Consider the following 1,153,433-nt stretch of genomic DNA (forward strand, 5'->3'; position numbering starts at 1 on the left):
TCTTTTGGTTTAGGGCTCCACAGATGAATCACTAAGTAACTGATATGGTGCATATGAAAGATAAAGTGACCTATTAGTAACCCCATGCTCTCAGGTAAAAACAAGTGACAAAATGGTTTGTGTTCACCTCTAAGTTACATCTACTCTGCACATTTCAAGCTTTTTTTTCAGTAACGTATGACAGGTCCTATAGTGGTTTCGAAACTCATCAGCAGATAAAGCTTTGGCCATTGTGTCCTTTGGAGAAAGACCAAGTAGAGAAAAGGATCATATTCTATTTTCTGTACTTGATACTGACTGCTTTGTGTGCCGTGACTAACAATAGAATCAAAAGCCTTTGGTTTTAATCTTTTTCCTCCTTTTCCACTGTTACTGAAACTTTGTGTGACATATGTTTGAACATTGCAGTATGTTCTTATTTAAAAGCCAGGCCTATCCTCCAAATTGTAACATTACCATTCTCAATAGGAGCGAACAAAAATCTTTTGTGCTTTGTGGGAATTATAATCAACCTGCTTGAGCTTTCATATTAAAATTCTCTGTGTAACTGTAATCAAAAACTCCACAAGTATTTCTTCCCTGGGGAACAGTTGGATTTTTTATGCATGTTGGTTGCATTTATTTGAAATATGTTTTCCATCTCAAGCAGAAAGCTTTGACATACGATCACTGACAATATGGTTTCGTTTTCTTGCTGTTATTCTCACCTATTTGCGACTGATAAGGGTTGATATGTTACATGTGTAATATCTGTTCCTCAGCCCAATATCTCGTAGTCATTTTAATGGCTGCTTAGGTGGTCCGGAATAGATGTGGTAATGCTTTTTGTGTCATAGAGCAAAATTCAAGTAGACCAATTGGAATACCCGAAGAAAGGGCTGGTCTTAGCCAAGAACCACACTTAAAAAAAAACTCTGCTATGCACTGTCTGTACATAAAAAGGCCACAACCTTTTAAGTTGATCACATCTTTGGAAAGATCCTGGGAGCTAAAGAACACTCACAAGATAGTACTACAAACTGAGATGAGATGTACTGCAATTTTAGGGATGTGTTTGTAGGTGGGGTGCAGCTTGTGCAGCGGAAAAAATTCACACAGACAGGTGCAAGGCATAACCTGTATTGAAGTAATTCAGCAACAGTTACAACAAACCCAGGGGCTGGCGATTCAATCGGGTGCACTTATGGATTCCTGTGACCGGAGCAGACTCCAGACGGGCTGACAGCATCTGTTGAGAAGGGCAAAAAGTGCCCAATCGGAAAGGTGCCCAGAAGAGTTGCAACCCTATGCTTTCCCTGCTCGTTAGCAGCCTTTCCTTAACACTAGTACTGTCCCTGACAGGAGGTGCACCTGACCCTACTCTATCAACTCGCAAAATGCAAACCAAACCTAGGAGCCAGGGCCCTAACCACTTCCCGCCCGGCCTATAGCAGATTGACGGCCAGGCGGTGGTTCAGTTATCCTGACTGGACGTCATATATCAGTCTGACACACCGCTCCACCAATCTTGGTAAAGAGCCTCCGGCGGAGGCTCTTTACCATGTGATCAGCCGTGTCCAATCACGGCTGATCTCAATGTCAATAGGAAAAGCCGTTAATCTGACAGACGCGAGTAGAGGAGAGCCGATCGGCGGCTCTCCTGACAGGGGGGATCTGCGCTGTATGTACCCCATGTATATACCCCATGGCCATCCACATGTGCAAATTATGCCAGATCTGTGCCAATCAGTGCCCACAAATGGGCACGGACTGGCACCATATTTCAGTAATGCCCAGCAATGCCACCCATTAGTGTCATCAGTGCCACCAGTGTCATCAGTGTCCATCAGTGCCACCTGTCAGTGCCCATCCATGCCCATCAGTACCACCTATTAGTGCCACCCATAAGTACCTATCAGTGCCACCCATAAGTACCCATCAATGCCACCTACGAGTGCCCATCAGTTCCGCATACCAGTGCCACCTATCAGTGCCCAGTACCACCCTTTTAGTGCCCATCATCAGTGCCCATCAATGCCACCTAATCATTGACCATCAGTGCAGCCATATCAGTGCCCATCATTGAAGTAGAAAATGTACTTATTTACAAAAATTTTTAACAGAAACAAAGAAAAACTTGTTTTTTTTTCAAAATTTTCGCTCTTTTTTTATTTGTTGCGCAAAAAATAAAAACCAGAGGTGATCAAACACCACCAAAAGAAAGCTGTATTTGTGGGAACAAAATAATAAAAAAATTTGTTTGGGTACAGTGTTGCATGACTGCGCAATTGTCATTCAGCGCTGAAAGGTGAAAATTGGCCTGAGCAGGAAGGTGTCTAAGTGCCTGGTATTGAAGTGGTTAAAAAGGCTCTGTCTGACCCAAGATGGCCACTAGAGTCACATGGGATGGCAGCGTCCAATAAGTGACCCAGGAAAAAATAGAGGAACTCTGTTCCTTTTGACTTCCTCTCCAACAACACTGCTGCTGTGGAAAAGCGCCACCTGCCATGGAGAAAGTAGACTGCACCTGCTTACACTTTACTTAAACCTTGCTTCATGTCTTCTATATTTTGATTTTTTTTTTTTTAAGTCCTAGATTACTGTGCTCTGGAGTTTCTCTGCAAATTTCTTTGTAACATTTTTTTGCTAGATTCTGTTGAGTAGGCTTCCAGGTGCTGTGTTAGAAGTGGACATGAGTAACCAATGCCTGTTTATTGGCTGGTCAGTTACTAAAGAGTTTGTCATCAGTAAACTGGACAAAGCTTTAACAAACAGCTGTGCTGGAATCCTAGAGAAGACCCAGGCTCTCTAGATACCTAAAACAAGTTGTTTTATCTGGGAAGACCTCACCCAGCCTCACCAGAGCTAGTGGACATTAGGGTTAACACAACCTCCACTGGTCCAGAAGTTGCAGTCAAAAACCTATTACAAAAGTAGACACAAATTGAGATGAGAATTGCAAAAGCACCATGCAATTTAACTCCAGCTGCGTTTTAAGATAGGTGCAGGAAACTCTTCTCCTGCTTGTATGACCCTGTTTTTCAAGAGGTTTATGCGAGATAACACTCTCAAGACAGATTACTACAAATATTCTTTTGCACCTGGGCAATTTAGAAGGCTGAGCATCCTCACAGATGGGAGATATAGGACCTTGCAAGTGGGGCCACAAACTCAGGATACCTTGTCTCTTTTTTACACATAGGTTAGATTCCTTGCAGAACAGCATGTCCAATCCTTAGTTATCTTTTTAAAAACTTTATTGTGAAACTCACAGTAAGAGGGAAAAATTTAACCAAAAATGCGCTGCCGTTTCATATGCGTGGAGATGCCATGAAGAATAAATGGCAACCCTGTGCATTTGCAAAAGAGGAGCACCACTTGGCTGTGGGTGGTTGCGGGAACAGGTGTGACTTACCCACTGTCCCCACATGTGCAACCACCTGCACAAATGTGAACCTAGCCTTATAGGCAATTTTAGCAGCGACATGTTTTTTCATCAATTAGTAATAGAACCACTTTGACCATCAGATATAAATAACTCACCCTATGCAGTTTGTCAGCTTTCCCATGCTTTTCCTACAACTGTTTCCAATTCAATGACAAAGTAGCTGCTCTCTGCCATTACACCCCCCCCCCATTATAATGAGGGGCCTGGCTTAACCAAAACCCCCTTATTGGTTATTCTAAGTCTGTATGCCATAATTCGAAGGCCATGCAGTGCATTAGGGTTTAAAAAAAAATTCTCCTGGGCAAATCTGCATATAAAGTCACAGTGACCAAGAATCTCAAACCCGCAGGTTAGATGGACGATTAACTTGAAAAATTAGGTAACATAAAAACGATATAAAATTTATGGATAGGCATTTTAAAGAAAACCCTAAACCTTCTTTTTCACGTAACAATATACAGTTAGGTCCACATGTATTTGGACAATTTTCATAGTTTTGGCTCTGTATGCCACCAAAATAAAATTAAAATGAAACAATCCAAATTAATTTAAAGTTCAGACTTTCAGCTTTAATTTAAGGGGTTAAATATAAATATCAAGTACAAATTTTGGGAACTGCAACCATTTTTATACACAGTCCTCCCATTTTCAGGGGCTCAAATGTAATTGGACAAATGAATATAATTATAAATAAAATGTTCATTTTTAATATTTTGTTGAGAATCCTTTAGTGGCAATGGCTGTCTGAACTCTGGAACCCATGGACATTACCAAAGACTGGGCTCTAACTGCAGCTGTCTTCAGTTGTTGTTTGTTTGTGGGTCTTTCTGCCTTTGGTTTTGCTTTCAGCAAGTGAAATGCATGCTCAAATGGGTTGAGATCAGGTGATTGACTGGGCCATTGCAGAATATTCCACTTCTTTTCCTTCAAAAGCTCCTGGGTTGCTTTTGCAGTGTGTTTCAGATCATTGTCTATCTGTACTGTGAAGTGCCTTCCAATCAAATTTGCTGCATTTGGCTGAATCTGGGCTGACAGTATATTTCTAAACACTGGAGAATTAATCCGGATGCTTCTGTCTTCTGTCACATTATCAATAAACACCAACGACCCAGTGCCACTGGAAGCCATGCATGCCCATGCCATCACACTGCCTCCACCATGTTTTACAGATGACGTTGTGTGCTTTGGATCATGAGCTGTTCCAAGCCTTCCCTGCACTTTTTTTCCAGTCATTCTGGTACAGATTAATCTTCGTTTTTCATCCGTCCAAAGAATGCTTTTACAGAACTGGTCTGGCTTTTTTAGATGTTTTTTGGCAAAGTCTAATCTGGCTTTTCTTTTCTTCAGGCTTATGAATGGTTTGCTCTGGTGAAGTCTAGGCCTTTTTATGTTGCTGAGCTCGCCAGTGTGTTCTTCTTTGCTCAGAATGTACCAAACTGTTGATTTGGCCACTCCTAATGTTGCTGCTACCTCTCTGATGGATTTGTTTCATTTTTGAAGCCTTACAATGGCTTGCTTCGCTTGCATGGACAGCTCGTTTGAACGCATTATGAAGGTTCACAGCAATAGATTCCACATGCAAATACTACACTTAGAATCAACTGCAGACCTTTTACCTGCTTAATTGATGAGGAAATAACAAAAGGGTAGCCCACACCTGGCCATGAAACAGCTTTTGATTCAATTGTCCAATTACTTTTGGCCCCTTGAAAAAGGGGGATGGCTATTCTTAAGAACTGTAATTCCTAAACCTTTCCTCCGATTTTGATGTACATACCCTCAAATTAAACCTGAGAGTGTGCGCTTTCAGCTCATATCCATTATATAACTATAGCTTGAATATGTTTTGGTAAATACCTGAAAACATTTAAAATTGTGCCTGTGTATAAATATATGTGGACCTAACTGTACATACAAGAAAAATAGTAATAGATTACTCTAAAGCCCCAGGGGCATGAATCACAGGTGTCCACTGGGGGACAGAGTGAGGTGATAGGAAGGGGGGATTAGGATGCAAGCATGCTACTGGTTTCTTGTTACGGAATGTCTTTAATTTTTAATTTTTGATCCTGGGAATAGATATATGGTGAGCTTCAGCAACTGCCCTATTTTTCCCACCCTCATCCCCTTTTTCCAGATACCAGGGGAAAAGGGGAAGGGGAAAGAAGGGAGGGAGAAAGAAAAGGAAAAATGATTAAGGGGGAAGAAAAGAAAAGGGAGGGGAAGGGGAAGGGAGAGTAAGAAGAAAGAACTTTCGGTTCGGGTTTTTGGCCTCTCATATAGCCATTGTCCAGCCTGGTGAGCAACTTGATTATTACCTTTTTATATACTACTTGAGGAATTACAATTGTCTATCATCTTTGAATGCATTTGACTTGTGCCTTACTCAAATATCTATTTTATAGAGTATTACTCCTGAAGAAGCTGTAATAACACAGTGAAACTAGTAGGGGAAAAGTCATATTCAAGATTTACTTCATCAACACAGATACTTTGTTTGGGGGAACCCTAAGTATTTCTTTCTTGAAATATAATTTTGTCCAAGAATTGCTGTTTTTATGTACCATGTATGTCTTTATATTTAATAAATATTTTTTATATTATCTACATTGTTTGTAATTAGTACCGAGACAGTCCATCACAAGTTTTGAGCCTGGGAATAGATTTTTTGGTCAGCTTCAGCAACTGCCCTATTTTTCCCACCCTCATCCCCTTTCTCTAGATACCAGAGTAAAAACAATGGGGTTATTTACTAAAGGAAAATCCACTTTGCACTGCAAGTGCACTTGGAAGTGCAGTCGCTGTAGATCCGAGGGGGACATGCAAGGAAAATAAAAAACAACATTTTAGCTTGCACATGATTGGATGGTAAAATCAGCAGAGCTTCCACTCATTTCAGATCTACCCCTTAGATTTAGAGCGACTGCACGTCCAAGTGCACTTGCAGTGCAAAGTGGATTTGCCTTTCATAAATAACCCTCAATGTGTAGTTCATTTCCATGACTAGAACTAGGTCTGAGCTTTGGGGAAACAGCAAGCCAAATTGATTCCAGTCATTGTCCGATGTGGATGTTTTAATCCCTGTTTCCATTTCTGCGTGTACGAGAGTTGAGTATTCTGTGTCCCATCAAGCAGCAATGCATAAATAAAAGAGATGGGACCGGGTGAGGTCGATTCTGTTCAGTTGTGGATAACTTCATGAATAAAATGTTTAATTTGAAACTATCTAAAAATCTGTGGGAATCCAAGAAAAAACACAAGATTTGGTTCTTGTATTGTTTACGAGGTGTTTAACCTTAAAAATGTTTTTATTGCATCCAGGCACTGAATGCTGATGGATTTGTTATACAAGGGAAAACATGGGATTACTCACAATTGTCAGAAGAGGGAGGTGAGGAGACACTAAATAGGATTCTGCCAGTTTTAAAGGCTCAATTTAATAAGGCATATTCTGGTTGGGAGCCAAGTTGATCTGATATGGCTTTCTGTTGGTATGGACTTGTAGCCAGGAGATAGATAGATTAGATAGATTAGATAGAATAGATAGACAGACAATCAGGTCCATAAATATTGGGACATCGACACAATTCTAATCTTTTTGGCTCTATACACCACCACAATGGATTTGAAATAAAACGAACAAGATGCGCTTTAACTGCAGACTTTCAGCTTTAATTTGAGGGTATTTACATCCAAATCAGGTGAATGATGTAGGAATTACAACAGTTTGTATATGTGCCTCCCACTTTTTAAGGGACCAAAAGTAATGGGACAATTGGCTGCTCAGCTGTTCCATGGCCAGGTGCGTGTTATTCCCTCATTATCCCATTTACAAGGAGCAGATAAAAGGTCCAGTGTTCATTTCAAGTATGCTATTTGCATTTGGAATCTGTTCCTGTCAACTCTCAAGATGAGATCCAAAGAGCTTTCACTATCAGTGAAGCAAGCCATCATTAGGCTGAAAAAACAAAACAAACCCATCAGAGAGATAGCAAAAACATTAAGTGTGGCCAAATCAACTGTTTGGAACATCCTTAAAAAGAAAGAATGCACTGGTGAACTCAGCAACACCAAAAGACCCGGAAGACCACGGAAAACAACTGTGGTGGATGACCGAAGAATTCTTTCCCTGGTGAAGAAAACACCCTTCACAACAGTTGGCCAGATCAAGAACACTCTCCAGGAGGTAGGTGTATGTGTGTCAAAGTCATCAATCAAGAGAAGACTTCACCAGAGTGAATACAGAGGGTTCACCACAAGATGTAAACCATTGGTGAGCCTCAAAAACAGGAAGGCCAGATTACAGTTTGCCAAACAACATCTAAAAAAGCCTTCACAGTTCTGGAACAACATCCTATGGACAGATGAGACCAAGATCAACTTGTACCAGAGTGATGGGAAGAGAAGAGTAGGGAGAAGGAAAGGAACTGCTCATGATCCAAAGCATACCACCTCATCAGTGAAGCATGGTGGTGGTAGTGTCATGGCGCAGGCATGTATGGCTGCCAATGGAACTGGTTCTCTTGTATTTATTGATGATGTGACTTCTAACAAAAGCAGCAGGATGAATTCTGAAGTGTTTTGGGCAATATTATCTGCTCATATTCAGCAAAATTCTTCAGAACTCATTAGACGGTGCTTCACAGTGCAGATGGACAATAACCCAAAGCATACTGCGAAAGCAACCAAAAAGTTTTTTAAGGCAAAGAAGTGGAATGTTATGCAATGGCCAAGTCAATCACCTGACCTGAATCCTATTGTGCATGCATTTCACTTGCTGAAGACAAAACTGAAGGGAAAATGCCCCAAGAACAAGCAGGAACTGAAGACAGTTGCAGTAGAGGCCTGGCAGAGCATCACCAGGGATGAAACCCAGCGTCTGGTGATGTCTAAGCGTTCCAGACTTCAGGCTGTAATTGACTGCAAAGGATTTGCAACCAAGTATTAAAAAGTGAAAGTTTGATGGATGATTGTTAATCTGTCCCATTACTTTTGGTCCCTTAAAAAGTGGGAGGCACATATACAAACTGTTGTAATTCCTACACCGTTCACCTGATTTGGATGTACATACCCTCAAATTAAAGCTGAAAGTCTGCAGTTAAAGCACATCTTGTTTGTTTCATTTCAAATCTATTGTGGTGGTGTATAGAGCCAAAAAGATTAGAATTGTGTCGATGTCCCAATATTTATGGACACGACTGTATATATTCCTGAAATCAGGAGACACTGTGTGGCTTTGCTGCGGGGGAGCCGTTCCACAATCTAGTGCTGAGTTGACATTTACCTGTTGCCTCATCGATACAGAGACAAGGCAGAGCAAAGCATCTTGGGACATGTAGTCTGAATGGATACGATTTGCCCTCTTGCTGAATCATTAGGAACTACAACTACCAGATGGCTGATGGGGAAGAACAGACCGCTGGGAGGGACTATAATAGGAATAGATTGAGGCCTGGGGCGCTCTCTTTGGACCCAGCCTGGATCTGAGTGCAGGGATTCTGTGACGGTGTGAGCTGCAGCTGAGTCACGGCCTGCACCAGCGGAACCATTCAGCGTATATTCAGAGGGACACCTGCGAGCAGCATCCCTTAGCTTTTCGGCAGCAGCCTGGCTGCTCCTATGCCATCTATCCAGCAGTAACATCAGATTTGGGTGAGCCGTGGCAGGGTATGGCTGAGGCCGGACGTCATCTCCTGAGCCACATTCTCAAGAGACAGCCACCATTATCATCACCATCTTCATCATCATCCTTTGTTCCAGTGTGGTGAGCGGGCAATAGCCCAGCCTTATACTGCCCAGTAATACAGGACTACTTTTCACCTTCTTCCCCACTTCAGGGATTTGTTTTGCTGAGCTCACAGAGCTTCAATTCACAGAGAACTCTCTGAAATAGCAGGTTGAATTTCCATACAGTTTCCTTATGTCAAAGGCTGTAACATTGTATTTACTTTTCTGCAGGGCTTTTTTTCCCTCATAAAATAGGTGCAGGAACTCCCTCTTTCTGAGTCACCCCTTGTCACCGCCCCTACCCACCTCCGAGCCCTATTCCTTGGTTCCACCCCCTACCACCTCCCAGTACCGCCCCTTTTAAAGAATACAGAACCACATATCATTTTGTGGTGCTCAGTAATTTGTATGGAATTTGGTAATGATAGCAAGAAAAGCAGTAAAATAGATCCCCTGCAGCCAGTAACAATAGGGCCCCACGCCAGCAACAATAGATCCCCCTAACAACAATGGATCATATGCAACAACATTTCCCCTCTACTAACAATAGACTATAAGCAGCAACAACAGATCTCCCCGCAGCCAGCATCAATAGACTCTCCATCAGCCAACAACACTAGATCCCTCCCTCAACAGTAGATCTCTCCCAGAAACAAGTGACCCCCCCCAGCAATATACTGTAAGACCCACCCTCAGCAACAATAGGTCCCCCACCAGCAACATTAGACCTCCTCTGCAACAATTGACCCCCCTGCAAAAATAGACCCCCTCCAACTAGAATATATCCCCCTATCAATAGTCCCGGCAGCACACCCCAGCTTTTCTTGCCATTACAGTCAGTGCTGGAGGTGCTGGAACTGCGTTCCCCCGCGTTCCTGCTGAAAAAAAGCCCTGCTTTTCTGTATCTATGTGTTGAGGAACAGAAGAGAGGGGTCTGACACCAATAAGAGCCATTCCTCTGCTTTCCTGTAACCTGTTTGTGACAAACGCGGGTGTCAGATCCCTGCCCTCCTTGCTAACTGGCAACGAAGGACCGGCCAACCTCACATCACGCTGTCACTTACGTAACAATGCCACTCTCAGCTGCGCCCAGCACAAAGATTTTCCAGCTTGCGGGACCACAATCTAGGTGCGAGCAGCATGAGAGTGATTGTCACTGGGCTAATTACACAATTAACCCTTTAACTGCCACCACCCCCGTTTAAAAGACCGAGCCGGGGGAGACTCGTAATTTTAGCAATACCAATTATAATTTTAGAATAAGCGTCTACCACACACGCTGCCACCACAGACAGGTCTGCTCAGAGTCTTACTCTACAACAGTAGCGCCCTTCAAGAGGCAGGTTTGTTTATAGCTTGCATTAAGAGCTTTAGAGACAAGGTTAACACTTTTCAACATGAGGGTTTATTATGAAATGGTCAAAGTTGATGCAAATAAAACATTTACAGAAAAAGATGTTTCAAAAGATAAAGACAATATACAGCCACAAAGCAATAAGGTAGAATTGGGAAGAAAGAATACTTGCAATTAATGTCCGAGGGTTGATCAGAGTTCGATCGATGAGCTAGGTAATCGGTTCTCGACTTGGCAGATGTTCTTTCTTGGATGGTAAAAGGAGAACTGACCATTGTCTTGGCATCTCCTCTTTTCTGTCAAATCAAAGGGGGTGTTGACAACGACCAGTGACCAATCGTCTGGTCATCTTGTTTAGGGGTTGGTTGCTGGGAGGTGTCTACACTCATGACCACGTCCCAGGTAGATTTTGTGATACATATTCATATATTTGCATCTATAGTGTTTACAGACTCCAAATATCCATATTATTATTCAGCGTGAGATTTCCTTCAAAACAAGTATAAACATGCTATGTCTATAATGTATAGTCTGCTTAGGAGGAATAAGTGGTACCAGTGGTTTCCCATATGACCTGACATAGGGGTGTCTGGACTTGAAATGTTACAAATTATCTGAGGAAACTAAATATGTCCATATTATGGCTGTGCTATTACTAAGTCAGAAGTTACGAAACATGCTGAAATTTCATACTTATCCCACTGAGGTGTATTCAGACATTTTACAACCGGGGCCTGTTGGGTCTCTGAATGGAGAGGGTGACAGTTTTACGACAGGCCTGAACACTCTGCCCTTTCAACAAGCTGTTTTTTACTGACCTAGCCTGGTTCTGTTTTCTCTGTTGAGATAACCTTTTCTGTTGAACTTAAAAGCTTTGAATTCCTAAGACAAGGGAGGAGGGAGTTCAGATTTCTCTGTAATGTTACATGGTTAGCCAACTGTCATGGCTTCTTCCACACAACATGGCAGCTAGCTACAGCTTTTCATGTCCAGTACGTGATATCGTTACACCTCCCCCTTAGGTGGTTGCATGGGAGGGAACTACAATTTCCCTCCTGATGCAACCGACTCCTGCGGGCTCAACTTGTCGTGACAGCCCATCAGCATTGCCATGGGCGCTGCCTTTCTTATGCTGGATGGTGAAATCGTATTGCTGCAGAATTAGGCTCCACCTAAGTAGTTTGCCATTCTCCCCAGCCACACGATTTAGCCAGCTCAAGGGATTGTGATCTGTGATCACAGTGAAGTGCCGTCCATAAAGGTAAGTTTGTAACTTCTGGAGAGCCCTCACAATCGCAAGACACTCCTTTTCGATTGTGGCATATGCCACTTCCCTGGGAAGCAGCTTCCTGCTCAGGTAGAGGATGGGATGCTCCTTTCCGGCCTCGTCCACCTGGCTCAGGACTGCACCCAATCCATAGGCAGAGGCATCCGTCTGCACTAGGAAACGGCGGGTGAAGTCTGGAGCCTGCAGCACAGGGGCGCTGGCCAGCGCCTCCTTCAAGCCTGAAATGCCTGCTCACATTCTGGTGTCCAAGACACCACCTTGGGCAGTTTCTTTTTGGTTAGGTCAGTCAGAGGTTTGGCCAGGCTACTATAGTTGCATACAAACTTCCCATAGTAACCGGCAGTCCCCACGAAAGACATAACCTGCTTTTTGGTTTGAGGGGTAGGCCAGGCCAGGATGGCCTCAACCTTCCCTGTCTCGGGTTTCAGGGTACCTCCTCCTACCTGGTGTCACAAGTACTGCACATCAGTCATGCCAATCTGACACTTACTGGGTTTTACAGTCAGATTGGCAGCTGTCAGTTGGTCCAGGACCTATGACAGGTGCACCAGGTGTTCTTCCCAGGTAGGGCTGAAGACGGCGATGTCATCCAGGTAGGCTACGCAAAGGTTTCCAGCTCCTCCAGTAAGTCATTCATGACTCTTTGGAAGGTAGCTGGGGCATTCTTCATCCCAAACGGCATGATGGTAAACTCGAACAATCCGAATGGGGTGATGAAGGCCGACTTTTCCCGAGCCTCAGGGGCCAGAGGAATTTGCCAGTACCCCCTGCTCGGATCCATGATTGTGATATAACGGGCAGCCGCCAGCCTATCTAACAACTCATCAATCCGGGGCATGGTGTAGGCATCTGCAGTAGTGATGGCATTCAGCTTCCGGTAGTCCACACAGAACCTGGTCGTCTGGTCCTTTTTGGGGACCAAGACTACTGGGGACGTCCAGGCACTGTAGGACTTCTGAATCACTCCCAGCTGCAGCATTTCCTCCACCTCCCTTTTCATGTCGATAGGCCGACTGTTTAATGGGAGGATGTGCCCCGGTGTCCACCTGGTGGACAGCGAGGTGTATCCTCCCAGGTTTTCCCGTAAACCTGCTACCATGTACTGCCAGTACTCGCTTCAGTCCAGGTACCTGGGTGGGGGTAAGATTGGAGTTTATCAGGAGTTCTGAGTCTACCTCCCTGGTGTCCGCTAGCAGGTCTAGAAGTGGATCAGCCTCCTCAGGCTCTGGCCTGCTGCAGACCGGCAAGACATAGGCCGTGCGCTCATGATGGGCTTCGATCATGTTAACATGAATGGCCTTCTGCCGTCTACGCCCTGCTCCCAAGTAGGTGACATCATTCAGACGCTGGGTGATGGTGTATGGGCCTTCCCATGCTGCTTGGAGTTTGTTCTGCCACAGGGGAAGCAGAACATACACCTTCTGACCAATGTCATAGGTCCGCTCCCTAGCATTACGGTCATACCACTCTTTCTGCCTAGTCTGGGCCTGGGTCATGTTCTCCCGCACAATTTCCACCAGCATCTCCATTTTATCTCTGAATTTTAGGACATAATCCACAACAGAGACCTTTGGGTCAGCAATCTTGCCCTCCCAGGTCTCACGGATTAGGTCCAGGGGTCCTCTTACCCTCCGTCCGTACAAAAGTTCAAATGGCGAAAAGCCTGTGGACTTCTGAGGCACCTCTCTGTAAGCAAACAGCAGATGAGGCAGATATCATTCCCAGTCCTTACCCTGGGAGTGCACAAAAGTGCACAACATTTGTTTCAAGGTTCCATTGAAACGCTCGCACAAACCGTTCGTTTGTGGGTGATAAGGACTGGCCATGATATGCGTCATCTGTATTTTCCGACAGAGAGCTTGCATCAAGTCGGACACAAACTGAGGGCCTTGATCGCTAATGAGCTCAGCCGGGAATCCCACTCTTGTGAAGAGCATCAGCGACCTTGTCTGTCCGGAGGCAGGAGAGAGCCACCGCCTCTGGATAACGTGTGGCATAGTCGACAACTGTAAGGATATAACATTTGCCTGAACTGCTAGTGATGGCCAAAGGCCCAACGATATCCACTGCCACCCTCTTAAAAGGTTTGTCAATCACAGGCAAAGGTTTTAGTGGAGCCCTGTGTACATCCCCTGCCTTGCCAACTCGCTGGCAGGTAACACAGGACCGACAGTAGTCAGCTATGTCAGCGAGCATCGTAGGCCAATAAAAGTTATGTATCAACTGCCCTCGGGTCTTGTGAAAAAAGGAAGACACACATAAAAGAGATAAGAAAGGCTGCGCACCCCGGAAATTGAATTAAAGAAAAATAATTTTCCCCATGGGGCTTTAAAACAGCAATGCACATAATGAAAGGAAGTTCTTAATAGATGTATAAAAAGTTTTATCCAATATCATGGTTTGAAGTACAGTATAGAAAATCATCTGGTACAGTAACATACATCTTATTCCCCAGTGCAGTAACAAACACATATTAATACACATAATTAGGTTACATGTTACATAAATAGCAAGCCCCGACGCGTTTCGACCTGTATATGGTCTCTTCAGGGGGACAGTTGGATCTAAAAAAGAATTACATAAATTAAATTCAAATAGATAAATATATATTATTGTGCATCACTTGGATTAAACCAAGATAATGAGTCTTTACCGCTAAATGGTGGAATGGGTGTTCTCTAGTCCAGGATATGTGCTGAGGGCCAATGGAAACACTGGAGGGCTCGGGGGGCCACCCTCACTCTCCCAGGAGAGCCAGCCTCAGGGGGCTTACAAGGAGCCACACTTAGCGCGCCCCCCGGGAGGGGGGGGGGAGGGGAAGGGGAGATGAGGGGGAGGAGCCCACACCTGCAACAGAAACCCAAGAATAGCCATGTATTAGTTAGAGGAAGTTTGATAATTAACTTGGTAATGTACTGAGTGTTTCCAATTTGTCTATGTGGAGACTGGCGTTGGATAGGATTTTTACTATGTAAATATATTGAAATGTTAATACCATTCCATAAATGTAATCGATAAGATTTAATGATCGTGTGATCCAACAATGCAGTGGTATGGTAGGTGTATTATACTATTGTAATGGATAGGTTAATAAGAAGGATAGAATGGGTGAAAAAGAGGGAAAAAGATGTGTGTGTCTTAGTGATCCCCAAATGCCCTGCGAGGGGAATCTCATGAGCCACTTTTAGCAGCTATCCCCTAAATTGACTGGGTACAACCAGCTGCCTGCTACCTAGGTCAGTCTCATTCCCCTCTGCAGGCATATTTTCTCTGTACAGTTTACCTTTGTCCCAATAGACCTTTTGTTTGTCATTCTCTGCAGGGGGGCGATCAGCTAGACTCCTGAGCTGTGCTAGTGTTTGGTCTGTCTGCAGTGCTGTTTCAAAGGCGGAACAACAGGTCCCAGCCAGCAGTCCTGTGGCAAACAAGGATGGCTGCTGAGGCTCAACAGAGGTTGAGTCCACTGGGTCAGAACAGGGAGAGGGCCCAGAGACCTCCTCCTGCTGTTCTGTGATCAGGGCCGGCACCTCGGCTGCCTTTGCAGCACTGCGAGTGACCACCAATACTGGCAATGCATTATCATCATTATTATCATCATTATCCTCATCATCATCATCACATTTAACCTTTATCAGTTCAGCATCATTGGAACATACATCAGTTACCTTCACTAGCAAGGGGTCCTCCTCTCCTGTCTCTGAAGAAGGAGGACCTTGCACTTCAACTCCACCCTCCCCCTCCCTCTGTCCATCTACAGGTTGCCCAGATATTACCCCAACATCTGTAAACAGTACCTTGGTAGGTCCAGAGAGATTCGTGGGAGCATCCTGGGTGCTCTTAGCAGGGGCATAGTACGAAACAAGGGTACCTAAATCAGAACCCAACAAAACAGCAGTGGGGATCTCCTCCGAGACACTCACCTCTCTCATCCCACTTCCGGCACCCCAATCGATGAAAACATAGGCACGGGGTACACGGGAATGGGTTCCCCCAACTCCGGTGAGGGTAAGGAACTTCTCTGGGATGATGTCTGTTTCTTCCATAACCTCTGGTCTGACCAAAGTGACTTCGGCTCCAGTGTCACGAAAGCCTGTTACAGTCCGGTGGCCTACGATGACTGGCTGCAAGTTGGCATTGGTTCCGGGAGGTCTCCCACTGACGAGCAGCACGGCAGAAGGGTTGCTAGCCGGATGGCCAGGGGTTGTCATCTTCTTCTGCTCAGGGCACTGTGTCCTGAGATGTCCGGCTCTCCCACAGTTGTAGCATTTGCAATTGTCAGTCAGGAAGGCCTTGGCTCCAGGAACTGCAGGTTCCGGCCGCTGAGGAACTTGGTTGGTAGGCAGAGGAGGGGTTGCCGTGTGTGATTTCCCTCCTTTCCAGCCATTCGGAGGAGCCTTGCGATGGTCAGATACCCGAGAGTGGATATAGGTATCTGCCAGTTCTGCTGCTGCTTTGGCAGAGGTTGGCTTTCGCTCCAGCACAAACTGTCTGACGTCTGTAGGACAGATGTGCAAAAGTTGATCTTCAATCATAAGATCTTCCAGGGATTCAAAAGAATCGGCTTTCAAGCCTTTAGTCCACTGCCGGAATGTGGTGCGTAAGCGACTTACCACATCCATGTATGAGTCCCCAGGCCCCTTTTGCAAGGACCTAAAACACTTCTGGTACACTTCCGGGGTTAGCTGAAACTTTTGGATGATTGCAGCCTTTAGGGCCTCATAATCGTCGCACTGCTCTTCTGACAGTTCAACATACGCATCCAGGGCCTTGCCTCGTAGCCCTGGCATCAGGTACCGGGCCCATTGTGCTTTGGGCAGATGGTACTGACGGCAAGTTTTCTCAAACGACAGTAGATACACGTCAATGTCACTGTCCTTTTCCATAACTGGAAATTTGGCTGCCGGGATCACTGGCAGAGAGGCATCCCTGTGCTCTAGGGATCCGAGGTTCTGAGCTTGTCGCTGCTGCTGGAGCCTAGCCATCTCCAATTCGTGCCGACGATCAGCCTCCCTCTCAGCCTGGCGTTCTGCCGCCTCTCGCTCAGCCCTGCGCTCTTCTCGCTCAGCCCTGCGCTCTTCTCGCTCAGCCTGGCGTTCCAGAAACTGCAGGTACACCACAGGATCCGTCTCCCTGAGGTTTTGAAGAGTTACTTGCATTTGAGGAGAGTCTATGATGGTTTCAGGCAATCTGATGCTGGCCTGCTCTTGTGGTGGCTTGGAGGTAACAATCCGTGGTAATCCAGTGTCAGTCTCTGCTTGCCCATCTGGTGAGGCCACCTCTGAAACACTGGGCTCTGGAGTAGCGGAAACCCTTTCTTGTGCAGTTTCCCCCAGGTTCTGGTCTGCACGGATATCAAACTCCTGTAAGGCATGTATCAAGCCTTCACGATTTTTGCCACCGACGTCAATTCCTCTTCCTGTGACTCAACAGTCAGCTCATTCTTGTTCATCTTTTTATATGCTGATAACTCAGACATGTTGCAAGCAGAAAAGATAGAACAGAAAGAAGAGATAGAAAGAAGGTGTAGGAAGGAGCTGTTGCTGTATGTCTCTCTTGAACAAAAATAATAAAAAAAAAATATGCACCAGTTTCCACAAAGGTTACAATCCTTCAGTGCAGAGCTAATTCCTAACAATGCACTGAATGCTCTTAATGCGAAACTATCCCGCTATGCTGACAGCCAATATGTGACGAACGCGGGTGTCAGATCCCTGCCCTCCTTGCTAACTGGCAACGAAGGACCGGCCAACCTCACACCACGCTGTCACTTACGTAACAATGCCACTCTCAGCTGCGCCCAGCACAAAGATTTTCCAGCTTGCGGGACCACAATCTAGGTGCGAGCAGCATGAGAGTGATTGTCACTGGGCTAATTACACAATTAACCCTTTAACTGCCACCACCCCCGTTTAAAAGACCGAGCCGGGGGAGACTCGTAATTTTAGCAATACCAATTATAATTTTAGAATAAGCGTCTACCACACATGCTGCCACCACAGACAGGTCTGCTCAGAGTCTTACTCTACAACAGTAGCGCCCTTCAAGAGGCAGGTTCGTTTATAGCTTGCATTAAGAGCTTTAGAGACAAGGTTAACACTTTTCAACATAAGGGTTTATTATGAAATGGTCAAAGTTGATGCAAATAAAACATTTACAGAAAAAGATGTTTCAAAAGATAAAGACAATATACAGCCACAAAGCAATAAGGTAGAATTGGGAAGAAAGAATACTTGCAATTAATGTCCGAGGGTTGATCAGAGTTCGATCGATAAGCTAGGTAATCGGTTCTCGACTTGGCAGATGTTCCTTCTTGGATGGTAAAAGGAGAACTGACCATTGTCTTGGCATCTCCTCTTTTCTGTCAAATCAAAGGGGGTGTTGACAGCGACCAGTGACCAATCGCCTGGTCATCTTGTTTAGGGGTTGGTTGCTGGGAGGTGTCTACACTGATGACCACGTCCCAGGTAGATTTTGTGATACATATTCATATATTTGCATCTATAGTGTTTACAGACTCCAAATATCCATATTATTATTCAGCGTGAGACTTCCTTCAAACAAGTATAAACATGCTATGTCTATAATGTATAGTCTGCTTAGGAGGAATAAGTGGTACCAGACCTGACATAGGGGTGTCTGGACTTGAATTGTTACAAATTATCTGAGGAAACTAAATATGTCCATATTATGGCTGTGCTATTACTAAGTCAGAAGTTATGAAACATGCTGAAATTTCATACTTATCCCACTGAGGTGTATTCAGACATTTTACAACCAGGGCCTGTTGGGTCTCTGAATGGAGAGGGTGACAGTTTTACGACAGGCCTGAACACTCTGCCCTTTCAACAAGCTGTTTTTTTACTGACCTAGCCTGGTTCTGTTTTCTCTGTTGAGATAACCTTTTCTGTTGAACTTAAAAGCTTTGAATTCCCAAGACAAGGGAGGAGGGAGGAGGGAGTTCAGATTTCTCTGTAATGTTACATGGTTAGCCAACTGTCATGGCTTCTTCCACACAACATGGCAGCTAGCTACAGCTTTTCATGTCCAGTACGTGATATCGTTACACTGTTCACATAGGTATTGTATGTGCTTTGCTGCATACAGAGATTATAGTCATCACTATTGAATGTTTGGATCTGATATGTGATTGCCTTTTAGCTACTGATAACATTCTTATAAGAAATACCATTTTGAATTGTAAACTTGAATTGACTTTCCAATCATTTTTATTTCACTAAGTAAACAAGTTAATTGGTTTAATCAATCCTGGTGTGTACCTACTACCTTATTATTGTTACTAAAGAGGGAAAATGTATGAACCCAGGGTGTCAGAGGTGGCCGAGGACTCGCAGGGTCAGGGCAACCGGGGGGGGTTACTGATTTAACCTGCGACCCTCACGAGGGCAGAGCTACAGACTATTTTGTGAACTAAGTTTGTGTCTTTGAACACTGTGGTAATGACTTTCTGAATTTGGTCAACCCATTTTGTAAACTTCCCTGGAAAGTTGTTAGTGCTTTTTCTGGTCTGCATCATTATGACCTAGAAAAAAAAGAAGGGTATAAGTACCACAGCGCTGACAGCCTGAATAAATACAATAAAGTGCAACTGTAGTGCATACAAAATGAAGTGCAAAATTAATCCAAAAAAATATATATATATTTCAAGCATGTAGCCAGTGAAAGCTTAAAAAACACGTGCAAATATGTATAAAACTTCTAGTTGGAAGGTTCCTTTCACAGGTGCCTTCCTCAGGTGCTGCTGTGCTAGAAATAGTGCAAATCAATAGTAAGCATGTAACCAGTGAAAGTCCAAAAAAGACGTGCACATAAACATAAAGCAGTTCTCAGTTGATAAGTTCCTTTCCCAAGTTCCCTTCAAAAGTGCTGCTGTGCTAAATAAAACATATGATGCTGTACACAGGTGCATACGGGATCCCCACCTCCCATGGTTGAACTCACCAGATCCAATGGACCCCCAAGCAGTACTGCGGGTCGGGTAGGCTTAGTATGGTGAGCGGGGTGATGAAAACTCCTGGGTGCGATTTTTCCTGGGGTGTTTGCAGGCACAAACATATGGAGAAAGAGCCCACATAGTAAAGTACGTCTTGTTTAATTCAATAAAATCAATCATTACAAAGTTCCAATCATAAAATTAATCTTTACAAGGTTCCAAGGTGGAGGGCAAACGGATGAACATCAATTACCAGTCCATTAATCAATAGGTTCTCTCACAACCTAACTGCAATTGAACGGGCATCGGTTGTGATGTCACTGCAGTGCCGCAAGCTGCGTCTGACACTGCGTTTCTCCCTTCCCACAGCGCGTTATCAAAGACAAGATACTCATGGCATCACTGTGATATTTATAGCCAGGTGCGGGCTCTGCCCAATCACAAGACCATGACACTATTTCCCCCCGGGTGTACCCAGCTTCGAATACACCCAACAGGAAACACTATGCTCACATGACCATACCTCACTTCCCTTGGGTGTACTCGACCTCAAGTACACCCATAAAGGGAACTTCCTCTCATCAAACAGAAGACAATTCTGAGCATTAGGGATGAGCTTGATGTTTGGGTCGAATCGGCCCGTTCACCGAATATCGAACATTATGGGGCATTCGCGGGAAATTTGAGCGCCCACAGAATGCCCCATAATGCACTGCGAGATCGCAGTGCATTGCTGTATGATTGCTGCATGCTTTGGTCAATCCCAGCGCCCTCTGCTAAGAGAGCCATAATTGGCCAAAGGCAGGGTGCCTTTGGCCAATCATGGCTCAGGGGGACTAAGTTCATGCCCCCACACTATATAAGGCTGCCTGCACGGCGGCCCTGTGTAGTGTTGTTGACGTGGACAGAGACATAGCTTGATTTAGATTTCAGCAGGCAGGTTATTCAGTTAGTGGCAGTGTATTATATATATATATATAGGCAGGTAGTGTCATGGTTGGGATTCGAACCAGTGACCCTTATATATATGTATATATATGTATATATGTATATATATGTATATATATATACATATATACACATATACACATATATACATATATATACATATATACATATAGATATATATATATAGATCTATATATATATATATATATACGGCACAGTGGTGTAGTGGGTAGCACTCTCGCCTAGCAGTAAGAAGGGTCACTGGTTCGAATCCCAACCACGACACTACTTGCCTGGAGTTTGCATGTTCTCCCTGTGCCTGCGTGGGTTTCCTCTGGGTACTCCGGTTTCCTCCCACACTCTAAAAAGACATGCTGGTAGGTTAATTGGATCCTGTGTAAAATTGTCCCTAGTATGTATGAATGTGAGTTAGGGACCTTAGATTGTAAGCTCCTTGAGGGTAGGGACTGATGTGAATGTACAATGTATATGTAAAGCACTGCGTAAATTGATGGCGCTATATAAGTATCTGAAATAAATAAAATAAAATATATATATATATATATATATATATACAGTCAGTCTAGTGTATATATATATATATATATATATATATATATATATATATATCCAGTCAGTGTAGCCTAGAGATCTACATTCTACAGTGCATTCCGTGATGTACTCTTTCTAATCTATAACAGGTCTCCCATTGCCCTTACCTTAAAGGGCTTAAGATAAAGCCTTAGTGTGGATGGAGGTGGTGTCCACTGGTTGTTGGTTCCTGGTGAGTGGATGCTTTGGCCGCTTCTTGTTAGGGGCGATTCAAGATCCTGGGCTCCAGGTCAACCAAGGGAGGAAAAAAGAACAAGGGGGCTCCCAATGGTGTAGTTCGTTTTTAAAATTTATTTAATCAGAAAGGAAAAAAATTTCCAAACAGTGAATAAAAAAGTGAATAAAAACATCCACACTGTGGATACAGTGTGGGGCGGTGACAAGCAAAGATGGCGGCGGAACGCCTTCACCTAGTGCAAAACTTCCGGTTCACACTAACAGCGCTTCTGGGTCAAAACAGCATGTAGTGTTGTGTGCGATGGCTAGCGGGATCCTACGCGTTGCGTCACGTGACCTCGTGACTTCATCAGGTGTTTTAATCTACTTCAAGCAGTGTATTTGATATATATATATATATATATATATATATATAGAGAGAGAGAGAGTCAGTCTGGTATATATATATATATATATATATATATATATATATATATATATATATACTCTGCCAGTCAGTGTAGCAGCCTATTAGCAGCCTATATCCACAGTGCATTCCGTGGTGTACTATTTCTAATCTACTTCAGCCAGTGTATTTGATAGATATATATATATATATATATACAGTCAGTCTAATATATATATATATATATATATATATATATATATATATATATATATATATATATACTCTGCATCCAGTCAGTGTAGCCTAGAGATCTACATTCTACAGTGCATTCCGTGGTGTACTATTTCTAATCTTCTAATCTACTTCAGGAAGTGTATTTGATATATACAGTCAGTCTAGTATGTGTATATATATATATATATATATATATATATATATATATATATATATATATATATATACACACACACACTGCAGCATCCAGTGTAGTGTATATCTACAGTGCAACCATAGTGCAGTTGCTACTAAATTTCTGGTGGTGTACACATTACACAATACAGTGCAACCGTAGTGCAGTTGCTACTACTTTTCTGGTGGTGTACACATTACACAATACAGTGCACCCATAGTGCAGTTACTGTTTTTCTGGTGGTGTACACATTACACAATACAGTGCAACCGTAGTGCAGTTGCTACTACTTTTCTGGTGGTGTACGCATTACACAATACAGTGCAGTGTGGTGCAGTTGCTACTACTTTTCTGGTGGTGTACACATTACACAATACAGTGCAACCATAGTGCAGTTACTGTTTTTCTGGTGGTGTACACATTACACAATACAGTGCAACCGTAGTGCAGTTGCTACTACTTTTCTGGTGGTGTACGCATTACACAATACAGTGCAACCGTAGTGCAGTTGCTACTACTTTTCTGGTGGTGTACACATTAAACAATACAGTGCAGCCGTAGTGCAGTTGCTACTACTTTTCTGGTGGTGCACACAGCAGACAATACAGTGCAACCGTAGAGCAGTTGCAACTACTTTTCTGGTGGTGTACACAGCACACAATACAGTGCAACCATAGTGCAGTTGCTACTACTTTTCTGATGGTGTACACATTACACAATACAGTGCAACCGTAGTGCAGTTGGTACTACTTTTCTGGTGGTGTACAAATTACACAATACAGTGCAGCTGTAGTGCAGTTGCTACTACTTTTCTAGTGGTGTACACAGCACACAATACAGTGCAACTGTAGTGCAGTTGGTACTACTTTTCTGGTGGTGTACACATTACACAATACAGTGCAACCGTAGTGCAGTTGGTACTGCTTTTCTTGTGGTGTACACAGCACACAATACAGTGCAACCATAGTGCAGTTCCTGTTTTTCTGGTGGTGTACACATTACACAATACAGTGCAGCTGTAGTGCAGTTGCTACTACTTTTCTGGTGGTGTACACATTACACAATACAGTGCAACCGTAGTGCAGTTGCTACTACTTTTCTAGTGGTGTACACATTACACAATACAGTGCAGCCTTAGTGCAGTTGCTACTACTTTTTTGGTGGTGTACACAGCACACAATACAGTGCACCCGTAGTGCAGTTGCTACTACTTTTCTGGTGGTGTACACATTACACAATACAGTGCAGCCATAGTGCAGTTGCTACTACTTTTCTGGTGGTGTACACATTACACAATACAGTGCAGTGTGGTGCAGTTGCTACTACTTTTCTGGTGGTGTACACAGCACACAATACAGTGCAACCATAGTGAAGTTGCTACTTACTTTCTGGTGGTATACACAGCACACAATACAGTGCAACCATAGTGAAGTTGCTACTACTTTTCTGGTGGTGTACACAGTACACAATACAGTGCAGTGTGGTGTTGCCAAACAAAATATACATGTCCGGAAGGCCACCAAGGAGAGGCAGACGCTCACAGACCACTAAAAGAGGGCAATCAGTGTGTTCAACAGTGCTGGTCGTGGACATGGTGCATCCTCTGCAGGTGGCCGTGGGGCACGCTTGTCCTTTTTTTCTGCTGCTGGGGCAGGGGCAGAAAAATTGGGCCTTTGGTGGTGGTGGTGCCACAACACTGTAACCCCTCACAGATGCTCTTGTTGGGCGCAGGAACAGGCCCTGCTGTGAAATATTAGATCAAAAAATGTAATTACATGCCCCTGTTAAACAGGGACAGAAAAATTGGGCCTTAAGCAGTGGTGGTGGTGGTGCCCTAAGCCAAAAATATTGTTGGAAGCTAGCATCATCAAGATTGTGGACGAATAGGATAGTAAGCATAGGCAGTCTTCAAGGTATCCCAGATCAAAAGCAAATTCAACCAGTTACATCAGCATCAGGTACTTGATAGCTGCTGATCCAAGACTAATTCATTTTTATGAATGTGAGCCTATCAAAAGAGTCTGTGGACAGGCACACTCTTTGATCTATTACAAACCCTTAAGGAGCACTGAATGTGCGTTCAGAAAGCACTCTGGATGCAGGACAGGCCAGTAGCTCAATTGCATATTGAGCAAGTTCTGGCCAGTGGTCCATCCTCAAGACCTAGTAACCCAGTGGATGCTCTGTTGGAAAGGTCTCCAAGTCTGCTCTTGCCCCTAGATGTTCATGCACCATGTAATGCAGATGCGATGGTTGCTTGAACCTGTCAGACCTTGGCGCTGAGGACTGAAAAATTGTCTAAAGGCATCGGTCAGCCGGCCACCTTCTCCAACGCTCTTCCTCTGACTGAACGAAGCCTCAGCAACATGTTGTCCAGCACCAGGAAATTGTAACCTCCCAGGGTCTGGAAATGCATTGCACAAACGTTTCTTCAAGGCCTCCTGAAGATGTTTCATCCTCTGCTCCCTCTGCGAAGGCAGGATGAGTTCTGCAACTTTACCCTTGTAACGTGGATCAAGAAGGGTTGCCAGCCAGTAATGATCCCTCTCTTTGATACCACAAATCCTAGGATCCTTAGGCTGTATGGCCACCCTGATTCTGCAAAGCCTGCAAAAGTTTGCAGAGGCATTCGATTCTGAGTCCTCTGGGTCACTAAGGATCACATGATACGTAACAACCTCCTCCCAGCCACGTACAACTCCTTTGGTTTCTGGGGACTGAAAAACCATCCCTTGAAGACTGCTGCTGAGTGTTATCCTCCATGTCCATGCTGACACAATCCTCCTCCTCCTCCTTTTCCTGTGTGTTTGGTGGGCCCGCAGGAATAATATCTGGATAAAGGGGGCCTTGAGAGGTAAGGAAGTCCTGCTTTTCCTCCCGCTGTTCTGCCTCAAGTGCCCTGTCCATTATTCCATGAAGCGTGTGCTCCAACAGGAAGACAAGAGGGACAGTATCACTGATGCATGCATTGTTGCTGCTCACCATCCTCGGGGCATCCTCAAATGTTGACAGGACAGTGCATGCATCCTTGATCAGTAGCCACTTGCGAAAAGAAGCCAAGCTCCCCTGACCCTGACCTGGTGCCATACTCACACAGGTACTCATTGATGGCCCTCTGCTGCGTGTGCAGCCGCTGCAGCATTGCCAATGTTGAGTTCCACCTGGTGGACGTGTCACAAATGAGGCAATTGGTGGGCAGGTTGCATTCCCTTTGAATGTCAGCCAGCTGTGCACTAGCATTGTATGACCGGCGGAAATGACCACAGCCTTTTCTGGCCTGCCTCAGAAGGTCTTGTAAGCCTGGGTACCTGCTCAAGAAACGCTGCACCACCAAATTCAGGACGTGTGCCAAACATGGAACATGGGTCAAGTGTCCCTGTCGGAGGGCCGAGAGAAGGTTGGTGCCATTGTTGCATACAATTCCTGGCTGAAGCTGGGGTGGCATCAACCACCTCTGAGCCTGCCCCTGCAGAGCTGACAGAATCTCTGCCCCAGTGTGGCTCCTGTCCCCTAAGCAGTAGTTTAACCTTAAACTACGTAGAGTGTTCTTTACTGTAAGAGTGGCAAGGATGTGGAATCCCCTTCCACAGGCGGCGGTCTCAGCGGGGGGGGGCATCGATAGTTTCAAGAAACTATTATATAAGCACCTGAACTACCGCAACATACAGGGATATACAATGTAATACTGACATATAATCACACACATAGGTTGGACTTGATGGAATTGTGTCTTTTTTCAACCTCACCTAGTATGTAACTATGTAACTATGTAACTCATGCACCACATGGCATCTTTTTGCCTGAGTGCTTGCGTAGCCCCTTGAACGCTTACGGAGCACCACTGGTTTAGAGGACAAATCTGCAGAAGAGGCCATAGAAGAAGAAGAGGAGGGGGTGGAGGAGAGAGCTGTGGCAGAATCACCACTAGCATTTTGGAGGCGTGGTGGCGGAACAAGCTCCAACAATACTGAACCCTGTCCTGTATCCTTCCCAGCTGCCAGCAGAGTTACCCAGTGCGCCGTGAGGGAAAGGTAACATCCCTGTCCATGCCTGCTAGACCATGAGTCAGCGGTAATATGCACCTTACTGCTGACCACCCTGTCCAATGAGGCCAAAACATTGCCTTTCCATGCCGGTAGAGAGCCGGAATGGCCTTCCATGAAAAGAAATGGTGTTTTGGAACCTGCCACTGAGTTACAGCACATTCCACAAATTCACGAAAGGGGGCAGAATCTACCAGCTGAAAAGGCAGCAGTTGCAGTGCTAGCAATTTGGCCAAGCTAGCGTTCAGACGCTGAGCATGTGGATGGCTGGGACTGAATTTCTTTTTACCGTTTAGCAACTGGGGTAGGGAAATTTGCCTGATAAAATCAGATGGTGGTGTACTGCTAGCAGATTGGCTGCAAGTACTTGGGACACCTATTGCTATACCTTCATTACAAACAATGGGATCCAAACCTCATTGTTTTACACATACTCACTTTAAAGGATCCCATGCTGGGATATGCAATGAAGGGAGGCCAACCCGTAATCAATGCTTAACTTCCCGGGAAACTTCAAGTTAATCTCCTGCTTAGAATAGTCACGAGGATTTGCATTAAAGGGGGCTGACTTTTGCAAAGTATAGGGATTGGAGATGTAGCCAGTCCTTAACCAGGAATAGGGAAGCTCACCAATCAGAGCCATGCTATGCCAACCAATGAGGCATCAGCCTGTAATGATGTACACAAACTAGATGGGAGGGAAACACACACTTTTATGGGAGAGCAGAATGGAACCTTGGTGCAAAGGGTAATTATGGGAAAGGTCTGCATTTTACTTGTAACTAAATATGTTTGTAGATTAATGTTTTAAGGAATATACTCTGTATCCCTTCATGTAATTCTCTTATTTTAACCTAATATTTTCTTCCTTGTTGTGTAGACTATAGATAGATGGTTGTGTATTAGATAGACTTTCAACTACTCACCAATAAATGTTGTTATTGTGTTAAAGCTTTTACTCATGGTCAAAGAACTCTCATTTAACCCAAATCATATCTGAGAGATATTAAATCTCAAATATAGTATACGGGAAAAAGACTGCATGGGAGGTCGTCATATGTCTGGTCAAGCATGTGGTGCCCAAGCGGCTGCTGTTCTGGCCACGCTTAATCCGCTTCAGACATAGGTTGCAAACAGCAATGGTGCAATCTGCTGCACACGTGTCAAAAAAGGCCCACACCAAGGAACTTTTCAAACTCAGCGGTGAGTCAGCAGCGCCCTGCGGTGTGATGCAGTAGGGTGGCTTCCCTTAAGCTGCCTCCTAGAGGACTTCCTGCCTCGTTGGAGTTGTGCCTCCTCTTCCTCTATTCTATCAGGCACCCAAGCAGAGTCAGTGACCTCATCATCCCCTCCCTCCTCGGCACTGGAGCAAACTTGGCACTATGCTGCAGCTGGGGGAACATGACTGCCTGTTTCTTGTCCTACTTGGGCACCCCCTCTCTCTAGGCTCACGTTACTCCCTTCCTCAACCTGGGAGCCAACATCGGAGCCTTCAAATCACTGTGCATCCTCCAGAAGCATGTACCCGACACTGTGGTCGAATAGTTCAGGGGACTCTTCCGTGCATGATGGTGGGGCTATGGAAGGAGTGACTGTGGACAAGGAGCCGATGGAATAGGCCGCTTTGGCAGCTGCAAAGGAAGGCAAACTACTCTGAGCCTGGGTGACAGAGGATGAGGAGGATGAGGACGGCTTTGTTATCCACTCCACCAACTCTTCTGCATGTTCTGGCTCAATAATACAGCCAGAAGCTGATAAATAGGACAAGCGTGCTCCACGGCCACCTGCAGAAGATGCACCATGTTCACAACCAGTACTGTTGACTGTAGACACAGAGCCTGCTTGCCCTCTTTTATTAGCTTGTGAGCGTCTGCCTCTCCTTGGTGGCCTTCCGGACTTGATGTATATTTTGTTTTGCAGCACCACACTGTATTGTGTACACCACCAGAAAAGTAATAGCAACTGCACTATGGCTGCACTGTATTGTGTACTGTGTACACCCCCAGAAAAGTAGTAGCAACTGCACTATGGCTGCACTGTATTGTAATTACAATTTTTGATCTAATATTTCACAGCAGGGCCCATTCCTGCGCCCAACAAGAGTATCTGTGAGGGGTTACAGTTTTGTGGCACCACCACCACCACTAAAGGCCCAATTTTTCTGCCCCTGTTTAACAGGGCCATGTAATTACAATTCTTGATCTAATATTTCACTGCAGGGCCCGTTCCTGCGCCTACCAAGAGTAACTGAGGGCTTACAGAAGGGGTGCCCAACCGCTGGCCCGCGGCGCCCTTCGATGTGGCCCGCCCTGTCTTGCTCTGAGATGGTGGGTCAGCAAGCCCAGATTGCGGGTTCCAGACCCACCATCTCTGAGCATCAGCGCGAAGAATGGAGCCACCGCTATAGGAAGCAGAGCCGACGCTTCCTGTATAGCGCCAGCTCCTTCACAGGCGGAGTGATACCAAATGCACTCCGCCTGTGACAGGAAGCATCGGCTCTGCTCTCTACTGCAGCTGCATGCTTCTGTCACACTAATGCACAGGAACCCGCGATCTCGGACAGCAGCCAGCAGTGCCAGAGCCAGTAGTACCAGTATCAGCCACCAGTACCAGTACCAGCCATCATTTCCAGTCACCAGTACCAGCCACCAGTACCAGTCACCAGTACCAGCCACCAGTACCAGTCACCAGTACCAGCCACCAGTACCCACCAGCAGTACCAGTACCAGCCAGCAGTACCCGCCAGCAGTATCAGTACCCACCAGCAGTACCAGTACCAGCCAGCAGTACCAGTACCAGCCAGCAGTACCAGTACCCGCCAGCAGTACCAGCCACCAGTACCCACCAGCAGTACCAGTACCCACCAGCAGTACCAGTACCCGCCAGCAGTACCATCCAGCAGTACCAGTACCCACCAGCAGTATCGGTACCCACCAGCAGTATCGGTACCCACCAGCAGTACCAGTACTGGCCAGCAGTACCAGCCAGCAGTACCAGTACTAACCAGCAGTAACCGCCAGCAATACCAGTACCCACCAGCAGTACCAGCTAGCAGTACAAGTACCAGCCAGCAGTACCAGTACCCGTCAGCAGTATCAACCAGCAGTACCAGCCAGCAGTACCAGTACCCACCAGCAATACCAGTACCAGCCAGCAGTACCAGTACCTGCCAGCAGTATCAGTACCCACCAACAGTACCAGTACCAGCCAGCAGTACCAATACCCGCCAAGAGTACCAATCAGCAGTACCAGTACCTGCCAGCAGTATCAGTACCCACCAGCAGTACCAGTACCAGCCAGCAGTACCAGTACCCGCCAACAGTACCAACCAGCAGTACCAGCCAGCGGTATCTACCAGCAGGCAGTACTCAACAGCAGTACCAGCCAGCAGTACCAGTACCTGTCCGCAGTACCCAACAGCAGTACCAGCCCTGGAGGACAGCCAGCAGCAGCCACCAGTTATAACCACCTGGGGGACAGCAGCAACCAGCTGCAGGAATCCTGAGGAAGAAGTGAAGATCAAGGTCAGTTGAGATGCAGGTAAACCGCTGTGCATCACTGTGAAAGCAGCCTTAGGCCCCTTTCACATGATCGGTCCGATCGGGTCTGCCTGTCTGTCTTTCAGGCGGACCCAAGCGGACCGTCCATTCACCTCTATAGAGCGGCAAATGTAAACAGACTTCTGTCTGCTTACACCCGCCTGTCTGCAATCCGATCTGCTTAAAAAAACAGAAGGGGATCTGTCCCCTTCTGTCTGGGCAGATCAGAGGGCCCTTAGGGTAGAGCGGGCTGCATCTGCAGAGTGGACACAGACATTGTGGCCCGCGACCTGTTACCAAGTCTCTAAAGTGGCCCTCGCTCCTCAAAAGGTTGGGCACCCCTGGCTTACAGTGTTATGGTACCACCACCACCACCAAAGGCCCAATTTTTCTGCCCCTGTTTAACAGGGGCATGTAATTACAATTCTTGATCTAATATTTCACTGCATGGCCCGTTCCTGCACCCACCAAGAGTAACTGTGAGGGCTTACAGTGTTGTGGCACCACCACCCAAGGCCAAATTTTTCTGCCCCTATTTAACACGGATATGTAATTACAATTTTTGAAATAATATTTAACAGCAGGGCCTGTTCCTGCGCCCAACAAGAGTAATTGTGAGGGGTTGCAGTGTTCTGGCACCACCAACACCTAAGGCCAAATTTTCTGAGTATATAGGGCAGGCCATATAGTATATATACTTTTGTTCAGAGTATATAGTGCCTGGGGGCCCCCTACGCCATTTTTTTTAAAATTTGGGTGCGGTGTTCCCCTTATTATCCATACCAGACCCAAAGAGCCTTGTAATGGGCTGGGGGGGGGGGGGGGGGCAGACCCATGCCGTTTTTCTCAATGATTTTCATCTATATTGCCGGGACTCGACAATACATTACAGCCGCAAGCAGTTTTTTTCCTTTAGAAATGTCATTTTGCTGTGATATTTTTCTAAACACGGGAAACTTTACAGGCATACTATAGACACCCCCCAGGCACGATATTTAAAGAAATATTTCATTTTTATTGTTTCACTTTAACCACTTCAGCCCCGGAAGGATTTACCCCCTTCCTGACCAGAGCACTTTTTACAATTTGGCACTGCGTCGCTTTAACTGCTAATTGCGCGGTCATGCAATGCTGTACCCAAACAAAATTTGCGTCCTTTTCTTCCCACAAATAGAGCTTTCTTTTGATGGTATTTGCTCACCTCTGCCGTTTTTATTTTTTGCGCTATACACGGAAAAAACACTGAAAATTTTGAAAAAAATTGATATATTCTACTTTTTGTTCTAAAAAAAATCCAATAAACTCAATTTTAGTCATACATTTAGGCCAAAATGTATTCGGCCACATGTCTTTGGTAAAAAAAATGTCAATAAGTGTATATTTATTGGTTTGCGCAAAAGTTATAGCGCCTACAAACTAGGGTACATTTTCTGGAATTTACACAGCCTTTAATTTATGACTGCCTATGTCGTTTCTTGAGGTGCTAAAATGGCAGGGCAGTACAAAACCCCCACAAATGACCCCATTTTGGAAAGTAGACACCCCAAGGAAATTGCTGAGAGGCATGTTGAGCCCATTGAATATTAATTTTTTTTGTCCCAAGTGATTGAATAATGACAAAAAAAAAAAAAATTACAAAAAGTTGTCACTAAATGATATATTGCTCACACAGGCCATGGGCATATGTGGAATTGCACCCCAAAATACATTTAGCTGCTTCTCCTGAGTATGGGGATACCACATGTGTGGGACTTTTTAGGAGCCTAGCCGCGTACGGGGCCCCGAAAACCAATCACCGCCTTCAGGATTTCTAAGGGCGTGAATTTTTGATTTCACTCTTCACTGCCTATCACAGTTTCGGAGGCCATGGAATGCCCAGGTGGCACAAACCCCCCCCAAATTACCCCATTTTGGAAAGTAGACACCCCAAGCTATTTGCTGAGAGGCATGGTGAGTATTTTGCAGCTCTCATTTGTTTTTGAAATTTAAATTTTTTTTTTCTTTTTTCAATTTTCAAAACTTTGTGACAAAAAGTGAGGTCTGCAAAATACTCACTATACATCTCTGCAAATAGCTTGGGATGTCTACTTTCCAAAATGGGGTCATTTGGGGGGGGGTTTTGCCACCTGGGCATTCCATGGCCTCCGAAACTGTGATAGGCAGTGAAGAGTGAAATCAAAAATTTACCCCCTTAGAAAGCCTGAAGGCGGTGCTTGGTTTTCGGGGTCCCGTGCGCGGCTAGGCTCCCAAAAAGTCCCACACATGTGGTATCCCCGTACTCAGGAGAAGCAACAGAATGTATTTTGGGGTGTAAATTTACCTATTCCCATGGCATGTTTGAGCAATATATCATTTAGTGACAACTTTGTGCAAAAAAAAAAAATTGTCTCTTTCCCGCAACTTGTGTCACAATATAAAATATTCCATGGATTCGACATGCCTCTCAGCAAATAGCTTGGGGTGTCTACTTTACAAAATGGGGTAATTTGGGGGGGTTTTGAACTGTCCTGGCATTTTATGCACAACATTTAGAAGCTTATGTCACACATCACCCACTCTTCTAACCACTTGAATACAAAGCCCTTTCTGACACTTTTTGATTACATGAAAAAATTATTTTTTTTTGCAAGAAAATTACTTTGAACCCCCACACATTATATATTTTTTTAAAGCAAATGCCCTACAGATTAAAATGGTGGGTGTTTCATTTTTTTTTTTCACACAGTATTTGCGCAGCGATTTTTCAAACGCATTTTTGGGGGAAAAAAACACACTTTTTTAAATTTTAATGCACTAAAACACACTATATTGCCCAAGTGTTTGATGAAATAAAAAAGATGATCTTAGGCCGAGTACATGGATACCAAACATGACATGCTTTAAAATTGCGCACAAACGTGCAGTGGCGACAAACTAAATACATTTTTAAAAGCCTTTACAGGTTACCACTTTAGATTTACAGAGGAGGTCTACTGCTAAAATTACTGCCCTCGATCTGACCTTCGCGGTGATACCTCACATGCATGGTGAAATTGCTGTTTACATTTGACGCCAGACCAACGCTTGCGTTCGCCTTAGCGCGAGAGCAGGGGGGACAGGGGTGCTTTTTTTTTTTTTTTTTTTTTTTCTTTATTATTTTTTTGCTTTTTTATCTTATTTTTAAAGTGTTCCTTTCATATTTTTTTTTTAAAATCATTTTTATTGTTATCTCAGGGAATGTAAATATCCCCTATCATAGCAATAGGTGGTGACAGGTACTCTTTTTTGAAAAAATTGGGGTCTATTAGACCCTAGATTTCTCCTCTGCCCTCAAAGCATCTGACCACACCAAGATCGGTGTGATAAAATGCTTTCCCAATTTCCCAATGGCGCTGTTTACATCCGGCAAAATCTAAGTCATAAAATGCTCGTAGCTTCCGGTTTCTTAGGCCATAGAGATGTTTGGAGCCACTCTGGTCTCTGATCAGCTCTATGGTCAGCTGGCTGAATCACCGGCTGCATTCTCAGGTTCCCTGTTGAGACAGGAGAGCCAGAGAAAAACACGGAAGACGGTGGGGGGGGGGGGCATTCCCTCCCACTGCTTGTAAAAGCAGTCTAGAGGCTAATTAGCCGCTAGGATTGCTTTTACATGAAAGCCGACCGCTGGCTGAAAAGAATGATACCAAGATGATACCTAAACCTGCAGGCATCATTCTGGTATAACCACTCAAAGTCGTGAATGGCGTACCTGAAGACAAAAAACAATAAAGCACAGTAAACGGTAAATATAAAAAATTGCAGACCTGAAAAACAAACATGATAAAACATAATAACAATAAAACATTGCAGAATAGAATACAGTAAAAAAGAGCAGAACAATAGAGAAAGAATAGAGAGAGAGAGAACAATAAAACGACAACTATTTTTTTTTATTTTATATTTTTGTATGTGTTTTTTTTTTACACTTTTTTTGTAACTAACTTTTATAACTGTAATGCCGCGTACACACGAGCGGACTTTCTATCCTACTTGGTCCGGCACACTTTCCGACGGACTTTGTCCGCCAGGTGCGCCGGACTTTAAAACGGACGGACTTGCCCACACACGCCGGGACTTTCCGGCGGGCTAAGTCCGCCCGTCTTTCCGACGGACTTTCGCCGGAGTTCCGGCGGACTTTCAGAATGAACGGACTTGCCCACACACGGACAAGTCCGTTCATTTTGAACGTGACTCAGGTGCGACGGGACTAGAAAAGGATGTCAATCTTGCCGCTTTTATCGGCGAGATTGACACCTTACTAGCCCCGTCGCGGGGCATACCAGGCCCTTAGGTCTGGTATGGATTATAAAGGGGAACCCCGCTACGCCGAAAAAACGGCGTGGGGTCCCCCTAAAATCCATACCAGACCCCGATCCGAGCACGCAGCCTGGCCGGTCAGGAAAGGGGGTGGGGACGAGCGAGCGCCCCCCCCCCTCCTGAACCGTACCAGGCCGCATGCCCTCAACATGGGGGTGGGTGCTTTGGGGGAGGGGGGCGCCCTGCGCCCCCCCCCCCAAAGCACCTTGTCCCCATGTTGATGAGGACAAGGGCCTCTTCCCGACAACCCTGGCCGTTGGTTGTCGGGGTCTGCGGGCGGGGGCTTATCGGAATCTGGGAGCCCCCTTTAATAAGGGGGCCCCCAGATCCCGGCCCCCCACCCTATGTAAATGAGTATGGGGTACATGGTACCCCTACCCATTTACCTAGGAAAAAAGTGTAAGTAATAAAACACACTACACAGGTTTTTAAAATATTTTATTAAACAGCTCCGGGGGGGGGGATCTTCCTCCGGCTTCGGGGGTCTTCTTCCGGCTTCGGGGGTCCCTCCGCTTCATCTTCTCCCGGCGTCCGGTTGGTTCTTCTCCGCTCTCTTCTCCCGGTGTTCCTGTTCTTCGGCCGGCTCCTCTGCTGTCTTCAATTAGCTCTCTTGCCAGCAGAGGTCCGGACTTCTGGGCTTCTGGGCTTCTGGGCTTCTCTTCCCCAGATGTTGACACGACGCTCTCTCCTGCTGGACTGCTCTCCGAGGGCTGCGTTGTGACTTATATAGGCGGAGACCCCGCCCCCTTTTGATGTCACAGTCCCTGGGCATGCTGGGACTGTGACGTTTTAGGGGGCGTGGTCACTGGGTGATGTTGACCACGCCCCCTAAAACGTCACAGTCCCAGCATGCCCAGGGACTGTGACATCAAAAGGGGGCGGGGTCTCCGCCTATATAAGTCACAACGCAGCCCTCGGAGAGCAGTCCAGCAGGAGAGAGCGTCGTGTCAACATCTGGGGAAGAGAAGCCCAGAAGCCCAGAAGCCCAGAAGTCCGGACCTCTGCTGGCAAGAGAGCTAATTGAAGACAGCAGAGGAGCCGGCCGAAGAACAGGAACACCGGGAGAAGAGAGCGGAGAAGAACCAACCGGACGCCGGGAGAAGATGAAGCGGAGGGACCCCCGAAGCCGGAAGAAGACCCCCGAAGCCGGAAGAAGACCCCCGAAGCCGGAGGAAGATCCCCCCCCCGGAGCTGTTTAATAAAATATTTTAAAAACCTGTGTAGTGTGTTTTATTACTTACACTTTTTTCCTAGGTAAATGGGTAGGGGTACCATGTACCCCATACTCATTTACATAGGGTGGGGGGCCGGGATCTGGGGGCCCCCTTATTAAAGGGGGCTCCCAGATTCCGATAAGCCCCCGCCCGCAGACCCCGACAACCAACGGCCAGGGTTGTCGGGAAGAGGCCCTTGTCCTCATCAACATGGGGACAAGGTGCTTTGGGGGGGGGCGCAGGGCGCCCCCCTCCCCCAAAGCACCCACCCCCATGTTGAGGGCATGCGGCCTGGTACGGTTCAGGAGGGGGGGGGGCACTCGCTCGTCCCCACCCCCTTTCCTGACCGGCCAGGCTGCGTGCTCGGATCGGGGTCTGGTATGGATTTTAGGGGGGGCCCCACGCCGTTTTTTTCGGCGTAGGGGCTTCCCTTTATAATCCATACCAGACCTAAGGGCCTGGTATGCCCCGCGCTCGCCGCAATAGGAAAATGTGTTTTTCCTATTGCAGAGAGCGCGAGATGCAATACCCTGCCCTCGCGTCGTATCTGGTCCGTCGGACCAGCCTACACACGAGTGGGCTTTCCGTCGGACCAGCACACACACGAGCGGACTTTCCGCCCGAAACTGAGTCCGGCGGAAAGATTTAGAACTTTCTTCAAATCTAGGTCCGGCGGGCTTTTGGGAAAAAGTCCGCCGGAAAAGTCCGCCGGTGCCTACACACGGGCGGATTGTCCGGCACACTCTGGTCCGCCGGACCAAGTATGCCGGAAAGTCCGACCGTGTGTACGCGGCATAACGGTTCCAGGTTCGGGTCTCTCAAAATGCGATGGCATCTTGGGAGACCCTGTGAAAGTGTGTCTAGTCTGTGCAGTGCTGTACCCTACGCTAATACTCAACTAGTGAATGGTAGCATTCAAAACATTCACCAATGCAAAGACCAGGATTGTCAGGACAGGAGGGACAATAATAGCGGGTGTCACGCCTATATCCACGCTTGCTGCAGACACAACATCTTTTTGGGGGGGGTTCGTTGGGTAGGGGTACTCGGGAGGACATAAAAATGCCTCTCATGCAGCCGACTGCATTTGGTTGGGGATGTGAATGGGGGAAGTACGGGCGCTGCAGAAGTGGTGGGTTCCCAATTAGGATTGGCGAATGCAGCAGGAAGGGCATTATGGGCACGACGGGCCTGTGTTTGTCTTTTTGGTGGCAGCGGGACACTACTTGTGCTTGCCACCTCACCAGCTTGAACTGCACTTATGGGACTCGCCACGTCACCAAGTGTTACTGCAGTGCTGGTTTGACTACGACCGGGCTGTACTAGGCCGCTGGTGCTTCCCAGTTCACCAAAACGCTACCAAAAAAACTCTTAGCGATCGCAGGGATCAGGCCTGACTCTGCGAACGCTGCAGTTATGCGTTTGGTGTTTTGTAAGTGACAGTGATCGATCGATACTACACTTGGGTGGGCTGGGCCGGGCTGGGGGGAGGGGCAAAACGCAGGTGCTAGCAGGTATCTGGGCTGATCCCACTAACACTGCGTTTTTGGGAACCCTAAACTGCTGGGGACGCTAGTATAGATCCGATCGGATCAGGTATTGATCTGATCAGATACTATACCACTAAGGGAGGTGTACGGTGCGTGCGTGGGTGTTAGCGCGACTGGCGCTAACCTGACGCTGCCTGGGGCTGGTGCTTGCCAGTTCACCAAAACGCTACCAAAAAAACTGTTAGCGATCGCAGGGATCAGGCCTGACTCTGCGAACGCTGCAGTTATGCGTTTAGTGTTTTGTAAGTGACAGTGATCGATCGATACTGCACTTGGGTGGGCTGGGCTGGGCCGGGCGGAGGGGCAAAACGCAGGTGCTAGCAGGTATCTGGGCTGATCCCGCTAACACTGCGTTTTTGGGAACCCTAAACTGCTGGGGACGCTAGTATAGATCTGATGGGATCAGATATTGATGCGTTCAGATACTATACCACTAAGGGAGGTGTACGGTGCGTGCGTGGGTGTTAGCGCGACTGGCGCTAACCTGACGCTGCCTGGGGCTGGTGCTTGCCAGTTCACCAAAACGCTACCAAAAAAACTGTTAGCGATCGCAGGGATCAGGCCTGACTCTGCGAACGCTGCAGTTATGCGTTTAGCGTTTTGTAAGTGACAGTGATCGATCGATACTGCACTTGGGTGGGCTGGGCCGGGTGGAAGGGCAAAAGGCAGGTGCTAGCAGGTATCTGGGCTGATCCCGCTAACACTGCGTTTTTGGGAACCCTAAACTGCTGGGGACGCTAGTATAGATCTGATCGGATCAGATATTGATCCGTACAGATACTATACCACTAAGGGAGGCGTATGCTGCGTGCGTGCGTGTTAGCGGTACTGGCGCTAATCTGACGCTGCCTGTGGCGACGCATATCACCGCCGGGCGATCAGGGGGCTAAAACGTTATTTGGTAATAAACGGCGGGTGCCCTGACACTATGAAAAATAAACCAACTAACCAGCGTCACCCGTAACGGTTATACGGTGATCAGTGGTGAAAGGGTTAACTAGGGGGCAATCAAGGGGTTAAAACATTTATTAGATAGTATATGGGGGTCCCTGTCGCTATAAAATGCTGACGGCGAACCTAAATATTTACGTCCCTAACTAGCGTCACCAGCGACACTAATACAGCGATCAGAAAAATGATCGCTTAGTGACACTGGTGACAGGGGTGATCAAGGGGTTAAAACTTTATTAGGGGGGGTTAGGGGGGTACCCTAGACCTAAAGGGGGCTAACACTCACTGTCCTACTACAGTAACTGTCACTAACTGACACCATGCAGTAATCAGAAAAAAAAAAAAAATACTGCTTGGTGTCAGTGTTACAGGGAGGGGGAGGGGTGATTGGGGGGGAATCGGGGGGCGATCGGGGGGGGATCGGGGGTGTTTTGTGTGCCTGGCATGTTCTACTGTGTGTGTGTGTTGGTGCACTTACATGTCTTCTCTCCTCGGCGCTAGAACGGAAACTGCCGAGCCGAGGAGAGATGACATCACATCCTCTGCCTGTGTGTACTATACACAGGCAGGGGATGTTCCTCATTGGCTGGGAGCGATCGCGAGGGGGGGGCCACGATCGGATGGTCTCCCCCTCGTCTCTCATCGCTCCTAGCCAAATGCGGACCGCCGCTGGCACCGGGGGGGGGGGTCCGATCGGACCCCCCGCCCGCGGGAAGGCAATCACGTATGGGTTAGTGATTTTGCCTGCCCGTGCCATTCTGCTCACGTACATAGACGTGAGGCGGTCGGCAAGTGGTTAAGCATTCTTAAAATCACTGCTCCCGAAAAAACGTCCGTTTTTAAAACTTTTTTGGATTGATACATGTGCCCTGGGGCAGGACCCGGGTCCCCAAACACTTTTTAGGGCAAAAACTGCATATAAGCCTTTAAAATTAGCATTTTAGATTTTTCATGTTCGTGTCCCATAGACTTTACCGGTGTTCGCGTGTTCGAACAAACTTTTTTGCATGTTCAGATGTTCTGGTGCAAACCGAACCAGTGGTGTTCGGCTCATCCCCTACTGAGCATGACTGTCTTGCATTACCTATATAAAAGCCCTGACAAGTCAGTGAAAAATACTTATTAAACCACATGGGTATTGAGAGCAACATTAACTCGATGACAAAAATAGGAAAAAATAAACGTAAATTAAAATAAAATAAAAAATAAATAATAAAAATAAAAATTGCCATAAATGAAAAAAATTTAAAAAATATATAATGAAAAAATACATAATGAAAAAAATACATAAAATAAAAATAAATAACAATAAAAATAAAGATAAAAATACAATAAATAAAAATAAAAATAAATAAAAATAACAAATAAACAGTGAAAAAAAATAGAAATGAAAATAAACCAATGAACAAATACTAGACCACATAATCAAATCACCAGTTGGATAAAAAACAATTGAGGTCCAACTCTATATTCAACCCCTTAGGATTCATTGTATTAAGCAAATAAATCCATTTTGTTTCGTTTTGTGAAATACCTTTAGTAAGATTACCCCCCCTCAAATGGGGGAGCACCCTGTCTATACCACAAAACTTCAAAGATGTGGGGTCTCGATTGGGAACCAGTCTATAATGCCTGGATAGGCTATGCTTAACAAACTTGTTTTTTATATTGTTGACATGTTCACGTAACCTTACCCCAAGCTTCCTAGCAGTTCTCCCCACATATTGGAGCTTGCATGGGTATTCCAATACGTAGGTCACATGCGTACTATCACACAAGATTAACTTCTCTATCTCGAACGATGTACCTTTGGACTTAGACTCAAAATGTGTAATTTTCTTCAGTTTGTGTTTAATGGTCCTACATGCCACATATCTCCGACAAGTGAAAAAACCCACCTGGTCCAGAAAAGTCCCCACCCATCGAGGAGGGTCGACAACATTCCTGGCAAGTTTATTCCTCAAAGTAGGAGGCTTGGTGTAAATGAATTGGGGTTTGCTCTGTAAAATTGTATTTAACATTTGATCCTTCAGGAGTAATGGCCAATGTTTAGATATTATTCTCTAAACCTGCTTATATTGTCTCGTAAACCCAGTAATAAAAGCTAACCCATAATTGTTACTTCTATGTTCCTTATCTTGTAACATTACATTTCTATCCAATTGTAGGACTTCCTGTTGTGTCTTAACCAATTCTTTGGGCGCGTACTCTTGGAATCTACTTATAATTACTTGTGTTTGGCTATAATAATCCACAATGTTGTCACAATTCCTCCGTATTCTCATCATCTGGCTTTTAAGTACCCCATTTAGCCATCTGGGGTGATGGCAACTTCCTTTCGGAATATACTCATTACGGTCCACCTCCTTAAAGAAAGTGCATGTGTTTAATTTGCCATTATTCTTGAAAATGACCAGATCTAGGTAGTTGACAGCCAATTTATCATACATTTCCGTAAATGAAATTCCATAGGAGTTATTATTAATATCATGTAGGCATTCCAAAAATGCCCAGGGCGAAGACACCAAACTGCGCCCCCCCTCCACACACACACACACACACAATGTATGAGTATCATGTGTTAGCAAACCCCCCCTCCAAAAAAAATAAAAAATTGAGAACTAATCGGCATACTTAGCCCCAAACACAAATAATACCCCCTATCATCCTTACTAGCATAAATTCTCCCCCCCCCAATCCCCATTTTTAACAGCCCCCAAAAAAATCTTATCCTGTTACCCCTCAAATTCCCCATCCCAGCAGAACCCCCCAGAGGCTGCTCCGTAGGGGGAGTGAACAGTGAAGCTAACAGGGAAGGGAGGTGAAGCCAGGGCTTGTTGTGCCGGATGCAGAAGCGCACTTGGCACACTTACAGACAATTTTTCAGGTACAGCGGCACTGGCTAGTGTGTATAATGACACAGGTATGAAGCACATTGCCGGCACTTCACCTGCGCCCCCCCTCCTATAGAAAATCATACCGCCCAGGGCATCCGCCCCTTCCGCCCCTGCCTTGTACCGGCCCTGGTCAGCATAAGCGGATAGTTTATGTTCCCTTGGCCCAACACCAAAGCCCTTGATATTTGGATTCGAGCGAATCCTATTGAGCAATGGTTCCAGAGTGAGGGCTAAAATGAGGGGGGACAGTGGGCAGCCCTGCCTAGTTCCATTCATAGTAGGGAAGATGTCCGAAAGGACTCCATTCACTTTAACCCAGGCTTCCGGGTGGCTATAGAGCGAGGTTATCCAGGAGAGCATTTTAGGGCCAAGCCCCAGCCTGGTCAGTACAGCTCGAAGGTATACCCAGTCCACACTGTCGAATGCCTTTTCAGCACCAGTGTAAAGCAAGAGACAGGGTGGATGGTCGGTATGTGTTTGTGCCCAATGGATCAATTGAATCGCCCGATTAGAATTGTCCCTAGCTTCCCTTCCAGTAATAAACCCCGTCTGGTCCGGATGTATGATAGATGGCATTATGGGTTTAAGACGGTTCGTTAAAATCTACGCTAATATTTTTGTGTAGGTGTTAAGGAGTGAAATCGGTCTGTAGCTGCTAGAGACAGTGTGGTCTTTCCCTTATTTGGGAAGCACCATAATATGGGCCAGTAATCCCTCTTTAGGTATAGCGGTACCCGAAGCTAAAGCATTAAAGTAGGCACACATTGGGCTAGACAATAAGGGGAGGAAGATACTGTAGTAGGCATTCGTATATCCATCAAGACCTGGGCTTTTCCCTTTCGGGAGTTTTTTACCACTGTTTCCAGCTCCGTCTGGGTAATAGGCATCTCAAGGTGTTTACTAGTTTGATTAGTAAGTTGTGGGGCCTGGGCCTCCACCAGATACTCCAGAATATGGCCCTGCTTCTGATCTGCCGTCGAGCCAGGCAGTGTAGCAGGGAGATAGTAGAGCTGGGCGTAGTAGGCAGCCGCAATCTAAGAGGAGTGAACTACTGGGGAGCCCGTCTAAGCCGACAAGCTAACTCACACAAGGGTATAATTAGTACATTACAAATAAAGCCTTTTTAAAAGCAGTACATGATATAGTGCGTCTGTGAAGTCTCTCATTTATCCAGTTCATGGTTTAGGGTAATTTGTCATTCAACTGGACTTTTTCGGTAATCTTGAAGATGTTTTAACAATGACTGGCCAAAATGTGTGGCCATCTCTGCATGACAGAATTAAATCCTTTGTAGAAGTAGAATGTTGGAAAACTTTTCTTGATCAGTGTGTGCAGCTGTCAGAACACAATATCCCAGCAGGAGGCATTGGGATTTTTCCATTTACCACGTTTGTCTGCTTGAAAAAAAAGATTTCACCTCTTCCTCTCTTCAGGTGGCACCCTGTGTATCAAAATATGGTATGGCGTCACTGGGAGAAAAAAGTTGAGGAAATCTCCACAGGCAGCATGCTCAGTGTGTTTGTGCATGCGACCAAAATCCTACAGTGGCACACTGGCTGCATCCAGGTAAGTTTGGAGGTTTCGTATGTAATCCTTCAAATGAATGGTAACATGTAAACAGCGGTGGCTGGTCATTGATTTGTACAATGCTGACAGCAGGCTACTGACAGCTGCTGTTGTTTGTATATAGTGTGCGCAGGCAGCGTTTAGAACCACAGCCAGGAATCTAGTGAATTTCGCTGGTGCCACCACTGGCCTCCCTTGTGCAGCCATGTGAATGTAGTCTATAGTACCAAACATTTTTCTTGCAACACCTGTTCCCTTTCAGATGCTAAAGGTTAATTGAATACAATTCTCCCATGATGGGTTCCCTCTGCCAGGTGAGCCTTTTACAGCCCAAAGGCTCAACTTTCAAAGTAATGCAGCTTCTGGATATACAGCTGCATCCCGCCTATGAATGAACGAGGCTTTACTAGTACATAATACAGGAAACCCCTTTGGACCGTACTTGCTTTATTTCACAGTGCAATCCTACCCCCAATGTTTGACCACTTTTTCGTGAAGAATTCCAGTGTACATTCTGATCTCAGATGCCAAACATGCTCTGTACATAGCAGATTTGTAACTGTGACTTCAGTACCTAAGAATCATGTAATTGTTTCAAAAATATTTACATTGCCTGAAGGGATAGTAAAATGAGGTAAGCCCTGTAGTTCTCACATTGCTTCACGTAATCTCTCAGAAAACATGACTTTACTTTGATTCCCATTATGGATCTGTTACAAGGGCCCTGTCCAGATGCATTGTACAGAGGAAAAACATTCATTCCTCTAAGACGTCAAATGAGTAATGACGTGTTATCATAATTCTGGGTGTTTGTTTCCTTCTCGGCTTTTCCCTTTTGGGCCTGTTTGTTGATACATGAAACACTTGATTCGAATACTTCTGTTTGCATGTAATAGTTTATGATCTTATTTGTATAAAATGTGTTTAGTTAAAGTGTCCCATGAACTGACAGTATGAAAAGGTTACTCTGGGCAGTCATGTTGAAGTAAGTACGATAGGCTCTATATTCGCAGCACATATCTGGCATAGAATTCATATCAGAAACATAATATGAGTTAGTTCCAGCATTAGTATGTGTTATTATTGTATGATAATGCAGCAAAACAGGACATAAAAAAAATAAATAAAAAAAAGAGTTTTTCTTTTTTTCTTCATATAAAAAGCTAGGCATATGAAAAGCGACCCACAGTAGCATGCGTGGTTTATAAGCCCAACATGACGTGCAATGAAACACATCACAGAAAATGTATACATAGGAAAAGCCAGGCATATAAAAAGCAATCCACAAAAACATGTATGGTTTATATAATTATAAAACAGGACATAGTTATTACATTGGTGGGGGCTACATAAAGATGATACTGCCTGGACACTAAATTGATAAAAAATCATTTAAGAAAAAGATCTACATCCCATCTGTGGTTCAGTCCCTGTGGGGTGCGGGTCTGAATCCTGTGTATCCAGTAAAACTTCAGGTTCTAAAAGTCTGTGATGTCTGTATCCCCCACTCCCCCTGGCTGCAGGAAAAATCCTCCCCTGTATATCTCTAAAATCTTTAGACACATTGAAGATATTTCTGGCATTGGGGTTCAAACTGTCACAGTTCGGAGATGCGTGTGCGGAAGGGCCGTATGGTGCAGCCCACATATTGCACTTTACATTTTATCAAATTGGATTAGATATACCACATTATCCGAACCACAATTATTGTACTGTGCAATTTTATGTGTTTTTCCTGTGGCAAAAGATGTAATATTCTAATTGGGTCTGAGAACCCTACACTATTTGCATGTACTGACCCCACAGTGAAATGATCCTGGATAGGAGAGCCAGGTTTTGTCGGTGACATGGGAGTTGACATGACTAGGTACCAAAATTGAACGCAAAGTGGGTGCCCTATGACTACTAAAACCAATACCTTTGGATAAGATGTTATGTAATGCCTTATCAGTATACAAAATGGGTATGTTCTTTTTCATTAAACTCACTATTTTATTATACTCTACAGAATAGGTTGTAACAAAATTGAAACTCCCATCTTTTCTATACTTGGCCCTGGACCTACAGTATCTCACAAAAGTGAGTGCACCCCTTACATTTTTGTAAATATTTTATTATATCTTTTCATGTAACAACACTGAAGAAATGACACTTTGCTACAATGTAAAGTAGTGAGTGTACAGCTTGTATAACAGTGTAAATTTGCTATCCCCTCAAAATAACTCAACACACAGCCATTAATGTCTAAACCGCTGGCAACAAAATTGAGTGCACCCCTAAGTGAAAATGTCCAAATTGTGCCCAAAGTGTCAATATTTTGTGTGGCCACCATTATTTTCCAGCACTGCCTTAACCCTCTTGTGCATGGAGTTCACCAGAGCTTCACAGGTTGCCACTGGAGTCCTCTTCCATTCCTCCATGATGACATCACGGAGCTGGTGGATGTTAGAGACCTTGCGCTCCTCCACCTTCCATTTGAGGATGCCCCATAGATGCTCAATAGGGTTTAGGTCTGGAGACATGCTTGGCCAGTCCATCACCTTTACCCTCAGCTTCTTTAGCAAACCAGTGGTCGTCTTGGAGGTGTCTTTGGAGTCGTTATCATGTTGCAATACTGCCCTGCAGCCCAGTCTCCAAAGGGAGGGGTCCATACTCTGCTTCAGTATGTCACAATACATGTTGGCATTCATGGTTCCCTCAATGAACTGTAGCTCCCCAGTGCCGACAGCACTCAAGCAGCCCCAGACCACAAAACTCTTACCACCATGCTTGACTGTAGGCAAGACACACTTGTCTTTGTACTCCTCACCTGGTTGCCACCACACACGCTTGACACCATCTGAACAAAATAAGTTTAGCTCGGTCTCATCAGACCACAGGACATGGTTCCAGTAATCCATGTCCTTAGTCTGCTTGTCTTCAGCAAACTGTTTGTGGGCTTTCTTGTGCATCATCTTTAGAAGATCCTTCTGGGACGACAGCCATGCAGACCAATTTGATGCAGTGTGCAGCGTATGGTTTGAGCACTGACAGGCTGACCCCCCACCCCTTCAACCTCTGCAGCAATGCAGTCTATGTCTACGTCTATTTTCCAAAGACAACCTTTGGATATGACTCTGAGCACATGCACTCAACTTCTGTGGTCGACCATGGCGAGGCCTGTTCTGAGTGGAACCTGTCGTGTTAAACCTCTGTATGGTCTTAGCCACCATGCTGCACCTCAGTTTTAGGGTCTTGGCAATCTTCTTATAACCTAGGCCATCTTTATGTAGAGCAAAAATTCTTTTTTTCAGATCCTCAGAGAGTTCTTTGCTCTGAGGTGCCATGTTGAAATTCCAGTGACCAGTATGAGAGGGTGAGAGCTATAACACCAAATTTAACACACCTGTTCCCCATTCACACCTGAGACCTTGTAACACTAACAAGTCACGTGACATTGGGGAGGGAAAATGGCTAATTGGACCCAATTTGGACATTTTCACTTAGGGGTGTACTCACTTTTGTTGCCAGCAGTTTAGACAATAATAGCTTTGTGTTGAGTTATTTTGAGGGGACAGCAAATTTACACTGTTATACAAGCTGTACACTCACTATTTTACATTGTAGCAAAGTGTCATTTCTTTAGTGTTGTCATATGAAAAGATATAATAAAATATTTACAAAAATGTGAGGGGTGTACTCACTTTTGTGAGATACTGTAGATTTAACAGAATGAGTACTGTAGAATAGATCCTCCCATTGTTTATGACAAGCGACATTAAGTCGCTTGTCTTGAGGGTAACCCCGATTGGAGAGTCTATCTCTGACGACCTCACACTCCCTGGAAAAAGAAAGGTCATTAGAGCAGTTTCTCTTTGCACGGATAAACTCCCCTACAGGGATGGCATTTATTGTATGTGTAGGGTGGCAACTGCTGGCTATAAGGGTGGCATTACCCGCACAGGACTTCCTAAAAGTAGCTGTAGGACTTTAGAAGTTTAGAAGTTTCAGAATCACCTTGTAATGTGAGGAACCTGTAAATTTAAGATTTAAAGAATTCCCGTTGACATAATCCAGCAAAATATTAAGATCAAAAGCGCTTCCCTGGGTGTCCCAAATGATCATCAGATCGTCAATGAAGCTAACATACCATAAAAAAATTGATAAAGGGGTTATTATGTAAGAGGATAATACACTCCTCCCACCACCCCATAAATACATTTGCTAATGATGGTGAAAATTTGGCTCCCATGGAGGCGCCGCATGACTGTAAATAAAAAGAATCATCATAAAGAAAAAAAATTAGTTGTCAACAGGAATTCAATACATATCAAAAGGTAGCTCTGTAGAATAATAACTACAGTACTTATTCAGGTGATGTTGTATCGCTGTGATGGCCAAATGATGCGGAATAGACGAATAAAGGGCCACTACATCTAAAGTCACCCAAACATATTGATTTGCCCATTGGATATTTTCCGTTTGAGATAAAACATGACCTGTGTCCTGAATATAACCCGGAAACCTCCGTACAAGTGGTTGCAAGTGTAAATCCACCCATTCGCTAAGGGGTTCTAAAAGGAAACCTACACCCGCTACAATGAGGCGTCCCTGTATAGAAACAGAGAGTTTGTGAATCTTAGCTACGTAGGTGATGGAACACCGGAGAAACTGGGTCCTTCACTACCAAAAATTCTGTAGTTTTATCAGTCAAAACACCTATTGACCTACCTTTAGCAAAAAGATCCATTAGGGCTGATTTAAACAAATGTGTAGGGTTTTGTTTTAGTGGATGATATACATCAGTGCTGGCCAATTGTCTCAATGCTTCCTGACGATACTGTGTGGTGTTAAGTATGACTACCGCACCCCCTTTATCGGCTTCTCGTATAACTACATTTTGATTCTTTTTTAGATTCATAATTGCAATCCGTTCCTGTTTAGTTAAATTCTCTTTGTTATATTTATCACAAGAATCCTTTAAAAGAATCAGTTCCTTTTCCATAATGTCTTGAAATACCTCCACAGCAGTGCATCTGATATGAATGGGGTAAAAATGTTTATCCCCTCTTTCATTAGAACACTGCTGGGAGTACCAAACACACTTTGTGAAGACTCTGATTGGAGCTGTTCCAAAACAAGCTTTGCATGCATATCCCTGAACAAACAATTATCATTCTAAAAAGGGACATCCAACCCCCCCACCACAACTAGCTTCCAAAACATCCAAACTACTGACATATGTATCTGCAAAATGCTTTCTTAATAATACATTTCTAATAAATCTGTTGCTGTCCAATAGTATGGAAAATTTAAATGAAAAGTGGGGGGAAAGAATAGACCCCCGGACAATAAGGACATGTCTGCATCTGTCAAAAGGAAGCTTGAAATATTAACCACATTTGAAACTTGGGAGTTACTATTTATTTGTTCTGCACTATTTGCCGTACAGGGTAATTCTTTTCTTTCCTCTCCTGCCTGCCCTTTTTTCTGTTTGGCTACCTTGAAATAGCCCCGGGGAGTTTAGTTTTTTGGGGGTTGTCCACTATCCTCCTGATGTGAGAAAACCGTATTGGCTGAACTTCTAGAGTCTGAAAGGGGTCTACATAATTCCTGGTCTGATAGCTCAGACTGTACATCAGATGCTTCTGGTGAACTGAATTCCTTTTATTGTCATCGCTCCTATGTTTATATTTTCTCCTCTTTTTCAAAATTGAACAAGGAGTGGAAGTAGCATTCTGATCCCATTTACCCCATTCATAGACACAATCACTCTGATAGTCCTTTACATCACGCAAATACTTGGATCGTTTGGTGTTAATAATATTCTTCTCCAAATTGTCCACCGTATTTTGTAATTTTTTATTCAGATCTTCATATATAGGTAGATGTATATATATTTATCAAAAGAGCCTCTACACCTCTGTGCTTCCAAAGTTGCTGTTTGCAATGCATTCAACTCATATGTGATGATTAATTTTGATTAATTCCAAAGAGCAGTCTGATAATATTTTGTTCCATTCCTTTACAAAGGAATCTGAATAAACAGAGGATGGTATCTTTTTCAACCTTAAGCCACGAGGGATTATTTTCTCATGAACATACTGTTTTTGACCTGTCAAGTCCCACCAAATCCTTGTTTCATCCTTGCTAGCATAAAGTAACTTCTTAAACTCCACAGTGCAAGCAGTATCAGAGGGGATCATACTCACATCCCTGTTGAAAACTTGTTACATTTTAGCCTGGCGATCCTCACTCATTGTCCTGCTCGGGGATGGATCAGCCAAATGCACTTGTCCTGAAGCAGAGTATATGCTTGTATCTATATTACTCAGATCCTGGGTGTCCGGAGCTGACATGATCAGTATACGCAAATGTGTGAAGGTAGAATCTTCACGGAAGGGAGCGCCCAGCCAGCAAAACTCTTAGGAAAACAAGTGTATAGGTGCTGCAACCTTTCTACATAAAAGCTCTTTCCAGAATAAGGAAAGGGATGGTCGCAACTCAGGATGATATCCAAATTAGTATTTATTTTATTAAATACATGAACAGAGCTGTAAAACAGCCCACGCGTTTCAGACGTTAGTAATTAGTCATAGCTGATAAAAAAACAAAATAAGTAACACTTAAATAGTATATACAAAAGACACAGGATTAACCAACACAGGTGAATTAAAAATGCAAAAGGGAAAACCCGGCATGACTCCGTGCAAAGGTGTACAACTGTGTACAACCTGTAACCTACCTACATTCCAGGAATATATCCATGAATACATGGGGCCTTAAACGTGAGTACCATTCAGTACAGCGTCTAGCCCTAGTGTATTTCAGCCTGCCATAGACTTTGACAGGCTGCAGGCAATGGGGCTAGATGGCAACCTACCTGTGCTCTGGGAATATGTCCTAAAAACATAAGTATCAGTACAGCATTGAGGCCCAATGTATTTCATCTTGAAATAGACTTTGACAGGCAACAGGGCTAAGCACCCAGTGTGCATGTGATCTTGAAAGAATCTTGAACAAAACCATGGAAACCCTAACCATGTGCAGTCAAATTCTGAATCAGTCTTCATCCCACTTACAAGCTTATTTAGAGGTTGTACACAGAAGCATTTGGTGCAGAGCACAAAAGTGAGTACTTTGTTAGGTTGTTTGATTAGTTGTAAGCATCTAAAAGTGCATGGCAAACATTATGCAACACGCACTGCTTAACCTATTTTAGTACCCACATGGGTGGGGTGCTTATAATGCCAAGAACCATGAGAAAACTGTAGTTACCGATACAAGTAAGCAACTGTATAGTGGATTTTAAGGAAGTGTGGGATAGCAAAAAAAACGTATACTCTTATGAGCATGCCTCCCAACTTTTTGAGATAGGAATGAGGGACACCTATCAGCAAAAATATGCAGGCATAGGACACGCCCCATGCCACGCCCCCTTAAAGGAGAATTGTACAAAGAACAAGATTGGTTAAACCCACAAATGCTTTTTTACCACTACTATTCCATTATATTGGCTTTTGTAATTTACAAACGCAGCAATTTAGAGATCAGGTGAAAGGTTTAGCGCTGGAAAACACTTTTTTCGATAGATAAAAAGTGCATTTTATATAGATCAGACCAAAATGAGGGACAAATGAGGAGGACAGAGGGACATTGCTCCAAATCAGGGACAGTCCCTCAAAATCAGGGACAGTTGGGAGCTATGTTATGAGAAAACGGTAGCTACAGATACCAGACAGCAACTGTATACTGGATTTTAAGGAAGTGTGGGATAGCAAAAAAATGTATTCTCACCTATATGGCGTCTCCCCACAAGCTTCAAAACCAGTAAATGACCGCTGATTGCTCAGTTCTTGGTCTTCACCGAGTAGAGAGCCAGCAACTGTAAGTCCCTGTCTCCCTGCTCTGACCCTCCAGTGCTCATTGGACCAGGAGCAGCTGGCTCAGGCTCTCTGCAGTGCGCTGAGAGACTGAGCCAGCTGCTGGTCAGGTATCTGGGTGGATCTTAACATTAAAGTCAGGATCCCTGCAAAGCCCCGGACCAGCTTTGTGACACCAGCCAAAAGCAGGCTTTAGCCAGGGTCACAGGAGTGCAGAAACAAGTGCAATCCTGTGTCCTAGTAAAGAAGAATTTATTTGCAAATTATGGTGGAAAATAAGTATTTGGTCACCTACAAAGAAGCAAGATTTCTGGCTCTCACAGACCTGTATCTTCTTCTTTAAGAGACTCCTCTGTCCTCCACTCATTACCTGTATTAATGACACCTGTTTGAACTTGTTATCAGTATAAAAGACACCTGTCCACAACCTCAAACAGTCACACTCCAAACTCCACTATGGTGAAGACCAAAGAGCTGTCGAAGGACACCAGAAACAAAATTGTAGACCTGCACCAGGCTGGGAAGACTAAATCTGCAATAGGCAAGCAGCTTGGTATGAAGAAATCAACTGTGGGAGCAATAATTAGAAAATGGAAGACATACAAGACCACTGATAATTTCCCTCGATCTGGGGCTCCACGCAAGATCTCAGCCCGTGGGGTCAAAATGATCACAAGAACAGTGAGCAAAAATCCCAGAACCACATGGGGGGACCTAGTGAATGACCTGCAGAGAGCTGGGACCAACGTAACAATGGCTACCATCAGTAACACACTACGCCGCCAGGGACTCAGATCCTGCAGTGCCAGACGTGTCCCCCTGCTTAAGCCAGTACATGTCCGGGCCCATCTGAGGTTTGCTAGAGAGCATTTGGATGATTCAGAAGAGGATTGGGAGAATGTCATATGGTCAGAGGAAACCAAAGTAGGACTGTTTGGTAGAAACACAACTCGTTGTGTTTGGAGGAGAGAGAATGCTGAGTTGCAACCAAAGAACACCATACCTACTGTGAAGCATGGGGGTGGCAACATCATGCTTTGGGGCTCTTTCTCTGCAAAGGGAACAGGACGACTGATCCGTGTACATGAAAGAATGAATGGGGCCATATATCATGAGATTTTGAGTGCAAACCTCCTCCTATCAGCAAGGGCATTGAAGATGAAATGTGGCTGGTCTTTCAGCATGACAATGATCCCAAACACACCGCCCGGGCAACGAAGGAGTGGCTTCGTAAGAAGCATTTCAAGGTCCTGGAGTGGCCTAGCCAGTCTCCAGATCTCAACCCCATAGAAAACCTTTGGAGGGAGTTGAAAGCCCGTGTTGCCCAGCGACAGCCCCAAAGCATCACTGCTCTAGAGGAGATCTGCATGGAGGAATGGGCCAACATACCAGCAACTGTGTGTGACAACCTTGTGAAGACTTACAGAAAACGTTTGACCTCTGTCATTGCCAACAAAGGATATATAACAAAGTATTGAGATGAACTTTTGATATTGACAAAATACTTATTTTCCACCATAATTTCCAAATAAATTCTTTCAAAAATCAGACAATGTGTTTGGATTTGTTTCCACATTTTGTCTCTCATAGTTGAGGTATACCTATGATGACAATTACAGGCCTCTCTCATCTTTTTAAGTGGGAGAACTTGCACAATTGGTGGCTGACTAAATACTTTTTTGCCTCACTGTAAATGGGTTATTTATATTCATATCATTTTTAACTATCATTTAGCTTTAAAGGGTTGAATATGGTCATGTTTTGGGTTAAGTTTAAGGGTTCAGAATAGCCACTTCAGCTCTGGAAGATTTACCCTCCTTCATAACCAGGCCATTTTTTGAGATACGGCACTGCGTTACTTTAACTGAAAATTGCGAGGTCGTGCAACACTGCACCCAAATAAAATTTTGGTCCTTTTTTCCAACAAATAGAGCTTTCTTTTGGTGGTATTTGATCACCTCTGTGTTTAATATGTTTTGTGCTATAAACTAAAAACGACCAACGATATAAAAATATATATATATATTTTGTACTTTCTGCTATAAAACATATCCAATAAATGTAAAAAAATCTAATTTCTTCATTATTTTAGGCCAATATGTATTCTGCTACATATTTCTAGTATAAAAATACCCAATAAGTGTACATTGGTTGGTTTGCGCAAAAGTTATAGAGTCTACAAACGGAGATATATATATGGAATTTTTATTAATTTATTTTTAATAGTAATGGCAGCGATCAGCGATTTGTAGCGGGACTGCGATATTGTGCGGACAAATCGGACACTGACACTTTTGACACTTTTTTGGGAACCAGTGACACTAATGCACTGTCACTGTACTAATGACACTGGCTGGGAAGGAGTTCACATCAGGGGTGAATCAAAGGGTTGTGTGCCTAGCTAGTGTTTTAGTGTAGTGTGGGAGGTGCTTTTACTAGTAGAAGGCATGGATTGGTGTCCCTGCTTTGCAGAGACACAGGATCCATGCCTTCTGTACTAACAGAATGACAATCTGCCTTGTTTACATAGGCAGACTGCTGTTCTACCTGTGTACTGAATGATTAGCGAGTGCCAGCGGACATCAAGTCCACGGGACCCACTGATCAGCTCCCGAGCGAAGCCGCCAGCAGCGGGCACTCGCACCTGATGCCCGGAAGTGCAGGATCACGTGTGTATATATACGTGATCGTGTGCAGCATGGCCACCCTTTAGCAGTAAAACTGCTATAGGGCAGTCAGGAACTGGTTAAAGGTTAAGCTCAAATTTTAGAGTAAGAGAAAGGTTAGGGTTAAAGTTATGGGTTAGGAGCTAAAGTGATCAAAAATCAATTCTCAATCAGCGCAACTCAAATTTACAGAATTAAATAAAATAAGTGAATAAAATATATAACAAATTGCTGCTTCCACCGCTAAAAGTGCTTTCACTACACTTACTAGAAAATAAAACCACAAAGTCAGTGCTGCGCTACTTAAATGTCTGCAATATATATCTGTGCATTAATAAACTATTTATCTATATACAGTGCAATACCATATACAATTATTCAATATGTTGTAAAGTGCCACAATTCTGTGACATTTAGTGATATGCTGCTATCTGTAATCCAACACAATTAATGAATTATAATAAAAATAATAACAAGTGTCCATATACTGTAGTCATAAAAATCTGTGAAAAAAGTTCATTCATCTATAATAAAGTATTTCTGAAGAGTGCTGTTCCACCACAGTGTCAAGAAATATAATCAAAGTTGGGAGGTAGGGCATCTGCACAATTTTGTGGGGAGTGACCGACCAGGATGGACGTCCGGTGAGTTTGCTCCTCCTGGCCTGGCTGATCAGCCGCAGTAACTCCCAATGATCTGATGGACTTCTCCTGATCTCCCTTGCATGAACTGCGGATCTCACTGAGACATTAGTTGTCTTTATCCCTGCATGAGGCGGGAAGGGAACGCTGCGGAAAGCGGAACCTCGCTGAGGGCCGAGACGGCTATCCGACAACCCTTCGGAACTCTCTGAGCCTGGTGCGAGGCCTGGGGTGTGCAGAGTGAGATACCAGCGAGCACACACGACTGGAATTGAACCTCACCGAGAATACGCGAATGGAGCCGAGAGCCGCCGAATCCCGCCGAGATCCACGTGTTGAGCCGAGCCTTGTCGAGTATCCCGAGTGCCACAGAGTATCCACGAACGGACCCAAGCGGACTCAAGCCCCGTCGGATATCGAGGGGACCAGACAGCACTCTTCTTTTGCTCAGTTGAGCCCTGCTGAGTTATCAGAGTGCCATCGAGTACCTGCGAGCGGACCCGAGCGGACCCGAGCCCCGCCGAGTGTCGAGGGGACTAGGCAGGCTCCTCCCTTGCTCATCCAGGCTCAGCATAGATCTGGAGCGAATACTGAGGGATGCCATTAAAAATTTTAAAGTGGAATTGGGCTCCGCCGGAAGACAAGGTAATTGATTGGCCGTGGCTTTTTCCTTTTTCCTCGTGAGCGTGGCAAGATCCCTGACATCTGTAAACTCTCGGTGGTTTAATGACTTAGAGACAATACACAGAGTAAGGTCCCTGGTGATTTGGAAAGCCCCTGACAAGGGTCATACAGGGCTACAGGGACGTGATCTACGACCCACGTGAAGTAATTGTGAGACTGGTAAAGTCATACGATTACACAAAAGACACTAACAGACGGTATACAAGTGCTTCATATAAAGTAAAGACTATAGGTGAGAGCTATATTTCTTTACTTATAAGCATTTTGAATACAATATGCCACTTAAAAGCACCCATACACAGAAAACAAAGAGGGGATCAACAGGAGGGACAGTTAAAACCCCCCTAAACCCCAATCTGCACAAAAAACAGACATTAAGGGGTTTTTTTTAGAAGCCGCAGTCAAGCTCAACAAGAAGGCTCTATAGTTGCTGCACTGAATTTTCCTTCCCCTATAAGAGATATAGAGCCTAGACCAAGTGGCAGCCCCTCGGGCAATATGCAACAGCTCACAATGGAGCTGGAAAGATCAGAAGGAGACCCCACTTGGGACATGCAGGCATACATAAAATCTCTACCAACAAGAGAGGATATGGACAAATATGTATATAGGCTGGAAACTTCATACAAGGCTCAATTACAGACACTGAAGTCATCTTTAGCTGATACACAAAATAGGATTGATAATATAGACTCTAAAATGGCAGCTATCGATCAAAAAATGCTATTATTGGAAGAAAAGAATCAGGAACATGATCAATATTTAAATTATATAATCAATGCCTACCGACGATCTTGAAAACAGAAGTAGGCGAAATAATATAAGAGTTAGAGGTTTGCCAGAAACAGTGGGAACGGAAGGCTTGAAGCTGATACTTCAAGGCATATACAACACTTTATTAAAACGGCCAAATACGGCAGAACTAGAGATTGATGGAGCACATAGATCACAAGGCCCTAAAGATCATGATCCAATGAAGCCGAGAGATGTGATATGTAGAATACATTTTTTTCACATCAAAGAAAACATCATGGCAGCAGCACAGCTACAAAGGGCTTTTGAGTACGATGGCACCCAGCTTATATTTTTGCAGGATTTGTCCAGATACACACTGATAAGGAAGAAAGCGGTAAAACCATTACTGGACGCATTAAGGGAGAAGGAGATTCTATATAGATGGGATTTCCCTTTCAGATAATAGTTCACCAAAATGGACAAAAAAATTACATTTCGGGATATAGCTGCCTTTAGCTGATTTACCGGCATGGCCACAATCATATCATGATATTTCAGGAAGGCACTATAGAAAGAAATAAACAAATATAGGAGATGGAGGGGGCACTGAAGGGGGAGTAGAGGGAGAGGGGGGTGGGTTGTTTTTTTTTCTCGAAACGTACACTTTATAAGTAAGCAGGATTTTGATATATTTAAGCAAAAGAAAAAAAAAAGAAAAAATAAGATACAATTTATTATTGGGGATTTGTTATTTATATCATATAGCACAATTAAAGGGGTTGTAAAGGTAAAAATTTTTTCACCTTAATGCATTCTATGCATTAAGGTGAAAAAACTTCTGACAGAACCGCCGCCCCCAGGCCCCCCGTTTTACTTACCTGACGCCTCGAAAGTCAGCTTCGCGTTCCCGACATCTGTTCCTCCGCTCACCCTGGCCGCTGATTGGCTGCAGTGGATGGATTGAAAGCAGCGCAGCCATTGGCTCGCGCTGCTGTCAATCACATCCGATGACGCGACGCGCCGGGGGGCGGGGCCGAGTGATACAGCGAGCGGCTATAGCCGCCGGCTGTATCACGGGAGCGCGCCCGCAAGCACTCACCACCGTGCGAGGGAGCTCGCATGAAGGTGGTGAATGCTTGCGGGGAGGAGCTGAAACAGCCGCCGAGGGACCCCAGAAGACCAGGTTCGGGGCCACTCTGTGCAGAACGAGCTGCACAGTGAAGGTAAGTATAACATGTTTGTTATTTAAAAAAAAAAAAAAAAACACCTTTACAACCGCTTTAAGGTTCAAGGAAGAATAAGATGTCACGTGGGTTTGTTTGAGGGGGGTGGGGGGGGCTTTCTTTTTGCTGAATTGTACACCTTATAAATAACCATGATATTGATATATTTAAATAAGAAAAATAAGATATAATGTGAATGCAGTGGTACAATATGAAAACGCACAAAGTAATATTGGTCATTTGTTTTGCACATAATATATAGTAAGAACAGATTGTCACATGGGCTCGGCTAGGGAGGGTGTTTTTTTTTTTTTAATGAAATGTACACTTTATAAATAAGCATGATTCTGATATATTTAAATAATAAAAAAAAGATACAATTTGTATGTAGTGCTGTAACGTAAAACGCATGAAGTAATATTGGATATTTGTCGTATATATAATATAGTACAACTAAGGTTAAAGTGAGAACAGGATGTCACATGTTGGGTTAGGGAGGATGGGGTTTTTTTTTTTTTCTTTTCCAGTTCCTTTTATGAAACTTTTTCTTTCTTTTTTTCCTTCCCTCTCTCTCCTCTTCTCTCTTTTTCCTCCTTCTCTCTTCATTACTTGGGAACTAGGTTTATATAGGCGAATAAGCCTGGGCTAGGCATGTCCTTTCCAAAGGAGGTCCCTTTATATCCCCTAATTTAGGGAACTTACATAGTAAGGGTAGACTCAAAGTAGTTGAGTAGGTAGTGACTGTTTAGGTAAGTGTGCTAGGTTTGAGTGGGGCTTGAGTTATTTGTGGTAGCTTGGTTGAGTGTGGGTTAACCTTTTTTTTTCTTCTCTCTTGTTATGCTATGGGCACTGTAAAAATATGCTCATATAATGTTAGAGGGCTAAATTCAGCAACAAAAAGATCACAGATTCTATACTCTCTCCACCAGTGGCATAACTAGAACCTTCAGGGCCCTGATGCAAGAAACCATGGAGGGCCCCCCTGACCCCCGGACAGGGCTCTTTTCTCCGAGCCCGATGGCGGAACAACAGAGCCTGGTCACAAGTGGGTGGATGCATATAAAGGAATCGATTTCTCCATTTCCCCCCCGCTTCTCCTCCTCTTCCTCCCACAGGCATTCAGCAGCTGCAAAAGGAAAATGGAGAGATGGGTTGCTCTATGTCGGTGTTTCTCAATCTTTTTGCGGTCAGGGCGCCCTTGAAGTATACCCCTAGGTGAATGGGGCTGCACTGCAACCACTCCGCAACAGTGTGCATTGCATGCAGTTGCGGGATAGTGATGATACATTTAAGGGGTTAAAACAGGCGGTCAGTGGGCAACATATTGCCTCTTCACCGGCTGTCAAATGCCTCTGAAAAGCGAACTGAGCATGGATCGCTTTTCGGAGGAACAGCATTTTTTGCTGGTACTATGAACAAGCAAAAAAAATTAAAAAATCGGTTCTGATTGTACACATACTGTATAGGGGGTCAGGATTAAAAGCGTATACCTAAAATGTGCATACATATATGTAAACACACACATGTATAAACTATAAACACACACACACATATATAAAAACACACACACACACACACACATATATATATATATATATATATATATATATATATATATATATATGCACATATGCACGCACATATAAACCAGTGGTGGCTGGTGCTCAAAATTTTTAGGGAGGCGCAAGCAAACTGAGAAATTTAGAAAAAAAAAACTTCAATTGCAGCCACTGTGCCCATCAATTGCAGCCACTGTGCCCAACAAATGCTGCCACTGTGCCTATCAAACTCTGCCGCTGTGCCATCAAATGCCGCCAGTGTGCTCATCAAACGCTGCCAATATGCCCATCGAAGTCTGCCACTGTGCCCATCGAAGTCTGCCACTGTGCCATCAGATGCCGCCACTGTGCCCATTAAATGCCGCCACTGTGCCAATTAAATGCTCCCAGTGTGCCCATCAAATGCTGCCTGTGTGCCATCAAATGCTGCAACTGTGCCACTGAATGCTGCCAGTGTGCCCATTAAATGCTGCCAGTGTGCCCATTAAATGCTACCAGTGTGCCATCAAATGCTACCACTGTGAATCCCTCCCCCGCCCGCTCGCTGTCTGCCCAGCACTTACCCTGTCTCGGTGGGGCAGCAGGTGAAGGCCACGAGCGGGGTCCTCAATGCGTCTCCTGCCGTCCTCATCTCCTGTCCTCTCCTCCCGATAGGCGTCCAATAGCCGCGCCTAGCGTTTCAGCCAATCAGGTGACGGGTAACAGACCCACACACCTGATTGGCGGAAAGGCTGTTCAGTGTTAAGAAAGTGAATATTAATTCGCTTTTCTAACACACCTGGGTGGACTGTGAGCGCCAAGTATGGCACTCGCAGTTCACCTATTTTGAAGCCTATTAGAGCCTATGGCTCTAATCAGGTGCTTCAAAAATACCCCCCTGCCGCTGTAAAGGCCGGCCGGACACCTAAATATTGGGGTGGCAGCGGTGGCCATGGATAGATTCATGCTATGCATGAATCTATCCATTGGTCATAGAGGGAGGGGGTGGCTGGAGAGAGGGGGGTAATGCCTGTGCGCCCTTATGGATGCACCGCCACTGATAAACACATGCACATACATGCACACTCACATACATACATGCACACACATACATACATACATGCACACATGCACACTCACATACATATGCACACACAAATGCATACACACACGCATACACACACAGACACACACATACATGCACACATATAAACACGCATACAGTAGATAGAAAGTCTTATAAAAAAAAACGGCAGACCTTCTTTACCTTAGCTCTTCCAGCTGGGTACTGCACTGTAGGGGGAGACAAAGAGCACAGCACACACTGTGCTTTCACTTTGACAAGCTCCCTGCACAGTCAGTGCCGATTACAGTTCGGCTGACGATCAGGGAGCTCATCTCAGCCGCCCCTGCCATTCCTCCTATCAAAGAGTACAGGAGGCCCTCAAGGGGCCCCTGCAGCAAGGGGCCCGGTCGCCATGGCGATCTCAGCGACCCCTATAATTCCACCACTGCTCTCCACAAACAAAATGTCGGCATCATTTTCTTTCAGGAGATGCATTTTCGCTCAGACCATATACCTAATATACAAAATAGATATTACTCTACCTGGTATCATGATTCCTTTGCCTACTCAAAATCTAGGGGCAATTCTATAGCAATTCATAAGTCGATACCTCATCAGGTATTGGAATTCTGGAGGAATAGAGATGGAAGAGCATTATTATTAAAACTTGCTATAAATGGTAAAAAAAATACATTTATCAATATATACTTACCCAATCAAGATCAGATTAAAATAGGTACGCAATTGCTAATAGATCATATGGAAAGAGCAGACTGGGTGACGCTAATAGGGGGAGATTTCAATTTTTTTTTTGACCGGGATATGGACAATATGGCATCCTCAATGTCCCAGATGAGTAGTGATAAAAAAAAAATGTAAAGAGGAAGTAAAGCCTGATGGGTTTACTTCCTCTTTGTTTCCCTGCAAAGGTAAAGCATAATGGGCTACTATGCATCGCATAGTAGCCCATTATGTGTCACTTACCTGACACAGGAGCATGCGATGTCACCGCTGTCCCCTCTGCTACGGAGCGTCCATCTTCTTTCTGGGTATCGTGGCTCTGGCGCTGTGATTGGCTGGAGCCGCGATGATGTCACTCCCGCGCATGCGCACGGGAGCCACCACTAACGGCATATCGCCATTAGCAGTGGCATGCTCCGTGCCACTGCGCACCGATGTCTATGGCGCATGCGCCGTAGACAGCGGATGCCTGTCTTTTTGCAAATATCTCCTAAACCGTGTAGGTTTAGGAGATATTTCTTGGGCCTACAGGTAAGCCTTAATCTAGGATTACCTGTAGTGCAAAGTGGTCTGTAAGGGTTTACACCCACTTTAAGCATATGCTGGACAGACATCAAACGGTTGACATATGGAGGGCCTTTCATCCTTTAGAGAGGGACTATACGTTCCACTCAAAAGTTCATGGTACATATCATAGACTAGATTATTTTTTGATAAATCAGTTGGGGATGGCCACAACTTCTTCCTCTGAGATAGGTAGTTTTGTATGGTCAGATCATGCTCCGATATTTCTGGTGATGGCTATGTTTAGCGGCAATATTACAAGAGGTACTTGGAAATTAAATGATAACCTTCTAAATGATGAGGCCTGCATAGCATAGATTGGGCTAGCAATAACAAATTTTATGAGCGGTCATGTAAGGGATACTACTTCCCTATCCATCCAATGGGAAACTGTGAAGTGTATAGTGCGGGGTCTGTTTATAAAACATGGAGCTAGGTTAAAAAAAGCGAAAGGGAATAGAATAGCTCAGCTTTGAAAGGAAATAGCTAAAATGGAAAAACAACACAAACAAAGTCCAATTCAGGAGAAATTAATAGAACTAACAGAAAAGAGATCAGAATTACGATCTCTATTAAATGAACAAACGTTACGGTTTAGAGATAAAAAACGCACTTTATATTATCAACAAGGATACAAACCCGGTAAACTTCTAGCTAGAGCATTACTCCAGCGAATAAATACAACATCTATTGTTAAGCTTAAAACAGAAACAGGTGACACGATACACGATCCAATGGGGATCTTGAAAAGATTCCATGCTTTCTATTCCAGATTATATAATATACCTAACCAACTAGCAGAAAGGGATCCCGAATCATTTAGGCAGAGTATACACCAATATATAAAGGATACCGCTATACCGACTTTAACAACAGTAGAAGCGGAGCAGATAGAAAAGGAATTTTCAGAGCTCGAAATACAAAAAGTAATTGATTCGCTAGTACCGGGAAAGTGTCCCGGCCCAGATGGTTTTACTCCACGGTTCTATAAGTCATTTAAAAATTAGCTAATTCCAATCATGAAGCGGACCTTTAATTCAGTATCCGCCTCTCAACCCTTCGTCCCGCAGGGTATGCAGGCATATATTTTATTTATATTTATACCTAAACCCGAGAAAGATCATACTATTTGTGGAAGCTATCGACCAATTTCTTTGACTAATATTGACCTTCGATTATATTTGAAGATTATTGCTAACAGACTTACACCTATACTGCCGAAATATATACACTTAGATCAAGTGGGATTCATAAAGGGATGAGAGGCGAGAGATAATACCTTGAAGACACTGACACTTGTGGAATATGAAGACAAACCATCCCATCCTGCCTGCTGGCAATTGATGCCAAGGAGGCTTTTGACAGGGTGGTAAGGTGTTTCTTTGAAGAGACATTAAGACAATGAGGATTGGGCCCACTGCTTCTGGAAAAGATAATGGTCCTATATCACAGTCCAACCATGCAAATGGAGATGTATCGGATACAGTTACTATAGCTAACCCGACAGGAATGTCTGTTGTCCCCATTGCTGTATGTATTAGCTGTGGAACATCTGAGGACAGCTATTTGGAATAATAGAGATATAAAAGGATTAAAAGTGGGGGATGAGGAATATAAAATGTCAGTATATGCAGATGATCTGCTAATATATATTACGAACCCATTGGTGACATTACCAAATTTAACATAGGAATTCAAACGCTTTGCTGAATTGAGTCATTTTAAAGTGAATTATAATACATCAGATGATTTGAATATTACATTACCAAGTAATACTGTAGAACTCCTCAAAAAGATTTTTTCTTTTAAATGGCAGACAAATGCAGTTAAATACCTTGGAACACTCACCCCTAGAGATCTGGAGAAGCTCCAGGAATATAACTATCTTCCAATAACGCAAAAAATAATAAAGACACTCCAACAATATGATAAGGGGATTTTTTCTTGGATGGGCATGATAAACATTATAAAAATGGATATACTGCCTAAGATATATATATTTCAGACTATTCCAATATTTCCCCCAACAAATATCTGAAATAAACTACGTAAGGTTATAGGGAGCTTCATCTGGGCGGGTAAGCCGCGCCAGAATTAGCAGAGAAGTATTAATTAGGTTAAAAAAGGATGGAGGCTTGGCTCTCCCAGATTTATTGACATATCTTAGATCAGTGTTTGTAGCTAGGATTGTGGAATGGTTTCACAATGCAGAATGCAAGCAATGGGTGAAACTCGAGGAGGAGGTCAAGGCCATAAAACTCAAATCATTGCCATGGATAATGAGGGAAAATCGGCCCTCTAATCAGGATATGCCTTTCTTGGTTTTATCAACATTGAAAGTATGACTTAGACTTCTTCCGCTGGATGCCTTGGGTATGGAATATAAAATCAAATGAATGCAATATTGCCAGCTCCAAAAGTACATCCTCTCTCTGACAAATGAGGATGTATTGGATAGATAATTGACAGAGCTGGAAAAACTATTTTTACAAGAACAGAAACCAACACATACCCTATCTAATGTATACAAATATTTAATTTAAAAAAATAAGAAGCAGGAGACAACCTATATAAAAAGATGGGAGGAAGAGCTGGGGATTAATATCCCCAGAGCAAAATGGGAAAAAGCAATTATATCAACACACAAATTATTGATCTCTAATAGACACCAAGAAAGGAATTATAAAATATTAGCCAGATGGTATAGATGACCGGTAGATATACATAAAATTAATCCAAATAATTATATCTTATGCTGGAGGTGTCGGGGAGCAGAAGGCACAATGTCACATATTTGGTACTAGGGATGAGCTTCGTGTTCGAGTCGAACCCATGTTCGACTCGAACATCGGCTGTTCGCCCGTTCGCCGAATTGCGAACGATATGGGCCGTTCGCGCTAAATTCGTGTGGCGCGTCACGGCCCATAATTCACTGCGGCATCGCAGTGCATTGCTGGCTGATGATTGGCCAAGCATGCACTATGACCCGCATGCTTGGCCAATCACAGCGCCGTCAGTAGAGAGAGCTGTAATTGGCCAAAGCCAGGGTGGCTTTGGCCAATTATGGCTCAGGGGATTTAGTACACACCCCACACTATATAAGGCCGCCTGCACGGCGGCCCTGTGTAGTGTGTGTTTCGGTGTGCTGAGAGATAGAGAGAGAGAGAGACAGTGTCATTTGATTTGAGTTAGATAGATTAGGCAGAACAGTCAGTCAGTTAGCTGCACTTACAGTGTATTGTGTATATATATGCATCCCAGGTGTTGCATATATATATATACACTGTATTCAGTTTAGCTAGATCCGTTCCTGTTATCTTCTATCTGGACTATTTACATTTAGTGCAGTGCGTCCTGCTCACAGTGTTCAGCTAGATCCGTTCCTGCTATTTACATTTAGTGCAGTGCGTCCTGCTCACAGTGTTCAGCTAGATCCGTTCCTGTTATCTTCTAGACTATTTACATTTAGTGCAGTGCGTCCTGCTCACAGTGTTCAGCTAGATCCGTTCCTGCAATTTACATTTAGTGCAGTGCGTCCTGCTCACAGTGTTCAGCTAGATCCGTTCCTGCTATTTACATTTAGTGCAGTGCGTCCTGCTCACAGTGTTCAGCTAGATCCGTTCCTGCTATTTACATTTAGTGCAGTGCGTCCTGCTCACAGTGTTCAGCTAGATCCGTTCCTGTTATTTACATTTAGTGCAGTGCGTCCTGCTCACAGTGTTCAGCTAGATCCGTTCCTGCTATTTACATTTAGTGCAGTGCGTCCTGCTCACAGTGTTCAGCTAGATCCGTTCCTGCTATTTACATTTAGTGCAGTGCGTCCTGCTCACAGTGTTCAGCTAGATCCGTTCCTGCTATTTACATTTAGTGCAGTGCGTCCTGCTCACAGTGTTCAGCTAGATCCGTTCCTGCTATTTACATTTAGTGCAGTGCGTCCTGCTCACAGTGTTCAGCTAGATCCGTTCCTGTTATCTTCTAGACTATTTACATTTAGTGCAGTGCGTCCTGCTCACAGTGTTCAGCTAGATCCGTTCCTGTTATTTACATTTAGTGCAGTGCGTCCTGCTCACAGTGTTCAGCTAGATCCGTTCCTGCTATTTACATTTAGTGCAGTGCGTCCTGCTCACAGTGTTCAGCTAGAGCCGTTCCTGCTATTTACATTTAGTGCAGTGCGTCCTGCTCACAGTGTTCAGCTAGATCCGTTCCTGTTATCTTCTAGACTATTTACATTTAGTGCAGTGCGTCCTGCTCACAGTGTTCAGCTATATCCGTTCCTGCTATTTACATTTAGTGCAGTGTGTCCTGCTCACAGTGTTCAGCTAGATCCGTTCCTGTTATCTTCTAGACTATTTACATTTAGTGCAGTGCGTCCTGCTCACAGTGTTCAGCTAGATCCGTTCCTGTTATCTTCTAGACTATTTACATTTAGTGCAGTGCGTCCTGCTCACAGTGTTCAGCTAGATCCGTTCCTGTTATCTTCTAGACTATTTACATTTAGTGCAGTGCGTCCTGCTCACAGTGTTCAGCTAGATCCGTTCCTGTTATCTTCTAGACTATTTACATTTAGTGCAGTGCGTCCTGCTCACAGTGTTCAGCTAGATCCGTTCCTGTTATCTTCTAGACTATTTACATTTAGTGCAGTGCGTCCTGCTCACAGTGTTCAGCTAGATCCGTTCCTGTTATCTTCCTACTGACAGGCAGGCTTGTCTGGTTACAGTATATAAAGCTACCTGAAGAAAATTACAGGTGTTCTATTTGATCCTATTAGTACCACGGTCAGGCAGCTAGACTATTTACATTTAGTACAGTGCGACCTGCTCACAGTGTTCAGCTAGATCCGTTCCTGTTATCTTCCTACTGACAGGCAGGCTTGTCTGGTTACAGTATATAAAGCTACCTGAAGAAAATTACAGGTGTTCTATTTGATCCTATTAGTACCACGGTCAGGCAGCTAGACTATTTACATTTAGTACAGTGCGTCCTGCTCACAGTGTTCAGCTAGATCCGTTCCTGTTATCTTCCTACTGACAGGCAGGCTTGTCTGGTTACAGTATATAAAGCTACCTGAAGAAAATTACAGGTGTTCTATTTGATCCTATTAGTACTACGGTCAGGCAGCTAGACTATTTACATTTAGTACAGTGCGACCTGCTCACAGTGTACAGCTAGATCCGTTCCTGTTATCTTCCTACTGACAGGCAGGCTTGTCTGGTTACAGTATATAAAGCTACCTGAAGAAAATTACAGGTGTTCTATTTGATCCTATTAGTACCACGGTCAGGCAGCTAGACTATTTAAATTTAGTACAGTGCGTCCTGCTCACAGTGTTCAGCTAGATCCGTTCCTGTTATCTTCCTACTGACAGGCAGGCTTGTCTGGTTACAGTATATAAAGCTACCTGAAGAAAATTACAGGTGTTCTATCCCAGCTTAGTGCAGCTACAGGCCATTAGTATGTCTGGAAGGCCAAGAAGGAGAGGCAGACAGTCACAAGCCAATAAGAGAGGGCAAGCAGGCTCTGTGTCTAGTGCTGGTCGTGGAGACGGTGCATCCTCATCAGCACGTGGCCATGGGACACGCTTGGCCTTTTTTTCGGCAGCTGGCCGTGTTGAGCCGCAACATGCGGAAGACTTGGTCGAGTGGATGACCAAGCCGTCCTCATCCTCCTCATCCTCTCTCACCCATGCCCAGGGTGCTTTGTCTGGCAAAGCAGCGGCCTCTTCCCTCAGCTCAATGTCATCAGTGACTCCTTCCCTAGCTCCACCATGTCCTCATGAGGATTCCCTCGAACTGTTTGACCACAGTGTTGGGTACATGCTCCAGGAGGATGCCCAGCGTTTGGAAGGCTCTGATGACGATACTGAGCTCGATGAAGGCAGTAACATGAGCACGGACAGAGGGGGTGCCCAAGAAGGACAGCAATCTGGCAGTCATGCTCCCCCTGCTGCAGCATACTGCCAGGTTTGCTCCAGTGATGAGGAGGGAGGGGATGATGAGGTCACTGACTCAACGTGGGTGCCTGATAGGAGAGAGGAGGAGGAGGAGGAGGAGGAGGAGGCGGCGGCACATCACCAACGAGGCAGGATGCCCTCCAGGGGCCAGCCTAAGGGCAGCACATTGACTGCATCACACCCCAAAGCTCCACATGTGCAGGGCGCTGCAGTCTCTGCGCGTTATTCAAAAAGTTCTTTGGTGTGGGCCTTTTTTGAGACGAGTGCATCAGATCGCACCGCTGCTATTTGCAACATATGTCTCAAGCGTATCTCGCGTGGCCAAAACATCTCCCGCTTGGGTACCACATGCTTGACCAGACATATGTTGACCTGCCATGCAGTTCGTTGGCAAGCGTATCTAAAAGACCCACACCAAAGAACAAAGAGGATCTCTCCTTGCTCCTCATCAGCTGAGATTTCCAACCCCACTAGACCTTCAGTCCTCTCTGAGACCTGCAGTGAGAGGAATGAAGGTGTAGAATTAGGTGTGTCACAGTCAAGTACTTGTGGGCAATCTGCTTTTGGTACACCGACGTCAGATTGTACCAGGCAAATTTCCCTGCCCCAGCTGCTGCACCGCCGAAAGAAGTTTGCTCCCAGCCATCCACATGCCCAGCGGTTGAATGCTAGCTTGGCAAAATTGCTAGCACTTCAACTGCTGCCTTTTCAGTTGGTAGACTCTGCTCCCTTCCGTGAGTTTGTGGAATGTGCGGTTCCTCAGTGGCAGGTACCCAAACGCCACTTTTTCTCACGGAAGGCGATTCCGGCTCTCTACCGGCATGTGGAAGGCAATGTCCATGCCTCGCTGGACAGGGCGGTCAGCGGTAAGGTGCATATTACCGCTGACTCATGGTCCAGCAGGCATGGACAGGGACGTTACCTAAGTTTCACGGCGCATTGGGTGACTCTGCTGGCAGCTGGGAAGGATGCAGGACAAGGTGCAGTAGTGTTGGAGGTTGTTCCGCCACCACGCCTCCAAAATGCTGATTGTGACACACCTCTCTCCTCCACCCCCTCCTCTTCTTCTTCCTCCATGGCCTCTTCCTCGGAACCAGCGGTGCTCCGTAGGCGTTCAAGGGGCTACGCAAGTACGCAGGTCAAAAGATGCCATGCGGTGCTTGAGCTGGTGTGCTTGGGGGACAGGAGCCACACTGGGGCAGAGGTTCTGTCAGCTCTGCAGGGGCAGGTTCAGAGGTGGTTGACGCCACGCCAACTTAAGGCAGGAATGGTGGTTTGCGACAATGGCACCAACCTCCTCTCTGCCCTCCGACAGGGACAAATGACCCATGTGCCCTGTTTGGCTCACGTCCTTAACTTGGTGGTGCAGCGGTTCTTGGGCAGGTACCCGGGCTTACAGGATGTCCTGAGGCAGGCCAGGGAAGTCTGTGTGCATTTCCGCCGGTCATATAATGCCAGTGCTCGGCTGACGGACCTCCAAAAGGAGTTTAACCTGCCCAAGAACCGCCTAATCTGTGACATGCCCACCAGGTGGAACTCAACGTTGGCCATGCTGCAGCGGCTGCACACGCAGCAGAGGGCCATCAATGAGTACCTGTGCGACTATGGCACCAGGACAGGGTCAGGGGAGCTTGGTTTTTTTTCCCCACGCCAGTGGGCCATGATCAGGGATGCATGCACTGTCCTGTCACCATTCGAGGAGGCCACGAGGATGGTGAGCACTGACAGTGCATGCATCAGTGACACTGTCCCCCTTGTCCACCTGTTGGAGCACACGCTGCGTGGAATAATGGACAGGGCACTTGAGGCAGAACAGAGGCAGGAAGAGGAGGACTTCCTTAGCTCTCAAGGCCCCCTTTATCCAGACAGTGTTCCTGCGTGCCCGCCGATCACACAGGAAGAGGACGAGGAGGAGGAGGAGGAGGAGGAAGATTGTGTCAGTATGGAGGTGGAGCCTGGCACTCAGCATCAGCAGCAGTCTTTAAAGGATCAGTCCCAAGGAACACATGGACTTGTACGTGGCTGGGAGGAGGGGGCTGCGGACGTTGTTGTCCTTAGTGACCCAGAGGACTCCGGACCGAATGCCTCAGCAAACCTACGCTGCATGGCCTCCCTGATCCTGCAAAGCCTGCGTAAGGATCCTCGTATTCGTGGTATCAAGGAGAAGGACCAATACTGGCTGGCAACCCTCCTTGATCCACGTTACAAGGGTAAGGTTGCGGACCTTATCTTGCCATCGCAGAGGGAGCAGAGGATGAAACATCTTCGGGAGGCCTTGCAGAAAGGTCTGTGCAACGCGTTCCCAGAGACTGGGAGGTTACAAACACCTGTTTCTGGACAACGTGTTGCTGAGGCTTCGGTCAGTCAAAGAAGGAGCGGTGGAGAAGGTGGCCGTCTGACCGATGCGTTCAGACAATTTTTTGGTCCGCAGCCCCAAGGTATGATCGGTTCCAGCAACCATCGCCAGCGTCTGTTTTACATGGTGCAGGAATACCTAGGGGCAAGATCAGACTTGGACACCTTTCCCACCGAAAATCCTCTGGGTTACTGGATCTTGAGGATGGATCACTGGCCAGAGCTTGCACAGTATGCAATTGAGCTACTGGCCTGTCCTGCATCCAGCGTTCTTTCGGAACGCACATTCAGTGCTGCTGGAGGCGTGGTAACCGATCACAGGGTGCGTCTGTCCACCGACTCGGTCGATCGGCTGACCTTCATAAAAATGAATGAGTCTTGGATCACCACCAGCTACCAAGCACCTGATGCTGATGTAACCGAATAATTTTTTTTGAAATCTCAGATCCCTTCAAAGACTGCCTATGCTGAGTGACTATCCCTGAGTAATTATCCTCTTCCTCCTCAATCATCACGCTGATAGCTTGTAAGAACATTTTTGGTTCTGGGCGCCACCACCAGTGCCTAAGGCACAATTTTTCAGCCCCTGTTTAACAGGGGCGTGTAATTACAATTTTTGATGTAATACTTTGCAGCAGGGCTCGTTCCTGCATTCCAACTAGAGTGTCTGTGAGGGGTTGCAGTGTTGTGGCACCAGCACCAGTGCCTAAGGCCCAATTTTTCTGCCCCTGTCTAACAGGGGCGTGTAATTACAATTTTTGATGCAATACTTTGCAGCAGGGCTCGTTCCTGCGTTCCAACTAGAGTGTCTGTGAGGGGTTGCAGTGTTGTGGCACCAGCACCAGTGCCTAAGGCCCAATTTTTCTGCCCCTGTCTAACAGGGGCGTGTAATTACAATTTTTGAAGCAATACTTTGCAGCAGGGCTCGTTCCTGCGTTCCAACTAGAGTGTCTGTGAGGGGTTGCAGTGTTGTGGCACCAGCACCAGTGCCTAAGGCCTAATTTTTCAGCTCCTGTTCAACAGGGGCATGTAATTACAATTCTTGATCTAATATTTCACAGCAGGGCCCTGTGAGGGCTTACAGTGTTGTGGCCACAGCAACACCTAAGGCCCAAATTTCTGCTGAGTATATAGGGCAGGACCCTACTTTCAAACATCTAACTTACAAACGACTCCTACTTGCAAACGGAAGGAGACAACAGGAAGTGAGATGAAATCTACCCCTAGGAAGGGAAATTCTCTCCTGTAAGAGTTAATATGGGAAAACAATTTCTCCTTTCCACTGATGCTTTCCAATCCTTGTTCCACAAAAAAACCCAAATTTTCAAAAAACATTTTTCATTGGGACAAAAAAGTGAGGTGAAATCTTCTGAAGAGGAGGAAAGACAGCAAAACAAATGTCACAGGGGTGATAACCCTTCCCTATGTTTTCCAAAAAGCTTAGAAAAGATTTTTTGGCTGGAGCTAAACACGTTAAAAATGTTCAAAATTACAAACAGATTCTACTTAACAACAAACCTACAGTCCCTGTCTTGTTTGCACCGCCTGTATACTGCTGTTCAGAGTATATAGGGCCTGGTGGCCCCACACCTTTCCTTATTTTAATTTGGGTGCGGGGTTCCCCTTAATATCCATACAAGACCCAAAGGGCCTGGTAATGGACTGGGGGGTACCCATGCCGTTTGTCTCACTGATTTTCATCCATATTGCCATGACCCGACATGACATTAAACCCGCAAGCAGTTTTAAATGAGATTTTTTCCTTTAAAAATGACATTTGGTGCAGGGACTGTTCTAAACATGGGAAACACGCGTCACTTTACAGGCATACTATAGACACCCCCCAGGTACGATATTTAAAGGAATATTTCACTTTTTTTTTTTTTACTTTAAGCATCATTAAAATCACTGCTCCCGAAAAAACGGCCGTTTTTAAAAGTTTTTTTTGCATTGATACATGTCCCCTGGGGTAGGACCCGGGTCCCCAAACCCTTTTTAGGACAATACCATGCAAATTAGCCTTTAAAATGAGCACTTTTGATTTCGAACGTTCGAGTCTCATAGACGTCAATGGGGTTCTAACGTTCGTGCGAACTTTCGGTCCGTTCGCGGGTTCTGGTGCGAACCGAACCGGGGGGTGTTCGGCTCATCCCTATTTGGTACTTCTGCCTGGGGGTCCAGACATTCTGGAAAAAAATATTTAAAATATATCTGGCTGTGACAGGAATAAATTTACAGCCGGATATATTAGTATCAGTACTGTCAATGATCCCAGGATGGGTGGAAAATATAAGAAAGGGTATTTTAAAACACTTCTTAACCGAAGCACAAACTATTATAGCTAGAAAATGGAAAAATAGGATAGCGCCGTCCATAGAGGAAGGGGTGTGTGAGATGGGCAAGGTGCGATCCCTGGAAGAGAGGATAGTGATCGAAAAATATTTAAAAAACAGATAATAACAACATGGCAAATCTGGGACGAGTTTAAAACCTCATCGTTTTTATTGAGGGAGATATAGGATGTGGGCCCAAATAGAGATAAAGGAGGGAGAGGAGAGGGGGGTGGGGTGTTCTATTGCTTTTTTTTTTTTTTTTTTTTTTTTTATGTGAGTGGTGAGTGAATTAGTGTGATTGTGGTAATTAGTGTGATGGGTACAGTAAATGTGAATGAGAAGTAATGGGTTCAAGTTAAAAGTAGTGGTATGGATTCAATATGAGAAAATACACGGTAAAAGAAAAAAGAGATTAGTAGGGGTATAGGAATTGACCATTGATCTGAATGTGAAAATAGATTGTAATCCAAATACACTAGTAGATAAAATATGAACTTGTAAATGTTGTATAATAATTGTAAAAATGTTTTGTTAAATAAAGATTATGAAAAAAAAAAATATATAATCAATGTCCTCGATACATCTATGTGTGGTGGCTCTTGAAGTACTGACACCAGCCATAGTACACTCCTTGTGAATCTCCCCCAAATTCTTCAATGGCCTTTGCTTAACAATCCTCTCAAGGCTCGGTTATCCCTGTTGCTTGTGCACCTTTTTCTACCACACTTTTTCCTTCCACTCAACCTTCCTTAAATATGCTTGGATACAGCTTCTTTAGCAATGACCTTTTGTGACTTGCCCTCCTTGTGGAGGGTGTCAATGACTGTCTTCTGGACAACTGTCAAGTCAGTAGTCTTCCCCAAGATTGTGTAACCTACTGAACCAGACTGAGAGACCATTTAAAGGCTGAGGAAACCGTTACAGGTGTTTTGTATTATTTAGCTGATTAGAGTGTGACACCATGGGTGTACAATATTGAACTTTTTCACAATATTCCCTTTTTTTGATATACTGAATTTTGGGTTTTCACTAGCTGTAAGCTAGTCAAAAATTAAAGAGAAAGAAAGTCAAAATTAAGAGAAAGAAATGCTTGAAATATATCACTCTGTGTGTAATGATTCTTTATAATATGAGTTTCACTTTTTGAATTGAATTACTGAAATTAACTTTTTGATGATATTCACATTTTTTGAGATGAACCTGTATATTGTTTATTCCCGAGTGCACCTGAGGTTCAGGAGGCAGTAGGACAGTCATCATTAATGGCGGACCGCAGTCCGCGTCTGGCCAGAGTCACTGTTCCATTGCACTGTTCCGAGTCACTGGCCGCAGTCCTGCTATTTAGGAGCCCGCTCAACCGCCATCACTGCTGTCATCCTCATCAAGCCGACATTGGCAACATTTGGCGGCAGCACAGCTCCGCATGAACAACGGGAGGCAAGAGGCTGATATTGGAGGCCGTACAGCTCCAGGTGGAGGGCAGGAGTTCATGTTAACTAGCAGGTGATTGGTTTCTAGCAACCAATCACAAGCTGGTTACCAGTAAAGTTGTGCAGATCCCACCCTCCTTCCGGTGCCGTCCTGCTTCCGATGTCAGCCCCCTGCTTCCTCCTGTAAATGCGGAGCTGTCCTGCTGCCAATGTCAGCCCTAGACTGATGTGCCTCCTGCCTTGTGTAGGTAGGACCTTAAAGAGAGCTGTTACTGCTGTGAAGGATGTGGAGGAAGCTGAGGATGATATGAAGGGGGGGCCGAGGACAGGAAGCTGGAGGAGGGGGTGATGTAAAGGGGTAGTGGGGGTGAGGACAGGAATGTAAAGGGGTAGTGGGGGTGAGGACAGGAATGTAAAAGGGTAGTGGGGGTGAGGACAGGAATGAAAAGTGGTAGTGGGGGTGAGGACAGGAAAGAAAAGGGGTAGTGGGTGTGAGGACAGGAATGTAAAGGGGTAGTGGGGGTGAGGACAGGAATGTAAAGGGGTAGTGGGGGTAAGGACAGGAATGTAAAGGGGGAGGGGGGAGTGAGGATAGGAATGTTAAAAGGGTGGGGGTGTGACGACAGGAATGTGATGGGTGGTTGAAAACAGGAATGTGGAGGAGGGAGGTGATATAAAGGGAGCTGAGGACAGGAATGTAAAGGGGTGGGGATGGGGATTGGAATGTAAAGGGGTGGGGGGAGGGGGGAGGATAGGAATGTAAAGGGATGGGGGGGAGGGGGGAGGACAGGAATGTAAAGGGGGTGAGTCTAGGAATGTAAAGGGGGAGGGATGAGGACAGGAATGTAAAAGATGGGGGGGGGTGAGGATTGGTATGTAAAGGGGTGGGGATGTGACAACAGGAATGTAATGGGTGGCTGCGGACAGGAATGTGAAGGAGGGAGATGATATAATGGGGGCGGAGGACAATAATGTTAAGAGGGGCTGAGGACAGGAATGTGAAGAGGGCTGATGACAGGAATGTGAAGGAGGAGGGGGTGATATAAAGGGGGCTGAGGACAGGAATGTGGATGAGGGGCATGATATAAAGGGGGGATAGGAATATAAAGGGGGGTAACGACAATGATGTGAGAGGAGGTGAGTGATATGAAGGGGGACTGAGCACAGTAATGTGAAGGAGGGCTGTGATGTAAAGGGAGGTTGTGATGTGCAGCTGGGACTGAGAACACTGTTATGACGGGATTGTGATGTGAAAGATCTGAGATTAGGTTCATAACATTGCTACCTGTGTTCTGATTGTAGGCAGCACATTCATTTCAATGGAGAAACACACAAAGAGTCGTTCTTGACCCATTTAAATTGCGCTGCACCAGGCTGGTTTGGCGATCACAAAAAGTGCAGTGTTTGCTAATGCTTCAAGGTGCCAATAAGAATTGAACATACGATTAGGACCCCTGCTGGAAGAAAACTTTAGTGACTGGACCTCCGTGAATTTTAATTCAATACCCCTACAGTAGGAGATACGGAGGAACAGCACATTATACAGATCCTATATTTTTCCCTGAGGAGAACTGTTAATCGATTATGACCCGCTGGTCAAACAGGGGTCGTAATTAGGGATGAGCTTCAAGTTCCAGTCGAACCCGTGTTCGACTCGAACATCGCATGTTCAACCGTTCGACGAATTGCGAACGATATGAGCCGTTCACTCCAAATTCAAGTGGCGCGTCACGGCCCATAATTCACTGAGGCATCGCAGTGATTTGCTGGCTGATGATTGGCCAAGCATGCACTATGACCCGCATGCTTGGCCAATTACATTGCCGTCTGTACAGAGAGCAGTAATTGGCCAAAGCCAGGGTGGCTTTGGCCAATTATGGCTCAGGGGATTTAGTACACCCCCACACTATATAAGGCGCCTGCACGTCGGCCCTGTGTAGTGTGTTCCGACTTTGAGAGAGAGATAGAGAGACAGTGTCATTTGATTTGTTAGATAGCGTAGGCAGGCGAGTCAGTTAGCTGCACTTACAGTGTTTTGTGTATATATATATATATATGCATTCTAGGTGTTGTGTGTGTGTATATATATATATATATATATATATATATATATACATATATATATATATATATATACACACTGTATTCAGTTTAGCTAGAGCCGTTCCTGTTATTCTCTTCCTACTGACAGGCAGGCAGGTGTTTTTACAGTATTTACAGCTACCTGAAGAAAATTGCTGGTGTTCTTCTGATCCTATTAGTTCTATTAGCTACAGTATTTATAGTTAGTGTAGTGAGTCCTCTGCACAGTGTGCACCTAAAGCTACCTGAAGAAAATTGGTGGTGTTCTTCTGATCCTATTAGTACCGCAGGCAGCTGCAGTATTTACAAGTTAGTGTAGTGTGTCCTCTGCACAGTGTGCACCTAAAGCTACCTGAAGAAAATTGGTGGTGTTCTTCTGATCCTATTAGTACCGCAGGCAGCTGCAGTATTTACAAGTTAGTGTAGTGCGTCCTCTGCACAGTGTGCACCTAAAGCTACCTGAAGACAATTGGTGGTGTTCTTCCGATCCTATTATTACCACAGGCAGGCACCTACAGTATTTACAGTTAGTGTACTGTGTCCTCTGCACAGTGTGCACCTAAATCTACCTGAAGAAATTGGTGGTGTTCTTCTGATCCTATTAATACCACAGGCAGGCACCTACAGTATTTACAGTTAGTGTACTGTGTCCTCTGCACAGTGTGCACCTAAAGCTACCTGAAGACAATTGGTGGTGTTCTTCTGATCCTATTATTACCACAGGCAGGCACCTACAGTATTTACAGTTAGTGTACTGTGTCCTCTGCACAATGTGCACCTAAAGCTACCTGAAGAAATTGGTGGTGTTCTTCTGATCCTATTAATACCACAGGCAGGCACCTACAGTATTTACAGTTAGTGTACTGTGTCATCTGCACAGTGTGCACCTAAAGCTACCTGAAGAAAATTGGTGGTGTTCTTCTGATCCTATTGATACCACAGGCAAGCAGCTACAGTATTTACAGTTTGTGTCCTGTGTCCTCTGCACAGTGTGCACCTAAAGCTACCTGAATAAAATTGTTGGTGTTCTTCTGATCCTATTAATACCACAGGCAGGCAGCTACAGTATTTACAGTTAGTGTACTGTGTCCTCTGCACAGTGTGCGCCTAAAGCTACCTGAAGACAATTGCTGTTGTTCTGCTCCTATTAATACCACAGGCAGGCAGCTACAGTATTTACAGTTAGTGTACTGTGTCCTCTGCACAGTGTGCACCTAAAGCTACCTGAATAAAATTGTTGGTGTTCTTCTGATCCTATTATTACCTCTGTGAGGGGTTGCAGTGTTGTGGCACCAGTGCCTAAGGCCCAATTTTTCCACCCCTGTTCAACAGGGACATGTAATTACAATTCTTGATCTAATATTTCACAGCAGCGCCCATTCCTGCACCCACTAAGAGTAACTGTGAGGGCTTACAGTGTTGTAGCAACACCACCACCACCACCAAAGGCCCAATTTTTCTGCCCCTGTTCAACAGGTTCATGTAATTACAATTCTTGATCTAATATTTCACAGCAGGGCCCATTCCTGCGCCCACAAAGAGTAACTATGAGGGCTTACAGTGTTGTGGCAACACCACCACCACCACCACCACCAAAGGCCCAATTTTTCTGCCCCTGTTCAACAGGGGCATGTAATTACAATTCTTGATATAATATTTCACAGCAGGGCCCGTTCCTGCGCCCACCAAGAGTAACTGTGAGGGCTTACAGTGTTGTGGCAACACCAACACCTAAGGCCCCAATTTCTGCAGAGTATATAGGGCAGGCCCCTACTTTCAAACATCCAACTTACAAACGACTCCTACTTGCAAACGGAAGGAGACAACAGGAAGTGAGATGAAATCTACCCCTAGGAAGGGAAATTCTCTCCTGTAAGAGTTAATATGGGAAAAACGTGTCTCCTCTCCACCAATGCTTTATCACCAATACTTGTTTCACTAAAACCCCCAAATTTTCAAAAAACATTTGTCATTGGGACAGAAAGTGAGGTGAAATCTTCTGAAGAGGTTCAAAGACAGCAAAACAAATGTTACAGGGGCGATAACCCTTTCCTATGTTTTCCAAAAAGCTTACCAGGTAGGATATTTAAAGGAATATTTCACTTTTTTTCAGTGCCTAAGGCCCAATTTTTCTGCCCCTGTTCAACAGGGACATGTAATTACAATTCTTGATCTAATATTTCACAGCAGGGCCCATTCCTGCGCCCACCAAGAGTAACTGTGAGGGCTTACAGTGTTGTGGCAACACCACCACCACCACCAAAGGCCCAATTTTTCTGCCCCTGTTCAACAGGTTCATGTAATTACAGTTCTTGATCTAATATTTCACAGCAGCACCCATTCCTGTGCCCACAAAGAGTAATTATGAGGGCTTACAGTGTTGTGGCAACACCACCACCACCACGAAAGGCCCAATTTTTCTGCCCCTGTTCAACAGGTGCATGTAATTACAATTCTTGATATAATATTTCACAACAGGGCCCGTTCCAGCACCCACCAAGAGTACCTGTGAGGACTTACAGTGTTGTGGCACCAGCACCCCCAGCAAAGGCCCATTTTTTCTGCCCCTGTTCAACAATGGCATGTAATTACAATTACATAGGGGCTACGCAAGCACGCAGGCAAAAAGGTGCCATGCGGTGCTTGAGCTGGTGTGCTTGGGGGACAGGAGCCACACTGGGGCAGAGATTCTGTCAGCTCTGCAGGGACAGGTTCAGAGGTGGTTGACACCACGCCAGCTTAAGGCAGGTATGGTGGCACCAACCTCCTCTCCACCCTCCGACAGGGACAACTGACCCATGTGCCCTGTTTGGCTCATGTCCTTAACTTGGTGGTGCAACGGTTCTTGGGCAGGTACCCGGGCTTACAGGATGTCCTGAGGCAGGCTAGGAAAGTCTGTGTGCATTTCCACAGGTCATATAATGCCAGTGCTCGGCTGGCTGACTTCCAAAAGAAATTTAACCTGCCCAAGAACCGCCTAATCTGTGACATGCCCACCAGGTGGAACTCAACGTTGGCCATGTTGCAGTGGCTACGCATACTGCAGAGGGCCATCAATGAGTACCTATGCGATTATGGCACCAGGACAGGGTCGGGGGACCTTTTTTTTTTTTACCCTGTGCCAGTGGGCTATGATCAGGGATGCATGCACTGTCCAGTTACCATTTTAGGAGGCCACCAGGATGGTGAGCAGTGACAGTGCATGCATCAGTGACACTGTACCTCTTGTCCACCTGTTGGAGCACACGCTGCATGGAATAATGGACAGGGCACTTGAGGCAGAACAGAGGGAGGAAGAGGAGGACTTCCTTACTTCTCAAGGCCCCCTTTATCCAGACAGTGTTCCTGCGTGCCCGCCAATCACACAGGATGAGGAAAAGGAGGAGGATTGTGTCAGCATGGAGGTGGAGCCTGGCACTCAGCATCAGCAGCAGTCTTCAAGGGATCATTTACAGTCCCAAGAAACCCATCGACTTGTACGTGGCTAGGAGGAGGTGTTTGCAGAACATGTCGTCCTTAGTGACCCAGAGGACTCCGGACTGAATGCCTCAGCAAACCTACACTGCATGGTCTCCCTGATCCTGCAAAGCCTGCATAAGGATCCTCATAATCGTGGTATCAAGGAGAGGGATCAATACTGGCTGGCAACCCTCCTTGATCCACGTTGCAAGGGTAAGGTTGCGGACTTACACTGTGAGGGCTTACAGTGTTGTGGCAACACCACCACCACCACCACCAAAGGCCCAATTTTTCTGCCCCTGTTCAACAGGTTCATGTAATTACAATTCTTGATCTAATATTTCACAGCAGGGCCCATTCCTGCGCCCACCAAGAGTAACTGTGAGGGCTTACAGTGTTGTGGCAACACCACCATCACCACCACCACCAAAGGCCCAAATTTTCTGCCCCTGTTCAACAGGTGCATGTAATTACAATTCTTGATATAATATTTCACAGCAGGGCCCATTCCAGCATCCACCAAGAGTAACTGTGAGGACTTACAGTGTTGTGACACCAGCAGCACCACCACCAAAGGCCCAATTTTTCTGCCCCTGTTCAACAATGGCATGTAATTACAATTCTTGATCTAATATTTCACAGCAGGGCCCGTTCCTGTGCCCACCAAGAGTAACTGTGAGGGCTTACAATGTTGTGGCAACACCAGCAACTAAGGCCCCAATTTCTGCAGAGTATATAGGGCAGGCCCCTACTTTCAAACATCCAACTTACAAACGACTCCTACTTGCAAACGGAAGGAGACAACAGGAAGTGAGATGAAATCTACCCCTAGGAAGGGAAATTCTCTTTGTAAGAGTTAATATGGGAAAAACGTGTCTCCTCTCCACTGATGCTTTATCACCAATCCTTGTTTCACTAAAAACCCAAAATTTTTCACTAAAAACCCCAAATTTTCAAAAAACATTTGTCATTGGGACAGAAAGTGAGGTGAAATCATCTGAAGAGGTGCACAGACAGCAAAACAAATGTTACAGGGGTGATAACCCTTCCCTATGTTTTCCAAAAAGCTTACCAGGTAGGATATTTAAAGGAATATTTCACTTTTTTTTCACTTTAAGCATCATTAAAATCACTGCTCCCGAAAAAAGTCAGTTTTTAAAACTTTTTTTGCATTGATACATGTCCCCTGGGGCAGGACCCGGGTCCCCAAACCCTTTTTAGGACAATACCATGCATATTAGCCTTTAAAATTAGCACATTTGATTTTGAACGTTCAAGTCCCATAGACTTTAATGGGGTTCTAAAGTTCGCGTGAACTTTCGGTCCATTCGCATGTTCTGTTGGGAACCGAACCGGGGTGTGTTCGGCTCATCCCTAGTCGTAATATGAGGTGAGCGGCCAGAGCACACTGGTGAAGGAGAGCATTAGTACACTGTGGATTATTTCTTGACACTGTGGTGGAACAGCACTCTTCGGAAATACTTTATTATAGATCAATTAACTTTTTTCACAGATTTTGTATGAATATATGGACACTTTGTTATTATTTTTTATTATCATTTATTAATTGTTTTGGATTACAGATATCAGCATATCACTAAATGTCACAGAATTGTGGCACTTAACAACATATTGAATAATTGTATATGGTATTGCACTATATATAGATGCAAAGTTCATTAGTGCACAGATATATATTGCAGGCATTTTAAGTAGTGCGGCACCGGTTTTGTGGTTTTACTTAGGAGCTAAAGTGAGTCTGTCATTAGTAAACAAATTGCCAGTAGTACGAACAGTGCCTCCTGGTATGATATGGTAAGCAGCTCCCCTTTTCCTTTTGAAAGTTGCAGTTCTAAGAGCAGCCAGTGACTGCTGGGTGCCTGCTCCCTGAGTCAAGATTTGATGTAGGGTGGTCCTGAAGTGGGAGATTGTTTTTTGTTATAATTGTAAGTAGACATACATGTAAACTAAGCAAGTCAAGAAATCTCCTGCTGAAGTGTGCAAGGAAACCAACACTTTCATCAGTGTTGATCTCCTAAGTGCCCCACAGTGCTCAATGGTTACTCCTGCTCATCTCCACTTAACTACTCCTGCAATAGGTGGTTGCAGTGATTGTCAATGTAATGTATAGCACGTAGTACATAATAAAGCAGTTTGTGGTAGGTGGTGTGCTGCTGCATCAAAAGAGTAATTGGAGAAAGGCACATGTGTCCTGATGGTCAGTAAGATGTGGGTGTGAAATGGTGGTCAGTGAGGTGTGGGAGTGTAATGGTGGTTAGTGGAATGATGCATGCGTGTTGTCAGTAGTTACTTACCATCCAGTCCAGTGGGTCTTTCCCGAAGTGATCAGGAATTCTCACGCTATTAATGTTTCAATGAATAGAGATGCCTGGATATGGAAAAACAAGCTTTGTTGGATTCTTGTACCAAATGTATATTATAGGTAAGATTCAATATTTCTAAGCAGGTCAGTGATAGTATGGATGTCCTGTTAGCTTGACTGCCATTTCCACGGTTCTTATCTTATACCAATGTGTTATCTTCATGCTGTAACTGTGAATGATGGGACACATTCCTAGCAAGGAAAGCTCTATCCCCACCAAACTGTGATTGCCTTATAACCCTTCACTAGTTTCCTGACCATGAACTTGTAAAATGGCTTGGTTTCAAATATGTCAGCAAACACACCATAGAAAGCTGAATGATTTATAGAATGACATGAATAGTTTAAAGGAAAGAATCATTCTCTTCTATCTCAAGAAGAGAATCTTGTTTATGACTGTACTAGTGGCAGCTTGTTTGCCTCAAGCAATTTAAAATGTTTATAGTATATCTTATTTTAACTTGCTAATATGTTCAAGATGGAATATCCTGGAAAATAAAAGCATGTCACAAAATAGCGTGCAGCTAAACAAAGTTTTTGGGGAAAATTTGGTAGATCTTGGACGAAACAAAGGAAAATGCATTCATGTGTCCCCCAGGAGCTCTAAAAGATTAAATGTATTTTATTAGTGCACATGAAAAACTGCAATGCTGTATGAATTATATTATTTGGCAATTCCCTTTTTTATTTTCAAATGATGCTGTAGGGCTTATTAAAACTTCCTGACAAAAAGACTAAAATTGGCCAAACATGACCCAACATTTGCAAGCAATGCAATATTTTTAATTATTTATTATATTTTGTATTTTATGCCATAAAGGGGCTAGACACAGGTCTCAATGTGACATGCAGAAATTTTTAAGGGTCGTGTTTGTGCTGATGATCATTGTCATTGAGACAAAGTGATGGGAACTCCAAATTTTAGGTGTGTCACTAGAATAAGAGGTGAGGGTAAATTTGTTGATGACAAATGTTCCAGTGACAAGTGTTTAAGGGGGGATTTCCCCCCATTTTGTGAGATTTCCTCCAACTTACTGTTGCATCTCTGGGACAGGATTTGAAAGAAAATCTCCCCAACTGTTTACAAACAGCAAAAGCTAACTTGGTTGGCCCCTTAACATTCTCTACTCTATGCATAGCTGAAAAAAAGGGGCTATACATACATTTTAAAGGATACATACCCCTAACATAAAATTAAAAATTCTAAGGCATGTTGCTGCCCAGAATTTGATATGCTTATTTCTCACTAGAGTGGGCTGGCTCAACACAATGGCACTAGCACCTGGTGCACAGTGATTCTTTAACTGATATACATTTAAAAATGTAGGACTTGACCAATACCCAGGGTCAAAATGGTATCCTTATGCAGTGATAAACCGTAACTATTCTTATCTTGCAATGATTGACTCCCCCCCCCCATAAAAAATTCCAGCCTCAAATACATTATCATGAAACGAACTTGTGCCTGTCACAGTCACTGGCTTAGAGCATCACAGCAATCACTGTGCTTCCTCTAAGAGAAAAAAGGATGTAGGTGTGGCGCTGTTCTGGTGACTGATTAGTGATGAACCACTATTAACTGGCAGTGTGTTATAATAGTATCTGGGTGGTGTTACAACCTCTTGTGGATATTTGAAGTGTGATAGCAATAGATAAAGGGACTGATTCTTTACTAGTATTCCGTGTGTGAATTGTCCCACGTGAATAACAACCAAACATTTGATTAATACTGATATCTACAAAATTATATGAAAAATTATGTAAAAAGTGCCCAATATAACATACAGTACATAAATGGACATGGTAATAAAGTGCATAAACAGGAAAGTGCTTAGTGGAAAAAAAAGGAAAGGGGGGGGGGGTGCTGTTTAGCAGATTAACAAAGTGACTTGTGCTCAAAACAGTAAGAGCCAGTGCTTGCTGGAAAAACAATATTGCTTTAAAAAGTCTTTTTGTGTGCACAAATGGTTTTGTGCTTAGAAAGAATGAATTCCTCTAGAAAAATAATATTGTTAAAAACGGATTCTTCTTGTTCCAGTGCTGGCTTGGTGATGGTGCTGCTTATTTGTGCTCCTAATGTGCATACACTCACCGAATAGCCTCACCCCTACAGGGGTATCACAGTATTTGCCACTGTGTAGCAACTCATGGCAGTTCCAGTTCGTGCTTTTAATGTTGTTCAGCATATGGAAAAGAAGGGATGCCCATAGCGTAAAACCGTTTAAAAGGCTTTATTTTAGGTATAAGCAAAGATAGTACTCACATGTTTAAAGTTTAGTGTAAGCATGAGGAATCAAAGATAAAAGCCATCAAAATATCCTGTGCTCGTTTTGTTGGAGGTGACGCAAGACGTTCGTAAGCCACGCCCTGCACGTTTCGTCACTGGACGTCTACAGGAGCGATCATCTTGCTACACCTCACCTTCTTAAATAATGTGCAGTGTTCTCATTGCGATTGCGCACTGTTGTTTAGCGGCGGCCATTTTGGCTGTGATTTTTACAGACCGAAGCCTGTGCCATTCAGATGTTGAGAATGACTGTCTGCTGCGGCCCTGTAAGTCCGCTCCCCATAGTGAGGTTTGGGCTAATGTCCGGGCCGGTGACACCACTAGTTTATTACTTAATCATCTGCTAGTTTTAATTGTGCATGTTCACACAAGACAAATATGAATGAATCACCGCGTACCAACATTCAGGATTTGTTATTTTGACGGTATGTACACAACAACATAATGAATTAAAATGAAATAAAAACAAAGATAAAAATACATGAAATACAGTTCAAAACATAAAAATATTGATGTATTCATAATATTAAAATTAAAATTAGAAATAAAAAAATCACGGAAAAAAATGTGTAAGTAAAGATATGTCTCCTACTAAGCGGAATAAATGATGTATGAATATTATTCCTGGAAACTATATTGCTTCTAGTGAAAGATCAATAATGGGGTTAATGTTAAATATACAGGTCAGGTGTGACATAGCCCAAAAATCATATTGGATTTGGGTCCTAAATTAGTATGCAGACAATAGAATAGTATCTGAATCCAAAAACTACTTCTCTTAATATATGGAAGATGTTACCTTGGAGGGAAAGGTACGTGTCTAGAATCAGATTATGATAAATTGTCATGTGCGGGTCGGATGTGATGTATTCATAAAGCCCTCAGAACCATCCTTTTGCGTAATGCATAATAAGGCATAATTTTGATGGTATATGATGTTGCCCACACCCCTGTTGACGTAATCAACAACATTTGTTATTGGTGGTGAACACTTTGGATTGTATGGCTCTTGGGGGGTATTGTCCTGAAAAAAGTGAAAAGCAAAAAGTGGATCACAGTGGGTTGTGATATATGGGTCAAAGTGGAAGGCAGAAAGTGGATTACAGTGGGATATAATATATGGGTCGAATGTAATGTATCCATAAAACCATCAAAAACATAATTTCCATGGCTTTTGGCATAAAGCATTGTTTTGATGGTATATGGTAATTGTCTACTACATAGTTGGTGCTAAAAATTGGTAAGAAAACAATTTAAGTCAACGTCAATGTTCATTCCTGTTGGCTGGAGGGTGTCTAACTGAAAGATCCATTTTGTTTCGTTTTGTGAGATCTTGATTCTTTTGTTGTCCCCTCTCCAGTTTATTTTATCAATAGCGTAGAAGACCATACAAGTTGGATCTTTATTATGGTAGTCTTTAAAATGTCTTGAGACGCTGTGTTTGTTGAATCCATTTTTTATGTTGGTGATATGTTCTCTGATTCTAACGTGCAATTGTCTGATTGTTCTTCCCACGTATTGTTTATGGCATGGGCACTCTAGTATGTAGGTGACATGGGTATTGTTACAGGTTATTAGTTCCTTGATGTCATATTCCTTTCCGTTAGATGTTGACCTAAATTTTGATATCTTTCTACTAGTTTTCATAACAAACTGCCAGCTAATAGTGGTTCATCACTAATCAGTCACCAGAACAGCGCCACACCTACATCCTTTTTTCTCTTAATTCAGTACATTCCACTTTGGTGGAATTGCACCTGTAGAGGCAGCAGTTCTATACTCCACCTGTACATATTTTAATTGCGCGGATTCATTTCTCAATACTGTGCTTCCTCTGGTTAACTGCACCACATAAGACAGTGGGAAATCCAGGGGCAGGCAGCTATTTGTGGAAGTGCCGCTTGTGATATCCAGACATTGTAATGTCATGTAAGCAGAGGATGGACTACGGCAGCTGCAGAAGACTACAGTAAGTGGCAATTTTTGTTACTAGAGGCATTCTTTGACCATTTCTTTTTTAGTAGTCAAACTGGTAGCCTTGGGCCTTGGGACAGAATCAGATGGTAGGTGTTTTGTAAAAAAAAAAAAAACAGTTTTTTTTTAAGTTTATACAATATACATACCACAGTTGCATTAAGTATAAAATGTATCAGATATATCAGTAATAGCCGATTATGTTATATTGCACTATACATTTAGATCTAGTATTACTACTGTTCTGTCTCAAGGACATATAGCTAAACCTTCTTGTCCTATAAACTTCAGATACCATATTTCTTTGATCTCAGTTTTATTAGAACAAGCCAGGTGAAACTACAAAATAACAGAACTAGACCTCAATAAGTACAATATTGCATACAATACAGCATACATTACAGAAACAATGATATACAAGACAAGATGTGATAGTAAAAACTTACTTTTTAAGTTCTCTAAGGGGTGATGGCGATAGATTGAGAAATACATGTGTTGCTTCCTGAGTATCTTCTCAAAGAATGGTGGCTGCTTCACTTCCTGAGAAGATTCTACCCAGAATTCCCTGCTTACTAACAACTTCCTTAACTACACATACAGTAAATCATATAAACAGAACTGCAGCAATACCAAAAAGGTTAGTTGGAGCCTGCACTCCACATATGATTGTCTTATGTAAATTACAAACATTACATGTAATTTTAACAACACAGGTACAAATAATCAGCATAAACATTTGGTGGACAAAACACTCCCCGCCTGACATCAAGTGATGTCACTAACAGAGTCCTCTGTAGAAAGTAACAGAATAAGTTCGGTCACTGGTCTTAAGAATACTTTAACCTCGTTCTGTTGAAAGATCTTGATCTCTACCTTATGGACACCATTATCCTTGCTTGGCAGTACTTTGGTGATCAGACCTAAAGGCCACATATTCCTTAGTGGTAAAATATATAAATACAGCGCTCACAAACAAAAACCCATAATAAGTGATAACAAAAACATAAAGTCCATACAAAACTATGAAGGTGCTTCACGAATAGTGTGTAAAACTAGGGAATGCTTCACATTTGGTGTGCGGAAAGTGCAGAGAAAATGTTGCAGAAAAATTTTCAGGTGTACCAAGACACCCTCACATGTGTCCCCACTCACCAAATCACAATGACACCCAGCTTTTCAGTCTGGGAGAGTAAAGGCTTGTAACGATATCCAAAGAACGTTGCAGGATGGCAGGTTCACTGATGAGATGATAAACGATCCTTCAACGTTAATACTCAGCCAAACAAAAAACATGTGCCCAAAAAGGAAGAAAAAGGGGGGACCAATAGTGAAGTATGCTAAGACTGAAAATGTATTGCACATAAAAGGTCATACTTACAAAAGTAAGTTAAAATCAGGCATTGAAACAATCAGAGGATGCAGCAAACACCATTAACTGCGTTCCCACGAGACCGTAAATGACATCAGAACCGGAAGTGTGTCACATCAATGCATTTCGCCCTCCCACAGGGCGTCATCGAAGAACCTTTGATGTGCACTGTCACCTATGAAGTGATTGCTATGGTGTCTGTACTAGAGTCTTTGGTCTCCCCGCCTTGCTCCTTGTCCTTATGAACAGGTGGAAAAGTTCTTGGAGTAGGCCTTGGGTGTAGAGCTGTGTTGTGCTCTGTGCTGCCACATTCTGTACATTTGACACTTACCTTACAGTCCTTGGCAAAATGTGCAGACGAAGAGCAGCACTTGTAACAGATGTTGTTCTCTTTGAGGAAAGCTTTGCGATCCTGGATGGTCTTTGTCCTGAAGGCTCTGCATTTCAAAAGAGGATGTGGCATCTTATGTAGAGGGCAGAACTTAGTAGGGTCACTGTCTTGATCCTCTGGCTGAGACTCTGCAAATCTGTGGGAAGAAATATTAGTTTTGTGCACTGCTACTTGAGCTCTGAGTTGTTTAGAGGCAGAAGAAGTGGGAAAGACATGGGAAAAATGAAGCTGGGGTCATCTTTCGTTCCTGCTTGTCTGTCTATAAAGTCCAGAAACTCACTAAAGGGTGGAAAAGGCACATTGTGTTTTCGTTTGTAGTTACAGCCATGAGTAATCCATCTTTTGTGTAACTCGAAGTTTTTGTGCTAAGGAGTAAATACCTCTAGCAGAGTCAAGATAAGAAAGGCCAGGTAAGTCCCCTTCTGCTTTAGCCACTTGTAACTCCATACACAGGTCACTGAATTCTCCGATTCTTTGATAATCTCTGCTAGGTATTTTTGGGAAGTCCTCTATCCTTTTAAACAGTGTACTCTCTATAGCCTCTGGTGAGCCATAATATCTATCCAGTCTGTTCCAGATGTTTGTAAGGCCTATCTCAGGGTGGTTTATATTAATGTCTCTGATCCTTTTGGCATGTTCAGCAGAATCATTGCCAAGCCACTTTACAAGGAGTTCTATCTGTTCCCTGCAGGATAGATCTAGACCTTGAATGACACTCTGGAAAGCGGATCGCCACGCTCTGTAGTGTTGAGAGCGATCACTAAATTTGACACTAAATTTGACAAGTCCTTGGGTAACTAACTCTCTGTTTGCCAGGAACTTGGCAAAGTCTACAGTAGCCTGATTGGCATTGGGGTAGGCTGCTGGTGTATTGTGGTGCGGTGTAAAGGCATACCTGGTTGAAGTCTCTTCTTTAGGCGCGCTGGGTTCAAACTTGCATAAGGTTGGCAGTTCGTACTGGCTCGTTGCATACACCTTTGGAGTGAAGACTGGTGTTTGATGTTTGTATGAAGGCTGGGTACCTTGTGGAGTAGAAGGTTTGGTTGGGACTGGAAAGTCTGGAACTCTGTCAGATTTTTCTTGCTTGTAGCACTGGGGTCCAAGGTCGTCTTGTTGTGGGATGCTGCTTGGGTCACAGTGCTGGTAGACATAATCTGACTAGGGATGAGCTTCGTGTTCGAGTCGAACCCATGTTCGACTCGAACATCGGCTGTTCGATCGTTCGTCGAATTGCGAACGATATGGGCCGTTCGCGCCAAATTCGTGTGGCGCGTCACGGCCCATAATTCACTGCGGCATTGCAGTGCATTGCTTGCTGATGATTGGCCAAGCATGCACTATGACCCGCATGCTTGGCCAATCACAGCGCCGCCTTAACAGAGAGCCGTAATTGGCCAAAGCCAAGGAGGCTTTGGCCAATTATGGCTCAGGGGATTTAGTACACGCCCCACACTATATAAGGCCGCCTGCACGGCGGCCCTGTGCAGTGTGTTCCGGTGTGTTGAGAAATAGAGAGAGAGAGAGACAGTGTCATTTCATTTGAGTTAGCTAGATTAGGCAGGACAGTCAGTCAGTTAGCTGCACTTAAAGTGTATTGTCTATATATATGCATCCCAGGTGTTGCATATATATATATATACACACTGTATTCAGTTTAGCTAGATCCGTTCCTGTTATCTTCTAGACTATTTACATTTAGTGCAGTGCGTCCTGCTCACAGTGTTCAGCTAGATCCGTTCCTGTTATCTTCTTACTGACAGGCAGGCTTGTCTTGTTACAGTATTTTGAAGAAAATTACTGGTGTTCTTTTGATCCTATTAGTACCACAGTCAGGCAGCTAGACTATTTACATTTAGTGCAGTGCGTCCTGCTCACAGTGTTCAGCTAGATGCGTTCCTGTTATCTTCTTGCTGACAGGCAGGCTTGTCTTGTTACAGTATTTTGAAGAAAATTACTGGTGTTCTTTTGATCCTATTAGTACCACAGTCAGGCAGCTAGACTATTTACATTTAGTGCAGTGCGTCCTGCTCACAGTGTTCAGCTAGATCCGTTCCTGTTCTCTTCTTACTGACAGGCAGGCTTGTCTTGTTACAGTATATAAAGCTACCTGAAGAAAATTACTGGTGTTCTTTTGATCCTATTAGTACCACAGTCAGGCAGCTAGACTATTTACATTTAGTGCAGAGCGTCCTGCTCACAGTGTTCTGCTAAACCTACAAGTTAGTGGGGTGCGTCCTGCTCACAGTGTTCAGCTAGATCCGTTTCTGTTATCTTCTTACTGACAGGCAGGCTTGTCTTGTTACAGTAAATACAGCTACCTGAAGAAAATTGCTTGTGTTCTTTTGATCCTATTAGTACCACAGTCAGGCAGCTAGACTATTTACAGTTAGTGCAGTGCGTCCTGCTCACAGTGTTCTGCTAAACCTACAAGTTAGTGGGGTGCGTCCTGCTCACAGTGTTCAGCTAAACCTACAAGTTAGTGGGGTGTGTCCACCTCACAGTGTTCAGCTAAACCTACAAGCTAGTGGGGTGCGTCCTGCTCACAGTGTTCAGCTAGATCCATTTCTGTTATCTTCTTACTGACAGGCAGGCTTGTCTTGTTACAGTAAATACAGCTACCTGAAGAAAATTGCTGGTGTTCTTTTGATCCTATTAGTACCACAGGCAGGCAGCTAGACTATTTACAGTTAGTGCAGTGCGTCCTGCTCACAGTGTTCTGCTAAACCTACAAGTTAGTGGGGTGCGTCCACCTCACAGTATCAGCTAAAGCTACCTGTAGAAGGTTGGTGGTGTTCTCATACTACAGGCAGGCAGTTGATTTTGCTAGCTGCAGTATCAGTACATATATATATATATATATATATATATATCCCAGCTTAGTGCAGCTACAGGCCATTAGTATGTCTGGAAGGCCAAGAAGGAGAGGCAGACAGTCACAAGCCAATAAGAGAGGGCAAGCAGGCTCTGTGTCTAGTGCTGGTCGTGGAGACGGTGCATCCTCATCAGCACGTGGCCATGGGACACGCTTGGCCTTTTTTTCGGCAGCTGGCCATGTTGAGCCGCAACATGCGGAAGACTTGGTCGAGTGGATGACCAAGCCGTCCTCATCCTCCTCATCCTCTCTCACCCATGCCCAGGGTACTTTGTCTGGCAAAGCAGCGGCCTCTTCCCTCGGCTCAATGTCATCAGTGACTCCTTCCCTAGCCCCACCATGTCCTCCTGAGGAGTCCCTCGAACTGTTTGACCACAGTGTTGGGTACATGCTCCAGGAGGATGCCCAGCGTTTGGAAGGCTCTGATGATGATACTGAGCTCGATGAAGGCAGTAACATGAGTGCGGACAGAGGGGGTGCCCAAGAAGGACAGCAATCTGGCAGTCATGCTCCCCCTGCTGCAGCATACTGCCAGGTTTGCTCCAGTGATGAGGAGGGAGGGGATGATGAGGTCACTGACTCAACGTGGGTGCCTGATAGGAGAGAGGAGGAGGAGGAGGAGGCGGCACATCACCAACGAGGCAGGATGCCCTCCAGGGACCAGCCTAAGGGCAGCACATTGACTGCATCACACCCCAAAGCTCCACATGTGCAGGGCGCTGCAGTCTCTGCGCGTTATTCAAAAAGTTCTTTGGTGTGGGCCTTTTTTGAGACGAGTGCATCAGATCGCACCGCTGCTATTTGCAACATATGTCTCAAGCGTATCTCGCATGGCCAAAACATCTCCCGCTTGGGTACCACATGCTTGACCAGACATATGTTGACCTGCCATGCAGTTCGTTGGCAAGCGTATCTAAAAGACCCACACCAAAGAACAAAGAGGACCTCTCCTTGCTCCTCATCAGCTGAGATTTCCAACCCCACTAGACCTTCAGTCCTCTCTGAGACCTGCACTGAGAGGAATGAAGGTGTAGAATTAGGTGTGTCACAGCCAAGTACTTGTGGGCAATCTGCTTTTGGTACACCGACGTCAGATTGTACCAGGCCAATTTCCCTGCCCCAGCTGCTGCACCGCCGAAAGAAGCTTGCTCCCAGCCATCCACATGCCCAGCGGTTGAATGCTAGCTTGGCAAAATTGCTAGCACTTCAACTGCTGCCTTTTCAGTTGGTAGACTCTGCCCCCTTCCGTGAGTTTGAGGAATGTGCGGTTCCTCAGTGGCAGGTACCCAAACGCCACTTTTTCTCACGGAAGGCGATTCCTGCTCTCTACCAGCATGTGGAAGGCAATGTCCATGCCTCGCTGGACAGGGCGGTCAGCGGTAAGGTGCATATTACCGCTGACTCATGGTCCAGCAGGCATGGACAGGGACGTTACCTAAGTTTCACGGCGCATTGGGTGACTCTGCTGGCAGCTGGGAAGGATGCAGGACAAGGTGCAGTAGTGTTGGAGGTTGTTCCGCCACCACGCCTCCAAAATGCTAATGATTGTGACACACCTCTCTCCTCCACCCCCTCCTCTTCTTCTTCCTCCATGGCCTCTTCCTCGGAACCAGCGGTGCTCCGTAGTCGTTCAAGGGGCTACGCAAGTACGAAGGCCAAAAGATGCCATGCGGTGCTTGAGCTGGTGTGCTTGGGGGACAGGAGCCACACTGGGGCAGAGGTTCTGTCAGCTCTGCAGGGGCAGGTTCAGAGGTGGTTGACGCCACGCCAACTTAAGGCAGGAATGGTGGTTTGCGACAATGGCACCAACCTCCTCTCTGCCCTCCGACAGGGACAAATGACCCATGTGCCCTGTTTGGCTCACGTCCTTAACTTGGTGGTGCAGCGGTTCTTGGGCAGGTACCCGGGCTTACAGGATGTCCTGAGGCAGGCCAGGAAAGTCTGTGTGCATTTCCGCCGGTCATATAATGCCAGTGCTCGGCTGACGGACCTCCAAAAGGAGTTTAACCTGCCCAAGAACCGCCTAATCTGTGACATGCCCACCAGGTGGAACTCAACGTTGGCCATGCTGCAGCAGCTGCACACACAGCAGAGGGCCATCAATGAGTACCTGTGCGACTATGGCACCAGGACAGGGTCAGGGGAGCTTGTTTTTTTTTCCCCACGCCAGTGGGCCATGATCAGGGATGCATGCACTGTCCTGTCACCATTTGAGGAGGCCACGAGGATGGTGAGCAGTGACAGTGCATGCATCAGTGACACTGTCCCCCTTGTCCACCTGTTGGAGCACACACTGCGTGGAATAATGGACAGGGCACTTGAGGAAGAACAGAGGCAGGAAGAGGAGGACTTCCTTAGCTCTCAAGGCCCCCTTTATCCAGACAGTGTTCCTGCGTGCCCGCCGATCACACAGGAAGAGGAGGAGGAGGAGGAGGAGGAAGATTGTGTCAGTATGGAGGTGGAGCCTGGCACTCAGCATCAGCAGCAGTCTTTAAGGGATCAGTCCCAAGAAACACATGGACTTGTACGTGGCTGGGAGGAGGTGGCTGCGGACCATGTCGTCCTTAGTGACCCAGAGGACTCCGGACCGAATGCCTCAGCAAACCTACGCTGCATGGCCTCCCTGATCCTGCAAAGCCTGCGTAAGGATCCTCGTATTCGTGGTATCAAGGAGAAGGACCAATACTGGCTGGCAACCCTCCTTGATCCACGTTACAAGGGTAAGGTTGCAGACCTTATCTTGCCATCGCAGAGGGAGCAGAGGATGAAACATCTTCGGGAGGCCTTGCAGAAAGGTCTGTGCAACGCGTTCCCAGAGACTGGGAGGTTACAAACTCCTGTTTCTGGACAACGTGTTGCTGAGGCTTCGGTCAGTCAAAGAAGGAGCGGTGGAGAAGGTGGCCGTCTGACCGATGCGTTCAGACAATTTTTTGGTCCGCAGCCCCAAGGTACGATCGGTTCCAGCAACCATCGCCAGCGTCTGTTTTACATGGTGCAGGAATACCTAGGGGCAAGATCAGACTTGGACACCTTTCCCACCGAAAATCCTCTGGGTTACTGGGTCTTGAGGATGGATCACTGGCCAGAGCTTGCACAGTATGCAATTGAGCTACTGGCCTGTCCTGCATCCAGCGTTCTTTCGGAACGCACATTCAGTGCTGCTGGAGGCGTGGTAACCGATCACAGGGTGCGTCTGTCCACTGACTCGGTCGATCGACTGACCTTCATAAAAATGAATCAGTCTTGGATCACCACCAGCTACCAAGCACCTGATGCTGATGTAACCGAATAATTTTTTTTGAAATCTCAGATCCCTTCAAAGACTGCCTATGCTGATGCTGAGTGACTATCCCTGAGTAATTATCCTCTTCCTCCTCAATCATCACGCTGATAGCTTGTAAGAACATTTTTGGTTCTGGGCGCCACCACCAGTGCCTAAGGCACAATTTTTCAGCCCCTGTTTAACAGGGGCGTGTAATTACAATTTTTGATGTAATACTTTGCAGCAGGGCTCGTTCCTGCATTCCAACTAGAGTGTCTGTGAGGGGCTGCAGTGTTGTGGCACCAGCACCAGTGCCTAAGGCCCATTTTTTCTGCCCCTGTTTAACAGGGGCGTGTAATTACAATTTTTGATGCAATACTTTGCAGCAGGGCTCGTTCCTGCATTCCAACTAGAGTGTCTGTGAGGGGTTGCAGTGTTGTGGCACCAGCACCAGTGCCTAAGGCCCATTTTTTCTGCCCCTGTTTAACAGGGGCGTGTAATTACAATTTTTGATGCAATACTTTGCAGCAGGGCTCGTTCCTGCGTTCCAACTAGAGTGTCTGTGAGGGGTTGCAGTCTTGTGGCACCAGCACCAGTGCCTAAGGCCCATTTTTTCTGCCCCTGTTTAACAGGGGCGTGTAATTACAATTTTTGATGCAATACTTTGCAGCAGGGCTCGTTCCTGTGTTCCAACTAGAGTGTCTGTGAGGGGTTGCAGTGTTGTGGCACCAGCACCAGTGCCTAAGGCCCAATTTTTCAACCCTTGTTTAACAGGGGCGTGTAATTACAATTTTTGATGCAATACTTTGCAGCAGGGCTCGTTCCTGCGTTCCAACTAGAGTGTCTGTGAGGGGTTGCAGTGTTGTGGCACCAGCACCAGTGCCTAAGGCCTAATTTTTCAGCTCCTGTTCAACAGGGGCATGTAATTACAATTCTTGATCTAATATTTCACAGCAGGGCCCTGTGAGGGCTTACAGTGTTGTGGCCACAGCAACACCTAAGGCCCAAATTTCTGCTGAGTATATAGGGCAGGACCCTACTTTCAAACAACTAACTTACAAACGACTCCTACTTGCAAACGGAAGGAGACAACAGGAAGTGAGATGAAATCTACCCCTAGGAAGGGAAATTCTCTCCTTTAAGAGTTAATATGGGAAAAACATTTCTCCTTTCCACTCATGCTTTCCAATCCATTGGGACAAAAAGTGAGGTGAAATCTTCTGAAGAGGAGGAAAGACAGCAAAACAAATGTCACAGGGGTGATAACCCTTCCCTATGTTTTCCAAAAAGCTTAAAAAAGATTTTTTGGCTGGAGCTAAACAAGTTAAAAATGTACCCGTTCAAAATTACAAAGAGATTCTACTTAACAACAAACCTACAGTCCCTGTCTTGTTTGCACCGCCTGTATACTGCTGTTCAGAGTATATAGGGCCTGGTGGCCCCACACCTTTCCTTATTTTAATTTGGGTGTGGGGTTCCCCTTAATATCCATACAAGACCCAAAGGGCCTGGTAATGGACTGGGGGGTACCCATGCCGTTTGTCTCACTGATTTTCATCCATATTGCCAGGACCCGACATTACATTAAACCCGCAAGCAGTTTTAAATGAGATTTTTTCCTTTAAAAATGACATTTGGTGCAGGGACTGTTCTAAACACGGGAAACACGCGTCACTTTACAGGCATACTATAGACACCCCTCAGGTACGATATTTAAAGGAATATTTCACTTTTTTTTTTTTTTACTTTAAGCATCATTAAAATCACTGCTCCCGAAAAAACAGCCGTTTTTAAAAGTTTTTTTTGCATTGATACATGTCCCCTGGGGTAGGACCCGGGTCCCCAAACCCTTTTTAGGACAATACCATGCAAATTCGTTTTTAAAATGAGCACTTTTGATTTCGAACGTTCAAGTCCCATAGACGTCAATGGGGTTCTAACGTTCGTGCGAACTTTCGGTCCGTTCGCAGGTTCTGGTGCGAACCGAACCGGGGGGTGTTTGGCTCATCCCTAAATCTGACATGCATTGCGAAGAGATCTTGTTGGTCCTCCTCTAGACCCGGTATGCTGCTGCCTACTCTTGGCTCATCGTAGATGGCTGCTTCTAAAGCTTCTGCTTCTGCAATGGCCGCGGCAGTGTCTCGGTCCACTGCCAGCTTCTCCATGTTAGCTTCTAAGATAGTTTGCTGCAATTTCAGAGATGCTTCCTGCTGGGCTAGCTCTTCCTCCAGGCGTATTCTTTCCTTCTCTCTCTCTTGTTCCATGCATACTCTTTCCTGCTCCAATCGTACTCTTTCTTGCTCCAAGCGTATTCTTTCCTTCTCTCTCTCTTGTTCCTGTCTCACCTTTTCTGCATCAAAGTGGGCCTTTTCTTTTTTCATCTGCAACTCTTTGTCTGTGAATGCGGCCCTGGCCTTCGCTGCTTCGGCTTTCGAAGGGGCGATTGCTGCTGCATTTGCGACAGATGACCTAGATGAGCTTATTCTTGATCGTGTTTTGTAAGAAGATGTCCCACTGTGAGACATGGCTGCGGGGAAGAAGCTGTCTTGCTGTATAGAAACCGTTCTAGTGTCGATGCTGCATGACAGAGCTCTTCTCTGTGTAGCGTGGTTGCTTGCTTCACCTGCCACAGGTCTGTTTCTTTAGGGCTTCTGACTGTATAGATACTGCGTAGCCCCGGGCTGTACAGACTTCCAAAGTCAGCTTATCTTCCTTCAGAGGTCAGCTTCAAAATTTCACTGTTCTGTCTCAAGGACATATAGCTAAACCGTCTTGTCCCATAAACTTCAGATACCATATTTCTTTGATCTCAGTTTTATTAGAACAAGCCAGGTGAAACTACAAAATAACAGAAATAGACCTCAATAATTACAATATTGCATACAATACAGCATACATTGCAGAAACAACAGCATACATTGCAGAAATAACAATATACAATACAAGATGTGATAGTAAAAACTTACTTTTTAAGTTCTCTAAGGGGTGATGGCGATAGATTGAGAAATACATGTGTTGCTTCCTGAGTATCTTCTCAAAGAATGGTGGCTGCTTCACTTCCTGAGAAGATTCTACCCAGAATTCCCTGCTTACTAACAACTTCCTTAACTACACATACAGTAAATCAAATAAACAGAACTGCAGCAATACCAAAAAGGAACGTTAGTTGGAACCTGCACTCCACATATGATTGTCTTATGTAAATTACAAACATTACATGTAATTTTAACAACACAGGTACAAATAATCAGCATAAACATTTGGTGGACAAAACACTCCCCGCCTGACATCAAGTGATGTCACTAACAGAGTCCTCTGTAGAAAGCAACAGAATAAGTTCGGTCACTGGTCCTAAGAATACTTTAACCTCGTTCTGTTGAAAGATCTTGATCTCTACCTTATGGTCACCATTATCCTTGCTTGGCAGTGCTTTGGTGATCAGACCTAAAGGCCACATATTCCTTAGTGGTAAAATATATAAATACAGCGCTCACAAACAAAAACCCATAATAAGTGATAACAAAAACATAAAGTCCATACAAAACTATGAAGGTGCTTCACAAATAGTGTCTAAAAATGTAGGGAATGCTTCACATCTGGTGTGCGGAAAGTGCAGAGAAAATGTTGCAGAAAAATTTTCAGGTGTACCAAGACACCCCCACATGTGTCCCCACTCACCAAATCGCAATGACACCCAGCTTTTCAGTCTGGGAGAGTAAAGGCTTGTAACGATATCCAAAGAATGTTGCAGGATGGCAGGTTCACTGATGAGATGATAAACGATCCTTCAACGTTAATACTCATCCAAACAAAAAACATGTGCCCAAAAAGGAAGAAAAAGGGGGGAACAATAGTGAAGCATGCTAAGACTGAAAATTTATTGCGCATAAAAGGTCATACTTACAAAAGTAAGTTAAAATCAGGCATTGAAACAATCAGAGGATGCAGCAAACACCATTAACTGCATTCCCACGGGACCAGAAATGACGTCAGAACAGGAAGTGTGTCACGTCAATGCACTTCGCCCTCCCACAGGGCGTCATCAAAGAACCTTTGATGTGCACTGTCACCTATGAAGTGATTGCTATGGTGTCTGTACTAGAGTCTTTGGTCTCCCCGCCTTGCTCCTTGTCCTTATGAACAGGTGGAAAAGTTCTTGGAATAGGCCTTGGGTGTAGAGCTGTGTTGTGCTCTGTGCTGTCACATTCTGTACATTTGACACTTACCTTACAGTCCTTGGCGAAATGTGCAGACGAAGAGCAGCACTTGTAACAGATGTTGTTCTCTTTGAGAAAAGCTTTGTGATCCTGGATGGTCTTTGTCCTGAAGGCTCTGCATTTCAGAAGAGGATGTGGCATCTTATGTAGAGGGCAGAACTTAGTAGGGTTGCTGTCTTGATCCTCTGGCTGAGACTCTGCAAATCTGTGGGAAGAAATGTTAGTTTTGTGCACTGCTACTGGAGCTCTGAGTTGTTTAGGGCCAGAAGAAGTGGGAAAGACATGGGAAAAATAAAGCTGGGGTCATCTTTCGTTCCTGCTTGTCTGTCTATAAAGTCCACAAATATACAAGACAAGATGTGATAGTAAAAACTTACTTACTAATTTCTCTAAGGGGTGATGATGATAGATTGAGAAATACATGTGTTGCTTCCTGAGTATCTTCTCAAAGAATGGTGGCTGCTTCACTTCCTGAGAAGATTCTACCCAGAATTCCCTGCTTACTAACTACTTCCTTAACTACACATACAGTAAATCAAATAAACAGAACTGCAGCAATACCAAAAAGGAACGCTAGATGGAGCCTGCACTCCACATATGATTGTCTTATGTAAATTACAAACATTACATGTAATTTTAACAACACAGGTACAAATAATCAGCATAAACATTTGGTGGACAGAACAGTTACAGCCCTGTGGTTTAGAATGGATGTATAAACACATTTCTTAGAAAAAAATAACTTGAACATTATGGAACCATAAAAGGAGTCTGATACTAGAACATGAATAGTCAGTCTGTTGATTTAGACACATTTTTGTCCACATTTAAACAGTTTAGTGTTATATTAACGTAGTAAGATCAACATTATTATTAGAGAAAAAAGCAACAAAACAGAAAAAGAAAAGGGTATAATAATGTTATTCCAGGATGAGAACTTCAAATTTAAGAGTCTGTATATTCTTAGGCTCAAGTTTGGTTAGTAGCTTTTTTGAATGATACCCAGGGTTCCCACTGCTTATAGAAGCGTGAGGTTTTGCCGTCTCTGTGGGCCATGAGTTGCTCATATCGAAAGGCTTCCTCTACTTGCCTGACTACTGCGTTGACATTTGGGGTGAAGTCTTTACTTCCAGTTGCGTGTGATTAATATCCTGGCAGCCATGAGTATTTGCATTACCATTGGTCTGAAGGTTGGAGGATAGCGGTCAATGTGGATGCTAGGGATTGCCTGTTTGATATTGTTTTTGGTTGGTACTCCTGTGATTGAAGATATTAAGCAAAATACAGCTCTCCAAAAACTTTTAAGATTTGGGCAAGCCCAAATCATATGGATTAAGGTTCCTACTTTGCCACACCCCCTCCAACATTCATTAGAACCGTGTGATTTAAATGTGGCTGTTATATATGGGGTAAGATACCACCTGAGATGTCATTTTTGTGCAATTTCCCAATATTTTGTGGATCTTGTGTAGCATTGGTTATAAAGTATGTTTTTTTTTTTCACTGACTCTCTGTAAAGGTGGAGGAAAGGTCTGATTCCCACTTCTGTAGGGGGAAATTTTTGGAAATCGTGTTTTTTGTTGTATAGTATTGTAAAAGTGGATATCCCTTTTGTTTTGGCAGAGTGGTTGATACAGAAGGCCCACGCTTTATGAGAGATTTTAGTAGGGACTATTGGATATGCTTTGAGAAATGATACTATTCTGGTGTAGATATATTTTTCCGTGGATGGTAGTGAATATTTTTGAGAGAGACTAGGAAATGGAATGTTTCCCTTATTTTCGAGGTTGTACACTGATTTAATACCTTTACGTTCCCAAGTAGATGTAGCTAGATTTGGTATGTGTACTTTTAAGGACCTTAGGGGTATAGGAATTTTAGTCACATTTGAAGTTTGGGTAGTAGTTTTGCAGAACTGTTTCCAAGTGTCGATTACTATTTGAATAGTAGGGTGGGAGTGTTTATTGTATGAAACAGATAATAGAAGGGTAAAAGTGTGGAATCTAATGAGTTAGGGGATAACCAGTCTTTTTCTAATGAGGCCCAGTGTTTTTTTGTGGGGATGTTTGGAATCAGAATTTGATTTGGTCCAGGATACTTTACATGAAGTATAGGAAGGCCCATACCCCAGGCTTTTTTGTGTTTTAGTAAGGTAGTTTGAGAGCATCTTGGTTTCTTGTCTGTCCAAATAAATTTTTTGAGTTGTATTTGCATAGTTTTAAAGAAAAATGTTGGTATATGAACTGGTAATGTTCTGAAATAATAAAGGATTTTCGGTAGTATGAGCATTTTGTAAGCTGTTAGTTTTCCTGACCAAGATAGGTAACATTTTTTAAGTCTGTCTAATTCCTTTTGAATTGAGGAGATTAAAGGAGAGTAATTTACTTTATATAGATTACAGCTTGGAGAGACTAATTTGATTCCTAAGTGTTGGATAGGTTTGGTAGTCCATGGATATGAAAATTTTGAGCTTAAATGTTGTATGTTTTTTTCATCTATTGCTATTGCCAATATGTTGGACTTGGAGGCATTGATTTTATAGTATGAGATCTTGTTGAAGTTTGTTAGTATGTCATGCACTGCTGGTAGGGACATACTCGGATTTGAGAGGAAAATGATCACATCGTCTGCAAAAAGGGAAATAGAATGAGAGTATTGTGCAGGGACAATATTTTTTTCTGCTAGAGGCTCCATTAATAATGCAAATATTAGTGATGATATTGGACATCCTTGCCTCGTTCCATTTGTAATGCCAAAACTATCTGAGAATATCCCCTCCGTGAATACAAAGGCAGTTTGGTTGGTATATAGAGCAAGTATAGCTGAACTAATTTCTCCTGAAAAGCCAAATTTATGTAACACTAGTTTCAAGTACCCCCAATGTATCCTGTCAAAGGTCTTCTCTGCATCCAGCGACAGGAGCAGAGAAGGGACCTTCGAGGTTTTAGCTAAGTGTGGCATCTGGTGCTTGACGACCAGGGATAAAGCCTACTTCGTCTTGTTTCCCCAGAGTAGGTAAAAGGCAGGAGAGTCTGTTAGCGATAATCTTGGCATACATTTTTAAGTCAACAGTTAATAGTGATATAGGCCTGAAGTTTTGAGGTGTGTCAGGTGACTTACCATGTTTTGGTAACGTTACGACTGTGGCGAATAGCATTTCTGAAGGAAATTAGGCTTTGGAGACAGCAGCTTTATAGACCTTTACAAGATGGGGGTTCAGAGTACTATGAAAAGCTTGATAGTATTCCAAAGAGAACCCATCTGGCCCTGAGGATTTGAACTGTGGGAGAGATAGTATAATTCCCTGTATCTCTTTTTCTGAGATTAGTGCATTGAGACTAGATCATTGATCTTTATCTAGTGTGGGTAATGAGATGGAATCTAGGAAATTTTGAATTGGGCTGTAATTTGGTTGTGGTGTGTCTACATCCGCCTTTAAGTCTTATATAAGTTTTCATAGTAGTCACGGAAAACATTACCAATTTTTTGGATTGATCAGTTTATCTCCTGATTTTGGATGGTATAAATGAGATTTTTTTGCTTAATAGTTTTTTCTTTTACCTGATTTTCCATCAGTTTGCCAGCTTTTTTGCCATGGAAAAAAATAGTGCTTTCCACCTACGTACAGTACTGTTATGTTGAGATATAAGGAGTAGACAAAGTTTGTGTCAAGTTTGGTCAAGCTGCGAGCTAAGAGTATGGTTGGGGAATGTCTTGTTTGTTTTTTCTAGATCCCCAATTTTAGCTATTAAGTCATTAAGTTGCTGGCTCCTCTGCCTCTTTAGAGTACCACTAAGTTTCAAGAGTATTCCTCTCATGTATGCTTTGTGAGCATTCAAAGTAATGAAGGGATCTTCCACAGAAGCAGCATTGGTAAAAAAGAAGTCTTGTAGTGTTTCTAGAATTTTCTTTTTTGTGATCTGTTTGTTTAAATACAGATGTGTCATTTTTCCATCTATTTTCCCTTGTTGCCGTGTAAGATCCCTCTACATTGATTGAAATTGGGGCGTGGTCAGACCACGTGATAGAGTGTATATTTGACATACTAATATTTTGTAGGAGAAGTTTATCCACTAAGAAGAGATCTATTCTAGAGTATGTTTGATGTACACTCGAGAAATAGGAAAAATCCCTTTCTGTCGAGTGTTGGCATCTCCACACATCATGAAGATCTACTGAAGACATAAAGTGTGAAAGGGTAGCTCTGTAGTGGCGATTGAGATTGGAGTTAGAAACAGAGATCCTGAAGCCCATAGTGAGGGGATTTAGGATCTGTTGCTGTAAAGAACATTGAGTGATATTTGGTACAGAGTCTAATATTGTGCTTCTTCTTGAGAACTTTAGTGTCCTGGAGTGTTTGAGCTCTTAAATTGAAATTAAATGAGGTGATCGAGAAACACCAGTAAAAAATAAGAAATTATTCCTGGTGAAAAATAGTAAAAAAGGACGATTCTAGTAGAATCTAAAGGGGACAAATTCCTCTTAGTGAGGAGGGGTCAAAAAAACAAAACTGTTTTTTTTTAATTGTAGCCTGGGCCTTTAATCATTCGTTGTATTTTGCCCAAGTAGGTGATTGTGGTGAGGAAGATGCAGTATGAGGATCTCCTGAAATGCCAGTGATGTAAGGCGTAGGAGGAGCCAGTAACCCCAGTGCTGTGTGAGCAGGAACAGCCAAGTGGGGAGATTGTCTCTGAATATATGCAACTGACCTTCTTAAATGCGATCTTATTGCGGGGCATGTGTGAGTGCAACTGTGTTTTATTACCCACATATCGTTTTTAGTTTATTTATTTGCGCAATTTATTTACGACATTAAAGGAAGAGATCCTGAAGCCCACAGTGAGGGGACTTAGGATCTGTTGCTGTAAAGAACCTCGAGTGATATTTGGTACAGAGTCTAATATTGTGGTTCTTCTTGAGAACTTTAGTGTCCTGGAGTGTTTGGGCTCTTAAATTGAAATTAAATGAGGTGATTGAGAAACACCAGTAAAAAATAAGAAATGATTCCTGGTGAAAAATAGTTAAAAAAAGACGATTCTAGTAGAATCTGAGGGGACAAATTCCCCTTAGTGAAGAGAGGGTAAAAAAAAAACAAAACTATGTTTCTTTTAAATTGTAGCCTGGGCCTTTAATCATTTGTTGTATTTTGCCCAAGTAGGTGATTGTGGTTGTGGTGAGGAAGATGCAGTATGAGAATCTCCTGAAGTGCCAGTGATGTAACGCGTAGGAGGAGCCAGTAACCCCAGTGCTGTGTGAGCAGGAATAGCCAAGTGAGGAGATTGTCTCTGAATATATGCAACTGACCTTCTTAAATGCGATCTTATTGCGGGGCATGTGTGAGTGCAACTGTGTTTTATTACCCACATGTCGTTTTTAGTTTATTTATTTGTGCAATGAGGTATGTCCTTTCTTTTGTTTGAGCAATATCGATCTATGAGGGATTGAAACAATGAAGATTTGAAAGCAATCCACCACATGTGAACAACATCAAAGACTACACACCTGATCATTTGGGTATCGTTGTCCTTTTGTGTTTTATCTTACAAATGAGTAGTATTTGACTTTTTTCCCAGTATCTCCAGAAATCTACAAGCATTTTGGAAGAACAGTAATTAATTTATATCTAGTGTGGTTTACTGGACACATATATATATATATATATATATATATATATATATATATATATATATATATATATGATTAGTTTATTTATTTTTTATAGGATCACATCCTTTATTGGATCACATTATTTATTGGATCACTGTGCTATATTAAGGTTGATGGTATCGCTTTATTAACTTTTTATATATTCACTTTTTTTGTGATATCAGCACATAACACAATAATAGCAGTCACTATCATTTGTTCATCTTAATATAGTTTTAAGCTGGGCCAGTTGTGCTGTTTGGGCCCGCTACACAGGAGTTTAAGTGCACCAACGAGAGTGGCTAGCTGAAGACACCAAATCTTATCTTTTCTTCAAAAGGACTGAAGCTACTAGTGCCATACAGATCCGCACACACATATTCAGGGCTCTGCATATGCATTGGGTGTGTGGGACAGTTTATCTAGAAAGTTAAGCCATTACTTGTTGACTTGAATACGTGTTTAAAGTTGGGCCTGTGGTGTCAGGGGACAGAAGAGAGAGCCCTGACATCGAGGGAGTCATTCCTCTGCTCTCCTCCTGCCTGGACTCATAGAGCTAATCGGAGTACTGGTAACCAATCCAATTTAAAGTGTCATACTGTGTTTTATTTACCAATAAAGTGTGCCTCTGCTCTTGAGGAAATTCTCAGGTTTGGAATTCCCTGAAAGCAGTTTGAATATAGGATTGAGAGCAATATTGCTCTTAAATTTTAGTTATTGCCCTTTATTTGATTACTTGAATATATATTGTTACTATCTGTTAATCTTACACAGAAATATTACAGTAAAGACAATTTCTGTGTTTTATCATAACGTGTTTGTTTGTTTCTCATTGGTCATTGCACTTACACTTTTGCCAGAGGGGGCTGAGGCTGTTATTAGGGTTGAGAGGCAGAGTAACAGACTGAACTAACTTAAGCGGATCCTGCAGGGGTATCGCTACATGTATTTTATTGATTCAAAGCAAAGCATGCTGTATTTTTGAGAATTTGAAAGTGTACAAAGGAGAAGATTTGACTGAAACATTTACAGCAAGCCATGGATGGTTTCAAAGATTTTGTCGCAGATTCAACTTCCATAATCTGAGTATCAGTGGGGTGGCTGCAAGTGCAGATGTGGAAGTGCAGATGTGTAAGCAGCTGAAAAATTTGTGGTGGAGTTTGATAAAATCATCGAAAAAAGTGGCAGAGCAGATATTTAACGTGGATGAAACAGGACTCTTTTTGGAAAAAATGCCCGAAAGGTCCTACATACACAAAGAAGATAAAACAATGCCCAGTTTTAAGGTTCTTAAAGACAGAGTCACGTTGTTGTTGGGAGGAAATGTTACGGGGTTCAGGTTAAAGCCTCTCCTTATCTATTCACAGAACCTATGTGCATTGAAGCAGGTTAGTAAGCACACACTACCTGTTTATTATTGTGCAAATAACAAAGCATGGATGACACAAGCTTTATTTGGTGACTGGTTCACCAACTGTTTCATACCCTCCGTCAAGCGTTATTGTCAGGAAAGGTGTTCCCTTTAAAATTATCCTCCTGCTTGATAATGCCCCAGGCCACCCCCAGCATCTTGATGACCTACATCCAGACGTAAAGGTAGTGTATCTGCCTAAAAACACAACTGCTATCCTGGATCAGAGTGCAATAGCAACATTCAAGGCCTGCTACAGTATTTGCACAACACCTTTTGCAAAACTGTAGCAGCAACTGAAAATGATGAAGTTACCCTTCTTGATTTTTGGAAAGCGTACAACGTTTTACACTGCATAAAAAACATTGCATCAGCTTGGGAGTGAGTAACAGAAAAGTGTATGCAGGGTATATGGAAAAAATATTTAAAGCGTTTTGTGAACAATAGCGAAGAGTTTGATGAAACAGATGCTAAATCAAAAAAGTGTGCAACTTGCTAACATGCTTGACTTAGATGTTGAAGTGACCGATATTAAAGAATTAGTGGAATTTTGTTGAGGGAGAGCTAAGTAATGAAGATTTAATAGAGTTGGAAACACAGCAGCACTTAGAACTGGAAGAGGAAGAAAAGGAAGAAACAATGGAAGAAGTACAAAAGAAGATCACAGTCAGGGGGTTAGCTGACGTGTTCTCAAAAGTGAATGCAGCTTTATTACAATTAGAGTATGGACCCAAATGTTGAAAGGTTCTCTAAAGTGGAACGGCAGATGAAGGAACTTATGCGATGCTATCATGAAATTTATGACAAAAAAGAATTACAAAGCAGAGCACCTTAACAGAATTCTTCTTGCAAGCTACCCCTACCAGTTCCATAATTTCCTGGTCATCTTCTCCCTCATCTACAACTCCTGAGGACCCTGCTGGTAACTCCAATGATGATACTGATGACCCTGCTGGTAATTTCAATTTCAGTGATGACACTGATGACCCTGAAGCACTATCACCCTTTGAAGGATTTGATGACTAAAATGTTACTCTAAATGTCTACTGTACAGTATACATTTACTTTTTGGGCACTGTACATCATTGTATCCTGTACAGTATAGTAGAGTATTTTTGTTTATATTTTTGTGTTCTGTACTTCTGAAAAATAAAACAACATTATTGCATTGGAGTTTTATGTTTAGACTTTTTTTTTCAGAGTACCGTACAGTAGTTGGGAACAGGGCCGGACTGGGAATAAAAACCAGCCCTAGAAATTATTTCATACCAGCCCCATAGCATCATTATACCAGCCCAACATCATAACCATCATAACGTCATTATTTTCTTGTTCATAAAAAGGGAAAACCATGCATTTTAAAGCACATTTGAAGAGCGTATTATATATAGATAAGACATATATGAAAGTACATGTGACAAGTAGGCAGGAGGAGGGTGAGGAGGAGGGAGGTGAGCACTGCAGCCACAGCATAGATCAAAGCGGCCCCAGGGCAGGCAGCCTACTGGGAAATGTCCCGGTATCCTGGTAGGCCAGTCCAGCCTGGGTTAGGAATGTTTAAAATATTGATTACTTGTGGTTCGTCATTTAACGACCAATTTGTTTAGCGACCTGGTAGCTGGAATGGAACCCGGTCGTTAAGTGAGGAGTACCTGTAGTACTTTTTGACCTCTGAGACTGGTAGATATGGCCAGATCTGGGGTACTGTAAGAACTATACCCCGTACAGCTACACTGGCACTTATACTCTTAAAAGCACCGTTGTCATCTGGATCAGCAAACATTCTCTTACTCATGAGGCCACCGAATATCTGCCCAGACTTGGCTTCCCATTGCCTTCTAGCAAAGTTTTAGCCAACTGGATCCTCCAGGGTGAAGACTCAAAAGGTACATCTGTAGTTGCACGTGTAGGTCCCTCAGCACTGCCACAGCTGGGGCCCTAGTGGAAATCAAGTCAGAGAAGCAGCAATGCCTTTAGGAACAGGTGCTTTTTAAGCCGTTGAAGCTCCTAGGCTAAGTGGATAAGGCTGTCCCCGCAGCACATGCTGGGCTCCAATCATCAGGCTGTAGGGCCAAACAACATAGACAGTACAGCAGAAAAGAGCAGGCATATGGCTTCCCCAAATATTTGTTTACAAATAAATATGTGAAAAGTGTAGTGTGCATTTGTATTCAGCCCCCTTTACTCTGATACTAACTTAAATCTAGTGGAACCAATTGCCTTCAGAACCTGTGTGTAATTTAATCTAAGTATAAATACAGCTGTACTATGAAGCCCTCAGAGGTTTGTTGGAGAACCTTAGTAAACAAACAACATCATGAAGGCCAAGGAACACACCAGATAGGTCAGGGATAAAGTTGTGGAGAAGTTTAAAGCGGGGTTAGGTTATAAAAATATATCCCGGGGGCGTGGCCTGGACATGGCTTAGTGAAGCTGCTTTTTAACAGAGCTCCCAGCCTCAACCTCTACAAACCGGCAAAAAACACCCCAAATTCGGTATGCAATCGGCCAAAACACACAGGACGAGAGCAGTGACACAAGGGATCAGATCCAGGAAGAGCACAGGTGAAATATACAACTATTTCAAGCACTTACAAGTGATCTCACCGGGAGCAAGAGTGGCGGCACCACAAGGCCCTACACGTGGAGCCCCGCAGAAGGCACAAGAACAAGATGCACGATCTTCAACTCTTAGCCCTTCTGCCTCACCCACCCGCTGCCCGGACACACCAAGGAGCCAGCAGGCAGCCATGGCATCCACCTCCCAGTTGCCAGAAAGCACCCCGATGGAACAAGACATCCGCACCCAACTCCAAGCCCTCCCCACCAGGACGACATTGAGGCCCTGAGCCTCCGTCTGGAAGAGACTCACTGTCGTGATATCCAAGAGGTGAGGGAAGATGTCTCCAACTTGACAGACAGAGTAACAGCAGGAGAGGCATCGGTCTCCTCACTAGAAGGCCAGATAACAGCATTGGAGCAGTCCAGAGATCAGCACCGCGACACCGCTATAGCGCTGCAGCTCCACCTGGCAGACATTGAGGACCAGAGCCGCAGGAACAATCTGCGGCTTTGGGGAATACCAGAAGGAGCGGATATAGAAAGTCTGGGAGACGTAGTCAAGGAGATCTTCCTGACGGTGCTCGGAGAACCGCACACTGTCATAGAACTTGACAGAGCGCACAGGACCTTGGGTCTTAGACCGACGGATCTGACCAGGCCCCGGATCCGGATCCGACCAGGCTACACACAAAAAGAAGCGATCCTCCGCAGGGCCTGGGAGCATGGAGATATGGACACAGAGGGTACACAAGTGAGGATCTTGCCAGACCTGTCAAGCTCAACACTCAAAGGAAGAGCCCTGCTGCGGCCTGTCCTAGACCTCGCTAGACAAAAGGGCTTCACGTACCGCTGGGCATATCCGCTGGCAGTGACATTCCGCAAAGAATCAACTGCCTTTACCCTACAGACACCAGCGGACCTTCCAGCGCTCTTTTGCTACATGGAAACTGCACCGATCCCTGTACCAGACTGGCTCCAAATCCTTCCTCGTCCCATCAGCAGATCGGGCATCTCAACATTCCCCGGCCCCCTACAACCACGCCAACAGAGAGGCAGAAGGAGGCCCCGGATTGCCTCAAGAGAGGAAGCACGTGAGTAGGCACTGAGCCAAACCATTCCTGACTAATAATCCCCAACATACCCACAATAAGAACTTCAATACTACTACCCCCAGGATCCTCCCGCCTCATATATGTCCGCTGGGCAGTAAAATACAGTACAATGTCTCACTCCAAGATTCAGGCTGATCCCCCCACCACCGTAACATGCACGTAGATAACATGACTTGAGACAATCCTGTGGTTCAAACTCAAAACGCCAAACTGCCCCCTCCTACATCTGGAAAGCAGCCTAGCGTAGTCCTGCCCAAAGATGAGAGTGTAGACATGCATGTTCCCTCCCAGAATTGCAGCACCTCGAATATGTCTAGGACCGCCGTAACCTCAAAACCTCATGCTGCCTGCAAGGGGTACCTTAATTTTACCCCGATCTAAAGCTGCCTAGGACACAGAAAATACCCCCTTAATGCACGGTTGCAGCCTGAACCCAATAAAATCCGTGCACCATTGTGAAACACACCACAGGAACTCACCAGGAGGCTGACAAAGAAGGACTACCTGATTACCACAGTGACATTACCCCAACCACTACCCCTGCTCACCCAAACTCTAAAGGGGAGTATTGATTCCCACCAGGTTCGACGAGGAGATAGTGGGGGGTAGGAAAAGGACAAGATTCCCCACCAGGTGACAACTTATAGATGTGAGGGGTAAACTCTGTTGCCAAGATAACAGAGCTGGGAGGGGGGTCATATTCCCGTCCGAAGTGGAAGTCCGAAACGGGGGACAGGGGGGGAGAGGTTGTATCAAAAAACGACATGCCCAGTTACATATGAGAACCTGTTGCGGGACAATTAAGATACCAGGCGACTTCTGGGACTGGGGACCCTTAATGGGAACCACTGACACATGAACCCTCTCCCACCAAAATAATGCCTTGTTGAAGGGGTAAGTTGGGGGATTGGAATATTTTGATATCCCCAAGTCAGGGACAAGAAAGAAGCTCAGAACAAACTTGTTTATATATGTTTTCTTTATTACCGTTTGTAACATTTTACTCATACTGCCTAACTTATGGTAATGTTTACGCCACTTATTGCCTTTAAAAGTGTTATATACCTCAAAACGGTTTTGTTTTATGTATACTGTTCTGTGATACAACATCAACAAATGCCGGGGTTGGGGGGGGGGGGGTCCGGGGGCTCGCTTCCCGTAACTGTCCATCCGCCCACCCACATAAGCCTGCGCTCAACAGCCAGAAATTTCCTCAACCTCCAGAGACGTACGCAAAAGAATAGCCTCTTACATACCACACATCATGTCCCCTACAAGGCAAAAAATCTCTCTACCTCTGCACATCTGACAGGAATTCAGATCCTACTATAACTCCCTCTATAACTTGAACTCAACGCAACCACTACCAGACATAATGGCAGAATACTTAGCTTCCTCCCAAATGCCAACCCTACCTGCTGACGTAATTGACTTACTAGAGGAACCAATCACACTGCCAGGACTTCAGATGGCCTTAGGTAACGCCAAACCAGGTAAAGCACCAGGCCCAGATGGTCTCACTATCCCATATTACAAGACCTTACTCCCCTATCTTGGCAACCACTTAATAAACCTGTTCAATGAACTTAGTGTAGAGGCAAAACTACATGATGCTACATTACAAGCGCAGATTTCAGTCGTACCCAAAGAAGGTAAAGACCCAGCCCAATGTGGAAGCTACCGCCCAATTTCCCTTTTAAACACCGACCTTAAACTCTTCACCAAGATTCATAGCCTCATAGTCTCAAGATTACAACAACATTTACCCTATCTCATACACTTAGATCATGTTGACTTTGTACCAACCATAGAAGCCAGAGATAATACTATCAAAGTATTAAATTTATTACATATAGCCAATAATAACAAAACACCATGCATATTCATCGGAACAGGCGCCGAAAAGGCGTTTGACCGGGTAAACTGGCAGTTTATGTTCCAGACACTAAGGTATATAGGAATAGGCGAAAGAATGATACACTGGATACCGGCAGCATATTCGGGCCCGACGGCGAGAGTGAGAGTGAACGGGGTGATCTCAGACACATTCTCGATAACCAACGGGACTAGACAGGGCTGCCCACTGTCACCCCTACTCTTTGCGCTTTCCCTTGAAGCCTTCTTGTGTCATATAAGATCAAACCCAGATATCACTGGTGTGGAGATGGACAGTTCACAATATAAAGTCTCTGCTTACGCAGATGACTTGATGTTTACACTAACAAACCCCACCATCTCCCTCCCCAACTTACTACGAGAATTTGACACATATGGGAAACTCTCAAATCTAAAAATCAACTTCAACAAATCAGAGGCTATGGGGCTGGATTTATCACAGCCACAACTCGCACTGCTCTGAGCCAGCTTTAAGTTAAAATGGACAGACACGGCCCTGAAATATCTAGGCACATACATCCCCCCAAAATTCTCACAATTATTCATACTTAACTTCCCGCCCCTTCTCAAAAAAGTCCAAACACTTCTAAACCAATGGAACAGTGGTCTGCACTCATGGTTCGGTCGCTGTAACATCCTCAAAATGACGATCTTACCCAAATTCCTCTACCTCCTACAAGCACTCCCTATACACATACCTGCAGAATATTTCAAACAGGTACGCTCCACATTTATAACTTTCTTTTGGGCAGGGAAAAAACCCCGATTGCACAAAAAAGATGATCACCTTTCCAAAACAGTATGGAGGTCTAACAATGCCACAGATTCGCACCTACTATCAGGCGGCACACCTAAGTAGGCTTGTAGACTGGTGCCGACACAAAGAAACTAAACTATGGGCACAGCTAGAGCAAGCACAGAGTAAAATCCCTCTACAAAGAGCCCCATGGTGCAGTACAGCCCTATCGACGTATATCAAACGACATCCATTGATAGGGAACACCACCAAAGTATGCTCACAACTAATATCCAAAACTGCCCTATCCTCCCAAAACTCACCTTTAAGACCTATACTAGGGAACCCCCACTTCGAGCCGGGCAAGACACAAAGTTCCGTCCCTTGAGCGACTCAGGTCTATATCAAGCCTCTCATTTCAGCACAGCGGGGAGATGGAAAACAGTTGAGGAACTGTCAGACCCCACAGGCCAATACCGACTGGACTTTCTTAAAGCTCTTCAGCTCAGCCACTTCCTTGGCACTCTACGACCTCCCAGCATTACTAGCCAAACACTCACAACCTTGGAAGAGCTGTGTACAGAAACAGGAATAATACTGCACACACTTTCCCTAACATATAACATGTTGATAACACCACAAGAAGATTACCAACTCCCAGGTCTCACCAAATGGGAAAGGGACCTAAACTGTCAGTTTAGCAATCCAAAAAAACAACACATCCTTAAATTCACACATAAATCATCTATATGCACCAAAATCCATGAGACCAACTACAAAATCCTCACACATTGGTAGAGTACCCCAGCCCTATTGCACAACCTCTTTCCCACGTCGTCGGTCCTTTGCTGGCGATGCTAACCGGAAAAAGGCACCCTGCTGCATATTTTCTGGTCGTGCCCCCTGATCCAGGACTTCTGGAGAGAAGTCCGCTGGATCACACAGAAATTCACAGACTGCACAGTCCCAGATGATCCAGCATACTTCCTTCTGCATGCAAACGACACCCCTGCACGCATATATAAAAAATCAGTAATACGCCATTTACTAGACGCAGCCAAACCTTGCATCCCACTTAACTGGAAATCACAACACCCACCGACAGTTGGCTTGTGGCTCCAAAAGGTAGATGACATTAGCAAAATGGAGGATCTCATCCTCACAAGCCAAAACAGACAAGAGACATACTCCAAAACATGGCAATCATGGAACATTTTTAAATACTCAGAGGAAGGACAAGCCCTCAGGGAACAATAAACTGGTAAATCAGATATCCAACGCCTGCTTTCAAAGTATGCAGCATACCTTATTATGCACCCACCGAGCGGAAGTAGAGATCCATGTTCGTGAATTCCCCTTATCCCTACCCCCTCCCTTCCCACCTTCCCCACATCCCCTACTTTTTCTCATCCTCTCCCCCCACCTCTACATTCTCACTACTTTCTAGGGCACTGCCCATTCTCAACTACCAATTCCCCACTCCAGCTATCTTAAAAAGTGGGGGAATTGGGCCCACAGAGCCATCGCACCCTGATTCAGTGGGAGCGGAAACACGAGATAAATATATGGAAATGAGGTGATATATCAGCAACCAACGAAAACAACTCTACAGGTAGACATAAGCGTGAGCATCATTCGTCATTTATGCTACCCAACACCAACCGACACCAGTATAAGATGTCAGTTTGATAATCACACACATAGGCTGTAACCTACACCAAAGTACCTATGTTTGTATTTGTACTGCTGTTACTCTGATTATGCTGTTGATGTGATCTCTGTGGACCTTTTTTCCTATTTATAAATAAAAAATTTAAAAAATATATCCCAATCTTTGAACATCTCACGGAGCACTGTTCAATCCATCATCCAAAAATGGAAAGAGTATTGCACAACTGCAAACCTACCAAGACATGGCCATCCACCTAAACTGACAGGTTGGGCAAGGAGAGCATTAACCAGGGAAGCAGCCAAGAGGCCCATGGTAACTCTGGAGGAGCTGCAGAGATCCACAGCTCAGGTGGGATAATCTGTCCACAGGTCAACTATTAGTCATGCACTCCACGAATCTGGCCTTTATGGAAGAGTGGCAAGAAGAGAGTCATTGTTGAAAGAAAGCCATAAAAAGTCCCGTTTGCAGTTTGTTAGAAGTCATGTGGGGACAAAGCAAACACGTGGAAGAAGGTGCTCTGGTCAGATGAGACCAAAATTTTGTGAAACATGGGGGTGTCAGCATCATGCTGTGGGGGTGTTTTTCTTCAGCAGGAACAGGGAAGTTCTTCAGAGTTGATGGGAAGATGGATGGAGCCAAATGGATAGAGGGCAATCTTGGAAGAAAACCTGTTCAACTCTGTAAATACCTTGAGACTGGGGCGGAGGTTCACCTTCCAACAACCCTAAACATACAGCCAGAGCTACAATGGAATGGTTCAGATCAAAGCATATTCGTGTGCAGTGGGGCCGGTGCTCAAAAATTTTTTTTTTTTTTGGGGGGGCGCAAACAAACTAAAAAATACTGAAAGAAAAACATCAAATGCAGCCACCTGTGTCCATCATATGCCGCCACTTGTGCCCATCATATGCCACCACTTGTGCCCATCATATGCTGCCACTTGTGCCCATCAAATGCCGCCACTTGTGCCCATCATATGCCACTACTGTGAGCCCCGCCAGCTTGCTGTCTGCCTGGCACTTACTCCATCTTAGTGGTGGGTCAGGCAGCGGGAGACGGCGGCATGCTGTGGGACTGCTCCTGTGTCCTCCATGCTTCCCCTTTCTCTGTTCCGTTTTGCTAGGCATCCAATCGGAGCGCCTCTGCCTTCAGCCAGTCAGGTAATGGGTATTATTAGACCTGCGCTACCTGATTGGCGGAGAGGCGGTTCAGTGTTAGAAAAGCACTCCAAGTCCACCTTTTTTGAAGCCTATTAGAGCCTATGGCTCTAATCAGGTGCCTCAAAAAAACACCCCCAGCGCTGGAATTCAGGTGCCCGGCGTCCGAAAAGGGGCCAGATGCCTGAATAGGGGGTGGCAGTGGTGGCCATGGATAGATTCATGCAATGCATGGATCTATCCATTGGTCATATAGGGAGTTGGTGTGAGAGAGGGGGCGGCACCGTGCGCCCTTTATGGACGGGCCACCCCTGTTCATGTGTTAGAATGGCCCAGTCAAAGTCCAGACCTAAATCCAATTGAGAATCTGTGGCAAGACTTTAAAATTTCTGTTCAGACACTCTCCATCCAATCTTTGCACAGAAGAATGGGCAAAAATGTCACTCTCTAGATGTGCAAAGCTGGAAGAGGCATCCCCAAAAAGACTTGCAGCTGTAATTGCAGCGAAAGGTGGTTCTACAAAGTATTGACTCAGGGGGACTGAATACAAATGCACAGCAAACTTTTTACATATTTATTATTTTCCTTCCACTTCACAGTTATGTGCCACTTTGTGCTGGTCTATCACATAAAATCCCAATAAAATACATTTAAATTTTTGGTTGTAATATGACAAAATGTGGAAAATTTTCAGGGGGTATGAATACTTTTTCAAGGCACTGTATCTGGTTCGATAGTTGCAGTAGCAATTCTCAATCAATTCTCAAGCTGCTCATCAGATATTTTGGGTCTAAATTTGCCCTTCGTGTGCTTAATCGTTGTGTTTAAAAACTGTGAGTGGGATTTTTTTTTTTGGGAAGATAAAACTTATAAAACTCCAGTAAAAAGACACTGTCACATTTTTCTTCGGCTTCACTAAGTGTAATCATATTTTTACAAAAAATTCTAAAAAAATCAACATTTTTAGGTAAATTGGCGATATGGTGTTGGGCTGCATTCATAGCAGTCTGTTGCTGCATGTTGGAAACCCCTGATTTATACCCGCCCCAGTGGCCTGAACCCCCTACTGGAATGGCTGGGAGAAATATAAATATTCATAACTCCAGGAATGTGGGGATGAGGCTCATATTCTCATCAACAAGATGCAGGCATGTGCCCTGGTATGGTTTGGGGGGTGCATACTCTCTGCCCCTCAGTTTCCATGCTGCATTCATCCGTACCAGACCTTTATTCTAGATAGGGGTCTGGCATTGGTGTTTAACCACCTGTTATGGTGCTATATTTCAGGTTTGTAAATTGTTCCAAACATTGCTCAGTTCACTCATCACTAACTGCAATATAGCATCTTCCATGTGTAGCCTGGTATTTACCCGGCAGGAGAGAGCTTTACTACCCTTCTGGACTCTGTTGTCTTATTGGGAACCAAAGGCTTTTCGGGGGGGGGGGGGGGGGTGTAGCCCGGTATATACCTGGCAGGAGAGAGCTTTACTTCCCTTCTGGACCCTGTTGTCTTATTGGGAACCTGGCAGGAGAGGAGCAGCTGCAGTCTCACTGTTGCTGCTTTGTGTGTGTGTATCCACAAAGGATGTGACATCAGAGGATGGGGATGTTACTTTTTTCCCTTGATTTTAATTGGTGATAGTTCATTTACTGTATATTCAGTTTTCACTGTATGCGCTCTATCATATGCCTGACAAAGGGGTCCTGCGAGGCTCAAACGTTGCATTTTCGCATCATTTTCGCATCACTGTTGTGATGTGATCTTTCTACAATAAAGCTTTGGACTGCAATTCGAGATCTATGGTGTGCTGGCTAACATGTGCATTTAGGCTCCATGCACACTGGAGCTCAAAAAAGCTTTTTCTGGACGCCAGACTGCTAGCAGAAAATGCTGGTTGAAAAACGCTCTTTTAACATCGTTTTGAACTAGCGTTTATGCGCGTTTATGAACGTTTTTTAGCGTTTATGGGAGTTTTTAATAAAAATACACAGAGGACACTTCAAAAATCCCACAATGCATTTCCAAACTCCCACAATGCATTGAAAAAATAGAACTCAAATGCTAATTAACGCACATTTATGAGCGTTTACCGGCATTTGCCGTTCTTTAACGTTTTTTGTGGCGTTCAGAGAACAGCCCATTAATTCCACTGCTGATAAAAGCTAAAAAACATCCATGTGTGCATGGACACATAGGATAACATAGAGTGGAGTTTATAGGCTGTTAAAAAAAACGCCCAAACTCCAAAAAACAGCTGTTTATGAGCTCCAGTGTGCATAGAGCCTTATCCTGCGCGGCACAGTGGTGTAGTGGATAGCACTTTCGCCTAGCAGTAAGTAGGGTCGCTGGTTTGAATCCCAACCATGACTCTACCTGCCTGGAGTTTGCATGTTCTCCCTGTGCCTGCGTGGGTTTCCTCCCACACTCCAAAGACATGCTGGTAGGTTAATTGGCTTCTGTTTAAATTGTCCCTAGTATGTATGAATGTGAGTTAGAGACCTTAGATTGTAAGCTTCTTGAGGGTAGGGACTGATGTCAATGTACAATGTATATGTAAAGCGCTGCGTAAATTGATGGTGTTATATAAGTACCTGTAATAAATAAATAATTATCCACAAAAGACTTCTACACAGATACAGCCAGTGTTAATTTTGCCTCCGTCCACGATGAAAAGCTGGGGATGTAGTTTCCGATTACTCCACTGTGATTACTCCACTGTGTAGAGTAATCGGAAGTGTGAGTAATCGGAAACTACATCCCCAGCTTTTCATCGTACATCTGTCGGAGACATAGTGGATGCCTGTCGCTGGGGATTTCTAGAAAAACATCCGTGGAGAGGTGGAATGCAACGGTACCTACTTGAGGGATAACCTGTCACACGGGGACACCGCCACTGGGATTCAGCTATTATGCCTGTTACACCTGCAGGGGTTAGGCACTCTGGTGAGTGCGGGAACAAGTGGAAGTTACGGAGGAAAGTGGGAAACACTGGAGAGCCACCATTATTTTGAATTTGTGCACTACTCACAGACTATTATTTTATAGTGTACAGCAGTATACACACATATATTTGTTTGGACTCTTTCACTTTGATATCATCCATTGTCACTCTTTATTTATTTATACATATTTTTGCTTTTCTACTTTTTGATTGTGTTGTCTTCTGGTAATCACTAATTTGAATCATGTTTTTTTGAGTTCACATGGGGGCACTTTTGTTCCTAATTTTCTCCTTGTCAAAAGAAGTTTATTGAGTATACAATATTATAAAGATACATAAAGTAAGTTTACAAGGATCTATAAAGTAAGCTCATTGTTTTACAGTAGGGATTATATAGGTAAATATCATGAAATTTCAAATATTAAACATTGGGTTCACGTAAACCTAAATTAAAGATATATATCATTTCCTTAGTTACTTTTGTAGGTATTTAAATGATTTATACCTACTATATATATTGTTTACAGGTAGAGTGTATATAGGTCAAATAAATTCTGATAATGAGCTTTAATCGTAAGGTGGAGAAAAGGAAAGAGAAAGAAGAAAAAGGGTAGAAAGGCAGAGGTATGGTCCACAAGGTTGTCCCGCTCGTCAGTTTATTATTCTTTTTAGTTCTCTTTGAAGCCTTAGAATGGGTGTCTCTGTAAGTCATTTAATCTGTTACCATGGCAACAGGACATCGTCATTGAAATTTGACAGGAACTGTTGTTTTATCCAAGGATGCCAAAGTTTTTCAAATTTTGGAATTTGATTTTGATCGATGGCTACCATCTTAGCATGGGACATTGTATTATTCATTCTGTGAATTGTTTCTGCTAGTACCAATGTAGGAGATTTCTATGCTTTGGCCACTGTTTGTTTTGCAGCCGTTATTAGTTGGATCATGAGTTTGAATTGAGAGAGTGTTAACCATTCCGGTTTTAGATTGAGTAAAGTTATATATGGATCTGGTTGTATTATTTTTTAAAATATTTTAGATGCAATCACGAAGACTTCCTTCCAGAAGGTTTGGATTACTGGGCACGTCCACCATATGTGTAAATGTGTGGCTATTTCTGGGCATCCTCGAAAACAAAGAGCTGAGGTATTAGGTGAATATTTTGCCACTCTAGCGGGTACAAGGTACCCGCGAGTTAGGACTTTATAATTTGTCTCCAGTGCTAAGATGTTGGGTGAGGATGACTTAGATGTGAGCCATATGTTAGACCAGTTCGTGTCTTCTAAAGTTCGTCCCAGGTCCTCCTCCCACCTCTGAACGTAAGAGGGTCTATTAAGATTTACTACTCCATATAATTGATTATAAAGTGATGAAATTGTACCTTTAGCAAATGGATCTTTTGTACAGATTGATTCAAAAATGGATAATTGGGATAATGGTGTATCCTCCTTTAGGAATGGTGTATAGAAATTTTTGATTTGGAGATATCTAAATATCTCAGAGTTTGGTAGATCATATTTTTCTCTAAGCGATGGGAATGAAAGGAATGATTTAGATGCTATGAAGTCATTTAGTGTCTGAATGCCTGATGTTGTCCAAGCTTTAAAAGAATTTGGGTAGATCCATGCCGGATAAAAGGCTGGATTTCTGATAAAAGAAAGGAGAGGATTGTGTGGAGATTGTAACTGATATTTGGGTTTTAGTTTATCCCAGAGAGATAAGAAGTGTTTAGTTATGGGATTATGAATTTTAAAGCGGTCTTTAGGATCAAGCCATAACAAGTTTGATATTAATAGAGGGTCATTTTCTGAAGCCTCTATAAATACCCATAATGGGATTTCCTGTTTTGCATGGTATTTGGACACACTGCCCAAATGTGCTGCTCTGTAGTAGTTAGTAAAATTAGGGTATCCCAGGCCTCCTTTATTTTTGGGAAGATGTAGTGTGTGTATAAGTATACGTGGTTTAGAAGAGCCCCATATAAATGAAGTTGCTCTTTTTTGTACTATTCTCAAAAAATAGGAAGGAATTGGAATAGGGAGGACTCTGAATAGATAAAGCAATTTGGGTAGGATAGTCATTTTGATTGCATTAATCTTCCCTATCCAGGATAAAGGAAGTTGCGACCATTGTTTTATTAGATTTGTGATCTGTCTTAATACAGGAGGATAATTGGTTGAGAATAAGTCAGAATGAGATGCTGTTAAATGAATTCCAAGATATGGGATTGATTTTTCTGCCCATGTGAATGGGAGTGCAACCCTAGCCGGGATCAATTCCATGTTTGTAAGCGAAATATTAAGCACTAGGCATTTCTTAGGATTAATCATAAGGCCGGATAGGGCTGCAAATCCATCAAGAGCTGGTATTAAGTTAGGACCAGAGACCTGTGGTGATGATAGAAAAAGTAATATATCGTCTGCAAATATACATAATTTGTGTGTAATACCTTCTACTTCAATGCCAGTTATAGTTTGGTTTGTTCTGATGTATTGGGCCATGGGTTCGAGTATAAGGGCAAATAATAAGGGAGATAATGGGCAACCCTGTCGGGTACCTCTTTCGATATTAAAGGCATCAGATTTGTATCCAGCGTATTTTATATAGGCTTTGGGTTTATTATATAATGCTTTGATCCATGTTAAAAAGTGGGGTCCAAAACCCCATTTTTGTAATGAATATTGCATATATTGCCAGGATACTGTGCCAAATGCCCTCTTAATATCGAGAGATAGAAAACATAAAGGGATTTTCCGTTTTTTAGCAATATGTGCCAATAACACTGCCCTGCGTATATTATCGCCTGCCTGTCTATTTGGCATGAAGCCTACTTGATCTCTATGTATTAATTTTCCTATAATGCTATTGAGGCGTTTTGCTATTATTTTTGCTAATAATTTAATATCAAGGTTTAACAGAGAGATAGGCCGATAATTCACACAGGAAGTATCATCAGAAAGGGGTTTTGGGATCATACAATTGCCATTAGTGTTTCTTGCCGAAAAGAATGTCCTTCTAGAAGTTTGTTAAAAGTTTCAGTGAGAATGGGAGAGAGTATTTCTGAGAATGTTTTATAGTATAAAGCCGAGTAGCCGTCTGGGCCTGGTCTTTTGTTAAGTTTTAGGTCTTTTATGGCGTTAGCAACTTCATCTATAGTTATAGGCTCATCCAAACTGCTTTTTTGATTCTGAGACAACTCAGGTAAGGTTATTTTTGAGAAGAAGGATTCAGCCTCTGTAGGATTAAATTCATTGTTTGTCTTGTATAAAGTTGCGAGATGTGAGTGAAATTTATGGACTATTTTAACTGGATTACAAGTATAAACATTTTTTGATAATTTCAAACGTATTGGTTTGAAAGATTTGTTAGTTGAATTTAATGCCCGAGCCAAATATGTACCTGGTTTGTTTGTATTCATGTAGAAATTGTGTTTGGAGCGTTTGAGGGATTTATCAACTGACTCAGTGAGAAATAGATCGTATTCCAATCTAGATTTTTCCAGATGAGATTTTGTACTCTGAGATGGATTATCTTGGAATGATATGTAGGCTGCATTAAAATTGAGTTCTAGTTTTTTTGCTAGATTTTTGTGTTCCCGTTTAAATAGTGCCATTTGTCTTTGTATTGTACCACGCAAGACAGGCTTATGAGCTTCCCACAGTGTTATTGGGGAAATGTCTGTTGTATTATTAATTGATATGTATTCCTTTAAAGCTTGTTCAATGGCCATCTGATGTAGTGGGTGCTTGAGCATTATGTCCGGTAAGTACCACGTTGGGTCATGCGCTTTTGGTATGGCTGAGGCTATAGTAGTGTATACTGCATTATGGTCAGACCACGGAATCGGAATTATATCTGATGCAATAATTTCTGGTATCATTCCTATTGTTAGAAAAATATGATCTATTCTGGTGAAGGTTTGATGAGGGTGCGAGAAATAAGTGAATTTCTTTTTCATTGGGTTACTTTCTCTCCACGAATCTACCAGATTGTATTTGGAAAGAAGTTGAGAAAAAGGTAATCTAGAGGTTATTTTGTATGGTGTAAAAGGTGATTTATCTAGAAATAGGAGGAGGACCTGGTTCGAATCCCCGCACATTATCACTGTTCCTATTTTGTGTGTATTAATCACTTGTAATATATGTGAGAGGAATGGTGTAGGTTGTTTGTTAGGAGCGTAGTAGGAAATCACCGTGATTGCTGTATCCATTATATAACCCATGAGTATCAGGTATCTACCTTCTGGGTCTTTAATTTCTGATGATAAGGTGAATGGTGTGGATCGGTGAAATGCAATTAGAGTACCCCTTTGTTTGGTACCGGCAGAAGCCGTGTAAATTTGTTGATAAAAAGGAGAAATATATTTTGGAGTAGAATCTTTGGTGAAGTGTGTTTCTTGGAGGCATACTATGTGAGCCTTCTTGTTATGGAAAGTACGGAAGGCTTTGGTCCTTTTTTGAGGGACATTTATTCCCTGAACATTCAGGGAAAGTATATTCAGTGGTGCCATGGCAACAGATCAAATAGTTTTGACTTACTTTTTGTTATGCAGAGCTGACTGCACAGATCAACCTGTGTGGACTGAAGAGATGAAAAGATAGAAAAGAAACCAGTGAATTCTGGAGTAAAGAGTAAACAAAAAAACATATGAGATTAGATGATACATTGTATAAATTATTTTTTGCAAGTAATCACAATTTACCCGTGAAAGAGAATAAATATCTCTCTCAGGGGAATAAGTGCCTTCGTCACACTCCCACATAATATGGTTGGGAGAATGAGGAGGGCTAATGGGGGTACACGGATCTTCCGCTTACAGGAGAGAAGTGCTATGTCAAAAGACATCAAAGTGATGATTCATTAATTGGAATGCAGAATATAGTTTTTGTTGAAATTATTTATTCCAGGGTGGTTGTATATGGTTAGTCTTGCCCTAGGCTTAATAATTCAGTTAGAAAGGTACTGTTAATAACTTTGGTATTGATGAAGATAGTTTGAATTATTTTGGGATTTTAACCCTTTTAGAGTAAACAATTACATATTTTATTCATATGTAACTGTTTAGATATGTTAACTCATAAAATTGAGGTTGTATTGCTTCAGATTAGAATAAACAAAAACATAGTTCTAGGAACTAGTTAGGTACTAATATATTTGTTTTAAGAAAAGAAAGAAAAAGCTTCCATTACTTCTGGATTATTGAACATATTTGTCCTAAAAAGTAATAAATCTATTGTTATTACCTGAAAATATATAACTGAACAAGAATTTCCTTATTTCACTTATATATTCTAAGGCTATATGAATCAGAAGTAATAAGAAATATAACTGGAATGTAACTTGATCCCATACAGTGTGTGACTATCAGAATGCAGTTACATTCAGTTATAAATACAGGTTTTTTTATAGAGAACCATCTCTTAGTATAATAAATGAAGAGATATCAGGAATTAGGATGTCAGTCCATTGAATCTTCTTGGTCCATGGATGATGTGGCATAACGGCCTCTTTTGTGAGAATGATGATTCCCATTTTGTTCTGAAATTTTCTGGGTGCTGCCTGAAGGTGAAGATGATGCCATTCTTCTGCGTGTGGGAGTGTTGCTGCTTGTGGGTTCTGTCAGATTTAATTTTAAAAGGGTTTGTTGTAGTTCATCTGCTGATCTGCTTCTGTAAATAGTACCTTGGTAGTTAAATCTGACTGAAAAGGGGAAGCCCCATTGATACATAATGTTGTGGCGTTGCAGTTCCATTAGTTGGGGTTTCATGGATCGTCTTTTAGTAGTAGTAAGTTGGGATAGGTCAGCAAAAATTTGATAATTGTGTCCTTGAAAATTAAGTTCCTTTTTTTCTCTTGCAGCAATTAGTATTTGTTCTTTCGTTCTGTAATAATGAAATTTTGTGATTATATCACGTGGGGTTCCATCTTTCTTTTTGGCTGTGAGGGCTCTGTGTACTCTGTCCAGTTCTAAACGTTCAATAGGGATATCTGGCTTTAGTTCTTGTAATAGAGCAGTAATAGTAGATTGCAGGTCTGTCACAGTTTCAGGTATTCCCCTTATGCGCAAGTTTGAACGTCTGGCTCTATTTTCATAATCTTCGAGCTTAGTTTGAAGTATTAAATTCTCTTCTTTTAATTGTTCCAATTCTGTTATATTTTCTTGGGTTGTAATTTCAATTTCATCAATTTTTATTTCTAAGGCTGCGGTGCGGTTTCCCAGCTCTCTTATTTCTTTGGTTAGGCTGTTTGTTATTTGGTCTGAGGTTTGTTTTAAAGCCTTATAAAGCATCTTTTCAAATTGTAATAATATTACTGGGGATGCTGAGGAGGCTTGTGGAGAAGTTTGTGAGAGGATTTGTTCTGTATCTGACTCAAATGGAGAGTCTTGCTGTGACATTTTCTGTCTGTGAGAGCGCCCTGATGCTGTATATTGTGAGGTGACCGGAGCTGCTTTAGTTGCAGTGAGTGTCTGTGAGCTCTTTGTGAGGTGATTTTTATTTCTGCCACGGCTTCCTCCCAGTACCATATTTCCTGCCCAAACTTTCACAGTTTGTTCCCTGGGGCAAAAAGGTTCAAATGGATACCTTTTGAGCCTGCAGGCTCCGCTTTGTCCTTCTCTTCTCTCCTCAGCGGTGTGGAGCTCTAACAATGCATGTCTGCTCCGCTAGGCTCCGCCTCCTGTCCCCCCGTTCCTAATTTTCTCATTCATTGAGTCACGCCCTCTTTTTTTTAGCATGTCACACTATATCATTACTTGATGTGGTGTATTATCACTGTTATATATATTTTCCATGTATTCACAACTTTTTCCTACACTTATATATATTTTCAATTTTTGACCATATATTTATTTATTTGAAGCACTTTGCACTTTTATGGAGAGTTGTTCAGATTAAATAGTGAAGTGGGTTCACATATAATTAATCACTTCTGAACAGCGCCATTTCACCTGAAATAGATTTTTTCAGTTTTTTAGAACCTCACTTAGGTGGTGTTCCTTATTAGATGGGCTGCAGTTCTCTTCTCCTAAGCGCGAATATCTGGTGTTCTTTAGAGGGACAGACTTGTTGGCTACAATGGCTAGGAACACTTTACTTTTGCATTATTATTATACAGGATTTATACACTCACCATCTATTGTATTAGGTACACCTGTTCAATTGCTTAGTAACACAAATTGCTAATCAGCCAATCACATGGCAGTAACTCAATGCATTTAGGCATCTAGTTGTGGTAAAGACAACTTGCTGAAGTTCAAACCGAGCATCAGAATGAGGAAGAAAGGGGATTTAAGTGACTTTATACGTGGCATAGTTGTTTTTGCCAGACGGGCTGGTCTGAGTATTTCAAAAACTGCTGATCTACTGGGATTTTCACACACAACCATCTCTAGGGTTTACAAAGAATGGTTTGAAAAAGAGAAAATATCCAGTGAGTGGCAGTTGTGTGAACGAAAATGCCATGTCTATGTCAGAGGTCAGACGAGAATGGGCAGACTGGTTCAAGATGATAGAAAGGCAACAGTAACTCCAAAAACCACTTGTTACAACCGATAGTATGAAGAATACCATCTCCGAATGCACAACACATTGAACCTTGAAGCTGATGGGCTACAGCAGAAAAAGACCACACGAGGTGCCACTCCTATCAGCTAAGAACAGGAAACTGAGGCTACAATTCGCACAGGCTCACCAAAATTCGGACAATAGAAGATTGGAAAAACGTTGCCTGGTCTAATAAGTCTTGATTTCAGCTGTGACATTTAGATGGTAGGGTCAGAATTTGGCATAAACAACATGAAGACATGAATCCATCCTGCCCTGTATCAATGGTTCAGGCTGGTGGTTTTGGTGTAATGGTGTGGGGGATATTTTCTTGGCACACTTAATACCAATTGAGCATCGTTTGTCACGGCCTGAGTATTGTTGCTGACCATGTCCATCCCTTTATGACTGCAGTGTACCCATCTTCTGACGGCTTGCAATCTAATAGGGTGAGGCTGATGGAACAAAAGTTAATAACTGTGAGGGATGAACTGATGGGAGAAATAGAAGATTTGGTTATTAGCTGAAGGCAGGATAGGCTTCTCTGAAGAGATCAATTTTCAGGCATTGTCTAAAAGTGGACAGAGTAGGAGATAGCTGTACAGATTGGGGCAGGGAGTTCCAAAGGATGAGAGAAGCTTTGGAGAAGTCCTGGAGATGAGCATGGAAGGAGGAGACAAGGGAGCTAGACAGCAGGAGGTCTTGGGAGGAGCGGACAGGAGGGTTTGGGTGATATTTGGAGACAAGATTGATATAGCTTGGGGCAAAGTTGTAAATGGCTTTGTATGGTATTGTTAATGTTTTAGATTTTATTCGTTGGGCAATCAGAAGCCAGGGGAGGGATTGGCAAAGAGGAATGGTGGACAGTGAACAGTTGATAAGGTGGATGAGTCTGGCAGCAGCATTATTGATAGACTGAAGAGGGAATAGTCTACGAAGAGGTAGGCCAATGAGGAGGGAATTACAATAATCAAGATGAGAGATAACAAGGGAGTGAATAAGTTGCTTAGTGGATTCAACTGTTAAAAAGGGGCGTATTTTTGAGACGTTACGGAGGTGAAGTCTACAAGATTTGTACAGTGATTGGATTTGGGGCTGAAAGGATAGGTTAGAGTCCAGGATTACACCTAGCACCTTGGCATGAGGGGAGGGACTGATGGTTGTATTATTGATCTTGATGAAGAAGTCAGGGGAGGGGGCACAGGCAGACGGTAATCCACCAGCTCTTAAAGGGACATTACCTATAGCAAATGATTTTTGGTCTCAACAAGCTGGCCAGCACATGGTTTAATACATGTGGAAAATTGACTGTTGACTTGCTGCTGTAACCACTTATAGGTCCTCTCTACCTCCCTTAGTTAGTCCTGTGTAGGTTAAGGAAAGAGGTGGATTATTAAGTGTTCATTGTTTTTAGCTTGCTAATTATCTCAGTTAATCACTACCACAATGTCTAATCGTTATAAAAGAAAGTGTGTTTATATCACCACAGAGTGACACTGTGGATACAAAATTGATAAGTGCCGTGTCCTAGCTATAATAGTATGCTAAAGAGGAATATTAAAGTTGGACATTGTAGGCACCACAATGATGAAATATAAACATTGAATTTCTTTATTACAGAATTTGAAAAAAGAATTAACAATACTAAAAACATTTTCCATTCATAAACATCACAAAGCTGGGTGGTCCGGAAGCGGGGGACTTTTGACACGGATGTTTTCACTAATGGTGACCCTATATACCAATGGTTCTCAATCCTTCTAGTGCCGTGACCCCTTGATAAAATTTTCCAAGTTGTGGGAACCCCTAACAGTAAAACTATTTTCGTAGCGTGGGTTGTCAGCACCCAAGGCAAGACAAGTAATTTGCGCCCCTAAGCCACCGACATTTAGTGCTCCCTGAGTCCCTTCCACTTGTACAGTATTAAACCCCTTATGGTACATTTTAGGATGTACCACTCTTTCTCTTTGTTGTCCTTTCTTTACCTTTTATCGCTCTATCCTAATTTCTTGTTTTTTTCCCCATCCCTCTCTTGAGCCGTCTTTCTTGTTCTTTCTCTTATTCGTTCTCTCCCTCTTTCTTTGTTCCACCCCCTCTATTTTTTGTTTTCCTTCCCCTCTTTTCCTCCCCTTTGATGTATTCTCTAGTTTTATTCCTTCTCTTACTCCTTGGTGGGGAGTTGGGATGCGTGGCAGTGCTGGCGGGGAAGTGCTCTTGATAAAGGTCATCTGCTGATCTGAGAACTGTAGTGGGGACTTTTAATGGCAACTCTAATCACAGGTAGTGTTACTCACTGTGTCTCCAGCTCTGTGGTGTCTGGCAGACACCTATGCCAAAATCAGGAGATGGGGTCTCCTCCAGCCCCTCCCACTTCACATTCCTCACCAGTCAGCTAACCTCTAGTCTCTGCCCCCCAGCCATGCCGTGAACTGAATGGGCGGCTGCAAAAAGGCTGAGTGGGCGGCCGCAAGCTCCAGGGACAGCCTTGCTGTGCGGCCATGAAAAGGCTGGGAGAGTGGTGGGAGCTTCAGGAACAGCCCAGGATTCGGTGAACCCCTGGCAAATTGTCATTCAACCGCCAGGTTAAGAACCACTGCTATATACCTATCTTGCCATTAAGGGATAAAAATGGAAGCCTCATTTCACCTTTCATAACCCCAGCTACCATGCAAGATTTAAGCTTTGCTACTTTGTCCTTATCCTGAGTTTGCCACCATTTGCAATACTCATGAATTACTAACTGGGGCACGGTGCATCTTTTCCTTGCCTTAATTGATTACCTTAATAAGTGGTGATACATCCTTGTAGTCTCCTCTGCATCCTAGACATTCGTCTTTTCTACATAATCTCTCGCGAACCCCTACTTTGGTTAAAACGCTAATATAAGCCTAATCTCCTGAAGAAGTGCCTCGGCGTGCAACATGTAGAGCTGAGCTACAGCACACCATAACCATTCTACACCAAGTCTGTTGCAACTTCATCAAACATGCCACATAAAATATTTTTTTGGTCTATATACAGATTAACAATATTGATGTAATTGGCGGTGTGTTATTCACCATCCAGGCATTCAAGAATGGAAAATGTTTTTAGTATTAATTCTTTTTTTTAAATTTTGTAATAAAGAAATTCGATTTTTATATTTTGTCACCGTGGTGCCTATAAAGTCCAGCTTCAATATTCCTCTTTAGCATCCCAAAGTTTGATCTGTGTTATTCTCTTTGATGGTGAACCCAGTATAACCTTTCCTTCCTGATATACGCCAATATAACCTCTTCTTGGTCACATCAATTACAATAAACTTGAGATATTAAACAGGTCTGTGTTATTTTCTGGTGTATACGTGTTGTGTTTGGGGGTATTTATCTGCACAGGTGAGTACTGAGCTGTTAGAGTCATGGGAACAAGAACAGTGGGTCCAATAGCAGCCCCTTTGGGAGGTAACTACTGCTCCACCCAGTAGGAGAAAAGGGGCCAAAAGCAGTGATGCTTAAACACATCTGTGTTTGATTCACCAGCAGTTCAGCCAAACAAGCAGAAATTCCGTGAATTTAGCTAACCCGAATCTGAATGTCATTTAATTTAATGGTTAATGGATTTCAGAATAGCTGTACACGTTGCACTTCTGTTGTAATATTACACTTTTCAGGCTGGGGTAATACTGCTGGGAATTCTGGGTAATATCATTGACCAAATCTGGGAGGGAAATTTAAATGACTTCAGCTAGGAATCTGTCATTTAGCACCAGGACTGCACCATGTACAGATCGGCAAGAGATAGGTCATCATGATTGACATGAATTATATCGCTGAATGCAGTCATAGATGAGGATTGGCTTGCTGAATGCTGTGATTAATGCTGGATTTACTTCTAGGGACATTTATAGACCTTATTTTAAAAGTCGATATGTGTGTTTGTATTTGACTAAAGGATTTTTAATTTGGTGTGTGTTTTTTTTCTTTTAACTCTTTGTGTCGGTGTTCTGGTTGTTCCCCTGTTGGGGTTACCTTTTGCTCCGCCTCTCAGCTCTAATGCTGGATGTTTGTTGCTGGCGCCGCCTGTGGAATCAGCGATTGATGGCCTGGCCCAGCCCATTGATGAGTATGAGGTCCCACAGTCTGACCCCGATGATTACTCACCTCCATGCCTATTTGATGCAACATACACTCATGCATTTGATTTACTACTTGTATTACAGATTTAGCAAAGCATTTACCCCTGAAGAGCGAGAGCGGTCTTGCAAAAAGTCATTGGGTACTACTGATGCTTGCACATTTCTTTGATGCTTGTATATTGGTATACACTGTTTTACCATGTATGTGGATTGTCCCATGTTCACATTGTATGCATATTTTATCGGCTTACACTTATTGCTGTTGTGTTTCAGATGCACAACAATTGTAATAAATCTATTTTCTTACTTCCATGATATGTTTTTTGACTGACCATATTCACCTCACTCAAAGTCCCAGGGCGAACCCCATGTATATATGTTTGTAAGAATGGATAATGTTCCATTGTACTCATCTCTCTGGGAAAGAGCGGGTATCTGGTTGCCCCTTATTATACTGGGGCTTCCAGTTTCCAACATAATTCTCTCTATTTACCCCCACCTCCATTTTGGGGCACACATAGCCGGGGAAGAAGCTCTTGTCCTTCAACACTGGGAAAAGGGTACTTTACTAGGGGAGGGGAGGATTTGCTACCACCCATCGCAAGGTATCCTCCCAGTGTTGAAAGGAATGTGGCCTGGTATGGTACAGGAGAGGGGGCTGCATGCTTGTTCCCCTTTATTTTTCTGGCTACCCAAGCTGTAAGCATAATTGCAGTTTATTAATTTTACAATATATATCGCAGTAATGTTTAATACCTGACTGGAAAATATTTGGAGCCTGCTTCAGTGGTGCATTTCTCAACATGATGTCCCACGAACAGCAGAAATGAGGCACCATGGTGGGGCTGGAAGAAAGTACAGGGAACGCTTTTCAAGGATGCACACAGGCATTAATGGGAGGAAACCTATGATTCTGATAGGGTCACATATTCTTCCCACATGAATTCAAAATAAGAACACATGGTAGCCAATCAGCTTCTAACTTCAACTTGTTCAATTAAGCTTTGACAAAAATAACCACTGATTGATTTCTTTGCAGAGTTGCACTAGATTTTGCACTCTCCAGTGTTAGTAAATCTTGTGTAAGAAGTATGTTTTATTCATTAGAGAACACAGATCAAATTTTCCTTATATGCCTTCTGTGACAATTTTCCTTATGATACTTATGTGGCATTTATGTCTGTTCAGATTAATTTCAGCAAGGGCTTCAGTGACACAGATCCTTTGAACATAGCATTTTGGTGAAATATTTAAACAGGCGCTTGACAAAGATAGCAAGGATAACTGGCCACTAATTTGTGGCAATGTTGAATTGTAAGTCTTGCTAACTTGCTGCACATTTTCACTGACAAGTTGTATACCAGGGTTGCCAACCTCCCGCTGCATTTTTTACTGACAAAACATGGAAAATTTACTGATGGAGCACGTTTTTTACTGATAACCTGAAAAATTACAGAACTCCTATTGAAAACTAACAATCGATATTTAAACAGTATAAACATGATATGGAAATGCCGACAATACAAGTAATTTGTCTGGTTTACACTTAAAAAGTCAACACAGCATGACAAATTATCAGCCCCTGATATTTACTGACAGTTGTAAAAAATTACTGATTTTTACTAACTGTCAGTAAATTTTATGACAGTTGGCAAACCTGTTGTATACTTGCAGAGCACTTGAAGCACAGGTTCTAGTTGACACTTTTCCAATTTGTAGCAAATTTGCGTGGCAAGTCTCTAGCAAGAGCAAAGTTGAAGTGGTGAGTCGACAGCAGGAGCTCTGCAAGTGACCCCTGTGGTAGGAATGAGTATCGCACAACATAACTGAACCAAAACTTGCAGCAGACTTTCAGAATGTTTGCAAAGAAAGTTGATCTGAAACCATGCAATGCAGACTTGCTGCAATTGTGCAACCAACTTGTGAAGCTTGGCAAGTCTAGCAATAGATTAGCAAGTAATTTTCAAACTTGCAGCTCAATGGCTTGCTATCTGGGAATGTCTCACTTTTGAGACAGAGAAAGGAGATTGAGAACACAGTCCTCAATTTCCTTGTCAAAAGAAGTTTATTGAGTATACAATGTTATAAAGATACATAAAGAAAGTTTACAAGGATCTATAAAGTAAGCTCATTGTTTTACAGTAGGGTTTATATAGGTAAATATCATGAAATTTCAAATATTAAACATTGGGTTCACGTAAACCTAAATTAAAGATATATATCATTTCCTTAGTTACTTTTGTAGGTATTTAAATGATTTATACCTACTATACATATTGTTTACAAGTAGAGTGTATATAGGTCAAATAAATTCTGATAATGAGCTTTAATCGTAAGGTGGAGAAAAGGAAAGAGAAAGAAGAAAAAGGGTTGAAAGGTAGAGGTATGGTCCACAAGGTTGTCCCGCTCGTCAGTTTATTATTCTTTTTAGTTCTCTTTGAAGCCTTAGAATGGGTGTCTCTGTAAGTCATTTAATCTGTTACCATGGCAACAGGACAGAGTCATTGAAGTTTGACAGGAACTGTTGTTTTATCCAAGGATGCCAAAGTTTTTCAAATTTTGGAATTTGATTTTGATCGATGGCTACCATCTTAGCATGGGACATTGTATTATTCATTCTGTGAATTGTTTCTGCTAGTACCAATGTAGGAGATTTCCATGCCTTGGCCACTGTTTGTTTTGCAGCCGTTATTAGTTGGATCATAAGTTTGAATTGAGAGAGTGTTAACCATTCCGGTTTTAGATTAAGTAAAGTTAAATATGGATCTGGTTGTATTATTTTTTAAATATTTTAGATGCAATCACGAAGACTTCCTTCCAGAAGGTTTGGATTACTGGGCACGTCCACCATATGTGTAAATATGTGCCTATTTCTGGGCATCCTCGAAAACAAAGAGTTGAGGTATTAGGTGAATATTTTGCCACTCTAGCGGGTACAAGGTACCAGCGAGTTAGGACTTTATAATTTGTCTCCAGTGCTAAGATGTTGGGTGAAGATGACTTAGATGTGAGCCATATGTTAGACCAGTCCGTGTCTTCTAAAGTTCGTCCCAGGTCCTCCTCCCACCTCTGAACGTAAGAGGGTCTATTAAGATTTGCTACTCCATATAATTGATTATAAAGTGATGAAATTGTACCTTTAGCAAATGGATCTTTTGTACAGATTGATTCAAAAATGGATAATTGGGATAATGGTGTATCCCCCTTTAGGAATGGTGTATAGAAATTTTTGATTTGGAGATATCTAAATATCTCAGAGTTTGGTAGATCATATTTTTCTCTAAGCGATGGGAATGAAAGGAATGATTTAGATGCTATGAAGTCATTTAGTGTCTGAATGCCTGATGTTGTCCAAGCTTTAAAAGAATTTGGGTAGATCCATGCCGGATAAAAGGCCGGATTTCTGATAAAAGAAAGGAGAGGATTGTGTGGAGATTGTAACTGATATTTGGTTTTTAGTTTATCCCAGAGAGATAAGAAGTGTTTAGTTATGGGATTATGAATTTTAAAGCGGTCTTTAGGATCAAGCCATAATAAATTTGATATTAATAGAGGGTCATTTTCTGAAGCCTCTATAAATACCCATAATGGGATTTCCTGTTTTGCATGGTATTTGGACAGACTGGCCAAATGTGCTGCTCTGTAGTAGTTAGTAAAATTAGGGTATCCCAGGCCTCCTTTATTTTTGGGAAGATGTAGTGTGTGTATAGGTATACGTGGTTTAGAAGAGCCCCATATAAACGAAGTTGCTCTTTTTTGTACTATTCTCAAAAAATAGGAAGGAATTGGAATAGGGAGGACTCTGAATAGATAAAGCAATTTGGGTAGAATAGTCATTTTGATTGCATTAATCTTCCCTATCCAGGATAAAGGAAGTTGCGACCATTGTTTTATTAGATTTGTGATCTGTCTTAATACAGGAGGATAATTGGTTGAGAATAAGTCAGAATGAGATGCTGTTAAATGAATTCCAAGATATGGGATTGATTTTTCTGCCCATGTGAATGGGAGTGCAGCCCTAGCCGGGATCAATTCCATGTTTGTGAGTGAAATATTAAGCACTAGGCATTTCTTAGGATTAATCATAAGGCCGGATAGGGCTGCAAATCCATCAAGAGCTGGTATTAAGTTAGGACCAGAGACCTGTGGTGATGATAGAAAAAGTAATATATCGTCTGCAAATATACATAATTTGTGTGTAATACCTCCTACTTCAATGCCAGTTATAGTTTGGTTTGTTCTGATGTATTGGGCCATGGGTTCGAGTATAAGGGCAAATAATAAGGGAGATAATGGGCAACCCTGTCGGGTACCTCTTTTGATATTAAAGGCTTCAGATTTGTATCCAGCATATTTTATATAGGCTTTGGGTTTATTATATAATGCTTTGATCCATGTTAAAAAGTGGGGTCCAAAACCCCATTTTTGTAATGAATATTGCATATATTGCCAGGATACTGTGTCAAATGCCCTCTTAATATCGAGAGATAGAAAACATAAAGGGATTTTCCGTTTTTTTGCAATATGTGCCAATAACACTGCCCTGCGTATATTATCGCCTGCCTGTCTATTTGGCATGAAGCCTACTTGATCTCTATGTATTAATTTTCCTATAATGCTATTGAGGCGTTTTGCTATTATTTTTGCTAATAATTTAATATCGAGGTTTAACAGAGAGATAGGCCGATAATTCACACAGGAAGTATCATCAGAAAGGGGTTTTGGGATCATACAAACAATTGCCATTAGTGTTTCTTGCCGAAAAGAATGTCCATCTAGAAGTTTGTTAAAAGTTTCAGTGAGAATGGGAGAGAGTATTTCTGAGAATGTTTATAGTATAAAGCCGAGTAGCCGTCTGGGCCTGGTCTTTTGTTAAGTTTTAGGTCTTTTATGGCGTTAGCAACTTCATCTATAGTTATAGGCTCATCCAAACTGCTTTTTTGATTCTGAGATAACTCAGGTAAGGTTATTTTTGAGAAGAAGGATTCAGCCTCTGTAGGATTAAATTCATTGTTTGTCTTGTATAAAGTTGCGAGATGTGAGTGAAATTTATGGACTATTTTAACTGGATTACAAGTGTAAACATTTTTTGATAATTTCAAACGTATTGGTTTGAAAGATTTGTTAGTTGAATTTAATGCCCGAGCCAAATATGTACCTGGTTTGTTTGTATTCATGTAGAAATTGTGTTTGGAGCGTTTGAGGGATTTATCAACTGACTCAGTGAGAAATAGATCGTATTCCAATCTAGATTTTTCCAGATGAGATTTTGTACTCTGAGATGGATTATCTTGAAATGATATGTAGGCTGCATTAAAATTGAGTTCTAGTTTTTTTGCTAGATTTTTGCGTTCCCGTTTAAATAGTGCCATTTGTCTTTGTATTGTACCACGCAAGACAGGCTTATGAGCTTCCCACAGTGTTATTGGGGAGATGTCTGTTGTATTATTAATTGATATGTATTCCTTTAAAGCTTGTTCAATGGCCATCTGATGTAGTGGGTGTTTGAGCATTATGTCCGGTAAGTACCACGTTGGGTCATGCGCTTTTGGTATGGCTGAGGCTATAGTAGTGTATACTGCATTATGGTCAGACCACGGAATCGGAATTATATCTGATGCAATAATTTCTGGTATCATTCCTATTGTTAGAAAAATATGATCTATTCTGGTGAAGGTTTGATGAGGGTGCGAGAAATAAGTGAATTTCTTTTTCATTGGGTTATTTTCTCTCCATGAATCTACCAGATTGTATTTGGAAAGAAGTTGAGAAAAAGGTAATCTAGAGGTTATTTTGGATGGTGTAAAAGGTGATTTATCTAGAAATGGGAGGAGGACCTGGTTCGAATCCCCACACATTATCACTGTTCCTATTTTGTGTGTATTAATCACTTGTAATATATGTGAGAGGAATGGTGTAGGTTGTTTGTTAGGAGCGTAGTAGGAAATCACCGTGATTGCTGTATCCATTATATAACCCATGAGTATCAGGTATCTACCTTCTGGGTCTTTAATTTCTGATGATAAGGTGAATGGTGTGGATCGGTGAAATGCAATTAGAGTTCCCCTTTGCTTGGTACAGGCAGAAGCCGTGTAAATTTGTTGATAAAAAGGAGAAATATATTTTGGAGTAGAATCTTTGGTGAAGTGTGTTTCTTGGAGGCATACTATGTGAGCCTTCTTGTTATGGAAAGTACGGAAGGCTTTGGTCCTTTTTTGAGGGACATTTATTCCCTGAACATTCAGGGAAAGTATATTCAGTGGTGCCATGGCAATAGATCAAATAGTTTTGACTTACTTTTTGTTATGCAGAGCTGACTGCGCAGATCAACCTGTGTGGACTGAAGAGATGAATAGATAGAAAAGAAACCAGTGAATTCTGGAGTAAAGAGTAAACAAAAAACATATGAGATTAGATGATACATTGTATAAATTATTTTTTGCAAGTAATCACAATTTACCCGTGAAAGAGAATAAATATCTCTCTCAGGGGAATAAGTGCCTTCGTCACACTCCCACATAATATGGTTGGGAGAATGAGGAGGGCTAATGGGGGTACACGGATCTTCCGCTTACAGGAGAGAAGTGCTATGTCAAAAGACATCAAAATGATGTTTCATTAATTGGAGTGCAGAATATAGTTTTTGTTGAAATTATTTATTCCAGGGTGGTTGTATATGGTTAGTCTTGCCCTAGGCTAAATAATTCAGTTAGAAAGGTACTGTTAATAACTTTGGTATTGATGAAGATAGTTTGAATTATTTTGGGATTTTAACCCTTTTAGAGTAAACAATTACATATTTTATTCATATGTAACTGTTTAGATATGTTAACTCATAAAATTGAGGTTGTATTGCTTCAGATTAGAATAAACAAAAACATAATTCTAGGAACTAGTTAGGTAATAATATATTTGTTTTAAGAAAAGAAAGAAAAAGCTTCCTTTACTTCTGGATTATTGAACATATTTGTCCTAAAAAGTAATAAATCTATTGTTATTACCTGATAATATATAACTGAACAAGAATTTCCTTATTTCACTTATATATTCTAAGGCTATATGAATCAGAAGTAATAAGAAATATAACTGGAATGTAATATGATCCCACACAGTGTGTGACTATCAGAATGCAGTTACATTCAGTTATAAATACAGGTTTTTTATAGAGAACCATCTCTTAGTATAATAAATGAAGAGATATCAGGAATTAGGATGTCAGTCCATTGAATCTTCTTGGTCCATGGATGATGTGGCATAACGGCCTCTTTTGTGAGAATGATGATTCCCATTTTGTTCTGAAATTTTCTGGGTGCTGCCTGAAGGTGAAGATGACGCCATTCTTCTGCGTGTAGGAGTGTTGCTGCTTGTGGGTTCTGTCAGATTTAATTTTAAAAGGGTTTGTTGTAGTTCATCTGCTGATCTGCTTCTGTAAATTGTACCTTGGTAGTTAAATCTGACTGAAAAGGGGAAGCCCCATTGATACATAATGTTGTGGCGTTGCAGTTCCATTAGTTGGGGTTTCATGGATCGTCTTTTAGTAATAGTAAGTTGGGATAGGTCAGCAAAAATTTGATAATTGTGTCCTTGAAAATTAAGTTCCTTTTTTTCTCTTGCAGCAATTAGTATTTGTTCTTTCGTTCTGTAATAATGAAATTTTGTGATTATATCACGTGGGGGTCCATCTTTCTTTTTGGCTGTGAGGGCTCTGTGTACTCTGTCCAGTTCTAAACGTTCAATAGGGATATCTGGCTTTAGTTCTTGTAATAGAGCAGTAATAGTAGATTGCAGGTCTGTCACAGTTTCAGGTATTCCCCTCATGCGCAAGTTTGAACGTCTGGCTCTATTTTCGTAATCTTCGAGCTTAGTTTGAAGTATTAAATTCTCTTTTTTTAATTGTTCCAATTCTGTTATATTTTCTTGGGTTGTAATTTCAATTTCATCCATTTTTATTTCTAAGGCTGCGGTGCGGTTTCCCAGCTCTCTTATTTCTTTGGTTAGGCTTTTTGTTATTTGGTCTGAGGTTTGTTTTAAAGCCTTATGAAGCATCTTTTCAAATTGTAATAATATTACTGGGGATACTGAGGAGGCTTGTGGAGAAGTTTGTGAGAGGATTTGTTCTGTATCTGACTCAAATGGAGAGTCTTGCTGTGACATTTTCTGTCTGTGAGAGCGCCCTGATGCTGTATATTGTGAGGTGACTGGAGCTGCTTCAGCTGCAGTGAGTGCCTGTGAGCTCTTTGTGAGGTGATTTTTATTTCTGCCACGGTTTCCTCCCAGTACCATATTTCCTGCCCAAACTTTCACAGTTTGTTCCCTGGGGCAAAAAGGTTCAAATGGATATCTTTTGAGCCTGCAGGCTCCGCTTTGTCCTTCTCTTCTCTCCTCAGCGGTGTGGAGCTCTAACAATGCATGTCTGCTCTGCTAGGCTCCGCCTCCTGCCCCCACAGTCCTCAATTTCAATCTCTGCAATCTCAACTGCACAGATGGAATGAACAGAAAATGCTCTATACAGAGCGGCTTTGTGTCCGTTCACAAACTGAAGCATAATAAACACAGTTTACTATGCTTTGGTTATGAATGAACACAATGAGTGATTGGTCTTGATCACTCACTGTGTTGATTCAAAAAAGGAAGTTGCTGGTAAATTACATATTTACCGCCCCCCGCTCTCCATCCTGAAACGATCCCCCACAGCATCCGGTGGCACTGTTGGGGGTGGGGAGATGAGACCACAGAAGCACACAGGAAGGCCGGGCAGTAAAAAGAATGGGAACCTGTACAGGAGGGACGGCGGGAGTGGAATGTACAGTAGCTGAATGCTGGCGGGAGGGAGAGGGGGAGAAGCCATCTTTCAGCTACTGCAGGGGGAAAATGCTATCCCTCCTGTTCAGGTTCCGGGGGTCGTCAAGAAAGGCACGTAATCTACCCATTACCTGCCTGCGATCAATGGATTGACGACCCCCACTCTACAGTAATGCCGCCTAAAAGTTATTTGTAGGTTTCTTCAGTCTCAGGGGCTGTTCACTCTTCTCACAGGTTAATATAACTCCTATCACACAGCATTCTGGTCATAGATGGATCACTCTATTGAAATCCTAGCCTGGTTTTTCAGATGTTCTCTTTAGGTTGATAGTAAAGGGGTTCCCGAAAAAAACCCCCAGAACTGCTCTTGAAACTGTCTTTGCGGTTAATACAGTGCCTTGCAAAAGTATTCACCCCCTTGGCATTTTTCGTGTTTGGGGTCATTGTCCTGCCGGAAGGTGAACATCCGTCCTAGCCTCAAATCACACACAGAATGGCACAGGTTTTGCTCAAGAATATCCCTGTATTTAGCACCATCCATCTTTCCCTCAACTCTGACCAATTTCCCAGTCCCGACTGCTGAAAAACATCCCCACAGCATGATGCTGCCACCACCATGTTTCACTGTGGAGATGGTGTTCTTTGGGTGATGTGATGTGTTGGGTTTGCGCCAGACATAGCGTTTTCTTTGATGGCCAAAAAGTTCAATTTTAGTCTCATCAGATCAGAGCACTTTCCTCTATACATTTTGGGAGTCTCCCACATGCCTTTTTGCAAACTCAAAACGTGCCATTTTGTTTTTTGCTAAGAGTAATGGCTTTCTTCTGGCCACTCTGCCATAAAGCCCAACTCTATGGAGCGTGTGTTTTAGGAATTGTCCCAACTGCTGGTAGCACTGTCAGACATCTGGCGTGCAGTACTGATGTCCACCGGCGGGTGCCTCCTGATAGTCTTGAACTGTCAGGGGAGCTCTCTCTTGCTGGTGGTATTATTTGATCTTTGGGCCGGAGTACTGGCGCCCACCAGCGAGTGGTTCCTGGCAGTGTGGAGCCGACATCATCTCCTGCGATCAGGCATCACCTGAGCCTGATTGCAGGGGATATGTATAAATACACGGCAAGCATACACACACTTTGCCTTGGTATCTTCCTTGTGTCCTGACCTGATTCTGTGAGCTCTGAAACCTGATCCTGATCCCGCCTCTGAACCTGATCCCTGTACCTGAACCCTGTGCCTTGTACCTGTACCCGTCCCTCCTGTGATCCTGTTACCCTTACCTTTACCTTACAGTCTGATACATCCATCCTCTCCTTGTCCTGTTTGTTCCCTTTCCCCAGCTGCTGACCTCCCGTTAACAACCCTGGCCTGGCTCTGTTTATGATTCCGGTATCCCCCCTTATATGTATATATCTGTCTGTTTATTATTATTATTTGTGGGTTTCTGTTTATGGTTGGTTGGTTACACATTGTATTATATTGGAGGTGGTTGTGTTTATTCACTTATTTTAATAAATCACTATATTTCACTTATACACGTTTGGGTTTCCTCTGTTGCAGTCCACACAGTTCTGGTCTTACCTGATGCGTGACAGTATGGCTTATTGTCGTCCTATGTACAGATACTCCAGTCTCTGCTGTGGAACTCTGCAGATCCTCCAGGGTTACCTTAGGTCAATGTGCTGCCTCTTTGATTAATGCCCTCCTTGCCCGGTCCATGAGTTTTGGTGTGCGGCCGTCTCTTGGCAGGTTTGCTGTTGTGCCATGTTCTTTCCATTTGGTTATGATAGATTTGATGGTGCTCCTGGGGGTCATCAAAGATTTGGATTTTTTTTTTTTTATAACCTAACCCTGACTTGCACTTCTCAACAACATTGTCCCTTACTTGTTTGGAGAGTTCCTTGGTCTTCATGGCAATGTTTGGTTAGTGGTGCTTCTTGCTTAGGTGTTGCAGCCTCTGGGGCCTTTCAAAAAGGTGTGTATATGTAATGACAGATCATGTGACACTTAGATTGCACACAGGTGGACATTATTTTACTAATTATGTGACTTCTGAAGGTAATTGGTTGCACCAGAGCTTTTTATGGGCTTCATAACAAAGGGGGTGAATACATACGCACATGCCAATTATACGTTTTTTATTTCTGAAAAATTGTTTTATGTATATATTTTTCTAATTTTACTTCACCAACTTAGACTATTGTGCTCTGATCCATCACATATAATTCAGATTAAAAAAACATTGAACTGAAGGCTGTAATGTAACAAAATATGTAAAAAGCCAAGGGGGTGAATACTTTTGCAAGGCACTGTACATTCAGATTTCCCCTCTCATTTTATAATATATTCAGGTAATTGCTTCTGAATTTTTTACTTTGCGCGTTTGTTTTAATAGCTTTATCCTGCAGACTTTGAAAGAAACCTTTTATTTATCAGCAACAACATCTGTTTGAGTTGTTTTCAAGAGCAATAGGCTTTGCGTGTGAGAGTGTTAGACAATAAACAAAGAAACTGGAATTTACAACCAACCACAATAAAAAGGTTTACTTTGCAAAAAAGAAACTTTTAGCTTGGCATATTTAAAACAAACTATTGTATATAAATTTCCACATTATTATCATTTTATAATATTTTCATTATTTCAAGATGATACTATGGCTAGTTTCCCTGTTCTCTGTAAATGTGTCTTATGTGCCTTAAAGGGAATGTATGGTCTTTGCCAAGCTTTTTGTGGAATAATACATTATATCAGCTTTATGTTAATTATTTTAACAATATTTGTTAATGTTTTAATAACTTTGTCCCTCTGTATAATTAGTAGTAATATACAGTATGTACATGGGTGCAGCTATAACTGTTTATTACATATACACGCACTGCTTCCTACTTTGCAGTGGTACACAATGGTTGTGTATACTGTTCCTTCTCACAAAGCAAGTCTATAAGTTGGTCGACTCACTGAAAACAATTTACCCTTTGTGTGGCTGATATCTTAATAGTTGTTAAAAGAGCTTCTAGTCTCTAATGGATCAAATATGAATCTCTATATTTAAATATAATAACATACTTATTAGAGTGGGCTTTCCCAATAAAGCCTCATGCACATGGATCAGACCGCAACAGACTGCATTGTGATCCGTGCACTAGACCCACACGGATGTACACCATGGGATGTGCGTGGAGGTCTGTGCAGCCGGCCACCTGTCATTGATTTGAACAGGCTGCTTGCACAGGTCTGCGTGGAATGCCTGTGCTTCCCGGCAACTGAAGATGGCTCTTCGCATGGGTATATGGATCGGTACACCTGTGTGCATGAAGTCTTACCAGCTCCTTTGAGAACCAGGTAAGTAAAACTGCTTTTCCAGGTCTCCTAGACATAAACAAGTATTTAACTCTTATGCCACATACACACAATTGCACATTCCGACAACAAAGTCCATGTTTTTTTTCCGACGGATGTTGGCTCAAACTTGTCTTGCTTATACACGGTCACACAAATCTTGTCGGAAATTCCGAACGTCAAGAACGCGGTGACGTACAACACGTGCAACGGCACTAGAAAAGGGAAGTTCAATACCAAGTGCGCCAACCTTTGGGCTCCTTCTGCTAATCTCATGTTTATCTCGTGTTAGTAGAAGTTTGGTGAGAGACAATTTGCGATTTTCAGCCTCGTGCTTTTCCGATCGTTACTGCTCTTCAGTTTGTGCTTGTGGGTTCGTATGTGGTTTTTAATGCTTGCCCCCCCAAAGCGCATGCGAGGTCCGTATAAAATATATGGAGTACTTTGCGGGTAGGGGGGCCATTGATATGCCAGAAAATGTTTAATAAACATTTTTCCAAAAAATTTTTTCGTTAAACTGAAATAATATTTCCTTTGATTTACTGCTTGTGTTTCTTTTAGCTGTCTCCTAGGTTCTCCAATGGGCATTTTTTTGGACATTTTCTTCAATAGTGCAAATGTAATTTATTTGATACATGAGGTGACAATCTCTTCTTCAGCGAACTATTATTATGTTGTGGGTCTGCTACACACACACCTTGTTTTTGTTGTTAATGTATGTAATGCATTACTGATAAAAATATTCATCATTTTCAGCACCATGAATGAATTTTGATGAGTCCCGAAAATGGCATGATTGTGGTAAATTATAAAGCACCGTGGGAGTTATTTACTAAAGGAAAATCTACTTTGTACTCCAAGTGCACTGCAAAAGTGCAGATGAAACTGCACTTGAAACTGCACTGAAAGTGCACTTGTAGTGCAAAGTGGAGTTGCCTTTAGTAAATAACCCCCATTTCAGTGTAAACACTAACTTAGTCCAAAAAATGATATTGAGCATTGAAAGAAGAAGCCACGCATTGGGGGTTATTTACTAAAGGAAAATCCACTTTGCACTTCAAGTGCACTTGAAAGTGCACTTAAAGTGCACTTGGAAGTAAAGTCGCTGTAGATCCGTAGGGGACATGCAAGGAAAATAACAAACAGCATTTTAGCTTGCACATGATTGGATGATAAAATCAGCAGAGCTTCCACTCATTTCATATCTACCCCTTTAGAGCGACTGCACTTCCATGTGCACTTGCAGTGCAAAATGGATTTGCCTTTCGTAAATAACCCCCATTGATGAGTAGAAAACTTTTTACTCTGTGCACATTCACATGTGCATTAGAAAAGGGTTTTTGAAAAAACCAACATATTTTAGTAATAACATTATTGTTTTTCACAGCACAAATAGCCTTTTTTTGTGTTAAAACAGGCATGTTTAAAATCATAAAACAATACACAACAATACACAACTCAGGAACTTACTCAGGAACTTACAAAGTTCAACTTTGACAAAGTGCAGGCAATATCAGACATTAGTATGTCCAAACTGTGTTGATATTGCCTTCTTTCACCGCTGTGAAAGACACATTTTGAAGATGCACACAAATTGGGAGTCAAAATGGGGATTTCCCCCCTGATCCCATGCCTAAAGTCAACATGTGCTAGCTTCCATCATAGGGGATCAATGAACATGTTTGAGGGGTGCAACCCCTTCCTGTCACCTACTTGAGTTGTGAGGAAAGAGTTGCACCCCCAAAACGCGTACATTGATATCTTGTGATGGCAGATAGGACATGTTGACACACTGGGGGTTATTTACGAAAGGCAAATCCACTTTGCACTACAAATGCAAACTACAAGTGCAAAGTGCACTTGAAATTGCACTGAAAGTGCACTTGGAAGTGCAGTCGCTGTAAATCTGAGGGGTAGATCTGAAATTAGGAGAAGCTCTGCTGATTTTCCAATCATGTGCAAGCTAAAATGCTGTTTTTTATGTTCCTTGCATGTCCCCCTCAGATCTACAGCGACTGCACTTAAAAGTGCACTTTCAGTGCAATTTCAAGTGCACTTTGCACTTGTAGTTTGCACTTGTAGTGCAAAGCGGATTTGCCTTTAGTAAATAATCCCCACTGTGTGCATCTTCAAAATTTGGCTTTCAATATACTCCAAAAAATTTTCAAAAATTTATAAAATATCAACAAATTGAAGAAGTTTGGTGTGTTTTAGATTCTGTCTAAAACATCAATGATGTTTTTGAGTCTTTTTCCACACCATTGATGTCTGCCTTGATCTTCTGTAAATCCCGATTGCACACCGATGAGGATGTGTGCACTTGTGAAATGAGATTATTCTTCCACAACATCCACATCACCTAAAATAAAAAACAAACCATGTATTATAAATATGCAGGCTTACATCTATTACCTGAATCTGTGGTCTCAGACACTCACCTGTTGTGGTCAGTATTTCGCCCACTTCATAAACCTCTCCTTCCTCCACTCTTCAGGTTGTGGTATGGGGATTTCCCCTTCTTTAGGAGGTGGGGGGTCCCTGGTGTCCTCAGATGGCCCGAGTCTTTTCTCCCCTATGTGAATCAAAAATAGGTATACTTAGCACACAGATATTTGAGGCAAGAAATAGTAATATGAAACATTGCTTGGAAGTGTCGTACAATTGTCTTTTTTGGCAGAGTTCCAAGCTGAAGACATTATTTTTCTTGTCAAAAGAAGTTTATTGAGTATACAATATTATAAAGATACATAAAGTAAGTTTACAAGGATCTATAAAGTAAGCTCATTGTTTTACAGTAGGGATTATATAGGTAAATATCATGAAATTTCAAATATTAAACATTGGGTTCACGTAAACCTAAATTAAAGATATATATCATTTCCTTAGTTACTTTTGTAGGTATTTAAATGATTTATACCTGCTATACATATTGTTTACAGGTAGAGTGTATATAGGTCAAATAAATTCTGATAATGAGCTTTAATCGTAAGGTGGAGAAAAGGAAAGAGAAAGAAGAAAAAGGGTAGAAAGGCAGAGGTATGGTCCACAAGGTTGTCCCGCTCGTCAGTTTATTATTCTTTTTAGTTCTCTTTGAAGCCTTAGAATGGGTGTCTCTGTAAGTCATTTAATCTGTTACCATGGCAACAGGACAGAGTCATTGAAGTTTGACAGGAACTGTTGTTTTATCCAAGGATGCCAAAGTTTTTCAAATTTTGGAATTTGATTTTGATCGATGGCTACCATCTTAGCATGGGACATTGTATTATTCATTCTGTGAATTGTTTCTGCTAGTACCAACGTAGGAGATTTCCATGCCTTGGCCACTGTTTGTTTTGCAGCCGTTATTAGTTGGATCATAAGTTTGAATTGAGAGAGTGTTAACCATTCCGGTTTTAGATTAAGTAAAGTTATATATGGATCTGGTTGTATTATTTTTTAAAATATTTTAGATGCAATCACGAAGACTTCCTTCCAGAAGGTTTGGATTACTGGGCACGTCCACCATATGTGTAAATGTGTGCCTATTTCTGGGCATCCTCGAAAACAAAGAGCTGCGGTATTAGGTGAATATTTTGCCACTGTAGCGGGTACAAGGTACCAGCGAGTTAGGACTTTATAATTTGTCTCCAGTGCTAAGATGTTGGGTGAAGATGACTTAGATGTGAGCCATATGTCTGAAGACATTATTTTTTTCCCTTTATAAAGCTGGAATACTTACCTTTTTTGTACAATTTTCACACATGGAGAAACCCCTAGTATCCACTGGAGCACCTGTGTGGGACACCCTAAAAGGTTTGTTCTGGTGTCCCACACTAGTGCTCCTGCGTCCAGATGTGTAAACAGCTGCTGAGTGTCCTCTCCTTACACTGAATAAAGTTTGCATTTCATTCTAGTACAAACCCATCTAGACAACGACATAAACTTCTTTTAATACAAATAGGCCCGAACAAATGTAGTTAACATGGATCTGCCAAAAACATTGTATTTGTGGGCGAACGAACGATGTTTACTACGAACGATTACTGTGCCCATGAACCTGAAGCTTGCCATTTTAAACTGTACAACAGTAAAGAAAAGCACATGGAGCAGCACGAATGTAAAAAGAATAATAGGAACACATGACAAATACTTTTTTGAAGAACTCTCTTGAACTTTCTGTACTGATCCTGCTCCCTCAATTTCAGGTCTGACCAGTGTTTCCTCAGTTGATCCTTGGATCGCCGTACCCCAAAATTCTTGTGCAGACTTTTCACAACTTTAGTCATGATCTTGGTCTTTCTCACATTTGGGTTTGGGTAAGGCTCATGCTTCCCATCAAAGTCCTCTTCAATATGTACACCACCACCACCATCTCTATAAAGGACATATTTGAGGCCTTAAATCTCCTCTGGGATCGAGATGTTCGTGGCTCCGGCCTTTCGCCGTTGCTGCTGCTGCTGTCTGCTTGCACTCGCTCTTTCTCCGCCATGTACTCTCCCACTGCGCAGAAAGACAAGGGGCGGGGAATAGACTAGAAATAACATCAGGGGCAGGAGGAGTTTCACGCATGCGCAGTGTATATAAAGCGTAACATGCGTGCATCGTATGTACGATCTGTGAGCGGAGGAAGGTGTAGAGAAAGCGCTGATCGTTCTAAGAAAGGTACAATTTTAACTTGGTGCATTAGTGGCCTATACTGCTTCTAGATTGAGGCCTATATTGGGACAAGATTAGGAGAGTTTAGCCTGACATTAGGGTTTGTCTTGTGTTGTGTCTTGCAGATAAAATGGATCTATTCAATGATGAGGACTTTATCCCCATATTCCTTGATATGTACAGGGAGCTGCTCTGTCTGTGGCAGATAAACCACCGCTTTTATAGCAATAAACCAAAGAGGAAAGCAGCGCTGGATCAATTGCTGGAATTTGTGAAGCCGGTGATCCCCGTGGCAGACATCCCCTATTTGAAGGCCCTAATTGGTGGCATGAGGAGCACTTATAATAGGGAGCGCAAGAAGGTCCAGGATTCCCAGAGTTCAGGAGCTGCAGCAGATGCCATTTATGTCCCCAGGCTGTGGTACTATGACAGACTGCATTTTCTGGCAGGCCAGACTGAACCTAGGCCAGCACTCTCCAATCTTCCTTCAAGGCTTCCTTCCACCTCAGCTGAGGCTTCCGATGTCCAACCTGGGCCTCCCAGCTAGGAAGAAGTGGAGGAGCCCAGCTTGAGCCAGGTATAGCATTGTTCAACATATTTCTAGTCAAATCATTAATGATGTTAACTAGATGTTATTATTGATCAGTAATTTCTGATTTTACAAAGTGTTTTACATATCAATAGACAGTAGTGGCCATAAATGATTGGGACAAGAATGAAAAATGCTGGGGTCTGAATGATAGTCTTTTCTATTTATTAACATTTAATTTGCAACAGTCATGAACTGAAAATTGTGTGTGATTGATGAACTAAAAACTAAAACTGTGTCCCTTTTTCATACACAGGAAACTCTCAGCCAGGAGGAGGCCGTGGAAAGTGGCAGCCAGGAGGTGGCCGGGCCCAGTAGCCTGCCCGAATCCCAGGTCCCTCCCCTCCACCTTCCAAAAAAACTCCCAGGAAGAGGAGTAACCTGGAGGAGGCAGCACTTGGGCTATTTCAGAAGGCTACTGCGGCCCTCAGAACCCCCCCAATATTCAAGAGGACTATGCCTACATGGCAGCCTGCAAAATGGAGAAGGAAATGGAGGAGGGCCAACGCATCTTATGTGAGGATGTTATGTTACAAGCCCTAAATAAGGTTTTGAAGGGCAAACTCACTAGCCAAAGCCACGTTTGTTAGTTCAACCATGGTCCTCCTCCTCCTCCACCTCCTGCCACAACTACAACACTGGAGACACAGCCTGGAAGCAAGCATGGAAGGAAGCATGGAAGAAAGACAAGAAAGTGATGGCCTGGGTCCAGTCTGGTCTGACAAAAGACGCAGGCTGTTGTATGATCACAGCCTGGGGACATATATGTCATCTGTTGCTGTTCCTGATCTCTTGTAGTCCTGGACCGGATTGTGCTCACTATTATAAGGACTTCTCAGGCCAACAATTTTGACTGTAAAATAATTGATGTCTGCCCTGGGGTACAAAGGCTTCGCAAATTTCACCAGTTTCTCCAGCGTTGCCTTCCTCTTTATTTTGTTATGACCCATAATAAATGGCTATTTCTTTTTCATAAATACTTGCCTATGTGTTTTACTTCAAAAAGGACAGTTTGTTTGTGAGAAGGCAGGTACATTTTACAAATACAATGTCAAATTAACAAGTGACACCAACACCAACCTCATTGAGGTTAAAAAATACAAGATAATAATGGTGTTGTGGTAACTTGACACAAAATGAAAGAAAAAAATTATGGAGATCGCTATAAAAAAAAAAAAGTATTCATGAGATCACGAGAAATAATAAAGAAATTAGGTTGTCAGAACTCTGTGTGAATATCAGCAGCAAAACAACTTCATTATTCTAGCATTATAAAGAAGAAGAGAATATGCTGCATTAAAAGATTTTAAAATTTGCAGCGTGACGAATGTGCTACCTCCATTACGAACGCTAGTTTTACCAGACCGAGCGGTTCCGTCTCGTAATTGATTCAGAGCATGGGTGGAACTTTGTGCATCGGAATTGTGTACACACGATCACAATTTACGAGAACAGATTTTGTTGTCGGAAAATTTGAGATCCAGATCTCAAATTTTGTGTGTGTCGGAAATTCCGATGAAAAATATCTGATGGAGCCTACACACGGTCGGAATTTCCGACAACAAGCTCCTATCGAACATTTTCCGTTGGAAAATCCGACCGTGTGTACGGGGCATTACAGTGCAGGGGCAGCTGACATTGGAGCATTTTAGGCTCCATGCAAACTGGCTTAAAAAAATGCTCCTAGCAGCAGCTTTTGAGCATTTTTTTCTTTTTGTTTCTAGAATCAAATAGATAGTGTTATCCTATGTGTCCATGCACACAATTTTGGTCTAGAAGCATTTTTGAAGCTTCAGCTTCTAGGAGCAGAAAAAAAGTATTTGTGTTTTGTGGGAGCGATTTGCCAGCAGAAAAAAAAAACTAACAGCTCCTACAAGTTCCTAAATGCTGCTAGCCACTGTTAAGCGCCAGTTTCCAGGTCTTTTTTTTCTTTCTTAGTGGGCAGCCGTCGGCTTCCTTAACAACCAGTGAATAGCTGTTTTTTAAGCAGCGGGCCGGCAAACCAGCTGCCGCATCCTTAACAACGGATGACTCATCAGCTGTCAGCAGGGTTCCTTGCTGACAGCTGAATGTAAACCAAGGAATTACTGGCAATTAAAATTTGAAAAAAACAAAAACAGCATGGGCCTCCTCCAATCCATACCAGGTCCTTCGGGTCTGGTATGAATTTAAGTAGAACCTCACGGTAATTAAAAAAAAAAAAAATTACGTGGAGGCCTCCCCCAAAATCCATATCCAAATCCATATCCAAATCCATATCCAAAATTGCAGCCCGGCAAGGCTCTCCCCCCCCCAAAGCACCTTGTCTCCATGTCTATGGGGACAAGGGCCTCTTCCTCACAACCCTGGTTGGTGGCTGTGGGAGTCAGCAGGCAGGGGGCTTATCAGAATATGGAGAGCCCGCCCCCCCATGTGCCCACCCCCCATGTAAATGAGTATGGGATACATAGGGGTACTCCTACTCATTCACCATAAAAAAAGAGAAGTGTAAGTAAAGACAGGAGACAGTTTTTGATAAGTTCTTTATTTAAAAAACAAAATTGTCCCCAGTGTAGATTCAACATTAATCACGATAATTGCTTTCCAGATTCCGATAAGCCCCCCGTCTGCAGACCCCACAACCACCAGTCAGGGTTATGGGGAAGATGCCCTTGTCCCCCACTGTGCCAAAACACCTCCCCCATGTTGAGAGCATGTGGCCTTTTTTTCATTTTTGGCACAATTTTTTTTTAGGATGATTTTTTAGTGCTGGCATTATTTTGTTTACATTCAGCTGTCAGGGGGGATACCCTCAGACAGCTGATAAGTCATCGATTGTTAAGGACTCGTCACCCGTCTGCTCCTTAACAACCTGCTAGTTGCTGTTAAATATCGGGACAAAAAGTGCTAAAAGCCGGAATAAAAGCGCTAAATATGAGCATTTTTGTTTCAGCGTTTTTTTACAGGTTCCAATGTTCATGGAGCCTTAATTTTTCTGGAGTTCGGCTTTATTGCTGTCAAATTTAAAATACACAATCATTTATATATTATTGAACTCCTGGGCATTTAAACCTCCAAATTTGTCAGAAATGTAGAGTTATACTTTAAATTTGATGGAACATTGCATTTGTTAGCATTTCAGTTTTTTTTACTGCTTACTTGTAGGTCTTGTAAGAATATATGTGAGCACAATAAGCTGAATATGAGGTTAAGAGCCATTAGGTTTTCACTGAGTGAAGAAAATAAACCAGACCAATGATGTGTTCACGGTGTGCCGTTCCACTCTCTTGGATTTCATGCACATAAGCCAAGAGGTTTTCTTATCAAGAAATCTATAGGCCACCCTGCTCTTAACAGTATGAAAACCTCAGCATGTTGCTAAATTTGTCATTACAATCCCTGGGACACCCGATATATCATAGTACACACTAGCTCAATTGAAAGCCAACCTCTGAAAGTTCATATATCTTATAATGTAAAAACTGTTTATACCTCTAATTTCCCTGCATTATTAGTCATTTCCAGGTCAGGAAATAGTTTACTCAAATACACAAAAAGTGTGCTTTTCCTGAGCGGAAATTGGTTCTACTTTGGCAAGTTACAGGCTTGTTGTCTTATCTCATTGCTCTTAGTTTATTTATCTTATATGTTGAGTATAGTGTTGGTGGATCTGGAACCAATCACACAATCCAAGTTGATGACATTAGAGAGAGGCTTCTGTGCTAGAAACTCAAAACTAATGGTGGATTTGTGCCAGTATGCTGAATGCACAATTGTCATTGGAAATAGTGCCTGTCCAATCCTCCTAAGGAAATGTATACTCTGTCAGAGTACTTAATAAAGCAAAATGTTCTGGACAAATTAGGTATCCCAATTTAAAGCCTAACTCCAGCTTAAACTTTTATTTTTCTAGTAGTGGATAAAGAAGAAAATGAAGAGAACTTCTGTTTATTCTTGCTTGTGTACTTGTTTCAGAGATTACTCCTCACTTACTAACAATAGGTAAATCTCCCAAGTGAGGACACAGATAGAATTTTCACAGAAGTTTCACACTCTCACTTTCTGCCTGGGTGTCAGACAGAAGCTGGAGTGGGAAGAAATCTCCTCAAAGGAGCCAAATAGTATGCTAACCCTTCCCTATGCTATCCCTAGGGAAAAAAACTTTTAGCAAAGTTAGGACAGGGGTAGGCAACCTCTTGAGCTCATTGTGGAAAAAACTTTGTAAAAAACTGAGTGACAGACAGGGCCACCATTATAAATCATAGGGCCCCATACAGACTATCAGACAGCCCCCCTCCCTTACACCTCTGAATATTTGATGTTGCTTAACGTTTTATTAAACTCAAACTATGAAAAATTCTCATTACATGCTATATAACAGAGTGTGCATACTCGCAAATCCATTAAAGCAATTGTTTTGTGTAGAGTGAAATATACCTGGTTGATCCTGCCTTCAGCTGTCCCTTCCATCTTCTCTGTGTCCCCACTGTAGCCTGAGTTAGTGTAAAAGCTAGTGTCCTCTACGGAGCATGCTCAATTTCAGTTCCCTTCTAAGCGTTCCATTTCCTCCTTTTTCTTATCTGTGTAGCCCACAGAGTATAGAGTCACACATGTGGACGGATACAGAGTGGTTAATGACACTCCCCTCCCTCCTCTTCCATGTACTCCTAATGCACAAGCACTATGGGGACGAGATATAATATGCTGATTGATTCCATTCACTAAGGAACGCACAAAAAAGCTTAGTTTTAATATAAATCATTATATAATATGGAAAAAAAAGAGGAGAAATACTGCGCTCTGAACAAAATAATAAAGCTAAAATAAAGCAGCAACTAACATATGAAATACACACATATAACATCAGATAGGAAAACAATAGCTGCGCTAAAACAGTGAAAATACTTGGTGATAAACCAGTTTAAAAAAAAATTGATGTGAGCACAAATATGGTTATATTGAGTGAGCAAAAATGAAATTTGCAAGTGACAACCCAATCAAAAATGTAAAAGTGAAAAAAATATATTGTGACAACAAAATTACAAAGAGTGAAGGTATGACTTAAATGAAAAATTCCACATAAGTCCAGGGCGATCAACTAAATATTGGGTATTATAACAAAATAGTGCAGTCTTCCATCACCATTTAGTGTAGATCACCGTGAGAAATGCACGCTTACGGGAAGGCAAGCAAAGAGAAGCTTGCGGCTAAACACCCAGCCAGGGCCTTGCTCTGGGTGATCCGAGGTATGCAACTCAGAGGACACCAAACCAGGACCGGCAGACCGCTCAGATGTGTACGAAATATTTCTGGGTGACGAGGTAGCGTGTCACCCAGAAATATAAAAAAGGGAGCTTCCCATGGTGTCGTTTTATTATAAAGAGTAAAAAGGGCACACTTATCTCTATGCTTGTAAGTTTGCCCTTTTTTACTCTTTATAATAAAACGATCTTCAAACGGTATTACACCATGGGAAGCTCCCTTTTTTATATTTCTGGGTGACACGCTACCTGAGGGTCTTGTACACATATGAGCGGTCTGCCGGTCCTCGTTTGGTGTCCTCTGAGTTGCATACCTCGGATCTCCCAGGACAAGGCCCTGGCTGGGTGTTTAGCTGCAAGCTTCTCTTTGCTTGCCTTCCAGTAAGCGTGCATTTCTCATGGTGATCTACACTCAATGGTTATGGCTATTTTGTTATAATATCCAATGTTTAGTTGATCGCCCCGGACTTTTATGTGGAATTTTTCATTTAAGTCATACCTTCACTTTTTGTCACTTTGTTGTCACAATATATTTTTTTCACGGTGAAGAAAAGAGGGCACTCAGAGATTTATGTATAGAAGGGCTGCGGCGCCCCATAAGATGCATAGGAAAAAAGAAAAACGAAACAACCCCCCTAAGCGGTGCTTTAATGCAGCCAATGATATATGATTCAAAAAAGTAATGGGATGATCACATTTCATTTTATTGGTACAAAAGTTATAAAAGATAATCACTTCTGAAATTAAAAGTCAAGACATGAGCTGTGGTACAAAAAATTATTAAAAAGCCGGCAACAGTATACAGTACAGTGTATCCAAAGCAACAAGATCAAAATTTGTTATTGATGATCTGACGCGTTTCGGCCCCAATGGGTCTTCTTCAGAGGACAGATGGTTAACAACTGCAAAAGTGTAAGCGTGTATCACAATCTTTTAAAAGAACACCAACAAGAAATATATATAAATACATTCAATTTATGAACATCTTCACGTATTGCATAGTTACCAGTCGAGTTATTTCCAATGATTGTAGATAGCCGTTGGGATCGAAACACGTCAGGACATCAATAACAAATTTTGATCTTGTTGCTTTGGATACACTGTACTGTATACTGTTACCGGCTTTTTAATAATTTTTTGTACCACAGCTCATGTCTTGACTTTTAATGTCAGAAGTGATTATCTTTTATAACTTTTGTACCAATAAAATTAAATGTGATCATCCCATTACTTTTTTGAATCATATATCATTGGCTGCATTAAAGCCCCGCTTAGGGGGGTTGTTTCGTTTTTCTTTTTTTCTTTTTTCCTATATATTTTTTTCACTTTTACATTTTTGATTGGGTTGTCACTTGCAAATTAGATTTTTGCTCACTCAATATAACCATATTTGTGCTCACATCAAATTTTTTTACACTGGTTTATCACCAAACATTTTCACTGTTTTAGCGCAGCTATTGTTTTTCTATAATTATATAATATATCTAATGTAATTGCTAATCCTGTAAGTAAAGAAAAGAGCCTTGGATGCAGATGCCATCTAAACAAAATGAAAGCTAGTGTCAGTCATCTCTGACTCTGCCTACACCATATTAATGCACAACAAATACATAATTGATGTTCAATAATGATTTAGAAAGGAGCTGTAAAACAGTATTTGATATTTATAATCTAATTTGAATTGCTCTTCTGAAACACTTTTTTTTTTTTAAGTCATTTGAATGACACAGCACCAATCTGGGCCAGACAGACTCACACTGTAGAGAGCATACATCAGCAGAGTAATAGAAGCCCCTCCCAAGGATCTTTCCCTGCAAATGCCAAAGAACAGGAAAATATCATGTGACCACACAACAGCACTGCAGGAATAAGGAAGTTAGAGGATTAAAAAGACAAAATACGGTGGCATGATATATATGGTTTTTGTGAATGAATTATGGCAATAACATTTCTCTGTTTAGTATCACTTTAATAGAATCTGAGCCTACTCAAGTATACACCACATGTGTATGCAGCACAAAGGAGCATCAGCCCAGCCAGAGCCCCTCAACTTTGACCAATTTCCCAATCCCGACTGCTGAAAAACATCCCCACAGCATGATGCTGCCACCACCATGTTTCACTGTGGTTATGGTGTTCTTTGGGTGATGTGATGTGTTGGGTTTGTGCCAGACATAGCGTTTTCTTTGATGGCCAAAAAGTTAAATTTTAGTCTCATCAGACCAGAGCACCTTCCTCTATACATTTTGGGAGTCTCCCACATGCCTTTTCGCAAACTCAAAACTTGCCATTTTGTTTTTTGCTGAAAGTAATGGCTTTCCTCTGGCCACTCTGCCATAAAGCCCAACTCAATGGAGCGTACAGCTTATTGTCGTCCTATGTACAGATACTCCAGTCTCTGCTGTGGAACTCTGCAGCTCCTCCAGGGTTACCTTAGGTCTCTGTGCTGCCTCTCTGATTAATGCCCTCCTTGCCCGGTCTGTGAGTTTTGGTGTGCGGCCGTCTCTTGGCGGGTTTGCTGTTGTGCCATTATCTTTCCATTTGGTCATGATAGATTTGATGGTGCTCCTAGGGATCATCAAAGATTTGGATATTATTTTTTTATAACCTAACCCTGACTTGTACTTCTCAACAACATTGTCCCTTACTTGTTTGGAGAGTTCCTTGGTCTTCATGGCAGTGTTTGATTAGTGGTGACTCTTGCTTAGGTGTTGCAGCCTCTGGAGTTTTTCAAAAGGGTGTATATATGTAATGAGAGATCACGTGACACTTAGATTGCACACAGGTGGACATCATTTCACTAATTATGTGACTTCTGAAGGTAATTGGTTGCACCAGAGCTTTTTATGGGCTTCATAACAAAGGGGGTGAATACATACGCACATGCCAATTATACCTTTTTTATTTCTGAAAAATAGTTTTATGTATATATTTTTCTAATTTTAATTCACCAACTTAGAATATTGCGTTCTGATCCATCACATATAATTCAGATTAAAACAAACATTGAACTAAAGGCTGTAATGTAACAAAATAGGTAAAAAGCCAAGGGGGGGGGTGAATACTTATGCAAGGCACTGTATATGCCACAAAGTACACGCCTACTGCTACAGAAATTTTGAGTGCTTACAATTACATCTCAAAACACATTCTGCTACTCCTGAGTATGGGAATACCACATGTGTGAGACTATTTCACAGCCTAGATGCATAGAGGGGCCCAAAATCCAAGGAGCACCTTTGGGCTTTTAATGAGCATAAACAATGCGGAGAAAAAATCCTGACTACTATCACATTTTTGGAGGCCCTGGAGCACCAGGATAGCAGAAACACCCACAAAATGACCACATTTTGGTACCTACCTGACATTCAGTAAGAGTTTACATATTCTTTAACATACTGTAACTATCAGTGCCCACAAGCCCTATACTAATCTCTGCCTATGTTCTTTATCAGTAGTTTTCCCTATCACAGCTAAATCACATTGTCAGTATGGCTGTTGTGACCTCACGCTGAGGGGGCAGGCTTATCCAAAAGTTCCCTTATTGACTCTTCTAAGCCAGCTTATATACGTTCAAATGCCAGGCAGTGCATTATTGTTACAAAAAAAATCAGGCTGGTTAATTTCCCCCTATAGTTTGCCATGTCCACATATCACAAGATTTGCTGCAAAACCATGGTAGTGGCCAAAACAAACCTCATCCCTACTTTTCAGATAACAATGATTTTACTAGACAGGAAGGGAGGGAAAACTTAAAAATATACAAAGCACCAGATCTAGTAGCCAAAACCCTTAAAGTGATTGTAATGTTTTTTTGTTTTTTTTTATATGCTCTTCTGGGGTCCCCCGGTGGCTCTTGCGGCTCCTCCCCGCATCAGATAACCCCCTTGGGGAAACTGTTTCCCGAGGAGGTTACCTTGCTGGCGCGCTCCCGAGTCCAGAATTCGGTGTCCTTAGCCGCTGAATGTTTGACTCGGCCCTGCCTCCGGCGCCCGCGTCATTGGATTTGATTAACAGCAGTGGGAGCCAATGGCTGCGCTGCTATCTCCCCCTGTTCAAGGAATGCAGTTCCCTAGCATTCCATTACATGGTAAAAACGGCAGGTGAAAAAAAAGAACAGTGCAAACAACAAACATTTCAAGTAACATAATCTAAGTACTTGGCAGGCATGAGTCCTCTAGTGGTTTGCCTAGCAGGCAAGGCTCAGTTTCCATAGGCTGTTCATTCTCACAAGGAGGATAGGGATCAACTTGACCTGATGCTTTTATTTACAGATAGGTTCAGTAAGGGTTCTTTGATAAGGACTCTACTGGGGGAAGACACCACTCCAACAATCACAGAGGTCAGTGGAGAAAGGTGCTGCATTACAGAAAATGGAGAGTTAAATGAGATTACTGTAATGCCCTGTGCACACGATAGGATTTTCCGACAACAAAATCCTGAATTTATTTCCGACGGATGTTGGTTCAAACTTGCCTTACATACACACGGTCACACAAATGTTGCGGAAATTGCGTACAACGAGCCGAGAAAAATGAAGTTCAATAGCCAGTGAGGCTCTTCTCCTTGATTCTGAGCATGCGTGGAATTTTGTGCGTTGGAATTGTGTACACACGATCGGAATTTCTGTCAACGAGTTTTGTTGTCGGAAAATTTGAGATCCAGATCTCAAATTTTGTTTCTCGGTAATTCCGACGGAAAATGTCCGATGGAGCCTACACGTGGTCGGAATTTCCGACAACAAGCTCCCATCAAACATTTGTTGTCGGAAAATCAGAATCACCCTCCTGTTAGTGAGAGAAGACCCTCCTTAACCACTTCAGCCCCGGACCATTATGCTGCCTAAGGACCAGAGGACTTTTTCCAATTTGGCACTGCGTCGCTTTAACTGCTAATTGCGCGGTCATGCAATGCTGTAGCCAAGCGAAATTTGCGTCCTTTTCTTCCCACAAATAGAGCTCTCTTTTGATGGTATTTGATCACCTCTGCCATTTTTATTTTTTGCGCTATAAACGGAAAAAGACAGAAAATTTTGAAAAAAAATGATATTTTCTATTGTTTGTTATAAAAAAATCCAATAAACTCAATTTTAGTCATACATTTAGGCCAAAATGTATTCGACCACATGTCTTTGGTAAAGAAAAAGTCAATAAGCGTATATTTATTGGTTTGCGCAAAAGTTATAGCGTCTACAAACTAGGGTACATTTTCTGGAATTTGCACAGCTTTTAGTTTATGACTGCCTATGTCATTTCTTGAGGTGCTAAAATGGCAGGGCAGTACAAACCCCCCCCAAATTACCCCATTTTGGAAAGTAGACACCCCAAGGAAATTGCTGAGAGGCATGTTGAACCCATTGAATATTTATTTTTTTTGTCCAAGTGATTGAATAATGACAAAAAAAAATTTACAAAAAGTTGTCACTAAATGATATATTGCTCACACAGGCCATGGGCCTATGTGGAATTGCACCCCAAAATACATTCAGCTGCTTCTCCTGAGTACGGAGATACCACATGTGTGGGACTTTTTGGGAGCCTAGCCGTGTACGGGGCCCCTGAAAACCTTCAGGATTTCTAAGGGCGTAAATTTTTGATTTCACTCCTCACTACCTATCACAGTTTTGAAGGCCATAAAATGCCCAGATGGCACAAAACCCCCCCAAATGACCCCATTTTGGAAAGTAGACACCCCAAGCTATTTGCTGAGAGGCATGTTGAGTCCATGGAATATTTTATATTTTGACACAAGTTGCAGGAAAGTGACAAATTTTTTATTTTTTTTTTTGCACAAAGTTGTCACTAAATGATATATTGCTCACACAGGCCATGGGCATATGTGGAATTGCACCCCAAAATACATTTAGCTGCTTCTCCTGAGTATGGGGATACCACATGTGTGGGACTTTTTGGGAGCCTAGCCGCGTACGGGGCCCCGAAATCCAATCACCGCCTTCAGGATTTCTAAGGGTGTAAATTTTTGATTTCACTCTTCACTGCCTATCACAGTTTCGGAGGCCATGGAATGCCCAGGTGGCACAAAACCCACCCAAATGACCCCATTTTGGAAAGTAGACACCCCAAGCTATTTGCTGAGAGGCATGGTGAGTATTTTGCAGCTCTCATTTGTTTTTGAAAATGAAGAAAGACAAGAAAAAACATTTTTTTTTTCTTTTTTCAATTTTCAAAACTTTGTGACAAAAAGTGAGGTCTGCAAAATACTCACTATACCTCTCAGCAAATAGCTTGGGGTGTCTACTTTCCAAAATGGGGTCATTTGGGGGGGTTTGTGCCACCTGGGCATTCCATGGCCTCCGAAACTGTGATAGGCAGTGAAGAGTGAAATCAAAAATTTACGCCCTTAGAAAGCCTGAAGGCGGTGCTTGGTTTTCGGGTTCCCGTACGCGGCTAGGCTCCCAAAAAGTCTCACACATGTGGTATCCCCGTACTCTGGAGAAGCAACAGAATGTATTTTGGGGTGTAATTTCACATATTCCCATGGCATGTTTGAGCAATATATCATTTAGTGACAACTTTGTGCAAAAAAAAAAAAAAAATTTGTCTCTTTCCCGCAACTTGTGTCACAATATAAAATATTCCATGGACTCGACATGACTCTTAGCAAATAGCTTGGGGTGTCTACCTTTCAAAATGGGGTCATTTGGGGGGGTTTTGAACTGTCCTGGCATTTTATGCACAACATTTAGAAGCTTATGTCACACATCACCCTCTCTTCTAACCACTTGAAGACAAAGCCCTTTCTGACACTTTTTGTTTACATGAAAAAATTATTTTTTTTTGCAAGAAAATTACTTTGAACCCCCAAACATTATATATTTTTTTAAAGCAAATGCCCTACAGATTAAAATGGTGGGTGTTTCATTTTTTTTTTTCACACAGTATTTGCGCAGCAATTTTTCAAACGCATTTTTTGGGGAAAAAACACACTTTTTTAAATTTTAATGCACTAAAACACACTATATTGCCCAAATGTTTGATGAAATAAAAAAGATGATCTTAGGCCGAGTACATGGATACCAAACATGACATGCTTTAAAATTGCGCACAAACGTGCAGTGGCGACAAACTAAATACCATTTTAAAAGCCTTTAAAAGCCTTTACAGGTTACCACTTTAGATTTACAGAGGAGGTCTACTGCTAAAATTACTGCCCTCGATCTGACATTCGTGGTGACACCTCACATGCATGGTGCAATTGCTGTTTACATTTGACGCCAGACCGACGCATGCGTTCGCCTTTGCGTGAGAGCAGGGGGGGACAGGGGTGCTTTTTTTTTTTTTTTTTTTCTTTATTATTTTTTTGCTCTTTTATCTTATTTTTAAAGTGTTCCTTTCATTTTTTTTTAATCATTTTTATTGTTATCTCAGGGAATATAAATATCCCCTATGATCGCAATAGGTAGTGACAGGTACTCTTTTTTGAAAAAATTGGGGTCTATTAGACCCTAGATCTCTCCTCTGCCCTCAAAGCATCTGACCACACCAAGATCGGTGTGATAAAATGCTTTCCCAATGGTGCTGTTTACATCCGGCGAAATCTAAGTCATGAAATGCTCGTAGCTTCCGGTTTCTTAGGCCATAGAGATGTTTGGAGCCACTCTGGTCTCTGATCAGCTCTATGGTCAGCTGGCTGAATCACCGGCTGCATTCTCAGGTTCCCTGTTGAGACAGGAGAGCCATAGAAAAACACGGAAGACGGTGGGGGGGTCATTCCCTCCCACTGTTTGTAAAAGCAGTCTAGAGGCTAATTAGCCGCTAGGATTGCTTTTACATGAAAGCCGACCGCTGGCTGAAAAGAATGATACCAAGATGATACCTAAACCTGCAGGCATCATTCTGGTATAACCAGAGAGAGAGAGAACACTAAAACGACAACTATTTTTTTTTATTTTACATATATATATATTTTTTTTTACACTTTTTTTTTTGTAACTAACTTTTATAACTGTAACCGGTTCCAGGTTCGGGTCTCTCAAAATGCAATGGCATCTTGGGAGACCCTGTGAAAGTGTGCCTAGTTTGTGCAATGCTGTACCCTATGCTAATACTCAACTAGTGAATGGTAGCGTTCAAAACATTCACCAATGCAAAGACCAGGATTGTCAGGACAGGAGGAACAATAATAGTGGGTGTCACGCCTATATCCGCGCTTGCTGCAGACACAACATCTTTTTTGGGGGGTTCGTTGGGTAGGGGTACTCGGGAGGACATAAAGAAAATGCCTCTCATGCAGCCGACTGCATTTGGTTGGGGATGTGAATGGGGGAAGTACGGGCGCTGCAGAAGTGGTGGGTTCCCAATTATTAGGATTGGCGAATGCAGCAGGAAGGGCATTATGGGCACGACGGGCCTGAGTTTGTCTTCTTCGGGACACTACTTGAGCTTGCCACCTCACCAGCTTGAACTGCACTTATGGGACTCGCCACGTCACCAAGTGTTACTGCAGTGCTGGTTTGACTATGACCGGGGTGTACTAGGCCACTGGTGCTTGCCAGTTCACCAAAACTGTTAGCGATCGCAGGGATCAGGCCTGACTCTGCGAACGCTGCAGTTATGCGTTTAGTGTTTTGTAAGTGACAGTGATCGATCGATACTGCACTTGGGTGGGCTGGGCTGGGCCGGGCGGAGGGGCAAAACGCAGGTGCTAGCAGGTATCTGGGCTGATCCCACTAACACTGCATTTTTGGCAACCCTAAACTGCTGGGGACGCTAGTATAGATCTGATCGGATCAGATATTGATCAGATCAGATACTATACCACTAAATGAGGTGTACAGTGCGTGCGTGGGTGTTAGCGGTACTGGCGCTAACCTGATGCTGCCTGGGGCTGGTGCTTGCCAGTTCACCAAAATGCTACAAAAAAAACTGTTAGCGATCGCAGGGATCAGGCCTGACTCTGCAAACGCTGCAGTTATGCATTTACTGTTTTGTAAGAGACAGTGATCGATCGATACTGCACTTGGGTGGGCTGGGCTGGGCTGGGTGGAGGGGCAAAACGCAGGTGCTAGCAGGTATTTGGGCTGATCCCGCTAACACTGCGTTTTTGGGAACCCTAAATTGCTGGGGACGCTAGTATGGATCTGATTGGATCAGATATTGATCCGTACAGATACTATACCACTAAGGGAGGTGTATGCTGCGTGCGTGGGTGTTAGTGGTACTGGCGCTAATCTGACGCTGCCTGGGGCGAAGCATATCACCGCCGGGCGATCAGGGGGCTAAACCTTTATTCGGTAATAAACGGCGGGTGCCCTGACACTATAAAAAATAAACGAACTAACCAGCGTCACCCGTAACAGTCATACAGTGATCAGTGGTGAAAGGGTTAACTAGGGGGCAATCAAGGGGTTAAAACCTTTATTAGGTAGTATATGGGGGTCCCTGTTGCTATAAAACGCTGACGGCGAACCTAAATGTTTACCTCCCTAACTATCGTCACCAGTGACACTAATACAGCGATCAGAAAAATGATCGCTTAGCGACACTGGCGACGGGGGGTGATCAAGGGGTTAAAACTTTATTAGGGGGGGTTAGGGGGGTATCTTAGACCTAAAGGGGGCTAACACTAACTGCCCTACCACACTAACTGTCACAAACTGACACCATGCAGTAATCAGAAAAAAAAAACTGCTTGGTGTCAGTGTGACAGGGGGGGGGATTAGGGGTGATGGGGGGGGATCGGGGGTAAAGGGGGGTGTTTTGTGTGCCTGGCATGTTCTACTGTGTGTGTGTAGTGTTACACTCACATTGCAATCTTCTCTGCTTGGCACCGGAACAGAAAATACCGAGCCGAGGAGAGATGACATAATTTCCTTTGCTGCTGTTTAGCATACAGCAGCAGAGGAATGATTTGATTGGCCGGCGGCGATCGTGAGGGGGGGGCCACGAACGGATGGTCTCCCCCTCATCTCCGATCGCCGCTGGTCAAAAACGGACTGCCTCGGGCACCGGGGGGTCCGATTGGACCCCCCGCCCGCGGGAGGCAGATCACGTATATGTACGTGATTCTGCCTGCCTGTGCCACCTTGCCGACGTACATCGGCGTGAGGCGGTCCTTAAGTGGTTAAGTATGGTGCCAGGTGACCCAGGCCCCAAAGTAACATGGTCCCTAATGTGATCAGATGGATTCCTAGAGCCCTAAACTGAACCACAGGACACACAGGCCTATGAAAGAAGGTGCTCCAGGTATTAGGGGGTTAAAGGACTAGTGGCAAAGTGAATGAGAGAGAGTGAGGCCTATGGCCTACATCTGTGCATGTGGTGTGAGCTTGGTGTAGGAACCAATGATTTGTCTATTGCTCTGCATATGATAGGAAAGCTGATTAGCTGCATGTGCTGGTCACGGGTATGGTGAGTAACCTGCCTACACACTTAATCCCCTAAGAGATATGAGACTCCAGTAAGGTATTCAATCAAATATTCATCTACACAAATTGAAATAAGGCTTGCTGTACTTTTTGTAAATTAACAGGGAAATAGGGGAACTCACATGGGTTAACAGAAGGGAGAACTGATATTGAGTAGGGCATGGGGACTATGGAAAATGTTTTTGTCCTTTTTTATGCTTAGAGGTGTACAAGGTCATATTGCGCTCCAGCTGCGTTCCACCCTGTCGACCGTCGCTGAGGACGTCTATGACGAAACGCGTACGATGGAGCCACGCACACTACGCTACTTCCGTGTTTACGAGAGGGTGGAACGCAGCTGGAGCGCAATAGCTGCTGTCATCCCCTATCTCGGTACACGCTTTTGTTTTTCACTTTACCGGCATTACATGCATGCTGGCTACGTGTGTTACCGACTCAGGAACACACGTTCTTCATTGGATACTTTTGCCTGGTGTTTGTTTTATGATTTTTAATGAATAAACGGACCGATTTTTTGATTTTACTACACCATGGGAGCTCTTTCTTTATCTTTTGACATATGAATGATTTTACCTATGGGCACATCAGAATCCACTAACTTACAAGGATACATCTGGGACATCTACTGCAAACATCAGGGAGCAGTGACCTCCATAAAAAGCACTACATGCCTATTACCCCTGTAGGGGTGTCTGGATTCGGTGAGTAGGAATTTTGAAGGGGGAGCACAGAAGTCACCTGGAAATATATTTTAGCACTAAAGTCACCTTGATGCTGTCTAGAACCAATGCAGACACTGCTATGCATATGGAACTTTCATATATCACCCTGTCCTGCATTTTATAGACTTTTTGCTTTTTCTATTAACAGCTGTAATACCGAGGGACCACTGTACCGATTATTGAACTTTTATTGCAGGACCCCATCTGGTCGATTTGTAATTCCCATATATGTGCGACTGTGTTATATGTGGATTAGAGGTGCTTTGTATATATTTTGGTTTATTTCCGATACATTTGCTTTTTTCTTCATACCAGTTTTTACTTTCACCATACACCCATCTATCACCTGAAGCCACGGGTTGGGTATTTAGGCCTATATGATACACCTCCTCCACTTTGGCTTATTGTGGCAGGAAGCATTTATATCACATAGCCTTATTCAGATACTATGGGTATAGCTGTGAAAATATCTATATAATACATATCGTCTTTTTTCCCTATGATACAACAACATCTAGGGTTTCTTCTAGGGAGTGCCAACCACCCCATTTTTCTTTGTCCACACAACACCATTGATGAGGCTTGTTTTACTCCCACACTACAAGCCATAAAATGTGAAGCATTACTCACTTTATTGTTCATGCCTCCTTATTGTGACTGGTATACTGCATTGTTTGAGTACATCCTCCCTACTTTATTGTTGCTGTTTGGTAAAACATGTCTTACAAATTTGCAGCCAGAGCTTATATCTTAAAATTTTGTGAATTTTAACCATTTGTACAATAAAAAGATCTTTAAATACAATCTATTACTATTGATAAATTATTTTGCTGCCAAAAAAACCCTGGGGGAACTATCCTGTCTTTATGCCTCCTTCTTTCTACTCCCTAACTATGCATGCATATTTGGGTGAAAACAATGGTTAGTAGAGCTGTTGCTGGATTGAGATAGATATAGTATAAATGTCCACTGGGAATTAAGTTATTAATGGAAAAAAATGGTGTGAATAGAATAAAAAGCAAGTGGGCAAAAAACCTTTGTATATACTGGCTAGCAGTCCGTGCTCCAGGGCAAGCCTTCAGGGAAGCATGAAGCAGGCTCCAAATACATGAAAGAGAACAAACAGAAAAAAGCGCCTCCGGATCAGGATCAGTTAGATTTATTGAATTATGTCCACTTACATATGGTGAAAGGCAAGTAGAGCACAAGTTATCTTCGAGTAGTGGCGTCTGCCCAGCGTTGTAAGCCTATGTAAAGAGATCCGTCCATAGGAGAGAATACAGTCCCGTCCAGCAGGATATCCTAATTCTGTCCTAGGGGTTGAAACCGAGGCTTGGCTCTGGTTAGCTGTATAATGCAGGCACCTGGCACGGTGGGTGCCTCTTCTTTGCAACCTGATTATTTTATTCTCATACTCTGAATGTTTTGCTCTTGCCCCAAGCAAACAATTATTTAAGGATATCTTTAAAATTAAGGCATGGTTTTGTCAGTGTAGCTACAAAGGGGTGTGTGATTTTGTGAGTATGGATAAAAGTGGGTGAGGTCAGTACGGTGTCCCTGTATTATGTTGTATAATTTGGCAACCTTAGCCTATGAGCTGAAGCAAGGAGTTTTTTCTCATTACTTTTTGTGTGGCTCTTTGGGCCCCTGCAGACACTAATCTGATTCCATATTGCCCTGTTATGCAGTTTTTTTTAGAAGTCTCATGTAATATGTCTTAAGTCTATGACTGTCTCCCCAGTCTCCAACAGCAACAACAGCAAATTCCCAATCTCTGACCCTATCGTGTATTATGTTCGCAGTCTAACCATCTTTTGAATCATGTCTGCGATTTCTGGACATCTTCTATACAATGTCCAGAATCTCTTACCATCTCCTGTATCATGTCTGCAGTCAATGATCATTGACTGTGTTATCATCAACAGTCTCTGACCATCTCTTGTATTATATCCACAATCTCTGGCCATCTCATGTATCATGTCTGCATTCTGTGACCATCTCCTGTATTATTCCCACAGTCTCTGACAATCTCTTGTATCATGCCCACAGTCTTTGACTATATCCTGTTGTGTGTCTGCTGTCTCTGTAATGGAATATTCACTGAATTGTATGTTGAGGCTCCCAATATCAAGACATTTGACCACCACTGCCCTAGAGTTAATGAGCATTTTACTATTTCGTGCAAATGGGCCCCACTGTAAGTTTATTTTTTTCTAATTTCTGAAGCTGGGCTTTAAGACTGCAGTGAAAAGCTTACAAGTAACAGAACATGGCAGCAGAAAACTGCCTTTGACCTGCTTAGACTTGAGGTTTAGAAATAGACTTATCTGCATAGAAAATACCTTCCATATGACTGCTGGAATGTCTAATCTGCAGCCTACTACATGTATGGTCCACCTCTATTATAACTCAGCTCTGAGCTTTGCAAAAGTTTTTTTTTCTGTTTAGTAAAAACTTCAAATGTGACACAAACTGACACATCTAAAGTTATGGTCTGTGGTTTTTAATTTACAAGGCCAGGCCGGGTGCATGCCATTCTAGATTATTAGTGCACCTGCATTCTGATCACACACCTCAAAAGTGTTAAATGTGATTATAAAATATAGTTTCATATAGTAAAATCTCAGGGGAGAGAGAATGAAGCTTTTGAAAGAGCTGCCAAGGCCTAGTTAATATTTTGTATACAACACAGGGAAAATCTGGATTAACTCTCCTGCCCCAGAGGCACCTGCTTGGTGTGATTTTCTTATGATCTACCTATGATCTGCCACAATAACACACACATGATCACAGTGAACTAACCACCAGCCATGCAGACCTGTCACTCACTCACCCATCAAAGTTAACCACAAGAATTCTAATTGTCAGCTGTTTAGGATACTATCGTATGCATTCATTTGCTTCTCTTTCTTGTTTTGCTTTCAGAGATATTGACTATATCACATAACACTTTTATTATGAGCAACCTACCATCTGCCAGCTCATTGTAAAGGCCGTCATTTAACAACTCTGTATGTGTGATAATCTTTTTATATACAGTATATGCTCTTAGTAGTTTTGTGTCAGGAACTGATTAAAGCTCCTGTGCAAAAAAAGTTGGGTCTTTTGTTAACTCCTTCATTGTAGCATTATGAAATATGTGCATGCCTCGTTGGTAGGTAGTTGTTTAGACAGTGAATCTTTGTAGGCAGTTCCAAATAAAAGCAGACCATTGAGGGTGGTCAGGTGTGGAGCATTAAATGAGACTGTCAAAAACAGTGGTCCCCAACCTTTTTGGCACCGGGGACCGACTGCGTAGAAGAAAATTGTGCCAAGGACCGGGCGGGGGGGGCATGATTTTTCGCGGGCAATGGCTGGTGTTATCGCTTCAATCATCTCGTCACCATGCTTGATATGGTATCAGAGTGATTGAAGCGCATTATTTCTATTATTACATTGTAGTAATAAATGAAATAGTTCAACTCGCCTTAATGTAGAATCAGTGGGAGCCCTAAGTGCGTCACCTGCCACCGTCGCCTGCTACCAGATGTGGATAGTCACTTGCCACGCTGCCTGCCACCAGATGTGGAATGTCACTTGCCACATCGCCTGCCACGCTTACTGCCACAAGATGTGGATTGTCACTTGCCACGTTGCCTGTCACCAGATGCGGAGTGAGTAGAGCACCCCTTGTGGTCTGTCAGGCAGACAGCTGAGGGGGTGAACTACAAGTCTCAGCATACCCCACCTGTACTCCCACACAAAGCTCACCTGTCACTGATGATGTCATATCTCTGTGGGATCGCCCCTCTGGATGTCGCAGCTGCTCCCTCCTCATGCTGCAGCCAGTCTCACCTGGCAGAGGGAGGGTCCGGGACTCCTCTGGCTGTCACTCTTTGGCTCCACCCTTCTGCCATTCCTGGTTAGCTGTTCGGGGGGGGGACAGGCAATTTGCACCGCTGAACAGAATCTGCTCCCGCCGCACCTCCGACACTGACACAGAGCACTGGCTTTGAGGGCAGAAGAGTGGTGATGCGGGGGGCAGAGAGAGATATTATCTCTGCTTGCCCGCCCACTCACTTCTTCCATCCACCCAGCACTGTCTCTCACTGGTGGCCCAGCTGCAGAAGCGCCACGGCCCGGTATTGGGCAGGGGACTGGGGGTTGTTGACTCCTGGTCAAAAATGTCTTTTTAATAGACAGATTGTGACAAAAACCTATTTTTAATTGACCTGGCTTGCATGTATATGTCAATATAGGTAGTGCTTTTTTTTCAGCTGGAACGTCTAGAGGAAAAGAGATTTAATCTCCAAATACGGAAAGGTTTCTTCACAGTAAGAGCTGTGAAAAATTGGAATAGACTCCCTCCAGAGGTGGTTCTGGCCAGCTCAGTAGGTTGCTTTAAGAAAGGCCTGGATTCTTTCCTAAATGTACATAATATAAGTGGGTACTAACATTTATAGGTAAAGTTGATCCAGGGAAAATCTGATTGCCTCTCTGGGATCAGGAAGGAATTTTTTCCCCTGCTGTAGCAAATTGGATCCTGCTTTTCTGTTTTTTTTTTTGTCTTCCTCTGGATTAACTGTGGGTATAGGATTGGGTATGTGGGATTGTATGATATTTTTTTATTATTTATTTATTTTTTTATGGTTGAACTAGATGGACTTGTGTCTTTTTTTCAACCTGACTAACTATGTAACTATGTAACGTGGTGGTACCTCTGGCACTGGCCCTGTGCTTACCAGCTTGTCACTAGTATATACAGAAGCTGGTAGAGGAAGTTTTCTTCACTACTTGCATTCTCTGCTGGCTTCTGTGATTATCTGTGACAGCGGAAAACTTTGAGTGGCTCAGAGACAGAACCCTTCCTGCTCATATGAGACAGAGGGGGTAAGCTGCACTAGCCTTGTGACAGCAGCGCCTTCTACATCGTTTCCCACAGCTGTCACTGAGATCTTCTCCCTCTCCCTCTCAGGTAAGTATTAGCTGCTCTTCCACAGCAACTTCTCTTGATTTCACTTTCTACTGGGAAATGGGGAAGGAATTTAGGGATAGAGGAAGATCACTGTACTAGGGAGAGGGGGTGGGGTAGGTGGGAGAGCTATGTACTTGAAGGGGGGTTGGGAGGCGAGGTCTGTATTGGGGGGAGGGCTGTGTGTTTGGGTGGTGGGCGGTTGGGGAGAAGGTAATTTTTGGTTGTACACTGGCCTGTGTTACCCACTTCTGAGCCCTGCATGCTGTTCAACATGCGCACCTTTGCCTTGCGCCCTTTGCAATATGCACTCCTGAGTCCTGTGTGATAAAAACCCTTAGCCCTGAGTAATACAAACTCCCAAGCCCTGGGTGATACACACTCCTGGGCCATGCACCCTGTGCAATATGCACTCCTGAGCATTGCACAATACACATTCCTGAGCCCTGCATAATACCCATTCTTTAGCCCTGCATTCTGTGTGATATGCACTCCTGAGCTCTGAGCAATACCCACTCCTCAGCCCTGTGGGATCTGCACTCCGGAGCCCTGTGCCTTCTGCAATATGCTTCCCTAAACACTGCACAATATGCACTCCTGAGCTCTGTGTTCTGTGTGTTATGCACCCCTGAACTCTGTGCCCTGTGCAATGCACACCACTGAACCCTGCATTCTGTGCAATGCGCACTCCTGAGCCTTGTGCTCTGTATAGTTTGCACTCCTCAGCCCTGTACAGCATTTCACAATTAGGGGCATATTTAAACTATGGATCCTGGAGTTGCTGAATGACTTTCTAAAAAACAAGAATGTGCATGTTAAGGGGGAACAAAAGCTGTTAGATGAAAATATTCATCACTGCTTATCCCTAATTCTCCTGAGACTGGTCAACAGGGCTGCCTGGTACAATTTGCTAGTACCAAGAGTATCACCCCCTCCAATCAAGATGAACTTTAGCCTTTATTTCACATTCAACCATGTACAGTGCCTTAAAAAAGTATTCATACCCCATTGACATTTTCCTACATTTTTCTACATTTTTTCCTACATTTTTTTTTCCCTACATTTTTTTCCTACATTTTTTCCTACATTTCATGACAAACAACTTTATCCCTGACCTGTCTGGTGTGTTCCTTGGCCTTCATGATGCTGTTTGTTCACTAAGGTTCTCTGACAAACCTCTGAGGGCTTCACAGAACAGCTATATTTATACTGAGATTATATTACACACGGATGGACTCTAATTCTATTCTCTAGTCTCTATTTACTAATTAGGTGACTTTTGAAGGCAGTTGGTTCCACTAGATTTTAGTTAGGGGTATCAGAGAAAAGGGAGCTTAATACAAATGTACGCCACGCTTTTCACATATTTATTTGTAAAAGAATGTGTAAACCATTTATCATTTTCCTTCCACTTCACAATTATGTGCCACTTTGTGTTGGTCTATCACATAAAATCCCAATAAAATACATTTACATTTTTGGTTGTAACATAACAAAATGTGGAAAATTTCAAAGGAAATTAATACTTTTTCAAGGCACTGTGTCAATCCAGGGTCATGTTGAGACATCACGCAGCCCAAAGGCTGACTTTTTCCATGCCTTAGAGGTTTATATCTAATCCAATATCCAGGGTTGATTCTTCTATTCCCTTCCAGTTTTCATTAGAGTGATTCTATTTTCAATATGTGAATTTCTTGCCCCTATGGGAATTTTATTGTTATTTTGTTAAGGTAATTACAAAAAATACAAATTTATTAACAAAATAACAATAAAATTCCCAAAAGGGCAAGAAAGTCACACATTGAAAATAGAATCACTCTGATGAAAACTGGAAGGGACTAGACGTATCAACCCTGGATATTGGATTGGATCAGGGGTCTCAAACTGGTGGCCCTCCATCTGTTGCGAAACTACAAGTCCTATCATGCCTCTGCCTTTGGGAGACATGTTTGCAACTGTCAGCCTTGCAAAGCCTCATGGGACTTGTAGTTTTGCAACAGCTGGAGGGCTGCCAGTTTGAGACCCCTGGATTAGATATTCGTCCTTGCTCAGTTCTCATTGAGAGTTGAGAACTGAGCAAGGACGAATATCTAATCCAATATCCAGGGTTAATGCTTCTATTCCCTTCCAGTTTTCATCAGAGTGATTCTATTTTCAATATGTGAATTTCTTGCCCTTATGGGAATTTTATTGTTATTTTGTTAATAAATTAGTATTTTTTGTATATTACCTTGACTACTGTGAATCCATACCGTACCACGAAAGTCCAAAGTTGCCTCAAAACTTTCTGCTTTTCTCTCACTTCATGAAACATACTTAATTACAGGTAAGTAATATAACTAAAAACTGTAGCTGTAATATAACTTCAGTTTTATAACCCCTGTTTGTTTGTTCTTTAGATATGTAACATATAACATCTAAAAAATTAGGTAACTGCAAATTGTATCATGGAGGTTTGGGACATTTTACTGGTACCAAATATAAAAAAAAAAAAAAAAAACACTCAAACCTATTATAGTTACATAAGGGGTTTAGTCCCCCCATGGTCTAAGAGTGCAGTGTATGTTCTGAGATATACTATTATAATTTGTAATACATTATTAGTATATATTTCTTGCTTTTGAATTATATTCTCTGCAGGGAAAGTCCCATATACCCATGATACAAATAGTTGAATAGACTAATTCTCAGATGTTGGCATCCTAGTAGTCTCTAATCACACCAGTTATTGATACAGTATAGACTTTGCTGTCCCTTTCTGTCAAAGTCTCCAATGTTATACTAATAGAACAGTACAATGTAGTAAAGCCTGATTGTCTCTTATTGCTGCCACGCCACTAAGAGTAGATCCTAAGGTGCAGAGGATCACAGGAAGCTAACATAAAGGGAGATTCAGGCACCAATACAGTGTGCTGTATATTAAAAAATAATTGTAATCATTTTGCAATGAATAAATATCTAGATAAAATGGTAATTTTTTATTATAAGCACGTGAGTTCAGCTTTAATAGCCCTTGGGCTATTTCTGGTAAAGTAAAACTAGCAAAGAATAAAGTGACTGCACAACTCCAGAAATCCAATCAGCAGAGCAGATCTCTGCATTCTCTGGGGTTATGCATACTGTTAGACAATGCTGCATGTAAAGTAGCCTATAATTGGCAATACCACTAACAGCCTCACATGAATATCTATCCCGAGATTCAAGTACCTACCACAGAATCACGGGCCATTTATGTCTAAAATACTTAATCCTTACTTACTCATCCTGTGTTGTCCTGCTGTGCACCACCATCTTTATCCTCAGTCATTGGGAGATGTCTGTCTTTTCCAACGTCAGGAAGCCAGCCTCCGATAATGCGACTTTTCCACCCAATAGCCACTGTGAATCCCTATGACTACAGTCTCCTGGGACATGTGATGTGGTATCCCAGGAGACTGAGGGAGTAGGGACATGTTATCCTTGCCTAGGAAAGAATGGAGGCAGAGGAGCCGGACCGGGCAAAAAGGAATTAAACATTAAAAAAATTAAACATAGTGAGTTATATTGTCGGCGGAGGGGTAAAGGTGTGCAGGGAGCTCTAGAGGGTCTAAGGAATAGGATAGGGGGAAGGTGCAGTTGAAGGTCCACTTAATCTCTTGTAGAGAACAGAAATCTTTTACAGTATTAGGTGTTTCACTTAAGCATATCGTAGCATCCAGCTATATTGTTAATATTAGTGATTCAGGATACCGCTCAGGCCACTGAAATGAAACTGTGGCCCATTGCCACTGTAATACCACTCACTGCCACTATATCAGGGCCGGCCCAAGACATTGTGCTGCCAGGGACCAAGAATAAAATGCTGCCACCCCCCAAAAAAAAGAAAATCATGCCCACCAAAAGGCCCCCACATTCATTATTTTATATCATGATAACTAAAGGGTACCGGTCATGGCGGTCGACATGTATAGGAGTATAAAGAGGACCTGTCATGGCACTATACACGTATATAGGAGAATAAAGGGGACCTGTCATGGCACTATACATGTATATAGGGGTAGAAAGAGAATCTGCCATGGCTCTATACATGTAAAGGAATATAAAGAGGACCTGTCATGGTTCTTCGCATGTTTATAGGAGTATAAAGAGGACCTGTCATGGCACTATACATGCATATAGGGGTATAAAGAGGACCTGTCATGGCTCTATACATGTATATAGAAGTATAAAGAGGACCTGTTATGGCTCTATACGTGTATGTAGGAGTATAAAGAGTACCTGTCATGGCTCTATACATGTATAAAGGAGTATAAAAGGACCTGTCAGGGCTCTATACATGTGTATAGGAGTGTAAAAGGACATGTCATGGCTCAATACATGTATATAGGAGTATAAAGAGGACATGTCATAGCTCTATACATGTATAAAGTGGACCTGTCATGGCTCTATACATGTACAAAGGAGTATAAAGGGGACCAGTCATGGCACTATACATGTATGTCGGAGTATAAAGAGGACATGTCATGGCTCTATACATGTATATAGGATTATAAAAGGACAGATCCCCATTCTGACAGGGGAGGAAAGACAGATCTGCAATCTCTCTCATCCTACAGTCAGTCCCATCCCCCCACAGTTAGAAACACCTCCCAGGGAACACATTTAACCCCTTCCCTGCCAGTGACATTAAATCAGTGCATTTTTATAGCACAGATTGCTGTATAAGTGTCAATGGTCCCAAAAATGTGTCAAAAGTGTCCGATCTGTCCACCGCAATGTCGCAGTCCCGCTAAAAATCACAGATCACCACCATTACTGATAAAAAATATAAATTAAAAAAATGCCATAAATCTATCCCCTATTTTGTAGACGTTATAACTTTTGCGCAAACTAATCAATGTATGCTAATTGCTAATTTTTACCAAAAATATGTAGAAGAATACATATTGGCCTAAACTGATGAAGACATTTTATTAAATTTTTTTTGGATATTTATTATAGCAAAAAGTAAAAAATATTGAGTTTTTTTTCAAAATTGTCGCTATTTTTATTGTTTATAGCACAAAAATAAAAAACGCAGACGTGATCAAATACCACCAAAAGAAAGCTCTATTTGTGGGAAAAAAGGACGTCAACGTCACACGACCGCACAATTGTCAGTTAAAGCGACACAGTAGCCTATTGCAAAAAAGAATGATTGAAGTGCATTATTTCTATTATTACATTGTTATAAAAAATGAAAAAATTCAACTCACCATAATGCAGAATCAGTGGGAGCCCTGAGCATGTCACTTGACACCGTCACCTGCCTTTAGATGCGGATTTTCACTTGCCACGTCACCTGCCACACGTTGCAGATTGGCCCGCCCACTCACTCAGCAGCCAACCCACCAGCTGACTGCTTCCCCCCTCTGGGCAACGAGTGTGCTGCGCGCACGCTCCTGTCACCTGGGCGCTGGGCTCCCTAACAGTGGGACAAGCAGCGGAGAGGGTGGAATGGGATGGCTGGCGGGCAGCAATTTGCCGCCCCCCTGGAAGTGCAGCTTAGGACCGATGGTCCCACTGGGTCCCATGGTAGGGCCGGCCCTGCACTATATTAATAGTCATTTGTAAACATGTATGAAATGTGTATGAAAAGCAGAATCTTAGGTTATATTGCATCATCTTGAAGTCTAATGTAAAGGCCTTGAATTTGTACGACCATCTATATTTGCTCAGGATGTAAGAGGCCCTGTAACTGGACAGTCTGTCTGCAATAACCTTAGCAGTGGAAGTGGACTGGATGCACAGAAGCAAAGATAAAACATAGATGCTGCCCATAACAACTAATAAACTATAGCATTTTAAAGAGCAACCAATAAGTTAATTGCTTTTTTAAACTTGCAAAAAGATAGCCAGGATTTGATTGGATTCAATGGACAATGTTATAACATTTATAATATTTTCACTGTGAGTAATAATTGGGAGATAATGACATACTGTATCCTGAACAAATACACCTGCAAGAAAACAAAGAGAAAAATGTTCACAATGTCTCTCTGTTAGTTTTATATATCTCAGGTTCATCATATAAAGTTAATTACAGAAGGAAAGCACACAGTATAACCAGATAACTGTGGAACCTTAATATTCTGCAAGACTAGATGACAAACTTTTCACCACACTGTAGATACAAATGAACGTCTTTTTCCAACTGAACCATGATATGAAACATCAAAGCTTAAAAATAATACAAAGATACCGATTCTGTTCCGAGGGATAATGCACTGCGTGCCAAGCTTTGTTTTTCTTTCAGTGTGGCTCAGCACCAAGAAAAAAAGCTTTGTAAAATTACCTCAATGTGTGGGCTTCTGGATTCTTGCAATGAACTGTGATGCTTCTTTCTATTCATTTCAAGAAACAGAGCTTGAAGGTGAAGTCCGGACACAGAAATTAATTTAGTGAACTCTGTGTAATAGATGGGCCTTAAAGCTGAACTCCACACAAATAATTAAATACGTTAAAGGTTCTGCCAGTTTTTTGATCCAGCTATCCCTGGATCACAAAACCTGCAGATTTATTTCAGACTAATTAAAAAAAGCTTCAATCCATTCACATGGGCAGAAAAATCAGTCCCATATCTTGGAATTCATTTAACAGCATCTCATTCTGACTTATTCTCAACCAATTATCCTCCTGTATTAAGACAGATCACAAATCTAATAAAACAATGGTCGCAACTTCCTTTATCCTGGATAGGGAAGATTAATGCAATCAAAATGACTATTCTACCCAAATTGCTTTATCTATTCAGAGTCCTCCCTATTCCAATTCCTTCCTATTTTTTGAGAATAGTACAAAAAAGAGCAACTTCGTTTATATGGGGCTCTTCTAAACCACGTATACCTATACACACACTACATCTTCCCAAAAATAAAGGAGGCCTGGGATACCCTAATTTTACTAACTACTACAGAGCAGCACATTTGGCCAGTGTGTCCAAATACCATGCAAAACAGGAAATCCCATTATGGGTATTTATAGAGGCTTCAGAAAATGACCCTCTATTAATATCAAACTTGTTATGGCTTGATCCTAAAGACCGCTTTAAAATTCATAATCCCATAACTAAACACTTCTTATCTCTCTGGGATAAACTAAAAACCAAATATCAGTTACAATCTCCACACAATCCTCTCCTTTCTTTTATCAGAAATCCGGCCTTTTATCCGGCATGGATCTACCCAAATTCTTTTAAAGCTTGGACAACATCAGGCATTCAGACACTAAATGACTTCATAGCATCTAAATCATTCCTTTCATTCCCATCGCTTAGAGAAAAATATGATCTACCAAACTCTGAGATATTTAGATATCTCCAAATCAAAAATTTCTATACACCATTCCTAAAGGGGGATACACCGTTATCCCAATTATCCATTTTTGAATCAATCTGTACAAAAGATCCATTTGCTAAAGGTACAATTTCATCACTTTATAATCAATTATATGGAGTAGCAAATCTTAATAGACCCTCTTACGTTCAGAGGTGGGAGGAGGACCTGGGACGAACTTTAGAAGACACGGACTGGTCTAACATATGGCTCACATCTAAGTCATCTTCACCCAACATCTTAGCACTGGAGACAAATTATAAAGTCCTAACTCGCTGGTACCTTGTACCCACTAGAGTGGCAAAATATTCACCTAATACCTCAGCTCTTTGTTTTCGAGGATGCCCAGTAATAGGCACATATTTACACATATGGTGGACGTGCCCAGTAATCCAAACCTTCTGGAAGGAAGTCTTCGTGATTGCATCTAAAATATTTTAAAAAATAATACAACCAGATCCATATTTAACTTTACTTAATCTAAAACCGGAATGGTTAACACTCTCTCAATTCAATCTTATGATCCAACTAATAACGGCTGCAAAACAAACAGTGGCCAAGGCATGGAAATCTCCTACATTGGTACTAGCAGAAACAATTCACAGAATGAATAATACAATGTCCCATGCTAAGATGGTAGCCATCGATCAAAATCAAATTCCAAAATTTGAAAAACTTTGGCATCCTTGGATAAAACAACAGTTCCTGTCAAACTTCAATGACTCTGTCCTGTTGCCATGGTAACAGATTAAATGACTTACAGAGACACCCATTCTAAGGCTTCAAAGAGAACTAAAAAGAATAATAAACTGACGAGCGGGACAACCTTGTGGACCATACCTCTACCTTTCAACCCTTTTTCTTCTTTCTCTTTCCTTTTCTCCACCTTACGATTAAAGCTCATTATCAGAATTTATTTGACCTATATACACTCTACTTGTAAACAATATGTATAGTAGGTATAAATCATTTAAATACCTACAAAAGTAACTAAGGAAATGATATATATCTTTAATTTAGGTTTACGTGAACCCAATGTTTAATATTTGAAATTTCATGATATTTACCTGTATAAACCCTACTGTAAAACAATGAGCTTACTTTATAGATCCTTGTAAACTTACTTTATGTATCTTTATAACATTGTATACTCAATAAACTTCTTTTGACAAGGAAAAAAAAAGCTTCAATATTTAAAAATGTTTTTATCTATAGTTTGCAGTTATGCCGCGTACACACGAGTGGAATGTCCGATAGAAAAAGTCAGACGGAGTCTTTTCATCATCTATTCCGATCGTGTGTATGCCTCATCGGACTTTTTTTTTTGAAAATTCTGACGGACCCAGAAATAGAACATGTTCTAAATATTTCTGACGGAACCAATTCCTATTGGGAAAACCGCTTGTCTGTATGCTGTTCCGACAGACCAAAAACGACGCATGCTCTGAAGCAAGTACGAGACGTAAGCTATTGGCTACTGGCTATGGAATGTCCTTTTTCTAGTCCCGTCGTACGTGTTGTACTACACCTCGTTCTGGACGGTCGGGCTTTGGTTTGACTGTGTGTAGGCAAGACCGCTTGAATGGAATTCCGTCGCAGTTCCGTCTGAGAAACCTTTGGAGTTAATTCCGACGGCAAAACCGGTTGTGTGTACACGGCTTTATACATGTACATGGGGGCAGTCATATTTGCATAACAATAAAGAAGCTAGAATTTGCAGAATGAGAAGTCATCCAGGGTTGTCACTACATCTGGATACAAGGTACATCTGGATACCTTGTGCACATGCCCTGCATGGCCTGCAAAAGACTGACAACAGAAAGAGACCAAGTGGTCCAGTCTGCCCTTTTTTTTTTCAAAAGTGTTTAAACACGCAGCAGACTTTGCCACTTCTTTAAAAACAATCCGCGGTTGATTGCTTTTCAGAGGCGCTTAACAGGCAGTGCGGAGGTGATATATCACCTCATCACTGCCTATTTTAAACCTGTAAATGCTGCACTACGGCACCATAACAATGGGCAATACACATGGTTGCGGCATGGCCCCAATCACTCGAAGCAAAGCATTGCAGTTGCCACATGTTTGCACCCCCATCTGGTTGCCTTTACAGTTTAAGGGGTGTCATAAAAATGTCAGATTGTGAAAGCAAAAGTAAACACAGAATGACATGTCTACATTGGGAGTGTGGTAATGTGACAAGTGATGTCACTGCACTGCCATTCACTAAGGAAGGTCATATAGATAGTAATAGATCTGCCTGACCTCTCCTTACAGCAGCAGATTGCTATAGTGATCTATTGCAGGCTAATTGTAGACAGCAATAGATGGCTAATAGCAGTGATCTACTGTTGCAAAGCTGCATGGGGGGTCTGGATCAGATCTCCACTTATCAGATACAGACCCCCCAAACATACACACACACAAATACACCAGGAAAGCACAGGTGCTGCCTACTGAAACTGACATTGCAGTTTTCAGCCACTAAAAGGCAGAATGCGCTCCCTTTTGGGCTCTGCCATGTTCCCACAATGTGCCTAATGCCGCGTACACACGACCAGACTTTATGGCATACTTTTCCCAGCGGACTTTTCAATGGACTTTACGACGGACTTTCCGAATGAACAGACTTGCCTACACACGATCAACCAAAGTCCGATGGATTCGTACGTGATGACATACGACCGGACTAAAACAAGGAAGTTCATAGCCAGTAGCCAATAACTGCCCTAGCGTCGGTTTTTGTCCGTCGTACTAGCATACAGACGAGCTGACTTTTCGACCGGACTCGAGTCCATCAGATAGATTTGAAACATGTTTCAAATCTAAGTCCGTCAAACTTTTGAGAAAAAAAAGTTCGCTGGAGCCCACACACGATCAAATTGTCTGACGGACTCCGGTACACCGGACCAAGTATGCCGGAAAGTCCGCTCGTGTGTGCGCGACATAAGGCATACTGACAGTATATGTTATCCTTTTGTTTAAAAGAGCTTGCTGGTTATGGTTTTTACCATGCTATTACTTCGTTTGTGAAATCACTGAATAGACACTTTTGTTGAACATTTTGTATTTAAGATGTTTTCCTATTTTAGCTGTCAAGTGCATTCTGAAAAAATGGGGTTCAAAGTTACATCTCTTGCCAAAAACCTTAAGGGGTCTACTTTCCTAAATAGAGACATTTTGAGGTGGTTTCAAAATTATTAATTTTTTTAAATTTCTTTTTTTAATGTTTCTCTTTAATTTCAAGTAAGCCCTATATAAAATTACCATCTAACACTTCAGACTGTTTTCTGTTAAAAATGGTGCAATTTTTGGCGCAATATATTTTCAAAGATAGGGCCGCGTTAGTGTGCGTTAAGGGTTGCACACCTGCCCGCCTGTCAAACTTTGACATGCGGCTGTCGCTTCAATAGGCTGCTTGTGGGCAGCTCGGGGCGAGTGCAGGCGCCTAATCAAATGCCTCATTCACATAGTACTGTACATGTGCCACCTGTGTAAATGAGGCCTGGGTCTGCTTATCTACTTGTGTTTCACACTCCTCTGCTCTTCTGAGTCTGTTCCCTTGCCATCATTCATGCAGAAGAGCCTGATTAGCTACTAGCACTGCCCCTCTTTCTCACACTTTGCATGCTGCTGTGCAAGTTATGACAGATGGCTGTTATCAAGTCAGTTTTTAAGTAATTATGCTAGTTGCATGTAAAGCTAGATTAATTTGTGTTTGTAAATCTGCCCAGACTTTAGCTTTAATAATGAGAGTACTGAAGCAGCACCATTACTTAAGTCTGGCTAGTTCTGTCCCTTGTCAATTTAGAATAAAAAAACAACTTTCCTTGCAATACTTACCTTCTCTCCGGAGCTCTGTCCCACGCAGTCTACCTGCTTCTGTGTCTTGCTGCTGGTTCTCTTCTCGTTTGAATGACAGCCAACATCATTCAATCCATTTTCTGTGTACCCAGCTTGTCCCTTGAGGGCATATCATCATGTATATGCTTTAGAGAATGGTGCTCATGTCACTGGGGATGAGTTTAGAATTCTGTTGTGGCAAGTGGGGATAAACTATGATCATCGTGTTTTAAGACTAGGTGTTGTGTCCTGTAGTCTGGGGAACAAAGTAGTTATAGAGTGCGTTATTAACAAGTTCAGGTATAAATAAAACATGGGCAGCCTTCTGAGTAGAGAGGAACAGGAACTAACTTGTACAGAGCATAGAAAGTATTACCCATTTAACAACTGAAAATAGTGACATCTACAGGCCAGAGGTATGAACACCATACTTGGAATACTACACACTTAAGTCTATAGAGGTACAGTTGTGCTCATAAGTTTACATACCCTGGCAGAATTTATGATTTCTTGGCCATTTTACAGAGAATATGAATGCAAACGCAAAAACTTTTCTTTCACTCATGGTTAGTGTTTTGCTGAAGCCATTTATGATCAATCAACTGTGTTTACTCTTTTTAAATCATAATCACAACAAAAACTTCCCAAATGACCCTGGTCAAAAGTTTACACACCGCAGTTCTTAATATCATGTATTGCCCCCTTTCACATCAATGACAGCTTGAAGTCTTTTGTGGTATTTGTGGTTGAGACTCTTTATCTTCTCAGATGGTAAAGCTGCCCATTCCTCTTGGCAAAAATCCTCCAGTTCCTGTAAATTCTTGGCCTGTCTTGCATGAACTGCACATTTGAGATCTCCCCAGAGTGGCTCAATGATATTGAGGTCAGGAGACTGAGATGGCCACTCCAGAACCTTCACTTTATTCTGCTGTAGCCAATGACAGGTCGACTTGGCATTGTGTTTTGGATCATTGTCATGTTGGAATGTCCAAGTACGTCCCATGCGCAGCTTCCTGGCTGATGAATGCAAATGTTCCTCCAGCATTTTTTTATAACATACTGCATTAATCTTGCCATCAATTTTGACCAAATTTCCTGTGCCTTTGTAGCTCACACATTCCCAAAACATCAGCGATCCACCTCTGTGTTTCACAGTAGGAATGGTGTACCTTTCATCATAAGCCTTGTTGACTCCTCTCCAAATGTAGTGTTTATGGTTGTGGCCAAAAAGCTAAATTTTGGTTGCATCACTCCAAATAACTTTGTGCCAGAAGGTTTGAGGCTTGTCTCTGTGCTGTTTGGCATATTTTAAGCAAAATACTTTGGGACATTTGCATAGTAATGGCTTTCTTCTGGCGACTCAACCATGCAGCCCATCTTTCTTCAAGAGCCTCCTTATTGTGCATCTTGAAACATGTTTTTAGAGAGTCCTGTATTTCATCTGAAGTTATTTGTGGGGTTTTCTTTGCATCCCGAACTATTTTCCTGGCAGTTGTGGCTGAAATTTTAGTTGGTCTACCTGGTTTCAACAGAACCTCTAATTTTCCACTTCTTGATTAGAGTTTAAACACTGCTGAATGGCATTCTCAATTCCTTGAATATCTTTTTATATCCCTTTCCTGTTTTATACAGTTCAACTACCTTTTCCCGCAGATCTTTTGACAATTCTTTTGCTTTTCCCATGACTCAGAATCCAGAAACGTCAGAGCAGCACTGAATGAAAGATGCAAGGGTCTGGCAGGAGTCCAGAAACCTTTTATACACACACACTAATTACAAGCAAACAGATCATTGGTGAGGAGGGTTATCTTTAACAGCCATTCAAACTCCTTTGTTTCAACTTGTGTGCATGTTATCAGGCCAAAATCACCATGGTATTTAAACTTTTGATCAGGGTCATTTGGGTAGTTTCTGTTGTCATTATGATTTAAAAAAAGTAAACACAGTTAATTGATAATAAATGTCTTCAGCCAAACACTAACCATGAGTGAAAGAAATGTTTTCATGTTATCATTTCTTTTCTCTCATAAAATGGGCAAGAAATCATAAATTCTGCCAGGGTATGAAAACTTATGAGCACAACTGTAGGTGGCATCTACAGTATCACGTGGTGACATTGAACCGATTTTTCTAGCTCTGTATTATTTTAGTTAAACTAACTCCTTCTGATCTTGTGCATTGGTTTTCTGGACTAGGTTTTACTCACCTGTTGTCTTTCAATAAAAAATTGTGCTTCAGCTTTTTAAGCTAATTCACTCTGCAGGTGCCATATATATATTACAAAAGCAAATAATGTTATTCTTATTGATCAGGAAACCATTCCTTCAAATGGTTTTTCACACAACAGTATGTGTTTCATGCACAGCCATAAACCTTTTAATAGAAAACATCACCTTTTCCAATGAAAGGTTTGCTGGTGTTTGTTTCATTACTACTTGACCATAAAGAGAAGTTGCTTGATGTTTAGGGCCAAAAACTGTATACTATGAGAAAGGATTGTAACCAATTTTTTTATTAGGCTAATATCATTTGTTCAATCTACCTTCTTCCTTCTAACTTTGGCAAGAGGAATTGTAAAAAAAAAAAATGAAGCTATTCAAAATGTAGCATAGCAGAACAAAGACGAAATTACTTCTTTTATGTAAGTAAGAATTTGCCTTACAAAGAAACTGGCTAAAAGGAGTGAGCTGCCCAACCTGTGAAGCCACAGCATGAAATATAATCCACAAGTGCACTAAGGCTGATACAAGGTACATTACCATTAAAGTAATTAAATAATTTACTAAAACTGGTGCATACAGAATCAGGTGCAGCTGTGTATAGTTACCAATCAGCTTCTAGGTTTCAGCCCCCATTCACACCGGAGTGACTTGTCACTTTGACTGTTCAAATTGGTGCGACGCCGACTTTGAAAAAGTAGTTCCTGCACTACTTTTGGCGATTTCAGGTGCGACTTGCATAGACATCTGTGCATGAAGCCACGCAGATGTCTTCCAAGTCGCACCTAAAGTCTCACTGATATGCGGCTTTGAAATTGCACGATTTCAGATGAAGTTGCATGATTTCAAAGGCGCATTAAGGCTCGGTTCACACTGGAACCCGCTGCAGATCGCACAGGAGCGCTGTGCGTCCCTGTTCCCCATTTCAGGGGCGTATCAGGGCCGATTCTATGCCTGAATTCAGCCCTGAAACAGAGCCAAAGATGCACAGCTTTTCTGTGCAGTGCGCTCCGCAGCCGCAATGGAGATATGTGAACCGGCTCCATAGGGAGCCGGTCACATTCTCCTGCTATGCGAATTAGATGCGGTGAAATCCGTATCTAATTCGCATAGGTGTGAACCCGGCCTCAATGTGAATGAGGGCTTGTTGTCAAAGCTTAATCGAACCAGCTGAAGTTAGAGTCTGAATGGTTAATATGCACAGCTGTACCAGATTCTGTGTGCACCAGTTTCAGTAAATCTCCCCCAAAGTGTATATTACCTTAACATTTCATATTCCTGATATGTGTTTTTTACCTTGTACTTGTATGAAAAAGTATCCTTTTCTCTTTCCGTTGCCTGGTGATCCTGCCAGTCTCCCTGCTTTTCTATTTCAAACTGACCACATCATCATCCATCCCACTGCGGTCAGTTTTCTTCTTTGTATTCTACTTGGGAACCCAGTCTTTACTGGGAAGAGCAGCATACTGCTGTTTCTTTATCGTACATCACGGGACACAGACTCACAGTAATTACAGTAATTTTGTATGGGTTATATAGGCACCTTTAGGTGATGGACACTGGCACGCCCTAGACAGGAAGTTTAGCTCCCTATATAACCCCTTCCCTTACTGGGAGTACCTCAGTTTTTTCGCCAGTGTCTTAGGTGTTGGTCACGAGTAAAGATGTGCTGGGCTGAGCTCCACTGGAATATTCCTTTGCTGGGGCAAGCTATGCAACCGGATCCATTCAAAGTGTCTTTTTCAGGCCGAATTGAATGGTACCCAGGCCTCGTGTCGGAAGAAACAAGGTTTTGCCTGTAACGCTTCTCTTTTTAGAGAGCTGGACCCCGGGATCCAGTGCTTGTTTTTTTTCAGCCATATTTCCTGGCAGCGTCCTTTACGGGTCCAAGGGTGTGGAACCCCCGATAAAAAGGGGCCCCGGTCCTTGAAGGTTTTTTTAAACGGAGCCCACCGTGAGTGGTGAAGATTGGGTCTGTCTGGTTTACCACAGAACCCTGCAGCTGGATAAGGTAAGTGGAGATTCCTGAGGAATTTTTCTAATTCTTATGGGGTTTCTCCTTTAAGTAAATGTTGTCATGCCTAAAGTCGCCACCGGGGGCTGTCAAGAGCATGTACCTGTTCCATGCTTGTCAGTCTCGCTCTGTGTCAGTAAAAGCTGCATGCTTCCTCCAGTCCCAAGCCTCAGGTAAGATGTTGGAAGGGGGGCTTTTCTGTTAGACATCCCCCACCTGGACTGAAGTATTTCTTTCACTGCAGGAGGTCGTGGGAGCGCGGACCAGTCGGCGGTATACCACGCTGCTCCCACCACAGGGGCTCAATGGGATCTCCCTCAGGCTCTGAGGACCCTCCCTCTGCAACGCCACTCCCCCTGAAAGGCCTAGGGAGGCTGGTCAGAGCGAGCCATCGGGGTTGTCAGGGGTTGCAACTGCTTCCGGCATTTCAGCCCCTGTATATATTACTGAGGAGGAATTCCAGTTAAAAAACATTTTTTCTTTGGCAAGTTCAGTACCTCAACCTGCAGTGGCGGCAATTGGGGTATGTCAATCCTTGAGAGACCACTTGAAACAGGTGCTCAAGGTTTTCCCTGAACAGCAGGCCCAGGATTTAGCCGAGCTGCCAGGGACTTTGTGTTTTGCATTTGACACAATCAGAGATTCTATTCTTCAGACCTCTTGCCTTACGCTTGGGTTGGTGCATATGCGTGGAATCTTATGGTTGAAAAATTGGTCAGCCGAAGCGCCATGCAAAAAGCTCCTGGCTGGGTTTGCTTTCCACGGTGAAAGGCTGTTTGGGGATGATTTGGACAGATACATCCAAAAGATATCAAGTGGGAAAAGTACCCTTTTGCCAGTTAAGAAAAGGAGTAAACATCCCTCATTTAAATGGGCTCTTTCTCCAGTGCCGGGGACATCAGCTTCCAGGCAGCCACAACGGCCTCCACCGTCAGGTTCAAGAGGTAAACCTCAGGGTCAACGCCAGGGACAAAAGAAGTCCTGGGGGAGGAAACCTACAAGACAGAAAGCTAAAGCCTCTTTATGAAGGGGCGCCCCCGCTCGCTCGAGTGGGGGGAAGACTACTACAGTTCTCAAGGGTCTGGCAGGAGGAATTTCAAGACAGATGGGATGGGTGGTCTCCACAATAACTCTGGGTTACAAACTAGGGTTCCGAGAATTCCCGTCTCCTCGTTTCCTCAGGTCAAATGTTCCCAAAGATTTTCCCAGAGAAAAAGAAGTCTCTCCTTCAAGCGTTAGACCGACTTTTGTCGCAAAAAGTGATCATGGTGGTCCCCATGGAAGAGCAGGGGTTGGGGTTTTATTCAAACCTTTTCACGGTGCCAAAACCAAATGGAGATGCCAGACCCATTCTAGATCTCAAAGATCTAAACCAGTTCCTGAAAATCTGCTCTTTTCACATGGAATCAATCTGATCAGTAGTCACCATCCTACAAGAAGGAGAACTTCTGGCGTCAATCGACTTCAAGGATGCATACCTGCATGTACCTATTTTCCCCGCTCATCAGAAATATCTGCGTTTCGAAGTAGAAAAACTTAATTTCCAGTTTGTGCTCTGCCTTTCGGTCTAGCTACTGCACACCGGGTGTTTACAAAACTTCTGGCCCTTCCTCTAGCTAGATTAAGGACTCAAGGTTTAACAATTATAGCATACCTAGACGACCTGCTCTTGATAGACCGGTCGGTAGCCTGCTTAGACCAAAGCAGGGTCACCACAGTCAATTACCTAGAATACCTAGGTTGGGTCCTCAACTTAGAGAAATCTTCTTTAACCACTTCCTGCCCGGCCTATAGCAAAATGATGGCCGAGCGGTGGTTGCATTAACCTGACTGGGCATCATATGACGTCCAGCAGGATAACAGCCACTGCGCGCCTGTGGGGGCGCCGCCTCTAGGTGATCGGTGGTGCGGTGTGTCACCGCTACACCGATCTCGGTAAAGAGCCTCCGACGGAGGCTCTTTACCATGTGATCAGCCATGTCCAATCACGGCTGATCATGATGTAAACAGGAAGAGCCGTTGGTCATTTTCCTCACTCGCGTCTGACAGACGCGAGTAGAGGAGAGCCGATCGGCTGCTCTCCTGACAGGGGGGGTCTGTGCTGATTGTTTATCAGCACAGCCCCCCCTCGGATCCCACCCAGGACCACCATCATGCCACCCAGGACCACCAAGATGGCCATCTACACTGGACCACCAGGTATGCCCCCTAGACCACCAGGGAAATGCAAATCTATGCCAAGGCAGCTGCCAATCAATGCCCAGGCAGCTGTCAATCAGTAGCCACTCACAATGCCTACCACTGCCAGTGCCACCAGGAATGCCTATCAGTGCCGCATATCAGTGCCGCGTATCAGTGCCCATCAGGGACATGTATCAATACCCATCAGTGCCCAGCAGTGCCACCTATCAGTGCCCATCAGTTCCCAGCAGTGCCAACTATCAGTGCCACCCATAAGTACCTGTCTTTTCAGCCTACCAGTGCCCAACAGTATCGTCTATCAGTGCCCATCAGTGCCCACCAGTGCCACCCATGAGTGCCCATCAGTGCTGTCCATCAATGCCCATCAGTGCTGCATATCAGTGCCACCCATCAGTGCCGCCTACCAGCGCCCATCAGTGCCACATATCAGTGCCCATCGTCGGTGCCCGTCAGTGCCTGTCAGTGCCCACTCATTGGTGCCACCTCATCAGTGCCGCCTTATCAGTGCCCGTCAGTGCCGCCTTATCAGTGCCCATCAGTGAAGGAGAAAACTTACATATTTACAAAATGTTATAACAGAAACAAAAGCAAAACTTTTATTTTTTTCAAAATTTTCGGTCTTTTTTAAAAATACCACCAAAAGAAAGCTCTATTTGTGGGAATAAAATGATAAAAATTCTATTTGGGTACAGTGTAGCATGACCGCGCAATTGTCATTCAAACAGCGACAGCGCGGAAAGCTGAAAATTGGCTTGGGCAGGAAGGGGGGTAAGTGCCTGGTATTGAAGTGCCTGCTATTGAAGTGGTTAAAGCCAGTAAGAAGACTAGAGTACTTGGGTCTGGTTATAGATACAGCCCAGAAGAGGGTGTTTTTACCCCAGGCAAAGATCAGCACCATAAAGGAGCTGGTTCAGGTGGTCAGGGCGAAGAAGGGTCCTTCTATTCGCCTTTGCATGAGGTTGTTCGGAAAGGTGGTGGCTTCATTCGAAGCGGTTCCCTATGCTCAGTTTCATTCGAGACTGCTGCAAAACAGTATCCTGTCTGCCTGGAACAAGAAGGTCCAGGCGCTAGATTTTCTGATGCGTTTGTCGCCAAAAGTGCGCCAGAGCCTCAGTTGGTGGAGGATATTCGAGAGTCTGCGGAAGGGGAATTCCTTCTCACCAGTTACCTGGAAGGTGGTAACAACAGATGCCAGCCTTTTGGGTTGGGGAGCAGTCCTGTAATAGGCGACTGTCCAAGGGAAATGGCCCAGAACCAAAAGGACCTAGCCCATCAACATTCTAGAGATTCGGGCAGCGTACCTAGCCCCAAAGGACATTCAGGTTACAGAATTGTCCTGTCAGGATTCAATCCAACAAAGCCATAGCAGTGGCTTATATCTATCACCAAGAGGGCACCAGAAGTCATGCAGCCCAGGGAGAGGTAAACCGTATCCTAACCTGGGCAGAAAAGCATGTGCCGTGCATTTCAGCAATCTTCATTCCAGGGGTAGAGAATTGACAGGCGGACTACTTTAGTTGCCAGCACTTGTTTCCGGGGGAATGGTCCCTTCACCCCGACATCTTCCTAGCTATATGCCAAAGGGATCCCGGACGTAGATCTGTTTGCTTCCAGGTTCAACAAAAAAGTCGACAACTTTGTATCAAGAACAAGGGATCCGCTCACATACGGAACAGATGCGTTGGTGACCCCGTGGGATCAGTTCTCACTAATTTATGCATTCTCTCCTATTCTGCTGCTACCCCGACTTCTTCGCAGGATCAAGCAGGAAAGGAAGTCAGTAGTGCTTGTGGCCCCAGCGTGGCCCAGAAGATCTTGGTATGCAGAGATCGTAAAAATGGCGGTAGGGGCCCCATGGACCCTACCACCACGTTCAGACCTGCTATCGCAGGGACGAGTGTTCCATCCTACCTTGCAAATGCTAACTTTAACGGTTTGGCTATTGAAACCCACATTCTATAGAATCGTGGGCTTTCAGGCTCAGTGATATCTACATTAATTAATGCAAGGAAGCCAGCTTCCAGGGTCATTTATTATAGAGTCTGGAAGGCATATGTTTCCTGGTGTGAATCCAGGGGTTGGCATGCTAGAAAATATGTTATAGGTAGAATCCTTGCCTTTCTGCAAATGGGGTTAGAGATGAAGCTGGCCTTGAGTACTATCAAAGGCCAGGTCTCGGCCTTGTTGGTATTGTTTCAACGACCACTTGCTTCGCATTCTTGGGTCTGTAGCTTTATACAAGGGGTATAAAGGGGCGTATTGGGACTTGAATTTAGTTCTTTCGGCATTACAGAAACAGCCTTTTGAGCCGATACGACATATTCCCTTGGTCCTTTTGACAAGGAAGCTAGTTTTTCTGGTGGCCATATCTTCTGCAAGAAGGATATCAGAATCGGCTGCTCTTACTTGTAAAGAGCCATATTTAATCATTCACAAGGATAGAGTAGTATTGTGTCCTCATCCTAGTTTTTTGCCAAAGGTGGTTTCAGGTTTTCATCTAAACCAAGATATTGTTCTACCTTCATTTTTTCCAGAACCTTGTTCTACGGAAGAAAAGTCACTACATCCTCTGAATGTAGTGAGAGCAGTCAAAATCTATTTGGAGGCAACTGCTCAGATTCAGAAAACAGATGTTTTGTTTGTGTTGCCTGAAGGTTCTAGGAAAGGACAGGCAGCGTCGAAATCTACTATTGCTAAGTGGATTCGGCAAGTAATTATTCAAGCTTATGGTTTGAAGAGGAAAGTTCCACCTTTTCAAATCAAAGCGCACTCCACCAGGGCTGTTAGTGCTTTGTGGGCAGTGCATCACCAAGCCTCCATGGCTCAAATTTGCAAGGTCGCAACTTGGTCTTCAGTCCATACATTCACCAGATTATATCAGGTGGATGTAGCAGTGTGCTGCAGGCAGCAGTATAGGTCCTCAGGTCTGATTGCACCCTACTTTTGTTTGTGTCTCCCTCCCCTCAGATAGCATTGCTCTGGGACATCCCATACAGTAATTACTGTGACTCTGTGTCCCGTGATGTACGATAAAGAAAATAGGATTTTTATAACAGCTTACCTGTAAAATCCTTTTCTTGGAGTACATCACAGGACACAGAGGTCCCTCCCCTCTTTCTGATTACACGTGTATTGCTTTGCTACAAAACTGAGGTACTCCCAGTAAGGGGAGGGGTTATATAGGGAGCGAAACTTCCGGTCTAGGGTGTTCCAGTGTCCATCACCTAAAGGTGCCTATATAACCCATACAGTAATTACTGTGACTCTGTGTCCCGTGATGTACTCCAAGAAAAGGATGTTATAAAAACCATTTTTTCTCTGTCTCCTGCTGCTAGGCTCCCCCACACAGCCTTGCACTGGGAATATTAGTGAACTACTGTTTTTCTGCAACTGGTAAAGAACAAGTGGGACTTTAAAGGTACCAAAATAATAAATTCAAATAGATATATAAAAATATGAATTTTATTAACCATAAGTTTCTTTAAAATTTCAATTAATGTTCAAAAAGCATAGAATTCATATAACAGGGGCAGCCACTTCTTACTCTACATGTTTCGCTCATAGGAGCTTCCTCAGGAGCTTTTGAAAGTGCTGAATGAAGTTAAATACTGCAAAAGAAACAAACAATTATAAATAATTATACTTGAAAGATTATTGTGACAATAGTGTGAAAAAATTAAATTAAAAAATTACATAACACGAGCGGGACAACCTTGTGGACCATACCTCTGCCTTTCTACCCTTTTTCTTCTTTCTCTTTCCTTTTCTCCACCTTACGATTAAAGCTCATTATCAGAATTTATTTGACCTATATACACTCTACCTGTAAACAATATGTATAGTAGGTATAAATCATTTAAATACCTACAAAAGTAACTAAGGAAATGATATATATCTTTCATTTAGGTTTACGTGAACCCAATGTTTAATATTTGAAATTTCATGATATTTACCTATATAAACCCTACTGTAAAACAATGAGCTTACTTTATAGATCCTTGTAAACTTACTTTATGTATTCTTATAATATTGTATACTCAATAAACTTCTTTTGACAAGGAAAAAAAAAAAAAAAAAAAAAAAATTACATAACAAATCATAAATCATGATTACATACATTTTTTCAAAAAATAATAATAACGAGCTTAGAATGCATGCCTACCAGATGCTTTTGTTCACAATAACACTTGAATTAATCGGACAATTCTGATTCCTAGAGTGAAGCTTGAGTTAGAGGGGCAAATGTGCAACCATAGGGAGAGGATAAGATTCTGAAATGTATAAAATCCACATTTTAAGCTTTATGACCCTAATTGATCAAACTAAGATCATAGAAATGGTTAATATTAGTTTTAAAATAAGCAAAATTACCTTGTTCAAAGTTGCAAAAATATAGAACCAATGCGATCTTTTTGTCCCCAAGACAAGGGGATGTGGTTTATTGCTGGGATGTCTAGTAGAGAAACAGCAGAGGATATTTGCTGGACCCTAACAAGACCCAGATACAGACCAACAGCACTCCTGCTGCAAGGTCTGTTTTCCTGGGAAATCAGACAGCATAATCCTAAAAGAAAAATAAATTGTTTCCTTTTAATGGAAATTTATATATATATCAGACTTCCTACATATGTTCATACAGATTGTTCCTGTCCTGGATGGGGCTGGAGCTCAAGGGTCAATTTGACGGGGGCATCGGCACTTCAGAGGAACAGGTGGAAACAAATCATCTGTGGCTGAAAAAGATGCCACCTCCTTTCCTGCAAACGCAGGCAAATGATGACCAGTGAATCCCGAGCCCCCCTCCCCAACAGGACAAAACCAATGGACATATTGTAACAAAGAGTACTTACATGTGCCAAAAATTCTAGAGAAGGCTTGCTATGAAGGGGGAAAGAGAGGAGAGACAAACACTCTCTCTCTCACAGAAATTCCCCATCAGTGCATGATGGCGGTCCGCCATGTTTTAAACTCTCCCTGTCCTGCCGGCATCTGACATCATCAGTGGGGCGCGGATGTGTTGACAACGCTATTGCGCATGTCCGGAACTCTAGGGGTGGATGTGACCTCAAATGCTAGTGTGCGTGGTCACAATTCCCCATGTTGGAAAGTCCATGATTGCCAGATGGCCAGAGGGGATGGGCGGACATGTATCCAGTCCTCCCCTCAGCGTCAAAGGCAAAGGACTCTCCACATAATGACACAGAGGTCAGAATGCTAACTGCCAGTCATAAAGCTGTTATAGAGGAATCAGACATGCTCCTTTTAACAGCGCTAATGGGCCCAAGCAAAACATGAGTGATTGGTTTGACACTAATGCAGCAAGTGCCTGGGGTGTCCGTACAATTACTCGTCCCCCAACCCAGTTATTCGAGTCATGAATGAAAACATGATTATAATAATTAATGGTCTCAAATTGTTTTATCTGCATCTGGAAATACGGTATACCTTCCCAGCTCATCATATACATAGATATATGAACAGACAGCTCCTAGATAAAAATAAATAATAAAACATAAAAATTAATGAATACATTTATTGTAAGGCCCGGCCGTTCATTCTCCTTCCTGAATGAAGCCCCTCACAACTCCAACCCCCAACTCGTGGGGGATGGAGTTGTAGAGGGCCTCCACATCAATAGCCACCAATAGGGCACCCTTAGGGCTGTTTTTCTGCCTCTTGTTGACACGCCTCCCTGCAGTCTCCACTCCAGCTCTCTAAGCTCCTTGTGCAGCTAAGAACAGATGCCACGTGGCCAATTATTTAAAAAAAAGAATTATCTGTGTGTGTGTGTGTGTGTATATATGTATATATATATATAGATATATATATATCTATATATAGATATATATATATCTATATATATATATCTATATATAGATATATAGATATATATATATATAGAGCAAAATTATAAACGCAACACTTTTGTGTTTGCCCCTATTTATCATGAGCTGAACTTAATCACTTAACGACCAAGCCTCTTTCTGAGATTTCGTGTTTACAGGTTAAAAACTGTTTTTTTTTGCTAGAACATTATTTAGAACTCCAAACATTATATATTTTTTTTCTAACACCCTCGTTGCAATACTTTTGTCACACCGTATTTGCGCAACGGTCTTACAAGCGCACTTTTTTGTATTGTGAAAGATGATGTTATGCCGAGTAAATTTATACCCAACATGTCACTCTTCAAAGTTGCTTCCGCTCATAGAATGGTGACAAACTTTTACCCTTAAAAATCTCCATAGGCAATGTTTAAAAAAATTCTACAGGTTGCATGTTTTGAGTTACAGAGGAGCTCTAGGGCTAGAATTATTGCTCTCGCTTTAACGATCGTGGCGATACCTAACATGCGTATGTGTTTGCTTCTGCACGCGAGCTTGGCGGGTCGGTTTTTCTTATTTATTTTACCTTTTATTTTAAATTTTTACACTGTTCGTTTAAGAAAAAAAATTGTGTCACTTTTATTCCTATTACAAGGAATGTAAACATCCCTTGTAATAGAAAAAAAGCATGACAGGACCTCTTAAATATGAGATCTGGTGACAAAAAGACCTCAGATCTCATATTTACACTGAAATGCAATAAAAAAAATGTATGTCATTTGAAAAAAAATAAAAATAAATTAAAAATGATCCTTTAAGAGCTATGGCCGGAAGTGACGTTTTGACGTTGCTTCCACCCTGCAATGATATGGAGATGGGTGGGGTCCATCTTCCCCTCATTCATCTCCATGCCAAGCTATCTTCCGCTGCTGCCGGCGGCTCCGGTAAGTGGCGGAGGGCACCGGAGAGCTGCGGGAGGGGGGGTGCCTCACCCGCCGCTGACAAAAGTGATCTTGCGGCAAATCCGAGAGACCAGCAAAACATGACTTAGTACTTGATGGAGAAACCCTTGTTGGCAAGCACAGAGGTAAGACGTTTCTTATAGTCAGTGACCAGGTTTGCACACATCTCAGGAGGGTTTTTGGTCCAGTCCTTTTACAGATCTTCTCTAAATCCTCAAGGTTTCTTGGCTGTCGCTTGGCAACGCAAAGTTTCAGTTCCCTCCATAAATTTTCTATAGGATTCAAGTCTGGAGACTGGCTAGGCCTTTCCATGACCTTAATGTGCTTCTTCTTCAGCCACTCCTTTGTTTCCTTGGTGGTATGTTTTGGGTCATTGTCATGCTGAAAGACCCATCCATGACCCATCCAGAACCCAGTGTTCTGGCTGAGGGAAGAAGGTTTTCATCCAAGATTTTTACAATACATGGCCCCATCCATTTATCCCTCTATGTGGCAAAGTCAGTCTCTACCTTTAGCAGAGAAAAAGCCCCAAAGCATAATGTTTCCACCTCGGTGCTTGACTGTAGGGATGGTGTGTTTAGGGTCATAGTCAGCATTCTTCTTCCTCTAAACACGGCGAGTCCCCCTACTCAAGAAGGCACATGTACAGTCATGCCAACGAACATCTAAATGATTCAGAGAAGGATTGGGAGGAAGTGCTATGGTCAGATGAGACCAAAATTGAGCTCTTTGGCATTAAATCGACTTGCCGTGTTTGTAGGAAGAAAAATGCTGACTATGACCCTAGGAACACCACCCCTACAGTCAAGCGCGGAGGTGGAAACATGATGCTTTGGGGCTGTTCTCTGCTAAAAGCACAGGCCGACTTTGCCACATTGTGGGGCCAATTGACAAAACCATGTTTTGTAAAATCTTGGTGCAGAAAGAACCTCCCTCTGCTTGTGTCTCCAGGACACACAAATACCAAGACCAGGAAGTGTGTGTCTCTCTCACTGCTAAATTGCAGTAAGATCTAAACCTTTCTAAGCACCCGCAGACCTATATGATAATCTCCAGGGTAAGCTAATTGATATATGGATGCATAGAGAAAGAGGGGACGTTTTTATCTTGTAAGTGCAACTTGTCTGTTTGGGGGCTTTGAATAAATTTGTATACGGAGAACACTATGGTCTCTATACTTATTATTTACATGTCCTGAACTCATGGAATCTTGAGCCAAGCTGGGAGATGATCCGCTTCTTTGGATATTAATAAACTGAATTACCATTAAGAAAAGAGCCATCTGGATTACCCACCATTGATTGGGAAGAGGAAGTGAGAGTAAAGAGCTCGTGAGGAGATCCGCACAGGAGTTTTGACTCATCTGGGAGGTGAGCGCGCATTTTTACTGGTGATGTTGTGCACTCCTTTTGAGGACGAACAATCACTGTGGTGGAATTGTGTGGATACACTGATCACAAGAAGAGTTTTTCATGTTTTATTTCTTAATTTTTTCATTTTATGGACTATTTATTAATATGTAAGATTATGTAGGATTTATTTATTTTAGAGATTTACACTTTACATTTATAATTTTATACACAGCGCTACATTTATTTATTTACTATCCGTTTTGAAATTAGTATGGTGTACCACTTGGAATGTTTAGCAGCTGTGCACGTTTATTATTAGGTTATCTTATTTAAACATCACAATATTTTTTACTTGTGGCGCTGAATGTTTCATCTTATAATTTGCATTATATTGTCACTACCCAATTAGCAGCCATTATGGATATTTTTAATTTACTTGAACACAGAGATGTTGATTTAGATGAAGTTTTTTCAGGGAACACTAATGTTAACCAAACAGGTGATTTAAAGAGCTCTTTTAAAAAACTTAATCTTTTTGAGAAAAAAAGCAGAGCTTGGTGGGATATGGTAACTTTTGATAAGTACATTGAAAAGGATATAGGACCACAACGCTTAAGATGGGATGTTCCACCCAATGATGGGTTGTCGGACGAGCAATCCATGCGTGAGTGGTTTTCCTTTTTTAACACCAAAGGAGTGGAACTCCTGCGATTTCTTTTCGAACGCAAACAAACTAAAATCAGAAACCTTGATACTCAAATAAAGATCTTGAGAGATAAAGTGGAACCACATAAAGAGGAACCTGATTTTATTAGATTCTCAGGAGAATTGAAATTGAGGATAGAAAAAATAGAAAAGGAAACTGAGGACAAGAAAAAGCAAAAAATTTTAAGAGATACGGAGGACTATAAGGAGAAAAAAGTTTTTAGATGGCAGACCACCATTGAGGGACAGGAATTAATTTCACCAATGTCCACCTAAAACAGAAGGGACTAATAAAAATATGCATAATACGAAGGCACCTATAGGCCCGGCTCCACAGGTGGCACATAGTCTAACCCCTAGTGGACCAGAATCAAGGGGTCCCAGATCCATATTTAAACAGATCCATATTTAATCCACCCGTTCCTGATAATAAATTTACGGAAGTTTTCAAGAATCTGGTAATACATGATCTCGAACAATTAAAAATCCGAAAAGGGTCAGATCCAGAACATATTAAACAAGGGATCCGCACTTTAGAAAAAAAAAAAGAGGCGGTGATCAGACCAGCGGACAAAGGGGGGGGGGGGGTGGTTGTAATGTCTCGTACATATTATAAGGAAGAAATGGAAAGATTATTGGGTGACACAGATACGTACGAATTACTGCTGTCTAATCCAGTAAAACAATATAGATACAAGTTGTCCATGTTGGTAACTAAAGGATTATACAAAAATATTTTATGTAAAAAAGAGGCTGAATATTTATACCCATCCTCATGTCGTACCCCCATCATATATTTTCTTCCGAAAATACATAAGAACAATTTGAGACCTCCAGGAAGACCTATAGTAAATGGGGTTGATTCTTTAACCTCCAGATTAGGTCAGTACCTGGATTTCTTTTTACAACCCCTAGTAACTTCTACACCTGCTTATTTAAAGGACACAAAGCACCTATTACAAAATGTAAGTACTATCATTATGGATAATTCTCCTTTTTTCTTAGTTACAGCGGACGTAAGTTCGCTATACACTATAATTAAACATAAAGATGCAAAGAAAGCGGTTAAATGGGCGCTAAATAACTCCTCTTTAGAAATTAAGCAGCGTAAATACCTTCTGCAGTATTTAGAATTTGGACTTTTACATAACTACTTCTGGTATGATGGAGATTATTATTTACAGAAGACCGGTGTAGCCACAGGCGCTCGTTTTGCCCCAAGTGTGGCTAACTTGTTTTTAGCACACTGTGAGTCAAAAGCAGTTTTTGAAGATAAACCAGAAGAACTGATAGGTTACTATAGATTTATAGATGACCTGTTCTTGATTTGGAGAGGGGATGAGTCTAGTGTCCACTCCTTCATGGATACATTGAACCTAAATGAGAAGAATATCAAATTAACTTGGAACTATGATAGAAACAGAATGGTATTCCTAGATGTGGACATATATGTACAAGAGGGGAAGATCTTCACAAAAAATTATAGTAAGCCCACGGATAGAAACGGCTATATAGCCATTGATAGTTGTCATCATTGACCCTGGTTGTTGAATATACCCAGGGGTCAGTTTGTTAGGCTCAAAAGGAATTGCTCCAAGGTGGAGGATTTTGAGGAATAAGCTGCTATCTTTAACCACCTCAATACTGGGCACTTTCACTCCCTTCCTTCCCAGACCAATTTTCAGCTTTCAGTGCTCTCTCACTTAATGACAATTACTCAGTCATGCTACACTATACCCAAATGAAATTTTTATCATTTTGTTCACACAAATAGAGCTTTCTTTTGGTGGTATTTATTCACCACTTCATTTTTTATTTTTTATGATATAAGCGAAAAAAGAGCAAATATTTTGAAAAAAAAACAAAATTTTCTACTTTCTCTTTTAAAAGAAACCAAAAAAATTAAATTTTGTTGAAAATTTAGGCAAAAATGTATTCTACCACATGTCTTTGGTAAAAAAAATCCTGATAATTGTATGATCATTGGTTTGTGTGAAAGTTATAGAGTCTACAAGCCATGCTACGCATTATTGAAAATGTATCAATCCTAATGCACTGATGGCCTAATGCACTGATCTCATTTCTTGAGGCCCTAAAATGTCAGGACAGTACAATAACCCCCCAAAAGACCCCTTTTTGGAAAGAAGACAGTCTGAGGTATTTAGTAAGAGGAATAGTGAATTTTTTGAAGTTGAAATTTTTTCCCTACAATGCTTTGGAAAATTAAGAAATATAGATTTTTTTTTTTCTTCACTAAATTGTCATATTTACAAGTTATTTCTCACACACGGTGCAGGCATAATTGCAATTACACCCCAAAATACATTCTGCTATTCGTTCTGAGTATGGCGATACCCCATGTGTGAGACTTTTCCACAGCCTGGCCACATACAGAGGCCCAACATCCATATAGCACCATCAGGCGTTCTAAAGGCATAAATTACACATTTCATTTTCTGAGTACCTATCACATTTTTGAAGGCCCTGGAGCACCAAGACAATGGAATTACCCACAAAATGACCCCATTTTGGAAAGAAAACAACCCAATGTATATTCTATGAGGCATACTGAGTCTTTTGAACATGTCATTTCTTCCCACAAGTTTTTGGAAAATGTTGAAAGAAAATGAAAACCTATTTTTTTCTCACAAAGTTGTCAATTTAGAAGATCTTTCTAACACATAGCATGTACATAGCCAAAATGACACCCCAAAATACATTCTGCTATTCGTCCTGAGGATGGCGATACCCCATGTGTGGGACTTTTCCACAGCCTGGCCACATACAGAGGCCCAACATCCATATAGCACGATCAGGCGTTCTAAAGGCATAAATTACACATTTCATTTTCTGAGTACCTATCACATTTTTGAAGGCCCTGGAGCACCAGGACAATGGAATTACCCACAAAATGACCCCATTTTGGAAAGAAAACAACCCAATGTATATTCTATGAGGCATACTGAGTCTTTTGAACATGTCATTTCTTCCCACAAGTTTTTGGAAAATGTGGAAAGAAAATGAAAACCTATTTTTTTCTCACAAAGTTGTCAATTTAGAAGATCTTTCTAACACATAGCATGTACATAGCCAAAATGACACCCCAAAATACATTCTGCTATTCGTCCTGAGGATGGCGATACCCCATGTGTGAGACTTTTCCACAGCCTGGCCACATACAGAGGCCCAACATCCATATAGCACCATCAGGCGTTCTAAAGGCATAAATTACACATTTCATTTTCTGAGTACCTATCACATTTTTGAAGGCCCTGGAGCACCAAGACAATGGAATTACCCACAAAATGACCCCATTTTGGAAAGAAAACAACCCAATGTATATTCTATGAGGCATACTGAGTCTTTTGAACATGTCATTTCTTCCCACAAGTTTTTGGAAAATGTTGAAAGAAAATGAAAACCTATTTTTTTCTCACAAAGTTGTCAATTTAGAAGATCTTTCTAACACATAGCATGTACATAGCCAAAATGACACCCCAAAATACATTCTGCTATTCGTCCTGAGGATGGCGATACCCCATGTGTGGGACTTTTCCACAGCCTGGCCACATACAGAGGCCCAACATCCATATAGCACGATCAGGCGTTCTAAAGGCATAAATTACACATTTCATTTTCTGAGTACCTATCACATTTTTGAAGGCCCTGGAGCACCAGGACAATGGAATTACCCACAAAATGACCCCATTTTGGAAAGAAAACAACCCAATGTATATTCTATGAGGCATACTGAGTCTTTTGAACATGTCATTTCTTCCCACAAGTTTTTGGAAAATGTGGAAAGAAAATGAAAACCTATTTTTTTCTCACAAAGTTGTCAATTTAGAAGATCTTTCTAACACATAGCATGTACATAGCCAAAATGACACCCCAAAATACATTCTGCTATTCGTCCTGAGGATGGCGATACCCCATGTGTGAGACTTTTCCACAGCCTGGCCACATACAGAGGCCCAACATCCATATAGCACCATCAGGCGTTCTGAAGGCATAAATTACACATTTCATTTCCTGAGTACCTATCACATTTTTGAAGGCCCTGGAGCACCAGGACAATGGAATTACCCACAAAATGACCCCATTTTGGAAAGAAAACAACCCAATGTATATTCTATGAGGCATACTGAGTCTTTTGAACATGTCATTTCTTTCCACAAGTTTTTGGAAAATGTGGAAAGAAAATGAAAACCTATTTTTTTCTCACAAAGTTGTCAATTTAGAAGATCTTTCTAACACATAGCATGTACATAGCCAAAATGACACCCCAAAATACATTCTGCTATTTGTCCTGAGTATGGCGATACCCCATGTGTGAGACTTTTCCACAGCCTGGCCACATACAGAGGCCCAACATCCATATAGCACCATCAGGCGTTCTTAAGGCATAAATTACACATTTCATTTCCTGAGTACCTATCACATTTTTGAAGGCCCTGGAGCACCAGGACAATGGAATTACCCACAAAATGACCCCATTTTGGAAAGAAAACAACCCAATGTATATTCTATGAGGCATACTGAGTCTTTTGAACATGTCATTTCTTTCCACAAGTTTTTGGAAAATGTGGAAAGAAAATGAAAACCTATTTTTTTTCTCACAAAGTTGTCAATTTAGAAGATCTTTCTTACACATAGCATGCACATAGCCAAAATGACACCCCAAAATACATTCTGCTACTCGTCCTGAGTATGGCGATACCCCATGTGTGAGACTTTTCCACAGCCTGGCCACATACAGAGGCCCAACATCCATATAGCACCATCAGGCGTTCTGAAGGCATAAATTACACATTTCATTTCCTGAGTACCTATCACATTTTTGAAGGCCCTGGAGCACCAGGACAATGGAATTACCCACAAAATGACCCCATTTTGGAAAGAAAACAACCCAATGTATATTCTATGAGGCATAATGAGTCTTTTGAACATGTCATTTCTTTCCACAAGTTTTTGGAAAATGTGGAGCAAAAGGTAAAAAAAAAAAGCTCACCTGTGGTTTTAGCAGGCAGGAATACCGTTCCAGAGCAGCCAAAGTATTTGTCCAGACAGCCAAAGGAAATGTCCAGGAATTGTCCAGGCAGCAGACAGATATGGAAAAGTATGAACATGGTTCAGTACAGTCCAAGGTTTAGCAGGCAGTTCAGGTAACAGGCATAGGCATGGCCAGTCCAGGTGGCAGGCAAAGGCATGGCAAGGTCATGTGGCAGGCAAATGCATGGCAAGGTCATGTGGCAGGCAAAGGCATGGCCAGTTCAGGTGGCAGCAGGCAGCACTTTGTACATTGGCCCTTGGTCAGGTAAGACCTGAGGACAGGGGTAGAGGCTTCTTCCCACCCAAATCTCTACGAAGCCTCCGAGTCTCCAGACCCTAATCCGAGAAAACTAAAAACACAGAGAAAAATGTTTTCTCCACTCGGAAAACCTTTTCTGGAGCCCCTCACATATGTGAGACCCCTGTGCTGTACAGTGGCAGGGCAAATGATCAGTTCAGGAGGCAGGCAAAAATCATGGTCATTTAACAGTCCGGGTCAATTCACGTTGAAGGCAGAAAGATGTTTGGCAGAGGCATAGTCGTTAACAGTCCGGGTCAATTTACGTTGAGGGCAGAAACATGTTTGGCAGAGGCATAGTCGTTAACAGTCCGGGTCATTCACAGACATGGCAAATAGTGGAAAAAAATCATCTTCACTGTACTAATAGTGTAGTGAAGTATGATAGCTCCGATAGCACGTTCCAATACAGAGCCCTGGCTCGGAGGGACATTGGGGACAGTAGTATCGGGTGTCACGGCGAATTCCTCTACTTGCACATACACGACATTTTTTTGGGGGTTTGCGACCTGTTTGGGTAAGAGGGAGGATTTCCGGAAAGTGCCTTTCATGGAGTCTGGCTAACGCATCGGAGCGAATTAGTTGAGGGGCTTGGCCTTGGGGATAGAGAAGGGCTGTGAAAACTTCTTCTTGGAATTTTAGATAGAGTAGGGAACTTTGGGTGCACTTAGAAAAAATGATATAGGAATTAAATAGGGCAAGTTGCATCACATAAATGGCGACTTTCTTGTACCAAAATAGTGATCTCCTGGTGGCCAAGTAGGGCTGCATCATCTGGTCGTTCATATCCACCCCCCCCCATGTATAGGTTGTACTCATGCACACATTTTGGCTTCTGTATGGGGCCTCCTCTTCTCTGAAGTTCCACCAAGGTGTCGTCATGTATTGTTGAAAGGATGTAGACATCTCTTTTTTTATCTCTCCACTTCACCGCTAGTACTTCTTCAGTTCGCATACTGGCCATTTCACCCTGCTTCAATTTCTTGGCGACCAATCTTTGTGGGAAGCCTTTGCGGTTGGTCCGTGCTGTCCCACAGGCCACAGTGTTCTTTAGGTACAAATGGCGGAAAAGTGGGAGACTAGTGTAGAAATTGTCTACGTACCTTTCCCAAGTACTGTAATGGTTGGATCAGCTGCCAGACAATTTTGCCACTTGTTCCCATGTAGGTAGGGCATCCAGGGGGGTTTAGCTGTCTGTCTTTTCCCTCGTAAATGATAAAATCATATGTGTAACCCGTGGCCCTGTCACACACCTTATAAAATTTTACCCCGCGTCTGGCTCTTTTACTGGGGAGGTATTGTTTTATTCCCAGTCTTCCGGTGAAGTGCACCAGGGATTCATCCACACATATGTTTCTATCAGGGGTAAACATCTCCTTGAAGCTGGCGCAAAAAAAATTGATTAGGGGCCGAATTTTGAATAACTTATCGAAACTGGGATGATTTCGAGGGAGGCATTGGGCATTGTTATTGAAGTGTAAAAATCTCATGATCATCTCATAACGGGTTCTGGGCATAAATGACGAATAGATCGGCATGTGGTGGATAGGTTGGGTAGACCGGTAGGAATGGAGTTCATTTTTTTTGTCAGCCCCATGTTGAGGGTTAGGCCAAGGAAAATGTTAAATTCTTCTACGGTGAGGGGGTTTCCAAACAAAAGGACGGGCATATGAGGAACTGGGATTGTTGGCTATATGTTGGTGGCATATAGATTACATTGCTCCACAATGTAGGTTAGGAGATCATTGGTAAAAAATAAATGAAAATAATAAAGTGGGGTTACATTTTCCGTCTGCATCTGAGGGCCTGGCTGGGCTGTGAAAAGGGGTATTACAGGTTCTACTGATGTATCGGGCAGCCATGTTGGATACAGTAGAACATCTGGGAGGCTAGTATGGGCACTGCCTCGTTGATGGGATCCGCTGCTAGCATCTGGCCTATCTTCTAGGAAGGTTGCAGAAGTGCTGGTGGATGCCTGCCTATCCCGGAGTGCTGCGCTGCTGGTGGATGCCTGCTGGTGGATGCCCTGGAGTGCTGCGCTACTGGTGGATGCCTGCATATCATCCTGGAGTGCTGGGCTGCTGGTGGATGCCTGCATATCATCCTGGAGTGCTGCGCTGCTGGTGGATGCCTGCTGGTGGATGCCCTGGAGTGCTGCGCTGCTGGTGAATGCCTCCTCCTGCTCATTTCTCATGATTCTCCTTGTTAGGATTGTATCTTCCTCTGTTTCCAACTCGGAGCCACTGCTTTCCACTGGCTCATAGTCACTATCCGAGTCTGATGGAGAGAATTCCCCGCTACTCTCGTCCGACATACTCTGGAGTATTTGGAGAGCCTCCTCTGTCCTGTAAGACCTTTTTGTCATGTTGGCGGGCAGATGTGTCAGATGGCAGGCGGCAGATGTGCCAGATGGTGGGCGGCTGTGCCAGATGGTGGGTGGCTAGATGTGCCTGATGTTGGCGGGCAGATGTGCCTGATCGTGGGCAGATGGTGGCTGGCAGATGTGCCTGATGGCGGGCGGGCAGATGTGCCTGATGATGGTGGGCGGCTGATGTGTCAGCTGTTGACGGGCTGATGTATCAGCTGATGACGGGCTGATGTGTCAGCTGATGACGGGCTGATGTGTCAGCTGATGACGGCTGATGTGTCAGCTGATGACGGTGTCAGATGGCGGGCGACAGATGTGCCTGATGGCGGGCGGCAGATGTGCCTGATGACTGGCGGACAGATGTGCCTGATGACTGGCGGGCAGATGTGCTTTATGACTGGTGGGCAGATGTGCCTGATGACTGGCGGGCAGATGTGCCTGATGGCAGGCGGGCAGATGTGCCTGATGGCAGGCGGGCAGATGTGCCTGATGACTGGCAGGCAGATGTGCCTGATGACTGGCGGGCAGATGTGCCTGATGGCAGGCGGGCAGATGTGCCTGATGATGGTGGGCAGCTGATGTGTCAACTGTTGACAGGCTGATGTGTCAGCTGATGACGGGCTGATGTGTCAGCTGATGACGGGCTGATGTGTTAGCTGTTGACGGTGTCAGATGGCAGGCGACAGATGTGCCTGATGGCGGGCGGCAGATGTGCCTGATGACTGGCGGGCAGATGTGCCTGATGACTGGCGGGCAGATGTGCCTGATGACTGGCGGGCAGATGTGCCTGATGACTGGCGGGCAGATGTGCCTGATGGCAGGCGGGCAGATGTGCCTGATGGCAGGTGGGCAGATGTGCCTGATGGCAGGCAGATGTGCCTGATGGCGGGCAGATGTGCCTGATGGCAGGCGGGCAGATGTGCCTGATGACTGGCGGGCAGATGTGCCTGATGGCAGGCGGGCAGATGTGCTTGATGATGGTGGGCAGCTGATCTGTCAGCTGTTGACAGGCTGATGTGTCAGCTGATGACGGGCTGATGTGTCAGCTGATGACGGGCTGATGTGTTAGCTGTTGACGGTGTCAGATGGCGGGCGACAGATGTGCCTGATGACTGGCGGGCAGATGTGCCTGATGACTGGCGGGCAGATGTGCCTGATGACTGGCGGGCAGATGTGCCTGATGGCAGGCGGGCAGATGTGCCTGATGGCGGGCAGATGTGCCTGATGGCAGGCGGGCAGATGTGCCCGCTGTTGGTGGACAGATGTGCCAGTTGTTGACGGGCAGATGTTCACTGACAGGTGTTTTCACTGTTTGGGGACACTGTGTTTTGGGGACACTGTGTTTTGGGGACACTAGCTGGGTGGTCAGTGGGTAAACAGCAGACAAACAGCTTTATTACTCACTAATCTCCTGGCTGCAGCACAGATCTCTCTTCCTCTCCTCACTGACAGGCTCTGTGTGAGGAGAGGAAGAGATGAGAGCAGTTACTACGCTCTCTATTTACATTACATGACGACTGTGATTGGACACAGTCGTCATGTGATCAGAAGGGCCAATCACAGGGCCCTCCTGTGTTGTGCTGTCTCTGGGGGACACAGGCAGATCGGGATTGCGCCGCTGCGCGGGCACGTGGCGGCGCGATCTCCTGTCATCTGCCACCCCCTCCCTTTGGGTGGAACTTTGGGTGCACTTAGAAAAAATGATATAGGAATTAAATAGGGCAAGTTGCATCACATAAATGGCGACTTTCTTGTACCAAAATAGTGATCTCCTGGTGGCCAAGTAGGGCTGCATCATCTGGTCGTTCATATCCACCCTCCCCCCCATGTATAGGTTGTACTCATGCACACATTTTGGCTTCTGTATAGGGCCTCCTCTTCTCTGAAGTTCCACCAAGGTGTCGTCATGTATTGTTGAAAGGATGTAGACATCTCTTTTTTTATCTCTCCACTTCACCGCTAGTACTTCTTCAGTTCGCATACTGGCCATTTCACCCTGCTTCAATTTCTTGGCGACCAATCTTTGTGGGAAGCCTTTGCGGTTGGTCCGTGCTGTCCCACAGGCCACAGTGTTCTTTAGGTACAAATGGCGGAAAAGTGGGAGACTAGTGTAGAAATTGTCTACGTAAAGGTGGTAACCTTTCCCAAGTACTGTAATGGTTGGATCAGCTGCCAGACAATTTTGCCACTTGTTCCCATGTAGGTAGGGCATCCAGGGGGGTTTAGCTGTCTGTCTTTTCCCTCATAAATGATAAAATCATATGTGTAACCCGTGGCCCTGTCACACACCTTATAAAATTTTACCCCACGTCTGGCTCTTTTACTGGGGAGGTATTGTTTTATTCCCAGTCTTCCGGTGAAGTGCACCAGGGATTCATCCACACATATGTTTCTATCAGGGGTAAACATCTCCTTGAAGCTGGCGCAAAAAAAATTGATTAGGGGCCGAATTTTGAATAACTTATCGAAACTGGGATGATTTCGAGGGAGGCATTGGGCATTGTTATTGAAGTGTAAAAATCTCATGATCATCTCATAACGGGTTCTGGGCATAAATGACAAATAGATCGGCATGTGGTGGATAGGTTGGGTAGACCGGTAGGTATGGAGTTCATTTTTTTTGTCAGCCCCATGTTGAGGGTTAGGCCAAGGAAAATTTTAAATTCTTCTACGGTGAGGGGTTTCCAAACAAAAGGACGGGCATATGAGGAACTGGGATTGTTGGCTATATGTTGGTGGCATATAGATTACATTGCTCCACAATGTAGGTTAGGAGATCATTGGTAAAAAATAAATGAAAATAATAAAGTGGGGTTACATTTTCCGTCTGCATCTGAGGGCCTGGCTGGGCTGTGAAAAGGGGTATTACAGGTTCTACTGATGTATCGGGCAGCCATGTTGGATACAGTAGAACATCTGGGAGGCTAGTATGGGCACTGCCTCGTTGATGGGATCCGCTGCTAGCATCTGGCCTATCTTCTAGGAAGGTTGCAGAAGTGCTGGTGGATGCCTGCCTATCCCGGAGTGCTGCGCTGCTGGTGGATGCCTGCTGGTGGATGCCCTGGAGTGCTGGGCTACTGGTGGATGCCTGCATATCATCCTGGAGTGCTGGGCTGCTGGTGGATGCCTGCATATCATCCTGGAGTGCTGCGCTGCTGGTGGATGCCTGCTGGTGGATGCCCTGGAGTGCTGCGCTGCTGGTGAATGCCTCCTCCTGCTCATTTCTCCTGATTCTCCTTGTTAGGATTGTATCTTCCTCTGTTTCCAACTCGGAGCCACTGCTTTCCACTGGCTCATAGTCACTATCCAAGTCTGATGGAGAGAATTCCCCGCTACTCTCGTCCGACATACTCTGGAGTATTTGGAGAGCCTCCTCTGTGCTGTAAGACCTTTTTGTCATGTTGGCGGGCAGATGTGTCAGATGGCAGGCGGCAGATGTGCCAGATGGTGGGCGGCTGTGCCAGATGGTGGGTGGCTAGATGTGCCTGATGTTGGCTGGCAGATGTGCCTGATCGTGGGCAGATGGTGGCTGGCAGATGTGCCTGATGATGGTGGGCGGCTGATGTGTCAGCTGTTGACGGGCTGATGTATCAGCTGATGACGGGCTGATGTGTCAGCTGATGACGGGCTGATGTGTCAGCTGATGACGGGCTGATGTGTCAGCTGATGACGGTGTCAGATGGCGGGCGACAGATGTGCCTGATGGCGGGCGGCAGATGTGCCTGATGACTGGCGGGCAGATGTGCCTGATGACTGGCGGGCAGATGTGCTTTATGACTGGTGGGCAGATGTGCCTGATGACTGGCGGGCAGATGTGCCTGATGGCAGGCGGGCAGATGTGCCTGATGGCAGGCGGGCAGATGTGCCTGATGACTGGCAGGCAGATGTGCCTGATGACTGGCGGGCAGATGTGCCTGATGGCAGGCGGGCAGATGTGCCTGATGATGGTGGGCAGCTGATGTGTCAACTGTTGACAGGCTGATGTGTCAGCTGATGACGGGCTGATGTGTCAGCTGATGACGGGCTGATGTGTTAGCTGTTGACGGTGTCAGATGGCAGGCGACAGATGTGCCTGATGGCGGGCGGCAGATGTGCCTGATGACTGGCGGGCAGATGTGCCTGATGACTGGCGGGCAGATGTGCCTGATGACTGGCGGGCAGATGTGCCTGATGGCAGGCGGGCAGATGTGCCTGATGGCAGGTGGGCAGATGTGCCTGATGGCAGGCAGATGTGCCTGATGGCGGGCAGATGTGCCTGATGGCAGGCGGGCAGATGTGCCTGATGACTGGCGGGCAGATGTGCCTGATGGCAGGCGGGCAGATGTGCTTGATGATGGTGGGCAGCTGATCTGTCAGCTGTTGACAGGCTGATGTGTCAGCTGATGACGGGCTGATGTGTCAGCTGATGACCGGCTGATGTGTTAGCTGTTGACGGTGTCAGATGGCGGGCGACAGATGTGCCTGATGGCGGGCGGCAGATGTGCCTGATGACTGGCGGGCAGATGTGCCTGATGACTGGCGGGCAGATGTGCCTGATGGCAGGCGGGCAGATGTGCCTGATGGCGGGCAGATGTGCCTGATGGCAGGCGGGCAGATGTGCCCGCTGTTGGCGGACAGATGTGCCAGTTGTTGACGGGCAGATGTTCACTGACAGGTGTTTTCACTGTTTGGGGACACTGTGTTTTGGGGACACTGTGTTTTGGGGACACTAGCTGGGTGGTCAGTGGGTAAACAGCAGACAAACAGCTTTATTACTCACTAATCTCCTGGCTGCAGCACAGATCTCTCTTCCTCTCCTCACTGACAGGCTCTGTGTGAGGAGAGGAAGAGATGAGAGCAGTTACTACGCTCTCTATTTACATTACATGACGACTGTGATTGGACACAGTCGTCATGTGATCAGGAGGGCCAATCACAGGGCCCTCCTGTGTTGTGCTGTCTCTGGGGGACACAGGCAGATCGGGATTGCGCCGCTGCGCGGGCACGTGGCGGCGCGATCTCCTGTCATCTGCCACCCTCTCCCCCTTGTTTACTATACGATGACTGTGATTACACACAGCCATCGTGCGGATCAGGAGGGCAAATCACATTGCCCTCCTGCCGCTCTGAGATGCGGCGTGTCCGAGTGACACGCGCGCATCGGGATCGCGCGGCTGCGCAGGAGCGCGCCCGCGTGATCCCGCTCCTTCTGAAGGACGTTCGGGAACGTCCAGTCAGAAGGAGGGAGCTCCCACCCGGCCGTATATGTGCAGTGGCCGGGTGGGAAGTGGTTAAGGAGAAATTTTTACAAAAAGGTTATGATAGTGAATTAGTGAAGAGACAACTAGAAGAGGTGAGAAATATGGACAGAAATTAGTTACTAATTACTAAAGAAAAGGCACCTAAGAAGGAGGGAGATGAATACATCATTGTGCTGAGTTATAATATTCAAAAGAATAAAATTGAGAATATTATTAGGAGACACTGGAGTGTATTATTACGAGATAAATTATTGGGTGGTGTTCTGCCTGAGCACCCCTCATTTGTATACAAAAAAGCACCCAACTTAAGACATATTTTAGCCCCGGGAGCCCTAGACCCCCCAACAAACATAATAATACTGTAGGGACCTTAACTCCCTTCCTCACCTGCTTGTATGACCTCACTGTGGGAAGTGTTTGGCCTGCAGAACAACTAAAGGAAGTAATCCAAAAAAGAAATGTCAATTTGTGGCCACGGCCACGGGTAAAGTACACACGATAAAAGATTTCATTACTTGTTCTTCTGAAGGGGTTGTATATATGTTGGAGTGTTCATGCAAACTCCAGTATGTAGGTAGAACATCTAGACCTCTGCTGGTTAGGGTGCGAAAGCACATCAACACGATCAAAAAAGAAAAAAAGAATATTGTGTCTCTAAACATTTTAGGGAAGTCCATGATAGAAATCCCAGTCAGTTAAAGTTTTGGGCCATAGAAAAGATAAAACATCACTGGAGGGGGGGTAATTTCATAAGACAAATAAGCCAACGTGAATCAGCTTGGATATATGAGACCCAGGTTTTAACGCCCAGGGGGCTCAATATTGATTTCGATCTGAACTCTTTCATCTATAATGGGTGATTTTAGGTAACCCTTCATGACATGTACATAACTTTGTAGGAAAAATAGATTTTGTCCTGGAGACACAGGCAGAGGGAGGTTCTTTCTGCACTGCAGACTGAGCTGTGGCGACGCCCGGAGGGTTGCTATAGCAACGATACACTACAAATTAGCCTAGTTTTTGTCTTTTTGTTTTTTTATATAGGATGTAGATTTTTTTTATATTTGTATATATCTTTGTGTATATATGTGTGTATGTGTGTATATATATGTATATATGTATGTATGTATATTTTTAATTTACATGTGTCTGTGTTTGTTATGGGAGTGGTGACCCTATATATACATAGACATATGAAGTACGCTGTTTATATTTAAAATTTGAATAGTAATTTTAAATCAATTTAGTCCCGTAACATATATATAAACATATATATCATTTTGTTGGTTTATAATAAATATAGTATTTTTAAACATAATTATGTAATTTTAGATTGTTAGTATAGGTAGTTGTTTTGTATGTAATTATGCTCAGCTTATGTTAGATTGTAACCGGAGATTGTCATGTAGGTCTGCGGGTGCTTAGAAAGGTTAAGATCTTACTGCAATTTAGCAGTGAGAGAGACACACTTCCTGGTCTTGGTATTTGTGTGTCCTGGAGACACAGGCAGAGGGAGGTTCTTTCTGCACCGCAGACTGAGCTGTGGCGATGCCCGGAGGGTTGCTATAGCAACGATACACTACAAATTAGCTTAGAGGGATCAGCCCACCCATCTACTGAGGAAGGCCTGTGAATGGCCGATACGCGTCTAGAAGGGAGGAGCTGATAGTCACGTTCAGCCAGGCACTGTGTATGTGGACACGACGGTGCTACTCTGGAGGTTTTTATGTGATTTTAAAAGTTTTTATCTTGTAAGTGCAACTTGTCTGTTTGGGGGCTTTGAATAAATTTGTATACGGAGAACACTATGGTCTCTATACTTATTATTTACATGTCCTGAACTCATGGAATCTTGAGCCAAGCTGGGAGATGATCCCCTTCTTTGGATATTAATGAGCTGAGTTACCATTAAGAAAAGAGCCATCTGGATTACCCACCATTGATTGGGAAGAGGAAGTGAGAGCAAAGAGCTCGTGAGGAGATCCGCATATGAGTTTTGACTCATCTGGGAGGTGAGCGCGCATTTTTACTGGTGGTGGTGTGCACTCCTTTTGAGGACGAACAATCACTGTGGTGGAATTGTGCGGATACACTGATCACAAGAAGAGTTTTTCATGTTTTATTTCTTAATTTTTCCATTTTTATGGACTATTTATTTATATGATATATATATATATATATATATATATATATATATATATATATATATATATATATATATAGAACATTTTGCCTTGCATTTCTATTATAAACTGAATGGGTTGTTTTACAAGGTCAGGGTTCACATATAGTTTAAGTTTGATAATACCAGTCAGTGCCCCCAGATACTACCCCACCACAAACCTTTCCCTATAGTCACTCTATTTTGAAATTGCATTTGTAAAAAAAATAGTGGTATTAGATAGTCCAAAATTATTGCCCTGTGTGATATCCTTGGACAGTTTCCATCCCTAGAAAACGGAAGGAGGGTTGGAGGCCATTCTGGTAAGGCCCAAATCAGCAGTTGGTAGATGAATATGTTTACAAAAGGGAAACAGCTGGATATAAGCTGACGGGGTAAGCTAATTGATATATGGATGCATAGAGAAAGAGGGGAGGTGGACATTTAGCTGTAGGGACAGCTACATATATGGCTGTAGAGATTTGGAAGCTGAATATATGCTGCAGATAGGGATGGATGAATCTGCCCGCGTTTGATTCGTAGAGGGTTTGTAGAGTCATGTTTAAAATTTGTGAAACCTGAAGTTAGCATAGGATCTCACTAAAGTCTGTGGGGCATAGGGAGCTGGGCTTTAACAAGCAAACATTAAAAAAAAATAAATTAAAAAAAAAAAAAAAAATACTGCAGAGTGAGGAGGGGATCCATTTAATGTGACTTTTAGGGCAGCGGAGAAAACACCAATTTTTTAAATTACAAGCTTGGCGTTATGCAACAGTACATTTTCACAGACAACATCTCCAACACCATATTGTGGCTCACATGTTAGCATGTGTATACTGTTATTATGCTGTTACTTCATTTTGATTGCCATGATGTTATTGTGATTTTGTTGTAATGTGTTTTTAAATATTCTGACTGATAGCTGTAGGAGTCGGATCTTGTGTGATTTCTTTCTCTGCAGATGTGTCATATCTTGTCTGTTGTTGGATAAATATACTGTATAGATATGTGCAGAGGACCGACTCCAGGGGGCTGACATGGAAGTTGCAACTGTTCTGTACAACTGCTAGGGATAGTGTTCCAATTCAGCAGCACAGACAAATCGCATAACCAATTGATATGCAAGTCAAGAACAGTTATAACCAGTGGCAGCCTGTCCATTAGGGGCGCACGGGCTATCCATGTGTCCGGCCCCCTAATCTAAATGCAGGGCGCTGGATGCATGGATTCCAATGGGTTTCTTTTTTTGAAGCACGTGATTAGAGGCTCTAATAGGCTTCAAAAAAAGGTGGACTCTGGGCGCAGAGCACTGTGCCCTTAGCCCCTCCAGTTGTGTGACAATAGCAAATTAATATTTGCTATTGTCATACTGATTCTCCTCCCGGCCAATCAGGAAGTGAGTCCTGTCACCCGATTAGCTGAAAGGACTGGGGAAACTTTTGGCTGCCTAAGAGGAGGAGGGAGGAGAAGCATGGCTGCCATGAGGAGACGCACAAGAAGCCGCCGTCCGTCGCCCGGAGAGAAGTGCTGCCCGCTTGATGGGGTAAGTGTGGGGCCGACAGACCGACCACCCCCCCAAAAAAAAAAAAAACTACCAGCCGCCTCTGGTTATAACCTTGGTGTATCAAAAGATCATTGACTTGGGAGCTAAAGCCATGCAACTTTCCAGGATAAGCAGCCTTGTGCTGTTGCAGAACATTTTGTACCAGGTTAACCTTTGTGGTTAAGTAAATTTAAGCGAACACATATTTAACCTTCTTGGTGGGGACACATTTTACAAGAAATAGCAACCCTGTCCGAGGAGTATGCTGGTGACTGTGATGGCTAAAGGCGGCTCTGTTGGTGGGATGACAAGTGCACTTCATGTCCCTCATCTCCCAGCTCCAAATCCATATTGGAGCCTGCTCTGGCACAGGGTTGGCCTAAGAACCTGGCTTAGGGAATCGTTTTACTGCACGTCACCGCAAGGACTCACAGCAGCCTGGAGCTGTGATAAAATGTAGACATGCTGCATTTTATCGCATCACACTGTACAAGATTGCATGTCACTGTACAGCAGCAGATCACACTGCTGTAAATGACATATATGCAGTATACACACTTCAAATAAAGTTTGTACAAATACAAAAATAGGGAGCTGTACAAGATGCACCAAATCATGCACCACACTGCCCCCCTACCGTAGTTGGACGGACAGCTGCCAGAGAGGTAAAGCGCTCCATCAGCTGTCCATTCCTATATGAATACAACCTTAACAAACTGACCAGTGGCACAACAGTTCAGAGACTCAACAGTCTTATTTAGGACTATATTTTATGTATCTGTCAGCAACAGCTGTAGTTGTTGTTTAGCTGCGACCCCACCCTTTGCAGTCTTTACGTTTGTTGTTTTATTCAGGTTTTTAATATCTTTATATCAAATTTATTTTATTTCAGTTACTTATATAGCACCGTCAATTTAAGCAGCGCTTTACATATACATTGTACATTCACCTTCAGTCCCTACCCTCAAGGAGCTTACAATCTAAGGTCCCTAACTCACATTCATACATACTAGGGACAATTTAGACAGGATTCAATTAACCTACCAGCATGTCTTTGGAGTGTGGGAGGAAACCGGAGTACCCGGAGGAAACCCACACAGACACAGGGAAAACATGCAAACTCCAGGCAGATAGTGTCATGGTTGGGATTCAAACCAGCGACCCTTCTTACTGCTGGGCGAAAATGCTATCCACTACACCACTCTGCCACCCGAAATGAAATGGGCTGGGCACTACACTGTGGAATATGTGCCAAAGCAAAAGAAAAATAATAATTAAAAAAAGAACTATAATGGTGGGGAGCAGTGGTTTCCTTAATGCTTAAAAGGCACATTAAACTGCAAAATTCCTTTAACCACCTTAGCCCCGGAAGGATTTACCCCCTTCCTGACCAGGCCATTTTTTGCCATATGGCACTGTGTCGCCTTAAATGACAATTGCGCAGTCGTGCGACATTGTACCCAAACCAAATTTATGTCCTTTTTTTCCCACAAGTAAAGCTTTGTTTTGGTGGTATTTGATCACCTCTGCTGTCTTTATTTTTTGCACTATAAACAAAAGAAGAGCGTCAATTTTGAAAAAAATACAATATTTTTTACTTTTTGCTATAATAAATATCCCCAATTTAAAAAAAAATAAAAAAATGTCTTCATCGGTTTAGGCCAATTTGTATTCGTCTACATATTTCTGGTAAAAAAATCGCAATAAGTGTATATTGATTGGTTTGCGCAAAAGTTATAGCGTCTACAAAATAGGTGATAGATTTACAGCATTTTTATTCAAATTTATTTTTTTAATAGTAATGGCAGCGATCAGCGATTTTTATCAGAACTTTGACATTGCGGCGGACAGATCGGACACTTTTTTGGGACCATTGACATATATGCAGTGATCAAAGCTAAAAATAGCCACTGATTACTGTATAAATGTCACTGGCAGGGAAGGGGTAAACATTAGGGGGCGATCAAGAGGTTAAATGTGTTCCCTCTGTGTGTGTTCTAACTGTGGGGGGATGGGACTGACTGGGGGAGGAGATTGATCATTGTTCCTATGCCTTAGGAACAACAGATCTGTCTCCTCCCCCCTGACAGAATGGGGATTTGTGTGTTTACACACACAAATCCCTGTTCTGGTTCTGTCAGAAGCGATCGCGGGTGCCCAACAGACATTGCAACCACCAGGCACGCACATCGGCTCCTAAGTGATGCCATACAGCTACGGCGATTCGCGCAGGGGAGCCATTCGGAGGGCGGTCGGCAAGCGGTTGATAATCAGTCCATTTTTTGCAATATGGCACTGCGTTACTTTAGCTGACAATTGCGCGGTCGTGCGACGCTGTACCCAAATAAAATTGATTTTTTTTCCCACAAATAGAGCTTTCTTGTGGTGGTATTTGACCACCTCTGCGGTTTTTATTTTTTGTGCTATAAACAAAAAAAGACCGCAAATTTAAAAATAAAAAATAAAAATGATTATTTTCTGCTATGAAACATACCCAATAAAAAAATGTAAAAAATGTAATTTCTTCATCAATTTAGGCCAATTTGTATTCTGCTACATATTTTTGGTAAAAAAAAAAAACCCAATAAAAAGTTATAACGTCTACAAAATAGGGGATAGATTTATGGCATTTTTATTTTTTATTTTTTTTACTAGTAATGGCGGTGATCTGCAATTTTTTTTTTTAGCAGGACTGCGACATTGCGGTGGACAGATCGGACACCTAACTGACATTTTTGACACTTTTTTGGAAACCAGTGACATTAGTACATGGGATTTGCTTTGGTAAAATTATTAGATATTTGGGTACCACATACATAAGGAAACAGCACAAAGCTTGGTGGGAGCAGCACTTTAAAAAGATAAGTTGCCAGCAAGAGGCCTACACTCTTTCTCCTCATTCCCCACATTCTGCATCTCCCCCTCCCTACAACATTCTCTTGATGCATCTGCCACAACATCTGTGAGCTCTAGTGACAAGAGAGGGAAGTCTCACAAGCATAATCCATGTCAAGCAGGGAATAGGGTCATCAGGTAACACTGAGAAGGATCAAGTGAAGGCTCAAACCTCTGCAGAATTCGCATACACCTACCATACCATCTCCAGCGGCATCTGTTCCAAAGTATGTATCTTTTTTGCAACTGCTGGAGCAACAAATAAGAAAAGCCCCCAAATCACCCCCCCATGCCTGGCATCCTAATACCAGCTTTGTAAATACTGCTGGCTTTTTAGCTTCTCCAATTCCAGTTCATGAAATCAACCCTTTTCATGAGTTTATGAGTTTATTGCTTGTGCTAAACCACAGTGACAGCTACCCAGCCCCCATTATTTTGTCCAGATGGCTGTCCCTGCCTTCCCGCAGCATGTCGATCATAATGCGTCTGTGCTACTCAACCAAGCTGTCAGTGACAGGATACACATGACCATGTACAGTACATGTGGTCACATAAAAATGGGTAGGGAATCTAAATATCTTTTATGGGGCAAGGGGTAATTTTTTGGTGGCTGGGAAGGATGCAGTACAGGGCACGCAGCTGGAGCTGGTGATAACACCACGTGTCTTGTTCAGTCATGACAGTGCCATCACCTGTCCTTTTTACTGGCCTTATCCTTTGACCCCTTGGAACCAGCAGTCCTTCCCAAGTGCTATCCTGAGTTACAGCTGGTTTGCCTGTGGGACAGGAGCCACATTGGACCAAAGCTTCTGGCAGCTCTCCAGGCCCAGTTGGAGAGATAGCTGGCTTCTATGATATCTTTAGCCAGGCAAGGTTGTGTATTGCACTATGGCACTAACCTGCTAGCCACGTTTGACCTGGGTAAAATCATACATGTAATTTGCCTGGCACATTTTCCCAACCTGGTGGTGCAGTGGTTATCATGAAGTACCCAGGCTTCCAGGAGGTACTTTTTAAGGTCATAGGGGTTTATGAACACTTTAGACAGTAATACCCAGCCATGGAAGTGCAGTCATCTGTGACACCCCCCATGAGATGGAACTTAGTATCGGCCATGCTGCAGTGGCTGTGGCAGCAACAGTATGCCATCAATGAGTACCTGTGTGATTATGTTTTGAGGACATCATCATTCAGGAAACATGCAGCACTTTGCCACTTTTGAAGTGAGATGGGGATTAGTGGTATACTTCCTCTTGTGTTCTTCCTGGAGCACACAGAACCTGATAGATTAGGCATTGAAGACACAACAATAAATGGCTTTGTTTCATGCTATTCATTGTATACTATTGTGATAAGCTCTGTGATTGGTCACAGTGATCACATGGTAAAGACAGGGCCAATCACAGCACATCTGTAAGGTGTGATTAGCTGTGGCCAATCACAGCTAATCGTAATAGTAAACACTGAATGAATAGTTTTCATTTAGGAAAAAATGGTAGCTTATAACTGTAAAATTCACAGTTATAAGCAATCATAGTGTGTAAAGAAAAAAAAAAAAATCTGGATCACCTCCCCAGAGTAGTACAGTGTTACTATGATAACACTGTATTGCTCTGGTTGCTGTATGTAAAAAAAAAAATGTTAAAAAAATTGTAAAAATTTAAAAAATAATATTTTTTTTTTTTTACATACTGTCACTATTTAGTGTCCCTAATCACTGCCACACCAGTTGTAGGATAACGCTGTACTGAACTGGTAAAACATTTTAACCATTTCCGGTTCCGTTATCCTGACTAGACGTGATATGACATCTTACAGGATAACAGCCAGCGCACCCGCGGGGGGCATGCAGCACGTGATCAGTGGTGCGGCGTGTCAGTCTGACACACCGCAACACTGATCTCGGTAAAGAATCTATGATGGAGACTCTTTACCATGTGATCAGCTGTGTCCAATCACAGCTGATCACGGTGTAAACAGGAAGAGCCGTGTATCAGCTTTTTCTCTGACAGACGCGAGTAGAGGAGAGCCGATGCCCACCCAGGACCACCAGGGATTCCACCAGGACCACCAGGGTTGCCCACCACTGATGACCACCAGGTATGCCACCCATGGCCACCAGGGATGCCAATCTGTGCCCAAAAATGATGCCAATCTGTACCCACCAGTAATGCCTGCTAGTGCTGCCTTTACAGTGCCGCCCATCCGTGTCCATCAGCGTCACCCATCAGTGTCCATCGGTGCCACCTATTAGTGCCCACCCATGCCCATCAGTGCCACCTATCAGTGCCCATCAGTGCCACCCATAAGTACCCATCAGTGCAGCCTTTCAGTGCCCATCAGTGTTGCCTATCAGTGCCACCTATGAGTGCCACCTATCAATGCCCATCAATGCTGCCTATCAGTGCCCATCAGTGCTGCCTATCAGTGCCCATCAGTGCTGCATATTGGTGCCCATCAGTGCCACCTCATCAGTACCACCTCATTGGTGCCACCTCATCAGTGCAACCTCATCAGTGCCCATCAGTGAAGGAGAAAACTTACTTATTTACAACATTTTATAACAGAAACGAAGAAAAACCTATTTTTTTTCAAACTTTTTCATTTTTTTATTTGTTTAGCAAAAAGTAAAAACCCCAGAGGTGATCAAATACCACCAAAAGAAAGCTCTATTTGTGGGAACAAAATGATAAAAACTTAGTTTGGGTACAGTGTTACATAACCGCGCAATTGTCATTTAAAAAGCGGCAGCGCTGAAAGCTGAAAATTGGCTTGGGCAGGAAGGGGGGAAAGTGGCTGGTATTAAAGTTATTAAAAAATTGTAAAGAAACATTTTTTTTAATTTTCCCAAAAATTGTGACAAAAATTACAACTTCAAAAAACTTGCCATGCTTCTTGCTAAATACCTTGGTCTACTTTCCAAAAAGGGGTCATTTGGGGGACATTTGTACTGTGCTGCCTTTTTTTGGCCCTTAAAAAAATGAGATAGGTCGTTAGTACATCAGGAATGATCGATTTTCAGAAATATATATACCATAGTTTGTAGACTCTATAACTTTCCTACAGACTAAATAATATACACTGTTGTGGGTTATTTTCACCAAAGAAATGTAGGAGTATTCTTTTTTATCCTAAATTTATAAAGAGAGATTATTTATTTGCAAAATTTTATAACAAACAAAGAAAAAGGCATTTTTTTTTTTCAAAATGTTCAGTCTTTTTAAATTTATTTAGCAAAAAAACAAAAAAACAAAACTGCAGTGAATAAATACCACGAAAGAAAGCTCTATTTATGTGAAAAAAATAATAAAAATGTCATTTGGGAACAGTGTTGCATGACCGCGTAATTGTGAAAGTGCAACAGTGCAGAAAGCTGAAAATTGGGCAGGAAGGGGGTAAAAGTGTCCAATATTGAAGTGGTTAAACTATTCTATGCACTTACATTCATTAGCCTGTTTTGTTGCTGAGGACTTTTAAGGTAGAAAAGGTAGATAAACTCAGTTAATTTTTTAAAAATGTATTGCATAAATACATATTAAAAATGACCATTTAAATTTTTCCTCAAAGGATTAAAGTGGTTGTAAACCCTGTACAACCACTTTTTACTACAGGTAAGCCTAAAATAAGGCTTACCTGTAGCTGCCCCGGATATCTCCTAAACCTGCACAGTTTAAGAGATATCCCCTGTATCTGCATGTGCGTGCCGTTGCTTCAGTTAGTGTGCCGTTACCGGCGGCTCCCGCGTGCATGTGTGGGAGTGACGTCCCGGCTCCAGCCAATCACAGCGCCGGAGCCCGCGATAACTCCGGGAGCGATTATGCATACTAACTCATTATGCCTTAGTCTTGCAGGGTTTTTTTTTGTGTTTTTTTTAGTTAGTGGGTTTACAACCACTTTAAAGTGGTTGTAAACCTTTACATATACCCAGTGAAGTGACTATCCTCAGGTGATACAGAGATAAAACAAATCCTCTTACATGAGTTGTACCTGCTTTTCTGCAGTCTTCTCTATATCCATTCAAAGTACATAATTTTTAAAGCTTGTCTGAGCGGTCAGTAAAAAAGGGAGCAGAGGCGTTGACAGCTGATTGGAGGGAAGGGACCCCCCACCTTCACGCAGCACACAGGAACAGAGCTGAGGCTGTCAATCAGCTGGAGGTCCCTCCCCTGTCACAATTTTTCTCTTGGTGTCAGGAACACTTGTCAAAAGTGATAGATAGTAATAGCAGAGGAACGAAACAGCCACCAGAAATGACAATTAGTGCTCCCAATTGAGACAAGTATACACTATAGAGGGATATTTCATGTCTGAGATGCAAAAGGTTGTGAAAAATGGCACCGCTGGAAGGGACTGTTAGCAACAACTGCCTGATGCACTCTAATTGCTAGAAGGTAAAAGTTATATTCCAAAAAAAAAAAAAAAAAGAGAGAGAGAAACAGTCCCCTTTCTCTGCTTTACTGATCTCTGACTAAAGGGGCAGAGAATAATTAAAGTCAGAGCATTGGTGACTTTCAAATACATGTGTCACACGAAATGTGACATTTGAGAAGTATGAGCCCATGGCATTAGTGTACGAGCACTTGGTATTTTTTTTTTTTTTATCTAGTCATAAAAAAGGGACAGAAGACCGAAAGACAAAGACTTTTTCACTACAGTTTACAACCTTGTTGCTCAGTATTAAACAGACTCTGTCATGAAAAAACAAGAAAGAGACTGCTGTAGACATAAAATGCAGGAATCCAGAGGTGCATTAACATGCTTGTAGCAGCCCCGAATTCCAGGCTATGCTGGGAGGCAAAGCTTTGACACTTGCTGAATGCTGATAGTGCCATAGCTTGTCCTTCCTAACCCATGAATATTTCTATTGGCCAGCGAGAAAGCCAATAACATTGGTCAATAAGGATGTTTGGAGGGCAGGGACTATCAGGGGGGGCAGGGCCAAGTGACAATCTCTGGCACTGAGCACAACTGTCAGATTTACTTGTCAGAATGGGCCAATGAACCATGAACAAATAAATGCAGATTGTTCCTAGATGCATAAACTTTATACTTGCATTTGCTCTTATTTTATGTTTTTTCTTAAAGTGGACCTAGAAGTGAAAACACATTTATAAAAATATGTGAAATTTACATTTTTCCATGACAAATCCTTGGTCCAAATCATTTGGTGGAGGGGGGATTATGATGTGGGGATGTTTCTCAGGGGTTGGGCTTGGCCTCTTAGTTCCAGTGAAGGGAACTCTTAAGGTGTCAACATGCCAAGACATTTTGGACAATTTCATGCTCCCAACTTTGTGGGAACAGTTTTGGGATTGTCTCTTCCTGTTCCATCAGGACTGCGCATCAGTGCAAAAGCAGGTCCATAAAGACATGAATGAGTGAGTTTGGGGTGGACGAACTTGACCGGTCTACACAGTCCTGACTTGAACCCGATAGAACACCTTTGGAATGAATTATAGCAGATACTGTGAGCCAGGCCTTCTCTTCCAACATCAGTGCCTGACCTCACAAATGCGCTTATGGAAGAATGGTCAAACATTCCCATAGACACCCTGCTTAATCTTGTGTACTGCCTTTTTAGAAAAGTTGAAGCTGTTATAGCTGCAAAGGGTGGGCCAACTCAATATTGAACCCTACAGATTAAGGCCCCATACACACTATTGGATTTTCTGCAGATTTTTGTCTTCAGATTTACCAAAACCTTGTAGTGCAAGGACCTGCCTGATTGCAAACAAATTGAAACTCTTAAGGTTTGACCTCATATTATATGGTTTTTGGTAAATCTGAAGACAAAAATCTGCAGAAAATTGTATAGTGTGTATGGGGCTTAAGACTGGGTTGCCATTAAAGTTCATGTGCGTGTAAAGGCAGGCATCCCAATACTTTTGGTAATATAGTGTACTCTAACACCACATAGTGCAGCATGGGCTTTTTGAACCATCAGGGCAAGAGTGATAGTGTAAGTGGACCTAGAAGACAAAAAATGATGTCTGTTGTAGACATCCAACTCTAAAGCCTCGTACACACGATGCGATTGTTGGCAGGGGATTGTCTGTTGACAGACTGTTGATCTGATCTGACCGTTAGTACGCTCCTTTTGACAAAAGTTGTCCAACAAATGTTGGATGACAGGCTAGTAAATTTTCGGTGGACAACGTTCTGTTGTCAGATTTTCGTATGGTCAGTACACAAATCCGTCACACAAAAGTCGAAAGTACAAACACGCATGCTCGGAATCAATGCTTACCAAACACAAAACTAGCAGAAGGGGCGCAAAGGGTGGCGCTCAAGAGCTGAAATTCCTTGTAATACGTCACTACGTTCGTGTTTGTTGCACGATAATTGTGTACCGTTAATATGCAAGACAAGATCCTGGCACACGCCCTTTTGACAAAAATCAGATGCTCGGTTGGCCAACAATTGTACCGTGTGTACGAGGCTTTAGGAATGGCTGATTGAATTTGAAAGTTTATATTTTATATAATTCTGAATGTTTTTTAGCATGGTGACAGGGTGTAATCTCTAAATTCTATTAACTTTTATCTAATTGAGCAAAACAATATAATTAGTAACAGCAGCAAATACATTTAACCACTTCCAGTCTGGGTCAATTCTGACATTTCCCTCAAACATGTAAATATCAGAATTTTTGTTTTGTGAGAAAATCTGAAACCCCCAAATGTTATATATTTTTTAAGCAGAGGCCCTGGACAATAAAATGGTTGTTAATGCAATTTTTTGTGTCGCACGATATTTGCGCAGTGGTTTATCAAACACAAATTTTCAGTAGAAAATACCCTTTAATGAGTTTTAGTGAACACGAACACAATATAATACCCACTTTTTTAGTGAAATAATAAAGCTGATGTTAATTTGAGAAAATAGATACCTACCTGTCATGCTTTAGAATTGTGTACCCCCGTGGAACGGCAACAAACAAAAGTACCTCAAAATCTCCATAGGCAGCACTTTATAAGCCTTTACAGGTTACACCAGTTTAAAATTACACAGGGGGTCTGGCACTAGAATTATTGTGCTCACTCTAATATTCATGGTGATACTTTTTTTTTTTTATCCTCTTTGTGACAGCCAGTTGTGGAAAGAATAAAATGGGTAGGAGCTGATTTCCTGGATTAAGGAGCCTTGTTACGGTAGGAGATGTATTTCCTATCTTTTTGGGATATGATCAAATTAATCCAGAATTCTGCCAGATATTCCCATTCTGCTCATAGGTCTCCATCCAGTAAGGCACAACCGTTTTGGATATGTAACCTGCAGGGAGAAATTTTACATTCTAAGTATTTCTTTTGAAAAAAACTGTCCCACCACTGTGCATTGGTTGTGATAACGACATCTTCAAGCTTACAAAAAATAGATGACAGTTTATGAACTTGTTCTTTGGTGGGATTGGATATGCTGTGGAAATTAAGAGGGGTATCATCAAAGTGGGAGAATATCTCATCAAGGAAACTTACACCTGATCTCATAACTCTGGATTACTTACTACTCACCCCTGCAATCTCTGTTACTTAGTTAGACCTCTGAACTATGTTTTACTTACTCCTAACCCCTGCACTCTGTGTTACTTGCTAGTGCCCCCTGCATTTTGCAATATTTACTACTGACACCTGCTCTCTGCATTACTTACTACCGGCCTCTAAAATTTGGCCAAAGCCAGCATTCAATGCTCCATGCACTGCTATTACCTCGGTCCCAGACCCACGTCATTAAAAGTAGGCATGGTCAGTAGGGTGTCCCACGACTTCATTTTTTAAATCTGGTCACCTTAGCTTACATATTGACATGTCTCACTGACTGCACTGTGAGTTTATAAGGTTCATTCTAGGTTACCATTTAAGTCTTAAATGTTATAGCTTAAAAGTAACACAATTGACATCTTAAATACTCTTATTTATTTGCAACATATTTATGGTCAACTGTGCAGGAGAAAAAACGAAGGATTAAACTCATCTGATTGAGCAGGTGCCAGGGAAAAAAATCTATTTCTATTATGCATCAGATTGATCAAAACCACCATGTTACTTGAATACTGAGCTAATGACTGTCCTCCTTAATAACCAACAGATGAAGATGTTTTATCCATTCAAGGAGGTCTGATCTGCTTCTCATTAAAAAGGCTAAAAATAGCAAGAAAGGAATCTATCTTTTCTCTCTCAAGAATATAACATGTAAGTCTTTACTGTTCTCAGTTGTGAAACCACTTTTTTTTAGCAGCCCATGAGGATACTAAATTGCCTAAAGAAAATTAACACTTATGCCCTGTACACACGGTCGGACATTGATCGGACATTCCGATAACAAAATCCATGGATTTTTTCCGACTGATGTTGGCTCGAACTTGTCTTGCATACACACGGTCACACAAAGTTGTCGGAAAATCCGATCGTTCTGAATGTGGTGACGTAAAACACGTACGTCTGGACTATAAACGGGGCAGTTGCCAATAGCTTTAGTTTCTTAATTTATTCTGAGCATGCGTGGCACTTTGTGTGTCGGATTTGTGTACACACGGTTGGAATTTCCGACAACAAGGTGCTATCACACATTTTCCATCGGAAAATCCTATTGTGTGTACAGGGCATTAGTCGTGGAGTCCTTTTGTCCCTCCCGATTAGTAATGCCTCATATGTGGTGCTGGTCAGGAAAGACAGGCTGTGCTATACTTTTGGTAGCAGTGAACAAGCTGTCCATCCCTGAACTATTCATCCCAGCTTCAAATGAGCAAGTTGATGACATGCAACACAATCACTACACATAAAGCTGCAATGTCTTTTCCTACTGAGCAGCAACACAGAGATCTACCGCCCCCATATTCCCTGCATCCTTTCTTAGGACTCAACAACGGTGATGGGTTACCTAGGGGGTTGTGAGTCACTTGTGCTCCTGCTTACACTGGAACTTTGCTAACACCAGTGACTTCCAATTTTTATCTTCGATTACACTATGCATAAACTGACAGACAGACACTAAAAGAAAGCAACAACATCAAGAAGTAAAAAGTCCCAAAAATAATTTTTATCTGAAAAACAATGTACAATTATTAATATTGCACCTTTTTTTGTACAAGAAACCCTAATAAATATAAACAAAAGCTATACATACATTGACATTTTTATATTATTATTAATAACAATAACATTATGCTGTATCATTGCAAAACACACTTTGCACACAGAACATCTTTTGACAAAGTGGCTGTATCATGTGCATTTTTCTTAGAAAATGGGTAAAAAAAAGGAGATCAATTCAGTGGTTTCAGGTGCAGCATTTATGATATTTGTGAATAAATGTTTTTCTTTTACTGTCCATAAGGTAGTGGAGTAACTGTGTAAGGATGCAGCTGCTCCTTGGGCCTAAAGCTTCGAGAGGTGACTTGGGAGGTCACAAGAAACGTGCAGAGGCTTTTGATGAATAATACTCTTCTAGGACTGACAATGAAGCAGTCCCAAATCCTATAAAATGTAGAAGGTTCCCAGTACGGTTACACGGTGCACTGATGACATCATTGTGCCACTGCAAGAAGTCTTACAAACCGCTATGTTAAAAAAACTGCTACTGTTACCTTTACTAACTGGTCAGTACTAAAATACTGACCTTGGGATTGATACTTTGCATCATGAATATGTAAAAGGATGCTCATGGCCCTGGAATAGCTTCTCTTTTTTTTTCCAGTTCTTCATTGCTGAAGCATGACCACAGCTTCAGCTGGCTCTGTAATCTGGTCCATAAACATGGATGACCAGCTATACTTAGGAGGACCTGGAAACCCTTAACCCTCATGTATTTATATTACAAAATGCTTGGTGAACATCTTCAACAGCTGTTTTGATCAATGCTCCTGAAGCTGCTAAATAGCATATATATGAGCACTCTGGACTGGTGGTGACCTTTAGCTCTTAGAGGGGGGCTGCTATGTTTTTCCACCACAAGGTCAAGAACAGAACAATAACACTCTGCTTTTGACAAACAGATCAATTAATACTGCAAAACTTCCAATTCCTAGGCTCTCATTTGTTACTACATCATATTGGAATTAGGACCTTTAGTTACACATAATTAAGTGGGGAAATAAAACACTCAGTTTCATAAATACAGCTATCCTGCTAAGGCACCTTTCAGACGGAGTGGAATCCATCGGATTCACCTGCTCGGCAGGGGATCTCTCCGCTGATCCCCGCTAGGCAGGCGAATGACAGGTTTGTGTCTGCTCTGCCCCTGTTCTCTATGGGGCGGCCAGATGGAAATCTCCTGCCTGTCTGTTTCCACCCCACTGTCATCTGTCACTCCAGACAGAGCAATGGGTGCTCCAATTGGGTCCGCCTAAAAAACAGGCAGAAAACAGACTCAAAAATAGACCCGACCATTCTGCTGGTGTGAAAGGGGCCTAAAACGTCTAAGAACTTATATTGTTGAATAAACAGGAAAATGGCAAAATCATGGGTGCTCAACCTGTGGCCCTCCAGCTGTTCCGGAACTACAAGCTCCATGAGGTATTGCAAGTCTGCCAGTTAAACAAGCATGACTCTCAAAAGGCAGGGGCATGATGGGACTTGAAATTTCACAACTGCTGGATGGCCACAGGTTAAGCACCCATGGGCTAAATGGTAATTTTAATTTGATCCTCCATATCATGTATAGGTGTAAGTTTCATTGGAATCTCATATTGGGTGGGGTCGTGCCATTTATTTCACTATGAGACTCAGAAGATAAATCTTTGACAATCTCAATGCCAAGGCTACTGACCTCCAAGCTTTAAATCCATATTTCTTCACCAACAACATGTTACAGCTTTAGTGAGACATGATTAACTAGGGATTCAAATCAAGCTCTATAAGCTAGGTTAGTTTTATGTCATTTACCCTGAGTACCGCATTTCAGTTGAACAACTAAAAATCAGGTGCTAATTGGTCATTGCCATGATGGAAACAGACAACATTGCTGAGAGAATGAATAGTTTTTGGCATTTTGAAAAGTATTCCTATGGCTGCTTATAAGCACAGAAAATTTGCACCTTGCAAGTAATACATTTTTTTTCTATTTTTAAACACCATAAAATATATTATTAGTTATACTTTTTAACTACATCTTAATGAGCTTCTGGAGGGGATGCCAGCATTTTTCCTGCCCAGTTCTTGCTGTTTCTAACTGTAGCCTTCAACAGTTGTATGTGTTCCAGATATTTATCACTGGAAAATCTTGGTCTAATTACAAGAGGATTTTAAGTGCTTAAAATAGTTGGCAAAGAAGAATGGAGGACTTTGCAGTGTGTTAATTGGCACTTGTTCGGCTGAATTAGCTGTATGAAATAAAAATGTTTGATTTTGGAAAATTTCTAAAAAAACATAGCCAATATGATTATCTTTTGTTTAATATCAATATGCTGGTAAGCATATGCAGGTCAATGTCAACGCATGAATATGTGACTCAGCAGCTGTCATTTCATGTTTATGGGTACTTTATGGTCTTTCTAATGATTATAAGGGGGGGGGGTCAAAAAGTGGGAGGCCATTTTGTGTTACTATACTGAAAGTTCAGGCGTTGGGAGATTTCTTATTAGGCTCGGTTCACACCTAAACCGGACGCGGTTCGCACAGCAACGCTGTCTGTCCCTGTTCTCCGTTTCAGGGAGGAATCAGAGCCGAATCTATGCCTGAATTCGGCCCTGAAACGGAGCCAAAGATGAACAGCCTTTCTGTGCAGTGCGCTCCGCAGCCGCAACAGAGATATGTGAACCGGCTCCATAGGGAGCCAGTCACATTCTCCTGCTATGTGAATTAGATGCGGGGAAACCCGAATCTAATTCGCATAGGTGTGAACCCGGCCTTAGAGTAGAAAATTACTTTCAAAGGTCCCACTATAAAAGCTGCAAAACATATACAGTATAGGTTTATTTAATACTGCAAACAGCAGTGCACTACATGCGGTAAGCCATATAAATCTATAAGAATTCACCTTTAACATTCTTAATCCAATAAAATAAAATCTGATCAGTCACTCTGTGTTTCTTTACTTTGCATAGCATGACCCATCACCAAAGCTCGTTGTAACATCTTAATAAATATTGCTTGTATGTGAGACTTGGTATGTGGTAACACGACATTGCAGTAACCAGCCTTTTTCTGGGACCTAATCAATTTATTTATGCAAGTGCTCACTTTCCAAAGAAATGGCATTCTGCTTTTACCACTGGTATGGAGGTCATTAACTCAACAGCTCACAGTGTAGAAATAGTGGACAAGCCCTCGCTAGCCCAGTGGCTTCAAATTGTACAAGTAACAAAGTGCTATCTATTGAGAACCCATTCCATATATTCCTAAAATTCGCTCGACCCACTGAAAAGGACTTTTATTGAATTTGCACATTTCTGTTTGCTATGTTACTTTCAAGCAACGCATTATCATAAAGTGCCTGTAAGGTGGCTACTGTTTGTCCGTTAAATGCATTGCGCCAGAAATCACCATTTCCTTACATCTACTAGGGAATTATAATTTCACAAGTTTTAGAACATCACATGTCATTGCAAGATACAACATGCCCGTAACCCTTGTCATCATGAAGATTAAGGCGCAGTATTCACATCTGTTGCGAGAAACAGGCTCACAAGTCAGCAATGCTGTTTTTCTAATTGTGATTATTCATATAACATAGTCTTATATTTGGCTTTGTAGAATCCAGGAGGAGATTGGTCCCAGCTTTTTTATTCTGTAGTGTGCGTCAGTGTGCTATGCTCTGTGTTCCATAGTGCGTATGGCAGAGACAGCACAGTAAAAAAAAAAAAAAAAAATAAGTAGATTGAAACATAACACAAATGAAAAATACATATACATCCAAAAACGTCCATCTTATTTCTAACCAGAAATTTGGTGTCCCAGCAAATCCCTTTGTTCCTATGTTGCTTTAATACCCTTTTCTAGGTTGCACAATCCTCACTGTCCATGGTACAACCATAAGGATTTGTGCTTTGTGTCCTTGGCTTACAAATAAACTTCTTTCCCAAGTGCGGTGCACGTGAAACATGCCAGTCAGCAATTCACGGTATTTTGTCTTCCAGCAGAAATGGAGGACATCTTTGTCAAGTCCTTCTTAAGGGCCAGACAGCACAAAAATAAATATGCTCACAGGATCATCACAAGCCTGTGAAACAGCTTTTTTCTTTTCCGCATCTCTGTGCTTAGCTAAAGCAAAGTTAGGCTTCCAAATGGGTCATCGGGTCTTCTGAATGAGTTGTCAGGCTTTCCTACAAGTCCCGCAGCAGCGAGATTTGAACTGTGCAAGCTGACAAAGTTTTAGCTGCTTCACTTTTTCACAGTACCGTGTCGAATCTCTGCAGTCAACTGCAAGCGTAAAAAGAAAAGAAAAAGAATATGTCACATCAGGTCATATGTATCCTTTCTGAAAAACATTTCACAGTTTTACAGTTATTTCAGAAAAATATGAGATATTAGGGCATCTGGTGCCAATATGTATTTTCTGAATTTTTGGCAGAAGTTAACAAAACGGAAACTTTTATAGCACCAGTAAAATGTTGTCTCTTTTAGAGAATCATCTTCAGTTATTACAACATATTATCATTCTGGGGGAGATTTCCACATTTTAGGAAGTGGACATTAACATAGTACAAGTGATACTGTCACAAGGGATGGGGGCTGTCATTGTTGGTCTCCTGAAGATAATGCTTGTTGTCTGGCCGTGGAACTAAACTCTGAAAATAAAAAATAAAAATTGCTAGCAGAGGTAAAAAAAAAAGATGCCTGGAAAGGTTTTTTGGCAGAAGAGACATGCAAAGTCTCTTTTGCCCCCCCCAAAACACCTTTTTCCCCTAGCTATCTTTTTTCTGTGTAACTCCCTGCAGCACATTGCACATGTGCAGCTCAGTACACACTTCTAGCCACTGTAAGATGAAAAGAATGGAGCTGGGGGTGCCTCTTGTCTGTATGTGCTACCATTGGTCATCCAATAGCTAAATAGGATGACTGGGAAACAGCAGAGGAGTTGACAATAGCAGCTGATGGAGAGGAACCTTACAGCCTGGATCATAGGTAAGTGTGCCATATTGTGTAGGTATGCTCTGCAAACTTGCACATTAAGTCAAGAGCCCACCCCTCACAGCAGATTTTGTTCCACTTTAAAGTGGTCATAAACCCTCTCATATACTCAGTGAAGTGAACAGCCTCAAATGATACACAGAGATGAAACAAATCCTCCTACATGGTTCTTACGCGAGTCCCATTAATGCATATCCAAACATATGCAATGAGAATTGGTTTAGATATTGAGCATTGTAATCAATGTTAGCCACTGATTAATGCAGAAGTTTTGGCGTTTCAGTGATACACTTTGTTGACTAACGTAAATTGGTTCTAAAGCTGAAATGTTTTTTTAGCTTCATGCATTCCCTGCATACCATTCTCTAATACTTATTATCATATTTATATCCCATGACAATGTCTGATGCTACAACTACAAGGATACAAATTTAAAGTGGATCTCTAGGCTAATGTGCACTGCAACCGGAAGTGACGTCACACACTATCCCGGAAGTCACGCTGAGTCACGAACTTGCGATGGATCGGGTGGGACACCAGAATACCGACACACTGAGGGAGACGCAGGGATGGTCAGGCATAGAGGATTATTGTATGGTCATAACACATGATATGCCTATGTTTTTAACATTTTTGTGAGTAGTATTTTGAACAATACATTTTAATTATTTTTGTATGGTAATGCAGTGGTTCTCAACCTCAGTCCTCAAGTACCCCCAACAGCGACGTTTGCAGGTTTTCCTTTATCTTGCACAGGTAGGTGCTTTAAATCAGAGTCAATGGCTTGGTATTTTGGACAGCTATTTTATCTAAGAGAAATTCCCAAAACATGGCCTGTTGGGGGTACTTGAGGACAGACTTGAGAACCACTGTGGTAATGCAGTTTGAGTTCTTATCTGACATTTGAGGGAACACTGACTGGAAGTGTTTGGAATAAGAAGAAAAACCAATGTGCTTGATGGAACATCTGAATGAGTGATTTAATACAAGCACATTTTTACTGTATTTAAAATTTTCCGGTGAGTGTAAACTCACATGGAGGAATAATGGGCAGTTTGGGTTATCAACTGAAGTTAGAGATTTGCACTTTGGGTCTTTTTTCACACCATCTTCATCATCACTATTTAATGGGACAGTTTGGCATTTATTAAATTATAAAGACACTTTAATATCCAGCACCTCTGAACTCTATAGACTTTATTGATTTCTAGTTTTATAGATAAAGAATACCTGCTGTCCATTGTAAATAAATATACACTTTTATACCTAGCAACATTACATTTGGTAAGGTGCGATTTTGGTGGGATGTGAAAATGCAACTGCATTTTACACACTCTCCCAAATCGCAGGCAAATGAAAGGAAAGTCCTAGTTTTATGAGAACAGTACATAATTGTACAGTTTTAAGCACATCTTCCCTTCCCAAAGGTTTTGCAACATACTGTACAAACAGTTATAGTGAAGTTTGACCAGCGATTTGGGGAATGGTAACGTTTAAACCCACCTACATCGTACCTTAGTAAATCCAGCCCTTACAGCCCATACCGTTCTCACAAGGTGCTATGTTACAGCGCTGCCAATTTGAGGGTCGGGGTCTCCAGGAACACATGTGATCTTGTACAGTTCTGCCAGTTCTGTGATGAACACACTCAACACGTCTAGACTGGAAACCATAATTGCCACAGGTGGCTGTGCAGAGGGTCCATGGTGAAACTCTCCAGTGTACGCTGCAGAGGTCTGCCCAGCAGTTCTGTGTGTTTCCCGGCCTGGTTAATAGAAAAATATACAACACTGTGATAGCAAATTCAGAATCTAAAAAAACATGAAATGCTCATAAAAATGTTACAACTTAAATAAATAAAATAAAAGTAAATTTGTGGCCAAGACAAGTCTTGACAAAAACAGTAAATTAGCTTATTTAAACAAGCCCTCACTGACCTCTGTAGCTGCAACCACTATGATCAAATACATCCTCAAGGTTCACAGCAGAATAACTGAAATAATTCTAACCATTCCAGTGGCGGCCGCTCATGCACCTCCCCTAATCCATGCGCCTGACCCGTAATCTACATGCAGGGCGCCGGACGCATGGATTTCAACTGGGGTTTTTTTTTGGAAGCACATGAATAAAGCCTGAGGCTCTAATTGGCTTCAAAAAGGGTGGGCTTGGGCAGATCGATCGAGCGACTGGGGGGGGGGGGGGTTGGTGGTGGTCAGATGGCTGGCTGGGGGTGGGGGATGGCTGGCTGGGTGGGGGGCCTCAGGAAATTTGAGCACCAGCCACCACTGAGCCATTCTCTTAGCAGCTCAGCTCACCCGGCTTGCCCTCCCAGAGCACCTAGATTAGAAAGCTGCTGATCCTTGCCTGGGAAGTGGATCAGGGTGAACTGAGCTGGATTAGACAACCATTCAAACATTTTTTCAGTTGACTTTACCACACATTCAGCAAAATGTAACAAAACTGTCATTATTATATAGATAATTGTTAGATATTTTAACTGTAAAAGGAACTGTTTGAAGTGGTGATAAAATAATGATTTGTGAGAAATTATGGCTTTCTGCAGTCACATGGCCATTTCATGGAAAAATAAGGAGAATATTTATAAACAATATTAATATTTTTTCAAAGAAACATTTATTATCAGAAAAAAAATAATTGTGTTAAAACAACTCAAAAATCTTGAAGAACTGAGGCTGTTGCATGTTTTAGCAGTGTTTAAAGGATCCTACTTGTGGCAATAGTTACCAATTTAATTACTCTGGTGTTTGAGACAAATCTGTTTTGCCATGCCTGTACCTTGATTTCTATTATAATGGCTTGGAAATGTGCTAGTAGTTAGCAACACTGTAAACACATGAAAAACACATATTATTATTATTATTATTATTATTATTATTATTAATAATGTATACATACTAATACATGGTATGTATACGTATTAATACCAACAGCAACACCGCCTAGAGTCATTGCTATAATGTCTTGAGGGCTGAAGGCTATAGAAAAAATAGAGACAAGTAAGATGCACCACAATAGATAAGGGATCTACAACATCATTTGTAGGGCCCAGTGATGTATGCTACATGGAACGGTGGCAGAAATGAGCTACATGTAATATTGTGACCAGTAGACAACTACTGGATGGGACATTAAAGGTAATCTTTCAGGAGTGAAATAAAAGCTGAAATTGAAGGTGCAGCTCAAGATATGTCATTTATATCCTCGCTTCACTGCTTAGTGAGGTAACAATATGCAATAAACATGTGCATATCTTATGTTCTAGGTCAGTGATCTGCCAAGATGTGAAGGAAGGATTAGGATGTCAGTACTTCAAGTACAGTTTAGCAATGGTTGCTCCCATATTTCTGTCCTTTACATGTTCCTCTGAGCTGTAGGATGCATTCTTTTTGATCATATCTAGGTTATAGAACACAAAAATATATCTGCACATTGAGAGAAAGAGGGAAAGGGGGAGGAACATAAAAATGTGGTAGATACATTTACAGATTTATGGAAAAAAGAAGCAATAGAATACTGGAGGTCCAGATATAAGCAAATTACCCTATAGGCCATGTGGCTTAAAGAGCTTACAGTCTGATTGCTAGGAATCTCATAGCATCTTTACATTTTCCTGAGGAAATCACTAGATGAAATTGAGCATGGTTATCCTATTCTGAGTTCATTTAAAGGCCAATTTAAAACAGATACACTAGAAATCATGAAAAATATACACACACAGCATTAATGTATTTTAGGGTGAACTTCAAGCATACCTCTGTACACACTTCTCAGATAATAGAGTACAAATTTCCAATCTTACAAAGTTGTTTACAGGTTTTTTTTAAAGACCAAGAATGTCAATATCTATAGAAGCTATTACCCTAGAATACAAGCCTTTTAGATTTGTATTGTAAGAGGAGGACTAAAGCACAATTCTGACCAAATTACCATCTCCATGTGCAGAAATGCCTCCCTAAATCTGGGAGGAGAGGGAAGCACTAATGCTTAGCATAGTGAGAGAGAGGGGGACTTTGGTGCTTGGTGAGATTACAGTGGAAACATTGATGCCAATGGGGTGATCATTGGGGCCATTGATGTTCAACAGTGTTTAATCGAATACTTACCTGTCCACACTCAGCATCCTATGCTGCTGTCTCCATCTGCTGAAACTATAGTGTTAATATCGAGCACAAAATCACAGAGCAGCAAAGGAGCTGAAGACAGATGCAAGAATAAGAACTTCAGCACTAAGATGGCAGCAGGACACAGTGCATGCTGTGACTATAGAACTCCTTTAATACATTCAAGTTCAATCATGGAAAAACTACTGTATATGAAATCTTATATTTACTAGGTAGTGGACACCTGCTCTGTTGGCAATACGCTCAACAAAACAGTTTCTGCAGCTGCTAAGGATCTAAGGACGTGCATAAGTATTTGGTCACATATAAAAATATGATGTATGAATGGTATTTGATTACCTTGGCAGAGTTTGACATTGTTCTGGAGATACGATCGTTCCTTCCCGGGTCTGACAGTACACTTGTCTATGCTGTACAGCTGTGCGTGGTCCTAGGCATGGTCCATGACACTGAACAAAGATATAAAAAGCCTTGTCAGGTAACAGCACATATTTAATAAGATCTTAAACTCCATTAGCCTTAGATAAAGCAATAAGCCCTTTTGTATATGGCTGCTAATGGAAATTTTATTGCAGAAGAGTTTTGATTTTCATATTTTGGGAAGCTTGCTCTTTCATGTATTTCTGATTGTATTAATTGCAGGGATTTTTATATGAGGCATTAGAGGGTGATTTGGTTCAAATACTCAGTGGCTAGGTGTCATTACTGTGTCTCTATCTAAAAGAAGAATTCCAAATTGATATTTTTACATAGTTACATCGTCCAGATTGGACCAATGTACCTATGCATTTACCATATGTGTAGGATCCCTCTAGAAGTGATCAACACTAGCTTCTGAGTCCTGTTCCGAGCACATGTCCTACTAAATTGTGAACAAAGGATCTCGTCTGCTCAGCAGGGGCCCCATTTTCTGAATGAATGAAAGTATTTTCTGATTGGATGAGATGAAGAGCGTGTTGTCACCCAATCCAGAGAATGCTTTACATTCATTGAGAGAATGCAAAGCGATCTCCTGCCAATCGGATGACCTCCTGTGTTCATTATACATCAGGGCAGTGGCTGGGCATGGGGAAAGAAAGCACGTGGAGATCGTTGGCATAGCAGAGTCTACTACAGTGATTAACAGCCACAAGAGGAATACTACATGTATGGTATATGTATAGTTTTAATGGTCCAAGCTGGACCAATGTAAGTATGTAAAAATATTCATACTTGGAATTCTTCAGTAAAAACTGCTAAGATATCACTGCTAAGATATCAGCTACATGGGGAGTGCATTGTTTCAATGAGTCAGCTGACTTATAGGCTTGTATTATGAGAAGAAGGGCTAAAGCACAACCATTGTGTAGCACTACAATGCAGGAAGCAGATCCTGTGTGAGTGTGAACTAAACAAATATAGCTGCACCCAAGTAGATATATAAATCACAAATAATAAGCAGATACCATTTTTTTTTAATAAAGTATATCTAAAGCTAAACCATTTTTCGACTTTGGATAGAGTAGGGGATGATAAAATCCCTGACAGGTTTTTTTATTTGAGTGCTACAACAGAAAGTGAAAGAAAATCTCTCACCACAACAAATGTCCCCACTGGAAATCTACCATTCTATTCCCGTTTTAGTGACAGTGACAATTTTGGATTTTTCCCCCACTTTCAGTCCCAGTGACAGGCAGCAATAAGTTTTAGCTTTAGATACCCTTTAACAATAAATGTTACAGTGTAAGTTCCCCTTTACAGAAAAATCTGTAAGGTGAACTTACACTGGACCCCCTCCTCATCCCCCCTATTCCCGCTGACCTGGAGCCCGGCGATCCCCCACTATGAGACCTCGTATAGCCCCCTCACCGGTCCGGGGCTTAGAAATCCCCTCGGCTTAGCATTCTAATTGGTTGGGGCCATCACACGGGTGGCGCCAACCAATCAGAACCCGCGTATCCTGTCCTGCCACCGCGTAGCCCATCCTGTGCTAGTTTAAGGTTTTTCATTGCTTTAAAACAAAAAATACTAAACTTTGCCACTTGATAGTGTAAAGCAGGGATATGCAATTAGCGGACCTCCAGCTGTTGCAAAACTACAAGTCCATCATGCCTCTGCCTGTGGGTGTCATGTTTGTGACTGTCAGAGTCTTGCTATGCCTCATGGGACTTGTAGTTTTGTAACAGCTGGAGGTCCGCTAATTGCATATCCCTGGTGTAAAGTATTATAGGAAATCCTCAAGAAACTTAGTGCCATCTAGTGGCCAAATGCTGTATTTTCCATGTTTAAATCAATGATAAACACATATCCAGCACAGGAAATACATGAGCTTAATACCATTTATTTTTTCCCTGTTTTCACAGATTGAATGTATATGCACTTTTACTAGGTGCATTGCTATGCATTTTTTTTTTTTTTTTTTTTATAAATACACTCCTAAATATTTTTTTCATTTCATAAGTTCCTTCCCATATAGCAAGAATATTAGTCCGACAAACACAAAGTAAATTTAAAATATACTGCCTGAATTCTCCTGCTGTAATAAAGGGTTCATTTTAATATAACCATTTTTTCTCTTTCCTTTATTGAGAGGCTCAGTCTTTGGATTAAAGATCAATCAAAACCAGTAGGATGCTAGTTGCACAAAAGCGAAACAGGCAGTTAGAAAGATAGTTTTTTAGGTGGCTTAAACCTTAGGCTCCATTCACACTAGCGCGTTTTTTGATGCATTTTGCATTTTGCAGAAATGCACGGGAATTTTTTAACATGGGTTCCTATGGAACATGTTCACATCAATGCCTTTTTGTTTCTCTGCATTTTTGGAAAGGGTCAGGGACTTTTTTTCATGCAAAAAGCAGCGTTTTGCATGTAATGGATTTCAATGGACAAGCATCAAAAACGCAAGTGCACCGTTTTTGCAGCGTTTTTGCAGCGTTTTTGATGCGTTTTTCATGCGTTTTTGCCGTTTTTTTTTTTTTATTTTTTTTTAATTTTTTTTTTAGACTGTAAAAAAAACTGTAAAAAAAAAAAAAAAAAAAAACGCAAAACGCAAATCGCGGCAAAAACGCAGCAAAAACGCTGCTCAAAAACGTGGCAAGCATGAAAAAAAAACCTCCAAAAACGCTCAAAAGCAACATGCATAGGTGTGAATCGAGCCTTAAACCTTTACCTTAGTTAGATCTGCACCTGTTTTTATCGGCCGGCATGGGGGTGACATCACTCCTGCAAAAGCACAGGAGTGCAGTCATCCTGGCACACTGGGCAGGTCAATGTACATTCCGTAGAGGATTGCAAACAGACAGGTAAGAGTACTTTATTGCAATAAAAAGGCTATCTATTCACATTTTTTTTTACATTTAATTATGCTTTAACTCTCAACTGTCAGAGGATGTCATGTTTTCACCTAGCATTAAGGAGTAAGGACCTGTTTTTTGCTACAGCTCCTGGATCTAGCTGACTAGCAGACAGCTGCTACAATTTTGATATTCCTAGTCTCTCCATTCAGTGTTTCTTGATTTTGCATTTATTTTCTTTAGATTATTTTCCCTTCCTGCATAATTATTTATTTTCAGAGTCAGCAGGTTTAACTATCTGTGTTGACTATGGCTCAAATCATTGAAGGGTAGCAAGAAGCAGAAACCATCCACTTTATTCTACCTTTTGTATTTAACAGCTATGACTGAGATGTCTATTTCATTTGTCCTGCACAAGCTGCAACTGACCTTTGCTTGACCTCTTCAGCAGCATCAGTGCAGCCTTATTAAGACCAACAATGTATATTGCAATAGAGAGGGCCTTTTCTTTACAGTACCACTTTCTTTCTCGGGAAGGCTGCCTTGGTAAGTTCTCCATGTTTGCCAAGAGGTCTGTTAATTGGTGGATCTGCTCCTCATTCAGAAGGTTCCTCTTTGTGCACAAATAGTTACACTAAAATGAATGCAAACCAAAGGGATTCTCTTTTTGTCACCTGCCTGGTGGTCTTGGGCACATCAGTCATTGCTTCCTTCTGTGCTACTGTCTCTGGGACTTCTTCTGGCCCTTCTCCCTCTTTTAACCTAGAATCCCATACTCCAGTTATGAACAATTGTGTTACAAAAAAAGTTTAGACTATTTCCTGCCCTGACTGCAGAATATCAAAGATTTCCCAGTCTCCTAAGATTTGAAGTTCAAGATGTGCCGAGTCTTGAGATACCTGGGCAAAGAAATATTCCATGAAATGTCTGTCAGGTAAACAAAAGATAGGTACTAAAGTATTTCCATACCATTCCTTTTTGACGACTATATTTAGAAGGAATGGCAACATCCTAATAAGGCCTTTGTATTACCTAAATTCTTTTCAGTCTGCTTTCGTTTTGCAGAAGACTTTACTAAGACTTTACAGGCTACCCCTCCTATCATGAACCCATGTCTAAATAACAAATAATAATTACAAAAAAAAAATGTAAAATAATAACAACAATAATACAAATAATAACAGTAATCCCAGGGGAGGGATCTCCTTATTTTAAAGATCCAACAGATCATAAGATGGAGTTGGTCTTCTGTCTTTTGTATACCGTCATTGGAACATTGATGCAGCTGGTCATAACATTTGCTCTGGTGTCTCTGATGATATGTTTGAGACAGGACCAAATCAAACGGTCCTGGCTCTAAAATTTCTGTGTGGCTAGCGTTTTAGCATCTGGCATGACAGTGCCATCAGTGGTTCTGCACAGGATCTTTTGGCTCAAATGTTGGTCTGCGTATCAAATATCTTGGAAAGTCTTAACTGACTAACCCTTAATTGGCATTTTGGTGCAACACTGGGTGATATAATTAAAAACCTTACTGGTGGTAAGAGCACCTTTTTTACCCAACTCCACTTATTCTTACCCACACTCCACTAAGTCTTTTTAGAACAAATGTAAACATGAAGCCTCTTTCACAGCTCACAGATGTTCCTTTTGTTCCCAGTGTAACTTGGACAAAGGTTCAAAGCATGATAAATCTTCTACTTACACTGGATCCAAACAACTTTTACAAAGTCCTTCAAGGTCCTGACAAACTGCTCTAAGCAAGGTGGGGGAACGTTGAGATTTTTAGCAGGCTACTGGAGCAGTCAAAATTTGCACGCAGGGTTTAAGAGGTTGTTTTTTTTCAGGTTACAAGATATAATTCCATGCTATTTCTCTTACCGACATCCCTGCATCAAATATTTGTTTGAGTCTCTAGAAGATGGCAAACTTACAGTACATCGGACTGTAAAAGGTCTGATTGCTCCTTAGTCCAAAGGCTGTGCCTCTCAATGTTTCTCAATAAACTAATTTTAAGGTGAGTACAGCAAACTCTATTTTTCTTGAAAAGCAAATAACTAAGATGCGCAGATGACATAAGGCTCCGTTTCCACTATTGCGGCCCCAAAGTTGCGCGATTTACAGTGAGACTTTGCAATGCGATTTTTGATGCGAAGTCATGCGACTGGTGAGAACCATGGGAGAACAAGTTGCACCGAAATTGGAACAAAGTAGTACAAAAACCTTTTTGGAGTCGCTGCGACTTGAGTCGCACCAATTAGAATGGGGACCATTGAAATACATGTATTTTGACTTGTTATGTCGCACAACAACTCGCAGTAGTGGAAACAAAGCCTTAATGTCAAGCAGCGCTCATAACATGCCACCACAGTCAGAACATGCGTATATGATAGTATTCAGTAAACATACTAGTGAATACTGTTTTCAAAGTATTTTAGGATCAAACATAATTGCAGTCAGTGATAAATGACCGAATAGTCATAGTCATCAAAACAAGGTAAGTTTTACAAAAGTCAGAGGAGCTTTTTTAGACATTAGCATCTTTGTTGTATTGTCACGTTAGCCAAAGCTGTACATACTTTAGACTGTGCTTCTTCTAGTCATGGTGTGTTCAGTAATGAGCAAAGCTTCAGCTACTACCTTGTGGTCTACATTTTACAGGTGAGTACAAATTCCCTTTTTACACAAAATCTCTAAGAAGACTCTGGGTGCATTATCAAGCAGCTGTGAGTGCAATCCTTTATTTAAAGCAATACTGGGCCCTTTTTCTGCTGTCCTTAGCATCCAACAGATTCTTCTCTTCATTCTTTAATTTAAAGGGCATTGACCTATATGGCAATACAGCAGTATACGTAGTTATTACTTTTCACAGAAAAAAAAAATAGCAGCCAAATTGGAACATAGCCACTGCTTTTAATAGCTTTGTGTGGTAAAGCTATTCACTGCTCCTTTTTTCTTTTGAGGTGAATAACTACTAGGGTCACATGTACACAAACATTTATTGGTTGTTTACACACAAAGATTTCATGGTGACAAATGGCCAGTCTGGAATTCTGTGTAAGGAAACACATGCAAAACACATGCAGAAGCATTACTGACCCATGGTTCACATAACACCTTGTGATAACACATAGGAAATACTTAACAAACAAAACATGTCTCAGACCTGGAGAACATATTTCACATTTTAGAAGAGATACCTGTTTTACACACATTTATTTATGCTTTCAATTAAAAAATACATTTTATGTTTGGTGAAACGTTTCCCTTTCCACAACCACTGACAATGGCACAGCTTTATGACATGATGCCTTGAGCTGGCTTTCCTAACTGCTTTGGCTTGGCTGAACAAGTCCTCTAGTGCTAAGCTATAGCATGGAAAATAACATTTGTGTGCTTTTTATGTAGCTAGTATATGTATCTGTCTAATATGCTTCAGTAAAATTCCAGTATAATTCTACAGCTGAAAACTGTGCATTAAACTTTTACAAGATGTACCCCCTTCTTCTAAGCTCCAAGCAGTATTGATACATTGGACCTTAGAAGAAGGGGGTACTCTCCAAAAGTTTGTCCTGAAAAAGTAACTATTAGTGCAAATGAAAAAAGTATCACAGATAGTACTCAACTTAAGAAAGGAGTTGTCAAAAACTGTCCTTGTGTTTTTATTTTCTACTAACTATTTTTTTGGTGATTCACATGGAGAAGATGGGGGTATCTGGGGGTCACTGTTTTAAAGGGGCTTCCGATAAGTTGAGGGCATGGTGACTGGTATGGTTTGAGGAGGGGGGAGTGCGCACTCCTCTCCCTCCTTTGCTCTCCTGCCAGACTGCATGATCAGGTAAAGGTCAGGTATTTTGGGGGGACTACATGCCATTTTTTTATGGTGTGGGCCCCCCACTTAAAATCCATACCAGATCTATAGGGCCTGGTATGAATTTTGGAGGGGACCTCATGCCATTTTTTCAAAATTCATAATAAACCTGAAGGATCTGATCTGAACTAAATCAACTTTGTCTATGCATAAACGTGACTGAACAAATGATGCCCGTGTGAAAGAGGCCTTATTCTCCTACTAGTAAAAATAACAAATGCCAGAATCAGTTTGGCACTTTTCCCCAAAGTCAGTTGTTGTGGTTTAGAGTTAGGTCAACATCAATGGTCTCCTGAAAAGTCCTCACCTGCCCCCATGAAGATGTGGTCCACTCTACACACAGCTGTCTACTGCAGCTTTGACTTTCAACAGGACGTTTTGCAGACAAGGTGCATATATCATTTGACACTGGTATAGAGATCCCAGTTCCTGTCAGTTTTTGGCAAGTCACCCTGCGAGTCTGTACTCCTCCTCCACAGCTCTGTGAGCATGTTGACCAGGAGGTTACCATCCACCTAAAGGAAAGAAGCAAAGACAAGGTTCAGAGGAACTCATACTATAATTAAGCTAAAACTATGTGACACTTTTCAGATCATACCGTAAGATATGGCTCATTGTTAATCCCAAGCTTTGTGTCAGAATGCCTACTTATAGATACTCTAGGGTAGTAATTCCCAATTTATTACCGGCAGTTGTATATAGTTTCAGCCCCAGTTGTGACTTCTGAAAGCTTTCCAGCAGGTGCGCAGCTGGAAGAATAGATATGTCAGTCCAAACACAAGATACTGCTGCCTGGTGTTTCCTGTGGCTGATAAGAAATCATGGTGATCACCTGACAACCCTGAGGAACCCCATTGTGGGATATAATATTAAAAGAAGGGTTTAGGCAGACAGCAAATGCAATATTTGATTTAGAATCCACCAGCTAAGTTTATTTAAATCCATGCAGCTGTGTACATATTCAAGCAAATTTTTGCTAATTTTGTGCAGTCCCGCATGCATTATATTGTGCAAAAAAAGAAAAAAAATTCTACAAGATTAAATATAGGGTTATGCAAAGAGCAGTATAAGGAGCAGTAGCATAGCAGCCAAGGCAAACTAACCATTCACTTATCTGACTTGACAACATTAAAATATTATTCCATGCAATGGGTTGCTGGAAATAATCCATGTTCTTTGCACTGCCAATAATGCTCATGGCATTATTTTGGCAATTGTAAGGCCTGGTGTAAAAACTGCACATTATGGGTTTTTGATCGTACAAAATTCACATAGGCACAGCCATTTTGATTAGTTACTGACAGTTTCCATGCACAAAACATTGTAAAGAGACTCAAAGTCAGTGCACCTTTTATGCATCTTTTTAGCAAAGAGCCAGAGATTTAAATAGAAAGGATGATGATTCGGAATAGCAAAACATATATAAAAGTAACTGCAGTGTCCCATAATGAAAGCATGACAGCTTTGCCTTAAAAGTATGCACTTAATATAAATATACTGCATATCTATCTTATATATATATATATATATATATATATACAACTTCCACTTTTTATTTTACATCCAGTTCTTTATAATTTTCTCTACATTACATGATGGCCAAACTGACTGGCAAAAACAGCAATAGAAGGGTCAGGACAAGCTATAACACTGCCAGAGGTGCTTAAAGTGGTGTTCCGGTCGAAATGATACTTTTTAAATAAAAATACCCCTATAATACACAAGCTTAATGTATTCTAGTAAAGTTAGTCTGTAAACTAAGGTCTGTTTTGTTAGTTTATAGCAGTAGTTTGTTATTTTATAAAATTACAGCAGGCCGTGGCCATCTTAAAAGTGGGCATCTGAAGCCAGACTGTATTTCTTCCTGGATCTCATCCTTGCAGATCTCCCACATGCTCAGTGCAGCACAAGCAGTGTAATAGGTTTCAGGTCAGGTTTCCATAGCAACGGCAGTTTCAGAGGAAGTTGCCACCCCTTCCCAGAAGGCATTGCAAACAGGAAATGATGCGATGGGCCGTGGCCAGGGAGGAGGAAGTGAAAAATGAATACAGCAGATATACAGTAGGTGCTGAGAAAAAAAAATAAAAAATATCCAATTTGTTTACAGTGCACAGTTTAGTGAGGGATGCTGAAGAGTTATAAAGTGGGTGGAACTCCACTTTAAGGTGGACCCTGCATGGTCTGTTTATAATGAACCGCACTATCTTTCCAGGGAGATTGTATTTCATTACAATAGCATCTTCTTGTGAGATTTTGCAATGTGATGTATTCCCCAGGATCCTGCCAGAAGTAGTTCAATGACACTCTTGCCTGGTGCCATGGACTCAAGGCAAGGGTAAGGTAAGTAAATAATCTAGCTTTTTTCTTTACAGGTACAGTTTCAGACATACTATTGCCAGAATTTTTTTTTTACAGGGGGAGGGGGCCTGGACATTACAAGTGAACTATGTATTGTATCGGAAGGTCAACTTTAAGAAGTTGCAATAACAGTCTTATTTTGTTTTTAATAATTCTTTATTGAGTTTTCCTAACAGGTTTTACAGTTATCCATTTCAAAATGGAGGTAATATAAAAATTTTGTAGCACAACCAAGCCAGCCATGTATGGAATAGGCCTAACAAGGCCCAAAGCTAACATAGCGCTGTATGAGAATAAGCTGTTTTAAAAAAAAAAGTTAAGAAAATTAGGCAGGAGAGCGAGAAGGAGGGATCAGAAAAATAGAGGGTAAGAAGAAAGCAGAAGAGTGGACAGAAGGGGACAAAGTGGAAAAGGGTAAAAGTGAAGGGGTATTGGAAGGGGAGCTCACTGGAGTTCAGTCAAGGCCACTAAGGTCAAGTTTTTTTATTAACATATAAACACATGCACCAAAGATAACTATTCAAAACACCCTTGTCATTGTTATAGATTGTTTTAGTCCCTGTCACTGTTATATAAAAAAAAATCGCCTGAAATACAAAAATGTTAAAAAATAAGTATTCCGATTTCTGACTGTATAAATATTTACAGTTTTCGGAATATAATATTTAGTGATACTGGTCCTTTAAGGAAAAAAGTACTGTCCTATAAACACTGAGCATCATTCCATAATTTTACAGGCAACACCCTATAGTCACACAGCTGCAGCAGCTTCAGTTGAAAAGTGCATAGAGGAGGAATGCACATTTTTACAGATCTACAAATCCAACTTGGAACTGGAGCGAAGCTGTAAAGTACAATACTCACTGAAGAGTTTTGCCCTGTCTAATCCCCAGAGGTTACTTTCGTTCTTTTATATAATTAGCCACAATGCTTCCACCATAGAGTTCATGTATTTCCAGCCAAGACCAATGTTCAGGTTGAAATGAAAACAGGATGTAAAATGATTTTTGAGACCATGTAATTTTCCCATACATTTTCCTTCAGCGCTGGCAAAGTAACTTTTCCTTGGAGGGGTATCATCGCACGTAGTGTTATGGTTGAACTAAAGTTTACTAATAACTAGGTGAGCTGAGCAGCACAAGATCAGTCCGCTAAGGGATTTTTGTCAACTCTATTTTTACTTCTTTAACTCTTTCTGAGAATTCACTTGTGGATACATACATATCTGTTTATAATGTTTGTTCTACACAGGCAGCTATTTAGCCTCGACATATGTATTTATTGGTTATTACTTTGTATTTTTCACAGTTGAGCGTTTACATTTTTTTTTCTCAGAATTGCTAAAATAAATGTTTAGTAGTTCATAGAATATAACAAAAGCTACAAAGCACAATAAGCTTAAAGTCAGTTTTGGAAAAGAACTGAAAAAACGCCACCAATTTTATTCGCTGGTCAAAACTGGTTATGCTATAATTTTTGTTATTGTAAAAATGACATGCAAACAATGATGGGTTAATTTGCCCATATTTGATTAGCAAAGGGTTCTACGAATCTTGTTGGAAACCCAACAAACCCGAATACCATTTTTTATAGGGGTGGCAATTTTCTTGTTAAAATTCTGGCAATTTTTAGGGCTAATAAGCAAACTATGGTCAAAAAAGTAAAGCTTTACTTAGCGTTATAGAACAGTGCAATTTTCATGAGCATTAACAGCATGCACTGAAAGCACATATTTGGCTGTGCATAATTTTAATAAGCAAGGCTAGGCCCTTATCCCTATTTTTGAATTCCACCCTTCCTTAAGCTGGCTAAACATGGATCAAAATTTGGCCAGTTCAGCATGGACCAGTCAAATTTTGATTCATGTATGGCCACTGTGGTTGTACAGAAATCGATCTACCGATCACCTTGTGTACAACCACCCAGTCAGATTTTCTTCGCATAGCACAGGGTATAGCCTGCAGTGCTGATCAGTGTATTCTGACAGCGGGGAAGTCTCTCCACTGTAATGCCCCGTAAACACGGTCGGATTTTCCGATGGAAAATGTCTGATCGGAGCGTGTTGTCGGACATTCCGACCGTGTGTGGGGTCCATCGGACATTTTCCATCGGATTTTCCGTCACACAAAGTTTGAGATCAGGCGATAAAATTTTCCGACAACAAAATCCGATTGCGTCAATTCTGACCGTGTGTGGCCAGTTCCGACGCACAAAGTGCCATGCATGCTCAGAAGAAATTCCGAGACGGAACAGCTCGGTCTGGTAAAATTAGCGTTCGCAATGGATACAGCACTTTCGTCACGGTGCTATGTAAAAAATGGTTTAATACAGCGCACTCTCTTCTTTATAATGTGAGAAGAATGAAGTAGTTTTGTTGCTTATATTCACACAGACTTCTCACAAACTTCTTTCTTTATTATTTATTGTGATTCCCTCAATATATTTTGATTTGTCACATCTGACCAATTTTTTTTTGGTTTGTTTTTAATTGTAAAAAAAATTTTTTTAAGGCTTTTTGGTAAAATTTTTTTATGCTTTTTAATAAAGAATTTTTTTGTGTGTGTTTTGTGTGTCAAGTTACCACAACACCATTGATAACTTATATTATTGAATCTCAATGAGATTGTTTGGTGTTGGTGTCCCTTAATTAATTAGTTAATTTCACATTGTATATTTGAAATGTACCTGCCTCCTCACCAACAAACTGTTTTTTTTTAAGGAAAACACACATAGGCGAGTATAATTGAACCAAAAATGCCTTTATTAAGGACTCACAACCAAAAAAAGAGGGAGGCAACGCTGGAGAAACAGCAGAAATTGGTGAAGCCTTTGGCCCCCAGGGCAGACATCAATTATTTTACTGCAAAATTGGTGGCCTGAGGAGTCCATATGTAAGGAAGTGCAGTCTGGTCCAGAAGTCCCAGAGATCCTGAAAGCAGCAGATGACATCTGTGTCCCCAGGCTGTGGTCACACAAGAGACTGCATCTTTTGTCAGACCAGACTGAACCCAGGGTCATCACTCTCTGGTCTTCCTTCCACGCTTCCTTCCACGCTGTGGCTCTGGTGGTGGAGTTGTGGCAGCAGGAGGAGGAGGAGGAGGATGGTCCAACTCAATCACGTCGGTATTGGGTGTGATTTCGCCACTCACCCCCTTAGTTAGGACTTTATAAATAAGTTGCTCACACATGAGGCGTTGACCCTCCTGCATGCACTTCAGTTTGGTGGCAGCCATGCAGGCAAAGGCCTCTTCAGGAGTGGGTAAGGCTCTGAGGGACGCAGAAGCCTCCTGAATGAGCCTGAGCGCTGAATCCTGCATGTGAGTCACCTTCCTCGCTCTTTTGTATGGAAGGCGGAGGGAAGGAACCTGCGATTCAGTCAGGCTGCGACTGGTCCCAGGCTTCTCCTGGCTGCCACTTAGGCCCGCCTCCTCCTGGCTGAGGTCTTCCTGTGTATGAAAAAGGGACATAGTTTTAGTTTTTTATTTATCAATCACACACAATTGTCACCTCATGATTGTTGCAAATTGAATGTTAACAAATATATCTGATAATCATTCTGAGCCCAGCATTTTTCATTCTTGTCCCAATTATTTTTGCCCACTACTGTCTATTGATATGTAGAACATTTTATTAAATCAGCAATTAGTGATCAATAATGACATCTAGTAAAGATCATTTATTTCTTGACCAGAAATTTGTAGAACAATGCTATACCTGGCTCCAGCTGGGCTCCTCCACTTCTTCATGGCTGGAAGTCCTAGGTTGGACATCGGAAGCCTCAGCTGGGGTGGAAGGAAGAGTGGAAGGAAGGGTTGAGAGGGATTCCCTGACTCCAGTCTCGTCTGACAGAAATCGCAGTCTCTCATAGTACCACAGCCTGGGGATATAAACATCATCTGCTGCAGCTCCGGATCTCTGGGAATCCGTGACCTTCTTGCTCTCTCTTAGATAAGTGCTCCTCAGGCCACCAATTTTGTTTTTTAAATAGGGGATGGTTGCCGTGGGGACCACCGGCTTCACCAACTCCAGCAGTTTCTCCAGCGCTGCCTGCCTCTTTTGTTTATTATTATAATGTGGATGTTTCACCTGCCATGGACAGGGCAGCTCCCTGTATTTGTCTATGAACAGGGGGAGGAAGTTGTCATTGAAGCCATCCATTTTATCTACAAGACACAACACAAGATAAACCCTAATGTCAGGCAAAACTCTCCTAATCTTGTTACAATATAGGCCTCAATCTAGAAGCAGTATAGGCCCAAGTTTAGATCTTACCTTCGTTATCACGATCGGTGCCTCGCGTGTTACGCTTTATACACACTGTGCATGCGTGTAACTCCGCCCGCCCCTGACGTTCTTTCTAGTCTATTCGCCGCCCCTTTTCGTTCAGCGCAGTGGGGGAAGAGCACATGGCGGAGACACAGCAGGTGTGTGCTAATTACAGCAACAAGGAGGAGGAGGAAAGCCCGGAGGCAGAAACGTCCCGATCCAGAAGGAGACGATTTAAGGCCTCAAATATGTCCTTTGGGGAGATGTTGGAGATGGTCGACATCCTGAAGAAGTCTGACTATGATGGAAAGTATGGACCTTACCCCAACCCCAATGTCCGAAAGGCCAAGATCATGGCGAAAGTGGTCAAGAGTCTGCTCTGGAATTTCGGGGTACGACAATAGAAAGATCAGCTCAGGAAGCGGTGGTCGGACCTAAAATTAAGAGAGCATGAGCAGTACCGAAAGATCCGGAGAGTGCTGCAAAAAAGTAAGTAGTTGTGCTGTGTCCCGATTATTTTTGTGTTTATGACGTTCGTGCTACTCCATGTGCTTTTCTTAAGTGTTGTACAGTTTAAAATGGCAACTTTCATGTTCATTGGCACATTATTTGTTCGTATCAAACATTTTTCTTTCGGCCTATAAAACACCATTGTTTTGGCCATATGCATTTGACCACATTTTTTAGGGCCTACTTGTCTGAAAATAATTTGGTTGTGTAGATGGGTTTGTTACTAGAATGAAATGCAAACTAGATTCTGTGTAAGGAGAGGACACTCAGCAGCTGTTTACACATCTGGACGCTGGAGCACTAGTGTGGGACACAAGAACACCCTTTTTATTAGGGGGCCCACACAGGTGCTCCAGTGTATACTATAGGGGTGTCTCCATCTGTGAAGCTTGTACAAAACAGGTAAAGTATTGAAGCTTGACAAAGGACACTGAAAATTCTACATCTTGGAACTCTGGAATCTCTTGGAATTTTTTTTTTACATAGGGGAGAAAAGACTTGGAGGACATCCCTCATCCGAGGAGACCAGAGACCCCCCACCTCTGGAACAAGGGGAAATACCCCAAACACAGGAAGAGCAGGAGGAGGAAGAAGACGTGGTGGAACTAGTCACCACAACAGGTGAGTGTCTGCGACCACAGGCTCAGGTAAGAGATGGATGCCGGCATATTTATAATACATGGTGTGTTTTTGTTTCTATCTTTTTAGGTGATTGTGATGTTGTGGATCCAGGGCATTTCATCTCGGAAAGTGCACAGATCCTGATCAGGGAGATCATAGGGTGTAATGTTGCATTGGAAAGCATCAAGAAAAACATCAATGATGTTATTCAAAAAAATAAGAACATCATTGATGTTTTGGGGAGAGTTTAAAACCCCTCCAAAGCCCTTTCTTTTATGGTGTGCTACAATTTTTAACTTTTTTGAAGAATTGTAGAAAAGCCAAATTTTGAAGATGCACACAGTGTGTCAACATGTGCTATCTGCCATCACGGGAGATCAATGGACGCGTTTGGGGGTGCAACCCCTTCCTCAATAATAAAGTAGTTGAGAGGAAGGAGTTGCTCCCCCAAAACACGTCCCTTGATCCCCCGTGATGGCAGCTAGCACATGTTGACATTCGTACATTTGTGTGCATCTTCAAAATTTGGATTTTCCTGGGGTGACTTCACCCCATCTGAACGCAATATTTATTATTTATTTATTTCAGGTACTTATATAGCGCTGTCAATTTACGCAGCGCTTTACATATACATTGTACATTCACATCAGTCCCTACCCTCAAGGAGCTTACAATCTAAGGTCCCTAACTTGCATTCATACATACTAGGGACAATTTAGACAGGATCCAATTAACCTACCAGCATGTCTTTGGAGTGTAGGAGGAAACCGGAGTACCCGGAGGAAACCCACGCAGGCACAGGGAGAACATGCAAACTCCAGGCAGGTAGTGTCGTGGTTGGGATTCGAACCAGCGACCCTTCTTCAAACACAGTTCCTAAATACTCATGTCTGATATTGCCTTCAAGTTCTACCTAATGTGAACTTTGTAAGTTCAAGATTTGTGTCTTTCTTGTTGGTTTGAAACATGCCTGTTTTATCTTAAATGGACATTTCTACTTTTTCTAATGCCACCCCAAAAAATTGTTATACAACAAACATGTTGGTTTGTTTTACAAACCTTTTCTAAATGCACATGTGATTGTGCTGGTATTAAAATGATTGTTAATCAAGAATGTGTGGATAATTGTCTCAACGCTACAATACTTTTGTGGTGCTCCAATTTCTGCTTTCTATGACAATGGGGGTTATTTCATAAGGGCAAATCCACTTTGCACTACAAGTGCAGTTTCAGTGCAGTTTCAAGTGCACTTGTAGTGCAAAGTGTCTTTGCCTTTAGTAAATAACACCAAACAGTGCTTTGTATAAGGTTACACAATCACGCCATTTTCAGGACTCACCACATTTCTGTCAGAGTCAGCTAAAACAAACACAAGCAGTAAATGTCACCAAAGATTTGCAGATTTTTTTTTATTTGATAAAGGTTTCACACATTGTCTGGCATATTGATAGCCCCCATACCCGCAAAGAATTCAAGGTATCTTAGCCGGACATCACGGCCACTCAGGGAGGGCAAGCCAGGACGGACACTTTCAAGCGTCGTCAGGGTTGTTTCATTTATAATTCTGGCCTCAGGCCCAACTGAGCCAGCATAGTTGGCAGAATGTTGCCGTAAAAAGTTATGTAGAACACAGCACGCCAGGATAATGTGATTCAGTTTGTACTCCGCCATATGCATGGGTGTAAGAAATAGGCGGAACCGGCTGGCCATGATTCCAAATGTGTTCTCCACCACTCTTCTGGCTCTGGCCAGCCGGTAATTAAAAACCCTCTGGTCTGGGGGGGTGAGGGTCCTCATCGGGAATGGCCGCATAAGATGGTCCCCCAGCGCAAAAGCTTCATCCGGAATGAAGACGAATGGGAGTCCTTCCACATTGTCTTCTGGAGGTGGCAAGTCCAAGCTGCCATTCTGGAGACGCCTGTAAAACTCTGTCTGGGCGATGACTCCACCATCAGACATCCGGCCATTCTTCCCCACGTCCACATACAGGAACTCATAATTAGCTGACACCACCGCCAACATCACAATACTATTGAACCCCTTATAATTATAATAGTACGACCCCAAGTTGGGTGGTAGGATGATGTGGACGTGTTTCCCATCAATTGCCCCTCCGCAGTTAGGAAAGTCCCACCGCTGGGCAAAGTGGGAGGCCACAGTCTGCCATTCCTGTGGCGTGGAAGGAAACTGTTGAGGAAAACAAAAAAAAATTAGTCTTTTTGCACATTAAAACATGGAAAGCAGATTAGACACAAACCTTCTTGGCCAACATCAAGATAACATTTATTAATGGGAATTTTTAAAGACCAAAGTATAAGGTACACCTATCATATTCCCCCTCCCCCCCTCTCCTGGGCCCTTTCTAACCCTCTCCACTTCATTGAGAGATGAATGCCTAAATAATGGGTATTACTTTGGCCAGCCCCTCCTTAGTTACACTATTGGCAGCCCACTGGACAGGTAAGAAGTGTCATAATACAAAGATATAAATACACACTGTACACATTTGAGCACATTTGGAAATTCTGCTATTACCTATCAAGATAATAATAGGATACAAAAACTTTAAACATTACCGTTTGAAAGTATACAGGCAGGCCCTTGCACTACATGCTTTGGGGAATTCATCCATAAATCTGACCAAAAAAGAGATGGTTATAGTGTTATGGGTTTGGCAAAGTCAGCAGATAGATGATTGAGGATAGATAGAGAATTGGTATCAGCTGACTTAGCAGTTGGGGGAAGGGAGGGTTCCAAATGATTTGGGGACCCCCCCAAAAAAGCCTCTGGCACTCTGCCTGAATTTAAAGCACAAATCACATTTAAAAACATTTTAGGGGTGTTTGGGGTAAAGCACTACTATGGAGCTGATAAAATACATTGTTAAGTGACTACATGAGGTGAATATAGGGTCAGGAGACCATGCTGGGGAGGTAAGTGAAGGCAAATATGTATGAAGGACCAAAAAAAAAAATTACACAAAAATCCAGCATGCATGAGGACAAAGGGGACATTCACAGCATATTACAATCATGGTAATTAGGGAATGAGGAAAGAAATACAATATATTATCAAACATTAAATACAATAAAATGTGATATTAATGGATAAAAATCTTACCTTAATATAGTCCTTCTGCAGGACCTGGATGATGGCAGAACAGGTCTCTGGGATAATGATCCCCAGAGCCTGGGGGGAAATGCCTGTCGAGAACTTCAAGTCCCGCAGGCTTCTCCCCATCGCCAAGTACCGCAGGGTGGCGACTAGCCTCTGCTCCGGAGTGATGGCTTGCCTCATGCAGGTATCCTGCCTGCTAATATAAGGGGTCAGCAAAGCCAACAAACGGTGAAATACGGGGTCCGTCATCTGGAGAAAGTTCCAGAAATCATCAGGATTATTCTCACGGATCTCACGGAGCAAAGGCATATGACAGAACTGGTCATGCTGAAGCAACCAATTCTTGGTCCATGAACTCCTCCCCACCCTGTTCATGGACTGGACTTGTGTCAAGGTCAGGACCCCAACACCAAGCCCCCGCACAGCACGAACTCTACGAGGAGTATGTATATGCAACATGGCTAGAAAACGGTCGGCTGCTCAGAACGAAGTAACAGAACGCACTGAAGAACAGCAAGGCCTGTGAAGAGCGACCTGAAAAACAGTAAGGAACGAACAAGAACACAATGACTAATCAAAGATCACACAGAAAACTCCGATACGAACTGACTGCACACACTGAAGAGCAGATACAAACCCACAAGCACAAACTGAACAGCAGAAAACGATCTGAAAACCACGAGTCTGAAAAAGTGCGAATCGTCTCTCACCAAACTTTTACTAACACGAGATTAGCAAAAGGAGCCCAAAGGGTGCCGCGCTTGGTTCTGAACTGGCCTTTTCTAGTCTCATCATACGTGGTTGACGTCACCGCTCTCTTGGCGATCGGAAATTCCGGCAACTTTGTGCGACCGTGTGTACGCAAAACAAGTTTGAGCCAACATCCGTCGGAAAAAATCCTAGGATGTTGTTGTCGGAATGTCCGATCAATGTCTGACCGTGTGTACGGGGCATTAGAATACAATAGCTCAGTGAGGAGGATCCACCTTAAATCTGTGGATGGGGAAATTGGGTCAGTTTTATCATTCAACTTGCTGGTTGAACAAAAGAAACTGACTCATCTATGAGTTGTTTTAGTCCTGCACGCTGATATGGAGCATATCCTGTGGTGCAGGTGATCACTCCTATCTGACTCTCTCCTTTCACATACCCCTGGGCAGCAAATCCCTCGACTGATGACCATCTACAAACTGAAATACTCATTCACCACATGGGCTGCTGAGTACCTGTGTCCTACTCAACCCATGTTAGACCATTTAGAACAATCAGGAAACCAATAGTTATTTACTATTCACCTGTGTCAAGTACAAGCACATTAATATACTACAAGGCATTCTTGGTTTACCACAAGAATTAGATAAACAGCCAAAAAGAAAAAGCAAAATACTACAATAACGTATATCTAAAGTATATGTAAAACCATACTTTTTTTTTTAGGTATAGTAGGGAAGGCTCAGAGAATGCAAAGGTTGTGATTTTTTTAATATTATAAACATGTTATACTTATCTGCTCTGTGTTTTACACAGAGCAGCCCCAATCCTCTACTTTTTTGGTGCCCCACTGGCAGTCCTGCCCCCCCCCCCCCTCTAAATGCCTCCAGAGGCAAGCCTCCTGCTATGGGGCACTCGAGCAGGCTCGCTTCCTAGCTTCACTCCTGTGGTGGACATTATCCATTCACACACAGAGCGGGGCTCGATCCCACCCATACCCCATGGCTCCTGCTGCTGTGTGAGCCAATGAGGAGAGAGAGACCCTATGCAAATTGTTGGATCAAGATAGGGCTCAGGTAAGTATGGGGGGGGCGGTCTGCACCTAAGTTTTTTTTACCTTGATGCATAGACTGCATTAAGTTAACCTCCCTGGCGGTATGATTATGTCAGATTTTTGATGCTGAAAGCAGTACAATTATTTTGCATTGAAATTTGGCGTTTTATATTGTAGGCCTGTAATTCTTAGAAATAACTCACTTAAATCTGTCCAAACAAGAGTCTAGTAGACATCCCGGGTATGATAAAGTTTGAAACACGAAATCATAAAATATAATATAATAAATAACTATAAATAATTATAACAAATAATAATATAAGAATAATAAAAATTATTCAATAATGTAATCATATCAAAAACACTGAAATTTGCTCAGTTGCAGAATTGTCGCTGTCATTACTTTCAGTGTTTGATGATGGATTTCCCCACAAATCACTATCACTCAATTCTGCAAGTGATTCTAATTTATTATCGCTGTTTTCTAGCTGGTCTAAAACCACTTTTCATGCAACGGGACACTTTTTGGTTGCTATGGACAATCTCCAGTTTCCAGGCAGAAAGAACAGTATTTGTAATATAAAACTGCATGCAAGGCAGTGGACAAACCACTAGGGACAAAAGGGATGTGAAATAAATTGATACAGTAATGTAATCTGTGAGATTACAGTGTACTGTAAATGTATTGTGTTTTTTACTTTTTGAATTTGGTGCCGTTCTCCGTCCCCGTGCGTCACAACGCTCGCAGGGAACGGAGACCGGCACTGTAATAGATCCGGCGGAGGACAGCTTGCACACAGAGCTAGGAGAACATCGCAGGATCCTGGGGACAAGGTAAGTAACCTCTTCCTGGATGCTGCGATGCGATCCCGAGTGTGGCTTGGGGTTACCGCTTTTGGTACTGAAAATCCACCCCAAGCCAGATTCGGGAATACCGTCAGGTAGGTTAAAAAAACCTTCTGCCTTTAGAACCACTTGACCCTGGATGTTTTTTCTGCCTGTGTGTGTTGGGCCTTCACTTTCTGTCATAGACACAAGAACAGGTTAACAAATGTACTGGTCAAAGATCTCAGAAGAATCTAAATATAATGTAAAAAGCAAGAATGCAGGAAGTCACACATCAATGATGTCATATTACATCCAACTTTATTAAAGCAGGACAAAGCATACTTCAGCCCCGCCTAGGACCATTCCAACTCTAATAGGGCGTACACACGGTCGGATTTTGTTCGGACATTCCGACAACAAAATCCTAGGATTTTTTCCGACGGATGTTGGCTCAAACTTGTTTTGCCTACACACGGTCGCACAAAGTTGTCGGAATTTCCGATCGACAACAACGCGGTGACGTACACCACGTACGACGAGACTAGAAAAGGCCGGTTCAGAACCAAGCGCGGCACCCTTTGGGCTCCTTTTGCTAATCTCGTGTTAGTAAAAGTTTGGTGAGAGACGATTCGCGCTTTTTCAGACTCGTGGCTTTCAGATCGTTTTCTGACGTTCAGTTTGTGCTTGTGGGTTTGTATCTGCTCTTCAGTGCGTGCAGTCAGTTCGTATCGGAGTTTTCTGTGTGATCTTGCCTGCTCGTTGCTGTTTTTCAGGTCGCTCTTCACAGGCCTTGCTGTTCTTCAGTGCGTTCTGTTACTTCATTCTGAGCAGCCGACCATTTTCTAGCCATGTTTCGTATGCGTACTCCTCGTAGAGTTCGTGCTGTGCGGGGGCTTGGTGTTGGGGTCCTGACCTTGACACAAGTCCAGTCCATGAACAGGGTGGGGAGGAGTTCATGGACCAAGAATTGGTTGCTTCAGCGTGACCAGTTCTGTCATATGCCTTTGCTCCGTGAGATCCGTGAGAATAATCCTGATGATTTCAGGAACTTTCTCAGGATGACGGACCCCGTGTTTCACCGTTTGTTGGCTTCGCTGACCCCCTATATCAGCAGGCAGGATACCTGCATGAGGCAAGCCATCACTCCGGAGCAGAGGTTGGTCGCTACCTTGCGGCATTTGGCCACAGGGCGAAGTCTGCAGGACTTGAAGTTCTCGACAGGCATCTCCCCCCAGGCTCTGGGGATCATTATCCCAGAGACCTGTTCTGCCATCATCCAGGTCCTGCAGAAGGAGTATATGAAGGTAAGATTTTTATCCTTTTATATCACATTTTATTGTATTGAATGTTTGATAATATATTGTATTTCTTTCCTCATTCCCTAATTACCATGATTGTAATATGCTGTGAATGTCCCCTTTGTCCTCATGCATGCTGGATTTTTATGTCATTATTATTTTAGGTCCTTCATACATATTTGCCCTTCAATAACCTCCCCAGCATGGTGTCTCCTGCCCTATATTCACCTCATGTAGTCACTTAACAATGTATTTTATCAGCTCCATAGTAGTGCTTTACCCCAAACACCCCCTAAAATGTTTGGAAATGTTATTTTTGATTTAAATTCAGGCAGAGGGCCAGAGGCTTTTTTTTGTGGTGTCCCCAAATTTTTTGTAACCCTCCCCCCCCCAACTGCTAAGTCAGCTGATCCCAATTCATTATCCTCAATCATCTATCTGCTGACTTTGCTGGTCAGATTTATGGATGAATTCCCCAAAGCATGTAGTGCAAGGGCCTGCCTGTCTACTTTCCAATGGTACTGTTTAAAGTTCTTGTATCCTATTATTATCTTGATAGGTAATAGCAGAATGTTCAAATGTCCTCAAATGTGTACAGTGTGTATTTATATCTTTGTATTATGACACTTCTTACCTGTCCAGTGGTCTGCCAATAGTGTAACTAAGGAGGGGCTGTTCCAAGTAATACCCTGTATTTAGGCATTCATCTCTCAATGAAGTGAAGAGGGTTACCTGTCCAAGAGTTCCCCCCCCCCCATAATGTTAGAAATGGACCATGAGAGGGGGGGAGGGGGAATATGATAGGTGTACCTTATACTTTGTTGTTGTAAAATTCCCCTTAGTAAATGCTATCTGGAGGTTGACCCATAATGTTTGTGTCTAATCTGCTTGCCATGTTTCTGTGAAAAAATAGTAATGTTTATTGTTTTTTCCTCAACAGTTTCCTTCCACGCCACAGGAATGGCAGACTGTGGCCTCCCACTTTGCCCAGCGGTGGGACTTTCCTAACTGCGGAGGGGCAATTGATGGGAAACACGTCCACATCGTCCCACCACCCAACTCGGGGTCGTACTATTATAATTACAAGGGGTTTAATAGTATAGTGATGTTGGCGGTGGCTAATTACGACTTCTTGTATGTGGACGTGGGGAAGAATGGCCGGATGTCCGATGGTGGAGTGATCGGCCAGACGGAGTTCTACAGGCGTCTCCAGAATGGCAGCTTGGACTTGCCACCTCCTGAGGACAATGTTGAAGGTCTCCCATTTGTGTTCGTTGCTGATGAAGCGTTTGCGCTGGGGGACCACCTGATGCGGCCATTCCCGATGAGGACCCTCACCCCGGAACAGAGGGTTTTTAATTATCGGCTGGCCAGAGCCCGAAGAGTGGTGGAGAACACATTTGGAATCCTGGCCAGCCGGTTCCGACTATTTCTGACACCCATCCATATGGCGGAGTATAAACTGAACCATATTATACTGGCGTGCTGTGTTCTCCATAATTTTTTAAGAAAACATTCAGCCAACTATGCTGGCTCAGTTGGGCCTGAGGCCGGAATACCAAATACATCAACAATGACGGCGCTTGAAAGCGGCCGTCCTGGCTTGCCCTCCCTGAGTGCCCGTGATGTCCGGTTACGATACCTGGAGTTCCTTGCGGGTAGGGGGGCTATCAATATGCCAGACAATCTGTGACACCTTTTTCAAATAAAAAACAACCAAAAGCAATTATTGGTGGACATTTACTGCTTGTGTTTGTTTGAGCTGACCCTGACAGAAATGTGTTGAGTGCAGAAAATGTCGTGATTGGGTAACCTTATAAAGAATAGTGTTGGCTGGTACTTCCTAAATGCAAAAACACATTTCACTACAAGTGCACTTGCAACTGCACTGAACTTGCACTTGTAGTGCAAAGTGTATTTGCCCTTAGGAAATAACCCCCATTTTTGCATAAAACAGCAATTACATCACCCCAAAAGTGTTGTAGTGTTGAGACAATAATCCACACATTCTTGAGTAAGGCACTTTTTTATACCTGCACAATCACATGTGCATTTACCAAAGGTTTTTAAAACAAAACAACATGTTTGTTGTATAACAATTTTTGGGGGGGCTTTATCAAAAATCGAAATATCCATTTCAGATAAAACAGGCCTGTGTAAAACCAACAAGAAAGCCAAAAAACTTGAACTTACAAAGTTCACATTAGGTAAAACCTGAAGGCTATATCAGACATCAGTATTTAGGAACTGGGTTTGATATAGCGTTGAGATGGGGGGAAATCACCCCTGGAAAAGCCAAATTTGGAAGATGCACACCAATTTACGAATTTCAACATGTGCTATCTGCCATCAGGGGGGATCAAGGGACGTGTTTTGGGGGAGCAAGCCCTTCCTCAATGCGACTTTATAATTGAGGAAGGGGTTGCACCCCCAAAACGCGTCCATTGATCTCCCGTGATGGCAGATAGCACATGTTGGCACACTGTGTGCATCCTCCAAATTTGGCTTTTCTAAACATTGTAAAAATTTTTGTAAGATAAAACAGGTGATTTTGTGGGGTTTAAATTTGCCCCAAAACATCAATGATGTTATTATTTTTTTTAATAACATCAGTGATTTGTTGCTGTATGTTTTGCAATTGGAGATTACACCCCATGATCTCCCCGATCAGTATCTGGGCACTTTCAGATGTAAAGCGTTCTGGATCACGATCACCTAAAAAGAGATAAAGAACAAAAAAAACAGGTCTCAAAAATCTGCCAACATCCATCTCTTTTACCTGAGCCTGTGATCGCAGACACTCACCTGTTGTGGTGCCAATCTCCACCACATCTTCTTCTTCCTCCTGCTCTTCTTCTTGTGTTGGTATTTCCCCTTCTTCCAGAGGGGGGGGGTCTCTGGTCTCCTGGGATGAGGAGTGTCCTCCGAGTCTTTTCTCCCCTATGTAAAACAAAAATGGTATACTTAGCACACAGATATTTGATGGCAGAACTAGAAATAGGAAACATTGCTTGGAAGTGGGGTACAATTGTCTATTTTAGCCGAGTTCCAAGATGTATATTTTTTATTGCCCTTTGTCAAGCTGCAATACTTTACATGTTTGGTACAAGCTTCACAGATGTAGCCCCCCTATAGTATACACTGGAGCACCTGTGTGGCCCCCCTAATAAAAATGGTGTTCTGGGGTCCCACACTAGTGCTCCAGTGTCCAGATGTGAAAACAGCTGCTCAGTGTCCTCTCCTTACACAGAATCTAGTTTGCATTTCATTCTAGTAACAAACCCATCTACACAAACAAATATTTGGCATCCAAGTAGGCCCAAAAAAAATGTGTGAAAATGCATATGGCCTAAACAATGGTGTTCTAGAGGCCGAAAGAAAAATGTTTGATACGAACGAATAATGGGCCCATGAACATTAAAGTTGACCTTTTTAAACGTTACAATTACTAAAAGCATATGGAGCAGAACGAACGGAATAAAGACAGAAAGAATAGGAACACAGCACAACTACTTACTTTTTTGCAGCACTCTCCGGATCTTTCGGTACTGCTCTGGCTCTCTCAACTTCAGGTCCGACTACCGCTTCCTGAGCTGATCTTTAGACCTTCGTACCCCGAAATTCCGCTCTAGACTCCTGACCACTTTCGCCATGATCTTGGCCTTTCGGATGTTCGGGTTGGGGTAAGGCCCATATTTTCCGTCATAGTCGGACTTCCTCATGATGTCGACCATCTCCAACATCTCCCCAAACGACATATTTGTGGCCTTAAAACGTCTCCTTCTGGATCGGGACGTGCCTGGATCCGCCCTTTCCTCCTCCTCCTCCTCGTTGCTACAATTAGCCCGCACCTGCTGTATGTCCGCCATCATGCTCTTCACCCACTGCGCAGAACGAAAAGGGGCGGGGAATACACTAGAAAGAACATCAGGGGCGGGCGGAGTTACACGCATGCGCAGTGTATATAAAGTGTAACACGCGTGCGTATTACGTTTGATCTGTGAGCGGAGGAAGGGGCATTGAACGCGGCGATCGTAAGAACGAAGGTAAGAGACAAACTGGGGCCTATACTGCTTCTATAGATTGAGGCCTATATTGTAACAAGATTAGGAGAGTTTTGTCTGACATTAGGCTTTGTCTTGTGTTGTGTCTTGCAGTGAACATGGATATGGTACTGAAAGATCAGGACTTCATTTCAGTCTTCATAGAGATGCTAAGGGAGCTGCCCTGTCTGTGGGAGATTAAACACCCCCATTACAAGAACCAAACAAAGAGGAAGGCAGCACTGGAGCAATTGTGTGAAATTGTGAAGCAGGTGATCCCCACGGCAGACATCACTTTTTTAAAGATTTTCATTGGTGGCCTGAGGAGCACATATCTGAGGGAGCGCAATAAAGTCCTGGATTCGCAGAGATCCGGAGCAGCAGGTGACATCTATGTCCCCAGGATGTTGTACTACGACAGGCTGCATTTTCTGGCAGGCCAGACTGAACCCAGGCCATCCCTCTCCAGTCTTCCTTCCACGCTTCCTTCCCCCCCGGCTGAGGCTTCTGACGCCCAACCTGGGCCTTCCAGGCCACATGTAGAGGAGCCCAGATTGAGCCAGGTATAGCATTCCTCTAAATATTTCTGCTTGTCCAATCAATGATGTGAACTAGATGTTAGTTGGGAGTACTAATTTATGATTGTGATTGATGATGCAAAAACTAAAACCATGTCCCTTTTTCATACACAGGGAAGTCTCAGCCAGGAGGTGGCCGGGCCGAGCCGGCTGGCTGATCTGCAGGTCCCTCCACCCCCCCTGGAAAGAGAAAGTGGCAGTAGGAGGAGTGCCCTAGAGGAGGTGGCTATCAGATTTTTTTGTAGGGCTACAGAGGTCCTGGGAGCACCACACACCAGGCAGGAGAACTTTGCTGCATTCATAGCATATAAAATGCAGAGGATGGAGGAGGGCCAAAAAGCCATGTGTGAGGCCCTCATATCTGAGGCTCTGGCGAAAGGTGTGAGGGGCCAAATTACACCTCACACACAGCTTTGGGATGGTCTCCTCCTCCTCCTGCAGGTCCTACTCCTCCTCCAGGTCCTACTCCTCCTCCTGCCACATCTCCAACTGCACAGCCACAGCCCGGAAGGAAGTGTGAAAGGAAGACCAGAGAGTGATTGCCCTGGATCCAGTCTGCTCGGCCAAAAGATGCAGCCTCTTGTGGTACCACAGCCTGGGGACACTGATGTCATCTGCTGCTATCCGAGTCTCTGTGAATCCCGGACCAGACTGCCCTCCCTTACATATGGACTCCTCAGGCCACCAATTTTGAGGTTTCAGAATTGATGTCTGCCGTGGGGGTCCCATGCTTCACTAATTTCTGCTGTTGATCCAGTGTTGCCTTCCTCTTTGTTTGGTTCTGAGCCCTTAATAAAGGAGTTTTGTTTTGAATTATACTCTCCTATGTGTTTTACTTCAAAAATATACAATGTGAAATGAACAAGGGACACCAACAACAAAAAATCTCCTGGAGATTAAATAATAAAAGATATCAATGGTGTTGGGGTAACTTGACACACAAAACACAGACAAAAATATTCTGGAGTAAAAATAAAAATAACATTGAACAAAGATCAGCCTTGGAAAAAATCCAAACATTAAAGAAAAAAAAAGGCTTAAAAACAAAAAAAAAAACATAAAAAATATAAAACTGTCAGATGTGACATCTAATAACAATATATTGAGGGAATCCCACTAAAAAAACACAAATAAAACTTTATGAGAAGTGTGTGTGAATATGAGCAGCAAAACGACTTAATTCTTGTCACATTATAAAGAAGAAGAGAGTGCGCTGTATTAAACCATATTTTACATTGCAGCGTGACGAAAGTGCTGTATCCATTGCGAACGCTAAGTTTACCAGAACGAGCTGTCCCGTGTCGGAATTTCTTCTGAGCATGCGTGGCACTTTGTGCGTCGGAACAGGCCACACACGGTCGGAATTGACGCGATCGGATTTTGTTGTCGGAAAATTTTATCTCCTGCTGTCCAACTTTGTGTGTCGGAAAATCCGATGGAAAATGTCCGATGGCGCCCACACACGGTCGGAATTTCCGACAACACGCTCCGATCGGACAATGTCCATCGGAAAATCCGACCGTGTGTACGGGGCATAACATTTCGACTCAATACTGGCTTGATCACATCTCTGTAATCAAACAGTATATTTTCATAACCCAAATATGTATGCAATAAAATTATAATACAGTTTCTTTTTAAAACTCTATAAATGTTGCCTGCCCTAATTGTGATGACCCTCATTGCCAATCGACCACTAGCAGTTATTCAGTTAAGGAAAAAAAAAAACATTCTGTTCTCTCAAAAGCTTTTTTGAGAATAAATTTCCTTTCGGAGCTTCTCATTTCCCATGCCTTGGCTTAATTCGGCTACCAAATACATTTAGACGGAGATATAAAAATAAATAAGTGTGCAGTGAATATCAATAATGTAGATGTTATGGGGTTTAGATGTCCATCTGATCACAGCAGGTGATGAAAATGTGAATAAGTAAGTTCCCGCACATCTTGGACTTGGCTACAGTTTCTATCATACAAGTTGTGAGTGTTATCCAGGTCCTCGAGAAGCATGGTTTATTTTTTTTTATTTTTCTTTGGGTCAAACCAGGACATGATTACACTGACTCTTTCACCCCTGGTTATCATAAATCCCTTTTCAATAAACTGATGTGAAACACTCAAATTTGATGTCAAGAGACATTCATTAATTAATGTCACCCTCTGTTTCGATGCATGGGACACCAGGTATCGCAGGAGAGCATTTATGATCAACAGGAGTAATTTATCATTATGTCATATGCATTTTTCTGACATCCCTCATCGCATACACTGCAGGGTCACTGGCAAGAGAACCGACCTCCTAGCTTTTAATATACATTTGTGGTTTACACCCATTATTTGGAGGCCCATAGTGAGCTGGAAACAACATCTGTAGCTTGTTGTATGAAAACATTCCAGCTCTCACAAAACAGAAAGTGTTCTTGTACCTCAGAAACAGGATAAAGACACATACATTATTTATGTTAGAATGTTCCTGTCAGCACATTAGATGCCTGATATGGATGACAATGGCCAGCATATTTCATATTTTTATGTTTTATGTTAAATATATACTGTATATAGGGATAGGCCTCTGATAGAAAAGTAATACAAGATGAACAGAAATAAAAACACAAATTCAGATAATATTTTCAGAGCACTTGATATGTTAAGAAATCAAATGAGTCATTAAAGTACCAAGACAAGCTTACATAACCTTTGGCAAAGCATGCTGGGAAATGAAGTTCAACAACAGTTCAATGGTCACTTAATCCCTAGCTATAACAACAGTCAACTGCCTTTTTGACAGAAGAACCAACATTTTATCTTAACAGATGTTCTGTGCAATCCTTGGGTTAAGAATGTATAAAACAAGTAGTGTGGTAATGATAGCTCACAAGATGTCTCAAAACACTTCCATTATTGTATGAAAGGTGGTTGAGTGTTGTTCTAATATATCATTCTGGCAGGAGGGCATTGCCTTAGACCTATCTGGACAAAAGACTCATAAATTTTAAGTGCAAGTGCAATAAGTAAAATGCAATTATAGTTTATGTAAACCCTTGCAATGTACTTTTCCTAATTGCTCTGTTTTGTTTTGTTAAGCTGGTTAAATACAAAATTAAAAGCATTTTGTGATACCTGTCGATAAGTGCAAAAAAAAAAAAAAAAAAAGAAAAAAAGTTGATCCTGCCAGAAATCTAGTGCCTTGGGTCCTGTGCACTCTACTGTCTAATCTCAGGCATTGTTATTAAGCCTGCCTAGTTCAGCTTGGGCTACAGAATGCCCCCCCCCCCCATGTTATGAAGAGAAGTAGGTAGTCCTAAGCACACTTCTGTCCTACGACAACGCTGCTTCTCCAGATATACAGTATGGTAAGTGTGCTTTGTTATCCTAGGACAGAAGCATGTTGCTGGCAAAATCACTAGGTAAAAATAAAGAAAAGCAAAACTCAGAAAAAAAATATCGCCACTGCATTGACAGTAGCTAGTAAGCTGTAATATCAAAAAAATGTTTTCTTGGGTTTATATATATATATATATATATATATATATGTAGGAAGGCCAGTATGGTGGCCTGAATTTATGGGAGGAGCCCGGGGGGTACTTAAGCAGCCCGCTCACCTGTGGTGCTTGTCGGTTTCCTGTGCGCGATATACGTCACTAGGCCGACTATTCGATATACCAGCGTCCGCAAGTTCTTGCCTCGCAAGTTCCGTACTCAAAACCTTCGAAGTCCGCGTTTTTCGTTCGTATTTTGTACCACGCGTCTGGCTTGGCTGTCGCAGGTAAGGTCCCGTCGGACTTTTCGTTTTCATATCATGTCACTAAACCGTGATTTCAAATTTTCGTTTCACTCGCATTTCACAAACTGCAATGTATATCGCTTGTACGTTCGATATGTTACCATTTCGACAGCACCGCGACACAGACGTCGCTTCATTTCTAGCATGTCGGTATTCAAAACGAAAAAAAAAAAAAAAATATATATATGCGTCGGTAGACAGCCATAGCGAGTCGCAATTTGCAATTTATCAAGTCAGTTCGATACCAACCATTTCTCATTTCTGAAACATTTCTAAACTCATTTCTGACATTTCAAATTTAATCGGATCAAGTCAGTTCAATACCAATCATTTCTCATTTCTGAAACATTTCTAAACTCATTTCTGACATTTCAAATCATTTCAAACATTTCTCATTTCGGTCACCTACCGCGCTCCGATTCGAATCCAGTCGCACCAAAAGATGCACCGATTCGTTCCGGTGTGCCCCAGTTATTACGGCCTCATTTCTATACATGCTCCAGAGTTACGTTATTGTCTGTCATTAGTACCTCTGTCATGCTTATCATTTCATTTCCACGTATCACGTCCCGACACGAATCCAGTCGCATGCAAAATGCACCGATTCGTCTCGGCGTGCCCCAGGATTGGCCTCATTTCTATACATGCTCCAGAGTTACGTTTTCAGTCATTCATACCTCTGTCATGGTTATCATGTCATTTCCACCTATCACGTTCCGACATGAATCCAGTCGCATGGCAATGCACCGATTCGTCTCGGCGTGCCCCAGGATTGGCCTCATTTCTATACATGCTCCAGAGTTACGTTTTCAGTCATTCATACCTCTGTCATGGTTATCATTTCATTTCCACCTATCACGTTCCGACATGAATCCAGTCGCATGGCAATGCACCGATTCATCTCGGCGTGCCCCAGGACTGGCCTCATTTCTATACATGCTCCAGAGTTACGTTTATCAGTAATTCGTACCTTCTGTCATGGTTATCATTTCATTTCCACCTATCACGTTCCGACATGAATCCAGTCGCATGGCAATGCACCGATTCGTCTCGGCGTGCCCCAGGACTGGCCTCATTTCTATACATGCTCCAGGGTTACGTTTATCAGTAATTCGTACCTTCTGTCATGGTTATCATTTCATTTCCACGTATCACGTTCACACATGAATCCAGTCGCATGGAAATGCACCGATTCATTATGGCGTACCCCAGGGCTCGGCCTCATTTCTGATACATGCTTCAAAGTCCGGATCATAGCTAATCGCAGACATCGGGGGATGGATCCATGTCTCTGCCATGCAGCTTACTACCATTTCACTCCCACAACGCATCACCGTTTCGGAACCAGTCGCATCTGACATGCACCGATTCTTTACGGAATGCCTCGCTGGTTCCAAACAGCATTTCATACCTATACCAGAGCTCGGTTGGTTGCCAGTCGCAAACACGGCACAACCAATTCAAGCCTCGGTCTAATAATCATTTCTCTCATTTCATTTCATACGGTGCTCCGATTCGAATCCAGATGCATCAAACAGGCACCAGATCGTCCCGCGTGCACCAATGTTTTCACTTGCCTCATTTCAATACATGCTCCAGAGCCCGGTTCTCGGTCGAATCAATGACGACGACCAGGCCGGACCTCTGTCATGGAGTCCATTCATAATCAAGGCAAACATTTCGAATCATTTCATTGTCATACAAATCGTTGCTTCAAAAAATCAGTTAGCAATCCCTTCACGAATTGTCACCTTTTCGTTTTTCTCAGGTCAGTCAAAGTTCAGTAGGTCCACCCTGCACCAGGTTGGACGATATCCCCCCAGGTAAAAAAAAAAAAAAAAAAAAAAGGGGGAATGGGAGAATAAGTCGGGTAAGTATGACTCAGCGGATCAAAGAAAAAAAAAAACTTGAAATTCATCTCACCCCTAATAGGTTACAGTCAACCAGGAAATAAAAGCTCAAGAGAATCCTCACCAGAGCAACTATGTCTCAGACCGGCAGCGAAGACCTCACGGCCCCTCTGTCACCTTCTCCAGTCTCAGAAAGCGGCAGCGTGCAATCCCTTAGGGGATGGACTATCCCCAAACTGACGGCAGAGCTCAGACGCAGAGGTGTCCCCTTCCCCGCCACAGCAAGGAAAGGCGAGCTTTTCAAACTCCTCTTTCCCCCACCAGCAGCAGGACCCAGTACCCAACAGGCATCCCTTCAGTCGATATCATCGGCCATTTCACAGTTACACACGATGGTGTCATCTCTATCCACCTCAGTGGCAGACGTCCAAACCAGGGTTGCACTTCTGGAGGCCCGACCGGCCACGGCTGTCCCCGACCCAACGGCAACTCAAAGCTTGACACCTCTTCCTGCAGGTACCTCAGGCTCGAGCCATATTGTCTACCCCTCCCACCTGGTCCCAACCAGTATCAGGAAGGACATCTTGGACGGCAAGGACGTCAACCTGGCCTCTCTCCTCATTTCCGTGCATGATTTGGCAGAAAATAAAGCCTATTCCTGGGGTGACATATCAGTGGTCCTTAAAGCCAAAGACCCCAGATTGAACCGCAAGCTAACAGTCTCAGAGTTTACCCTGGCCTTTGGCATGCTCAGAGATGTCCTGTGCTCAGCCACCCCTAGCAGGCGGGAAGAGCTGGACTTGTATCTCCATACTGTGGTAGACTTGGGCCACAAGTACGGAGGTTTTGCCTTTTACGACTACCATCGTTCCTTTTCAGCCAAGGCCGCGGCCAGACTCATACAGTTCCAGATCACGACAGATTGGAGTCTCATGGATACAGAGCTCTTCTGCCGCCACTTTGCCGGCTTACGCTCACCTCTGTGTGCGATTTGCCAGTCTTCCACCCACACTGCCACCTGGTGCGCCAATACGGCAACCAGACGGCCTTTCGAGTTTCCCTCTACCTCAGGTTCAGTACAGGGTCAGCCGATCCCTGAACCAACGCCTCAGGTGGACAAACTCGGACGCCCAGTCCGAACCGTGGGAGGGGCAGCCATCTGTAATAACTTTAATCAGGGGTCCTGCAACTTCAGTCAGTGCCGTCTACTTCACCTCTGCACCTTATGTCATAGAGCACACCCTAGGATTTTGTGCGAAGTCAAGCAACACAAGAAGGCGTGACTAAGCCGGATCAACCTCTTATGGTTAGGATGGTATCTCACTTCACATCCCACCCCTTCCCTGGCCACCTTCCTTATCCAAGGCTTCACAGCAGGCTTTCACACCGGCCTCATTTCACTACCCCACACTACCCACGAATGTGCCAATCTTCGTTCGGCAGCCATTGACGAACAAGCCATAGATCAGCTCTTACAGGCAGAGGTGGATCGAGGTTACGTGATAGGCCCTTTCAGTTGCCCCCCTTTCAACACATGGAGAGTCAGCCCTATTGGGCTTGTCAAGGGCAAGTTTTCAAATAAATTGCGTTTGGTGTACGACTTGTCTGCGCCTCATTCTTCCCACATACCCAGCCTCAATTCCCTGATCCCCTCCGAGGAGTTTTCCCTAAAATATTCTTCCGTGGACATGGCAATACAAGCGATCATCAAAGCTGGCACAGGCGCCTGGCTCTCCAAAGCCGACATCTCGGATGCCTTCAAGCTCCTGCCCATCCACCCATCCCTTTGGTGCTGGCATGGCATCAAGTGGAAGGAAGCATATTATTTTGCTACAAAGCTCACCTTCGGTTCGAAGAGTAGCCCGTGGCTCTTCGACACGTTCGCCCAGTCCCTCGGTTGGATACTATTACACAAGGGTCAATGCCATGAAGTCATCCATTATCTAGATGACTTCCTACTGATAGAACCACCCAGCAAGCCCCCAGGAGATCTCGACAAACTTAGGGTAATTTTTGGAAACCTCAATGTTCCTATTGCCGAGCACAAAGTCGATGGCCCAGCAAATAGCATCACTTTTCTCGGGGTCAGCTTGGATACCTGCGCAATGCAAGCCAGTCTCCCCCTCGACAAACTAACACGCATTAGGGCAGTCCTTCACGAGTTTACACACACCAAGGACTGTACCAAAAAACAGTTGCAGTCCCTCCTGGGTATGCTCAACTTCGCTATGCGAATTATTCCACAAGGCCGCACATTTGTATCACGCCTACTCAGATTTCTGTCGGAAACTCAAGACCCTGATCAGATTCTGAATTTAGACTCCGCAGCCATAGCGGACCTATCCATGTGGGAGGAATTCTTGTCCGCCTGGAATGGCATATCTCTATTCATACCTATAGTTTCGGTCCATTCACCCCAGGTGGTAACGGACGCCGCAGCCTCCACAGGTTTCGCGGCAATTTTTGGCCATCATTGGTTTTCAGGACCCTGGCCTCAACAGATACTATTGATACCCGGCTTTTCCCAAACATCTGCCCTCTTTGAGCTTTACCCCATAGTGGCAGCCGCACAACTCTGGGGCCACCACTGGACAGGACAAACTGTAGTCTTTAGCACCGACAACCAGGCCACGGCAGACATCATCAACAAAGGCAGGTCCAAGTCCATAGCAGTCATGTCCTTCCTGCGCAGGTTGGTACAACTGTCTTTACAACATCAGTTCAATATACACTGTGCATTTATTCCCGGCAGATACAACTCAGCAGCTGACGCATTGTCACGTTTCAATTATTCCTCCTTTTTCAAACAGGTTCCCGATGCCGATCCAATGTCGGCCCCTATCCCTGTCTGGTCACAACTGACCCTGGACTAGATCAACATTTACACGGAGCTACACAACTCATAAATCATTCCCTCTCCTACAACACACTTAAAGCCTACCAGACAGCTTGGAAGGCCTTTAACAAATTCCTCACGTCCTGCCGTAAAGGACCAACAGATATCAAGCAGGTACTGGCCTTCACTGCACACTGCCACACGCAGTTGGCCTTATCCTACAATACCATCCGGCTATACCTAGCCGGCATTCAACATTTTATGGCGCTTGAAGACCCCACGAAATCTTCACTATTCTCATCTCACGCTATACGAGCCGTTTTAAGGGGAATCCAGAAACAACAACCAGTCATCAGCACTAAGCGCTTGCCCATTACGGGACCCATCTTTAGGGACATGTCAACTATTCTGGCTACCTCGCCATTCGGTCTGCTCCGCAGCACGGTCTTACAAGCAGCGATATATCTAGCGTACTATGGGTTCATGCGCCCTGGCGAATTCACCTCCAACAAACCCACAGACCGAGTACTATGCAGACGACACTTACTTAGATACCAAGACCACTTCATCCTGCACCTCGAGGTCTCTAAAACCCAGCAAACGGGCTCAGGAGCGAACATTCACCTCTTCAAAACCGACAACAGCTGGTGTCCAGTCGCCGTACTCAACCGGCTCCTGTCACTCCTGCCTGAACAACCAGACAGCAGTCCCCTTCTACCGTTCCCAGTTAAACCCTTAAACGCCTCTCAGTTTGTGGAACACATAAGAATACTTCTCCGCAATCTTCATCTTAACCCTAGTCAGTATTCCGGACACTCGTTTCGCATCGGAGCAGCCTCCGCGGCATCCCGCCACGGGGTTCCGGACCACATCATCAAAAGACTGGGCAGGTGGAAGTCAGCCTGCTTCGCCCGGTATATCCCCAACCCACAAACAGAGATGGCACAGGCATTCTCCAAATTGGCTCAATAAATAATTGAAAATCAATAAAATCATAACCCTACCTGAATGTTTTTGCCCCCTTATTTTGGCATACCGGCCATTAGACCAAGGCACACTTTCAGGTCCATTTCATAAGCTAAGTCCACACTTTCAGGTCCATTTCCGATGCTAAGTCCTATCTTTACTATAAGTGGTATCCATGTACATACCGGACATAGGGCTCCAACCATAAGTAGGAAGGCCAGTATGGTGGCCTGAATTTATGGGAGGAGCCCGGGGGGTACTTAAGCAGCCCGCTCACCTGTGGTGCTTGTCGGTTTCCTGTGCGCGATACCCACCCTCCCATCCCCATTTCACAGCATTTCTCAAACTATTCATTTCATTCATTTCTCTTACAGAATAATCATTTCTTAAACCAGGGTATGCCCCCTTATTTTGGCATACCGGCCATTAGACCAAGGCACACTTTCAGGTCCATTTCATAAGCTAAGTCCACACTTTCAGGTCCATTTCCGATGCTAAGTCCTATCTTTACTATAAGTGGTATCCATGTACATACCGGACATAGGGCTCCAACCATAAATATATATATATATATATATATATATATATATATATATATTAAATTAATGCATTATTAATATCTAAATGGAATTCCAGGTATGAATATTTTTTACATAGTAACATTGGTTCAGCTTGGTCCAATGTAACTATGTATGTACCAAAGCTGGCTGATAACCTGGAAGTTGGAAATCACTGAAGTAGACACCGCTACTGCAGTGAACTCAACTTGCATCATGCTGAGCGGTTGGCCTCATTCACTATGGATACAGGAGGTCGGACGCTCAGCACAGGCACCATTCAGTGAATACTTTGCCTTTTCTGAACCAATGCAAAGCTTTCTCTGATTAGATGAGTTGGAGAGGCAGGGCAATAACATCACACTCTCCAGCCCATCCAATCAGAGAATCTCTGAATGGTGCCTGTGCTGAGCAGCCAATCTCTTGTATTCACAATGCAATAGGTCAGCCGCTCAGCATGGGATCCAGAAGCAAGTGGAGATCACTGAAGTAGTGGTGTCTACTTCAGTGATTTTCGGCTTCATGGGGCATCGGCCAGGTATGTCATGTACATACTTACAATGCTCCAAACTGGACCAATGTAACTATAGAAAATAATACCATGCTTGGAAATCATCTTTAGATGCCCAGCATACAAAAATATAGTATTCCACTAACTAGTTGTGGTTATTCAGTATATGAACTCATGTGCCTTTATGTACACACTGCTCCACAGTTACATGCAAGACCATGCTGTCCAGCAAAAGCAATGCCCCATACACACGGTCGGATTTTCCGACGGAAAATGTGTGATAGGATCTTGTTGTCGGAAATTCCGACTGTGTGTAGGCTCCATCACACATTTTCCATCGGAATTTCCCACACACAAAGTTTGAGAGCTTGCTATAAAATTTTCCGACAACAAAATCCGTTGTCGGAACTTCCTATTGTGTGTACACAAATCTGCAAACAATAAATTAAGAGACGAAAGCTATTGGCTACTGCCCCATTTATAGTCCCGACGTACGTGTCCGACCGTGTGTACAGGGCATAACAGATACAGGGAATGGAACAAGCCATACAACACTGTCAAGGGTGTTTATAATGGACAACTTTCATTTATATAGTTTAAAGTGATTGTAAAGGCAGAATTTTTTTTTTCTTAATGCATTCTATGCATTAAGATAAAAAGCCTTCTGTGTGCAGAAGCCCCCTGAGCCTCCCTAACACTTACCTTAGTCGCATCCCGATCCAGCGATGTTGTAGGAGTGTCTCAGCTGCCCGGGACTCCCCTCCCCATTGGCTGAGACAGCATTGGCTCGCACTGCTGCCAATCAAAGTAAGTCAGCCAATGAGGAGATAAAGGGGGTGGGGCCAGGCCGTGGCTCCATGTCTGAATGGACACAGGGAGCTGTGGCTCAGCTTGGGTGCCCCCATAGCAAGCTGCTTGCTGTGGGGGCACTCAACAGGAGGGAGGGGCCAGGAGCACCAAAGTAAATACATAAATAAAAACCCTTGCTGTAACTGCTTAAAGAGCATGTCTGTGCAAAAGAGAAACATATTCAGTACAAATCTACAATGATACCCATTTTTCTATGTTTTATCTTTTAAAAATGCTACAAATACAGAAAAACACCTGTTAATCCTGCCAGAAATCCAGTGAGTTTCAAATTTTATGTGCATTCTGTTGTGCTACAGTGTGTTCATTCCTGGTAAAGTCTCCGATTGGACTACAGAACACCCTCCATATTATGTGGATATGGGAAAGTGGAAGGTGTTCTCTAGTACAGTAAAAGAGAACTGCGTAGGTCTGACAACACTGCTTGGGAGTTTAGTGCAGTAAAGGCACTCTTTTGTCAGTTCACTATAGTAATTTAGGAGCTCACTAGACTTCCGCCAAATCAATAAGTAATTTTCTGTACCTGCAGAGACAAAACATGGGGTGATATGCATGTGTTACAGAGCAGCTTGCTATGGGGCATCCGAGCCGAGTCACAGCTCCCTGTGTCCATTCAGATATGGAGCTGCCGTTCGGCCCCACCCCCTCTCTCTCTTGGCTTACTGTCTTTAATTGACAACTGTGGGAGGAAAGTCCTGGATGGCCGATGGACTGGTGGACATCGCTGGACAGATATGGGGCTCAGGTAAGTATTATGGGGTGCTGGGGAGGCTGCTAAACACAGAAGGGAATGCATTAAGATAGAAAAAAACTTTTGCCTTTACAACTCCTTTGAAATGTTACTCTCCTCAATCAACAATACATATTTTGAATCCTTATGCCATTTGCCTTAGTAAATAGATAAAAAGGTATATTATATTTACCTGTTTTGCTTTCTGGTTCCTGGCCTAGGACAAAAGTATGTTATACTTCATGGGCATTTTTTTCTTTCATCTAGAGGAGGGGTTTTCCCAGCTAAGCACACCCTCCTGCCTGCATGCCTGAGCTAAGGGCAGATGGATTCCAGGAAGCAAATGCTACATGAATCATCTGCAGACAGGATTTGGATGTGGGCCAAGGGCAAGGACAGATGGGGGTTAGCTTCCAGCCTTTGTGCTTGCAGCAGACATCTGCAGTGTATAAGGAGACACCAGGCATGGGGGTTGCTTAAGGTTTATGGGGACAAATTAGGGTGTTTAAAGTTTTTCAGGGGACATGGAAGGGGGGAACGGGTAGGTTGCACTGGGACACCGACACCATGATTAACCAATAGTGGCCCCGATGTATATCTCTATATGGCTTTGTTTAACTATACCATAAATCTAAAAAAAGTCTTAACTTTATGAAAGATTTTTCTGTATAAATGATTGTGCCTATTTTGATACACCTGTGTGAAGAAAAATTTGTGATATTGGCCTCAGGTACTTGTGAAATGTTTGTTTTAATTTTCTAACTTATTCCAGAAACATTATGGAATTTGGCTGCGATTAGTAAAACAGTGTTTGTGTTATGTATTTATTATTTATAATAAAATCCTAAATAAGCTTTAACATGTGTAGCACCCTCTAGTTAGGTAGGTGCTAGAGTGAGGGTTTTTCTGGAGAGTGAGAAAATTTAGGCAGGCTTAGCTGGTGGCTAGGCCTGTGTGTTTTCATTCTGGGCTGGAAGCGGCCTAGGGCAAGGCTGGATGACTAGAAGGAAGATGCTAGAAGGAAAGGAGGAGAGGAACGGTGGGGCTGTCTGGGGTATTTTGAGGAGCCTTGACCAATCCCCAACTTGGATTGGCAGGGGCCAAGCCTTCTCAAATACCTGGGGTCAGCCCAGCTGGGGAGGATTTGTCAGGTGGAAGAGCTGGAGTGAGAGAGTGTGGAGGCTGTCAGGGCCCACAGGCAGCTCCCTAGTCTTGGGGGGGTGACCCTGGGCCGGGGTGCATTCAAGAGGAGTGAAGAGATCCTGGAATGAGAGGCACATGAGAGAGCAAGCGGAGGACAGCGGGAGAGAACACTGCTAAGAGTCTCCAGTGAAGACAACTGGTCGCAGTCAGGAGGGCTGGGGAGGCACGCCTGAGAGAATTGGGAGATTGCAGTTTGAGATAGGTGCAGAACCAGAAGAGAGGACTGTGGGAAGGGCAGTAGAGAGGTCTTTGCAGCCAGGCTGGTTGGCAGAGCCTGAAGAGAGCTATCTGAGAGTGGTAGCTCTGAACTATTTCTAAACCACAGGGGCCCGAGGTCCCTGCCCGCAAAAGGCAGTTCATTGAGGCCTGGCTAAAGTAGTGTTAGGCCTACCCATGTGGTGGTAGCTAGTCTGGAGGAGTAACAGTCTGCAGCAAGGGAAGTGCTGGTGGAATAACTGTCTGCATCAAGTGAAGTGCTGGAGGAGAAAACGGCGTGCAGCAAGTGTTTGTGCTGGAGAGAAGACTGGAGTGTATATACTGGAGTGTATATAGAAGTCCCAAGCAAGTTTGCACTGAATATTCCTGGGCATCCCATAAGTCCCATTTCCCACCCAAGTTTAATCCCCTCAATAAAAAAACAAAAACAAAGTTCATGGACTGTTTAATGTCTCTGAGTAACTGAGAGATAGATGTCTGGCTGGGCAGGGTGACAGGTAAACCATTTCAGCAACCCCTACGGGGACATGGCTACAGATTTTAATGTTATTTTAAAACATGTTTAAAGTGGTTGTAAAAGCAACCACTTTAAACATGTAGCAGCAGTCCCCCCCCCCCTAGGCCACCGTAATACTTACCTGAGCCCCCTCTCGGTCCAACCATAACCACGAAAGCCTTGCCTCTCCAGGGACTCGAACTCCTAATAGGCTTTTGGCAGCAGCAGGAGCCATTGGCTCCCACTGCTGTCAATCACAGCCAGTGAGCCAATCAGGAGAAGTAGGGGAAAAGGCTGAGCCATGGCTCTGTGTGCGAATGGACACACAGAGCCGTGGGTCAGGAGTGCGCCTGCTTGGGTGACCCCAGAGCAGGCTGCTTGCTGTGGGGGCACCCAGCAGGAGGGAGAAGCCCAGAGTGCCGGTATGGGACCCGAGAAGAGGAGGATCCGGGCTGCTCTGTGCAAAACCACTGCACAGAGCAGGTAATTGTAACATGTTTGTTATTTAAAAAAAAACAAAAAAAAAAACAAGGCTTTAATATCACTTTACGAACAGAGAACCCTCTATGATTGGGACTATATAGGCACTGTCAAAAATTGTCAATATTGATTAAAACTAGTAACATTTATTATACACATTATTATTATTTTAAAACACATACTTGAAAAAACACATAGTGTGGCAATCGAGGTACAAATGTGGTAGTATTAATACATAAAGGTTGTACAAGCATATTACATGACGCCTAAATATCACTTTAAATCTGTAACTTTACAGAACATATGATGATCCTGTCATTAAGGTCCTTTTTAAGGCACTTTCTGTCATGGGGTGACAACTGTCTTCCAATTGTGCTTCTGCATTATCACCCCATCATATGTGCCCATGGAGATGGCTACAAGTGGTGTACAAACACACACTGGGGTTGGTTTACTAAAGGAATAAATATTCACTTTTTTAAAGTGAACGTTCACTTACCTTGAAAATAAGGCAAAGCTATGTGAAAATTTACTTTGCAAAGAATACCCAAAAGAATTTTTACTCACACGTTTGGATGATTGAAATCAGCACAGCTTAAAGGGTAACTCCACTTTTGTGGGTAAAAAAGCAAATAATAAAAAAAATAATAATATAGCATATATAATTGCTACACAAGTCATATTGTAACTGAATGTTATTCAAAAAAATGACCTTTCCTTTTCAATCTGCAGCTGCTGTAATTTTCTGTAAAGTACAATGCAATATGGCTACCTGGAGATGTTCTGTATACAGAATGGTTGTGTGATTGGCTCACTGATTTTCCCAGAAGTCTGCACTAAGATACAAGTCAGATTTCAGGCATCCCCAGCAACAAAAATGTCATTTTTGGTAAGATACTCCCAATAGGAAATCACGACTAAAGGGATGCAGACCCTGCAATTTTCCTCATTAGAGCTCTGCAGGTGTAGCAGCTGGTTGATAATTTTGAAACAACTCCCATTAGACTCACTTTGCACATTCTTCAGAATAACAAAAGGTAGGAATCTGCAACAAAGTTTGTTAACATCCTTGCAATGTACATAGATCACCCAGAGGGGGATGTTTTTTTCTCAACAAAAGTGGAGTTACTCTGTATTTGATATCTGCCTGGAGTTCAACATTAATTGTTATATCAGTGTGCATTGTTTCTGTTACGTAATTGCAATTCCTGTTGCCTAGTCTAGTCACTCACTTTTCTTTGAATCTTATACATGAATGTATTGCTAAATGAACTTAAGAATTCAGGCTAACATGAAAATGAACACGAGTTTAGTAAATACCTTGGTGGGCAGTCTCGTCTGTTACATGCAACAGGTTTTAGGGATGGTCTGGGCTTATCCCGGCAGTAAGATGTATTAGCTTCTTGCTTGTCGAGGACACATTTCAGCTGTGGTTGTTGAATGCCTCTGTTGCCACATGATGCTGTACATGGCACCAGACCAGTCACTGACCATTGATAGTCTATTGATGTTGCTGCAATTAGAGAAGAGGCTATAGTACAAAAGACCTCCATTTGTGTTTGAAAAATGAATTAGAAGGTACTGCCTAAACTAATCATATCTTTATTTTAAAGCTATAACATTTTGTGATATATTTACTCCAATGAACCTTCCCCAAGGCACCAGCATTGCAGGATGAATAATAGCTGTGCTGTCCATTCAGAGTGCAGTGCGCATGTGCCATTAGCGTCATCAGCAGCTAGGAATGTGAATATCTTCTAAATGATGCACTGTACTTACAGGTAGGCCTTATTATAGGCTTACCTGTAGGTACAATTCAAAAAGCACTTTAACACAACACAAGTTAAAGGGGTTGTAAAGGTTCATTTTTTATTTTCTAATTAGGTTCCTTTAAGCTAGTGCATTGTTGGTTCACTTACATTTCCCTTCTAAATGTATTTTTTCTTTGTCTGAATTTCTCACTTCCTGTTCCTCCTCTGTCAGCTTGCCCCCATCATCTGAGCCATTCTGGCTAGGAGTTAGTCAGCATGCTCGCCCCCTCCCTTGGGACTACATCCCTGCGGGGAGACGCTGTGTATGTTCATAGGCACGGGATGCAGGGGAGCCGCAGGCGTGTCTAAGACGCTGTAGCTCCGCCATGTTATTGCAATCAGAATGACGATCTCAGCACAGCCTTTACTCCGCCCCCTTTATGTTTATTCAGTGTATGGGCGTGCTGGGGGGCGGGAATGGGCGTGGCTGCTGGGCGGTGAGAAACGAGAACAAGGCTTGTTCTCGTTCTTTGACACAGCGAAAAAGCGGTACTGCTCATGCGCGATGCCACCAAGCATCAAGGAAATTGTAGTTCGTTTGAAGACGCGACGTTGCTGCACGGAGCGCTCCCTAAAAAACGGAAGCTAAGGAGATCATAAAGGAAGAAGTTCAGAAAAAGCATATGCATATAACAGGTAAATCGAAAATTCCTGCAGAAATAACAGCTATATTCCTGATCTATGCTACATATAGATCAGATATTGATTAAAAAAATGTAGCTTTACAACCCCTTTAATGCATGGTGTAACATGCATAAACACTAATGCATTAATGCACTGCACATATGTAAATGGGCACTCAATCCATATTTTTTTGTCTTTCCTGAGAATATATGCAAGACTAAACTTGGTGTAATCAATTATTTTCAGTAGAGAAAATATGGGTAAAAGCAACCCAATTCAAAATAGTGTTATTGTTTTTTCTGGATTTTTGACCTTTTTTGCTGGTTGTACCTAAATTTACTACCATTAACCATTTATTTATTCTTCATATGAATATTGCAGTTTGACATTTTTAACACATGTGAGGAAATACAATGGAACTTAAGGCAAATTTGACTGATCATTGTAACTAAGCCCCTATATCTGGCTATGATGTGTTTCTTAACCTTACAGAAACTAATGATATCCCATTTTTTCCCCCATAGCAGCATAAAAACCATCACCACCAGTCCTTTAAGATACTAGTATAACGTCAAAAGATGTAAATTACTTGACTTTACTTAACATATTGCTAGCTTAAACAGAAGGGCTCACAGAAAGTGAGTGCTTTTATCATGTTTATATAAAAGCCACTTAAAAATATATACATAAGCTACAACCAGGAATTTTCTGTTTTTTCCTTGCAATGAAATGAAACTTAAGTTGATTTTTTCACTTTGATTTCAGGTTCAATTATGTGAGAATCCTGTTTCAGTTTTTATTAGTTCCTAAATTATATTCAGAGATCCAGTGCCATACCCCCATATTTTGGTTCCTAGACCCCCAAGGGGTATGGATATCAACAGGTAAGAACCCCTGGGCTAGAAAGGCATCTAACATCTTCCCAACTGAAATTCTTTAGAAATGTGCACATGCTTGCCTCATAGGTTGGGCAATATAAATTTAAAAAAGGGTCCGATGTTTTCCTGCAAGATGTGACTGGTGTGTCTGTTGTTTAGTGCCTTTTGCAATCCTTAGAATAAAAAAATACTCATTAGAAGCAGCTGTACCAATCAGCAATGCAAAAGTAATATCTCAGTTTTGCATATTCTGGCTGTTTGAATACCCATTGCCTTACATACAGTATACAGTGGGGTCGGAAAGTATTCAGACCCCCTTAAATTTTTCACTCTGTTATATTGCAGTCATTTGCTAAAATCATTTAAGTTAATTTTTTTCCTCATTAATGTACACACAGCACCCCATATTGACAGAAAAACACAGAATTGTTGACATTTTTGCAGATTTATTAAAAAAGAAAAACTGAAATACCACATGGTCCTAAGTATTCAGACCCTTTGCTGTGACACTCATATATTTTACTCAGGTGCTGTCCATTTCTTCTGATCATGCTTGAGATGGTTCTACACCTTTATTTGAGTCCAGCTGTGTTTGATTATACTGATTGGACTTGATTAGGAAAGCCACACACCTGTCTATATAAGACCTTACAGCTCACAGTGCATGTCAGAGCAAATGAGAATCATGAGGTCAAAGGAACTGCCTGAAGAGCTCAGAGACAGAATTGTAGCAAGGCACAGATCTGGACAAGGTTACAAAAAATTTCTGCTACACTTAAGGTTCCTAAGAGCACAGTGGCCTCCATAATCCTTAAATGGAAGACGTTTGAGATGATCAGAACCCTTCCTAGAGCTGGCCGTCCGGCCAAACTGAGCTATGGGGGAGAAGAGCCTTGGTGAGAGAGGTAAAGAAGAACCCAAAGATCACTGTGGCTGAGCTCCAGAGATGCAGTCGGGAGATGGTTGAATGTTGTAGAAAGTCAACCATCACTGCAGCCCTCCACCAGTCAGGGCTTCATGTCAGAGTGGCCCGATGGAAGCCTCTCCTCAGTGCAAGACACATGAAAGCCCCCATGGAGTTTGCTAAAAAAAACACTTGAAGGACTCAAAAGATGGTGAGAAATAAGATTCTCTGGTCTGAGGAGACCAAGATAGAACTTTTTGGCCTTAATTAAAAGCGGTATGTGTGGAGAAAACCAGGCACTGCTCATCACCTGTCCAATACAGTCCCAACAGTGAAGCATGGTGGTGGCAGCATCATGCTGTGGGGGTATTTTTCAGCTGCAGGGACAGGACGACTGGTTGCAATCGAGGGAAAGATGAATGCGGCCAAGTACAGGGATATCCTGGACGAAAACCTTCTCCAGAGTGCTCAGGACCTCAGACTGGGCCGAAGGTTTACCTTCCAACAAGACAATGACCCTAAGTACACAGCTAAAATAACGAAGGAGTGGCTTCACAACAACTCTGTGGCTGTCCACCGTTTACCATCCAACCTGACAGAACTGGAGAGGATCTGCAAGGAGGAATGGCAGAGGATCCACAAATCCAAGTGTGAAAAACTTGTTGCATCTTTCCCAAAAAGACTTGTGGCTGTATTAGATCAAAAGGGTGCTTCTACTAAATATTGAGCAAAGGGTCTGAATACTTAGGACCATGTGATATTTCAGTTTTTCTTTTTTAATAAATCTGCAAAAATGTCAACAATTCTGTGTTTTTCTGTCAGTATGGGGTGTTATGTGTACATTAATGAGGAAAAAAAATGAACTTAAATTATTTTAGCAAATGGCTGCAATATAACAAAGAGTGGAAAATTTAAGGGGGTCTGAATACTTTCTGTCCCCACTGTATATCTTTTAAGGACTCATTCATACAATCTTGCTACGTTGGATGCAACTCCGCTTTTCACTGTTTCAACTTTGCAGCTTCTTGTTGAACTTGCTTGGAAGGATATAGCCACACATGTGCTGTGTCCACTCTTCTTTTCTCCTTGAAGGTGCCTGGACAACCCTCTACAGGCCCCAATACTAGACAACATGTTAGATGATAAGTACTGTTCACTGCGTAACCTCCTACTCTGCTCTTCAGGGACTGTGGGAAGATGACAGTAAGACATTTAACTGGAGTAAAGGATGCTTTTCATATTTGCCTTGAATTTTGTTTCAACATGTTCACCATATTTATGCTAGTTCTGCTTTAAACCACACACATTTTTGTGGGATACCAGTCTTTGTAAAAATAATGTCTAACATTTCCCAGTATTGAAGACACAAGATGAGGGCCATGTCTCAAGCCCCTTCAAGGGGTTACCATTAGGCACACGATTTTCTCATGAAGGAACCACCCTTGTGTGAGAGATGCAGGAATGGAGGAGTCTTGCTTTAAGCATTTCTAACATTATCTAAAGGTTAGTAAAGTATCAGTCACTACAGGAACCTCCAGGTACCTGCTTAGCTGTATAGCTTTCTGGAGTGTTCCAGGAACCACAAATTCTGAAGACCACTGGCATGGTTGAGTACTTGGCTACTCTCTAATAGCCCATCATTATGATAGACAGCTTCAGTGGCCTATAGTGAGATGCTAGGGTAGCAGGTAATTGGCCCAGACACTCAAACACAGGAGTTGGTTGAAATTTGCATACAAGTGAACAGGAAAGTTAAACTAATGTGCAGGTATCCAGAGATGCCTGCAATGAAATGCCACTGCTTTGCTAGATTTTAGATGGTTTCAGTTTCTTTTTAACACATCAATAAAGATGGACTCTTCTATGACAAAACTTACATACTCCTCCCATCATTTTTTAGCTGATCCTAGAGAATAATAATATAAACAACTACACATAATATGACCCTCGGGAATATGACATCTTACACAATAAAATGATGTCCAGGTTGTAAATAAATATGATATCTAGTTACCTTGAATTGACAGAAAAGCTCGTTGTATAAGTGAATCAGAAGGATTGTTTACAACACAACTGTATTCTCCTAGATGATCTTTACTTATATTAGTTAGTCTTAGAATCTGTCCACCTTCCAGAATCTCATATGATGGCCGTGCTCCATTATTCAGTGTCTGATTTACATGAAACCAAGAAATGCTAGGCACAGATTCTCCTTTCACAGGGCATCCTGTTGAATAAACCAAAGACATACAGTTAGTTAAAGCAAATCTATGGTGAAAATGTAAATTCATACAGTATATTCATTGCTACATAGTATTAAATTATTTCGAGCCTACTCCTATTAATCTGAATGATCTTGAAGTTTGTAAACTTACTTTGTGAAGATCCCCACACATTTACTTCCTTGAATACTGTGACACATATTCATTATGATTCACTATGCCCTGTTAGTAGTGTGCCACACATTTTACAGAGCCTGCCTTCTGAACTACAGACGTGCTAAGAGGAGGAGTTTCAGGCGTCAGTACAGGAATCACTGCTTGCAGTCAGCAAGGTACCATGGGATATATAGTCCTTGGAAATTGAAAGTAAACAACAGAGGAGAAGCTGCAAAACATGCAGGGAATCCAGGAAGTTGTGGAAAGAGATAGACAGCAGACAGGCAGCACTCACACCATGAAAGAAGATTTTTCAAGTAAGCCTATATTAGATTGTCAATAAGAACTATTGTTTGTTTTGTTCTTACAACGTTGATGTTATAAAATTATGGTGTATGCTGTGACCACAGATTTCTTTTAAAGTGATACTAAAGTAAATATAGTTAAAATCTTAAAAACAAACAGGTTATAGTTACCTGCTCTGTGTAATGGTGTTGCACAGAGCAGCCCCAATCCTCCTCTTCTGGGGTCCCTCGCCGGCATCGTGGCTCCTCTCCCCTGCTGAGTGCCCTCATACCAAGCTGCTTTCTACGAGCACTCATGCATTCTAGCTCCCAAGCCCCGCTCTGTGTGTCTACTGACACACACAACGGGGCTCAGCCCCGTCCCTGCTCCTTCATTGCTTTCTTTGATTGACAGCAGCAGGAGCCAATGGCTTCCACTGCTGTGTCTGAGCAAATGAGGAGGGGAGGAGTCGGGAGAGCACCTGCTTCCTTGGACATCATTGGATTGTGATTGGGCTCAAGTAAGTATTGGGGGCGGGGCTTAGAGGGGGCTGCACACAGAAGGTTTTTTTTACCTTCATGCATAGAGGTAACCTTCACCCTTTACAACCACTTTAAAGATAACTTTCAGGGAAAACAATTACAGATACCCATAATAGAAGAATTAATAAACACAGATTAGCTTTAATGTGCACACATGTATAAACTTGCTTGTATTTTCCCTGTGCAAGGACTTTATTCGGACACACTAATCATATTACAACTGGCTAACAAAAACAATAATCAGAACTGTACTAAACACTTTTGTATCTAAAATGACATACTGCACCCCAATTGAATTTCAAAAAGTGTAGAACACATTCTATGAAAAAATATTAGACTGTTTATGGGATCACCTTGCATTGAACTGCCATCTACTTGGGCCTGTATTTGGATATTTGAGACCACTCTTCCTCCTCAGCACATAATATCTAAGTACATCTGAACTAGGAATAAACTCAGCGCTCATGATGAAAGAGAAGATTTTCCTGGTTTGATTCCTCATGATATATGCGGTTAGTATATTTTAAAGAAACATTTTGTATGATGCCCTTGTATCATGCCCTACTCCATAGTAGCCAAAGTTTCTTTGCATGGCACTGATGATGGCCAAAAAGTCTGGAACAGCTGTATACAGTTTGGAATAAATGGCTCTATATTATTAGGCTATATTTACCCTATACACCAGCATCTCTGTACGTACATCTGGCTGAAAAGGTATAAAGCAATAATTTCCTGAAACGAGAAATTATCCTTTTAGATTGGGTACACACGTATCAATAGTCAGCCAGTACATGTGTACCGCTGTCTGTTCAACAGAAGCCAGTCTCCCAATTGGCTTCTACAAACAGTCATGCTTGAAAACTAGCATTTAATCAGTGCTTGCAGCCAATGGCTGCAGCACGAATCTGTGTATTCTGACAAGAGGAGGAGTCCCCCCTGTCATAGTACAATAGAACAGCAGGGCAGATCCCTGCAATAACATTCCTTGTGTTGATGCAGGGATCTGTGAGTTTTTTCAACCCGCTGGTTGAACGAAAAGAAAAACTCAGATCGTGTACTCTGCTTTAGTTTTGGGATATGTGATGTTCTAAGAAGGCTTTACTTTGCCAGGCATTACTTTGTGTTTATTTAACACATTTTCTGATGAGTATGTTTTTCCTTTTAAAACAAAATCAGACATTACTTGGAGAAAAAAAGCATCAGCTACTGTGGCAGGTCTGAAATCTCTTATCAAAGTTCAAATTGGGATAATGTCCTTTGTGTGACCGTGTGTATGCAAGACAAGTTTGAGCCAACATCCGTCGGAAAAAATCCTAGGATTTTGTTGTCGGAATGTCCGATCAAAGTTCGACCGTGTGTACGGGGCATTAGCCCTCAAAAAATAGTCTTGTCAAGTGGGTGGACCTGGGAACCTGAATTCAGATAACTTGCAGCTGGAGGTACAGGGATACAATACAAAATCAAGGCTGACTAAACTGGTCAGCATCTGCTCAAAGCTTAAATATTTTCCATGCACTAGATGTTGGGTTAAACAGCACTTACAGATAAAGAGGGTATTTTCTGGAAACAATGCCTACATAATATGAAGCATGGAAGTTTACAGATACTTTTTAATATAAATAGCACAATCCCTGTTCCTAGGAGACATGGCCTTCAACCAATGGGTGTAACTTACACATGTATGCAATTTACATCCACTTTAGAGATTTGTTAAAATTGAAAAGATTCTCATTTAGTCTTGCTAGAGTATAGCACGTTCATAGCTTATATGGCTGTTTAGAAAGAAAAGAGGTTGCATCAGGCTAGTGCATTTGTTAAAGAGCTCTGTTTAAGAACAGAACAATGATTACAGTGTATGAGACAGGCTGATTGCACAATGTAAAATACTGGGGCTGCTGAAAAACATATTCTCTTCCACCAGGCACTAATATCAAAATCCTGGCTACTTGGTTTTATGCTGTGTGATGCAAACAGATAACTTAAACAAATAAAAATCTGTAGAAAGATCCCATTGGTCAATAGGTATGGTAAATGTTATATATTGACACAGAAACAAAGCTAATGCCGCGTACACACGACCGAGCTTTCCGTCAGAATAAACTCTGAAGGACTTTCCAACGGAGTTCCGACGGCATTCCGCTGAAACTGTCTTGCCTACACATGATCACACCAAAGTCCGACCGTCTAGAACGCGGTGACGTACAACACGTACGACGGGACTAGAAAAAGGAAGTTCAATAGCGAGTAGCCAATAGTTGCCGTCTCGTACTTGCTTCGTTTTTGGTCCGTCAAAACAGCATACAGACAAGCGGTTTTCCCAATAGGAACTGATTCCGTCGGAAAGATTTGAAAGGTTCTATTTCTAGGTCCATCAGAATTTTCGAAAGAAAATGTCAGATGAAGCCCACACATGATCGGAATGTCCGATTAAATTATACTGTCTGACCTTTTCTTCTGGAAAGTCCGGTAGTGTGTACGCGGCATAAGACTAGATATTCAAATGGCCAATTGCATGAATGAGAGTCTGATTAACATGAGTAACAGTTCTGACTAATTTCCTTAAAAAGAACCAGTCACTAATAAGCTTGTGTAATTATCTGAATCTCTACCTTTGAATTGTTATAATATTGTAGTCTTAACTTTCAGGGATTATTTAAATTGTAATTATTTACCAGTCTTTTCCCTAGAAGACCAGAAGGACTATTCTGTAAGGTTATCTTGTTTCCTGCCTGAACTTTATACACTAAAAAAACTAAATAACAAAGGTGCTGTAAGCCTGCACTAATATAATTACTGAGGGACAGACATTTTTAATAATTTTCCATTAAAGCTAAACTGATTACCAGTATATGGTTGGTGGAACATTAACATCTTCCTTTTATTTTTTTCCCACTCTTGCCTTCTTTTTTACCTAATGCTGTGTTGTCCTCAAATCATATACTCACCTGTCCACTGGGTCCTGCACTGCCATCTTCGATCGTGATGTCATCAAGAGGCGTCTGTCTTTTCTGGGTTCAGGCAGCCACCAGGTCCATCCTCCTCCTCTTTCCATGAGTGGAGGCTGATGCCTCCTGAGATATGTTTTGCATATCTCAGGAGGCACCAGGCGCAAAGCATGTCCTTTTTTCTTAGGCATTAATGGAGGACATGGGGCAGGCCAGAACATGCATACCAAAAAAAAAAAAAAGATAAATAGGAAAAAAGGAGTTGCTAGCTGTGCATGGGGAAGGGTTTAAGGGAAGGAAAGTATTTTTTCCCAGTTATAATATATGTATGTATAGGTGTAAGTCTGCTGATATTCTATTGTTTCTCCTTTTTTACTTCAAGTTCTTAAAGTTTAGCTAAGATAATAAAAAACCTAAACCAATGTTGTCCAGCGTTTTTGGTTAGGGTAAATCCTAATGGGCCCACAATGGTGTCAGAGCATTTATCTGTAATTTGACCATACATATCATCTAATTATCATATATCACACCACTTATAAAGTGCACAGTACAGCATACATTAACACACACTATGCATCTCCCATAATACAATCTGCAACATACGTTACACCCACACACGGATACATCACACACAAACTGTACCCATAAACACTTAAGCCTTCTGTTTCATTATTGTAGTAGTATGTCACAAGCTCCACCAGTCTCGTGTCACATTTAATTTAATTGGAGGAACAATGGCCATGCAAATGCTTGCAAGCACCAAATCCATGCTCAAATGAGCATCACATTATCTGAAAGACTAAGTTTTCAGATTTGGATTTAATATGGATGTAGGCATTGCTGACCTTCTGAAAGTGCATATTGCCTGGCTGTCTCTTGCATCAGTTCTTCCAGATTTACTGACCCAGAAGATGGATTAAGCAAGCCAGGTCAGAACCCAGGCCAGTGACTCAAAATGTACTGAAAACAAGGCATCAGATTGAGCTAGCAAGCTAGCATTTTCAGAAGTACTGTATACATTGGTAATGGAAGCATCTATATTTTGTAATTCAAGATTTTGTGAAATCAGGTTCTTTGCATGCCAGGACCTGTGTAGAAGACATTGACTGACCATTCTTTTAGAAAAGTGCATACATATGTTCTTAATATTTTTAAATTGATTTTGAATTGGTTTGACAGCCAGTGAGCTAGATTTTACACAAGCAAAGGTTGACAATGGCAGGCTACACATGCCCTATGTACAGATTTGCTTAAAATCAGGCCCCAATACATAACAACTAATATCAGGAGAGTTTTGGACTAACCAGGCTTCTAGCAAAGTGCCTTGATATGTACTTTATGATTTTATTTTGTGTTTTTCAAATATTTCCATGTGCAGACTGAGCTGCTTTCCTTTATATGACACCTGGCAAATCCAACTAAAGCATAGTTTGATTCCCCTATACATTACAATCAGTTTAGTTGGATGTATTACTTCCAGAGCAGGGGTGGGAGTTTGTGTTAGCAATTTAAGGTTGGTATATCACTAACATTATATTTTAAAGCAGAGAAAGAGTTAAAGCAGACTGCTATTAATTCACTATCATGGCCAAGAAAGTATTTGCGTACATGGAAGAAGTGTAACATGTGGTTCTTAGTAAAATGCTCTGTACACAAAGTGCACGATAATCCACTTGACCTGTGTGCTCACTTCTCCATGGGATAAACTTGTCAGGATACTGATGAATCTCATATGCATTACTCATCCACAAAAGACCATCCATTCGATGGATTGTGTGAATACACAAACCAGATACAACTAAATAGAAAGGCAGACAAAGGGAACCAATGGAACCTTCTATGTATACACCTGGGGGTTATTCAAGGAATAATTGATAGCACAGAGGGTAACCATGCTATAGAACCGTGATTATCATTAGCAGAAAATTGGGTACTTTGATGTCACCTACCAGAAATAGTAATGTATTTGTCATCTGCTTAGTGAATAACAAGTAACGCTAGCGCATGAGAATTGAGCATAAATCTGATCAAGCTAACCTTATTAATTTTTATCATAACTTCAACATTTTATCAGTGGCAATGCATTTAGTTCTTGTTATTTTATTGATTGCTCCTATTTTGTATTTAATAGCAATGTTGCATTACATGCTTGTTTAATTACCTAGTATAAAATTGTGTATTTATTTTCATGTTCAGTTGGATTTGTGGAGTACCCCTCTAGCTGCTATTTACATTTAATAGCCAAAAAATCTCATTGCTTTTGGTAGATAAACACTAACACAACAAGGCTCCCACTGGTCTTAAAGGCACAGGTTAGAAATGGTTCTAAGTGGTGGTCACGTTTTAGAAGTATTGAACCGTCTTCCATGATCTATATCCCTGCCTCACTCCCAGTTACCCAGACAATGAATAATTAATAACCAATCATTGATTAAATTAAAGTGCTTTTTTCACAACTACCTTTCCTATACAGTAGCAAAATAATAAATTAAATAATTTAGAGATTGGATAAAAGGTGCAGTAAGCTAGTTAAATTCCACTTTTTTTAGAGTTCTATATATCAGAGGGATCATTCAGAAGGAGGAGGGACAGAGGGATTTGGTTCCAAAAAAGGGATGTTCCCTCCAAATGAGGGAGATTTGGGAGCAGCTATGGATGTCTGGGTCTACCTGCTAGATATAATTTGCCTCTGTATGCTAGTGGTTGCATATATAGCATCTTTGGAAGATGACCTGTAAGATGAAGAGCAGCCCAGCATTGGTTAAAGAGCCTGAGTTGGAGTCCCAACTTTAGAGAAGTGGTATAGCATGCATTGTTTTTGTATTTAAGTGGTATAACATGAAAAATGTATATTTTGGTGGTCCATACAGTATTCTGACATAACAACCAAAGTCCTAAAGCATAGATATGTGCCTCTGTTACAAACTAAGTGCTCTATCTCAGTGCTAACTTAGCACAGTAGCCGAACTGGGTAGATATACTCTGGAGGGCAGTTTTAATGCATGTAATCTAACTAGGGGAAATTAAAAGTTTGATAGGCACTACTCAGCAGCTATCATGGGGCAGGAAATGTTCCTGTGGACGTAAACCCCTGCATAAAATGATGGTCTTTATTATTTCAACGAGGAAGTGCAAATACTATTAATAAGCAGTAAGCCATATGAGCCAAATCACCTTTTATCAGCCTCACTATTCTTGATTTAGGATACTTTCACACTGAGGCGCTTTGCAGGCACTATAGTGCTACAAATAGCGCCTGCAAAGCGCCCTGAAAAAGCCACTCAATTCACTCCAATGTGAAAGCCCGAGGGCTTTCACACTGGAGCGCTGCGCTTGCAGGACGGTCAAAAAAGTCCTGCAAGCCGCATCTTTGCCTCGCTATAGGAGCGGTGTATTCACCACTCCTAAAGCGCCCCTTCCCATTGAAAATGGGAAAAATGGTGCAGCGCCGCAAACCGGCCGGCAAAGCGCCGCTGCAGGTTTTAACCCTTTTTCAGTCGCTAGCAGGGGTTAAAACCGCCCCACTAGCGGCCGAATAGTGCCACTACAACAATGGTAAAACGGCGCTAAAAATAGCGCCGCTTTACTGCCGCCGCCCGCCCGCCCCAGTGTGAAAGTAGCCTTACTAAAACTGGTGAGTGCAAAATCTTGTGCAGCTCCACATGGAAACCATTTAGCTGCCAGTTTTTTTTTTCTCAAAGCTTAATTGAACAAGTTGAAGTTAGAAGCTGATTGGCTACCATGCACAGCTGTACCAGATTTTGCACTCCCCGGTTTTAGCAAATCAACCCCATTGCCTTAGACTAGATATAAAACCTAATATAAAAACTAATGACATCTAGTTTGCTAAAGCAGTGTGTATCATATACAGTATATGCATGCAATATTCATGCACTTCAGTGATGGTTGCATGCTATTTCTCAGGGCAGGTGTCTTGATGGTGATAAAAGTCAACCATGCCTGGGTACTTTGTGATGAAAAAGACACTTTTAGTCAGGCTGTAGGTTTTTGAGACCTATATGACAGGGTGAAAATACAGAAGGGTAATTGAGAGATAAGGACAGAGCATTGTAATCCTATAACAGAAAGTGGCAAAAAGATCCTTCATGGCAGGTGTTACTCTTAAGAAAGCTTGACATTTAAGTTGTTAAACATTCATTTTGAAACAACATCATCATGTTAAAGTTTATATGACATGTAAGTGATTAAGTATAGTGTTGCGTCAAACTACAACCACAGCCAAAACATTTTGGAAAGAGTTACAACTTTTTGGAAAGGGATTAGAACCTTTATCTGGTTTAATACCCCTGTTTTATCCCTGTCTGTGTCTCTTTTGGAGAGATTTTCCCTAACTTCATGTCGTAATGACCACATAGAAAGTGAGAAGAACCTCCCTAACATGGACACAAACAGCAATGAAACTTGAAAAGGATTCTAATTCTTCTACGTCATATAAAAGTGGTGCTTTATATGCATGATCCCTGCTGAAGAGTGTGCTCAATTCCTACTCTAGTGACCACACAGGAAGTGAAAACCTTCCCAGTGAGAACACAAATGAAAATACATTTCTAACAGATTATAACACTGTATTCTAAACTACAAAATATATTTTTGCTGGATCTAAGCTTAAAACAAATTACTGCACCCTGATTTTAATTTTCAGGCTAGTTTCAGGGCAGTGTAGTCAAGCAGCTTCACTGTGAGTGACATCATCATTCTGGAACTAGCATTGAGGAAACAGTGCTCCACGTATCCACTGCAGCAGAATCAAGCATGGAAAAAACGTGTCTAATTGAATTATTTTCCAATAATCTACAGTGAAGTCTTGACTACATTAGTTAGTATAGTAACATTAAACTTCACAGTGCATCGGTTTTAATTTGCATTTTAAACTAGTTTTTAATGAATGGGGATTTCTGGCACCACAAATATACAGAACATTTAATTAATATGGGTCAGAGGGGGAAATTCAATCTACTCTGCAGCAGCCAACTGAACTACGGTCATCCAGAAACACACATTGACTTGCACAGGAATGTTTGGCATTGTGTATGTTGGAAAGTTATGAATTACCTCTGCTAGAGTGTTGTGATTTTAAACAATAAACTTAAACTAATTCAATTTTAAACTGAGCTCTGCAAACAGCCCATCGACAACCTAAAATGATTCAATATCAGTGATTTTATTTTCCAAAAAACGTTCTTTCCAAACACGTTTTGAAGAAGAACTCAAATCATTTTAAAAAGTTAGGATCGGACTGTCATGTTTTTAATTATTTAGCCACAAGCCTTTTATTAAACAAGAATGCAAATTCCTTAGGGATGAAAGACTATAAAAAAAATCAATATGTATATGATGAACTACAGCAGAGTATTTCAATCTGTATTATATTAATATAAGAACAAATTGATACCTAGCATAAGTCCAATTTTTTTTTTTTTTTTTTTATCAGACTTTTATAGCTGTAATTTTTGCCTGGGGAAGGCACCACAATGTCCTGCCAGCTATCAGTCTATATCTGGTTTCCTAGCCAAAAGTCTTTTTTTTTGTTAAGTAAGATGTTTTACTGTACATAATGGCAACTAAGAAGAATTAAATAATTCTTATAGATAAAGGGATAAAGGTGCCCATAAAAATATAGAAAAATCTCTCACTGTCTGAATAAGTACAGTTGAAATGGGAAATGATCATATTTATCAGCTACCTCCAATCTGTCCATAGATTCCCAGAAGAAACCATTTTCAAAGAACAATGAGATCATCTAAGATATATTTACCTACATAACGGCTAATGTCTGGCAAGTAAGGACGGCGCTGTGCTTGTCTGGAGAAAACATAAAACATTTGCTTAGGTGATGCAAGCAATCATGTTGTAGCCAGATCTGCCAGGTGGTGTACCCAACATTATAATATATATAGTTACTCCCCCTAGGAGCTAGCAATATACATGCAATATATATACAATATTTCAGAAAAGTGAGTACACCCCTCACATGTTTGTAATTTTTTTATTATATCATTTCATGTGACAACTGTAAATTTGCTGTCCCCTCAAAATAACACACAGCCATTAATGTCTAAACTGATGGCAACAAAAGTGAGTATACCCCTAAGTGAAAATGTCCAAATTGGGCTCAGTTAGCCATTTTCTCTCCACGGTGTCATGTGACTCGTTGCTACAAGGTCTCAGGTGTGAATGGGGAGCAGGTGTGTTAAATTTGGTGTTATCGCTCTCACTCTCTCATACTGGTCACTGGAAGTTCAACATGGCACCTCATGGCAAAGAACTCTCTGAGGATCTGAAAAAGAACTGTTGCTCATAAACATGGCTTAGGCTATAAGAAGATTGCCAAAACCCTGAAACTGAGCTGCAGCACAGTGGCCAAGACCATACAGCGGTTTAACAGGACAGGTTCCACTCAGAAAAGGTCTCGCCATGGTCGACCAAAGAAGTTGAGTGCACGTTCTCAGCGTCATATCCAGAGGTTGTCTTTGGGAAATAGACGTATGAGTGCTGCCAGCATTGCTTCAGAAGTTGAAGGGGTGGGGGGGGGGGTCAGCCTGTAAGTGCTCAGACCATACGCCGCACACTGCATGAAATTGGTCTGCATGGCTGTTGTCCCAGAATGAAGCCTCTTCTAAAGATGATGCACAAGAAAGCCTGCAAACAGTTTGCTTATGACAAGCAGACTAAGGACATGGATTACTGGAACCATGTCCTGTGGTCTGATGAGACCAAGATAAACTTATTTGGTTCAGATGGTGTCAAGTGTGTGTGGCAGCAACCAGGTGAGGAGTACAAAGATAAACGTGTCTTGCCTACAGTCAAGCATGGTGGTGGGAGTGTCATGGTCTGGGGCTGCATGAGTGCTGCCAGCACTGAGGAGCTACAGTTCATTGAGGGAACCATGAATGTCAACACGTACTGTGACATACTGAAGCAGAGCATGATCCCCTCCCCTTGGAGACTGGGCTGCAGGGCAGTATTCCAACATGATATCATGGTAACTACCCCGTCCAAGATGACCACTGCCTTGCTTAATAAGCTGAGGGGTAAAGGTGACGGACTGGCCAAGCATGTCTCCAGATCTAAACCCTATTGAGCATCTGTGGGGCATCCTTAAATGGAAGGTGGAGGAGAGCAAGGTCTCTAACATCCACCAGCTCCATGATGTCATCATGGAGGAGTGAAAGAGGACTCCAGTGGCAATCTGTGATGCTATGGCGAACTCCATGCCCAAGTGGGTTAAGATAGTTCTGGAAAATAATGGTGGCCACACAAAATATTGACACTTTGGGCCCAATTTGGATGTTTTCACTTAGGGGTGTACTCACTTTTGTTGCCAGCGGTTTAGACATTAATGGCTGTGTGTTGAGTTTTTTTGAGGGGACAGCAAATTTACACTGTTATACAAGCTGTACACTCACTACTTTACATTGTAGCAAAGGTGCCAAATGTGGCGCTGGAGGGGGGGGGGATGAATACGTGGAAGTTCCACTTTTGGGTGGAACTCCGCTTTAACAAATCTACAGTACATATAACATGTTTAATTTTAGGGACAGTCATCTAGCATGGTCTTTGAAGATGCTTGTTGCATGTGTTGTGATTGTAGTTATTGGAAATCTAACATCTGCTAAGCAATTAAGAAGTCAAGGGACCCAATACCTTATAAAAATCTACTGATTTAAAGAGCTTGGTCATTCTTTTTGTATATTAAATGAATATGGTAACCACAAATGTAAAAGGGATTAATGTCCAGGTTATAAAATAATTATAGATTTATTTACACATGGGTTGGACTTGATGGACTTGTGTCTTTTTTCAACCTCACCTACTATGATACTATTATGAGACTTACAGTTTGGGACTATGTTTAGGACTTAGCCATGAAAAAAAAAGTAAGAAACATGTTGCCATCTTTCAGGGGACTAATTCAGCCTTTTATTTGAAGCAAATAATAATGTCTATGCTGATAGCCTGGCAGTAGATAAAGGCTCCGATAGGCACTTGGAAGCGGTATTATTAGATGCAATCTGAAAACATTGTTGTGACTCTTGCTCTGACCAGACCATGCCTCTTTAACATGGCTCTGACTTTTTTAAAGCTTGATACTAGTTTTGGTGACTTGGTTCCAATTACTGCTTTGGTAAGTTGACTGTAAGCCTGTAGGATGGATCTTATGACGGGTATGGCAACCTGGCTTGGAATATGGTTCTAGCATCATAGATCGAATCAGGACTTTGGGAACATAATTTAAGCAACTTCTCTTCTACATTATTTTTTATCATCTTAAAGCCAATCTTCAGTCAAAACTTAATTTTTCATTTGGGCTTTCAAGGTGTTAGTGCAGGCTGGATTTCTAACAAGGTTTTTATTGCTGTCTGTGTCCTAGTTGAGAGATTTTCTTGCACTTCCTTTCAGGACAGCAAATAATGGGAAAACCTCTTTCATGGAGAGACAGGCAAAATCACACTTGTATAGGGAAGGGTTAGAACTTCTGGCCATGTTTTCTGTCAGCGACTTCCTGTAGATTGACAAAAGCACCTTCATTACTTGTACAGACATCTCTGGCACAGTGAGTGAGAGAAAAAAAGCTTGAAAAAATAATGTCTGGAATTAGGCTTTAATTGTGACACACAATATCAGATCAACTGTTTTGTTGGTTGTTATGCATGCCAAACTTTAGGGCACAAAGTGTCAATCCTATTTTCTTAGCAGTAATCTTGAAACATAAAATGCAAGTTGGTCTTCATGCAGCAAACAGCAACTAAGTACATTTCAGTCATTTGCAGGGAGTATTTTGAAAAGAAATACATAATTGGATTTTACTATCATTTCTAACAGAGAGGAAACAAACTTTAAAGTGTTACTAAACCCGGGACACTGCATTCACTATATCTGGTCTCCCACAGTACACAGATCATGAAAATGCAATCGTTTTAGTAAAAATAAACTGCTAAATACCTTTTCTCATCAGCAGTTAGAGCAGTCTTGTGACTTCTATCAGTGTCTGGTTAAAGCTTGAAGGAGGAGTTTTCTTTCTCCCCTTATTGTCCTATGAGGCTGCAGGACCCCTGACCCTCTGTGTGGACAGTGCCGATCGGTCTTGTGCTGATCACATGTACTCTCCCAAGAAAAGAAAAAAAACTCTCTAACAATACAAACTAAACTGAGCATGTGCAACTTGCCCCCAATGCTCTGTTCTATCAGGAGATGGTTTGGGGACAATGGAAGAAGGGGAGCATCAGAAAAGACAGAATCAAACAGCCTTTTTACACAATAGGAAGAATTAACCTCTTATGTTCCACAGTGAGTATAACAAGTATGCTTTACTGCATATACACACTGATTTTACTGTTGTGGGTCTAGTAACACTTTAAGTATCCCATTTAATGTATTTAAAACCAGTCACAAGAAGAGTACAGCTCATACAGTAGGCCTAACAAAGAAGTTCTGCCTCATCATCCTATCCTGTATCCCTATAGGATTAATAATCACTTGAAAGGCTTCCAACTTGGAGTTTGGAGCTTGCAGGCTAGCTGGTAGGTGCGCTGGGAAATTTTTTGTTGTTTTTAATTATGACACACAATATCAAATCAACCTTTTTGTTGGTTATTATGCATGCTAGAATTTAGGGCACAGAGTGCAAACCTTAAAGAGGAAGTAAACCCTGATGGGTTTCACTTCCTCTTTTATTCCCTGCAAACCCTGCAAAGTAAAAGCATAATGGGCTAGTATGCGTCGCATACTAGCCCATTATGTGGCACTTACCTGCAAACAAAGCCTGTGCTGTCTCTGCTCGAGGCCACATCCATGTCTGCCCCTCTTCCTTCCGGGGCCATGGACTGCGGCTCTGTGATTGGCTCGAGCCGCATGATGTCACTCGTGTATGTGTGCGGAAGCCACCAGTCATGGCACTCGCCGGGAAGAAACGACATGGAGAGCCGTTTCTTCACAGCGCATGCGCCGATGACATACGAAAAAAACAAGGTAAATATCTCCTAAACGGCACGTTTAGGAGATATTTACAGTACCTACAGGTAAGCCTTATTCTAGGCTTACCTATAGGTACAAATGCTAAAAAGGGGTTTACAACCACTTCAACCTATTTTCTTAGCAATTATCTTGAAACCTAAAAAGCCAGTTGGTCTTTGTGCAGCAATCTCTCCAGAATCAAGTACATTTCAATCATTTGCAGGGAGTGTTTTGTATGGAAAGAAATGTTTGGATTTCTCTATGAGACCTGCTCATTTTTAACAGAGACGGAAAAAAAACTTCAAATATCCCATGTAATGTCTTTAAAACCAGTCACAAGAGTACAACTGATACAGTAAGTCTAACACAGAAGTTCTGCCACTTCATCCCAGTCTGTATCCCTATAGGACTAATAATCACTTGAAAGGCAGACGACCCTTCCATTGCAACATGCAGACATCCATAAACATGCACTACTTTATAGATGTGTGCAAGTAATCAGATATGAAAAGACCCCTTTTCTTAAGGAAAAAAATGTATGCTACATTTACCATATTGTCAGGAGGATTGTAATATAAATAATAAGGTTAAAATATTTTAAAACAGATTTCAAAGTACGAGATTCATGTCCAAGAATAATATTATACAGGACATTCAGTCAAATGCTAGCCTCATATATAATTGTTCCTTCAAATATGGTTTTCTCACTGTAGAAGGGGTTGAATACTGATCAAATGCCAAAGTGAAAGCTAACACTAAAGATGTGTTATCTTTATTAGCAGGTATCATCTTAATTTCTCTTCTGATTTTCTCACATTGGAATTCTATATTTGATCATTGCTCACAAATTTTCCATGTTGGTGGCTCAAACCTCTATAAATGTGTTAAGCTTTTTATAATGCCCCGTACTCACGATCGGACTTTCCGACAATAAAACCGTGGAATTTTGTCCGAAGGGTGTCGGCTCAAACTTGTCTTGCATACACACGGTCACACAAATGTTGGCCAACAATTATGAACATAGTGACATACTAGACGTACTAAGTGGTTTTTCAGCTCTTTAGCGCCAACCTTTGGGCTCCTTCTGCTAATTTCATGTTAGTAGAAGTTTGGTGAGCATTGATTCGTGCTTTTCATTTCGCGCTTTTCATTTAGCGTTTTTCAGTTCGTTTCTGGACAGCCGTTCGTCAACCAGAATCGGAGGAGATAACGTGTTATTTATTATTGACCTTGGAGTTATTGCTTTGACATTTTTTTTTGGGTTGAATAATGATTTGTTTTGGTATATTTTGTATATTTTTGGATGTATAGAATGCACTTTTTGGTTAAGTTCTATTGGCAGATAGCATGTCTATTTTTTTTTTGTGTAGAATAATACTTGGCTATGTGTTTTAATTCAAATGACAGTTTGGGAGTAGGCAGTTACGCTTTAAAAAATACAACGTAAAATTGACAAGGGACACCAAATGTATCTTTGATCTTATAAACTACGGGATAATGGTGTTGTGGTAACTTGCACAAATAAAAAAAACAAAAAAACATAATAATATTATTCTTTATATCATTAGAAAAAAAAAGCCTTTGGAAATTCATTTGCAATAACTCCATCAGTATCACCAGCAAAGCAGCTTCATTATTAACCCATTAAAGAAGAAGAGAATGTGCGCTGCATTTGGAGATTTCATAATTTGCCACGTCACAAATGTTAATTCTCCATTACGAACGCTAGTTTACAAGACCGACCGCTTACGGCTCGTCCTTGCTTCCGGGCATGCGTGTTTGTACTTTGGACTTTTGTCCGAAGGACTTGTGTACACACGATCGGTAAGTCCGACAACAAACATTTGTTGGCGAAAAATTTCAGAATATGCTAGCCAACAATTGCTGGCGGAAAGTCTGACAACAAATGTCCAATGGAGCATACACACAGTCGGACTTACCGCCAACAAGCTCACATCCAACATTTCCCTTCAGAAAATCCGATCGTGTGTACACGGCATAAGAGAGCAGGCAGATGAAAAATGCAAATTTGTTTGACAGGGTTGTGTAACTTGTCTAAACAAAGTACAATAATATACAGTCAAGAGACAAACCTTATTAGCTACAGCACACATTTTTTAAGGATGAATAGCACTAAACAAGATCTGTTACACTGCATTGACAACTGACAAAAGATGGTAGAAGAAAAGGGAAAAAAAACAACTATTACTTTAGTTTAACATAAAGTAATAATTATAAACATGTGAGAATAAGCATACCACTGTTAAGCAAATAATTCAAATCTTGAAAATATATTGTATCTCACTGCTGCTAGGAAATGCTGCTGAGACATAAAAGCAGAATCATACTAGATTAGAATCAGTTCTGGAAACAAGGCAGATGGGGTACTGCAGCTTACCCTTTATATTATTGCCAGTTCTCTAAACCAAAAGTTTTCCAATGAGTCCCTGACTTCAAAAATAAATTGGAATATAAGCTTTCATAAACTCTATTGTTCATTCTATCTCCAATACTGTTTCTGATGTAGCACAAGTCTACTTGTGTATTTCACAAGCATTTACAGTCAGGACTGAGATCGATTAATTTCTTCACTGTGTGCATAACATCTTTGTTCCAGTTACTTTATTAGTATTTATTGCACCAGGCAATGTGTCCCTATCTTTGTACTTTCTTTTAGATCTCTGCACATTTTGGCTGCCTCTCAACATTTACTTCAGTTCTTTATTTGAACCTGTTGATGTGTTGAGATTTATGGTTCTAACAGTGAACTAATCTACTGGATATTGTATTTTCCTAGAGGAGTACCTTGGAGCTACTTGGCACCTATGCATGGAAAGAGTTGGGCCTGATTCGTATTGGCATGTCGCTGCTTATGACATGATATCATGACATCATTTTGCCTCTGAACAGTTACACTAAACTGCTCAATTAGTTAAAGGTGAATGCCAGTCAGTATTAAACTTGCCAATAAATGTAAATATCGTTTTATATGTAAGCAGCTAATGTACCTAAAATTAAGATGAAAAAACAGTTCTAAGCATATTTCATTGGGAACAAATTAATGTATAAATAAAAATGAACAGTTAAATGCCAATTATATCTGTAGACCAGGTACAATAATGCTAACTACTACAAAATTAAAGTGAATGCAAAACTTTACTCCACAAGACATATGAAAATCAAACACCTACAACCAACAAGCTCTTATATTTCTAGGAAATCATAAAAAACTAGACAGAGGTAGAGAAGGATGGGAGGGGGGGGGGGGGTAGGAGGAAGGGACATAGAGACATAGAGTAGGAGACTACATTCACACCTGACCAGAGCCTGAGTACAGAATGTTTTCCAAAGGAGGAGAAAAGTTCTTCAGGTGTGAAAATGTGCATCTCGCTTACAGGCCCTCCCAATGAAATCCACAGGGCCAAAAACACCTGAATATGCTCAATAAATAGTTAATTTACTTATTTGAGTGTAGAGCGTACAAGCTACTGAGCGGTCAAGTGTGAACAGGCACAATTATAAACAAAGAGATGCATGCTGAGTGCAGTTAGGGCTAGTCCGACATAGGAAAACACTTTACAAAATGCTCAGGTGTGAGTAGGGGCTAAGGGGGAGAGGAAGGAAGAGAAGGAGGGAGAAACCGATTGGAGGGAAGGAGAATGGTGCTTATGGTATGCCACCATTTGGCTTGGGAATGACGGAATGCTGGGGTGTGTGCTGCATTGGATGTAGGGGAGCAAATGCAGTAAGCGTATGCAGTTGCAACTATGCAATGGGATACATGCATTTTCTTCAGTAAATCAGGCCATGTCAAACATTTACTAACTTTTGGAATCATGAAGCTTCAAACTTGTGAAGCTGCCTAGTGACACCTTGCTATTATTGCTCTCGTGCTGCTGGGCTATGGGACAATGCTTTTGTACAAAGCATGTCCCCAACAGTGTTCACCCATGACTGGATGGAAACCTATTTTAAGTAACAGGTGACAATTTCTTTTTTCATTGCTATCCTGTTAAAATCTCCCAATGGAGCTGTGTGTTGTTACACCAAGATTTTCCACCACCACGATTTCCTGAATGACCTATGGTTAAAAACAAAACTCCCACGTCATCAAGTCCTGAAAAAAAAAAAGCTATGACTGATCACAAATACAATATTTTTCTTATGACCGTGAAAAAGATATTTGTGCCTGTTTGGGAAAGAAATAGTTTCTGTCATTTTCAGACTAGTTAGCAAATAAACAGAAAGAGCCACTGCATCACATGCTGCTGGCCTTGGTTTCATGAAGCTTCTGGCATGGGTCAGATTTTATAGTCCATGTGTGTGGATTGAGGTTGTCATCCATTCATTCAGCCACCTGTCATTTTCTGCGGGTAATGATTTTCACTACATGGACTACGGACCTATGGGTTTTGGACTTGTGTTTTATTTTCATCTGTATGCACAATTAGGTTTTCACACAAAGGATATTTGAACTCATATACATTTTATGTGTGTATTTACTTTATGGTCTTTCTGCTTTGAATATCTCTAGTGAGTTGAATTCACTTTGGACTGATCTATAATTTTACTTGTGTCTCTAGGATTTAGTGTTCCAAGTTTTTTCTGTGTGAATTTCAGACACTGTTTTTCTCAAGAGAAATACTAATCATCTTTACACACTGCAACTGCATACCAGACCACACCTTTACATGTTACATATCCTGTAGCTACAAATGTACAGATTTTTACTGATAAATATGGTGCATATGGAACATTTAGTATAATATATATCCATGTACATTTGTGTAAATAATGATTTTGCCCATTTTTGGTCTGCAAAATACACCATTTAAAAGGTTTCATTATATCTGTTCAATAAATGCAAAAGCTACCGGTTGATCTTCCAAGAAATCTTGTGAAAATTCGATTTTTTTAATTGGACTTCAAAATCACAGTCGAACAGAACCTGCATCCAACCTGATGTAGGCACTGTTTGGGTATTCTGGCAGCCAGGATGGTGGAATTGTGGGCTGACAGAAATAAATCTTTACATTTATGGCCAGCTTAATGTACCGTGCTCTTTGTCGTTTCTATTCTTATCAGTTACATTGTTCTAGCTATCTGGATGGACTACATAACACCCTTAAACTATGTAATGGAGAATAAGAGAAGGGAAGGTGTTCTGTTGTCCTGGGTTAGAACGTTGCCCCTTCCATAGATACAGTACAGTGAATGATGGTTATCCTCCTAGAAAACAAAAAAAAAAAAGAAAGAAAACGAATGCAGCTACCACATCTAAGGACTGGTTAACTGCAATATATTACATTTTGGTTCTTAGGTTTAGATATACGTTAAACATTAGTTAGGGCTGTAAATCTGCATGAAGAGAACACCAATAACTGCTTGTAAAAAGCAATTAAACAGTTTAATTTTTTTTTTTGTGTATAAAAGACAATTAGTGCCACCTATCTAAAGTGTTATGTGTTATAAATAAACTATAAAGTTTACTAATTATTACTCCACAGCTGCTGTACACTTCCAGTGAATTCACCTCACCATATAACATATAAACATAAAATGAAAAATATAAGTGCAGCGCTATTAATCTATCATGTGAGGCTACTGATTGGAAAGTGGATACAGAGTAGCTGGTCGGAGGTGGAAGAGATGAGATCGTAGCTGAAAGAAAGGAATTGTTTTGAGTCTTTCTGACTCATGCATGAGGTGAGCAGGTATAACGGCTGGTGAAGGTGTGCACATAATTTGCTGAAGACACAATTTGCACAGTGGTATGATGATATATGAATGGAGAAGTCATAATAATTGAGAAGTCACAATAATTCAATGCTGAAAATTTTCAGCATATGAACTATAATTGAACACATTAGTATATAGATTTATTTGAATATAATTTGATATCACTGGATAGTTCACATATATAGATTAATATCACTGCACTTATAGTTTTCATTTTAGTTACATTTTTTTGCCTAAATAGACAATTTATTTTTCATTTTAACATGTAACATTCTATTTAGAGACCTTAGAACAGGGGTGCTAAATCCGTGGACCGTGGAGCCATCTGATGAGGCCCGCAACCTCAAACCAGGGAAGTGCATGCTCTTGCTCTGAGATGGTAAGGCAAACTAGTGCATCAGAGTGAAAGCAGCTTTATGGGGGACTCAGGACAGTAAAGGTACATTTACATTTGCAGTTTGGGGTCAGTAAAACGCAATAGTTCATTGTGGCCCATGACCAGTTACCAAATATGAGCTTGAACGCCCCTGCCTTAGAATCACAACAGTGACATAAATACATGAGCATGCCTAAGTATACATATTTCTTTGCAGCGTGTTTTTGTACCATTTTTGTCCTATAATTCCTACTGGTTGTATGACAGCTGTAAAAAGAGTGCTTATCTCCTCTTCAAAAAAAAATAAGGGGAATTTATCAAGGGAGTTACTAATAGAATGAGATGCCTTTTCAGCACAAAATCTGTTTTTCATTAAGCAAACAATTTTTGCTAAATCAGAACAAAAGAAGCAATAAAGTGTAGTAAAATATTTTAGTAGTCTATGAAAGGCAGTGTTTTCTTCTAAAGAAAACTGAGTCTTTACTTTCATGGTCTGCGGCCTTAATATCTTATCACATTTTTACACATGGTCTTTTTTTAAAGATATTTCTTGCAAGAAATTGCAAAGATGACACAGAAATAAAATGAAGACTGGAGAAAAGAAAAAAACACAAATAATTGAATACTGTGTCTGCAGTAGAATCACTTTGAAGTAGCTCTGAAGCTGCTGCCAAGTATAAAGTGCCCTACCCCTCTACCCTTGTACTGAACAAGCAAAGCTCTGTCACCTAGTAGTATTGAATCTTGCCTCCTGCCTCCCACACATTCCCATTGCTCCATTACTGCGATTGGCTCGTTCACAAGTGTGCAATGCTTACTGCTCCTTGAAAGCAATCTGCAGGGGATGACTTTTCAGAGACATTTGATAAGCAGGCAGGAGGTGATATGTTGCCTCCTAACCACCTGCTTTAGATGTCAAAATGCTGCCCCAGTCACTTGAATGGGTTGCTTTTGGTGGCAGTACCGTTGGCTGAATGCGACCTGGCATTTCATTTTTTACTTTACATGATTGCATATGCATACCACTGTGGCCCCTGATACATGGGCACATAGCAAAAAATTAGAACGTCGACAGAAAGTAAAGCCAGCTATAGATGGTTCAAATCTCAACCGGTTCAGCAGGGACCGGCCGAAATTCAAACCATGTATGGGCAGGCTGAATGTACTAAGTTCATTGGTTGATCAACTTGGGTACAACCAGCATGCCGGGTTTTACCTGTGATTATTGCAGTAATCACTGTCTTCTCCCACCCCCCACCTGGGAGAAGACAATGGCCTGGCAGGAGGGATTCCTGCTGATAGGGGAATCGAGCAAACTTCTTTCCTGCCACCACAATTTGCTCAGTGTATGGCTGGCCTTAGGTACAACCAGCTTGTCAGATTTTTCATGCGATTATTGCCAGTGGTTATAGCCACTAGCAATAATCACTGTGTGTTCTCTTGGCCAGGACAGATTTATCCACCAGGAGAACAAAATAGCTTTGCGGGAGGGATTCCCCCATCAACACTGACTGTGTTAATAGGTAAATTAATTGATTTTCTTTCCTGCAAAACATGTTTGCAGGAAAGAAAATCACACCATCTATGGCTGACTTTAGTAATAGAGAGAGAGAAAGAAGAAATATAAGACAAATAAACATAAGGGAAGGGGCAACTAGGGCTTGGGACACATCCATGAATGTGCTGTTACTCTGCAACTGTCTACTGCAGGGGTGTCAAACTCAATTTCATCAGGGGCTGCATCAGCATTATGGTTGCCCTCATAAGCCCAGTTGTATCTGTAAGACTAGATGTCCAAAACCCCCCACCGCCAACAGAAGTCAAGAGTCCCCCACCCTCCCTTATATTACAGTGCACACCCCCTTACCTTGTGCTGCTGCCAGGAAGAAGCTGGGAATCTGAAAAGCAGAAAGTGTAGGGTTTGGAGGAGGATCAGAGGAGGGCTAGACTTTGCTGAATGCTGAGACCAGGGGAAGCAGAGAGGAGAAGGTGCTGCGGCTGCTCAGAGAGACGCAGGATCTGTACGAGGAGTTCTGTCGTCCTCTCTGCTGCCACCTGCTGAGATACGTATGGGGCAGAGACAAAGGGGGTGCTGCAGCTGCAGGAGAGGTGTGAGGGTCACATGAAATGGCCTAGCAGGTCAGATTAGGCCTGTGGGCCTTGTGTTTGACACATGTGGTCTACTGGATTTCTCACCAAGGACTGATAAAGCAACAAAAGCAAATATTCATAACATTTTAAAGTGTTACGTCACTGTCAAATAACTAAAAAGCTGACTTCTGATTGGTTTATATGGGTTGCTACTGCAATTTAATAAATGTTTGCTTTTGGATTTGATACCACTTTAATATTACTCTGACTACAGTGATATATTACTAGTGTTGGTATGGAAGCATCCAACCAGTATGCACTACTAAAGCATCCAACCACTATACAAAATAAAGAATGCATATCACTGGGACTGCCTGAATATTGAGCTCAATACTACATAATTTTCATAAAGCAAATGGATGTGCTGGCACATCACAATTCTCGGCATTAGGTCTAAAAAAAGACAGCAACATGTTTTGTATAGTGTGTGCAAAGCACTTAATAATAATTACTGGTCGCGCTGGAACTATCTAGTCTCTGATTTGAACAATTCCAAAATAAACCGCTGGCATTTGGACATGCAATCTTTTCATGTTCCCTTACAAAATAAAGCGGCGCAAAAAGCAATGTTGATGTATAAAGTGCATCGTAACAAAGAGCCACAATTTACTGTAATGTCAATAGATCGGTAAAACATGATTTCTGACCCGTCTCACCAATAGATGAAGACATCCCACACCACATCCTTGTAAATGTATGTAAAGCAGCTGTCAAACGTGTCTGATGCCCCATGGCTAATGTACTAAATTAATGCAGCTTCCCAGTAATTCCGTATTTGGACTTTTCATGTCAGACATCTTCGTTTTTTTGAGGTATCAACTTTAAGAGTGGTGTAACCTCCATATGAATATAAACAAATGTGGAGTGAGGCTCTACAAACATTTCTTGCTACTTTAGTTAAGCACTTAACTTATTGTTGTCTCAGTAAATGAACCCACATGGGTCATGGAGACATTTATGGTCTACAGCACAATCTGAGAGCTATGGAAAAGCATCCTACTGGGGTTTCCTTCAAATACTTCTGTCAGAGAACTCACATAGCTAACGCCCATCTCCGTGCAGCAGTGGCTAATTCCCGTTCCGCTAATGCCAATGCGCATGCGCGGTGCCCCAGACAAAGACGAGCGAGTCCCAGAGTAAGCATGCGCACTGGCGCATCCACACGAGCCTGTCATTAGTGCGCACTAACGGCATGCTCGTGGTGAATAGATCAGTGTTTTGTGAAAGGTTCTGCCTTCACTAGTAGGCAATGTTTTCATTGTGGTAGATTTTTTAAATAATTTTTAAAATTTTACTTGCTATGACAATGTGATGTACAAGTGTAAAACCATGACTAATGTAGCGCTGCTGTCTTGAGGGTCGCAAGATAAATCGGTACCCCTCTGGTTGCCCTGACCCTGTGAGTCCTCTGCCACCTCTGACACCCTGGGTTCAAACATTTTTCCCACTAGATAACAGCGGTAATAAGAAAATAAATCAGATTTGATTAAATCAGAAATAGTTTACTCAGTAAGCGTGTTGAGTTTGTTAAAATATGATTTTTTTATACGGTATTAATCAGACATAACATTACATTATTATTACAATAGTAGTTGGTCAGAGAAATCAGATTACTGTCAGGTTTTGGCTTGAGTAGATATTTCTCAAACAAATGCTGTTGGATACAATGGAAATGTAGATCATTGTATTCAATTGACAGTTTAAACAGGCTTTTGTCTCTATAGCTACAGTAAACAGGTAAGAGAGTGCCTTTCAAACTGAAGCTACCGAGATGTAGGTTTGTTGGTTGTTAAGGTAATCATTGTGAACAAGCTGACATATAAAAGGACTTATGATGCCTTAAACACTGGCCACTCAACATGGATTAACACCAAAAGCCACTCATCATGCATTAGAATCAAGGACACTAGAATCTGTTCCAGCCAAGAAGAAGGTGCCTGATCTCCAGAAGCAACGGAGATCATGAACACACAGTAAACAGAGTTAAGTAACTTTTAAGCATACTTTTACCGTGCATAGACCATAGTTTCTGTTTATTTGCTAGGCATCTTGCTATAGATATCTATCAGTCTTGTATTGTATTCCTAATATTGCAATAGTTTTGTATGTACAGCATTTTTGTATAGTAAAAGTACATTTACACACTGCAGAGGTCTGAGTTTCCTTGCTTATACCGCAAAGTAACCTTGCTAGATGGATGCAAGCAAAACAGTGAGATAATAGGAAAATAAATCAAAGAGTCAACTTAAGTTTACACCTTAAAATGTTGTCTCCAAAGAATGTTTTTGATAGCGGAACTATAACCTCTAAGATTCAAACATTCAACAGTGAACATGCTCAAATAAGTGCATATAATTCCTATGTGAATAGGCTACAGGAGAGCAGAGTAATGGCTCTTATGAGTGTCAGACCCCTCTATACTGCTTCTTCACACATAAATGCAGAACAGTAGATAACCAAGAACAACTTTTAGCAAACAGGAACTGTATTACAATTCAACCTGCTCTTACAGAGAGTTCTTGGTGAATTGTAGCTCAACAAGCTTCAGCAAAACAAATCCCTGAAGTTGGGAGGGAGGTGAAAGTAGTCCCATGTTGCTGTGTGGCAATCCGCTTAATCTTCAACTAGCTCCTAGGTGTTTATTTGCATGCAGGAAATATTGAATGGTAAAGCAAAAAAGCTGATCCAATAGGTTGTGTATAACCAGCAGACAATATTCCTGTGTAAATCAAAACTGTAACAGGATTCAGAGTGATCACTGACTTAAAGATGTATATTCTGTGGAACTACAAGCAACAGCAGAACAATGGATGACAGATATATCTGTATATAGTGTCTATGATAGGTTGGTACAGATCCTTGAACTAAAGATGGTAATGAGTGCAGGAAACAATGGTGTCTATATGCAGTGTCTATAAGACCGGGCTATTGCCCGCTCACCACACTGGAACAGGAGATGATGATGATGATGATTTATGATGATGATAACCTCTCAGGAATATGGCTCAAGGAATAACATCCGGCCTATTCCACACTGCACCACGGCTCACATGATTTCGATATCTCTGCAGGATGGATGGAACAGGAGCAGCCTTAGGGCTGCCGCCTGACAGTGAAGGGGAACTATCCGCAGGTGTCCTTTCAGATATCCGCGGGGTAACTCTACCAGAGCAGGCTGCGACTCAGCTGCAGCTCACCCTGTAACAGATTCCCTGCATGCAGATCCACGTCGGTCCCAAGAGAGCGCTTCAGGCCTCAAGCCTTCCCTCTTATAGTCCTTCCCAGTGGTCTGCTCTTCTCCATCAGCCTGCTGGTAGTTGTAGTTTCACATAATACAGCCAGAGGGCAAATCCTTTCCATATGGACTATATGTCCCAAGATGCTTTGTTCTGTCTTGTCTCTGATTAAGAAAATAACAGGACGTCCCACACTGGAACACTAGAGGGAAACAGCTCCCCTGAAACAATGCCGCACAGCATCTTCTGATTGCAAGAATAGGTAGGTATCCAGCTCCTGGCTACACTAATGAATTCTAAAGCAAGGGTTTTCTTATGCTTAGGTCACCCACATACAAATGGCAAGATGCCTTTTGTATCCAAATATTAAATATTATTTAGCAACAGCGTTTGTTTTTTTAACACTCTGTAAAAAGTGTCTCGTTTACAGACCTCTATAGCTCAAGGTGAAATTTACGTATACAAGTGAATGACTCAATGTAGTAAAGACAACTCCTTCCCAAGGCAATTCTTTGTCATGTTTTAAATGTTTGCAATACATGAAAGATATAAAATGTATGTTTAAAAACATATACAGGTAAACCTATAACCATTACAGTTTCCTTTCATAATTCAAATTAAGGCAGTGGTTCCAGCTGAGGGTTTCGGCAGACATTAGGTTGGCTATAGATGAAGGTGACATCTTGGGGTTGCATCTTGGGCATCTATTGTATACCCAAGATGAAAGTATGCATCCCTGTCCTCCAATGTAATCTACTACCAGTAGCCACTCACAGTGAGGATGATAACTATCCTAAAACAGCAATATATCTTGAAATTCACAGGGGAACGGTTGGATAAATTAGAATCTCGCTATGATTAATGGAACCTTTTTTACAATAACAGACTTTAAGGAGTGTCCCACTGGCATGTTCTATGAAAAAGAGGTGCAAGCTGATATGAAATCCCGCTGATATGAAATTGCATGCTGCAAAAGCATGAGAAACTGACACAGATGTCAGCCCCTTGGAAAAATAATAATAGAGCAAAAACACAATAAGCTAAAGAAAAACATACAAAGATATTTTGTTTTAAAATGGCAGAAAAATAAATCTTCAAACTCTACAGGAGTCTTTATACTTTCCTTTGGTAGGCATATTTTTAACTATAAAATCTCACGCTAGATTTAGCCATGTATTTTTCGGCAGATAGAGCACAAGCTAGGCAAAACAGCCATTATCAGAATCAAGGTATAATAAATCTAAGATTCCAGGGCTTTTGCAATACAAATGCATACCTAATACTTGTCAATGATTATCTGAAGTTGTGGGCACTGTCCACTTTGTATGACATAGTAGTGGGTATGCAAAAAAAATAAAATAAGGTCTTTTTAAGTCATTGGTGTTTAACTTGTTTATATTATGATATCTGGAATTGCTAGAACTTTGTATACTAATGCATTGTAAACCCAATCACTAAAGACTCATAAGAATTAAAGTGACATTAATGATATTATTTTAGAAGGGCAGGTCCATACTTACATCCTATGATGCTTCTTTTTCTGTAAAATGTTTTGTTCTTTTGTTCTCCTGCAGCCGATCTCTAAACCTCTGGCATTCGTTGACTGTGGACAGGTGTCTTCTTAGTTAGCCGACTGCTAAGGAGACACCTATGTGTATGTGTGTGTGTGAGCTCCAGATCAGTGCTGTTTGCATCTATAGGTGCACATATGGCCCGGCAAGCCATACTCCCTCCTCCTCTAAGCAATTTGACTGACAGCAGCAGAAGCCTTCACCCTGCTGCCCTAAGTACCTACCTTTACACATGAACATGCTGATGCATGTGTATGTTCCATCTTTGTCACTATCAGGAAGCTTACATTGAGTAATGACATGGAATGAGTGCATGTAGACAGGAAGTGACAGAAACGAGGAAGAAGGAGATCAGCAGTACTGTGATGCAAGATGAAAAAAAAGATGGACATTCTTTTCTTTAAGAATATTACTAAAGAAATAACTAACTAGCGAATGATAAGTTTAGGTTAAATAAGGTTTCTGTCTGTTTCAATGGATGATCAACCTAATATTAACATTGACTGTCACTGGATTTTTAGCAAATGTTCATCCATGAATGCTTGTTTGGCAAATCATCTCTGCGATTCATTACTACTTTACAGGGGTTTTACACTTATGGGGGTTTCACTTTTATGTGGTTGTTTGAACATGCCACTTTTTTAATAACATATACATGTTTTGACAACATACCTATTAATGCTGTTCCACCCATGTTCACCATTAAGCTGTTACCAACAAGGGATGTGAGTACTGAAGGTAATCCGGGTCCAAGTTCAGCAAAAAGCATTAACAGTCGCTCCACTCCAAACAGGTCCAAAGCAGGTTCTGCAGGAATTGTTTGAAAAATCACACCATGAAACAGACTATTACAATACTCCGTCATACAGTCATTGAAAAACAATATTACAAAGTTTTGTCCTAAGCATTTTAACCACAGTTTTGGCAATTAGATATTTAGTTTTTTTATTGACTGCCAAGCTAAATATGTGGAGCTGCATTATTGCCCTTTATGTAATTTCCACAGCTTTGTTCTGAAAGTGGGAGTCCAAAAACTCTGCCATCTTGAATTGATAATAAGGCATTCTAGGAGGGTGTTGATTAATTCACCCTAAGCAAAGTGTATCCAAAAGCAGGCAAGAGTGGAGCAACACCAAAAGCTTTTGTACAGCCCCAATCTGAACTATTGGCATTAAATATGCTTTGGTAAAATTCCTTATTGTAAGATATGATATCTTAAAGTGGAGTTCCACCCACTTTTACAACTCTTCAGCATCCCTCACTAAACTGTGCATTGTAAACGAATTGGATATTTTTAAATTTTTTTCTCAGCACCTACTGTATATCTGCTGTATTCATTTTTCACTTCCTCCTCCCTGGCCGTGGTCCATCGCATCATTTCCTGTTTGCAATGTCTTCTGGGAAGGGGTGGCAACTTCCTCTGACACTGCTGTTGCTATGGAAACCTGACCTGAAACCTATTACACTGCTTGTGCTGCACTGAGCATGTGCGAGATCTGCAAGGATGAGATCCAGGAAGAAATACAGTCTGGCTTCAGATGCCCACACTTAAGATGGCCACGGCCTGCTGTAAGTTTATAAAATAACAAACTACTGCTATAAACAAAACAGACCTTAGCTTACAGACTAACTTTACTAGAATACATTAAGCTTGTGTATTATAGGGGTATTTTTATTTAAAAAGTATCATTTCGGCTGGAACACCACTTTAATTAGTGCTATTAAATTATAGCTAAGACCTGGTTCACACCTATGCATTTTTTAGTGCATTTTCAGTTTTGCAGAAACACACTACAGTCCATTTAACATGGTTTCCTATGGGTCACGTTCACACCTGTGCATTTTATGGAAAGGGTCAGGGACTTTTTTCTGGATTTTGGTTCCATAGACTTCAATGGATCAAAATTGTATATTGAAAAATGCAAAATGCACCTGGAATATGCAAACTGCAACCTGCATGTGAATCAGGCCTCAGTCTCCATTCACACTAATGCGTTTTTTGATGCATTTTGCAGAAATGCATGGGAATTTTTTAACATGGGTTCCTATGGAACATGTTCACATCAATGCATTTTTGTGCCTCTGCTTTTTGGAAAGGGTCAGGGACTTTTTTTCATGCAAAATGCAGCGTTTTGCATGTAATAGAATTCAATGGACCAGCATCTAAAACGCAACTACATCGTTTTTACATCGTTTTTACAGCGTTTTTGACGCATTTTGCGTTTTTTTTTTTACACTGTATACAGTATAAAAAAAACTGCAAAACGCGGCAAAAATGCTGTAAAAATGCTGTAAATACGCTGTTCAAAAACGCGGCAAGCACCACAAGAAACACTGCAGAAACGCTCAAAAGCAACATGCATAGATGTGAATCGAGCCTCAAGTCAATTTTTGGTCAACACATCAGGTTTACTTTTGCTGTCTATATACCATTGGTGACAGTTACCTTAATTTCCTGTCCTGTAGACACAATAGAGAAATCTATCCAAAGTGTGGTAAATCCTTGCTTAAGCCAGCCATACAGGTAACAGTTTTTTCCTTTCAGTCTGCAGACTGAATGGAAAAAAAATTAGATTCCCCCATTCAAGGTACACATCGTGAATGGATAAATCTCTCATTGCGAATATTGTATTTTGACAGCATGCCCTGCCAGGACTATAAACACCTGAATACTGCTGGAATCTGCTTGGATGCTGCCGCTGTTTGGCCAACAATTTTCCACCCAGCTCCTTTAATTTTTCAATTAAGAAATGTGACTGGTTGACTGGTTCATCAGGAACAGTGGTCACTGTAACAGGTGTCCCCATTGAAAGATTTTCCCTCTACAACCTAGTAAACATGGGCCGAGATCGACGGGTGCAATAAAAAAGAGCCGACATTCAGCCCGTGTGTATGGCAGCTGGTCCGACAGAAGCCGGCCATTCTGCCAGCTTCTATCGGACGAGAATGCTGGAAAGCCAGCAGCCGACCAGCTCCAGATCAGAGCTCTCAGCTAATGGCTGAGAGCACTGACCAGAGTGTGCTGGTGTGGGGGAGGCCTTCCCCCTGTAAGAACACAATAGCACAGCAGGGGAGATCACTGTACTAACATCGAATTGTTAGTACAGCGGCTCTGACCGGAGCTGTGAGCTTTTTTTTTCGTTAACTCGCTGGGCTGAACGAAAAAAAATTAGTGCTGTGTGCTAGGCTTATTTCTGCTCTGGTGACGAGGCAAAATTTTGCATTTTCTCTCACTTTTATTCTCTGTATCAATAGTCACATTAGATACAAATAGATACATTAATTTTGGGGGCGACATTGTTAATTAGCGTAAAGGTGTTTTCTAAGTATGTTATATAAAATGTAGTGTAAAGTGCACTATGTGCAAAGTGTGTAGGACTATAGGAACTATACAAAATTCATAACTGATCATAACCCTATTACTACTAAAGCCGTACTGCACTTTGAACATACCGACTGCACATTATACTGCTTGATTAAATAAACCTGCATACATAAAATACTGTCCATATGCTATTGATTTTAGAAAGTGTGATAGCTATGTTAAGTACTTAAAGCGGGGTTCCCATTTAAAAAAAAAAAAAAAAAAAATTAAAAGTCAGCAGCTACAAATACTGCAGCTGCTGACTTTTAATTGGACACTTACCTGTCCCAGGGTCCAGCAATGCGGGGGATCGAAGCCCTGCTCGTCCCCCTCTCCGCTCGGCAGCGACGACATTTTAACTGTGGGGGATTGAAGCCCCGCTCGTACCCCCCCTCCGCTCAGCGGCGCCGGCATTTTAACTGTGGGAGCCCGGCTGTGGCTGTCGCGCGCTGTCACTGGCCCCGCAATCATCTGGGACCGGTCACATGTTCCAGATGATTGACAAGAGGGAGGGGAGAGAGGCGATCTCCCTTCCTGTGCCGAGGGAAGTGACGTCAGGAGCCCAGGCACCGAAGAAAGCAGACTACGAGGGACCCCCTAGCAACAGGTATTTAGAGGGGAGTAAAAAAAAAAAAAGTTTTTCTCCAAATGTTTTTTTTTTATTTCTTTTTAAACACATTACTAATTTTATTTTTTCGGGTTGGAGCTCCACTTTAACAATTTGTTGGTCAAATAGCACAAAAAAAAAAAAATCAACTTTACGACTAAAAGTGTATATACCTATGACTTGAAGTTGGGTTGATTCTGATACCTCTCCATGTATGTTAGCTGCTTTGCATGCATACAGTCCCTGGTCGGTATATGTTATATTTGCCAGGAACAAAGATGCATCACTGTGGTGGGGCACATGGTGTAATCTGCTTTTATTTCTAAACCAAGTCACATCAGCCTCCGGAAGACCTGCAGAAACAAAATTTGCACTAATAAGCCATCACTTTACTGTAGAAAATATACATTGGATTTATCATTTGTTTTAGTAAAACCTCCCCGTGTTGCTCCACAGTTTCCAGATTCAAACTTTTGTTCTCAAACTGTCATTTTCCAGCGCAAGTTATGAAGTGTTTTGTGGCATATATTAAGAAAATCAAAGGGGAGAAGGCAGGGACTATATTGAGAGGTGTCTGGCACGTACGGGAACTGAAGTCATTCAAGTATGATATATTGGAGCCAAGTTTTGTGTAAGAAACTAATAAAAAAGCAGAGATAACTTTCCCTGTTACTCTGGATCTACTGATCATTTTGATATGCAGTTTTCACTGAATGTAATGTCTGCTTATGCATTTTGTCTTCATATGCTTTGTTTGAATTGCCCAGTTTATAAAAGTCCTTACTGAAACCAGGCATCACAATATGCCCGCTATTGTTAGCCACAAAAAACACCACTTTGTTTTTATAAGTTTGAGTTCTCTGACTTGAGGGCTAAGTCTCATCATCGGTCATAAAATTACCTTCACCCTCCTTGGATAGGGTAATGACATTTGGTGTGGTCAGTGCCTAAAGTCTGGAAACCCGGGATAACAAAGGCAATAGCAGACATGTTGTGATGCCCACATAGTCAAACACTCTCTCTAGCTAATTATTATGATTATCCTCGGGCTGCCTGTAGTCCATCTCCGGGCTAGCACAAGCATCAGCAGACTGTCAGCATCAATATTCCAAATCAATCTGAGAGCACGACTCTTTGTCACAGTGGAGGAAAAGAGAGCTGGGAGAAGGTGTGCACATGTATGGCTAGAAGGAATGGAAGATTGCTGGCCACTTGGAGATTAGGTAAAAGGGAAGGCAGACTGGGCTAAAACCGCCCTTGTATTTTATTGCCTTTTATTTGCATTGTCACAATTGCTTGCCTGTTGCTTGTGTATTGAAAGGGTTTTCCTTTTTTGACCATGTGTTGTCTTGATTGCTCATTTGTTTGTCCTGATGTTGTCATAAATGTCTGTTTGTTGCTCATGTATTGTCACAATTATAACCACAATTACCAGTTTAATGCCCATGTACTGGCACACATGCATGCTTGTTACCCACTTACTGCCACAAGTGCTCATTTGTTGCCAATGTATTCTCACAGCTGCTTGTTGTGCCAAAATATCTCCAATTGCCCATTAGTTGTTCATGTATTTCCACACTTGGATGATAAAACACGTATGTGTGTTGCCCATGTTCTTTGACCAAATATTATCATGACTGCCATGTACTATACGCTTTTTGGCATAAACACCTGTGTGTTACTTGTATGTGCGGCTCCAGGTATTTCTTCACATTTCATATAGGGCAGCACATTGATTTTATTGGGCTGCTATGTGTGAGAAACACTCAAAATATGTTCCCGACCCTTTTGAGAAATCATGCTGCACCATAACACATGGTGCTGCGGCACCATGCATTTTGTTGTGTGCAAAAAATGCGCATATTCGCAGATGTATAGGGGTGTCATTAAGAATTAATATACAAAAGACCAGTGCGTTTCTGTGCATTGTGGGAAAGCGTGCATTTTTTAGCAAGATTCCGCAACCAACAAATGTGAACATAGCTTCAGTACTATGTTGCTAACTGCATGGGGCCCAGTCACTCTTGTGACCTCCCACCTGCCAAGCAACCTGATTGGTTCTTAAATGTAAGCCTCAGTAACCTTTTTGGGTGGTTTAGATGCTGGGATGTATGGCTGAAATCGCATAGAATTGGCACCAAAATGGCACAGGACCCTTTTTTGGTCTGCACTGGAATCGGATTGCATGAGTGTTCATACCCATGCGATCCAATTCCTGTACCAATTGACAGTTTGCACTGTGATCTCTGAAATGATCTGGGGGTGTCATTAACTTTCTATTGACACCCCCAGCGTTTCTCGGAGGGCAGTGTGAACTGCCTGCGAGTGATATGCAATGTGATACGCTGGTTCCTGCATTGCATATGTATGAACCCAGCCTTACAGGAAAAGCCAATATTAGCTGATATCATCAGGTGACTATGTTTCTAGAACTTCTGACAAGCATTTTTCACTAAAAAATAAATGTCTGCTTTTGCATTTTGTCATCATACGGTCAGTATGAATGGCTAGACTTGTGACAGGTTTACGTTAAAGTAAACCTATTGTGAGTAAAACATGAGAGCTTTAATTGCTGACACCCTTCTGAAAATACTAACTCTCTGAATGATGTGACTCATAGGCTTCCATAACTTCTGAGTCATTGTTCTCCAACAAATATTCAGTTTAAAACATTCACAATAAAGCCTGACATCTTATTCTGCATACTTCTGGGACTGTTCTAGAACTCTTTCAGGAAAGGAACTAACAGTACTGAAGCAAGAGTGTGGCAGCCAGGAAACTAGCATTTTCTTAAGGAAAGTTAGGCAATTGCCAAACTTCTGTTGCTCTTATGCAGATTTCTTTTAAAGCGGATCTAAACCCAAAAATAAAATATAACATATATTTTATATATATTTTCCAGGCTTTTTTCCCCCTTTTTATTTTTACCTTGTAATCCTGTGAATAACACACTTCCTGTCTAGGATGAGTACATAGACTCCTCCATTGTATCTATCATTAGAATCATAGTTGCCATCCAGGCTGTACTACAAATTTGTCTGCTTTGTTCATCTCATTTACATAAGAGCTAATAGAATTAGTAGTTTACACAAGAAAGATAAAGTTGTTTGTGCTTTTTGTTAAGTTCCACAAGAAGCAACACAGACATGACATTTCTGGCAAGATCAACATATATTTTTTGCACTTGCTGAAGATGTCCTTAGCCTAAAAAATAAACCAATTGCAGGCATCACATCTGAACTGGTAAGCTGCAACATATTCAATTTTAATTAAGACTGTTACTATTTAGGTCAGCTTTAAAGGGCCAGAAAAGTATTCCCTCCCTACACATATCAGCTTGTAATTAAGATTTAATGGACCAATTAACCTTGTAGGTAGGATGAAGACTTTTATAACATTTATGGGATACCATGGCATGCTGATGACTGCTAATAGACTCATTTTGTACTTTTTTACACTTTGATATGTGACATAGCCCATTTATATGTGCTTCACATGTCCTGATGCAATTTAAATACAGATAGCTACACATTTTATCTTCCACATAATCACCACTAGGGGGCAAAAGAGTATTACTCTGTTTGTTTTCATAGTAGAGAAGGACGTAATCATTTTTTCCATTAGAATTCATCAATTTTAATTAACTAATAGTAGTAATAATTTAGTAGGTTTTATGGTGTTTACAGTCCATTCTGTAGCATATATGCTTTAATGCTTAATTTCAAGTATTGTTTTTCTTTTTTTTTCTTCTTTACTTTTGAATAGAGTAGGAATGACCTCCTGTCCTGATATGAGGTCAAGAAATGGGGGATGCTGTTGTCGCCTACATAGGAAGACACAGACAACAGGAACTGTCAGAACTTCCAACCTTTCCTCAGATAACTAAACGTGTTTTTATGTGTTTTCCATGAAGGGCTTCCCATCGCTAAGGCTGGGTTCACACTGGTGCAATGTGGGAAACCCTGCGAATCCTGTGTGGGTTCCCGCATCACACCTGAATCGCCAGCGGTTCACACTGACATCTGCAAGCCGCTGCGCATGTCAATGTAACGTTAATACCCCCCCCCAGATCGGTTTGCAGATTGCAGTAAAATGGTAGAGAAATCGGATTGCATAGGTCATGCGATCAGATTTCAGTGCGGACCCAAAAATGGATCCTGCACCATTTTGGTGCGAATGCGATGTGATTTCAGCCATACAGTTTGTATGGCTGAATTTGCATTGCCCAGACATTGCATGTGATCTGCACAGCAATGCAGTGCGAATCACATGCAATGTCTGTGATCAAACAAGTGTGAACCCAGGCTCATTGTCTTTAACCACTTCAGTCCCAGAAGGATTTGCCCCCTTAATGACCAGAGTATTTTTTGCGACATGGCACTGCATTGCTTTAACTGACAATTGCGCGTTCATGCGACGTTGTACCCAAACAAAATTGACGTCCTTTTTTTCCCACAAATAGAGCTTTCTTGTGGTGGTATTTGATCACCTCTGCGGTTTTTAACTTTTTGCGATTTAAACAAAAAAAGAACGACAATTTTGAAAAAAAAAGCAATATTTTTTACTTTATGCTATAATAAATACCATAAAAAATATATATAAAAAAAATGTCTTCCTCAGATTAGGCTGATATGTATTCTTCTACATATTTTTGGTAAAAAAAATCACAATAAGCGTATATTGATTGGTTTATAAAAAGTTATAGCGTCTACAAAATAGAGGATAGATTTATGGCATTTTTTTTTTTAATAGTAATGGCGGTGATCATCGATTATTATCAGGACTTGCGGCGGACAGATCTGACACTTTTGACACTATTTTGGGACCACCGACATTTATACAGCGATCAGAGCCAAAAATAGCCACTGATTACTGTATAAATGTAACTGGCAGGGAAGGGCTTAAACATTAGGGGGCAATCAAGGGGTTAAGTGTGTTCCCTCATCGTGTTCTAACTGTAGGGGCGGGTGGGCTCACTAGGACATGACAGAGATCACTGCTCCCCCTTTCATGTCACTAGGCAGAACAGGAAAATGCCTTGTTTACATAGGCATCTCCCCGTTCTGCCTCTCCTTGCCACGATTGCGGGCCACAAGCGGACATCGAGTCTGCAGGACCCGCGGGCACGCTCCCACGGTGCGCGGCATGTGCGCGCATGCCCGCTAGCCTGCTATAAAGGAGGAACGTACAGGTACGCCCATTTGCCCACCCGTGCCATTCTGCCGAAGTACATCTTCGTGCAGTGGTCGGCAAGTGGTTAAAGTGAGGGAAAATGTGATTAGATCTTCTATCAGCTATACACAAATTGAATGGCTCGTTTGGGGTTTTCCTCATATTACTTATTACAGTTTGGCCTTCAGTCATTTTTTTAACTTTCATCTATTAAATCTTCTGCCCTGTTGTTTTAACTTTGAATAGTAAAACATTTTTTTTCTACCAGTAAATACCTTATATAGCCCACTTCCTGTTTCTTGTCTGGTAAAAAGCCTAGGCTTATGACATCATGTACAGCTCTCTCTCTCACTCATGTGAGAGTTTGCCAGGAAGGGAGGGGGGTGAGTCATAGGAGGGCCAATGAGAGCTGCAGAGCTGGAGGTGTGTCTGTGTAAATCCACAAAGTAAACAGGCAGCAGCTTCAGCTGCCCACAGTTAAACTGGTTGCAGCCAGACTCAGTGGAGGGAGATTTCTGCAGCATAATTGGCAAGTACAGAATCACAGTATATATAAAATAATATGCAAAGTGATTGGAGGGAAGCTTCAGAATGGCAAAGATGTTTTTATTACAAATTATGTGAGCAGACTGCATTTTCTCTTTAACCGGTTCCCGACCAGCTCGCGTACATATACTGTGGCACAATGGCACCACTGCACGAAATCCTGTGCCCATACGGGGCAAGCCTGCGCGTCCCTGCCGTGTGCACAACCATTGGATTAGTTCCAGAACTGATCAATCTTCAGGTCCAGGACAATGATTCATGGCCTGGACCTGCTGATTGGTTCTGACGAATGAAATCCTTGTGATGTCATCTCCCCTCGTGGTTCTCTAACAGTTCCAGAGAGAGGACATCTCACAGTAAGTTGCACCAACACTACACTAACACCAGTACACGTAGGTACACTTGTTACCCCCCGATCGCCCCCCCAGTTAACCCCTTCACTCCCTGTCACAGTGTCACCCAGTGCAGTTGTCAGATTTTTCACTGATCACTGTACTGGTGTAATTTGTGACACTAATCAGCATTAGGGCAGTTAGTGGTAGGCCCAGGTAGCTTTAGGGTAACCCCCAACCCCCCCTAATAAAGGTTTAACCCCTTGATCACCCCCTGTCACCAGTGATCACCATATTAGTGTTACGGGTGACTCTGGTCAGTTAGTTATTTTTTTATAGCCTCAGGGTACCCGCTGTATATTACCTAAATAAAGGTTTAACCCCCTGATCACCCAGTGGGTGACATCAGTTAGGTTTTAGTTAGGGTCCATGTCCCCCTAGGCAGCGTCAGATTAGTGCCAGTACCGCTAACACCAACGCATGCACCATACACTTCCCTTAATAATATAGTGTCTGAACAGATCAATATCTTTGATCTGATCAGATCTTTACTAGTGTCCCCAGTAGTTTAGGGTTCCCAAAAATGCAGTGTTAGCGGGATCAGCCCAGATACCTGCTAGCACCTGCGTTTTTGCCCCTCCGCCCAGTCCAGCCCAGCCCACCCAAGTGCAGTATCAATTGATCACTGTCCCTTACAAAACACATAACTGCAGCGTTTGCAGAGTCAGGCCTGATCCCTGCGAACGCTAACAGTTTGGTAGCATTTGAAGCAGTCGCTGACAGTCAGGTGCTCTTTTTTCCTGTGAGCCTCACTAGTACCAGTAAATTTAGAGGCCAAAATATCCAATCGAAGGTACACTAGTGAAGAGGCCTACACGTTTCTGAGCATGACAAACGAGAGTGAAGAGGAAGTCACCCATCTGACAGATTCAGGCTCAGAATACGATCCTGGATCCTGTAGACAGCAGCAGCACCCTGACAGATAGCTCTGACGACGGAGTAGTGGTCCCTGCCAAGGTCAGGTGTACCCGGCCCCATTCTTCTGCTGTTGTAGAGGTGCAAGAGGGCTCCTGTATGGAGCAGAGAACTAGTACTAGTCCAGCTCATCCTTCTGGTGAACTGGCAAGCACCAGCGGCCTAGTACATCCTGGTCATACATCCAGCACTGCAGCCCATAGTGCCCTTCCTGCTGCATTTGCCAATTCGAATTGGGAACCCACCACTTCTGCAGCACCTGTACTTCCCCCATTCACTGGCCAACCAGGAATTCAGGTGGAAAAAAGTTGATTTTACATCACCTGATTTTTATGCGCTGTTTTTCACGGTTTTTCATCCATAGATCTATTGTGGACCAAGGCAATTTGTATGCTGGTCAATTCATCGCCGCTAATCCCCAGCTGACCCTTGCCAGAGATTGGAGACCTATTACGGTCTCCGAATTTAAGACCTTCCTGGGCATAATCTCTCCACATGGGCATAACTAAAAAAAGTGAGTTGCGGTCATATTAGTACACTGACCCAATTCACCATATGCCCTTGTTCTCTGCCTTCATGACCAGGACACGATACAAGCAGATCTTGCTGGTTCATGCATTTTAATGAATGAAACCACTTCAACCAACAGTTTGCAGACTTGTTTACTCACCATCAAGTTGTCTGTGTTAATGAGTCCCTGATTACGTTTTCTGGACGCTTGTCATTTAAACATTATCTTCCCAGCAAGCGTGCCAGATATGGGGTCAAGATGTATAAGGTCTGTGACAGGGCAACAGGCTATACATATAGTTTAATGGTTTACGAAGGAAGAGATACATAGAGCTGGAGAACTGCCCAGATTACATAGGGAGCGCTGGTAAGATTGTGTGGGACTTGGTGTCACCCTTATTCGGAAAGGGGTACCACTTGTACGTGGACAATTATTACACAAGCGTGCCACTTTTTTAGTCACTTGTTTGATCATGGAATTGGCGCATGTGGCACCATGGGATCTTTTCGCCGGGGCTTACCCCAGTGTCTTGTAGATTCCTGTCTTAGGCTGGGGGAGAGAGACTGCTTGCGATGTAATAATTTGCTCACTGTGAAGTGATAATAAGAATGTTTTCATTCTGTCCTCCCTTCACGCAAATACGACAGTCCAAATTACAACAGCGACTGGTGTTGTGGAGAAACCATCTGTGTCCATGAATACAACCTTAATATGGGAAGGGTGGACCTCAATGACCAGTTGATGGCGCCGTACTTAATTGCCCGTAAGGCCAGACGCTGGTACAAAAAAGTGTCTGTATACTTATTCCAATTGGCTCTGCTGAACGCTTATGTGCTATACAAGGCGTCAGGACGAACTGGATCCTTCCTTAAATTCCAGGAAGAGATCATCAGAGCCCTTCTATTTCCAGACGGTGCTGTGGCTCAAGCACTGTGCTGTTTACCTGCTAAAAGGAAACAGCTATCTGGTATTTGTAGTGCCTGGGTCAAGTTTTATTTAGCTTCCTAATGAACCCTGGCATTAGATTACTTAAATGGTGAAAATACATTGTACAATCTAATCTGCATACCTGGGGATCACCTTCAGTCTCTTGACTTATGTGGCCACCGATCTCCTATAAAGCGGAACTTCACCCTGAAAGGGAAAATGATCCCCCCCCCTCCCTCTTTCGCTTTTGGAACTTTTTTTGCAGGGGGGGAGGGGGTGGTACCTATATTTTCCAGGCACCCATTCCCACTTCCACTGAAATTGCCCAGGTGATCCCAGCGGAAGTCCTCCAACACATCACAGGTCCCAGAAGGCTGTGGGGCCATTCAAAGGACACACCATGCATGTGCAGTGGGACTGTGAAGCCTCGAGGAGTCGCAGCCGGCTTCCCACAGTCAGCCGACTTCCCACCTGACCTGTGTGAGAATAGCACTGGATCCCTGGTAAATGTCTCTTTTTTTTGCAAAAACAACTGAAGATCCTCTTTAAGGCAGATTACAGTTTCTACTGTATACATCACTATAGCATTAGCATAGTATACTACCAGGCCTAGGCTGGCAATCCTGACTCTGTCATTTGCCAGAAGTAATAATGATTCTCAGGATACATGTGGGCCTCTTTAAACAGTGCATTTGTTATTATTACCCTTATTTTTAGATTGGACTTGTCTTTATGCTCTCTATTGAGTTAGTAGTCTAAAGTATATACACAAACATTATTGTTCCTTTGGGGTTCCAGCACTAGGGTCTGTGTGGGCCAATGTGCTTAAAACACCAGATATGCTTTTTATTCTCATTCTGGCAGTGTATACTAAACATCATTCTATATCAAATAAATAATGTGCATATTGGATTGAAATCAACTAACATTAAACATCATTTATATACAACTTAAAATCTTGTAAATATGATTCTATGCCAGATAACAGGAAACTCTATTATAAAAAACACTTAAGGACATCCAAGCGCCTTCTGTCCTAGTATGGAATGCACATTAATGTTATCTCCATGGGCCATAATGCACTAAGTGTCATCATTTTTTCGCTAATGTAATCTTCTGCCATGGCTTATCAAAGCCTGTCAACAGACAGCCCATTCCAATGTCTCCTGGCATTGATGGTGGGAGCCAAATGTCATATTTACATTGTACAGCTCATCCCTCATTTTCATAGTTACAGTGTGCTGTCTAAACTGCTCATCCAGTAAACATTCACATCTCCTCCTATTCAGAGAGGGGCCTGAATGTTGTCACAGTCCTTTCATTGAGATCTGGCTGTTCCATGATAAGAGGGGTATCAATGCATTTTTCTTCTGTGTTTACCCACCACAGCTAGGTCATTTTCAGTCATGCACAACACAGTAATCATTTGGAAGATCCCTCTAACAGTAATGACAATAGGAAAGTCAAATATCATCTTATCATGACATGATTATTTAAAGTAAACTTTTACTCTAGAATGCGTATACACAAATTATTTGCTAGCAGCACATTATGAGACAGTATAACCATTCAGTTTATGGTTATACTGTCTTGTTGGATCCCTTCACCAAAGAGGCAACATTTTCCATGCACTGCATTAATGATGGCCTAAAACAGCTGTATGTAGTTTAGAATAAATGGCTCTACAATATTAGGCTATAGTTGCATTATACAACAGTGATACTGGCTGTGCATCTGGCTTATGGGGCATAAAGAAATGAAGTACATGGCTCCAGCCGCTGTCCTGAAATTAGGAATAAACCTTATATTTTTGGGATATGTAATGAATCGACTCATGTGAATACCTTTTGTTCTAAGGCTTTACTGTGTCAACCAGAAGATTGAATAACAAATGCCATAGAGATTTTTTAAAGTGGTTCAAGAGTCTGTTTTTTTCACACTACAAAATTATTCAAGAACTTTGAAATGCACAAAGCGTACATAATATTCCAAGGAATTCAAAGGAAATGAATGTACAGATGTATTACATTTGCATATAGAAAGAAATCAAAGCAACAACTTAAAGTCTTATGCCCTGTACACACGGTCGGACATTGATCGGACATCCATGGATGCGTGGATTTTTTCCAATGGATGTTGGCTCAAACTTGTCTTGCATACACACGGTCACACAAAGTTGTTGGAAAATCCGATAGTTCAGAACGTGGTGATGTAAAACACGTATGTCGGGACTATAAACGGGGCAGTAGCCAATGGTTTTCATCTCTTAATTTATTCTGAGCATGCGTGGCACTTTGTGCGTCGGATTTGTGTACACACGATCAGAATTTCCGGATTTTGTTGTCAGAAAATTTTATAGCAAGCTCTCAAACTTTGTGTGTCGGAAATTCCGAAAATGTGTGATGGAGCCTACACACGGTCGGAATTTCTGACAACAAGGTCCTATCACACATTTTCCATCGGAAAATCCGACCGTGTGTACAGGGCATAACTGTTTTTCACCTTAAAGTGGTTGTAAACTTCAGACATGAAATATGAACAAAGGATATCCCTCTATAGTGTGTACTTGTCTCATTTAGGAGCACTAAGTATAATTTCTGTCTGCTGCTTCATTCCTTTGCTATCAGCATGAATAATTTCTGAGTTTTCCTGACACCAAGAGAGAAAAGGAGACAGGGAAGGACCTCCAGCTGATTGACAGCCTCAGCTCTGTTCTTATGAGCTGTGTGAAGGAGGTGTGTCCCTTCCCTCCAATCACCACCCAGAGCTCTCCACACTGAGCTCTGCAGAGTGTAACTTTAGCTCTCTGCGACCTTTTTCTGAACTCTTTAATCTGCTTTATAAACTCTGCACTTTTAATGGCTGTAGAGAGAAGACTGCAGATAAGCAGGTACTTAATAATATTATTATTATTGTACAGGATTTATATAGCGCCAACATTTTGTGCAGCGCTTTACAATGTAGAGGGAACAGCACAATTAAAATACAGTTCAATACAGAAGGAATATGAGGGCCCTGCTCGTAGAGCTTACATTCTAAAGGGATGGGGTGGTGGTAAAAAAGGTAATAGCTGTGGGGGATGGTCTGATGAGGGTGGCTCGGGTACAGTTTTTAGGCGAGTGTGGGATAGGCTTTGTCAGAGAGGTTACCTGGTTGGGCGCCGGTGCGCGCCGGGGCGCGTTGGCGTTCGTGTTCCTGTGCGTGCTGGGGCGCGTGTCCCTGTGGGCATCGGCGCGCCTGGGCTGACCGGCCGTGGCGTGCGGGGTGGCGTCCGGGCGTTTGTGCGTACGCGCGTTCGCGTTAGCGCGCGTCCGCCTGTGGTCGCTTCCTTTGTCGTGCCCGGTGGTGTGGGCGTGCGTGCTGGTGTCGGGGGCGCGCTCGGGCGCGCGCGGGTGCGCGGCGCGCCTTGGCGAATCGGCGCGCGCACGTGCGCGGCGTTTTGGCGCCAATCAGCCTATTTGAAGCCTGCCTCTGCACTGAACTGGTGCTGCCTGATCAAACAGCTCTGTGTCTTGTCCCGTGATCATCCCGTGTTCCTGTATCTCCGTAGTGTTTTCCCGTTGTGACCCGGCTACCTTTGGACCTTCCTTGACTGCTGCCTGAACCCGACCCCGGCTTGTCTGACTTCGCTTCTGCCTTCTCCCTTGTACCGTTGCCGCCAGCACGTTGCCGACCTCTGCCTGTGTGTGACCAAGTCTGATTAACTCCTGCTCAGCATCTGTTCCATCAAGTCTCAAGCTCTACCGGTTGCTTGCCAGACCACTGTGCTCCAGGACTTTACTTCAGGCTCTCATACCACTCCGCATTCGCGGGCCTCCTGTCTGCTCTACCAGGGGCCCCGAATCGGACACGTAAGGGAGCCTACCCTCTGCCCACGTGGACTCATCTGTCTGGTAAGTGTGGAACCTGACAGTATCAGGCAGCCATGACTGAGTCCGGGCAGGGGGCCTCCCCCATGGATGAACTATGCAGGCATCTAGCGGGCCTTACTCAAGCCGTTAAAAGCCTACAGGAAGGCTACACCAGATTGGAAGGACAGGTTCAGGCCCTCTCAGCCTCTCCTCCTGGGGCAGTTCCTGCCAACCCTGCTTCAGCACCCGCTGTAGTGATGCTCCCTCCAGAGCCCAGGGTGCCTACACCCGAAAAATTCTCCGGAGAACGCAGTAAGTTCCGAGCGTTTCGCAACGCATGCGAGCTCTACTTCGCTTTGCAGCCCCGAACATTCTCCCTGGAAGTTACCAAAGTGGGGTTCGTCATATCCCTGTTGACCGGAGAACCTCAAACCTGGGCCCACCGCTTATTGGAGCAAAAGGCTCAATCTCTTGATTCCCTAGATGCCTTCTTCCTAACTATGGCTCAGTTGTATGAGGACCCCCAGCTAACAGCCACGGCAGAGGCCGCTTTACATGCCCTTCAACAAGGTCGCAGAGCTGCTGAAGACTACGCCGTGGAGTTTAGGCGTTGGAGCTTGGATACGGATTGGAATGACGCAGCCTTGCGTCACCAATATCGGCTGGGATTGTCAGATCCTCTAAAGGACGAATTGGCACGAGTGGGAATACCTCAGACACTGGAAGAGTTAATTAATCTGTCCATCCAGATCGACCGCCGGCTCAGGGAGAGACGCTCTGAGAGGTCTGTCAGTCACCCACGTCTTACCTGGATGTTGCCCAGGGCCCCTAGTGCCTCAAACCAAGCTCCACTGGTCTCTTCTACCCCTGGCCCGGAGGCCCCGGAGCCCATGCAGTTGGGATTGCTCCGTCCCTCTCTGACTCCTGAGGAGAAGACACGTAGGCGCACACTCAATCTATGCCTGTACTGTGGGGAGTCTGGTCATTTTGCAAGAGCATGCCCAAACAAAAGACGTAAGTGTCTGCCGTCTTCTTCATTGTGTGCACCTGTCCTACCTAGTGCTGGTAACCATTTAACTTTCTCCATTGTATTACAGTTACCTGGAAGGAGCATCCCAGTACCGGTCATCATTGACTCCGGAGCTTGTAGTGGTTTCATTGACCGGACCTTCGTCGAAACCCATCATATTCCCACTCAGACTAAAGCTCAAGGACTGGCAGTTTTTCTAGCGGATGGCTCCACCCTCCGCTCCGGACCCGTCACTCAAGAAACGGTTCCTCTGTTGGCCACCATTGGCCCGGAACACCAGGAACTTTTACGCCTAGACGTCATTTCCTCTCCTCTCTTCCCAGTCATCCTAGGAATACCTTGGCTACAGGCCCACAATCCCAGTATCAACTGGTCCACAGGCAAGATTCAGTTTTCATCGGAATATTGCAGACAACACTGCTTACGGGGGACCCCATTAACTTCCTCCCAATGCCTGCGCATAGACTCTGAAGCCAAGCCCTGCCAAGATCTTCCCGAACCTTACCGGGATTTCCTGGATGTGTTTAGCAAAAAAGGAGCAGAAACCCTTCCAGTACATAGACCCTATGATTGCCCAATAGAGCTCTTACCAGGCACCGAAGTCCCCTTTGGAAGGATCTTCCCTCTAACTGAGCAGGAGTTGGGCACCCTGAAAACTTATATAGACGAGAACCTAAAGAAAGGGTTCATCCGTCCTTCCATGTCTCCAGCTGGGGCAGGTATCTTCTTCGTGGAAAAAAAGGATCACTCCTTACGTCCTTGTATTGACTATCGGGAGCTCAATAAAATTACTATTAAAAACAGATACCCGCTACCCCTGGTTCCCGAGCTATTTCAGAGATTGGGATCGGCTACCGTCTTTACCAAGTTAGACCTCTGTGGAGCCTATAACTTGATCCGCATAAGAGAAGGAGACGAGTGGAAGACGGCCTTTCGTACTCGATTTGGACATTACGAATATCTTGTCATGCCTTTTGGTCTGTGCAATGCACCGGCAACGTTCCAGCGTTTCATCAACGATGTCTTCCATGACTTACTGGATTTATATGTCATCGTTTACTTAGACGATATCTTGGTTTTCTCGGCCTCCCTGATGGAACATCGTAAGCATGTACAAAATGTACTCTCCCGGCTCAGACAACACGGACTGTACGCTAAACTGGAAAAATGTGAATTCGAGCTCCAATCTATCCAGTTCCTGGGCTTGATTATTTCCCCCGATGGCATCAAAATGGATCCACAGAAAGTATCCGCTATTCTGGATTGGCCTGCACCGACTGACAAAAAAGGAGTACAACGCTTTATTGGCTTTGCCAATTTCTATAGAAAATTTATTAAAGGATTTTCTTCAATTATAACTCCCCTCACAGAGCTTACTAAACAAGGATGTCGTTTCCATTGGACCCCTGCGGCTCAAGAGGCCTTTGAAAAACTTAAGGCGCTGTTCACCTCAGCCACTATCCTTAAGCACCCCAACCCTGCCTTGCCTTTCGTCCTAGAGGTAGATGCGTCTGAGGTTGCAGTCGGAGCTGTACTTTCACAGAGACAGGGTGCCAAAGCACTTCTGTACCCTGTGGGATTCTTCTCACGCAAACTTTCTCCCTCCGAGAAAAACTACGACGTGGGAGATCGGGAGCTTTTAGCCATCAAATCGGCTCTGGAGGAATGGCGTTACCTTCTGGAAGGCGCAGCACACCCCATTTTGATCTACACAGACCATAAGAACTTGGAATATTTAAGGACAGCCAAGAGATTGAGACCCCGGCAGGCCAGATGGGCACTTTTTTTTTCCCGATTTATTTTTCATATTACGTTCAGACCCGGATCCAAGAATGTTAAACCTGATGCCCTCTCCCGGATGTTTCTCGATTCTGAAAGAACCGTGTCCCCAGATACCATCCTTCCCTCTGGAAATTTCTTAGTCCTTCAGGAGGATCTAATTTCCCGAATCAGACGCGCCTCTATGGGGATGTCTCCACCTGTTGAGTCCTGTACCAAGGATGGACTATTCTGGTTCAAGAATAAGATTGTGGTCCCTGAGGAGTTAAAGGTACAGGTGTTAAGTTTATGTCATGACCACAAACTGGCTGGCCACTTCGGCACTCGGAAAACAATCGATCTCATCCAACGCACCTTTTGGTGGCCGTGTCTTACTAAGGATTGCAAGGACTATGTGGAGTCCTGTAACACGTGTGCCAGAAACAAGACTAACCGAACAAGAGCATGGGGCCTTTTGAGACCATTGCCAGTCCCTGAGAGACCTTGGACCATGATATCAATGGACTTTATTGTTGAGCTTCCACCATCAGAAGGTTTTTCGTCCATTTTCGTTGTGGTTGACAGGCTGTCTAAAATGGCCCACTTCCTCCCCATGAAGGGCACCCCTTCTGCCAAGGAGACCGCTTCCATCTTCATTAAGGAGATCGTCAGGCTGCATGGAGTCCCGACCAACATAGTCTCGGACAGGGGCGTCCAGTTCACCTCCAGATTCTGGAAGGCCCTTTGTGGCGCGCTTGAGATCGAGTTGTCTTTCTCTTCAGCTTACCACCCCCAGTCAAATGGGCAAACCGAGAGGACGAACCAGACTTTGGAACAATACATCCGCTGTTTTTCTGCTTTTTCTCAGGATGACTGGGCCTCCCTGCTTCCCATCACAGAATTCTCCTATAATAATTCTCTACATTTAGCTACGAACCAGTCTCCGTTTTTTGCCAATTACGGTTTCCACCCATCCTTCTTGCCCGGATCATTCCCCGAATGTCCTGTTCCTGCAGTTTCCCAAACTTTGGACTTCTTCTCTAACAACAATAAGTTGCTGCAGGAGACCATGACCAAGGCTCAGGAAGATTACAAAAAAATCTTTGACAGGAAGAGACGGGGGGAACTTGTCCTCGAACCCGGCAATTCTGTCTGGCTGTCTACCACTAATCTCAAGTTGGCCTGCCCATCCAAGAAACTGGGCCCCAAATATCTGGGTCCCTTCCGGATCAAGAGGAAAATCAACAATGTGGCCTACGAACTGGACCTTCCTAATTCTCTAAGGATACATCCAGTGTTCCACGTGTCTCTTCTGAAGCCAGTCACTCCTAACTTCTTTTCTGGTCGCAGTATTGGTCCACCCAAACCTATTGTGGTTAATGGCGAAGAGGAATTCGAAGTGGAAGCAATTCTAGATTGTAGAAGAAGGCACAATCAGGTGCAATATCTGGTAAAATGGAAGGGCTATGGACCCGAAGATAATTCGTGGGAGCCGGAAAGCAATTTACACGCCAGAGAACTCTTGCAGTCCTTTAAAACCTCTCATGCCTCGAAGATGGCCCAACTGGGCATCCGGAGTCTGCCCTTAAAGAGGGGGCACTGTCAGAGAGGTTACCTGGTTGGGCGCCGGTGCGCGCCGGGGCGCGTTGGCGTTCGTGTTCCTGTGCGTGCTGGGGCGCGTGTCCCTGTGGGCATCGGCGCGCCTGGGCTGACCGGCCGTGGCGTGCGGGGTGGCGTCTGGGCGTTTGTGCGTACGCGCGTTCGCGCTAGCGCGCGTTCGCGTTAGCGCGCGTCCGCCTGTGGTCGCTTCCTTTGTCGTGCCCGGTGGTGTGGGCGTGCGTGCTGGTGTCGGGGGCGCGCTCGGGCGCGCGCGGGTGCGCGGCGCGCCTTGGCGAATCGGCGCGCGCACGTGCGCGGCGTTTTGGCGCCAATCAGCCTATTTGAAGCCTGCCTCTGCACTGAACTGGTGCTGCCTGATCAAACAGCTCTGTGTCTTGTCCCGTGATCATCCCGTGTTCCTGTATCTCCGTAGTGTTTTCCCGTTGTGACCCGGCTACCTTTGGACCTTCCTTGACTGCTGCCTGAACCCGACCCCGGCTTGTCTGACTTCGCTTCTGCCTTCTCCCTTGTACCGTTGCCGCCAGCACGTTGCCGACCTCTGCCTGTGTGTGACCAAGTCTGATTAACTCCTGCTCAGCATCTGTTCCATCAAGTCTCAAGCTCTACCGGTTGCTTGCCAGACCACTGTGCTCCAGGACTTTACTTCAGGCTCTCATACCACTCCGCATTCGCGGGCCTCCTGTCTGCTCTACCAGGGGCCCCGAATCGGACACGTAAGGGAGCCTACCCTCTGCCCACGTGGACTCATCTGTCTGGTAAGTGTGGAACCTGACAGGCTTCTCTGAATAAATGAGTTTTCAGGGATCTCCTAAAGGTGGACAGGGTAGGAGCTGACCGGACATACCGGGGCAGGGAGTTCCAGAGGATGGGAGAAGCTCTAGAGAAGTCCTGGAGGCGAGCATGGGAGGAGGTAACAAGGAAGCTAGAGAGCAGGAGGTCTTGGGAGGAGCGGAGAGGACGATTTGGGTGATATCTGCAGATGAGGTTGGTGATGTAGCTGGGGGCGATGTTGTGGATGGCCTTGTAAGTTGTGGTTAGTATTTTACATTTTATACGGTGGGGTAGAAGAAGCCAGTGAAGGGGAATGGCAGAGAGAAGCAGCAGTCAAGGACCTAGAGTCTACCAGCAGCATTCATAATAGACTGAAGCAGGGATAGCCTGTGTAAGCGTAGGTCGGTGAGGAGAAAGTTGCAGTAGTCGAGGTGGGAAATGACCAAGGAGTTAATAAGTTGCTTTGTGGTTCGTTAGTCAGGAAGGGGCGAATTCTGGAGATGTTGCGGGGCTTAAGGCAGCAAGATTTAGCCAGTGATTGAATGTGGGGGCTGAAGGAGAGGTCAGAGTCAAGGATTACACCCAGGACCCTGGCATGTGTGAAGGGACCAATGGTTGTGCCATTGATCTTAATGGTAAAGTCACAGGGAGGGGATGGGGAAGGAGGAAATATTACAAGCTCAGTTTTAGAAAGAATGAGTTTGAGAAAGTGGTGTGACATCCATACCGATATGTCATTCAGTAAGTTTGAGATCCATGAGGGGATCAAGGGGGTGGGATGAGGGGTGGAGAGATAGATCTGGGTGTCGTCGGCATAGAGGTGGTATTGGAAGGCATGGGAGGTTATCAACTTAGGTAGGAGGATTTGTTTCATCTCTCATGTCAGCACTTCACTGGGTATATGTGAAGGTTTACAACCACCTTAAGGCATTCCCTGCATTAAGGTAATAAAATGGCAATAACTGTACCCTCATCCCTAAACACTTACCTGACTCCTCGCACCACTCCAGTGCTGTCCCAGTTGCAGCCTCACTCTTCCCTCTTCCTGGTCTCACAAGAGACACTGAGGGCAACGAAAGCCATTGGCTCCTGCTGCTGTCAGTCCAACTCCTGTGAGCAGGGGCAGGGGCGGTACTTACAGGTGCTATTTGTGTCTATGCATTTATGCGTCTATGTGTCTATGCTAAGGAAGCACCTGGAGGAAGAACCACTCTGTGCAATGTCATTGTACTGAGCAGGTGAGCATAAGCTCTCTTTTATTTTAATTTTTAAAAAAGCACCTTTAATATCACTTTGAGGCATTTATGGGTGTTTATTTCTTTCATCTTATGCATAAACAGCTCAGTCAGACATTGCATGGAGTAGGAAAAGAAGCACCACCTACTGTGGAAGGTCTGAAATCGATGATAGACAGGATTTTCCCATATCTGCTAATCTATGAGTAGACTTAAGCAGGCCATACATGATTCATTTTCATTCGTTCAGCTAGCAGGTTGAACTAAAGAACATTACTTGATTCCCCCATCCAAACATTCAATGTGGATAGAGGAATCACTCCCATCAAGTTATTGTATTCTGGCAGCGGGGAGGCTTCCCTGCCATAAGAATACACCCATCAGCATGGCAGGATATAGACGGGAACAACAGGAAGTTCCAACATTGGCAGATAGACTTCTGTACAACCAGCCTGCCCATAGATAATTCCAGCAGAGACTGTCCAAATTTCGATCTATCTATGACCGGCTTTATACTATATCAGCATCAACAGGCATATCTACTGGCAGTAATGGTGAAAGAGGCAGGACAATTGCTATCTTGTTAATTAGCGTGTTAATTAAATAACAATTTGAATATTGGCAGAAAAACTTTTGCATGTCTGCTGACAATCACAAGATGGCATATCTGTTAACTGGCATACCCTTTGTTATTACAATTCATGACACATGTCCATTATCAAAAATCCAACTGGAACATGTCCTGGAACAGCTGCAACAACCCAGAAAGGGAGTTAGGGCTGTTTACGGGATTGGAACACTCAACAGACGCATGAAATGTTCCCTGATCTAGGAGACATTCCATGCCTGATTTGTAGTGTAAATCCCCTATGGCAGTCATTGGCTTTTATAGAGAAGTACTAGGCAAGCTTTAAGCACCAGGAATTGCGAAAAAACATGTCATGTGTTAATTGTGACACTCCCTCTTAAAGATAGCTTCATTGTATTGATAAAGCAAGTGATAGCTAAATTGTACCAATAAAGCAAGTGATAGCTAAATTGTACCAATAAAGCAAGTGATAGCTAAATTGTACCAATAAAGCAAATGATAGCTAAATTGTATCAGTAAAAAATATCCTTGTTTTAGGTCTGTCTTCCCACACAGGGCCTCAAGAGTTTACTTCTCTCAGTTCAGAAAACCATACTATGTTCAGTTTTGTGTTGGGTCCTCATTTGGACACACAATGGAGTCACGTGACTAGGAACGCAGGGTCCACTTCTTTCAAGATCACTCAAAATCTAGGCAATGACGCTAGCCAGGAATGGTGTGGGCACACAGCACAACTGCCCTAAAAATTTCACCACAGCAATACAAGTGCTTTTTCTGGCAATTTTAAATGGTTCTAAAGTCGAACAGTTTTTTTTTTACTTTAATATATGCCCCCCAAACACTTATGCGATGCCTGTCAGTGATCCAGCACTGTCCTGACTGCAGATCTTCTCTGTTCACATTCTGATCTCACAGAGAAAGTAAGTATAATCTCTCTCTCTCTCTCTCTCTCTCTCTCTCTCTCTCTCTCTCTCTCTCTCTCTCTCTCTCTCTCTCTCTCTCTCTCTCTCTCCTTTAATATGCCACACTTTCAATGTGGAGATAATGGTGCATGCAAACAACAGGGGTACAGAAACATGTTTGCAAACACTGAGACAGGACAGTAGTCATTTCCTTCTGAACATTTTTACTTAATACAGATATTTTGTCAATTTCCCTTTAAAGATAACGTATAATCCTTTTAACAATGACTGCATAGGTCTATGAGCATGATACATTTTCCTTGGACAGTACTGAGAGGCACAATTGCACAATGTATTAATCTGGTATATCCTCGGGTTATTTGTTTATAGCTCCAGAAGAAGAATGTGTGACAATGAGAAATACAAAGTAATGAGGTATTGTAGTATACTGAGTGAATTATGCCTGGAGATTCCCACAGACCTCTCCTCTGGGAACCATCACATCAGACCATAAAGACAGACTTGTTTACTTGCAGTGTCCTGCTCTAGCTATGTGGGGTTTGATTTGTTTTCAAAAGTCTATAAAGCAACTGCCTTCCAGACCTTAACACTCAAAAAGCTCAAAATAGAAAACATTCAGAGACTAGCAGCAGAAAAAGTAACATTTAAGAAAACTCGTATTTGAAAGAGTATCTTTAATTGCATGCAGTTGCATTATATAGTTGGATTATACCAAAAACTGTTTAGATATTTTTATTTGTACAAGTATGAGTATTTGTCTCCACAAAAGTAATTTAAAAGGGCACCAAGAGAACCTAAAAAATTAGTTTACAGAATGACCAAACTCTTTTGGGGCAAAGTCACGGTATATACAGTGGGGACGGAAAGTATTCACCCCCTTAAATTTTTCACTCTTTGTTATATTGCACCCATTTGCTAAAATCATTTAAGTTCATTTTTTTTCCTCATTAATGTACACACAGCACCCCATATTCACAGAAAAACACAGAATTGTTGACATTTTTGCAGATTTATTAAAAAAAGAAAAACTGAAATATCACATGGTCCTAAGTATTCAGACCCTTTGCTCAGTATTTAGTAGAAGCACCCTTTTGATCTAATACAGCCATGAGTCTTTTGGGGAAAGATGCAACAAGTTTTTCACACCTGGATTTGGGGATCCTCTGCCATTCCTCCTTGCAGGTCCTCTCCAGTTCTGTCAGGCTGGATGGTAAACATTGGTGGACAGTCATTTTTAGGTCTCTCCAGAGATGCTCAATTGGGTTTAAGTCAGGGCTCTGGCTGGGCCATTCAAGAACAGTCACGGAGTTGTTGTGAAGCCACTCCTTCGTTATTTTAGCTGTGTGCTTAGGGTCATTGTCTTGTTGGAAGGTAAACCTTCGGCCCAGTCTAAGGTCCTGAGCACTCTGGAGAAGGTTTTCATCCAGGATATCCCTGTACATGGCCGCATTCATCTTTCCCTCGATTGCAGCCAGTCGTCCTGTCCCTGCAGCTGAAAAAAACCCCCACAGCATGATGCTGCCACCACCATGCTTTACTGTTGGGACTGTATTGGACAGGTGATGAGCAATGCCTGGTTTTCTCCACACATACCGCTTAGAATTAAAGCCAAAAAGTTCTATCTTGGTCTCATCAGACCAGAGAATCTTATTTCTCACCATCTTGGAGTCCTTCAGGTGTTTTTTAGCAAACTCCATGCGGGCTTTCATGTGTCTTGCACTGAGCAGAGTCTTCCGTCGGGCCACTCTGCCATAAAGCCCTGACTGGTGGAGGGCTGCAGTGATGGTTGACTTTCTACAACTTTCTCCCATCTCCCGGCTGCATCTCTGGAGCTCAGCCACAGTGATCTTTGGGTTCTTCTTTACCTCTCTCACCAAGGCTCTTCTCCCCTGATAGCTCAGTTTGGCCGGACGGCCAACTCTAGGAAGGGTTCTGGTCGTCCCAAACGTCTTCCATTTAAGGATTATGGAGGCCACTATGCTCTTAGGAACCTTAAGTGCAGCAGAACTTTTTTGTAACCTTGGCCAGATCTGTGCCTTGCCACAATTCTGTCTCTGTCTCTGAGCTCTTCAGGCAGTTCCTTTAAACTCATGATTCTCATTTGCTCTGACATGCACTGTGAGCTGTAAGGTCTTATATAGACAGGTGTGTGGATTTCCTAATCAAGTCCAATCAGTATAATCAAACACAGCTGGACTCAAATGAAGGTGTAGAACCATCTCAAGGATGATCAGAAGAAATGGACAACACCTGAGTTAAATATATGAGTGCCACAGCAAAGGGTCTGAATACTTAGGACCATGTGATATTTCAGTTTTTCTTTTTTAATAAATCTGCAAAAATGTCAACAGTTCCGTGTTTTTTTGTCAATATCGGGTGCTGTGTGTACATTAATGAGGCAAAAAAATGAACTTAAATGATTTTAGCAAATGGTTGAAATATAACAAAGAGTGAAAAATTTAAGGGGGTCTGAATACTTTCCATCCCCACTGTATGGTGTTAATTTTTTTTTTTAAAGGGAAGCAATAAATGTTTTAGAGTGGAGGGATACAATACATACAGCATATAACACTTTTATTAAAGCACTGCTCTATATTATGCACCTTTTAGATCCAGACATCTGCCTATCGGAACCCTACTTCCCTTAGACTGACAGGTTTGACATATAACAGAGCTTAAAGAGGAAGTAAACTCCCTTTGCTGACTTTTACCCATAGGTAAGCCTATAATAAGGCTTACCTATAGGTAGTGTAAATATCTCCTAAACATGCACCTTTTAGGAAAGATTTACATTACATGCAGCCAGTGACATCACTGGCACATGCTCTCTGAAAAAAAGGCCACCTGTGCCGCTCTTTCAGAGCCCTGTGCCGTGAATGACGGCTCCTACACGTACGAGCCAGATCCTGCGAACCCGGAAGCAAGACGGATGAAGATGGGAGCCCCTGCAGCGCTGACATCGTGGCGCTGGAATAGGTTCATTTTAAGGTAAGTTTCACATAATGTGCTAGTATGCGATGCATACTAGCACATTATGACTTTACCTTGCAGGGAAAAAAAAAAAACGTCCAACAGTATACAACCGCATTAATGGTTAACTCTACCTTTTCAACATGTTACATGTTACACCCATATTTAGAGTGTAACATGCAGCATTATGCCTAGCGAAACCCCCACCCCCCGAAAGAACCAACCCCCACAGCCACTGTTATTTTTGAAAGTCTGTGTTGGGTTCCACTGAGGTCTGTCAATGAATGCACTACAAGTCCCATCCTCCACCGCAGCAGACGGACTTGAAGTTCTCAATTAAATACAAATGTATCCACTTTCAGACAATCCCTGAAAACTCATCTCTTCAGAGAAGCCTATCTGGCCCCCACCTAAAAATTGTACATTTATCTTCTCAATCAGCATATCGCCCACAGTTATTACCTCTTGTATCTCTTGACCTTCCCTCTTAGATTGTAAGCTCTAAGGAGCAGGGCCCTCTGATTCCTACTGTATTAAAGTGTATTGTATTTGTACTGTCTACCCTCAAGTTGTAAAGCGCTACGTAAACTGTTGGCGCTATATAAAACCTGTATAATAATAATAATAATAAAAATGTGGTAAGCATTACACTGATAGTTCATTGACCCTTCCTATAGCTTTCCAACTGAATGCCGCTACCTCGGTACAGACAGGAAGCAGGAAGAGGAATCTGCAGGAGCCTTGCACTGCCTCAGTGATCCATTGATCATGGATGCAATGCTTTGCAAACTTCTATGAAAAATAAATAGAACATTTTCTTTTTTTTTTAAATATATGCATTTTTTTTTAAAGGTGGGCTTAGCGTTTAAGGAATTGGAGTTGAAAATATATAAAAGTGTAAGGTTTCAAAAGAAAAATCATTAAAGAAGGTAGGAGGGATACTGCATACAAACCTTGCTTCTCCAGTCACACCCGAAGAGTGGACTTCCCCTTTTAAAGCAGATGTTTCTCCCCCACCAAACACAAAAACCAATGGTGCATGCAGCACTGCATGCACATCTCTAAACATCTTTCATTTATTTGAATAATCAAAGAGCTTTTTTTTAAATGACATTTTTTTCTCACACTTTCTGGCTTTCAGTAGAAACTGGTGATGTGCCAGGACCTCACAGCTTCCCCGCAAGGAAAGCTAGATCACTAAGGTCTTTCAGGGTTGTCTTGCATGATCTCACGCATGCATCATACGAGATCTGGCGCAGTTTCTTATTGTTCGGTAACAAACCTAACAGGATCTCGTACTGTACATGCACAAGGTCAGGCAAGATGACCTCAGTGGGCTGGCACAAAATAAGAACAGTGAAGCTGGTCGCCAAAAGAAATATGATGCTATGGGGTTTCAATCCACGGAGCGGGGGTTAATTTCGTTGATGAAAATAATTTTATCAAAGTTTTTGTCAGCTGCATGTTTTCAGTGACGAAAACTAAACAAAAATAAAATTGGGATTTAGTGAATTGATGAAAACTATGACGAAAATCAATTCTACTTTTAATTTAGTAGACTAAAATCTCCAGTACATTTTAGTCAACTAAAATCTAATGGGTTTAGTTAAATTGTAATGCACTATTTAAGCATTTCTCTAGAATTTACAAACTCATGAAATACTCCTGCAGTAAAAATCTAATAACATGTTATTATTTATGGTATTAAGATTTGAACATACACTACAGAACCAGATTTAGCCGTTAGTGTTTAGAAAGTCTTTAGAAATAAAACAAGGTTTCATAAACAAACAAAAATATTGCTTTTTTCAAAACAGAAGTGTACTTAAAAAAAAATAAATAAAAACTGTAAACTCTATTGGCTGTAAATCCAGGCTGCAAGTGGGGATGGGGAAGTGAATGGTAGTAAGGGCAGTGGCGGACCGTGCATTGTGGGCGACACCTCCGTCGCCCTCCCTATCCATGCGCCCGGCCCCTTTCAGGACGCCAGACACATGAATTACTATGGCGGGGGTGTGTAATTTGAAGCACGTGATTAGAGCCAGAGGCTCTAATAGGCTTCAAAATAGGGTGGGCTCGGGGCGCAGAGCACTGCGTTCCGATCCCACCCTGTTGTGTGACAATAGCAAATGGATTTTCCCTATAGTTACACTACAGTTCCTCCCCGCCAATCAGGAGGCAGATCTGTGAGACTTGTTTCCCGATTGGCCAATGTGCCAGATGATCCTACTGGATGGCTAGTGCTTTAGTGGAAGAGGAAACACACAGGGAAGGAAGACTGAGGAGTGGACACTGGAACCATCGCTGCCCACACTGGAGGAGAGGAGGAGGACAGCCCCACCACTGCAGGAAAGGAGGAGAGCCCCGCAACACAGCGGGTAAGTGCTGCTCGGTGGTACGGTGGGTGGTTGGTGCCACGGGTGGTCCGGCGGGTGGTCAGTGCTGCGGGTGGTCCGGCGGGTGCTGCTGTGGTCAGTGTCATGATTCTTCCAGCAGGTATGATTGGTGGTCAGTGCTGCTGGTGGTCCGGCGGGTGCCATGGGTGGTCAGTGCTGCGCTGCCCGGCAGCAGGGTGGTTGTTGTATGTTTGCTGCCCCCCCAAAAGGAGAACCCACCAGCCGCCACTGAGTAAGGGAGTGCACAGGACAGAGAACTGGAAGGTCTGGGGAGGCTGTTATTTTACACAGTGCTAAGCACTGCTACCTTGCTGTGAGGGGAAACTCACCACATTACATTCAGACAGACACGAATCCGATAGAGGAGTTCCTTTTCTGTGGTTTGCCGGGCATTGTTCCAGAACTCCCAGGCAGCAAGCAGACAGAGGGAGCCTGCGTTTCTCAGCCAATACAGCTCATTGATAGATTCAGGGGGCTGGGGTTTTAATAGACAGGCAGAGCTCTAGGGAAAGCGGAAGTTCAGGTGGGTACTGGAGATTTTAGTCAACTAAAATGTACTGGAGATTTTAGTCGACTAAAATACGACTAAAACTAAAACAATTCAGATGACTAAAATATGACTAAACTTCAAATGGAATTTTGGTAAAAATAATGTGACTAAAACTAATAAAAATTTGATGTCAAAATTAACAGTGCATTGCTGTTGTCAGTCTTACTAAGGAGGATGGGAAGGGGAAAGATATACTTATAAAATGAAGCTAGGCTGAGGCAAATGTGTTGTGAATGATGTAGAAAATACAATAGGCATTTTGTAGCTGCTTTTTTTCCCAGGCACACATTTGTCATTCATGCTACAGTGTCTCTGGGATACAACCAAATGAAACCACCACTGTAATCCAGTAATCAGAAGCAAGGAGGGTGCAGTATGTCTATCGGACACCTGATAGGCCCATGTAAAGCTAAAAAAACAAAATGTGCCTAGACACATTCACATATGTAGAAGTTTTCTGCTGCTTCTAATCAGGTTTTATATTACATAGTTGGTAAGGTCGAATAAAGACACCTGTCCATCCAGTTGAACAATTTATTCCATCCTCCATATCGATTATTATTATTATACAGGATTTATATAGCACCAACAGTTTGCGCTGTGCTTTACAATGTAGGGGGGAAAGTACAATTACAATACAGTTCAATACAGAAGGGACGGGAGGTAGTACAAAAGGTAATAGCTGTGGGGGATGGTCTGATGGAGGTTGCTCGGGTACGGTTCTTAGGTGGAGGTGGGATAGGATCCCCTGAATAAGTGAGTTTTCAGGGATTGTCTAAAGGGTAGGGGCTGACCGGACATACTGGGGCAGGGAGTTTCCAGAGGATAGGAGAGGTTCTGGAGAAGTGCTGGAGGCGAGCATGGGAGGAGGTAACAAGGGAGCTAGAGAGCAGAAGGTCTTGGGAGGAGCAGAGGGGATGATTTGGGCGCTATCTGCAGATGAGGTTGGTGATGTAGCTGGGGGCAATTTTGTGGATAGCATTGTATTTTGTGGTTAGTATTTTGAACGGTGGGGAAGGGGAAGCCAGTGAAGGGATTGGCAGAGAGGGGCAGCATTCATGAAACGGTTAGTAAGGTGTATTATTTGTCTAGTAACAAGTTGAACAAGTTAAACAGAATTGGTCCCAGGACTGAGCCTTGGGGCAACCTACTAACAATTTTAGACCTTTTAGAAAATATGCCATTAACCACTACCCTCTGGGCTAGCTCCTGGAACCAGTTTTCTATCTAGATACATACTATGTCATCAATGTCAAATTAATCGTTTATGTGGTACTGTATTAAATGCCTTAGCAAAATCGAGATACACTATGTCAACAGGCCTTCCTCTATCCAAATTAACTTCTCAGAGAATGTCAAAAGGTTGGTATGGCAAGAGCAACCTTTCATAAATCCATGTTGGTTACTACTACTAATGATATTGTTTTACTATTCCTTCCAATAGTTTACATACTATTGATGTTATATGGTAAACATAAATTTATTTGTTGATTTGCTAATGATAGAAATAGATAGAAAGCCAAACATTTCTTTTAAATATAGGTCCATTTAAACTATGTGCATGCTTCACATTACGGTATGTGTCCTCTCCCTTTTCTTATACACACACATTTAACATTCTAGCAACAGATTGCAAGTTCTAAGCTCACCTGCTACTTGGCAATGGATTGTTACATTTGTTCCCGGAATAGTTTTCACCACACTGCCAACATCGATGGTGATAGAAGGCGCATCCATATTGATAAGCACATTTCTGGAGGTCTTTATTAACGGTTTGCCTGGAGACAAGAAAATATGTATTATGGTCACCTCAATCCATTAGTTCAAAGACAAGCACCATGAGGTATCCAGTTGAGAGAAAACCTGCTGTTTTTCAGTAAGCTGTCCATATGAGGCATGCCATAAAGCATCTGTGCTAATCAAGAATGGATGCAGAAGACTGCGGGAGAGCAAACCTTTCTCTAAACACTTACTTAAAATGGTCACAGGGGATAAGAGGTTACGAAAGTAGGGTCAGATCCAAAATAAATTGTGACATGCACTATTAATGTCTAATACATACATGTAACATGAGCATTATTTCATATTCAAGAAATCACATTACAACTAAAATTTCAAGGTTACCTAAAGAGGATTTATTAAAAAAATATGAATGGAAGGTCATCGTAATGAGAGTGTTTTGCTGAGCTGAGCTGCTCTCAGAAATGTGAGACTATCCAGGATTAAATATTTGGTAAAATTCAATTCTTTAATCTTTACTCAAGTTGACACTCTCCTTGGTGACATTATTGGTCACATATGTGATAATATGTACTTGTTAAGGATTCTCAGTTCCTTACTGGTATCCCGCTCATTCGATAACCAACACATGGTTCTGATTCCTTTCTACAACATGTTGGACTGCTTAAGGTACATCTTTGGAGGTAACAAATTTGATTCAACTTGTGTAAAATTGCAGTAACTATCCTTGTTTTCAAAGGCGGACCTGTGTTTATTTTAAGAAGTGAATAATGGATTTTTGTTTGTTTTTAATGCATGAGAAGCCTATAATGTAGGGGTCTCTGTCAAATGGCATGTAAAACCCTTCTTGACCCTGCAGGTTTACCTTGCAGCAGGATCTGGGCTGTAGATACAGTAGAATAAGAGGGTCCAAACTCCCTCCCAGAGTATCTGTAGTGACGTGCTCTTGTGCTGGAATGCTGAACATTCCATCACTGTTCACAACACTTGTGTTCCTTCCTTTAGGTGGAGAAATATTCTACCTGACCCTTGAATTAAATTTCCAGGACAGTGGTTAAGGCAGCAGCGTGGTAGAGAAGGAGCATCCTGGTAGCAGATACTGAGGTAGTAAAACACACTGAACAAGTTTTTTTGTGCATTGACACCAATCCTTGGGATATTTCACTGCACTGTACACCAGTCTTGGGAGTACCTTGCTGCAGTGATACCTAGTTTGGAGTTTGTTTTTTTTTTACTGCACTGACACCTATCCTGGAGTTCTGTTTGCTGCATTGAACACGATAACTGGGGGCATTTTGCTGTACTGACACCAGTCCTGCGGGTATTTTTTATTGCACAGGCACAATCCTGGAGGTATTTTGTATTCACTGCGCACAAATGTTCAGGGTTTTTATTGCTGTCACTGACATCAATGTTTGAGGTTGTGCTTACTTACTTAATATTTATTTTTGTGATTGAGGATGTACAGTAGACACATTGAAATTGATTTACAAAAGGCAAATAGACTGTGCACCAATGGCGTCCCTAGGGGGGGCAGAGGGGGCCCTGACCCCCTCAACATTATGCTGTGCCCCACCATGTGCCCCCCCAATTAAAAAAAATATATATTTTTTTTTTTACAAAAAGGCAATGTCTAATGCCCCGTACACACGGTCGGACATTGATTGGACATTCCGACAACAAAAGCCTAGGATTTTTTCCGACGGATGTTGGCTCAAACTTGTCTTGCATAAGACTTGCAATTAATGGACACTTGGAGGACCCTCCATGCACACGACAGAGATTATACTTTTTTTTCAGCTAAACATAAGACATACTAGAACTGACTATGTTTTTCTATCGCAGAACGCACTGTCGTGTATATTGTAGGCTTCCATAGGCTCATTTACATTATCGGACCACGCACCAACCAATTGTGTTTTAGAATGGGGGGACATAAGCCCCCGGGAATGGAACTGGAAGATGAATGAGACACTCCTGAAGGAACCAGAGTATGAGAATCAGATAGCTCAGGAATTGGAATCCTTCTTTATAAACAATAAATCAGGGGAAACAACCCCATTTTGCAGATGGGAAGCGCATAAATGTTACGTTAGAGGAATCCTCATATCTTTAGGAGCTCATAGCAAACGCTCTCTCGGCGCTAAGCTGGACACCCTGCTTGGAGAAATCCGTATACTCTAACAGGCACACAAGAAATCTCATGCACAACAGACGGAGGAGAAACTTTTGGGCTTACGGGATGAATTAAATCTATTATTAATAGATAAAGCAAAAGCTAAGCTGGCCCGGTGTAGGCGTGTATACTATGAATGCGGAAATAAGCCTAGCAGGGTGCTAGCTAGCACTCAGAGAGACAAGAGCTCGGAATCATATTGAGCGTATTAAAACCCAGGGAGATACGTTAGTCAGCTCCTCACAGGCAATTGCGAAGGCATTTAGGGATTATTATGCCAACCTATATCAGATAGAGGGCCAACTGCCTACTTCAAGAACATCTAATAGATGGGAGTCGGCAAAAGAATACATATTGGCTTCGGGAATGCCTAAGATATCTGAAGAAGGAGCAGGAGACATAGATGGCCCAATTACAATAGAAGAATTTTCAGAAGCCCTGAAATTGCTGAAGCCAGGTAAGGCCCCAGGTCCCGATGGGTACACCTTGCTGTATTATAAGACCTTCTCGGAAAAACTGGCACCTAAATTTCTAGCCGCTTTTAACTCAATACGTGATGGGCAAACGATGCCCGTGGAAACATTAATGGCCCACATAACAGTAATTCCAAAGGAGGGAAAGGACCCAGCCCTATGTGCTAGCTATCGTCCAATCTCGTTGCTAAATGTAGAGTTTAAGAACTTTACAAAAATACTCGCTAATAGATTAGTGACATACATCCCCGCTCTAGTGGATCAGGATCAAGTAGGGTTTACCCCTAATAGAGAGAGGGTAAAGAAAACACGCAAAGGGTTCTAAATGCCATATATATATATCAATATTATCAAAAACCCCTAGTGCTTATATATACTGATGCAGAAAAAGCATTTGATAGGGTAGACTGGACATTCCTGAGAGCCACGTTACAGCATATAGGATTGAAAAGTGGGATGCAGAACTGGATTTCTAGTCTGTACTCATATCCTAAAGCAAGGGTGAAGATTAATGATACAATGTCTGAATCATTCGCTATAAATAATGGAACGTGGCAGGGATGTCCACTCTCGCCTATCATATTTATTCTCACACTTGAACCCTTTTTGAGAACAATACGGGCCAACCCAGATATTAGGGGCATTTCAATAAAAGGGGAAGAACATAAACTGGCCACATATGCAGATGACTTGCTATTCTTCATAACCTCTCCAGTTGTATCCTTACCATCTTTATTATCGGAGTTACGCATATATGGGGGGGGTATCCAATTTCAAGGTAAACTATAGTAAGTCTGAAGCGATGGGTGTGGAAGTGAATACTGCGTTACAACATCAGCTTTCGGATCACTTTGCTTTTAGATGGACGGATTCACATATATGCTATCTAGGGACTAAAATACCGAATAAGCTTAAAAGAGTGTTTGAACTCAACTTTGCCCCATTGGTACGACAGATTAAACTAGATTTTCAGCGGTGGGACAAAGAAGTCTTCAGGTGGTTTGGTAGAATTAACATCATCAAAATGAATGTAATGCCAAGATTGCTATACTTATTCCAGACCCTACCTATAAAGCTCCCCTCAGGGTTTCTGAGGGACCTGAGATCAAGATTTGTGAGGTTCATATGGGTGGGCAAAACAGCGAAAATACGTAGAGATATTCTGACATTACCAAAGGAGAGAGGACGGGTGGGATTTCCGGACCCGGTGGGTTATTATGAAGCATCACATCTAGCACGGGTAGCGATTGGTGTGTACTACATAAGGAAAAGCCTTGGATACATATGGAGCAAGCAACGATCGATATACCCCTGGAGGGATTAGCATGGCTTTGGGAGGTAGAGACACCACAGGCGGCGAGAAGACACCCCATTGTGGGTGCTACACTCCAATCCATCAAAAAGATATTTAAGAAAACTAAGATGTCGACTCATCCAAGTCCCATGATACCAATCCTGGGCACCTCGGCTTTTAAGCCAGGTCTTATAGACCAAGGTTTCAGGGATTTGAGGAGAAGAGGCATTAGCAGGATCATACATTTTTCATTTGACAATCATGTGATGACTAAGGCGGAGATTGAACGGGTGTTCTCGTCTGACCTAGATCCATTTAGGCAAATACAGCTTAATGCCTTCCTTCGATTAATTAAGCAACGAGTGCTGATGGTACGTACTCCATCTAGGTTTGAACAGATATGCCTAAAGGGTGAAACATTGAGACATTCACTCTCTTTTATGTATGCATTGTTGACGGAGTTAGAAGCCCCACAAGAGTTGGCCTTTATACAAGCATGGGAGAGGGACCTTGGGGTTACGTTCTCTGAGACACAGAAAAATAAGATCTTTATGTTTACGCACAAGGCATCAATGGCAACCAGATATCAAGAAGGGGGGTATAAAATCTTGACTAGGTGGTATAGAACCCCGGAAGTACTGAATCGGATATTCCCACAAATATCTAATTTATGTTGGCGCTGCCAGGGTGCGGAGGGCACCATGTTACACATATTCTGGGAATGTAGTGGACTGAAAGAATTTAGGAAAATGGTCTCTGAAACAGTTAAAGAAATTACAGGTGTGTCTCTTGGTGAAAACCCGGCAGCTTTTTTGCTGCATGATATTCCGTTATCTATTGATAAATACAAAAAATCTCTCTTAAGGCACCTGCTTACAGCAGCAAAAGCTTGTATCCCGGCACTCTGGAAAAGCACGGTAGCTCCGACTAAATTACAATGGATTAGCAGAATAACAGAGATCCAACAAATGGAAAATCTTACCATGATGCTGAGAGAGCAAGAAGACAGGTATCGGGAAGTCTGGACTCCCTATATTACATACAGGGAGCAGAATCCCTAAATAAAATTTCTAGCGGGGGGGAGGGCTGGACGGTATGATGGGGCATAATATTAATTTTTAATTTTTTTTTTTTTTAATTTTTTTTTTGTTGTTCTCTTTTTTCTTCTTTTTTTTTGGGTGTTTTGTTTTTTGGCTTTGGAGGATAACCAGGGCTATCCCTGGTTAAGGAAAATGTAATAAGAGTAGGAATTATTACGGGTATGTATTAGAATAATAAGAAGGCAAGATGAAATGATGAGTTTTTTGCCTAAAGACAACATAATTTCGTCATAAAGGTGACAGTAATTGGCGATATTCAAGAAGATAATATTTGTAAAATAGATGTAGGTGGTGATGTACTCATATGTAATATTGTACTATTATTATTGTGGAAAAAACGAAAATAAAGAATTTATAAAAAAACTTGTCTTGCATACACACGGTCACACAAAGTTGTCGGAAAATCCGATCATTCTGAACGCGGTGATGTAAAACACGTACGTTGGGACTATAAACGGGGCAGTAGCCAATAGCTTTCATCTCTTTATTTATTCTGAGCATGCATGGCACTTTGTGCGTCGGATTTGTGTACACACGATCGGAAATTCCGACAATGGATTTTATTGTCGGAAAATGTTATAGCCTGCTCTCAAACTTTGTGTGTCGGAAAATCCGATGGAAAATGTGTGATGGAGCCCACACATGGTCGGAATTTCCGACAATATGGTCCTATTACACATTTTCCGTTGGAAAATCCGACCGTGTGTACGGGGCATAAGAGGGAGAGCGTCCCCAGTCAGCTCCTGCGAGTGATTCCTCCCCCCTCCCTCTGCTCGCTGACAATGTATAATGCGAGCGCTTACACAACCATGGCCGCCCGATCTGCTCCTTCCCCTGCATCCTCATTGGCAGGGAAAAGAGCAAGTTGCAGGAAGGACTCCACCAGGACTCTCAGTTACTGAAAAAACAGACTGATTTCTCCAGTCCTTAGGACAGGAGAACCAGCTTGTAAATTCCAAGAGATGCCAGACCAGCGCTGTCAATAGCAGGGGCAGGACAGCAAGAGGAGGCTGGGGAACCCCACAGTGGCAAAACACCAGGACCCGGTGGCAAGACAACCTTTGCAACCCTGATAGTTCTCCCACTGCTTTGGACCCTTATATTTTCTTGGTATGCTGGTGACATATATCTCTTGTTTTCTGCCACCCTGGGGGGGGGGGCCCTAATACAGTAGGAAGGGAGCTCACTAAAGAACATGTGAAAGGGCTGTTGTGGAGAACATGTGAAAGGGCTGATGTGGGATCGTAGTAAAGGTCCCCAGGATATATATATATATATATATATATATATATATATATATATATATATATATATATTTGCATTTTATAGTTGCCCCCCTACTTTTGTCCCTGTCCCCCCATGTGCCCCCGCTAAATATGAAAGCTGGAGACGCCACTGCTGTGCACTTTGCAAGTGCAGTTGCACCCTGCAAGAAAGTCCAGGACAAGGGGTGGGCAGGAAGGAGGGCTGCCCTGGGCACAATGGTTTATTGCAGGGATGTAAGCACCATGACCCTACCCCCTAAGGGAAGGGAGGGGTGCAGATTGGCATCTTTGCCCTGGGCGCTTGATGGCCTTGTCCTGGCACTGCCTGCAAGTGCTGTTGCTCCAGAGCCTAGTAAATGAGGTAAAGCTTCACTTTTCAAAGAATACCCAATCAAATGCAAACAAAATAAAAAACAGCATTTTTTGCTTGCACATGATTGGATGATGGAAGTCAACAGAGCTTCTCTTCATTTACTAAGCTCTGGGGCAACTGCACTTGCAGAGTGCACAGTCTATTTTCCTGTAGTAAATCATCTGCAAAGTTTTATGTATCTGGCACTCTCAATCCCTTACAAAAAAAATTTGGGCACACTAGGCTGCAAAGGTTGCCTTCCCCTGCTGTAATGGTATGATTTGATCGCCTTAAACTTTGGATAATATGAATACTGTATATGATCATTTAATTAGAAACATTGTTGCAGTCTTAAAATACATGACACCACAAACCAGATAAATTGACATTTGGATTCGGAACTAGAATTTGCCTACAGAAACAGCTAGAAGACATCCTAACAAACTAACAGGTAGCTGAGATTAAAGATTAAAGATGAATTTCAGCAAACAGCTAAAAATGAAATACGTACATCAGAGCTGTTTACCTACCAAAGGATGTTTTTTTCTGTCCATCAACTCCTGACATTTACACAGCCCTGACAGACAGTGGTGCCGGGGTGGCATCCAAGAAATTCAGTAGAAAGTAATTTCCCTGCCCCTGGTCTGTGACTGGACAATGAAAGAGCAGCAGCACACTGATTATTTTATTTATCTGCTCTCTGCGTTCTCTTCCCCCGTCAGCATACTACATGTGCATGTAGCACACCTGATTCAATCATTTCCCTTTGGGATTAATACAATATTCTGAATCTGAATTTGTTCCTACAGCTGTCCCTCCTCCTACAGTTTTTGTTGTACAAGGGATTATGTGGCTGGCAACAAGTCAAATTTACTTACATAGTTGTATTTAAAATAAATTTACATTTTTTTATTAATACATCATAGATGTTTTTATCTGCATGGAATTATACTTTTAAGGTTATTCGATGACTTTGATGTACAGTTGCCCTAAAAGAAAAGCCAATTCTTATTTTCAGTTGGCTACATATAGAAAGAAAATGTAATACTCTGTTCTTGTACACACCACTTATACTATATATACTGTAAGATACCCATCTGTTTCATATAGCTGGTATATTTGATTAGATAGATTGGATTAGACAAATTATAGTAAACATTTATTTTAATGTTACTTAAGATGTATGCTTTCGGTAAAAAATATCTATTCAGATCAAACCAGCTAAAAGCCTTGCATTTCATCAGCTGAAGCAGCTGATTCCACAAATACAGTCATTGAAAAAAGTAAGTGCACCTCACGGAAATTGTTGACTTTTCAACAATTTGAACAGGTAAACATTAGATCTTCATTCATACAGTGCATACATATAAAGATTATAATGGTTCTAAAAGCAGAGCATTTTTTCTTTAACCCTTTCGCTGCCAGAGCCATTTTTGCGTTTTTTGCACACATGTTTAAAAAATCCTTTTAGGCCTGAAGATTACACAAAACCCACAAATATTATATATTTTCTGAAAGCATATACCCTAGAGAATAAAATACTGGTGGTTCCAATTTTTTATGTCACACGATATACACCGCAAATGTCTAGGAAACGCTAAATTTCAGTAAAAAACACACTTACATGAATTTTAGGGCAAACAAACGCTATAAATTACCCACATTTTTGGTAAAATATAAAAGACGAGGTTACACTAAGTAAATAGATACTGAACATGCCAAACCTTAAATTTTTGTGCGCCTGTGAAATGGCGTCAAACTTCAGTACCCTATATTTTCTATAGACAACACTTCAATAGCCCCCTATAGGTATCAGTTAAGTGTTACGGAGGAGGTCTTGTGTTAGAATTATTGCTCCCACTCTGGCGTGCATGGCAATATGTAACATGTGTATCGCAATCAACGTTTTCATATGTAGGCACCCCAACGCATGCATTTCCATTTGTGCATGTGTATATGTGGGGGTGAGGGGGGCCTCAAGTTTTTCTTGGGGGGGATTTTATGTGCTTGGGTGTAACTTTATTTTTTTACTTAACTTTTTTTTTCATCACATAGGGGACAAAAAGTCTGCTACGTCATGTTTTTTAGGTGACAGGTACTGTATATTTGAGATATGCAGGGTCATGTCTCCCCTGTATTTCACTAAATGTTTTCAAATGCAGATCGCATTGCAAAACTTTATTTCCCGGCTGATATGCTGGGGACACCGAGAGCATGACCCGGAAGTGACATCAAAGATATTGTTTTCCAGGTCACACAAAGAAATGAAGGAGAGCAGACGTATGTCTGCTCTTCTCCTTCCCCTCCATCCGCCAGCAGCCACCATGAAGCTCCCGGGCCCACCAATGGGCAAGCGGAGTTCGGTAAGCATGGTGGGGTGCGGTGGCGGGGGTGCGCCGGTACCGGGGGTGTGTGACAGAAAATTGGGCGGCAGCGGAGCTGCACGAATGCTCTTACTCGACAGGCAGGAGTCTGCCTGTCAGTTTCACACACAATCCCTGTTACTGCAGCCACCAGATTGTGTGTATAACCCCCCCCCCCCGCTGTTAGGACCTGGAGATGAAAGGGTTAATGCATTCCCTGCATTAAGCTAAAAAATATCCCAGTAGTAGTTCACCACCCCCTCATACTTACCTGAGTTATATTTCAATCCAGAGCTGTGCCCGTCTGCAGCAGCCCTATAGCAAGCGGCTTAAAATGCTGGCGCACACAGAAGAGGAGGAGCCTAGAGCGTTGGCAGGGGAGGTTTGGGGCCGCTCTGTGCAAAACTATTGCAAAGAGCAAGTAAGTATAACATGTTTGTTATTTAAAGAAAAACAAAAACAAATTTACAACTGCTTTATACTTTAATACGCAAACAAATACGCAAACGCAACATTTGCCTTTTTTTTTTTACAGTATTTATTTTATTAAGAGAAATTATTTTAATTTAACAAAAATACTAATTAATGCAACGGTGCACTGTGGTAAAATAGGTCTCATTTGGGTTAAATTGGTGCATTCTTTTTTGTAGATGCTTGCACTTTGACACCAATTGTTATAAGAGTTACCTGCTGATCCCACAATTACATTTTGTGGTTCTTGGAGAAATCTTTTAGCATCAAATTGTAAGATTTTTGGCCCAATGTGCAAAGTCAGTCAGTTTAGGACAATTAAGCCATTGTTTGAAATGTATGTCACAGGTTTTTTTTTCCTTATTTGGAATGATTCCAAATAATTCGGCGTTTATTTTAAAACCCTTGCCAGATTCAAAAGCATCAGCAATCTTCTTTCTGAGGGCTTCCGAGAACTTTTTGAACTTGGCATGATGATAACATGTAAATAGAACACCTGATCCCAGATATCTGTGGTTTAAATAAGACAGGTTTCATATGCATATTCCCAAAAGAGGTTCTAATCATTGGAACCTAATATGGAACACCTAACTAACTTTCATAGATTGAAATGGTTATAAATGTAGAGTTGCACTACACTACACAAGTCTGCAACTGTACGTGTCATTTGTTCAAGTATGTCACCGTCACATGCAACACAAAATGAAGATCTAAGGTTTGCCGATTCAAAAATGTTGCAAAAGTCAACAATTTATATGGGTGACATGTGACTGCAGTATTGATGTTTAAACTGAGGGATGGCAACAGCAGCAAATTTCCCTTATGTGTAATCAAAGGTGATTCCAATTGCGCAGGAAAAATTATGATAAATAGCATAAAAAAACTCTCAATGTCGCATCCTCTGTATATAACTCCAATGAGATTTTCATGTCAGTTTCAGGAAGAATGTTTAAAATAAGGTACATTTTGAAAACATACAAACAAATAAATAATATCCACCAAAATTTTCAATTGCATACCTGCTAGCGTAATGGCAATAGACACAGAAGCAGAGCCCAAAGAGTTAGTGGCATTACAAGTGTAAAACCCAACGTCAGCTTCAACTGGCTCTAGTATTTGCAGGGTATCATCTGATTTTAGGAGGATCCTGTTTAAACATATCAATGACCACAAGATTAAAATTATGTAAAACAAATGTGACATCAAAAAAAAAAAAATGATCTCCTTAAAGTAGACCTGGGGACAGTCTATGGTCATTCAAATGTTTATGTATTCTAAACAAGCAGTTGCTAATTTTTAAAATGAGGCCTCACTGACCTCTGTAGCTGGAGTGATTCATCCTTGAAATCTGCAGCTGAAACGTCTCATTTTTAGCTTCTATTATAGTTCAGCTCCCCCTCCCAGCAATGACATAGCAGCCCTTATAACCTCCATTCTCTCATGTAAACACTGAGTAAGTGAATAGGAATAGCATGAATTACTTCACAATGGCTGTAACTTCAAATGGCAATAAGGGCTTGTTTCATTTAGTGCAGGGATATGCAATTAGCAGACCTCCAGCTGTTGCAGAACTACAATTCCCATGAGGCATAGCAAGACTCTGACAGCCACAAGCTTAACACCCAGAGGCAGAGGCATGATGGGACTTGTAGTTTTGCAACAGCTGGAGGTCCGCTAATTGCATATCCCTGATTTAGTGTGTGTTAAGATTATATAAATATTTATACGTCCAAAGCGTTTGGGTTGTCTGGATCTTTAACACATATAATAAATGTAAAGTTAAATATATCTTAGAATGTGGTTTTAAGTTTTGGATAAAGTGGGAAAGGAATAGAACTTCTGTCAGGTTTTTATTACTGTCCACACCTTCCTGTCCTGGTCCAACTCCTCCCATGTGTCATTGTGGTGCTATAGAGACCTCAAGTGAAAGACTTATCCAAATACAGCAAGTGGTTTGCACTTCTGCCTAGAAGAACTAGGGTCATCGGTTTGAATCCCAACCACTGCACTGCCTCCCTAGAGTTTAGATGTTCTGTGCCTACATTGGTTTCCTCCCACACTCTAAAGACAAGCTAGTAGGTTATTCGGATCCTGCCTAAATTGGCCCTAGCATATGTACAGTATGCATGAATATGAGTTAGGAGCTCAGTAGCTTAGCTTAGTAAGCTCTTTGAGGGCAGGAACTGATGTGAATGTGCAATAGAAGCTATTGCCGCTTTATACATGCCTATAATAAATATGTGAATTAGACAGCAAAAAAAACGAACAGAAGTTTTTCCTCACTTTGTTATAAAGTAGGTGTTTTTGTTGCTGCGTTTGTCCCTATTAGAGAGATGTCCCAATACTTCCTGCCCTTTTCACCCCTGTTCTGATCCTTTTCAGAGCTATGTAAAATTACAAAAGAGCTTTGGGCTAGAGTTTGGTTTTAATTGTTTTCAGTATTTTTGCCTTATATACTGTATAACTTTTTAGCAATGCTGCTGATCAGCAGTATTCTTTTCAGTAATTTTAAAATGTTATGGACCTACTGCTGCTCTTGATGAACAATAATGTGATTTTAGAGCTTTGTACCATTGAATGAATGACAAAAAGAATAAACCTCAGAAGATTTACTTTTGCAAATATGGCCTGTTGCCACCTTGTACTGTGTAGCAGTGTTTTGAAAAAAAACTTGTATGCTAACGTTTGGATTTGTTCACCTAAATTTGCAATTGAAATCCACCCAAGCAATCCACAAGTTAAAACCACAATGTGTGGTGCATGTAAGGCAATGCACACTAATGCATGCATTCTGGAAGAAGTTAACAAAAAACAAAATTACATAGTATCTAAATTTGACAGTGAAACTTTGTTTTTCCATTTATACAAATCCAAGTGGAGCCTTGGGAAAGGCCTCTTGCACACTGTGCATATAGTCCTTGTGCGTGAGACTCTGGTGTTTAGATGTTGGTGAAAAGCACTGTCAAACCCTGTCCAGTGGCAGCAGCTGTTGGCCTCTCATAAAATTTTACAGACTGATGGCGGTGGGACAGGACTGTGCACCTGTGCTTTTAATCCAGGACCTCAGTTAAACCACAGATAATTAAAGCAGGTCATACATGGTGCAAATTTCTTTCCTGCAACCAAGAGTTGCAGGGAAGAAATTCACATGATTCCCCCATCAACACAGACAGTGCTGACAGGGGGACTTCCTCCTGCCGAGCAACTGTCTGCTCCCGGCAGGGGGCGGGGGAAGCTGTCTCCGCTGGGAGAAGACAGTGATTATCGCTAGTCGCTATAGCAGCAGCTAACGATATTCGCAAGAGAATCCGGCAGGTCGGTTGTACCCAAGTTGATTGATTGATCAACTTGGTACATTTAGCCTGCCCATTGAAGGTTCAAATCTCAGCCAGTTTCTGCTGAACTGGCCGAGATTTGAACCATGTATGGCCAGCCTAAGACTAGAGACAGATCTGGTATACAATGACCCATTGTTCTATACATGCCTCAGCTGTAGAATCCAACTGTAATTACTCATGCACATGTATATGGTCCCGCAACTACTGGTGAAGCGTACCTCTTCAGTGTTTACTAACATGCTTTAGGAGCTGTCAAACCCTGGCTACGTTACATAAGGTTTTGGAGTCAGATTGTCTACACCTTTCTATAAAGAGGTATTCTGAAAATTCCTAAGGAGGACCTATGAAATTTGAAACCTGGGCACTGTACAAACATCTAGACATCCAGTTTTGCCTCCTTATGTTCCTTTTTACTGCTGCAAAACAAGTCCTAGCCAAAGCTTGGAAGTCCTCCACCCCACAGATGGCACAGGTGAGAAGTAAAATGGAATGGAACCTCTAGAATGAAAAGATGTCTGCGATTCATATTGCCAAATGATGTAAGTTTGAAAGGGTCTGGACCCCCTGGATCATCCCATCACACTTTGATCATTTGCTTCTCACCATATGATCACTCTCATCTGACAGCTAAGCCATCCTGTTTGGTTATTGAGTGGCTCATAGCCACCCTTGATAGACTTTCCCCCTTTATACCCCCACCTACCTTGTCCTTCTAGTGTGCCCCACTATTCTTTTTTCATTTCTCTTACTCTCCACCTTTCTAGTTGGTTACTATGTCACAGTTACAGCATTTTAGCTGACTCTGCTGAGTCAGCCATGTACCAGAAAAGGTTTTCCCAGCCCCAGATTATCACTGTCTTATATACTGATTTCTGTGTATGTACCCTCTTTGATTGACATTGTGTTTGTTGTTCTGTATGTCTAAAAATCCTTTAATTAAAATCTATTGAAACCGAAGAAAAAAGAGGTTCCCTTAAAAAATGACCAGTCCCATGTGTTAAAGCCCAAATCAACTTTTAGTTTACATCAGCTAAATGATAAGTAGTTTGAAAATGTAAGAAATAACGTCCCATTGTTTCTTTTTTTTTTTTTTTTTGCAAGAACAGAGATAAGCATGTTCCTGTAGACCATAAATTAGGCGTGTTAAAGATACTAAAGCTGTCCAATCAGCACGGAGCATGAGCTTTGCTAATTGGAGAGCTATAGTTCTGATTCAACAGGGGGCATGTAAGACCTCTGCAGAGAAACCACTGCTTCCACATAGGAAGCAAAGGTCCTTCTCTGCAGCAAACCTGGCAGAAGGCAGGTTTTTCTATTCAGGATGTAGATGCTTTTTAACCACTTCCCGCCCGCCCTATGGCGGATTGACGTCCGGGAAGTGGTTGTGTTATCCTGACTGGATGTCATATGACGTCCAGCAGGATAACATGCCGCAGCGCGCCCCCGGGGGCGCGCATCGCGGCGATCGGTGGAGCGGTGTGTCAGTCTGACACACCGCTACACTGATCTTGGTAAAAAGCCTCCGGCGGAGGCTCTTTACCACGTGATCAGCCGTGTCCAATCACGGCTGATCACGCTGTCAATAGGAAGATCCGTTGATCGGCTCTTCCTCACTCGCGTCTGACAGACGCGATTAGAGGAGAGCCGATCGGCGGCTCTCCTGGCAGGGGGGGTCTGTGCTGATTGTTTATCAGCGCAGCCCCCCCTCAGATCACCACACTGGACCACCAGGGATCGCCACTAGGACCACCAGGGAAGGGGCAACATGTGGATGGCCAGGTATGTACCCCATGGCCATCCACATGTGCCCAGTGTGCCCAGTCAGTGCCAATCAGTGCCCACAAATGGGCACTGATTGGCACAAGTATGTTGCAGTGATGCCCAACAATGCCACCCTTAGGGGCATCACTGCAAACAACCAGTGCCGTCAGTGCCACCCATCAGTGTCCATTCATGCCACCTGTCAGTGCCCATCCGTGCCCATCAGTGCCCATCTATCAGTGCCCATCCATGCCCATCTGTGCCAACTATCAGTGCCACCTATGAGTGCCCATCAATGCCACTTATGAGTGCCCATCAATGCCGCCTATGAGTGCCCATCAGTGCCGCCTATAAGTGCCCATCTGTGCCACCTATGAGTGCCCATAAGTGCCGCTTACCAGTGCCACCTATCAGTGCCCATCAGTGCTGCCTATCAGTGCCCATCAGTGCCGCCTATCAGTGCCCATCATCAGTGCCCGTCAGTGCCACCTCATCAGTGCCACCTCATTGGTGCCACCTCATCGGTGCCCATCAGTGCCGCCGTATCAGTGCCAGTCAGTGCCCGTCAGTGCAGCCATATCAGTGCCCGTCATTGAAGAAGAAAACGTACTTATTTACAAAAAAATTTTAACAGAAACAAAGAAAAACTTGTTTTTTTTCAAAATTTTCGGTCTTTTTTTATTTGTTGCGCAAAAAATAAAAACCGCAGAGGTGATCAAATACCACCAAAAGAAAACTCTATTTGTGGGAACAAAATGATAAAAAATTTGTTTGGGTACAGTGTAGCATGACCGCGCAATTGTCATTCAAATTGCGACAGCGCTGAAAGCTGAAAATTGGTCTGGGCGGGAAGGTGTCTAAATGCCTGGTATTGAAGTGGTTAAACAAAACAAACTGTAAGCCCTTGCACACCTTTGTTTTCATTCATCTGAAATGTATTTAGCTGCTTTATATTGATATTTCATTTGGGCTTTAATCTATCATACACTGGGATAACATTTTTGAAGCTACAGTAGGCATGTTCATACACTGTACAGTGCAAGTTCAACAAGAAAAGGTTATGATCTATGGACCTATACTTCTTTCTTTTACTGCAAGTTACTATTACAATTTCCAACTTGCCATTTTTCTTTTTTAAATAGCATGTGTTTCTTTTTCTTCGCTAGAAATTCGTTTTAATGCTTAACAGACAATTCTGTTTAGGATAAAGATATATCTTGTGTTATTATACATCATTTAAGCATTCAGAAAACGAATGCTTATTTCAAGCTCTGATTATAAAGAGGAAAATATGTTTAACATTCCTTTGGTATATCGGTAAACAAACTGCAAACCTCATGGCTGGTGACTGCTAACATTTGGTAACAGCGGCACATCCAGGGTATGGCAGGTATGACATGTTCTCTAGGTGCCATTCAGCAGAAGGCATCGTCAGGGCTGCTAGTAGGGTGGTATAGGCAGCCCTCTTTTAGGAAGCCCTGTTAGATCAGCAGGGGCAGCCTCTAAAGAATTCTGTGACAGCTCTAAAACTGTCTGGGACAGGAGCAGGTAGAGGGCGGAGAAAGCTTAGTCATGTGACTGGAGCCGAGCTGAGACAGTACCATGTGACCTGCTGCTGTATTCCGAGGAGTATGAAGTGAACAGATGAACAGAGGGACTGAAAGAACAGACAGGTTCTCTGATGTAAAGCGGGGACACTGATGTATGGGGGAGGTTTTTGACCTATAGGGAGGCTCCTGATATGAAGAGGGAACTCTGAAATGAATGGTGCTTTTATATGAAAGAGGGACTGAAATATGGGTGTTAGATGTTTGTACAGGGATACAATTTCAATGCTTGCCATATGCACATTTTTGTAGATACATTTATGTAATAAATGTATGTAATATTGATATATTTGTATTTTTACTACCTGTTACTATATTTCACTTCTTCTCCATTCTTGGCCCAGCTTATAACTGGTTTAGGGTTTCCTCCAGCTTCGCAATGAAGTAGCACGCTGAGTGTTCCACTAGCCAGTGCCACAGTTTGTCCAATATGGGTTACAACCTCAGAAGCAGAGAAATGTTGGGCTGCAGATATCTTTCGGAGAATAACTGGCTTTCTGTGAGATTGGCCTGGGAGAATGTCATGTGGTTCAAATACTTCTGCTTCCATTGATGATGACCTCCATGAGCTAGAAAAACCAGACACAGGTTTATACAATGAATGCTCTGAGATTCCCAGACCAAGCTGTTTAGGCTCAGGCTTAAAAACTGGTGGTCCATGGTTTTCTAGACGGCTTTTAACTAGCTCATGAGCCAGTTGTGAAAAGAGATGTTTGCTGTTGTCATGGAGTTCACCAGGTTGCTGGGACAATAACCGTATTACATCTTCTACATGTTTAACATCAGTAACAAAAGTATTAGGTACAGTATGCTCCAACCCATGATCTTCCTCTGAGGAGATATTTCTTTCAAAAGATTCCTGAGGGTCAGATGGATCCATGTGATGGTCAGACCAAGGTTTTAGCGCCAGAAGACGTGAAACAATATTATCATAGCGGCTACCAGGGTCCGTTATCTGCATCTGCTTTTCAGTTTTGCTTCGGTTTAAAGGATTTGAATTTTGTTGCTTTTCTGGACGATTAAAAGAATCATTCTTTCTGTGTTTTTTAACAGTGTCTTCTTCTCTATGTCTGGAAGCCTGAGAAATAATTTTATTGTTCTCTCCAATAAGCTTGATGACAAAATGTTCTTGGCTAGGCCCAGCCATGCATGTGTAGTCTCCAGTGTCTGATGGCCTGAGATGATGAATTTTAACATATCCATGTGGTGCCACAGTAACATGCTCTGAACTGATCAAGTGTTTTCCATCTTTCTCCCATATAATTTGTGGTTTACGAAACCTACGCACAGGGCACCTAAGTATGAGAGAAGTCTTTGGCAGGAGGTAAGCATAGCCGCCAACAACAAATTGAAGCTTCTTCTGCTTTTTGGTTTGTATGTAGATTTTTCTCAGTCCAGATATTTGAGGGTTTGTCTTCTGGCCAAGCCAGGGTCCTTAAAATATAAAAAGTAACAGTGCACATAAATCTAATACAAGAATCTTCATCAATGACCTTGAAACTTTATCTTTATCCTTTACTTGATTAGATTACTGGTAGTGTTTTGTTATGCCTGTATCTAACTGCTCACATATCTTTTTTTCCTAAACAACCCAAAGCTGAATGCAGACCGTTTTTTAGTTTTGAGTAGTGTGGGGAAGGGTTAGAACTTCAGCCATATTTGTTAATATGGTCTGTGACTGCAGGAGGGAGAATTCGCTCCACTTTTTATTTATGTGACACCAAGACAGATATGGGATGCAGATGTTACCAGAACGGGAAAGCAGAGATAGCAATAAAAAAAAAAAAAAAAAAAAAAAAAAAAACAAGGTTCTAATTTTACCCCACAATACTAATGCCAGTCAGGAAGAAATCACCATGGCAATAAAAATCTGTCAATCTGTCAGAAACTCTAAAACGTACTCACTCTAGTTAAATCAAAAACGTTTTGGCTAGAGTTGGGCATTAAAGGAAAATATGTAGGCTTGTTTTTCTGACCTCTTTCTAAAAAAAATCTGGGTGTCTGGCTAGATCTTGCCTTCTGAATCACTGACTCAATAAACAGGGTTTACTGAACCCAGGGGGAAGACCGCAAATCCCATACTTAGTGCTGAACCCCACTGAAATCTATGGGAGGCAAAACTAGCTATAATTTTCTGTCCTTTTTTAAAGCTAATAGGCAAGCTATTGTTGAAAAAGGACAGTGGTAGCTGGGTAATGCCACTGGGGAAATATATCAATGCAAAAACATTTTTTACTAAATGTTTGGCGGGGAGAGGGTAATTTCCTGCAGCTAACATGGCGACATTAAAAATATACAAATCTTCTACCCTTTCCCTTCCCCAGGCATGCAGTTTTGGTAGACAGAAAAGGGAGGATGGCAGACCAGGCCAAAAAAAAAGCACATATACAGAAAAATATAATAAAAAAGGTAAATAATGTTCCTTGATGTAAATCCTCATCAATAACAACGATGGGATGCCAGTCCATGTTAACCTGCCACACTCCCGTCGCTAAATGGCAGACCTCTGATGCTGAAGTAATGTAAACACAGTGCTGTAGGTGCTGGGTGATATCATTGACTGAATCAGTATGGTCAATTACATCCTCCAGGATCCCCAGTGGCATGGCCTCCCTACTTTCGAGGCACCTTGTGCAAATTTTGAGACATGAGCCTCTTCCTCTTGCCTGGTCCCCCGAAAATATTGTGATAGGCTTATAAAAGAATTTGGAAGCCCATTCACTAAGGGGGTCCACTCACAGGGAAATTAGTATATTAGCACCAATTAAACCCATTCTCACAAATTTTTAAAGCAGATAAACCCACCTACAATATGACAAAAATGTTAATAATGTCCTCTGACATAACTCCATCATCAATCATGTTGCCCAGCGATAAAAACCCAGTGTCAATAACGGTGTCCATTGATGTAAATCCTTGTCAATTAGAACAACCCAGTTAAACCGGAACTAAACTCTCCTTTTTTTTCAGCCAAGGAAGCTGCCATCTTAGCCTCTTTTTGATCTGCATCTGTCATGGTGCTTCACATGTGATCAGCTATGACACCAGCCATTTGATGGTTTGATAGTTTGGTTGGGAGCACAAGCAAATGTGACAGTTAGCATTCCCCACATGCCATTAAAACCATTAAATCAATTGGTTTAGGTCAACTTTATGGTAGAAACAGTGGGGATCCAAGGAGACATTTTGACCAAATACGGTAAATGACCAAATTGGGTCAATGACATTACCTGTGATCCCTGGATGTTTACATTACAGAAGCCAGGGGTTCAGGCAGGCAAACTACATTTGGGCCTCATAGTTTGCTCAATACACAAACATTGAACAATCTGGGTTTACCTCAACCCAGGTCCCACCTGAACCCAAATTTCATTCCTAATAACCATGAAGTTATTGAAGTCAACTGAAAAGCAGATGCTAAGGTTTTTAGCAGTAGAGCTCAGCAATGGTAGTCTACAATTTTTCTCAGCATAGTTTTTATTTAAGATGGCTTATTTACACATATTCAGCTGGGAACCAGATGCTATTGTTAACTGCGCATTTAACACCCAGCCTGGTCACTTACGCCTCAATTGTCACTGAGTAAAAATTAATTGAAGTCACTGGATAAGAATAACAACCAGTAAAGTGCATTAACATATTTTGTTTAATGCACTCATGCATATGACATCAAGTAGGACTCCCTAGGATGTATTAAGCACTATATGTTAAAGTATGATCTATTAATCATTATGTTCATATATTCAAGAATTAACATGATACACATGGGTTGATGGAACATGTCAATTCAATGTACAGTACGACTGTCTTTTTTTAGCCTCTGCATATCCGGATAGTTTGACTAGAATTACAAAACCTTTAAAACATCTGGCTTCTCATCTTGTGGGTTGGTGGATTGATCTGGAAAAAAAGGCTAACATCTATTATCACAATGAAAAAGGGATGAACAAAACTATATTTCCCGCAAGTTCAATAAATATCCTGCTATCCGATGTTTATAAAACAACTGAGTAAAACTCAACTATGAAGTTCATATAACTATAATGAAGCACAGTTTATTACGGAAAACTCATCTAAATTAGCACAGAACAAATTAAACAAATAATAGAACCTGCCATTACTTGTGCATGGAGCTGATGAGCAAGACCGAGTCATCTGGTGAGGAATGGAATCCGGACACAAAGTGGAATTCACCACAATATATTCTCCAGTTTTCACCTTCTGTTTACAAACAGCTCCTTGGATTTGTGTCCCCTCTCCACATGAAACTGAACACTATACAGATACAGTAAAACAAAACAGTATAAATTAATATTACATAAAAATAGATTATCATTCATAAAAGGACGGGACTTTCCTGGTAGTATACCTGGAAAAGTCCCTGATTGTGTGAATATGACAAACACAGTCAGCTTTCAAAAAAAAATATTAATATATTATTGCTTCAACAAGGTTGCCAAGTAGAAAATATCTGTAAAGCATTAAAAAGGTCTGTTTAAATTTGAATATTACCTGAGACCAGTCATTTAGAGACCACTCTGGTGGACAGTCTTCATTGTGGCATAATTCCTGTGTTGCAGGTTTTGTAGATGAGCAAAATGTTTCAGGAAGTTCCAAGATGCTGCCATCAGAAAGCCTTTGTTTGCATAGGGCCTCCCGAGTCTGAATACCTCCACCACATGACTGAGAGCACTGCAGAATAATAAATGCATAGTTATATGAAAAGACTCCATTGCAACTGACTAAGGAGGTGCCTTTGATGCAACTGGTAAACAAAATGGAGTGGAAAGCACTTTCCTGCCACTGTACAGTATATGACAGAACACAATATAACAATATACTTCCAAACTTAGAAAGTTATGCAAACAACTAACTTAAAAATTGACAGCCAAATATCCTATAACATGTTTAACTAGAAATTCTGTAAATGCAGTACCAAAGGGCATTATAAAAACCCTTGTTGACCCAATATAAATCCCCAGTTTGCTTAGATATCCTCTGCTTTCATTTGCGCTATTCCATCCAGCTAGCACTGAACTAATGAAAATAGCGCAGGAGTTGGCTCAAACTGGACTTTGATTTAAGTAAATGAAAAGCCGAATTCCAAGCAGATATACAGTAAAAGACACACAATAATGTAGCTCTGTTCTTTTGAATACATTGTTATACAGTGCATCCGGAAAGTATTCACAGTGCTTCACTTTTTCCACATTTTGTTATGTTACAGCCTTATTCCAAAAATTGATTAAATTCATAATTTTCCTCAAAATCCTAAAAACAATACCCCATAATGACAACGTGAAAGAAATTTGTTTGAAATCTCTGCAAGTTTATTAAAAATAACATGTACATACCGTATTTATCGGCGTATAACACGCACTTTTTTCCCCTTAAAATCAGGGGAAAGTCGCAGGTGCATGTTATACGCCGATCCCGAACTGCACAACTCAAAAATCGCCGACCGCGATTTGAAAATGGCGCCGCCGGTGCCGAAATACACAGAGCCGGTCCTCGGCTCTTTCCGGCGGCTCTCGTTCATTTTCGGCTCCACTCGTAGTCCCGAGCGGAGCTATCCGAACCTACTCGGCTAGGTTCGGATAGCTCCGCTCGGGACTACGAGTGGAGCCGAAAGTGAAAGAGAGCCGCCGGAAAGAGCCGAGGACCGGCTCTGTGTATTTCGGCGCCAGCGGCGCCATTTTCAAATCGCGGTCGGCGATTTTGAAGACAGGGGATCGAAGGCTGCACTGGGCAAGGCTGCACTGGGGAAGGCTGCACTGACATGGCTGCACTGACGAGGCTGCATGGCTGCACTGACAAGGCTGCACTGACAAGGCTGCACTGACATGGCTGCACTGACATGGCTGCACTGACAAGGCTGCACTGAGAAGGCTGCAATGATGGGCATTTAAATGTAAGTTTTTTCCCTTCAACTTCCCTCCTAAAAGTTTTTTTTCCTTAAAATTCCCTCCTAAATTGGGGTGCGTGTTATACGCCGGTGCGTGTTATACGCCGATAAATACGGTAAGTATTCAAAGCCTTTGCCATGACACTCAAAATTGAGCTCAGGCGCATCCTGTTTCCACTGATCATCCTTAAGATATTTCTACAACTTGATTGGAGTCCACCCGTGGTGAATTCGGTTGATTGGACATGATTTGGAAAGGCACACACCGTCTATTTAAGGTCCCGACACTTAAACAGTGCATGTCAAAACACAAACCAAGCCATGAAGCCAAAGGAATTATCTGTAGACCTCCAAGACAGAATTGTATCGAGGCACAGATCTGAGGAAGGGTACAGAAAAATTTCCGCAGCATTAAAGGTCTCAATGAGCACAGTGGTCTCCATCATCCGTAAATGGAAGAAGATTGGAACCACCAGGGCTCTTCCTAGAGTGGGCCACCCGACTAAACTGAGCGATCGAGGGAGAAGGGCCTTAGTCAGGGAGGTGACCAAGAACCTGATGGTCACTCTGACAGAGCTCCAGCGTTTCTCTGTGGAGAGAGGAGAATCTGCCAGAAGAACAACCATCTCTGCAGCACTCCACAAATCAGGCCTACATGGTAGAGTGGCCAGACAGAAGCCACTCCTCATTAAACGGCACATGACAGCCCACCTGGAGTTTGCCAAAAGGCACCTTAAGGACTCTCAGACCATGAGAAACACAATTCTCTGGTCTATTGAAACAAAGATTAAACTCTTTGGCCTGAATGGCAAGTGTCACGTCTGGAGTAAACCAAGCACTGATCATCACCTGACCAATACTATCCCTACAGTGAAGCATGGTGGTGGCAGCATCATGCTGTTGGGATGTTTTTCAGCAGCAGGAACTGGGTGACTAGTCAGGATCGAGGGAAAGATGAATGCAGCAATGTACAGAGACATCCTTGATGAAAACCTGCTCCAGAGCGCTCTGGACCTCAGACTGTGGCGAAGGTTCATCTTTCAACAGGACAATGACCCTAAGGACACAGCCAAGATAACAAAGGAGTGGCTACGGGACAACACTGTGAATGTCCTTGCGTGGCCCAGCCAGAGTCCAGACTTGAACCCGATTGAACATCTCTGGGGAGATCTGAAAATGGCTGTGTACTGACGCTCCCCATCCAACCTGATGGAACTTGAGAGGTCCTGCAAAGCAGAATGGGATAAACTGCCCAAAAATAGGTTCACCAAGCTTGTAGCATCATACTTAAAAAGACTTGAGGCTGTAATTGGTGCCAACAAGACCTATAAGTGTTACTTAACTGTAGCAGATAAAAATCAGGTCTGCTGCCCTGCCAGACAGGGCTGTGCTGTGTGACAGATGTAAATCTCAGGGCTGCATGGACAGAAATACCAAGTCTTTGGAAGGTAAAATAGCTTTCATATACTGTATGTATTTAGCTGTTTCTTGGAGTCCAACATATGTCAGATATACACCATACCAGACTTGTGATGTATATTTATGGGAAGTTTGGTTTTCACTAGCATAAATCTTTATCCTAGAATATTTACTTTATACAGAATTACAACTCATGGCATTTTGGAATTAGCATGATATATCTATAATTGCTGTATTGTGGTTTAAACCCAGAAGGTGCTCTTAAAACAAAGTATTAAAGGAGAGCCCAGGATTTTGGTTGAATACCGTTACAAAGCTAGTTTTAGCCAGGGACAGATTTTTTTTTTATTTTAGCATTTAATATACTTTGTAAAAAAATGTGGATGCTTTGCAATGTGCAGTTAAAACAATTCCATTTTATACCAAGTACATAAGAATTGTTTCCACATAGAAAAAAGAACAACATGCATTTCACGTTTTGTATTTGGTTTTCTAATCACTGATTTACATACAGTATTGACTCATGAGAGGTGACAATATTAAAGTACAGTGCTGGTCACCTAAATTTTATAGCTAGCTTTATAAAAAAGGTGACTGGGAAAAACCTACTGGATATGCTCTACATTGAAAATGGTCCCAAAAAAAAAAAAAAAAAACGACAACAAACTGTCTGCCAAGGTAATTTGACTTTTTAGAATAATTGGTTAGGAATAGACATTTTTTCCACAATTGTGAATATGAAGCATAATGATTGTATTGTAAATGGAAAATCTAATACAGACATATATTTTCATTGCGCTGACATAGGATGACTCATGAGGTTTTCCATGCCCTAGAGTTAAATCAACAGAAAATTTGTTTTTCATTTTATTTTGTGCATTTTAGAAAGTTTTATGACATTAAGCAATGTGGCAAAGTCCCAAATGACTGCTTATCATAAAAAAAATTGTTCTCTGGATTGGAAAAATAAGAAAAAGTGAAAGAAAAAAATAAAAGAGAATTTGCATTCACTATAATAAAATGCTGCAAATAACACAACAATGGGCCTACAGGGGTCTTTCACTTTAAATTGGAACCCAAATAATAACTAGTAATATCATAGAAGTGAGACTCCTCATCTTATGCTCGCATACTGTGCAATATATGCATTTACATTGAATGTACTAAAACGATTAAAAACTCATTAAAAACTATTGTGAAAAAGAAGTAAGACTCATCTACAATCTTTTTTATAAATTACAGGGAAATGCTGATCCTGTCATTGGTGTGGAAGGTTTTATTCATCCTCTTTAAAGCAGCAGAGATTATAGAAACACCTACGGTATATATGCATTGCCCAAGTGATATCTATCTTCCCAGGCCATCTAGAGTGCATTTCCATCAGTGGCTTGACCACTGTTTTTTTTCTTTAATGTTGGGCCACAATGGAGCAAGTTTATGATATCTTCCTAGAGCATCATTCTTTGTGAATTTAAAACTACAGTGCAAAATGAGATAGAGAGCACAGTTTTCTAAAAATGGCACCACAGCCCAATTCAAAGATTGCAACAAATTGAAAAAGACATATGGACTTTACGGTGCCAAAGAAGTAAACAAATGCTTAAAAGCACAAAGTTGTATTACATCACATTGTTAAGTGACTTTGAATGTGGCATGGTTGTTGGTGCCAGACGGGCTGGTCTGAGTATTTCAAAAACTGCTGATCTACTGGGATTTTTACAAACAACCATCTCTAGGGTTTACAAAGAAAGATCTGAAAAAGAGAAAATATCCAGTGAACAGCAGTTGTGTGGACAAAAATTCCTTGTTGATGTCGGAGGTCAAATGAGAATGGACAGACTGGTTCGAGATGATAGAAAGGCAACAGTAACTTTAATAACCACTCGTTACAACCAAGGTATGCAGAATACACATCAAACCTTGAGGCTCGGTTCACACCTAAGATGGCCGCAGATCGCACAGGAATGCTGTGTGTCCCTGTTCTCCATTTCAGGGACGAATCAGGGCCGAATCTTTGGGGTTGATTTACTAAAGGCCAATAGACTGTGCACCTTGGAAAGTGCAATTGCACTCTGCAAGTGCAGTTGCTCCAGAGCTTAGTAAATGAGGTAAAGCTTCACTTTGTAAAGAATACCCAATCACATGCAAGGAAAATAAAAAAAAACAGAATTTTTGCTTGCACATGATTGGTTGATGAAAGTCAGCAAAGCTTCTGCTCATTTACTAAACTCTGGAGCAACTGCTCTTGCCGTGTGCAACTGCACTTTCCAAAGTGCACAGTCTTTTTGCCTTTAGTAAATCAACCCTTTTGTCTGCATTCAGCCCTGAAACGGAGCCAAAGACACACAGCGTTTCTGTGCAAGCCGCTCCACAGCCGCCCTGGAGATGTGAGAGCCGGTCACAGCAGCAGAGGACCACTCCCCGGGTGCCACCCCTGCTATCTAAGAACAGGGAACTGAGGCTACAATTTACACAGGCTAACCAAAATTGGACAATAGAAGATTGCAAAAACGTTGTTTGATGAGTTTCAATTTCACCTGCGCCATTCAGGTGGTAGGGTCAGAATTTGGCGTAAACAATATGAAAGCATGGATCCATCCTGTCTTGTATCAATGCTTCAGGCTGGTGGTGGTGATGTAATGGGGTGGAAGATGTTATTTTGGCACACTTTGGGCCCCTTAGTACCAACTGAGCATTGTTTAAACACCAGGGCCTACCTGAGTATTGTTGCTGACCATGTCCATCCTTTTATGACTACAGTGTACCCATCTTCTAATGGCTACTTCCAGCAGGATAATGCACCATGTCACAAAGCTCAGATCATCTCACCACTGGTTTCGTGAACATGACAATGAGTTCACTGTACTTCAATGGCCTCCACAGTCACCAGATCTCAATCCAATAGAGCATCTCTGGGATGTGGTGGAATGGGAGATTCACATCATGGACGTGCAACCAACAAATCTGCAGCAACTGTTTGATGCTATCATGTCACTATGGACCAAAATCTCTGAGGAATGTTTCCATCACCTTGTTGAATCTATGCCATGAAGAAGTAAGGCAGTTCTGAAAGCAAAAGAGGGGTCCAACCTGGTACTAGCAAGGTGTACCTAATAAAGCGTCCGGTGACTGTATGTATATACCCTATATTGCCAAAAGTATTGGGACGCCTGCCCTTGCACGCAAATGAACTTTATTGGCATCCCAGTCTTAGTCCGTAGAGTTCAATATTGAGTTGGCCCGACCTTTGCAGCTATAACAGCTTCAACTTTTCTGGGAAGGCTGTCCACAAGGTTTAAGAGGTCAGGTACTGATGTTGGATGAGAAGGCCTGGCTCGCAGTCTCCACTCTAATTCATCCCAAAGGTGTTCTATTGAGTTAAGGTCAGGACTCTGTGCTGGCCAGTCAAGTTCCTCCACCCCAAACTCACTCATCCATGTCTTTATGGATGGACCTTGCTTTGTGCACTAGTCCAAATCATTTGGTGGAGGGGGGATTATGGTGTGGGGTTGTTTTTCAGGGGTTTGGCTTGGCCTCTGTGTATATATATATATATAATAAAGCTATGAATATAATGATATAGATACAGTACCAGCATTTATATGCAGGGTTTATCAGTAGATGGTGCAGCTCACCAATCCTTAAATGTGGTGGCTGCATTTGATTTCCTTTTATAGGCTTTTTTATTTTCGACCAGTAATACACTTCCTGTCTTAGGGTGTCTCCACTCTGGATGGAGGAGTAATGGAGACACCTTTGGACAGCAACATTGTCAGTCCAACCGTGTGCGACCGTGTGTATGCTATCGGACTTTTGCTGGCCGAATTCCAGCCAGCAAAAGATTGAGAGCATGTTCTCTATTTTTCGGTCGGGAAAAGTTCCTATCTGAAAATGCGATTGTCTGTGGCAATTCCGACGTGCAAAATTCCTACGCATGCTCGGAAACAATTTAACGCATGCTCGGAAGCAGTGAACTTCATTTTCTCGGCTCATCGTAGTGTTGTACGTCACCGCATTCTTGACGGTCGTAATTTCAGTGAACTTTTGCGTGACCATTTGTATGCAAGGCAAACTTGAGCGGAATCCCATCGGAAAAGCCATCATATCTTTTTCCGATGAGAAATCTGATCGTGTGTACACCGCATAACTGCCCTTTTTGCTGGATAGCTTGGTCTGTTAAAGGAAGTTGAACAATAACAGACTTACTGGCAAGATCACCAGGTGAAAATAATGGAAAGTTCTTAATAGAAAAACATTCCTATATAGAGACAGTAAAAAGGAAATGTAGCAGAAGACAGAATGAATGTTTATATTGTTCTGCTCTTAAGTGTTTTGCACTGTGTTTCTTCCTATAAAATGCTGCTGAAATCAAGATAAACCGTTTCACTGGCATATCCCCAAAAATAACAATCTTTAAAAAAAAGTACAGGTTTAAATTTATAGAGCTTCTTCTTTATCATCTTGAAGGATATAAGCTTTGATTGCAATAAATTCATCTGCCAAAAATAAGAAAGCTTTTAAATGCATCCAGATTTCTCAACTCTCCTGATTTTTCCACCCTATATTATTATATTAGGGGAAACTCTTTGTAGTACACACAAGTAAATATGTAATGCCCTCGACCTGTTTGTGTTTATGCCTCAATTTAAGGATGTCTGAAATAATAGACACAAAGCAACATCCGGTAAACGATTAAGACCAGCTTCGCACTGGTGTGGTTTTTAGGCGCTTTGCTCTGCTATGCGCCTGAAAACCACCTCCCGTTCATTCCAGTGTGTCTTTTTATACACTGGGTTGGTGCACTTGCGGGACTTTCTGAAAAGTCCTGTAAGCAGCATCTTTGGGGCGGGTTGGGAGCGCTTTGAAAGCACTGCAAAACCAGACTTTTTACACTTTTCGTTGGTCAGCGATTTCAGTGTGAAAGCAGCCTTATAGAGCAGCCAGAAATATACGTGTTTAAAAGATCCAGCAAATTCATGCACATATACATACTGAATATTCTATAACTGTTAACCACTTGACGACCGCCTCACGCCGATTTACGTCGGCAAGGTGGCACGGACAGGCAAAATCACGTACATATACGTGATTTGCCTTCCGCGGGTGGGGGGTCCGATCGGACCCCCCCCCCGGTGCCCGAGGCGGTCGTCTTTTGTCCAGCGGCGATCAGAGGTGAGGGGAGGCCATCCGTTCGTGGCCCCCCCCTCGCGATCGCCGCCGGCCAATCACATCATTCCTTTGCTGCTGTATGCTAAACAGCAGCAAAGGAAATGATGTCATCTCTCCTCGGCTCGGTAATTTCCGTTCCGGCCCGAGGAGAGAAGACAGGTATGTGAGTGCACAACACTACACAACACAGTAGAACATGCCAGGCACACAAAACACCCCGGTCCCCCCCGCCCGATCCCCCCCCAATCACCCCCCCCCCTGTCACAAACTGACACCAGCAGTTTTTTTTTTTTTCTGATTACTGCATTGTTAGTATTACCCCCCTGTAGGTCTAGGATACCCCCCTAACCCCCCTAATAAAGTTTTAACCCCTTGATCACCCCCCGTCACCAGTGTCGCTAAGCGATCATTTTTCTGATCGCTGTATTAGTGTCGCTGGTGACGCTAGTTAGGGACCTAAATATTTAGGTTCGCCGTCAGCGTTTTATAGCGACAGGGACCCCCATATACTACCGAATAAATGTTTTAACCCCTTGATTGCCCCCTAGTTAACCCTTTCACCACTGATCACCGTATAACTGTTACGGGTGACGCTGGTTAGTTTGTTTATTTTTTATAGTGTCAGGGCACCCGCCGTTTATTACCGAATAAAGGTTTAGCCCCCTGATCGCCCGGTGGTGATATGCGTCGCCCCCAGGCAGCGTCAGATTAGCGCCAGTACCGCTAACACCCACGCACGCAGCATACGCCTCCCTTAGTGGTAAAGTATCTGATCAGATCAATATCTGATCCGATCAGATCTATACTAGCGTCCCCAGCAGTTTAGGGTTCCCAAAAACACAGTGTTAGCGGGATCAGCCCAGATACCTGCTAGCACCTGCGTTTTGCCCCTCCGCCCGGCCCAGCCCAAGTGCAGTATCGATCGATCACTGTCACTTACAAAACACTAAACGCATAGCTGCAGCGTTCGCAGAGTCAGGCCTGATCCCTGCGATCGCTAACAGTTTTTTTGGTAGCATTTTGGTGAACTGGCAAGCACCAGCCCCAGGCAGCGTCAGGTTAGCGCCAGTAGCGCTAACACCCACGCACGCACGCACCGTACAGCTCCCTTAGTGGTATAGTATCTGAACGGATCAATATCTGATCCGATCAGATCTATACTAGTGTCCCCAGCAGTTTAGGGTTCCCAAAAACGCAGTGTTAGCGGGATCAGCCCAGATACCTGCTAGCACCTGCGTTTTGCCCCTCCGCCCGGCCCGGCCCAGCCCACCCAAGTGCAGTATCGATCGATCACTGACACTTACAAAACACTAAACGCATAACTGCAGCGTTCGCAGAGTCAGGCCTGATCCCTGCGATCGCTAACAGTTTTTTTGGTAGTATTTTGGTGAACTGGCAAGCACCAGCCCCAAGCAGCGTCAGATTAGCGCCAGTACCACTAACACCCACGCACGCACCGTACACCTCCCTTAGTGGTATAGTATCTGAACGGATCAATATCTGATCCGATCAGATCTATACTGGCGTCCCCAGCAGTTTAGGGTTCCCAAAAACGCAGTGTTAGCGGGATCAGCACAGATACCTGCTAGCACCTGCATTTTGCCCCTCCGCCCGGCTCAGCCCACCCAAGTGCAGTATCGATCGATCACTGTCACTTACAAAACACTTAACGCATAACTGCAGCGTTCGCAGAGTCAGGCCTGATCCCTGCGATCGCTAACAGTTTTTTTGGTAGCTTTTTATTGAACTGGCAAGCGCCAGCGGCCTAGTACACCCCGGTCGTAGTCAAACCAGCACTGCAGTAACACTTGGTGACGTGGCGAGTCCCATAAGTGCAGTTCAAGCTGGTGAGGTGGCAAGCACAAGTAGTGTCCCGCTGCCACCAAGAAGACGAACACAGGCCCGTCGTGCCCATAGTGCCCTTCCTGCTGCATTCGCCAATCCTAATTGGGAACCCACCGCTTCTGCAGCGCCCGTACTTCCCCCATTCACATCCCCAACCAAATGCAGTCGGCTGCATGAGAGGCATTTTCTTTATGTCCTCCCGAGTACCCCTACCCAACGAACCCCCCCAAAAAAGATGTGTCTGCAGCAAGCGCGGATATAGGCGTGACACCCTCTATTATTGTCCCTCCTGTCCTGACAATCCTGGTCTTTGCATTGGTGAATGTTTTGAACGCTACCATTCATTAGTTGAGTATTAGCGTAGGGTACAGCATTGCACAGACTAGGCACACTTTCACAGGGTCTCCCAAGATGCCATCGCATTTTGAGAGACCCGAACCTGGAACCGGTTACCGTTATAAAAGTTAATTACAAAAAAAGTGTAAAAAAAAAAAAAATATATAAAATAAAAAAAAATAGTTGGCGTTTTATTGTTCTCTCTCTCTCTATTCTCTCTCTCTTGTTCTGCTCTTTTTTACTGTATTCTATTCTGCAATGTTTTATTGTTATTATGTTTTATCATGTTTGCTTTTCAGGTATGCAATTTTTTATACTTTACCGTTTACTGTGCTTTATTGTTAACCATTTTTTTGTCTTCAGGTACGCCATTCACGACTTTGAATGGTTATACCAGAATGATGCCTGCAGGTTTAGGTATCATCTTGGTCTCATTCTTTTCAGCCAGCGGTCGGCTTTCATGTAAAAGCAATCCTAGTGGCTAATTAGCCTCTAGACTGCTTTTACAAGCCATGGGAGGGAAAGCCCCCCCCCACCGTCTTCCGTGTTTTTCTCTGGCTCTCCTGTCTCAACAGGGAACCTGAGAATGCAGCCGGTGATTCAGCCAGCTGACCATAGAGCTGATCAGAGACCAGAGTGGCTCCAAACATCTCTATGGCCTAAGAAACCGGAAGCTACGAGCATTTTATGACTTAGATTTCGCCGGATGTAAATAGCGCCATTGGGAAATTGGGGAAGCATTTTATCACACCGATCTTGATGTCATCAGATGCTTTGAGGGCAGAGGAGAGATCTAGGGTCTAATAGACCCCAATTTTTTCAAAAAAGAGTACCTGTCACTACCTATTGCTATCATAGGGGATATTTACATTCCCCGAGATAACAATAAAAATGATAAAAAAAAAAAAAAAAAAAAAATGAAAGGAACAGTTTAAAAATAAGATAAAAAAGCAAAAAAAATAAGAAAGAAAAAAAAAAAAAAAAAAAAAAAAAAGCACCCCTGTCGCCCCCTGCTCTCGCGCTAAGGCGAACGCAAGCGGCGGTCTGTCGTCAAATGTAAACAGCAATTGCACCATGCATGTGAGGTATCGCCGCGAAGGTCAGATCGAGGGCAGTAATTTTTGCAGTAGACCTCCTCTGTAAATCTAAAGTGGTAACCTGTAAAGGCTTTTAAAGGCTTTTAAAAATGTATTTATTTTGTTGCCACTGCACGTTTGTGCGCAATTTTAAAGCATGTCATGTTTGGTATCCATGTACTCGGCCTAAGATCATCTTTTTTATTTCATCAAACATTTGGGCAATATAGTGTGTTTTAGTGCATTAAAATTTAAAAAAGTGTGTTTTTTCCCCAAAAAATGCGTTTGAAAAATCGCTGCGCAAATACTGTGTGAAAAAAAAAATGAAACACCCACCATTTTAATCTGTAGGGCATTTGCTTTAAAAAAATATGTAAATATGTAAACAAAAAGTGTCAGAAAGGGCTTTGTCTTCAAGTGGTTAGAAGAGTTGGTGATGTGTGACATAAGCTTCTAAATGTTGTGCATAAAATGCCAGGACAGTTCAAAACCCCCCCCAAATGACCCCATTTTGGAAAGTAGACACCCCAAGCTATTTGCTGAGAGGCATGTCGAGTCCATGGAATATTTTATATTGCGACACAAGTTGCGGAAAAGAGACAAATTTTTTTTTTTTTTTTTTTTTTTGCACAAAGTTGTCACTAAATGATATATTGCTCAAACATGCCATGGGAATATGTGAAATTACACCCCAAAATACATTCTGCTGCTTCTCCTGAGTACGGGGATACCACATGTGTGGGACTTTTTGGGAGCCTAGCCGCGTACGGGACCCCGAAAACCAAGCACCGCCTTCAGGCTTTCTAAGGGCGTGAATTTTTGATTTCACTCTTCACTGCCTATCACAGTTTCGGAGGCCATGGAAAGCCCAGGTGGCACAAAACCCCCCCAAATGACCCCATTTTGGAAAGTAGACACCCAAAGCTATTTGCTGAGAGGTATAGTGAGTATTTTGCAGACCTCACTTTTTGTCACAAAGTTTTGAAAATTGAAAAAAGAAAAAAAAAAAAAGTTTTTTCTTGTCTTTCTTCATTTTCAAAAACAAATGAGAGCTGCAAAATACTCACCATGCCTCTCAGCAAATAGCTTGGGGTGTCTACTTTCCAAAATGGGGTCATTTGGGGGGGTTTTGTGCCACCTGGGCATTCCATGGCCTCCGAAACTGTGATAGGCAGTGAAGAGTGAAATCAAAAATTTTCACCCTTAGAAATCCTGAAGGCGGTGCTTGGTTTTCGGGGCCCTGTACGCGGCTAAGCTCCCAAAAAGTCCCACACATGTGGTATCCCCATACTCAGGAGAAGCAGCTGAATGTATTTTAGGGTGCAATTCCACATAGGCCCATGGCCTGTGTGAGCAATATATCATTTAGTGACAACTTTTTGTAAATATTTTTTTTTTTTTGTCATTATTCAATCACTTGGGACAAAAAAAATAAATATTCAATGGGTTCAACATGCCTCTCAGCAATTTCCTTGGGGTGTCTACTTTCCAAAATTGTGTCATTTAGGGGGGGGGTTGTACTGCCCTGCCATTTTAGCACCTCAAGAAATGACATAGGCAGTCATAAACTAAAAGCTGTGTAAATTACAGAAAATGTACCCTAGTTTGTAGACGCTATAACTTTTGCGCAAACCAATAAATATATGCTTATTGACATTTTTTTTACCAAAGACATGTGGCCGAATACATTTTGGCCTAAATGTATGACTAAAATTTAGTTTATTGGATTTTTTTTATAACAAAAAGTAGAAAATATCATTTTTTTTCAAAATTTTCGGTCTTTTTCCGTTTATAGCGCAAAAAATAAAAACTGCAGAGGTGATCAAATACCATCAAAAGAAAGCTCTATTTGTGGGAAGAAAAGGACGCAAATTTCGTTTGGGTACAGCATTGCATGACCGCGCAATTAGCAGTTAAAGCGACGCAGTGCCAAATTGGAAAAAGACCTCTGGTCCTTAGGCAGCATAATGGTCCGGGGCTCAAGTGGTTAATGTTTAATTCTGTGCATCTATGTGCAAACCTTCCCTAAGCAGCTATGCTAATCATCTAAGACAGGGATATGCAATTAGTGGACCGCCAGCTGTTGCAGAACTACAAGTCCCATGAAGCATAGCAAGACTCTGACAGCCACAAGCATGACACCCAGAGGCAGAGGCATGATGGGACTTGTAGTTTTGCAACAGCTGGAGGTCCACTAATTGCATATCCCTGATCTAAAAGCTAATCAAAAAGATAATCTATACAAAGTGCACTATGCAGTGCTCTTTGTATATACTTATAGCCTCTCTTTTATAGGGGTTGATTTACTGAAATTAATATAGGCTGTTCACTTAGCGAAGCAAACTTTTACTTTGCAGGGGAATTTTCCCATAGCGTAGTGAATGCGGTAAAGCATTTCCGATTTCAGTCGTGCAAAAAAAAAATGTTTTCTTGCGTGTAATTGAGTATACTTTGCTAAATTGACATTTTTACCACATTTACTAAAGTGAAGTGAAAATTTCCATGCAAGGTGAAAATTCACTTTGCAAAGTAAATATGTGAAATTCATTCAGTAATTCATCAACTTATTGTCTGTTTCCCAGTTCAATGGGACAGGAAGTGAAGGGGGACAGAAAGTGGCAGGGGATCTAACAATTTCCCACTTTTTTCATTCTAGAAAAGTTCGAGAACATTTTCTGAAGCTCCGCTGTAAAAGAAAAATATGGAGCCTGCCATTTATGACCTTAATCTGAACGTGCTAATTGCCTGACACTCATGCTGATCACAATCTGTCACTGATCTAAAACAAGCAAGGTAAGTCAGACCTTACAGCTAGGTAAGTGCAGACCTGTGTCAGAGTCAGTGAATTCATAAAGCATTAAGGCCATTAGCCATGCAAAACAGCCAAGCAACCAGCATTTTCAAAAGAAAGGCAGCAGTAGTGGCCTCTATATTATTTTATGTACACATTTACTTTAATGGTTATCTTACATTTAGATAATATATTGCGTATATACATTTCCAAGAAGTAAAATATTTAAAACAGAAAATAGGGTAACCATATGCAGCACTGGGACAAGGTCATACAGTGCCCAGAGCAAAGATGGGAAACTGTACCCAACCCTCACACCCAGAGGGAAAATTAGAAGGGGATCAGGCCAATAGTGGCTCATGTAAGTAATTTTTGTGGTATGCAATGAACTAGTACCAATGTTTGTGTTACAGTGCAGCAAGCTGAAGAGTTTAAAAATGGTGCACAGACATGGGCCTAACAATGGAGATAGAAAAAATGTCCCTGAGCCAGTGACGTCACTGGATGGAAAAAAATTATTCTGCATCAGTAGTGTCATTGGAAGGAAAAATGTCCCTGCATTGGTGGTGTCACCGAAAAGAAAAAAATGTCCCTGTGTCAGATGTGTCACTGGAAGAAAAACACATCTCTGCATTAGCGGTGTTACTGAATGGAAAAAATGTCCCTGCATCAGTGATTTCACTGGAAGGAAAAAATGTCCTACATCAGTGGTGTCACTAGAAGGAAAAATGTCCCTGCATCTGTGGTGTGACTGAAAGGAAAAATGTCTCTATATCAGTGGTGTAAGTGAAAGGGAAAATGTCTCTGCATCATATGTGTCACGAAAAGGAAAAAATGTCTCTTTGTTGGTGGTCAGTCTGAGGAGGGCTCAAAAGTGCATATTACACAGGGTGCAGGGCTAGCAGTGCATACATTACAAGGCATAGGGCTCTGGAGTGTGCATCATGCAGGACTCAGGAGTGCCTATTGTGCAGGGTGTCGGGGTGGATATCACACAGGGTGCAGGGCTCAGCAGTGGGTGATGCACCAATACAGTACTCTACCCGCAACCCCTCAGTACAGAGCTTTTCCCTCAACACCCTCACTACAAATGTCTCCCCTTCATCCCCACTATACCAAGCACTTCCCTCAAACCCCAGAGCTGTCCCTCCAGACCCCACCTCCCAGTACACAGCTCTTCCACCAACCCCCACAGCTACACACCTAGTCCTAAGTTAAAGAGGAGCGGCTGCCAGGGGGCTGGGCTCTGCTGTCATGGTGCAGGGCAGATAGTACTCTATATGAGCCCTGAGAAAGGCACACTGTCACCTGTTGTGAACACAGAAGCTGGCAGAGGAAGCAGGCTTCTTTTTTTACAGCAAGTAACAGCAGTGAGCACAGAGCTATTGTCAGACATCTGGAAAAAAAGCCCTGTTGACAGGAGTGACATTGCAGTCACTTCTGTCAGTGAGGCACAGTGAGACACAGGGAGAAGGAAGAGACTGAAGCTCCCAGGGCCCCCCCGCCCTCTCTAGATAGAGATGCATGCCCCTTCTGCATCCCCCTTGTCCTGGCCTTGACTATATACCCAGTGGGTGAACTCAGAAATAATAAAACATGGAAAGAGAACTGAAGAAAAGCCTGTATAATATAGCATCCATCACTAGCACGTGCCCAAGAAAGCATGATCGCTACATGTAGTCCTTGTCATCAGCAGTTTTCCCATCTGTAACTCCAGAAGTTTCATTAATAATAATTCAAATCTTTAAGAGCAAACAAAAATTATTTTTCCAGAGAGTTGTACACTGTACAGCAAAAACTATAGAAATTTCATTTGGAAAGGAGCATCTGAAAATTATTTAACAAACTCTTTGAAATGTGCCTTGGTATATGTCATGATAATAACATTCACTGTGTAGAGTAGGGTTTACAATACACAAAGCTCCCTATTAAGTATTTTATTTAATAGGTAATACACCAGGGTTACTGCTCCCCATGCTGTAAATTTAGCATGAGTCACAAACAATCTCCAAGGCTACATAAAGGCATTTAAGACATATCTGTTAGCTGTATCTGTTATAACCTATCTGTTAGCGCAATATTTTTTATATATTTAAGACACACAAAGCTTCTAGTTTTCTTAAAATCTACAGCAATGAATAATTTATTTCTAAATGCAAGACTCTAGTTAGGGACACTCTTTAAGTATGTTATCACTACTTGATAAAAATGTTGACAGATATCGTCTTACCGGTTTCCACTCTGTAGTGTACCAGGAGGGTGGGCAGTCAAAGCGGTTGCAGGCCTGCACCAAAATAGGTTTAGGCTGTCTACAGACATCATCCACCAAAACAACAGTTTTATTTTTCTCCCGGGATAGAAGATGAGAGCAGAACACATCTCTGGTCTGTAATCCAACGCCACATGTCAAGCTGCATGAGCTCCAGTTCCCAATCTCCCACCTGGTGGAAAAAAGCCACACTATGAAATATTATGATAGTATGTATCCCTCTTAAGTGTCAATATGTATTTACAAGTTTACTTAATTTTCAAAATGCAGCCATGGTTAGCAGGAATCACTCACATCCTGATTTATGGCGACTTGAGCATTTGGTTGCTTTTGTTCTCATTTTAGTAATAAAAAAAACCTCATGTATACATTTCTTGCATTTACATATTTTGCTATTTACAATACTTTATAAACTTCTCTAAAGCCACGTGCACACGAGCAGAATGTCCGACAGAAAAAGTCAGACGGAATCTTTTCATCGTCTATTCCGATCGTGTGTATGCCTCATCGGACTTTTTTTTTTCAAAAATTCTGACGGACCTAGAAATGGAACATGTTCTAAATATTTCCGACAGGACCAATTCCTATTGCAATTCAAGTTGAGCCTGCCCCCTTAATATACACTACTCAAAAAAATTAAAGGAACACGTTAAAAACACATCATTTCTCAATGGGGAAAAATATCATGCTGGGTAATGTGTTAGGAATGAAAGGATGCCACATCGTTTGATGGAAATGAAAATTATCAACCTACAGAGGGCTGACTTCAAAGACACCCAGAAAATCAAAGTGAAAAAATGATGTAGCAGGCTAGTCCATTTTGCTGAGATTTCATTGCAGCAACTTAAAATGGTACTCGATAGTTTGTATGGCCCCCCCCCCACGTGCTTGTATGCATGCCTGAGAATGTCGGGGCATGCTCCTAATGAGACAACGGATGGTGTCCTGGGGTATTTCCTCCCAGATCTGGACCAGGGCATCACTGAGCTCCTGAACAGACTGAAGTGCAACATGGACTGAAACAAAATGTCCCAGAGGTGTTCTATTGGATTTAGGTCAGGCGAGCATGGGGGGCCATTCAATGGTATCAATTCCTTCATCCTACAGAAACTGGCTGCATACTCTCACCACATGAGGCCAGGCATTGTCGTGCACCTGGAGGAACCCAGGGCCCACTGCACCAGCGTAGGGTCTGACAATGGGTCCAAGGTTTCATCCCAATACCTAATTGCAGTTAGGGTGCCATAGTCTATCCTGTAGAGGTCTGTGCGTCCCTCCATGGATATGACTCCCCAGACCATCACTGACCCACCACCAAACCAGTCATGCTGAACAATGTCACAGGCGGCATAACAACGTTACACGGCTTCTCCAGACCCTTTCACGTCTGTCACATATGCTTAGGGTGAGCCTGATCTCATCTGTGAAAAGCACAGAATGCCAGTGGGGAACCTGCCAATTCTGGTGTTTAATGGCAAATGCCAATTGAGCTCAATGGTGCCAGGCAGTGAGCACAGGGATCACTTGAGGATGCAAGGATGTCCGTCCCTCGGGCCACCCTTATGAAGTCTGAATGTGTGGTCAGAGACATTCACACCAGTGGCCTGCTGGAGGTAATTTTGCAGGGTTCTGGTAGTGCTCATCCTGTTCCTCCTTGCACAAAGGAGCAGATACCTGCTGATAGGTTAAGGACCTTCTATGGCCTAGAGTAACTGCCTGTCTCCTGGAATCTCCTCCATGCTCTTGAGACTAAGCTGGGAGACACAGCAAACCTTCTAGCAATGGCACGTATTGATGTGCCTTCCAGAAGGAGTTGGATTGCCTGTGCAACCTCCATAGGTTTAAGGAGTCGCCTCATGCTACCAGTAGTGACACTGACCCTAGCCAAATGCAAAACTAGTGAAAAACAGTCAGAAAAAAATATTAGGGAAAAAAAGTCAGTGGCTTCCACCTGTAAAACCATTCATATTTTGGAGGTTGTCTCATTGATGCCTATCTAGTGCACCTGTTGTAAGTTTCATTAACACCAAAGCAGCTGAAACTGATTAACAACCCCCTCTGCTATTTAACTGACCAGATCAATATCTCAGGAGTTTCATGGACTTGGTGTTATACTCTAAATAAAAAGTGTTCCTTTAATTTTTTTGAGCAGTGTATATATATATATATATATATATATATATATATATATATTTATTTATATATGTATATTTATATATTTTTATATGTCTTTTTTTTTCTATATTCAAATGCTGTTAAAGGAATGAAAACACTGTCCTTAACCACTTGCCGCCCGCCATATAGCAGAAAGCGGCAAAGTGGTTTCAATACCCTGACTGGGCGTCATATGACGTCCTCAGGATATTGAGCCGCTACGCGTCTCCGGGGATGCGCATCGCGGTGATCATTGTTGCGGAGTGTCAGTCTTAACCCAGCAACACCGATCTAGGTAAAGAGTCTCTGACGGAGACTCTTTACCACGTGATCAGCCGTGTCCAATCACGGTGATCTGACAGACGCGAGTAGAGGAGAGCCGATCGGCTGCTCTCCTGACAGGGGGGGTCTGTGCTGATTGTTTATCAGCACAGCCCCCCCTCGGATCCCACCCAGGACCACCAGGGAAGCCGCCCAGGACCACCAGGGGAGCCGCCCAGGACCACCAGGATGGCCATCCACACTGGACCACCAGGTATGCCCCCTATACCCCCAGGGAAATACTAATCTGTGCCCAGTCAGCTGCCATTCAATGCCCAGGCAGCTGCCAATCTGTGCCCACTCACAATGCCTACCACTGCCAGTGCCACCAGGGATGCCTATCAGTGCCTCATATCAGTGCGGTGTATCAGTGCCCATCAGTGCCACGTATCAGTGCCCATCAGTGCCCAGCAGTGCCGCCTATCAGTGCCCATCAGTGCCACCTATCAGTGCCCATAAGTTCCACCCATAAGAACCCATCTTTGCAGCCTATCAGTGCCCATCAGTGCCACCCAGTGACACCCATCAGTGCCGCCTATCAATGCCCATCAGTGCTGCATATCAGTGCCACCCATCAGTGCCGCATACCAGTGCCCATCAGTGCCGCATATCAGTGCCCATCGTCAGTGCCCGTCAGTGCCCGCTCATTGGTGCCACCTCAGTGGTGCCGCATTATCAGTGCCTGTCAGTGCTGCCTTATCAGTGCTCATCCGTGAAAGAGAAAACGTACTTATTTACAAAATTGTTTAACAGAAACAAAAGCAAAACTTTTATTTTTTTGAAAATTTTCGGTCTTTTTTTATTTGTTTAGCAAAAAATAAAAACCGCAGAGGTGATCAAATACCACCAAAAGAAAGCTCTATTTGTGGGAACAAAATGATAAAAATTTAGTTTAGGTACAGTGCTGTATGACCGCGCAATTGTCATTCAAACTGCAACAGCACTGAAAGCTGAAAATTGGTCTGGGCAGGAAGGTTTATATGCCCTGTATTGAAGTGGTTAAGCACAGCATTTTAGCACACTTTAGTTTGGCCTGATTTCGGTGAATAAAATATCCCACCAAAAATGTTTTTGATGAATGATTTTCTCCATTGGGTAGGACAATAATACTGTATGCATGAGAATTATTGTTGCAGCCAGTGAAAAGAAAAAACATTTATTCTACAGTTTATTTCTACAGTTAAAGGTAAGGATATTCTTTGGAAAACCTTGGGTAGATATTGTTTAAACAAAAGCAGAGTGAAATTATATATACTATATTAACGCTTTTCCATTATTACTAATAGCCAAAAACATTATTTTGGCCAGCCTGCCCTAGTCCTTTAAAGACATAGACCTCAGGAATAAAAAAAAAAAAAATTATATATATATGTATATATATAGATATATATATATAGATATATATATATATCTATATATATATAGATAGCGTTAGAAGGGTCATGTTTTTATTGTTGTCGTTATCTGTACCATCTAGAGAGATGTTTGTTCCCTTTTTGCCCTGGCGACCACATAATGGGTACAGGGTAGGGATGAGCTTCGAGTTCGAGTCAAACTCATGTTTGACTTGAACATTGGCTGTTCGCAAGTTCGCCGAACAGCGAACAATTTGGGGTGTTCGCTGCAAATTCGAATGCCGCAGAACACCCTTTAAAAGTCTATTGGAGAAATCAAAAGTGCTAATTTTAAAGGCTTATATGCAAGTTATTGTCATAAAAAGTGTTTGGGGACCCGGGTCCTGCCCCAGGGGACATGGATCAATGCAAAAAAAAGTTTTAAAACTGGCCGTTTTTTCAGGAGCAGTGATTTTAATAATGCCTAAAGTCAAACAATAAAAGTGTAATATCCCTTTAAATTTCGTAGCTGGGAGGTGTCTATAGTATGCCTGTAAAGGGGCGCATGTTTCCCGTGTTTAGAACAGTCTGACAGCAAAATGACATTTCGAAGGAAAAAACCCATTTAAACCTACTCGCGGCTATTGCATTGCCGACAATACACATAGAAGTTCATTGATAAAAACGGCAAGGGAATTCCCCACAGGGGAACCCCGAACCAAAATTAAAAAAAAAAAAATGACGTGGGAGTCCCCCTAAATTCCATACCAGGCCCTTCAGGTCTGGTATGGATATTAAGGGGAACCCCGGCCAAAATTTTTTAAAAAATGACGTGGGGTTCCCCCTAAAAATGGATTTTAAGGGGAACCCCGCGCCAAAAAAAAAAAAACGGCGTGGGGTCCCCCCAAAAAATCCATACCAGACACTTATCCGAGCACGCAACCTGGCAGGCCGCAAGAAAAGAGGGGGGGACGAGAGTGCGGCCCCCCCTCCTGAACCGTACTAGGCCACATGCCCTCAACATTGGGAGGGTGCTTTGGGGTAGCCCCCCAAAACACCTTGTCCCCATGTTGATGAGGACAAGGGCCTCATCCCTACAACCCTGCCTGTGGTTGTGGGGGTCTGCGGGTGGGGGGCTTATCGGAATCTGGAAGCCCCCTTTAACAAGGGGACCCCCAGATCCCGCCCCCCCCTGTGTGAAATGGTAAGGGGGTACTTACCCCTACCATTTCACTAAAAAACTGTCAAAAATGTTAAAAATGACAAGAGACAGTTTTTGACAATTCCTTTATTTAAATGCTTCTTCTTTCTTCTATCTTCCTTCATCTTCTTCTTCTTCTGGTTCTTCCTCCGGCGTTCTCGTCCAGCATCTCCTCCGCGGCGTCTTCTATCTTCTTCTCCTCGAGCCGCTCCGCACCCATGGCATGGGGGGAGGCTCCCGCTCTTCTCTTCATCTTCTTCTTCTCTTCTTCCTTCTTCTCTTCTTCTCTTCTTCATTTTCTTCTCTGGGCCGCTCCGCATCCATGCTGGCATGGAGGGAGGCTCCCGCTGTGTGACGGCGTCTCCTCGTCTGACGGTTCTTAAATAACGGGGGGCTGGGCCACCCGGTGACCCCGCCCCCTCTGACGCACGGGACATGACGGGACTTCCCTGTGGCATTCCCCGTGACGAGAACCGTCAGATGAGGAGACGCCGTCACACAGCGGGAGCCTCCCTCCATGCCAGCATGGGTGCGGAGCGGCCCGGAGAAGAAAATGAAGAAGAGAAGAAGAGAAGAGGAGAATAAGAGAAGAAGAGAAGAAAAGAAGAAGATAAGAAGATGAAGAGTAGAGCGGGAGCCTCCCCCCATGCCATGGGTGCGGAGCGGCCCGAGGAGAAGAAGACAGAAGACACCGCGGAGGAGATGCTGGACGAGAACGCCGGAGGAAGAACCAGAAGAGCCAGAAGAACCAGAAGAAGAAGATGAAGGAAGATAGAAGAAAGAAGAAGCATTTAAATAAAGGAATTGTCAAAAACTGTCTCTTGTCATTTTTAACATTTTTGACAGTTTTTTAGTGAAATGGTAGGGGTAAGTACCCCCTTACCATTTCACACAGGGGGGGGCGGGATCTGGGGGTCCCCTTGTTAAAGGGGGCTTCCAGATTCCGATAAGCCCCCCGCCCGCAGACCCCCACAACCACCGGCCAGGGTTGTGGGGATGAGGCCCTTGTCCTCATCAACATGGGGACAAGGTGTTTTGGGGGGCTACCCCAAAGGACCCTCCCAATGTTGAGGGCATGTGGCCTGGTACGGTTCAGGAGGGGGGGGCCGCACTCTCGTCCCCCCCTCTTTTCCTGCGGCCTGCCAGGTTGCGTGCTCGGATAAGGGTCTGGTATGGATTTTTGGGGGGACCCCACGCCGTTTTTTTTTTTTTTTTGGCGCGGGGTTCCCCTTAAAATCCATACCAGACCTGAAGGGTCTGGTATGGAATTTAGGGGGAACCCCACGTCTTTTTTTTTTTTAATTTTGGCCGGGGTTCCCCTTAATATCCATACCAGACCTGAAGGGCCTAGTATGGAATTTAGGGGGACCCCCACGTCATTTATTTTTAAATTTTGGTTCGGGGTTCCCCTGTGGGGAATTCCCATGCCGTTTTTATCAATGAACTTCTATGTGTATTGTCGGCAATGCAATAGCCGCGAGTAGTTTTAAATGGGTTTTTTCCTTCGAAATGTCATTTTGCTGTCAGACTGTTCTAAACACGGGAAACAGGCCCCCCTTTACAGGCATACTATAGACACCCCCCAGCTACGAAATTTAAAGGGATATTACACTTTTATTGTTTGACTTTAAGCATTATTAAAATCACTGCTCCTGAAAAAACGGCCGTTTTTAAAACTTTTTTTTGCATTGATCCATGTCCCCTGGGGCAGGACCCAGGTCTCCAAACAATAACTTGCATATAAGCCTTTAAAATTAGCACTTTTGATTATTCATGTTCGTGTCCCATAGACTTTAACGGTGTTCGCGTGTTCGAACAAACTTTTTTCCTGTTCGCATGTTCTGGTGAGAACCGAACAGGGGGGTGTTTGGCTCATCCCTAGTACAGGGACAGCAATTAAAATATGTCCCTCGGTATCCAAAACAAAATAGAAAAACAGTTTAGGTGGGCTCTAGGCTAAATCACACAATAATGGAGGTGCTCAAGTACACACACATGCAGAATATTTGTACAGAACATTTGTTTTAGTTGTTCCCCAACCTTAGAGTTGCCCCCAACTTATGAAGATAAGAAACATCTAGATACTGAATGCAAAGACTGAAAGTTGGGATCTGTTTGCACATGCATGCATGTATTAAACGATTGCCTTGACTATCCCCTGAATAATGGCACCAACCTAAATAGTTTATAATTGTCAAATATGGCCATTACCAATAAAAGTGCAAAGATTAGCCTTTTTGTTGCTAAGCAGCCTAAAGGGAAATGATCTGCACATGTATAGGAGGCTTACTTTGACACCTTGGGATTCATTTGGCAAAGCCAGGTAGGCTGTTTCACTTTGCAAGGAAATTTTCCTTAGCTCAGTGAATGTGTTGAAAACACTTTACAAATGTTATCCAGTCATGCGCAAGGAAAATTTATAGAAAAAACATTGTTTTTATTTTTTTTGGTCATGCTTGGATAGTGGAAGTCAGCATACTTCTATCCTATTCAGTAAGCTAATGGAAAATTTTCTTGCAACGCGAAAATTCTCTTGCAGACTGAACAGTCTCTTTGCCTTTGCCTTGCGTTGATCAACCCCTCGTATCATCATTCTCCTTTAAAACAGGCCTTAATCTTCCTTGTTTAGAGAAAATGCTATCAACTATAAACTATTCAGCATAGTAACAACCCCCTGTTGCATAGTCAGTGAACAATAACTCTGGTCCAGTCTTTCTCCAGAAAGACAATTATTTCCCTGCTGGACATCACCATATTGCCTCCTTAACAGCAAAGACAATGAGAAGCTTGAATGTCAAGTGCATCAAATACACCTCTTTCTATGCTAGTTATGAGACACTGCTCTTTGCATATGTCAGAAGCCAGGTGGAGTGATTAGAGATGAAGGCTTAGTTTGCAAAATAATTCAAAATCTGTATATTGGTTACAGCTCCTCAATGTACCATAGGCAAACCATGCCTTGCTCCAGGCTATACTTGTCTCTCTTCTCTCCCTGCTGCAGGAGCTGGCTTTCCAGTTGTGAGCCACTGTACATGTACCCATTGAATAATCTAAAACAAAGGAAGGGAGAGTCACTCACCATAAAAGCCGAATTCTAATTTATTAAATCCAAACGATGCATTTCACTCCTCCCAATGAAACTTGCTGGGGCTGTCATTGCACCAGGTGAAATGCATTTGGTTTTAAAAGTTGGCTTTTATGGTAAATGTCTCTCTCTTCATTTGTTTTGTTAAAACCTTTTTTTAACCTGACCAAACTGCAGATTTAGATGATTTTGCAGAAATGAGCGTTTATAAGGACAGGAGAGATTTATTTTAGTCTCAATTTCAAAATGAACTCCTCCTTTATAACATAAGTTATTCCTTAGAAATATATTTATTACATATTTCGGATAATACATCTGAAATGGTGCAAATGTTATATAACAGTATAATTAGTTCAGTAAATCTAAGTTGTTATAATGAAATACAGATATGAAGATAAAATAACATCTAAGAGTTTTTTCAGCACTATGCAGAGGCTAACAAGAAATGCTTCATTACAGAAAAATAAACTTACAGATCATCTTTAATATAAACCAGACAACGTTACACTGCATTTCTCATGGTTATTATAAAGTATAGTCAATTATAAAGCAATTTGTTGATTGACTCTTCAAATAACTGAAAGATTGGGAAACAGATAAATGATGCACTATATGAAGTAGAGGTCACATCTTTTCAGATCCAATTTTGGACATTTGGCAGCAAGAAATTCCACATCAGTGAGAGATTTTGTTTTTAGAACGAAAAGTTAAGTGGAATAATCATGGCTTGCCTTATCAACCACAGTTTGCCTAAGTGTCATATAAGGGGGCTGATGTGCAGCAATGAATAAATGTGCTCAAGAATGGGCAATAACCACAAGCATTAATCTTTCACACATGTGTGTAAAAGTGAACTTAGCACCACTCTCCTGACATTGCTCATTTAGTTGACTAAGAACACGTGTAGACAATAACTTAACGTCAGGGCTGAAGTGGAGGAAATTGCAACCAATTGTACAAATGGATTACAGTAATTCAGAGTATAATGGCAGTGATCTGACACTGCCCAATGAAGCATATAATGAAATAAAGATAAAACCAGTAAAAGGCAATGCTGTAATCCCATAGCTGAAGTTAGATTAAGGAAAGGAACAATAATCGGCTAGTGCTTTGTAAAATAAGATAGTTGTAGATAAGAATCACCATTTTTATATCTCCAGAGCTGTTTCCGCAGGGACTCTGTAAAATTCATGGTACAATATCATTATTAGAACCAAAATACTTTGAACGTGTGAGAGGTTTTCCATGGCAGTGTTATATTATAGGAGCTGGAATGCATTTTTTTATGACTTATGTATCAAATAGGTTTTTAAAGAAGCATGTAAGACAAATGCTGGGCAAAAAATACATCTCGCTAATACATGTCCATTTACCAATGTTTTGTCTTTTTAAAAACACTCAAAGTGAAAATAAATACCTGCATTTTTTCTGTACCGGAAGTCCAGTGAGCTCATAACATCATGTACACGCTACTTGTGCTGCACTAAATTCCCATGTGGTTCTGCCTAGTTCTCTTCTGTGGACTGCAGATTCCCCCTCTTCTCTGTGGAGCAGGAAAACTAGGGTTCAATTCCTGTCATGGCCACAAAGCAAAGCATCTTGGCCGCAGCATGGGGGAGGTCCAGCAGAAAGGTCCAGCAGAAAAAAAAATGTTTTAAAAGTCAGCAGCTACAAACACTGTAGCTGCTGACTTTTAATAAGGACACCTGTCCAGGGTGCTTATGATGTTGGCAGCCCAAGGCCGATCCATTCATCAGATCGGGTCCTGGTGCCGCCATTTCAACTAAGGGAAATGGGCAGTGGAGCCTTGTGGCTTCACTGCCCGTTTCCTACTGCGCATGCGCGAGTCGCACGCTACTGTGTGAATGGACAGCTGTGTTCTGGGGCACACACAGTTCCCAGAACACAGCATGCCCCATTCCCCAGAAGACAACACGAGGAGGAGAAGAATGAAGATCACCGCGGGAAGTGGCAGATTAGGACGATCTGCCTAGCAAAAGCCATTCCTAGAGACTGCTATGGCAGTCTCTAGGAAGTGGCAGATTAGGACGATCTGCCTAGCAAAAGCCATTTCTGGTAAGTGAAAAAAAAATTTTTCCGATTTTTAGGAGCATTTTTATGTAATTTTTTTTTTTTTAGGGTGGACCTCCTCTTTAAGAACTGGTATGCTGCAATAAATCACATCTTTGTTCTGGGTTTAGATCCATTTTACTTTTTCAGAAGAAACACCAAAACTAAAGCTGGGCATAAATATATGCTGGTGTCAAGATGCACAGGCATAGTCTGTGTTTTTTTTTTAGCATTTGTTTTCACCTTCTCCTACCTAAAATGCAACTATAACTCAAAATATGTTCCCACCGAAAGTGCACTACACTCTGTATATAATCTAGAAGTGAAAATGGCTAGCAAGTATCGTATGGGTAGAAAATATTCTAATAATTGACAGCAATGTATATCATGTTATAGAAGTAGGATTAAATAATTTTTGTTGGAATTTTTGCATCAGTGCACCATTATTCACGGGTCCCCCCCAAAAAAGTGGTTTTCAGTTAAACTCTCTGGCATAAATACAATACTTTATGTAGAGATCCTAAAAACTGTTGGAGGCCATTTGGAGCCCTGTAGCTACATATACATTGGGTAAAGTAGGGAGACACATATATCTGTAGTGCTCACCCCCTAGGGGCCGCTGAGGATATGCCCAGGTCTTAGTACAGAGGCCATCAGTCACAAATACAGTCTCATGCACACCGACAATAATGGCTTCATCTAGGGGAATGTCTTTTTACTAATCATTGTTAAAGAACATGAACAAGAGAGGGGTTTAGGGTCACAAGATAATAGCAATCTATGGAAGGACAAATTAAGAAAATTCTTGCAGGAACAGGCACAGTCCTAAATCAGGTTTTACTCACAATGTCCCAGGAGCTGTCTACTACCCAGCATCCACATGTAGATCCTCAGTGAGGGAGATAAAAGATCCTTCTCCAGACCTAAAAGAACAGTGCCCTCCAGCAAATAATCTTTTAGCAATCTTCTCCAAGCCCTCAGCCCAACTCTTGCTGAGACCCAGACTGCAATTTTTGATTCAGTAGCTCTCTCCAGGGGAACAGCAGCCCCAGGAGAACTGGAACCCTCCCTTTTTCCTTCCTATTGGTTGAACTAGATGGACCTGTGTCTTTTTTCAGCCAGACTAACTATGTAACTGTGGAGAAGAACACTGCAAAGGCCTCCCAATCATTCATCACCTCCCCGGCCATGTTCTGAACACCTCCTTCCAGGGAATGGCTGAGGTATGATATACTGAACATTTGACTGTTCCTGCCTTATATTCTGGAAGTTCCTTTCACAAGCAGGTGATAGGAATCAAACGCCCAGCTAGGAACCCTGACTGCCAAAAATAATCAATTACTGCTCCACTGACTGAAGTGAAGCCAAAAACTAAACTTTGCATATCATATTCTCAAATGATAAATCAAAAGAACACTATCAACAATGCTTACCTTTTATAACATCTCATATAAAAATGCTTATCAGATATTGGTAGCATAGTTTATTTTTTAACAGATTGTGGGCAATGAGTCATGGTATTACAGGTGTTGGAAAAATATTTTAATGATCGTGTATAATATATGAGCTGAATCTAAATGTGTGGCATTTGATCAGTCCATAACAGACTCTTGTACTACCTTGATACTTTTTAAACAAATGCACCCTTTGATAGTGTTTTTTTACCATGCATTCTCTTAGTAAGTTGTAGTTGTAATATTGTTTTGCAGGTAAGGTCAAGCATTCCTGTACTGAAAAATAATAAAAGATTTTGTGAATATAATTTTTTTCTCTGACTGTACCTATTTTATCATGCCTAACTTCACAACTTTTGTGGTAACAAGTGTGTCTTTGCACTGCATGGCATCATACCATGCATGCATTAGTGCACTGCAGCACCATTCATTTTGTATGAGTTGCTAAAAAAGGGCCAGGTGAGTTTTCTGGTTCACTGGCTTGCATGGACAACAAATTGAAAATTAATGGGTTGCCTTAACGTAATGCATTTTAATGCAAAATAACACGTGTCGTTATTATTATACAGGATTTATAGCTCACCAACAGTTTGTGCAGTGCTTTACAAAATTAAGGATGAAAGCACAGTTCAAATACCATCCAAAACATGAGGGTGCAGAGGGCAATGCTCATGAGAGCTTTTAATTAATAATGCACCAAGTAGGTGTGAAGTAAACCTTAGACCATGCCAATTAAGCCATTCCTACTTTGCACTACAGTGTGTGAAGTGTGGCACTTATTACCTTATAACCTGCTCTCTTAAGTGACTTCCTCTGGGGCAAAGGAGAGAAAAACAGAATCTGGGAGGGTATCTCGAACTGTGAAAGTTATATATACTATTTCCTTTTTTTATCAGGCTGCATAGTGATGTGTGTTATATATGCAGTTCTCCTTTGACTGCAGTGCTGTCATGTGAGCAAGAGATACCATACAGTTAGTCTTTATTTCCAGTGGTAAACTTTGACTGTTAAAAATAGAAATGTGGATATAATTAACCATGTGCAAAAAATAAGGAAGTGCACCATCTTTGTTTTTAGCTGGCTCACACATTTTCATGGATGCTGCTCCAAACAGCTGACATTAGAGAAAACACGTGAACATTCCAGGTTCTAGGTCTGCAAAGCAGCTGTTTTGTGCACAGTGTTCCATTAGAGAGAGAATCACAAATCTGCTTAGTATGAGCTGACCTCCATGATCCAAGATTACAAAACTGCTCTGTAATGTGGTCTAATTTGTCAATGCAATGATTGTGCAAAACTGGTTTGCATGATTGCTCAAAGGGAACTGAAATGTACCTTTACCATCCAACCAGACATTTTTAACATTTTCAAAATAAAATGTATGAAAAAAAACCCCACATCTAAACACCCATTTGTAAAGCACTACAGGGTATGATGGTGTATGTAAAATAATTATAATAATATTACCAACATACAAACAGTGTATATAGAATAGTGAATTACCCAGGGTGACATAATCTAGTCAACAGGTTTAATGCACAAGCAAATGAAAAAGAAAAGAAAAATAGCTGCGCTGAAGGTTATACAGGTTATAGTGATAAACCAATGTGAACCAAATAAGTGAAATTCTAAAATTAAAATAATAATGGTATGATGACCCAAAACAAGAGTGAATATTATAAATAACAATAAAAATAATAAAAATATAATTGCAAAACACAATATTGTAAATGTTGTGACAATACAATATAATCTTCCACCACCATTGAATGCTGATCACCGTAAGGAATATGCACTTACCAGAGGCAAGCAAAAAAACAGCTTGCGGCTATAACCCAGCCAAGGCCTTTAGTGTGGGGATCATGGATGGATCCCTCAAAACATCAACCGGAACTCCGTGTAGCCGCCACCCGCTAGCATGTATGGAAGTGGGTGCCATGTATTGGCCGGGAAAACAAAAACGAAGCTCCCATAGTGTATTACCGTAGTAAAATTTATTAATAAAAGATAAAGATTGCACTTACAGACAAAAGTAGATAGAAAGCATGTATTTTTTTGCTTGCCTCTGGTAAGCGCATATTCCTTACGGTGATGGAAGATTATATTGTATTGTCACAACATTTACAATATTGTGTTTTGCAATTATATTTTCATTATTTTTATTGTATCACTATAACCTGTATAACCTTCAGCGCAGCTATTTTTCTTTTCATTTTCTATAGGTGTATGTATTCCAATTATTAGTTGCTTTTAGCATAACTAGAAAAGGTAATTGTTACAACAATGCTACTGTATTATGTAAAGATGAGTGAACATCTTAACATTAGTAAATAACAATCGTTTGGTGTAATAATTAAAACATGTTTCCTGTTAGTTTTCCACACAAGCATCATCCATTTATTCCTGAACAAAAATGTAGAATAGTGCCCAAATTACAATTTTACAGGGTTCTTTTTCACAGAAGCTAACTACTAATTATTCTTATTCTGGTACATGATCCCCAAACGCTAGCAAAGTTTGCCCCCAGGGCTTCTGACCTATGCTTCTGGGGCTGGATCTCAGCAGGCACACTCAAACATATAAGTTACTAACATTTGTATTCATTTTTTAAAGCACTGTGCAAACTGTTGGCGCTATATAAATCCTGAATGATAATAATAATAATAATAATAATATAATATTTATAGCTGAAAGGCAAACTTTACTGAAGACATAGTGGTTTAGCTTCCCTACAACTTTGGAAGTACTGTAAAAAAAACGGATTGGTATCCGGTCAATGAAAAACTAATGCTCCATCCCTCACAATTTAATAAAAATAATTTCTCTCTCTTGATTATCAAACATTTGCAAAATACGAACTATCAAACAGACAGTGGGCTGCATGGTGCCGTAATGGACATGCTCATAAACCCACTCCTCTCCTTCCCCCATTCTCCCCTTAATTTTCACTAGCTTCTTTCTCCATTGCTTCACTCAACTAAAGCCCCCTAGGGGCTCTAACACCTCCTGTATTATACTGATTTGGATAAGTTTTAGAAATTTTAATACAGAAAACGAAGCAGCTGGTAAATATAAATTCTCTAACAGCACTATTATATAATGAACTTCCATGCATTTGTTAAAAAAACAAGGAGTTCCGATGTTCTCAGGATTGTTATGACTCATTTCTTGTCTTTTGCCATTGAACTTTAATATGCTACCATTAAAATGATACATTATTATAACCTATTACAAACTCTCAATAAAAACTTATTGAAACCGAAAATTTCTAAAGAAGTGTATTTTGTCAATGACATTGCAGTCTTGGAGATTTTTTTTGTTTTTGTCAGTAAGGAGCATCAGCACCATTGGCATCTTGGACCAGCCAGGAAGATTGCTGAAGGGCCAGACAGAGAGGCTAGGAATGACAGAGATAGACTCTTACATTCGTTTTGAACTTTGGACAGTCACAAAAAATATGATGAAGCAGAAGAAAGGTAATAGCTGTAAAAAATCTTAGTCTATACATCTCTTGCTTTCTCTCTATGCATATAACTATACATAAAGGATGATGATAATAAGGGGAAATCAAACTTAGTAGTGCTGTAAGCTCTGATCTAGAGAGAATGGGGATGATAATGATTCATAAAAAATGAGTTAACAATTGTTGTGAAGCCTCACTGCAGCACTAATGATATAGAAAGATTAAAGATGATAACTCACCTATGTAGATTCAGCATTGATCCAATGCTGCTGCTGGCCCCTTCCGGCTCAACACCGAGAACAGACCACTTAGTTCTCGGGTCCACTCTGAGCACAGAGCACTGACTGTCAATCATCAGTTCTCTGCGCTGCCCCTTGAGCACTCACTGGAGCATTGGGCTGTGCTGGGAGCGGGAGCAGCTGGGTCAGGCTTTCAGTGGCCTGCTGAGAGACTGAGCCAGCTGTGGACCAGGCATGTCGGCGGATGCCAAAATTATTGTTGGGATCCCTGCAGAACCTGGACCGGCTCTGTGACATTAGCTGACACCTTTGGCAATACTTCTCCTTTAAGTAGCTTGGTATGTAGGCAGGTACTGTCACATGTGCTCAAGCCTTAGACCCAACCCCTTCTAAAAGAATGTGGCCTTGGGAAAAGACACAGGGATTGGGCTCGGAAATCAGCATAATGGAATTAGCCAGAACATGGACACAGACTGACAAAATGTCAGCAATTCCTGAAACACCCCTGCTCGATTCATTGTGAATCTGAACCTTGACATGTTTATTTACCATCTGGGGCCTGAGAAATCAGGTTCCTTACAGTAAAACAGACATTTAAAATGTGACTGGTTGCAATGGTTTATATTACTTTTGTTCCAGTTTTTGAATGGGAGCTTATTAAGCCACTACTTTATGTGTAGTTTTGATTAAAGTGGGAAGGACCTAAAAATACTGTCAGGTTTGTATTGCTGTCTGTTCCCACTGGAAATATTTACCCTCATCCTGTGACGGACAGAAGTGAGAAACACCTAACCACTGGATACACATCACAATTTAAAACTAGCAGAGGTTGTAGCCCTTCCCCACTCTATTTCAAAGGTTTATTTTATTTGGTGCTTTTACACCTAAAGAGATTCACCTAACTTCCTGTTGGGGCGACTACAGAGAGGTGAGAAGAAATAGCTATAAAATATTCACAGAGGTTCTAACTTTATCCAAAACTAATACAAGATACATTTTGATTGGAGTTGGGCTTTAAATCACTGTTGAACATTTAGTAAAACCATTATTTTTAAACCACAGGTATTTAATAATAAATTAAATGAATAAGGTATCGTGTACATTGTGAAAACACTGCTCTTGAAATTAAATGCAAAATTACCATATTTTAACTACATTATTATTGACATAATAATTGCATTGCAGTTGAACATTGACGTTGGAGACCATGGTGGCAACCAACAGTAATACCATTGTACAAAGAAGCTTTTGTATAATAAGACACAATTTTCCACTTGGGCAAGTGCAAAGAACAATTAAAGGAAAGAATCTGATTAAAAGAGGGTATGGTGCACTGTAAAGTATTAATGTTGTCATGGACAGGTTAATGCTGATTTGTGACCATCTAGTGCTGTGAAGCCTTTAAAGTGGCTTTTTAGTAGTAGTGGATTTACAAAATTAAAAAATGATTAATGCCACACAGAAACCTCTAACCAAAGCTGCAATAAGTTTGAATTAACTGTATTACATGCATCATAAAACTGGAATCACTGGATATTTGGTCAGGTGGTTGTGAAGCCTGTTATTTTGTAGAATAAAGATTTTTACTCATTAAATTTGATATACTCTCTACACTGACATTCACTGAAATTTTAAGCTGAATGTGGTATGTATGCATTGAGAATAAAAAAGACAACCAAATGTATTATTGAGGATTATGTTTGATCAAAAAGCCACTTTTTAGCCAAATGCGTCTTTCTGAAATTGATTTTTTTGTGTTGTCAGTAATGACAGTGATGAAACAATGTACTTTAGATATGTAGGATGGATAGTTTACACAGGACCCCCACCCTGGTTTTCTTGATCAGACACTCTTCCTTAATGCAGAAATACAAGATTTGTAGCAAGGGGGGTGATTTACTAAATCTGGAGCACACAAATACATGGTAGCTAATGAGCTTCTAACGTTAGCTTGTTCAACAGAGCTTGGACGAAAAAATGGAAGCTAATTGGTTTCTATGCAGAGCTGCACCAGATTTTGTAATCTCCAGTTTAAGTAAATCAACCCCAGTGAATCCACTGCAACAAAACACATTACATGGAGTTGCAGTATTGTTGCTGTGTACTACTGCAGTCAGTTAAAAGTATTCTTCATGTTATGTGTTGTTGTTATTTTCTATCACTGGGGTTGATTTACTAAAGGCAAATAGACCTTGTCACTTTGCAAGTACAGTTGCCATTTGCAAGGGAATTTGCTCCAGAATGTAGTAAATGAAAGGAAGCTCGCTGACTTGCACCAGCCAATCACGTGCAAGCATAAATGCTGTTTTGTTTTTTGTTTTTCTTTTATATTTTCCTGGCATGTAATTGGGTATTCTTTGCATAGTGAAGCCTCACCTCCTTTACTAAACTCTGGAGCAAATTCTCTTGCAGAGTGAAACTTCACTTGCAAAGTGCACAGTCTATTTTTGTTTAGTAAATCAACCCCAGTGACTTAAGTATAGAAGCTGTGAAGCTGATTTGCTGAAATCTTATACACCCAATCTTTTGACCAGCCTGGTTGCAGTGTTAGAAATATTAAGTAAGGAAAAACAAAATATGGTAGAAAAACACATCTCACTTTTAAACATTGTGGAAATAACAAATGATCCTCAATCCAAAAAGTGTCAGCTTAAAAAAAAGGGGCCCGTGTGCCTTCACTCTCTAAAAATAATAACATGTAGTACCTTAAGTGGAGCTATATTTATGGTATATACAGATGTCAACAATATACAAAGTGTAGATTGCTTGTTGAATGCAAATCTTGTCTCTGTTTACGTAAGTTGTCATCGCATCAACATAAAATCTCATTGCAAGTAACTAGCCCTTGTTTCTGAGCATATGCAAAGAAAAACATATCACACTGTTTTACAAATTGTATGTATATGTGACAAAGATTGTTAATGCTAGCATGCTAGATGTACTTTGATCTACATTGTTTCATTTACTGATTTGTATTTATGGCAGTTCCATTCACTTTTATCATTGTCTGAGTTAAAACACACGTCTAAACATGTTTTCTTCTAAGACTTGACCCTGCATGACAGACAAATGACATGCCTTTTTCAATTAAACAGATTTCTAAATGTGTACCAGCTCTTGGACAATTCTGGCAAATATCAGGCCATATAGACAATAACAATAAATAAATAGATCAATACATAAATAAAAAGGGCATCTATATGATATAAGCCATTGCCCCCTAAGAAAATAAGTATAGATTTAAATATGGGTCAAGTTGTGTTCACATTTCTGCAAGCAAACTAAAAACCTCTTGTTCTAGGTTTTGAGGTACTGCTGTAAAATACATCAAATATAAATTATATTTAAAGTATAACTAAAGTGAAAACCTCTTCTAGTTTTGAACACAATGAGAAAGGGGTTTATTTGGGACTTTAAATGAGGCGCAAGAAACCATGTGCTTCCATTCCTGTTAATAGTTTTGAATACAGTGGAGAAGCTTTAGAAACCCTCTCTGTGCTCATGCTGGGCAGATGTATTCTATTTGACCTGGTGACCATTGTCAAAGGGACCAAAAGTGATGGGAAATCTAATATTTTATAGTAGTCACTTCAATGGGAATATGGGGAAAATCTTTTAGTGGGTACACCTGTTTCAGTGTCAACAATAGGAGAGATTTCCCCTAAATTTGAAGAAATTTCTTCTAAAGTCTAGTACACGCTATCATTTTTTTTACGTTCAATCCAGCAGGTTGAAACAAAAACTGAAGAGCTCGGGAGGAGATCCTGTTGTTAGTACAGCAATCTCCCCGCTGAGCTATTGTGTTCTGACAGGGGGGTGCCCCCCAAAAAAACACACCAGTCAGCGCTCTCAGCCATTGGCTGAGAGCTTTGATTAGATCCCGACTGGCAGACCTTTTTTGGTCATGCCCCTTGTGTTGGACCGGCAGCCATATACACAGGCCGAATGACTGTCGGTTTCTATTGAACCAGTCAATACCGCCAGATATTTGGCCCATGTGTATGGGGCTTTACTGTTGTGTTTCCACAGCAGAAAGTGAAATTTACATAAATAGATAAGAAAAAATCTCTTAGGGGTTTGACCATCTCCTAGTCTATCCAAAAAGTGTTGGCTTTAAATGTACTTATAGCTATATAAAGTATCCCAAAGGAATAGAAAAATATACCTTAGGGAAGTAATACTGCTACAATGAGTAAATTAGTACAACAGAAAAAAGTACACAAGTATTTTTCCGTTTGCTGGAGTACCCCTTTACATAAAACTGAAGTAAAGCTGCAGAAATTGCCTGGTATTTCCTTTGAATCCAACCATCTGGCTTCTATTTCTCATATTATTTCCACATCCCAACACATCTCACAAATTCTTTTCACACAGTAACCCACGCTGAGTGATTGAGCTGCTGTGGTCGTCTATTTCTGTATACGGTAGATGACTATTTAAATACCACAGTCCAGATCTTGGTCCTATTAAACTTTTGTTTAAGGAAGGTCATATTTGCTGAATACTGTTATTTCTATTTCAATAAAGAACATGCAAAATGGGGTTCACAGTTACAGTATATCCTGTTGAGTTATTTTCTACAGTAATCAATATAATTTGGGCAGAAGGATTTAGCAGCTATTAGGATGTGACCTACCATTTTATAGATATAGTATTTTCAAAGCTTGTTCAGCAAACCTACATAGTATTTGTATTAATTGTGCCAAGGCATATTGAGTAGGGTAAGGAAAGCTGCTATTGTTTTGTATTAGACAGGCTGGTCTTGCAGGTTAGTGGTCAACTCATTCTTACAGCGGAACTGCAACTCTCAATCATAGCTCCCAACTGTCCCTGATTTCGAGGGACTGTCCCTGATTTGGAACTATGGGGGTTATTTACTAAAGGAAAATCCACTTTGCACTGCAAGTGCACTTGGAAGTAAAGTTGCTATAGATCCGAGGGGGACATGCAAGGAAAATAAAAAACAGCATTTTAGCTTGCACATGATTGGATGATAAAATCAGCAGAGCTTCCACTCATTTCAGATCTACCCCTCAGATTTAGAGCGACTGCACTTACAAGTGCACTTGTAGTGCAAAGTGGATTTGCCTCTGTAAATAACCCCCAAATGTCTAATTTTGGTTTAAACTATATAGTTGTATATAAAATGATTTTTTTTATCTTTCAAAAGGTGTTTCCCAGCGCTAAACCTTTTGTCCAATTTTGAAATTGCTGCATTTGTAAATTTTAAAAGCCAATATAAAGGAATAGTAGTGGTAAAAAAAGCTGGAAAGTGTGTCTCAATCAACATTGATTATCTTTAATCCTTTTGCTGCTAACATTAAATTTTTTACATTTTTTTTACATTTCATCATTTACTTCCTGGTTTCCAGGCCTAGGCAAATGATTTCATACATCCCAGTAGTCTTCAGGAGTTTAGGAGGGTTTTTCTCAGCTAAGCACATCCTCCTGCGTGTATGCCTGAGCTAAAGGCAGATGGATTCCAGAAAGTAAATGCTACATGAATCATCTGCCCTTGATGACCATGGCCAGAAATGTTAGGGATGGTTTTCAAGTTGATTTCACAGCAAAATGAATAAAACATGGAGACATGAATGGATGGATAGATGAGCTTGCCTTGGATATTAAAAATGAATTTAATAGCATTTTTGGTTTGCTCAGATGCAGTGTAGTTCTGCTTTACAATAGAACTGTGGTCTATAGTTAAACAAAAATATATTACTCATTATGATAAGTTCAGTAACAGTGTTCATTTTAGCAAATTTACTCAGTAATATTAAAAAATACCTTTGATGGGTGCATTGGCCAGTTCCTTTTCTCACTTCTTGCAGTCAAATGATGACCACACTGTTATCACCCTATGCATCAGCTGAGTTTATTAGAACTACAGCATGACGCAATGGCATAACTTTGAACCAGACTTTTACTGCAGCCAACATTGCCCCTTGCTTGTCAATCACACGTATCCCAGCACAGTCCTGGTCACTAAACCATGACAAGCCACGCCCATGCCCAACAATTACCAAAAGGAATGTTTAGACATTAGAAAGGAAATGACATCCTGGTGCTGCCTGAGCATCTACTTTAGAAATGGAGAACAAAAGCGCATAAGGCTAAAAACACAGATAACAGCTTTTTATTGAATGTATATGGAACCTCCTGTCAGTTACGTAAACAGACTTGTGCTGCCTTTAGTTATACTTTATACTGACTATGTAGAGAACTCTACGATTAAGCCCAGTGTGGGTGAAACATGTCAGAGGGACATGACCGATGGGCCGATGAGTGGGGATTTGAGCTGAAGCCTGTTTTTTTATTTACCTTACACTGGAGTAAAATACAGTGTGTGGTGTGCTTTTTCAAACCAAGATTTGTCAAGTCAAAATCTAAGTCTTTCTCATGCCCTTGGAGTAATTCTCAGCATCTATTCTAATTCTGTATGTGTGAATGCCCCACAGTACCCATTTTGTATAATTTATACAAGTGCTTTGCACTTTTTCTATTTGTCTTGGTGTCCTTTGTCACTGAGAAAAGTGGTAAGAAATACAAAAAATGTAGCTGTCACCAAAACAGGAATAGAGGGACCATATTTTATTGGGGACACTTGCTACCGTGACAGTTGTTTAAAGAATATTTTGCCTATTGTACAATTCTACAATGGTAAGTGCGAGCTTCTAAGTTCCACCCAAGAGTTCCCTATAGATTGGTTGATGTGCATATCAAAAAAGCAAAGCACTCTTAGATTGCGTGCTTCAAAACAGCAATAGTTGGCAGCAGTGCCATTGCCCCTGTCCACCACAACCTTCTCAAGGTTCTTGAATCTGAGAATGGTGCCTACAAAACACAAACCACAATTCTGTTTCCTCATTTACAATTTGAAGAAATGTGAAACTATAGGTCTAAACATTGCTGGTGTTTGAAGTGCATTTCTACTTCCCCCATACATTTTCCAATCAGGTTTTAGTTTCGGTTTTTAAAAACACTTGAGGATTGAAAAATAAATATGACAGTTTTCACAGGATATACATGCTCATGCTATTACTCACCCTAAAAACACACTTTTATTGCTCAATGGTAAGCAGCTTCAGCCCCATATCTGATGAATTACAAAGACATGCTGGTAGGTTAATTTGATCCTGTCTAAATTGTCCCTAGTATATGTATGAATGTGAGTTAGGGACCTTAGATTGTAAGCTCCTTGAGGGTAGAGACTGATGTGAATGTACAATGTATATGTAAAGTGCTGCGTAAATTGACGGCGCTATATAAGTACCTGAAATAAATAAATAAAATAAAAATTACGTCTGTTCAAAGTCTTGTTTTCTCTTACATCAAAAACAGTTAATTACTAGACTATGGGGGTTATTTACTAGAGGCAAATCCACTTTGCACTACAAGTGCAAACTACAAGTGCAAAGTGCACTTGAAATTGTACTGAAAGTGCACTTGGAAGTGCAGTTGCTGTAGATCTGAGGGGGGCATGCAAGGAAAATAAAAAACAGCATTTTAGCTTGCACACGATTGGATAATAAAATCAGCAGAGCTTCCCCTCATTTCAGATCTACCCCTCAGATTTACAGCAACTGCACTTCCAAGTGCACTTTCAGTGCAATTTCAAGTGCACTTTGCACTACAAGTGCAAAGTGGATTTGCCTTTCGTAAATAACCCCCTATGTGTTTAAATATTTCATTACTGCAGACAAGTAAGTCAGGTGTGATAAAGTTAAATAAACTGGTTTTCATATATGCAGATAATGGTAACAATGGTTTATTTCCTTATAGCTTTATTTAGATAACAACATATATATATATTATAATATTGAGGCTCTAGACCATTTGAAAACAAAATGCTAAACTAAAAAACTCTCAAACTTGAATTTGCTAATCGGTGGACATTTTATCAATATGAGCAATATTTCAGATTTAGATTCTGTCAACATTCTAGGGCACAAGCTCTACAGAGAAAATTAACAACTCCCCATTAACTAAACTTTTTTTGAAGAAAAATGATTTAAAAATGTTTTTACTTCAGTGCAACGAAAAGAGATACAAGTGATTTTAGTCTGCCTTGAACACAGTTTAACAACTCACAATTTCTGGTTGCATCTTTTACACAATTACATTTTCTGACTCATTTCCCTATAATAACACCAACCCTCAGAAAACATTGTTGCTTTCACTACCTCTGTTATCTGTTGCACCACATGTGTAGCTTGTACCGTAACACTGGGTCTTGAAAGTACTCTAAAAAAACAATGACCCATTATGAAGATTTTCTTTATTGAGTAGCTAGCTGTACATGCTTTGCCACAACAGTGCAGCTCATAATTTAAGATGCTCTGAGAACCAATAGTATTACTTTGTAATTGATGACATACGTATAGAAAACTGTTAAAATCACATTAAATTATGTAAAATATTTGTGAAGAAAACCTTTAGAACAATGTATGGGGCAAATGAGTTCCCAAATTCTGGGGGCCCTAATCCTGAAGTGTATTTAAAAAGAAGTAAAAGTGAAAATTTTATTTTCTGGTTTTGGATTGAGTTGAGAAGGATTCAAACTCATGTAAGAGTTACACTTTTTGTAAATTATCTCAAGGGCCAGACAGTGCCATTTTCACAGCCTGGAGAATTGAACCTAAAACACATTTAGAATAAAGTCTACTCTGCCATTTCTAGGTAATACAAGTTTATTTAGAGCAGATGAAAACTGTTAAGTCTACAAATGTTTGAGCACTTAAAACAACAGGAAACTCTGTTAGAGGATTAAGCACATATTTTCAGCATGTTTTATGATTTAAGCGTAAAAGTTGCCATTTGATTACTTTGCATTTTTATAGAACGTTTGTAAATTCCCCCACAAATTTCATATGTGGTCCCCTCTCACAGAGACAGAGGTTGTAAATCTACAACACCTAAATTTCCTTGAGAGGCTCTCCATTTTTTTTTTATTTAATAAAAAAATACATATATGTCAATCTTTATTAATCACAAATACTTTTCAAAATGTAAATGAGTGGTCAGTATGGATGGATAAATTGAGTCACCAAGGTTGAGATTCAACCTGGATCAATCTGATTTGAAGCCAGTGGATATTTATGAATAAAGACTAGTCTGTTTATTTTCATTTTTACATTTTTTGACAGTCTTCAGGTATACACACTTATGCCCCGTACACACGGTCAGATTTTCCGACGGAAAATGTTTGGGAGCTTGTTGTCGGAAATTCCGACTGTGTGTAGGCTCCATTGGACATTTTCCATTGGAATTTCCGTCACACAAAATTTGAGAGCTGGTTCTCAAATTTTCGGACAACAAAATCCGTTGTCGTATGTTCCGATCGTGTGTACACAATTTCTACGCACAAAGTTCCACGCATGTTCGGAATCAAGGAGAACAGCCGCACTGGCTATTGAACTTCATTTTTCTCGGCTCGTCGCACGTGTTGTACGTCACCGCGTTCTTGATGTTTGGAATTTCCGACAAGATTTGTGTGACCGTATGTATGCAAGACAAGTTTGAGCCAACATCCGTTGGAAATAAATCCAGGATTTTGTTGTCGGAATGTCCGATCGTGTGTACACGGCATAACATTCCCTTAGCTGGAGGGCAAGGCATATAAGGGGCCCAGCCATTTTCATACCAAACCATATATGCTTTAACAGTGGGTGGCCACGTCAATAGTGGGATGCATGAGTTGGTATTGGAGTGGAGCCTATTATTTTTTAGTGTATGATCTAAATATAAAAAAATATTTCCTAAGAGAGAATTTCATCCCTGAAGGTAATTCTTATAGGAATCTACAGGGCTCCTGCCACAAAAAACATTTGTTCTCTTAAATACGCTCCTAGTAATTGAAACCAACGTTCATGTATAATATAAAGTGACAAGAAAATAACATCTACACTGGCTGTTTTTAATGATATAAGTGTGCACATTTATGTGAATTGTATATTTGCAACTGCCAGGCTGGAATTACCAGCCTTCATCATGTAAAGGTGCTATTCTGAAGGTGTAGAATGTTAACTTAGCCAAGTTAAAACTAAATTCAAGGCAGATGTAAAAGAAACAAATGAATGCAGCTTTGTATTCATTAATGCATCAGTAAATGTATTTTAAAAATGCAACTAGTTAACAACCTGAATTTGACTTGGTATCAGCTTCTTGAAATCCCCTGTAAATCAGCACTTAGCAATGACAGCCAATCAGGTGCGCTGCATTCAAATGAACTGCCTAGAAACACGATTATAACAGGGAAGAGCAGAGTGAGCATAAATTTCAGGAATGATTTGGCAAAAAAATAAATCCCGTGTTAGGTAAAACGGCTTTTATGTATGTATTTCATCTGTGTATTTAGATGTTTGTCTGGAGTTCAGCTGTTCAGCTTTTATATTAATTTCAAATACCCAGTCATGTACTAGGGAATGCATTGCATGCAATGGATGACAGAAGTGAATACAGTTCACTGGACTAAGTGAACTATTTAGTAAATCAACCCCATAGGATTATTAGTAATCACTAAAAGCAATCACCTGTTAAAGCAGTAAAGCTACTTTGTCTAAAGAACCCATATCTTTCTTTCTAGAGTTTGGCCTACTGTGTCCTGGCACTTTTCAGCTGTCCAGAGTAAGAGTAAGTAAGTAAGTAAGTAAGTAAGAAAAAAATAAGGCATAAACTAACTCAGGGAATTAACCATATCAATACTGGGCACTTTTGCCCCCTTCCTTCCCAGACCAATTTTCAGCTTTCAGCACTCTCGCACTTTCAATGACAATTGCGCGGTCATGCTCTGCTGTACCCAAATTAAATTTTTATCATTTTGTTCACACAAATAGCGCTTTCTTTTGGTGGTATTTATTCACGACCCTGTTTTTTATTTTTTGCGATATAAGCGAAAAAAGAGTGGAAATTTGGGAAAAACAATATTTTCTTCTTTCTATTTTAACAGAAATTCAATAAAATCGAATTTTGTCATAAATTTAAGCCAAAATGTATTCTGCTACATGCTTTTGGTAAAAAAAAATTCCGTTAAGTGTATAATAATTGGTTCGTGTGATCACAGACAGATGCATGCAAATGATCACGCACAGATGTGCGCAGGTGATCACGGACATATGTGTGCAGATAATCATTGGGACATGTGATTTTAGTGGGACATATGTGGGGGACAGGTGTTTTTATTATTTGGGGACATGTGTTTTGGGGATATGTGTTTTGGGGACATGTGTTTTGGGGACATGTGTTTTGAGGACATTGTGTGGGGACACGTGTGTTTTACATTGTGTGGTGACACTAGGTTGAAGATCAGTGAGTAAAAAGCTGTAAAAAACAGCTCATACTCACTGATCACCAGCCGGCTGCAGCGATTCCCTCTCCTCTCCTCACCGACAACTTCTGTGTGAGGAGAGCCGATTGCCTAGCAACCGGCTCTGTGTTTACATCACATGATGGCTGTGATTGGACATGGCCGTCATGTGATCAGGAGGGCCAATCACAGAGCCCTCCTGCCGATCGGAGATGCGCCGTGTCCGGGTGACACAAGCGCATCGGGATCGTCCTGAACGTCCACTCAGAAGGAGAGAGCGCCCACCCAGCTGTTTATGTACATTAGCCGGGTGAGAAGTAGTTAAGGATTAAAAGGACATAACATCCCTAATAGCCAAAGCATCATTACTGTGGGGCTGAGCTGACAAAGTTTTTGTTACATTATGGTTGAAGTCCCTGTCAGATTTTTTTGCTGTATCTGTTCAGCTAGGAAGACTTCCATTCACTTTCTGTCCTTAAGAGACAACAGGAAATGAGAGGTGATCTCTCCAGAGTGAGACTTAGACCTCAGATGACACTTAAGACAGGGGTCCCCATGTAAAGCATAACTCCACTTTTGTTGAGAAAAAAACATTCCCCTCTGGGTGATCTATGTACATTGTAAGGATTATAAAAACCTTTGTTGCAGTTTCCTACCTTTTGTTATTCTGAAGAAATCCCTGTGTGTTTGTCTGTGCTGAGTAGGTCTAATGGGAGTGATTTCATAATTATCTATCAGGTGTACACCTGCACAGCACTAATGAGGAAAGCTGCTGAGTCTGCATCCCTTTAGATGTGTTTCTACTGGGAGTATCTCACCCAAAAATTAATTTTTTGTTGCAGGGGATGCCTGAAATCTGACTTGTATCTTAGTGCAGACTTCTGGGAAAATTGGTGAGCCAATCACACAAGCAGGAATTTATGTTTATGGGGAGTAGTCAGTGCACACTCTGTGTACAGAACACCTCCAGGTAGCCATATTGCAATGCATTTAGAGAAAATTACAGAGGCTGCAGATTGAAAAGGAAAGGTTGTTTTTAATAACATTCAATTACAATATGACTTGTGTCACAATTGTATACACTAAATTATTATTTCTTTATTTGCTATTTTTTTCCCCCACGAAAGTGAACTTACCCTTTTAACATTTTCATTCAATTTCATTCATTAAACTTTTTCATTCAGTTTTGGATTTCCTATGACTTCTGTTCAGCTGACCAAGAGAGTAAATCTTCTTAAAACCTAACTCCAGCTTTTATTGTTTAGACCAATTTTGATCTAATGAACTATTTCTTTCACTGACACATGCACACCTCCCCTCCCTGTCAGCCCTGTATAAACTTTATTTAGCATCAGCTACATACAGTATACAGCACACCAGCAGCAGTGCGGGGACTTCTTGGAACAAAATTAAGTTGGGCTGAGCTCACTCATTCACAGAAAACCATGTATTTTTATGAATATAAGCCCTCCTCCAATTGGCTGAGATGGAGAGGCAGGCAGATGATGTCCTAATCTGAGTGTGGTTATTGGCTCATCTATACCAATCAGGTCTGTATAAATGTTTTTCCTTGTTGTACACACACAAAAAAATCATTATTTGAATTCAAGAATGGCAAACTTTGAGACAAGAATACTAGATAATGAAAACTTTACACATTTTGTGAATAACCACAATATCAACTCATTTCATGTTTATCTTTAGCGGCAAAAACGGAAAATGTATTTACCGACAATTAACAAAGGAAGTAAATATTTAATTAAAGTATTTTCAACTTGGTAAGAATTGAAATTAATTTATAATTTATATTTCACCAAGTATTTCCCATTTCCATTGGATCAGGAAGGTTACAGACAGTGTAAAGGGACCTTTACAGCTCAATTTCTTTTAAATGCAGCCACAGCCTGAGTAGAAAGGACTGTGCCTGGACAGTATGCTGTAGAGAAGCACACTTGTTCTCTTGAAAGCACAAGTGCCTCTGAAAAGAACCCTGGCTTGAACTAGAGCTCTCTCAAATCAGTAAGCAAACATGAGCTATTGCAGTGTAAAAGTTCAATAGGGTTTTAACGTTATTTTTTAAAAGAAGGAAATGTAGAAATGCATGGGCCAATCCAAACCACTATACACGGCAAGTGACACATGGATTCTCAGTAACTAATCAATCTGTTATTGAAATAGTAATAGTTAGCAATACATATGTACTGTCATATACAGATGAACAATCTTAAAAATGTTACATAAGAACCTATTCATGATGAAGTTATTTTATAATAATAAATGATAATCAAGTATATTGTTTAACAAAAATGTTGAAAACAACAGTTGGATAGAGAACGAGATATACAGTGGACTTACCTTGGTGGACATGCTTCCATATTGCAAGTTTTTAATAGGGGGGGAGGCCGTCTGATGGCCACACACAGACTTTCACCCATGGCTACCCCTGTTTGCTTGTTCAAGCATACTACTATAGCTTCTTGAACACCTGCAGAAATGTAAGAAAAAAATCCCATGTATAACAACATCCGGGTACGGAGTTCAGTGAGTTAAGTACAGAGAATAATGGCTGCCTTAAAATGTATTTCATACAGTAAGCAGAATTAAAACCATGCAATGCAGCATTTGCCAAAAACACACTGATTGTTAATTAATGACAACTAGGTAAACTATAAAGCATAAATGTGGTGAAATAATAACACACAGAAACGCAACTAAAAACAATACAGATGCAGTTAAAATGGAATCACTTGTGCAAAATCAACCCAACCTGGCACTAGATAAACGATTCCCAGTGTGTGGGATAGTGTGTAGGAAGCGAAAAGAGAGAGTGTAAGTTTCTATATTTCACCTATTTTTGGCAGTCGAGGCACATTAACCAAAGCCAAGCTGAGCTGAAAGGAAACACTCTTGTGCCAATAAGCCTCTAAAAACGTCACCAGATTCCATAACGAACAAGTCTTGAGCATGGTAATTTAATGCAGAATGCAATGTGTGCTTGAAAGGAAAAAAGACATTTCGACATTTATATGTTTGGGTTTAATCAGCAAGATATTTACTTACTTGAAGGGGAAGTTGGGAGCAGTAAGGGTTTTAATGTTGGCTGTAGTGCTACTAGGTTCCTTTCAACAAGCAGCCGGAGATAAAAATCTGCTGCAGAACCATGTGTATGTTCAGGTGACAGAGCCTACAGTAGGTATTCATGATGATTTTGTGAGTATTGGCAATGTGAAACTTGACAAATCTCATTAGGTTTAGATATTTGCTATGCAGGCTTATTGTGAAAAGCAAGGGATGGAAGGCCAACATCTCCTGCTGTCATGGACCGTAACTCACATCAATTGTATGTAGCATCTCCATCTGGCACACTACTGCCAGCATTTCAGCCCAACAATAATCCAAGATCACATGTTGACAACACATGATAAATATACATACTGTGGTCATATTTTATTTTATCCTGGCAGTAACCATAAAAGAGAACATTTATCAGCAGCATTTGATGCATATCAAATTCCCAGGACGTCCTCGGCTCGGCTTCCCGCTCACACTGTGTAATTCTTTAAGAAACCTGGGAGGTTTTTTTTTCAACTGTTCTACAACCAAAGGGACAAGAGTAAGGTTGTCTGCATTGTGAATGGTGTCTTTGTCATCCACAGACAAATTAGTATGTGGCTAGAGAAACAGAATATAGGCTTGCACCTCTTTTGTTTAGCAAACCATTGCACACTATTTATGATGCTGATGATGTGACCACCCATAGGGCTCAGAAGTTTTAATCAGTGTTTTAGAGAACTCTATGCAATCAAGCAAGACAACATGCAAAGCTGTCATTGTGTTTACTGTTAAAATGGTTATCTATTACAAACGTCAGTGTTTAGCAGAAAAAAAGCATCTGAAACGTAGGTATAAGTAGTCTGTCCACCTGAATATTACAGCTCCTCTTAGAAAACTGGATTTCTTACCAGCACGCTCCGGAAAAAAGGATTTTTTTTTTAGATATTGGCAAAATTTGTGTTTTATTCTTATTTTGACACATATGGCTTGATTTACTAAAACTGGAGAGTGCAAAATCTGGTGCAGCTTTGCATAGAAACCAATCCGCTTCCAGGTTTTTTTTGTCAAAGTTTAAATTAACGAGTTGAAGTTAGAAGCTGATTGGCTACCATGCAGAGCTGCACCAGATTTTGCACGTTCCAGTTTTAGTAAATCAACCCCATAACGGGCAAAACAGCAGGGTATAAAGTGCAGCATTAACCAACCAACCAACCAGTAAGCATTAATTATTGCTGTCTCTGACTACACTAGGAAGAATTTCTTCTCACTTCCTGACCCTGTCATACCAGGAATTAGCAGAAATGGATGTCACAGGATATGAAAAAAACTGAACCACTGCATTATTGTATTCTGACAGCAGAGGGACTCCTCCGCTATCAAAATACACAGATCAGCGCTGCAACCATTAGAGCCGCTGTCATGCATCTTTTTTCCAAGAGGTCTGTCGATCGTTGTATCGTCTTCTGTTTAGTGGCAGTGGCCACACATGGATAAAAATTCATCTGGTCCCTGCTGAACCATCCAATACATACATCTATGGCCACCTTAACCCCCCATGCCCGTCAGAAAGAGATAAGCTGTCCAAAAAAAAATCTCCCTAATAGAGACATAGATAGCAGTGTAAATCTGACATACGTCTAAACAAAATGACTGGAGTTGAGTTGAAAGACTCTTACTGTTGCATTTTGTGCTGCCTTTTAACAAACTTCAATCACTAAGTGTGGGGGCCTTCACAGTCCTACAGCAGTAAAGCACCATAGTTTTCCATATTATTGCTGTAGAACTGTAGTAGCCGCACAATAAGGGATTTATATTTGAGATTTGTGATTTGTTTTGAAATTTTCTTCAAATTTCATTGAATGCTTTTTTTCAGGTGAGCGATGTGGGAGTATTGAAACCAGACACAATCAGCATAATATCATTTCCATAAGAATGACAGCAATCTTTCCAATGACAAATCCTAAAGAAAGCTAGATAAACGATTCCCGCATCTAACCTCCCCTGTAAACATAAGTGTTAACCCAAAAGAGTTATATAAAGGAACTGATACCCTTAACCCAACATTAAGCTAACCCACAGCCTTATCCCTAATAGTAAATGGGAATGCTAATACTGTACCAAAAATGCTATTGGACATGTACAATTCATTTTGCAATGAATCAAAATTTGGCCGAATTTTGCATCTTTCAGACATTCAGATGCAGCCGAATGTCCAAAGAAAAAAATAACGAATTTCAACTAGTACGAAATAAATAATAGCAAAAGTAACGAATGGATTCGACATGATTCGTTCATTCGTTAAAGATCTAATGAAAGAAAAGGTCAACTCAGAGTAAATCTTAGAGCTGGTTCACACAGGGGCGACCTGTCAGGCGACTTAGCCACCTGACAAGTCGCGCTCTATGCATTGCAATGAACCCATTCTAATAGGAGCGACTCAAGTCGCTCCGACTTAGAAAAAGTTTCCTGTACTACTTTGGGGCGACTTCAGAGCAGCTTGCATTGACTTCTATACAGAAGTCATTTTGCAAGCCGCGCTGAAGTCGTGCTGTACGGGGCGGCTTCAGAGTCAGACGAATTTGAAGCTGCCCCTACAGTCCAATCAGTTAATTAATTTTGTGCTGGAGGTTGGATCACCGGCAAAGTGCATTCCTGAGAACTGAGTGAGAAGGGTGTTATATTGTATTTGAGCAGAGGAGAAGAGATATTGTCATTGTGTGTGTTAATGGATTCAATAAACAAACGACTTTCCAAACTACGGATCATTATCACAAATATATATACATACATAAAATCGAATTAAATCGATATACATACAAAACGAATCAATTCGGTATAACGAATATCGACACTCTACGGAAATAACAAATTATCCGAAAATGAATTAACGTAACAACAAACTAAATTATGTATTTTTACGAGTGAACACTAAACTAAACTAAATAAAATTTTCTAAATGTTATGCTGAATTCTAATAGTCTTTCTAATTAATTTAGATATATATATATATGTTAGTGTGGTGTATTACTTAAGTTTTATGTGATCAATCCCAGTATCTACCAATGGTACTAATTCCATTTAACTTTTGTAATAATTTACCAGGTGAAAGGGGAGAGTATCTAATGAACAATAACCTTACATCAACTGTCAACTATTTTTGAAGACTGGGTGAAATTCTGAAATATGTGAGATTATTTTTTGTCCTTGGCATGCCATTTCTCTGCTCAATAAGCTTCAGAGAGGTATGAATCTGGCATTTCTTAATCACTGACTGAGCATGCAGCCCGGCAGGTCAGGAAAGGGGAGGAGATGAGCGAGCGCCCCCCCTCCTAAACCATACCAGGCCACATGCCCTCAACATGGGGGGGTGGGTGCTTTGGGGCGGGGGGGTGCTTTAAGAAGGGGGCCCCCAGATCCCGGCCCCTCCCCATGTGAATGAGTATCGGGTACATAGTACCCCTACCTATTTTTTTTTTATTTCATTTTTGGGTCCGGCAGGCGTAACTGATGAAGGATTTACATTGGGGACACAATTTTTTTATTTTTTATTTTTCAATAAAGTAATTGTCAAAAACTGTGTGTTTGTTGTTATTACTTTGTGAAACTTTTTTGGTGAATGGGTAGGGGTACTATGTACTAGATACTCATTCACCTGGGGGGGGGGGTGGGATCTGGGGGCTTCCAGATTCTGATTAGCTGTTAGTTGTTGGATATATTTGTCCTTTTTGTAGAGCATTACAATTAAGACAGCTATATAATACATACATATCTGATCTCTTTACACATAATACATAGAGAAAATATAAACACTAGGATAAAAGCTAAAATCTATAGTGTGTAAGTGTAGATTAGAAAATAAATGCATTTTATCTGGAGTCTGTTTTTATATTAGCTTCCCGCTATCCTCTGTACATTAGGAAAAATAAAGAAAGAGGGGCAAAGTGTTTAAGCAAGTTAGGGCTATTTTGCATTGCACACTGATAAACACTGTACTAACTTACTAAAAAATGTTCATTCTGTTAAGTTAAATGTTCCTGTTCATGTTGCTTCGAAAATTTTTGTACAAGCCTCCAAAATCAGATGTTGAGAGGAGTAAATTAAACTGTGAAAAAAATGAATTGTGTGGGATAGGTCCATTTACAAAAACTTTTGTGCAATTTTTAACTAGCGTGTACTAAGCTTTTCTGTTGGTATCTGTTGGCAATTTCCTTACAAGAGAAGAGAACACGTGCATGATATTACCATTGTGCTGTTGCTTATTTGTTGTCCAGTGAGAAGGATGGAAGTTGGCCAGTGACCCAGGTAGCTGTGCAGCTGCTGTAGTGAACACAGGTGTCACCTTCTGGCTATACAATTTCACAGGAGTGTGTGGATTGTAAGAGCAAGAGTAACTGAAAAACTCCCAATTTTTTGGAAGGTAACAGCTTATATATATGTGTGTTTCAGCTGTGTATTTAGCTGTTTGGCCAGAGTTCAGCTTTAAGTTCTTCCAGCTGTGTTGGACTGAATTTAGTTAAGGGACAATGATCAAGAAATTCCTTTAACTTGCTATTGTAGACTTCAGTGCTTAAAGGTTAGGGTAAATTATAATGATTTGGAAATTTAGATTCAAAAGCTATCTTGACTGGGTTAAATGTAGTATTACTGAGCTCATGGCTGTTAAGTGTTTCAAAAGAAAACTTGTACAGTTCATGCCATGGATTTTTCTGTCTTAAAGAGTTGAAGATATTTGAATTCACTTTAATCTGTTTAAGAGTTTAGTTATTCTTGGGACAGCTGTCAAATAGAAATACCTCCTACAGAAGGCGTGTGTGTTTTCTACAAATGCCTATAATAAACTGTGATTTTACTAAAGGTGATAATTTAAAGAATGCAGCATCTTCTTTCTGATTTTTAGGTATTCGTTCACTCTTAAAAATCATTAGTCATGCATAGCTTAGAATATACCCAATATACTGAAAAAAATTACATCAAAACTTGTTTAGTAAAGCTCTTCCATTGGAAAAAACTCTAGTCCTACAACATAAAACGCAATCACTTTTAATTATTCTTTATATTACTGACTTGTTGTTTCACACAAATTGTTAAGGGAGAAGATCCATTTTTGTAATGGATAGTCGTACTTCCAATCGTGTTTCAAGCAAATATAGGAATAAGGATCGCACTTAATCCACTCCTATGATAATAGCCTTCAAGCCCAACAGAAGTCACAGAAATAAAAGAAATTACAGTTTGATAAACATTATACTAACTACCACCAATTCCATAGCTTTTCCTCCACTTTACAGCAGTTGTACAATGTATCAATGTGACTGTGCAGTCAATGGGCATCCAGTGCTCTCGATAATGTAATAGATCTGGTCAAACATGCCCCCTCCCCTTCTATGCAAAACAAGTCTGTGTAGGAACGCTTGTGTTGAGGGGTTTGGCTGTTACTTGGCTATGCCAGCATAGACCAGAGGAGAAAGGAGCACGCAACAGCATTTTCACTGAGAGAAAAAGGTATTTTAATACATTGTTATGGTAAATTAGTCACAAATCATTACATAGGGGGCTACTGGTCTATAAAGTTGAAAAGGTATAAAACTTCACATGGGCTTAAAGCTATATTTTCTATCAAGTGCTATGTGTCCAAGAAGAGGAACTGATATATGTTGTAATCATTTTTTACTACAATGGGTTTGCCAGGTACATCGCTAGCGCCAGGCACCTGGGACATGTGCTGTACATCCCCTGAGTAGTGCCTGAGGTCCCAAGGCCACTTTTTTACAATATTCACCACTGTACTCTGGCACCAGTATGTCAATTCCACATATCCACCTTATTTGTTGATCTCTTTGCGGTACACAGCACATACAGTGTTACCTGGCTAGACCACCAAGAATGTCCTGTGGGGGTTACTAGACTGGGGATGTGGGCCACTCACTTCTTTCCCTAGCAATGCTTTTTTCCTAATCCTGTGGGGGAAGTGACCAGGATGACATCTGCGCTAAATCATTTGCTCTACCCCTGCCCCCCAGCATCGCTCGAGTATGCTTACCGGCAGCAGGAATGGGGCTGAATGCTATGATAATCTGCAGAGGCACTTGCTGCTCCACCACATGACTGCCACACTAATGCTTGCCTACACTCCACTACAACAATTCAGTTGGTGCACTGCCTGCTGAGATGAGAAAGGGACCAGCAGGAGTAACACTGACCACCAGTGTAAGGGTCACTGAGAACTGAACACCAATTGTGGGGGGGGGGGCATAACAACTGACCACCAATGTAAGCAGGGTACTACCAATGTGGGAAGGGACATTAAGAAGTGACCCTGGATTTAAGAGGGCACTGAGCACCAATTTAAGGTGAACACTGAGCACTGATCACCAAAATAAGTAGGGCACATTGCACTGACCACAAATGTAAGGAGGCACTAAGAACTGACTATCACTGTAAGGGGTAGCACTGAACACTGACCACTAATGTAAGGGGAGGGGCACTGGGAACTGATTACCAGTGTAAGGAGGGCACTAAGAACTGACAATCAGTGTAAGAGGGGCACTAAGGACTGACCACCAACCTAAGGGGGCACTGAAAACTGACCACCAGTGTAAAGGAGACACTGAGAACTGACTACCAATGTAAGGGGCACTGATGAATTATCACCAATCTAAGGGGGCACTGAAAACTGACCATCAACCGCAAACTTACTACCAATGTAAGGAGGAACTGAGCACCAATATAAAGAGATTCACTTGGCACCAGTGTAATGGGGCATGCTGATCACCAATATAAGGGGACACTTGCACTCTATTGCAAGGTGTGCAACTACATAGACCTGACCCCTGTACTATGACTGCTACATTTTATGTATTATGTTGTATGTTACAAAGTCCTGACTGCTTTACTGTTTACACTATGTAGTCCTAACCAGTGAACTCTATACACTGTTATATGTTACGTAGTACTGATTTTGGAAATCTTTGCGCTACAAAGTTGTGACCGCTGAACTATATACCCTATTTTGTACATTACATAGTCCTGCTCCTAAATTCTATACGCAATGTGGTATGTTACATTGCAAAGGGGACACACTTACCAAACAGTCCTGGCTGTTATATTTTATATACTTTGGTGCATATTACTTAGTCCTGACAGCTGCACCCTATATGACATTTTGGATATTACATAGTCCTGAGCACTGCACTCTTTATGTTGTATATTGCAGTCCTGATCAGGCTCTTAATATGCAATGTTGCATGTTACACAGTCCTGACTGCTATACTGTATATGCTAGATAGTCCACTGTACTCTACACACTGTGTTGTATGTTTTATAGACTGCTCCACGTTGTGTGCTATGTTGAACCTTACATATTGGCATATTTTGTCAGTAAAAAGATTGTGGAATGTGTGACCTATTCTTCTTCAGTCACTCCCACTGGTAGGGATGATCTGACCACATACACCAGCTGCTGCGACGTGCATAAAGAGCTGCACGGTTACTTTCCTGTTACCAATAAAAAGAATTTAAGGTTGCGATTTCAATCCCGCTAATGCCAGGCAGATACAAAAAGCACTAATAAATTCAGTTTTGAATTTATCAAAAAAACATTATTTATTGTTTTAATACATGCATTAAGTGTAAATGTCTGATGTTGCCTCAAAATGTGGCGTTTGACATGTGTTAACATGCCTAACACATGGAACCAATCAGGATCTACTACAGTACATGGTAAAATATGGTAAAATCGAAAGACACAGCAAACTGAGCAGAAGGGTGATCCCACCAGTGTGCCGCTAATCCCTTGCTATCCAATCAGCAGGCTGTGACTTTTTACTTAGCCAAGCTGTTCTGCTGCTGTGGTGGAGGTCAAAGATCTGTCTATGCTATTTGGCAGTAATCTGAATTAGGACTGGCAGCATAGAATAACAAATATTCTCGTAGTAACAATAGATACAGTAATATATTTAAATCCTTTGGCTGAAATCCTAAATCCAATATATGTATGCCAGCTATACATTCAGTTGTTTATCTAGAGCTCAGACTGAAAGGGAATAGTAAAGGCATTTAGTGTATTGTATTTCAAATTGTATTTATTTTATTCATTATAACTGGCATTTAATTATTTTCCTTGTTTGTTTTTGTGTTTATATAAAAGCTTTATTCTACAAATTAACATTTACTACAGTGTAAACCCATGACAAAGGATTCACAGAGCACTATGACTTTTCACATTTTTTTAGACTTTCTAATTGACATTGTACAGTGGAGCATAAAGTGGGAGAGAATAGGGTGAGTTTTTCTGAGCTATAGGACTATAGGGGTTACCAGCAGGCAAGAAGATTTGTCCCTAAAGATAAACCACTGTGGAGGCTGCAGCTGTCATGCTGAGGTATAGCAGCAGATAAGTGGGGAGCTTATAGGTCAGTTTAGTTTGAGAAGCCAGAGAAGGTGGACTTACAATTAAAAGCATGCAAAAATACTTATCAGAAATAAAATCAATAATTTGCTGCACTCAATTGTTTGAGTATTTTATATGTACATCAAAAACAGTGAACAATAAATGTTAACGCGTTTTATGCTATAAACACCCCTTACTCATAACCTAATGCAAAAATACATAATATTGACTGTGGACTTTAGCATACAATAAAGGGAAACTACATTTAAAAAATCAAAAACTGCAAACATGCAATGTCTCTTCTGCAATAAAATACACTTATCTGCCTGTTCGCAAACTTTTTAGAATGTACACTGAGCTGCACATGCTTAGCTCAGTTTACATTCTGGCACACTGCCCGTGTACCATGCTGACTGCACTCTGTGTATGCACAGCAGTGACATCATCCCGTACCGGCCATTCAAGGCAGCCGAAGACGCCCGTCCCCACCCAGAAGAAAGCCAAGAAGAAGATGCCGGCACCTTCACGGGCTTCAGACCGCTGGAACTAAGGTAAGTATTTTTACCAATAGTTCTGCTTTAAGGGCACTTTAGGACATATTAAATATACTGCTTCAGTCTGGAAAACCCTTTAAACAGGTTGCACAAATAATACCTTTTAAAAACAATGGAAAGTTTCAAAAATACACAATATCTTGGCAGAGTTTGGAGACTGAACAATGTTCTGTATGTTGAAATCATAACTGTTATTGTACTGACCACCTGCAGCAGGTTATAATGGTTTCACACTACAGGTAACTACCAAACAAAAAAACCTTGTCATCTCCTCATGTGCAGGTTGCAAGCTTAACACAATTCCTTTCAGCAAGTTTTGAATAATAGCTAGAAAAGAAATTCTTTTGAATGAGAATTTAATCAAATGTGCACCAAACTGACCCAGCATCTGAATCACTGAAACAGTTTTTTTTTTTTTGTCACTTCATACAAATAGGATACTGGAAAAAGCTAAGTGGGGATAAAAAAAAAGACAGATGGTGGAAAGGATCAGGAATCATGGACAGAAATGACGAATTCTATGTGGATCGCCAAGCTTCGAACAAAGCAGAGTCCAGTTCTGTTTATATCTAACAGAATGGCATAATTGTTACATGATATTTGATGACAGCACTGGGAAATCGTGAAAGTAACAGCAGGCTAAATTACTAACTAGTTCCTTCTGGTTGCTACCTCTGCAAGGTGAAAGGTTATACGTGAGACGATCGAATTTCATCTCTTGAGACAGTAACAACAATAAAATTACCTTGAATAGTCTTATTGCTTTCAGTATAATGAGAACAAAAAGATTATTCTTGTAAAATGCCATGAACTATATACACAGCATATATATATATATATATATATATATATATATATATATATATATATATATATATGGGCAAAAAAGTATTTAGTCAGCCACCAATTGTGCAAGTTCTCCCACTTAAAAAGATGAGAGAGGCCTGTAATTGTCATCATAGGTATACCTCAACTATGAGAGACAAAATGTGGAAACAAATCCAGACAATCACATTGCCTGATTTTTTTTTTTTTTTAATATCTTTATTTATCAAAACATTTTTTACAAAATTTTATATTTAGATTCTACAAATAAATTTCTAGCCTATTATCAATGATGTGGTGTTATCCTTCATTTATACATATTTAAGGGTTCCACTTCAACATTAACCCCTGTAGCTTGGCCTTTTAATAATCCCAAACAACCATCCTTCTATGGGCCACAACTTCATTTCTTTATCCTTCTAATTTAATGTGGAACACTTAACCACCAATTGATAAAAAGTCCTAAATCATTCATTCCACCCACACACACCCAAAAAACCCCAAAACAAACACCCCCCGACCCCCCTTCTCCGATTTCTCCCCCTTTACTCATTTTGTAGCGTGGCTCTATACTCTCTCCAAACCTGCCAGGAAGCTAAAACCTGATTTTTTAACTCAGTTTCCAAGATCATCCTCTCTTCTAGTGAGCGCATAGCATCCAGTTCACACTCCCATTCCCCTATAGAAGGTTCCAGATTACTTTTCCATTTCCTGGCTATAATTGTGCGCGCTGCTGTTACGAAATGTTTAAGGATACCCTTTTTTATGTTTTTTATCGACCCTGGGATCATTGAAAGTACTGTTATAAATATATCAGGCTGTAGATTACTTCCAGTTATTACTCTATATATTTCAAAAATTTTCTTCCAAAAAGTCAAAAAACTCCTCTCTTGATGTCTATAAGAGATTGATAACTTATGTGTTAATTTAATTGCCCTTTCCCATTTTTCTTTGGGGATGGTCATCCTCAGTTCTGCCTCCCATTTTTTGACATATGTTAACTCATGTATCTTATTATTTGAAATTAGATATATATCCTAGAGAGTATATGTGATGGCTTTTGCTTTTGTAGAAGCAGCTTTTCCAGATCTGTAAGTGGCCTATCTAATAACGCCTCTTTCGCCAACAAGGAGATATACCTCTGAAGCTGTCTATATTGCATCCAGTTTGTTTTATAATCTATACCCAAAGCCTCAATTGGAAGAAGCCTATTCCCTTCCATTGTCTCAACTATCCTGGTGTCTTCAATTCTTTGCCATTTAAAGTAATTGCTAGCGTCCCTTGTTGGTGGGAATTCCAGATTATCGAATAAAGGGGTCATTGGACCTCTATATGTCGACCCTATTCCCAGTTTCAGTATTCCATCCCACACTTTCAGTGTTGAAATGACCAGGAAGGGTAGCTCTCCCTCTGAAGTTCTTTTTTCTTTTTATTATCCATGGTAATGATTTCAATTTAATCGCCTGATTTGATTGTAGCCGTATTAGTGCAATTGTGACAGAGAAAATTGAGTACTGTCCGTGATACTTTTTTTATTTGCACTAACATACAATTTTTCAGGACAAGCTTTCGGGGTATGTCCCCTTCTTCAAGGTCCAAGCAGTACTGATTCACAAATTTTTAAGCAGAATGTTAAAGAAGAAAAAACAAAAAAACAAAAAAAAACAAAAAAAAAAACAAAAAAAAGAGAAAACCAAACACATACAAATCAATGGTAATAAAGATAGCAGCAGAGTTAGTGAGATAAGACAGAGGGAGAGCTAGGGGGGAATGCAGGGGGGGGGGATACTAGTCACAGAGCGGTCGTAAAACTTTAGCATAATGTGTAAGGAAACCAATATCGAAATTCAGGCCATTATTCTTCGTGTCAAAAAGAAGTATCATTCTTAGTTCAAACGTTTTCCTTTCCTGGATAGTTCTGAAATTCCCTTTAAGAACTAAGACATTGAGGTCTTCTATAGTGTGGTCCGATTGTGAGAAATGATGTCCCACAGGTGTGCATAAACTGTCTTCTTTATGTTCTTTGATGGTATGTCTGTGCAAATTCATCCTCGCTTGCAACTTCTGTCCTGTTTCACCAACATAAGATCCTTTGCTGCACCTTTTGCATTGGATGAGGTACACAACATTACTGGAGGTACAGCTGTAAGATCCCATGATATTGAAGGTCCCATTTGTGTGTGTAACACTTTTGGATAGATTTATCTGGTTGCATAGTTTGCAGCGTTTTTTATTGCAGGGTTTGCTACCATTATTTGTGACTTCATAATCAGAGTGAAGTTACCTGCTGATTAGTTTGTGTCTGAGGTTGGGTGGTTGTCTGAAAGCCAATAATGGGGGTTGTTGGAATATTCTTTTCAGAGTTTCATCCTCTGTTATAATGGGTTGTAAATCTTTGATTATCTTTTTGATCCCTTCAAGTGCTGGGTTGTATGTGGTGACTAGAGGTACTCGGTTATTTGTTTTTTTCTCTGTGTATTGGAGGAGATTTTCTCTTCGGGTTTTCAAGGCTGTGTTTATGCTGTTGTTGATGGTTTTGTCTTTGTAACCTTTCTTATGGAAGGAGTCTGCCAGTGTTCTGAGATGTTTATCTCTGTCTTCTGGGTCTGAACAAATTCGGTGGTATCTGATGGCCTGGCTGTGTATGATGGCCCATTTGGTGTGTTGGGGGTGAAAACTGGAACTATGAAGATAGCTGCATATACAGAAAACCGACTGACCGATGCAGCTATCTTCATAGTTCCAGTTTTCACCCCCAACACACCAAACGGGCCATCATACACAGCCAGGCCATCAGATACCACCGAATTTGTTCAGACCCAGAAGACAGAGATAAACATCTCAGAACACTGGCAGACTCCTTCCATAAGAAAGGTTACAAAGACAAAACCATCAACAACAGCATAAACACAGCCTTGAAAACCCGAAGAGAAAATCTCCTCCAATACACAGAGAAAAAAACAAATAACCGAGTACCTCTAGTCACCACATACAACCCAGCACTTGAAGGGATCAAAAAGATAATCAAAGATTTACAACCCATTATAACAGAGGATGAAACTCTGAAAGGAATATTCCAACAACCCCCATTATTGGCTTTCAGACAACCACCCAACCTCAGACACAAACTAATCAGCAGGAAACTTCACTCTGATTATGAAGTCACAAATAATGGTAGCAAACCCTGCAATAAAAAACGCTGCAAACTATGCAACCAGATAAATCTATCCAAAAGTGTTACACACACAAATGGGACCTTCAATATCATGGGATCTTACAGCTGTACCTCCAGTAATGTTGTGTACCTCATCCAATGCAAAAGGTGCAGCAAAGGATCTTATGTTGGTGAAACAGGACAGAAGTTGCAAGCGAGGATGAATTTGCACAGACATACCATCAAAGAACATAAAGAAGACAGTTTATGCACACCTGTGGGACATCATTTCTCACAATCAGACCACACTATAGAAGACCTCAATGTCTTAGTTCTTAAAGGGAATTTCAGAACTATCCAGGAAAGGAAAACGTTTGAACTAAGAATGATACTTCTTTTTGACACGAAGAATAATGGCCTGAATTTAGATATTGGTTTCCTTACACATTATGCTAAAGTTTTACGACCGCTCTGTGACTAGTATCCCCCCCCCCTGCATTCCCCCCTAGCTCTCCCTCTGTCTTATCTCACTAACTCTGCTGCTATCTTTATTACCATTGATTTGTATGTGTTTAGTTTTCTCTTTTTTTTGTTTTTTTTTTTTGTTTTTTTTTTTTCTTCTTTAACATTCTGCTTAAAAATTTGTGAATCAGTACTGCTTGGACCTTGAAGAAGGGGACATACCCCGAAAGCTTGTCCTGAAAAATTGTATGTTAGTGCAAATAAAAAAGTATCACGGACAGTACTCAATTTTCTCTGAATTTAATCGCCGCAATCTCTTCCTCCAACCTCACCCATTGCTTGCTATCAGCACCGTGAAACCAATCCACAATCCTGGTAGCAAACACCAACTTAAGATAGGTTGATAAATCTGGGAGGGCCAACCCACCATCTTGTTTTAATTTAATTAATGTTTCTCTACTAATTCTAGCGGTTTTGCCCGCCCAGATAAAGCTCCCAATGATTTTCCGTAGTTGGTTCAAAATTTTTGTTGGAGGGAATATTGGGATAGTCTGGAATATATAAATTATCTTAGGTAAAATATCCCTTTTTTAATACTTATCCTACCCATCCAAGAAAATATTCCTCTATTATACTGTTGTAGTAATTTTATAACTTTTTTCACTAAGGGGAGGTAATTATATTCTTGGATCTTACATTGCCTGATTTTTGAAAGAATTTATTTGCAAATTGTGGTGTAAAATAAGTATTTAGTCACCTGCAAACAAGCAAGATTTCTGGCTCTCACAGACCTGTATCTTCTTCTTTAAGAGGCTCCTCTGTCCTCCACTCATTACCTGTATTAATGGCACCTGTTTGAACTTGTCATCAGTATAAAAGACACCTGTCCACAACCTCAAACAGTCACACTCCAAACTCCACTATGGTGAAGACCAAAGAGCTGTCAAAGGACACCAGAAACGAAATTGTAGAGCTGCACCAGGCTGGAATCAACTGTGGGAGCAATAATCAGAAAATGGAAGACATACAAGACCACTGATAATCTCCCTCGATCTGGGGCTCCACGCAAGATCTCACCCCGTGGGGTCAAAATGATCACAAGAACGGTGAGCAAAAATCCCAGAACCACACGGGGGGACCTAGTGAAAGACCTGCAGAGAGCTGGGACCAACATAACAAAGGCTACCATCAGTAACACACTACGCCGCCAGGAACTCAGATCCTGCAGTTCCAGACGTGTCCCCCTGCTTAAGCCAGTACATGTCTGGGCCCGTCTGAGGTTTGCTAGATAGCATTTGGATGATCCAGAAGAGGATTGGGAGAATGTCATATGGTCAGTTAAAACCAAAGTAGAATTGTTTGGTAGAAACACAACGCGTAGTGTTTGGAGGAGAGAGAATGCTGAGTTGCAACCAAAGAACACCATACCTACTGTGAAGCATGGGGGTTGAAACATCATGCTTTGGGGCTGTTTCTCTGCAAAGGGAACAGAACGACTGATCCATGTACATGAAAGAATGAATGGGGCCATGTATCATGAGATTTTGAATGCAAACCTCCTCCCATCAGCAAGGACACTGAAGATGAAACATGGCTGGGTCTTTCAGCATGACAATGATCCCAAACACACCACCCGGGCAACGAAGGATTGGCTTCGTAAGAAGCATTTCAAGGTCCTGGAGTGGCCTAGCCAGTCTCCAGATCTCAACCCCATAGAAAACCTTTGGAGGGAGTTGAAAGTCCGTGTTGCCCAGCGACAGCCCCAAAACATCACTGCTCTAGAGGAGATGTGCATGGAGGAATGGGCCAACATACCAGCAACAGTGTGTGACAACCTTGTGAAGACTTACAGAAAACGTTTGACCTCTGTCATTGCCAACAAAGGATATATAACAAAGTATTAAGATGAACTTTTGATATTGACAAAATACTTATTTTCCCCCATAATTTGCAAATAAATTCTTTCAAAAATCAGACAATGTGATTGTCTGGATTTGTTTCCACATTTTGTCTCTCATAGTTGAGGTATACCTATGATGACAATTAGAGGCCTCTCCATCTTTTTAAGTGTGAGAACTTGCACAATTGGTGGCTGACTAAATACTTTTTTGCCCCTCTGTATATATACAGTATATATATATATATATATATATATATATATACAGTGGGAATGGAAAGTATTCAGACCCCCTTCACTCTTTGTTATATTGCAGCCATTTGCTAAAATCATTTAAGTTCATTTTTTTTTCCTCATTAATGTACACACAGCACCCCATATTGACAGGAAAACACAGAATTGACATTTTTGCAGATTTATTAAAAAAGAAAAACTGAAATATCACATGGTCCTAAGTATTCAGACCCTTTGTTGTGACACTCATATATTTAACTCAGGTGCTGTCCATTTCTTCTGATCATCCTTGATATGGTTCTACACCTTCATTTGAGTCCAACTGTGTTTGATTATACTGATTGGACTTGATTAGGAAAGTCACACGCCTGTCTATATAAGACCTTACAGCTCTCAGTGCATGTCAGAGCAAATGAGAATCGTGAGGTCAAAGGAACTGCCTGAAGAGCTCAGAGACAGAATTGTGGCAAGGCACAGATCTGGCCAAGGTTACAAAAAAATTTCTGCTGCACTTAAGGTTCCTAAGAGCACAGTGGCCTCCATAATCCTTAAATGGAAGACGTTTGGAAGACCAGAACCCTTCCGGCCAAACTGAGCTATCGGGGGAGAAGAACCTTGGTGAGAGAGGTAAAGAAGAACCCAAAGATCACTGTGGCTGAGCTCAAGAGATGCAGTCGGGAGATGGGAGAAAGTTGTAGAAAGTTAACCATCACTGCAGCCCTCCGCCAGTTGGGGCTTTATGGCAGAGTGGCCCAACAGAAGCCTCTCCTCAGTGCAAGACACATAAAAGCCCGCATGGAGTTTGCTAAAAAACACCTGAAGGACTCCAAGATGGTGAGAAATAAGATTCTCTGGTCTGATGAGACCAAGATAGAACTTTTTGGCCTTAATTCTAAGCGGTATGTGTGGAGAAAACCAGGCACTGCTCATCACCTGTCCAATAAAGTCCCAACAGTGAAGCATGGTGGTGGCAGCATCATTCTGTGGGGGTGTTTTTCAGCTGCAGGGACAGGACAACTTTTTGCAATCAAGGGAAAGATGAATGCGGCCAAGTACAGAGATATCCTGGACGAAAACCTTCTCCAGAGTGCTCAGGACCACAGACTGGGCCGAAGGTTTACCTTCCAACAAGACAATGACCCTAAGCACACAGCTAAAATAATGAAGGAGTGGCTTCACAACAACTCCGTGACTGTTCTTGAATGGCCCAGCCAGAGCCCTGACTTAAACCCAATTGAGCATCTCTGGAGAGACCTAAAAATGGCTGTCCACCAACGTTTACCATCCAACCTGACAGAACTGGAGACGATCTGCAAGGAGGAATGGCAGAGGATCCACAAATCCAGGTGTGAAAAACTTGTTGCATCTTTCCCCAAAAGACTCATGGCTGTATTAGATCACAAGGGTGCTTCTACTAAATACTGAGCAAAGAGTCTGAATATTTAGGACCATGTGATATTTCAGTTTTCCTTTTTTAGTAAATCTGCAAAAATGTCAACAATTCTGTGTTTTTCTGTCAACATGGGGTGCTGTGTGTACATTAATGAGGGAAAAAATGAACTTAAATGATTTTAGCAAATGGCTGCAATATAACAAAGAGTGAAAAATTTAAGGGGGTCTGAATACTTTCCGTCCCCACTGTATACATATATATATATATATATATATATATATATATATATATATATATATATATATGGATAGCGTTAGAAGGGTCATGTTTTTATTGTTGTCGTTATCTGTACCATCTAGAGAGATGTTTGTTCCCTTTTTGCCCTTTTTGTCCTGGCAACCACATAATGGGTACAGGGACAGCAATTAAAATATGTCCCCTCAGTATGAATATATATATGATAAAACCTGCTTGCTTTCAAGGTGACCGTCACCTGTTGAACAAGAGGCCCAGCTTAAAGAGAACTTGTGGTTTTCTCATTGAAGGCAAAGCAACAGTTTTTTTTTTAACTTATCTTACCTTTTTCTCCCCCCAACTCTGTTCAGAACTTAGAGTTGAAGGAAATTAAATACCAGTACTTCTTGACATGAAAGAGCATGGGACTTATCAGACAGTACAAGGTCAGTCAGAAATATTACAGAGAAGTCCAAAGCCTTGTGTAAGCTTTGCCAATGGCAACTGTTGGATTAGCTAGGCTTTCCTTGAGCATGGTAGTGCGGCAGTGAAAGGAAGGTAAGCATATATGTCTATGGAGGTCTGCATAAAGGTGAACCTTTTCCTTTGCCCTGCTTGGGCAAAACAGAGATTCATTTTAAAGGAGACCTAAAGTCTAAAGATAAATATGGCACAGTTCCTGGGAGCCCTTACAACCTCCCCAAAATAATGAAAAAAAAAACACACCGGGAAGATACATAATCAAAAATCTCTGCATTACTTGACTCCTTTTAGTTAGATTTGTCCTTGAGGCATGCACTATTGAAATGCATACACAGGCCAGCAATGTGAAGTTAAAATACTGCCCATGGCACCATGACTGTATTATAATGACACTTATCTGTGTCAAGTGACTCTTCAGTTCTGGTCCCTTTTTCAGGATGCAAAGGGACTTATGATAACAATTTTTCCTAATGGTGGCAATGGTGTATTTTTTTTAGCTGTGGCTTATACTGTGTGTGTGTGGGAGCCTTATATTTTGGCATGAAGAATATCCGTGGCTGAAAAATATTGCTTGCATACCTTTGAAGCCTGGGGTGTGTGATTGTATTTATTAAAAAAATACAATCATTTATATAGTTTTCAGTATCTATATCAACAGACCTGTGCCAGGACTAAAAAGGTGCTGTAATGGTTTCAAGAAAGCTGCTTGAAGCTTTTATAATGCTTTGCAAATGCCTGTAAGAAAAGACCTCACGTAAGTTGAGAGTTTTGTGCCTAGAATCGATTTATGCAATCTGCAATCTGATATTGCTTCAGTGGCAGCATTGGGATCGCTCAACATGGCGGCAAGTTTCCTTGAAGTGGCCAAATATGGCTGCAAAAGCCACTCGCAGAGCTACAAGCATGCTGGGTTCGGGTCAAACTCATGTTTATACTGAACCTCATCCCTAATTGACAATAAGTGACAGTAACATCCTTAAACCTACACAGCTGCTTTATTCATTCACATGGATCTGTGAATAAATAAACTAAATATAACAGTATACAATACAATGCACATCTGAGGTGTGAACAGAACAGGTCTGGGGGTGTACCAAATTATACAAGCAGTGAGTACCTCACAATGCAAGAAATAGACAGGCTGCAGCTAGGAGAGCAGTGCTCACTCTCCTATATATGTGCCCTTAGGCACATATATAGGAGGTAAATCTGTAAGTAAATCTGTAAATCTGTAAGTGGGTAGGTTTCTGGGGTACACAAAAACTGAACAGCAAAACACACTGAGATACCTCTTAGGAGTTACATAGTTAGTCTGGTTGAAAAAAGTCCAGCTAATAAAAAGTGGGTCCACCAATAAAAAGTTGGTAAAGCTCAAACCAGTTAATCGCATGTCTCTGAATGTCTCAACTAAGAGAATGATAGAGCAGGAAGAAAAAAGCAGGAAAGGCAAGGTAGAATAATTATTGCTGCATTTTATGCTAACATATAAGGGAGGGGGTACAGTATTATTGAATGTTTGTAGTCCAGCATTGCGCTGTTTGATAATTTAGATTTATTTCATGTGGGGGATTATATTTATTTATATGTGGGGTGTTTCACAGAAGTGAGAGCTGCTGGAAGGTGTAGTTGGGGTTAATTTTGTTTATTAAGTGCATTGTATTTAGCTGCACAGATATATTTTGTTTAATTCATTATTTAAGTCCCATCTGCCACCACGGCACGCATAGTTCATTCATGCTCCCTCTAGCTTTCTAACTGAAAGTCCTTGCAGAGGTATGGGCAGAAAGCTGGAGGGAAGGTGTGCAGGAACCTGACATTGCGCCCTTAATTCACTAGTCGCATCTGCAATACTTTGCAGACTCCTGTGTACAAAAATAACAAATGCAAATTTTTTGCCTGAAAAAAATGTGTGCCTTTATTATTTTTTACTTAAAAGTGAAATTTGCCTTTAATGAAGTTTCACTTTGCAAAGAATACCCAAGCCAACAGAGCTTCACAGCCTATGGGGTTGATTGACTAAAACTGAACTAGAGTGTACAACTGTGTATGATAGCCAATCATCTTATAACTTCAGCTTGTTCAATTAAGCTTTGAGAAAAAAACCTGGAAGCTGATTGGTTTCTGTGCTGAGAGGCACAAGATTTTGTACTCTCAAGTTATAGTAAATCCACCCCTTTATGTTTCTGTGGGGGAGATTTACTAAAACTGGGACGCACAGAATCTGGTGCAGTTGTGCATAGTAATCAATCAGCTTCTGGGTCTTTTTGTCAAAGCGCAAGGCCCCTTTCACACGGACGTTCTGATTGGGTCCACCTGTCAGTTTTTCAGGCGGACCTGATCGAACCCTCCATTGTTCTCTATGGAGTGGTGGATGTTAGCGGATGTTTACTAAAAACAGACGGATGGGTATCCGTTCCTCATCCGTCAGATGACATTTGGATGGAAACGGATCAGATGACATTCAGATGGAAATGGACAAACAGTCTGTTTTCATCTGATTGCCAATAGAGAGCAGTGAGATGTGTCTGCTCTGCATCAGTGGAGCAGACACGGACCTGTCATCCGCCTGCTCAGTGGGGATCAGCGAAGAGATCCCCTGCTGAGCGGGTGGATCTGCAGTTGTCCTCCACCCCATGTGAAAGGGGCCTTACTGAACAAGCTGAAGTTATAAGCTGATTGGTTACTATGCACAGCTGCACCAGATTCTGCATGCACCAGTTTTAGTAAATCTCCCCCTTTGTTTGAATAAGTTCTGGATTTTTCTCTTGGACTGACTTTGATTATACTAACTTTAGGTTTTATTGTACAGAAATGTTTGTAAAAAATTACCTTATACAGCAGCAGGACTAAAAGTGTATGCATAGCCAAAATGTCTAGGTTTTGGATAGAGTAGGGAAGGTTTAAAAATCCTGTTATTTTTTTATTGTCTGTGTCCTACTGTGGAGATTTCCCTTTATTTCATTGTCTTGGACACACAACAGGAGGTTAGAAGAACTATCTCCAAGGTGAAAGGCATTTCCATTTAAGCAGTCACCAGAATATTTGCCTCTATTGAAATATTCCAGTGCTCTCTTTTTCTCATGGCAACTCTAAAATGTAGGATTTCCTCTTACTTTTTGTCATGAAGGCAATTTTAGGAGTGTTTCCACCTAGGTCCAACCTTTCCTTACTTTATCCCAAACAAAAAGGTTTTGCTTATACAAACACTTTAAAGTAGATACATTTATTGTGTAAATAGTGCAGCGCTGACGACTCTCATGTGACTATTAAATAAAATGAATCTCAACACGGTGAAAATATAATTGTTAAATATAATCAAATAAAATAAAAGTTCATGTATATGTTTATCAGCTTCCGTGATTTCTTGATTGCTGTGAACTAATATTCCACCACTGTGCTTCTACCAAACTTCTTGGATATTAATAAACTGTGTACACCTCCACCAGCTGTAATGCCTGCTCACCTCAACAATGAGCCGAAAAAGCTCTGAATGAAACATCCCTCCTTTCTCTCCACTCAGATATCAATTCTCCTGCTCCAGCCTGTTGCTCAATACTGATATTTCTCTTAGATAACTCCCATACGTGATATTTCCTCTCGGGATATGGTTCATGATCATGCAAATACAAATGCAAGAAACATAGTGCTCTCTATTTTACTCATTTATTCCAAATTCCCCTTAAAACATTGCACTTACAAGAGTAAAAAGATAAAATCGCTTAGCACAGTATTAAAAGACGTCCGCTCACTCACCACTCTGTTGACGTGATGTCACGCCAACAGAGGCGTGAGTAAAATGGAGAGCACTATGTTTCTTGCATTTGTATTTGCATGATCACGAACCATATCCCGAGAGGAAATATCTCGTATGGGAGTTATCTAAGAGAGATATCAGTATTGAGCAACAGGCTGGAGCAGGAGAAGTGATATCGGAGTGGAGAGAAAGGAGGGAGATTTCATTCAGAGCTTTTCAGCTCATTGTTGAGGTGAGCAGGCATTACAGCTGGTGGAGGTGTACACAGTTTATTAACCACTTGCTTACTGGGCACCTAAACCCCCCTCCTGCCCAGACCAATTTTCAGCTTTTAGCGCTGTCACTCTTTGAGTATTTGATCACCTCTGAGTTTTTTATTTTTTGTTAAAAAAAATAAAAAATACAGAAATTTAAAAAAAAAATACAAAACCGTTTTATATTTTGTTAATACATTTTGCAAACAGGTAATTTTTCTCCTTCATTGATATACACTGATGAGGCTACACTGATGGGCACTGATAGGCTGCACTGATGAGCACTGATAGGCTGCACTGATGGGCACCGATAAGCTGCATTCATGGGAACTGATAAGGCAACACTGATGGGAACTGATAAGGTGGCACTGATGGGCACTAATAGGCGGCACTGGTGGGCACTGATGAGGTGGCACTGGTAGGCACTGATAGGTGGCATTGGTGGGCACTGAGAGGTGGCACTGATGTGTGGCACTGATGGGCAGCACTGAAGGGCATTGATAGGTGGCACCGAAGGGCACTAATAGGTGGCACTGATAGGTGGCACTGATGGGTGGCAGTGATGGGCACCAATGGGTGGCAGTGATGGGCACTGATCGGCACTGGTAGGTGGCACTGATAGGCAGCACTGCTAGATGGCACTGATGTGGCACTGATTGGCACCACTGGTGGGCATTGATAGGTGGCACTAGTTGGCATCGATAGGTTGCACTGATTGCTGGCACTTATGTACTGGTGGGCACTGATTCGTGGCACTGGCAGGTGGCACTGGCAGGCAGTACTGGTGGGCACATATGAGGCGGCTTTGCCTCTTCTTCTTCGGGACCGATGTCCCTTCAACAGAAGCTGGTGATCGGTTTTCTTTTCTCCTCACGCTGTCAGCGTGAGAAGAAAAAAAAAACGATTACCGATCTTCTGTTCACATCACGTGATCAGCTGTCATTGGCTGACAGCTGATCTCGTGGTAAGGGGCCGGGATCGACCCCTTACTCTGATCTGTGATCACCCGAGTCTCATTGACTCGGGTGATCACGGTGCGCGCCGCACGTGCCCTTCGGGGGGCGTGGCGAGCGCACAAAGGGGAGGATGTCTATTGACGGCCTCCCGGCAAAGCAGATCCGCGCAGTAGCCATCATTCGTCTATAGCGCGGATCTAAAGAGGTTACTATCCAAGAAGTTTGGTATAAGCACAGTGGTGGAATATTCCTTCACAGCAATCAAGAAATCACAGAAGCTGATAAACATATGAACTTTTATTTGATTTATTGATACCTAACAATTATATTTTCACCGTGTTGAGATTCATCTTCTTTATTAGTCACATGAGAGTCGGCAGCGCTGCACTATTTACACAATAAATATCTCTGATGGCGAGGTGATACACTGAGAGTGTTTAGCAGCTGCAGAAAATAAATGTTTTACATTTTTTAATTATAGCAATTTTGTACACCATTTGCACAATATCCTAATTTATTTTGCACGTAGCACTTATCTAGTGGCGCTGATCGATCTTTATTCAATAACACTTTAAATTAGATGTAAACCCTAAGGCTTGGTTCACATATATGAAAATTGGAATTCGTTTTGAACATCCGATTCGCATGACATGTGAAATTACAATGTATCCATTGAAGCTGTTCACATATATGCGGTGCATCATCAGTGTGAATTTAAAAAGAGTCCTGGGCATTTTCATAGCACTGCGGTGCAGTTCAGGCGCAAATTGCGGGCTCATTGAGTTCTATGGGACCACTTCTGAATCGCATGTGTTCAGATTTGTTCAAGATTCAGTTCACATTTCAGTTCAGGATTGCTCTCCTACTACAGAAGCTGACACCCTTTATCTACTATGTATTAGCCAGCACTTAAATTGAAGCTGTGACAAAAATCCGGTCCTGAGCCTTGGAAATTTGCATCAGAAAAGCATCAAAAAGCACCTGAACCGCTGAACAAATGCTTTTTTATTTGCAGTGAAAACAAACATACAATTTGCACTGGACATGTGTGAACCCAGCCTAACAGTTTCGTTTCTAAAGTTTTAACTATCATAAACAATTGCCATTTTTTAAAAATATTGTTTTTTATATCCTTTTTGACTTCCCAGCACTGCTGATCTTCTTTAGTCTCTTCTAGCTACTCCACTGTCTACTAGCAGTTGCTCCAGTGTTGGCTGCATATTATTGCTCAGGCTTGTCTTCCTGATAGTGAAAATGGTGGACCACATCTGTTCAAATTGTGATAGAACAGTTGACTGCAATCTCTAACAGGGTTACAATGGTCACCCTATAACAGGGAGTGCCTAACAAGGACCTTCATGGCAGGATCACCAAGTAATATATTTATGAAAGCTGCATATTTAATCAGACTAAAAGAAAACATTTCAAGTTGCATTAAAACATTAAAGAATTAGTCAAGAAAGATTGAATCTAGAAGTGAATTATGTAAAGTTGCAATAACATCTCTGCTGGATAAGGCCCTTGCATGAGAGTCTAAAGAATTTGTGTCTAAAGAATTTGTGCCTGGAGAAATGTGTGGTCAATGCAGGCATTGGACCAGTGCCCTAAATGTTGCTGCCATGCTCAATCTGACTCAACCTAGATGATATAAAAAGAAAGCAACCCATTCTTTATAAGAATTAAGAATTTATTGTTCCAGGTTCATGTCTCTATTATAATGTATCCAAGATGGTAAAAGCCCATGGTGACCTTATACAGTATATTTACTAGACATGTGCATTCATTTTCATCCGAATGCATTTTCGTCCAAATTTCACGTATTTTCATTATCGTTTTAACAAACGAAAACGAATGTGCAGAATCCGAAAACTGAAAGATCCGACATAAACAAATGCTTTATTTTCGTTGCGACAACAGTTCGATATAGAAAGGAGATTCGACATGACGCTGACAATAGCGATCTGTGTCTATCGAACCTGTGGTCGAATGTGCCTAACCTTAACTCTATTAGTCCAAGATTATTCCACATAGAGAGACAAGATTCGACATAGAGAGAAAAGATTCGACATTATAGAGACAATAGCAAAATAGGTCGAATGTGCCTAACCTAACTCTATTAGTCCAAGATTATTCGACATAGAGAGAAAAGATTCATCGAAGCAGTCGCCACGAGCGGACATTTATGGTCAAATGCTCTGCCCATAGGCTATAGAAGAATTCTAATGTTGGTTGACTAGTAATAATAATTAATAAATAATTATTACTAGTGTCACACAACATTAGAATTCTACTATAGCTTGTGGGCAGAACATTCGACCGGAAATGTACGATTGCGGCGTCGTACAGTTTAGCTGCTCCGTCGAATCTTCTTAGAACATTCGACAGACACCATGAGCCTTCAATGACAGATTCGACCTTAATTATATTGGATTTTGGGATGAATGCATTTTTTTAACGAAACTAAATAAATAAAAACGAATTTCGGGAGTAACTAAATAAATTGATTTTTCGGATGAAAACGAAATTCCGAAACGAAATATTTCAGTGTGCACATGTCTAATTTTACCCATGTTTGCTGACTTTTGCCACCTCATGTGAATTATAAAACATTACGTTTACTGCCAGAAGGAACAGGTTGGTCATGAAAAAGTGCACAGAGTCACATAACTGTCAACTTCCCCACAACTCTTGTACCTAGCGTGTATACCAAGATCATCATAAGTAACTGGCTTCACTATTTTGGATGTGGATTATTTGGCTTTAACTAAAAGTTATTTTAATTGCTGCCAGTTAAGACTCATTTTTAATGATTTGTCTATGTGTGCTTAAAGTGGTATTAAACCCAAAACTAAAAATGTAATAGTGTAAGAGTGTGTATCATCCATCCAGTCTGTAACCAGCTCCCTTGTGCTTTGAGAGAAGCTATTTGAGTTATCCACTATTACCAACCAACTGAAAGCTAGAAGGGTATCCTTTGTAAGGAACTGTGCCCACTGATTTTTACAGTTTATTTTATTTTATTTTCCTTTATTTGTTTAATAAATTATCAAAACGGTACTGGACTATTTTGGGGTCTCTTTTTTACATATGGACATTGTTGCTGGTATTTGACTATCAACCCTGGAGGACTTCGGGGGTGTAATCGGAGTGAGGATACTATCCAAGGCCTATTAACCTCTCGGTTCCGGTGAGTTTGAACCCCTTGCGGGGTGTGTGCAGCACAAGGTGTCCTAACAGATGGTGAAAGGTGCACTCATCAGATCTACTATTCGTTTAAGAGACTCCAGATTAGGTCCTAGCCTTTGTGTCTTTGCTGGAATTTTCCTGCCTGCATTTGTTTTGCCTGCATTTTACAAAGACTTTTTGATTTATCAGTCAGCATTTAGGACTGAGAACAGCGCCGCTTTGATGGGTTAATGGTTGATATCTAGTGATTATTTACTCATCCATATTTATATATATTTTTTTTTATTAAGTGGCTGCTGAGAGATATCTCATTTAGAATCAGGTGACATCAGGTCAAATCACTGCGGTTTTATTTTCCATCTTCTTATACCGAATATCGTTAAGCGCTGAGATAGGAGGATTGTAGTAGGGCATATTGTCTCCTTTTTGTCTGTTCAAAAATGTAATATATTATAGCTTACTAATCATTAGATCTGGTGGCTGCATTAGTTCTCTTTATTTTAGGCCTTTTCCCTCTGTTTTCACCTGGACCAGTAAAACCCCTCCTGTATCAGACTGCCCCCACTCTGGATGAAGGGGCACAGGAGACAGCAGCACTGTCAGCATGGGGGGGGGGGGGGGTAGGATAGTTATAAATGTACTAGCAGATATAGATATACAGTAGCAATTTAATGAAGCCAAACTTCTGGCTAATACTTTATTGTCAGTTGCAGCAAACTGTTTTTCTCCTTTTGGGATAAAGGTTTTACATACATATTCACCGCTCCTACAGCGCTGCAAAGAAGCGGCTTGCAGGACTTTTTCTGACGTCCTGCCAGAGCATGCCCCAGTGTGAAAGCACTCGGGCTTTCACACTGGGATTGCAGCTGAGGCTTTTTACAGGCGCTATTTTTAGCGCTAAAGCGCCTGAAAAATGCCTCTGGTGTGAAAGGGGTCTTAAAAAGGAAACTACATCACATCTAAGAATTGGTAAGCTACAATATAATAAATGTTTAATTTTGGCTTTAATACTGCTTTAACTAATTTATTTGCATTTAAACGAAAAAACATGTGATCCAGGTTTACTAATCCTTAAATGCTTACAGTTTTAAAAACATATTTGGGTGGAGTTTCCTTAACATAGCAAAACTTACCCTTGCAAACACTGTTTGCTTTTAATTCCTCTGGGACTATCAGCCTGAAAAATACCCACAGCCACATCAGCTCTAAAGTAACTTGTTCCAGTTCAGTAGCACTGTAGATTGAGTGAAGCATGTCAAATGGAATTACAGCTTCTTCTGTACATAGCGTACAGCTGTCCATAAGTCATGAGAGTTTTCCATGTCATATGGTTTATTGTTTTTATGTTTTCACAGTGCAGTGTCACCTGCTTTAGCACGCTTTTATAGGTACCAATGTTTACAGTTTCATGAGAGCAGGAGCAATCTAATGGGAAGACTTCTTTCTCCAGGAGGCTGCTAGCTACTGTAGCTGGGTAAAACACAAATCCTTTGTTCAGAGTGGGAAGATCCTCTGGGGATATAAAACTCACTCATCCAAAACCAAGCAAGAGGTGTATTTTTTCTGAATTGTTAACAGAAGTGTAAAAGTTTGGCCAATATATTCACACTTAAGCACATGTGAATACTGTCTACAAACCGGGAATGGTAATATCGTTCTTTCAGAGATTTTGGGTTCCTTGCAAAAGGAAGGACATAAAAAATGATTACACTTCCAAGAGCATGACTTCAAAGACATCTCATAAAGGAAAGGATTTTTCAGGGGGTTCAATAACAGCTCTTTTTACAGACACTGACATCCCTTCTGGGAAAATAACTTTCTGCTAAATTGTTAAATTATAGAAAATCCTTATGGAAGATCACTATAGGAAGATGGTCCTAGTCCAATAAAAAAACAAATTGACCTAAATTGACTTATTATGATTGAGAAGTAGGCAATGGTGACTTAGTTCAAAGACAAGTATGTTTATTTCTAATATAAAGCAAACAGTACAGAGCCAGAAAATTCTTGGGACAGATGCAAGAAAACTTGCAGTCAAAGACATAGGGGCAAGGTTAAGTCAAAACAAGGGTTGGGCAGGAAGCAGTCAGAAAAAAGACAAATGTTGGGGTACAATTAGACATCGAAGAGACAGAACAGATAAAAGTACAAAGTTGTGTCACCTTTGTTTGAAAAGGCACACCGTAAACTTAATGCATACTATATGTGTGGATCTCCATAATTTCCTGTTACAACTGAAATGTCCAAAAACTGACCACAACATTGATGGAGGTGAATATTGATTGTCTGCCTATCTCAAGATACCTGATTATAAGTACAACCATTGTTTGCGCAATGTAATGAAAAGTTGGTATCGCTTGAATGTTTTTGTTTTTATAAAAAAAAAAAAAATCAAAAAAATAGACACTCCTCTAAGGCAGGATATGGAAATGTGTTATCTTCACCAGAGCTTTTACTAGTGAGGATACAACTGTATTACTGTACAAGGCACTCCTAGGAAACACTCCACAGCAGAGGGTTGATTTAAAGTAGAACTATAGGCAAAACTTTTTCATTTTGGATAGAGCAAGGGAGGGCTATAACCTGTCAATTTTTTTTTTCGCCATCTGTGTCCTATTGCAGAGATTTTCCTTCACTTCATGTCCCATAGCCAAACAGGAAGTGAAAGGAAATCCCTGCAAATGAAGGAAATTCTTTGGGGACCCCCATCTCATCAGAACCAGTGTCCCCATTAGACGATATCCCCTCTACTACTTTTCTGGGAACAACCCAAAATTTGGGCTTTTTTTTTACTTTCTCTTTCAATGATAATGGTAAACAGAACAAAGAAAGAAGGGGACACAGGCAGCAATAAAAATTGACAGGTGTTTTAATCCATCACCACTCCATGCAAATTTGAAAAAAAAGTTTTGCCTTTAGTTATACTTTAAAGGTAAGTTACAGGGGCTGATTTAGAGACAGATCAGTGAATGTTTCAGTAAATGTTAATTTTGCAACGTGTGTTAACAAAAGTTGGTAAATAAGGTGAAAAAAATGTATTTTTACTTGCACACGATTGGATGAATGAAGTTAGCAGAGCTTCACCTCATTCACAAAGCTCTGGGGCAAATTCCCTTGCAATGTGCAACTTCCCTTAAAGCGGAGTTCCACCCACTTTTGAGAGGTGGTCTTAAACGAAAGACCACCTCTCCACCCCTCGTTTTTGGATACTGAATTTCTTTTTCTTCCAATAGTACTTTTTTGGAAGTACAAACGTACTTCCGATTCGGCCGGGCCGCGGCCCAGGACATCATCGCGGGCTCCCTGGACAAGTAAGTGTCCTTATTAAAAGTCAGCAGCTACAGTGTTTGTAGCTGCTGACTTTAAAGAAAACATTTTTTGGAGCTGGAACACCGCTTTAAAACGTGAACAGTTTATTTGCCTTAGCTAATTAGCTAATCAACCCCAAAATCCTGAACCCAAAACTTCAGATATGTATTTCTGAACCATGCACTATGAAGGCTACAATTAAGGGATGTTGTCTATATTTATACTTGTATCTGTATTGCATAAAACCTGTCCTTTCTCTACATCAACTTTTTTTTAAATGATGTACCTGCTACAGAAAGGCACTTTCCAAAGAATCCTTGCTTTTTTAAGTTCAGAGGTTTAAAGTGGTTGTAAAGACTAAATATTTTTCCTTCATGCATTCTATGCTTAAAGGTAAAAAAACCTTCCATGTGCTGCTCCCCCCACAGCCCCGCTAATACTCAACTGAGCCACCTTTCGATTCAGCAATGTGCATGGGAACCTCGGCAGTCCAGAGTCTCTTTCTCCTCATTGGCTGAGACAGCAGCGGGAACCATTGGCTCTCACTGCTGTCAATCTCAGCCAGTAAGCCAATGAGGAGAGTGCAGGGGGTGGGGTCAAGCCGTGGCTCTATGTGTCGTACGGATGCATAGAGCGCGGCTCGGCAGCGATGTGCACGGGAGCCTCGGCTGTCCAGAGTCTCTTTTTCTCACTGGCTGAGATAGCAGTGGAAGCCATTGCTTCTCACTGCTGTCAATCACAGCCAGTAAGCCAATGAGGAGAGAGCAGGGGGCGGTGTCTTATAGCTACATAGAGTGGGGTTTGGGAGTGAGCACACATCAGTGACCCCATAGCAAGCAGCTTGCTATGGGGGCACTGGTCAAGGGGGAGGAGCCAGGAGCACCAACGAGGGACCTGAGAAAAAGAGGATCAGGGCTGCTCTATGCAAAACCATTGCACAGAGCAAGTAAGTATGACATGTTTGTTATTTTTATAACAAAAAACTGAACTTTTAACCAGTTCCAAAAGACAGCTACAGCACGGGCTTACAATGCTGGGAGGGCATGAATGCACATCCTCCTGTACTCACTCTCCTCGAGTCCGAAGGACTCGGCTGATCACAGATCGGGGTAGAGGGCAAATCACAGAAGCCCTTTACCACATGATCAGCTGGCAGCCATTGACAGCTGATCACAGTATGTAAACAGAAGCCAGTTATTGGCTTTTTTTTCTCATGCTGACAGCATGAGGAGAAAAGATAACCGGCTTCTGTTAAAGGGACATCGGTCCCAAAATTGCCCACCAGTGCTGATAATCAGTGCCCACCAGTGCCACCTATTAGTGCCAATCAGTGCCCATCAGTGCCTCATCATCAGCGTCACCTATCAGTGCTGCCTATCAGTGCTGCCTACCAGTACCCATCAGTGCCACCTATCAGTGCCCATTTATGTCACCTATGAGTGCCCATCAGTGCTCATCAGTGCCACCCATCAGTGCCGCCTATCAATACCACCTCTTAGTGCCCTTCAGTGTCACCTATCAGTGCCACCTATCAGTGCAGCCTCGTCAGTGCCTATCAGTGCCCATCAGTGCAGCCTATCAGTGCCCATCAGTGCTTCCTCATCAGTGAAGGAGAAAAATTACCTGTTTGCAAAATTGTATAACAAACTATGAAAAAAATTAATTTTTTCAACATTTTCGGTCTTTTTTTGCTTGTTTAGCAAAAAATAAAAAATCCAGTGGTAATTAAATACTACCAATAGAAAGCTCTATTTGTGTGAAAAAAATGATAAAAGCAATTGTCATTCAAAGTGTGAGAGCGCTGAAAGCTGAAAATTGGCCTGGGAAGGAAGGGGGTAAAAGTGCCTCGTAGGCAAGTGGTTAATATAATTTTATTTACCAGCCTTCAATGCCACTCTAATTTCAGCTGGGAATACTATTGCAGACATAATTTAATTTTGTTTATAAGTAGCAATATGGCTCTACTCTCAAAAAAGGAAAAATAGTGGATAATGGTACTTAAATCCTAATAGTGCTTTTAAAATTGACCCTTGGTATAATTAATGACTTGTCTTTTTCAGGATTACACTTTCAAATCATGAGTTTAGTCAGTTTATTTTATAATGTAAGCAACTTACCTCCTCCACAGGACTCTGAGCACTCAGAGAAGCCCTCATACTCCCAGTCATAGAGTTCATCAATATCTTTTATTCCTCCATATTCCACCTCTTCCTCATCCGGACTGTACTCTACAGCTTCTCCATTGCAGGGTCCACTGTAACAGGTTCTTTGATTGGCAGGCTTTGGTCCTTCACACTCATCAAGTGGAAGATCAGCGACTGTTTGAGCAAATGACAAAAGCACCTGGCACTTTATTGTTCGTTGTTGAATACCAGCTCCACAGCTAACACTACATGAAGACCATGGTTCCGGGATAAAACTGTAAAGCGGAAACCAAAACGTTAAAGCATCTAAAGAACTGACTAAATAAATAACAGAGCTATAACTTTGAGAACAACATGTGACATATTTAAAAAAACAATTTACACAGCAGTCATATGCAGAAAGCCATAACAAACACAATTTATCTTTCATAAGTTTGGAGCTGTCATAACAACTGATCAAAATCATCATCTCCTGTTCTATTATTTTTTAAGTGGGGTCCACTTGTTTAAAAAAAAAAAAAAAAAAAAACACACTAAATACATAATAATGTGCCTGCACATGTGGGCCTAGCAAATGGAACAGAAGGATTATATAGCCTTTTCTTTCTAGGTCAGTAGACTACATTTACCATTTGGGAAAATAGAGAGATGCAATGGATTACATTTTGGACAGATATGTCTACGTTGCTTCCATGTGTTTTATTACAGTATATGACATTAATGGTGTATTTGGACATTTTGTGCAATGTTTCTAAAATATCTGGACTGATATGCCCGTCCGTGTGAGCAGAACATTTACCTAACTTAAGGGGTTAATTACCTATACTGATTAATTGATGTTATTATATTTGACACACAATTAAAATTCAAAATTTGCTCAACTATAACTACATAGAAATTAGTTTTTTTTATTACAGATGGAGTTCCTCTTTTATGTCTAAACACTATCCAATACTGACTGCCTAACGTCCTTTAAATTTAATGAGGTGTTTGCACCCGAGACTTGTAATAAATATACAGATCTATGTATATGGTGCAATAGTATATAAATGACTGGAATAAGACAGAGCTCAGGAGTGTATTATTTTACCATGTATAGTTTACTAGTCCCAATAGCTCCCGTTTAGTAAAGCACTAAATACCTGCTTTGATTTAGTCTGGCTATTCCAAAATACAAAAAGCTTTCTAGTTATTGCAAACAATTTAGTCCTATTTGAAGTAGAATAAATTGGTTTGCTATAAAGTTCTATATTTGCCAACAAAATGCTTTGATTACCTTGATTAATACATTGGTTTTTGAACAAAGTTAACGTCAGCAATGTAAAAACAAAAGGAAAACTATTTTATAGCTGGCAGTAGAGGCTTCCGCACATGGCTTTTGCTGGTACACCTAAGTAAATGTCCATAAATACAACCATAAATGGTTATAATTTTATGTATTTTATTGCTTCTCTACAAACATGTCTAATTATAATGAAACCATTCTTTTTCCAAGATTTTCTTATAATTGGCATTTGGTTTAATCCAGTGATTATTCAAACCTAAAGCAGAACCTTGTTTTGGATAGAATAGAGCTTGTACTTTTGATGGAAGCTATTACCAGGACAGAAAGTGAGCAGAAATCCCACTGCTAACAGTTGTCAAATTAATAAGAGGAGAGGGTAATCCCCAAATGGGGTCATGTATGCTGGTCATAACTATCAAGGTGGAAATTCTCCTTACTTTGGGGAGATTTGCTTTTATTTCATGTCTTGTCATCAGGACATGCATCTCCCCTGTTGGGATAGAAGCAGCAAAAAATCTGACAGAAGCTATGATAAAACATGGTTGTAGTTGTTCTTTAAAGTTTATGCACAGCCAAAAATTCTATTTCAGTTGGGGTTAGAGTAGTTAATGCTCTTGAAACCTTTCTAGGTTTTATACTGTCTGTATCCTCCTAACTTCCCATCCCAGAAACAATGCAGAATTGAAAGAAATCTCTCAATAGTTATCGGTTATCCTTTCTTAGACTGTTGACTTGAGAAAAAGTTTTTCATTGAAACATTTACCCTTACCTCTTGTTCATGTGAAAACTAAAAACTGGGATTTCCCTTCAATTTCTGTACCTTCTCCACTGTATCCAAAACTACTGGCTTGATATACATTTTAAGCTTTAGATAGGATATAGTGGGAAAATAGGAAACGTTCCTGAAAGCTTCAAGTTTTCTTTTGTTTGTAATGAATAGTACAGTAATAGATGAACAATCTTAGACAATATCTCACTGATTATGGCCATTCTGCCTCTGCTTGACTCCCCAGGACGTGCAGACGTTCTAACCACCAATAAATACACAATTAATTGTTTCTGTTATTTACAAGTAAGATGAGTAATTAATCACTTTATGTATCTGTTATGGCTTCAGAACACGTTATACTGGTGGGATGGAGGGAGCCAGGTAGAGCAGACTGACCAGGCTCTGTGCCAGATATGAGGATAGCAATAAAATGTGAAACTCTGTGTAATGGAGACAAGTACTAAAAATGTATGTAGGTTGAGCTCTATTGGTTTTCTAACTTTTATCTGACTTCACTGGCTACATGCTTGTTTTGAACACCTTGACTTAATGTACACAAAGCAATATGTTAGCCCTAATGCTTTTGCAATGCCTGGAAACAGAATGGCATAAGATTTACCTTTTAACCACAAGCCAAAGTTACACTTAGCTACCATAAAACCAACTACTAATAAAGCAGTATGTGATTTTGACATGTGATATTGTTATAATAAAACAATAGAGCGAATCCAGTGTCAAAACGTTTTTAGTTTTGGCTGGAGCATGAAATGATTGAAACCCCTATTAAATTTGTTGCCATTTGTGTTCTATTGGGGAGATTTCCCATTACTTCCTATTCAGTAGATACAACATACGTTAGGGAGAACCTCTCCAAAGTGAGGGAAATCTCCTTAGAGAGTTGTTAGCAGAACACGTGTCCCTGTTGGAATATGTCTCCACAATTAGTGGAGATAATGGTCACCAGGACAAATACAAATGGTAAATCTTCCCAGTGGTAACTCAGACAGGAGCTTTAACCCTTCACCATTCTATCCAAAACTAAAATAAAAAGTGCTGGTTTCAGATACATTTTAGGGTAAAGGTAAAAAAAAAAATAGATGAACTGCCATCTGTTACCTTTAGAACCCTATAAAAGTTGTGGTATCTGATACATCTGAGTCACAGCTACTGTACACAATTCTACCTACCTCTAATTCCATAATATAATGCACATTGGGTTTTATGTGTGTATTCATACACCTGACTGTAAATTGTTTCCAAGCTGGCCAAGCATAGTTACTCAAATTAAAACATAATAAAAGACACTAGTTTCATTGTTCGGTGTAGCTATAAAAAGGAGCATGTAAAGCCCAGCATCATATCCATTCTGCTTGCTAATGTGCATCATATAGGAAAACAGACCTGAGCATTGCAGTAGCTCGCCACATGTGCTTTGTTTGCAATATAATACAGTGTATATTAAATAGCCCTACACAGCAATTCTACTCTTTTGAAAGGAAAATTTATTTGACTACATCGAGATTTCAATTTCAACCCTGTAAGCTACTGCATAGACAGAGCAAGGAACTGTGCAGATCAAAGCTGTAAATTGCGCTCATTAATCATGCTCCAAAGGGAAACAGTCCTAAGCTACATTTTAATAATAGCATTTCTAGTTTCCTTCCAGAAACACTGTGGTTTCAGTGCTGAGTACTCTAGCATCATTTCCTTTTAGTGACTTTCCAAAACCTCTACCTGAATAATTACCTGCAAAAGAACCCACTTTATATTTCCTCACAAATCAAATTCACGCCTCTCTTTTCCATTAGTTTTTTTTTTCTAAATCTGTATATTACATGATGGAAGGGGGCTGCTAAATAAGAAACTTATAATAAGGTGTACTCTTACTAAAGTGTAATACAGTCATTGTACTTTTACCGCATGGGAAAAACGGCAAAAAGTATTTTACTAAACTGCAAAAATACAAAGGAAACCACAAGGTTCATTGCTTCTCCTGTACATTCACACACATCCCATAGATTAGCATACTTTTTTTTTATAACAGGAAGGATAGAAAAGTGCCTGCTTACTAAATTGCAGGTTCAACGTTGCCAGAATACTGTGGATTTGAAAACAGGAAAAACATAATTTATCTACAAATCCAAAGTAGCATTAAAAAGGACCTATATTTAAAATATTGAAACCATATATTTACAATCTATTTTGATTAAAAAAAGTGGCTGTCCAAAAGGGATTCATTAGCACAATAACTAGGTAAAAGCAATTTGTAAAAATTGTACCTTTTAAATATAAATCCTGTTTAAAAGCAGCAGAGGACTTCTGTATATGTCACAGTGTCTAGGCATACTAAGTTCTTCTATCCTCACAGGAGCCTATTAGATGCTTTATATTATCAGAGGCTTTTCCTGAAAAATGTTACTTCTGATTACTGGATTATATTGAGGGTACCTTCAAGGATGGGGTCTAGGAATAGGAAGAGCTGCCCATTATAGCTTGCATAGAGTGTCTGCCTTGTATTTATGCAGTACTGTGAAATGGATAGCAAAGTGGGCCTAGGCGATACAGCAGATACAGAATGCCTACAGTAGGTTGCAACTGGCTTTTCCAGCACTGTTTGAAAGTTACCCACGTCTAAGTCCACTATTAGTGGAAAATTGCAGGGTTTGGTACTGCTCTGAATTAAGCTCTAACGAGCAGGGCCCTCTGATTCCTCCTCTATTGAATTGCATTGTATTGTAACTGTACTGTCTGCCCTTATGTTGTAAAGCAATGCACAAACTGTTGGCGCTATATAAAGTCTGTATAGTAATAATAATAATTGAAAACGTTCTAAGGTGTTATATTAGGAGGAACAAAGCTCCCCCATGTCTGTGGGTCACTGTTGCTCAAAATGAATAATTCTAATGTAAATAAGTGTAATATCTGTGCAATGAGAAAGAGGCAGAATTTGTAAAACGCAAGTACATTTTACACAATAAACTAAATTTCCAACTTTATTTTGTCTTTGGGGAAAGGGGGAAGTTTAGAACCTTTGTTGGGTTTTTATTGCCAGGTGCCTGTTCGGGAAATTTCTTCTCATTTACTGTGCTATCCCTATGATAAAACTGTCACCAGAACAGGTAGTGAGGGTAGATGTCCATAAAGGGGCACAGGCAATCAAGGTTATATCTAGAGTTACACTTTATATATTGCATTCATTAGTTGCCTACTTTGCTTGGAAGATTATAGGAAAGTTACAAATACTTAAAAAATAATTTTTCATAGAAGCAGATTTAGCTATACCGGAGACTGGTAAATAACAGGTAACACTCCTTTAAAACAGATTTAAAAATAATTACAATTGCATGGTAACAGACAAATAGGATACTTACGAAGGCTCCTCAGATACAGCTGCTGTTTCTTCTAATTCCTGCGCTTGTTTATACCATGGTAACTTGGCCTCTACTGGTAGTTTTTCTGCACATGAGTTAAAAAAAAAGCACACGTGGTGAAAACATTGCTTCTTTTATTGGAATTTCATCAAAATCATCTATTATTAGGAAGAAATACCATTAACTGAAAATAAACGCTCATCCAAAACAGAAAACTCATAAAAAAAGAAAAGTCAGTTTTCTACATTTAGCCTCTTTTAGTTATAGTTAGATTTTGGCTCTCTTGTTGTTCTGAGCTGCCTTTTCCCATGATGCTCCTCAATTTGACAAGCAAAGGTTGTCATCCTAACCAGTGAACTGGAATGACTTAGACACTGAGATTATAGGTTCCAAGCTCTATTTCCTGAGAAACCCCAACTGTGAGTACATTGTTTTGCAGCCACAATTTTGACATGATGGTAGTTATAGAGGTAGTCGGAAATTGCAGAATACTTTATGCTGACTTGCAATAATCACCGATGATTGCTGCATAAAAGGCTCTATAAAGAAGCACACATATATACTAATCACAACCAGATTGGCTGACTATAACAAGATGTGATATCTTTATAAAAACACTTGTTATTAGCTTGAATGGTGGAAACTTAAACAGAAAAAAAGTGACTTTTAATATGCAGTACAGCAGTAACGCGTTAATGATGACGCACAGCTATCGCATTACAGCAAGCCGAAGTGTTTAAAAGGTAATATAATTTCCTCTGCTTTAAGCAATACATCCGGTTTAATACAAGGAATCTCCTGTCCTTACAAACATATGTTAAAAAGATAATAAGCTGTTCAGAAGCCAGAAACAACCATATTGAGATACAAAAGAAAAACCTATAAAAATAAGTAGGCCAACAATTTCTGAAGACACTTTACAGATGTAATATAAGACACAAAATGGTATCTGTGAAGGTAACCACAATGATGCTTTAAACATTAGAGAATGGAAGCAGAGCTGTTCCTTTCAAATAAAATGACGGCCTGCACATGTTTTGCAGAGAGGTGCTCCAATAAGATCCAAAACCCATCTTATCAGCTCATCGACTGCACTGCATGTGAAGAATGAGGAACATATTTTGTTTGGTTATCACTGATGAAAAACAGGACACAGAATGTCAAACACACAGTATTACTCTTCAATTCATTTTTTTTCTTCCAATTAACTGGCAATATTCTTCAGGTTTTTCCTCTCAAGGTAGTAATGTTCATGCAAGGAATTCATTAGCTAACAAGGGTGACTGATCTTGATCCAATGTTATGGCAAAATGTTGTTTCTACCATTTCCTCACATATGGATATGGCTTTTATTGTTCTCCTTGTCATGGCTTGAATAGTGATAGGGTAATAAGCTGCGCCTACGCTGGCCATGAACAGGGTCTGCTAAGTTGAAAGTTATTTGGGAATGTTGTCAGTTCACATTTTGTAGAGAAGGTGATTGCAAAAAACAGAGATGAGAGATGGTTATACTTGTGATCTGTTGAGGTCTGACCTCTAGTCTCACTGATCTCAGTGTCTAAGGTATTGTGGCTAAAACCTTCAGGTCAAGTAGCCCACAATACATTGCTGCTTTATTTTTCACTGACTGTTTTTGACAAGTAGTTGTGTAATACTTGTCATATATTAACTCATATTTATCATCATTATTAATAGACATTAACGTGTCACTAAACAGCATTTATTAAAACCATCAATACCCGCTGTATTACATGCTGTTCATACTCACTCAGTCACTATGAGATTAGTTTTCTGTATTCTGCAAAAAAACTGGTTGATCTAGTTGTTCTCTATCCCCCACTTCTGTCCAAGCCCCCAATTCAGCAAGAAAGTTTGCAGAGCAGTGTTCAGTTTTCAGTGAGTTTCAATGCTAAGAATTTCCTCCCTATCACATCTATGCAGCTCATGTTACTATACAGTCACACATGTGGGCATATACAGATAGATAAATGACAGCCCACTCCCTCCCTTCTCCTCCATGCCCACTAACCAGCTAAGCACAATGGGGGTGGGATATTACATGTAGATCGATGGAGGTTTCACCTCCCTCTTATTTTAAGGCACAGGCTGGAGGGGCGTGAAACAACTTGTGACTGGCAGCAATCTACTTACACCATATTATTGCCAAAAAATTATATATATATATATATATATATATATATATATATATATATATATATATATATATATATATATACTGTGTATATATATATATATATATATATATATATATATATATATATATATATATATATATATATATATATATATATATATATTTGTATGAGGATTTAAAACCGTTTATTGATATGAATTATTTATTTTTACTCTGTATTCCAAAGACTGTTTTGTTATTATTTTGAACATGTGACCAGCAGCAGAGGATTAGAAGCTCCTCCTGCCTATGTTTCCCTGCAGACAGGCTGGAAAAGAGCTGGGTCATGTGACAGATGTATATCGATTAGGAAAAAGGTACTTTTTTAAAATTAAAATAGTAAAATAAAATAGTAGAGTGTGGCTTAGGGTGAATTTTCAGTACCAAAAGTGGTATCCCCGAGCCACACTTGGGATCGCATCTCAGGATCCAGGCAAAGTTTCTTACCTTGTCCCCAGGATCCTGCGATGTCCCCCCCCCCTTGTGTGTGCGGGCTGTGTACTCCATTCGATCTATCACAGTGGCGGGCTCCGTTTCCTACCATCAATACCCGCTGTATTACATGCTGTTCATACTCACTCAGTCACTATGAGATTAGTTTTCTGTATTCTGCAAAAAAACTGGTTGATCTAGTTGTTCTCTATCCCCCACTTCTGTCCAAGCCCCCAATTCAGCAAGAAAGTTTGCAGAGCAGTGTTCAGTTTTCAGTGAGTTTCAATGCTAAGAATTTCCTACCTATCACATCTATGCAGCTCATGTTACTATACAGTCACACATGTGGGCATATACAGATAGATAAATGACAGCCCACTCCCTCCCTTCTCCTCCATGCCCACTAACCAGCTAAGCACAATGGGGGTGGGATATTACATGTAGATCGATGGAGGTTTCACCTCCCTCTTATTTTAAGGCACAGGCTGGAGGGGCGTGAAACAACTTGTGACTGGCAGCAATCTACTTACACCATATTATTGCCAAAAAATTATATATATATATATATATATATATATATATATATATATACTGTGTATATATATATATATATATATATATATATATATATATATATATATATATATATATATATATATATATATATATATTTGTATGAGGATTTAAAACCGTTTATTGATATGAATTATTTATTTTTACTCTGTATTCCAAAGACTGTTTTGTTATTATTTTGAACATGTGACCAGCAGCAGAGGATTAGAAGCTCCTCCTGCCTATGTTTCCCTGCAGACAGGCTGGAAAAGAGCTGGGTCATGTGACAGATGTATATCGATTAGGAAAAAGGTACTTTTTTAAAATTAAAATAGTAAAATAAAATAGTAGAGTGTGGCTTAGGGTGAATTTTCAGTACCAAAAGCGGTATCCCCGAGCCACACTTGGGATCGCATCTCAGGATCCAGGCAAAGTTTCTTACCTTGTCCCCAGGATCCTGCGATGTCCCCCCCCCCCCCTTGTGTGTGCGGGCTGTGTACTCCATTCGATCTATCACAGTGGCGGGCTCCGTTTCCTGTGAGTATCGCGACACACGGGGATGGAGCACGGAGCCAAATTCAAAAAGTGAAAAACACAATACAAATACAGTACACTGTAATCTTACAGATTACATTACTGTATCAAATTATTTCACATCCATTTTGTCCCTAATGCTTTGTCCAGTGACCTGCATGCAGTTTTATATGATATATACTGTTCTTTCTGCCTGGAAACTTGAGATTGTCCATAGCAACCAAAAAGTGTCCCTTTACGTCAAAAGTGGTTTTAGACCAGCTAGAAAACAGCGATAATAAATTAGAATCACTTGCAGAACTGAGTGATAGTGATTTGTGGGGAAATTCGTCATCAAACACTGAAAGTAATGACAGCGACAATTCTGCAACTGAGCAAATTTCTGTGTTTTTGATATGATTACATTATTGAATACATTTTATTATTATTATATTATTATTTGGTATAATTATTTATAGTTATTTATTATATTATAATTTATGATTTTGTGTTTCAAACTTTATCATACCCGGGATGTCTACTAGACTCTTGTTTGGACAGATTTAAGTGAGTTATTCCTAAGAATTACAGGCCTACAATATAAAACGCCAAATTTCTATGCAAAACAATATACCGCTTTCAGCATCAAAAATCTGACATAATCATTCCACCAGGGAGGTTAAACAGTGCATGTTTAGTATCACTTTAATTAATGTTAGTAATTGATAAGATACTGGTATCTTGCTACTCTATAATATGTTGTCATGGTAAAACAAAATAGAGTTTAGAAAATCTACAAAGGCAGAGATGGTTGGGAAAAACAAGGTTTCAGGTTAAATAACTACACTTTCAACAAAAACTTCACTGTAAACATCCCAGCTGAACAACTGTGGCAGCAAAATACTTTGCTATGATAAAATATTCAAAGGCCTAATAAAACAGCCAGGATTCATTAAAGCCCACTCAAACTTTCTGTTTAAATTAGCTAAATACATTCCAGCTGCTTCACAGCAAAAGGTGTGCAAAATCTTACAGTTTATTTTCTTTAGAAAGCAGCCAAAGTGTGAACTGCAAAGCCAGTCCCCTGCCAGCATGCTGCAGAGGACCCCTGCTCTTTGTGGAAAAGCAGTGGTCTATGTGCAGAGGAATGAAACAGAGTCAGACCTATGAGTTATAGGTCTGATTCAACAGACCTCTGCAGAGAGACCACTGTTTCCCCATAAAGGGCAATGGCCCTTCTCTACAGGAAACTGGCAGGGGGCTAGCTTTTCTACTCAAGCTGTAGCTGTTTTTTTAAAGTAAACAAAGAATGTGTGCATCTTTTGTTTTGATGCACCTGGAATGTATTTAGATAATTTAAACTAAAAGCTCAATCAGGCTTTAAAGATCTGCAAAATATTAAGTGTTAAGATGCTGTACTTGCCTGTAAATGTCGTCAACTAAAGCTTCATGCACGTAGATGTTCAGAACCCCGCAAAGCCTTCTAGCGTAACATTTACAGTGCTCAAGGTTCTGTAGACAGCCGCCATTACAAGTGAATGACTGTAGACAGCCGCATTTGTGTAAACACTAATGGCTTGTGGATCAGCATTTACCCATCCATTCATTCACAGAAGATTTCTCCAAACATGAAAGTGGCACATTTGGGTAAATACACTGTGTGCACATGTGCAGGTAAATGCTGATCCATAAGCCATCAGCATTTACACTACTATGACCAGTACAGCCATTCACTTTTATTGTCAACTTTACATGGCACCTGCAGCTTCCCAGGAGCCAGAAAGTGCCAGTGATTTTTTACATGATTATGTGCATGAGGCCTCTTGAATATGGGTTTTCCCATAATTCTTAATTCCCATGATTGAGATTAGCACATTTTCCTATTAATTAGCAAAAGTTGTCAGAACCAGGATCTGAGTACTTGGGCTTTTTTTCCTGTCAGAACTGCTTTTCTCCCCAAATAAGTCAATGAGAATGTAAAAGCAGCTTAAAACAGGTTAATGCAGTTTAGAATGGATGCTTTTCAACAGGGTTTTAGTTCTGGGTTTGCCTTCCAAAAAATGTAATTCGCCCAAATGTGCCCATAATACTATACATACAGTAATTTTTTATTTTAGGTTATCCCTCAAGCTGAGAAAATTACTGCACCAGGAAAATCAAATCCTGTGTATGACTGTAACTCATAGCAAACATCAACTGTCAAGACTTCCTCCACTATACTAGTGATTGATATGTACATTCAGGATTTAATTATCTATTATGTACTTTTAATTGTATATTAATCAAAGCAGCCAAAATCATTACACGTTTTGGTACAGCACTGACGATACACACAGAGTTCCGACCCTAGGTCTCCTTTAAAAATAAAATGGAAAATTCTAGAACCAAGAATATTATATTTTAAACTGATAACATAATACAGCTTTTATCCTAATCTATGTGTATAAACAGAGATAAACATGGTATTTATGGGGTTGCTCACATAATGCATTGCATTTGAAAACTTTTATAATTTAATTTGAAGCAGCAGAGCATGAGAGGCATACCTGTAAGCCCTTCCTAACCACATTCTTAATGAGCAAAATGCTGTTTATAGAACTCAGTGTTTATTTACTACAAGGAGTTCTCTATCCAATAGTATCAGTTATCTGTAATAAATGTATATTGTAGTCTTGGTTTTGATCCACTCCTTCTACATATTTAAACCATTATGCTCAGATTTAAAAAAAAAGTTCCATCTATGCTAAGGTGCAATATCTTTATCAGTATAAATAATGGAAAAATCACTGAAAGTAACAATCTTCTTGTTGTGTTACATCATATATCAGGGAAAAAATAAACTCCATTAGGGCTTAAAGCAATGGTTCAGATGGGTGTCTGGAGACTTGCAATGGTATAAATAGTGTCACAAAAGTACATTCTGTGAGATATCTAATTAGCAGAACTCAACCCCCGCCAAACCCAGAAACCTGTATTGGATACCACAAGCCCCCTGCAAATGCATAGCTTAAAAATGGCAAAATTAGATACCGGTATGTCTTAAAGTGTAACACTATATGTACGATGAGATCATAACATCTTACTGTTTCAATATTATTTTGGAAACTGATAAAAATGTACCTGCAACTAAAAGGTCAAGCACTCCACTCACATCCTTATGTGGCAAAATAGGAAGAGACTTGGGGAGTGGCATACAAAAGGAGGATCAGAAACAAATATGGCATATTACACTACATTGCCCTATCAATGCATTGGCTAAAGAATCCAACTATAGGCTGCTTATGGAATGGTACATGGTTCCACAGCCTTTATCAAAATTCATACCCACACCCTTTGACAAATGCTTTTGGTGATGCCAGTTGCCAGCCATCCTCTTACATATATGGTAGAAATGCCCCAAGATCAAGAGATTTTGAACTAATGCATATCAGTTAGAATATACAATATTGGGCAAGGGCATACAATATTACCTATGGAAGTACTTTTGAACCTAAAGCCATTTGAATGCAGAAACATGCAATTCCACCTCCTGAATTCTATTTACTGATAGGAAACAAACTAGTGCAAAAGGCATGGTGGTCCTTAACCCCAGCAATCATGTGAAACATATGATGACATGGTACTTGATCCACGAAAAAATGGATGCAATTCTTAAAGATACAATCCATAAATTTGAGAGGATTTGGTCCCCATGGATAAAACATTAACTCCCTAAAGATATTGAGAAGTCATTGCTGTCCTTATGAAGTGGACTAGCTATATGACTCACTTGTTCTATGGCTTGCTGACCAGGATTCATTCCCTGGTAATCTTCCCCATCCCTTTACTTACATCTTTCCACAATCTTTTTCCAGCTTATATCTAGTTCTTTGCTGTTCTCTAGCTAGACTACAGTTTTATATTGAAGCAAACTGCATTGCAACATGCTTTACCTTCAACATGGTCTACGCCTGATAATTACTCTCTGTGTAACAGGTCACACAAAGTATAGTACCCAACTACGTATGCTATCTTATTTTAATTTTGCAGCACGGTTGCTCTGTTTCTGGGCACCAACAAAGGTCTCAGCCTAATAAAGCTAACTAATAATAGGATAAGACAAGTGTTTATGTCACATAGTTTAGTTGAGCTGCTGTACATACTATAGTTGTATGTTTTCATTTTATGACAATGTGCCTTTCTACTCATTATAAACGCTATGGGGTTGATTTACTAAAACTGGAGAATGTAAAATCTGGAGCAGCTCTCCAAAGAAACCAATCAGCTTTTATTTTTTTTCGTCAAAGCTTATTTGAACAAGCTGAAGTTATAACTGATTGGCTACCATGCACAGCTGCACCAGCTTTTGCACATTCCAGTCTTAGTAAATCAACCCCCATGTTTTATACTGTAAGGACACTGTTAACGTTCAATAACTTTTTGAAACAGAAACATGTACAAGTAAAATACTTGCAGATTGGCAAATTTATGAGTACTCAACATGATGAAGGTCCCTACCAAGCCCTCTTTGTGTGCTGGAAGATATTGGCACATGATGCCATTATACCTCTTTTAAAAAACACCAAATCCTTTATCAATTCTGGATTATTGTCTTCCATCTCTTTCATTATTAAGAGTATAGCAAGCCAGTACTCAAGCAAAGTACAGGGTGAATGAACTGTAATTTGATCACAACAGTGAAGTTAGAGTTTAGAGAAAACTAGTACTAGAAGATGAAATGTTTGGCTGAAAATCCTGTAGGTGGGTGGCATGGGGTTCCCAAAGCAAGGTTCTAACTAAAGCAATGAAGCAATGAAGCTTTAGTTAGAACCTTGCTGTGGGAACCCCACACCACCCACCTACAGGATTTTTTAACCAAACTAAATAAGTAGTTATCTAAAAAAATAAATGTTAACTAATATTCTTAAAAAAAAAACAGTTAAGTTAAAATCAGAACTGGAAAAATACACTGTAATGCCCTGTACACACAGTTGGACATTGATCGAACATTCCGACAACAAAATCCATGGATTTTTTCCAACGGATGTTGGCTCAAACTTGTCTTGCATACACACGGTCACACAAAGTTGTCGGAATGTACATCGGGACTATAAACGGGGCAGAAGCCAATAGCTTTCGTTTCTTAATTCATTCTGAGCATGCGTGGCACTTTGTGTGTCAGATTTGTGTACACACGATCGGAATTTCCGACAACGGATTTTGTTGTCGGAAAATTTTATAGCAAGCTCTCAAACTTTGTGTGTCGGAAATTCCTATGGAAAATGTGTGATGGAGCCCACACACGGTCGGAATTTCCGACAACAAGGTCCTATCACACATTTTCCATCGGAAAATCCTATCGTGCGTACAGGGCATTAATGTGAATAAGAAAAGGCAAAACTGGCCTTTCTGATGTTGAATATATGATTTAAGAGGCACAATTTCAACTTAGCATTTATTTTTCTTATATGTGCTTTTTTTCTTCTTATGAAAATATAAGCTTTTTTGAAAAAATAACACAACATTTTACTTAGGTTTCACATTTATTTGCAAACCATGGTGCCAATTTTCATCTTACCTTTGATCTTGTAGCAAGGTATGTGTACTGTACATTCTTCCTTGATGTGAGGTTTTGTTTTAGGGCTGCATCCTCCTGTGTGTATTCCCCTGTGATCGATGCAGAGAACCACACGGTACCTCAGCCCATGCCCACATGTAACAGTACACTAGAAACACAGACAGGCTTGTTAGTGTCACTAATCAAGTTGTTTTACTGAAATATTTTAGCTTATATTTACACAGCATTTTTTTGTGTTATATTAGTTATTTATTTAAATACATGTCTGTATACCAGTTTGTCTGTCAAGAAAAATGAATGTGACTGAAACTAATATTTTGGCATTGATTTGAAAATAGTACTTTTTCCACTCCTAAAGAGTGTTATCATCTCACAATTTGTTATACAGAGGTTGATTTACTAAAACTGGAGATTGCAAAATCTGGTGCAGCTGTGCATGGTGGCCAATCAACTTCTAACTTCAGCTTGTTCAATTAAGCTTTGACAAAAAAAAATGGAAGCTGGTTGGTTTCTATGCAGAGCTGCACCAGATTTTACACTCTCCAGTTTTAGTAAATAAACCCCAGTGTGTGTACACAAAAGGCTTCATGCACACAGAATGTTTTTTTCCTCCCCTTGCTGCCTTTGCTCAAGAGGAGTAAAACGTAGCTTAAAAAACGTGCCTCACGCCACCTTTTGTATGCATATTTATGTGTTTGATGTTAATGCATTCTACTGGCCAGAATATTATTTTATTCTGGCCATTATAATGCATTACCATGCAAATGCACGTTTATGCACATTTGCTGTTTTTTTCGGCCAAACGCTCCTCTTCTGAATGCACAGGTGATGTGTTTATGTGTTTGTTTGTTTTTTGCCTCTAAACGCTTCTGCCTCTAATGCCGTGTACACACGGGTGGACTTTTCAAACGGACTGGTCCAACGGGACGAATCCATCAGAGAATCCGACCGTGTGTGGGCTTCATAGGACCTGCAGTGGACTTTTTCGGGCAAAAATCAGACGGACTGTAGATTTGAAACATGTTTCAATTCTTTCCGATGGACTCGAGTCCGGTCGAAAAATCCGCTTGTCTGTATGCTAGTCCAATGGATGAAAACCGATGCTAGGGCAGCTATTGGCTACTGGCTATCAACTTCCTTATTTTAGTCCGGTCGTACGTCATCACGTACGAATCTGTCGGACTTTGGTGTGATCGTGTGTAGGCAAGTCCGTTCGTTCGAAAGTCCGTCGTAAGTCCGTCAAAAGTCTGACGAAAGCCCGTCGCAAAGACCGTTGGACCATTGATGCCGAAAAGTCCGCCCGTGTGTACACGCCATAAATGCCTATGTGTATATGGACACATAAGCTAACATAGAGAGGCGTTTAGAGGCAGGAAAAAACAAAACAAAACATGAAACGAAAATAAAAGCAACATTTTTGATGTCCTGTGTGCATGAAGCCTAAGAATAAGAAGATGTTGCTAGGACCTGGCTTACATTTTAGTTGGATACCAAAGAAAGCAGTTTACCAAAGACCTTGGTGCTAGGGTATTCAGTCCAGCAACCAGATTAAATAAATCCTCACAGGAGAGAGTCAGAAGACTTCAGTTAGCCAATGACTCTGCTAGTCATTACTGAATTTCAAGTTCAGTTAGAAATCATGCCTCCTATGGAGAACAGTGGTCACCCAACCTGGCAGACAGCCTAGGAATTGACAATATGTTTAGCAGATTTTACTAATGCACAGTAAGCCTTGCTAAATACAACAGGTACACAAACTGGGAAAACCCACTGTGTACACTAAGTCTGTGACTACTTGACACTCTGTAAACTTGTACTGAATAGAGGCTTCAAGTGTTTAAGGTGGCACCTTGGGTAAACAGATAAATACAGAAATAAAATACACTTATACTGTATATGTTGCCTGACAAAGGTAAGTAATTGGCCGATCATTTTTGTGTTACACACACCTCTTCTAGACACTCTTGATCACTCTGCTACTTCATGGGATTGCATTACTGCTTTCTGGGTCAGTTCACTGCTCAGTGGGCAGAGGTTATGAAATAGATTGAGGAGGCTGGAGAGGAGATATAGGAAGATGAACTCCTAAATTAGGAAATTAAGGACTACATATTACCCATCTGGCTGTGCATTTTGGAAAATGTGTGAGACAGTCACAAGGTTGCCTGTACAGGATTATCAATCTTTTTTGGCTAAAACAGTAATGGTGATTACCCCAACCCACGTAATTTGGGCAATTACCATAAAGTCGATTCTGGAACGCTTAAAAATTGTTTCCATGCAGTATGTTTGCAACAATATAGAAATATGGCAGTGCATTAGAACATATATAGAGGGTGTAAGGATGATCTCCCTAGATTATAATTTTTGTTTGGACTTCCACTCTACATATTGTATTTAGTTCTATATAATCAAATGATGGGATGTATGGGAAACTCACCGGTGACCACTCCTGAGCCAGCCATTTGGGGCAATCAAAAATATTGCAGGGCTGGACAATAGGCATCTTTGGATTGTACATACATTTCCATTCCTCAACAGAGCTGATATGGCCCTGCATGTCCTCCTCCACACAAGAGACTGTCCGGCTTTGGATGCCTCCACCACAAGATGAAGAGCAAGCAGTCCAGGGAGTACTTTCCCATCTTAACAAAAACAAAGAAAATAGAAAACTGAGTACTTATTATAAATGTGTATTTCTTTATAAATGAAAACATTTAAGACTCTGAATTAAATTGAAAACATATGATTTTTAGCTACAAAGGTCATTCCGATGAATACAGTTAAAGCAGTATTCAACTCACAAATTAAAATGTGTATATTGTAGTTTACCGATCCATAAATGTGGTGGCTGCAATTATTTTCTTTTTGAGGCTTTTTTTTTCTTTATTTTCACCTGGTGATCCAGCCAGTAAGCCTGTTATTTTTCAACTTCCTTTAACAGACCAAGCTGTCCAGCAAAAGTGGTAGAGGGCTGAGAAAAAACATTTACCACTGACAGGGTGCTTACAATGATCAGCTTTTATTCACTTATATAAAACCTTTATCCCAAAAGGGGAAAAAAACTGCTGTTCTAAATGCTTAAAAAGTGTTAGCTGGGGTACAGCTTTCTTTGTTAGTCAAATCTATCTAAATCTGCTAGTGCATCTAACACTATCCTTTCCCCCGACTGGCAATGCTACTGTCTAGGGTTGTCCCGATACCACTTTTTTAGGACCGAGTACAAGTACCGATACTTTTTTTCAAGTACTCGCCGATGCCGATTACCGATACTTTTTTTTTAATGTCACGTGACAGTTTTTTTTTTGCTATTTTTTTGGGGGGGGGGTGAACGTTGTATGTGTGTGTGGTTTTTTTTTGTTTTCTTTTACAATTTTTATTTTTTACAATAATATTTTTTTATTATTTATTGTTTTTTTTTTTTTTTTTTTTAAATCAGCCCTGTTGGGGGGCTTTGGTGAGATATCAGGGGTCTTAACAGACCTCTGATATCTCCCCCTTGAAACAGAGAAAGAGACAGAGGATAGAGATTCCCCAGTCCCTTTCTCTGCAGCGTCAGCTGCACTGAGAATGAATGGAGAGAAGACAGCGGCTCCTCTCCATTCATAAACTGACACATCGTAATCACAGAAGATTACAATGTTTCAGTTATGTGAATGGACAGAGTCAGCTGACTCTATCCATACACAAAGGAAGGAGGGGGAGGACGGAGGAACGGAGGGGGAGAACGGAGGGAACAGATGAGAGAGGAATGCAGGGGACAGATAAGGATAGAGGAACGGAGGGGGAGAGATAAGGAGAGAGGAACAAAGGGGGAGTACGGAGGGGACAGATAAGGATAGAGGAATGCAGGGGACAGCGGAGAGGCACAGAGGAACAGAGGGAGCATGGAGGAGGATGCAGTGACAGTCAGCTGTGAGCGATCACCGCTGTATGTCACTAAAGCTGGTGAAAGCCGCTGGGGGAGAATCCTGTAACTCCCCCACGCACCGATCACAGCTGTCCTCCAGGTATCGGGGGAAGCATCGGGAGCATTTGCCCGAGTACAAGTACTTGGGCAAATGCTCGGTATCGGTGCCGATACCGATACTAGTATCGGTATCGGGACAACCCTACTACTGTCCAAGGGTGGCTCCACCGCTCCTTTATTCAGAGTAGAGACACCCTAAGGCTGGGTTCACACTGGTATGACATGACAGTTGTACCACTTTGGATCCGAGTTTGCCCTGCGACTTGAAGTCCGACATGCATCCGACTTCAATGAACGAGGATCTGACTTTGATCCCAGACAATACCAGGCACTGTGTCTGGTATGAATCTTTAGGGGGAACTCCACGCAAAATGTAAAAAAAACGGTAAGGGTTCCCCCTCCAAGAGCATACCAGGACCTTCGGTCTGGTATGGATTTTAAGGGGAACCCCCACACCGAAAAAAAGGCGTTGGGGTCCCCCCCCAAAATGAAAGGGGGTCAGGAAAGGGGGTGGGGACAAGCGAGCGGCACAAGTCGCATGCCAAAGTCGGGTCAGTTAAGACAGCGATCCGACTTTGATCCAACTTTAGTGATATTCAATCAGCTGAAGAAGGCTCAAAGTCGGACCAAAGTAGTGCAGGGAGCATTTTCAAAGTCGGACCGACTTGTGTCGGACCAGTTAAGACGGCTCCCATAGGAACCATTGATTTTCACACGTCATGCGACATGAGCTCCCAATGCCGGAGTGTTTATCGTACCAGTGTGAACCCGGACTAAGACAGGAAATGTTTTACTGGCCAGATCACCAGGTGAAAATAATGAAAAAAAAACCCCACAAATGTAGCCATCTTCATTGGATTGGATTGTAAGCTGCAATATATTACAGTTTTGTTTTTGTGTTTAATACCACTTTAAGGGATCCTAATCTCTAGAAAATGTTCTAATTTCTAAAAAGCTTCATTTTGAAAATAGTGGGGGAAGAGCCCAACCTCAATTTTTTATTATTGTCTTTCCCCTTTTTTTATTGCTGTCCCCTTGATTTCCCTTCACTTTGTGATTTAGAGTGGGTCAGAAAATCTCCCCAATGATGGTAGGGACTACAATAAATAAAATTACAGTGGTTCTAACCCTTCCTCAAAAAAGTGTTGCTATTCATGCTTAGATCTTTGCATATATTTTCCTTCTTAACCACTTCAATACAGGGCATTTTCACCCCCTTCCTGCCCAGACCAATTTTTAGTTTTCAGTGCAATTTGAATGACATTTGCGCGGTCGTGCAATGTTGTACCAAAACAAAATTTACGTCCTTTTTTCCCCACAAATAGAGCTTTCTTTTGGTGGTATTTGATCACCTCTGTGGTTTTTATTTGTTGCGCTATAAACAAAAGAAGAGCGACAATTTTGAAAAAAGCACAATATTTTTTACTTTTTGTTGGAGAAAAATGGGTACTGTCTGTGATACTTTTTTTATTTGCACTAACATACAATTTTTCAGGACAAGCTTTCGGGGTATGTCCCCTTCTTCAAGGTCCAAGCAGTACTCAATTTTCTCTGTCACAATTTCACTAATACGGCTACAATCAAATCAAGTTACTTTTTGCTATAATAAATATCCCAATTTTAAAAAAAAAAACTAATTTTTTCCTCAGTTTAGGCCGATATGTATTCTTCTACATGTTTTTGGTAAAAAAAAATCACAATAAGCGTATATTATATATATTTGTGCAAAAGATATAGCGTCTACAAAATAGGGGAAAGATTTATGGCATTTTATTTTATTTTTTTTTACTAGTAATGGCGGCGATCCACGATCTTTTTTTCGTGACTGCGACATTATGGCAGACACATCGGACACTTTTGACACTATTTTGGGACCATTCATATAAAATTGCACTGATTACTGTGTAAATGTGACAGGCAGGGAAGGGGTTAACACTAGGTGGTGATCGAGGGGTTAACTGTGTTTGCTAGAGAGTGTTTCTAACTGTAGGGGGCGGGGACTCACAAGGGGAGGAGACCGATCGGTGTTCCCCTGTACTGGGAACACACCATCGGTCTTCTCTCCCCTGACAGGACGTGGATCTGTGTGTTTTCCTGCTCGGTTACCGGGCAATCGTGGGTGCCTGGTGGACATCGCGGCCGCCGGGCACACGCACCGGGTCCCGAGCAATGCGGCGGGCCCGTGTGCGACCCCTAGATGGCCGGGAAGCCCAGGACGTCATATGACGCCCACCCAGGATGGGAGATCCCATCTGTGGCCGTCATATTACTATGGGCGGGTAGGGAAGTGGTTAATGAGATTTTATATTCACGACAAGACTTTCTATTGGCAGAGTAGGCCTTTGACTAGAGGCAGCACATACTAAATTACTTTTGCCCAGTACTGTTGTCTTGTTAAGTGTTTTCCTAATTTAGCAAAAAAAAGCACTGATTAAAGGATCATGCACATGGACACCTGAGCTTGAAACAGAGACACAGCTTCACGTTGTGTACTTTGCTCACATGTTGGTGTGTACTGAAGAATGAGGTATGGGTATCTTTATGATGAGATGAGGTTCTCATACACAGTTGCCTTGCACTTTGTCAGACTAAAACTTGTTGTGCTTATCCTACATTGCTGCAATATATTGTTCTCCCAGCATGAATGTAAAATGCAAAATTGAATTTGAACAAAAAGATCAAATAATAACACAACTTAAAAAAAAGATGGCATAGTGCTCTGCATAGCACTAACAATGCCCATACTGTACTAACAGCAATTATTCTGACAGTGGCTTCCATCATAAAAGAAATTCCAGACATCAATAATCACTATAGCATTGCAGGAGGTAGGCGAGTGAGCAAAGAACAGAATCAGAATATGTTGTATCCAAATTATCAGCAAAAATACGGATGCTAATATGTAATGCTTTTTGTTACAGTGCAAGACAAAGCCTATGAGAAAAAGTGACATGAGAACCGAAAAAGCTTTTGCTACTGTATGTTTTTAAATATATTGTGTAAGGAACAATAGTGAGCATCCGGTTTCCAAGCGAGCTGGATGGGGACTCTCTTTAGATCATTAAAGCAGCTCTGACTTTAGACCTGTAAGATGAGATTTAAAACTAATATTTTTACACTCAGGAGAAGCCAGGCTGGAAGCTTAGGTCATTAAAAAAATGATCTCAGAAGCAGGAGCAATGCAAGAATCAGGTTACTTCAAAAATGACTTCTGACTTCTACTGTGCAGTGGTTCTATTTAACTATTTCTAAACTTTGCTATATGAAGCACCGTGGTAACTTCCAGGGACACAACATGATGTTATAATTTTAGTAATAGTGAAAGAAAAAAAAAAAAGTGGTGTTCTCATTAGGCTAGGCACAATGATGTCTTCCAAGAAATCCCTGATGTCCCAAGTTGACTTGGCTCAATGCATACAGTTATAGAGTGAAGCGTCACCTGTACATCTGCATCCAAAATTTTTTTGGGAAATAGTTAGGAGCCCTGTCAGAATTTCTATTGCTATCTGTTCTCATTGGGGAAATTTCTAAGAGATAAGTAGGGAAAGAGAGGACATTTCTCCAAAGCAAGAAACAATGCCCTCTGAGGCAGCTGTCACTGGAGCAGCTATTCCCATTGGAAGATAACTCTTCACCTCCAGTTCTGGTGGCAGCTATTTAAAATTTAGATTTCTTATCACTTTCACCCTGGTATCAATGGTAAACAGGACACATTGAGAGGGTACATCTTGGGGCACAGCTGGGGAAAAAACTGGCTAAGGTTTTAATCATTTTGGTTCTATCCACAATTGAAAACCAGAGAAACTTGGGGGAAGTCAACAAAGCTGCTGCATGCCTTTTCTGCTGTTAATCCCTCTTGTTAACGTAATGCACCAAATTCATGAAGCATATGCAACACTTCTGGTTCTGACAGCGACTCACGCACCAACTTCAGGTAGTTCTAAAAAATTTTAGATTATGATGCAATGAATGTGCCAAATTCAAAATAAAATGCAGACAGTTTGAATCTTACAAAAGTGGAGCTAATTAAAACCAACTTTCTTTTAGCGTACAGAGAGAGAAACTGGCTCACAGAGATTTTTAAAAAGCGTCTAACATGCATTCTAAAAAGTGGCTCAGCATGCGAACAATTCAAGTACAAGTTCTAGGCAGGTACATGAATTTGTTGCATTCTGCACCACTTTTAGGACACATGAGAGATACGTTTGCAAAATCTGTCTGCACCAGTCTTTATGAATTCCAAGGTTTGTGTCTAGATATATTTTGTTTTAAAATGAAGATAGACTTCAGTGTCTATGCCACTGGCATTAGTCCCCCTAATTTCTCTTGCTCAGCCTGCTTCCTGGACAAATACTCGAAACTTCCCATTTATTAACACAGCATGACATCTATAGCTTTTAGATACTCTCATCTGACATCGTGGTTCTTTCCATCGTGAGAACAAGAAACTGAAAAAGTAAACTTAAGAATGGCTGTAACTATTAGAAATACATTGATTTGCTGATTAAAGTAAACAAGTTTTTTTTTTTTTTATGTTCTGTCTAATCAATCTATTGTAAAACATAGTCCTAGGAGTTTAAAGGGCAATGTTTCATGGGCCCATAATTTACCATTTAATCAAACATAATTAACTAGCCACGGAAGACATATAAAACAATGTGAGGATATTTGTATGAAAGCAAATGAGAAGGAACACTTTTTTATAGCCTTAACATAATTAAATACACTTTAAGACACGATTAGTAATTTTACACTCTATTATCCTAACACGATGAACAACATCCCTGCCTGCTGCAAATTAAGAGACCAAAGTTTGCCTGAAATGACTTTCAGCATGGATTTAAATAGTAAGAGATTCCTGCAGTGGTGAATGGGCATGGCTGTCACTCACTGTCTTCCTTCATTGTACTGGATCACACATGCCTCTGCGTAACCCCTGCATTGCCATTACTAAACATAATTTTCTTTACAGGCCTGAGCTAACCAAAGAATATGAGCACTCAAGGAACAAATACAAGAGTACGTGTGTCAGTAAACGATGCTTTTTATATAAATACTATAACCAAGCAAATTATAATGCAAACAACTAAGTCAAAGTCTTGTTAAAAAGACACATGTGCAAATACAGGACAGGAAAAAATTAACTAACCTACACATGCTCCTTATCTCATGCTTTTCCTGTATTCAGCATTACACAGACTGGCTTTTTTCTGGGCATTTAAAAATAATATTGAATACAGGCATACCCCACTTTTAAGTACACAATGGGGTTTATTTACTAAAGCTGGAAAGTGCAAAATCAGGCTCGCTTCTGCATAGAAACCAATGAGCTTCTAACCCCAGATTGTTCAATTAAGCTTTGGTAATAAAACCTAGAAGCTCATTGGTTTCTATGCAGAAGCGAGCCTGATTTTGCACTTTCCAGCTTTAGTAAATTAACCCCATTGTGTACTTAAAAGTGGGTTATGCCTGTAATAGTATCAAATATAAAAACTTCTATGTACTAACAGAACACAGATGTGCTGCTGAAAAAAATTCCCACTCCAATAAACTTTATAGCACCATTTATGTTACGCCTAATGTCCACAATGAGGGGGTTATGGTACCTTAGACACTAAATCGAGTTTTATATATATTAAGCTCAATTTACAAACACCAACCTAAAGTACTCAAAAATTCATTAAGAGTCTCATAAAGAATGCCGTAGACTCTATCGCACCTCCACAAGATAAATGTAGGTGCGGGTGACAAATAAATGTTTCTGTTGGTTTCAGACACTTTATCCTTAGTGTGTCTGAGCTTCCTCCCTACCACTGCACCTATCATATAGACTGTGCTGTGGCCAATGAGTTTTAAAGCTGGATGGGGGCAGTCTGATGGAGATTCACAGAAACTAGTTCTCCATCAGGTCTGCTCCCCTTGTGATTGACAACAGGCAGTGGGCAGATTCATAGCCGATAGACAGTCTGCTATTGCCAATAAAATATGCCCACTGCCTGCTGTCAATCACAAGAAGAGAACAGACTTGATGGAGAACTGGTTCCTTAGCTTACCCATCAGTTTCTGCCATCTGTCTACATCACTGGTAGCAAGTCTTTTGGCTGTGACAGCATCATTAACAACTAGTGACAGGGTAACAGCGGCAACTCCCTCTCTGCTACACAGTAGTACATCCAGTTTATCCATCTACAAAGATGGAGATAATTTTTCTGAAATATGGTGTAGCTATAGAACCACTTTGTAAAACAGGTATTTTTAGAATTACCTGAATCTTCTGCATGCGTGTCGGTACAGCTACCAAAACGGGCGGCAGGGCTTTTTTAATCTGGCACAGGCCATTTTAAAGAGCCATACTGCTAGTCTTGTAAGTACTTTTTTAAATTCCACCCTCTATTTCAGCCATGTGACTGTAATTTTTAAATTTCGTTGGACTCAGTTGAAAATAACTGTCCTTTTTTGACATAAACGATACTCATTCTGGGCCTAGCAGAGATGTACGGGGGCTCTACATACATATACCTTAGCTTTCATCTATACATTTATAACACCAAGACTGCTATTTACTGTAGCTGTATAAAGCATAAGCATTCATACAAGAATCCTTCTGATTGTAAACAAAAAAATGGACGTACCTGGGAAGGGGATGATAAAGATCATAGGGCATAATTTGCTTGTAACCATCACTGTAAGATAAAAAAAGTTCTCATTAATACAAAAAATACAAGAAATCTCCCTGTAATGAAAATTCCCTAACAAGATTTTTTTCTCTGCTCAGTTAAGCTTAACTTAAGGCCAGCTATACATGGATTGAATGTCAGCTGGTTCAGCAGGAAGCAACCAAGATTCGTACCATTAATGGGCAGGCTGAATGTACCAAGTTGATCGACCAATCAACTTGGGTACAACCAGCCTGCCGGATTCTCTTGCAATTATCACTAGCAGCTATAGCAGTATCTGTCTTTTCCCAGCGGGGGCGGCTTCCCCCGCCCCGCCAGGAAAAGGCAATGGCCTGGCAGGAGCGATTCCCGCATCAACACTGACTGTGCAGATGGGGGAAACAAGCACATTTCTTTCCTACAACCACAAGAAATTTGCTCCATGTATGGTCGGCCTAAGGCATACACAGCTGTGCCAACCCACAACTGCTCATAGTGGTTTCCTAATTAAACAAAAAGTAGACCTAGTCACTTTAAAGTGCTTGTATAGGGCAGTACCCAGTGCAAACAAGATCAACAAAGCACCAAGGCCCATTCAAAGCACTCAGGTCCATTGTTATACATTGTGCGTTAACGTGCATTGCGTTACGGCAGCCTATTCAATTGAAATGGGCTGCTTCACATTCTACAGGCTGAAAATTGCTCATGCAGCATTTTCTCTACCACAATGCATGGTAGCATGTTACTGTACATTGTAGTGTGTGCATTACTGTAGAGCAACGGTATGATTGGGAACTAAGAAATCCAGAAGCAGAGCTGAAGGAGGAACAGTAAGCAAATTCTGCTGAAGGGAGTCATAAAGGTCTCTGCAGCTCACGTTAAACACAGTAATCTCCTCTTTCTCTGTGTGATCATGATTAGAGAATTACATTTTCCAATGCTAAACTTTTATATAATGCAAGTGTACCACTGACTCTAAGGCACCATTCACGCCGATGCAGTTTGTTGTGAGCGTTTCTGCCATCCTTTTTAGGTGTTTTACAGCGGTTTTACCGCAATTTTTCCACAATATGCATTTTTTTAAAGGATTTTTTTGGGCAAATTTATTGTAGGGCAGATTAAAAAATTGCAAATCGCGGTAAAACACCGTAAAAACGCACGCTTGCTTTTTTGCATGCTTTTCTGTAGCTTCTCCATTGAAGTTTATTGAACCAAAAGATATCAAGTCCCCTAGAACCTGTAAAAGGACTCTGATAATCACGAAAGGTCTTCGATACTCATTCATTGTTCAGAGGTTAGAGTCATCTTTAAACATTGTCTGCATTGAAGAATGAAAGATTTAGTGATTCACTGATTGTTTAGCCTAGGCTCACACTAGTGTTGCTGCATTATCTGGTGTTTTTCCAGCACATTTTAATGAAACTTTTTACATGCTTTTTGATGGGCTTTACCTCCTCATGCATTTTTTGTGTAGGAAGAGGAGGCAGGTTGACAGATAAAAACCCTGACAAAAAAGGCATGTACATGCATTTTTCTCATACTTTTCATGTGTTCCCATTGAAGTCTATGGAGACAAAAACACACTTTGCTGCCCCAAAAGAAGCACCTGCACCTTTTCACAAATTGCACTGCACCATGTTACATTGGTGTGAATAAGCACCATAAAGTGATTTCCATTGTTGTGCATTGCAGCATGTCAGCAGATGCAGGAGAAAACGCACTAGTGTGAACAGGACCTTACACTACCATTATCCTTATCTCTTTCTACTTCTATAAATACTCAGAGCATTATTACTAAGATAAATTAATGGCCAATATCATTCAAATGCACTGATCCAATAATAGAGTGAGCTGTTGTTCTTTAGTAATATACTGTACAAAGACCACTGAATGAAGGTTTATCATTGAGGCATAACTGGCAATCAGGGAATGCTGGCATTTGTTAAAAATTAGTATTGCTAAGGATATCTATAGGCTGGTGAAAGCTACTCTGGTTGCTGAGCCCCATGAAGGTCTGCTTTAATAAAATAAAAGTAATTTTCCTCTGAGGAGCTTAATCACAGTTGGGTGCAGCTGCTTAGGGGGCAAGCCTTGGGGGAGCCAAGAGATGTAGAAGATGCAGCACATGTGTGCCTTGAGTGGGGTCAATACTACCTGAATGCCAGACACTTCCTTAGCAGCCTATAAGTCTAAAATGACATGTCTGTGATCCCAAAATGTAATATTATTGTTCAATTGGTTTTAGTTAGCCTCTATCCTAAACTAAGCTATGTAATTTGTGCTGCTTGCCATGCCCACTTTAGAAATGAATTAGTGCTAGGTATATTAAAATAAAATACGCTAAACTGGATAAGTATTCTTGAAGAAGCATCTGCATTATATTGCTATTAGCAGTTCCTCTGACTATCAATCAAGTACTGAGCAGTCATGTCAACCGAGATGGTTCAACATTTGTTTAACATTAACAGGCTTATTTAATACGGGGGAGCAAGAAGAAATAATGATGTGAATAGTGGAAAAGCCCATAGCAGGTCATTTGAGGGATGATTTGATGAACAGTACTAGTTCTAGTAGTACAGAGTCGCATTCAAGGCCTTGTTCCCTGGAGCCCATGTATCTAGCTGCAGGTGCAACTACTGTTGCTTCATCACATACACTATATGTTCTATGTTGTTTTGACAACTTTTCTGTTGCTTGTCTGAAATCATTGCAGTTAAATGCTTAAAGTATATAAAAAACCCAATCACTAAAATCTCATATACTCTTTAAACAGATAAATGTCATTTAAAGGATAAGTTCACCTTTTTTTACAAAAAAAATACATGCACATTTTTTTGCAGGTAAAAAAATGTGCATTTATTATTTTTTTGTTTTAGGTGCTTGTAAAGCATTGCACCAGTGATCAGCAGATCACTGATGCTATGCAGATCTCCTGCAGATCTGTCAGTGTTTCTACTTGCTCGTACCTCGTACTAACATCGCTGTGGTAGTTCATTGTGAACTACAAGCCGACAGCCGCTAAGGCTGTGGAGACTTGTGGTTTTCTATTCACAGAATGAGTGAATGAGTGGAGTGTGTTTTAAAAATGTTGACAGCTAGCAGGGGGAAAAGATTCCCTGCTAGCTGTCAGAGCGGGGATCGGGGAAGGGGGTGGGGGAACAGGGGCCGGTCCTTTTTATAACATGTTAATATGGGTGTAACATGTTATGAAAGGTAAATGTATTCTTTAAAAAATATATATTTCTTAAAAAAGTATTTTTACCTGCAATTTTCAGTAAAATATTACCTGGTGATTCTGCTAAAAAAAACCTTGCTCAGGCACTTTGTATTATAGCGTGACCAGGGGTAGTTGATCCAGGGAATATCCAATTGCCTCCTGGTGAATCAAGAAGGAATTTTTTTCCCCCACTGGAGCAAATTGGATCATGCTTTATTGTTTTTTTTTTGCCTTGCTCTGGATAAACTGTGGTTATAGGATTGGGTATATAAAGGTTTTCTGCATATGGGTGTGTGTGTGTGTTTTTTTTTGCTGTGTCGGTTGAACTAGATGGACTTGTGTCTTTTCAACCAGACTTAAAGCGGGTTGTAAAAACAGAAGGTTTTTTATCTTAATACATTCTATGCATTAAGATAAAAAGCCTTCTGTGTGCAGCAGCCACCCCAGCACGCCCTAATACTTACCTGAGCCCCATCTCTATCCAGCGATGTCCATGAGTGCCTTGGCCGGCCATGACTTTCCCTCCTGATTAGCTGAGACACAGCAGTGGCGCCACTGGCCCCTGCTGCTGTCAATCAAAGTCAGTTAGCCAATCAGGAGAGAGAGGAGGCAGGCCCGAACCGGGGCTCTGTGTCTGAATGGACCATGGAGCTGCAGCTCAGCTCATTTGCCCCCATAGCCAACTGCTTGCTGTGGGGGCACTCGACAGGAGGTAGGGGCCAGGAAAGTCAAAGAGGGACCCAAAAAGAGGAGAATCGGGGCTGCTCTGTGCAAAACCACTACACAGAGCAGGAAAGTATAGCACGTTTGTTATTTTTATAGAAAAAAAACAAGACTTTACAATCACTTTAAGCCTAGTACACACAGGCCGAATGTAGGGCAGCATGGGCCGGTTCAATAGAAACCAGCTGACATTCAGCCTGTGTGTGCTGCAGTTGGAAAATGGTCTGCCGATCGACTCCCGATCAGCGCTCACAGCCAATGGCTGAGAGTGCTGACCAGAGTGTTCTGGCAGGGGGGCCACTCCTGAACACAATAGAACAGAAGGAGATATTGCTGTACTAACATCGGATAGTTAGTACAGCGGCTCCTCCTGAGCTGTCAGTTTTTTTTTCAGCCCTGCTGGGTTGAACAAAAAAAGACTACTAGTGTGTACTAGGCTTAAAGCAGACCAAAGACGATTGGAATCATCTCAGATGGTTCAGCATGGACTGGACATGTATGAACCATGTATGGGCAGGCTGATTGTACCCAAGTTGATTGACTGATCGACTTGGGTACAACCAGCCTGTTGGATTTTTCTGCCGATTACTGCCAGCGACTATAGCTGCTAGCAATAATCCCTGTGTGTTCTTCCAGCCAGCCCCCCCCCCCCGCCGGGAGTACACAATAGCTCTGTGGGATTCCCCCTTCATTGATGGGGGAATTGAGAAATTTTCCTTCCTGTAGCTCAAGGTAGCAGGAAAGTAATTTGCTTCAGCTATGGCTGGCTTAACTTGTCCCAGGTGATTCGTGCTGATAGCAGAGAAAGGAAGAAGCAGACAGAAATTAAACTTAGTGCTCTTAACTGAGAAAAGTAAACACTAGAAAAGAAATTTGCTTTGTTCATATTTCATGTCTGGGGTTTACAACCACTTTAAGCTCTGGGTGTACATATGCTGTGGCTGTGATGCTTTGCTTTATGTCTGAGGCAAGAATTAAATCCATTGTTGCATCCCACTGGCTGTACTGCCACCCTAATGTGACCCATTAAAGTGAATGGGGCCGTGCCGCAACAGAGTGCAATGCACATGGTTGGGACGCAGTGGTGAAGGTTTTTAGAGGTTAAGCAGACAGTGAGGAGGAGACATAATGCCTCCTCACACCTCTTAAATACCTTCTGAAATAAGATCCTCCGCAGATCACTAAAAATGATTGCTAAGCTTTCTTTTGCAACTATAATGACTATCAGATATAAGTACATGGATCTTTAATCAAATCCAGCAAATCCAATGTTTCACTGAAGAAATGAGGTTTGCTTTGCCTGAATATGCACGTGCTGATATGCCCAGTTCCTGGGGATCAAGGGAATTAAAAAACTCTGTTGCTGATTTTTGATATCCTGCAAATAAAGTGAATCAAAGGATTGGAGAAACCGCTTGCGGAATGTTAAATTAGCGTATCTGCTGACAAATTAGTGGTATTAGTTGGTTGGCTAATCTTTAATATTATGACTACTACCGCTATTTCTATTAGCAAAAGGTTAAAATATCAACTTTCTATAAATAAAATTGTATTTGGGAATAAACAGAAGTAAATGAGTCACATCGCTGTTTGAGCCCCTTAATTAGTATATGAATGTAATCTCCTAGAAGGGGCCGCCTGCGATAGCAGAAAACTGTAGCACAGTACTCATTGTACTGTAGAGCTAATTAAATGAATTGCATGAGCAAGAGGTGGTGACAAGTTAAGAAGAAAAACGGCTGGTAACATCCTGTGAAATCTGCCAACTTTGGGATGAACTGAAACGACCTATGTGATTTACTGAGAAAATTCTGAAATGCTTGTCCTGATATTATAGATTTATTCATCACTTGAAGAACAGAGCCTGATAAAATCCACAGCACAGGCATCATTTTACTGCGTACAGGCTAGAAGAAAAACTTCAGAGCCTTGCACTTAGTTTGATCTGAATAAAACAGTGATACAACAACTGTTCTCTAGGGACTCCTTGCTGGCTTATCACCATAGATAGAGCAAGGCCCTTTCCAAACCAGGAAACCATCTGTGTGCTCTGGCATTTGGTAAAGTCATTTCTGACCTGAAGTGAGGTAAAAATGACTGACAACAGAAGAGATTGTACAGGGCGATAAGTCTGGATAATGTGCAGGTACTATAAACATAACCGTGGCTGAGGCACAGACTGCTGCAACATGTAGGGGACTGGTGAACAGTCATGCTGTATTATATATGGGTTATGAATGCACACAAAAATGGATCAAAGCATTTCTGTTCCTGAAGTGTTTGTATAGCCAAACCAATGTTCTTGTTTGGATAGAGTAGGGAAGGGTTAAAACCTGTTTCAGTTTATTTTTTTGCTGCCTTTGTCCGATTGAGGAGATTTTCCTTTACTTTCTATCCAAGAGGCACAAAAGGAAGTGAGAGATAATCTCTGCAATAATAGAGAAATACCCTTCTTAGGGCTTGCTTATAATTGCAAATGTTGGGTTAGGTGAAAAAAAAAGGGGGTTGTACTACTCCCCCCCTCCTCCCCTTTTGCGTTCAGCAGTGAATGGGGTCAGGGGGCAACCTCCCTGCAACTGCAGTGGTGTGGAATTTACAGGGTTCAAACAGGCAGGTGAGGAGGTAATATATCGCCACTGTGGATTGCTTTTCAGAGGGGTGGCAAAGGCTGCCTCTAGTAAAACTTAGCCTTGTCATGAGATTAGGAGACCCTAATGGGAAGTTTCCCCTCACCTCTTGTTATGGTGACAACTCAAAAGTTTAGGGTTTTTACCTCACTTTCTGTCTCATTGACACTTCTCGTCTCCACAAATAGATAGGGTGAATCTACTTAGAAGGTAGACACAGACAAACTTTACAGGGGTTATAACACTCAACAGCTCACTATCTTTTGATAAACAGCAGAGAACAATGGTTCTTATAATTATTGTGGCTCCAAAACCTTCCATGACCAAGAGTAAAAACAGTTTATTCTCAAACAATAAAAGTATGGGAATCGAAAATATGTATTGAAATGCAGAATGGCTCTGTAAGAGTGAGGCTTCTGGAGTAGGTTGAGGTCTCTCCAGGAGCAGTGTAGGTGCACTGTGGTAGACTGGAGATCACTGCAGGGACTGGGCACTGTTGGATACTGTTGGAGGTTGGAAACATTATTTAGGGCAGGAGACTCTGCAGCAGGCGGGGGGCACTGTGTTGTGGGGGTTGAGGGCTCTCAGGGAGCCTGGGGGTACTGTAAGGGGTTTAGGGACACTGCAGGCAATTATGGAAGGCTTGGGGCACTATGGGAGGCACTGTAATAGGATAGGGGATCTGCAACTGGTGAAGGCCCAAGAAAAGAGCTATGCCCTGGCAGTGGGCCACAGCCTAGTGGCTGAGAACAATCGGCATAGGAAATTCCCCTTTATCTTTTAACTACACAGTAAAAAGCTCTTAAATAAAAATCACAGTTCCCCTCTTCCGCTGACATTCTCTACTTTTTCCTCAGTTTTTTGTGACGCTTATATGAACAATATTATAAAAAGTCCATGTGTACCCACAAATCTTTGCTGGGTTTGTTTGGTTTTAATTTATGAACACACTATGTCTTGAATAAGATGTATGCATGTGGCTTCTGTTGATAAAACCATAAAATTGTTGGCTTTGTATGCCTATTTTACCTAATAGGTATGCTGTTCCTACATCAGGACCAGTGTATTTTCTACACTTAATACAACTTAGGGTAAGAACATTCAAGTATAAACATACATGGCCTCTAATTGCTCACTCACGAAAAAGATGTCATTCTACCCTGATCACTTTAGGGAGAAAAAGAAAAGCCACTGTACATATTTCAAGTAAACTTCATTATTGAATTTCAAGGAACAGACAAACATATGTTCATAATATATGTTCTACAAATTACTCAGCCAAAGCTGTTTTACTTGCATGAATAAACAAGGAACTTGTTACTGACCATCCCAATAAATCTCTCTAATCAAGGTTTTCGGTGGAGGGTGAAGACAGAGGTAACATAATGACAAAAAAAGAAATCTTCAAAGACTCTCATAAATATATTATTATTTCTATCATCAAGGAGTAAAAAATGTATACTGTACGCATAAAAATCCAAAATATATCACACAGCAAAAGCCAATCTCATCAAAGTACAAATGCATATATATGGGCCCCGACTGGACAGAAGAAAAACATGCTAATGAGATGCTTCTGCAGGCTACAAGCACTGATTGTTCTAATTCTGTTTGCTTCTGAAAATTTTTAAGGGTTAATAGCTTGTCCAAATACCAGTCTGTATGAATGCTTCTAGTACTCTATAGTGAAAAAACAAAAGGTTAGCCCCACTCAACCTGAGAGCATCATTCATTATCAAGACAGTCTGGTTTGTCTAGAGGTGAGGAAACTTGCAATGATGGGTGGACAGCCTATACAGCTTGTTTCAACATGAGCTACGAAGTAATTGTTTGCAAAAAGACAAAAAATAAAAATAAAAGAAGGCTTTCAAGTACTTTAGAAAAAAGAAAAGAACAAATCCCCTGAGTGGTAAAATAGCATCAATCTCTGCATGATTTATTCTTTGCGGTAGTATCTTCTAATAGCTTGTGGAAATATGATACAAACAGCAAACAATTGATTGAGGTGCACAAAATTACCATAAAGCAGTGGTTTTCTACTGTTTGAGTTAAAGTGTCAGTTCAACTTTACAAAAAAAGCACACTATGCTGTCCCATATTAGTGTGCTAAACCTACCTACCACTATGTTTAGAACTACAAAGACCACAACCGAATTTAGAAGATTCTTCATATCTTCTGCAGACAACAGTGGCTCTTTCCCAGGTTATTGCAGGGATGGGGCAGCCAGTAAGGACCAGTGCCTACTTCCTTAAGCTGTGGCTAATTAACTTCCCATCTGAAGGTGCCTTTATAGTTCCAGGGCCTGTAAGTCCCGATGACTGTAAGGGTGACATTACAACCACCACTGTAGGGGGGGGCATTCTTCCCACTGATCTCCAATTTTTCAAATGAACCCTGATAGACTACCCTTAGCAGGGATTAACCGAGACACGAATATTATTCTTGTGGGGTGAAAAGGTTGAGAATGTCTGCCTTTTAGGGTATGTTCTTTGCTTTCTAATATATTCGGTGAGTTTTTAAAAAAGCAATCATGATATGAGCAATGAACTATCCTGCAGTAAACGATACCAACTATCACAAATCATATTTTATCTGACTTAACTACAGTAAATGTAATACTCTTTGGCTACTATCTGTATTTTACACACCATCCCTGTTCTTTGCATCGATTTACTGCATTATCCAAACCAGGTAGTAGGGAGGAGAGGGGATTGGATTTGAAAGCAACAGTGAAGCCCAAACCCAAACACTATAAAAGAGATAGAGGACAAATTTCCTGATTCTTGGAAATATCCTGATGAAGATACAAGACCTATATAGACCAGAACTATACAATTATATTAGTAAAACAGCATAACTCAAATATGATTATAAACATTTTAATATGGTGTTGAAATTATGCACAGATGGGCCAGCAAGTAAAAGAAATGACCCCAGAATACAATTAAAACCAAATAGAAGTTAAAACCCTTCCCCACTATATTCTGATCTAGAGAAGTGTTTTGGTACAGGTGGAAGGGGCACATCAAAATCAATTTTTTTCATAGTTTAAAAACACTATAGAGACAGGAAAAGGAATATGGCATATTATTTAAGTCCAACTTCTTAAAGATTTTTCTTTTAGTTAAGAGCATAGCGGAGAGGGTTTAGAACCTCTATCAGGATTTTTGTCTGACTCTTCTGGGGAGATCCCTCCCTTTGTGTGTTACTCCTGTGGCATCAAGACAAGAAATGAGGAGATTAGGGTCAGTGGGACCAGGTAGCACACATAGGACCTCTTTGTGTCCCCATTGAAAATAATGAAAACCAACAGAAGTTGAAATTCCTTCTCTTTCAAACAAAAAAAAAAATTGGCCAGAAATGGACTTTAATTAAAAAGGGATTGCTATGAGCACACAAACCTGGCTAAGCATGGGTCCATGTTGCACTCCTGGAGCCTGGGTTTGGGTTTGACATTCTCCGGATAGTAATGGCAGTACTGATCTGCCACTACACGGCCACTCCTCAAATCATAACATTCTGCTGATGTTAACTGATAACCTGCAATAACAATATGTTATTTAGAAGGGTAGATGTTACAATTAAATACCCCCTAAAGCAATAATAATAATTTTACATTAGGTGTGGATGACAGCTCATGCATACAGAAGTGATATGGATAAGGCAACTAAAAATCACAAAAAATAAATAAAAATAAATGTTATTTTCCTTTATATGTTATTTACTGGTGTGGTAAATAGAAGATTTTTTTTGAATGTTTGGCCCTACTTCTCTTATGGATCACAGGAGTTCAGTTCATTCTGCACTCCTGTAAACCGTTTTCAGCTGACAGCGGGCTAAAGCCTGCTGTTGGCTGATGTCACTCAGCAGGTCCAGGCTCTGGACAGGCAGCTGGGTCAGTCTCTCAGTGATCCGCTGGGAGACTGAGCCATTCGCTTCCGCCCCCTCCACAGCCCAGTGCTCCAGTTATTGACAGTCACCAGCTCTCTGCTCACTGAAGTCTGAGAACCAAGCCATCAGCAGCCTTTGATCGCTCAGTTCTCAGTCTTAGAAGCAGCGGAGGACAAATGCAGCATCGGACCGATGCTGCATCCCACTAGGTGAGTGTAATTATTTATTTTTGGAACCCCATACTGCTCTTTTAAGGCTGAAATCTAGGCAAACAGTTAAATACAAACATGGTTACATTCAAGGGCATGGTTTTGCCTACCAAAGGGTTTGTACCTCTGGCCAGGCAGTTCTGAGATTTGAATTTGCAATGCAGACTTCTCAAGTCTCCCGCAACTCGCGGGAGTCTCCCGCATTTGACGGCGGGCTCATGGACACCCGCGAGTGCGGCACGATCTCCCGGATGTCAGCCACAGCAGCCCGAGCCGCCCCCTCCTCCCAGCCAGGAGAGGTAGTGGCATCGCTATGGGGATCGATTGTGCCAAAGTAGGTGCAGCACAGGACTTCCTATGTGTCCCAGACTGTTACTCCGCCCTCCTTTCGTAACCCTCCAGCTCCCCCAATCACTGAGCTCCCGGCCCTCCACCAGTCCAGGTCAGAGAGAGTTAGGAAGCCGGGACAGCCAATGGGAGGTGAGCAGCAGCTGTGTAGAGGGAGCTTGTGTCAGATTAAACAGAGGGAGGAGTGAGTCCAGGAGTGAGTGAGAGAGAGCTGGTGAGTGTGAGGATGGTGCTCATTACTGTTATACACTGCAATGTGTTCTCTGGCAGCACTGTGTTCCTGGCTGGCTCTACGTGCTTCCACACAAAGCCTGGTGACTGTGCAGGCAGCCCCTGAGTGGTGTACACACATGGTGGGAGCATGGGAGCTATAGAGGAGTGCTGGTACCTGGGAGGCAGGTGATATAATTTGGTGAGAAATCCTGACTGGTCAATTATTCTCCCCAGGTGACCTTGTCTGGGGGAAGGGGGACACTGATCAAAGGGAAAGTACAAATTTCAGGTGATTTCCCCATTTCTCTGTATGCATCCAGATCACACTGACCCTCCCCAATATCTGTTGGCAGGCTGGCTGAGCCCATTTGCTGTTTCCGCTGCCCTGATGTAAAGGAGAACTCTTCAGGCTCTGATGGTGGGGGTGAGGGGGGTTGCGTGAAACGCCACGTGGCGTCACCTCCATGAAATGGGTTTGCTACCTCCCTGAAATTAGTTTTTGCAGGTTGGGATGTCTGGCAATGCATCACAGCTAGGTGGATAGCACCACTTTCTCTGTTATAGACTGTAGAAGAAATTCAGTAATTTCTTTCCTTCACCCTCAGCTTGCTGACGGGATAGTGAATGAGCAGTAGCAAACAGATGAGGCAAACTCTGCTCTCTCCCCCTATCTGCAGGCTTCATGTCAGCACATTCTTTCCTGTCCCTTCCTCCCTACAAGAGGCTGGTTGTAGGTCAAATTCAGGTACTAACAATAGCTGCCTTTAATAAAATATATTTAATGGTCTATTAATGAATAGCTAGATGCATAATTTGTGTCTTTTATATCTTGTTGGAGTTCAGCTTTAAGTTCCTAAAATGTTTACTCTATTAAATCAAAGATGTACTGAGATATAAATATGCTGCTTTTGCTGATCTCCTTCTGAAATGCTTATTGTCTGGCTGTCCCTGGCTTCAATACTTACCTGGAACAAGCATGCAGCAGGTTAAAACTCCAAGCAAAATATTTTCTTCTGCTAAACCAAAACTCCACAAAAAGAAATTAAAAGGTTTTCTTAGTAGAGTAGGGGAAGGTTCGAATTCCTGTCAGATTTTCATTTATATCTGCATTCCTAGAATGTAAGCTCTAATGAGCAGGGCCCTCTGATTCCTCCTGTATTGAATTGTATTGTAACTTTACTGTCTGCTCTCATGTTGTAAAGCACTGCGCAAACTGTTGGCGCTACATAAATCCTGTATAATAATAATAATAAATGTTGCAGATTTTAATTTTACTTCCTGTTTGGTAAAGCATTGTAACCAGGACAGGGGGAAGTGAGGGGAAATCTCCCTAAGTTCAAAACCTTCCCCCACTCTATCCAAAATTAGAAAAACATTCCACATGTATTGAGAAAGTGTTCCAACCTCTTTTAGCTTACTAATGTTTCCCCACTGGAGCTATTCACTAACTTTGCTTTTGTTTTACTCCTTGCACTGGCACAGGAATTGAGAGGAAAGTTCTCCAATAGAGACGGCAGCAATAATAACACCTTTTTGTTAGTAGAGAGGAAAAGGGTTATACAGATCTGTGGGGGTTGTTTTGCTATCTGTGTCCACACTAGGGATATTTTAACTTCCTGCCTGTTGACACAGATGTTTCCCCATGTCCCCTGCACAGGAAGTGAGGAGGGAGATCTCCCCAACCTGGACGCAGACATTAATAAAATGCATGGTTGGTTGATTGCTTTATAGATGTAAGTTCTAGATGTAATCATTTTGTTGTTATATTGTGGACACGTCTCCCATATTTCCTGATGAAGCAGATTTGTGATCTGAGAAATGCAATGATTATTATCCCCATCTAGATGTAAGAATCATCTACAGCTGATAAGAACTAAATTGTTTAGGACGGTAGAAATACTTTAAGTGTGCTGATCAGTGGATGATTAAGAGTAAATATTTAATTTGCTTGACAAATGGGCAGCACAGTGACCTAATGGTTATAACTGCTGCCTCGCAGCACCGAGTTCCCTGGCTCTTGGAGTATGCACGTGCTTGACTGTGTTTCTTCCAACATTCCAGGTAGGTTAATTAGCTCCTGTCTAAAATTGGCTCTAGAATCATAATCTACTGAGCACGTCCAAGATGGCTGCTTTACCATCTACCTCAACAGCACATAAAGCTCTTTGGGTCCTTAGGGAGAAAGGAGCTATAATGAATAGTAATAAAAGCCTTTTTACCTATGTTATACGTTCGTCACTTGTTATTATGACACCTTAAAGTGGTTGTACACCCTGTACAACCACTTTTACCTATAGGTAAGCCTATATTAAGTCTTACCTGTAGGTGCTTGAAATATCTCCTAAACTTCCACGGTTTAGGAGAGATTTACGAAAGACCCGAGCGCCGATGTCACATCGTGCCCTTTCTAATAGGGGTCATGCCGTGACTGGCATGTACAGGAGTGACGTCACGCGACTCCGGCCAGTCACAGAGCCAGAGTTCGCGGCCCCGGAAGGAAGAGGGGCAAAGACGGACGCTCCCTGCTAGTGGGGACAACATTGCGGGCTTCGGTTTCAGGTAAGCGACACATAATGGGCTACTATGCAATGCATAGTAGCCCACTATGCTTTACCTTTGCAGGGAAATAAAGAAGTAGTAAAACCAACCAAGGTTTACTTCCTCTTTAAAGCCACATGGTAAAACATTGTTTTTGTGATAGACATAATAAAAAGCTGTGAAAATTTTTAATTCTCCCCAGCTCTAGTAAAACTTAGCAAAATTGCTGCATTTTAGTCACTCCCGATCTGCGTACTTGCTCAGGGTCAGTCAAACTACCAAGACCACTAGATGAGCATTTTTAAAAAGGGAGGTTAGCAATGCCAGTCTGTCTTAGTATATGTGTCCTTTAAAATGGTCACATTAGTATCCATTAAATGTTTTTACCCAATTACATAGGGCAAAGGGCAGCCACAAGTAAATGATAGCCATGGAGTTTCGAATTTCAATAATTCTTCTACAGGAACTTTTAAAAATAGATTAGTTACTATAGGTTGCTGCCTTTGGCATTATGCTAGTAAATAAAATCCAGACTGGCAGGTGGTCCCTGCCTACTCGTGTAAGTAGTCAATTTTGTCACATCATTAACAGCAGCTTAATTACATCTAATCTCCCAGTCAGTCAGCATTTAGTTTAAATAAGAGAGTCCACTCAGGTGTCCATAAAAGTGCTCTCACTTTCTACTATGTATCTAATTTCATAATTCTACAATTCTGCTCCATGATTTATCTGTTACAGTAATTTTTATGTTGCTGGCCTATTCTGCAGGGTAAATATTATTCATCTACTTCGGTCTGTGTCACTAAAGAGCTAACAATCAAATGTCCCCTCTACAGCTCTAAAGATATACAGAAACACAAAGTATGGTCAGTTTTGGGTGCAAGCCAGCCAACCTATGCATTCTTGGCCTGTGGGAGGAAATTTGAGCACTGGGAGGAAAACCACACATTCATGGGGAGAAGGATCTATGGTAAGCACTGAAACCCTAATTAAAGAGTAAAACCAGCTTACCAAACCTGACATTTTGTTTTAGAATTGTTTTATAAAGTGTCAAGAATTCACTTATTTAACAATTTATTCATACAGCATATGTGAATATGTAACAGATCTTTATATATAACATGCTCAACATGCAAGGTAATTAAATTATGCTAATGCACATAAGAACGTATACATTAATACATATTAGAAGTGCTGGAAGTGACTATAATGCAAAAATAGCACATTTGCAAATAATCATTAGTGGTATCATTATGAAACTCATATAAAAGCATTGGTGGTCTCCCAGGTTCCCAGTGCTGCAAGTGTTTACCTATGGCAGAATTCTAATAAACTTTGGTATCAAGAGTAAAGTTGCTAAAACACATGCACTCAATGGTTACTTTATTAGATATACCTGATCATTAAAGTATACAACAAATCATGTGGCTGCAACTCAATACATAAAATATGTAAAGAATGTCTAGTGGTTCAAATGTTGTTCATCCAAATATTATAATCTGGAATATGCATGGTCTAAGCTATTATAAATTAATTATTGTTGGTGGCAAATATGGTATTTGCAGCATTACAGAAACTGCACAGTTTAGGGGATTTGTATAGGCTATACTATAGAAAGTTACTATACTATAAAGCTATTATAGAAAAAACATCTTGTTAAAATGTAACTAAAGGCAAAACGTTTCCTTTTTTTTTAGTTTTAGACAGAGTGGAGAGGAAAAGGAACATCTGTTAGATTTTTTTTTACTGTCTGTGCCCCCTTTAGGGTGACTCACTCTCTCTATTTGTTCTGTTTACCTTCATCATCGAAAGCGAAAGTAAAAGAGAATCTAAAATTTTGGGTTGATATCAGAATACTAACAGAGGGCAAATCTTCCAATGGGGGCACTACCTCTGGTGACACATTGGGATTCCCTCACTATGGAGGGATTTCATTTTTACTTCCTGCTTTGGCTGTCGGACAGAAAGTGAAGGGAAATCTCCCCAATGGGACATAGATGGCAAAAAATAAAAAACACTGACAGGGGTTATACCCCTCCCTTACTCTATCCAAAATGTGCCTTTACTTACACTTTAATTACTGAGAAAGGTCTGAAGACAATGGTCAGACTATCAGCTACCAGAAAGTAAACTGTCCAAATAGGCGACCTATACAACAGTGGTGTACAGAAGACCATCTGTTAATATACAACATAACAAACCTTGAAGAGGTATGGCTAAAACAGCAAAATGCTATTCTCATATAAGCTAAGTGTAGGATATTTCGAAATAGGTTCCATTGTCTGATGAAGGTGTGACTTGCAAATATTAGGGCAAAGGTTTGGTACATAAAGCATAAATCCATGGGTCCAAGTTCTGGCAAATAGAGATTTGTAATGCTGTAGGGAATGTTTCCATGGTACACATTAGACTTCTTAAAGCAGAGTTCCACACAAAAGTGGAACTTCTGCTTTAAGCAATCCTGACCCCTGACATGCCATATTTGACATGTCAATTTTTTTTTTTGGGGGGGGGGGCGGGTACCTAGTTTTGACAGGTACCCATCTCCCACTTCCACCCAGGCGGCCCCTCCCTCCCTGCAATCTTCTGGGACACCTCAAAGGTCCCAGAAGATTGCACAGCCATTCAGGACGTGCAGCATGTCTTGAGCCGGCACCACGGAGGGAAAGGGAGAGAAGCGAGGCTTCGGTCTTCCGCATCACTGGACCATGGGACAGGTGAGTGTGTGTTTATTAAAAGTCAGCAGCTACACTTTTTGTAGCTGCTGACTTTTAATAAACACAGAAACGGGTGTAACTCCGCTTTCATACAAACTGATCAAAGTGTGCATACTATTGTGTATCTGAGTATTATTGGTAAGCATGTAAAACTCCTCATGGGTACTAAAAATACTAGTAATAATAATAGTGTCAAATAAAGGGACTACTGAGTATATGGTTTCAAGGTCTCTTTTACCTCCTCCACATGAAGCTGAACAAGGAAAAAAATCAGTTTCTCTCCAGCGATGTATTATGGGTTGATAGAAAATAAACTGTACAACACTATCTGCAGCACCAGTGTAACGCACCTGGAAAATAAAATAATTAATTGTTAATGATTGTACATTATCATCACCTTATTGCTTCCCATTATTAGAACTCTGTTCACAATCAAAGATTTTAACCTGTTTATGTTCAAGAAGTAAATTATTGCACACTGTAAAAACAGTTAAAGACCATTTTATTAAAAACTGATAATTACATTATGTGAATGATCCCCTCCCCCCCTTTCTGTCTGTTTTGCAGTGCAACTTGATGGGTCTCAATCAACATTCTGCATTTTCCATAATGAAAAATGAATAAAACATACAGCAATGAGAGGGAGTCTCCAGGAGATATAATCTGCTTAGTGATTTATTATATCCAAAACCTAGAAAATGGTAATTTAAAGTGATATTAAACACAAAAACAAACATTTATGATATTGCAGCTCATCAATTGTTAGATGGGATGGCTGCATTCATTTTCTTTTTTAGGCTGGCTTTCTTCAATTTTCACCTGGTGATCTGGCCAGTAAATCTGATGTTTTTCAAAACAACAAGCTTTTATGCAGATTTCCCAAGTTTCTGGGGATGAGAAAACTATTTACCACTGACAGGGGTGCTTAAAATGGTCAGCTTTTATTTATTTATATAAAACTTTTTTTTTCCCTATAAGGAAACAAACTGTTTGCTCTACCTGCTTAAAAAGTATTAATTGAAAAGTCTGTCGATAAAGTAACAAGTGAGAAGCCCACATCCTTAATTGGGTACACAAAACTAGAGACAACCTCTCAATGGGACTTTGTAGAGCATCAATCACTTCAATGATATATAAAAGAGTATTTTTATTTAAAAAAAAAAGTAAAAAATATATTCCATAGCACAATACAATAAAAGAAAAGATGCAGTTCACTTGACAGATAACCATTGATCAATCAACACATTGATTTGATGAAGACAGTTATAGCCCAACGCATTTCGAAATTTAATATATTTTAGCTTTTCCTTCTTCAAGGACAATTAAATGTCAAAAATATTTATCCGTTAAGGTGAGAGGAATTGCAAATGGAACCGCATCAATACTTAAACAGAAAGGTTTATCCTTTGCTGCTGTGAGTCATGGGTGGAACAACCGAACGGGGGGGGACCCGTGAGAGCATCTGCTCCCCCAGCCACTGAGGGATACGTGATCCCCACCACGTGGTGCCTAATGTTAGTATATAGCCAGCATGGTCAGCCCAATTTGAATTTTCCAATGCTACTCCACTGTTGACAAGCAGGTCTAGATTTTACAGGAATTTCAACTGGTGTTGTTTGAGATATTTGGACTGACCTTGCTTTATAATGTTACCCTTTTGGTTGAATGGTCTTAACTTCAACAAGCTTGTAAATGTAATACCTCTATTCCAGTGAATCCTGCCACAAAATCCCAGGGCCTGCTGTCCTTTAATTAGGACTTTTTCTTTGCCTATTTACACCATTAGAAAATTCAAATTGGGCTGACCTAGCTGGCTATATACTAACATTAGGCACCACATGGTGGGGATCACGTATCCCTCAGTGGCTGGGGGAGCGAATGCTCTCACGGGTCCTCCCCCCCGTTTGGTTGTTCCACCCATGACTCACAGCAGCAAAGGATAAACCTTTCCATTAAAGTATTGATGCGGTTCCATTTGCAATTCCTCTCACCTTAACGGATAACTATTTTTGACATTTAATTGCCCCTGAAGAAAAAGAAAAATATATATTAAATTTCAAAATGCGTTGGGCTATAACTGATAACTGATAACTGATTATGGGGTACCATGTCGCAGTAAGTGGGCTTAGCACCATATAGCAATATGGTGTGACCAAATCCCCATATTTTTTGATAATGTTTTTCTAGAAATGCTTAGGTGTTTTAAACTAGCCTGGCTTGAGGTAAATGTCTTTTTTGCATGTGTGCGCTGTAATATTTTCTTCTACTGTATGGTCTTATGGCTGCACCATCTTTAATGCATTTTTTAGAGTGTGCCCCCCAAATATCTTGTTGGGCTATAACTGTCTTCATCAAACCAATCTGTTGATTAATCAATGGTTATCTGTCATGTGAACTGCATCTTTTCTTTTATTGTATTGTGCTATGGAATATGGTATATTTTTAACTTTTTTTAAATAAAAATACTCTTATATATATCATTGAAGTGATTGATGCCCTACAAATTCCCACTAATAGGTTGTTTCTAGTTTTATGCTTATAAAGTATTAGCTGGAGTTTGGCTTCATTTTGTTGGTGTATTTAAATCTGCTATTACATCTAGTACTCCCCCCAGACTGACAATGCTTCTATCCAGATGTGCCCCCTGTTCTCATTCATCCAGAGTGGAGACACTCTAATGCAGGAGGTGTGTTACTGGCCATTTCACCAGGTAAAAACAGAGGGAAAAAGCCTAAAAAAAAGCACTGCAGCCATCACATCTAATGATTGGTAACCTGCAGTATACTACATTTTTAGTTTTGGGTTAAATACCGCTTTAAAGCTGACTTTTAGCCATCTAGACCAGTGATCTCCTTAGAAAGGAGCCAAAGGTCACATTCAAATCAACCCCTCACTATATCCCAGATATGCGGGCTCTACGACTCTTCACAGCAGGCAAGTCTGCCAAAAGTGTTCTCCCAAGCCCCCATTTAGAACCACAAATACGTACAAATACAATTTTTAAAAGCTTACATACAAATTAAAGAAAAAGCTAAGGGAAGGGCTCCAGAAGTTAATAAAAAAAAAATTAGGGTAAAGTAAAATTTTAACTACAAATTTCAGGGTTAACAAAAACTAATAAGAGTTAGCTATAAATTTTATTTTGCAATTTGTTTCTTTTTAAAGCCCTACAATTATGTTTCTGGCACAAAGCACTGTTTTCAATTTGGCACTACAAAAAGTGAACGCAAATTTAAATAGTTTACACAAAACGATAAAAAAAATCAGCAAAAAAATTGCTAAGGGAAGAAAGGGGTGAAGGAGATAATTAAAACAAAATTAAACTAAAGCTGAATAGAACTAACTAGGGGTTTTTAAGGGACCAAAACTGTGTTAAACAATAAACCACTTTTTCCCACACCTAATAGTAATTTATGAATTAAAGATAAAGTCATTAAGCAGGACTGCACTGTCAATCCAACAGCTCAGTCCTATAGATTACACTGTCTGCTTTATATCCTGAGTGGAAGGCTGTCACCAACAGGACATCTCCACTAATTACACCAGTCGCCTTCTTCATCTGCGGGTCTAAGCTGTCATTTTGACAGCCTGGTCATGTACAGTAAAGGGACATGGCTCCATAACCTTGCCTCACAGGGCACAAAATAAGTCACATAGACTACCTGTTGGACACTCCAGATGTGGAAAATACCATCCAATGCAACTAAACTAGTATTTTAATTTCTGAGAATGTTTTTCTTATGTTAATTCTTTACTTTTTACTGGCTTAAATTTCTGTACAAAAATTGATTCCTTCTAAGCTGTCTGGGGCAATGGTTTAAGAAAACATACTGGCCCTGCCATGCTTATTCACTAACTGCATGGACTATAAATGCAATATTCCAGTGACTGAGATAGCGATGTGGTAATAGGGTGGAAATACAGGCATTGGCTGAGGTGGGGGGGGGGGTGGATTTAGGCTCAGTCTTGCAGTTTTATCGACTTTCAGGTCATATCCTCCATCTCTGTTCCTATGGACACAAAGAAGAAGCTCACACGCTATCTCTAACTTACTGGAAAACTTGAGAAGGATAAGGCATGCCAGAGTTGTACCAAAAAATAGCAGTATAGTTAAAATGCAAAACATGAAACAGCATTCAATCTTATTTGCAATAAACAAAACCCCATTGAACTGAGATTAAATCATGTAAATAAAATCAGTACAAATGGGAATCTAGTGGGCTATACTTCAATAATTACAAGTTTTTCATTAAAAACTGATAATCCCTGCACTGGCTTGCCCAATGAATAAAATTGAAAACACTAACAATAACATACAAAGCTATTTACAACTCTGCCCCAAGCTACATCACCAAGCTTATCTCCAAATATCACCCAAACCGTTCTCTCTGCTCCTCCCAAGACCTCCTGTTCTAGCTCCCTTGTCTCCTCCTCCAATGGCTCTCTCCAGGACTTCTCTAAAGCCTCTCAAATCCTCTGGAACTCACTACCCCAATCTGTCTGGTTATCTCCTACTCTGTCCACTTTTAGGCGATCTCTGAAAACTCATCTCCTCAGGGAAGCCTATCCTGCCTTCAGCTAACAATCAAATATTCTACTTCCCTCATTAGTTCATCCCTCACAGTTACTACCTTTTGTTTCACTAGCCCCTCCATATTAGATTGTAAGCTCACAGGAGCAGGATCCTCCTAACCCTCTTGTCTTGAATTGTATTGTTGCTGTATTGTCTCCCTTTTTATTGGATAGCGCTGCACAGACTGTTGGCGCTATGTAAATGCTGTATAATAATAATAATAATAATATACTAATAATAATGACTATTGTAAAAGAGCTTCTGCTAAAACTTACAGTAACACGCCTTCATTAATCTGCTGCTTACTATAGTGATTTTACATAATACCAGGATTCATGCAGTTAAGTCAATGTATAGCTGCTATTCTTTTTCAACATTTCCATTTTAGTGCTATTTTTATCCACACAACGTTTTATTGTGTTTGTATTTCCACTTATAAATATAAGAGTAGGCTATGTAACCTTATTAACAAGTACGTCTTCCCTTTCCAAGAAAAAGAAGCAAGGTTTCCACTTTGCCTTTTCTAGCACAGTAAGCCATTTCCTGCTTCTAGATAGTATTGACCAAGAAATATTTGTCTCCAGGTCCCGTGGAATAGGAGAACTGTTACTTTCTGAAACTCTGTACTTACACAGGCTCAGTTTGACATCTAAAATAACTATAGTTAAAGTCCAGCCAAAAACATATGCATCGACTCGCTGTATCAATATAACAGCCCAGATATTCTGGATCTAGTGGTCCAAACATTTATGGATTATGCTCCCTAGGGCTCAAGTCTAGCTCATAAATGATTGGCAGGCTCTCAAAAAAGCAGGGGCAAGCACATATATATCCTTAAATTCACAAGCATCTATGGAATGTGTATGAATAACATCTGGAAAATATAACACTGACCTCTTATTACAAGAAAAATGAAGAAAAAAAAACCCATGGAAAGCAATAGTATCTTAATGACCAACCAAATTACACACTTATGATAGCTTATCGACTATTCATTAGGAGGTCATCTGTCACACTTATTATTAAATGGCAAAGCATGTAACACACTTTTGAGCTAATTTAAGACTTGCTTCTCACATTCACAGTGATAGAGCAAGGGGCCTGTGTATTAAGATATAAATGACTGAATAGCATCAAGATTAAACTTTAGGTCAATTAAATTCCCATCATGCAAAACCTTAATCTGTTTACTATGTTTCAGAGATCTTCTAACCTGCTAGATGGCAGCTGTCCCTGATGTCATTACAACATAAAAAAGGATTACAAAACTGATCTGTAACTGACCTTTAAAACCTCTAAAGGGTATATTTTACCATACTGGAATACAATACAGGCAATATTTTAGGGCTGGCCATAGATAAACAAAGATCAGATGTATAAGGCTTAGTTAACACTGGCATTAAGAGCAGGCAGTTGAGAGGCATTTGACAGGCTTTAAAAATGCCTCTCAAACGCCTATGTACAAGATATAATAGACAGCACATTGCTCTGTTCACACTAAGCGTTAGCGTTGCATCGCTTCAAAATTGATGTCAAGTCAGGAGGCATTTGAAACCTATCAACGCCTCCCATTCAAGTCTATGGTAATGCTCCGCAAATGCTCTGGCAGGCGTTTTTGGAGCGGTATTGGTGCGGTTACGGTGCGTTAAAATTAGTCACTTTCCATTGTGGAGCAGTTTTAACGCTCATCAAACAATATGAAACCGCGCATAGGGAGTTTAGGGAGCATTTAACGCTTGTAAAATGCCCCATTCTAAAGCTCATTGAAGCCTGTCTGATGCCCATACTAACGCCATACAAACGCTGAGTATCAGTAATTTAGTCAAGTGTGAAAAATCCCTAAGTCTATATTCATCATTATTGAACAGTGGCTTAATAGTTGGCACTTCTACCTTGCAGCCATGGAATCTCACTCAAGACACTATCTGCACAGAGTTTGCATATTCTCTCTATGCTTGTGTGGGATTCCTCCAGAGTCCAGTTTCCTTTCACACTCCATGGACATGCTGGTTGAATAATTGTCTCCTGTCTAATTTGGCCCTATTATGTTTGTGTGCATGTATGTATATACATTTGTATGCAAAAGTTTAGGAACCCCTGACAATTTCCATAATTGTCCTTTATAAATATTTGGGTGTTTGGATCAGCAATTTCATTTTGATCTATTAAAAACCTGGAGGACACAGTAATATTTCAGTAGTGAAATGAGGGTTATTGGATTAACAGAAAATGCGCAATATGTATCAAAACGAAATTAGACAGGTGCATAAATTTGGGCACCCTTGTCATTTTGTTGATTTGAATACCTGTAACTACTTAGCACTGATTAATTGGAACACACAATTGGTTTGGTGAGCTCATTAAGCCTTGAACTTCATAGACAGGTGCATCCAATCATGAGAAAAGGTACTTAAGGTGGCCAATTGCAAATTGTTGTTCTCTTTGACTCTCCTCTGAAGAGTGGCAACATGGGGGCCTCAAAACAACTCTCAAATGACCTGAAAACAAAGATTGTTCTATATTATGGTTTAGGGGAAGGCTACAAAAAGTTATCGCAGAGATATAAGCTGTCAGTTTTCACTGTGAGGAGCATAGTGAGGAAATGGAAGACCGCAGGCACAGTTCCTGTTAAGGCCAGAAGTGGCAGGCCACATAAAATATTGGAGAGGCAAAGGCGAAGGATGGTGAGGACGGTCAAAAATAGCCCACGGACCACCTCCAAAGACCTACAACATCAACTTGCTGCAAATGGTGTCACTGTGTATCCTTCAAAAACTCAGCGCACTTTGCACAGGGAGAAGCTGTATGGGAGAGTGGTGCGAAAGAAGCCTTTTCTGCACACATGCCACATACAGAGTTGCTTGAGGTATGCAAACGCACAGTTGGACAAGCCAGCTTCATTTTGGAGTAAGGTGCTGTTGACTGATGAAACAAAGATTGAGTTATTTGGTCATAACAAGTGGCATTATGCATGGTGGCAAAAGAACACAGCATTCCAAGAAAAATACTTGCTACCCACAGTAAAATTTGGTGGAGGTTCCATCATGCTATGGGGCTGTGTGGCCAGGCCAGTGCCGGTACTGGGAATCTGGTTAGAGTTGAGGGTTGCATGGATTCCACTCAATGTCAGCAGATTCTTGAGAATAATGTTGAGGAATCAGTCGCAAAGTTGACGTTACGCCGGGGCTGGATATTTCAACAAGACAACGACCTAAAACACTGCTCAAAATCTACTCGGACATTTATACAGAGGAACAAGTACAATGTTCTGGAATGGCCATCCCATTCCCCAGACCTGAATATCATTGAACATCTGTGGGGTGATTTGAAGCGGGCTGTCCATGCTCGGCAACCATCAACCCTAATTGAACTGGAGATGTTTTGTAAGGGGGAATGGTCCAAAATACATTCATCCAGAATCCAGACACTTATTACAGGCTATAGGAAGCGTCTAGAGGCTGTTATTTCTGCTAAAGGAGGCTCTACTAAATATTGATGTGATTTTTCTGTTGGGGTGCCCAAATTTATGCACTTGTCTAATTTCGTTTTGATGCATATTGCGCATTTTCTGTTAATCCAATAAACCTCATTTCACTACTTAAATATTGCTGTGTCCTTCAGTTATTTGATAGATCAAAATGAAATTGCTGATCCAAACACCCAAATATTTATAAATGACAATCATGGAAATTGTCAGAGGTTCCTAAACTTTTGCATACGACTGCATATATATATATATATATATATATATGTATATATATATATATATATATATATATACCTTAAATTGTAAGCTCTTTGAGGGGAAGGACTGATGTGAATACACAGTATGTAAAGTGCTGCCTACGTTTTCGGCACCATATGAATACCTGTAGGATTAATAATAATAACCTAGGGAAACTGTTCTGCATGGTGATGTTTACATTGGTAGAGTCTGTAGTAAAGGGTAATTCCTTTTCTACAGGGAAAATATAGGTTCCTGAATAAGCCTTATTCTTTGCATGTGTAGCAATATTTTCCTGGTCTTTAACAACCAATATAAATATTAAGTAAATAAATTTGAGTGAAGGTAACTATAAAACTCTAGCTTAGTTGTGCATGGCTAATTAACAGCATGAGACTTTCAGTGCCAGTTGTAAGGGGTTATTTTCCTCCCTCCCACAGGACAGGCTCTTTCCAGGTCATGCTACCCATAACAAGAACATTCAAAGGTATTTGCACACCAAAAAAATATTACAATGTTTTTAAATAGAATTTCACACTTAATCTCATATTACTTGTTAATCAAACCATAACTTTGAATAACTGCCATGTTCACAAAAGATGTGGAGTGTTAAAGAAGAGTGTGTGAGTTGTATAATAAAACATTTTTAATCTGATATAAAGATGTTTAATTTATATTTTATCTGTTTATTAGACCAGTGGTTATTCCATTGTATGAACACTTGTCTTGTTTACAAGCATTACAGTGTTCTAAAAAGTACATACCGTATATACTTGAGTATAAGTCGACCCGAGTATAAGTCGAGGCCCCTAATTTACCACAAAAAACTGGGAAAAACTTATTGACCCGAGTATAAGATGAGGGTGAGAAATGCAGCAGCTACTGTAAGTGGAAAAAGAGGGTCAACAATGCCCATCTGCAGCTGCATGCCTCCCTGTGTCTTCTGCATGTGTCCTGTGCAGCCTACATGTGTACTGTGTCCTGTACATGTGCATGTGTCCTGTGTCCCTGTGTCCCGTGTCCTGTGTCCTATACATGTGCATGTGTCCTGTGACCCTGTGTCCTGTGTCCTGTACATGTGCCTGTGTCCTGTGTCCCTGTGTCCTGTGTCCTGTGCATGTGTCCTGTGTCCCTGTGCAGCCTACCTGTGTCCTGTCAACATCCGTGTGGCAATCTCCATCCTCCCTGTGGCGATCTCCATCCTCCCTGTGGCAATCTCCATCCTCCAATCAATGTGTGATAATACCATCTGGCGGCCATTCCACTGTTCAAAAGCCGCGCCTCCTCCTCGTCTGTGATAGGCAGAACACTCAGCAGTCAGCGGTCAGCCTATCACGGACATTCTCTCATTCTCATACCACGGATGAGGATGATAAAATGTCCGTGATAGGCTGTACACTGACTGCTGGGAAATGGAGTGTTCAGCCTATCACAGACGAGGAGGAGGTGCAGCTTTTGAAAGCTGGAATAGCCTCTGAACTGTATTATCACACACTGGCTGCCGTCTGCCTGCATGATACGCCGATCATGTAGGCAGACAGCGGTGACTCGAGTATAAGTCGAGAGAGGCACTTTCAGCCTAAAAAAAAATTCTGAAAATCTCGACTTATACTCGAGTATATACGGTAGATTAATAGTACATTACATTAAAGAACTACTACAATGTAATATTCCAATAAATGCAATGTGTATTAAGAGCAAGGTAATTAAAATATAAAACACTTTAAATAAAAATATGCAATGGCAAAGGTCAGGGCCACATAGAAATAGCTAAAAACACTAATAGGGAGAATTGTAAAAAACATTACAGTGGTAAGTATATATTAATAAATGATCAAACTAAAATTCTGAATCAGTAAATGACATCCAGCAACAGCATCCAGTTAAAGTAGAACTAAAGACAAAGCTTTTTTTCATTCTGGGTGGATTAAGGGAGGGTCATAGCATGTCAGGTTTTTTGCCCTTTGTGTCCCATTGGGGATATTTCCCTTCACCTCCTGCCCCATAGCCAAAGTAGGAAGTGAGAGGACATCCCTCTAAAGTGAGGGAACACCGTGCAGTCACCAGGGTCACTGGAAATAGAGTCCCCATTGGAATTTCCCCTCTATTCCTGTACAGATGACAACTCAAAGTTTATGATTTTCCTTCACTTTTGCTGATATTGATAAACAGGACAAACAGAAAGGGTGAATCTCCCTAATGGGGGTGCAGACAGCACTAAAAACATGACAGTTGTTCTAATCCCTCTACTTTTTATCCAAAATTAAAAAAAAAAAAAGTTTTGCCCTTAGTTAAACTTTAAGTACTGGCACGTCCTGGTCTGAGGAGCTTTCCTACTAGTAATTCATCACATCAAAACACAAGCATTTGATCAATAAATAGTAGTCATTTGAGCAGTCAGACTATTTTTTCATGCTAAACCTTTCTCCAAAATCCAAGGTCCATTTGTCAAAAAGTGACCCGCCCCAATGTAAAAACACTACAGTCTATGGACAGCCAGTGCACTAAATGTGCAGGTATGCTCAGGACTTTTGTTGGAGAGTTGACTAGGGTTCCAGGCTCCTACCTTTGAGGCAAATGTGTCTGCTTTGGCCTCAAGGAGAGGTGCTCTGAAAAGGCCATCATCTGAGAGATATTTTACAGCAAGGAGGCTGTTTTTGCTTTTGAATGCTGCATGGAGGCTGAACCCCTTTGTGGGAATCCTGATGTAAGGAACTTTTACTTTTAACTAAAAGTGGGCAAAGAAAGCACTAAAACATACTGCCCTGGCTAAAGTTCATGAAATGTGCTACTGCTGAGCTGAATCCACACAATACTATGTCACCATCATCATTTACAATAATTAACTGCTGTGTCCAGACAGAGAGTACAGTCCAGGCAATAACAGTCTAAATAGAAGAAGTAAAGGTGTTTTCTATATTGTTTTAAAGCTTTTTAATACATTCAGAATTGCAACATCACAAGTAGGCTTGTCCTAATGTTACCTGATTACCATCTAAAGGTAATGGGCTAGACTGGTGCAGTACAGCAATGAGCAAGTAGGATATACTTTACGTGTGCATCTCAGTATTCCATTTTTAATTTTGACTCCATGAGAATGCAGTCAAATTTGTGGTTCTTGTTGATCATACCATATTTCACAGGAAGTGAACCTCTGAAAAACAGCAGCCTCGTCAAGTATTACTAACTAACCTGCAATCTTCTACTTTCTTCCTAAATCAAAATAAATATGTTTCTACTAACCACACTAATGAGGCAGCAGCTGTGTAGAGACTTAACAATTCAACAACATGCACCATTCTGGGGAAAATAGGTATCTGGCTTCAATTCAAAAATGTTTTACACAAAATAACGTTAATACAGCCAAAAAAGTAATTTCAGCAATGGTCTCTGGAAACTGACCATAATGACTGACTTGTGGAATTTGGATGAAAGTCATGCTATATAAGTCCCAAAAGACGGTTGCGGAAAGTAGAATTTTCACTAAAACTGTTGGATGAAAGCTAAAAGAAGTAACTTTTTATTAAATACCAACTTGATAATTCAAATAGTAATGGTGTTAGCACAATTATGCATTAGAATATCACCATTTAATTTCAATTACAAATAATTTTGCAATATGGCCACTGGTAATGCATTATACACCATGTGTCTGATGATCCCATGATACAAAAGAAAAATGTTGGACTATGTACAACGTTTACAGCTACGTGGTTGAAGGCTTTGTAAGGTCTTTATGGCTGTCTTAAAAAGCTTTCATTTTATTGTGATTCCCAAATGCTGCATTTTTTTGTTCTTGGAGTTCAAGTACAATGTATGTATTTGTCTCAGCAATATGTTTTCGATTATTTTATATAATCCAAGTAACATATCTAATAGGAAACAATACCACTCTATCTGCCAGTGCTGCACAGTCATAAATGAATGAGCATTGTGCTTACTGGTTGAGAAGCAAGATGTTGAGCTGAGTCACTGATCCTTTATCTCATAAGACATGTATTGTTGATAACTATTTTGTACTGTTTGGCATGAAATACTGTGAGCCTTACATTCAACAGGGGAATTTGGGGATATAATCCTCAAAATGGACTGATTTTATATATAAATGTTTCCAAAAACTGTCAGTGGTAGAGCGTATAAAAATGCTGTAATTATATGATTCCCAGGGTACAATAGGAAACCATCTATTTTCTTACCAGTGCAAAAACGGCTATTTTAGCTAAAGTTTGTGTCCCTCACATAGTCATTTCTAAAATCCTAAAAACGAATGACTGAAAAGCAATAGCTATGCTACACTTTTTAAAGAGAGAATGATGAACTGTTTCAGGTTTATATTGACAAAGAAGTATGGCAGCTGCTTGTGTTTTTTTCTATTAGGGCTCTTGCACACAGTTGTACATTAGGTGTACGGCTGTACACAGTAAGCTACTCTTGTGCTGTGGTACCTAGGAACCACAGTTGAACCATTGATATACATTACAGAAAAGGCTGTGCACGGCTATAAGTGTGTAACCGCCGACACTCGTGTTGGATGAATATTTCAAAACATAAACCTCCTAACGTACTGCTGTATGCAAGAACCCTTACTCTTTCAGAAAAGCTAGAAAACAAAGTCATAATAATTAAAATTTTTATTGTAGTTTGTACATTTAACTGCTTGCCTACCGCTGCATGTACATTTATGTCGGCAGAATGGCACGGCTGTGCAAATGGGCTTACCTGTATGTCCCTTTGAGTTTGCCGCTGTGCCGGTACATGCGTAGCCACCACGTGCTCCGTCAGCGTGCCCGCGGGTCTCGTGTACTCGATATTGGCCGGGTGCCCGCGATTGTCTCACGGAGAGAGGCAGAACGGGGACATGCCTATGTAAACAAGGCATTTCCCTGTTCTGCCTTGTGACAGGACAGAGATCTTCTGCTCCCTGTCATCAGGAGCAATGATCACTGTCGTGTCACTTGTAGCCCAACCCCCCCACAGTTAGAGTCACTCCCTAGGACACACTTAACCCCTTCATCACCCCTAGTGGCTAACCCCTTCCCTGCCAGTGTCATTTACACAGTAAGCAGTGCATTTTTATAGAACTAATCGCTGTATAAATGCCAGTGGTCCCAAAATAGTGTCAAAAGTGTCCGATCTGTCCGCCATAATGTCGCAGTCACGATAAAAATCACAGATCACTGCCATTACTAATAAAAAATAATTAATAATAAAAATGCCATAAAACTATCCCCTATTTTGTAGACACTCTAACTTTTGCGCAAACCAATCAATATATGCTTATTGCGATTTTTACCAAAAATATGTAGAGAAGAATAGAGAAGAATACATATTGGTCTAAACTGAGGAAAAAATTTGGTTTTTTATATATTTTTGGGGATATTTATTATAGCAAAAAGTATAAAATACTGCGTTTTTTTCAAAATCGTTCCTCTTTTTTTGTTTATAGCGCAAAAATTAAAAACCGCAGAGGTGATCAAATACCACTAAAAAAAAAGCTCTTTTGTGGGGAAAAAAAGGACGTCAATTTTGTTTGGGTACAACGTTGCACGACCACGCAATTGTCAGTTAAAGCGACTCAGTGCCGAATCGCAAAAAATGGCCCAGTCATTCAGCAGCCAAATCTTCCAGGGCTGAAGTGGTAAAAAAAAAACCTTTTAACCACTTGAGCCCCGGACCATTATGCTGCCTAAGGACCAGAGGTCTTTTTCCAATTTGGCACTGCGTCGCTTTAACTGCTAATTGCGCGGTCATGCAATGCTGTACCCAAACGAAATTTGCGTCCTTTTCTTCCCACAAATAGAGCTTTCTTTTGATGGTATTTGATCACCTCTGCGGTTTTTATTTTTTGCGCTATAAACGGAAAAAGACCGAAAATTTTGAAAAAAAATGATATTTTCTACTTTTTGTTATAAAAAAAATCCAATAAACTAAATTTTAGTCATACATTTAGGCCAAAATGTATTCGGCCACATGTCTTTGGTAAAAAAAATGTCAATAAGCGTATATTTATTGGTTTGCGCAAAAGTTATAGCGTCTACAAACTAGGGTACATTTTCTGGAATTTACACAGCTTTTAGTTTATGACTGCCTATGTCATTTCTTGAGGTGCTAAAATGGCAGGGCAGTACAAAACCCCCCCAAATGACCCCATTTTGGAAAGTAGACACCCCAAGGAAATTGCTGAGAGGCATGTTGAACCCATTGAATATTTATTTTTTTTGTCCCAAGTGATTGAAAAATGACAAAAAAAAAAAAAAAATATTTACAAAAAGTCGTCACTAAATGATATATTGCTCACACAGGCCATGGGCCTATGTGGAATTGCACCCCAAAATACATTTAGCTGCTTCTCCTGAGTATGGGGATACCACATGTGTGGGACTTTTTGGGAGCCTAGCCGCGTACGGGGCCCCGAAAACCAATCACCGCCTTCAGGATTTCTAAGGGTGTAAATTTTTGCTTTCACTCTTCACTGCCTATCACAGTTTCGGAGGCCATGGAATGCCCAGGTGGCACAAAACCCCCCAAAATGACCCCATTTTGGAAAGTAGACACCCCAAGCTATTTGCTGAGAGGCATATTGAGTCCATGGAATATTTTATATTTTGACACAAGTTGCGGGAAAGTGACACTTTTTTTTTTTTTTTTTTTTTTTTTTCATAAAGTTGTCACTAAATGATATATTTCTCACACAGGCCATGGGCATATGTGGAATTGCACCCCAAAATACATTTAGCTGCTTCTCCTGAGTATGGGGATACCACATGTGTGGGACTTTTTGGGAGCCTAGCCGCGTACGGGACCCCGAAAACCAATCACTGCCTTCAGGATTTCTAAGGGTGAAAATTTTTGATTTCACTCTTTACTGCCTATCACAGTTTCGGAGGCCATGGAATGCCCAGGTGGCACAAAACCCCCCCCAAATGACCCCATTTTGGAAAGTAGACACCCCAAGCTATTTGCTGAAAGGCATGGTGAGTATTTTGCAGCTCTCATTTGTTTTTGAAAATGAAGAAAGACAAGAAAAAACATTTTTTTTTTTTCTTTTTTCAATTTTCAAAACTTTGTGACAAAAAGTGAGGTCTGCAAAATACTCACTATACCTCTCAGCAAATAGCTTGGGGTGTCTACTTTCCAAAATGGGGTCATTTGGGGGGGTTTTGTGCCACCTGGGCATTCCATGGCCTCCGAAACTGTGATAGGCAGTGAAGAGTGAAATCAAAAATTCACGCCCTTAGAAAGCCTGAAGGCGGTGCTTGGTTTTCGGGGTCCTGTACGCGGCTAGGCTCCCAAAAAGTCTCACACATGTGGTATCCCCGTACTCAGGAGAAGCAGCAGAATGTATTTTGGGGTGTAATTTCACATATTTCCATGGCATGTTTGAGCAATATATCATTTAGTGACAACTTTGTGCAAAAAAAAAAAAAAAAAAAAAAAAATTTGTCTCTTTCCCGCAACTTGTGTCGCAATATAAAATATTCCATGGACTCGACATGCCTCTCAGCAAATAGCTTGGGGTGTCTACTTTCCAAAATGGGGTCATTTGGGGGGGTTTTGAACTGTCCTGGCATTTTATGCACAACATTTAGAAGCTTATGTCACACATCACCCACTCTTCTAACCACTTGAAGACAAAGCCCTTTCTGACACTTATTGTTTACATGAAAAAGTTTTTTTTTTTTGCAAAAAAATTACTTTGAACCCCCAAACATTATATATTTTTTTAAAGCAAATGCCCTACAGATTAAAATGGTGGGTGTTTCATTTTTTTTTTTCACACAGTAATTGCGCAGCGATTTTTCAAACGCATTTTTTGGGGAAAAAACACACTTTTTTTAATTTTAATGCACTAAAACACGCTATATTGCCCAAATGTTTGATGAAATAAAAAAGATGATCTTAGGCCGAGTACATGGATACCAAACATGACATGCTTTAAAATTGCGCACAAACGTGCAGTGGCAACAAAATAAATACATGTTTAAAAGCCTTCAAAAGCCTTTACAGGTTATCACTTTAGATTTACAGAGGAGGTCTACTGGAAAAATTACTGCCCTCGATCTGGCCTTCGCGGTGATACCTCACATGCATGGTGCAATTGCTGTTTATGTTTGACGACAGACCGCCGCTTGCGTTCGCCTTAGCGCGAGAGCAGGGGGCGACAGGGGTGTTTTTTTTTTTTTTTTTTTTTTCTTTATTATTTTTTTGCTTTTTTAATCTTACTTTTAAACTGTTCCTTTCATATTTTTTTTTTAATCATTTTTATTGTTATCTCGGGGAATGTAAATATCCCCTATGATAGCAATAGGTAGTGACAGGTACTCTTTTTTGAAAAAATTGTGGTCTATTAGACCCTAGATCTCTCCTCTGCCCTCAAAGCATCTGACCACACCAAGATCGGTGTGATAAAATGCTTCCCCAATTTCCCAATGGCGCTATTTACATCCGGCGAAATCTAAGTCATGAAATACTCGTAGCTTCCGGTTTCTTAGGCCATAGAGATGTTTGGAGCCACTCTGGTCTCTGATCAGCTCTATGGTCAGCTGGCTGAATCACCGGCTGCATTCTCAGGTTCCCTGTTGAGACAGGAGAGCCAGAGAAAAACACGGAAGACGGTGGGGGGGGGGGGCATTCCCTCCCACGGCTTGTAAAAGCAGTCTAGAGGCTAATTAGCCGCTAGGATTGCTTTTACATGAAAGCCGACCGCTGGCTGAAAAGAATGATACCAAGATGATACCTAAACCTGCAGGCATCATTCTGGTATAACCACTCAAAGTCGTGAATGGCGTACCTGAAGACAAAAAAATGGTTAACAATAAAGCACAGTAAAGTGTAAATAATTACACACCTGAAAAACAAACATGATAAAACATAATAACAATAACAATAACAATAAAACATTGCAGAATAGAATACAGTAAAAAAGAGCAGAACAATAGAGAGAGAGAATAGAGAGAGAGAGAACAATAAAACAACAACTATTTTTTTTTATTTCATATTTTTTTTTTTTTTTACACTTTTTTTGTAACTAACTTTTATAACTGTAACCGGTTCCAGGTTCGGGTCTCTCAAAATGCGATGGCATCTTGGGAGACCCTGTGAAAGTGTGCCTAGTCTGTGCAATGCTGTACCCTACGCTAATACTCAACTAGTGAATGGTAGCGTTCAAAACATTCACCAATGCAAAGACCAGGATTGTCAGGACAGGAGGGACAATAATAGCGGGTGTCACGCCTATATCCGCGCTTGCTGCAGACACGACATCTTTTTTGGGGGTTCGTTGGGTAGGGGTACTCGGGAGGACATAAAAATGCCTCTCATGCAGCCGACTGCATTTGGTTGGGGATGTGAATGGGGGAAGTACGGGCGCTGCAGAAGCGGTGGGTTCCCAATTAGGATTGGCGAATGCAGCAGGAAGGGCACTATGGGCACGATGGGCCTGTGTTTGTCTTTTTGGTGGCAGCGGGACACTACTTGTGCTTGCCACCTCACCAGCTTCAACTGCACTTATGGGACTCGCCACGTCACCAAGTGTTACTGCAGTGCTGGTTTGACTACGACCGGGGTGTACTAGGCCGCTGGCGCTTGCCAGTTCACCAAAACGCTACCAAAAAACGTTAGCGATCGCAGGGATCAGGCCTGACTCTGCGAACGCTGCAGTTATGCGTTTAGTGTTTTGTAAGTGACAGTGATCGATCGATACTGCACTTGGGTGGGCTGGGCCGGGCCGGGCGGAGGGGCAAAACGCAGGTGCTAGCAGGTATCTGGGCTGATCCCGCTAACACTGCGTTTTTGGGAACCCTAAACTGCTGGTGACGCTAGTATAGATCTGATCGGATCAGATATTGATGCGATCAGATACTATACCACTAAGGGAGGTGTACGGTGCGTGCGTGGGTGTTAGCGGTACTGGCGCTAATCTGACGCTGCCTGGGGCTGGTGCTTGCCAGTTCACCAAAACGCTACAAAAAAAACTGTTAGCGATCACAGGGATCAGGCCTGACTCTGCGAACGCTGCAGTTATGCGTTTAGTGTTTTGTAAGTGTCAGTGATCGATCGATACTGCACTTGGGTGGGCTGGGCTGGGCCGGGCGGAGGGGCAAAACGCAGGTGCTAGCAGGTATCTGGGCTGATTCCGCTAACACTGCGTTTTTGGGAACCCTAAACTGCTGGGGACGCTAGTATAGATCTGATCGGATCAGATATTGATCCGTTCAGATACTATACCACTAAGGGAGGCGTATGCTGCGTGCGTGGGTGTTAGCGGTACTGGCGCTAATCTGACGCCTGGGGCTGGTGCTTGCCAGTTCACCAAAATGCTACCAAAAAAACTGTTAGCGATCGCAGGGATCAGGCCTGACTCTGCGAACGCTGCAGTTATGCGTTTAGTGTTTTGTAAGTGACAGTGATCGATCGATACTGCACTTGGGTGGGCTGGGCGGAGGCACAAAACGCAGGTGCTAGCAGGTATCTGGGCTGATCCCGCTAACACTGCGTTTTTGGGAACCCTAAACTGCTGGGGACGCTAGTATAGATCTGATCGGATCAGATATTGATCCGATCAGATACTATACCACTAAGGGAGGCGTATGCTGCGTGCGTGGGTGTTAGCGGTACTGGCGCTAATCTGACGCTGCCTGGGGCGACGCATATCACCGCCGGGTGATCAGGGGGCTAAACCTTTATTTGGTAATAAACGGCGGGTGCCCTGACACTATAAAAAATAAACAAACTAACCAGCGTCAACCGTAACAGTTATACGGTGATCAGTGGTGAAAGGGTTAACTAGGGGGCAATCAAGGGGTTAAAACATTTATTCGGTAGTATATGGGGGTCCCTGACGCTATAAAACGCTGACGGCGAACCTAAATATTTATGTCCCTAACTAGCGTCACCAGCGACACTAATACAGCGATCAGAAAAATGATCGCTTAGTGACACTGGTGACGGGGGGTGATCAAGGGGTTAAAACTTTATTAGGGGGGGTTAGGGGGGTACCCTAGACCTAAAGGGGGGTAATACTCACTGTCCCAACACTGTAACTGTCACAAACTGACACCAATGCAGTAATCAGAAAAAAAAAAACAAAAAACTGCTGGTGTCAGTTTGTGACAGGGGGGGGGGGGTGATTGGGGGGGGATCGGGGGGCGATCGGGGGGGGGGATCGGGGTGTTTTGTATGCCTGGCATGTTCTACTGTGTGTGTGTGTGTTGGTGCACTCACATAGATGTCTTCTCTCCTCGGGCCGGAACGGAAAATACCGACCCGAGGGGAGATGACATCACTTCCTTTGCTGCTGTTTAGCATACAGCAGCAAAGGAGTGTTTTCATTGGCCGGCGGCGATCGCGAGGGGGGGGCCACGAACGGATGGTCTCCCCCTCATCACCGATCGCCGCTGGACAAAAGACGACCGCCTCGGGCACCGGGGGGGGGTCCGATCGGACCCCCCACCCGCGGAAGGCAAATCACGTACCCTGTACGTGATTTTGCCTGTCCGTGCCACTTTGCCGACGTACATCGGCGTGAGGCGGTCGTCAAGTGGTTAAGGTGTCACACCATTTAGACATACATATTACCATATGGTGGGACACCTTAAAAATCCTTCTCTATATATATCCAGCAAGATGGCTGTTATTGCTGAGATGCAATGTCAAGATATACTATATTGTTCTAATCTATAAGTTTATAGGATTTTAAGCTGATAGAAAGGAATCAAAACTATTATTTAAACTATTGATCTCTGTAAAGAAAATGTTCTTTAATTTTGATTTTCGACAGGAGTTAAGGAGAAAACACAAAAAATGTAAAATGGGTCTGGGAACTTCAACTACTGGTTGCATATGAACATATAAAATATTCATATGTAACATTTCATATTTACTTTACTTAAAATAGGGGGAGGGGTCTTTTTGCCCTACCCATTATAAAGAAAAGAAACAATATGCATTTCCTTTAATAATAATTCCACTGCTGACAGCCATGAAAAACATTTGAGGGTAAAACTATGGGGGCTGCCAACTGTGAAATGTAGTGCAGTATCTTGGCTTAACTACTTAGTGAGTCGCTAACCTGGAATATGCACATTATAAAGAAGAAACCACAGGAGCAAGTGCCATGTCTGTACAAACGTAAAACCAAGGGAAGAAAGGGGTAGCAACAAAAGCTAAAGGTATTTCTCTACTTGTAGTGAACTGCCCCTTCAAACATGCACATCCAGCTAGATACGCAACTTTCCATTTCTATCAATACAATGGTGACTTCTTCTGCATCTCACTTGCACCAGGTTCCAGAAAAACAAAACAGTTCTGTCTGTGTATCATAACATTCGTTATCGACATCTATGTGAAATCTGACATGCATATCAACAGGCAATCAGAACAGGAAAAAAGATTTTAACCTCTAACTCATACCCTTCACCCAAATTTTTGGTAGAACAGTCCTTACACTGAAGAATTATCGACATACATTTCAGAATAACATTCCAGCTAGCAAATGTTGCTGATTCATGTTATTTGGTTAAGGTATTAAATCACAACACCCACTTAAAATAGTTAGAGCTGTAACATTAGTCAAGTATAGGAAAGCCAAGAACTAAACTTTATTACATAATTTCTGCACAGGTGTTAAAGACTATGAGCTACACTGGAGCAAGTTTCTACCATAGGCATCGTAGGGGAAAACTGAATAGAAACCAAATGCTATTTGTTCTGTGGGATGAAACAAGCTCCATTGTACAAGTATTTGCAACTGGAACTATGCCCATAAGATTAACCAGGTTTGGCTTACCTTGACAGAAAAATCTGCAGAAAGAGGACCAGCAATCCTGAGGATTTCTTTATCAGGAAATCTTTGGAAGTCAACAGTAGTGTTGTCCACAAGAAAAGATCCAGTGTTGCTGAGACTGTTTTCACCCTTTAGCCCTTGCAATGTTTTTGTTTCCAGGTCTGTAAGAGTATAAATTGCAATGAACTTATAGGACCTCCGAAGTAAATACAGAAATATTTTTACGCCTGTACTATTGCTCAAAGTATGGAATGCATCAACCAAATTATGTACCGTGCCTTGAAAAAGTATTCATACCTGTTAACATTTTCCACATTTTGTCATGTTACATCCAAAAACATAAATATATTTTATTGGGATTTTATGTGATAGACTAACAAGAAGTCGCACAAAATTATGAAGTGGAAGGAAAATGATAAATGGCTTTCATATTTTTTTACAAATAAATATCTAAAAAATGTGATGTACATTTGTATTCCTCCCCCCTGAGCCAATACATTGTAGAACCACCTTTTGCTGCAAGTCTTATTGGGGATGTCTCTACCAGCTTTGCACATCTAGAGGGTGACATTTTTGCCCATTCTTCTTTGAAAAATAGCTCAGTCGCTGGAGAGCATCTGTGTACAGCATTTTTCAAGTCTTGCTACAGATTCTCAATTGGATTTAGGTCTGGACTTTGACTAGGCCATTCTAACACATGAATATGCTTTGATCTAAACCATTCCATTGTAGCTCTGGCTGTATGTTTAAGGTTGTTGTCCTGCTGGAAGGTGAACCTCTGCCCCAGTCTCAAGTCTTTTGCAGACTCTAATGCCCCGTACACACGGTCGGATTTTCCGATAGAAAATGTCCGATCGGAGCGTGTTGTCGGAAATTCCGACCGTGTGTGGGCTCCATCGGACATTTTCCGACACACAAAGTTGGAGAGCAGGAGATAAAATTTTCCGACAACAAAATCCGTTGTCGGAAATTCCGATCGTGTGTACACAAATCCGACAGCCAAAGTGCCACGCATGCTCAGAATAAATAAAGAGATGAAAGCTATTGGCCACTGCCCCGTTTATAGTCCCAACGTACGTGTTTTACGTCACCGCGTTCAGAACGATCAGATTTTCCGACAACTTTGTGTGACCGTGTGTATGCAAGACAAGTTTGAGCCAACATCCGTCGGAAAAAATCCTAGGATTTTGTTGTTGGAATGTCCGAACAAAGTCCGACCGTGTGTACGCCCTATAACAGGTTTTCTTCTAAGATTGCCCTGTATTTGGCTCCATCCATCTTCCCATCAATTCTGACCAGCTTCCCTATCCCTGCTTAAGAAAAGTATCCCCACAATATGATGCTGCCACCACCATGTTTCACGGTGGGGATGGTGTGTTCAGGGTGATGTTCAGTGTTAGTTTTCCGCCACACATAGCGTTTTGCTTTTAGGCCAAAAAGTTCAATTTTGGACTCATATGACCAGAGCACCTTCTTCCACGTGTTTGCTTTTATGTGGCTTCTCGCAAACTGCAAACGTTACTTCTTATGACTTTCTTTCAACAATGGCTTTTTTCCTGCCACTCTTCCATAAAGGCCAGATTTGTGGAGTGCACAACTGTGGACAGATTCTCCCACCTGAGCTGTGGATCTCTGCAGCTCCTCTAGAGTTACTTTGGGTCTTTTGTCTGCTTCTCTGATTAATGCTCTCCTTGCCCGGCCTGTCAGTATAGGTGGAAGGCCGTGTCTTGGTAGGTTTGCAGTTGTGCCATATTCTTTCCATTTTCGGATGATGGATTAAACAGTGCTTCATGAGATGTTCAAAGCTAAGGATATTTGTTTATAACCTAACCCTGCTTTAAACTTCTCAATAACTTTATCCCTGACTTGTCTGGTGTGTTCCTTGGCCTTCATGATACTGTTTGATCACTAAGGATCTCTTACAAACCTCTGAAGGCATCGCAGAACAGCTGTAATTTTACTAAGATTAAATTACACACAGGTGGACTCTATTTACTAATTTGGTGACTTCAGAAGGCAATTGGTTTCACTAGATTTTAGTTAGGGGTATCAGAGTAGAGGGGGCTGAATACAAATGCACGCCACACTTTTCACATATTTATTTGCAAAAAATTTTGAAAACCATTTATCATTTTCCTTCCACTTCACAATTATGTGCCACTTTGTGTTGGTCTATCACATAAAATCCCAATAAAATACATTTACATTTTTGGTTGTAACATGACAAAATTTTGAAATTTCAAGGGGTACGAATATTTTTTCAAGGCACTGTATGTCAATCATAAGCACATTGTAGGTTAAACAGTACAAAGAGCAACTATAGTATTATGTGTAATATTCTTGACAACCAATCAGATATTTTAACTGTGGTGTTTCTGGTAAACTGAAAGTTGATTTAATGACTGTTTACTGTTCTGTCCATTTTAAGAATAAACCCTCTCTCTTTAGTCGAAAAAAACTCCATCAACTTCTACAAGCTTAGAGTTTTTGGACATACTGGTGTTGATTTACTGAAGGCAAATAGACTGTTCACTTCACAAGGGAATTTTCCCCATTTTTTTGTGAATGAGGTAAAGCTCTGATGACTCTCATCATCATCCAATCAGGTTCAAGCAAAAATGTTTTTTTTAAATTTTCCTTACACATGATTGGACATTTGTTGTTTGTAAGCACGTCGGGATCCTGCTATACCGCAGATAGACACCGGCGGCAAAAAGCGCCCTGAGGTGATTCAGTTCGCATAGGTAGCGCTATACAAGTCACTCATTCATTCTTTGCAAAGTGAAATTGCAATACATTTACTAAGTCCTGGGGAAAATTCTCTTGTACAGAGTAAAGTCTATTGGATTTAGTAAATCAATCCATATAAGACAGCAAAAACTTCCAAAGACAGTGCTGTTCCTATGGGAGAATGTGTATGTCCTATTCCCTATTGTTTTCTGCTGGTTGATAAGATAAAGCTGAGATGTATTTCTCTTTGCATGAATTAAAGGGGAGATTGTTTAATATGCACTGTACAATAATTGTGCATGCTGGTTAAAAAGAAATAACAAAGAGACAGATTATTTGGAAATAATTCGAGTTTGAGGGGGTCTGGCTAGCTCAAAACAAACCTGTGTTTCACCTATGCAGGGTAAATCAACAGGTTGCTTTGATCTTTCCCCTAGCAGTACACACTTACCTTTCTTTTGCCCTTTGCCACTCTTTGCAAAAAGAAAAACTCTGTGCAGGAGTAATGATTGATAACTGTCAATATTCTGTAGTTTATTCAGAACAATTGAAGATACTTCCTAATTAATTATTTTAATTACTGCCTTTTTTCACATGATGTTATGCTGTCACAAAGTCTTTAGTTGCAAAAGGGTTTTCCATTTGTTTTATGAAGTGATGAAAACCCTTTTATTTTATGACTTACAGTTAATAAAAAGGTATTTTGACTTTGTTGTGTATTTATGATGTCAAGAGTTTTAGAGTCCTATTAAAAAAAGTAAAGTGCTTTTTGTTTTGAAGTAAATCCAAAGCATATCATTAGTTGTTTTGCCTCTTTTTATAAAGCTGTAAAACTGCATGCATACAAATCAAACCTGATTGTAATAAATGTTGTCATATAGTATGGGCAATAAACAGTTAGAAATTATTGTAATGCCCCGTACACACGGTCGGACTTTGTTCGGACATTCCGACAACGAAATCCTAGGATTTTTTCAGACGGATGTTGGCTCAAACTTGTCTTGCGTACACACGGTCACACAAAGTTGTTGGAAAATCCGATCGTTCTAAACGCGGTGACGTAAAATACGTACGTCGGGACTATAAACGGGGCAGTGGCCAATAGCTTTCATCTCTTTATTTATTCTGAGCATGCGTGGCACTTTGTCCGTCGGATTTGTGTACACACGATCGGAATTTCCGACAACGGATTTTGTTGTCGGAAAATTTTATATCCTGCTCTCAAACTTTGTGTGTCGGAAAATCCGATGGAAAATGTGTGATGGAGCCTACACACGGTCAGAATTTCCGACAACAAGGTCCTATCACACATTTTCCATTGGAAAATCCGACCGTGTGTACGGGGCATAAGAGTAATTCCCATTCTAATCCATTGTTTAATATATGTATATAAAGTAATGTATTGTTGCTGCTACTGTAATGTTGCAGGAGCAGTAGCACAATTATGGAACAGGCTTAATGTAAAGCGGATTAAAAGTGTACATTGGCAGCGCTTAAATATACCAAAAAAGTATATCATAATATCATAAGAAATTCCTCCTGAGGAGGTCTGTTTTTGACAAAACATGTCAGGGTGCAGTTAGTGCATCAACAAACAAAAATAGAAAATGCGCTAGTGGCAACCAATAGTAAGACAAACTAAATAAACACATATAGCATATATGTTGCCACACTAATATAGTGAAAATAAATGGCTACAAACAAAAGTCCATATCAAAATGAAATCTGGCAAAGGTGAATAGAGTATATGAAATAGTCCAAATTCAATATGTGTCTTGAGGAAAACACCAATAATATTGTGCGGAGGTCGTGTTACTCCATAATTGTAGTCACCACGTGGAGTCATCACCATTACAAGAAATGCACTCTTATGCCCCGTACACACGGTCGGATTTTCCGACGGAAAATGTGTGATAGGACCTTGTTGTGGGAAATTCCGACCGTATGTAGGCTCCATCACACATTTTCCATCAGATTTTCCGACACACAAAGTTTGAGAACAGGCTATAAAATTTTCTGACAACAAAATCCGTTATCGGAATTTACGATCGTGTGTACACAAATCCGACGCACAAAGTGCCATGCATGCTCAGAATAAATAAAAAGATGAAAGCTATTGGCTACTGCCCCGTTTATAGTCCCAAAGTACGTGTTTTACGTCACCGCGTTCAGAATAATCGGATTTTCCGACAACTTTGTGTGACCGTGTGTATGCAAGGCAAGTTTGAGCCAACATCCGTCGGAAAAAATTCTAGGATTTTGTTGTCGGAATGTCCGATCAATGTCCGACCGTGAGTACGGGGCATATCTGGACTCATTGTCTCAGGAGAGATGAAGTTCTCCTGCACATCGCTGGATCAAGATGGGGCTCAGGTAAGTATACAGGGGGCTGGGGGGATTGCTGCACACAGAAGGTTTTTTACATATATATATATATATATATATATATTTACCTATTATAGTATGCATGAAGTTAAAAAATCTTGAGCCTTTACAACCACTTTAAAAATAGTCAATGTTGATTAAAAGAGTGAAGTTCTGCTCTATGTAATGCTTGTTGATTGGGCAGTGCAAGGACACAGAAAACACTGATGAGCTCATCTCTGTTACTTCTCTTTTTTCTCCCATCAGCATGTCTTTGTCAGAAACCATGAATCAGACCGAGACAGAAGTACAGTTAAATTACACTTGTTTAATAATAAAACAAGTAGTCAAAACAGAGCCAAAGTTCGGTAACCAGAAACGGATAGTCAGACAAGCCAGAAAGTCAGGAAGCCAGAGATCAGTAGTAGTAGTAGTGGAACAGCAAGCAGGATCTGGAGCCAGAAGGAATGTCTGCCAAGCAAGTCTTTAACAGGAGCGCAGGACATAGTCTCTGTCATGTTGACCAAGGCGTAGGCAGAGATCATCTGGGCTGGACGGCTTAAGTAGGTAGGACTGACGAACAGGATATCATCAACAGGTGAGTCACCGTGGAGAGATAGGAGCTGGCAATTAGCCAACAGCTGAGCGGCCAGCTCAGAGGAAGGAAGGGCTGAGCTTAGCCCTGACAGTCTATTGGTGGCACATGAGCACTGCATTGCAAAATATTGGCTCCTTGTGCTGCTTATCCCTTTCCCAGTCTGACCACAGCTGTACAGGAAATTGTAAAAACTTGATACCAGGTTAAGCTCAGGTAGTTACTCTACTTGCATTGAAGAATACAAAGTATATTTAATGTTGCTTTAATGGATACAGAAATGTGTGTCTTTTAAATCTGACAGTAACCACGTTAAAAGATATTTGGGGGTCCTTATTCATGAACAGAGCTCCCCAGCTAGTCACAATGTGACGTTGTCCTTCTAACCCTAAAGGAACTCTCACAAACTCCAAAACCACAAGATGTGGTTTGAAGCTAGTGGTTACTAGGAAGGACTACCACAGTTTAGGTCATAAATGAATTTATCATATTAAATTACAATCAATTACAAAATCAGGCTACCTCATTTCTGCACCACGTTAAAAAATTACCAAAAAAAAAAAAAGTTATCAATAGGAAACACTCACAACCTGTCTGGTCTTTAATATTTGCTAGGAGATTAATGCACAATTCTTTATCGCAAATTATTATTATTATTATTATACAGGATTTATATAGCACCAACAGTTTGATATTTTCTTCTTACAAGCAAACAGATTTGGAGATATTTTTATTTCTAATGAATATATATGTACATCTGTTAGAATGTCTTTCCCTACTAACATCTGTGGAGCACTATATGTGAAACTCTAAGGCTGCATCTACTGTATTCTCCAAATATTTGGCTATTCTACTGTATTTTCTGAATCAGCAGATTATTCTTACTGAACTAAAGGAAAACAGATGTTTTTAACCAGCCTGATTTAAAGAACTTTACCAAAAGAAATATTGTGCTACTGGAACTAGCAAGCAATCAAATTCAATTCCATGTCCTAGCCTGGAAAAGAAAAGTGACAGCGGGATCTGATTGGTTTCCTTAGGCACGATCTATACTCTTCTCATTCTTCAGTTTTTATACATTATACTATAATGGGCTTTTAGCATATTGATTTTATTTGCATGATTTTTAAATGTGCATTGGCTCATGGGCAAACTTCACAAGCAGGCATTGGTGACAATGATTTATTTTCAACGTTTAAACATTGTTAGATTTACAGTGAAGGGTGTGAAATTCTGTATTGGTGTCTGTGTACCTGCTGGTGAGACATCTCCCCACTTCTTGTGTTCCTGATCACTTTGAAAAAAAGAATCTCAAACAGTGGGAAGAGTTAGAACCTCTTTTATGTTTTATTGGTGTCTGTTTCTAAAGTGGGGAGACTTTTTTTTGAGGCGTCAACTTTTGTGTTGAGTGTGACATTGTTTCTGGGACAGAAGTTGAACAGAAATGTTAGTTTCTGAACCCTTCAGTAAACTAAAAAAATAAAGGGAGCATTTATAGAAAAATCATGACCATATGGTCTTCCTATGGTTTATCATAATTTTGAGATTTTGCTAATAATCACACTACAGCTATAACTCGGTATACTTTGTTCTCTTCTATTTTACTGTATTTTCCTTCACAGTGCTTAGTTATCCATTCAGTCCTATTCCTATCCTAGTTCTCATAAACCCTGAGTTTTTCCTTGCAGCTATCTGACAGAATCATGTGATTACAAGGTGCTAATCTCCACAAAATGTTCTGTTTTAGAACGCCAAATGTAAATGAATGCATAAATCAAACAGCTGCCATTAGCAGATACACTAAACTTAAGTTTCATTCAGTGCCAAAAGGCAGTTTTCAGGGAGAAAAATCAAAAGTCACCACCTTCCTCCCTCCTGTCATTTAGCTCATTTTATGACTGAATTCAGTAGGACAGATCTGCCTAGCGAAAGTCCATTTAATCATGATTTTTTTTCCTCTGCAAGTAATGATGTTAAAAAAGTAAACACAGAATCGTTTTCAGCAAAATATTGTCACCAAGCAGAACTCTGATGAAGTGCCGTACCGGGCTAACTTCCATATGGTGTGCAGCCCCCTGAGGGTTAGAATTTCCTGTTTCTACAAGTCATTTCCTTCCTGCTTGAAATTTGGCAGAAAAGGTAACACTAGCGTCAAGTATTTGGAGAAAAAGTTTTTTTTGTCTTTTCAAGATTTGGTTTGTCCTCCTGTATTTTACTTTTATGGAATGGGTACTACAGAGTGCTGAATGAATAGTTTCTTGTTACTACAGTTATAATTACATAATCACTTCCACCAGCATTAATAAGGTAGGAGTCTCTCATGACTCGTGGCATAATGAGAGTTTCTCTTTTAAATTAAAAAAAAATTAAATTGCTGAAAATTAATATTTGTTACTGTTTTGTTACTGATATAGTTGTCACCTATCAACATGATTCCTTACGAACTAGTGTAAAAAAAAAAAAAAAAAAAATGTAAAGTGCAGTGAGCTTAGGTGGGAGACTCTTCTGCCTCTGCAAGACCAATCTGTCAATATACAGATACGCTCCTTTCTCTGTGTAATTTGTACTTTATCAGAAGCTCCTAACAAACACCAGTGAGAGGACAGCACAGCTCTGTTGACTACACTGGGGGGGGGGGAGCTTATCTTTCAGGTTAATCTACACTGCTAGTTGTCAATGAGAAACCTCCATCATGCTCTTCATTTATTATGAACAAAAACTACACAGCCTATCTTCATAGTTAGTGTTCTATGTGAACTGTAAACCTATTCAAAATAAATACAAGTTTAATTCCTTGTTACTCAAACTGCTTTTTATTAACTCTTTCATTGCCTTCTTCCTTTAGCATATTTTTTTTTTTTTTTACTAGTAATATGTAAAATTTTATTTGTTTTGTAGCACTGCATTAAAAATGCTTTGTGCCAGAAACATGATTCCAGGGACAAATCACAGAAGTTTTCCTTTGGATGAATTATAAGATACCTTAAGCCTCGAACACACTACTAGCTGTGAATGAAAAAAAAACCTGACCGCTCAGGTCAGAACTGCTGTACTAACTATGCGATGTTAGTACAGCAACCTCCCCTATTGAGCTATTGTGTTCCGACAGCCGTTGGCTGAGAGCGCTGATCGGGAGTCGATTGGCAGACCTTTTTTTCAGTTAGGAGTCTTTGAGAGAAGCTGCCGTACACACTGGCTGAATGTCACCTGGTTTCTATTGAACTAGGCAGATGCCAACCGACATTCGGCCCGTGTGTACTAGGCTTAAAGTGGAAGTAAACTTTCCTATCGTTTTCAACCAAGGGAGCTGCCATCTTGGCCTCTGTTTAATCTTCAACTGCCATGGTGCTGCACATGTGATCATTGATGACACCAGCCATTGGATAGTTTGACAGTTTGGTTGAGAGCACAGCCAATGGGAGTGTTACATTTCCGGCACTGTAACAGTTTTTTTAAACTGTTAAATGGATGGGTTTATTTCTGCTTTAAGTTCCTAGATGGAAGAAGGACTTTTGGATTTAGTTATCCTTTACTACTACTAAGATATGTATCATGCTCCACACTTGGTATTTTCCAAGAATGAAAAAAAAAAAAGTTTAAGTTTTGCCAAAACCAACAAATCAGACTTCCAGTCATTTTTCTTTTTCTGGATCAAAACTGAGGAAGGGTATGTGACTCCTTACTATACCAAATATCTTCATTTTCCCTTTCTTTACAAAATAACTATAATGGTTGCACCTGAGAAGCATTTTTAAAACAGAAAAAGTATCTTTCATCCTTGGCAGTAAAAAGATTTATCTGATATAATTAAAAGATTTTCTATTTATAAGCAAACTAATAAATAAACCCTTGCCTGTCACTGCACCTGTCATTTTTCTCTTTTGCAGTCAAGGCAATACAGTGTGTCCAAGACTGTTAGTTAACCCCTTCCCTTCCACACTTTAGCTGAATGACGGCTACAGCGCGGACCTACATTGCCGAGGGCCTGTCATATGACGTCCTCCCCTTTGCACGCTCCCCAATGTCAATGAGTCTTGGGTGATCACAAATCAGAGTAAGGGGCTGATCCTGGCTCCTTCCCATGTGATCAGCTGTCAGACAATGACAGCTGATTACGTGATGTAAACAGAAGATCAGTAATCGTTTATTTTTTCTCCTCACGCTGTCAGAAAAAAAAGCCCATCACTGGCTTCTGTAAAAGGGACATCGGTCCCGAAGAGGAAGAGGTGCAGCCACCTCACCTGTGCCCACCAGTGCCGGCTGCCAGTGCTGGATACCAGTGCCCACCAGTGCATATCAGTGCCACCTGCCAGTGCCCACCAGTGCATATCAGAGCCACCAATCAGTGCCACCTATCAGTGCCCACCAGTGCCACCTATCAATGCCCACTAGTGGTGCCAATCAGTGCCTCATCTGTGCCAAAAAGTAGTGATGCCTATCAGTATCACCTACCAGTGCCCATCACTGCCACCCATCATAGTCCATCAGTGCCAGCTATCAGTGCCACCTATCAGTGACCTTCAGTGCCACCTACCGGTGCCGCCTCATCAGTGCCCATCAGTGCCACCTATCAGTGCACATCAGTGCTACCTTACCAGTGCCCATCAGTGCAGCCTATCAGTGCCCATCAGTGCAGCCTATCAGTGCCCATCAGTGCAGCCTCATCAGCGTACATCAAGGATTTTCGTTTTTTTTTTTTTTCATTTTTTTAACAAAAACCCAGTGATGATCAAATACCACCAAAAGAAAGCTCTATTTGTGGGAAAAAGTGAGTGACAGCGCTAAAACCTGAAAATTGGTCTTGACAGGAAGGGGTTTAAGTGGCCAGTAAACAAGTGGTTAAGGAGCAGTAACTCAGTGATAGGGCCATCTTTATGCTCCCTCCTCCATGCACTCTGTTTGATCCGCAAAAATCAGGCGATGCAATAAAACTTGATTGGCTTACAATGCTCCTACTTTATTTCCTAATCTGAATGCCGTTGTACAGGGAATTATAGGTGGCTAAAACAAAGATACACTTTATTTTATGTACATTATGTCTACACTTTAAAGCTGAACTACTGCCACATAAAAAAATCAATAATACCTCTCTCACCATACGCCTGAGCAATCTCTACCATGTTTTTTAAATAAAGGTTTAAAGATCCATTTATACTTATCTTAATCTGTGGTCCTTTAACAGCTGGTATCACAGTCCTACAATTTTTAGTGATGGGATGTGACCAGATACTTTTACAGTGCCCCATGCTGATAAAATGGTTGCTGGTCCCGCACTGATTACAGGTCAGGCTTGATGAAATTAAGTAGACAGGTTATTGCAGATGGAAGATCACGGGAGTGTACATTGAGGTAAGTATTAGTCATCCACCTTACAAACTGCTCAGCATCTGTTACCACTCTCTGCCAATCTCATACTTGCCAACGGTCCAGATTTTCCCAGGACATTCACGGTATTCAGACCTAAATCCTGGTCTTACCGTGTCCCAGGAAAATTCATGGAAAATTGGCTTTGTCCCGGTGTTCCATGATGAATCGCCAGAGCCATCGCTAGAGATCTGGGGTCGCTGCCATTTTTGCGAAAAGCAGCTCTCCTTGAGGCTGAGGCAGGAAAGAAACAAGAGGCGGGGGGTTGGCGGCAGCTCTATTTCTATTGGCAGCCGCTTTCATTGCCACCCAGGCTCTGCCTCTTGTTTATTCCCCTCGGTGTACACTACACTCGGCCTCCACGAGAGCTGCTCTTTGCAAAAATGGCGGCAGAGACAATATCACCAGTGCCAACCCCGGACCTCTAGTGGCAGCTCTGGCGATACAGCAGCATGGATGGTTCAGAATATGGCGGCAAGCTGCATCTTACTGACAAGTGAGCGCTGCATCTCTGGTGGCAAGCAGCAAGTTACAGCTTGGTGACAAGTGAGCGCTGCATCTCTGGTGGCAATTAGCAAGCTGCATCTGGTGACAAGTGAGCGCTGCATCTCTGGTGACAAGTAGCATGCTCCATCTGGTGACAAGTGAGCGCTGCATCTCTGGTGGCAAGTAGGGATGAGCTTCAAGTCGAACTCATGTTCGACTCGAACATTGGCTGTTCGCAAGTTCGCCGAACAGCGAACAATTTGGGGTGTTCGCGGCAAATTCGAATGCCGTGGAACACCCTTTAAAAGTCTATGGGAGAAATCAAAAGTGCTAATTTTAAAGGCTTATATGCAAGTTATTGTCATAAAAAGTGTTTGGGGACCCGGGTCCTGCCCCAGGGGACATGGATCAATGCAAAAAAAAGTTTTAAAAATGGCCGTTTTTTCAGGAGCAGTGATTTTAATAATGCTTAAAGTCAAACAATAAAAGTGTAATATCCCTTTAAATTTCGTAGCTGGGGGGTGTCTATAGTATGCCTGTAAAGGGGCGCATGTTTCCCGTGTTTAGAACAGTCTGACAGCAAAATGACATTTCGAAGGAAAAAACCCATTTAAAACTACTCGCGGCTATTGCATTGCCGACAATACACATAGAAGTTCATTGATAAAAACGGCATGGGAATTCCCCACAGGGGAACCCCGAACCAAAATTTAAAAAAAAAAATGACGTGGGAGTCCCCCTAAATTCCATACCAGGACCTTCAGGTCTGGTATGGATATTAAGGGGAACCCCGGCCAAAATAAAAAAAAAAAATGACGTGGGGTTCCCCCTAAATTCCATACCAGACCCTTATCCGAGCACACAACCTGGCAGGCCGCAGGAAAAGAGGGGGGGACGAGAGTGCGCCCCCCCCCTCCTGAACCGTACCCGGCCACATGCCCTCAACATTGGGAGGGAGCTTTGGGGTAGCCCCCCAAAACACCTTGTCCCCATGTTGATGAGGACAAGGGCCTCATCCCCACAACCTTGGCTGGTGGTTGTGGGGGTCTGCGGGCGGGGGGCTTATCGGAATCTGGACCCCCAGATCCAGGCCCCCCCCTGTGTGAAATGGTAAGGGGGTACTTACCCCTACCATTTCACTAAAAAACTGTCAAAAATGTTAAAAATGACAAGAGACAGTTTTTGACAATTCCTTTATTTAAATGCTTCTTCTTTCTTCTATCTTCCTTCATCTTCTTCTTCTTCTGGTTCTTCTGGTTCTTCCTTCGGCGTTCTCGTCCAGCATCTCCTCCGCGGCGTCTTCTATCTTCTCCTCGGGCCGCTCGGCACCCATGGCATGGGGGGAGGCTCCCGCTCTTCTCTTCATCTTCTTCTTCATCTTCTTCTCTTCTTCCTTCTTCTCTTCTTCATTTTCTTCTCCGGGCCGCTCCGCATCCATGCTGGCATGGAGGGAGGCTCCCGCTGTGTGACGGCGTCTCCTTGTCTGACGGTTCTTAAATAACGGGGGGCGGGGCCACCCGGTGACCCCGCCCCCCCTCTGATGCACAGGACATGACGGCACTTCCCTGTGGCATTCCCCGTGACGTCACAGGGAAGTCCCGTCAAGTCACCGTGCATCAGAGGACGGCGGGGTCACCAGGTGGCCCCGCCCCCCGTTATTTAAGAACCGTCAGACGAGGAGACGCTGTCACACAGCGGGAGCCTCCCTCCATGCCAGCATGGATGCGGAGCGGCCCGGAGAAGAAAATGAAGAAGAGAAGAAGAGAAGAAGAGAAGAAAAGAAGAAAAGAAGAAGAGAAGAGCGGGAGCCTCCCCCCATGCCATGGGTGCGGAGCGGCCCGAGGAGAAGAAGATAGAAGACGCCGTGGAGGAGATGCTGGACGAGAACGTCGGAGGAAGAACCAGAAGAGCCAGAAGAACCAGAAGAAGAAGAAGATGAAGGAAGATAGAAGAAAGAAGAAGCATTTAAAGGAATTGTCAATAACTGTCTCTTGTCATTTTTAACATTTTTGACAGTTTTTTAGTGAAATGGTAGGGGTAAGTACCCCCTTACCATTTCACACAGGGGGGGGCCGCGATCTGGGGGTCCCCTTGTTAAAGGGGGCTTCCAGATTTCGATAAGCCCCCCGCCCGCAGACCCCCACAACCACCGGCCAGGGTTGTGGAGATGAGGCCCTTGTCCTCATCAACATGGGGACAAGGTGTTTTGGGGGGCTACCCCAAAGCACCCTCCCAATGTTGAGGGCATGTGGCCTGGTACGGTTCAGGAGGGGGGGGGCCGCACTCTCGTTCCCCCCTCTTTTCCTGCGGCCTGCCAGGTTGTGTGCTCGGATAAGGGTCTGGTATGGAATTTAGGGGGAACCCCACGTCATTTTTTTTTTAAATTTTGGCCGGGGTTCCCCTTAATATCCATACCAGACCTGAAGGGCCTGGTATGGAATTTAGGGGGACTCCCACGTCATTTTTTTTTTTTAATTTTGGTTCGGGGTTCCCCTGTGGGGAATTCCCATGCCGTTTTTATCAATGAACTTTTATGTGTATTGTCGGCAATGTAATAGCTGTGAGTAGTTTTAAATGGGTTTTTTCCTTCGAAATGTCATTTTGCTGTCAGACTGTTCTAAACACGGGAAACATGTGCCCCTTTACAGGCATACTATAGACACCCCCCAGCTACGAAATTTAAAGGGATATTACACTTTTATTGTTTGACTTTAAGCATTATTAAAATCACTGCTCCTGAAAAAACGGCCGTTTTTAAAACTTTTTTTTGCATTGATCCATGTCCCCTGGGGCAGGACCCAGGTCCCCAAACACTTTTTATGACAATAACTTGCATATAAGCCTTTAAAATTAGCACTTTTGAATATTCATGTTCGTGTCCCATAGACTTTAACGGTGTTCGCGTGTTCGAACAAACTTTTTTCCTGTTCGCATGTTTTGGTGCGAACCGAACAGGGGGGTGTTCGGCTCATCCCTAGTGGCAAGTAGCTAGCTGCATCTGGTGACAAATGAGCGCTGCATCTCTGGTGGCAAGTAGCAAGTTGCATCTCGTGACAAGTGAGCACTGCATCTCTGGTGGCAAGTAGCTAGCTGCATCTGGTGACAAGTGAGTGCTGCATCTCTGGTGGCAAGTAGCAAACTGCATCTGGTGACAATGGAGCACTGCATCTCTGGTGGCAAGTAGCAAGCTGCATCGGGTGACAAGTGAGTGCTGCATCTCTGGTGGCAAGTAGCAAGCTGCATCTGGTGACAAGTGAGCGCTGCATCTCTGGTGGCAAGTAGCAAGCTGCATCTGGTGACAAGTGAGCGCTGCATCTCTGGTGGCAAGTAGCTAGCTGCATCTGGTGACAAGTGAGTGCTGCATCTCTGGTGGCAAGTAGCAACCTGCATCTGGTGACAAGTGAGCGCTGCATCTCTGGTGAAAAGTAGCAAGCTGCATCTGGTGACAAGTAGTAAGCTGCATTTGTGAGGGCAAGTAGCAAGCTGCATCTGGTGACAAGTGAGCGCTGCATCTCTGGTGGCAAGTAGCAAGCTGCATCTGGTGACAATTGAGCGCTGCATCTCTGGTGGCAAGTGGCAAGCTGCATCTGGTGACAAGTGAGGCAAGCTGCATCTGGTGGCAAATAGCAAGCTGCATCTGGTTACAAATGAGCACTGCATCTCTGGTGACAAGTAGCAAGCTGCATTCTTTCTCTCCCTCTCTTTCTCCCTCCATCCCCCCTCTTCCTTCTCCCTCCATCCCTCTTTCATCTCAAATTCTAACCACACCCCTTTTAAGCCACGCACAATATTTCGTTTAAACCACGCACATTTTGCAGCAGTGGGCTTTGCGCTCTGCATTTATCCTCCCCCCTATGTCACGCCTAAAAATGTATGCCCCCCAATTATAATAAGACCCTGCCTACAGACAAAAAAGTGTCCCTATAAATTTTTTGACAATGTTGGCAACTATGCAATCCCTCCACTGGCTTCCCACCCTGTCACTGGCTTCTCATCCTTAAATTCAAGATACTAACTTTCAAAGCCATCCACAACTCGGCCCCCAGCTACATCACTAACCTAGTCTCAAAATACCAACCAAATCTTTCTTTTTATTCCTCCCAAGACCTCCTGCTCTCTAGCTCTCCTGTCACCTCATCCCACGCTCAACTCCAGAACTTCTCCAGAGCCTCTCCCATCCTCTGGAACTCTCTACCCCAATCTGTCCAACTATCTCCTACTCTGTTCACTTTCAGACAATCCCTAAAAACTAATCTCTTCAGAGAAGTCTATCTGGCCCTCACCTAACAACTGCACATTTTTTCCCCATCAGCCCATCCCCAAACTCTTGTATCTCTTGACCCTCCCTCTTAAATTGTAAGCTCTAATGAGCAGGGCTCTCTGATTCCTACTGTATTCAGTTATATTGTACTTGCACTGTATGTCCTTATGTTGTGAAGCGATGCGTAAACTGTCAGCGCTATAGAAATCCTGTATAATTATAATAATTAGAAGGTGGTGGAAACTTTGTTTTAAAATGTTGTAGCTTGAAAGGTGTATTGTAGTTTAAAAAGACAGCTTATTATAATTATACAGTATAATCACTTCAAAATCTGGTAAGTAAGGAAGTAAGTTATAGTTAAGAACTAGGGTAAATATTTTTTTCCACATATGCAAGGTCAATACTATTTTCTATATTGTTTGAACAAATCAATGCCATGGTTGATGGTTTTCTGTGTATATGCTTTAAAGACAGGAAGTTTTAATTAAAAAAAAAAAGCACTACACTACAGAGATTCACATGACTTGCTATACCATAAATAATATTCAATTAAGATGGAAAAAAAGGAAATATTATTGAGCTGCCCGTAGTAATCAATTACACTTTAACTGCCATATTTTGCCATTTCCACTTTGAAACTGAAATCAGCTGCTATCACCTATACTGTATTATGGTTTGCTAACATATTTATAGAATGCTTCTGTAGTTGTCATTTTTGAGAACGCAGATGGTTTGTTACTCACAACATTGAAATGAGTCTTCTTTAACTGGCAATGTTGGTAAGGGATGATTTTCAAAGTTATTAAAGGTAAATTTACTTACACAAGTGATCAGGTCCTTTAAGCACCAGTCGTATATGTCTACTGCCATATGGAATAACAACCACTGTATCATCCACTAGAATTAAAAAAAATCAGACGTTTTAGAATAATATTCTTTTTAAGAAGTACATAAAAATGTTATTATAATAACCAAAAATATAAAACCTCTGATCAATTAACCGAACAAAAATCACTCCTTCCTAATATATATTATATTTATATTATTATATATATATAATATGTGTCGTCTGCTGCCCACATTGTCAGGTGTTCCCATACCAAAACAGATAATAAACATACAAAGAATGCCGCACAATCACCTTACAACTGTATATCACCCATTATACACAATTATTGCACAAACCAAATTTTGGAAAGAAAATAAACCACATGCAGGAAAATATATGTGACACCACCTTCATTAAAACTGTGCTTTATTATAAAATAACCACTAAACACTCACTTAGATCAATGCACTTTAAAATCTGGTGCACTACAGTGTAAAAGCATATATATATGTGTATATGTGAATTCAGATTAGCAGCTGATTATAGTAACTGATGCCTCCAGCTCCAGGCATGTGTGATGACGAAATAGGCTCTGTTCCTACGTGTTTTGTCATAAGCCTTGTGACTTTGTCAAGGGAATTAAGTCATGTGATCTATGACAAAATAAATAGGCGCAGAGCCTATAATATCATAACGCATACCAGGAAATGGAGACATTTGTTACTATAATCAGCTGAAAATCTGAATTTTTCTGAATCACATACTGCAGCTTTCTTCTGAGAGGAGGTGGATGCTCTCAGTCAGTGGTCAAGATCCTGAGTCGGCACAGTGATAAGTCTTGACAGCTGGGTGAAATCATATACCGCTTAAAGGGGAAGGTGCATACTGACCTAATTTTCCATATAGGTCCAATCTTTAACAGTGAGCATACACGGTGCAAGGTGGTGGAGCACGCAGAGGCACAAACATTGGATTTTTTTTGCACTTGCTCTGCATTGACATTTGTTCTGATTAAAAAACATGTTGGACTGTTTAAAGTTTCCTTACATATTGGACCACGGTTATTTATAAGGAATGAATTATTTATATATATATATATATATATATATATATATATATATATATATATATATATATATATATATATATTGTGTATACTGTAGATTGTGATTATTTTTATTTTAAGTGGTGTCACATATACATTTTCTTAACTACCTTTGAGTGTATGAGCTCTAAGATTATTCCCACCTATAGCAAATGCTTTTCTTCAGCATCGTCCATTATTGAGATATTCAGGCTCCATAGAATCACTCATGTGTCCTTCTATATTGCAAAACTCAGGCAAACTAAAGGCACTCACATGTATGAGCTCTAAGACTGTATTAAACCCATATAACAATCTTTCCTTCGTTACCCTTTTGCATTGAGGCATTCAGGCTCATTAGGGGCACTCATATATATGAGCTTTAAAACTGTTTCCACCTATGTGAAATAAGAGAAAGCCCTATGATGTCACTGGGCTTTGACATGAGACAGGTGGAAAAAGAAAAGCACCATGTGGTGGAATCTGAGGTTGGAATACCACAGGTCACAGTCTAAAAAACAGAGCTACAGAACAACTAAGTACATTTTTATAAATAGCCTTTCTCTATGGTCCTTCACTTGCAAACATATTAGTTGTAGAGTTGAGATTTTCTGAGCTTGGGCCATCAAAAACTAAATTGGCAGCTACCTTAGCCTTGCTGAAATTAGCTGCTGATAAAAGGTGACAAAATTTAGCAGACCAATTCAAAATGTAGTTTTATGTGTCAAAAGCAACATAACTGCAGAAATTATTTATCTACAGTGCTGAATAATAACAGTCATAAAAAAAGGATGTTCAAATGCAAAGAATGACTAGAAGTGTATACAATAATAACAGTGTTTAACTTTCAGACTTACCTTCGCACTTACATGCCTCCCACCCAGGATTTTTTCATGCAATGATACTACATACTGACGTTTCCTAGTATTGGTCCTGTACTGACTAATGATATGCAGAATGTCAGTAGTTTGCTGGGTACCGGGACAGAGAGGACATAAGGGGCATCATGATGCCCAATGGCAGCTTGGTTACAGTCAGCAACTGACCACCATTTTTTTTGGGGGGGGGGTTCAGCCTGCTACTGGCGACCAATTCTGGTGGGCCAGGGGGCTAATGTTCCATCCAAACCACATATTCTGGGTGGGGGCAAGGATGGTGGTGGTTTGCTTTTGTTCCACTGCTGAAATTGCTGGTTGCTCTGTAGTCAAAGCATATTGTGTGGGTACAAGGTTCTGTGGGTTATGTGTGCTGACTCAGGTTTTATTAATTCAGGGCCTGTGGGTAGGCAAGTACCTACACTTAGTCTCTACCAAAAAAAGGAGTGTGAGTGAAAGCAGAAAAAGAAAGCTCGTTAATAAATTCAAAAGGCTGTTTTTGAAATGACTGAATCTATTTGAGGTCCCATGGAGTCGCAGGTCAACATGCAGGTGGAACTATGTGTCTGACACCCTGTACAAGGGTTTTTTTTACTAGGGAATGAGAGTCTTTAGAAATGAAGTGCTGAGATCTGGCCTTTGATGATACTGAAAGCCAAATCCAGATTCAGAACAGACAGGAAGAAGGCCAGGATGGGTACCACAGAGTACTTCCTGGGATGGGATTTCCTTGCCATGTAGCATGTGAAGTATGCCTTCCAGGGGAAGACCTTGGGAGTGATGCATATCCTAGATTTTTGGAGCAAAGAAATAACAGAATGAATTAGGGCCCTATTAATTAGGTCCGATCTTTAATAACCTTGCTGTAAATGGCAACGCCTATGAAGCAGGGTGGTAAAATAGGCCATGTTTCACACTAGATGCTGCACAAATCTGGAAAAAATACAAAGTTAACAAACATATCTCATGTATTATGACATTATTTGCCAATGGCTCCCACTGCTGTCAGCCAAGGTTTTGAGACAGGGAAGAGGGGCGAAGAGCTGCTGCAGATGTGCACAGCGCTAAATCCAGATTTTACTCAGGTGAGTATTTAGGGGGAGAGTTTTACTATTATTATGTTTTTTACCTTAAGTCAGTAGGAAGCAGGTGGTGTCCTTGCATTATGGCTTTAGGCAGTAGAGAGCAGGCAATAGCTTAGCTCTGTACATTCAGGCAGTAGGAAGCAGGTAGTGGCCTCTCACTATATGTTGAGGCAAATGAGTGCAGGTTATAATATAATGGGGCGTGCACACGGTCGGACTTTTTGGCTACAAAAATCCGACAGCATGTCCGACAAACTTTTGACGGACTTCTGGCAGACTTGCCGCTGACTTTCTAATGAACGGACTTGCCTACATACGATCACACAAAAGTCCGATGGATTTGTACGTGATGACATACACCGGACTAAAATAAGGAAGTTGATAGCCAGTAGCCAATAGCTGCCCTAGCGTGGGTTTTTGTCCGTCGGACTAGCATACAGACAAGCGGATTTCTGGGTCCGGCGGAGTTACGACGTAAAGATTTGAAGCAAGTTCCAAATCTAAAGTCCGTCATATTTGCGTCTGTAAAAGTCTGCTGAAAGTCCAGGGAAGTCCACACACGATCGGATTGTCCGCCGGATTTGGTCCGTCAGCGTCCGTCGGACTTTTGTAGCCAAAAAGTCAGACCGTTTGTACACCCCATAACTCTGTACATTTAGGCACTTATGAGCAGGTAACGACTTTGCTCTGTACATTAAGGCAGTGCACATGACTGCAACTAGATGTACTGCTTGTTCCAATCAAATGAAGTGAGGGGGGAAATGTAAGTTTTGAGAACTCTGAGATTACAGGGCCATTCAATTTTGGATGTGTATGGATTATTTTTAAAGAATATTGATTTTTTTTAGTGTCACTTTAATGGCCTTTTAACATCAGGGTCATGCCCTATGTATTCTGGACCCTCAGACATTTCTAGCACAATACCCTTCAGAACAGACTACTGAGAAAGTAGAGGGGTCCTAGGAATGTGTGGAGGGTGTGTGGGAATAACAGCAAAGAAGGGGAAGGATTGGGAATGCCGGCCCCCATGACTGATACACATGAGCTGCTGTAAGATGACTGGGGATTTTTACTCTGGCAACCAGTCAGACCTCCTTGTTCATTGGGAATGAAGATTATTGGCTAGTTGCCATGGGCAACTGGTTGCTCACTGTCTTCAGATGCGTTGAAGGAGTCACTGACAGAGAAGAATGGGTTTGATGTTGCCCATAGACAGATAGGAGCAGCTGGGAAATGTTTGTGAGTATTTTTGGCCTCACCTGACCTGTGCCGGGGACCCTGCCTTTGGTTTTGCCTCTGAATGATCCTGCTCTGTTCACAATCAACACAAAGAGACCAGCGGAGAATATACAACAGGAAGGTCACACAATATCAATGTGGAGTTTCAGGTCCACATAAAACCAGTAATGCTTAGACATGCACAGTGGCAGTGGTGAGTAGGATCCCACCTGCAGAAAATGATCGAGAGCACAAGTGAAAAGAGGGGTGTAGTTTGATATCTCTGTCCTGTGCACTGCTTGACCTTGTCCCAGCAATGATATGCACTATGTATGTCAACTACATAATATGTATACATATGTATCCTAAAAGGGCACCACAAGGTACACAGCTTCATTCAAAGGCTTTCTCATGTCATACAAAACCTACAACCTACAAAGTTCACATAAACAAGGATGTGGTTAAGACAAACATTTTTTTATTCTTTTTTTTTTCTTTGCTGAAATGTGGAGATATATTGTGATCACATAAAGAAATAACATAATTAAAACCATCTTTCAAAAAATGCTTTGACGCTGAAAGGTCAAAAGTCTTGAAATAACCACTGCTTTTTGCTTTCTGATTTAAATTTATATATGCTTTTATTTACAAGACTCCCTGAAGATTTAAATTGCCGTGCAGAGTCGTGCAGATTGCATTTTATTTTCCAAGTATGACATTCTTTTTACACTTTCCTCTGCGTTCCAGCTCTTGCATTTGTCTTAAATTAAAAAAACATAAAAATATTTGCTCACAAGGTTAACATTAGATGTGATGTGAAAATGAAGCAGGCCATTCAGTTCTTTCAGTGTTAGATGAAGTCAAGCTTGAACGATGAAAAAAATAAAAGCTTAAAAGGTTCCTCTGTCTATGAAGAGACCAAGGATGTTATATTTAGGGCATAAATAATGATCTTATCTGTGGGATCCAATCCAAAACATGTCAGCATTCCTAGAGAAAAGATTCTATTCATGAGCATATGGAGCTTGAGTGTCTTTTGATATGGTGTTCCATACACACAGTGCTCACACATTTGGCAGTGATGGTAGTGGTCAGCAACTCCCCTCCCCACATCCTTCATTATCTACCTATGTAATATTTGAAAAACACAATGATCTAGAGATAACCTCACATAGTTAAATAGAACATTGTGAACTTGTGAACTGCTATGAACTTTACATATGCCGCTCAGTGAATGCAATTTTATATATGACTATGACTGCTACTGAAACCACTGCTATTAACAGTAATAATAATAATTCAGTCACTCAGTCTCATTTATTAAACAAATGCAAAACATAAAGTGGTATTTTATTATATGTTAGCACTTTGTGGAATTTGGCATATTGGAGAAGTTGGCTTTCATGCCTTTCTCTATTACTGCTAACCTTACAAGCCTGCTTGTAGCTACAAAAACAGATTGATCTACTAGTATTTATTAAAAATTCCTGCTCATACTTGGTTACTAAGTTACTTTGGGGTTCAGCACAAAGTTGCATTAAATAGCATCCAATGTTGCCCTATATAGGCCCTGGCTAATGGTTCAATCTCATAATTTAAAAAAATTCAAAACATTCAAGCGGTCTTTGATGATGATACACAACTAGTGCTTTGTGAAATGAAGGTAATTGGTTTCCGTGACATTTGCACTGATAATAAGACCCACCAACACTATAGGAAACTACTGACACAATATGGATTTTGCTGTCACTCTATTTGAGTGTAAACGCTGGGCAATGGAGAAGCAAGAAAGATGGATGCCTCTAAATGTTGGTGTTGGTAAAGAATGTCCCAGAATATCATAGACAGAAAGGAAAGCAAACAAATGGATCCTTCAACAAATCAAGCCCAACTTGCACTAGAAGCCCAGATGACTAACCTGAAGCCATTTTATTTTTTACTTATTAGGAGAAGAATCATCTCTCAAGTTTGGAAAAATTGAAGGGAAAAGAAGACTGGGATGACCAGCAAAAACCATGAAGGTGTTGTTGCAAAGACTGAAGACCCAAATAGGAGATTAGTAAGTTATTCTGGAGAGAACATATCAGTGTGGTTGCCAGCACTTAATCAGTTAGTATTAATCAAAATATGTTTTCACACTTTGTTTATCTGTATTATAATAAATGTCCCAACCTTGCCTATCCAGGACCCTGACACATCAAACTCTAGTTTTGATAACTCTAGTAATTTTAGCAACACAAACAGTGACCACTATTATTTGTTCTAAGAGATTTGTTAAAAAATCATTCTGAGTGGTCACGTAACCTAATCTTTTCTCTCTGGTCTGTGTAGGACCAAGGGATATCTTCGCTGTAGGGAGTGTGGGTATGAGGATGGACATTAATTTATTCTTCTAATAGTTCACCTAGATACTGAATTCCCCTGTGGCATAGCAAATACATTATGTCTACCCTATGCACTTACAAAAGCAGATTCACTTTGCTTTTACATTTGTCTGTGACCTTGATGTTATGAAATGCTTTTCCAGTCTTCAAATAATGGGCATTTTTGTTATCTTCATGAATGTGATCTAGATCTTATAGAATGTGTTGTTACCAATCTTGAATGGTTAATAAATATTATACTATTGTGCCTCTTAAAAACAAAAACTACTAAAGCATTTAACAAATCCAACACTTTGAGCTATAATTAGTAATACATTTCTATATTTGCTGTGTTTATTTGAGTATAGTTCACTGAGAGGACCTACTAATATGTACTATTTATTTACATGGTTGGTTAATACTTGAGGTATTAAAATAGTTTAAAGTTCCTATCTCGCATTGAGCATCTGAATGTTGATTGCATAGGAATGTTTTAACAAACTGAATCCCATAAACGCCAAATTAGATTTAAAACAGTAAGATGTGCTTAATGTCCAACCACTTTGTTTAAATGAAATGATGAATGATAAGCTTGGTTTCATTTAAACAAACTTTGTGAGTAAAACTTTCTTCCTGGCAAAAATTTTCAATAATGTGTAAGTGCATAAAAACATCCTACTGTCACACTGTTTATATCATGGAAAGTTTGGACTCATTACCTCGCTGAGTCAGTCTGGCCTAGTCAAATAACAGCCAAATGATACCACACCAAGACAAAAATGTTTACTATACTGTTTTAAGTTATAGAAGGGTTGGAAACTTGGGTTCTCAGCAATAGAAGTTCCCAACTTCCTAACTTCCTAGCCAGGATGGACACAAATTTTACAATATATAATATTATTAAAAAAAAAAAAAAAAAATATATATATATATATATATATATATATATATATATATATATATATATATATATATATATATATATATATATATATATATATATATATATATATATATACTGTATCTCACAAAAGTGAGTACACCCCTCACATTTTTGTAAATATTTTATTATATCTTTTTTATGTGACAACACTGAAAAAATGACACCTTACTACAATGTAAAGTAGTGAGTGTACAGCTTGTATAACAGTGTGAATTTGCTGTCCCCTCAAAATAACTCAACACATTAATGTCTAAACCATAGGCAATATACCCCTACGTGAAAATGTCCAAATTGTGCCCAATTAGCCATTTTCCCTCCCTGGTGTCATGTGACTTGTTAGTGTTACAAGGTCTCAGGTGTGAATGGGAATCAGGTGTGTTAAATTTGGTGTTATCGCTCTCACTCTCACATACTGGTCACTGGAAGTTCAACATGGCACCTCATGGCAAATAACTCTTTGAGAATCTGAAAAAAAGAATTGTTGTTCTACATAAAGATGGCCTAGGCTATAAGAAGATTGCCAAGACCCTGAAACTGAGCTGCAGCATGTTGGCCAAGACCATACAGCAGTTTAACAGGACAGGTCCCACTCAGAACAGGCCTTGCCATGGTCTACCAAAGTACCAGAAGTTGAGTGCACGGGCTCAGCGTCATATCCAGAGGTTGTCTTTGGGAAATAAACGTATAAGTGCTGCCAGCATTGCTGCAGAGGTTGAAGGGGTGGGGGGTCAGCCTGTCAGTGCTCAGACCATACGCCACAAACTGCTATAAATTGGTTTGCATTGTTGTCATCCCAGAAGGAAGCATCTTCTAAAAATGATGCACAAGAAAGTCCGTAAACAGTTTGCCAAAGACAAGCAGACTAAGGACATGGATTACTGAAACCATGTCCTGTGGTCTGATATACCAAGATAAACGTATTTGGTTCCGATGTTGTCAAGCGTGTGTGGTGACAACCAGGTGAGGAGTACAAAGACAAGTGTGTCTTGCCTACAGTCAAGCATGGTTGTGGGAGTGTCATGGTCTGGGGCTGCATGAGTGCTGCTGACACTGGGGAGCTAAAGTTCATTGAGGGAACCATGAATGTCAAGATGTACTTTGACATACTAAAGCAAAGCATGATCCCCTTCCTTCGAGACTGGGCCGCAGGGCAGTATTTCATCATGATAACGACCCCAAACACACCTCCAAGATGACCACTGCCTTGCTAAAGAAGCTGAGGGTAAAGGTAATGGACTGGCCAATCATGTTTCCAAACCAGCATCTGTGGGGCATCCTCAAACAGGAGGTGGAGGAGCGCAAGGTCTCCAACATCCACCAGCTCCGTGATGTCATCATGGAGAAGTGGAAGAGGACTCCAGTGGCAACCTGTGAAGCTCTGGTGAACTCCATGCCCAAGAGGGTTAAGGCAGTGCTGGAAAATAATGGTGGCCACACAAAATAATGATACTTTGGGCCCAATTTGGACATTTTCACTTAGGGATGTACTCACTTTTGTTGCCAGTGGTTTGGATATTAATGTCTGTGTGTTGAGTTATTTTGAGGGGACAGCAAATTTACAATGTTATACAAGCTGTACACTCACTACTTTACATAGTGGCAAAGTGTTGTTTTTCGAGGTAAATATATTTCTAAAGGTGCTATTGACATGAAAGTTTCCCCACATGTTGGTAACACATGCAATCCATACATACATACATCCAAAACAAAGAAGTTCAGAGATTAAGTTATGTATAATAAAATGTAATGACACAGGGAAAAAGTATTGAACGCATGAAGAAAGGGAGGTGCAAAAAGGCATGGAAAGCCAAGACACCATTTGAAATCTATCAGTAATTAGAAAGCAACCCTGCCCCTTGTCAGTGCAAATTAATATCAGCTGGTTTAAAAACTGATGACCTATAAAAAGGTGTCTCATTTCCAAGGGGTCACACAAGAAGCATCTGATGATGGGTAAAAGCAAAGAGCTCTCTCAAGACCTTCACAACCTTATTGTTGCAAAACATACTGATGGCATTGGTTATAGAAGGATTTCTTAACTACTGAATGTTGATGAGCACTGTTGGGGCCATAATCCAGAAGTGGAAAGAACATAATTTTGCCATAAACCTGCCATGACCAGGTGCTCCTTGCAAGATTTCTGACAGAGGACTGAAAAGAATTATCAGAAGAGTTGTCCAAGATCCAATGACCATCAATAATCAATAAGTAATGCACTCAACCGCCATGGCCTGAATGCTTGTTCAGCACGCAAGACTCCATTGCTGAAGAAAAAGCATGTTAAAGCTCGTTTTAAGATTTCTGCACAACATTTAGACAAGCCTGTGAAATATTGGGAGAATATAGTCTAGTCAGATGAGACCAAAATTCAACCCAAGATGCCATAATACATACCATGTTTTGAGGTCAAACAGCACTGTACATCACCCCAAAAACACCATTCCAACATTGAAGTTTGGAGGTAGGAACATCATGGTGTGGGGTGGCTGTTTTTCAGCATATGGTACTGGCAAACTTCATATGATTAACAACTTGACCACTGAGCACTTAAACCCCCTTAATAACCAGACCAATTTTCAGCTTTCGGTGCTCTCACATTTTGAATGACAATTACTCAGTCATGCAACACTGTACCTATATGAAATTTTTGTCCTTTTTTTCACACAAATAGAGCTTTCTTTTGGTGGTATTTAATCACCGCTGGGTTCTTTATTATTTGCGCTATAAAAGAAAAAAGACCGAAAATTCTGTAAAGAAATGCATTTTTCTTCGTTTCTGTTATAAAGTTTTGCAAATTAGTAATTTTTCTTCATATATTTTGGCCAAAATTTATACCACTACATATCTTTGGTAAAAATAACCCAAATCGGTGTATATTATTTGGTCTTTGTGAAAGTTATGTCCAAAAGCTATGGTGCCAATATCTGAAAATTGATCACACCTGAAGTACTGACGGCCTATCTAATTTCTTGAGACCCTAATATGCCAAAAAAGTACAAATACCTCCCAAATGACCCCTTTTTGGAAAGAAGACATTCCAAGGTATTTAAAAAGATGGATGATGAGTTTTTTAAAATTTTTTCCCACAATTCTTTGCATAATCAAGATTTTTTTTTTCTTTTTTTTTTTCACAAAATTGTCATATTAGCAGGTTATTTCTCACACACAGCATATGCATACCACAAATTACACCCCAAAACACATTCTGCTATTACTCCCGAGTACGATACCACATGTGTGAGACTTTTACACAGCGTGGAAACATACAGAGGCCCAACATGCACTGGAGCATCCAGGCCAATTCTGACATTTCTCTCCTACATGTAAAAATCATCATTTATTTTTTTTAAAAGACCCTAGAGAATACAATGGCGGTCGGCAACTTTTTATCTCGCACAGTATTTGCGCAGCAATTTTTCCAATGCGTTTTTTTTGGAATAAAAAAAACTGTTTTGTGCTTAAAAAAAAAAAAAAAACAGATATGGGGTTAATAAGACCCCACATCTCACCTCTAGGCTGGGAAGCCTGAAATAAAAAAAATAAAATGATACTGGCTTTGATCGTAGCGGTGAGTCGGTAGAAGCACCTGAGGGTGGTGGGGGGGGGGACGTCCCCTCTCGCCTGCTGAACGATCAAGCAGTGGAACAGCCGCTATGATCATTCTTATGGTGTAGGGAATCGCCGGCTGAAAAAGCTGATATCTGAATGATGCCTGAAGCTGCAGGCATTATTCAGAAATCCCCGCACAAAGTCAAGGACGTCGTATGACGGCCGGCAGGTGGGAAGTGGTTAAAACGCATTTTTTTTTTAACACAAAGTTGTCCATTTATACAATGTTTCTAACACATAGCATGTACATACCAAAAATGACACCCCGAAATAGATTCTCCTACTCCTCCTGAGTACGGTGATACCACATGTGTGAGACTTCCACAGCCTGGCTGAGCATGGCAGAGTATGGCCGAGCATGGCCGAGTATGGCTGAGCATGGCTGGGTATGGCTGAGTATGGCTGGGTATGGCAGAGTATGGCTGGGTATCACTGAGTATTGCAGAGTATGGCTGGGTATTGCTGGGTATGGCTGGGTATGGCAGAGTATGGCTGGGTATCACCGAGTATTGCAGAGTATGGCTGGGTATTGCAGAGTATGGCTGAGTATGGCAGAGTATGGCTGGGTATTGCACAGTATGGCTGGGTATTGCAGAGTATGGCTGGGTATTGCAGAGTATGGCTGGGTATGGCAGAGTATTGCAGGGTATTGCAGATTATTGCGGGATATTGCAGGGTATTGCAGGGTATTGCAGAGTATTGCAGGGCATTGCAGGGTATTGCGGGGTATTGCAGGGGTATTGCAGAGTATTGCAGGGTATTGCAGGGTATCGCAGAGTATTGCAGGGTATTGCGAGGTATTGCAGAGTATTGCGGGGTATTGCGGGGTATTGCAGAGTATTGCAGGGTATTGCAGGGTATTGCAGGGTATTGCTGAGCATGGAGGGATGGCTGAGCATGGATGGATGGATGTGACTGCAATTGTCACAGAGCAGCGCTGTGGGCACTACACATCCAGCCCACAGTGCTGCTGCCATCTGATCCCATCCCTCCCTCTCTTCACTCACACTGTACCGATCGGTACACAGAGGGGAGAGAGGAACCGGCATCATGACATGATGCCGGTTTGTTTACATGTGATCGCTCTGTCACTTGATGGAGCGATCACATGGTAAACGGCTGCAATCTGGACCCGGCGGTCACGGATGTTCTCGGGTGCGCGCCCCAGGGGGCGCGTGAGAGCAGGATTCTGGGAGAACATCACTGTACACCCTCCCAGAGTTATCCAACCGCCCTGCAGCCATCATTTGGCTATGGGCTGGTTGGTAACTGGTAAAAGGAAGGATGAATGGAAAAATGTTCCAAGACATTCTTGATACAAATCTGCTGCCATCTACCAGGATGGTGAAGATGAATCGAGGGTGGACATTTCAGCAAGACAATGATCCCAAACACAAAGCCAAGGAAACTCTCAATTGGTTTCAAAGAAAGAAATTAAAGCTGCTAGAATGGCCCAGCCAATCACCTGATCTGAATCCAATAGAAAATCTATGGAAAGAACTAAAGATCAGAGTTCATAGAAGAAGCCCACGGAACCTTCAAGATTTGAAGACAGTTCGTGTGGAAGAATGGGCCAAAATCACACCTGAGCAATGCATGGGACTAGTTTCTTCATACAGGAGGCATCTTGAAGCTGTCATTACCAACAAAGGATTTTGTACGAAGTATTAAATAAATTTCAGTTAGCGTGTTCAATACTTTTTTCCTGTGTCATTCCGTTTTATTAAACATAAATTAATTTTTGAACGTATTTGTTTTGGTTTCTTTGTATGTATGGATTGCATGGGTTGTTATCGACATGTGGTGAAAATTTCTATTCCGTATACTTATATATATATATATATATATATATATATAATCGTTTTCAAAACTATTGGGGATACACTACTGTCCACCAGAAAAACAGAATATTGTTTTAAAATGAGTAGCTGTTGAAATCATAAAATATAATCAAATACAAGTTTTTTGTTTTTTTACTTTGCAGTATTTGACAGCTTAAAGACAAACAGTGTTTAGATTAGATTCTATTGAACTGAGGATGCATCAAGTTAACATATTCCAGCACTGCTTGTTACAAAAAAAAAATATATTGACCACAGAAATACAGAGGTGCTGCTACAATCACCAATATATCTGAATTACTGAATATCAGTCTATCAGGTGTATTAAGTTTCAGAGATTGCTGCAAATAATTCGGTGTTCTTTGTAAAGTGTTCTATAATTGAGACAAAAATAAATAAAAGAACAATGTATAACTGTATTGGAAGGCATGCAGCAATACTCTGTAAGTATCGGTGGTCTTAGGGCCTCTGAAAATATCCTTGAGATAATTTAGGTCATAATGCAAGTGAAGGATGGAGGGTTGTCATTCTACATCTTTCAGGAAATTGTTCTTATTAGGCAAGATATTTCAATTTCCATACGACTATGGATATGGACATTTTTGGAAAACGGTCAGGGCAGTCTGAGGTTTGGTGGGCTTATACTTATGTTTATTTTAGATTGTAAGATATAAAGAGCTTGGTTCACACTATCGCGACTTGGGATCCAACTTGTCAGACCTCAAGTCGCCCCAAGTCGCTTGACATCAGAAATTCCATTACAGTTAATGAGAGCCATCTTGATGTACACTACTGAAGTCGCTCCGACTTCAGAAAAGGTTCCTGTACTACTTCAAGGAGACTCCTAGGCGACTTGTACCCATAGATTTCAATGGAAGTCGCCTTCAAGTCTGATCTCCCATCTATATTGAAGCGACTTTACAGGAAAAGAAAATAGTTTACCCAGGCAAACCCCTCCCTCCCAGAGAGCTGATTATTCTGTGATTGGCCACAGCCAAAGTCGCCTGTCCTGGAGGTAACTTTAAGTCGCGTTGTAAGTTGCTCAAAATCACCCTGAAGTCACGCTGAAGTCGCCTCCATGTCACCTTTCAAAGTCGCACAGTAAGTCGGGTTGCCCCTGTGTGAACCGAGCCTTAGAAATTGATGTTCACCTCACTGATTCTAAGAATTGATACAAATTGAAATTACGTGGGAGACACCTAAATTGAGTAATTGTTACTGTATTATACACAACATGTTTCACAAACCAAGCTTGTGGACCTCATTTAGAAATATTCAGTGTCTTTGCCAGTACAACAACATTATGCATAACAACATTTCAGATACCTTTGTAACATGTATTGCAATAGTTTTCAATTTTAGTATCTGATAGCATAAGGGTGTGAATAAATAACACTCTGCAAAACAAATCCTAACATGCATATTGAAAAAAGCTGAGTGAAGGAAACTTTTAAAAGCTATCCAAGAATGTCTGAGCTGAGCAACTGTTAATGATTAATACTCTGACCCCAAGCAGTAAATTTACAAATCAGGATTGGATAGAAAAACACTAAAGATTTAGCAGAATTTAGCTGAAACTGGCCTGCATCCTAAATCAAATTACACATTGCGTATGTCTTTAATTATTTCTTGTACACTATCTAGCCAAATCTAGATGTTATCACACTTTGGATGCTGTATATAATATGTTAACATTTTACATTGTAACCCCTTTGGCTGTGTTTTGCATATTCTCTTTCATTAACAACATCCACTTATAGGGAGAGAGAAAAAGAGAAATAAACCTGTCACAAAACTGGGCAATTCAAGCGGAGCATATGGAGATAAAATGCATAAGCAGAGGCTATCTTCCACGAAAACTGCCTATAAAGTGGTCATTAGGTTCATAAATAGAGGCAGTTGAAGTTATATGCACATTGTCATATTTCAGTACAAGTCAAGCATGGCCCTGGTCCTTTAATATCATGAATGGCCTCAGTGACCAGTAAGTTTGAATGAAGGCAGGGGGCATGGCCAAGCTTGGATTTTACAGGAAAAGTTCTCTATTGACCATTTTGATATGCAGTTTTCACTGAATGCAATTTTACATTTTCCCTTGCTGGCTGAGGATTTCTGATTTACAATTCTATCCAAATAGAGTTTTTTTTAAACGTTAATGTAACTGGATTCAAGACATCTTGTTCTTACAAGACAAGTAAGCTGTGGATGATACAGTGCTTAAAATATGCATTCTGCAGCTCCTTTTGCTATGGACAATGTCATCCCATTGTACCCATTGTATTGCTTACATTAAATAATGCAAAATAATTTCTTAAACTATACCAATTAAAACTTTAGAATCTACATGTAGTTTACATATAGTTGGGCTGGGCTGAACAAAAAAAACCTGACAGCTCAGGAGGAGCCGCTGTACAAACTATCTGATGTTAGTACAGAAATCTCTCCTGCTGTTCTAATGTGTTCTGACAGGGGATGCCCCCCTCAGAACACTCTGGTCAGTGCTTTCAGCCATTGGCTGAGAGAGTTGATTGAGAGCCGATCGGCAGACCTTTTTGGTCATGCCCCTTTGACACACACAGGCCTCCAGTACACATGGGCCGAATGTCGACTGGTTTCTATTGAACCAGCTGATGCCGCCCGACATTCGGCCCATGTGTGCTGGGCTTTAGCCTTTCTGTTAAGCTTCTTTATGTCTCTTATGTCTGCACCATTTCACAAATACTTAGCTTTACTACATATGTTGCATTTTAGTTCATTTACTAAGCATTTACTTAACAGTATCATAAAGGTTGACAAGGGATAAATATACTAAATTTTGGCAGAGCATAAATTAAAGCGTAAGCCTACATGCTAGAATTTGATGAGTGTGTGGAGGAGCTTCCTATACTAACTGTGTTTCTATAATTCATACTGAACAGAACTTTGTACAAATCCAACCTGGACCTTAAACCTATTTGCCTTGGGAAAGACTTATGTATGGTGAAAACTCCTTTTAAAAAGAATGTTTTTAATTAATGAAATGTTGTAATGAACATTAAATTTAAAATAAGATTTTGGTTGTGCCTTAAAAATCCTGCCGTAGCTAGGGGTACATACCATCCACAGTGTTTTGACTCATTGTACTGGGATGTGGCACCAAAAAAGGCCTATATTTGGTGATCAGCTGATTTGTTTTTTTACAAATGGCGAGGCAGGGGGCTTGCAAAAAAAGCAAACCTTCCTTTTGGAATACAAGGTCCGCTTTCAGGGGTTTAACTACCTAACCTCACACACTCCAAACTTCTGGGAGTTTGTACAATTTGCAAATAACAGATTCCCTATTCTTTTTAATGAATAGATTGAAGAAGGAACATTGCCCTCACTTGGTCACTGTGGTCCAGTGGTCACTGGAACACAAAGTGAAGGTAAATCTCCTTAATGGATACTTCAAACAGCAAGAAAACCCTTTTAAACCCTTTCCTAGTTTGAAACAAAAAAAACAACATATTTTTGATGTGCATAACCCTTTAAGACTGGATTTTATGACAATGAGCTCCGAGGAACCCCAAACTGAGTGAGGAGAATGAGATGTATTGAATGCAACTCTACCCTCTTTGCTCCAGACTGCACAGGTCAGCAGCAATGCAATTGTTTTGTCTGTAGCAGCCAGGCAGAGAACTGACACATTTCATATACAGTTATGCCGCGTACACACGGTCAGACTTTTCGTCTACAAAAGTCCGACAGCATGTCCGACAGACTTTCGACGGACTTGCGGCAGACTTTCTAATGAACGGACTTGCCTACATACAATCACACAAAAGTCCGACGGATTCGTACGTGATGATGTATACCGGACTAAAATAAGGAAGTTGATAGCCAGTAGCCAATAGCTGCCCTAGCGTGGGTTTTTGTCCGTCGGACTAGCATACAGATGAGCGGATTTCTGGGTCCAGCGTAGTTACGACGTAAAGATTTGAAGCATGTTTCAAATCTAAAGTCCGTCAGATTTGCGGCTGGAAAAGTCCGCTGAAAGTCGGGGAAGCCCACATACGATCGGATTGTCAGCCGTATTTTGTCCGTCTGACTTTTGTAGACGAAAAGTCCGACCGTGTGTATGCGGCATAACTCTCATTATATCAACCAACTCAAAAAGATAAAAATGAAATAACAAAAAACTTTCAGCAGGACCATATATCCTGTTAAGTCAGAATCGAAACAATCTGTCAATGAGCTCTGGTGTAAATAGATCATTTGATGCTGTAAAATCCTTTAGCATGATGCTCTTTAATCTGGGCCTGATATTAGAGGTTGTAAAATGCCTGCCTGGTTTGTGATTCCACAATACATTGCTGTTAGACTGCAGTTAATGACCAATATGAACCAACAGATGAGCTGCCAGGAGTTAAAGAGACACTAAACAATATCCCTATTCTCTAAAAATAATCCATACACATTCACTACTTAATAGTCCAGTAATATAATTTTCATGAAATTGTTTCTTACTGTATTTTATCTGCTACCTTTTAACATCCTCTGTTAGTTTTTGAACCTCTCCATTTCCCGCTCACTTCCATTAGTGGAACGAGCAGTGCACATTAGTTGTCGACATGTGCACTGCTATTTGCATACTACAAATCACATACAGTAATTCATAGTCCATAGACCCTAATCCATCTTGAGACCAAGCAAAAGAGGGTGGCTACATTCCTACATACAGTGGCACCATGGAGAATGAACATAGCCACCCACTAACAGGACGCCAGATCACAGCAACAAAAAGAAAAAATCTGGGGATTTGCAGGGAACTAAATAATGAATTTTTTAAAATTTTGATATTTGAATAGAATTTTTTTTTAGTTTAGTGTCACTTTAAGTTTAATACTATTTACATAATTAAAGTGGTTGTAAACCTCAGACATGAAAAATGAACAAAGCACATTCCACTATAGTGTGTGCTCGCCTGAATCCAAAGTACAAAGTTTAGTTCCTCTCTGATTTTCCCCCTCTCTGCTATTTGTATGACTTGCTCCTAATAGATTAGACTGACAGCTCAGCCTCCTGGGAGACGGCCCACCTCCCTCCAGCACACAGCAGATGACTCATACCCTCACCTCAATGTTTCTCTGAGCCTGTGAAGAGGGATGTGTGGCACTTTCCCCCAATCAACTCTCAGATTACACTGATCTCTGTGCTCTAGCTCCGTAGTGTCTGCAACATCAGATCTGATGCTAAGAAAAATCTTTCTATCTGTGTGTTGTAGAAGGCTGTAAAAGACAAATAGCTACAGATAAACAGGTACAACCTATGTAGGAGGATTGGTTTAATTATGTATCTTCTGAGGCTAGTCCCTTCACTGGGTATATGTAAGGGTTAACAACCACTTTAAGGCTGTAATTGAGCTTAGTCAATGACAAAATGTTTACACAAATGTATAAGAGAATGCCAGTCAATTCCTGGTCAACTATGACTATGTTACAACATACAGAAGGCTAAATGGTCACATTAAATATCCAAAAAGATATCTACATTTGATGTATATGTTTAGTTTCTTTCAAATGGTTACGTCTTTATTTTTAATACATTGGTTGGTAAATTGTAAAACCGCACACCTAAAAAAAAATGTTATAATTATATATATATTGAGAAAAATGCCATTAACAGTGGGGCTGCTGAGATATAGTCAAACACTTCAACCCCCTACCTTCCACCTTTCAGATCCTTTAACACCCTCTGAAGGGTCAACTCAAACCTGCTGCATCTGCAGCTCAGAACTCTCAATTTTCCATTGAAAGGATGCATGAATGTTGAAGGTCATCTACGAGAGTCAGTGGTTCTGTCATTATCTCATTTATACTGCACTGAATTGGGCTTTGCTGAAACCAAAGAGCAGGCCAACCTTGTTTAGTACCTTTCACTTTTATTTCTATTTGTTTTATTGTTGTTTATTGTCTATTTTGTCATTTCATTTTTAAAAAAAGGACTTTTTTTGCACTGTTTTTCTTCCTTGTAATAAAAACATACTTAAAAAACGGTTAAACTTTACCTTGAAATGCTCTAAATAGGAACTTAAAGAAAGGTTTCCTCATGATAAATGTTACCAGAACTCTGTTATCCAGCTGTCTTTGTGGCAGTGTGTGTCACAGACATTTCCTAAGGCTGGCCATAGATTATGCAAATTTGTTTCCTTCAACCACGGGTTGAAAGAAAAAAAAAATGCTTAATTCCCCCATCAACAGTCAGTGTTAATAAGGAAATCCTTTACGTTGCGCTATTGTATTCTAACTGCGGGAGGTCTTCTTGTCATAAGAACACAATGTTATGCACAATGGCTATACCTGGCCTGCCAGCAGCGATTGCACACAAATAACCTGGGAGGCTGGTTGTACTGAAGTCAATCTATCGATTGACTTCAGTACAACCAGCCTGCCCATAGATGAACTAAATAAGGCTGGATCCTGCTGAACAGGCCGAATTTTGATCCATATATGGCCGGCTTTAAGGTCATAATTGTCATAGCAGATTCTTTGAATGGTGGCAGCTATTCTTTGGCTGTGTTAAAGTGGTTCTAAGGCCTAAGGTTTTTCACCTTAATGTATTCTATGCTTTAAGGTGAAAAACCTTCTGTGCTGCAGCTCCCCCTCCTTTTGCTTACTTGAGCCAGATCCAATCCAGCGATGTGCACAAGCGCAGCGGCTCCGGACGCTGTTTCTCTCCTTATTGAACAGCTTAATAGCAGCAGGAGCCATTGGCTCCAGATGCTGTCAATTAAATTGTGTGACATGGGAGCCGGGGGTGGGGCCAAGTCCTACTGTTTGTGTCAATGGACGCAGCAGCGGGACTCAGAAGCGAGCCCGCACAGGTGCCCACAGGGAATGCGACTTTCCGTGGGTGCACCCGATGAAGAGGAGGTGCTTAGAGTGCTGGCGGGGGACCCCAGAAGAAGAGGATGGGGCTGCTCTGTGCAAAACTAGAAAGTCGCTTTCCCTGGGGGCACCTTTGTGGATTCGCTCCTGAGTCCCGCTGCTGTGTCCATTGACACTGACAGCAGGACTTGGCCCCACCTCCTGCAAAACTATTGCACAGAGCAGTTAGTATGACATGTTTGTTATTTGTATTTAAAAAAAACCCGAAGGTTTACAACCACTTTCACTGCAGAGATATGATCATTCTTAAAGTGATTGTAAAGTCTTGGATTTTTTTCTAGAAAAATAGCAAACATGTTATACTTACCTCCTCTGTGCAGTGGTTTTGCACAGAGCAGCCCCTATTCTCCCCTTCTCAGGTCCCTGGCTGGAGCTCGTGGCTCCTCCCTTCTGTCAAGGGCCCCCACAGCAAGCAACTTGCTATGGGGGGAACCTGAGCCCAGCTGCAGCTCTGTCTATCCATTCATACACAGAGCTGTGGTTCGGCCCCGTCCCTCTCTCTCCTGATTGGCTAACTGAGCTTGATTGACAGCAGCAGGCGCTACTGGCGCCGCTTCTGTGTCTCAGCCGATCAGGAGGCAGAGTCCCAGGCTGCTGAGGGACTCGTGGACATCGCTGGATAGAGATGGGGCTCAGGTAAGTATTAGGGGGGCTAAGGGGGCTGCTGCACACAGAAGGCTTTGAATCCTAATGCATAGACTGCATTAAGATAAAAAACCTTCTGACTTTACAATCACTTTGACCTGCTAGTGCTTAGACTGCTGCCACATGAGCTGGAAAATCTCTGCCCATGGTGAGGCTGAGAGTGCCATTGTCTAGGCTCAGTGGTGACTGCATGGTAATTATTGAATGAGATCTGCGTAATTATGAAGACAGCAGATACTTACAGAATTGTGATCCTGTACATTCAACTTTTATATCCATGCAGTTAAACAGGTCATAATAGTAATAATAGCAATACCATGTAAGTGCTGAGTAAGCCAGCAGACTAGACAAGTGTTGAGAAGAAATGTAAAGCATTATGGATATAATCTATCACCCTTGTCCACTAAGTATCTGCATTAAAACAGACCAGAGATACCACCAGATAAGCAATTAAATGTACTAGCCGAAGCTTAAGCAATAATTTTTAAACTCATTTAAATTGATCACTGTAAATATATCAAATTTGATTAACATTCTATGAACAGAAATATATTTAGTTGCATGCTATATATCTAGAAACATTTTGTCAGGTCACCTGAGTCCAGGTGACAGATGCACCCGTTGGGGTCTGGAGTGCACTGCAAGGTAATGGACCCTACAGCTGACTGCTACAGATAGAGCTCTAGATGATACAGGAGAGCAGGTACTCTGTAGTACCAACACGGATGACACTGGGAGCTAGAGCATGAGATTTCCCAGGGCGCGGAATCTAAGAGCCAACGGGTGTTCACCAGAGGCCCCTAGTGGTGGAGATGGATTTAGCTGCAGTCTGGCTCCAGGTCGCGACCCCTAGGGCCTCCCAGCTCACGCTTACGGTAGACTACAGGGTGGTAGAGAGGAAGCAGCAGACTGCGACAACAAAGGATAGTCTGGAGCTAGCCAAAAGTCGGGGTAACAAGCAGGTAAGAATAGTCAAGAACAAGCCAAGATCAATAACTGGAATCAGTTACTGACCTTGCAGCAGTCGGCAAAGCCTTTGAATTTGTCAGCAGCTGTCCGGAGGGAATCATGAACGTTGGCCCAAAAGGAATTGAAAGACTCCTGAGCCATAGCCAACGCTGGAATATCTGGAGAACAGGAAGAGGGAGTTGAGGGTGTTTTCCATAAACTGTGAAAAAGGGTGTTTTCTGATAACTGGTATTTACATGATTGTTGTGAGAGAATTCTGCTGACAGGAGTACAGAGGACCAATCATCATGATGAGCAGTGCGAAGAAAGACCTCTAACTCCTGATTAACCCTTTCAGTCTGTCCATTGGATTCAGGGTGGTAAGAACAGGACAAATCCAAGACAATATTAAGGGATTTGCAAAAGGCTCTCCAAAAACGAGAGGTAAATTGAATGCCCCTGTTGGAAAAAATATGAGAAGGAACCCCATGGAGGCAGAATATATCTCGAACAAAAATGAGAACCAAGGCAGTAGCTGAAGAAAGACCAGGAAGAAGAACAAAATGAGCCATCTTGGAGAAGCGATCGATTACCACCCAAATGACTGTATTATTCACTGACAGTGGGAGATCGGTTATAAAATCCATGGCAATGTGAGACCAGGGCTTCTTAGAAATGGGTAAGGCCATGAGAAGACCAACAGGGGCTTGTGTGAGGATTTAGACTGAGCACAGACATGACAAGCCTTAACGTAGTCTTTGACACATGAGCGGAGATTAGGCCACCAGTAGTGACAACTGATAATCAGGAAGGATCGGAGGAACCCAGCATGACCTGCCACTTTGGAATCATGTCCCCAATGAAGGATCTTAGCTCTTAGCTCAGTGGGGATGAAGGTCTTGCCAGGAGGAATTTTTTACACCAGGGTGGTAGAATAGGCAACAATGCATGAGGTTGAAATGATCGGCTAAGGTTCAGGGGTGGACTCCTCATCCAAAGTGTCAAATGACCTAGAGAGTGCATCAGCCCGACCGTTGCAGGGACAAGGTTTGTACATAATCGTTAAAACGGGAAAAGAAAAGACTTCACCTGGCCTGTCTGGGTTTCAGACATTTAGCATTCTGTAGGTACTGTAGATTCTTGTGATCAGTAAAAATTGTTATGGAGTAAGGGGAATCCTCCAAGAGTTGACGCCACTCCTCTAATGCCAATTTAATTGCAAGAAGTTCCCAATCACCGATAGCATAATTTCTCTCTGCCTGAGAATTTTTTTTGGAGAAGAACGCACATGGTTGACATCTCTTCTCAAAGGATTGAAGAAGCTCAGCTCCCACCCCCATTGTAGAAGCGTCCACTTCAATAAAAAATGGATTCCCAGGAAACAAAGGCCTGTTTCAGGTCGTGAAATGCAGAGACAGCTTCAGGGGGCCAGTCCTTGGCATTTGCACCCTTGTTGGTCAAAGCGATAATAATGGTAATTAGCGGTAATGGCCAAGACCTTTCCAGGATCCATGTGAAGACTCAAACTGGAGACAAAGCATCCCAGAAACAGAACCTCAGAACATTCAAAAGAACATTTCCCCAGCTTGGCATACAGATAATTCTCTCTAAGGCGCTGAAGTACAGTGGGGACATGGTTTCTGTGGACAAGCAGATTTTCCGAAAAGATGAGCATGTCATCCAGATAGATGACAACAAACTGGTACAGCAGATCCCTGAAGATTTAATTGGCAAAGTTTTGGAACACAGCTGGGGCATTACACAAACCAAAAGGCATACCCAGATATTCATAATGTCCATCTCTAGAGTTAAACGCGGTTTTCCATTCGTCACCTTCCCGTATCTGAATTAGATTGTATGCACCTCTGAGATCCAACTTGGTGAAAATAGGGGCACCCTTCAACCTGCTGAATAGCTCAGATATTAAGGCTAAGGGGTATCGATTTTTGATAGTCACCGCAATTAAACCTCGATAGTCGATGCAGGTTCTCATGGTACCATCCTTTTTGGCAACGAAAAAGAACCCTGCTACTGCGGGCGATGAGGATTTCTGAATGAAACCTCTCTCTAGATTCTCGGTGACATACTCTGACATGGCCTGGGTCTCTGGGATGGACAGAGGGTAGGTACGACCCCTGGGCAGAGTTGCTCCAGGGACAAGGTCAATAGCACAGTCAAAGACCTGTGGGGAGAAAGCACCTCAGCTGATTTATTAAAGAACACAGCAGGAAGATCAGAAGATACAGATGTGGTAGCAACCAGAAGTCTCTCCTTGAGGGCCACCTTGAGAAGGCAGGAAGAGAAACATGAGGGACCCCAAGCCAGGATCTCAACAGAGACCCAGTCCACATGTGGAGAGTGGAATTGTAGTCAAGGAAGGCCCAATACAATGGGGATAGAGGCCTTGGGTAAAATGAGGAAGGATATCCACTCCTGTTGGGGTATCCCTACAGACATCTTAATAGGTAGAGTCTGGAAGCGGATAGGGCCCCCTGGGAGAACGGTGCCATCAATTGCCGAGACTACCAGTGGCATAGTGAGGGACAAAAGGGTAAGCTTCATGGAAGAGGCAGTTCTCCAGTCCATAAAATTGCCAGCATCCCCGGAATCCAGATATGCAAAGATCGATTGAGGAGAAGCACCTACATGAAGGAACAATGGAAGAAGAAGACGAGAAGGTAATGTTCCTGGGTCCAATACTCCACCTTCCAGATGTAATAGACCCGAGTGTTTCCCGGACAAAGCGAGCAGGAGTCACGAAAATGACCCTTGCCCCCACAATACAGACACAAGCCCAGAGTTCTTTGGGGTTAGCCTGGTCCGGCCCAGTCGCACAGGTTCCTCAGCAGGCAGAAGATGCTCCACGGGATGAAGGGAGGAGAGCTCAGACTGGTTAGGGCCCAGGGAGTGCTAGCGTCTTTTTTCTAGGGACCTTTCCTGAAAACGAATGTCGATCTGGTTACACAAGGAAATGACATCGTCCAGACCGGCGGGGATGGCTCTTCCTGCTAATTCATCTTTCACTCGGTCAGAGAAGCCATATAAAAAGGTTGCAACCAGGGCCTCATTGTTCCAGCTCAACTCAGCTGTGAGGATACGGAACTGAAAAGCGTATTGTCCCACTGAAGAAGATTCTTGGCGAAGACATAAAATGGCACTGGCTGCTAAAGAAACCTGAGCCGGCTCCTCAAAAGATGTTATAAAAGAGAAGAAGTCGAACAGGGTGGAAAGCACAGGATCATTCTTCTCTCATAGGGGGGGCAGCCCAGGCTAAAGCTTCACGGGAGAGGAGGGAAATGATATAGGCTACCTTTGCCCGATCAGACAGGAAGTTTTGAGGCTGGAGCTCAAAATGCATGGTGCATTGACTGAGGAATCCCCTGCAGGCTTTGGAGTCCCCAGAGAAACGGAACAGAGCTGGCAGCTGTAGTGAATGTGTGGCTGCGACTGTGACCGGAATAGGTGCAGCCGCCGATTGTACTTGAGGTTGCTGACTCTGGGTTGCCAAGGAGGCCTGAAGCTGCTCGAAGCGGGAAGCCAGATCCTGGAGAAATTGCATCACCTGAGTCTGATTCGATTCCTGGGTCTCAAGTCTGCAGACTATGCCCTGCAATGGATCATCTGTGGGTAGCGGCATGTCCGCCGGGTCCATGGCTGATCAAACTGAGTCCAGGTGACAGATGCACCCTGTTGGGGTCTAGATTGAACCGCAAGATAGTGGACCCTACGGCTGACTGCTGCGGATGGAGCTCTAGGTGATACAGTAGAGCAGGTACTGTGTAGTACCAACACGGATGACACTGGAAGCTAGAACATGAGATTTCCCAGGGCGCAGAATCTAAGAGCCAGTGGGTGTTCACCAGAGGCCCCTAGTGCTGGGAATGGAGTTAGCTGCAGTCTGGCTCCAGGTCGCGACCCCTAGGGCCTCCCAGCTCACACTTACGGTAGACTACAGGGTGGTAGAGAGGAAGCAGCAGACTGCGACAACAAAGGATAGTCAGGAGATAGCCAAAAGTCGGGGCAACCTGCAGGTAAGGATAGTCCGGAGATAGCCAAAGGTCGGGGTAAAAAGCAGGTAAGAATAGTCAAGAACAAGCCAAGATCGGAAACTGGAATCAGACGGAGCACACAGAGCAAGTAGCACATGGAAGCCAAAAACATAATATTGATCAGCAAGGCTGGCTTGCAGTGCACATGTTAATATAGAGTTCCCTGATAGGGGCTGAGGTGAAGCCATGCTTTGAGGAGAGATTACTTAAGCAGCCAGGATAAGAGTGGCTGGCCTCTAAAGCTGAACACATGAAGAGGTAAGCTGACAGACAAATATTACTGCATATACATGACACATTTAATATAAAATGTATACTAACAGCAGTCTGGTCTAAACGTTTGCTGTTGTATAATATACAAAATACTGTCTCAATTGCATAAACTGAAGACCTTGCAATCAATTTGGTATAATAATTGCTACAATGTGGGAAGTAGTTTTTTTTTTTTTGTTGTTTCTCTGTAGTTTGAGTTACAATGCCTTAAAACAGTGAGTGGAAACAAAAGCCACTGAAAGGAACCGGGAATTTTCTATCTTGCTCCAGCACTAAGCAGTTCTTGAAAACATTTTCTGAATGTCCTTTGGATAGAATGAAGTGGTCATTTAGAAGCAAGTGAAGCATGAAGCAGACATAAAGTGTAGAAACAATTGCAACCCACAAATATTTACACATCCAAAGAATTCTATACAAATGCTGAGAAAAAGAAAGCAGATCTTTCAATTTGCAAAAGCCCTAGGGAATCAGTGAACATACCAAGTTCCTATTTCTTGGCTTATACTTATAGGTCCATGTTGAAGATGAGGCTGCTTTGCTTTGTCCTGGAAAATGAAGAAACTACTGGAGACTTGGAGCGAATCATTAGCAAACAAATAAATTCACATTCTTAGGAAAATAAAGTGTTTTATCAGTGTTCAATCAGGTCAGAGAATTCTTCCCAGCTTACTGGGTTATTAAAGGAAAGAAAGAGTGTATAATGGCCAGTAAAGATGGCATAACATTTAAGCTTTTTTTTAACTACATTTGAATAGACATTAAATCAATTTCACCAGAAACAGCTAAAACAAGTTGGCTCAAACAGGTTGGCAGATATTTAGCAATTTCTATCTGTTTTTTTAAATATATTCTTCTCCTTATATCCAACATTACAGTTCTGGCTTGGTGGACTCAGCCATGAGCCTTTTGGAATTCATACCGATGGTGGAATCTCTTTATATCGGATGCCAGGTCTACTCACCTGCAGTGGCTACACCAGATTTATCTTTCCACTAAACCTTCCTAGATCTCAAAAATGGGCCTCAAAAATGGGCCATATTATTTAAGTGGAGAGTGATAAGAGAAAACTGAATATCTACATTATCTTGCCATTGTTTTTCCCATGGACATTTGCCCTCATTGTTGTTACCTGCCTTTACTGAGTTCTACTAGATGTTATCCCATTTAAGGCAAATGCAAAAGAGTAGAAACCACAAGGGAGGCTGTTCATTAGGAGAATATAAGGGTTGGTAGATGTATAATCAGATCTTGCATGCAAATCAAAGTAATACACTTGGATGGAAGGTTCTGTTATGAACTATGGGACACTTATCTGCATTCGGTTTAGATTCTTCACCTGATAATGGTTTACAAAAAAGTTGGAGGAGAACCATATATGGTTTTCAAGTGTTACATCCTTTACAATAACCACAACACTACTCAATTATTTAATTTACAATTCCAATCCTAGCTGGACATCTTCCACACGATTTATATAATTATACTCAAGCAGGGTTCCTAAAATCTTGAGCCAACTTACGGTATTTAAATCCACTCTACTGCTTACTCATCTCTGTGTTTCAGTTGAATATCTGCTGTGATTCTCAAATTTTCCCTCTTTGGTTAGTATCTTAGCTCCTCGAAAAAACAGATAAAATGCTCCTTACTGAGTTTCCATACATGATTTTTACCTATTATATATTACAGGGCAATTTTTTAAATTACTTATGACCAGGAAATGCAGTGGATGATATTGATAAGATAGGAGGAGTCCAAAGGCAGGTAACAAAAAGGTGAAAGGTGTGGGGGATAAAAAATATCAGGAGAGACTTCAGGAACTTAATATGTACAGTCTGGAGAAATGAATTGAAAGGGGAGATATGATTGAAGCATTTAAATACATCAAGGGGGTGAATAAGGCTCAAGAGAGTATTATTCTCAATATAAAACCGAGATCAAGGACACAGGGACATGACCTCAAACTAACTGAAGCAAAGTTCAAAACTAATCCTAAAAAGTATTATTTCACTGAAAGGGTAGTTGAAGCTTAGAACAGACTGCCAGCTGAGGTAGTGAGTCAGTCAACAGTAAGTTGTTTCAAACATGCTTGGGACAAGCATAGATCTATACTTAGACAAAAAAGTTAACAAAAAAACAACCCCATATCAGAAAAAACCCCAAAACCCTTAATTTTCAGGGATTTCTTCCAATTTCCTGTTTGGCAATGGGACAGGAAGTAAAGGTAAATCTCCCCAATGGGACTAAGATGGCAAAAATAAACCTTACAGGGGTTATAACCTTTCCTTCAAAATTCAAAATTAAAAAAAAAAAACGTTTTACCTATAGTTCTACTTTAATTGCACCAGCACCAGCCCACTGTGTATCAGCAATGCTTGAAGGGGAACGGCAGTCTGCTCACATAATTTGTAATAAAAACATCTTTACCATTCTGAAGCTTTCCTCCAACAACTTTGCATTTTGTTTTATTTATACTGTGATTCTGTATTTGCCAAATATGCTGCAGAAATCTCCCGCCATTAAGTTTGGCTGCAGCCATTTTAACCATGGGCAGCTGAAGCTACTGCCTATTCACTTCCTGGATTTACACTGACATACAGAGGCACACCTCCAGCTACACAGCTCTCATTGGCCCTCTTATGACTCATCCCCCTCCCTTCCTGGCAAACTCTCACAAGAGTGAGAGAGAGAGAGCTGTGCATGATTTCATAAGCCTAGGCTTTTTACCAGACAAGAAACAGGAAGTGGGCTGTATAAGGTATTTACTAGAAGAAAAAAATGTTTTACTATTCAAAGTTAAAATAACAAGGGCAGAAGATTTAATAGATGGAAAGATGAAAAAACGACTGAAGTTCCGCTTTAAATATAGGGGTTGTGTCTGATGACACAATTCTACCAGATAGACCTTGGAAAAGGGTTGGAGAATCACAGGGAACACACAAGGGAACATATGAAAGCCCACCAAAGGACAGAAGTCATAAAAACCCTTTGGGGTGTATTGACTGATATTCAAAATGTCCTGGTTCACTTATCTTCAACTGTATTGCTCCTTAAACATCCTGAATCACTCAGTGGGGCTAATTCACTAAAGTATTTAATAATGTTCACACAATAAAATGTAATAAAATGTGAACATTCACTGTAATTATCCAATCATATTTAAATAAAATTCCCATTTACTTACTTTATCTTCATCCACTTTAGCATGCAACCATTCTCAATCCTTTAGTAAATTAGCCTCACTGAGGTATCTTTCTCCAAACCCTCCGTATAGACTAGGTTAACCTGTGCATTTGTTCCTCACAGAGCTTCAGGGAGTGCAAACAGATGTGAGGTCTATAACTGAGCGTGATGCTTGGAAAGCTTTCTAGGAAAAATATCTGTGGCTAAACGCACCTTAGATGGTAACAGCTTTCCTCAGTCACACTTTAAAAAAACATAAGCTCCACTGGAGCACAATTACAGACAGATGAATACCAACACCAGCATTCAATTTAATGGAAAAAACACAAGCTGTAAAGTAAAAATTGAAGTCTCCCTGAGACACTTGATACCAACCGAACAATCACACTGTTCTAGTTAAGGCCACTTGTTGGAAATCCACAGATCACTAATAGAAAATAAAGCTGCCTGGTAGGGAACCAATGTACAGAAGAAACTGTCATCAAGCAGCACCCTATAATATATGGAAGCACTGCAATGGAAACATTATACATTCCATATTTCTGTTTTTCAGTGCAATTCATCTGCTTCTTAGTTCACATCCATTAAAATCCATTATGGGAGCCTAACAAAGTAATGTAAATATGTATTAGTTATAGAATTGTTTTGCATGTGGGCAATAAATGTATCAGTATAAAAGCACCACAAACCACATTACAGAGAACTGTTTCCTTTAAATTGTAAGGGAATACAGGATTTCAAAGATGTGTATAAGACAATCAAATTGTCTTATACGCACCTTTAAAATCTCATATTCCCTCACAATTTAAAGGAAAAAAATCTCTATGTATTTGTTTTGTTGTTGCTCCAAAAATGACCAGCATCAGTCTATCAGTGAAGAGCTTCAGTTATAAAATCAACTATAATGAAATCAATATTTTCTTTAGCTTATTCTGTATGATGCTATGGATGTGCTATTAAGATATACCGTAAGTACCAGCTGCATAAAATAACGTGTGTATCCTAGCACTGGTTAAAGTCCACAGCTTATTTTATAAAATATCTTCAGACGTAATTTTCTATTGATGATATCTTGTAATTCTGAAGTCACTTTATTGTTGAACATATGCTATTTTGATTTAGCCATGTTTTGCCAGGACCTAATAAACTCTAATGCTTTGCCACATTTTATTTAAAAACAAGATGACAGCTTAATCAATAATAATTTTCCAAGTTAACATAATGAGTGATAGTTTTCCATTTTTTAAGACAGACAGGAATTAACATTTACCAACCTAACTTGTAATATCTCAAACAACCAATAGTAATTCTACAATTATAATCCATTTAAAAAGTCACTGTATTTTGATATTACAAATAAGCAAATGCCTCCCTCTGCCCCTTTATTAAAATGCTCTATGTGTTCTGATCAGAAACAGAGCTGAGCCCCCTCTATATTCCAGTGTCTATAGACATGAATACAAGCACAGTATACCCGTTTCCATAGCTAGAGAGTCCTTCTAATTATTTTTATGAGCCAGAGGCAATAATTGTGGGAGATGTGCAGGGGAGATAGGTTAGATTTGCTCAATTTTAATATCAAAGTATAATAACTCTTTAAAATTGTCAGAACTCAATGGTCCTCCTTAGAATTGGCACTATGCACATGTTTTCACATTAGAATACACACCAGATGCTGCTCTGCATTATACATTTGGTATGGGTTAAAGAATTGCATTAGTGACACCAGCTATAATAATCATACAAAAAAATTCTAATATCAGTTCAATGGACCTAAGCAGGCCAGAGAAAATGTTGTTCAGGAATAGGCTAACAGTACTGATTGAAAAAATATGGTGCAAAGGAAGATCCACAGATTGTTTAACATACCACACATGTTAGATGTGAGCTTGTTGTCAGACATTCCGACCGTGTGTAGGCTCTTTTGGATATTTACTGTCGGAATTTCGGACAACAAAAATTTGAGAGCTGGATCTCAAATTTTCCGACAACAAAATCCGTTCTCGGAAATTCCGATCGTGTGTCACACAATTCCGACACACAAAATTTCACACATGCTCGGAATCAAGCAGAAGAGCCGCACTGGCTATTGAACTTCATTTTTCTCGGCTCGTCGTACGTGTTGTACGTCACCACGATCTTGACGTTCGGAATTTCCGACAACATTTGTGTGACCGTGTGTATGCAAGACAAGTTTGAGCCAACATCCGTTGGAAATAAATCCACGGTTTTGTTGTCGGAATATCCAATCGTGTGTACGCGGCATAAGAGCGACAAGGATGTGGTTTCAGCGAGGGGGGGCATCGACAGTTTAAAAAACCTATTAGATAAGCACCTGAATGGCTGCAACATACAGGGATATACAATGTAATACTGACATATAATCACACATATAGGTTGGACTGGATGGACTTGTGTCTTTTTTCAACCTCACCTACTATGTAAATATGTAACCTGAAGGTAACAAGCACTTACACTTATTTGCAGAGAGTTGTGACTTATACTGTCCCCGAACCAGTCGGCAGGTGGACCCTTCTCCATTGCAAACTCCACAGTTATCCTCCTTTGCAGTGCTTCCTAGCTGGTGGTCACAACCAACAATCTGCCAACAAAAAGAGAGAGGTATCAGGAGACTTGTAGACTATGACATGGACCAAGTAACACGTTTAACCCAGATCTTCATCTGAGCTGACACTGAATCTACAGCGGAATGTGAAACAAATGATTTTGCCAGAGCAAATAAAAATACACAGTCTGGTTTTATGGGAAATTACAGGTCTCACTTCACTGGCTTCTTGGGAAACATTACCGAATGCAGAGGCAATGTACAGTAAAACAGATATGAATGCAAATAAAAGGCTGGATACATAATGCAGCTGTACATTCACAGTGGACAATAAATGTAGCCCTGACTCCTGGTCTAACAGTACTTAAACTCGTGGCTACTGGGAACTTGTGCTGCCACTAAATTTCACGTTCTTCAAAGTAAAGCATCATTTACACTGTCATTTTAATAAAAATATATTGAGTTGGTCTCATCTTAGTTTAGTGTTTGATTCCAAGACCATTAGCTGTAAACACTGGCATACCTCTTAAGAACACAGTTATTGGTTTTATTGAACATTGCAAATTTGCTACATTTATATGCTTCTATTTCTGGAAATCGCCATAAACAACAGATTAAAGAGGAAAACACACTAGTAGAACAGATTGTTGACAGTAAATCTGTACTCAAGCTTAAACATGGGAAAAAACTATAATGATTTTATGGAATGCAGTTATTGGCTTATAATATTTACAGCTAAACTTTGCACTGTAGACTCTTCAATTTACAAGGTATACCATTTTATTTTGAAAAGAACCTTTTTGATAATTGTTGTTTTCTATTCATTGTTTTCTCCTTAAAAGATTATGCAAGGTTTTTTTCTTAAGACAATGGTGGGATGGACTCACTTGAGTGTCTTGGGCACTAATCATTATTGATATAGCGAGACAAACATAACTCTGAATCAAGGTAAAAAAAAAACCACCTAAATATCATTTAATTTTGAAAATACTTATATTTACTGAGGTTGTAATTTACTGGTGTTGTTTAACAACAGTAAGCATTTGTGGACCTGTATTTTTTTAAGGTACATTTGTTTCAAATAAATAGTTTGATTCATTTAGATAAGATCTATTAATGCAGAAATAATAAATAAAAAAGAAAAATGAAAAATAATCAATCCACCAAGCCAGAAGAACTTCCTTTGCATTGTTCCTGGCTCTGTTCCCACCCACCTTTTGATGTTCCCACCCTTCCTGCTCTCTTTTCTATTATGCAAAATAAAAATAAAAGTAAACTCCATTAGAAAGAGTGGTATCTCCTCATAATTCCAGAAGAGATGAATCCAAATCTGGTTTAATTCTTCAGCATCTACCAAATGCTGAAATATCTATTTTGGATGGACGGACCTTTAAAAAAGAAACCTGTCAGGAATCAACATTTGTAAGAACCTCCATCCTTAAAATGTTGTAATAGTGTAACCTTACCCTTCCTGATAGGTGTGTGTCCTGCTATTCACTTGTTTTCTCTCCCTGTCAGTGCAAACATCTCAGCTCCATGTCAGACATCAAGGTCTCCACAGCGACTGTCATATTTCCAGCCTCAACTAAGAACTTTTAACTGGCACTATTTCTGTGTTGCTGTGTTATTTGTCTGCTGAATTGAACTCTCATTTAGGTTTTCGTTTGTGTAATTGTGACAGCACCTTTGTTACATGAGTTTCTATTATCAAATGGAGATAATATAGTCACTGTGAAGATATTTAGCCTGACACATTTGAGAATACAATTAAATAATCAAGAAATTCGTGAAAGGTAAGGCTGCACTATCATACCTCTAAAGTGGAGATGCAGACTGGTTCTCTTTAAATCAAAATGGATTGTATTAATTTCTGACATCATGTAACATACTTTTAAAGCTTCTCAAAGGGAAAAAGAATGAAATGTGCATGAGCATAATGACTGTTACTATGAACGAAGAATCAATGTACACCATTCCCTTAACTGCTGGTCTGCACTATGTATGTGTTTCCTTTGTTTATAGATTTTTGTTATTTTTACCTCGTTTTACCTGAATTTGCTCATATATTTTAATCCATCTTTGCACAAAAATACACCGGCGATGCAAAAAATTATTTGGTTAAATGCAAGCTGTCACATTCAATGAAATCACAGTCATAAGGCACAAAACAGACTGCTGCGTGCTTCCAGTGATAGAGGCCTTGAAAGCCATGCTGGTTTCCCCGCACTTGATTAAACTTCTTTATTTGCGCTTGTGTCAAACATGTAATAGCATACTTGGCCCACAGTTGTTTTTGAGTGTTTGTTTAACAACTGCTCTTTTAGCTGCCTTGTTTTAAGGATTGACCCCTTTCTTCTCCCTGACAGAGGCCCTTATTCCTTTTGGCCTCAGGCAGTCCCACATCTTTAGCTACTGCTGTACCTTGGCTGACCCCATGCAACTGGAGATGATGAGGCAAGAAGAAGGATGAGGCAGTGGCACAGGGGGATACTATGCAATTAGCATCACCAAGCAAACACAGTCTCTTTCTGATTGTGTTCAGAAATGTTCTTTACCATGCTCTTAAACATAAGCACTCTGAAACCAAAGTTGTAGTATAAACACTGCATTTGTTCTATAATTTGTTTCTAGATTCTTTCTTGCTTCATCAGGTGGAAGTTGTTCATGACGGCCTGGACATAATTTATTTTAAAAGTTGTTTGCCATAACAGTGATGCTTTGTATATATATTCTTGTGAGTAATGTGTTATACTTTAATTGTTGGAGTTATGATGTAGACAGTAATTAGATAATTAGTTCTAATCCTTCTTGACTTCCCTGCTTCACTCACACACCTGCAAATGTAGGGCAGTAATTCTCATATCACCATTTGCTGCTATCAGAATAGTTCCTGGTGGCCACATGGCCTTTATACGTAGTTAGAAATGTTACTGCATCTATGACATTTACTATGTTGCCAAGCTTTGTTTATAGAATACTCCCAGTGTTTTCAGATGGCCTACCGCATCAGAATACTATGCAATGATGTCACTTTTTAATGCTTCTATTAGATGTAAGAGACATCGCCCTGAATACACTTGATGCTCCTACTATTGGCTGTGAAAAGTATGACTTAAACACTTAAGTTAAGTGGAGTGGTGTCATGGAGTTCAGTGGACCTACTGTGTCTCCAGGGGTGAGAGCCAACTAACAGGCAAGACAGATGCTAAAGCAGCATAAGTTCACAGACAGATGGTCAGAGCAAATAGCACACTGTAGTGACTGTAGTCAGCATGCTGATGGCCAAACCAGATGCAGACAAGCTCATTCTAAACAAAGTCCAGGTTCCAGACATAAAAAATGATCAGAAAAATCACAAATAAACAGTGTACAAGCAATTTGCAGAAATATACCAGGAAATTAACAGACAGGCCAGTCTGATGATCAGACACAGTCTGAATGTGTCAGAGTCTAATTAAACCTTCCTGATTAGAGCAGGTGTGCACTGCAGAGACCTGAGCTGCAGTGTTGAGAAACGACCAGTGGATGGTGAAGGCTTAGGAGTGATTGTTACAGATGGGATAAGATTTTGCTTTGATGTTAGTGTTTGAGTTTGTCCTCTTCTGCTTTAGTACTTTCATACTAAGCATATTCTTTGAGTAATTATGGTGAATTAGTAAATTAAAGCCTAACCCCAGACAAACTGTTTTATTTAATTTTGGAAGGAAGAAGAGGTAGAGCTTCTGTCAGGTTTTTAGTGCTGCCTTTGTCTTGGGTAACTTTTAACCTTCCTGTCAGGACAAAAAGGAATGGGATCTACACTATATTGTCAAAGGTATTGGGACGCCTGCCTTTACAAGCACATGAACTTGAATGGCATCTCAGTTTTAGGCCATAGGGTTCAATATTGAGTTGGCCCACCCTTTGCAGCTATAACAGCTTCAACTCTTCTGGGAAGGCTGTCCACAAGGTTTAGGAGTGTGTCTATGGGAATGTTTGATCATTCCTCCATAAGAGCATTTGTGAGGTTAGGTACTGATGTTGGATGAGAAGGCCTGGCTCGCAGTCTCTGCTCGAATTCATCCCATAGGTGTTCTATCCGTTTAAGGTCAGGACTCTGTGCTGGTCAGTCAAGTTCCTCCACCCCAAACTCGTTCATCCATGACTTTATGTACCTTGCTTTGTGCACTGATTCAAATCACTTGGTGGAGGGGAGATTATGGTGTGGGGCTGTTTTCTAGGGGTTGGGCTTGGCTCTTAAGGCATCAGCAGACAAAGACATTTTGGACAACTTCATGCTCCCTACTTTGTGGGAACAGTTTGGGTACGGCCCCTTCCTGTTCCAACATGACTGCACACCAGTGCACAAAGCAAGGTCCATAAAGACATGGATGAGCAAGTATGGGGTAGAGGAACTTGACTGGCCTGCACAGAGTCCTGATCTCAACCCGATAGAACACTTTATGGATCTTGCTTTGTGCACTGGTGCACAGTCATGTTGGAACATGAAGGGGCCATCCCCAAAGTCTTCCCACAAAGTTGGGAGCATAAAGTGTCCAAAATGTCAGGGTATGCTGACGCCTTGAAAGTTCCCTTCACTGGAACTAAGGGGCCAAGCCCAACCCCTGAAAAACAACCCCACACCATAATCCTCCACCAAATGATTTGGACCAGTGCACAAAGCAAGGTCAACAAAGACATGGATGAGCAAGTTTGGGGTGGAGGAACGTGACTGGCTTGCACCTCAACCTGATAGAACACCTTTGGGATGAATTAGAGAGGAGCCAGGCCTTCTTGTCCAACATCAGTGCCTGACCTTAGAGATGCGCTTCTGGAAGAATGGTCAAACATTTCCATAGACACACTCCTAAACTTTGTGGACAGCCTTCCCAGAAGAGTTGAAGCTGTTATAGCTGCAAAGGGTGGACCAACTCAATATTGAACCCTACGGACGAAGACTGGGATGCCACTAAAGTTTATGTACGTGTAACGACAGGCGTCCCAATACTTTTGACAATAGAGTGTATCTTCAAAGAGAAATAGGAGGACAAAAAGGAATGGGAAATATCTCCAAGGAAAAACAGGCAAAAACCCTCATACCCCCTGTTATTTATTAAATGTGTAATTGTACCACACTATGTGTATATAAATATTATTAATGGTGCTGTGATCAAGGCTTCTCTGCTGAAACGCATAAGCCCCTGTATACTTTACTCACTTTCATACATGAATAAAGCTCTTATAATGATTACTGGAGTTCCCAGCTCTACTTTTCAGAATAATAATAATATAAAACAGTAAAACACACACAAACCTTAAAAAAGAAATTAAAATAAATGACAAAAAATAATTATGTTTTTTTTTTTTTTGACCCCTGATTACTAACAAATTAACCCCTAACTAAACCTAAATAGCCTTTATTAAGTCATTTTTCTAACTCTCTTGTTAGCTAGTTTTTACCATTCTTTTTTAAAGGTCCATATGAAAATAAAAAAGCTTTTAATTGTTACTCCCTTTGTTTGCTTATTTGATTATTTACCTACATACTCAGCATATTTATTTTACTTATAAATAAGTTAACCAAGCTTAGTATATAAGAAGCAAAATTCTAACATCATGGAATAATTCTAGATACATAATTCCAGAGCTGAGATAAATAGATGACCTTAAGCCTAGTCTTAAACACCAGGCAGGAATACATTGTGAGTCTGAGCCCAAAAATCTTCTAATTTGGTACTTAGGGATATTTTGGTTACTGAGATATACTGATGGGTAGAATCACTCACCATCTTCTTATATTTCACAGCAAGCACACACCGCAGTAAGTACAACATGGTTTTATCGGCTCATTCTCTGTGCTTTTTAAAAACACAGAATGTACAGTAAGTGGAATAGTAAAACAATCCTTTTTGACTTTTCAATGGCAGTGAGGGCAGTTTAGTTGGAAGGAGGTGTACCTGGAAACCCAGAGGTTACCTGAGTTAATGATTGGACACAATTGAATCATACTTTATTTTCTTAAATAATTACTTTACAAAGGCCAAACAAAAAAAAATGGATACGAACTCTTCCTTTAACTTGACAAAACACTTAATCCCATACAAAAAAAAAGTAGGCGTGCTAGCAAAATAGTATGTAGCTTATGTTCAAATTAATAAAGACACAGTAGAAACAATTTTTTTACTGCAAAATTGTATTTGTTTTTCCAAGTATATGACAAAGCATAAGAATAAACTAAAACAAGCATGGCGCTTTGAATCAGGGCTTTAGTAGAGGTATTACAGTTGATAGCCACTGCCTGAGGAATGTCCTCACTATTTAATAGACCAATGTTGAAAGAAAAAGACAAAAGTGCAAATAACTCTAATGCCCCGTACACACGGTCGGACGTTGTTCGGACATTCCAACAACAAAATCCATGGATTTTTTCCTACGGATGTTGGCTCAAATTTGTCTTGCATACACACGGTCACACAAAGTTGTCGGAAAATCCGATTGTTCTAAACGCGGTGACGTAAAACACGTACGTCGGGACTATAAACGGGGCAGTGGCCAATAGCTTTCATCTCTTTATTTATTCTGAGCATGAGTGGCACTTTGTGCATTGGATTTGTGTACACACGATCGGAATTTTGGGACAGCAACAGGTAGCCCAAGACGTGGGAAAAACAAATCCGTGGAAGCCAGGAAGTTGACAGTGAGATCCTTTCCCCAAGGCGGTAGTGTCTCCTCAGTTTCTCCACTCCAGTGACTTTCTTCTTCTCGCCACAAGTTTATTAGTGTCAGGGGGCTGGTTCAGCTTGTCTCCCAGCCTCCACCAACCCACCCTCCTGCAGTTGATTTCTATATAAACTTCCTGGTTTCCCCAAATTTGCTTTTTCCATCTTTTGGGCTTCCTATTACTGCCTCTACCCAGGGGAGGCTCCAGAATAGCAGGTTCAAATTAGTTTTTTTTTTTTACACATCAAAGAATCCCGATAGAGCACTGAACATTAACAAGATAGAATAAATGTGACAGGCTACAGGCTGTGTAATGGGATCCTATAAAACCTTTTTCATTTTTCCATCACCATCCAAGGACTTTTTTATGGAATTGTTCGAGACATTTGCATTTTGGCTTTTTCATTCAACATTATCCAAATGTATGTATCAGTATGCGGAAACATCCCTAAAACTTACGTTTCATTCTCCTACAACCTTTCATTTTGGTTTATTCCAGTGAACTTTGTATTTAGGCGTACACACTTTCCCAAGGGTAGCTAACATTGCAAGGGAATCAAATAATTTTATTAAGCCGGCACAGTAACAAATGTTCCACTTGCCATGAATTCTATCCGGTCCTAATCTACACTGGTGTAATCAGTGTCATTATTGTTATTCCCTGACATTTCCCACCCACTATTTCTGGGTAATTTATTACACAACTTCTGGCCAAAGATATTTAGCTGAAATGCTGTTGAAAAAAATCCCTGCTAAATATCAACTGCAACATTTTACAAATAAAGGAGAAGAGATAATTGCGTGGGTGAAAAGCAGCAGGCACTTGTTTCAATATAAAGAAAAATATATGGCTATAATACTAATCTACAATACAAACAACAATGCTCCTCCCAATGTGACCAAATACAGTTGTGCTCATACGTTTACACACCCTGGCAGAATTTATGATTTCTTGCCCATTTTTCAGAAAATATGAATGATAACACAAAAACTTTTCTTTCACTTATGGTTAGTGTTTGGCTGAAGCCATTTATTATCAATCAACTGTGTTTACACTTTTTAAATCATAATGACAACAGAAACTACCCAAATCACCCTGATCAAAAGTTCACATACCCCAGTTCTTAATACCATGTATTGCCCCCTTTAATATCAATGACAGATTGAAGTCTTTTGTGGTATTTGTGGATGGGGCGCTTTATCTTCTCAGATGGTAAAGCTGCCCATTCCTCCTGCAAATTCTTGGGCTGTCTTGCATGAACTGCAAGTTTGAGATCTCCCCAGAGTGGCTCAATGATATTGAGGTCAGGAGACTGAGATTGTCACTCCAGAACCTTCACTTTTTTCTGCTGTAGCCAATGACAGGTCGACTTGGCCTTGTGTTTTGGATCATTGTCATGCTGGAATGTCCAAGTACGTCCCATGCGCAGCTTCCTGGCTGATGAATGCAAATGTTCCTCCAGTATTTTTTCATAACATACTGCATTCATCTTGCCATCAATTTTGACAAAATTTCCTGTGCCTTTGTAGCTCACACTTCCCTAAAACATCAGCGATCCACCTCCGTGTTTCACAGTAGGAATGGTGTACCTTTCATCATAGGCCTTGTTGACTCCTCTCCAAATGTAGCGTTTATGGTTGTGGCCAAAATGCTCAATTTTGGTCTCATCACTCCAAATGACTTTGTGCCAGTAGGTTTGAGGTGTTGTATGGCGTATTGTAAGCGGGATACTTTGTGGCATTTGCGTAGTAATGGCTTTCTTCTGGCGACTTGACCATGCAGCCCATCCTTCTTCAATTGCCTCCTTATTGTGCATCTTGAAACAGCCTCACCACGTTTTCAGAATGTCCTGTATTTCATCTTATGTTATTTGTGGGTTTTTCTTTGCATCACAAACAATTTTCCTGGCAGTTGTGGGTGCAAACTTAGTTGGTCTACCTGACCGTGGTTTGGTTTCAAAAGAACCCCTAATTTTCCACTTCTTGATTAGAGTTTGAACACTGCTGATTGACATTCTCAATTCCTTGGATATCTTTTTATATCCCTTTCCTGTTTTATACAGTTCAACTACCTTTTCCCGCAGATCCTTTGACAATTCTTTTGCTTTCCCCATGACTCAGAATCCAGAAACGTCAGTGTAGCACTGGATGACAGATGCAAGGATCTGTCAGGAGTCCAGAAATTCATTGACCTTTTATACACACACACTAATTAAAATCAAACAGATCACAGGTGAGGATGGTTACCTTTAATAGCCATTCAAACCCCTTTGTGTCAACTTGTGTGCATATTATCAGGCCAAAATCACCAGGGTATGTAAACTTTTGATCAGGGTCATTTTGGTAGTTTCTGTTGTCATTATGATTTAAAAAGAGTAAACACAGTTGATTGTGTCAGGGGAATTTTAGGCTTCTCCCTATAACTATATAATTTCTTTGCACTTAAAAGCACAAATACAGCTCTCTCATATAATGCTGGGAAATCGTACTTTGTATCTCTCCAAGTAACACCGACTGATGCTGGTTTCACGTTGAGCTCAGCAAAATCCTGCCTTGAATGCTTTTACCCCTTTTATTTATACCGTCAACATGAATAAACAAAGGAAGGTGGTGGCTTCAGAATCAGACAATCAGACATTTATATTCTTTCAAAAGAACCAATCACACACACATGTATATATTCAAATAGAAATACAGTAGTGACGTGTGGAGACGCTAGTGTTCAGGGCCATGCGGCAAGCATCCTGTTAGACACAAAGGACTCACAATTTGAACACTAACTACATGGCTCTAAACTCTATCGTGTTCACATTCCCACTGCTGCCAATGACGCCATAGTCTATCATGGCTCAGTGGGCCATGATTTTGCATGGTTATCCTATGGTTCCCATGTACGCAGATCTGCTTAATTAGAAGTTTAGATGCGGTCGAGATGGAGTGGCCAGTCCCTTGGTGAGGCATACACAAACATCCTTAGAGCAAACAGATCTGCCGTGTCCACGGGAAGGTTTCCACAGTCAATGGTCTTCCACCAACGTCTGTATGTGCGAATACCCTCACATGAGCATATTACAGCAAAACTGACACCGGGGGACATCGGACAACATATATTAATAAAAATTTCCACAACAATTGATAATAAATGGCTTCAGCCAAACACTAACCATTGGTGAAAGAAAAGTTTTTGTGTTATCATTCATATTCTCTGAAAAATGGCCAAGAAATCATAAATTCTGCCAGGGTATGTAAACTTATGAGCACAAATGTATCTAGGTATATCAGCTAAAGAAAGGGATCAGAGTTCAGGCAGAACCACTGATTGTCCAACTCTGAGCACCTCTATTTTGATTGTTTACCTGCAATATGTTGAATAGTATCCATGTCTTCAGCTGCTATGTATTAATCTAAACCTTTTTTTCTGTGTGGCCATTTATCTTTCGTATATAACACAACGCAACAGAAGCTATGCCTACTCCACTCTGTATAAGTCTGCTGTCATTCAGCATGATGATCTAGCAGAAAGGTAGGCATAATTACAAATTTTGAGGGGGTGTTAAGAAGATTTATAATAGTTACTTTCCTTCCACAAGGGCCTTAGACAAAATACTTGCAATGACCGTGCTTTTCATTCATAAGGAAAAGATCATAGTTATAGCACACAGTATGCAAGTTTTACTGCTGGTAATAGCAAATCTTCAGAAAATAAAGTAAAGGGTAACAGTTAATCTCTGTTGGCAGCGTTATGAGTACATTTTGGCAGTGTCAAATACATATAAGTGAACTTAATCATTGTAGACTTTGTTAGAGCAGAGCACCTGACATGCCACATTACACTTTAAGTCCTGTTTGTTGACATACAAGTTAAATATGACTGTCTCCCACATGTACAGTATGTGTCATTTCCATTCTTGCTTGTGGGGGACTTGACAAGGTAAAGTACAAGAATCCCTTTAATGTTCACAATCTAACAGAAAAACAGGGGGTAAAAGTCCTTCAGTAGGAGAGGATCACGATCCCTTTCCAATAACCCAATACACAAAATGAGGTTCCATAATTTCAGATAAATAAGGTACTAGAGGTCAACAAATTATCCATAAAATTATGTTTTTTTGGAGCCATGTTAGGATTTATACATACAGTAAAACATATATAAAAGGCTGATGTAGTCCCACAGAAAGCCCATAGCACCATCAATCATTTTGTTCCACCATCTGGTGATATAGACTTTTGTTGTTGCATGATGGTGGGGTTAAACAACAGTGCAGAATACAGTACCTATGGCTATACACTGCTAGTCCTTAGCCTTTTATGTTTGGGCTCAAGATTACCTCAAAAAATGTTAATGGTCTGAATATGAGTGAAAATTTCAGAGCCCATTCACACGAGCAGACGTGTGTTATGATGCACAAAACACACTTTTGGAGGTGTACATGGTGCATGCATGCAGCACTACAGGCATACCCCTCTTTTAAGTACACAATGGGGTTTATTTACTAAAGCTGGAAAGTGCAAAATCAGGCTCACTTCTGCATAGAAACCAATGAGCTTCCAGGTTTTATTACCAAAGCTTAATTGAACAAGCTGGGGTTAGAAGCTCATTGGTTTCAATGCAGAAGTGAGCCTGATTTTTCACTTTCCAGCTTTAGTAAATAAACCCCATTGTGTACTTAAGAGTGGGGTATGCCTGTACGTTGTTACATTGTTTACATCTTTCTTTTTTCCTAAATATTATTTGAAGCTAAGACAACTATTCGTGTAACTATGTACAACAGAGTCCTGCAACCCGCTACCGTGTATTATAATATGTTTTTGTGCAGAGATGATGAACTTTTATGTAACACACACCAAAGGGCATATTTGGTGTAAAAAGGACACACTTAGGAAACAATTGTTCTATCAGTGCCTTATGTGTAGTCTGCGTTGATTGATGAATATCAACGCAGCTGAAGGCACCTGGTGTGAAGATACTCTAAAGCTCAATTCCTGGCCAATAGCTAAATACACCGTTTGACTACTCATTTATGTAATGCTTTACCTTTCAACAAATTTGTAAATTTGCTCAGATACTCTTGTTATTTATACAAATTTGTTATACTGCATAGACAGGAAGATTGTGCTTCTATTTTCTGGTTCAGCATAATTGCTTCCTGGCCTGACTTACCTGCTGGCTTGCTGGTCAGTGATAATAATGTTAATTCATTATACTGTGAGCAGGATGCAAGTGGAGAGATGACAATGGAGGCTGTATAACTGAAAAGTAAAACTGCCTGGCTGTACAATGTGGCAAGGATGTGTAAATTACAAGAGTGGCTCAACAAGAAAATAGTTTACATATACACTTCTGAGAAGTGTTTCCGAACACAGAAGATATATTTGTGTTGGGGGAGGGAGCTCAGGACGGAGCTTGTTTATTCAGAACATAGTTCTTCTGCTGGAGCAGGAGAGTTCCTTTCCTCGAATCAGCTCTCACACATTGTAACTGCAGTCTCTCCGCCCCCTCCTCTGTGCTCCTGACAGATGAAAAAAGATTTTAACATGAACTGCCCTTTTGAAGGGGTATGGAGAGGAGAAGATTGCAGATAAACAACTAAAATCTGTGTAGGAGGATTTGTTTAACCTCTGTGTATCATCCGAGACTGTTCACTTCACTGAGTATATGTGAGGGTTTACAATCACTTTTATGTTCATGTGCTGGTATCCCTATATGGAGAGGGTTTTGACCATGCAATCCCTGTGCTATAGTATACCAAAGATTTGTAAAGTGGGCCACTGCACTGACAGTCTCAGACTAAATGGTCTGTCTATTGTAATCACATGTGCTGTCCCTCTGTCTGCAGTATAAGCACATTGGCTGTTTGAGTATTGTAATAGGAAAACATAACGAGCATCACTGTAGATTTATGTAAAATGTACCATGAAAGATGAAAGGCTGACCCTGTAAACCTAAGGACAAAGCATAGGATGCCTGAAATTTTACTTTAAGCTCTGTGCAGTCTTCCTGCAAATCACTGACTACTAGGGAAGTGTTGCAGGTAAGTCTAACATGAATATTTTATTTTGTTAGAGGCCCTATCACCATCTGCTATGCTGCCAGCTAAACACAGATAGAAAACCTGTCTTACAAGTACTTACAAACTGTGAATGACTCTGTTGAGCAAAGATATCGGCATGAAATTCTACTGAAAAATCAAAATTTCCAAGAGCGTGGAATGGAGAACCTTCCTTGCTATCCACAGCGCTCTTCACCCTGGCCCCTACATTATGATGCCCTGTACACACGGTTGGACATTGATCGGACATTCCGACAACAAAATCCTAGGATTTTTTAAAACGGATGTTGGCTCAAACTTGTTTTGCGTACACACGGTCGCACAAAGTTTTCGAAATTTCCGATCGTCAAGAACGCGGTGACGTCAACCATGTACAACGATACTAGAAAAGGCCATTTCAGAACCAAGCACGGCACCCTTTGGGCTCCTTTTGCTAATCTCGTGTTAGTAAAAGTTTGGTGAGAGACGATTTGCGCTTTTTCAGACTCGTGGCTTTCAGATCGTTTTCTGCGGTTCAGTTTGTGCTTGTGGGTTTGTATCTGCTCTTCAGTGCGTGCAAGCAAGCTACGCGTGACTTGTCATTGTGTTCTTGTTCGTTCGTTACTGTTTTTCAGGTCGCTCTTCACAGGCCTTGCTGTTCTTCAGTGCGTTCTGTTACTTCGTTCTGAGTAGCCGACCATTTTCTAGCCATGTTGCGTATACGTACTCCTCGTAGAGTTCGTGCTGTGCGGGGGCTTGGTGTTGGGGTTCTGACCTTGACACAAGTCCAGTCCATGAACAGGGTGGGGAGGAGTTCATGGACCAAGAATTGGTTGCTTCAGCGTGACCAGTTCTCTCATATGCCTTTGCTCCATGAGATCCGTGAGAATAATCCTGATAATTTCAGGAACTTTCTCAGGATGACGGACCCCGTATTTCACCATTTGTTGGCTTCGCTGACCCCCTATATCAGCAGGCAGGATACCTGCATGAGGCAAGCCATCACTCTGGAGCAGAGGCTCATCACCACCCTGCGGTACTTGGCGACGGGGAGAAGCCTGCAGGACTTGAAGTTCTTGACAGGCATCTCCCCCCAGGCTCTGGGGATCATTATCCCAGAGACCTGTTCTGCCATCATCCAGGTCCTGCAGAAGGAGTATATGAAGGTAAGATTTTTATCCTTTAATATCACATTTTATTGTATATAATGTTTGCTAATATATTGTATTTCTTTCCTCATTCCCTAATTACCATGATTGTAATATGCTGTGAATGTCCCCTTTGTCCTCATTCATGCTGGAATTTTATGTAATTTTGTTTTTGTTCTTCATACATAATTGCCTTCACTCAGGGCCAGATTCCTCACAAGGCCACCGAGGCCAGGCCTCGGGGCAGCAGTGGTGCGGGGGACGCGCCGTTCCTGCGGCGCCTTCTCGGCCGCCTCTTCCCCCCCCCCGCACTAACATAGCCCCTACAAACTTTCTTAGTCCTGGCAAGCAGGGGCGAGCAGGGGCGGGCAGGGGCGGGCTGGGCCGGGGGCGTGTGACTGTGTCATACTGCGCTGCACTCTGGGAGTTGTAGTCTGGCCTCACTGAAGTTCCTGGCGGTGGGAGGAATTCAGCAGCACAACAAACTACAACTCCCACCTCCCAGGAGCCTCAGAGGCAGCCGCCAGCACTTCACACGTGACCTAAGCAGTTGTGAGCAGGGACCCGGCGCTGGATTGAGAGGCAGAGACGAGAAGTGACTGAGATTTATCACCCCCTCCGAAGAGGCTGTGCAAGGAGAGTAAGTACCTAGCTGTAACACAGACCCTGACACACCCCCAGCTGACCCCCCACATTCCATGGGCACTGATCAGGCTGCACTGTTGATGGGCACTGGTGAGGCAGGCGGCACAGATTAGGCTGCACTTATGGGCACTGTCTGCCTGGGTGAGGCGGCACTGATGGGCACTGTCTGCACTGGGGAGGAGGCATGGATGGGCACTGATCAGGTTGCACTTATGAGCACTGTCTGCACTAGTGAGGCTGCATTGATGGGCACTGATGATGGTGAGCTAATTCGGTGGTTTAACCACTTCAGCCCCGGAAGGATTTACCCCCTTCCTGACCAGGCCATTTTGTGATACGGCACTGCATCGCTTTAACTGACGCGGTCGTGTGATTTTGTACCCAAACAAAATTGACTTCTTTTTTTCCCCACAAATGGAGCTCTCTTTTGGTGGTATTTGGTCACGATTTTTATTTTTTGCGCTACAAACAAAAAAAGAGCGGAATTTTGAAAAAAAACAACCAATTCTTTTAACTTTTTAATATAATAAATATCCCAAAATATATATATATATATTTCTTCATCAGTCTAGGCCAATATGTATTTTTTTTACATATTTTTGGTAAAAAAAAAAAAAAAAAAAAAAAAAGTTATAGCATCTGCATCTACAAAATAGGGAATAGATTTGACATTTTTATTTTTTTCTAGTAATGGCAGTGATCAGCGTTTTTTAGTGGGACTGCGACATTGTGGCAGACAGATCGGACACTTGACACTTTTTTGGGACCACTGACATTTATACAGCGATCAGAGCTAAAAATAGCCACTGATTACTGTATAAATGTCACTGGCAGGAAACGGGTTAACACTAGGGGGCGATCAAGGGGTTAAATGTTCCATAGGGAGGTGTTTCTAACTGTGGGGGGGCAGTGTAGTGACTGGGAGTAGTGAGAGATCGCTGTTCCTGATCACTAGGAACAGCAGATCTCTCTCTCTCTCTCTAACTCCCCTGTCAGAACAGGGATGTCTGTTTACATTGACAGATCCCCGTTCTGTCTCTCTCAGGAGCGATTGCAGGTCACCGGCAGATATTGCGGCCGCTGGCCACACACATCGGCTCCAGCGTCATGCAGCGGGCGCCAGGGAAGGTTTTAATGGGCCACTTGACTGGACTTGCCCCCAAGGCCTAAGGCTGCCAGCCCTCCCCTGCTGGCGATGGCATCAGATTGAGTGCTCTGTGCACATGTGCAAAGGTCTCCGAACAGACAATGCTGCTGAGATGAAGATAGTGTGTTCCTTGCTTCTGGGCTTAAGGAGGAGAAGAGGAACCCACCACCTGACAAGATGAGATCCAAGGCGAGGGCGAGGAAACTGGCCAAAAGTAGGTTCCTTTTCTTTCCTTGCAGCCCCCCTGGCAGGTAGCACAGCCTCACCCAGAGCTGATCCCTTCTGGCAGCAAGGCTGCACCTTCTTCCCCCCTCTGCCTAGGCAGGCAAGGCTTGCAAAAAGGGATACAGTATACGTGCTTCTATTTTCCTGACCTCCAGAGGAAGCTTCCCAGGCAAAGCAGTGAGCTTTGTGCCCTGTGCCAGGCCCTGTGGAGCACCAGGTAGCTCCCCTGCACCATCCCTGGCACCCACAAATAGCCCAATCTGCAAAAACGAAACTTACCTAAAAGTTGACGAGAGACATTTTTTTTCTCTCTATCCTTCCCTTTATTGAAACGTTCCAAGTCTTGTGAAACTACATTCCTGGCTTTTGATATAGAGTTTGCTAGAGGACTGCCCACGAGTCATCAAAACTGACTGAGCTGTGTGACACCAGCCCAGAGCTCACTCCTGCCTCCATTTTCATGCATTTTTCTGCCATCATTTGCTGCTAATCGCCAGATCTAGGCTGCAGAATTTGGGCAGGAGAAGGGAGAGTGGGGAGCTGGGGGGTGCAGGAGTTTTTTTTGTGTGTGTGTGTTGCAATTTATGTATTGCTTTGCACCCTTTGAAATTCCTTCATGTGTTGCTTTTGGGTTTTGTTTTGCATTCTATGCAACGTTGTGCAGTGTAGTTTGTAGGTGCATTGTGTTGGAGATTTTATTTTTTTACTTTTTGTTATTAGGTATTGTGATGTCATAGTGCTGTAGACTGTCAGCCCAGCTGTTTTGTGGAGTGTGACAATAGGGGCACAGATCAGGGCTGTCAGTGTGTTTGTGGCTTAGTGCAAAACAGCTGGACTGTCCTGCAATGCTGCCTGGGATCTGATCTCTATTATTATCATTATTATTTATCATAAAAAATGCAGTACTGGTTAGGATTTGCACTGTGCACTGTATTATTATTATTATTATTATAGACATTTTCTGCATTACAGAGTATTTTCAGTCCGTACAATTAAAGCCAGTAATTTTCAGTGTTCTCGTGTGTGGAGATATGTTTTTAATTGATATATTGTAGCAGTCATCGATAAAGGACGAAAATGGTTGTGTGTGTGTGTGGGGGGGAGGGGGCGGCATTGAAGGACCCGGCCTTGGGGCGGCAAAGGGAGTAAATCCGGGCCTGCCTTCACTTACCTCCCCAGCATGCTCTCCTGCCCCTATATTCACCTCATGTAGTCACTTAAGAATGTATTTTATCAGCTCCATAGTAGTGCTTTACCCCAAACAACCCCTAAAATGTTTAGAAATGTGATTTGTGCTTTAAATTCAGGCAGAGTGCCAGAGGCTTGTTTTTGTGGTGTCCCCAAATCATTTTAACCCTCCCTCCCCCCAACTGCTAAGTCAGCTGATCCCAATTCTCTATCTATCCTCAATCATCTATCTGCTGACTTTGCCAAACCCACACACACTATACCCATCTCTTTTGTGGTCAGATTTATTGATGAATTCCCCAAAGCATGTAGTGCAAGGGCCTGCCGGTATACTTTCAAATGGTACTGTTTCCAGTTTTTGTATCCTATTATTATCTTGATAGGTAATAGCAGAATGTCCAAATGTGCTCAAATGTGTACAATGTGTATTTATATCTTTGTATTCTGACACTTCTTACCTGTCCAGTGGGCTGCCAATAGTGTAACTAAGGAGGGGCTGTTCCAAGTAATACCCATTATTTAGGCATTCATCTCTCAATGAAGTGGAGAGGGTTACCTGTCCAAGATTCCCCCCCCCCCTATAATGTTAAAAATGGCCCATGAGAGGGGGGGAGGGGGAATATGATAGGTGTACCTTATACTTTGGTGTTGTAAAATTCCCCTTAATAAATGTTATCTGGATGTTGGCCAAGAATGTTTGTGTCTAATCTGCTTTCCATGTTTATGTGCAAAAATACTAATTTTTTTTTGTTTTCCTCAACAGTTTCCTTCCACGCCACAGGAATGGCAGACTGTGGCCTCCCACTTTGCCCAGCAGTGGGAATTTCCTAACTGCGGAGGGGCAATTGATGAGAAACACGTCCACATCGTCCCACCACCCAACTCGGGGTCGTACTATTATAATTACAAGGGGTTCAATAGTATTGTGATGTTGGCGGTGGTGTCGGCTAATTACGAGTTCCTGTATGTGGACGTGGGGAAGAATGGCCGGATGTCCGATGGTGGAGTCATCGCCCAGATGGAGTTTTACAGGCGTCTCCAGAATGGCAGCTTGGACTTGCCACCTCCAGAAGAGAATGTGGAAGGACTCCCATTCGTCTTCATTGTGGATGAAGCATTTGCGCTGGGGGACCATCTTTTGCGGCCATTCCCGATGAGGACCCTCACCCCGGAACAGAGGGTTTTTAATTACCGGCTGGCCAGAGCCAGAAGAGTGGTGGAGAACACATTTTGAATCATGGCCAGCCGGTTCCGCCTATTTCTTACACCCATCCATATGGCGGAGTATAAACTAAATCATATAATCCTGGAGTGCTGTGTTCTACATAACTTTTTACGGCAACATTTGGCCAACTATGCTGGCTCAGTTGGGCCTGAGGCCGGAATTATAAATGAAACAACCCTGATGGCGCTTGAAAGTGGCCGTCCTGGCTTGCCCTCCCTGAGTGCCCGCGATGTCCGGTTAAGATACCTTGAGTTCTTTGCGGGTAGGGGGGCCATCAATATGCCAGACAATTGGTGAAACCTTGATCCAATAAAAAAAAAAATTACGCAAATCTTTGGTGACTTTTACTGCTTGTGTTTGTTTTAGCTGACCCTGACAGAAATGTGGTGAGTCCAGAAAATGGCGTGATTGTGTAACCTTATACAAAGCACTGTTGGGTACTATTTACTAAAGGCAAAGACACTTTGCACTACAAGTGCACTTGAAACTGCACTTGTAGTGCAAAGAGGATTTGCCCTTAGGAAATAACCCCCATTGTCACAGAAAGCAGCAATTACATCACCACAAAAGTGTTGTAGCGTTGAGACAATAATCCACACATTCTTGATTAACAATCTTTTTAATACCTGCACAATCACATGTGCATTTAGAAAAGGTTTTTAAAACAAACCAACATGTTTGTCGTATAACAATTTTTGGGGTGGCATTATCAAAAATATAAATGTCCATTTAAGATAAAACAGGCATGTTTCAAACCAACAAGAAAGACACAAACCTTGAACTTACAAAGTTCACATTAGGTAGAACTTGAAGGCAATATCATACATGAGTATTTAGGAACTGTGTTTGATATTGCGTTCAAATGGGGTGAAGTCACCCCAGCAAAAGCCAAATTTGGAAGATGCACACAAATTTCCAAATGTCAACATGTGCTAGCTGCCATCACGGGGGATCAAGGGACGGGGGAGAAACCCCTTCCTCTCAGCTACTTTATTATTGAGGAAGGGGTTGCACCCCCAAAACGCGTCCATTGATCTCCAGTGATGGCAGATAGCACATGTTGGCACACTGTGTGCATCCTCCAAATTTTGCTTTTTTAAAAATCGCTAAAACATTTTGAACATTGTAGCACACAAAAAAAAGAAAGTGATTTGGAGGGGTTTTAAACTCTACCCAAAACATCAATGATGTTCTTATTTTTTTGAATAACATCATTGATGTTTTTCTGGAGGTTTTCCAATGCTAAATTACACCCCATGATCTCCCCGATCAGGATCTGGGCACTTTCTGATGTGAAAGGATCTGGATCCACAACGTCACGATCACCTAAAAAGAGAGAAACCAAACAAAATCAGGTATTAAAAATATGCCGGCATCCATCTCTTACCTGAGCCTGTGGTCGCAGACACTCACCTGTTGTGGTGACTAGTTCCACCACGTCTTCCTCCTCCTGCTCTGCTTGTGTTGGGGGGATTTCCCCTTCATCCAGAGGGGGGGGGGGGCTCTGGTCTCCTCGGATGAGGAGTGTCCTCCGAGTCTTTTCTCCCCTATGTAAAACAAAAATGGTATACTTAGCACACAGATATTTGATGGCAGAACTATAAATAGGAAACATTGCTTGGAAGTGTGGTACAATTGCCTATTTTGGCAGAGTTCCAAAATGTAGCATTTTCAGTATCCTTTGTCAAGCTGCAATACTTTACCTGTTTGGTACAAGCTTCACAGATGGAGACCCCCCTATAGTATACACTAGAGCACCTGTGTGGCCCCCCTAATAAAAATGGTGCTCCAGTAAAACTAGTGCTCCAGTGTCCAGATGTGAAAACAGCTGCTCAGTGTCCTCTCCTTACACAGAATCTAGTTTGCATTTCATTCTAGTAACAAAGCCATCTACACAACCAAATTAGTTTCATACAAGTAGGGCGTAAAAAATGTGGCCAAATGCATATGGCCAAAACAATGGTGTTTGATAGGCCGAAAGAAAAATGTTTGATACGAACGAATAATGTGCCCATGAACATGAAAGTTGCCATTTTAAAATGTACAACACTTTTAAGAAAGGCACATGGAGCAGCACGAACGTAATAAAGACAAAAAGAATAGGAACACAGCACAACTACTTACTTTTTTGCAGCACTCTCCGGATCTTTCTGTACTGCTCATGTTCTCATAATTTCAGGTCCGACCACCATTTCCTGAGCTGATCTTTCGATTGACGTACCCCGAAATTCCAGTGCAGACTTTTGACCACTTTTGCCATGATCTTGGCCTTTCTGACATTGGGGTTGGGGTAAGGTCCATACTTCCCGTCAAAGTCGGCCTTCTTCAGGATGTCCACCATCTCCAACATCTCCCCAAAGGACATATTTGATGCCTTAAATCTTCTCCTTCTGGATCGGGACGTCTCCGGATCCGGGCTTTCCTCCTTGTTGCTGTAATTAGCAGTCACCTGCTGTGTCTCTGCCATGTGCTCTTCCCCCACGGCGCAGAACGAAAAGGGGCGGGAAATAGACTACAAAGAACGTCAGGGGCGGGCGGAGTTACACGCATGCGCAGTGTGTATAAAGCGTAACACACATGCGTATTACGTATGATCTGTGAGCGGAGGAAGGCGCATCGGAGGCGCCGATCGTGATAACGAAGGTAAGATCAAAACTTGGGCCTATACTGCTTTGAAATTGAAGCCTATATTGTAACAAGATTAGGAGAGTTTGGCCTGACCTTAGGGTTTGTCTTGTGTTGTGTCTTGCAGAGAAAATGGATGGCTTCAATGACCACAATTTCCTCCCCCTGTTCATAGACAAGTACAGGGAGCTGCCCTGTCTGTGGCAGGTGAGACATGCCCATTACAACAATAAACAAAAGTGGCAGGCAGCGCTGGAGAAACTGCTGGAGTTGCTGAAGCCGGTGGTCCCCACAGCAACCATCCCTTATTTAAAAACCAAAATTGGTGGCCTGAGGAGCACCTATCTAAGGGAGCGCAAGAAGGTCACGGATTCCCAGAGATCCGGAGCTGGAGCAGATGACGTTTATGTCCCCAGGCTGTGGTACTATGAGAGACTGCGGTTTCTGTCAGACCACACTGAAGTCAGGGAATCCCTCTCCACTCTTCCTTCCACTCTTCCTTCCACTCTTCCTTCCACCCCAGCTGAGGCTTCCGATGTCCAACCTGGGCCTTCCAGCCAGGAAGATGTGGAGGAGCCCAGCTGGAGTCAGGTATAGCATTCTTCTACAGATTTCTGGTCAATAAATAAATTATGTTTACTAGATGTCATTATTGATCACTAATTGCTGATTGCAAAAAGTGTTTTACATATCAATAGACAGTAGTGGGCACCCAAAATTGGGACAAGAATGAAAAATGCTGGGCTCAGAATGATAGTCTGTTATATTTGTTAACATTCAATTTGCAACAGTCAGGAGGCGAAAATTGTGTGTGATTGATGAAAAAAATACTAAATCGATGTCCCTTTTTCATACACAGGAAGACCTCAGCCAGGAGGAGGCTCTGGAATGTGGCACACAGGAGGAGGGTGTGGAATGTGGCAGCCAGGAGGAGGCGGGGCTAAGTTGCAGCCAGGAGGAGGCGGGGCTAAGTGGCAGCCAGGAGAAGCCTGGGACAAGTCGAAGCCTGACCGAATCGCAGGTTCCTCCCCTCCGCCTTCCATACAACAGAGCGAGGAAGGCGACTCACATGCAGGATTCTGCACTCAGGCTCATTCAGGAGGCTTCTGTGTCCCTCAGAGCCTTACCCACTCCTGAACAGGCATTTGCCTGCATGGCTGCCACAAAACTGCAGGGCATGCAGGAGGGTCAATGCAAGCTATGTGAGGACCTTCTGTATAAAGTCCTAAGTAAGGGGGTGAGTGGGGAACTAACACCCAATACCCACCTGAGTGAGTTGGCCCCTCCTCCTCCTGCCCCAACTCCACCACCACCAGAGCCACAGCGTGGAAGGAAGCGTGGAAGGAAGACAAGAGAGTGATGACCCTGGGTTCAGTCTGGTCTGGCAAAAGATGCAGTCTCTTGTATGACCACAGCCTGGGGACACAGATGTCATCTGCTGCTTTCCGGATCTCTGGGACTTCTGGACCAGACTGCACTCCCTTAGAGAAGGACTCCTCAGGCCACCAATTTTGCTTGAAAATAGTTGATGTGTGCCCTGGGGGTCCAAGGCTTCACCCATTTCTGCTGTTTCTCCAGCGTTGCCTCCCTCTTTGTTTGGTTCTGAGCCCTTAATAAATGAAAATTTTTAATCAAATATACTCTCCTATGTGTGTTTTCATTCAAAAAGGACAGTTTGTTGGTGACGATTCAGGTACATTTCTAAAGTACAATGTTAAATTAACAAGAGACAACAACACCAAACAATCTCCTACAGATTAAATATAACAACATATCAATGATGTTGTGGTAACTTGACACACAAAACACACACAAAAATATTCTGGAGTAAAACTAAAAATACAATAAAACAAAGATCAGCCTTGAAAAAAATACAAACCAAAAAAAAATTATCTGCCTTAAAACAAAACAAAAAAAAAAAATACAACACAAAAATAATGTTGTCAGATGTGACAAATCAAAATATATTGAGGGAATCCCGATAAATAGTAAAGAAAGAAGTTTGTGAGAAGTCTGTGTGAATATGAGCAGCAAAACCATTTTTAACATTGCAGCATGACGAAAGTGCTGTATCCATTGCGAACGCTAAGTTTACCAGACCGAGCTGTTCCGTCTCGGAATTTCTTCTGAGCATGCGTGGCACTTTGTGCGTCAGAACAGGCCACACACGGTTGGAATTGACGCGATCGGATTTTGTTGTCGGAAAATTTTATAGCCTGCTCTCAAACTTTGTGTGTCGGAAAATCCGATGGAAAATGTCCGGACCGTGTGTACGGGGCATTAGTGTGTAAACACATCCTAAGATTGGCATTAAAGCAACAGCATTAAAATTTAAGATATACTTAGGTTGCAGCTCTACCCACTGAATCAAAAAGTATATAATAAAAGCTTTGCAATAACAAGTAAAATGTAAAAAAATGCTAACCCTACACCCTGACTTCTGGTTCGCTCACCTTGCATGGTCCTGAGAAAGCTGAGGAGAATGCACTATTGCACAGCACTGGATTACCTTCACTTCACTTAAGTGTGACATATCTTTTGCCCTTGCTTTGATATATAACTCAAACTGTACGCACATATGAGGCCTTGGGTTTCAGGGGTTATACCGGGATGATGCCTGCAGGCATCATCCCAGTACCGTTTTTTAGAGCAGGCGGTAGGCTCTTTAGGAATAACAACCGATGCGACTAAAAGCCGCTTGGCTGTTATACCCAAGGGACGGGAGGGGACGCTTCCGCCGCTCCACCCGGGCCTCCCGACCCACCAGGAGACCCGAGCCACGATCCAGCACTTCCACCGGCTAGAGAGAGACTGGAACAAAGCTGGATCAAGTCTCCTATGTGTAAACACGGAAGCAACGCCTCTCCGGTTTACTCGTCTGCAAATGGCGCAGTTTAAAAAAAAAATGACATTATTCAGAATCGCAGTTTTTGCCGATCTGATTACTTTTAAGTGCAAAGGAGGAATTTGGGTCTTTTAGACCCCCGATCCCTTCATAAAGAGTACTTGTCACCACCTATTACTGTCACAAGGTAAGTGTTACAATTTTTTTTTTTTTAAAGAGACAGTGTAAAAAAAAAAAGAAATAAAATAAATAAATAAAAAAAAATTTAAAGCACCCCGTCCTCGCGAGTTTGCGCAGCAAGGAAAGCACATGCGTGAGTCGCGCCTGCATATCGCGCCCGCATATGTAAACGGTGTTCAAATCACACATGTTAGGTATCGCTGTGATCATCAGAGCAAGAGCAATAATTCTAGCACTAGACGCCCTCTGTAACACTAACCTGGAACCGTTCATTTTTTTTTTAGCATCGTCTATGGAGTTATAGTTTGTCACCATTCCATGAATGTGCGCAACTTCAGAGCATGACATGTTAGGTATCTATTTAATCAGCATAACATCATCTTTCACATTACACCAACAAATTGGGCTAACTTTACTGTTTAGTTTTTTTAATTCATGAAAATGTATTTTTTCCCCAAAAATTGCATTTGAAAGACCGCTGCAAAAATACCGTGTGACATACAATATTGCAATGATCGCCATTTTATTCTCTAGGGTCTCTGCTAAAAATATATATATAATGTTTGGGGGTTCTAAGTAATTTTCTAGCAAAAAATCCGTATTTTATCTTGCAAGCAACAAATATCAGAAATAAGCTTAGGCATGAAAGGGATAATCTGCGTCCTTATCACTCTTTATCAGCTACTGACCTAGTTACTAGTTACTGACATAGTGTCTCTGACCTCATTATGGAATAAAAATAGGTTCAGTTTCCGTAAATGACACTAAAACTATTAAATACATCAGTTTCCTTGTAAACCTTCATGTCCTTGTTTTCCTTCATGTTTTGTTTTGTGATGGGCTCATTTGACATGTCAAACATGCAACTACTGTCAAGTTATGTGGCTGAACACAAAACAGATGTCACCACAAGGAATTCTGTCATATTATGTGAAACCAAATAACAGTCTGTATGAAACAACCACTTGACATGTTGTTTTATAGAGGCCAGATGCTCCAAGTCTTCTTTTATGGTGCCTTGTTGGTTAATCCAAAGACAATGTAAACCTTCATACCACTGACATGCAAAAGCTTTGTTAAATTCAGTAGCAGTACCAAATGGCCAATTCAAAAATGTATTTTAAAATCATTATTTCCAGGGAAGCAAAACCTGAGAGAAGGAAAAAAAAGGGAGATATCGACCCTGTATCCAAAAAATTAATTAGCATGACAAGCTGAAGAAAAAAACATCCTACTACTTCCAAGTATACAACAATATACCAAAATAATAAAAAAGACAATATAAAACTTAATTAGCCAATTATCCCATAAAAACCCCAAGCAACAATACAAAAGTGTTCCTTTATCATTCTTGGATACCTCCCTTTAAATCAGTACATTATAAAAGATGATTATTGTAGCTTCTAATAAATTACATGTTTAATGCAATGCAGTGTGTAGTTAGAATTTTTACAGTATTATTTACCTTATTTTTAATCCTAAGATCCTTGTGTGATATTGATTTAGGATTTTATATACATACTGTATAATATACAGTATCTCACAAACATGAGTACACCCCTCACATGTTTGTAAATATTTTACTATATCTTTTCATGTGGCAACACTGAAGAAATGACACTTTGCTACAATGTAAAGTAGTGAGTGTACAGCTTGTATAACTGTGTAAATTTGCTGTCCCCTCAAAATAACTCAACACACAGCCATTAACATCTAAACTGCTGGCAACAAAAGTGGGTACACCCCTAAGTGAAAATGTCCAAATTGGGCCCAATTAGTCATGTTCCCTCCTGATGTCATGTGACTCATTAGTGTTACAAGGTCTCAGGTGTGAATAGGGAGCAGGTGTGTTAGAGTTGGTGTTATTGCTCTCACTCTGGTCACTGGAAGTACAACATGGCACATCATGGCAAAGGACTCTCTGGGGATCTGAAAAAAAGAACATGACCTTGGAACTGAGCTGCAATATGGTGGCCAAGGCCATACAGCAGTTTAACAGGACAGGTTCCACTCAGAACAGGCCTTGCCTTGGTCAACCAAAGAAGTTGAGTGCAAGTGCTCAGTGTCATATCCAGAGGTTGTTTTTGAGAAATAGACATATGAGTGCTGCCAGTATTGCTGAAGAGGTTAAAGGGGTGGGGGGTAAGCCTGTCAGTGCTTAGACCATACACCACACACTGCATCAAATTGGTCTGCATGGCTGTTGTCCCAGAAGGAAGCCTCTTCTAAAGATGATGCACAAGAAAGCCCGTAAACAGTTTAAGACAAGCAGACTAAGGACATTGATTACTGGAACCACGTCCCATAGTCTGATGAGACCAAGATAAACTTATTTGGTTCAGATGGTGTCAAGCATGTGTAGTGGCAACCAGGTGAGGAGTACAAAGACAATTGTGTCTTGCCTACAGTCAAGCATGGTGGTGGGAGTGTCATGGTCTGGGGCTGCATGAGTGCTGCCGGCACTGGGGAGCTACAGTTCATTGAGGGAACCAAAAATGCCAACATGTACTGTGACATACTGAAGAAGAGCATGATCCCCCCCTTCGGAGACTGGGCCGCAGGGCAGTATTCCAACACGATAACGACCCCAAACACACCTCCAGATGACCCCTGCCTTGCTAAAGAAGCTGAGGGTAAAGTTAATGGACTGGCCAAGCATGTCTCCAGACCTAAACCCTATTGAGCATCTGTGGGGCATTCTCAAACGGAAGGTGGAGGAGTGCAAGGTCTCTAACATCCACCAGCTCAGTGATGTCGTCATGGAGGAGTGGAAGAGGACTCCGGTGGCAACCTGTGAAGCTCTGGTGAACTCCATACCCAAGAAGTCTAAGGCAGTGCCAGAAAATAATGGTGGCCACACAAAATATTGACACTTTGGGCCCAATTTGGACATTTTCACTTAGGGGTGTACCCACTTTTGTTGCCAGCGGTTTAAACATTAATGGCTGTGTGTTGAGGGGACAGAAAATTTATACTGTTATACAAGCTGTACACTCACTACTTTACATTGTAGTAAGGTGTCATTTTTTCAGTGTTGTTACATAAAAAGATATAATAAAATATTTACAAAAATGTGAGGGGTGTACTCATTTTTGTGAGATACAGTATATATATATATATATATATTATTGTAAAATTTGTGTCCATCCTGGCTAGGAAGTTGGGAACTTCTAGTGCTGAGAACCCAAGTTTCCAACCCTTTTATAACTTAAAACAGTATAGTAAACATTTTTGTCTTGGTGTGGTATCATTTGGCTGTTATTTGACTAGACCAGACTGACTCAGCGAGGTAATGAGTCCAAACTTTCCATGATATAAACAGTGTGACAGTAGGATGTTTTTATGCACTTACACATTATTGAAAATTTTTGCCAGGAAGAAAGTTTTACTCACACTTTGTAGCAAAGTGTAACTTCTTCAGTGTTGTCACATGAAAAGATATAATAAAATATTTGCAAAAAAGTTTTGTGAGATACTGCTTACATATATATATATATATATATATATATATATATATATATATATATTGTAATAGTGAGAGTCCCTGTCGCTATGAAAATGGGGTTAAAGTGGACATAGGGTATGCACATTTGCTTGAGGCAAGGCTTCAGAGCATAAATGTGGACTGGAGAAAACTGCTTTTGCAGCTTTCTCCAGATTTTGAGATCCACCAGCAGATTGACTGGTCAGGTGTGTGTTGGGCTATTTGTAGACACCTGACCATAGTTCTGGGCTCCACCCTCCCGAGGAGTCCAGGCAAGCAAGGGAGAAGTGTGCATGTCTGCACAGGTCTGTCAGAGTAGACAGAGGGTTCAAGCCTATGGGCTGGAAAAGGAAGCTGGAAAAGAGTGCTGAGGTACTGGGTGTACAGGAAATCTGTTATAGAGCCGAGAGGGCTGAAGCATAAGTTTGAGCAGCAGTGCTGCTAAAGAGAGCCAGGTGGCTTGGTATTTCTGATTGAACTTACATTGTTGCTGTGGAAAGCTGAAACCCCTGTGTGGGCAACACTTCTGTTATCGGACATTTTCTTTCTTTAATAAAAGTGGGCCGACAAGCCCTTAAAACTGCGTATCTGGCGTGGACTCGGCTCACTGGTAAGCTCTACCTTTAAGCTAAACCAACCCCCGATGTTACAATATATATATATATATATATATATATATATATATATATCAATCATGTAATATAGAATGGTTATATGTTGTTTTATTTAAAGTGTTTTAATATGTTTTGTAACAATGCTGTTTTTTTTTTGTTTTTTTTTGGGGGGGGGGGGGGGGGGTGGTATTTGGGTAATAAAGACTTATATTTATTATTTAATTCTAGGATTACTTTTGTATATTGATGAATACTTTTTTATAGTAATATCTTTAGCCCTTTTCTCTAATTGCCATGGTAATTCATTTTAAATGCAATTTGCAATAATAATGACCCTCTGAACATATTCACTAGAATGTGGCAAAAAACATCCTTCTGTGTCCGTCTGCGCAAAAAAACTAAACCGTATTCTACCGTCTTTAAAAAAAAAAGCAGCATCTAAATTTGTTGTTGAAAATACAGAGTAAATACATGAAGAAGTAAATCCAAGGGTTACAGTAACACAGGAGCAGATTGCAAGCCACAATTAGGGTGATAAATGTGACAAAAGTCTGCATCTCAAGTTGATAATTAATCACAACCTGAAAGATATGCAAATAAAGTCAACCCACTGCTAACAATATTTCTCCAGATAAGAAAGACTCAGTGACTCTGTGGTTTGGCTTTCCTCCTACTTTATTTCAATTCAAGCCAATACATGCAAAGCAGAGTTGCCAAAGAAACGTTATTTGGCATTGCCCCCAAACAGGCTAAGCTACCACTCCGAACCAAAGTAGCATCAGGCAGTGGAGACGGAGATCCCCAAGACCCAGCATGGAACATGTTTTGTTTTTAATATTCACTCTCTCTCTCTATGAGTCTTTGTTTAACCTGGCTCCTGCATTCACTCTCTCCTTGAATTGAAAAGGAAGAGGGGGAATAAAGAAAACATATTAACGATCCAAGGCAAGCTCATGGGGCCATTTAGGAAAATGGTAGTGGAAGAGGCATAAGCCCCACTGGAGTTAAACTACGCAGAGGACAAGGTTATAGTATATTGCTTACCCAAAGCGTATACACTGCCAAATTGGATTCGGCCAGAAGAATTTCTCTTCGTACACAAAAGGGCCGGCAGTGTTGGCTTAGCTCAGAGACCTGATGCCAAGGGAAATGAAGCGGGAAGAAAAACAAATAACAAGTTGGGGGCTCATTTCCATATTAAACAGTGGTGTAGAACTGCAGGGAGTCTCATTTCACAGGAGTCAATGCCCAGATAATCTTAGAGCTAGAAAGATGCTGACAGCTATACAAAATCTACAAATGCTGCCTGACAATACTCCTTACACAATTACATATTTGTTTAATTAATGCTTGTAATAATATACTATATACTTTATTGTGCACAAATCCATGTACTACAATAAACATGTGCCACCCACTGATACAAAACAAATGCCTACTGTATCAGTAACAGATACCAACTAAGGATGAGACAAACTAACAAGCTGCACCTAAGCTGATTCCAGTCATGCAGAAAACTGTTTCAGAAATCAGATTGTTTTTTAATATCCAATCTCCCCCTCCTATATTTATAGCAGCTTCTAACTGATACTGTGAAAGGGATACCTGTTGGTAAGCCTATATTGATAGCTGCATTGTTCTCTGATTATATATTTCTACTATTTTTTCTCTGTTTTTCTAACTACAGCATTAAGTATTTAACTAGTAGACAAATTTCCTTATTATGTCCTTGGTTGGGCCTATAATCTAGTGTGGTAAACTAAAAGTACATAAAGAAAACCAAAGCAGAACGTGAATAGTCATAAGATTCTTTTTAATATCACATCATAGATGTTTAGTTAGGAAAATACCTAAAAATTGAAACTTTGGGCAAAATAACAAATGACATAAATGATAGTCTGTTACAAGCATTAATACAGCAGTACAGAGTAGCCCACATCCCCATCAGTAATATTGTCTTATTACTTGTTGATCCCACCAGTAGTTATTTTTTTCAATACAATGCTATTGGTTCCGTGAAATCAGGGATCGGGATTGGCAAACTGTGGACAGGGTAGTTTTAGCTGAACATGTAGTTTTAAATGGTCTTCAAAGCTGGCTTCACACAGATCAAAATTTTGATTAGTGTGTGGCAGTCCCCACTTGACAGAAGACGATGACTTGATCGGTTCCTGTCAAAGGGGCATGCTGGAATGTTTTCCTTTATCAGTGGCCGCAGACAAGCAACTGCATCTGCTCATCAGTGTATTCCTACAGTTGCGGGTGTCACTGTCAGAATACGATATCCTGGTAGCGAGATTCTTTTATCCACCTTTTTTGTGTGGATGGAGAATTCTGTTTTTTGTTGTTGTTCCGCCTGCTGACTGAATGAAATAAAACCAGTGTATGGCCAGCTTGCTGACTGTTGGCTGTTGGACGGACGTGACGTCACCCGCAGCCATCGCAGATTGTTTGCACACATGCTGTATAACCAGGCACTTGGTTTAAATGCTATCTTTGTGAGTTTTATTTACTTTTATTACCATTAAATTTTATATACATGCAGAGAGCACTATGTATTGTATTTTATTTCCGTGATTTATGTGACTCTGGAGTGGATAGTGCTGATGGACACATCCAACCAAGAGGGGATTTTCTTGGATATATGTGCTGATTCACCATTTGACACCCCGAGTGGGAATGTGTGGTAGACCCTCTATAATTAAAGGGTCCATTCAGTGAGGTGAGCTGCCATCTTTATCATTGGTGGAGGTCCTGATTTTCCCACGAAGTCACCTGCATGCAATACTTGTAGTTCATCACTGAAAATTGCACGGATTGTTTCTTTTTATTTTCTTTTTATTTTATTTTATTATGGACTATTTCATTTAGCACTGCACTGTCTTTTTAATGAAGCTTGCTGACATGCTCCCTTGCACTCTCCAAGCCCTTTAGGCAGTAGAGAATTGAGATCATGTGATAATGAATATTTAAAAGAAAAAAACATACTTATAATATATACATTTGTGTATAATATATATATATATATATATATATATATATATATATATACACACACACACACACACACACACACACACACACACACACACACACACACAAATGTTTTGCCTTACATTGAAACTGAATGGGTTGTTTTACAAGGTAAGGGTTCACATAAGCTTTAAGTAAGAGACAAACACATTAAAGTACAGTGAACTACAGCTAACACTCTTTTAAGTAGTTAAAGCAAAACAGTTGACTGTTGTAAGGAACCCCTGTCATTTTTTTTATGGTTTGTCCCAGTCCTTGTAACTGTCACTTTTGCTGGACAGCTTGGCCTGTTACAGGAAATGGAAAAATTAACAGATCTACCAGCAGGATTAACAGGTAATAAAACTCTGTTACGAGGGAACTCAAAAAGAAAAAAAGAAAAAAATGGCTGCGTAAATAGTCCTGTATGACTTTTTTTTCTCCCCCATGGTTCTACCTTAATAAATGAAGGATTTCTTGTTCTGTCTATCTACTTTTGTGGTTCAGGCAGTGATTAGAGTTAAAGCATATTTAAACCCCTAAAACAAAAATGTAATATATTGCAATATACCAGTCTTTAGATGTGGTGGCTTCATTAGTTTTTTTTATTTTCAACCTTTTTTTCCTATATTCAGCTTATGATTCTGCCATTAAAACACTTCCTCTGTTGGGGTGACAATGGTCACTCATTGTACTGTATCTATCAAGGAGCAGGGCTGTGACTCTACAATGCTCTGCATAAATAACTGGAATGAAACTGTACTTGCAGAAAACATACTTGGCCTGAAAAAAGAAAACTAATGCCACCACATGTAAGGACTACAATATACTGTATAACATTTTGCTCTTGATATACTTTAACCAATGCAGTGATGTTACATATCAATGTGTGGCCTCGCTGTAAAGAGACGGAGTTCACACTTCTTCCTGTCTACATGTTTCATATAAGCAAATGTGTATGCAGCACAGCATGACTGGCTCCTAATGCTGCCACTCCCAATGCTACTGGGAGCCCTCATGGCATAGCCACCATATCAAGACATGAAGAGGTACATTTATTATGTTTGAAGGAATGCACAACTGCATTATGTGGTGTTTTATAAGTGCCTGGAGTTCAGCTTTATGGGTTCACATTCTGACCCACAAAATTACCTAATATATAGCCTTGGTAAAAATGGCAAAACACAAAAAAAAGGCTTAAAAATTAATCAAAAATACACTATATTGTTAAAAGTATTGCCTTTGTATGCACATGAACTTTAATGGCATTCCAGCCTTAGTCCATAGGGTTCAATATTGAGTTGGCCCACCCTTTGCAGCTATAACAGCTTCAACTCTTCTGGGAAGGCTGTCCACAAGGTTTAGGAGTGTGTCTATGGGAATGTTTGACCATTCTTCCAGAAGCGCATTTGTGAGGTCAGGCACTGATGTGGACGAGAAGGCCTGACTTGCAGTCTCTGCTCTAATTCATCCCAAAGGTGTTCTATCCGGTTGAGGTGCAGGCCAGTCAAGTTCCTCCACCCCAAACTTGCTCATCCATGTCTTTATTGACTTTGCTTTGTGCACTGGTCCAAATCATTTGATGGAGCATTATGGTGTGGGTTTGTCTTTCAGGGGTTGGGCTTGGCCCCTTAGTTCCAGTGAAGGGAACTTTTAAGACGTCAACATACCAAAACATTTTGGACAATTTTATGCTCCCAACTTTGTGGGAAGACTTTGGGGATGGCCCCTTCATGTTCTAACATGACTGTGGACCAGTGCACAAAGCAAGGTCCATAAAGACATGGATGAGCGAGTTTGGGTGGAGAAACTTGACTGGCTTTGCACAGAGTCCTGACCTCAACCTTTAGAACACCTTTAGAACACCTTTGGGATGAAATAGGCCTTCTCATCGAACATCAGTTCTTCACTTCCCAAATGCGCTTCTGGAAGAATGATTAAACATTCCCATAGACACGCTCCTAAACCTTGTGGACAGCCTTCCCAGAAGAGTTTAAGCTGTTTTGGGCCAACTTAAAATTGAACCCAGCTGACTAAGACTGGGATGCCATTAAAGTTCATGTGCGTGTAAAGCCAGGCGTCCCAATACTTTTAACAATATAGTGAATGCAGCAAAACTTTTGGACTGAACTGACTAAATTTAATGAGAGTGATTTACAAAGGGCACATGAAACCTTACACTCAGCTGTCTCTCAAGTTAAATATTTGGACAAATGTAAGCAATGAAGAATACTTGAGCACTGGGGACTCTCTGATTCAGTAACAAAGCTTACCGAACATGTGTGACAACAAAGTGTTTTCTATCTTTATTGTCTGATCAGTCCAAATCCAGTTGTGTATGGCAAAATGCACATAACCCTTCTCATAATGCTCTTGCCAGACCAACCATAAAGAGAAGATTTCCAAACCAAACACCAGATACTCCATGTCGTAAGAAACACTTCATCACACTATTTTGACGGCAACTGTTTTTGCTACTGATTTCGCAACACTTCTCCAATTACACAGGAAGAAATTGAAGGAGAAAGAATAAGATGTTGAATGCTCCCATTAATACTGGTTGTTCATCATAATGTCTCTACTTACCAGGTCATCACTCTACCAGATAGAAATCTTGGAGAAATTGGGTCTCAGATGTCCTGTCTTTTCCCTCTTAGGGCTCCTACTGGTTGCCGATCTGCTAATTGCAAGACAGTGGCAAGGCTAACAAGGTGATCAACTATACAGAGAGATTGCCCTTATCATAAGCCAATATTACTTGTAACTAAACATGTTTTATTTGGATGACTTGAAGGAGATGGAAGGGAATCGGAGAACACTAACCACTATTTTAGGAATCCAAAATTTAATCTTATAATTTCAAGACAACAAACTGATGTGTTTTGGGGGTTATAGCATGCTCTACTCCTCATGAGGGCTTAAACTGTAGCTTGGGTTATGAATGCAGACTCAGGTTTTAGTATCTTTTTAGAAGAATTAATACTTCTGTTCTAGTATTAAATACAATCCTGTAAGTCCAGCCTCCCATCCCAATCGATATGTGAGAATGTATTTTGTTATTATGAACTTTTAGGGTGAAATAAATATTTTTGGACTCTTAAATCATTTGTTGTGGTGCTGGTTTTTCTTCCACCTTCTGGATCTCATACATGGCACTCACTGAGGCTCTGTCATGTGTAGAAGATGGTTGTCTAACTGGAACTACTGCACTCTACAACATTTACTCTTCTTTGAAGTATAAAACTGCACTGATTTTGGAGCACCATACCTATACTCTGAATTTTAAAGTACTGATGCTGTCAATATAAATATTATTTACTGCATTATTACTGTATTATTTTTTTCACCTTATGGATGTGCTAGCTATAATCCTATATCACTTTGTCCTAAAGACCGTAGGGTTCATTATTGAGTTGGCCCACCCTTTGCAGCTATAACAGCTTCAACTCTTCTGGGAAGGCTGTCCACAAGGTTTAGCAGTGTGTCTATGAGAATGTTTGACCATTCTTCCAAGTGCATTTGTGAGGTCAGGCACTGATGTGGACAAGAAGGCCTGGCTTGCAGTCTCTGCTCTAATTCATCCGAAAGGTGTTCTATCCGGTTGAGGTGCAGGCCAGTCAAGTTCCTCCACCCCAAACTCGCTCATACATGTCTTTATTGACCTTGCTTTGTGCAATGGTCCAAATCATTTGGTGGCGCATTATGGTGTGGGGGTGTTTTTTTTGGCTCTCAAATCATTTGTTGTGGTGCTGGTTTTCCTTCCACCTTATGGATCTCATACATGGCACTCACTGAGGCTCTGTCATGTGTAGAAGATGGTTGTCTAACTGGAACTACTGCACTATACAACATTTACTCTTCTTTGAAGTATAAAACTGCATTGATTTTGGAGCACCATACCTATACTCTGAATTTTAAAGTACTGATGCTGTTAGTATAAATATTATTTACTGCATTATTACTGTATTATTTTTTTCACCTTATGGATGTGCTAGCTATAATCCTATATCACTTTGTCCTAAAGATGTCTCTTATATCTGATATATTATTAATACATACCAGCTGTTATAATAAAACACTTAAAAGCTTCTTAATGTACATGCCTTGTAGCTTTATGAACTATAGCTATATCCTGCAAGCTAGTTTTACATCATGTTGAAGAAGTGCAGACATGGTTTGCTTACACAGTTTACAGGAGCCAGGCTCATCAGGGTGACAGTGTTACACAGGCTAAAGCAGTCTGGATACAGCATTGTCGCCCTTAAACAGGAAGTTGAAGAAACTGGCAGGATCTGATAAGAGGTCTATTTAACCACTTCAATACCGGGCACTTTCACTCCCTTCCTGCCCAGGTTACATAGTTACATAGTAGGTGAGGTTGAAAAAAGACACAAGTCCATCAAGTCCAACCTATGTGTGATTATGTGTCAGTATTACATTGTATATCCCTATATCCCTGTAAACTAATAGTCTCTTGAAGCTATCGATGTTCCCCACTGAGACCACCGCCTGTGGAAGGGAATTCCACATCCTTGCCGCTCTTACAGTAAAGAACCCTCTACGTAGTTTAAAGTTAAACCTCTTTTCTTCTAATTTTAATGAGTGGCCACGAGTCTTGTTAAACTCTCTTCTGCGAAAAAGTTTTATTTCTATTGTAGGGTCTCCAGTACGGTATTTGTATATTGAAATCATATCCCCTCTCAAGCATCTCTTCTCCAGAGAGAATAAGTTCAGTGCTCGCAACCTATCCTCATAACTAAGATCCTCCAGACCCTTTATTAGCTTTGTTGCCCTTCTTTGTACTCGCTCCACTTCCAGTACATCCTTCCTGAGGACTGGTGCCCGGAACTGGACAGCATACTCTAGGTGCGGCCAGACCAGAGTCTTGTAGAGCGGGAGAATTATCGTTTTATCTCTGGAGTTGATCCCCTTTATAATGCATGCCAATATTCTGTTTGCTTTGTTAGCAGCAGCTTGGCATTGCATGCCATTGCTGAGCCTATCATCTACTAGGACCCCCAGGTCCTTTTTCATCCTAGATTCCCCCAGAGGTTCTCCCCCAGTGTATAGATTGCATTCATATTTTTGCCACCCAAATGCATTACGTCACATTTTTCTACATTGAACCTCATTTGCCATGTAGTTGCCCACTCCATTAATTTGTTGAGATCTTCTTGCAAGGTTTCCACATCCTGCGGAGGAGTTATTTCCCTGCTTAGCTTAGTATCATCTGCAAATACAGAGATTGAACTGTTTATCCCAGATAAATCTAAAATTTTCAGATTTCAGTGTTGTCACACTTTGAATGACAAATGCGCAGTCATGCAACACCGTACCCATATTCAATTTTTATCTTTTTTTTTCACACAAATAGAGCTTTTGGTGGTATTTAATCATCACCACTGGGGCTTTTTATTTTTTGCTAAGCAAATGAAAAAAGCCTAAACATTTAGTAAAAAAAGGTTTCTTAGTTTCTGTTATAAAATTTTGCAAATAAATAATTTTTCTCCTTCACTGATGGGCACTGATGAGGCTGCACTGATGGGCACTGATAGGCTGCACTGATGGGCACTGATGAGGAAGCACTGAAGAGGCTACACTGATATGAGACAGTGATGGGCACTGATGGTGGCACTGATAGGCAGCACTGACGAGGAGGTACTGATAGGCTGCACTGATAATTAGCAGACTGATGATCAGCGAACTGATTATCAGTGTAACACTTGCCAGTTACTGCCTCTCCTCTCCTCACGCTGTGAGTGTGAGGAAAGGAATGCCTATAACCGGCAAGTTTGTTTACGTATGATCAGCTGTGATTGGACACAGTGGTTCACATGATAAAGAGACGCTGTAATTGGTGCTTTACCCCAACCTGTGATCAGCTGGACAACACAGGACGGATCAAGCGCCTTGAGGCGATTCAGTTCGCATTTGTAGAGCTATACAAATCATTCATTCATTCAGCTGTATCCAAAGGACAGGGGGGGCGCGGTTCTGGGAGGACATCAATGGATGCTCTTCCAGAACTGGACAACCGCACTGTAGCCATCTTACGCCTATTGTGCTGTCAAGAAGTGGTTAAAAAGACAAAGTTCACAAGTATATTGGACAATATCTAAGCAAGCCATTTGTACAGAATTATTTTTTGAGGTTACAGATAGTTTAATATGACCAGGTGCAGAATTTTTGTATACATAGTTACTGTATCTTATATAGAATCCCCTTAAACTACAATTCTTTTTATGGTCAGTAATATAAAACCCACAGTAGCCATGGGAAAAAGAAAAACCTTTGATTTATAAACAACATAACATAAAACATTTTTTTGTGGTTCTAGTTAAAAGGTAAATCACTGTCTCCGAATCTAGATCCCAAGATATTACATTAAAATAGTCATTTTAACATAAATGCTATAGTCCTGGGCACTTACTTTGGCGCCAGACCACGTAAATGGCAACATTCCTAGAACCGACCTTGTCAATCAACGCTGGAATTCTAATCTAATATGCATATACTTTCTATGTTTATGTGTGTTTTTCAAGACCTCCAAGTGCCACAATGATTTTCTACATAGTTTAAGACGGAGCTTTTAATGCAGCTCCCTTCTATTTTCTGTCTGTTTTTGAAAAAAAAAAAAAAAAAAAAATATATATATATATATATATATATATATATATATATGGAAAATATATATGAAGTTATGTAATATACAAGAAATATATGTAATTTGTAATCTTATTTAAATATTTTTGGTGATGAAAATACGTTAATCTGTGCTAGTAAGTTTCTCATATTGAAATAATAATGGTGGCTTCCAGCCCCAGGGTGATAATGTTCACTCACCACATGGTATCTATAGAGGAGCAGCTTAGGCTTAATGTACACGGGACGTTTTTAAAACCTCTCCTGAACAATTTAACTTGACAGATAGTAACCCACGTTTAAAACGTCTGTTTTGCCACGTTTGCGTTTAGAAGCGTTTGGAAAATGTTTTTGTTTTATAAATAGCCAAAGATGAAAAATGCCTGTAAACGAAATGTGGCTAAATGCGAGTTACCGCATTTAGCCACGTTTAGAAGCGTTTGGTGCTTGAAATGCCTCTAAACACAATTTCTGAATGCATTTTTTTGGGGTTCCAAAAAAAGCCTCTAAACGCAACAGCCTAGAAACGACTATAAACGACTCTGTGTACATGTACTGATAATATAACAGAGGAGAGTTCAGGGGCAGCTGAAAAAAATGCCCAACTGCTCCTAAAAGTCAGTTTACCAGCAGCAGTGTACATGAGGCCTTAGTCAACTTTGGTAGCTGCCTTCATTTAAACTACAACAATTCTCCTTCTCTTCATCTCTATTACATAGAAGGTAGATGTTTTGTAGTTTACAGACGATGGTAAAGCTGATAAAATTGTTTAAGGTTTAGGTTATGAACACATGAAGTTACAAAGATGCTGGATTTCGAGCAGGATCAACAGGTATTTTTTATGCTTACTTAGCCTGAAAAATAAAAATGAATGCAGCCGCTACATCAAAGAATCGAAAAGCTGTGTTATATAACTTTTCCTTTCTTGAGCCTAAGGCCCCTTTCACACTGGGGCGGTTTGCAGGCGTTATTGCGCTAAAAATACTGCCTGCAAACCGCCCCGAGTGTGAAAGGGGCCTTAAGATTTACTTTAAAGATGTAAGTCACTTTGTCAGGTTTGGATGCTCTTGAGAAAATTATTCTTTTGCTTCAAATTTAAAGTTGGCCCCCAGACGTTAATCTGGGGCAACTTGTTTATTGATTTTATCAATTTATTTTATTGTATATCAATAACACACTGGGATTGATTTTCTAGAGGCACATAGACTGTTCACTTTGCAAGAGAATTTGCTCCAGAGCTTAGTGAATCCTCACTTTGCAAAGAATACCTAATCACTTGCAAGGAAAATTTTTAAAAACACTTTTTTGCATGCAGGTGATTGGATGATGGAAGATTTAGATTATAACTTTGAGCATAAGCTACCACCCACAGTACTTGCTTACACTGTTAGTTGCTGCAGCCCTGTTGATAGGTATGCAGGTTCACCTTAAGATCTATTTGCACTTTATTTGACATCCAGTTTATTTCCCTTAGATGGTTGACATTAGCATTCCCTCTTTATACAGTACTGGATTTATACCTCACCTTGGCCAACTGTCTTATACCGCCCGACCCTACTCTAATAGACTGGCTAACCTTAGTATCAAAATAACTAGATCAGACATCATAGTTACACACGGTACACTGCGGCTGGAGGCGGAGAGGTTGTAAAGAGGTAGTTTGCTCATTCTGCATCAGTATACTCGAATGAACAATAAACTATCACTCTACTCTGCTAGCAGTTCAGTTCTAGGTATACACAGCCAGAGAGTGAACTAGTGAGGACCTAGCCAGCTTGTACTGGCAGGGAGGGCGGCAGTCTGGAAACGTTTGTTATACATGAGAATGTGTTCCTGATCATCAGTAACATGATATATAGATGGCTATGCTGCTTCTGCCAGCCCTGCCGCCGATGTTGGCTATGGAGAATTCAAGATCTGTCTGTACAGCACTTTAAACTAATCCGCTAGCATTTTTAGTAATCTGCAACTTACTGAATCTGTCATTATTGTCATTCTTTATAAACTTGCCAAATAACAGCTTTTTATATTCTTGATTGAATTAGGTTACACCTATATATTAAATAAATAATGTACTCTTTTGTATAGTACATTTTTGATTTACAAACAATATTATTTTAACATTATTTTGGTATACTTCTTATTAATACAATATCTGTGTATTGTGTGTTAGATAGAGATCTTCAAACTATGCTTTTAGTCACAATTGCATCAGAATAATAGGCGACCACAACATAAAGATTACATTTTGTGTAAAAATTGCATAGAAAAGGAAGGGTAAGTTTTAAAGCAAGCCTCACATGAAAAATTACAACCATTTGGTAGTTTGATTTGCTACACTATACTAGACTTTTGTGTTTATGGCTTTATCCCCACTGATAGGTTCTGTACTGTTGGATTATTAAGCACACTTTGGAGTGACTTGTACTCACCCCCTTTTTTTGCCTCTTTGATTACTTTTAGTCTATAAGTGTCATGAAGCACTATTGTTGTACTATTTCTACCTTTTTGCAAATTCAATAAAAAGGATTGAAAAGAAAAAAAAAATTACAACCCATATGTTTATGACCAGTTGCATTGTGAATACTTTCATGAGACAAATATGGGGGCCACCATGACGTCCATTCTGGAAAACTTCAGATGTACAGATCAGGAGTTCTGAATTACTTTTGACTTTACTTTTTGCATGGTTGTTTCAGGTCTGTTACCTAGAAATGATTCAGCCAGAGACAGCTAGGAATCTAGCTGTTTGAGAGGGAGATCAGCACCGGTAGACCCTGCATTTTTTCATGACAGGTGTCCTTTAAAGCGGGGTTCCACTCAAATTTTTAACTTGATCTTACTCCCTTCAGTTAACTGCATAGATGTTCAAATGCTGCGCAAATTCTTTTTTTATCGCTGTAATTACCTTTATATTGTACTTTATTGTGGCACTACCTGTCTCTCCTCCCATGGGAGTAGGCGTGTTTATTGTCTTTCCCCGGCGCCGCACTGTCTCCTGGGAGCTTAGTGCCAGGCTTCCCAAGATTCAGTGCGGAAACAATGATCATGCTTGTGAACAAGCTGTGAATGAACAGCATTCCCCGCATCCAGGAAATCAATGCTTGTGGGCTTCACATGCCCACAAGCAAGATGGAAACAGCCAGCATCACATTTTTTAAGTTATTCTTCAGAACGAAAACAGACAGAGGCGGAAATATTACACCCAAACTGTGAGTATTATTTTGGGGTTAGCAAAGTGTCTCAATGACCTAAAAATAAAAAAAAAAAAGATTGGTCGCCAGACTCCCGCTTTAAGATGAAATAGAATGCAGACAGATTGAGTCTTTATATTCATAAAGCATAATAAGCGGGGTTCACTTTATGGAACAACCTAAGAATAGAGAAAAACCAAACAATTACTTTTTCTTACCTGACATAAACCACTGATGCACATATCCAAGGATTCTGTGTAACATCGAGTACCATCTAGGACCTTCGGAGCAAGTTCTACAACAAGAGATGTCCCCTTTGCTTGGCACTTTAGAGAACATGGGTTTTCAGGATCATTATAAACTGGAAGCCACTCCCTATATTGTCCTTGGTACTTGACATCATTGTGAGCTGAACACTGCTGGGCCCGAAAATCTCCTGAATCTGCCGGACAATCCTATTGAAAGAAAAAAATAAATGTCTATTGTTGATCTATTTAAATAGCTAAAAACCTGTGAACATAAGTAGATCAGTTGGTACATAGGAGCACAATGGCTTAATTTTTCTATGATTAGCCATTTACCAGCAAACCTGGCAACTTTGCCCATAAATCGGGCTGCTGGGTCTTTCCCTGCTTATAGTCAAAACTAAAAGATTGGGCAATTTTCTGCCTTACCCAATTAGCTAGACTCCACAAAGGACGATAAACAGAAGCAGCACTACACTGCTAATCACTTACACTAACAGGGCTGGTCATCAAAGGACTGGATTCAGCTAGGACTGCTTTGTTTTCCTCGTACATTTTCAGGACCCGCTATACTAGGAAACTTTAAACGACTGCCTTTATTTCATTTACATCCTGCACCAATCACCCATTGTGTATAGTCTAAATCTCAGCTAACAGTTACTGCACCATATATCAAGAAGCAGTGTCATATATTAAGACAAGGTTAGGATGGCAGAAATTTAAGTATGGCTCACCATAGTTGTCAAGGGCCAGCAGACACTGCAACTATCTTCCACTGTATCTACTGTACCCTTGGGACATGCCTTGGGACACATCTCAAAACCCTTTCACTGCTAGAGCCATTTTTCCCTTTATCACACATACACTATTTTGGCAAAAGTATTGGGACAGTTGCCTTTACACGCACATGAACATTATTGGTATCCCAGTCTTAGTCCGTAGGGTTCAATATTGAGCTGGCCCACCCTTTGCAGCAATAACAGCTTCAACTCTTCTGGGAAGGCTGTCCACAAAGTTTAGGAGTGTGTCTATGGAAATGTTTGACCATTCTTCCAGAAGTGCATTTGTGAGGTCAGGCACTGATGTTGGGCAAGAAGGACTGGCTCGTAGCCTCCGCTCTAATTCATCCCTAAGGTGTTCTATCAGGTTAAGGTCATGACTCTGTGCAGGCCAGTCAAATTCCTCCACTCCAAACTCGCTCATCCAGAAGTCGGTCAAGGGGGGCACTATATTTAACATATACAACAAAAGTGATCACTTCTATTTGCCAAGAAATGCAGACACAAGTTGGTTTTTATCCCAGTACTGCCACACTGTAAAACTTACAAAGATGCAATACAAGGGTTAAAAGGTATCTTTAGCCAAAACTTTTTTTGTGTGTAGGGAAAGAGTAGAACCTCTGTCAGCTAATTATAACTGTTTTATTCCTTTCTGGGAAGATTCACATTTTCCATTTGTACTGGTGACTATTGATAGAAAGTAATTGGAAATCCAAAATATTCCAATAAAGACACATCATCTGGGGACAACTCTCTCTCTAATATGCAATTTCCCCTCACTTTGTAGAAATTTTCTCTCACATCCTGTTGTGTCATTGGTACAAGAAGTGAAGTGAAGAAACCCCAAAAACAGCTTAACAGGCATCTGGAGCAATCATCCTAATTACCCTACAGGATTCCCCCAATGTTATCAGTTCAGTACATGCTTTGCTCAATATGTGCCAGGCCCTGATGTGGGGGGGAACCCACAAAACTTTTTCGCTTTTTCTTTGATAAGAGTCTGACAAAAATGAAATCTGGACTTTATACATTCTGCATTTGGTGCTTTCCTCCTTGCACCCAGAAAAAAAAAACAACCAGATGGCTTTAAATTATTTCCTACTCTATAAGAAAAAAAAGCTTTTTGTTGCAGGTATACTATAAAGTATTGCTACCAAGGAAGAGAAGCTTTATTGAATGGTCTCAACAGCATTTTATCTTCTGCCGAAATGTCCATTAACTGAAGAGGAGAAGTCAGCAATGACTGTGCAGACAGCTTCGTTTTTACTCCCTTTTAGCAGAACTCTTTGCAGTTATTGCCTAAAAATAATGAGACGATGAGGTTGATTTACTAAAGGCAAACAGGCTGTTCGCTTTGAAAGGGAAGTTGCATTTTACAAGGATATTTTCTCCAGAGCTTAGTAATTGTTTTTTTTTTAAAGTTTTGTTTATTGCTTTTATAACATAACAATTACAATTAAACACAAGACCCAATGAGCCACACACAAAAAAAAAAAAAAAAAAAAAAACTATTTACATTCTTCAGCATTGACTCTCTCCTCCTCCTTCCAGACCTTCACTCCATGACCGGATCAGAAAAATAAAAGTAATGATAGGAAGGCCCCCTTCCTCTAATAACAATTAACAATACATTTCAATATGTCAAATGGTTACATACATGTTAAAGCTCACATCAGGTGCATTTCATTATGTGCCACTTACTCTGCTACCGTAGTATCGCTATTCATCCAACTGCCCCACACTTTGTCAAATTTCTGTGGTATTCCCCTGCTTATATATGTAGCCTTGTAAAAAGGTGCAGCTCTATTTACCACACCCTTCCATGCTGAAACAGATGGAGGATTGGGCTTTTTCCATAACACTATTGTCTTCCTAGTGTAATAGATTAGTATTGTCAGTAAGGTACGCGTTACTCTCTTTGGGGCTAGACTGTCTACCAAACCCAAAAGACACACTTCTATCGTAGGCTGTATATTAATGGCGGTTACTTCAGCTATACATTCTGTGACCCCCTTCCAAAAGGCTTGAATGCTCGAGCAATTCCAGAAGATATGCATGAAATCAGCAGTAAGGGAACTGCACCTCCAGCAACTGAGCAGGGAACATCTTAGCCAATCTAGCTGGAGTAAGATAAATATGATGTAGGAATTTAAATTGGATGAGATGGTCCTTGGCGGAGGCCAATCTTGCAAAATGAATGTCCCATATATCGTCCCAGTCATCCCCGTCCATCTGGGAGAACACCTCCTCCCACGCCGCCCTACACTTTGCAAGGATATCTCCTCCCCCACTGAACATTTGTTTGTAGATTGTAGACAGGGCCTTGTCTAAAGTTTCCTCTCTCAGCAGAGATTCCAAATCACTCATTTTTAGGGTAACACCAATATCATCAAACTGGGCATTGTATGCATGCCGAAGCTGAAGATAACGAAACAAATGAGTGTTAGGAAGACTAAACTTAGTTTTCAGGACATCAAACTGCAAAAGTTTCCCACCGCCCACTATGTCCCTCAGCGTCTTAATACCAAATTTAGTCCAGATGATCGGATCAGGGTACTCACAGAAATGTATCAATTTAGGATTCTTCCAAAGTGGTGTGTGGGGAGAAATCTCAGAAGTGCTACCCATTTTGGTCACTGCCACCCATGCCCTACAGGTTGCGCGCATGGATAACGTGAGCCTATATGGAGCCCTGACACCTCGAAATGGGAGGTGTGTCAGTGCCTCATACGAACCAACAACAGCTGCCTCTAAAGTATTGGCAGTGTCATCCTCAGGTATCGTAAACCACCTGTGAGCGAATACTAGTTGACCCGCTAAGAAATATCTGTGAAAGTCTGGGACTGCCAGACCCCCTTGTTTCCACGGCAGTTGTAACACCCGGAGTTTCATTCGGGGTTGTCGCCCCTGCCACAGGAATAAGTTGATCTATTCTTTTGAATATATATCTCGGTATCCATATAGGAGAATTCCGAAATACATATAAAAATAGAGGTAGAAATTTAATTTTTACTAAATTCACCCTACCTATGAGTGTCAGAGGAAGATTCTGCCACGCCTGTAATCTGGATTTTAGTTTGGTCAAAAGTGGATCGACATTCAAAGCAATAAAATCTGACACGGAGTTGGAGATATGTAACCCCAGATATTTGATCACCTCTACCTTCTGCAAGGGACAATTTACGGGAATCTCACATCTGGGGGATGGCGTCCTGAGTAATAGAATCTGGGATTTTCCCCAGTTAACTTTCAGACCCGAAAAACGAGCAAACGAATTAAGAATGTCTAAAGCTGCTGACCGGGAATTCTTGGAGTCTCGCAAAAAAAGAACCATATCGTCCGCATATAGTGCCATTTTTTCGGTCAAGCTACCCACCGTAATCCCCTGTACCTCCTCAGAGGCTCGCAAGGCCACCGCCAAGGGTTCAATCATAATAGAGAAAAGACCTGGGGATAAAGGACATCCCTGGCGAGTGCCCCTACGCACTGGAAAAAATTCGGATAATATATTGTTTAGCTTAATGGCTGCTGTGGGGCAATGATATAAAATGTCGATCCACTTCCGGAACTGAGGACCAAACCCGAAAACCTCAAGTACCACCCTCATGTAAAGAGCTTAGTAATTTAAGTGGAATTTCAATTAGCAAAAAATAGCCAATTGCGTGAAAGGAAAAAAAAAATGTTATTATTATTATTAAATGCATATAATTGGATGATGGAAGTCAGCACAATGTCACCTTGTTCACTAAGATATGAGAAATTACCCCACTTGCAAAGTGAACAATCTTTCTGCCTTTAGTAAACCATCTTTGCAGATTCACACCACCTTCCCAACCCCTGATATTAACCTCTCCTGCCTCAGTAGCAACCAGCTCTATAATTCCTTGTGTCGTCAGGAGTCTGATGCTAAGAAAGATGATGACAACAATTCCCCTGGTCATGAGACGATGCTTATAACTAACTAGCCTCAAAATACCAACCAAATTGTTCTCTTCGTTCCTCCCAAGACCTCCTGCTCTCTAGTTCCAGGACTTCTCCCGAGCCTCTCCCATCCTTTGGAATTCCCTATGCCAATCTGTTTGACTATCTCCTAACCACTTTTAAGCAATCCCTGAAAACTCTTCAGAGAAGCCTATCCTGCCTTCACCTAACAAATGTACTTTTATTTTCTCCATCAGCTCATCCCCCACAGTTACTACCCTTTGTATCACTTGACCCTCCCTTTTAGATTGTAAATGTCAGAGAAGGGTCTTCTCCAGTCACATTCATCCTGTCCCTGGGCGCATGTTTGCGCGCGGCCCGACGGAGCGGCGCGCGCGCGTGCGTGATAGCACACGGGTGCATGCGGTAACTCATGCACGACCACCGTGACACTCTGGCGGGGCTATTTAAATCAGCTCCAGCACCCAGACTGGTTGCTGGTTTGTCTTCAGCTTCTGTTGCTTCCTGTTTCCTGTTTATGCTCACCTGATCTCCTGTTGTGACCTGGACTGCTCTTACCACGCTGCCTCTCTCCTGGATTGACCCCCGGCCTGATTAACGGACTTCCTCTGCTTGATACCAGTGTTTGACCCCCAGCCTCATTAACGGACTTCCTCTGCTTGATACCAGTGTTTGACCCCCGGCCTGATTAACGGACTTCCTCTGCTTGATACCAGTGTTTGACCCCCGGCCTGATTAATGGACTTCCTCTGCTTGATACCAGTGTTTGACCCCCGGCCTGATTAACGGACTTCCTCTGCTTGATACAAGTGTTTGACCCCCGGCCTCATTAACAGACTTCCTCTGCTTGATACCAATGTTTGACCCCCGGCCTGATTAACGGACTTCCTCTGCTTGATACCAGTGTTTGACCCCCGGCCTGATTAACAGACATCCTCTGCTTGATACCAGTGTTTGACCCCCGGCCTGATTAACAGACTTCCTCTGTCCGATACCAGTGTTTGACCCCCGGCCTGTTCTACGGACTTGTCTTACTTTTTGCCTGTGCTTGACCCTCTGCTTGCTTACAGTTTGTCTGCTCCACCCAGCAACGGGACTTCCACCGGTTCCTGGACTCCTGCATCCCCAAACCCGGCTCTGCAGTTTCCCACAAGGAACCCATACCTGCTGGTGGCCCGTGCTCCTTAGTGCCACCCATTCCCTGTTTCATCTCCAGGGGACGGGGTGCGCGTAGTGGCAAGGGCGAACCGCTCTCGGCATCTCGGCCTCGGTAAGTACTCACCTGACAGTAAGCTCTAATGAGCAGGGCCTCTGATTCCTCTTGTATTAAATTGTATTGTAACTGTACTGTTTGCCCTAACATTGTAAAGCACTGTGCAACCTACTGGCACTTTATAAATCCTGTATAATAATAACTAGCAATTGGCTGCTAGACCCTAGCACTGTTACATGGAAGGAAAACACATGCTCCCAATACAGCAATGGGTATTGTCACATAAGCACCAGTGGTTAAGGGGTCTGGGGCCACCCTGCCCTTATTGGACAATGTGACAGTGCATCTTCAAATATAATAAATATGCAGCTTTGACTAAACATTGTGGGATACTGCTTGTTCCAGGTTAGTTCCTCAAAATGTTTAAGTCAGAGATAGCCAGGTAACTAGCATTTCAGATTTAAGAAAGAGCTAATTAATGGTGGGCTACATATTTACCTCAGTATAGATTTCCTTTAAAGTTTTATATGCAGTAAAGCATGCTTGTTATACTCACTGTTGAACCTAAGGAGTTAATCCTCTGCATTGTGTAAAAAGGCTGTTTGATCCTGTCTTCTCTTTTTTTTTCTTGGGAGGTGCATGTGTTCAGCACAGGGCCAATCAGCACTGTCCAGACAGAGGGCCAGGGGTCCTGCAGCCTCATAGGACAATCAAGGGATCATGAAAACTCCTCCTACAAGCTTTAACCAGACACTGATAGGAGTCACAAGACTGCTCTAACTGTTGATGAGAAAAGGTATTTAGCAGTTTATATTTACTAAAACTATTGCATTTCTATGTTTTGTGTAAACTGTGAGAGACCAGATATAGTGAATGCAGGGTCCTTGGTTTAGTAACACTTTAAGGTAATTGTGGTCCTGGTCATTTCTATATATATGGTATATGGGATTACGCCTGTTAAAAATGAATCATAACACTTAAGCCTGACATTTTAACTTCAGCAGAATTCTATATTTGTGGAATAAATCAGATAATCATAAAAGCAGCAGACAGAACATTATGGAAGAGAACAATTGGGAAATAGATCACAGATAGCGATGCATCCTGACATATCAGTATTGTTCTCAGCTTCAGACAAACCTATCCAAGCTTTCTCTCTGTGGAATATACAGTACTTCATAGATGAGTTCACATACTGTATATGTATAAATCTGCTCTCTTCTACTAGGATGTGTCCCTAAAGAAGAGCAGATCAATTCCTTTCCATCTGGAGCAATGGCTTGACTATTTCATAGTTATCAGAAGCACTGCCCAAAAGTCTGATTTATTCGATGCATGTGGGTGGGAAACAACAACAAGCCAGAGACATCTGCAGTCTACACACTTTAAGTATTTTATCCTTCAGGTGCAGAGAAAATCACGACTGAATTGTGAATGTTTGTTTCTCATACTCAATGTCTGCCTTGGGAAAATGGCAAAGCAAAGTGCACATTTAACAAAGAAATACAACTACAGCACATGCTGTATGAAATGACTGATGGGCAACCCATTAGACTGTAGAGGCACTATGTATAGGTCCTCCCTTCTGGTTTTGTTCTCCCTTTGGAATACACAGTATCTCATAGATGAGGATTTGATAGGACAATTTACAATCCTGTCTTAAAAGAGAAGTATTTTTTTTGTTTTTTTAAGAATCATACTTATCTAGGTGGATGCAGCATCGATCTGATGCTGCATCTGTTGCCGGTGCCTCCAACACTGAGAACCGAGCAATAGAACATCGCTGATCACTCGGTTCTCACAGCTCCGTGAGCAGTGAGCTGCAGACTGTCAGTCACAGCTCTCTGCTCTCCCCACTCCTCGCTCATTGGAGTGCTGGACTGTGGAGGGGGTGGAAGCGGCTGGCTCAGGTTCTCAGGGGCTGCCTGAGAGGCTAAGCTGGGTGTCTGTCCAGGGATCTGGCAAATCCCACCTCTGTGTTGTGATGACACGGACCATGGACTGACTTCTGTGACGTGTCACAGAATGAACTGTACGGCTGTGATCCACAGAAGTACAGCCAAACAAGCTTTGGCTGTACTTCTCCTTTAATGATATACAAAGGGATACGATTTTGAAACTTTCTCATATAACTTCCTTCTCTTATATTATAGAGGTAGATAACTATAAATTGCTTGTTAGATGGCAGTGCGTGCCTGTTAAGTTACATGCAGTGTTCCCTACAAACTCCCCTCTGTGCTGGAGAGAGTGTGGAAGTCATGCTACCCATGGTCACATATGGTGGTCCTGTCCTGTTATCCAAAAGTTTTGGCAGACAGTCATTAATGTGACCTCCATAATACAAAAGGAGGCTGTTCAATTTGGTCCACGGGTTATCTTACTCCATTGTACTCCACATCCAATGTTCCAAAATCTGAAATTCAATTACCCCGCATTTGTTAAATGCTGCCAAATCTTTGATGCCTATATATAGGAGGCAACAGTCTGTACCGACCTTAACTCAGTGGCTCCATAAAGTGGATGACATATGTCTCAAAGCAGAACTTACGTATATTGCTAAGGGCTTAACTGACAAACATTCAGAGATATGGGCCTTTTGGTTTGAGTTTAAAACCACCTCATTGTACTACAATACTATCATAGATCCCTGACAAAATTATATAATACCATATAACACTATACAACATTATACTATTTTGTTACTATGTAATTAGAAGTATATTACTATTCTATATGTACCCCTGATCTGGAATTAACCCCAGTGCATCAGTATCTATCTCCCCCCCCCCTTTTTTTTTTTTATTTTGCTTCTATTTCTTTTTTGTTTTGTTTTTTCTTCTCTACTAAAGATAAAAATAAAAATTGCTCTCTTAGTAAAGGTTATTGATCATTTAGTAATGTATTGGATGTTGCAATTTATGTTTCAATACCTATGCAATATTTGAACTCTTAAGCACGGGAGCCAAATTGACTGTTTGTACTTTTGTATTTGTATTTTTGTTTGAAATGGAAATAAATAGTAATTAAGTAAACAAAAAGAAAAATCTCATAAATGAGAGAGGAAATCCCTTCAAAATAACAGAAACACTCTCTTAGACAGTTGTAACTTCACGTTTCTTCGGTGTAACATTTTCCCCCTAATCCTGTTCTGTTGACTACTCAAAATGTTGGGTTTTCTCTTACTTTTAGACTCAGTGATAGGGATGAGCTTCGTGTTCGAGTCGAACCCATGTTCGACTCGAACATCGGCTGTTCGATCGTTCGCCGAATTGCGAACGTTATGGGCCGTTCGCGCTAAATTCGTGTGGCGCGTCACGGCCCATAATTCACTGCGGCATCGCAGTGCATTGCTGGCTGATGATTGGCCAAGCATGCACTATGACCCGCATGCTTGGCCAATCACAGCGCCGTCAGTAGAGAGAGCTGTAATTGGCCAAAGCCAGGGTGGCTTTGGCCAATTATGGCTCAGGGGATTTAGTACACACCCCACACTATATAAGGCCGCCTGCACGGCGGCCCTGTGTAGTGTGTGTTCCGGTGTGCTGAGAGATAGAGAGAGAGAGAGACAGTGTCATTTGATTTGAGTTAGATAGATTAGGCAGAACAGTCAGTCAGTTAGCTGCACTTACAGTGTATTGTGTATATATATGCATCCCAGGTGTTGCATATATATATATACACTGTATTCAGTTTAGCTAGATCCGTTCCTGTTATCTTCTATCTAGACTATTTACATTTAATGCAGTGCGTCCTGCTCACAGTGTTCAGCTAGATCCGTTCCTGCTATTTACATTTAGTGCAGTGCGTCCTGCTCACAGTGTTCAGCTAGATCCGTTCCTGTTATCTTCTAGACTATTTACATTTAGTGCAGTGCGTCCTGCTCACAGTGTTCACCTAGATCCGTTCCTGCAATTTACATTTAGTGCAGTGCGTCCTGCTCACAGTGTTCAGCTAGATCCGTTCCTGCTATTTACATTTAGTGCAGTGCGTCCTGCTCACAGTGTTCAGCTAGATCCGTTCCTGCTATTTACATTTAGTGCAGTGCGTCCTGCTCACAGTGTTCAGCTAGATCCGTTCCTGCTATTTACATTTAGTGCAGTGCGTCCTGCTCACAGTGTTCAGCTAGATCCGTTCCTGCTATTTACATTTAGTGCAGTGCGTCCTGCTCACAGTGTTCAGCTAGATCCGTTCCTGCTATTTACATTTAGTGCAGTGCGTCCTGCTCACAGTGTTCAGCTAGATCCGTTCCTGCTATTTACATTTAGTGCAGTGCGTCCTGCTCACAGTGTTCAGCTAGAGCCGTTCCTGCTATTTACATTTAGTGCAGTGCGTCCTGCTCACAGTGTTCAGCTAGATCCGTTCCTGTTATCTTCTAGACTATTTACATTTAGTGCAGTGCGTCCTGCTCACAGTGTTCAGCTAGATCCGTTCCTGCTATTTACATTTAGTGCAGTGCGTCCTGCTCACAGTGTTCAGCTAGATCCGTTCCTGTTATCTTCTAGACTATTTACATTTAGTGCAGTGCGTCCTGGTCACAGTGTTCAGCTAGATCCGTTCCTGTTATCTTCTAGACTATTTACATTTAGTGCAGTGCGTCCTGCTCACAATGTTCAGCTAGATCCGTTCCTGCTATTTACATTTAGTGCAGTGCGTCCTGCTCACAGTGTTCAGCTAGATCCGTTCCTGTTATCTTCTAGACTATTTACATTTAGTGCAGTGCGTCCTGCTCACAGTGTTCAGCTAGATCCGTTCCTGTTATCTTCTAGACTATTTACATTTAGTGCAGTGCGTCCTGCTCACAGTGTTCAGCTAGATCCGTTCTTGTTATCTTCTAGACTATTTACATTTAGTGCAGTGCGTCCTGCTCACAGTGTTCAGCTAGATCCGTTCCTGTTATCTTCTAGACTATTTACATTTAGTGCAGTGCGTCCTGCTCACAGTGTTCAGCTAGATCCGTTCCTGTTAAATTCCTACTGACAGGCAGGCTTGTCTGGTTACAGTATATAAAGCTACCTGAAGAAAATTACAGGTGTTCTATTTGATCCTATTAGTACCACGGTCAGGCAGCTAGACTATTTACATTTAGTACAGTGCGTCCTGCTCACAGTGTACAGCTAGATCCGTTCCTGTTATCTTCCTACTGACAGGCAGGCTTGTCTGGTTACAGTATATAAAGCTACCTGAAGAAAATTACAGGTGTTCTATTTGATCCTATTAGTACCACGGTCAGGCAGCTAGACTATTTACATTTAGTACAGTGCGTCCTGCTCACAGTGTTCAGCTAGATCCGTTCCTGTTATCTTCCTACTGACAGGCAGGCTTGTCTGGTTACAGTATATAAAGCTACCTGAAGAAAATTACAGGTGTTCTATTTGATCCTATTAGTACCACGGTCAGGCAGCTAGACTATTTACATTTAGTACAGTGCGTCCTGCTCACAGTGTACAGCTAGATCCGTTCCTGTTATCTTCCTACTGACAGGCAGGCTTGTCTGGTTACAGTATATAAAGCTACCTGAAGAAAATTACAGGTGTTCTATTTGATCCTATTAGTACCACGGTCAGGCAGCTAGACTATTTACATTTAGTACAGTGCGTCCTGCTCACAGTGTTCAGCTAGATCCGTTCCTGTTATCTTCCTACTGACAGGCAGGCTTGTCTGGTTACAGTATATAAAGCTACTTGAAGAAAATTACAGGTGTTCTATTTGATCCTATTAGTACCACGGTCAGGCAGCTAGACTATTTACATTTAGTACAGTGCGTCCTGCTCACAGTGTACAGCTAGATCCGTTCCTGTTATCTTCCTACTGACAGGCAGGCTTGTCTGGTTACAGTATATAAAGCTACCTGAAGAAAATTACAGGTGTTCTATTTGATCCTATTAGTACCACGGTCAGGCAGCTAGACTATTTACATTTAGTACAGTGCGTCCTGCTCACAGTGTTCAGCTAGATCCGTTCCTGTTATCTTCCTACTGACAGGCAGGCTTGTCTGGTTACAGTATATAAAGCTACTTGAAGAAAATTACAGGTGTTCTATCCCAGCTTAGTGCAGCTACAGGCCATTAGTATGTCTGGAAGGCCAAGAAGGAGAGGCAGACAGTCACAAGCCAATAAGAGAGGGCAAGCAGGCTCTGTGTCTAGTGCTGGTCGTGGAGACGGTGCATCCTCATCAGCACGTGGCCATGGGACACGCTTGGCCTTTTTTTCGGCAGCTGGCCGTGTTGAGCCGCAACATGCGGAAGACTTGGTCGAGTGGATGACCAAGCCGTCCTCATCCTCCTCATCCTCTCTCACCCATGCCCAAGGTGCTTTGTCTGGCAAAGCAGCGGCCTCTTCCCTCAGCTCAATGTCATCAGTGACTCCTTCCCTAGCTCCACCATGTCCTCATGAGGATTCCCTCGAACTGTTTGACCACAGTGTTGGGTACATGCTCCAGGAGGATGCCCAGCGTTTGGAAGGCTCTGATGACGATACTGAGCTCGATGAAGGCAGTAACATGAGCACGGACAGAGGGGGTGCCCAAGAAGGACAGCAATCTGGCAGTCATGCTCCCCCTGCTGCAGCATACTGCCAGGTTTGCTCCAGTGATGAGGAGGGAGGGGATGATGAGGTCACTGACTCAACGTGGGTGCCTGATAGGAGAGAGGAGGAGGAGGAGGAGGAGGAGGAGGAGGCGGCAGCACATCACCAACGAGGCAGGATGCCCTCCAGGGGCCAGCCTAAGGGCAGCACATTGACTGCATCACACCCCAAAGCTCCACATGTGCAGGGCGCTGCAGTCTCTGCGCGTTATTCAAAAAGTTCTTTGGTGTGGGCCTTTTTTGAGACGAGTGCATCAGATCGCACCGCTGCTATTTGCAACATATGTCTCAAGCGTATCTCGCGTGGCCAAAACATCTCCCGCTTGGGTACCACATGCTTGACCAGACATATGTTGACCTGCCATGCAGTTCGTTGGCAAGCGTATCTAAAAGACCCACACCAAAGAACAAAGAGGATCTCTCCTTGCTCCTCATCAGCTGAGATTTCCAACCCCACTAGACCTTCAGTCCTCTCTGAGACCTGCAGTGAGAGGAATGAAGGTGTAGAATTAGGTGTGTCACAGCCAAGTACTTGTGGGCAATCTGCTTTTGGTACACCGACGTCAGATTGTACCAGGCAAATTTCCCTGCCCCAGCTGCTGCACCGCCGAAAGAAGTTTGCTCCCAGCCATCCACATGCCCAGCGGTTGAATGCTAGCTTGGCAAAATTGCTAGCACTTCAACTGCTGCCTTTTCAGTTGGTAGACTCTGCCCCCTTCCGTGAGTTTGTGGAATGTGCGGTTCCTCAGTGGCAGGTACCCAAACGCCACTTTTTCTCACGGAAGGCGATTCCGGCTCTCTACCGGCATGTGGAAGGCAATGTCCATGCCTCGCTGGACAGGGCGGTCAGCGGTAAGGTGCATATTACCGCTGACTCATGGTCCAGCAGGCATGGACAGGGACGTTACCTAAGTTTCACGGCGCATTGGGTGACTCTGCTGGCAGCTGGGAAGGATGCAGGACAAGGTGCAGTAGTGTTGGAGGTTGTTCCGCCACCACGCCTCCAAAATGCTGATTGTGACACACCTCTCTCCTCCACCCCCTCCTCTTCTTCTTCCTCCATGGCCTCTTCCTCGGAACCAGCGGTGCTCCGTAGGCGTTCAAGGGGCTACGCAAGTACGCAGGCCAAAAGATGCCATGCGGTGCTTGAGCTGGTGTGCTTGGGGGACAGGAGCCACACTGGGGCAGAGGTTCTGTCAGCTCTGCAGGGGCAGGTTCAGAGGTGGTTGACGCCACGCCAACTTAAGGCAGGAATGGTGGTTTGCGACAATGGCACCAACCTCCTCTCTGCCCTCCGACAGGGACAAATGACCCATGTGCCCTGTTTGGCTCACGTCCTTAACTTGGTGGTGCAGCGGTTCTTGGGCAGGTACCCGGGCTTACAGGATGTCCTGAGGCAGGCCAGGAAAGTCTGTGTGCATTTCCGCCGGTCATATAATGCCAGTGCTCGGCTGACGGACCTCCAAAAGGAGTTTAACCTGCCCAAGAACCGCCTAATCTGTGACATGCCCACCAGGTGGAACTCAACGTTGGCCATGCTGCAGCGGCTGCACACGCAGCAGAGGGCCATCAATGAGTACCTGTGCGACTATGGCACCAGGACAGGGTCAGGGGAGCTTGGTTTTTTTTCCCCACGCCAGTGGGCCATGATCAGGGATGCATGCACTGTCCTGTCACCATTCGAGGAGGCCACGAGGATGGTGAGCAGTGACAGTGCATGCATCAGTGACACTGTCCCCCTTGTCCACCTGTTGGAGCACACGCTGCGTGGAATAATGGACAGGGCACTTGAGGCAGAACAGAGGCAGGAAGAGGAGGACTTCCTTAGCTCTCAAGGCCCCCTTTATCCAGACAGTGTTCCTGCGTGCCCGCCGATCACACAGGAAGAGGACGAGGAGGAAGAGGAGGAGGAGGAAGATTGTGTCAGTATGGAGGTGGAGCCTGGCACTCAGCATCAGCAGCAGTCTTTAAGGGATCAGTCCCAAGAAACACATGCACTTGTACGTGGCTGGGAGGAGGTGGCTGCGGACCATGTCGTTCTTAGTGACCCAGAGGACTCCGGACCGAATGCCTCAGCAAACCTACGCTGCATGGCCTCCCTGATCCTGCAAAGCCTGCGTAAGGATCCTCGTATTCGTGGTATCAAGGAGAAGGACCAATACTGGCTGGCAACCCTCCTTGATCCACGTTACAAGGGTAAGGTTGCGGACCTTATCTTGCCATCGCAGAGGGAGCAGAGGATGAAACATCTTCGGGAGGCCTTGCAGAAAGGTCTGTGCAACGCGTTCCCAGAGACTGGGAAGTTACAAACTCCTGTTTCTGGACAACGTGTTGCTGAGGCTTCGGTCAGTCAAAGAAGGAGCGGTGGAGAAGGTGGCCGTCTGACCGATGCGTTCAGACAATTTTTTGGTCCGCAGCCCCAAGGTATGATCGGTTCCAGCAACCATCGCCAGCGTCTGTTTTACATGGTGCAGGAATACCTAGGGGCAAGATCAGACTTGGACACCTTTCCCACCGAAAATCCTCTGGGTTACTGGGTCTTGAGGATGGATCACTGGCCAGAGCTTGCACAGTATGCAATTGAGCTACTGGCCTGTCCTGCATCCAGCGTTCTTTCGGAACGCACATTCAGTGCTGCTGGAGGCGTGGTAACCGATCACAGGGTGCGTCTGTCCACCGACTCGGTCGATCGGCTGACCTTCATAAAAATGAATGAGTCTTGGATCACCACCAGCTACCAAGCACCTGATGCTGATGTAACCGAATAATTTTTTTTGAAATCTCAGATCCCTTCAAAGACTGCCTATGCTGATGCTGAGTGACTATCCCTGAGTAATTATCCTCTTCCTCCTCAATCATCACGCTGATAGCTTGTAAGAACATTTTTGGTTCTGGGCGCCACCACCAGTGCCTAAGGCACAATTTTTCAGCCCCTGTTTAACAGGGGCGTGTAATTACAATTTTTGATGTAATACTTTGCAGCAGGGCTCGTTCCTGCATTCCAACTAGAGTGTCTGTGAGGGGTTGCAGTGTTGTGGCACCAGCACCAGTGCCTAGGGCCCAATTTTTCTGCCCCTGTCTAACAGGGGCGTGTAATTACAATTTTTGATGCAATACTTTGCAGCAGGGCTCGTTCCTGCGTTCCAACTAGAGTGTCTGTGAGGGGTTGCAGTGTTGTGGCACCAGCACCAGTGCCTAAGGCCCAATTTTTCTGCCCCTGTCTAACAGGGGCGTGTAATTACAATTTTTGATGCAATACTTTGCAGCAGGGCTCGTTCCTGCGTTCCAACTAGAGTGTCTGTGAGGGGTTGCAGTGTTGTGGCACCAGCACCAGTGCCTAAGGCCCAATTTTTCTGCCCCTGTCTAACAGGGGCATGTAATTACAATTTTTGATGCAATACTTTGCAGCAGGGCTCGTTCCTGCGTTCCAACTAGAGTGTCTGTGAGGGGTTGCAGTGTTGTGGCACCAGCACCAGTGCCTAAGGCCCAATTTTTCTGCCCCTGTCTAACAGGGGCGTGTAATTACAATTTTTGAAGCAATACTTTGCAGCAGGGCTCGTTCCTGCATTCCAACTAGAGTGTCTGTGAGGGGTTGCAGTGTTGTGGCACCAGCACCAGTGCCTAAGGCCTAATTTTTCAGCTCCTGTTCAACAGGGGCATGTAATTACAATTCTTGATCTAATATTTCACAGCAGGGCCCTGTGAGGGCTTACAGTGTTGTGGCCACAGCAACACCTAAGGCCCAAATTTCTGCTGAGTATATAGGGCAGGACCCTACTTTCAAACATCTAACTTACAAACGACTCCTACTTGCAAACGGAAGGAGACAACAGGAAGTGAGATGAAATCTACCCCTAGGAAGGGAAATTCTCTCCTGTAAGAGTTAATATGGGAAAACAATTTCTCCTTTCCACTGATGCTTTCCAATCCTTGTTCCACAAAAAAACCCAAATTTTCAAAAAACATTTTTCATTGGGACAAAAAAGTGAGGTGAAATCTTCTGAAGAGGAGGAAAGACAGCAAAACAAATGTCACAGGGGTGATAACCCTTCCCTATGTTTTCCAAAAAGCTTAGAAAAGATTTTTTGGCTGGAGCTAAACACGTTAAAAATGTTCAAAATTACAAACAGATTCTACTTAACAACAAACCTACAGTCCCTGTCTTGTTTGCACCGCCTGTATACTGCTGTTCAGAGTATATAGGGCCTGGTGGCCCCACACCTTTCCTTATTTTAATTTGGGTGCGGGGTTCCCCTTAATATCCATACAAGACCCAAAGGGCCTGGTAATGGACTGGGGGGTACCCATGCCGTTTGTCTCACTGATTTTCATCCATATTGCCATGACCCGACATGACATTAAACCCGCAAGCAGTTTTAAATGAGATTTTTTCCTTTAAAAATGACATTTGGTGCAGGGACTGTTCTAAACATGGGAAACACGCGTCACTTTACAGGCATACTATAGACACCCCCCAGGTACGATATTTAAAGGAATATTTCACTTTTTTTTTTTACTTTAAGCATCATTAAAATCACTGCTCCCGAAAAAAAGGCCGTTTTTAAAAGTTTTTTTTGCATTGATACATGTCCCCTGGGGTAGGACCCGGGTCCCCAAACCCTTTTTAGGACAATACCATGCAAATTAGCCTTTAAAATGAGCACTTTTGATTTCGAACGTTCGAGTCCCATAGACGTCAATGGGGTTCTAACGTTCGTGCGAACTTTCGGTCCGTTCGCGGGTTCTGGTGCGAACCGAACCGGGGGGTGTTCGGCTCATCCCTACTCAGTGACAGTGGTCACCAGAATAAATACAGAAATCTTTTAGTGAGGATACAGACAGCAATAACAGCTGAAATATATTCTAACCCTTTACCACTCTATCCTGAAACACAACTAGGGATTACAAATGTGCAATTTTGTAATTCCAAATAGGAAACCCTTTACTCACACCAATTTACACTAATTCATTTCCACAATTCAAATCAGGCTCTTTGGGTCTGCTATAGATTTTGAAGGGGGGGGGAGTTCACACCAAGAATAAAAAAAGGTGTGAGGTCCTCCTAAAGTCCATACCAGGCCCTTATCCGAGCATGCAGCCCAGCAGGCAAAGGAAAGGAAGGAGGGGGACGAGCGTGTGCCACTCCCTCCTGGACCTCTGGATCTGGTATGAATTTTAAGGGGAACCCTATGCCAAAAAAAAATGGTGTGGCCCCCCCCTGAAATACATACCAGAACCTTATCTGAGCATGCAGTCTGGAAGGCCAGGAAATTATGTACCTCATACTCATTCACATGGGGGGCCGGGATCTTGTTAAAGGGGGCTTCCAGATTCCAAAAAGCCCCCTGTCCGCAGACCCCCACAACCACTGCCCAGCATTGTGGGGAAGAGGCCTTTGACCCCATCAACATGGTGCTTTGGGGTGGGGGCAGAGACCCCCCACTCCACAGCACCCCCCATTTTGTGGTCATGTGGCCTGTTATGATTCAGGAGTTGGGAGGGCACTTGCTCATCGGGTCTGGTATGGATGTTGGAGGACCCCGCGCCGTTTTAAAAAAAATTTTGGCTTGGCGTTCCCCTTAAAATCTATACCAGACCTGAAGGGCCTGGTATGGATTGGGGAGGACCCCACGCTGTTTTTTTCTCTGAATTTTCTATTGCTATCATTCTTTTGTTTACATTTCAGCTCTCAGTTGGGAAGTCCTCTGACAGCTGATGAGTCATCGGTTGTTAATGTGGAGGTCTGCCCACCCCTGCAAAAATTAAAAACCAGCAGCTACACATACTGCAGCAGCTGACTTTTAATAATAGGACACTTACCTGTCCTGGAGTCCTGCAATGTTGACACCGCAGCTGCTGTTTCCATCAGCTGTTAGGTGTTGCAGCCGCCATTGCCGGTAAGGAAACCCAGTAGTGAAGCCTTATGGCTTCACGCTGGGTCCTTACTGCACATGAGCGAGGCACCACTGCTCTCTCCTACTGGCCCTGTGGCAGGGGAAGGAGGAGGAGGGAGCAGAGCTGCTGACGTAATGCTTGTGACCAGGTCAAAGACAGGTATGCACTCCCTCCTCCCCCCAAATGGTGCCAAATGGCACCGGAGGGGGGGGAGGAGACAAATGAGCGGAAGTTCCACTTTTGGGTGGAACTCCACTTAAAGGACGCAGTGGCAGGCTTCCTGGCCTGCTCCTTAACAACCAGCCATTCTTTACACAGAATTCAAATCGGTCAATCATTTCTCAACCAATCCGAATGCAAATCGTTTCGAAAATTTGGAATTCGTTAGAAAATTAATAAATGAAACAAAATTAAACAAAACTAAACAAGTTCTGAAATGAATCAACAAAACAAAGATAGTCACATAACGAATCTATCCGAAACTAAACAATTTTTTCTGTTCTGCACATGTCTAGTGTCAGCAGATCCTGGCCAATGATTCATGCCCAGGACCTGTTGATTGGCTAACCACAGCCCAGAGACCCGTGTTGACAATCAGCACAGGGTTCTGTACAGAGGGAATGATCTCTCTGTTTGGAGATCGTTAGAAAAAAGCAGCACACATTACACAATTAACCCCCTGATTACCCAAGATGTTAACCCCTTCTCAGCCAGTGCCATTAGTACAGTAACAGTGTATAGTATCATCACTGATCACTATATTGGTGTCACTGGTGAAGTTAGTGGCAGTTAATTAGTTTCCAATCAATGTCAGTTAGTGTCAGATTGCTTGCCGCACTATTGCAGTCACATTATAAGTTGCTGACCATTAGTGATATAAAAAAATTAACATTCCAGTATATATACCATAAACTTGACGTAAACCAATCAATATACAGTTATTGTTTTTTTTTTTTTTACTAATGACATGTAGCAGAAAATATTTTAGCCAAAATTTATGAGGACATTTTTTTAAAAATGTTTTATAGCATAAAGCAAAAAATATATATATGTTTTTCAAAATTTTTGGTCTTTTTTCATTTATATGAAAAAAAAAAAACCCAGGGGTGATCAAACATCACCAAAGGAAAGCTCTATTTGTGTGAAATAAAATACATTTCGTTTGGGTACAGCATTGCATGGCTGCTCAATTACTAGTTAAAGTAGCGCAGTGCTAAATATCAAAAAATGGCCTGAGTATGAAATTGCACACCAATAAAGAGTCGTTTACACAGGGATTACTATAACATATTCCCATGCGAGTCTGTGTTTTCCAGCATGGGGATGCACAGATTTTCCATGCTTCCCTGTGCAGGCAGTCCCATTCATGTCAATTGCCATGCAGTAGCTACACGGGCACAGCCACTGCTCCCAATATGGCGGCCCTGCTAGAGCACGTGCGTGTCCCCGAACTCACCGTGTGTGAGTTCAGGAACATGAATACGCACGCACCCACATGTGCCTGCACCCAGGTGGATGTCAAATTGGGAGCAGTGGCTGTGTCCATGCAATCGCTGCATCGAATTTTACATTTTTGTAACTGCCTACACGGGTATGCACGAAACACTTGTGCATCCTCGTATGGGTAAACATGACCTCACATGAAAGTACGCTGTAGTACGCCTCATGTGAATATGGCCTAATACCTTCTACTTACTGGTGCTCTTAAGTGGTTATACATTTCTCCCTTTTTTACCCCCGTTACACCCTTATATTGATGATCAATGCACATCTCCCCTCACTTCCCTCTAAATAAAACACAAGTATTAAGGGGGCCACAGGAGAGAGCAATGCCCCTGAATAAAGTTCCCTTACATTGGTAGCCTGGTTGTTATCAGTACTGCTGTAAAGAAAGAAAAACAATGCTTTCCTGTTGGACTCAGGCTTCACTGACATTCACACTACATTTTTGCAGGTACATCGTACATAAAGTGAGATCAGTTTATATATTGCTTTTCTATGCTGTTAAAGCTCAAAAGCTGACTAAGCCAGTTTGATGGAGTGTGGGGCGAATGCTGCAGGTAAGGTTGTGTACCTCTATTGAGTTTTCTCATTTTGGTAATGCAGCTAAGTTACCTCCCTGCCCCAGCTATTGATTTGTTGGTGCAGGAACAGATGCATATTGTAGTTACTGTACGTAGATGTGTTGGATGGAGGCTAAAGTGTTTGTTTTAGGGGTTGAGTTAAGTTATGGAGTTTTGGCTAAGGGTCAGATTTAGTTGGGGTTAGGTTAAGGTTAGTGATTTGGCTAGGCTAATTTTTTCAATGCTGAACAGACTACCAGCAGTCTCCTATGATTTAGTTAATCTGAATAACTATTGTATTGTATGTGACCATAATAAGATGTGACTCATTATTAAATCACCAGAAAAAAATAATAATTAAACAGCTGCTTTTTTTGATCAAAGGCGTGTAAAGAAAATGCCTATTGTTCAAAGCCTATGACCGAACCCTGTTGCAAGGCAATATGAAGCCAGTTTTGAAAGGTCAGGACATTTTCCTGGCAAATTAAATGCCATTACAAAAATAAAGAAAATCCAAAGTTACAAACATTTCAGTAACACTATGCTAACAAATGCATTTTGTAAAACACAATGTACTCTAGACATTTCACTTTTTTTCCTGGGCAATATTATAGGATTTTATTCATCCCACATACCAGTTACGTTTGCAACTCAAACCAGGTAGTGGTTTCATGACCATAAAAGAAACATGACTTTTACATCTTAAGTTAGCACAAGCACGTCACTTTATAAACTGATAAAGGCTCATTTAGACCAGTTTGAAGCCAACTGGATGAATATGTGTGGATTTCTACCAAGCCCACCAAAGTCTATTTAGGCTGGAATCATTTCTGGCATGAAACTCTATGTACAGTGATGGTGATAAATGTGCATGCTGGTTGCATTACCAATAAAAATGGATTTTTGTACTCTTTAATTTACTCTTGTGAGCATCTATAGTAAACAGATCTGTGACATGAAACTTCAGGTTACTATTTCTATTATCCCACCACATAATCTGATGGGTACTGAATCTGTAAATCTCTCAGATGTGGTCACACACTTATTATAACCCACAAAAAAAACTTTGATTCTGAAACATCATGGTTTCCCACACAACAAAGCTTGGTCTAAATAGCTAATATAAACAGTATATTAAAAATGTAAGGTAAAATATAGTGCAAATTCATTTTTAATAACACTTCTGCTGCGTGATTACAGAACACTTCATGGCAACAGAACATAAAAAATTAGGAAAGTGAAAACACACCCTTCTTTACTCAAATCACAACTCAAGCTTTATGATATAAACCAAATCTCCCCATTCTTAAAATGTATCCAAAACACAAAACACAAAAATGTAATAATTGCATTTTAATAATCCGTAATTATGGTGTATGCATTTTATGCCTTTTTCCCTTTATTTTCACCTGGTGAGGTGTCCATTAACACACTTCATGTCTTAAAGTGGCTACATTAACTTCTATTCTGTATTTATGGAGGAGAAATGTAGCCACCCCTGGACAGCAGCATTGTCAGTCTGTGGCGAGGGTAGTGTTAGATGGACTAGTAAATTTAGATGGACTTTACATAGGTGACTAACAAATGAAAGCCTGACTCCAGATAAAACTTTTTCAAGAATTCCAGGTATGGTTATTTTTTACATAGTTACGACCAAGCTGGACTAATGTAACTATGTATAAACCATACGTGACTGATGCCCCTGCAAGCTGGAAATGACTGACATAGACACCGCTCCTCCAATGACCCCCACTTGCTTTCTGGTCCCCTGCTGAGCAGCTGGCCTGCTGCATTGTGAATGCAGGAGGTCAGCCACTCAGCACGGGCACCATTCAGGGAATGCTGTGCATTTTCCTGAATGGATGCAAAGCATTCTCTAAATGGATGAGTTGGAAAACTGGGTTGGTGAAGTCACACTAACCAATGCCTATCACCTCTTCCAATCAGGTTTTTCTTCTTTTGGGTTAATGGTTTTATAGAAATGAAAAATAAAAACGTTTAAGGGTGTTTGATGTTATTTTCTAACTTTAAACATCCCTCCATGTTATCCTATGTGGCCATCCACACAGAGGTGTCTACAGGCGTTTAGAGGCTGGAGCACTTTAGCAAAAAAAAATTAAAAATGCCGACATGCCTAAATGTGTGTAAATGCATGTTAAAGCTCTTAAATGCTAGGCCTATTTAGTACTTGAGTGTACACTGATTCCAATGGCCATAATAAATTATTATTTTGGCAAATACAGTGAATGAACACCCATATGGCTCATGTGCCCAAACGTGCCAAACACACTTTTAATACGTGGCTTTAGGCGCATTTTTAATGCTGCCTTTCTCTTTTAGGGAGAAAAGGCATTCAGAAGAGCTGGAAAAAAGCCCAGTGTGCATAAGGCTTAAAGTGGTTGTAAACCCTCTCCTATACCCAGTGAAGTCATTAACCTCAGATGATACACAGAGATGAAACAAATCCTTCTACATAAGTTCTACATGTATATCTGCTGTCTTCCCTTTTCCCTTTCTACACTCTTTGTAAAATGCAGATCGTGTTAAAAAATTGTCTTCCTTTTTCAGCAGTGGGTAGGGAGTCTGGGCTTACACTGTGTGAGAGCTTATTGGAGAAAAGGTACCACCCCCCCCCCCTCCACAGAGGAATGAAGGAACATGCAGAACTGTAGTCTGAATAGACAAGCTCTGTAATTATTTCCCTCTAAGCTCCCTCTCCGACACGAATTTTGAGCTGCTGTTAACTCATGTGTCAGATAACTTGTCAGAAGTGACTCTGCTGATAACAGAGGAACAGGGCACCAGAGAGAAATGGCACTTAGAGCTTTGGAGAAAGATAAGTAAACAATACAGATATACAGTATGTGCGTGGGTCAAATTTCATGAATGAGGTTTACAACCACTTTAAGTATACAGTGCTCAGCATAAATGAGTACACCCTAACAGATTTGTCAGAAAACCTTTACTTTTCCTTCACAATCAACATTTTCTATGGGGCACTACACTACAAAATACTCCCACAAATCCGGGCCATTGATTGCAACCAACATTTGTTAATTTGCACACACAAAAAAGTATTTTTCCTAGCAAATTCATTCAAGATCGTGTTGGAAGACACTTCAATGAAAGTCTTGGGAGCAAAGCCACATTTTAGACAACAAAATCTTAATTAACAAGAATTGAACTACAGGTTAGTCTATCTATTCATTAAACAGGTGTCCAGCAGACATTTGATTATAAAAGGGCGTTACTCAACAAAGAAAACCCCTTCCCATTTCATGCTGCCAGCAATGGCAACGCATGGAAGAGAAATATCACAAGGCCTGAGAAAGAAAATACATTCTTTAGGGCTCTTTCACACGGGGGATCCGTATGTCCGTTTTTCATCCTTCCGTTTTCGGATGAAAAACGGACATACATGTATCCCTATGGAGCGTCGGATGTCAGCGGTGACATGTCCGCTGACATCCGACGCCGCTCCGATCCGAAAAGTGTAACGGAGGAAAAACCTACTTTTCCATCCGTTTTCGGATCGGATCGGGTGACGACGGACACTACGGTCCGTCATCATCCGATCCCCCATAGGGGAGAGCGGCGCTCTGACAGGTCCGTAGCTGCACAGCGTGCAGCGATGGACCTGTCATCTTTCTGCTCAGCGGGGATCGGCGGAGCGATCCCCGCTGAGCCAGCGGGTGTTCACGGGGCGGATCATCACTGATCCGCCCCGTGTGAAAGAGCCCTTACACAAGAAAGGTGAAGGCTACAAGAAGATCAGCAAAGCTTTACTTATCAGTCAGAATACTGTAGCAAAAGTGGTACAAAAATGTAACAAAGATGGAACTGCAACCATCTCACAGAGACTACCAGGTCATCCATGGAAGATAACACCTCGGCAGGAGCAACTTCTGATTAGAAGGGTTAAAGAAAATATCCATGCAAGTTCACTGCAGTTAGCTAAAGAAGTAGAAAGCCAAACTGGGGTGATTGTTTGCCGTGACACAATATAGCTGCAGAGGAATGGAAAGCCCATGCACAAAAAAGCCCACCTAGAATTCGCCAGGGCCCATGCTGCAAAAGAAGACTACTGGGACTTTGTACTCTGGAGTAATGAGACCAAGATAAATGTTTTTGGAATGGATGGCTTTAAAACTGTATGGCATCACAAAGGTGAGGAGTACAAAGAAAAATGCATGGTGCCTACACTGAAACATGGTGGTGGTAGTGTCCTTCTCTGGGGCTGCATGAGTGTTGCTGGTGTCAGGGAGCTGCATTTCATTGATGGTATCATGAATTTACGGATGTACTGCTCTATATTGAAAGAGAAGATGCTACCATCACTCAGTGCCCTTGGTCGTTGCGCACTTTTCCAACATGACCATGATCCAAAACACACATCTAAGGCCACTGTTGCATTTTTAAAGAAAAACAGGGTGAAAGTGATTCAGTGGCCAAGTATGTCTCCTGATCTGAACCCAATCGAACACCTATGGGGAATTCTGAAGAGACAAGTTGAGCATCACTCTCCATCCAGTATCCAGGCTCTAAAAGAGGTAGTTCTTGAAGAATAGAAAAAGATAGATGTTGCAATACATTGCCAACTTGTTCATTCCATGCCTAGAAGACTTGGTGCTGTCCTTACAAATGATGGAGGTCATACAAAATACTAGATGCAGTAGTTTTTGTTGTGGGGTGTATTCATTTTTGCATCAACTATTTTGAGTAAAACTGAAAAGTTTGTAATCTTAGAGCTCTTTTACACTGGGGCATTGGGGGCGTTGGCAGTAAAGCGCCGCTATCTTTAGCAGCGCTTTTGGGCTGCTTTTAACCCCCGCTAGCGGCTGAAAAAGGGTTAAAAGCGCCCGCAAAGCGCCACTGCAGCCCATTGATTTTTTTTTAAAGTCCTGCCAGCGCATCACTCCAGTGTGAAAGCCCACTTTCAGGGGAGTAGACACAGATCGTGTGTTCATACTAAGTATGAACACCGATCTCTCTCTCCTCCTAGTCAGTCCCATCCCTCCTACAGTTAGAACACACCTAGGGAACACAGTTAACCCCTTTATCGCCCCCAAGTGTTAACCCTTTCCTTGCCAGTGACATTTACACAGAAATCAGTGTATTTTTATAGCACTGATCGCGGTATAATTGTCAATGCTCCCAAAATGTGTCAGATGTGTCCAATTTGTCCGCTGCAATATCGCAGTCCCGATAAAAATCGCAGATCAGTGAAACATGGTAGTGCACAGCTCCAAGGTGATCACATCTCCTAAGAACAGCTGTCTCCGCAATCAGGCAGGGTGCTGGCTCTGTTTGCAACAGAGATAATGAAAAAATAGAATGCTGGATAGCCGCACTCCAAAAAAAGTTCACCTTTATTAAAAAATTAATATCAAAGCATCACAGGGCAATACAGACTAACTGCACAGCTACGTCATATTTTAATATGCATATATGTTTCTGAAAGTATTGTGATCATCCGTTAGCAGATTGGATATGGTTTCCCAAAAATTGCAGATCGCCGCCATCACTTGTAAAAAAATAACAATAATAAAAATGCCATACATCTATCCCCTGTTTTGTAGACGCTATAACTTTTGCGCAAACCAATCAATATACGCTTATTGCGATTTTGATCACCAAAAATATGTAGAAGGATACATATCGGCCTGAGCTGAGGAAAAAAATTGCTTTTTTAAAAAAAAATTGGGGTTATTTTTAATATCAAAAAGTACAAAATATTGTGTTTTTTTCAAAATTGTCGCTCTTTTTTTGTTTATAGCGCAAAAATAAAAACCGCAGAGATTATCAAATACAACCAAAAGAGGGAAAAAAGGACGTCAAATTTGTTTGGGTACAACATCGCACGACCACGCAATTGACAGTTAAATGGACGCAGTGCCGTATCGCAAAAATTGGCCTGGTTATTGAGCAGCCTAATCTTCCAGTGCTGAAGTGGTTAAAAACAAAACAAATAATCTATGAACATAACAAAACAGAGCTAAAGCAGTTTGAGTAAACTAGTGTTCTGTGTATGGCAAAAGCAAAATGTAAAATAGATGTTGGAAACAAAGGTAAATTAATTAAAATTTTATAAACTCTGCAACTCTGCATAATCATTTTCCTAACTAAACAGCAAAACCATTCTAATCTGGAGCAGATACATGGTGGGCAAAGCTAGGTATACCTTTAAAGAGAATATCATAGCAAACAGGAGAATTAACTTACCACATTACTGCATGTTCTGTACCGGATGTTCCGACCTTCACAGCTTCTGTTGGAAACAATAAAACCAGTATATGTAAACAGTGATTAGGGAAACCCAACAAAAAGAATACGAAATCTGATAGCCCACTGGTATTTTCACAGCAATGAAAGAAGGTTTAAAAAGTTACAAGTTGGTACAAGTTATTTATTATTATTCCTTACAATAACAAATATATATTTTAGCATCAGCATTCGTGGACTGCAGACTGAGAGTAGAGGAGAGAAGTACACTTTCAGCAATTATTTATGAACCAATTCCTGGAGAAATGTATTTTTTTTAAGCTTTGTAGTCATTCTTCTGATATTAAAGGTTTGACTTTTTCAAAACATCCTATCCAGGTCTATCTGCATAGTTCATGTGGCACACGCTACTCCCACCATTTTCCTGTGTCATTATCAAGGCACAGGAACTTTAGTTCATTCCCCAGAATGTGCACAAGGCTCCCAAATGTCCAAGGACTGACTGGCCTCTGCGGGCTCCACTGGGGAGAAGGTTATGTCGACAGAGAAGGAAGTGGGAAGAGAGCCCAGAAACTCCAGGCCCAGCTTCTCTGCATCACCCTGCCAAGGTGACAAGGGGGGGCAGGTATGGTGTGGGTTAGTGGTGGGCATAGCTCCCAACTGTCCCTGATTTGGAGGGATTGTCCCTGATTTGGAACAAAGTCCCTCTGTCCCTCTTTCCTCCTCATGTGTCCCTCATTTTGGCCTGATCTATAAGGTTGTATGTAAAATGCACTTTTTGTCTTTCAAAAAGTGTTTCCCAGTGCTAAACCTTTCTTCCAATTTCTAAATTGCTGCATTTGTAAACTTCTAAAACCAGTATAAAGGATTAGTAGTGATAAAAAAGCATTTGTGGGTTTAACTAAAACATAATATATAATATTATTATTATTTGTTTTCTATTTTTTTTTTATTTTTTTTTTTTAGGAGCCCCATTGGTGGGGTTTGGTGAAGTATCAAGGGTCTAAACAGACCCCTGCTGTCTCACTTTTGAGACAGAGAAAACGACTGAGGACTGAGCTTCCCCGGTCACTTTCTCTGCAGCTTTAGCTGCACTGGACACTGAAGGATTTGGAAGTACTCTGCGCTGAGCAGCATACTACACAATACATTTACTATGCTTCAGCTAAGAATGAACACAGGAGCGATCAGTACAGATCATTCACTGTGTTCATTCAGAAAAGGAAGGGGCTGGTGAATGAAATATTTTATGGCCCCTTCACCCACTCTTAATCATGAAACTACCCCAGCAGCAGCCAGAGGAAGAAGAGGGAAGCTAGCAGCACTGCAGTGGGGAGACAGAGTCTGCCAGGAAGCAGGGGGAATCGGTACCGCACAGGGTGATTAGGGTATGCAGAGGCACATCCAGCACACCCTGTGTGCACACCTATGGGGGCTGTAATATTTTGATCTGCACTGCCGCAGGTGTGATGTGTGGACTATAAGGATTTAGTAGGGGGTTTAAGAAAAAATGTCAGTAGGTGGCGCTTTCCATATATTTTAAGAAACTTCCAGCTTATTAAATTCTCAACAGCTATATTATATGTGTGATATCCTAGCAAACAAAACATGTTTTAAAGCATTTGAGAATGTAATAATAATAGCAAACATGTTTTAAAGCATTTGAGAGTTTAATAATAATAAACTCATGCATTATATAGTTGCCTTGTGATTCATTTTAACTTTAAATTATAGAACTTTCAAACAGAATTTTCTGAACATTTCCTTGCTTATTTCTACCCTGTCCCACAATGCTGATATAACCCTCCCTCCTCCCCTTCGTTGTCCACTCACTGTTCTGGCACATTCACTAACATTCCGCTGTAATGTTTAACTGGGGCCAATGGGGCTTCTATTTCCCATTAGCAGCACATGTGCAGACGAACCCCATAGACGTCTATGAGGCTAGGACAGTGGTTCTCAACCTCGGTCCTCAAGTACCCCCAACAGGCCAGGTTTTGAGAATTTCTCTTAGATAAAATAGCTGTCCAAAATACCAAGCCATTGACTCTGATTTAAAGCACCTGTGCAAGATAAAGAAAAACCTGAAAACATGACCTTTTGGGGGTACTTGAGGACTGAGGTTAAGAGTGACTGGGCTAGAAGACAGATCTGTCTCCCAGCCCCATAGATATCGATGGGTGTCTACTGCACATGCTTATGAAGCAATGAAGCAAAACCCAGACACACTGGGGTTCATTTACTAAAACTGGAGATTGCAAAATCTGGTGCAGCTCTGCATAGAAACCAATCAGTTTTTTTTTTTTTGTCAAAGCTTAATTGAACAAGCTGAAGTTATACGCTGATTAGCTACCATGCACAGCTGCACCAGATTTTGAAATATCCATTTTTAGTAAATCAACCCCTTACTGACAGTGCTGCTGATCTTCTCTAGCCTTTAGCAAGCCCCACACATACCAGTTATCATCTCCCGACAGAGGAAGTCCCCTCTTGCTAATACCTTATTTTTAGCTCTCTTCAGTAGATTATGTGACATGTAGAAGTTATAAATAAGTTATTAGTGACAGGAGATTTTCTGAAGTTGATTGGTGGTATCTGAAAAGATCAATATAGATTAAAGGAGCTTAGTAGCACTGTCACTAATTGCCATGTCCACTCTGGAGGTAGTGAAGAGTGTTTGGGATAACCCAAAATGGCAGTACCGGCAGGAAGGTAATAATAACAATTGTGTTGTTACCACGCGTGCGCTAACAATGACAGTGATTGTAGATCATCCATTACAGCCATATCCAGCAGGTGCACATCTATGCACCCTTTTATGCATTCAGGCACACCACATTAGACAGCCAATTCATTTTGAATGAGCATCAACACAGGATAATTACCCCTGCACTATTTTTGTAGCACCACACAAAGCACACAAAGCATGCAGACACTGGAGGGGAAACATATTGTGCTGTAGTGTTGCTTATATTATACCACATATTAGTGGATTATGATAAGGACATTTTATCTTCGCTGCTAAACAGTGGATGTGATATGGTATGTGGTTACCATAACAAATACAGAAACCTTTGGACACTAGGGAAAAAGCAGGCACAAAAGCAGCTAGGTTCCAGGCAGAATATTAACAAAACAAAACCATCTGACATGTTATGGATACAAACAGAAAAAATACTAGTTGCCAGAGAGATTTAGTGGCACAAAAAATAAAAACACAATATACACCTGTACTTGGAAATCTTTATGAAGTTGCTACTGGAAATGACTACAAGGTTCATCTGTGTTGTTTTGCAGTAAAATCAATAAATTCTTTATAAGTTTGAGGTTACTTTGATATCATTCGATCTTTTCCTTCAGGTACTTATTCATGTTATCATTGCTTTGTCAGCTTTATGGAATATTACAATCACTTGCAATTTCGGACATTCTTTAGGAATTAGTTTAGCACCACTTATGCCCCGTACACACGGTCGGATTTTCCGATGGAAAATGTCCGATCGGAGCGTGTTGTCGGAAATTCCGACCGTGTGTGGGCTCCATCGGACATTTTCCATCGGATTTTCCGACACACAAAGTTGGAGAGCAGGAGATAAAATTTTCCGACAACAAAATCCGTTGTCGGAAATTCCGATCGTGTGTACACAAATCCGACGGACAAAGTGCCACGCATGCTCAGAATAAATAAAGAGATGAAAGCTATTGGCCACTGCCCCGTTTATAGTCCAGACGTACGTGTTTTACGTCACCGCGTTCAGAACGATCGGATTTTCCGACAACTTTGTGTGACCGTGTGTATGCAAGACAAGTTTGAGCCAACATCCGTCGGAAAAAATCCTAGGATTTTGTTGTCGGAATTTCCGAACAAAGTCCGACCGTGTGTACGCCCTATTACACTGTGATAACGGGCTCAGTTTCACAGCAGCAGTGAACAAATCAACAGCTATGGCTGGTATCTGCTCCAATATCAAACTTGAATTCTCAAACTGTATAACTTGCATACCAGGCATAATCTAGCTGCTAATCTTGTTAGCAATAATCTTCAATCTTCAATGCCCCCCCCCCCCCCAAGCAAATAAACAAACAACCAAGCAAACAAAAAGAAAAAGACTGTTTCCCTTAAGCTTTCGTTTCCATAATATAATTTTTTTTACAAGACACACTGACATTTGACTATTTTAAGGTGGCCATAGATGGATCCTATTTTCTTTGATCAGCCTTTGATCAGCTGATCAAAAATAACCAAACTGATTCCCCCCTACACACATTTGAGGTGCGCTATTGTACTATGGAAGTGGAAACCCTCCACTGCCAGAATACACTGATCGATTAGCTGCAAAGGCTGATCAAGCAAAAATATAATAGTCTAATTTGAGTGGAGTAAATCACTAGATCACTAATCACATACATGGATCGAAATTTGGCCAGTCCTTGCTGAACCGGCTGAATTTCGATCCATGTATGGCCAGCTTTAGATTTTGCATTTCTAAAAAGTGTTTACAGGGGGTTATTTACTAAAACTGAAAAATTTGGTGCTGCTCTTCATCAGCTTCCTGGTTTATAGCTAGGTTCACACTGCTCCGACATGGAAGTCGGATCACTTCCGATCCGACTTTGCCCTAGGACTTCATGTCCAATTTCCATGGGACTTTAATGAACAGGATCTGACTTTGATCGGACCATACCAGGCCCTTTGAGTCTGTTATGAATCTTCAGGGGGGAACGTGTGGGGTCCCCCCAAGGACAATACCAGACCCTTTGATCTGGTATTGATTTTGAGGGGAACCTTACGCCCAAAAAAAATGGTGTGGGGTCCCCCCCAAAATCCATACCAGACCCTTATCCGAGCAGGCAGCCTGGCAGGTCAGGAAAGGGGGGTTGGACACATGCCCTCAACATGGGGGGAGTGCTTTGGGGTGGGGGGCTCTAAACCCCCCCACCCCAAAGCACCTTGTCCCCATGTTGATGGGGACAGGGGCCTCTTCCCAACTACCGTGGACAGTGGTTGTGGGGGTTTGTGGGCAGGGGGCTTATTGGAATCTGGAAGCCCCCTTTAACAAGGAGGCCCCCCGGCCCCCCTCTATGGGAATGAGTAGGGGTACATTGTACCCCTACTCATTAACCCAAAAAAGTGTAAAAAATTAATAGAAACAGTACACAGGTTTTTTATTAAAAATGAAGAATGTCCCCATCGCATCGCCAACGTGTCTTCTCCCTCCGAGGCATGATGAGGTGGTCTCACAAGGGGGCGGGGTCTCCAGATGAACAGCAGGAGATATCGTCGGGAGAAGACATCAGTGGAGGGAGAAGAACAGGCAGAAGAACCAAAGGAAGAAGACAACGGAGGGAGAAGAACCAGAGGAAGAACCAGGGGAAGGAGACATCAGCGGAGGGAGAAGAACCAAAGGAAGAAGACATCATCAGAGGGAGAAGAACCAGAGAGAGAAGACATCACCAGAGAAGGCAAACACGTTGAAGCAACAACGGGGGGAATTCTTCATTTTTGATAAAGGACTTTGTCAAAAATCTGTGTACTGTTTTTATTTATTTTTGACACTTTTTTGGGTGAATGAGTAGGGGTACAATGTACCCCTACTCATTCACATAGGGAGGGGGCAGGATCTGGGGGCCAGATCTCGACAAGCCCCCTGCCCACAGACCCCCACAACCACTGGCTACGGTTATCGGGAAGAGGCCCTTTTGCCTATTAACATGGGGATAAGATGCTTTAGGGTGGGGGAGCAGAGCCCCCTACCCCAAATCACCCCCCATGTTGAGGGCGTGTGGCCTGGTATGACTCAGGAGGGGGGACGTGCTCGGATAAGGGTCTGGTATAGATTTTGGGGGGACTTTTTTTTATTTTAGGATGGGGTTCCCCTTCAAGATGCTTTAGAACACAAGTCACATGCCACAAGTTGGATCAGTTAAGACGATGATCTGACTTGGATGCTACTTACATTCAAATCAATGGGCTGAAATCATGTCCAAGTCGAACCAAAGTAGTTCAGGAACCTTTTTCAAAGTCAGACCAATTAAGAAGGCTCTCATAAGAACCACTGATTGATACACGTCATGCGTCATGTGCTCCCAAGTCGGAGCGGATGTCCCACCAGTGTGAACCGGGCTTTATTGTCAAAGCTTAATTGGACAAGCTGAACTTAGATGGTGATTGGCTACCATGCACAGCCGCACCTGAATTTGAGTACGCCAGTTTTAGTAAATCCCCCCAACAGTTACTGACTTTTTAATACAATACAACATACACACTCATTGCTAGTGGTCTCTTGACATATCCTGTATCAACTAGCAGTTTTTATTTAAAAACACAGTCATGATAAACACTGCTTTATCTTTAAGAATTGCATTTTATGAGGCTTGAAAGCGGTATTAAATCCCAAACCAAAAATGTAATATATTGCCGCTTACCAATCCCTAGATGTAGTACCTGCACTGGTTTTCTTATATTAGGCTGAGGGGAGGGGGTGTTAGAAGTACTAGTAGATTTAGATGCACTAACAAATTATAACCAAACTCCAGCTCACACTGCAGTTACACAAGCAGTTACAGAAACAGTTTGTCTTTATTTTGGGATAAAAGTTTTACATAAATAAATAACAGCTGATCTTTGTATGCACCCCTGTCAGTGGTAAAAGTTTTGTCTCAACACTTTAACTGCTACATATGCTGGACAAAACAAAACAGATTTACTGGTTGGGCCACGGGTGAAAAACAAAGGAAAGAAAGCCTAAATAAGAAAAAGAATCCAACCACCACATCTAGGAATTAGTAAGCTGCAATATAATAAAGGTTTGCTTTTGGGTTTAATACTGCTTTAAAGCTGGGCACAGCAATGTTAAATGCATAATCATGCTATAAAATGTGCATTTAATAACCTTTTGCATTGGCGTGTGCAAAACATTTCAAACATGATCAGTGCAACACAGGTGCAATGCAAGACACCTACAGACTATTCCCTCAGCCCCAGGTCTGTATCTCCAGACCTGGGGCTGGGGAAATTATCTGCAGGGGAAATAGTCTCATGATAGACTAAACGTGGAATGACACTTGTGCTCCCTTGGGATTTATGATCAGATGGGTCTGTCCATTCACAGATACTTAAATAGATCCCTGAATGAAAAACATGGATGCGCAGCTGACGTCACCCACAGCCACACTAATTTAAAAAGAAAAAACAGAGTGGGAGGGAGATTTGAGGGTAAGGGGCTGGGGAACGTGCCCATGTTTCACATTACAACCTAAAAACATGGTCAGAAATGAAGACAATTCTATTAGGTGCTATGTATAGAAGGTGACCTGGCTTACTTGGATTATGATGGGGATATTTAAGCCTTGAAAATTGTATTACGGTATATTTGAAGAAGGATTTTCCACTAAAAACACTCTGTTACAATGCCTGCAATACAGGAGAAGCTTTCATAAGAAAGGGTAGTGGCCAACAGATGTGGTCTGTCCAAGGGCACAAAAAGTTCATACTGTAGACTAAACTAAACTGTCGTAACGGTTTTGGACTTCTTCCTTTAAATGTTGACTTGTTTTTTATTATTACGTTTTGCAAAACTATTTAGTAAATCTTGGAGCATTTTTTAAAGTGAAATTTAAAATGATGAAGAACATCATGTGGTAGAACATTTTGGGTGAAGGGTTGTTTAGTCTGTATTACTACTCAAGAAAATGAATAACATCACACAAGTCACATAATATTCTGTAGTAAATAAGACTGACAGGCATATTTGAATTACACTTCTGAATTATCTGTCAAGAGCCTACTGTGAAATTACTACAGATTTAAGGCTCTTCATGCAGGTTACAGTCTAGACTCTTCAATAAGAAGCTGTTATCCAGTTCCTGTAGAGTTTCATTACCAAAAGGTCTTAAATGGAAAATACAGAGGTACACTAAGTGAGACCAAACTACTGGAAATGCTTCCAAAGCTTGTCTTTATTAAAAGGCTGCTCACTGTACTGATTACAGGAAAATTCAAATCAGTGTTTGTCTTCATTCAATGTGGACACATGAAAGCCACCAATCTGAGTAAAAAAGTACCTTCCGCTTGTTATGAATTAAAATCTGCTGTTGCTGTTATAGGCTACTAATGATAACTCGATTACTAGCCAATTGGGTTCAATCAGCAGTAAGACCAGAAAACCAAATAGGCTGCAGCCATGTACAAATAATTAGCAACTATACAGGAAAACAAGGTTTTTTATTATTTAACACATATTGATAAGGTTGTCTACATTAAACTGTTCTCTTTCACTGGTGCCACCTTAAAAAAATGCTAAAAGCACAGTTTCTCTTTAATTAACTAGTCAAATATATTTCCACTAATGAGTTAAAGCTTCACACAAAACCTTTATTTTGTTTAGAATAGAGCTGGAAAGGGCTTCTGGCAGGATTTATTGCCAACTATGTCAGGACATGTGATGGGATATCTCTCCAAAGGGAACAAAGACAAAACACATTTTTAGTAGTGAGAGGAAAGGTTAGAACTTTTGAAAATGTTTTAAGTGATGTCCTGTCCCAGTGACAACCATTCCCCCATTTTAGTGAGGTGTCACAGATACAAGGAGTGAGGGAAAATCTCCCCTGTCAGGGACCCAGACAGAAATAAAACCTTGACAGCAATGTAAATTCTTCTCCACTCTATCCAAAGCTAAAAAGAATTTGGCTAGAGCTAGGCTTTCGCTAGTATAGTGGTTATCAGTTTGTAGTGTGTATATAAAAATAGATATTCATAGTGGCCCAAATAATTATCTATCTATTTATCTTAAACAAATATATGCAGTATAATAGGCCTGACAACAGCTTCTACATTATGGCAGTGATAACTCAAGTGAGCATGATGTCTTGGTGTTAAAGTTGATTACACAGGCATCACTACACAAGGTCATTACCCTAGGCTGGTAAATTCTCCCTCCTGAGTGAGTTTATCATAATGGTATTATGTTACACTTCAAGTCTAACTCCATACTCTGGTGCCATTTTTTACAAACCATGTGGTAGCATGTGGGCAAGAGAGGCTTTATTCCAGGAGGGAGAATGAATTGTTAGGAAACTTTTTTAGACTCTGATGGTGGCTGATGTTGCTGGAGTTGGCATACAGCAGGATACCATTGGGCATTGAGATATTAAAAATATATATTGTCTGTTGGGTGTGCACCTCTTATGTTTGGAGGTTTATGGTGATATCTTCCTGATACCCTACTTTGATGCTTTTCCTATTATCAAATTGTTTTTGAGCCATAGCACTTGTTTTTAACACGGCGTGGATCCCGAAGAAGTGAGAATATCACAAAACGCGTTGATCCAATACGCCAGCTTGGAACCACAAACGTGTCTATTATATTAAATTCTTTTTTTGCAGGTAACAAAATTTGAATTTATTATTTTTTTTACTAGAAACCTGCAAAGCATTGCACCCACCATCAGCAGATCGCAGAAGCAATGCAGGACTCCTGCAGACTGTCAGTGTGAGCTGTCTGCTCATACTTCGAACAGACGGGTACACAAGGACAGGAAGAAACCTTAAACTACCTAGAGCACTCAACAGCGCCCTGGTAGTTCACTGAGCACACTGAGCCACAAAGGTTGTCGGTACTTGTAGTTTTCCCATTTACAGAACTCTGTGAATGAATGATGCCACCGGGTGGGCTAAGCCCTGCATGGCCGCTTTTTTTTTTAACTGTGACAGCGAGATCGGGGGGAAGATCCCTGGCTCACTAGAGGTGGCGGGTCAGGAGAGACTGCAGTAGTGGGAACATATTACACGTATCACCTTAAAAATGGGTGGAACATGTAATATGTTCCCAAAGGTGAAGGCACATTTAAAGTCCCAATTCGCTATCTATTCTACCATCTGATGTGTTGTTAAAGAGAGGTTACTATAGAGTTTTGTAAGTAAGGAATGGTGTCATAAGAGGGTGATATTGGATGATTTTACCTATGCTTAGAATTTGACTTTTTTGTATTTTTTGCACATGATTGGATTTTCTTTGCAAAGTGAAATTTCACTACATTGACTATATTCTGAGAAAAGATTCCTTGGCTGCACAACTTTCTTCAGAAAATGAGCAGCCTCTTTGCCTTTAGTAAATCAGCCCCATAGTGTATGCTTTATTCATCTGGAGGCTACCTCATTATTATATTTCAGATTGACAGCCATGAAGTGGTTCTGTTATCCTTACTGGGCGTCATATGACGTCCAGCAGGATAACATGCCGGCGCGGCGAGCGCGGCGTGTCAGTCTGACACGCCACATCTCTGATCGTGATAAGAAGCCTCTGACAGAGGCTTCTTACCACGTGATCAGCTGTGACCAATCAGCTGTGACCAATCACAGCTAATCATCGCGAGAACCAGGAAGAGCCGGTAAAGGGCATTCCTCGGTTCACGCTGACAGGGAGAGCCAATCGGTGGCTCTCCCTGTTAGAGGGGGGGGTCTGTGCTGATAATCAGCACACTGATTATCAGCACAGCCCCCATCAAATGTACCCATCAGCTGCCAATCAGTGCCCATTCAGTGCCCCATCATAACCCTCTGCCAGTGCCCAATAAAGTACCAATCAGTGCCCACCACAGTGGAAATCAGTGCCCACCATAGTGCCAATCAGTGGCCAGCATTAACACCTGTCAGTACCTGCCCAATCAGTGCTGCCCATCAGTGCCATCTATTAGTGTCCATCAAAGCCACCTGTCAGTGCCCATCCGTGCCGCCTGTCAGTGCCCGTCAGTGCCGCCTGTCAGTGCCCATCAGAGCTGCATATCAGTGCCACCTATTGGTGCCCATCAATGCTGCATATCAGTGCCGCCTCTCAGTGCGCATCAATTCTACATATCGGTGCCTCCTCATCAGTGCCCATCAGTGCCACCTTATCAGTGCCAACTCATCAGTGCCCATCGGTGCTGCCTCATCAATTCTGACTCATCAGTGCCCGTCAGTGAAGAAAACAAAATTCTATAACAGAAACACAGAAAAACTTTTTTTTTTTCAAAAATGTCGGTCTTTTTTAGTTTGTTTAGCAAAAAATAAAAACCACAGAGGTGATCAAATACCACCAAAAGAAAGCTCTATTTTGGGAAGAAAATTCTAAAAATTTAGTTTGGGTACAGTGTTGTATGACCGCGCAATTGTCATTCAAAGTGCGACAGCGCTGAAAGCTCAAAATTGTCCTGGGCAGGAAGGGGCAAAAGTGCCTGGTATTGAAGCGGTTAAAATATAGAGTATTTTGGCTTTACAGAAAGAACAAGTAAAACTGAGAAGGAAAGGAAAGAAAAAAAAAACAAGCAACCATGTGTCTAAGTTGGAACTGCCTATTATTTTGTACCAGTTTGTAGTTTAACAGGAGAGTACTGTAAACTGAACTGGGAGACAACAGTAATGTCCTATATATGTCCTAGATAGTCTTCCGGGAAAAGGTGTCATCCTTCCTTTCATTTCTATAAAAAGTTCTGACCTAGATGACTTCAAGCCACCTGTTGTTCAGGACTGCTGCTAGTAAAATAACAGAATTCCCGTATATCCCTGTTAATGAGGAATGGACTTGTAACTCTCTACAGGAATCGATGCTAGTGCAGATTTGAAATTTGGCACTTACACAATTGAAACATAGCTTGTATAAATCACCTATGTTCAGTGACATGTGTTTTCCTTCCAAAACTCACAGAAAACAAAAGTGTATTTATCTCAAAATATTCAGAAATAATTTAGACGTGTCTTTAGGTTATAAAAACTTGCCAACAACACAAAGTAACCTTTACAAATGATACAGTATCTTAACTCCTATCCTAATACTGTCACGTGAAAATTCTATTTAAACACGTTGCTGGCTTAACTAAGGAATTCCATATAATACTATTTCATCCATATTGAATATGATATATGTACAGTAACCAAACATTTATTAAATATTTTGTGTAGAGTTTAAGTACTAGCTTCCATGGTATGTCCCCTTTTTTAAGGTCCCAGAAATACTAATTCACAAATGTTTTAGCAGAATGTTAAAAAAAAGATAATCTCATTGTCATTTAACATTCTGCTAAAACTTTTGTGAATTAGTACTTCTGGGACCTTGAAGAAGGGGACATACATCGAAAGCTTGTCCTGAAAAATTGTATGTTAGTGCAAATAGAAAAAGTAACAAATAGAGCTTTCCTTTGGTGGTATTTGGTCACCTCTGCAGTTTTTATTTTTTGCACTATAAACAAAAAAAGAGGGACAATTTAAAAAAAATATATATATTTTTTACTTTTTTTTTTATAATAAATATCCCCAAAAATGTTTTTAAAAGCAAATTTCTTCATCAGTTTCGGCCAATTTATATTCTCCTACATATTTTTGGTAAAAAAAATCGCAATAAGTGTATATTGATTGGTTTGCGCAAAAACTACAGTGTCTACAAACTATGGGAAAGTTTTATGGCATTTTTATGGCATTTTTATAATATATATATATTTTTTTACTAGTAATGGTGGTGATCTGCAATTTTTAGCGGTACTGCGACATTGCGATGGACAGATCGGAGACGTATGACACTTTTTTGGGACCACTGGCATTTATACAGGGGTTAACACTAGGGGGTGATCAAGGGGTTAATTGTGTGTTCCCTCAATGTGTTCTAACTGTGGGGGGATAGGATTGACTAGGAGAGGAGACATATTGTTTTTCCTACTCAGTGGGAACAAACGATATGGCTCCTCTACCCTGACAGCACATGGATTTGTGTGTTTACACACACAAATCCCCATGCTGGCACTCGTGCACGCGGTCGTGTGTGGCCGGCGGCGATCATGCCGGCCAGCCACATGCATCAGGTCCCCCGCTGTGCAGCGTGCCCTCTTGTGGCCGCTACAGGAATGGACGTACCCTTATGAGATTTCGCCCAGGGGAGCCATTCTGCAGTATATCTGAGTGAGCCGGTCGGGAACCGGTTAAGAAAGATAGACAAATTATTAGTACGATCACATACATAGATAAAAAAAGCACCAACAATGTTATATACAAGGTATTACCTCTGTACTGATATTTTGGTAAATTGTATTTTTTCCTCCATATTTTAATTACAGAAAAGGCCCAGCAGCATTGCCTGATATCTCCTCCTTTTATTATAAGAATTTAAGTATTTTCCAACCTGCTAGTTTATGCTAGACGAGTCTTGCCTTGTATCTTGTTTCTGGTAAACCTTGAACTCTTTGCTCCTCCCATGAACTTCCTGATTTAAGCTTTGTCTCTGGACTTCCTGTTTGACAGATTATTGTGCTCTCTCCAGCCAATGTCTTGATCCTTGCATGCCTGCTGCTGTCCCTAATTTTGCTGCCATTCTTTGTCAACCCTTGGCAGTTGCTTCCATCTGATCCCACCCAGCTACTACTTGTTACTGACCTTTTTGCTTGTTCATCGACTACTCTTCTGCTTTTTACTTATCTGCTTCATCCACTACCTGACCCCCGCTTGCACTTTACTCACTGGGCAATCCAGAGGGCCGTGACCTGGCATTAGCATGCAGTGAAACCCATCCCCACCATAAGGAGCTCTGGCGAAGACTGGCTAGTGCTTAGACCCTTCAATTAGACAATCTTGTGTCTTCTGCTAGGGGGATCTGTTTGTATATTTCCAGCTAGGAACTCATGAAACTCTCTACAGCCAATGGCCTCTGAGCCTGAACCCAGACCTTGACACACTGGGGTTGGTTTACCAAATCTGGTGCAGCTGTGCATGGTAGCCAATCAGCTTCTATCTTCAGCTTGTTCAGTTAAGCTTTGACAAAAAACCTGGAAGCTGATTGGTTTCTATGCAGAGCTGCACCAGATTTTGCACTCTGCAGTTTTAGTAAATCAACATGGGCCTCCTTTCCTGATTGGCTGGAACTACTTTTTAATTAGTCCCTTTGTATGAATAATAAATACTAAATCAATGTAGAGATAATTGGTGATTGATGAAGGACTGTGGCAACACTAATGTAAAATATTTTGGGGAAAAGCCTATTTATTTATAAGAAAATTAAAAGTCTTATAATGAATAAATGATAGACCATCCACTTTTACATTTTTGGAATGGTTTAGTGGCTCTTTTTGAGAATATTATATTTAATAACATAGACTATCCTGATACACGTTAAAACATTTCTGGGAATATCGAAAAATAAACCCACAGATATTACAATTGCTTTATCCAGATAGCCACTTTTAAAAGGTCATAAAGTTTAGAAACCTGTCCTGATAAGCCATCACAGCAGGTCCCCTATTCTAAGGTCCCTATATCAACATTGTACAATGATATAAACTTATATTGTTAGCATCAATTGCCTTACAAGTTTATGGAGTGCTCTGCAAACATGTTGCCCTTAGGACAATTGGTTCCGGCATGCACAAAAGACCCGCCTCATAAGTCTATCACTCCAATTACATTAAACTCATTAGCTGATATCAGTAAATATTGGCTGCCTGATAGTATTCTGTTAACTTAAAGCCACACGAACACAATAAGTACATTTAATATAATTATGGCAATCCATTTATAGTATATGCTAAAATGCAAAGTGACAATGGATAGCCAATAACTTGCATTCTGCTAAAGTTAGTCCTACGATTTGTCATGCACTGACCCAAGGCATGCATCAATGATCACCACCTCTCGCTTCATGCTATTGGTCTTTGGGAGACTGTATTCCCCAGGAGCTTCTCAGGTTAAGGAGGAACCCAACCCCACAGGCACACCTCCCAACCATCACAATAATAACATCATAATAGCAATTGCCAGATTCCCAAAGGGAAATACAAAGGCATAAAGTGGATAGGTGATGCTTTGGGAATATGTAAAAGGTGGTTGGAACCTGAGAAAAATAGGACGGACCAGTATCTTTCTTTTCTAATAGGTTGGGAAATCATTATTAGGATTCCCTCAGATAAACTTCACAATATACAGTGCCTTGCAAAAGTATTCACCCCCCTTGGCATTTTTCGTGTTTTGTTGCCTCACAACCTGGAATTAACATGGATTATTGAGGATTTGCATCATTTAATTTACAGAACATGCCCATAAGTTTGAAGATTTTTTTTTTTTTATTGTAAAGCAAACAACAAATAGGACAAAAGAACAGAAAAAGTCAACGTGCATAACTATTCACCCCCCTAAAGTCAATACTTTGTAGAGCCACCTTTTGCAGCTATCACAGCTCCAATTCGCTTTGCATAAGTCTCTATGAGCTAGCCACATCTTACCACTGGGATTTTTGCCCATTCCTCCTTGCAAAACTGCTCCAGCTCCTTCAAGTTGGATGGTTTGCGCTTGTGAAATGCAGTCTTTAAGTCTGACCACAGATTTTCTATTGGATTGAGTCTGGGCTTTGACTAGGCCATTCCAACACATTTACATGTTTCCCCTTAAACCACTCAAGTGTTGCTTTAACAGTGTGTTTTGGGTCATTGTCCTGCTGGAAGGTGAACCTCCATCCTAGCCTCAAATCACACACAGAGTGGTACAGGTTTTGCTCAAAAATATCCCTGTATTTAGCACCATCCATCTTTCCCTCAACTCTGACCAGTTTCCCAGTCCCGATTGCTGATTCCCATCCCCACAGCATGATGCTGCCACCACCATGTTTCACTGTGGGGATGGTGTTCTTTAGGTGATGTGATGTGTTTGGTTTGTGCCAGACATAGCGTTTTCTTTGGTGTCCACTAAATTCAATTTTAGTCTCATCAGACCAGAGCAACTTCCTCCCGGTATTGCCAACCGTCAGCATTTTTACTGGCAGCCAGTAAAAAACAGGCAATTATCTCCTGCCACTAAATGCCAGTAAAAGGAAAAAGTTGCCAGTAAAAAATATGGTTGTGATGTTCGGCTCGGTCCAGAGCCGGCCGAGACCATCCGAGTCTCTGCTACAGTGTGTTCAGCAGCTTTGGTGGAGGCGATGTCCGAGCGTGTCGTGTGATGTCATGGTGCAAGGGAGCCAAGCAGAGCTGCCAGAGCCTCGTGTATGGGTCTGCAGGACAGGAGCAGGGCAGATCGGGAGTGGGACTGTCAGTGCTGTTTAGACTGGAGTGGACTGAAGGGACCAATGTCATGTGTGTGTGCCTTCCTATTCTAATTTCTTGCCCTCCTGAGTCCTGTCCCTGAGCTACTTACATACTATATCGAAAATAAAATAAGAAATATGTTTTTTGCCCTAATATCTACCTTAAATCACATTGATAATTGTATATTGTACTTGTTTGTAGCCTAAATACAAAAATTTGCACTTAAAACTGTAATTTTGTAACTTTTGGCAATACCAGTAAAAACTTGGCTGTGCCAGGAAATTTTGGGTGTCGTGTCAGTAAATTTTAATCTGGTAGATTGGCAACACTGCTTCCTCCATACATTTTGGGAGTCTCCCACATGGTTTTTGCAAACTCAAAACTAGTCATTTTGTTTTTTTTGCTGAAAGTAATAGTTTTCTTCTGGCCACTCTGCCATAAAGCCCAACTCTATGAAGCGTATGGCTTATTGTCATCCTATGTACAGATACTCCAGTCTCTGCTGTGGAACTCTGCAGCTCCTCCAGGGTTACCATAGGTCTCTGTGCTGCCTCTCTGATTAATGTCCTCCTTGCCCGGTCTGTGAGTTTTGGTGTGTGGCCGTCTCTTGGCAGGGTTTCTGTTGTGCCATGTTCTTTCCATTTGATAATGATAGACTTGATGGTGCTCCTATGGATCATCAAAGATTTGGATATTTTTTTTATAACCTAACCCTGGTCTTCATGGCAGTGTTTGGTTAGTGGTGCCTCTTACTTAGGTGTTGCAGCCTCTGGGGCCTTTCAAAAAGGTGTGTATAGGTAATGACAGATCATGTGACACTTAGATTGCACACAGGTGGACATCATTTTACTAATTATGCAACTTCTGAAGGTAATTGGTTGCACCAGAGCTTTTTATGGGCTTCATAACAAAGGGGGTGAATACATACGCACATGCCAATTATCACTTTTTTATTTCTGAAAAATAGTTTTATGTATATATTTTTCTAATTTTACTTCACCAACTTAGACTATTGTGTTCTGATTCATCACATATAATTCAGTTTAAAAAACACTGAACCAAAGGCTGTAATGTAACAAAATAGGTAAAAAGCCAAGGGGGTGAATACTTTTGCAAGGCACTATATTATAAGCAGTGAAAAAGAAAGTTGGAAAAAAAATAATATTAAAATATTTATTTTGGATCTGAAATGCTGCACATCGGACTAACTGACATAAGAAAAATAATGAGAAGAGAACAAAATAGCAAGACATTTTCAAAGCTGGCCATCTGTCATGTGAATAAGCAGATCGTATAGATAGGCTGACCCTTTTGCAGTGAACTGGTTACTATTGTAACAAGCCTGCAGTTTCTGTTCCTAATAATGCACAAACAGCTGCAGATGAATTGTCCCTTAGATAACTGCTAATATTTGTTTCAGACCTTTTGCTGTTACCTTAGCCAGAACAAATTCTCCCCCGCACTCAAAAATCTTTTTAAGTATTTTAAGATATGCTTTGGCAAGGGAACCTTGGTTTTTTACTCTTTTCAACCACACACGCCCTGAGCTTCACCCTGTCCTAAAGCTAATGTAGGATTTCCTATAGGAAACAAAGATGTTCATGGATGCTGACCTTTTCTGCTCACACACTAAAACATCTGTATACAGGGATTTCCCATTTGGTTAAATCCGAGTCTTTATTAGCAGTCTTGTGCCATTTTTGCCTTTAATGGAACAGCAATTTTTTTTTTTTTCACTTGTGAGCTCCAAACATTGAGTAACCTCTCAGCATTGTAGCTTTTCCCCCATCCCACCCCTGCTGTAAAAGTTACAGTTCCTGCTTCCATCCATAAAAATGTAGAAATCCAAGCAGTGCAGGTTTCCTTTCTAAGCTTTGTGTGCTTGCTAAATCATTTTGTGCAAACAGTGCATTGCTGTAGATCGATCCAAAACTATAGCCATTGCAGACTATTTGATTCCCAAGCCATAAAATGCATTGGATTTAAAGAGGCTAAAAAAGAGACACTATAATGACATCAGCTACCATACAAGTCATGTCTCGAATGCTGGATTGTTAGAAATGATCAAATAAAAAAATTAGACTAGTTTCATATGTCTGCCTGCTTTATGGCTTTCACCTTTTATGTGTCCTAATCATTAAATTAAACTTTTTTTTCTGCAGTGTTAAATTTTAACTGGTGGTTTATGATATTCTTGTTCACCAAAAACCTAGTTTTAAGCCAAAAACAGTTAACACAATCATAAGATCCTGCCAAGAATGCTGTATTTACCTCAAATGACAAATAAAGCAGAAATGTTACATTCATTTTCACTTTATAATCAGCCAATGCAACATATGAATCCTAGATATAAGTGAAAGTTCAACTTTATCTGTTTTATAGAATGTAATGCACACTAATAATGTTGTAAAAATTGTAAAAATTGTGAGGAAAGGACACAGCGGGTTCTGTTGATTGGTTATCTTGATTATAATAAGCAGATCTCTTATTTTTTGCTGAACCGGTTAAAGTTAAACTTGCGAATGGCCTGCGATGAGGTATCCAGTGACATATACGATGAATTTGTTTCTGGCCATATCAAGTGGCAATCTCATGATAAGAAGTACCTGTAGAGACCTCTAGCCTTAAAGTGTGTGCCAAAATAAAGAAAAGCTCCAGTCTCTCCCCAAAAAATTAAAAGCCAGCAGCTATAAATACTGTAGCAGCTGACTTTTAATATAAGGGCACTTACCTGTCCAGGGATCTAGCGATGTCGGCACCCGAGCCGATTCCTCGGCTTTGGGGGGAAGGCGCTGGGCATCTTAGGTAAGGGAAACCATTAGTTGCCTACTGTGCATGCGCGAGTTGCGCTGTGCTTTCTGAAAGGTCCCTGTGAGTGTCCCGGAAGTCTGCAGGGGGGGGAGGAGGAAGGGCCAAACATTGTCCTAGACCACCACAACGATCTGAGCAGTAAGTGGGAGCAGGTACCTGTCAAAACCAGGTACCCGCTCCCTCCAAAAAGTGCCAAATATGACAGTGGAGAGGGGGAGGGTGCACACAAGCGGAGCTTGTGGAGCTCCCCTTTAAATCAAGTATTTTGTTGCACATAGTGCTGTAAAGTGATAAAGTTTCATTCTTTTTTCTCTATCTCTTACTTTCAATTAAATCACACCAGCAACTGAGAAGCCATATCAATAAACAATGTACTGGCAAATTCCACAATAGTTATAGCAGTAAAACTGCTGCAGTATTCACACATCCACAGGAAAATCATGCAAAGTGGCTACAGGATCTGGACAGTGATAAGAGAGGAACATGAATAAAGAAAGGGGAAAACAGTATTAAAAAAAAAAAAGCCAATGCAATCTTACTTTACATACTTGACAAAAATAAGTATATGTTTGTAATGCCGCATACACACGAGCAGAATTTTCGACTGGACTGGTCCGATGGACTATCCAACGGACTTTCGACGGACTTCCAACGGACTTTCCGAATGAACGGACTTGCCTACACACGATCACAACAAAGTCCGACGGATTTGTACGTGATGATGTATGACAGGACTAAAATAAGGAAGTTGATAGCCAGTAGCCAATAGCTGCCCTAGCATCAGTTTTCGTCCGTCGGACTAGCATAAAGACGAGCGGACTTTTCGATAGGAACTGGGTCCAGCGGAGTTCCGACGTAAAGATTTGAAACATGTTCCAAATCTAAAGTCAGATTTTCGACCGAAAAAGTCCGCTGCAGGTCCGATGAAGCCCACACACGATCGAATTGTCCGCCGGACTCGGTCCGTTGGATCAGTCCGGTCGAAAAGTCCGCTCGTGTGTACGCGGCATTAGGGTTCAGTTCTTTAGAGTGTATGTAAAGCCAAAACCCCTTGTGTTTCTGATAGTGTAGCCCCAGAGACATAATAGGAAGTTCAAAGTGAGGGGTATTCCCCTCTTACCTGTCATGGTGATATGTGTCCTCATTTACCCTCATCTCTTGTTTGAGTGCACTGCTAAAATTAAAGATTTCCCTTTACTTTCTGTATTAGTGACAATGTTGGTAGAGGGGTAAATCTCCCAAGGGGAGACACAGACAGCAAAAAAAACTTGACAGAACAGTGTAATTGTAAGGTCTGAAAAGCCGTTATCTGAGTGGAGAACAGGAGAGTCGTAATGAACAAGGTGCCACCTTAATTTTTTCCTAAATGCACAAGTTGGTGACATAAATGTTCACTCTTAAGTATCTCTGTCTGTGCTAGGCAGCCATGTAAACTGACAAATTGGACAAACACATTCTAGTTCAAATGATAAGTCTACCTTTAGAACATGATACATGTTCCACCTGTATTTAGGGTGGAATGTACAACATTTTCCAGCTCCTGCCCCCTTACCCTGGTTTTGCTCCCTGCACCTGCTGTCACTTTAAAAAAAAAAACGCGTGCCAAGCTAGAAGCAAAACAGAACTATCATAAAATCTATATCTGCAGAGTTTCCTAATAAAGTTGTGCTATAAAAATCATAAATAGTTCGGAGAAAACTTTAAGGGAAGTTTAGAAAAAATTGTCAAAATGGGGTAGTGACATAAAATGACCCACAACTGAACTACACATATGTAAAGTAGAACTATAGGCATTTTTTTCTTTTTGGTTGGAGAAAAGGAAGGCTATAACCCCTGTAATTTTTTATTTTGCAATCTTATTCCCATTGAGAAGATTTCCCTTCACTTCCTGCCCTATAGTCAAAACAGGAAGTGAGGGGAAATCACTGCAAATTAAGGGAATCTCTTGGGGGCCCCCAGGTCACCAGAACTAGTGTCCTCATTGTAAGAATTCACCTCTAATACTTTTCTGGGGACAGTCTAAAATTGGGGATTTTCTTTTACTTTCACATTCAATGATAATGGTAAACAACTGACAGGTGTTCTATTTCAAAAAGTTTTTATTTTGAGAAGAAAGCTAAAATACATAACAGAATAATACTTTGTCAAGTTTATGCATAACAGTGTAGCACAGTGTCTATAAAGGAAGTACTGAAACATTTGGCTTTAGTGCACAGCATCTCTGCTCATGCATGACTTGTCTCGGAGCACATTCTGGTTCCAAAAGGGCTATTAGAGAGAGTTGTATTCTGCCACCCATGGGCTGAACCCCACCCCAGCACCCCTCATGGGATCACACTGTGGCGGGGTGAGGGACCCCCACTTGATCTCAGGGATCTGAGCTTTCTCTAGCAATGCTCGTACCCCCTTAGGAATGCATTTCTGAGTACTGAGGAATAAATTAGAGCCATAGGGGGAGAGGGAGTTGAAAGATTCCCTTCTCCTCTACTGTTGTTGACACTGACCAAAAAACATACTTTGAGCAAACAAGGCAACTAAGTAGCTAAAGCAAAACCAAGGTCTGAAGGAGACCTGAGGAAAATAGGAAAGTAAGAAAAAGAGGGAAAGAAGAGGATGGAGGGGGGGGGAGGGGTGGAAACATCACTCGTGCGTTAAGTGTAAACTTTATATGGACCCGTAAGGAGGACCTAAAGTTACTCCCATCAGGCGGGCCCATGGATTCCAGATGCCCTCAAATTTCTTCGTAGTGTCCTGAATTATACTAGTGAGTTTTTCCTGAGACATTATCCAGGATATTTTCCTTTTGGCAGCTGGGAGCGAGACTCCCATTTTTTTCCATGCTCTGGTGATTGTGAGCTTAGCTCCTAGTAAAACAAAGTGAACCAATCTGCGAGAGGATTTCGAGATCCCCGGGATAGGGGCATTCAAAAGGGCAACTAGAGGAGTTCTGGGGATCCGAGACTCGACCAGTTTTTCTAAGATATTAAATATTCTTTTCCAGAAGGAATGAATTCTGGGGCATTCCCACCATACGTGAGACATGGTACCCTTGAGCTGACAACCTCTGAAGCAGAGAGGGTCAGCCGTTGGATATATTGTGGCCAGTCTAGATGGTGTATAATATCATCTGGAGATCACTTTCAGGCTGGCCTCCACTAAATTGGTATTGAGGACACCCTGAAAGGATCTGAAACAAGATCTATGCCAATCTTCCAACTTCCAATTAAAGCAGAGCTCGGACTCCCAGGCCTCCATGTAAGTCGTTTTTGAGTCTAGCGATGTAAGCGACGAGTAGATCACCGAGATCCCACCTCTCTGGTCTCTGGCCTGGCCATACCACATTTCGTAGTCAGAAAATTTTGGGGGGAGATCTTTGTCTTTGCAAATTGATTTTAAGAAATGAGAAATTTGGCTGAAACTGAATTATTCTGTTACTGGCATGTCTAGCGTTTTGATGCAGTGTTTTAGAGTGAAGGGGCCTGCGGCCGTGAAAAATTGTCCTATCCTGTAAAGGCCTTTATCCACCCACCACTTGAAGGCCATAACATTAATTCCTGGAGGGAAGTCTGGGTTGTTATAAATATGAGTAAGGGCTTTATATACCGATACTAATGCTGTTGTGGTGCGTAAGGAGTCCAATAAAGCAAAAGAGTGGGAAAGAGTCGGGACCATTGTAGAGGGTCTGTTTCTTGGGGGTATCCAGAGGAGAAAGTCTACCGTGAAATTGGGGACTGCTTGTTTTTCTATTGAGACCCAATCAGGTTTTTCAGAGTTAAAATATACTGTTGACATTTGGGCCAATCTGGCAGCTTGGTAGTACTTATAAAGGTGTGGGAGACCCAGACCACCCTTTTTCCTATGTAGGTAAAGGGTTCTTTGGGGAACTCTGTATCCCGCCTTGCCCCAGATGAACTTTATCAGTTTGCTTTGGAAAGATCTAATGTGATCCCTCCGGAGAGGGATGGGCAAGGCACGAAACAGGTATAGCAATCTAGGGAGTAACGTCATTTTGACTGAGTTTACCCTCCCCACCCAAGAAATATTATTATGGGACCAGGTGTTTAGATTTGTTTCAAGTTTGCGGTACATAGGAGGGTAATTATGGCTATATAGAAGTTCGGTTTTAGCAGTCAAGTTAATACCTAAGTATTTAATGGAGGAATCACTCCATTTGAAAGGGAAGTTTTGTTGGAGAAAATTAACAGTGTCGGGTGATATGTTGAGGGCTCGTGACTTGTTGTAGTTAACATCTAACCCGGACAGTTTGGCGAAGGCCTCTAAAGTTTTGCATAGATTAGGAAGGGAGGTAACTGGGAAGGTGAGGAAGAGCAACACGTCATCCGCGTATAGTCCGCATTAGTGAGTTTGGGATCCGCATGACACTCCCTGGATGTTTGGATTATTTCGGATTGCAATGGCAAGCGTTTCAATGGCCATAGCAAAAATAATCGGCGAGAGAGGGCATCCTTGTCTAGTCCCTTTTTGAATTACGATTTTTTTTTTTTTACGGTTTTGAATAGTAACCTTGTAAGCGAATACTGGCACTGGGGTTGGAGTATAGCGCCCGTATCAGTCCAAGAAATCTTTGTCCGAAGCCCCATCTCTCCAACACGTCAAAGATGTATGGCCAGGTGACAGAGTCAAAGGCCTTTTGTAGGTCTAACGATAGGAGCATGCCCGATTGTTTGGGACCTCCTGCCCAGTTAGTTTGGAGGATGGAGACCAAGTCTATGGCCACCTAATTTGATCTGGTCCTTGTCTGCCCGGGATGAAACCCACCTGATCCTTGTCTATGTACATTCTGATGAAGGAAGCCATGCAGTTAGCAAGGATCTTGGTCAGAATTTTGACATCACAGTTAATGAGTGATATAGGGCGATAATTCCCAACATCTTCCGGGTTCTTGTCCGGTTTAGGGATCACTGCGATTTATGCAGTATTAAGCTGAGGATCAAGTGGGTTCCCCCGTGTTATAGAGTTGAAAAAGTGTGTTAGATGTAAGGCTAAGGTGTTGGAGAAGGTCTTGTAATAGGAGTTGGGCAGGCCGTCCGGACCCGGAGCTGAACCATTTTTCAGTAATTTTATTACTCCAAGTACTTCTTCCTCCGTGAATGGGGCTTCAAGGCTATCTCTGTGTTCCGATGAAAGTACAGGAAGAGAGAGATCGCCCAGGAAGGAGTCCAGTATAGTGTCCTGAGAGGGATATGTTGAAGAGTAAAGGCCACTATAGAAACCCCGGAAGGCCTCCAATATTTTGGAGGGATCAGCCATGGGGCCCTGACCTGGGATCTTTATTTTAGGCATGGTGTATGATTTAATTCGGGGAGTTAATTTAGCAGCCAGCATGGAGCCCACCCTATCCCCTTGGGTGTAGAATTTGTGCTTGTTCCAGCGAATTTGTTTTTCAGCCTTAGCAGTCAGGGCCAGACTGAGCTCCAAACTAGCCTTGTCTAGCTGAGATATCAAAGAGGGGGAGGGGTTGGCTTTGTGAAGAGACCGAATTTTGGAGAATTCAGCCTCCAAGTTCGCTATATCCGCCTCTCTTTCCCTCTTCAGCTGGGAAGCTAATTTAATCAGCTCCCCTCTAATAACAGTTTTGTGGGCAGCCCACACTATTTCTGGTGATAAGCCCCCTGTTTTATTAAGGAGGAAATATTCTTTTAGGGATTTATTTATCATTGTGACGTGGGTTGGGTCTGAGAGAATGGACTTGTTAAGTCTCCACTGTCCCCTACCCGATCTGCGGTGGTGTGCGTGTAACTCCATGACCACCAGGGAATGATCAGATAAAACAGTGTCTTTGATATGGGATTTTATGATCAAGGGGATGGATTGTGTGTTGACGAGGAGGTGATCAATCCTGGCGTAGGAGTTGTGTGGGTGGGAGAAGTGGGTATAGTCCCTTTTAGTTGGGTTCGATTCCCTCCAGGCGTCCGCTAGCCTATGGCCATGGATGAGTCTAGCTATGTTGAGGCTTTGTTTTGAAGGGCGGGTAAGCTGATTCGTGGGGGGGCTTGGATTTATCCAGTCCTTGATCGAAAGCGATGTTCGAGTCCCGACCAAAAATAACCGTACCTTCTAGTGACGGTGCAAGAGCACCTAGGAGGTTCTGCAAAAAAGCCGCTTGGCCCTTATTGGGGGCGTAATAGGAGACTAGGGAGTAGATCTGTTCATCTATTTTGCCCTTAATTAGGAGAAACCTTCCATTCGGGTCTTTAATTTCTGCAAGCCAGCTGAAGTTGCAAGTTTTAGCAAATGCTATGGCCACCCCTTTGGATTTATTTTCAGCGCTGGCCCAATAAAATTTTGGGTATTGGTTGTGAAGGAACTTGGGACAGAATTTGGCCGGGAAGTGAGTTTCCTGTAAAAGAACAATATCTAGTTTGGAAGCTTTAAATAGGTTAAAAATTTTGCGTCTTTTAACTGGTGAATTTAGGCCCTGGACATTATGGGTAGCTATCCTTAAAGTGGCGGGTATGGGATCAGCCATGAGACCAGAGAGAGAGAGTGCTACAGAGCCCCTCGTCACCCACCGTCGCTGAGATCTTCAAGAAATGTTCCGACAGGGAGTGCAGTGCTTTGTTCACTTTATGAGCCTCCAGTCGTGGGGATAAGCCTCTGAGCTGAGCTGAAAAGAGAAATACCTGTAAGTGATGTTCCTTTAGTAGGGCAAGGAAGGGGGCAGAAAAGAAGGAACAGAAAAGAAAAGAAAAGAAAAGAGAAGGAAAAAAGAAGAGACAAAAAGAAAAAAGAAAAAAAGGGGAGTGCTCTCCCTCCAGGGCAAACACGAGCCCCAGGAGGATAGAGGGTCCCTCCCTTAATCTCACTAAGAATTGTGAGAGACAACATTATCAAATGTCCAACCGAAGTTGGACTTCCTATCCCTCGGAGACCCACGGGAGACCAAGGGATAGGGGGAGGCACATGCAATCCGCCCCAAATCAGGGCGCCCTATAACCTGTGCTGAATGTTAACTAAGACTCTGAGATCAAGTAAATAAAAAAAGGTCATAAACAATTAAAGAAAAACTATGAGGTTTCCTATCCCTAGACATACCCCAGCCTGAGTGCATTGCTCTCCAGTTCTCTATTGAGCAGAGAGTGGAGGCATAGCGATGGGGTCTAAATTTACAATCGTCCTCTAATATTAGAGAGGAAGCGGTGAGGAAAATTGCTCCCAGGGAGAGAGACTGTTTCTTTTGTCAGGAAGACAGTCAGTATCAAGAGGGACCAACATCCAGAGACACAACGGATGTAGTGGACAAGTGTTCATGGGGGACCATGTTGGGAAGATCTCCTGGATTTGCTCTTGGACCAAAGAGGGTTTGGGGAGCCTGCCGGAGGGGGACGCTTGTTGGAGCAAGCGGAGGGATGGGGTGCTCCCGTATCCATTTCCTGCGAGATTATTTTTAGGTTAAGAAGTAGCTTCTCTCCCGATATAAAATTGGAGAAGGAATGGTTCTGTCCTTTTTGAGAGAACTTGACTTCAAACGGAAAGGCCCATCTGTACTTAATATCCTTCTGAGCCATAGCGGATAGTAGGGGTTTCAGAGTTCTCCTGTGCTGTATGGTGGAGGGGGAGATATCCGCAAAGATTTGCACTGTGTAGCCTTGGCAAAAGATTTGGGAAAGGGACTGGGCCTGTTTCATAACAGCTTCTTTTACTTCGTAGTAATGTGGTTTGGCAATAATGTCCCTGGGGGAACCATCTTTCCTGGGGGGGTCCCAGGGCCCTGTGGACCCTGTCCAATTCCAGACGTGCTGTAGGTATGTTTGGGATCAGTTCTTTCAGGAGGTCCTGCGTGGCAGCCTCGACATCCAAAACAATTCTGGGAGACCTCTGATCCTGAAGTTCAGCCTTCGAGATCTGTTCTCCAAGTCATCTATGCGGGAGTTAGCTGTTTCTAGCTGATCCTGGAGGGATTAAATTAGATCCGAGTTCTGATGGGAAACTGCAGCAGTCTGTTCAAGCTTTCCTTCACTGGCGTCCATTCTGGAGCCTATATTCTGCAGGTCCGCCTTAATATCTCTGGTAATTTTGGCTGCCGTGACCTCTAGTCCCCTATCAAGGAGAGCGGAGAATTTGGCAAAGAGGTCCTCCATCATAGGGTGGGGGTTCTGGGGCGATGTGCTGAGGGGGGTAGGCGCAGCATAGACAGGTGCCATCAGGCCTGTCGGGGAGAAGGCCTGTTCTCCAAAAGCGTGGCTGAGGAGAGACTCAGTGGAGGCCGGAGAGGGAGTTGAAGACTGCAGTCCTGTGTTGTGAGGGCCAGGGGTGATGTGGAGAAGGGCAGGGGACAACACTTGCCTGTGGTCCGGGGTTGCTTCATTATGGGAAGCACGGTGCTGTGTTGCAGCAGCGGCCGCGGCGGCCATCTTGGTGCACCCTGCGCGGGTGGAGGCGGTGAATTCGGGGACCAAGCTTCTCCTGACACCGGATCTGTGTATATGGGGATGTGCTCCGGTGTTTAGGGGGGTTCCTGGGGTGTGTTTGTAGCAGCCGAGTGGGGTCGGAATCGTGTGCTGGGCGCGCCTGAGATGGTGAGGTGTGGAGCTTCCGGCTCAAGCGGCCATCTCGGAGCTCTCGCGCATGCGCACTCCCTGACAGGTGTTCTTATCCATCTCCCTCTATCCAAATTATATAAAACAAAATTTGCCTTTAGTTATACTTTAACCACTTCAATACAGGGCACTTATACACCTTCCTGCCCAGACCAATTTTCAGCTTTCAGCGCTGTCGCAGTTTGAATGACAATTGCGCGGTCATCCAACACTGTACCCAAACTAAATTTTTATCATTTTGTTCCCACAAATAGAGCTTTCTTTTGGTAGTATTTGATCACCTCTGTGGTTTTTATTTTTTGCTAAACAAATAAAAAAATTACCGAAAATTTAGAAAAAAATAAAAGTTTTCCTTTTGTTTCTGTTGAAAAATTTTGTAAATAAGTAAGTTTTCTCTTTCACTGATGGGCACTGATAAGGCGGCACTGACAGGCACTGATAAGGCGGCACGGATGAGGTGGCCCCAATGAGCAGGCACTGACGATGGGCACTGATATGCGGCACTGATGGACACTGGTAGGCAGCACTGATGGGTGGCAGTGATAGGCAGCACTGATGGGCATTGATAGGTGGCATTGATGGGCACTCATGGGTGGCACTGTGTGGCACCGGTGGGCACTGATAGGCACTGATAGGCGACACTGATGGGCACTGAAAGGCTGCAAAGATGGGTTATTATGGGTGGCACTGATGGGCACTGATAGGCGGCACTGCTGGGCACTGATAGGCGGCACTGTTGGACACTGATAGGTGGCACTGATCGGCACTGATACGCGGCACTGATATGCGGCACTGATAGGCATTCCGGGTGGCACTGGCAGTGGTAGGCATTGTGTGTGAGCACTGATTGGCAGCTTCCTAGGCATTGATTGGCAGCTGCCTGGGCACAGATTAGTATTTCCCTGGGGGTCTAGGGGGCATACCTGGTGGTCCAGTGGGGATAGCTTCCCTGGTGGTCCTGGGCGGCTTCCCTGGGGGTCCTGGGTGGCATCTGAGGGGAGCTGTGCTGATAAACAATCAGCACAGACCCCCCCATAAGGAGAGCAGCCGATCGGCTCTCCTCTACTCGCGTCTGATGCGAGTGAGGAAAAGCCGATCAGCGGCTCTCTTCCTATTTACATCGTGATCAGCCGTGATTGGACACGGCTGACCATGTGGTAAAGAGTCTCTATCAGAGACTCTTTACCTAGATCGGTGTTGCGGGGTGTCAGACCCTGCAACAACGATCGCCGCGATGAGCACCCCCGGGGGCGTGCAGTGGCTCAATATCCTGCGGATGTCATATGACGCCCAGTCAGGATATTTAAACCACATTGCCGCCATCATTCTGCTATATGGCGGCCGACAAGTGGTTAAAGTGTAAACCTTTACATACCACTTTTACCTACAGGTAAGCCTATAATAAGGCTTATCTGTAGGTACTGGAAATATCTCCTAAACCTGCATGGTCTAGGGGATATTTACCATATACGATTGAGCCAACGTTATCAGTGCCTGCACACTGAAGAAAGAGTGCGATCGTGATGTTTCTACAGGGTCTATGCCATGACTGTCGGCTCCTGCACGCATGCGAGCGAGTGGCCTCAAGCGTCTCCGGACAGTCACAGAGCCAGAGTCCACGGCCTTGGAAGGAAGAAGGGTGAAGATGGACACGGCCATCAGCGGGGACATCGCGGGCTTCGTTTGCAGGTCAGTGGCACATAATGGGCTAGTATGCGATGCATACTAGCCCATTATGCCTTTACTTTGCAGGGAACAAAAGAGAAAGTAAAACCCATCAGGGTTTACCTTCTCTTTAAGTTTCAGACATGATCCTCCATTCTTACTATGATGAAGTTACCTTTATAAAAAGTGATTGCACACAAGTTATTACTGTGTATGTAAAGGGTTATGCCTGGTACACACTCATTTTTTTTGTTCAGCCCAGCAGGTTGAACAAAAAAAAACTGTCAGCTCCATTCAGAGCTGCTGTACTAACTATGTGAAATTAGTATAGTGATCTGCCCCACTGAGGTGTTGTGTTCTGACAGGAGGATGGCCCCCCCAGCATCAGAACACTCCGATCAGCACTCTCCACCATTGGCTTAGAGTGTTGATTGGGAGTCGGTCAGCCAGCTTCTGTCGGACAGGGTGGCATAGACACAGGCCGAATGTCAGACTTTTTTTAACCGCTCAATGTCTCCTGATATTCGCCCCGTGTGTATGGGGCTTTAACTGCATGGTTAAGCTGCCCCAGTAACAATCACTCTCAGTCTGCTGATTTTTGGATTGTTGTCCCAGAGCAAGGACATCTCTGCACAGGGTGGGATTACTGGGTGGGAATACTGCCTCAAAAAACTATCCAAAACTAAAAGAAAAATGTTTCCTATTGGGAAAAATTGCAATTGAACACCCTGTCTGACCACTATTTTTTTTTAAATGAAAAACAAATTTAGGAATGTGCTAGCTAACACAGTTGTCTGCTTATTTAACCATGCTTAAGTGTCTATGGGCACCTTCTGATTTAAGTTGGCAATTATGAAAGCAGCTGAAAACTGGCAGGACTAACTGCTATAAAGTGCATGGATAAAATAGCTGTCCAATGTAACATTTAGATTACTGCAGTGCTAGTGCAAAAGACATTATTTACAGAAAGAAAATACTTTTACCTAGACATAAATTAAAATTCCATTTGCAAACTAGTGACTATTTCATTTTTTTATTAGTCCAATTGGAAAAAACAATTGAGTACCGTCAGTGATCCTTTTTTTATTTGCACTTACATACAATTTTTCAGGACAAACTTTTGGGGTATTTCCCCTTCTTCAAAGTTCTAGCAGTACAAATTCATAAAAGTTTTAGCAGAATCTAAAGTTTATCCAACTTTTATGTCTTTTGGTTAAGCTGGCAGGTAACAGGTCAAGAAGCATTTTCCTATATACTTTTTCCAGCTTGCTAATGAAGAGGTTGATTAACTAATCTGAGTGGAAAGAACTTTGAAGTTCTTTAATCTGATAGACAGGCAGTTTATGGTATCTAAGCATCTTAAGTTCCAAATCCATATTTTTCTGGATCACTGGAGATCGCTATATAGTTAATACATAACTTAAAGTTGTAAAAACTGGAATTTAACCATGAATGTAACCAGCAGATGCAAAGAAAACTTAAAAACTGTTGCAATAAAGATTGATGGTGATGAATTAATACTGGTGGTATTATTCACACTGTGAAATTCCCATTCTAGTATGCATTTCAAGTTTTTTGTACATTTTACTAACATAGACAAATGTAGAATCCATATTTAGACAGAAGTAAATAAAAATATATGGTTTCAGGATTCTTTGTTAAAGCAAACTTGCCAGTAGCCTAGTGGTACTGAGCAGGCTACATCAGTACAATACAAGCATCTGACAGTGTCTGGGTGCTTTGAATATTAAGGGGTTGACATGCAAATCTCAACCCTTTCTGAAAGTTTTGCATATTGGCCCATCAATATGTTATGCAACCTTTCTGCTCAACAGGAATGAATGAGAAAGACCAAACACAAAACGGCTAAGTTGCAAGCATCCTCATGAAGTTTTGACATATTCAGGCTATCATACCCCAGAAAATGGAAGACCGGGGACACTGGAGAAAGCACCTATGTATTTGCAGGCATGAAAAATGATTAGTGCTGTATCCTATTTATTACCATTAGGAAACTTATAGGTTTACTTTAGGAAACTAATGTTCAAATTCAAAATTTTATTTTGCAGGTCAAGGTTATTGTAGAGTATATACAGAGGATTTATTTAGTACGACATTCCCAGCTAAACAAGCAGATGCACAGCATTCATTTCCGCGTAGGTGACCTTACTCTTTATACTTTCTTATAAATGGCAGAATATGCATTGGTAGTGTGAGTTGTGAGGACAGAGGCATTTTCACTCCAAGCAAAACTATAGGTTTGTTCATACAGTCTTATCGATGCATACAATGCACATAACTAAAAGTGGTCCTTTAGTTAATTTTGAAAACGTGTTCCCCTGCTGTAAGCTGTAGGTCCTTCTTACAAGACAAAAAAAAAACAAAACAAATAACCATAGTGTGTAGTGGACAGGCAGGTATGCAACACATTAGGATGGGTTTGGATACTTGCAGTGGCTTGCAATCAGCAACATGTCAGAGTTTTAACACATGGGCAGCCTGAAAAACAAGTATTTATCTTCATCTTTTACAGACCAGGCTCAGCTTACATTTCTCAACTTACTGCAGAGGTCACTTTAACTCTATGCAGTAAGAGAGCCATATTTAGATCATTGGTACAAACATCTAGGCAGCAATGGTGCACAGTGAAGCTCTGTATCATGTGACCAGCCATTGACCAATGCAGCCATGTAGGCAGTGATCAATGCATTAAGTTTCGAGTTTAGCTAACTTCAGTTATTAAAAATGCAAGCTTTTGAAAAAGAATACATTAGCTTTCTTCATCAAGCATTGTAAACTTTTTGCATATATGCTTCCTAAAATACATTTTCATAGTTGTTGGGAATTGCTACCCAGTGTGCTATGATATTATAAAAATGAACAGACATTCCTATTCTACAGCGGTCAATGTGACCCTTATTTATAAAAGAGGTTATGTAGAATATTATGGTTTCTTTAAAGTAACATATTACAAAGAAGCAATCTTGTAAGAATTATATTTTAGTGTAATTTAATACAAAATATAGTTTTAAGAGGCATGTCAGGCTGCCCAGTCAAATAGTCATAAGGCCACATAATGCTCCCAGCACATCAGTCCTGCAGAGGTTTAAACCTCACCCTGTTTTCCTAGCCACGAAAGCTTAGCACTTTTGAATGCAAACATATCCATATTTCCAAAGAAAACAACATCTGAAAGCTCTGGAAATTTGATACTAATTAGAGTGTTGGAAAGGAATAGATGCAAAATGTATTATATGCAGTCAATTCACATCATCAATAGTGGTCCTTAGTTCATATTCATTTCTCCAGTTTAGTTTTGTCCTATAAAAGAGTATCATTTGATTTAATTAAACATAGACACGTAGTAAGATTGGAACAAATATACTTTGGGTGTACCATTGGTAGGTGGGGGCTTTGGATTTAAAATCACACCACGATTTAGAGATAACATGAACAGAAAGAAATAGTCTGCATTTATCATAAGTCACACATTCATGGGAGAGCAATTTAAAAGTCCCTGCTACTTGACCATGAGGTTTATTTTGTTCCATCTTGGATTTTCTTGGTGTTGAAAGACATGCCTATAGGTTAGGAGGAAATTTACACAAAAACAGCATTTTCCCAAAATCTAGCTGGTTGTATAAAACAACCTCAAGTTCAAGTATCATGGCAAAGAACATATTTGTTGTGGTTCTTTTATGAAACAACTGTGAAATAATTAAAATGTATGAAATATAGTGTTTTCAGAACTTAGTATTTCATTAAAGAAGAAATATATTGTTTTATAGTTATAAAAAAAAATAACTTCAGAGTTAAAAGCTACCCTAAATTGGATACAAGGAATGTGACTCTTGTAAATCATGAACTGTCATGCTTCAAAGTGAATGGGAACTAATTAACATAACCTTGTGAATGGATGTACTTGAACCATTTAATTCACAGAAAGATCTTGTGCCAGAGTATAAGCATCCTGTGTAATGACCATGTTAGGATTATGTTGGCCTTTGAGATGTCACATGTGACCATGATCTGATGAACCCACCCACAGATTAACAGATAACCCTAAAACCTTTCTTTACTTAAGCATACAATAGCTTTTAAACTGGGCCGAAACCTGTTAATTTATCACATTTGTGTAAAAGACATCTCCTGTGAATTAGTGTCAGGATGAATAGGCTTCTCTTAATAAAACAGTTTTAAACTTGTTTTTTTTTTATTAAGCTTTGTAGCTGATTTTACGTGCATGAAGGAAGTTTTATTGAAATACATTAAAGATTGTCATTTAAGAATAACTATCATTATTTTTTTTATTATTATTAATGGAGATCTAGACCCTAAGTGGATGACATGAATTCCTAAAATTATTTTTACATTTTTATCTTTGTATTGCAATTTAATACTGCTAATCTTCTTCTGCCTTTTTCAGCCACTTCCGCTGTACATACACTCACTCCATACTCAAAAGAAATTGCAGCAAATTCCGGATTTCTTTTGATTGTGTATCTGCAGACAAACTGTGCTAACACCTTCACCTAAAACCTGGCTATGCTGTGGATGGATGGCTAATGTGCTCACCTGGAGTGGCCTTCTCTCTAGTGATGAATTTTCCATACACTCACTCGAGCATTGGCTGCACATCATTGCTCTGGTTTGGCTTCTAAAGGCCTCTTACACACGAGTAGCCAGGGGCAGTAAACCTGGTGGCTGACCTACCTCCTGGCTGCCTGCCTAAAGGCTAATTAACCCGAGAAACAGTGGTGGATGGTGCTCCATTGTTTTGGGGGTGTGGCAAACAAACAACCCTGCCGCCCGCTCACTCGCCCGCCCCGCACTTACCCCATCCAGATCACGGGCGGCTTCCTCGGCTGCTCCTCTCAATCCGGTCTTATGACCCTTTCAATAATTAATTGGCGCTAGACTCATGAATCATTAATAAATAAATATGGTGAAAACATTGAAAAATGAATTAAAAAAAGAATATCACAAATAAAGTCCATCCAAGGTAAGATGAAAAATGATGTGAAACTGACAAACGATACACTCAAAAAATGTGATAGGAGAAAAATGACTTCCACCACTAAACACACTGCCGCTTACCGACTTCCAATGATCTTCTATCTGGGGAGATCACAAGTGCTTTCGGCTTAATACTCAGCCCGGGCCTTGGTAAACACAGAAATGGTCACAGCGTCTTCCAATTCCCATGCGGGTTGCAGTATGTGGGCAGGACCAAGCGTGCCTTGCAGGTATGTCTTGGCGAACATGTTAATAATATTAAAAGGGGATTTAGGTACCATTCAGTTTCCAAACACTATGCCATACATCATAATAGGAACCCGGCCAATACCCTCTTTATGGGCATAGATATATTTAGTGCCCATTGGAGGGGCAGCTCCTTGGTGAAGGAGTTGTCGAGACTAGAAATGTCGTGGATACATAGGGTACATTGTTATACCCCTTTTGGTCTTAACGTAGATGTCGATGTTAACGTGTTCATAGATAATTCTTGAATATTGAAAGATGCATACAACATTGTTAACCTGATCTGAGCTTTGGGATGGCAGTATCAGTTGCTTTTTACCTAGAGTCTTTGGTATGGGGGAGGGAGGTTCATGCTGAACTTAGTGGAATTTCCCCTATATCCGCACTAGTCACTTCTCTAAATCTTTATGATTGGGAGAGTGACTTTCATGTTATTCTATCAATGGTTTTTGCAGTATGGCTAGCTGTTTGATATTGGGGGAGCCATGATAGCTGGTCACCCCGGATAGGAACTATGACCATTTTTAATGTCCATACACTGTTAGTTTTGCATGGAAGTAATCACCAAAACTTTTGATGTCCGCTTTTTTGTTATATATTGTTTTTGTCATATTTTCTTCAGAGACACTACCACCAGAGGAAGTTAGACCTTGGTAAGTGGTTTTCTCCATTGAGGCCTTAGTCTTCCATTCCGGATGTTTTTCCGGCTGGTTGGATTGGCCTTTAATAAATAATCAATCCCAGTCTCTAAATTCATTGAGTATAATATAAAAATAAATCTCTTTTATAATTCAAATATACTATCACTTTGAGAGTTGTAGGTATAGCCCAACTGTATACCCACTAAGGGTGGATCTGGTCCTGATACATCTTTTGTCCATTGTAAACCAATGTCCAAAACATAGAGCTCCAGAGATTTGCATATTTTCACCTTTGGGTAATCACCACTAGAGGTCTCTAGACGTAGTTGATTACTGCAACGCTCGCTTGGAGAAATACAACCAGAGGTCGCCAAGCCCTTCTGGGGGGGGTGTCCCCATTGGGGCTTTCATCTCTCTGTTTTCCGAGACTGGATTCTTTTCCGGTCGGCCGAACTGCTGGGAAAAAAACTTTTTTTGTTTTTTGTACATTTTCTAACTTTTTATGTTTTCTTTAAAACCTTTTGGAGAGTTACACGATATTTAATTGTGCCTTCAACTAGTGGATAGACCTTTTCCCGATCCAAATTGGTGTGGCAAGAGTATAAGGTCATTCTATGAAGTCCCATTGAGGGTTGCACAGTGAGCGATGAACCTATTGCATTGGTATCTTAAAAATTGCACAATAGTATTTAACTTAATACAGTCAGGACAGTTTTAATATGCCCTTTGACTCTTGATGAGAAGGATCTTTCTGACTGTCAATAGGTTGTGAGCTGTCCATTCCCCAATAGTGAGGGCATTTGCCCTTTCCTAAAATGGAGGAGTTTTTGAGGCCACCACTCAAAGCTCAGAGCGAGGTGTGGTTGTTTTTTTTTTCCTATGAAGACGACTATAAGGCATTAAGTCAGTACGCTGCCCGTGCCCCTGAATGACATCAGTTGTGACGTAACGCGTAGGGAGGAGCGACGTGCTGATGTCACCGCATTCGCGCAGGTCCCAGAGTGATGGGCTGCATTGGAGAGCCAGCCGGCTTGATTTTTATGCTTTATATATATTCTACCTAATTGTAAGTGCAATACTTTTTTACCTATTACATTACCACAAAGATTGTACATAATGGAAGCCTTTATTTCTTTATGGGGATCGTGTGACAATACGTCCCTTTGAGTGGTGCAATCCAGAAAGACGTTGTGACCATTGCTGTGTTTACCAAAGGCCCAGGCTGGGTATTAAGTTGAAAGCACTTGTGATCTCCCGTGATAGGAGATCATTGGAAGTCGTTAAGCGGCAGTGTGTTTAGTGGTGGAAGTTATCTTTCTCCTATCACATTCTTTGGGTGTATCATTTGTCAGTTTCACATCATTTTTCATCTTACCTTAGATGGACTTTATGATATTCATTTTTTAATTTGTTTCTCAATTTTTTCACCATATTTATTAATGATTCAGGAGTCTAGTGCAACTTAATTATTGAAAGGTGTATGTTTTGTGTGTATCTCATAAGAAGTTGCAGCTTGGTTTCACATTTTCATCTTGATTTTAAATAGTGCAGTAATTTTTATTTGTTTGTAGGTCTTAAGATCCACTTCTTGTCCTGATTGGCTGGGAGTGGAAGCAGGGAGACAATAGCGAATGTTGATTCGCTAATGTCACAAGTTTGTAGGCTCAGAGCGCATTGCTCTGCGCTCCAAGCCCAACCTTTTTTAAGCCAATTAGAGCCACGGGCTCTAATCATGTGCTTCAAAAGAAAAAAAAAAGCTCATAGAAATCCATGCGTCCAGCGCCCCGCAAAGAGATTAGGGGCCGGCACATAGAGATTAGGGGGGCGGTGCCCCTGTGCCCCTTATGCACAGGAGACTGTTCCTGTGCTATGGCTGCAATGCTTTGTGTTATCAGCTATGGCAAATTTAACATGACATGCCATTTTGACAGGCGTCTCTCAGACTTGGCCATTCAAGTCAATAGGGATGCGACTAAGTGTTTGGTTTACGGTTACGGTTGCTATGCATTAGCCCCATTAAAAACTGCCGTTCAGCAGAAAGACTAAGAAATGCCTCTTAAACACCTGACAGCAGGTTCTTAGCCACATGTGTGGTTTGAACACCGTTTTTATATGCGGGCGTTACTCAAGTATGCATTCGCTTCTGCACGCGCGCTCGGCACTACGGGGCGTGTTTAAAAAAATGTTTTGTTCTTAATTATTTTACCTTTTATTTTTACACTTTTTAAAAAAAAAAATTGTGTCACTTTTATTCCTATTATAAACATTGTAAACATTTCTTATAATAGAAAAAAAGCATGACAGGACCTCTTTAATATGAGATCTGGGGTCAAAAAACCTCAGATCTCATATTTACACTTAAATGCAATAAAAAAAAAAAATAATAATGAAAAAATAAAATAAATAAATAAAATAATTTTAAAAAATGGCCCTTTAAGAGCTGTGGGCGGAAGCGACGTTTTGATGTTGCTTCCTCCCTGCATTGTTATGGAGACGGGTGGGGGCCATCTTCCCCTTACTGGTCTCCATGCCCAGCCAGGGTGAAGGTCCGATTGCCTCCACCGCTGCCGACAGATCCGGTAAGCGGTGGAGAGCACCGGAGAGACCACTCTTAAGAGAAACCGGACTGCCGGACAAACACGAGGATACCGGGGTTGTGGCAACTAGCTCCTGCCATAACAATGATATCCCCCGTCAAAGTTAGGACATATATATCAGCGTGCGGCGGTCCGGAAGTGGTTAACAAGAACCCCATGGCTAGACTGGGATGAAAATCAGTCAAGACAGCCTACCTGTGCAATTGTATTTAGTGAGCTAAGTAGCAGTAACCCAACCTGTTTTATTTACAGGGTTAATGGTGTTTCTATGCTGTACATTTTTCTTTTGTTGTTTGAGTACATCTATGATGGGACCTATAGGTGGTGAAAAATCACCTATTAGGGGTGCATCTGGTCTCCAGTAGATACTTTGGAGGTTTTCTGTTCCTCTTTCTAATACATAAACTTGATCATGCCAATACAAAAGTGAAACATTATGTATACAACCTGAGAAAGGTAAATGATCATCTACTTTAGTTATGTTTCTATTTCTGTTTCTGTTTCTATTTCTGTTGCCAGACACACCTGTTGTGGGCCTACCTCCTTAAAGGCATTGTATCCCTGGAGATACAAAGTCCAGGTACACATATTAGCATCTGGTCTAGACAGTAAACAAGATTCAAATACTAGGGACCTATGTGTACAAATGAGACCCTTGTCTGTTCTCTGACAGTCATCCAAACTGTAGGTGCTGTTTGAGCCCAAAGCTATGTAGGATCCATCATACTTTGGTACCCACCATGTAACAGTATTGGTGATAGCATCTGGCATGGGAATAGGGAGAGTGAAGAATTTACTCATAATGACTCCACTATCTCTAGGGACAAACACTTTATAATGCCCTATACAATAAAAACTAGATACATTGCTAGATATCTTGGTATAACACACTGTGTCTTGAGGGAAAGACATCACCCAATAATCTACAGGAATCTTGAAGAGGGACCTCAGCTGCCTGGTACCCGGGGATGTGAGTCTACTTACCAATACAGACCAGCCTGTTTTAACATAATTTTTAAAACAAAACCAGTCGGCTAACTCTCAGCCATGTTTGCCTTCCTGACTAAAGAAAGAACTTGCAAGACCATTAAAACAAAACCATAACAGATGAATTCAGTCATATCTCACAAACTAGGATAAGTAAAATGGGTTTGCTTGTGGCCAAAATTAGTAATAATTACGATTGTCCTTATACATCCAGGCATGACTTTGAGGACAGAGCTTAAATAGCTAACCCAAAAAATTAGATAACTAAACGCACGCTGATATTTTCCACTTTTCCAGTCATTTTGGGATATCACCTTCTGTATTTTTGTTATACGTGACCTTCTATGAATTTTCTGTTATGAAAATTCCAGCACTGTAAAGCCCTACTCGTTCTCTTTGTTTATGAGGGGGCTGGGAAGATGTGATTGCCATAATAAAGGCAGGCCATAGATTATGCAACTTTCTTTCCTGCAACCATGGGGCAAGGGGGCGTAGGGAGCTGTCCCTGCCGGGAGAACACAGTGATTATTGCTAGCAGCTACAGCCACTGGCGATAATCACATGCCAAAAATCTGACATGCTTGCTGTACCCGAGTCGAATGATGAATCGACTTTGGTACAATTAGCCTGCCCCTGGTGATCCAGTCGAGATTCAAACCATCTATGGCTGGCTTAACCATTTCTGTACTGTGCAGGCAGATCTTAATTATCACTTGTAAACTAGATTTGAACATTATTCATTGTAACAAAGGGTTAAAGATCTAAAAGTTGGACTTCTTCATTTGTATGTTAATGAGAGCTCAGACTTACTCCGACATTGTTCAGAAATCCTTGAAGCTAGCTATGAGGCCTCCTCCTGAGAAATATCAAAAGGTAAGAAAAAAAATATATATAGTTATGCTGTGTGAATGGGAACACATAAACATATAGTAGGCTTTTCCCAAATTTGAGTGCAAAAGTGGAAATACTCTTTATACCCTACTTTATATTATAGAATTTGAATAATCACAGAAACAAGGTAGTTTACAGACATAACACCACATAAGTTTTGGGTTACATATTTCTTCAAGCACACAGGTAATGTCTGTCAACAAGGCACTTTTACAATAGCAATATAATATGAGCTAACAGAGTACTGAATGCCTGCGGAGCATCTGGAGGTATCCAGATTATTGGGTCACCCTGAGATCCCCAAAGTCCTTGCAGTTTATCCAGCTGATGGTGGGAGATTCAGGAAGATTGCTGAAGAGATACCCTGTAAGGGGGAAACTAGTCTTCCATCCTCAGCAAGTACATCTCCCTAACACTGCTCCTAATCTCTCCTTAACAAGTGGGTCTCTGATCTATTCCCACATTGTGGGCACACCAAATGACCCAAAAACTGCTTTGTTAAGTGTTTTTGCATCAACATGACCTCCCAAATCTTGCTTGATTTCCACATCCAATAGGCTGCCTGGAGCCCATAAGAGGGGACAAATTGTTCCCCAGTGGTTTCCTGCTAGCCTGAAGAAGTGGAACCTCACCTTCAACTTAAGAAAAGCCTCTTGTCATTTGATGTGCTGCTCTGTTCTGTCTTAGTACTGAACAATAATTCATGTAAGATGCAACAGGCTCACACTATCCACCAAGCACCTGTATGCCAGCACTAAAAATGTGTTAGCCTTCTACTAAAGCATATGTCTGGATGGCAAGCAAATATAAAATATTAACACTGATAACCTCCATGGGTTTCTGTATCTGTATTCTATGTTTTGCTCCAAGGGCACATTTTGTAATACGGTGGCAATACAGTAAGATGGTTTGCAATTTACCATAGTGTTGGCACCCATTCCTTCTTAGCTGGAGAAGAGGAGGAGTCCTCAAAATGCGTCCCGCAACCCCACTCTTACAGGAGACCACCATCCACTGGGTGCTGTCCTTGGGATTGAGCAAGCCGAGCGGGAGCAGAGATTTCTGGTATCCAGCCCAGCCCTTTACCTGTCAGCTGGCCACACAGTGATCAGGACCCTGTGGCTGCTCATCTATCCTTTCCTTGTCGCTATGTTGTGTATTGAGTGGGCTCTTTCTCGTGGACTGTATGTGCTCTCTCACAAAGCTCTTTGATCGTTTTACTACACTTGTCATGGATCTGCCACTTAAAAGGTTAACAATAGTGCAGACTGATTTTAGTGATTGGAACTTATTTAAACACCTCAGCAGCATTGTGTCCTTGCTGTCTGATCTGCAGCTCATACCTGTTCCTGTGACTTCCTGTTCCTGAGATCTGATTTGTTACCTGTGTTTGACCCGGCTTGTTTGAATACAATTGTTCTCTGTTATCCTGACCCCGGCTTGCCTTGTAACCATACTTATCTATACACTACTTGATATCCTGTTGCCGAACTTTGCCTGTATCCTGACCATTCTCTGCCTGTCGTCTATACCCACATCTGATCGTCTGTTACCAAACCCGACTTGTCTGACTATGTATTCAGTGTCTCCTCAGCCCTGCACCTACCAGTCTGCTTCCTGTTTCCTGCTGCACCAGCTGAACTGACAAAACCAAAGACAATATCCCCCAGAGGAAGGCATGTGATCCCTGTGCCGAATACACGTCGGGGAGGGGTAGGACGGAGCTGTCAGCAGGGAAGGAGAGGAATATACACCACACCGCACGCCATACGAGCCGCTGCTAAACGAAATACACCTGTATAGTTTGGTGCACTGTAGCACCTGCATACTGTGAGTACCCTCCTGGAGGAACTTCTTTTACTTTAAATAAATCCCTTACTATATTACACCATGGAGCTTTCTTTTTCTCTTTTATGAATTATGTTTTACCTGTGAGGATTGGACATACATCATTGCATCCTGAGTGAGCCCAGGAGTGGCCCCAATGCGTGTTTTGACACTGTTTAACTACTGTGTCACACGAATAGAGGTGAGCGCAAGCACAAGTGGGGGATCACAGGAGAGCACATCCAGCTTGTTGTGATTTGGACACTTTTCAGGAGAAGCTTGATGAACACTTCATTCATGGACACTGTTTTCTTGCACTTCTTTGTTTAAGTTTGAATCTACTGATCGTATTTTGTTTGGACACTTGATTGTCACAGGATTTGCACTTATTAATTAGGTCTATATTCATGCATGATGCACTTTCAGCATTTTATATAAGGATTGCACTTTTATGTGGATGCACTTTATATATATATATATATATATATATATATATATATATATATATATATATATATATATATATATATATATATATATATATATATATATATATATTTTTACATGTATGTTTTTATTAGCATACTAATTATGGTTTAACATTTTTGCACAATTAGTTTATATTTTATACTCAGTTTATATATATTCATTTTTTTTCAATTCACATTTTTAGCGCGAGCACAATTGATTTTATTTATATTCAAATACACGGAATGAAACGTGGTGAAGTGTTTGCTGCTTTAAATATAGTTGTTTTACTCCTTAGAGGCATTGGTCCACTTGTGGCTCGCAAGAACCCCACCTGTTTGTTTAAAACCAAAGACAAAACAGGCACCCATACCCCGCCAAGCTCTTGCGGCCACTGTTGCAACACTGGTGACCCTTGAGCCAGGGTTGTACGTGAAAGCCTTCTCAATGCACGTTAGGCTCATCTGGCAGGTACCTAACAACACCAGAGGTCTGCTCGGTTTTATCTCTTTTCTTTGATATTCTCCTTGTCCATACCTATCAAACTACAAAGTTGTGTAGACAAACAGCATCTTTCCCCACATTCTCAGTGGCTAGCACCACCCATGCATACCACTGCCTGCAAGTGGTAGTAGGATTGGCCCTAAGCCTCTCCTTATCAGGGTAATCTGATTTAAAGTGTTACTAAACCCACAACAGTAAAAACAATCTGTACATGCAGTAAAGCATGATTGTTATACTCACTGTGGAACCTAAGGGGTTAATTCTGCACATTGTGTAAAAAGGCTGTTTAATCCTGTCTTGTCTGATCCTCCCCTTCTTTTACTGTCCCCAATCCATCTCCTGATAAGACAGAGCCTTTGGAGTCACTCTGCACATGCTCATTTTGGTGTGTATTGCTAGAGACGTTTTTCTTTCCTTGGGAGGGTGCATGTGATCAGCCCAGGGCCAATGAGTACTGTCCAGACAGAGGTTCAGGGGTCATGCAGCCTCAAAGGACAATCAGAGTAGAATGAGAACTCTTCCTACAAGCTTTAACCAGACACTGATAGAAGTCACAAGACTGCTATATAATGCAATTAGAAAAGGTATTAGGTATGTTTATATTTACTAAAATAATTTCATTTCCATGTTCTGTGTACTGTGGAAGAACAGATATAGTGAATGCAGGGTCCTGGGTTTATTAACACTTTAAAGTCCTGTTCCCTTATGAAATGACATTTGGGTGCTGCTACTTCCCACCCACTCAGCTGCAACCATGGTTCCAAGTAAGAGAGAAGAAGATAAAATGTGGCCACCAAGAAAATGACAGCAAACATCATCTATAATGCATACAGATTAGTATTTGATAATCTTAACATCTGCTTCAGACAGCAATTTCAAGCAACAAATGAAAGCATTCAGCGAGCTACTAATACTATCCAGTAAATACAGCAACTGTGCCAAAAGTCAGAAAATTGATCCAGTGTTTTGTGTAACCCTGTGCAGAATAAGCACACAGAACGCTAAACGGAAAAGTATCCTTAAAGATTGCTGTGTAATTTTCATGCTTCCTCTACTTTTTGCATTACATGTAGACAGATTTGAAATTGATCAGTGCTGACCGATATGATAAAATCTGGACTTATTAATTAAACAATTAAGATTTCAGTTTTCTGTAGTCATATCCTCTAGAGATGATTTCCAATGGCTCATTCACAAAAGCATATGCAGGTTCTTGATGGCAGAGCTAGCAGAAGATCCAGCGTAAAATACGCACCTAGAGTACTGGTGGCTAGACACAATTAGACGCATACAATTCTTCTGATGACTTTAAGTGTGGATGTGTATATGCTGAAACACAAGTTAACAAGCATTTACACACAGTAACATGCATATACGTGTACAACCTGCAGGTATGTACAACCCCAGATACAGCCCCGCCCTGCTTTTTTGTACATTGCCAAAGCATATTCTAAAAATAGTGTCCTCAATCGGAATCAGAATCACTTCTGACAGTTTTTGGAGATGCCCCCTTCCCCCCCACAGCACAGAGCAAGTGATTGACAGCCTTAGATGTGCATGCTTCCTTTTGAGACTGTGGAAATGGGGGGTCCATTCCATCCACTCAGGTATCAGATCACACTCAGCTCCCTGCCCCCTGCCTGCTGGAGGCTGAAAAATACCATATGAACTGTGCACTTGGGAGGCTGTGGAGATGAGATTGCTTCATATATGCAGGTACTTATGCAAGGCTGGGTTCACACATGTCCGGTACGAATTTCCCCTCAATTTTCACAGCAAATTTCCAAAAATAGCTGTTCAGCAGTTCAGCTGCCATTTAGATGCAGTTCAAATGCAAATTTTTGGAGCCGGCAACCACCGGCATCTTTGACACTAGCTGGTTGTTATGGAGCAGGTCGGGAAGCCGGCCGCCGGGTCCTTAACAATGGATGACTCATTAGCTGTCAGCAGGGTTCCCTGCTAACAGCGGAATGTAAAAAAAACATTGCCGGCAATAATAAATTGTGAAAAAAACAGCGTGAGGGTCCCCCCCAATCCATACCAGGCCCTTTCGGGTCCAGTACAGATTTTAAGGGGAACCCCACTCCAAAATGTAAAACTCTTAAGCCCCACACAGGAAAGGGGGGGTGAGCGAGTGCCCCCCCTCCTGATCCATAAAAGGTTACATGCCCTTAACATGAGGGTGGGGAGCTTTGGAGTGGGGGAGTGTTGATGGGGACAAGGACCTCTTCCCCGCAACCCTGTCACCTAGTGGCACCGCCCCCTTGTGACATCACTGACCCAGCATGCACCTGTTGATAATGTCACAAAGGGGGTGGTGCCACCAGGTAAAATCACAGGTGGCCCCGCCTCTAAGCTTTTTAAGAGGAGCAGGCAGATGGCGGGAGCCTTCAGCACGAGCTGAGCTTTTTTTTTCTTCTTTTTTCGGGACGGTGGTGGCGGCGGGCATCGTGATTGACGATGGATCTATACCGGGGGACATTCTTTTGTTTTTTTTAATAAAGAAATTGTCAAAATCTCTGTGTTTTTATTTCTTTTTGACACTTTTTTGGTGAATGAGTAGGAGTACAATGTACCCCATACTCATTCACATGAGCAGGGTGTAGGATCTGGGAATCCCCTTGTTAAAGGGGGCTTCCAGATTCTGATAAGCCTCCTGCCCGCAGTCCCCATTGGAGTCAAAGTGCTTTGGGGGTAGGGGGGTGGAGTTTAGAGCCTTAGAATTTATTATCAATTTAACTACTGACAGGTTGTGTGGCTGATTAAATGCAGGTAAGGCACTAAGTGATCTTTATTAAATACAGATTTTTACAAAGTAGATGTCTGTACGTAAAGGGGAAAGCTGTCAAACCTGCAGGTAACCCACAGCAAAAATGTTCAGAATTGTGCAGACAGTTTCAACATATGGTATCTAAAACAGTGCAGGAGAAAATAAACTGTTGTAACCAAGTTCAAGAAAGGACAAATGAGTTAAGACCGATATATATGCATTTTTTTCTGTGAAACCATGAGTTTTACATCTCAGAATCAGTGATGTGTAGAATTAATATCATTTTCATGCTTTTATATACAAATGCCAGCATTGTGAAGGAGGTACATGGTATCTGTGTTTCAACAGAGAAATAACATTGCCAAATAATCTTTCATGGCAATTGCAAAACCTTTTCAGTCCATGGAAAAGAATATCCAAAACATAAGTATAGAAAGAGAAAAAAAAAACAAATGTCTCTATGTGTAAAAACTGCAGAAAACTGGGAACATTAAAAAATGTTTCACACATTTTATTATACTGATCTGATGCAGACGCAGATTTGTGGAAGGGAGACACGGGCCTCAAGCTAAGTGACAAGATTTTACTGGGTTGGGCACACAGTCCATTGATGTCTAATTTAAGCTTTTCTTACATACAGCTTCATTAAATAATGTCTAAGCAAGAATACAGCTGCTAGAGTGAGATACAAGCACAGAAATGTAATAGAAAAAATATAGCAGCGCTAAACTAAACAAACATAAATGAATTAATTATTGATAAATCAGTAGTAAAGTGACAAAAAGTATTGTTTAAACCAAACACAATCCTAATGTAAAAATGACCAGAACTGAAAAAGTCCTTTAGTAGGAAACAAATCGTGCTCAAAGTCCATAAACCAAGTGTAGGTAATAATATATTGAGTGAAGAAAATGAATGAGTCATCCACCGCAACCAAAGTGAAGCAGCCTATTACCTGGCTAGGGCCTTTATGCCAAGATAGGAGAAACCTTTGCCACAGCAGGATCGTAGGGATGTAGTCAGCACTACTTTAACTGGCAATTACGCGGCAACACTGTACCCAAATGAAATTCATATAATTTTTTCACACAAATAGAGATTTCTTTTGGTGGTATTTTTTGCCCATCCAGGTTGTGGGCGGGCGGGTATCCGGGCTCCTATGGGTGGTGGGCAGCAGTCGAGTTGCAGGCTCCTACAGGCGGCGGACAGCGGGCGGGCTGCGGGCGGGCTGCGGGCTCCTACAGGCGGCGGGCTCTTATGGGCGGCAGGCAGCACGCTCCTATAGGCTGTGGGCCCTAGCCGGGTAATAGGCTGCAGGCTCTTATAGCATGCCTTAGGGTAAGCGTGCATTTTGTGTGGTGCTTCACTTTGGTTGTGGTGGATGACTCATTCATTTTCTTCACTCAATATATTATTACCTACACTTGGTTTATGGACTTTGAGCACGATTTGTTTCCTACTAACGGATATTTTCAATTCTGAACGTTTTTACATTAGGATTGTGTTTGGTTTAAACAATACTTTTTGTCACTTTACTACTGATTTATCAATAATTAATTCATTTCTTGGATTTTTACTGTTATCCAGGGCTATTGAGGTGGAGCGTGATGTCACTACTCCCTTTCTCCACCTTGTCCAATCAGAGAGCGCTTTGCATTCATTCATGGCATGCAAAGCATTCTCTGATTGCCCCCCCTGACAAGCAGCCAACTTCCTGTGTTCAGAATGCAGCAGGCCAGCCACTCAGCACAGGACCTAGAAGTCAGTGGAGATCACTGGAGCAGCATTGCCTATTATAGTTATTTCCAGCTTCCAGGGGCCTTAGCCAAGAATGGCATATACATAGTTACAATGGTCCAAGCTGGAACAATGTAATTATGTAGAAAATATGCATACCTGGAAATCTTCTTTAACATTGCCAGCGGTCAATTTACTACATGCTGCCATGGTTGTGGTGTAGCACAGAAAAATTTATATAACAGGTTGCGTTTGGCAGGCAGTACTGCCACCAAGTGTGAGCCATTTATGTGTATGGGGCCATTACACAACTGTGCTGCAACTGTAATATTCGCTGTCGTGGTGCAGTGCTGCAGGCTTTTAATGGTTAACACAGGTGGTGAGGAGGCTCTGATCCACTTGTCAAAGGCCTCCAAAAAGGGATCCACTACACATCACTTTTCTGAGGGGGCAGAAAACACAATCGCACAAGTAAACCAGGCCTTAGTAATGTACAATACAGCTGACTTACCTTTATTCTTCTGTACTGGAGTAAACAGTAAGGGCTCATTCATACTGCCGATTATGGCAGGTCTACAAACTGCAAATCAGCAGATTCTTTCAGCTGAAATCACCTGTGTTTATATTCAGCTTAAGTCGCTCTGCCCGTGTAAAAGAATAACAAGTTCACTGCAGGCGAGGCTGTCCATGGGTAAATGCACATGCAAAGGGTACCTGCAGCTAGGGAGGGATCATCAACGCTGGATGCAGAAAGATATCCACCCCTAACCAACAGTAACTGCTGTATGTGTGGACACATGTGAACTCCTCTCAGGCTGTCATGAATTTATACAGGCTGAGCAGCCACCACTCAGTGGCATTTGCATACACCTGTGATGCCAACCGCAAGCATCTCTTTATTCTTGTTGCTGGAATTCAGTGTATGTGCCTAATTGCCTGTATGAGGTCTAACTTAAAGCTAAGTTCCAACTTTCTTTTCACTAGTACAGAAATCCCAGCATAGACCAGCATAGATTATACCTCTGCACCATGCTGCTCTGCTGTCTGCAGATCCCTTGATATTCTGGGTTTAGTTGTGGCTTTGTATCATGTAACACTGTATATCCTGCTGATAGACTCTGTCCCTTCCACAGCCACTTCCTGCAGAAGTTAAAGTCTGTAACACTCTCGTTTGTAGGCTTTCAGACTCTGCAAATGATGTAACTTCCTTCACAGCTCTGATGGTGGGTGGGATTGAATACATCCTAATTAGCATTCAATCTCGCCCAGTCGCACCTACAGAAATAGTCCAAACCTTCCAAGTTTCGTCTCACAGATCACAGCATTATTCAAGAAGGAAACACCTTCCTACACAGCCTGTTCTGAAAACTAGTTGTGCTGCTGCTGGGCAGGATTGAATGGATCACAATTAGAATTCAATCCTGCCCAGTTATACATGCCGACCAGTGTGAACAGGGAAAGTCCCACCTTCATAATAACCTCCCATAGCCTTTCCTCTGTAGTCTTGGAGTAAGCCATTATTCTTTGGCATGCTGCAAGACAGGAATGACACAGGAGGAGCTACAGAGGCTCAAAGGGTCATGGAACATGTAGTATCAGGACTGGAAAAGGAAGGAAACAGGAAGTCAGATCACTTAGAAATTCAGCCAGGAGAAGGAGTGACATCACAGACACAGATACCTGCTGTATACACCAAAAGGTGGTAGGTTACACACATACTGACAGTGGAGTTGTGACTCATTTACATGCACAATCCTGTTTTGGGGAGGAAAAGTTTGAGTTCTTCTTTAAATTCAAACTAAAGACAAAACTTTTTTTTTCCTTTGTATAGAGTAAGGGATGGTTTTACCCGTTAGTTTAACCACTTGCTAATTAGGCTCATACAGGGACAATCACGTACCTGTAAGTCGGCACTCTCTTCCCGGGTCAGTGTGCTTGAGCCCCCCCCGGCTGACTCACGCTGTGCTTGGACACAGCGGGATTTTGACAACAGGTTTAAGCCAATGATTCATTGCCGAGACTTACTGATCGCCTGTGTCCAATCACAGCCCAGAGTCCACAGGGCTCTGTACAGGGGGGAACGATACTTGGTAAAAAGCAGCCCATATTACACACACATTAATGCTTGTTAGGCACACACTTAACCCCTTGATTATCCTGAGATGTTAACCTCTTCCCAGCCAATGTCATTAGTACAGTGGCAGTGTATAGTATTAGCTCTAATCACTGTATTAGTGTCACTGGTCATGTCAGTTAGTCAGTTGGTGTACCTCCCAGCCACTAACAGTTAGTGCCAGATTGTCCGCCACACTATCATGCCCCGTACACACGGTCGGACTTTGTTCGGACATTCCGACAACGAAATCCTAGGATTTTTTCCGACGGATGTTGGCCCAAACTTGTCTTGCATACACGGTCACACAAAGTTGTTGGAAAATTCGATCGTTCTAAACGCGGTGACGTAAAACACGTACATAGGGACTATAAACGGGGCAGTGGCCAATAGCTTTTATCTCTTTATTTATTCTGAGCATGCGTGGCACTTTGTCCGTCGGATTTGTGTACACACGATCGGAATTTCCGACAACGGATTTTGTTGTCGAAAAATTTTATATCCTGCTCTCAAACTTTGTGTGTCGGAAAATCCGATGGAAAATGTGTGATGGAGCCTACACACGGTCAGAATTTCCGACAACAAGATCCTATCACACATTTTCCATCGGAAAATCAGACCGTGTGTACAGGGCATATCAGTCCCACTATAAGTCGCTGATCACCGCCATTACTAGTATAAAATAAATAAATAAATAAAAAGTCCAGTATACATACCATAGTTTGTAGGCACTAAACCAAACCAATCAATACAAACTTATTGGGATTTTTTTATCAAATACATGCAGCAGAATACATTTTGGCCTAAATGTATGAAGAAATTACATTTTTTAAAACTTTTTTTTATTGGATATGTAAAAGAAAGTAGAAAAATATTGTTTTTTTTGTTTTTTTAAATGTTAGGTCTTTTTTTGTGTATATAATAAAAAAATAAAAACCCAGTGGTGTTCAAATACCACCAAAAGAAAGCTATATTTTTGTGAAAATAATAATATAAATGTCATTTGGGTACAGAGTTGCATGACTGCACAATTACCAGTCAAAGTAGCACAGTGTTAAATAGAAAAAAAAGACCTGGTTATGAAGGGGATAAAACCTTCCAGTGGTCAAGTTGTTAATTTTTGCCATCTGTGTCCCTTTGGGGAGAGCTCTCTTCACTTCCTAACCCACTGCCAAAAGAGGAAGTGAGAGGAAATTCCTGGTTGTCACCAGGGTCTACAAAACTAGTGTCCCCATTGGAAGATTTCCCCTCTGTTACCTTTCTGAGGACAACCCAAAATTTGAATTTTTCTTTTAGCTTTCACTTTCAGTGATAATAGTAGATAGGACAAATAGAGAGGGTGAATCTCCCCAACAGAGACACAGACGACAATAAAAACCTGACAAAATTTGTTTGGGGAAGAAGCCCTCTGGGAATATGTTTTGCTTTATATATTTAAAAGGAACAAAATCGTTTTTTTTTTTTGTTTTATTTTACCTTTATTTTTACAGACAGAAGCAGGTTTTGATATGAATTTGCAGCCGCATGCTTAAACCAATCAAATGTATGCACTGAACACTCTTCATACTTTGCATGCCCAGTACTAATATTTCCAGGAAGGTGTGCACAGTGCTACTGTTTGCAAAGAGGACTTGGGTTTAACAAAATGTTAGATATGGAGGTGTAAATGTACATCGAAAAAAAAGTGACCCTCTTTTCCAAATAAACAACAGTTAGGCTGGATGAGAGCCCAACCTGTAATTCGGGATGAGTTGAGTGATTTGAGCTATAATAATTTTGCTGCATAGTTACATATTTTACCGTTGGCAAAATTTAGCTTGTGACAGAAACTCTTTTGCACTGAACTGCTAAAATTTGCATAGGGTAATTTTGTTTTTTTTAATTTCTGGGTTTATTTATACTGTAAATGTTACCATGTATAATTCACAAAACTTTCACCAAGGATTTACACATTTTTCTACTTGGTTTCAATTGGCAAACAGCTACATACACCGATGCAATACATATGAGCGAGCTGTTTTACCTGCTAAAGAATTTGTAATTTTTGTCTATTCAGTCCTGAGATTCACACATTCACAAAGCTATGGCACATAGGTCAGCCCTGTCCGTCAAGGCAAGAGCTCAGACTTTATTCTGCCGCAGTTCAGCAAAACTTATGCCGCGTACACATGATCGGAATTTCGGCCCGCAAAAGACCGAAGAGAGCTTTTCGGCGGAAAATGCAACCGTATGTATGCTCCATCGGACTTTTGCTGGCTGAATTCCAGCCAGCAAAAGACTGAGGAAAAAGCTTCTATCCGAAAATGCGATCGTCTGTGGCAATTTCGACGAGCAAAATTCCTACGCATGCTCGGAAACAATTCGACGCATACTCGGAAGCATTGAACTTCACCGCGCTCTTGACGCTCGTAAGTTCAGCGAACTTTTGCGTGACCGTGTGTATGCAAGGCAAACTTGAGTGGAATCCCATTGGAAAAGCCGCCATATCTTTTTCCGATGGGAAATCTGCTCGTGTGCACGCGGCATAACAAGTCTCCTCCCAACCCCCAACTTGTGACTGTACTGTCAAAGGAACTGCAGCAGACTAATGAACTTATCTCACATCACTCTGTTCTCCCCTCCTACCAGCATGTTTCTTGTACTGCAGCACAGTTGACTTGGCTTGTGTATTGCTTCTCCCTCCTACACTCTGAGTTCTGCTTTACAGGGACTGTCAGAGGCTGATACCAAATCAAATTCAAGTACTAACTGCTCACATTTAAAAAAAAATACATCTAAAGATGTATTAATGCACCCAGAGCTGCATTATTTTATGTCTTTTATATTTGCCTGGATTTCAGCTTTGATTGTAAAACCAATTTAGGAATAACTAGTATTTAACAAAGTTCACAACTTACTTGCTACTAAGGCATCGTCTTAAAGAATATGAAGCTCCACCACCACATGTCCTTGAACATTCACTCCATGATCCCCAAGCGTCCCATAATGTGTCACGATCTTCTTCGGAACGAGCTGTTCGAGAGCTCTATAAGAAAGAAAGGTTAAAATAAGACCCTCTGTATATTATTTACTGCATTTTAATGCCATGAAAACTTGGTACATTTACGCCACATTCCCACTTGTGAATGGGCCTGACACCAATTATGTGCAAGAACCCAAGGGGGTTCTTGGTAGTTAGCTGCGGGAGGCAGACCCATTGAAAGCAATGGGAGGCTGCTGGCTCCTGCAGCTAATCATAGTAGCTCGGTCCAGAGAAGATCACTGCATCACTGCATGAGCGATCACATGCGAGCAGCTGTGATTAGCTGCAGGAGCCTCCCATTGCTTTCAATGGGTCTCCCTCCAGCAGCTACTAACCAAGACCTCCCGTTAGTGGTTTTTGCATGCAATTGGTGTTGGGCCCATTCGCAAGCATGAATGTTGCCCGAACTGATTACATGCAAAAACCCCAGCAGTGGTTCCTAGCGATTAGCTGAGGCAAGGTACACCCATTGAAACAATGAGAGGCTGCCGGTTCCCACAGCTAGTCATGGCTGTTCAGTCCAGAGATGATCATTACACCACTGCATGAACCATTACATGCAAACAGCTGCAATTAGCTGTGGGAGACAGCAGCCTCTCATTGCTTTCAATGGGTCTGCCACCTGCAGCTACTCGCAAGGAACTCCTGTTGGGATTCTTGCATGTAATTTGTTGTCGGGCCCATTCATAAGTACTGTATGAATGTGGCCTAATAAAGCAATGAGTCTTCCTGGTACGTGTGTTTTTTATCACAGCCATTGATTCACCTGCAATGAATGTTTGATAAATGTTACATTCACCACTCTACAGTATAAATATGCCACTAAGACTTACAGTACCTTGAAAAAGTATTCATATCCCATGAAATTTTCCACATTTTGTCATGTTACAACCAAAAACTTAAATGTATTTTATTGGGATTTTATGTGATAGACCAACACAAAGTGGCACATAATTGTGAAGTGGAAGGAAAATGATAAATGGTTTTCAACATTTTTTACAAATAAATATCTGAAAAGTGTGGCGTGCATTTGTATTCAATCCCCATGTGTCAATACTTTGTAGAACCACCTTTCACTGAAATTACAGCTGTAAGTCTTTTTGGGGATGTCTCTACCAGCTTTGCACATCTAGAGAGTGACATTTTTGCCCATTACTCAAGCTCTGTCAGATTGGATGGAGAGTGTCTGTGAACAGCAACTTTGACTGGGCCATTCTAACACATGAATATGCTTTGATCTAAACCATTCCATTGTAGCTCTGGATGTATGTTTAGAGTCTTTGTCCTGCTGGTAGGTGAACCTCTGCCCTAGTCTCAAGTCTTTTGCAAACTCTAACAGGTTTTATTTTAAGATTGCCCATATTTGGCTCCATCCATCTTCCCATCAACTCTGACCAGTTTCCCTGTCCCTGCTGAAGAAAAGCATCCCCACAACATGATGCTGCCCCCACCATGTTTTACGGTGGGGATGGTGTGTTCAGAGTGATGCGCAGTGTTTGTTTTCCGCCACACATAGCGTTTTGCTTTTTGGCCAAAAAGTTACATTTTGGTCTCATCTGACCAGAGCACCTTCTTCACATGTTTGCTGTGTACCCCACCTGGCTTCTCGCAAACTGCAAACGGGACTTCTTATGGCTTTCTTTCAACAATGGCTTTCTTCTTGCCACTCTTCCATAAAGGCCAGATTTGTGGAGTGCACGACTAATAGTTGTCCTGTGGACATATTCTCCTACCTGTGCTGTGAATCTCTGCATGGGCCTCCAGAGTTACCATGGGTTGGTAGGTTTGCAGTTGTGCCATACTCTTTCTATTTTCAGATGATGGATTGAACAATGCTCCGTGAGATGTTCAAAGCTTGGGATCATTTTTTATCATCTAACCTTGCTTTAAACTTCTCCACAACTTTATCCCTGATCTGTCTGGTGTATTTCTTGGCCTTCATGATGCTGTTTGTTCACCAAGGTTCTCTAACAAACCTCTGAGGGCTTCACAGAACAGCTGTATTTATACTGAGATTAAATTACACACAGGTGAACTCTATTGATTAATTAGGTGACTTCTAAAGGTTTCACTAGATTTTAGTTAGGAGTATCACAGTAAAGGGGGTTGAATACAAATGCACGCCACACTTTTCACATATTTATTTGTAAAAAAAAATTGAAAACCATTTATCATTTTCATTCCACTTCACAATTATGTGCCACTTTGTATTGGTCTATCACATAAAATCCCAATAAAATACATTTACGTTTTTGGTTATAACATGACAAAATGTGGAACATTTCAAGGGCTATGAATACTTTTTCAAGGCACTGTAAATGCAAAAAATATAACCCCTTCTATCTACCAGTTTCAGCAGCTGGATCTTCTAGTTTTTATTGGAGTATAAGTTATACCGTTTAGTAAAAGCATTGACAATAACCTAATTCAAGTGTGTTTTCATTTACATTATAAGCAGAACTAAAAAAAAAAAAAAAAAAAAATACAATTAGAACTGTCAAATAACCTCACTCTCCAGGGCAAGAAAACGACCCATGAAATTCAACAGTCTTTGTACAATTTATAGTCTTTATTTTTACATACATCCAAGGGGATCATTTGGGAAATATATACACACACATAATTAGCCTTTAATTTTGCTATTGCAAATAAACTCTTTCTAATTGCAGCAGGAAACCTGGTACCCCATCAGTTTTATGCAGCAATAATGACTGGATCTATTTTAGTCTTCTAAAAAAAAAAAAAAAAGAAGCAACAGGATGGGTGGATGAGCACAAAGGTGTTTATCCAGTGCGGTAATGAAATCACCTCCTGTGTTGCTAATCCAAGAGTAAATGTGCATATATCACATGATGCTATTTCCAGATCCAAATGCAGTATGTTGGCTTTTAAAGCTTCATCGTTTTAACAGCAGTAAAAAACATGGCATACTGTATGTGCCACAAGCTATCTTATGTTTCTTAGATGCAACAAAATAAGGCTTAGGAAAGCACAATTCTTAAGAAAAAGTGCTTTTTCATAGTCGACACACTTTTTTTATACTAGTATAGCAAAAGTAATGCATGTAAAATTACCTAATAAAAAAAAAATCACTTAGCTTTATCTTATGAATGCGTGCAGATGGTTAAGTCTGCCTGCTAGGCGGCAATCATAGTTAGCTAACTTAGCAGGTAATAAATAAGTATTAAAGGTTGGAAGAATAGGGCTTATTGCCAAGAAAGCATTAATAGTTACTATAATCAAAAGCCAGATAGCTTACACAGTGTAATGTTGTCTTGCCTGTTCTGAACTACAAAGCAGATAGAGTGAGATGACTATAAATCAGCTTGAGCTAACCAAAAAGAGAATAAAACTTTATAACTTTCCCAGTACAATAATGGGAAACTGTGACAGCCAGTTCACCAGATCTTACCTGCACCCTTACATGAAAAATAGATTGTAGAACTTATACATTTGGTATCAGGGTGTGAAATGGCAAATGTGAAGGACCCATATCTTTTTTAATCTACTAAATTGATTTGCTTATTGCATTTTTTTGTTTTTGTTTTGTCACAACTGCTATAATAGAAAATTAAGACTTTGAATAAAACAGGTTGTTGATGCAATGTCTACAACAACTACAGATCTGTTTCCGTGACACCAATTAGGTTTTAGGTACATATTGATTTATAAAGCGAAAGTAAAGACATAATCTAACTAACTCTAAAGCTACTCTCAGCCACATTTTAAGCCTAAATTTTCTAGCCCTGTAAAGAAAAAAATCATTATAATTTATTCAGAGGCCACTCTGCTCCGGTCTCCAGCGGCGTCCGTGTGCAGGAGGAAGCCGACAACGGCTGGGAAATACCTGGGAAGTGATATCACCCATAGACTTACTATGGGGCTTCTGTTGCCGGCTGCCTCTTCTACACACTGAAGCTACCCCTAATAGCTCAGCCTAGGACTGGACTGGGTAAGTATAGTGATTTTTTTCTTTACAGGGCTAGATAGGTTAGGCATAGAATGTGGCTGAAATTAGGTCTAGAGTTAGTTAGCTTTTACCTTTACTTCCACTTTAAAGCGGAGTTCCACCCTAAAGTGGAACTTCCGCTCATTGGATTCCTCCCCCCCTCCAGTGTCACAATTGGCACCTTTCAGGGGGGGGGGGTGCAGACACCTGTATAATACAGGTATCTGCACCCACTTCCGGGAATAGCTAGCTGCAGCTAGCCGCAAAATGCCCACCCACCCCCGTTGTGTTGTGGGAAATACACAGTTCCCACAACACAACGGGGACCAGTGTAGACGCGCAGCGCGACTCGCGCATGCGCAGTAGGGAACCGGCAGTGAAGCCGCAACGCTTCACTTCCTGATTCCCTCATTGAGAATGGCTGCGGCAGCACCCGAGGATCGAGGGACAGTTCGGTCTCGTGTGCCGACATCGCTGGACCCCAGGACAGGTGAGTGTCCTTATTTTAAAAGTCAGCAGCTGCAGTATTTGCAGCTGCTGACATCTAAAAAAAATTTTTTCGTGAAACTCCGCTTTAAGGAACAGAGGACCTTTTGGAAATATTTGGCTATAGGCTTATATTGTGCATGTAATTAATTATTTAAATCCATTTTTCCCATTAAACCTGGAGGTTCGATTACCTATCATTCCATTATGTTAATGGAATAACTTTTATGGTGAATGTAACTGATGTACCAATGTAATCCAATGAGCGGAAGTTCCACTTTAGGGTGGAACTCCGCTTTAAAGTGGAAGTAAAGGTAAAAGCTAACTAACTCTAGATCTAATTTCAGCCACATTCTATGCCTAACCTATCTAGCCCTGTAAAGAAAAAAATCACTATACTTACCCAGTCCAGTCCCAGGCTGAGCTTTTATATATTCATGTACCTCATTATTCTACTAGTGATGAATCATCCATAAAGCAATGTCAGTCAGAAAAACTGATTAATCACTGTTATGTTTGTTACTGTCCTGACAGATAATGCTGTAAAATATGCTGGAAATAAATCGTAGGGAGGTTAGCAACAAACTACTTAAAGCGTTAAACCCAAAAGCAAAAAATGTATTTTATTGCTGCTTACCAATTCTAAGATGGCTGCATTTTTCTTTTTAGTGTTTTTTTTTTTTTTTATTTTCACCTGGTGAGTTGCTTTAACAGACCAAGTTGTCCAGCAAAAGTGGCAGTAATGCCGTGTACACATGGGCAGACTTTTCAGCATCAAAGGTCCGACGGTCTTTCCGACGGACTTTCGACAGAGTTACGACGGACTTTTGAATGACCAGACTTGCCCACACACAAACGGACTAAAGTCCGTTCAAAAGTCCGCTTGTTTAAATGTGACGACGTACGAAGGGACTAGAATAAGGAAGTTCATAGGCAGTAGCCAATAGCTGCCCTTGCGTCCTTTTTTGTCTGCGGACTAGCATACAGACTAACTGATTTTTCGACCGGACTCGAGTCAGTCGGAAAGATTTGAAATATGTTCCAAATCTAAAGTCCATTTGATTTTCGACAGGAAAGGTCTGCTGAAGGTCCGATGAAGCCCACACACGGTGGAATTGTCCAGAAGATTTGTTCCGTCGGACCAGTCTGGTCGAAAAGTCCGGTCGTGTGTACACGGCATTAGAGGTTTGAGATAAACCATTTAAAACTGTTGCCATAACTGCCAAAAAGTGTTAGCTGGAGTTCGAGTTTAATTTGTTAGTCACATCCATATAAATTTGCTAGTGTATCTCTCCTGTGATTGACAATGCTACTGTCCAAGGGTATCTCCATTGCTCCTCTATCCAGAGAGGAGACATCCTGGGGCAGAAAGAGTGTTACTGGCCAGATCACCAGGTGAAAATAAAGGGAAACATAGCCTAAAAAAAGAAACTAATGCAGTCACCAAATTTAAGAACCGGTAAACTACAATATAATTCATTTTAGTTTTGGGGCTTATTACCGCTTTAATTTTTAGGTATTTCTCTTAGCTGCCTGTGTGGTTCTCAAACCATTTTGCTTAGTGGTTTCTGTCCAATCGATGACAAACACCAGTTTGAAATATTGATAGCCACGCAACTGGTAAAATACATCTAAAAAAAAAAGTATTTTCGTTAGTATTGGATGGAGTAAGGCAGGGGTTGGCAACCTATGGCCCGCTGGGTGCACTCTGGCTGGCCACCGCTAAATGTCCGGCTGATCAGTGCACGTGATGAATACAGCTAAGAAGCCACTCGGCTGTTATTGGAAGCAGCGGGAGGAGATGTCCCCCCCAACCACCACCTTCCGCGGCTCGCCCGGGCTCTCCCGTCCCACTGGGAGGCCCGAGCGTCCAGCCGGTACATCTGCCAGTTGGCCGGAGACCCGAATAAAGCCCGAATCGGCTTTGATCGGGTCTCGGATTTAGTAACCAGTTTACAGAAAACTTATAGGCACCAAATTTTTAAAAATGACAGCATTCCAAGCAGCCAAACTTGGCGTTTTGAATGCTTTTAAGTGCAAAGGAGGGATTCGGGGTCCCAGTTATAGACCCCAGATCTCTCCATAAAGAGTACCTGTCACTGCCTATTACTGTCACAAGGGATGTTTACATTCCTTCTGCCAACAATAAAAGTGATCAGAAAATTATTTTTCAAAGGGACAGTGTAAAAATAGAATCAAATATATGAGATTTTTTTTTTACGTGCCCCATCCCTCCAGGATTACACAGCTGGGGAGGCTGTGTAATATTCAGGGGGGCTGTGTAATATGCAAGGGGGGCTGTGTAATATGCAAGGTGGGCTGTGTGATGTGCAGAAGGGGCTGTGTGATATGCAGGGTGGGATGTGTGATGTGCAGGGAACACTGTGTAATATGCAGGGGGGCTGTGTAATGTAAAGGGGTCCAGAGGTGCGGGTCTGTGTAATGTAAAAGGGTCCAGAGATGCCGGGCTGTGTAATGTAAAGGGGGCCAGAGGCCAGAGGTGCAGGGGCTGTGTAATATAAAGAGGTCCAGAGGTGCAGGGGTCTGTGTAATGTAAAGGGGCCAGAGATGCAGGGCTATGTAATGTTAAGGGGGCCAGAGGTGCAGGGGCTGTGTAATGTTATCTTCGTTTATTAGCAGGTGAATGCAGCCCTCCATGCATTCACATGCATTGAATCCAGCCCGTAAGTGGAAAAAGGTTGCTGACCACTGGAGTAAGGAATGGTTTAAACCCCTTTCACCTTTTTCTCTTAATCATTAGATGAAGGAGTGGAGGACTGGATTCCTGTTTTTGGGTTTGATGTGCCAGTTGAATATTAAATGTCTGGTGGTAGGCAGCTTTTAAGTATACAAGAGTCATAGTGTTTTGTTAAATGATTATGGGAAGGAGAGTGCAACTTTGTTTTATAGTCTAGAAAAGGTTTATTTGGCATATATGACTAATACACTGTTTCTGGAATAAAAAAATAGTGTGGTGTTCATCATAATCCTTTTTTCTTTCTGTGTCCCATTTAATTCCAGTAAGATACAATCCTTCCAAAATGAGTGAAGACAGTTGTCAGGTGAACCTGTGTCCCCTCGCTTTCTCTTCTGGTGAAAATGTCACATTTTGGAACTCCCCTTACTTTCTGTTTCACCAACAATGGTAACCAGGACTATTAATGAAGATCAATCTCCCAAGTGAGGGCAAAGACAGCTATAAAGTTTTGTAAGTTTTTTTTATCCCCTCCCTACTCTATCCAAAGCTAAAACAAGTTTTGATTCTAGATATGTTTATTCAAAACTGAAAAAGACAATATGCAAAGACTACCTGTAACAAGCAATATGGCTTCTATAAACAGTAATTAAATACAGTGGTGGCCTATCCATAAGGGGCGCGCGGCACCGCGCCCCCTATCCATGCACCCGGCGCCAGATGCATGGATTCCAATGTGTTTTTTTAGACGTACATGATTAGAGCCAGAGGCTCTAATAGGCTTCAAAATAGGATGGGCTTGGGAGGCAAAGCACTGTGCTCCGAGTCCACCCAGTTGTGTGACAGTAGCGAATGAATATTCACTATTATAACACTGATTCTCCTCCCGGCCAATTCGTTTCCCGAATGGTTAAAATGAGAAGCTACGTTGGCCGCCTGGGGGAGGAGAATGGGACGTGAGGAGTGGAGACGCAGGGGAAGCTAGCCAGCCGCCTGTCCATCGCCTGACGGGATATCTGGGGTAAGTGTTTTGGCCGAGTGATCGACTGACCAGGGGGGTAGGTGCGGGTGACTCGAATGGGGGAGTGGCTGGCTGTGCACTGTTTGCCGCCCCCCCCCCCCAATACCACCGGCCGCCACTGATTAAATATGTGAAATGTTATTTCTAAATAGTTGAGCTATTAGATCGATGTTATAGCACTTTGCTTTGACGCTTTAACAAAATGATGGAATGTTTTTATATAAAAATATATGAATCACATATTCTCCTTCAGGTAGGCCTGCAGGTTAAATGTGAAAAACAGGCATCTGGTTTTCTGAAAACTATTGAGTAGTGAGTCATATTTTGTGAAAATCCTATTTAAGTCCCTTTTTTCTTCTGTAAAAGTGTATTAAACATATGCTGTACAATTTATGATTAGGGAACCATAAGAGGTCCTTCTCTTGAGAAGTATTGCTATATAGGAAGTAAAAATCTGAGTGTCGGATAGAATGATCAATCAACCATATAGTTGTGGAATACCATATTAAAGTGACAAAGCTCTTTCAATGATTTGAATGAGTTAAACACATACAGGTTTTTGAATGTATTTCCCCCCCTTTTAAGTTCTGCATATGTAAGATTATATTTTAGCAACTGTGCATCTGGAATATTAGTTAGCTAGTCAGAGCAACACTCAAAGTCCTGAAAATATATAAAATAACTATCATGTCCTCAGAGCTCAGCCTTTATAGAGATCTGCTTTAAAGAGAACTTATCACCACATTTTGCACTGTCCACTATACAACTGTTTGTAATCTGGGCAAGATGTACTTACATTAGATCTCTCTACTACAGCCATGTGAGCTGTCTAAGCAGATATAATATCACTGTTAATCTAGAAGAAAATTGACACTTGCTGGAGTGTCGGATCCAAAGCTGGCCATACATTATACAAATTTTTTGTTCAATTTCCTTTAGATTTACCTTCAACCATGTAGTGCCTGATTGCATACACATTAAAAGTGTTTAGGTTTGACCTCATTTTATATGGTTTTGCTAAATCCAAAGGAAAATTGTACAAGAAATTGTAAAACCAGCCTTACACTTACAAAATGCCTGCAACCTTTCCCCTATAAATAGAGAGGGTATATCTCCCCAGGGAGATCACAAACAGCAATAAAACCTGACAAGGGTTTTGATCCTTACAAATTCAACACAGTGAAGATCATTTGCAACAGACAAGACATCAAATGTCAATTTAACTTCTTATTTATCTTTAGGAAAAATCTGCAGACCTTCAATTACTTTCTAAAAATGTCCCAAAAGCAGTTATCTCTTCAAAAAGATGACACATTAATGGATAATGGGTATTTTTTTAAAGCAATTCAATATAATATAGTCATTATTCTGTGCACTAAATATAAATCATGTTCTAACGCTTATATATGTGATGTATTCATGGAAGAAGTTTGAATCCTTTATGTATTTTTTTGGGCAAGACAACCACTTCTATTAACACAGATCTGGGATTTCACACACATATATAATATAATATAATAGTTACATAGTTACATTGTCAGGTACAGTTAGTCAGGTTGAAAAAAGACACAAGTCCATCTAGTTCAACCACAAAAAACAAAACAACCAACCAAAAATCCAGAGGAAGGCGAAAAAACTCCAGCAAAGCAAGAACCAATTTGCTACTGCAGGGGAAAAAATTCCTTCCTGAATCCCCGAGAGGCAATCGGATTTTCTCTGAATCAACTTTACCTATAAAGGTTAGTACCCAGTTATATTATGTACATTTAGGAAATCGACTGAGCTTGCCAGAACCACCTCTGGAGGGAATCTATTCCACATTTTCACAGCTCTTAATGTGAAGAAACCTTTCCGTATTTGGAGATGAAATCTTTTTTCCTCTAGACGTAAAGAGTGCCCCCTTGTCCTCTGTGATGACCTTAAAGTAAATAATTCAACACCAAGTTCACTATATGGACCACTTATGTATTTGTACATGTTGATCATATCCCCCTTAATTTCCTCTTCTCAAGAGGGAATAGGTTCAGTTCCTTTAATCTTTCCCCATAGCTGAGCTCTTCCATGCCTCGTATCAGTTTGGTTGCCCTTCTCTGCACTTTCTCCAGTTCCCCGATATCCTTTTTGAGAACTGGTGCCCAAAACTGAACTGCATATTCCAGATGAGGTCTTACTAATGATTTGTACAGGGGCAAAATGATATCTCTCTCTCTCTGGAGTTATGTATTTGTACATGTTGATCATATCCCCCTTAATTTCCTCTTCTCAAGAGGGAATAGGTTCAGTTCCTTTAATCTTTCCCCATAGCTGAGCTCCTCCATGCCTCGTATCAGTTTGGTTGCCCTTCTCTGCACTTTCTCCAGTTCCCCGATATCCTTTTTGAGAACTGGTGCCCAAAACTGAACTGCATATTCCAGATGAGGTCTTACTAATGATTTGTACAGGGGCAAAATGATATCTCTCTCTCTCTGGAGTCCAGACTTGCCGAATGTTGGGAGACATTTGCCGGTTCAAAAAAAAAAAGGGCCAACATTCGGACTGTGTGTATGTCGGTCTGTCCGACAGAAGCCAGCGTTTTGGCCGGCCTTTGTCGGACGTGCATGCTGGAAAACCAGCAGCCGACTGACTCCCGATCACCACTCTCAGCCAATGGTGGAGATCTGACAAGGTGGCCGTCCCCTTGTCAGAACACAACAGCTCATAGGGGAGATCGATGTACTTAATTTGCATACTGAGTACATTGGCTCCAACCAGAGCTGATGAGTTTTTTTTTTCATTCAACCTGCTGGGTTGAATGGAAAAGAAACTAATAGTGTGTACCAGGCTTCACACAACATAGGAAAGGTAAAGTGTGGCTGCCAATCACATTCATTGAGGCCATATCATTCCTGTGGCAGTCAGGTGTCACTGCTTTCTGCATATATCGGTTGCCAGGTAAGGTATTAACTACATACTTTTGGTAAAAAGTCAAAACCTGCATATCAGTGACAGCACTGTTCAGTGGGCTTAGATTGCATATTTGGGGGAAAGAATGTGTGCGTTTGTAACAGGTGATGGAGTAGATAACACTATGCTTACATGCATTTAGAATGAAAGGGGTTACTGAAAGTGCTACAATTCATTGACTATGAATTGCTACACCAAAAAAAAAAAAGACAGAATATTTATATGGAGTCAGGTACATTTCGGAATCTATAGTCTTATTTCCTATATGACAACATATCTATGCTTTGGGACTCAAGCCAAGAACCATCAGATTGGAAGATATGCCTTCTCCTTTGTTTCCCATGGGACTAATGAGCAACATATTGCTGCTTCTCCTCCCACTCCTCTCTAGCTTCTCTTTTACCCATTTTAATGTTTTTTTTCTTACTCCCTACCCCCAACACTTTGACTCCCCCATCCCAGTATCAAAAAATGCACAGCCCTCTTGGAACTCTAAAGAACTACATAAGTCCCATAACAAATAATATGCAAATAAACTACAAGAAATACATATTTGTAGCATGTAATAGCACCAAGTTCTTCATTCCTTAAATTTTCATGGTAATTTACTACATACACGTATAATGGACACAATCTGTCTATCCCCAAAGACTTCTGTTCAGTCATGTCATTCACTGTCTTTATACAAATGTAAACTTTCTCAAAACAAATTTATTCTTAAAAAAGACAAATTCACTGTATGTTTGCCCCAACCAATTTTAACAGAATCTTCTGTTGCACTTAAAAAAAAAGACCTCTGACCCAGAGCACCACTTCCTTATGCCACCTGTAGACCACCTACCTTTACCTTTTATACCCCATATACTTGTCTACTTCCTAATTCTTCTGTCCCTGACTCTTCCTTTTTCGGACATGTTAATACTTCTTACACGTTCCTAAACCACGTGTTCCTCCAACATAAATTAGTAGTAAATTAGAAGTCTACAGCGAAATTCTATGGAGTGTAAAATGTCTAAGTTGTTTATATTGAAAACAAATTGTGTACAGATACAATGTAGCTATGATTCTGTTACCGTGTATGGCTCCCAAAAATTGTTCAGGAAGAGTGCTAACATGTCTCTTTCTGATAATAAAGAGACCTCTAATTTTGACCCAGTGGTATAACTACTGTGTTTGAACACAACAGGCTAGATGACATCTGGGATGACTGCCCTACACGTTATGTAATGTATGATTGTGCATAGGGGTACACCCAATAACACAGTTTGTGAACAAGTGCTATCAAAAATCTCCACACACATAATTACATGTTTGAAGGCTAACAATGAGCACTGTAATGATGGCAGCTCATCACAATACACCCACAATTACATAACCTTGCATATGGGCCTGGAATATCAAAGGCACACTTTTGTTAAGACCTCCCCAGTGATTTACTGGTGTTATTAACATAAGCATGGAGGAAAACATCTGAAATGCCCTTGTAATATGACTTGTAAGAGCTTGGGTAGAATGTAATGGATAGGAGCTACAACATTCAACCACAATCAACCTAAATATAACTGTCAAAAGAGGAAAATACATATAAGCTAAAAAGGGCCCCTTCAACTTGATATACATAAAAATATCATACAACCAAATCTATAAAAAAAACAAATAAAACCCTATAAAGGCTGGTTTTGATATTCTAGGCATATGTATTTTTCCAATGGTCTCAAAATATTATCTGGCCAGATAGAAAAATAACTAACTTGTAACAGCTTAGAGAGGAGCTCCTGTCTCCCCTCCCAAAAAAAAATAAAAATAAATAAAAGTTAGCAGCTACAAATACTGTAGCTGCTGACTATTAATATAAGGACACTCACTTGTCCAGGGATCCAGCGATGTCCTCACCCGAGCTGATTCTTCAATCAGCTTCTGGTCCAGGCACCAGCATCTTAAGTAAGAGAAACCGGCAGTTAAGCCTGGGAGGAAGGAGGGGGGACCGAACTTCTGCTCAAATCGTTGTTGACTTTGCACTAATCTTATTTGTAAGGGTACTTTCACACTGGGGCGGTGGGTTCATTAGCGGTAAAGTGCCGCTAGTTTCAGCGGCGCTTTACTTTTGTTTTAGCGCCACTTTTCGGTCGCGGGGACGTTTTAACCGCACCTGTATTGAGGCGCTTCCAAAGCGCTGCCCATTCATTCCAATGTGCAGGAGTGGTGGAGGAGTGTATACAATGATCCCACACCCCCCCTTTTCCTGTCTCGCAAGCGCACTGCCCCAGTGTGAAAGCACTTGGGATTTCAGACTGGGGAGGCATGAGAGCAGTTTTCAGGTGCTTTAGAGGTGCTGCTTTTATCGCTAAAATGCCTGAAAACTGCCTCCAGTGTGAAAGTAGCCTAACTGCTTAAACTGCATTATTTTATTTTTTTAAGGAATACTAAATCGGGGCCTATCAAATTTGATCCTTGATATTTTCCTTCAGCAAAACTATATAAACAAATTTGAATGGGTGCTATCAGGCACCATGCTTGATGAATACACTGCACTACCTTCTTGGAGTTTGCATATTCTCCTTGTGTCTGTGTGGGTTTCCTCTGGGTACTCTGGTCAGCTCCAACACTCCAAAGACATGCTGGTAGCTTCATTGGCTCCTGTATAAACTGACCCTAATATGTGTGTATTTATGAATGTGTGTTAGGGACCTTAGATTGTAAGCTCCTTGAGGGCAGGGACTGATGTGAATGTACAATATATATGTAAAAGGATGTGTAAATTGACGGTGCTATAAAAGTAGCAATAATAAATAAATACAAGTACAGTACATTATAGATGGCGCAGTGGCCAAGTGGTAAGGCATTGGTCTTGTCAACCAAAGATCGTGGGTTCAATCCCCATCTGTGTCTCATTCTTTAAAAAAACCCAACCTAATGTACTGAGTGCTATAGTACATTACAAAATATATAACATTTACTAAATACAGTTCTCACCGGAGGATTCAATTGGAACTCTGGAGTGTGTTTGCATACATTACAAAAAGGGACACTACAGAAATGATGAGCTCTCCTAAAATCCCACCATATACAGTATTTCCTTTTAAATTCTTTGGCTCCTTTCTCAGCTTTAAAACATTTCCTTGTACATAAAATGACGCATATGCCACATATATGTCCTCCACCGTTTTTTTGAGCTTTAAGAAATTTCCATGCGCATAAAATAATGGATTTGTGAGCTAAACCAAATGAAATGTACCAGCTTTCTGGTTCACCGAAACACTAGTTTGCTTTACATTCCCGTTTAACAGGATCCTGTGGTAGTTGACTGCAATAAAAAAAGGTGACCCGTGTCAAAAGGTCTTTATGTTTCCTTTTACAACAGTTCCTGAAAACACGACATTGCCAGCTGTAACCAAGGGATATCTAGTCCTGAAACATCACACTAGTAAATATTATAAATAGATTCCTGGGTTAAGGGAAATGAAATAAATTAGCACCCGGCTAAGGTAAGGGTCAAAAAAGGACCATTTCTAAAATAATTTAGTCCTTATAATCCTATTAAATATCACATGTTCACCAACGTTAGCAAAGAAGATGACATTTTAAATTTGGCTTACAGTTACTGGCTGCTAAACATACAGAGGAGTTAAACGGTAGCAGTGATTGACATAAGCTTCTTCCAAAGTTTCTTTACATGCATGTCAGGCATTTTCAAGTGTCAGGCATTGGAAGTGCGTAGGAGAGGTATTTGGTAACACACTGAGTTTTGGGGTTCTAGCCTTCTTTTACTCTAGTAAAGAAAATCATTTTATTTCTTTCCATGTTACTTTTGTAGAGCTACCCTCACTTCCTGTCGGGAAAAGGTGGTCAGCAGGACAGGAAGTGAAGATAAATCTCTCTAGCAGAGCCCCCGGTTTTCATTAAAAACCTGACATCGGCACTAACCCTAATGCTGCATACACATGATCCGATTTTCTGACAACAAATGTTCGATAGGAGCTTGCTGTCAGAAATTCCCACCGTGTGTAGGCTCCATCGGACATTTTTTGTCGGAATTTCCGACAACAAAAATTTGAGAACTGGTTCTCAAATTTTCCGACAACAAAATCCGTTGTCGGAAATTCCGATTGTGTGTACACAATTCCTACGCACAAAATTCCACGCATGCTCGGAATCAAACAGAAGAGCCCCACTGGCTATTGAACTTCATTTTGCTTGGCTCGTCGTACGTGTTGTATGTCACCGCGTTCTTTGACGTTCGGAATTTCCGACAACATTTGTGTGACCGTGTGTATGCAAGATAAGTTTGAGCCAACATCCGTCGGAAATAAATCCAGGATTTCTTTGTCAGAATGTCCGATCGTGTGTACGTGGCCTAACTCTATCCAAAATTATACAATACAGTTCTGCAATACAATACTGCTCCTCCTTAAGCTGCAAAGACAGCGGATTAAAGAGTAACTCCACTTCTATATACTTCTATGTACATTGCAAGGATTTTAACAAACTTTGTTACCTTTTGTTATTCTGAAGAAATCCCTGTGTGTTTGTCTGTGTCCATGTGCCCAGTGAATATGTATGGGAGTGGTTTTATCATTATCAATCAGCTGCTACACCTGTAGGGCTCTGATGAGGAAATTGGCAGGGTTTGCATCCCTTTAGATGTGATTTCCCTTTGGGAGTATCTCACCAAAAATGTAATTTTTGTTGCAGGGGATGGCAAAAATCTGACTTGTATCTTTGTGCAGACTTCTGGGAAAATCAGTACCAGAAATCAGAAAATGTTTTATGGGAGCCCTTTTTCGGAAATTCCGACCGTGTGTAGGCTCCATCGGACAGTTTCCATCGGAATTTCCGTCACACAAAATTTGAGATCTGGATCTCAAATTTTCCGACAACAAAATCCGTTTACATAAATTCCGATCGTATGTACACAGTTCCAATGCACAAAGTTCCATGCATGCTCGGAATCAAGCAGAAGAGCCGCACTGGCTATTGAAGTTCATTTTTCTCGGCTCGTCGTACGTGTTGTACGTCACCGCATTCTTGATGTTCGGAATTTCCTACCAACTTTGTGTGACCGTGTGTATGCAAGACAAGTTTGAGCCAACATCCATCTGAAAAAATCCGATGAATTTTGTTGTCGGAATGTGCATATTATTTAGCACTGTTCACTGTATTAGTGTCACTGGTCCCCAAAAAAGTGTCAAAAGTGTTACTTAGTGTCCAATTTGTGCGCCGCAATGTAGCCGCCGTTATTAGTAAAATAAATAAATAAATAAATAAAAATATCCCATAATTTGTAGACACTATAACTTTTGCCCAAATCAATCAATATACGCTTATTAAGGTTTTTTTTTACCAAAAATATGTAGCAGAATACATATTGGCCTAAATTAATGAAGAAATGTGATTTTTTTTATTGGATGTTTTTTATAGCAGAAAGTAAAAAAAAATATATATATATTTTCTTTTCAATATTGTTGGTCTTTTTTTATTCATAGTGCAAAAAAAAAACAAAAACGCAGAGGTGATCAAATACCACCAAAAGAAAGCTCTATTTGTGTGAAAAAAAAGATATCAATTTTATTTGGGTACAGTGTCGCACACTTGCGCAATTGTCAGTTAAAGTAACGCAGTGCCGCATTGCAAAAAAATGGTCTGGTCATGAAGGGGGTAAACCTTCTGAAGCTGAAGAGGTTAAACCTGCTTTTGCACTCGGTATACAGTACCACCCACGGAACACGACCCTTTTGAGTGAATAGGGTGGTGCAGGCTTTTAGTGGTTAAAACAGGTGGTCAGGCGGTGTCATAATGTCTTGCCATGTCTCTCAAACACCCTCTAAAAGCCGTCCACCGCAGATCGCTCTTCAGAGGGCTAATGCTAGTGTGAACTAGCCCTATTTTTTTTTTTTTTTGTTAGATCACCCTGCAGAAGTAAAAAAGCACAAATCATACATCACAAGACACACAGCACGTATTTCAAATCTGGTTATACAAAATGTCCATTTCAATTAAAGTAATCCAGGTCCTAAAAGGTCCTGCAAATACTTGGGTTGAGAACAGATGCCCTATCTGACCAAAACTTAAACCACAAAACACTCTGGGTATTTTCAATACCTCGGAGTCAAAAGACCGATGGTTACCTTGGAGGAATGGTTATTATTTCAATTTGGCATTTTCCAGAGACATGACTTACACTGAATAAGATCCTGCCAATGAGAAAGAACAACACTCTTCTAGCAATATATAAGCAATCCTGTGTGCGAGGGCATGCTTTGATGGAAAAGCATTTAAACCCAGCAGGATACTCCTCTTTCACATGCCGCTCGCCTTTTATTCTTATTATGGTAACAAGTGCTCCGAATCACAAGCTTACTCCACAAGCAGAAACTGTATAAACATTTCTCCTTTTATCTGCAGCCTGAAAGATCGTGCCTAAATTGAGCTATTGAAACAATCTGCTTTTTTTTTTTTTTTTTTTGCTATATAAAATGACCTCCCTATATGGAATTAAATCACGCTTCTCATTAAATTAATAGCCGAAAATAAATTTAACCCTGCCAGTAGTCACTTAACACAACTTTTAACTTTCTTCCCAGGGAAGTAATATACACTTAACCTTAGGCTGACCCATATAACTACAGTACCACCCAGCATGAGTTCAGTGCCACAAGCATTTTAAATCAGCGGAGGAATTTAACAGTCCTAGTTGGGACATATTCTGCAAGACTAGGCACCTGTACATATATCATGCATATTTGCATTCCCTAAGAAAAAAAATGTGAATATCATTTTAACCTATTGATGCTAACGCAGTTAAAATATTTCTGTAGGTTTTCTTTATTCTTGCTAATGTAAAGTATAGGTGGCATAAAACTAAACCCATTATACCAGCTGTACAGATGTTGTTTGGGACACATAATGCAGCAGCCATGTTTTCCATATGCCTTGGAACGGTTTTTCTTTTCTGTTTTTCATGTTTTATGTTTTGGGCAATGAAAGCATTTTAGAGACTGAGTCAGTGGCAGCCCTTTTAAATACACTTAAAGTGTTACTAAACACACAACAGTAAAATCAGTGTGTATATGCAGTAAAGCATGCTTGTTATACTTACTGTGGAAGGGAGTAATTCTCTGCATTGTGTCTTCTCTGATCCTCCCCTTTTTCCTCATTCCCCACACCGTCTCCTGATAGAACAGAGCCTTGGAGGCAAGTTGCACATGCTTAGTTTGGTGTATACTGCTAGAGATTTTTTTTTTTCTTGGGCAGGTGCATGTGATCAGCACAGGGCCAATCAGCACTGTTCAGACAGAGGGTCAGGTGTCATGCAGCCTCATAGGACAATCAATGGAGAATGAAAACTCCTCCTACAAGCATTAACCAGCCACTAAGAGAAGTCATAAGACTGCTATATAGTGATGATGAGAAAAGGTATTTAGCAGTTTATATTTAATAAACTATTAAATTTCCATGTTCTGTGCACTGTGGGAGACCAGATATAGTAAATTCAGGCTCCTGGGTTTAGTAACACTAAGTGTTACATGGCTCATTTCAGTGATATTGGCTAAACCTCTCGAATACTAGCGGTCAGTCCACAGTGATCCCGGATTAGTTACATTGCATGTTTGATTTTCAATGCATACCTTAAGCCCCTTTCACACTGGGGCGGGAGGTGCGTCGGCAGTAAAGCGCCGCTATTATTACCGTTTTACCCCCTGCTAGCGGCCGAGAAAGGGTTAAAAACCACTGCAAAGCGCCTCTGTAGAGGCGCTTTGCCGGCGGTATAGCTGCGCTGCCCCACTGATTTCAATGGGCAAGAGCGGTGAAGGAGCGGTGTATACACTGCTCCTCCACCGCTTCGAAGATGCTGCTAGCAGGACTTTTTTTCCTGTCCTGCTAGCGCACCCCTCCAGTGTGAAAGCCCCCGGGCTTTCACACTGGAGACACAGCAGAGGCTGTTTCGGGTCGGTTTGCAGGCGCTATTTTTAGTGCAATAGCGCCTGCAAACCGCCCCAGTGTGAAAGGGGACTTAAAGCGGGCACTGGCCTATGGCACTAATTTCAGATGAATTATGTAACACTATTGGAAGCTGCAGAGTCATGGTGCCTTAGGATTGATACTTATAGCCTGCCTGGACAGGTGGACACTGTGGGTTAAATTTATTAAAGGCAAATAGGCTGTTCAATTTGCAGAGGAATTTTCAAATTGCAAGACAATTTCCAGTTGGCTTAGTGAATGCGGTGGAAATACCCAATCACAAGCAAGGAAAATACCAATAAAAAAAAGAACTTTTGCTTGAACGTTACTGGATGATGGAACACAGAGGAACTTTAACTCATGTACTATGCAAGGGGAAAATGCAAGGGGAAATTTTCTTGTAAAGTGCAAATTCCCTTGTAAAGCAACAGCTGATTTACCTTTAGTAAATCCCCCCTCTGATTTCTATATAAGTAAAGCAGGCTGTTCATCAGAGCTATACTGAGGGAGACATATTTTAACAGGTACCTGAAGACACAATGGTTTTCTGGCTGCCATCTCTATAGACCTATTCTCTAAAGAATTACATTCTGCTTCTCTTGGAAGAATTTCTGACAGATCTTGGATGTTAACCTATATGTGTTTATGACAATCTTCTGTTTTCACATATGGTGTGTTGGCACCAACCATTAAGTATATTAGGCCATCTCCAGCATGCCCTCTATTGTCCATTATCATTAACCTTTGTAGTTGCAGGCACCAAGGAGAAATTTGTCCATCCAAATCTGCTGAGAGAGCAACTAGATTGCATAGAGACAATGGAAGCATTTGTCGCTTATAGTGATAGCTGCAGACAGTTTAAGTGTATGTAAATCCTAAAGAGTATTGAATGCATGGAGTATTATTATTATTATACAGGATTTATATAGCACAGACAGTTTACGCAGCGCTTTACAACATTAGTACAATACAATTCAATACAGGAGGAATCAGAGGGCCCTTCTCGTTAGAGCTTACAATCTAGGAGGGAGGGTCAAGTTATACAAAAGGGTAATAGCTGTGGGGGGTGAACTAATGGAGAAAATAGTGCAGTTGTTAGATGGAGGCAGGATAAGCTTCTCTGAAGAGGAAAGTTTTCAGGGATCGCCTAAAAGTGGATACATTTGGAGACAGTTTGACAGATTGGGAGGAGGTGATGAGGGAGCTAGAGAGCAGGAGGTCTTGGGAGGAACGGAGATGGCGATTAGGTTGGTATTTTGAGACTAGGCTAGTGATGTAGCTGGGGGCAGAGTTGTGGATGGCTTTGTAACTTATTGTTAGTATTTTGAATTTAATTCGTTGGGCGAGTGGCAGCCAATGGAGGGATTGGCAGAGAGAGGTAGTAGACACTGAGCGGTTTGTAAGGTGGATGAGTCTAGTGATTTCCCCTTAACTTCCTGCCCCCAAGACACAATAGAAAGTGAAAATCCTGCTCTAAGAAAACTTTCACTGAAACAGGTCCCCCAAATGAAAACCTCTATTTCTGTTTCAGTAGAAACTGAAATTTTTCAATGTCCTTTGAATTTCCGTTCTGGTGACAATTGTCATCAGCACAAACAGATGATGGTGGGACATTTACCCCTTGATAGGGGTTCTAATCTTATCCTACTCAATTCAAAACCATAAAAAATGTTCTGGTGCTGAGAAATTAATTTATTAAGTCTTGAGTTTTGCTTTCGGTAGATAGCACATATTAATTTGCTTGTATAATACTATTATATATCCATGAAATGTTGATGCTGCAGAGAGGAGGTTGAGATTTATAATTTTATGGTATTGAAAGCACATAAAAAATGTAGGACTTTAGTAAACTTTAAGTTACTTATTGTTTGTTTAGATAATTACATGGTATAAAGAAAATATTTTTGATGATTAGATTTGCTGATTTGAAAAGGAAGTAAAAAAAAGTTCTGTAAATAGGACACGTTTTTTTTTTAAAAAGCATAACTTAACTACATGATCAGTGGTAATGTTTTGTGATTCCAAGCATTCAACAGAGGTCCAATTGCTTAGTTGATTAGTTTAGTAAACCAATACCATAGGGTCTCTAAATCAGGTTGTGTGCATAAAGAATGAATTACCAATAGTCTTAAAGCACACCTTTGTTTTCTATGAAGGGCATAGCAACAAGATTACCTAACTGCCCCATTCCCCAGTAGCACATGCACATGGTCGCTGGGAGTGAAGAAAACAGCTGTTTTTTCTGACTAAGGAGGAACATGAGATTCACTCCTCTTACTTTGGGCACTGGTGCCTAGTGATTTACCTTGGATTGTCACATGGGGTCGGAAGACAGTCCTCAGCCCTGTTTACCTCTAACTCTGAGCTTACACAGCCCTCAAATTTTCCACTTGCCTACTCACATTGTGCAAGTGGAAAATGAGTGCTGGCTTCCCGGGAGCGGGGGGGGGGGGGGTATGGCGTTTGGCGAGCACCGCCGGCAGGCAGGGTTGTATGGGAGCCATTCTTCCAGCGATCATGGAGGGGAATAGAGAGGAGAGCAGGCGGTCAAATGATAAGAGAGAGCCAAGGAACATCACAGCTTCCATTTCAATTGCCATGTGTTCCCTGCACTTCCTGTCACATACAGCCCCTCGTCCTTGTCCTGGGACTTTGATAGACAGATCATCCGTCCAATCCCGGGGCGTGTGACATATATCAAAGTTCCCCGGCCAGGAGGCAGGGCTGTATGTGACAGCGAGTGATGGGAACACACAGCAATCAAAATTAAAGCTGTGATGTTCCTCGGCGCTCTGATCATCCGGCCGGCAATTCCTCTCCTCTCTCCCCCTGCACAGGTAGGCTGCATTGTTAGGCATAGGCTGCATTGGTGGACACAGGCTACATTGTTAGGCACAGGCTGCATTGGTGGACACAAGCTACATTGTTAGGCACAGGCTGCATTGGTGGACACAGGCTACATTGTTAGGCACAGGCTGCATTGGTGGACACAGGCTACATTGTTAGGCACAGGCTGCATTGGTGGACACAGGTTGCATTTTTTGACACAGGCTGCATTGTTAGGCACAGGCTGCATTTTTGGAGACAGGCTGAATTGTTAGGCACAGGCTGCATTGGTGGACACAGGATGAATTGTTAGGCACAGGCTGCATTGTTGGACACAGGCTGCATTGTTAGGCACAGGCTGCATTGGTGGACACAGGCTGCATTGTTAGGCACAGGCTGCATTGGTGGACACGGGCTGGCACAGGCTGCATTGTTGGACAAAGGCTGCATTGGTGGACACAGGCTGCATTGTTAGGCACAGGCTGCATTGTTAGGCACAGGCTGCATTGTTGGACACATGCTGCGTTGTTAGGCACAGGCTGCATTGGTGGACACAGGCTGCATTGGTAGGCACAGGCTGTATTGTTAGGCACAGGTTGCATTGGTGGACACAGGCTGCATTGTTAAGCACAGGCTGCATTGTTAAGCACAGGCTGCATTGGTGGACACAGGCTGCATTGCAAGGCACAGGCTGCATTGTTGGACACATGCTGCGTTGTTAGGCACAGGCTGTATTGGTGGACACAGGCTGCATTGGTAGGCACAGGCTGCATTGGAGGACACAGGGTGTATTGCTAGGCACAGGCTGCATTGGTGGATACAGGCTGCATTGGTGGACACAGGCTGCATTGGTGGACACAGGGTGTACTGCTAGGCACAGGCTGCATTGGTGGACACAGGCTGCATTGGTGGACACAGGCTGCATTTCTAGGCACAGGCTGCATTGGTGGACACAGGCTGCATTGGTGGACACAGGGTGTATTGCTAGGCACAGGCTGCATTGGTGGACACAGGCTGCATTGGTGGACACAGGCTGCATTGGTAGGCACAGGCTGTATTGTTAGGCACAGGTTGCATTGGTGGACACAGGCTGCATTGTTAGGCACAGGCTGCATTGTTAAGCACAGGCTGCATTGGTAGACACAGGCTGCATTGCTAGGCACAGGTTGCATTGTTGGACACATGCTGCGTTGTTAGGCACAGGCTGCATTGGTGGACACAGGCTGCATTGGTAGGCACAGGCAGCATTGGTGGACACAGGGTGTATTGCTAGGCACAGGCTGCATTGGTGGACACAGGCTGCATTGGTGGACACAGGGTGTATTGCTAGGCACAGGCTGCATTGGTGGACACAGGCTGCATTGGTGGACACAGGCTGCATTTCTAGGCACAGGCTGCATTGGTGGACACAGGCTGCATTGGTGGACACAGGCTGCATTGGTGGACACAGGCTGCATTGGTGGACACAGGCTGCATTTCTAGGCACAGGCTGCATTGGTGGACACAGGCTGCATTGGTGGACACAGGCTGCATTTCTAGGCACAGGCCTGCATTGGTGGACACAGGCTGCATTGGTGGACACAGGCTGCATTGGTGGACACAAGCTGCATTTCTAGGCACAGGCTGCATTGTTGGACACAGGCTGCATTGGTGGACACAGGCTGCATTGTTAGGCACAGGCTGCATTGGTGGACACCGGCTGCATTGCTAGGCACAGGCTGCATTGTTGGACACATGCTGTGTTGTTAGGCACAGGCTGCATTGGTGGACACAGGCTGCATTGGTAGGCACAGGCAGCATTGGTGGGCACAGGGTGTATTGCTAGGCACAGGCTGCATTGGTGGACACAGGCTGCATTGGTGGACACAGGGTGTATTGCTAGGCACAGGCTGCATTGGTGGACACAGGCTGCATTGGTGGACACAGGCTGCATTTCTAGGCACAGGCTGCATTGGTGGACACAGGCTGCATTTCTAGGCACAGGCTGCATTGGTGGACACAGGCTGCATTGGTGGACACAAGCTGCATTTCTAGGCACAGGCTGCATTGGTGGACACAGGCTGCATTTCTAGGCACAGGCTGCACTGGTGGACACAGGCTGCATTTCTAGGCACAGGCTGCATTGGTGGACACAGGCTGCATTTCTAGGCACAGGCTGCACTGGTGGACACAGGCTGCATTGTTAGGCACAGGCTGCATTGGTGGACACCGGCTGCATTGCTAGGCACAGGCTGCATTGTTGGACACATGCTGCGTTGTTAGGCACAGGCTGCATTGGTGGACACAGGCTGCATTGGTAGGCACAGGCAGCATTGGTGGACACAGGGTGTATTGCTAGGCACAGGCTGCATTGGTGGACACAGGCTGCATTGGTGGACATAGGCTGCATTGGTGGACACAGGGTGTATTGCTAGGCACAGGCTGCATTGGTGGACACAGGCTGCATTGGTGGACACAGGCTGCATTTCTAGGCACAGGCTGCATTGATGGACACAGGCTGCATTGGTGGACACAGGCTGCATTTCTAGGCACAGGCTGCATTGGTGGACACAGGCTGCATTGGTGGACACAAGCTGCATTTCTAGGCACAGGCTGCATTGGTGGACACAGGCTGCATTGGTGGACACAGGCTGCATTTCTAGGCACAGGCTGCACTGGTGGATACTGGCTGCATTGTTAGGCACAGGCTGCATTGGTGGACACTGGCTGCATTGGTGGACACCGGCTGCATTGGTGGACACAGGCTGCATTGATGGACACAGGCTGCATTGTTAGGCACAGGCTGCATTTGTGGACACAGGCTGCATTGTTAGGCACAGGCTGCATTGGTGGACACAGGCTGCATTTCTAGGCACAGGCTGCATTGGTGGACACAGGCTGCATTGGTGGACACAAGCTGCATTTCTAGGCACAGGCTGCATTGTTGGACACAGGCTGCATTGGTGGACACAGGCTGCATTGTTAGGCACAGGCTGCATTGGTGGACACCGGCTGCATTGCTAGGCACAGGCTGCATTGTTGGACACATGCTGCATTGTTAGGTACAGGCTGCATTGGTGGACACAGGCTGCATTGGTAGGCACAGGCAGCATTGGTGGACACAGGGTGTATTGCTAGGCACAGGCTGCATTGGTGGACACAGGCTGCATTGGTGGACACAGGCTGCATTGGTGGACACAGGGTGTATTGCTAGGCACAAGCTGCATTGGTGGACACAGGCTGCATTGGTGGACACAGGCTGCATTTCTAGGCACAGGCTGCATTGGTGGACACAGGCTGCATTTCTAGGCACAGGCTGCATTGGTGGACACAGGCTGCATTGGTGGACACAAGCTGCATTTCTAGGCACAGGCTGCATTGGTGGACACAGGCTGCATTTCTAGGCACAGGCTGCATTGGTGGACACAGGCTGCATTTCTAGGCACAGGCTGCATTGGTGGACACAGGCTGCATTGGTGGACACAAGCTGCATTTCTAGGCACAGGCTGCATTGGTGGACACAGGCTGCATTTCTAGGCACAGGCTGCACTGGTGGACACAGGCTGCATTGTTAGGCACAGGCTGCATTGGTGGACAACGGCTGCATTGCTAGGCACAGGCTGCATTGTTGGACACATGCTGCGTTGTTAGGCACAGGCTGCATTGGTGGACACAGGCTGCATTGGTAGGCACAGGCAGCATTGGTGGACACAGGGTGTATTGCTAGGCACAGGCTGCATTGGTGGACACAGGCTGCATTGGTGGACATAGGCTGCATTGGTGGACACAGGGTGTATTGCTAGGCACAGGCTGCATTGGTGGACACAGGCTGCATTGGTGGACACAGGCTGCATTTCTAGGCACAGGCTGCATTGATGGACACCAGCTGCATTGGTGGACACAGGCTGCATTTCTAGGCACAGGCTGCATTGGTGGACACAGGCTGCATTGGTGGACACAAGCTGCATTTCTAGGCACAGGCTGCATTGGTGGACACAGGCTGCATTGGTGGACACAGGCTGCATTTCTAGGCACAGGCTGCACTGGTGGACACTGGCTGCATTGTTAGGCACAGGCTGCATTGGTGGACACCGGCTGCATTGGTGGACACCGGCTGCATTGGTGGACACAGGCTGCATTGATGGACACAGGCTGCATTGTTAGGCACAGGCTGCATTTGTGGACACAGGCTGCATTGTTAGGCACAGGCTGCATTGGTGGACACAGGCTGCTTTAGAGGCCTTGCTAGTAGCTCAGAACTTGAAATCTTGAGCTCTGGCTTACACATGCCTTCTTTTTCTCACTCCCCAAGGATAAATGGTGCAGCAGGGGTGCGAAGTAAAGGTGAATAAGTGTTGCTGGGTAAGGGGCTCATTAAAGCAAACCTGTTGGTTTTATCTGCATAGGCAATGTACTAGTTTACATTAAGGTAATCATATCTGAGTAAAGGACATAACAAGTGGTAGAACTGAAATCTAGCCCCAACCTGTTGGACTCCCCACCCATCAACTATTGTAACTGCACTGCCAATGTTACCACAACTAACAGCTTCTTGGCTTCATCACTGTAATGCTGCCTAGTCTCAGAACATGCCAAAAAAAGCCAAGCAGATCTTCAAGTGGGGGGAAGCCTCAAAGCAGCTTAGAAGCACTATTTAAACAATATATTGGCAGGGATTCAAAAGAGGGGCATGTGAATAGGTTTTTCACTTTCTCTCAGAAAACAGAAAATATAATTAAGTGCTATATGTTTACACTAAACGTATTATTTTACTAGAACTTTAGAAACCACAAGAAGTGTGTCCAACAAACATAGAGGAAAATCATGATAAGCAATAAAACAATATTTCATGTTTTTTAGGATTCCATCTTTCTAAACTTGCTAATTTTTAAAATGTGTATATACCTACTAGAGAAGAGTTGCCTTGTAACTGTTCACAAAGTGAAATTAGCAATAAATGCTGTAGAAGTTGCTGCTGCAGAATGAGCAGCATCCCCAGTTTACATCTAGAATCTACCAAACAGTCCCCATTTAAGTTCGAGGGCTCATTCACACCATAATGCGTGCATGTTAATGTATGGGTTCCTGTGTATTCACATGCATTGTGTTAAGGCAGCCTATACAATTCTTTTGTAAATAAGCCCTCAGTGCATCTCAGTAAAGTCAAGATTACTATGTCTGGGTCAATATTTCCCTGATTTTAAAACAAACCTTATCAAACATTAAATTGAACTCCAAATTGAACTTTGAATTTAACTTAAACTCTATGGATAAAATGTAAAATTATATATTGATTTTCACATTCCATGTCCCAATGTTATTTCTAGCATACTCCTATTAATTTGAATGATCTGGAGATTTGTAAACTTACTTTGTGAAGATCCACACATGTTTACTTGAATTCGGTGATACGTAATCACTATATCCTGTGAGTAGGCACTGCTGTGTCACACATTTCTCAGCGCCTGCCTTCTGATCTACAGAGGTGCTGAGAGGAGGAGTTTCAGGGGGCGGAGTCAGTACAGGAGTCACCCTGTGTAGACAGCAAGGTACCATGGGATATGTAGAACTTAGAAATGTAAAGTATACAGCAGAGGGGAAGCTACAAAGAATGCAGGGAATCCAGGAAGTTGTGGGAAGAGATGACCAGCAGACAGGCAGCACTCACAATATGAAACGAGGTTTTTCAAGCAAGCTTATATTGGGTTGTTCAAAATATTTATTGTTTGTATTGCTATTAAAATGCTGATTTACTAATAACAGGTCCCTTTTTAGCACCAGCAATTTACACAGTGCTTTACATACTGTACATTCACATTAGCCCCTGCCCTCAAGGAGCTTACAATCTAAGGACCAATTTACCAACCAGCATGTCTTTAGAGTGTGGGAGGAAACCCATGCAGGCACAGGGAGAACTTACAAATTCTGTGCACATGCCATGGTTGGGATTCAAACTAATGACCCTAGTACTGCCATGTGGAAGTGCTAACCACTTATCCACTGTGCTGCTGGTGTCATAATAATGAAAGTGCATGCTGTGACCATAAATAAATAAGCACCATGAGCGCCACAAACCAAAAAACTATTTAATTCATTTTTAATATTCATATCAAAGTCCCCATCCATTCATGTCTCCATGCTTTATTTTGTTGAGAAATCACTTAGAAAAACACCCCCTAGCATTTGTGGCTGTGGACATCTTTAGTAAGGGCAGATAATTCATGTAGCCTTTACTTCCTGGAATCCCTCTGCTCTTAGCTCAGTTATGGAGTCAGGAGGGTGTGCTTAACTAAGAAAACCCCTCCTCCCCTCCTGAAGACTTCTGGGATGTATGGCATTATTTGCCTAGGCCAGAAACCAGGAAGTAACTGAAGAAATGTAACAAAAAAGTTTAAAACAAAACATCGTGATATACTTTCCAATTTTTTTACTAGCAGCATAAGGATTAAAAATAGTCAATGTTAATTAAGAGAGTGAAGTTCTGCTTTAAGCAATAGTTTAATACTTTATACTTTAAGTTTAGCTTCCTATTGTTTTTATTAATAATACTATATATATATATTTATATATATATATATATATATATATATATATATATATATATATATATATATATATATATATATATATATATATATATATATAAACAGTATATGCTGTATAAATTAATATATTCAGTACATCTTCAATACATCAATATTTCTCTATGGTTTGTCTTTTCAAAAATGTTGCAAGTACCTGTTGATCTATCAGGAAAGCCTGTACTGGGCTGACAATGCTGCCTCTGCTGAAATTCCAAACAGTGTTGTCAGACCTGCCGGATCTCCACGTACATCCTCCCCCAGTACCAGCCAATATGGTCGCTTCTCCTCTGAGCCAACCGCTTCTTGATTGGCTGGAAGGATTACAATAGCGAATATTAAATTGTCACACAACTGGGTGGGCTCAGGGCGCAGTGCTCTGAGCCCCGAGCCCACCCTTTTTTGAAGCCATTTGGAGCCTTAGGCTCTAATCATGTGCTTCAAAATAAAAAAAACCCATAGAAATCCATACGTCCGCCTCCCTGCATGTAGATTAAAGGCCGAACGCATGGATTAAGGGGGGCGTCGCACCTGCGCCCCTAATGGAGCGACCGCCACTGGATCTGGGCAGAGCTGACAACACGGGTTGGAATTTCAGTGCAGCAGAAAAACAAAAGTGACAAGCAGAACACCAATGACATCATTCTTTCCAACAAGCTTTAATTAGTCAAGCAACACATACTGCATACAGGCAGACCCTTTTAGAAGCACTCTGGCACCACACGTTGCCAGGTTAAACAAGAAGCTAGGAGCTTACTGAATTTTTGGAAGATCAACAGGTATGTTCCTGTTCTTTTTTTTTTTTTTTTTTTTTTTTTAAATATGGAAAAATTTGACTATATACATTTCTTTTGCCCAGATATACATATAAAAGTATAATACAAGCCTATTTTTCCCTAATACTATTTAGCTTCATGGGGAATGGTTCATCCCAGCCTGCTTTGTGAGCATGAAATCCATGTAGATAAAAACCAGAGACAACCAAGCCAGAGGCCTTCAGGTGACGTGTGACTGATGAAACAAATTAACACCTTTATCCATCAGCATATATGTCAGTAAAGTTAAGGATCAGACGCATGAAGGAAGTGAGTAAGGATGGATCACCTTTCACACAATAACTCATATGACTATGTTTTAGGGTATATATAAACACTATTTATTTCCCCCCTTTTTTTATGAAAAACAGCCCATACATCCAATCTCACAAAATAATTTCCACCAAGTAAATCCTTTTCCTTTCCCCTTACAAGCTATTATGGACACGTTATGTCTCTGTGGTTTCTGATAAAGTCAGTGCTGACATGACAGACGGCCTTATTACAGAACTGTTACATAAGCTTTGTACAGTGTTATGATCCCACAAACACTTATGAATGCACTCAGTGAAGAAAAAAAGGCAGATTTGGTTTCATTAATAGGGGAGAATTGTTATAAACAAGCGCCACAGATCTATGAACCATAACCAGGTAATAAAAAATGTTTTATAACGGAGCCAAGCAATAAACCTTGGCTAGCAGACCACGCTTCATATAATTGCTACACTTAGCATATTTTCTTGCATATCTTTCCCAAGGGGGACAAATCACTGAAGAATTGCATTTTCTATCTGTTGCCAGGACACTATAGTGGTAATTTATAGAGCAGTCCGTCAAATCTGGCATTTCATTTTACCTGATCAAACTGTAATCAACAATACAAACAGCGGGGAATTCTGCCTTTGAAACAGTTTAAAGCTATATATAAAGAAGCAGTGGTTTTCAACAGCTTGCCTGCCCTCCTGGTAGTCCACAACATCACTGTCTGGTCCACTGCTGTCTTCCACTATATGATTTTCCTTCCCTTATTATGCCTTGGTTATGTAGCTATATGATAAAATAGAACCAGGAAATTCTCCACTTTTGTTGAGAAAAAAACACCCCATATCTGGGTGATCAACGTGCATGGCAGGTATTTTAACAAACTTTGCTGCAGAGTTCTATCTATTTGTGATCTGAAGAAAAAGCTGTTTGTTGCCTGGGAATGGATCTAAACGGGAGTGACTGTTTCATTATTATCTAGCTGATGCACTCGCATTAAAAATGACATTTTTGTTGCAGAGGATGCCTAAAACCTAACTTGTATCTTAATGCAGACTTCTGGGAAAGTCAGTGAGCCAATCACACAAAAACGCAAAACGCGTAGAGGCTGCTGGGAGAATTTTATGCATCACGTGACCGGACGAAAACGGAAACGAGGCTTGGAGCGCAAGCTGAGCGTGGAGGCCGCACATTAACACCAGGCGAACCATGCTAATAGCTACTCGTCCGTAACTGCTGGATAAGCTTCGTGCCGGCTTCGTGGGCACTTTTAAATGTGAGTGATTTTAACCTTTGGAATTTTTTAAAAAATAAATGGTTCAAACATATTGCGCTATGATCGCCTTTTGTCCCTATGCTTTCCTATGAGGAGCATTAGAACACAAGTTTTTAACCGGTGAGAAGTGGTACCTGGGTGGAGTGGTTATCCCTGAATGAACCAAAGGCGTACCCCTAGTGAAGTATCTGGTGAGTGGCCAATCTGAATGGTGGAGGGTCCCACTCAGTCACATATGAACACTGAAGCAATATAGGAGCACGTCAGTCACTTTAATGGTTACAAGATTTTGCAACATATCTGAAGGACTTTTTGTTATATGTATATGTATGATTTATTGATCTAAAATTTTAAACTTATACACATGAAATATTTGTGATGGGTAGCTGATAAGCATTACAGGTGATGGTAGCTTTCACTTGTGTATTTGAGATATTAAGGGAGTAGCGCATTCACATACACCAACTAGCCAATCACACAAGCAGGAAATGATAATGGCTCCTGCTGTTGTCAATCAAATCCAGTAAGGAGGAAGTAGGACACACACGTAACCCGGCTCAGGAGTGAGCCCACATGTGTGCCGCCATTGGAAGTGGCTTTCAATTGGGGCATACAAAGAAGAAGAGAAGCATGGACCCCAGAAGTGAAGGGTCGGGGCTGCCCTAAGTATAAACCTGCAAAGAACTTAACAGAAAATTGCAGTGCTTCAGATTGAAACGGAAAGGTAAACTTTTAACAAAATTAAATTAGAATTTGGCTTGTGTAGCCATTGTATATACTATTATATTTCTTTTTGTATTTGCTATATGTTTCATGAAAATGGAGTTACACTTTTAGGGGTTTAGCTATGACACTCTGCATCCATAGCACTCCCTCAGTCTTTTGGTTTGAATGCCCCTTGGAGTCAATCAACCCAGAAGACTGACGACATCCTCTAGGAAAAAAGAAACACTGCCAGGGACAATGTATTACTTAAAGTGGAAGAAAAATCTTATTTTTTACTTGTACCTACAGGTAAGCCTATAATAAGGCTTACCTGTAGGTTCTATGAATATCTTCCAAACTAGCATGGTTTAGAAGATATTCAGAGTGCATGCAGCTGATAATGTCATCGGCGCATGCGCTCTGAAGGTCCGTGCCGAACCTTCAGAGCCTGTGCCGTAAACAGCAGCTCCTGAGTGGGAGTGACTTCATCGCGGCTCCAGCCACTCACAGCGCCGAAGCCCGCGAACCCGGAAGAAACACAGAGGAAGATGTCTTAGCGGTGTGTGGGCGCCATTGGAGGGCTTTGTTCTTAGGTAAGTATTTCATAATGAGTTGGTATACGATGCATACTAGCTCATTATGCCTTTGTCTTACAGATTTTTTTTTCCCCCAAGGGTTTACAACTGTCTTAAGGTGAGTATTGCAGCCTGAGCTGTGTTTTTTTTTTTTCTTTTTTCTTTTTTTTCTCTGCCTCGGGGTCCATTTTCATTTGGAAAATTGCCTGGAGATGGACTTTAAAGCCACATACACAGGAGCCGAATGTCCGACAGAAAAAGTCAGACAGAGGCTTTTCATCCTCTATTCCGATCATGTGTGTGCCTCATCGGACTTTTTCTTTCGAAAATTCTGTTGGACCTAGAAATGGAACATGTTCTAAATATTTCCAACAGAACCACTTCCTATCGGGAAACCCGCTCGTCTGTATGATGTTCCGACGGACCAAAAACGACGCATGCTCTGAAGCAAGTACGAAACGGAAGCTATTGGCTACTGGCTATTGCACTTCTTTTCTAGTCCCGTCGTACGTGTTGTACGTCACCTCGTTCTGGACGGTTGGACTTTGGTGTGACCGTGTGTAGGCAAGACCGCTTGAGCGGAATTCCGTCGGAGTTCCATCGGAGAAACCTTCGGAGTTTATTCCGACAGCAAAACCGGTCGTGTGTACAGGGCATAACAAATGCGTATGAAAACCTGATTAGATAAGATTGACTCATAGGGGTATCCTGCATGTTTTACTTTGGAGTGGCATATTATTACAAACATTACAAAAATGGCATTTCCTTTTAAGATATAGGGTTTACTGTTGAATGTTTCTGTGTTTCACCAGAATCTCCATGCAAAAGTAATTTTTTTCACATCGCAAGGAGAATATCATTAATGCCTTCCCAATATTTAAAGCATTGCAAAAACGACTTGCTTATATCAACATAGAATAAAATCTCATTAAATATTGTAAAAAAAAAAACATTTTTCTCTTTCCTTTTAAAAACAAAGGAGAAAGGTAAATGCACACATACTGGCAAGAGCAAACAGCTTTTAATATTTAGAACGCATAAATAATTCTTAGGTATAAGTGCTCTTTACTCCTATTTCTATGGAAAAGAAAAAATCAAAATCATGGAATGAGTGACCTATGTCAAGCACAATCACTGTTCTTTTGTACAAAGGTAACAACATAAAGTACTATTTGGTGACACATTTATAAGACTCCATTAATGTGTGTCCTGGCACTCCTTCTGTCGAGTATATCTCTTTGCTCACATATTTCTGCAATTAATAAGCGCCTCAATGTCGCTGACTAGTTAACTACACAGTTTGTACATCAGCATCCAAGAAAATATGTACTCAATGAATTTGGTGACAGCATGTCAACCATTTTCCAGATGCCATTTAAACCTGATAATTTATATCACATGTTTTTGTTATTAGATCGAGGCAAGTTAGGGCTTTGCAACTGTAGATATTACAGTTCAGCCAAGCTATTAGCATTTTAGCTCTTTATTAGCTGTTCACTGGAGCTTTGAGACAGAGCAAAGATGAATTCTGAACCTGAACTTATTTGTAATCTAGAGCAGTGTTTTTGTGAGTCAAGGCACCCCTTAAAAACTCTGCACAATATCGATGCATCCCATTCGAATATGTAAAAGGCTAAACTCATAACGTGGCAACTTCCACACATATCGGACACTCAACATTAGATGTTATTTATTCTTCCAAAGCAAATACACCTTTGCACACTGGTACTGATTGGTATTCCAATATTTCTCTTCTCCCTCGGTTTCTCTCACTCAGCTAATGTAACCTGCAGAGACGGGCAGGGGAGGGGCAAACAAGAAGGCTGGGCAGGCACCTGGCGTCCTCCTTATCAACTGATGATGTCATTGTAAAGGTGCATAATGAAAATCTGTGGCTTTGTGTAACGTAAAGGCAGACTTGATTCACATGCTAGCTTGTATACAATTTTTGGGCAATTTTTAGGTATTTTGCCAAGGCAACCCTGAAGAAACCTGAAAGCACCCTGGTTGAAAATTCCTGATTTCGAATTTGTGTGACTTAATGTGACATTAAACGGTATCCTTATGCACTACAGATAATCCTTACACATCCACTACTTAATGGCCCTGTAATCTATTTTTCATGCAATCATTTCCTACTGTGATTTTCTGCCTCCTTATAAAGTTATCCATGGGCTACCTAAGCTCTCCTCCCTCCCCACCCCTCACTTCCGTTTGTGAGCAGTGTACATTAGTTGAAGTCATGTACCCTGCTCTATACACCCCACAAATCCCATACCACAAATCTCATAGCCCATAGTCCCCAGTCAATCTCAGGAGCAAGCAAGAGAGGGTGGCTATGTTTTTACATAGAATGGGACCATGGAGAGTGAACGTAATCACAATCGAACAGGAAGTCAAAAGGAATTTAGAGATTCAGAGGAAGTTGAGTCCAATAGAAGATACTTTTTTGAGGTAAAAATACATACTTGAAAAGAATATTTTTAAACCAGAGTTTATTGTCATTTTAAGAGGCATGCTGTCTGGCTTTCAAAGCCAGCTAGTCCCTTGGAGAGTTAATTTATAGTCCATGGGCTTGTAACATCTAATGCTTATCAGACATTACAGAACAATATATTTAGCGGTATGGTAAGGGAAGTAAACATTTAAATATTGTCGGTTGGTTGCAAACCATATACATACACATATTTGGTTCAATATAATAATATTACACAAGCAGAGTCAGGCAGGAAGTTAAGGGGTGCCAGAAGACTTTAATAAGCACGACTCTTTAGCTTCTATGTGAACTTTGCAAGTGAACATTACTATTTACATTACTTTAGCAAAAAAAGCCTGTAGCGGATACATAAAGGGAACCTATAAGTTACTTTTATATTTTTTCAAAAACTGTGTACATTTAGTAATAAAAAACAGTCTTTGAGCTCCAGGCTAGCTACTGTATTTAGGTGGAAATAATATCAGCAGTCTTCCACAGACAGAAGAAAGCTATTCCATAGTCTCCTCTTCACCAGTGATTAGACTACAACATTGTAACAAGTTACAGGGTGAGAGGCTGCAGAATGGGGCTGATCTATGTCAGACATGTATGCATATAGTCCAAACCAAAGGGCTATTGCAAAGGCATTGAAATTTACAAGTCTGAGTCTAGGAGAAGTATTTGTAGAAAGAAGATCCTGACCCTGGATGATGCTTGAACAAGAATGCTGATGGACTTTTAGAGAGAAAGAGTAGATGATTCAGCAGATGTCCAAAGACATGCTGGTAGGTTAATTGGCTTCTGTCCAAAATTGGCCCTAGTATATGAATGTGAGTTGGGGACCTTAGATTGTGGGCTCCTTGAGGGTAGGGAGCGATGTATGTGTGGAGTGCTGCGTAAATTGTCGGCGCTATATTTGTATCTTAAATAAAAATAATAATTTAATAGATGAGCATCTTAATGAGACACAATGTACAGGGATAGGGACAATTGTAGACACACACTCACTCAGGTTGGACTGGAAGGACTGGTGTCTTTATTCAACCTTACTAACTATGTACTATGAAGGCATTATTAGGAGGAGTACTATGATCTGTCTGAGAAGTAATCGCTTCAAGTATAAAGCTAGGTACACACTGACCGAAAATCATTGGGAAATGGTTGGCTTGGCAGGAAACAGCCAACTCTCAGCTCTTGTATACAGCTATCTGTTCTACAGAAGCTGATCTCAAGATCGGCTTTTGACAAACGGGCATGCTGGAAAGCCAGCATCCAACCAGCATCCAATCAGCACTGTCAGCCGTTTGGCAATAACAACATTTTTAAAAAAGGCATCAGGAGGCAGCAGTATCACCTCCTGAACCCCTGCTAACTTCCTTTCATCACCATCCACCAGGGGGCAGTAAATGATACCGCTAGTGTAAAAGAAACCTTCCATTTACACATTTTTCAGAAAGCACACATAAAGGGATATTAAAGGTTCAGTGTTTAAAAAAAAATATATCATACTTATCTGCTCTATGCAATGGTTTTGCACAGAGCAGCCCTAATCCTCTTCTTCTTGGGTCCCCCGCTGGCGTTCCTGGCTCCACCCCCTTGACCAGTTCTCCCAATAGCAAGCTGTTTGCTATGGGGTACTGGTGCATGCTCACTCCCGATTCCCGCTCTATGCATCCATAAGACACATAGAGCCGTGGCTCAGCCCCGCCCACTCTCTCCTTATTGACTCACTGGCTGTGATTGACAGCAGTGGGAGCCAATGAGGAAAGAGAGACCCGGGACAGGCTCCCATGCACATCACTGGATGGAGAGGGAGCTCAGGTGAGTATTAGGGAGGAGTCTGGGGGGAGAAGTACACGGAAGGTTTTTTACCTTTATGCATAGAATACATGAAAGTAAAAATCCTTCAGCCTTTACAACCACTTTAACATTAGAAAAATATATTTGATGTTGGGTCTACGTTATGACTTAAAGGGTGGGAGGCACAATTAGCATTATGAATGTTTAAAGCAGAACTAAACCCTTTTATCTTTTAGAGCCAAGGAAGCTGCCATCTTAGCCTTTGTTGATCTGCAGTTGCCATGGTGCTGCACAAGTGTTCATTTATGACAACAGGCATTTTGATGGCTTGAAGGCTCAGTTGAGAGCACAAGCAACTGTGACAGTTATTGATGGCATGCCTTGAATGTAACTGTTTTGGTAAACCTTTAGATCGATGGGTTTAGTTTTACTTTAACACCAATTTTAAAACCTTTACTTTTATAAAATAGTGCATTACATAGACAATGACAAACTGGAAATGTTCCTTTTAAATTAGGTTCTTTCCACTTCTAGAAGCAAACCTTATTTAACAGTATGTCAGGTTTTCAGTTACAGTAACAGGATTCATATCTCCCTATCCAAGATTATGGCTGGATGCATGCCATGCAAGACAAAGTTTCCTTGGACTGCATCAGGCATTTATTCTGGAAAGCAAGCGGGGGTATACTTCTACAGCCAGCAGAATAATTTTATGTCATGTATTAAAAGTAAAAGTTCAAGGAGTGACTGCTTTCTGACAGGCTGTTGACCAGTTGAAAAATTATGATTGAAATTTGATAGATGACATTTTCTAACCCCAAAACAACATTTCAAGAGCACATTGTAATATGTTTCATAGAGAGATAACAAGCCTCCTATGTAACATAATCGTCCAGAAGGTTTGTAGTAAGGTCCAAACACACTTATTCATAGTCACATTTTGACTTCTTGGCTATATATTACAAAATATCTATACACTATGGACAGAAAACAAAACTGCACACTTCGATTCTTTTGGAACAAAATGTATTAGGTGTCATTTCCATCTAAGTTTGTACTGCTGATTTATTAAAAATAACAAGGTGTTAAGTATTGGACTAGACTGTGTTTTACAATGTGTAGAATTAGAGATTATTTTTATATACTATGTGAAGATAGTACTTCTCAGAGCTCATGGCAGAGGTGTGTGGCTGTGCAAATGTGGTCAAGACCTACTAATCAGTTAATTCAGAGCATAGGCGTGCACACACAGGGTGTGCCGATGTGCCTGGGCCCACCCTAATCACCTAGTGCGCATTAGCCATATTGCTCTGTGTAGTAGCAGGGAGATGGGAAAGATCTCCCTCTTACTGGCTCTGCCATAAGTAAGATCATTGTGCCAGCAGTAAGATCAATGTGCCAGGGCCATATATATAGACACACACACTCACATGTGTGTTTGAGCTTTGGGGTGCACACCCTAATGCAATAGGCTGTGCACACCTATGATTCAGAGTAAACAGACTCAGAGGTTCACAGACTGGAGAGCACACTGGAGTTCGGACACAATATATGTAAAGTTCATCCCATGCCCAAAAAAATAATACAGGGGTTGATTTACTAAAACTAATGAGTGCAAAATCAGGTGCAGCAGTGTATAGAAACCAATCAGCTTCCAGGTTTTTTTTTGTCCAAGCTTAATTGAACAAGCTGAAGTTAAAAGCTGATTGGCTACCATGCATAGCTGCACCAGCCTTTGCACTCTCTAGTTTTAGTAAATCAATCCCACAGTGTTGATGTACTAGAATTATAATATGAGCCTACCTTTCTCTATGACATGACAACCTCGGAATTCCCAATCATGTGGTGTCAGCCCTGCCTGCTCCATTTCTGATGGATTACAAAGAACACAGACCTCTCCTTATGTCCTCACCATATTCATCTACATAACCTTCTTGTGCATAGCCAGAGAGCTCAGGAAGTTATCAACTCACGAAAGTTCTGGCAAAATCAATAGGTATTTTTCGTACACCCAACAGATATAACACAACTCGTTCATATGTTTAGCAAACCAAAAGAGAGAAAACAATCCATTGTTAGGGTTTATTTACACTTTAAACGAAAAGTTGCTGTGCTTGAAGTGACATTAATATGTCATAGTGCTTATGCTGTAATCATTTAGAACAGTGGTCTCCAAACTGCTTGCTGCGGGCTGGATGAAGTCCATTGCATGCCTTTATTCGACCCTGGTTGGGCACTATTCCTCCAACTGACACCAACAATGGGGCACTATTCCTTCCACTGATACTAGACACTATTCTGCCCATTGACACCAACAATGGGGCACTATACCTCTCACTGACACCAACAATGGAGCACTTTTCCTCCCACTGATAATAATCACTATTCTTCCCACTGACACAAACAACGAGGCACTATTCCTCCCACTAACACCAACAATGGGACACTATTCCTCCTACTGATACTAGACACTATTCTTCCCAATGACACCACCAACAGGGCACTATTCCTCCCACTGACACCAACAACGGGGCACTATTCCTCCCACTGACACCAACAATGGGGCACAATTCCTCCTCCTGCTGACCACAGGGACCATGGGATGGATTTACTAAAATTGGAGAGTGTAAAATCTGGTGCAGCTCTGCGTAGAAACCAATCTGCTTCAAGGGTGTTTTGTCAAAGCTTAGTTGAACAAGCTGAAGTTAGAAGTTGATTGGGTACTATGCACAGCTGCACTAGTTTTTGCACTCTTCAGTTTTAGTAAATCAACCCCTATGTTATTTTTTACTCCCACTGACCACCAAACCTTAAACATTTTCTACCGCCACTGCCCCTAAACAATGAAAAACAATAAACCCCTGACCCCAGACAATAAACTGATGGCCTTTAAAAGATTCTATACATAGGGAATAATAACTTCCAGCTAAGACTTAACAAAGAGAAACTTTGAGGTCAGCATGCCTCCTGTATTAATATTAAGATGTAGATCCAGACAAAACATCCTTATACTGTTAGTCTACAGTTTAGGGGTATTTTATATTGCAGCTTACTAGTCCTTAGTTGTCATAGCTACATTAGTTTTCTTTTTATGGCTTTTTTCCCCTTTATTTTTATCTAGTGATTCTGACAGAGAAACACTTACTGTCCTGGGTGGCTACGTTAACTCAATTCACTGTATCTATAGAAAGAACCGTGTATGTTTCCCAGGCTGGATTTCAAACACCTCCTCTCAATTACATGGAGATGGAGGATTAGTAGTATACAGTTTTGGTTCAGCTCACAAAAAGTGACAAAGACACCACCTTTCTAGAAAAATCAGCAGGTATTTCTGTAATTTGCAAAAATGTTTTTAACCTGTAAAAAGAAAACTGATGCTGACACCAGATATAACAACTGGTAAGATTCAATACACGAGGTGGTATCAAAAAGTTTTGACACTAAATTTGTAACATGCCAACAGATGGCAGCACAAGGCTACACGCTCACTCACAGGGAGCACCGACCTTCATAAGTCAGTGTGCCAAAAGACCTCATTCTGTGTACATCGGGTCTGTGCAATTGGTGCTATTCTGACAATGTGCATTACCACGTCTGCGATTTCATCATGGACAGCAAGTTAGAACAAAAAGCAAACATGAAATTCTAAGTGAAGCTGGGTAAATCTGCCACAGAGACGTTTGACATGATTCAGCAGGTTTATGGCGATGCTGCAATGAGTTGTTTGAGGTGTTTTGAGTGGTACACGCACTTCAAAAGTGGAAGAACATCACTAGAAGACGACGAGAGATCAGGAAGACCTTCAAAGAGCTCAACCCCCGAAAATGTTGAAACCATTCGGCAACTTGTGCATGATGATCGTCGAAGAACAATCCACAATATTGTTGCCATTGTTGGTTTGTCATACGGAGCAATCCAGGCAATCCATACGTGTGATTTGAACATGTGCTGAGTTGCTGCCAAGTTCGTTCCCAGGCTGCTGACCCAGGAGTAGAAGGAACACTGTGTCTGACAAGAACTACGTCAGCGTGCCTTGGATGACCAGTCCTTCATGTCGAGGATTATTATTGGTGACAAAACTTGGGTATACGGGTAGGACCCTGAGACAAAACAAGTCTTCACAGTGTTAGAGCCCATCATCTCCACGACCAAAAAAGACGAGGCAGGTCCGCAGCTCAACCAAGTCCAGCTCAAAGGTCATCGTTTGGAAACCATTGTGGAGATCCAGCACGAAGGTGCTTGACACGCTTAGAAAAGAAGACTTTCAGCACACACTCCAGAAATGGCAGGAACGCTGGGAGTGCTGTATTGCTGTGTTTGAAGGTGATAGTGTGTAAACGTAGATAAATAACGTACTTTCTTGTAAACAGAGCTAGTCTCAAAACTCCTTGATACCACTTCACCCACAATTTATGTTTTTGGCTTTGGATATCATACAAGTCTTTCTCTTACTTGCTGTCCTAGTGACCACAAAGGAAGTGAAGAAAAGACAGGCTATAACTCTTCATGATCATATCCATAAAAAAAAAATCTAGTACTTGGTTTCAAAGTTAAAGGCATTTTTTTCTTAATTTTGAATAGTACGGGCAAGAGAACATTTTTGTTAGATTTTTGTTTCTGTCTGTAATGCCATTGGGAAGATTTCTCCCCACATCCTGTTCCAGCAACATCTTTCCCCCTCCTTAGCAGTTCAGCAGTAGAGAACTTAGGCAAGGCTGACAGCACTGCTCGGCATTTCAATGCAGCAGAAGCAGTTAATTGAAAGCATAAACAGGAAGTTAGGACTTCACTGGATTTCTGGCAGCATTTTTAAAGAGACAAAACGTGGGGAAATATGCATGCTATCTACTGGAAGGTAATATCGAATTTTGTCTTTTATTTTGCTCGCTCATCTGTAGGTATCTGAAGGTCTTTTATTGGGTACAATCCTATATTATTACAAACCTATGATAAATAGGAAACACATCCCTTTTTTCTAAGAGACCATGTGTTTAAAAACAATCTGTCATCACATTGGCTGCCTTACACTATATTTAAATTCCGTAGGAGGTCAATGAAAGCTTTTAATTCTGAGACCTTATCTCACCCTGCAGAAATCCTCACATTTTGTTTAGACACCATATACATCTAGAAAGCAGTAAAAACTTTCCTGCAATTGTTTCTTTTAGAGGCAGATTCCTAGATTTTATGAAAATACCACAAATCTGGTAAGGAATTTTCCTCAACAAACTGTGTCTCCTTGCTTTCTACATGTATCAATGACAGCTACTCTTAAAATAACATTATCTTTGCCTTTTAGTTCATTGTCATGTTTGTTTTTGTATTATATTGCTATGCAAGCATTACTACTTCGTTTTTTTAAGGTACAAAAATTTGAAACACCATGTTGAACTTTCATCTGGCGCATTTCATAAAAAATAGTTTAGCAATACTAAAAAAGATACTATTTTATTAATTGCAAATTACAAGTAATAATTGTTAAAGTTTGTTTCTGGGTCCGCAAGCACCATTAGCCCCCCTGTCAGGATTATTTAATCACTTTGGCCTGGTTGGGTAGATGTCCCCACACTCCTTGTTTTAGTAATGATTTTGTAAAGGTAATGGAGATTCTCTAGTGTGGACACATATCAAAAAAATAGAAAGAAGAAGAAGAAAAAAAAAAAAGATTTGAGTGGTGCTATTGGATAAGTGACAGGGTGAATTATTATTTTTATCATTTTTTTTTTGGTTTGGCCCAATCAATAGGATTTAGTATTTAGCATATATATATTGCTAGTATACAGTATCTGTAATTTTTCTACTTAACATATATATATTTTTGTCCAAGTTGGAGTTGGGATTTAACATCCTTTTTGATTACCTGTTGATTCTGCTACTATATCTGCTAACAGGGTGACAAATGCGATTCATTCTCAAGCTCTTAAAGTGGAACTAAACCCATCAATTTAATGGTTTGCCAAAAGAGTTACATTTAACGCATTCACTGAAGGATAACTGTCACAGTTGCTTGTGCTTTCAACTGAACCTTCAAGCCATCAAATGGCAGTGTCAGGTCACCTGAGTCCAGGAGACAGATGCACTCTGTTGGGGTCTGGAGTGCAGCGCAAGGTAGTGAACTCTACGGATGACTGCTGCATATGGAGCTCTAGGTGATACAGGAGAGCAGGTACTCTGTCGTACCTACAGGGATGACACTGGGAGCTAGAGCATGAGATTTCACAGGATGTGGAATCTAAGAGCCAGTGGGTGTTCACCAGAGGCCCCTAGTGGTGGGGATGGATTTAGCTGTAGTCTGGCTTCAGGTCGTGACCCCTAGTGCCTCCCAGCTCATGCTCACGTTAGATTACAGGGAGGTATAGTGGAAGCAGCAGACTGCGACAACAAACGAGAGCCAGGAGTAAGGATGAGCTCCGGCGTGTTCGTACAGCCAACATGCAGAGCCCGCCAGGAAGGCGGCACTGCACTGCGCTAATCACAGGTGGTGAGACATTTCCCCGATCTCTGCAGCCACGCATCGGGAAATGTCTCACTGCCTATGATTAGCGCAGCGCAGTGCCGACTTCCTGGCGGACTCTGCACGTGGGCTGTGCGAACACGCTGGAGCTCATCCTTAGTCAGGAGATAGCCAAATGTCGGGGCAACAAGCAGGTAAGGATAGTCAGGAGATAGCCAAAGGTCGGGGTAATAAACAGGTAAGGATAGTCAAGAACAAGCCAAGATCGGTAACTGAAATTAGACATAGAAGACACAGCAAGTCACACACAAAAGCCAAACACACAATATTGATCAACAGAGCTGGCTTGCAGTGCACAGGTTAATATAGAGTTCCATGATATGGGCTGAGGTGAAGCCATGCTTTGAAGAGAGATTACTTAAGCAGCCAGAGAGTGAGAGTGGCTGGCCTCTTAAGCAGAACACATGGAGAGGTAAGCTGACAGACAAACATTACTGCATGACCATGACAGGCTGGTCTCATAACTGATCACATGTGCAGCATCATAGTAGCTGCAGATCAAACAGAGGCTAAGATGGCACCTTCCTTGAGTGTAAAGAATAAGGATTTTTTTCCACTTTAAAGCCCAACTGAATCTTTAGTTTAGATCAGCTAAATACATTCCAGGTCTGTCAAATGAAAAGGTGTTCAATGCCTTACAGTTTGTTTTCTTTCTTAAGTGATGACAGTCTAAATAGGAAAGCCTGTCCCCTGTAAGCAGTTGCAGAGTGGGGAGTTTGCTCTTTGTGAGGGAGCAGTGGTTCCACTGCAGAGGTCCAACACAAATTCAAACTTATAGCTCTGCAGACAGCAAGGCTCATGATCCCCACTGGTTGGATAGCTCTGGCTTTCAGTAGGAAGAGTGTCAGCCTGCTGTTAAAGGATCAGTATTTCCCCACACATAGCAAGAGTCTGGTTTTGCAGCATGTGGCCAGGGGACAGCTATTATTACTCAGGCTGTGGTTGTTTTTTTTCCTTGTTCAAATATTTTACTGGCAATTAACAAGAAAAAAGAACATGTACAGATTACAAAAAAGATATTACATTGTATACAGCAGGGGACTGTCACAGTGGAGTCCAGAACATAGCCAGAAGTCAGTTGGTACAATACATACAATAAAGGGCAGAGCATCAACTACTCAACAGGTATTAAAGATTGGGGCGGCTGGTGTAAAAACCAATACAGCCTGATAATATAGAGGTTCAGGGATTATTCCAAATGATGATGTCAAAACCCCCCTAGAAAACCATGGGGCACTGTGACCTAGTGGCGCATAGTGGGCCCCGAGACCAGTAAGGAGTTATCTAGTCGAAGTTGCAGTAAAATACTGCTGAGAGGATAGGAAAGAGAAAAGTGAGTAAGGGAGATAGAGACAGGAAAAAGAAGAGAGTTGAGGATAAGGAAAGGGAGAGAGGGAAGCGGAAAAAGGGGGGGTGAAGGGAAGGGATAGTTGAGAATGGGAGGGATGGCACCTTGGGTTAGACAGTGACACTGTAGTTATTACTAGGTGTGTGCGGGTTCTATGTCAAGGAAATAGCACTTGTTAACGTTGAGTGGTAGATAATGGGGTTCCCAAGGGCTCCAGAGTATCTCATATTTGCTCACTCTGTCCATGAGAACCAGCTCCATCTTCACATGAACAATAGCCTATGTGATCCTATGTTTAGTTTTAAGGATACAGAGGTTAGGAGATTTCCAGGCTTTCACAATGCAGGAGCAACTTGAATTGACGATGGATCAAACAAGGGTTTTTTTTTGTTAAGCAGAGCTACAGTGGGGTCTAGGGCCTTAGTAACGTCAAAGAGTTTGGAGAGAACTCTACAAATGTCTAACCAAAAGGCCTGAGCAACTGGGCGTCCCCATCAAATATGTAGGTTAATACCTTCAGTAGTGCAGCCAAAGGCTGTTTTTTTTTTCAAGAAAATAAAACATGCACAGCTTTGTTTTGATGCGCCTGGAGGGTATTTAGGTCATTTAAACGTAAAGTTAAATAGGGCCTCATATTAAAAGTCACATGAATATTGGTGGCATTTCTAATCATTAACCATCTCTGAAGTGAGAAGGCTGTGGTGCTCGACAAATACAGTCCTTTTTGTTTCAGACATGTTTTTTTCATATCGGTAAACTCTCCATAAACACTTACATGGCTAAAATGTTGACACTCCGCTGCAAGTGTGGAGTGTGTTCTTACAGTTACAAAGGAAAGGTGTAAAAATACGACCCTGCTAATCTATTTTACACTTCTGGAAAATCAAAAAAGTGGTGTCTTGTATGTCAGGAGATATGGCACACAAGGCTGAGGTCTGGTGGCAGAAAATTTAGTTGGCCTCTCGAGTGAAAAGTTGATAGGAAATTTGAAAAAAAAAAAAAAGATGGATCAGCCAAGTTGGGTTTTGGCAGCCGAAAAGTTCAATACCTCAGCGTGTTGAACTGCTCACTAGAACATTTATTAGGCCTCATAATGTTGAAACATTTATAATAACACTTCATAAAATGTAGCAACCCATCACTGTACGTATCCACGAATGATACACATCAAATGAGAAGAAGGAATGGAAACAAAACCTTTCCGAGGAAGACAAATTGGAAAGGTTGGCATAAAAAAAGGTGCTGTCAGTTTATTAAAGAAATAATAAAACTTTTTTTTTCTTGTATAAGGATACGAATCCAGGGTTATTGAAGGCAGTGCAGATTATCTGCATAGTAGAGAAGTTTATTACGAGTTTAACTGCTTACTGACCGTCCTGTAGCATTTTTACTGCTACAGGACGGCAGCTGTGCGCCGGATCATGTATATATACAGAGCTGAGTCTGTCAATCACAGGCTGTGTGCTGGAGCTCCCTCCTGTCAAATTTTTACCTCTTGGTTTTAGGAAAACTTGTCAGAAGTGATAGCAGAGGAATGAAGCAGCAGACAGAAATTACACTTAGTGCCTTGGCTTCAGACAAGTACACACTATAGAAGGATATGCTTTGTTCATATTTCATGTCTGAGGTTTACAACCACTTTAACTGTCATCATGGACAACACACATTTTCTTCTTCTAAAGAACTGCTAATTCATTCTAGCAAACATTGCAGCCATATTTTAATCAGGAATTTACTCTATTTACAAAAATGAGGTTCTTGTAAGCTACTAAGGCCAGATAATACAGAGCACCTCACATGGTCTCTGGGAGTGTACTTCGTAAAGCTTGTGCTGGGTTACATACCTTTTTTCCTAAGTAAGCAGTCACATTCAAACTTGAAAAGGGGGTTTCAAATGAACTATTATTGACTGAGAAAATCATCTGTTGATTTTGTTTAAATATTAGGCTTGGTGGTGGCTGTGTATGCTAAACCTCAGATCACCAGGTTATTGACAAAAGAGGGCCCGGAGGACTAAAACACTACAGCTACATGGCTACATAAAAAAAAAAAAAAAATCAGCAGACAGGGTTCTATGCATCTTAAAGTGTGCTTAAACCCAAAAGCAAAAATGTAATATATTACAGCTTTCCAATTCTTAAATGTGGTAGCTGCATTCGTTTTCTTTTTTTTTTTTTTTTAGACTTTTTTTTTTAATTTTTTTCTGGTGAATCAGCCAGCAAGTCTATTTTATTTTTTTAAATGTATTTTTAACAGACCAAACTGTCCAGCAAAAATGGCCGTTAGAGGGGTGAGACAAACCATTTACTACTAAATCTGCTAGTCCAGTGATGGTGAACCTTGGTGCCCCAGATGTTGTGGAACTACATTTCCCATGATGCTCATGCACTCTGCAGTGTAGTTGAGCATCATGGGAAAAGTAGTTCCAAAACATCTGGGGTGCCAAGGTTCGCCATCACTGTTCTAGTCTAAAAATACCCTCCCCACAAGTTGACAATGGTGCTGTCCCAAGGCGTCATTGTTGTTTCACCACAGACAGGAGTCACCCTAATACTAGCCATAGACGGTTCGAATCTCAGCCAGTTCAGAAGATTCAAGCCATGTTTCGGCAGGCTGAATGTACCAAGTTGATCGCTCAGTCAACTTGGGTACAACCAGCCTGCCAGATTTTATGTGCGATTATCGCTAGTTGCTGGTATAGTCGCTAGCAATATCTGTCACTATAACTAATATCACTGTTGTTTCCCGGTAGAGACGACTTCCCCCACCCACCCACCAGGAAAAGACAATTGCTCGGCAGGAGGGATTCCCTTGTCGGCACTGTCTGTGTTGATGGGGGGATCAAGCAAATTTCACTGTGAATGGCCGACCTAAGACAAGAAGTATGTTACTGGTCAAATCGACAAGGTGAAAATAAATGGAAAAAAATGGCGCTCACAACATCTGAGGACTGGCAAGCTGCAATGAATTAAATTCTTGTTTTGAAGTTTAGGTGCACTTTTAAGTTTTCATATTCAATTTTGAATGTAATATAGTATACCTTTATGACTGTGGTAGTGATAAAAGCTGGATAACAGAAATAGTGCTAAGAAGTATGGTTGCCCATAGCAGCCAGGCAATTTTTATTTTTAAATAATTTGCACTAAATAAAAATCTGGAACCTAATAGCCACTATGGGCAATACCTCAGATGCCCCCTAGTTTTAGTATGGATCCAATTGCATAATGTTTTATCTTTACACTTTGTCGGTATGTTTCTCTTATGCATTTTCAAGTTTTCACCAAACAAAAAACAACAAAAAACAACAAAAAAATATTTTTTAAAGCTAGTACCTACATATTTACTTTACATCATATCTGTAATAGAATCAAATTGAATTGAATTGAATTTATTTTTTGTTCTTTCAGCAAGCACTGAAGCACTGTGAGTATAAACTAAAACATGCCTTTGAAAATCAAGCCAAACACAAGAACACTAAACTAAAACATAAACATACATTGCAAAAGTTATACTTGCTTTGTTTTTTTTAAAGAAATATTCAGTGGGACATAATGGCATAAAATATTTAGACAGAAATGCTTAGTATAAATAATAATAATAATAAAATAATAATAATAATTTTATCTGAAATTCAGATTATAAGTAAATGTAGTATTTTTATGTTTACAAATAGACAATAATAATGATGTAGAAAAAAAATAAAAAGAAGCCGTCAAATGTGCTATAAAACCAGTGATTCTGCCACCTGCAGGTACCAGGACAGGTGGCAAGTGCATTCACCTCTCTTTTCTTACTTCATCAAAGAGACTGCATGTGGGAAAGACATTAGCAATCCTCAGCTCCTCAATGCTCCAATAAAACGAAGCTCCGGCGTTGCTTGGCTTACTCTAAGTTACCTCTCTTAAATCCTTTGCACCTTCTGAATTTACCACATTGACAATAACAGCCTTTTTTTTTCTTTCTTTTTACTTTATGCATACAGAGAACATTTCTGTGCTGGGTATCTAAGTTCCAAAGTGCAACTCAGAAAATAAGGGAAAAAAAACACTTAAATCATGTGTTGATTTTCTATATCTAGTCTTCCATAATTGTAAGTAGTTACTTTCAATTTTCTATGATTATATTGGGCAAGTTTAATTTAGGAAAATGCAAACTGTATGGATTTATTTTCCTGGATTTAGATTTCTTGTGGTTAAGCAGTACCTTTTGCTTTGCATTTGTCATTTTGCTCGCCTTCTCCAGAGTCTCTCTCATCCTCTGGAACTCCCCGCCCTGGTATATCCGATCAGCCCCTAACCTGTCTACCTTTAGGAGATCCCTGAAAACTCACTTATTCAGGGAAGCCTATCCCATAATAATAATGGGAAGTAGCAGTGCACTTGAGGCACGTGACTTCCTTTGGGTTGATTTACTAAAACTGGTAAGTGCAAAATCGGGTGCAGCTCTGCATAGAAACCAATCAGCTTCCTGTTTTTTTATGGCAAAGCTTAATTGAACAAGCAGAAGTTATGGGCCGATTGGCTGCCATGCAGAGCTGCACCAGATTTTGCACTCTCCAGTTTTAGTAAATCAGCCTATAAATAGAACAGGGGGAAAGGAGAACCCCCTGAGAAAGGAAGTCACGGGCGGACCAAGCTGCTTGTCAAGGGGATTTTATTATTGCACAAATAATGAAAACAAGAATACAAAAACTAGGTACCCACCACCAACACCTAGACTAATATTAAAATAAGACAATGTTGTCTATATAAAAGCAGCTGCGTCACGTATACGTCAAGCACACACACCATATACACCCAAGTAAATAGGCAGTTAGATGGTAACCACTAGCACCATGACTAGCACCATCACTAAACGTGCATATCCCGTCACTATTGACCATCAAGCCCCCAGCTGGGGGATAAAGGGGTATTATATTGGGCCAAGCCGTATATGCAAGGGTAACCCAGTGTAAAGTTTATGTAACTAGGACAGTGGGTAAAGCTCATCTGCAGGTCAGGACAGAAGTATTGTGCAAAGATATAGACAATCACAAGACCAATAGTCCGCTCACCCGACCATGGACAAAAGTCTCTAATAGCTGGCAGGTGTCCCAGATATTTCCATAGGATGCCGTCTATAACAGGATCTCACATTGCACAGATCCTGAGATGCAGGGTGCTCAATTGCCACACAGAAGTCCAGGGAGTTCCACAGGTACTTCTGCTGATAACGCTGTAGCGATGTAGTGTTGTGAAGCCATCTAGGCACGCCATTCTGATATCTCAGCTGGAGATAGCTCCCACTATCCTCATAGTGTGTGGCGCTGACGTGACGCGGTGTGTCATTCGTGACTTATATCACGCCTTTGCCGTGGTGTCTTTGCCTAAGTAGTAGTAAATCAACCTCCCTTTGTTTGCAATGTGAGACAACCCAGGGTATATCCTATACATCTCTGCTTCTTATGATGTAATTCTCATGAGATCTGGAGTGTCTTATTTAGTGACTGTTGATGTCACTCCTATGTTGCTCATTGTTCTCCTGAGGACCTGCCAGAGAGGAAGCTGAACCTGAGGTCCTGCACAGCAAGGATCTCTTGGCTCCTACATCATTTATTCGGGATCCATGCTTCCTTCACCTTTTTTTTGCTGATGCCCTCCCCATCCTTTCCTGTATCCCGTTAATCTGTGACTCTTTCGCTACTCATGTTGTCTATTAATCATTCCCCACAGCAGTCTACAGTGTTCCATTCATCAGTTCATTAGAGAACCAATCAACAGGTGTGGCAAGTCTTAAATGACATAATAAAGCTCTGCTTATCTACCAAGTTGGCCATGGCTACATAGGGGTTGATTTCTAAAACTGGAGAGCGCAAAATCAGGTGCAGCTGTGCATGAGAGCCAATCAGCTTCTAACGTCAGCTTGTTCAATTAAGCTTTGACAAAAGGTTCCTGCTGCTGTCTCAGCCAATGAGGAGGAAGAGACCGGGAGAGCCGCTGCTCTTGTGCACACCGCTGGATCGAGATGGGGCTCAAGTAAGTGTTAGGGGGCGTGTTATACGCCGATAAATACGGTATTTATATATTTAAAAATTTGCAGCCCTTGTAAAAAATAAATAAATACTGGTCGATCCTGCCAATAAGGTTCTTGTTCATGCACTTCCTGTTATAGGGTGAAAACACTCTCTTAGAACTCTGTTAGTTTGAAAAAGAATTTAAATAAATGCAGAAAATTGCAAAAATAATTGTAAAAAAAGACAAATGTAATAAAAAAGACAAAGGTAGTTATAAAATTTCTCCATAGAGCCCAGGATCAGTGAGCTCTTAGTGAAGCGCTGGCTTTATGTAAAAATAACATTGCATGCAGTATTAATTTTTTTATGTTGACATAATTCTTGAAGTGATTTTTTTTTTACTAGTAATGGAGGCGATCAGTTATTTTTAGCGGGACTACAACTTTGCGGCGGACAGAGCAGACACCTAACTGCCATTTTTGACACTTTTTTGGGAACCAGTGACATTATTACAGTAATCAGTGCTAAATATATGCACTGTTATTGTACTAATGACACTGGCAGGGAAGGGGTTAACATCAGGAGCGATCAAAGGGTTAAATGTGTTCCCTGCAGGTGTTTTCTAACTGTATGGGGGACTGTGTGACTGGAGAAACACACAGATCCGTCCTCCTTCTTAGCAGAAAGACAGGATCTGTGTGATCTCCCCTGTCAGAATGGAGATTTGCCTTGTTTACACAGGCAGATCCCCGTTCTTTCACTGCGGGGAAGGACTGTGGGTGGCCAGCGGACATCGAGTTCACCAGACCCGCTGATTGGCTCCCCCACTGTCCAATGGCAGCGCGTGCCAACAATAGTGAGTTCCCGAGCCGACATACAGTTACGGCGATTTGCGGGATCGTGCCACCTTGCTGCAGTATATGGCGGCTGGTCGGCAAGTAGTTAAAGTTGGAATTTAGGCAGATAAAAACACAAATGAATGCAACTTGGTTTTCAATTAAGAACAATTTTTTTGTTGCAACTTTCTTGATGCAACTTGTTTAAGAATCTGAACTTTTCATCCTCTTTCCATCTCCTATACAGCAGCACTTAATTGGAGAGGCATCGTGGACCAAACAGGTGTGCTGCAAAAAAATGTGCTGACAAAGAATATTCTAATAGGTATAAAAAGCAGAGAGATGGCCACATCAGTCTCCTGCTGCTTTACTGTCCAATCTGTCCAGTCTGGATATCGAGAAAGGCCATCATCCTTTTTACAGTATATAACTGCAGCAGAAAAAGTGGTGACTTCTCCTAGCTGTGCTATGTAACAGGGCTGTATAAATTGGCAGGAAAAACAGCTTCCTTATATATTTTACCTGTGCATTTACTTGTTTGCCTGGAGTTCAGCTTAAAAGATATCTGAACAAACTGCTTGTTGAATACTCATAACCATTTTCTGTTCTGTCCAAAATAAATGAAAAGGTTTATGATACACTACAAATAGAAATTACCGATTTTTATGTTATGGCTAATGCAAACAAAATCTATTCATATGCAAACTGTATAAACTGTATTTGACGTATTATTGCATAAAAAAACTGTACATGTTCTGTAAAAGCAATTCTCCAGTTGCAATTTTGCATATTAGAAGGACACATATGGAGCGTACTGTAAAAACTTGCTCAACTATAAGTGCATGTGGAAATGTAAAGCCTTTGCTTGCTTATAAAAGGGCTCAACTGAGCCCCCTGCTGTCTACAAGGTAAACCAGCTTCATTTTATAAATGAGAACCAGACGTGAGCTTGGTCTACATATATGAAGATGGATTAACTAGGGTAGCCATTGGACTGCATAACACAATAATCAAGACATTCCTCATATTTATCCACAGGTGAATATATTTTTATGACAGTAAACTTGACAAAAAGCAGAGGAAAACTTCTATTCTTTTCTGGTGCAACCTGGCAATATTCTGTAATTTTTGATGGAGCAGAGAAAGATATACAGATGACAGAAAAATCTGATAGAAGGAAGCACATTAATATTAGTTTTGCCTTTCTGATTAAAAATGCATACAAGCTCTTATTTGAAAAAGGTGTTTCATCACTGAAGTCACACTTACATTACAGTGAGGTGAGCAATGCTTCCCCCAATGCTTAATAACCTCCCTGGCGGTTTTCCAGAGTGTGGCTCGGGGTTAAAATTCAGTACCATTAGCGGTAACCCCGAGCCACACTCGGGATCGCATTGCAGGATCCTGGGGCGGCGTTACTTACCTTGTCCCCGGGATCCTGCGATGTCCCCCGCAGTGTCCGAGGGCTCCGTCCTCCTCCGAAGCCTCTCCGTGCCAGGCTCCGTTCCCTGCAAGCGGCGCGACGCACGGGGGCGGAGCCTGGCGGCAAATTCAAAAAAATGTCAAAATCATAACACATACAGTACTGTAATCTTACAGATTACAGTACTGTGTGAAATGATTTCAGATCCCTTTTGTCCCCAGTGCTCTGGCCCATGCCCTGCATGCAGTTTTACCTGATATACACTGTTCTTTCTGCCTGGAAACTGGAGATTGTCCATAGCAACCAAAAAGTGTTCCTTTACGTCAAAAGTGGCTTTAGACCAGCTAGAAAACAGCGATAGTAAATTAGAACACTTGCAGAATTGAGCGATAGTGAATTGTGGGGAAATTTATTTTATTACTATTTTTCTTTATTTTTTTTAATTATTTATTTTTATTTATTATATTATAATTTATGTTTTTGTGTTTCAAACTTTATCATACCCGGGATATCTACTAGACTCTGGTTTGGACAGATTTAAGTGTGTTATTGTTAAGACCTACAATATAAAACGCCAAATTTCCATGCAAAATAATGGTACCGTTTTCAGCACCTAAAATCCGAAATAATCATACCGCCAGGGAGGGTACTATACCAAACGCTTTTGGCAAATTCCTACTAGTGAAGGCGCTATATTGCCATCTCCATGCAAAAGTGATATTTTGGTTAAGTGTGGTTTCTGACAAGTTGAATCACATGCGAGTTTCTATTATCTCTCAGGAACTTGAGTTAGTTATCCCTACTAAACTGCCAAGTACCAATGGATGACGATGTCCCATTTCCTATTGTAGAAGGTGTACTGTTAAGGAGACTCCTTTACAACTGAAAAATAAAATAAATGAACACCCTGGAAGACTATTTATACTCACCTATCCCATCTCTTGTTCCTGAAATCTTTACTTTAACAGCTACGCCCCACAGAGTGTGTCAAATGCCTGGTACCCACGCTGCACTACATGGTTGCATCCGCCAGCCCATTTGTCACTATTGTGTCCTGTAGTGACATACAATAGCCCCTGACAGATGGTGGGATACACAGGCATCTGAAAATCCCAGAAATGTCTGATGCAGAAGATTCTGCTGAAGCTCATAGTTTTTTAAGAGTGAAGACTCCCCAAACAGGAGGCGGAATAGGTGAGTATAACCATCATTCTTTTGCAGGGTGTTTATTATACAAAGAACGTGATGCAACCCCAAGAGCCCAACCTCACCACTGAGTTTTCAAAGAGCTATGACATGATACACATCATTGTAAGACAAGGAAAAGAACTTGTTTAGTTCTGCCATTACAGGTGTTTAAAGAATCTATTGTGTCCAGTGACAGGTCCTCAGATAATACGGTTACCGTAACTGTTCATGATTTTTGACACCAGGCTATGCAGTTTTATAAAAGAACTGTAGTTTACATTACCAAAAGTGCCTACTGTGCCTAGTCTTCCTTCATCAGTGAAATAACCACCTTTAGATTGTAAGGTCTCATTGAACCCTGACCATTTTGTAGTTCAAAACTCCAAAATGCTCAACATTTAAAATGCCATGGTTTTTAGTGGCGTCTGATCACATATGAGCACTCAGGCACCTGTAGCTCAACGCCTGATACATGAGCTACTTTTGAGGCAGAACTGGCCAATTTTGTCCCCATAGGATTGAGTAGGAGTGGCTGATTTGTGCAAATTGCGCATTTTTGCACATTTTTCTGGAGTTTTACTAGGCATTTTTTAGTTTATCCTCCCTATTTTTTTTCTTTTTCAGGAAATACAGCAATAGTATTAAGGAGGGGATTCATATACTTTAATGTGTGGTGTACCACAAGGGGGTACTCTTAGAAGCACTCCTCCCTGTTTATGCTCTTCTTTCAGAGTAACAAGTAGCATTCGTAATATTTTGCACTGGGCATACATCAATAGCCTGTTCTTGACAGTAGGAGATAACCGACCTTGTTTATAAATCAGATATTTTTCTTTGGCCGGTCCCTACATTTAATGGTTTTTGCAGAAAAGTTTTGTCTGAATAGGATTGTTTAAAAAGGGAATATTTTACACAACAGGGTATGAATGTTTTATACAATGGCTTAGAATGTCAAATTTTAATTTTATATCTACAATTTCCTGTCTACTTTCTTAACACAAGACAGATATTTTGATTTAGGATTAAACCAATTACATTTAATTGTCCTTCCAGATTTCAGAGGATGTTGACAAAAATTATGTAGAAAGACCTCAAAAGACACAGTAAATTAATTTACTGCATTGAAACAGATGACTCAAGTGATCTAACCACTCAAAGGGAACGCCTTGTTTGAGAGCCCTGCTGCCATGGCTGAAGTCCAAGGAGCTATCCATTCTTTGTGTACAATGGCTCCACTTACACCAGTGGTTGCAGGCAATAAAGAGCCTTCACAAATAAGAGACTTGAGTGCCACATGGTGCCCAGAAAACAGCTTTCTGTCTCTGTCTGTACAATAAATGGCAACGGACATCCAATTGTAAATTCCACCTGCACTTCCTTCACTCGTTCGGCAGCATCACAAGAACAAAGAAGGGCAGGAAGCTCCAAACAAACACAAATATGAGTCAACATGCTTGAGTAGAGGTGGGCTGAATTTGGCTCTCGAAAAAGCATACAGATGTCACTGGCAGGTCATGATGTCATCTGGATTCCATTTACAGTAAATGAGAGTCAGATTGTTTTTATTGGCTTTTTATTAAAAATGTAACAGAAGGAAAATCTGTTAAAGTGTCCATCCGGCAACGTGCAAGAAAACGAGTCCATAAACTGCTCAGAGATCTATCGATGATAAAGCCTTAGTGGGGTATCTTAAGGAAATGCAGAGATCTCTGCTTTTCACCTTGACTCAAGTGTTTTACTCATTTTGACATCACAAAAGGGAGGGACAGGAAGATGTTTCCAGGTTATGAAGTCATAACCTCTAGCACAAAGAAAGTCAGAAAAAAGTTGGTTAAAGAAGCCTATTTCCATTTCCTATCTCACTTTTATTGAACTTTATTAGTACCTAGTATATGATGTTATAGTTAATCAAATCTAGTGTGAGAAAATCTATCATATGTCATGCTTAAGGTTCTTATTTATCAAAATGTCTATAGAAAGAACAATTCTTGTGCTCCATAATGATCAGTTTTTTCCTTTTCTTGAAAGACAGTATACCATGGGAGAATGACTGTTGCAGGAAACAAAAATCCTTTTGATTCACAAGCATACCTGAATCAAGGTGAAAAGTAGAGATCTCTTCATTTTCTTTAGATACCCCACTAAGGCTTTATCATCGACACATCTCTAGGCAGTTTATGGACTCAACAAATGAAAAACTGGTGAAACTGCGCTATATAATAATATATTATTATATTAGACTGCGCTATATATTATTATATTAAACTGGAATATATTATAAAATCAGTGGAAAGCAGATAGCATGCTATGAGATAAAACAGAGCAGAAATAATTTTAAACCTACTGTGCTGCACTACATTAGATATAAACTTACGACACATCACCAGATGCAATAAATTCCACCAATAATAAAAACATTATATAAAAGTCCAAGGAAAATCCACACTTGTGCATTAACATGTCAAATAACACTCAAAACACCAATTGAAAGGGTTGTTTCTGTGAATCTCATACCAGGAAGTGTCTCCACCATCAAACAAGCACAACAGAAGGCTTACCAGAGGAATATGACTTAAAGTGCTCTGAAATAAAGTGCTCCAAACAATAGTGACCAATATTCTCCCAGGCTTCCCACTCCCATCCACCAAGATTGACATCAAGGGGATTCTCGCTTTAAGTCTCCATCTCCACTGGCTACTCCAAGCAGACATACATGTCAAAGAAAGAAAGGAGACCAAGTGCTCCTCATTGTGTAAAACCGCGTAGACTCTTTATTAAAATAGGTAAGGACACCTGGCAGAATATTGGTCACTATTGTTTAGAGCACTATATAACTATATGAGAGTCATAAGCCTTCTGTTGTGCTTGTGTGGTGGTGGAGACCCATCCTGGTGTGAAATTCACAGCAACACCTCTATAAACTGGTGTTTTGATAGTTTATGGACTCATCTTCTTACATGTTGCCGGATGGGCACTTGAACATATTTTCCTATTGTTACATTTTTAATAAAAACAATCAGATTCTCAATTACAGTCATTATTCTGTCTGTACAGCAGAGTTGGGGGAGGATGAGGGAGAAACAACATAGTCCATGTAGCTAGGAGGAAAGATTAACAGAGAGATCAGCTAATCAGTGTACTGCTTCTCCTTTCATTGTCCAGTCACAGGGCGTGGGAGGGGAGGTAGACAATTTTAGCTGTTTTCATGAATTTCAGCTTTAAATTTATAAATTCTGATATAAATTGGCAATTTTTATGTGCAGAAACTTTAGGATTAATTTACTAAAGGCACATAGGCTGTTTACTTTGCAAGAGAAGTTACACATTGCAAGGGAATTTGCCCCAGAGCTTAGTGAATGAGGTAAAGCTCTATTATTTCCATCATCTCATCATATACAAGCAAAGCTACTGTTTTTCCTATTTAACTTGCACACGATTGGGTATGCTTTGCAAAGTGAAATTTCACTATGTTCACTAAACTCTAGGGAAAAAGTGCAATTTCCCTTGCAAAGTGAACCTACCTATTTGCCATTAGTAAATCAACCCCAATATCTCTAATGGTCTAACCAGAGACAGGCATTAGAAGAAAATGAACTAACAGGACAGAAACCAGATCTGTATCAGGCTAGTATTATTCTCTCATACAGTAGTTGTGTTACTTCTTTATTGTGCAGTTTTAGAACATTTATTTTTTTTTCAAAATAGTATGGGGTGCAGGCAGAGGATAAGCTATCATCCCACATATATTTATAAGTAGGCACTATATCTGTTTGGGATATAATGGTTATTTAAAAGGCTGTTGAAATTTAAAAGTAGTTATGTCCTGTTGTTAAGTTTCTGGGAAGAGATGTTGGAACCTGACCCAATATTAACTGCCTCTGATCAATCACTGATTTATGAAACCCCTCCCAGGCTTAGGATGAACACTTTTATGAAGTCCTAAGTGTATGCATACTTTTCATGCCTCGTTGAGTGGCATCTGCTGCTTTGAGCAATCAGGTACATAAAGCAGATTTGCTTCAATAAGGTAAAAGTATATAACACAATCTTGTTATAAAATGAGCTTGGTGTCATTGCAAGTAAATAACCTGCAAATGGGCACATTTTCTCCCTTTAAAAACAGACTCATGTCTTTCATATACAACTAAATTTAGGCATTGTTAATAAGGCTAGGCAGGTTTTAGCTACTGTATACTGCATATGATGGGTCATATCTGAAAATAAAAAACAGTGGTTCTCTGTTAAAATGCAGCTATCCATACAAGTTTGTTCTTTATCATTTTTTTAAGTCTGATCACTGAGATGCCCCACAGTAAATTGCCATGCATAATAAATAAAACTATGGCTTGAATAAGATTACTGAGAGGATATAACAACTGTGTTTATCAACCCAGGACAATCCGCTACAGACAAAAAATTTCTAATTGCTGCAGGTTACTATGTGTTTTATATTGCTCTGTGCCTTATTACTTCAGGGTCGTACAGCCTTTAAAGAGAATCTGATATCTTGCCAATTCAGGGGAAAGTGACAGGTTCTCATGCAAATACAACCCTCTACCTGCTGATACCCACCTTCGTACTGATTCCCTGCTGCTCTGCTACTCAGAGTTTTTGGGAAATACCCAGTGCTTCTTTCTTCCTAGGATGCAGTGCTCGGGCCTTAGCTACCATTCACCAGGCCTGAACAATGTCAGGTGAAGGAGAGGAGAAAGTCAGTATCCCTGAGTAAGCTCTGACACAATGCTTAAGATTGGGGTTTGCTCCAGTGCAGGAACAAAGTGAGGGTCAGGCCCCTTTCACACAGGTTTTCCGATCAGGTCCACCTATCAGTTATTTAGACGGACCTAAACGAACACTCCATTCATTTCTATGGAGCGGCGGATGTCAGCGGTGACAGGTCCGCTGAAACTCGCTGCTATCCGATCCTGTCCGTGAAATCCAGATGGATGGTGACCCTATTTTCCATCCATCTGGTGGATGGGATCGGATGAAAACGGACAGGCAGTCTGTTTTCATCTGATGTTCCCATAGAGCAGAGTGGGGCTCTGAGAGGTCTGTCTCTGCACAGTGAGCGGAGACGGACCTGTCATCCGCCTGCTCAGCGGAGATCAGCGGTTTGATCCACCGCTGAGCAAAGCGGAGTCCACCGGGTGGATTGCCTGTGTGAAAGGACACTCACTTAGCCCTGGTTCACACTGCTGTGACTTATCATGTGACTTGCTACTCATGAAGTCAAAACACATAAATTTCAATGGGTGCTGTCTTAATCAATGTGACTCAAGTTGTAATGACAAAAAAAAAGGTCTTGCACTACTTTTCTGTGACTTTGGTGTAACTTGAGCGCCGTAGACTGCAATGTTAAATCACAAAAGTTGCAAGCAAGTTGCACAACTTTGGGGTCGCAGCAGTGTGAACCGAGCCTTAAAGTCTGGGTTCCTATGACTTCTAGCTATTGCAACAGAGAGAACAGGTAACCTAATATTTTAATTTTAATATAAATTGTTACTTGAAACCAAAGAACATCAAGCCCACATTTGGGTATTACCCATTTAAAGCCTACAACATACAGTATAGAAAAACATTTAGAAACTAGTGAACAAAGATCCCGCTAGGCCCCTATGCCTTACTGTTACCATTTGTGCATACTATCTTTTAAGTAGCCTAGCTCTCCAGAATGCTCCTGTATTCCTGCCATATAATGCCCCTAACTACCCCATGAGGCAATTGTCCACGGTCTTTCCAAACAAGTTTAATAACAATCAGCTACTAAAAGACCTGCATTTCTGCCAACAGGACAGTTAGGTTTACGAATCAAAGTATATTATCTCTACAGTGTCCACCTTCCTCTGATCCCAGAACCCACTACTCACAGTTTTGACTTTTATTTTAATTTGATGGCACTATACAGAATCATGCCTTCATCTATGCTAAAGAATACACAGCATAACTAAAAAATATTCTCAGGAATTATAAATCTGTCATATTTGATTGTTACAAATGTGTAAATAACAAACTGCAGCCAATAGACATCAACATGAAGACATGAAAAATATCAAGTTTTCTGGCAAAAGCTTTATTATACCATTACAGAATGATAGGAGTGGAGCCAATAGATGATCATATGAAGCTAGCAGGATATACACAACTGATGCTTTAAATTATAAATTGCTTTATTTTTTATTAAACCCAGAACCACACATTGATCTCTTCATGTTAGATGTGCAATAAAGCCACACTGCCCTCATGGATGTTTCTTTTAAATCGGTATTTATACATTCTAATAAATGAAGGCATCGTAATGGAGGCCTGTCAATTCCAACCTCACATATAAGCCTGGCTTATGTAATTGAATTGGCACATAAAGCAGACCGCCTGGTTGCCATAACCCAGTCATGCTGGCCAGTGTATTTAGAATCCAAAAAAAAAAAAATCACGACTGCTAGTCAATGTGAATCAATCCAAGCTTGCTATATAGTTTACTTTACTCAAGATACTAGAGAGAATTATTTGTTTAACTGTATATTTACACACACATACATATATATAGATATATATCTATATCTATGGTAATGTGGCTTTGAGTCATGTAACAGCAAGCATAAACAAACACTTCCATATATGAATTCTTTTTATAGAATTCTTACTAGAGCTATATACTGTATGTACACTGTGTGAATCTATATATATATATATATATATATATATATATATATATATATACTGTATTTATTGAAGTATAACACTCACTTTTTCACCATGAAAATCGGGTGCAAATAGCGTGTGCGTGTTATACGCCAATACTTCAATTTCAGCTGCCTCGGAGGCAAGGGGGGGGGGGGCGTCAGATTACATACAGTGAGAATCTCCTGTTTACTTGGCGGCCTCTCTAATAGGAAGTCAATAGATGGCAATGGCGAGGCTGCTGCATTTATGGCAATGGCGAGGCTGCTGCATTGATGGCAATGGTGAGGCTGCTGCATTGATGGCAATGGTGAGGCTGTATTGATGTGGACTAATAAGGCTGCATTGATGGCACTTGTGAGGCTGCAGGTGGGCATTAATCAGGCTGCATTGATGGCAATGGTGAGGCTGCAATTGGGCACTGACCCTTATTTTGCTTCAAAGTTCCTTATTTAAAATTTAAGTTATTTCCTGAAACTTCCCTCTTAAAATGAATGTGCGTGTTATACGCCTGTGCGTGTTATATGCCAATAAATACGGTATATATATATATATATATATATATATATATATATATATATTTATATACAGTATATAGCTCTAGTAAGAATTCTATAAAAAGAATTCATATGTGGAAGTGTTTGTTTATGCTTGCTGTCACATGACTCAAAGCCACATTACCATACTTAAGAACCATTTAAAAAGGGTTAGTCACATCTCTAATGGAGTCAGCAGGCAGCTATTGTTTCTAGATGTATTTTTTTGGAATAACTACTGTCACATTGAAAGTCACATGTCTATTACTGCCACCATCTCTTTAATCTCAAAGGAGGCATTCTGGGAAAAATACAGTATATCGACAGGATCTAAAAAAAAAAAAAAAAAAGCTTAAATATGCAAGTCAATAACTTGTTAAACAGGGTTGTCTAAGACTGGAATATATAATCTGCCCATTCTTCTTCAAACATCTACATGTGTGACCTTATGATACTACCATCTAACAGGAAGCAACATTTTCTGAGCAAACATTTTAGTACAGCGAAGCTGTAAGTTAAGCATATGAGTTAATACGAGGACAAAGGAATCTGGGGTAATTTGTTCTTTTGGGTTTTTTTTTTTATATCCTTTAAAAAATCCTAATGGTCTGCTTCCTTTTTGTGTCACCAAGATCTTTAAGGGATGGTTCGGAAGCAGTGAACTGTATCCTGTTGTTGCAGCTCATTGCCCCTAGTTCCCTTGCACAAAAACTGACTTTTTTGCATGAATGAGTAGCACCATGGATGGATGGAGTCGTCATTCAAGCAAAGTGAAAAAACCATGGGCTTGGACATTGGCTTTCAAAAAATGACCACAAATGTATTTTCTTGACTACTAATGTCATGCTGCACTTACCCATGATGTATCTGACTGACAGCCCCATTCAACCATAAAGATGTTAAAGAGATGGCTCACAGAAGAAGGAGTAAGGCAAAGATTGACAGGGAGGATAGTCCCGAATCAGCATACCATAAAAATTATGCCTGATTGCCAAGTTTCTGGATAAAGGTTTGGGGGTAGCAGTGCTCCAGAAGGCTAGGTCTTAACCAGGAAAATTACTGTCTAAATAAGAACAGGATTAAAGTACAGCAAAGTTGTCAACTTGGTTATAAAAATATAAAATGTATTTTACCAAATATAAAGTTTCTTCTAAGCAACATTAAAGTGAACCAGTGGCCAGGCTATGGACGTTCAAGTTTTTCTAGATCCTTAAAATGGTAGTAAAGTCTTTTTTTTTTTACTTGTACCTACAGGTAAGCCTATAATAAGACTTACCTGTAAGTACACTGAATATCTCCTAAACTTGCAGTGTTTAGGAGATATTCCCAATGGATACAGCCAGTGACAAAACTGGTGCATGCGCTCTGAAGGTCTGCTCTAAGTGCAGAGATACCATAAAGTTTATTTTACAAAACTAGGAAAGGTGGTACTCACAAAGGTACATGATTAAAAGCATGTTTGCAGTATGGCCGGAGTGTCCTGAAGTCTCTATGGTCCCGGTCTGGGCGGCGTTAGTATCCGATGGACAGGCTCGGCGGTGGAAGCCACTGCCGAGCCTGTCCATCGGATACCAACGCCACCCAGACCGGGACCCTAGAGACTCCAGGACACTCCGGCCATACTGCAAACATGCTTTTAATCATGTACCTTTGTGAGTACCACCTTTCCTAGTTTTGTAAAATAAACTTTATGGTATCTCTGCACTTAGAGTGGCGCCTTGTGTTTTTCATTTACAGCACCCAGAGGATCGCTTCTTTTCCTAAAACAAGGCAGCCTTCTAATGTGGTCAGTACTCTACCTAATATATGGACTAATATTCAGCCTATATGGACATTATAGTATAATATCATTTTCCTTCTGATAAATTAATGTTCATCCATTTTATAACTTTTCTATTAGTATTATTATTGATATTGTTTTTATTCTTATTTTTTTAATTGTTTTTTAAAATTTACAACTGTGTTGGGCCCAGCGCTCGATTTTACCCATTGTTGCTCTGAAGGTCCGGCAGTTCTGTGCCAGAACTTCAGAGCAACGTGTCACAGCCGACGGTTCCTGCTATTTTCAGGTTCAGGGACCACCCTTTTCTTTTCCATCCTCACAGCTTCCCTTTCCTTTGTACACCCCTTTTTCTCTTCCATTGAGTCCATCCTTCTTTCTCCTTTTTTTGGGGTGTAAGTAATAAGCTACGATCCCATTACACATCTGGTCTTGCATATATGGTTCTGGTTGCTTATGGGGACCTATGTGCATTTGTGGACATATATACTCTGTCCCTTGCACTTTGGACCCATTGACACAGGTTTGACAACTATATGCCCCCCTATTGTTGCACATGTTGACATCTGTATAGATGTCTTCTCTGCTTCCTATGGTTACCCATGAGTATTTATGTAAGTGTATATATATGTACATGTTGTTTAGATTTTTTATGCATTTTTATGTATGTTTTATACTAAATATTTTTCATGAATATATTTCATGTGTATATATATGTATTGTTTTTTCTAAATTGGCATTTTAAACTTTATAATTATATATATATATATATATATATATATATATATATATATAAAATATATTTTTTATATAAAAGTAGAGATCATTTGGATTTATTTATATTTTTTAAATTCAATGATTTAGATACATGTAAAAGAGATTAATTTCATGTAAATATTCTTACTAATATATGATAAACTGTTGAAAATATTGTTGCTATGTACACTTTGTATTTATGAGTAACCATATCTGCTTATTACATATGCAGGCTTTACTTTCTACTTTTCAGTTCTACAAAGTGGTTGTTTTTCACTACTTTTTAGAGATTTTTTTAAAGAGACTGCTGTCTCATTGAAAGCAATGCAGTACTCGTGTTGATGTTTTCTTGTGACCATATTCAGACATCATCTGAAAATAGTAAGGATTTGTGTAGATGTATGTTGTTTATGACATTTACAGTAAAAGAGGACAGCACTGCTCAAAAACCACATTCAAATGTATCAAGGACTGCATTTTACTTGCTTTGTCTGTGATGTGAACAGATCTCAATAGGATTTGCCATGTCCAAATAAACGCAATGCAAAGCAGGTCAAGTGCAGTCTCAGAGCAGTCATCCACATTGCACCATTAAAGTAAATGGAAACTGGAATACTTACATTTGACATGTGCTTGAAATGCAGGAAAACAACACTCATCTACATGATCCCTAACTGTAGTAGCTAATGCACCATGCCACCAGTGGCTTATCTACAACTCTCTGCACTTTATAAAATAACAAAAGAGGGGGGGGGGGCAGTAAAATGTAATGTGTGCCCATTCTTCTTCACCCTTCATATTTAAGCACCTTTGCCCATTTGGATAAATATGGGGGAACATCTAAGTACCACTGGTTATATTTCGTTTTAAGGAGTGGCAGTCACCACCAGAGACCCCACAAACCCTTGAAGATCTTTGGCTGGTTCATATGTATGCTTTTTACCCATAATTGTCTTGGTTATCCTGTTATACGGTCTGAATCAAATTTTTTAAGTCCCAATTTCCCGATCATACCATGTCTTAGACACCTGGCTTGAGTACCTGTCGCTATTTCCCAACCTTACCTTGTCTAAAAATTTTTCTATGACTCTCAATCAATGGCTTCCATTTAAATATGTGCCCCTGGATCTCCTCTTATGCTTCTGCCATCATATTCTTTGCTGCAGCCCTAGAAGTCTTCAAAAATCCTGAATGTAACAGCAAAACCTGTTGGTCAAAAAATCAATTGCACTAACAGGAGAGACTTTTCTTTAGAGATGGACCCCGTTCTCTGGGAGGTGTGCCAAAACAGACCAACCCAAGTTCTAAATGGAGCTCCCCCGAAGGGAGACCCCATGAGAGAGGGCAAACCAAGCCAGAAGGCCATGTCCATCCCCTTCCAAGACTTTCAGGGCAGGCCTGAGGACCTACACCCTACTAATCAAACAGGAAATGTGTACACAACCAACCAAAAAAAAAAAGACAAAAGTGACAAATACGACAAACAAACATAAAGGTGGGGAAAAGGGAAGTGGAGAAAGTGCAAGGTGCCATTGTATGGTGTAATGGCTGGCCCTTATGCCAGGAATAAATAATTCTTCTGGTCCTAGCCAAAAGGCTCAGTCCAAGAGGCAGGGGTGAAAAAAGTGTGTATGGTGCAGTGACCTTGGTGCCAGTAAAACTCAAAGTGGGTCACTAACACAGTGAGACTTACAGCACCCCTGGCCTGCCACTCCAGGAGCCTTCAGCCAGACCAGCGCAGCTCCATCCCTGCTAGGGGGTAACCCTTCTGGCTTTCTCAAGGAGAACCTACTCCCGGCCCTCCGTTCGTCGAGCAGTCCGGTTTCGGTTCCTTAGTGATAGTAACCTACCGCCATAGGTCAGGACAGTAGCACAGTGCCTCCACTGGTAACTGATAAGAACAGATACTTCACTTTATCTTAGCCAAAAGGCAGAGAAGCAAAGTGATGTAGATGCAGGGATACCCTCTGCTGTTCTATTGTATTATGACAGCAAAGACACCCCCCCCCCCCCCCCATATAGGCATAGCATTGTCACCTTAGGGCAAGATATGTCATTCTTAGGTCTGCAGAACACCTCCTCCAACCCTTATCTCCATAACATAAGGAGTAGTGTTCTGTATAACAGTTAGCAAAGGCAGATAGCACAGGAAGTTATCAGCGCATTAGTTTTCTGGTAAAATCAGCAGGAATTTTTTTAATTGAATAGATATAACAATAGACTTTTAATGGGATACATAACAGACAAAAAAATAGCAAACAGCAGTAGTTCATTTTTAGGATTTACAAATATATTAAACCGAGCAGTACCCTACTGCATGATGTAGTCATAGGAAAACTGTAATTTAAAAAAAAAAAAGACTGATTGCTCATCTAATAATTAATTGCGTCAACAGTTATAAAGGAAAGTATTGTCACACTTTTATCCAGGTAATTCATCCGACTGCCTTAGTGGGATCAGGGGGGGGTTTCTCTCTCAGCAATGCAAAATAGGCTACAGATACTTGTGGGGTTTAGTTTTCCATCCCTTGGACCTAAACTTTTGGAGCTGTAAAAGCCGAACTAGATGTAATATAGTTACGTTTGGCACCAGCTTACATTGTCTAACCTGCATTAGAAAACAACAACTGGAACTTCACTGCTGATGTGGACAAGACCTCAATTTGTATGTTTTTTTTTAAAAAACCTATTGGTTCTTAAATATCTAGTTCAAAAATGAAATTTACCTTTCAGACTGTAGTCTAGCTTACACAGCTAACCACAAATGCATCCTATCATGTACAGAAATAAACATTAGTTATCTGTATATTTCTGAATGGACTCCTTTTACTCAAAAATGTCTTCTCTCCCCAGTGAAGGATACAATAGGATAAACATAGTCTTTGTAACTCTGTCCAGTTCATTATACTGCATGTGTCTACAATTGTGCCACAAATGACACCTGCCAAAAATCAGCACTTATAATTGTAGCTTTTTTCCATATCATGTTTTGCAAACTTGACATCTGGCATTAAGCCCAAGAACATAGTGGAAAGTGTCCTAACAAATCATAGATCATCATTATTTGGTCTAATGCACTACATTTTTGAGGGCTGCTCTCTGTTTCCCTGAATAATCCATTCATAATTTACTTTTGATACCCTAGCCCAGGGGTGCCCAATCGTTGGCCCACGGAGCCCTCTGTTGTGGCCCACGAACTTCTGCTCTGGGATGGCGGGTCAGCAAACCCAGATCACGGGCTGGCGACCTGCCATCCCAGAACATCAGTTTTGTGATTGGAGCCAGTGGTAGAGGAAGCATGTGGCTGCAGTGTAGAGCCGCATAAGCTGATGCTTCCTGTATAGCGCTGGCTCCTGTCACAAAGGGAGTGATATCAAATGCACTCTGCCTGGGACAGCAACAGCCGGCGATACCTGAATGGAAGACTGTTATTAAATATCAGTTTATTACTAAAATCACACTGTATATATGGGCATAGCTGTTCTGCAGTGGTTACTGGGATGCTTTCAAACTGATCTGTAGGTGCAGCGCAGTGCACCTGCGGGTTACCAACACTGAGCCATAGACTTCTGTTATAAACTGCGGGTTTTGTGCACTTTCAGAAAGTGCATCACACCTGCAGGACATAATAAAAGACTATGGCAAAGTGCAGATAACACGTAAGAAAACCACAGGTGCATTGCGCTGCACCCATGGTGTGGGTAAACTGCAGTGCATCAGTGTGAAAGCAGCCTTAGGCCCCTTTCACACGGTCGGTCCGATTAGGTTAGCCTGTGCATTTTTCCCAATCGAATCCCCTCATTCACCCCTATGGAGCAGTAGATGTAAATGGGCTTGTGTCCATTTACACCCGTTTACCTCCAATCCGACCTGCTAAAAAAGACAGAAGGGGATCAGAGGGCCCATAGAGTAGAGTGGGCTGTGTCCGTGTCTGCTCTGCATATGCAGAGTGGACAAGGACCTGTCATCTGTCTGCTCCGCTCATTGTGGCTTTAAAAAAAGGCTCACAAGGAGTCAATGCACAGCTATACATATGAGAACTGTAGGTCTTTCCATCCAGATTTTCGGTGCAACAGTCAGCTTCAGGCAGAGACATGTGATCAAGTAATCACTTTTTCACATCAGCATCACTTTGCAGATCCACTGGCTGTTTTAATGTACCTAAACTTTGAAGCACAAAAAAAGAAATGTTGGGTAAAAGAGTCCTGTTGATTCTAAGCCCCAATCCCTTTTCAGAAATGTTCTAAACATTTATGTTATTGGATAAGTTTCTTTTATGAATCAAACATTCCCTGTTTCAAGTAATTTACAAAATCTTTGGGACAAAGGAGTTGATTTACTTAAAGCAAATAGGCTGTTCACTTTGCAAATAAATTTTCTCTTTGCTTAATGAATGTGGCGAAAATTCACAAAGAATAAAAAAAATGGGCATGGAAATTTTTAAAAAACAGCATTTTTTCTTGCACTTAATCACTTAAATAGATGATGGAAGTCAGTAGCGTTTCCCTTCATTCACTTAACGAACAGAAAATATCCTAGCAAACAGAAAATTTCCATGGAAAAAGGAATGGTATGTTTGTCTTTAGTAAATCAACCTCCAAGGCTTTAACTATAAAAGTTCAATTACATTTCTGTAGGTATTCACTGTGCTCCTGCAGCTGCCCATCTTGGTGGTGAAGGAGGAGGGGGTTTTCTTCAACTGCAGTGGAGATCAGTGAGGTTACCGACCAGACTTTGCTGTTTGGCAGGGGTGCCTGGATCACAAGGCTAGCTGAACAGATTTCCAAATTGTTTGGCAGAGGATACAAGCCCCTAGGAGATCTGGACCTATTGCTGTCTTTGGAAGAACTGGAGGACAACAGCAGGAGAGTTGTAAGGAGGCCAACCACTGGCAATACCGAGGAGGGAGAAATCCACAAGTGTGTTTGACTAATTTGCTGTAAAGTACTGGTTCAATACTCTTTGGTGAGTGTGAGAGAAGCAAGGGGTGCACAAGTGTCTTGCATGAACCACAAAGAAGTATTGCACTGGTGAACTATTTATTGAATAAGAGCACTTCATACTGGCTGATGGAACTTTTTAAAAGTGCTGACGTTTTATACATGCACTCAAGGAGGGTGTTATAAGGCTTTCATTGTATACACTCACCGGCCACTTTAATTCTTTGTGTCTTATATTCAACAAGGTGTTGGAAACATTCCTCAGAGATTGACATGATAGCATCACGCAGTTGCTGCAGATTTGTCGGCTGCACATCCATAATGTGAATCTCCCGTTCCACCACTTACCAAAGGTGTTCTATTGGATTGAGATCTGGTGACTGTGGAGGCCAATGGAGTATAGTGATCTCATTGTCATGTTCAAGAAACCAGATTGAGATGATTTGAGCTTTGTGACTTGGTGCATTATCCTGCTGGAAGTAGCCATAAGAAGATGGGTACACTGTAGTCATAAAGGGATGGACATGGTCAGCAACAATACTTAGGTAGGCTGTGGTGTTTAAACGATGCTCAGTTGGTACTAAGGGGCCCAAAGTGTGCCAAGAAAAAATCCCCCCACACCATTACACCACCACCACCAGCCTGAACCTTTGATACAAGGCAGGATGGATCCATGCTTTCATGTTGTTTACGCCAACTTTTGACCCTACCATCTGAATGTTGCAGCAGAAATCGAGACTCATCAGACCAGTCAACAATTTTTCCAATCTTCTATTGTCCAATTTGGTTGAGCGGGTGTGAATTATAGCCTCAGTTTCCTGTTTTTAGCTGACAGAAGTGGCACCCGGAGTGGTCTTCTGCTGCTGTAGTCCTGCTTTAAGGTTTGATGTGTTGTGCATTCAGAGATGGTATTCTGCATACCTTGGTTGTAATGAGTGGTTATTTGAGTTACTGCTGCTTTTCTATCATCTCGAACCAGTCTGCCCATTCTCCTCTGACATCAACAAGGCATTTTCGTCCACACAACTGCCTGTCACTGGATATTTTCTCTTTTTTGGACCATTCTTTGTGAACCCTAGAGATGGTTTTGGGTGAAAATCCCAGTAGATCAGCAGTTTTTGAAATACTCAGTACAGCTCCTCTGGCTTCAATAACCATGCCACGTACAAAATCACTTAAATCCCCTTTCTTCTGATGTTCGTTTTGAACTTCAGCAACTCATCTTCACCATGTCTAGATGCTTGTGATTGGCTGATTAACAATTTGTGTTACCAAGCAATTGAACAGGTGTACTTAATAAAGTGGTCGGTGAGTGTATATATTTGTTTTGTAATTGTATTTATTTTACACATATGGATGTTTTATGAAACATAGGACAGCGCTGCATAGAGTTAACTTACCTATGTTGTTCGGGTAACCTGTAGGGGTTACTGGAGAGCAGCGGCAGTCATATATACACTATATTACCAAAAGCATTGGAACGCCTGCCTGTCCTTAAGGTTCAATATTGAGTTGGCCGACCCTTTGCAGCTATAGCAGCTTCAACTCTTCTGGCAAGGCTGTCCACAAGGTTTAAGAGTGTATCTATGGGAATGTTTGACCATTCTTCCAGAAGCGCATTTGGAAGGTCAGGCGAGAAGGCCTGGCTCACAGTCTCTGCTCTAATTCATCCCAAAGGTGTTCTATCGGGTTGAGGTCAGGACTCTGTACAGGCAACTCCACCCAAAACTTGCTCATCCATCTTTATGGACCTTGCTTTGTGCACTGGTGTTCAGTCATGTTGGAACAGGAAGGGGCCATCCCTAAACTGTTCCCACAAAGTTGGGAGCATAAAATTGTCCAAAATGTCTTAGTTTGCTGACGCCTTAAGAGTTCCCTTCACTGGAACTAAGGGGCCAAGCCCAACCCATGAAAAACATCCCCACACCATAATTCCCCCTCCACCAAATGATTTGGACCAGTGCACAAAGCAAGATCCATAAAGACATGATTGAGCGAGTTTGGGTTGGAGGAACTTGACTGGCCTTCACAGAGTCCTGACCTCAACCTGATAGAACACCTTTGGGATGAATTGGACTGAAAGCCAGGCCTTCTTGTCCAACATCAGTGCTTGACCTCACAAATGCTCTTCTGGAAGAATGGTCAAACATTCCCATAGACACACTCCTAAACCTTGTGGACAGCTTTCCCAGAAGAGTCGAAGCTGTTATAGCTGCAAAGGGTGGGCCAACTCAATATTGAACCCTACGGACGAAGACTGGGGTGCTATTAAAGTTATAATAAGGGAGTGGGATACGTGCATAGAACAAAAAGCAGCCCACTAACACTTAGGTCCCTTTCACACTTGTGTGAAAGTCGCATGACAAGTCGTACCCCATAATTTCCAATGAGTACCGTTCATAGCTGTGCGACTTCAAGTCACAGCGACTTCAAAGTAGTCTCTGCACTACTTTGGTCTGACTTTGATGTGACTTGAGGTCCCTAGACCTCAAGATTACACAGGCATTGCTTCAAGTCGCGCTGAAGTGGCGTCGACAATGCGTTAAAGTTGCACTGCAAAGTCACTGCAAAGTCGCGACTTCAGGTCGTACAAGTGTGAAAGGGGCCTTAAAGTTAGTGGGACATGTGGACTGAGTATAGAATATAATAATAATAATACAATCATTCATAGCGCGAGTGTACACAATAAAGTGTACCAATAATGCAGTAGTGTGATGGCAATGGTGTTTGTTAAATCAAGAAAAAGAAAGTGCACAGTTTTCACCATAGCTATCAAACCATAGTTGATTACTAATTTAGAAGTTTTATATGCCAGCTCAACAACGAACCATAGGAATCAACAAAGGAGGAAAATTAGGCCTTAAACCATTTCAAAGTGCTTTTTTGGTCTTTTAAACAGAAAATCGAGGTCTGGGATTTCATTAGTTGCTACGAGCATCAAAAGATGCTTTCATGCCTTAGGCTTTCTAACATGAAGTCATACGTTTGGTAAAGTAACACAGAGGTTACGGAAGGTACAAACAAGCACTTCATAAACTGCACTATGCAAATGCTAATAAAAATATTATTAACAATTTTTCCAGGACCACAGCTACTGTTAATTGTAGCTCATTATTTAAAAAGTAAAACATGGCTTAACGAACCGTGGTAATTACCGCTAAGGCACCATTGTCCAATGTTTTGAAAATTAGAAATTTTAAATTAAAAATGAAATCTATTGCATGTCTCAATTAATATATAGTACTAAATGAGCATCATTTTTAAATGTCAGTCACCTCATCTGAGAAAAAAAAAGTATATCGTGCAGAGGTCTGACCATGGATGCCTCTTCATGCAAACTGTTACAGGACACTAGATACACTGTTATGTCTACACAAGGAAAGAACAATCAGTAATGACAATATTATGAGTGTACATACAGCATGCTGTCTGCTGCAATAAAATTCACACATACAATGACATGAAACTAGGAGTCTGTCTGTATCTCACACAACTCACCCATTACAGGCTTTGACAGTCTTTTTTTTTTAAATTGGACCAATTTCTGCAAGATCACTTATAATTCAGCAAACACTATCTAGGGCTCTTGTATGCACTACAATACTTAACGGCTCCATCTACAAACTTAGTTTACACTGCATACTAACCTCTAGTTAACACCACTTAACAGTTACTAGATAGCATAATTGCTTGCTGGTATTCTTACTTGGCACCAAGTCAAGCCTTACGTACCTTTAATTTAAAAGGTGCTGTAGGAAACCAGCTATGAAACAGATACATACCAACATTCCCCAGGAAATTAATATTTCCTATATAAGTGCATACAGCATGTTGAAATCACATTGGTTTTGTAAACATTATTGCATTATTCCATGTTTGGAGTATGGCTTTTGTAAGTAAGACATATAGGGCTCAGCCTAAATTAAATCTTTCTAGAAGTCATCCATCTTTCGTTCGCTATCTCAAAGCCAGTATCATTGATCCGTCTTCCATTCTGGAAAACATTGTTGCATCTGTGCAGTTTCATGTGGGTCTAATAAAGCTAGTTTGGTAACTGTACTCTTATAAAAGTCCAAAGTTTCTGCAGTAATGCAAAGCAACAAGACACATTGGAGTCCATTAACTAAAGGCAGATAGGATGTTCACTTTGCAAGAGAAGTTGCGCTTTGCAAGGGAGATTTCCCAAGAGCTTAGTGAGTGAGGTGGAGCTCTGCTGACTTCCATCATCCAATCATGTGCAAGCAAGAATGCCATTTTTTTCTATTTTCCTTACACATGATTGAGTATTCTTGACAAAGTGAAACTTCACCACATTCACTAAGCTTCGGGGGAAATTCCCTTGTAGAGTGCAACTTCCCTTGCAAAGTGAAGAGCCGATTTGCCTTTTATAAATCAACTCCATTGCATAACTTTGGAACATGATTTTCCATGTCCTTAAAGCGGATCTTTTCCCTGAAAACAAACTTCCTTCCTCTCCACCCCTTCTCCACTTTGATATACACACATTGCTCTCTTTTTTTGCTTACCTTTATTTTAAAGAAAAGATTTCGGTCCCATCCCCAATGTTTATCACACACCTAGACGAATGATCAGAACCCTCTTTAATATTGATTGGACACTGGGCTCCCCACCCAAAGACTTACAGTAAACTGGCTATAGACGGCACATCATTACCGCTCACATATTGGTTGCTAGAGATTACTGCACATCATTACAGCTCACTGATTGGTTGCTAGAGGTTACTGCACATGTTTACCGCTCACTAGTTGGTTTCTAGAGGTTAATGCACATTTTTTCCACTCACAAACTGTTTGCTAGCGTTTACTGCACATCATTAACCCATTGGTTGCTGCACATTATTACTGCTCACTGATTGCCCGCGGGGGGGTGATCACAGAGAGCCACTCTGCCTCACCCCCTGTCACAGCAGTTCCGGCCCTTAAAGAGGAGGAAGCACGATTTGCGGGCTCTAGTACATACAGCTACACAGCTGTGCCTCTCCCCTGTCACAGTGTGGCTACTTGAATTAACTGGCAGGGAGAGCAAGCGGGGGGGGGGGATCAGCTGCACCTGCTACACCCGGAAAAATAATTGTGGGCAGCACAGTCTCAAGAGGCAGCTGCTTTGGACCCCACAACAATGACTGGGCCCAGAGCAGCTGCCCCTTTTGCACTGTGATAAAGACAGCCCTGCAAATGATGTGTACTGTGCTCCTTGTGGCTTCTGGGATATTCCCGTCACATATTCCAATAGGAATAGTATTTAATTCACAAAAGGAGGAGGGGGCATGCCTAGCAGCTAGTCATTGGGAGGCTCCCTGGCTGGAGCCAGAAGAGCTGGTAGCTTTCCGATGACGTCACATAAGAGCATGGCAACGCATGACCTGAACGGTGGCAGCAGAGAAGAGGCTCTCCACAGGACCACACTGGATCTGCTGGCTGGGTGGGTATCTGAATTGTGCATAATCTACAACCTGATAATCGGGGTTAAAAAAAATGGGGGTGGAGAGTGAAGATTCGCTTTAACATTTACTGTTGTACATTAAACCTATGGGTGCTTAAAAATAAGATCAGAAGATGGATTTCCCTTTGTAGTCAGTCACAAGTCAAATTCCTCTGATGTGTATTAGTATATACTACCTATAATAGTAACATAGTTAGGTTGAAAAAAGACACACATTCATCATGTTCAACAAATAATAATTACCGGTATTCATATTAATTACAGCATATGGAGCATTTTTGGTATTTATCTAATTTAAATGCATTATGTCAAATCAGATCATTAGAAATACAGTTCATTATTGCAATCCCTCACCCTTTAGATGATAACTGTCAATTTCCCATCCCCAACAGATCTAAAGCTAAATCTGCCTCTTGCACCAAGCAGTAGAAAGGCGTGCTGGGGAAGTGAAAGAAAGGTAAGTGTATGACTCTGGGGAGCGGCGGATCATAGATCAAGGACTTGTTCACACTGCTCACATGCTAAACACTCTGTTTGAGTGCGCAGGCAACTGTCAGTTTTTGGCTGTAGTGAGCTGTGGTGAGGGGGAGGAGTGATGCAGGTTTTAGCACATTGCACTGTTTAGTTTTTCTTTTTTTATAACTTTATTTGAAGTGCATAAACTGACACTTTATTCCTGTCTGCGTACAACAGCATGGTACGTTGTGCTGCTGTGTGGTGGTGTCTTCCTGTGCTCTGCAGTAAAATGCTACATGTCTGCATTTTAACACAGCTGTACACCTTTGGGCACACACACAAATGATTTCTAATACCCTAGAGGCGACTGGAATTTATCCAATTCTGAAAACTGTGTTGATGAGCCCTGAATGCAGCACCCAGTCCTCAGCAGCACATGCTAACCTTTTCTGTGCTCCCCTGTTGCTTCTTTGAGCTTCTGGAAGAGATGAACAGAGGGACTGTGTAAGCTCCAAGCAACCCTAGTGGAAGATCACATGATCACATGGGGCTGAGGACTCTCCTCCCACCCACATGTGACTGAGCTGGGCCAATCACCAAGCACCACTCAAATGACAAAAAAAGAGTGAGTCACATGCTCCTCCATACTCAGAAGTACCAGCTATTTTGTTCTTCTTTCAGCAGCTGACTGGAACTGCAGTGGAGTTAATGAAAAGTGGCTTTGTGCTGATGGAGGAGGGAATTTGGGTGAACTTGTTGCTTTTCCTTAGACCTGTCATTGTAATCTGGTGGTACATGGGAAGCCAGCTTTAAAGACTGTAGTCAGATGGAAGATTTTAGTGCTAAACTATTTTTTTTACCAGCGTAAGCTCCATGACTGGGCAACATCAAAGCTGGTGCTTTCTAACAGGATCACAAAGCCATTTTCTGCCTGTACGTCACTGGTATATTTGTGTAATGACACTGTAATAATTACACCATTTAAAGTCAACTGCACTGTTTCCTGGAAATCCTTCATTTGACCCCAGCCTAGCAACAATCTTGTCATTTACCACCTGGCTTGCCACTGTAAAAGTGAGCGCCTCCCCAGTATTAGAGCTTTCTTATCCCAGAGGACAGGGATATTAAATGAGATCACTGCAATGAGCACAGTGTTCTTCCCCAGTCAGCCAGAGAAAGGAACACTTCTCCCACAGTGACGCTGCAATTTGCAGAGCAGACAGCTCAATCTGCCTTTGGGGAATCCCTTCTGATGGAAAATTGTCATCCTATAATCACCGCTAATCAACGGAGCCTTGTCATTAACCCTGCTGACAAAAGGCACTCTATGATGTGCTCAGCTCATCTGGCAACTTACAAAAAGTATCTTCTTTAACCTTCTCTCTCTCGTCCTCTCTTTTCTTCTTCTCATTCTTTTTCTTCTCTCTCTTTCTCACTCTTTCCTTCTCTCTACTCTTCTTTTCTCTCCCTCTTCCTCTCTTTGCCTCTCTCTGACTTTCTCTCTGTCTCTCTCTCTCTTCCTCTCTTTTCTTCTCACTCTCTTTCCTTCTTCCTCTTCCCCTCTCTGCCTTTCTCTCTGTCTCTCTCTCTCTTCCTCTCTTTTCTTCTCACTCTCTTTCCTTCTTCCTCTTCCCCTCTCTGCCTTTCTCTCTGTCTCTCTCTCCCTTCCTCACTTTTCTTCTTACTCTCTTTTCTTCTCTCTCTTTCTCACTCTCTTCCCTTCCCTCTCTCTCTTCTTTTCTCTCTGTTTTTTTCTCTCTCTCTGCTTCTATCTCTCTCTCATCTTCCTTTTCTCTATCTCTTCTCTTTCTATCTTCTCTCAGCCTCCCTCTCTCCAATCTCCCCCGCCTCTCTCTCTCTCCTTCTTCTCTCCCTCTCTCTCCCTGTCTCTCTCTTCCTCGTGCTCTCTTCTTCTCTATCTCTCTCTCACTCTCTCTCTCTCTGTCTCCCTCTATCTCTTCTCTCTCTCTTTTCTTCTTGTTCTTCTCTCTCTCTGTCCCTCCCTCTCTATGTCTCTGTTTGTCTTTCTCTCTCCTCCTCTCTCTCTGTTCTTCTCTCTATCTTTCTCTCTCGCTCCCTCTATCTCTCTCTGTCCATCCCTCTCTCTCTGTCTCTCTCTCCCTCCCTCTCCTCTCACCCTCTTCTTCTCTATCTCTCTCTCTCCCCCTCTCTTCTTCTCTCACTGTCTCCCTCTCTCTCCTCTTCTCTCTCTCTCTTTTCTTCTCCTCCTTCTCTCTCTCTGTCCCTCCCTCTCTCTTTTCTCTCACTCTGTGTCTCTTTACCTTCCCCTCTCTTTCTCTCTCCTCTTCTCCTCTTTTCGCACTCTTCTTCCCTTTATCCCCCCCCCCCTCTCTACTTTTCTCTCTGTCTCCCTCTTTCTCTTTTCCTCTCTCTCTCTTTCTTTCCCCCATCTCTTCTTCTATCTCTCTCTTTTTCTTCGTCTTTTTCCTCTCTGTCCCCCTCTCTCTTTTCTCTCTCTCTGTCTATCTCTTTTTCTCTCTCTCTCCTCTCCCTCACTTTTTCTCAAATTCAAATAAGCCTTATTGGCAGGACCAAATACATTTTAGCATTGCCAAAGCAGTTGAATTTGTATGGGAAGGGGGCCTCATTCTTTCTTTAATTCTTTCTTTCTCTATCTCTCTCTCTTCTTCTCTCTCTTCCTCTCTCTCTTTCTTCTTCTCCTCTCTCTCTGTCCCTCCCTCTCTCTCTCTCTCTTTTCTTCTTCTCTCTCTTCCTCGCTCTCTTTTTTCTTCTTCTCCTCTCTCTGTCCCTCCCTCTCTCTCTCTTTTATTCTTTCTCTCTCTATTCCTCTGTCTCTCTCTCTCTCTCTCTCTCTCTCTCTCTCTCTCTCTCTCTCTCTCTCTCTCTCTCCTTCTTCTCTCTCTTCCTCTCTCTCTCTTCCTCACTCTCTTTTTTCTTCTCCTCCTCTCTCTGTCCCTCCCTCTCTCTCTCTTTTATTCTTTCTTTCTCTCTCTCTCTCTCTCTCTCTCTCTCTCTCTCTCTCTCTCTCTTTTCTTCTCTCTCTTCTTCTCTCTCTCTTCCTCACTCTCTTTTTTCTTCTTCTCCTCTCTCTGTCCCTCCCTCTCTCTTTTATTCTTTCTCCCCCCCTCTCTCTCTCTCTCTCTTTCTCTTTTCTTCTTCTCTCTCTTCCTCTCTCTCTCTTCTTCTTCTCTCTCTTCCTCAATCTCTTTTTTCTTCTTCTCCTCTCTCTGTCCCTCCCTCTCTCTTTTATTCTTTCTCTCTCTCGCTCTTCCTCTCTCTCTCAGAGCCCTTGCACACTGGGGCGGGGCGTTTTAGCGGCGTTTTACCGTCGGTATGCGGCCGCTAGCAGGGCGGTTTTACCCCCCGCTAGCGGCCGAGAAAGGGTTAAATACCACCGCAAAGCGCCTCTGCAGAGGCGCTTTGCCGGCGGTATAGCCGCGCCGTCCCATTGATTTCAATGGGCAGGAGCGGTATACACACCGCTCCTTCACCGCTCCGAAGATGCTGCTGGCAGGACTTTTTTTACCGTCCTGCCAGCGCATCGCTCCAGTGTGCAAGCCCTCGGGGCTTGCACACTGGAATGAAAGCAGCGGCACTTTCGGGGCGGTTTGCAGGCGCTATTATTAGCGCAATAGCGCCTGCAAACCGCCCCAGTGTGCAAGGGCTCTCACTCTTTTCTTCTTCTCTCTCTTCCCCTCTCTCTTTTCTTCTTCTTCTCTCTCTTCCCGCCTCTCTCTCTCCTTTCTTGTTCTCTCTATCTCTCTCTTTTCTTCTTTCTCTCTCTCTCTTCCCCTCTCTCTTTTTCTTCTTCTCTCTCTTCCTCTATCTCTGCTTTCTTCTTCTTCTCTCTCTTCCTCTCTCTCTCTTTTCTTCTTCTTCTCTCTCTTCATCACTTTCTCTTTTCTTCTTCTCCTCTCTCTCTGTCCCTCCCTCTCTCTCTCACTTTTCTCTCCCTCACTTTTCTCTCCCTCACTTCTTCACAAATTCAAATGAGCTTTATTGGCAGGACCGAATATATTTTAGCATTGCCAAAGCAGTTGAGTTTGTATGGAAAGGGGGGTGGAGGTTCTCTCTCACTCTCGCTCTCTCTCTGCTAATTCAGTCCACAATCTCTCAAGCACTAAAAAAATTGCCAGTTGGCTTTATTTCATAATTGAACTCCAAAGAGCAAGTAGACAAAATGTAGCAACTCATAGCAACCATGATTTACCAGTGATTTAGAAATCCTGGTTGCCTTATGTTATGTGCATCGCTTTAAACTGACTATACACTATGCAACCTAACTGTACAATCACCTTTAGATCTACAAACAACTAACTCAGTACAAATAGAAAGTGTAAGAATTTCTACTATAGAATGTCATACATGTGTGTTTTAATCAAAATGATCATATCTGCATACAAACGAGTTGTGATCATTTCCATTCCAATTGATTTAGACTTGATTTAGATCACATTCAGTCAAACTGAGTTGATCACCCAGGGTGGAATTTCTTGATCATTTTGCATTGATTGTTAGCACTGATACTTTGTTCCTGAATGTGATCATATTTCAATCAATCCGATTATGAGATTACCTAGTGGAAACAGAGAAACTATCTATCATTTTTTGAAGTAATAAATCCGCTTCCCCATGTGTGGTATATAGATCAAATGGGTTGTTGACTATAGATTGATTATTCCTATCAGAATGGGTCATTTTGAAAAAAAAAGATAATTTATCAATGTGTGTATGGCCACCATAAGGGTGGCCATACACACTTATATTCTGACTGTACAATCTCTGCACTTAGATTTACCAAAACTATGTAATATGAGGACCTAGCTAAACTATCCAATCAATCTGTGTCCAATCAGATGGGACCTTGCACTACAATGTTGTTTGTAGAGCTAAAGGAGATTGTACAATCAGATTTTAACTTGTACAGTAACCTTAAAAACGATTGTACAATCACATTGTAATATGTGTGTGGCCAGCTCTAGATCTACTAACAACTATGTAGTGCAAGGACTCACCTGATTTGATATAAATTAAAAGATGAATTTGCTCTCATTTTACATAGTTTTGGTGAATATCAAGGGTTCAGGGATCTTTTTCAACTTGGTGCAAGTCGGAGTCGCACCTTTTTGAACAGTTCCATAGGCACAAATAGGGTGCGACTTGTCATGCAATTTTGAACTGTCAAATCCCATGACAAGTCACACCAGTGTGAACGGGGGCTTCGTATATCAACTGGCAATCTTTGGATACACTTGTTTATTTAAAAATTTCAGGTCAAAGTATCTAAATGAACATTACGCACATTTCAAAACAAATTGATGACAATATATACTCCCTCTCAACAGCATCCTTTATGACAGAGAATGACAATCTAAGGTTTTCCAAGATAACACCAGTGATGAGTGATAGGTCATACTTGGACTTATAGGACCATCTCATCCGGTACATGAACTGAATCAGCAGTTCTACAATACTATAGAACTCCTACAGGCACATTGCACCACCTGCTCATCAGAGGGGGATTTACAAAAACTGGAGTAGCTGTGCATGGTAACCAATTAGATTATATCTTCGGTTTGTTCAGTTAAGCTTGGAAAATAAAAGTTAGAAGCTGATTGGTTGTCACCATACACAGCTGCTCCAGATGCTGTCTGCTCCAACCCCCCCCCCCCCCCCCCCCAGGGCTCAATTCACACAGCTAACCACAAGAGGATAAGGATTATTATTTTCCCAAAATGACAGTTATTTTCAACTGCCAGCTCAAAGATTTGAAAATGACAGTCCTGTGATTGAAAATAAATATCACTACCCTTGTATTAAAGCTGTGCGGATTGAGGCCCCACAGGTATCCATTGCTTCCAACCATTTCAAGTCAAATGCCAAGACTCAGCTACATAGAGGTGACCCAAATGGCAGGCAAAGCAGGGAGTATGTCTGTGTCATCACAGTAATAGGCAGTGTTTGATGCTGGCTGAAAATCTAGGAATGCATTCAGGAAAGTGGAGACCCCAAACTGTCACTCACTAAATAACCCTTCACATGCAGCTCAGGATCTGTGATGGTTAGCCTGCTACCTCTGAGTTTGGATGATCACTGCAGATGATGCTAACAAAGGATCCCTACAGAGGATCATTACAGAGAATCATTGAAGAGGATTGCTACAGAGGACATTACTGATGATTATTACAGAGGGATAAAGCAAATGATCAGGACAGAGGGTCACTAGAGGACATTACAGAGAATCACTACCAAGGATCAATACAGAAATCATTGCAGAGGATCACAGCAGAGGATCACTAGAGGACATTACAGAGGATCACTACCAAGGATCATTACAGAAATCATTGCAGAGGATCACAGCAGAGGATCACTAGATGACATTACAGAGGATCACAGAAGAGGATCAATTCAGAGGATCACTACAGGGGATCATTATACGGGTCTTAGCAGGGTATCACAGAAGAGGATCATTACAGAAATCATAGTGGAGGATCACTACAGAGGATCATTACAGAGATCATTGCAGAGCATCATTACAGAGGATCATTACAGAGATCATTGCAGAGGATTACTACAGAGGATTATTGAAGAGGATTGCTACAGAGGACATTACTGATGATTATTACAGAGGGATAAAGCAAGTGATCATGACAGAGGATCACTATAGGACATTACAGAGGATCACTACCAAGGATCATTACACAAATCATTGCAGATGATCACAGCAGAGGACCATTAGAAGACATTACAGAGGATCACAGAAGAGGATCAATTCAGAGGATCACAACAGGGGATCATTATAGGGGTCGTAGCATAGAGATCATAGCAGAGGACCACAGCAGAGGATCATTATAGAGATCATAGCAGAGGATCATTATAGGGATCACAGCAAAGGGTAATTATAGGGATCATAGCAAAGGGTCATTATAGGGATCATAGCAGAGGATCGTTATAGAGATCACAGCAAAGGGTCATTATAGGGATCATAGCAAAGGGTCATTATAGGGATCGTAGCAGAGGATCATTATAGAGATCACAGCAGAGGATCAATATGGAGATCTCAGCAAAGGATCATTATAGAGATCATAGCAGAGGATCATTATAGAGATCATAGCAGAGGATCACAGAAGGGGATCACTACAGAGATAATAGTGGAGGATCATTACAGAGATCATAGTAGAGGATCATTGCAGAGATCATAGTAGAGGATCATTGCAGAGATCATAGTAGAGGATCATTACAAAGATCATTACAGAGTTCATAGTAGAGGATCATTACAGAGATCATAGTAGAGGATCATTACAGAGATCATTACAGAGTTCATAGTAGAGGATCATTACAGAGTTCATAGTAGAGGATCATTACAGAGATCATAGTAGAGGATCATTACAGAGATCATTACAGAGATCATAGTAGAGGATCATTACAGAGATCATAGTAGAGGATTATTACAGAGATCATAGTGGAGGATCATTACAGAGATTATAGTAGAGGATCATTACAGAGATCATATTAGAGGATCATTACAGAGATCATAGTAGAGGATCATTACAGAGATCATAGTGGAGGATCATTACAGAGATCATAGCAGAGGATGAATACAGAGATCATTACAGAGATTATAGTAGAGGATCATTATATAGATCATAGTAGAGGATCATTACATAGATCATAGTACAGGATCATTACAGAGATTATAGTAGAGGATCATTACAGAGAATATAGTAGAGGATCATTACAGAGATCATAGCAGAGGATCATTACAGAGATCATTACAGAGATCATAGTAGAGGATCATTACAGAGATTATAGTAGAGGATCATTACAGAGATTATAGTAGAGGATCATTACAGAGATTATAGTATAGGATCATTACAGAGATCATAGTAGAGGATCATTACAGAGATCATTACAGAGATGATAGCAGAGGATGATTACAGAGATCATTACAGAGATGATAGCAGAGGATGATTACAGAGATCATCACAGAGATCATTACAGAGATCATTACAGAGATGATAGCAGAGGATGATTACAGAGATCATTACAGAGATGATAGCAGAGGATGATTACAGAGATCATTACAGAGCTCATTGAAGTTGAGCACTACAGCGGATCATGAGATCATAGCAGAAGATCACTACAGGGGATCACTAGAGATGATCATTACAGAGGATCCCACCTGTAGCTGTGACAAGTAATAAGAACACAACATTCTCACTGCAGCCTGTGCATCCCATAGAGTAACCTATGAACAGAACAGGTACCCAAGCTGATGTGTCCCAAAAGCCGGTGTCAGCGAGCATCCCAGCACTAAGTGTAAAGCGAAGTTGAAATGTGTGAATAAAGCAGTGAATATATAAAAGGAGGGTATTTACCAGGAGGAGACAAGCCACAGACAGCAGCAGAGTGGCAGTGAGTGGCCCAGGGCAGCATTCCATAGTTGGATCCTTGCCGGTGGGGATGATAGGACACTGATCTGCTAGGACAGACACTGATCTGCTAGGACAGAGCTGCTGTCACATCCAGCACTGGGGCTCACACTGCCTATCAGCTTCCACACACACACCGGCCCTGCTCACATTTCCTGAGCCAAGGGGCGTGTGATGGGGGGCTCAATGGAATCTCTCTGTGTGCAGGCAGCCGGCCAATCAGGCTCCCGCTAATCAGACATGCAGAATAACAAAGACAGGGGTCCAGTGAAAGTAAGAGCAGTACAGGGAGAGGTGGGGGAGTGAGTGAGTGCTGGGAGAGGCAGATGACTAATAGGGGCTTGCCATGCTTCCAGCAAACTTTTACTCTTTCATTCGGAACACTAGTGTCAAATCTTTTTTTTTTTTTTTTTGTTGCACAGTCTGAGCTGTAAATACAAGTGTGTGGTTAGGATCTCCTTTCCTTCTTGTGTAAGGTAAACTCATACTATGACAGCTCAGTTAGCAGTCAGTCTCCTGTGCTGGAGAGGTGGAAGCTAGGGGGACTGGTGGGATCACAGGGAAATAGGTTATAATGAAATCTACAAAAGCTTTCTGTGCTTTGGAAAATAGAAGTAGCATTTTCTTCTGTCTTTTCTCTGTTTGCTGAAGATACACACTATATATATACATATATTAGGGGTGCAACGGATCAAAAAACTCACTGTGTCGGATCGTTCCTCAGATCAGAAGTCACGGTTCAGATCATTTTCGGATCAGCAAAAAAAAAAAATCTCCCCTACTGTAATAATATATTAACAGGGTATGGCAGAGTATTGCAGGGTATTGGCAGAGTATTGGCAGGGTATGGCAGAGTATTGGCAGGTTATGGCAGAATAATGGCAGGGTATGGCAGAGTATTGGCAGGGTATGGCAGAATAATGGCAGGGTATGGCAGAGTATTGGCAGAGCATTGGCAGGGTATTGGCAGGGTATTGGCAGGGTATGGCAGAGTATTGGCAGGGTATGGCAGAATAATGGCAGAGTATTGGCAGGGTATGGCAGAGTATTGGCAGAGTATTGGCAGGGCATGGCAGAGTATTGGCAGGGTATGGCAGAGTATTGGCAGGGCATTGCAGAGTATTGGCAGGGTATGGCAGAGTATTGGCAGGGTATGGCAGAGTATTGCAGAGTATTCTCAGGGCATTGCAGAGTATTCTCAGGGCATTGCAGAGTATTGGCAGGGCATTGCAGAGTATTGGCAGGGCATTGCAGAGTATTGGCAGGACATTGCAGAGTATTGGCAGGGTATGGCAGGGTATGGTAGAGTATTGGCAGGGTATGGCAGAGTATTGGCAGGGTATGGCAGAGTAATGGCAGAGTATTGGCAGGGTATGGTAGAGTATTGGCAGGGCATTGCAGAGTATTGGCAGGGCATTGCAGAGTATTGGCACTGCTGCCATCCGAACTCTCCCCTCCACTGTACAGATCAGTACACAGAGGGGAGAGAGGAACCGGCGTCATGACATGACGCCAGTTTGTTACAAGTGATTGCTCCGTCATTTGACAGAGCGATCACGTGGTAGACGGCCGCCGGGTGTACCAAGATCTCCGACGCTAGGCCGAAGCCGCGGCCTTTCCTATGGCCGAGGCCACAGAGCGCTTCGCGGATCGCGGGTGTCCCGATCCGCGGAGGTTGATCCGTACGGATCATGGATCAATGACGATCCGTTGCACCCCTAATATATATATATATATATATATATATATATATATATATATATATATATATATATACACCCACCGGCTACTTTATTAGGTACACCTGTTCAATTGCTTGGTAACACAAATTGCTAATCAGCCAAACACATGGCAGCAACTCAATGCATTTAGGCATCTAGACGTGGTGAAGACAACTTGCTGAAGTTCAAACTGAGCATCAGAATAGGGAAGAAAGTGGATTTAAGTGACTTTGAACATGGCATGGCTGTTGGTGCCAGACAGGCTGGACTGAGTATTTAAAAAAATACTGATCTACTGGGATTTTCACACACAACCATCTCTAGGGTTTACAGAGAATGGCCCGAGAAAGATAATATAAATATCCAATGAGTGGAAGGTGTGTGGACGAATATGCCTTGTTGATGTCAGAGGTCAGAGGAGAATGGGCAGACTGGTTCGAGATGATAGAAAGGCAACAGTAACACAATTAATCACTTACAACCAAGATATGCAGAATACCATCTCTGAATGCACAACACATCAAACCTTTAAACAGATGGGCTACAAAAGTAGAAGACCGCATTGGGTGCCAATCCTGTCTGCTAAGAACAGGAAACTGAGGCTACAATTCACACCAAAATTGAATAGAAGATTGAAAAAACGTTGCCTGGTCTGATGAGTGTCTATTTCTGCTGCGACATTCAGATGTTAGGGTCAGAATTTGATGTAAACAACATGAAAGCATGGATCCATCCTGCCTTGTATCACTGGTTTAGGGTGGTGGTGGTGATGTAATGGGGTGGGGGATATTTTCTTAGAACACTTTGGGCCCCTTAGTACCAATTGAGCATTGTTTAAACGCCACGGCCTCTGTATTGTTGCTGACCATGTCCATCCCTTTATGACTACAGTGTATCCAATTGATCGCTACTTCCACCATGTCACAAAGCTCAAATCATCTCAAACTGGTTTCTTGAACATGACAATGAGATCACTGTACTCCAATGTCCTCCACAGTCACCAGATCTCCATCCAATAGAGCACCTTTGGGATGTGGTGGAAATGGAGATTCTCATCATGGATGTGCAGCCAACAAATCTGCAGCAACTGCATGATGCTATCATGTCAATATGGACCAAAATCACCCTGTTGAATCTATGCCACGAAGAATTAAGGCAGTTCTGAAGGCAAAAGGGGGTCCAGCCCACTACTAAAAAAGGTGTACCTAATAAAGTAGCCGGTGAGTGTATATATATATATATATATATATATATATATATATATCATATATATATACTTTTAGCAGGTAATTACATTGGCAGTTCTGGGGTGGCTGTCTAAGGGGCTACAGGGGGAATGCTAATAAAGCTGCTGCAAAAAAGCTGTAATTTAAAGCTGAACTCCGGGTACAAAAACTTAAAAATAAATTCCCCATTAGTCAGAAAGGATAAAAATTCACTTTACCCTAAACGTCTTGGTTAACCCAGCCATTACCTTGTAAATGTAGGAATGATGCCATCACTGTGCTGTGCAGAGCTTATGCAGAGAGCAGAGCAGTAGGAGGGGCCCAGCAGCTTCGCCCACTACAGGCGACCTGCAGAAAACTGAAGGAGGGGGCGGAGACAAGACTAGTCACCCTGCACAGGGAGAGAGGTGAGCAGTGACCGGTCTTTATTAAAGGAAGCTTCTGCACAGAGGCAAATATTCATTAACCTCCCTGGCGGTATTCCCGAGTGTGGCTCTGGGTAAATTTTCATTACCAAAAGCAGTAATCCCAAGCCACACTCGGGATCGCATTGGAGGATCCAGGCAAAGTTACTTACCTTGTCCCCAGGATCCTGCGATGTTGTGTCCCCCCCCCCCCCCCGCTGTCCTCCGCTCGATTCATCACAGTGCCGGGCCTGGTTCCCTGAGAGCGCCGCGACGCACAGGGACGGATCCCGGCGCCAAATTAAAAAAGTGAAAAACTAATTACACATACTGTACACTGTAATCTTACAGATTGCATTACTGTATCAAATTATTTCACATCCCTTTTGTCCCTAGTGCTTTGTCCAGTGCCCTGCATGCAGTTTTATATGATATATACTGTTCTTTCTGTCTGGAACTGGAGATTGTCCATAGCAATCAAAACTGTCCCTTTACATCAAAAGTGGTTTTAGACCAGCTAGAAAACAGCGATAGTAAATTAGAATCACTTGCAGAACTGAGTGATAGTGATTTATGGGGAAATTCGTCATCAAACACTGAAAGTAATGACAGCGACAATTCTGCAACTGAGCAAATTTCAGTGTTTTTGATTTGATTACATTATTGAATACATTTTATTATTATTGTATTAATATTTTTTATAATTATTTATAGTTATTTATTATATTATAATTTATGATTTCGTGTTTCAAACTTTATTACACCCAGGATGGCTACTAGACTCTTGTTTGGACAGATTTAAGTAATTCCTAAGAATTACAGGCCTACAATATAAAACACCAAATTTCCATGCAAAACAATATACCGCTTTCAGCATCAAAAATCAGATATAATCATACCACCAGGGAGGTTAAGTCTAGGGGGTTGCAGAAGAGGCTGTATCTGTATCTAAATCACCGCTCCAGCAGGCTTCCTCGATCCATGCGACAGGTTCATTGCAACCTCCTCTGCAAGCAGCTTCCAGATCAAAGCCTCAGGGAGAGGAGAAGAATTTTGGAGCCACCTGAAGTGGGGAGTCTGATAATTACTGCAGCCTCATCCACAACCCTCCTAAACTTAAAGCAGGGCTCCACACAAAAGGGGAATCTCTGCTTGTCTGCCTCCTCCCCTCTCCACTGTCCCGTTTGGCACCTTTTGGGGGGAGGGGGGGAGGGTACCTGGTTTTGACTGACCCAGAAGTTCGCCCCCTTCTTCTTCCCCTACAGCTGGCCCATTCACAAAGCACAGCTGGTTTCCCTTAGTCTAGATGGTGGCGCCAGCACCTGATAGCTGGTTGAAAAATTGGTTTGGGTGAGGACACCACTGGATCCCAGGACAGGTAAATGCCCTAATATTATCTATTTGCTATTACCGAAACCTGGCTCCAGGAATTCGACACTACCTCTCCAGCTGCCCACCTCTAGACTCACTCCACCAGACCCAGTGGACGAAAAGGAGTTGGCGTCAAACTTCTTCTCTCCCCACAATGCACCCTCCAGGTTCTTCCCACACCTCCCTCTCTTTCCCCCTGCTCTTTTGAAGTGCACTGCATTCGTCTTTTCACTGCAGCTTGTCTGAAGGTTGCAGTCATTTATCGGCCTCCTGGACCAGTGTCGCGCTTTGTGGATGACTTCTCTGCACGGCTACCCTACTTTCTCTCCTCTGAGGTACCTGCCATACTGCAACCACTTCTCAACTACTCAACCTAACCTCATCTTTTAACCTAAGACAATGGACACAAACCACCACTCACTCCAATGGCAATACTCCCAACCCCTTTATTCTCCCATCGCTGCACTCCCTGCAACCTCTCTAACACCCCCTTTCCTTTCTCTGATCACAACCTTATCTGTTTAACACTCTCCTTGTTTCTTACATCCCATGCTGCCAACCCACAAACCACAACCCACAGAAACCTTCGCAACCTCAACCCTTCCCTTCTTTATTCTGCTACTGATGGCCTTTACGACAAAATCGCACACTTGTCCTGCCCAGACCTAACCACTTCCATCTACAACAACACACTGTCATCCTCTCTAGACGTACTTGCTCCTTTTTCTACATGCAGAACCAGGCCACATCTGCCACAACCCTGGCAAACAGACGAGACTAAAAGTCTTAAGAGATGCAGCCTTGCTCATGAGCGAGCATGGTGTAAATCTAAATCCCTGCAAGACTTTACCCTCTACAAATCTGCCTTCTCAAATACAACTCCTGCCTCCTCACTGCTAAACAAACCTACTACAACACTTTTATCAAAACCCTCGCATCCAAACCTTGTCCACTCTTTTCTACCCTTAATTCCTTACTTAACCCCCCCCACTGCCCCCACCCACCAACTTGCTTACTGCTCAACAGATTGCCAACCATTTCAAAAGCAAAATCTACACAATTCGCAAGGAGATATCCAGCATTCCTCCCCTACCCAACACATCAGGTTTAACCTCCCTGGCGGTATGATTATTTCGGATTTTAGGTGCTGAAAGCGGTACAATTATTTTGCATGGAAATTTGGCGTTTTATATTGTAGGTCTGTAAATCTTAACAATAACACACTTAAATCTGTCCAAACCAGAGTCTAGTAGATATCCCGGGTATGATAAAGTTTTAAACACAAAAACATAAATGATAATATAATAAATAAAAATAAATAATTAAAAAAAAATTTAAAAAAATAGTAATAAAATACATTTCCCCACAATTCACTATCGCTCAATTCTGCAAGTGTTCTAATTTACTATCGCTGTTTTCTAGCTGGTCTAAAGCCACTTTTGACATAAAGGGACACTTTTTGGTTGCTATGAACAATCTCCAGTTTCCAGGCAGAAAGAACAGTGTATATCATGTAAAACTGCATGCAGGGCATGGGCCAAAGCACTGGGGACAAAAGGGATGTGAAATCATTTCATACAGTACTGTAATCTGTAAGATTACAGTACTGTATGTGTTATGACTTTTACTTTTTTTTTAATTTGCCGCCAGGCTCCGCCCCCATGCGTCGCGCTGCTTGCAGGGAACGGAGCCTGGCACGGAGAGGCTTCGGAGGAGGAGGGAGCCCTCAGACACTGCGGGTGACATCGCAGTATCCCGGGGACAAGGTAAGTAACGCCGCCCCAGGATCCTGCAATGCGATCCCGAGTGTGGCTCGGGGTTACCGCTAATGGTACTGAATTTTAACCCCGAGCCACACTCGGGAAAACCACCAGGGAGGTTAACACCACACTCAATGCTCTCCTCTTTCTGCCCAGTTACCACCAATGACTTTAATAAACTCCTCTCCATGGCCCACCTCACCACCTGTTCCCTGGACCCTGCCTCCTCACAATTACTGCGACCACCTTCCCACTCTATCCTAAACTCCCTAAACCACATCTTCCACCTCTCCCTCTGCTCCCGCACCTTTCCTTCCCCGCTCAAACATGCACTGGTTGCCCCCATACTTAAAAACGCTCACTAGACCCCACCTGTTTGAATAACTTAAGATCCATCTCCCTGCTCCCATTTGCCTCCAAGCTCATCGAACGCCTTGTCCATGACCAAATGAGTCTCTACCTCACAACAAGCTTCTCAACCACCTACAGTCCGGCTTCCGTCCAAAACATTCCACTGAAACTGCCCTACTAAAACTCACCAATGACATACTAACTGCTAAAACCAATGGCCATTACTCCCTTACTCCATACTCATACTCTTAGATCTCTCTGCTGCCTTCGACACAGTTGACCACTTGCTTCTCCTCAGCAAACTACACTCCCTTGGCCTCTGTGATTCTGCTTTATCCTGGTTCTCCTACTACCATCTCAGCGCACTTTCAGTGTCACTTACATCTCCATCTCCTTTGCTCCTCTTCCTCTTTCTGTTGGGGTACCCCAAGGCTCTGTCCTTGGGCCCCTCCTATTCTCGATCTATACCTCTATACCTCCAGAATTCGTCCCTTCCTGACTAATGACACCACAAGGCAACTTATTCACTCCTTGATTATTTCCCACTTTGACTACTGCAACTCTCTCCTTAATGGTCTACCCTTACGCAAGCTATCCCCCTTCAATCTATTATGAATGCTGCTGCTAGACTAATACACCTCACTAACTGATCCGTAACTGCTGCCCCTCTCTGCCAATCCCTTCACTGACTTCCCCTACCCCACCGTATTAAATTCTAAATGCTAACCACAACATACAAGGCCATCCACAACATCGCCCCCAGCTACATCACCAACCTCATCTGCAGATATAGCCCAAATCGTCCCCTCCACTCCTTCCAGGACCTTCTGCTCTCTAGCTCCCTTGTTACCTCCTCCCATGCTCGCCTTCAGGACTTCTCCAGAGCCTCTCCCATCCTCTGGAACTCCCTGCCCTGGTATATCTAATCAGCTCCTAACCTGTCCACTTTTAGAACATCCCTGAAAACACACTTATTCAGGGAAACCTATCCCACACCCACCTAACAACTGTCCCCGAGCCACCCCCATCAAATCATTCTCTGCAGCTATTACCTTTTGTACCACCACCCCCTCCCTTTTAGAATACAAGCTCTACGAGCAGGGTCCTCCTGTCTCTTCTGTATTGAACTGTACTGTAATTGTGCTGTGCCACCTCTACATTATAAAGCACTGCGTAAACTGTTGGCACTATATAATAATAATAATAATAATAATAATAATAATAATAGAAGTCAGCAGCTACAGTATTTGTAGCTGCTGACTTTTAATTTTTTTCTGAAGGAGCCTGGAGCTCCACTTTAAGGAGCATTTAACCTTTGCAGTGCAGGGGCCCTACTGCAATGTTTGTTTTTTTTTATTGTGTCTGGAGGAGTGGAAGAGGACTCCAGTGGCAGCCTGTGAAGCTCTGGTGAACTCCATGCCCAAGAGGGTTAAGGCAGTGCTGGAAAATAATGGTGGTCACACAAAATATTGACACTTTGATCCCAATTTGGACATTTTCACTTAGGGGTGTACTCACTTTTGTTGCCAGCGGTTTAAACATTAATGTCTGTATGTTGAGTTATTTTGAGAGGACAGCAAATTTACACTGTTATACAAGCTGTACACTCACTACTTTACATTGTAGCAAAGTGTCATTTCTTCAATGTGGTCACATGAAAAGATATAATAAAATATTTACAAAAATGTGAGGGGTGTATACTCACTTTTGTAAAATACTGTGTGTGTATATATATATATATATATATATATATATATATATATATATATATTGTCCCACCTCCTGTGATAGACAGCATACTGATCCAATGCTGGGACATTGAATCAGTGTGACGTGGTCACAGGAGGCGGGACATTGTTACTGCAGCCGGGAAATCCAACTCCGTGACACAGAAGGAAATTGAAGAAGGAAATTGACGCTCTGTATGGGGCACTGGTAAGGCTGCATACCACATGCACTGGCAAGGCTGCATCTGACAGGCACTGGTAGGCTGCATCTGACAAGCACTGGCAAGGCTGCATCTGACAGGCACTGGCTAATCTGCATCTGACAGGCACTGGCAAGGCTGCATCTGACAGGCTCTGGCAGGCTGCATCTGACAGGCACTGGCAGGCTGCATCTTACAGTCCCTGGCAGGCTGCATCTGACAGGCACTGGCAGGCTGCATCTGAGATGCCCTGGCAGGCTGTATCTGACAGGCACTGGCAAGGCTGCCTCTGACAGGCACTGGCAAGGCTGCATCTGACAGGCACTGGCAAGGCTGCATCTGACATGCACTGGTAGGCTGCATCTGACAGACACAGGCAGGCTGCATCTGACAGGCACCAGTGAGGCTGCATTTGATGGACACTGGTGAGGCTGCATTGATCTCTTGTATCATGTCTGCAGTCTCTGACCATCTCCTGTATCATGTCTGCTAAAGGTGCACCAAATGGAAATGTTGCTAATACTATTAGCAGTGTGTTTAAGTTTAAGTAAGAGATTGCAGACATGATACAAGAGATGGTTAGAGACTGAGGACATGATACAAGAGATGTTTAGAGACTGAGGATATGATGCAAGAGATGGTTAGAGACTCTGGACACGATACATGAGATGGTTAGAGACTGAGGACATGATACAAGAGATGGTTAGACACTGAGGACATGATCCAAGAGATTGCTGGAGACTGAGGACATGATACAAAAGATGGTTAGAGACTGAGGACATGACACAAGATATGGCTAGAGACTGTGGACATGATACAAGAGATGGTTAAAAACTGTGGACATGATACACGAGATGGTTAGAGACTGTGGACATAATACTAGAGATGGTTAGAGACTGTGGACATGATACAAGAGATGGTTAGAGACTGAGGACATGATACAAGAGATGTACAAGAGATGGTTAGAGGCTGAGGACATGATACAAGAGATGGTTAGAGGCTGAGGACATGATACTAGAGATGGTTGGAGACTGTGGACATGATACAAGAGATGGTCAGAGACTGCAGAGTGCATTTTTCTTGAGCTTTTCTTGCACTAAAGGTGCCAATAATGGCCAACAATAAATTCATATTTATTTAAATTGATATTAATTAAAAAGTCAAATATATTACAATTATATATAAAAATCTAAATATTTTTTTAAAAACTGTATTTTTTAGGTACTGTTTCGGCACCAAAATTTCCATTCGGTGCACCCCTAATATATATATATATATATATATATATATATATATATATACCCGGTATAAATATGTATGTTTTTTTTATTATTTTTTTTATTTTTACTTCATATTCATAATCCATCCTATCTTCAATCACTGGCATTTTTACCTAGTTTCACTTTGTTTTTGTTTTTTTGTTTTTTGTATAATCTATATTTAATTTCATAAGTTTTTATAAGCACCAAATATTATTTCAAACCATAATATCAACATTGTACAAGAGATGAAATTGTGTTATTATTGAGGGGACAATAAATCCTATGAAACAACTTGTATCAATAAAGGATTTCTTAAATGTTTGTATGAGTGTGTTATTTTGTTATTATAAGAGGCGCCGACAGAAGACTGTGTATCTTTTAAATATAGCTGTTACTTGTTGCCAGTAGCCTAGAAGAGCTCCTTCAAGTATCTAATTGATTCTTTATACAGTGCACTGACCAGCTATGCTGTGTTCTTTTAGAAGCAACAACTCCATCTTGTGGATGGTTGATTCTGGAATTTAGAAGCACTATAGATTGTCTTTCTGTAGCACTTGTTATATGCAAAAATAGTATTCTGTTCCTTATCTTTATATGATACTATAATGAACTTCTACATTGTAGTATTATATAAGTTAAGTCCCCATGTTTCAGCTGCTTGCAGCAATAATCTTTCACAGGAGAAAACCTCAGGAAAAATGAGTATCATACTTGCTGCTTTTTCCATTTATGAAGGAGACTATACAAAGAGGTAAATGAACCTTTCCACTGAAAAAGGCATTAGAGAACTAAAACAGCCACATTTTTAGAGTAGAATTATAGGTATTTTTTTTTTTCATTTTGGATTGAGCATGGGAGGGTTATTACCCCTGTCAGATTTATTTTTTGCAATCTGTGTCCCATTTCAGAACTTCTTGTTCCATAGCCAAGGAAGTGAGAGGAAATCCCTGAAAATTGAGGGGATTCCTTAAGGGACCCCCAGATCACCAGAACTAGTGTCCCCATTGGAACATTTTCCCTCTATTACTTTTCTGGGGGCAACCCAAAATGTAGAGATTTTCTTTTACTTTCCCTTTCAATGATAATCGTACACATGACAAATAGAGAGGGTGAATCTCTTTAACCACTTCAGCCCTGGAAGGTTTTACCCCCTTCCTGACCAGAGCACTTTTTACAATTTGGCACTACATCGCTTTAACTGGTAATTGGGCGGTCATGCAATGCTGTACCCAAACAAAATTTGCATCCTTTTTTTCCCACAAATAGAGCTTTCTTTTGGTGCTATTTGATCACCTCTGCTTTTGTTTGTTTTTTGACGCTATACACAAAAAAAAAAAGAGCGACAATTGTGAAAAAAAAAACAATATTTTTTACTTTTTGCTATAATAAATATCCCCAAAAATGTTTTTAAAAAACACATTTCTTTACCAGTTTAGGCCAATATTTATTCTTCTACATATTTTTGGTAAAAAAAAAAAAAATCGCAAAAAGCGTATATTGATTGGTTTGCGCAAAAGTTATAAGGGTCTACAAACTGTGGGAAAGATTTATGGCATTTTTATGGCATTTTTATTATATTATTTTTTTTACTAGTAATGGCAGTGATCTGTGATTTTTAGCGGTAGTTAGCGGTATTGCGATGGACAGATCGGACACCTTTGGGACCATTGACATTTATAAAGCGATCAGTGCTATAAAATGCACTGATTACTGTGTAAATGACACTGGTAGGAAGGAGTTAACACTAGGGGGGGCAATCAAGGGGTTAAATGTGTGTTCCTGCAGTATGTTCTAACTGTATGGGGATAGGACTGAGTAGGAGAGAAGACATATCGCTGTTCCTACATAGGAACAAACGACATGTGTCCTCTCCTCTGACAGCATAGGGAATTGTGTGTTTACACACACAAATCCCTGTGCTGGCGCTCGTGAATGCGATCGCCCATGGCCAGTGGTGATAGCGACCGCCGGCCATGTGCATCGGGTCTCCTGCCATGCAGCGGGCAGGCGTGTGCCCCTCTGGCAGCGTGAGCGCGCCCTCTGGTGGCTCTTAAAAGAACCTTGTACCTGTACAGGGTTTCACGCAGGGGAGCGATTCTGCCCCAGTATATAGATGTGAACCAGTCAGGAACCGGTTAATGGGGACACAGACAGCCATAAAACCTGACAGGTGTTCTAATCTATCTCTACTCTATCCAAAAGGAAAAAAAAGTTTTTCTTTAAGTGTTCATGTCTTATTTTTTTCTGAACTGAATGCAGTCCATTGTTTTCAAAGGGCTGGTACACACATGCGCGTCAATATCAGTAAACTAGCACCACATCTAGATCAGTAAAAAAAAAAATCTGCATTATTGGTCAGTATTTTGCACAAGTGCACGCATAAATCACAACTCCCCTGTTAAATAGTACGTTGGAAGGGTCCTTGCACATGGTATTGGTGTATGAGCTCTGGATGTTCCTGGCAGAAAGTCAATGTGCAAGAAACATGAGTATGGTCTGTGTAGTATGCTCATATACGTGCGTAAAAATATAATTTATTCTATATGAACATAGAGTACTGACCAGTAATACAGATTTTTGTATATATATATATATATATATATATATATATATATATATATATATATATATATATATATATATATATATATATATATATATTTTTTTTTTTTTACTGATGTAAATGCAGCTCTAGTTTACTGATATTTAGGGCTCGTGCACACAGGATGTTTTTACAGCTGCTGTTAGGGGCATCTGACATTTTATTTAATTGCCGCTAAACGCCCCTCCATGTTAGCCTATGTGTCCATGCACACATAAGCTGTCAGAGGCGTTTGGAGGCATAAGCATTTAGGGGCAGTAGAAAAAAACGACAGCCTGTGCTTTCAGGAGCAGTAAAAACGAGCTGTAAAAATGAAAAATGCCCAAAAACACGTTTTTACATTGAAGGGAGTGTTTTTACTGAAATAAAGTTAGAAAACGCTAACGCGAAAAAACGCTATTCAAAAACACGGCTAACAGCGCGTATTTAACGCTGCTTTTTCCTGGCAGCAGCGCTGGCATATTTTAAACGTCCTGTGTGCATGAGCTCTTACATGTCAGTGTGTACAGGCCCATTGAAAGCAATAATATGCATTGAGTTCAGTAAAAAAAAAAAGCCTAAACCTTTAAAAACGTGGCATTTTGGTACCAATGTGCTTGAGCCCTAAGAATTTTTTTTGTGCATATAGACACATATACAAGTGTAAATGTGAACACTAAACAGACCATGCTTGCATTGTTTGCGCAGAAAATTTCTGCCAGAAAGGTCCGGCATTCATAAATTAGTACTGTGCACAAGGATCCAAAAGGTTCATGGATTAATAGGTTTATCTTACACAGTGTTGCAAGGGATAAAGTATGAATGGGTCTTTATGTTATTATTTGCTAGAAAATTGCTTTACAGCAACTAAGGCTGATGTCAGACAGACGATGCTGCTGCAAGAGGCAAATTGCCAGGGGCAGGATTGCCAAAGAGACTTCCTTTCTGTCCTTATAGAATCACTCCCTTGCTAGCAGAGGCTGCAGGATATCACTCTTTCACTGGTCCAAATGTTACTGAATCTCAATGGGCTAGTAATGAGACCAACATCTCGGTGTCTCAGCTATAGAGAGACCGATTTCATAGGGATTGACAGACGGCCTCTTAGTGATGTATTTTGACAAATCGCCAGTGGCAGGATCGCTTGCAGGTCGCATGTTTGACATCAGCCTAAATCAGAGACTGGCATAAGGGTTTTGGCTGGTCATCAGTCTAAAGCCCTGTACATGCGTAGTGAAATTTGCCCGGTTCAGCAGGAACCATTGGTTGCAAGCGCTGATCTGTGTATTCTGATGGGGGGGTGTGGTCTCTCCCTACTGTCCGAGTACAATAGCGCAGCAGGGGATATGAAAGTTCAACAAGGTGCATTCTAAATAAACAAATTGTTGTATACTGGGTTTGCAATCATCTTATGCACCCTGTATGATTTTAGGTTGACTGCTGTTGTTTCTTAATGTTTGCCCTTTGAACAGAAGTATATTTTACATTGTAAATGCCTTGAACAGTAATTGCTTCAAAGAACAATTTTCTAAACTGGAAAATCAGTTTAATTTATATCTTCTATTTCAGTTGTCGGCAATTCTTTTAGTATTTAAATTGATGAGTCTAGAATTCAGTTCATCAAATTTTTGCTGAACCTAATAAAGTGTATCTGCAGTCAAAATGTAAAATCATATATTCACTTCCATATTTTATTTGAATTATTTCCAGCCTACTGCTTTTACTCTGAATAATCTTGAGGTTTGTAAACGTTGTGAAGTTCCCCACACATTTACTTTACTTGAATTTTGTGACATATAATCCTGTGGGTATGCACTGCTGTGTTACACATTTCACAGAGCCTACGTTCTGATCTACAGGAGTGCTGAGAGGAGGATTTTCAGGAGGCGGAGTCAGTACAGGAATCACAGCTTGCAGGCAGCAAGGTACCATGGGATATGTAGTTCTTAGAAATTGAAAGTAAACAGCAGAGGGGAAGCTGCAAAGCATGCAGGGAATCCAGGAAGTTGTGGAAAGAGATGGGCAGCAGGCAGGCAGAACTCAAAACCTCATAGCTCAGAACTGTCCCTGATTTGGAGCAATGTCCCTCTGTCCCTCTTCCCTCCTCATTTGTCCCTGCTCTATATAGATGTATATAAAATGCACATTTTAATCTTTCAAAATGTGTTTCCCAGTGCTAAATCTTCCATCCAATTTCTAAATTGCTTGCATTTCTAAATCCCAAAAGCCAGTATAAAGGAATAGTAGTGGTAGAAAAAGCACTTGTGGGCTTAACTAATATTTTTTTTGTATAATTCTCCTTTAAGGGGGTGTGGCAGGGGGTGTGACCTATGTCTACATACTTTTGCTGATAGGTGTCCCTCGCTCCCATCTCAAACTGTTGGGAGGTATGCAACATGAAAGTAAGATTTTATTGGATTGACAAGAAAGAACTATTGTTTGCATTGTTATTACATTGCTGGTGTTATGAAATGAAAGTGTATGCTGTGACCATTGAACTAATTTATGGTCAGATTATGGTGCTCATGAACAGACATATTTCTAGATTTGATCTAATAAAGCAACTGACTTCCGTAGCAGGAAATATGTACCCAAGTCACATAAGTAAGTCCACACTCTACATTTCTTTGTAATTTTGGCTGATCAAATCTAAAACAACATCTTACTCTGTATGGAGAGCTTCTGTTTTCAAAGTGTGGATTTTGGATCAGTGCTGTAGGAAGAACAATCTGAACAAAACCTAAGTCACAGAGATGTCCTCTACACTTGTTGTTAGACTTTTCTCACTTTTTTTTTATGCTGACTTGTGATAGTACATAAAGGTTGCAATCTAACAACATTCACATTTCCAATACGTTCACATGAAAACTGTGTATGTTGTTTGCTTGGCACAGTACTCATTAAATAGTCTTGTGTGCTAAGAATGTTTGGAGGCTGCCATTGTTAACCTTGATTGCACCTTCTCTCCAGCTTTCCTGCCAGCTATCAGTAAAGGCCAGAAAGAATGGATGTAGTGATGCAACACCAGACAGCACCATATAAGTGCCACAGACACTGTGGTGTTTACTCTATAAACACCTGGAAGGTTTTTGAGCAGCTTCTGCTCTACTGTATCCACCAGCCTTAAGCTAGTGGTGCTGCCCTATCCCATTGCCAGCCCATCACTACAGCTGAGGCAATTTACCTTGGGAGGATTGATGGTGATGGCTGAGTGAATGGTGGGTATGTGGTTCTATGCTATATGGTGGGTCCTTTGCAAAATATATATATATATATATATATATATATATATATATATATATATATATATATTTCAGTGAGGGGGGAATTATGAAGTGTAAGGAGGTTTGGGGGACACTATTCAAAGTGAGAAGGCCACTATGGCTCTCTGAACTATGCAGGAGAATGCTGTGTGGCTTTGTTCAATATGTGAGAGTTTTCTGTGCAATATGTGGGATTCTGGGGGGGAACATTGGTGAGGGGAGGACATAAGTGCACTATGGAGGGTAGTTTCTGTGCAGTAAAGAGAGTAGTGCTAGGGTAGGGGCTGGTTGTAGCTGGTGTCCTGCTAATATAAGAGATGGTGTAGCTGAACACATTAAGTTGGTGGAGGGCTGGAGGCTGAACATGGAGGTGTTAATAGGAGACATCAAATAGTGAGAGATTAACATATATGCTTTCAGATTAGAAGAGGGGTCAATAAAGATTTCTGCAACAGTATACATGCATCTATTACCTTTTGTACCACCACCCCCTCCCTTTAGAATGTAAGCTCTACGAGCAGGGCCCTCCTGTACCTTTTGTATTGAACTGTACTGTAATTGTGTTGTCCCCCCTATACATTGTAAAGCGCTGCGTAAACTGTTGGCACTATATAAATCGTGTATAATAATAATAATAATATATATATTAGCTTTGCACAGATACTGGTATTGGTGCTGATATTAAGCATTTGCATGAGTACTTGTACTCGTGCAAATGCTCCGATACTAAAACCGATACCTTAAAGTTGCAGCGACTCAAGTCACAGCGACTTTGTAAAAGGTTCCTGTACTACTTTATGGCGATTGCATTGCGACTTGCATTGACTTCTGTTAAATGAATTTGCAACCTGCAATGAAATCAAAGGTAAAAATCTCACTGATCTGTGAGATCCATAAAGACATGGATAAGCAAGTTTGGGGTGAAGGAACTTGACTGGCCTGCACAGGGTCTTGACCTCAACCCAATAGAACACCTTTGGGATAAATTATAAGAAAGAGCGGAGACTGTGAGCCAGGCCTTCTCGTCCAACATCAGTGCCTGACCTCACAAATGCACTGGGAGTTGGGTCCTGCTTTAATTACCCAGCTTGGCATAGTTTGAAATGACTGATCGACAAAAATGGCACATACTCAAATTGATGGGCCAGCCTGTGCCAACAGATCAACTGATTTATCTCCAGTCTGTAGCACCACTGCAAGTATCTCTCTGGTTATAGACTACCAACTGCAGGAACTGATGATCCATTGGTTATTTCACAAAACGTTGTACCACAAAGAAAATGAACAAAGGATAGGTGCATTGAAAGGGTTATAAAGACAACGGCTATAAACCTCTTTATTAGTAAATCAGGTAAGACGCTGGTACATTTGGGAAGAAATGACTATTAAGTATTAGACTGAGTGCTTGTCATTTCTTTCTGGCCAGAACCTCCACCCTCCTCCCCTTGTTCTCGCCGAACAGTAGCTTTCTTTGTAAGTGAATGCTGTTGTAGTCTAGAGGGAAATATCTACCCAGGAATGTGCCTATACGTAACATGCCACAAGAGGCAAGCATTGGAAATCTTTAAAAGATTCAGCTCCTCCCTGATGAAAACATAGAATAAAGACATAGAATATGTTTTGCTCATTCCTATACATTTCATGATAGCAATTGAAAGGAGATAGTGAGGTTGTTTCTACTTGAGCATTGCTTTTAGTAGTACATTAAAGTGTAAGTAAATCCAAAACTGTTTTTTTTTTTGTTTTGTTTTGGAGTGCTGTAAGCCTTAAATCAGTTTTTTAGCATATTTGCTATGGCTCACTGTATACAGTTTTCTTAAAGTGGTTGTAAACCTACTTTTTGGACTTTTACCTATGGGTAAGCCTAGAATAAAGCTTACCTATAGGTAGTCCGCCGGAAATTCCAACGGCGCATGCGTGGGGAAGAAACAAAACTAAGTGCCGTTTCTTCCCTAGCCTATGCCGTTAGTCGCAGCTCCCATGCGCATATGCGGGAGTGACGTCACACGGCTCCGGCGAATCACAGAGCCGGAGTCCGCGGCCCGGAAAGAAGAGGGCCAGAAGTTGGACGCTGCCCACACAGGGGACATCACTGGATTCTTTTGCAGGTAAGTGGCACAATGCATACTAGCCAGTTATGCTTTTTATTTGCAAGCTGCAGCAACGAGAAAAAGAGGAAGTAAAACCCATCAGGGTTTACTTCCTCTTTAAAAAAGAAGTATTGTCGGCAGAAACATCTGGCAGCACCAATCCAGTGCCTTAAAATTAGAAGCAGTGTTGTCTGCCTGCTGTGCAAGCTTCTTCAGTTGGCCGTTGGCCTGCCTTTCTTATCTTTTTTTTTTTTTTTTTTTTTTATTCAAAAACAATTTATTGAAATTAAAGGGGTTGTAAACCCTGGTGGTTTTTCACCTTAAAGCATAGAATGCATTTAGTAGTAGTTCTGTAGTGCTGCACCCCCCAGTGCCCTGTTTTACTTACCTGAACCCAGTTTTCTTCTCCCTGGGCATGAGCACACCAGCTGGTGTCTTGTGCACTGATTGGATAGATTGATAGCAGCGCAGCCATTGGCTTCCACTGCTGTCAATCTAATCCAATGACGCGGGCGCCGGGGCGGGGCCGAGTCCTGCTTTCTGTGTCAACAGACGCAGAAGCAGGACTTGGGAGGTGTCCCACAGGAGAGCGCTTCTCAGATGGGTCACTCAATGCGAGGAGGAGCTACTAGCGCCGTTGAGGGACCCCAGAAGAGGAGGATCGGGGCCACTCTGTGCAAAATGAACTGCACGGTGGAGGTAAGTATGACATGTTTGTTATTTAAAAAAAAAAAAAACACAAGGGTTTAGTAACCCTTTAAAGTTGTTTCCATACAGAAATTAGCCATGTATTAATTACAGAGTAAAAAGTCGTGTCTGTAAGTACAATGGAGATATACGGTATTCAGTAAACAATTTACAGCAAGGGTCTAAGGCTTATGGTTTTAGGTAATTATCATTACAAACATATTAGAACAAATAACAGTAATGCCGTGTACACGCGGGCGGACTTTTCATCATCAAACGTCTGACGGTCTTTCCGACGGACTTTCGACTGAGTTACGACGGACTTTCGGACGACCGGATATGCCCACTCACTAACGGACTAAAGTCCATTCGAAAGTCCGTTGGTATGAACGTGATGACGTACGAAGGGACTAGAAGTTGGTAGCCAGTAGCTAATAGCTGCCCTTGTGTCCTTTTTTGTCCGTCAGACTAGCATACAGATGAACGGATTTTTCAACCGGACTCGAGTCTGTCGGAAAGATTTGAAACATGTTCCAAATCTAAAGTCCGTCTGATTTTCGACAGAAAAAGTCCGCTAAAGGTCCGATGAAGCCCACACATGGTCAGATTGTCTGATGGATTTGTTCCGTCGGACCAGTCCGGTTGAAAAGTCCGCCCGTGTGTACAGGGCATTAGTGAGTAATCCAGCATCTAATGTATGGGGCATTGTAAGGTAACATAACATTAGAGGGCAATTAGGGGAATGGTGGTAAGGAGTGAGAAGGAGGAATGCCTTTCTTATTGACCTAAAAGGCAACCCAATGGGCAATTGTAGAAATTACACAGGACAAGCTGACAACGCTGCTGCTAATTGCAAGGCAATGGCTTACAGTCAACAGTCAGCAGGAAGTTCTGTTATTGACAGGACCTCCAGAATTAAGGATCTCAAGACATTTGGCAACAAATTCTTAAACATATTTGCATACAGTGAGCCATAATTCCAAACATACTCAAAAATAGAGTTTATTTTTTTTTTTAATCATTTTTTTGATTATCTGTTAAAATCCTGGTCAGGTTAAAAATCCCTGTCCTCATTTAAAAGGTTTTTCTTCTGAATGGTGATTAATTCCATAGTCATAGAAATTAATGAAGAATTCTACTTCGAGTTGTTACGAGAACAAGAGTGATTAAGAATAGAATTAAAACAACGAAAAAAATAAATAAATATAATTTGATAGCACTTCTATTCTAATATTGCACTATTGTAAATTTATCAATATAATACAGGGTTTCACTAGAAATAAATCAAGATACTAGCACTAAATAATGTTTTTGCTGCACTTGCACCCAATCAGGGTCTTGTGATCAAGTTTTAAGTGTGGCTTCAAAATTGCAATGCATTAATTACTAGGTTATCCATCAAGGCTTTCAAAACACTGTCTTATGTGTTCACATATGTTAAAAAGTGTGTCAGCTGTCCCATATATTATAGCTATTGATTTTTTGTTTTTCACTTCAAATGCCAGAAGGAGTACTCAATCCCTTAACCACTTAAGCCCCGGACCATTTCGCTGGCCAAAGACCAGAGTACTTTTTGCGATTCAGCAATGCGTCGCTTTAACTGACAATTGCGCGGTTGTGTGACATGGCTTCCAAACAAAATTGACGTCCTTCTTTTCCCACAAATAGAGCTTTCTTTTGGTGGTATTTGATCACCTCTGCGCTTTTTATTTTTTGCGCTATAAACAAAAATGGAGCGACAATTTTGAAAAAAAAAATGCATTATTTTTTAATTTTTGCTATAATAAATATCCCCAAAAAATATATAAAAAAACTTTTTTTCCTCAGTTTAGGCCGATACCTATTCTTCTACATATTTTTGGTAAAAAAAAACGCAATAAGTGTTTATTGATTGGTTTGCGGAAAAGTTATAGCGTCTACAAAATAGGGGTTAGTTTTATGGCATTTTTAGTAATAATTTTTTTTTATTAGTAATGGCGGCGATCTGTGATTTTTATTGTGACTGCGACATTATGGCAGGCACATCAGACAATTTTGACACATTTTTGGGACCATTGTTATTTTTACAGCGATCAGTGCGAATAAATTGCACTGATTGCTGTAAAAATAACACTGGCAGTGAAGGGGTTAACCACTAGGGGGCTAGGGAAGGGTTAAGTGTGTCCTAGGGAGTGTTTCCAACTGTGAGGGGGAGGGGCTGTGTATGACACCTCACTGATCTCTGCTCCTGATCACAGGGAGCAGAGATCAGTGACAGTGTCACTAGGCAGAACGGGGAGATGCTTGTTTACATTAGCATCTCCCCGTTCTTCCTCTCCATGAGACGATCGCGGGTATGCCCGTGGACATCGAGTCTGCGGGACCCCGGTCGGACTCACGGAGCTTGCGACAGGTGCGTGCACGCAGCGCCGGTGGCACGCACGCGATGGCACGCAAGCGATGGCACGGCGGCAAATTCAAAGGGATGTACAGGTACGCCCATGCCTGTCCATGCCATTCTGCCAACATACATCGGCGTGCGCCGGTCGCTATGTGGTTAAAGTGGACCTTCAGTCATTTTTTCAACTTTCCATCTATTAAATCTTCTGCCCTTGTTGTTTTAACTTTGGATAGTAAAACATTTTTTTTTTCTACCAGTAAATATCTTATACAGCCCAATACCTTATACGGCTCACTGTATGCAAATATGTTTAAGAATTTGTTGCCAAATGTCTTGAGATCCTTTTTTCTGGAGGTCCTGTCAATAACAGAACTTCCTGCTGACTGTTGACTGTAAGCCATTGCCTTGCAATTAGCAGCAGCGTTGTCAGCTTGTCCTGTGTAATTTCTACAATTGCCCATTGGGTTGCCTATAAGGTCAATAAGAAAGGCATTCCACCTTCTCATTCCTTATCACCATTCCCCTAATTGCCTACCTCCCTCTAATGTTATGTTACCTTACAATGCTGCATACGTTAGATGCTGGATTACTCACTTACTGTTATTTGTTAGAAAGCCTAAAAAAGAAAACTAATACAGCCATCACATCTAAGAATTGGTAAGCTGCAATTTAATAAATGTTTGCTTTTGGGTTTAATACTGTTTTATGTTTAGGATATGTATACACTTTGCTCATTGCTTTTGCTACATTAAATAGATGGAAAATGTAATATTTTTTTTTCTTGGTTTTCAGCACATGAGGAATTGAAATTAAGGTATTGTGATTTAGTGATTTGTTCAGTTCTCACACATCAACTGGCCATTCCTGCAAGAAGTCTGACTGATTTACTGTAGAAATGAAAAAAGTGTTAGCATTTAGAAGGGAAGTCATTGACCTTTTTCCAGGAAGTCAATCCTGGGATATAATACCGGTGGTGCATTGCTAGTGGTTTGTAAGCTTCCCAGCAGACATACACTATATTGTCAAAAGTATTGGGACACCTGCCTTTACACGCACATGAACTTTAATGGCATCCCAGTCGTAGTCCGTAGGGTAGCGATATTGGAGCAGAGGAACTTGATTGGCCTGCACAGAGTCCTGACCTGAACTCGATAGTAACACCTTTGGGATGAATTAGAGCAGAGACTGCAAGCCAGGCTTTCTCGTCCAACATCAGTACCTGACCTAACAAATGTGCTTCTGGAAGAATGATCAAACATTCCCATAGACATGCTCCTAAACCTTGTGGACAGCCTGCTCAGAAGAGTTGAAGCTGTTATAGCGGCAAAGGGAGGGCCAACTCAATATCGAACCCTACGGACTAAGACTAGGATGCCATTAAAGTTCATGTGTGTGTAAAGGAATGTGTCCCAATACGTTTGGTAATATAGTGTATATTAACCACTTCAATACAGGGCACTCATACACCTTCCTGCCCAGACCAATTTTCAGCTTTCCGTGCTGTCGCACTTTGAATGACAATTACGCAGTCATGCTACACTGTACCCAAACACATTTTTTATCATTTTGTTCCCACAAATAGAGCTTTCTTTTGGTGGTATTTGATCACCTCTGGCATTTTTATTTTCTGCTAAACAAATAAAAAAAGACTGAAAATTTTGAAAAATAAATGTTTTATTTTCGTTTCTGTTGCAAAACTTTGTAAATAAGTAAGTTTTCTCCTTCACTGATGGGCACTGATAAGACGGCACTGATGGGCACCAATGAGGTGGCACTCATGGGCACTGATGATGGGCACTAATATGCAGCACTGATAGGCGGCACTGATATGCAGCACTGATGGGTATACATAGGTGGCACTGAAAGGAGGCATTGATGGGCACTGATAAGCGGCACGCATGGGCACTGATAGGCAGCATGGATGGGCATGGATGGGCGCTGATAGGTGGCACTGATGTGTACTAATGGATAGTACTGATGGATGCCAATCAGTGCTAAACAATAATGCCTGTCAATCAGTGATGCCCATTGTGGGCAATGATTGGCATCCCTGGTGGCCATGGGTGGCATACCTGGTGGTGACTAGTGGTGGGCATCCCTGGTCGTCCTGGTGGCATCCCTCGTGGTCCAGTGTGGGCACCCTCGGGGGGGGGCTGCGCTGATAATCAATCAGCACAGCCCCCCTGTCAGAAGAGCAGCCGTTTGGCTCGCCTCTACTCGTGCCTGACAGATGCGAGTGAGGAAAAGCTGATCAACGGCTCTTCCTGTTTACATCATGATCGGCGGTGATTGGACATGACTGATCACATGGTAAAGAGTCTCCGACAGAGACTCTTTACCTATATCGGAGTTGCGGTGTGTCAGACTGGGCGTGCATCGGCTTGTTATCCTGAAAGATGTCATAAGACGTCCAGTCAGGATAACACAACCACTTTGCCAATGTCATTTTGGCGGGCGGCAAGTGGTTAAATAATGCCCATAACTGAAGGCTAAAAATTTACTGTAGGCTGAAAGTTACATTTTAGGCATTATGTACAGTTTCCAAATATCTAGAAGCAAGCTTTAAAAGAGATCCTACCTCTTCATGAAATGTTTTAAACCAAGCACATACCTGGAACCCTTACCTTTCCAGCCTGCGCTGGTCAACGTTGGTCACCTGCAACTCTCATTTGTAGCTCTCCCTAAACTTATTTCATTGCAGGATACTGTAAAGGACCCAAGAGATCGACACTCCAGGAAGTGTCAGTTTCACAATAGACTTCAAGGTACCAGTTGTCTGCAAAGTGCACCATTATTGCGGGCAGCAGGAAAGGTAAGTCTGTACACTCTTATTTGCAAGTATGTGCTTAGATTAAAACATTTTAGAAATGGCAGGGTCTCTTTAAAGCATTAATAAATTTGATAACATTATATGTAATAAGCTGTTTACATTCAACTATAAAATAAATAATAAAGGCTTTATATTGTGACACCTATACATTTTAATTCAATTTGTTTCCGTAGGGATTGTATAAAGGGTGCAGGTACCATAGATCATATTTGCTTTAAGCTACAATGACGTTTTGGCTTTCAGTTAGAAACTGTGAGTAATATGCTAAATAAATGTGACCTTCTGTTTGATGCCAGCTGAGTGTCACCATCTGCTTTTTACATCATGTGCTTTACTCCAATTTTTCTTTAAGTGGTTTACAGTACTTTCCACTGGATATCAACACAGCCACTTGCAAGATGGTGCGAAAGAGCTACACACGACTTAAAAACTGCTTAATATGATTGTATCATATTATTATGTCATTCAAATAATCAACCTCAAGTTCAGAAATGTAAAAACAAATATTTTAAGCCTTTTTCACTGCCTTGTGACTTTTTACTTAAAATATGGTGACGTCTCTGTATTTACCTAAGCGATAATGACATTTTGATTCTTAGAAACGGCAGCCAAAGCACTTATGTGAGTTAACTCTAATGTTCTCCTTTGCCTGATACTCAGAACCCATTCAGACTTGTTCCTAAAAGGAAACCTGTCACAAATGTGGACAATATATACCAGCCTCTCATTATATGTTGGAAAAAATGCATAAGGGGAGATTACCAATTAGCGAAAACCAAATGTTAAAAGGATCAAAGAAAAAAATATCGGCATTGCAATTCTATGCAAATATTGACTTCTTACTATGAAGCTCAAGCTTGGACCTCAGTCCTCCTGCCTTCCAAGCACCCCTGTAGGTCTTGGTTTGCTGGACTTACGAGCCAAGATTGAGATAGGAGGAGGAGGGGACAGATCAAGCTAGCTTTCTGCGGTAAAGTTTGATATTTGCATTTAACTTCAGCCCCCTTTATCTCTGGAGCTGTTGATTGTTTTGACCCATGGTTTTCACTAAAGTAAAAGTCTGAAAGTCTATATCTTCATCAACATATGCTCATGCCGTGTACACACGAGCGGACTTCTCGTTGGACTGAACTCCGAAGGACTTTTCAACAGAGTTCCAACGGAGTTCCAACGGAGTTCCAACGGAACGGACTTGCCTACACACGATCACACCAAAGTCCGATTGTTTCGAACGTGATGACGTACGACTGGACTAGAATAAGGAGGTTCATAGCCAGTAGCCAATAGCTGCCCTAGCGTCGTTTTTGGTCTGTCGGACTAGCATAAAGACAAACGGATTTTTCGATAGGAATCGAGTCCGTCGGAAAGATGTGAAACATGTTCTATTTCTAGGTCCGTCAGAATTTTTGACAGAAAAGGTCGATGAAGGTCCTATGAAGCCCACACACGATCGAATTGTCCGATGGATTGTTCAGTCGGACCCTTGATGCCGAAAAGTCCAGTCGTGTGTATGCGGCATTAGTATAACTTGTCCAGGGCATAACATTTGAAGCACTATACATGTAAAAGAGAGACAGGAAGGAAAGGGAAGATTCCTTTACAAAACAGGAATCATCCCCCCAAAAACAAAACATTTTAGTGTTACCACCATCCATAGACTGCCTTTAGTTTTATTTACTAAGATCTTCATGGTTTCAATGTATACACAAGGGTTTATTCACTAGATTGCTTACTTTGCAAGGGAATTATGTCCGGAGTTTAGTGAATGAGGCGAAGCTCTGCAGACTTATTGTACATCATCCAGTTGTACACAAGCAAAAATACTGTATTTTAAATTTTCCTTGCATGTGACTGGGTATTCTTTGCAAAGTGAAATTTCAACACATTCAATAAGCTCTGGAGAAAAATCGCTTGCAAAATGCAAACTTCCTCTAAATGTGAACAGCCTACGTGTCTTTAGTAAATTAACCTCACAATGTTGCAAAGTTACTTAGCCTCCCTGGTGGTATGATTATTTCAGATTTTTGATGCTGAAAGCGATACATTGTTTTGCATGGAAATTTGGCGTTTTATATTGTAGGCCTGTAAACTGAGGAATAAATTCGTTTTTTTTAAATTTTTTTTAAATGTATTATAGCAGAAAGCAAAAAATGTTTTTTTTTTCAAAATTGTCACTCTTTTTTTGTTTATAGCGCATGAAATCAAAACCGCAGAGGTGAACAAATACCACCAAAAGAAAGCTCTATTTGTGGGAAAAAATGACACAAATTTTGTTTGGGTACAGCATTGCATGACTGTGCAATTGTCAGTTAAAGCGACGCAGTGCCATATTGTAAAAAGTGCTCTGGTCATGAAGTGGGTAAAACCTTCTGGGACTGAAGTGTTTAAATCTGCTTAATTGTTCTCCCACCAGCGGCTGGCCAGTATCATTGTTTTAGAGTGTATATCAAGGTAAATTTGAAAGTGAAACTTTACCCATAACAACTTGATAAAAAATAATGTTGTTTATCAAGGAATGTACATTCCACATTAATAATTATACTACCAAAGTTAGTGTGTGCTGTAAATTGCCTCCAGCATTGTTCCTGTTTGTTCATTCTGGAGGCTGCCATTTTGCTGAAGCCCAGAGCCCCTGAGCAGCAGTAAATCTTTAGGCTGTCAGCAGATGGGCCTCTACATTTTTGGCACAGTGCCAAAAAATAGAGCGCAACTGAGCATGTGCAGAGCAGTTTGAGAAAGTGTATTACTGGATTGTAAACAGTATATGCACTTATTTTTTATTGTTTACATAGCTATACCTGCAAAATGGGCCAGTCTGAAGTGATCTACCAGGACTAAATTTTGTGATTAAAGTTCCAGTTTAAACATGTGTAGTTACTTGTTCATACACTGTATGTCAACATTGTGCCTCCTATAATTGCACAGAAATTTCCTCAGTTTTGTCTTCCCCGAGCATCTCCTAATGGCCAAAGTACAAGGGAGCAATGTAAGAACCTTCTTTAATTTCCCTATGTCCCTGGGGAGGACAAGGATAGCTACTCTCACGCTATGTGCATCACAACCACCATTGCCTAACCTCCCTATCGTTTGAGTTGCGGTAATCCACACAATGCTCTGCCTACATGGCAGAAGGTAGAAAAGAAGAAGAGGGATGTAGTTCTTTCCACTAGCAGGTGATCATATTCTCCAGAATGAATGTCAATGCATAAAGCAGCATTTGAACACTGACCACAATTCAACTACACAAGGCAGTGGACTCACAAGACCAGAGATTCAACAACATGAAAAAAAAAAAAAAAATATATATATATATATATATATATATATATATATATATTAAATTAATATATATATTATTAACCACTTCAATACAGGACATTTTCATCTCCTTCCTGCCTAGGCCTATTTTCAGTTTTTAGCGCTGTCGCACTTTGAATGACAATTGCACGATCATGCAACACTGCACCCAAATGAAATTTTTAGCATCTTTTTCCCACAGATAGAGCTTTCTTTTGGTGGTATTTGCTCACCTCTGCGATTTTTATTTTTTGCGCTATAAACAAAAGAAGAGCAACAAGTTTGAAAAAAAACACAATATTTTTTACTTTTTGCTAAAAAAAAATCCCAATTTTCTTTTAAAAAACAAATTTTTTCTTCAGTTTAGGCCAATATGTATTCTTATACATATTTTTGGTAAAATAAAATCGCATGATGATTGGTTTGCGCAAAAGTTATAGCGCCTACAATATTCTCTTTATGCCATTTTTATTATTATTTTTTTTACTAGTAATGGCAGCGATCTGCGATTTTTATCATAACTGTCATATTGCGGCGGACATATCGGACACTTTTAACACCATTTTGGGACCATTCACATTTATACAGCGATCAGTGCTATAAAAATGCACTGATTACTGTATAAATGTCACTGGCAGGGAAGGGGTTAACACTAGCGGGCAATCAAGGGGTTAAATGTGTTACCTAGGGAGTGATTCTAAGACCCCTTTCACACTGGGGCAGTTTGCGGGCACTATTGTGCTAAAAATAGCGCCTGCAAACCGACCTGAAACAGCCGCTGCTGTGTCTCCAGTGTGAAAGCCCCGAGGGTTTTCACACTGGAGCGGGGCACTAGCAGGACAGGAAAAAAAGTCCTGCTAGCAGCATCTTCGGAGCAGTGAATACACCGCTCCTTCACCGCTCCAGACCATTGAAATCAATGGGACAGTGCGGCTATACCGCTGGCAGAGGCGCTTTGCGGTGGTTTTTAACCCTTTCTCAGCCGCTAGCCGGGGGTAAAGCTTTACCGCCGACGCACCTCCCCCCCAGTGTGAAAGGGGCCTAACTGTAGGGGGAGGGGACTCACAAGAGGAGAAGACCGATCTGTGTTCCTCTGTACTGGGAACACACGATCGGTCTCCTCTCACCTGACAGGACGTGGATCTGTGTGTTTACACACACACAGATCCATGGTCCTGCTCTGTTATCTTGCAATTGCAGGTGGCCAGCGGACATTGCGACTGCCGGGCACACGCATCGGCTCCCGAGTGAAGCGCGTGTGCACCCCCCAGAAGGCCAGGAAGCCAAGGACGTCATATGATGCCCGCCCAGGATGGGAGATCCCTCCTGCGGACGCCATATGAATATGGGCGGGATGTGAAGTGGTTAAACATTTTTCTGGATATAACTGTTATTATAGTGTTCTTGGCATACATGTAAAGAAAATGATGGTACTGAAATTTACATTAAAGTGGAACTTTAGTCAGAAAATTAAGTCCTGCTAGTTCACATCATACTGGCCCCTTTTGCAGGTATAGCTATGTAAAACATACAAAATATGTTCCTATACTGTTTAAAGTTTCTGCCCAGACCTAGGGTGGTTATAGTGCCCAGTACCATAGTGTGTGGGAATGCACTGTAGATGTGTACCGCAGTGTGTTGCCATTCCAAATGATTTACTCCCCAACACATATCTATTGTATGCTCTAGTGCAGCTACAGTATAGTGCACTGTAACACAAAGATGTGCATGCTTAGTGCATTATATCCTGTTGAAAAAAAAATAAACAAATCACAAATAAATAGGCTGCCTAACACTGCATGCCTCAATACATGAACAGCCCTTATAACATCCAGCCTTTTGTATAAATGATGGCAAAAGAGTTAAAAATAGACACTCATATATGCATGAGTTTTAACAACCTTTACAAACTAAAATCAATAGAATGTGCACCTGGTATTCAAATCATTAAAAAAGAAACTCTATCCAAAATGTTTTTTTTGAGAGGGGAAAGGTTAGATCCTCTGTGTCATCCACACTGGATTGAAAACAAAAAGAAACGTTTTATCTGGCATTCTACTTAATGTAAAATATGATGTGTGTAGGATATTTTTTTTTTACACTTTTCATTTGATATTATATATTTGTTTTGTACATATTTTTTAACAACGCACCTTACAACTTTGCACAGAAATACTATATCACTAAATAACATGTTTTATCTTAGATTAACAGCCCCATTCTCCAGACCCCATATGCATATTAGATTTTCTGCAGATTTTTGTCTTCAGATTTACCAAAACCAAATAATAAGAGGTCAAACCTTAGTGCCGGTTCACACTACATGACTTTGCCAGGCAACTTCGACGCAACTTCAAGGCAACTTCGAGGGAACTTCAAGGCAACATCGAAGGAACTTCAAGGCAACTTCAAGGCAACGTTGAAGGAACTTCAGGGAATTCCTGGGTAATCTTCCTGTAATTTCGGATCCAAATCACATCAATTAAGATAAGGATCCAACTTGGAGGCAACTTCCATTGAAATCTATGGGTACAAGTCGGCTAGAAGTCGCCTTGAAGTAGTACAGGAACCTTTTCTGAAGTTGGAGCAACTTCAGTAGTGTACATTAAGATGGCTCTCATTCACTTCAATGGAATTTCTTATGTCCAGCGACTTGGGACGACTTGAGGTCTGACAAGTCGAATCCCAAGTTGCTGTAGTGTGAACCAGCACTAAGAGTTTGAATTTGTATGCAATCAGGCAGGCCCTTGCACTACATGGTTTTGATAAATCTGAAGACAAAAATCTACAGAAAATCTAATAGTGGGTATGGGGCTTAAGTCTTCCCATAGACCTCTACTGATTCAAAAATGAATAGTCACATTCACTCATGTGAACATGCATAGGCATATACACAAATACCAGTAAGTAAGAATGTTTTTGCAACAAAGGACAGTGAACAATAAACTTATTTTTCAAATAAATTAGTATGTTTTTGGGAAAACACTGCTTTTTACAAGATTATTTTTGACCAACATATTTGCAATTTATGTCAACTTTTGCTTTTTATATCTGCCATTTACCTAGCTCTAAAGCCCACCTACAAACAGCATACCTTGTTTACTGGCCAAGAAATAATTACCAATTAAAACTGAATATGTGGAAGACAGAAGAGTGTTACATAAGCACTCTTTCCAGAAACATTGTCTAAATTGTTAGAACATGACTAATCTTGTACATTTTAATTGAGCTTCATAAATGATTATAGGCTTCTAGTTTAATAGGCTTTTTCACCCTAATTCACCCACAGGTGACACATGTATATTGGCTGTTTATTGGATATTTCATTTTTTTTTCTGTAGCGCAGTCATGATAGATTTCATAGTAGTACTTTTGTATTTTATTTTATGTATATTGGACTGTAACAAAAATGATATTAAAAAACTAAACATATTTACAGCAAATACATAACTATGTGTACGCAGGCATTGATGCTGATTTACTAAAAAAGAGTTGAGTTCAAAGTGTAACTTGTGCTAGTATTCACTTCAATTATAAAGTCCCAACCCCCCCCCCCCCCCCTCCTTTTTGTTTCAATTATCCAGTCATGTGCAGATTAAATAAATCGACAGGAATTTGCTTTACACATGTTTGAATAATTCAAGTGAATAATCACATCATCTATTGTGTGAAGATTATCAACTCCTTTAGTAAAACTGCCCTGTTGGGTCTGAATTACTAATCTTTGAAGTGCAGTTAAGTGACCCACATTCACTTCCTTTATCTGATTCGGAGCAAGAGAGCAGTTTACTTCTAACTCCTCCGCACATGATTAGATGCTTGTATGCACTACACCGCTTTTCACTGGGAAAAATTGAGTAATTTTGGCGAAATTACAGATTTTTGTGTTGGCAAAATTTCAGCAAAACAGAAACTCTCAGTTTCACTCATGGAGCGGCTTGGGTGAAATCTGCCTTAAAAACTTCTGCCTATTTTTTTCAGAGGGTGTGTTTTTTTTGGTGAGTATGTTTAGGCTACAGGGGGGTCCCCGGGTTACAAACAAGATCGGTTCTGTAGGTTTGTTCTTAAGTTGAATTTGGATGTAAGTTGGAACATGTACAGTTTTTAAGTGTAACAGCCAAAAAATGTTTTTAAAGTTTCTTGGATAGCATAGAGAAGGGTTATCACCCCTGTAACATTTTTTTTTGCTGTCTGTACCCCTGTTTAGAAGATTTCACCTCACTTTCTGTCCCTGTGACAATTGGATTTTGAAAATTGTGGGTTGTTGTGGAAACAAAGATTGGTGATAAAGCTTCCGTAGAGTGACCCTTTTCTCCATGATAACTCTTATGCCCTGTACACATGGTCGGATTTTCCGACGGAAAATGTGTGATAGGACCTTGTTGTCGGAAATTCCGACCATGTGTAGGCTCCATCACACATTTTCCATCGGAATTTCCGACACACAAAGTTTGAGAGCTTGCTATAAAATTTTCCGACAACAAAATCCGTATCGGAAATTCCGATCGTGTGTACACAAATCCGAAGCAAAAAGTGCCACGCATGCTCAGAATAAATTAAGAGATGAAAGCTATTGGCTACTGCCCCGTTTATAGTCACGACATACGTGTTTTACGTCACCGCGTTGAGAACAATCAGATTTTCCGACAACTTTGTGTGACCGTGTGTATGTAAGACAAGTTTGAGCCAACATCCGTAGGAAAAAATCCATGGATTTTGTTGTCGGAATGTCCGATCAATGTCCGACCGTGTGTACAGGGCATAACAGGAGTGGATTTCCCTTCCTAGGAGTAGATTTCCTCTCACTTCCTGTTGTCTCCTTTCGTTTGTAAGTATGAGTTGCATGTAGACATAAAGAGAACAGTGCAGCGCTGGACAAATATCATGAGTGAAAAATATTGTGAAAATAGTGTTGAAAAAAATCAAATAAAGAATTAAGCAACAGTAGTGAATACACCTAATAATAATGACTAATAAAAACATTCAATCAAAAGTCCATAAGTGATGAAAAAGCAAGTACAGTGAATGTAAATAAAAGTTCTGAATTATGATGTGAGTGCAGTCCAAAAATTATTCCATGTGGAGTTCTGGATCAGTAATCCACCGCCAGTGCTGCCCACCACCTGGTGATAAAGTAATGAAGGCTTACCAGAGAGCCAATGACCGCCTTTACTCAGGGGGGTCAAAACAGACTTAGTAGAGGGAGATGTAGGATGAACTTCGAGGGATGTCCCTTGAGAGGCTCTGTAGGGAATCTTGCCAACCTTCTTCCTGGGCGACTACTCAGCAACAGCAGGGCGCCAATTCGGAAGATGTGGTCCCAAAGATGCTTCCATGACTTTTGATAGAATGTTTTTTATTAGTCATTATTATTAGGTGTATTCACTACTGTTGCTTAATTCTTTATTTTATTTTTTCAACACTATTTTCACAATATTTTTCACTCATGATATTTGTCCAGCGCTGCACTGTTCTCTTTATGCTTATTTCTTGTGCCCTCGTATTGGGGTTATAGCAGTGTCCAGCAGCAAGACCCCTTTCATGGTTACTTCATTATCAATTATTTTTCATATATACACTTCTTTGAGCACCTAGCGCAATTCTTTTTTCTTTATACTATGAGTTGCATGTAAGTCGGATGTATGTAATTCGGGGACTGCCTGTAGTTAGGTTTATTAATTTCTTGCTCTTTGTATTTGTTTTTGTTTTACTTTTTAGACATTTCTCACACATAGTTTAGGCATACCTAGAATTTTACCCTAAAAACATGTGTTGTGAGAATTTCTTAACGTTCGGACTGATTCCAACGTAATCTTGTGTGTCACAAATATAAGCCAACCTCTCAAAAACAGTCAATCAACATGGATAAAAGTTCTCTACCTCCTCCACCAGTTTATCGTGTTCATCCACAGGGGATACTGGTGCTCATTCAGGTTCCTGTCAGCCTTTCAATCATTAAAACACAAGGAAAAAAACAACATCAGGTTTCTCTCCTTCTATATGTCTTTATTTCTTCTCCAGCTTACATGCAAGGCATAGCAGAGGTGCTAGCATGTTTTGACCGATGTGGCCTTACTCAGAGGTATGGTTAAGGCCACATTGGCTGATTGTAAGCCAGAGAATAAATATAGACATATAGAAGAACAGAGAATGGGTGCCATTGTTTCCTTGTGTTTTTATCAAAAACAGTGTACAGTAATGCTAACAAAGCCTAGCCTACTGGTAACATGGGTGTCCAAAGGAAAGCCATGCTCCCTGGCCAGGAAGTACAGGAGACTGAACAAAGGGTGAACAAAAGAGTTCATGTGGTTCCAGGAGTGCAATTGTTTGCAGGGGATGGCTGTGACTGGTGTCTCATAGGAACACGTCAATAGGATGTGCAGATAGGTCAACTCAGGCAGCAAGCTCTGACGTGGTCATCAAACAGGTAAAGGATTGGTCCAGGTGGCAGGCAGAAATGTGGTCAATAAACAGGAGCATATTGCACTGTTGCCTGCACTGGCTCTGGTGACATTATTCTGATGCGGCAGTGATCAGGGACACTGTTGATGATTGCACTGGCTGTGGTGACACTGGCACTTATATGGCTAATGATCAGAATCTTCTCTGAAGAAGGAGCTACTTTGACTCTGAAACATGTTGGACATTTTCTCTGCATGTACAATCTATATGAAGTGCATAGACCAATGTATTGTATGACTTTATGCTTACTCCAATATTTTTGCTATTTATGTATGTACAGTTCTGTCTTTTGTAATGATACTATAATAAAGCTACATTTTATGATATAATTTTTTTGAGCCTTTAAAGACCCAATATATGGGGGGATTGCAATTTTGGCACTTATATGGCTAATGATCAGGAACATTGTTGCTGGCTGCACTGGTCTGGTGACACTATCACTGGTATGGCAGTTATCAGGAACACTGTTGATGGCTTACACTAGTCTGGTGACACTGGACTGGTGTGGCGGTGATCAGGATAATTGTTGATGGCTATGCTGGTCTGGTGGCACTGTGACTGGTGTGTTAGTGATCAAGAACATTGTGGCTGGCTGCAGTGCCAGGACAAGGTCATCTGGAGCCCAGGGCGAACATACCAAATTGTGCCCCCCCCCCCCCAAGATCTATGAGCATTATGTGTCAGCAAAATCCCCTCCCCCCAAAAAAAATTGAGCACTAATCAGCACGCTTACCCCTTAGGCATAAATTCTCCCCTCCTTCCAATACAAATCCATCCTCCCCCCACTGAAATTCCCTTCCCTTCACTACTCCTAGCACACCTCTCTAAATTTCCCCTCCTAGACCATTTCTTATCCCCTGCCCGCCACATTCCTCCTCCCCAACCTCCCTGTGGTGTCCCCCCACTTCACATGACACCACAGTGCCCAGGGCAGCCCCTCCTGCCCACCCCTTGTCCCGGCCCTGGCTGACTGTACTGGTATGGTAATTCTGGCCTGCTGTGATTAGTGATCAGAAACACTGGCTGGCTGCACTAGCATAAAGTGTCACCAGAGCAGCTGGCCAGTGTCCCTGATCACTAGCCATCCTAGTAGTATACTAGGGTGGCTAGTGATCAGGGACACTGGCTGGCTGCTCTGTTGACACTACACTGTGTTAAATAGGAATAGCTCCTATGATCACTGAGGAAACACTTTGTTTCCTCTCAGACAGTTGGTGTGAGTGGAAAATAAGTGCAAACATCATCATGCAGCCTTTGTCCACGTATGTGATCACTGTGATTGGTCACAGCGATCACATAGTACAGGGTTATTTTAATTGGCTCTGTACCCTGCTCTGTGATCTGCTGTCAGTGAAATGCACAGTGAACCTTGGCACCCCAGATGTTTTGAAACTACATTTCCCATGATGTTCAACTACACTGCAGAGTGCATGAGCATCATGGGAAATGTAGTTCCAAAACATCTGGGGTGCCAAGGTTCGCCATTACTGTTCTAGAGGGTGCACTGGAGCTGTGAGCGTGGGTGGACATAATACTCCCTCAAGAGTGAACTGTCTGGCCGAATAAGTTCTATGTCCAGACGCAAAGTTACATAGTTACATAGTTACATACATAGTTACATAGTAGGTGAGGTTCAAAAAAGACACAAGTCCATCAAGTCCAACCTATGTGTGTGATTATATGACAAGTGGTCGGGGCCTAATGCACTCCTAAAAATCAACAAAAATCTCTTTAATATTACCTTCCCAATTGACTCAATTAGTTTTTTCTAAAATGGCAAAATGTGTCAAAATCTCAAGATTTTTGTGGACATTTTGGCAAAATATAAATTCAGTTTTTCACGTTGTTACTCTTCGCCTCACCACACTAACTTGCAAAGGTCCACTGTTTACATTTTTTCCTTGCCAAAAAGCTGAATAAAAGGTTTAAAAAGAGGGGTAATAAATGAGTATATTCACCTTCCCCTGATTTCTGCCTAGGACACCTAGGCTAGCGTTAAGGCAAGATCTGGTGAATGTAGAGTTCTCCAAATCGTATTTATGCTGCAGTGTCTTCTAGTGAGATTTGGAGAGCTCACATCCTCTGAGATCTTGTTAGTAGGAGCATGATATCACCTTTGCACTACAGTATATGGAAGCTGAAGGAAAGGTGAGTACAATATATTTTTCCCACCAGGTGTATTTTTTTCTCAGCATTTCAGTAAGGGGGAGTGGGGCACAAACTACATTGGTTTATGGGTTACACTGAATATTAAACCTACTAGGATAAGATTGCTGCAAAGTAAAAAATTAAATGTTAAACACTAAATAAATATACTAATAACACGAAAGCTAGATCTCACAAACCAATCTCAATTTGCTTTTAAACTGATGATATGTGTCATATGCCATATGAAATCGAATTAACTACAATTGTTAAACATTACTGCTGTGGGCACCATTTTATTAGTTCCAGATTCATAGTGCATTAGGGGCACCAGATGTTTAGAAAAATTCATCTTTAATACCAACCTAGTAATTGTGGTTAGTATGTAACACGCTGATGGGTTGCTATAGGTTGCTAGAATTTGTACCTCAACGTCACAAAGTACTCCTTTACATAAATCACAATACAATAAATTCTATTTCTTCTCCAGTGAGGCAGTTCATAGAAGAAATAAAGGAAGCAAACCTTTTTCCCAAACCTGTAATTTTGGGAGTGATTAAATACCTACCACTTTTTTATTTGTTCTGGAATATATTAGTGGAATCCTGCCATCAAAGACTCCTACTACAGGGAGATTTCCGATTTTGCAATATACAAAAAATGTTTCTTGTTTAGGAAACCTGCACTGAGAAAATATGCCACTATCAAGTTTTTGGTTTTTGATCCTAAGCCTTTGCTCAGTACTTTCTGAATTACTGTGCCAGGACCTCATTAGTGTTTGTGCCAGGTCAGTGTCTCAGAAAGCATTGGGGGCAAAGATGATCAGGCAGTTAGCAACAAGTAAAATAATTTTTTCAGCAAAATGAAAAATTAGACTAGATAGTTCCTGGCACAATACTTATTAAAGTGGAGCTCCACCCAAAAATGGAACTTCCACTTTTTGGATTCACATTTGGCACATTTGGCACCTTTCAGGGGGGAGGAGGGAGCAGATACCTGTCTAATACAGGTATTTGCTCCCACTTCCTGGCATAGATCACCGCTGCATTTCCGGTGACCTATGCCACTTCCGGCACCTACCCCGTCCTCCCCCGCTGTATTCTGTGAGACACAGAACACAGCAGGGACCTGAGAGGACGCGCAGCGCGACTCGCGCATGCGCAGTAGGGAAACAGGAACTGAAGCAGCACGGCTTCACTTCCTTATTCCCTTACAGAGGATGACGGCAGCAGCAGCCGAGAGCTGAAGGACGGATTGGCTTCAGCTGCCGACATTGCGGGCTCCCTGGACAGGTAAGTGTCCATATATTAAAAGTTAGCAGCTGCAGTATTTGTAGCTGCTGGCTTTTAATATTTTTTTTTCAGCAGACCTCCACTTTAACTATGATCATCAGCTCCATCTAGTGGCCATAATGTATTAGGTATTTTCCTGATTCATACTAAACTTAAAGCGGAGCGGCACCGAAAAAAAATTTTTTTAAAAGTCAGCAGCTACAAATACTGCAGCTGCTGACTTTTAAAACATGGACACTTACCTGTCCAGGGCGCCCGCGATGTCGGCACCCGAGGCCGAAGCGTCTCTCCGTCCTCGGGTGCTGCCGCCTCCATCTTCGGTAAGGGAATCAGGAGTCGCGCAGCGCAATACGAATGGTCCCTGCTGCCTCTGGGACCCGTGTGTTTCCCAGCAGGCAGCGGGGGGGGGGACAGGATGTGGCGTAAATACCCGCAGATTCTGCGGCTATCTACGCCGGAAGTGGGTACAGATACCTGTAATATACAGGTATCTGTACCCCCCTCCCCCCTGAAAGGTGCCAACTGTGTCACCGGAGGGGGGGAGGAATCTAATGAGTGGAAGTTCCACTTTTGGGTGGAACTCCACTTTAAAGTGGATGTAAATCCTCACATATACTCAGGGAAGTGAACAGCCTCAGATGATACACAGAGATGAAACAAATCTCCCTACAAGTTTTACATGTATATCTGCTGTCTTCAGCTTTCTACATTCTTTAGAAAGTGCACATCATGTTAAAACATTTTTCTTCCTGTCTTAGCAGTGGGTGTGGAGTCTGGGCATACACTGTGTGTGAGCTGATTGGAGGAAAGAAACACCCCCCCCTCCACATTCTGCAGAGAAACAAAGAAACTTGCGGAGCTGCAGTGTGAATAGACAAGCTCTCTGCTTATCCAAATAAAAGTCCCTCCCCGACACAAATTTCCAGCTGCTTATATCTCCTGTGTTTGAGAACTTGTGAGAAGTGACTCTTCTGATGTGTGCATAGATCAGATTTCATGAATGGGGTTTACATCGACTTTAAAAATGAAATACATCCAACCCGAAGAGAAAATAGTTTAGTAACATTTGATTTTGCCCACATTCACACAGAAAAAATGTACATGCAGTTTCGCAGGATGAATAGCCAGGTTCCCCATTTCTGCCACGGCATGTGACTGGGGTGGTGATTAAAGCCTAACTCTATGTTTTAGTGAACTTTGTAGCACCCTCTAGAATGTACTAGAAGTAGTGTTATGCCCCGTACACACAGTCGGACATTGATCTGACATTCCGACAACAGAATCCATGGATTTTTTCCGACGGATGTTGGCTCAAACTTGTCTTGCATACACACGGTCACACAAAGTTGTCGGAAAATCCGATCGTGCTGAACGCGGTGACGTAAAACATCGGGACTATAAACAGGGCAGTAGCCAATAGCTTTTGTCATTTAATTTATTCTGAGCATGCGTGGCACTTTGTGTGTCACACGATCGGAATTTCCGACAATGGATTTTGTTGTCGGAAAATTTTATAGCAAGCTCTGAAACTTTGTGTGTCGGAAATTCCGATGGAAAATATGTGATGGAGCCCACACACGGTCGGAATTTCCGACAACAAGATCCTATCACACATTTTCCCTCGGAAAATCCGACCGTGTGTACAGGGCATTAGAGTTTAGAGTAGGTAAATTCTAGTTTAACTCAAGGCTAAGCCTGAGCCATGAATCTGGGTCAGGGTTCAGTGAGTCAGGGCTGAATGACTCATCCTGACAGCTCCTCTGGTGCCTCCCCCTGTTTCTGGGACATTGGAGAATGTTCTAGAGCTAGTGAGTGGAGGTTAGGAGGAGCTGTCTGAAATATTTATGAGGCCTCGGTCAATCCCCAGTAGTGGGCTGGCAGGCAGCTGAGCTTACCTCATAAATAGGCACGAGCCATGCCAGCAGGGCAGATGGGTGGAGGCACAGGAGCAAAAGAGGACAGCGTGAGTAGATCAACACCACTAGGGACTAACAAGGGGGAAGACTGTCACATGTAGCCAGGCTCCCTGAAGACAGCGGTGAGCTTAAGTCTTCATCCTTCCCTGGGAGATCAGCTGAGAGTCAGTCGGGTGGGCTGGTGAGAGTAAGCCAAGTGGGCCAGTGAGAATCAGCTGGGTGGGCTGGTGAAGAGTCAGTCTGTTGGACTGGCAGTGAAGAATTTAGCCTGGAGGGCTAGTGAAAGGAGCAGCTGCAGCCAGGTGGGTTGGCAGTGCTGAAGTGGTGGAGCTGGGATCAGTAGTCACAGAAGAGAAGTGCAGTTCACTGTAATATTTACTACACCACAAGTGTCTACGAGTTCCTGCCTGTAAAGGGCCATTGCTAAATCTGACTGAGAGCCTGTCAGATCAATTAACAGTGATTCAGCTGGAGCCAGCAAGCAAGTGTGTGCAGGAGGACAGTATAGCAGACTGTATATAGACTGTTCCTGAAGTTGTTGCCAACTTTTTGCCGAAATCAATTAGGCATCCCATAACCTCCCATCCCTATCCAAGTTATTAACCATCAATAAATAACAAAAAAAACAAAGTCACAGACTGTTCTCTGACTCTGGAGTGCCTGTGAAAATTCGGTGTGCATGGATGTGCAGGAGTGGAGGATCCAAGTTCATCTGCGGCTCTTAAGGGGGTGCGCTACACTTTAATATTTATGCAAATTTCTCTCCTTCAAACAGGGGTTGAAGGAAAGAAAGTCATTTGGTTCTGTGTTGATGGGGCTGTGCTATTGTGCTATAGCCAGCACTGCGCTATAGCCGGCGGCAATAATCGTATGGAAAAAAAACAACAGGCTGGTTGGACTAAAGTCGATCAATAGATTATCTTCAGTACAACCAGCCTGCTGAACTGGCTGAATTTCGATCTGTCCCTGGCCAGCTTACCATTCATGTTTTCCTTTAAATGCTGAATGTTTGGTTATTAGCCATTTCACGTCTATGTCTTCATGTTATTGTCATTTCATGCCAAGTATGCCCTACTCAGTCATTATCTTTAACTTTGTTATATTGCATTTAATCCCTTGTCTTCTCTGTCTTTGCCCAACTGCCACTTTCAATAATTATCTCTCTGCCTAGCATTCTGAACATGTATTTTGGTTTCCCCCGTCATGTCTTCAGCCTCTTATCTTTTCTTATTGTCATCACCTTTGTTCTATTACTCTGCAGATCCTAACACCATAATGATTGTAGCACATGGAAAACATTTTACTTATTTTCACAATGTTTATTCTTGGAGAAAGAAAAATCGACAAATCTAAAGGCAGCAATAGACAGATTGAAATTCATCCGGTTCACCGGGAACCTGCAGACTTTCAATCCATCTATGGGCAGGTCACTTGTTCTGAAGTTAATCCACTGATCGACTTCAGTACAACAAGCCTGTTGGGTTTTTGTTGCCTGATCTATAGCCGCCAGCAGTGATTATTGTATTCTGCCGGTGGGGAAGGGTCCCCACGCTCCCAGGTGGTAGAACACTATAGCACTGCAGGAGGGATTATTACAAAAGTCATTGGGGGAATTGAGCAATTTTCTTTCCTTCAACCACGAGTTGAAAAACACATGATGTATGGCATGCTTAGGTTCTAAAATGGAACAAATGGAAAAACTAGTCAGGTGTGTGTTTTAATCCGTGGATATCTCATTCTGACAGATTACTAAATAGCAAAACTATTTTTGTTTAACCACTTGCCTACTGGGCACTTTCACCCCCTTCCTGCCCAAGCCTATTTTCAGCTTTCAGCGCTGTCACATTTTGATTGACAATTGCGCCGTCATGCTACGCTGTAACCAAACACATTTTTTATCATTTTTTTCACACAAATAGAGCTTTCTTTTGATGGTATTTAATCACCACTGGATTTTTTATTTTTTTGCGCAACAAACAAAAAAAGACCACACATTTTGAAAAAAACCCCCATTGTTTTCTTAGTTTCTGTTATAAAATTTTGCAAACAGATTATTTTTCTCCTTCACTGATGTGCGCTGATGAGGCTGCACTGATGGGCACTAATAGGCAGCACTGATGGGCACTGATGAGGCAGCATTGGTGGGCACTGATGAGGAGGCCCTGATGAGGCTGCACTGATGGGCACTAATAGGCAGCACTGATGGGCACTGATGAGGCAGCATTGGTGGGCACTGATGAGGAGGCCCTGATGAGGCTGCACTGATGGGCATCACTGAAGGGCACTGCTAGGTGGCACTGATGGGCACTGATACACGACACTGATGGGCACTGATCGGCGGCACTGATGAGGAGGCACTGATTGGCAGCACTGATGAGCACTGATTGGCACCACTGATGGGCACTGATAGACAGCACCGATGGGCACTGTTGGGGCTGAACTGACAATCAGGACACTGATGATCAGTGCCCTGATTACCAGTGTAGATGTCCCCTTTCACACTCACTGGCTACTGGTTCTCTCCTCTCTTCACGCTGTCACAGGAAAGGAATGCTGATAACCGGCAAGTGTGTTTACATCGTGATCAGCTTTGATTAGACATAGCTGCTCACGTGGTAAAGAGTTACTGTTATTGCTATCCGCAGCGGGTGCGCGGGGGACGTGTCCTGGGAGGACATCAATAGACACCCTCCCAGAACTGGACTACGGCGCTGTAGCCATCATTTGGCTATAGCGCAGTTGGGAAGTGGGTAAAATATAACTACATGCAAATCTTTTTTAGCTTTGGACAGAGTGCAGAGGGATTAGAAAATCTGCCTGTTGTTATTGCTGTCTGTGCCCCCATTAGGCAGATTCATGCTCTCTCGTTCTCCTGTGTACTATTGTCATTAAAAATGAAAGTAAAAGAAAATCCCAAATTTTGGGATGACATCAAAACAGTAATAGGGGAAAAATCTTGGGGACACTAGTTCTGGTGACAACCTGGGATTTCTTTTGGAGGGATTTTCGCCCGCTTCCTATTTGTCTAAAGGGCAGGAAGTAAAGAGAAATCTCCCCTATGAGACACAGAAAAAAAACGAACAGGGGTTATATAGTCCCCCCTTAGTTTGCCTTTACTTACACTTTAAAAAAATCTTTTTAATGTCAACTATAAAAGTGATAAAAATATATATAGATAAGCATAAACATGTGACTGTACAATGTATGTACAATGTTCTTAAGATTTACCAAAACTGTGTAATGTGAGCATCTACCTAAACAACCTATTTATTTTGCATTCAACCAAACAGTCCCTTGTACAATCAGATTGTACTGTGTATGGATGTCTTTAGGGAAATGATTCCAGGTTTTATTGTAATATCATTTAGAACTCATTGTTACTGCAGTCTTCACAAGTCATTAAAACTTTGTCCACTTTTCCACTTTTCTCCTATTCAAGGAGAAAAAGAATGACTTACTAACAGCAAAAACCAACGAACACTATTCTGTACTCCTACCTCTGGACCTTTCGGCTGCTCTTCACTGGTTCTCATCCTACCTATCCCACCACTCCTTCAGTGTCACCTACAACTCTACTTCCTCCTCTCCTGTTCCTTTCTCCCTTGGGGTCCCCCAAGGTTCTGTTCTTGAACCTCTCCTATTTTTAATTTACACCTCCTCCCTGGGTCAGCTGATAGACTCCCATGGCTTCCAATATAATTTCCAAGCTGATGACACACAAATCTATCTCTCCACCCCTCAGCTTACTCCACCAGTCTCCTCACGCATCACTAACTTACAAACAGATATATCTGTATAGATATCACACCACTTCCTCAAACTCAACTTGTCCAAAACTGAGCTCATAATATTTCCTCCCCACGTGCTTCTTCCCCTGTCATTGCTCTTGACTTCTCTTTCAAGAGCAATGGCACAACCATCCACCCATCCCCACATGCCAGGGTGCTAGGTGTTATCCTGGATTTTGAACTCTCCTTTGGGGCCCACATCCAATACCTTTGCAAAGCAAAGGACTTCTCCCGAGCTTCTCCCACCCTCTGGAATTCCCTACCCCAATCTGTCAGACTATCTCTAAATGTATCCACATTTAGGCGATCCTTAAAAACTTTTCTCTTCAGCGAAGCCTATCCTGCCTCCATGTAACAACTGTACTTTAATTTTCTCCATTAGTTCACCCCCCACAGTTTTTACCCTTTTGTATCACTTGACCCTCCCTCCTAGATTGTAAGCTCTAACGAGCAGGGCCCTCTGATTCCTATTGTATTGAATTGTATTGTAACTGTACTGTCTGCCCTAACATTGGAAAGCGCTGCGCAAACTGCTGGCGCTATATAAATCCTGTATTATAATAATAATAATAATAATAATAATAATAATAATAATAATAATAATGTACCTTTTCCTCCCATCATTTGGAGAAAAAAACACCGGGGAGGGCTGTACAGTGACTGATCACTGTAATAGCCAATCACAGTAATTGGGTGATTGGGAACCAGTCCTCCTGGTCATTACTATGAGGCCTGGAGCTGTCCGTAACAGCTCAGTCTCCATGCTGGGAGCACGTTGTACAGTGCGCTCTCAGTGCAAATACAGTAGCACATATTTGCAGCCTCATGGTTAAAGACCCACTTCAATGAAGCTGCATAGATGTGTGTACTCCGCAGGAAGTGGTTAAAATACTTTCACGTAGGTGAGGATGGCTTAACACAGCCTCTGGAAGCAGAAATACTCTGTGCTATGGCTGCATACAAACTGCCTGAGTGTCAATGGACTGTTTGTGTGTGGCCAAAGCTACACAAAAACACTTGGGTTGATTTACTAAAGGCAAAGAGACTGTGCACTTTGCAAAGTGCAGTTGCACTCTGCAAGTGGAGTTGCTCCAGAGCTTAGTAAATAAGGCAAAGCTTTGCTTTTCAAAGAATACCCAATCACATGCAAGGAAAATGTAAAAAAAAAAACAGTATTTTTTCTTGCACATGATTGGATGATGGAGGTCAGTGGATCTTCTGCTCATTTACTAAGCTCTGGAGCAACTGCTCTTGTAGAATGCAAAGTGCACAGGCTGTTTGCCTTTAGTAAATCAACCCCACTGACCCTGGCTGCACACTGTCTGCATCCAGGGTCGGTGGATGCAGACAGGACCCATTGAGGATCTATTCACATGTAACTGCTCAAATGAGCAGATACATGCGAACTTTGGCAATGCTGGCCATTTATCTATACAGAGTACAAATCTGAGAGCTGCTGCCACCCCTGGCCGCCCCCAAGTGCCTGTGTGAATGTAGCCTTATTTTTACTAAATTGTGTATAGAAAAATCCAGCTTATGTTTGTCTTTCTCTGCTCTGACAATATCTGACCCATGAGTTTCCAGGTCAAACAGAAAAGCAGGTCTCAAAGGAGAAGCAAACTACTTGCCTTCCTTTTTGCACGTTATTTAGGCAAACTGAACATTACACAGTTGTTTTTTTTTCGTACAACGGGTGTGATATAAATCATCATTTGATCCAGCCTTAGCTAACCTTGTGCCCGAGATGATATCTGTTCATTGCTGTGTAGCTCTATAGGTCTGGGATATACATCTTTATCCTGCTCGTTAAATGAAAAGTCCAATTCAGCTGTAAAGCCTCCTGTATTTCTGCTAAGGGTTAGCAAGGGGAAAGAAAAAATCCAAAAGTAAGTCTTCCAAACAGATGAAAACGTTAACAGGTTCGCCATCTGACAAAGACCTACCCGAAAAGCTGGACATGTGGGTTTATACAGGATGCTGCAACCCCCACATGTACTCCCAGTACATTAAAGCGTAATCTCTTTGTCCCCATTACAACTCAAACATAACACAGTCCATCCTTTGTGTTTTCTTTGCGTTAAATCCTAAAGGTATAAATTGTTCTGATCCTCTCAAATACAAAATACATTATAACAGCGGTGGCAAACATACAATTTAGCATGTTTTGTCTTACTCATCCTAGCTGTGTGTATTTTAAAATGGTTTTGACTTTAAGGGTCCATTTAGATTTATGTGTGTGTGCATTTTTTGTAACATTAGGCAGATGTACTGTCATGTATCAGCATGTGCTAAGATTTTTATAGAAATATAATATATCAAATAACTGTCAAATATGTATGATGCTGTTAGAAAGTATTAACCCCTTCTTAAACATACAGACAAAACCTGACTCAATTACTAAAGGTTTAAGGTTTTAGTTTAATTCTGGTGGAGGATGGTCTGAAGTATGGGTATGAAGGGGTTAACTTGTTAAGATTAGGTTAGGTATATGGCTATAATCAGGGATTAGGTATAACTAGCATTCTCTACTTACATGTCCTCTCAGAACCCCGCCCCCTGCGCACCTTCTGGGGGGCGCATCGGGCATGCTCTGTGACCACTGTGTCCTCTGGACATAGCTGATCAGAGATCGGGGTTCATACACAGCTGATCACATGTAAACAGACTCGCTAGTTATCGGCAGTCCTTTCATCACGCGCTGTATCTGTATGAGGAAAGGAAAGACAATAACCGCCAAGGCTGTCAGTGCATTGTTTACACTGATAATCAGGGCACAAATCATAAGTGCCTGATTATCAGCGCAGCCCCATCAGGGTCAATCAGTGCAGATCAGTGCCCATCAGTGCAGCCTAATCAGTGCCTCCTCATCAGTACCCATCAGTGCAGCTTATCAGTACAAATCATTTCCCATTAGTTTTGCATCTTCAGTGCAGCTTCATCAGTGCCCATCAGTGCAGCCTATCAATTCCCATCAGTGCAGCCTATCAGTGCCCATCAGTGTAGCCTCGTCAGTGCACATCAGTGAAGAAGAAGTACTTATTCGCAAAATTGTATAACAGAAATTAAGAAAAACTTTTTTTTTTTTTCACAATTTTTGGTATTTTTTTTCCGTTACTTTAGCAAAAAATAAAAACCTAGTGGTAATTAAATACCACCAAAAGAAAGCACTCTGTTTAAAAAGATGATAAAAATTTCATATGGGTACAGTGTTGCATGGCTACGCAATTGTCATTCAAAGTGCAATAGCACAGAAAGCCGAAAATTGGCCTGGGCAGGAAGGGGGTGAAAGTTCCCTGTATTGAAGTGGTTAAATAAACATTCATTTAGGTAGACATTGTACTAAAAGGCTTAGTTTGAATAGTTTCACCTCTACTTTCCTGTTACAGCAGTTGTGTAGCCTGTCTAAATATGGCTGCGTAGTCCAATAGGCACCAGTTTGACATAGGCCCCATTCACACCTGAGCATTTTGTAGCTTGAACCCTGAAGCTACAAAATGCTGGGGGGGAAAAAATCAATTATTCTCTATGGAGATGGTTCACATCTCCACTCCAAAACGCCTGAAGCCAGAAGCTCCAAAATGCCTAAAGCTCAAACAAGTTCTGGAACTTTTTTTTAGGCAGATTTGGGCGTTTTTTTGCTTTTTACATTGGTGGCCTTTTGACCTGTACAAAACTGTGGCAAAACGCAGCAAATTGCGAAACAAACGCGGTAAAGATGCGGCAAAATCACGGTAAAATCGCGCTCAGGTGTGAAAGAGTGGAGTGCATAGTCAAGTCGGATGGGTGATTCTGCTGCTAGAAAAAAGCCAGAGGCAGGAGCAGTTAGAGGCTGTCTGCTGGTCTCTATGGAATTGCTTACCCTATAGTTGAGGCGTTAGATGTTGCTCCCATCCCTAGCAATGAAGATTCAGCAACATCTTGTCATCTCAGGTACAGTTATGCATAGGGATAGACAGGCAGACTCTTTGTTAATCCTACGAATACACTCCCACTCTCTGCAAAGACAGTGGTTAGGAGGGGTGTACTCATTATTCATCTTTTCCTCTATTCTATTCATCTATTCAATGGACTGGTCGCGCTAATGAAGGGAGCATGCCAGAGGAAGCAATATTCCTCTACCCGTAGAATAAATAATCATCTAACCTCTGCAGTGCAAACGATTTTTCTTTGTAATTCCTCTAATTTACCTTTAAAGCGGTTGTATACCCATTCTTATCACTTTTCTCTAAATTAATAATAGCAGGCTATGTTATTTATTGCGATTTGTTATTCTGCTCTTACCGGCTTCCTTTCCGATCAATCTTTGTTTTTCTTTTAAATGATGTCACCCGCGCATGTGCCGTTAGCCCTAATTTTCTGGCAAGCTTATGCTGCCTGAAAAATGCTGGGTCTATGCCAGGGCTGCGTCATTTCCTACTGTTGTCGTCGGCCCCGAGATCCTGCAAGACTTCTTCCTACTCCTTCCTCATTGAGGCTTGAATAAGGCGAATAGTGCGCATGCACGGGATCACGGCCAGGGAAACATACTGAGGGCGGAAATAAGGTACTGCACAAACACGGCAGACCTCAGTTGTGACCTCAGTCGGTGGCTAGGAACAAGCAGGAGCATTTCACAATCTCTTCATTTGGAAAACTACGAACGATTTTAAAGTATGTTATTAGCGGGTTTTTAACCTCCCTGGCGGTATGATTTTTCAGATTTTTGCGTCTCAAAGTGGTACAATTATTTTGCATAGAAATTTGGCGTTTTATATTGTAGGTCTGTAATTCTTAGCAATAACACACTAATGCCCTGTACACATGGTCGGATTGTCCGACGGAAAATGTGTGATAGGACCTTGTTGTCGGAAATTCCGACCCTGTGTGGGCTCCATCACACATTTTCCATCGGAATTTCCAACACACAAAGTTTGACAGCTTGCTATAAGCTGAGTGGCCAGTTCCTTGTCCATGTATCAGAAGGAGTCAGGCAGTGGGTGAAGGTGTGTTAGTGGTGGTAGGGGAAGCATGTCACTGTGTAGTCGCAGAGCAGGTACTATGAGGGGATGTGCTGTCTACTGGAGCCTGGGAGGAGGGTATGTTATTAAGGTAGCAGACTAAAAAAGACCAGCAAGTGCAGGAGTTAGATAAAGAAAGGAGTCAACACCATAGCTGTGGGGTGCCTTGGCTGAAAGCTAATGAGGGGTCTGTGAGGTGAGAGTCAGTTCAATGGGCTTTAAGGAGCAGGAGGGGCCAAAAGGTAAGGGGGGATTATAAGGGGGCTCCAAGTTTTGGAGGGTTACAAAAGGGGCAAGATATTGGCCTCTGGGTCACTGGAAGTCAAATCTAGGGATCGGGAGGTCGCTGGGAGTGATAGTGCAGTCGCTGGAAGTTAGAGCAGCTCCAGTGTGAGTAAGCACAGGGGATTGGGGTTCCTTCAAAGTCATAGAGGAGTCACAGAGGTCACTAATAATCAGAAAAGTGGATCTATAGAGTCTCAAAGTCAAAGCAGGGGATCTTTAGCATCACTGAGAGTCAGAGCAGAAGTTTTGAGAGCGTGTGTGGGAGGAGGAGATGGGGTATGCATATGTAGCAGTGCTTTGCTATACATAAGGGAGAGGTGGTGAAATTAATAATAGGGGTGATATATACTTCTGACATCTGCACTTGTATGTTACATACACCTGACTCATCAACTCTGTATGTTACATACACCTGACTCCTACACTCTGCGTGGTACATATACCTGACCTGATTCATGCATTCTGTGTGTTACCGATGTAGCAGAGAGCTGGCTATCTTAACTGCAGTATCAGAAGACACTCTGCAACATTGTTGCAGTAAGACTGTTTCCCTCTAGTGCCAGCTAAGACTATGTGTCATCACATCCTGTCAGCAGAGTGGTTACCACCAGGGAGCAAAGCATACAGGAAATTGTAGTACCAGGACTCAAGTTTCACATTCAGATTAACCTGTATGGAAATAAAAGAGCCAGCCTGCTCTAGGAAGCAGGAAACAAAAGACTCCATCTTGCTTATCCGAGGGGATTCAGACTACACGAGGGAGAGGAAGAGATTAGACCTAGGGGAGAGGATCTGCCTCCCAGGTCAGTCCACCGCATGATTTTAGGCATCCACAGCCAGTCAGGACATCCAGCCTGTGAGAGGGGGATCCCAGGTGCATATCCAGATGCACCTACACCGACAGTGTGAAGCGTTCCAGTGTGAGGTGACCAGTCGGGTCACTAGAAGAGCCTGCCTGTTCCAGGCCATTCGTTTGGGCATTGCCTGCAGGATTGGGTGAGAGGACTGTTGCCCATTTGCAGAAAACAAGGACACTGCACACAGATAGAGTTGCATGGACACTGTATACAGACATCATTGCTTATAGTCACCTTGCCGACACCTGTAGGGCCGCAGGACACAAGGCCATTCAGATACAGAGACACTGTATACAGACGCCATTTTCCGTTCACCTTGCTGAGGAAGATCCTGCATTCTTTACTTGATAATCTGGGCCAGTTGTAATGTTTGGCCCTGCTATTCAGGAGTTTAAGTGCACCAACGAGAGTGGCTAGCTGATACAAAGCCTCATCTTTCGTCAAAGGGACTTAGGCTACTAGTGCCACATGGGCCCAGTTTATCTGGGAAGCTAAGCCATTAAATATTGATTTGAATAAAGTGTTTAAAGTTGGGCCTGTGGTGTCAGGAGACAGGAGAGAGAGGTCTGACATAAAGAGGGTCAGTCTTCTGCTCTCCTCCTGCCTGGACTCATATAGCCAAATTTGAGTAGAGGTAATCAATTTGATATAAAGTGTCATAGTGTGATTTATTTGCCATTTAAGTGTGCCTCTGCTCTTGGGGGCATTCTCAGGTTTGGAATCCCCTGAAAGCAGATTCAATATAGTATTGAGCTATATTACTCCTAATTTCAGTTATTGCTCTCCAGTTGATTACTTAAATATATATATACTGTTACTGATTGTCACTTTCCCACAGAAAAATTGCAGTAAAGACATTTTCTGTGTTTTATCATAACGTGTGTGTTTCTCATTGCTCCTTGCACTTACACTATTGACAGGTGTGCCAAAAGGGACTGAGACTGTTATTGGGGTAGAGAGGCAGAGTAACGGACTGAACAAACTTAAGCGGCTTCTCTGGGGGTAGCACTACACTTGGTACATAATATAACTGGGTACTAAGATTCATAGGTAAGTTGCTGAAGCAAACCAGATCATGCTTTGCTGGGGTTTTTCACCTTCCTCTAGATCAACTGTGGGTATAGGATTGTGTATATGGGATTGTATGATTTATTTTTTTAAAGTTGAACTAGATGGACTGTTTTCAACCTAAATATGCAACTATGTAACCTGAACCGTGCAATACACCCAACGCCTACACTATGTATAGTACATACATCTGAACCCTGCACCCGGTGGTTACCCACTCCTGACCCCTGCACTATGTATAGTGCACACATCTGATCCCCGCACCCTGTGGTTACCCACTCCTGACCCCTGCACTATATATAGTGCACACATCTGACCCCTGCACCCTGTGGTTACCCACTTCTGACCCCTGCACTATGTATAGTGAACACATCTGATCCCCGCACCCGGTGGTTACCCACTCCTGACCCCTGCACTATGTATAGTGCACACATCTGACCCCTGCACCCTGTGGTTACCCACTTCTGACCCCTGCACTATGTATAGTGCACACATCTGACCCCTGCACCCTGTGGTTACCCACTTCTGACCCCTGCACTATGTATAGTGCACACATCTGATCCCCGCACCCGGTGGTTACCCACTCCTGACCCCTGCACTATGTATAGTGCACACATCTGATCCCCGCACCCTGTGGTTACCCACTCCTGACCCCTGCACTATGTATAGTGCACACATCTGACCCCTGCACCCTGTGGTTACCCACTTCTGACCCCTACACTATGTATAGTGCACACATCTGATCCCCGCACCCGGTGGTTACCCACTCCTGACCCCTGCACTATGTATAGTGCACACATCTGATCCCCGCACCCTGTGGTTACCCACTCCTGACCCCTGCACTATGTATAGTGCACACATCTGACCCCTGCACCCTGTGGTTATCCTCTCCTGACCCCTGCACTTTGTATAGTGCACACATCTGACCCCTGTACCCTGTGGTTACCCACTTCTGACCCCTGCACTATGTATAGTGCACACATCTGACCCCTGCACCCTGTGGTTATCCTCTCCTGACCCCTGCACTATGTATAGTGCACACATCTGTCCCCTGCACCCTGTGGTTATCCTCTCCTGACCCCTGCACTATGTATAGTGCACACATCTGACCCCTGCACCCTGTGGTTATCCTCTCCTGACCCCTGCACTATGTATAGTACACACATCTGACCCCTGCACCCTGTGGTTACCCACTTCTGACCCCTGCACTATGTATAGTACACACATCTGACCCCTGCACCCTGTGGTTATCCTCTCCTGACCCCTGCACTATGTATAGTACACACATCTGACCCCTGCACCCTGTGGTTACCCACTTCTGACCCCTGCACTATGTATAGTGAACACATCTGACCCCTGCACCCTGTGGTTATCCACTTCTGACCCCTGCACTATGTATAGTACACACATATGACCCCTGCACCCTGTGGTTATCCTCTCCTGACCCCTGCACTATGTATAGTACACACATCTGACCCCTGCACCCTGTGGTTACCCACTTCTGACCCCTGCACTATGTATAGTGAACACATCTGACCCCTGCACCCTGTGGTTATCCACTTCTGACCCTTGCACTATGTATAGTACACACATCTGACCCCTGCACCCTGTGCTTACCCACTCCTGACCCCTGCACTAACACAAGGAATTCAGAAAACACCCTTGCTTTAAAGGTCATTGTTAAAGATTATGTATATGTGTAGTTTCACGTAAAGTACACTCTTCCTGTCTGCCTAGCCACCTGATCAAAAGGGTGCTACCCTGCCATGCCTCAGATACATACTTAGCAGAATCCACAAAATACTGTAAATGTCTTCGAGGTTGCCTGCAACTATGCAGGGAAGTGGGCTGGGTTAGGTATCTGGTGAATAAGGGGTATCAAGGCAGATTTGTACATCAAGCAGTGAGACTGCATCAGGGGACTAGAAAACCAGGTGACTCTCTTAATTCCAGCTGCTAAACTTGCAGCCCAGCAAATATATTCTATATTTTTGTATTTCTTGTGAACAGCTTATGGTGAATAAGGAGATTCCCCGTTGCATGCTTTTACAATGATTTTAGAAGGATGCATTCTAAATAAAGTATTGGCAGTTTACAAAAAAATCACATATAATCTTAGGTAGTATAATGGGGCCTTTGAATATATAATTGATATACTACTTTAAATGTACTGGTATATTTCAATTTAAGTTCATTCTAGCTTATTTAATGCCAGTAGTACTTTTCATTTTCTGTATTTTGTTTTTAAGTACCGTGCAGACCACAAGCATGCAAAAACTAAAATCTGTTAAAATGCTTTAGCAGTTTCTATACTTGTATTTGTTGTACTACTCTTGTTTTGTCAAGTCTAACTATGTTGTCAGTTTAAATAAAGCTGCAGTGGATCACACAAATCAACAACATGTAATGCCATTATGTTATTCTGGTTTTATATGTGCCTGATTAATGTGAAAATGCCACATCCAAGCAGCGTCATGGTGGACTCTGTTTTTAGACAATATTGAATGACAAAGACGGACATTAATGGTAATCCAATATGCTCCAGCCGGTTGGAATCCTATGAGCTATTGCTTTAAGTGTAACATTTTCAAAATTCTTCTTTTTTTCTTAAAGATGACATAAGAATGTAACAATCTAGAAATAGTTTTTTACTGTCTACAAAATGTTTCTACTTTTCCAATTTCTTCTAAAGTACATTGAACCAGAACAAATATTTCCTTTTCCCCCAAAAATGAAACCAGCAGACATATTAGTGGAAACTCGATTTATGAAAATAAAGGTTGTTTTTAAATCTTAATGAGAAGTACTGCTGTTCAAGTTGTCAAGGTCTTGCCAAGATGTCCTGGCTAATACATGCATTGTAGTATGTCCTATAGCAAACTTTCTTGCTGTTATTAAGTGCTTTTTGAAGGTTGCCACACACAAAGCAATACTGAGATAATTTACCGCATAGTGCATGTGCAACTCTAAAGGCCACACGCCAGAAACAGATATAACTGAAATCTATTAACTGTTTTGGACTGTTAAGAATGGGATGCAATCAGTTATTGTCCCTAAATAACCTATACATTCAAACTGTTGCCTCTGTAGAGACACTTGATCTGAAGCCGAAACTGATGAGCTAAGACTGTGTTTCCGTTGGACTTTCCTGTAACCATTGAAAGTCAACACAACTGGACTGACTCCACTTAACGCAGAAGTGGTGGTAGTGGTAAATATACACTTTTGATACAAAAAGTATATGTCCAGATATTAGCCACATTTACCCCCACCGTTCTACAGTATAGAATGTGTTCAAGCATTATTTTTTTTTTCTTTTGCCCCGGTTTCATTACTTCCTATGAAAACAGCAGGTTTGTAAAACCATTGAAAGGTCAGCTGCTGAGAGCTCAGTCCTTAATAACACAGGCACACCCCAATAACTACATTTCCCTAGAGCCCTTTGCTTTAATCCTTTTGCTGCCACAGCCATTTTTTGTGCTATTTGCACACATGTTTCAAAAAATTATTTTAGGCCTGCAGATTGGATAAACCCCAAAACATTATATATTTTCTGAAAGCAGACGCCCTAGAGAACAAAATTGTGGTGGTTCCAATATTTTATGTCTAACGATATTACTGCCAGGGTCTAGGAGATGCAAGATTTCAGGAGAAAATGAACTAATGTTAAGTTTTCCAGGCGGTATGAAAGCAATCCAGCGCCGCTGGTGGCGCTAGACTGCTTTCATTTGACAGCCAGAAACCAGCTTGTTGGATTTACACACACAGTATGTGTAAACCCCAACCCCCCCCCCCCCCCGCTGTCAGGTCCGTACGACGCAGGGAACTGACAGTAAAAGGGCTAAACAAATTTATGGGTAGCCCCTCTGGGTCTGGGCAGCAGCATTTCTTTGCTGATAAAGAAAACAATGCATGTATGTAAAGAGGGAAACAGGGGTGAGGATTGGTGGAGTTCTGTACTCCACAGACATGGTTGGAATAGTAATGTAGGAAAGGCACTATGTTGTCAGCCCAAACAAAAGTCAGAACTCTGGCCACTAAATTTCTGGCAGATTAACAGGTGTTATTAAAGGGATAATACATAGAATATGTATATTGTAAAGAGTAGCTCCAGTCTCCCCCCAAAAAAATGAAAAATCAGCAGCTACAAATACTGTAGCTGCTGACTTTTAATATAAGGACACCACAGGTCCAGCAAAGTCCTCTTCAATCAGCTATGGATTCTTCAATCGGCTTCGGGTGCAGACACCGAAATCTAAGGTAAGGGAAACCGGCAGTGAAGCTGCAGTTTCCTTCTGTGCATGTGCAGGCCGTGCTGCACTTTGTGAATGGTCTTGCAGTCTTCTGTGACCTGGGTGTGTCCCAGAAGGCTGTGGGGGGAAGGGGGAGAGGGCCGAACTTCACCACGATGATCTGACCTGGAAGTGGGAGGGGTACCTGTCAAAACCAGGTACCCGCTTCACCCCAAAAGTGTCAAATGTGGCAATGGAGGTGGGGAGGATGTAAACACGTGGAACTTCCCCCTTTTGGGTGAAGTTCGGCTTTAATGACAACCACTGAAATAGGAATGATAATTTCTGATTAGGGATGAGCTTGGGTTTGGTCTGAACTCACAAAGAAGCTGTCAATACCGGGCCAATCAGCTGGGAACAAGGGATTTCCCACCCTGGAACTCCATGTACACATAGGGGTGGGGATGCTCATGACATCATTGATCTAATATGGCCACATGGCCATATTAGGGCATTAATGTCATGAGCTTCCCCACCCCTTTGTGTATGAGGAGCTTCCTTACAGTTTTGGCTGAGCATAGATTTTTAGCGAATCCAAGCTTGCACCAAAGCTTTTCCCTTTTCCTAGTTTATTTTAAACACAGTAAACAGTTGTGTTGCATAATATCTCAATCAATTGCATTTACAGTAAAGTTATATATTGAATTTTCAAAATCAATAATAGATATAAAATTTACAAATTATATGATTATGTAATACACATGGCATACTTTGTATGATATGTAAGCAAACAATGTGTCACATGAGCTTTATGTATGTAAACAGTGTGTCACATGAGCTTGACCCCCAGCAAAGTGTAATGAACATGGAATTGGTCAGACAGGTCCTGTTATGCCCTGTGGATTTGCAAAATACCATATTATCACACATATTAAAGGAAGATCCTAATGAATGCTACAATGGTTCTAGAGCAGGGTTTCTCAACCAGGGTTCAATGGAACCCTTGGGTTCCTCTAGAGGTTGCTAGGGGTTCCCTGAGCAAGGGTCAATTTCTGCCTCTAAGGTAAGTTCTCAAGGACACCATTGATCTTTTTAGTTATCTGTAAGGGGGTAATTCTTCCCAATAACCACAAGTGTAAGAAGCATTCTTCTCATTAACCATCACACTAATGTATGATGAGTTGTAGATTTTTCATTTTGAGCAGGGGTTTCCCAAGACCGGAGAATTGTTTCCAGGGTTCCTCTGTGTTGAAAAGGTTGAGAAAAGCTGTTCTAGAGATTTTGAAGACCAGTGAACATCATATCTGTATTTCTGTGTATTTTTGCTGCATTGTGGTGCTTCAACAGTGATTGGAAAAACTATATCTAAAAAAGCATACTTCTGTTAAGTAGTTAAAAGACTTAAAGATTATGATCTTCTAAATAATTAGATACGATATGCTGAATTCATTATGACAATGCTTCGGCCAACCTTATCCAGAAGCATGTGCACTACATTGTGACTCAACATATTCAAAACTGCACAGAGCAAATAGAATTAAGTTGCAACCTTATACAGTATGTGTACAAAATACGTTAGTTGCTTTCCAGGCAGCTAACTGAACTACTGTATAGTAAAAAAAAAATTTTTACTGAAACAGCAGGATTATTTAAATAAAAAAGTAACATAGTTTTCATTCTAGTGGTTAATGCTTTTTTTGGGGTGAATACCACAGATATTTTTATAACTGTGTCATACTGATGTAACAATAAATCTAGGTCCTTCTGTATTTAACGTGGCAAACTTTGTTTGGCTAGTAATTCCAGCACTCAGAAACTAGGCCGAATTTTCTTCCATGAAGAAGACTGAAGGGGATAGCCTGATTGGACTGATTGCTGTAACACTAATCCCATCACCTTGGTGCCAAAACGTCTGTTGCACTTTGTGCCACTAGACATTTAAGCACTGTCAGGGTTATTTCCATGTAAAACGGTTGACACAGATCACGAACTTGAAGAATTGAACTTCTTTTTCCAATGGTAATGTGAACACTATAATAATTGAAATAGTGAACAGTCAATATAAAAAAATAAAAGGATATCTATTAATTAATAAAGACACAGGCATAAAATATAGTCTTAATTGCTATTTTATGGTTTGTAACTGAACAATGTCATTATGTATCATTGGCCAAATATTGAATACTGTATATGTTTCAAAGTAATCCTGCAACAGGTTAACTTTAATGCCCCCCTCTTCAGCAAATTCTACCCCCGCCTCCCCTTCAATTCTTTGTACATCTGCTGGAAGCACAGTAAATAATCACTTTAGTTGGAGCTTATGCTTAAGTAGGAACTATCTGTGTCCAATGTAACAGTACTGGGCCAATCTCCAAGCATAACTGCGGGTGAGAGATAGGGGAGTGAGTCTCATGCACCTCTATATCCATAAATGTGGTGGTTGAACAGAACAGTGCGGGAGTGAAGGCAAGGTGAGTATGTACTTCTACCTCAATTCACAAAGGTAACAAACCAGGATAGGATGTTCATTTAGCAAAAATAAATTATTTTTAGTGGTGCTTAATAATATTTGAAAACTATAGTCATGTGGCTAAAATAATAATAATTAGTGTTATTATAATATAGGATTTATATAGCGCCGACAGTTTGCGCAGCGCTTTACAACATTAGGGCAGACAGTACAGTTACAATACAATTCAATACAGGAGGAGTCAGAGGATCCAGCTTACATTTTAAAAAGGAGGGTCAAGTGATACAATTAGTAAGCGAAAAAAGAGAGGGAGTATAGTGGTGCTTGGAAAGAAATGGATGGTGGGGAGCGAGGTTATATGTTAAGGTGGTTATATAGGGCTCCTGATGATAATGTCCAGTGGTTGGGGGAGGCTTAGACCCTGGAGAAGTTCAGTTTGAGCATAAATGGGTTAAGAACAAGTTCAGATGAGTTAAAAAAAGTTATAGCGCTCTAGAGCTACAGCCAGCTGTTGAAGAGGAAGCATCTCTGTAGATATAGAATAGGGAGACACTACGGCACTCATCTGAGTGCAGTATGTTAGAACAAGTAAATGATAAACTTATTTAAGTTAAAAATTAAACTCACAGAGGAAGGGGTTAAAAGCAAGCTAGTCACAAGGGAGGCCTTGCCGTTTGTCCTGATCCAGATAGCCAGCAGTGTGGGGCGCTGCTGTTGTCTCGCTAGCTTCAGAGGTTTCCAAGGCTCTGAGTCAAGCTGGCAGTCATCGATGAATGGGGGGCACTCGAGCGCGCTTGCACCCGAGCTCCTCTGCTGCGTCCATTGACACAGACAGCAAGACTTGGCCCACCCCTGCTCCCTCATCACTGTCTTTGATTGACAGCACTGGGAGCCAATGGTCCCGGGTGCCCCAGGAAAGCCAGTGAAACCTGGAAGTGAGGGGAGAGAAGAGTTGCACTGGATTGAATGAAGGCTCAGGTAAGTAAAAGGTGGGTGCTGGGAGGGGGGAATGCTGACACCTAAACATTTTTTACCTTAATGCAAGGAATGCATTAAGGTAAAAAATGTTTAGACTTTACAACCACTTTATTCTGTGTCTTTTTTATGCGCCTGAAATTTAGCTTTAAGCCTTAGTCGGGGGGATTTACTAAAACTGGAGCATGCAGAATCTGGTGCAGCTGTGCATGGTAACCAATCAGCTTCTAACTTCAGCTTGCTCAGTTAAGCTTTGACAATAAAACCTGGAAGCCGATAGGTTTCTATGCAGAGCTGCACCAGATTTTGCACTCTCCAGTTTTAGTAAATCTCTCCCACTGTGTCATAACACCTAGGTCACAGCAGTCACACAGGAGATTAATACCTACATTATTCCCCAAGGGTTTTCTTTTGATCTCCTACTTCTCTCCCACCACCAACACCCATGCAGGCTACATGATTGAGTTACTCAGCAGCTCTGAGAATTTCCTGAGTAGCATGATGCATACATGGGAATTTAACACAGAATCCAGCTTGTGTTGAACTGACGAGCCAAAGCCCAGCATGAAGTTGTTGGCCAGCTACAACACCTACACATAACTAATATCCACTCTTCCTTTCCATGAGTGCTTTTTTAGATCCAGGTATGTTATTCATGTTTTATACACACTCTGTATATTGATTTACCTTGTACTTTTCCAGATTCTGCTAACTTGCACATTATACAACTATCAAATGTGTGTTAAAATTTCACAGGTCTGCATGCTAAATTGATGTTAAACTGGTTTGCCATTACATTGTTGTTGTATCTTAGGCACACTCCAAACCACCACCTCGAATCAGGCATTACTATGCTGAACAGCACTGTCAGATTAGCATTTAGCAACAGTCACATAGAGTTTCATAAATGCCGGGAAATCTCAATTGGTGAATTAGCAACATGAGGCAGTTTTGGTGCAGTTGCATTAGCTTCAGTAAATCACCCTCACTGACTACATGAAAGGAATTAGCTAAACTGCTGTGGGTTCGATTCATGCAGGGTACTGCAAACTTCAAAAAATGTGAATGTCAAACCCCACCGAAAACAACAGGAGTCAAATCAGTCAAACTTAAAATGCCCATTTTCTGGGTTAATGGGTAAGAGGGTATCAAAAAATAGCATGGGTGGGCACTGCCCTGGGGAACATGTACTTCTATTCAGTCAGAAACAGTGATTTTTTTTTAAATGTTTACAGTAAAACTTTACAAATACCTCCCTTATCTCCACAAGAAAAAGACAAAGACAACAAAATAGAATACATTACATACAGTATAAATCAGTATATTTTTCTATGTCTATGGTGCGTCTTCTTGTTTCATTTTTCAGGCTGCCTCTGTGCAGCCAATATCTGTTCTCATGTGCTGCCATTTTGAAAGCTGTGTCGTCCTGCGAATGTGTGAGATGACATGACATTATGCACCCCGTCTCACACATGCATCGTATAATGCTACTGTGCTTAACCACTTCAATACAGGGCACTTATACACCTTCCTGCCCAGACCAATTTTCAGCTTTCAGTGCTGTCACAGTTTGAATGACAATTGCACGGTCATCCATCACTGTACCCAAACTAAATTTTTATCATTTTGTTCCCACAAATAGAGCTTTCTTTTGGTGGTATTTGATCACCTCTGGGATTTTTATTTTTTGCTAAACAAATAAAAAAAAGACCAAACATTTAAAAAAAAAATGTTTATTTTTTGTTTCTGTTACAAAACTTTGTAAATAAGTAAGTTTTCTCCTTCACTGATGAGCACTGATGGGGCTGCACTGACAGGCACTGATAAGGCGGCACTGATGGGCACCGATGAGGTGGCACCAATGAGGTAGGACTGATGATGGGCACTAATATGCGACACTGATGGGGCACTGATAGGCGGCACTAATGGGCACCGATAGGTGGCACTGATATGCAGCACTGATGGGTACACATAGGTGGCACTGATGGGCACTGAAAGGTGGCACGAATGGGCACTGATAGGTGGCACGGATGGGCATGGATGGGCACTGATAGGTGGCACTGATGTACACTAATAGATGGTAATGATGGATGCCAATCAGTGCTAAACAATAATGCCTGCCAATCAGTGATGCCCATTGTGGGCACTGATTGGCATCCATTGTGGGCACTGATTGGCATTCCTGGTGGTCTAGGGTGGCATACATGGTAGTGACATCCCTGGTGGTCCTGGTGGTGTCCCTTGTGGTCCAGTGTGGGCATCCTCGGGGGGGGGGGGGCTGCGCTGATAATCAATCAGGACAGACCCCCACTGTCAGAGGAGCAGCCGATCGACTCTTCTCTACTCGCATCTGACAGACACGAGTGAAGAAAAGCCGATCAACGGCTCTTCCTGTTTACACTGTGATCAGCGTGTTTGGACACGGCTGATCATGTGGTAAAGAGTCTCCGACAGAGACTCTTTACCTAGATCGGTGTTACAGGGTGTGTCAGACTGACACACCGAAAACAACGATCGCCGTGATGCGCGCCCCCGGGGGGGGCGCAGTGGCTTGATATGCTGGCGACATCATATGATGTCCGGTCAAGATATCAAAATCACTTTGCTGCCGTCATTTTGTTATATGGCGGAGGGCAAGTGGTTAAAAAAAGCCTTCTCCTTAGATCTAACAAAATCTCGGAGAGGAAGTTTTCCTTTTGACACCAAATGAGTTAAATGCTTTACGGTACATGTGTGACACAAAGCGCATGTTGGCATGCGATTCATTTCATGCATGCGCAGTGTCAGAATACTGCAAGATCTCACAGTTTAGCTACAGGATCCCCCTGAAGGCACTAGTGATGTTTCCTTCTCAGGTGGCATCTCAACAGCTGAGGATACATCACTAATGCCTTCAGGGGAACCAGGAAGCAGACAGAAAAAAGGTAAGGAAATCAAACACAGTTTTTTTGCTGGAAAGAGGGGGGAGCATGCATGCCCCTTTTGAAACATACCAGGCCACATGTCCTCAACATGGGTGTGTACCTTGCCAGGGGGTCTCCGTGGTTGTGGGGGGTCTGTGGGCAGGGGCTTATTGGAATCTGGAAGCCCCCTTAATAATAAGGGGACTCCCAGTTGCCAACCCTAATGTGAATGAATAGGGTGGTGGCATCATTGCCCAAATAAGCCCGGTGGGCTGAATTTGTTGGGCTGGCCAGTCCTGGAGAAATTAACAGTCGTTTCAAATTTACACCACTTGTAAACATTCCTTATAGTTGAATGAGTGCTTTCAAATATTTTGGTGATCTTTTTAAATCCATTAACAGACTCATGTTCTGTTTGGGGAGTACAGTGTGATCGTCTGTTACTAGTGATCAGGAACAGCGATCTCTCTGTACTCTCTGTCAGTCCACTCCCCCACAGTTAAAAGCACCTCCCAGGGAACACATTAAACCCCTTAACCGCCCCCTAGTGTTAACCCCTTCCCTGCCAGTCACGCTTCCTGACGACGTCATTACGACAAAACGTACGCCGAGGCGCATCCCGGTCATGTTTTTACTTCCGGCTACTTCCGGTTTCCGGTTTCTACATCTCCAGGCGGTGGAACGCACGCCAGCCAAACACAGCGCGAGCGGGACGGCTGCTTTACAATCCACTTGGTATTACATGCGGTTTTCCTTCAGTGCTGAGACAAGGCACTTTTTAAAGTAAGAGGCCACTTGGCCTGCTGTTTTTACTTGTATTTTTTAATAAAACGGAATTATGCTATGGTCCTGCTCTTTTTCTATTTTTTCTGAGCAATCTTGAAATGGAGTGATTCCCCAGGCTTATCCCATTGGTGTCCACCGGTACAGGTGACAGTACCTAAATCTGTCAAAGCTCCACCTGACCTGTCTTTTTAATTAAAGGGGTCATGATGGTTTGGTAAGTAGGCTACTTACCCTTATCCACCGGGTGTCATTTGTTTTCCATGAACGTTTCCAGTGGTGACAGTGTAAAGACCCAAATAGCTTCAAATCTTCTATGGACACGCTTGTTATTTAACCCATTCGGACATTTGTTATCACTTTGCACTTTATGTGTTTTCCGGGTTATTATGAAAAAAAATACCAGTGATGTATATGTATTACTAATCATTTTTGCACTTTATTTGTCACGTTATTTAAATATCGTGTACACATTCATTATTGTGTTTAAAGTGCCCTCTTATATTATACTACCCACATTTCACAAAGGTAGCACCTTGCACTTTAAGGGGAGCAGCTCATATATTGTTTAATTTAGCCATAGCGCGGGGTTCTCCTCATTTCTCATTTATACAGTAATCAGTGCATTTTTATAGCACTGACCTCTGTATAAATGTCACTGGTCCCAAAAAAGTGCCAAAAGTGTCCAATCTGTCTGCCGCAATGTCGCATCCCACTAAAAATCACTGATCACCGCCATTACTAGTAAAAAAAAATGAATAATAAAAATGCCATAAATCTATCCCCTATATTGTAGAAGCTATAACTTTTGCGCAAACCAATCAATATACGCTTATTGCGGGTTTTTTTAACCAAAAATATGTAGAAAAATACATTTATTATAGCAAAAAGTAAAAAATATTGTTTTTTTTTTTTTCAAAATTGTCGGTCTTTTTTTGTTTATAGCGCAAAAAATAAAAACCACAGAGGTGATCTAATACCACCAAAAGAAATCTCTATTTGTGGGAAAAAAGGATGTCAATTTTGTTTGGGTACAGCGTCTCACAACCGCGCAATTTTCAGTTAAAGCGACGCAGTGCTGTATCGCAAAAAATGGCCCGGTCATTAAGCAGCTAAATCTTCCGGGGTTGAAGTGGCTAAACAAGAAATGTTTCATTGGCACCTAATCTGGGACACAGATTCTAATGTAGGGGTGTACCAACTTTTTCCATGCAACAAATCTGCATTTTTGGTAATTCAGATCATGGGAATTAATAAATCATGTAAATTTTATGTCTCATTTGTTCAGTTTGATCACCGTTATCCTTTGACATTGTTTGAATGAAGAGCTAATGTCTGTCCAGTCATTAATATTAAAAAAAAATAACAATTTGGGTGTACTTATTTTTTCACATGCCTTTATGAACTGCTGGGAAAAATCTTTATACATTTGAACATTTGGTAAATGATCAGGGCTGGTGCAAGGATTTTTGACGCCCTAGGTGAAAGCTAATTTAGCCCCCCCCTGCCGTGCCCATGTATACAGTGAGGGTGGAGTTTTTTGTGTCGCCTCTCCACCTATTTCTTCAGCAACCTGCGCCTCTGGAACAGGCCTGAAGACAAATAGTGGCAATACAGCACCCCTTTACAATACAGTGCCTGCTTTACATCACAGACCTCTTTGCATCCAAGTCCCCCAATTTACATCACAGCCCTCTTTACATCAATGCCCTCTTTCCCCCTTCACATCACAGCCCCCCTCTTACATCACAGACCTCCCCCCTTTACATTTGTGTCCTCAGCCCCCCTCCCTGTATACCAGTCTCCTCCACAGCCCCCCTCCCTGTATATCAGTCTCCTCCACGGCCCCCCTCCCTGTATACCAGTCTCCTCCGCAGCCCCCCTCCCTGTATATCAGTCTCCTCCACGGCCCCCCTCCCTGTATACCAGTCTCCTCCGCAGCCCCCCTCCCTGTATACCAGTCTCCTCCACAGCCCCCCTCCCTGTATACCAGTCTCCTCCACAGCCCCCCTCCCTGTATACCAGTCTCCTCCATAGCCCCCCTCCCTGTTTACCAGTCTCCTCCACAGCCCCCCTCCCTGTATACTAGTCTCCTCCACGGCCCCCCTCCCTGTATACCACTCTCCTCCACAGCCCTCCTCCCTGTATACCACTCTCCTCTACAGCTCCGTCCCTGTATACCAGTCTCCTCCTCAGCCCCCTCCCTGTATACCAGTCTCCTCCACAGCCCCCTCCCTGTATACCAGTCTCCTCCACAGCCCCCCTCCCTGTATACTAGTCTCCTCCACGGCCCCCCTCCCTGTATACCACTCTCCTCCACAGCCCCCCTCTCTGTATACCAGTCTCCTCCAGAGCCCCCCTCTCTGTATACCAGTCTCCTCCACAGCCCCCCTCCCTGTATACCACTCTCCTTCACAGCCCCCCTCTCTGTATACCAGTCTCCTTCACAGCCCCATTCTCTGTATACCACTCTCCTCCAAAGCCCCCTCTCTGTATATCACTCTCCTCCACAGCCCCCATTCCTGTATACCAGTCTCCTCCACAGTCCCCCTCCCTGTATACCAGTCTCCTCCACAGCCCCCCTTTCTGTATACCACTCTCCTCCACAGTCCCCCTCCCTGTATACCAGTCTCCTCCACAGCCCCCCTTCCTGTATACCACTCTCCTCCACAGCCCCCCTCTCTGTATACCAGTCTCCTTCACAGCCCCCCTTCCTGTATACCAGTCTCCTCCACAGCCCCCCTCCCTGTATACAAGTCTCCTCCACAGCCCCCCTTTCTGTATACTACTCTCCTCCACAGCCCCCCTCCCTGTATACCAGTCTCCTCCACAGCCCCCCTTCCTGTATACCACTCTCCTCCACAACCCCCCTCCCTGTATACCAGTCTCCTCCACAGCCCCCCTCTCTGTATATCACTCTCCTCCACAGCCCCTCCTCTCTGTATACCAGTCTCCTGGACCAAGCAGTGCAGGGAGCTCGGTTTGCACTGTATTGTCGCTGCCTCGTATACATGAGCAGAAGAAGGCGGGCGCAGTCATCTTGGAAGTGGCAGCACAAATGAAACACCTCACTGCTCACTCCTCACTGCGGCATGTAGCCAGCATGGCGCCCCCTACTGATGTGCGCTCTAGGCCAGCGCCTGCCTTACCTATTGGTAAGTCCGGCCCTGTACATGATCAATAAAACTTAAGCAGCCCTAGTCAGTGATGGATTCCTGTGGATTAGTTCTCCCACTTTTAGTTTACAGCCAAATTACTTATCAATATAATTATAAAAGATGATTTATAGAATATGTTATGTGTATACAAGTGTACTCCACCAAAGATGAAAGGCCCTTATTGTGCAATAAATTGTTTTGCTTTTAAAGTAGTTATGAAGGCTAACGTTTTATTTTTCTAAATTAAAACAATATATGCTATTCTTACGTGCTCTGTGCAATAGTAATACACAGAGTGGCCCCTTACCTTCTCTTCTGGGGTCCCCCGCCAGCACTTTCTGCTCCTTCTGTTCCCTGGGTGTGCCCATAGCAAGCTAGGTGCTGTGGGACCACTACCTCAGTCCCTGTGAGAAGAGAGAGAGAGGAGAAAATACTTGCAGTCGGGCACAGTGCTGGATTGATACAGGAGTTTGTTTTTTTGGGGGCCAGGCCTGTTTGTTTTGATCGAGGCTGGGCTGGGAGTGGCTCAGGGTAGTAGCTGGTGACTCACAGGCAGCATCACCGAGGAGGAGAGGAGAGCTTGAGCTGCCTGGGGTGTTTTAGGGAGCCCTGACCAATCCCCAACCTGGATTGGCAGGGGGCAGGCCTCCTTAAATACCCAGGGTCAGCCCAGCTGGGGACGAGTTGGAGTTGTTCAGAGCTTTGGAGATGGAATTCAGGGCCTTTGAGGGAGCCCCCCTAGGCGGGGGGGTGATATTGGGCCTGGGCTCGGGTGCGGACGGGGCCCTTCACGGAATTGTGGAGGTGTCCTGGACAGGAGGCACAAGAGGAGCAAGAGAGGACAGCAGGAGAGAGCATTGCCGGGCAAGTCTTCAGGGAGAGGAACAACTGGTCACAGACTGGAGGGCTGGTGAGTGTCATGCACAGTCAGAAGGACTGGGGAGACACGCCTGAGAGGACTATGAGCATGCAGTCTGGGATGGGTGCAGAGCCAGTGGAGTGGACTGTGGTGTCATGGTCAGTAGAGATGAGCAGCTGTAGCCAGGAGGGCTGGCAGGGCCTGAAGATGGGTTACTGGGCTCAGTAGCCGAAGTTAGGACAGCTAGCACCGGAAACTTTCTACTGCTATACGATAGGGGCCCATGGTCCCTGCCTGCAAAATGCACTTTCTAAGGCCTGGTTGAGCCTAATCACGTGGTGCTAGCTGTGCCTGGAAGCTCAAGCAAGTAAAGTGCTGGAGGAGCTGAGGAGTGATTGTCTGCAGCAAGAGTTGTGCTGGAGGGAGATTGGCGTGTATATACAGGAGTGTATATAGTTTGTCCCAAGCAAGTTTCTGCTACTTTCCACTGGGCATCCCATATTTCCTTTACCCCATCCAAGTTCAATTCCCTCAATAAAATACAAAAACAAAGCTTATGGACGGTTAATTGTCTTGGAGTGTCTAAGAAGTAAATGCCGGGCTGGGCAGCGTGACAGGTGGGCCACATCACTTAGCAGCCCCTACTGGGGTACTGCTGCATGCTTTAACTATTTCTGGCATAGATTACCCATAGAATTTCAAAGTTTATTAGGCTATAATTCCTCAGCTCCTACCAGCTGATGCTTGCTGCTGAGGTCTTCTTTATAACTTCATAAGTTGCTGCTCACCCTTATGCATGTTAAATGTCAATTTGTCCTAAACCTCATTGTAAATAGCATTCATTGCAGTGATGTAATGCCAAATAATCACATGATCCTGAAGGAATTAGGCTTGGTTTCTTTTACAAGCAATGAACTAATATAATATCAGTATGACACCATGTCCCTAATGTGGACTGAATTATCTCAAAATTGTAATTTTTCATTTAAATTAAACTTAACTTTGATTAAAAATTATTCAGCCTTGACCTCCATAGTTCTTATGAGATATTTGGTTGCAATATGTCATCAGAGACTAGATATATTTGTAATGAAGAAAATGTTAAACCTAAGCTTAGTTTTACAAATTCAAAAAGGTAGGAACATTTAAAATGGACATGTCCCCAACAATGAGCACAACATGATTGCCCTTTCAAAAGATAAATCACGTATTCACTTATCGGCAAAGGATGTTTAATTATTCTCAGTTTGGAAACCTCAGGCAAACATAGCTGAACTCTGCCAAATGACTTTTCTTTTCAAAATGTAGTTCCACTTTTGCAGTCAAATTTGAGAAAACTCCACTATACTGTATGTTTGTTATGTGTTCACATTCACACAACATGCCTAAAAATATATCTCCAAGCTACTCTATTTGAAAATGAGAGAAAACTCAAGTCCGTCCCCCCTGAAAGTAGGGACGGGTTGAGTTTCCTCTCATTAACATACGATGGAGAACTGAAGGCCTAAAATCTTTAAAGTGATACTGAGTCTCGTTTTTTTTTTAGTTAAAAATAACAAACATGTTATACTTACCTGCTCTGTTGCAGTGGATATGCACAGGGCAGCCTGGATCCTCCTCTTCTGGAATCCCTCTTCGGTGCTTCTGGCCCCTCCCTCCTGTTGAGTGTCCCCATTGCAAGCAGCTTGCTATGGGGGCACCCGAGCCGAACCACAGCTCCCTGTGTCCATTCAGATACGGAGCCTTGGCCCGGCCCCGCCCCCTCTCTTTCTCCTCATTGGCTCACTGACTTTGATTGAAGCAGTGGGAGCCAATGTTGCCACGCTGTTGTCTCAGCTAATGAGACAGGAGCCGAGACACTCCTGCAACATAGCTGGATCCAGCTGGACCTCAGGTAAGTATTAGGGGGGCTGCTGAACACAGAAGGCTTTTTATCTTAATGCATAGAATGCACTAAGATAAAAAACCTGCTGCCTTTACAACCACTTTAACCCTTTGGTAGGAGTGACAGAATTGAAATCTAGTTTTTCTAACTTATAAGGTGATCTGCCACCACAGTACAGACCAGGTTAATTATGGTAAACATTACCACTTATGGACCGCCGCATGCAATGTACTTCCTAACTTTGAAGAGGTATATCGTTGTTATGGCAGTAGCTAGCTGCCATAACCCCGGTATCCTCTTTTTCGGTGGGTGGTCCGCTTTACGATAAGAGTGGTCTCTGTGGCGGATTCGCCGCGAGCCCAGAAACTGACTGCACTGGTGTGAACTAGAGCTATTGGAATACATGGAAAACACTGCATGCATTTTCAGTGCAGAAAAAAGTGCATGGAACCGCATCTGGTGTGAACTAGAACTTAGTGCAGAAAAAAAGCGCACGGAACTGCATCTGATGTGAACTAGCACTAAGACTTAAAGTGGGTTGTAAACTCTCACATGTACCCAGTGAAGTGAATAGCATTAGGTAATACACAGAGATTAAACAGATTTTCCTCTATAGGTTGTAGCTGTGTATCTGCAGCCATTTCTTCTGTAGATTGTTCTGAAATAACACAGAAGAAAAGATTTCTCTTTAGTTCTAGGAGCTTCAGACAGCCAACAGCTCTGAATGCTGATTGGAAGGAAAGGACACACCCCACTTCACACAGTAGGAAGAACAAGCACATCTGTGTATAACAGTCACAGGCTGTGTGCTGCAGCTCCCTCCTGGTCAACATTTTAACTCTTGGTGTTGGGAAAAGCTGCCAGAACTTACCTCATGCTGATAAGAGAAGAAGCAGGCAGCAGAGAGAAATGACACTCAGAGTTTTGGAGAGAGAGACAAGTACACAGTATAGAAGGATGTGCTTTTTTTTCTATTTCATGTCTTAGGTTTGCAACCACTTTAACAGTGCGGATGTTCTGATATGGTCAAAAGGAACTCATAAGCTCTCACATGTTGACTTGATTCGGTAATGATCAAGTCAGTGGTAACTTAAGCTATAAAAACATAACTTCTATAACTTTCTGCATACCATTACTATTGCAGAAATAGTATGCAGGGTTAATTTACTTTAGTACATACACATACTGTACATGCTGTAGCCACAGTTACCCCTGTTGTGACAAAGAACACTTCATCATTTTCCTTTGATGCATACACAGGCAAAAGATTAGGCCTCTTGCTCACAGTACTGATGTTTGAGCATCTGCTTTTTTGGACGTAATTTCAAGCATTTGTTTTGCGCGTATATGTGCTTTCGCGCATTTGTGAGCACAATACATTCCTGAGGGAAAATGAATTAACATTTATGCTTATATGCACATATTTGCACATACTTGCTCACATTTGGGAGTACTGGCACAAAATACTGACCAGTAACACAGATTTTTCTATTTATTTATTTTTTGACTCAAGGATATGCAGTGCTTGTTTACATGCCTGTGTGTACAGGCACATTGAAAAGAATGGTGAAACAGAAAAAGTTGCGCTAAAAGTCCATAAATAACATAAAAGTCCAAACTGTACTGAAACAGTCCAAATTACAAAAATAAAAATATAAAAAGTGATGTGAAGTTGTAAATCAAGTGCTTGTATGTGAACAATCCAAACTAATCCTCCAACATGTGACATCACCAACAATGAAGTTAGGATGTGCCCTTACCGCAACAGGTGGACCCTCTATTATGGAAGGTCAAAAAACGCAATGGGATGTATTAGCTGTAACGTGTCCCGGGAGCCTGTAATGCAGGTGATGTCTGTCTTTCCAGCTGTCCGTCCTGCACTCAGTAAAAGTCGTCCGGGCACCCAACCATATACAAAAATAAACAGAGGGATTCAAATAGTGTAACAACCCTTAGGGTATTTATTGGGAGAGCAATGCACTCAAACAAAGGATAATGATTGGTGCTTAAAAATGGATTAAAAGCTGCAGCACAATAATAAAAAACTTGACTACTCAGTGTATCCTTGCCCGACCGGTTTCGTCGCAATTGGACTTCTTCCGGGGCATGATGCATTATAGGCTCCCGGGACACGTTACAGCTGATATATCCCATTGCATTTTTTGACCTTCCATAATAGAGGGTCCACCTGTTGCGGTAAGGCCACATCCCAACTTCAGCGTTGGTGCCGTTAAATGGTGGAGCATCCATTTGGATTGTTCACATACAAGCACTTGATTTACAACTTCACATCGCTTTGCTTTTTATATTTTTTATTTTTGTCATTTGGACTGTTTCAGTACAGTTTGGACTTTTATGTTATTTAGGGACTTAGCGCAACTTTTTCTGTTTCACTGTTGTCTATTGTGTTATATCTCAAATTTTATTGTTTCTGCTTTTGCTAATTTATTGACACAAGCACAGTATTGTTTTGCTGTTTTTCCTGATCACATTGTAAACAATGGGCTGCATTTTGGATCAGTACAACAAACCTGCTATACTGAGCTTTTTCAAGCTGCAGTGTGCAAGAGGCCTAAAAAGATTTTTAAAAAATCCAGCTTATCTGTGTATTCAGTTAAAACCTTCATAGTCTCCAACTAGGACTTTGATATTCATATTTTATAGACTGTAACAAGTACATTCTAATGACTTGCAATGTGTATGGTTTGGTCCTAATGAGATCTATTATTGAATCGGTGGTGGTTGATTTTGCTTGCCCTGATAAGGTCACCATCTTACTCATCTTTATGGTAAATTGAAATGAACTGTGTGCAAAGTAATGACTTTATTTTGGCAATTTGAGGTTGTGGGGCTTGCGACTCCTTCGCAAGCATCAACAAATATATATTGTGGTACTGAGGTGTTTTGTCACTTTTTGTTATAGCACTTAGACCTTTGGCTGTGTCTACATGTTGACATGGGCGTCTGCGATAGTCATCAGTGATTTTACTGTGTGACTCATTAAGTTGCTATGACAGTAAATCACTGTGTTTTGAATAACCTGAGACCATGTTATTAGCTTTATTGCAGCTTGGATTGTTTCACTGTATTATTCTGATTGTGCCATTATGTAACCCAGAGTAATTAGAAGATCTAATTCTATTTGGCAAACACACGTTAACTTGCTTTTGGCATTAAATAATGACAAACTATCATGCCATCAAAATATACAGCATTTTTTTTTTAGAAAGACAGGCAGAAAAGTGTGTCTTCATATTTGCTTTCATATTTTGAATTTATTTCATTATCATATATTGCTGGTGCGATTCAGACATAGATTTAACTGGTCTTAAAGTTGTTGTAAAGGGTGAAGTTTTTTATCTTTATGCATTCTATTGCATGAAGGTAAAAATCTTTCAGTGTGCAGCCCCCCAATACTTACCCAGGTAATACTTACCCGAGCCCCATCCCAATGCAGGAGACCAGCGGCTCTCCCGGGTTTTTCTCTCTCCTCATTGGCTGAGACACAACAGCACCATTGGCTCCTGCTACTGTCAATCACAGCCAAAGTAGAAGGAGTGGGGGACGGGGACTGAGCCAAGCTCTGTGTGTCCCATAGACACACAGAGGTGGCTTGGGTGCGAGCACGCACTATTGCCCCCAGAACAAGCAGCTTGCTCTGGGGGCACTTGGCAAGGGGGAGAGGAGCCAGAAGCGCCAGTGGGGGACCTGAGAAAAGTAGGATCAGGGCTGCCCAGCGCAAAACCATTGCACAGAGCAGGCAACTATGACAAGGTTATTATTTTAAAGAAAAAAAAATTGAACCCTTAGAACCACGCTGCCAGAGCTGTTTTTGAGGTTTTTGCACACTTTTAAAAAATCATTTTAGCCCTGATGATTACACAAACAACATTATATATTTTCTGAAAGCAGACACCCTAGAAAAAATGCAACATTTCTGTAAAAAAAACACATAAAAGTTAATTTTAGGGCAAACAAATGCAATAAATGAACCAATTTTTTGGGTAAAATATAGAAGGTGAGGTTTCACCAAGTAAATAGATACCCAACATGCCAAACCTTAAATTTGTGTGAGCCCGTGAAATGGCAACAAACTTCGGTAGGCACCCCCGATGCATGCATTTACGTTTGTACGTGCGTATATGTGGGGATGGGGGGCCTTAACATTTTTTTTTGGGGGGGGGGTTATGTGCTTGGGTGTAACTTTATTTTTTTGCAAATTATTGTTTTTTTACTTAAATTTTTAGGTGACAGGTTCTCTTTAATGAGACATGCAGGCTCTTAGACCCTGCACTTCTCCTCTGGGCTCCACTGAATGTATTGCGATGCAGATCATGTTTCAAAACATTGCTGCCCGGCTAAGTAAGACAGGGACAATGAGAGGCTGACCCAGAAGTGACGTCAAAGACATTGTTTTCCAGGTCACAGGAAGAAGGGGACGAGAGCGTGTGTCTGCTCTTCTCCTTCCCCTCCACTCACCGCCACCCGCCATGTCAATCCTGGGCCCACAGATGGGCAAGCAGAGCCTGGAAAACATGGTGAGGCGCCGGTACCGGGTGTGTGTGTGAGCAATCGGGTGGCAGCGCAGCCGCCTGAATGCTTTCACCTGACAGGCACAGGATTGTGTGTGAAACATCTCCCCCCGCTGTCATGTCTGTGTAGTGTATGGACCTGGCAGCGAAGGGGCTAAGGTGGGGGGTGTGTAATTCATTTTTTTAATATTCATTGCAATCAGAAAAATGTATATTTATTTTTTACTACGTCCAGTCAGCATGCTCCAGACTTCTCCGCACACTTTTGCTAGCAGGTATGACCCATGCTTGTTTGCAGTCAAGCAAGGTATACACAGACTGAAAATCATCCAGGTCAGCAGGAACTTGTTGGCTTTCTGTTCCTGTGTACCTCTGACTGTTCAACAGAAGTTGGTCTAACGACCGGCTTTTGTCAAACAGTCATGCTGGAAAAAACAGTTTTCGATCAAGGATTTCAGTCAATGGCTGCAGCATTAATCTGTGTATTCTGATGGAGGGAGCCCCCTCTGTCAGAATACAAAGATCCCTGCATCACACATCATTTGAGTGGATGCATGATCTATCAGTTTTTTTCTTTCAGCCCGCTAGATGATTAAAAAAAAAAAAAAAGGAACGTGTATACCCTGCTTTAGACAAAAGTAGCCAAGACTTGGCAGGTAGTGCTGGACCTTCTTAACAGGAAAGCCCAAAATGCTCTGAAAACAAACTGTCATGAAAGCATCCTGTATTAAATTTACAAAATAAAAATGTTATAGAATTAATGAAAACAATTTTAGAAAATATAACCTTGTACACATTCCAATAGCATTCACAATATTCATTATAGTATGCTGTTATCTCTTTGACTGTCAAGGACATACAGTAATTCAATTGCATTATTATAACCTCTCTTAAGCCAACCTTAGATGGTTCGAATCTCAGCCTGTTCAGCAGGAAGATTCGAACCATGTATGCACAGGCTGAATGCGCCTCGATACCTGATTGATCTATCAACTTGGGTGCAACCAGCCTGCCAGATTTTACATGTGATTATTGCTAGTGGCTGTTCGCAAGCAATAATCACTGTGTTTTCCCCCGAGGGGATGGCTTTCCCCACCCCTCTGCCAGGAGAACACCTGTCAACACTGTCTGTGGTTGCTGTAAAGAAATTTGCTCCGTCTATGGCCGGCCTTAGCTAGCTATTCACTATAGAATACAACATGGGGTAAGACAAACTCAGTGCTGTAACAGCCACGGTAAGCTTGTTTTAATTTTTATTAGTGGCCTGTCCACTAAATGTAGAGGTGATTTAGGTGGCTACAAAGCAATCCAATCAAGCAGACAGCTTTCACTGACGCCACTGTGGTCAGAATGGTTAGCAGGGAGATCAGTGAACATAAGGCTCGGCATAAATTATATAATAATAATATCATTTTTTTATTCAATTTCCTTTAGAGTTACCTTCAATTATGCAGTGCAAGGGCCTGCCTGATTGCATACAAATTGAAAGTGTTTAGGTTTTACCTCGTATTATATGGTTTTTGTAAATCCAAAGGGAAATTGTACAAGAAAATTGTATAATGTATGGCCAGCCTAAATGTCATGTTCACTGATCTTCTATTTGTAAATGAACCCAGAATTCCTCATGGCAGAACTTTAAGTCCCTGACTTTCTTCTCTTTCACATTTGGTAATGGCCACTTAAAGAAAAACTTGTATGTCTGAGCTTTCCCTGATTTTTCTAGACATCCCCAAGTTTTATGGATCTCAGGGGAACACAATTTACCAGGCAGCTGATATTATTTTGAGATACAGGTGTCAGCACAGTGAAGATACATGTATGGCGTGTGCATTTATGATTATACTATGATCATTATACAGAACAATGAGTGACTAATGCCACGTACACACGGTCGGACTTTTCGACCGGACTGGTCCAACGGACGCCGACAGACCAAAGCTGGCGGACAATCCGATCGTGTGTGGGCTTCACCGGACCTTCAGCTGACTTTTCCAGTCGCAAATCTGATGGACTTTAGATTTGGAACATGCTTCAAATCTTTACAACGTAACTCCGCCGGACCCAGAAATCCGCTCGTCTGTATGCTAGTCCGACGGACAAAAACCCACGCTAGGGCAGCTATTCGCTACTGGCTATCAACTTCCTCATTTTAGTCCGGTGTACGTCATCACGTACGAATCCGTCGGAGTTTTGTGTGATCGTATGTAGTTAAGTCCGTTCATTAGAAAGTCCGCCAAAAGTCCATCGAAAGTCTGTCGGACGGGTTGTCGGACTTTTGTAGCCGAAAAGTCCGACCGTGTGTACGCGGCATTAGAATGTATTAAAGCCAGTGAGTCAGCATAACAGCCAGAAAACTTGCATTTTCCAAAGGAGGTCTAAAACGGCAGCCCCACATTTTCTCAGGAATGGCTTGCTTTATATAAAAAGCTATACTAATGTAGAAGCAGTTTTGCTGTACCACAAAATGGTGTTAGAGCTTATACTGGCAAAACTGTATTGGTTCACAAATATCTTAAAAGTCTATCTAATTATTTCAATGGGTCTTTCATGGAAACACATTTTCCCAAATACAACTCTGGTGTGTAGTTCTTTAGTGTCTCGCACAGTAATAACATACAGTTTGGGTGACAAACATAATTAATTGCATTGCAAAATCCATACCTTTTAGCACACATTTTCCTAGTGTTGTTTATTTAACATATGCCTGCCTACCCAAATCCCTTTCTTGTTGAATTAGAAATGTGTTTACGGGAGCACAGTATACTACTGAAGTAGTTAGTAGTAAAAGCTACAGCTGGGTAGCTAAATGAATGACTGTCTATATCAAATCTATATCAGATTTCCCATTTGCAAAATGTGTTTAGAGAAACAATTTCGCTGTTATCTTGGAAGCATTACATTGTTTGCAATATGGTGAGTATATGTCAACATGTATATTAAATTTAAATCAATCATGATGGAAAGTATAATTTTGCTTTCACTTGAATCTTAACTATGCAGCAGTAAAGTTATCTTTTTACCATCTAATGCTGCAGAATTGTACCCTGGGATTAGTAATTTGCAACATTCTGTAAATGCTTGCCATCTAGCCTGGTGGCCAAGGAATGATATGTCAGATTGTTCCATTACACTAGACCCTGTGATTTCTTCAGTCTGCTGAAATCTGCATTACCAATATTTGGTTTAAAGGTCCACTAAAAATGGTGTTTAATTAGCTTTTGAAGGATCTGTAAAACTTTTCTTTACACTAAAACACAGCCAAGGCTCTCTGCGAGACCGATGTAGGACTGAAGAGCCATTAGCAAAGCATGCTATGTCTCATACTGTTAAGAAGGAAATGCGTCTGCCAAATGGTACTATAGTTTAGTCTATGATATGCTCTTCTTTAATTCATGTATAAAATAAAATTAAGAAGATGGAAAAATAAATGGTGATTTCCAGACAGGGTCTTCAAACGTACACTAAAACTTAAGCACGGTTTTATAACTCTAAAGGGTCATTTGGAGGTCAAATTGAGCAAATTTTCTAAATTGTGACAGAATATGCAGGTTCACAGAAAAGTTCAAATGCAGTAAAAATAGCTTAAGAGATTTTCCAGCCTATATTAAAACACAGCTTCTATTTCTGATCCATTTATGAAGCCTCCTGTCCAGCACCCACAGCATAATCAACAGACATCCCATCCTGCTTTTGTCTACAGAGGATTTAGATGACAGTGGGGTTCTATTAGGATGACAGGGACAGGGGTAAATCATACAATATTCTCTGTAAAGCTTTGGCAAATGCCTGTTGTAACTGATAATACCCACCTGATAAGGAAAAGATAAGCTGGCACTAAGCAGCCACTACTTTTGGAGTTACAATGGAAGTTGGCCAAAATGATCCAACTTGGCTGACTGTTATTTTTACCTAAGTACTAAAAACAGAGGGCACCTGCTCTTGTTGTGTAATGTGGCTGTTTAATCCGATCATTCTGAACGCGGTGACGTAAAACATGTACGTCGGGGCTATAAACGGGGCAGTAGCCAATAGCTTTCATCTCTTTATTTATTCTGAGCATGCGTGGCACTTTGTGCGTCGGATTTGTGTACACATGATCGGAAATTCCGACAACGGATTTTGTTGTCGGAAAATTTTATAGCAAGCTCTCAAACTTTGTGTGTCGGAAAATCCGATGGAAAATGTGTGATGGAGCCTACACACGGTCGGAATTTCCAACAACAAGGTCCTATCACACATTTTCCATCGGAAAATCTGATCGTGTGTACGGGGCATTAGTCCGCAGCCAACATTTTATTTATTACTGTAGGGATTTATTTATTACTGTAGGGATCTGATATTCAATAAATACTGACCTTCAGCTGTATGAGAGCTAAATTATGAATGCTCTAAGCACTCTTACATAACACTAAGATTCCAAGCACATTCAATCTCAGGGGTGGTTCTTTCCCCAGGATGTACAAAAGATGGGTGACAGTCATTTCAGTAAGTTTAAAATATTAACTGGTTTATTGTACATTGCAATATGAGATAGAGGGTTAGATGTAGATCAGGATACCCCCAAGCATGGTTGGTCTCAAATATCAGACTAGGCCTTAATCTCTTCTAGATTTCTCTCAAAGTCTCTCAATGGTTGGAAAGCCCCTTGTGTGTACTTCCCACTTAACCAATCACTCACATCTCCATATATAGGGGGCAGTCACAGTTTATTTCTTCTAGGTCTTACACTCTTGTCTCCAGCAGCCAACATCCTTAGGGATACCTCCTAGGATGGAAGGTCCTTGTATCCTTTCATTCCTAGGAACGCGGCAGAAAGGGGAGAAATATGTTTTTTTTTTTTTTTTGGTGGCATCCTCAAAGGGCAAAAGTCTGTGAGGGAAGAGGCAACACAGAAGTATCCTAGATATTTAAAAGCACTCCCACCATGCATCAGCAGTCTCCCTAAACCTGCTGATTGACTAGGCCATCAAACGTCAATAACAGAATACTACCTCTCTAGCACAACCAGCTGGAGCAAGCTCAAACAGCATGTGGCAGAGAAAATACACTCTATGCTTAGAGATTACACTGGTTAAGGTACAGTTAGACTGACTATAACCCACTGCTTGCTACAGAAATAATAATAAAAAAGAAAAAATAATTTACTAGGTCCCTAACATTGGGCACTAACTCTCAGTCATGATTTAGGTATCAATTCTGATTGGCGGCACAGCTTCAGATGGTAGCAACTTTATTGTCACTACAGTTCCTTATTGCTATAAATCCACTAGGGAGATTGTTCTGTTCTAAAGACACATAAGGAAGTGAGAAAAAATGTGCCCAAAGTGAGGAAAAAACCCTATCTTTATTACTGTAGCTATCACCAGAAAATGTGCATGCTGTTCATAATGTACAATATTGAGCAAAACAAGAATTAAGGGTGACTCTCCCACGGGTACACAACAATTAAAAAGTGGTTCCTCTTTTCATAGGACACACAGGCAGCAGTGGGAGCCATTTTCTCCTGCTGCTGTCAGTCAAAGCCTGTGAGGAGAGAGTGATGAGTATGGCCGAGCCGCTCTGTGTGTGTCGATGGGCGCACACAGCCTGGTTTGGGAGTACACCCGCACGAGTGCCCCCTCAAAACACAGCTTGCTGCGGGGGCACACATACAAGAGGAGGAGTGGAAAGCGCCAGTGGGGGACCTCGAATGAGGATGTAACAGGCGGCTCACTGCAATATCTTTGCATAGAGCAGATGAGTATAACATCTTTTTTATTTTAGGGAAAAAATTTACATTTAGAACTATGGGTGATCACCCTGCAGAAACGAAGTCCAAATATATCTTTGTTAGGTTTCTGGTGTGCATACAGACACAGTAGTTAATTGAATTATATTTTAAAGAGCCACATACATATTTCTCTATATAGTCTACTTATTCCCCCATCTCTCTGCAGCCAGTGACAGTATGGACACAGAAGGGAAATGAAGCATACCGAACATCCTGTTTGTTGAGCTGTTTAGGTAGCACTGGCACATAAGTTGAAAGTTTGGGCTTTTTCACATGGGTAGCAGTGCTTGCTACCTGCTTAAAAGTGATCTGCGGTTGATCGCTTTTAGGGGGTCAGGATAGCAGTGACTGGCTTTTAGGAGATGATCCTGCCTCATGAATCTTTTTTTTCATCCCAAGGTTGATTTTGTATTAAAATACGTGCTTCTGTTGACCTCAATGGGCTCTTTTACATGGACAGCCGAGGGACAGAAAGAACAGGCAGCTTGCTTTTACCGCTCTCTGGCTGCGTACCTAAGTTTTAACATTACAGTTAGGCAGGGCTGTAGACACGGCATGGCTGCAATGCTTTGTATAGCTGCGGCACTAATTTTAACGCGGTCTGCAGAATTTGAAATGTGGCACCGTACATCCCTGTGCAGGCAGTCCCATTCATTTCAGTTGGGACATAGTACCTGCATGGACAAAGCTGCTGCTCCCAATTTGACAGTTGCGTGTGTGTGGTTGCATGGCCCTGAATCCACATTGTCCCCGGTGCAGAGCCATGCAGTTGCACAGCTGTTAAATTGAGAGCACCTGCTGCGTACCAATTAAGATGAATAAGACTGCCTGCATGGGGGTGGACAGAACACATATGCATTCCCGTGTGGGCAAACACCGCCATCACATGGGCATACACTATAGTATCCCATTGTGAATGAGGCCTAACCCTTCAGGCCGAGTTAAAATGTGCTCCTCTCCTGCCCTCGCCTATAAGGCCGGACTTATCTGGGACTATTTGCATGTTATTGGGTGGTAATTTGGGCTGTTCAGTCTCAGTTTTACCTAACACCAAAGTTTATTATAACCTGTAAACATTCAGCACTAGACTCTACAATGTTTTTCACAAAATAATCCAATATTGTTACTTCACCAGAGGGGCATTTCACTCTCAATTTAGCCCTCACTAGGTATGTCTCATAACAAGATGGGATTGTGGGTGTTGTGGTTTCTTAGAACACCTGAAAAGCTAAACAGATATTAGCAATAACCAAAGCTGGTTCATATGTACAAGAAATCAGAGAATTTTTTTAAGTCCCGCTGGGACAAGGAAGGGAAGAGATAAAATATGGTGAAAAGTACCTTTCACTGTTTTATAACCCCTATATATTGATCAATGCATATGATTCTTATCACATAAACTTTAATCACTGGAGAGGTTGCAATATGTTTTACAAAAATGAATACATCTGTAAATAAATAAAGCCAGATGGCCACGTAGAAAACAATTGCAAATGTTTTCCCATATTTTCATTAGGTTACGGTATACTGTAAAACTGATTTTTACCATATGTGTTTAGATAATGCAATAAATTGCATATATATATATATATATATATATATATATATATATATAATGTTTTAATTACAGTACCGTATAGAGATAAAGCTACAGACCTCGCATGGCTTGATGTAAGAACCTTGCAGAATGCTGTTGTGTCTCTGAATAAATTGAATGTGTTTTGCTGCTAGGCTGTGACCAGCCTGAGCACCTATTTTTCACAAATTTCTAGGCTCTGCTTTTTTCCCTAAGCTCAGTGTGTTGATTGCTTCTGCCTGTTACTATGAATGAAGTGGCGGTGATTATTATGGGGAAGACAATCGCTAGGGTTCATTTAACACTGGCAAAGAGCCTGTTCACTTAGACTTAAGACAGTCGATTACTCTTAGCTTATTGAGTGAGATGAAACCCTGCTGACTTTTGCTACCATCATTCACTTATGTTGCAAGTAAAAACACTTTTTTTTTGTTTTTCTTGTATGTGATACAGTATTCTTTGCAAGGTGAATTTTTACCACATTTACAAGCTGGGTGAAAATTACCTTGCAAAGTGAAAAATAATTTTGCTAAATTAAAATGCTCTACTCCTTTAGCAAATTAACTTTACTAAGTTATGAATATTTCTCTAACCCAAACAATCTCTGAGGTCTTTGTTCAGAGGTATGCTTTAGTAAGATAATAAATATTTCAGACACTATTAAGAGTGTTTTTTTCTCTCCCGGGAGGTTGTCTGCCTAGATTGATCTATTCATGGACCTTACCCCAGCCTGGGGCATGTCCTAGAGGCCCATAACTTCAGCTGCCAGCTGCAGTGTATATCTGCCTCTGATACAGTTGGCCACCCCTGTAGGACATTAGGACACTGTGTAGGTCCCCATCTTCAACCCCATCTTCCTCAAAACACTACATTTCCTTGACCTCTGTGACTCTGCTCTTTGCTGATTTTCCTCTTACCTATCTCACCGCACCTTCAGTGTCACTGACAAACTCTACCTTCTCCTCTCCCCTTCTTTTCGTCGGAATCCCCCAACGTTCTGTTCTCAGATCTTTTCGATTCTCTATCTACACCTCCTCCATGGGTCAGCTGAGGTCAGTCTCCTACTGCTTCCAAAACCATTTCTATATTGACGACACCCAAATCGATCTTTCTACTCCTCAGCTCACCCCATCAGTCTCATTGTGCATTACAAATTTAGTAACTGACATATCAGTATGGAGGTCACACCATTTCCTCAAACTCGATCTTTGCAAAACTGAGCTCATAATTTTCCCTTTCCCCCTGCCATGGCCCTTCCTTTGACATCTATATCAAGGTCAATGGCACAACTAGCGGTCCCTCCCCACATGCTAGGGTGTAATCATGGACTCTGAGCTCGCCTTTCGGTCCCACAGCCAATCACTGTCCAATTCTTGCCGCCTCAATCTCTGTAACATCTCTAAAATACACCCTTTCTTAACCAATGACACTACAAAGCTATTAAAGAGCAGAATTCGACCTGGGTGCTGCAGAGGACCACAGGAGCTGGAGGGTGTCAGTAGAGTAGGTGTGGAATATTTTTACTGGTCTTGGTGTAGTAAAATTCACAGGACAGATTAAATGACAAAAGACTCCATGTACAAGTAATCAACAACAGTTTTTTTTTTCAGCCTACCTGCAATAAAATGACCCTAATATCCATCGCTGACAAATATTTATATTAACAGTACACATGGAAGTAAGTGTTTTCAATGTTGCACTCCTCTTATTGAGATGATGCAGAATGACCCCCTCATGTAGTGTGGTAGGCTATTGTTTCCATCTCAGGATCTAGTTTTTAGTGAATGATAGGAAGAAAAATAGGTTGAGTGCCTATCACTTTAGTCTTTTTACCATTTATTGCTGAAATCAATTCTAGGAGAGAGGTTTTGTGGGTGCAGGATATCCAAAAATAGCACAAAATAGAGGACAGATATACTGGTAGAAGTAGAACTTTTAAGAGCAGCCTCTTGGTAATTACTTGCCCTGTGACAGAGCAGAACAATATAAAAACCTGTAGGAACATACACAGTCTTTTTTAAGTGTCCCTTGACACTTTGATAGCAGTTAACAATATCTAGATTTGTGGGCAATAAATCCTTCTTACAATGTCCATAAGCAACTGCTACCCAACTCCTGTGCAACACTTTTCAAGAAGATTCTTTACAGATGATCCTTCCTTGAAGACATCCTTTATTAATATTATTATTATTATTATTAATATACAGGATTTATATAGCGCCAACAGTCTGTGCAGAGCTGTAGGAGGAAGACAGTATAGTAACAATACAATTCAATGAAAGCGGGTCACAGGGTCCTGCTCGCTAGAGCTTACAATCTAAAAGGAGAGTCAAATGATACAATAGATAATAACTTTTAGGGTTGAGCTGATGGAGGAAGTAAAAGTACAATGTATTAAGTAGAGGCAGGATTGGCTTCTCTGAAGAGTTGGGTTTTCAGAGAAGGCATGTTGAGTAAGGAATAGTTGGACAAATTGTTTAACCAATACAGGGCACTTATACACCTTCCTGCCCAGACCAATTTTCAGTTTTCAGCGCTCTCACATTTTGAATGACAATTGCGTGGTCATGTGACCCTGTACCCAAACAACATTTTTATCATTTTTTCCCCACAAATAGAGCTTTCTTTTGGTGGTATTTGATCACCTCTGGGGTTTTTTTTGCGCTATAAATAAAAAAAAATAACGAAAATTTGGAAAAAATAAAAAGTTTTTCTTAATTTCTGTTACAAAACTTTGTAAATACGTACAATTTCTCCTTCGCTGGTGGGCATTGATGAGGCTGCACTGACGGGCACTGATGAGGCAGTATTGATTAGCACTGGTGAGATGGCACTGAAGAGGTGGCACTGATTGGCGGCACTGATAAGCATCACTGATGGGCACTGATAGGTAGCACTGATATACAGCAGAGAAGGCCACTGATAGGTGGCACTGATGGGCACTCATAGGTGGCACTGATGAGCACTCATAGGCGGCACTGATGGGCACTGATAGGTGACACTAATGGGCACTCATAGGTGGCACTGATAGGTGGCACTGGAGTGCACGTATATGCGGCACTGATGGTCACTGATAAGCAGTACTGATCAGAGGCTCTGGCAGCCATCACTGACAGGCACAAAGTGCCATCCCTAATGGGCAATGATTTCCATCCCTGGTGGGCTCTAATGAGCTTACCTGGTGGTCATGGGTGGGCATCTTTAGTGGCCATGGGTGGGCATCATTGCTGGCCATGGATGGGCATCCCTGGTGGCCATGGGTGGGAATCCCTGGTGGTCCTGGGTGGCCATCCTCGGGGACCCTGCACTGATAATCAATCAGTGTAGTCACCCCTGTCAGGAGAGCAGTCGATTGGCTCTCCTCTACTCACGTGTGTCAGCGCGAGTACAGGAAAAGGCGATACACGGCTTTTCCTGTTTACACTGTGATCAGCTGTGATTAGATACAGCTGATCACAAGGTAAAGAGCCTCCGTCAGAGGCTCTTTACCTCCTGTGGTCCTCTGCAGCACCCAGGTCGAATTCTGCTCTTTAATAGCTTTGTAGTGTCATTGGTAAAGAAAGGGTGTATTTTAGAGATGTTACAGAGATTGAGGCAGCAAGAATTGGACAGTGATTGGCTGTGGGACCGAAAGGAGAGCTCAGAGTCCATGATTACACCCTAGCATGTGGGGAGGGACCGCTAGTTGTGCCATTGGCCTTGATATAGATGTCAAAGGAAGGGCCATGGCAGGGGGAAAGGGAAAATTATGAGCTCAGTTTTGCAAAGATCGAGTTTGAGGAAATGGTGCGACCTCCATACTGATATGTCAGTTACTAAATTTGTAATGCACAATGAGACTGATGGGGTGAGCTGAGGGGTAGAAAGATCGATTTGGGTGTCATTTTATTGCAGGTAGGCTGAAAAAAAAACTGTTGTTGATTACTTGTACATGGAGTCTTTTGTCATTTAATCTGTCCTGTGAATTTTACTACACCAAGACCAGTAAAAATATTCCACTCCTACTCTACTGACACCCTCCAGCTCCTGTGGTCCTCTGCAGCACCCAGGTCGAATTCTAGTTCCAGGTCAGTGAAACTGAACTGCTTCAATAGGAACTTGAATGCCATCAGGTGCAAGAAAAATGGCAGGTGTTGGAAAAGAGGACCAGACACTAATGGGACTAATAAAATATTAGTCCTAACCTCTAGCGCTGAATTTATATAATACTGCAGCCTTTTCTCTCAAATATTTTATTTGATTACTTACTTATATTCTCTATTCGCTGCTGTCAGAGAAAAGTGACATGCTGAGTGGAAGGTGATAATGTTGTCTTATGCCATGCTTAAAGTGGTTCTAAAGTCAGAAGGTTTTTTATCTTAAAGCGTTTGTTAACCCCCCCCCCCCAAAAAAAGAAAATGGAGCCTGCTCCTTTAAAGCATGTTATATGACACAGTGCTTGTCCTGTGTCATTTGGCCTCCTGTAACACCTAAAAAACCTGACTGATCCTGCCAGTTCCTCCCCACCCCTCTAAAAACTCATTTAAGAGCCAAGATTGAGATTAAATGACAAGCCAGCTCTCTCCTCCAATCGTCCTCCCCTCCTCTTCCCCTCCAGACTGACATTAGCAGGGGAATCTCAGCCCCACCCACTGCATCTCTCAGAGGAAGAAAGAAGAAAGCTGGCTGGTCATGTGATCGCAATCTCAGCAGTGAAATTCGGTATTTGCAGCATTTATTTTTATAAATCATACACAGAGGGGGATACTACAATAGGAGGCAGTGCTGATGGTATATACAGGTTAGAGTGGCTTAACAACCACTTTAATGCATTCTATACATTAAGATAAAAAAAAACTTCTGTGTGCAGCAGCCCCTCTCAGTTCCCCTAATAGTTACCTGAGCACATCTTGATCCAGCAATGTTGCACGAGAGTCTCGGCTGCCCAGGAAGCTCCCTCCTCATTGGCTCCCGCTGTTGGCGGGCAGGCTTTTCTACTAAGTCTGTGGCTGCTTTCTAAAGAAAACAAATTGTTATGCCCTGTACACACGATCAGACTTTCCAATGGAAAATGTGCGATCGGAACTTGTTGTCGGAAATTCTGACCGTGTGTGGGCTCCATCTGACTTTTTCCATCTGAATTTCTGACACACAAAGTTAGAGCTGGCTCTAAAATTTTCAGACAACAAAATCCGTTTGCGTAAATTCCGATCGTGTGTACACAATTCCGACACACAAAGTGCCACGCATGCTCAGAATCAAGCAGAAGAGCAGCACTGGCCTTTGAACTTTATTTTTCTTGGCTCGTCGTACGTGTTGTACGTCACCGCGTTCTTGACGTATGGAATTTCCAACCAACTTTGTGTGAACATGTGTATGCAAGACAAGTTTGAGCCAACATCCGTCGGAAAAAATCCGGTGGATTTCGTTGTCGGAATGTCTGATCGTGTGTACAGGGCATAAGACTTTGAGCACCTCTTTTGATACACCTGGAATAAATTTAGATTATTTAAACTGAAAATTATGCTCTAAGGTTTATATTGCAGTGTCTAACTTTGCATTAAATTCCACTCTTCCCCCACCTCCCTAACATCCTAGAGAGCAAAAAAAAAGAGAAAATGGTAGCCTCAAAAGGTTAATATCCTCCTCAATAGCATATAAAATGCTAACATATTTTTAAAGAGTTCATAAGGTCCATCACTGGGGCAAGCAGATCCAGGAGCAGAAGCAGGCTCTATGGCACAATGGAAATAAGAACAAAGGAGAGACACCTCTTATGCCCTGTACAGACGGTCGGACATTGATCGGACATTCCGACAACAAAATCCATGGATGTTGGCTCGAACTTGTCTTGCATACACACGGTCACACAAAGTTGTCGGAACATCCGATCGTTCTGAACGTGGTGACGTAAAACACGTACATCGGGACTATAAATGGGGAAGTAGCCAATAGCTTTCGTTTCTTAATTTATTCTGAGCATGTGTGGCACTTTGTGTGTTGGATTTGTGTACACACGATCGGAATTTCCGACAACGGATTTTGTTGTCAGAAAATTTTATAGCAAGCTCTCAAACTTTGTGTGTCGGAAATTCCTATGGAAAATGTGTGATGGAGCCTACACACGGTCGGAATTTCCGACAACAAGGTCCTATCACACATTTTCCATCAGAAAATCCTATCGTGTGTGCAGGGCATTAGTGTAGTAAGACCAATAATTTGTTACACCCAATGTAGGGCCACTTCATAGCCAAAAACAGGCTCATTGGTATGCCAGGATGGAAGTTTGTCAAGTAATGGAAACTAAGTCTCACGGTAGTCATTCACCAAAGGTGGAGAGAAGGTCAACCAGTATTTTACTGGATGTCTTTGAAGTGCAGCGTGGAACACGGTGTTGGCGGGATGATGTCACCGAAGACCAGAATGCAACGCCATTTCAGCAACCTATTCTTTGCTGAGATCCCACCCAGGTGCCTCCTTACCTCTTTCTAATGCTAATGGCCTTCCGCTGCGCTTTGCCTGCTGTTGCCAGTGCCTGCACAGTCACTTCCAATAGACATCAATAGGCTGTATCCATATCATTGGAGTAAAGCCCCATTATTGTCTATTGGAAGTTACTGCACAGGCATGGGAGGCATCAGACAAGTCAAGTCTAACAGGAAGTGTCAAATCCAATATTCCACAGGTGATGTCCATCCTTGTTCCTTGACCACAAGCAATGTCCTTCTTTGACCACGTTATTAGGAATGTTGCAGTTTTAATAGAAATGCATGTTCTGCCCTATATTTTTTTAAACTCTACAATGGAAATTCCTACATTTATTTATTATTTATTATTATTGAATAAACAGTTTGTGTGAATTTGGATTATGCTATCTTCTGCTCAAACTGCCAAATTCTATTACATATTTATTTTTGTTACTCTAAATTAGTATTTAGCAAAGAGAAGGAATTATCGGAGAACTCCGTCCATGCTTCAAGGTGTTTAAAGCACCAATATTTATCTTACAATTGTACACACACAGGTCCCAAAGGTGAAATTAGCAGCAGGGGGAAAACAAATATGTCTCACATTCTTAGTGTGCTGCAAATAGCTTTCAGCTCAGCTGGTCAGAGGACGGTTTATAAATTAGAAGGGATAGCAGATGGCCCTGGGTCAGCAGGAACAGGCTCAGCCAACTTGGTGTAAGAGTTACCTCCCAAATGGACTGAGGGATTTACACCTATAAATCAAATCAGCTGGAAAGCAAGCACAAGCTAAACCAGCCATGCATGCGGCAAGAGATGTCTGCTCAACTTAATTACAGGCAACACCTACTAATTGAAGAATTTTCTACAAGGTTGAGAGAAATAAAACTGGTCACACGTAAGTGTTGTACTTGTCAAGTGACAGTTTACTGCCAATAAATTACAGATGTTTGAGCTCTTAAAATATATGTGTACACTGTTTAAATAACCACTGGAAACTCAGCTATGCTCTTGTCATATCTTCACCAAAAAATGCTCTATTCCAGGCACTGAGAAAACTATAAACTCTAGCCTATGCCAGACATATTTTTCTTTTGGTTTATGATAGCTTAGAGAACAATAAAACATGCTCAATTCACAAAATGTTAATGCCAGGATATATATATAGTATCCTACAAAAGTGAGTACAACCCTCACATTTTTGTAAATATTATATTATATATTTTCATGTGACAACACTGAAGAAATTACACTTTGCTACAATGTGAAGTAGTGAGTATGCAGCTTGTATAACAGTGTAAATTTGCTGTCCCCTTAAAATAACTCAACACACAGCCATTGATGTCTAAACCGCTGGCAACAAAAGTGGGTACACCCCTAAGTGAAAATGTCCAAAGTGGGCCCAAAGTGTCAATATTTTGTGTGGCCACCATTATTTTACAGCGCTGCCTTAACCCTCTTGGGCATGAAGTTCACCAGAGCTTCACAGGTTGCCACTGGAGTCCTCTACTACTCCTCCATGATGACATCAAGGAGTTGGTGGATGTTAGAGACCTTGCGCTCCTTCACCTTCCGTTTGAGGATGCCCCACAGATGCTTGATAGGGTTTAGGTCTGGAGACATGCTTGGCCAGTCCATCACCTATCACCTTTACCCTCAGCTTCTTTAGAAAGGCAATGGTCATCTTGGAGGTGTGTTTGGGGTTGTTATGATGTTGGAATACTGCCCTGCGGCCCAGTCTCCGAAAGGGAGGGGATCATGCTCTGCTTCAGTATGTCACAGAACATGTTGGCATTCATGGTTCCCTCAATGAACTGTAGCTTCCCAGTGCTGGCAGCACTCATGCAGCCCCAGACCATGACACTCCCACCACCATGCTTGACTGTAGGCAAGACACACTTGTCTTTGTACTCCTCACCTGGTTGCCACTACACACGCTTGACACTATCTGAACCAAATAAGTGTATCTTAGTCTCATCGGACCACAGGACATGGCTCCCCAGTAATCCATGTCCTTAAAGGATGAATGTACTGTATGCAGCGCTAAAAACATAAAATTATAAAGTAAGAGTCCATAGTATTAAAACAGAGTCCTTGTTCAGGGAAACAGCTGGAACCACCCACGGTGTAGACAGAGACACAATAAGGTGAGCATGAAATTATCCTCCACCGAACATCAACACACCGGGCCTCTTACCAAAGAAAATGGACCACTGAGTTACACCTGTAACAGGTGGTTACAGGTGGTCAACCAAGCGTGATATATCCACAGCGCTGTGGCGCTGTGGATATATCACGCTTGTTTGACCACCTGTAACTCAGTGGTCCATTTTCTTTGGTAAGAGGCCCGGTGTGTTGATGTTGCAAAAAAATACAAAATAAAAATAAATACAAAAAAAACTTCAGGTGATAGTGGATGAAGGTTTTAATAAACCTTTTAAACAAAAAGGAGAAATTTCATTTGATCCCGGTTGCACCTCGCATTCCGGTGATCTACTATCTCCCAAAGTTCATAAAAACCCTCTAAACCCACCTGGCTGCCCTATAATTAGCGGAATTTATTCTGTTACTTCTAGGATTGGGAGGTACATAGATCATTTTCTGTAGCCTCTTGTCTCCAAAACTCCTTCCCAGCTCAAAGATAGCACACAGGTCATCAATATTTTGAGGCAAATTACTTTCAAAGAAGGGCATATCATGGCTACTGCTGACGTGACTCTCTATACACCATTATTTCCCATTGCCAAGGTAGAGAAGCTGTGAAGTGCTTTTTGGAGAGAGATTCAGGCATCCGGAGGTTGCAACAACGGTTTCTTCTCCAGCTCCTCGACTTTGCTATGAGCCAAAACTACTTTTGGTTCAATGGCTCTTACTATCTGCAAGTTTGGGGAGTGGTGATGGGTGCCAAGTTTGCGCCTAGTATGGCTAACCTTTTTTATGGTGAAGTGGGAGAAGGACGTCACCTATGGTCAACAGAGGACTGAGTTGGTCTTCTGGGGACTATACATTGATAACATCCTCCTTCTGTGGGAGGGAGCTCGTGCCTCTTTGGACCTTTTCATTGGTGAGCTTAACACCAACGATCGAGGCATTATTCTCTAACATGAGGCCAGCACTTCTGCTATACATTTTTTAGACCTGGAAATTAGAGTACAAAACAATAGGCTCATTACGTCTACATATTCTGAAGACAGGGATAGGAATGGCTACATAGGGACAGACAGTTGCCATCATGAGTCTTGGCTCAGGTTTGTCCCTATGAGTCAATTCCTCAGATTGAAGAGGAATTGTTTTTTGCAGAACTATCTGAGGGAGGCGGTGTTTTCAGAAACTCTGCCTCCTCCAGAAGGGATATGAAGTTAATGATATTGATCAGATCATAACTGATGTTGCCTCAAGAGATAGAGATGATTTACTAAAGCCTAAAATAAGAGATGAAGTTGAAGAATTTTCTTCTCACTTTTCGTTTTATACTACCTATTCGAATCAACATTTTTCGATTAAAAAAATTTTTAGAAAACACTAGGGTGTTCTTAAAAATGATAGAATACTAGAGCCTTTGCTCCCGGAACAACCCAGGGTCACCTATAGAGGTGCACCCCCTCTGAGACTCCAGATAGCCTCAAATGTAATTAGACCTCCAGTAAGACCAAGTTTCTTTGGAGACTTTAAGGGCTACTATCGGTGTAGAAAGTGCAAAGTTTGCCAGAATATTTGCCTTAGGGAGAGAAAGTATCTCTCCTTCAGTTGTAATGTTACTGGTCGAATGTATGATGTGGGATCTTTCATTACCTGTTCGACCAAGAATGTGGTTTATTTGATTACGTGCCCTTGCGGCCTACATTATGTGTGTCGCACTATTCACAAGCTAGAAACCAGGCTCAATGAGCATTTGGCGAATATTCATAAAGGTTTTTTGAACCATAGTCTATCAAAACATTACACTTTGTGCCATAATAAGAGTTTAAAGGGTACATCCTTTATGGCTATAGATAGGTTTGATCCTGATTGGAGAGGCAGCCACATCAGGAGAGAAATCTCAAAGATGGAGACTTGGAGGATTTTTTGTTTAAAACCTTATAGACCATTTGGTGCAAGTATAGAACTGGATGTTAATGCATTTATCAACAATAGCTAAATCCCTAGATTAACCTTCCTCCTTTTCTATATATTTTTAGCTATTTTTTTCATGTTGTTCTTATGTATTTGTATTTTTTATATTTCTACCTGTTTCCAACCACTAGATTGCAGCATTGCTTCTATTCCACAGTCGGTCTTTGATTAAGCCGTTTGTGGAATTTTATTCATTTTTTCCATCCCTGAGGTCCCGGTCCATCTGGAGTTTCAAACATCGGCCATCCGTGGCATCATGTCTGTATGATTCCTTGACGCTGACATAGGAGTCTACCAGTTCTGGTAAGGGCACATGCATTTATTTTCATGTTTGAGGATGCAATATCCCTGATGGTCTCCATATCGAACAGTGTTCATCATTTGTATTTCCTTGTCCCTTTACCATTCCGTGGTGTATGATTGGACTTACGTCGGACTATACTTCATATTGTTGTACTGTTTTTTCACATTTTCAGTATTTGTATGTTTATTTCCAATGACACATTGGTTTTTTCACAGATTGCACATTCTGTGTTCGTCATCATATTTTTTATTTGTCTTCTTTATCACTTATATTACCATATTTGCATTCACTATTTAGCGCTACATTATTTACCTAAATCTAATTCCCAAAGACAACCTCTGGATATGACGCTGACCACATGCACTCAACTTCTTTTTTTTTTTCTTTTCAAAATTATTTTTTTCAGAAAATTTTGAACAAGTATGAAATCAGCATTTGCCATTGTAACAAACAGTAATAGCTCATTATAGAACCGGATAAGATTTGTTTACGTTGCAGAAGATTATATGCTGATATTGAACTTAGTATATCATCATCCACATATTAGTCTTATGTGAGAAAATCAAAACTCAAAAATTAAACCATAAAGAGACACTATATATCTTATAGATAATATAAAAAGAATCAGGCGATGATATTACCCAATATTCCCTTCCCTCCCCTCTCATCCCAGTAGAGATATACAAAACTTGGGAGGGAAATGCATACATAATATAGTCTTAATTCCGGGGTTACCCTTCTCGCTCTCTGCACTTCACAGATGTATGTCAATGCAAAACAGGGAAAACATTGAGAGGTGAACCTCCTTCCTCTTCTACTACATCTGCTTGATGCGACATACAAACTTAACTTCTGTGTAGTCCCGGAGGCCACAATTAACACAAAGGTCCATCGAAAGGCAAATTCAGATTGAAGGAAAAGAGAAAGGGATAGGAGATGACAGAAAGAGGAAATAGAGAGCAGAGAAAAAGGGGGTGTACTCTAGCCCCAAAGAATTGCACTTCAGAGCCAAGCCCATCTCATAATGCATCAGAAAGGTATCTAATCCAAGAATCCCATGTTTTGTCGAACAAAGCAATTTTATCGTTCAAAATTGCCGACAGGCGTTCATTTACCATTATCCAAATATATGATAGTTTAGATTTCAGCGGTTGGAAAGGGGCCATGGAGACTTCCAAGATGCTGCTACAAATATGAAGGCTATAAGTCTCCTCACGTTTTGATGTCCTTTCCACTGGACACGCCAACAGTGCCTGCAGAGGTGATTTAATGAGGTTCACTTGAGTTAGTGAGTATATAAAGTTATATGTGCGTATCCAGAACCTCCACACTTTTGGGCATGTCTACCATATATGGAACATGGTGCCATCCATACTGTACCCTCTGAACCACTGCAGGGAGGCCCCCGGGACATAGGTTGCCACCCTCACTGGCACCATGTTCCACCGCAACAAGACCTTATAATTTGCCTCTATCAACGAGGTATTAACATAAGATCTGAATGCACACTGTACCAGTTTACTCCATTCTTCAACTTCCAAACTGGTTTCTAAATCTTGCTTCCATTTTTACAGCTTGGATAACTCTGTAGAAGTAGAGGAGAAAAAATACTGTAAATGCTTGATATGTGGCCAGTTTGTTGAAAGTTCTGTAGAGATATTCCATTGAGTTGGATGTGGTCAATTCAGAGGTGCAATTCAAAGTCCCCAAGAAGTGCGTTATCTGAGTGTGGCGATATAGTTCAGAATTGGGTAGATGACACTTCTCCTGAAGGACTTGTTTCGACAAAACACCTGTATGGTCACAGAAACCTGCTATTCGTATCAAACCCTTGTTAGTTCACCATGCAAAATTATGGGAATGAAGACCCGGGGTAAATGGGGGATTGCCAAACAGCGGAGCCAATGGGGTATGTAGGTATTTAAATCCATGCGAGGCCAGCAGCCTGTCCCATAGATGTAAGGAAAATGTTAAAGTTGGGCATAGCATTACCAGTCTATCTTTCCCCTTCATCCACATTAAGTGGCTAATTTCTTTATTGGGGTATAGGGAACACTCTAACGACATCCAGAGTGGCCTGGGCTGCTGTGTATGGAATCGGGTCATTTGGGCCAACTGCACAGCATGATAGTATTTAATCAAGTCAGGTACTCCCAGACTTTCCCTTATTTTTGATGTGTACAATGTTCGCCTATTCCCCTGGATCTTTTATCTCCCCATACAAATTTCAACAATTTTGCTTGAAACTTCCACAAATCAGACATACCTGTAACTATTGATATTGGAAGGGTTCTAAAAAAGTATAAAACTTTAGGCAAAATGGTCATTTTGACAGAGTATAATCAACAGAACCATGAAGGAGGATTATTTGACCATCTTTTGAGATCCTCCAATCATTTTTTAAACATGGGAAGGTAATTTCGTCTATAAAGTGTGGGAAGGGAGGGGGTCAAAAAGATACCGAAATACGGAAGGGCCTCAGGTTGCCAGTTAAAGGGAAATTAGCTTTGTAAAGCTCGGACTATGTGTGTTTGTAAAGATACGTTCAGGGCTTGGGACTTGGAATGATTCACTCTCAAGCCTGTGGTAGAAGTAAATTGTAATAGTACCAGATGCAAATTGGGTAATGAGGTGACCGGGGAAGAAAGAAGTAGCAGTATGTCATCTGCGAACAACGCACACTTGTGCTCGCGATCCCCGCAGTAAAACTCCCTGTATATCTGGATGACCGCGAAATTTGGAACCAATGGTTCCCACGCTATAAAAAACAATATGGGGACAGGGGGCAACCCTGTCGGGTCCCTCTATGCATGTCTATATTCTGTGACTTATAGCCCTTGACTATGAAGCGTGCCGTGGGTGCGCTATAGATCATTTTAAGCGTTGTTAAAAATTTTGAACCAAACCTGTAGCGTTCTAAAGTGAAGAAGAGATAATCCCAAGACATGGAATCAAAGCCTTTGTGGAGATCGAGTGATAACAATAGCTCTCCCCTCTTCCCCCTACCATCCAAGCCTGAGTTGAGAGCAGATATGATATCAATAATCTGATCTGGGGCTTGCCTATTGGGAACGAATCCTACCTGGTCTGGATGGATATATTTAGATAAAAACGAGTTCATGCAAGTAGCCAAAATCTTTGTTATTTGTTATTTTGGGGTTGGCATTAATTAATGATATTGGGCGGTAATTTGCACAGTCCTCTAGATCTGATTTTTGAAATTACTGCCCCTCACTAAAAATAAAATTTGTTTATTGTGGATTCTGATCTGAATCTTTCAATTTTGTGCTGTACCCAGAAAAGCCATTAAACTCTGATTCAGATATATGTTAGCTGAGCACATTTGTGCCAATAAATTCCTTATGTTATAGCTTTCTTACTACTAGATAAGATAAGGTAAAAAAATATGAGCAGGTAAATAAAAAACAACTCGGAAAGTATAAAACCTACATTCCCAATTTATGAAACTAAAACCTTTCCTTAGTCATCTAAACCACCAGGACCCTTTCAATAGTCCCCAAAATAAATCCAGTTTAATGTTTTCTGTATTTGTCCCTCAACATAAACATATGTTGAATAAAGAAAGTGAATAATCCATTAAACTCAGAATAGCACATTTTAAGCTTTCAGAACAAAGAAAACAGGGAATCCTATTGCCAATGTTCTCAAAAACTGTTTCTGCGTTGACAATTCTCTGTTGGAAGCCAACTGTCATATCAGGAGCAACCTTGACAAAAGACCTAAAACAGAGGTTACTGGTCCAACAATTCACTTTTCCTGTGTAGTGGTACATCAGAATGATTTTATCTGTGTAATCGAGAACCCAAAAGTGAATAATAAATCTGGATCCTGTTAAGCAACACACTATGAGGAATTACATGTTTGCCTCTACTCTTGGTGCGTTAAGCACGCAATTCCTATTATTAAAGCAAATGCTGCAGAGCTCAATAAAATTGACTCCTTTTATTTTCTTTGATATAGTGCTTATTCTGGAAGGTATGGCTTTTAACATGTTTTATTGCATTAAGGGTGAAGTGCATAATTCTGTCTACAAGTATACTTTTAAATCCTGCTATATAATCAAGGTCAAGACCTTTCTTTTTCTCTGCACAGCTAACATGATCATAAGAAAAGTATAATGTGGAATAGGGAAAAAACTATCTATACTGTACTTGTTTAAATCTGTATAATATTTGTGTTTCAGAAATAGTAAAAAGTGCTTACAGATCTGCGGAAATGATGTCATATGCACATGATCAACATCAGATTTTGGTCTTGGAAACTCTTAACAGCTATTTTTTTCTTAACCCTATTTATTGCTCACAGCAAATAAAAGTACTAAAGGTTATCAAACTGCGCTAATAAATGATTACTATGTAAACATTTCGACTATAAGCTGTAGCCTTATTGTAAATGCTGAATTTTATTCTGTTAAAATAACAAGCATGTTATACGTATCTGCTCTGTGTAATATTTTTCCACAGAGCAGCTCAGATCCTCCTTTTCTTGGGTCCCCCACTGGTGCTCCTGGGTCCCCCCCCTTTGAGTGCCCCCGTAGCGGTGCAGGGGGTGGCATTCATGCATGCTCGCTCCCTAGCCCTGCTCTGTGTGTCCATTGACAAACAATGTGTACAGAACACTTCCAGGTAGCCATATTGCATTTTACAAAAAAATGACAGCTCTGAAGATTGAAAAGAAAAGGTAATTCAATTATAACATGACGTGTCGCAATTGTATACGCTATAATATTTTGTTTATTTGATCATTTTTTTCCCACAAAAGTACAGATACTCACTTTTGTGAGATTTTGTGCAGATGTCACTTGCCAACCACCAATCTGGGAAAATACATCATTACTTTGACATTAAATACCACGGCTATGGCACAGCTAAATGCTATAACCCTAATATGTTATTTTTCCTTAGGTGTCGCACTTTCAGATAAAAGTGATCCCTGCGGCACCCTCCCTCCACTTCCCAGTGATTTCCGGGCCTGAGCCTGGGTGCCTGCATTGTCTTGCCATAGAGATAAGTGATGGCAAGATGACCATCGCTCATCTCTATGCCCTTGGAGAAATGGAGTGAAGTCATGACGTCACTTCTGGTTCTTGGGCCATGTAAACATGTTTTTTTTTTCTTAAAGCAAAAGATCTATATATTTATCTTTTGCTTTTAAGGGTAGAGGAGAGATTTGAAGTCTTTTAAAATAATCTGGGCATGCACTAGCACTGGATCGGGAGTTCCTAAATATTTGATTCCAAATACAGTTATTACAGTAATGGTATATAATAAAAGAATGAATACCCAAATACCAGCAAAGCCAAATAACAATAGGAGGCATGACACACTGCAGGTGCTCATCACTTTTTATGTAAGCTTTTGTAAAGCTGAGAGGATTAATTTTCTTGATAGATTTTCTTTTTGACAATTTCACTAGCGCACAGATCTTTTTACCTCACAATCACAACCTTTCCTGTGCAATTCTCTCTGCCCCCAATGTGCACAAGTCATAGTATCGTATACATATCTGTGCTATCAGTCCTATTAGCTTAATTGTTTAATAGGTTTTGAGAGAGGTGGTGGTGTCATGGGCAGACATATTTATTATGTTTTCATCCTATAGAAACAAACACTCTCTGTGATGCATTGGTGATGATTTACTAAAGGCAAATAGTCTCCTTACTTTGTAAGGGAATTTGCCCCAGTGCTTAGTGAAGGTGGTGAAGTTTCATTTTGCAAAGAATCCCCAACCACATGCAAGGAAAGTAAAGTAGTAAAGTTAGCAGTTTCAACTCATTCACCAAGTTCTGGTGTAAATTCCTTTGAAAAAGTGCAACTTCCTTTGTTAAGTGAACAGGTAGTGTACAATCTTAAACATAGATAAAGTCTGCTATATCACTTTCCATGCAGATATGGATTGTCATCTGCATAGGGTCCGACCACAAAACAAAAGCTCCAGGCACCTTGAGGTTTATTAGCGGTAAATCCTGGGCTCACCCCCCCCCCCTTACCAGGTGGTTTTTGATACTCACCTCCCAGAGGATCCAGCATTGTCCCACTGAAATCCTCTTGTTCTCAGTCACCTCTTAGTCCCACGCTTCCATATTGATGATTACATCATCAAGAGGCTCTTCCCGGTTCAGCCAGTGCACCCCCTGACAATGTGGTGCTAGGCAGGCCCCCCTTTTTTCTGAATGAGGCGTTTTGCCTTCTGAAATATGTGATATGCATATCCCAGAAAGCAAAGGGAGGACAGTGCATGTCATTCACCTAAGCAAATGGCATGGAAGGGGGACAGGCTTCACTTTTTTGTTAAAAAAACATACACAAAAAAAGAGAGCCCTATTCTGGCAGCAGAGGGGAGGAGGGGTGGAGAGGAGGTAAGTCTCTCCTGAGGGTGAAGGTCCGCATTGACCCCCCTCCCCATGCATTTCATCTAATGACTTAATCCCAATGACTATACCATCTAGTGTTGTCAGGAAATGGCTAGGTGGACAATTGGTGTAACCATTGGTAGTGTGAGTGTGCAAGTTCATGTGAACTTAAGTACCAGAAGAAAGAGCACTATGAAAATGATACAAAAGAAAGATAGAAAGGAAGGGGGAAAAGGTGCGAAAAAAAGGTATGGGAAGGGGCAAGGAGAAGGATGTCCAAGAGAAGGGAGGTAGCTCCTTATCTCGGCTTGTGGGGCATGAAATAGTGCCATTAGAGGAGATACTTAAATTGGGCATAGCTCATGAAAGGGATCCAGTTCCTCCAAGTGATTTATTGTTTAAATCTATCATATTACTGAGGTGTCAATTCATACATACATTGTAAATGGGTACTTTCAGGGATGAATTTTTGCCAGTTTGGTCCTGCAGGAGACAAGGCTGATATCAATGCTGCCTACATCATTAGCCAGTCTATATACACCTATCATGAACAGGCTGGCCAGAAAGGGAAAACAGAGGACTGACAAGAGGATTCTGAGCTTTAGATAAGTGGTCTTCTTTCCTCATGTATATGCTTGCAAAGCTTTACCATTTGCAAAGAAAAATATTATGTAATTGTTTTAATGACAAGTAACTAAAGTAGTACAATATATTGGAGTTATACTACTCACAAAAGCAACATGATTATGTGTCTAGTGAATTTTCTTTTACTTGCCTAAGATGTCAACATTTTTCAGAATTCAAGCTATTGTTTAATTGTTCAGTGTTGACTGTAAGCTTATAATTAAATGAACTAAGTCAGTTTCACAAAAGGAGCCTTTTCTGCTGCCAACTAAAATTCTTACAGCATATCTAGCTTTTTAAAGCATTACCTGAGAAAGGAAAGTGAAAGGCAGAGGTAGAAAGGGGCCTCATTTAGCATATTATTTGCAGGAACAATGCCTATGTTAAGCAAAACTTTTTTTGCTGTAAAGTGGTCATTGGAAGAATCTGTACAGCATCTTGATGTAGTTTTGCAATCTTTTAGCAACGTTTTACATTAAGGCAGATTAAAGCAAAATAACTAAATTCAGGTTTGAAGCAATGTAGATTTAATAAAGGGGATATATTCCTTTGTCAAGGGATCATCGCTCTCTGCATACCTGTGGTTTTCCCTTATTCTAAAGAATAATTGGGACATTTAAACTACTTTTATGTATTATTGCTCGACTTCCAGTATCATGAAAGCCAGATTACTCCACAACACCAAAAGCAGTCCTATGCCTCGTACACACGATCGGACTTTCCGCCAACAAAACTGTGGAATTTTGTCCGAAGAGTGTTGCCTCAAACTTGTCTTGCATACACATGGTCACACAAATGTTGGCCAACAATTACGAACGTAGTGACGTACTAGATGTACTACGTGGTTTTTCCGCTCTTTAGCACCACCCTTTGGGCTCCTTCTGCTAATTTTTATGTTAGTAGAAGTTTGGTGAGTGTTGATTTGCGCTTTTCTTTTTGGTTTTTCATTTCACGTTTTACATTTTGCGCTTTTCATTTCGTGCTTTTCACTTCATTTCTAAACGGCCCTTCGTCAACCAGACCTGTTGCGGAATCAGAAGAAATAACGTGATAAATAACAAGAAAGCAAAATAAACAGCAGAGCCCTCTCTATCCAGGGTGTGTCACTGGCCTGGTCTACCACTGCCATTCAGACACCTCTACATTTCTATCCCCGTATTGTCACTCAGCTGACTGACAGCACATTTTCCCCTGCCCTCCAGCAGGTGATCAGCACCCTCCCATGGTAGCCCTGCTGCTGTCAATCTGCTACTGCAAGAGGGGGATTTAAACGTCCGCACCTCATACTGATCCCTGCTACTGGAACTTCTTTCTAAAAGTTCTGTAACACTACCTGATCCCTCGCTCCATGGGAGTCTTGAGTTGCTATGACAGAGGTGTCTTCATAGTAACCAAGGAACCCTGTGTAGGAAGCTGTCATATTCATGAAAGTATCCCAGCACAAAATTCCCCTCTCTGAGCGCTGGCGTACTTCTACCCCCAACTCAGAGTTGGTTTTAGTTACTGCCAGTGTTCTTATCTCCGAACTGGCAATAATATTCTAAACATGGCAGTAGTAAGAACTATCTAAGTCTGGCACATGTGTTAGCACTGGTACTGAAATCTGTGCAAAGCTTTCATGATTTAAGCACAGGAAATGTTTAAGGTGGCTTTACTACCAGAAAAGTGTCATTATTGCTTTATTGAATTCTCTCCAATATATGAAAGTTGATTGAACACCCACATCAACCAAGTGTGGATCACAGCTTGGGCGCCGCCATCCATGGCCCAATGCTTCTCACTGTATTTCTAAGAAACCTCATGTGATAACAGTAGTTTCCTTACATGTAATTCAGATATCTTACTGAGTGCTACCATGGCTGTCCACACATTATGCAATTCTTAGTTTGACTGATCTCAGGTGTTGATCATGATAATCGAAAAATGTAGAGAAGAGAATTTATTTTGAACTAAAGATAATGTCAAGTGTGCTTTGTGCACCTGGTTTGCGCTGTGGCAAAATTGTTCATGTGGCAGGAATTTAACTTATTAGGGCCTCTGCAAACAAATTGTGAATTGGGAGGTGAACATTGCATATCATCTGGCAATACATGTGGTTATGTAGGACTTGCTTAATTAAACATTGCAATTCTGATTTTAATGAGCTTTTATGTACATGAGCTCCAGATGCTACTATAAGGTAGTAGCTCATGTTAAATGATCCATCCTTGCTGGACACCCGGATGCTTACGCTTCAATCATTGCAGAGTAAGACTCAATTTAGTGCAGCACAAAGGTAAGTGAAAGCTTTTCCCACACTGTATTTTTATTGCCTCATTTGGCTACACATGTCATGCATTAGATACTGAGCACCCTATTTTATCACTTGTCTGTAAGAGCTCATTCAATTAAGTAACATATAGCCACTGGCTAGAGTTCACATTTAGGGGTCCATTCATACCTATGCATTTTGATATGCTACAACATATGTTAACATATGTTTAGAGGTTTTCTATTGTTTTTATGGTGCTATTTCACAAATATACAATGTGTTGGCATGCAATGGGTAAAAAAAAAGAATGACTTTTTTTTTTATCCATCAGCATGCATTATAAGGGCATTCGATTGAAATGTCAAAAATATAAGTGCTAATCCAGCCTTAGCAATGTGACTTTACGAAGGTCAAACCCAATGGCTACTATGGGTATTTTCCATGCCATCATTTCTTTTTAAATTACATTAAAGTTGGTATTCATATTATGATTTTCAAAGCTATTTAAATATTTACTAGCGCAGCTTTTTGAAATGTTACAGACTATATAATTAGTGTTCCATTTCAAGTGTGAAGTATTTCGATTCCTATGCATAAATGGTGTGTTTTTGTACTTTGACTTTCCGCTAATATGTAATTTAATAAAAGTCATGTTTAAAAACAATTGGATAATGTTTTTGAATATGCCAAAAATCCACTCAAATCTGTGGCCGAAATGATTTAGTAATAATTATAGCAGCCAGTTAAGGTCATCATATAATAGAAACAGGAAAACAGGAAAAATAATAAATCTTGAATATGGAATGTATTTGAAGAAAGGTAAGCTAACGTGTACAATATGTAAAAATATAGCTTTCGCCTTGCTAGCGAACAATCTTTGGCAAAGAGAAAATCCTTTTACATCTAAAAATGAGCTAAGTAATAGAAATGTCTAAACAATAACATCCTGCAGATTAAATTAGTGGCATTCCAACACATGGGGAAATCCTTGTAGACTCCTGTGAGTTCTGCTTAGAGAATACAATAAAAGTACCTGCAAAACATCAGTTCACAACTACAATTTACAAATCATGGCAAAGCATACGTAAGGAAGTCGGTCAAGCATAGCAGCAAGCATAGTGGATTCCTGGCACGTTCAGAGCCAATTTATTTTCTTTTTTATTGGACATTTTTATGCCTAGCTGCAGGGGAACATGCTTTTTGGGTGTAAGTAAAGACCAAAATGGAACACTACAGGACTGTTAAAAATTGACAGTTCCGTGGAGATAATATAAATAATGAGCCAAAGTGGCATATTTCTATTTTACAGATTTAGTCCATGACTAATAGGTAAAAGAGATGTTTGCTATATTGATTGCAGTCAGGAAATTAAAGGATAACACTTGATGAGCATGACTTGTAGAAGAGGACATTACAAATCACATATGACAAGAAAGCTTGTAAATACAATGAATTCCATCAAAATCAAAACAAATGAATATTTATCAAGCTACGTAATGAAAAATAGCTGTAACCCTGACAAGACCACCCTGTAATTTAGTTTCATGCTCCGTGGTTGGGATTCATGTCAAAAACTGTGCATCCTATATTCCACATACATTCTGAATACAAAGTGACTGCTGAAATTGTCACTTTGTCTATAATACACAGATGTCTAGAATTTAACATGGTTGGTTGTCGTACAAATACTAGACCTACTATGGATTAAAGAAAAATTTAAGGTCTCGGGCAAATGTTTCAAGTTTGTATGTTTTTAAACTTATATTGTATATAGGTTTTTTACAGTATATATACAGTATATACAACTAAACCTTTGATTAACCTAAAAATAAAATTTTGGTTTTGCTTAACAGAGCACAGCACATGTTTCTCCCAGAAATCTTGCAGCCATATGGGGTATGGAGAGGGGTGGATAAGTAACTGTTTTGACTGCTATTCTCTTAGTAGCAAGGCAATAAAATTACCTGTGCAGTCCTAGTTGATTTCTTTTTTTTATATATATATATATATATATATATATATATATATATATATATATATATAGATTTCCTATTCATTGTACAGCCTAGGAATTTGTCATGGCATTTCTAGCTGAACCATACCATATGACAATATGGTTAATAGCTTGGCCTAATTTTTAAAGATATATCTTGTAATATGTTTCCTAATGATGAATTCTGACCTCAAGTATGACTACATCCTTGTTATAATTTAACAATAAAAAGAGATGTTTTTATTTTTTTTTATTTTGATCATTTTAATGACATTTAAAATGGCAGCTTATTCCACAGAACCTTAATCTATTTGCATTGTCTTTACAGTTGATAAAATGTAGCATCTAATGATCTTACCACCTATACTTTTGAAAGGTGCCATTCAATATGTTTTTGGATCTGGATAAACAACATATGGAAAGGCTGTTGGCTGCATTTGTATAAAAGCTGCAGTCATTTCTAGTATCTGTACAAAAATAAATGTGAGCTTGACCATGGCATCTTGTTATATACAGTACCAGCTTTAAATTTGCTGGACTAGAAAAATAAAGATAGAATTAATTTGGTTGCTGTTAACAATATTTCCACTTTTTTGGTCTGTCCTGAGATACACGTACGTGCCATACTCTGTTTGTGATGGGTCATAGAGCACTACAATCTCTCCTAGATGAATCTTGTCTAAGTTGTTATTTGTGAACTGTAGCCGAAAAGTCAAAGAGAAAAAAGTTATAATACAAATAATTTTCCTGCAACATCTGCCATACAGCATTGCTGCTCATAGTGGTGACTAGGGAGCTGCTAAGAAGAGAAGAAATGCTTGCGGGTAGGTGCAGCATGGTGTGGCAGCAGAAAAGACTCTAGTCCCAGTGCAGAAAAACAGAATTATATTTTAACTGAAGTTAAGCAATATAGAACAGGCCTGGCAGAAAGGCAATCCAACCAGGAAAACTCAAAGCATATAACATTAGTGTGTCAGTAGAAATAGACCTCAGGTGTACTTAGTGTCCTAAATAGACTCTGCCTGACCCAAGATGGCTGCCAAAGTCACATGGGGTGCCGGCATCCACTTGGAAGCTGCCTCTTTGTACTCAAGGAAACATAGAGGAACTAGGTTCCTCTCAACTACCTCCTCCACCATTGTTACTGCGGATGAGCGCCACCTGCAGTGGAGAAAATAGACTGAGTCTACCAACATGTTGGTGAAGAAAACCTGTGGAGGGTCATTGTTTAAGGCTCAATAACACTTTGTATAAAAGTAAAATGTTAGGGTATATTGGCGCTACCTATAAACATTAAATACTGGGATGGCCTATAAGTATATCCCCCTTTTTTTTTTTTTTTTTTCCTTTGTAGTGATAGGTCTATAGGGTATGTGAATTATCTAAATTCCCCTTATAGTATGACTAATACCCCAGCAAACACAAAATATGTCTACTAATCATATAACACACGTCAAATGTCGCACAACATAGATAGTTCTACAGCATCTAGAGAAAAAGCCAGAGGCTATATTCCATTATGTGCATTTGCTAAAAGCCATATACCAATGCAGTGATGTGCGTATAGGTTATATGTATTAAATTAATACCCTATGCGTTTTGGGCATAACTTAAAATCGCATACAAACAAAACAGCTAGTAAGAACTCAAAACATCCAGCAACTAGATTTCCAACATATATTATGACAGTCCATATACTGATGTTACTATGGCAATTTTCAAATTCCCAATGGTGACTTTGGTGATGAATCAATTTGTCAGGTGACTCTCGTGCTCCCCCTGTTGGTTGCCTACTCACCAGCTTCCAGATACCCACCAGGGGTATAACGCATGTGGTGTAATATGTTGGGTCACTTCACTTGCTGCTTCATCTGGTGAATATTGCTGTGAAGCAGCAAGTGAAGTGACCCAACATATTACACCACATGCGTTATACCCCTGGTGGGGTTCTGGAAGCTGGTGAGTAGGCAACCAACAGGGGGAGCACGAGAGTCACCTGACAAATTGATTCATCACCAAAGTCACCATTGGGAATTTGAAAATTGCCATAGTAACATCAGTATATGGACTGTCATAATATATGTTGGAAATCTAGTTGCTGGATGTTTTGAGTTCTTACTAGCTGTTTTGTTTGTATGCGATTTTAAGTTATGCCCAAAACGCATAGGGTATTAATTTAATACATATAACCTATACGCACATCACTGCATTGGTATATGGCTTTTAGCAAATGCACATAATGGAATATAGCCTCTGGCTTTTTCTCTAGATGCTGTAGAACTATCTATGTTGTGCGACATTTGACGTGTGTTATATGATTAGTAGACATATTTTGTGTTTGCTGGGGTATTAGTCATACTATAAGGGGAATTTAGATAATTCACATACCCTATAGACCTATCACTACAAAGGAAAAAAAAAAAAAAAGGGGGATATACTTATAGGCCATCCCAGTATTTAATGTTTATAGGTAGCACCAATATACCCTAACATTTTACTTTTATACACTGTGCAAAGAACCTTATTAGGGACTTTGTGGAAAGGGAGGCAGCAACCTGTGCTTTCTGACCCTATAGCCAGGCCCTAAAGCGCAGTTTTTTTCCATTTATATTGCTTCAATAACACTTTGCCTTGCTTTGCAGTGGTTCCAAGTATAAGGGCTTACTTGATATGGCTATTCCAGGAGCAAAGTGCAGTAACTAGCACAGAGATCTTAAAGTTTCTGCTTAAAGTGTAAGTATAAAGCTGGCGATACATGAATCAAAATTTGACCAGTTCAGCAGGGACGAATTTAGATTCCATGTGTGGCTACTATGACCTACCTCCATCAGGCCACAGGAAATAGGCTGCAGCGCTGATCTGCTATGACGCGTACACACGATCAGAAATTCCACCAGCAAAACTCAGATGAAAGCTTTTTGCCGGAAAATGCGACCGTGTGTATACTCCATCGGTCTTTTACTGGCAGAATTCCAGCCAGCAAAAGATTGGGAGCATGTCCTCTATTTTTCGGTTGGGAAAAGTTCCTATTCTAAAATGCGATCGTCTGTATAAATTCCGACGTGCAAAATTCCTACGCATGCTCGGAAACAATTCAACGCATGCTCGGAAGCATTAAACTTCATTTTCTGGGCTCGTCGTAGTGTTGTACGTCACCGCGTTCTTGACGGTCGAAAGTTCCGGGGAACTTTTGTGTGACCGTGTGTATGCAAGGCAAGCTTGAGCGGAATTCCGTCTTAAAAACCATCCAAGTTTTTTCCGACGGAAAATCCGCTTGTGTGTACAGGGCATAAAACTACAACTATATAGATAACAAGTCTCACCAAAACAAATTCATTTAGCTCTATTCCCTGACTATTTTTGTCATGCAGAAGGTGGTGGTCTTACAGCTGGGCTCCTATAAATCAGAGTTTATTTAACCACAGAGTTTATTTAATAAAAACCAAGTGGTCCAGTTTACAGCATAAATCAAATGCGTTTCAGCCTACGAAACCTTACTCATAGCTAGTCTGTTGTCAATAGAGATCTGTAATCTGCTCAGTCACTTCATACAGCAATTAACCATAACTTTATGACCTCAGGTTATGTGACCTGTATTAATTATCTAATTTTAGGGGCATCTGAAAATGGATGTATTAGGCAGCTAGTTAACATGTTGTCCCTGAAGTTGTTGTGTTGAAAGCAGAAAAATTGAGCATTGCAGTTTGTTGTACAATGCCACAGACTGGTCAGGTCTTGCTGACCCTTGTCCACAGCCTACAATGGGCTTGTGAACATCAGAACTTTACCATAGGGCAATGAAAGAAGGTAGCCTGGTCTGGTAAATCACATTTTCTTTTACATCATGTGGATCAACGGGTGTATGTGCATTGCTTACCTGGTTAAGAGATGGCACCAGGATGCAATATGGGAAGAAGGCAAGCTAGCAGAGACAGTGTGATGCTTTGGGCAATGTTCTGCTAGAAAATCTTGGGCCCTGCCATTTACTTCATACATACCATCTACCTAAACATTGTTGCTGACCCAGTACTCCCCTTCATGGAATCAGTATTACCTGATGGCAGCGCCTTTTTTCAGCTGGTTAATGTACCATGGTACACAGCAAAAATGGTTCAAGAATAATTTAAGGAACACAACAACGAGTTTGAGGTGTTGATTTGGCCTCCAAATTCTCCATATCCCAATACAATTGAGCATCTGTGGGATGTCATGGAAAAACAAGTCTGATCCATGGAAGCCCCACCTCACAACTTACAGGAGTTAAAGGGTATGCTACTAAAGGTTTGGTGGCAGAAATCACAGATTACCCGCAGGGTTCTAGTGGCATCCATTCCTCGATGGGTCAGGGCTGTTTTGGTGGCAAAAACTGGACCTACTCAATATTAGATGGGTTGTCAAACTGTTATTGCTGATAGGTTTATATCCATAGGAAGAGTGATGGTCTTTGCATGTTAGTGGATTATCTATCCCTGTTTGAATATAACAGCTGTAGCAATAGTTATTCAATTTTTCTAGCTATTATGTATCTTTTTAAGATGTGCGAAAATGTTTATTTTTTTGTATTTGATCTCTTTTTGGTAATATAAGCTGCTGAGTTGCACAGGATGAAAGCTAATTACACACAGCTGAGGTTGTTTTGGTATTCAACGCCCATTCCTGAAGTGACCAAGCAACTTATAAATGAGATCTCTATTGACAACATACTAGCAGTGATAGAGGCTTTTTAAGCTAAACATTTTTAGCTTTCTCCTGTAAACTGGACCACTTGATTTTTTAATAAATAAACTCTGTGTATGGAATCCAGCATTTACTTTTTCATAAAACTAAAAAGATATTTGCATATAAATTTTAAATAAAAAAAATTTGAATTTTGTTCAGTAAACAGTGTAAAAACCAAATGGAAGATGGAAGATGGAGCGATCAATTTAAAAGGAATCTTAATGTGACTGCTAACCAGGTAAGTGGTTAGCAGGCACTGAAAGTGAAGGCACTGAAAGTGAGAGCACCACTTTGAGGAGTTGAAATTTTTGAAGCCTGTCATGAAAACGACAGCCAAGTGTTTTTCCATTTAGTTTTAGCATATGTTGTGTTTTATCCCTGTCTCAATTACTACTGGGGAGATTTTATTTCACTTCCTGTAAGGACAGGAAATGATATAAAAAAACAGACACATTGGGGTTGGTTTACTAAAGGCAAATAGACTGTGCACTTTTGCAAGTGCAGTTGCTCCAGGTCTTGGTATGTGATGGAGAGCTCTGCTGATAACCATCATACAATCATGTGCAGGCAAAAATGCTGTTTTTTTTTTGTTCCATTTTCCTTGCATGTGATTGGGTATTTTTGTATAGTGAAGCTTTACCTCATTTACTAAGCCTTGGAGCACCTGTGCTTGCAGAGTGCAACTGCACTTTCAAAAGTGCACAATATATTTGCCTTTAGTAAATCAACCCCATAGCATTAACCAAAAAAATGCATTTTATAATCTTTACAACATTGGCAAACCTTTCTGAAAGTGAAGATAGTATGCATGTCTCCAATAAAGAAGATGAATTGAATGTGGAGGAGGAAGATGCAGAGAATTTTCAACCTCAAACATCAGTGAGCAACCCAGGGTGAAAGAGGCTGCGAAACATCCAGTGTACAAAAAACCCCTCTAAAAAAACTGATACATAGCAAGCATTGTCAGACATATAGACTGTTAAAGATTGTTGGGAGTGATGAGAGAGCAACTCTATGGGGTTTATTTACTAAAGGCAAATCCACTTTGCACTACAAGTGCACTTGGAAGTGCAGTCGCTATAGATCTGAGGGGGACATGCAAGAAAAATAAAAAACAGCATTTTTGCTTGTACATGATTGGATGATAAAATCAGCAGAGCTTCCCCTCATTTCAGATCTTCCCCTCAGATCTAAAGCGACTGCACTTCTCCTATCTCCTATCCAACTGTACATCCCTACTGAACTGGCTTTGCTGAGTCTGCTATTAATATTTTTGGTAATTGTCTCCTGCTGCCATATCTTTAAACTTCCATATTTACTGCTAGCTCTATAACAAACACACTGCAATAGCAATATTACTGGTGATTGATTCTCAACTCCATGTGGCTTGAGTGATCAAGAGAGGTAATTAGCTTTACGACCCTAGCCTGTGTCTGGCCTGGCCCTGGCCATCTCCTCCCCATATTCAGGTGTCTCACATCAGACCCAATAATGACCAACTGAGAAATGCATCCCAGCTTAGGCTGTCTATAAATTTATGGCAGCTTATGGGGTGGCGCAGACAGGGGCATGGCGCAGACATCATGGCTCTTTCCTGAGTGGCTCTGTCACGAGTGATGCGCAGTTTCACCGACGCAGTTTAACTAAAGCTGCATGAACAACAGGAACTCTGCTCCACTCTGCAAGACGACAAGCAAACCAACTTTGAAATTTATTTTATATTAGGTTAGTTTCCCACTCTCTAGCCACTAACCTGCTCCTTATTCTCTTCCTTCTCACATTGGTGTCTTCTATCCTCAAATTATCTTTACTCTACCCCTCCTCTCTTCCCTGCAGCATGCACATATCACCCTCACTCCTACCCTCTCCCTACTATGACACCCATCATCTCCTGCATTTGCTGCACCCACATGCTGACCTAAACTCCAGGGCCACTAGACACGTGCGCTCATGCACATCCCACTCCCACCTTGCCTTCCTCACCCTCCTCCTTCTCCTAGTCTCAGGTGATATTTCTCCTAATCCTGGTCCGCCATTTTCCAAATGCAAGCCACATATCCAATACCCCTCCCCCTCTGGCAACCACCGCAATCCACTCAGTTTCATTTCTATCCCCCTACTTCCTCAAAGCACCCCACCAATCTCATGTGCCCTGTGGAACGCCCGCTCCATCTGTAACAAGCTAACATCTGTACATGACCTCTTCATCTCTCATGGCTTGAACATACTGGCCATAACAGAAACCTGGCTGCAAAATTTTGACTCAGCTTCTCCTGCTGCCCTCTCCCATGGTGGTCTCCATTGGACTCACTCCTCCAGACCCAACAGACAGAAAGGAGGTGGAGTTGGCTTCCTTCTGTCCCCACAAAGCACCTTCCAAGTCCTTACTGTCCCTCCCTCTCTATCCCTCTCTTCTTTCGAGATGCACTGTATTGGTCTGTTTTCTCCCATTTCTCTGAGGATTGCAGCAATTTATAGGCCTCCAGGACCGGTATCGCGCTTCATTGATGACTTTGCTGCCTGGCTACCCTACTTTCTCTCCTCTGAAATACCCACCATTATTCTTGGTGACTTTAACATTCCTGTCAATGTCAACAGCCCAACTACAGCTAAACTTCTCAACTTAACCTCATCTTTTGACCTAACCCAATGGACACATACTTCCACTCACTCCAATGGTAATACCCTTGACCTTGTATTCTCCCATCTCACTGTATCCTTGCCTCCAACCACCCATCCCTCCAAGCAGCAAACAATTACTTGTAGAAACCTTCGCCACTTTAACCCTTCTCTTCTCTATTCTGCTACTGACAACCTATATGACATAATCTCTCCCCTGTCCTGTCCTGACCTGGCCACTTCTGTCTACAACAGTTCACTCTCATCATCACTAGATGCACTTGCTCCCCTAACCACACGCAGAATTAGGCCCCGACCGTTACAACCCTGGCAAACTGACAACACTAGAAATCTCAAGAGACATTGCCGTGCTCTTGAACGACTGTGTCGTAAAACCAAATGCCTGCAAGATTTCACCCTATATAAATCTGCCCTTCTAAAATACAATTCATGCCTCCATGCTGCCAAACAAGCCTACTTTGTCTCTCTTATTAATTCCTTGTCATCCAGTCCCCGTCGGCTCTTCTCAACCTTTAACTCTCTGCTTCGTCCACCACCCCCTCTACCCACTAATTCACTCACTGCCCAAGAGATTGCCAATCACTTCAAAGACAAGATCAATGCAATTCGTGAGGACATCTCCACTGTGCGTACATCTTCCCCACCCATCATACCTTGCCCAGCAGCACATTCAACCCTCTCCTCTTTTGAATTGGCTACTACGGAAGAGGTTACAAAAATTTTCTCGAATGCCCACCTAACCAATTGTCCCTTGGATCCTGTTCCCTCACAACTACTACGGTCACCCTCTTCTTCTATCCTATGCTCCCTCACCCACATCTTCAATCTCTCCCTTTCTAGTGGCATTTTCCCCTCCCCTCTAAAACATGCACAGATCACTCCCATTCTTAAAAAGCCCTCACTGGACCCTACCGACCTAAACAACTTAAGACCCATCTCATTACTCCCATTCACCTCTAAACTTCTAGAACGCTTAGTCTACAACCGTCTTAGCTCCTACCTCAATGAAAATAACCTTCTTGACCCCTTACAGTCTGGCTTTCGCTCGCAGCACTCCACGGAAACTACCTTACTAAAACTCACTAACGATTTACTAACTGCTAAAACCAACAGCCAGTACTCCATACTCCTACTACTTGACCTCTCTGCGGCCTTTGATACTGTTGACCACCCGCTCCTTCTCAATAAACTACATTCCCTTGGCCTCCGAGATTCTGCTCTATCCTGGTTCTCTGGCTATTTATCACAGCGCTCCTTCAGTGTCACCTACAACTCTGTCTCCTCCTCTCCATTGCCCCTTTCTGTGGGGGTCCCCCAAGGCTCGGTTCTTGGACCCCTTCTCTTCTCTATCTACACCACCTCCCTTGGTCACCTAATAACTGCCCACGGCTTCCAATACCACTTATACGCTGATGACACCCAAATCTATCTGTCTACTCCTCACCTCACTCCTTCAGTCTCCTCTCGCATTACTAACTTACTAACTGACATATCAGCATGGATGTCGCACCACTTCCTTAAACTAAATCTCTCTAAAACTGAGCTATTAATATTCCCCCCCGCCCGTGCCCCCCTCCATGACTTTTCCATCAAAATCAACAATGCAACCATCAGTCCCTCCCCTCACGCCAGGGTACTAGGTGTAATCCTAGACTCCGACTTGTCATTTCAGCCTCAAATCCAATCATTGTCAAAAGTTTGTAGAATTCACCTCCGTAACATCTCTAAAATTCGCCCTTTTTTAACAAATGAAACCACCAAGCTCCTCATTCACTCCCTTGTTATCTCTCGCCTTGACTATTGCAACTTCCTTCTCATTGGCCTACCGCTCCATAGGCTATCCCCTCTTCAGTCTATCATGAATGCTGCTGCCAGACTTATCCACCTTACCAACCGCTCAGTGTCTGCCAACCCTCTACTTCAATCCCTACACTGGCTCCCAATCACCCAGCGAATTAAATTCAAAATTCTAACCACAACATACAAAGCCATTCACAACTCTGCCCCAAGCTACATCACTAATCTTGTCTCCAAATATCACCCAAATCGTCCTCTCCGCTCTTCTCAAGACCTCCTGCTTTCAAGCTCTCTCATCTCCTCCTCCCATGCTCGTCTCCAGGATTTCTCCAGAGCCTCTCCCATCCTCTGGAACTCGCTACCTCCATCTATCCGGCTATCCCCTACTCTTGCTACCTTCAGGCAATCCCTGAAAACTCATCTCTTCAGGAAAGCCTATCACGTCTCCAACTAATCTCCTACCACTTCCACCAGCTCATTCCCCACAGTTACAACCTTTTGTACCACCTGCCCCACCCTATTAGATTGTAAGCTCTTCTGAGCAGGGCCCTCTTAATCCTATTGTATTGTATTGTATTATATTATAACTGTATTGTCTCCCTTTTATATTGTAAAGCGCTGCGTAAACTGTTGGCGCTATATAAATCCTGAATAATAATAATAATAATAATAATATGGCCAAAAAGGAAGCAATTCGAAAAATTTGACCACAATTGCATATTCTTGAAATAAAACTTTTTTTGTCGCAATTTTGCTCTGGTATGTTATTTTATTCTGCAGCCATTCTTTATGTCAGTTTTGATAAATACATATAATTGGTGTATGTGTTTAGTTTGAAGTTGCAATCCTACAGTGCCTTGCAAAAGTATTCACCCCTTTGGCATTTTTCGCATTTTGTTGCCTCACAACCTGGAATTAACATGGATTGTTTGGGGATTTGCATCATTTAATTTACAGAACATGCCCATGTCTTTCTTCTTTTTCTTTGTATGACACATTTATAAAATGGAGTGGCCCTATGGGGGACACAAGTATAGAATGGATTATTTTTTAAGGGTAGAGACGGTTAATAGGTAATGTTAAATTAAATTATTTTTTATTTTGTTTGTTCTTTTTTTCTTTTTGTTTCTTTTTTAGGAAATTTTGGAATTTCTTTTTGGTTTTCTTTTTTTCCCCTTTCAGATGCAGTCTAGAACTTTGAATATAGGTTCCTGGAATATTCGGGGGATGGGAGATCCCATTAAAAAAGCTACAGTTTTTTCCGTATTGGATACATATGGTTTGGGACTGATATGCCTGCAGGAGACACTATGTCACAGTTCCGGAGTAAGAAATTTCAAAATTAATACCATTCAGTTTACTCCTCTTATTCTAGGGGGGTGAGCATAATGGTAAAGAGAGGGGTGTTATTCTCCTGCAGGGAGGTCAGTATAGACGCACTGGGCTGTTACTTTTTTTGTACTGCTCAATAGAGAACAAATCATATGTGTTGGCAAATGTGTATATTCTCCCTCTGTTTAAACTGGAGATTCTGTATAGATTATTGAAATTTTTGGAGAATAAGACTGACATCCCGGTTATAGTGTTGGGTGACTTCAACAAGGTCCTCGACAGAAGCTTGGATAGATTCCCACCAGGGGTACGGACAGACAGGGCATCAGAGGGCCAGCTAGGTCAATTTTTGGAGGAGATCAGATGGTGTGATATTTGGAGATCCCGGAACCCAAAATGTCGGCAATACTCTTGCTTTTCGGGATCATACTCTACACTTTCTCGTATAGACATGGCCTTAGGAAGTGGGGAAGCATTGTGGCGTGTAAAGAATATAGTTTACAGGCCAAGAGGGGTGTCGGATCACTCACCACTGGTTCTGACGGTAAATCTAGGGGGGAAAGTACCCCAAGAATGTGGAAAATAAATCCTCTATGGATGGAATTAATGGACAAACCCAATGAAATATATTTAAGATAAAAAGAGTTTGTGGAATTGAATACAAGAACAGCACCGGTGGGGGTGTTGTGGGACATCCTAAAAGCATTTCTTAGGGGGCTACTGATGCAACAAGTGGTAAAAATTAAGAAGAAATCAAGGGAGTGGGAGGAGAATATCAGGAAAGAAGTTATAGAGACCGAAAGACAGTATGTGGCAGATGCAACCTCAGAGAAGCAAGGATTATGGCTTAACAAACAACAAGTATATAAAGTGGCTAATACAAGGAGAACAGAGAATAGCGTCTTTTTCAGAGCAGTACTCTTTTGGAGAAGGGGAAAAAGTGGGCCACATGCTGGCCCTTTTGGCCAAAACCAATTCCCCCCTGCTATTTCCGTGATCAGGACAACAGGGGGAGAAATGTTGTTCAAACCGTCCGAGATTATGGAAACATTTAGCACGTTCTATAAGAATTTGTACAGTTCAAGGGACAAAGGGGGTGGAATGAACAGGTTTTTGGGGAGATTGGAAGTTCCAGTCCTTTCGGAGAGCAATAGGGACAGGGTGGAGTCCCCCATAACTTTAGAGGAGTTGCAACAGGCAGCTGCTGGTATGGCCAATCAAAAATTTCCTGGGCCAGACGGCTTACCGCTGGAGACCTATAAGTTGTATGGGGAGGTGCTGCTCCCGGGGCTCCTAAAGACACTGAGGTGGGCAGTAGTAGAGGGAAGGCTGCCCTCCTCGATGTCTGAGGCTACCATAATAGTTTTGCAGAAGGAAGGGAAAGATCAGCTTGACGCATCTTCCTACAGACCAATATCACTGTTGTGCTCTGATGTTAAAATTGTGGCAAAGGTGCTGGCAACTAGACTGAATAAATGTATTTAGAAACTTATATACCCAGATCTGTTGGGGTTATACACCCAGGAAGGCGGAGTAGGACAGGATAGCACGATATGCTGACAATGTTTTATTTTTTCTGGGGGACACGGAGTCTTCTTTGACTACAGTAATGAGTATAGTGGAGGAGTTCAGTAGGTTTTTGGGCCTAGTTATTAACTGGGAGAAGTCAGCACTTTTGCCCGTTGACCCACTTAATAATCCTATCCCGTCGGGAATACCCCAGCTAAAAGTAGTGGAGACAATTAAATATTTAGGAATAATGTTATCAAAAGACCCCCATCTGTACATTGGTGATAACCTAACTCCACTTCTGTTAAAACTTAATAATCCTATCCCGTCGGGAATACCCCAGCTAAAAGTAGTGGAGACAATTAAATATTTAGGAATAATGTTATCAAAAGACCCCCATCTGTACATTGGTGATAACCTAACTCCACTTCTGTTAAAACTTAAGTGGAAAAGTGATATCTGGAGACGGCTCCCCTTGTCTGTGGCGGGACGCAGCAACTTGGTCAAAATGATTTGGATGCTGCAGTTGCTATATTTGAAACACAGAAAAAGATATCCCCCTTAAACTGGGACTTTGATAGACCACCAACTCTTGAAATTAAATTTGTAAATTTTATTAATATACCTAAAAACAGACGTAAAGACGTCTATGACATACAGAAAAGAACGTACATTCCATACAGAATAAATATTAGATCAAGACAGGAATTATACAAATGTAATATTAGATGTACTCTCCTGGGGTTGATGTACCCCTATACCCGATGCGTTTCCGGTATTCTGATACCTTCATCAGGGGCTTGGGAGCTGCAACCATTTACAAATGTATGGATTTTGGTGGAATGACCTTGTGTTTAGGCAGCACCTATGACCCCCAAAGTTCAATAATGTATTTTTCCTGGATGTCAGACCCAGAGCCTTATTGGGAGGATTGGGGAATGGGAAAAGCAGGGTATAAAACGGCTGAATCAACTGTATGATGGTAATACCCTAAAATCATTTGCAGAATTGAGAAAAGAATACAGGATACCAAATCAATCATTTTATAGCTATTTACAGATCAGGACTTATTTCAGAGGTCTATGCGCAAATAACTGGTAGAACTATTACTGAAGTAGTGCTCTCTAAGACTAAAGAAAGATGGGAAGAGGATGTAGGGGTAATAACTCCGGAGCAATGGAATAGGATTTTAGAACTGGGACCATTGGTGTCAGTTTCTCCCTCACAATAAGTATCACACCTGTCCCTACTGCATAGAGTTTACTACACCCCCAAGAAAATGTGCATGTTTGGTCAGAGACCCGACGCTAAGTGCCCCAGGTGTCAGGAGATGGGGGACCTTATACACATGATGTGGAGATGCCCAAAACTGTATCGGTATTGGGCTGAGATACTCAATATTATAAATGTAATGTTTGGGACCACATTAGAATCAGAACCTAGAGTGTCTGTGCTGGGACATATAGATGTAGGTAGAGGGTCAGTAAGCACTCTAACAGAGAAAAGTGATTGCACAAAATTGGCAGTCATTGAGACCTCTGTCTCCTGAAGAGTGGGTTAAAGCTATAAATACGACTGTGTGGAAAGAAAAAGTAACATTTACTAGGCGTGGTAATTTTAATATGTTCGTAAAAACATGGAAACCCTGGTTGTGAAAGATGGACTATCCCCCGTGAGAGACCGGGTAGGGAACCTAGGTTGGTATCAGTTCGTGCTGGGTAGCACTGCGGAATAGGCATAAATGTAATAATAGGCAGATATTATGCTTGGATTATAAAAGATGTTGGAAATTGGCAATCTCCACAAGGAGGGATAGGGTGCGGGGAGGGACATGAGGTTGGGTTGTATAGGAAGTAAAATTATATGCAATATTAAGGTGATGGGGATAAATGTAAAATGAAAGATTTAATTGTATGTTTTAATCTTGAAAATAATAAAAATGTATTTGAATTAAAAAAAAAAGTTACCATAGGAATCAAAGTTGTATAGAAACAAATTATAACTGCTATCTGCAATGGCTATCACCACAAAGGTGAAACATTCCTAGTAATTATAAAATTCAGAGGCACTATTTAAAGGCTCTTGAATGGGAATGTGCTTGCTGTCAAATTTTCCAGTACAGTGGGGAAGGTTGCTGTTCTTTTCAAATTCATTGCTGATTTCCATCCACCATTTATCTGTTGACTTTGGCATTTAAATACCTTTCTGCAAGCTCTTAATAGCATCACAGGTATCATGCATGATGTAGTGCATAATGACTTTGTTAAATAGGAATTGGAACAATTTCCCCCCTCATCATTCTATTCTAGTTTGGTATCCTAGTTGTACGCAGGCATAAAAATGCTCTAAAGAGAGTGGTTCGAACAGTGCAGGAAATTGTAGGGTGTGAACTTGTTTCTCTAGAAGAAATATATGAGACTCGTTGCCTTTGTAGAGCAGGAAAAATAGTGAGCGATCAGACTCATCCTGGTTGTCATTTCTTTGAATTATTGCCATCTGGGAGACATTTTAGGGTGATTAAAACTAGGACAAATAGATTTAAAGAGAGCTTCTCTCCCAGGGCTATTAAGGCTAACAATACAGGAATGAAATGAAAGAGGTCACATAGTCTTATTTTGTTATCTTGTCTAGTTTTTAATATGAGGACACTTTTTTATACTTTTATAATATGGGGACACTTTTATATACATATTTTTTTGGTATAATTAACCACTTACCGCCTGCCCTATTACAGAATGACGGCGGCAAAGTGGTTTGATATTCCTGATCGGACGTCATATGACGTGATCAGGAATATCGAGCCGCTGCGCGCCCCCGGGGGCGCGCATCGCGGCGATCGTTGTTGCGGAGTGTCAGTCTGACACCCTGCAACACCGATCTAGGCAAAGAGTCTCCGACGGAGACTCTTTACCACGTGATCAGCCGTGTCCAATCACGGCTGATCACGATGTAAATAGGAAGAGCCGGTGATCGTCTTTCCTCACTCGCGTCTGACAGACGCGAGTAGAGGAGAGCCGATCGGCTGCTCTCCTGACAGGGGGGGTCTGTGCTGATTGTTTATCAGCACAGCCCCCCCCTCGGATCCTACCCAGGACCACCAGGGAAGCCGCCCAGGACCACACTGGACCACCAGGTATGCCCCTAGACCACCAGGGAAATGTCACTGTATGCCCAGGCAGCTGCCAATCTGTGCCCAGGCAGCTGCCAGTCAGTGCTCACTGCAATGCCTACCACTGCCAGTGCCACCAGGGATGCCCATCAGTGCCTCATTTTAGTGCCGCGTATCAGTGCCCATCAGTGCCATGTATCAGTGCCCATTAGTGCCCAGCAGTGCCGCCTATCAGTGCCCATCAGTGCCCAGCAGTGCCGCCTATCAGTGCCCATCAGTGCCCAGCAGTGCCGCCTATCAGTGCCGCCTATTAGTGCCACCCTATCAGTGCCTAGCAGTGCCCAGCAGTGCCGCCTTTTATTGCCCATCAGTGTCGCCCATCAGTGCCCATCAGTGCCACCCAGTGCCACCCATCAGTGCCCATCAGTGCCGCCTAACAATGCCCATCAGTGCTGCATATGAGTGCCACCCATCAGTGCAGCCTACCAGTGCCCATCAGTGCCGCATTTCAGTGCCCATCGTCAGTGCCCGCTCATTGGTGCCACCTCATCGGTTTCGTCGTATCAGTGCCTGTCAGTGCCTGTCAGTGCCGCCTTATCAGTGCCCATCAGTGAAAGAGAAAACTTACTTATTTACCATTTTTTTTAACAGAAACAAAAGCAAAACTTTTATTTTTTTCAAAATTTTTGGTATTTTTTTTATTTCTTTAGCAAAAAATAAAAACCGCAGAGGTGATCAAATACCACCAAAAGAAAGCTCTATTTGTGGGAACAAAATGATAAAAATTTAGTTTGGGCACAGTGTAGTATGACCGCGCAATTGTCATTCAAACTGCGACAGCACTGAAAGCTGAAAATTGGTCTGGGCAGGAAGGTGTATAAGTGCCCTGTATTGAAGTGGTTAAATCCTGTGTGGTAAATGCATGGTTGATAATTGTGATGTATGAATAATGTGTGGAGTAGAAATGTAATTTCATTGTGAATTTGTTTTCTACAATGACAATAAATCTTATCTTATCTTATCATCTCAATTTTACTATTTGAATGTTGCTTAAAAAGGAAGAACTAAGTTCATTATAATTATCTAATTTTGTACTTATTTGCAATGTCACTGGGGCAGGAAGGCACAGACAGTAACATAAACATATCTTTCAAACCTTTTCTGCTCTACTAAAAAGGTGTTGTTGCTGGAGAGATTTTGACCACTTTCTGTGCTGACAGGAAATAAAAGACAAACAACCCAATAGCAAATCAAACAGCAATAAAACAGATGCTTCTATACCTTTCTTTATCTAAAATGTGAGTATGTGGCCCAGGTCTAACTAGAAAACTAGGCAATAAATTACAATTTAGGGTGTGGCCAGGAAATATTCTTCTGGAGAAATCAGAAGTCTCATCCTGGTTCTTTATTGCATCGACCGGAGTCTCAGTATCTCTAGCAAACCATCAAAAATTTGGTTCTCTCATGCAGGAATAATCATAAAACCTCTGGGGATAATTGTGCAACTTATGGTATAAGGCAGTGTTTTTCAAACTTTTTTGTTTAAAAAAGTTTTCACGGCACACCTGAAAAGATTTAACAATTTTTTTATGGTGAAGAACGTATTTATTTTTACATATATTTTTAATTTTAAATTTAATGTGAAGGATGTGCCTGCTTTCGAGAGCAAATCAGGCTGAAGCAATTGTAATCTTCTTTGTACTTTTGCTTGCTTCCTTGCTTTTCATTTAACAGCTTCTCTTTCAAAGTTCCAGACTTGATTAAGTATTTCTCCATCGCTAAACAATGAACAAACTTTATTTATAAGCATCAAAGTTGGAATGGAACAGTCTCTATTATTATAGTGTAATATAATTAGAGAAATCGAGTTCTCCCGAGATCTCGCACAAGTCTCACGGAACCAATGAATGACAGACTGACAGAGAGACAATCAGATGCACCCAATACAGCTACATACCCTCTACTTCCTCCACTGGGTTGTTTGAGCCAAAATGATCTTCAACTGGGCCAAGCGAAGCATCAGAGATATGATAGCGTATGACTCCATGATACTTTCTTTAAAAAAGGGGAGGAAAACAACAAAATAGAACAAAAATACAGCAAAAAGCACCACAGGAATCACTAAACACCCCCAGACCACATACCACAGATTAACCACACCTCAAAGCAGGTCACTTGCTGTACATCACTTTCTCTTTAAAAATATTTACTTTCAAAAATGACATTTAGAGAGTTTCAGGTAACACCTTTTCATGCAACTGAAAAGCATCTGCTATGCCTTTGAAAGACTTCTTAACACCATAGGAGTTTATGTAGCGATAAACACTCATTTCTCTAATGAAGCCTGCGGGAACTAGACCTTAGACATTTGCCATTGGAACAGTGATCCCCATTGGAAGATTTACCCATTATGTTTTTTACATCACCTTCTTCATTTTGATAATGGTCCTTAGGATAAATAGAGAAGGTCTTCCTAGCATGGACACAGACAACAAAAAAAATTTTTAACACGGTTCTGATCTTTCTCTGCTCCAGCCGAAACAAAAAAAAAGTTTGGCTATACTTAATTTTAGTATAGTAAACTTGAAGAAACCTAGTTTGTGATTGAAAACTATGGCTTACTGCACACTTTTCATTACTCTTTACTGAATAAATCAGTTCTTATCTACACTTTGTATGGGGCTCAAGAGAGAGATCCTTTAATATAAAGTACAGAAAAAGTGAAGCAAAAATTTAAAGTAAAAATGATCATACTGCATATATCAAAAATTAAACTTCCTTAAAGAGAATTAAAATCACACACACACGCACACCACATAACACTGTAGGGGTTGAGTGGGAGTCAAACCTGATATCTGCTATTGCCTTTCTAGGTTTATCATATATCATAGTTCAGCTGGTCACAGAGATGACATGTCATGTACTTGCTCTTAAGCTGGTATTTATAAAATGCTTTCTCTATCACGGTAGTGGCTTATGTGGATACAAAGCTAAAGGAAATGTTCAATGAGTAGCAATTAATATCCCTGATAAGATTATTGTACTTATACATGACCTTTCCTTTACTCAAAATACTTTCTATCTTAAAGAGCAAGCCTATGTAGTTAACGTTCCTTTGTAGCACAGACTACCAGCAAATGCTGAATAGAAACAAGCTAAAATAATATTCCAAATGGCAGTTTTCCCATTTCTCTCTTTAAAAACTGCAGTCTGCTCCCAGTCTGTTCATTACATCCTTGCTGAAATTCTTTAAATCATGCAGAAGACTACTTTAAACACACTAGCACCAAAATAATAAAGCTTAACACCTTTCTTCCTAATGGCACTGTGATGCTTTTAACAAATGTGTCTACTTCAAAGATGCACATTCTTTAAAGATATTGCTCACTAGAAGTATGTGTCAAATGTTCAGTCAGGGACTAATTAACTTCTAAGTCAATCCTCCGTTATCCCATTTCACAGCAGAAGCACTGATAATTAAATGATTAGATCATAAACTGCATGCATAAAGTCTAAACGGATGTATGTTTTAAGGATGCAGAAATGTAATAACCATTCCGAGGGTAGTGCCAGAGTTACAACTTAGTTCTTCCTCCTTGAGTTGTAATACTGAATTAACTCAAGCTTGTGTTGAGCTAAGAAAGTGCGTCTGCTTGTCTACTGGCCTCAGAAGAACTTTAGTCTGGCATACTCCATTGCTTTCCATCAAAACCGTGCATTTCAGTCCCCAAGGGCAGATAATAATACTGGAAGCATAAGTCATTCAGAAGTTCATTTTGGCAAAAATTGCATGGCTGGAAACTTTCTCAAGTTGTGGGTTAAAAGCACCATCCAGCAAGGGTACAGTATAAGAGATGGCTCATAATTACTAAATGCTTAATCTAGTATATTTTCCTTTACAGAAAACACACACACATATCTCACTGGACTGTACACCCTATTAAAAAAAAACAAAAAACAAAAAAAACAACTATAAGGACATGGGAGCTGCCATTGTTGTCTTTATCTTAAAAGATGCTTTCTCTAGGGCTATTGTCCACTTCCTAGTTTCATTAACTAGTGGCTTTTACCAGTCTTTCTCATTTTTTGGGTACCTAAATCTAAATACCATGCAGTGCTTAGGAGCTTGCATGTGCAAAGTGTGAAAGACAGGTGACCTTGGACTAGGACCTTGGACAAAGCAACAGGTTTCCTTTAATCACTAACACCTCCTCCCCCAGAACAATACTCATCTTTTATATCTCTGTCACTGTTGCCAGTCCAATCATAAAGCACCAACATTGTTACAAAGGGAGTGTTAATAACTGTAAGTTACAGCCTAAAGTAGAATTTATGGGTAAATGGCTAGTAAAGCCTGGAGTAGTAATGTCATCTATGGCACTTATGGCCCATCCATTGTCGGCACTACTTCCTCTACCCTGCAGCTGCCATTGACTGACACAGGAGAGCCGGAGCATGTGACTGGCCCACCACTGGCTGACAATAGGTAAACATAGACATAGTTTTAAAAACAAGGATTTTGGGACTTTAAATGAGGTTGAGCGGGGCCGTTCAAGTCCCCACCTCCATCCCGGTAATTTGTATATAAAAAAGAGGAAAGAAGGATGGCGGGACTTTGACGAGGCACATGGGAGCAACAAAGATGGTTAAATATAGATATTTTTAAAATGGTTCAAATTATCATAAATTTATTCATATCAAGAACATTTAATGCATTGCTTTATATAAATATCCGTATATTTTATTACAATTCATCAGAACCAAGCATTTATACATAAATAAACATTCCAACAGAAAGTTGGTACAGATTATATAATATAAAGAATGAGACATGTTTTTATGGACAAAAATAGCTGTATAAATTGTAACAATGAGAGTACCCCCTACATAGGGCTGGTATGGAGAACAAATTAAAAATAAACTAGAAATAAGTATAAAGAGAACGGCCATACAATGTGTTACAAAAAATGTATACATATCGGTTGATATTAGCTCTACGCGTTTCAAGGCCTTATAGCCTATCATCAGGAGCGAAACCTTGGTAGTTGTCTATGGATAGGAAAAAACAGAGTGGATTTAAAAATATAAATATAAAATATTCTAACCTAAATCAAAAAATGGAAGGGTAAACCCAGGACGTAGGAGAACCCTCAAGCCCTGAGTGTGAAAAGATAACAAAAAATGTGTAGAGGAAAGAAGGCAAAGTGTGGAGCAATAGTGATGTGTGAATGAAGGTACCTGATTATCAGTGTCTGTAGAAAAATGAGGAGATGCCTGTGTGTCTCTTGTAGCCCAAATTGAATAAGTGTATGCTGTCCTGTATGTGAAACCCATGTGAGGAAGGAGCCCATATAGGCAGCGCCGCAGCAGGGAACGCCCCCAACGTCATGCGCTGGTCCGATGGGGGGGAGAGAGAGGAAGACGCCGCCAACCAAGGAGCCAGACCGCCACCGCCCCACAGTCTGAGCGCCAAACAAACCCCTCCCCCAGCGGGTCAGCAGATGGAAAACACCCGGCCGGCCGCGCCGCGTGCTTGACGTCAGCGCGCACCGGCGGGGGATGTATGACATCGACGCACAGTGGGGAAACCCCCGCCCACCCAACGTCACAACCGGGCGGCGGGGGAGTCCGCAGTGCGCGTCGCAGCTCCCGATCGGGACACAGAAGGCACGGCCCAGCAGATAAACACAGCCCACACCATCACTGCACACATGCAAGGGGGGAGAGAAAAAGCATTCTTAATCAATAGACCAGAAAATAAGGAAAATAAAAAAAAAAAAAAAAAAAAAAAAAAAAAAAAAAAAACGCATTGGTGAATTAGAGTCTAATACTAGTAGTTAATGGGAATTGAGTTCAAACAGCTAACAAGTAGCCATTTGAGATGATTATAAAATGAAGTGAAAATAATAATATTGACAGTGCCACCATGTGCCTCCATCCCTAATTGGATTAGAAAAAAGTTTTAAAAACAAGGATTTTGGGACTTTAAATGAGGTTGAGCGGGGCCGTTCAAGTCCCCACCTCCATCCCGGTAATTTGTATATAAAAAAGAGGAAAGAAGGATGGCGGGACTTTGACGAGGCACATGGGAGCAACAAAGATGGTTAAATATAGATATTTTTAAAATGGTTCAAATTATCATAAATTTATTCATATCAAGAACATTTAATGCATTGCTTTATATAAATATCCGTATATTTTATTACAATTCATCAGAACCAAGCATTTATACATAAATAAACATTCCAACAGAAAGTTGGTACAGATTATATAATATAAAGAATGAGACATGTTTTTATGGACAAAAATAGCTGTATAAATTGTAACAATGAGAGTACCCCCTACATAGGGCTGGTATGGAGAACAAATTAAAAATAAACTAGAAATAAGTATAAAGAGAACGGCCATACAATGTGTTACAAAAAATGTATACACATCGGTTGATATTAGCTCTACGCGTTTCAAGGCCTTATAGCCTATCATCAGGAGCGAAACCTTGGTAGTTGTCTATGGATAGGAAAAAACAGAGTGGATTTAAAAATATAAATATAAAATATTCTAACCTAAATCAAAAAATGGAAGGGTAAACCCAGGACGTAGGAGAACCCTCAAGCCCTGAGTTATCCCACACACTTACATGTGTATCCTTGCAGGGGTGGTGCGGGCCCGGAACCCCCAAGACCGGCCATACAGGGCCCCACACGGGAGCTGAGGGGACACCCTGCCGCCAGCACAGCCAAACACGAACAGCGCCCCACATGGGTAGAGGTGTGAATGATGATGGTATTGTAGGGGGTGACCACCAAGGTGGAAAACCTCTGTGATATGTGTGACAGAAAAAAATATGTTACAAAACATTAAGGTGTGAAAAGATAACAAAAAATGTGTAGAGGAAAGAAGGCAAAGTGTGGAGCAATAGTGATGTGTGAATGAAGGTACCTGATTATCAGTGTCTGTAGAAAAATGAGGAGATGCCTGTGTGTCTCTTGTAGCCCAAATTGAATAAGTGTATGCTGTCCTGTATGTGAAACCCATGTGAGGAAGGAGCCCATATAGGCAGCGCCGCAGCAGGGAACGCCCCCAACGTCATGCGCTGGTCCGATGGGGGGGAGAGAGAGGAAGACGCCGCCAACCAAGGAGCCAGACCGCCACCGCCCCACAGTCTGAGCGCCAAACAAACCCCTCCCCCAGCGGGTCAGCAGATGGAAAACACCCGGCCGGCCGCGCCGCGTGCTTGACGTCAGCGCGCACCGGCGGGGGATGTATGACATCGACGCACAGTGGGGAAACCCCCGCCCACCCAACGTCACAACCGGGCGGCGGGGGAGTCCGCAGTGCGCGTCGCAGCTCCCGATCGGACCAGCGCATGACGTTGGGGGCGTTCCCTGCTGCGGCGCTGCCTATATGGGCTCCTTCCTCACATGGGTTTCACATACAGGACAGCATACACTTATTCAATTTGGGCTACAAGAGACACACAGGCATCTCCTCATTTTTCTACAGACACTGATAATCAGGTACCTTCATTCACACATCACTATTGCTCCACACTTTGCCTTCTTTCCTCTACACATTTTTTGTTATCTTTTCACACCTTAATGTTTTGTAACATATTTTTTTCTGTCACACATATCACAGAGGTTTTCCACCTTGGTGGTCACCCCCTACAATACCATCATCATTCACACCTCTACCCATGTGGGGCGCTGTTCGTGTTTGGCTGTGCTGGCGGCAGGGTGTCCCCTCAGCTCCCGTGTGGGGCCCTGTATGGCCGGTCTTGGGGGTTCCGGGCCCGCACCACCCCTGCAAGGATACACATGTAAGTGTGTGGGATAACTCAGGGCTTGAGGGTTCTCCTACGTCCTGGGTTTACCCTTCCATTTTTTGATTTAGGTTAGAATATTTTATATTTATATTTTTAAATCCACTCTGTTTTTTCCTATCCATAGACAACTACCAAGGTTTCGCTCCTGATGATAGGCTATAAGGCCTTGAAACGCGTAGAGCTAATATCAACCGATATGTATACATTTTTTGTAACACATTGTATGGCCGTTCTCTTTATACTTATTTCTAGTTTATTTTTAATTTGTTCTCCATACCAGCCCTATGTAGGGGGTACTCTCATTGTTACAATTTATACAGCTATTTTTGTCCATAAAAACATGTCTCATTCTTTATATTATATAATCTGTACCAACTTTCTGTTGGAATGTTTATTTATGTATAAATGCTTGGTTCTGATGAATTGTAATAAAATATACGGATATTTATATAAAGCAATGCATTAAATGTTCTTGATATGAATAAATTTATGATAATTTGAACCATTTTAAAAATATCTATATTTAACCATCTTTGTTGCTCCCATGTGCCTCGTCAAAGTCCCGCCATCCTTCTTTCCTCTTTTTTATATAAACATAGACATCTTTCTTACACAGAATAGTCAGCAAAGGTGATATTTTTTTTCGGAGGGGGGGGGGGTTAGGTTTAAAACTAGTTAGGTTTATCCTGAAATTCTTTAAGTGTACCTTACAAGGGATAGCTTTTCTTCCTCTTGGCAGCCAAACAAAGCAATGGGGAAAAGATGCTGGGGATGGGGGAATGCAGACTTCCCATCTGCATGCACTCCTGCGTTGGCTGCTTGGCATCCCCTAGGGTGGTTTTCGGAAGGTAATGATAATGGGCTACACCATTTTATATTTAGTTTTTATGTTTTATACAATTATTTATATGCATTTCCCTTTAAGGAGTTCATGTTTCTTGGCAAGTGCAATTCTTGGTGTTTATTATTCTAGAAAGGAAGAAATGATTATAAAGATTTAGATCTGGCCTTTGATTTAACCATTATGCATTGTGTTATTTTTATTTGTATTTATATTTGAATGTAATATTATCCCTCATTTTTAACTGATGAGCTATATGTTCTATAGTCTGTAATTTCACAGCGGCCATTTTACTGTAGTCATGTGGTGTACTGGGCTGATGAGTTGCATATATGTATAGTCTGTAATTGCGCAGCAGCTATTTTCCTGTAGTCCTGTACTGTACTGTGCTGATAAGTTTCATATGTGCATAGTCTGTAGTAGCACAGTGGTTATTTTCCTGTAGTCCTGTTTTAATCTGCTGCTGCCCTTTACCTATATAAACAGACATATTTTCTGTATGACCAGGCTTGAGAAATGGGGGCCCTGCCCCAAAATGCCATGACCATTTACATCATGTGTTGTGTCATTACAGCCTCCAGGTCACCTATAACACTTCCTTGCTGTCCACAGTGGTTATCTTCTATGGGATATACAAAAACAGTCTGCTGCTCCTGCTGTTTCTTCCTGGTGTTCCCTTGGTTGACTTCCTGTAAGCACCTTACCTCACATCCACCCAGAAGGGCTTGCTCACCATTGACTACCCAGAATTCGGAGTGCAATATTTATTGTTTTTTTATTTTTTATTTTATTTTGTTAACTCTTTTAATAAATTCAGGGCTTTTCTCTTTTTTTTTTTCTTTTTGCTTATACCTAATTTAATTTAGAGTGAACCTGTTAATTTGCACCACAAGGACAAATTAAAGATGAAATAAAGATTTCCTAGTGAAAACCATTGTGAGTAAGGTGTTAAAATTACAAAATAGCGGACCTGTTGCATGCCATAGTCCAAGAATTCTCCAGGGTTAAAGGTTATGAGTTTTTGGACAAATCCAAGACAGTCTTGAAGAAGGTGGCAATAGACTGCTGGGCAACTGAATAAAAGGCACAGTGGAATAGCAATTGCAATGGATATGGTTTCATCACACAGAGGAAAACCAAAAAGAACATATCAATATGTGCAAGAAGACCAGCAGATATCTTAGGACAAAAGTAGCGATCAAGCCATCTCATATTGAAGGACTAAGTGTTCCAAAGTCAGTGTTTTATGACAGGGCATTGCTTTGTAAATCTGTGCAGTTATACCCCTTTCTGCAGACTAAAATACCAAGTAAATGGACTTTTAATTGTACACACAACCAATAGTAGTGATAGTCTATGCAATCAAGGAAGAAATCTAACAAAAGCAATAGTGAGCATGTTATGCTTTTATGAAGTTCTAAAAATGTACAGTTACTAATCAAATTATATGTCCCTACTCATCCTAAACTTGGATGAGAAGATAAAATGTGCTCTAATTTCTTAACTGGAGTTTACCTATTTTTTTTATGATATCTGTTCCTTTTCACCTCCTTACACATGATTCCCTAAAGCCTGGTACACATCACATTTTTTCCCCTGCAATCCCATGGGATGCAGGAAAAAAAACTGTCAGCTCTGGTCAGGAGCCGCTATACTAACCATGCAAGGTTAGTTCAGCAACCTCCCCCTCTGAGCTGTTGTGTTCTGACAGGGAGACCCCCCCCCCCCCACCAGAACACTCCAATCAGCGATCTCTGCCATTGGCTGGGAGCGCTGACCTGGATTCGATGGGCTGCTGGTTTTCCTGCATGCATGTCCGACAGAAGCTGGCCAAATCGCCGGCTTCTGTTGGACAGACCAGCACACACAGGCAGAATGTCGGCTGGTGTTTTTTGTACTGGCAAATGTCTCTCAACATTCTGCCCGTGTGCATGGGGCTTTAAACAACTCATAAGAAAAGTCATTGAGGCATACAGGTGATACATTTGTATTACAAAAAATGAATAGTGAACTCTTCTAAAAGATGAAGGATATAGATCTAAAAAATGTAAATTAGTACCATATAATGGAGGTGCACAATTTCCACTGGCAGTGCAATTAGAAATCACACCCTTCTGAACTAACAGGTCCTCAATCTGCAACAACAGCAAGTAGAATAGTGGGAGGTGTGAACATGCACTTGTGACAGAGACCACTCAACGTTATGTCAGAATACACAGCTAAAACCACCTATAGGTCACTTTTAGATTAAGGAAATATGCTTTTATGGGTTGATTTCTATTCCTTAGTAGACATGAATAAAAATGTTCAGTTTTTAATAATGCAAATGTTTTTTTTTTTTTTCACCAAACTACAGGAAAATAAAAAATATTTTAGATGACAAATTAAATACATGGTCTGTAAGGTAAGAAGATCGACATAGAGAAAATCATGGCTTCATTAAATTTGTTTTTACACCTGGTATATTTGAGAAATGTAACATTTCTTAGTCACTGAGAAGGATAATAGTTTAGGTTAGAGAATATTGGTTATTCTGGAATGGGTAATAAACACATTTATTGACTTAGAGGCAGATAATGCCTTTATCTGTATAACAGCTAACTTCAGAACACTAGAGACACTACACAAAGAAAATTCCTGCAGTGAAGTATAAGCTAACTTAAAAGCACTTTGCATATAAAAAGTGCTAATATATAAGCATTTACAGTATAAACGAAAGTAAATAGTAGCGCTAAACAGTATGAATAAATAAACCCAGTGACAGGTGATAGTGATGAACACTAATGCATAAATAAACAATTAATAATAAAGTTTGTGCAAAAATAGTCCATAGATGTGACTGATCTTCAAAACTTTCACCACACCGCGTGCACTTAGTGTCCCCTTTAGTTAAACACTCACCGAATGGCGATGCCTTGCACTCTCATGCTCGGCAAAACAGCATCAACCCTTACAGGGTTAAATATCCACCGATATCCAGACGTGACACACAATATCATGGACTCTTCATATATAATGAAACAAAGTGCTCCAATAGTGCAGTATCATTGTAAAAATGTCATTCTATTAAAACAGCTTCAAACATTGCACTCACATAATTTCAAATCAATAAAGCCTAGAGGCATCCACTTCAGCAGCAAATACTGGTGTAATGTGGTCTTAGTGGACACAGCATAGGTAAACTGAATCTCACTAGCGAACAATCATGATCCTCTGAGCGTCACTTCCGGTTTAGCGTCAATCGTATAAAACTGGTTGCCGTACAGCCACGTCCCGACGTTTCGTCATAACGACTTACTCATGGGATTCTTTATTCATAAAAAACGCTACCAAAGGCAGGCTTATATAAAACAAACTAATTAAATATAGAAAAATAATCCAAACCATATGCTGACCTATGGGAAAAGACTGTTTTGACCACATTTGAAAAAGATCAACCTAGAAGGAGCTTAAAACCTCTGTTAATTGATATTGATTGTGTGGAGAAGGAGAAGCGTTCTGTATTCCCTAGCAGCAAATCCCAGAAAGGCAGTTTGAAGTTGAGGACCTGAGGAGAGCAACCACCCCCCCGGCAGTTAACCTACATTTTCTTTAATTATTTGTCCCCTGCCTGAAGTCCTGTGAGTTTAACATATTTTCCTTTGGCCACCTTAACATAAATGGTGCTTGCAGGGGTGTAGCAGGGTAGAATAGGAGAAGTAAGGAAGAGAGGCTGCTCTAGGCTTTAACTAGGACTCCTACATGTACAGCTAGACCACATCTATGGCAATATCAATGACTATGTCTTAGCTTAGAGAGCCACCCCAAAGAAGCTCTGTACCTTGAATAAGGAATGAATTTAGGAGAGTGGACCATATCCTGGCTATCCATGAGTAACAGTGTTAACCTTGGGTGCACTTGTCTAAGTTATGCATATCTACAGTATATGTGAACCTGTGTTACACAACAACACCTAATAACGTTAAAATAGAATCTAAAAATTATTGAATAAATAAAATTGAACCTTACATAGTTACATAGTAAATCAGGTTGAAAAAAGACACAAGTCCATCCAGTCCAACCATAAAAATAAATAAATAAATAAAAAATAATATCATACAATCCCATATAAACAATCCTGTACCCACAGTTGATCCAGAGGAAGGTGAAAAACCCCAGCAAAGCATGATCCAATTTGCTACAGCAGGGGAAAAAATTCCTTCCTGATCCCAGAGAGGCAATCGGATTTTCCCTGGATCAACTTTACCTATTAATGTTAGTACCCATTTATATTATGTACATTTAGGAAAGAATCCAGGCCTTTCTTAAAGCTACTGAGCTGACCAGAACCACCTCTGGAGGGAGCATATTCCACATTTTCACAGCTCTTACTGTGAATAAACCTTTATGTATTTGGAGATGAAATCTCTTTTGCTCTAGGCGTAAAGAGTGCCCCCTTGTCCTCTGCGTTGACCGTAAAGTGAATAACTCAACACCAATTTCACTATATGGACCCTATATAAATATTATATATAAATATTTGTACATGTTGATCATATCCCCCCTAATCTCCTCTTCTCAAGAGAGAATAAATTCAGTTCCTCTAATCTTTTCTCATAGCTGAGCTCCTCCATGCCTCTTATCAGTTTGGTTGCCCATCTCTGCACTTTCTCCAGTTCCCCTATATCCTTATTGAAAACTGGTGCCCAAAACGGAACTGCATACCATTGAATACTCTATGATACTTATTTCATTGTTAGAGCTATAATAAGATTATAGTGTGTTTCACACTGGTTAGTTGATGATCATCAGATTGACAGCAAAGTAAATATTTTCTTCTTATTCTTGTCACTGTGATTTTACTTGATCATGGACAAACCAACTTCATGTACATTCCTTTTTAAATTGAGCAGAAACTAATTTCTCTGCATGAAGCAATAAACTACCATGCAGATTTTGGCCAGGGGCCAGGTGTGTTCCTGAACATGAGGTCCCTTTAGGCCTTTAGGTCACCAGTGAAACGCCCTGGAAAATTTAATTAAAGTGGGTTCCTGGAAGACATATGAGGCAGATAAAGGCTAGCAGTAACCAAATCACATAGTTCCTAAAAGATATGCCAAAGTCTGCTCTGGCATGCAGCTACACAATAATAAGAAAAGTCACTAAGGTACAGAGATAGATAATAATATGATTTAATCACTGGATACAGAAATTGCGGTATTTAATGTTTTGCATTTCAAAAGATTATAAAAAGTATTGAGTGTAAACAAAATCAATGAGACAAGGATTTTGTAATATCATTCTGCATGCTTCGAGTCTTAATAAAAATAATGCCTACTAGAGTATCATATGGTATATATTTCCCAAACTAGCATATACCACTAGTAGAACTCACCCCCACTGTAGGTGACATATGCAGAACTCTATGCAGAAGAGCCTTGCAGAAAAACCTACTTACTCTACTGCCAGCCACCAATGGCACTTTAATATTGCAAATAGGGTGAAGGTGGTGTGCAGTTTCTGGGAAACACTCATATAGCACATAATAGAAAGAAAAAGAATAGGGAAGGTTGATAGCAATTTTGTGGGAGTAGCAATATGACAGTTACAATAGTCCCATGTGGGGTCAGTCACCCCTTTCAACCCCTCTATTTACACCCCTTGACTTAGTATACTTAACAATTATGTAGAATGTAGTTAATGGTAATTGAGTCATTGGCATACACTGTTACAGTTTGGAACAGCATTTGTAAAAACAGGAAGGGCAGCCAAAGTGACTGGCAAGTAATTTATGTTTGCAGCATCCACTCCAAATAAAGCAAACTGTCTATGTATACCATCTGGGAAATTAACTTTATTATTTTTCCTCCTATTCTGATTTTGTTTGGTATTTTTCCTCTTCGTTTTAATTGTGTTGTGATATTTTATACTGAAGGATAAAGTGTAGTGTGCACATTTAACTACACTTCATAAATCAGTACATCTGAAAATGTAAGGGATACAAAAGTACAGGAATGTACCATATAAAAGAGGCCATGTTTTAATTATTCCTAAGTAAGTTGTATATTCCTTTTGTGAAATGGACGTTTAAAAAAAAAAGTCTCTGTATTTTTAAAATAGTTTTTAGGGCATGTGTTCCTAAAATATATTAGTAGCTTAACTTATTTTAAAAGATGCCAGGCCAAAAACCAGTTGACAGCTAATAGCACAAATTTTAAAGTAATATTGAAGGATCATTTTTTTAGTCTTAAAAAAAAAAAAAAAAAGATGTTATACTAACCTGCTCTTTTCAATGATTTTGCACAGAGCAGTCCCTCGGCATTCCTCCACCAGCGCTATCCACTTCTTCCTGGTTCAAGTGCCCTGTTAGCAAGCCAGGTGCTATGGAGGCACCAGTTTCTTCTGTGAGGCCAGAAAGAGAGGTGAGCAGTGCTGCAGCTGGAACAGTGCTGGAGCAGTGAGAGGAGTCAGGAAAACACTTAGGGACCTGGGAGGGGAGTAGAACAGGTATTGGGACATTTTTTTACCTAATGTAGGGAATGTATTAACCATTTGCCGACCGGGCCATAGCTGAAAGACGGCTACAGTGCGGTCTGCTTATTCTGGGTGGGCGTCCATGGACGTCCTCTCAGAATGTTGCTCTCGCGCGCTCCATGGGGTGCGCTCCCACAAACATACATGATCACTGGGTCTGGAAGACCCGGCGCATCATGGATCACAGTAAATGGCCGCTTGTAGCGGCTGTTTACCACGCGATCACTCCGTCAAATGACGGAGCAATCACTTGTAAACAAACCGGCGTCACGTCATGACGCCGGTTCCTCCTTCCCCTTTCTGTACTGATCTGTACAGTGTGAGAGGAGAGGGGGAGAGGGGGAGGGATCGTTTATTAGCAGCGCTTTGGGCTGGATCTGTTGTGCCCACAGCGCTGCTCTGTGCCCATACTGTGCAATACTCTGCTATAATGTGCAATACTCTCAGTACTCTGCAATAATGTGCAATACTCTGCCAATACTCTGCAATAATGTGCAATACTCTGCCAATACTCTACAATACTGTGCAATACTCTGCCAATACTGTGCAATACTCTGCAATACCCTGCAATACTCTGCCAATACTCGATAATACTCTGCCAATACTCGATAATACTCTGCCAATACTCGCCAATACTCTGCCAATATTCTGCAATAAATTTTAACAGAAACAAAGATTTTTATTTTTTTTTTTAACAAATTTTCAGTCTTTTTAGATTTATAGCGCAAAAAATAAAAAACCCAGCGGGGATTAAATACCACCAAAAAAAGCTCTATTTGTGTGAAAAAAAGGGCAAAAATTTCATATAGATACAGTGTTGCATGACTGAGTAATTGTCATTCAAAATGTGAGAGCACCGAAAGCTGAAAATTGGTCTGGTTAGGAAGGGGGTTTAAGTGCCCGGTGGTCAAGTGGTTAAGGCAAATAACATTTTAAGTTTAGAACCTCCTCATTGATAGCATAGCCTTTATTAAATCTAAAGAACTCTCAAACCATAGGAATTAGGTTTAGGTCTACCATGGGTTACAGTTTGCAGACCAACCATGATAGTGCAAGTATTTACCTTCCCAAATCCATCGTATTTGTAATGCATTGCAGCTGACATGGAAGGGCCAGCAATGGGGGCTTTGTTATGTGACAACCTCCTCACTATGAAATAGTGGACACAGAGCAGCCATTGTGTTAGTGTATTGGAAGCTGTTGTAGGGAGAGGTTAGGGAATGCTGACAAACTACATAGAAAACAATTAGGGTTAGTTAGAAAACTATATTTTAATTCTGACTCCTATCTCTTTTGGCAATCAACTCAGTCAACCTCTTTGGTGACTTTTTTCATGTGAGCTTATTTGGCTTTAATTTTTTTGGCCTTGCTTCTCCTGCAGGTCACAGCAGTGCACTTAGCTCTGCACTCCTGTGACCCAGATTCAGCTGCCAGCAGGCCAAAGTCTGCTGTCGGCTGATGTCACAGAGCTGATCCAGACTCTTCAGGGATCCCAAGAATAATGTAGGGATCCATCCAGAGGCCTTACCAGCATCTGGCTCAGCCTCTCAGTGCATCGCTGAGAGCCTGAGCTAGCCGTTCCCGCTCCCTCTACAGTGAGTGCTGGAGGGGCAGAGCACAGTCTCTGTGCTCAGAGCGGACCTTAGAACTGAGTGATCAGTAGTTTTTTATTGCTCAATTCACACTTTAGAGCCAGCAGGGGACAGCTGCAGCATTAAATTAATGCTGCATCCACCTAGGTAAGTATGCATGTTTAATATTAAGAAATCCCACACTTCTCTTTTAAAGTAAGTGGTCACTTTTAGCTGCTGTCCTGTCTCCCATAAAAAATTGAATTAATTTCCCTTAAAGTAAATCCACATCAATCCTGTTGTCCAATGATGTATTCAACAACAATAACATCATCCAGTGAAGTAATCATTGTCACACAGGATTCAGCAATATAATCCTCACTAATCACAATCACCCTTTGTCTGTCAACGTCCCTCCAAGCACTCTTATCGCTATATGACAGATTTCCTGGCTGCAGTATAGTAAATTGACAGCTAGGAAACCCTTGGTGACCTTGTTGGTCAAATTTGAACAATGGCATCATCCAGAATTCACAGCTGTCAGGCCCCTTTCACACGATCGGTCCGCCTGTCCGTTTTTAAGGCAGATCCGATCGGGCCACCTATTGACATCTATGGGTAGGCGGATGTCAGCCATCCGATCCGACAAGATCCACTCAAAACAGACGGATGGCGTTGTTGACAGGCGGTCTGTTTTCATCCGATCTCCCCATAGAGGACAGCGGGGCTCTGACAGGTCCATCTCTACACTGTGAGGAGAGACAGACCGGTCATCCGCCTGCTCAGCAGGGATCAACAGTGTGACCTGACATAGCCACTGTGGCAAGCCCCCATCCCTAATTAGCGTATTTATTGATGTATAACACACACTTTTTCCCCCAGAAAATAAGGGGCAAATCAGGAGGGGGACGAGTGCCGCCGGAATTCACCAAGCCTTCATCTCCTGTTTACTCTGCTCTCACTTGGCTCTCGCTTCACACACACAGTCTTGCCTCCACCACCGGCATTGGTCCAGTGTTCTGTCTATCACAGGAGCTGGTCCAATGCTGATGGTGGAGGCGGGACTGTGTGTGTGTGTGAGACTGCCGAGTGAGAGCTGAGTAAACAGGAAATGAAAGGCTCGGTGATTTCCTGCACTGTTCAGGCTGCATTGATAAAAGATGGTGAGGCTGAAGATGAGCATTGAGGCTAAAAATGGGCATTAATCAGGCTGCATTGATGAGATGGGCTGCAGATGGGCATTGATCAGGCTGCATTGATGAGATGGGCTGCAGATGGGCATTGATCAGGCTGCTTTGATGAGATGGGCTGCAGATGGGCATTGATCAGGCTGCATTGATGAGATGGGCTGCAGATGGGCATTGATCAGGCTGCATTGATGAGATGGGCTGCAGATGGGCATTGATCAGGCTGCATTAATGAGATGGGCTTCAGATGGGCATTGATCAGGCTGCATTGATGAGATGGGCTGTAGATGGGCATTGATCAGGCTGCATTGATGAGATGGGCTGCAGATGGGCATTGATCAGGCTGCATTGATGAGATGGGCTGCAGATGGGCATTGATCAGGCTGCATTGATGAGATGGGCTGCAGGTGGGCATTGATCAGGCTGCATTGATGAGATGGGCTTCAGATGGGCATTGATCAGGCTGCATTAATGGGATGGGCTGTAGATGGGCATTGATCAGGCTGCATTGATGAGATGGGCTGCAGATGGGCATTGGTAAGGCTGAATTGATGAGATGGGCTGTAGATGGACATTGATCAGGCTGCATTGATGAGATGGGCTGCTGATGGGCATTGATCAGGCTGCATTGACGAAAACAATCCCAAAAAGGCCATTTTAAGCTGACACATGATAAATAACAAATAAAGCTTAATTCATAGAGATAAATACATAATGATGTTTGCAACCATAGGTACATGATGAGTGTTCCTTATGGAAATCGAAAGATTGAGAGCATGATGTGAACTCTACGCGTTTCATTTGTCCACTCGTCAGAAGTACAATGCCACACATAGATATAGATCTAAATGAAAAACAGTGTATTGGTAAAAAGTTACCTAGGTTTAGAAAAAAAAAAAGGTGCAAGGAATGCCATACTCACATGCCAGCTCAGAAAGCCATGTGAAAGGGGCCTTAAGGTAAGTATGACATGTTTGTTATTTAAAAAAAAAAATACATTTACAATCACTTTAAGCTTAAGCTGATGGCTACAATAGCAGCCATCAGCTTGTGCTCATCTTTCGCCTCCCAGATGTAAAGTGAAAGTGATCTGGTGGTTGTATGGCTGTATACTGTTCATGCAGTATGATTCGAAAATGGAAAGAGTATGGGACAACTGCAAACCTACCAAGACATGGCCGTCCACCTAAACTGACAGGCCAGGCAAGGAGAGCATTAATCAGCGAAGAAGCCAAGAGGCCCCTGGTAATGTTGGAGGAGCTGCAGAGATCCACACCTCAGGTGGGAGAATCTGTCTACAGGACAACTATTAGTTGTGCACTCCACAAATCTGGCCTTTATGGAAGAGTGGTAAGAAGAAAGCCATAAGAAGTCCTGTTTGCAGTTTGCAAAAAGCCATGTGGGGGACACAGCAAACATGTGGAAGAAGGTGCTCTGGTCAGATGAGACCAAATTTGAACTTTTTGGCCTAAAAGCAAAATGCTATGTGTAGGGGAAAACGAACACTGCACATCACCCTGAACCCACCATCCCCACCGTGAAACGTGGTGAGGGTAGCATCATGTTATGGGGATGTTTTACTTCAGCAGGGACGGGGAAGCTGGTCAGAGTTGATGGGAAGATGGATGGAGCCAAATACAGGGCAATCTTAGAAGAAAACCTGCCAGAGTCTGCAAGAGACTTGAGACTGGGGCCGAGGTTCACCTTCCAGCAGGGCAACAACCCTAAACATACAGCCAGAGCTACAATGGAATGGTTTAGATCAAAGCATATTCATGTGTTAGAATGGCCCAGTTAAAGTCCAGACCTAAATCAAATTGAGAATCTGTGGCAAGACTTGAAAATTGCTGTTCACAGACACTCTCCATCCAATCTGACAGAGCTTGAACTATTTTGCTAAGAAGAATGGGCAAAAATATCACTCTCTAGATGTGCAAAGCTGGTAGAGACATCCCCAAAAAGACTTGCAGCTGTAATTTTAGTGAAAGAAGGTTCTACAAAGTATTGACTCGGGGGGCTGAATATAAATGCACGCCGCACTTTTCAGATATTTATTTGTAAAAAATTTGGAAAACCATTTATCATTTTCCTTCTACTTCACAATTATGTGCCACTTTGTGTTGGTCCATCACATAACATCCCAATAAAATACATTTACATTTTTGGTTGTAACATGACAAAATGTGGAAAATTTCAAGGGGTATGAATACTTTTTCAAGGCACTGTAATGTAATGGCTGTTGCCCTCACACACCCAAAAATGCAAATGCCACACAGAGTGCACACATGTATGTAGACCACGATCGCACCACACATGTGAGGTATCCCTGCGAATGTCAAAGTGGTAGCAATAATTCTAGTGCCAGATCCCACAGTTAACTCTAAACTGGGACTTGCCAGTTTACACACCCATGCGATCCGATTCCAGTGCGGACCAAATAAAGGGTTCTGTACCATTTTGGTGCAAATGCAATATGATTTAGGGCCGGTTCCCACTGCTGTGGTGCCCGAAATCGGATGTGATTCGCACCGCACTGCAGTGCAAATCACATCTGATTTCTGTGCGATGCGATTTCAGCCATACAGATAGTATGGCTAAATTTGCATTGCATTCAGACCAAACTCGTACAGGACCCTTTTTTTTGGTCCGCAGCAGAATCAGATTGCATGGGTGTTCACACCCATGCGATCCGATTCCTGTCCGAGTTTGCAGATCGCATTGCGATCTGTGAACTGATTTGGGGGTGTTGTTACTTTTAGGCCCGGTTCACACTTGTGCGATGCCAGACATCGCACAGGCATCGCATGTAATTCGCAGCGCACTACCGTTCACATTACATGTGATGTCTGTGCGGTGTGATATTAGTCGTACAGATAGTATGGCTGATATCGCACCGCATTCGGTGCAAACACACACAGGACCCTTTTTTCTGTTCGGACCAAAATCGGATCGCATGTGTGTTCACACATATGCGATCCGATTCATGTCTGAACTGTCAGTTCGCAGTGCGATATGCAAGCTGAACTGGGGGTGTCGTTAACAATGTATTGACACTCCCCAGCGATTCGCATATGGCAGTGTGAACTGACATGCGAGTCGGTGCGATGCGCGAACCAGTGGATTCGCAGTGTTCTCGCATCGCACCAGTTTATCAATTTTTATGTTTATCAATGATGAAATATATTTTATTTTAATTTATTAATAAATATTTATACTTGTATACTTTATTAAATTTTTTTTTAATGATTATAAATGTATTTTGTATTTATATGAATGGTGTATAGCTGCATTACATATGTGCATTACATTCATTTACTATACACCATTCACATTTAAATAGGCACATGTATGATCTTTAAATATTGACAAAAGCAATGTTTTTTTTAATAATTAGGTTAATGTATATTGTGTAGGGGGAATTTAACTTTATTATTTTATTAATATGTTGGTTAATAATGTGTGCTGATTCGTGTTACACTTTTGTATTTTACGCTTCCTCATACTGTAATCCCGCTATATCACGCAAAATTACAGTGAGAGGAGCCGTTCTGAGGAGTTCCCGGCGTTTGTAGATCGCTTCTCAACTCAACATGAGAAGCGATCTACACACTTTCATAAACAGGCACTCAGAGGAGAGCGATCTTCTCTGAGAATGCCTAAGAACTGAATTGCGGTATTTTACCGCAGTTTCATAAAAGGACACCTTTGTCCTTTTTTTGCAAAAAGCTTTCCTATTAGCCTTGAAACTGAGCATAATTTATTATTAGGATTCAAACTGCATAGACTTCAAAGGGGCTTAGCCCTATGTTCTGGGTTTGCAGACTTCACACTGTATTTGACAATCCTCCTTCAAAACTCATCTCTAGAACAATGCAATCCACCCTCTACTATTATAAAACACGTATGCTTAGCTCTAAGCTATTGTGAGAAGGCAGAAAAGAGACACACATTCCTTGTATCATTGACACTGAAGTCTCACTTGCATATAGCCTCACCAACCTTTTAACCAAGCCTTTATTTTCACAGGCAGCACAAAGGCCATGTGCTTTAAAGCAATAAGCTCTGACCTGAAACTTTTAAAAACCACAAGAGAAACACTGAACAGTTGTCTTGTAAAAACATCCTCATGGGTAGATGCTTTTATTATAACAATAAAAGCATACCATGACTGTCCTCTGTAAATAACAGAAAATGAAGGTATGAAAGAGTTTGCTTTATTTCTATCTTTGCTATGCTAGAACCCTTGAATAATTCAATCCATAGAGTCTTAAAGCCAACATAGAAACAACCCAAAATTTTTTCACCAAGCTGCATAATTTTTGGTGGGAAATCATTACATTTTAGATAAAAGGAACCTTGATAGAAAAACTAAAATTCTACTTCTTACCAATTGCTTAGAAATATGATGACTTAAATAAATATGTGAATCTCATTTTTAAACTATATCTATGACTAGGTTCAAACTGCTATGGTACGATTTTGATCCAACGTTCAATGTGATTATGTAGTGCTACTTGGATGCTACTTTGAAGTGGTTTGCATATTCTATGGGGCCAAAATTATGCTGGAATCGCACCAAAGTAGTACAAGGACCTGCTGCATTAATGTGAGCCGGCACCATTAAGCACAATGGGGAAGCTTTACTAAAACTGGTGCTCTCCGATTCTGGTGAAGCTGTGCATATTAACCTCCCTGGTGGTTTTCCCGAGTGTGGCTCGGGGTTAAATTTCAGTACCATAAGCGGTAACCCCGAGCCACACTCGGGATTACATTGCAGGATCCGGTATACTTACCTTGTCCCCAGGATCCTGCGATGTCTGTGGGCTCTGTCCTCCGCCCAAAGCCTCTCTGTGCCAGGCTCCGTTCCCCGCGAGCGTTGCGACGCATGGGGGCGGAGCCCGACAGCCAATGCAAAAAATGTAAAAATCATAACACATACAGTACACTGTAATCTTACAGATTACACTACTGTATGAAATTATTTCACATCCCTTTTGTCCCCAATGCTTTGTCCAATGCTCTGCATGCAGTTTTATGGAAACTTGAGATTGTCAATATCAACCAAAAAGTGTCCCTTTACGTCAAAAGTGGTTTTAGACCAGCTAGAAAACAGCGATAGTAAATTAGAACACTTGCAGAATTGAGCGATAGTGAATCGTGGGGAAATTTATTTTATTATTATTATATTATTATTTTTTATGATTATTTATATTTATTTATTATATTATAATTTATGATTTTGTGTTTCAAACTTTATCATACCCGGGATATCTACTAGACTCTTGTTTGGGCAGATTTAAGTGTGTTATTGCTAAGAATTACAGACCTACAATATAAAACGCCAAATTTCCATGCAAAATAATTGTACCGTTTTGAGACGCAAAAATCTGACATAATCATACTGCCAGGGAGGTTAACCAATCAGCTTCTAGGTTTTCTTGTCAAAACAAGCTGAAATTAGTAGGTGATTCGTAACTATGCACAGCTGTACTAGATTTTGTGCACACCCGTTTTACTAAATCTCCCCCAATGTGATTTCCATTATCGTGCGATTCTGTGCAACTCACGTCGCATCCAAAATTACATTAGTGAACCTTAACCTAAGAAAAAAAATGATATATTGCAGTTTAACAGGTGTGGTGGTAGCATTGTTTCTCTTTCTAAATACCTATTTTTAGAAAAAACTAGTTGATTCTGCCAGAAAGAGTTCTTGCAAATTTCAGAAGAACTAAAGGCAAAACTCTTTTTTTCATTTTGGATAGAGTATGGGAGGGTTAAAACCCCTGACAGTTTTTTTTTTTTTGTTGCCATCTGTGTGCCTGTAGGCAGGTAGAAATAATAAGATAGTTGCTGTACTGGCTGGGAAGGTAAGAGATAATACCTTTCCTGGTTCTTTGAGACTCTGGGTCTCACTTGCCCTGTGACATATAAATTGGGTCAGTGGTCTGGCACGCATAGAGAGAAGGAGTTAGAGTTGGAACAGAGTTCAATAAGTAGAGTGCGCAAGGTAGAGCTGTGAGACCCATAAGGGATGGAGATGAGTGAGAGACCCATAGTAGAAGAAGAATGTCGCTTGTTATGGCCTGCTTTATAGAGAGTTTTAGCTTGGGTTTACCCTGAAGACACCAGTGCTTGGGAAGTGCCTCTGAAGGACTGCGATTATTGGAGTACACCTTTGCAGGGACAGCACACAAGCCTGTAGCCGTAGTTTGAGAACTAGGAAAGTATCATGTATTGCCTGTTGGGCTGTGAGATGTTTATTTTTGCACTTTTTCTAAGTATTCTAAGTATTAAGGCATTATCCATGCCTGGTCTAAAGTTATTAAAGAGATGTATCATAAGAAACATCTAGTATAACAAGTGGGTCTTAACACACTGAAGTAGGAAGACATCAGCAGGGAATGGAGCGATGTAAAGACATAAGTATTTGCCAAGAGTAATAGAAGTGTAAGGTAGCACAGCCTCTAGTAGGGAGGGAGATGTTGTCGGCACTTCCTCCGCCTGCAGTCTGTCTCCTATGGAAACGAGAGCGGATTGTGCCACAGAGGTCCCCATCCTGTACAGAGGTACAGAAGTTCAAAGATTAAGTTGAGTGCACGTGTGGAGCCCTAGCAGAGTGCACAGCGGGGCTCACTCCAAAATGCAAGTTATGGTGAAAGTACATTGTCACGTGAATTGAGAGTTAACTGGAGAAGAGTTGCAGTGCAAGTGTTCATGGTGTAAGTTCATCTCTAAAGTGTAGAGGCCTGCCTTAAGTTTGAGTATTCCCCCACGGCAGCCTCAGCCTTGTCCCAGGGCATTGATGAGGATGGCACAGAGTAAAGGTACCCCATGTGTGTGTGTGTGTGTAACGTGGCCCTGTAACAGTGCCTAACATAACCAAGAACTCATGCAGGGTAGGCCTTCCATGTGACCCAATACTTGGCACCCAATGAGTTAAGGGAAAACATGAAGGACATAACAAACAACCACACCACCGCTCCACCTGCCCACATGCCATCTGGGAGATTCCTTTTCAGTTCCTATCCCATAGCCAAAACAGGAAGTGAGAGAAAATCCCTCCAAAGTGAGAGAATCCGTGGTTGTCACCAATGTCATCAGAACTGCAAGATTCTCTCTCTGTTACTGTTCTACGAACAACCCAAAATTTGGGATTTACTTTCACTTTCACTCTCTGTGATAATGATAAACATGAAAAAGGTGCTCTAATCCTTCTATGTCCAAATCCTAAAAAGTTTTGTCTTTAGTTATACTTTTTGTGAACTGAACTGAAATCTCAAACAATGTTATTAATGTTCCTAGCTATTGTATGTGAATTACAGAAAACCTCCCCATGTAATGGAGATAAGAAGAATGGGGTGTATTTGTAGTCCAAATCAGGAGTACTGCATAGAATGACAATGCTGCTCCTCCATAAATACAGCACACTACATGAGTGTTGTCACCCTAGGACAGTAAGTCTGCTACTGACAGGATCACCAGGTGAAAAAAAGAAAGAAATACCCATTAAAAGAAAATAAATGTAGCCATCACATTCAAGAACAGGTAGGGTGCAATATATAACATTTTTTGTTATTGGGTTTTAGATATGATTTAATTTCCAGCTATCACCTTGTTTTGTCATTATAAAGAAAGGCCCAGAGAAGGTGTGGAGTAAATGTAAAATCCAGTGGCGGTGCGTCCATTAAGGACGGACGCACAAATTGCATGAATCTATCCATGGTCGCTGTAGCCAACCCCTATTCATGCGTCCGGCCCCTTTTCAGATGCCAGGCACCTGAATTCCAGCGGCGAGGGGGTGTTTTTGAAGCACCTGATTAGAGCCACCCAGGTGTGTTAGAAAAGCGAATGAATATTCGCTTTCCTAACACTGAACCGCCTCACAGCCCATCAGGTGCGCGTGCCTGTTACTCGCCACCTGATTGGCTGAAAGGACAGGTGCTACGATTGGACGCCTATCGGGAGGAGGGGAGGAGACGCACAGAGGACACAGGAGCCACTGTCTCACCCGCTACAAGATCCCACCGCTCGCCGCCATCACCCGCTGCCTGACCCACCACCGAGACAGCACAGACGGCGAGCAGGGGAGGGGGGGGTCACAGAGGCACTATTTGATGGGGACAGTGGCAGCATTTGATGGGCACAGTGGCAGCATTTGATGGGGCACAGTGGCAGCAATTGATGGGGCACAGTGGCAGCATTTGATGGACACTGTGGCTGCAATTGATGAGCACAGTGGCTGCATTTGATGGGCACAGTGGCTGCATTTGATGGGCACAGTGGCTGTGTTTGATGGGCACAGTGGCTGCATTGATGGGCACAGTGAGGCTGCAATTGATGTTTTTTTTTTTGTTTGCGCCCCAAAAAATTTTGAGCACCAGCCGCCACTGGTAAAATCACTTTCTTCATATACTTTTTTGTACATTTAGCTTACAGTATATAATGATGTCCTGACATTTTTGTAAGTTTGTATCGCTCATACAAGATTTTTATTTATTTATTTATTTTTTTATGGCTAACGTATCTTAGCTCAGTGTTTTTCTGTAATGCAAGAAATGAATGTCATAAAATGAATGTTTTTAACTAAATAATAATAAAAAAAAGCATTTCTTAAGAAACTAGATGACTAGAGGGAAAAGTGTAACATTTAACAATGCATAGCAATGCATGTGAGTAAAAGGCTCTATGCACACTCGTGTTTTTTTTAAGCTCCTAGAAGCTGTTATGAACATTTTTTTTTCTGCTCCTAGAAGCTAAATAGTGTTATCCTGTGTGTCCATGAACACTACTTTAGGCTATTAGCGTTTTTTGTGCTTCAGTGCCTAGGAGCATAAAAAAAATTGCTTTTGTAGAGTTTCTTGGAGCATTTTCTCCAGCAGAAACTCTACTAAATGCTGCTAAACGCTCCTAAACGCTACTAATGGCATTTTTTGCAAAAACGCTAATATAATGCTAATGCTCCTAAAAGCTCTTAAATGCTCCTAAACGCTCCTAAAATGATGCCACAAAAAGCTATTACCAGTGTTTTTTTATCCAGCATTTTTTTCAACACTTTTTTAGCTTAAAAAAATGCTTGTGTGCATGGAGCCTAACGTGGTTGTAAAAAGACAAAGACTTAGAGAATTCTATAAGTCTATAGGCAATAATGAACAAGAACATTAACCCCCTGATACTAAAGTGCATGTACAGCCAAAACTTTTTTCATTTTAAAACCCATGGCAGGTTATAAATGTATTTATGTTTGTATTAATTTTGCTGTCCGTGCACCATTGGAGAGATTTTTTTCAGTTCCTGTCCCTAGAGATGCAATAGAAAGTTAGAGGAAATCTCCAAAAGCAAGGGGAATTCCTCTCTTAGGGCTTGTTCACACCAGAATATGGTTCAGGAAACCTGCATTCTGTGCACATTTGCTGAACTGCATTTAAACGCACTGGATGTGTGATCTGCTGCAGGTGTCAGTGTATTCCTATCGGCACCCCAAATACAGATTGCATGCCTGCACTGGATCACATGGTACCACACTGAACGTAGCTCCAGCCATCCCCAGCCACATAAACAAATGGCTAGTTCATGGTGTAAAGGCATACCTCATGTTTAAGTACACAATGGGGTTTATTTACTAAACCTGGAAAGTGCAAAATCAGGCTCACTTCTGCATAGAAACCAACGAGCTTCAAGGTTTTATTACCAAAGCTTAATTGATTAAGCCGAGGTTAGAAGCTCATTGGTTTCTATGCAGAAGTGAGCCTCATTTTGCACTTTCCAGCTTTAGTAAATAACCCCCATTGTGTACTTAAAAGTGGGGTATGCCTGTACAGACCTTAGTTCCAGTGTAAATGAAGCCTAATTAGGCCCTAAATGCACAGAGTTCTATTTTCTCTAAATGTAGCCCACACCTAAAAGCAAGTAAACACTTATTGTGAATGGCACTATTGAAAAATCATTACATGCATTTATATGCATTTTGAAATGTCGTCTTTAAACATATAAATGCAGGTTTGACAGTGCCAGTGTGAATAAGGCCTTAGCTTAGTAGTTATTGGGTAAGTACAAAGCAAGAAAAAAAAATGTAACGCTACTAAATATATACTTTATGTAAGCATTACAGTAACAGGAGATTTCTTCAAAGTACAGAAATACCAAGGCTTGACACCTTTTATATACCACATGGGCATTAAAAATAATGACGTTTTTAGCCTAACGTTATTTTTTTATTTTTCTTTTAAATAAAGGACATGAATAAGATTTGGCCTGATATATTATATGATTTCATTAGTTCTAAAACAACTTATAAATTGTGATACCGCATTTACCCACTATACTGACTCTTTATGCTAGGTTTCCAGCAAGGCAAGTTTCCATCAGAGAATGTATACATATATACTGCATATATGTTAGGTTTTATGTTTGTCAAATCTGTATTTAAATTGCATTGTGCACAATGCAAACATTTAGTGTGTATCCCCTACGTTCCATGCCACAAATGTCTTTTTTTAGGTAAACACAACTTCATTTATCATATACTGTAAGTAGAACTGATGTAGTACAATTTTATCTGAGGAGGAAAATGTCAATTTCTCCAGAAATAAACCTAAACCTTGAAACTCTGTTTCAACCAGGCTATTTGTACAATCAGCCAACACCTACTAATCCCCATGACCAGTGGGTGCAAACATCAGAGCATAAACTGGACTCTGAAAATAGTGGGTATTCACCATTTTTAAAAAATGTCTCTACATGAGAATCATCGCAGATGGTGCCCAGCAGCACAGTCAACCAGTGGCAGAAACTTACCTAGGTAAACAAGACAGGACAGTGGGGAATTCCTCTCTGATCCCCACACCTAGGCCCACACGGGAGTCCCCTCCATCAGCATTTTCATACAGCAGACATGGATAGAGGAAACAGAGATCAGAGACCTCCTTCACTCAATCCCTGCCTACCAGGTAAATCAGGAGTTAACCAACCTGGAGTGGTGGCCCTCTAGATGATGGGTGATTAGACAAGCTCCTGTCTATCTGCCCTATAACCTTACCAGGATCTCTCATGTCACTGGCTCTTGACCCTTTATTGTAGCATGGAGGATGCTGAAAATTGGACCAACTTGCGAATTAAAGGACTCCCTGAGGCTACAGCTGACGTGAACATGTGTACATTGGTATGGGTCATCAGAAATATGTTAATTAACAAGTCTCCCACAGTTGAGCTTGATCAAGACAGGATCCATCATGCCCCCCTGTCAAGAACTTGCCTCTCCTTTACCTCACAAGTCATGCTCTGCATCTACCTTTTCACTACCGCAGAGGAAATACTATGCACGGCCTGGCAGAAAGGGAACCTTGATTTCAATGAGGCACAGATACATGTCCTGCCAGACCTGTCATACCCTGGAGATGAGAGGCCTAATGTGCCCACTATTGGGTAACATCTGGACATCAAGGAACATGTACAAATAGGGTTATCCATTCCTTCTTCAAGTGCTCCTCTTTAGACCTCTTTCTCCCTTTAAGATACTATGTTGAGATGCAACCTATACACCTCATCTATTATCCCTTCTTTAAAGGATTCTCAATCTGCCGCCAGAGATTTTTTTCCCTCTCTATATCTACAAATGGGAATCAAAACTTTATGTGACCCTTGTGATGGCACAGATCACTAGTGTTATTACTTTAGCACATAAGTCCTCTATTGCTAATCACTTTCAGGAACAAGGCTACAAATTGTTATGACACTTCATAAGATGTACCCACAGATCCCTAGTATTTGCTGGAGATGCCAGGCCAAACCAAGTACTTTGCTACACATTTTTTGGCACTGTCCCCTACTGCATTCTTTTCCGTCTAAGGTACATAAATTAACCCTTCAGTTAACATCTGTGAATCTACTGTAGGAACCGATCTAATTAACTACTGTAAATACTGCACATTACCAAAATTCCAATGAAACCTTATTAGTCCTCAATAGCCATTCATCTGTTAAATTAAATGCAGCCCGTGCCTGCATTCCTGCTTTGTTGAAACATACTTCACCCTTCTCTATAAGTACGTTGCTTACTATAATTAACAAAATCAACACAATCAAATATTGGAAGACCTGAGAGGACCACGTCATAATTAGGTAGAACAGTATTGCAAAACTTGGTTTCCATGGATAGACTTACCCACTCCATGTCATATAAAACTACACTGACCATTACTGTGACATACATAGATTTATTTTATTTGTCACCCTGGTTAGTGCCCCTGGACACTAAGGCATATTTCAACCCAGAAGACAGGTCATCATGAGCCTATCTCCTGAGTGGGTGAAACAAAAGTGCCCTTTATTTACAGTATAAGGATTATAGAGTAATACTAATGTCATCGTGTCAGCACTGCTCTTTGCATCATCTAACACTGCCCACCGCTGGGAGAAGATAGGAAGAAATAGACCTTGCATTTCACATAAATGAAAACAAGCATCCAAGAGGCGCTGGGTCTCTAAAGTGGTTGTAAACCTCAGGTATGAAATAGGAACAAAGCATATTCATTTATTGTGTGTACTTGTCTCAATTAACCACTTAAGCCCCGAAAACCATTTGGCTGGCCAAAGACCAGAGCACTTTTTTGCAATTCGGCACTGTGTTGCTTTAACTGACAACTGACAAAACTGCGACGCGGCTCCCAAATAAAATTGACGTCCTTTTTTCCCACAAATAAAGCTTTCTTTTGGTGGTATTTGATAACCTCTGTGGTTTTTATTTTTTGCACTATAAACAAAAAAATTTTTGTTTTGTTTTGTTTGAAAAAAAACGCATTATTTTTTACTTTTTGCTATAATAAATATCCCCAAAAATATATAAAAAAAACATTTTTTTTCCTCAGTTTAGGCTGATATGTATTCTTCTACATATTTTTGGTAAAAAAAAAATCGCAAGCGTTCATCGATTGGTTTGCGCAAAAGTTATAGCGTTTGCAAAATAGGGGATAGTTTTATGGCATTTTTGTTAATTTTTTTTTTATTAGTAATGGCGGCGATCAGCGATTTTTTATCATGACTGCGACATTATGGCGGACAGATCGGACACTTTTGGTGCGATTTTGGGACCATTCACATTTATACAGCGATCAGTGCAATTAAAAATGCATTGATTACTGTGTAAATGTGACTGACAGTGAAGGGATTAACCACTAGGTGACACTGTAGGGGTTAAGTGTGTCCTAGGGAGTGATTCTAAATGTGAGGGGGAGGGGCTGTGTGTGACACAACACTGATCACCGCTCCCAATTACAGGGAGCTGTGATTAGTGACAGTGTCACTAGGCAGAACGGGGAAATGCTTGTTTACATTAGCATTTCCCTGTTCTTCCTCTCCGTGAGACAATCGCAGGTATCCCTGTGGACATGAGTCGGCGGGACCCGCAAACACGCTCACGAAGCTCCCGGCGTGCGCGCGCCTGCAAGCCGCCTTAAAAGGGTAACGTACAGGTACGTGATTCTGCCTGTACGTGCCCTTCTGCCACAGTATATCTGTGTGAGTCGGTCAGGAAGCGGTTAAGAGCACTAAGTTTCATTTTTGTCAGCTGCCTCATTCCTGTGCTATAAACATGAATCACTTCTGACAAGTTTTCCTGACACCAAAAGAAAAAAGGTGAAACGGGAGGGAGCTCCAGCTGATTGACAGCCTCAACTCTGTTCCTGTGCGAAGGGGGGAGGATTGTCTGTTCCCTCCAATCAGCTGTCAGAGCTCTCCTCACTGAACTCTGCAGAGTGTTACTTTAGCTCTCCGCCTCCTGTTTTCTGAATGCTCAGGCAAGCTCTGTAAATTCTGGACTTTCAATAGATGTAGTGAAGATGTATTGAAGAGAGGATATCAGATTTACAAGTACAACTTATACACAGAGATTAAACAAATCCTCCTACAATTTATGTGGGAGGATTTGTTTAATCTCTGTGTATCACCTGACGCCAGTCACTTCACTGGGCATATGTAAGGGTTTACAACCACTTTAATGTGAGTTCATACAAAGCAGTATGAAAACATTCTGAGAGGTCACTGCCTCAGGTTAGGTTGCTCACAACAGATGGGGCCACCCTCCTGTGGGTACCCAACAGGTTACAAGAAAAAAACAAGCACCAACAGATGGAGCGCCAGACCAAATGATAAAAGAGTTCAAATTCATTTATTGGTTTACTCAAAAAAGAGCAAATGTGTTTCAGTAGCCAAACAAACTACCTCTTCATGAGGGCTTCAGTTAAAATAAGAACCTTGAATGGACTCAAAATAGTGCTTTCCTGTGTGAATTTATGTAGGGAGGCTGATTGGTGGACTAGGAGAGTTACTAGCCAACAGCATCTGCATAAGCAATCAAGAAATTACCATTGCCCCCAAGAAAAAAGTTGTAGGAAATGCAAAAAAGAAACTGTGTTGATAACTGTCTAAAAAAGTTGTCCGCTTATACTGAAGAGATTTCCTCTCACTTCCTGTTGTGAAGGAAAATCTCATCAATAGGGAATGATGGCCAACTACCTGTAGATGAAAACTTTCTCAAAGTATATAGAAATGGGTTGAATTTTTTTCCAGTTCTGTTGCCTATCTATGCTATTTCACCAAGTCTTGTCACTACTGGGCTCTACCTTAATGTGCTGTCCTTGCACTTATTCTTTGCATCCTTTCTTTTCTCCTTTTTTGACTTTACTGCTCTACTGTCCCTCTTCATTTCTTTCAAAGACTTTGCTCTGCTTCTCTCCCAGTTGTGAGAAGTCTTTATATTGTACCTTGGAACCAATTTTTTCCCTGGATTCTCTTGCTTTTCATCACCTATCTTGCCTTTAATTCTTCTTCTGTTACTGGGTTTTACAGAGAGCTGCCTTGTTACCAGTGGAAGTTGCCTGAAGGTGCAGGTGGTGACATTTCCATTAACCTCCCTGGCGGTATGATTATTTCAGATTTTTGATGCTGAAAGCGGTACAATTATTTTGCATGGAAATTTGGCATTTTATATTGTAGGCCTATAATTCTTAGGAATAACTCACTTAAAGCGGGATTCCGGCCGGAAAAAAAAAAATTAAAAGTCAGCAGCTACAAACACTGTAGCTGCTGACTTTAAATAAGTACTTACCTGTCCTGGGTGCCCGCGATGTCGGCCGCCCAAGGCCGACCCGTCCCTCGGCTCTCGGGTGCCGGCACCGCCATCCTAACTAAGGGAAACAGGCAGTGGAGCCTTACGGCTTCACTGCCTGTTTCCAACTGCGCATGCGCGAGGCGTGCAGCGCTTAGTAAATGGGACGCAATGTGTTGTGGGACACACACAGCTCCCATAACACACCGCGCCCCATTCCCCAGAAGACAACGTGAGGAGGAGAAGAGACAACATAACCGCGGCGTAGGAAGAGGCAGATTAGGGAGACTGCCTAGCAACAGCCATTTCACGTAAGTAAAACATTTTTTTCTTTTCCTCCATTTTTTTAGGTATTTTTTTGTGCAATTTTTTTTTTCAGGGTGGACCTCCACTTTAAATCTGTCCAAACAAGAGTCTAGTAGACATCCTGGGTATGATAAATTTTGAAACACAAAATCATAAATTATAATATAATAAATAACTATAAATAATTATAACAAATAATAATATAATAATAAAAAAAATTACCGTATTTATCGGCGTATAACACGCACAGGCGTATAACACGCACATTCATTTTAAGAGGGAAGTTTCAGGAAAAAAACTTAAATTTTAAATAAGGAACTTTGAAGCAAAATAAGGGTCAGTGCCCATCTTCAGCCTCACCATTGCCATCAATGCAGCCTGATCAATGCCCATCTGCAGTCTCACAAGTGCCATCAATGCAGCCTCATCAGTCCACATCAATGAAGCCTCACCATTGCCTTCAATGCAGCAGCCTCACCATTGCCATCAGTGCAGCCTGAATAATGCCCATCTGCAGCCTAGAGGGGATAGGGAGGGGGGTGGGATGAGCGCCGACAGATTTCTTACAGTGAGAATCCCCTATGATAGACAGAACAGTGGTCCAAGGGTGGCCCAGGAGACGGGACTTCCTATTACAGAGGTCGGCAAGTAAACAGGAGATTCTCACTGTATGTAATCTGACTGCGCTCGCCCCGCCCCCCCTCCCTGGCAGCTAAAATTAAAGTATTGGCGTATAACACGCACGTCCTATTTGTACCGGATTTTTGTGGCGAAAAAGTGAGTGTTATACGCCAATTAATACAGTATTTAATAATGTAATCAAATCAAAAACACTGAAATTTGTTCAGTTGCAGAATTGTCGCTGTCATTACTTTTCAGTGTTTGATGACGGATCTCCCTACAAATCACTATCGCTCAATTCTGCGAGTGATTCTAATTTATTAGCACTGTTTTCTAGCTGGTCTAAAACCACTTTTGATGTAAAGGGACAGTTTTGGTTGCTATAGACAAGGTAAGTAAGCTCTTTCTGGATCCTGAGATGCGAGTCTGGCACGGGGTTACCGCTTTTGGTTCTGAAATTCCACCCCTAACCAGACTCAGGAATACCGCCAGGGAGGTTAACAGGGTATTCTGCAGCTTTTTAGCTCAAACCACATTCAGAAACTCTCTTGTTTGCAAAGGTAGATTTTAGGTAAAGCATAGGTTTTTCTTCACTGAACAAATAGCCAGCTACCTAGCTAAATGTTAAGTATTTATAACAGGGGTCTCCAAAGTTTATAAACAAATGGCCAGTTTATTGTCCTTCAGACTTTGAGGGGCCGGAATATAGACAATGCCAGAAGAAAATGCCCTGCCATCAATGAGAGTAAATAGTGCCCAAATATTGGTAGTAGTGGAAAGAATAGTGCCCTATTGTTGATATAAGGGAAAGAAATGGTGCTCCGTCATTGGTGTCAGTGGGAGGAATAGTGCCCTGTTGTCGGCTTCAGTGGGAGGAATAGTGCCTCATCACTGGTGTCAGTGTGAGGAATAGTGTCCCATTGTTTTTATCAATGGGAGGAATAGTACCCCAAGGGCCAAATAAAGGTAAGCAAAAGGCCACATTCGGCCCCTGGGCTGCAGTTTGGAGATCACTGGTTTACAATACAAAATCTAAAAAATACCATGATGTGGCCTGTGATCAATGGCTCTCTTCTTCTTTGGCTTTTAAATATGTCTGGTAACCCTTGGTGAAATTAGCTCTTAAAATAGCTATTGTTTTAGAATTAAAATGGATAGGACAGTGGTATGTAATTAGATAATGTCTCCATGCTGGTGCTTTTCTTTAGACATACATGCTGTGGGGGATTGTAAGCGATCACAATATTTCACATCATTGTGGTTTTTCTTAATAGCTATTTTGTGCCCACTACAGAGGGTTGGTAATTAAATATCTGAACAGAAAAAAAACAGCGCTGACGACAAAAGTGTACAATGTTATGAATTTGTAAAAAAGCTAAATCAAATAAGATGTGATATTCAGGCAGCTCTCAAAAATCTAGTTTGAGTAGGTCTAGTGATTTTATCCTGAATATAGATGTGATTTTAAACAGCTGTGCCTTATTACCAGCCACACGCACAGGGAAACTTGTATAAATGATGACAAGACTAGACAGTTAGAATCCCTGACTTTTGTTTGTCAGTACAATCAGTTTAGGTCAATGCCATTATTTTCATCTATGATTCTATTAGCCTTACAAGTTATTAGGCAGACAGCCCAGAGAAAACCATGGGGTGGCCATAGGCCTAAAATGATTTTGCCCAATTTTGGCCTAAATAAGTGACAATCCGATGGCTGTTGTCACCAGTAAAGCGAAATCAAATGCCTCCTGCCAACCAATACCTGGAAAATCAGCAAGTTATGTTTTTGTCAGGTTTCAACTGTTTGCTACTGCATATTTCCTAGAGAAAGAAGCTAAGAAAGTTGCTTGGCCTTGTTCTCATATATACAGTGTATACTGTATATATCAAGGCATGCTTGGCCTGAAAGTCTACACCGACCTCTGCTTTTACATCAAGGCCATGGGTGACTCCCTTATCTGGCTCACACGAATTTCTTAGTTTCTAGACCCAGATATGTTACCAATTGAGACAAAATTACACCCACCTTAACTGGTTTATGCATGATCAACTTAAATATACTTGTTGTACTTCTCTGTTCTCTATATCTCATTGTACGATTACTGCTTATGCTTATTGTACACTTCACTTTTATCCAAATAAAAATTTGTTGTGAAAAAAAAGGCATGCTTGGGTAAGCTGAGTGTGCAGGTTTATGTTCCAATCTGTAAAAAGAAACTTAAGGTGCTTAAATTGTGCTGTGCTTTGATGGTAGAATAATTTTAATGATATAATAACATATTTATTATTCATGATGTACATATTACATACACTACGCTACTCATGCTAATGATTTTTCTCTATAATTTATATTAAAAAAACACCAACATAATTAGGATAGTAAATCACACTTATTTAAATACTGGCACCGCACAACAAAGTTGATTTACTAAAGGCAAATAGACTTTTCATTTTGCAAGTGTAGTTGCACTCATTTTCCTCAGAGCTTAGTGAATGTGGTGAAGTTCTGCTTATTTCTATCATCCAAGCCTGTGCAATCAATAATGCTGGTTTTAAAAAAAAATATTTTCCTTGCACCTGATTGGGTATTCTTTACAAAGTGAAGCTTCACCACATTCACCAAAGCAATAGGCATGTGCACAGGGTGTGCCAGATGTGCCTGGGCACACCCTAATCACCACGTGTGGTGCCAATTTCCCCTGCTTTCTGGCACCCCCTGTCTCCCCCTGCAGTGCTTCCAGCTTCCCTTCTCCTCTCCTGACAGCTGCTGCGGGGGATGTTTAAGGATGGAGAGCAGGGGAAGGGGCCAGTAAATATTTCATTTACATGTCCCTTCCTTTTCTGAATGAACACTGTGAGTGATCTGTACTAATCACTCCTGTGTTCATTCTTACATGAACGGATGCTTCATAGACCTCTATGGAGCGTCGGATGTCAGCGGTAACATGTCCGGTGACATCCGACCCGCTCCGATCCGAAAAAGTGTAACGGAGGAAAAACCTACTTTTCCATGCATTTTCCGATCGGATCGGGTGACGATGGACTCTACTGTGCAGCGATGGACCTGTCATCTGCCTGCTCAGCGGGGATCCACGGAGCTATCCCCCGCTGAGCAAGCGGATGTTCACGGGGCGGATCATCACGGATCCGTCCCGTGTGAAAGGACCCTTAGTGTTCTTTGATCAGATAAAGGGTAAGTACCCCAGCTAATTATGCAGAGGACATAATGTGATGATATTTTATATAATTGAGAAGGTATACATTGGGAGTGTTGGTGACATTGGAGAGCTCTCTGCCGATTCCCTCTAATCATTCACAAAGGGGTAGTGAAATAGTATTGCCGCACGCATGGACACCTATGAATTTTATCCTATGGCAGTTTAACTATACTTACTAGGGTCAACAATACACTCTTGGCTTCATTTCGGAGATTTAAGCATTAATGTGCTATGTTTTATAGTTACCATATAAGCAAATGCTGTAATACAATCTTCAACACTTCCACTTTACAATAGATTGGTGGTTAAATTTAACCATGTATAATAAATATTCATTTTTTGTAAGTTTTAAGCTATTTCTTTACATCCCTCAAGCTTTTAATAATGTTGTTGCTAGTTTTTTCAGAACTTATGGTTTCTTCTTTAGGAATATTTTTAGGAAACTGATACTGAAAAAAAGTATGAAGGCGGTTAATGCTGACCTGCACTTCTAAAAAATGTTAGTTCCCTGGCTGACATTTTGGTCCAGTGACTTCAGTCTGACATTCTTTATCTACAGTAAATGCTTTTTCTGAGTCAGTGGAGTTGATTTACTAAAACTGGAGAGTGCAAAATCTGGTACAACTCTGCATAGAAACCAATCAGCTTTCAGGTTTTTTGTCAAAGCTTAATTGAAGAAGCTGCAGTTAGAAGCTGATTGGCTGCCATGCACAGCTGCACCAGATTTTACACTCTCCAGTTTTAGTAAATCAAACCCAATGCCTCAGAATGCATTGAAGTAGGAGATAGCTAAGCTACTAGTATTTTCAGCAATGACTTTTCTCAGAGTACAAGTTTCCTTTAAGAAGTTCAAAGTAGAAACTGTATTTGATATTTTGGCATCCAACTCAGGCATTCTTCCTGTTGGCTTGGTTGGCTTGGTTTTCAGTTTCAGCTGTTACTAATAAATTTAATGAATAATTATTTGCAAGGTTTGGTTAATTATACTTAGCAAAGTTTAAAAATAAATTTAGCTGTTTCTCAAATCTATGTATATATTTACATATATTTTAGATGAGAACGTTTTCTACATTCTTCTGGAGCGTTTGTTTAAGGCCCTTCTAAACAGGAAAAAAGCTGATTACATGTATCTAAATAGTTACTGTTAATAATGTCACTAAACAAAAATGATGGACTAGAACATGTTACTTTGCGCTGAAAAAAAGCAACATTTGGCATTGATCCTGTACTTTATCATATGTTCAAGGCAAGCCATAGATCTCTTGATGGCCATGGATAAGTTGTATGTAAGGGAATGATTTCATTAAAATATGGCATTAGTGAAAAGACATGGTTAGGACTATGGTTTAGGTTCTAAAGCTGGCCCAGTTTGAAATTTTCAAATGGTTTGAACTGAGCATTCTATAGAAAAGCCAGGCCAGTGTACACTGTGTACAAAAAAAAAAGTTCATGCATATGGAGGAATTAACATTCTATGTAAATGGTAAATCAGAAACATTCTGGGAAATGTGGCATTGCTGGGTAGAGCCTACCACTTCAAATGAATATCTGAGCCTCTTATGTACCAATTAGTGGCTTACATTCCTTTATTATTTGGCATACCTGGCCTAGTGCCACTATTAATGTTAAGCAAAACTATATCATTTTACCACTTCACCTGTAATTCATTTTCCTCTTTTCTCCTGCACCCCTCATTTTGCTTTCTTCATCTGCTCCTTTTCTCTTTTCTCTCTTTTTCTTTCTTATCTTAAATCAACCTTCTTTAACAGTATATTTAGCAATTATCTGACTAGGATTCCCCAAAACAACACAAAAAATAGCTAAAACCATAAGAGCAACTACTAGAAATAATTGTGACTTGCATAATAAGCTTTATTTTACCAAAATGTTACACAGTATTCCTTTGTTGTATCATAATTGTATATTATAAGGAAGATAAGGTAATAATTTATAGCTTTTATGCTTTTATTTTGTGAATTGTTGACTTTTGCTTTTCTTGTGTGTGGTGATGACTTTAAAATAATGTATTAAAATAATTTGTACACATTAGCCCCTGCTGCTAAATGCTGCTGCGGTAAGTAATGTGAATATGTTTTACAGTCCTTACTCGTTGATCATACAAAAAAAATGTAGAAAAGATCTTGGGAGGCTAGTGGTCATCCCAGTGACAATGGATATTGGTATCCAGCTTCCCATAAAAAACGGGGTCTTTTTAATGGATACATGTATTTTCATACTCTTGTACACTACTGGCATATCCCTATAGGGTGGTAGAAGCAGAAAAGGGGCATATTCCTGTATAGTTATACGTTACGCATCTTTCCCATCAGTGGAAATTAAGCTCATTTACAACTGTCACAATGTTCTAAGCCAGGTTAGTAAATCATGACCATATACTATATGAAAGAGGTGGTCCCAGCACAGAGGAGTTGCTGTGTGTGTACCTTAAGCTAAATTTCTACAGACTCCACTAAATCTTTCCAGGAATGGATGCCTAGTGATGAGTGCTTGCAATGGGAGCAAATTAAACTGATACAGGTTTGTGATTGTGGTCTGAAAGAGGTATTGAATCCGAAACCAAGAATGTAATATGTTGCAGCTTACCAGTCCTTGGATGTGGTGGCTGCATTTATTTCCTTTTTTTAGGCTTTTATTCCTTTATTTCATCTGGTGATCCAGCCAGTAACACACTTTCTGTCTTAGGGTATCTGCATTCTGGATGAAGTAGTAAAGCAGGCACAGCAGCATTGTTACACAGTTCAGGTGGGAAAATCTTTCCACAGGCAACTATAAGTCATGCACTCCACAAATCTGGCCTTTATGGAAGAGTGGCAAGAAGAGAGCCATTGTTGAAAGAAAGCCATAAGAAGTTCTGTTTGCAGTTTGCGAGAAGCCATGTGGGGGATACAGCAAACATGTGGAAGAAGGTGCTCTGGTCAGATGAGACAAAAATGATCAAAATTGCCATCCCCACCGTGAAACATAGTTGTGGCAGCATCATTTTGTGGTGATGCTTTTCTTCAGCAGGGACAGGGAAGTTGGTCAGGGTTGATGGGAAGATGGATGGAGCCAAATACAGGGCAATCTTAGAAGAAAACCTGTTATGCCCCGTACACACGAGCAGAATTTCCGCCGGAAAAATCTTGGATGGTTTTTCCGGCGGAATTCCGCTCAAGCTTGGCTTGCTTGCATACACACGGTCACACAAAAGTTCTCTGAACTTTCGACTGTCAAGAACGCGGTGACGTACAACACTATGACGAGTCGAGGAAATTAAGTTCAATGCTCCCGAGCATACGTCGAATAATTTCCGAGCATGCGTGTTTTTTTGCGCGTCGGAATTGCATACAGATGAACGGAATTTCCGTCAAGAACTTTTTCCATCTGAAAAATAGAGGACCAGCTCTCAATCTTTTGCTGGCAGAAATTCAGACAGAAAAAGTTGGATAGTGCATACACACAGTCGGAATATCCAACCAAAAGCTCCCATCACACTTTTTTTGACGGAAATTCCGCTCGTGTGTACAGGGCATAAAAGTCTGCAAAAGACTTGAGACTGGGGTGGAGGTTCACCTTCCAGCAGGACGACGACCCTAAACATACAGCCAGAGCTAGAATGAAATGATTTAGATCAAAGCATTATCATGTGTTAGAATGGCCCAGTCAAAGTCCAGACCTAAATCCATTTGAGAATCTGTGGCAAGACTTGAAAATTGCTGTTCACAGACACTTTCCATCCAATCTGACAGAGCTTGAGCTATTTTGCAAATAAGAATGGGCAACATTTTCACTCTCTAGATGTGCAAAGCTGGTGGAGACATCCCCAAAAAAAACCTGCAGCTGTAATTGCAGCGAAAGGTGGTTCTACAAAGGGGGGCTGAATACAAATGCACGCCACACTTTTCACATATTTATTTGGAAAAAATGTTAAAAACCATTTATTATTTTCCTTCCACCTCACAATTAGGTGCCACTTAGTCTTGGTGTATCATATAAATTCCCAATAAAATACATTTATGTTTTTGGTTGTAACATAACAAGGCACTGTACAGACAGATTTCACTGTTACATAGTTACATAGTTACATAGTAGGTGAGGTTGAAAAAAGACATCAAGTCCAACCTATGTGTGATTATGTGTCAGTATTACATTGTATATCCCTGTATGTTGTGGTCATTCAAGTGCTTATCTAATAGTTTTTTGAAACTATCTTTGCCCCCTCCCACTGAGACCACCGCCTGTGGAAGGGAATTACACATCCTTGCCCCACTTATAGTAAAGAACCCTCTACGTAGTTTAAGGTTAAACCTCTTTTCTTCTAATTTTAGTGAGTGACCACATGTTTTATTAAACTCCCTTCCGCAAAAAAGTTGTATCCCTATTGTGGGGTCACCAGTATGGTGTTTGTATATTGAAATCATATCCCCTCTCAAGCGCCTCTTCTCCAGAGAGAATAAGTTCAGTGCTCGCAACCTTTCCTCATAACTAATATCCTCCAGACCCTTTATTAGCTTTGTTGCCCTTCTTTGTACTCGCTCCATTTCCAGTACATCCTTCCTGAGGACTGGTGCTCAGAACTGGACAGCATACTCTAGGTGAGGCCGGACCAAAGTCTTGTAGTATTGGAGAATTATCGCTTTATCCCTGGAGTTGATCCCCTTTTTAATGCATTCCAATATTCTGTTTGTTTTGTTAGCAGAAGCATGGCATTGCATGCCATTGCTAAGCCTATCATCTACTAGGACCCCCAGGTCCTTTTCCATCCTAGATTCCTCCAGAGTTTCACCCTAGTGAGTAGATTGCATTCATATTTTTGCCACCCAAATGCATTATTTTACATTTTTCTTCATTAAACCTCATTTGCCATGTAGTTGCCTACCCCATTAATTTGTTCAAATCTTCTTGCAAGGTTTCCACATCCTGCATAGAAGTTATTGCCCTGCTTAGCTTAGTATCGTCTGCAAATACAGAGATTGAGCTGTTTACTCCATCCTCCAGGTCATTTATGAACAAATTAAACAGGATTGGTCCAGGCACAGAACCCTGGGGGACCCCACTTCCCACCCTGCTCATTCCGAGTATTCCCCATTTATCACTACCCTCTGAACTCGCCCTTGTAGCCAGTTTCCAATCCATGTACTCACCCTATGGTCCATGCCAACGGACCTTACTTTGTACAATAAACATTTATGGGGAACTGTGTCAAATGCTTTTGCAAAATCCAGATACACCACGTCTACGGGCCTTCCTTTATCTAGATGGCAGCTCACCTCCTCATAGAAGGTTAATAGATTGGTTTGGCAAGAACGATTCTTCATGAATCCATGCTGATTACTGCTAATGATACTGTTTTCATTACTAAAATCTTGTATATAGTCCCTTATCATCCCCTCCAAGAGCTTGCATACTATTGATGTTAGGCTAACTGGTCTGTAATTCCCAGGGATGTATTTTGGCCCTTTTTTAAATATTGGTGCTACATTGGCTTTTCTCCAATTAGCTGGTACCATTCCAGTCAGTAGACTGTCAGTATAAATTAGGAACAATGGTCTGGCAATTACTTGACTGAGTTCCCTAGGTACCCTCGGGTGCAAGCCATCTAGTCCCAGTGATTTATTAATGTTAAGTTTCCCAAGTCTATTTTGTAATTCTGTCCTCTGTTAGTTCTCTATTGTGGGTTTAGTAACACTTTAAGATCAGATATGGCCAAAACACATTTACAAGTATGATGGCTTTTATTCTGATGATGCTCAAATAAAGATCTTATAGTGGATTTGGATGAGACTGCTGGAGACTTTTAATTTAGGCCATTGTTGTTCTTTTGGAAGAAGTGCTCCAAGACCTGTGGCTGACTTTTTGAACTAGAATCACATCTGCAGTGAGCTGATCATTTAATTTGTTTGCCATAAAATGAAAATATAAAATAAACATAAGTATGCGCAGACCATAGCATTAGGGATTGATGTCAGTAGTTTATTATTTAATTTTTTTATCATAACTTTTTTTACAATTTTTCTATTTTTTACAATCTTATTTAATAATATTTTATTATTTATTTTTTTATACATTTTTTTAGGAGCTCCATTGGGGGGCTTTGATGAGATATCAGAGGTCTAAACAGACCCCTCTTGTCTCACTTTTAAGACAGAGATTCCCCGGTCCCTAATTCTGCAGCCAAGCAGCAGGGGGAATCTGTGCAGCACAGCATGATTAGGGTGTCCCCAGGCACACCTGGCACACCCTGTGTGCACGCCTATGGAAATATATAGACTTCAATTGCAACAGTTACGCAGGTTAAAAACATGATTCCTGCTTAAGCATTACAAAAACAGCACAATTGTGCGCTTTTGTTACAGATGCTTATAAATGTTGATGTGGGAAAGACAACAAATTCCCACGCTTTTTTTTTAAGTCATACAATTCTATATTTTATGTGTTTCCTGTACAATATAGCTTTTGCCACAATCATCTCCTGCAAATTTTTCACACGTGTCATCTTCATGTTGACCAAATGTTATAGGCCTCTTTAAACTTTTTTTTTTTTTTTTTTATGATTGTGTCAAAATGCCAGAAATTTAATTAGAACACTTGAAATCCCCATTGTGACTTGCTAAGAGTTATGTAAAAACCCTCTATGATATCAAGTTTGTGCAATGCCCCCTAGAAATTTCTCAGATCCTCTCAAGAGAACAATATAAGTGCATGAAATAGCACACAGCATCCGAAGGTCAGTATTCCATGTAATAAATATCTGGGCCAGGTCTACACATGCTATCACTATACAATTCCAAATATGGCTATACTGCTTTTGAAACTGATTTAAAATGACAAGACTATAAAAACAGAAAGGAAGCAGATTACAAGAAGAACAGCACATATATAAACGTACACAAGGAATAACTGCCCTTGTATAACATAGGGTGACCTTCCCATGATCACTTGTGCTGCGCTGAGATCTCTTTACCTAACAAACCATGTTTAAACAAGAGAAAATGATCACAATTACAATGTGTGCTCAGTGCAGGCATAACACATGTATAGACAACAAAGAGGAAATGTCAAAATTTCTGTGACAAAAATAATCAGACCACACAAATATTATAAATAAATACCAAATTAATAATAGCTGTGAAGCTTTTAAAGGGGGAACGGATTTATTTATTTATTATAGGTATTTATATAGCGCTGACAGTTTGTGCAATGCTTTATATCCTGTCTGATGATATTGAAGAAGGTTCAGTATGACTTTGCAGATAACCACTTGTTGTGTGTTAACAAAAAACAACATAGCAACAAACAAAAGAGTGAATTTAAATATACAAGTACTGTATTTACATATACAGTATTTTATATTACAGTTGATTTAGGATTTAATAAAATTGTACTGACCAATCGCCATTAAAATGCTTTAAAAAAGTTTAATCTTATGTGGCAGAATTGGCTAAATAACCCTAGTCTTGCTCCTCCACAGTTAGTGATGGATTACCCTGTTAAAACTTTGAACCCACCAAGAGTTATAATGGTTTTGGCCTGAGCTTAGGAATTTCTTTATGTTTTATATCCAAGAGTAGAAAATATGTCATTCTGAGCAAGCTCTTGTTGTTTTGTTTTTTCTTTTCTTTTTTTTTTTTGTTTCTTCACAAAATCTTTATATGAGCTACCGTAAATATAATGTGACTGCCTTTGTTTTTCTATACACCTTATGCACAATCTTTGTGCTGTTGGTTAATCTGCTTATCTTTTTATTACAATGTGTAGTCACTTATAATCTCAATTAAAAAGTTTGGATTAAAAAAAAAATGTACTTACCAAAACCTCATTAACCTCCCTTGGCGGTATGATTATTTCGGATTTTAGGTGCTGAAAGCGGTACCATTATTTTGCATGGAAATTTGGCGTTTTATATTGTAGGTCTGTAAATCTTAACAATAACACACTTAAATCTGTCCAAACCAGAGTCTAGTAGATATCCCGGGTATGATAAAGTTTGAAACACAAAAACATAAATTATAATATAATAAATAAAAATAAATAATAAAAAAAAAAAAAAAAAATAGTAATAAAATAAATTTCCCCACAATTCACTATCGCTCAATTCTGCAAGTGTTCTAATTTACTATCGCTGTTTTCTAGCTGGTCTAAAGCCACTTTTGACGTAAAGGGACACTTTTTGGTTGCTATGGACAATCTCCAGTTTCCAGGCAGAAAGAACAGTGTATATCATGTAAAATTGCATGCAGGGCATGGGCCAAAGCACTGGGGACAAAAGGGATGTGAAATCATTTCATACAGTACTGTAATCTGTAAGATTACAGTACTGTATGTGTTATGCTTTTGACATTTTTTTTAATTTGCCGCCAGGCTCCGCCCCCGTGCGTCGCGCCGCTCGCAGGGAATGGAGCCTGGCACGGAGAGGCTTCGGAGGAGGACGGAGCCCTCGGACACTGCGGGTGACATCACAGGATCCCGGGGACAAGGTAAGTAACGCCGCCCCAGGATCCTGCAATGCGATCCCGAGTGTAGCTCGGGGTTACCGCTAATGGTACTGAATTTTAACCCCGAGCCACACTCGGGAAAACCGCCAGGGAGGCTACACATTCCCAGAGGGTGTAACACTCCCAGTCCATTATTTTTTGTTTTATTATATTTTTGCTGCATGATTGTTGTTTTTTATGGTTTCAATTCATCACTTTGACACCCACCACAGGGTGTAACACACCTATCCATTTTGTGGTTTTTGGCATAAATTTTTATCAGTTTATCACATAACTTTATATTACTAGGAACATTAAATTGTACCATTTGCACACATTTCACTTGCTTTGTGACAGGCAGGGGGTGTAACACATTTTACACCAAATCTTCTGATTTCAAAGATGGTCTGAAATCCAAAGTTCATCACATTCTCCAGGAAGAGTAACACCACTACATAAATCTTTTTTAGCCTAGTTGCCTGACCCAATAAGGCAGAGGGTATAACACCGCTTTTCACAGTTTCAATTTTTCTTTTCATTGTTAAATTCTGTTTTATTCTTATTTTTTATGTTTTGACATCTTAATATTTCTGTACAGGACTAGTGTTAAGCTCAAGGTACAGTTAAATTGTTAGGCACTTCTTTTTCATTATACTTTATTAAGAGTAGAATAGCGCCATTTCTACACTTTATCATTCATCCGGAATTGTAGGTTTAGAGCACAGACCGGGTTGGTCTGGAGGTTTGATCCCAGGTTCTGATCCCTTAGTGGTGCAAGCAGCCAGGCACGGGTATTTTCAGTCAGATGCATAAAGTCTCACTCAGTCCTCAGACAGTAATTAGGCAGATAGTGCCTTTTTATAGTTTTTATTGATTTGTAGAACTGGGATAGGGATTGGGAAAAGCTTTGGGATGCCCAGAACTATCTTGAAACAATTGTTATTAATATTTTACAAGATTTTTTATAGCGCAGACAGTTTATGCAGCGCTTTACAAAATGAAGGCAGACATTGCAGTTACAATACAATTTGATACAAGAGGAATCGCAGGGCCCTGCTCATTAGAGATTACAATTTAAGAGCAAAATAAAGCAGAGTTCTCTTCCACAAAAAGGTAGCACACAGGGGGCCTTCTCTTCTCTGAGGCACAACCCTGACAGCAAGTCTGGAAAGATTCCTTTATTAACAAGGGGGTGTACAGGCAACAGTTGCTCTCTTGAGAACTCTCTAAGGCCTACTCAATGTGACCCAGGCAATCTGAAGGCCTCCTCTCAGCTTCAGCTTGACTCTGACGTAACTTCTCCCAGGAAGATCCCCTCAGGGTGTAGCCTTGAATGTACCTGTGACTGTAGGGGTGATCCTATGGCTCCTTACTGATTGAGAATCATTCAGGACTTCTTAAGGCTTCTCCTAAGCCTTGGAAGGTTTGACAACATTTCCAGGCTGGGTCACTCTCCTGCTGGCAAAGGACCCTGCTATTCTCTGCTCTCAGCCTTGTATACATCTCTCAGCCCCCTGCTGGTCATTCTTCTTCACCAGGGATTGGCTGAAGCTGTATCCAGGGCCAACTCAGACTCTGCCCTCATCTGCTCACTATGTTTCCAGAAAGTTCTGGAAATACAGGGGGAGACAGGCAAGCCTGTAGCTGTAGAACAGTAGAGTAGGCAAATCGCAATTAAGTCTCCCCTTCTAACAGCAGAGTCAAAAACGAAATTTCACATTTAGCACCTAACATAGGAAGGTGCTACATAGATTTGATACCGAGGGGCCAGATATGGGTGCATGAGGCCTTAGCATGTGAATCAGTCATTTTACCCATCTAGCATTATGACTACACATAGCGCTGCAACTGCTTCATCTATTCAAATCCAAATTTTTATAGTGTGATGAGCTTTGACACACCATGGGATTTTTGTTTTTACCAAAAGGAAATAGCTTGTTCATTTTGCAATACAATTTTCCCTTACATTAGTGAGTAAGGTTAAAGTGACTGTAAAGTCTCATTTTTTTTTCTATTAAAATAACACGTTATACTTACTTGCTCTGTGCAGTGATTTTGCACAGGACAGCCCAGATCCTCCTCTTCTCAGGTCCCTGGCTGGATCTCCTGGCCCCTCCCTCCTGTTATGTGCCCTTACAGCAAGCAGCTTGCTATGGGAGCACCCGAGCTGCAGCTCCGTGTATCCATTCAGACATGGAGCTGTGGTTCGATCCAGCCCCTTTTTATCCTGATTGGCTAACTGAGTTTGATTGACAGCTGCGGGAGCCAATGGTACCGTTGCTGTGTCTCAGCCAATCAGGAGGGAGAGTCCTAGACAGCTGAGGGACTCGTGGACATTGCTGGGTAGAAAGGAGGCTCATATAAATATTAGGGGGGCTGAGGGGGGCTGTTGCACACAGAAGGCTTTTTATCTTAATGCATAGAAAAACCTTCTGCCTTTACAACTACTTTAACCACTTGACATCTGCGCTATGGCTGAATGATGGCCACAGCGCAGGCCTGAATTCCCGCTGAGACTCAGGTGATCACTGATCCGAGTAAGGGGCCGGTCCCGGCCCCTTACCATGTGATCAGCTGTCAGCCAATGACAGCTGATCACAAGATGTAAACAAAAGATCGATAATCATTTTTTTTCTACTCACGCTGATAGCGTGAGTAGAAAAAAAAGCCGATCACCGCCTCAGATGCGAGGGACATCGGTCCCGAAGTGGAAGAGGAACACCTGCCTCATCTGTGCCACCTAACAGTGCCACCTAACAGTGTCCACAGTGCCACCTATCAGTGCACACAGTGCCACCTATCAATGCCCACAAGTGCCAGCTATCAATGCCCACCAGTAGTGCCAATCAGTGCCACCTAGCAGTGCTGCCTATCTGTGTAACTAATCAGTGCCCATTATTGCCACCCATCAGTGCCCATCACTGCCACCCATCAGTGCCCATTACTGCCGCCTATCAGTGCCCATCAGTGCCGCCTCATCAGCGTACATCAATGAAGAAGAAAAATTACCTGTTTTAAATTTTTTATAACAAAATATAAAAAAATAACATTTTTTTTTTCAAAATTCAGTCTTTTTACATTTTTTTAACAAGAAATAAAAACCACAGAGGTGATCAAATACCACCAAAAGAAATCTCTATTTGTGGGGAAAAAATGATAAAAATTTAATTTGGGTACAGTGTAGCATGACCACGCAATTGTCATTCAAAATGCGTCAGCGCTGAAAGCTGAAAATTGGTCTGAATAGGAGGGGGGTTTAAGTGCCCAGTAAGCAAGTGGTTAAGCTCTGCTGACTTCCATCGTCTAATGTGCAAGAAAAAGTACGTTTTTTTAATTTCTTTGCATTTGTGAAATCCTATTTGCCTTTGTTTTATCAACCCATATGTCTCTATCTGCAGTTTTAGTACACTCATGCCTATTATTTTAATATACAATTTCACCTTAGCCTCTATGGATTCCTTTTCATTCTGTAATTTCAATTCCAATTAGAATCCTGCCTTCCCGCACTCAATGGTTACAACTGAATATTGAAATAAGTCCTTTAGGTAGATAATATGATTTGTCTATAGAATGCCTTGTGTTTAACAAGTGAACTATGGTTGCTTGTAGCTGTTGATTATCCCTTTCTGCATGGCAAATAAACTACAATATCATTGGATGAACACATCATGTAGGTTGGGTAGCATGTTAATTGTAGTAACAAGTGTGAAGCTTATAAAATGTGAAACAGATGGAAAAAGCTATTTTTTTCAAATACTGTATCTATTCAGTAGCAAAATCAAGTAGTTTATAACTGGAAAAATCCTTCTGTGACACAGAAAAATGTTTCAGAAAGATGGAATTGCCGTACGTCTGTCAGCATCATTCAAAGATACAAGTGCCCCAGAATCCGTACATTTTTCTGCCAGCATATGTACAGATTCATAACAGAAGCACCACATGATACTTATCCTCACCACCCTGTCAACCTCAGAGTTTATTACAGCCAGCATCGCTCATAAGAAACTTGGAAATGAAACCACATTTAGACTGCCTCCTCCAGCAATTTCCAAACACAGTTACGTTTTTCTTTCTTAGCAAAGTAGAAACCACAATCGATTTGGTTTTAAGTTTTATAAGAAAAAATACATAATAAATAAATGAGATTGCTGACAAGCCAATGAGGCATCAGAGCTTCATTCTGTAAGACAATGGGGGTTATTTACGAAAGGCAAATCCACTTTGCACTACAAGTGCAAACTACAATTGCAAAGTGCACTTGAAATTGCACTGAAAGTGCACTTGGAAGTGCAGTCGCTGTAGATCCGAGGGGGACATGCAAGGAAAATAAAAAAACAGCATTTTAGCTTGCAAATGATTGGATAATAAAATCAGCAGAGTTTCCCCTCATTTCAGATCTACCCCTCAGATTTACAGCGACTGTACTTCCAAGTGCACTTTCAGTGCAATTTCAAGTGCACTTTGCACTTGTAGTTTGGACTTGTAGTGCAAAGTGGATTTGCCTTTCGTAAATAAGCCCTATGTGTGAACAAGAGGAAATCTGGTTTGCAAAGAAACAACACAAAATTATTGGGATAATATACTGGGCGCGCAAAAAACCCAGTTTATTAAAGTTCAATGTAAAGGTAAAATGATCTTAATAAGCGAGGAGCCTGGAAATCCCACTCCCATATTAAATTTGCTGTGCTGCTAAAACAAGTCTATGAGAGCAGTTGATATTAAACCTGCCAGTGTTGGCAGTCATTGGAGTTTGCTTAGGAATGCTTTACTGCTTACACTACTAGAAAAAAAAAAAAGTTTAGATCCCTACGTTCAACACGTGGTCTCCAAGCGCTTCTCACAATTTCAATGCTTTCTGTGAAAGTGAGCTACTTAGGTAAAAGTCTTACATGAAACCTTTTAAGGTAGCCTGCTGGATGACTGTCTGTCAGAAATCAGTGTAGGTAGTAGTGGAACTAAGGCCAGAACAATTCACGAGATTCACAGCATTCTGTCCCAAAGCAATAAAAAGGAAAAATACTCCAACGCTAGCAGATATGTTCCAACCCTCAAGAACTAAATCCAAATAAAGAATAAATAGAAAAACACTCACGTGAACATTCACACACAGACAATGCAGTCTCTAATTATGAACAATAATGTTGATACAGAATATATAATTAGATTCACGCATTGATTTAATAACATAGCTACAGTATGCAGTGTTGCCAACTGTCCTTATTTTTACGGGCAGTCCGTAAAAACAGGGCACTTTCCCCCCACCCCTAAATGTCCGTAGCACGAGAAAAGTGCCAGTAAAATGACTACTTCGAACTGCGCATGCACAATTCCCGGAAATGCCCGAGAGCCAGGTGCCGAGACGATCTGATCTGCACCTCTGATAATTGCTCCGCCCACCACCACCTCTCAGCCAATCAACATTACTGTAACCTGCCCTCCTCCTGCAGCCCACCACATTTGACTAGAAGATGCGGGCAGACGAAAGTTTGGTGTGTTCGGCACAGGCGGGTCTGATAGAGGTGGTCGGAGCAGGTGCCTGAGCAAGCGTGATGTCCTCATTATGGTGCATTTTCTGCAACCAGCGCTATCCAACCACTGAAAAATCCCCCAGGACTCAGAAGCCAAGCGGAGTGTGGCCTCATGTGTGCGGAACGGACAGGAGAACCAGATGTGACTCGGGAGCTCAGCAAGGCAAGCCAAGACAGACGAGTGAGTCAGTCAGACCGTCAGTGACTCAGTGGCAAACTGGCAGTGCTTTTCTGGACTGGACTCTGGAGGGAGCAGTGGCCGCCTGTCCTGGCTGACATGGGAGACTGGACTATATATACTCAGAGATAATACAAGCAAGGTATGGCATTAAAACTTCTAGAGATGGCAGAAAGTTATTGTGGAATATGCTTTCACATTTAGATATATCAGTAAAAATCTCTCCTGCGCTCAGGTGTCCATGAAATAGACATGTGGTGCAACCACCTAAAAAGGTAATGCCTAACGTCTTGCAGCCCTCGTTTAAACAATGGGTATTCAAGCTAGAAAAAAAAAGAAAAGAAGAAGGGCGCACCAACCTAGTGCATTACCACTGATAAACTTTAATGCAGCATAAAAACAGCAAAAATTATACTCACAAACGAGCTTATAAAACCAGCTTTGAAAAAAAAAACAAATTTGATTTGCCCGCTCAGGCTCTGAAGAAAGGGGTGCTCCCCCGAAACGCGTTAGCCATTGGCCATTTGCACCGGTTGACCCTCTCGGCAACAGGTCCTGGTGTGTCGATCCACAGAACAGCGCTTTTGCGCCCTTTTCAAAGCTGGTTTTATAAGCTCGTTTGTGAGTATAATTTTTGCTGTTTTTATGCTGCATTAAAGTTTATCAGTGGTAATGCACTAGGTTGGTGTGCCCTCCTTCTTTTCTGTTTTTTTCACATTTAGATATCTTTCATTCTTAGAGTCATTATACCTTTGTGCAAATAGTAAGTGCTGAAATGTACATAATTGGCAATAGACCCATGTTGTGGAGATTTGTTCCTGGAAATCTTGTCCCATAACCCTGATGAATACCACACTAAAAGGAATGATATATTCTCCACTACTCGCTCTGCTCTAGATAATGACCTGTCTGTTCTGTACCCCACATAACTTGGCTACTGTACAGTGTTCCATGCATTCAATAGTCAGAATGGCTCCACTCTGCACTGTGCTGTATGGTCTGTTCTCTGACACCTTCACTACAATTATACAATGCACTTTGGATATGCCACACCACTCCTTTCTACTGTACTTTTTATACAGAACACCACCACTGCACTCCATTTCTGGTGCTGTATATTTTATACTGCACAGCCACTCCACTCAGTATACATATTTTGCACTTCACTTTGCTCTATTCTGCATATTGTGCATTATATACTCCTCATCCTGTACATTGTGCTGTACCTCATTTACTGATAACCACTACACTTTGTACACTGAACTTTACTGTATATATTTTAAAGCTCCCATGTGGATGTGCACCATTGTGGTAGGATGTTGCCCTTTTTATAGGCTAGGACTGTGGTTGGCCTACTATGTATTTATCCTATGGATTTATGTGCATCAATGACTTTCCATCAAGCATTATGGTACATTTATATATTTTTGATTTGATTACACACCATTTGTCTTATTGCTGTTTAGTGTGTACGTTTTGTGCATAGGTTTGCACCATTGTGTGCGCGCACACACATGCGCATGCATATACCTCTGTGGGTGTGTGTGGGTGTACATGCATGCGCGCACTTGTATCTATGTGTGTATACATATAATGGTAATATTTCCAACAATGTTTTTTATATCTATATATTTTTTTATCTATATTTATTATTATACTTTAACTCTGTTGCATGCTATACTGTATACTCCAAATTTCTCCACTCTGTGCCATCCATCTAGACTAGTGGAGAGAAACTGTCACTGGAGGAGGGGATGTGTGTGCCGCTCTTGTTGGCCTGATGAGGTCACAGTGAGTCGCACTCAGGTGTCAATAACCTTACTATATCAAAAAACATGAGAATTTTTTTTTTTACCTTAATATCTACCTTAAATCACATTGCTAATTATATATTGTACTTGTTTGTAGCTTAAATACTGGAATTTTTATTTAAAATTGTAATTTTGTAGCTTTTGGAGATGCCAGTAAAAATGTGGATGTGCCAGTAAATTTTGGGTGTCGTGCCAGTAAATTTCAGTCTGGTAGGTTGGCAACACTGACAGTATGTAGGGTAGCAAATATCACGACATCCTTTATTGTATATAGTATTCTGTCCAAAATTTGTCCTGCTGCAAGCCTATTCAGTTCATTTGGCTGAACATTACCTGTAGTATTGAATATACTGATAGAGCCTCCTAGATTTTAAGCTCTAACGAGCAGGGCCCTCTGATTCCTCCTATATTAAATGATATTGTAACTGTACTGTCTGCCCACATGTTGAAAAGCACTGCGCAAAGTGTTGGCGCTATATAAAGCCTGTATTATAATAATAATAGTAATAGAACTGTCAGTTACTAAACTAAGGACACTGCATTCACTATATCTGGTCTCCCACAGAACTGGAAATGCAATTATTTTAGTAAATATAAACTGCTAAATACCTTTTCTCATCAGCAGTTAGAGTCTTGTGACTTCTATCAGTGTCCAGCCAAGCACTGGTTAAAGCTTGTAGGAGGAGATTTCTGACTATCCTATGAGATTGTAAGACCCCTGACTCTCTGTCTGGACAGTGCTGATTGGCCTGAGCTGATCGCATGCACTCTCCCAAGAAAAAAAAAAAAAACCTCTCTAGCAATACACACCAAACTGAGCATGAGCAACCTGACTCCATAGACTCTGTGTTATCAGGAAATGATCAGGGGACAGTGGAAGGATGGGAGGATCAGAAAAGACAGGATCAAACAACCTTTTTACACAATGCAGAGGATTAACCCCTTAGGTTCCACAGTGAGTATAACAAGCATACTTTACTGCATATACAGACTTTACGGTTGTGGGTTTAGTAATACTTTAACTATGAACAGTTTTAGTTATGCTAGCAACAACCCTTGCTGCCCCTCTGAAAAGCAATCCACATTGCTTTTTATAGAGAGGTTGACAAGCAGCTGGAAGGCAATATGCTACCTCCTTAGCACCAGTTTTAACTCTGAAAAGTCCACATTACAATGTACGGCAGAGGTACTGCCAGATGAACACAACAGGTGTATAATTTTTTCCAGGGACACAAAGCAAAGCATCACAATTGTGGCATGTATATGACCCCCTCCGACCACTGTGCCAGGTTAAGGGGGGCAGTTTGGGTAGCAGTCAAACCATGGCTCTATGGCCTTTTTTACCATACCACATGCGAGAAAGAACCCTTAAAGTGTATGTCCAGCCAAAAAGTTTTTCCGCATTTTTAAAAAGAGGAGAGTTCAGATTCGAGAAATTCACCCAATATTTTCTCATTTTACGAAACAAAAGCTGAAGTTTTTATGGTTTTAGATCTTTATGCTCCTTGTAATATCAGAAGAAGATGATTACAGTGTTTGAAAAGTAACATAAGTAAAAATGAAATAAAATACAAATAATGCAGATACAGGGCACAGTGAAACTGATCTGTAACAAAAAACACTAAAAAAGTGGCTCTAAAATATGATAGAAACTCAGACAAAAATTGAAATACCGCAAGTAATTTGTAATTGAATGTTACATTTCACTTTTATGTAGTTTGTACTATGTATGTTATTGGCAAACTAAAGAAAATTGAGCATGTGTGTGTATAGGTACATGTGTGTTTACTGTCAAACATGTGGATCACTTCACAGGATATGACAGCAAGAACAGTCATTTATTAACTATTCCCCCGATGTGGTGAGGAGACCCCAATGAGTTAAGTTTATGAATTACTTTTTTTTTTCCTAAGTAAATGGAAAACAAATTATTTACAATGGTGTAGTAGAACAGGTGTGTACACTGCAAGGATAACACTATGTCATAACACAATCTTCACACATCTGTTTTTGCTTAGTTAAAAAAAAAAAAAAAAAAAGTGTTTGTATTTCCGAGTTGTCCTTAAATTACCATCCGTTGAAAGAATTCTTAGCCTCTCCCCCAGCTTTTATACGTATCCTCTCATCACATACTGTTCTAGATACATTTAGCTCGATAAAAAAATGATGCAAATGTACATACAGTACATTGTTTCGCTGTCATGTGAACACTGATTATGCCAGTTCAGTGGAACCTAATAAAAGGATTCTAAAAGTATAATTAAAGGCAAAACATGGTTCACTGCCAGGTTTTTATTGTTGTTTGTATCTCTTAAGAGAGATTTAGTCTTTCTTTTTGTCTTGATCACCAATGTCACTGAAAATTAAAGTGAGGGTGAATCCAACATTTTTAGTTGCCACCAGAATAGGAATCTTCCATTTGGAGACATTTGTTCTGGTGACAACTGCATAAGAAAGGCTTTCACACACATAGGAAAGATACTATAGTCTATAGGAGAGGAGGTAAAGAGGAATCTCCATAATGAGACACAGATGACAAATACATACATGAATAAACTCTATCCTGAATAAAAAAAAAAAAATTTGCTTTTAAATATAATTTAAAGAGGACCTCCCATCCTACTAATGCAAAATGCATTTTCCACCCTTACCTTTGCTGCTCTTCTTGTGCTATAATAACATACTTAGAAGCCTAGAGGATCCAGTGCAGTCATCTTCTCTTGCACCACTGTTGCTACACATCCTGCCCCATACTGCCATCTTCTGAGCTCACGTGGGGAGTCAGCTGTCTTTTCATGGTTCCTGCAGCTGCCCCCCCTCCCCTTCTCCCACAAGTGCAAGGTCTGGTGCTGCCTCTGATTTAATGAATGGAAAATAATGCATCCTGGGAAATAAGACATCAATTTCCCAGGAGGCCGCAGGAGGAATAGTATTTGTCAATCTTGCCTACATGAGAAGGACAGAAGGGGGTGGAGCCAACACCAAATAAAAAAAAAGTTAACTAAAAAATTGTAAATAACGGTAAAAAAAAAAAAAACTGGAAAAGGGAAGAATAAACTGGTCAAAAGTTTCATTTGCGCTTTTGATTGAAACAAACATTAAAAAATTCAGAAGCAGCCAAACAAATGCAGGGAATGCAGTCGGGGCTGCTAATAAGGCAATACAACTGGTCCTGTTGAACTGGGCCCAGGCCTCATCAGCTAAACAGGGGGGCCCAGGGCAACTTTACTGTTCATTTTTGCCTAAATGAATAAATGGATTTTACTAGACCACACCCCCACTCCTACTTGCTTACCAGGGCTTAAATTACATTTCCCTAGTAAGCAAGTAGGTGGGACTTTTTTTTTTTTTTGGGCGTAGGGGGATACAGTCAATGCCACTGTTTTGCTACACTCCAGCGGGGTGGGTGTGGCGTAGGGAGGTTCAGGAGAGCCCCATCAGGAAGGCTGCATGGGGCCCCATAATTTCTTAAAATTTAAATTAGCAGCCCTGCATGCAGTGCTAAATAAAGGTCCAGTGCTCAAGCCACTGTATTTAAATGAATGAAGCACAGCTGCAAAAATGTAATGATAGTATCAATTTCCAGCAGGCATGCCATACTCATAAAGGAAACCTGTTATATGATGTTATAAAGTAACCTTCACATGTATAGTAATACACTCTTGTGCCACAGCTTACCTTCAGAGTTCCTGCTTGACTCCACACCAAGCTGCAGGTCTTAAATTAGCCACACATTAAATGCTGACACTGACTACAGTGAGGCCCCCTCACGGCTAATACTGCAGAATACTATAAGCCATGATGCCAATCTGGCCAAAATATGATCCAACCACGCTTTCAGAGGATACCCTCTCACTTTACACCTCCACTTTCTCGCTTCACCACCCTGTGGTGACGGGCGGACCCAGGTGAATCTACCTCGCTAGGACTTCACCAACCCCCACACAGTGGCATAGCACAGTGTTTGCCGCCCTCTGACCGGCACTCACTGGCTATCCATTGTACCTTAGCGATATTTCACTCCTGGAGAAGAGTGGGCAGGTTCCCACTTTCCTCGGTTTCCTACTAGGGAGAGTCCCTCTCCTACTTGCCCCCCCAGCCCTATCCCCCCTCCCTGTCTTTGAGAACCCTCCAGTATTCTGCTACCCTCGACGCGATCATGACACAGCATGGTAACACACGCCCCTACCCCCAGGTCACGCTATACTCACTAAATGTACGAGGACTGAACATCCCCGAAAAGAGGTCTCAACTATTTCTAACCCTACAAAAAACAAAAGCAGACATGGTGTTTCTGCAAGAGACACACTTCCGCTCCGATAACATCCCCAAATTTTATAATCACTTATATCCCACAGCCTACCACGCATCTAACGATGAATCTAAATCCAAGGGTGTATCCAATCTAATCTCCAAAAACTACCCTATTCAGATTGTGGACACCATGAAAGATGCCCATGGCCCATGCCCATGGCCCATTTATAATTCTGAAGGGGACCGTATACAACAAACCCATGATGCTATCTGCCATCTATACACCCCTAATAAGCAACAAGTGCCATTCTTCCGTAACATCCTACAATGCCTCACCTCATTCCAAACAGGTATGCTTATTGCAGGGGGAGATTTAAACCTGGCCCTCACCCCCTCCCAAGATACCTCATCGGGCTCCTCAACACTAACATACAGAACTCTTTCGAGCAATCAAAACACAACTGAGGATCCTGACCTTACACGACGCCTGGCGCACACTACATCCCAACGCCAAAGATTTTACATTTTTCTCCCCACCACATACTAAGTACACTAGAATCAACAATTTCTTCATCACGCAAGGCGATTTAACATCCCTCCTAATCGCGAATATAGAACCTATGCTTCTCTCAGATCATAATCTCATCACAATGACCATAGCCTTCCCGACAGGACCCAACGTTCAACGATCTGGAGACTTGACAATTCCCTCCTGAGCAACCCTGAAACTGTACAGCTGCTTAATTCATGATTATCCCAATATTTTTGAGATAATTAATCCAAGGAGATAACCCCAATGATGTTCTGGGCTGCACACAAATGTGTCATCACAGGGGAACTTCTCTCCCTAGCCGCTAAACAGAATAAACTCAGACAATCACGCATAGCAGAATTATCAAAACACATTAAGGCTCTGTTTCCACTAGTGCGACTTTTCATGCGACTTGGGACTGAAAAGTCGCATGACAAATTGTTTCCCATGATTTCCAATGAGTACCGTTCATATCTGTGCGACTTCAAGTCGCAGCGACTTCAAAGTAGTCCCTGCACTACTTTGGTCCCACTTTGATGCGACTTGAGGTCTATAGATACAGGCATTGCTTCAAATCGCGGTAAAAAGTCGCGGTAAAATCGCGGTAAAAAATCGCGGCAAAATCGCGCGACTTTGGGGACGCACTAGTGGAAACCTAGCCTCACTCTCTCGAAAAACAACATAAACAGTCGTTGGTGGCACAGGTATTATCCGAACTATTACAAGCCAGGCAAACCCTACTTGAGGAATAAGGCTCTGTTTCCACTAGTGCGACTTTTCATGCGACTTGGGACTGAAAAGTCGCATGACAAATTGTTTCCCATGATTTCTAATGAGTACCGTTCATATCTGTGCGACTTCAAGTCGCAGCGACTTCAAAGTAGTCCCTGCACTACTTTGGTCCCACTTTGATGCGACTTGAGGTCCATAGATACAGGCATTGCTTCAAATCGCGGTAAAAAATCGCGGCAAAATCGCGCGACTTTGGGGACGCACTAGTGGAAACATAGCCTTAAGGAAAAAAATAATAAGAATAAAAATAAGGAATTCGCTCTGATGCAGCGATTATTTTATGATTGTTGCAACAAATCTGGGAAATTGCTCGCAAAAGCCCTCCAAAATAAAAAAGCGGCACCAACAATACATTCTATCACAGGTTCCTCGGGTAACACAATTGTCATGTCAGAGGGTATTGCAGACCAATTTAAACAATTCTACACAAAATTATACAACCTACCTACCCCCAACTCACCTGAAGGGGTCACAGACAGAAAAGAGAGGATCACTAACTTCCTCAATTAATACAGCCACAATCCTATCATGCCTTCGGAAGCAGAAGCGCTAGACAGAACACTCACTATGGAAGAAACCTCTGAGGCCCTAAAACAGCTTAACACAGAGCCCTGGTCTAGACGGCTTGACTGTTGGCTTCTACAAATCCTTCTCGGACGCAATACTCCCATACTTCCTAAAAGCATTTAAATCGATAGCCTCCATTTCCCACACTAACAATCACCTCCTTGAAACACACATATCCATGATACCAAAACCAGGAAAAGAAAATAATATCGTATCAAATTACAGGCCCATATCACTTCTAAATGTTGACGTGAAACTTTACGCTAAAATGCTTGCAAATAGAATATTCCCTCTACTCCCCTTACTGGTTTTATAGGACCAAGTAGAATTCATCCCCGGACGTGAGGCAAGGGACAACACCCTAAAAGCCATAAGCATACACCACTGGTTGTCATTCTCTTCCAAACCAGGCTTCTTCCTGTCCCTTGATGCGGAGAAGGCGTTTGACAGAGTGGCTTGGGGCTACATGACAGAAGCATGTAGCGTTGGGGTTCAGAGACCGCATGCTCCAGTATGCCCTTGCCCTTTACTCGTCCCCAACTGCAAGAATTAAAGTCAATGGTCACCTGTCGGCTGCCTTCTCAATATCTAACACCATGCGCCAGGGATGACCTTTAGAGCCCTTTCACACTGGGGCGGTTTGCAGGCGCTATTGCGCTAATAATACCCGAAAGTGCCGCTACTTTCATTCCAGTGTGAAAGCCCCGAGGGCTTTCACACTGGAGCGATGCGCTGGCAGGACGGTAAAAAAAGTCCTGCCAGCAGCATCTTCGGAGCGGTGAAGGAGTGGTGTGTATACCGCTCCTTTACCGCTCCTGCCCATTGAAATCAATGGGACGGCGCGGCTATACCGCCGGCAAAGCGCCTCTATCAGGACTCAGTAAAACATTTCAAATGTGATAAGGAAGTCCATAAAAATCCAAAGTGAAGCTAAAAACCAGAAGGTGGACTAACAGTCCCAGCAAGCAAAGTGTCCCCATGAGAAAATTCAATGTAAAGGTGACTTTCCCTCCACCTCCAGCACACTTGCTTCACTCACCTCTGGGTGTGAACCACTGAGCTAACAGTTGGTCAACAGCACATGTCCCACATGGGTATAACCTCCAAAAAAAGGTCCAGATCCACCAATCGGCATCCCAGGGATATAGTAGTAAGAGAGAAGCAAAATCTAAGCGCACACTGATGATTTCTTAAAAAGACTTTATTAATAAACAAATGGCTACTCACAAGGGCTTCATTACAATAGCGCATATAGGAGCAAAATACCATAAATATAAAGATCCAGGATGACAGCAGGTGACGTCAAGACATGGCTCCTCCCCCTGGGGGAAGAGTCACATCTTGACGTCACCCGCTGTCATCCTTGATCTTCATATTCATGGTGTTTTGCTCCTATATGCGCCATTGTAATGAAGCCCTTGTGAGTAGCCATTTGTTTATTAATAAAATTCTTTTAAGAAATCATCAGTGTGCACTTAGATTTTGCTTCTCTCTTATCATCTATAGACTGCCTTAAAATGCCAAAAACTCCAAGTAAGTTTTAAGCTCGCCATTTTTTGTTAAAAAAAAATTAACAAATTCTTCCTATTCACACAAACAATGTGGATGAAGGAATGCTCACCATTGGGACAATTGGGACAATTCCTCCATTCACATAAACAAGGTGGATGAATGACTGCTCACCGTTGGGTCATTGTATTTTGATAGCAGGACTCTCAGCTACAGCCTGCTTTTCGAGAGAGATTTTCCAACAAGCATGCTCAACAAAAGTCAATCTAATGCCGCGTACACACGGTCGGACTTTCCGGCATACTTGGTCCGGCGGACCAGAGTGTGCCGGACAATCCGCCCGTGTGTGGGCGGCGGCGGACTTTTCCGGCGGACTTCTTCCCAAAAGCCCGCCGGACCTAGATTTCAAACATGTTTGAAATCTTTCCGTCGGACTCAGTTTCGGGCGGAAAGTCCGCTCGTGTGTGTGCTGGTCCGACGGAAAGCCCGCTCGTGTGTAGGCTGGTCCGACAGACCAAATACGACACGAGGGGATGGTATTGCATCTCGCGCTCGCTGCAATAGGAAAAACAAAACTTCCTATTGCGGCGAGCGCGGGGCATACCAGGCCCTTAGGTCTGGTATGGATTATAAAGGAGAACCCCGCTACGCCGAAAAAACGGCGTGGGGTCCCCCTAAAATCCATACCAGACCCCGATCCGAGCACGCAGCCTGGCCGGTCAGGAAAGGGGGTGGGGACGAGCGAGCGCCCCCCCCCCTCCTGAACCGTACCAGGCCGCATGCCCTCAACATGGGGGGTGGGTGCTTTGGGGGAGGGGGGCGCCCTGCGCCCCCCCCCCAAGCACCTTGTCCCCATGTTGATGAGGACAAGGGCCTCTTCCCGACAACCCTGGCCGTTGGTTGTCGGGGTCTGCGGGCGGGGGCTTATCGGAATCTGGGAGCCCCCTTTAATAAGGGGGCCCCCAGATCCCGGCCCCCCACCCTATGTAAATGAGTATGGGGTACATGGTACCCCTACCCATTTACCTAGGAAAAAAGTGTAAGTAATAAAACACACTACACAGGTTTTTAAAATATTTTATTAAACAGCTCCGGGGGGGGGATCTTCCTCCGGCTTCGGGGGTCTTCTTCCGGCTTCGGGGGTCCCTCCGCTTCATCTTCTCCCGGCGTCCGGTTGGTTCTTCTCCGCTCTCCGGCCTCTTCTCCCAGTGTCGCAGGTCTTCGGCCGGCCCCTCCGCTCTCTTCATGTAGCTCTATTGCGAGCGGAGGTCCGGACTTCTGGGCTTCTTGGCTTCTTGGCTTCTTGGCTTCTTGGCTTGGCTTGGCTTCTCTTCTCTTCCCCCAGATGTTGACACGACGCTCTCTCCGGCTGGACTGGTTTCTGAGGGCTGCGTTGTGACTTATATAGGCGGAGACCCCGCCCCCATATGATGTCACAGTCCCTGGGCATGCTGGGACTGTGACGTTTTAGGGGGGCGTGGTCGACCACGCCCCCCGACCACGCCCCCTAAAACGTCACAGTCCCAGCATGCCCAGGGACTGTGACATCATATGGGGGCGGGGTCTCCACCTATATAAGTCACAACGCAGCCCTCAGAAACCAGTCCAGCCGGAGAGAGCGTCGTGTCAACATCTGGGGGAAGAGAAGAGAAGCCAAGCCAAGCCAAGAAGCCAAGAAGCCAAGAAGCCAAGAAGCCCAGAAGTCCGGACCTCCGCTCGCAATAGAGCTACATGAAGAGAGCGGAGGGGCCGGCCGAAGACCTGCGACACCGGGAGAAGAGGCCGGAGAGCGGAGAAGAACCAACCGGACGCCGGGAGAAGATGAAGCGGAGGGACCCCCGAAGCCGGAAGAAGACCCCCGAAGCCGGAGGAAGATCCCCCCCCCGGAGCTGTTTAATAAAATATTTTAAAAACCTGTGTAGTGTGTTTTATTACTTACACTTTTTTCCTAGGTAAATGGGTAGGGGTACCATGTACCCCATACTCATTACATAGGGTGGGGGGCCGGGATCTGGGGGCCCCCTTATTAAAGGGGGCTCCCAGATTCCGATAAGCCCCCGCCCGCAGACCCCGACAACCAACGGCCAGGGTTGTCGGGAAGAGGCCCTTGTCCTCATCAACATGGGGACAAGGTGCTTTGGGGGGGGGGGGGCGCAGGGCGCCCCCCTCCCCCAAAGCACCCACCCCCCATGTTGAGGGCATGCGGCCTGGTACGGTTCAGGAGGGGGGGGGGCGCTCGCTCGTCCCCACCCCCTTTCCTGACCGGCCAGGCTGCGTGCAGGGATCGGGGTCTGGTATGGATTTTAGGGGGACCCCACGCCGTTTTTTCGGCGTAGCGGGGTTCCCCTTTATAATCCATACCAGACCTAAGGGCCTGGTATGCCCCGCGACGGGGCTCGCAAGGTGTCAATCTAGCCGATAAAAGCGGCAAGATTGACATCCTTTTCTAGTCCCGTCGCACCTGAGTCACGTTCAAAATGAACGGACTTGTCCGTGTGTGGGCAAGTCCGTTCATTCTGAAAGTCCGCCGGAACTCCGGCGAAAGTCCGTCGGAAAGACGGGCGGACTTAGCCCGCCGGAAAATCCCGGCGTGTGTGGGCAAGTCCGTTCGTTTTAAAGTCCGGCGCACCTGGCGGACAAAGTCCGTCGGAAAGTGTGCCGGACCAAGTAGGATAGAAAGTCCGCTCGTGTGTACGCGGCATAACAATTAACTTCAGTCAAAGAGACATGGCCACATATAGATTGAAATTCAATCCCTGTGGAACGGACCAAATTATCGATCCATCTATGGCCAGCTCAAGTCTACATGACTCCTTTCCCAATTTTCTCAACATAAGGTGCTCAGTGTCCAAGCAACCTATCACTGGTATTCAGCACTGTCACATGTTTAGCCCTATGAAAAAACTGACTTTGAAAACTTAGCATATTGCACAGTTTGTTTTTTTCCTGGGGGTGTTGGGCTGCAGCAGTAACCTGGGAAACTTATTTTACTTTTTATCAGCAAGTGACAGAGAAAAGGCCTGGGGGGGACAGAGCTTTACAAGCTCTGTGCAGGCCATATTCACATATAAATAAGCAAAACTTCAGCAGAATCAAAAAGTAGGCTAAATGTGAAATAGGAAAAAGAGAAATAAATATGACTACACAGATAAAATATGGATGTAATGTAATACATCACAAGAAATAGAAAATAATTAGTAGTTAGAAATCCCAATAATTTCATTTAGAGAATTAATACATATCATCATATGCTATTTTTCTGACTTAATGACATTAATGACTTAATGCCTTAATTTCTAAACCACACCTTCTAGTGACTGATGCCAGGAATACAAGGAGAATAAGCTATAAAACCATAAAAATGTCGGCTTTCATCAAATAGAGTTAGAAAGTATAAATAATAATGGGCAGCACAGTGGCTAAGTGGTTAGCACTTCCGCCTAGCAGCACTGGGGAATCTATACCATGGTACTAGCTGCCTAGAGTCTGCATGTTCTCCTTGTACCTTGTTTCCTCCAGATACCCTGGTTATCTCCCACACTCCAAAGATACACTGGTAGGTTAATTGGCTCCTGTCTATATTGACCCTAGTATGTGTATGTATGAATGTGAGTTAGGGACCTTAGACTGTAAGCTCCTTAAAGATAGGAGCTGATGTGAATGTACAATATATATGTGAAGTGCTGCATAAATTGATCATGCTATATATGTATCTGTAATAAATAAATCAGGACATGTTGAGCTAAAAGGGGCCAAAAAGCCTTCCATTAACAGTGCAAGGCACAGTAGAGCCTCCCTAAAACAGAAGGCATCAACATGTCTCTATCTATCAAATATTTGTAGCCCTCTTTTGGAAGGGAGTTCTGAAAAATGGCCCTCCCCAAGCAGGATATTGCACTAAACCTGTAAGTAAAGTAAGTGTCTAGTAAGAGAACCATAATCTTTGCTAAGTGGAGTTGATTTGATAATAAAATTAGCATCCAGGACAGGGTCTCTGTGAACTGAGAGGATTTCCTTAGTGGGAAATTAATCAGTAATCTAAACAAAGTAATTGGCAGCAAAAGAACTACTGCAACCAGCATATAATAATAACCATAAGCATATAGATGCACACCCTTATAGAAATAACACAAGTTTTATACAAGAAGAGATTAATACCAGTACATACATCCAATGTACAAACAGGTATTATCAGTAAAGGTCACGATAGGAATCCTGGTGGAATTGTGCACATATACCTGGGTATCGACAGGCAATAATAGAGACACCTCCAGATGAATGTAACAGCAAAGTCGAGTAAGTCCACTTGCAGGAGTTCCTGAGGATGATGCGGCACCTGTCTTTGTGTTAGAGACCTGAAGACAAAATCAGCGGTCAGGGAGGGGAGGGTCTTCTTCCAACCAGTCTGGAATGGAGCTTCTCACAGCAGGAACTGTGGTGTGGTGTGGCGCTGGAACTCAGATTCAGCCTATCTACTGTGCGCTTTAGTCCCTTCCTAATATTTGCTGATGTGCAATCTGACGTGCAATCGGACTTCTAAGCCTATGATCCCAATGTGGCAACCGTAAGCCTAACCTAGCTCTATGCCGGTTATTGAGCCCTAAACTAAAACTAGCTATAGAATCCCAGACCAGAAGGGACAGGGTTAAGAAGAATAATAGGAGTTGCATTTAAACTATATTACAATAAACAGGTTCACCTACCAATATACTCAAAGGTCACTACTACACATACAGTAGCATTGGCCTAGCTGTTTGGCACTGTGCATGTGACATAACATCAAAGACAGGGCAGAAATACTCTGTCATACGAATTTAGCATACATTCAGCAGCTGCTATTAGATCATAGGAGTACTTGCATAATAGTCTCTTCTGGTCTGGGATTTAGCAGTATGAACAGGACATGTGGCTGAGACTTTCTCTCTCCACTTCCTCCTTCTGGAGTTTCAAAGCCAACAACTAAGGGTAGGAAGTGCATACATAATCTATGTACATGCATTTACAAATTCCGACAGCAGAGGGCAGCCGATTCCCGTTATATTCTAAAGAGAAGGGTTTTATTCCTCAATTTGGTTGTGTGGAGCACTGCAAATATATTCTTGGGCCTTGAGCCTTGGGCCAACTGTACATCAAAAAATGCAATTAAAACTGCTGGTGCTGTGCTGTAAATCAGTGGTTCTGGGTACACATTTACTATTTGCAATGGCACACATGGTGCACAATCATTGAACCACAAAGTGCCAGGCTGTATGTTCAGATAAGGATCTGTTATGAATTTTGAGAGGGACCCACACTTTTTGTTCTTGCTTATGTGTGAGGTTCCCGCTTTTTGCAAGTCTTTTTGCAAGTCTGCAAAAGACTTGAGACAGGGGCGGAGGTTCACCTTCCAGCAGGATAACGACACTAAACATACAGCCAGAGCTACAATGGAATGGTTTAGATCAAAGCATATTCATGTGTTAGAATGGCCCAGTCAAAGTCCAGACCTAAATCCAAACGAGAATCTGTGGCAAGACTTCAAAATTGCTATTCACAGACGCTCTCCATCCAATCTGACAGAGCTTGAGCTATTTTTCAAAGAAGAATGGGCTAAAATTTCACTCTCTAGCTGTACAAAGCTGGTGGAGACATACCCAAAAAGACTTGCAGCTGTAATTGCAGTGAAAAGTGGTTCTACAAAGTATTGACTCAGGGGGGCTGAATACAAATGTATGCCACAATTTTCAAATATTTATTTGTAAAACATTTTGAAAACACTTTGTGTTGGTCTATTGCACAAAAAAATCCCAATAAAATACATTTACATTTTTTGTTGTAACATAACAAAATGTGGAAAATTTCAAGGGGTGTGATTACTTTTTCAAGGCACTGTATCGATGGGAGGAATAGTGCCCCATCATTGGTATCAGTGGGAGGAATAGTGCCCCATCATTAGTATCAGTGGGAGGAATAGTGCCCCATCGCTGGTGTCAGTGGGAGGACTAATGTCCTATTCTTGGAGTCAGGGGATTGAATGGTGCCCCAAGGCCTGGATAAAGGCAAGCAAAAGGCTGCATCTGACCCCTGGGCCACAGTTTACAGACTACTGATCTGGGATAAGTGTTTGGTATAGATGAACGAAAAGCCCAGCCATTTGTTTGCAAACCGCAACTGTGAACTGTCTTTTTTTCCTTTTTAATGTCGATTTAGTTGCAGTAGGTTGTATGCATAATACAGATGCGCCACTTCACAGACAAGATAAGGGCACCCCCAGGCATTTTATTTAAAGGAATTTTGCATTTCAAATGTTTCAATTTACACATCATGACGTTTGTTTGACAACCCTGGGCATTTGGCTCATCACTATCTTTGACTAATAAAAGCTGTACAGCTGCACATACTAAAGTGGACTTTTATTAAATGTTAACATATGTGTAGTTACTGTATGTTAATAGGTTTGTTGGAAAAAATTCTGGTCTAGACTTGTATCACTGAATTTGGTCTCAGGATCTCTGCTAAAGGCTAACAAAAATCTAACCCTGCAATGTCTAAAGATAGATATACTGTAGATTCAATTATAAAAACATTATTAGATGAATCCACGCATAGAAAAAGCATTCCTGGCTGTTACATTTACTACTGTACATATGTATTTCTAGGGACCACTTGAACTGTAAGGTTTCTGAAGCACTTTTATTACCCTGCTGGAGACTCTGCAGTAAGTAGACATGTGCGGTTCGTTTCCTTCAGAAAAAATATTCGTTATTTTTTATGAAATTTTTAATTTTTAATTATTCTGAGATTCGGATATGTCCGAATACCTCAATTACAGTATAAACGAAGCTTACCGAAGGCTCCGAACAAAACAAAATTTGTCCAAATTTCTGAAATTCCGATTGAAATTCAAATCGAATTTTACATTAAATTCCGTTTGAAATCGAACTGTAAACATATTTCTGAAATCAAAGATTGTGTGTGTTATTAGAGTACCATTTAAAAATAATGCTGTTTTTGTTAAGCCAAAGATGATTTAAAGAGTCATTGTAATTATTTATCATCTTTAATCATGAAGATTTTTCTTTAGTTTTTTCACTTTGCCGCATTCAAATCGGAAAAAAATCCAAAATTTTCGATTCAACCGATTTGAAATTTATAAATTTAAATGTTTCGAATCCAAAAAAATCGGTAAATTTGAAGGAAATTCGAAAAAGTCATAAAACAAATTCCGAATATGAATTCTGAATACAAATCCAGAATACGAATTGAACAAATGAACCTTATTTAACGAAACAAAAAAACTAGATTAATGAATCGAAATGAAACGAAACAAATGTTTTCATCATGCACATGTCTAGCAGTAAGATTCCATTATATAATCCATAATGATGCTACTCATCAATGTATGAATATGTAATTGCTCTATAACAGATGTGGCACCGTGTTTACTGGGCCTGTTTAAAATACGTGATGCAGTATTTATAACTGATATTCATTAATCTACTTACAAAAAGTGATATTTGTTAGTAGGATTTTTCAGAAAATGTTTACCTTAAAGTGGTTCTAAAGCCTAAACATTATTTACCTTAAAGCGTTTGTTAACCCCAAAAAAATAAATAAAGATCCTGTTCCGTTAAAGCAGGGGTAGGCAACCTGGGGCACTCCAGCTGTTGTGGAACTACATTTCCCATGAGGCATTGCAAGGCTGGCAGTTACAATTACTCCCAGAGGCATGATGGGACTTGTAGTTCTGCAACAGTTGGAGGGCCCCAGGTTGCCTACACCTGCTTTAAAGCATGTTATACAGCACAGTGCTTGTGCTGTGTATTTTGGCTCCCTGTATCACCTGAAATACCTGGCTGATCCTTCTAGTTTCTACCCTCCCCTCTGTACGCTGACCACAATATATCAGGGCTGCTAAAGCCCTGACACTGTGATCAGAGTACGCGCCATCATCACAAGCTGCTATCTGCAGCTCTCCCTGTGTCTCCTCTGTCCTCCTCCCCCCACCCCTACCTGCCTGTCATCTCTCACTATTGCTGATTTGCTCCTCTCCCCACTGTTTCAAAACTAACTGATGATTATATCATCCCCTTTGTCACATAAAACGCTGTGTCCTAGTGCCTGTGCTTTATTAAAAAAAAGCCAATTTCTACCTGTTTTAACAGTGTCTTCCAGTGATCACGTGACTCCAGGCTCTCAGCTCCTCCCCCCACCTCCCAGGCTGACGTCAGCAGGGGAATCTCGGTCTCGGCCACTGGAGATATCACAACGGGAGAGCTGAGAGCCTGGAGTCATGTGATCAATGGGAGATGCTGTTAAAACAGGTAGACATCATTTGTATTTTTTTATAAAGCACAGGCACTAGGATGCAGCTTTTTATCTGACAGAGGGGGTGATATAAAGATGAGATAGTGGCTTAACAACCACTTTAATGCATTTCTTGCATTAAGGTAAACGTTTAGGCGTCACCATCCCTCTCACCAGGGGCGGATCCAGGGGGGGGCAACGGGGCAATTGCACCCCCCGAGAACATACGAGCAGGTGAGCCGGCGGGCAGGGGCGGGCTGGGCCGGGGGGCAGGGTGGAAATTTCCCCCCAGGCCGCCTAACTTATATTTAAAAACAGCCGCTTTCATGGCTGCTGACATTTTTTTTTTTATGCAGGAGGTCGACCACGGCGGCCGCCGATTGGCTGTGTTCCTCCCGCGCTGCATTCCGGGAGTTGTAGTCTGGACCGCGCTCAAGTTCCAGGTGGCGATGGGTGAAGAGAACTAAGCAGCGGTGCTCAGCACCCGGAAACTACAACTCCCGGAGACGGAGTCTTCAGAGGCAGGCAGAGGCGGGGCGTGAGTCACTGGCTCGGGCTGGGCAGGGCACTGGATGGCTGCAAGCAGGGTCGGTACAAGGAATGGGAGGAGCGCCAGGTTGTGAGCAGGAAATTCTGTCAACAAAATCTAATTGTAACACTTGTATACCCTGGTTTCCTGCCAAAAACAAAGATTATGTACCCCTGCTCATTGCTCTGTGGCAGCAGATACACCCCTTTCCAGGCTCCCTTCTTGAGTCCCCCCCTCCCAGATCGGAGCTGGTACAGTCCCTGCGGCAGTACATCATGTGGGCGGGGCAGTAAGAACCTCACACTTCAGCATCGATTATTGGGTCCCGCCCAGCAGCACACAGCAGAGACCTCCTCCAGGGCAGAGTGAAGATGTGTACAGCACGGATAGGAGGCTGGATCCTCTGCTACTGTAAGTCTCCACTGCCCTGCATACTGTAATGTGAGCTTGCTCTGTACTTTTCAGTGCAGGTTTATTGAAAGTGAAAGTAAAATTCTTGAATAGGTTAGGAATTAGTGTGACACTTCAGGTGCTACATAGATGTAATCCACATACACATTATATCTTCTAAAAATAATTATTTTTAATAAGATATAATGTGTATGTGGATTACATTTATGTAGCACCTGAAGTGTCACACTAATTCCTAACCTATTCAAGAATATAAGAATACACAGCAATGGATGTGATGATATCCCAGCTCAACTCCAAAAAAGTACAGAAGTCCACTCTTGCAGTGTGGGGGAGGGGGAGAAGGGGTATAGTCTTTTTTTTCTTACCTGATTCTATGCTCCAGCCAGCTCCAGTGTTCTCCTCCCTAGACATCATCACATATAAAGGAAGATTAACCCCGTATGGTATGAAGTGGAGGTTGGAGTGTGACCAATGTCATTCCCAACATACACAGGAGCTGCAGGGGACAGAACTGCAGAGAGCCCGCTCAAGCAAGGGATAAGGTAAAGTTGGGTAAACACAGATCAGAATTCACCGGTTTCAGCAGAGGCTGAATTTTGATCTGTGTGTAGCCCTCTCTGTTAGGCAGGAACCCATTGTTATATCATCTTCTGCTGGAAATCATTGCTCAATTAGATGCTTGCAGCCAAACAGCACCAGTGTATTCTGACAGGGGACAGTCCCTACTGTCAGAATACAATGTCCCAGTGAGGGGAGATTCCCACATCCACCCACTTGTGTGAAGGGAGGAATCTGTCATCCACTTGCTTGAGCCTCATCTTGATCTAGCAATGTGCACAAGAGCAGTTGCTCTCTCTTGTGGACTGTTTGTTTTAAGTGTATTGCTTTGACTGTACATTTGATTTGCAGCACTGGAAGTTTGGTAGTAATTCGGTAACTTCAATGGGCTGTGGGTCCTGCTGGGAGCTGGCCTGTGGGTCGGTGGTTCTGTGGGCCACTTGACTGGACTTGCCCCCCAGGCCTAAGGCTGCCAGCCCTCCCCTGCCGGCGGGTGAGCAAGTAATCATGCCGCCGGCCCGGGGCGGGCCGGGCGGCTGGTGTGTGACTGAGGCTGAGCGAGGCAGCGAGCAGGCAGGTGTTGAAGCCGCTCCCCTTCTGAATATGTGACTGAAGGGACGTTGCGTTGCGGCCATCTTGGTACTCCCGCACTCGTCCACAGTAAGCCTAGTGTTTGTAAGTCGGCAAGCGGACATCTTTATACACCCACCAGAGTCTTGCTTATCACAGTTATTTTTAACAGTAAACTCAACTTATATTTCACTAAATAAGCTGAGTTTACTGTTAAAAATAACTGTGAAAAGCAAGACTCCGGTGGGTGTATAAAGATTTCTGCTTGCCGACTTCTAACTCTAGTCTTACTGCTGACAAGTGAGGGTGTACCAAGATGGCCGCAATGCAACATGCTTTTGCATGCATACTCTGATGAGTTACATGAGGAAATGAGTTACATTATCTCTCACTGCCCGCCCTCACTCTGGGACAGATCCACTGGCAAGTGACAATCCGCATGTTGTGGCAGGCGACATTGGCAAGTGACAATCCGCATGTTGTGGCAGGCGACATTGGCAAGTGACAATCTGCATGTTGTGGCAGGCGACATTGGCAAGTGACAATCCGCATCTTGTGGCAGGCGACATTGGCAAGTGACACACTGCATCTGGTGGCAGGCGACGGTAGCAAGAGACACGCTCAGGGCTCCCAATGATTCTGCATTATGGTGAGTTGAAAGATTTCATTTTTTAATATAAATAATGCGCTTCAATCATCCTGACACCACATCAACCATGGTGCTGTAATGATTGAAGTGCCAACACCAGCCATTGCCCTGACAAATTGCCCACAAAATTTTATGGCAGTGCCCCTCCCGAGACTAGGCTCTGCATCTGCCCCTGCCTCTTACTTTCCCCGTTTTACTTACCTGAGCCCTCATTCGATCCAGCTTTGTGCACATCTGCAGCTCTTCTCTCCCCCCACTTCCAGGGTCTGACTGGCTTTTCTGGGACACTGGGAGCCATTGGCTTTCATTGCTGTCAATCAAAGCCAGTGACGAGGGAGCGGGGTGCAGGGGCCAAGTTCCGCTGTCTGTATCAATGGATGCAGCATTGAGGGTCGGGAGCAAGCACGCACAAGTGCCCCCCATGGGAAGCAGATTCCCGTGGGGGCACTGGACGGACAGAAGGAGCCTGGAGTGCTGGCGAGGGACCCGAAAAGAGCAGATAAGTATAGACATATTTGTTATTTTTTTTAAATTTACCTTTACAATTGCTTTAAGATTCATTCATTTTTTTAGGTTTTAAGGCATAGGTTATTGCTTAGGAAAGCAAGCAGGAAGGGGGTATCTGAACTCAGTGTTGGTGCTGCTGTATGTTTATTAGTGCACATCCAAACTCCTGCAACCAGCTATTTACAAAGGGTACAATGATAGAACATCCTCCTATTATACATACAGTGTTTATTAACTACTCAGTAGTCATTGAATCTAAGTCATACAAGACCCATGATATATAATCTCAAGGAGGTACATGTTGGCAGGCAGATGTAAAAACGATGTGCGTCTGTTAGAATCTAATTACTTCCGAGTCCGCCTAAGTCTAAACCAGTCTAAAAAGAGAAGGTTTGCATTCTTTTATGTTTTTTTCAGACTGAAACGTGGTGGATCAGGTGTAAATTTGTTTAACAGAATGCATATCAATTTCCATCCACCTGCCAATAGACTTAACGTGCCCATTAATCTCAGCATCACAAGAAGAAGGAAAAAACTGAATAGACACCAATGCCACAAAAGTTCTATTCTGCTCTTATTGAACAGAAGATTTGTTCATGATTCTCTGCTAATCAGAATGGATATCATCCATGTGATAAGACCCCTATTTGTAACAATTTCCATGTTTTTTCAATATGCTGTACTCCTTAGCAACACCCCAGGTTGCCAGATCATGATTTAAGGGGCTGGAAAAACATAACCGAGAGGGTCATCATAACCAGATTACGCTACTTCTCCTTTTGAAAAAAAGATTATCTAACTGCATTTGTCATACCAGAACTCCCATCTCTTTATATTATGGGTTACTATGAGTACAGAAAACTGAGTAGGAAAGTCAGACTTTCTTTTGCCTAGCCTCGGCCTCTATCTCAACTGTAAGGTGTTCCCAGGCCAACTGGCGGATGAATCCCTCCATCTGATTAGCCCTGGGATTTCTCCCAGATAGACATGATGGGAGAGTCCAAGTGAGGTCCTTCCAGAAGATATCCATATAAGCATAAGCATTTGTCTAAGCATTACACAAAAAAAGTAGATATCATAGACATTTGTTTATATATATATATATATATATATATATATATAGCGAAAGAAACAGGATGAATCTTAACTTTTCAATATAAAAAATAATCTGACCTGTATGATATCACTGACGTTTGACTAAATATTATCTGCAAAAATATGTTAGCTCTCTTGAAAGGAATGTATGCCTTCACTTAGCATTGGCTGTTATATATAAATTATTTTAAGTGTGTAGTGATACTATTTGTACTGATAGATATAAAATACTGAGCACTTAAATCATACTAAATTAAGTTTTCATATAATTACTATGGTCCACCGCTGTTACAGTATTCCAATGTTGCACTGTCACAAAATTCAGATGTGATTTTTCAGTTTTTGATGAGATAGAAATGTAAGATTACAGAGAGAGGATTAACTGTTAGGAATAGGAATTTGGCTCTTTCCCCACTTCTTTCATCTGGATCTTAACCAAACAGGAAGATGAATTGAATTTAAACCATTTGGATTTGCAGGGTAGAAATGCACAGGTGATGATTCCTAGTGATGAAAATAATGTTAAAATGGATTGACCCCTGTGGTGCTACTATAGCCTTCCTTTTGCTCAATAGTAAAGTGCAGACTCCTCAAATCATGGGTTAAACACATGGGTTAAATGACAGTACATCTCTGTACAGAAGCCAAATATGTGGCTTGGTCATGGAACAGTAGCAATGAATAAAAACGTGATGCAAATGTGGATTGGCACACATGGGCTGCTTTTTGTAAAGATTTCTATCAGGGAATATCTCTCTACAGTTCATTGTGGTATTAGGCAGAAGAATAAAGCCTTGATTCTAACAGGAAGTCCTCCACATGTACATACTTTGGATTCTGATGAGCACAATGAAAGCCTATTAAGTGGTGTCTTCTAAGTATAACAAGCAACGAGGGTAGCTCTAAACTTGGCCTATGTATGATAAAGATTAATTTCACACACTGCAGGATTTTAAAGGGCTAAAAAAAACCTAAAATAAAGTAAACCATAGTAAAACTTTTACTGATATATTCATATGTATATACTTAGATAATTCTGAAGAATATCTAAAGTGAAGATGCATTATTCTTTAAACAATATATGTCTATTGAGTAAAGATACTTTATTACAGAGAGACACAACTTTCTGAAGCCAGTACGTTACTTGTTCAGTAATCCCATTAAAAGACATTTTATTCAAATTATACTCTGATCTCTTCTTTTCATTTTTTTCCCTAACACTTCTCAGCCTAAACGTACTAAGAACCTGCCTGCATGAGTCTTATCAAAAAAATAACACATCAAAGTGTACAGTATACAGCAAAAAAAATTAAAAATTGCTGTGTGCGGCGCTGCTAAAGTGTTCGGGTTCTGCCTGGGTGACAACCATGATATTGATACAGTGAAGTAGGGAGTTTAGTCTCCTGAGGACAAGAAGTGTGTTATTCACAGTATTTCAGGTGAAAAAAGGGGAAAAGGTATGAACAAATGAAACCAATGCAGCCACTATATCTAAGGACTGGTAAGCTGAGATATATTATTATTTTGGTTTGGGGTTTAGATATGTTTTAAGCTTTGCACGGCGACTCATACTTTATATGTCAAAGCTTGAAGTGATAATAAGCACAGCCAATTACCTAAGTTAAGTGGTTTTCAGGATTAGTTAATTAGCATATTGGCAGTAGAGTTGGGCGAACAGTTTGGGCCGAGCAAGAGTTCGGCCCGAACATCACATATTGACCCTTTCAGGGAATACCCAAATTTGTAGGGCGTTCGGCAGGTGTTCTCTCCACCGAATGCCCTGTAATGCACTGAGCACTGCATAGTGCATTCTAATCCCTGATTGCAAAGCTTTGCGCAATCAGGGCGCAGTAATTAGCTGGTTGTGAAGGAGCAGGGCCGTGAAGCTGGTTGGCCGCGTCCTTAACAACCAATGAGTCATCAGCTGTCAATGGGCTTCCCTGTTTACAGCTGAATAAAAAAAAAAACACATTGCCAACAATAAAAAAGTAAAAAAAAAAAGAAGTGGGGCTCTCCCCCAACTCTCCACCCTTCAGGTCTGGTATGGATTTTAAGGGGAACCCCACACACAAAAAAAGGCAAGCACCCCCCCCCTTCTGAACCACACCAGGCCGCATGCCCTCAACATGGAGGGATGGGTGCTTTGGGGTGGGGGGCTCTGCCCCCCAACTCCAAAGCTCCTTGCCCCTATGTTAATAGGGACAAGGCCTCATCCCCACAACCACCGGTCAGTCTGTGGGCAGGGGGCTTATCGGAATCTGGAAGAACTGTCAAACGGCAAGCCAGGCATTCAGCAGTTTGCCTTAGTTGATGGCGGAGCGTTCTTTTTCTTTTTCGGGTCTGGCGGTGCGGGGGGAGGCGTCATGATTGATGATGGATTTACATCGGGGGAGATTGTATTTTATTTTTTAATAAAGTAATTGTCAAAAACTACCTCCCGTTTTTATTTATTTTTCAACTTTTTTGGTGAATGGGTAGATGTACTATGTACCCCATACTCATTCACATGGGTAATTAATATATTGTAGTTAAGGATGAAAATAGGTCTGCCACAGCAGAACCTTTACAATGGAGTTCCATAACAATTTCAGAAATATTAGAAATGTATGAGGAATTACAGAGAAAAATGCTGACAAAAATTCAAAAATCTTACTTAATTTCTGCACCTTTTGTTTTTGGTTTATTCCTGGCTAACACATAGTTTCCAGGTTTACATTATAGCTAACGTGCAGAAACGCTCTTAGTGCTGCCCCCTAACCTTCATAACAAACTCCACATTCCAGGCCCCATTTCCTCAAATCCGACCCAGTTATTATAGTATAGTCAGCAGCCAACACTGGAAGGATGGTTTATGAAGCAGAGTAAGAAATTGTTTGTCACTTAGACCCCTTTCACACTGTGGCGCTTTACAGGCGTTTTAGCGCTATAAATAGTGCCTCTAAAGTGCCTCTCATGCCACCCCAGTGTGAAAGCCTGAGTGCTTTCACACTGGAGAGGTGCGCTTGCAAGACGGTCTGCAAAGTCCTACAGGCAGCATCTTTGGGGCGGTTCCTATTGAAATCAATTGGCAGCGCTTGCTGGAGCGCCTACAAAGCGCTTCAGCAGCGGCGCTTTTAACTCCTTGTTAACCCCTTCTTTGGGGTCAAAAGCACCCTGCTCCCGCCCGCACAGCGCCGCTAAAACTAGTTTTTCTCCACTGTAACAGAGACTGCTATAAAAAGAATCCTAACGCCCTGTACACACGGTCGGGTTTTCAGACGGAAAATGTTCGAAGGGACATTTTCCATTGGAATTTCCTTCACACAAAATTTGAGAGCTGGTTCTCAAATTTTCCGACAAAAAAATCCTTTGTCGTAAATTCCGATCGTGTGCACACAATTCCGACGCATAAAGTTCCACGCATGCTCAGAATCAAGCAGAAGAGCTGCATTGGCTATTGAACTTCATTTTTCTCGGCCTGTCGTACGTGTTGTACATCACCGCGTTCTTGACGTTTGGAATTTACAACAAGATCTGTCCAAGGATTTTGTTGTCAGAATGTCCGATCGTGTGTACGCGGCATTATGGTTCAACACCTTCAGGAGCAGGGTGTGTGTTAAAGAGGTCAGCTACTGACATTCTTCCTTCTAACAGTTTTTATGTTCTAAGGATCAAATACCAGGAAGTAATTGAGGAGTTTTCTATAGGAGACTTTGGAGGTAACACCTGCCCTAGAATATAAAGAAAGCTTTTTCTTTTCTGTAACAGAGGTACATTAATGGTGTATTGGTACATAGGGAAGCAGGAATTGCAGTGGTTTCTTTACAATACAGCAGGGACTTGCAGATTTGCTTTGGGGGGGCATATAATTTGTCCTTATATTAAGGTCATGTCATATTCCCTCTTCTACAGTTTAACAACTTCAGTCCCGGGAGATTTTCCCCCTTAATGACCAGGCCATTTTTTGCAATATGGCACTGCGTTGCTTTAACTGACAACTTCGCGGTCATGCGACGCTGTACCCAAATATAATCAACGACCATTTTTTCCCCACAAATAGAGCTTTCCTTTGGTGGTATTTGATCACCTCTGCATTTTTTTTCCTATAAACAAAAAAAGGCCGACAATTTTGAAAAAAAAAAAACCAATATATTTTACTTTTTGCAATAATAAATATCCCCAATTTAAAAAAAAAAATAATTTCTTCATCAGTTTAGGCCAATATGTATTCTTCTACATATTTTTGGTAAAAAAAAAATCACAATAAGTGTATATTGATTGGTTTGCGCAAAACTTATAGTGTCTACAAACTAGGGGATAGATTTATGGCATTTTTATTATTTTTATTTTGTTTACTAGTAATGGCAGTGATCAGCAATTTTTATCGGGGCTGCGACATTGCGGCGGACAGATCGGACACTTTTGACACTTTTTTGGGACCACTGACATTTATACAGCGATCAGAGATAAAAAAAAGCCACTGATTACTGTATAAATGTCACTGGCAGGGAAAGGGTTCACACTAGGGGCGATCAAGGGGTTAAATGTATTCCCTCATGAGTGTTTCTAACTGTGGGGGGACGGGACTGACTGGAGGAGGAGACATATCGCTGTTCCTGATTACTAGGAACAGCAGATCTGTCTCTCCTCCACTGTCAGAACGGGGATTTGTGTGTTTACTTACACAGATCCCCATTCTGGCTCAATCGCGGGTGGCCGGTGGACATCAAGTCCCCCGCTGCGCAGCAGAGGCGCGCGTTTCTGCTATGGCTCCTAAAGGAGCCGGCGTATAGGTACAGCGATTCGCGGGAACGAGCCAACCTGCAGCAGTAAATGTGCGTGAGCTTGTCGGCATGTGGGTAAACAATCTAAAAGTCCCTTTAACCTATGGAGGTGCAACTTTCTCAAGGACAGGGGTTCATATGAAAGCTACATTTCTATTTGAACCTGATAGCTGAATAATCAATAATCCCTAGATACACTTGAAACAAGGGGTGGTGCTTTTGTTTCTAAGGCTTCTTAAGCTAGCTGGCCAGTCATCTCAAAAAGTCTAACTAGGAGATGTTTGATCCATCAAATTTCAAAGCTAGCTGCACTTTTCGCACCCTCATTAATCTTTCTATTTACTGAATAATCTGATCCACTGACATAATTTGGTAGAAGCCACATATTTGGCCTTTCCCTGAATTGGTCACAATATTGATTTCTGAATGGCTGTCATCAGTAGAAATGTTACTGTAACAGAGTCACCACATTCTACTAAATCCAAATGGCTTAAAGTGTTACTAAACCCAGAACAGTAAAATCAGTCTGTATATGCAGTAAAGCATGCTTGTTTTACTCACTGTGGAACCTAAGAGGTTAATCTATCACATTGTGTAAAAAGGCTGTTTAATCCTGTCTTCTCTAATCCTCCCCTTCTTCCACTGTCCCCTAACCATTTCCTGATAAGACAGAGCCTTTGGAGTCACTCTACACATGCTCAATTTGGTGTATATTGCTAGAGAGAACAGGGCCAATCAACACTGTCCGGACAGAGGGTCACGAGTCATGCAGTCTCACAGGACAGTCAGAGGAGAATGAAAACGCATCCTACAAGTTTTAACCAGACACTGATAGAAGTTAAATGACTGCTATATACTGCTGATGAGAAAAGTTATTTAGCAGTTTATATTTACTAAAATAATTGCATTTCCATGTTCTGTGTACTGTGGAAGACCAGATATAATGAATGCAGGGTCCTCCTGGGTTCAGTAACACTTTAATGACATCAGATGTATCTGTCATAAATTACTTAGCAAGCTGCATGCATTTTAGTCTTAAACAAAGTCCTCAACAATGTGACACATTATTAAATTCTTCCTGGTACAGAATATTTGGACTTCTCTTGAACTGGTCCTCTTCTCTCTGATCACCTCTTCAAACCTCTGAATTTGGATTTTTTTTCCCACACTATACCCTTGCTGTGGAATGCTCTCTCACATTACACAAGAAACTTTAATAACCTATATGCCTTTTAGAAATGTCAAAATTCAGGTCTATGATCTGAACTCACACCTGCTTCACCACAGCTTTCAGTCAAGAGACTTCAAATTCCTTTAAAAATCATCCATTGGTGTCATCTGCATGATACCATTGTTTCTCTCTTCTCCTTTTTACATTTAAAGGCAATGTATGAGCTAATAAAAAAACATACACACATACTCACCTCAATGCTGCAGCATCAATGTGATGCTGCAGCTGTCTACCATTGGCTCTAACACCGAGAATTGAGTGATCACATGACCGCTGATTGCTCAGTTCTCTGGCTTCTTGGAGCGCCCTTCCAGTGCTCACTAAGGAGAGGAGGAGACACGCAGTTGACTTCAGCTCCAGCTATGCACTGAGAGCCGGAGCCAGCTTTCCATTAGGCAGCTAGATGGCACGTGACAATATTGTTGGGATATTTCCAGAGCCTGGAGTGGCTGATTGTGGGTCACAGTGGAGCAAAAGTAACTTTCCAGAAGAACCCAGTATTCCTGCTGCTACTACTACTACTTATGACGATGATAATTTGACATTTAACTTTCTTCATACAGTTCATTGAGCATTGTGCTGTAGAATCATACACTGTAAAATATATTAATAAGAAATGTATTTGTTAAACAAGGTCTCTTTCAGTAATTCAGAGAAACAAGAAAATGCTATAATAGAATACCCACAGTTCCATAGGTTGAACCCTTTGCACTAGAATTACAAAGGGTCAGTTATTTATGGCAGGCTTGAGCACAGCTAAAATGTGAAATGTTGTCTGCGCAACAAAGGATAAATATATTTTTTCATTTTATCAATAAATGACTTCAAGGACCTTGTAGTGCTACAATCCATTTTTAAATGTGTTAGGGTCCTTGCATTTTACATGTATGAGTGTACAAAAGCTTATTACATTCAACAGGTCAAGCAAAAAAGGCTAACAGTGTTATGCCCCGTACACACGGTCGGACATTGATCGGACATTCCGACAACAAAATCCTAGGATTTTTTTCCGACGGATATTGGCTCAAACTTGTCTTGCATACACACGGTCACACAAAGTTGTCGGAAAATCCGATCATTCTGAACGCGGTGACGTAAAACACATATGTCGGGACTATAAACGGGGCAGTAGCCAATAGCTTTCATCTCTTTATTTATTCTGAGCATGCGTGGCACTTTGTGCGTCGGATTTGTGTACACACGATCGGAAATTCCGACAACGGATTTTGTTGTCGGAAAATTTTATAGCCAGCTCTCAAACTTTGTGTGTTGGAAATTCCGATGGAAAATGTGTGATGGAGCCTACACACGGTCGGAGTTTCCAACAACAGGGTCCTATCACACATTTTCCGTCGGAAAATCTGACCGTGTGTACGGGGCATCACAGGTAAGGATGCAAGTGGGTCAGTGAATGTATTGCTTAAAAAGCAGTCTAATGCCTCATACAAACGATCGGATTTTCCGGCGGGAAATGTTCGATGTGAGTTTGTTGTCGGAAAGTCCGACCATGTGTATGCTCCATAGAACATTTGTTGTCGGAATTTCCACCAACAAATGTTTGAGAGCAGGTTCTCAAATTTTCCGACAACAAAACTTGTTGTCGGAAATTCCGATCGTGTGTACACAATACTATACTCATACCCCGCCAAAAAAAGAAAGGAAAAAGCCGACAAGGCGAAACGTATTTGTTTGTGTGTTTCTTGGGTTGTGCATTCCCTCATTTGATGATATTCTTGTATTGTATGATGCTGGTACAATATATTTTTATGTCGTGTTTGTCCTATGAGACATATTTTAAAGGATTGTAATAAAATAATGTTTTATATCTATATGGTGTAGGTTAGCTATTCTAAGAGGAGGTTTCATCACTTGCAAAGTCCCAATTTTTTCCTCTCTTTGTGCATTGTATTGTATACAGCGCACTCCTTATAGACTGTTCATGTAGGGATGGTATCACCCTGCAATCAATGTAAAATATGGATTTTCACCAGCACACCTTTGTATAGTGATAATCTTCTCCTTTATTCACATAAAGTAAAAGGCATAATTGGCCTGTGATGCTTTGTTACTTTATTTGCATTAAGGACAACACTGTACCAAGGTGTGCTAGTGGAGATCCTTTTTATGATTAAAGTGGCGTTCAACCCAAAAAAATAAATAAATGCATGAATGTACCTACTTACTCACCTCTAAATGGCTGTTGCTAGGGAGTCCCTCATAGTCTGCCTCCTTCAGTGCCTGGGCTGGTGACATCACTTCCCCTCGGCGCAGGAAGGGCTCAGCTCTGCCCCCTCCCTCTTGTCAAACATCTGGGACACATTACAGGGCCCAGATGACTGAGCGGCCAATCACGGCACGCGGCGCCACTCGCGCATGCGCAGTGGGTGCCCGGCTGTGAAGCCACAGCCGGGCGCCCACAGTTGCAATGCCAGCGCCGCCGAACGGAGGGTCTTCTATCCCCCACATCGCTGAACCGTGGGATAGGTAAGTGTCCGATTATTAAAAGTCAGCAGTTGCAGTATTTGTAAATACTGAATATGGGAACTTCTCTTTAAGGTAATCTAAGGTGACTACACTTATGGAGGACTTCTGAAACATTAAAATATTGACCGGTTCTCTTTAAACAAATATATACATGGTGATCATGAAGTTCTTTATCTTTTTCTTTTTAACTTTGAACTTGGTTAGTTTTTTTAGATCTTGTCAAAAGAAAACCAACATGTTTTTGGACGAAGATAATATCTTTAATGACTAACAGATGCTAGAAGGTGCAAGGTTTCAGCATCCCAGAGGACTTTTACTAAGGAATCTGGAGAAATAAGTGTTTCTGACAGCTAGCATCTACAAACACAGATTAGCCAATAAAGGTATTGCCTCTTCCTAGTAAATCTGGAGAAAATTAAAAATCTGAATTTATTACTAATGCATATTAGCATCAAGATTTTTTAAATAAAAGCAATTATGAGAACAATGGTGAACTTCATGGCTTTGTGTTAGCACTGTCAAATGGAGTTGAACACTTACCATAATTAAAATCAGAAATCCAGATATGTCAAGAGATGACATTAAAACACAAGGTATCCAAGCACACATACAATTAAATGTCACAAACAGTGGTCTTTATCTACTAATTAAAGGGCTGTCCAGCTGATGCAGGAGTGTACTGGAGGCTGTGGAGGCACAGGTGTCACAGAAGCACAAAAGAGCACATTGGAGGCACAGGAATTCTCTTGGGGACACAGGATTGAACAAGGCATACTCAAGTCATTAGATGACATGGAGGTCACTTAGGTGAACTTGGAAACATGGGGCATACAGGTTGCATTTGGAGTCATTAGAAACACTTTGGAGACACTAGATAACACAGATTTCATTAGGGCACATTGGAGACATGAGGGTTTACAGGTGCACACCGCTAGAAGGCACAGGATGCCCTTGGGGACAAGTGGACACACAGAGGAAACTTGAAGTTACTAGATGACACGTGATGCACTGGGGAGCACTTGGCATACTAAATGACACAGGAACTGGGGGGTGTACCTGGAGTCAATGGACATACTGGGATACACAAAATACCAGGTGGTTGGCAAGTACAGGATGCACAGGGTTACAGATATGTATTGCAGCAAGAGGCTTGGCTGAAGCATACAGACTTGTTGCTCAAATGCCAACCACATGTCAGTATGCAATTTAAGGCTACACCAATCAGGAGATCTCAAAAACCTGGAAATGCTAGCACCACGTTTTGGCAAGGTGAAACAGTGCTGGATCCCAAGAGAGGTTGGTGCACCATAAACACAATGTAAATATGGATAACAAAGCAGGACATAAAGGGCCAATTTACATCTGTGTGTGTGTTAATGCACATGGTACTGAAGGAAGGAGAATAATAACTTACCAAACAGATACAAAGAGGACATGACATATGCAGAGAGCAAAATAAAATACAACTAATATGTTTTAGCTTATAGTCCAATGTGAAATTGATATTATTATCAGTTGGTATTATTCTTGTAAAATAATTTGCAGTACTAATACACATATACAGTGCCTTGAAAAAGTATTCACACCCCCTTGAAATTTTCCACATTTTGTCATGTTACAACCAAAAACGTAAATGTATTTTATTGGGATTTTATGTGATAGACCAACACAAAGTGGCACATAATTGTGAAGTGGAAGGAAAATGATAAATGGTTTTCAATTTTTTTTACAAATAAATATGCGAAAAGTGTGGCGTGCATTTGTATTCAGCCCCCTTTATTCTGATAACCCTAACTGAAATCTGGTGGAACTAATTGCCTTCAGAAGTTACCTAATTAGTAAATAGAGTCCACCTGTGTGTAATTTAATCTCAGTATAAATACAGCTGTTCTGTGAAGCCCTCAGAGGTTTGTTAGAGAACCTTAGTGAACAAACAGCATCATGAAGGCCAAGGAACACACAAGACAGGTCAGGGATAAAATTGTGGAGAAGTTTAAAGCAGGGTTAGGTTATAAAAAATATCCCAAGCTTTGAGCATCTCAGTTCAATCCATCATCTGAAAATGGAAAGAGTATGGCACAACTGCAAACCTACCAAGACATGGCTGTCCACCTAAACTAGCAGGCCGTGCAAGGAGAGCATTAATCAGAGAAGCAGCTAAGACACTCATGGTAACTCTGGAGTTGCTGCAGAGATCCAAAGCTCAGGAGATAGAATCTGTCCACAGGACAACTATCATTCGTGTACTCCACACGAGAAATCCTGTTTGCAGTTTACCAGAAGCCATGTGGTGGACACAGCAAAGATGTGGAAGAAGGTGCGCTGGTCAGATGAGACCAAAATTGAACTTTTTGACCTAAAAGCAAAATGCTACATGTGCCGGAAAACTAATACTGCACATCACCCTGAACACACCATCCCCACCGTGAAACATGATGGTGGCAGCACCATGTTGTGGGGATGCTTTCTTTTCTTTAGCAGGGACAGGGAAGCTGGTCAGAGTTGATGGGAAGATGGATGGAACCAAATACAGGGCAATCTTAGAAGATATCTTGTTAGAGTCTGAAAAAGACTTGAGATTGGGGCTGAGGTTCACCTTCCAGCAACAACAACCCTAAACATACAGCCAGAGCTACAATGGAATGGTTTAAAATAGATCAAAGCATATTAATGTATTAGAATCTGTGGCAAGAGTTGAAAATTGCTGTTCACAGACGCTGTCCATCCAATCTGACAGAGCTTGAGCTATTTTGCAAAGAAGAATGGGCAAAAATGTCACTCTCTAGATGTGTAAAGCTGGTAGAGACATCCCCAAAAAGACTTGCAGCTGTAATTGCAGCGAAAGGAGGTTCTACAAAGTATTGACTCCAAAGTATGGACTGAATACAAATGCACGCCACACTTTTCACATATTTATTTGTAAAAAAATTGGAAAACCATTTATCATTTTCCTTCCACTTCACAATTATGTGCCACTTTGTGTTGGTCTGTCTCATAAAATCCCAATAAAATACATTTACATTTTTGGTTGTAACATGACAAAATGTGGAAAATGTCAAAGGGTATGAATACTTTTTCAATGCACTGTATCACACACCTTAACACAGTCGCACATGTTGGTTTTGCACTGGAAGAATACCCTTCTCTAGTCCTCTCTACTTGTCTGTTTACATCTGATCGCTCCATCAATGGACGGGGCAATCACGTGGTAAAGGGCCGCTGTCATTGGCCCATTACCCTGATCTGTGACCAGCCAGGTCTGGAGGACCCGACGGTCACAGCCATTCCCGGGTGCGCGCCCCAGGGAGCGCGTGGGAGCGCAATTCTGGGGGGACGTTATAGTGCGCCCTCCCAAAGTTATCCGACTGCCCTGTAGCTGTTTTTCAGGTATGCCTCGGTCAGCAAGCGGTTAAAAGAGGATGAAATGATGAAAGAAATTGTGACAACCCCCAATTCTGGCTTTCAGGCAACCTCAGACTTAAACTAATCATGAGGAAAACCTAATTCTGATTATGAAGTCACAAATAAAGGAAACAAACCTTGCGACAAAAAATGCTGCAAACTGTGAAGCCAAATCAATCCATCAAAAAGTGTCACAGAAAAGTGACATCCAGTATTACTGGATTATACAGCTGCATCTCCAGTAATGTCGTTTACCTATCCAGTGCAAAAAAGGTCAGACATTACAAAAAAGAATGAATTTACACATACACACTATGAAGGAACAGGGAAGATGATTTCTGCACACCTGTGGAACATCATTTCTCACAACCAGACCACGGTTTAAGGGAACTTCAAAACTACTCAGGAAAGGAAAACTTAAGAACTAAGAATGATAATTCTATTGACAGAAAAGATAATGGACTAAATGTGGACCTCAGTTTCTAAATCATTATCCAACCGTTTATGTCCTCGCTCACCATGTGGCTCCTCCCCTCTCCCTGCGTTATCTCACTAGCTATCCAAGTTTAATTACCATTGCTGTGTATGTGTGTTGGTGTGTTTTTTTCCCCAGTCTAGATAGTCTTATTAACATTCTGCTAAAGCTTTGTTTGTTAGTATTGCTTGGACCTTGAAGAAGGGGGTACACCCTGGAAGCGTGTCCGGAAAGCTTGGCTGTTAGTGCAAATAAAAAAAAGTAACAGAACTCAAATATTTTTGTTGCACTCAATAGACAGAAGCATCACCCTCTGTGGCTAAAGTAATAAAAGGCAAACATTTGCCTCAAAAATCTCCTTGAAACAAAATACTCACCTTGCTGCATGGTAGGCAGGACACTAGACACTATTCAAAGCTCATGTGACTTTCTTGTAAATGTAGTTTCTTCTTTGGGTTGCTGGAAAAATCATTTAATGAGTCATTGAGAGGGCGTTATTTTAACATTCATTCTGATTTATTTTACTGCTGTAAAAAATATTTTTTGTTCAATCTGTTTTATCTTACGAGTGAACTGGGCTGTGTAAACCAATGTGGGGTCTTGCAAAATGACTGCGGCATCCATGTTTAAGTATCTGGCATCTAAAACAGTAAATATCTAAACTTGAAGTGAGGCCTGTAATTTCAACCCTCTGCAAACGAGAATATAAAAAACGAGCTTGTTGATCAAAGTATAAATCATACTTTCAATTAGATTTTCTCACTTTCAGGAAACATGCCAAGAAAAACAACAAATTCAGAAATAAAGAATTGAATACCCTAATCTTAACCCTATAGCGGGATAGAAAATGAAAAACTTGTGCTGCAATAATGTCGTGATGCCTGGGAATGAGAAAAAGCAAGCATAAGAAAGAAGGATACTACTGAATGATCAAAGGAGAAATAAAAGCAAACAGTTTGACATGATTATTGGCTGGCTTGACTCGAGTATGAAGCTGATGGCATTTTGAAAAATATACTATAGTGTAAAAGGAAAGCAGATTGTTATGTGCTTTAAAACATGTAATAAATGCATGTCATTCCACAGGGTACATTAAAGCTGAACTCTAGCTTTAAGTCCTCTCCTGTGTTGAAACTGATTACTGATCCCTGCAAACTTGCACTTCAACAAAATAGTTATTTCAAACTGCAGCAGCTATCTCACACCTGTCTTCATTTCTTGTCTGAATGACCATGATCATTCATGAATCATTTTGTAGAGACAATGGCCAACTCTCAAAGCTATAAGCTTGCTCTACCACCAATCATTTTGTTCCTGTGCATTATATAAAAAAACAAATCTCTGACACCCTTTATATATGTATGCTCCCTTGGTTTTGTAGGCTTTGCAATCTGATGGTTGGGTGCATAATTAAAAATCAAGCAACTGATCATCAGATTGCACAATTAAAGTCTACAGAATCCAGGGGACAGGCGGGAGATGCATGCACATCTAAACAGATGCCAGGGAGACGTGTTCTTTCATATAATACTAGAGCTTTTAACAGATTAGCAAAAGTGTGCCTGTTCCAGAACAGAAATGTTTTTGCTTGATAACTGTTCTTACAAATCTAATTGGGGATAAAGGCAGTGTGAGAAGAAGGGAGAAGAACATAATGTGGGTGGAGAGTGATGTACCTGGAGACATGCAATGGGGCTGACAAGGGGGAGAACCTAATGTAACAGGAAGTGAGGTGGCTGGGAGGGAATGCAATCATTTATTTGTTGTGTGTGTACACATATATAGTTTCTTATTTAGAATTATTTATTAGGTCGTATGACTATCTTAATGTGGACCAAAGTTTTCAGGGTGTTTAATTTTGGTCACTTTATTTATTACACATGCTTTTGGGATCTATATGCATTTTTATGTACACCATTTTTAATACGAACCTGGTCTTTATCTCTTTGAGGGGGCTAAATTCCTTATTCCATGAAACCTGAGTTGTGACAATATTTTTATTGAAAATGAACCCATGGCTAGGCTAAGTATTTATATATGATTCAAAAACTCGAAATACGCTTTAAAACAAGTCTCCGTTGACCTCTGTCGCAACAGACACTGTAAAGCAGTTCATCCTCAAATTTTATAGCAAAATCACTGATCAGTGGGGGATCAGTGGATGCTGAGCAAAGCGGAGTCTGCCCTATGTGAAAGGTAGGCCATATATAATGCAATTTGGTTGCAGGAAAAAAACGCTTGATTTCCCTATTAGCACTGCTGAACCATACGAGATTTTAACTATCTATGGCCAGCTTAAGGATGCATTTCACTGTCCTTCCTTCAATGATCATCATCATTATCATCATGATAATCACACAGTACAGGTGCTGTGGCTTAAAGCATCTGTACTGTGTAACTATCATCATGATGATTATGATGATCACATTTGGCTGCTGTATAATTGAACATACGCAATGGTCAGTGCATGGATAAAGGTGTGTGTGTGCTGTCATGACTGTACCTTTCCTGTGACGTCTCTGCTGCTGTCAGTGATCCCTCTGTGTGCACTGCTCAGCTGGCTGCTGGATGGACATCACCAGTGGCGGCTGGTGAAGTTTTAAGTCGGTGAGGTGCCAGACCCCGCCCTTCCTTTTTGACCCCTCCCACATCTCAGAAGTTCCACCCCTTATAGACTCCACCCACAATGTACAGTATAACTCAATTGTCAGTCCTAATTCTCAATAAAATTCTGCTGGCTCATTCATCCATTAAATCCCAAAAGTAAAGAAATGCCGGCAGCTTCAAATAACACAGCAACAACTACACTTCTGATCTGAGTCTGACTGTCCCTGGCTGAGCTCCTCCTTCCCTCAGCCCGATCTGAACTCAACTCACACATGAAACATCCCAGCCGGAGCTGTGCTGCTCTCTCCTCTCCTCCATCCGTCATACTGATCGCTCATGTCATCCTCCTTTTTGTACAAGATGGTGGGCTGGGTGTGGTCCCTGGTGGAGAGTGGAGACTGGAGAGGACACACTGCTGGAGAGGGAGAGACCATGTGTCAGAGTCTAACTACCGGAGGGGGGATGGCTGGCAGCAGGCCAGCCACCAAGCTTAGTAGTGCAACTGCAGGAAAAGATCTTCTCCACCTCTGGTGCAGGGAGAGACCAAATTAGGGAGCTCAATAGGCGGGCCAGGTCAGTATTTCAGCCCGTACTAATGAGTTCCCTTTAACACATTAGGAAACTGGCATGCAGCCAGTAGGGGGTTGTGAACTGTTTACTCAGTGTTCTAAATACAATTTCTAAATTATTTTTTGGACGGACATCCTGTTGCTAGGCAGATTAAAAAAAACAAGTTTAATCATGATTGTTATTTTTTTCTACTCTACCTAGCAACAGCAGCAGAGAGAGAGAGAGAGAGAGAGAGAGAGAGAGAGAGAGAGAGAGAGAGAGAGAGAGAGAAACTCAACAGAAAAAATAATTACATAGTTTATTTTTATTTTTATTTGTTTATTTTTTTCTGCAACAAAACTGGTGGGGTGCTGCCCCAGGAGCCCCTATGGATGAGCCTCTATTGGACATCACACCAAATCTGCTGCCTCTGACTGCACTGGTATCTTCCAGTCCCAGCCTGCCAATGCTCTTATTCTACCTGATTCCTCCTGGCACTTACTTGCTGAAGGGTCAGGCAGTGTGCAGGGCAAACCGAATCACTCTGCCAGGCGGGCAGCGGGGACTGAGAGACCTGGGACCTCCATCTCATCAAAAGAGGCCGGCACAAGATAGTATAAGTCTGCAGGTGCCTGAAAAAGAAAAAAAATCCCCCTCAAACTACAGTACCCTGGCCCTCTGGTCAAACTGATGGGGCACCCCTCAGCCAAGGAAGTATGTTCCCACGAGGGAGCCATGTACATACGTGAACAGTATGTATGCACCAACCATACACATGATCCTACAGGAAGCCTGAAGCTGCCAGCCAGGCCCCCCTGTTAAGTGACAGAGCCCAGGCCCCTTACAGGAGGGCTGGTGGTACCCCCTTATCAGCGGCCCTGCTTGCAGCTGCAGTGGGCTTATTTTAAAGGTTGTATACTACTTGCCAAAAATATGTGAATATGTTAATGTCCAGTATGCTTGGCCACTTAAAAGGACAAAGTCCACTGATTTGTGAACATGTTTCTGTTTGTACCACTGCAGGAATTGCCACTGTGTGAAGCTACTGCAAAGTAACAATTGGACTATCAGTTAGGAGATTTATACATAATCTGATATATTTTAGTATTTGCATGATAAGTCTTGTTTTTTTTGTCAACTATTGGCAGGTCCACGACAGCCTGGATTTAGAGGAAATGGGTGTGACACAGCTCTGAAATGAAGGTGAGTATTGCAGTAAAAGCTGCTTTATTTGTTGGTGTTGTATGACTTGAAAAGGGTTTATAAATTGTTATTAATGGACTTTGTATTTTACATCAAAATACATAGTAAGGTGATGCTATGTTTGTACCAAATTCCTATTTTCTTGTCCTATGATTATAGGTTTTGGTTATAGAACAAATATTTATTTATTTCTTATGCCATGCATCTGAACTGCCCAGTATTAATCCACTATAAAGCACAAGGATGAATAACCTTTTATGAACACGGAGTAGCTATGCTCAGATCACAGTGAGTATATAGGGTTTTGAGATGACATTTTAATTTCTAATTTAAAATATTGCCAACAAGAAATCTAAGATATATAAGAAGGATAGAGATATGAAAAACCAGCATGTGGTTTAACTTGCCAGCAACCTTACAAAGAATAATTGTTAATTTTGATTGGAATTGTCTGTTAGCTGCAATTTTTATATACTATAACCTTGCATATTGGATATTTTTGTACCTTTTATTATTTGTAAAGTGTGTTTTATTTGAAATACTCTTGTTGAGTTTAAATTTTTCCTTTTTACCTTCTAAATGCCATGTTTGCATTTCCATGCTTTTAATTCGGTTGGTGTCTGGTAGGCATTTGGTTTTGAAACAGCCTCATACATATGGAAAACCAATAACGTAAAAGCATTACTGAGTTTCAACAAACATGTATTTAAAGAGAAATAAAAGCTCCAGTGAAAACATAATATTAACAGCTCAAAGCATATCATATTGCTTTTTGAAATCTTAGTGGTTCTTATTTACTGCTTGGCCAGCAAAATACTCTGCAATTTGATCCTAGTTTCATAATCGTCCAGTCATTGATTAAAAAAAAAACAAAAAAAAACAATAGTTATAAATAGACAAACAGTATGGCTATATTAGAGAGAGATTTCATGAAAATGCGATTCAAATGTGATTTAGAATAGGAACGTTATAAGAAATATTTATTTCTCATGCAGTAACTTGATGAAGAAAATGCAAATAAAATTAGTACATTCCTACAATGCAGCTGGACTTGAAAGGGACTATAGAAGGGTCAAATGAGACATATTTTACAGCCAAACTTTGTTAGAAGCTAAAACAAGAGCTACTGTATGTAGTCTACAGCATAGCATTCACTGTGAGACATGCCCTTAGTTGTTAAGAGCTTATCTACCAATCACGTTATTGTATCCTAAGATTTTCACTTAGTCAGCTGTCTAGGTCACTGATGGGTCAATGGTCAAGGATTTCACAATTACAAAGTGCTTGGAATTTTTTTTTTTATACAGAGCATGCCCATTTAAAAAATTACCGAGCTGGAGGATAGGGTGTTCATTACCATATTATTTAGTTTACCTATCATGTTATACACTCCAGGAGATGGGCCAGAACAATTTATTTCCAACAACTTCCTGGTTACTAAGTTTCTGTGTCATGAATGCCAGCAGAGCTGTGTGGGTATTTATAGGGCCTGACCTTCTACTGTGTGAGCTACAAACTTACAGCAGCTGGGAAGCAAGCAGACTGGAGCTTACACATACCTCAATTTATAGTCGTGGATACCTGGACCTAGAAGAGGTTAAAGGAAAGCTATATTGTTGATGGTCAGCATGGAGATATTGTAGGGATGCCAATGAGTTATTCATTTTTTTTCCAGCATAGTAAATATACTTCTAAACAATCCACATTTTTGTTTAAGTTGGTGAGGAGTGGTGAGGGGTAACAAAACTTTTCAGGTTTGTATTACTGTCTGTGTAATATTTACCTTCTTTGTTTGTGCTGGTGACCCTTGTCACCATGTAAGGGTGACTATCATTGGGCAGGTGTTGACACCAAAGTCCCCTCCACGCTTCCTCTCTGATAGGACAGCTACCGACCTGTAGTTGAACTACCTTCTGCCATATTGTGTCTTACTACTGGCTATAGGCCCTCTCATGACACCTTTGGCCTGAGGCCTTAATATTTGAGACTAAATGAATGTCCACACATAAAATTCACTTGCCACCCTTTGCTGTAACTTCACAAAAATTTCTTGACATCTGTAATCTTATTTGACACACTATCAGAATTCTTTGGTGCAGAATGCCACACATAGGAGTAGATACTCTGTAGCTATAATTTCTGCACAGAATGCAAGTACATATCTTTTAAGCCATCTTCTATCGACAGCTCCATTCCTCTCCTGGGGGAGCACCACAGAGTTGGGGGCCACTTCCCCATGTATACTAAATCCACAGCAGCTTCCATTACCTCATCACAGGCCTCACAGCTGAGGGCCAGGGGGACCATAGTGCCCTCTTTAGTATACTAGCCTCTCTCTCCTTATCCCTTTCTATAGCTCTGCCTAGCTGGACAAGCTTCCAGATGGCACACTTATCCCCAGGCTTCCACTACAAATGCTGTTCAACTGGGACTTCAGCCCTGCAAAGGACCCTTTGGATAGCTCTGCAGGAAACTACATCCTAGCAGCTCTGGGGTATCCCACTCCCATGCTCTGTCTACTATGGGCTCCACCCACCACTGGCATTTATGTGGGCACTAACCCACTCATTACATCATAAGAGGAGGGATTTCTCTAAATGGGGAGCTAACCCCTAATTGCAATTTTCCCTTCACCACATTATCTGAGAACAGAGCCATCTAATGGATGACAAGCTAACTGCGCCTGCCAACAGCTGGAACTAAAAGGGAGGGAAAATTCACTAGAAAAGGATCACAGAGAAACTCTTCTAGCATGGACACTTATGCCCTGTACACACGACCGTTTTGCTGTCAGAATAAACTCTGAAGGTTTTTCCGATGGAGTTCCAACGGAATTTCGCTCAAGCTGTCTTGCATACACACGGTCAAACCAAATTCCGACCGTCCAGAACGCGGTGACGTACAACATGTATGACGGGACTAGAAAACGGAAGTTCAATAGCCAGTAGCCAATAGCTTCCGTCTCGTACTTGCTTCAGAGCATGCGTCATTTTTGGTACGTTGGAACAGCATACCGACGATCGGTTTTCCCGATAGGAATTGGTTCAGTCGGAAAAATTTAGAACATGTTTTCTTTCTAGGTCCATCAGAATTTTCAACGTAAAAAGTCTGATGGGGCATACACACGATCGGAATATACGATGAAAAGCTCCCGTCTGACTTTTTCTGTCGGACATTCCGCTCGTGTGTACACGGCATTACTCTGATGACAGCTATCTAAGATATTATTTTACTTTCTGGGATTTTTCCTGCTGGGTCTACAGGAGAGTAAGTAGAACGTCATTTCTCAAGTAGGTCACTGAAGAAAAAAACTTATAGGGGTTTTAACCAATTGATACTCTGTGCAAAATGAAAAGAAAAGTTAGATTTAGTCATACTTTAACCATTTGCCTTTATTATAAACTTGTGTTGGCCCTAAATGCACATATTATGCTTTGCTCAACTGATGAAAGATGGCTTGGGTTTAACTGACAGATGTCACTGTCGTAAAAAAAGAAAATGTTTGGGGTCATTGCTAGGAATTTCCTAATTGCTAATCAGCCTACACAAATTATGTTATTATAACAAGGCTACCATTTGTCATAGAAAAAGTAGTCTTATTTATGGCTTAGGAAAGCTAGTAAAACTTTTAGGAATCATTATGCGCTATCTTGAAACAATTTGACATGAATACTTTATTGCCTAAAACTACTATTTCATAGTATTATTGCAATATGTAAATAAACTAAACCTCAGCAATTGTACTGTGTAACACAGTAACACAAAATTTCAGAAAGTAACCAACTTTAAGTAACTTTTTTATTCATTTTAAAAAATGTATCTCTAGTTTAATGATAGGTAAGCTCAAATATTATACTTACTGCACAGAAACAGCCACATTTAAGGGCAAATAAAAATGGGGAGGCACAGAATTAAGGTACACCTAAGCCATAAAAAAAAAATTGGGATATAGTGGGGAATGTTTGTTTTTGCCATCTGTGTCCCAATTCCCTATACTTCCTGTTCTGTAAACACATAAGGAAGTGGGAGGAAACCCCTCTTAAAGTAGAAGTACAGCCAAAGTTTGTTTGGCTGTACTTCTGTGAATCACAGGAGTACAGTTTGTTCTGCACTCCTGTGACCCATTTCCAGCAGACAGCAGATGACCCGCTGTCAGTTTAGATCACAGAGCTGGCCTCTCAGCGAGCTGCAAAGAGCCTGAGCTAGTCGCTCCCACCCCCTCCACAGCCCGGTGCTCCAGTGAGCGCAGGGGGGGACAGAGCAGAGAGCCGGTGACTGACAGTCACCAGCTCTCTGCTCACAGAGCACTGAGAACCGAGTGGTCAGTGGTGTTTGATCACTCGGTTCTCAGTCTTAGAGCCAGTGGGGAACAGATGCAGCATTGGACCGATGCTGCATCCACCTAGGTAAGTATGATTCTTAAATGAAAACTTAAATGAAAAAAAAACTTCTCTTTTAAATGAGAGAAATTGTTTTATGCAATAGTCACTGGGAAAAGTATCCCCACTGGAAGATTTTCCCTAAACAACTGATCAGGTAAAACATAAAAATTTTTAATTTTCCCTCGCTTTTAGTCCGATGACAGTGGTCACCAGGAAAAACCAAGAGAGAGAATCTACCTGTTGGACAAAATTATCACAATAAGCATTAACAATTTTTTCTGGTGCAAGCATTAGTAAATACATAGGAAAGTATATCATATGTACCTCTTTTAGCCTCTTTTTGTTGCATGCATTTTGGTATAATGTAATCCAGATAGTAAGGGCAGGACACTGAGGCCAGAAATAGTATATAAATAGCAGCTTCCTTGTCTGATGCTACATCCTCTTGAGAAAATCTATGTGACAAGATGTATCAAGGAAGTGACATCAGACACCAGGCCAGAACCGGACGTTGCAGGTTCACCATCTTTGTTTCTACCGGATTAAAATAAAGAGCTTTTTTTAATAATTATTACTCCGTGAAGTTTGCCTTCTCTGTAACATTTCTAGGAGATATCTAAGATGCTTATGAAGGTCTGAGAGATTTTGTGCATTATATACATGCTATCTATGACCCTATGAGATTTAAGGGTCGCTGTGACTATAGTGAGAGTTCATTTGCATTTAAGTGTGACAATGTATCTTTTTCACCATTCAAAAGGAGAAAGAATACAGGGGCAGGTTTTACAGGTATTTATCCATGTATACAATCTAATATATAATGTGATATGATCACAAAATTAAATAGTAACAGTGAAAAGTGATGTGAAATTCACACCCAAACTAAAGTCCATGTTCCATCATATAGAGGTTTTTAAACCATGAATACAACAGTCCATAGATAAACAGTGAAAAAAAACTATATAGCCAGAAAGGGGATTCCGCGTGCCATCAGTGTTGAAGTGAAGACACAGAAAACAAAACCACCACTGGTTAGTGAGGAAGCTTACAGGAGTAAGGAGACTCAAATGGGCATATGCTTCCCGGTACCACCGTTCTCCTCAGACTTCTGAGGAAGTGGCAGGGCCTGTATTGGATTAGAAAGCATTTGAAGAAAGAATCTTCCATTCACCATGGATGACATGTCAGTAGACATTCAGCTTCGAGTCAATCAGGTTACAGATGAGATCATGCTATTTTGAACATTGGAGAGGATTTGGTCTGACAAGTTGGCTGCTTGTGAGGACTGCTTCTTTGTGATATCTTCTGACCAATTGGACCATCTTCCATCCTGATCTGGAGCCCAGATGTGGAGGTCCGATACATTGGTGTTTACACCACGTGCCTTGTTGACTCATTGAGTATATGCCCATTTGAGTCTGCTTACTCCAGTAAGCCTCCTCACTAACCAGTGTTGGTTTCATTGTCTGTGTCTTCACTTCAACACTGACGGCACGCGGAATTCCATTTCTGGCTATATAGTTTTTTTTCACTGTTTATCTATGGACTGTTGTTTTCACGGTTCAAAAACCTCAATATGATGGAACACGGACTTTAGTTTGGGTGTAAATTTCACATCACTTTTCACTGGTTTTATTTAATTTTGTGATCACTTCACATTATATATTAGATTGTATATATGAATTTGTATCATTATGAATTTTTGAGCGCTGCACAAAGTTTTATTTTTCACAAATTTCTTGGTTTACACTTGTCTTAGTGTTGTGCTGACTACTATTTGATATATGTTTGCATGTCAGCGCGATATACACCAATTTTTCTATATACAAGTATTTATCACTGTGATAGCCAAGCAAAGGATATCATAGTGATCATGTGATCGGGAGCTGGACCAAGTATATAAATCAGAGACAGTTAGACAACTAGTGTTTTTGAAAGAAGGCCAATGATGGCAGTTCCCATATTTCTCTCAGTGCTGGAAAACACAACAACTTGAATAGCAACTGCATCTAGTCAAACAAAAACAACAATATCTATCTTCTTGTAGTATACAGAACTATTCCCACTGACCAGAAAAAAACAGTTTTGGCATTTTTTTTTATTGGATGAGTGCAAAAAGTTAGTGGGTGAGAAACAAACAGTAAAAATAAAATTACTGGAACAGTTATGGAGTATTTAAGGAAAAAATACAATAATGCATGCCAAACAATTGCTCTACTAAACAGAGAACTTTACAGAGTTCACAACAGCGATTTAGCAGATTAGTAGAACATACACATTGCCAGATACTGTATATTTTTATTAGGATATATGGACAATATATTTTCCCTTTTGAGGTGCAGCTGTGAGCTGGCAAAGAGGGAAATGTTTTACCAGAACTCATATCATTTTGGAGCATCCATGCTGAGCTCTATAAGCATGAGGCAGAACAAGCAATATTCCTTCTATTTATAACCATAGAAACTGGTTCAGCCCACTTGGCTACTAGTGGGAGGCCAGACTTTTTCAGCTGTGATCAGTTTGCAGTGAGACTCTGCTGGTCATTTTTGAAACAACTCAGCAAAGCAGGGTAACGTAAGGACTGTTATTTCTCTGCCATAACACAGTGCAGTCAAATGCACTGCCATAATAAATACGTCCATGCTGCCTTATTACCAATGCACTTTTTTCAGTTTTCACAGTTTGCAGATTTTTTTCCCCTAGATCCTGGGTGCATAAATACACTATATTAACAAAAGTATTGGGACACCTGCCTTTACATGCACATGAATTTTAATGGCATCCCACTGGTCCTACTAATTTGGTGGAGGGGGGATTATGGTGGGGGGTTGTTTTTTAGGGGTTGGGCTTGGCCCCTTAGTTCCAGTGAAGGGAACTCTTAAGGCATCAGCATACCAAGACATTTTGAACAATTTCATGCTTCCAACTTTGTAGGAACAGTTTGGGGATGGCCCATTCTTGTTTCAACATGACTGCACACCAGTGTACAAAGCAAGGTCCATAAAGACATGGATGAGTGAGTTTGGCATGGAGGAACTTGAGTGGCCTGCAGAGTCCTGACCTCAACCCGATAGAACATGTTTGGGGTGAATCAGAAACTGTGAGCCAAGCCTTCTCATCCAACATCAGTGCCTAACCTCACAAATGCGCTGGAAGAATGATAAAACATTTCAATAGACACACTCCTAAACCTTGTGGATAGCCTTCCCAGAAGAGTTGAAGTTGTTCTAGGTGCAAAGTGTGGGCCAACTCAATATTAAACCCTATTGACTAAGACTGGGGTGCCATTAAAGTTCAAGTGCAAGTAAAGGCAGGTGTCCCAATACTTTTGGTAACATAGTGTATGTGTGATAGTTAGATAATTAGAGTGTTCTGAGTTATGAAAACAGCGTTGAAGAGATAGACCTCACAAACAAACAATAGATTTCCCAGCACAATTACCGTACTGACCAGCCTGCAAAAAAAACGAACTGGCCCTGTCTAATGGTTTAGGTTAAAATCATAGGGTTTTGTTTGCACACATTTGCAAATATATGTGAAAGCCACAGTGCCTACGCCAATGAACCTCTGTATATTCTGGTCTCCATAGTAGGAGCACATATAAGAATGGATATATTAAGGGCAGGTATGCCTGGAGGGAGCCCACGTTTCTTAAAGGCAAAGGAACGCACATGACGCCGAGCAAGAGCACACAGGCAGCGAAGGCATCCAATGCATCCCTGCACCCAATTCGTCCAACTGTACAAAAAAATGGCAACCACCCCAACCTTTAACTGGCCTTTGCAGCACGGTGCACATAGAAGGGCAATACAAATCACAAACAAAAGATTTCCCAGCACACCAGAGGTGAGAGGAAAATCTTCCACTGAAAACTGTTCCTATGATGACTCTCTAAAATTAGAAGAGAGAGATTCCTTCTAATTTTCTGTTATGTTTCCAAGGACAGGAAGTGAATAAAAATCTCCTCAACAGAAAATAAACTGATAGTGACTTTAATCTAAAACAAAAAACAAGTATACGTTTTGGCTTTACATGCACCTTTGAGGAAACTTGTGCTGAAAGAAAAAAAAGTAGGTGCCAAGGGGATGATATTAACAGTAGATTGCATAAGGTTGAATAAGTTCCTTAATATGACACACCTGAGAGGTCACACCTGAGAGACTGCAGAATAATGGGAAACCTAGTCAATATTTTCAAAACAAAGTTTTGCATTTGTGTTTGCGGAGCTCCAGTTTTGGTTTTGAAACTTTGAAACAAATCAAGGGTCTAGAAAAAAAAAACTATAGTTGAGCTATAGTTGAAATTTCGATCCATGGCCCTTTTTTCAGTGTTTTACCAGTAGTCTGCACATTTTTAGGTAGGTTCCTATCTGCTATATAGTTCTGGGGAAAACACAACTGTATTTTTTAATAAAGGACTTGTCCCAAGCCCTCTCTTGTTTTTTTTTACCATTTTTGACACTTTTTTGTGAAATGGTAGGGGTACAGTGTACCCCATTACCAATTCACACAGGAGGGGAAACAAGGATCTGGGGGGCCCCTTGTTAAAGGTGGCTTACAGATTCTGATAAGCCCCACCCACATACCCCCACAACCACCGGGCAAGGGTTGTGGAGATGAGGCCCTTGTCCCCATCAACATGGGGACAAGGTGCTTTGGGGTCAGACCCCAAAGCACCCTCCCCATGTTGAGAGCATGTGGCCTGGTACAGTTCAGGAGGGGGGGCGCTCTCTCATCCCCCCTCTTTTCCTGTGGCCTGCCAGGCTGTGTGCTCGGATAAGGGTCTGGTATGGATTTTTTTTTTAATTTTGGTGCAGGGTTCCCCTTAAAATCCATATCAGACCTGAAGGGCCTGGTATGGATTTTGGGGGGGGGACCCCTACGCCATTTCTTTTTTAAATTTGGCGCAGGGTTCCCCTTAATTTCCATTCCAGACTTGAAGGGCCTGGATTTTAAGGATTTTAGGGGGATCCCCATGCAATTTTTTTTTTTAAATTTTGGTTGGGATTCCCCTTAATATTCATACCAGACCCAAAGGGCCTGGTAATGGACTGGGGGGGGGGGACCCATGCTCTTTTTTTCAAAGAGTTTTATCTATATTGCTGAGACCCGACAATTCATTACAGCCGCGATCAGTTTTAAATGACAATTTTTCCTTTAAAAATGTCATTTTTGCTGTGGTACTGTTCTAAACACGGGAAAAATGTGCCACTTTACAGGCATACTATAGACACCCCCCAGGCACAATATTTAAAGAAATATTTCATTTTTATTGTTTCACATTAAGCATTAAATAAATCATTGCTCCCGAAAAAACATCCCTTTTAAAAAACAAATTTGCATTGATACATGTCCCCTGGGGCAGGACCCAGGTCCCCAAACTCTTTTTATGACAATAACTTGCATATAAGCATTTAAAATTATCACTTTTGATTTTTCATGTTAGTGTCCCATAGACTTTAACAGTGTTCTGGTGGCTTTCGAATTTGCCGCGAACACCGCATATTGTTCGGTGTTCGGGGAACAGGCGAACACCCGATGTACGAGTCGAACTTATGTTCGATTCGAAAATCGGGCTCATCCCTAGTGCAGGCCATCCTGAGAGCATCCTGTGTTACCTCCTGTACACAGAAAGGGTGAAGAAGATCCTGAAGGTGGGGGAGAGAGTACAGCCCTGTAGTGACAATATAAACAAAATAAGAACTTTGCGCCAATATGCAAAAATAAAAAGTGAAAAAATAAAATAATTGCCAGCAGCAGTGTAAATGTGAACCACCTTGCGTCACAGTGAAGTAAAAAAGAAGAAGTGAACACGGAGCTCAGCTGTATACTTTAAGTGAAAAAAACAATGTAATTCACAATAATGTATTAACAGTCCCAGTCCTACTTCATTGTGAAGTAAAGTGCTTGTGCGTTGATCAAATAAAAGGTGCTCCAATTTAATGTGCAGACACAGGTGCCTCACATGGATGTGCACTCACCGTTAAGAGTTGACCATCTATCGCTAGAGTGGTCACTTGTACTTTGTGGGGATAATGGGACCCCTAGAAGGTGTAATCCAGGTCAGCTGTGAACATTCCTCTCTGTGGCTCTGGTAGGAACCCAAAAAATGCACCAGAAATATTCTTGAATTCCTACCAGAGCCACAGAGAAGAATGTTCACAGCTGACCTGGATTACACCTTCTAGGGGTCCCATTATCCCCACAAAGTGCAAGTGACCACTCTAGCAATAGATGGTCAACTCTTAAGGGTGAGTGCACATCCATGTGGGGCACCTGTGTCTGCACACTGATTCAGTTCGCATTGCAGCGCTATACAAGTCATTCATTCATTCATTCAGGAGAGGGGAGTTGGGAGCGGGGGGAAATTTGCTTTAGGAGGGGGGATTTGTGCTTGGATGCTAGAATGGGGGCTTTGGAGGAGAGATTTACAACCTACAGATGACTTAACTCCGCCTTACAAACTACATTTTAGGGCTTGTTCAGACCAGGTGCAGTGTGGTAATGCGTGTGAAATTGCATTTTCCTGCACCACGCAAATGGGTGTCATTAATTCTTAAGGACACCCCCATGCAACTAGCAAATGCATGTACGTTTACACCCACTAAAACACATAGTACAGCAGCATTTTGTTGAGGTGCAATTTAAAAAGTCATGCCAGCACCTTTTGTGCATGTTTCACAATCATAGTGCATACCTATTAAAAAACGCAATGCACAAATGTGCAAAAATAGACAGTAGTTTGACAATAGTTACAAAAATCCTTTCCTTTTTTTTTCTTTCTTACTCATATTATCATTTAAAAACTGATGTTGGTTATCATTTGTGTTCAATGCCCATGCAATTATCTCATTGTAATGTTTCATTAGATGAATAAACAGCCAAGCTATGTTCTGAAAATATACTTTTCAAATTTGATCTATAGGTTTGTTAACATACATGTAAAAAATGTTAAGCGACACCATTTCCAGAGTATGCAACATCGAGCCAAGTAAATTTAATGACTTTGAAAGGATTTCTACATCAATAACGCATACATACTGAGCAAATATGGGAAATCAGAGACAGGTCCTGCAGTGAAGTCAATGAGAACCTTGATGAACCATAATTGAAACCCACAAGTTAGCCCCCTCCTGTTTTCTCAATAAGTCCAAAATACAGCCCAGTTCATTTTCTTACTCTCACCTATGATTATAGGATCAGTCCAAAGCTGGCAATTTTCTTCTAGGCATATACATTTTCCTCAAACTTATGAGCTACTGAAAAAAAGGTTTAGCATTTAATACTCTGCTGAGCCATAATATGGAGCACCAGCCATAATACATTAGAAACTTAATTTCAGCTGCAGGTCACAAGTACATACAGTAATGGAAATAAACATTATCAAATGTCTTCATGTTACAATTACTTTTTCTTTATTACAGTTTGAGGTCAAATAAGCATTACACTTTTGTAAGCATGTTAAATTGAAATGATGTCTTTTATCAACATTTTTCCTTTTTGTGCATCGTAATGCAGAGCAAAGCTGAAAGTTTATTTTAATGTCTATCCCAACAGTGCAAAGTTACCTTCCCTTGTTGCTCTGTTTAACTTGATAGGCAAAGCACAAATTCACTTTAAATTGAACATACCCGAAATCAATAAATTACCCATACATGGACACAAAACATTATGACAGGGACAAATTGCAAATAGTAGTAAAGGATCTTCAAGAAGCAGGATATTGGAAAACTCCTTATATTTTATCACATCTTTGCCAATAAAGCAAACCTAAGCCAGTGCTCCTCCCTCTGTCTGCTGAAGCAAAGATGTGACCACTGGTACTTAGTTCTTCCAGGTTTTGACTCAATTTGTTTTTACACTGTGTTATTAGGCATGCACCCAAATGATGTGCTTATTAAGACTGGTGCTACATATATTACTTGCAAATAAATGTGACAGGCATCTGTTCTGGGTAAGCTTTGATGAGTTGGGTGCACAGTGTGGCATCATAATGTCAAGCTTGGCTTGAATGAAACAGGTCAAGAACCCCACACCCACACTACCCGGTTTGCTTCTCTGAACATTGTGTACTCATTGACCCTATTCCTTGCTGCTCAAGCCCTAGAGCAGGTGGAGGTCGGAAGATCACAGATCAGTAGGTACAAGGATAGGTTATATGCATGGCAGTCTTTGCAGCATGGCAGTGCTTAATTTTACAGCTGTAGTAAAAGGAAGGTGTGCGTGTAAATGACATGACATACATCTGAAATTGATCTAACCATTTGCAAAGTCAGTACCAGACCCACAGCATGCTCATTTAATGATTATTTGCTGCCAATTTATAAATTGGCCTGATAGACGTTGAAAGGTATGTACCACCCCCCCCCCCCGACAAAGCCTACTGAAGTGATGTGGACTAACACAAAGGGAGAAGTGTAGAGACACTGGCATGTTGCTTGCAAACTGTTTATGTAGTGTAAGGTTTGCTTTGCTGTGGTGACCTGGTATTTTTTTATATACAATGGAAGTAAATATTACAATTCACTGTATAATACTTTTAAAACCCAGTATGAAACATGATGCCTAAGAACAACCTGAGCGATGCAGTTGCACATATACAGAAAAAAAAAACACAGTAGAGAAAAAAGCCCATGACACTTACCTTGACCTAAAATACAGCAGTAAGGCAAATCAACATTCTCTAAAGAAAAAAGGGAAAACTTTTTTTTTATTATTTATTTTAAAGACAAAGACATTTTCCTGTAAAATGTCAGGATTGATCACTTAAACCACGCTGGGGCTGATTCCTTAAAATTGCAAAAATAAATGTTAGTCGAGTAATTGTAATTTTAAACTCCTTGTGCCTCCTTAGCTTGATGACCTGAGGAAGGAGGCCATGTGTGTCATCCTCACTCTCTTCCCCCCTGTATCCTGTTCGTGTGGGTTTGTGTGTCCTCAAAGAGCAGCACCAGCTGGACCGGGCGCATACGCATTAGGATCTGCACGTCGAGTGTGCCGGATAGGCTCGCATGTGCTGCCAGGATCCGGGCAGCTAGGTTGAACGTCCACGGCTCCCCCTTCCCCTGTCGGATCTTGAGGTGGTTATAGGAGTGCGACCACAGTGGAGTAATTATGCTGTATCTATCTTCACACAATGTGAGTTTGACCATTGTAGCGTTTTTAACTTTACCATATTAAAGCCGCGTTACATTAGGGCGGCTTCGCGCTTTCTTCTTTTGTGTTTTCTCCTTAGCTTGGTACCTGACTTTTCTGTCTCTTTGTTTAACTACAGCTCCTGTGGCAAAGGGAGTTATCCGACCACTTGGGCAGAGCAGTTTCTTCAGGCTCCAGGATATAGGTGCTTCAGGATTTTGAAATAGCACCTGCACAGTCTCTGGACAGAGGCACCCAACACAGGATGAGGTGAGTGTGCAGCACAATAGACATTTGAAGTTACATGTTCAGGGATATTAGGGGTTAGTTTAAGTATTGGGTTTAGAACTGGGGGTCGGGTACTCAGGTTAGGTGTTGAGGAACAATGGATAAGGTTAAATCTAACTGTTCTGATCTTATTCACTTGTTTTTGGTGCCAGTATCCCAATACCAAGCACTACCAAACACGATCAAAAGAAACCAAACCATTTCTCCCACCCACATATTCGAGGTGGATGAGGGAATCCTACCTGCTGAGCTATTGTATTCTGATGATGGGGACTCCTCCACTATCAGAATACACTGATCAGCGCTGCAGCCACTTGATCGGAGCAAAATTCTCCAACAAGCCCGTTCTGGATCAGTTGGTCCTTAGATCAAGTGCTCACAAACAGGAATGGCCATAGATGGATCGAATTCGGCCATTCCCTGCTGAACCGGCTGAATTTCCATCTACAGTATCTATTGGCAGCCTAACTGTGGATGTTATTTTTGTATCTCATGTTACACTATTTATAAGTTAAATGTGTTCACACAAACATAAGCTAGCATTTCCAAACACTCCATTTAAAGTGGCTAGGTTCTATAAAAGAACAACTTCCAAGTTTATTCTTGTGAAAAAGTTCATTTATATTCTGCAAACTGTAGCATAGTGAATTATTCATGTAGGCTTTTAGGCCCAGTCTACAGCCAGTTCTCTGTCACCACATTATACACTAGAAGCGAGCTTTTGCAGAAAGGGTGAACCCAGGGTTACCAGATGGTTTCAGGTCACTAGAGACATTTTGACTTGGTGTAATTTTCTATGATTGATTTTCATACAAAATTCTGGGCAAACAAATCCAAATATGTATAAAAGAAAAAAAATTAATTATAGTTCCAAACTGTTGGAGATGGCTTGAATATAATTCTTTGATAATGTATTTGTGATCTCACTGCTTCAGAAAGTTGCCAAGTTAATATCTTTAATAAGGGACATATAGGAAATATGCAAGCTTAAACCAAGAGTGATATGTAGTTTTAAAATGACATTCCCATCTCACCTGGCTTCATCCGCCCATGCTGCTTTTGTAATTCACAAAACAGGTGAGATGCAGATATAATACAGTCAGAATTGTGACGGTCCCAAATGACCTCAGAAAATGTTTAATTCACATGTATACCTAATTAAATGGATTTGTTGACAGCTATAATACTAGAACTGTTGGCTTATTTAAAGACACCCTGTCACCAGGTCCTGTTGTGTAATGTTTTGCTTTACTGCATTGCTCTCTACACGTGACATTCAGTAACAAATTGATTTTACTTTCTGTGTCAGGTTACATAGAATGCATTTGTTGGGAGAAATGCAAAACCACCTGATACAAAGCCACAGTAATCGTTTTAATAGGGGCAATTAGGGAGGTAAGCCCATCATTCCAAGGGGGTCCAGATTTTTTACATTTAGTGGTTCAGTTAAAATCTTCCAAAGAACAAATGTGATGTTAGAGTTAGGGACTTGGTGTATATTAGTGTAGGGACCTTCTGGCAAAAATGTTGCTAATCAATCTTACAGCTTATATTCCCAAATAGGTCACATGTAAGCCTGTGGGTGACTTGGAAGCACAAGAGAACTTCTTGGTAAATAAATGGTCTTTCCCACACTTTGATTCGTTTTCTTTGATAGTTTCAACAGGCTCTCAGAGTTAAAATGACATCCACCAAAGGGGCATACTTTAACAGCAAGCATACATCATTAAGCAGGGATTAATGATGATTTCTCCTCAAACAATTCTTAAGTCTGAGACACATTATTATTCAAATTGTAAACACATAGACAGTAATACAAATTTTCCCACCCATGTGAGGAGTTTGTAGATGGGCTCATTACTTGTATTATGGCCCCTAACCCACCTATTAGTACCTTTCTGCAGCCTTGAAAATTGAGACTATTTATGTATCTCATATGCTGATTTTAGCACATTGTGCCAGTACTTGACCAGAAACTGTTCCAGGTTTTTGGCATCTGAGGATGCAAGCAGGCACCCAGAGGTACTTTTGAAGAAAAGCTGAACCCATAGGTTGATTTAATTGCAGTCCCAGTCTAAGCTAGATCACACTGGTTAACATCTGCATGTCTATATGCAAGTGGTTTCAGATTCAAGGCTGCTGGAAGGTTTCAATAGTTTTAAAAAATATGGAGACTGTCGAGTGTGAGCACCTATTTCCTATGTTCTGCTAGTAACACATGTCAACTTAATTATGTATTACCCTCATTTGCATTCATGGAAATTCATTTATGTCAGTTCAACCAATTAAAATTATATTTGCAGAAGTTCAAGCATATATTTTTGTGACATTAGAGTAGGATGTATAGCCTAGAAAGTGACAAATTATTATAATAAAGCATCGACAAATGAGTAACATGTTTCCACTGAGTATGTTAGTGATTACTGCAATATGATACAAATTCCAACCTAATACATTTCCATATTGAATAATTATCTCTAGTGTCCAGGCTCAAAGCAATCTTAGCAGCTAACTTTGTGCAGCTTCTGTGTAACTTTCTGTGAAACTATTGGACATTTAAAAGGTCTCATGCTTATAGGTAGAATAGCATTGGGCTTAGTCACTTACTTGCTTCTTATAACTTTTTTTAGGAGCTCCAGGAGCGATACCTGCTATAGTGTTCACCCACGAATGCTCTCAAAGCAAGGTGCAGAACCCAGAAGCACCTGAGTTTCTACAAACCTACTGAAACTTCAAGAATGCAGTCTCCGGTTCAAACACCTATGAAGGTTATCATCAACATGGAAGACTAAGCTGGGCTTACAATCCAGACTTGACATAGACAAGCAGAATCAGAGAAAAAAGCCAAGTCAATAATGGAGAGACAAGCACAGAAAGACTGTGGATCACAACTGGGGTCAGCAATATTTAGGATTTAGGGTCACAAGCTAGGGTCAGCAATATCTAAGTAAGAAAGAGAGCACTCACATAGCCACAACTGTAATATAGAGGGGAACAGAGTCCCCGGTCAGCAATATCATATTAGCAGGCAGAATCCAGACTGTCAGAGAAGATGAGTTCAAAGACTTGTTAGGGGTCAGCAACATGTAGGCAAGGTACTGAAACCAAGTTTAAAGTACAGATAAGACCAGTGGTGACCACCCACAAATGATAAACCAGAACAGAGCCAAAGGAACAAGAGAAGACTATAGCCCAAGTCAAGCCAGGACAACAGCAAACAAATTTCAAACACAAGTAAAAAAAATAACAGAACTTGTAATGATGATCAGACAGCAAGAACCATAGGACAAGAGGCTATAAGTACTAAAGCATTTGGTGTCCTGTGTGCATGTACATTCACATTTTCCGAGCACGCAGGACTTGGTAACTGACAGTTTCATTACTGATAATTCCTGCCTCATCTTGAAATTTTCTCTGTTCTTAGCAGTTCATATACCAGTTCATATACCAGCGAAAGGCCCTATCATGAGTGCAGGACCTTTTTGTAATGCCTATTACAAAGAGAAAACTCTAGAAACTCATGCACTAGAGCTAGAGTTCACCACAGGATTCTCAAACAGATGCAGGAAACCAGTGTGTAGTTTAAAATAGACCTTTCATTAAAAATTCTGACTTTACGTGAATGAGTAGGGCACATTCCAGCATTAGCAAATCTCAATGTTATTTTTATTAAACATTGGTTAATGTTTGCCATATTTATAAACTACTGCTCTAACCCTAGGCAGCCTAGGCTACTAACCATTAAAATTGTAGAGTCAGCATTGATCACCTGAGCTATGACTTTCTGTCAACTACTATGCAGCAAATAGGCATCTTCTCCCCTTTTCTAGCTAAAATGATAACATTATATGACAACTTTATGACTCGTATTCAGGTAAACGTATTGCTTTCAGACCCTGTGGTTATGAGCAACAGGACACATCAGAGCTGCCCTTGTCCCAAATTCTCTACATATTAGCCATGGAACACCTTTCCAAGGCAATCCAAGAAAATCCTTAAATTCATGGTCTTTCCATTGGGGGATAGCATCACATCATAAATGTGGTCATTATGCAGATGATGTGCTTATTTTTATATCGAATTGTGGCCTTCCCTTCCTTATTGCAAACATCCTGGCTGTTTGGTCAACTGAACAATTTTAAGGTAAACCCTCACAAGAAAATAAAATTAAACATGACACCTCCAAATAAGGAACAACTCCCATTCTCTTCCTTCACATTTCAATGGGCTGATAAATCAATAACAATTACAGGCTGCACTACTGGTCCATTTTCTTAGACTGGATATTTCACACAAAGTATAAACTTTGTGTATGGCATGGGGGTTGCTTTGTCTGCTCTCCCCATATCCTCACTCCTCCTCCTTCTCCCCCACCGTTTTGATATGCATACCTCCTCTTTTGTGGAGTTTGTTACTTAAAATGACTGCCCTTTCTTCTCTGATAGGAACCATGACCAAATCTTTATGTGGCGTCATATATTGGTCAAGCAATGCACTGACACCTTTGCTGCCATGGTGCTATGTGGTGGGTGTTCAGTGTGCCCCTGTACCTTTAAGGAGGGGTGGGCTCAAGTGTATGTGCGTCCATTGTAGAGATTCTCAGAAAGTAGAGTTAGGACTACAGTAAAAGGAGTGCCTTGACGGGGCCTGTAGCGTATGCATGTATTTGCAAATGTGTGCAGACTAAGCCCCTGTTCTTAATGCATGTTGTTAGGTAATTCAATTCGGGTGGTTGCTGGCTGGTTGGTATCTTTGAGCTTGGAAAACACTTTGTATTTGTTTGAAAGCTTTGTTGAGGTCTGTCATCCAATCATGTGCAATACAGTTTTTGTTTTCCTATTGCATGTGTTTGGGTATTCTTTACAAAGTGAAATTTCACCACATTTACTGAGCCATGGGGTACATTCCCTTTCATAGTGCAATTTGCCTATGCAAAGTGAGCAGCCTATTTCTTTAGTACATCAAACGACTCGTCTTCAGTCCCCAGAACCTACACAGCCTAATCTATCTGTGTTTTTACTATTCTCCTGAATCAGGACTACCTGCTATTTCTGCTTGGGACATAGATCTAAATCACCATTTTTCTGAAGACAGGCTCCATTTTCATTTTGACGCATAAAGTTAGCATTGCAACTGCAGCTCAAGAGAAAAGTGTCAACATTCTAACACACTGGTAAAAATGCCCACTCTTCATACAAAAAATCTTCTAATCTGCTTTAGATTGATGCTGGTATTATGCAAAAAAAAAAGAGGTATCATGTTACGTGTTTGGTGGTCCTGTCCTCAAATCTTGCCCTTTTGGGCACAAATATGTTTACCACATACCTTCCTGTTTGATCCACTTCCTCCCTCCTATCTCTGATTCATGCTTTTCTTTGTTTCTCTTTTCTACCCACCCATTTTCATTTGCCTATACATACAGTAGGATTGGATAGTTCAAACTGTGTCCGGTAGTAGTCCGTAGGAACGCCATGCGGCAACACACGTTTGCAAAGCTGTTTTCATATGTTATTCTGTGAGTGCACTACCTTCCTATTTTATTTTAAGTTTATAGTCATAATACTACACTAAGAAAGTGCTATTTTTTTATCTTACTCCGTTTCTGGAGATACGTAGGATTGGCACAGACTGTGGAGTTGGAATGGCCCAAGGGAGACCTTAATCTCCTATGGGTTGTTTGCCCATCTGTAGTACAGTGGTCAATATCTTCTGGTAAGAAGCTGCAATATACTTTTTGGATGGGGATCGCTGCACATTATTATTTCAGCCAGTCATCATGGATTTTTCACTTAGATGTTTTATACCACTGTGTGTAACAGAGACTCTCCTTTTTCGTTTATGGTGGACTTTATTAGTAGACTTTTTAAATGCAACACTCTTATTTGGTTATATTTGATTATAGTTTCTTTATAATTCACATTTATCATGTTTTTTAGTTTCATAAGTTCATAGTTTTCTTGTTATTCATTGTGTTTTTAGGGCTGCACTCTTTTCTGTTTATTTATATTTGAGTTGTATCTTGACTCATAGTGCTGGCAGCTTCATATGATCATTTATTTTGAGCGCAGAGTTTATTTTTCTCTATACATACAGTAGACCAACTGCATGCCTTATAAGGTACATCTTTACTGGACCCCTCTGGATCCAAACCTAGAACCAGGGTGTGTCAGATTACGTATTCTGTTGCAGAATGTGCTATCATGCTATCAAAAAAGTGGCATATGTTTTTAGCTGAGACCAATGAGATTTGAAAAGTACAGTCACATGGATAAATTAGAGAGCCAATTTGTCATAATAAAGTTTATACGCAGAGTATAGCATGTCACAACTGAAACATGGCATCAAACATTTTGAGTAGTCTTATTTGTGCCAGTTCCATTGTATAATCATCAAAACTTATTTGCTTTATGTTGCCATTAAGGCGCCATATGTTGATCACTATTTCATTTTTTTTTGTATTATTTTCAAATCATAAATTTATTCACGGCCCATATACCTGTATATTTAAAATATAAAATCTACCCTATATAACATTGAAATAGCTGTATCCCAAGAATCTAATAGGTCTGCGTTACATTTGTAACTCTATATCCTAAAATAATAAAAAAAGAATAAGGGAAGGGAACTGGAATAAGAAAGCATGCAAGGCTAGATTTCTAAAAATACATTAAGAACGAGGTTTAAAGTACCTAATTGTTTGCAATGTCAGAGTTCTAGAATTAGTCTGTTAAAATATATCCTTAAATGATCTGGGTCAAAAATAGGTTTGAAGAAAACATCTGTTAAACCCATAGAGATTCATAATGTTTTAGTTGTCATTTTTTTAAATCTGAAAATGTAATGGTGGGGCATTATTTAAGGAGTAACTCCACTTTTGTTGAGGAAAAAAATCTATCCTCCCTGGGTGATCAATATACACTACATTGTTAAAAGTATTGGGGTGTCTGCCTTTACGGCAAACATGAACATTAATAGCATCCCAGTCTTAGTCCATAGGGTTCAATATTGAGTTGGCCCACCCTTTGCAGCTATAACAGCTTCAACTCTTCTGGGAAGGCTGTCTACAAGGTTTAGGAGTGTGTCTATGGGAATGTATGATCATTCTTCCAGAAGCGCATTTGTGAGGTTAGGCACTGATGGTAGACGAGAAGGCCTGGCTCGCAGTCTCCGCTCTAATTCATCCCAAAGGTGTTCTATCGGTTTCAGATCAGGGCTCTGTGCAGGCCAGTAAAGTTCCTCCACCCCAAACTCGTTCATCCATGTCTTTATGGACCTTGTTTGTGCACTGGTGCACAGTCATTTTGGAACAGAAAGGGGCCATCCCCAAACTGTTCCCACAAAGTTGGGAGCATGAAATTGTCCAAAATGACTTGGTATGCTGACACCTTAAGAGTTCCCTTCACTTGAACTAAGGGGCCAAGCCGAACACCTGAAAAACAACCCAACACCATAATCTCCCCTCCACCAAATGATTTGGACCACTGCACAAATTAAGGTCCATAAAGACATGGATGAGCGAGTTTGGGGTGGAGGAACTTGACTGGCCTGCACATAGTCCTGACCTCAGAATGGTCAAACAATCCCAAAGACACACTCCTAAACCTTTTGGACAGCCTTTCCAGAAGAGTTGAAGCTGTTATAGCTGCAAAGGGCCAACTCAATATTGAACCCTTTGGACTAAGACTGGGATGCCATTAAACTTCGTGTTAAGGCAGGTGTCCCAATACTTTTGACAATAGAGCGTATGTTGCAGGGATTTTCATTGTTTATGTATTTCAACTGTATGTAGCTGTTTGCCTAGAGTTTAACCTTAAACAATATTGCAACTATAGAAATAGGCAAAGGCTTTTTAACCTCCTACCAACTGCATAACGCATATATGAGGTAGAAAGAAAGGAGGGCTTTAATGCCCAGCCACTCCACAAATGCTTTCAAGACAGCAGAAAGTTGTGTGCTGAAAGTACACTCACTGCACTCTCCCAGCACAGCAACAGCTCTTGGTCATGGATTCTGATCCGGAGCCAGGGGGATGGGCTCCCAATCATGTGACCATTGTGAAAGCCAATCACAGCAGCCAAATGATACAGAAGCCACGCCATAAGCCCACTTAAAGGTTTGCTGGGAGGCAGCTTTAAGGGGTTAAATAATAATAATGTAAACATGAGTATATCCCCCCATTTCAAGTCTAAAGTCTAGTACATTTTAGGGGGAATAACAAGGTTAATTTAAAATACTTTCATCAAGTATCTTTTCAGTGGTAGTGTTGCCCTTTACAAAGAATGGTAACATTTTGGGGTCATGTTATAACGTATAAAAAAACAATCTGATATATTTGTCAGTTGTAAGATGCTTTTCAGCTAAGAGTAAAGCTTTCCTAGACAAGGTATGTATGGTGAGGTAATGTACTTGTGTCAGTCAAAAGGCTTTGCTAATTATATGATAGTTCTATAGTGATCTTTGAGGCTTGGAAGACAGAATAGAAATGTTTATCAAATTATATTTGATTTCTTAACAATACTATTCCTCTTTTTTCCCACTAAAAATATAAGCCCAATTCAACCTTTTATACTTACTGTTTCTATTTATTTATATTTCAAGAGTAGATGTCCTCCACCATTGGTTCTAAATATTTTTAGCCCAGAATTTGTTAAAGTTGCACTAGTAAATGTTCTAGAAAGCCATGTTTTTGTACACCTGCATCAGACCTATACCCAGGTCCTACAATCCATTAACTTCTTTTGAACCAAGTTGGATCTATCAGCAATTCATTTTGTAGAGGTTGCTGCGTCCTTCTTCCTAATTTTTCTTCTTCCTTGCTATGAGAGAGTTGTTTTGTTCCCAGGTGTAGTACACTAGATTGTCATGATACAGACAGTTTCATGTCATGCTAGAGATTGCTACATTAAGCGTGAGGTGTGGATCTCTTTATACGTTTTTTTTTCTGGTCATGATGCATGGGTTTCCATTAAGGAAGCTCTCCAGTTGAGTAAAGGTTGGCACATAGCTTATGTGGGCTGGAGTTCATAGAGGAAAGAATCAGGCATATTTGTAAAATCCAGGAGTTTATTTTATTAAAGGTTCATGAAAAAGCCTACACATTTTGGTAGTTCAAAATGTTCCCCTTCGTTAGGGCTTGGAAAGAGAAAACAGGGAACCAGTTCCTGGTCTACATGTTATTTGAGTTGTACTAGTGTCAATGGATAAATCATGGGTAGGGGTAGGTGTGCCTGAGGGCAGCCCACTCCTCCTTAAAAGTGCGGGGACACACCAGAAGCCTAGCAAAGCACAATAGCAGCTGAAGGCATCCAATGTGCCCCTTTGCCAATTCCAGCAACCTAGACAAAAATGGCAACCACTCCTCTTAATTTATCCATTGCTATAAATGCTCCAACATGGAGGCTCTCAAGGATTAGGGTTAAGACTGTTAAGGGGACTCATTTCTATACTCTAATGCAGTAGCACTGAGCTTAGCATTTGAAAGCTGTGTAATCCCTGTGCAATTTGCTGGTCTGGGCTGTCAGTTTGACAGTGAGGTCCTACCCAGGGAGAAATGTGGGACCAGGACATGTTCCTGCCTCAGCTGTGCTCTTCTGTCTTGTCACGTCACTGAAGATGTCCCTTATTTTTGGAATTTATTGCCTCAAGTCAGTGCATTTTTTAGAGGACCATTTTATTATATTTTAAAGCACTATTAAAGCCTTGCTTTCTTTTAAATAACAAACATGTTATGCTTACCTGTTCTGTGCAGTGTTTTTGCACAAAGCAGCCCAGATCCTCATCCCTGCAATCAATTTGGAAAGCAGGAACCTGGAGATGAAGCTCAAATTAAAGACTTTGCTGCATCCTATAATGTAAAATAGCACCCTGCTGGTGCTCCTGGCCCCTCTCTTCTGCCTAGTGCCCCCAGAGCACAAGCAGCTTGCTCTGGGGGCACCCATGTAGACACGCTATGACCTGTGGCTCTGTGTGTCCATTCACACACGGAGCCGCAGCTCGGCCCTGCCCCCTCCATCTCCTGATTGGCTCACTGGTTGTGATTTACAGCATCGGGAGCCAATGGCTCCCACTGCTGGCAAAAGCCAATCAGGAGTGCAAGTCCCCGGAGAGGCTCCCATGGACATTGCTGGATCAAGAGGGTGCTCATGTAAGTATTAAGGGGGCTGCTGCACACAGAAGGTTTTTTACTTTTACAACCACTTTAATCTCCTGTAGGACAAACCACAGCAATGTTAGCTCCATATTTGGCTGCAGAGTCTTATGTATGCCCCTTTTAGACCATTGTTCCCATTTCAGTGTGGAGCATGACACTATTATCCTCTCCTCTTCCCTGCCCACCATCCCATTCCTATGTGAGGCTCACAGTCTCTGGTACATTCTCAGATATTCTCATTATTCCTTGTAATATATTTCTCACAAAATGGCATTTCATTGCTTGAACTATTCAACATCCAGCAGCCTGAGGTTCCAAAACACTGTTACAAGATGTGCTTGCCAAAATAAAGATATTTCTAGAATAGAAGAGTGCCACTAACAGAAAAGAAAATACTACTGAGGAAATTAACCAAAAGCTCCAAATGGTGCCACTGTCACAAAATGGGTAAATTTATATATACACGGAGTGAATGAGAACCATCTGGATTGAGTGCTACATTTTGCTTGATGGATGAATTTTGATATGATAGAATGCAAAAATAATAAAATATCCAGGACTTTGAAGCAGCACTTTTTGCATGTACCTTTTTACATCTTATGAGGAATCACTGTGTTTTCATGGATATCTAATGCACAAAGACCACCACTGGTGCCTTTATGACATTAACTACAAGATATTTGAAAGAACATTTTGCTATATCCTGTTCATAGATTATTTTGCGTTCTGAAACCAGGAGCAAGTTGAGTTCAGCTCTATGGTTATTAAGTGCCTTCATCAGGACCGCAGGGCAGTTAATTGATATCATATACAGCACATCAAAATTACAAAAAAAACTTTTTAGATCTGTGAAGCACAGCAGGTTTTCATGAGCTAATACTTTCAGGCTTGTAATATTCCATCAGCTAGTGGTTAATGCTGTATGTGACCTATCATATCAAACCTAATGAACAATGTTATTTATTTTATCAAATTATAAGTAGCATTTTGCATGTGCAATTCATGTCTTCTTTATTTCTTGATTCCACTAGGTATCCTAACTGAGACTAGATTATCATACCTACCTTCCGCCATTTGTATACAGCTAAGCAATAGCATTAAATTAGGCAACAGCCAATTATGACACATACTTCCCTCTCTCTTTATTTGTTTGTCCTGTAAAAGACATGGCTGCTTGTGGTGTGGAACATTCTAAAACTAAGTGTGAGCATTCATAGCCAGCGTAGCACAATGGTGCGAGAAGTCACAGACAGTTTGAGTGTGTGCTAAAACATGTTCTTTCACACACTTGTTCATCAAGGTTGCCAGTCATTTGAAAGCTTAAAATAGTTGTAAGCTCTAATTGGATGACATTTAGCATACTAAAACACTGTGTATTATAAACAATGGCCATAAAATAAATTAAATAAAAGACTTTTAACATTTTTTCATCATTTGATGCATCTCAGTGCTGCTGATCCCCCAAAGTCTGCTTGCAACCACTTACTGTCTACATGCACTGCAATAAAAGCTGCATGGTATTTCTCAAGGCAGGTTTGATGGTGACAACAATGGATCATGTTCACATGATGGTTTTAAACAGTCTCTTTTGGAAGTCCATGTGACAGGGTGACAATGCAGGCAAGCAACTGGGAGACAGGGACTAGGGATGAGCTTTGTGTTCGAGTCGAACCGATGTTTGACTCGAACATCGTCTGTTCGCCCGTTCGCTGAATTGCGAATGATATGGGCCGTTCGCGCCAAATTCGCGTGGCGCGTCACGGCCCATAATTCACTGCGGCATCACAGTGCATTGCTGGCTGATGATTAGCCAAGCATGCACTATGACCTGATGCTTGGCCAATCACAGCGCCGTCTGAACAGAGAGCCGTAATTGGCCGAAGCCAAGGAGGCTTTGGCCAATTATGGCTCAGGGGATTTAGTACACGCCCCACACTATATAAGGCCGCCTACACAGCGGCCCTGTGTACTGTGTGTTCCGGCGTTGAGAGAGAGATAGATAGACAGAGAGACAGTGTCATTTTATTTAAGTTAGATAGATTAGGCAGGACAGTCAGTGAGTTAGCTGCACTTACAGTGTATTGTGTATATATATGCATCCCAGGTGTTGTATATATATATATATATATATATATATATATATATATATATATATATATATATATACATTGTATTCAGTTTAGCTAGATCCGTTCCTGTTATCTTGCTACTGACAGGCAGGCTTGGGTTGTTACAGTATTTACAGCTACCTGAAGAAAATTGCTGATGTTCTTTTGATCCTATTAGTACCACAGTCAGGCAGCTAGACTATTTACAGTTAGTGTAGTGCGTCCTCCTCACAGTGTTCAGTTAAAGCTACAAGTTAGTTTAGTGAGACCACTGCACAGTGTTCAGCTAAAGCTACAAGTTAGTGTAGTGAGTCCTCTGAACAGTGTTCAGCTAAAGCTACAAGTTAGTGTAGTGCACAGTGTTCAGCTAAAGCTACAAGTTAGGGTAGTGCGTCCTCCTCACAGTGTTCAGCTAAAGCTACAAGTTAGTGTAGTGAGTCCTCCTCACAGTGTTCAGCTAAAACTACAAGTTAGTGTGGTGCGACCTCTGCACAGTGTTCAGCTAAAGCTACAAGTTAGTGTACTGCGTCCTCCTCACAGTGTTCAGCTAAAACTACAAGTTAGTGTAGTGCGACCTCTGCACAGTGTTCAGCTAAAGCTACAAGTTAGTGTAGTGCGTCCTCCTCACAGTGTCCAGCTAAAACTACAAGTTAGTGTAGTGTGACCTCTGCACAGTGTTCAGCTAAAGCTACAAGTTAGTGTAGTGCGTCCTCCTCACAGTGTTTAGCTAAAACTACAAGTTAGTGTAGTGTGACCTCTGCACAGTGTTCAGCTAAAGCTACAAGTTAGTGTAGTGCGTCCTCCTCACAGTGTTTAGCTAAAACTACAAGTTAGTGTGGTGCGACCTCTGCACAGTGTTCAGCTAAAGCTACAAGTTAGTGTACTGCGTCCTCCTCACAGTGTTCAGCTAAAGCTACAAGTTAGTGTAGTGCGTCCTCTGAACAGTGTTCAGCTAAAGCTACAAGTTAGTGTAGTGCGTTCTCCTCACAGTGTTCAGCTAAAACTACCTGTAGAAGGTTGGTGGTGTTTTCCTGATCCTATCACTACCGCAGGCAGCTAAATAAGCTACAAGTTAGTTTTTTGCGAGCTCTGCACAGTGTTCAGCTAAAGCTACCTGTAGAAGGTTGGTGGTGTTTTCCTGATCCTATCACTACCACAGGCAGCTAAATAAGCTACAAGTTCGTTTTTTGTGAGCTCTGCACAGTGTTCATCTAAAGCTACCTGTAGAAGGTTGGTGGTGTTTTCCTGATCCTATCACTACCGCAGGCAGCTAAATAAGCTACAAGTTAGTGTAGTGCGTCCTCCTCACAGTGTTCAGCTAAAACTACAAGTTAGTGTAGTGCGACCTCTGCACAGTGTTCAGCTAAATCTACCTGTAGAAGGTTGGTGGTGTTTTCCTGATCCTATCACTACCACAGGCAGCTAAATAAGCTACAAGTTAGTTTTTTGCAAGCTCTGCACAGTGTTCAGCTAAAGCTACCTGTAATGCCGCGTACACACGGTCGGACTTTTCGTCTACAAAAGTCCGACAGCCTGTCCGACAGACTTCCGGCGGACTTTCGGCAGACTTGCAGCAGACTTTCTAACGAACGGACTTGCCTACACACGACCACACAAAAGTCCGACGGATTCGTACGTGATGACGTACACCGGACTAAAATAAGGAAGTTCATAGCCAGTAGCCAATAGCTGCCCTAGCATGGGTTTTTGTCCGTCGGACTAGCACACAGACGAGCGGATTTCGGGTCCGTCGTAGTTACGACGTAAAGATTTGAAGCATGTTTCAAATCTAAAGTCCGTCGGATTTGAGGCTGAAAAAGTCTGCTGAAAGTCCGGAGAAGCCCACACACGAACGGATTACCAGCCAGCTTTAGTCCGTCGGCGTCCGTTGGACTTTTGTAGACGAAAAGTCCGACCGTGTGTACGCGGCATAAAAGGTTGGTGGTGTTTTCCTGATCCTATCACTACCGCAGGCAGCTAAAACTGCAAGTTAGTGTAGTGCGACCTCTGCACAGTGTTCAGCTAAAGCTACCTGTAGAAGGTTAGTGGTGTTTTCCTGATCCTATCAATACTGCAGGCAGCTAAATAAGCTACAAGTTAGTTTTTTGCGACCTCTGCACAGTGTTCAGCTAAAGCTACCTATAGAAGGTTGGTGGTGTTTTCCTGATCCTATCACTACCGCAGGCAGCTAAATAAGCTTCAAGTTAGTTTTTTGCAAGCTCTTCACAGTGTTCAGCTAAAGCTACCTGTAGAAGGTTGGTGGTGTTTTCCTGATCCTATCACTACCGCAGGCAGCTAAATTATTTACACGTTAGTGTAGTGGGACCTCTGCACAGTGTTCAGCTAAAGCTACCTATAGAAGGTTGGTGGTGTTCTCATACTACAGGCAGGCAGTTGATTTTGCTAGCTGCAGTATCAGTATATATATATATATCCCAGCTTAGTGCAGCTACAGGCCATTAGTATGTCTGGAAGGCCAACAAGGAGAGGCAGACAGTCACAAGCCAATAAAAAAGGGCAAGCAGGCTCTGTGTCTAGAGGCAACAGTGCTGGTCGTGGAGACGGTGCATCCTCATCAGCACGTGGCTGTGGGACACACTTGGCCTTTTTTTCGGCAGCTGGCCGTGTTGAGCCGCAACATGCGGAAGACTTGGTCGAGTGGATGACCAAACCGTCCTCATCCTCCTCATCCTCTCTCACTAATGCTCAGGGTACTTTGTCTGGCAAAGCAGCTGCCAACGCGGCCTCTTCCCTCGGCTCAATGGCATCAGTGACTCCTTCCCTAGCCCCACCATGTCCTCCTGAGGAGTCCCTCGAACTATTTGACCACAGTGTTGGGTACATGCTCCAGGAGGATGCCCAGCGTTTGGAAGGCTCTGATGATGATACTGAGCTAGATGAAGGCAGTAACGTGAGCATGGACAGAGGGGGTGCCCAAGAAGGACAGCAATCTGGCAGTCATGCTCCTACTGCTGCAACATACTGCCAGGTTTGCTCCAGTGATGAGGAGGGAGGGGATGATGAGGTCACTGACTCGTGGGTGCCTGATAGGAGAGAGGAGGAGGAGGCACATCGCCAATGAGGCAGGATGCCCTCCAGGGGCCAGCCTAAGGGCAGCACACTGAGTGTATCACACCGTAAAGCTCCGCATGTGCAGGGCGCTGCTGTCTCTGCGCGTTATTCTAAAAGTTCTTTGGTGTGGGCCTTTTTTGAGGCGAGTGCATCAGATCGCACCGCTGCTATTTGTAACATATGTCTCAAGCGTATCTCGCGTGGCCAAAACATCTCCCGCTTGGGCACCACATGCTTGACCAGACATATGTTGACCTGCCATGCAGTTCGTTGGCAAGCGTATCTAAAAGACCCACACTAAAGAACAAAGAGGACCTCTCCTTGCTCCTCATCAGCTGAGATTTCCAACCCTACTATACCTTCAGTCCTCTCTGAGACCTGCACTGAAAGGAATGAAGGTGTAGAATTAGGTGTGTCACAGCCAAGTACTTGTGGGCAATCTGCTTTCGGTACACCGACGTCAGATTGTACCAGGCAAATTTCCCTGCCCCAGCTGCTGCACCGCCGAAAGAAGTTCGCTCCCAGCCATCCACATGTCCATGGCAAAATTTCTAGCACTTCAACTGCTACCTTTTCAGTTGGTAGACTCTGCCCCCTTCCGTGAGTTTGTGGAATGTGCGGTTCCTCAGTGGCAGGTACCCAAACGCCACTTTTTCTCACGGAAGGCGATTCCGGCTCTCTACCGGCATGTGGAAGGCAATGTCTTGCCCTCGCTGGACGGGGCGGTCAGAGGTAAGGTGCATATTACCGCTGACTCATGGTCCAGCAGGCATGGACAGGGACGTTACCTAAGTTTCACGGCGCATTGGATGACTCTGCTGGCAGCTGGGAAGGATGCAGGACAAGGTGCAGTAGTGTTGGAGGTTGTTCCGCCACCACGCCTCCAAAATGCCACTACTAATGATTGTGACACACCTCTCTCCTCCACCCCCTCCTCTTCTTCTTCCTCCATGGCCTCTTCCTGTGCTTTGTCCTCGAAACCAGCGGTGCTCCGCAGGCATTCAAGGGGCTACGCAAGTACGCAGGCCAAAAGATGCCATGCAGTGCTTGAGCTGGTGTGCTTGGGGGACAGGAGCCACACTGGGGCAGAGGTTCTGTCAGCTCTGCAGGGGCAGGTTCAGAGGTGGTTGACACCACGCCAACCTAAGGCAGGAATGGTGGGTTGCGACAATGGCACCAACCTCCTCTCTGCCCTCCGACAGGGACAACTGATCCATGTGCCCTGTTTGGCTCACGTCCTTAACTTGGTGGTGCAGCAGTTCTTGGGCAGGTACCCAGGCTTACAGGATGTCCTGAGGCAGGCCAGGAAAGTCTGTGTGCATTTCCGCCGGTCATATAATGCCAGTGCTCAGCTGGCAGACCTCCAAAAGGAGTTTAACCTGCCCAAGAACCACCTAATCTGTGACATGCCCACCAGGTGGAACTCAACGTTGGCCATGCTGCAGCGGCTGCACACACAGCAGAGGGCCATCAATGAGTACCTGTGCGACTATGGCACCAGGACAGGGTCAGGGGAGCTTGTTTTTTATTCCCCATGCCAGTGGGCCATGATCGGGGATGCATGCACTGTCCTGTCACCATTTGAGGAGGCCACGAGGATGGTGAGCAGTGACAGTGCATGCATCAGTGACACTGTCTCCCTTGTCCACCTGTTGGAGCACACGTAATAATGGACAGGGCACTTGAGGCAGAACAGAAGCAGGAAGAGGAGGACTTCCTTAGCTCTCAAGGCCCCCTTTATCCAGACAGTGTTTCTGTGTGCCCGCCGATCACACAGGAAGAGGACAAGGAGGAGGAGGATTGTGTCAGTATGGAGGTGGAGCCTGGCACTCATCATCAGCAGCAGTCTTTAAGGGATCTGTCCCAAGAAACACATGGACTTGTACGTGGCTGGGAGGAGGTGGCTGCGGACCATGTCGTCCTTAGTGACCCAGACCGAATGCCTCAACAAACCTACGCTGCATGGCCTCCCTGATCCTGCAAAGCCTGCGTAAAGATCCTCGTATTCGTGGTATCAAGGAGAAGGACCAACACTGGCTGGCAACCCTCCTTCATCCACGTTACAAGGGTAAGGTTGCGGACCTTATCTTGCTGTTGTAGAGGGAGTAGAGGATGAAACATCTTCGGGAGGCCTTGCAGAAAGGTCTGTGCAACACGTTCCCAGAGACTGGGAGGCTACAGACTCCTGTTTCTAGACAACGTGTTGCTGAGGCTTCGATCAGTCAAAGAAGGAGCGGTGGAGAAGCTGGCCGTCTGACCGATGCATTCAGACAATTTTTTAGTCCGCAGCCCCAAGGTATGATTGGTTGCAGCAACCATCGCCAGCGTCTGTTTTACATGGTGCAGGAATACCTAGGGGCAAGATCTGACTTGGACACCTTCCCACCGAAAATCCTCTGGGTTACTGGGTCTTGAGGATGGATCACTGGCCAGAGCTTGCACAGTATGCAATTGAGCTACTGGCTTGTCCTGCATCCAGCATTCTTTCGGAACGCACATTCAGTGCTGCTGGAGGCTTTGTAACCGATCACAGGGTGTGTCTGTCCACCGACTCGGTCAGTCGACTGACCTTCATAAAAATGAATCAGTCTTGGATCACCACCAGCTACCAAGCACCTGATGCTGATGTAACTGAATAATTTTTTTTGAAATGCCAGATCCCTTCAAAGACTGCCTATGCTGATGCTGAGTGACTATCCTGTTATGCTGTGTAATTATCCTCTTCCTCCTCAATGATCATGCTAATAGCTTGTAAGAACATTTTTGGTTCTGGGCGCCGCCACCAGTGCCTAAGGCCCAATTTTTAAGCCCCTGTTTAACAGGGGCATGTAATTACAATTTTTGATGCAATTCTTTGCAGCAGGGCTAGTTCCTGCGCTCCAACTAGAGTATCTGTGAGGGGTTTCAATGTTGTGGCACCAGCACCAGTGACTAAGGCCCAATTTTTCAGCCCCTGTTTACCAGGGGCGTGTAATTACAATTTGTGATGCAATACTTTGTAGCAGGGCTCGTTCCTGCATTCCAACTAGAGTATCTGTGAGGGGTTGCAGTGTTGTGGCACCAGCATCAGTGCCTAAGGCCCAATTTTTAAGCCCCTGTTTAACAGGGGCATGTAATTACAATTTTTGATGCAATTCTTTGCAGCAGGGCTAGTTCCTGCACTCCAGCTAGAGTATCTGTGAGGACTTACAGTGTTGTGGCACCAGCACCACCACCACCATCACCAAAGGCCCAATTTTTCTGGCCCTGTTCAACAGGGGTATGTAATTACAATTCTTGATCTAATATTTCACAGCAGGGCCCTGTGAGGGCTTACAGTGTTGAGGCCACAACAACACCTAAGGCCCAAATTTCTGCATATAGGGCAGGCCCCTACTTTCAAACATCTAACTTATAAACTACTCCTACTTGCAAATTGAAGGAGACAACAGGAAGTGAGATGAAATCTTCCCCATAGGAAGGGAAATTCTCTCCTGTAATGCCCCGTACACACGGTCAGATTTTCCGACGGAAAATGTGTGATAGGACCTTGTTGTCGGAAATTCTGACCGTGTGTGGGCTCCATCACACATTTTCCATCGGATTTTCCGACACACAAAGTTTGAGAGCAGGATATAAAATTTTCCGACAACAAAATCCATTGTCGGAAATTCCGATCGTGTGTACACAAATCCGACGGACAAAGTGTCACGCATGCTCAGAATAAATAAAGAGATGAAAGCTATTGGCCACTGCCCCGTTTATAGTCCCGACATACGTGTTTTACGTCACCGCGTTTAGAACGATCGGATTTTCCGACAACTTTGTGTGACCGTGTGTATGCAAGACAAGTTTGAGCCAACATCCGTCGGAAAAAATCCTAGGATTTTGTTGTCGGAATGTCTGAACAAAGTCCGACCGTGTGTACGGGGCATAAGAGTTAATATGGGAAAAACTTTTCTCCTTTCCACTGATGCTTTATCACCATGTCATTGGGACAAAAAGCGAGGTGATATCTTCTGAAGAGGAGCACAGACAGCAAAACAAATGTCACAGGAGTGGTAACCCTTCCCTATGTTTTCCAAAAAGCTAAAAACAGATTTTTTGGCTGGAGCTACACTTTAAAAATGTACCAGTTCAAAATTACAAACAGATTCTACTTAACAACAAACCTACAGTCCCTGTCTTGTTTGCACCGCCTGTTTACTGCTGTTCAGAGTATATAGGGCCTGGGGGCCCCACGCCATATTGCCAGTACCCAACATTACATTAAAGCCGCAAGCAGTTTTAAATGACTTTTTTTCCTTTAAAAATGTCATTTTGTGCAGGGACAGTTCTAAGCACGGGAAACACGCGCCACTTTACAGGCATACTATAGACACCCCCCCCCCCCCCAGGTATAATATTTAAAAGAATATTTCACTTTTTTTTTTTTTACTTTAAACATCATTAAAATCCCTGCTCCCGAAAAAAACGGACGTTTTTAAAAGTTTTTTTTGCATTGATACATGTCCCATGGGCCAGGACCCGGGTCCCCAAACCCTTTTTAGGACAATACCGTGAAAATTAGCCTTTAAAATGAGCACTTTTGATTTAGACCGTTCGAGTCCCATAGACGTCAATGGGGTTCTAACGTTTGTGCAAATTTTCGGTCCGTTCGCAGGTTCTGGTGCGAACTGAACCGGGGGGTGTTCGGCTCATCCCTAACAGGGACAGATTACTTGTCATTACTTTATAACAGGATAATACTTGTAGTACCCCCCCAAATGAGCATGCAGAGGGAAGAAAGAAAAGCTGTATATACACAACAAAAGAAAATCTTTTCCCTCAAAAAGATTCTGCATAACTAAAGATAGAACTATATAAGAAATTTTACCCAGGTTACTAAAATAAAACTTGCAGGGGTGTGGCCAGCAAGCAGAGAAGATGGCTGTTTAAGCTCCCTGCTCTGTCAGCTGTCTGCTCGCTGGAACTTCCTACCAACACACAGAGCCTCTGGGAACGGTGGTTTCACCACCTATAGAGTCGGGCACTAACAGGCTATATGTCCCGCAAAAGAAAAGACTGAGCCGGGGAGAATGACAGATTTCTTCTCCCAGCCACTCCGCTCTCGTGGCATAGATGGCGCCTGTGGATCACAGCGCGCCTCACACAGCCGCTCCAGCACAGGAGAAGGACATTTGCAGCATTTCTCTCTCAACTTCGGCCGTACACAGCACCAAAAGGGATATGCTTCCCAGGCCTCATCCAGCTCTTACAGCCCTGTCAAAGCCAGGCACAATCCTCATCCATGTGCAGACCCAGCTCCTGAGGAGAGTGATGACTCTATCTGTTTGGAAGACACCAGGGACCTGCAGGACTACATTACGGATTTCTCTACCAATAATCAACAAGTACTCAATATCACACTCAAGGATATGCTGGTCTCTCTGAGAAGTACTATCCACTCTGATATATTATCTTTGGCACAGCACTCAAGGCAGATATAACAGAGGTGAGGGATAGAGTAACACACGTAGAGGATAAGATGGGGGAGTTCACCACCGCCTTTAACAAACTCAACAAATGCCCACAACAATCAAGAAAATGACATATCCTAGATGAAATAAAAAATTGCTGACCTGGAGGATCGCTCCAGTCGCAATGTTAAAATAAGGGGCATACCTGAATAAGTCAAATCTCCTGACCTGAAAGCTTATTTTACTGATATGATGAAAACCGCCTTACCAGATGTTCCCCTAGAGACCGTATTCACAGATTGCCAAAGCCTAATCACATCCCAGGGACACTATTGCTCGCATCCACTTTTTCCACACCAAGGAAAAATTACTTGCGGCCTTTAGGAAAGTGGATCAACTTCCAGAACACCTCCAGGAATTTTCTATTTTTGTGGATTTATCCACCCATACCATGCAACAACAGAGACAACTGGCCACAATCACGAAGCCTCTCCGCAATCATTGTATTACCTACCAATGGCCATACACGGCAAAGCTCCTCGTTAACAAAGATGCTTATACCTGCACGGTCACTTCTCTAGCTGAGGGAATTTGCCTATTGCGTGAGTGGAGCATACTGGATCACACAGCTCCGCATCAGCTCGATCCCCTTAATGATTAACCCTCTGTACCTATATCCTACAATACTCCAACATGGCTCCAGTGAGCACTTACAGCGTTTACATCATATCAGTAGCAGTTGCTCCCTAAGATTTGCGGCTTAGACCCACGCAGATTCCAGGTGGGAATCGTTTAATTTTTTTCCTGTTATTTTTCCTACTGGAAATACTCCCCCCTGGTTACTTGTTTCCTTTGGACATGCCAAAGTTGTTTTTACTCTCTACACTCATAGCCAGACTTCATTCACACCAAATCTCTCACGGCTTGGCTCTAGACCCCAGCGCCAACTAGTGCCGCAGTCTCACAAACTACTGTAGACTCCTGCACCTAAGTTGATTGCTTTTTTTATACATTTTTTATTTTGTCTTACCTTATCAAACAGGGCACCTATAGTACTACACAACTAGTCTTCCCTTTGTATTCCTTTATCTTCTTCACTGGCGGTTGACGTACCCAATGAAACAATAACATTCAAAATTTCCTCTTTAAATGTATAAGGCCTGAACAGCCCAGCCAAAAGATACATTTTATTTATTTATTTATTTATTTCAGGTACTTATATAGCGCCGTCAATTTACGCAGCGCTTTACATATACATTGTACATTCACATCAGTCCCTACACCCTCAAGGAGCTTACAATCTAAGGTCCCTAACTCACATTCATACATACTAGGGACAATTTAAACAGGATCCAATTAACCTACCAGCATGTCTTTGGAGTGTGGGAGGAAACCGGAGTACCCAGAGGAAACCCACGCAGACACAGGGAGAACATGCAAACTCCAGGCAGGAAGTGCCGTGGTTGGGATTCGAACCAGCGACCCTTCTTACTGCTAGGCGAGAGTGCTATGGTACAGAAAGAGGCTATCAGGTTGGACTGTAATGTGTTTTGCCTACAAGAAACCTATTTCACTACCAATAAAATGCCCACATTTCAACAGACAGTTCCACATGTATTTACCTGCAACTCCCCATCCAAAAAGAGAGGAGTGCTGATTGCTGTCAGCGATACAATCGCATTCAAACTTGTGGCTTCTGAAACAGACACACAGGGTCGGTACACAGTGCTCATATGCCAGATCAACAACATTTTGTATTCCATCATCAATGTCTACCTCCCTAATGTCAAACCGATTTCTTCACTATGAAAGATTTGGAAGAAGATCCAACCTATGTGCCAAGGTTACATTATTCTATGTGGAGACTACAATGCTGTACCTAACCGACAAATGGACAGCACCAGCCCGTCACCTCACCGCCCCCATAGAGCTATGCTGTCACAATTTTTGGAAACCTCTTCCTTATTTGAAGTGTGGCATTGTCAACACGCAACAGAAAAGGACTACACATTTTTCTCCCATGCACATAATACTTACTCTCATACAGACTTATTTCTGATCGATAAGTTCTTGCTCCAAAACGTGCTCAAATCAGACATTTGCAATATCACATGGTCAGACCATGCCCCAGTGTCTATCACTGTGGGGAGGGGAGGGCAGGGGACGAGAGCAAACCGCTGCGCAATGACATCTTGATGATGTCTCAACCAGAACATAAAAACCACATACAAAATTCACTAAAATAATTTTTTTAAATCAATGCTCTATCCGCCGCCAACCCTTTCACCTTATGGAACTCACATAAGGCATTTACCTGAGAGGTTATGATGAAATTGGGATGGGTGGAGAGATGGCTAAAGATACAGCAGCTAAATGATATCTTGTCCAATATCAAACAGTTAGAACAAGCACACAAGCAGAAGCCCACATCGCACATATTAGAAAAACTAAATCAGGCGAGACATGAGCTGAGATCGCTTCTAACGATTCAACAGCTTAACCACCTTAAATTCATAAAAGCTAATCAATATCACCACGGCAACAAAGCTGGGAAATTATTGGCCCAACAAGTGAAAGATAAAACTACAAAACAGAAATTATCCCATCTTGTCCAACCCAAAACAGGCGAGAAACTACTAAACCCTCTAGATATAGCTCATTATATAAATTAAACCAAAACCCAGATACCTTGCAACAGACTCCCAAATTGATTGATGGTTTTCTGAACTCCATCACTCTACCTATGTTATCCTCTGATGACTTGTCAGCTCTTAATCAACCCTTTACATGTCAAGAAATCATGAAAGTAAGTCAGGCCCTCCCATTTAATAAATCACCAGGACCAGACGGTTTTACTTCCGAATACTACCAATTTTTTCAAACAGTTCTATCTCCATGCTGCTGTGTCTGGGGCCTCCTTTCCCCCTGAAATGTTAACTGCCAACATTGTCACCTTACCTAAATCGGGGAATGACCCATCACACGTACAGAACTTTAGGCCTATATCGTTACTAAATGTAGACTTAAAGTTGTATGCTAAACTCATTACCAATAGACTACTCTGTCTGCTACCTATGTTAACCAAACTAGAACAGGTGGGTTTGTACCGGGGCGTCAAGCTCCAGACACCACAAGGAGTATGATTAATCTTATGCATCATGTGAAAAATAACAGAAGACCTTCTCTACTGCTTACCCTAGATGCAGAGAAGACCTTTGATAGAGTCCATTGGGGCTCCTGTCTGCAGTTTTGAAAAAATTTGGTATCCAAGGTGAAATTTTTGACGCAATCTCAGCACTCTACACCATACCCTCGGCTTACGTATACACTGATGGCATATTCTCAAAAATGTTTACGATATCAAACAGGACGAGGCAAGGTTGTCCCCTCTCACCGCTCATTTTCGCTCTCGCAATGGAGCCGTTAGCAGAAAAAAAGAAGGTCCCATGCTCAAATAAAGGGTATAAATATAAAGGGAAAACCCCATGTAATCACCCTTTTTGAGGATGATATCATTATATCCCTGTGTGACCCGCTGCAATCCCTCCCAATTGTCCACCAAATTCTCAATGCATTTAACCGAATTACTTACTATAAAGTAAATGAGAAAAGGTCCAACATCCTAGGCATACATATAGATGACATGGATAGAAGTACCCTACAGCCTACAGCCTACAGCAGCAATTCTCTTACCCATGGGTTACTGAATCCTTACCATACCTGGGAATATCTCCAACATCTCCAATCTCCAACCTTTACAAATGTAACTATGTACCTTTAATTGACAACACGCAAAAAGACCTTAATAAGTTGAACAAATATTACTTATCCTGGGCTGGAAGGTTAGCTTCCTTTAAAATGTCAATTCTCCCCAAAATGTTATATATTTTTAGAGTACTTCCCATTCCGGTACCTCTGTCCTTTTTCAAATCTATGCAGAAGATACTGTCTACCTTTCTTTGGGCCAATGGTAAAGTCAGATGTGCCCACAACACCCTCAGGAAGCACAGGAAAGCAGGAGGTTTAGGTGTACCTGACATACATGACTATTATATAGCAACTTTATTAAATCAAGCCAGACTTTGGTTCCACCAGTCTACTTTTAAACTGTGGTGTTCTCTAGAACAGGAATCAGTTTCACTGGGAAAACTAAGAAATCTGTTGTTAGCAAATGCCTCCTCTCAAAATCTTAAATTAGGTCAGGACCATCCCACTATATCTGCAACTGTTGCAGTATGGAAATACTTCCTAAAATTTGGCAATACTTCCGAACAACCGGTTAACCTATCCATCCCATTGGAGGTCTTCCAATTCCTTCTCCCGGGTAGTACTCTTAAGACATGGGAAGAGAAAAGGATCCACATTGTCTCAGACATATTCTGTAAGAACAAACCCGTTCCCTTTTCTACATTATTATCTCAGTACACCCTTCCAACTGAGAAATTCCTGACAAATGCACGAATGATATCCTCTCTACAGCAGTCTCCTATTTCAGAACTAGGTTTGGCTCCCAAGATTTGGAAATTCTGGTTCTCATTGAACCCCCCCACAAAAGGGTATCTCCCTGTTCTATAACTGACTGCATGATATATTGTCATTCTCATTGTCTAAGCCACTACTAAAATGATCTGAAGATCTAAAACAGACCATTTCTGTTCAACAATGGAGCAAGGCCATTAAGGCCAATCTTACCACTTCTAAGTGCTCAACGTATTGGGAAATGGGACAGAAACTCCACCTCTGCTGGTACTACACGCCCTACATTTTGGCTAAGAGTAAGCTCTATGATTCTAACCTATGCTGGAGGGGATGCGGCCAGGTAGAAACCCTAGGCCATAAGCTTTGGTTCTACCCACATCTTCACAGCTTTTGGAACTCTATTTTCCATTTAATTGCAAAACTGACAGGATTGATAATCAAACCAAATATTGAACAGGCCATACTAAGTGTTTCTGTTGAACAACTCCCACCAGATCTTCACTCTATGATCATGCATGTTCTCTTTGCGGCATGCTTGATAATAATGTGAAAATGGAAATCAGATGCTACACTAAACGTTAGTGAAGTGAAGTAATCAACCACCTATCTGAAACTTACACTTTGGAACAGATAATGGCTTATAAACATGGTTGCCTTTCAAAATTCCATAAACAATGGTCTCCTTGGTTTACCTTTATGAGAAAACCCACAAGATCTCTACGAACCTGAAAACACTATATCCTGATACTCAATCACTGACTAATCCTCTCTCCTTCATGTATATCTCTTTCCCACCTCCCTTCCCCTGGTACTATGAGACTCAGTAGAGTGATGTTATTTTTCATAAAAGTCTGATGCTTTACCACTACTAAGTTGTTACCGGTCTATGCGATATAAGATGAGATATTCTTGTTAATATCTCCCTTATGTACATGTTTACTGTTGTTTCATTTTTTCCCCCAGAACCAATAAAGAAATATTTAAAAATAAATTAAAAATTGCATATATATCGAGGAGCATGTACAGGTACAAATAACACAAAAATGCTTAATTAAAAACAGTTAAATATGTCCCAGACTATACTCATTGCGCCAGTCTACAATAAGCTCATGAATCATTCATGCGTCCAAGGCTGAAGTAACCCCGGTCATTGTATAGTCTACAGAATGCTGTATACATAAATGAGAGAAATAAAATGGTGTATAATGTATTCTACCAGGAGCCCTGAGCCTGAAAACCTGTGTCAGTGGGCAGATGGTACCTACATAGGTAACATGCCATCAGACGATTTAGGAATTTCTAGAAGACTTGTGCAACTGTGTGAAGACAACCATTGATTCTCTGCTTCTACACATTTAAAGTGATTGTAGTAGATGGTAGTATACTAATACTTAAAATGGAGTTTCAGCTGTATTCGTGTTTATTAAAAGTCAGCAGCTACAAAAAGTGTAGCTGATGACTTTTAATAAACACACACTGACCTGCCCCACAATCCAGCGATGTGGCCACCTGAAGCCTCAGTTCTCTCCCTCCTCTTTCCCCGGTGCCGGCATCACTAGTGTGGGCACCCAGCTGTGACAGCTTGTGGCTTCACAGCTGAGTGCGAGTCGCGCTGCGTGTCCTGAATGGCCGTCAATCTTCTAGGACCTGTAACGTGTTCCAGAAGATTGTAGGGAGGGAGGGGGAGAGAAGAACTTCCGCTTGAGCCGCCTAGGTGGCCCAAGCAGAAGTGGGAGCTGGGTAGTTCTAAAACTAGGTACTCACTCCCCCTCCAAAAATCACATGCCAAATGTGGCATGTTAGGGAGTCCACTTTTGGGTGGAACTCCGCTTTAAAGAGTTTACAAATACATTTTTTATTAAAATAATAAACAGGTTTATACTTACCTTCTCTGGGCAGTGTTTTGCCACCCCTTACTTCCTCTTCTGGGGTCACCCACCAAGGTTCTCAGTTCCTCCTCTTCTGTGTTTGCCCCATAACAAGCCACTTGCTATGGTGGCAGGCATGCGAGCCACTCCTAAGTTGGGCTGTGTGTCCATAGACACACATACTGTGGTTCAGCTCCACCCCCTGCTCTCTTCTACCTGGATTTGACTGACAGCCATTAGCTCCTTCTGTTCTCAGCAAAGCTGTGAGACAAGGAAGAGAGGGAGAGAAGAGCTGCTGCTGGACACAGTAATGAATTGATATTAGACTCAGGTAAGTGTGATGGAGGTAAAGGGGGGAGGGGGGGACAGGTGGTTAGTGGAATGCATTGTGGTAAAAAAAAAAAAAAAAACCTTTTTCCTTTAAAACGACTTTAATAATCCAGGTTAAAGCAAATATAAAAATGCCATTTTAAAAATGCTTTTCACACAGTTCTATACAAGCAATTGCCACTGGTCTTTCTTCAGCTCTTTACCGCAGTGGGAATATACCACAGCTATACTGTATGATTGCACTGCACCCAGTTTTTCCTAATGCTTGACTGAGTAATTAGAAGCAACTTCAGAATCCATTTTGCAACATATACTCAGTCCAGGAAGGTAACTTTTAAGTGTCCATTGTACATTTTGCACCCATTCTACTTTGTCAGTTTAGCTATGTGAGCTAAGTGTGAGAAATATAGAAGCTTCTGTGTTTCAAAGGGGCCCAGGTTATATTTTGTGGTTTAAAGGGTGGAGATCACAAGTGTTACAGGAACCTGTAGGTGTTCCATTGAGAGACTGAAAATAATACAGCAAGGTTAACTGCTGTGAGGTTGAATGGCAGCTGAGGAGGGTTTAAATTTGACACCACTATGACATCTTTGTGACTTTCATCTTGATAGCTTTGGAGAATCCATCACTCACAAAAGCTTTCAAGCTGTAAACAAAATATAAACAATGTGTCTGCAAATCTAGCAACTGACTACAAAATGGGGAAACAGAAAAGAACATTGCCATAGTAAAGATAGAATGTAATAAAAGGTAAAATGCTTTTCTTATGAGAGAAGAAATATGAGTGAAAAAAAAAACCTCCATAACACTAATAATTTTCTTCTGGTCCATGAAAATCCTAAATACGAAAGGGTCAATAATACCAATGAGTAACAAGGTCACTGGTCAAAATAGGTCATATGTAGGTGGCCAAGACTTGTCAATCAGAGAGATAAATAGGATGTTACCGGACATGTTTCTGTATGCAGACATGAGAACACCATACCAACCAACTACTGGAAATATTTAGCTAAAGTATAGTTATTTTCTATTTCAATGACTGCTTATCCAGTCGTTCACATATATGTTTGTTTAGTGCTGTTTTAACACATTGTTAAAATGTAGATTTTGGCTTAAACATTATGTAAAACCCCAAACACTTTATATTATTTTTCAGAAAACTGAGAATCTGTACAATAAACGTAGACTTGCCCTAATCCATAGCATCTAGTGTGGATCCTGGCTGCTCTCTTCTTCCTCTGCAATCTGCATCAGTCACGTCTGATAGTTCTCTCTAACACCAGGCAATCCATGGTGACATCCTGCCCCCCTCCCTCAGCAGAGGCGGCTCTAGACTTTGTGAGGCCTTAGGCAAAACTTAGACATGAGGCCCCACTCACTCCCATAATGGGAAAAATAATTCAAGGGATGAAAATGAACTGTATTAGGAGTGTACAGTATAGGGGAGTGGACAGTACAGGGGGTAGGTAAGTGGGCATAATAAAGATATATTTTCCTCAAGCAGAGCTGCACAGGGAAGCTGCTCTTACAGATCCTACCTATTCTGGTAGGCTGTCACAAAGAGAGAAATAAAGGGGGATGGGTGGAGAAGGAAGGAAGGAAGGAAGGAAGGAAGGAAGGAAGGAAGGAAGGAAGGAAGGAAGGAAGGAAGGAAGGAAGGAAGGAAGGAAGGAAGGAAGGAAGGAAAGAGAAAAAGAGAGAAAGAAAGATGGAAGGAAAGATGGAAGGAAAGAAAGAAAGAGAAAAAAAGATGGAAGGAAAGAAAGAAAGAGAAAGAAATATGAATGGAAAGAAAGAAAGAAAGAAAGAGAAGGATGGAAGGAAAGAAAGAAAGAGAAAGAAAGATGGATGGAAGGAAAGAAAGAAAGAGAAAGAGAGATGGAAGGAAAGAAAGAAAGAAAGAAAGAAAGAAAGAAAGAAAGAAAGAAAGAAAGAAAGAAAGAAAGAAAGAAAGAAAGAAAGAAAGAGAAATAAAGATGGATGGAAGGAAAGAAAGAAAGAGAAAGAAAGATGGATGGAAGAAAAGAAAGAAAGATGGATGGAAGGAAAGAAAGAAAGATGGAAGGAAAGAAAGAAAGAGAAAGAAAGATGGATGGAAGGAAAGAAAGAAAGATGGATGGAAGGAAAAAAAGAAAGATGGAAGGAAAGAAAGAAAGAGAAAGAAAGAAGGAAAGAAAGAGAAAACAAGATGGAAAGAAAGAAAGAAATAGAAAGAAAGATGGATGGAAGGAAAGAAAGAACGAGAAAGAAAGATGGAAAGAAAGAAAGAAAGAAAGAAAGAAAGAAAGAAAGAAAGAAAGAAAGAAAGAAAGAAAGAAAGAAAGAAAGAAAGAAAGAAAGAAAGAAGGAAAGAAAGAAAGATGGAAGGAAAGAAAGAAAGAAAGAAAGAAAGAAAGAAAGAAAGAAAGAAAGAAAGAAAGAAAGAAAGAGAAAGAAAGAGAAGGATGGAAGGAAAGAAAGAAAGAGAAAGAAAGATGGATGGCAGGAAAGAAAGAAAGAGAAAGAAAGATGGAAGGAAAGAAAGAAAGAAAGAAAGAAAGAAAGAAAGAAAGAAAGAAAGAAAGAAAGAAAGAAAGAAAGAAAGAAAGAAAGAAAGAAAGAAAGAAAGAAAGAAAGAAAGAAAGATGGAAGGAAAGAAAGAAAGAGAAATAAAGATGGATGGAAGGAAAGAAAGAAAGAGAAAGAAAGATGGATGGAAGAAAAGAAAGAAAGATGGATGGAAGGAAAGAAAGAAAGATGGAAGGAAAGAAAGAAAGAGAAAGAAAGATGGATGGAAGGAAAGAAAGAAAGATGGATGGAAGGAAAAAAAGAAAGATGGAAGGAAAGAAAGAAAGAGAAAGAAAGAAGGAAAGAAAGAGAAAACAAGATGGAAAGAAAGAAAGAAATAGAAAGAAAGATGGATGGAAGGAAAGAAAGAACAAGAAAGAAAGATGGAAAGAAAGAAAGAAAGAAAGAAAGAAAGAAAGAAAGAAAGAAAGAAAGAAAGAAAGAAAGAAAGAAAGAAAGATGGAAGGAAAGAAAGAAAGAAAGAAAGAAAGAAAGAAAGAAAGAAAGAAAGAAAGAAAGAAAGAAAGAAAGAAAGAAAGAAAGATGGATGGAAGGAACGAAAGAAAGAAAGAGAGAAAGAAAGAGAGAAAGAAAGAGAGAAAGAAAGAAAGAAAGAAAGAAAGAAAGAAAGAAAGAAAGAAAGAAAGAAAGAAAGAAAGAAAGAAAGAAAGAAAGAAAGAAAGAAAGAAAGAAAGAAAGAAAGAAAGAAAGAAAGAAAGAAAGAAAGAAAGAAAAGATGGATGGAAGGAAAGAAAGAAGGAGAAAGAAAGATGGATGGAAGGAAAGAAAGAAAGAGAAAGAAAGATGGATGGAAGGAAAGAAAGAAAGATGGAAGGAAAGAAAGAAAGAGAAAGAAAGATGGATGGAAGGAAAGAAAGAAAGAGAAATAAAGACGGATGGAAGGGATGGAAGGAAAGAAAGAAAGAAAGAAAGAAAGATGGAAGGAAAGAAAGAGAACAAAAGAAGGAAAGAAAGAGAAAAAAAGATAGAAAGAAAGAAAGAGAAAGAAAGAAAGATGGAAAGAAAGAGAAAGAAAGATATTAGGAAAGAAACAGAAAGAAAGATGGAAGAAAAGAAAGAAAGAAAGATGGAAGGAAAGAAAGAAAGAGAAAGAAAGAAAGAGAAAGAAAGATGGAAGGAAAGAAAGAGAAAGATGGATGGATGGATGGAAAGAATGATAGATGGAAGGAAAGAAAGAAAGAAAGAAAGAAAGAAAGAAAGAAAGAAAGAAAGAAAGAAAGAAAGAAAGAAAGAAAGAAAGAAAGAAAGAAAGAAAGAAAGAAAGAGAAAGATGGATGGATGGAAGGAAAGAAAGAAAAATGGAAGGAAAGAAAGAGAAGGGGGTGGAGGAAGAAGGGAAGGAAGAGCATCCCCTACATCAGTGTACTCACTGGGACGCAGGAGGGACTGGATGGATGGAGGGATGGATGGATCAGACTCCCCTTTTCCTTTTCTGTTTTCTTCTTCAGCATGAATCTTCCCGCCCACACATCCCCTTCTCTGAGGCAGAACAGAGAACACTGCCACAGACACAGACACAGGAGGAGAGGGCGGGAGAGGGCGGGAGGAGGAGGAGCAGAAGCTCTCTCTCCTCTTCTGTCTGGCTGTGTGGGCAGCAGGGGGAGGGGGGAGATCTGTCAGAGCAGGCTATGCTGAGCGGCTCTCCCTGTCTGTGATCCGGAGATGTACGTGAGCTCCGATCACACATCTCACTCGCAGCCTTGTTATCTCTCCCTGTAACAAAACGAGGGGACTCAGGACTGTGTGATGGCGGAGATCTCTGCTGCTGGAAGAGGCGGCTCTCTGATTAGGTAAACAATCCAGCTGTGCGAGGCCCCTATGACTGCAAGGCCTGAGGCCTCCGCCTATTTCGCCTAATTAGAGAGCCGCCTCTGTCCCTCAGCACACAGCAAGTCCATTCTCTCCCCTCAGGCCTCAGATTATACTCAGCTATCTGCTCTGTACTGTTAAAGGTGTGACATTAAATCCCTGCCCCCTGCCTCCTGCCTCCTGCCTCCTGGAAGCTAAGAAATACCATCTGATCTGTATACTTTGTGGGGTTCTGAAGGAGAGGGCTGCAGACAAAGAGATAAAACATACACTATATTACCAAAAGTATTGGGACGCCTGCCTTTACACACACATGAACTTTAACGCCATCCCAGTCTTAGTCCATAGGGTTCAATATTGAGTTGGCCCACCCTTTGCAGCTATAACAGCTTCAACTCTTCTGGGAAGACTGTCCACAAGGTTTAGGAGTGTGTCTATGGGAATGTTTGACCATTATTCCAGAAGAGCATTTGTGAGGTTAGGCACTGATGTTGGAGAGAAGCCCTGGCTCGCAGTCTGAGCTTGAATTAATTCCAAAGGTGTTCTGTTGGGCTGAGGTGAGGACTCTGTGTAAGCCAGTCAATTTCCAAAACCCCAAACTCCCTCATCCATGTCTTTATGGACCTTGCTTTGTGCACTGGTGCATAGTCATGTTGGAACAGGAAGGGCCAACCCCAAACTGTTTCCACAAATTTTGGAGCATGAAATTGTCCAAAACTTCTTGGTATGCTGACGCCCTAAGAGTTCCCTTCACTGAAACGAAGGGACCAAGCCCAACCCCTGAAAAACAGCCCCACACTATAATCCCCCCTCCACTAAATGATTTGGTCCAGTGCACAAAGCAATGTCCATAAAGACATGGATGAGCGAGTTTGGGGTGGAGGAACTTGACTAGCTTGCACAGAGTCCTGACCTCAACCCGATAGAACACCTATGGGATGAATTAGAGTGAAGAGTGTGAGTCAAGCCTTCTCTCCAAATCAGTGTCAAACCTCACAAATGCGCTTCTCGAAGAATGGTCATACAGTCCCATAGACACACTCCTAAACTTTGTGGACAGCCTTCCCAGAAGAGTTAAAACTGTTATAGCTGCAAAGGGTGGGCCAACTCAATATTGAGCCATACAGACTAGGACTGGGATGCCATTAAAGTTCATGTACGTGTAAAGTCACTACTTTTACTTTTGGTAATATAGTGTATGTGGGAGGAGTTGCTTTATTATTGTTTATAATCCAAGGCTAGTCAATTCACAAGAGCTTATGTGAAGATTTATTTCGACCTTCATTTTGATGCACACAAATACTATATATTTTCTGGAAAATTTAAAATTTGGAGTAAATAGACACAAAAAATGTTAAGCCATAATACTTTTAATAGGCATTGATTTAAATGTCTTTACAGCTCATGAAATTAGAGTATGCTTAGAGTAAATAATGGTTCTAAAGTTACTCGTCTCACTCTGGTGTGCACTGTGATTCCCAGCATGTATTATGTGAGCGTCATTTAAACATGTATGCACATTATGGGGTTGATTTACTAAAGGTAAATAGACCATGCACTTTGAAAAGTGCAGTTGCACTTTGCAAGTGCAGTTGCTCCAGAGCTTAGTAAATGAGCAGAAGCTCTGCTGACTTCCATCATCCAAACATGTGCAAGCAAAAATGCTGTTTTTTTTTTTATTTTCCTTGCACGTGATTGGGTACTCCTTGCAATGTGAAGCCTTACCTCATTTACTAAGCTCTGGACCAACTGCACTTGCAGAGGGCAACTGCACTTTTCAAAGTGCACAGTCTATTTTTCTTTAGTAAATCAACCCCTATGTGTTCACTTTTGCATTCATATGTGCATGTACATGGGGACGGGGGGCATTTTAATTTTTTTTTTAATTTATTTTATTGTATGTTTATACCTTTTGTCACTTTAGTGCAGTCACAAGCAGGTTGACAATGACTATATGATAACATATACAGTGTCATATACATATACAGTACATCTAGTGCAGGTACTCTTAATGAAGGATTCAGGGGTCCCTGATGCCTCCTCTGCACTCCAGTCAAGAAGATCAAGAATAGGGATGAGCTTTGAGTTCGAGTCGAACTCATGTTCGACTCGAACATGGGCTGTTCGCCGAACAGAGAACTTGCGAAAAGTTTTAAAAACGGACGTTTTTTCGGGAGCAGTGATTTTAATAATGCTTAAAGTGAAACAATAAAAGTGAAATATCCCTTTAAATTTCGTACCTGGGGGGTGTCTATAGTATGCCTGTAAAGGGGCGCATGTTTCCCATGTTTAGAACAGTCTGACAGCAAAATGACATTTCAAAGGAAAAAAAGTAATTAAAAACTACTATTAATACATTGCCGGTCCGACAATACACATAGAAGTTCATTGATAAAAAAACGGCATGGGAATTCCCCACAGGGGAACCCCGAACCAAATTTTAAAAAAAAATGACGTGGGGGTCCCCCTAAATTCCATACCAGGCCCTTCAGGTCTGGTATGGATATTAAGGGGAACCCCGGCCAAAATTTAAAAAAAAAATGACGTGGGGGGTCCCCCTAAATTCCATACCAGGCCCTTCAGGTCTGGTATGGATACCACTTTAAGACCAGCCTCGTTTTGGATTTTAGGTGTTTACAAGTTTAAAACAGGTTTTTTTTGCTAGAAAATTACTTAGAACCCCCAAACATTATATATTGTTTTTTTTCTAACACCCTAGAGAATAAAATAGCGGTCATTGCAATACTTTTTTTTGCACCGTATTTGCGCAGCGGTCTTCTAAGCGCACTTTTTTTGGAAAAAATTCACTTTTTTGAAAAAAAAAATAAGACAACAGTAAAGTTAGCCCAATTTTTTTTATATTGTGAAATATAATGTTACGCCAAGTAAATTGATACCCATCATGTCACGCTTCAAAATTGCGCCCGCTCGTGGAATGGCATCAAACTTTTACCCTTAAAAATCTCCATAGGCGATGTTTAAAAAATTCTACAGATTGCATGTTTTGCGTTACAGAGGAGGTCTAGGGCTAGAATTATTGCTCTCACTCTACCGGTCGCGGCGGTACCTCACATGTGTGGTTTGATCACCATTTTCATATGCGGGCGCTACTCACGTATGCGTTTGCTTCTGCGCGTGAGCTCGTCGGGACAGGGCGCTTTAAAAAATTTTTTTTTTTTTTTATTATTTATTTTACTTTATTTTATTTATTTTTTCACTGTTTAAAAAAAAAAAAAAAATGGATCACTTTTATTCCCATTACAAGGAATGTAATCATCCCTTGTAATAGAGAAAAGCATGACAGGTCCTCTTAAATATGAGATCTGGGGTCAAAAAGTCCTCAGATCTCATATTTAGACTAAAATGCAAAAAAAAAAAAAAAAAAAAAGTAGTTTAAAAAAATGACACAAAAAAATTGTGCCTTTAAGAGAAGTGGGCGGAGCTGACGTAATGACGTCGCTCCGGCCGTCACATGGTATGGAGACGGGTGGGGGCCATCTTAGCCTCACTCGTTTCCATACCTAAGCAGGGAAAGGACCCGATCGCCTCCGCCGCTACCGACGGCTCCGGTAAGCGGCGGAGGGTGCGGGAGAGCGGCGGGAGGGGGGTGTCACCTCTCCCGCCGCCGATAACGGTGATCTCGCGGTGAACCCGCCACAGAGACCACCATTATCATGTACGGAACCGCCCGCTGAAAAGATGGATACCTCGGTTGTGGCAGCAGCTGCTGCCGTTACCGAGATATCCATCTTCAAATAAATGACGTATATATACAGTGGGCGGTCCGGAAGTGGTTAAGGGGAACCCCACGCCAAAATTTAAAAAATGACGTGGGTTCCCCCCAAAATCTATACCAGACCCTTATCTGAGCACACAACCTGGCAGGCCGCAGGAAGAGAGGGGTGGACGAGAGAGCGCCCCCCCTCCTGAACCGTACCAGGCCACATGCCTTCAACATTGGGAGGGTGCTTTGGGGTAGCCCCCCCAAAACACCTTGTCCCCATGTTGATGAGGACAAGGGCCTCATCCCCACAACCCTGGCCGGTGGTTGTGGGGGTCTGCAGGCGGGGGGCTTATCGGAATCTGGAAGCCCCCTTTAACAAGGGGACCCCCAGATCCCGGCCCTCCCCCCTGTGTGAAATGGTAAGGGGTACCCCTACCATTTCACTAAAAAACTGTCAAAAATGTTAAAAATGACAAGACAGTTTTTGACAATTCCTTTATTTAAATGCTTCTTCTTTCTTCTTTCTTCTATCTTCTATCTTCCTTCATCTTCTTCTTGTTCACTTTAAGCATTATTAAAATCACTGCTCCCGAAAAAACGGCCGTTTTTAAAACTTTTTTTTGCATTGATCCATGTCCCCTGGGGCAGAACCCAGGTCCCCAAACACTTTTTATGACAATAACTGGCATATAAGCCTTTAAAATTAGCGCTTTTGATTATTCATGTTCGTGTCCCATAGACTTTAACGGTGTTCGAACATATTTTTTGCCTGTTCGCATGTTCTGGTGCGAACCGAACAGGGGGGTGTTCGGCTCATTCCTAATCAAGAACAGACAGTGCTCCATCTTTTTGTTTTCCTTGCCAGAGGTGTAGGATTCTGACAGCAACCGCTCTGATTCTGATTGAACTGCTCAGAGCTTAGCAACCCGGGTTCATTGATTACAGCCTGCTTTTACCTGAAAACCACGCAGACCAGGCAAGGTGTGTGGTAGCCGATTTATTCCTACTTCTACAGCGTGCTTTGGGTATGGACAAACCTTTCTCTCTTTCTGCACCCTCACAAGTCAGCGGTATCCAATTCATCAGACTTTGTTAGCCTAAGTGGGGGCCACTAAGCATTTATCGTAGGTTTTTATTTTTATTATTATTAACCAGGATTTATATAGAGCCAACAGTTTGAGCAGCGCTTTACAAAATGTTTCTGTTTGGGTCCCCATAGGTGAAATTTATTTTTATTTGTCCTAGTGTTAAAATCTTACTGTTTATATTTGTCACCAAAACAGGCAGAGATTTCCTGACACTTTTATCTCGCTAGGGGAAGGAAGAGAGGGGAACCCTCATGATGGGGACACACACAGCAGTAATAATACTTGACAGAATTTCTAACCTTTCCCCACTTCACCCTCTACTAGAAAAATGTTTGACAGAAGTTCCATTTTATAGGACTGAAGGCTTATTAAAATTTATCCCAGAAAGATGCAGCTACTATAATCTTATCTGCTAGTAATGGTAATTACACTGCTCAAAAAATGAAAAGGAACACTTTGAAAACATATCAGATCTCAATTGGGAAAAATATCATTCTGGATATCTATACTAATGCGGACTGGATAATGTGTTAGGAACAAAAGGATGCCACATCATTTGATGGAAATGAAAATTATCAACCTACAGAGGGCTGAATTCAAAGACACCCTGAAAATCAAAGTGAAAAAATTATGCAGCAGGCTAGTCCATTTTGCTGAAAGTTCATTGCAGCAACTCAAAATAGTACTCAGTAGTTTGTATGGCCCCCACATGCTTGTATGCCTGCCTGACTAATGAGATGTTGTCTTGGGGTATTTCCTCCCAGATCTGAACCAGTTCATCACTGAGCTCCTGAACAGACTGAGATGCAACTTGGCGGCGTCGGATGGACCAAAGGTGTTCTTTTGGATTTAGGTCAGGCGAGCGTGGGGGTCATTCATTGGTATCAATTCCGTCATCCTCCAGGAATTGGCTAAACACTTTCCCCACATGAGGCCGGGCATTGTCGCACACCAGGAGGAGCCCAGGACCCACTGCCCCAGTGTAGGGTCTGCCAATGGGTCCAAGGATTTCATCCCAATACCTAATGGTAGTTAGGGTGCCATTGTCTAGCCTGTAGGGGTCTGTGCGTCCCTCCATGGATAAGCCTCCCCAGACCATCACTGAACCACCACCAAACTGGTCATGCTGAACGATATTACAGGCAGCATAACATTATCCATGGCTTCTCCAGACCCTTTCATGTCTGCAACATTCTGGTTAGGGATGAGCCAAACACCTCCCGGTTCGGTTCGCACCAGAACTTGGGAACAGGCAAAAAATTTGTGCGAACACCGTTAAATTCTATGGGACATGAACATAAAAAATCCAAAGTGCTAATTTTAAAGGCTTATATGCAAGTTATTGTATATATTATATATATATATATATATATATATATATATATATATATATATATATATATATATATATATATATATATTAATTATATATATAATATAATATATTATATAGATAAAAATCATTGAAAAAAACGGCATGGGTCCCTTTGGGTCTGGTATGGATATTAAGGGGAATCCCGTGCCAAAATTGAAATAAATTGCGTAGGGGTCCCCCCAAAATCCATACCAGACCCTTCAGGTCGTGCCAGCACTGGAGAAGTTGGAGTGCCTGTGCAACCTCTATAGGGTCCAGGTATCGCCTCATGCTACCAGTAGTGACACTGACCCTAGCCAAATGCAAACATTTTGAAAAACAGCCAGAAAAGATGAGCGGGGGAAAAAAATGTCAGTGGCCTCCACCTATAAAACCATTCTTGTTTCGGAGGTTGTCTCATTGTTGCCCATCTACAGTAGTGCATCTGTTGTTAATTTCATTCCTTTCTGCTACTTAACTGACCAAATCAATATCCCAGGAGTTTAATTGACTTGATGCTATACTCAGATTAAAAAGTGTTCCTTTAATTTTTTTTGAGCAGTGTATATAGGTGTGACTGTAGACCTTATTAAAAAAAGTAAAAATGCCTTTATTCCACAGTTGGGTGAGTTAACTACAATAAAGGTGCATCGGCTATCTAATCTTTATATTGTTGCGTTTGACATGCAGAATGAAAAAAGATATCCGATTTATTGCTAAATGCATTAACTTCACTCAACACCTCTTTTTAGAGCAGGCCCATAAATATATAATGCAGACAAAGAAAACGGTTTATAATTACCACTCTTTACTCATCAGCACTCAGAGGAGTTGCCTTGTATGAATCTTTGTTGTTTTAAAGCGGTAGTAACGTTGTTTTTTAAAAAAATGTCCCCCTGCAATTTAATAACATAATGTTCTAGTATACATCGCATACTAGCACATTATTAAAGACTTACCTGTGAAACTGAGTCCTTCACAGCACGCTGTCATGGCTGACAGGGCTTCCATCTTCACCCGGTCTTCCTTCCGGGTTTGTGGGCTCCAACTGTTGGAATGGCCAAGCTGTGATGTCGTCACCTCTGCGCATTCTCACGGGAGTCATGGGCGTGGCACAGTGCTCTGAAGCAATGACACATTTAAGAGTGCTGTACATTGCTGTGCATGCAACAGTGATGTCACCAGCTGCTACAGATGTGAATATTTCCTAAACAGTGCACGTTTAGGAGATATTCATTGTACCTACAGGTAAGCCTTGTTATATGCTTACCTGTAGATACAACTGAGAAAGTGGACTTTACTACCGCTTTAAGAATCTTACTAACAGTTATTGAAAGCAATATTACAGTAAGTCGTTTGCAGCTGAATTTAAAATGCCCTATTATGCTCAAAAAAATCTCAACAATATCAACAAAATCACACAAAGTTATGCCATTAAAAGATACAATTATATGAAGATTTATAAAAGGCAATACAATCTCTACAGGTAAATTCAGTGTGTGCTTGTACACATGCTGAGCATGTGTTTTTATTACTCAGTTACAAAATATCTGAAACATACTGTAAAATCAGAAACTAGAAACAGGTACCATGCCAAGAAAAATAAAATAAATATAACCCTTTTATATGGCATTGTCCTGCTCAGTGTGGGAATATGTGACTAAAAATGGCATTCTTTTTTATGTCCTAAAGGGACAAATGGAATGCAAGTGGTTCAGTCAGTGATTATAATGACAAATTATGAAAATGTGCAGTTAAATTTGTAATACGGCATATTTTTATATGGGGGACATTTACGCAATATGCATTGATTGCTTCCATATATCATGGTCAGCACCATTAAAAACTCCAACACCACAGGGCACGCGCTCACAAGAAGATAGAGTAACAATCATGAAGCTAGTGAGGAAGAAAAAACAGGAGCAATCTGTAATCGGTAAGCAACATCCACGAGTGTTAAAAATATAATAATATTCTTTACCATTGTGAGGCTCTTGGCTTGGATCCAAACAAGTAAACAATGCAGTGAAGGATACTCAAAGCCACCAAAAGTATGGACACCAGACCTAGTGGTCCTTGGTTTTCACCAGAACCCCTGATTTTAGGGTGGTGGAGAAAACTCTAAGACTTTAGTCCTTGGGATGGACTTGCTCATTTGCAGCCAAGATCCGGACAGGCTAATGGACATACCCAGCAAAGTCTGTGACATAGAAAAAGCCAATAAAGCACAGGGGCTGTTACAAAAGGATGTTGTTGTGGTTAACCAGTGCCATGCATCAAAACTGAACTGAACCAATGTACATTGACACCTTGGCATGCTTAGCCAGCCATACCTCGGGAGGTAGAAAGGACATGAATTTATAAAAGAGAAAGCAATATGCTGGGTAGTTGAAGTGAATATTCACTCAAATTATTTTGTGAACATTCTCAACTCCTTTAGTAAATCATTGCCTCAAATACCTCAAAAAGACAAAAAAAACATAAAACATCATTAAAAGGATAAATGTTCCCTGTATAAAAATTTGGACAGCCTTCACTAATAGAAAAGTAAAAACTTTCCTCCAAAGGTAACAATACCGAGTCTCTTTAGTGTAAAGTTTATTGTATTCCCTTATTTATTTTGAACCAAGGGAAAGCAATCCTGTGTCCACCACTGTGAGTGCAGGCCAGGGAAGGAGCTTATTTCGGCTCCAAACAACTGTTGAGCAAAGGATGGATCCCATGAAGCCGCACATCAATGCAGACCCATTGGTATTGGAATGAATGGCAGTCTAAGCCTAGGCTCCTGCCAGGCCAGCATACCTCCCACACCCCGTTGAAGGAGAATTATACAATAAAAACCGATTAGTTAAACCCACAACTGATTTTTTTTTACCACTACTATTCCTTTATATTGGCTTTTTAAATTTACAAAGCAATTTAGAAATTGGATGAAAGGTTTGGCACTGGGAAACACTTTTTGAAAGATAAATAGTGCATTTTATATACAACTATATAGACCAGACCAAAATGAGGGATAAATGAGGAGGTATGAGGAGCAGAGGGACTTTGTTCCAAATCAGGGACAGTCCCTCGAAATCAGGGACAGTTGGGAGGTATAGGCCAGTGGGGCATGGCCTGGTGGGAGCCCATGCTGAGACTGCCATTAATTCCAATACCAGTGGGTATGCATTGATGTGTGGCTTCATGGGATCCATCCTTTGCTCAACCCTTATTTATTTTATCAGTTCCTTACTTTTTAATTTTCCTGAATATTTGCATGTAGATCTTTTTGATTGTCACACAATTACGTAATCTGGGAATACAAAATATCATGATCCATTAACAGTATTATTTCTTGCAGATTGAACAAATCTGCATTGATATGATGAAGAATCTATGAATTCACAGGTTTGCTGCTTTACCCGGCTCTCAAACTAATTACGGTAATTTATTACTACTAAAAATAAATGAAGGCATAAATTAAAGTGTTAAAATTAATATTGTCCATAACAGCAAATCAGTTGCTAGCTTTTTCTTTAACACACACTAGAAAAATTTAAAATATAATATCACTGGCTAACTTTTACTATGGTTAACGTTCTCCCTTGCGATAAACACAGGGAATAAGGTTGTTTTTTTTTTTTTTATTTTCTCTTTTTTAGGGCATCATTCATTTTAAATGTGGGAGTTTCTTTGAATCTGTTTGCAAAATGTGTGTAGAATATTTAATTACAGAAGAAAATGATTTGAAGGAGGAATACACGACTTAATGCTAGCATGCTCAATGCTGCTTTTAGGCTGAAATTGATTTTTTTCACACTGTGCTCCATGACATCACCATAGAATGAAAATGACCAGTGATTGTAAAGAAGAGAAGGCAGACTGAAGTCTGGACTGTGTGGAAAAAAGGAAGCCTTTATATTTCTTCATGTGAATGTGTTTTTCATTACCACAGTAAAACTTAAATGATAATTATGACATGAACATCAAATAACAAAGAGTTGAGTGAGAAAAAGGTAGAATGTCAACAATGTGTTTTGCTTCAGGGTGCTAGAACCACCCTGCAACTTCCTGACAGGGGTTCATTTTTACACTGAAGTATTTATTGCATATTCTGTTATATAAAAAAGAGGTGGTGAATCTACCACTGCATTCACCCATACATTTTGCAATACAGGCATACCCCACTTTTAAGTACACAATGGGGTTTATTTACTAAAGCTGGAAAGTGCAAAATCTGGCTCCCTTCTGCATAGAAACCAATAGGCTTCTAACCTCGTCTTGTTCAATTAAGCTTTGGTAATAAAACCTGGAAGCTCATTGGTTTCTATGCAGAAGTGAGCCTGATTTTGCACTTTCCAGCTTTAGTAAATAAACCCCATTGTGTACTTAAAAGTGGGGTATGCATGTACAACTTTTTTCTGGTAGCATTACACAGCCAGGCCATGTTAGTTCAGAATGAAAGTAAACATAATCACAAAAATCTTCCATGATCTTTAATATGCTAATTTAATTTCAGAAGTTTATTTCAGTTTTTTAAATCTTTAGCTTCCAGGAGTATTGTAAGAGCACGAGGAAATGGCCAAATGACCAGACAGAGGTTAGCTTTAACTTGACCTTTACTAAACAGGTGCAGCATAGGATTAACAATGCAAACAGCATCAAAATGGCAAAAGCGTGCACATACCGTATAGAACGACGTTAAACTGATTATGAAGCTGTAAAGACAAAAGCTCAAAGTTGCTAAGTCTTTGGGACCCAATAAGGATACTTGGTGGTGGTACAGCACAGTCTCTATAAGGCCCTGTAGCCACAGATACCAGAGAAAGACCACTACCGCAGTGAATATAAACAACTACTTGTGCTTAGTTTCTGCCTCAGGATCTCTCTCAGTGAAGTCTAGGGTAGGTTTGGATGGGTCAGTCTAACAGTTCACATTAGGAACAGGGATATAGATTACAGACAAGTTTGGGGTTATAAAAAAAAAACCCCATACATGTTCACCTCCATGCTACAGCATTGGTGTGATGCTGCAGCTGTCCCATGTCGGCTCTAAGACCAAGAACTGAGCAATCACATGACCGCTGATCATTCAGTTCCGGTCTTTTCAGAGTGGAGAGCGGTGGCTGTTAGCCACCGCTCTCCACTCTGTCCCTCGAGTACTCACTGGAGCACAGGGCTAAGGTGGGGTGCAGCTAGCTCCAGCTTTCAGACTCTTTGAGAGCCAGAGCCAGTTTTCAATCAAGCAGCTGGGTGGATCCCGACAAAGTAATCAAGATCCTTCTAGAGCCTAAAGCAGCTTTAGCCGCTGTCTGATTCTGGATCACAGAAGTGCAAAAGTAATTGAACTCCTGTGACCTGAAGAGAAGTATAGCCAAAAAATCTTTGGCTATACTTCTTTTTTAATAGCTGCCCCCCCCAGATTTTTCCTTTTTTGAAGCAATATTATTAATATTTATACTGTAGATACATATGCCATACAAAACGTTTTTTATATTTGAAGCAGTTCTAGTCTTATATGAATAAATATTCTCCATAATATGTTTCTTATATTTAAACCATTAAAGGAAATCTATGATCTTAGTGTACACTTTAATTTTATGACATTAGCATTTTAATAGTAATACAAATAGTTATTTTTGATAGTCCAATATAAGTTTACATGATACATCTTCTTTCACATTGTGAATTTTGCCTGTTTGCTGGCCATTTCTTTACACAAATTCCTGGATTCCCTGCATGCCTTGTAGCTTCTCCTCTGCTGTTTACTTTCAATTTCTAAGGACTACATATCCCACGGTACCTTGGTGCCTGCCAGCAGTGATTCCTGTACTTGCTCCGCCTCTGGAAATTTCTCTCATCACCTCTGTAGTTCCAAAGGCAGACTTTGTGAATTCTGTGTGACAGCAATGTCTACTCTCAGGGCATAGTGAATGTGTGTCACCAAATACAAGGAAGTAAGTGTGCGAGGAGCTTCACAAAATTGGTTTTTAAAATTCAAGAACATTCAGAATAATAGGAGTAGGCTAAAAATAATTGAAATACAATGTGAAAATGAATTTATGATTTTACATTTTGACCATAGATAAGCTTTGAGCTAATTGAGACATCCAGAATCATAAGTTTCAATAAAATTAATTTGAGAAGATGAATCATGTAACAATTGGGATGACTACATCATATAGGTAGAATTGGTCTGCATTATTCTTTATGCTATTTTTTTTTTTCTGACAGCTACACAGTAATGAATTACTATTACAGCCAGTATTGCCAAGGGAGCACATATGGCATATGTAATGCCACGTGGAAAGGTTAATTAAGCTGGAACAAAATGCCTGCATGTGTATATACATAACACTATGGGGCCTTTTTATCAAGAATTTGTTGTGCAAGTTGCAGAGCGAATGTTTTCTGAACATAGGTCTGTTTTTTATGCCATTCATTTTCAGAGGATTCTTATGTTTAATGTGGGAGATGGGTAAAATTTGTTGAATTTGAATGAGAAAGACAAATATTTTTATTTAGACTATACTATTATTAATATTATACAGGATTTATATAGCACCAACAGTTTGCGCAGCGCTTTACAATGTAGGGGGGGGGGAACAATACAATTACAATACAGTTCAATTTAGAAGGAATGGGAAGGCCCTGATCATGGAGCTTACAATCCAAATGAATATATTATGTTATATGCGGCTGCTGTTGTGTGAATCTTGTTTACTACTATATATTATTTGATTGGTGAATTTCTTGAAAATTCTGGGTGAATCATCTTTGAAAATTCTAGGTGAATCAGATGAGCCCTCTTTAAAAATGGTGAACAAATTTAACCCATCTGTCGCATGACACAAAATTAATGCCATAAAATACAGACAGGGTAATGTCCATCAAGCATTTTCTGTGTGACTCACACATCAAATCGTTTATAGATTCTTAATTTTAATCAACTCATAAATATATGCTTCTTTTTCAGTTTGTGCTCCAGTTTTTTTATAAATGACTTTTATTGCCAGTGCCTTTTAGGATTCCTGCACAATTGGATATGACACATACCACACACTTTCTGCAACAATGTTTGCTACACATGTGAGAAAACATTCAGTTCTTTGATCTGATGTATTGGTGCTGTGTCACATAAAGAAAGGCAATTAGTCAATCTTGTTACCTAAGCTGTGCCATCTGTGAAAATATGGCAAGAAAAAGAAAGGATTACTTAGAAAGGTGAAAATGGAAAAAAGTGCTGGAAATTTTTTTTTAAATGAATTCATTTTTTAATTAACTGTGTTTTTCTTATACTACATTTCACGTGTCCAGAAAAAAATATTTTTTGGTAAAACAGATCATTTGCTTACATATATTTATTTTGCATTCCTTAGTTGCATCATGATTTAGACAACTTTCCTTTAGATTTACCTAAACCTTATAATATGAGGTCACACCTAAACACTTTAAATTTTGCATGCAATCAGGCAGACCTTTGAATTACATAGCTGAAGATAACTCTAAGGCTGCTTTTACACTGGCTGGGGCATTGGGGGCGTCGGCGGAAAAGCGCCACTATTCTTTACGGTGCTTTACCGTCATTTTAGCGGTGCTATTCGACTGCTAGCTGGGAGCTTTTAACCGCTGCTAGCGGCCGAAAAAGGGTTAAAACCGCCCGCAAAGCGCCGTAAGGAGGGGCTCCACTGGGGACACAGATGTAAGGAGGGGCTCCGCTAATGGAGACACAGATGTAAGGAGGGACTCCGCTGATGGGGGCACAGATTTAAGGAGGGGTTACGCTGGGGACACTGATGTAAGGAGGGACTCTGCTGGGGACACATATGTAAGGAGGGGCTTCGCTGATGGGGACACAGATGTAAGGAGGGACTCTGCTGGGGACACTGATTTAAAGAGGGACTCTGCTGGGGACACTGATGTAAGGAGGGACTCTGCTGGGGACACAGATGTAAGGAGGGGCTCCCCTGATGGGGACACAGTTGTAAGGAGGGACTCCACTGATGGGGACACAGATGTAAGGAGGGGCTCCACTGGGGACACTGATGTAAGGAGGGACTCTGCTGATGGGGACACAGATGTAAGGAGGGGCTCTGTTTGGGGCACCTGATGTAAGGAAGGACTCTGCTGGGGGCATCTGATGAAAGGAGGGACTCTGCTGGGGGCACTTGATGTAAGGAGGGTCTCCGCTGATGGGGACACAGATGTAGGGAGAGGTTCCGCTGGGGGGACTGATGTAAGGGGGACTCTGCTGGGGACACAGATGTAAGGAGGGACTCTGCTGGGGACACAGATGTAAGAAGGGACTCCGCTGGGGACACTAATGTAAGGAGGGACTCCACTGGGGTCACTGATGTAAGGAGGGACTCCGCTGGGGACACTGATGTAAGGAGGGACTCTGCTGGGGACACAGACATAAGGAGGGGCTCCGCTGATGGGGACACAGTTGTAAGGAGGGACTCAGCTGATGGGGACACAGATATAAGGAGGGGCTCCGCTGTAGACACTGATGTAAGGAGGGACTCTGCTGATGGGGACATAAATGTAAGGAATGGCTCCGCTGGGGACACAGATGTAAGAAGGGACTCCGCTGATGGGGGCACAGATGTAAGGAGGGGCTCCACTGGGGACACTGATGTAAGGAGGGACTCTGCTGATGGGGACACAGATGTAAGGAGGGGCTCTGTTTAGGGCACCTGATGTAAGGAAGGACTCTGCTGGGGGCATCTGATGAAAGGAGGGACTCTGCTGGGGGCACTTGATGTAAGGAGGGTCTCCGCTGATGGGGACACTGATGTAGGGAGTGGTTCTGCTGGGGGGACTGATGTAAGGGGGACTCTGCTGGGGACACAGATATAAGGAGGGACTCTGCTGGGGACACAGATGTAAGGAGGGACTCCGCTGGGGACACTAATGTAAGGATGGCCTCCGCTGGGGACACTGATGTAAGGAGGGACTCTGCTGGGAACACAGACATAAGGAGGGGCTCCGCTGATGGGGACACAGTTGTAAGGAGGGACTCCGCTGATGGGGACACAGATGTAAGGAGGGGCTCCGCTGTAGACACTGATGTAAGGAGGGACTCTGCTGATGGGGACATAAATGTAAGGAATGGCTCCCCTGGGGACACAGATGTAAGGAGGGACTCCGCTGATGGGGGTACAGATGTAAGGAGGGGCTCCACTGGGGACACTGATGAAAGGTGGGACTCCGCTGATGAGGACACAGATGTAAGGAAGGATTCTACTGGGGACACTGAGGTAAGGAGGGACTCTGCTGGGGCACCTGATGTAAGAAGGTACTCCGCTGGGGGCACCTGATGTAAGGAGGGACTCTGTTTGGGGGACCTGATGTAAGGAGAGACTCTGCTGGAGGCACCTGATGTAAGGAGGGACTCCGCTGATGGGGACACTGATGTAAGGAGGGACTCCACTGATGGGGGCACTGATGTAAGGAGGGACTCCACTAATGGGACACCGATGTAAGGAGGGGTTCTGGGGACACTGATGTAAGGAGGGACTCTGCTGGGGACACAGATGTAAGGAGGGGCTCCGCTGATGGGGACACAGATGTAAGGAGGGACTCCGCTGGGGACACTGATGTAAGGAGAGACTCCACTTGGGACACTGATGTAAGGAGGGACTCTGCTGGGGACACAGACATAAGGAGGGGCTCCTTTGATGGGGACACAGTTTGTAAGGAGGGACTCCACTGATGGGGACACAGATATAAGGAGGGGCTCCACTGGGGACACTGATGTAAGGAGGGACTCTGCTGATGGGGACACAGATGTAAGGGGGGCTCTGCTGGGGACACAGATGTAAGGAGGGACTCCGCTGATGGGGGCACAGATGTAAGGAGGGGCTCCGCTGGGGACACTGATGTAAGAAGGGACTCTGCTGGGGACACAGATGTAAGGAGGGACACTGTTGGGGGCCCCCTGATGTAAGGAGGGGCTCTGCTGGGGCACCTGAAGTAAGGAGGGACTCTGCTGGGGCACCTGATGTAAGGAGGGGCTCTGCTGGGGGCACCTGATGTAAGGAGGGACTCTGCTGGGGGCACCTGATGTAAGGAGGGACTCTGCTGGGGACACAGATGTAAGGAGGGGCTCCACTGATGGGGACACAGATGTAAGGAGGGACTCTGCTGGGGATACTGATGTAAGGAGGGACTCCGCTGGGGACACTGAAGTAAGGAGGGACTCTGCTGGGGACACAGATGTAAGGAGGGGCTCCACTGATAGGGGACACAGTTGTAAGGAGGGACTCCGTTGATGGGGACACTGATGTAAGGAGGGACTCCTCTGATGGGGACACAGATGTAAGGAGGGGCTCCGCTGGGGACACAGATGTAAGTAGGGACTCCGCTGATGGGGGCACAGATGTAAGGAGGGGCTCCACTGGGGATACTGATGTAAGGAGGGACTCTGCTGGGGACACAGATGTATGGAGGGACTCTGCTGATGGTGCACTGATGTAAGGAGGGACTCTGCTGGGGACACTGATGTAAGGAGGGACTCTTCTGGGGGCACCTGATGTAAGGAGGGACTCTGCTGGGGGCACCTGATGTAAGGAGGGACTCTGCTGGGGACACCTGATGTAAGGAGGGACTCTGCTGGTGGCACCTGATGTAAGGAGGGACTCTGCTGGGGCACCTGATGTAAGAATGGTCTCTGCTGGGGGCACCTTATGTAAGGAGGTACTCCGCTGGGGACACCTGATGGCATCTGGTGGCAGGCGACGTGGCAGGTGACACGCTTGGGGCTCCCACTGATTCTGCATTATGGTAAGTTGAATGATTTAATTTTATATTACAATGTAATAATAGAAATAATGCACTTCAATCATCCTGATACCATAACAACCATGGTGCCGGGATGATTGAAGTGCTAACACCAGGTGTTTGGAGTATCTTTATCTGTTGATTGTTAAACTTTCTAGAATACACATATTTCTATTGTTGTGTAGGATCTGGGCCTGCTGTCCCTCCCTCTCCTTCCATCCCTTATTCATCTCAGACGTTAACGAAACCCCCTTAGAGCCACACCATTTAAGTCACGCCCACTATTTCGCTGAAATCACGCCCATTTTCGCCAAGTGGGAAGTGTAAAAAAGGAAGGGTGGGGTCTGGCGCCCCATCCTAAAACTTCACTAGTTGCCACTGGCAATGAGCATTAAGGAGTCTTGCTAATGTAGCTGCTCCTCCCCTCCCTCTTGGCTGATGCAACTGCACAGAACACTGGGAAATGTAGTCCATGGGGAGAGCTGCACTATGAAAGTGAATGGGGCTGTGAAGTTAAAAGGGACAAGGACACATACTGTAGTAATAGGAGGAGCGTTGCACAAGTTTTCCCGCTCCCAGGCTTTTGAGAGGATCTTGATCCTGCAGTACGTGGGCTGGAGAAGTACCTGTGTGCTTATGCCTGTATTAGGGAGAGAGAGACACTGAGGACCAGATGGCTGGGAGCTGAGCCTGGATTACAAAGACTGAGCCAACAAGAATTGGGTCCCTGAGGACTGCAACCTGACAAGCAGTTCAGGGCAAGATTCACAGATTCAGCTGTGCTTACTTCACTACTGTTAGCAATCCAGTACAACCTGAGACTGCATTTTTTTGCCTAGCAGCCCCAAAGCAAATTAATGCATGCAGTCTTAAGCCTTGTACACACAATCGGATGTTTCAGACGGGAAATGTGTGCTCCATCGGACAATTGTTGTCGGATTTTCCATGGAGAAATGTTGGATAGCAGGTTTTAAAATTTTCCGTGGACAAATGTGTGTTGTCGGATTTTCCAAGCGTGTGTACACAAGTCCGTCGGACAAAAGTCCAAAGTACAAACACGCATGCTCGCAAGCAAGGACAAGCCAGGAGCGGTCGGTCTTGTAAACTAGCATTCGTAATGGAGAATTAACATTCGTTAAGTGGGAAATTATGAAATCTCGAACTGCAGCACACAATTCTCTTCTTCTTTAATGGGATAATAATGAAGCTGCTTTGCTGGTGATACTGATGGAGTTAATACAAAAGGCTTTTTTTTCTAGTGATATCAAGAATAATATTATTATGCTTTTTTTTTTAATTTGTTTGGGCAAGTTACCACAACACCATTATCCTGTAGTTTTTAAGATCAAAGATATAAGATATACCGTATTTATCGGCGTATAACACGCACCGGCGTATAACACGCACCCCAATTTAGGAGGGAATTTTAAGGAAAAAAAAACTTTTAGGAGGGAAGTTGAAGGGAAAAAAAACTTACATTTAAACGCCCATCATTGCAGCCTTCTCAGTGCAGCCATGTCAGTGCAGCCTTGTCAGTGCAGCCTTGTCAGTGCAGCCTTGTCAGTGCAGCCATGTCAGTGCAGACTTCCCCAGTGCAGCCTTGTCAGTGCAGCTTTCCCCAGTGCAGCTTTCCCCGTGCAGCTTTCCCCAGTGCAGCCTTCCCCAGTGCAGCCTTGCCCCAGTGATCCCAGCCACTCTGGGCTTCAAAATCGCCGATCGCGATTTGAAAATGGCGCCGCCGGCGCCGAAATACACAGAGCCGGTCCTCTGCTCTTTCCGGCGGCTGTCGTTCACTTTCGGCTCCACTCGTAGTCCCGAGCGGAGCTATCCGAACCTAGCCGAGTAGGTTCGGATAGCTCCGCTCGGGACTACGAGTGGAGCCGAAAATGAACGAGAGCCGCCGGGAAGAGCCGAGGACCGGCTCTGTGTATTTCGGCGCCGGCGGCGCCATTTTCAAATCGCGGTCGGCGATTTTGAAAATGTGACAGGTCGAGATCGCAGGGGATCGGCGTATAACACGCACCTGCGATTTTCCCCTGGTTTTAAGGGGAAAAAAGTGCGTGTTATACGCCGATAAATACGGTATGTTGGTGTCCCTTGTCAATTTTACATTGTATTTTTTAAAATGTAACTGCCTACTCCCAAAATGTCGTTTGAAGTAAAATTGTGCATTACAAAAAGAAAACACATAAAATTAGACATGCTATCTGCCAATATAACTTAACCAAAAAGTGCATTCTATGCATCCAAAAATATAGAAAATATACCAAATCAAATCATTATTCAACCAAAAAAAAAAAATAACGTCAAAGCAATAACTCCAAGGTCAATAATAAATAACACTTTATCTCCTCCGATTCCGCAACATGTCTGGTTGACAAACGGCCATTCAGAAACTAACAGAAAAGCACGAAATGAAAAGCGCAAACTGAAAATCGCTAAATGAAAAGAGCAAAAAGAAAAGCGCTAATCAACACTCACCAAACTTCTACTAACACAAAATTAGCAGAAGGAGCCCAAAGGGTGGTGCTACAGAGCTGAAAAACCATGTATTACGTCACTACATTCGTGATTGTTGGCCAACAATTGTGTTCCGTGTGTATGCAAGACAAGTTTGGGCCAAAGCTCTTCGGACAAAAGTCCACGGTTTTGTTGGCCAACAATCAGATCGCGTGTATAAGGCTTTAGAGAGACGGTAATAAATGCACCACCATAAAGATTCGGTCCCACAAGGACAAAAAGTGGGCTATATAAGGAATTTGCTGGCAGAAAAAAATTGTTTTACTATCCAAAGTTAAAACAACAAAAGCAGAAGATTTAATAGATGGAAAGATGAAAAAATGACCGAAGTTCCACTTTAAATAATATTATAATCTCATGTTGTGCAGAATCTGATAATGAAAAGTGTTAACTTTAATCCCCTATCTTACAGAAGGAACCTACAGTTCCAAAACTCTTTGTGCATCACAAAACAAAGTAGAAGTTTAACTGTTTTAGTCTCGTTGGTGTTCTGGCAGCACTATAAAGAGATTTCAGCTCTTCTAGAATTCCCAGAAGTAACCTGTATTATGTCACAGCTCCAGTCACTTGCGCTTCATCTTCCAAAAAGAAAAAAAAAAAAAAAGAAAAGTCAAATATTGTTAGGAAACCTCTTTTTCTGTACAGCAACTCCATCAAAAAACTATTTCTCCATTTTAGGTGGTTTGGGAAAGGGTTTGGCCCCCTGCAGGCTCACTGATGCTGTACAATGACCTTAGAGTATTGTCTACTGACTCCATAGTTGTGTTAGGTCAACATTACACCGTTTAAACCAAGTTGTCACTGGCCACAACAGGTTGCCTTTTTCTTTTTGGGTGTAGTTAGTTGTTACCAGCCCCTGGATTTTCCAGATATCCCTGAGATCCCTTTCACACTACAGTGCCGCTAAAACAGCACTAAAGCGCCTGTCATTTTTGCCATGCTTTAGCGCAGTTTTAGTGACACTTTTGCAGCACTTTTCGGCCGCTAGCGGGGTGGATTTTACCTAAAAGAAAAGTTAAAAAGTCCAGTTTTGCGGCGCTTTTAAAGCGCTTTTACTGCGCTTTGGAAGCGCTGCCCATTCATTGCAATGGGCAGGGATGTTTTGGGAGCGCTATTTACAGCGTTCCCAACCTGCCCCAAAGATGCTGCTTTTAGGACTTTTTATAACGTTCCGCAAGCGCACCGCCCCAGTGTGAAAGAACATGCTGTAAAAAATGGGAGGCAGTTTTCAGGCGCTTTTTAGAGGCTATTTCTAGCGCTAAAACGCCTGAAAACTGCCTCAGTGTGAGAGGGATCTAAGGAAATTCAAGTATAGGCCAAACTATGATTTTAAGATTTGATATGATAAATGTGTTTGATAGGAAATAGGATTTTAATAAGAAAGCATTTAATTGTAACACGTTGTTCCCAATCTCAACTAAGTAAAGAGGAAGTTTACCACATTCTACCTAAGCCCCGTTTACACTGCCGCGACTTTTCATGCAACTTGAGAGTTCAAAGATGCATGACAAGTCTCGGCCTATTAAAGGCAATTAAAACCTTTCTAATCATTGCGACTCAAGAAAAAGGTTCTTTCACTACTTTTGTGTGACTTCAACACGACTTGTATTGACTTCTGTTAAAAAAGTTGCGCAGGGAGTGTCAGATTCAAAGTCGTGCGACTTTAAAGCTGCGGCAGTCTTGAACAAGTGCTAAAGGATAAATTCATTTTGGGTAATGTTTCTCTTTAGCAAGTCTTTAAAAATGTTTCTAACATTGTAATTATTCAAATGTATAGAGCAAAACATTCACTGCAGAGGTATCAAAACTGAGCTTAAGCAGCTAAATGCACATTATAAAATATATAAATGTGACCTGGTTTACCTGCCATAGGATTTGTATTTCTGCCCAACTTTTCATGAGATTTACACAGCCATGCCAGACAGTAGCACCAGCCTGGGGACCTGACTTTTCTACTGCAGTTTTGCAATACTTCTAGGTCACAACTCTGCCCCAGCCTGTTGACTAAACAGTCAAGGAAAAGCAGAAGACTGATGAACTCATCCCTCTGCTCTCCCTGCTCTCTCCTTCTATCTGCCGGTTCTATGTTAACCCATGTGCAAAAAGCCACATGAATGGCTCCCTAAAGATAGACCTTTCTCTCACTGCCTGAGGTCTGCTGTGCAGGAGATTACAAGAGGTTGGTACCAAATCATGAACAGCTGCTTACACAGGTGACACATCCATTTTGATTATAGAAGTTGATTTGAATCTTGCCTTGCGTAAAGATTCGTGGAAGGGAGTTTAACAAGACTCATGGCCACTCATTAAAATTAGAAGAAAAGAGGTTTAACCTTAAACTACGTAGAGGGTTCTTTACTGTAAGAGCGGCAAGGATGTGGAATTCCCTTCCACAGGCGGTGGTTTCAGCGGGGGTCATTGATAGTTTCAAGAAACTATTAGATAAGCACCTGAACGACCGCAACATACAGGGATATACAATGTAATACTGACATATAATCACACACATAGGTTGGACTTGATGGACTTGTTTCTTTTTTCGACCTCACCTAATATGTAACTATGTAAACAAAATTTTTTCACCTGTACAGCTAATATAAAGATGTAACTAGCTAGACTCCCTTGCAAATATATAGAAAGTTTTATATTTAAATAGCAGATCTTTGCAACAGAGTGCCAAACAAAAATGAAACATCAAAGTAATACAAGGAAGCTGGTAGGACATATTTTTCAAATACTATCAAAGTAGTGAGAGCAGTATGAACTGTATTTGAATGTCCTTGTTTTAATTAATGGAGGAAGCCATAACATGACTTCATGCAGTGAAAATGGTTTATCACACTGTACAGTCTTAATTTTGTTTGATGTCTAATACATTAAACAGATATTGAATTATAGAAATGAAATGAAAAATCTTATTGCGTATACAAATGTTATAAGTATTAGCCATCTGTAGCACGTGTCTTATTTGAATTCAGAATAAACCACAAACCTGGGGGATATATGAGGAAAATAATGTGTACATATGTTTTTCTGTGTTCTGGTACACTGCTGTATGTAATAAAAAAAATTGTAATCAGCACAATGGAGTGGTTGTACTCTTTGCCAAACAGAAGATGTCATAAGAATACTATTTGGTAGCCTTTTAAGCCACAGATGATCTCCACTATCTCATATAGGCCTTTGGAGTTTTTGATCAAGAACTGATATCTGTAGCTAATTTTGGTCTTGAAAGCATTTTTTGGATATATATCCTTTCTATGCAGAAGTCAACTAGAGGTGAATAGAACTGAACTGTAAAATGACCTTCAGCGAACTTCACATGATAAAAGCATTTTTCCTTTTTTATGATTTGAATTTGCACACATGGGAATTGAAACTTAAAATTATAAAATCTAATGATCCATGAGCGGCAAAAGTGCCATTTTCAAAAGTTCAGAAATTTAGATTGGCTTGGTCTTTGACTATTAGTTAATGCTATGCAGGCTTTTACTCTTTTGTCTTTCTAGCTATAATGTGATCTCCAACACAAAACTATTAGTCAGCCCAGCTTGCTACCTAGTCTAACTGAGCTATAGGAACTGTACTTTACTAACCTTGCTCACAATATTGTGAGAAAATGTAAAAATGCAAATAACTGTAGTCAGGGCCACTGTTAGAAATCATGGGGCCCCGTACAGCCTACCTGACGGGGCCCCCTTCAACCACGTCTTTGACCCCACCCCTGGCCCTGCCCCTGACCCCGCCCCTGACCCCAGCTTGAAACAAAATGCAGGTTTGTTGCTGCTTACAAATGGTTGCGGAGCCAACAAGTGCGATGGCAATTAATAAGTAGGAGCGGGGGCAATTTACATTTCTTATAAATTGTATTTTATTTATTTTATTACGAATAAAAAAAATCTTACATTGTATATTTACATTTTTTTTTCTTTTTTGCTTTCACAAGGGATGTTGGGCCACGACAGATCCTCTTTATGGGGAGATCTGGGGTCTTTTAGACCCCCTATCTGTCCTTTGGCCTCCAAAACATCTGATCAAACCAAGATCAGTTTGATCAGATGCTTGTTCTTTTCAATACTTTTGTTTCAAGATGTATCCATGAATCCAAAGCTAGGTAACAGTTATACATACATCAGGTAAAATTACAATCTAATATGTCCTTGAATATAGAGTGCAAGAACACATCTCTGTGTGTAGGAGGGGAAAGACGCCCCCCACTGCCAGACACCCCCATTGGGATCAATCTGTGTCACGGTGTGGGAGGTTGCAGATGCTTGTTCAAGCCGGTAACGGCTTCTTTACATGAGACCGAAACCAGAAGTGATAAAAATCCTTGTCACTTCCGGTTTCTGACGTTACACAGTGGGAGGAACAACATCCATCCCTCTCACTGTGTCACAGGAGCTGGATACTACTGGTCACATCTTAAAGGCAGTAAAGCCGGTGGTGTGACCCCCTTTCACTGCCTGTAAAAGTTATCCCATGGCTTCATAGCCACTAGGATTACTTTTACTTTGTGCAGAATCACTGGGGCTAAAAAAATAGTGATATCTTGATCATTGCTGTAGTGATGACTGAGATATCACCCTTCCAATCCAGCGACGTACTGGTACGTCGCTGGATGGGAAGCAGTTAAAGGGGATTGGTTTGGGGGCAGTAAAAATGTAGCTCCGCTGCACATTTACTGCTCCCCCTGCTTTACAATGAAGTGTAAAGTAGCATCTCACTGTTTCTTATGATCATCAGCATTACGAGAATCACACAGGTAGCGCAGTAAGCAGGTACTCTATTATGGCTCTATGTCACATTGTTTTTGGGTGCTGACTTATGGCTGTACTGTATATAACAGACTAAAATGAGAAAGGAAATGCAATATTGGGACATTAAATGAGGATAGTGGGGCCGTTCAAAACCCCTCTTCCATCCCGGTTCAATATTAAAGTAAAAAAGAGAACAGATTTTCTACCATATTCACAAGACTGACGAAATTAGATACCAAGCACTGGTATGTAAAAGGCCAAATAACAATATGTACTCTCCACTACAAGTCCTATTTAGGAAAGGGAGCAGGAAACAGACAAGAGAAGGACAACACTCACTGCTGCTTCAGCATCGCCACATATGGGAGAAAGCGATTAAAATGACTGGCGCTGATTTTTTTCACTCACACACACCCCTCTGGCACAATCCCCTTTTGGGGGAACTGATGTCCTTACCCGGGGCTACTAGGTGGGCAGCTAAGGGGATAGTGTTCCTTTTTCAGATCATCACTTTATTTGGTGTAAGACATTTCCAAACACTTTGTGAAGAATTTGACCTCCCCCCCACATGCAATTCAGCTACTTGCAACTGAAACACGCGCTCCAGACTCAATTCACAAATGGTTTTCCTAATCCCCAAATGATCTTATTAGTAGATGTAATTACAGGGTCCACTCCAGAAAAACTTATATCTACTCTGCCAGAATAATAGACACAGCAAGAATCAGATGGGAAGCAGACTTAGGCCAAATAGACGATACTGATTGGGAAGGTATACTGGGAAATGTACGGAAAACCTCACCTAAAGTATCGGAACGTCTGACTCAACTATACATAATTCATAAGTCTTATCTTATGCCTGCCAGAATAGCCAAATTTTCCCCAAACCACAATTTAAACTGCCCAAGATGCTTAAGCACCCCATGCTCCTTTTTCCACCTAATCTGGTCATGCCCAGTGATACAAGACTACTGGACACAGATTGTAAAGTTCCTCCATGATCATATGGGATCACCAATACAACTAGACCCCAGACCATGCCTACTGGGCCTACTTCCAGACACCATGGCTAGGCCCATGGCTACACTCCTTAGTGAAACATTATTTAGTGCTAGAAAGCTAATCGCCAAACATTGGATGAGAACCACTCTTCCCACTGTCCAGGATTGGTTGAGGGATGTAAATGTGTCCTTGCCATATAAAAAAGTATTATATAGACATAGAGGATGCCCAAAAAAATACCATAAGATATGGGGCAAATGGCTAGATAACACCAATACTTGTTCTACATGATAAACAGCGGATAGTTGTAAGATTGGGGAGGATGATGTATCCAGAGTCATAAGAACTCAACCTGGGGAAATGTCTAGCTTGGCATAATAACACAACGCAATTGGTTAATCTAGATACAGTATTTAAGCTGTATACATGTTTACATTTTTCTAGATATATAAATATAGCGTCAAATGTATGTTTGAATATAAATAATGTTCGTCGCTTCTATGAACACTGTATGGCATGTATTTTATCTGTATGGTGTTTTTGACAACAATAAACATGTTCTTTGGTTAAAAAAAAAAAAAAAAAAAAGAACAGATGCGGGACTTTGAATGAGGCACACGGGAGCAAAAGGATAACTTGAGTAAAATAGCGGTTTTTAATAAAATAATACATAAATTCATATATTTACATATTTAGGCACATAGCTCTATAATGATAATTGGTATTCCATCATAAAATACATTCCAACAAGGACTTCTTTGCAAACATATGAGGATATAGGTAAATGAAACTATCAATTAATACACTACTAATTTAACTTATTTAACTTATTTTTCATTTATTATCCATTTATTTTATTTTTTACTTTAAATCTCCCAATCATATACTCTGATTGTCCCCATATAAAATCAATCATTAGGATGTTATTTCATGTGTTTTGTCGTTTGACAATTTGATTTTTCATATTATGTGTGCACACATATTGGCCGCTGTTTGTCCTATGCCTTGCCCTTTCTGTCATGTCCCGGAGCTGCGACGCGCACTGGGGATTCCCCTCCGCCTTGTTCTGACGTGGAGCGGACGGGGTCTCCTCCACTGCGCGTGGACATCATGCCTCTCGCACCGGCTGTTCAGAGTCCTCGTGGCGCCTATATAGCGGCTGCATGTTTCTCTATCTCCAGCGCTTAGTGGGCTCGGTATGACGCTCATGGCTGGCCAATTTGGTTGGTTAACTGGCAGGGTCGTGGCGCTTTCCGCCTCCCTTTAGGTTGCTGGTGCTTGACGTTGGGGGTGGTTCTGTGGCAGCGCTCCCCGCATTGGCTTCTCCTAGTGCAGGGTCTCACACTCCGGTCTTCCCCCATCTACCATTCCACGCAACTACACGCTTTTTGACATTCATGCCCTTATTCACATCTTAGCAGGTAGGTTTCCTTTCACCCTTTCCTCACTCACCCCTTTCTTCCTTGTTCTGCCATCCTTTCCCTCTGGTTATTCCTTTGACTGCCCTGATTTTTCTCCCAGGTTCCATTCGTTTATTCTAACTCTTTCTCTTCACTTTCTCTCCTTCCTCCTTTCTTCCTCTTAATTTTTTCTATCCCATTTCATCCTCAATTGTTTTTCACTCTTTCTTATCCTCTGTACACTATACTATTTACTCACTCAGTACATTTGTTTTTCAGGTTTTTTCCCCTTCTTTGAGGTCATCTTTACCACCCCTATACATTTATTTCCCACGCTCTGACCCAATCTGGGGGTTTCTCTGTGCTGGGTTCGCCGCCCGGACACGCTCCCTCAGCTTCGGTTCTTGGCATTACTGGCTGGCTTGACATTCAGGGCTGTACCGTCATTGCGCAGATATATTTGTAAGTCTATGGTCTTAGTGTAATAATGTGGGATTTCATGTTTTACATTTGCCCACATGTTTTTCAAACTATTTAAATACTGCTGTTTCCCCTATTCATAGGTGGTCACTATGGTTTTGCTCCTGATGAGTGGCTATAAGGTCCCGAAACACGTCGAGCTTACAACTACCGTTATGTGTACACAATTATCAACTATGTATGGACGTTCCAATTTTATTGTATTTTTTTGGTTTCTGCTACTTTTTTCCAGTGACACTTTTTTGTGTCACTTATCTATTGATTTATTATTATTTTTTCATTTACCTATATCCTCATATGTTTGCAAAGAAGTCCTTGTTGGAATGCATTTTATGATGGAATACCAATTATCATTATAGAGCTATGTGCCTAAATATGTAAATATATGAATTTATGTATTATTTTATTAAAAACTGCTATTGCCTCCCGTGTGCCTCATTCAAAGTCACGCATCTGTTTTCTTTTTTACTTGTATATAACAGACTGTAACACAGCACAGCCATAACAAAGTCAACACCCAAAAGCAATGTGACATAGAGCCATGACAAAGCCATAATAGAGCACCTGCTTACTGTGCTGCCTGTGTAATAATTGTAATGCTGATAACCTGCTGTACTGTGAGATACATAATAGGACACAGTGAGGATTCTATGCTCTATTCCCCACTCACTGTGTGAATTGCAGCCACACTGTCCCCCTACTCTTCCCTATCAGCCGCTCAACTTCTTCATATCTCGTGAGGACTGCACCCAGGGGCCAGATGGAGAATCACAGTATCACTCCGCCAGCCATGACTAATAAAATAGTGGGGCGGCATGATGTACATGCACCCCAAAAATAAAGAAATAGTCCCTCCACTGGGCTCCCCCGATGTTGACCGGATGGGGCCCAGGTAAATGATATAACCCCCCTCTATAATCAAGTAGGAGAAGTTTAGAAAGCTATTTGTTTTAAAATGCAGTAACAAACTGTAATGCTGCCTGGGCCCCGCTGTGTAGCTGATGGGGGTGGGCCCGGTACAACAGGGCCGGTTGTGCTGTCCTATCAGCGGCCCTGACTGTAGTTCTACTGATGACAGGAAAAGAGCAGTAGCCATTAACAATGCAGGTCAAAGCTTCAAAGCTGGCTTTCTCATCTTATCACTTTAAGTGGTTGTAAAGTCCATGTTCACAATTACTGCCAGCCCCTCTCTTATAACAAGCTATACTACACAGTGTATGTGTTTTTCTGCTGCTAACTACCTTTTTTCACATCATCGATATATAGTCACGTGACCGCCCGCCACTCTCCTTCCCCAAAGGACTACAGAGGGAGGGACTGAGATTCCCCATTTGACGTCAGTGGGGCGGGGACATGACCACACATCAGTGATGTGAAATAAGGTATTTAGCTGCAGAATTAAAAAAAAAAAAACACATACACTGTGAAGTATATCTAACAGAGGGGCTGGCAGTAATTGTGAGTACTACCTGTACTGCCACATGGAATAGCTGCAAGAAGGGAGGGGTGGGTTTGGAGATCGGCTCACACACAGGAGCTGATAGGCAAGAAAACATCAGGGTGCACCGACCTAGTGCAATTCCATTAAAAACATTTATTAAAGAAAAAAGTGACACACAGGATACTCACAAACGTAGGTAGTATATATGCATGTCAGAGCACAATATGAACAAAACGCCTCTAGGACTGCTGGAATGCTCCAAAGGTGCAAGGAGACCAGATGGTGTCCATGATGGCTAGGCTGACGCATTTCCAGGGAGAACCCTCTTCCTTAGAAGCTAAAGCTGATAAGCAAGAAGGGAGGAGGAGAGGAAGAGACTGCGGGTTAATGGAGGCACGTAAACTGACCACGGTAACATGGATCAGCAGCCATGATTACCATGGTTAGCACACCTAGACGGACAAAGGAACAGGCAGAATCAACCAGGTCTTTTACAGCATAGAAAGGGACAAATAACACTGCATAAGCACTATGCAGTTTAACATGCTTTAAAGGAATAGGATCTTTTTTTTTTTAGGGTTACAACCTCTTTAGGGTCCCATTCACATCTGAAATGGATAGGAATTACAACGATGGACTTTGAAGGGACATATAAAAGCAATATAGTTTATTGATCTACATTAAAACTTCAAAAAATACATTTGTATAATGTTTTGAATTTTTAATGTTGATCAATAAAATATATTACTTTTTTATGTCCCTTCAAAGTCCATCATTCTAATTCCTATCCATTTCACACTATTTGGGATGTGGCACACTATTACTATGGGTGCCTTATTGCCACCTAAGGGCACCATAATTCAATTAAGTATCCCATTCATATCTGAGCATATCAGAGTTGCAGTCAGAATCACAGAATTCGCTTGAATGGGCTTACCCTAAGCTCAAAAAATGCACCAATGTAGCTCCTGTACCCTTTTGTGGGTACGTATTACACTATTGCTCAGCATTAGTAAAGCAGTAAAATTTAGAACTATGCAAATCTTGACCAATGAATATGGTCTGGCAGAAGATTTTCCCCAGAAAACAATAGGCCTTTGGCATATTTTTTGAATAGCATATTTTTGCCTACTTTTAGGGTGTGTTGGTGGTTTTGGGGTGCTATTAGGCCCTATTAGTATCTGAGAGTTCTGGAATTGTGGACAGGATCACGTCAAAAATCACAAAATCACTCCAAAATGCGCAATGCACGCTTGGATGCCATTCATTTTTATTGGTACCACTCTAAAGAAATGGGACAAAATGTTTGCAAAATGAGCAAAAATGTACTATCCAAAAAAAAGGGTACAAAAGGTAATTTGGCGAGTTTTTGATGCATAGGGTAGCCCATTCAAGTCAATGGGCTACCCTACATATCGTGCCAAAAACACACAAAAAAATGCGTGAAAAAACACGATGCTTCTACATTGCTCAGGTGTGAATGCAGCCTAAAAGCACAGGCCTATTGTTTTCTGGGGAAAATCTTCTGCCAGACCATATTCATTGGTCAAGATTTGCACAGTTCTAAATTTTACTGCTTTACTAATGCTGAGCAATAGTGTAATATGTACATTAGAACAAGGTATAGAGCAAATATCTCAACTGATCCATATCTAGAACTATTTAAAAAGCAGTGAGGTGCTCAGGGACCTGAAGTGGTATTACCCATACAATATTTATTCTAACCAAAAAGCCAAGTGATTGTAAAGGCAATTTTCTTTTTAATTAGAATAAAAAGATGTTATACTTACCTGCTGTGTGTAAAGATTTTGCACAGAGTATACCTTACCTCTTCTTTTTCAGTCCCCCACCATATCCTCCTTTATGTAAGGGCAATTGTGCGGCCGTGCTCCCAATTCGGGCTGTGTGTGTGTCCATAGACATACACACAGCAGTAAGCCACATCCCAGCTCCCTCCTCACAGTTGCTTAACTGACAGCAGCAGGAGCCAATGGCTCCCTCTGCTCTTAGTGTCTTCTGTGAGACCAGGAATTGAGAGATGTGGTGCTGCAGGTGGGACAGCTCTGTATTGGTGACTTGGTCAGGTATATGTTTAGGGACGGGAGGTGGTGAATTAGGTAGGGGGGAGTTTTTCACTTTAATGCAGACAATGCATTAAGGTAAAATCACTTTTAAGTTTAAGTTTAAAACCACTATAACATTTTGCGTGTGGGTTGTCGCACGCAATGGGGTAGATTTACTAAAGGGGTAGAGTCCTTCTTTCTTATAGTTACACAGTTATGATCGAAAATGCACATGTAGTACATCTAGTTTCATCCCCCTACAAACAGAAGTTCCTAAATGCCCAGTTGGATTCAGAAAAAGCCAAAATAAAGCCCCTTATAAAGTGTGGTCCAATTTCCACAAACAGGGAAAAAAATCTTACAAAATGATTCATAGTGAATCTAAACTCACTGGGACATCTTGATTAAATACTTAAATTACTGTTCCCTTGCCAACCCAACCTATTAAATCTATGAACTATTATATCTGTAACAAGATTAAAACCATTAGTATCTGGTTGGTCGATGGGAAGCTTCTCTATGCATTTCTTAGACCCTTTGATCCACTGGTAGCGGTATGTATCTGAAATGTTGATCCAAATTAGAATGCATCTACAGTTTCCATAGACTGAAAAATTCCATACATAATACAAGTTTTACACATGCCCAACATTTAGTCAGAATAGCATGAACCAACAATCAATAGATTAAAATCTCAACTAGCATTCAGGTTGACTACATGGTCAGATTCTTGAGAATGCAACCCGAAAAGGATATTCAGAGAGGTATACCTCCTTGATTCCAGCAGTCTGTAATGCCCTGTACACACGATCGGACATTGATCAGACATTCCGTCAACAAAATCCTAGGATTTTTTCCGACGGATGTTGGCTCAAACTTGTCTTGCATACACACGGTCACACAAAGTTGTTGGAAAATCCGATCATTCTGAATGCGGTGACGTAAAACATGTACGTCGGGACTATAAACGGGGCAGTAGCCAATAGCTTTCATCTCTTTATTTACTCTGAGCATGCGTGGCACTTTGTGCGTCGGATTTGTGTACACACGATCGGAAATTCTGACAACGGATTTTGTTGTCAGAAAATTTTATAGCCTGCTCTCAAACTTTGTGTGTCGGAAAATCCCATGGAAAATGTGTGATGGAGCCCACACACGGTCAGAATTTCCGACAACAAGGTCCTATCACACATTTTCCGTCGGAAAATACGAGTGTGTACGGGGCATTAGACATAGAGAAAGGAGAAGAAAAGAAAAGAAAAGGAACGAAAGGTAGAAATGAAAAGAAGAAGAAAAAAGGAAGTGGGGGGGTGGGGTACAAGTGGGTGGGGAGGAAAGAGGAGGGAAGGAAGGAAGGGGGTGAGGTGATCATAACCGGCTTATATTTTGCCTTTCCTCTAGATCTAAGGTAATGTCCAGATCTCGCTCCCACTGTGTCAAATAAGGGAGTTTGCAGTTTGGATCTACAAAAAATGTATAGAATATAGAGATGTAACCCTTTTAAAATTGGTGAATTTGCAAGAAATTTCAAACAGTGTTAGTGATAGTGGCTTGGTGGCATAAAGGGTTGTTCAGCATATTTCAATATATGTATATTTTAATATATGAATAAAAAGTATAATCCCTTGTCGTCGGGTAAAGTTCAATCCATGCATATTTTTAAGTCATTTCGGAAAAGTAGGTCTGCTAGACTGTGATTTTGTTTAGGAAGAATGCAGTAGGTCACAGTGTGAGATTTTTTATGAGTCTAAAAAGCAATAATAAATTTGCGCTTACTCAATGGTGTAAGCAGCCAACACAACAAATAGAATATTTGCTAAAAACGACAAGTGTAACAAAGTGTAGCGCTACAAAAAATGAAAATATGAGTGATGAATACAAAAAACAATAAAAAAATGTATACTCTAGTATCTAATTAAAAGTCCATCAAATGTGATAATAGTTTACAGTCCATACATGAATGAGGTCATCATAATCACCATATGTCAAAAAATGAAAATTGTGAAGATACCGTCACCGAAGTAAATGGAGGCCTGCCAGTAAATTCAGACCCAAGATAACATGAGATCAAATAGATCAAACTGGCTCTTATAGTGCACCAATCATATAAGGAAAGTCTTGAAGTCTTGAAGGCCAGCAAAGGAAGAGGTCTGGAAAACCTTCACAGAAGTGTCCTATATAAAAGCATGTGAAGCATGTGAAGATCCCATAATCAAAGTGACCGGAGGCTTAGCGGAGGGTTTGAACCCAGGACGGCATACGCCGTATGGGTCAAACCAGCTTGTATTGCCCACCGGCAATAAAGAGAAGACCTTGGCTACCGGGAGGAAATGGGGTCCCAGGGAGCTTCATGGAAGTATCTGTATTACCTCCCCTCCAGGATTGTTATTTTTATGCAGATCAGATTAATCCTCTCTGCTTGACCCGAAACTCTTGTTGCTTCTGAAACTGCATGCAAATGACCCCATACAAATTACCCCTCAGATATGAGTCTACAGCTAGAATCAGCTTCCCCTCTATCTCTGCAAGCAGGGTAGGCAAACGTTCTTGAAAGAACTGGAATTTATTGGAATTTGGAGCATAGTAGACCAAGGAGGGCACTAGAGTATTTCATTGATAACTAGCAGAATGCTAGTGGTCCTTAACCACTTTCAAATGGGCGCCATAGGTGCATCATATGACAGATGATTCCCCCTGCTGGCCTATATAAGGCTGCCTCTGTCTGACCCAAGTTGCTGGATTGTCTTTAGCTGTTCCTGTAACCTGATCTGCTTCCTGTTGTTCCTGTTGTGACCCGGATTACCCTGTGACCTGCTCTGACCTTCTCCTACCTCCGACCCCGGCTTGTCTTAAGGATCTCACTTCTGCTTTACCTGCCTGACCGCCTGTGAATGACCTTGGCTTGTCTCAAGTGGCTTTCAGGAATCACCTGTTCCAGTCTTCTTCACCCTGCTGGCAACCTGTGCTTCTTTGAGCATTATATCTTCTGTTCCACCTCCAGGGGTATACTGTGCTCAGCTGCAAGGGGAGCCTCTCTCAGCATCTTGGTCTTGGATAAGGTTTGTGACAATTGCTTAGACATACAGAGAGCTACTCCTCTTTTTTTCAATTGAATTAGCGTAGAAGCAGATAGGGATTTGTTTATGGAAATATTTAGGTGCAAAAGATTGAGGGGTGGTGTGTTTTCTCGAATGCTATAATTTCTTATGGACCGATAGTATATGAAAGCCATCTACACTTCAGCGGGGAATTTAAACCTTGCACATTGTGTGAGACCATTTTTATGGTGGATGTTATCTTAGGTGGTGTTGACATGAAAATGTGTGTGACATGTGTGGCCTGGGGCAGTGCAACAAGGTTATATAGAGTACGGGACTGAAAAATTAAATATTAGATGGTGACACAGCATTGGAAAAAGAGCATCAAACAATGTGGATACCAGGTGAGAGAAAAAACAAAACAAACAATACAAACAATTGTAATCAGTAAACTGCAGCAAGTGGTCTGGAATGAAAATGCTAGAAGAGATTTACCAGGAAGTTATCCTGGCGAGATAATGTAGATATCAGTGGAGTTCCCGAGAGTGGATTGTAAGATCCCCACTGGAAACCAAGAAAATACAGTATTCATTGGAATAGGCGCCAAAGTAAGTATGGCCATAGTAAGTAATGCAACTTACAGCAACTTGCAGCTTGTGCTTCAGAGCAAGCAGAGAGATGAACTTGAAGGCACAAGAGAAGAAAATAAAAAACTCCATGTCACAGACAGAGCCAGGACAGAGGCTGTTGGAGAGGACTGTATGCAAGCCTGTTGCCTTTTGATTATGGGCCCTGGATTTTCAATGGAACAATACTCTTTGTGAGGTGAATGAGAAATCCAGTCTGAACTGTATTAATCGGACTCAGTCATGTATATATTGTATGGGGACTCCTTACTGTATATTTGTGTCCCTGAAGAGGGAGGGGGGATTCCTCCAGCAGCCCCCTGCTGATAAGACTGATTCATTCTGCTGGGACACATCCTGTGAGGAGATGCTGGTGTTATCAACATGTGTTTATGTTAATTGAGAGAGCTGATCACATTAGCCACCAGCCCTGGCTAATAGACGAATGGTCTAGGCTGAGGAGGGGGGAGATTGTTGTTTGTATTGTTAATTGTATTAATGTGTGAAGCTCGGTGCCCACAAGACTGTCATCTGGTCTGGGTACATTTTGTAGTAAATTAGGTCATGTTAATTAGGTTAGCTTTGAGTCATCCCTGCTGTATAAAGGTCTGTGAGATCTCAAAATAAAGGGAGTTCTGATGTACTCCAAGACTGGTGTTGTCTAGTTCTTGGGGTTCCTATAGCCAGATCCATTGGACTCGTGTTCCAGAACTTAGGAAGCGGTATATGACGGAAGCACTCAAGCGGAGTGTGGGGCGTTCCGTGACATTGGTGGCAAGCAGCGGGAAAGCTTCCTGAAGTCTGAAGTCTGGGACATCCAAACCTCCAACTGGATCCAAGATCAGCATAGCAGACTTCAGTCACCCCAGCGGAGATATGGACCTGGCATCAGAATTCCCGGGGCTGCTGCGGATCATCCTTTCAACGTACACCAGGACTGTGTCTGAGGATGAATACCTGGAGCTCAGGCAGCTGATTCGGGTGGAGCTCTGGATTGCAGCCCTCCGTCTCGCTGGTATAAAACAGGGCAAGTGCTTTCCAACCCAAGAGCAACGGGCCAGTGACCAACGGGCATTGCGGATGGCATTCCTGGGAGAGCAGCCCCAGGAGCAATGGGTGACTGAGTTGGACAGGTTGGTCCAGCAGGAGATAGAGCTGGACAATCGATATCGGGCTCTGCAATGGCACGCAGAGGAGGGATATTTAGGGGAGACAACAGAATGCTCTCCGGAGGGATATGACTTTGGCGGCCCTGGATTGCTGTGGGAGAACCTTACAGATCTTTTTATGTTTGGCGATGAAGGGGAACCTGACTTTGAGGATATGAGAGACTATAGAGAGTCTATGCTCGGTCTTGCAGGGGTCTCAGAGCTCAAACCTGATCTGGACCATTTGCTAAGGAAGGAACAGCATCTGGAAAGGGCATACAGGAAACTGCTAGAACAAGTTCAGCAGCATGCCAGAGAATCGGCAGTGGAAAATCCAGAGATTGCCGTCCCCAAACCTGAAGTGCTGACAACAGGGCAGAGCTCTGCTAACCTCTGTCCAGAAATTATAACATCTTCTGGGTTCCATGGACAGGAGATGGTGAACCCCTATTCCCCGACATCAGTTGCAGAGACATGGGATTTGATAGACTTTTCTGCTGAGGAAGAACAACCTGATGAGCCTCCAGCAGAAGAGCTGCTATCAGGGCCAAAGTTCACTGTGTTCTGCCCAGCACCAACAGTGGCTTCGGCCTTCCTGAGAGAAGAGGTAGTCGGCCTTTCTCCCACAACACTGACAGGGACATGTGATTTTCTGCCAGCAGCATCTATGGAGTTAAAACAAACTTCTCCAGCTGAAGATCTGGTAACTGAACAGAGGGTCCAAGACCTCTGTCCCACACTCTTACCACTTCCAGAGACTGGGGATTTAATAGACATTTCTGTAGAGGAGGAACCACCTGGCAAACCCCCAGCAGAAGTGCTGGCAACCGGACAGAGGGTCCAAGACCTCTGCCCCACACCTGCAGCAATTGTGGAGGCTCAGGCTGAGAAGATGGCAATCACTTCCCAGCAGCAGATACAGGGGGAGAAGGGAGAGGAGGTGTGTGTTGTCCCTCCCCAACAGTTGGCCAGGGTGGAGGAAGTGGGCTTTCCTCCCCAGCAAAGATCCGTGTACCTGGGAGACAGTACCATCGACATGTCGTCCCAGCAGCCAGATGAGGGAATGGAAAAGGAAGCAGCCGGCTCACCTCCCCAATGGCAGCTACACAGTTTGGGAGTGGAGGAAGCCAGCTGCCTGCCCCAACAGTTAGCCGGAGCAGAGGATGCGGAGTCCCCAGCAGAAGTGCTGGCAACAGGGCAGAGTGCTACCAACCTCTGCCCAGCACCGGCAACAACTACAGAGTTCCAGGGAGGCGGGGCAGTCGGCCTCCCTCTCCAACAGTTAGCCGGAACAGATGGTGTGGGGTTTCCAGCAGAAGGGCTGGCAACAGGGCCGAGGACTGCTGGACTCTGCCCTCAACTAACAGAGGATGGATTTCCTGTGAAGGTGGATGGGACTTCAGTCTCCACCTGTATACCCCAGGGATGCTGGGCAGTGGGCCCAGATCCCCAACAGCATGACAGAGTGAGCCCAGTCACCCTGTCTTCTCCCCAGCGGCAGATATGTTCTCTGAGAGAGGCAGAGGATGACTGGGTGAGTAATGCACTGTTTGGGATAATTTGTTTGGGGTACTGTGTGGGTACAGGCAGTAGAGGACTGGAGCTGTTTATTAACTTCGGAGTCAACCCGTCTGGGGTCTCCTCCTGTGTTAGTCTCCTGCCGAAAGGGGAGAAATGTCACAGACAGAGCCAGGACAGAGGCTGTTGGAGAGGACTGTATGCAAGCCTGTTGCCTTTTGATTATGGGCCCTGGATTTTCAATGGAACAATACTCTTTGTGAGGTGAATGAGAAATCCAGTCTGAACTGTATTAATCGGACTCAGTCATGTATATATTGTATGGGGACTCCTTACTGTATATTTGTGTCCCTGAAGAGGGAGGGGGGATTCCTCCAGCAGCCCCCTGCTGATAAGACTGATTCATTCTGCTGGGACACATCCTGTGAGGAGATGCTGGTGTTATCAACATGTGTTTATGTTAATTGAGAGAGCTGATCACATTAGCCACCAGCCCTGGCTAATAGACGAATGGTCTAGGCTGAGGAGGTGGGAGATTGTTGTTTGTATTGTTAATTGTATTAATGTGTGAAGCTCGGTGCCCACAAGACTGTCATCTGGTCTGGGTACATTTTGTAGTAAATTAGGTCATGTTAATTAGGTTAGCTTTGAGTCATCCCTGCTGTATAAAGGTCTGTGAGATCTCAAAATAAAGGGAGTTCTGATGTACTCCAAGACTGGTGTTGTCTAGTTCTTGGGGTTCCTATAGCCAGATCCATTGGACTCGTGTTCCAGAACTTAGGAAGCGGTATATGACGGAAGCACTCAAGCGGAGTGTGGGGCGTTCCGTGACACTCCAAATTGTACAGGTCAATCTCTCCCCTTCTTCAGCCACATGTACCTCTTGTCCGGCAGATATTGGTAGGCGTAGTAGTGTATTGGGCAGACATGATGCCTCATCTACCCAGAATCCACAAACATGGAAACTTTCTGATCATCATGACATTTTGTGATTCTTCCCTTGACCCCCACTTCGATATAACCGGCTACGTGGATAGGGTGTGAACCCAAAAGAAAGTTTGACACTGACGATAAGTATGGAGATGAGATAAAGGTGCAGATTGTTGTAAAAATGCTCACATGAGAATAAAAGTAACAGTTTGTCAGTTTGGAGTTCTTGGAAAACGTTTCCGCCCAGACTCAATCAAGCTAAGGTAAGAATTTTTAGATAGCTTCTATCTTGTCGCAGGATATGGGGATTTACTTTTCCCAGAGGTCTTGGACCACAGTGATGTTAAAGGAGTAGATGTTTTGTTGAGAAGCTGATGACAAATGGAAAGAAGGCCCAGGTCAATTAGCAGTTTTTCTCCCTCTTATAGTGTAGAAATTGAGTAATATTTCCTCTTGTACGGGAAGAACTGCTAACTGAAACTGTATTTTTAATATAAGGTCGGTCTTGGTATTGTTTTTTAAATAGATAGTTGTAGATAGTTTCTTGGCTTGATATATAAGCTGTGTTTAAAAAAAACAATCATGTGCAAGTGAAATAAAAAGAAAACAGGACAAAATTTTCTACCAGGATTCATGCATTTAACTGATTGAATCCAATTAGAAACATGTATCTCTAATTTCTGTATTTACAGGGCTCATTGTCCCTTTCTACCTATTAATAAGACCAGTGGCCACTATACCTATTCCTCCTCTGGACCACCAACAGCCCCTTGGTATGATGGGACTTGCAGTTTGTTTAGCAGCGCCAAAGAGAGAAAGAATTATGGTGTCAGCACATAAGTAATTCCTCCTCCTAGAAGCTGCACAAAGTTACACTTTCATCTAAAAAAAATGACATCAAAGACCATAAAAAAAAAAAATGAAAATTGGGTACGTTGAAATTCTTGTTTTTAATGTGCCTGGAGAAAGAGTATTGGGCAAATTTAGAAAGTATCCTGGAGTTCAGCTTTAATGGTGTTCCCTTGCCAGTAGTGTGTATAACTGTGGTGTTGAAATCTTCAGAGTTACTCCATTGTATTTAATACCTCTATGGTTGGCCTAGACAGTTCAACCCTGCCTCCAGGCTCTTTCATTTACAAGAGCCGCCAAACACCTCCAAGGCTATCAGTCCCAGTTCTAACGCCTAAGAAATTGCACAGCTTTGCTAGATCATATTTCACACCGGTATTTATATGGGATCTTTTCCAAGATCTTATCATGTAAAAGAGTAATTATAGTTTAACATTTTTTTTTCAGACTGATTCTAATACTAACTCCTTTGCAGTTGTCGTTACACATGTTCGAAGAATTGTCTTGTGCTATACCATAATATCCTATTTCTGATGTACTTGAAGCAGGATTTAGATGAAAAGCCCAGTACTCGACTGTATCTACTTAATGTGGATCATATGAAAGAATATAATGTGTTATTTTTTATTGCAGTTTGTAAGTTTTTAAGTAACACTGCAATTTCATATAATGAACTTCACTTATTACAAACATTAACTGCACATTACTTTTAATGTCTCTCCTTGTCAATACTTTATTGTGAAATCTTTCTGTAGCTTCACTAACTATTGCTATATCTGGCACTGCTTCTAGAACTTATTTTCAAAGTCCACGCTAGTGTGTTTCCTGTCAATAACAGCACCATTTCTTGGATCGTACACTCAAGGCCATTGATTTACTAAAGGAATTTTCCCCAGAGCTTAGTAAATGAGGTCAAGTTCTGCTGTTTTCCATCATCCATTCATGTGTGAGCAAAAAATTCTTTGCAAAGTGAAATTTCACCATATTCACTAAGCTCTGAGGAAATTTCCTTTGCACAGTACAGCTTCTCTTGCAAAATGAACAGCCTATTAGCCTTTAGTAAACCAACCTCAAAGACCAGGATAGGCTAATAGTAAAGCATTACTTGAATGAAGATGTGCTCAGACACCACCTGCTTTAAATAGTATCTAAAAGTCAAAATTGGAAGCAAGAATCACAATTCAAAAAACTAAGCCAAACTCCGGAATCACATGGAGAACACAACATTCCCTAGTCACTAAAGGGTGAACTATCACAGAGAATAATCATATAAAAATTAGGACTTGTAATGGTGTATGCAAACACCAGCATCTCTCATTGTCTCACTGCGTGATCTAGATTAAGGATTTCTGGACCAATAATTGCAATATTTGCACCATGTAAGGATGAGTCACAACCACAGTCTCTTGTAGCAATCATTTTTTTTTTTGGCATACCAGAATCCTGTAAATTGAGCAAGCAAACCTTCCATCCATCAGCTGATTTACAGAAAAATATTGAGACAGGGATTAGCGATAAGATGATTGGGTGAAGATCACTAGGGTTTCATACATAGGCCTTTCAGGTGAAAGCTACCCCCTGCATAGTCATGTTTTTAGTAATAAGGGTCACTAGTGTCAACCACAGATACACAGACCAGTCTCTACACCTGCAGGAACATACAATATAATGAAAAGCAATCATTTGGAATGGAAAGAAGTGAATCTAACACTGTGGGGTTGATTTACTAAAGGCAAATAGACTGTGGACTTTGCAAAGGGCAGTTGCACTCTCCAAGTGCAGTTGCTCCAGAGCTTAGGGTATTCTTTGCAAAGTGAAGCTTTACCTCATGTACTAAGCTCTGGAGCAACTGCACTTGCAGAGTGCAGCTGCACTTTGAAAGTACACGGTTTATTTGCCTTTAGTGAATCAACCCCTGTGTTTTTAAGATGTGTGAGAAACCCAGAGCACCCTGAGTAGGGCTGGATATCTACATTGTTTATCTAGGTCTTGATAAAAGATGGCAGGTCTACCAGGGGCAACACTAAGTCACTTACACATTGAATTACTGAATTTTTTCCATGTCAATAAGTTTTTATTAAGGTAAAGAAAAATTAAGAAAAATTAAGAAAGAGTATATAAACAGAAATAGAAAGAGTGCAATTAAAACTACTACAAGTATTGAGGTACTGTATGTAAGACCCATTAAAGGTTAAACCACAATGTGAGTGCAAAAGGCAAAATGAAACCAGTATTCAGAGTCATGCCTAACACCATGGGCTAAAAACAAAGTTGATGTATGTAGGGTGGTGCTAGCTCACAGTGCAATGTATTCTAACATTTTTTCTTGAACTTTTTAACAGTTCATATCAAAACTTACAGCTTTCAGCTCTGGAGCTGCACACCTAGTACTGAACTGCTAGCACAGCAGGACAATACTTTGCCCATTTAGGGCAAAGTGACAGTACTTCTTAATGCCCCCCCCTACCCTTCCAGGCAAGGTAAACTCAAGGTATACTGTTTCCCATTCCCTCACCTCATCTCCACTTGACAGGAGCTTGCTGTGTTACTCTAACAAAGCATAAGAACTCCCCCCAAGTGACATTACTAAGCCAATCACCAAGCTCAAAAATGGTCTAATGACACTGACTGAGTTTTGAGACACTGTCAAGTGCTTTGAATTGACAGATGATAGATATAAGTGTGATTAGGAGGTGTACCGAGTAGGTGAACTGCCTCTGTCAGCCTCTCTTTGCCCATTCCTGGCACACCTTGCACAGCTATGACATTTAAACTTAAATGTGCAATATTAAGACAGGCCATTTGACTACAGCAAGCTCAGAGTAGCACAATACAGCAAGTCTAGAGAAAATTCCCAGCCATATAAAAAAAGCACCCAGGATAGGTTTATAAAAAAAAAACAGTATGGGGCCCCCTCTCCCCAGATCTATCAGCTTCCAATGGCTTCCAGTACATTTGCCTCCACACCATGTTTCCCAGGCACCATTAGCCCACCTATGGGTCTGGACCTGCATGGCGGGTATTGCTGCGTAAAGGGAAGGGAGACCAGCTAGTAAGAACCTGAAGCAATAAAGATTTAATTACTTCCGGTTTCCGTTGTTACTTTTCCTGCCAGCTGTGGCCAGTGAAATAGCTAATGGAGGATGATCTTCACTCTATTAACTTCAATGGTATGCAGGGGAGACATCAGTGGTCTAATAGAATCCTAAGGTCTCATTAAAGAGAACATGTAAATTAAAAAATTCATATGATATAGAGGGCTTCGTGATAATGTAATAAAATTTAGTGATAAAAGTTTAAAAAAATAAAATAAAAGTACACCAAGCACTTAAAATCTAAATATTGTGCCTGCCCTCACATACTGTATCTTCACATACATATATAAACGCACATATTGGGAACATAGATTTTTCTACATGTTACATGTCATCGCACACGCCAGAGTGGGACCAATATTTTCTAGGCCCATTACTTATGGTTAATGTTGTTTCGTTGTTTCATAGCCACACACAATTTTAAGGCTTGACATGCTGAGCAGCTATTTACTTGTTAATCTTTTATATTCTACTAAAACAAATTGTAATATCTTGCTTTTGTTTATACTAAAATAATTGTTTCTGTATTTTTACTGAAATCTTGCACCTGATAAACTGTTGTGTTAATATTGTGTGAAGTAAAAAATTGGAACTGCCAGCATTTTATTCTTTAGTGTCTGTGCTTTCAGAAAATATATTTTGTTTGGGGGTGTTAACTAATCTTCATGCCCAAAATGTTTAATGTTTTACTTTAAGCATTAGCAAAATCGCTGCTCACTGCCATTTTTTTTTGCTTTGGTCCATGTGGGCAGTGCCTTGCCCCCCATGTCATTTGTTTGACAATCCCTTGACTATTAAAGTGATTGTAAAGCTTTGTTTTTTTGTTTTTGTTTTTTTTTAAATAACAAACATGTCATACTTACCTCCTCTCTGCAAGGATTTTGTACAGAGTGGCCCCGATCCTCCTTTTCTGTTGTCTCCGGTGGGGCCCCTGGCTCCTCCTCTTCTCGAGTGCCCCCAAGGAGAGCTGCTTTCCATGGGGGTACTCTTGCGAGCGTGCTCCCGAGTCCCGCTGCTGCATCCATTGACACAGACAGCAGGATGCGGCCCCGCCCCGTCTCCCGTGTCACCGGATTTGATTGACAGCAGTAGGAGCCAATGGCTCCTGCTGCTATCAATCTATCCAATGAGGACCCGAGACAGTGGCTGTGGTGCTCGTCCCTGTCGCTGGAATGATCGGGTTCAGGTAGGAAAAAGGGGGCTCTGGGGTGCAGCTGCAGCACAAAAGGTTTTTCTCCTTAATGCATAGAATGCATTAAGGTAAAAACATGTGAGGGTTTACAACCCCTTTAAGCCTAGAAAATGGCCAGAACTAATTTTTAACATTCAGCTCCAATTTAATTAAACTAGGCATGGATTCAGCATCTGAATGTATGTAATGTTTATCAAATGTGGCTGGATATTTTTTTTTTTCCTGTGGCTATTACCCCTTCTGGAGGCACTACACCATAAGAAGGTGAATGCTAGCCTGCCACACCCTCCTAGGGGTCATTTTACACTGCCCAGAAAGAGCTACAAATGATTAGACTATATCCACTTTATATGGCAGCACTTTTGAATACATAGTTGGCCATATAAGTATAAAGAAGTGACTTGCATTTCTCCCTTCTATATTTACTGTTTCAATATTTTTATTGACAAAAGTTAGACAAAACACAAAAGCATGTGCTTTTGCAGGATTATCAGTTTGGCAATACACTGACAAGTTGCACAATAAAGTTACCTCCCTTCTATCTTTTTATGAAAAATAATTATTAGTATTTTTAATTTCTGATGGAAGTGATTAACTTCTGTTTTAATAAGCCAGTGTTGCACACATTGCATTTCTAATACCATTTCATTTTAAATAAAATTGCACAATTGCATTAAAGTAAAAACGAAATTATAAATGAATTTGATGTATTCTGTACCTTTTCATGACTGATGGCATATTTAGCTATTGTGATTTAAATGAATCCAGTGAAATTGCTTAAACTGCTTTTATAACCCTTATCACCTGTTCGTTTTCTTACTGTATCAGCTATAATGTACTCAGGTAATGTGTTGCAGTCTGACTCCCTTATTACTGGTTTTATCATATAGCCAGGCACCTAACTGTTTATTAATATTTTGGTATTTGCCTGCCATGAGCAAAATGTGGCTACCACTGGTGACTAGGGATGAGCCGAACACCCCCCGGTTCGGTTCGCACCAGAACCCGCGAACGGACCGAAAGTTCGCACGAACGTTAGAACCCCATTGACGTCTATGGGACTCGAACGTTCGAAATCAAAAGTGCTCATTTTAAAGGCTAATTTGCATGGTATTGTCCTAAAAAGGGTTTGGGGACCCGGGTCCTACCCCAGGGGACATGTATCAATGCAAAAAAAACTTTTAAAAACGGCCGTTTTTTCGGGAGCAGTGATTTTAATGATGCTTAAAGTAAAAAAAAAAAAAGTGAAATATTCCTTTAAATATCGTACCTGGGGGGTGTCTATAGTATGCCTGTAAAGTGACGCGTGTTTCCCATGTTTAGAACAGTCCCTGCACCAAATGTCATTTTTAAAGGAAAAAATCTCATTTAAAACTGCTTGCGGGTTTAATGTAATGTCGGGTCCTGGCAATATGGATGAAAATCAGTGAGACAAACGGCATGGGTACCCCCCAGTCCATTACCAGGCCCTTTGGGTCTTGTATGGATATTAAGGGGAACCCCGCACCCAAATTAAAATAAGGAAAGGTGTGGGGCCACCAGGCCCTATATACTCTGAACAGCAGTATACAGGCGGTGCAAACAAGACAGGGACTGTAGGTTTGTTGTTAAGTAGAATCTGTTTGTAATTTTGAACATTTTTAACGTGTTTAGCTCCAGCCAAAAAATCTTTTCTAAGCTTTTTGGAAAACATAGGGAAGGGTTATCACCCCTGTGACATTTGTTTTGCTGTCTTTCCTCCTCTTCAGAAGATTTCACCTCACTTTTTTGTCCCAATGAAAAATGTTTTTTGAAAATTTGGTTTTTTTTGTGGAACAAGGATTGGAAAGCATCAGTGGAAAGGAGAAATTGTTTTCCCATATTAACTCTTACAGGAGAGAATTTCCCTTCCTAGGGGTAGATTTCATCTCACTTCCTGTTGTCTCCTTCCGTTTGCAAGTAGGAGTCGTTTGTAAGTTAGATGTTTGAAAGTAGGGTCCTGCCCTATATACTCAGCAGAAATTTGGGCCTTAGGTGTTGCTGTGGCCACAACACTGTAAGCCCTCACAGGGCCCTGCTGTGAAATATTAGATCAAGAATTGTAATTACATGCCCCAAATAGAACACCTGTAATTTTCTTCAGGTAGCTTTATATACTGTAACCAGACAAGCCTGCCTGTCAGTAGGAATTTAACAGGAACGGATCTAGCTGAACGCTGTGAGCAGGACGCACTGCACTAAATGTAAATAGTCTAGAAGATAACAGGAACGGATCTAGCTGAACACTGTGAGCAGGACGCACTGCACTAAATGTAAATAGTCTAGAAGATAAAAGGAACGGATCTAGCTGAACACTGTGAGCAGGACGCACTGCACTAAATGTAAATAGTCTAGAAGATAACAGGAACGGATCTAGCTGAACACTGTGAGCAGGACGCACTGCACTAAATGTAAATAGCAGGAACGGATCTAGCTGAACACTGTGAGCAGGACGCACTGCACTAAATGTAAATAGCAGGAACGGATCTAGCTGAACACTGTGAGCAGGACGCACTGCACTAAATGTAAATTGCAGGAACGGATCTAGCTGAACACTGTGAGCAGGACGCACTGCACTAAATGTAAATAGTCTAGAAGATAACAGGAACGGATCTAGCTGAACACTGTGAGCAGGACGCACTGCACTAAATGTAAATAGTCTAGAAGATAACAGGAACGGATCTAGCTGAACACTGTGAGCAGGACGCACTGCACTAAATGTAAATAGCAGGAACGGATCTAGCTGAACACTGTGAGCAGGACGCACTGCACTAAATGTAAATAGTCTAGAAGATAACAGGAACGGATCTAGCTGAACACTGTGAGCAGGACGCACTGCATTAAATGTAAATAGTCTAGATAGAAGATAACAGGAACGGATCTAGCTAAACTGAATACAGTGTATATATATATATATATGCAACACCTGGGATGCATATATATATACACAATACACTGTAAGTGCAGCTAACTGACTGACTGTTCTGCCTAATCTATCTAACTCAAATCAAATGACACTGTCTCTCTCTCTCTCTATCTCTCAGCACACCGGAACACACACTACACAGGGCCGCCGTGCAGGCGGCCTTATATAGTGTGGGGTGTGTACTAAATCCCCTGAGCCATAATTGGCCAAAGCCACCCTGGCTTTGGCCAATTACAGCTCTCTCTACTGACGGCGCTGTGATTGGCCAAGCATGCGGGTCATAGTGCATGCTTGGCCAATCATCAGCCAGCAATGCACTGCGATGCCGCAGTGAATTATGGGCCGTGACGCGCCACACGAATTTAGCGCGAACGGCCCATAACGTTCGCAATTCGGCGAACGATCGAACAGCCAATGTTCGAGTCGAACATGGGTTCGACTCGAACACGAAGCTCATCCCTACTGGTGACCTATGGAACATGTAATTTGTTGGTTGTTAATCTTAATGACCATAAACCTTACTAGTTTTTCAGTTATTGATCCGGAAAAGAGCCATATCTGTATATGTATTCTAGGTTAGCATTTTTAGAAAGAAATCAGAAGAACACATTTGAAAGTGGTGTTATTAATCTCTGTCAGCATACAGCACTGAAGTGTGAGGGCAGGAAGTGCAGGGGAGGAAAAATGTATTTAAAGGCACCTTCATACAAACTGTTACAAAGACAACATGTGGTGGAGCTGAATGATTGTGAGATGAAAGGGGTGGGAATTCAATTAAGGCTTTAAAGAGGTTGTATACCGCTGGACATTTTTTTTTCTTTCTGCAAGATAAAGTCATAATATGCTAGTATGGATCGCATACTAGGACATTATGTGAAGTTTACCTTAAAACAAGGCTGTTCCAGCTCCACAATGTCAGCACTGCAGCCGCTTCCATTTTCACCCATCTTGCTTTCGGGTTCGCGGGCTCCAGCTCTGTGACTGGCCGGAGCCGCGATGATGTCACTCCCATGCATGTGTGCAGGAGCTGCCGTTCACTGCACAGGGCTTGGAAGGAATGTCACCGTGGCTGTTCCTTCAGAGCGCATGCGCCAGTGATATCACTGGCTGCATGCAATGTAAATATCTCCTAAACGGTACACGTTTAGAAGATGTTTACACTACCTATAGGAAACCCTTATTATAGGCTTACCTATAGGTAAATGTTAGCAGAGGAAGTTTACTTCCTCATTTCAGCCTTGTACACACGATCTGACTTTCCAATGGGAAATGTGTGATGACAGGCTGTTGGCGGAAAATCCGACAGTTTGTACGCTCCATCAGACAAATGTTGGCCAACTTTCCGTGGACAAATGTTGGATAGCAGGTTTATAAATTTTCTGCAGACAAATGTCTGTTGTCAGATTTTGCGAGCGTGTGTACACAAGTCCGTCGGCCAAAAGTCCAAAGTACAAACACGCATGCCCGGAAGCAAGGACAAGCCGTAAGCGGTCAGTCTTGTAAACTAGCTTTCGTAATGGAGAATTAACATTCGTGACATGGCAAATTATGAAATCTCCAAATGCAGCGCACATTCTCTTCTTCTTTAATGTGATAATAATGAAGCTGCTTTGCTGGTGATACTGATGGAGTTATTGCAAACAATTTTTCAAAGGCTTTTTTTCTAGTGATATCAAGAATAATATTATTATGCTTTTTTTTTTTGGGGCAAGTAACCACAACACCATTATCCCGTAGTTTTTAAGATCAAAGATACAACTATGTTGGTGTCCCTTGTCAATTTTACATTGTATTTTTTTAAATGTAACTGCCTTCTCCCAAACTGTCATTTGAAGTAAAACACATAGTCAAGTATTATTCTCCACAATTTTTTAATTGTGCATTAAAAAAAGCAATAACTCCAAGACCAATAATAAATAATACATTATCTCCTCTGATTCCGCAACATGTCTGGTTGATGAACGGCCGTTCAGAAACGAACTGAAAAGCACGAAATGAAAAGCGCGAATCAACACGCAAACTTCTACTAACAGGCAATTAGTAGAAGGAGCCCAAAGGGTGGCGAAAAACCACATAGTACGCCAGTACGTTCGTGTTTGTTGGCTGACAATTCCTTGCCATTTGTATGCAAGACAAAATCCAGGCACACGCCTTCTGACAAAAGTCCAAGGTTTTGTCTGCGGAAAATCTGATTGTGTATGAGGCTTAAGTCTTTTCTGTTTAGAAAGCCTTCAATAAAACTTACACTGCCAATTTGACTTTTTCTCAGCAAGATACATTAAAAATTAGTTCTGGAGGCTTTGCATTCTCTCTGGTGAAGGTGGAGACAAGCTAGTGGTTTGAAATTACATTTAAGAGTGGAGTTGTGCACACTCTGGTCTATAATAATGGAGAAGGTTTTTTGGCTGTGAATGGAGATGGTGTATACTCCGACTGTAGTTGATTAGGAGACTGAATTTACTAAATGCATTTTATATTTGTATATTATCCGGGCTTTTTTTCAGCAGGAATGCAGGGGAATGCACTGAATATATGTAATGGCAAGGGGTGTGATGGAGAGTCTATTGCTGAAAAATCTATTATCAATGGTGGGGATTTATTATTGCTAGGGGGATATATTGTTGCTGGAGGGGACCTATTAATAATAGGTGGGTCTATTGTTGTGGGGGGGGGGGTCTATTGTTGCTGGGGAGGTCTTTTGTTGCTGGTGGGGATCTATTGTTGCCAGAGTAAAAATGCCAGCGCACAGGATGATTACATATTACATGCAATAGATGCTAAATAAGTCTAAAAAGTCCATGACAGAGGAAAGAAGAGATAAAAGTCCATGGAGAAGTGGATGACAAGTAGGGATGGGCCGAACAGACACCTGTTCGGTTCGCACCAGAACTTCCGAACACCACGAAAGTTCAAGCTTGAATAGCGAATCCCATTAAAATCAATGGGACCCGAACGTCAAAAATCCCCAAAAAAAGTACCCATTTTGAAGGCGTATATGCAAGTAATTGGGCATACAATGGTTATAGGGGTCCGGGTCCTTCCCTGGGGGACATGTATAAATAAAAAAAAAGTTTGTAAAAAACATCATTTTTAAATGAGCAGTGATTTTTTTGATTTTTAAAGTGAAAGCATAAAAATAAAAAAATCCTTCAAATATAATGCCTGGGGGGTTCCCTTAGTGGCAGATCTAGTACCATGTCTAGAATCTGCTGCAGCAATAATTACATTTATAAAGCCAAAAAAATGAAATTTTCCCTGCAAGCTGCCTTTATTTTGCTCAGCAACAGCTGGGGAGCCAGTGTGAATGATGAGGCCACAATGTAGTGCACTGGGAACAAGATTAGAGATTTTTTTGATACATTCTGGTGTCACGTTGAGTTTGGATAGAAGTAACGGGTGCGTAAAAATTGGTCTTTGGGTGTCGTGGCGCCTTCCCACCATAACCCCATAGAGGTAATCTTGATGAAAGCAAAAATTGGCCTTGCTGTAAAAAATTCCAATGATATGCACCTGTCAAACAGGTGCAAAAAAATAGTCTTTGGGTGTTAATTGTGCCCATGAAACCTATACCAAAAACATTCTCCCAGATGAAATGATTGAACACCCTCAAAGCTAGGCAGCTTCAAAGTCCTGCAGAGATTCCACATCCCAAAAAGAGTTAATCAGTGACATCGGCATCAGGGGCTTCATAGCTGGTAATCCAGGACCGATTCATTTTTATAAAAGTCAAACGGTCCACAGAGTCTGTGGACAGATGCGTTCTATGATCAGTAACAAAACCTCCTACAGCACTGAATGCCTGTTTTGAAAGCACGCTTGATGCAGGGTAGCCCAACAACTCAATAGCATACTGGGCAAGTTCTGGCCAGTGGTCTATTCTCATGACCCAGTAAGTCAGTGGAGTGTCAGCTGGAAAGCTCTCCATCTCTGTTTTGGCCCTGAGGTAATCATCCACTATGTGATGCAGACTCTGCCGTTGGGATGTGGAAGCTGACAGCCCTGGGCTACAAGGGCTAAAAAAATTCCAAAATGCCTCACTTAGGCAGACTCCTTCTCCAACGCTCCTCTCTTGACCAACAGAAGACTCAAAACTACGTTTTCCACAACACTGTAACCTACTGAAGTCAGGAAAAACATTCAATAAAATCCTCTTTAACACATCCTCAAGAGATTTTATCCTCTGCACTCTCTGTGGGGACGGGGTGAGTTCTGAGACCTTCCCCTTATAACGGTGGTCAAGGATGGTTGCCAACCAGTAATCATCCTTCTCCTTTATGTTACATATTCTACATATTCTTGGGTCCTTTCGCAGGCTTTGAAGCATGAGGTTGCCCATGCACCTCAAATTTGCAGAGGCTTGAGAAGCAGACCCCTCTGGGTCACTCAGGATAACAACATCTGGAACTTCCTCCTCCCAGCCACGTACTACTCACAAGGGTCCTGGGGTTGGAAAGCCATCGCTTATAGATTGACGCATTCTTTGAAGCCTATGAAAGTGCCAGAATCTTCTTCAAAGCCTATGAAAGTGCCAGAATCCTCCTCATCGTCCTCCCCTCTCTCCTCCTGTGTGTTCTGTGACATAGGAATGATGGTGTCTGGATAAAGTGGGCCTTGATAGGAAAGGAAGTCCTCCTCTTCCTCCTGCTGCTCTGCCTCCAGTGCCCTATCCATAATGCCATGCAGAGTCTGCTCCAGCAGGAACACAACAGGGATTGTGTCACTGATGCATGCACTGTCATTGCTCACCATTCTTGTGGACTCCTCAAATGGTGACAATACAGTGCATGCATCCTTAATGATTAGCCACTGGCATGGGGAAAAAAAGCCAAGGTGGCCTTAGCCCGTCGTTAGGCCATACTGGCACAGATACTCGCTAACGGCCCTCTGCTGCATTCATAGTTGCTGCAGCATTGCCAAAGTCGAGTTCCACCTGGTGGGCATGTCAAAAATCAGGCAGTTTATGGGCAGGTGGAATTCCCGCTGAATTTCAGCCAACCGAGCACTGGCTGTGTATGACCGCCTGAAATGGCTACAGACTCTTCTGACCTTTAGTACATCTTGCAACCCTGGGTACATACTTAGAAAATGCCGCCCACCAAATTGAGGACATGTGCAATGCATGGCACATGTGTCAACTTCCCCTGTCTAAGGGCTGACAGGAGGTTTGAGCCATTATCGGACACCACCATTCCTGGCTCCAGCTGGCGTGGTGTAAACCACCTCTGGGCCTGTCCCTGCAGAGCTGAAATAATCTCTGCTCCGGTGTGGTTCCTGTCTCCTAAACACACCAGCTGAAGCACTGCATGGCAGCTTTTAGCCGGACTCATGGAATAGCTCTTTGAATGCTTAGAGGGTACCTGATGTTCATAGGACAATTCTGCAGGGGAGGGCATGGAGGTGGCGGAGGAGGAGGAGGAGGGGGGTAGAGCTCACAGGTCTGGCATCATAACCACCAGCTGTATGGAGACGTAGGGGCACAACAAGCTGCAGAACCGAGGCCCTGTCCTGCATCCTTTCAAGTTGCAAGCAGCGTTACCCAGTGTGCTGTGAACAAAATATATCGTCCCTGGCTATGCTCGCTGGACCACGTGTCAGCAGTAAAGTGGATTTTACGGTTGACTGCCTTGCCCAACTATGCCAGAACATTCCTTTCCACGTGATGGTAGGGAGATGGAAAGGCCTTACGTCAAAAGTAATAGTGACTAGGAACCTGCCATTGTGGTACAGCACATTGTGTGATTCACGGAAGGGGGCAGAATCCACCAGGCTGAAAGGCAGAAGTTGGAGAGCCAACAGCTTGGACAAGCTTGCATTTAGATGCTGGGCATGTGGGTGGCAGGGACTGTATTTTTTTTCCACTGCAGCAGATGGGGCAGAGAAATTTGCCAGCTACAGTCTACAGCTGATGGTGTGCTGCTGGCAGATGTGCTGCTAGGACCTGGGACACCCTGTGCTATACCATCATCCCTTTCAGTGGAGGCTGCTGAGAGGTAATGACTCAGTATAGCAGGGGCAGACTGAAGTGGGTAAGGAGGAGGAGAAGGAGGAAGGACAGATTTGTGCCCCTTTTGTGTGGCTTTTAGGTACTCTTGCCAACGTTAAATGCCTTGTTAGGCATGTGGTACCCAAATGGTTGCTGTTTTTGGCGCGTTTGATGTGCCTGAGACACAGTTTGCAGATAGCAACAGTGCAATCTGCTGCAGATGTGCTGAAAAAGGCCCAGACAGCTGAGCTTTGGGGAGTGGGCCAGCAGATAACAGCTGCGGTATGTGATAGAATAGGGTGGCTGCTCTCTATTCTTTCTTGATGTCGGCCTCTTTGGGGTTGTGCCGCCTCACCTTCAGTTTCCTTCTCTGCTCTATCTGGCACCAAGGCTCATCAGTGACCTCATCATCATCATCATCATCATCTCCATCTCCTCCATCTTCATCATTACAACTGGAGACAACTTGGCAATATGCTGCAGCTTGGGGAACATGAATGCCAATTTGTTTAACAATGTTCCTCCCTCTCTCTAGGCTCATGTTCCTGTCATCCTCAACCTTAGAACCAACATCTGAATCCAGTAATGGCTGGGCATCATCAAGGTGCAAGTAAGCCAGTCCACCACCTCCTCTGCATGCTGTGACTGGATAGCATGAGCAATCTCACTAAACAGAGGAAATGATGCCCTGCCTGAGGAGTGACCATCACGTCCATCTTTGCCTGTGGACACATTTGTTGCTTGTCCCTTTACAGTGCCAAGGGAACATCTTCCTCTCCTTGTTGTCCTCCCAGACATTATTGGGATGGAGGGTCGGTGTTTATAAGCAAATTTAAAGAAGAAGTTGAAATCTGTACGTAGATGCACTTTAATCAATGTAAAGAGGTATTTGGTGCACTTTAATTTGAGTACTCAAGCTATACAGACACACCCCATGGATACACTATAATATACTGCAATATAATGCGCCATACGTACAGTAACGCACAAAACTATATGGCGTTAAACTGGCAGTAACGCACACGAAACAATGTGGCGTTAAACTGGCAATAATGCACGCAAAACTATATGGCGTTAAACTGACAGTAACGCACACAGAAGTAAATGGTGTTAAACTGGCAGTATGGCACACAGAACTATAAGGCGTTAAACTGGCAGTAATGCACAAAACTATATGGCGTTAAACTGGCAGATATGCACGCAAAATGATATGGTGTTAAACTGGTAGTAACGCACACAAAACGATATGGCGTTAAACTGGCAGTAACGCACACAAAACTATATGGCCTTAAACTGGCAGTAACGCACACAGAAGTAAATGGCGTTAAACTGCCAGTAACGCACACAGAAGTAAATGGTGTCAAACTGGCAGTAACGCACACAGAAGTAAATGGCGTTAAACTGGCAGTAACACACAAAACTATATGGCGTTAAACATATTTACCCAGAGCAGAGCAGCTCTGATCCTCCTCTTTTTGGGTACCCCGCTGGTGCTCTGGCTCCTCCTCTTCAGCCAGTGCTCTCAATAGAAAGCTGCTTGCTCTAGGGGCACTGGTGCATGCTCGCTCTCGAGCCCCACTCTGTGATTTCATAAGACACACAGAGCCATGGCTCAGCCCCACCCTCACTCTCTCCTTATTGGCTCACTGGCTGTGTTTAACAGTAGCTGGAGCCAATGGCTCCCCCCTGCTGTCTCAGCCAATGAGGAATGAGAGACCTGGGAGAAACTCAGCTCTCATGTACATCGCTGGATCGAGAGGGAGTTCAGGTGAGCATTATGGGAGGCTGGAGGGGGGGGGGGCACTGCACACAGAATGCATGAAGGTAAAAAACCCTGAGCCGCTAAAACCACTTTATCCAGCCATACTAAGAAAAAAAACATTTGCAACCAACATGGTGACTAGTTAGCTCTTCCTGTCCCAACAATAATTTGAAACACTATTACTTATTATATTACCATGTCCAGGATAATCACTAGAGTTTGTATACAGTACATGTGCATGGTGGCATCATGGTATTTTGTGACGGATGCCCAGTGATGTCTTGTAATTAGTACATGTAAAAAGTTCTAGCACTAAGTAATAAGAACTATGATTATTTTAATAAAGAGAGCATTTGTGCATTTTCCTGGCAAAAGTAGAAAGTCCCTTCAAGGTATATCAAAGTTGAAGCAATAAGCTATTTAATTGGTGAACTCAAATTTGGATTTCCAGTGTTAACTTTTATATGCTTCTCTTTCTAGTTTTTACCAGAGCTGTTTTGCATATCTGTACAAAAGTCAAACTGTGATGTCATTGGCAGCTGCATTAGCACTGCTATGCCTCTCCTATTACACTAAAAAAGTGACAGACGAGTTGAGCCTCTTGAACTGCCAATTTCTCCATAAATGGGCTAGGTCATTGCCTTTTTAAATCTGGAAGAGTAATTCTGGATGACGGAGAGTGCAGGGCCTCAGAAACAAACGGATGCCAGAACATGAACTTATCTTAATTGTTCTCAGCCTAATGCTCCTTAAATCCCATATTAAAACAAGAAAAGCACCCAATTAGCAAGATCTGCAGGCTTTGACTGCAGGCTTATTTGGCCTGCCAAACTAGAAACAGCAGTCTGATTTTTCATTCCATATAATCTCTTTTATTTGTAGGAACTTTATCTGGGGGTTAAAGAAACAGGTCATTTCAGACCAAAATATAAAATGCACGTGGCTGCATAAATAATCTGTGTGTACCGCCACATAAGGGTTACACATTATCTTACAAAAAAAGCTATTGATGAATGTACGAAGAAGTACCTGTAAACAGTAAAATACTTTCAAGAAGCCCAACTCTAGCAACTCCAGTTTTAAAGGCTTAGTTCACTATTATTTGGTAATTTACACTTTAACTATGTGCCTTTACAACTAATGTAGTATCTTTCCCAGGAATTGCAAAATATTTGCTTGGTGCTGGACCAGGCCCATCGCAGCCATCAGTCTCCACATGTACAAAAACCTCCTACAGGTATCAGTTTGTGTGCCCTATGCACAATGTAGGATGTTCTACTTATTGGCAGATGCCTGTTACTGCTGATGTATTGTGGATACTGATGTCAATCTATACTCTGCCATACCACTATCCACCAATTGCTAGATTACAGGAGCTCAAGTTAAAAGATCTTCCTGCTTCTGCATCAATTATCTGTGAACCTGTGTTTCCTCCATCTATCCTGATGCTTCTTGGTGGATTTCCCCACCATTCATCATATCACTAGTTAATAGGGGGCAGCACACACCTAAAAAAGCAAAGCTCTGCTCCTCTACCAAGATGGCTACTTCCACACAACAACACCATGCTGATAAGGCATGATAAGTCAATTATTATTGATATTATACAGGATTTAAATAGTGCCAACAGTTTACACAGCGCTTTACAACATAAGGACAGAGAGTACAATTACAATACAATTTAATACAGTAGGAATCAGAGAGCCCTGCTTGTTAGAACTTATAATCTAAGTTATTATTATTATTATTATACAGGATTTATGTAGTGCTCACAGTACGCAGTACCCAGTGCTTTACAACATAAATGAGGAAGATTAGATGCAAGGAGCCTCCATGCAATACTGCTGACTAGTCCTTTGCCTTCTGCTAGAAAATCTAGATGCATCAGTGTTTTTTTAAAACATCTAGCCTGCTGATCAAAAAAAATAAAACATTTATGGATTCCCCTGTCCACACATTTGAGGTGAATGCAGGAATCCTCCTTGCTGTACTATTGCATTCCAACACTGTCAGAATACACTGATCGGCACTGCAGCCATTTAGCTGCAGTGCTGATTGAACACATAAAATTCCAAAATTACCACTTGAGAGAAGTCAATTATTGCATTTACTTCTCATGGACAGGAACAGCCATAGATGGTTCGAAATTAAGAATTTTGATCCATTTATGGCCAGCTTAAAGAGGTACTAAACTCTTAATTGTATTTTTTTTTTAATAACAAACATGTTATATTTACCTGCTCTTTTGCACAGTGCAGCCCTGTTCCTTCTCTTCCCTGGTCCCCCGGCTGTGCTCTGGGCTCCTCCCCCTTTTGAGTGCCCCATAGTAAGCTACTTGCTATGGGGGCATTCATGCATGCTCACTTCCAAGCCCCTCTCTGTGTACCCATAAGACATACAGGATGGGGCTCTGCCCCGCCCCTCTTCCCTCCTCACTGGCTGTGATTGACAGCAGCGGCAGCCATTGGCTCCTCCAATGAGAAGGCTGAAAGCTGAGACAGCAGCCTCACTCGTGCACATCACTGGAAATGGGACCAGGCTCAGGTAGGTATTGGGGAGGGCTGCGGAGGGAACTGCATACTAAAAATTTTGTACCTTCATGAAAACCTTCAGGCTTACAACTACTTTAAGGCTATAATCAAAACAGTATACAAAGCAAGTGTGAAGTCAGAGAAGTTAAAATAGATGGACAGATAATAGGTTTGGCTTTTTACCATGATTTAATTTCCTTTTAAAAGGAAATGAATGGTAAGTATCAGAAATTAGATTGATGAATTTATGCTTAAGAAACAAAGGCAGGAAAGACAATTTTGAATTCTGCCCTGGTAGTTTGAATTACGTTCACTCAAGCAGCGATGATCCGTATAACATTTGACTAAATACTTTTCCAGTATATTACATAAAGGCACCTGTTCTGAATAGCCATGAACAAATTCACTGTCAGAATTGGCACAAAGCACAAAGCAAATAACACAAAAAATGTAGATACTTTACAAGTAAAATCTGTTTAAAATATATAATGGAATAAAAATATTGGGAATGCACCTTTCAGACAAAGATCTGATTAAAAAAATGAAAATCACCCTCATTTTACCAACATTCATCAAAAAATAGTACAGCTGTGAAAAGTTTGTTAAAGCTCATTTGCAAAGCAGATATGAAAATGTATTTCCTTCAGTTAGAAAAATATAATTTAAAGAGATACTGTTTCTTAACCGTTCAGGGCAAAATAAAAAACTGTCTGCAGACAGCTCATCCATTACACAGTTCTGCACTGCTGGAGCCCTAACTAACAGGCTGTGCTTCCAGGTATGAGGGAGCATGTGACTTCCTCCATGAGAAAGAACTCAGGCCTGAGCAGCCAATAACCAGGACTGAATGCTGGGCAGCTGTGGCATCGTCTCCCTATCTAGCTTCCAACACCAATCGACACCAGAGCTTAGACAGGGTGGGATACTGCAGGGGAAGAAAGACATGTCACCCACATTCTCTCCTCCAGGACCTGCCTGAATCAGGGCAGCTCACAGGCTACACACAGTCTACAGTATTCCATTGTACCCACACATGTGCATGTATGATGCGCGTCAGCTATGTAGTGCCTTGTACACCCACTCATCATACTCCTGGACACTTGTGGCAATGACACTTTTCTAGCTGGGGATACTCTTTGCGCCAGGCTTGATATATTCATGTGGTTCCAGGATAGAGTTTCTACTACCCTATCCACCACCATCCCCTAGCCCAATCAGTTTTGCATACAGTTGGTTTCACCAGGATCCTACAATAGTTCTCCTTGTGTGTTCTTATGAGATGCAGTCATGGCACCACCCCAAGGTACTAAGGATCTATTACAGACACTTGAAACAGCTACAGGCTCAGTCCAACTGAATTTTATTGAGGTAGTCGCATTACAGTTCAAATAAATAATTTTCTCTTCATTTAGTCTCTTTCTCTCTCTTTTTGTGGAAGCATACCTTCGGTACTCAACCGCAGGGAGGTCAATCCCTGGGATAGTAAACGAAAAGGTAAAGCTCCTCAACCCATCTCTCTCTCTCTTTGCTCTTCTGTTCCCACTAGCCAGGCAAGTCTGCCCCACACTAATCTCCACCCCAAGCTTCTATATGATCCTGCCAGAAAGGAAATATAATTATTCACCTTCCTGGAAGGATTGTAGCCTCCCTGGCGGTATGATTATGTCATATTTTTGCGTCTCAAAGCGGTACAATTTTTTTTGCATAGAAATTTGGCGTTTTATATTGTCGGCCTGTAATTCTTAGCAATAACCCACTTAAATCTGTCCACCAAGAGTCTGGTAGATATCCCGGGTGATGAAGTTTGAAATGCAAAATCATAAATTATAATATAATAAATAAATATAAATAATTATAAATAAATAATAATATAATAATAACAAAATTAATTTCCCCCATCACTATCGCTCAATTCTGCAAGTGTTCTAACTTACTATCGCTGTTTTCTAGTTGGCCTAAAACCACTTTTGTAAAGGGACACTTTTTGGTTGCTATGGACAATCTCAAGTTTCCAGGCAGAAAGAACAGTATATATAATATAAAACTGCATGCAGGGCATTGGACAAAGCACTGGGGACAAAAGGGATGTGAAATAATTTCATACAGTAATGTAATCTGTAAGATTACAGTGTACTGTATGTTTTATGATGTTTCACTTTTTTTAATTTGCCGCCGGGCTCCACCCCCGTGCGTCACGACGCTCGCAGGGAACGGAGCTGGCACAGAGAAGCTTCGGGTGGAGGACAGAGCCCACAGACACAGCGGGGGGGACATTGCAGGATCCTGGGGACAAGGTAAGTATACCGCACCAGAATCCTGCAATGCAATCCCAAGTGTGACTCGGGGTTACCGGGGCTCGGGGTGCTGAAATTTAACCCTGAGCCACACTTGGGAAAAAAGCCAGGGAGGTTAAGGAAGTAACCAAATAATCCTTTTTTCAATTATCCCTATGGATGTTGTCCCTTTGTCCTAACTGGGCCAAACAACAGTTTATCTTTAGAGTATTTTTAAATATAGCATTTTAAAGTACCTGAATATGCCTTAAGACTAGATTCATATAATTCCTGCACAGCTGGGCTCAGACAAGGACAGTAACTTCCAGCACTTTGAATCAGTAGGGCTCCAGTGTATTGCACAGTGCTGTCATCTAATACTGAGAGCTTACTGTTCAAAGCAAAGACCAGAATGAGAAGAGTGATGACTTCATAAGTGCTGTGATGACCCTTCACTGTCCAATCAATAGGCTGAGGACAGGGGAGAGACCAAGCTCCAATACTTGACTATAGTGGACAAAAGAGATCCTTTTAAACTGGCTATACTGTTTGACTGGGGTGCCTGGAGAGGTGTAACAGAATGTAAAATCTTTTGGCAAGAAAGACAAAGCATAGATTCATAGTGTTTGGTGTTTTTTCATAGTTAGGGATACGTTTCTGAAGTTACCTTGAGGTTATCTAATATTGCCATTAAGATGTCGCTAGCACAATACACAGACACATGTAAAACCTACGTCACTGGTAAACTATTGTTCACATGAATTCATGTGTCATAAATTGTTAGGATGCCTGAATGTATTTTCCTGTACATATATCTAATTTTGATTAGTAAACCTAGCCCAAGGCTTATTTTTAAGTGATGTCACTAAACAGTGTGTTGCCATGGATATTGGTACAAAGGCAAGTACATAGAATGCAGTAGAGATAAGCTACACAGCAAGCCCCGGGGTTCCATCACAGTGAACAGGTGACACAAGAGTGTCTTTAACATCTGCCTTAAATATATCCTGGCAAGCTTAAGATGTATAGTCATTCAGTTGACATGTCTCATCTCTTTCTCATTCAAAATCTGTCACTGCAAAGAAGGATATTAAAATGTAACCTATGATAAAACGTATATAAGTGTAGGTATGTAAATTTATCTGAACTTACAACGATTTATCCATTTTAAAGTTATTAGGCATATTTAAAGTCAACTTATTCTCTTTAAATTCTTCAAGGAAGGAATTGCCACATGTCTTTTTCCAATTTTTTTCTATTATAATTTTACCATATGCTAGTCACCTTCTGAGTGTAGTGTCCTACTTGCTGAAACTTTTACATTAATTATGAAAAAAGAAGGACCATCAAACAATTGCAATAAAAAAAAAAAAAAATTAGGGCTACATTTGCCCAAAACATAATAATGTAGATGCAACATTCTATACAAGCTACCTGCCAACACCCACTTTTGATAGTTTTATTGAATATTACTCTGTTTAATGTTTTGATGTACTTTGAAATTAAACCATAGACCAAATAAGCAGCTGAAGATGGAACAAAATCATGGATTAATTTTGTAAAAAAAAAAAAAAAGAGCTTAATTTTATTCTTAAAGAAACTGTTGCAGAAGTCACCATAAGTGAGTATTATTTTCATCATGACCCCTAGCAGAAATTTCTTAGTAGAAGCATTGGGGTTTATTTACTAAAGGCAAATGGGCTGTTTAGTTTACAACAGTTTACAAGGAAAGTTGAACTTTGCAAAAAAAATTAAAATCCCTAGAGCTTAGTGAATGAAGTGACGCTCTGATGACTTCCTTCATCTAATAATTTTTAAAATTTTCCCTGCACATGATTGGTTATTGCAAAATGAAATTTCCCCTCATCCACTAAGCTATAGGGAAAACTCCAATGCAAAGGTAACAGCCCTTTTGCCTTTAGTAAATTAATTCCTTTGAATTATATTAGACAGACTCTGCAAGTATCCTACAAAATATGTTACAAAGTTTCAAAAGTCCAACATTGCATTGGAAAGTACCTTCTACAAGCACTCGTGTAAATTATTCAAAGTCATCCAAATGAATGACTTTTAGCCTGGGTTCACACTAAAGGCGGGTTTGAAATTGTGCGAGTTCAGCTGAACTCGCACAATTTCATACCTGCATTTCAGTCTGACTTCGGGAGCGATTTCAGAGACATCTGTGTGGGTTCATGCACAGATGTCTATTGAAGTCACCCCCGAAGTCGCCAAAAGTAGTGCAAAGACTAGTTTTGGGAATTTATGCGGCGCCGCAAAGTCGGCGTAGCACCGATTCGGATGATGCCGGCAATAGGTAGTGATTTGACATGTCATATAGCAAGTTAAATCAGCCCAATGTGAACGGGGGCTTAAACTCACCTACACTAAATGGAAGACAAAGCCTTCTCCTGCTATGCTCCAAAACTCTGGAATTCACTTAAAAAGAACATCAGAGAGTCAACTTCTCTAAAGTCATTCAAATTGAATCTAAAAAATGTTTTTATTTAGACAAGCTTTCACTTAATTGTCCTTTTTTTTTTTTTTTTGTTTTATCCTGTGTATTTCTTGTGTTTTCTTTGTAAAGTGCTTTGAGAAGCTACCTTTAAAGGTGCTATATAAAATGAAATGTATTATTATTATTATTATTATTAATAAACTAAATTGTAATTACAAACTGTGTACTTTATGAAGTGTTCTCTTACAAGGGACTTCAAGGGACTTCAAGGCTCAACAGTTTGCTGATAAAAACCATTATGTTATATGTTATATAGTGTTTTATGTCAGGCTATGCTACAAGTACTGTTTACAAAGTTCTTATGGTTTTGAACAAGTTAGGGTTGAAAGTTGCTGAGTCTTATGCCTAACTAAAATCCAAAAACCTGACATGTATGTTAAAATCAGTGTTGACATTTTTAATAGCTACAAATGTACACAGTCAACAGCACTCATCTTTAAATATAATAGGCAGTCCAAAAAAAAAAAGTCAGATTGAGATGTAATGTATCCAGCAATTGGGAACAGTTCTCAAAAAATTCTAATGTCCACCATATCCAAAATCAGTATATACAGTATATAATAAAATACAATAACCAATAAATTCAGAATAGACTCTCAAACTCTGTATTTGTTTCAAAGGTTAGATGAATAGTATTGCACATTAACCACTTCAGCCCCGGAAGGATTTGCCACCTTAATGACCAGGTCATTTTGTGCAAGATGGCACTGCGTCACTTTAACTGACAATTTCACAGTCGTGCAATGCTGTACCCAAACAAAATTGACGTCCTTTTTTTTCCACAAATAGAGCTGTCTTTTGGCGGTATTTGATCACCTCTGCGTTTTTTATTTGTTACGTTATAAACAAAAAAAGAGCGTCAATTTTGAAAAAAAAAAACAATATTTATCGCCAAATTTTTTTTTAAAAACAAATTTCTTCATCAGTTTAGGCCAATATGTATTCTTCTACATATTTTTGGTAAAAAAAAATCGCAATAAGCGTATATTAATTGGTTTGCGCAAAAGTTATAGTGTCTACAAAATAGGGGATAGATTTATGGCATTTTTATTATTATTATTATTTTACTAGTAATGGTGGCAATCTGAGATTTTTAGCGGGACTGCGACATTGCGGTGGACAGATCTGACACTTTTGACACTTTTTTTAGGACCATTGACATTTATACAGTGAAGAGCTAAAAAATAGCCACTGATTACTGTATAAATGTCACTGGCAGGGAAGGGGTTAACACTATGGGGTGATCAAGGGGTTAAGGGTGTCCTAGGAAGGTGTTTCTAATTGCAGGGGGCAGTGTAGTGACTGGGAGTAGAGAGACATCACTGTTTCTATTCACTAGAAACAGCAAATGTTTCTCCTCTCCCTGACAGAAGGGGGGATCTGTCTGTTTACATTGACAGATGCCCCGTTGTCTCTCTCTCAGAAGCAATCGCGGGTGCTCGGCAGACATTGCGGCCGCTGGGTCCGTGCAACACCTGCTATGTCACCGCTATGCCTGTTTAACCACTTGACAACTGGGCACTTAAACCCCCTTCCTAACCAGACCAATTTTCAGCTTTCGGTGCTCTCACATTTTGAATGACAATTACTTAGTCATACAATACTGTATCCATATGAAATTTTTGTCCTTTTTTCACACAAATAGAGCTTTTCTTTTTTGAATGTTTCTTTGTTTCCGTTATAAAATTTAGCAAATTCGTAATTTTTCTTCGTAAATTTGGGCCAAGATTTTTACTGCTACATATCTTTGGTAAAAATAAGTACAAATTGGTGTTTATTATTTGGTCTTTGTGAAAGTAATAGAGTCCAAAAGCTGTGGTGCCAATATCTGAAAATTGATCACACCTGAAGTACTGACAGCCTATCTAATTTCTTGACATGCCAGAAAAGTACAAATTCCAAGGTATTTAGTAAGAGGCATGGTGAGTTTTTTGAAGTTGTCATTTTTTCCCACAATTCTTTGCAAAATCAAGATTTTTTTTCTTTTTTTTTTTTTTTCTCAAAATTGTCATATTAGCAGGTTATTTCTCACACACAGAATATGCATACCACAAATTACACCCCAAAACACATTCTGCTTTTACTCCCGAGTAGGGCGATACCACATGTGTAAGACGTTTACACAGCGTGGCCACATACAGAGGCCCAACATGCAGGGAGCACCTGCAGGCGTTCTGGAGCACCCAGGCCAATTCTGACATTTTCTCCTACATGTAAAAATCATCATTTATTTGCTAGAAAATTACATAGAACCCCAAAACATTATATATGTTTTTTTAGCAAAGACCCTAGAGAATACAATGGCGGTTGTTGCAACTTTTTATCTCGCACAGTATTTGCGCAGCAATTTTTTGAACGTCTTTTTTTTTGGAAAAAAAACAGTTTTGTGCTTTAAAAAAAAAAAAACAAAACAGTAAAGTTAGCCCAATGTTTTTGCATAATGTGAAAGATGAAGTTACGCTGAGTAAATAGATATCCAACATGTTACCCTTCAAAATTGCACACGCTCGGGAATGGTGCCAAACTTCACTACTTAAAAATCCCCATAGGCGACGCTTTAAAATTTTTTACTGGTTACATGTTTTGAGTTACAGTGGAGGTCTAGGGCCAAAATGATTGCTCTCGCTCTAACGTTCGCAGCGATACCTCACATGTGTGGTTTGAACACCATTTTCATATGTGGGCGGGACTTATGTGTGCGTTCGCTTCTGCATGCGAGCACACGGACAGGGGCGCTTTAAAAAAAAAATTTTTCTTTTTCCTTTCAAAAAATTTTTATTAATAGAAGTTTAGTTAGTACAAATGTAGCATACATTCCATAAAGGAAGATAAAAGGGAACAACAGGTACAAGAAATTCCAGTGCGAGGCTTCGCATCATAGTTCACATCGAACAACATATTATGTGATAGAAGTGTTCATGTTAAGAAAAACATCTAGAAATATCAAGTCCCATTAGAAAGATGAAGTTAAATCAATAACCCAGCCAGTTCTATCAACATTATAAGGCAGAGAGAACAATTTGTTGAGTCAATGAGGTACATCTGAAAAAATTGACAGAAAACCCTTGGGTCTGAGGGGCTAACAGGGCCGGGAGAGGCACCCACATCCACCCCAAAAGGGAACATGCTGTGAACATGGGCCCCCCCCCCAACCCCAGACCCCAGACGAATTCGCCCCAAAAGGGCGTACCCTGTAACTCAATTCTAAAACGGTAACTTGAAAACTTAATACTAGAAATGTACATGGTCAAGTGACCACTCAAACACTGAGGGAGATGGGACTGCGTGAAGGGAGGCCTAAGAAGCTCAGAGAGCTTGGACTCCGAAGAGTCTGAGTAGTATAGAGGAAACTCCCTACACCGCTAAAGTATGGTACGCTTAAAGTCTCAGGAGAAACTAACACTTAGCGGATCCAGTATGGATCAGTGAGAGAAGACGAAGGGAAAGTAGGGAGACAAAAAGAGGGAGAAAAAGGAGGGGGGGGAAAGGAATATCAGGTGGAAGTGGGTAACAATAGAGTCACTCAGAGCGCAGGTTAGCTAACGCAGGTTAGCTAACGCCAGGATATAAGGGGATGTGGCAGTATTTGGCCCAGGGCTCCCAGGTAAGTTCGAAGAGCCGGACTTTGTCTTGTATAATGCTGTATAAATCTTTTCCTGAGCCATAATCCAGGATATTTTATGCTTCACTGCTGTGAAAGGGACCCTATGCTTTTTCCAGCAGGACGCTATTGTAATTTTGGTGCACAACAAAATAAAAAAGATCAGTTTTTGGGTATATTTATCAACCTTATCCACTTTCAGATTCAGCAAAGCAATCTCTGGATTTTGAGGAATCTGAAAGGTTGTCACTTTGCGAATCACTGAGAAAACTTTGTTCCATAAACTCCTTATTCGTGGGCAGGACCACCATACATGGTACATTGTGCATATATGGTTACACATTCGGAAACACAGCGGGGAAGCATCTGGGTATATCTTCGCAAGAAGAGAGGGGACCCTGTACCACCGGGTGAGTATCTTAAGGCTTGCCTCAATCAGTGAGATATTTAAAATTCCTTTGAAGGAGCATTGAAAGCAGGAGAACCATTTATCCTGTTCCCAGGAGATATCGAGGTCCTTTTCCCAGGACATGGCATATAGAGGTTTGGACACCACCGAAGCTAGAGAGGCATAAATGATGGAGATCCCCCCTCTCTGATCCGTGACACTCGCACACCATGATTCATAGTTAGTGACCTTGGAGGGGTCCGGTTTATTTGGCCAAATGGACTGAAGGAAATGTTGTATTTGTATGAATCAGAAACGTTCAGCAGGAGGCATCTCAAGCTTACTGGTGCAGAATGCAAGAGAAAAAGGGCCTGTTGGTGTGAAGTAATTTCCTATTCTAAGTAAGCCTTTATTCAGCCACCAGCTAAATGCTAGAATGTTCATTCCCGGTGGAAAGTCAGGATTATGAAATATATGTGTCAGGGGTTTAAGGGCAGAGATCAAGGTGGGATTTCTATGTAATCGGTCGCACAGAGCCAGCGAGTGGGAAAGTGTGGGGGCTAAGATCTAAGATGGTCGGCCTCAGCTTAGTCGGAGACCAAATCAAAAAGTCAATAGTGTGGAGCGGGACTGCTTGACGTTCTATTGATACCCAGTCTGGTTTTGGGCCCTTTGAGTACACAATGGAGATCTGGGCCAACTGAGCGGCCTGGTAGTACCACCATATGTTGGGTAAGGCTAGACCCCCTTGCGATTTAAGCCCAAATAGGATGCTCTTCGAGCAACAACTGCCCTTTGATCCCCATACGAATTGTACAGTTTTGGATTGGAGCGTCTGTATTTGTGACTTCTGGATAGGGATGGGTAAGGACCTAAATAAATAAAGTATGCGGGGGAGGAGGGTCAATTTGACTGCGTTAATACGGCCTAGCCAGGAGAGGTTATGCTTATCCCAATTAGAGAGGTCTAAGGCCAACTTACGGAAGATGGCCGGGTAATTAGATGAGTAGAGGGAGGCTATACTAGCGGAGAGATTGACCCCTAAGTAAGGAAGGAACGACAAGTTCCAGGAAAACGGGAAATGGTTTTGTAAGCTACTTAGAATATTGGGGGAACCGTAATATTTAAGGCTGATGATTTGAAGACATTAACTCGAAGGCCAGAAATTTTGCCAAATTTGTCAAGCAAGGAGAAAATGTTAGGGGTAGATATCAGAGGGGAAGTTACAAAAAGCAGCAAATCATCAGCAAAAAGAGCGCATTTATGCTCTTGTTTACCGCAGATCACCCCCTTAATATCAGGGTGATGTCTAATAGCAATCGCCAGGGACTCCATTGCTATAGCGAAAAGGAGGGGGGAAAGAGGACAACCCTGTCTGGTTCCCTTTTCTATAGCAAGGGGTTCAGAGTAGTAGCCCTGCAGTCTGACCTGTGTACTTGGGTCAGAATACAGGGCTCGTAATGTGCCCAAGAAATGTGGGCCAAAACCCCATCGCTCTAAGACACTAAATAGATATGGCCAGGTTACTGTGTCAAAAGCTTTTTGTAGGTCGATCGATAACAAGTAGCCTTTCTGTTGGGGACCTCCATCCCAGTGGGAATTGAGAAGGGAGATGATGTCAACTGCTCTTCTAATCTGATCAGGTCCTTATCTCCTCGGGATAAAGCCCACCTGGTCTTTATGAATGTAAAGAGCTATGCAAGACGCTAGTCTATTAGATAGAACTTTTGTCAAAATTTTTAGATCGTTATTGATTAAGGAGATAGGACGGTAATTGGAGACCAAAGAGGTATCTTTATCAGGTTTCGGAATGACCGATATGAATGCAAGGTTTAAGGCTTTATCCAAGGGAGAACCAGACCTGAGAGAGTTGAAAAACCTGACCAGATACGGGGCTAATATAGGGGTGAATTTTTTGTAATACCCGACGGAAAAACCATCTGGACCCAGGGCTGAGTTTTGTTTAAGCTGTTTAATCACCCCGAGAACTTTCGATTCCGAAATCGGTTCATCTAAGAGCTCCGAATGTTCAGAGGATAATTTTGGAAGAGGGAGATTGTTCAGGAAATCTGAAATGGGAGGGTGAGGTGCTGATTTCTCTTTTTTATATAATGAAGAATAGAAATCATGGAATGTTTCCATTATGCGGCTTGGGTTTTGAGAGAGTTCCCCCGTTCGAGTTCGAATTTTGGGGAAGGTGAAGGATCGAGGTCGTGGAGAGAGTTTGGCCGCTAACTTAGCTCCTATTTTATCTGTAAACGAGCTCCTGACCATCGAAGGTGCTTTTCAGCTTCGATGGTGAGTGCTAGGTTTAGGGACGTCCGTGTCGATTCCAGGGCTTCCAGAGACTCCCTGGTAGGGTTCCTTTTATGGGCCTTGCTCAGGGATTGGAATTTTTTAAGGCGGGAGGTGATTTGGATGATCTTTCCTCTGAATACTGCTTTGTGGGCTGCCCACAATGTTTCCGGGGAGACCTCCCCGGTGTTGTTTAGTCGGAAGTATTCTTGTATTTCCTGCGCTAAGATCGTGCATTGGATTTGATCGCTTAAAAGCCCTTCGTTAAGGCGCCATATGAATTTTTTGCCAGGATTGTGAGAATGTTGCATGTATAAAAGGACCATAGAGTGATCTGAGATGGTGGTGTCCCTGATGTCCGCTTTAGTAGCCGAGGGGATATTGTGGGATTGAATAAAGATATGATCAATTCTGGTGTGAAGATGATGGGGGGCCGAATAGTGTGTGTAATCTTTGGATCTGGGATTAATTTCTCTCCAAATGTCCACAAGGCCAAGGGAACACAGTGTGGAGGCTATCTTAGTACTCTGTTTTGGAGGTTTCCTAGACCGAGAGGGGCCTGGCCCCGATTTGTCCAGTGAGAGATCAAAAGGGAGATTTGTGTCTCCACCCATGATTATTTTCCCATCCAGTTGCGGACTTAGTGTGGACATCATAGCGGAAAAAAAGGAAGCCTGACCCTTGTTTGGGGCGTAATAAGATATGAAGGAGTATTGAGCTCCCTCAATAGTGCCTTTTACTAGGATAAACCTGCCTGCTTCATCCTTAATGACATTAGAGGGGGAAAACTTAAGGTGTTTTGCAAAACAGATGGCTACCCCCTTAGTTTTGTTGTCAGCTTTGGAGAGAAAAAACTGGGGATACTTCCCGTGTAAGAAGGAGGGGTTGTAAGAGGACGGAAAATGTGTTTCCTGTAATAAAAGGACTGCGATTTTTTGGGATTTGTAGTGATTGAATAGTTTACGTCTCTTAACTGGGGAGTTCATCCCTTGCACATTGTGCGTAGCAATACAGAGGGGGGGGAGGAGAAATTAGTGTGTCAGAATGCACGGATCAGAGGGGGGACATACACATCATATAAAAAGTGCTTACCTGAATCTTCAGAATTCGGTTATGTATCCAAACCCCTGTAGCCTGAGAGTTTTGGAGCCTAGGCTGTAGACTTGTTGTTGGGCGTCTGACTGACCCTTGGAAGAGGTGGGAGAGGGGAAGAAGGGAGGAGGGGAAAGCCGTACCTGAGAAGAAGAGACAAGACATGTCAAGAATAGTGTAAAAAATAACAAAACAGGCATTCGTCATGTAGCATAAGAGCAACCTAAGTTCCCTTGCAGGAGGAGGGGACATCGTGCCACCCCCCGCAAGTTTTTCCCAAGGACCAAGACCCCAAACAGGGGGGTAGTAGAGTAGTCTCCGAGTGAGGGAAAAAAATACCACTCCGAGACAGGTGGAGGCGAAGTGCTGCCGCTCTAGCCATACTGCCAAAAATAAAGCCAAATAATGGAATTTTGGAGGAGAAAAAGTGGAGGAAATAACCATTCAAAAAAAGGAGGGGGGAGTCAGAAAAAAATAAAGTTTGGTAAAGATGTGAGGCAAAACGATAGCGTTACATCGTCAGACGTAGGTCAGGCCCAAACCCTGCCAGAAGGGTAAGGGAGACGTGGAGAGTCAGTGTCCCAATGCCCGGTGAAATCTTCAAAGAAAGTGAGAACCTTGTTGATTGCAGACTTCTCATTGTGGGCGACTTCTCAAGGTGGGCGACCATCTTTAGATCTCTTAGCTTGTTGCTTGTGCCATAAGGGTTGGATGGGGCTCGTTGGAAGTGGTCTTTTCGCAGAGTTTAGGGTTCTGGGATCCAGAGCAGAGGCAGATGTTGGAGAGTGGGAAATAAGACCCAGTTGAAGCAGCAAACGTTCCCCATCACCAAAGTTCGTGAAGCTGTAGGATTTGTTTAAATAAGCAAAATTGAGGCGGAATGGAAACCACCATCTGTAAGTGATCGATTTTTGAGACAGGATGAGCAGGAGTGGTTTTAATGATCTTCGTCGTTGTATTGTGAAGGGGGAGAGATCAGCAAAAATTTGAATGGTGTGTCCTTGGATGGAGAGGTTTTCAGCTTCCCTGGCTTTATGCATGACTTCCTCTTTAACTCTGAAGAAGTGGGGTTTCACCACTATGTCTCTGAGCAGACCGTCCTGGCGTGGAGGTTGGAGGGCCCTGTGTGCTCGATCTAGTTCCAGCCTATAATCTGGTATGTCGGGAATCAGACTTTTGATGAAAGAGCGAACAATTTTGTCGGTGTCCTTAAATGACTCAGGGAGGCCACTCAGTCCGAAGTTATACCTGCGCGATCTATTTTCGAGATCGTCAAGTTTTGAGTACGCCATTTCTAGCTGTTCATGTAAGTCATGGATCCTGTCAGTGTTCTGATTGGCAACGGCAGCAGTTTGATCGGTCTTAGCTTTGATCACTTCAATTCTGGCTCCCAGATGCTGCAGGTCAGCCTGTATGGTAGAAGTGATTTGTGAGGCAGTTTGAGCAAGACCCCTTGAGAGCATATTTGAGAAAGTCTCCATTAAAGATGAAAAGTCTGTAGGAATGGGGGCAGGGGAGCCGTTGTGAGTGCCTGGGTGAGCCGGGATGAAACTGCAATCATCCATCTGGGTGAGAGTGGGTCCCTCCATGAGCCTGCAGTTAATGGAGTCTGAGGTGGAGGGGGATAATAGCCCATCCTGCGGGTTACTCACTGTTTGGAGCTGCATCCCTTCAGTGTGTGAGGGCAGAGGTGGAAAATCTTCCAAGGATTCCTCCGGATGTTGTGTTAGGCCTCGAGCCACGCTGGCGGCCGCCATTTTCGCTGGGGACGCGATCGGAGGGCCGGGATTGAGAAATCGGGATAAATCCCGTCTGGCAGAGCCCCTGGTCATGCGGGGGGGTCCCTCAGGTCTTCGGGGTATATCGTGGGGGTCCGATCGACTGGTTCCTCCACTAATGATAGCTGCGGCGGCGAAAAGAGGCTGGAGCGGAGCGGAGCTCTTAGAACATGCGACCGCTCATGGAGCCACCGCGCATGCGCCCTTAAATTTTTTTCTTTTTATTGTTCATTTTACTTTATTTTAGTTTGACACTTTTTTCCCCCCAAAAAATGTTTTGATCACTTTTATTCCTATTACAAGGAATGTAAACCTCCCTTGTAATAGGAATATGGCATGACAGGTCCTCTTTACAGTGAGTTATGGGGTCAATAAGACCCCACATCTCACATCTAGGCTGGGAAGCCTGAAATAATAAAAAAAACTATCCTGGCTTCAATCGTAGCAGTGAGTCGGTAGAAGCACCGGAGGGCGGTGGGAAGGTGGGGGTCATCCCCTCTTGCCTTCCGTAAGAACGATTAAGAAGTGGAACAGCTGCTATGATCATTCTTATGGTGTAGGGAATCGCCGGCTGAAAAAGCTGATATCTGAATGATGCCTGTAGCTGCAGGCATCATTCAGATATCCCCACACAAAATCAAGGACATCATATGACGGCCGGCGGGCAGGAAGTGGTTAAAACTCATTTTTTTTTTAACACAAAGTTGTCCATTTATACAACATTTATAACACATAGCATGTACATACCAAAAATGACACCCCAAATTAGATTCTCTTACTCCTCCTGAGTACGGCGAAACCACATGTGTGAGACTTCCACAGCCTGGCCACATAAAGAGGCCGAGTACAGCTGAGTATGGCTGAGCATGGCAGAGCATGGCCGAGTATGGTTCAGCATGGCAGGGTATTGCAGGGTATCGCCGAGTATGACTGGGTATGGCTGGTTATGGCAGAGTATGGCTGGGTATCACCGAGTATCGCCGAGTATGACTGGGTATGGCTGGGTATGGCAGAGTATGGCTGGGTATCACCGAGTAGCAGTGAGTCGGTAGAAGCACCGGAGGGCGGTGGGAAGGTGGGGGTCATCCCCTCTTGCCTTCCGTAAGAACGATCAAGAAGTGGAACAGCTGCTATGATCATTCTTATGGTGTAGGGAATCGCCGGCTGAAAAAGCTGATATCTGAATGATGCCTGTAGCTGCAGGCATCATTCAGATATCCCCACACAAAATCAAGGACATCATATGACGGCCGGCGGGCAGGAAGTGGTTAAAACTCATTTTTTTTTTAACACAAAGTTGTCCATTTATACAACATTTATAACACATAGCATGTACATACCAAAAATGACACCCCAAATTAGATTCTCTTACTCCTCCTGAGTACGGCGAAACCACATGTGTGAGACTTCCACAGCCTGGCCACATAAAGAGGCCGAGTACAGCTGAGTATGGCTGAGCATGGCAGAGCATGGCCGAGTATGGTTCAGCATGGCAGGGTATTGCAGGGTATCGCCGAGTATGACTGGGTATGGCTGGTTATGGCAGAGTATGGCTGGGTATCACCGAGTATCGCCGAGTATGACTGGGTATGGCTGGGTATGGCAGAGTATGGCTGGGTATCACCGAGTATTGCTGGGTATCACCGAGTATTGCTGGGTATCGCCGAGTATCGCAGAGTATGGCTAGGTATCAACCAGTATTGCAGAGTATGGCTGGGTATTGCAGGGTATTGCAGCGTATTGCGGGGTATTGCAGAGTATTGCGGGGTATTGCAGAGTATTGCGGGGTATTGTGGGGTATTGCAGAGTACTGCAGAGTATTGCAGGGTATTGCGGGGTATTGCAGGGTGTTGCGGGGTACTGCAGAGTATTGTGGGGTATTGCAGAGTATTGCAGAGTATTCCAGGGTATTAGAGTATTGTAGAGTATTGCAGAGTATTGCAGAGCATTGTGGGGTATTGCAGGGTATTGCAGGGTAGTGCCAGGGTAGTGTAGGGTATTGCAGAGTATTGCAGGGTATTGCAGAGTATTACAGAGTCTTGCAGGATATTGCAGAGTCTTGCACTGTATTGCAGAGTATTGCAGGGTATTGCCGAGTAGTGCAGGGTATTGCAGAGTAGTGCAGAGTAGTGCAGGGTATTGCAGAGTATTGCACGGTATTGCAGAGTAGTGCAGGGTATTGCAGAGTAGTGCAGGGAATTGCACGGTATTGCAGCGTATTGCAGGGTATTGCAGGGTATTGCACAGTATTGCAGGGTATTGCAGAGTAGTGCAGGGTACTGCAGAGTATTGCAGAGTAGTGCAGAGTATTAAAAACAGTGATCAAGTGTCGCGCAAAAAAAAACCTGATGAACCACCACTGCGTTATGATGTGAAAAAGTATTTTAAATAAATAAAATAGTGGCGCTATAAACACCTTGAATAATTAAATAATGGTGAATCATATACATATTAATAATGAACAGTGATATAAACCACAACTACTGGAAGTACTATAGCCATATGATATAGAATCATGATGGGTGCCATAGCTGTGCCAGACGACTATATGATATACAATCGTGGTATTTCAAATAAATAAATAAACTTGTTCTTTTAGTGACAAAAGAGAACAATAAAAAAATCAAAGCAGTCTATAAAAAGTCCATCCAATATTGAAGATGAAATATTGAAATAAAGTCCATGCAAAAAATGTGTGTCACGAGGTGAATCTAAAACATCAATCTTCCTATGTCATAAACATTTCCTCCCCCACACCGACTGTGAATGTGATCCACTCTTATGGAGCCGCACTCACCAGAAAATAGTGCCTTGCACTCTCATGCTCGGCGTATAAGCAGTGTTGAAACACCCACAAGGGTTGCTCAGACTGGATAGAGCTGCGTACACAGCAGAAAGGATTCTTTAATTAGCAGCACTCCTCACCAGACAATAATGTATCTCCATGAAAAGAAATAGAGCTTCCAATAGTGTAATACCGTTTAAGAGCATTTATTGAGTTAACAAGCAAAATCTTCTATCAATGTACTCACATTTTAAAAAAGTCAAAATAGCATAAACAGAAACTCCTTGTGACTGCAAATGGCAATGTTCTGGTGGTCACGGTGGACCCGGGAAGCAGCAAGTGAATCTCACCTCTCCCCTCGTTGGCTCCTCAACACTCCGAAGTGGTAACAGCCGACCAGTGCAGAGTGCAGTGCGTCACACGTAGGAAACAGATGCTGGGTTGCACGGTCGGCTGTTACCACCTCGGAGTGTTGAGGAGCCAAAGAGGGGAGGGGTGAGATTCACTTGCTGCATCCCGGGTCCACCGTGACTACCAGTACATTGCCATTAGCAGTCACAAGGAGTTTCTGTGTATGTTATTTTGACTTTTTTAAAATGTGAGTACAATGTTAGAAGATTTTGCTTGTTAACTCAATAAATGCTCTTAAACGGTATTACACTATTGGAAGCTCTATTTCTTTTCATGGAGATACATTATTGTCTGGTGAGGAGTGCTGCTAATTAAAGAATCCTTTCTGCTGTGGACGCAGCTCTATCCAGTCTGAGCAACCCTTGTGGGTGTTTCAACACTGCTTATACGCCGAGCATGAGAGTGCAAGGCACTATTTTCTGGTGAGTGCGGCTCCATAAAAGTGGATCACATTCACAGTCGGTGTGGGGGAGGAAATGTTTATGACATAGGAAGATTGATGTTTTAGATTCACATCGTGACACACATTTTTTGCATGGACTTTATTTCAATATTTCATCTTCAATATTGGATGGACTTTTTATAGACTGCTTTGATTTTTTATTGTTCTCTTTTGTAACTAAAAGAACAAGTTTATTTATTTATTTGAAATACCACGATTGTATATCATATAGTCGTCTGGCACAGCTATAGCGCCCATCACGATTCTATATCATATGGCTATAGTACTTCCAGTAGTTGTGGTTTATATCACTGTTCATTATTAATATGTATATGATTCACCATTATTTAATTATTCGAGGTGTTTATAGCGCCACTATTTTATTTATTTAAAATACTTTTTCACATCAGTGCAGAGTATTGCAGGGTATTGCAGGGTATTGCAGAGTATTGCAGGGTATTGCAGGGTATTGCAGGGTATTAGAGTATTGCAGATTATTGAAGACTATTGCAGAGTATTGCACGGTATTGCAGAGTAGTGCAGGGTATTGCACGGTATTGCAGAGTATTGCACGGTATTGCAGAGTATTGCAGGGTATTGCAGGGTATTGCAGGGTATTGCAGGGTATTGCAGAGTAGTGCAGGGTATTGCAGGGTATTGCAGAGTAGTGCAGAGTATTGCAGGGTATTGCAGAGTATTGCAGGGTATTGCAGGGTATTGCAGAGTAGTGCAGAGTATTGCAGGGTATTGCAGAGTATTGCAGAGTATTGCAGGGTAGTGCAGAATATTGCAGAGTATTGCAGGGTATTAGAGTATGGAGGGATGGCTGAGCATGGATGGATGGATGTGACTATATCTGTCACAGAGCAGCGCTGTGGGCACTACACATCCAGCCCACAGCGCTGCTGCCATCCGCTCTCTCCCCCTCTCCTCTGACACTGTACCAATCGGTACACAGAGGGGGGAGGGAGGAACCGGCGTCATGACATGACGCCGGTTTGTTTACATGTGATCACTCCGTCATTTGACGGAGCAATCACATGGTAAACGGCCACGATTAGCGGCCGTTTACCGTGATCCGTGATGCGCCGGGTCCTCTGGACCCAGCGGTCACGGATGTTCTCGGGTGCGCGCCCCAGGGGGCGCACGAGAGCGGGATTCTGGGAGGACGTCCATGGACGCCCTCCCAGAATAAGCCGACCACGCTGTAGTCGTCTTTCGGCTATGGCCCGGTCGGTAAGTGGTTAAAGGGACGACGTATAGCTACCGCGATTTGCCCAGAAGAGCCAACCTACCGCAGTATAATGATGACGGCAGGTCGGCTAGCGGTTAAAGTGGGACTTAAAGTGTCACAAAAGGCACTCTTTTTTTTTTTGGATAGAGTAAGGGAGGGTTATAACCCCTTTGCAGTTCCTAATGCATGAGGGTGTATAAGTGCTCCTCTGCCTATAGCCTCCTAGCTGCAAATCTGCAGTGTGCGATCAAAGCCACTGTTTCCTCTGACTGTTCTCATGAGATTTGGAGTGAGATTTGATGATGTTACTACTGTGCTGCTTGCTGGAGAGGAATTTACACTGCATTTATCTCTTTTATTTTGTGTCTTCCATTCTGTGAATCTGTCATTTTTGCTCACTCCTACTGTTTCTTGAATATTCTACCCACTAGTTTTCAGATTATCAGTCATCAGGTGTACAGCTCTGACGTGGGAAAGCAAAGCCCTACACCTCTACCAAGATGGTCACCCCCACACAGAGTGCAGAGTGATAAGTTAGTAATGGAGAAAGCTGCACAGAGACCATAGGCTATTCTGAACACTACTCCTTTGCCCCCTGCTTGCCTTTTATAGGCAGAAGTTTCAGAAATAAGGTCCTCTTTAATAACTGTATATTGTGGGGACGGTTCATTCTTACCACTCCTCTTGGAAAGCTTTACGTGGTTGTTAGATTACACACCCAAACCGCTGACGCGTTTTAAAGACTTTTGAGAAAAAAGGGAAGCCTACATCAGGTGTACAATATATAACCTAGCAACCAATTAAAGTCATTAGGCGAATGAGCGTGGGCATTCCAGATACCCTGATGTTGTGCTTGAAGAGTTTTACTTTAAAATCTACACTTCAGAAGTTTTTATATGAGGAGTGGTAAGAACAAACTACCCTTGCAACATATAGTTAATAATGTGCAAAACTAATCATCTAACCTTGTAGAGTATGTAAGGAGTCTATTCTTTCTTTTTTCTTTTTTTCTTGTTTATGCACTGGTTAAAATGGCAAACTTTCTATGTTAGCATTGGCATTAGATCATGCTATGTATTCTAAGCTTACATATACAGTAGTTGTGAGAATCTACAGTTCCAGAGGGATTCCAGAGGGATTCTTTTTGTTATCAAAATAGCTGCAGACACAAATTAGCTACAGATTAGCATTACTTATCTATTCCATCTAGTGTGCCATAGCACTTCACTCTTTTGATTTTTTTTTTTTTTTTTTTAAACAGGGACTTACCAGATATCATTGCTTAAAAAAGGTTACTGTAATCAGTATACAGTGGATATCCCCACTTGTTATGTGACAGCAAGAACAGATATTTCAAAGACTGACCTTATATACCCCCCATGAGGAGGGAGGGGTCAGAAAGGTGGGAAGGAAGGTGAGGTTGGAGTTGGGGAACAAACACACCCACTGGAAGCCCGTTGACAGCTGATGACGCATCCGTTGTTAAGGATGCAGCGGCCGGCTTCCTGGCCCCGCTTCTCAATAACATATCATCTCTTCAGTGGGCGAACCATTTGCCTAACACTACTCCTAACAGCCAGAAGATTTTGCACCGGCAGATTACAGTGGTGGTGGGGGGGTAGAACAGATGAAGATTTTTACTGAAAGCAGGAGAATCAGGACAAGGGTCGCATCACACTAACTGTTATGTCCCCTGTGCTGATTTTTCTGCTTTTATTTATATCTAAACATATTCTTTCAAGCTGTATGTTGCATGTCAAAACCAAAATGGTTTGAAAATACATTCTTGGTCATGGTGTATTATGGCAGTGTATTTTTGGCTGTAGAATTACAGATAGAAGCAGCATTTAAAAAAATTACTTTCTTTAGGTGGCTTGACTGGTAGAAGTAGTAGCCCCAACATTTGGCATTGCTGATGCACCCTATTCCTCCTCCCCCCACTAATTCCCCAGAAAATGTTAAATTGGCTACGACTGGATTCAGCAGAATCTCTTAAACACCTAAGGCTGGGTTCATATATGCGAATTGGATGCGTGTTTCCCCACATCCAATTCACATGACAAGCGAGTGTGACCGGCTCTCAATGAAGCCAGTTCACACAGGTCTAGGGCGCCCGCTGAGCGGATTGCAAAAAGGTCCGGTGTATGTTTGAGTCCGGTTCAGTTGCGAAATCAGGCAAAAATTCGGACCTGAAATATAAAAATAAATGGAGAGTGCCACCAACCCGCGCATATGGAAAACTAAAGTATTGATAGACGTGAAATATATATAAGTAGGAGTGACACGTTAAATAAAGATAAATAGAAAAATAATTAACAAAAGTTAATAAAACCACGCTCACTATAAAGTGCAAGTACAAAGGAATATTAATCTCTTAAAACAAAACCATATAGAATTGATAATTAATAAATGATAATTAATAAACTCTCATATAAAGTCCAATCATGAAAGTACCACATAAGTGTTTGATACCATGTGTGAAAAAAATTCAAGATTGTTCAAAGTAAACACATTCTAAATAACTTGAATATTATGTGCCATGTGTTCAAAATATCAAATCAAAAACATAAAATCAAAAAAGTGTTCAAGAAAAGCTTCTGGACTAAATCCCAGAAAATTCAGACCTGAACCGCACCTGAATCGGTGAACAGACATGCACTGGACCTCAGGCACGAACCGACGGCTGCACATATGTGAACCCAGCCTAATTTATGGCATGCTGCAGGAGCATCCACAATTAGAGGTTGCAGGGAAGATCATGGTTTTGTGCCTTTGTTTCTCTTTCTCTCCTTGACTTCTCTCTATGACAACTACCTATCTAAACTACCTAAAGGAGAGGCAGAAGATGGGGGGGGGGGGGGGGGCACTGTGTACAGCAAACTGCAGATGCCATCTGTAGCTGAAAAAAAATCAGCCCAAGTCCTGTGGTCAGAGCCTTACTTTGTTCAAGCTCTTTGTGCTGGGACCCCTCCAATATGAAATCTAGTGGAAAATTCTCAAACAGGGTTGCCCCAGAGTGGCAGATTCCCAGATTCATTTTTTTTTCATTTTTAATTATGTTATTTAAAAAAAATTGTATTTAATTTTTTGTGGCACATTTGCAATACCTCTGTTTTACTAGTATAATCTCTCTCCTCAGCAGACTTGTGTATTTCCTTTTTCTTTGTAACATTTTTCATTATAGAGGCATAACTTTAGGGGAAAAACCTACAGCAATAGGCTGCCTTTACTTCCACAACACAGGGGAAAGGACAGAGAGATGCAAATAGAGAGGGGGAAATTCTACAGCCAGGGGACAGAACAGACAGCAGCACACACTAAATAAGAAAAGGATAGGCAAGCCAAAAAGGAGAGGTAGAGGTGCTACTGCATGGAAGTAGTAGGTACTAAGCATTGCTAATGTGGCCTCTTCCATCCTCTACTTCCCCCATTTCCTCCTTCACATCTTCTTCCTTCAGTGTGATTGTGGCACAAGAAGAGCTTCTGGGCAGCTATGAGTTTTTTTTAACCCCGCCAGTGGTTTATCATCTGTGATGCCTGCAACATTTTGCTCCTTTCTGAAGAGGTGAATAAAATGGTAAGCAGTGATGCAAATCAATCTAAAAAGGGCTGAAGCTCTATTTCTTTTTTTTTGGAAGATAACTCCCTGTGCCGTCAATCTCAACATTTGACCCTGTTCTCACTGTCTTGTGGTGGCAGAGTTACCAGCCTGCAAAGATTTATGAACTTAACTGCAAAATGGCTTTCAGGTTGCAGATTTTTGATCTATAAGACCACTATTCCTAACTGGCATTAAAAAAAAAACAATATAACAAAAAAAAAATCTGACTTGTGTTTACCTATTATGACCTATTCAAACAGCTCATTCACTGTCCTGCCTCTGAGTTATTTTTCACAAATGTATCTAATATACTACACTGTAATTCTTATTTTAGAAAACAAACCTACCTTCTGTGTTAGAACAGTTTGACTTATACCTAGATTTTTTAAATAGCATCTTGCTGCTGATCATCTTTTCTGAAGTATCTCTAGAACAGTACAACTTTATTTTTGTTGTAACAAAGTACCCGCTTTGTGTCTAAGCCCTTTTTCTTCTTCATATGTGCTGCGGCCGTGGTTCACAGCATGGGGTCCAGTGCGTACCTGTTTACAGATTCAAATGTGAATCAGGTCCAAATTTTTGCCTGAATTCACACCTGAATCAGAACCAAAGACACACAGGACCGTTTTTAAATGTGAACCACAGCCGCCTCAGAGCTGTGTGAGCCAGCTCCATTGAGAGTCACCCTCTCCTGTCATACGAATTGGATGCAGGAAAAATCTGCATCCAATGCGTATATGTGTGAACCTGGCCCTAATCAGTTGAAAAACTGTCCTGAGTGTCACTGAAATAATTTATTTGAATTTCTAGTGTAGCTATCCAATTTTTAACAAACCAATCCTAAGGGATATAGTTCTAATATTTTTGAAAAATTGGATATACTGAATGGGATAACAACAGGGCTTGCGTGCAACTGGAGTAAGGGTGTGCAGTGTTTTGGATGCATTGTGTTTTTACATTTTTTGTTACAATGGATACAGTGAAGTGCTGTTAGGTCTTTTAGGAATAGACTGTCAGTAACAACTGCCTGATGCGTATATAGAAGACTCCATTTAATTGAAAAAGTAGCTAAGGTGTTGTTGACAACTGTAGCGCTAGCTATCAGTCACACAGATGTTGGTCCTTAAAAAAGCATAGTTTGCATAGTTTGATAAAATACATATAAAACCAATTACTACAATCTTATACTGAAAGCTTGAAAAAGCTTTAACATGGTAGGATTGTTTAAAAAATCCTTTTTTAATCACTAACTTTCCTTAAAATAACAGCTGTTGATACTGATATGAAGGCCTTTGGGCAAATTGTGTTATGCAGTAACAACCAGGGCCGGACTAATGCCCTGTACACACAGTCGGACATTGATTGGACATTCCGACAACAAAATCCATGGATTTTTTCCGACGGATGTTGGCTCAAACTTGTCTTGCATACACACGGTCACACAAAGTTGTCGGAAAATCCGATCGTTCTGAGCGCGGTGACGTAAAACACGTACGTCGGGACTATAAACGGGGCAGTAGCCAATAGCTTTCATTTCTTTATTTATTCTCAGCATGCGTGGCACTTTGTGCGTCGGATTTGTGTACACACGATCGGAAAATTTTATAGCCTGCTCTCAAACTTTGTGTGTCGGAAAATCCGATGGAAAATGTGTGATGGAGCCTACACACAGTCGTAATTTCCGACAACAAGGTCCTATCACACATTTTCCGTCTGAAAATCCAACCGTGTGTATGGGGCATTACAATTGGGCTAGACTGGGCTCAAGCCCATGGGCCCCGTCGAATAAGGGGCCCCCCGGGCAGGGCCGGATCCACGGCAAACACTCGCCCGCTAGCCAACCCGTTTGGTCGGTACCGCTGCTTATTTCACGGCGACCGATCAGGCTTGTGTTTACTTCCACTTCCTGATAGTGGTGGAACGCACCATAGGGCGAACGTGATTGTCATTTGCCAGAAATTATGGCCGCGTTGCCTCTCATGTCTTGCATCATTTCCAGCTGATGACATCCATCCGCCCTATGGTGCGTTCCACCACTACCAGGAAGTGGGAGCACACAAGCTTGATTGGTCGCCGTGAAATAGGCAGCGGTACCGGCGAAATTGGCTTGCTAGCGGGCGAGAGTTTGCCTCCCCCCTGAATGTGCTCCTGAATGTTAGAAATCATGGGGCCCCCGTACATTCTACCTAACGGTGTCCCCTTCGACCTGGTGGCAAGTGACACCCTACATCAGCTGACAAGTGACACCCTGCATCAGCTGACAAGTGACACCCTGCATCCGCTGACAAGTGATGTGGCAAGTGACACCCTGCATCCGTTGACAAGTGACACCCTGCATCTGCTGACAAGTGACACCATGCATCCGCTGACAAGTGGCACCATGCATCCGCTGACAAGTGACACCCTGCATCTGCTGACAAGTGATGTGGCAAGTGACACCCTGCATCCGCTGACAAGTGACACCCTGCATCCGCTGAAAAGTGATGTGGCAAGTGACACCCTGCATCCGCTGACAAGTGACACCATGCATCCGCTGACAAGTGACACCCTGCATCAGCTGACAAGTGACACCCTGCATCCGCTGACAAGTGATGTGGCAAGTGACACCCTGCATCCGTTGACAAGTGACACCCTGCATCTGCTGACAAGTGACACCATGCATCCGCTGACAAGTGGCACCATGCATCCGCTGACAAGTGACACCCTGCATCTGCTGACAAGTGATGTGGCAAGTGACACCCTGCATCCGCTGACAAGTGACACCCTGCATCCGCTGAAAAGTGATGTGGCAAGTGACACCCTGCATCCGCTGACAAGTGACACCATGCATCCGCTGACAAGTGACACCCTGCATCAGCTGACAAGTGACACCCTGCATCCGCTGACAAGTGATGTGGCAAGTGACACCATGCATCCGCTGACAAGTGACACCCTGCATCCGCTGACAAGTGATGTGGCAAGTGACACCCTGCATCCGCTGACAAGTGACACCCTGCATCTGCTGACAAGTGACACCATGCATCCGCTGACAAGTGGCACCATGCATCCGCTGACAAGTGACACCCTGCATCTGCTGACAAGTGATGTGGCAAGTGACACCCTGCATCCGCTGACAAGTGACACCCTGCATCCGCTGAAAAGTGATGTGGCAAGTGACACCCTGCATCCGCTGACAAGTGACACCATGCATCCGCTGACAAGTGACACCCTGCATCAGCTGACAAGTGACACCCTGCATCCGCTGACAAGTGATGTGGCAAGTGACACCATGCATCCGCTGACAAGTGACACCCTGCATCCGCTGACAAGTGATGTGGCAAGTGACACCCTGCATCCGCTGACAAGTGACACCCTGCATCTGCTGACAAGTGACACCATGCATCCGCTGACAAGTGACACCATGCATCCGCTGACAAGTGACACCCTGCATCCGCTGACAAGTGATGTGGCAAGTGACACCCTGCATCCGCTGACAAGTGACACCCTGCATCCGCTGACAAGTGACACCATGCATCTGCTGACAAGGGACACCCTGCATCTGCTGACAAGTGACACCATGCATCCGCTGACAAGTGACACCCTGCATCCGCTGACAAGTGACACCATGCATCTGCTGACAAGGGACACCCTGCATCCGCTGACAAGTGACACCATGCATCCGCTGACAAGTGACACCCTGCATCCGCTGACAAGTGACACCATGCATCTGCTGACAAGTGACACCATGCATCCGCTGACAAGTGACACCCTGCATCCGCTGACAAGTGATGTGGCAAGTGACACCCTGCATCCGCTGACAAGTGACACCCTGCATCCGCTGACAAGTTACACCATGCATCTGCTGACAAGGGACACCCTGCATCTGCTGACAAGTGACACCATGCATCCGCTGACAAGTGACACCATGCATCCGCTGACAAATGACACCCTGCATCCGCTGACAAGTGATGTGGCAAGTGACACCCTGCATCCGCTGACAAGTGACACCATGCATCCGCTGACAAGTGACACCCTGCATCCGCTGACAAGTGATGTGGCAAGTGACACCCTGCATCCGCTGACAAGTGACACCCTGCATCCGCTGATAAGTGATGTGGCAAGTGACACCCTGCATCCACTGACAAGTGACACCCTGCATCTGCTGACAAGTGACACAATGCATCCGCTGACAAGTGACACCATGCATCCGCTGACAAGTGACACCCTGCATCCGCTGACAAGTGATGTGGCAAGTGACACCCTGCATCCGCTGACAAGTGACACCCTGCATCCGCTGGCAAGTGACGTGGCAAGTGACACCCTGCATCTGCTGACAAGTGACGTGGCAAGTGACACCATGCATCCGCTGACAAGTGACACCCTGCATCCTCTGACAAGTGACACCCTGCATCCGCTGACAAGTGATGTGGCAAGTGACACCCTGCATCCGCTGACAAGTGACACCCTGCATCCGCTGACAAGTGACACCCTGCATCCGCTGACAAGTGATGTGGCAAGTGACACCCTGCATCCGTTGACAAGTGACACCCTGCATCTGCTGACAAGTGACACCATGCATCCGCTGACAAGTGGCACCATGCATCCGCTGACAAGTGACACCCTGCATCTGCTGACAAGTGATGTGGCAAGTGACACCCTGCATCCGCTGACAAGTGACACCCTGCATCCGCTGAAAAGTGATGTGGCAAGTGACACCCTGCATCCGCTGACAAGTGACACCATGCATCCGCTGACAAGTGACACCCTGCATCAGCTGACAAGTGACACCCTGCATCCGCTGACAAGTGATGTGGCAAGTGACACCCTGCATCCGTTGACAAGTGACACCCTGCATCTGCTGACAAGTGACACCATGCATCCGCTGACAAGTGGCACCATGCATCCGCTGACAAGTGACACCCTGCATCTGCTGACAAGTGATGTGGCAAGTGACACCCTGCATCCGCTGACAAGTGACACCCTGCATCCGCTGAAAAGTGATGTGGCAAGTGACACCCTGCATCCGCTGACAAGTGACACCATGCATCTGCTGACAAGTGACACCCTGCATCAGCTGACAAGTGACACCCTGCATCCGCTGACAAGTGATGTGGCAAGTGACACCATGCATCCGCTGACAAGTGACACCCTGTATCCGCTGACAAGTGATGTGGCAAGTGACACCCTGCATCCGCTGACAAGTGACACCCTGCATCTGCTGACAAGTGACACCATGCATCCGCTGACAAGTGACACCATGCATCCGCTGACAAGTGACACCCTGCATCCGCTGACAAGTGATGTGGCAAGTGACACCCTGCATCCGCTGACAAGTGACACCCTGCATCCGCTGACAAGTGACACCATGCATCTGCTGACAAGGGACACCCTGCATCTGCTGACAAGTGACACCATGCATCCGCTGACAAGTGACACCCTGCATCCGCTGACAAGTGACACCATGCATCTGCTGACAAGGGACACCCTGCATCCGCTGACAAGTGACACCATGCATCCGCTGACAAGTGACACCCTGCATCCGCTGACAAGTGATGTGGCAAGTGACACCCTGCATCCGCTGACAAGTGACACCCTGCATCCGCTGACAAGTTACACCATGCATCTGCTGACAAGGGACACCCTGCATCTGCTGACAAGTGACACCATGCATCCGCTGACAAGTGACACCATGCATCCGCTGACAAATGACACCCTGCATCCGCTGACAAGTGATGTGGCAAGTGACACCCTGCATCCGCTGACAAGTGACACCCTGCATCCGCTGACAAGTGACACCCTGCATCCGCTGACAGGTGATGTGGCAAGTGACACCCTGCATCCGCTGACAAGTGACACCCTGCATCCGCTGACAAGTGACGTGGCAAGTGACACCCTGCATCCGCTGACAAGTGACGTGGCAAGTGACACCATGCATCCGCTGACAAGTGACACCCTGCATCCGCTGACAAGTGACACCCTGCATCCGCTGACAAGTGATGTGGCAAGTGACACCCTGCATCCGCTGACAAGTGACACCATGCATCCGCTGACAAGTGACACCCTGCATCCGCTGACAAGTGATGTGGCAAGTGACACCCTGCATCCGCTGACAAGTGACACCCTGCATCCGCTGACAAGTGACACCCTGCATCTGCTGACAAGTGACACCATGCATCCGCTGACAAGTGACATCATGCATCCGCTGACAAGTGACACCCTGCATCCGCTGACAAGTGATGTGGCAAGTGACACCCTGCATCCGCTGACAAGTGACACCCTGCATCCGCTGATAAGTGATGTGGCAAGTGACACCCTGCATCCGCTGACAAGTGACACCCTGCATCTGCTGACAAGTGACACAATGCATCCGCTGACAAGTGACACCATGCATCCGCTGACAAGTGACACCCTGCATCCGCTGACAAGTGATGTGGCAAGTGACACCCTGCATCCGCTGACAAGTGACACCCTGCATCCGCTGACAAGTGACTCCATGCATCCGCTGACAAGTGACACCCTGCATCTGCTGACAAGTGATGTGGCAAGTGACACCCTGCATCCGCTGACAAGTGACACCCTGCATCCGCTGGCAAGTGACGTGGCAAGTGACACCCTGCATCTGCTGACAAGTGACGTGGCAAGTGACACCATGCATCCGCTGACAAGTGACACCCTGCATCCTCTGACAAGTGACACCCTGCATCCGCTGACAAGTGATGTGGCAAGTGACACCCTGCATCCGCTGACAAGTGACACCCTGCATCCGCTGACAAGTGACACCCTGCATCCGCTGACAAGTGATGTGGCAAGTGACACCCTGCATCCGCTGACAAGTGACACCCTGCATCCGCTGACAAGTGACGTGGCAAGTGACACCCTGCATCAGCTGACAAGTGACACCCTGCATCCGCTGACAAGTGACGTGGCAAGTGAAACCCTGCATCCGCTGACAAGTGAAACCCTGCATCTGCTGACAAGTGACACCCTGCATCCGCTGACAAGTGACGTGGCAAGTGACAATCCGCAATGTGTGGCAAGTGACAATCCGCATCTGAAGGCAGGTGACACGCTCAGGCTCCGACTGATTCTGCTTATGGTGAGTTGAACTATTTTATTTTAAATAACAATGTAATAATAGAAATATTGCAGATAAAAAAGCCCTCACGCTACTAAGATGTGTTCAGAATGATCCACTAATAAATATAAAGAGGGCAACCCTCATAAACTAAGAAATGAACAAAGTGCGTACCGTGCAATAAAGTGCAATCAAATACAGTGAAAAAGCCGTCTGCAGCAGGATCTAACAGTGTTTACATTCCACTCATAAATACATAAAATCATATAATGATTCCGCGCTACAGCAATACATAAAGTGCAAAAAGTGCCCAATAAATAAGGTAAATAAACACTGCGCAAATGGTGCCCAAAAGTTGGGATAATAATATAGTGTAAAGGTGATTAATCCATGAACTGGTGTAACAATCCAGGGGCATTAGATTCAATGTGGTGATTGTCTCTCAATCCAGCATTTTTCAATAACTGTCCAAAAAAGAAAGACGTTTCTTCAAAGTGCATTTAAATAAACTACACAGCAAAAAGGCTGGGAGTGGCCGGAGGTTGAATAACACCGGAAGTGACGTGAGAACGGCGTCCATACGCCAGACGATTTGTTTTTATGCCTGTATTTTAATATATTGATGTCCAGCCTAATCTATTAATAAAATTATATTTAACTATAAACATACTACACCATTGGAGTTCTCTATCTCTCCCATCCCTTCCCACTCCCCCCCCCCTTTTTTTCTGGGAGTACGAGACTGTATGAGGACGTGGATGTGAAGTGTCCATTCAGGTTTAACACTAAGTGGAATGGAGGACCCCCTGGTGGTGGATGTTGGAATAGCGGAACAGATTCCTGTACACTAACTTATGCTGATATTTCAAGATATCAAGGTGAGGGTTCTGTGAGCTCATTTATGGGATTGTACACCTCTCGCCTTTTTGCTGTGTAGTTTATTTAAATGCACTTTAAGAAACTTCTTTCTTTTTTGGACATCACCACATTGAATATAATGCCCCTGGATTGTTACACCAGTTCATGGATTAATCACCTTTACACTATATTATTATCCCAACTTATTGGGCACCATTGCACAGTGTTTATTTACCCTAATTATTGGGCACTTTTTGCACTTTATGTATTGCTGTAGCGCGGAATCATTATATGATTTTAAATAGAAATATTGCACTTCAATCATTTTTTTGCGATACGGCACTGCGTCGATTTAACTGACAATTGCACAGTTGTGTGATGCTGTACCCAAACACTCGGCTACTCTCGGCTCCGCTTGGGACTGCGAGAGGACCTGAGAGCCGCTGAGAGGACCCGAGATACACATGACTCTGTATCTTGGCGGCGCCATTTTTAAACTTCAAGACTGCAATGACAAGGCTGCAAATGACAAGGCTGCAATAGACACTGGGGCAAGGCTGCAAATGACACTGGGGCAAGGGTGCACATGACAAGGCTACACTGACAAGGCTGCAATGACACTGGACAAGGCTGCAGATGGACGCTGTGCAAGGCTGCATTAATGGGCATTTAAATGTAAGTTTTTTCCTTAAACTTCCCTCCTAAAAGTGTTTTTCCTTAAAATTCCCTCCTTAACTTGGGGTGCGTGTTATACGCCTGCGCGTGTTATACGCTGATAAATACGGTAATGTATAGAAGGTAGGGCCCGAAAGTGACTCAAGCCCAGGGGCCCCAACACCCTAAGTCCTGCCCTGGTAACAACGCTCTGCCCCTTTCTCCCAAGCCACTGTTTGTAAATCACCCTGTCACATGCTCATCTAAAGGAAATTAAACACTGCTGTGCTGATGCACATTGCACAGGCATATTCCACTGTTGTCACCATTTAAACTGTGTCACTTGTGAACAAATCAATTGCAGCCACCAATAATTAGGAGATATGTCCTATGGAAAAAAAAACACATGCAGCCTGTTATCACCATAGAGGACATGGACAAGGGCAGGCTTTAAAGAGGCTGCATAACATTAGCAGAATATTGATGTAACAAATGATTTAAAAGGTACCTCCCCACTCTCTTATTCTCTAAGATGCACATAATTTTGTTACATGATATTCAGTAAGAGTTTACATTGACTTTATCAGACAATGCTAGTGCCTACAACTACTACACTAATCTCTTCCTATGCAGTTTGTCAGCAGCACGCCTTATTCTTTTCCTAGCACAGATAAAGTACACTGTCAATATGACTGCTGTGACCTCATTCTTTTATAGCGAGGGATATGTTTTGTTCTAAAGTTCTTGTATTGACCTTTCTAAGCCATCTGATTTGTGATCAAAGGTTACAAAGAATGTGGTCTAGCAAATTTCCACATTAATTCAGCAGGTATATGAATTTTAAACCCACTGGATCTATTGTAAACTAATTATAGCAGCAAACCTAAACCTCATTCCTATTCCAAAACAGTTACGGTCTGCTAAATATGTAAGCGGTGATACATATGGGATAATAAATGTGATCTTCTTAAACCGGCAGTTGAGTTGCAAGGGTCTTTTTAAGATTAAAAAGACAGATAAGTACTTACATTATAGTCTGAATTTTCATACTTGTCTCCCTTCACAACTAGGTCTATAAAAGATATCAGTGAAGTCATAAGAAAATGATCTCAGTTAACATTTTTTGTTCTATTCCTCAAAACCATTACCCTTCTCCCATCATCTACATAAAACAAGATTAGGGCTAAATAAGCTCTGTATTTGCAGCAGTGGTTGGAGCATGTGAGATGGATATCATTCTGGCACAAAGCAGAGGGAATTGTAAGGATCTTCAGCTAATAGATCATTAAAATTGACGAGGTATAACCCTAGGAAACTAAAAGTTTGACTGTGTTCATTTGGCAGAACAACTACTTTTTATGTTAAGACTTCCCATAAACCTGGTTTTACAGACCATTATGACCATGAACAAGTAACTTTATCTAACCATTCCTTACGTACCAATAAATTAGATTATTAGCTCCTTGGTGCATTGGCTCACAATAGCTGCTTTGTTTTACAGCTCAATGCAGATCATAAAGAAACAGAGGGATAACATTGATTTCCCTTCTAAATTCAGCAAAGTTCTGCTCACCCAAACTAAACTTCCATTGCGTATAACTTGACATGCTTCCACTGAGGTTCTTGTAATATAATGTACACAAGATTTGCACATTATAGAATGCTTAAACTGTCCAGATGGATTATTAGGTTGATTATACTGTTGTCCGTCAGTTAATAATTAACCATACCCTTTGCTGATCAATAAAAATATTTTTCTTTTAGTAAATGGGACCTAGCATTTGCTGTTTGGGATTTTGGTTGTGATGTCTACTTCGAAAAGGATTATTTAATATAAAACAGCAACTAAATCTTCTTTGTTATTGATTATTTTTCTCTTAGATTATTGAATATCCTGAAAAAAACACCCAAGCCATAACAACAAAAGTGCAGCAATTGGCTGCATGCTCTAAGTACATGATTTGGCCTAATTTATTGTAAGGATGTGACACAGTTCCATGCTGAAAGTTTCCCAATAAATGCATACAATTATTTATTTGCAAAGCTGTAGTAGAAATGTTTGTGTCTTTTAGAATTTCCAACTTTCTTCACCTTAACATACTCATAGTATAATAAATATATGAAAGGGATTCACAGTTCCAGGCACTAGTCAATAACAAATGTCTTTATGACCTGCTTGTATGCTTTTCATCACAATTCCCTAGTTATTGATTTAAGACACTAAAGAGATGAACTTGACAAAATAATAGGAAATGTGGCGCTAAATCCAAAAAATTTGAAAAAATAAAATACAAATGGTGTAAAATAGTTGATAACTAAATATTATGATGATAATGTAAAACAACCACGTAAATGGAGATTCTAAAGGAAAATCCAAATGATAATTGTGTCAAAAACAATTAATCTTCCATCATATTGTGTACCAAAGGTTATAATAAACCATTGCTACAACAAAAAATGGGTGTAGGTTTCCCCATTTCTAAATCACTAATGAGGCTCATACATAAATCCAGAAAAGGAGGGTTATCATCAAATAATCCAAAACGTGACTGAATCCAAGTGAAGCTTAATAATAATAAGAGTACATTAATAAATACATCAAACCACTGTGCAAATAAAAATGAAAACAATAAATATAGTACAAAATAATAAAAATGAGTAATGACAGTGCAACTGTATATTCTGTGTAATATCAATATATATACATAAATGTTTATGACATGTGAAAGTCCACACAAGTGTGATAAAGATTTGTAAGGTAACAGTCCAATAAATATAAAAAAAGTACTAAATTCATGCAAAAAATCGTGCCCTCGATAAAAGGTCCCATAAACAGTGCAATTCAGATTGTGACAATCTCCAGGAATGGTGAAAATACTGATACCTGCAACAACTCCCCAGTGCAGCCAAAAGGTAGTTCCCCAAACCTTTCACCTTATGGCTGATTGATTACAGCCCAGTTAATACAACACAGAGGAAAGGACAGCTCCATGATCCTCCTCAAAAAGACTCTCCTAAGGGTCTCCCGTTTTAACACAGCACTCCGCTCCCAGGGCCCCCCCGCTCAATTAGCCAAGCAATATAAAAGAGGGGAAGGAGTACTCCATGGTGTAGTATTTAAATATAACACAATTTATTTATAAATATCCACTTACATTCGTATAATCACAAACAAGCACACACTACAGCTGATTCCCGATCCCGGCCGTGATCGGGAAAAGCCGAACAAGACCCGCCTCTCCTCCCTGACGCGTTGCGTGACCGTCACGTCACTTTTTCAAAGGGGATATTACACAGAATATACAGTTGCACTGTCATTACTCATTTTTATTATTTTGTACTATATTTATTGTTTTCATTTTTATTTACACAGTGGTTTGATGTATTTATTAATGTGCTCTTATTATTAAGCTTCACTCTTCAGATTCAGATTCAGTCACTTTTTGGATTATTTGATGATAACCCCCCCTTTTCTGGATTTATGTATGAGGCTCATTAGTGATTTAGAAATGGGGAAACCTACACCCAATTTTTGTTGTAGCAATGGTTTATTATAACCTTTGGTACACAATATGATGGAAGATTAATTGTGTTTGACACAATTATCATTTGGATTTTCCTTTAGAATCTCCATTTACGTGGTTGTTTTACATTATCATCATAATATTTAGTTATCAATTATTTTACACCATTTGTATTTTATGTTTTCACATTTTTTGGATTTAGCGCCACATTACCTATTATTTTGTCAGATTTTTTTTGGTGTGGGAACACCTTTGGGGTGGCGGCTTTATCATTTGGTTACTCTGTATTATATATTTTAGTTTGTGGTTTGCACACCAGTACTCATTATTACTTACAAAGAGATAAGCTTGTTTATAACCGCAACCATTTTGCACAGTCACTCATTCTAGCTAATATTTAGCACTTAGTCATTATCTTTACTAGTATTTTCTGAGTTTACAAATTTATGTTTGGTGTATGTGCAAATTCTAATGATAAGTAGGGATGAGGTCTGGGTTCAGGTGGAGCAGGGGCTTGAGAGCACAAAGCATTTGCAGTTCACCAATATGATGAATGAATGCATGTTTTTTGTCACCATAGCAGCCATCTACCCATAATGCATTAGAGGTAGTCTAACACTAGTCTAACACTACCTTCTTGTGTGGTAAAGATTTTACATCAGATCACCACATCTTAGTTTATGCACAAAAGCATAAATCTTTTTTCCCCCTATTGCCATAGATGACATCATAATTATGCGATCCCCTTTAATAAAATGCCAGGGAGGCTTACAACTGGCCTGCCGCCTTCACTAGCTGCAGTCACCTTTCCTGGTCTGTCACAATTACTAGCTTATGCCACCTTTCCTGGCTTCTTGGCATATTCTGGTGCTCTGGTTTTTCAATGCTTGCTAAAGGGTAATTATGCTCTGTCCAGCCATTGTACAATGTGTGTGGCTATTGTCTCTGAAAAAAAAACTCTATTTTTTTAAGATAAAACCTGCTTCATCTCCAATGAGGGTATGCTTTTCCAATGTATATCTGTATGTGTGTTTGGAGGGACAGGGGAATATGTCTAATCTGGGGTTGAGCTTTAAGAATGCATCCTCATTAGAACATTACCATCTTTGCTTTCATAAGTAATTTCCGACTGGGGAACACATGCTCTATATTGACTCAAACAACACCATGTATTATAATTCCAGCCAACAGTCTTAACTCATGGATGTACAAGTAAGAATGGGACCATTGATCAGGGCTCTTCTCTTACACATTATTGTCAGTGGGAAAAATGAGAGGTAACATAGTCATCATTATACTTATTACTCTTGCAGTTATATTCTAAAATTCGACTTAAGAAAAGACAGCCCATATCAGGATAACTTGCCATTTACAGCAATGCCTTTAGAATAAATACCTCTATTTGACCCATTTGCATTAGCTGAATTTCAAAATAAATGTACGGTATTTAAACAATAGACAATATATTAAACAAGGTAAAATAAACCTATTACGATATTTTAGTTCAATGTGATATAATTTCAGAACAAGGCATCAAACTTTTGGCACTTAACACAGAAATGTGGCAGAAGTGAGGGAAAAATCATAGCTAAGTTAAAGTAATGCCAAGGCTCACATAACTCCAGAATTTGGCCAAAAGTTTGATTATGTTTCCCAAACTCCAATGCAAGTTTGTTACTCTTCTTTCACAACACTGCCATCATAGGGCACCTAACACATAGGTCATAATGAGGTCACTGCATGCACATCTGACATTTATAAACATATACGCCTCTGCTGAGCTGATTTCTGGGAAGTGCGCTTTTATATTACTGCTATAAGTCCAATCAGTGAATGAATATATGTAATAATGTGAATATATTATTATTAATATATAGTGAATTAATATATGTAATAAATATATAATAATGTATCTTCAGTGTGAGTCAAGCATTAATACCAGTTTACCTCTTGTGATAGTGAGAGTCCCTGTCTCTGGAAAAATGGGTTTAAAATGGACACAGGACGCTCAAAGAGTCAGTTTGATAAGCTCCAGCGGAAGTTTTCTGAGCAGATATAACTATGTTTTAAGCTTTCTCTGTATTTGGTAAGTCTGGATCGGGGCTGGAAACTTGAAGACTCCAAAGAGCATTGGGTGGGATGAAGTCTTCAGAGGTGTGTCCAGGTTTTCCAGAAATTCTGCAGGTTGTGTGTGTTCAGGTGCACACACTCATTATAAGGCAGATCTGAGCATATCTCAGAGAAGGTGAAGTTTGTTTTGGAGCAGTTGCTGCAGCCAAGAGGGAAGTATGCTCCTGTTTAGGAACCAAAGCAATAACCTCGAGACGGTACTCCATGAGAGAGTGGTTCCAGGTCAGTGGGCTGAGAGAGTTGGGCCAGATGAAAAAGTCTGGGAGACCATAGCTGAGATAACCTGGGAGACAGAGTCCTAGGGACCAGAGGAAACCGTGAGTCTCAGAGAAGTGAGAAAGTGTGTCAGGAGAACCCCTTCCTAGAGGACGGGAGATGGTACTGCTACCGAGGCTGAGTAAGTATGAGAACCAGGGGGCTTGGTATTTTTCATTTGTTGTATTTTTGCTGGAGAAGAATCCCTGTGTGGGAAATCCATGCATGTATGAACTTTCATTTTGCTACTTTGAATAAAAGTGGGCTACCATGCCCTAAAACGGAAGTTCCTGTTTGCTGGTAACTCTCTGAAAAATGCATCTACAACTGAGCTAGACATCTGACATATTATATTTTGTAAAGGGTAACAAAGCTCACAGATGCGAATATAGACCTTGATAGGTCTTTGGATCTAGTAAGAAGACATTTTTGCCTGACCTGTCTAAACACTGGGTGTTGCACTAAATCTAAGGACTTTGCACATTATCACTTTTATGGACTTTGGTGTTCTAAATATTTGTTGCATACATGTCAATATATTGTATGTCTGATTCACATTTTCAATAGACAGCACAACACGTTTTTTTATATGATATATATTTTGACATATCTTATACACTGTGTATTGTGACAGATCAGGAATGTATGCATACAAAGTTGGAAAGTTACTGTAAGGGCCACATTAAGTTGATATAAAGGGTGATATTTTTTTTCTTGTAACAACTTCTTGAAAGTTTGGAGAGGAATAGGGTAGATTGAAACTGGAATGCACACTCCAATTAAAGGGATTTTCTTTGTTTTTTTGTATTGAAAGTGGAAAACCTTTTAATAATGCATTCTTCCTGTAGCTTCCACTTCAACCAGAAACTGGACAGATTTTAATAATTTTTTAATCAAATACAATTATTACATTGTAGCTTTCATTGGCTTTCTTTGGCAGACCTTTTTTCAGCATAATAAACTAGGTATTTTAATTCTTCTAACTGCTGGAGAATGTATGTTTTCAGCCAAATTTGATGAAGGGATGTCTTTATTTCATAATCCTTTCCTTTCACTGACTATTCAAGTATAAAAGAATAAACAGAGCTTACACTCTGGTTAGACATTTCATTTGCACATTTGATTTTTTTTTGTTTAAAAAAAGTATTGTTAATGTTTTACAGTAAAGGCTAGACTGGACAGTTTTACATTTCCTGGGCATGTTTGGTTTCCTTAGGTAGCAATGTATTAACTTTACTTCCATGCAGCCTGATTTGCTTCTGTATGTACATGATCCTAAAGTGGAACTTTATTCACAAAATTAAGTCTGGATAGATCACTTTATACTGGTCCCTTTTACAGGTATACAGTAGCTATGTAAAACAATAAAAATAAGTGCCTATATAGGTTATAATCCAGAAATACACTATCTCACCCTAGTCTGCACGTGCTCAGTTGCCCTTTATTCTTTGCACTGTGCCTAAAATCAGTCACTAGAGGTCAATCAGCTGACAGCGTTATGATTTAGCCCATAAAGCCCATATCATACTAAACCTAACTAACTAAACTTTATTTTTAAACATTTGAACTGTTATTCTTAGTTAGGTTTAGTATTATATGGGCATTATAATCATGCGTAATAATAAAATTATATTAGAGCTGCCTTCATGTTATATTAAGGCCATTTTTTAATTGTACCTATATAGATGGTTACAAGTGAGCAGATTATCTTATAATTAACCATTTATATTAATTATTTTGATTAAATGCTGTTCTTTTTAATAGGGTAGAATGCCACTTTAATATGGCTCTGATGTATGTGGATATGAGAGTAGTTTATTTTTATGTTATGCAGGATTGCTTATCAATTGGCCAATTGATATGCAAAAGTATACTTGTAGAGTGTATTTTATATGTTTTTAGGTGATGTCGGTTGCTTTGAGATCATTTTAAATGTCCAGCTTCTGGCTCTATATAACATCTTGCGGGTTACCATGTGCTCATGCTGCTCTGTCGAAATGCGTAGGGTGGAACCTTGAGTGACATCACTCCGCTCAACCAGTTGCGGCTCACAGCCTGTGTTTGCGGCTGGAGCCGGTGGTGCCACATTTCTATGCAATAATCACCTTTGAGTCAGGTATGGCACATTAAAATGTAAGTGCGTCGGCTTTGTTTTTATCAAAATAAATGTGAAATGGTTTATGCTATGTGGAGTTTTGTTTCCTCATGTCTATGGTAAGTTGCATCACACTGTGATAACCCCGAAAGTACTGAGATTTATGATTTATGTAGGCATCTAAAGATTTATGTAGGCACGTATGATGCTTGCTCCACTAGTGTGCCTTGAGGACTTGTTGGGGGCCAGTGGTTTTCCCCATGCATAGATGAGCCTTTGTATAACACTCTCTGGTAAATTGTTAAACTTTTTTTACATTATCACGTTTTTGCATTATTATATGTACAGTACGTTTGTGGTTGCACTATAGCATCTCATAATGTGTTTTTATATCATTTACATGTCATTTTGTGTTTGTTCATCTTGCAACGCTTCACTCCTGAGGACTCTACGTACAAAATTCACCAAGAGAGGCCTTATCCACATCTATATATGCACAGTATATATACACGGTTGTGACATTTTGGGAGGCTATTTGACAATTTCCCTCTCTAATCAAATTTGATACATTAGAAAGCTTTATAAAGGTGTCAGACTTCCAAGACCCTGCTGCCAAAGAAAATAAGGGGCAGTGGAGCTTTAATTTCAGTGTTAAATTTGATGATGAAATGATGATTATGACCAATGTATCATGTGTTTATATATATACCAAAGATATGTAATACTGTGGGTATGTAGATTTACTTTTAGACCTATGTATGTTCCTTTCGGGTAATATTTAGGTTAGATTATGCTCGGTCAACATAATTACATTAATCATTGCTTTTAAAGGTTTATGTTGGCACCTATGATGCTTGCCCCACTGGTGTCCCTAGAGGACTTGTTGGGGGGCAATGGTTTCCCCATGCATAGATGAGTCTTTGTATAACACCCTCTAGTTAAATTAAAGCCCAATATAGAGTATATAATGCTTAATTTATATAGAGGGACACATAACATGATAGCACAATTAAAGAGTATAGTATGTAGAAACATCTGCCAAACTATATTGAAGTATGTAATTCTTCATAAAAGCAGTGTTTGAAGAGCAATGCTTTGTACAGGTCACCTTAAAGGGTTTGTAAAGGAAAAGGGTTTTTTATCTTAATGCATTCCATGCATTAAGATAAAAAGCCTTCTGTGTTCAGCAGCCACCCTCAGCCTTCCCTTTCCTAAGGTCCCTCTCTGTCCAGCGATGTCCACGAATGTCTCAGCCTTCCAATATTCTCCTCCCTGATTGGCTGAGACACAGTGGCACCATTGGCTCCTGCTGCTGTCAATCAAAGTCATCAAGCCAATCGGGGAGGGGGGGGCAGGGCCGGGCCAGGGCTCTGTGTCTGAATGAACATGGGGAGCTGTGACTTAGCTCGGGTGCCCCCAGAGCAAGCAGCTTGCTCTGGGGGCACTGAACAGGAAAGAGGGGCCAGGAGCACAGAAGACGGACCTGAGAAGAGGAGGATCTGGGCTGCTCTGTGCAAATCCACTGCAAAAGAGCAGGTAGGTATAACATGTTTTTTATTTTATAGGAAAAAAATGAGACTTTACAATCACTTTACATCAAACACCATTTACATGAGTACATTTATTATGTTTACCACTTAATTGTGTAAAGGTGTGTTTCCTGGTAATCTATTAAATCTTTAAATAGCAAAATATACTTACTAATATCTGTTTTCTTCATTATTTATTTTCTGTTTCTCAACCTTTTGTCAGTCAAGGCACCCTTTAAAATTCTGTACAATCTTGACGCACCCCATTCTAAAATTTAAAAAACTAAACTAATGCCGCGTACACACAGTCAGACTTTTCAGCTACAAAAGTCCGACAGCCCGTCCGACAGACTTTCGACAAACTTTTAACGTACTTTTGGCGGACTTTCAACAGACTTTCTAATGAACGGACTTGCCTACACACGATCACACAAAAGTCCGACGGATTCGTACGTGATGACGTACACCGGACTAAAATAAGGAAGTTGATAGCCAGTAGCCAATAGCTGTCCTAGCGTTGGTTTTTGTCCGTCGGACTAGCATACAGACGAGTGAATTTCTGGGTCCGGTGGAGTTACGACGTAAAGATTTGAAGCATGTTCCAAATCTAAAGTCCGTCAGATTTGCGACTGGAAAAGTCCGCTGAAGGTCCGGTGAAGCCCACACACGATCGGATTGTCTGCCGGATTTGGTCCGTCGGCCAAGTCTGGTCGAAAACTCCAACCATGTGTACACGGCATTATAGTTTAATCTAACACAGCAAAATACACAAACATAGTACACACAATGTTAGAGCTGATTTATTCTTCCAAAGCAAACACACCCTTGCACACTGGTACTGACTAAAACACCAATGTTTCTCTTCCCTCCGTTTCTCCCCTTCACTCAGCTAATGTGACCCCATTGCTAAAGGAGAGGCGCAAGGGAAGGACAAACAAGGATGCTGTGCAGACATTCGACATACCCCTTAACTGATGACATCATTAGTTGTTAAAACAATAGTGGCTAAGGTTGTAATGGTGCACAAAAAAACGTGTGGCTTTGTGTAACTAAAAGGCAAGCTGACTATTCAATATATTCAATGTTTTTGCAGTTTTTAGGCACTTTGCTAGGGCATCCCTATAGAGATCCGAAGGCAACCCATGGTGCCTGGGAACTCTGGTTGAAAAAGGCTGCTGTAAATTGCTATAAGAAGCAGGAGTAGCACTTGAACCACAATAAACCATAGTGTCTCTCTAGGTCAGTCCACACCTGCCACAGTTAGGACTTGTTCATGTGTGTCTTGATTATGAAGAATGAAGTAATGTTCACTAAGGCTTGATTCACATCTATGCATTTTTAGTGCTTTTTGCATTTTGCAGATTTGCACTACAGAACGTGTTCCATAGGAAAAAATGTTAAGTCTACTGTAGTGCAAACCTGCAAAATGCAAAAAGCACTAAAAATGCATAGGTGTGAACCAGGCCTTAAAGCTCCTATTGCAACTATTATGTGTTTTTGTTGTGTTTATGAGGCATTGAAAATGCTTCAGGAATGCTTGATAAATGCCCATGAAAATGTTGCTTTCCTAGTGGAAAATGCTTAAAGGGGAGTGATGTTGAGGAAATGATCTGCTTTGTGGCGTGGTTAAGGTGTCGTGTGATAGCAAACAATTTTGTAAATTCTCTTCAAGATGGATTTGTACAATCTGATCTCTTTGATATATGGCTTGGTGCAGCTCAGCTTTACTGAAACAAAAAGCTTTGCCACTGGTAATAATTATCAATGCGTCTGCTCCTGCCTTGCACTGTCAGCTTTGCTGGCTTGCTTGATGTTTTTTGCCTGCAGACAGGAGCAAACTGTGTTACCGCATGGCTGCTCTGTACAAACAGGGAGTAACTGGAGCTGCTTTGTCCCTATTATTTCCCGATGCATTCTGGGAACCTCTACTGTCTCCCATACACAATAACATGAACTCTAGGACTTTAAATATGCTTCCAATAGTGACCCACACAGAAACTACTGGATATAAAAAGTTTAACAAGATTATTAGAAAATTGCGTAAAAACAGTCCCTTGCATTCTCTTGCTTCCCCTCTGTATTTCCGTCTCGGTGCAGGTATTGTGGGACAAGTTACAAGGTGGGGAGCTTGTCTGTATGTGTCATGTGTGTCACTTTATGCTTGGGTTCCCCCCCCTTCTCTAAAACCCTTTCTCCTTCCCCTTCCATCTTCCCCCACCCCTTCCCCCTATGTCTGCTGTAAGGGCAGCTAAAAAGAAAATAAGAAATGTTAAAGATTGAGAGTGATTATTATTTATTTGTCATGCTCATTATATTTTTAGAGTTGAACTTTTTCAATAAATTGCTCATTGTATGTATGAGACTGGAAGAGTCCTGGTAAAACGGGGAATTTTTCAAAATGCGTAGAATTTGTTTCTTAAGACATACACAGTATATCGCAATTCTATGTGTTTTAAATTATCGTTGGGATGTTTTTATGCAATTTTGTAATAAACTTTTAAAAATGAAGTGGTTTCTGTATAGGTCACTATTGGAGGCATTTTTCAAGTCTGAGTGACATCAGCCGATAGCGGACTTTAGCCTGCTGTCTGCTGAATACAGGTAACAGGAGTGCAGAACTAAGTGCACCCACAGGAGAAGGCGGGATAAAAGAGGTAGTCAAGCTGACCATATTTCCAGATTAACACATTATGACGTATTTTTACGTTTAATTCTCACTGCAGGTAACCTCTGCTCATCCATTTTTTAGCATATGCCCGGTTTAAATTGCCCAGGCTTGTGACAGATATAGTTTAATGGAAGAAACTAAAATAGAGTTATTTTTGTATTCAAGGTTGGCCATGATATGGTAACTGATATCAAAACCTCTGTCCAGGTAAAGAAAACAGTTGTTTCTACAAGCTATAAATGTTAAACGAGCGGAGCAATGCAATCTTCAGAGCTATCAGTGGTATTACTGATACTTAGTTGGCACACTACCAACATAAACATTGATTTAGTAATACAGGAAATTATTTACATTAACTTACATTTGTCTCCAAAATCTGCCAAACAAGATTCAGATTTGTTAAAATAGGCAGAATTTGTTATTTATGTGAAAAAATCGATTCTTTAGCACAAGTGTTATTTTACTTGATACACTTCAAAATTCCAGTTCGGTGTGACATATTCTGATATACTTATTGTTCTATGAAATGAGTATCAAGGATACAAACACCATAAAATGTTAATTTGAAAAATAATCATTGCTCTAGTACTCACAAATTAATAAATACAAAATGAGAAAAGTAAAACAGAAAGTAAAATCTTACCATCTGTTTGGCAGAAATAACACTGAACCTATAAGCAGATCATCAGTGTCAAAGTGGTTCCCGTTCACAGAGGGGGGATTTACTAAAGGCAAATAGACTGTGCACTTTGCAAGTGCAATTGTATTCTTTTTCTCAATAGCTTAATAAATGTGGTGAAGTTTCACTTTGTAAAGAATACCTAATCAGGTGCAAGGAAAATAAAAAACTACATTTTTGCTTGCATATGATTGGATGATGGAAATTAGCAGAGTTTCACCGCATTCACTAAGCTCTGGTGAAATTGAGTGCAACAGCACTTGTTCACTCTGTTCACCTTTAATAAATCCACCCTAAACTAACTAATAGGGATGTAGTGCTGGCGTTTTGCTAGTTTTTGCTATGGCTTTACCAAAAACATGGAGTCAGGTAGGCATTTTTTCTTATTGGCATATGCTTTGTAGCCAGGTGCTGGGCTACAACAACATGGAGAAGGAGATATTAGACATTAGGGATGAGCCGAACACCCCCTGGTTCGGTTCGCACCAGAACCTGCGAACGGACCGAAAGTTCGCACGAACGTTAGAACCCCATTGACGTCTATGGGACTCGAATGTTCGAAATCAAAAGTGCTCATTTTAAAGGCTAATTTGCATGGTATTGTCCTAAAAAGGGTTTGGGGACCCGGGTCCTACCCCAGGGGACATGTATCAATGCAAAAAAAACTTTTAAAAACGGCCGTTTTTTCGGGAGCAGTGATTTTAATGATGCTTAAAGTAAAAAAAAAAAAAAGTGAAATATTCCTTTAAATATCGTACCTGAGGGGTGTCTATAGTATGCCTGTAAAGTGACGCGTGTTTCCCGTGTTTAGAACAGTCCCTGCACCAAATGTAATTTTTAAAGGAAAAAATCTCATTTAAAACTGCTTGCGGGTTTAATGTAATGTCGGGTCCTGGCAATATGGATGAAAATCAGTGAGACAAACGGCATGGGTACCCCCCAGTCCATTACCAGGCCCTTTGGGTCTTGTATGGATATTAAGGGGAACCCCGCATCCAAATTAAAATAAGGAAAGGTGTGGGGCCACCAGGCCCTATATACTCTGAACAGCAGTATACAGGCTGTAGGTTTGTTGTTAAGTAGAATCTCTTTGTAATTTTGAACGGGTACATTTTTAACGTGTTTAGCTCCAGCCAAAAAATCTTTTTTAAGCTTTTTGGAAAACATAGGGAAGGGTTATCACCCCTGTGACATTTGTTTTGCTGTCTTTCCTCCTCTTCAGAAGATTTCACCTCACTTTTTGTCCCAATGGATTGGAAAGCATCAGTGGAAAGGAGAAATGTTTTTCCCATATTAACTCTTACAGGAGAGAATTTCCCTTCCTAGGGGTAGATTTCACTTCCTGTTGTCTCCTTCCGTTTGCAAGTAGGAGTCGTTTGTAAGTTAGTTGTTTGAAAGTAGGGTCCTGCCCTATATACTCAGCAGAAATTTGGGCCTTAGGTGTTGCTGTGGCCACAACACTGTAAGCCCTCACAGGGCTCTGCTGTGAAATATTAGATCAAGAATTGTAATTACATGCCCCTGTTGAACAGGAGCTGAAAAATTAGGCCTTAGGCACTGGTGCTGGTGCCACAACACTGCAACCCCTCACAGACACTCTAGTTGGAATGCAGGAACGAGCCCTGCTGCAAAGTATTGCATCAAAAATTGTAATTACACGCCCCTGTTAAACAAGGGCTGAAAAATTGGGCCTTAGGCACTGGTGCTGGTGCCACAACACTGCAACCCCTCACAGACACTCTAGTTGGAATGCAGGAACGAGCCCTGCTGCAAAGTATTACATCAAAAATCGTAATTACACGCCCCTGTTAAACAGGGGCTGAAAAATTGTGCCTTAGGCACTGGTGGTGGCACCCAGAACCAAAAATGTTCTTACAAGCTATCAGCGTGATGATTGAGGAGGAAGAGGATAATTACTCAGGGATAGTCACTCAGCATCAGCATAGGCAGTCTTTGAAGGGATCTGAGATTTCAAAAAAAATTATTCGGTTACATCAGCATCAGGTGCTTGGTAGCTGGTGGTGATCCAAGACTCATTCATTTTTATGAAGGTCAGTCGATCGACCGAGTCAGTGGACAGACGCACCCTGTGATCGGTTACCACGCCTCCAGCAGCACTGAATGTGCGTTCCGAAAGAACGCTGGATGCAGGACAGGCCAGTAGCTCAATTGCATACTGTGCAAGCTCTGGCCAGTGATCCATCCTCAAGACCCAGTAACCCAGATGATTTTCGGTGGGAAAGGTGTCCAAGTCTGATCTTGCCCCTAGGTATTCCTGCACCATGTAAAACAGACGCTGGCGATGGTTGCTGGAACCGATCATACCTTGGGGCTGCGGACCAAAAAATTGTCTGAACGCATCGGTCAGACGGCCACCTTCTCCACCGGTCCTTCTTTGACTGACCGAAGCCTCAGCAACACGTTGTCCAGAAACAGGAGTTTGTAACCTCCCAGTCTCTGGGAACGCGTTGCACAGACCTTTCTGCAAGGCCTCCCGAAGATGTTTCATCCTCTGTTCCCTCTGCGATGGCAAGATAAGGTCCGCAACCTTACCCTTGTAACGTGGATCAAGGAGGGTTGCCAGCCAGTATTGGTCCTTCTTCTTGATACCACGAATACGAGGATCCTTACGCAGGCTTTGCAGGATCAGGGAGGCCATGCAGCGTAGGTTTGCTGAGGCATTCGGTCCGGAGTCCTCTGGGTCACTAAGGACGACATGGTCCGCAGCCACCTCCTCCCAGCCACGTACAAGTCCATGTGTTTCTTGGGACTGATCCCTTAAAGATTGCTGCTGATGCTGAGTGCCAGGCTCCACCTCCATACTGACACAATCTTCCTCCTCCTCCTCCTCTTCCTCCTCGTCCTCTTCCTGTGTGATCGGCGGGCACGCAGGAACACTGTCTGGATAAAGGGGGCCTTGAGAGCTAAGGAAGTCCTCCTCTTCCTGCCTCTGTTCTGCCTCAAGTGCCCTGTCCATTATTCCACGCAGCGTGTGCTCCAACAGGTGGACAAGGGGGACAGTGTCACTGATGCATGCACTGTCACTGCTCACCATCCTCGTGGCCTCCTCAAATGGTGACAGGACAGTGCATGCATCCCTGATCATGGCCCACTGGCGTGGGGAAAAAAAACCAAGCTCCCCTGACCCTGTCCTGGTGCCATAGTCGCACAGGTACTCATTGATGGCCCTCTGCTGCGTGTGCAGCCGCTGCAGCATGGCCAACGTTGAGTTCCACCTGGTGGGCATGTCACAGATTAGGCGGTTCTTGGGCAGGTTAAACTCCTTTTGGAGGTCCGTCAGCCGAGCACTGGCATTATATGACCGGCGGAAATGCACACAGACTTTCCTGGCCTGCCTCAGGACATCCTGTAAGCCCGGGTACCTGCCCAAGAACCGCTGCACCACCAAGTTAAGGACGTGAGCCAAACAGGGCACATGGGTCATTTGTCCCTGTCGGAGGGCAGAGAGGAGGTTGGTGCCATTGTCGCAAACCACCATTCCTGCCTTAAGTTGGCGTGGCGTCAACCACCTCTGAACCTGCCCCTGCAGAGCTGACAGAACCTCTGCCCCAGTGTGGCTCCTGTCCCCCAAGCACACCAGCTCAAGCACCGCATGGCATCATTTGGCCTGCGTACTTGCGTAGCCCCTTGAACGACTACGGAGCACCGCTGGTTCCGAGGAAGAGGCCATGGAGGAAGAAGAAGAGGAGGGGGTGGAGGAGAGAGGTGTGTCACAATCATTAGCATTTTGGAGGCGTGGTGGCGGAACAACCTCCAACACTACTGCACCTTGTCCTGCATCCTTCCCAGCTGCCAGCAGAGTCACCCAATGCGCCGTGAAACTTAGGTAACGTCCCTGTCCATGCCTGCTGGACCATGAGTCAGCGGTAATATGCACCTTACCGCTGACCGCCCTGTCCAGCGAGGCATGGACATTGCCTTCCACATGCTGGTAGAGAGCCGGAATCGCCTTCCGTGAGAAAAAGTGGCGTTTGGGTACCTGCCACTGAGGAACCGCACATTCCACAAACTCACGGAAGGGGGCAGAGTCTACCAACTGAAAAGGCAGCAGTTGAAGTGCTAGCAATTTTGCCAAGCTAGCATTCAACCGTTGGGCATGTGGATGGCTGGGAGCAAACTTCTTTCGGCGGTGCAGCAGCTGGGGCAGGGAAATTTGCCTGGTACAATCTGACGTCGGTGTACCAAACTCAGATTGCCCACAAGTACGTGGCTGTGACACACCTAATTCTACACCTTCATTCCTCTCAGTGCAGGTCTCAGAGAGGACTGAAGGTCTAGTGGGGTTGGAAATCTCAGCTGATGAGGAGCAAGCAGAGGTCCTCTTTGTTCTTTGGTGTGGGTCTTTTAGATACGCTTGCCAACGAACTGCATGGCAGGTCAACATATGTCTGGTCAAGCATGTGGTACCCAAGCGGGAGATGTTTTGGCCACGCGAGATACGCTTGAGACATATGTTGCAAATAGCAGCGGTGCGATCTGATGCACTCGTCTCAAAAAAGGCCCACACCAAAGAACTTTTTGAATAACGCGCAGAGACTGCAGCGCCCTTCACATGTGGAGCTTTGGGGTGTGATGCAGTCAATGTGCTGCCCTTAGGCTGGCCCCTGGAGGGCATCCTGCCTCGTTGGTGATGTGCCGCCTCCTCCTCCTCCTCCTCCTCCTCCTCCTCTCTCCTATCAGGCACCCACGTTGAGTCAGTGACCTCATCATCCCCTCCCTCCTCATCACTGGAGCAAACCTGGCAGTATGCTGCAGCAGGGGGAGCATGACTGCCAGATTGCTGTCCTTCTTGGGCACCCCCTCTGTCCGTGCTCGTGTTACTGCCTTCATCGAGCTCAGTATCATCATCAGAGCCTTCCAAACGCTGGGCATCCTCCTGGAGCATGTACCCAACACCGTGGTCAAACAGTTCGAGGGACTCCTCAGGAGGACATGGTGGGGCTAGGGAAGGAGTCACTGATGACATTGAGCCAAGGGAAGAGGCCGCTGCTTTGCCAGACAAAGTACCCTGGGCATGGGTGAGAGAGGATGAGGAGGATGAGGACGGCTTGGTCATCCACTCGACCAAGTCTTCCGCATGTTGCGGCTCAACATGGCCAGCTGCCGAAAAAAAGGCCAAGCGTGTCCCATGGCCACGTGCTGATGAGGATGCACCGTCTCCACGACCAGCACTAGACACAGAGCCTGCTTGCCTTCTCTTATTGGCTTGTGACTGTCTGCCTCTCCTTCTTGGCCTTCCAGACATACTAATGGCCTGTAGCTGCACTATATATATATATATGTACTGATACTGCAGCTAGCAAAATCAACTGCCTGCCTGTAGTATGAGAACACCACCAACCTTCTACAGGTAGCTTTAGCTGAACACTGTGAGGTGGACGCACCCCACTAACTTGTAGGTTTAGCTGAACACTGTGAGCAGGGCGCACCCCACTAACTTGTAGGTTTAGCAGAACACTGTGAGCAGGACGCACTGCACTAACTGTAAATAGTCTAGCTGCCTGACTGTGGTACTAATAGGATCAAAAGAACACCAGCAATTTTCTTTAAAATACTGTAACAAGACAAGCCTGCCTGTCAGTAAGAAGATAACAGGAACGGATCTAGCTGAACACTGTGAGCAGGACGCACCCCACTAGCTTGTAGGTTTAGCTGAACACTGTGAGGTGGACGCACCCCACTAACTTGTAGGTTTAGCTGAACACTGTGAGCAGGACGCACCCCACTAACTTGTAGGTTTAGCAGAACACTGTGAGCAGGACGCACTGCACTAACTGTAAATAGTCTAGCTGCCTGACTGTGGTACTAATAGGATCAAAAGAACACCAGCAATTTTCTTCAGGTAGCTGTATTTACTGTAACAAGACAAGCCTGCCTGTCAGTAAGAAGATAACAGGAACGGATCTAGCTGAACACTGTGAGCAGGACGCACCCCACTAGCTTGTAGGTTTAGCTGAACACTGTGAGGTGGACGCACCCCACTAACTTGTAGGTTTAGCTGAACACTGTGAGCAGGACGCACCCCACTAACTTGTAGGTTTAGCAGAACACTGTGAGCAGGACGCACTGCACTAACTGTAAATAGTCTAGCTGCCTGACTGTGGTACTAATAGGATCAAAAGAACACCAGCAATTTTCTTCAGGTAGCTGTATTTACTGTAACAAGACAAGCCTGCCTGTCAGTAAGAAGATAACAGGAACGGATCTAGCTGAACACTGTGAGCAGGACGCACCCCACTAGCTTGTAGGTTTAGCTGAACACTGTGAGGTGGACGCACCCCACTAACTTGTAGGTTTAGCTGAACACTGTGAGCAGGACGCACCCCACTAACTTGTAGGTTTAGCAGAACACTGTGAGCAGGACGCACTGCACTAACTGTAAATAGTCTAGCTGCCTGACTGTGGTACTAATAGGATCAAAAGAACACCAGCAATTTTCTTCAGGTAGCTGTATTTACTGTAACAAGGCAAGCCTGCCTGTTAGTAAGAAGATAACAGAAACGGATCTAGCTGAACACTGTGAGCAGGACGCACCCCACTAGCTTGTAGGTTTAGCTGAACACTGTGAGGTGGACGCACCCCACTAACTTGTAGGTTTAGCTGAACACTGTGAGCAGGACGCACCCCACTTACTTGTAGGTTTAGCAGAACACTGTGGGCAGGACGCACTGCACTAACTGTAAATAGTCTAGCTGCCTGACTGTGGTACTAATAGGATCAAAAGAACACCAGTAATTTTCTTTAAAATACTGTAACAAGACAAGCCTGCCTGTCAGTAAGAAGATAACAGGAACGGATCTAGCTGAACACTGTGAGCAGGACGCACTGCACTAAATGTAAATAGTCTAGCTGCCTGACTGTGGTACTAATAGGATCAAAAGAACACCAGTAATTTTCTTCAAAATACTGTAACAAGACAAGCCTGCCTGTCAGTAGGAATATAACAGGAACGGATCTAGCTGAACACTGTGAGCAGGACGCACTGCACTAAATGTAAATAGTCTAGAAGATAACAGGAACGGATCTAGCTAAACTGAATACAGTGTATATATATATATATATATATATATATATATGCAACACCTGGGATGCATATATATACACAATACACTTTAAGTGCAGCTAACTGACTGACTGTCCTGCCTAATCTAGCTAACTCAAATGAAATGACACTGTCTCTCTCTCTCTCTAAGCACACCGGAACACACTGCACAGGGCCGCCGTGCAGGCGGCCTTATATAGTGTGGGGCGTGTACTAAATCCCCTGAGCCATAATTGGCCAAAGCCTCCTTGGCTTTGGCCAATTATGGCTCTCTGTTAAGGCGGCGCTGTGATTGGCCAAGCATGCGGGTCATAGTGCATGCTTGGCCAATCATCAGCAAGCAATGCACTGCAATGCCGCAGTGAATTATGGGCCGTGACGCGCCACAAGAATTTGGCGCGAACGGCCTATATCGTTCGCAATTCGGCGAACGATCGAACAGCCGATGTTCGAGTCGAACATGGGTTCGACTCGAACACGAAGCTCATCCCTATTAGACATGTTCGATTTGGTTCGTAAAGAATAGATTTTCATAAGAAATTGTTAGTATTCATACATTCGGATCAATTCGAACATTCGAATAGCTGAAAGAACCAAAATATGAAAAATTACAAAATTAACCAAAATAACGAACATGCGAAAATACGAACTTACGAACGGACAAACTTACGAAAATACGAAACTCCGAAACAGTAAAAGAAAGAAAATGGCATCTATAACGAATGATTTGCATTTTGTATTTTCAATCTTTTGTCTATTCGTAATTTCGTATGTTCATATTTTCATTCGTGTGTTCGTAATTTCATTTCTTTGTCTGTTCGTAATTTTGTTTGTTCGTGTTCTCGAATCATTCTTTTGAATGGACAGTGTAAGTGTATCTTAATATGAATGTTCGTAATTTCGTATGTTCGTATTTTCATTAGTGTGTTCGTAATTTCATTTCTTTGTCTGTTCATAATTTTGTTTGTTTGTGTTCTCGAATCATTCTTTTGAATGGACAGTGTAAGTGTATCTTAATATGAATGTTCATAATTTCGTATTTTCGAATCGTTCTTTCGAATGGGCAGTGTATTAGTGAGTGATGTATCTTACTTAATATCTTTAGCCAATCAACGTATCCCTTTTGTGTCTGAGTCACACTGCATTCCTGAATCTTTTTAGATTCAGTTGAGGAGGAGACTGGGTCAGGTCTCGTGATTGAGGGAGTGGACTGGAGCAAGTACAGGTCTTATTAAAAAGCAAGCGTAGGATTATTATTCTTTATTTCCTACGAAAGTACGAATCAATGAAAAATGCAATCTCACAAAAGTAACAATTACTAAATTCCGAGTAGTGTACCGAATAAACGAAAATTATTATCTAACAAAATTACGAATTTCGCATCAAAGAAACGGAATTACAAATTATTTTGTATCAACAAAAATATAACTGTTATGAAAATACGAACGAGTCAGAATATGAAACCTCGCGTCTTACGAAATTATGAATCGCTAGACTAACGGAATTACGAATAATTTTGTATCAATGAAAATATAACTGTTACGAAAATACGAATGAGTCCGAATATGAAAACTCGCATCTTACGAAATTACGAATCGTTACGAATCAACAAGAAAGGTAAAGAAATGAAACAAATTTTTTTGTTGTGCACATGTTTAGGAGACATTATTTGCCTCTCTCCTTCTACTATGATATTAATGTCATGCTGCACCAGCCTCCTCCAGCCAGCAGGGGGAGAGCTAAAGCCAAGAAAGCCCATAGACTTCTATGCAAAGCACCGGGAATGCTGGAAGTTGTAATGGTTATGTCACGGAACGTCCCACACTCCGCTTGAGTGCTTCCATCATATACCACTTCCTCCCAGTCTGTATACAGATATCAGATATTCCAACCTCTCCGAGCACAAAACAAGGCGACACTTGCTTGTTACTAACATGAACTCACTTTATTTAGAATCAAAATTACAAGACTTTATATGCCATTGGAACCTCCTCTAACAATACAACTGTAACCTAATTAACCTAATTAACATGAGCTAATTAACTAATCCTTTATACATCCTAGGTGACTGAGACATGACCTATTGCCCAAACTGAGTTAATTATTACAGGACATTTTCTCACAATAGCAGCAGCTCCAATAGGAGTCATCCCGTCTCCTACATTGTATAGAGGACAATGTGATCAGCTCATTCAATTAACATAAACACAGGTAGTTGGAGTTGATGACACCAGCATCTCCTCACAGGATGTGTCCCAACAGTATGAATCAAACAACATACAATATATACATATATACACGACTGAGTCCGATTATTACAGTTCAGACTGGATTTCTCATTCACCTCACAAAGAGTATTGTTCCATTGAAAATCCAGGGCCCATAATCAAAAGGCAACAGGCTTGCATTCAGTCCTCTCCAACAGCCTCTGTCCCGTCTAGGTCTGTTACATTTCTCCCCTTTCGGCAGGAGACTAACGCAGGAGGAGACCCCAGACGGGTTGACTCCGAAGTTAGTCCATAGTTCCAGTCCTCTACTGCCTGTACCCACACAGTACCCCAAACAAATTGTTCCAAACAGTGTATTACTCACCCAGCCATCCTCTGCCTCTCTCAGAGAACATATCCGCCCCTGGGGAGAGGCCCGAACTGGCCCTTCTCCCTGGAGTCCTTTCTGCCGCTGGAGAGAAGACAGGGGGACTGGGCTCACTCCATCCTGCTGTTGGGGATCTGGGCCGACTGCCCAGCATCCCTGGGGTATACAGGTGGGGACTGAAGCCCCATCCACCGACACCAGATCAAGCTGCAGTTGTGAGGTGATGACTGCATTCTCTCCTTGGATCCTGATCTGCAGCTCGCAATAGACTGCCACCTCCTCACCTTGGGCCTCCACAATTGCTGCAGGTGTGGGGCAGAGGTCTTGGACCCTCTGTCCGGGTGCCAGCACTTCTGCTGGGGGTTTGCCAGGTGGTTCCTCCTCTACAGAAACGTCTATTAAATCCCCAGTCTCTGGAATTGCCAAAAGTGTGGGAAAAAGGTCTTTCACCCTCTGTTCAGTTACCAGATCTTCAGCTGGAGAAGTTTGTTGTAACTCCATAGATGCTGCTGGCAGAAAATCACATGTCCCTGTCAGTGTTGTGGGAGAAAGGCCAACTACCTCTTCTCTCAAGAAGGCCGAAGCCACTGTTGGTGCTGGGAAGAGCACAGTGAACTTTGGCCCTGATAGCAGCTCTTCTGCTGGAGGCTCATCAGGTTGTTCTTCCTCAGCATAAAAGTCTATCAAATCCCATGTCTCTGCAACTGATGTCTGGGGGTATAGGTTCACCATCTCCTGTCTATGGAACCCAGAAGATGCTATCATTTCTGGGCAGAGGTTAGCAGAGCTCTGCCCTGTTGTCAGCACTTCAGGTTTGGGGACGGCAATCTCCGGATTTTCCACTGCAGATTCTCTGGCATGCTGCTGGACAGGCACATTCCTCCATCCAAGATCATCCCATGCAGAAACAGGATCATCAAGGTCAGTCAGCACTTGCTGCATCCGCCATAAGACCTCCGCCTCCATAGCTGCGGGGACAGGTTGGCAAAGCACACTATTGCTCTGCCACATTGCCGACTCTTCAGCCAGGATTTCAGGTCAGCTGGTATTTCCTGATAGTCCCAGGCAAAGGGAGCCCAGCCCTGGCACTGAGCAATGTCTAGCAGCCGTCTGTAGGCGATCTCTAGCTCCCATTCCTGAACGGCCAGAAACTCCAAATCTTCCTGTGCCCAGTGCACTTCCAAAATGTTCAGTAGCCCTTCTCTGAAATCCATGATTTCGTCCAACCGCCACTCCAAATCACTCCCAAAGTTAGAGTCCCCTGTCAACTTCACATACAACAGTCCCAGGCCACCGTAGCTCAAGCCTTCCGTTGGGCTGTCATCTGCTATCCAGGGACATGCTTGGGATACATGCCACCGGAGGGCTTTGTAGCTCTCATCCAGCTTTACCTCTGCCCAGACCAGCCTGCTTAATTCAGCTGTCTGCTTCTTGTGTGGTTTTTCTCCCAAAAAACGCACCCGCAGTCCGTACTGCGACCAGTACCTTTCCTTGATGGAGGGGAGAACTTTTCCCTGGTGTCGCTGCTCATGGGCTAGCGCTTCTTTCCAGAGTTTGCAGCGAATAGAATCACACCATCCCAGCAGGACCTGCTCTGATACTGGTCCTCTGTGCTGTATCTGCATCTCTCGCAACCTCCTTCTGAATTCCTCTTCCATGGCGGTTGGTATCTGTACCTCTCCTCTCCTGCTATTTGGACCTTGGATCCAGATGGAAGTTTGGATGTCCCAGACTGCAGGAAGCTTTCCCTCTGCTTGCCACCAATGTCACAGAACGTCCCACACTCCGCTTGAGTGCTTCCATCATATACCACTTTCTCCCAGTCTGTGTACAGATATCAGATATTCCAACCTCTCTAAGCACAAAACAAGGCGACACTTGCTTGTTGCTAACATGAACTCACTTTATTCAGAATCAAAATTACAAGACTTTATATGCCGTTCGAACCTCCTCTAACAATACAACTGTAACCTAATTAACCTAATTAACATGAGCTAATTAACTAATCCTTTATACAGCCTAGGTGACTGAGACATGACCTATTGCCCAGACTGAGTTAATTATCACAGGACATTTTCTCACAATAGCAGCAGCTCCAATAGGAGTCGTCCCGTCTCCTACATTGTATAGAGGACAATGTGATCAGCTCATTCAATTAACATAAACACAGGTAGTTGGAGTTGATGACACCAGCATCTCCTCACAGGATGTGTCCCAACAGTATGAATCAAACAACATACAATATATACATATATACACGACTGAGTCTGATTAGTACAGTTCAGACTGCATTTCTCATTCACCTCACAAAGAGTATTGTTCCATTGAAAATCCAGGGCCCATAATCAAAAGGCAACAGGCTTGCATTCAGTCCTCTCCAACAGCCTCTGTCCCGGCTAGGTCTGTCACAGGTTACACTACAGATTCCAATATACACTGTGCAGTAGGAGGAGTGGAGTGAGGATTTTTATTAAATTGCCCAGGAACGGTCTTCCTCTTGCCACAGAGGAAAGAGGGACAGCAGAGCCCCTCTATTCGAGTATTCACCTGCCAGTGGGATGCTAGTCTGAGACTGAGAGTGAGGACACCCGGGGGCCACGCAGCACCACCCACATCACATATCCTGCACCTCTGCTGCAGAGACGCTGGAGTGTCAACTTACTCGCTGCTTCCCACCGCTGATCACTGAAGGCTTTTGGGGAGAGACTGAGGGGGCCCTCTTCTCTAGTGAGTGTCCTCAGCAGCATCCTGGGAACTGATGAAAGGGCTATCCACTCATTATTGACACTGTTAGTAGAGGCTGAGTCACTGAGAGCAGGACACCAAGTGTATCCAACCCATACTACTATTCTACTGAACCTAAACTGCACCCATACTAACCCTATGGTGCAGTTATACCATACTGTAACTACATTTGAACCACATCTACCTTGCACCTGTGCTGAGACTATACCATACCTATACAGCATGCAGGTTAACTGGGACTGTTGCTAAGTGCAAAGACGCTCTTAAAGGGCCCCAACGATAGATGGCAGAAGAACATCTCAAGGACTGTCCAGCCCATAATTATTATTCTACAAACCCCCTCTGTTTCCTTGCCCCCTCCACTACAATCATCCTTTTCTTTTGGACAGTGCATACCCAGTTGGTCTAGGATTAGCATTGCTGCCATAAATGCACTCTGGCAATATAGATCCAGCACCACTACTGCATTTAAGGTGGCCATGCTACTGTTTGTGCTGATCTGAACGCCAAATGTCACCTTATGCTTAGTCCTTACTGTTAATTATGTTTTATGCTAAATTATGTTGTTACCATTGTTATCCATGTTATGCTTGCCTAGTTACCAACCATATTGGGTGACAATACATTAAGTTTGCCTTTGCTACCTGGTTTGGTGCCCGTTTTTTGATATAGCACTACTATTGGGTACTCATTATTACTTTCACTGATTTTCTGTGATATTGTTTATTTGTATACTCAACGTGGCATGTCAGAGGGGCTAAAGTTCTTGAGAAGGTCAAGGCAAAGAACAGAGGACAAATCCTATCCAGTAGCTCCTACAGGGGTAGTTCTACAGTTTAAACATGTTTTTTGTTTTCTTTTGAATCAGTTGTGTTTTTAGAAGTACTGTATGGGTTGTATACATCATACCTGTCATCTGTTAAAATATAAAAGCTGCTTTTGCTGACATCTTCAAAATGCTACTTGCCTGGCTTTACTTAGCTTCAATATTTTCTGTGGTACTGATCTGAAACAAACATACTACAGTTGAAGTCAGAGTGATATTGGGACTTCTTAGTAGCAAGCGTTTTTCAAGTCAGTAGGTATTTCAGGAAACTATTGAACCAGACAGGTTATAATTACCCCACTTGAAAAATTATTGAGGAGACCTGGCACAATTAAATTGATTTCTGAATATTACTCTGCACTCTTGGCGGACTCTAATCCAAGATTCCCTGTTGCTTGAAACAGATGGTCTTCTTTAGAACTGCAGCTTACTGTTTTCGATTGGACTGAATTTAAGGACACCTATAAGAACTCAGTAATTTCTTCTAAAAGGATGGTTCAACTGAAGATATTCCGTCACAGTCATCTCACCCCTACGTGGTTACATAAAATGGGGTTGCTCTCTACTGCCGAGTATTTTAGAATTTGTGGTGCCACTGCTGACTTTATGCATTGCTTCTGGTCTTATCTATTTGTCCAAGCATTCTGGACAGAGGTTAATAACCTTACCTCTTCGGCATTAGGTCTCCCTAATATATTATATCCTAAGAATTGCTATTAAGTGTGTTTGGTGATCTTTCCATATCTAAATATGCCAAGCTAATACTTTTGTATCTTGTATTTCTACGCAAAAAAGCCATTCTGTTGTCTTGGAAGAGACTTCACGAAATACCTGGCTACGATTAATAATAGTCTCTCTCTGTATATGCTCACTTTTGAACTTAGGAAGAAGCCAACGCTGTTTAATAAAATATGGTACAAATTGATTTCTAGTCCACTCACTCTTCTATGTACAGTAAAAATGGGGGAAAAGAAATTGCGCTCGGTGTTCAATATGAATATGAGAACTAATGATAAAAACCGTGAAGGAAATCCTGCAGCTAAAACACAATAACCCAAATACAGGGGCATACAAACTAAACAATATATAAAAAACAGTGTAGCGCTGGATTGTGAGAAAAAGCGCATATATTGATATATGCGAATATACTAAAACCCGTAAATTTAAGAAGGCTATATGTCACTATTCTAAAGTGATCAAACACACATGTGTGACTCTAAAAAGTGTTCAAATAAACCTATATAGGTATATGAACAGTGAATAATATGAACAAATACGTGTATATGATGTGGATATATTGCGTGAACTAGATATCAACGTGAACAACAAAGATCAATACCGTTATGATTGGCAATATGTAATTAGGAAAATATGTCAACCACTTGATGTTGATTATTCCAAAAAAACTTTTTAGTGCTTAACAATATTATAATTATTAGTTAATCATATGCTAAAAACAAAAAGGAGTGGAAAAGTTAGAACCACCCAAAAAGTTCATATACTACAAAATAAGTGTAGAGTCCCAAACTTGATGAAATTCCAGCATATAATTTCAACTCAGTGTTCCACTGCAACTGTAGCCCATCACCAAGAGAATAAGGCTGGAGGCTTACCAGACAGCCTGCGACCACCCTTATTCAGGGGGGTCTAAACAGGCTCAGTAGAGATGTATGGGTCCAGTAGATCTCACCTAGAAGGGCTCCACAGGAAGATATTGCTTGTGGTCACCGGATACTTTCCAGAGGTGTTCCTCGCTTGGCAAATCGAGGGGTTCCAGGCAAAGTACAGCAGTATTGTCAGCAGGTGCCCCAAAAAGAAAAAAAGGACTCCGATAGTGCAGACCAATCTTACTGCTTTATTTAAAAGGATGCCATCAAATATATATAAAAACAAAACTTCTGGCAGGGGATGGTAACAAAAACAAACTCCACCGCCGTTTAAAATCAAATCGCGCATGCGCGACACGAGCTCACGTTGTGACCCTACGGCCGTTTCGTCACAACTGACGTCATCAGGGGTACGTGGCCACGCTCGCGCATGCGCTATAAATACACAAGCGCCGTAGCGCCATAGCTTATTCATTGGCTGAGGGAGAACGAGGGCGGACATCAATCCACTGAATCCAGTGCTGTCAATCACTCCAGCACAGTGAGACCGCCCACACATACACACCTCCTCTTTACTTTAGATAAAGAGATGTTCACCTGGGGCAAGACCGTGTGTTACACTGCCATCTAGGGGTTGAAAAAGAGCAGAACCAAAACATATTCCAAAAAAATAAAATGAATACTTGTTAAATGTGTAAACAAACAAGCACTCTTATAAAAAGGAAATATGTATTGCCCACTACCATCTGGTGGCTGGAAAGAACCACCAGTATGGGACCCATTAAAGTGCATAAAGAGAGGTGTATAAAAATTACGAGTGAATTTAAGTTCTCCATCAGCCAAGACCTATCGCAAAATTTAAATAAAATAAAAAATCGGTGAATACAAACATTTTTACAATATGTAAAAAAAGAATATGTAAAAGAGGGGGTAATGATAATGTATATCCAAAGGGAGGAAACTTTTATTTGTCCAAATATGTCTAAAGATAAATCTAATAAAAAGGAGAGGAATGTATATTTATTTCCAAATCATCAACCCAAAAGTTCCTTTCAACTGTTGTTAATAAAACAATTAATATCCCATTCTATATTCAACCCATTGGGGGCATGAGAACCAAGTTTGTAGATCCAGCTTGTTTCAGACCTGGAGATGGTTCTTTTTCCATTGCTACCCCGCCAATGGGGAATATACTTTTCAATGCCGATAAACACAGTTCCCTTAGGATTCCTGTCATGTACTGCATCATAGTGCCTAGAGACACTGTGTTTATCGAAACCCTGTTTGATATTGGTAATATGTTCTGCTAGCCTCACGTTAAGTTTCCTAATCGTACGCCCAACATACTCCAACCCGCATGGGCACCTGAGTAAATACACAACACATTTGGTTGTGCATGTGATAAGTGATCTAATGGGGTATGTGGCTCCTGTACCACTAGAAGTAAACTCCATTATTCTTCTATCCCTTAGTGAGTTGATACTGCAAACATTACATCTCCTGCAGGGGGAGAACCCTTTTAAATCACCAAAAAACGTAGGACGTTTAGGTGGAACAGGAATATTCGGTGCTAGCAGATGCCTAAAACTGGTGGCTCCCCTAAATAAAATTTGCGGTTTATCCGACAAAAGGGGGCCCAAAATTCGATCGTTTTTAATAACAGACCAGTGTTTTTTGATTATCCTTTTAATGGCCCAGTGTTGGCTTGAATAGGTCGTGAGGAAAGCTAACCCAAAGTCCTCCCTGTCCGCTATCTGGGGGGGTTTATCACGTAATAATTCCTCACGCTCCCTATTTCCTATCTCAACAATCAGAGAATCAAGCATAACGGGATCGTAACCTTTGATCGAAAATTTTGATTTTAGAATTAGAGCCTCTCTATGGTACTCATTGATATCAGAACAGTTTCGTCTTAGACGCAGGAACTGGCCCTTAGGTACAGCAGACAGCCAAGATTGATGATGACAAGAATCGAGTGGTATAAAACTGTTCCTGTCTGTTGTTTTAAAGTAAGTCGAGGTGGTAATAACATCATTAACAATGGTGATAGCCAGATCCAAAAAATGGATTTGAGTAGAGCTGGCTTCATGGGTTAGTGATATGCCTCTATCATTATTATTAAGTACAGACAGAAAAGTGGTTACAGAATTGATGTCACCGTCCCAAATGAACAGGACATCATCAATGAAGCGTCTCCACATAACCAACTGGGGTGGACTGTCCTTTAGTACCACATCCTCCTCCCACTTGGCCATGAAGAGGTTGGCCATACTGGGAGCAAATTTGGCTCCCATGGCCACTCCCTTTGTTTGTAAATAGTGTGTGCCACCATACCAGAAATGGTTATGCTCCATCGAGAAGTCCAGTAGCTCCATCACGAAATTACATTGCGTGATGGAGATACTGGAGTCCCGATAGAGGAAGTGCCGTACAGCCTCATGACCTAAACTGTGGGATATTGATGTATAGAGTGACGCTACATCTGCTGTCACCAGCATATATGTAGCCTTCCACTCTATTCCTCTCAGTATATTGAGGACATGCTTAGTGTCCCTAAGGTAGGAAGGGGTGCCCACCACCAGTGGTTGTAGAAAAAAATCAATATATTTTCCAACGCGTGAGGTTACTGAATCAATACCACTGATGATGGGCCTCCCTGGTGGATTGATCAAGGTCTTATGAATTTTCGGTAATATGTACATTACCGGTAGCCGAGGGGCCAGGGGGACCAAGTACTCCCTTTCTTTTTTATCAAGAATCCCTAAATTATAACCTTTATCAATCAGGACTTTTAGTTCCCGCTTAAAACCAGAGGTCGGGTCAGAAGGTAAAGGAGAGTACGTGTTTGTATCCGAAAGGATTCTTAATATTTCATTGTTATACGAATCATGATCCAGGATTACTATCGCCCCGCCCTTATCCGCGGGGCGTATAACGATGTCCTTCCTATTCATCAAAGCCTCCAAGCCACTTTTAATATTATGTTGAGTCCGTACTGATCTAATATTTAAATTAGCCAGATCATTCAGTACCAAATCGCGAAAAACGGTGACATTCGGTGCCGTGGTACTGGGAGGGTTAAAGAGTGACGCATTCCTCAATCCTGAATGTGCAACCACAGAAGCCTCTCTACTAAGTTGCCTAGCCGGATTACTTAGAATATATCTTTTTATATTTAATTTGCGCGTGTACTTTTGCACATCAATGAACGTTTGAAACTTATTAAGATTTCGTGGTGGTACAAACTTCAAGCCCTTGCTAAGGGTAGAGAGTTCATCCTTAGAAATTACTTTTGTGCTTAAATTGATAATGCCACTTATATCCTCCTCCTTTTTGGAGTGAAGCTTCCTCCCCCCTCTGCACCCTCTCTTGCATCTCCGTTTCTTTTGTTCCTTCCCTTTCCGACCAACTGAAAATCCCGGTTAGAATGGTTGTTTCCAGTATGTAGGGTCTGGGAGGAATCTAAAGAATTATAATTCCTATTAAAACTTGATATGTTATCATTCATACCATCACGTAAAGGGGAAAATCTATTCCCTACATTGACCCCATATTGGTCGCGTACCTCATCATTATCACGATAATTTTCCCAGGGCCTCTGTACATGGGAATCAGGAAATGGTTGGTTACTACCACAATTATGGTGGGCCTCCCGATCATTCAATCTCCTCCATGGTAAAGGGGACCGACGTCGTGATCGAGAGGAGGAATTCCTCCTACTTCCTCCACCTCTCCTTTGATGAGGGTGTCCTCGAGATCTCCCATTTCCCCGTAAATGGGGGGAGGGAAAATGACCTCGAGGTGTCTCCACCCTAGTGTTCCCCTGTATGCCTTGGGACACAGACCGAACCTGGGCGCCTGAAATATTATTAGAAGTAATGGGAGTGGGGGAGTCCGTGGAAGCCGGAACTTGCCACTTAAACACCAGGTTGTCCCTATAGTCCTTGGCGTCCCTATTATATTTCCTCCTCTTTTTTATTTTTTGTTCTGACTCCTCCTTGATCAGAAGTGTCTTCAGAGACTCTGATTTACGAGTGTATTCCTGATTCTCTTTAAATGGTGTGAGTTTAGCCTTAATAATATTAATCTCTATGTCCAACATAGAGAGCCTACGTTTCTTTTTGGCTATTAAAAATTGCAAAAACCCCACACCTGCTTCATTAAAATATTTGAACCATTCTGCAAGTTCGTTATCCTCCTTTTGGGGGTTTACCTCCCACCTTAGACTTCTCGGGACCATATTAACTTTTACATACTCTTCTAAATATGCAATATCCCATCTTAGGTGAACCTCAGAAATAGTGAGATTTTTCAATCTGAGAAAGCACCCTGCTAAGTCATCCCCAGGGTCCTCTCTGCCATCAAAAACACCCGTGGTATCTATAACCAACTGAGACCTATATTCAAAAATATCCATTTGCAGGAATACCAGCTGCAATAACTAAGTATTTAAAAGAAAAAGCAAAAATGGGGGAAAAGAAATTGCGCTCGGTGTTCAATATGAATATGAGAACTAATGATAAAAACCGTGAAGGAAATCCTGCAGCTAAAACACAATAACCCAAATACAGGGGCATACAAACTAAACAATATATAAAAAACAGTGTAGCGCTGGATTGTGAGAAAAAGCGCATATATTGATATATGCGAATATACTAAAACCCGTAAATTTAAGAAGGCTATATGTCACTATTCTAAAGTGATCAAACACACATGTGTGACTCTAAAAAGTGTTCAAATAAACCTATATAGGTATATGAACAGTGAATAATATGAACAAATACGTGTATATGATGTGGATATATTGCGTGAACTAGATATCAACGTGAACAACAAAGATCAATACCGTTATGATTGGCAATATGTAATTAGGAAAATATGTCAACCACTTGATGTTGATTATTCCAAAAAAACTTTTTAGTGCTTAACAATATTATAATTATTAGTTAATCATATGCTAAAAACAAAAGACAAAAATACCCAAAAATAGTGAAAAATATATGAATAAAGGAGTGGAAAAGTTAGAACCACCCAAAAAGTTCATATACTACAAAATAAGTGTAGAGTCCCAAACTTGATGAAATTCCAGCATATAATTTCAACTCAGTGTTCCACTGCAACTGTAGCCCATCACCAAGAGAATAAGGCTGGAGGCTTACCAGACAGCCTGCGACCACCCTTATTCAGGGGGGTCTAAACAGGCTCAGTAGAGATGTATGGGTCCAGTAGATCTCACCTAGAAGGGCTCCACAGGAAGATATTGCTTGTGGTCACCGGATACTTTCCAGAGGTGTTCCTCGCTTGGCAAATCGAGGGGTTCCAGGCAAAGTACAGCAGTATTGTCAGCAGGTGCCCCAAAAAGAAAAAAAGGACTCCGATAGTGCAGACCAATCTTACTGCTTTATTTAAAAGGATGCCATCAAATATATATAAAAACAAAACTTCTGGCAGGGGATGGTAACAAAAACAAACTCCACCGCCGTTTAAAATCAAATCGCGCATGCGATAGGTCTTGGCTGATGGAGAACTTAAATTCACTCGTAATTTTTATACACCTCTCTTTATGCACTTTAATGGGTCCCATACTGGTGGTTCTTTCCAGCCACCAGATGGTAGTGGGCAATACATATTTCCTTTTTATAAGAGTGCTTGTTTGTTTACACATTTAACAAGTATTCATTTTATTTTTTTGGAATATGTTTTGGTTCTGCTCTTTTTCAACCCCTAGATGGCAGTGTAACACACGGTCTTGCCCCAGGTGAACATCTCTTTATCTAAAGTAAAGAGGAGGTGTGTATGTGTGGGCGGTCTCACTGTGCTGGAGTGATTGACAGCACTGGATTCAGTGGATTGATGTCCGCCCTCGTTCTCCCTCAGCCAATGAATAAGCTATGGCGCTACGGCGCTTGTGTATTTATAGCGCATGCGCGAGCGTGGCCACGTACCCCTGATGACGTCAGTTGTGACGAAACGGCCGTAGGGTCACAACGTGAGCTCGTGTCGCGCATGCGCGATTTGATTTTAAACGGCGGTGGAGTTTGTTTTTGTTACCATCCCCTGCCAGAAGTTTTGTTTTTATATATATTTGATGGCATCCTTTTAAATAAAGCAGTAAGATTGGTCTGCACTATCGGAGTCCTTTTTTTCTTTTTGGGGCACCTGCTGACAATACTGCTGTACTTTGCCTGGAACCCCTCGATTTGCCAAGCGAGGAACACCTCTGGAAAGTATCCGGTGACCACAAGCAATATCTTCCTGTGGAGCCCTTCTAGGTGAGATCTACTGGACCCATACATCTCTACTGAGCCTGTTTAGACCCCCCTGAATAAGGGTGGTCGCAGGCTGTCTGGTAAGCCTCCAGCCTTATTCTCTTGGTGATGGGCTACAGTTGCAGTGGAACACTGAGTTGAAATTATATGCTGGAATTTCATCAAGTTTGGGACTCTACACTTATTTTGTAGTATATGAACTTTTTGGGTGGTTCTAACTTTTCCACTCCTTTATTCATATATTTTTCACTATTTTTGGGTATTTTTGTCTTTTGTTTTTAGCATATGATTAACTAATAATTATAATATTGTTAAGCACTAAAAAGTTTTTTTGGAATAATCAACATCAAGTGGTTGACATATTTTCCTAATTACATATTGCCAATCATAACGGTATTGATCTTTGTTGTTCACGTTGATATCTAGTTCACGCAATATATCCACATCATATACACGTATTTGTTCATATTATTCACTGTTCATATACCTATATAGGTTTATTTGAACACTTTTTAGAGTCACACATGTGTGTTTGATCACTTTAGAATAGTGACATATAGCCTTCTTAAATTTACGGGTTTTAGTATATTCGCATATATCAATATATGCGCTTTTTCTCACAATCCAGCGCTACACTGTTTTTTATATATTGTTTAGTTTGTATGCCCCTGTATTTGGGTTATTGTGTTTTAGCTGCAGGATTTCCTTCACGGTTTTTATCATTAGTTCTCATATTCATATTGAACACCGAGCGCAATTTCTTTTCCCCCATTTTTGCTTTTTCTTTTAAATACTTAGTTATTGCAGCTGGTATTCCTGCAAATGGATATTTTTGAATATAGGTCTCAGTTGGTTATAGATACCACGGGTGTTTTTGATGGCAGAGAGGACCCTGGGGATGACTTAGCAGGGTGCTTTCTCAGATTGAAAAATCTCACTATTTCTGAGGTTCACCTAAGATGGGATATTGCATATTTAGAAGAGTATGTAAAAGTTAATATGGTCCCGAGAAGTCTAAGGTGGGAGGTAAACCCCCAAAAGGAGGATAACGAACTTGCAGAATGGTTCAAATATTTTAATGAAGCAGGTGTGGGGTTTTTGCAATTTTTAATAGCCAAAAAGAAACGTAGGCTCTCTATGTTGGACATAGAGATTAATATTATTAAGGCTAAACTCACACCATTTAAAGAGAATCAGGAATACACTCGTAAATCAGAGTCTCTGAAGACACTTCTGATCAAGGAGGAGTCAGAACAAAAAATAAAAAAGAGGAGGAAATATAATAGGGACGCCAAGGACTATAGGGACAACCTGGTGTTTAAGTGGCAAGTTCCGGCTTCCACGGACTCCCCCACTCCCATTACTTCTAATAATATTTCAGGCGCCCAGGTTCGGTCTGTGTCCCAAGGCATACAGGGGAACACTAGGGTGGAGACACCTCGAGGTCATTTTCCCTCCCCCCATTTACGGGGAAATGGGAGATCTCGAGGACACCCTCATCAAAGGAGAGGTGGAGGAAGTAGGAGGAATTCCTCCTCTCGATCACGACGTCGGTCCCCTTTACCATGGAGGAGATTGAATGATCGGGAGGCCCACCATAATTGTGGTAGTAACCAACCATTTCCTGATTCCCATGTACAGAGGCCCTGGGAAAATTATCGTGATAATGATGAGGTACGCGACCAATATGGGGTCAATGTAGGGAATAGATTTTCCCCTTTACGTGATGGTATGAATGATAACATATCAAGTTTTAATAGGAATTATAATTCTTTAGATTCCTCCCAGACCCGACATACTGGAAACAACCATTCTAACCGGGATTTTCAGTTGGTCGGAAAGGGAAGGAACAAAAGAAACGGAGATGCAAGAGAGGGTGCAGAGGGGGGAGGAAGCTTCACTCCAAAAAGGAGGAGGATATAAGTGGCATTATCAATTTAAGCACAAAAGTAATTTCTAAGGATGAACTCTCTACCCTTAGCAAGGGCTTGAAGTTTGTACCACCACGAAATCTTAATAAGTTTCAAACGTTCATTGATGTGCAAAAGTACACGCGCAAATTAAATATAAAAAGATATATTCTAAGTAATCCGGCTAGGCAACTTAGTAGAGAGGCTTCTGTGGTTGCACATTCAGGATTGAGGAATGCGTCACTCTTTAACCCTCCCAGTACCACGGCACCGAATGTCACCGTTTTTCGCGATTTGGTACTGAATGATCTGGCTAATTTAAATATTAGATCAGTACGGACTCAACATAATATTAAAAGTGGCTTGGAGGCTTTGATGAATAGGAAGGACATCGTTATACGCCCCGCGGATAAGGGCGGGGCGATAGTAATCCTGGATCATGATTCGTATAACAATGAAATATTAAGAATCCTTTCGGATACAAACACGTACTCTCCTTTACCTTCTGACCCGACCTCTGGTTTTAAGCGGGAACTAAAAGTCCTGATTGATAAAGGTTATAATTTAGGGATTCTTGATAAAAAAGAAAGGGAGTACTTGGTCCCCCTGGCCCCTCGGCTACCGGTAATGTACATATTACCGAAAATTCATAAGACCTTGATCAATCCACCAGGGAGGCCCATCATCAGTGGTATTGATTCAGTAACCTCACGCGTTGGAAAATATATTGATTTTTTTCTACAACCACTGGTGGTGGGCACCCCTTCCTACCTTAGGGACACTAAGCATGTCCTCAATATACTGAGAGGAATAGAGTGGAAGGCTACATATATGCTGGTGACAGCAGATGTAGCGTCACTCTATACATCAATATCCCACAGTTTAGGTCATGAGGCTGTACGGCACTTCCTCTATCGGGACTCCAGTATCTCCATCACGCAATGTAATTTCGTGATGGAGCTACTGGACTTCTCGATGGAGCATAACCATTTCTGGTATGGTGGCACACACTATTTACAAACAAAGGGAGTGGCCATGGGAGCCAAATTTGCTCCCAGTATGGCCAACCTCTTCATGGCCAAGTGGGAGGAGGATGTGGTACTAAAGGACAGTCCACCCCAGTTGGTTATGTGGAGACGCTTCATTGATGATGTCCTGTTCATTTGGGACGGTGACATCAATTCTGTAACCACTTTTCTGTCTGTACTTAATAATAATGATAGAGGCATATCACTAACCCATGAAGCCAGCTCTACTCAAATCCATTTTTTGGATCTGGCTATCACCATTGTTAATGATGTTATTACCACCTCGACTTACTTTAAAACAACAGACAGGAACAGTTTTATACCACTCGATTCTTGTCATCATCAATCTTGGCTGTCTGCTGTACCTAAGGGCCAGTTCCTGCGTCTAAGACGAAACTGTTCTGATATCAATGAGTACCATAGAGAGGCTCTAATTCTAAAATCAAAATTTTCGATCAAAGGTTACGATCCCGTTATGCTTGATTCTCTGATTGTTGAGATAGGAAATAGGGAGCGTGAGGAATTATTACGTGATAAACCCCCCCAGATAGCGGACAGGGAGGACTTTGGGTTAGCTTTCCTCACGACCTATTCAAGCCAACACTGGGCCATTAAAAGGATAATCAAAAAACACTGGTCTGTTATTAAAAACGATCGAATTTTGGGCCCCCTTTTGTCGGATAAACCGCAAATTTTATTTAGGGGAGCCACCAGTTTTAGGCATCTGCTAGCACCGAATATTCCTGTTCCACCTAAACGTCCTACGTTTTTTGGTGATTTAAAAGGGTTCTCCCCCTGCAGGAGATGTAATGTTTGCAGTATCAACTCACTAAGGGATAGAAGAATAATGGAGTTTACTTCTAGTGGTACAGGAGCCACATACCCCATTAGATCACTTATCACATGCACAACCAAATGTGTTGTGTATTTACTCAGGTGCCCATGCGGGTTGGAGTATGTTGGGCGTACGATTAGGAAACTTAACGTGAGGCTAGCAGAACATATTACCAATATCAAACAGGGTTTCGATAAACACAGTGTCTCTAGGCACTATGATGCAGTACATGACAGGAATCCTAAGGGAACTGTGTTTATCGGCATTGAAAAGTATATTCCCCATTGGCGGGGTAGCAATGGAAAAAGAACCATCTCCAGGTCTGAAACAAGCTGGATCTACAAACTTGGTTCTCATGCCCCCAATGGGTTGAATATAGAATGGGATATTAATTGTTTTATTAACAACAGTTGAAAGGAACTTTTGGGTTGATGATTTGGAAATAAATATACATTCCTCTCCTTTTTATTAGATTTATCTTTAGACATATTTGGACAAATAAAAGTTTCCTCCCTTTGGATATACATTATCATTACCCCCTCTTTTACATATTCTTTTTTTACATATTGTAAAAATGTTTGTATTCACCGATTTTTTATTTTATTTAAATTTTGCGATAGGTCTTGGCTGATGGAGAACTTAAATTCACTCGTAATTTTTATACACCTCTCTTTATGCACTTTAATGGGTCCCATACTGGTGGTTCTTTCCAGCCACCAGATGGTAGTGGGCAATACATATTTCCTTTTTATAAGAGTGCTTGTTTGTTTACACATTTAACAAGTATTCATTTTATTTTTTTGGAATATGTTTTGGTTCTGCTCTTTTTCAACCCCTAGATGGCAGTGTAACACACGGTCTTGCCCCAGGTGAACATCTCTTTATCTAAAGTAAAGAGGAGGTGTGTATGTGTGGGCGGTCTCACTGTGCTGGAGTGATTGACAGCACTGGATTCAGTGGATTGATGTCCGCCCTCGTTCTCCCTCAGCCAATGAATAAGCTATGGCGCTACGGCGCTTGTGTATTTATAGCGCATGCGCGAGCGTGGCCACGTACCCCTGATGACGTCAGTTGTGACGAAACGGCCGTAGGGTCACAACGTGAGCTCGTGTTGCGCATGCGCGATTTGATTTTAAACGGCGGTGGAGTTTGTTTTTGTTACCATCCCCTGCCAGAAGTTTTGTTTTTATATATATTTGATGGCATCCTTTTAAATAAAGCAGTAAGATTGGTCTGCACTATCGGAGTCCTTTTTTTCTTTTTGGGGCACCTGCTGACAATACTGCTGTACTTTGCCTGGAACCCCTCGATTTGCCAAGCGAGGAACACCTCTGGAAAGTATCCGGTGACCACAAGCAATATCTTCCTGTGGAGCCCTTCTAGGTGAGATCTACTGGACCCATACATCTCTACTGAGCCTGTTTAGACCCCCCTGAATAAGGGTGGTCGCAGGCTGTCTGGTAAGCCTCCAGCCTTATTCTCTTGGTGATGGGCTACAGTTGCAGTGGAACACTGAGTTGAAATTATATGCTGGAATTTCATCAAGTTTGGGACTCTACACTTATTTTGTAGTATATGAACTTTTTGGGTGGTTCTAACTTTTCCACTCCTTTATTCATATATTTTTCACTATTTTTGGGTATTTTTGTCTTTTGTTTTTAGCATATGATTAACTAATAATTATAATATTGTTAAGCACTAAAAAGTTTTTTTGGAATAATCAACATCAAGTGGTTGACATATTTTCCTAATTACATATTGCCAATCATAACGGTATTGATCTTTGTTGTTCACGTTGATATCTAGTTCACGCAATATATCCACATCATATACACGTATTTGTTCATATTATTCACTGTTCATATACCTATATAGGTTTATTTGAACACTTTTTAGAGTCACACATGTGTGTTTGATCACTTTAGAATAGTGACATATAGCCTTCTTAAATTTACGGGTTTTAGTATATTCGCATATATCAATATATGCGCTTTTTCTCACAATCCAGCGCTACACTGTTTTTTATATATTGTTTAGTTTGTATGCCCCTGTATTTGGGTTATTGTGTTTTAGCTGCAGGATTTCCTTCACGGTTTTTATCATTAGTTCTCATATTCATATTGAACACCGAGCGCAATTTCTTTTCCCCCATTTTTGCTTTTTCTTTTAAATACTTAGTTATTGCAGCTGGTATTCCTGCAAATGGATATTTTTGAATATAGGTCTCAGTTGGTTATAGATACCACGGGTGTTTTTGATGGCAGAGAGGACCCTGGGGATGACTTAGCAGGGTGCTTTCTCAGATTGAAAAATCTCACTATTTCTGAGGTTCACCTAAGATGGGATATTGCATATTTAGAAGAGTATGTAAAAGTTAATATGGTCCCGAGAAGTCTAAGGTGGGAGGTAAACCCCCAAAAGGAGGATAACGAACTTGCAGAATGGTTCAAATATTTTAATGAAGCAGGTGTGGGGTTTTTGCAATTTTTAATAGCCAAAAAGAAACGTAGGCTCTCTATGTTGGACATAGAGATTAATATTATTAAGGCTAAACTCACACCATTTAAAGAGAATCAGGAATACACTCGTAAATCAGAGTCTCTGAAGACACTTCTGATCAAGGAGGAGTCAGAACAAAAAATAAAAAAGAGGAGGAAATATAATAGGGACGCCAAGGACTATAGGGACAACCTGGTGTTTAAGTGGCAAGTTCCGGCTTCCACGGACTCCCCCACTCCCATTACTTCTAATAATATTTCAGGCGCCCAGGTTCGGTCTGTGTCCCAAGGCATACAGGGGAACACTAGGGTGGAGACACCTCGAGGTCATTTTCCCTCCCCCCATTTACGGGGAAATGGGAGATCTCGAGGACACCCTCATCAAAGGAGAGGTGGAGGAAGTAGGAGGAATTCCTCCTCTCGATCACGACGTCGGTCCCCTTTACCATGGAGGAGATTGAATGATCGGGAGGCCCACCATAATTGTGGTAGTAACCAACCATTTCCTGATTCCCATGTACAGAGGCCCTGGGAAAATTATCGTGATAATGATGAGGTACGCGACCAATATGGGGTCAATGTAGGGAATAGATTTTCCCCTTTACGTGATGGTATGAATGATAACATATCAAGTTTTAATAGGAATTATAATTCTTTAGATTCCTCCCAGACCCGACATACTGGAAACAACCATTCTAACCGGGATTTTCAGTTGGTCGGAAAGGGAAGGAACAAAAGAAACGGAGATGCAAGAGAGGGTGCAGAGGGGGGAGGAAGCTTCACTCCAAAAAGGAGGAGGATATAAGTGGCATTATCAATTTAAGCACAAAAGTAATTTCTAAGGATGAACTCTCTACCCTTAGCAAGGGCTTGAAGTTTGTACCACCACGAAATCTTAATAAGTTTCAAACGTTCATTGATGTGCAAAAGTACACGCGCAAATTAAATATAAAAAGATATATTCTAAGTAATCCGGCTAGGCAACTTAGTAGAGAGGCTTCTGTGGTTGCACATTCAGGATTGAGGAATGCGTCACTCTTTAACCCTCCCAGTACCACGGCACCGAATGTCACCGTTTTTCGCGATTTGGTACTGAATGATCTGGCTAATTTAAATATTAGATCAGTACGGACTCAACATAATATTAAAAGTGGCTTGGAGGCTTTGATGAATAGGAAGGACATCGTTATACGCCCCGCGGATAAGGGCGGGGCGATAGTAATCCTGGATCATGATTCGTATAACAATGAAATATTAAGAATCCTTTCGGATACAAACACGTACTCTCCTTTACCTTCTGACCCGACCTCTGGTTTTAAGCGGGAACTAAAAGTCCTGATTGATAAAGGTTATAATTTAGGGATTCTTGATAAAAAAGAAAGGGAGTACTTGGTCCCCCTGGCCCCTCGGCTACCGGTAATGTACATATTACCGAAAATTCATAAGACCTTGATCAATCCACCAGGGAGGCCCATCATCAGTGGTATTGATTCAGTAACCTCACGCGTTGGAAAATATATTGATTTTTTTCTACAACCACTGGTGGTGGGCACCCCTTCCTACCTTAGGGACACTAAGCATGTCCTCAATATACTGAGAGGAATAGAGTGGAAGGCTACATATATGCTGGTGACAGCAGATGTAGCGTCACTCTATACATCAATATCCCACAGTTTAGGTCATGAGGCTGTACGGCACTTCCTCTATCGGGACTCCAGTATCTCCATCACGCAATGTAATTTCGTGATGGAGCTACTGGACTTCTCGATGGAGCATAACCATTTCTGGTATGGTGGCACACACTATTTACAAACAAAGGGAGTGGCCATGGGAGCCAAATTTGCTCCCAGTATGGCCAACCTCTTCATGGCCAAGTGGGAGGAGGATGTGGTACTAAAGGACAGTCCACCCCAGTTGGTTATGTGGAGACGCTTCATTGATGATGTCCTGTTCATTTGGGACGGTGACATCAATTCTGTAACCACTTTTCTGTCTGTACTTAATAATAATGATAGAGGCATATCACTAACCCATGAAGCCAGCTCTACTCAAATCCATTTTTTGGATCTGGCTATCACCATTGTTAATGATGTTATTACCACCTCGACTTACTTTAAAACAACAGACAGGAACAGTTTTATACCACTCGATTCTTGTCATCATCAATCTTGGCTGTCTGCTGTACCTAAGGGCCAGTTCCTGCGTCTAAGACGAAACTGTTCTGATATCAATGAGTACCATAGAGAGGCTCTAATTCTAAAATCAAAATTTTCGATCAAAGGTTACGATCCCGTTATGCTTGATTCTCTGATTGTTGAGATAGGAAATAGGGAGCGTGAGGAATTATTACGTGATAAACCCCCCCAGATAGCGGACAGGGAGGACTTTGGGTTAGCTTTCCTCACGACCTATTCAAGCCAACACTGGGCCATTAAAAGGATAATCAAAAAACACTGGTCTGTTATTAAAAACGATCGAATTTTGGGCCCCCTTTTGTCGGATAAACCGCAAATTTTATTTAGGGGAGCCACCAGTTTTAGGCATCTGCTAGCACCGAATATTCCTGTTCCACCTAAACGTCCTACGTTTTTTGGTGATTTAAAAGGGTTCTCCCCCTGCAGGAGATGTAATGTTTGCAGTATCAACTCACTAAGGGATAGAAGAATAATGGAGTTTACTTCTAGTGGTACAGGAGCCACATACCCCATTAGATCACTTATCACATGCACAACCAAATGTGTTGTGTATTTACTCAGGTGCCCATGCGGGTTGGAGTATGTTGGGCGTACGATTAGGAAACTTAACGTGAGGCTAGCAGAACATATTACCAATATCAAACAGGGTTTCGATAAACACAGTGTCTCTAGGCACTATGATGCAGTACATGACAGGAATCCTAAGGGAACTGTGTTTATCGGCATTGAAAAGTATATTCCCCATTGGCGGGGTAGCAATGGAAAAAGAACCATCTCCAGGTCTGAAACAAGCTGGATCTACAAACTTGGTTCTCATGCCCCCAATGGGTTGAATATAGAATGGGATATTAATTGTTTTATTAACAACAGTTGAAAGGAACTTTTGGGTTGATGATTTGGAAATAAATATACATTCCTCTCCTTTTTATTAGATTTATCTTTAGACATATTTGGACAAATAAAAGTTTCCTCCCTTTGGATATACATTATCATTACCCCCTCTTTTACATATTCTTTTTTTACATATTGTAAAAATGTTTGTATTCACCGATTTTTTATTTTATTTAAATTTTGCGATAGGTCTTGGCTGATGGAGAACTTAAATTCACTCGTAATTTTTATACACCTCTCTTTATGCACTTTAATGGGTCCCATACTGGTGGTTCTTTCCAGCCACCAGATGGTAGTGGGCAATACATATTTCCTTTTTATAAGAGTGCTTGTTTGTTTACACATTTAACAAGTATTCATTTTATTTTTTTGGAATATGTTTTGGTTCTGCTCTTTTTCAACCCCTAGATGGCAGTGTAACACACGGTCTTGCCCCAGGTGAACATCTCTTTATCTAAAGTAAAGAGGAGGTGTGTATGTGTGGGCGGTCTCACTGTGCTGGAGTGATTGACAGCACTGGATTCAGTGGATTGATGTCCGCCCTCGTTCTCCCTCAGCCAATGAATAAGCTATGGCGCTACGGCGCTTGTGTATTTATAGCGCATGCGCGAGCGTGGCCACGTACCCCTGATGACGTCAGTTGTGACGAAACGGCCGTAGGGTCACAACGTGAGCTCGTGTTGCGCATGCGCGATTTGATTTTAAACGGCGGTGGAGTTTGTTTTTGTTACCATCCCCTGCCAGAAGTTTTGTTTTTATATATATTTGATGGCATCCTTTTAAATAAAGCAGTAAGATTGGTCTGCACTATCGGAGTCCTTTTTTTCTTTTTGGGGCACCTGCTGACAATACTGCTGTACTTTGCCTGGAACCCCTCGATTTGCCAAGCGAGGAACACCTCTGGAAAGTATCCGGTGACCACAAGCAATATCTTCCTGTGGAGCCCTTCTAGGTGAGATCTACTGGACCCATACATCTCTACTGAGCCTGTTTAGACCCCCCTGAATAAGGGTGGTCGCAGGCTGTCTGGTAAGCCTCCAGCCTTATTCTCTTGGTGATGGGCTACAGTTGCAGTGGAACACTGAGTTGAAATTATATGCTGGAATTTCATCAAGTTTGGGACTCTACACTTATTTTGTAGTATATGAACTTTTTGGGTGGTTCTAACTTTTCCACTCCTTTATTCATATATTTTTCACTATTTTTGGGTATTTTTGTCTTTTGTTTTTAGCATATGATTAACTAATAATTATAATATTGTTAAGCACTAAAAAGTTTTTTTGGAATAATCAACATCAAGTGGTTGACATATTTTCCTAATTACATATTGCCAATCATAACGGTATTGATCTTTGTTGTTCACGTTGATATCTAGTTCACGCAATATATCCACATCATATACACGTATTTGTTCATATTATTCACTGTTCATATACCTATATAGGTTTATTTGAACACTTTTTAGAGTCACACATGTGTGTTTGATCACTTTAGAATAGTGACATATAGCCTTCTTAAATTTACGGGTTTTAGTATATTCGCATATATCAATATATGCGCTTTTTCTCACAATCCAGCGCTACACTGTTTTTTATATATTGTTTAGTTTGTATGCCCCTGTATTTGGGTTATTGTGTTTTAGCTGCAGGATTTCCTTCACGGTTTTTATCATTAGTTCTCATATTCATATTGAACACCGAGCGCAATTTCTTTTCCCCCATTTTTGCTTTTTCTTTTAAATACTTAGTTATTGCAGCTGGTATTCCTGCAAATGGATATTTTTGAATATAGGTCTCAGTTGGTTATAGATACCACGGGTGTTTTTGATGGCAGAGAGGACCCTGGGGATGACTTAGCAGGGTGCTTTCTCAGATTGAAAAATCTCACTATTTCTGAGGTTCACCTAAGATGGGATATTGCATATTTAGAAGAGTATGTAAAAGTTAATATGGTCCCGAGAAGTCTAAGGTGGGAGGTAAACCCCCAAAAGGAGGATAACGAACTTGCAGAATGGTTCAAATATTTTAATGAAGCAGGTGTGGGGTTTTTGCAATTTTTAATAGCCAAAAAGAAACGTAGGCTCTCTATGTTGGACATAGAGATTAATATTATTAAGGCTAAACTCACACCATTTAAAGAGAATCAGGAATACACTCGTAAATCAGAGTCTCTGAAGACACTTCTGATCAAGGAGGAGTCAGAACAAAAAATAAAAAAGAGGAGGAAATATAATAGGGACGCCAAGGACTATAGGGACAACCTGGTGTTTAAGTGGCAAGTTCCGGCTTCCACGGACTCCCCCACTCCCATTACTTCTAATAATATTTCAGGCGCCCAGGTTCGGTCTGTGTCCCAAGGCATACAGGGGAACACTAGGGTGGAGACACCTCGAGGTCATTTTCCCTCCCCCCATTTACGGGGAAATGGGAGATCTCGAGGACACCCTCATCAAAGGAGAGGTGGAGGAAGTAGGAGGAATTCCTCCTCTCGATCACGACGTCGGTCCCCTTTACCATGGAGGAGATTGAATGATCGGGAGGCCCACCATAATTGTGGTAGTAACCAACCATTTCCTGATTCCCATGTACAGAGGCCCTGGGAAAATTATCGTGATAATGATGAGGTACGCGACCAATATGGGGTCAATGTAGGGAATAGATTTTCCCCTTTACGTGATGGTATGAATGATAACATATCAAGTTTTAATAGGAATTATAATTCTTTAGATTCCTCCCAGACCCGACATACTGGAAACAACCATTCTAACCGGGATTTTCAGTTGGTCGGAAAGGGAAGGAACAAAAGAAACGGAGATGCAAGAGAGGGTGCAGAGGGGGGAGGAAGCTTCACTCCAAAAAGGAGGAGGATATAAGTGGCATTATCAATTTAAGCACAAAAGTAATTTCTAAGGATGAACTCTCTACCCTTAGCAAGGGCTTGAAGTTTGTACCACCACGAAATCTTAATAAGTTTCAAACGTTCATTGATGTGCAAAAGTACACGCGCAAATTAAATATAAAAAGATATATTCTAAGTAATCCGGCTAGGCAACTTAGTAGAGAGGCTTCTGTGGTTGCACATTCAGGATTGAGGAATGCGTCACTCTTTAACCCTCCCAGTACCACGGCACCGAATGTCACCGTTTTTCGCGATTTGGTACTGAATGATCTGGCTAATTTAAATATTAGATCAGTACGGACTCAACATAATATTAAAAGTGGCTTGGAGGCTTTGATGAATAGGAAGGACATCGTTATACGCCCCGCGGATAAGGGCGGGGCGATAGTAATCCTGGATCATGATTCGTATAACAATGAAATATTAAGAATCCTTTCGGATACAAACACGTACTCTCCTTTACCTTCTGACCCGACCTCTGGTTTTAAGCGGGAACTAAAAGTCCTGATTGATAAAGGTTATAATTTAGGGATTCTTGATAAAAAAGAAAGGGAGTACTTGGTCCCCCTGGCCCCTCGGCTACCGGTAATTTACATATTACCGAAAATTCATAAGACCTTGATCAATCCACCAGGGAGGCCCATCATCAGTGGTATTGATTCAGTAACCTCACGCGTTGGAAAATATATTGATTTTTTTCTACAACCACTGGTGGTGGGCACCCCTTCCTACCTTAGGGACACTAAGCATGTCCTCAATATACTGAGAGGAATAGAGTGGAAGGCTACATATATGCTGGTGACAGCAGATGTAGCGTCACTCTATACATCAATATCCCACAGTTTAGGTCATGAGGCTGTACGGCACTTCCTCTATCGGGACTCCAGTATCTCCATCACGCAATGTAATTTCGTGATGGAGCTACTGGACTTCTCGATGGAGCATAACCATTTCTGGTATGGTGGCACACACTATTTACAAACAAAGGGAGTGGCCATGGGAGCCAAATTTGCTCCCAGTATGGCCAACCTCTTCATGGCCAAGTGGGAGGAGGATGTGGTACTAAAGGACAGTCCACCCCAGTTGGTTATGTGGAGACGCTTCATTGATGATGTCCTGTTCATTTGGGACGGTGACATCAATTCTGTAACCACTTTTCTGTCTGTACTTAATAATAATGATAGAGGCATATCACTAACCCATGAAGCCAGCTCTACTCAAATCCATTTTTTGGATCTGGCTATCACCATTGTTAATGATGTTATTACCACCTCGACTTACTTTAAAACAACAGACAGGAACAGTTTTATACCACTCGATTCTTGTCATCATCAATCTTGGCTGTCTGCTGTACCTAAGGGCCAGTTCCTGCGTCTAAGACGAAACTGTTCTGATATCAATGAGTACCATAGAGAGGCTCTAATTCTAAAATCAAAATTTTCGATCAAAGGTTACGATCCCGTTATGCTTGATTCTCTGATTGTTGAGATAGGAAATAGGGAGCGTGAGGAATTATTACGTGATAAACCCCCCCAGATAGCGGACAGGGAGGACTTTGGGTTAGCTTTCCTCACGACCTATTCAAGCCAACACTGGGCCATTAAAAGGATAATCAAAAAACACTGGTCTGTTATTAAAAACGATCGAATTTTGGGCCCCCTTTTGTCGGATAAACCGCAAATTTTATTTAGGGGAGCCACCAGTTTTAGGCATCTGCTAGCACCGAATATTCCTGTTCCACCTAAACGTCCTACGTTTTTTGGTGATTTAAAAGGGTTCTCCCCCTGCAGGAGATGTAATGTTTGCAGTATCAACTCACTAAGGGATAGAAGAATAATGGAGTTTACTTCTAGTGGTACAGGAGCCACATACCCCATTAGATCACTTATCACATGCACAACCAAATGTGTTGTGTATTTACTCAGGTGCCCATGCGGGTTGGAGTATGTTGGGCGTACGATTAGGAAACTTAACGTGAGGCTAGCAGAACATATTACCAATATCAAACAGGGTTTCGATAAACACAGTGTCTCTAGGCACTATGATGCAGTACATGACAGGGATCCTAAGGGAACTGTGTTTATCGGCATTGAAAAGTATATTCCCCATTGGCGGGGTAGCAATGGAAAAAGAACCATCTCCAGGTCTGAAACAAGCTGGATCTACAAACTTGGTTCTCATGCCCCCAATGGGTTGAATATAGAATGGGATATTAATTGTTTTATTAACAACAGTTGAAAGGAACTTTTGGGTTGATGATTTGGAAATAAATATACATTCCTCTCCTTTTTATTAGATTTATCTTTAGACATATTTGGACAAATAAAAGTTTCCTCCCTTTGGATATACATTATCATTACCCCCTCTTTTACATATTCTTTTTTTACATATTGTAAAAATGTTTGTATTCACCGATTTTTTATTTTATTTAAATTTTGCGATAGGTCTTGGCTGATGGAGAACTTAAATTCACTCGTAATTTTTATACACCTCTCTTTATGCACTTTAATGGGTCCCATACTGGTGGTTCTTTCCAGCCACCAGATGGTAGTGGGCAATACATATTTCCTTTTTATAAGAGTGCTTGTTTGTTTACACATTTAACAAGTATTCATTTTATTTTTTTGGAATATGTTTTGGTTCTGCTCTTTTTCAACCCCTAGATGGCAGTGTAACACACGGTCTTGCCCCAGGTGAACATCTCTTTATCTAAAGTAAAGAGGAGGTGTGTATGTGTGGGCGGTCTCACTGTGCTGGAGTGATTGACAGCACTGGATTCAGTGGATTGATGTCCGCCCTCGTTCTCCCTCAGCCAATGAATAAGCTATGGCGCTACGGCGCTTGTGTATTTATAGCGCATGCGCGAGCGTGGCCACGTACCCCTGATGACGTCAGTTGTGACGAAACGGCCGTAGGGTCACAACGTGAGCTCGTGTCGCGCATGCGCGATTTGATTTTAAACGGCGGTGGAGTTTGTTTTTGTTACCATCCCCTGCCAGAAGTTTTGTTTTTATATATATTTGATGGCATCCTTTTAAATAAAGCAGTAAGATTGGTCTGCACTATCGGAGTCCTTTTTTTCTTTTTGGGGCACCTGCTGACAATACTGCTGTACTTTGCCTGGAACCCCTCGATTTGCCAAGCGAGGAACACCTCTGGAAAGTATCCGGTGACCACAAGCAATATCTTCCTGTGGAGCCCTTCTAGGTGAGATCTACTGGACCCATACATCTCTACTGAGCCTGTTTAGACCCCCCTGAATAAGGGTGGTCGCAGGCTGTCTGGTAAGCCTCCAGCCTTATTCTCTTGGTGATGGGCTACAGTTGCAGTGGAACACTGAGTTGAAATTATATGCTGGAATTTCATCAAGTTTGGGACTCTACACTTATTTTGTAGTATATGAACTTTTTGGGTGGTTCTAACTTTTCCACTCCTTTATTCATATATTTTTCACTATTTTTGGGTATTTTTGTCTTTTGTTTTTAGCATATGATTAACTAATAATTATAATATTGTTAAGCACTAAAAAGTTTTTTTGGAATAATCAACATCAAGTGGTTGACATATTTTCCTAATTACATATTGCCAATCATAACGGTATTGATCTTTGTTGTTCACGTTGATATCTAGTTCACGCAATATATCCACATCATATACACGTATTTGTTCATATTATTCACTGTTCATATACCTATATAGGTTTATTTGAACACTTTTTAGAGTCACACATGTGTGTTTGATCACTTTAGAATAGTGACATATAGCCTTCTTAAATTTACGGGTTTTAGTATATTCGCATATATCAATATATGCGCTTTTTCTCACAATCCAGCGCTACACTGTTTTTTATATATTACTTCTATGTACAGTATATAATTGTTCTGCAGTGCAGCCTTACTTCCACTTCAGATTTGTTATAACCATTTTACTTTAATATACCGCATACTGATATAGGCTAAGGAGATGTGAGAGACATTTTTTTTTTGCTTGTTTTTCTTTTTGTTTATGGCAGTGCACTTGTTTATAGCAATGGCAACCCACATGATTTTCTTATGTCAAGTTTCCAAAACTGAATATGTTGTCTTTTTGACTGAACAAACAATGTATTTACACAAATAGGATTTCTCAACAGGAAGGTTCTTGCTGGTTGCAAAAAAGTGCCCTCGCTATATGCTTATGATATGAATAGCAGGTTGTCCCCACTGTAAAGCTAGATTTTTCTCTAATCCCTGGAGTTGGGCTTTAGGAGCCAAGCAAAGATTTTCTTAATAGAAAAATATGTTATTTGAACATAGCATGTGTTATAAAGGTATATCTAGGTTGTTGATGAGAACACGATACAATAGTCAAGTAAAAGTAATTGCTCCTGCCCTACTAACTTAGTGACCCAGCCACTACTTCCATGTCCTACATTATATTCTATTTTTCCCCACAATAATGATTTAATGACTATATTTATACTCAGAATTCCACTATAGCTCATGGCAGCTAAATGAAAGTGTGTAAGTGTGTGTGGGGAGGGGGGGGGTTTGACTAAGATAAGCAAAGGAAAGCACAGCACAATCTCACTATGCTGTATATAATTTGAGAAGGGCAAGCAGCAAAAAACTTTTCTGAAAGGGAATAGCCATTGTGGGTGAGGATTTAAAGGGATCTAGCCACAAACCCTTCATCAGGATCCAAGTCATATTCCGCATACACACGGTTGGATTTTCCGAAATGTTCTATAGGAGCTTGTTGTTGGAAATTCCGACCATGTGCAGGCTCCATCAGACATTTTCCATTGGAATTTCCGACAAACAAAATTTGAGATCTGGATCTCAAATTTTCCGACAACAAAATCCGTTCTGGTAAATTCCGAGCGTGTGTACACAATTCTGACCCACAAAATTCCACTCATGCTCTGAATCAATTACGAGATGGAAGCCCTCGGTCTGGTAAAACTAGCGTTCATAATGCAGATAGCACATTTGTCACGCTGCAAATTTTTAACATTTTTTTTTGTTTTGCTGCTGATATTCACACAGAGTTGTCACAAACTGATTTCTTTATTTTTTCTCATGATCTCCTGAATAATATTTTTTTTTTTTCGTCAGATCTCCATTATAAAGTTTTGCATTTATTTTTATACTGAATTTTTTTTTTTTTTTTTTTATCAAGATCTCCTGTTTTTTTTTTTTTCTAGTGATTTACATAATTTAATTTTTCGTTTGGGGGGCAAGTTACCACAACACCATTATTATCTTGTATTTTTTAACCTCAAGGAGGTTGTTTGGTGTTGGTGTCCCTTGTTAATTTGACATTGTATTTTATAAATGTCAAACTTACAAACTCACATGCCTACTCACAAACAAACTGTCCTTATTGAAGTAAAACACATAGGCAAGTATTTGTGAAAAAAAATAGCCATTTATTATGGGTCATAAGAAAATAAAGAGGAAGGCAGCGCTGGAGAAACTGGTAAAATTGGCAAAGCCTTTGTACCCCAGGGCACACATCAAGTATTTTCCAGCCAAAATTGGTAGCCTGAGGAGTCCGTATAATAGTGAGCACAATCCGGTCCAGGAGTCCAAGAGATCAGGAAAAGCAGCAGATGACAAATATGTCCCCAGGCTGTGGTCATACAGCCTGCACCTTTTGTTCGACCAGACTAAACCCAGGCGATTACACTCTTGTCTTCTTTCCACTCTTCATTTCAGGCTTGCTTCCAGGCTGTGGCTGTGGTGTTGGAGTTGTGCCAGGAGGTGGCGGAGGAGTAGTATGATCCAACTCACACAGGTGGGTTTTGGGTGTGAGTTGGCCCCTCAACCCCTTATTTAGTGTCAGATAGATAATTTCCTCACAGAAGAGGCATTGGCCCTCCTCCATTTGCTGCATTTTGCATGCAGCCATTGAGGCAAAGGCCTCTTGAAGAGTGGGGGTGGTTCTGAGGGCAGCATTAGCCTCCCTAATCAGCCCAAGCGCTGCCTCCTCCACATTACTTCCCTTCCTGGCCCGTTTGGTTGGAAGGCGGAGGGGAGGGACCTAGGATTGTGTCAGGCTACTGGCCCGACCACCTCCTGGCTGCCACTTACCCCCACCACCTCCTGGCTGCCACATTCCACAGCCACCTCCTGGCTGCCACATTCCACACCCTCCTCCTGGCTGAGGCTTTCCTGTGTATGAAAAAGGGATATAGTTTTAGTTTTTTAGTTATCAATCACACACAATTTTCAGCTCATGACTGTTGCAAATTGAATGTTAACAAATAGAAAAGACTATTATTCTGACCCCAGCATTTTTCATTCTTGTCCCAAACATTGTTGGCCACTACTGTCTATTGATATGTCAAACACTTTATTAAATCAGCAATTAGTGATCAATAATAACATCTAGTTAACATCATTAATTTTAATACAAGAAATATGTAGAACAATGCTATACCTGGCTCAAGCTGGGCTCCTCCACTTCTTCCTGGCTGGAAGGCCCAGGTTGGACGTCGGAAGACTCAGCTGGGGTGGAAGGAAGCGTGGAAGGAAGAGTGAAAGGTAGGGTTGAGAGTGATTGCCTGACTTCATTCTGGTCTGACAGAAAACGCAGTCTGTCATAGTACCACAGCCTGGGTACATAAATCGCATCTGCTCCTGATCTCATGGAATCCTGGACCTTATTGCGCTCCCTATTATATGTACTCCTCAGGCCACCAATTTTGGCCTTCAAATAGGTGATGGTTGCCGTGGGGACCTGTGGTTTCACCAACTCCAGCAGTTTCTCCAGCGCTGCCTGTGTCTTTTGTTTATGATTATAATGCGGATGTTTCACCTGCCACAGACAGGGCAGCTCCCTGTACTTGTCTATGAATAGGGGAAGGAAATTATGATCATTGAAGCCATCCATTTTCTCTGCAAGACACAACAAAAACAAACCCTAATGTCAGGCTAAACTCTCCTAAAGTTGTCCCAATATAGGCCTCAATCTATAAGCAGTATAGGCCACTGATACACCGAGTTAAAATTGTACCTTCGTTAGAACGATCGGCGCTTTCGCTACTCCTTCCTCCGCTCACAGATCGTATTCCGCCCACCCCTGACATTCTTTCTAGTCTATTCCCCACCCCTTTTCTTTCGGTGCAGTGGGAGAGCACATGGCGGAGAAAGAACAAGTGCATGCAGACAGCAGCAACAACGAAAGCCTAGAGCCACGAACGTCCCGATCCCGGGGGAGATTTAAGGCCTCAAATATGTCCTTTGTAGAGATGGTGGAGATGGTGGACATCTTGAAGAGGGCCGACTATGATGGGAAGTATTGACCGTACCCAAACCCAAATGTGAGAAAGGCCAAGATCATGACTAAATTTGTGAAAAGTCTGCACAGGAATTTTGGGGTACAACGATCCAAGGAGCAATTGGTGAAACGTTGGTCAGACCTCAAATTGGGGGAGCAGGATCACTACAGAAAGATCAGGAAACTGCTTCTAAAAAGTAAGTATTTGTCATGTGTTCCTATTATTATTATTACTTCCATGCTGCTCCATGTGCTTTTCTTTACTGTTGTACAGTTTAAAATGGCAAATTTCAGGTTCGTGGGCAAAGTAATCGTTCGTAGTAAACATCGTTTGTTCGCTCACTAATACGATTTTTTTGGAAGATGCCAGTTAACTATATTTGTTCTGGCCTATTTGTATTAAAAGAAGTTTATGACATTGTTGTCTAGATGGGTTTGTATTAGAATGAAATGTAAACTTGATTCAGTGTAAGTAGAGGACACTCAGCAGCTGTTTACACATCTGGACGCAGGTGCAATACTGTGGGACACCAGAACAAACTTTTTAGGGTATTCCACACAGGTGCTCCAGTGGATACTAGGGTGTCTCCATGTGTGAAATTTGTACAAAACAGGTAAGTATTCCAGCTTTAAAAATTGTAAAAAATATGTCTTCAGCTTGGAACTCTGCCAAAACAGACAATTATACGACACTTCCAAGCAATGTTTCAGATTCCTACTTCTGCCCTCAAATATCTGTGTGCTAAGTATACCTTTTTTTTATTCACATAGGGGAGAAAAGACTTGGGACATCAGAGGACACCAGGGACCCCCCACCTCCTAAAGAAAAGGAAATCCCCACACCACAACCTGAGGATATGGAGGAAGGAGAGGTTTATGAAGTGGGCGAAATAGTGACCACAACAAGTGAGTGTCTGAGACCCCAGCTTCAGGTAATAGATGTATGCCTGCATATTTATAATACATGGTGTGTTTTTTAATTTTAGGTGATGTGGATGTTGAGGAAGAAGAAACTCACTTCACAAATGCAAGTGCACAAATCCTCATCAGGGAGATCATAGTGTGCAATAGTGATTTACAGAAGATAAAGGAAGACATCAATGATGTGGAAAAAAGACTCAAAAACATCATTGGTGTTTTAGGCAGAATCTAAAACACACCAAAATGTTTACATTTGTTAATATTTTAAATATTTTTGTAACTTTTTTGAAGTATATTGAAAGCCAAATTTTGAAGATGCACACAGTGTGTCAACATGTGCTATCTTCCATCACGGGATATCAATGTAAGCGTTTTGTGAGTGCAACCCCTTCCTCGCAACTCAAGTAGGTGACAGGAAGGGGTTGCACCCCTAAAACACATCCATTGATCCCCCATTATGGGAGCTAGCACATGTTGACATTAGGCATGGGATCAGGAGAGAAATCCCCATTTTGACTCTCAATTTGTGTGCATCTTCAAAATTTAGCTTTCACAGCGGTGACATCACCCCATCTGATGAAGGCAATATCAACACAGTTTGGACATACTAATGTCTGATATTGCCTTCAATTTCTCAAAGTTGAACTTTGTAAGTTCCTAAGTTGTGTATTGTTTTATGCTCAACAATATGTGGCTTCTTCTTTCAATGCTCAATAGCAGTTTTGGTACTAAGTTGGTGTTTACAGTGACAATGGGGGTTATTTACTCAAGGCAAATCCACTTTGCACTACAAGTGCACTTTCATTGCAGTTTCAAGTGCACTTTTGCAGTGCACTTGGAGTACAAAGTGGATTTTCCTTTAGTAAATAACTCCCACAGTGCTTTATAATTTGCCACAATCACACCATTTTCATGACTCCCACAAATTAATTCATGGTGCTGAAAACGATGAATATTTATAGCAGTAATACATTACATAAATTAACAACAAAAACAAGGTGTGTGTGTAGCAGACCCACAACATAATAGTTTGCTGAAGAAGAGATTGTCACCTCATGTATCAAATAAATGCCGTTTGCACTGCTGAAGAAAATGGCCAACAAAAAAAGCACATTGGATAACCTAGGAGACAGCTAAAAGAAACACAAGCAGTAAATCAAAGGAAATATTATTTAATTTTCTAAAATAAAAATTAATTTTTAAAATGTTTACATATTCTCTGGCATATCAATGGTCCCCTTACCCGCAAAGTACTCTAGATACTTTTGGCGAACTTCATGGGCGCAAGCCAGGAGGGCCAGATTCAAGAGCCGTAAGTGTTGTTGGATCCGGTAATAAGCCGGCCTCAGCCCCAACTGAGGCCACATAGTTGGTTGCATTTTTGCGCAAAAAGTTATGTAAAATGCACCATGCAAGAATTATGTGATTGAGTTTATATTCCGCCATATTAATAGCAGTGAGGAATAGGCGGAGCCAGTTGGCCATTATTCCAAAGGCATTTTCAACCACTCTTCTGGCTCTGGCCAGCTGGTAATTAAAAACCCTCTGGTCCGGGTTGAGGGTCCACATTGGGAATGGCCGCAGAAGATAGTCCCCCAGCGCAAATGCTTCATCCGCGACAAAGACAAACGGGAGTCTTTCCACATTGTCTTCCGGAGGTGGGAAGCCCAAGCTGCCATTCTGGAGCCATCTGTAAAACTCTGTGTGGGCGATGACTCCACCATCCGACATATGGCCATTTTTCCCCACGTCCACATACAGAAACTCGTAGGTCGCCGACACCACCGCCAACTTCACTATTCACTATACTATTAAACCCCTTGTAATTATAATAGTATGACCCTGAGTTGAGGGGTGGGATGATGTGGACGTGTTTCCCATCTATTGCCCCTCCGCAGTTGGGAAAGTCCCACCGCTGGGCAAATTGGGAAGCCACAGTCTGCTATTCCTGTGGCGTTGAAGGAAACTGTGGAGTCAAACAAAAATAAAGAAATTAGTACTTTTGCACATAACATTGCAGGCAGATTAGACACAAACATTCTTGGCCAACATCAGTATTAACATTTATTTTAAGGAGTATTTAAAGACAAAAATATAAGGTACACTTATCAGATTCCTCACCCTCTCTGATGGCCCATTGTAAAAATTTTAGGGGGGGTATGTTTTGGACAGGTAACCCTCTCCACTTCATTGAGAGCTGAATGCATAAATAATGTGTTTAACTTTGGTAACTTTGGCTAGCCCCCCTTACTTACACTATTGGCAGCCCACTGGACAGGTAAGAAGTGTCATAATACAAAAAAATGAATACACACTGTACAAATTGAAGCACATTTTTACATTCTACAATTACCTATCAAGATAATAGAACAACACTTGAAACAGTACCATTTGAAAGTATTCAGGTAGGCCCTTGCACTGCATGCTTTGGTGAAATCATCCATAAATATGTCCACAAAAGAGGTAGGTATAGTGTGTATGGGTTTGGCAAAGTCAGCAGATGGAGGATTGGTATCTGTTGACTTAGAGGTTGGGGGGAGGGAGGGTTCAAAATGAGTTTGGGACCCCCCCAAAAAGCCTCTGGCACTATGCATGAATTTAAGCACACAAATAACATTTGTACATTTTAGGGGGTGTTTGGGGTAAAGCACTACTATGGAGCTGACAAAATACATTGTTAACTGACTAGGCTAGGTGTGTATGGGCCAAGGATAGCATGCTGGGGAGGTAAGTGAAGGCAAATATGCATGAAGGACAAAAAAGGAAGTTTAAACACTTCCAGCAAGCATGAGAACAAAGGAGACATTCACAGCATATTACAATCATGGTAATTAGGGAATGATGAAATAAATACAATACATTAGCAAACATTAAATACATAGAATGTGATGTTAAAGGAGACATCTTACCTTAATATAGTCCTTCTGCAGGACCTGTATGATGGCAGAACAGGTCTCTGGAATAATGATCCCCAGAGCCTGGGGGGAGATGCCTGTTGAGAACTTGATGTCCTGCACACTTCTCCCCGTCACCAAGTACCGCAACGTGGCGACTAGCCTCTGCTCAGGAGTGATGGCTTGTGGCATGCAAGTGTCCTGCCTGCTAATATAAGGGGACAGCAAAGCCAACAAACGGTGAAAGACGGGGTCTTTCATCCGGAGATAATTCCTGAAATCATCAGGATTATTCTCACGGATCTCCCGCAACAAAGGCATATGAGAGAATTGGTCACGCTGGAGCAACCAATTCTTCGTCCATGAACTCCTCCCCGCCCTGTTCATGGACTGGGCTTGGATCAAAGTAAGAACCCCAACATCAAGCCATGGCTTTAAAACGGTCGGCTGGTCAGAACGAACTAACAGAAAGCACTGAAAAACAGAAAGGCGTGAGAAGAGCGAGCTGAAAATCAGAAACCAGCAGACAAGAATACACTGTAAATCAAATACGTACTATAATAATATGCCACGAAAAACAAATGCAAACTGACTACACACACTGAAAACCAGATACGAACCCACAAGCACAAACTGAAAAGCAGTAACGATCTGAAAAGCGCGAGGCTGAAAAAGTGCGAATCGTCTCTCACCAAACTTCTACTAACACGAGAATAGCAGAAGGAGCCCAAAGGGTGGCGCACTTGGTATTGAACTTCCCTTTTCTGGTGCTGTTGTACTTGTTGTACGTCACCACGTTCTTGATGTTCGGCGGAATTTCTGACAAGATTTGTATGACCGCGTGTATGCAAGACAAGTTTGAGCCAACATCCGTCAGAAAAAAAACATGGATTTTGTTGTCGGAATGTGCGATCGTGTGTACGCGGCAATAGAGTAGCCCTTAGCAACCCAACTCTGTCTAGCTCTGTATAATAGACCTACAATATACAGTAAACATCTGCTTTCTAACTTGTTGTTGTTTATTTCCCCTGCATACCACATTTAATTCAATACCAAGAGTAAATAAATCTTACTCCTCTTAGCAGAAATCTATGAGCACATACTCTCTCTGTTAACTGGCAGGTACTATTTTCTCACCTGTGGAAAGTTATATGAAATGTTTTATGCTGAGCGCCAATGTTCCTTTGTCTACTAATGGTCATGGATGCTACACAAAGTCAGAAACACAGCACAGTTCAGCACCAACAGCCCAGGTTGTTGACAGCCCCAGGGTGTAAAAGGAGACTTTATTAAATGTTATAAGTAAAGTGAATTCCCAGAGTTAGTTTGGAAATTTCCATACCCAGTGTCTAGGCTATGATCACAAATAGCTAATATTAAGAGGTAATACACGCAAATGAAATCTTGGTCCTTTAAATAGAATATCAAGTATCCCAGTTACTCATTATGTTGTAACTTACCCCCCAAGGTCTACATGCTAAGATGTTATCTTATTTATATGTTACAGATTGAAGTACAATCTGGTTTGGGAATAGGATGACAAAATAAATCCCCAGAGCTAAATGTGACAAAGGAGTAATAAAATATCAATATAATAAAAACATATTATGTGGATAGAGAAGGAAAATAGTAAATGTGTTTCATACAGTGAACAATTATGCCCTGTACATACGGTTGGATTTTCCGAGGGAAAAAGTATGATCGGATCGTGTGTTGGAAATTCCGATCGTGTGGGGGCTCCATCGGATTTTTTCCATTGGAATTTCCGACACACAAAGTTTGAGAGCAGGCTATAAAATTTTCCGACAACAAAATCCGATCGTGTGTACACAAATCCGATGCACAAAGTGCCACGCATGCTCAGAATAAATTAAGAGATGAAAGCTATTGGCTACTGCCCCGTTTATAGTCCCGACGTACGTGTTTTAAGCACCGCGTTCGGAACGATCGGATTTTCCAACAACTTTGTGGAACCGTGTGTATGCAAGACAAGTTTGAGCCAACATCTGTCAGAAAAAATCCATGGATTTTGTTGTCGGAATGTCCGATCAATGTCCGACCGTGTGTACAGGGCATTAGTGTTCATCAGTAAAGCAAGGGAAGAATATGGAAATGAGTCATGTATCTGTCATAAGTAAGAGTCAAATGTGCAAGTACGGAGATTTTTGATAAAAAACTGGAGGTTAATGTTTAGTAGCACTGTTTGCACTTATCATACGCAATTACATTGTTAATATTTTTTTTATGAATCATTTATTTTCATGCTTTTAAATGCTAATATATTTGACAGGCAGTCTTTGTCAGGAAACTGTTGAAACACCCTATTTTCTCCAGGTGGAAGGCAAATGCGTCACTTTCTGTCTCACACTGGTGGTTTCTACTTCCGGTTTCTGGAACACCAGTATTTGTTATCTAATCCATTTATGGCTTATAGCATATATATGGCGACTCTTGTATATGTAACCATGGCCCTGATGATGTCTGCTTACGTCGAAACTCAGTGGAAGGAGTCGGGTCATATGATGTTGCCAAGCTTGACAGTCGGCCATTATACTGGATGGAAGCATTGATCATTTATATTGGATTTTTTTGTGCTTTTTACTGTGATGTTTGTGGCTTTTTACTTTAAATACAGTACTGTCAGTAATACTGCGCAATGAAGTTTTTCATGCCTATTTCCATGATGTCCTGATGCGATGAGAGTCTGCCGAAGGAAGATCCTACTAGTGTTCATACAATCTATCTCTCCATATGTATGGCGATATCCAAATGGATGATACTTAAGCGTGCTTGACTGCTTTTGACTAAGTGGTCCATTCACTGGGGTAAGAGTCAGTGTGAACTTTTTCCTCTTGGTGACAGATTCTTCTCAGCACTTTCTTTGTGTGGACTTACACCCATTGGACTGTTCATGTGGAGATGTTTCATCATTTTAATATTGGGACTTTTTTCTAGCTTTTAACTCTGCACTTGTGATTTATGTCATTTTGATTGTCTTTGTGCCAGGAGATTTGTGCCAGCAGCTTCAACTTTTACCATCATTGGTATTATTTAAGATTCTATTTAGTGTGGGTATCTGTGGTTTTATTTCTTATTATATTTGTACAATTTTTAGAGTATTTATTTAGTGTCATTTTCAGCACTGTGCGCTATTTATATGGTTATCAACACAAGCATGTTTTTTGTAGGTGTTGGTTTATTAAAAACATATTTTACATAGTCCCATGGCTTTTTTTCAGTGGGAACGTGGAGGAACACAGTTCCGGAACTTCCAGCACTGAATGTATGCAATGGCAAAGGGTACTGGGGTCTGTTGGGGGGGTCTGTTGTTGGTGGCTGCTGGGGATCCATTGTTGCTAGGGAAGGTCTTATGTTGCTGGGAAGGGACCTATTGTTACTGACCGTAGGGGATCAGTTTTACTGCTTTTATTATCATTAATACATTCAATACAATTAGCAACATAAAATAATACTTGGTTCTGTATTCTCTGAAAGGGGTAAACTGGGAGTGTGTAGGGAGTGGAGACAAGGGGTGACCCGGAAAGGGGGAGTATCTGCACCTATTTTCTGAGAAAAAAAGCCCTGCATAGTCCCGATGCTGTGCAGATATATTCTTGATCAGGTACTAAGAAAACATTAAAGCCATTGGATCAGCATGACAACCATCATTTTGAATGCATAGGCAAACAATTTTCCCCACTATTGGGAATCAGTGTAGTTGCTCTTGCTAGCATACCTGTAGTCTAAATAGTTAATGGTGTACATATGGCCATTGAAACAGTAAAGTAGGGCCCACAACTCTCTGGCTCTACAACGAATTGTCTAAGCAGAATGCATACCTCTTAAATATCTTTAAAGTATAAGTCCCTCACAATTTCCTTAGGCGGTTTATAATGTTTTTACTGCTAGCGGTGACCAATATAATTGAGTGTACAGGCAAGAAAATTTGCACAAAAAGAATGTGTTTAAACTGACAGACATACAGTATTTCTAATGCCTCGTACACACGATCAGACTTTCCGACAACAAAACCATGGAATTTTGTTTGAAGGGTGTTGGCTCCAACTTGTCTTGCATACACATGGTCACACAAATGTTGGTCAACAATTACGAACGTAGTGTCGTACAAGACATATGGCGAGCCGATGTAATATCTCTATTACGAACGCTAGTTTAACAAGACCGAGCGCTTCCGGCTCGTCCTTGATTCCGAGCATGCGTGTTTGTACTTTGGACTTTTGTCCGACGGACTTGTGTACACACGATCAGAAAGTCCGACAACACACATTTGTTGGCGGAAAATTTGAGAACATGCTAGCTAACATTTGTTGGCAGAAAGTCCGACAACAAATGTCCGATGGAGCATACACACGGTCAGACTTACCGCCAACAAGCTCACATCCAACATTTCCCGTTGGAAAATCCAATCGTGTGTACGCAGCATAAGAGTTTGGCAATCGCATCATTGTAATGTTTAAAGTAGTATTAAACCCAAAAGCAAACTATTATATTGCAGCTTACCAATTCTTAGATGTGATGACTGAATTAGTTACCTTTTTAGGTTTTCTTTCTTCTATTTTAATCTGGTGATCCAGACAAGTATGTTGTTTTTCATAAGCACAAGCTCTCCAGCAGAATGTATCAGTTTAAAGGATAAAACAAACCACTAAACACTGGCAGAGGTGACAAAATGATCAGCTTGAATTTATTCATGTATAACCTTTATCCAAAGGGAAAAAAACTGTTTTCTGTAACTGATTTGTGTGAGCTGGAGTTTGGCTTCAATTTGTTAGTGTATCTAAAACATTTACCACTACCCTCCCCCCAGACTAATGCTGCTGTCTGCTGTGCCTCCTGTGCTTATTCCTCAAGACTTGTGTCTCCCTAATACAGGATGTGTGTTACTGGCCAAATCACCATGTGAAAACAGAGCCAAAGAAAAGAAATCGGATGCAGCCACCACATCTAATGGTTTGTAAGCTGCAATACAATACATTTTTGGTTTTGGGTTTAATACTGCTTTAAGTTAGAAGTGTTTCTCTTCCTATCTCAGAAAGGTGGGCTGCATAAGAAAGAGTACAAAAAACAATTTTGCCCTATATGAATGTATACTATGTCTTTGTACTATATATACAGCTCAGTCGTCTGTACCAGAGAAAAATTAAAGTACTTAGCATGCGGAAGTGTTTTTAAAAAACGTCATTGGGATACTATTTAATAAGAATAGTAAATCCTATAATATTTTTGCTATGGAGTTTTATTGTATAACACCAATAGTAATTTTATTACTGCCATGCCCCACTCCAACCCCTAAACTACTGAATCCAATCAATAGAAGAATCAAAAAACTTCGTTTTTGACAGCACATCATGAGAAGAGCCCCTAATTTGGACCAATTCTGAGCCCAGGACACACATTTATCAGTCATACCTACTGGTGTAGAATGCACATGAAAAGCAATTGCAACATCACATTGGATCCCTGAGACATAATAAAATAAAATATTGAGAGAGATTGTTATTCATAAGGAGACATATTAGGACATATTTAGAGGTGCATGTACCAACAATTCTAAGTAAACTCTTTAAAAGATGCAAGGTGAAGAAAGAGTGGAAGCTTTTTTTGTTGGACTTGGGACATCCAGTTCTGTGGTAGGAGTTGTACAAGTGAGCATAGAACATGTTTGAACAGTGATGTAAAACCACATCTAACAACTAAAGGAGACAAGAGCTAGGTAGACAGGCTGAGTTTGAAGTACATTGTATTTGGCCTTCATGAAGCACAGTGGCCTGGCTCAAAATCAAAGAGTCCATTCTAGCATGCTGAGGGACCACACTGCTTGATCGGAGCAGCCACAGAAACCACAGGAAAAATGTAACTAAAGCCAAGCAAAACAAAAAGACAACCAAAGTGGTCACTGGACAATGCCAGAAGCACTGCTTTGGTAGACAGGCAATGTTTCAGAAAAACGGAAAATCAGTGCATGCCAACCATTCATGCCTCTTCAGGGATACAAATATAGTTTGATTTATTGTGGATAATAGTAAGGGAGAACAAAATGCAAATGGTATTTAGAAGCCCTTGAACAATCCATGTCACATGTAACTGCTATAAAACTCAACCTTTATCTTGTAATATTGGAAATTTAGTCTAGCATGGCATTTTATATGAAACAGGCCCAAGAGGTTTTTATAACATGCCACTGATTTGTAAAATGGCCTTCAATATCTGATTAAGATCTATAGAGCAGGTTTCGGTATATGGTTTTCTTTACAACAAAATAACTGAATGAGTGGAGATAAATAGTACTCTATAGCACTGCAGCCAATTGGCTGTGGTGCTGAGTGAAATTTTCTTTTCCAACATTCACGTTTGGGAGGAGTTGATCATTATATCAACTCCTCTCAAATTGGAAAGGTCATAGATGGATTGAAATTTGGCTGGTCCCTGCTAAGTTCACTTTAAAAGTAAAAAAAGGATTTGTGCATTTTTTTTTTTTTAAAGTAAAAATGTGTGCATTTATTATATTTTCTCTCAGAAGCCTGTAGAGCATTGCACTCATTATCAGCAGATCACGGTACAGCTGTCTGCCTATACCTCCCATACGGTCAGACAGTTACTGAAGTGCAGGAAGAGTAATGAACTACGAGGGAGCTCATCAGCGCCCTCTCAGTTCATTGAGAACTACAAGCAGCCTGCCATGCTGGCAGATGGGACTTGCTGTTCATTCAATCATTCACAGATCTGCGTAAATGAATGAATGACAGTGTTTACATTGGAAATCCCTCCTCTTTATTTTGCAGTGGAGGAAGGAGAGTAAGTGGTATTTATAAATCAAGTTTTATGAATGAATGGATCAGCAGCACTATCAGATTAATAGTAAGGGATTTTCACTCACTATTGGATAATTTTTTCACCCGTTCATTCTTCTGTCCACATTTCTACACTGATATTTGGTGAGATTTCACATATTTTGCACATTAATGTTGTATATATTTTATACATTCTTCAATACTGCTAGAATGACTTACATTGCCCTGCACATACAAGACTTCCACTCCCTGTCGTCATCTATCAGCTTTAACAGATCGGAAATCTACGGAGCCAAAAGTTGTTCATCAGCCTGCATATCGTGAATTACTGAAACCTTATACATTATGAAGGCTTCTCATAGATAACAAGAGAGGGGAAAAGTCAGCTATAGTTCAAGATTACGTTTAAAATGCTGCAGCACCCTCTTGTGTCGTTTTTAGTGCAGAATATATTCCAGGCATAATTCATAAAGGTCTACTGTAAATTTGAATTGATGTATAGCCTGTGATAAAAAATTATATGTGAAAATAGATATCTATCAGTAAGAAAAATAAGTAAACAAAATGTATCCACTTAACTTTATTTCATGAATACATATGTTTCAAGTTGCAAGAAAAACAGTGTATGGGTGTGTGTACACGTGTGTATCTCTCTCTCTCTATCTATCTATCTATCTAGTAATCACTTTGACAGATCGAACATGTATTACAATATAGTAAGCAGTCTTAATGGCTACACCTATAAATATAGACTAGTGCTGTGAATGGGCTATCAAGGATAACCCCCCCCCCCCCCCCATTCCAAAATACTTCTGTCTGTTAAAGCACCTTTTATGATCTGCACATGGAGATGGTTTTATAGATATGAGTCACAAAGAATTATGCCCTGTACACACAGTCAGATTTTCCGACAGAAAATGTGTGATAGGACCTTGTTGTCGGAAATTCTGACCGTGTGTGGGCTCCATCACACATTTTCCATCGGAATTTCCAACACACAAAGTTTGAGAGCTTGCTATAAAATTTTCCGACAACAAAATCCGTTGTCGGAAATTCCGATCGTGTGTACACAAATCTGACGCACAAAGAGACAAAAGCCATTGGCTACTGCCCCGTTTATAGTCCCGACGTACGTGTTTTACATCACCGCGTTTAGAACGATCGGATTTTCTGACAACTTTGTGTGACCGTGTGTATGCAAGACAAGTTTGAGCCAACATCCGTCGAAAAAAATCCATGGATTTTGTTGTCGGAATGTCTGATCAATGTCCGACTGTGTCTACAGGGCATTACTGTTTTTTAAGCAAAAATTTGCTTAAGAGTGTATGGTCATATACTGAGGGTTAACTTAAAATGTTTAATGTCAACAAATGGTTACACCCTTTTACCATCTCAGGTATTATACATATAAATATGTAAGTGTGTGTAATACATTGGCTTAATGGATAACACTCCTAGCTTGCAACAATAGGGTTCAAATCCCAACCAGGATGCTATCTGCATAACATTTGCATGTTCTGTGTTTGTGTGGGGGTTTCCTTCTACACCCCTAAGACATGCTTTTAAGTTACTTGCTTCTATCTAAATTGGTCCTAATATCTATATGTATACACGTGTGGTAGGGGCTGTGGATTGTAGACTCCTTGAGGGCAGGGACTGATGTGTATGTACGATATACGTAAAGTGCTGCTTAAAATTGTTGGTGCTTTACAAATAAATCAAAGTCATCTAGGATTGGAGCATAGACATATCTCTACTTCATACTGCAAATCAGTGATTGAAATGGCAGGGATGCATGGGACAGATTGCAGAAGCCTTTTGCTTTTTGTTCCAGTCATTATCCCTTAGCCCCATTAACGGGTAACCCAGATTTCACCCCGGGTCTTAATCCTCACAGGTTCTCATGGTGGACCAACAAGGGTTTGATACGTATTGCAGATATGTGCGGCCATAGAGGTATCTTATCGAAACAAGATCTCATAGAAAAACATCAATTACCCAATACAGAATATTATCATTATCTTCAGAGTGCACTACCTAAAGACTTTACAGCGTAAGTCTGACATCACGACTTTCACCTCAAAGGAATATCTGTGCAGATCTTTCGATAAGCATACAGGCCACATATCCAAAATATACAGTATATTGACCTCTAAGATGGAAAA

General features: G+C 41.8%; 1 protein-coding gene, 1 non-coding gene and 1 pseudogene across 3 annotated transcripts; 1 reads left to right on the plus strand and 2 right to left on the minus strand.

Annotated features, from left to right (window-relative positions):
• Positions 1-220,967: 220,967 nt before the first annotated feature.
• ADAMTSL1 (ADAMTS like 1) lies at positions 220,968-748,378 on the minus strand. Of its 2 annotated transcripts, none has more exons than XM_073636588.1 (29): positions 747,804-748,378; positions 665,060-665,187; positions 613,294-613,339; positions 586,569-586,805; positions 545,358-545,484; positions 513,858-513,932; positions 497,239-497,396; positions 476,393-476,504; positions 469,640-469,778; positions 459,647-459,697; positions 451,485-451,689; positions 449,045-449,192; positions 439,797-439,881; positions 434,345-434,646; positions 402,445-402,574; positions 373,425-373,635; positions 357,166-357,345; positions 356,775-356,928; positions 352,959-354,087; positions 346,967-347,094; positions 336,363-336,491; positions 308,731-308,910; positions 305,259-305,393; positions 277,403-277,615; positions 272,492-272,684; positions 237,600-237,807; positions 230,489-230,598; positions 227,552-227,772; positions 220,968-225,296 (listed from the first exon to the last, which is right to left on the minus strand). In XM_073636588.1, the coding sequence occupies exons 1-29, from the start codon at positions 747,864-747,866 to the stop codon at positions 225,190-225,192; spliced, it is 5,304 nt and encodes a 1,767-aa protein (XP_073492689.1). In that variant the 5' UTR covers positions 747,867-748,378; the 3' UTR covers positions 220,968-225,189. The 2 variants fall into 2 exon arrangements, with proteins under 2 accessions (XP_073492689.1, XP_073492697.1); XM_073636596.1 differs by having other exon boundaries at positions 227,522-227,772.
• Positions 679,096-679,167, plus strand: TRNAT-UGU (transfer RNA threonine (anticodon UGU)). Its single transcript has one exon. It is a non-coding gene; the product is annotated as a tRNA-Thr (tRNA).
• Positions 730,409-730,528, minus strand: LOC141124436 (U2 spliceosomal RNA; annotated as a pseudogene).
• Positions 748,379-1,153,433: the final 405,055 nt, after the last annotated feature.

This window comes from Aquarana catesbeiana, linkage group LG01 (genome assembly GCF_042186555.1).
Source record: "Aquarana catesbeiana isolate 2022-GZ linkage group LG01, ASM4218655v1, whole genome shotgun sequence".
Classification (NCBI taxonomy): domain Eukaryota; kingdom Metazoa; phylum Chordata; class Amphibia; order Anura; family Ranidae; genus Aquarana; species Aquarana catesbeiana.

Excerpts from the sequence above, each read along its gene's own strand:
- ADAMTSL1 (XM_073636588.1), bottom strand. The coding sequence starts at position 747,866 with ATGGAATGCTGCCCTGGGCCACTCACTGCCACTCTGCTGCTGTCTGTG. Across the intron at positions 665,188-747,803 it reads CTGTGGCTTGTCTCCTCCTG|AGCTCTCGAACAGCTCGTTC; the intron begins GTAAATACCCTC and ends TCTTTCTTATAG. Across the intron at positions 513,933-545,357 it reads ACAACTCTCTGCAAATAAGT|TGGATGATACAGTGGTTGTT; the intron begins GTAAGTGCTTGT and ends TTTTAATTCTAG.